The 831,686-nt window shown below is 48.2% G+C and overlaps 282 protein-coding genes and 2 non-coding genes across 284 annotated transcripts; 139 read left to right on the forward strand and 145 right to left on the reverse strand.

Annotated features, from left to right (window-relative positions):
• Window positions 1-6,871: 6,871 nt before the first annotated feature.
• Window positions 6,872-7,210, reverse strand: ATNIH1004_004102 (uncharacterized protein; the record flags this gene model as incomplete). The annotated part of the gene is made up of 1 exon (XM_033568774.1): window positions 6,872-7,210. The coding sequence occupies one exon, from the start codon at window positions 7,208-7,210 to the stop codon at window positions 6,872-6,874; it is 339 nt and encodes a 112-aa protein (XP_033427580.1).
• Window positions 7,211-12,308: 5,098 nt separating this feature from the next.
• ATNIH1004_004103 (C2H2-type zinc finger protein) lies at window positions 12,309-14,923 on the forward strand (the record flags this gene model as incomplete). The annotated part of the gene is made up of 3 exons (XM_033568775.1): window positions 12,309-12,444; window positions 12,599-14,717; window positions 14,782-14,923. 3 exons carry the CDS (start codon window positions 12,309-12,311, stop codon window positions 14,921-14,923), a joined length of 2,397 nt encoding a protein of 798 aa, XP_033427581.1.
• A 1,056-nt stretch (window positions 14,924-15,979) lies between these two features.
• ATNIH1004_004104 (FluC/FEX family fluoride channel) lies at window positions 15,980-17,167 on the reverse strand (the record flags this gene model as incomplete). Its single annotated transcript, XM_033568776.1, has 1 exon — window positions 15,980-17,167. One exon carries the CDS (start codon window positions 17,165-17,167, stop codon window positions 15,980-15,982), a length of 1,188 nt encoding a protein of 395 aa, XP_033427582.1.
• A 365-nt stretch (window positions 17,168-17,532) lies between these two features.
• On the forward strand, window positions 17,533-18,362 carry ATNIH1004_004105 (uracil phosphoribosyltransferase; the record flags this gene model as incomplete). Its single annotated transcript, XM_033568777.1, has 3 exons — window positions 17,533-17,709; window positions 17,782-17,881; window positions 17,956-18,362. The coding sequence occupies 3 exons, from the start codon at window positions 17,533-17,535 to the stop codon at window positions 18,360-18,362; spliced, it is 684 nt and encodes a 227-aa protein (XP_033427583.1).
• A 150-nt stretch (window positions 18,363-18,512) lies between these two features.
• On the reverse strand, window positions 18,513-19,092 carry ATNIH1004_004106 (uncharacterized protein; the record flags this gene model as incomplete). Its single annotated transcript, XM_033568778.1, has 2 exons — window positions 18,513-18,808; window positions 18,954-19,092. 2 exons carry the CDS (start codon window positions 19,090-19,092, stop codon window positions 18,513-18,515), a joined length of 435 nt encoding a protein of 144 aa, XP_033427584.1.
• An 880-nt stretch (window positions 19,093-19,972) lies between these two features.
• On the reverse strand, window positions 19,973-20,425 carry ATNIH1004_004107 (uncharacterized protein; the record flags this gene model as incomplete). Its single annotated transcript, XM_033568779.1, has 1 exon — window positions 19,973-20,425. One exon carries the CDS (start codon window positions 20,423-20,425, stop codon window positions 19,973-19,975), a length of 453 nt encoding a protein of 150 aa, XP_033427585.1.
• Window positions 20,426-21,564: 1,139 nt separating this feature from the next.
• On the reverse strand, window positions 21,565-23,316 carry ATNIH1004_004108 (putative DNA-directed RNA polymerase III RPC4; the record flags this gene model as incomplete). The annotated part of the gene is made up of 1 exon (XM_033568780.1): window positions 21,565-23,316. One exon carries the CDS (start codon window positions 23,314-23,316, stop codon window positions 21,565-21,567), a length of 1,752 nt encoding a protein of 583 aa, XP_033427586.1.
• Window positions 23,317-24,515: 1,199 nt separating this feature from the next.
• Window positions 24,516-26,662, reverse strand: ATNIH1004_004109 (putative C6 finger domain protein; the record flags this gene model as incomplete). Its single annotated transcript, XM_033568781.1, has 2 exons — window positions 24,516-25,799; window positions 25,880-26,662. 2 exons carry the CDS (start codon window positions 26,660-26,662, stop codon window positions 24,516-24,518), a joined length of 2,067 nt encoding a protein of 688 aa, XP_033427587.1.
• Window positions 26,663-30,409: 3,747 nt separating this feature from the next.
• ATNIH1004_004110 (uncharacterized protein) lies at window positions 30,410-30,712 on the reverse strand (the record flags this gene model as incomplete). The annotated part of the gene is made up of 1 exon (XM_033568782.1): window positions 30,410-30,712. One exon carries the CDS (start codon window positions 30,710-30,712, stop codon window positions 30,410-30,412), a length of 303 nt encoding a protein of 100 aa, XP_033427588.1.
• Window positions 30,713-30,778: 66 nt separating this feature from the next.
• Window positions 30,779-33,004, forward strand: ATNIH1004_004111 (cyclin family protein; the record flags this gene model as incomplete). Its single annotated transcript, XM_033568783.1, has 4 exons — window positions 30,779-30,790; window positions 30,990-32,102; window positions 32,161-32,700; window positions 32,750-33,004. The coding sequence occupies 4 exons, from the start codon at window positions 30,779-30,781 to the stop codon at window positions 33,002-33,004; spliced, it is 1,920 nt and encodes a 639-aa protein (XP_033427589.1).
• A 989-nt stretch (window positions 33,005-33,993) lies between these two features.
• ATNIH1004_004112 (RNA helicase) lies at window positions 33,994-38,238 on the reverse strand (the record flags this gene model as incomplete). The annotated part of the gene is made up of 3 exons (XM_033568784.1): window positions 33,994-34,283; window positions 34,384-37,918; window positions 38,005-38,238. The coding sequence occupies 3 exons, from the start codon at window positions 38,236-38,238 to the stop codon at window positions 33,994-33,996; spliced, it is 4,059 nt and encodes a 1,352-aa protein (XP_033427590.1).
• A 241-nt stretch (window positions 38,239-38,479) lies between these two features.
• HNT3 (DNA 5'-adenosine monophosphate hydrolase) lies at window positions 38,480-39,384 on the forward strand (the record flags this gene model as incomplete). The annotated part of the gene is made up of 2 exons (XM_033568785.1): window positions 38,480-38,582; window positions 38,645-39,384. The coding sequence occupies 2 exons, from the start codon at window positions 38,480-38,482 to the stop codon at window positions 39,382-39,384; spliced, it is 843 nt and encodes a 280-aa protein (XP_033427591.1).
• Window positions 39,385-39,689: 305 nt separating this feature from the next.
• ATNIH1004_004114 (putative translocon-associated protein, alpha subunit) lies at window positions 39,690-40,619 on the reverse strand (the record flags this gene model as incomplete). Its single annotated transcript, XM_033568786.1, has 3 exons — window positions 39,690-39,981; window positions 40,039-40,472; window positions 40,551-40,619. 3 exons carry the CDS (start codon window positions 40,617-40,619, stop codon window positions 39,690-39,692), a joined length of 795 nt encoding a protein of 264 aa, XP_033427592.1.
• Window positions 40,620-41,091: 472 nt separating this feature from the next.
• On the forward strand, window positions 41,092-42,680 carry ATNIH1004_004115 (CCCH zinc finger protein; the record flags this gene model as incomplete). Its single annotated transcript, XM_033568787.1, has 3 exons — window positions 41,092-41,163; window positions 41,226-41,772; window positions 41,857-42,680. 3 exons carry the CDS (start codon window positions 41,092-41,094, stop codon window positions 42,678-42,680), a joined length of 1,443 nt encoding a protein of 480 aa, XP_033427593.1.
• Window positions 42,681-43,121: 441 nt separating this feature from the next.
• Window positions 43,122-45,235, reverse strand: ATNIH1004_004116 (telomere-binding alpha subunit central domain protein; the record flags this gene model as incomplete). Its single annotated transcript, XM_033568788.1, has 4 exons — window positions 43,122-43,434; window positions 43,528-43,903; window positions 43,961-44,861; window positions 44,942-45,235. The coding sequence occupies 4 exons, from the start codon at window positions 45,233-45,235 to the stop codon at window positions 43,122-43,124; spliced, it is 1,884 nt and encodes a 627-aa protein (XP_033427594.1).
• A 348-nt stretch (window positions 45,236-45,583) lies between these two features.
• SRP1 (karyopherin alpha) lies at window positions 45,584-47,593 on the forward strand (the record flags this gene model as incomplete). The annotated part of the gene is made up of 3 exons (XM_033568789.1): window positions 45,584-45,820; window positions 46,114-46,623; window positions 46,682-47,593. 3 exons carry the CDS (start codon window positions 45,584-45,586, stop codon window positions 47,591-47,593), a joined length of 1,659 nt encoding a protein of 552 aa, XP_033427595.1.
• A 1,207-nt stretch (window positions 47,594-48,800) lies between these two features.
• On the reverse strand, window positions 48,801-52,470 carry ATNIH1004_004118 (cohesin subunit IRR1; the record flags this gene model as incomplete). Its single annotated transcript, XM_033568790.1, has 2 exons — window positions 48,801-51,928; window positions 51,987-52,470. The coding sequence occupies 2 exons, from the start codon at window positions 52,468-52,470 to the stop codon at window positions 48,801-48,803; spliced, it is 3,612 nt and encodes a 1,203-aa protein (XP_033427596.1).
• Window positions 52,471-53,433: 963 nt separating this feature from the next.
• ATNIH1004_004119 (urease accessory protein UreD) lies at window positions 53,434-54,504 on the forward strand (the record flags this gene model as incomplete). Its single annotated transcript, XM_033568791.1, has 1 exon — window positions 53,434-54,504. The coding sequence occupies one exon, from the start codon at window positions 53,434-53,436 to the stop codon at window positions 54,502-54,504; it is 1,071 nt and encodes a 356-aa protein (XP_033427597.1).
• A 546-nt stretch (window positions 54,505-55,050) lies between these two features.
• AIM6_1 (uncharacterized protein) lies at window positions 55,051-56,216 on the reverse strand (the record flags this gene model as incomplete). The annotated part of the gene is made up of 2 exons (XM_033568792.1): window positions 55,051-56,149; window positions 56,212-56,216. 2 exons carry the CDS (start codon window positions 56,214-56,216, stop codon window positions 55,051-55,053), a joined length of 1,104 nt encoding a protein of 367 aa, XP_033427598.1.
• Window positions 56,217-57,836: 1,620 nt separating this feature from the next.
• ATNIH1004_004121 (uncharacterized protein) lies at window positions 57,837-58,917 on the forward strand (the record flags this gene model as incomplete). The annotated part of the gene is made up of 2 exons (XM_033568793.1): window positions 57,837-57,874; window positions 57,930-58,917. 2 exons carry the CDS (start codon window positions 57,837-57,839, stop codon window positions 58,915-58,917), a joined length of 1,026 nt encoding a protein of 341 aa, XP_033427599.1.
• A 205-nt stretch (window positions 58,918-59,122) lies between these two features.
• RRP5 (putative rRNA biogenesis protein RRP5) lies at window positions 59,123-64,754 on the reverse strand (the record flags this gene model as incomplete). The annotated part of the gene is made up of 3 exons (XM_033568794.1): window positions 59,123-59,674; window positions 59,752-64,212; window positions 64,272-64,754. The coding sequence occupies 3 exons, from the start codon at window positions 64,752-64,754 to the stop codon at window positions 59,123-59,125; spliced, it is 5,496 nt and encodes a 1,831-aa protein (XP_033427600.1).
• Window positions 64,755-65,099: 345 nt separating this feature from the next.
• Window positions 65,100-67,361, forward strand: ATNIH1004_004123 (WD40 repeat domain-containing protein; the record flags this gene model as incomplete). The annotated part of the gene is made up of 3 exons (XM_033568795.1): window positions 65,100-65,742; window positions 65,796-65,906; window positions 65,965-67,361. The coding sequence occupies 3 exons, from the start codon at window positions 65,100-65,102 to the stop codon at window positions 67,359-67,361; spliced, it is 2,151 nt and encodes a 716-aa protein (XP_033427601.1).
• Window positions 67,362-67,912: 551 nt separating this feature from the next.
• Window positions 67,913-69,952, reverse strand: TCP1 (chaperonin-containing T-complex alpha subunit TCP1; the record flags this gene model as incomplete). The annotated part of the gene is made up of 6 exons (XM_033568796.1): window positions 67,913-68,296; window positions 68,360-69,394; window positions 69,456-69,560; window positions 69,618-69,703; window positions 69,795-69,842; window positions 69,910-69,952. The coding sequence occupies 6 exons, from the start codon at window positions 69,950-69,952 to the stop codon at window positions 67,913-67,915; spliced, it is 1,701 nt and encodes a 566-aa protein (XP_033427602.1).
• Window positions 69,953-70,202: 250 nt separating this feature from the next.
• Window positions 70,203-72,216, forward strand: ATNIH1004_004125 (proline--tRNA ligase; the record flags this gene model as incomplete). The annotated part of the gene is made up of 4 exons (XM_033568797.1): window positions 70,203-70,559; window positions 70,656-70,825; window positions 70,895-72,150; window positions 72,206-72,216. 4 exons carry the CDS (start codon window positions 70,203-70,205, stop codon window positions 72,214-72,216), a joined length of 1,794 nt encoding a protein of 597 aa, XP_033427603.1.
• Window positions 72,217-72,919: 703 nt separating this feature from the next.
• On the reverse strand, window positions 72,920-75,031 carry ATNIH1004_004126 (uncharacterized protein; the record flags this gene model as incomplete). Its single annotated transcript, XM_033568798.1, has 1 exon — window positions 72,920-75,031. One exon carries the CDS (start codon window positions 75,029-75,031, stop codon window positions 72,920-72,922), a length of 2,112 nt encoding a protein of 703 aa, XP_033427604.1.
• Window positions 75,032-78,709: 3,678 nt separating this feature from the next.
• On the reverse strand, window positions 78,710-79,182 carry ATNIH1004_004127 (uncharacterized protein; the record flags this gene model as incomplete). The annotated part of the gene is made up of 2 exons (XM_033568799.1): window positions 78,710-78,982; window positions 79,108-79,182. The coding sequence occupies 2 exons, from the start codon at window positions 79,180-79,182 to the stop codon at window positions 78,710-78,712; spliced, it is 348 nt and encodes a 115-aa protein (XP_033427605.1).
• Window positions 79,183-79,550: 368 nt separating this feature from the next.
• On the reverse strand, window positions 79,551-80,567 carry MTR3 (3' exoribonuclease family protein; the record flags this gene model as incomplete). Its single annotated transcript, XM_033568800.1, has 2 exons — window positions 79,551-80,365; window positions 80,432-80,567. 2 exons carry the CDS (start codon window positions 80,565-80,567, stop codon window positions 79,551-79,553), a joined length of 951 nt encoding a protein of 316 aa, XP_033427606.1.
• A 1,977-nt stretch (window positions 80,568-82,544) lies between these two features.
• On the reverse strand, window positions 82,545-85,713 carry CHO2 (phosphatidylethanolamine N-methyltransferase; the record flags this gene model as incomplete). Its single annotated transcript, XM_033568801.1, has 4 exons — window positions 82,545-82,601; window positions 82,690-82,780; window positions 82,828-85,420; window positions 85,533-85,713. The coding sequence occupies 4 exons, from the start codon at window positions 85,711-85,713 to the stop codon at window positions 82,545-82,547; spliced, it is 2,922 nt and encodes a 973-aa protein (XP_033427607.1).
• A 6,558-nt stretch (window positions 85,714-92,271) lies between these two features.
• Window positions 92,272-93,358, forward strand: nbp35 (Fe-S cluster-binding ATPase; the record flags this gene model as incomplete). Its single annotated transcript, XM_033568802.1, has 2 exons — window positions 92,272-92,356; window positions 92,412-93,358. The coding sequence occupies 2 exons, from the start codon at window positions 92,272-92,274 to the stop codon at window positions 93,356-93,358; spliced, it is 1,032 nt and encodes a 343-aa protein (XP_033427608.1).
• Window positions 93,359-94,764: 1,406 nt separating this feature from the next.
• ATNIH1004_004131 (pepsin-like aspartic protease) lies at window positions 94,765-96,166 on the forward strand (the record flags this gene model as incomplete). The annotated part of the gene is made up of 3 exons (XM_033568803.1): window positions 94,765-95,141; window positions 95,201-95,967; window positions 96,030-96,166. The coding sequence occupies 3 exons, from the start codon at window positions 94,765-94,767 to the stop codon at window positions 96,164-96,166; spliced, it is 1,281 nt and encodes a 426-aa protein (XP_033427609.1).
• A 696-nt stretch (window positions 96,167-96,862) lies between these two features.
• Window positions 96,863-98,203, forward strand: ARC1 (putative cofactor for methionyl- and glutamyl-tRNA synthetases; the record flags this gene model as incomplete). The annotated part of the gene is made up of 1 exon (XM_033568804.1): window positions 96,863-98,203. The coding sequence occupies one exon, from the start codon at window positions 96,863-96,865 to the stop codon at window positions 98,201-98,203; it is 1,341 nt and encodes a 446-aa protein (XP_033427610.1).
• Window positions 98,204-98,715: 512 nt separating this feature from the next.
• Window positions 98,716-100,084, forward strand: ATNIH1004_004133 (uncharacterized protein; the record flags this gene model as incomplete). The annotated part of the gene is made up of 7 exons (XM_033568805.1): window positions 98,716-98,775; window positions 98,864-98,882; window positions 98,938-99,062; window positions 99,168-99,185; window positions 99,268-99,349; window positions 99,416-99,895; window positions 99,966-100,084. 7 exons carry the CDS (start codon window positions 98,716-98,718, stop codon window positions 100,082-100,084), a joined length of 903 nt encoding a protein of 300 aa, XP_033427611.1.
• Window positions 100,085-101,490: 1,406 nt separating this feature from the next.
• ATNIH1004_004134 (glycosyltransferase family protein) lies at window positions 101,491-102,606 on the forward strand (the record flags this gene model as incomplete). The annotated part of the gene is made up of 2 exons (XM_033568806.1): window positions 101,491-102,129; window positions 102,205-102,606. The coding sequence occupies 2 exons, from the start codon at window positions 101,491-101,493 to the stop codon at window positions 102,604-102,606; spliced, it is 1,041 nt and encodes a 346-aa protein (XP_033427612.1).
• Window positions 102,607-103,743: 1,137 nt separating this feature from the next.
• ANP1 (ANP1/MMN9/VAN1 family protein) lies at window positions 103,744-105,045 on the forward strand (the record flags this gene model as incomplete). Its single annotated transcript, XM_033568807.1, has 3 exons — window positions 103,744-104,137; window positions 104,193-104,512; window positions 104,569-105,045. The coding sequence occupies 3 exons, from the start codon at window positions 103,744-103,746 to the stop codon at window positions 105,043-105,045; spliced, it is 1,191 nt and encodes a 396-aa protein (XP_033427613.1).
• A 509-nt stretch (window positions 105,046-105,554) lies between these two features.
• Window positions 105,555-107,064, forward strand: ATNIH1004_004136 (putative sister chromatid cohesion protein Dcc1; the record flags this gene model as incomplete). The annotated part of the gene is made up of 5 exons (XM_033568808.1): window positions 105,555-105,673; window positions 105,765-106,239; window positions 106,366-106,531; window positions 106,623-106,789; window positions 106,897-107,064. 5 exons carry the CDS (start codon window positions 105,555-105,557, stop codon window positions 107,062-107,064), a joined length of 1,095 nt encoding a protein of 364 aa, XP_033427614.1.
• A 97-nt stretch (window positions 107,065-107,161) lies between these two features.
• On the reverse strand, window positions 107,162-108,340 carry ATNIH1004_004137 (uncharacterized protein; the record flags this gene model as incomplete). The annotated part of the gene is made up of 1 exon (XM_033568809.1): window positions 107,162-108,340. The coding sequence occupies one exon, from the start codon at window positions 108,338-108,340 to the stop codon at window positions 107,162-107,164; it is 1,179 nt and encodes a 392-aa protein (XP_033427615.1).
• Window positions 108,341-110,161: 1,821 nt separating this feature from the next.
• On the forward strand, window positions 110,162-112,511 carry ATNIH1004_004138 (E3 ubiquitin-protein ligase; the record flags this gene model as incomplete). Its single annotated transcript, XM_033568810.1, has 5 exons — window positions 110,162-110,297; window positions 110,525-110,783; window positions 110,849-111,096; window positions 111,169-111,810; window positions 111,904-112,511. 5 exons carry the CDS (start codon window positions 110,162-110,164, stop codon window positions 112,509-112,511), a joined length of 1,893 nt encoding a protein of 630 aa, XP_033427616.1.
• A 1,831-nt stretch (window positions 112,512-114,342) lies between these two features.
• On the reverse strand, window positions 114,343-115,224 carry ATNIH1004_004139 (putative mitotic spindle checkpoint protein (Mad2B); the record flags this gene model as incomplete). The annotated part of the gene is made up of 1 exon (XM_033568811.1): window positions 114,343-115,224. One exon carries the CDS (start codon window positions 115,222-115,224, stop codon window positions 114,343-114,345), a length of 882 nt encoding a protein of 293 aa, XP_033427617.1.
• Window positions 115,225-118,434: 3,210 nt separating this feature from the next.
• ATNIH1004_004140 (putative importin beta-5 subunit) lies at window positions 118,435-121,710 on the forward strand (the record flags this gene model as incomplete). The annotated part of the gene is made up of 3 exons (XM_033568812.1): window positions 118,435-119,253; window positions 119,315-119,844; window positions 119,940-121,710. 3 exons carry the CDS (start codon window positions 118,435-118,437, stop codon window positions 121,708-121,710), a joined length of 3,120 nt encoding a protein of 1,039 aa, XP_033427618.1.
• A 1,602-nt stretch (window positions 121,711-123,312) lies between these two features.
• On the forward strand, window positions 123,313-124,687 carry ATNIH1004_004141 (class I SAM-dependent methyltransferase; the record flags this gene model as incomplete). Its single annotated transcript, XM_033568813.1, has 3 exons — window positions 123,313-123,351; window positions 123,668-124,384; window positions 124,448-124,687. 3 exons carry the CDS (start codon window positions 123,313-123,315, stop codon window positions 124,685-124,687), a joined length of 996 nt encoding a protein of 331 aa, XP_033427619.1.
• A 198-nt stretch (window positions 124,688-124,885) lies between these two features.
• ATNIH1004_004142 (phytanoyl-CoA dioxygenase family protein) lies at window positions 124,886-125,824 on the reverse strand (the record flags this gene model as incomplete). The annotated part of the gene is made up of 1 exon (XM_033568814.1): window positions 124,886-125,824. The coding sequence occupies one exon, from the start codon at window positions 125,822-125,824 to the stop codon at window positions 124,886-124,888; it is 939 nt and encodes a 312-aa protein (XP_033427620.1).
• Window positions 125,825-126,781: 957 nt separating this feature from the next.
• On the forward strand, window positions 126,782-129,410 carry ATNIH1004_004143 (Het-C domain-containing protein; the record flags this gene model as incomplete). Its single annotated transcript, XM_033568815.1, has 5 exons — window positions 126,782-126,878; window positions 126,940-127,087; window positions 127,141-127,299; window positions 127,360-129,039; window positions 129,098-129,410. The coding sequence occupies 5 exons, from the start codon at window positions 126,782-126,784 to the stop codon at window positions 129,408-129,410; spliced, it is 2,397 nt and encodes a 798-aa protein (XP_033427621.1).
• A 249-nt stretch (window positions 129,411-129,659) lies between these two features.
• ATNIH1004_004144 lies at window positions 129,660-129,732 on the forward strand. Its single transcript has one exon. It is a non-coding gene; the product is annotated as a tRNA-Lys (tRNA).
• A 752-nt stretch (window positions 129,733-130,484) lies between these two features.
• On the forward strand, window positions 130,485-131,531 carry ATNIH1004_004145 (sterol desaturase family protein; the record flags this gene model as incomplete). The annotated part of the gene is made up of 1 exon (XM_033568816.1): window positions 130,485-131,531. One exon carries the CDS (start codon window positions 130,485-130,487, stop codon window positions 131,529-131,531), a length of 1,047 nt encoding a protein of 348 aa, XP_033427622.1.
• A 977-nt stretch (window positions 131,532-132,508) lies between these two features.
• ATNIH1004_004146 (putative TRAF-like signal transducer) lies at window positions 132,509-133,913 on the reverse strand (the record flags this gene model as incomplete). The annotated part of the gene is made up of 2 exons (XM_033568817.1): window positions 132,509-133,324; window positions 133,386-133,913. The coding sequence occupies 2 exons, from the start codon at window positions 133,911-133,913 to the stop codon at window positions 132,509-132,511; spliced, it is 1,344 nt and encodes a 447-aa protein (XP_033427623.1).
• A 609-nt stretch (window positions 133,914-134,522) lies between these two features.
• ATNIH1004_004147 (syntaxin family protein) lies at window positions 134,523-135,305 on the forward strand (the record flags this gene model as incomplete). Its single annotated transcript, XM_033568818.1, has 1 exon — window positions 134,523-135,305. The coding sequence occupies one exon, from the start codon at window positions 134,523-134,525 to the stop codon at window positions 135,303-135,305; it is 783 nt and encodes a 260-aa protein (XP_033427624.1).
• A 362-nt stretch (window positions 135,306-135,667) lies between these two features.
• Window positions 135,668-136,177, reverse strand: ATNIH1004_004148 (uncharacterized protein; the record flags this gene model as incomplete). Its single annotated transcript, XM_033568819.1, has 3 exons — window positions 135,668-135,769; window positions 135,872-135,984; window positions 136,051-136,177. 3 exons carry the CDS (start codon window positions 136,175-136,177, stop codon window positions 135,668-135,670), a joined length of 342 nt encoding a protein of 113 aa, XP_033427625.1.
• Window positions 136,178-138,110: 1,933 nt separating this feature from the next.
• ATNIH1004_004149 (DUF4452 domain-containing protein) lies at window positions 138,111-138,809 on the reverse strand (the record flags this gene model as incomplete). Its single annotated transcript, XM_033568820.1, has 3 exons — window positions 138,111-138,406; window positions 138,464-138,482; window positions 138,537-138,809. The coding sequence occupies 3 exons, from the start codon at window positions 138,807-138,809 to the stop codon at window positions 138,111-138,113; spliced, it is 588 nt and encodes a 195-aa protein (XP_033427626.1).
• A 3,736-nt stretch (window positions 138,810-142,545) lies between these two features.
• Window positions 142,546-143,560, reverse strand: ssn8 (cyclin-dependent protein serine/threonine kinase regulator SSN8; the record flags this gene model as incomplete). The annotated part of the gene is made up of 3 exons (XM_033568821.1): window positions 142,546-143,081; window positions 143,133-143,342; window positions 143,401-143,560. The coding sequence occupies 3 exons, from the start codon at window positions 143,558-143,560 to the stop codon at window positions 142,546-142,548; spliced, it is 906 nt and encodes a 301-aa protein (XP_033427627.1).
• Window positions 143,561-144,203: 643 nt separating this feature from the next.
• On the forward strand, window positions 144,204-146,422 carry ATNIH1004_004151 (calcium-binding mitochondrial carrier protein; the record flags this gene model as incomplete). The annotated part of the gene is made up of 8 exons (XM_033568822.1): window positions 144,204-144,333; window positions 144,425-144,505; window positions 144,593-144,800; window positions 144,866-145,485; window positions 145,534-145,595; window positions 145,655-145,758; window positions 145,806-145,838; window positions 145,903-146,422. 8 exons carry the CDS (start codon window positions 144,204-144,206, stop codon window positions 146,420-146,422), a joined length of 1,758 nt encoding a protein of 585 aa, XP_033427628.1.
• Window positions 146,423-147,157: 735 nt separating this feature from the next.
• On the reverse strand, window positions 147,158-152,983 carry ubaA (E1 ubiquitin-activating protein ubaA; the record flags this gene model as incomplete). Its single annotated transcript, XM_033568823.1, has 10 exons — window positions 147,158-147,742; window positions 147,865-148,043; window positions 148,116-148,202; window positions 148,288-148,456; window positions 148,910-149,030; window positions 149,095-151,876; window positions 151,931-152,016; window positions 152,084-152,172; window positions 152,239-152,361; window positions 152,816-152,983. 10 exons carry the CDS (start codon window positions 152,981-152,983, stop codon window positions 147,158-147,160), a joined length of 4,389 nt encoding a protein of 1,462 aa, XP_033427629.1.
• Window positions 152,984-153,076: 93 nt separating this feature from the next.
• Window positions 153,077-155,443, forward strand: ATNIH1004_004153 (putative gamma-tubulin complex component GCP4; the record flags this gene model as incomplete). Its single annotated transcript, XM_033568824.1, has 1 exon — window positions 153,077-155,443. One exon carries the CDS (start codon window positions 153,077-153,079, stop codon window positions 155,441-155,443), a length of 2,367 nt encoding a protein of 788 aa, XP_033427630.1.
• A 2,359-nt stretch (window positions 155,444-157,802) lies between these two features.
• Window positions 157,803-158,818, forward strand: ATNIH1004_004154 (putative short chain dehydrogenase/oxidoreductase; the record flags this gene model as incomplete). Its single annotated transcript, XM_033568825.1, has 2 exons — window positions 157,803-158,079; window positions 158,139-158,818. 2 exons carry the CDS (start codon window positions 157,803-157,805, stop codon window positions 158,816-158,818), a joined length of 957 nt encoding a protein of 318 aa, XP_033427631.1.
• A 487-nt stretch (window positions 158,819-159,305) lies between these two features.
• Window positions 159,306-162,588, reverse strand: ATNIH1004_004155 (putative MFS transporter; the record flags this gene model as incomplete). Its single annotated transcript, XM_033568826.1, has 5 exons — window positions 159,306-159,957; window positions 160,009-160,076; window positions 160,150-160,808; window positions 160,897-161,272; window positions 161,671-162,588. 5 exons carry the CDS (start codon window positions 162,586-162,588, stop codon window positions 159,306-159,308), a joined length of 2,673 nt encoding a protein of 890 aa, XP_033427632.1.
• A 1,524-nt stretch (window positions 162,589-164,112) lies between these two features.
• ATNIH1004_004156 (GILT family protein) lies at window positions 164,113-165,084 on the reverse strand (the record flags this gene model as incomplete). Its single annotated transcript, XM_033568827.1, has 2 exons — window positions 164,113-164,596; window positions 164,672-165,084. The coding sequence occupies 2 exons, from the start codon at window positions 165,082-165,084 to the stop codon at window positions 164,113-164,115; spliced, it is 897 nt and encodes a 298-aa protein (XP_033427633.1).
• Window positions 165,085-167,164: 2,080 nt separating this feature from the next.
• Window positions 167,165-167,381, reverse strand: ATNIH1004_004157 (uncharacterized protein; the record flags this gene model as incomplete). Its single annotated transcript, XM_033568828.1, has 2 exons — window positions 167,165-167,168; window positions 167,227-167,381. 2 exons carry the CDS (start codon window positions 167,379-167,381, stop codon window positions 167,165-167,167), a joined length of 159 nt encoding a protein of 52 aa, XP_033427634.1.
• Window positions 167,382-169,191: 1,810 nt separating this feature from the next.
• ATNIH1004_004158 (uncharacterized protein) lies at window positions 169,192-169,623 on the forward strand (the record flags this gene model as incomplete). Its single annotated transcript, XM_033568829.1, has 2 exons — window positions 169,192-169,238; window positions 169,290-169,623. The coding sequence occupies 2 exons, from the start codon at window positions 169,192-169,194 to the stop codon at window positions 169,621-169,623; spliced, it is 381 nt and encodes a 126-aa protein (XP_033427635.1).
• A 2,946-nt stretch (window positions 169,624-172,569) lies between these two features.
• ATNIH1004_004159 (hexokinase family protein) lies at window positions 172,570-174,545 on the forward strand (the record flags this gene model as incomplete). Its single annotated transcript, XM_033568830.1, has 2 exons — window positions 172,570-173,207; window positions 173,303-174,545. The coding sequence occupies 2 exons, from the start codon at window positions 172,570-172,572 to the stop codon at window positions 174,543-174,545; spliced, it is 1,881 nt and encodes a 626-aa protein (XP_033427636.1).
• Window positions 174,546-175,156: 611 nt separating this feature from the next.
• Window positions 175,157-175,576, reverse strand: ATNIH1004_004160 (uncharacterized protein; the record flags this gene model as incomplete). The annotated part of the gene is made up of 2 exons (XM_033568831.1): window positions 175,157-175,398; window positions 175,456-175,576. 2 exons carry the CDS (start codon window positions 175,574-175,576, stop codon window positions 175,157-175,159), a joined length of 363 nt encoding a protein of 120 aa, XP_033427637.1.
• A 221-nt stretch (window positions 175,577-175,797) lies between these two features.
• TOA2 (transcription initiation factor IIA subunit gamma) lies at window positions 175,798-176,298 on the forward strand (the record flags this gene model as incomplete). The annotated part of the gene is made up of 3 exons (XM_033568832.1): window positions 175,798-175,838; window positions 175,891-176,038; window positions 176,152-176,298. The coding sequence occupies 3 exons, from the start codon at window positions 175,798-175,800 to the stop codon at window positions 176,296-176,298; spliced, it is 336 nt and encodes a 111-aa protein (XP_033427638.1).
• Window positions 176,299-176,766: 468 nt separating this feature from the next.
• Window positions 176,767-178,019, forward strand: ATNIH1004_004162 (uncharacterized protein; the record flags this gene model as incomplete). The annotated part of the gene is made up of 3 exons (XM_033568833.1): window positions 176,767-176,941; window positions 177,001-177,046; window positions 177,116-178,019. 3 exons carry the CDS (start codon window positions 176,767-176,769, stop codon window positions 178,017-178,019), a joined length of 1,125 nt encoding a protein of 374 aa, XP_033427639.1.
• Window positions 178,020-178,161: 142 nt separating this feature from the next.
• On the reverse strand, window positions 178,162-178,555 carry ATNIH1004_004163 (uncharacterized protein; the record flags this gene model as incomplete). The annotated part of the gene is made up of 3 exons (XM_033568834.1): window positions 178,162-178,312; window positions 178,372-178,427; window positions 178,481-178,555. The coding sequence occupies 3 exons, from the start codon at window positions 178,553-178,555 to the stop codon at window positions 178,162-178,164; spliced, it is 282 nt and encodes a 93-aa protein (XP_033427640.1).
• Window positions 178,556-180,840: 2,285 nt separating this feature from the next.
• On the reverse strand, window positions 180,841-182,399 carry ATNIH1004_004164 (aldehyde dehydrogenase family protein; the record flags this gene model as incomplete). The annotated part of the gene is made up of 3 exons (XM_033568835.1): window positions 180,841-180,954; window positions 181,015-181,899; window positions 181,983-182,399. 3 exons carry the CDS (start codon window positions 182,397-182,399, stop codon window positions 180,841-180,843), a joined length of 1,416 nt encoding a protein of 471 aa, XP_033427641.1.
• Window positions 182,400-183,201: 802 nt separating this feature from the next.
• ATNIH1004_004165 (DUF323 domain protein) lies at window positions 183,202-186,159 on the reverse strand (the record flags this gene model as incomplete). Its single annotated transcript, XM_033568836.1, has 7 exons — window positions 183,202-183,268; window positions 183,332-183,413; window positions 183,484-183,767; window positions 183,821-184,685; window positions 184,765-184,980; window positions 185,123-185,802; window positions 185,864-186,159. 7 exons carry the CDS (start codon window positions 186,157-186,159, stop codon window positions 183,202-183,204), a joined length of 2,490 nt encoding a protein of 829 aa, XP_033427642.1.
• Window positions 186,160-187,390: 1,231 nt separating this feature from the next.
• Window positions 187,391-188,521, forward strand: ATNIH1004_004166 (uncharacterized protein; the record flags this gene model as incomplete). The annotated part of the gene is made up of 1 exon (XM_033568837.1): window positions 187,391-188,521. The coding sequence occupies one exon, from the start codon at window positions 187,391-187,393 to the stop codon at window positions 188,519-188,521; it is 1,131 nt and encodes a 376-aa protein (XP_033427643.1).
• Window positions 188,522-188,683: 162 nt separating this feature from the next.
• ATNIH1004_004167 (DUF92 domain-containing protein) lies at window positions 188,684-189,978 on the reverse strand (the record flags this gene model as incomplete). Its single annotated transcript, XM_033568838.1, has 4 exons — window positions 188,684-188,983; window positions 189,076-189,445; window positions 189,511-189,728; window positions 189,793-189,978. 4 exons carry the CDS (start codon window positions 189,976-189,978, stop codon window positions 188,684-188,686), a joined length of 1,074 nt encoding a protein of 357 aa, XP_033427644.1.
• Window positions 189,979-190,511: 533 nt separating this feature from the next.
• On the reverse strand, window positions 190,512-191,705 carry ATNIH1004_004168 (putative pyruvate formate lyase activating enzyme; the record flags this gene model as incomplete). Its single annotated transcript, XM_033568839.1, has 2 exons — window positions 190,512-191,213; window positions 191,307-191,705. 2 exons carry the CDS (start codon window positions 191,703-191,705, stop codon window positions 190,512-190,514), a joined length of 1,101 nt encoding a protein of 366 aa, XP_033427645.1.
• Window positions 191,706-192,447: 742 nt separating this feature from the next.
• Window positions 192,448-195,480, reverse strand: xlnR (putative C6 transcription factor; the record flags this gene model as incomplete). Its single annotated transcript, XM_033568840.1, has 3 exons — window positions 192,448-192,591; window positions 192,659-194,982; window positions 195,051-195,480. The coding sequence occupies 3 exons, from the start codon at window positions 195,478-195,480 to the stop codon at window positions 192,448-192,450; spliced, it is 2,898 nt and encodes a 965-aa protein (XP_033427646.1).
• A 1,057-nt stretch (window positions 195,481-196,537) lies between these two features.
• RPO41 (DNA-directed RNA polymerase) lies at window positions 196,538-200,748 on the reverse strand (the record flags this gene model as incomplete). Its single annotated transcript, XM_033568841.1, has 3 exons — window positions 196,538-199,031; window positions 199,109-199,878; window positions 199,936-200,748. The coding sequence occupies 3 exons, from the start codon at window positions 200,746-200,748 to the stop codon at window positions 196,538-196,540; spliced, it is 4,077 nt and encodes a 1,358-aa protein (XP_033427647.1).
• A 561-nt stretch (window positions 200,749-201,309) lies between these two features.
• On the reverse strand, window positions 201,310-202,435 carry ATNIH1004_004171 (uncharacterized protein; the record flags this gene model as incomplete). The annotated part of the gene is made up of 3 exons (XM_033568842.1): window positions 201,310-201,528; window positions 201,616-201,890; window positions 201,964-202,435. 3 exons carry the CDS (start codon window positions 202,433-202,435, stop codon window positions 201,310-201,312), a joined length of 966 nt encoding a protein of 321 aa, XP_033427648.1.
• An 830-nt stretch (window positions 202,436-203,265) lies between these two features.
• On the reverse strand, window positions 203,266-208,079 carry ATNIH1004_004172 (sulfite reductase (NADPH) subunit beta; the record flags this gene model as incomplete). The annotated part of the gene is made up of 4 exons (XM_033568843.1): window positions 203,266-203,292; window positions 203,349-207,740; window positions 207,796-207,935; window positions 208,049-208,079. The coding sequence occupies 4 exons, from the start codon at window positions 208,077-208,079 to the stop codon at window positions 203,266-203,268; spliced, it is 4,590 nt and encodes a 1,529-aa protein (XP_033427649.1).
• Window positions 208,080-209,410: 1,331 nt separating this feature from the next.
• ATNIH1004_004173 (inositol phosphorylceramide synthase regulatory subunit KEI1) lies at window positions 209,411-210,557 on the reverse strand (the record flags this gene model as incomplete). Its single annotated transcript, XM_033568844.1, has 2 exons — window positions 209,411-210,388; window positions 210,516-210,557. 2 exons carry the CDS (start codon window positions 210,555-210,557, stop codon window positions 209,411-209,413), a joined length of 1,020 nt encoding a protein of 339 aa, XP_033427650.1.
• A 656-nt stretch (window positions 210,558-211,213) lies between these two features.
• On the forward strand, window positions 211,214-211,314 carry ATNIH1004_004174. The gene has a single exon. It is a non-coding gene; the product is annotated as a tRNA-Phe (tRNA).
• Window positions 211,315-212,181: 867 nt separating this feature from the next.
• Window positions 212,182-213,496, forward strand: ATNIH1004_004175 (HNH endonuclease signature motif containing protein; the record flags this gene model as incomplete). The annotated part of the gene is made up of 5 exons (XM_033568845.1): window positions 212,182-212,350; window positions 212,424-212,608; window positions 212,659-212,967; window positions 213,020-213,395; window positions 213,438-213,496. 5 exons carry the CDS (start codon window positions 212,182-212,184, stop codon window positions 213,494-213,496), a joined length of 1,098 nt encoding a protein of 365 aa, XP_033427651.1.
• Window positions 213,497-215,103: 1,607 nt separating this feature from the next.
• Window positions 215,104-216,017, reverse strand: RAB6B (Rab family GTPase YPT6; the record flags this gene model as incomplete). Its single annotated transcript, XM_033568846.1, has 5 exons — window positions 215,104-215,162; window positions 215,220-215,622; window positions 215,707-215,795; window positions 215,880-215,905; window positions 215,965-216,017. 5 exons carry the CDS (start codon window positions 216,015-216,017, stop codon window positions 215,104-215,106), a joined length of 630 nt encoding a protein of 209 aa, XP_033427652.1.
• Window positions 216,018-216,182: 165 nt separating this feature from the next.
• VMA16 (H(+)-transporting V0 sector ATPase subunit c'') lies at window positions 216,183-217,287 on the forward strand (the record flags this gene model as incomplete). Its single annotated transcript, XM_033568847.1, has 6 exons — window positions 216,183-216,259; window positions 216,333-216,499; window positions 216,557-216,591; window positions 216,662-216,753; window positions 216,813-217,121; window positions 217,182-217,287. The coding sequence occupies 6 exons, from the start codon at window positions 216,183-216,185 to the stop codon at window positions 217,285-217,287; spliced, it is 786 nt and encodes a 261-aa protein (XP_033427653.1).
• Window positions 217,288-217,736: 449 nt separating this feature from the next.
• On the forward strand, window positions 217,737-220,047 carry ATNIH1004_004178 (uncharacterized protein; the record flags this gene model as incomplete). The annotated part of the gene is made up of 5 exons (XM_033568848.1): window positions 217,737-218,006; window positions 218,066-218,106; window positions 218,174-218,211; window positions 218,270-218,296; window positions 218,345-220,047. The coding sequence occupies 5 exons, from the start codon at window positions 217,737-217,739 to the stop codon at window positions 220,045-220,047; spliced, it is 2,079 nt and encodes a 692-aa protein (XP_033427654.1).
• A 386-nt stretch (window positions 220,048-220,433) lies between these two features.
• ATNIH1004_004179 (DDHD family phospholipase) lies at window positions 220,434-223,590 on the reverse strand (the record flags this gene model as incomplete). Its single annotated transcript, XM_033568849.1, has 4 exons — window positions 220,434-220,903; window positions 220,964-221,101; window positions 221,166-222,489; window positions 222,559-223,590. 4 exons carry the CDS (start codon window positions 223,588-223,590, stop codon window positions 220,434-220,436), a joined length of 2,964 nt encoding a protein of 987 aa, XP_033427655.1.
• Window positions 223,591-224,278: 688 nt separating this feature from the next.
• Window positions 224,279-225,666, reverse strand: ATNIH1004_004180 (uncharacterized protein; the record flags this gene model as incomplete). Its single annotated transcript, XM_033568850.1, has 3 exons — window positions 224,279-224,938; window positions 224,993-225,569; window positions 225,626-225,666. The coding sequence occupies 3 exons, from the start codon at window positions 225,664-225,666 to the stop codon at window positions 224,279-224,281; spliced, it is 1,278 nt and encodes a 425-aa protein (XP_033427656.1).
• Window positions 225,667-227,757: 2,091 nt separating this feature from the next.
• On the forward strand, window positions 227,758-229,786 carry ATNIH1004_004181 (putative FAD monooxygenase; the record flags this gene model as incomplete). Its single annotated transcript, XM_033568851.1, has 3 exons — window positions 227,758-228,408; window positions 228,476-228,769; window positions 228,824-229,786. The coding sequence occupies 3 exons, from the start codon at window positions 227,758-227,760 to the stop codon at window positions 229,784-229,786; spliced, it is 1,908 nt and encodes a 635-aa protein (XP_033427657.1).
• Window positions 229,787-231,940: 2,154 nt separating this feature from the next.
• Window positions 231,941-233,361, forward strand: ATNIH1004_004182 (uncharacterized protein; the record flags this gene model as incomplete). The annotated part of the gene is made up of 2 exons (XM_033568852.1): window positions 231,941-232,933; window positions 233,284-233,361. 2 exons carry the CDS (start codon window positions 231,941-231,943, stop codon window positions 233,359-233,361), a joined length of 1,071 nt encoding a protein of 356 aa, XP_033427658.1.
• Window positions 233,362-234,896: 1,535 nt separating this feature from the next.
• ATNIH1004_004183 (CXXC motif containing zinc binding protein) lies at window positions 234,897-235,681 on the forward strand (the record flags this gene model as incomplete). Its single annotated transcript, XM_033568853.1, has 5 exons — window positions 234,897-234,931; window positions 235,064-235,178; window positions 235,231-235,296; window positions 235,363-235,485; window positions 235,538-235,681. The coding sequence occupies 5 exons, from the start codon at window positions 234,897-234,899 to the stop codon at window positions 235,679-235,681; spliced, it is 483 nt and encodes a 160-aa protein (XP_033427659.1).
• A 188-nt stretch (window positions 235,682-235,869) lies between these two features.
• On the reverse strand, window positions 235,870-237,541 carry ATNIH1004_004184 (tyrosine--tRNA ligase TYS1; the record flags this gene model as incomplete). The annotated part of the gene is made up of 9 exons (XM_033568854.1): window positions 235,870-236,091; window positions 236,156-236,397; window positions 236,453-236,519; window positions 236,574-236,638; window positions 236,702-236,737; window positions 236,790-236,874; window positions 236,924-237,103; window positions 237,156-237,350; window positions 237,416-237,541. The coding sequence occupies 9 exons, from the start codon at window positions 237,539-237,541 to the stop codon at window positions 235,870-235,872; spliced, it is 1,218 nt and encodes a 405-aa protein (XP_033427660.1).
• Window positions 237,542-238,436: 895 nt separating this feature from the next.
• Window positions 238,437-238,848, forward strand: ATNIH1004_004185 (small nuclear ribonucleoprotein F; the record flags this gene model as incomplete). Its single annotated transcript, XM_033568855.1, has 3 exons — window positions 238,437-238,474; window positions 238,509-238,664; window positions 238,782-238,848. The coding sequence occupies 3 exons, from the start codon at window positions 238,437-238,439 to the stop codon at window positions 238,846-238,848; spliced, it is 261 nt and encodes an 86-aa protein (XP_033427661.1).
• A 642-nt stretch (window positions 238,849-239,490) lies between these two features.
• ATNIH1004_004186 (TPR domain protein) lies at window positions 239,491-241,182 on the forward strand (the record flags this gene model as incomplete). The annotated part of the gene is made up of 1 exon (XM_033568856.1): window positions 239,491-241,182. The coding sequence occupies one exon, from the start codon at window positions 239,491-239,493 to the stop codon at window positions 241,180-241,182; it is 1,692 nt and encodes a 563-aa protein (XP_033427662.1).
• A 2,232-nt stretch (window positions 241,183-243,414) lies between these two features.
• Window positions 243,415-247,306, forward strand: ATNIH1004_004187 (uncharacterized protein; the record flags this gene model as incomplete). The annotated part of the gene is made up of 10 exons (XM_033568857.1): window positions 243,415-244,785; window positions 245,366-245,511; window positions 245,569-245,610; window positions 245,667-246,166; window positions 246,224-246,367; window positions 246,427-246,641; window positions 246,704-246,901; window positions 246,956-246,971; window positions 247,051-247,166; window positions 247,223-247,306. 10 exons carry the CDS (start codon window positions 243,415-243,417, stop codon window positions 247,304-247,306), a joined length of 2,832 nt encoding a protein of 943 aa, XP_033427663.1.
• Window positions 247,307-247,687: 381 nt separating this feature from the next.
• On the reverse strand, window positions 247,688-248,488 carry LXR1 (SDR family oxidoreductase; the record flags this gene model as incomplete). The annotated part of the gene is made up of 1 exon (XM_033568858.1): window positions 247,688-248,488. One exon carries the CDS (start codon window positions 248,486-248,488, stop codon window positions 247,688-247,690), a length of 801 nt encoding a protein of 266 aa, XP_033427664.1.
• Window positions 248,489-249,574: 1,086 nt separating this feature from the next.
• On the forward strand, window positions 249,575-250,016 carry ATNIH1004_004189 (uncharacterized protein; the record flags this gene model as incomplete). Its single annotated transcript, XM_033568859.1, has 2 exons — window positions 249,575-249,672; window positions 249,719-250,016. 2 exons carry the CDS (start codon window positions 249,575-249,577, stop codon window positions 250,014-250,016), a joined length of 396 nt encoding a protein of 131 aa, XP_033427665.1.
• Window positions 250,017-250,084: 68 nt separating this feature from the next.
• ATG22_2 (MFS transporter) lies at window positions 250,085-252,069 on the reverse strand (the record flags this gene model as incomplete). Its single annotated transcript, XM_033568860.1, has 3 exons — window positions 250,085-251,469; window positions 251,556-251,831; window positions 251,913-252,069. 3 exons carry the CDS (start codon window positions 252,067-252,069, stop codon window positions 250,085-250,087), a joined length of 1,818 nt encoding a protein of 605 aa, XP_033427666.1.
• An 898-nt stretch (window positions 252,070-252,967) lies between these two features.
• ATNIH1004_004191 (uncharacterized protein) lies at window positions 252,968-253,592 on the reverse strand (the record flags this gene model as incomplete). The annotated part of the gene is made up of 2 exons (XM_033568861.1): window positions 252,968-252,975; window positions 253,022-253,592. The coding sequence occupies 2 exons, from the start codon at window positions 253,590-253,592 to the stop codon at window positions 252,968-252,970; spliced, it is 579 nt and encodes a 192-aa protein (XP_033427667.1).
• A 740-nt stretch (window positions 253,593-254,332) lies between these two features.
• Window positions 254,333-255,991, reverse strand: ATNIH1004_004192 (Zn(II)2Cys6 transcription factor domain-containing protein; the record flags this gene model as incomplete). Its single annotated transcript, XM_033568862.1, has 1 exon — window positions 254,333-255,991. One exon carries the CDS (start codon window positions 255,989-255,991, stop codon window positions 254,333-254,335), a length of 1,659 nt encoding a protein of 552 aa, XP_033427668.1.
• Window positions 255,992-257,204: 1,213 nt separating this feature from the next.
• ATNIH1004_004193 (GFA family protein) lies at window positions 257,205-257,753 on the reverse strand (the record flags this gene model as incomplete). Its single annotated transcript, XM_033568863.1, has 3 exons — window positions 257,205-257,285; window positions 257,362-257,570; window positions 257,633-257,753. 3 exons carry the CDS (start codon window positions 257,751-257,753, stop codon window positions 257,205-257,207), a joined length of 411 nt encoding a protein of 136 aa, XP_033427669.1.
• Window positions 257,754-259,165: 1,412 nt separating this feature from the next.
• ATNIH1004_004194 (uncharacterized protein) lies at window positions 259,166-260,139 on the reverse strand (the record flags this gene model as incomplete). Its single annotated transcript, XM_033568864.1, has 6 exons — window positions 259,166-259,503; window positions 259,557-259,588; window positions 259,637-259,759; window positions 259,817-259,881; window positions 259,955-259,969; window positions 260,035-260,139. The coding sequence occupies 6 exons, from the start codon at window positions 260,137-260,139 to the stop codon at window positions 259,166-259,168; spliced, it is 678 nt and encodes a 225-aa protein (XP_033427670.1).
• Window positions 260,140-262,409: 2,270 nt separating this feature from the next.
• On the forward strand, window positions 262,410-263,102 carry ATNIH1004_004195 (uncharacterized protein; the record flags this gene model as incomplete). Its single annotated transcript, XM_033568865.1, has 3 exons — window positions 262,410-262,602; window positions 262,651-262,680; window positions 262,816-263,102. The coding sequence occupies 3 exons, from the start codon at window positions 262,410-262,412 to the stop codon at window positions 263,100-263,102; spliced, it is 510 nt and encodes a 169-aa protein (XP_033427671.1).
• A 797-nt stretch (window positions 263,103-263,899) lies between these two features.
• On the reverse strand, window positions 263,900-265,589 carry ATNIH1004_004196 (cytochrome P450; the record flags this gene model as incomplete). The annotated part of the gene is made up of 3 exons (XM_033568866.1): window positions 263,900-264,341; window positions 264,429-265,235; window positions 265,291-265,589. 3 exons carry the CDS (start codon window positions 265,587-265,589, stop codon window positions 263,900-263,902), a joined length of 1,548 nt encoding a protein of 515 aa, XP_033427672.1.
• Window positions 265,590-266,229: 640 nt separating this feature from the next.
• Window positions 266,230-268,821, reverse strand: ATNIH1004_004197 (DNA cross-link repair protein PSO2; the record flags this gene model as incomplete). The annotated part of the gene is made up of 2 exons (XM_033568867.1): window positions 266,230-267,831; window positions 267,880-268,821. 2 exons carry the CDS (start codon window positions 268,819-268,821, stop codon window positions 266,230-266,232), a joined length of 2,544 nt encoding a protein of 847 aa, XP_033427673.1.
• Window positions 268,822-269,459: 638 nt separating this feature from the next.
• LSM2 (Sm-like protein LSM2) lies at window positions 269,460-269,915 on the reverse strand (the record flags this gene model as incomplete). Its single annotated transcript, XM_033568868.1, has 3 exons — window positions 269,460-269,491; window positions 269,586-269,836; window positions 269,902-269,915. 3 exons carry the CDS (start codon window positions 269,913-269,915, stop codon window positions 269,460-269,462), a joined length of 297 nt encoding a protein of 98 aa, XP_033427674.1.
• A 705-nt stretch (window positions 269,916-270,620) lies between these two features.
• ATNIH1004_004199 (uncharacterized protein) lies at window positions 270,621-273,581 on the reverse strand (the record flags this gene model as incomplete). Its single annotated transcript, XM_033568869.1, has 1 exon — window positions 270,621-273,581. The coding sequence occupies one exon, from the start codon at window positions 273,579-273,581 to the stop codon at window positions 270,621-270,623; it is 2,961 nt and encodes a 986-aa protein (XP_033427675.1).
• Window positions 273,582-274,929: 1,348 nt separating this feature from the next.
• On the forward strand, window positions 274,930-275,905 carry RPE1 (ribulose-phosphate 3-epimerase RPE1; the record flags this gene model as incomplete). The annotated part of the gene is made up of 3 exons (XM_033568870.1): window positions 274,930-275,172; window positions 275,300-275,551; window positions 275,642-275,905. The coding sequence occupies 3 exons, from the start codon at window positions 274,930-274,932 to the stop codon at window positions 275,903-275,905; spliced, it is 759 nt and encodes a 252-aa protein (XP_033427676.1).
• Window positions 275,906-276,362: 457 nt separating this feature from the next.
• Window positions 276,363-277,439, reverse strand: DMP1 (uncharacterized protein; the record flags this gene model as incomplete). The annotated part of the gene is made up of 2 exons (XM_033568871.1): window positions 276,363-277,100; window positions 277,224-277,439. 2 exons carry the CDS (start codon window positions 277,437-277,439, stop codon window positions 276,363-276,365), a joined length of 954 nt encoding a protein of 317 aa, XP_033427677.1.
• Window positions 277,440-283,732: 6,293 nt separating this feature from the next.
• Window positions 283,733-285,819, forward strand: ATNIH1004_004202 (uncharacterized protein; the record flags this gene model as incomplete). The annotated part of the gene is made up of 2 exons (XM_033568872.1): window positions 283,733-284,017; window positions 284,152-285,819. The coding sequence occupies 2 exons, from the start codon at window positions 283,733-283,735 to the stop codon at window positions 285,817-285,819; spliced, it is 1,953 nt and encodes a 650-aa protein (XP_033427678.1).
• A 1,595-nt stretch (window positions 285,820-287,414) lies between these two features.
• On the forward strand, window positions 287,415-287,846 carry ATNIH1004_004203 (uncharacterized protein; the record flags this gene model as incomplete). The annotated part of the gene is made up of 3 exons (XM_033568873.1): window positions 287,415-287,452; window positions 287,629-287,716; window positions 287,781-287,846. 3 exons carry the CDS (start codon window positions 287,415-287,417, stop codon window positions 287,844-287,846), a joined length of 192 nt encoding a protein of 63 aa, XP_033427679.1.
• A 1,237-nt stretch (window positions 287,847-289,083) lies between these two features.
• On the reverse strand, window positions 289,084-292,228 carry ATNIH1004_004204 (uncharacterized protein; the record flags this gene model as incomplete). The annotated part of the gene is made up of 4 exons (XM_033568874.1): window positions 289,084-289,608; window positions 289,676-291,021; window positions 291,326-292,012; window positions 292,075-292,228. 4 exons carry the CDS (start codon window positions 292,226-292,228, stop codon window positions 289,084-289,086), a joined length of 2,712 nt encoding a protein of 903 aa, XP_033427680.1.
• A 940-nt stretch (window positions 292,229-293,168) lies between these two features.
• ATNIH1004_004205 (uncharacterized protein) lies at window positions 293,169-293,660 on the reverse strand (the record flags this gene model as incomplete). Its single annotated transcript, XM_033568875.1, has 3 exons — window positions 293,169-293,363; window positions 293,415-293,482; window positions 293,519-293,660. 3 exons carry the CDS (start codon window positions 293,658-293,660, stop codon window positions 293,169-293,171), a joined length of 405 nt encoding a protein of 134 aa, XP_033427681.1.
• Window positions 293,661-294,070: 410 nt separating this feature from the next.
• On the forward strand, window positions 294,071-297,538 carry ATNIH1004_004206 (alpha-L-arabinofuranosidase A; the record flags this gene model as incomplete). Its single annotated transcript, XM_033568876.1, has 9 exons — window positions 294,071-294,380; window positions 295,204-295,276; window positions 295,493-295,808; window positions 295,857-295,973; window positions 296,024-296,213; window positions 296,270-296,689; window positions 296,758-296,912; window positions 297,009-297,116; window positions 297,194-297,538. 9 exons carry the CDS (start codon window positions 294,071-294,073, stop codon window positions 297,536-297,538), a joined length of 2,034 nt encoding a protein of 677 aa, XP_033427682.1.
• A 464-nt stretch (window positions 297,539-298,002) lies between these two features.
• ATNIH1004_004207 (uncharacterized protein) lies at window positions 298,003-299,439 on the reverse strand (the record flags this gene model as incomplete). Its single annotated transcript, XM_033568877.1, has 3 exons — window positions 298,003-298,130; window positions 298,353-298,684; window positions 298,745-299,439. The coding sequence occupies 3 exons, from the start codon at window positions 299,437-299,439 to the stop codon at window positions 298,003-298,005; spliced, it is 1,155 nt and encodes a 384-aa protein (XP_033427683.1).
• A 700-nt stretch (window positions 299,440-300,139) lies between these two features.
• Window positions 300,140-303,797, reverse strand: ATNIH1004_004208 (putative choline transport protein; the record flags this gene model as incomplete). Its single annotated transcript, XM_033568878.1, has 5 exons — window positions 300,140-300,577; window positions 300,631-300,789; window positions 302,552-302,732; window positions 302,817-303,156; window positions 303,212-303,797. The coding sequence occupies 5 exons, from the start codon at window positions 303,795-303,797 to the stop codon at window positions 300,140-300,142; spliced, it is 1,704 nt and encodes a 567-aa protein (XP_033427684.1).
• A 427-nt stretch (window positions 303,798-304,224) lies between these two features.
• On the forward strand, window positions 304,225-304,950 carry ATNIH1004_004209 (uncharacterized protein; the record flags this gene model as incomplete). Its single annotated transcript, XM_033568879.1, has 1 exon — window positions 304,225-304,950. One exon carries the CDS (start codon window positions 304,225-304,227, stop codon window positions 304,948-304,950), a length of 726 nt encoding a protein of 241 aa, XP_033427685.1.
• A 605-nt stretch (window positions 304,951-305,555) lies between these two features.
• On the reverse strand, window positions 305,556-306,144 carry ATNIH1004_004210 (uncharacterized protein; the record flags this gene model as incomplete). The annotated part of the gene is made up of 2 exons (XM_033568880.1): window positions 305,556-305,983; window positions 306,051-306,144. 2 exons carry the CDS (start codon window positions 306,142-306,144, stop codon window positions 305,556-305,558), a joined length of 522 nt encoding a protein of 173 aa, XP_033427686.1.
• A 553-nt stretch (window positions 306,145-306,697) lies between these two features.
• On the reverse strand, window positions 306,698-307,717 carry ATNIH1004_004211 (NmrA/HSCARG family protein; the record flags this gene model as incomplete). The annotated part of the gene is made up of 3 exons (XM_033568881.1): window positions 306,698-307,020; window positions 307,070-307,481; window positions 307,544-307,717. 3 exons carry the CDS (start codon window positions 307,715-307,717, stop codon window positions 306,698-306,700), a joined length of 909 nt encoding a protein of 302 aa, XP_033427687.1.
• A 1,705-nt stretch (window positions 307,718-309,422) lies between these two features.
• On the forward strand, window positions 309,423-314,211 carry ATNIH1004_004212 (pleiotropic drug resistance family ABC transporter; the record flags this gene model as incomplete). Its single annotated transcript, XM_033568882.1, has 5 exons — window positions 309,423-310,030; window positions 310,128-311,640; window positions 311,699-313,186; window positions 313,252-313,715; window positions 313,785-314,211. The coding sequence occupies 5 exons, from the start codon at window positions 309,423-309,425 to the stop codon at window positions 314,209-314,211; spliced, it is 4,500 nt and encodes a 1,499-aa protein (XP_033427688.1).
• A 1,477-nt stretch (window positions 314,212-315,688) lies between these two features.
• On the forward strand, window positions 315,689-317,047 carry ATNIH1004_004213 (putative C2H2 finger domain protein; the record flags this gene model as incomplete). Its single annotated transcript, XM_033568883.1, has 1 exon — window positions 315,689-317,047. The coding sequence occupies one exon, from the start codon at window positions 315,689-315,691 to the stop codon at window positions 317,045-317,047; it is 1,359 nt and encodes a 452-aa protein (XP_033427689.1).
• A 1,174-nt stretch (window positions 317,048-318,221) lies between these two features.
• ATNIH1004_004214 (methionine--tRNA ligase MES1) lies at window positions 318,222-320,150 on the forward strand (the record flags this gene model as incomplete). The annotated part of the gene is made up of 2 exons (XM_033568884.1): window positions 318,222-318,414; window positions 318,511-320,150. 2 exons carry the CDS (start codon window positions 318,222-318,224, stop codon window positions 320,148-320,150), a joined length of 1,833 nt encoding a protein of 610 aa, XP_033427690.1.
• Window positions 320,151-321,042: 892 nt separating this feature from the next.
• Window positions 321,043-321,864, forward strand: ATNIH1004_004215 (putative O-methyltransferase; the record flags this gene model as incomplete). The annotated part of the gene is made up of 3 exons (XM_033568885.1): window positions 321,043-321,057; window positions 321,113-321,769; window positions 321,826-321,864. 3 exons carry the CDS (start codon window positions 321,043-321,045, stop codon window positions 321,862-321,864), a joined length of 711 nt encoding a protein of 236 aa, XP_033427691.1.
• A 386-nt stretch (window positions 321,865-322,250) lies between these two features.
• On the forward strand, window positions 322,251-322,947 carry ATNIH1004_004216 (trafficking protein particle complex subunit 4; the record flags this gene model as incomplete). Its single annotated transcript, XM_033568886.1, has 3 exons — window positions 322,251-322,267; window positions 322,320-322,442; window positions 322,548-322,947. 3 exons carry the CDS (start codon window positions 322,251-322,253, stop codon window positions 322,945-322,947), a joined length of 540 nt encoding a protein of 179 aa, XP_033427692.1.
• Window positions 322,948-323,316: 369 nt separating this feature from the next.
• Window positions 323,317-324,361, reverse strand: ATNIH1004_004217 (proteasome regulatory particle base subunit RPN10; the record flags this gene model as incomplete). The annotated part of the gene is made up of 4 exons (XM_033568887.1): window positions 323,317-323,874; window positions 323,960-324,179; window positions 324,238-324,276; window positions 324,336-324,361. The coding sequence occupies 4 exons, from the start codon at window positions 324,359-324,361 to the stop codon at window positions 323,317-323,319; spliced, it is 843 nt and encodes a 280-aa protein (XP_033427693.1).
• A 348-nt stretch (window positions 324,362-324,709) lies between these two features.
• On the forward strand, window positions 324,710-325,972 carry ATNIH1004_004218 (uncharacterized protein; the record flags this gene model as incomplete). Its single annotated transcript, XM_033568888.1, has 3 exons — window positions 324,710-324,848; window positions 324,903-325,194; window positions 325,258-325,972. 3 exons carry the CDS (start codon window positions 324,710-324,712, stop codon window positions 325,970-325,972), a joined length of 1,146 nt encoding a protein of 381 aa, XP_033427694.1.
• A 1,308-nt stretch (window positions 325,973-327,280) lies between these two features.
• Window positions 327,281-331,247, reverse strand: ATNIH1004_004219 (GTPase-activating protein LRG1; the record flags this gene model as incomplete). The annotated part of the gene is made up of 6 exons (XM_033568889.1): window positions 327,281-327,739; window positions 327,801-328,087; window positions 328,148-329,239; window positions 329,303-329,956; window positions 330,029-330,731; window positions 330,837-331,247. The coding sequence occupies 6 exons, from the start codon at window positions 331,245-331,247 to the stop codon at window positions 327,281-327,283; spliced, it is 3,606 nt and encodes a 1,201-aa protein (XP_033427695.1).
• A 2,844-nt stretch (window positions 331,248-334,091) lies between these two features.
• Window positions 334,092-335,323, forward strand: ATNIH1004_004220 (ubiquitin-conjugating enzyme E2; the record flags this gene model as incomplete). Its single annotated transcript, XM_033568890.1, has 3 exons — window positions 334,092-334,105; window positions 334,172-334,183; window positions 334,243-335,323. The coding sequence occupies 3 exons, from the start codon at window positions 334,092-334,094 to the stop codon at window positions 335,321-335,323; spliced, it is 1,107 nt and encodes a 368-aa protein (XP_033427696.1).
• A 569-nt stretch (window positions 335,324-335,892) lies between these two features.
• ATNIH1004_004221 (uncharacterized protein) lies at window positions 335,893-336,960 on the forward strand (the record flags this gene model as incomplete). Its single annotated transcript, XM_033568891.1, has 1 exon — window positions 335,893-336,960. The coding sequence occupies one exon, from the start codon at window positions 335,893-335,895 to the stop codon at window positions 336,958-336,960; it is 1,068 nt and encodes a 355-aa protein (XP_033427697.1).
• Window positions 336,961-337,076: 116 nt separating this feature from the next.
• On the forward strand, window positions 337,077-337,574 carry ATNIH1004_004222 (uncharacterized protein; the record flags this gene model as incomplete). Its single annotated transcript, XM_033568892.1, has 1 exon — window positions 337,077-337,574. The coding sequence occupies one exon, from the start codon at window positions 337,077-337,079 to the stop codon at window positions 337,572-337,574; it is 498 nt and encodes a 165-aa protein (XP_033427698.1).
• Window positions 337,575-343,337: 5,763 nt separating this feature from the next.
• On the forward strand, window positions 343,338-344,704 carry ATNIH1004_004223 (uncharacterized protein; the record flags this gene model as incomplete). Its single annotated transcript, XM_033568893.1, has 3 exons — window positions 343,338-343,614; window positions 343,662-343,936; window positions 344,201-344,704. 3 exons carry the CDS (start codon window positions 343,338-343,340, stop codon window positions 344,702-344,704), a joined length of 1,056 nt encoding a protein of 351 aa, XP_033427699.1.
• A 4,008-nt stretch (window positions 344,705-348,712) lies between these two features.
• ATNIH1004_004224 (uncharacterized protein) lies at window positions 348,713-349,210 on the reverse strand (the record flags this gene model as incomplete). The annotated part of the gene is made up of 1 exon (XM_033568894.1): window positions 348,713-349,210. One exon carries the CDS (start codon window positions 349,208-349,210, stop codon window positions 348,713-348,715), a length of 498 nt encoding a protein of 165 aa, XP_033427700.1.
• A 2,281-nt stretch (window positions 349,211-351,491) lies between these two features.
• ATNIH1004_004225 (uncharacterized protein) lies at window positions 351,492-354,183 on the reverse strand (the record flags this gene model as incomplete). The annotated part of the gene is made up of 9 exons (XM_033568895.1): window positions 351,492-352,334; window positions 352,410-352,562; window positions 352,795-352,832; window positions 352,911-352,969; window positions 353,028-353,267; window positions 353,320-353,587; window positions 353,617-353,749; window positions 353,800-353,859; window positions 354,073-354,183. 9 exons carry the CDS (start codon window positions 354,181-354,183, stop codon window positions 351,492-351,494), a joined length of 1,905 nt encoding a protein of 634 aa, XP_033427701.1.
• Window positions 354,184-354,873: 690 nt separating this feature from the next.
• ERG26_1 (C-3 sterol dehydrogenase/C-4 decarboxylase) lies at window positions 354,874-356,164 on the forward strand (the record flags this gene model as incomplete). Its single annotated transcript, XM_033568896.1, has 2 exons — window positions 354,874-355,449; window positions 355,502-356,164. 2 exons carry the CDS (start codon window positions 354,874-354,876, stop codon window positions 356,162-356,164), a joined length of 1,239 nt encoding a protein of 412 aa, XP_033427702.1.
• A 256-nt stretch (window positions 356,165-356,420) lies between these two features.
• Window positions 356,421-356,960, reverse strand: ATNIH1004_004227 (uncharacterized protein; the record flags this gene model as incomplete). The annotated part of the gene is made up of 1 exon (XM_033568897.1): window positions 356,421-356,960. The coding sequence occupies one exon, from the start codon at window positions 356,958-356,960 to the stop codon at window positions 356,421-356,423; it is 540 nt and encodes a 179-aa protein (XP_033427703.1).
• A 588-nt stretch (window positions 356,961-357,548) lies between these two features.
• Window positions 357,549-359,687, forward strand: ATNIH1004_004228 (GMC family oxidoreductase; the record flags this gene model as incomplete). Its single annotated transcript, XM_033568898.1, has 5 exons — window positions 357,549-357,925; window positions 357,995-358,024; window positions 358,077-358,968; window positions 359,032-359,530; window positions 359,584-359,687. 5 exons carry the CDS (start codon window positions 357,549-357,551, stop codon window positions 359,685-359,687), a joined length of 1,902 nt encoding a protein of 633 aa, XP_033427704.1.
• A 3,627-nt stretch (window positions 359,688-363,314) lies between these two features.
• Window positions 363,315-369,477, forward strand: RIM15 (protein kinase RIM15; the record flags this gene model as incomplete). The annotated part of the gene is made up of 2 exons (XM_033568899.1): window positions 363,315-363,884; window positions 363,949-369,477. The coding sequence occupies 2 exons, from the start codon at window positions 363,315-363,317 to the stop codon at window positions 369,475-369,477; spliced, it is 6,099 nt and encodes a 2,032-aa protein (XP_033427705.1).
• Window positions 369,478-370,668: 1,191 nt separating this feature from the next.
• Window positions 370,669-373,534, reverse strand: ATNIH1004_004230 (Mechanosensitive ion channel family; the record flags this gene model as incomplete). Its single annotated transcript, XM_033568900.1, has 2 exons — window positions 370,669-372,840; window positions 372,902-373,534. The coding sequence occupies 2 exons, from the start codon at window positions 373,532-373,534 to the stop codon at window positions 370,669-370,671; spliced, it is 2,805 nt and encodes a 934-aa protein (XP_033427706.1).
• Window positions 373,535-375,778: 2,244 nt separating this feature from the next.
• On the forward strand, window positions 375,779-377,597 carry ATNIH1004_004231 (tubulin alpha chain; the record flags this gene model as incomplete). The annotated part of the gene is made up of 7 exons (XM_033568901.1): window positions 375,779-375,790; window positions 375,933-375,991; window positions 376,071-376,224; window positions 376,290-376,377; window positions 376,429-376,500; window positions 376,572-377,075; window positions 377,131-377,597. The coding sequence occupies 7 exons, from the start codon at window positions 375,779-375,781 to the stop codon at window positions 377,595-377,597; spliced, it is 1,356 nt and encodes a 451-aa protein (XP_033427707.1).
• A 264-nt stretch (window positions 377,598-377,861) lies between these two features.
• TPC1 (thiamine transporter TPC1) lies at window positions 377,862-379,121 on the reverse strand (the record flags this gene model as incomplete). The annotated part of the gene is made up of 4 exons (XM_033568902.1): window positions 377,862-378,584; window positions 378,662-378,815; window positions 378,953-379,005; window positions 379,089-379,121. The coding sequence occupies 4 exons, from the start codon at window positions 379,119-379,121 to the stop codon at window positions 377,862-377,864; spliced, it is 963 nt and encodes a 320-aa protein (XP_033427708.1).
• Window positions 379,122-381,581: 2,460 nt separating this feature from the next.
• On the forward strand, window positions 381,582-383,486 carry AMD2_1 (Acetamidase; the record flags this gene model as incomplete). The annotated part of the gene is made up of 6 exons (XM_033568903.1): window positions 381,582-381,585; window positions 381,642-381,847; window positions 381,906-382,739; window positions 382,790-382,837; window positions 382,892-383,315; window positions 383,368-383,486. The coding sequence occupies 6 exons, from the start codon at window positions 381,582-381,584 to the stop codon at window positions 383,484-383,486; spliced, it is 1,635 nt and encodes a 544-aa protein (XP_033427709.1).
• Window positions 383,487-384,735: 1,249 nt separating this feature from the next.
• ATNIH1004_004234 (putative Gamma-butyrobetaine hydroxylase subfamily) lies at window positions 384,736-386,163 on the forward strand (the record flags this gene model as incomplete). The annotated part of the gene is made up of 1 exon (XM_033568904.1): window positions 384,736-386,163. The coding sequence occupies one exon, from the start codon at window positions 384,736-384,738 to the stop codon at window positions 386,161-386,163; it is 1,428 nt and encodes a 475-aa protein (XP_033427710.1).
• A 336-nt stretch (window positions 386,164-386,499) lies between these two features.
• GRX4 (PICOT family protein) lies at window positions 386,500-387,377 on the reverse strand (the record flags this gene model as incomplete). Its single annotated transcript, XM_033568905.1, has 2 exons — window positions 386,500-386,574; window positions 386,640-387,377. 2 exons carry the CDS (start codon window positions 387,375-387,377, stop codon window positions 386,500-386,502), a joined length of 813 nt encoding a protein of 270 aa, XP_033427711.1.
• A 688-nt stretch (window positions 387,378-388,065) lies between these two features.
• ATNIH1004_004236 (RNA exonuclease) lies at window positions 388,066-390,300 on the forward strand (the record flags this gene model as incomplete). Its single annotated transcript, XM_033568906.1, has 1 exon — window positions 388,066-390,300. The coding sequence occupies one exon, from the start codon at window positions 388,066-388,068 to the stop codon at window positions 390,298-390,300; it is 2,235 nt and encodes a 744-aa protein (XP_033427712.1).
• A 393-nt stretch (window positions 390,301-390,693) lies between these two features.
• ATNIH1004_004237 (uncharacterized protein) lies at window positions 390,694-392,446 on the reverse strand (the record flags this gene model as incomplete). Its single annotated transcript, XM_033568907.1, has 2 exons — window positions 390,694-392,092; window positions 392,166-392,446. The coding sequence occupies 2 exons, from the start codon at window positions 392,444-392,446 to the stop codon at window positions 390,694-390,696; spliced, it is 1,680 nt and encodes a 559-aa protein (XP_033427713.1).
• Window positions 392,447-394,719: 2,273 nt separating this feature from the next.
• ATNIH1004_004238 (uncharacterized protein) lies at window positions 394,720-395,896 on the reverse strand (the record flags this gene model as incomplete). The annotated part of the gene is made up of 3 exons (XM_033568908.1): window positions 394,720-395,454; window positions 395,536-395,707; window positions 395,763-395,896. The coding sequence occupies 3 exons, from the start codon at window positions 395,894-395,896 to the stop codon at window positions 394,720-394,722; spliced, it is 1,041 nt and encodes a 346-aa protein (XP_033427714.1).
• An 897-nt stretch (window positions 395,897-396,793) lies between these two features.
• On the forward strand, window positions 396,794-398,357 carry ATNIH1004_004239 (threonine aldolase GLY1; the record flags this gene model as incomplete). Its single annotated transcript, XM_033568909.1, has 3 exons — window positions 396,794-397,739; window positions 397,804-397,887; window positions 398,149-398,357. The coding sequence occupies 3 exons, from the start codon at window positions 396,794-396,796 to the stop codon at window positions 398,355-398,357; spliced, it is 1,239 nt and encodes a 412-aa protein (XP_033427715.1).
• Window positions 398,358-399,031: 674 nt separating this feature from the next.
• On the forward strand, window positions 399,032-402,186 carry ATNIH1004_004240 (serine/threonine-protein kinase; the record flags this gene model as incomplete). The annotated part of the gene is made up of 4 exons (XM_033568910.1): window positions 399,032-399,284; window positions 399,351-399,925; window positions 399,984-400,384; window positions 400,434-402,186. The coding sequence occupies 4 exons, from the start codon at window positions 399,032-399,034 to the stop codon at window positions 402,184-402,186; spliced, it is 2,982 nt and encodes a 993-aa protein (XP_033427716.1).
• A 1,169-nt stretch (window positions 402,187-403,355) lies between these two features.
• On the forward strand, window positions 403,356-404,844 carry MNN10 (putative alpha-1,6-mannosyltransferase subunit; the record flags this gene model as incomplete). Its single annotated transcript, XM_033568911.1, has 3 exons — window positions 403,356-403,794; window positions 403,849-404,134; window positions 404,190-404,844. The coding sequence occupies 3 exons, from the start codon at window positions 403,356-403,358 to the stop codon at window positions 404,842-404,844; spliced, it is 1,380 nt and encodes a 459-aa protein (XP_033427717.1).
• A 406-nt stretch (window positions 404,845-405,250) lies between these two features.
• On the forward strand, window positions 405,251-405,696 carry ATNIH1004_004242 (putative NADH-ubiquinone oxidoreductase 12 kda subunit; the record flags this gene model as incomplete). The annotated part of the gene is made up of 2 exons (XM_033568912.1): window positions 405,251-405,476; window positions 405,608-405,696. 2 exons carry the CDS (start codon window positions 405,251-405,253, stop codon window positions 405,694-405,696), a joined length of 315 nt encoding a protein of 104 aa, XP_033427718.1.
• Window positions 405,697-405,985: 289 nt separating this feature from the next.
• Window positions 405,986-407,593, reverse strand: ATNIH1004_004243 (pH-signaling protein PalC; the record flags this gene model as incomplete). Its single annotated transcript, XM_033568913.1, has 1 exon — window positions 405,986-407,593. One exon carries the CDS (start codon window positions 407,591-407,593, stop codon window positions 405,986-405,988), a length of 1,608 nt encoding a protein of 535 aa, XP_033427719.1.
• Window positions 407,594-408,159: 566 nt separating this feature from the next.
• On the reverse strand, window positions 408,160-408,807 carry ATNIH1004_004244 (Bromodomain associated domain protein; the record flags this gene model as incomplete). The annotated part of the gene is made up of 1 exon (XM_033568914.1): window positions 408,160-408,807. One exon carries the CDS (start codon window positions 408,805-408,807, stop codon window positions 408,160-408,162), a length of 648 nt encoding a protein of 215 aa, XP_033427720.1.
• Window positions 408,808-409,076: 269 nt separating this feature from the next.
• Window positions 409,077-410,546, forward strand: ATNIH1004_004245 (transcription initiation factor TFIID subunit 7 family protein; the record flags this gene model as incomplete). Its single annotated transcript, XM_033568915.1, has 1 exon — window positions 409,077-410,546. The coding sequence occupies one exon, from the start codon at window positions 409,077-409,079 to the stop codon at window positions 410,544-410,546; it is 1,470 nt and encodes a 489-aa protein (XP_033427721.1).
• Window positions 410,547-410,741: 195 nt separating this feature from the next.
• Window positions 410,742-411,269, reverse strand: ATNIH1004_004246 (uncharacterized protein; the record flags this gene model as incomplete). The annotated part of the gene is made up of 1 exon (XM_033568916.1): window positions 410,742-411,269. The coding sequence occupies one exon, from the start codon at window positions 411,267-411,269 to the stop codon at window positions 410,742-410,744; it is 528 nt and encodes a 175-aa protein (XP_033427722.1).
• An 806-nt stretch (window positions 411,270-412,075) lies between these two features.
• ATNIH1004_004247 (alpha/beta fold hydrolase) lies at window positions 412,076-413,224 on the reverse strand (the record flags this gene model as incomplete). Its single annotated transcript, XM_033568917.1, has 3 exons — window positions 412,076-412,390; window positions 412,464-412,631; window positions 412,688-413,224. 3 exons carry the CDS (start codon window positions 413,222-413,224, stop codon window positions 412,076-412,078), a joined length of 1,020 nt encoding a protein of 339 aa, XP_033427723.1.
• A 556-nt stretch (window positions 413,225-413,780) lies between these two features.
• ATNIH1004_004248 (uncharacterized protein) lies at window positions 413,781-414,320 on the forward strand (the record flags this gene model as incomplete). Its single annotated transcript, XM_033568918.1, has 1 exon — window positions 413,781-414,320. One exon carries the CDS (start codon window positions 413,781-413,783, stop codon window positions 414,318-414,320), a length of 540 nt encoding a protein of 179 aa, XP_033427724.1.
• A 279-nt stretch (window positions 414,321-414,599) lies between these two features.
• ATNIH1004_004249 (enoyl-CoA hydratase/isomerase family protein) lies at window positions 414,600-415,471 on the forward strand (the record flags this gene model as incomplete). Its single annotated transcript, XM_033568919.1, has 2 exons — window positions 414,600-414,913; window positions 414,973-415,471. The coding sequence occupies 2 exons, from the start codon at window positions 414,600-414,602 to the stop codon at window positions 415,469-415,471; spliced, it is 813 nt and encodes a 270-aa protein (XP_033427725.1).
• A 561-nt stretch (window positions 415,472-416,032) lies between these two features.
• ATNIH1004_004250 (uncharacterized protein) lies at window positions 416,033-417,166 on the forward strand (the record flags this gene model as incomplete). Its single annotated transcript, XM_033568920.1, has 4 exons — window positions 416,033-416,070; window positions 416,245-416,515; window positions 416,565-416,986; window positions 417,043-417,166. The coding sequence occupies 4 exons, from the start codon at window positions 416,033-416,035 to the stop codon at window positions 417,164-417,166; spliced, it is 855 nt and encodes a 284-aa protein (XP_033427726.1).
• Window positions 417,167-417,275: 109 nt separating this feature from the next.
• Window positions 417,276-418,211, reverse strand: ATNIH1004_004251 (uncharacterized protein; the record flags this gene model as incomplete). Its single annotated transcript, XM_033568921.1, has 1 exon — window positions 417,276-418,211. The coding sequence occupies one exon, from the start codon at window positions 418,209-418,211 to the stop codon at window positions 417,276-417,278; it is 936 nt and encodes a 311-aa protein (XP_033427727.1).
• Window positions 418,212-418,809: 598 nt separating this feature from the next.
• On the forward strand, window positions 418,810-420,808 carry ATNIH1004_004252 (oxidative DNA demethylase; the record flags this gene model as incomplete). Its single annotated transcript, XM_033568922.1, has 2 exons — window positions 418,810-418,973; window positions 419,041-420,808. The coding sequence occupies 2 exons, from the start codon at window positions 418,810-418,812 to the stop codon at window positions 420,806-420,808; spliced, it is 1,932 nt and encodes a 643-aa protein (XP_033427728.1).
• An 8,832-nt stretch (window positions 420,809-429,640) lies between these two features.
• Window positions 429,641-431,341, forward strand: ATNIH1004_004253 (putative HLH transcription factor (Hpa3); the record flags this gene model as incomplete). The annotated part of the gene is made up of 4 exons (XM_033568923.1): window positions 429,641-429,854; window positions 429,911-430,654; window positions 430,732-430,971; window positions 431,028-431,341. 4 exons carry the CDS (start codon window positions 429,641-429,643, stop codon window positions 431,339-431,341), a joined length of 1,512 nt encoding a protein of 503 aa, XP_033427729.1.
• Window positions 431,342-433,040: 1,699 nt separating this feature from the next.
• Window positions 433,041-436,792, forward strand: ATNIH1004_004254 (uncharacterized protein; the record flags this gene model as incomplete). The annotated part of the gene is made up of 2 exons (XM_033568924.1): window positions 433,041-436,725; window positions 436,776-436,792. The coding sequence occupies 2 exons, from the start codon at window positions 433,041-433,043 to the stop codon at window positions 436,790-436,792; spliced, it is 3,702 nt and encodes a 1,233-aa protein (XP_033427730.1).
• A 495-nt stretch (window positions 436,793-437,287) lies between these two features.
• On the reverse strand, window positions 437,288-438,127 carry ATNIH1004_004255 (uncharacterized protein; the record flags this gene model as incomplete). Its single annotated transcript, XM_033568925.1, has 2 exons — window positions 437,288-437,962; window positions 438,014-438,127. The coding sequence occupies 2 exons, from the start codon at window positions 438,125-438,127 to the stop codon at window positions 437,288-437,290; spliced, it is 789 nt and encodes a 262-aa protein (XP_033427731.1).
• Window positions 438,128-441,511: 3,384 nt separating this feature from the next.
• On the reverse strand, window positions 441,512-441,814 carry ATNIH1004_004256 (uncharacterized protein; the record flags this gene model as incomplete). Its single annotated transcript, XM_033568926.1, has 1 exon — window positions 441,512-441,814. The coding sequence occupies one exon, from the start codon at window positions 441,812-441,814 to the stop codon at window positions 441,512-441,514; it is 303 nt and encodes a 100-aa protein (XP_033427732.1).
• A 2,468-nt stretch (window positions 441,815-444,282) lies between these two features.
• On the forward strand, window positions 444,283-445,228 carry ATNIH1004_004257 (acyl-CoA thioesterase; the record flags this gene model as incomplete). Its single annotated transcript, XM_033568927.1, has 2 exons — window positions 444,283-444,396; window positions 444,455-445,228. The coding sequence occupies 2 exons, from the start codon at window positions 444,283-444,285 to the stop codon at window positions 445,226-445,228; spliced, it is 888 nt and encodes a 295-aa protein (XP_033427733.1).
• Window positions 445,229-445,569: 341 nt separating this feature from the next.
• On the forward strand, window positions 445,570-447,778 carry ENPP1 (alkaline phosphatase family protein; the record flags this gene model as incomplete). The annotated part of the gene is made up of 3 exons (XM_033568928.1): window positions 445,570-446,028; window positions 446,084-447,347; window positions 447,396-447,778. 3 exons carry the CDS (start codon window positions 445,570-445,572, stop codon window positions 447,776-447,778), a joined length of 2,106 nt encoding a protein of 701 aa, XP_033427734.1.
• A 981-nt stretch (window positions 447,779-448,759) lies between these two features.
• On the forward strand, window positions 448,760-450,442 carry ATNIH1004_004259 (BCS1 and AAA domain-containing protein; the record flags this gene model as incomplete). Its single annotated transcript, XM_033568929.1, has 1 exon — window positions 448,760-450,442. One exon carries the CDS (start codon window positions 448,760-448,762, stop codon window positions 450,440-450,442), a length of 1,683 nt encoding a protein of 560 aa, XP_033427735.1.
• Window positions 450,443-450,831: 389 nt separating this feature from the next.
• On the reverse strand, window positions 450,832-451,884 carry ATNIH1004_004260 (glycoside hydrolase family 43 protein; the record flags this gene model as incomplete). The annotated part of the gene is made up of 2 exons (XM_033568930.1): window positions 450,832-451,500; window positions 451,573-451,884. The coding sequence occupies 2 exons, from the start codon at window positions 451,882-451,884 to the stop codon at window positions 450,832-450,834; spliced, it is 981 nt and encodes a 326-aa protein (XP_033427736.1).
• Window positions 451,885-454,592: 2,708 nt separating this feature from the next.
• ATNIH1004_004261 (DUF821 domain protein) lies at window positions 454,593-456,011 on the reverse strand (the record flags this gene model as incomplete). The annotated part of the gene is made up of 2 exons (XM_033568931.1): window positions 454,593-455,528; window positions 455,628-456,011. 2 exons carry the CDS (start codon window positions 456,009-456,011, stop codon window positions 454,593-454,595), a joined length of 1,320 nt encoding a protein of 439 aa, XP_033427737.1.
• Window positions 456,012-456,844: 833 nt separating this feature from the next.
• KLP8 (kinesin-3 motor protein uncA) lies at window positions 456,845-461,822 on the reverse strand (the record flags this gene model as incomplete). The annotated part of the gene is made up of 2 exons (XM_033568932.1): window positions 456,845-461,697; window positions 461,759-461,822. The coding sequence occupies 2 exons, from the start codon at window positions 461,820-461,822 to the stop codon at window positions 456,845-456,847; spliced, it is 4,917 nt and encodes a 1,638-aa protein (XP_033427738.1).
• Window positions 461,823-465,535: 3,713 nt separating this feature from the next.
• On the reverse strand, window positions 465,536-465,908 carry ATNIH1004_004263 (uncharacterized protein; the record flags this gene model as incomplete). The annotated part of the gene is made up of 2 exons (XM_033568933.1): window positions 465,536-465,539; window positions 465,616-465,908. 2 exons carry the CDS (start codon window positions 465,906-465,908, stop codon window positions 465,536-465,538), a joined length of 297 nt encoding a protein of 98 aa, XP_033427739.1.
• Window positions 465,909-466,400: 492 nt separating this feature from the next.
• On the reverse strand, window positions 466,401-466,733 carry ATNIH1004_004264 (uncharacterized protein; the record flags this gene model as incomplete). Its single annotated transcript, XM_033568934.1, has 1 exon — window positions 466,401-466,733. The coding sequence occupies one exon, from the start codon at window positions 466,731-466,733 to the stop codon at window positions 466,401-466,403; it is 333 nt and encodes a 110-aa protein (XP_033427740.1).
• A 1,741-nt stretch (window positions 466,734-468,474) lies between these two features.
• hapB (transcription activator HAP2) lies at window positions 468,475-469,587 on the forward strand (the record flags this gene model as incomplete). Its single annotated transcript, XM_033568935.1, has 1 exon — window positions 468,475-469,587. One exon carries the CDS (start codon window positions 468,475-468,477, stop codon window positions 469,585-469,587), a length of 1,113 nt encoding a protein of 370 aa, XP_033427741.1.
• A 2,312-nt stretch (window positions 469,588-471,899) lies between these two features.
• ATNIH1004_004266 (putative arsenite resistance protein Ars2) lies at window positions 471,900-474,764 on the forward strand (the record flags this gene model as incomplete). The annotated part of the gene is made up of 2 exons (XM_033568936.1): window positions 471,900-474,062; window positions 474,126-474,764. 2 exons carry the CDS (start codon window positions 471,900-471,902, stop codon window positions 474,762-474,764), a joined length of 2,802 nt encoding a protein of 933 aa, XP_033427742.1.
• Window positions 474,765-475,378: 614 nt separating this feature from the next.
• Window positions 475,379-476,548, reverse strand: ATNIH1004_004267 (uncharacterized protein; the record flags this gene model as incomplete). The annotated part of the gene is made up of 1 exon (XM_033568937.1): window positions 475,379-476,548. The coding sequence occupies one exon, from the start codon at window positions 476,546-476,548 to the stop codon at window positions 475,379-475,381; it is 1,170 nt and encodes a 389-aa protein (XP_033427743.1).
• A 2,592-nt stretch (window positions 476,549-479,140) lies between these two features.
• flbB lies at window positions 479,141-480,822 on the forward strand (the record flags this gene model as incomplete). Its single annotated transcript, XM_033568938.1, has 5 exons — window positions 479,141-479,159; window positions 479,475-479,540; window positions 479,601-479,688; window positions 479,742-480,308; window positions 480,360-480,822. The coding sequence occupies 5 exons, from the start codon at window positions 479,141-479,143 to the stop codon at window positions 480,820-480,822; spliced, it is 1,203 nt and encodes a 400-aa protein (XP_033427744.1).
• A 234-nt stretch (window positions 480,823-481,056) lies between these two features.
• On the reverse strand, window positions 481,057-481,562 carry ATNIH1004_004269 (Zn(II)2Cys6 transcription factor domain-containing protein; the record flags this gene model as incomplete). The annotated part of the gene is made up of 2 exons (XM_033568939.1): window positions 481,057-481,437; window positions 481,491-481,562. 2 exons carry the CDS (start codon window positions 481,560-481,562, stop codon window positions 481,057-481,059), a joined length of 453 nt encoding a protein of 150 aa, XP_033427745.1.
• Window positions 481,563-482,481: 919 nt separating this feature from the next.
• Window positions 482,482-484,306, reverse strand: EIF3D (eukaryotic translation initiation factor 3 subunit D; the record flags this gene model as incomplete). The annotated part of the gene is made up of 2 exons (XM_033568940.1): window positions 482,482-484,031; window positions 484,099-484,306. 2 exons carry the CDS (start codon window positions 484,304-484,306, stop codon window positions 482,482-482,484), a joined length of 1,758 nt encoding a protein of 585 aa, XP_033427746.1.
• Window positions 484,307-485,802: 1,496 nt separating this feature from the next.
• On the forward strand, window positions 485,803-486,223 carry ATNIH1004_004271 (hydrophobin family protein; the record flags this gene model as incomplete). Its single annotated transcript, XM_033568941.1, has 3 exons — window positions 485,803-486,025; window positions 486,075-486,136; window positions 486,185-486,223. The coding sequence occupies 3 exons, from the start codon at window positions 485,803-485,805 to the stop codon at window positions 486,221-486,223; spliced, it is 324 nt and encodes a 107-aa protein (XP_033427747.1).
• Window positions 486,224-490,483: 4,260 nt separating this feature from the next.
• Window positions 490,484-491,278, forward strand: ATNIH1004_004272 (uncharacterized protein; the record flags this gene model as incomplete). The annotated part of the gene is made up of 2 exons (XM_033568942.1): window positions 490,484-490,850; window positions 490,908-491,278. 2 exons carry the CDS (start codon window positions 490,484-490,486, stop codon window positions 491,276-491,278), a joined length of 738 nt encoding a protein of 245 aa, XP_033427748.1.
• Window positions 491,279-495,036: 3,758 nt separating this feature from the next.
• ATNIH1004_004273 (protein kinase domain-containing protein) lies at window positions 495,037-499,703 on the forward strand (the record flags this gene model as incomplete). The annotated part of the gene is made up of 8 exons (XM_033568943.1): window positions 495,037-495,246; window positions 495,318-495,543; window positions 495,594-495,910; window positions 495,988-496,287; window positions 496,343-496,435; window positions 496,499-496,579; window positions 497,937-498,674; window positions 498,762-499,703. The coding sequence occupies 8 exons, from the start codon at window positions 495,037-495,039 to the stop codon at window positions 499,701-499,703; spliced, it is 2,907 nt and encodes a 968-aa protein (XP_033427749.1).
• A 4,738-nt stretch (window positions 499,704-504,441) lies between these two features.
• On the forward strand, window positions 504,442-505,817 carry ATNIH1004_004274 (heat shock factor family protein; the record flags this gene model as incomplete). The annotated part of the gene is made up of 4 exons (XM_033568944.1): window positions 504,442-504,514; window positions 504,593-505,093; window positions 505,158-505,284; window positions 505,343-505,817. 4 exons carry the CDS (start codon window positions 504,442-504,444, stop codon window positions 505,815-505,817), a joined length of 1,176 nt encoding a protein of 391 aa, XP_033427750.1.
• A 934-nt stretch (window positions 505,818-506,751) lies between these two features.
• On the forward strand, window positions 506,752-508,440 carry ATNIH1004_004275 (MDR family MFS transporter; the record flags this gene model as incomplete). Its single annotated transcript, XM_033568945.1, has 1 exon — window positions 506,752-508,440. The coding sequence occupies one exon, from the start codon at window positions 506,752-506,754 to the stop codon at window positions 508,438-508,440; it is 1,689 nt and encodes a 562-aa protein (XP_033427751.1).
• Window positions 508,441-509,821: 1,381 nt separating this feature from the next.
• Window positions 509,822-510,498, reverse strand: ATNIH1004_004276 (uncharacterized protein; the record flags this gene model as incomplete). The annotated part of the gene is made up of 2 exons (XM_033568946.1): window positions 509,822-510,203; window positions 510,254-510,498. 2 exons carry the CDS (start codon window positions 510,496-510,498, stop codon window positions 509,822-509,824), a joined length of 627 nt encoding a protein of 208 aa, XP_033427752.1.
• Window positions 510,499-513,625: 3,127 nt separating this feature from the next.
• On the reverse strand, window positions 513,626-515,969 carry ATNIH1004_004277 (uncharacterized protein; the record flags this gene model as incomplete). The annotated part of the gene is made up of 6 exons (XM_033568947.1): window positions 513,626-514,083; window positions 514,166-514,547; window positions 515,079-515,394; window positions 515,454-515,774; window positions 515,827-515,847; window positions 515,905-515,969. The coding sequence occupies 6 exons, from the start codon at window positions 515,967-515,969 to the stop codon at window positions 513,626-513,628; spliced, it is 1,563 nt and encodes a 520-aa protein (XP_033427753.1).
• An 868-nt stretch (window positions 515,970-516,837) lies between these two features.
• On the forward strand, window positions 516,838-517,791 carry ATNIH1004_004278 (alpha/beta hydrolase; the record flags this gene model as incomplete). Its single annotated transcript, XM_033568948.1, has 1 exon — window positions 516,838-517,791. The coding sequence occupies one exon, from the start codon at window positions 516,838-516,840 to the stop codon at window positions 517,789-517,791; it is 954 nt and encodes a 317-aa protein (XP_033427754.1).
• Window positions 517,792-518,628: 837 nt separating this feature from the next.
• Window positions 518,629-519,054, reverse strand: ATNIH1004_004279 (cupin domain-containing protein; the record flags this gene model as incomplete). The annotated part of the gene is made up of 1 exon (XM_033568949.1): window positions 518,629-519,054. One exon carries the CDS (start codon window positions 519,052-519,054, stop codon window positions 518,629-518,631), a length of 426 nt encoding a protein of 141 aa, XP_033427755.1.
• A 1,560-nt stretch (window positions 519,055-520,614) lies between these two features.
• On the forward strand, window positions 520,615-523,749 carry ATNIH1004_004280 (uncharacterized protein; the record flags this gene model as incomplete). Its single annotated transcript, XM_033568950.1, has 1 exon — window positions 520,615-523,749. One exon carries the CDS (start codon window positions 520,615-520,617, stop codon window positions 523,747-523,749), a length of 3,135 nt encoding a protein of 1,044 aa, XP_033427756.1.
• Window positions 523,750-526,879: 3,130 nt separating this feature from the next.
• Window positions 526,880-527,514, forward strand: ATNIH1004_004281 (amidohydrolase family protein; the record flags this gene model as incomplete). Its single annotated transcript, XM_033568951.1, has 3 exons — window positions 526,880-526,930; window positions 527,018-527,364; window positions 527,421-527,514. 3 exons carry the CDS (start codon window positions 526,880-526,882, stop codon window positions 527,512-527,514), a joined length of 492 nt encoding a protein of 163 aa, XP_033427757.1.
• A 2,693-nt stretch (window positions 527,515-530,207) lies between these two features.
• On the reverse strand, window positions 530,208-531,182 carry ATNIH1004_004282 (aromatic alcohol reductase; the record flags this gene model as incomplete). Its single annotated transcript, XM_033568952.1, has 2 exons — window positions 530,208-531,086; window positions 531,150-531,182. The coding sequence occupies 2 exons, from the start codon at window positions 531,180-531,182 to the stop codon at window positions 530,208-530,210; spliced, it is 912 nt and encodes a 303-aa protein (XP_033427758.1).
• Window positions 531,183-531,821: 639 nt separating this feature from the next.
• On the forward strand, window positions 531,822-533,090 carry ATNIH1004_004283 (fungal specific transcription factor domain-containing protein; the record flags this gene model as incomplete). The annotated part of the gene is made up of 5 exons (XM_033568953.1): window positions 531,822-532,201; window positions 532,266-532,341; window positions 532,409-532,641; window positions 532,700-532,992; window positions 533,041-533,090. The coding sequence occupies 5 exons, from the start codon at window positions 531,822-531,824 to the stop codon at window positions 533,088-533,090; spliced, it is 1,032 nt and encodes a 343-aa protein (XP_033427759.1).
• A 1,570-nt stretch (window positions 533,091-534,660) lies between these two features.
• On the forward strand, window positions 534,661-535,486 carry ATNIH1004_004284 (uncharacterized protein; the record flags this gene model as incomplete). Its single annotated transcript, XM_033568954.1, has 2 exons — window positions 534,661-535,299; window positions 535,352-535,486. 2 exons carry the CDS (start codon window positions 534,661-534,663, stop codon window positions 535,484-535,486), a joined length of 774 nt encoding a protein of 257 aa, XP_033427760.1.
• Window positions 535,487-535,607: 121 nt separating this feature from the next.
• On the reverse strand, window positions 535,608-536,730 carry ATNIH1004_004285 (uncharacterized protein; the record flags this gene model as incomplete). The annotated part of the gene is made up of 2 exons (XM_033568955.1): window positions 535,608-536,297; window positions 536,665-536,730. 2 exons carry the CDS (start codon window positions 536,728-536,730, stop codon window positions 535,608-535,610), a joined length of 756 nt encoding a protein of 251 aa, XP_033427761.1.
• A 610-nt stretch (window positions 536,731-537,340) lies between these two features.
• On the forward strand, window positions 537,341-538,235 carry ATNIH1004_004286 (uncharacterized protein; the record flags this gene model as incomplete). Its single annotated transcript, XM_033568956.1, has 3 exons — window positions 537,341-537,366; window positions 537,483-537,840; window positions 538,149-538,235. 3 exons carry the CDS (start codon window positions 537,341-537,343, stop codon window positions 538,233-538,235), a joined length of 471 nt encoding a protein of 156 aa, XP_033427762.1.
• A 4,051-nt stretch (window positions 538,236-542,286) lies between these two features.
• On the reverse strand, window positions 542,287-543,842 carry ATNIH1004_004287 (uncharacterized protein; the record flags this gene model as incomplete). The annotated part of the gene is made up of 2 exons (XM_033568957.1): window positions 542,287-543,556; window positions 543,835-543,842. The coding sequence occupies 2 exons, from the start codon at window positions 543,840-543,842 to the stop codon at window positions 542,287-542,289; spliced, it is 1,278 nt and encodes a 425-aa protein (XP_033427763.1).
• A 7,149-nt stretch (window positions 543,843-550,991) lies between these two features.
• ATNIH1004_004288 (putative oxalate decarboxylase) lies at window positions 550,992-552,699 on the reverse strand (the record flags this gene model as incomplete). The annotated part of the gene is made up of 8 exons (XM_033568958.1): window positions 550,992-551,113; window positions 551,164-551,668; window positions 551,719-551,839; window positions 551,886-551,941; window positions 552,000-552,171; window positions 552,218-552,233; window positions 552,280-552,369; window positions 552,429-552,699. The coding sequence occupies 8 exons, from the start codon at window positions 552,697-552,699 to the stop codon at window positions 550,992-550,994; spliced, it is 1,353 nt and encodes a 450-aa protein (XP_033427764.1).
• Window positions 552,700-553,786: 1,087 nt separating this feature from the next.
• Window positions 553,787-554,921, reverse strand: ATNIH1004_004289 (HD domain-containing protein; the record flags this gene model as incomplete). The annotated part of the gene is made up of 3 exons (XM_033568959.1): window positions 553,787-553,909; window positions 554,289-554,830; window positions 554,894-554,921. 3 exons carry the CDS (start codon window positions 554,919-554,921, stop codon window positions 553,787-553,789), a joined length of 693 nt encoding a protein of 230 aa, XP_033427765.1.
• A 723-nt stretch (window positions 554,922-555,644) lies between these two features.
• On the reverse strand, window positions 555,645-557,468 carry ATNIH1004_004290 (putative ab-hydrolase associated lipase; the record flags this gene model as incomplete). Its single annotated transcript, XM_033568960.1, has 1 exon — window positions 555,645-557,468. The coding sequence occupies one exon, from the start codon at window positions 557,466-557,468 to the stop codon at window positions 555,645-555,647; it is 1,824 nt and encodes a 607-aa protein (XP_033427766.1).
• A 547-nt stretch (window positions 557,469-558,015) lies between these two features.
• SNF3 (sugar porter family MFS transporter) lies at window positions 558,016-559,793 on the reverse strand (the record flags this gene model as incomplete). The annotated part of the gene is made up of 4 exons (XM_033568961.1): window positions 558,016-558,731; window positions 558,788-559,249; window positions 559,306-559,634; window positions 559,696-559,793. 4 exons carry the CDS (start codon window positions 559,791-559,793, stop codon window positions 558,016-558,018), a joined length of 1,605 nt encoding a protein of 534 aa, XP_033427767.1.
• Window positions 559,794-561,075: 1,282 nt separating this feature from the next.
• ATNIH1004_004292 (putative manganese ion homeostasis (Fr)) lies at window positions 561,076-563,150 on the reverse strand (the record flags this gene model as incomplete). The annotated part of the gene is made up of 2 exons (XM_033568962.1): window positions 561,076-562,740; window positions 562,800-563,150. The coding sequence occupies 2 exons, from the start codon at window positions 563,148-563,150 to the stop codon at window positions 561,076-561,078; spliced, it is 2,016 nt and encodes a 671-aa protein (XP_033427768.1).
• Window positions 563,151-563,937: 787 nt separating this feature from the next.
• ATNIH1004_004293 (cation diffusion facilitator family transporter) lies at window positions 563,938-565,603 on the reverse strand (the record flags this gene model as incomplete). Its single annotated transcript, XM_033568963.1, has 4 exons — window positions 563,938-564,999; window positions 565,054-565,377; window positions 565,449-565,535; window positions 565,601-565,603. 4 exons carry the CDS (start codon window positions 565,601-565,603, stop codon window positions 563,938-563,940), a joined length of 1,476 nt encoding a protein of 491 aa, XP_033427769.1.
• A 1,737-nt stretch (window positions 565,604-567,340) lies between these two features.
• On the reverse strand, window positions 567,341-571,634 carry ATNIH1004_004294 (uncharacterized protein; the record flags this gene model as incomplete). Its single annotated transcript, XM_033568964.1, has 12 exons — window positions 567,341-567,577; window positions 567,636-567,990; window positions 568,041-568,071; window positions 568,125-568,150; window positions 568,200-568,321; window positions 568,374-568,409; window positions 568,465-568,509; window positions 568,561-568,567; window positions 568,616-568,666; window positions 568,725-568,768; window positions 568,826-568,899; window positions 570,140-571,634. 12 exons carry the CDS (start codon window positions 571,632-571,634, stop codon window positions 567,341-567,343), a joined length of 2,523 nt encoding a protein of 840 aa, XP_033427770.1.
• A 3,531-nt stretch (window positions 571,635-575,165) lies between these two features.
• Window positions 575,166-576,527, forward strand: ATNIH1004_004295 (uncharacterized protein; the record flags this gene model as incomplete). The annotated part of the gene is made up of 1 exon (XM_033568965.1): window positions 575,166-576,527. One exon carries the CDS (start codon window positions 575,166-575,168, stop codon window positions 576,525-576,527), a length of 1,362 nt encoding a protein of 453 aa, XP_033427771.1.
• A 1,268-nt stretch (window positions 576,528-577,795) lies between these two features.
• Window positions 577,796-578,605, forward strand: ATNIH1004_004296 (acyl-CoA thioesterase; the record flags this gene model as incomplete). Its single annotated transcript, XM_033568966.1, has 1 exon — window positions 577,796-578,605. The coding sequence occupies one exon, from the start codon at window positions 577,796-577,798 to the stop codon at window positions 578,603-578,605; it is 810 nt and encodes a 269-aa protein (XP_033427772.1).
• Window positions 578,606-579,913: 1,308 nt separating this feature from the next.
• On the forward strand, window positions 579,914-580,290 carry PIS1_2 (CDP-diacylglycerol-inositol 3-phosphatidyltransferase; the record flags this gene model as incomplete). Its single annotated transcript, XM_033568967.1, has 2 exons — window positions 579,914-580,071; window positions 580,122-580,290. The coding sequence occupies 2 exons, from the start codon at window positions 579,914-579,916 to the stop codon at window positions 580,288-580,290; spliced, it is 327 nt and encodes a 108-aa protein (XP_033427773.1).
• A 143-nt stretch (window positions 580,291-580,433) lies between these two features.
• ATNIH1004_004298 (tyrosinase family protein) lies at window positions 580,434-581,739 on the reverse strand (the record flags this gene model as incomplete). The annotated part of the gene is made up of 4 exons (XM_033568968.1): window positions 580,434-581,157; window positions 581,223-581,308; window positions 581,372-581,582; window positions 581,672-581,739. 4 exons carry the CDS (start codon window positions 581,737-581,739, stop codon window positions 580,434-580,436), a joined length of 1,089 nt encoding a protein of 362 aa, XP_033427774.1.
• A 3,082-nt stretch (window positions 581,740-584,821) lies between these two features.
• On the reverse strand, window positions 584,822-586,925 carry ATNIH1004_004299 (cytochrome P450; the record flags this gene model as incomplete). Its single annotated transcript, XM_033568969.1, has 8 exons — window positions 584,822-585,197; window positions 585,248-585,519; window positions 585,569-585,813; window positions 585,863-586,014; window positions 586,069-586,247; window positions 586,328-586,443; window positions 586,499-586,760; window positions 586,890-586,925. 8 exons carry the CDS (start codon window positions 586,923-586,925, stop codon window positions 584,822-584,824), a joined length of 1,638 nt encoding a protein of 545 aa, XP_033427775.1.
• Window positions 586,926-587,851: 926 nt separating this feature from the next.
• ATNIH1004_004300 (uncharacterized protein) lies at window positions 587,852-589,980 on the reverse strand (the record flags this gene model as incomplete). The annotated part of the gene is made up of 6 exons (XM_033568970.1): window positions 587,852-588,357; window positions 588,417-588,537; window positions 588,594-588,721; window positions 588,774-588,940; window positions 589,000-589,407; window positions 589,478-589,980. 6 exons carry the CDS (start codon window positions 589,978-589,980, stop codon window positions 587,852-587,854), a joined length of 1,833 nt encoding a protein of 610 aa, XP_033427776.1.
• A 2,377-nt stretch (window positions 589,981-592,357) lies between these two features.
• On the forward strand, window positions 592,358-593,284 carry ATNIH1004_004301 (alpha/beta fold hydrolase; the record flags this gene model as incomplete). The annotated part of the gene is made up of 1 exon (XM_033568971.1): window positions 592,358-593,284. The coding sequence occupies one exon, from the start codon at window positions 592,358-592,360 to the stop codon at window positions 593,282-593,284; it is 927 nt and encodes a 308-aa protein (XP_033427777.1).
• Window positions 593,285-597,279: 3,995 nt separating this feature from the next.
• On the reverse strand, window positions 597,280-599,190 carry ATNIH1004_004302 (MDR family MFS transporter; the record flags this gene model as incomplete). The annotated part of the gene is made up of 5 exons (XM_033568972.1): window positions 597,280-597,966; window positions 598,035-598,422; window positions 598,490-598,624; window positions 598,680-598,966; window positions 599,026-599,190. The coding sequence occupies 5 exons, from the start codon at window positions 599,188-599,190 to the stop codon at window positions 597,280-597,282; spliced, it is 1,662 nt and encodes a 553-aa protein (XP_033427778.1).
• Window positions 599,191-599,715: 525 nt separating this feature from the next.
• Window positions 599,716-600,617, forward strand: ATNIH1004_004303 (uncharacterized protein; the record flags this gene model as incomplete). The annotated part of the gene is made up of 2 exons (XM_033568973.1): window positions 599,716-600,050; window positions 600,110-600,617. The coding sequence occupies 2 exons, from the start codon at window positions 599,716-599,718 to the stop codon at window positions 600,615-600,617; spliced, it is 843 nt and encodes a 280-aa protein (XP_033427779.1).
• A 159-nt stretch (window positions 600,618-600,776) lies between these two features.
• On the reverse strand, window positions 600,777-602,869 carry ATNIH1004_004304 (fungal specific transcription factor domain-containing protein; the record flags this gene model as incomplete). Its single annotated transcript, XM_033568974.1, has 5 exons — window positions 600,777-601,229; window positions 601,306-601,609; window positions 601,668-602,094; window positions 602,164-602,273; window positions 602,328-602,869. 5 exons carry the CDS (start codon window positions 602,867-602,869, stop codon window positions 600,777-600,779), a joined length of 1,836 nt encoding a protein of 611 aa, XP_033427780.1.
• Window positions 602,870-611,731: 8,862 nt separating this feature from the next.
• On the forward strand, window positions 611,732-614,527 carry KHA1 (Kha1p; the record flags this gene model as incomplete). The annotated part of the gene is made up of 4 exons (XM_033568975.1): window positions 611,732-611,842; window positions 611,894-612,310; window positions 612,358-613,020; window positions 613,070-614,527. The coding sequence occupies 4 exons, from the start codon at window positions 611,732-611,734 to the stop codon at window positions 614,525-614,527; spliced, it is 2,649 nt and encodes an 882-aa protein (XP_033427781.1).
• Window positions 614,528-614,907: 380 nt separating this feature from the next.
• On the reverse strand, window positions 614,908-616,342 carry ATNIH1004_004306 (URC4/urg3 family protein; the record flags this gene model as incomplete). Its single annotated transcript, XM_033568976.1, has 4 exons — window positions 614,908-615,536; window positions 615,584-615,757; window positions 615,804-616,131; window positions 616,181-616,342. The coding sequence occupies 4 exons, from the start codon at window positions 616,340-616,342 to the stop codon at window positions 614,908-614,910; spliced, it is 1,293 nt and encodes a 430-aa protein (XP_033427782.1).
• Window positions 616,343-617,838: 1,496 nt separating this feature from the next.
• Window positions 617,839-619,578, forward strand: ATNIH1004_004307 (uncharacterized protein; the record flags this gene model as incomplete). Its single annotated transcript, XM_033568977.1, has 5 exons — window positions 617,839-617,935; window positions 617,990-618,383; window positions 618,529-618,851; window positions 618,899-619,326; window positions 619,372-619,578. The coding sequence occupies 5 exons, from the start codon at window positions 617,839-617,841 to the stop codon at window positions 619,576-619,578; spliced, it is 1,449 nt and encodes a 482-aa protein (XP_033427783.1).
• A 41-nt stretch (window positions 619,579-619,619) lies between these two features.
• ATNIH1004_004308 (uncharacterized protein) lies at window positions 619,620-620,654 on the reverse strand (the record flags this gene model as incomplete). The annotated part of the gene is made up of 2 exons (XM_033568978.1): window positions 619,620-620,079; window positions 620,131-620,654. 2 exons carry the CDS (start codon window positions 620,652-620,654, stop codon window positions 619,620-619,622), a joined length of 984 nt encoding a protein of 327 aa, XP_033427784.1.
• A 1,068-nt stretch (window positions 620,655-621,722) lies between these two features.
• On the forward strand, window positions 621,723-624,341 carry ATNIH1004_004309 (uncharacterized protein; the record flags this gene model as incomplete). Its single annotated transcript, XM_033568979.1, has 9 exons — window positions 621,723-621,813; window positions 621,871-622,068; window positions 622,121-622,275; window positions 622,325-622,420; window positions 622,473-622,647; window positions 622,692-622,772; window positions 622,816-623,378; window positions 623,426-624,180; window positions 624,227-624,341. The coding sequence occupies 9 exons, from the start codon at window positions 621,723-621,725 to the stop codon at window positions 624,339-624,341; spliced, it is 2,229 nt and encodes a 742-aa protein (XP_033427785.1).
• A 53-nt stretch (window positions 624,342-624,394) lies between these two features.
• ATNIH1004_004310 (uncharacterized protein) lies at window positions 624,395-626,485 on the reverse strand (the record flags this gene model as incomplete). The annotated part of the gene is made up of 2 exons (XM_033568980.1): window positions 624,395-626,273; window positions 626,340-626,485. 2 exons carry the CDS (start codon window positions 626,483-626,485, stop codon window positions 624,395-624,397), a joined length of 2,025 nt encoding a protein of 674 aa, XP_033427786.1.
• Window positions 626,486-626,957: 472 nt separating this feature from the next.
• On the forward strand, window positions 626,958-629,661 carry ATNIH1004_004311 (putative UDP-glucose,sterol transferase; the record flags this gene model as incomplete). The annotated part of the gene is made up of 6 exons (XM_033568981.1): window positions 626,958-626,988; window positions 627,033-627,992; window positions 628,022-628,622; window positions 628,690-629,251; window positions 629,300-629,435; window positions 629,480-629,661. 6 exons carry the CDS (start codon window positions 626,958-626,960, stop codon window positions 629,659-629,661), a joined length of 2,472 nt encoding a protein of 823 aa, XP_033427787.1.
• A 144-nt stretch (window positions 629,662-629,805) lies between these two features.
• ATNIH1004_004312 (BTB/POZ domain-containing protein) lies at window positions 629,806-630,602 on the forward strand (the record flags this gene model as incomplete). The annotated part of the gene is made up of 4 exons (XM_033568982.1): window positions 629,806-629,861; window positions 629,924-630,050; window positions 630,094-630,438; window positions 630,513-630,602. 4 exons carry the CDS (start codon window positions 629,806-629,808, stop codon window positions 630,600-630,602), a joined length of 618 nt encoding a protein of 205 aa, XP_033427788.1.
• Window positions 630,603-630,665: 63 nt separating this feature from the next.
• ATNIH1004_004313 (glycoside hydrolase family 43 protein) lies at window positions 630,666-631,674 on the reverse strand (the record flags this gene model as incomplete). The annotated part of the gene is made up of 2 exons (XM_033568983.1): window positions 630,666-631,328; window positions 631,396-631,674. The coding sequence occupies 2 exons, from the start codon at window positions 631,672-631,674 to the stop codon at window positions 630,666-630,668; spliced, it is 942 nt and encodes a 313-aa protein (XP_033427789.1).
• A 5,579-nt stretch (window positions 631,675-637,253) lies between these two features.
• On the forward strand, window positions 637,254-637,644 carry ATNIH1004_004314 (uncharacterized protein; the record flags this gene model as incomplete). Its single annotated transcript, XM_033568984.1, has 2 exons — window positions 637,254-637,393; window positions 637,455-637,644. 2 exons carry the CDS (start codon window positions 637,254-637,256, stop codon window positions 637,642-637,644), a joined length of 330 nt encoding a protein of 109 aa, XP_033427790.1.
• A 584-nt stretch (window positions 637,645-638,228) lies between these two features.
• Window positions 638,229-638,750, reverse strand: ATNIH1004_004315 (uncharacterized protein; the record flags this gene model as incomplete). Its single annotated transcript, XM_033568985.1, has 1 exon — window positions 638,229-638,750. The coding sequence occupies one exon, from the start codon at window positions 638,748-638,750 to the stop codon at window positions 638,229-638,231; it is 522 nt and encodes a 173-aa protein (XP_033427791.1).
• Window positions 638,751-639,629: 879 nt separating this feature from the next.
• Window positions 639,630-643,417, reverse strand: ATNIH1004_004316 (uncharacterized protein; the record flags this gene model as incomplete). The annotated part of the gene is made up of 6 exons (XM_033568986.1): window positions 639,630-640,976; window positions 641,026-641,109; window positions 641,820-642,392; window positions 642,438-643,079; window positions 643,139-643,166; window positions 643,215-643,417. The coding sequence occupies 6 exons, from the start codon at window positions 643,415-643,417 to the stop codon at window positions 639,630-639,632; spliced, it is 2,877 nt and encodes a 958-aa protein (XP_033427792.1).
• A 1,028-nt stretch (window positions 643,418-644,445) lies between these two features.
• Window positions 644,446-644,881, reverse strand: ATNIH1004_004317 (uncharacterized protein; the record flags this gene model as incomplete). Its single annotated transcript, XM_033568987.1, has 4 exons — window positions 644,446-644,539; window positions 644,592-644,678; window positions 644,732-644,802; window positions 644,867-644,881. 4 exons carry the CDS (start codon window positions 644,879-644,881, stop codon window positions 644,446-644,448), a joined length of 267 nt encoding a protein of 88 aa, XP_033427793.1.
• A 557-nt stretch (window positions 644,882-645,438) lies between these two features.
• On the forward strand, window positions 645,439-646,721 carry ATNIH1004_004318 (wax synthase family protein; the record flags this gene model as incomplete). Its single annotated transcript, XM_033568988.1, has 2 exons — window positions 645,439-646,235; window positions 646,289-646,721. The coding sequence occupies 2 exons, from the start codon at window positions 645,439-645,441 to the stop codon at window positions 646,719-646,721; spliced, it is 1,230 nt and encodes a 409-aa protein (XP_033427794.1).
• Window positions 646,722-647,515: 794 nt separating this feature from the next.
• On the reverse strand, window positions 647,516-648,376 carry ATNIH1004_004319 (DUF202 domain-containing protein; the record flags this gene model as incomplete). Its single annotated transcript, XM_033568989.1, has 3 exons — window positions 647,516-647,521; window positions 647,580-647,863; window positions 648,025-648,376. 3 exons carry the CDS (start codon window positions 648,374-648,376, stop codon window positions 647,516-647,518), a joined length of 642 nt encoding a protein of 213 aa, XP_033427795.1.
• Window positions 648,377-650,002: 1,626 nt separating this feature from the next.
• Window positions 650,003-651,181, forward strand: ATNIH1004_004320 (uncharacterized protein; the record flags this gene model as incomplete). The annotated part of the gene is made up of 2 exons (XM_033568990.1): window positions 650,003-650,274; window positions 650,353-651,181. 2 exons carry the CDS (start codon window positions 650,003-650,005, stop codon window positions 651,179-651,181), a joined length of 1,101 nt encoding a protein of 366 aa, XP_033427796.1.
• A 562-nt stretch (window positions 651,182-651,743) lies between these two features.
• Window positions 651,744-652,672, forward strand: ATNIH1004_004321 (class I SAM-dependent methyltransferase; the record flags this gene model as incomplete). Its single annotated transcript, XM_033568991.1, has 3 exons — window positions 651,744-651,776; window positions 651,827-652,110; window positions 652,171-652,672. 3 exons carry the CDS (start codon window positions 651,744-651,746, stop codon window positions 652,670-652,672), a joined length of 819 nt encoding a protein of 272 aa, XP_033427797.1.
• Window positions 652,673-652,744: 72 nt separating this feature from the next.
• On the reverse strand, window positions 652,745-653,859 carry pfa4 (putative palmitoyltransferase with autoacylation activity Pfa4; the record flags this gene model as incomplete). The annotated part of the gene is made up of 4 exons (XM_033568992.1): window positions 652,745-653,151; window positions 653,208-653,286; window positions 653,350-653,649; window positions 653,701-653,859. 4 exons carry the CDS (start codon window positions 653,857-653,859, stop codon window positions 652,745-652,747), a joined length of 945 nt encoding a protein of 314 aa, XP_033427798.1.
• A 712-nt stretch (window positions 653,860-654,571) lies between these two features.
• On the forward strand, window positions 654,572-657,350 carry ATNIH1004_004323 (putative DNA mismatch repair protein; the record flags this gene model as incomplete). The annotated part of the gene is made up of 3 exons (XM_033568993.1): window positions 654,572-654,978; window positions 655,034-655,428; window positions 655,477-657,350. The coding sequence occupies 3 exons, from the start codon at window positions 654,572-654,574 to the stop codon at window positions 657,348-657,350; spliced, it is 2,676 nt and encodes an 891-aa protein (XP_033427799.1).
• A 762-nt stretch (window positions 657,351-658,112) lies between these two features.
• On the reverse strand, window positions 658,113-660,075 carry ATNIH1004_004324 (uncharacterized protein; the record flags this gene model as incomplete). Its single annotated transcript, XM_033568994.1, has 6 exons — window positions 658,113-658,474; window positions 658,531-658,714; window positions 658,777-659,201; window positions 659,251-659,392; window positions 659,457-659,726; window positions 659,794-660,075. The coding sequence occupies 6 exons, from the start codon at window positions 660,073-660,075 to the stop codon at window positions 658,113-658,115; spliced, it is 1,665 nt and encodes a 554-aa protein (XP_033427800.1).
• Window positions 660,076-660,731: 656 nt separating this feature from the next.
• Window positions 660,732-661,981, forward strand: ATNIH1004_004325 (uncharacterized protein; the record flags this gene model as incomplete). Its single annotated transcript, XM_033568995.1, has 4 exons — window positions 660,732-660,899; window positions 660,947-660,983; window positions 661,040-661,475; window positions 661,534-661,981. 4 exons carry the CDS (start codon window positions 660,732-660,734, stop codon window positions 661,979-661,981), a joined length of 1,089 nt encoding a protein of 362 aa, XP_033427801.1.
• Window positions 661,982-663,339: 1,358 nt separating this feature from the next.
• On the forward strand, window positions 663,340-663,639 carry ATNIH1004_004326 (uncharacterized protein; the record flags this gene model as incomplete). The annotated part of the gene is made up of 1 exon (XM_033568996.1): window positions 663,340-663,639. One exon carries the CDS (start codon window positions 663,340-663,342, stop codon window positions 663,637-663,639), a length of 300 nt encoding a protein of 99 aa, XP_033427802.1.
• An 898-nt stretch (window positions 663,640-664,537) lies between these two features.
• On the forward strand, window positions 664,538-665,110 carry ATNIH1004_004327 (tetratricopeptide repeat protein; the record flags this gene model as incomplete). The annotated part of the gene is made up of 1 exon (XM_033568997.1): window positions 664,538-665,110. The coding sequence occupies one exon, from the start codon at window positions 664,538-664,540 to the stop codon at window positions 665,108-665,110; it is 573 nt and encodes a 190-aa protein (XP_033427803.1).
• A 90-nt stretch (window positions 665,111-665,200) lies between these two features.
• On the reverse strand, window positions 665,201-665,713 carry ATNIH1004_004328 (uncharacterized protein; the record flags this gene model as incomplete). The annotated part of the gene is made up of 3 exons (XM_033568998.1): window positions 665,201-665,375; window positions 665,466-665,568; window positions 665,626-665,713. 3 exons carry the CDS (start codon window positions 665,711-665,713, stop codon window positions 665,201-665,203), a joined length of 366 nt encoding a protein of 121 aa, XP_033427804.1.
• Window positions 665,714-666,649: 936 nt separating this feature from the next.
• On the reverse strand, window positions 666,650-667,391 carry ATNIH1004_004329 (uncharacterized protein; the record flags this gene model as incomplete). Its single annotated transcript, XM_033568999.1, has 3 exons — window positions 666,650-666,973; window positions 667,051-667,103; window positions 667,166-667,391. 3 exons carry the CDS (start codon window positions 667,389-667,391, stop codon window positions 666,650-666,652), a joined length of 603 nt encoding a protein of 200 aa, XP_033427805.1.
• A 637-nt stretch (window positions 667,392-668,028) lies between these two features.
• Window positions 668,029-671,580, reverse strand: CDC5 (CDC5/polo family serine/threonine-protein kinase; the record flags this gene model as incomplete). Its single annotated transcript, XM_033569000.1, has 5 exons — window positions 668,029-668,589; window positions 668,648-670,443; window positions 670,519-670,730; window positions 670,807-671,249; window positions 671,323-671,580. The coding sequence occupies 5 exons, from the start codon at window positions 671,578-671,580 to the stop codon at window positions 668,029-668,031; spliced, it is 3,270 nt and encodes a 1,089-aa protein (XP_033427806.1).
• An 827-nt stretch (window positions 671,581-672,407) lies between these two features.
• On the forward strand, window positions 672,408-673,325 carry ATNIH1004_004331 (OPA3 family protein; the record flags this gene model as incomplete). The annotated part of the gene is made up of 2 exons (XM_033569001.1): window positions 672,408-672,467; window positions 672,531-673,325. The coding sequence occupies 2 exons, from the start codon at window positions 672,408-672,410 to the stop codon at window positions 673,323-673,325; spliced, it is 855 nt and encodes a 284-aa protein (XP_033427807.1).
• Window positions 673,326-675,473: 2,148 nt separating this feature from the next.
• MYO1 (class I myosin myoA) lies at window positions 675,474-679,778 on the forward strand (the record flags this gene model as incomplete). The annotated part of the gene is made up of 10 exons (XM_033569002.1): window positions 675,474-675,476; window positions 675,574-675,807; window positions 675,869-675,914; window positions 675,974-676,456; window positions 676,510-678,207; window positions 678,294-678,385; window positions 678,433-678,680; window positions 678,730-679,045; window positions 679,091-679,304; window positions 679,354-679,778. The coding sequence occupies 10 exons, from the start codon at window positions 675,474-675,476 to the stop codon at window positions 679,776-679,778; spliced, it is 3,759 nt and encodes a 1,252-aa protein (XP_033427808.1).
• A 381-nt stretch (window positions 679,779-680,159) lies between these two features.
• ATNIH1004_004333 (uncharacterized protein) lies at window positions 680,160-680,854 on the reverse strand (the record flags this gene model as incomplete). Its single annotated transcript, XM_033569003.1, has 2 exons — window positions 680,160-680,297; window positions 680,396-680,854. 2 exons carry the CDS (start codon window positions 680,852-680,854, stop codon window positions 680,160-680,162), a joined length of 597 nt encoding a protein of 198 aa, XP_033427809.1.
• Window positions 680,855-681,871: 1,017 nt separating this feature from the next.
• Window positions 681,872-682,276, forward strand: ATNIH1004_004334 (uncharacterized protein; the record flags this gene model as incomplete). Its single annotated transcript, XM_033569004.1, has 1 exon — window positions 681,872-682,276. One exon carries the CDS (start codon window positions 681,872-681,874, stop codon window positions 682,274-682,276), a length of 405 nt encoding a protein of 134 aa, XP_033427810.1.
• A 496-nt stretch (window positions 682,277-682,772) lies between these two features.
• On the reverse strand, window positions 682,773-685,205 carry ATNIH1004_004335 (WD40 repeat domain-containing protein; the record flags this gene model as incomplete). Its single annotated transcript, XM_033569005.1, has 2 exons — window positions 682,773-684,205; window positions 684,281-685,205. The coding sequence occupies 2 exons, from the start codon at window positions 685,203-685,205 to the stop codon at window positions 682,773-682,775; spliced, it is 2,358 nt and encodes a 785-aa protein (XP_033427811.1).
• Window positions 685,206-686,477: 1,272 nt separating this feature from the next.
• Window positions 686,478-690,215, reverse strand: chsF (chitin synthase CHS3; the record flags this gene model as incomplete). Its single annotated transcript, XM_033569006.1, has 3 exons — window positions 686,478-686,563; window positions 686,624-687,429; window positions 687,490-690,215. 3 exons carry the CDS (start codon window positions 690,213-690,215, stop codon window positions 686,478-686,480), a joined length of 3,618 nt encoding a protein of 1,205 aa, XP_033427812.1.
• Window positions 690,216-695,020: 4,805 nt separating this feature from the next.
• chs3 (putative chitin synthase activator (Chs3)) lies at window positions 695,021-697,250 on the forward strand (the record flags this gene model as incomplete). Its single annotated transcript, XM_033569007.1, has 3 exons — window positions 695,021-696,899; window positions 696,964-697,173; window positions 697,222-697,250. The coding sequence occupies 3 exons, from the start codon at window positions 695,021-695,023 to the stop codon at window positions 697,248-697,250; spliced, it is 2,118 nt and encodes a 705-aa protein (XP_033427813.1).
• Window positions 697,251-699,091: 1,841 nt separating this feature from the next.
• Window positions 699,092-700,850, reverse strand: btgE (putative cell wall glucanase (Scw11); the record flags this gene model as incomplete). The annotated part of the gene is made up of 2 exons (XM_033569008.1): window positions 699,092-700,623; window positions 700,682-700,850. The coding sequence occupies 2 exons, from the start codon at window positions 700,848-700,850 to the stop codon at window positions 699,092-699,094; spliced, it is 1,701 nt and encodes a 566-aa protein (XP_033427814.1).
• Window positions 700,851-703,340: 2,490 nt separating this feature from the next.
• On the forward strand, window positions 703,341-703,712 carry ATNIH1004_004339 (uncharacterized protein; the record flags this gene model as incomplete). Its single annotated transcript, XM_033569009.1, has 3 exons — window positions 703,341-703,418; window positions 703,489-703,613; window positions 703,679-703,712. The coding sequence occupies 3 exons, from the start codon at window positions 703,341-703,343 to the stop codon at window positions 703,710-703,712; spliced, it is 237 nt and encodes a 78-aa protein (XP_033427815.1).
• Window positions 703,713-704,078: 366 nt separating this feature from the next.
• coaT (acetyl-CoA hydrolase ACH1) lies at window positions 704,079-705,776 on the reverse strand (the record flags this gene model as incomplete). Its single annotated transcript, XM_033569010.1, has 3 exons — window positions 704,079-704,306; window positions 704,366-705,331; window positions 705,393-705,776. 3 exons carry the CDS (start codon window positions 705,774-705,776, stop codon window positions 704,079-704,081), a joined length of 1,578 nt encoding a protein of 525 aa, XP_033427816.1.
• Window positions 705,777-707,002: 1,226 nt separating this feature from the next.
• Window positions 707,003-712,556, reverse strand: SIN3 (transcriptional regulator SIN3; the record flags this gene model as incomplete). The annotated part of the gene is made up of 8 exons (XM_033569011.1): window positions 707,003-707,617; window positions 707,687-709,786; window positions 710,004-710,489; window positions 710,564-711,284; window positions 711,336-711,436; window positions 711,564-712,222; window positions 712,300-712,367; window positions 712,456-712,556. 8 exons carry the CDS (start codon window positions 712,554-712,556, stop codon window positions 707,003-707,005), a joined length of 4,851 nt encoding a protein of 1,616 aa, XP_033427817.1.
• Window positions 712,557-713,907: 1,351 nt separating this feature from the next.
• On the reverse strand, window positions 713,908-715,718 carry CDC55 (protein phosphatase 2A regulatory subunit CDC55; the record flags this gene model as incomplete). Its single annotated transcript, XM_033569012.1, has 5 exons — window positions 713,908-714,500; window positions 714,563-715,208; window positions 715,262-715,359; window positions 715,459-715,499; window positions 715,675-715,718. The coding sequence occupies 5 exons, from the start codon at window positions 715,716-715,718 to the stop codon at window positions 713,908-713,910; spliced, it is 1,422 nt and encodes a 473-aa protein (XP_033427818.1).
• Window positions 715,719-717,164: 1,446 nt separating this feature from the next.
• ATNIH1004_004343 (uncharacterized protein) lies at window positions 717,165-718,220 on the forward strand (the record flags this gene model as incomplete). The annotated part of the gene is made up of 1 exon (XM_033569013.1): window positions 717,165-718,220. The coding sequence occupies one exon, from the start codon at window positions 717,165-717,167 to the stop codon at window positions 718,218-718,220; it is 1,056 nt and encodes a 351-aa protein (XP_033427819.1).
• A 312-nt stretch (window positions 718,221-718,532) lies between these two features.
• Window positions 718,533-720,684, reverse strand: osm1 (putative fumarate reductase Osm1; the record flags this gene model as incomplete). Its single annotated transcript, XM_033569014.1, has 5 exons — window positions 718,533-718,630; window positions 718,695-720,130; window positions 720,183-720,420; window positions 720,512-720,580; window positions 720,645-720,684. 5 exons carry the CDS (start codon window positions 720,682-720,684, stop codon window positions 718,533-718,535), a joined length of 1,881 nt encoding a protein of 626 aa, XP_033427820.1.
• Window positions 720,685-722,264: 1,580 nt separating this feature from the next.
• On the reverse strand, window positions 722,265-723,895 carry ATNIH1004_004345 (aldehyde dehydrogenase; the record flags this gene model as incomplete). Its single annotated transcript, XM_033569015.1, has 3 exons — window positions 722,265-722,409; window positions 722,458-723,351; window positions 723,414-723,895. The coding sequence occupies 3 exons, from the start codon at window positions 723,893-723,895 to the stop codon at window positions 722,265-722,267; spliced, it is 1,521 nt and encodes a 506-aa protein (XP_033427821.1).
• A 1,982-nt stretch (window positions 723,896-725,877) lies between these two features.
• On the forward strand, window positions 725,878-727,055 carry ATNIH1004_004346 (uncharacterized protein; the record flags this gene model as incomplete). Its single annotated transcript, XM_033569016.1, has 3 exons — window positions 725,878-726,064; window positions 726,125-726,195; window positions 726,255-727,055. 3 exons carry the CDS (start codon window positions 725,878-725,880, stop codon window positions 727,053-727,055), a joined length of 1,059 nt encoding a protein of 352 aa, XP_033427822.1.
• Window positions 727,056-727,714: 659 nt separating this feature from the next.
• On the reverse strand, window positions 727,715-729,017 carry ATNIH1004_004347 (uncharacterized protein; the record flags this gene model as incomplete). The annotated part of the gene is made up of 2 exons (XM_033569017.1): window positions 727,715-727,744; window positions 727,800-729,017. 2 exons carry the CDS (start codon window positions 729,015-729,017, stop codon window positions 727,715-727,717), a joined length of 1,248 nt encoding a protein of 415 aa, XP_033427823.1.
• Window positions 729,018-729,754: 737 nt separating this feature from the next.
• ATNIH1004_004348 (transcription factor IIF subunit TFG2) lies at window positions 729,755-731,058 on the forward strand (the record flags this gene model as incomplete). Its single annotated transcript, XM_033569018.1, has 4 exons — window positions 729,755-730,021; window positions 730,101-730,365; window positions 730,437-730,615; window positions 730,675-731,058. The coding sequence occupies 4 exons, from the start codon at window positions 729,755-729,757 to the stop codon at window positions 731,056-731,058; spliced, it is 1,095 nt and encodes a 364-aa protein (XP_033427824.1).
• A 373-nt stretch (window positions 731,059-731,431) lies between these two features.
• On the forward strand, window positions 731,432-733,053 carry ATNIH1004_004349 (CCCH zinc finger protein; the record flags this gene model as incomplete). The annotated part of the gene is made up of 3 exons (XM_033569019.1): window positions 731,432-731,477; window positions 731,536-732,246; window positions 732,668-733,053. The coding sequence occupies 3 exons, from the start codon at window positions 731,432-731,434 to the stop codon at window positions 733,051-733,053; spliced, it is 1,143 nt and encodes a 380-aa protein (XP_033427825.1).
• Window positions 733,054-733,323: 270 nt separating this feature from the next.
• Window positions 733,324-735,063, reverse strand: ANK2_1 (Ankyrin-2; the record flags this gene model as incomplete). The annotated part of the gene is made up of 1 exon (XM_033569020.1): window positions 733,324-735,063. The coding sequence occupies one exon, from the start codon at window positions 735,061-735,063 to the stop codon at window positions 733,324-733,326; it is 1,740 nt and encodes a 579-aa protein (XP_033427826.1).
• Window positions 735,064-735,303: 240 nt separating this feature from the next.
• On the reverse strand, window positions 735,304-735,738 carry ATNIH1004_004351 (uncharacterized protein; the record flags this gene model as incomplete). Its single annotated transcript, XM_033569021.1, has 1 exon — window positions 735,304-735,738. One exon carries the CDS (start codon window positions 735,736-735,738, stop codon window positions 735,304-735,306), a length of 435 nt encoding a protein of 144 aa, XP_033427827.1.
• An 83-nt stretch (window positions 735,739-735,821) lies between these two features.
• ATNIH1004_004352 (uncharacterized protein) lies at window positions 735,822-737,274 on the reverse strand (the record flags this gene model as incomplete). Its single annotated transcript, XM_033569022.1, has 7 exons — window positions 735,822-736,184; window positions 736,236-736,633; window positions 736,682-736,764; window positions 736,820-736,909; window positions 736,957-736,980; window positions 737,030-737,106; window positions 737,152-737,274. 7 exons carry the CDS (start codon window positions 737,272-737,274, stop codon window positions 735,822-735,824), a joined length of 1,158 nt encoding a protein of 385 aa, XP_033427828.1.
• Window positions 737,275-738,657: 1,383 nt separating this feature from the next.
• On the forward strand, window positions 738,658-739,791 carry ATNIH1004_004353 (uncharacterized protein; the record flags this gene model as incomplete). The annotated part of the gene is made up of 5 exons (XM_033569023.1): window positions 738,658-738,666; window positions 738,713-738,817; window positions 738,876-739,100; window positions 739,154-739,296; window positions 739,353-739,791. The coding sequence occupies 5 exons, from the start codon at window positions 738,658-738,660 to the stop codon at window positions 739,789-739,791; spliced, it is 921 nt and encodes a 306-aa protein (XP_033427829.1).
• A 415-nt stretch (window positions 739,792-740,206) lies between these two features.
• ATNIH1004_004354 (uncharacterized protein) lies at window positions 740,207-740,766 on the reverse strand (the record flags this gene model as incomplete). Its single annotated transcript, XM_033569024.1, has 3 exons — window positions 740,207-740,260; window positions 740,328-740,561; window positions 740,635-740,766. The coding sequence occupies 3 exons, from the start codon at window positions 740,764-740,766 to the stop codon at window positions 740,207-740,209; spliced, it is 420 nt and encodes a 139-aa protein (XP_033427830.1).
• A 1,976-nt stretch (window positions 740,767-742,742) lies between these two features.
• ATNIH1004_004355 (C1 family peptidase) lies at window positions 742,743-744,216 on the forward strand (the record flags this gene model as incomplete). Its single annotated transcript, XM_033569025.1, has 3 exons — window positions 742,743-742,781; window positions 742,865-743,725; window positions 743,782-744,216. 3 exons carry the CDS (start codon window positions 742,743-742,745, stop codon window positions 744,214-744,216), a joined length of 1,335 nt encoding a protein of 444 aa, XP_033427831.1.
• A 5,578-nt stretch (window positions 744,217-749,794) lies between these two features.
• Window positions 749,795-751,770, forward strand: ATNIH1004_004356 (putative bZIP transcription factor; the record flags this gene model as incomplete). Its single annotated transcript, XM_033569026.1, has 2 exons — window positions 749,795-750,597; window positions 750,654-751,770. The coding sequence occupies 2 exons, from the start codon at window positions 749,795-749,797 to the stop codon at window positions 751,768-751,770; spliced, it is 1,920 nt and encodes a 639-aa protein (XP_033427832.1).
• A 2,642-nt stretch (window positions 751,771-754,412) lies between these two features.
• Window positions 754,413-755,781, reverse strand: ATNIH1004_004357 (tetratricopeptide repeat protein; the record flags this gene model as incomplete). The annotated part of the gene is made up of 4 exons (XM_033569027.1): window positions 754,413-754,827; window positions 754,946-755,039; window positions 755,107-755,146; window positions 755,203-755,781. 4 exons carry the CDS (start codon window positions 755,779-755,781, stop codon window positions 754,413-754,415), a joined length of 1,128 nt encoding a protein of 375 aa, XP_033427833.1.
• A 944-nt stretch (window positions 755,782-756,725) lies between these two features.
• Window positions 756,726-757,662, reverse strand: atp4 (F1F0 ATP synthase subunit 4; the record flags this gene model as incomplete). Its single annotated transcript, XM_033569028.1, has 4 exons — window positions 756,726-756,754; window positions 756,810-757,032; window positions 757,112-757,566; window positions 757,632-757,662. 4 exons carry the CDS (start codon window positions 757,660-757,662, stop codon window positions 756,726-756,728), a joined length of 738 nt encoding a protein of 245 aa, XP_033427834.1.
• A 241-nt stretch (window positions 757,663-757,903) lies between these two features.
• noc4 (ribosome biosynthesis protein NOC4) lies at window positions 757,904-759,671 on the forward strand (the record flags this gene model as incomplete). Its single annotated transcript, XM_033569029.1, has 3 exons — window positions 757,904-758,311; window positions 758,364-758,575; window positions 758,636-759,671. 3 exons carry the CDS (start codon window positions 757,904-757,906, stop codon window positions 759,669-759,671), a joined length of 1,656 nt encoding a protein of 551 aa, XP_033427835.1.
• Window positions 759,672-759,908: 237 nt separating this feature from the next.
• Window positions 759,909-760,838, reverse strand: ATNIH1004_004360 (uncharacterized protein; the record flags this gene model as incomplete). Its single annotated transcript, XM_033569030.1, has 1 exon — window positions 759,909-760,838. The coding sequence occupies one exon, from the start codon at window positions 760,836-760,838 to the stop codon at window positions 759,909-759,911; it is 930 nt and encodes a 309-aa protein (XP_033427836.1).
• Window positions 760,839-764,182: 3,344 nt separating this feature from the next.
• Window positions 764,183-764,871, forward strand: ATNIH1004_004361 (GPI anchored serine-threonine rich family protein; the record flags this gene model as incomplete). The annotated part of the gene is made up of 2 exons (XM_033569031.1): window positions 764,183-764,326; window positions 764,395-764,871. The coding sequence occupies 2 exons, from the start codon at window positions 764,183-764,185 to the stop codon at window positions 764,869-764,871; spliced, it is 621 nt and encodes a 206-aa protein (XP_033427837.1).
• Window positions 764,872-766,058: 1,187 nt separating this feature from the next.
• ATNIH1004_004362 (uncharacterized protein) lies at window positions 766,059-767,189 on the forward strand (the record flags this gene model as incomplete). The annotated part of the gene is made up of 1 exon (XM_033569032.1): window positions 766,059-767,189. One exon carries the CDS (start codon window positions 766,059-766,061, stop codon window positions 767,187-767,189), a length of 1,131 nt encoding a protein of 376 aa, XP_033427838.1.
• A 1,118-nt stretch (window positions 767,190-768,307) lies between these two features.
• Window positions 768,308-772,300, forward strand: ATNIH1004_004363 (uncharacterized protein; the record flags this gene model as incomplete). The annotated part of the gene is made up of 6 exons (XM_033569033.1): window positions 768,308-768,364; window positions 768,430-768,455; window positions 768,508-768,559; window positions 768,618-768,716; window positions 768,775-769,125; window positions 769,184-772,300. The coding sequence occupies 6 exons, from the start codon at window positions 768,308-768,310 to the stop codon at window positions 772,298-772,300; spliced, it is 3,702 nt and encodes a 1,233-aa protein (XP_033427839.1).
• A 484-nt stretch (window positions 772,301-772,784) lies between these two features.
• ATNIH1004_004364 (MET18/MMS19 family protein) lies at window positions 772,785-776,308 on the reverse strand (the record flags this gene model as incomplete). The annotated part of the gene is made up of 6 exons (XM_033569034.1): window positions 772,785-775,190; window positions 775,240-775,428; window positions 775,478-775,617; window positions 775,673-775,770; window positions 775,891-776,164; window positions 776,227-776,308. 6 exons carry the CDS (start codon window positions 776,306-776,308, stop codon window positions 772,785-772,787), a joined length of 3,189 nt encoding a protein of 1,062 aa, XP_033427840.1.
• Window positions 776,309-776,756: 448 nt separating this feature from the next.
• On the forward strand, window positions 776,757-777,351 carry ATNIH1004_004365 (uncharacterized protein; the record flags this gene model as incomplete). The annotated part of the gene is made up of 2 exons (XM_033569035.1): window positions 776,757-777,182; window positions 777,259-777,351. The coding sequence occupies 2 exons, from the start codon at window positions 776,757-776,759 to the stop codon at window positions 777,349-777,351; spliced, it is 519 nt and encodes a 172-aa protein (XP_033427841.1).
• Window positions 777,352-777,611: 260 nt separating this feature from the next.
• EMC3 (ER membrane complex subunit EMC3) lies at window positions 777,612-778,708 on the reverse strand (the record flags this gene model as incomplete). The annotated part of the gene is made up of 4 exons (XM_033569036.1): window positions 777,612-777,805; window positions 777,911-778,499; window positions 778,567-778,600; window positions 778,659-778,708. 4 exons carry the CDS (start codon window positions 778,706-778,708, stop codon window positions 777,612-777,614), a joined length of 867 nt encoding a protein of 288 aa, XP_033427842.1.
• Window positions 778,709-779,001: 293 nt separating this feature from the next.
• On the forward strand, window positions 779,002-779,824 carry ATNIH1004_004367 (signal peptidase complex subunit 2; the record flags this gene model as incomplete). Its single annotated transcript, XM_033569037.1, has 3 exons — window positions 779,002-779,047; window positions 779,169-779,467; window positions 779,525-779,824. 3 exons carry the CDS (start codon window positions 779,002-779,004, stop codon window positions 779,822-779,824), a joined length of 645 nt encoding a protein of 214 aa, XP_033427843.1.
• Window positions 779,825-780,279: 455 nt separating this feature from the next.
• Window positions 780,280-781,558, reverse strand: MTD1 (methylenetetrahydrofolate dehydrogenase (NAD(+)); the record flags this gene model as incomplete). Its single annotated transcript, XM_033569038.1, has 4 exons — window positions 780,280-780,363; window positions 780,430-780,519; window positions 780,580-781,213; window positions 781,362-781,558. The coding sequence occupies 4 exons, from the start codon at window positions 781,556-781,558 to the stop codon at window positions 780,280-780,282; spliced, it is 1,005 nt and encodes a 334-aa protein (XP_033427844.1).
• Window positions 781,559-782,492: 934 nt separating this feature from the next.
• On the reverse strand, window positions 782,493-784,591 carry ATP5A1 (F1F0 ATP synthase subunit alpha; the record flags this gene model as incomplete). The annotated part of the gene is made up of 5 exons (XM_033569039.1): window positions 782,493-783,743; window positions 783,803-783,923; window positions 783,978-784,034; window positions 784,174-784,343; window positions 784,499-784,591. 5 exons carry the CDS (start codon window positions 784,589-784,591, stop codon window positions 782,493-782,495), a joined length of 1,692 nt encoding a protein of 563 aa, XP_033427845.1.
• Window positions 784,592-785,754: 1,163 nt separating this feature from the next.
• Window positions 785,755-786,736, reverse strand: ATNIH1004_004370 (2-hydroxy-palmitic acid dioxygenase MPO1; the record flags this gene model as incomplete). The annotated part of the gene is made up of 5 exons (XM_033569040.1): window positions 785,755-786,207; window positions 786,267-786,326; window positions 786,386-786,409; window positions 786,486-786,609; window positions 786,654-786,736. 5 exons carry the CDS (start codon window positions 786,734-786,736, stop codon window positions 785,755-785,757), a joined length of 744 nt encoding a protein of 247 aa, XP_033427846.1.
• A 567-nt stretch (window positions 786,737-787,303) lies between these two features.
• On the forward strand, window positions 787,304-787,998 carry RPB7 (DNA-directed RNA polymerase II subunit RPB7; the record flags this gene model as incomplete). The annotated part of the gene is made up of 4 exons (XM_033569041.1): window positions 787,304-787,552; window positions 787,611-787,691; window positions 787,752-787,921; window positions 787,989-787,998. The coding sequence occupies 4 exons, from the start codon at window positions 787,304-787,306 to the stop codon at window positions 787,996-787,998; spliced, it is 510 nt and encodes a 169-aa protein (XP_033427847.1).
• A 1,028-nt stretch (window positions 787,999-789,026) lies between these two features.
• On the forward strand, window positions 789,027-790,629 carry ATNIH1004_004372 (uncharacterized protein; the record flags this gene model as incomplete). The annotated part of the gene is made up of 2 exons (XM_033569042.1): window positions 789,027-789,335; window positions 789,406-790,629. The coding sequence occupies 2 exons, from the start codon at window positions 789,027-789,029 to the stop codon at window positions 790,627-790,629; spliced, it is 1,533 nt and encodes a 510-aa protein (XP_033427848.1).
• Window positions 790,630-791,355: 726 nt separating this feature from the next.
• On the reverse strand, window positions 791,356-794,589 carry ATNIH1004_004373 (putative RNA interference and gene silencing protein (Qde2); the record flags this gene model as incomplete). The annotated part of the gene is made up of 4 exons (XM_033569043.1): window positions 791,356-792,843; window positions 792,902-793,143; window positions 793,200-794,312; window positions 794,382-794,589. 4 exons carry the CDS (start codon window positions 794,587-794,589, stop codon window positions 791,356-791,358), a joined length of 3,051 nt encoding a protein of 1,016 aa, XP_033427849.1.
• A 1,838-nt stretch (window positions 794,590-796,427) lies between these two features.
• Window positions 796,428-798,948, forward strand: ATNIH1004_004374 (uncharacterized protein; the record flags this gene model as incomplete). Its single annotated transcript, XM_033569044.1, has 6 exons — window positions 796,428-796,664; window positions 796,728-796,950; window positions 797,006-797,037; window positions 797,116-797,889; window positions 797,941-798,648; window positions 798,706-798,948. The coding sequence occupies 6 exons, from the start codon at window positions 796,428-796,430 to the stop codon at window positions 798,946-798,948; spliced, it is 2,217 nt and encodes a 738-aa protein (XP_033427850.1).
• A 1,017-nt stretch (window positions 798,949-799,965) lies between these two features.
• Window positions 799,966-800,699, forward strand: ATNIH1004_004375 (nucleic acid-binding protein; the record flags this gene model as incomplete). Its single annotated transcript, XM_033569045.1, has 2 exons — window positions 799,966-800,210; window positions 800,279-800,699. The coding sequence occupies 2 exons, from the start codon at window positions 799,966-799,968 to the stop codon at window positions 800,697-800,699; spliced, it is 666 nt and encodes a 221-aa protein (XP_033427851.1).
• A 405-nt stretch (window positions 800,700-801,104) lies between these two features.
• Window positions 801,105-803,154, forward strand: PEX5 (tetratricopeptide repeat protein; the record flags this gene model as incomplete). The annotated part of the gene is made up of 2 exons (XM_033569046.1): window positions 801,105-801,275; window positions 801,352-803,154. The coding sequence occupies 2 exons, from the start codon at window positions 801,105-801,107 to the stop codon at window positions 803,152-803,154; spliced, it is 1,974 nt and encodes a 657-aa protein (XP_033427852.1).
• Window positions 803,155-807,302: 4,148 nt separating this feature from the next.
• On the forward strand, window positions 807,303-808,346 carry BTB-19 (embryo development ending in birth or egg hatching; the record flags this gene model as incomplete). The annotated part of the gene is made up of 1 exon (XM_033569047.1): window positions 807,303-808,346. The coding sequence occupies one exon, from the start codon at window positions 807,303-807,305 to the stop codon at window positions 808,344-808,346; it is 1,044 nt and encodes a 347-aa protein (XP_033427853.1).
• Window positions 808,347-808,748: 402 nt separating this feature from the next.
• On the reverse strand, window positions 808,749-810,264 carry ATNIH1004_004378 (F-box protein; the record flags this gene model as incomplete). Its single annotated transcript, XM_033569048.1, has 2 exons — window positions 808,749-810,165; window positions 810,227-810,264. 2 exons carry the CDS (start codon window positions 810,262-810,264, stop codon window positions 808,749-808,751), a joined length of 1,455 nt encoding a protein of 484 aa, XP_033427854.1.
• Window positions 810,265-812,003: 1,739 nt separating this feature from the next.
• On the forward strand, window positions 812,004-813,876 carry ATNIH1004_004379 (indolepyruvate decarboxylase family protein; the record flags this gene model as incomplete). Its single annotated transcript, XM_033569049.1, has 2 exons — window positions 812,004-812,207; window positions 812,329-813,876. 2 exons carry the CDS (start codon window positions 812,004-812,006, stop codon window positions 813,874-813,876), a joined length of 1,752 nt encoding a protein of 583 aa, XP_033427855.1.
• Window positions 813,877-814,600: 724 nt separating this feature from the next.
• On the reverse strand, window positions 814,601-815,500 carry ATNIH1004_004380 (glycerophosphodiester phosphodiesterase family protein; the record flags this gene model as incomplete). The annotated part of the gene is made up of 1 exon (XM_033569050.1): window positions 814,601-815,500. The coding sequence occupies one exon, from the start codon at window positions 815,498-815,500 to the stop codon at window positions 814,601-814,603; it is 900 nt and encodes a 299-aa protein (XP_033427856.1).
• A 3,134-nt stretch (window positions 815,501-818,634) lies between these two features.
• ATNIH1004_004381 (uncharacterized protein) lies at window positions 818,635-818,988 on the forward strand (the record flags this gene model as incomplete). The annotated part of the gene is made up of 1 exon (XM_033569051.1): window positions 818,635-818,988. The coding sequence occupies one exon, from the start codon at window positions 818,635-818,637 to the stop codon at window positions 818,986-818,988; it is 354 nt and encodes a 117-aa protein (XP_033427857.1).
• Window positions 818,989-821,209: 2,221 nt separating this feature from the next.
• On the reverse strand, window positions 821,210-822,006 carry ATNIH1004_004382 (uncharacterized protein; the record flags this gene model as incomplete). The annotated part of the gene is made up of 2 exons (XM_033569052.1): window positions 821,210-821,679; window positions 821,826-822,006. 2 exons carry the CDS (start codon window positions 822,004-822,006, stop codon window positions 821,210-821,212), a joined length of 651 nt encoding a protein of 216 aa, XP_033427858.1.
• A 2,201-nt stretch (window positions 822,007-824,207) lies between these two features.
• ATNIH1004_004383 (fungal specific transcription factor domain-containing protein) lies at window positions 824,208-827,283 on the reverse strand (the record flags this gene model as incomplete). The annotated part of the gene is made up of 3 exons (XM_033569053.1): window positions 824,208-824,375; window positions 826,519-826,757; window positions 826,812-827,283. 3 exons carry the CDS (start codon window positions 827,281-827,283, stop codon window positions 824,208-824,210), a joined length of 879 nt encoding a protein of 292 aa, XP_033427859.1.
• An 869-nt stretch (window positions 827,284-828,152) lies between these two features.
• Window positions 828,153-829,838, reverse strand: ATNIH1004_004384 (MFS transporter; the record flags this gene model as incomplete). The annotated part of the gene is made up of 4 exons (XM_033569054.1): window positions 828,153-828,309; window positions 828,358-829,226; window positions 829,289-829,678; window positions 829,752-829,838. 4 exons carry the CDS (start codon window positions 829,836-829,838, stop codon window positions 828,153-828,155), a joined length of 1,503 nt encoding a protein of 500 aa, XP_033427860.1.
• Window positions 829,839-830,138: 300 nt separating this feature from the next.
• Window positions 830,139-830,453, forward strand: ATNIH1004_004385 (uncharacterized protein; the record flags this gene model as incomplete). Its single annotated transcript, XM_033569055.1, has 1 exon — window positions 830,139-830,453. One exon carries the CDS (start codon window positions 830,139-830,141, stop codon window positions 830,451-830,453), a length of 315 nt encoding a protein of 104 aa, XP_033427861.1.
• Between the last annotated feature and the right edge of the window lie 1,233 nt (window positions 830,454-831,686).

An 831,686-nucleotide genomic window follows, 5' to 3' on the forward strand; every position in this document is an offset into this window, starting at 1 on the left:
ACTCCGCAAGTCCAGTATCTATGTGACAGAATAAGAAGACACAATACCAACCAAAGGTATGATTCACAGGCTTATTATTCTTAGCTTAGAGTCTACCACTTGTGCTAGAGTCGCCTATGGAAGATACAGTGCCACTTATTACAACCAACTTACCCAGATGCCACTTAATACTTACCTACTAGTAAGACCTAATGAGAGCTGACAGTCTTGAGGAATTTGCGCCCCTCTTGCTGGTAGGCTATTTTTACTTTTTTTTCTTGCCACTGCCTACTTTTTACCTTCTTTTGCAGATATATTTCTTTTTTCCATAGTTTCCATTTTTGCTTCTTTTTAAAAAAGAAAATGCTTAGCTAATCTAACCAACAATTCATCTGGTGACCATTACTTAGTACTACAGGGCTAGAGGTCCTACTACCTTATTACCTGCTATTATTATTATTATTTCCTCTCTCGTGGGTCGCAAACACCTGTCACGTTCCTCCACGTCCGTATCGACCGTACGAGGTAAAGATATAAATTACCTACCTCTAGACCAGCAAAGCCACGACAGGTCAGTCGCGCGGCAGAAATACTATATACCGGGTACCAAAGTTCCCCGGAGGCTCCAACGTACGCGCTAGTCCTAGAGTAATAGATAATAATGAGGGCTTTTTTTGGTTGGATGTAAACAGGCAGCAGGGTCAAACAAATCCATCCGCCGGATCCACTGCATTCTATCCTTTTTTATCTTGACATATAGACAGGCCGAGACTGTTAAAGCTTCCTCACTCCCCAACGCCAAGCTGCATAATACAGTCGAGATTGCTCGAATCCCAAGCACCACTAACAAAAGGAGCGGCTGTGGATCTGACGTCAGTATTCTCTGGGTCCTACTTTTTCACACATCGAAAGGTGCATTATCGGGAATTGTCTCAGCAGCCCAGGTCACCCAGATCACCCAGACAGTACACCCGCTTAGTGGCATATTAGACGGTGAAATGGAGGTCAACAGCAGTCTGTATCCCCAAGGATTTAAATAGCAACTGGACACAAGACTGCACGCGCTGCAGGATAAAACACGACGGAGAAACGGGTCCCGCAAAAGTCTTGATCTCGCTAAAACGAGCTTCATTCGTCTTTCCATTGTCTGGAAATATCGCTACTCTTCTGGCACCGTGTCCCGAAAAATCAGTAGACGAGTCGAATGATACTTAGAGATCGCTTGTCGTGACTTTGAAGGGGCATCCTGGGGTTCGACAAAACTCCGGGAAAGCCCCATTCTTGGTGCGTGCTCAGATGTAGAAGTGATATTGTCGCCAAAGTTATTACAGGAACCAGGGATCATGCAGAACACAGAGCAGATCAGTATGCAGTACTTCGCCGAGCCGGTACCAGGCAACCCTGCGTCTGAACCAAATGTTTGATTGTCTTGGGACCATTTTGAATTTTATGTCCTATATAACTGCATGGCGTTGGTCAATATATGGAGTATTCTGTCTCGTGAGAAACTATCAATACAGCTTCAACTAGGAAATTGTAAGATGCTGAAGGACAGCTAACTATTTAACCAGCTACGGTGCTTACATATCCACCATCTAACAAGACATTGACACAGCCGATAGGTTCTATTTGCAGCTTTTCACTCGCCATTATAGCAGCTCTATGCATGTCGACTTCCTCTTCCCTCGCCAATAGGAGAAACCCCACTCTAGGTAAATCGGTATACAGTCGTCATCATGTTAAGAGGGAAAATATTACGGCGAATCGGGACCCAGGCACCAATGATTATTTCTATGTTGCTGCTGGAATTATGACCCTTTATCCCGAGTCCTATGAGTCACTGCATAAGTGTATTGAATGTACGGAGTAGCCAGAGGGATTTTCACCATTTCGATTTCTCATACATCAGCTAGTTGAGGCATGAATGAATATAGAGCATCCAACACAGACAGCACCGACGGTCTCCCACCGCACCCCACTCACCAGCCCCACATCCTCGGTCGCGCGACCTGGTGGTTGATGTTATCAACAAAGGCACAGCTTTTCATATATAGCACGTCTTGGTTAACTTTGTTTGACCCATCCTAAATCTAGGACGTTGACCAATTGTCCTGGGCTTTTTGCATTGGGTTGCCTTCCGATTGCGGCCGTACGAGCACATGACAGATAGCCTGCCAATCAACGATGTGGGATACTGAACATCGTTGACGGGTTTACAGGACCCCTGTTAGGGTTGAATCCTTGCGATCAAAGGTCCAAGTTATTTGATAGATGATTGTTCATCACATCCCACCATAATGGAATTCACACTACGCTGCAGGAGAGCTATATCTGTGGTTATCTATCAGGTGTACGGAGTTTGATCTATCTAGATAACAGTATTTCCGCCAACCCAATTTATTCTACACAATGCGCTTAAATAAACAAATAACAGAAGCACAAGGGATGAGAGTTATCTACATTACTTCATACTTAGTTTTAAATTACTGCATGTGTGTGCTTCGTACACTCGTGCATATATCCCACCAGAATTCCTAATCCTACTCCAATACCACCTTATATGAATATTACCCCCAAATATCCCATTCCACCACTTTCTGTTCGCTTACTCATATTCACTACCATGCCATTCCAGTAAAACCCGATGAAACAACCGTTTCGTTTGAGAATTCCTTCCCAACAAGACATAATCAGAATGTGGGTCACGGGCTATGCTCCATCATCCATATCCTATGTTAGTCCATGTTCTTCATGCTCACAACAGAAGAGTATTACTTGCATGCAGATTACCTAGCGACGGTACGAGTACTCCGTACCAACTGCTGATGTTCACCTCGATCTTTGCTGCTATGACCATTGCGACTTTCATATACTCCGGACTTAGCAGTTGTTGGATACCAGCTACCCAGGTACCTACCTGGGGTCCAGCCCCAGTGTCACGGTGGAGTCTGTTACATATAGAGTATCAACAGCATTTCCCTACTTGCCTGCAAGTGCTACTAATGAAGGCAATCATTCTGGCCTGCAGAGCTAGAAAACCAACATCATTTAGAAGATAATAAAACAGCTCAAGCGTAAAAGCGTATAGGCGATTATAAGGCATGTTTTTGTTTGGCCAGTGGCTCTAGTGAACCCTAACGAGTTCTAAAAGTTATGTCATATACTTAGAGGCTATTTATGACCTTCTATAATGCTAACCTACACTCTTCACCTAGTATAACAGGAGCTTCACGCACCAAGCAATATGGTATGTACTCAACTAAATCCGACCTCCTAAGAGGCCATACATATTTCTTATTATCATATAGATCGAATATATGTGTCTAAATATGTTAACAAACCCTTCTTCAACGCTATGACCTTGAGTGCCCTAGACTGTATGCACCACGGCATTTTGGGTTGGGACTATTTACTTTAGAGGGAGAAGAATAGCAAGATTTTATGAGGAATCCCCCTGAAGTATTATTTGCAGGTCTATATCAACGAAATGTCTTCGATAGGCTTGTGTTTAATTAGTTATAAGCAAACACTACTTGAATATGCTGGTTTTCCAAAATGGAATCGTGCACGATTTTAAAGCTTTGTCCATATGCTATTTCCATATCACCCCATCATTGTGGCTCATCAAACGCCTGACTGTGAACCTAAAGACCATACTCTCGTAACTATATAGATGTACGACTGTAGTCGTACAGGCTCAATTCATCTTTCTTGGGACCCTGTACCTTTTAACTTGTACTTGTGATATTCGCACATGCTGTACTGCGTTTCTCTCCGCGAGTCATTCATGCTATATTATGAGGAACTTAGAGTTTAGATTATATCCCTCGTTATGCAAGCGCATGTAAAGAGAAAAAGATATAATATAGTCAACCATGAAGCAGAGTGTTTTAAGAAACCAGATATACTATCCCAATATCATGCATAGCCATGAGGAATAATCATTTGATATTACATAGATTCTCAAATAAATGCAATTCGACATATTATGTTCTGGTAGAAATATCGAGGGTTTTATTTTTATAGCATTTCCGACGTTACAGATGGTCCAGGCGGTGATTTTATTTTTGTACCTTGTATAGGCGATGGATATAAAGATAGGTTTCTTAGTGTGTTATCTTATTGTTTAATTAGCTCCCTAGATCAATTGTACTACCAGTACATGATGATCGCAGAGATTATTTTTCTATATCTTATTGAAATATAAGACAGCGATAATGACAATGAACTTAGATTCATATCTTTATATTTTGTTCATACGTCTTCTGAGTGCATCATCTACCAGCCCGGTAGGTATATCCAAGAAACATGAAAAGTTCTCACCTGGTCTTGCTTTGGCATACTCCATGAAGGTCTTTAATATTATAGATGGAATGAGTACTATAGTTGCCTCAAGGCATGCATTACACCATTGCCCTTTACTTTCACACTTGCTCTAGACGCTGTATATCCGCATCAATAGTATTTCAGTGCTGCTTTACAGCCCCTATACACAAAGGGCCACAGGTATAGAATCCCAGCAATTCAAGTCAAGTCCGATACCATCACATATTCTACAGAGTAAGCTAAGAGATAGCCCAAACGCTTGTTAAAAAGATCGATATCCCCATTGAACTCAAACGCAGGGACAGAGGAAACACCGCAATATCACTCCTTACGTACCCTATTCGGTTTGAATATTGATGATAATTGGCAACTAGGCCGTGCTGAGGGGCATCTGTAAGGGGAGATGGGATAACCCCTCACAGATATGCGTGCATTTATTCTGCTTTGCATGTTTATCATCATTAGCTATCCTGCAAGTCTATCACCGCTCATGAGTGTTTAAAAGGTAAGAACAGCAAAGAACTGATGCTAAAGTGGTTGCTCAAAGGGCAATAATTATAGCTGTGGCCTGGTTTCAAAGACCCGGTCGATAAAAGCTAGGTGAGACCGGACAGCAAGAGATCGTCTCAATCACTAGTACATCGAGCATGGAGTACTGTGTAGATACTCGCGGCATCTACGGAGTACAAGCAGTCAGGTCATAACCCAGTCTTCAATTCGAAGTATCCATTCTACTCGACATGGACGCATTTTCCACTGTACTACTCCGTAACAAAAAAGGCAGGCAAGCAATTGGACCAGCCCCTCGGACCCTGGTGGCCCCAGGATGATGATCCCCGATCCTCCTTTCCTTCTTCCTTCTTAGTCGGTGGGTAGTACGAACTTACGAATGCCCCCGGAAGTTTTCAATTCCATATCTGAAAGCCCAGAACCTTACTCCGGAAGTCCTTTGCCCCTCCCCCTTTTCCACCTTCACGGCATACCTCACTAGGGCCCCTTTTTTTCCCCACTGGACTAAGTTAGTGTCTCTGGTAAATGATGGTGGATTCAAGATTGCGCGGATGTCGCAAAATCGGTCCCGATTTCCTTCGAGAAGGTTTCTGCGGCGAGTAGACCCAATCAATTCATCGTGCGCTATGGAGATGATGTGGGGGTCGTATGCAAGTACATCCGCGGTTTGAGGATGCCTCGCGATTCGGGCAATCCGGCTGGTTGATGTTACTTCCTTTGTAGGAACTCTGGATAACTAGGAGTATTTACTTGTTCCTTCTAATTGTTTGTCTTGATTTAATTGTTACGATACGTGAGTAATACTCCATTCTTTGTACGGAATCCGTAGCGCTCTGAGTAAGAGAGACAGATGCATGGGTAAGGGGATTGGTTGATCCAGTAGGGCAGGCGGGATAGCCAGAAGATATACGGGAGAGCTATGTATCCAGGCACAATGTACTAGGACTTGTGATTGAGACATGAAGGATATGCCACTTTGATCAATTCAGTAGATGAATTTAACATGATTTTGTAGACATGGACTGACTACTTCTGTGGCTTGTATTTACTAATTTTCCCAATCACTCTAGCCGTCCATCTTAATAGTCTTCGGTCATCAGATTTTTTTTATTTTTCTTAAAACTACCATTCTCGAGATATCTATTTAAATGCGACATCCATATTATCACAATGTTTAAGAGCGTAGGGATAATAATACAGTCGGTATTTAAGTATCGGAAATGGCTTCAGGACTTTGGTGCACGATGCTAGTGGGAATATATATCCATATACCCGTGTTGCGGTCAATAAATAATCCAACATGTACAAGTTTTGAATCCTGGAGTTGACCTTAGAACAGTCCACTATCAAAGCCCAAGAAAAAAAAGGTTACGAATGGTCTATTTCAAATACTCAGTACCTACCGAGAAGAAGGCCGACGAATCTATAGATTGAACTCCATGCCTCTGACAGCGGGAATGAACCATGGAACGAGCAACAAAACCCCAAAGCCAAAAGATTACTGGTCTTATGGAACGGGTAGTTTCCGTGGTTCGACCCAGACTCCGGGTTTCATTGAATGACTCGATATATTCATACGACGAATCTGAGATTCAAAGACAAGCAACTAAGGTAATTGTCAGAAACACCTTTAGCTGGAGAGTTCATCGTACGGACTTGCATACTATGCAACAAACAGTTGAATTAAGCAAATTAAACATCTCGAGATGTGCTTAGGTTTGATTGTGGTTTAGCGAAAGCTACGCACAAGCCAATAAGTGAAATTGATATTTTTGATGTCGAGGGGTTATTGCCCCTCCAAAAAAAAAAAAAAAAAAAAAAAAAAAAAGAGAAAAAAGGGAATTGAAAAGAATGGAAAATCTCGACAAATCACTGCGGATATTATTCTATCCGCTTTCTCTGTTTCGTCTTCCGTACTTCGCATCGTATTCATTAGACAATTAATCATTTATCCTCGGTAGCCCTAGCTAAACCAGTGGGGTCCTGAACGCAAACAGTCCAGTTTTTCAATGCCATGTGTAAACACATAGAAGCGGTCAAGACTTAAGGAATCGAATCATTTCAGAGACGAGATGGGACCAGAACTCATTCGACCCTTCACCGACTCCAGCGTTGAGCATCCTGCCAGCTCAAGGATCGCACTACCTATTCCTACAATATACGGGGAATACCACACCACATTACACTTACAGGCTCTACCGCTATAGGCAGTAGGCAGTGGCACAAAAAATGGTTCAAGGTTGTCTTGACGATAGACGGCAGCCAAGGCGGGTTGCTTGCTGCCGATGGTCACTAGTGTAGGCCCCGGGCCTCGGGGAAGAGGTTCCTGGAATCCTGCAACGGTACCTAGTAGGGATGATTGGATCATAGAATCGGGTCTCGGATGGCAGGCCATGATTCCATTTCTCGACACACTTGTATTGTTATGCAACGTTGGTTTTTTCTTACAATTTCTCGTTTTTGTATTCGTTATCCCGTACTCCAGGTTGTCTTGAACGGGTAGTTGCAGGAGATTCGTCAAGTCGTTTTAAGAGTTTCATTTTAGGTTTCGGGGTTACCCCTATTCAAGGCACAGTTAATCCAAATGCCGATAATTCAGTATACATACTTCATAGGCGCCTACAGACTACGGGAAATGAACGACTGGGAGAATTGATACATATATACGGAGAAACCCACCGAATTATCGATAGAGGTCAACCCGCGCGGAGAAAATGTGCACTGGATGGGAAATGATCGATCGGATAGATGGATCGGTATGCACGGAGGATTTTGCATTATTACAATCTCCTCCCCCTCTCTCTCTCTCTAACCCTGTGCGCCAGGCATAATAAGAATGGAGCCCAGATGTCAGTGCTAAAAGTGGCTTCGCCCGATCTCCCATATGCCGGAATCTAGTGTTCAATGTTTATGGAATCGCGATGGTTGCAAATACTAATTACTCCGTACCGCAGGACAATGGGCACTATCACTCACCTATCTCAGAAGAGCTGACCTTCCCATCCTTCAACGTTACTGGGTCGGACCGCTGCATAGTCGGTAAGTGGATCGAGAAGGAAATCCTCTTCTGCTAGGGCTAAAATTTTTTGTCGGAGGAGCGGGAAAGGAAAAGAAAGTCAAAGGCTGGACAAATCAATGGACTCCTGCCCCTTTCGTTATCATCAGTCGACACTGAAAAGACTGAAAAAAGTAAGGGCATCACTCTCTCTCATCGTCTAGCAGTTTCAAAGCGGTGAGGCCAAAGTACGTAATACTAGGCTGCCTAGTGGCGTGAGGGAGAGACTGGGTCCTGCATCTCAGTGGAGGTTCGCCATATTAGGGCAAGAGCCCGATGGGGATAAGGCCATCCCAATTGATTGTCGGTTGGGTTGTGGGAGCACCAGATTGTATACGGAGTAGATGAGATCATGATAATAATCCTCCTTGAGCGAAGCACTCCGTCCTCACATACATGCGTAGCTTTGAACAAACTGTTACTAAGTGCCATCTTCCGTTGTAGATATGTATGTACATACCTGGGCACCATCATTTACCAAGCAGATACCAGGAGTACTCTGTACTTATCTAAGGTCATGTGTGTTTCCCTAGAAACTGACCGCGTCTGACGGGTTTCTCGGGAATCCATACAACAATACGCCCCACTGGGGATGCCGGGATTTTACAGTCTTCTTTTTGATTTTACTTCTGAGCGGGAAGACCACAGGTAACCATGCGGTACGATGTGTTGACTTTTGAATGCCCTCTTCGATATGAAGAGAACTGCCGATAGGACGTCTAGACCGGGTTGACATGGGCAGACTGTTTCGCAGCATGAACTGAAGGGTAGAAGGGTAACTTTAAAAAGGGTCCAAATCAACCACTGGACTGGGCCAACTTCGTCATGGCCACAGGATCAGACTCATCTGACCCAGGCTGTAATCTTTCCTTGAGATGTGGACGCTAACCTGTGGACGCGGAATGGAGGCGCGTCTCCGAGTGAGGCTGGGTAGGCTCGTCTGCGATTGCTGGGCTGCAGCCAGCCACACACGTCCTAACCCTATGAATGGCTAGTCATGGATGGACCATCCCATGCCACTTATGCATATAGGATCAGGCAGTCGATGTTCGGCTGATGCATCTCCGACTTGGATGCAGAATAGCCAAAAAAATGAAGACGCTGATGCAGTCTTACATATGAAAAAAAGAAAAACTAACTGACACTCTGAAGTTATTCCAAACCAGCTTGTGCACCAGTGCGTCGGTTACGTGATCTCTGTGTATAGGTACACAATATAATCCTGGAATAAGGATGCGATAAGAGTTTGTTTTGAGCAGTCGACTCAATGTCGCAGAGTGCCTACGTAGTGCACCAGGGAATAAAATGCCATTTTCCTGTGCCTGGACCTTTGAAGCTTGTACCTTTTTTGAGGGAATGAATTTATGAGACAAATTCCAAGAATGGAGATTATCGAGTTGGTATCAAACGGATCTCAAAATTAGGGTATATATATCCCGACGCGAGTATCTATCCTGGGAAGGAGGGGGAGATGATGATCTGTCCAACACAGTGAGATATCACATCAGTAAGTAGTAAGTATTCTCTTCTCGTAATGCTGCTGACATGTGGCTTCTCGGCCAAGGGTGTTTGAGATACATTAGAAAACTGTCCTTGGCAAGGAGGCTATGGATGACGATGATACTGTAGCATAGCATACTCAGCAGCTGGTGATGATTGCTCATTTTCGCAAGTTGAGATTAACTCTCATCACCCGACAGATGCAAAAATCTGGAACAATGGTCAAGCTTGATGGGTGATCCCCAGCCCAGAACTAGTAGCAGTAGAGTTGGAGACAATCTTGTTCGTACGATTTTGATTGTATGCAAGGCCCCTCAATGACAGGTGATGGATTCGCTAATTACCAAGGACTGGGGGTTAATTACGTAGGATTACCAACGGACCTTCTAGACAAGGGAAAGAGAGGAGGGGTCGGGGGGGTGGATACGAGAGAGGGAGAGGACAGGAGGGGACCGAGGGGTAAATTAGTCGCTTTCCATGGAAATTGTGCTTGATAGAGGAAAAAGTGGGTGGCGTGTAGGAGGGGGAGGCTGGTGAGTGATGATTATTAAGCTTAGGTGATTTCCCCTCCCTTCCCGAATTAAAGGGGAGAGAGAACTAGAAGAAGAAGAAGAAGAATAAATGAAGACTACGAATGAGGGCTCTAGGTGGCAGAAGGCGGAATGATGGTCAAGGTCAAGAATGATTGCATGGAATGAAGATGTACGTACTCCGTAGGTGGGAGGAATCTGTGGAAACAAAGGGCCAATTTCATGAATCATGCTACTGTGACTACTTTTGCGTGGCATTTGATGCTGTTGGATCCTTGTTGGAGGGGCAAGGGGGGCTGACGAGGGGCGAAAAAAAAAAAAAAAAAGGAAAAAGAAAAGAAATTATTTTTCTTTTTTGAAAAAATAATCAGAAACAAAAAAATAAAGGACCGGAGACTCTTCGGAGCGGCTCCTGAAGTGCGTGTGATTGATTGTTCCCCGGTATCTGGCCTATCCCAAATCTTCTCATGCCCTCTATATCAGTAGATGTGTCAGGTTCTACCGTAGTTTCTATTAGCATATCAGGTATCTGGATGTATACTACGGAGTACCTAGTTGACTGGAGGATAGATACTAGAAGGAGGATGGCCTTAAGATCGCCCCCGCAGCTACCTGCTGTGTCCGAAGATTCTAGCTCTGCGCTATCAGATACTCTAGGGATGGGCTAGGGATATAAAGACACCTCCGATATGGTGCCCAAAGTACCTAGGAAAAGATCAGAGGCCATTTGTTCTTAGATGGGTCAAGATGGGTCAAGTATGGAGCATCATCTGCCGATGGGCATAGGGATAGTGGATATTGCTGGCCACCGATCTATCGAACAGAGTTACATACCATACCCGGAAGAAGTTGCCCTCATACCTGGATTCACCCCACAATGGTAATGATGATAATAACATAGATCAAAGGAATCAGAATCATAATTATCAAAGCGGATTCACCTTGCACAGAGTACAACCACAGTCGCTCGTGTACTTTGGAAGCCGAGCGAAGGGTTGCTAGGCAGGGATAGGACAACTAGTATCTATAAAGTGTAAGTTAGTGGGATATAGAGTGGGTATATTATCTACCCATCAAACCCTAGCAGGAAGCAGGCATGCTTTTGATGACCCTAATTGTTGTAAGGAAATGATATTCATTGTTTGTAGGAAGCAATAATATTATTAATAATGGTCTGGAAATCGTACTAGCAACAATCATATTTAGGATGAGAAAACACAGATACGGTGGTGCCCAATGTCTATGCGTGTAACTATTATGTGTAGAGGAAATATTTCTGAATATAGGAGTTTACTAGGTCCCAATTTATTTATTTTTATTTTTTTTGTGCGCGGTGGGTATGTGAATACCTAAAGAAAAAAAAGTTGATCACGGTAAGAGCCAAACAAGAAAAAAAAAACGACCATTGGAATGTCATTTTCTAGACCCCGGTTGACCCGGCTTGACGGTTTGGAAGTGTAGGAAGCGATAAGTTAAGTCCATGTGGGCTGGGCTAGTTTGTTTATACATACAAATCGACCCATACAGACCATCCGTACGGGCGGTAAGGTATTAGTCCGTATGCGACGGAGTACGTGGTCTAACTGGGTACCGTTTAGTATGGTCCTCCCGTTAGTCAGAAGGGCGGATAAGGCTTATCATTGGCCGCGGGGATACGGGTGGGTGGCATTATGGGGTGGAGTGCGTGGTAGTGGCTGACCAGCTGAGCAGTTTGCTGTTTTCCCCTCCGTGAGTCCCGCCTGCAAGCCCCTCTTTCTTTCGGTACAGTTCCCTGTTGCTGCGCTTCTCGCCGCCTAAATCGCTAACACGGACCCTGGACGCTGGACACGACCGCCTCACTGTCGCGATCCAGCGATCGCCCAAATCTGTGCTGGGCTTCTGGCCACGCCCTGGCGCGACTCGTCTCACTGGCTCCTCCTACCCACCCCCTCGCTCCCTTCCCCCTTCGACCAGAACTTCCCAAACTCCCACTTTACTTCTCTTCGCGACTTTCTTTCTTCTCCTCATCCATTCAACATCCCCTCCTCTTGTTTCTTCTTTCTCTTCCTTCCCTTCCCCCCCTCTCTTTCTCTTCTATTATTCAACATCATCCTCATCCACCTCTTTTTTTCTGTTTTTCGGGTTTGGGTGTCGTCTCGTGTTTCATTCTATTCCTCCTTGTGGTTCGCAAGCCACTTCGCTTCTCGTTTCTCCCCTCTCCGCCTGTGGCTGGACCCCCCTTCTAGGAACCACCATTTCCCCCAATATTTCCCCGCTCAAGGAATGATCAGACATCAAAACGAATTTCTGTCATCAGCCCGCCTCCAAAACCGGTGTGAAGTCACAAAAGGGACGATACCGCAATCTTCCTCGCCGTTGTCTTGCTGAGAAGAACCGTGGCCCTACTTTCGCTGTGACTTCCCTAAGATATGGCTCCGAGCGCACCCACCACGGCAAGCAGTTCGCCTGCCAAAAAGACATCTGCGCCAGAGAAGAAGTACAAGTGCCAATTTTGCAATCGCGCCTTTAGCCGAAGTGAACATAGAAGCCGGCATGAACGTTCGCGTAAGTGCTTGACTGCTCGCCGCCCATCCTTTCCTTCACAGCTTCGAGTGGAACCATTTTTATATTCGGATTTGCTTTTCGTTTTTTCTCTCTTGTGCTACTGCGTGCCATATCCGCATAAGGAATATTATCACTGACGTGGGTGTTTTCGCAGATACGAAGGAGAGGCCGTTTAAATGCTTGAAGTGCCGGAGTACCTTTGTCCGTCGAGATCTCCTCCTTCGTCATGATCGCACTGTCCATGCGAAAGATGGTGGGATACCGCTTGTATCTGAGGGCCGCCGACGTGGTGGCGGTGTTCAGAAGTCCTCCCCTGCACCTGCGCCATCCAAGCCCTCAATCACAATTGATCCTGCTACGTTAGAGCAGATCGAGGCAAGCAGTGACGGTATGGTCGACCTTGAAACTGCAGCTATGTTGATGACAGATTTCCAACATAAAGCCGCAGCCGCTGCTACTGGTCAGGTCAACGATCGTGCTGAGTCGGATCGCTCTTTCTCTCCTGGACGTGGTCCTCTTCTAGAACCCCCAGTGTCGTATCTTTCAGGCAACGCAACTCTTCCTCAAATGCCGTGGGACACCCTTGTCTCTCCCGCCGATACAAAACATTTTGGATCCCATGAAAGTGGACCAGACTCACTTACGTCGGGGATGGAACGCCATAGTGATACACTTGCCCCCTCGCTTAACTCCCTCGTCAACTCGTTGCCAGTGTCAGGAAACTCTACGCCGAATACATTGTCCCCTTATCCCTCGATGACGGGCCCGATTAGCCCGGTAAATTACCGAAAGTCACCTGGTCCCAGCCAGGCCCTTACATTGCCAAAGGCCCCTCAAGTCGCGAACGAAGTAGAGCGGTGTATGATCTTGGAGCGCATTCGGAATGCAGATGCCCTCGGTTCACTTCCTGATACCTTCCAACTTCCGTCGTCAGTGGCCTTGAACAAATACCTCTCAACGTATTTCAATCTCTACCATCACCATCTCCCGTTTCTACACCAGGAATCCTTCAAACCAACGGTTACTTCCCCGCCGCTACTGCTTGCAGTTCTTTCAATCGGTGCTTTGTATACCTTTGAGCGGCAGCATGCCTTCATGCTTCACGTCGGGTCGAAGATGCTTGTTACTCAGTTCCTGCAACATAAGGACAACTTCGATTCGAGGAAATGCCCCCTGTGGGCCATGCAGAGTACCCTTCTGAACATGATTTTTGAAAGTTGGAGTGGTGATCCCAAGGGCCTCGAGTGGACATGTTCGATCAAGAGTCTGCTCGCCAACATGGTTGCTGGGAACCGCTATCAGCTGAAACTCCGCACCGAGGCTCGCGAAGGAGCCCAGCCCACTAAGGAGGAGTGGATCGAGGACGAGTCATGCCGCCGCACCTACTACGCTGTGTATATTTTCTTCGGCATGCTCACGCTGACGTTCAACCACACACCGGCGATGAGTTTTGATGAGTTTGACAATCTTGAGCTCCCATCCTCTGAATCGCTATGGAACCTGGACGCCAAAGACGACGAGGCATGGCGACGCAACTTGGCTTCCTCGACTTCACTGACCGTTCGGGAAGCTCACGATTGCCTTTTCCAAGGCGAGCAGACCCGTTACAGTGCGTTTGCTACCCGTGTCATGATCAATGCCTTGTTTTTACAGGTTTGGAACCACAAGAGGAGCTTCGAAGCCCTTCAGGACGTGGTTACAGAATATAAGCTCCGACTGGCGTTGGAGACGTGGGAAAGCTCGCTCGAAGTTTGTGAGCCCGAGACGATCGTGGTGCCTCTAAGCACTCCGCATAATGGCCACCCGTTGATCTTCAACTCGATGGCTGTCTATCGTAACACACGTGCTCGTCTGGAGGTTGACTTGAAGTCGATACAGGAGGCATTACGCTATCACTCGTCTTACGAAGTTGCTGCTGCCATGACTGTTGCTCGCGAAAAGGTGAAGCGGTCCCAGGAAATGAACAAAGTCATTCAGTCTTGCTTTGAATGCATTGAAATCGCCGCCATTCAGGGAATCAACTGGGTTGCTAAGACATCTGCCACGAACTGGAGTATTGAGCATCCACTTTGTGGTCTGGATTTGATGGTTATTCTGAGTCTCTGGCTCTATCGCCTGGAACATGACGAAGAGCCCGCCACTGAGGCTGAGATGGCCATTTACAACAAGGTGCGGAATTTGTTTGATGATGACGCCGTCGATGCCTTTGGGAAACTCAGCTCCACCGTGGCACGTGTATGGGGTAACATCCTAGACGGCGTCGTTGTTTGGGGGTAAGTTTTCCCTGATACCTGTGGATAAGATCGGAGTGAATAGGTGACTAATCGATTTGTACAGAATCACTAAGTTGATGGGTGAATCGTTCAAACTTCATTCTCAGGCCTTGGTTGGCTACGAAGACTCTCTGCGCGTTGCCAAGGATCAACCTATTCACCCAATGCCCACCAAGACACTTGCAAGCGTAGGAACGGCCTACTAGTTTTGTATAGGGCCGCCTGCTACGGGATACAAATTCGGCCTTTTATGGTCTCTTCGAGCCCATTCTCTCACATTGATCGTATTTTATTTTTTGGATTTACTCACTTTCCTTTTTTTTTTAGCATTTACCTCTCTACTGGGACATTGGCAGATTTTCGGAATTCAGGGTCGGGAACAACGGAGCAAGCAATTGGGCGGCAAAGTGCTTTCTTCCCTTCATGGAATGCTATGAACTGAACTGCCGCATAATGCTTTGTGCCAGTGTTGTCCGACCTTTTTTTTTTTTTTTTTGCGACGTCTTTCCTTGCGTTCTCCTGGTTCTTCCGGCGGTTTTCATTTTGCAAGAGCTCACAGGAGTCCGGTGTGGTCCTTTTCCATGTTTTTCTGGGTTGTTTTCCCAAAGCAACTTCTCGACACCCGGCTGGTCCTGTGTGTTCTTCACTTTAGCACTCGGTGGAGTTGTTGCTTTTTCAATATTCATTTCTACCCTATTAATCATTAGTGCTCTTTCTCCAGTGCGCATCAGCGTACTTGGTTAATGTGCCAGTCGATTTGTCCCAGACCGTCTTGATACCTCGCCGTTATATACTTATTCATTTTGCCCGTTTTTAGTCTTTTCTTCACGTCCTTCTTTCGCCCTACTTTTTTATTATTTTTTTTCTTTCTTTTTAATGTATGTGATTTAGAACCGTTCTGATTTTATGCGCTTATGTCATCCCCGCTGTTTGTGTTGTTGAGTTTTTGTCTCCTCTCTACCATTTTGATTTAAGCATCTTTTTCCTGCGTGTCCTTGACGTTTTGTTTTGTTCATTGTCGCTGTTGTTTGAGATTCTTTGCGTTGATAATGTTGATCTGCTCTGCTTACTGATTGCACATGGTTTGCATTGTAGTACCCTGTACTATAAGTAATTCTAGCACAAAATACAAGTTGGTTTGGCGGGGATAGCTGATTTCACTCATGTTTTTCAAGTCGTAGTCACATGTGTCTCCACTTGCTGGGTATATTACACATTTGGTAGCTTCATCTATTCTACATATTACACACTAATGAATTGTATCATGCACACATGGGTTCCACGAAGCCAAGGGTCCATCGTAAGGAACCTACGATGACGATAACAAACGCCAGAGCCACTGCGATGCTACTAATGCCGTAAACATAGGCCTGCCGACGACGGCTGAGTCCATTCAGCTCCGCGACCCAGGTACTTACGGTGGTGGCGCAGCCACAGAAACCGTCCATGACGCCCTGAAGTACCTGACAGCTGGTGAGGATAGCAGAGGAGCCCGCGCTCGATGCGAGCGCAGAACCCAAGCCGTCGACGCGCTGCAAGTCAAAGCACATGGCGAGAACGATGGTGCCAACAATATTGACGGTAAACGTACCCAGGGGAAAAGCAGGAATTCGAGCATTCAGGGCTAAGGAAACGTAGTAGCGCAGGAAACAGCCCAAGGGGGCAAAGACGATGGCGAAGACGGCACGTCCGCGCCAGACCTCTGGCGGGGGATTGTGCCGATCGGGCGGCCAGATGGCTAGGAAAACAGCGCTCAGCCAGCATCCCCAACCGAGAATAACGAAAAGGGGGTCTAGAAATCGGCGGATGAAGCGGAACGGTAGCGTAGGGACGACGGGGTCGAGAGCGAGGGCGAGATGCGCACCGAATATGAGAGCGCTTAGGCTGAGAGAGACGGTCACCAGGATGACGGCGACGAGGGCCATGAAGCTGTATCCGCCATTGCGCGAGACGGTAGGGTTGGATGGATTGGGCAGGTCATTGGAGAGGGCGAGAAAAATATCCCGGATGAACGAGGAGAAAGAGGTAAAGGAGCCACAGAAGCCGGTGGTGAGGCCAATATACAGCGGGATGGACTTCTTGACGGACTTGTGTCGCTTGGCCTTTTCAGTCGCCCCCCCTGAGTGGTTGGCGGAGGTGTCATGGGAGCCCCATTCTTCGCGGAAGATATTCTGGTCTTCTAAGAAGAAGCCCATCAGGAGACATCCACCCACATTGGCCCAGAGAACTCCCGTTAAGACAGGGACGCTGGGATAGACGGTGAGGGCCTGGAGGCCGAGACGCGCCAATGTGCCAAATATGGAGAAGAAGACGAGGTACGAGAGGGTGTAGAGACTAGTGGCATGTTTGGCAAGTCGCTGGGTAAGGGGGGATTCCTCGTACGTGCGAGAGGAGGCGTTATTGTTTGTTTGAGGCGCATTGGTGTCGAGGTTTGCGTCGGAGGAAGACATGGCCTGTTTTTGGGGAATGACGATGATTCATATTGGGAGAAACTTGGCGGTGGATATATAGGGTGGAAAGTGGGTCGGGTCAGGTCCCAAGTGGAGTCAGTGATCCATTGAATGATCACAGTAAAGAGATGGAGGGATAGGATTGGGATGCAGAAGTGGGAGGAAGAAAGAGGGAGGAAAGAAGAGAAAAAAAACAGGAAAGAAGAGAAAAAGAACAGGAGAGAAAGAAAATGTGAGCTGAAGACTAAGCAAGCAGGTGACCTCCCACCCCCTCTTTTCCCCTCATTACAGACTCTCTCTCTTCTTAACAATTCAACCAATTCCATTCTCTTTGATTCAGTCCTTTGTCTCATCCATTTTCGATCATGTCTCTCCCTCCCAATGTCCATGTCTCCTCTCATCCCTGTCTCCAAGCAAAGCTCTCCCAGTTGCGCTCCAAATCCACTTCCACTCGGGACACCCGCGGTCTCGTCCATGAGATCGCGACCATCATGGCCGTTGAGGCCCTGGCTGTTGGCCTGAAGACCACCCCTTGTGGGACTGTATGCCTATCCATCTATCTATCTGGCTTAGGTTGTACCTCTATGGACTAAACAAACCCGTATTCTGTGTAGGATCAAACTCCGTTGGGATTCGAATATGAGACCCAAGATATCGACCCCACCAACGTGGCCCTGGTGCCTATCCTTCGTTCGGGATTGGGCATGATTGAGTGTATGTATCTGCCATTTTTGTGCCGTGCAGCTTCTCCACCACCTTACCTGACTGATTGACTGACACCCAAGCAGCCGTTAATAGCCTCCTCCCATATCCCGTCCCCATCTACCATCTTGGTCTCTTCCGCGAGAAACTCTCCCTCCAACCGGTCGAATACTACAACAACCTGCCCTTTCACCGACCGACGCAAGACACCAACTCGGCAGCGGCCGAGGTCGCCATCTTGCTCGATCCCGTCATCGCCACCGGCGCTACCGCCGAAGCGGCCATTCATCTGCTGCGCGAGTGGGGCGTCAAGCGCGTGCTGATGCTGGGTGTCCTGGCGTCCGAGCCCGGGGTGCGTCGCGCCGTCGCTGCCTGGCCGGAGGGCGTGGAGCTGTGGGTGGGCGCTGTCGATAAGCAATGCGATGACCGTGGAATGATCATACCGGGATTGGGTGATATTGGTGATCGGTTGTTTGTAGCGATGGGGAAATGAATATAGATTACGTATTCGGAGTAGAATAACCAGATCTGGCATATGCCTATCATATCATATCATATCGCATTAAATCATAGCATGTCATATCAACATAATTCCCCATATACATGGAAATTCCCAGTTCCAAATAGTAATACGATAATCCCATCAACGAGATCCCACCCCCAATATCTCCATCTCCATCTCCCGTTCCAACCGTCTCTCCAGATTCCTCATAGTCACATTAGCCCTGCTGCTTCCACCAACGCCGATGCCAACGTCGCCACTGGAATGTGGATATTGACCACCGGGTAGCTCCACCCGCTCGAACGGAGCAATCCGATCCCGATCCATCATCTTCTCATGTACCCCGCCGCGACCATGATGGATTCCCTTTGCGGTTAACTGTTCTTTTCGTAGGCGCTCTCTTTGTTCTTCGCGACGCTCGATAACTGTTTTTCCCTCTTGGTGGTTAGCGTCGTGGTTTTCAATATGCGAAACCCAAAGGGAATGGGACTAGTCAAAGGGTGATACAGGCACGAGACAGCAGGGAGAACACTAGAAAAGAAAAGCAGCAGGGAAGTAGAAGTAGAAGAAGAAGGAATGTACCCCGCCATAAAACGATATAAACAGCGATCACGACGAAACAAGCCGCCAGAAACCCAAATAGAATACCGAGTTCGTGACCGAGAGACGACATAGGTGTGTACGGGGGAATATTCTTAGGGAGGTGGTCGGCGTCGTTCATTGTATTACTTCCCCTTCTTTTCGCTTTCTCCTTCCTCGTTTGAGTTCTTTTATTGTGGCAATGGATGATAAGATAATGTACGGACTGGATGTAGATCCGACGGGGTTTACACCATATATCAACTGAAGATGAGACAGACAAAGAACTAGAAGAAAGAAAATAATGCGGAGGAAAACGGCCAACTTGGCTGGGCTGGGCTCGTATTCAGGTTTGTTTGCAAGACAGGCTAAGCTAAACTAAACCGGAAGAGTAAGGGGCACAAAGAGACCACAAAGACATCGTCCCCACGGCATGATTGGTGGCGGTTCGAACTTCACACATCAAGATCAAAGAAATTCGATTGGATTGGATCGTCATGCAAAGTTCAGTACATACATTGGTTAAAATATATAATAGTAACAGTGGTATATAAGTCCAAGTCTTGACCATAGAAAGGAGACAAAAAAGTGAAAAAGGATACAGAAAGGTATCATGTACACGTAACACCAAACGTCACCAACCCAATCTATGTATCAGGTGGGCATGAAGAAAAGAAGTCAGTCCTCAGGATTGACCAAGGACAGAAAAACCATCAAAGGTATCAAAGATAAATAGAAAGATAGATATCAGTGTGCAGATATCTATCCTTCGATGAATAATGAATCAATATGCTCCCAATGTATGGAATACTCATGTGGCAAATAGCAACCAACTAACTCATGATTGCCAAAGTCTGTCATAAAAATGTGATGGAAGCGAAGAAAAAGAACTCCGAATGCAAATTCCACGCCAAACGGGCAAACAATAGATCCATGCAAGAGTCGCGTGTGTGATGAACTGCGAAATAGTGCTCGAATATCCTGCGATCGAGGAACAGTACCATGCGAATCGGTCACCGTGATCACCCCAGCATAACAGCAGTCAGTCCCGTACAGGTGAGCCCAATAGCCATTCCAATCCACGGGGTTTGGCCCAGTGTGCCTTCGCTTCGCGCACGTAGGGCCTTTGTGCCTCCTGGCGATGTGTCCAAGCGCCGAAGCCCGATGCGCCCCTGAGAGAGTTCTGGCCATTGATCCAGTATTGTTGTCGGAACGGTGTCTTCTGGAGCAACTGTGATGGTCCCGTCTGTTTGCTTGACCGGAGCAGGGCGTGCCATACGGACCATGTGGCGGGGTTCCAAGAGTGAGCTGAATTCATCTTCTCGAGTCGACGGGATCTGTACTTCAGGCAACGGAACGGGAGGAGTGGTATTGGGCAACGGCAGAATAGGATCGACGGCTGGTGGTACATGTTCAGTGTCGACGGCGAAGGCTATCGTAGGGACGAGGCAGAGGAGAACCGTCGAGGGCTTCATTGTTGTAGGATGAGGACAAAAGAAGAGAAAGAAGCAAGCCTTGCCCAATATAGGTAGCTCCACTAAGCAATCTGGATTTCTTTGGGGCGATGGAGCGATCACAGCCAACTACCGAACGGGGGAGTTGATTCAGATATCGCGTCGCAAGGGATCCCGAACAAAAACGAGCGACTTGGTTCAACTCCTGAGGAGTTAAGACGAGGGAATCGGAAACAATGACAACCAGAATAGAATTCAACCGCTGTGGTAAAGAGGGTCGATGCAATTCAGAATGATAAGCAGAAACAACAACAACACGGCAACAACAAGGGTCCAGGGACAAGAAGCAAACTAGATCAATGCACGAGGGAGAACTGCAAGAAGGAAAAACAAAAACGAGTGAGTGGTTTGGCAAAGGGGAAGAGAAAAACGGCCAGACGCTGACAGGCCCATTGGCCCTGGAAATAGTGAAATTTAATGGCAGTTAGTGTTTCGGTTGTCTCCACTGCGGGGCCAAGGCGCCATCTGCATCGTCCGGATTGGCTGTTGTCCAGCCGTGTTAGCGTGGCCTGGCACTAGTGCAAGACGATCGGTGTCTCGTGCCACCCACAGAAGCTTGTCAGGAAATCGAGGCCAATCCGCAGTGGTGGAGCAGGGTCTCCCCCCTGGAATAATCGACCCCAGCCTTTTCCCGATTGGGATCTTGGTCGAGGGTCCACTGGCCAATCAGAGACTGTCTAAGAACCACGAGAGGGTCATCCGCTGGAGGCCGTAATTTCCAGTTTTTACTGTTGGATGACGAGTATTGTGATGTACTGTACTATTTATGCAATGCTTGGCGGTTGCGTACATATTATTTCTGTACCTTACCTGCGGAGTACTAAGGAGGTACCTAGAAGACAAATATATACAGGGGACGATGTTGTCGTCCTAGGGTTAGTTGGTACCGCACGAGGCAGAGGGACAAGATGAGGTACATCCTGCAAGGTAAACCGCCATTTGCTCCGAACAGCCACCTGCGATGTGTGCTAATAATAGGACATCATCATCACCCTTGACAAGGTGATGCCGATCATCCCACATCTCAGTCTGTCAACATCCATCGATCGACACATCCGGTGACTCGCGTGCTGTAAGTACGTAGGAGCAGATGTCATGCATCATAGCATCTTCCCCCAATCGGGCGACACCGTGAACTTGCCGCTAAGCTGTCCCATCGCCCACACCTTGTTCTCCTCCGGCACTTCGACATCATCCTCGTTGTTCTCTGACACAATCAAAGCTTCTTGAAGGAAGTCGACCGCAGTGGCGCGGTCGAGTTCGAAGCTGATCCCACCCCATTCCATCGACACTCGACCCGAGGCATGCACATTCAACTTGCCCACCCTACCAGCCGGGAGCTGCCAGTCGGACGCGGTGACGATCTTCGACCGTTGGCTGGTCGTGATATCATCGGCCCCATCTAGGACTTCCACGCCATCTTCCCGCTTAATGCCCCGGCCGTTCAGGGCTGTGTTCTCCGCGGCAGCGTGTTGCGAGGTGTTGGCCGCCTCTGCATCGACATCCTCCCCACCTTCGCCCGGAACAATCAAATTAGGCGTCATGGGAGGGAATTGCATCAAGAATAGCTGACCGGCTAGCTTGTCTTTGGTCGATTCGTCTTCTCCCTCGTCTTCTGCGTCATCCTTCTCCTGGTCTGTGGCTGTGGCAATGGTGTCCGGTCCGGAACTCTTCTCTGCACCCGGCTCTTTTTCCTCCCTCCACAAGAGATCCTTGATCATCTCGAGATCATTGATATGGCGATCGTATTCTTCAACATCCTCCTTTGTGCGTAGTAAACTCTTGGGGTCCTTGACCACGGGTATAGGTGCAGGCGTCGGCGTCGGCGTCTCGTGGACTGTAGAGGCCTCCCTCGAGCCCAAATTCCTGCGCACCTTGACCTTCTGTACCGGTAGAAGTCCATCATCCGTCGTCACCGCTTCATCCTGGTGGGGGGCAACGTCTTCCATGGCCTGGTCCTCCCCGTCTGTAGGCTCTTGCTTCACACGGGATTCCGTCTCTTGTGAAGCTGCTCCATCCTCGGGCACGAATAGAGCATTATCCTCAGTGGTCTTGGCTTGTGCCTGCTGACGGAGCTCAGCCGATTTACTCGAGCTGGATTCCATATTCACGCTGACCACACGCTCCTCGTGCTCATGTCGTTCAACCCGAATGGGCCGCAAACCCTTTTCACCATGACTGTCGACATGTTTCACCACGGCCTTACCCTTCTTATCCACGACGACTTCGTTGGATTCATCCTCGTCGCCATCGAGATTAATCTGGTCAATGCTGATCCGCACTTCCGTATCACTCTCATCTGACGATACATCCCGACTCACAGCGCCACTCGCCACGTCAATGACCGACCGACTGCGCCGCGACATGGACGAATGTCTCGAATCCTGATTCCCAAATCTGCCACCCCCGCGTCCCCTGCGACCTGCCATTCCAGACCCCAACGGTCCAGCGGATCCCATTGGTCCTCCCCGTCCTCTTCCAAACCCCCCTCTCCCTCCAGGTCCGGTATTGCCCTGAGAGCGCTGAATGGCCGCTGCCTCCGCCAATCGCTCCCGATGCCGTTCCGCCTCGAGTTTCTCAATTGCTTCTCGTTCCTCCTTACTTCGCCGCCCCACCGCGCGAGGCTTGTATTTCAGTGCCGGCTTCGCTGTCTCTCCGTCCCCCACGCCGGCTGTCGGCTTGATGCTGCCCGAGGGGGCACGTTTCTTCAGCGATTGAAGTCGCTGCACGGGCGCCCGTGCAGCCGCCGTCGATGTCGAGACAGAACTCGCGGGTGTGCCTTCAACTGCATCGTTTTGTCGGGTGGTGGCTGCAGCGGCCGCCCCTCGGCGGGGTGCTGCTTTGGGTGGCATGGTGATTTGGCTCAGATGGCTCCTGCTCTGAATGCAAGGTGTTTGGCCTAATATATGTGACGGGATCAGGTAGAGAAGAAATCCACAGAGATAGAGACAGAGACTTAATGCCGAGTTCTAAGATGTCCTAAACGTGTCGTTCGGCGTATGTAACCCAGCTCTTAAGGGGAAGGAAATGCTCGGTTGGCCGAGGCCAGTAAAGAGGGATATATCTTGACAGAAAAAGACAAGTCCTATAGAGCAATAGAGTGTATGAGAGATTATCCAGAGTGCAAAAAAAGATGATCATTGCGGAATACTCTCTGATCATGAATTTGGCCGAAAAAAAGAAGCGCGCGCTTAATCCTCCCGGCATACATAATAGCGCTAAACTGCATGCGGCAATACACCATTAAGGCTGCAATAAGGCACCAATAGATATGTGGTGTCTTTTGCTATGTTATATACGGAGCCTTCAGCTCTCTAGGGGAAGACTGCTGCCCTATCTCTGAAAGGCAAGATATATACTATAATCCTTACTCGATGAGCAAAATGCCTCAGGACATCGCCCATCCCAGGAGTTCAGTGCACCAAAAGCAGGACCAAAAAAAAAAAAAGGAAATCCACTGCTTCAAACATAGGCTAATAATAATAAATGAATGTATGTGACACTGAAACAGTAGTCCGTAAGCGGCAACAGCATGAACGCCAAAAGACACAACAAAGATGTTCAACCCGCTCAGTTCAATCGCTAGACTATCCATGATAAACAAGTACGATGCAGAGTGTAGCAAGAGGAACACTGCGCTCGGAAGGAAGGAGTGTAAGGAGCTTTAGTAGGCTCGGGAGGGAGAGGAAGCAGGAGAGGATCGCGCCCGCTCACCTGGCAGGGGTCGACTCGCCATGAATGGTCCGTCAGCCTCAAACGCGGTACATCTTCAGGACAGCCAGGCAAAGAGCATTGACGGTAAATGGACACGGTATTTTCAAGAAGAAGCCAAATGTACGCAGTCAAAGTTGTCAAATATGGAGAGAAAAGTGTAAAGCAAAAATACGATGGATGAGGAGATGATTTCAAACAGGTCTGACGAGGGTCGGTGTAGCACAATAAAAGCGCTAGCAACCCAATATTCCATCATTGGCCCCGGCCCCGGCTTGAAACAGGCGGGCTCCAACCTACGCAGTGACGAAGTGAGGAAGAATCCAAAGGGATCAGTACACTAACGCTTGCGTTTCTTGTTCTTTTCAACCGTGGCAGAGAACAGCGGGCTTGCGGCCGCCACCGGTAATGCTTCGCTGTTTGCTGCGGGGGGCTCCAGGACTTTCTTGACCGGGACCCCCATATGCCGTCCATAGCGGCCTTTGCGACCGTTTCCTTCATCTTCACTGATGCACCCCTCCAGACCAATGCCCGCATCCTTGCATCTCCCGCAAGGGCGCTGCCGATCGCAGCCTTTCTTACTCTTTCGGCATCGCTGACAACGCGGCTTCGTCGACAGGTCCTCCTCGTCCGCGGCCAGCGGAGGCTGGAAGTTGACAGAAGAGGTGGAAGCTTTCCGGGTTGGAGCGGGGCTCACCATCTGCGGTGACATGGCAACTTTCTGTGTGGTGGCATTGGAGGTCGACTTGACCTTCCGGGGCCCGGCCGTCGAAGCATTCTTGCCTCCTTTGCTTTGGCGCGCCGGGGCAGGCTTCGATGTGCGCGGTTTATTCGAGGCCGTGCTATTTGCTCGTGTCTTGGCCTTCTTTGGCTTGGGTGTCGATTCTTTGTAGAACGGGTCATCGTCCACCTCGTGCTTGATCAGGCCGTCTTCTGGCTCCTCCTGCTTGTACTCATCATCGTACCCATCACAACTGCCATCGGAGCTGTCAAAACTGGGCAGAATATCGTCCAATCGCTTGTGAGTGCGTTTGGTGGCTCCTGGGGGAAGCATTGGGCTTGATTCCAGCCTCTGTCGGCTGCGCGTGGGCAGGTCATCATCTTCCTCGCTGAAATCTTCTCCGTCACTCGTCGCGCCGGTCGAAGAGGCCGCGTCTGCAGCACCACTGAAGGCGTCGTCCAGCGTCGAAGCGGAGGTGCGACCATGTGAGAAATTGGAAGCATCTCCGAGACGGATGAGTTGCATGGCAACATCCTCATCCGATATACAGCTTGCAATGGTTGGGTCCGGGGTTGGGAGGACGCCCGGCCCGTTGATCCGACCCGCCGGGTTGCTCAACTGGCCCGACGACTGAGTCACAGTCCGGTCACGCAGGCGATGCCCATGCTCGGGGACTGTGGGAGTCGCATATACAGAATTGCGCGGGGGGTTATAGGCATATACTTGCTCGCTGTTCCCATAGCTCTGTGGCGAGGGCAGCGGCTGTTGGTAGTTGTATGGTCGCTGAGCAGGACGAGCGAATGGCGAGACAACCCCTTCTTGTCCGACAGACCGGCGCTGGGGGGAGATCGAGGAGGTCGAGGTGGTGAGAGGAACTTGAGGAGGGACAAACAACGGCAATTCCTAAAGAAAGAGAACATGGCATTGTTAGCACTCGTATGCACCGCAGAGTAGCACTGGAGACGACCGGTGACCAAACGAACCGAACTCTCAAATTTGGGCCGTTTGCGACGGCCATCCTGCAGGATATTTTCCATACTGATATCCGAGCTGCCCAGCTGCTCACTCCGGGATTTCTTTGCCCCCGAGACTGATCCATAGCCACCCTCGCTGTCACTATAGCCAGGAGTTCCTTCATCCTGGAAGCTGCCGTGAGCGCTTGAACCCCGGCTCTTGTTGCCCGCCTTCGACAGCTGCTTGTGCTGGGACGCGCTCCGACAGCTTCTCGCAGATGGCGACATGCTACGCTTCCGAGCGACTCGAGAGCCCGGGCGAGATGGCGGCCGGCCATGATCCAGCATCGGTGTCGGTTGCATTGCCGGCGGCATCTGGAAGGGCTCGCCAAGACTCGGACGCTTGCGAGCGTCTACAGACACATGACCATAGAGCTGCTCTCCGTAGCCATCTGCGTAAGCCTGAACCGGGATGACCCGTACGTAGACAGTCATGTTGTTTCTTAGATTCTCATACCTAGCAATGAGGGTGGTGCCATGCTCATCCTCAAAGCTGACACCGCTAGCAGCGCCATCGTAGATCCCGTAAAAGTTCTTGACGGTGGTCACGATTGAATCCGTAGTATCATGAGGATAGATCTGGACTCGCATCGGAATGCGAGCACGCACTTTGGAGTTCTCATCAAGGAGTAGCTCGAAGGCGACGTTCTTGGGGACAGGGTTTCTGTGGGGGGAGTCTTGGGGCGGGTGGTGGCTCGGATAGACGGGCGACTCTCCCGGAGCACACTGCCCTTCATAGTGGACAGCCTGCATCATGGAAAGGTGCAGGGTAGACTACCACACCGCTGCTACATTGATGACAGGATCAATCGAGTGTTCCAACTATAGAAGAGGGATAAAGGGCCAAGCGACGAGAAGGAGTGGAAGAGGGGGGAGGGGGAGTGGGGAATGAGAGAGAGGCAGACGGCAGAGGCAGTGAGGAAGGAAGGGCAAGGTAGAGGGAAAATCCATCCAAACCTACCACAACAAGGAGAGTCAAAGGGATCAATTGGTAGATGGATCACCTGCGATTGTTCTACACCAAGGACCGATGTCGAAGGGTTGTGGATGGAATGAGAGCAACCCAAGTCGCAAGAGCCGAGAGCGACGGAAAAGGGCAGAAGGGAAGAAATTGCCGTGGAAAATCTAGGTAAAATGCTCAAGCCCGGTCAGCACAACTTATCGTCCATGGCTTCAATGGAACTGAGGGATGGGCTGGGAGGATGCTGGGATGGAGAGGAGGTGTGGATGAGGGAGGAGTCGTTTGCTGGATGACTTGCAGGCTTGGGGGGTTGTGGGCAAAGCGACCCGAATCTTTCGGAAGACGATGGAGAACATCAAAAGACGCACCTATGGCAAATAAAACCTACTCACCCGGAGTCGCAGTCATACACGCAGGCAGGGAAGGAAGGTAGGAGTCAGGCGATGGCGATGGTCGAGGTCGTAGCGGTGGGGGACGTCTACAAAGCAAGCGCCTGGGCTTGGTCAGCGATGCCTTCACAGCAGACGATGCAGAGCCGAAACGACGAGTCAGGGGAGGAGGGGAATAGCAGGGGAGAGAGACTAGGATGAGGACCAAGACAGAGAGATCATTTACCTGGGAAGATTGATGGACTGGTGAAGTGGAAATGGCAGTCGACAGGGCCGGCTTTGGGGGGAGGAAAGAAGAAGAAGACGAAGAGGAAGACGAAGAGGAGAGCGGATGGACGGGTTTCACCTAAAGAGGGTTGGTGACAATGGCCTCGTTCGACTCAACAAAAGACCCTCGAGATTCTAAGTGTAGAATTAATTACATGGACAGCCTAGTAATCTAGATTCTACAGATTTGTTTCTTTTTCTTTTTCATTTTCTTTCTTTCTTTTTTCTTTCTTTATTTTTTCCTTGCTCTCGTCCAAGAGACTATGTGTATATCCGGATCCGCCATGTCGCATTTTGCGCCTTCAGTTCCCGATCGACTTTCACTCGGGTCGCATTCCCACAATGCAATCTAAACTCGACTGTGATCGAGATATACACTTGGAGAGGGATTGCGACCGGATTCCCAGAAATAAATGCTGGCCAGTTTTTTATGTCGAGGTTGATTCCAGTGCGATCATCTCATCCTCTCACTGTCAATGGCTCCGGCGCAAATCCCGGAACGAGAATAAACTGCTCCTCGTCCTAGAAGTCGAAGTCACTTCTCTAATTTCTATCAACGTTGACAAAGGAAATTATCGATAGCTTCATTTCCCCCGACCGGATTATTCGCGGCCCCTGTGAACGAGCGCAAGAGTGGCGGATTAATTGGGCACATCCTCAGCGCGGCCACGTCGAATGACACCCCCGTTCACATCCCGGTTATTTCAGGCCCAGTTTCATTCCGTCATCATCCCAGATTCGATGGTTTGGTTTGTCCATTCACTCTTTCATTAATTCATTCCTTCATCCATCCATTCGCACCCTGAGACGTGACCCAGGCCGTAGCAAGCTCTCCTGGTGGGAGAGAAAGAGGTCCTTGCGACCAAGTCATCATCCATCCATTCTGCTGCCATGGCATGTCATAGGGTTGTCGATGGGGATCGGTTATATATATAACTCGCTTCTCCTGTTATTTTGAAGTGGCGCATTGATTCATGTTTCTAGTTCCTTTTTTAGTTCCCTCAATGAGTATTATTTTATCTTATAGTTGGTGGTTCACTGGGTGGGATTTCAACTGTGCAACCCCACACAATGTAGAGACCCTTGACCCTCACCCATCGTAGACAGACATCGAAGCACCGAGGGACTATAAGGAATGCATTGAATGGATCCTTTCTTTGCTTTCATGCCCGAGCCAATCCAGCGACCGCATCCTATTGTTGCCTCGTTTCATGATCTGCGCCTGTCCAGACTCGATCGTTACCCCTCCTTGGGGCTACGTAAGGAATTGCTCTCCCCTTCGGAAGATCATCCTACGACTTACTCCATCATCAGCGCCTATCGCCTGTGCTTCCACTACGTGCGCGTGCGACCGTCTTCCCAGGGTCCCCAGAAGATTAAGATTAGGGAGGGGAGAGGGAGGGTCGCATTTACCAACCCAGTTCGGCATGCTTGTCGCATACGAAAAGGGGACGAGAAAGGATGACGAAGGATGCGAACAAGGACGGTGAAAGATCGTTTCCTCCCAGTCAGGCAGAACCAGCTGGCGCAAAGATGCCGTTAGCCGGGTGGGGGGAGAAGAAACGGATTGGAGACATGCGTTTGCAAGTGACCCGATATGGAGACGGATTATAGATCATCTGGGATCGATGATGACGGGGTCTGTACTTAAATGGACCATTTCGAGGAAGATTAAAAGGTCGGAATAATAAAATTAAAAATAAAAAAGTCCTCGCAAAGCGAGCGGCGAAAAAAAGAGAGACTGGGAAATGGAACAGTTTCTTTGAGCGGGGCGTTCTTATGGAGAGTCCGCACACCGAAAGTTTGCGACGCCGATAATTGGCATGATTCTGGTGGTGATTCATCTATCTTAATCACCCTGGTTTTTCCTGCCAGAATTTCGGGTCGATCCAATTCAATGGTTCGCCATTGATCGGGAAACTCGCACGGTACTCGTTCTGGTTTTGGTTCACACACAAGAGCGATGATTTTTTGCGCCCAGAATCAATCCTCCGCCAAAGCCAGAGCCTTGAGCAGGATGGATTGATTCCATTTCGGATATTGTCTTGTCTTGTCGCAAAGTGGATGCCAGTCATACCGACAAGCCAAAAGGCAGGCGTCATGATAGGTACCGCCGGATCCGCGTCCCACATTGGACAGAGTTGTGGCTTTCCGGCGATACGGGCGCCAACGGAGAAGAAGGCGACATGAAGGAAAAATATGAAGACAAGTTCCCCCCAACTTTTGATGGCATGCGCATCTTCCTTCCTGGCTTATCGGCCCCTAGTTTTAAGTTGGAGAACTTCCTTGCACTAAAATTGTGGACACTGCCATCGGCGATGGTCTTGATGAGCCAGCCCATCATGCCTGGGAGTACCACCCGAGAAGTCAGATTGACGGCAAGCAAGCAAGAACATGCATAATATTGGTCAGATTGACTCATATGGTAGGACCCAGTCCTTCAGCAGGCCAAAAGTTGTTGAATCGCATAGCGAACGACGTACTGTAGGGGCCGTGGTAAGCTCACGTGCTCTCGCGTTTAATTGCCTGCAGGCTCGTGTTCTGGGGCGCGTAAAGGGTCTCTGAACGAGTAAGTCACACAAACACCTCTTTCCAAGGGTCAATGAAATAACAATTGCACGGAAACCTGTCGCATGAAGTGCCAGAACATTGTCACATTTTTACTGAGAATCCTGCTTCCATTTTGTTGAGATACTTGTCGTGGAGTCACCCATGGCCGTAGGGAGAAGACGCGACAGATGATGTCATGGGCCCAGATTGACTGCAAACCAGACAAACATGGCATGACATAAGCATGTCACAAGGAGCCGGAAGCGGCCTAGCGCCTCCGTTGTTGACAGTAACCAAGTAAGGAAGTAACCGATTTGGGCAATTCGCCATCCATCACCAGTGAGACGGACAACGCTGAACGCTCTGGTCGCTACACCCATTGTAGTCACTTTCTTCCTCCTTCTCGCCTCCATCTCTCCCTCGCTCAATGCTTGTGTGGATGCCCTTGGGTTCCGGTGCGCGTTTGAACCATATTGTTGTACCTCTTGGGGATTCCACTCGAGATTCGGTTCCTCGGCCTTGTTCAGGCACTTTCTTGGCGCGGTTTCTGTTGTTTGTTTGGGTCGGGCTTAGTATAAGTTCCGCTGCCACTACGACGACCTCGCCTGCGTAGGTTGCAAAGAGGTAAACAATCATCCTGAAAGCCTCTCCAATCCTCAGCACACCCGGTCCGGTGAAGGCTACCACCTCTTCCGGTGCAAAATGGACGCAAAGGTATGTTCATTTTGTTTCCCCTCTCTTCTGCTCTATTATCGCTCTTTCCTTCCTCTGCATCCGGTCTGTCGGCAGAGACGAAAGCCCTCGGGATGTCAACTAGTTTCGACAAGCGACTGATCCCTAGCTCTTTGTATTTTTCTTTTGCTGTTGTCGCAATAATTTGTTCACTTTTACTGACCCAAGTTATTTATCGCAGCCCCAACGAATTCGTGTCCGTGGGGACGAAAATGCGCCCGTTCTCCAGGCTGCCGGCAAAACCGTACATCAGAGAAACAAATCCACACCTGCTTTGTCGACAATGTTCCAAAATGGTGCCGCCAAGAATGGTCCTAGAAGGGCCGCCTTTGGAGATGTGAGCAATACCGTGAACTTGGTCCAAGGAACTCGAGACGACGCCTCTCTTGCCGGCAAGAAAAATCTCAAGGTGTCAGAAAAGCCCACCACATTGGTTGTGGAGAAGAAGCCCGCCGTGTTGTCCCAGCCGGCACAACGTCCCATGTCGATGACGGGGATCAAGGGCATTTTGAACAACTCCTCGAACCCGAAACCCCTCGAGCCCTCTGGGAAACAATGGAGCACCGCACAACAAACTGCAAATCCCCGCAAGGCTCTCGGCCAGAGAGGAACGGTCTTCAAAGACGCATTGGAGCCACTAGCGGAGACGATAGAACTCACATCCAAGGAAACTATTACCGAATCAAAGGAAGCCAATCATGAGGCCCTTCCCTCGCACCTGTCGACGGCACCTTCTCTGCTGGACGGTCGCAGAGAAAAAGGTGTATTGCAGGAGGGATTGGAGTATCCACTGCACAAAGCACAAGAACTCTCGCTTGCTGTCTCCGAGCTTACCGAGGAAGAGAATTACGTCTCGAAACTTGATGATGATGACTGTAAGGTCCAAAATGTCGAGGAGAGCAGCAAGGTCGACGAGCATTACCCTGCAGCCGAGACTGGTGCCTCCGATCGCGTGACAAAGTCTCGCGATAGTGCTCCCGCATCTCACAACCTGACGGAAACTGTTCCCGTTAATTCTGAGCCAGAAGAGTACTGGGATGAAGAGGAAGAAGAAAATGAAGAGGACGATGGGTATAACGCGGCTCGTTCCTGTCGTTCTCGGGGCGACAACACCACTGGTGGGATGACGATGCTCTTTCCTCGGTTCAACCAAAAGGTGAGGCGGGAGCTAGCTCGCGCAAAGCAGATCGTCGAAGAGAATCGAACACAGGAGGATATTGAAGAAGAAATCTGGGACACAAGCATGGTTGCTGACTACAATGAAGAGATCTTCGAGTATATGAGAGAGCAGGAGGTATGTTCCTGGCGGCGTATATGGAGCCATCCGAGAACCGTCACTAACTGATCTTCAGATCAAAATGCTGCCGAATGCCCATTACATGGATAATCAAGCAGAGATCCAATGGTCTATGCGGTCGGTCCTGATGGACTGGCTTGTGCAGGTTCACCATCGATTCGGCCTGCTTCCCGAAACGCTTTTCTTGTGCGTCAACTACATCGATCGTTTCCTCTCCTGCAAGATAGTCTCTCTGGGCAAGCTGCAGCTTGTGGGGGCTACTGCGATCTTTATTGCTGCCAAATACGAAGAGATCAATTGCCCGTCCGTGGGAGAGATTGTCTATATGGTTGATGGAGGCTATTCCGCCGACGAAATCCTCAAAGCGGAACGCTTCATGCTGAGCATGCTGCAGTTTGAACTGGGCTGGCCTGGTCCTATGAGCTTCCTGCGAAGAGTTAGCAAAGCCGATGATTATGATCTAGAAACTAGAACTCTCGCGAAATACTTTTTAGAGATCACCATCATGGATGAACGGTTCGTGGGAAGCCCTCCGAGCTTCGTTGCTGCTGGAGCCCATTGTCTGGCGAGAATGATGCTAAGAAAGGGGCCCTGGGTATGTCTTAAAAGCACCTTCCATTGACCTGAATCTAACCATTCAATAGACACCAGGGCACGCTCACTACGCGGGATACACTTATTCGCAACTTATACCACTTCTTTTGCTCATGATGGAATGCTGCGAGATTCCTCGGAAGCACCATGCAGCTATCTACGAGAAGTATGCAGACAGAAAATTCAAGAGAGCGTCACTCTTCGCCGAGGCTGAGATGAGGAAGGGTTTCCGTCTGCCGGATACTTCCAGGGATAATGTCGATCGGCACCATCCTGACGCAGTCCAGTATTTGAAGCGCGCATAATTCGCCATAGACGTTCTCTGTCTATCCTTATCTCTAGATGCCCTTGCAGTGCCCATTGCACTACAATATTGAGACTGTCCAGCTGTTCTTCTGCACTACCCAAATGGCGCTTCTAAAGAGATCAATGCTTCCTTGGGTACTCCAAAGTGTCTTGACAAAGAAACAAACGAATAATGCAAGTAGAGAGATGGAAATGGAAAGTGGGAGATCCAACGCGAGGTATTCAGACAGCAGCTTCTTCACTCACTCTTTTCACGACTTCTTCAAGCTCATCGTTTTATGCTTTCTTACGATCCCAACACATGCATCTGTTTCCTTTTCACAGCTTTGGGTTCAACATTATGCCACGTAATAAATGAGGTGACTGGCTGGAGAATCAATCAGGTTGCGGATGGGCGGAGTTTTCTTTTCAAATCTACTTAATGAAATCGGGGGTCATGAAAGCCAAACATGCAATCAATCCGGGCTGGGGAGTTAATGGGACGATGGATACCTTTTTCACTTCTTCCTGCATACCCTTTTTGTTTCCTTTGTTCATCTAGTATTTTCTTCTTTCTCTCTCTCTCTTTTTTTTTTTTTTTTTTTTTGCGCACCATCTGCCCAAGTGTCATGACCTCACGCTCCCGGTTATGTTGATTTCGTTTCATGCACAAGCTTTCAGCATTGAATCTCATCTTTGCCCTTCCTTTTTTCCTTTGTTGCTTTTCTTTCCCAGTCTTTTTAACCTCTTTTTGGCCTCGCTTTTCTTTATTTAACATGGGTTATTATCCAGGATTATGGCGCAGAAACTAATCGAATTGGATTTATTCATCCTTCTCTTGTCATAGATGAGATTGTAGTATGGGCTCAAACCACCTTACAGTAACATGTAAGTTCACTTTTATGCGTCTATATACTCTTTCTATATCGAAACAAATCAAAAGCCAATTCCAACGAGAGAGGAAACATACCCAACGCAGAACATGCCTGCCAGAGAAAATGGTCAAAATCTATTTATCCAATCCATTAAATTCGATCAACTTTTTCACCACGTCGATCACCTGACCGGACGTGTCATTACCAGCGGAGCCCAGGGACTCTGACGCACCAGTGACGCTGGTATTGGGATTGTCGATTTTCGACGCAATGATCTCATCGAGCATCATTCTGAGTCGGGAGATGAGGACGCCGATTCGAGCCCATCCGCGTAGTCGTAGCCAGCCGTCGACGACGAGTCCACGACCCATGGTGTCGAGGTCGATGGAACCGCAGAATAGAAGGAGGGAGAAAGCGTTGAATGCTATAATATCCATAGGTTAGCTGATTTCTTTACATATATGTTGTGTGTGTTTCTCTCCTTTTCTGTGTGGTAAAGAGATACTGGAAGAGGGAGAACTCACGGGTCAAGTCACGGATAAACACCTTACTGGTGGCCATCTTGGTGAAATAGCTGAGATACGCGGCAGCTCCGGAGTACCCTTGAGCAGAGAAGAGGAGAGAACTAGGATGGATAAAGATGCGACCATTCTCCTGGTTGAAGTATTTGATTGTTCGGGCGTCCGGGTCGATCTCCACGGTTCCAGTAACGGAGCTGGCGAATTTCTTGTCGGGGAAGCAGATCTGAGCGATCTGTGGTTGGAAGGCGCCGGCGACGAGGGCGCGCAGGAGAGCTCGGTTGCCTGAGTTGCGGTTCCAGCGAGGATCGGTGGTAGAATGAACGTCTGAGTAGTCCACTGGGAGGAGGCCGGCGTCTTTTAGGGAGGTGAGGAATTGGGCCTTGTTGGATAAGATGTCGCGCAGGGTTTGGTGCGAGAGAAAATTGCTGCTACACCAAGATTGTGTCTGCCAGTAGCCTTGGGATTTGGCTCGTTCGGACCATTGCTGATAGGCGGACAAGTCAGTGAGAAGGTCCCCGTCTCCCTTGGAGAAGGAGGATCGTGCGAAATCGGCTTCCTCGCGGCGGTCTCGCGGGGAGATGAAAGGGCTCTTGACGGTGAGAATGGCGGAGATGGTGACGCAGGAGTCGATGCAGCTGAAGATGGATCCGTAGACCATCAGCTTCGCGCACCGGAGATCGGCGGGGATCATGGAGAGATATCGTCCCAGAGCTGTCATCCTGTCGTGGTCCAGGGCACCCACTCTGTGCAGGAAGCTCAGGGCACCTTCGACGGCGACACTTTCCGGTGGCGTGATAGTGTTTGCCAGGAAGGCGGCGACGTCGTCGACTCCCTGCATGGATTTGACTGAGAGACACAGTTGCTCCAAAGGTACGCGGCGAATCTCGGGGTCTGGACGGGGTGCCATGCTTGCTTCTGCCTTGCGCGTGTAAAGTTTGTAGCACAATCCAGCCCGGACTCGACCGGCACGTCCTCGGCGTTGTTTGCAGGCGGCTTGGGATGCCCACACTTCTTGCAGCCGAACCATGTTGTCCTTAGGATCGTAGCTCGTTTCCTTGACGCGGCCGGTGTCGATCACGGCAACGACATCCTCGATTGTGATGGAAGTCTCGGCAACATTGGTTGCTGCAATCACCTTCCGCTTCCCCCTTGGAGGACTCAGGAAGATGCGTCGTTGCTCGTTAGGCAGGAGAGATGCATGCAACGGCAACGGATGGACATTGGGGATATTCTTCACGGCATTCAGGCATCGGTCAATCTCCATCGTGCCGGGCAAGAAGATCAATATACCCCCCGGCTGATCCTGAAGTTGAGAGTCGATGTACCGGACAGTAGACGCAATTAGCTCGTAGTTGATTCCCATCCCGACACTACGAAGCATCTTGCCAAACGACTCTTCAGTTTGTGTCGTAGAGACAATATCTTCGTCTAAATCCCGTTCCGACAACTCTGGGGAAAATCCAATGTCGCGAACGATATCATCCAGGTAATAGTCGCTCACCGGAAAGGTCCGTCCGGGGATGTTAACCAGTCCAACACAGTCACGGCCGCCAAAATAGTTGATGAATATGTCGGCATCGAGGGTGGCACTCATCAAAATCACCTTGATATCCTTGCGATGAAGGCAAATGTCTCTCAAGAGAGCCAGCAAGAAGTCAGTATCGAGACTGCGCTCGTGAACCTCATCCACAACAACGTGGGTGACGTCGGCCAGAGAGGCTGCGACATTACCATCCGCACCGCTGCTTGATTGTATACGACGGAGTAAGACACCGGTTGTAACAAAAGTAACCTTGGTCACACCCTGTTTGACCTTGGAGTCACCTCGGATCACGTATCCAACTTCCTCACCGATGGAAGCGCACCGCTCGTCACTGACTCGATCTGCAAGACTTAAAGCAGAGATCCTTCGGGGCTGCGTGCAAATGATATTCGCGATAGCGCCCAAGTCGCGCTTGATCATATCATCCAGCATGAACTGGACTGACTGTGTACTTTTACCACTGCCTGTCTCACCGGAGATAATAGTAACTTGATGCGAGTTGACAGCACGTATGATAGCCTCCTGGGTATTCCAGGCTGGAAGCGATTCTCGCTTCCGTGTCATTTCCTGCTGGGCTTTAGTCGACTGTCTAGCCTCCCATGCCTCGCGAATAGAAAGGCTCTGAGGGGAGCCTGACTGCCATGTAATAGTCTTTGTCTTCTTGTGCGACTGGCGTGTAGGTAGTTCTACAGCAGTTGCTGTTGCAGACGGCGCTGCTGTGACCGTAGAGATGTCGCGTAGCCTGCCTGGATTTTCAATGATCGCTGGTAGATGGACTTCAAGCCAGTCTAGTATATTATATATCATCAGCTCGCCCGAGAAATTTTTCTCTGAGTATTGCACTGTCTGACGAATAACACTCAGGCGTATGTAGGCAGGAATATCGTTGGCCTGGATTGAAACGACTGGCACTGACGATGGGTAATGGCCAGAAGGCTTTTGAAAGCGAAACGATATATTTTCCATGGGAGATTCACCCTTGATCTCGCAAACCTTGGACGATATCCGACGGTATCGCTCCCCGAAGATGGCCTCCAAGGTCTCTTGTTCCTCGGTCCAGAAATCCTCATCCTCTGGTGATGAGAAGTCAGCAGGGGCCGTTTCGCCGTGCACCAAAGTTCGCTGCAGGAACTCCGCAGCTGCCAGCTCATCGCCTTGCTTGCTGTCTAGCGTGCGCGAGCAAAGATCAGTAGGATAGCCGACAGAGGCAAGTCGTTTTATCTTCGCTTCCCTTGCAAGGTCATCGGTCGCTAAACTCACGCCTGCCATATACTTCTCCGGCAGACACCAGGGAGGCAGGTCATCTTCCGGAACGTATATAAGAAGCCATTCAAGAACTTCTTCCCGGTCTTTGCATGTGGCCGCAGCCTCTTCTACGTGGCTGCGCCGGAACCCCAAGCGGGCGAACTCTTCGATAATAGCTCGACGCTCACCTTCCGCGATTTGCACATTGTAGGGATTCCAAATGGCGTGCTGGCGGAGTAATCCCTCGATCTCGCGGCGGACTTTACTTCCCAAGTCGACTTTCGGGGCTTGCGACCATAGCCTCTTGCCTTTATTATTATCACTCGAGCGTAACCCTAAATCTACCAAGTTGTTATTCGTCGCTTTTGCCTGGTTCTTTTCTTTCTCTTTTCGTTTCTTCTCCAAGTCGGCGGCTGCACTCTCTCGTTCCTGTTTGGCCAAGAAGGGATCGGCCTCATACATCCATCCTTTGCCCTCTTTGGTATCTGCAGTCTTTATGGCGGCGAAGTCTTCTTTCCAAAGTTTCTTGTAGGTGGGCGGGAGCATCATATGAAGATTCTTCATATTGCACACGCGGAATAAGGCATACACTGCAGCGAAATGGCGGGCCTCCAACGCGGTAGCCTGTACGGCCAGATGCTTGTGAGATGGAGGCGGTCGCATGGGAGGGAGTGTAGTCGTTTCTCGGGTTTTGGGGTCAACTCGCTTCAATATGACAGATGACATGTATCCTTCTGGAGTTTTGGCCTGCTCGATCGACGTTCTGTCAGTCCAATCTGTTGGCACCAGGGAACGGAGGGAAACTGCGCCGGTCAAGGTGTTGGCACGTCACTCACCATCGTATACTCCGGCTTCTCCCATTTCTGCTTTTGACAGTGTTCGGAGAGCATATTGACTGGCAACTTGCCCGTCCATGATGCACCGCCAATGACCTGCTTCACAGACGGTTTCTTCTGCTCCTCCGTTGGAGGCACTTTCGCTGTTTCTGCGGATCGCTCAGCAGCCGCTTTGGCTTGCTTGGTCCCCGGTTTGGGGCCTCCACGGGCGTCAGCCTTCTTCTTGGGGCCCATTTTTTCAAATCACGGTTATACTTGCTAGACCAGACGCCCGTGGAGTCAGGATCTTGTCAGAGGCATAGGCAGCGTTGCTGGTCGGGGAGAAGTTGGCTGCCCCGCACTAGACCGCATTTTTGCAATTGTCTTCACTAGCAGGACTGCGGGGAACGGATCGGTAAGGCAGACGGCAGACAGCTCCTTTTCTCTGCATGTTTTACAGACTCAACCATGAGTAACCACCAGCGAGATCTTCATGATGTCGACTCCCGAAAAGGAATTATTCAGTGTGGAAGTGGATAACGACACGGACTCATCGCAGCCGCAGCCGCAAGGAGAAAAATCGGCAAAACGAGACGCATGTATGCAACCCCTCTTCTGTCACGCGATGATCCAGGCTTCATTAACAGGCGATGTAATTCAGTTGCGGAACTTCTTGCTCCTAAACCCAAGCACTCTAAGCATGCCAACCACCGTGATTCACGAGCCAAGAGAGCGGTAGGTGGCCCGCGAGATGCTCTGGGCGCCTACATCGCAAGACCAGAGTCCTATCCCGCCAACATCGTGGTCTACTACAACGATGATTTCGTCATCCTTCATGACCTCTTCCCCAAAGCGACTCTGCATTTACTCCTACTTCCTCGAGACCCGCAAAAGACCCGCCTCCACCCAATCGACGCATTCGACGACCTCGAGTTTCTTAACAAAGTGAAAGAAGAAGCGAAAAGGCTTCGCTCCCTAGCTGCAGGAGAGATGAGGCGTATACACGGGAAATATTCGGCTCAGGACAAGGAACGGCGGGATGCGCTGAATATGGAACCTCCATTGGATGAGCTGCCACCGGGAAGAGACTGGGGGCAGGATATAATGTGTGGGATTCATGCGCACCCATCCATGAACCATCTGCATATCCATGTGATCTCTGTGGATCGTTATAGCGATCGCCTGAAGCATAGGAAACACTACAATAGCTTCTCCACGCCGTTCTTCATCGACCTTGAAGACTTCCCGCTGGCGCAGGACGATGTTCGAAGAAACCCCGATAAACAGGGCTATCTGCGGAACAATTTTATATGTTGGCGATGTGGGGAGGATTTTGGAAACAAATTCGCAGAGCTAAAGTTGCATCTCGAAAAAGAATTCCTCGAGTGGAGACAGTTGTGAATGGGATGGCTGTGCTCTAACCCGGGCTAACTTCATCGGAGCCTAGGGATTAAGTGATTCTATATATTCTTAAGTTCGACTTTCTAAGAGCTACAATGACCAAGTTCAACTTGTCATAAGTATACATGTTCCAACCACGGATAGCAGATAACTCTCGGCGGATCACATTCTCAGTAATATCGTTGCCCAAAGTTGCCAAGCACACATGAGACTTGTTGACAGTAGCTTGTAAATTTCCAAAACCAACAAATGCTACCAACCCCTTGACTACTAATCCTATATAGACTATTCACCACGGTGCCTATTTAGGCACGGCTCTTAGTCCGGGTGCTACCCTTCACCTTCCGAGCCTCCGGGCGATTAATATGGTGAGCGGGAATCCATTCCGCATTGTAAGTAGTCGCGGAGGAGACGGCCGGCCTGCTGGATCCTTCGACCGAAGTGTCGGCCTTCTTCGATGAACCGGGGGTCTTCTTGGAGAACTCGACAGCCTTTCCAGGCTTGCGCTTCTGGGGGAAGTAAGGCGCAACCCAAACGGTGTAGAAGAAGTAAACCACGCCAACAAAACAAGCCAGGAGGAAGAAGTAAAGGAAGATACTGCAAAAAACCTGTTAGTCAATGACCCCAGGGGAGGCACAGGTAGGGAGCTTTTACATCTGGGGGTCGAAGATACTAGTTTCCGGCTCTACGATGCTGACAGTTCCGTTGTAGGTAGAGACGGTGAAATATCTTCCCTCAGTATCGGAGATAATGGACGCAATGGCGAGTCTCAGATCCTGAGGGTGCATTTCCGTGGCGAAGCTGTAGCTCACGGTCTCCTTCTGACCCGCCGGGATCTCCACAGCGTACGAGGTTGTGGACAGGTTCCGAACCACTTGGCTGGATTCGTTATCCAGGGTTGACAGAGTACCGCCAATGAAGTTCACATTCACTGGAGCAGGTTCATCGTTGGTGAAGGTGATCAGCGCCTCGGTAGGAAGACCGTTGACGATCTTCACGCCAAAGATCTCAGACGCTGGGAAAGAGGCCTGGGCGGTTACTGCCAACTGTGGTGTCTCCACAGTCTCTTCTGCCTTTCCAGTAGTGTCCTAATCGTTTGAAAAAGAAACAAATCATGAGCAACTCAATTGGCTTTGAGTAAGACCACATAAGGATAGGGAACATACTGCCGCGAGACCACCACCAATCAAGGCCTGAACAAATAGAGCCAAAGACAGGAGACCAAAACGAGCCATTGCGATACAACCGGAGCAGACAATCAGTCTGGAAGAAGGGCAAAGAGAGAGAGAGAGAGAGAGAGAAAGAAAAAAACAAAGGAAGGGAAAGAATAGGAGGAGGACAAATGTGATGGGGAAGCGACGGAATTGATTTTCTCCACGTAGGCGTTTAACGATTTAGACGACCTCTCTCCACGCGGGCGCTGACTCAGCGCGCCGGGACAGCTGACTGGGTGCCTCTTGCCGCTGGACAACGAAGGGTGGATGGATATTAAAAGAACATTGGACATCATGTACATACATCATACTAATGTAGATCACCTTATAACAAGTGAATGGAGCGCTCGCGCGTAAATTCACCCCATCTCTTCAATTTTCTTCTATAATTCCACGTCCTCTCTCCCAGTTTCTGTTTCTTTTCTATTCTGTCTGCTTCTAGGTACCTATTCCATCAATCTAGTTAGTTATTACCTGATAATAGCTAGCCATCATGACTCGGGGCTATTTCGATCAGTATAGCCAACTGTCGTCCATAGACCAGAGAAAAAATGTACTTATTGAGGTAATTGCCCGCTTTTGTGTTATAAACTGGATCACCTACATTAACCTCCATCCCCGGACTAGGAGCTTCTCCAACGTGTATCCGAGCTGGAAGAAGCGTATCAGCGAGAGAAGCTTGACCATGATCGCGAGACTCGCTTTAATCGTGATATCCAGATTCATGAAATGGAGTTGATGGACCAGATAACCAGAATGAAAAACGTTATGGTGGGCCTTTCTTACTACCTCTGTCCCACCCAGGCGACTGACTTTCGGTTGGCTTTGCAGGATCGCGAACCTTTTATCGTGGCACTCTTAGACGGAGCTGGGATGATATTCAAGGACGAGTTTCTACAACAAGGAGAACAAGGTGGACTGAATGCGGCAGCGAAGCTTCATTCTGCCTTGTATGACTATGTCGCGGGTAACTTTCCAGGCATCAAATCACCCAAGATAATAACAAAAATCCTGGTCAACGTGAAGGGATTAGGTGAGCTCTGTGTTCGTGGTGGTGTTACCACCGAGCTTTCTTTGATCGAAGATTTTGTCCGAGGCTTCAATACTAGCTTTCCACTCTTTGAGATGCTGGACATCGGAACTGGAAAGGGAAGCGCTCATGATAAGATTGCAGGTATGTACACTACATATGCCCTGCGGATCCACCCCCCTTGGGAAACCCCCCTAGAGGCTAACTTGTTGTTTCTCTTCTCTCTAGAGGCGTTTAAATTGAATCTGTACAACTGTCACTGCCACCAGATATTCCTAGGGTGTTCGCAAGATAGCGCCTACGCCCGGATGCTAGAAGATATCCTGCGTGATACGGATCTTAGAGGACGGGTGTCCCTGATCGAAGGGCTTCCATTTGAAACGGGCCTGGACTCAATCAAAGCGTCGTACAGAGTAACTAGATTCTCCGATCTATTCAGAAATACAAATATAACCGTGTGGGCCCCTTGGAAAGCTGCAGTGGCTAGCAAACCGCGCTCTCTCCTCACGTCATCACCAGTACCCCAAAGTGTTTCTCTTTCGCGGACTTCAACCAATACCTCGTCCACAAGCGATAGTGTACCATTCTCGGCTACGTGTACTTCCGCCGCTTCCTCGACTTCTGGAGAATTCCAGATTGTACGTACCAGATCATCTCCTAAAACCCCGACTCCTAAAATCGTGGAACGGAATAAATACGGCCAACGCGTAGATCGAATTGATTTTAGGGACCTCCCACGCGAGGAAGTGACCCGCTTGAAGAAGCTGAAGCTTTGCAACTACCACTTTCTACAGGGCGAATGCCCAAATGGCTCCTGCAGCCATGACCATTCGCGCAAACTAACCAAGAGTGAGCTTCATATCCTGAAAGCCATTGCTCGCATGACCCCCTGTCGTTATGGACTGGACTGTGATGATCCAGAATGTATCTATGGACATCGCTGTCCACAGAGCGAACCCGGTAGAACGGGTTGTTACTGGGGGTCAAATTGTCGATTCAGCCGCGCGGCGCACGGTGTTGATATCAATATCGTCAAGGTTACCAAAGTCTAGGTGAACTTGGTTTTGCTTCTAAACTATTGTAATGATCCCAGTTCTTCGTCTCCTTCTCATATCTCAGGGTACGCGAGGCTTCTCTAATTTGCTCTCTTTCCCTGTTCTTGGCATTTTCAATTTCGCATTCCCTTTACAGCCATCAGATCATCTGTGAGGATGCACTTCGTATACCTCTACTCTACGTCCCTCATAGCGTTTAGACTCTCGTTCCGTACTCATCGATTTTGAGTTAATTCATACACTTATCCTGATATTTTAGTGGCACGGACACCATGCAATGTAAACCCTAGTAATAAACAGGGCCTTTATTCAACTAGCGGTAGTACCAAATAGTACAAGTTGATCAACAAAAATGAAAAAAAGGGAGCCCAATTTAATCACAAACATTAAGGGGTATAGTCCTGAGAAAAAGTAAAAGTAAATATAGAAGCAATGTGGTCACTGTTGTATACTCGTGTAAAACATCGCGAACCGTCTATCCCAGCCAAAACAGCCATCGTGGCTACAAGAAGACGATTCGTCATCATCACTCGACATATTGTCGGGGTCCGTCTTCGTGTTCGCACGGTGAGAACAAATAACTCCATACTCCTTTATGCAGCAGGTGAAAGGCCGCGACGAGAGAGTACTAGGATTATGTGGGACCAGAGTAGTCTGTTCGGCAGACTTTCGCTTCTCCTCTTCCAGGTTGCCCCATAGGAGAAAGAGCTTTTCTCTGAGTTGTGCTAATCGTACTGAATTTTTGCGCAGGCTTATAAGGATAAATTGGGCATATTAGCATTCCATACACTTTCTTGCTTTCATCTGGGCTCACAGCGACGCTGATTAAGGGTCTACTACTCACTCGGTTGCGTCCATGTGCAGCAGATATTCTGCATCGTGACTAGAAACAAAAAGTTTCATTTGCTCTTTCGGCTGTCCAGGAGCGGGTGGGGGAGAGCTTTCGACAAGAAGGCAAAATCGCCACTCCCATCCGGTGAAGCCCTCGTCGAAGTCTTCGTAATTGTTCGAAACTCGGCGCTTGGTGTCCTCTTGGTTTGGAACAGCGAAGTCTTCAAGACTTGGAGGGAAATAATCAACGACACGGACAGTGGATCGGTAGCAAAGATTTTGAAATGGAAAGCGGTATTCAATGTTGTACGGAGCGATATTGTTATGAGATTTGTTGGTAATGATGTCCTCGATGGATCGGTTACTGCAGCCAGGATTGCCAGCTACGACTATTTCTATAGGTTAATGAATGTCCCATTCAATGTAGTGTAAGGAATAGATCTTACTGGTTTTATTGGTAGCGTATCGTTTTTTGATGGCGAGCGACGTTTGGCTCTCCTCTTGTTTTGCTTCTGGTTTCTGCTTCTGTTTCTTATTGGACTTTTTGGGAGCTTTCGTAGCCTCGTTTCCTGCTTGGCTCTTTCTCTTCGAGCGTTTCTTCTTGTTCCAGTATTCTTCCTTCCGACGCAAGAGCTCCTTAGCTCGATCATCTTTTTCAACATTCACTATGCGAACCTTGAATGTACGGTTATTATAATTGCCGCCGTGAATGACAGCCTCCATATTGTCTCTCAAATTACTTCTTTTGATGTGAACATTCATCAGCTGGACAATATCCCCTTCTTTGACATTTTGATGGACAAAGGTTGCATGCGGTTCCCAGGTTGTTACTGAGAGGGACATTTGGCCGGACGGCCCAGTCCACCGTCTTTTGCTGAAACGTTCAAAGCTGTAGGAATCCAATCCACAGTCTTTTTCATCATCGTACGTATGATCAGGTAGATTTTTGTTGGTTGTGTAATCAGTAACGTACATGAGCGCTTTATCACCGCCATGAGGATAAAGCTTGACAACTTCTCCTACAAGGTTCACGTATGTTTCATACTGGGCATCCTGGATAAGCGTGAATTTGTTCCATGTATGTTTGGTCTTTGAAGCCGATGGCCCGGCCGAGTAGGACTGCGGAGGCAACGTCTCGGAGGAAGAGATCCGGAACCTCTTGATGTTAAAACTAAGCTCTAACAGAGACAACGAAAGTCTTTTCTCAATCGCTGATGGCTCAAAAGGCGTCGGGCCACACATTGGCGCGGCACTAGAATTTGGATCGGAGTCACGACGGAATACAGCCCATGGGATATCATCGGCCTGAGCAGCCACTCCCAATGGCTTTCCGTTAAATTTCTTTACCTGCGATAGACGTCAGTTCGGGCAAGATGCGGACAACTGAGCTCTTGGTCACCAACCCAGAGATTCCTCAGGAGAATTACATCGCCTTCCCGTACAGGGGGTAGCTGACTTTCATTATCTCTAAAATATTTAACCTTCAGTCCATCCCATGTGTGACCATTGTTCAGGTTTGAGTCTTTAAGGGTGAACGTGGTACAACTAGATGTGCCTTTGGATCTCCAGGGCCCCTGGAAGACATCAACCACCACCCCAATTACAGATACAACTCCCTGCGTGGAGAGAGCCGTAGAGATGTCAACCAATTTCGAGGAGCCCAGTCCATTCGCCATGATCCGAAGTTCAGTCTCAGAGCGGAGATTTGGTGCGCGTACCATGTATGCATTTACCTGGATGGATACACCGACGCGTGTTGGCGGCAAAGTCGCTTAGGCGGGTACGGCGCTTGGCGGGGGGTTGCTGAAAACAGAGAATGGGCGGGATCCCGTGACTGGGCAATCCCACCTCCGACATCAACACTTTTTTCCCCTCCTTCCCTCTTCCCCGGCTGTTGGCCTCTGCGCTTTGCTTTGCTGCATTTCGGGATCTTCCTGCCAAATCATTTACCTTCTATCCTTCGTCCCCATCACTCTACTAGTATCTTTTCATTACCTTTATTTTTTTAAAAAAAGATTCGGTAAACCCGGGCGCTTTGTTTTCTCCCTCAAGTGTCCCAAGCAACAACCATGGCGGAGCGCTACATCCCCGAACATCGCCGCACTCAGTACAAGGCCAGAAACCAGTTCCGGCCTGATGAGCTTCGTCGTCGTCGTGAGGAACAGCAGGTGGAGATTCGAAAGCAAAAAAGAGAAGAAAACTTGGCCAAGAGACGAGGCATCCAGACCCGAGATGGTGGAATTGGTGTCGAAGGTGGCATGCCAGCTGCCGAGAGTGATGATGAAGCCAGTGCCATAGAAAGTGAGGTACGTTCTATTGTACATCTGTTATTGTGGTCCTTTTTCCCTTTTTTTGCCTGGTTCAAATTTTTTTTTTTTTTTTACCAGTCCCCCCCCCCCCAATTTTTCTTTGTTTTTGTTCCTTCGTACTAGGCCGCTTTGTTTTATTTTGCCGTCCCTACTTATCTCGAGCCCAGCAACGAACTTTTCACCGCCCAGTTGCTATCCTAGGGCACACAAGACTATCCAATCGCTTTTACCCCAGTATATGCCTTAGTAGCTAAAGTACAAATGGCTAACGTTCTTCTCATTACTTATAGCTCAATGTGGAATTGCCGGAGATGGTCAAAGGCGTTTTCTCTGAACAGATTGAGTCGCAGATCCAAGCTACAACCAAATTTAGGAAGCTGCTCTCCAAGGAGCGTAACCCTCCCATTGAGCGTGTTATCGAGACTGGCGTGGTTAGCCGCTTCGTGGAGTTCCTTAGATCCCCCCATACTTTGGTTCAGTTCGAAGCTGCTTGGGCTTTGACCAATATCGCCTCTGGATCTGCTCAGCAAACCCAGGTTGTCATTGAAGCTGGTGCTGTGCCAATTTTCGTCGAGCTCTTGAGCAGCCCTGAACCTGATGTCCGTGAACAGGCAGTTTGGGCTCTGGGAAACATTGCTGGTGATAGTCCCCAGTGCCGTGACTTCGTGCTGAACGCGGGTGCTCTCCGCCCCCTGCTGAACCTCATCAATGATGGTCGGAAGCTGAGCATGCTTCGCAATGCTACGTGGACGTTGAGCAACTTCTGCCGTGGCAAGACGCCACAGCCTGATTGGAATACCGTTAGTACCTCTTAGATGCTCCTGCGATTACTAGAACTTAACTAACAATGTTTTTAAGATTGCTCCTGCTCTTCCTGTCCTCGCCAAGCTCATCTATATGCTCGATGATGAGGTCTTGATCGATGCCTGCTGGGCTATCTCATATCTGTCCGATGGTGCCAATGACAAAATCCAGGCTGTCATTGAAGCAGGCATTCCCCGTCGTCTGGTCGAGCTTCTCATGCACGCATCCACGTCAGTCCAGACTCCAGCTCTCCGGTCCGTTGGAAACATCGTGACTGGCGACGATGTTCAAACTCAGGTCATCATCAACTGCGGCTCCCTCCCAGCCCTACTTTCACTTTTGGGCTCTACCAAGGATGGCATCCGGAAGGAGGCGTGCTGGACTATTTCCAACATCACTGCGGGTAACTCTAGCCAGATCCAAGCCGTGGTGGACGCTGGCATCATCCCTCCTTTGATCAACTTGCTCGCCAACGGAGACTTCAAGACCCGCAAGGAAGCCTGCTGGGCTATCTCCAATGCTACTTCCGGTGGACTGCAGAAACCTGATCAGATCCGTTATTTGGTCTCTCAAGGATGCATCAAGCCCCTCTGTGACCTTTTGGCTTGCCCCGACAACAAGATCATTCAGGTTGCTTTGGATGGTTTGGAGAACATTCTCAAGGTCGGTGATATGGACAAGGAGACAGCACAGCCTGGCGAGGCCCGCGTCAACCGTTATGCCCTGTTCATTGAAGAGGCCGGCGGTATGGAGAAGATTCACGACTGCCAGAACAATGCCAACGAGGAGATCTACATGAAGGCCTACAACATTATTGAGAAGTACTTCTCCGACGAGGACGAGGCCGGTGGAGATATCGATGAACTTGCTCCTCAGCAGACCCAGACTGGTTTCTCCCTTGGCACCACCCAGCAACAACCAGGTGGGTTTACTTTCGCCAACGGTGGTGACTCTATGGATATGTAAAAATGCAATAATATTTGCAACCATTTATGACACTCAGGGTTACGGGGCCTCTGCTCCGTACTGCGTACTAGATGCCTACGTGGCGGTATAATGCCGTCATATTGGAAACACAAAAGAAACCAGTTCTGCTTTTCATGTCCGTGGAAACGTTGGTCCTCGATTTACAGCCCTGCGGCTGTCGACCCCACCGTGTTCAAGGCCCCAAAAAGAAAAAGAAAAAAAGACTACCCGGACCCCCGGCGGCCAGTTCATTTCGGCTCATTCCAGTTTTGTGGCTTCTGCCGTCTGAGCGTCCCCTGTTTACTTGATCCTTTTATTGTCCCATCGCTTTGCTACCCCACACTCTGATATGATTTCCTCCCCCGGTTTTATAGTTTATGATAAACAAGATTCACCATCATGTATCCCTTTCTATATGTTCCTCACAATGTCCACCCGTAGCATCCCATACACAGGCGTACTGTTCTTTGATTCGGCTTGCGTTATCCGTTGATTTTTGCTTCTTGATTACCCAATCAGACTATTTCCTTTGGGCGTGACGTCTTTCATGGCTGTTAGTGTGGCTGTGGCTATCCTCTTTCCATTTAAAGCCATAGGAGCGCAGCATCGCTCCAGAGACTTAGACGTCGGATGGGGATGGATTGAAGAGATTACCAGTCCCATAGATTCCATGATGGATAGTTCTGATAGCCAGAAAATGCCAAATTCCCTTCAGTTCTACCTTTTAAGTCATCATATATAGCCGCCGGAATTCTAGTCGTCCATCGCGTTCATGCTACATTTTGCAAGTGACCGACCAGTAGATGTTATTGCTGAGGAGCGAGAACGGAGAACGTCAGGAATATGTACAAGGAATAGGTTACATACATTGATTGCAGTTTACACCCATGGCCACGACTCTTACACTGTTAAAAAAGAATCAGAAAACGGAAATGCGAAACAGGGCGTGGGAAAGAGAGAACGAAAAGAAGGTAAAATTATTGCAATGTTTCAGTAATCAAAGGATTCTGAACTCACAGCTGATCCAGAGCAATCAAGTCATAAAAAAAGCAAATGTCAACTAAAACCGTTAATTAAAATGGAGGAGATTCGCATACATTCGGACCGAATTGAAAAAGAAAATTTTTGAAAAGGGGGGAAAGGAAATAATCCAGCTACCAGAGGCAAAGCGAATCCATATCCGTTTATCCTAGCATCATAGGACGAATCAATCGCCCATCACTTCATCATCGTCGGGATCGGGCGCTGCATGATTCTCTGCTTCGTCGTTTTCTGGATCAACGATATCATCCTCGAGAAGGTCCCTGGCTCGTAGATCTTCGTCGTCATCATCCTCGATAGGGGAATGTCCATTTTCACCTTCGTCATCCTCCAAATCTACAAGTTCGGACGACTTGGAAGCACCTGAACGCTTGCTTCCACGGGATTGATTTTTGGGCATGCTCTTAGCAGTGGATTGCTTTTGTCTGGGCTGGGCGCTCCGAGTACTACCTTTAGCCTTACGATCCACAAGGAAGGACACGACCTCGCGATAGTTGGGGCCCAAACGACCCTTGCGTCTCAATAATGCTTTCTTCAATCGGCCCTGCTGTGACCCAGAGGCGTCAATAATACGTCCGATGATGGCGAGGACGATTTTGCCTGTCAACTCGCACAACCGTTGTTCGGCGATGATGCTGGATCGCAGGCGCTCATGGGCTGCCGTTTCACTGTCGGACTCTTCGTCCTCATCATCCGAAGGCTCTCTTTCCACATCAGAGTCGGAAGCAGGTTCATCCCCTTCTTCAGGATCCATTGATTTGCGCAGTTTGGCATAGGTACGCTCGGCTGTGCCATGGATTTTTGTGATTAGCGTCTGCGCATCTGGCCCAATTTCGTGGACCAAACTCTGGGTTTGGAGGATGACGTCTTCATCATTGCTTGTATTCTGTCCCGCATGGCGCAGAGTCCCAAATAATGTCTGCAGATCCAGAAGAGTTGTAGTCGCTGCAAACTGTACATCATCTAAGCTCGGACGCTGTTGCATGATAGCAACAAGGGTTGCGACGAATGTCTCGCGGCTCTTAGTTAGGACCTCGAAGTAGGCAGTGTTGAAAGCCGCTTTCCCGGCGCTCAGGGATGTCGTCAAAGACTGAACCTTCCACATAAAGTAGAATAGTAGCGTCCTGATGCTGCTGATAACTAGCTCGCTTTCAGCACTTGCAGTATCTTCATCGTCCTCGTCCTCTCGCAGGCCTCGCTTTGCTAGATGCATGAGGGTGTTAAAAGGGATCTCCGAGATATCTTTCGTTTTGCCTTTTGGTCGAGAAGGTGTACTCTCCAAGACCTGCACGCAGTCGGTTACACTTGCGAGGTTGGAAATCCTTGTTACCGTATTGGTAAGCTCATTGAGAGTCGCGGTGGGTATTGAGCTGCCCTCCACGGCTTCTTTCTTTTGGGAGAGCGTCTTGAGTGTATCCATCATGTCATCCCACAGCTCTTGGACCTTGTTTTCCAATGCTTCCCGCATGTCATCAGAGCTCTTCGCATGGAGGAACGCCACACTCGCCTCGGCCAGCACGTCTTGGTCAGAATGCGTCAGGAACTGTTTATTGATGTCATTCAACAGCGACGTGTAGGCAGTAGCATCCTTCTGCATATCCTGGATCTTGTCAAGATCGACCAGATGTTCCAGTCGCAGGACGGACGACGCGGCTTCTGGGACAGAGCCGAACTTATTCAGCAGCTGCGGTATGATCTGCGCAAGACTATGCGCAATTTCCTCTTGGAGTTCGGGGACCTTGTCGGTCAATGCCTTAACTTTTCGGCCCCTTCTGTCAATATCGGACTTGGCTACTTCGAGAATACGCAGTTTAACGGCGCAGCATAGCACCTCCAGGAGGATTACTTCCTGCCCTTCTTCCATCTTGTATAGCTTTCTGACCACACCCGCGGTATCGTCCTCACTGGGGTCATCGGCAGTCTGAGAGTGATCGTAAAGAATATACCCAGCCAGAGACTGCCATTGAGACAGTTCCTTGAAATGTGGGTATATTGACTCTGTAGCCAGGACAAATCGCGAATCTACAGACGCACCCGAAAGAGCATCTCGGGTTGCGGTGACCGGACGATCAGGGTCGAACTCATTCTCTGGCTCGTCGTATGCTTGAAGCATATCAGTCAAACATTTAAATTTAATCCAAGAGCGCTTGGGAGACTCGAAATCGTCTTCGTCTTCGTCACCAAACATTTCATTTACTTCATCGGCAACCTCCTCAATTGCGGAGTCGAACGAGTCTTGGACGTTGGCGACAAAGAAACGACCAGCTGCTTTTCGGACCTTGGGTTCCAGGTCGAATATTAGTCTCCCAACAACATCAATATCTTCGGGCTTAATTAAGCCGGCATTCCGAATGAGGTCGACCAATTCAATTGCCGAGGCACGAACTCCAAGGTCGGCATCTTGAGCAGCCATTTCCACCACTCTTGGGCGGAAACGATCATCGAACGTGCGTAAGACAGCAAGATTATCCTTGTTCTCATATAGGTGGCGAAGTTGTTCGATGACAACAGCGCGCGTATGAGCTACAGGATCGGAGAGGATCCAGCCGAAGTATCGGAGAAACTGTCCTTCAAAAAAATAATCACGATAGGTGCGCATCCATTGGCCTAGAGCAGACATGCACAGAGCACGTATAGTGGGGTCGACGTCTCGATAGCGATGGACAAAGAATATATTGACGCCGTCTTTGAGGATGTCGTCTACGAGTTCCAGCTTTTTGTCACCCTCTTGAATAGCCGACTGGATAGCATCAACTCTTCCTTTATTGACAGATTTTTTCCTCTTCTCACTCTCAAGTTGTTTCCGGGAGGTAGAAACGGAAGTCATTAGCTCCCGAGCAACATCACAGAAAGTGCTCATCATTGCTAAGGCAATGACGGTCGAGGTATGCCTGAAAGGGCGACAATTCGAAATTGAGAAGGCAGAGAGCCATATCTGGATATTCTCGAAGAGATTCTGGTCTCTGTACAGGACCGAAGAATGATGCAAGGTTTGGATCAAGGTGCTGAAGAAGTCCTCCAGAACAGGTTTGAAATTCCTGAAAGTCCGTGACTTTGATATCAGGGGGTATTCAGAAAATCCCAAAGAGTGATATTGAAAAGCCAGATCCTCCACTCGCCTTGGTGCATGGTCGACATTTTGAATATCGGCATCATCTATCTGGAGGGTTGTTCCTGCGCATCGAAGGATAAAGATAACCATCTCACGCACAGCCGCGCTTTGGTCATTCTGATACGAAGTAAGCCATTCCGCTGCGGTGGTGTCGGCACTACGACTTTTACTGAAGACCTCCGCTAAGTAAACAGTATTAGTCAACATGCAAGAATCGGTTCGGAGATAACGGGAACATACCGTAGAGACCCTTTTCCCCAGCAGCCAGGCTGGGTCGTGTTTGTAATTTTCGTGAGCGCGAAACAGTCTTCTTTCCATTGGTTGTAGCAGGCCGGAAAGCCAACTGACTCCCGATTCCATTGCTTGCTACCTTCGGTTTCTTTGAACTCCGGGATTTGAGCTTTCCTTTGGTTCCAGACGTTGCTTTCTTGGAGGACGCCTTGCGCGCAGCACGTCTTTTTTCCTTTAGTTCTTCTTCGTCGGGTTCATCATCGTTGGACTCGTCACTTCCGGACTCAGACGCGTTCTCGTTCTCATCCTCATCGTCACCAGGGGTAGTACGCTTGCGTTTAGAGCCACCTGCGGCGGCTCCCTCATTGGCGCCATAACTCTGAGAGAATAATTCAGGCTTTCGCGTCATCCGGCCGGACTTCCTTCTGTCTGTTTGTGGGGAAGCAGCGTCCTGCCCAGGTTGCGGGCTGGAGGGGCGCGAATCATTCTCCATTTTCGTCGGTCGTATTAAGCACTGTAGGGTTGGAGCCTAGTTAGTAAATCTGAACGAATACTAGCCACTTTCTATCGACATGACTGTAGTTCCATGAGAATATCATACTTAGACGTGCGTGGGTGGGGGGAATTTCTGGTTATCGGGCGTGAACGCGACCTCGGGTTTCGCAAGAACTTAGGTCAGTCCACTGCGCGCGTTCTACCGATTCACGCGACCGGATGAATGAGACAAACAAGAGAGCAAGAAGACGATCTATTCAAGCGAAAATGCGAAACAGGTATATTGACGATGCGGTCGGGGGCCGTCGAGGGTGGGACTCGACCGAGTATGATGAGGGGAGTTGGAACAAGTTCTGGCGTTTGACGGAGAAACAACGCGCCTGGGGCCTTGGTGCCTGGCGATGACGGGAGGTACTTCTGCCTTAGGCCACAAAATTGCCCTTCTCGGCCCGTACGGAGACGCGGTAAAACAGCGTTCCAAAACGCCGGAATTACCAGCACGTATCTTTGCTGTCAGCTCGCATGGTAAATCTCATCTGACCGGGCAAGCCCTAGCCCTGGGCAGATGCGGAGACCGAATTATCATGCCGTAATGGAAACCTCCGCTGCTCCATCGCCCTTGCACGTTTCATGTTTCTGCAGCTCAGCACTGGAAGGCCAAGACTGCATCAATTCTGGCTCACCAAACCCCGCTTTAACCTGATGATCCTGGAGGCTTAGGCGGGCAATCAATTGGCCAGGCCGACCATTTTCTGGCCACCTCAACAGGGCCAAGACACGGCTCCAAAAAGGAAAAATAAGACGGCCATTTCTCATGACGCCATGCAGCATCCGTTCCCCTTTGGCCCGGAGATGATCTATTCAATATCATGCCCTTTAAAATCCACTTTTCTGAACCCTCTTTTCCCTTTTTCTTCTCTGTCTACGGAGATCGTCTTCCCCGTAAATATAAGTTATCACAATGCCAATAAAATCGCCTTTTGAATCGTCCATTGCTAAGCCTGGACAAGGCACCGTCGTCCTCTCTCTGCTTCCTCCCTCGAATCCTACCTTGACGACCTTGACGTATAAATACCCTCTCAAACTACTTACACGTGCCCCGGGGTACGTACCGCAATCCTCCGCCTTGTCTTGTCCGACCTCTCGACCTGTTCATCTATACCTCCTCACCTATGGCGGAGGTCTCCTCCCAGGAGACCACATCGATGTCTCGATCAAACTAGATCCGCAGACAAGGCTCGTCGTAACGACACCCCAGGGGAGCACCAAAATATTCAAGACAGAGCCCAACGCAAGCATCAAGGGACAGAGAGGAACTCCAGCGCATCAGCTATCGGATAAGAGCCGTCAGTCGATAAACGTCCAAATTGGCCGCGAAGCCGCCCTCTGCTACCTACCAGATCCTGCCGTTCCATACAGGGACAGCCGATACGAACAAGTACAGACATTCTCAGTCGACAGCACAGCGACGGAGTCCAAGCGGAGCAGCCTATGCGTTCTGGACTGGGTGACGCAGGGTCGTAGGTCACGAGGAGAAAATTGGGACTTCCATCTTTGGCGAGGAAAAAACGAGTTCTGGACGGTAGATGCAACGGGGAAAAAGAAATTACTTCTCCGCGACTCACTTATCCTGGACGACGAAGTCAACGAGCTATTTCTTGAGGACGACAAAGAGACCTTCAATCGCAGTCAATTGATCCGGGAACGAACCCGGCCCCACGGGATCGTGGGCACGCTGATCTTGTACGGACCCGTCTTCGAGCACCTGGCTTCATTCTTCATGGACCGATTTACATCATTGCCGCGGATCGGGGCCCGTAATTGGTCCTCGTCCTGTCCTGCCGCTATGGAGTCTCCCCCAAATTACGACACCCAGGTCACTTTTACAGCGGCGCGTGTGCGTGCGGGCTTCGTTCTTGTCAAGTTCGGGGCAAATGACTTTGAAACGGCCAAGGATTGGCTAGGGAACATCTTACGCGAAGAGGGGACGGTTTTCAATGAGTTTGGAGAGGAGGCTTTGTTCTGTCTGTGAACTCATGAATTTTTTTTTTCTCTATTTTTGGGTGCATGTACATGGACCTATCTTTCTTGTTCAGTTTTAACCGGTCGAGGGTTAAACTTTGCATTTTGGCCGCATTGAGGACAGTCAACTACAAGGAAAGGGGCCGGGAACAACAAAAGAAACGTGGTTGAAAACTCATCCAGATGATACCCACAAACTACTTATTACACGGACGTTCGATTGCTGTTTTTTTCTTTCTTTTTTTTGGGAGTACTATGTATCATGGATCTATCACTCATCACTCATCATGAGGCATATTGCATCTATTCATAAGCGAACTAACATGGTCTATGTTAGGACTCGGCGATTCTATGAAAAGACAAAACTGCTAAACAAAACATCCGTAGGGTATTGAGACGACAAGAAACCTCAACGCCAATTGTATCACCAGAAGCCGCCCTATTTAAGAGAAAGGAATGAAAAAGAAAGAAAGAAAGAAAAAGTTTGGTTACGCGATCAGGATAGCTAGACACCCGGAAGGTACGTTGAGACGGAACTTCGGGGTGCAAACAAACATCAAGACCACCAATCGGAGAACTTGGGTCTCCAGTCCTTCCTGGTGGCGCTTTGCAAATCATCCACATTTAGGATATCCACCCCTTCGCGAACCAGGACGCTCCAGAGATGATTCCTGAGACTCCGCGGCCAGCTCGGCAAGCCCCAGTACCGCACCTTGAGTCCGCGGCGATGAGCCGCTTGGATTTGCGCTCTGATTTTGGCCATCTGTCCTTCGGTGAGACGGAAGGACCAGGGGAACCCAATGGATTTCCTGAAAGAAACCGAGGCGTAGTAACTGTTGGTGCTATTGAATGTGTTGGGGTGAATATCTACAGCGGGTATGCCCGACAAGCCTTGACCGACATTCTCGGTGGAACTCTCTATCTGCACGACTTGTTCTTGTGGCTTAGGCTGGTCGGTCTCTAGACCCAGATGATCATCTGCGCTGTCATTCTCGGCTAGTCGTTCCAGAGGTGCATCGAAGAAGATATCCCGGCAGACAGCGCTCTTCATCACCATATTGAACGGAGTGTTCCCCGTTCCGACAACGGTGATGGGGCCATTGACCACGTCAGTCCCATTGAAATAGCTCAGATATCCACGCTCGCGCAGAGGCATTAGTTGCGTGACCACGCTTCTCCAGGTGGCCTCTCCATCGGTCTTGAAATCAATCAGTAGAATCAGGGTTTGGGATGGGTTGGTATCGAAAACCCCTTGAAGCGGCCGATCATCGGTGGGGTGGAATTGCGTTCGAGGGTTCTGTTGATCGAGGATTTTGAGTAAAGGATCAATGTACATGCTCTTTAGTGTCCGCTTCGGTGTGAGTGACGAGGTAGTATGGCCCACGTAGAGCTCCTCTTCAATGAGCCAGACATCGGCCTCGACGCCAATGCAACCCGCCTGTAGAGCTGAGTACAGAGGTATCGGCCGCCAGTAGTCGTTGTGCGAGTGACATCCGACAGGCATAATGTCTCTTGAAATATCCGTGGGCCAATGCGAAACATCCGGGCCAACGTCCTTCTCTCGGAAGCGCCAGCGGTCCGTTGCGCGATCAAAGTCGTCAGGGAAAAACGACACTACAATGCCACAGACAATGGCGATGAACTGCACAATCCCTCTAGAATAGAAGTGAGCTGGATGTCAAGCGAGTGACCCTTGCGCGTGACAGGAGAAACTCACAGCATGACAAGCAAGCCCAATAAAGGAAACAGGAAGCAGCGGTTTATTTTGGATATCCTGCAGGACCTCGGCGAGGGTTTGGATGGCGAGCTACACGGATAGAGCAGTGGACGAGCATCATGCGTCTCGGTAACAACAGAAGAAGGCGATGTAGAGAACGGGGAAAGAGCTGCTAAACCACGACGCCATAATGAAGTGCAACGGCTTGAGCTATGTATGCTGTTCTCAATAGGGGGGTAATCGTTCACGTCAATGCAAAACTCCAATTTGTTGACAGGCGAGGGGAAGCGATGCGGGGAAAAGGGAGACATAATTCAGCCCATAGAAGCAGTGCCCCCCGTCCCTCTTTATCTCTGCTTGTTTTCTTCTTCTTGTTTTTATTTTCTCTTCGCTCTTAAATGTTTAAAAGAATGAGACAGCCTAGTTTATAAGCTTTTCCGACCCACAGGAAAATAACAAATGAGCAATTCAGGTAATACATGCGCCGTTCTTCTCCACGGCCCAGTCAACCATGTGCAGCAGTACAGCCCATTATTGGATGGTTGGATCTAGACACGGAGGCACGGTTTCATGATTGACCTGTAGATCACCCTGAGGGATTATCATGGGACTGTGGGAAGGAAAGAACCAAGAAGAAAGAGGAACGGGTCGTAGAAAGCTACAAGACCCTGCACATGGGGGAACCTTGACTGTAATTGCATGGTGACAAGTCTTGTCCTGGTTGGCCAGGTTGCTTGGCACCAACGGAATTATGAATTGATCCATTTTGATTTATTTTATAGGGGAAAGCGCAGTCCTGGTGGCACCGGAACTCCGACCTCGTTTGTTCGTGTGTTCGTTAGTTTGTTCGTTCATTAGTTAGTTCGTGGCCATCGGACCATCTAGCCTCATGAGCCATAGTAAGGAAAACTGAACTTTGGATAGAATAGGCGATTGGAGTCATGTCTGGTAGCCTTCGGTGGGCGCATAAGCCGGGAAATATGGCAGCCTGGATGATTCTCCTAATTTGGCTCCTGCTAGTAACACAACAAAGCTTCGATCCAACATCAATTTCGTTAGCAAGCAAGCAACAGCCGCCACAAGTTAGTTAACAGTTGGTCGGTTAGGTTACGTACTGCGGCCAGGCATCCACGATCCAGCAGTGAGACTGGAGCCCCTTTAGGCTAGATTTGTCTGTGGTACACAGTATCCCAGGGTATTCCAGAGTACATATATATTTAAAATACTGGATTGATGCTGCCTGGGCATGTGGACTGTTCAATACTGTGCTTAGAATAATGACAGAAGAGGATCATCTACCCTGGCCACATCCAACAATATAGTACTCTGTAGACAGATAAAGATCTTCGCAGCGCACCGGACGTTTTATTGATCTCACGATGTAATGCAATGCAATTCACAGCGAACTGGATCAACCATCCTGAGAATGTTGAATCAGTGAATCATTGATCCCTCTCTTCTAGAAGTAAGTAATACAAGGAGAGGTAGCTTTATCACGGGCGATTAGATAGAGACGGCAGGCAAAAAAAAAAAAAAAAAAAAAAAAAAAAATCACCCGCCGAACATCAAAAACTCTCCACCAAAAAAAGTAGACAGCTACATCAACATCTGTAAACCCCTCCACAATGCCTCACAAGCATAAAAGACGTCAAAATGATGCAGAGTAAGTCTATAAAAAGAATTCATGCAAGAGATCATCCCAACTCACATCTCCCTAGCATCTACGACCTCCCACCAACGTTGATCGCAAAGTCGCTTCCCGTCCGAGATCCCCATTCCAAACCCTCCCGCAAGAAGAAAGGCAAAGATGCAAAGAAACCCACCCAGCCCGCTCGAAAACCCGAATTTCACCGCAAATCCACCGCAGAAGATGATACCCCGAAATCCTTCCGCCGACTGATGCAGCTCCAAAGCCAAGCCACCTCGATGTCTTCGAAACCCGACGCCGGGCAGAGCAAGAAGCGAAAGCGAGGAAACGCGGAAGAGTCCGATTCCACAGGGCGGAAACAGAAACAGAAACTAAAGCAGAAACAAACTGCAACCGAGTCACCGAAAGACAATGCCCCGAGTGAGACGACATTGTCGATGCCGAAAATCCTACCGGGGGAGAAACTGTCGGATTTCGCGGCGCGGGTCGATCGCGAGTTGCCGCTCAATGCGATAAAGAAGTCCAGTCGGCCTGCGTCGTCAGATATTCCGGGGTCCGAGGAGAAGCGACAGACGAAGCATGAGAAACATCTGCGCCGGCTCCAACGGCAATGGCGCGAGGATGATGTCGCGATTCGGGAGCGCGAGGCAGCGGAGCGGGAAGAGCGTGAAGCGGAAATGGAGGATGAGCTGCGACTCTGGAAGGAATGGGAGCAGGAGGCAGGGAAAGGCAAGGCGAAGAAGAAGAACGCTCCCAGCAAGAGGAAGAAGAAGAGTAGCGACCAGGATGGCGGCGATTCGGGCGATGACAATCCGGATCCCTGGGCGAAGTTGGCCAAGCGTGACCGGATGAGAAAGGCAAACCCATTCGAGGTGGCTGAGGCACCACCGCAATTGACGAAACCAAGGGAGATTTTTAGGGTCCGAGGCGGCGCGAAAGTTGACGTCGCTAATGTGCCAGCGGCCGCAGGAAGCTTGAGGACGCGAGAGGAACTCGCCGCTGAGAGAAGAAATATCGTGGACCAGTACCGGAAATTGATGGCAGAGAAGAGGCAATGACGGAGTGTACATCCAGAACTTTAGAACGCATATGTAATCTATCCACTTTTACGCTTAAATACATGCTCTATAACAAATCCTGTGAGGGGTTCAAACACATCACCGCAGTACTAAACGCTTTTTAGATTTTCATATATACAAGGGTTGGTTCGTGGATACAAAGGTCATCACAACCGGGATATCTCAGTAGGCCCGAAAAATTCTCTCACTCCTTTTGTAGGGACTTCACATACTCGGCGGCCTTCGCTTTGATCTCCTCGACCATCTTGCTGTTCCCACTGTCCCCAGCGGCCAGCTTCTCCTCAAAGGCCAACCATTTCTTGAAGAAGAACCGGGCTTGCTTGGGCCGGACCTTCTTGTCATCGTCCACCAAAATAGTGCCCTTTTTGGTGTCTCGAATTCCAAGCACCCGCTCGAAGAGACGTCGGACTTGCTCCGCGTCACCGGTCTTGATCTCCAAATCCAGGAGGATATTCCAGAGGTCGACCCGCTTAGGGAACGAGGAGAGGAGGCCTTCAAAGACAGTACGTCCGCGCTCAACATCACCATTCGACGAACGGAATTCCAGCTGTCCAAATTTCGACGTCGTCTCTACGTGGGTATGAGAAGGCAGAGACTGGAGGGCACGGGGAAGCAAGGCACGGCCACGGTCGGGAGCAGCCATGTTATCAAACAGGAAACTGGCATAGTTGAGGAAGAATTTAGGCGTTGAAGAAACTTTCTTCTTCAGAGCGGTTTGGAAAAGCTCATCCGCTTTCTGTGCGTAAAAAAAAAAAAAAACACTGTCTTAGTATCTAGACAAAAATCGGCTCTGCCAGAGAATTAATCACATACCTCGATTTTGCCCGACTGGATGTAAATGCTGATCATTCGCTCGTAAATCTCCTGCGGATCGTTGTACTGACAAGCGCGCTTGAAAACTTCGTCCAGAGTGTCATCGTCTCCATAAGTGTTCTCCAGGTTAAGGAGGGCCACCCAAATGTTCAACTTTTCGGTGTCTTGCCCAATGGCGATGGTGCGGAGGGCACGTTCAGCAATTTCTCTTGTTTTGTCAACCTCGCCCAGTTCTAGCTGGAAGGCCATATACTGAAGCCAAAGCGTTGAAGAGTCAGGCTCGCCGAGTAAGAGTCTTTCGTAGTCGGCTACGGATTGCGGGCCATGAGCGTCCAACTCGCCAGTCCGATCAACTTGGATCTCGGGCCTGCGGTGCTTCTTCCTCTTCTTGCGTGACTCGTCCTCATCATCCGAGTCTGATGCAACAGCAGCATCTTCATCCTGGATGTTACCACTCCAATCAAAGGCATTTGCACCAAGACCACCAAGACCTCCCTCCTTGCGCCTGGAGGGTACGTCGGCCATGGGCTCATCCTTATCCTGCTCCGATTCATCTTCACTGTTGTCTTCGATATCCACTCCTCCCATAGAGGCGTCGCTGTCATCGCCTTCATCGTCGTCACCCTCCCCTTCACTATCACTTCCTTCCCCATCGATTCCATTAAACCCATATACGCTGACACCCTCCGAATCGTCGTCGTCTTCGTTGCTTTCGACATCGTCATCATTGAAATAAGAGGCTTTAAGTCCAAATGAGATCTTTCCCTGGTTGCGGTCGATTTTTATAATCTTGGCTTTGACGGAATCGCCTTCTTCGTAGAGAGATCTGGCATCTTCCACGCGGGTCTCAGCCATTTCACTACGATGGCAGAGTCCACTAATATTCTTAGACCCGTCAATAACAATGAAGGCACCAAATTCCTCAACCTTGCGGACTTTGCCGGTGACAACTTGACCCTGTTTGAGATCATTAAGTGTGATTGGAGCTTTGTAGTTTGGATCCAAAACGGATTCTTTCAGGCTCATCTGGAGTTTGCCCTGTTCCACATCAACCACAGAAATTCGGCCCTTAACCAATTGATCAGCCTGGAAAGAGTCTTTCCACTCCTTGAGGTAGGAGTCCGAAAGGTCAGAGACCCGGACGTAGGCCGTGACACCATGGCCCAGCGTTACAAAGAGACCATTATCAGCCACCCTCCGTACGAATCCTCGTACAATATCATTCACCTTTAGCTGCTTTGCTGACGAGATTTCGGGGTCCTGCACCGGCAACGATGAGCTTAGAACCTTCGATGGCCGAAGTGACAAGGAGATCTTCTTGTTAGCTTTATCAACAGCAACAACGCATGCGCGGAGAACTTCGTTCTTTTGGTAGATCGTTGGATTTGCCTTCGAATAATCGTCCGCCATGTCAACCAAGTCAACCGCGCCAACAATAGTATCGCTAAGCTGCATAACAAGTTGTCTCTCAGTGACTTTCGTGACTCTCCCAGGTAAGACCATGCCTGTAGAAATATCCGCAAATGAAAGTTTATCGGAACGTTGTCTGGCTGAGAGATCCAGGCGACCTTTCTCAGTGTCAACCGCCGTAACATGAATCTTCAGTGCAGAGCCAATCGGGAAGTGCTTCTCTACATCGGCAAGGAGGGACAAGTCATCAGATGCATCCATGAAACGCAATCTCCCTCGAACGTTAGGAGACAAGTTCACCCAGAGGCAGTCATCAGAAATGTTATTAACAAAGCCCAACCACGAAGAACCAGCTTGTACTTGTTCCAGGTTCAAGGGGCTAGGATTGGCAGCCTGTACGAAGCTCGGCTTGATGGAAAGTTCAAAAACAGGGTATTTCCCGGTGCGATGGCTTATGGGGAGGAATTTATGACTGCGGGCATCATGGACACCTAGGATTCTCGCCAAAATCAGCTGCTTTGGTCGGAAGAACCGCAAAGGTTGTTTGCGGTCTTTGATATCCTCCCACTTGTCAAATACTTCAGAAACATCAATACGGCCCTGGATGTTGTCCGCAAGCTGAACGTTGACTTGAGTTGACTTAATGGAAACGATTTTGCACTTGACAACCCTGCCGAAAGTGAAATCTGACATTGAAGCGATGCCCTCATCGATAGCATTTGCAACGGTGTCATCAGAATTGGTAGTCTTGGTGGTGGACTGGGATTTAGGTATCTTAGGACCCTTACGAGTTGCCTCTGAAGGTTTCATGCTTAGGATGAACCTTCGGAAATCGGCGTCAATAGAATGTACTGTAGCAGAAACCACTTGTGACTTCGTCATGTTGAAACCCGGTTTGTCTGTGTTTTCATCGGCAACAAGACGCTTGGGAACAAGGCCGATGACACCACCCAAGAATTCAACAAAGATCCCATCCTGTGTAATGTTTCTGATAAACCCAGAAACTTCAGTCCCTTCTTGGACATCTTCGAATTTCCCTGGCATAAGCCCTTGTTTAGCAGGCTTTTTGAGGCTTGCTCTGCCAGACACCTTAATGAGCCTGCGGGCTCGCTGAATATCGAGCACAAGGAGCTCATTGAGCTTCTGGCCAACACGGATTTTCGAAAGAGTCGAGCTTTGTTTTGAAGGACTACCATCAGTAATATGCTCCAGATTTAATCGAGCCACAAGACCAAAGTCGTCCAGCTTGAGAAGTAGATCGTCGTCGGACTTTTCAAAAACTGTACCAGTGACAAGCAAGCCAGGATGAACCTTTTCAAACGCCTTTTTATAAGTCTCAGTAAATGTCGAAGGGTCCTTGCAAGACACTACAAGTTTCCCAAGAGAAGCATCTACACTTAGAGCATGGACATTGACCACCTGTCCTTGTCTGAAGTGCTGAGAGGGGTCCTTGATGTAGGCCTCGCTCATTTCCGAGACCGGAAGGAAACCACGGACGAAGCCATAGAACTGAACCACAGCACCATTTGATTTGATATTCACAATTGTTCCCGGGGACTGTGTCCCCGGATTTATGTCCTGATAGTCCTTCCAAATTGCAGATTCGCTATTCAGGAGGCTCTTCTTCAGGGTCAGCCGTATTTGGCGCTTTTCCAAACTCACTGACAAGATCCTAGCAGAGACATTCATGCCCTCCCGGAACTTCTTTTCGGGGAACTGAAGAGGTGTGTCGGCAAAGTGCATAGATGGAACGAGTCCAGAAATACCGTCAGCTAGAGACACAATCAGACCTTCAACACCTGACGGACCAATCACAAGTTTTTCAACCCTCCCTTTGACCACGGCGCCTACAGTCACATCCTCGATACGAAGGAAAGGCTGGTCAATTACTTTTCTTTCAAAAGACAACAGGTATAAGCTGTCGAGTGCACTATAGCCTATAACGCGTGCCTCATGGACAGACTCGGTTCGGAACGGCCCGTGATCCTCCGAGATGTTTTCAACCTGACCGTCTGCTAACCTTGACACATGAATAAATCCAATGTGTTTAGTCGATCCGAGTTGTACGTAAACACCGAGCCCAGGATCAACTTTGATAACCTTAGCCTCAGGTACAATTGCAGAAATAGCAGGAGCATCAGAGGAGGAGTCTGGCCCATTGCTGCCAGACGAAAATTTAAGAACTTGATCAAGCATTGAGAAGCCGACCTTGTATGGTTCAGAGGCAGGAAAAGTGCAGACAAGACGTCCCTTAATTTTAGCCCCGATGTTGTACTTCTTCGTCAAGTCGTCTTTACCTGAAGTACCACCAGACTGCACGAGATCCACTGTTGCATCCAGCATGCCCATAATTTTTCCACTAATCCCATTCGAGGAAACTTCAGTCAAAAGAATTTCTGCTGCAGTACCAGGAAGGAAAGCATTAATAGTGGGCGCCGAAGTGAGGTAATGTGACTTTTTTATTGACCCGGAAGACTGGAGGTTAGCGGACAATTTGATGACGCTGCCATTGACATTTTGGCCCGTGACCATGCACAAAAACACAGATCCTTGCTTTATGTTTGAATAATTGATCTTGGGGTCAATTTCCTTCGAAGACATAAATCCCTTGACATCGGAACCTTCGATTCCCAAATCCATGACCAAACCGTGGTCCTCAACGCTGACCACTGATGCTTGAACGGTGGCATCATTGACAAGGTTGGATTTCAAAAGGCCAGTGTTAGCTTGTCTTGGGTCGACTGTAAGCTCAATGCGCTTTTTACTCTTGGAACTAGCATCTGCCGCATTGCTCCCCACAGACACAACATATGCACGCAGATACTGGCCCAGATAGAAGTAATCTTTCAGGTCGAAAGATTCCTCATCTGAGTCGGAGCCAGAGTCGTCACTAGCGTCTTCCTTTAATATACTCTCAAGTTTATCTTCCAGCACCTTCGAGACAGCGGTCAGAGGGACGTAGCCGGTGAGGTTATTGGGCAAAGAAAGGCCGATATCGTGAGCATTAATACTTGAAACCTGACCTAATACCATCGTTCCTGGCACAATTCGCTGGACGTTGTTAGTATTTGTTACTAGCCACCAATATGTCAAAATGTGGTTAAATATACCTTGAAATTGAGGCCTTCAATTCGCACCGTTTGCTTATCTTGAGCCTCCTGTTCAGCACGGTTTCTGCCTTTGATCTTTCGTTTCCGGGATTTTTTGGCCGTACTGTCGCCCACATCTTCCATCTGCACATCCTCACCCTCATCATCATCTCCAGTTTCAAAATCACCGGTAGACCGTTTAGCACCTTTCTGCTCGAACAGGACATCTTTCGTTGCTTGAATTTGAATTTGTTTGCGCTCGAGAGGCGTCAAAACGCTTCCTCCACCCCGAGGAAACGATGGTTCATCGTCACGCAAAACTGTAAGCTCGGATGCCTTCGCAGCAGCGCTGGTCTCATGTTTGGTCTTGCTGTTTCCCGAAGAGCCAGCACTCTGTCTCTTTTGGTCGTTTTTGCGATCTTCAGCTCCAACCCGTACTCGTTTTTGAGGTTGACGGGTGACGACCTCTTCCGCGGAGGCACCTTTGCGCTTTACTGGAGCCATGACCGCTGAAACTGAATGTAGTCTGGGGCTCAAGCGCAGCGCTCTAGATCCGGAATACAAATTTGCGGAAAAAAAATTAAAATTTCTCGATAGTAAAATCCATCTCGACCGCCTGCCGCATCAGGCAGCTACCTGCTCTCTTAAATTGGACTCTCACCGCCTGCTGTCTCGGGTCCCTCGCGTCACGAAAAAAGCACGTCGACACGAGTCTCGCTCCGCGGATTGCTGAAGTCTTACTAGCCAGCTCCACCATGCTTCAGCGTGGCCACTTAGCCCCAGCACCCTCTTTTCCATCCCCTCGTTTCTGTAGAATGTCTTTGTGCAGTTGCTTGTCCTTGGGGCACAATGGATGGCAGTCATGATCTTCCAGAGGTACCACGATCAGAACCAGTTTTCCCTCTCTCCTGCGAGGAGATCCCTTCCTCGCCGCCGTCCATAGCATCTGATGCTGGCGTCCGACGCAAGCCAAAAAAACCTCCCCCTGTGACTCCACGATCATTTCGACGCTTTTTCACACCTCGTTCTTTACTTGATAGTGGAAGCAATGTAGGCACCGTGAGGACCAATCGGCAAGCCCTGAAGGCCCTCAGCTCGCCCGCTGTTAATCGCCTAGGGCCGGCGTTCACAAGGACATTGAAAGCTGTTGGGACCAGGCCCGACCCTTCAGATCTTATGCGGACGCCGAGCAGGAAACGGAAGCTTTCTTTTTCATCCATTGGCTCTCCCTTACAGTCGTCGCCACTACGAAAAGTTCGCGTTCGGTCCCCAAACCACGATACGGACGAGTTGCATGTTCCAGTTCGTGATGTGGAAGCCAGCAATAAGATCCAGTTCAGTCCGCCAAAACCACTTGCTGCCCCTAGGCCATTTCGCCAAGTTTTACCCATTCGACGTTCAGAGGCGCTACAGACATCAGGGGGATTTTTCATGCGAAGTGTGCTGGGTGCGGGGGCAAACCGAGTTACTACGCGGGCCAACTCTGGGGCAGGTTGGTAACAATCTACATATACGTGTTCATGCTACATGCTCACCATAGCCTAGGCTGGCAAGATCTAACATCATCATTTTATTCCCGGCCAACGGACAGTCATACTTGCACCAGCTCCACCGGAGATCGTCTTGCTCTCCCGTTCTGCACTGCCTCATGCAATAGTAAGTAGCATGGGACCTATCGGGTCCTCTTTTAGGATACTAGCTGACGAGCGAATAGCCAACACTCTCGTTGCGGTAGGCGACGAGGAAGGTGGTATTCGGTTATTGGACTCTGCAAAGGACGACAAGAATGGTTTCTCAAAAGCTTACCTTTCCTTCCGTCCCCACATGAACGCCATTATGGACTTGGAGTTTTCTTCGGACGATATGCTGTTGGCAACGGCTTCAGGGGACCAAACGGCCGTGGTGATTGACATGGCCACACAGAAGCCGATATATTGTCTTGCAAACCACGTCTCTTCGGTGAAGCGAGTGCAGTTTCAACCTGCAGCAAATAATAAAGTCCTTGCGACCTGTAGCCGTGACGGTAATGTCAATATTTGGGACCTTCGGTGCAAGGGTTTCGAGAAGCCTTCCTTGCAGGTTAGGTGCTCGCTCGAATCCGAATCCGATTACTCTACCGCGCCTATCGCCTCCAAAATGACGTACCCTCAAGTTTTAAACACGATACATGGTGCCCATGCTTGGATGCCTCAGGTATCCGCATCGGATAAGTTAGAACCTCAAATTGGACGCTCCGACATTACCGTGACCTCCTTAGCCTTTCTCCCCCCTGGGCGTGAAAACCTTTTCGTCACAGCTTCTGAAGCAAATGCATGTGTGAGGTTATGGGATCTTCGCACGGCGCATAACAACCGTCGTGGACGGCCTGTTCTTCCTCTTTCCACCACTCGAGAACCAGATAGCCACGTCCGATATAGGCGCTTCGGCCTAACTTCAATGACGCTAGGCGGAGACGGTTCAAGGCTTTACACGTTATGTCGGGATGGCACGGTTTACGCATATTCAACCTCACATCTGATTCTTGGCCATGCCCCTGAGCTTTCATTGAACAATCACCGTCCACGCCGGTCCGGGGGCTCTGATAAAGAAGGCCTTGGCCCTTTGTATGGCTTTCGCCACCCTCGCCTACAGGTTGCCTCATTCTACGTCAAGGCTGGTATTCGAAAGGCCGCTGGGGACAAGCCAGAAATGCTGGCTTTGGGGAGTACAGATCAATGTGCCGTCCTATTTCCTACCGATGAACGATTCCTTCATTCTGCAAAAAAGTCGGCGGCTGGGGCGGCGCAGTCAGCTCATCGAGCCTCGTTTCCTTCCACTCGTTCTGGCCTACGGCGCGTGAACTCCGGAGTTGGCTTGTCTGGGCGATTGGAGGACACCGTGCCAATATACCAATCTGGAGCCCCTCTCGTTGAAGGCCACAGAAAAGAGGTCTCTGCTGTTTCGTGGACTGTAGATGGTGATCTCATTACGGTCAGCGATGACTACAGTGCTAGATGCTGGCGTGAAGGACCTGACGCTAGAGAACTTCGAGCAGGTGGTGAGGCCGATGGTAGAAGGTGGCGATGCGGCTGGGCTGATACGAAGGATTCAAATAATGATGAAGATCAATGATTGATCTACCAAAGGTGAAATCCCTTTTCGTTGCTTTTGGTTCGCGCTTGCAAGCATTTTCAAGGCGTCGATGCATAGTTTGTTTTCATTTAGCGGGCGGTTTTTTTTTTCTTTTTTTTTTAGAAGGCTTCCGCCTCTTGTTGATTTTCTGTTACAACGAACACTGCATAGCAAGAGATTCATATGCAAAATGGGACTTAATCATCTGGTCTATTGTTTGGGTTCAATGGGATTGGAGGAAGTTTATGAACTTGATCTTGTAGGTTTACATTCTGTCTCTGGTCAACAGCGTCGATACAAACCAATTGCTGCGATGAGTTATTTGCTTTAAATCCCCTTGAGGCCGTACGGAGTGTTTGGGTCCAGTTGGGAGGATATTTTACAAATGTACAAGTTATTATTCATGGTTATAGCCGCTAAGCGTACGAAGGTGGGCATTGTCACGGTATAGAATTTGTACTCATAACATCTTATTATACTTTTTCTTCTTCACCCTAAGTCTAAAGATCCAAAAAAAAAGAGGCCATATGTCTTTGACTGTCAGTTGGGCTTTAGTGACCATGTCCATCATCCTCCTTCCTTTCCGGATCCAGCTTAATCATGGTGTCGATACGCATGATGGCGATACAGGCTTCAACGGCACTCTTAAGCTGCTTGACCTTGCCCATACTAGGCTCCAGCACTCCGGCCTTAAGGGCATCATGGACCCGTCCCTTGGTCAGGTCAAGACCGTAGTTCCGGTACGTCTTTTTCTTGGCAATGGCCTTTTCTTCTTCGTTGGCATCGCCGTCCTGCACCCGTTGGGAAAGAGCGTGGCGGACTCGGAGCTGCGCAACAAGTTCAGACGAATCCTTCGCCGCATTGACAGCCAGGGTTTTGGGGACCACCAGCAGGGACTGGGCAAATTCACCAATAGCGAGTTGTTCCCGGGAGCCCTGTCCGTTGGAAAATGTTGTTAGTGACCCCCCCGACCCAAGAAGATTTGAATTGATACATACCACCGTGACAGCAAATTCTTCAAGGTAGATGTGAAGGGCTGTTTCGACAGCACCACCTCCGGGGACGATGCTGCCACTCTCCAAGGTTCGCTTGACAGCACACAGAGAATCGTGGACCGAACGCTCCATCTCATCCAAGCTGAAATCATTGGCTCCACGTAGGATAATCGAAGCCGAGGTATGGACCTTAGTTCCCTTAACGAGAATGCACTCGTCATCCGATATCCGTTCCTGCACGACTTCCTCCGCGTGTCCCAGGTACGAAGCCTCGAACTTCTCATCTCCATTGAGATCCGATAGCGAACTGACTAGAGTTGCACCGGTGGCTTTGGCAATACGCCTCAAATCCTCCTTCTTGCAACGCCGGACAGCCATAGCACCCTTTTCCACGAACAGCTTGAGGACCATGTCATCGATACCCTTCGTAGTGAAAACGACATTGGCTCCAGACTTGATAATCATCTCGACCCGCTCCAGGACAATTCCAGCTTCCCTCTGACGGATTTTCTCCAACTGGTCGGGATCTTCGACTGTGATCTGGACGCCAAGCTTCATTCTCTCCTTCTGCAGGTTCATGTCCAGACAAGCGATCTTCGCATCCGTTACCCGGGTATTCATAGCCTGAGAAGCAACGGTGCAGTTAAGGGCGTAGCCGTTGACCAGCATAGATTCCGTCCCACTCTTACCGTGAGCCTTCAACAGATTTACAGCCTTGACGGGGTACTTGACCTCGTTCCTCTGATTTGTGGTTTTCACCAACAGCATCGCATCCACAACCATGTTGGCGAAGAAGTCGGCATCGGAACCAATGATCTTGCTGGACATCGATGTCTTGGCGATGTTCACCAAACTATCCTTCCCAAGCGATTCCACCTTTGTAGTGATGTTTTCGTTCATGTACTTAACAGCTTCTCTGAGGGCTAGTCTGTAGCCGGTGATGATGGTCGTGGGGTGGATACGGTTCTTCATCAATTCGTTGGCTCGTCGCAAAAGTTCGGCAGCAATCAAAACCACGGAAGTCGTTCCATCTCCCACCTAGTTGAAGAATATCAGTCACCGTCCTTACGGAGGCCTCAAACACATGAAGGTCACCCACCTCCTTATCCTGCTGTTGAGCCAGGTCGACCAGGATCTTGCCGGCGGGATGCTCAATGTCAAGTAGGCTCAGGATGGTTGCACCGTCGTTCGTGACCGTTACATCCTAGATATTATCAGAAAGACTGTTTGGGAGGAACGCAGGTTGAAGAATAGTTCGTACGCCGATATCATCCACCATCATCTTGTCCAAGCCTGAGGGGCCAAAGGAGCTCTTGACCACATTTGAAATAGCCTGCGTTGCAAGGACTGCATGCATGGGGATCATTAGTATGGCTGTACAGGACCACCGAATCGAAAGGAGACGATCTTTATCATCCTCCTCATCATTATCACATACCGTTCTGCTCCCGGACATCAGCACCGGTGATTTTCTGGCCTCCCAGGACTGTGCGAGCTTGGTCAGTGGACGGGTTCAGGGTAAAGCGGTCGACGGGGAAGAAGAAGGATCTCACAAAGAGTGTCCGCATTCCGCGGCTGCTCAAAGATGCCTGCCATGATTACCGAAGAGAAGGAGGAGAGGTGCGTGGCAGAGAATTCGACTGCTGATCGGGCTTCGTCGTCTTTTGGTCGTCGTTCGCGCTAAGAATTCTGCCGGGCACTGGCGGTGAGTGCGCCTCAAAGCATCCCACTTTAACGAGGGGCGCCAGTCTCTCTCTCTATTCGGCATATCCTCTCCGTCGTTTCCTCCCCCCCTCTCCCCGTCGTGTCGCTCCGCTGACTGGTTTCCAATTGAGTATCCCGCAACATGGCTAGTCAGTCTCCTGCTGATCCTCCAGTCGCTACTGACTCGGCGGCCTCTCAGACTCTTCCTGATCGCACCCAAAACCCCGCCGATAACAATGCTCCTCAGGGCGAAGTATCCAAGAACGCCGCCAAAAAGGCCGCAAAGGCTGCTAAGCTGGCATCCGAGAAGGCAGACAAGGCTGCTAACAAAGGTGCTGCAAAGCAGGCGCCAAAGGCCCCTAAGAAGAAGATCGATGGCGCTGCTCTCATTGGCATTGATGTCTCCAAGGAGGAGGATTTCCCCGGGTGGTACCAACAGGTTCTTACAAAGGGAGACATGCTAGACTACTACGATGTTTCCGGATGCTTCATTCTCAAGGTATATATATACATTATTTTTTTTTTTCTCTCCTTCGCGTCGACCCTTACTGTGTTTATTAGTTCTTTTCCCGTCGCATAGACTGATATGACTCAGCCCGCTTCGTTCTATATCTGGGAGGAAATCCAAAATTGGTTCAATACGCGGATCAAAAAGATGGGAGTCAGGAACTGTTCCTTCCCTCTGTTTGTGTCGGAAGATGTTTTGAAGCGGGAGAAAGACCATATTGAGGGCTTTGCTGCCGAAGTAGCCTGGGTGACTCATGCGTATGTTCTCTTGAATCTCTATACCCGGTTTCTAGACTAACTGATTCCCTTTTCTTTCCATGTATTTAGAGGCTCGACTCCCCTTGAGAAAAAGATTGCCATCCGCCCGACCTCGGAAACTGTGATGTACCCTTACTACTCGAAGTGGATCAGGAGCCATCGAGACCTGCCCCTCAAGCTCAATCAATGGAACTCGGTCGTCCGGTGGGAGTTCAAGCATCCCCAGCCTTTTCTTAGAACCAGAGAGTTCCTCTGGCAGGAAGGACACACCGCTCATCTGACCCAAGAGGGTGCTCACGAAGAAGTGATGCAAATTCTTGACTACTATGCCCAGATCTACGAGGAACTCTTAGCTGTTCCCGTTATCAAGGGTCGAAAGACAGAGAAAGAGAAGTTCGCCGGTGGACTGTACACGACTACCGTTGAGGGGTACATCCCGTCCACTGGTCGTGGTATCCAGGGCGGAACATCTCACGGTCTTGGTCAGAACTTCAGCAAGATGTTCAACATCACCGTTGAGGATCCCTCTGTCAAGGGTGACGAGAAGAAGCCTCCTATCCATGTCTGGCAAAACTCCTGGGGTCTCTCTACTCGTACTTTGGGTGTCATGGTAATGATCCACAGTGATAACCGCGGATTGGTTCTCCCTCCTCGCGTTGCAGAGACCCAAACCGTCATCGTTCCTGTCGGCATTACTGCCAAGACCTCAGACGAGGACCGCGAAAAGTTGTACGCTGAAATCGATGGCCTTGTCGCCGTTCTTGAGGCCGCCGGTGTCAGAGCGATTAGCGACAAGAGAGAAGGATATTCCCCTGGCTGGAAGTTCAACGATTGGGAGCTTCGCGGTGTGCCACTGCGTATTGAGTTCGGCCCCGGTGAGTCTGCGGGCCACTTTGTCACTGCTGCTCGCCGTGATGTCCCGGGCAAGGATGGCAAGACCACTATTCCCATTCCCGATTTTGCGACGGCTGTGCCGGCTATGCTCGAAACCATCCACAATGACCTTTTCAAGCGTGCGGATGACGAATACCGCTCCCACAGAAAGCTTATTACCAACTGGGATGATTTCGTCCCTGCCCTCAATGACAAGAACATCTGTATCATACCCCACTGTCTTACCGAGGAGTGCGAAGACCAAATCAAGGACATGAGCGCACGCAAGGCGGAGGAAGACTCGGATGAGCCCCAAGATGCGCGGGCCCCCAGCATGGGAGCCAAGTCCCTTTGCATTCCCTTCGACCAGCCGGAGGGTATTACCCCTGGAGTGACTAAGTGCACTAACCCGCAGTGCAGCCGACTGGCTGAGAAATGGTGCATGTTTGGACGTAAGTGGAAGTCCACATTAGAACATTCACATTCCTGCTAACTCCTATCCAACAGGTTCCTACTAAGCATAGGAAGTTAGCTGCCCTTACGAATTGTGTTGTATGGTTCCTATAGCCTCTATGGCCATTATTACTGTCGATAAAAGACGCCTATGGTGTGCTTGATAAAGTAAATGGCAGAGATTATCTAAGACGTAACCGAAGAACAGATGCAGGCATTTAGAAAATGAAAGAATCGTTTTGATGCATTGTGGGTGTGAGTGAAAAAGGGGTTGTTCGGGTTAGCAAGGGAGTAGTTATAACTGTTTCTGTAGTTAACGGGTTGAATAATTACGAGCGGATGCGATCTCTATGAATATTCCTTTGTTTTGAGGTGTTTTGTTATCCAGATCTTACTGTATTTCTCTTTGCTAAGATTTGAATTGGAAGAAATGCTGATGGCGCTAAGATGCAAACAGGGACAGTAAAGGATGCAGAAAGACTATGCAATACATAAAGTGAACGAGAAACTCCCAATGAACTGTAGAAGAATACCCTCCGAGTGGCGGAGGGAGAAAGGATAGGAGTTGACATATAAGACAAAATATGTCGCAGTCACATATAGCTGACTTCCGACATGCCGGTACGTATGTCCATGGATATTAATAAAACAGAGTGAGTGAAAGTCAGAGTGAGAGACAAGAAGATAAAGAAAAACTACAAAGTATGAACATAGTTGGTAAGGTAGTATAAGGGGCACTTTCATCAATTAGATCTGCCGCATAAGGAATCAATAAGACTCGACAGAGCGCATTCCTCGCACCCAACGCTCGATCCTCGGAGTCGGTTGGGATGGGCTGCTACCATTTTTAATGGCATTTCCTCGGAGACTGATACTCCTGTTTGACTTTCGAGGCCAATTCATGAGCCTATAAGCATTTCGCGACGTTGCATTCTCGGCAACATGAGACAAGTTATGTTCGTCCACACATTGGATCTGAACGAACGGGACTCCAACGCTAGGTAACTGGATCACCTCTTCGTCACTCTCATACGCCGAAAAACTGGTTCGACTATCGCCAGACGAAACGGATGTTTGTGCACGCATGTGCAGCACGGAAGGCGCAGGAATTGACCTCTCCGACATGTCAGGAGAGGCGGTACTCATGCGTTGAACATGATCCAAATGGCTTCCCAAGTCGGGGTATCTCTTTGGACCAGGGTTTGAAGAAGACTTCTGCGACCGGAGGAGCAGGTCCATGTAGGTCACTTGTTCTTCGGGTCTCACTGTACCTCTCTGCGGTCTTGTTTCCAATGTATCGAAGAATCCGGGGGTTGGAGGTGGGGCATCGGTGTGCCTTCGTCGGTTGGTCGTTTCTGAGGCTCGTCGGAAAGCTTTTGAGGGGACACTCGTGGAAATGCTCTTGCCCGTCTCAGAGGTCCTGGCTCTCGTATGCTTCTTGAAGGAGCTCCGTCTAATCAACTTGGAAAACTGACCATCTTTAAGAGAAACAGTCCTATTTGATCCAGAGCCTGGAGACCTTTTCACATTCAGAACCCCGTCAAATGATTCTTCCGATGGGGATGGAGTGAAAGGAGGTCCTGGGTCGGGAACAGGAACCCGTCGAAAAGCCTCATGGGAGTTGATTTCCCGGACAATCGCATCTTGGAGAGTCTCAAATGTGGGGTGTGGTGTGATAGCTTGGGACGAAATATATGCTTGTCTGAACATATCCATAATCTCCGACACTTTCTGGTCAGAATGTAGGGGAGATACGGATGTTGGGGTTCCTAGTGGTAGAGGGCTATTCATAACCTCTGCAATACTCAGGTTCTGCCTCGTTTCGAGGGTATTCGGCGTCGGTGGTTGTATAGCACGATGTGTGATTTTTGTGGCGGGCCGCCCGCGAGCTGCCAATTCCGTATTGATGGAAAGCTCTCGCACGTTCCTTCTACAACCTGGCCGAGGGGAGATCAGTGGATTTCGGTTACCCGAACTCGAGCTTAATGATCTATTCTGCGTTGGTCGATTTTCATTGACATTCTTATCCTGCTTCATTGTGCTGGGCAACGTCGGACTGTCTGGTAGAGGAGTGTTGCTCCACCTATTTCCTTGCTTGTAGGCCGGAGGCACGCCTAGACGATCACCAGGGTTTGGACCAGTCCCTCGAGGCACTTTGGTTCGCTCAGCGGATAGGTTTGGCGCTGATCTCTGCTGACGTATGGAAGTTCCACAACCTAGAGTAGTTTCTTGCGAGGGAGGAACTAGTCTCTCGGCGCGAGACGGGGGCAGGAGGCTTGCAACTCGAGAAGTTGACCCTACTATTCTGCCTTCTTCGGTCCTAGGGATATTGCCGTGATTTGATTGAAGATGACCCCCAGAGCTACCGCCCCTCATACGGGAGAGTGAGCGGCTCCTTCGTCTGCCATTCCTAATATTTCTATCGGCCACGTCTTCCTGATAGAGTGCAGACAAGAGGCGTGAATACACATTCTTTTTGCGCGGTTGGACTTGAAGAAACTGGGTCATGTTCCGCTCAGCAATATCTTCATTGTATGGAGTAATGGGCAATAATGTGCTTGTGGAGTGGATATGGTATCGGTGCGAGGAAAACAAAGCATCGAGCAAGTCCACATGGCGAGGATTCCGTTCTGTAGAGCGGCTTGAAGCATGAGAAGGTAGTGCTTGCGATCGAGAAGACAAGGGCCGTGCCTGCAATTGGTCATGCATCATCTCGAATTGTTTTTCAATTTGCTGGAATTGGTGCTCCACGTTTAGCTGCTGGGAAGTTTCTGCATAATGACCACCATTGTGAGGTTGGCATTCTGAGCGAAGGCCGTTTTCATCGGGATCCAACGTCGGCCCTCTCTCCACATGAAAAAATCGCCTCAGGGCGACCATGTTGCGCTAATTGCATGGAACGGACTGTATATGAAGGGCCGTCTTTAAAAAAAGAGAGAGAAAGAGAGACAAAGAAAAGAAAAGAGCTCACAATGGGAGGAATTCCGAGAGTCCAGACGGTCAAGCCAACAGAAAATAAAATGGCCAATTGCGGATTAGTAGAAGCAAAGGAAAGGATTTTGAGATATGGTAATACAAATTAAGGTTGCAGTCATAGTCAATGTGTATGAGTTTTACTGTATTATTAAGTATACGAGACTCAACGGCGCCTTGGCTCAGGCATTATGAGTAGAAGGAGGGGATTTCAAAGCAAGTGACATATGAGAGAAGGGGAAAGAGAGTGCGAAAAAAGAGGGCAACCGGTTGAGAGAAAACGAGGAAGACAAAGAGGTTTACCCACCATCGAAGTTCGCCTGGGTTGCAGATCCGATACCTGTTCCTGGATCAGGGGCGAGAAGTGGTCCAGTCTCCATGATCCATTGCGACGGAATGACAGACGAGAAAATGGGGCTGAGCGGACGGGAACAGGCGGGAAATTCTTTTAGAAGCCGATGGAGTCTGGATGGCTCTATTACCCTGGTCACGATGTTCAGCTCAACATACATTGGAGGGACAGACATCAACAGTTCAGGCCCAAGAAAAACCGAGGATGGAGTTGACTGACCGCAGGTGATAGTTGTGTAGAACATGCAGCAAAGTCCCACGCCGCGGTGACAATCACGCATGGACTCCTTAGGTAGAGCTCAAACTCCACTTGACAGCGGTCGCATTGGATTCGATCTGCAGGTCTTGCAGTCAGGCCAAAATGCCAGCGGGGATGAGAACAGATAGCAGGTGGGCCCACTGTACCGGATGTACCGTAAAATCCGCCCCCGTAAGCCAGTGGATCGCTCTAAAGAAAGAAAAGGCAGAAAGAAAGTTATTAGCCTAGAGTCTGGTGGGGTTTTGCCAGTCAGGAGCCGAGAAATGGAGTGGTAATAGGGCGCGCGTTCATCCACGAAAATAGCGGGTATCAGACGATGCGCCTATTGGTATACATCAGGGACGATCGTCCCCAAACACCGGGTTATCGGTATGCATACTGTCCTTGGACAAAGTACGTACATACCTACTTTGGCAGGTAGTTAGTACCGTTCTGTTAGGTGATGGGGAGACAGGTAGCCCAGCCGACGTGGGCAACGTGGTTTGCTTTCCATGTTTCCATCATACTGGCAAGCAATTCAACGAGGATGGGATCATTTCCACCACCTCTTCTGGTGTCTGGGCACCAGAAGATATCCTCATCGTGTCTCCACGCAAAGATGGAGTAAATGGGGACAAGCCGCAAAGACCAGACCCCGTGCATCCATCGCGTCGACGGCCAATATGACAGGTACCATAATCGACGCAACAGGACAGCTTCTATGTGTGTATCTAAGATTTTTCATTACGTTATTCATCTGGCAGATAGTTACCCAGTCTCCAAAGCGTACTGGGCATGTGATAAGAACGGACAAAGAGAAAGCATGAGGGTTAAAAAAGGTAGGGCAATCGATAGGTCAAAAATCGAAAAGGTTATGCACATGAACTCGATCTCAAAACAGCCAACCACAAGTGCTGCGCCTTACTACTTAGTCACACTTACTGATATGATTCTTGAGTTCGTTTTTTGTATTATGTTGCATGCGAGCAATACCCAACGGCAATACCTCTGACGTCTGGAATCAACACTTTGGTTACTCCTTGACAAACAGTTTGTGTTTCTAATTGGAATGGACTATCGTGTTAGATTTTGTCTTGACTACTGCAGAGCACCGTTTATTTAGCAAAATATTGCTTGTGTTTGCCGTGGGTGGTTCTGGTATACCGGGGTAAGAAATATAGAGAGAAAGTTGCAGACAATATAAAATTCAACTTATAATGCTATAAGACCTACAGCCCCATTACATAGTAGCTGACGGCAAAAATATCACCACATAAAAGATGGCCTGATCAACGGGCCAAAGATCAAGCATATTCCATTATCGTAAGACCACAGTAAAAAAAGGTATTATCCAGAAGAGTGCTCCCCATTATCGTTCCATCCAATTCCCATTCCCATTTATGGTGCCATCTCATAACTCAAGAACTCCTCCTCTGCCGGCTTGCGTAGTTCTTTAAATCATCCAGACCCGGACAACCTGCGATGTCCTCACAAAGAGTGCCCCCACTTGTTTTAGATCTTTGCATCATTCATTCCAGTCAGACGCCATCCATTGACCAGCCTCGGTGCAGATTCGCAGACTAAAGTTTTCAGGGTAAAGGCATAGATATAGGGAGACTAGACCTTTAGAGGCGTCTATAAACTCTAGCATCATATATAGTGTTCTCGGCCAATCCAGCGAGTGAAGCGATGGTACGGTCTGTTCTGCATATTCTTGGACACTACAGACATACCTAGGTACGTATGTACTAAGACTTCATACTGAAGTCTTGGTAAGTTTCCTATAATGATGTATTCCACCCTTATACAAAAATGGCCACGTGCTACGGCTGCACATGTAACGAGTGGTTACTCCGTACGGAGTACAATATTGATTTATCAATTGGGTATACTAATATCCTTGCGAAAAACCAGAAGGCAATGGATGCAGTTCTCCTGACTAGTCGAGCAAGCGCTGTTCTATTTGTGAACCGCGCCAACGCACGACTAGCAAGATCGGGTATTTGCGCCAACGATCATAATCACCAACCCAATGGCGGATCTGGTCCGGCGAGCTAAGCGAAATCAAAAAAAGAACCAATCGATTACGGAGCAGATGGACGGGATAGCTAACTTACTAAACCGATCTGGTCTAAACTATTTACTTGGCTGTCGGGCCAATCTCCGCGGCTCCAGGATCCAGATGCAAGATGGGCAGTTTTTTGAGCCAGGGAATCCCAACGTGCGACTAGACACTCGAGGATCAATATATCGTGAGTCTAGATCTGCGATGGCCTCCAGCCATGTCATATAATGCAGGGAGCCCTGTCCATCCAGCTAAGCTAGTGTCCAACCGTGGCCCCTCCTATATGGCTAGTGCGATGTGATTCCATGCCGTTTCGCAAGCAGATCTCACAGTTAGCAGTCCAAAGCCGTGCGTATCAAAATTGCCCCTGAAAGAAACTTATGACAGGTAGGAACATTCCGAGGTGAGTAATGTGGAGTAAGTAGCATTTGTTCTTACTATTGAGACGCCGCCGCTGGACACGCCGACACGGGCTGCCCGGTGGGGTCAAACGCGCCTCGATCAAGGGTTGAGAGAAAGAAGGACATACCCAAAAAGCTTGAGGGAGCTCGAGATCGACAGGGTGACGCTGTGATCAAAAAGGAAGGCGATCGCGATTGTACTCCGTAAGTATACGCCTTGAACTACAGCGTTAAACTCTAATCCGGCATGTGCATATCTGAGTTCAATACTACCTAGAATATCTATCTATAGGTGCTACTGCTGTAGTCCAGTAGATGACATGCTGTAACGGCAAAAAACGCACCGAATTAACGCTACAAATCCCATTCATCTCCCTGATGATGACCTAACCTAATTCCCACCCTTTCGCCAATCGCCGAAACCTCTGTAAAACAACCTGTCGAAAGAACCGCTTTCATCCTCAACGGACACCCAATCCACGTTGCTATTGGACAGTTGTCTGCAACCGAGTACCCAGACCTTCCTGACCTCAATCACTCTTGGGCAATGGTGTCTTCGCCCCCGTAAATATCAAACTTGAATGTGTCTTCTTACGCTTGTATGCCCGCTGCTTCTTCACGGGAGTCGCTGTCTTGGCTGGAGACGACGAGGGCTCAGATGCATCACCAGAGTCGCCAGTTTTGGTCAGATCGACAGCTCCGTTGATGATCTCGGTATCAAGAGCTTTCTTCAGGCGAGTGTAGCGCATGCGTGCGGCTGGAACGTTTAGGTTGGTAGCTTCAGCTACGGCCCGAAAGTCAATCTTTTAGGACACCGTAAGAATCGATCATTAGTACCAATATAAACAAGATAACAATGTCCTTCAAGAGAAACATGTGGGCAGAGATAGAAGTAGTTACAAATGCCTTTACTGGATTAGAAGCTTACCGAGCCATCGCCTACGTGCTGCAGACACACAAAGAGGAAGAGGAGATTCGCATCTGCTTTGGTTCGGGGTGCCATTTTAACCTGGAGAAGACTATGCATGTAAATTGAATGGAGATGAGCTGAAACCTGAGTGAAAGCTTGCGGAGAGAATTGAAGATGATCAGGGAAGGTTAAGGAGCGATGAATGTAAGGATAGCAGTCTGCCAGTATTATGCTGCTTCTAAAGTTTTCAGAAGTGAAAAATGAAGTATGGAGCAAACAAGCTGTTTCTGTTTCATTCACTCATAGCGTCACCTCATCTAGGCAAATCCCAATGCAAAAGGCAGCTGAAGCTCAGGGACCATGTGCATTCACTGACAACAAAAACAACAGACAAAGGATATTGGGACAAAGAACGATATTGCGCCGTGATTCTAAATCTCATTGAATAGAACTGCCCTCCTCTAACCTAAACCAGCAAAGCGCATGGCAGACTCTTTCACTGCCTCCGCGAGGACTGTGTGTGCTCCTCGAGCTGCATCTACGGCACCATCTATTAAAGCATCATGTCCAAGGCGTTTATCATTGGCTCGAAGAGACGCTTTTGAACTGTCACCCTTGAGCCAGAGCTCTGTAATTTCATCTCGAGACGGCATATATGCCACCACACATGCTGATACAATAGACCGATGCTCTGCTGGGTCCATATCAAGCATCAGCCTCGGGGCCGAGTCTTCCGCCTTCGTCGATTCAGAGACCAGGGCTGCCACTCCCCCAGCCACAAGATCGAGACAGTCAATCCGGGCATCACTAATAGCTGCAGATGCCGCTGTTATACATCCCGCCAGCACATTCATCATCCCCCAAGGGGAATCATGCGAGTCCGGCGCATCACCCCACCAACGGTCATCTTCCGCCTCTAGAACCGTAATCGTAATATCCAGTCCACTCTTTGGCCAACGCTCGGCAACAATGACACCTCTTAGAGCAGTCTCTAAATGCACACCAAGATCTCGCTCGCTGGCATCGCGAATATGTCCTTTCCTCTTCCGCGCAGCGAATGGGGCATATTTGACATGGGTCGTGAGAACCAAATTGGGCGAAAACGTAGCAGAGCGAGGGAGTGGTTTAGGACCATGAACAGTGCATGCAAGCTTCAGCGCCGATGATGGTGGGATGAGAGACTTGGGAGATGATCGTGCAGAAGAGAGACAGGCCGACGGTTCAAACTCAAGGTAGGCGGAACCAGACGCAGAAGGTATCAAGCCGGTTTTCAGGACTGATATAAAGCATGGTGTGAGCAATCGTATCACTGGAGGGAAAGAGTGAAAGGAGTAGTCCTTACAGATTTTCCGCAATTCATTTGGTTGCCTTTGACGTTGCGGTCTTGCAGCTGCAATGGTAGAGGCATCGAGAGAGGAGGCAAAGATTGCGGGCCTCGTGCCGCTAGGCGGTCCATTGATTCTCCTTCTGTCAGTCATTACACATTACTTGACATTCTCTCCAAGCTTGCAAGGAAAGAAAGACGAGCCTGTACGTCGCTGAGACTGCGAACCAAGTCGAGCTGCTGCCGAAAGCCAGAAACGGAAATCTACAATTTTGAGGGAGGGATGTTTGCTCTGTTTGACCGAGGTGGAGTCGGCGCCAATTTTTCCTCGTTTCCTTCCCACTTAAATTCTCGTCTTTCCTTTTTCTTCTTCCACTTCCACGACATGCTCAGCTGTTGAAGCAGCTTACCTTCTCAATTATGGAGGGCTTCACCTAACTGCTATAATTTCACCAACAACTAGCTACTAAAATTTCTACTGTGAGTCTGTCAATCTAATATTTCACATCCATACCGTATGAGGAAAACGATCCAAATCTCAGTTCTGGCGACAAACAAATGGGCCATTGAACAACATGCATCACCATCTGATACTGTCTTTCTTTTACATCGCTACCGTCTTGTTACTGCGTTAGGATATTATTGCTGATGGCAATTAGACAGGCTTTCTCTTATCTCATTCTTACTGGATGCTGTAAACAATCTGAGTGAGTTATTTTTTAGTTTATCTTTCTATTTGCTTCCCACAAGCTGTCCCATGCTTCTATGATGAGAAACCTTTTTTCAGTTCTGCTTCTGCAAATACATTGAAGAAAACAAAATACCTTACCAAAACTCCTGATCTTTTTTTCCCCGGAAGCTTTTATCACCCTTGACTTGTTGCAATTTCACGACAACGAGTTGCTAAGCTCTTGAAGATTTTAGGTACTGTATGCTCTGTATTTCAAGCGTAACCAAAGAAGGGGTTCGTGTTATCGTTAGGTATGGAGTTTCCCTACTTCTCCATTCCACTACAAAGTGTCTGTATGATGACAACAAGTCAATCCATTCAATGATCTCTTTACGAGATACCGCCCCTCGAGCCTGCATTGATCAACAAGCAACGCTATGGAGTACAATGATCCACATTCCCTGCTCCCTTATACTGGACCTTACATTTACCTCTTTCTTTCGAATGATGGCGAATGAAGGGAGGAAGGTTGTGGAGTTAGGGCTGCGGGCTACATCATGTATCTTCGCGCTGTCCCTGTTTTTTGGTGTTAGGCTTGACTTGTGTCGATCTGTTTTCTTTGGCCCGTCGTCCGTATTGGATGACAGGTTGAGGGATCTGGGTCGGCAGGGGATGGGATGAATTAACCGGCTTAGCTGATCAATTTATTACAACATGCTTAATACATTAATTGCAACGTCTTGCAGCAATGTGCTGACAGTTTATTGTAGGTTTCTTGCTCTTTGAACAGGATCACATACCCCTTAGGTAGCTTTATGTATTATATATAATGACACTACTTCACTTCTGTTCGTTTCTTGTGCATCAATTACTGAGGCCTTCGTATCGTAACCAAACCCCTTCTAGATACAGATTATAACTATTAATTGCAACTAGGTACTGGGACCGTAATACTAGACGTGTAAAAATTTGAAATGCCCCTGGTCTCACAACTTCCAGCTATCACTATGGATAGCTCTACTAATATGCCCAGAAAAGGGGACTGGAGTCTATTCAACGATATCTGTTTGTTAAGACAATAGAAAAAAAATAATTGATACTCATAAACCATTGCAGTATTGCTAATACATGATACGAACTACGAAGGACTTTAATATTGTTCAAGGAACCTTCATAAATGTGGAAGGGCAGGTTTATATACAAAAAATTTTCAAATCTTATATTCATTTTACATATTTATAATAGAATACTACAACCTATGTCATCTCTTTCGGCGATTTCTTCAATCCTAAAGAAGCGGTTAACCAAGAATAGCATGATGTAAGCTCGACAAAACCGCCGTTCCTCATCTTGACTGGTCTATGAAGATTGTCGTTATTCGGATCCACCATAAGCATAAGAAAAAATGATCATGAAATCAAATCACTGACTAAACAAGTATTCAAATTTCAACATGATCATTTACTCTTTTTGTTCAGTTGGTGTTGATGTACCATTTCGTGACATGCTGTAAGGGGCCTACGATGGACAGATCGTTAGCACATATTTTTTGTGTATATTGATTTCCTGTCTTAGGGTAGGAGAGTGGGAATACGTATGGACATACAAGAACTCTCTTTGCATTGCATATTCTCCAGGCAAGGTTGCGAATCGTTCCATCAGCTCGAACAACCTCCGGTGCAAATTCGACACCGAACCTTTATATGGTTAGTGTGAAATTAATAGGACCGACTAGAGAACTCACATCTGGTGAACGGCAAAGATTACTCGCTTAGCGTATTTACCATCGCGATCAACCAGCGAACCAAATTGTTCCTCCGAGGTTTCCGGTGCAATCTCTGGGTCTCGGTCGAAGCAGTTGCGAACAACGGGCAATAAGCTCTTTTCCACGGAAGTCTGGGTCATGCCACGGTCGTCTTCGAGTAGATCTTCGTCAAACCGGCGGATGCGAATCTCAAAAGGCCTCGAAATCGCCATGACATTGTGTTTGCCGTTGTGATGGTAGCGGAACTCAAAGGTGCCTTGAGTCCAGAAAAGCTTGTCACCGGAAAAGGCTACTTCTCCTGTAGCAAGGTCGTGACCGTCGCCATCCTGACGCTGTGAAGGGGCAACGACGTCACTCGTGACGATCCCTTTCTCACACGTTGTGTTATCGTAGAACCCTTCGTTTGAGGCAATCCATCTTCCTTGGGAGGAAACGCGGGTCACCTCCCGAGAGGTGTTATCGGTAACCCTGTACAGTCCAACCCAATCCTTCTTACTATGGTTGAGAGGCGCAGTCCATTTGACCTTGACCGGTGCACCATATTCGAAAACCAGGTTTTTTAAGTCACCCCGTCTGTCGAGAGGCATACGGGCGTTGGCTCCCTCCCTGTCGCGACTTCCGTCATATTCAGCCAAAGATGACGAGTCGGTACCTTCGATTTCCAACGAGTAGTCACGAGAGTCATATCCAGCCAGGTCTTCGTCAATGCGAGAGATGGTGACACGTGCTGGATAGCTCTGGAACAGGGCAGTTGTGTCTTTAACAAAAGTGTTGACACCAGCTGCGAGTTTCGGACGAGCAGTATCAATAATCTCTTCGATAAACTCGAACGACTCATCAAAGATTTTGTCGACGCTGCCATGAAGTTGCTGCAGAGAAGGAGGTAAAGACCGCTTCAAGCTCTTAACAAGACCCGCATCCTGCCGTAGGCTTCGGCCATACAACTTTTGCATATGCGGGCGCTCAACGAGTTGAATAAAGGCCAGACTCAAAATATGACTCAAGAGGGCAAGGAAAGTGATGGCACCGCTGCTCGTAATGAGAACAGCACCCCAAACACCCGCTAGACCCAGAACACGTTCGGGATTGTTCAGGAAGCGGTAAATGCCGTTATATGTCAGTTTGGGGGCTTCGTCAAAGAAGAAGTCCCCATAAAACCAACCGAACTCACCGAGGGACTCGTAGATGCTGACAGAAGTCCAAATCTGCAAACTTATAAGGCCCGCACCCAGAATGTGCCGGAGCAGGACAAGGCCGTAGCCCCAATCCGCCGGGAAAGTATACATTTTCCATACGGCAGCAATAAAGCTGGTATAACACGTGATCATGCTGAGATGATATGTACCTTTCCACTGGCTCCATGCCTCCTGGGGAGTTTCCCCATATTTAACGAAGTGCCGGGTCCAAGATTTCCGGTTCGATTGGCGATTAAGAAGGTGCCCAATACCAATCGAGTACCAGAGTCTCCATATTGTAGCGTTAGCTACAAAAAGGAACTGATACCACGGGGTTGAGGGAGTCAGGATAGTAAGGGCGAATACGAGAAATTGGACCAGCATGGACGAGGAATCTGTCGTCCGATGCAGATCGAAATAGCGGAACCCCAGCATGTTGTGGACCGATGGAGGTGGGCCGCTTGCATAGACTGGCGCGTGGGGAATTTGCTCATCAACAGATGCTGGCGCGATGGATGAATCTGCAGACTGTGATGTTGTGGATTGGGCGTCTTGGTCCGTCATACGTTTCCGAGGGGGAGGAGGATTGTAGGTCTTGTCGATATGTGGATTTTCGACAAGCACCAGGAACGCGAACTGAGCTGCATGGGCGAGAATCGAGATGAACAGCACCTTGTAACTTGCTGCCATGAGCGAGATACCGTAGTATCCAGCATAGCCGACCGAATACATTGGGTGAGGAGCCATCTCAAAGACACCATCAAAGGTTAATTCTTGGTCAATTAGATAGAAGAAATCCCCCCAGTACCATGCAAAGTCTTTTACCACTCGATGAGCATCTAGCTTGACCCAAAGGTTGAACAGAACCAGAACAACGCCGGCTGACCACCGCAGGGCAGTCATCAGCACGCTCTCATTAGCAGGATGGTGGCTACATGTTATAGCAAAGAGACAGTATGACACGAAGTCACACATCAAGATCAAATCCACCAGACGCCTAAAGACGAGCCACGTATTGTACTCAATAGGAGCCTTCTCAAAGGAATAGTCCCTAGGAATTTTAGTTTCCAACTCTCGTTTGATCAAACTGTACAGGCCGGGGTGTGGATTCTGGCCCGTAGTGGGATCCACGAAGATCTTAGTCTTCTCTGCCCAGCGAACAAGGGTATTGTGGTTCGACTGGTTATGGAGAAGCCATCCAATTCCAGCGTTATAAGCGGCACGCCAGAAAAGATAGATCATCGCAAAGATGGGTACTCTGGCAGCTTCAGGAAGCCACCGGAGAAGAATGATATGGACGCCTAGGATAGCCAGAACGATCATATCGGAAAGATTTTTAGGCTCCGAGGGTGACAGGAGTTGAGAGACCATGTCATGGGTTTGAGGGACCGTGAACACTGTACATGGGTTATTCCAGCATTAGCGAACTCGAACTTCACAAAACCAGGAGAAATAGCCTCCAAGGCGTATACCGAAGGAATGACTTGCAAAATGTATCAGGACACTTACCTGTGCCATCTGGCGTTCGGCCATACGTCTTTGAGTCCCTCCCAATCTCGTCCTTAGGCTCCACGTCACCGGTGGCCATGAGAGCCTCTGGACTGAGCGCGGAATTGGACTGGGGTGGCACAGTCCTCTCACGGAGTCCCTCATTCCCAGAGTCGGTGCCTGTTGAAAGGCCACGATCCATGATTGTGGTTCTACGAGGAAAAAGTTGAGGGGAAAAGAGAAACAAAGGAAAGATGTTAAGAGAGCAGTGAGGCTTTAAGATCAATGTAGGAATGAAAACATGTGACAGCGGCTTTATTTAAGCAGTTCAGCAATCCTGATTGGCTTGACTGGAATGCTACCAGACCGCATCGATAGAGTAGTAAGTACTAAGTAGTACTAGTAGTAAGATAGATACGATTTAAGGTGGATCGTTGGGGCAAGAAATCCAAGGTCGGAGGCCCATGATATAACGGATTGAGTTTCTGGAGGAATTGGGAGGATATCCAGGTATTTATCAACATAAAAGGGAAATGAGAGCAGTCGCTCCTCAGTTTCCCGCAGTCTGTCGGAGTGGAACCCCGTTCATTGGGGAAGCGAATCATGGGGAGGTTCCGGTGGGCAGGGAAAGAATGGGCCAGAAGGAGGGAGAAGTTGGAGCCAACCACCCTTAGAGTCAGTTAGTCTCCAACAATCGATTAAAGAACGTGCTTGAAATCCTTAGCGTCTAGTTCTCCTTTCCTAGTAGCAGATTATCTCCCTTGCATAGGTAATGTATTGGAATAGGTCAGGAATAACGAAACCCATCATTGATGGTTACAATGGAAGGTTCGAATATGCCATGGCCGATCTTCTTGGCCTCGTCACAGGCGGATCGACTAAAAGATGTCTTGGAGCGGCAATTGCGGGCAGTTTTCATCAACCATCATACAGCGAGACTTCTGGACATTTCCCTTTTTGTTAATTGAATTATGACATATCATTACTAACTTTACTCTAAGATATAGGTGCATATGCACATGCATCAAGTTATGTATGCAGGGTCGTAATGAAGAAACTGTATGGTCGCAACGGACCTGTTGTCTGTTGGCGGGACTGCATGCCATTCCGATGGTATTTCGTGGTAACGTAATGCAGTGGGGTTCCCGCCCATTCTGTCCAATAGGAATGGGTGGTTAATGAGCGGGTCTTTGCCTCTTGTTGGGAGTCTTTTTGAAATACCCCCATTGCCAGTTGATGCCTGAGGAAGGTGAAGAAGAGGCGGTTTAGCATCGGGGCAGTGTTGACATGCCACTGTCGATAATAGCGCAACCCCCCTCTATGCATAGTAATTAATTACCCCGACCGATCAACCTGCGCTTGGGTCACCAGGGTTAAAGTTCTGACATTGCATGGCTTACCCCTCCTCGGTTGGAACGTCCCCTCTTTGCATTTGGATTAAACGGTAACCGCTGTTTCCTTTCATTATCCAGAAACTTTGTAATTATGTCCAGTTTGACTGTGGAAACTTTGGTCTTACTCTTTCTGCTTAGCGCCGCTTTTGGTTTGTGATCGAACTGGGTATATGCCAAGTATCGGAAATAATTAGAGGCCATACTGGAGTAATCTGGAGCAATCTGGAGCAATTACAGATTAATCTCTGATTGCCTAGAGTATATTTGCTAAGCAGGCCTAACATCTATATGTGTAGTAGGCCCTAGAATGTATTCCTTAATTTCTTAGAGAATCTCCACAGTTCTAAATATCTTCCTGGCATTGTCCCAAGCGATGTTTTAGAGACGGAAATATTTCTGTCTACTTGATTACTTGTAACTCTTGCAGTACGTGACTGATGTCTCGCACAACAAGATATCTATATTTACGCGCCTAAATATTGCTAGTATTTCTTAACCTTCACTTCGTGGGGACAGAAAGAGACAAATCTTATTTCTTCAGACTAACAACAAGCTCTATTCTCTCCAAAATCTCACATAGGCGCAGTTACATATCAGAATATTATCACAGGAGATATGCGTATGGCAATAGACCTAGGTTTCCAGCTGGACGGTGCCCACTGTGGAGTATTGTCGGCTACTACGAATGTACATCAAATCGCTTCTCAATGTGTTCACTTTATTTTTACTAACCCTTGCGAATTACTGCTGCCGCGACAAAAATGGTTCTCACTGTCCCCATCGGGACGTAACGCATGGTGTCCTAGTATCATATGCGCCGCTGAAACGCATTCATAAAAACGACTCATCCGGCATCTTACCCGCTTATCTGCTATGCAATCTTCTCAGCGCAACCGAACAGTTCGCCCTTGGCGTTTTCTATTTTGTTACGGAAGTGGATAATTCAGGCTTTCTGTGAACAAGCCGCACGATATAGGCTATTGGATAAATTTATTCCAGCTTGCTAGCGTCTGGATCTTATCATTCACCTTGTAGATTCTTGAGAACTACTATAGTAGAATGCTAACATATTTATTAATGTTGTGAGTGACCAGGTTAGTGGTTTACCCGCACTGTACGCCCCTCTCACGTCGCCGGAAACTGTCTGGAATGGCCGGCTTCTTCTGCGTCATCGTCAGTTCGCTCGCACCTCTAGTCAGAGATGCGATCGTCAACTGTCCTCGAGGTGATTGTTTGGACGGTAGCTGGGGCGCTGAGTATTTTGTCAAGGTATATCTGATCTTGATGAATCCGACTGTGAGCATCCTCGCGATCCTCGCATTACCGATAGAAGCCCACGAAATCAGACGACATCCTGCTTCAGCCTTGGGTCTCACCAGTCTTGCGTGTCAGGCGGTGGTTTTTCCCGGTTGAGATGTTTACTCCGCTCACATTGAGCACGTTCGTCTTGTGGTACCAGCTTGTTCAGTGGGTTGCTATAAATAATGCTATTTTCACTGCTGTGCAGACCACATTGTTGTTGCTGGCACTGCGTCGTAGAGGGGGTGTTAAGTCGTTGGAGGGTAAGTCTCGGCCCTTTGTTGAGCAGTTAGGCGATATGGGATGCTATACCATCTGCTCTACAGCTAGACGTATCTATGTTGAATGCTCCCTTGGGCCCTAATAATTTTTATTATTTCAGAATTGGAGATGGGTGCCTAACTATAAGCTTCTCTATACAACGATTGTACAACCCACCTATGATTATATCTGATAGGATATCCAGGATATAAACAGACATACCTGATCATAAGCTATATATAACTCTACTCAATTCCATCTCAGCAAGCCCATTGTGCTCTCAGATAGAAAATAAACCACCATCTCTCTACAGCTTACCACCCCAGACAACTGGTTCCATAGAAGAATACATGATGTACTTGAAACATAGCTTACACACATATACCTCATATAGTCTGAATAGCTGAATTTGTGATATATTGCGACTGAGCTATATTTACTGGATTGAACCATATTCTCTTTACAAAAAATGAGGGGGATTAGTTAATGTCTTTCCTTCAGAATCTTCACTTCACCGTGTCTCAGTATAGCAACTCACATGGTTGCCAACAGATTGCGAGCCACCCGAGAATAATCATACACCCCTCTATTAAATAGGGCAACGGCATCCTTCTCAAGACCAGTCCGAATAACTGTGACTCCACCGGGATGCTCACTGACAAAGTCTGAAAAGTCATGAGCCAGTCGTTCCACAGCGACGAGCATCTGGGCCTCCCGGGACACAAGCCTGTTACCCCATCCAGTTTATGATGGGGAGTCGGGCAAGCGGGATTCCCCAATCTAGTTTCTGTCGTTCCTTGTCGAGGTGTTTACATCGCTGCTGGAGACGGCCCTTCGCGATGTCATTGTACCGGAAGGGTTTCAGATTCCTAGCAAGGCCCACGCAGCTACACAACCAGCTAATCCATTCGTTCACATCTGCTTGGTACCACTCAATGCCACTGTAGTGATCAGAAGGGGACTTGTGGTGGAAATTATAGTATCCTTCATCCAACATGACCAGGGTCGTTAGGAAATGATCGCGTGGTGTATGAATATCATCCTATGGCTGATCAGCGAGATAATGGGCCAAAGAGTTAACGCAAAGGCTTGCCTCGTTGTAGACGTGACAAATAGATCGACTCGTAGTGAACCTTCCTCCTTCTCTTATTTAAGAGACATTGACTAAATTTAAGGATGTTATGTTATAGAGAATTCTGATACTATTAAAATATTGCTCAAACAGAGTAGCTACTTTTAATCACATTAAACAAATTTCCCGTCATAGCATGGTCAGAATATGTAGAGACTGAAAGTTAAAGCGTTTAATTTCCAAATAGGAAAGTGTGTAGAAGAATTGACGCTGTACCCTGTAATCTACAGCATTCTTCTGGAACCTTAATTGATAGTTTTTATTTTTCTTATGCAGGGCTGCCCAGGTCTTATTTGAAAAAGCCACGAAGTAGCTGAATCTGTCTACTTTGGATAGGCCTGTGTGGCGAGCAGCAGCAATTACTAGCAGGGACCAACAGCACCTGCATGGGTGCCTGGTGATTGGGTTATCACACACTTTCTACGACGGAATCTCTATCCCATTTCTGCATGAGGAGCTGATCGGAGCATAAAATGGTAGTCCATTGCCTTCTAGACCATCATTTATGTCCTTCTCAAGACACATCATGACTAAGGCTACAGAAGGGCTCGAATTCTAGAGAGACACACACCGTGAGGCCCCAATGAAGGAGATGGTCCGCCACAATATTCCTCTGTACAGCAACCGTGTGAAGGACACAAAGCTCTGTACCATCCCCGAATCCTGACGATCCATTTGATGTCTATTAGTACAGTATTTGGTCTGAACAGATCAACTAATAGTTAAAATGAATAGTGGATACATCAGCTCTTCAAGACATGTTTAATGTGGGTGTGGATCTACATCCACATCATCACTTTATGTATACGGAGGTTTACTTATTTTTCAGAAAGACATCAACTACGCCACTAACTACAGCTGAGCTGAGTATCTCTTATTAGTCTACACTCTGCCTTCCGATAAAATCTGTTCTTATGCCTACTAACTCCTATTATTGTCAAGCTAGCCGTTAACAATAACTAAGCACTCAGGTTAATTCATATCTCTTCACCTTGTCAACATGCTGTAGCTACCAAGGTTTTGTCTCCTTGTTTCTCTCTTTTTTTCACTCATCAGTGGAATGGTTGTTTCCAAGTTCCAGAAAGGGGTATGAGTGGGAACAATAAATAAAAATCCTTGACTTTTTTAGTGGCTATCTGAGACTTTACTAGGACATGATTTATTCTGTCAATACGTTGCGCTGTCAGGATGTCAGAATTATCTCATATACAACTGGCTGACTTGAACTGAAGGTACCCCTACGTTGGGTCTATTGCGCTAGTCCAGCAATTTGCCTCTGAAACTCTTTGCCTTTTTTATACGTAAGAAACATAGCGTTCCGCAGAATAGTGGTGGTTTTATCCTTTCTATAGCGACCAGAATTGTCAAGATCACTTCAGTGGTGCTGGTACCAGGACCCGGATTATTGTTGACGTGTGTGAAGAGAACGACAGTCTGCCTGGAAAGAGCATTTGTGGATCTATTAGCTCTCTATGCTGCTACGCCGTACCTGGATGAATTTAGAAGTTTCCGGCTGGGAGCTACATGCATCCATTGACTCCCATGGTAATAAAAATGCTAGTGGGTGATGCTGATGATTCTAACTATCAAACCGGGATTCTTGGTCATTGGAAGTCCTACTTCTTTATTTGCACTGCCTTGGTATGTGCTTTCCCTAGTCATAATAGGTTTCCGATACCTTTTTGCAAATCCAAAAGCTCTCCTACAATTCATGGAAAAATATATACTCAAGCTTCAAGATACAATGTGCTATTCGTAGATTTCCCCTAGAATTTTAACACTTTTGTTTCTGGGTGATGACACCAACTACTACTTAAAGATATATTGTCTGCTCTACAGATGAACTGATGCAATCATAGGTCGCTCTTGGTTGCAGTAATACAAGTTCACTGTAAGGCAGTCGATAGGGTAGAAAGCACTTGTTTACTAGGTATACACTACTGTGTAAGGATAATAGGCAAAAATGTGCACAAAGATATAGGAAATAAGCCCTTAGTTGTACTGATCAAGAAAATATAAGCTATACTCTGCGTGTTTATCGGAATACAGGATGAGTATGGGAGTATGAACTGAACAAGACTGAAAAGACACAGAAGAAAGTAGGAGACAATCTATTCAAGCACTCTTCAAATCTGGTAATTTAGCTTAATATCTAGTGCCATATGTGAGTTGTTGTTATTGTGAGGAGTGTCTATTAGTTGTCGACCAAAGTGGGCCAATATTACCCATTATTCAGCATCCGCTCGGTCCGACTTTATTCCTCTTTTTTTCACCTTTTTATCCAGCTCTCCCAGATAGATTCAGATAGTTAAGGACCTTAGAGACCTCATTTTCTTCAATGCATATCCATATTCTTATATAATCGGTGATACTAGCTCATACTCGTATTCAGCTGACCGACAATAGTTAAAATGTTACAAGACACCATTATAGTTTGTCATCTATACAAGCTTATCACGGACTCCGACACCGCAGCCCAAGGAGTTTGTCATCTGGTACCTGATTTGTCAGTTTGCGGCGGGCATATTATCAAGCATCCACCCCGCGAGTCTTCCGCCACTTGTCCAAATTTCTCCCTTAGAAACTGTCTGAGCGGCTTAGAGCCGTATCATTTCTAATATTTCGCGTCCATTTCTATAGCTCACGATCGGCAGCGGTCATTTCGATAGCGACCATGGCGCCTTCTTTGGAGGAGCCCACGGCAGCCTCCCTAGATGCGCCATCGAAGATGGCACCGAATCTTGTTGCTCCGGAACCAGGTACAACCCTTAGCCTAGAAATTATTTTTCGTTTGAAGTGCTAACTGAAAAGTAGAACATTGCCCTGGACCTGAGTCCGAACAAGCAGGTAAAGGCGATGCCTGCGCTGGCTGCCCCAATCAATCGATTTGCGCCACCGCTCCCAAAGGTCCCGATCCCGATATATCTATAATTACAGAACGCTTGTCGCAGATCCGACACAAAATCCTGATACTCTCCGGCAAAGGAGGTGTTGGAAAATCGACATTCTCCTCTCTTCTTGCCCACGCATTTGCGGCGAATCCGGACTCGACCGTCGGCTTAATGGATACTGATATCACCGGACCCTCTGTTCCGAAAATGATGGGCGTGGAGGCTGAGACAATTCATGTGAGCAACGCAGGTTGGAGTCCGGTGTGGGTATCGGATAACTTGGGAGCGATGAGCGTACAGTTCATGCTGCCCAATCGAGATGATGCGGTTATCTGGAGAGGGCCCAAGAAGAATGGTCTTATAAAGCAGTTTCTCAAAGACGTCGATTGGGGTGAGCTGGACTATTTAATTATTGATACACCACCTGGCACCTCGGATGAGCATCTATCAGTTAACTCGCTACTGAAGGAGTCTGGCGTTGATGGAGCTGTTGTGATCACAACCCCCCAGGAAGTATCCCTGCTAGATGTGCGGAAGGAGATAGACTTTTGCCGCAAGGCGGGAATTCGAATCCTGGGACTAGTAGAGAACATGTCAGGGTTTGTTTGCGCCAGCTGTGGCCATGAATCCAAAATCTTCCGAGCTACAACGGGTGGCGGGAAGCGCCTGGCAAAGAAAATGGGCATTCCGTTTCTAGGCTCCGTCCCTCTCGACCCTAGGGTCGGTATGGCTTGTGACTATGGAGAGAGTTTTGTGGACAACTTCCCGGATAGCCCAGCGACGACTGCAATTAAGGGGGTTGTGCGATCAGTTGGCCAACTGGTTGGTGAAGATCCCAACTCTGTACTACCTGATGAAATGATGACATGATGGAATGATGATTTGCAATCTATTTCCCAGCGTGATGCATTCCAGCGGCAATTTGAGAGCTTTGCCGACCAGGGTTTCCTTGGCGTTTTATGGTTTAGAGATGGATATTTATTGATACCAGATCGTTGATGCAATTCGCTAAAAAAACATCCCCTTATCAACACTTTCTTTAATGCCGATAAGCCGAAAGTTGGGTGGAATGGAGTGACCTTAATAATTAGGCCACAGCTAGTACCTCCCGATCAAGCGCTGCTCTTGTACGGATTTAGAAGTATTGTATTGTCTCCAACCGGTGATGCCAAGTTCACACAACGTAGATAAATAAGCGCTCTGTAATCCTAGGCAATTTTTTGCTTATCAGTGCGGTGTGTATTACTGACTTTTGTGCCCAGCACTCAAAGGAAGTCTCTCCCAATGGGGATCTACAGTAATTCATTGGCCACTTTTTGAAACATAATCAGGTCTGAGTTTTGACTGCCGCTGGAAGGCCCCACTGTTTTGTATGTGGACAGTTGTATCTTTAGAGACCTGCATCTTTATGGATGCGATATCTCCTAGGTAGAGCGGTCGGTTTGTATTATTACAAGGCAGTATGTGGGAAGTATTTCCCATAGTAAGGGTTCATAATTATTTAGCCCAGAACTAAGTATTCCGGAGTATTTGTATGCATATAGGGAGAATTTGCATAATAGGTACAAAGAGAGCGCCACTAACCTACAACACGCAGGACTGAAAATATAGCTCTGAAGAATCTACTAAGGTAGCTACTTAGGAGTAAGGCCAATCTGTAAACCTTCTGTCAAACAGCAACCAAAGGTGCCGATTGGCCTCCCTGGCCGCCATGTTTCATGCTTCAGGGGCACTTGGACTCTTCTGGCACTGAATGGCTTTGCCTCGGCGGCTGTTAACGTTTACCCTGAGTTCGCGTGCCATGGAGACCTACCGCCAAGTTCTTGGGGATTCTCATTCTTCCTATGGAGGTGGATCTTGCTTGTGTCCTGGAGTTTAGGATGGAGCAGGTGGTATATCTTTTTTCTGGTTCCTGTAGGGGTTTTTTCTGATTCTTGATTTTTTGTTATCCGTACTTTACAAGAGCATACCTTTGTACTACCTTTAATCATGTTCTAATTCATTCACTACTTTATGTTTCCATGGTTTCTTTCACACTTACCGTGTGAGGCTGCTTCTTTGTCTCTTTTATCCTGTTTCCCTTCTTCCAGTGCTTTTCTTAGATATCCAGGTCGGGACCTGGGCCCAAATTCATTCATTTTCTTACCTGCGATTTACTCCTGGCCAGGCTAAAATAATTGAAATATTCAGTCTTTTGTGTCACTTCCTCAGCTTATTGAAGAGCTATATCAACGCCGCTCATTGAATCATAAGCAGAGAGCAATTGGACCAGCACCATGGAGCTTCTCCTGTCGTTTCTATTCGCTCTGTTTTTCACGTCTGGAGTGATTTCAGCTCCAACATCCCATCAACACAAGGGTAGGTCCTATAAAGTTGGGCGCATCCGAGCTGGTAATGGCGCAGTGGATGGCCCTGTCGCCTTGCGCAAAGCATACCGCAAATATAACATTATCCCATCCGACCTGGGCGTGGATCTACCGGATTTTAAGCCCCTATCCACCAAGCCTGCAAGTGCCAACAAGCTGGTCTCTGAACCAGAGAAATCGGGGTCTGTCAGCGCGGTTTCTGTGGCGGGGGATGTTGCATTTGTTTCTCCGGTTACTGTTGGGGGACAGAAGCTTGTTCTAAATCTTGATACAGGTTCCGCGGATTTGTATGTCCTTCACGATACACATCTGTTTAAGGCCTGACATGCTAACGGTGATTTCTTAGTTGGTTGATGAATTCAAGGATTCCAAAAGGGGCTATTAGGGACCGCACCCGGTTGTTTCATCCGGAGAATTCATCTACATTTGAGGATATGCCGGATGCGAGCTTTGATGTCTCTTACGGCGATTCGTCGTATGCGTTTGGTCGCGTGGGAACGGACACTGTCAATATGGGGGGTGCGATTGTTAAGAAGCAGGCTATTGGTCTTCCAGACCAGGTATCTGATTCGCTTATCGGGGAAACCTACGATGATGGGCTCGTTGGCTTGTCTTTCTCGTCTATCAACACCGTTCGGCCACAGAGACAGAAGACGTTCTTTGAAAATGTCGCCAAAGATCTTGACGTGCCTGTTTTCACAACCGCACTGAAGAGCTCCGGCGTGGGAGAGTACGAGTTCGGAGCCATTGATCATAGTAAATACACGGGGGATATCTCGAACGTGACTGTCGACCCCTCCAGGGGGTTCTGGGAATTCGAGGCTGCTCATTTTGCTGTCGGGAATGGGACCGTACGAAGCACCAAGACTAAGCCTACTGCGATTGCGGACACCGGAACCTCCCTCATGTTGCTCGACCAAGAAGTGGTCGATGCCTACTATAAGCAAGTCCCAGGCGCAGTATTTGCAAGAGGTGCCAGCGGTTACATTCATCCTTGCAAAGCTGATATGCCAAACCTTTCAATTGCCGTCGGGCCCAAACACCTGGCCACAGTACCCGGCCACTTTCTTTCATTCTCTGTGGTCGGCACCAATATAACGACCGGAGAAAAAGGTATGTTTGTCGATACTCTGCTTGGAGATGATTGAATCGATTGCTCATCAACATGTTTCTAGTTTGCTACGGAGGTGTCCAGTCTAACCAAGGTGGTCGGATGCAGATCCTGGGTGATGTGTTCCTCAAGGCCTTCTTTGTGATCTTCGACCTGCGAGGGCCATCACTTGGGATTGCCTCCCTAAAGCAACCGGTTTAAGTTCTTTCACCATGCCAATTGGCCCGAGAGACTTAACAAGCATGTCATCGAGCTCGTCGGGAAACCTTTGTTAAGTTTAAATTGTGAACCAAATAGAGATTCAGAACGTAATGCTGGGCCAAACCTTTCCTGACAGGAAACATCAAAGTGTGGCTTGCATAAATTCCGGTGTAAATCTACTAATTGCACTCCGTAAATCTGTGTTTGTCAAGACAAACCATTCGACAAACTAAAAAGTCCAGTCTTGCTAGTAAAGCCAATATAGTGAGTCAAGTCATGAAGTTTTAACAGTAACTAAGTTAACTATTGGTATAGGATGATGAGTCATGCTGGAAATGGAACCCTAAGGCAGAGAGGGAAGAAAAAAAAAAAAAGTGCCTAACCGCATGTAGTCAATCCCAGCAGGACAAATTAAATGCTACAGCGAGCAATCAATTCTTTGCACGAGTTCAATTTCAAAATATCACAGACGAGTCCAATTGCCTTTACTTCTATAGGATCCCATTTCCACGGGATCTTCCTGAGCCAGACAAATTGACGCCCTTCCGCTTCGTGACCGTATTGCGGGCCGCCAGAACCGTCCACCCAACCCCGCGGTGTGGTCGACCTTTGTCATTATTCTTCAGTTCTGCCCCTCCTCTTCCGCTTCCTATCTCCTCGTCCTTTCGCTGGTTTCCTGTCCGCCCATTCGCAAAAATGGCCATCAACTCTGCGCCTGAGTCTTCGCTTCTCTCCCTCCTTTACCGCTCCTACCCCACCGCTGTTTCTCCCGAAGCAACGGAACCCGATCTTCTGACGGCCTCTCCCAAGATCTTCCCACAGACTACCTTTTCCGTGGCAGAAGAGGCAGACATCAAGCAATGGCTGCACACGATCTCTGGGCTTCAGACGGCCCTTGTCAAGGATAACAAGGATGTGGCGTCGACTATCCTTACCCAGCTTAACGCTCACCTGGCCACACGTACAACCCTGCTTGGCTCCAAACCTTCCGTTGCCGATATTGCGGCGTATGCCCTCGTGGCCCCGGTGGTGGAAAAATGGACACCAGAGGAACGCACGGGGGAGCAGGGACGCCATCATATCGTGCGCCATGTTGACTTTGTGCAGAACAGTCGACTGTTCGGCTTACGGATCCCGGAGGAGGAGAAGGTTGCCATTGACGTGAACGACGTGCGCTTTGTGCCCAAGCCTGTGGATCCCAAGGAAGAGAAGGAGCGCAAGAAGAAGGAAAAAGCTGCTGCTCAGGGTACCGGTGCGGCTGTCGGCGACAAGCCCCTTGTCGTGGGACAGAGTAAGCCCGAACAGACCGCCAAGGACAACGAGGCTGGTGAAACACCCGTGGCTGAAAAACCCGAGGGCAAAACGAATAAGAAGGAGAAAAAGGAGAAGAAAGAGAAGCCTCCCAAGCCTGCCCCTGCTCCTGCTGCACCTCCAACCCCCTCAGTTATCGACCTCCGTGTGGGTCATATCCTCCGTGCGGTCAATCATCCCAATGCCGACTCTCTCTTTGTTTCGACTATTGACTGTGGAGATGCCCCTGGCACCGAGAATACTTCTCTGGACGAAGCCACTGGCAAGACCGTCCGGACCGTGTGCTCTGGCTTGAATGGGCTTATTCCGCTCGAGGAAATGCAAGACCGGAAAATCGTCGCCGTCTGCAACCTCAAGCCTGTCACCATGCGTGGAATCAAGTCTTGCGCTATGGTTCTGGCTGCTTCTCCGCGTGTGGCTGAAGGCGAGGACTCGCATGCGGGTCCCGTTGAACTTGTTAGCCCCCCGGCGGATGCCCCTGCTGGTCAGCGTGTGTACTTTGACGGATGGAGTGAGGGTGAGCCCGAGAAGGTGCTTAACCCCAAGAAGAAAATCTGGGAAACATTCCAGCCTGGATTCACGACTACGGAGAACCTCGAGGTTGCATTCGAAAGCGGTGCCGTTCCAGCTATGCAGGGCCAGGAGGGCAAGCCTGCCCTAGGCAAGTTGCTGACCGGAGGTGCGGTTTGCACTGTCAAGAGCCTGAAGGGAGCCACTGTTCGGTAGATAATTCTAATTATATGTTTTACAGCAGCTAAGTAAAAGTTCGGCGAGACAATCCGGTGAATCTATTGTTATTTAAGGAGACCGTGTAGATGACAAGGCATATGTGTCAAACGATGAAGGAATTTTTGATTGTTACTTTCTTTACATCTTCTCCTATCAGTGTATTGTAGCGAGCAATACTATCTAACAGCCTTTAAATTAGCCTTAGATATTTGAGACTTGCATCGAGAACCTATCTCTGGTCTTATGCTGGCAATGCATGATTATTACATTCTATTCCGCACATTACCACGTAAATCACCGCCGATAGAGGAGCTTGCTAGCCCTTCGCTGACAGTATCTCCCAGCCTTACTTGGTTTCACCGTGCCATTCCCTGTTACGGGGAAAGTCTGTCGTGAAATCAGATTACTTTGACATTGGAGTTGGAAGATTGGCCATACACTACGGACTTTTCTATCAATATCCCTGTCCTAGTTTGTTCAACAACCACCTACCATTGACATTGATCACTATGAGAGCTGCACATTCCACGGGTGAGGCGATATCTGTCAACGAAATCGACGAGCCGGAGGTAAAAGAAGGCCTCCTCAGTAACAGACAGATAGAAGAAAAAAGGCATTAAAACTAACGGAGACATTAGTTTCCACCGGCTTTTGTAGGAATATGAGGAAGCGGCAGGTTTGAGAACGAACACACACCCACCATTCTGATGCCATTCTCTGAACCCTGTCAGATCTACACGAGTACCTCGCTGGTCCAATCCTTACACCCCCATCTCCGCATGCAATCACCGGGGAAATGAGCCCCATTACCCGGGGCCACGAATTCAGCGGCACAATTAAGGATGTCGGGTCCGGTGTGACGCGATGAAAGTCGGGGACCGGGTTGCGATTCAGCCTAATCTTACAGACGGGACATGTCCACGCTGTGTACTGGGGAGGGCTAACTGTTGTCAAAATTTAGGGTTTCTTGGCTATAGAAGTGAGTGGAACTAGATTCTCTGCTATGAATTATGTATTTGACTAATCATGGTGTACTGGACGGATGGAGATAGGTAATGCAGGGGGACTATCAGATCATCTGGTTGGTTGTGCAGGAAAAGCATGCCATCCTTTTACCGGATGAGTTTCCCTTGGATCTAGGTGGTGAGTTACGGATGAATCCTCAGAAGAATTGGAATATCTACAAGAAGCATTAACGACAGAGTCTAGCTCTCGTGGAGCCCCTGACTGTAGCCTGGTACGCCGCGAGTCGCCGCCCCATCCAAACTACGCGCACGGTACTCGTGGTGGGAGGCGCTCCCATCGGTCTCACGATGGTTCAAGTGTTCAAAGCTCGCGGGGCGGAATCCATCGTAGTGGCGGAGGTGTCACCTCTGCGTCGGGTGTTGGCTCGAAAACTGGGCGCTGCAGATGTTGTAGACCCTCTCACGGAAGATGTTGTGTCCAGGATGCGCATGATGGCGGGTGACGCGGGGGCAGATATAGTGTTTGAATGCTCTGGAGTGCAGGCGGGACTGGATACGGCCCTCGCTGGGATTCAGGTCCGGGAAACCGCAACGATTGTATCGCCGTGGGAGGAGAAACCGGTGATTGATGCTTTTGATATGGGTTTATACGAGAAGCATGTTATTGGGTCTGTGGTGTACGATGATGGAATATTCGAGGCTGTTGTTGATGCTATCTGGTCTGGTAGGTTTAGACTCTGAGACTGATGTATATTCTTTCTACTAACTCAGGGATCGTGGTATAAGGGAAATAGACCCTCGACTGATGGTGACCAGTAAGATCCGTCTGGAAGAGGTAGAGGACAAGGGTTTTAAAGCGCTGATTAATGAGCAGGATAAGCACGTTAAGATCCTAGTTGATATTCCTGCTTAATGAAATAGGATTATCACCAGTATATGATTAAAAGGCTCTGAGGGACGCTGGCTTAACCTGGATCTTTTGTTTGAAATCTAAATGGGCTATACTTACCGATCCTTCCTGGCTGATCCTTGTCAATTGGGTGCATTTCTTGGCGGTGGATGGATTAGTGCTGGCTATATTTAGAATATCTCCGATCCAGCATTTGTATCCTCACGGTTAAATAGGCTCATAACATATAAAGTTATACAGCTCATTTTTCGCTTACAATTGCAATTCTAGGTCAATGTGTCCCTATATGCCTGCGAGCTGAACTAAGGGATGGCCACGTGTGGACAAACTGCGCCCGCAGCGTGGGCAGACCATTGGAGTTCATTTCTTTTTAACTCGCCCCTCGACGGCTCCACTTTGTCCTACTACGGGAGTACACACTATGCCGCTCTTATAGTGCAGAGGCAGGCAGTCTCCTCTTGTATAATTGACGTATCGTCTGTTGGTTAATGGGAAAGTAATGGTGAGATCATGCTGATGGGCAGGTAAGCTGATTTCCCTTTTTTTTTTTTTTCTTCCGTTGGGTTGAAAAAATAAAGACAGAGACATGTAAAAAAAAAAAAAAAAAAAAAAAAAAAAAAAAAAATATATATATATATATATATATATATATTAAATGAAATAATGAAAATATGTATCCTTGCCACATGACAGATCATCCAAGCGGAGTAGACATGTCTCGATTCCACCGCTCATGTGGTTTAACTTTCCAGAAGCTGAAGGAAGCCTCATCCTTGTCCCCGACGAGATACATCTTAAGGTATGATGATATATAGTGGGATATACATAAGGTGCCTATGTAGGATCTCCCCTCGGAAGGGCTTGAAATACTGAAAGTCGACTAAGCTGACTCGTTTTCTAATTGCTGATTCCCATCATCCTTTGTTTTTTTTAACCTGGTGGGCCACGCTTCAACGCCCCCACTTCGTTTCAGCCCCGGCTGGCTTTGCATAATACTCTAGACTGGCCTGGTGCATCTTGGTTCAGATCGTCTTGGCTTTGGGGCTGCCAATTCTTCCATCGTCTTTTTTCCCTCGTTCTTTTTTGACGGCTTTTCTTTTTATTCATCCCCAAGGCAGTCAGTCTCGATCGAGCTGGAGATTTGTGGGTTGTATTCTTTTCAGCATCATGCCCTGAGCGACTCTGTATTTCAGCTTTGTATAATTATCTCTTCGGCGATCGCTTGGATATACCGATACTAATAATTCCTATACCTTCTTGTGCTACACTGAGAATCGTTCTCTACTTCCCCGATCTATATACGGAGTATGTCGGGTTGATCAGGCATTCTTACATTCATATTATATTCTTATTCTTATTCTTGTCCTTATCGTTCCCACTGCTTTGTTGTCGAAGATTGCAGCTCTCCCATGGCGACAGCCCTAGTTGGGACTGCCATCGTCACCGGAGCAAATGGTTCCCTCGGGTCGGAGATAGCAATCGCCATCGCAAAGGCACAGCCATTTGTGCATTTGATGCTCCTCGCCCGCGATATCCGATCGGACAGCGTGAAGGATCTGACGTCCCGACTGCGCTTGATTGGGCCCCGGTCCGTTGAAGTGCTACGGGTCGACCTGGCTAGCTTCAACTCCGTCGTGAGCTTCGCCGAAAACACCGTCGAACGCGTACAGAGTAAAGAGATACCTCCCGTGACCGTGCTGATCAACTCCGCTGCTACCTCGTCCTACATGACGGACCAAACCACACGAGATGGATACGATCCCGTCTACCAGACCAACTGCATTGCTCCGTTCCTATTGACCGAGACCTTGCTTGAGGCTTTTCGAGCAGGCGATGGGACACCCAACGGTGGGGCGAGGGTGATCAATATCGGATGCTCCTCCATGTCCAAGGGATCTCTGGACTACTTCGAGAAACATCCCACCGCCAGCGATGCGAATCAACCCCCAGGAACCCCCATGAGTGCAAAGGACGGAGCCATTCGGTATGGGAGTAGCAAACTGATAATGAGCGCCGCAATGTACGCGCTGCGTCGGAGCTTGGTCCTGGTGAGCCTTCGCGCACCCTTAGTTATTATTCTCCCCCACACCGGAATGTATCGCTGACGAGTCCTCGGTACGAAGACCGGTAACATGTCCCTCAATATATATACCCTAGACCCAGGTGGAATGGTAGGAGAGAGCCATTTAACAAATGCCGCCCCGTTATCAGTTCGAATGGTACACCAAACCCGGTCTGGACTCGGTCCGTTCCTGCGTATGTTCTCCAAGAGCGCTGTCAATAAGACCACCGTACCCGCCAAGGTAATTGCGAAAGTCGCATTTCAGCGAGACACGGTGGAGAATTGGGGCAGGGAACGGTATTATATTTTGAACGGCGAATACGAAGCCGGATCAGTCATTCCGGTGTTGCGAGACTCGCCCCAAATGGACGAACTGCTCAAGAAGGTAATGAGACAAGTCGAGATCGGAGTCAAGGGGATGGGGTCGCCTCAATCAAGGATTTCTCGGTTGACTGCGCGGTGATGAAGCATCTTTCGGGGCCTGGAGGAAAATTAAGAATTTCAGTATTCTACATAGGGAGTTTGTGTTTTTGTTCCCGGGTTAGCATGGTCATTCTTTGGCATACTTGTGGTGTATTATTTTGGAATCTTGCATATAAACAATCAATCAACGGTATTTGACACGGAGTGAAGCCTCCCACCAATCATCGAGGAACGATTACACATAACTCGATCGTCTGAGATGTAATTAAGGGAGTTGGTAAGTCGCGGACGTGGCTGCAAACGGTAGAGGTGACGGTCATTTCCGGATTCGGTGCGTGGGAGACCGGACTCCATCGGCGAGTCGAGAACCCGTGGGCGACTTCCACTTGGCACTACATCCTGCGAGACAATCCACACAGTTCTCTCGTTTCACTCCCCCTTATTTCAGTACAGTCACTGTATCTAGCCTCTCAAGGGGATTCGCGATCCTTCAGAAGTCCGGATTTCATTTAATAACCATCTCTTATCACCTGCACCGTCGAAATTGCATTCCTAGTGGGAGCTGACTTGGTGGGAGCCGAGCCGGGGGCCGTCTCCAGGACCCTGGAACTGCAAGGTGTCTTTCTCGGGCTCGATTGACCAGCAGCATATGCTGCTATCTTCGGCGAGATGAATAGGCATAACGCCTTTGTCAATGGTTACACTGCCTACCCCCGGAAGCAAGGCAGTGCCTTTTCGATATCTCCCCACCGGTAAGCATATCAAGCATCTGTCTGTTCCGTAGCACTGGAAGAGATGGATCATATCCCTCTTGCTTGCTTCATTGAAATTTCCAAATTTCCATTCGTAAAGTTATCCTCTTACTGACTTGTCTTTTTCTCTTGCTAGCTTTCAGCCGCGCCCACAACCTGCCCTGCGACGCCGAAGACAACTCATTCACCGGCTATGTCTTCTGGGAGGTGTCTGTCTCCTACTCCTCGTCCTAATATTTCCTTCCTGGCGAGCTGCACTTCTTCCGACGTTATCCCTTGGGCTTGTCTCTGCTGGCGATGACCTACACATCCAGACAATCCGATATTACGACCTATCCAAAGTCCAGGGCTCTGCAAGCGGTTGGGAAAATGGAGAGCGTGTACTTATGTGTACTCCCCTCCGAGATGCCGCCTCTCATCTCCCTATGTTCTTTTCGCATCTTCGGAACCTCACATACCCCCACAACCTCATCGACTTGGCCTTTCTAGTATCGGACTCAAAGGATGATACCCTAAATATGTTGTCGAGCATGCTGGATGAGATTCAAAACGACCCGGATCCCAAGATGTCCTATGGCGAGATCTCGGTCATTCAGAAGGATTTCGGGCAGAAAGTGCAGCAAGACGTGGAGAGTAGACACGGATTTGCCGCCCAAGCCGACCGGAGGAAGTTGATGGCACAAGCAAGGAATTGGCTGTTGAGTGCTACCCTTCGGCCGACTCACAGCTGGGTCTATTGGAGAGACGCGGATGTCCAGACCGCACCGTCTACTATCATAGAAGATCTTATGAGACACGACAAGGATGTTATAGTGCCCAGTAAGTAGTAGCATCGCCTCTTCGGTAGTTTCCGTCTCTAACCACGTTGTATCAGACGTTTGGCGACCCCTCCCCGATTGGCTAGGTGGCGAACAACCCTACGACTTGAACTCTTGGCAAGAGTCGGAAACCGCATTGGCCCTTGCCGAAACATTGGATGAAGATGCAGTTATTGTAGAAGGATATGCTGAGTATGCAACGTGGCGGCCTCACCTGGCCTACCTTCGTGACCCATACGGAGATGGCGATATGGAAATGGAGTTAGATGGCGTTGGAGGCGTCAGCATCCTTGCGAAGGCGCGAGTTTTTCGTGCGGGGGTTCATTTTCCGGCTTTCAGTTTTGAGAAGCATGCAGAGACCGAAGGATTTGGCAAGGTATGGTTTTTACAACAATTCTGCCTCCAAATGGTCATGATGCTAATACCATACAGATGGCTAAACGTATGGGGTACTCGGTCATTGGCCTTCCGCATTACACAATCTGGCATCTATATGAGCCTAGTGTGGACGATCTTCGACACATGGAGGAGATGGAACAAGAACGGAAAGAGCGCGAACAGGAAGAAAAGGAACAGGCCAAACGTAAGGAACGCGTTCAGAATATATTCAAAGACGGTAGAACTCAATGGGAAATTGACAACGCATTTGTCCGTGACTCAATCGAAGAGGAGCAAAAGGCGCAGAAAGGCGCAGAGTCCGTTCCAAACGGAGACGCGAAACCCCCCGAAGACGTTCCTACCGCTAAGAAAGCACAAGAACAAGAGAACCCCAATGGTCAACAAGGTACGGATGCTTTGAAAAACGAAGACATCCAAAGTTCGGTAGAGGCCTCTGCAGCCAAGCCAGCAATAGGACATGTCGATACTATAGACAAGCCCGACAATGAGAAGTCAGACCATGGTACTTGACTATCTCCTCCCATTGTCTAGAGGAACACGCAAACACGAAGCTGTTCAGGACAACGGGTACAGCTATGATTGGTTCAGTTGGAGTTTTTCATCTGCCTTCTGTGCTGGTCACAGAGCAGCGGTCCACTTTTAGGGGAAAAATGTTGCGTCCAGTTAGAGGACTTGGAGCTAAACTACGGGAGTGATCGGTTGCTTTTATTGGGTATTGGTGAATTTAGATCGGGCAAAAGGAGTGGTTAGCTCCTTGGAGGCTTTATATTTATTTCTTTGTATTGATGTATTGCTAAAGACATACTAAGATTCATTTTGTTTTGATCTAGAATGGAGCCAAATATACCGGAGAGCATTAAGCAGTGGCCCGTGTTAACATGGCACGCGTACCGCGTCGAGCGCATCCACAATTAATCAAACTAAGTAGTTACCTCAATCGGATGGATTCTTCCTGCCGGCGTGTCCCCAAACCGAAGCGACCTATCGAATCATTAACGGCATTCTCATTAATTCCTATAATGTCGACCCAAGCTGCACGAAGCATTCTTTTCACACACACTTCCCCGCAACAAGGCTTCAGGCTATTAGAACTGCCCTCCGAACTGGTCAAACAGCTCTCTTCCAAAGACCCTCCCACGTACGCTTTCTCACTCCTTCTGCGTCCCTTTACCCTTCCAAGGGACTAAAGAAAGGCTAATTCAATCCCACCCGGAGAATGTCGAGAACAGGATCGAGCTAAAATCTCCGAACACGACACATTCCTCTACGACGACTACTGAGCCCGAGGTCCGCGAATACGTCAACCTCTGCACGTCGACACAAACATATCGAGTTCGACAGGTTCAATCATCGAATTCGCTACTGGTGATACGACCGAGCGATGGTGGTGTCGAACGCGGGGATATCAATGTCGTCGCCGACGTGGAGCAAGCCGAACTGAATCTCGTCGAGACCATGACATCCATCTCTAAGTGCGGATCAACGCTGGAACTGCACACGCCGCAGGAAGGATTCTCCGCTGTTCCGTTCCTGGAGAGGATTCTGAGTGTATATGACCTATTCAGCACAGTGGGCCATGGAATGGATGGAGATAATTATGATGAGGAGGGGGTAGTTGATCTAGTCCAGAGAAGGGGGATTGTACAGCGGGTTTTTGAAGATGTCCCTGTGTCGAGGGCAGAATGTGAACGGGGCTGGAGAGAGGTATGTGGATTTGTGTTGCGTCGTGGGGTGGTGGGGAGTGATGATTTAAAGGGGTGGTGCTGGCGGCCTTCAGCACGCGTGAAGGTTGATGTGTGGAGGAGGATTGTTGAGGGTTCGGTTCTACAGGGGATTGATCTAGGGAAACAGTTTCTGGTGTCGGATTTGTGGAAGTCGGTGCTTGATGATGGGGCTGAGGAGCCGTTTCCACGGCCGCTTTTTGAAGCAATTGTTAGGAGAGTTTGTGATTTGGGGGTTGAGCAAGGTGGACTGCTGACCGACGGGGATTTAAAGTGTGAGTTTCTTGCCCTTGATATGTTGGGTCTTTCTTTCTTTCTTTCTTTCTTTTTTTTTTTTTTTTGAAGTATTTTCTAATAACTGTCTAGGGGCAAGCATCGACAAGGCTAGCTGCACACGATGGGCCGGCGAGACCTACCTAGAGGCTATGGCGCCGACTTCTGCTTCTGCCATCGCCCGGAACGACTTCTTGAACGCTTGGAGAAACCATCTCCCTGAATCGTGGCATGATGATGTTGTGTTGAGTAAGCTAACGGTAAGTGGAAATGTCATGTTCTTGTTGTGCTCTTTGTGTCTTGGTATACTGTTGCCTTGTTTGTGCGTCTATTATGTAGTTGTGTAGAATTCTAATTTCCTATGCAGGAAGGCTCATATAAACATCCTGAGCCAACGACTATCTGTTTCGTCAACGAAGCCGGTCGCCAAAAAGCTAAAAACAATGTTGCAACTGATGCTAGCGCAGCCACCGCAGCCAAGAAGACCAGAAACTGGCACGAATTGTTCAAAAACCAAAAACGACAGAAGCATTAAATGATGTGTCCTCCGTGTCTTCTCTAAGTGGATATCTATGCCACCCAATTAAGCCACCAACACCATGAAACATTTGGCCATACAATGAAAGCAACACTCAGCACCAAGCATACTTCTCGTTCAAGAACCACTCCACATCTTTGTCTAGACCCTGTTTGGTGCCATTCAATTTCAAGCATGCAATACTACTCTCCTCTCGGTGGACTACCTTGGCTGCAGGATCCAAGATGGCAACTGCCTTTTCCAGTAACGGAGTCGGGTTCCAAAACTCAACTTTGGCCATGTCCCATTCGTTTGCTTCAAATTGAGCGCGTCTCAGGATTGCAGCCATGGCCCTCACTGTCGTCTCGGTCTCTTCCGGCGATGTCGGTTCATCATACACCCACCGCAGAATATACAACGTGTTTTCCTCTGGTGTTGAGCCGAAATTTCTGTTCCAGGTGCAATAAACCCGAGCGTTTTCCTCCCCAGCGCCTTTGATCTGCGGTACATCTCGATCGGTGCAGAGCCTCTCTGCGCAGTATTCCTCTCTCGCCCAGTGCCACTTGAAGTGGTCAAAGTCGGGGATTATTGCCACCTTGGCACCATGAGATTTCTGGGAAGCAGCCCGAAGAATTTCACGCTCCTTTTGAAGAATCTGGTCATTACACATATATTGTTGTACATCCTGCGCAAGCAAAGTCCTGGCCTTAGGCAAGTTAGCTCCGGGGATGTCTTGCTCATATTCTGTCCGGGAAATTGGAGAAATTTCGAAGTGGGATGACGGAAATGGCCTCCAGCCAAACCGAGCGTAGAATTTCTTCCCAATATCAGAGTACAACACGCTCAGCTGTGATCTGTCGGCGGCCTTATTGTCTTGCCACTTGTCCAATAGTATGCTCAGTTCCTGTATCATTCTCTTTGCATATCCTTTGCCTCTAAATTCAGGCCGACAGTAAACACTGCCGACACCATGGCAGGCGACATCGTCCACCTGCCCGTCGCGCGCTAGCATGGCTTTCTTTTTGTATGTCTCGCAGGAACTCAAAATGGTTCTCTGCCCTGCCGGTTCCTGACGGTCGACCAGAATCCAGCTGGTCAATCCATCTTTGTTTAATTGCTGCCGGTGTAGGTGTTCCTCACGTCCAATATATGTGTCAACGTCGAATCGGCCTTTCCAGACTGCACTGTTCAACTTAATGGTTTCAATTCGTTCCTCTCGCGAAGCCGGCACGAGAATGAGATCTGAGGAATCACCCGGTGGGAGGATAGTCGCATCAGGGTAAGAAGCAATCATGATTTGTATAGGGTTGGGAAACCCAATGCTGCCAATTGTCTGCCTAAAGCAACGTGATAGCCTGTCAATGGATGTGATGACAGCTTGACTCTTCGACACGAAGGTGGTGATAGCTTAGTGAAATGAGACAACAACAGAGAGTGCGAGGTGGTAGAATAGGTATATATAGAATCAATCGATGATATCTATAATCACAAGACGGCCGTCGGCGGAATCGGGGGCAAGCGTAATAATGGATCGCTGAGTGGATGCATGTTCCGCAGGGGCGGTTTCTATTTGTCACAGACTCCGATCACAAGCGATGGAAAGCGATAAGATGATGGTAGGTCCTGATGCCACTTGACTCTCTTGGGGTTGTACCTGCCGTTAGGGGCTGATGTCTGGCCTTCGTGACGTAGAGACCAATGCGGGGAGTGTAAGACAAGTTGTCCTATTCGACCGTCGTCGAACTGAGGTCCAGAGGAAACCGGCGCACTAATCCAATGGCTCCCCCGGGTCCAACCAGCAGGCGGTATCCATACTTTCTCGTACTACCTTCCTGGTTGATGTGATCACGTGGGACCGGACGTGATCAGGTCATCAGAAGCAGTTTAGCGCGTCTCTTGGCTGATTGATCAATGCACTTCCTTCGAGGAGTATATTTTGACTGTTGAGCTGGTATCCTACTCCTTGCCTTGAGAGGCTGGGGTGGAATATTCATCTGAAAGGGACGAGTGATTCTGTAGACCCAGAGGTTAGCTCCAGCTATAGACTATGGAAGAGTATAACAGTAGTACGATACTAGTCTCTCATTGTGAACCAGTTTTTCGAGAACCACCAGTGATGTTCATGCGAAAGTTTGCAACTCACTTCAGGAGAAGACTTATGCAATGGATCTATGCCTGTTTGGCCTGTCCATTTCTAATCATGAGCTATATGAAGAGCTAAGAAGTCATTTTCATTTGTTGATTGACGATGCGGTTCTATCTAGTCATGCACCATAGGTGACTAACGTTTTGATTTAGTTAATTAGCCCCCTGCGGGAAGACACGAGTGATACGTACATAAGACTGATACTATTGCATTAAACCTGGCTGAGGATGATCAGTCTAGAAACAATGAATGAATGCTCAATTATTAGTAGGAGAGATCACTGGTTGACAACGGCGCCTACCTACTAAGCGCTTTTCCCGAATGGGAAGGCTATTCTCTTTCAGGGGATCTGAAGTCACCTGAAAACAGTAGGTAGGCAATACTTTGACAGTACAACACCCCAGTACAGACTGTTTGTGTTCTTTTCTGCAACGGAAACTTCCTTCACTCCCTCTTCTATTAATATGAAGATTTTGTCAAAAACCTGTATCCATCAGGATAGCGAAAGTCCTTTGAGTGACTGCAGCGTGGAAAGGCTCTACTAAACGCGATAGTGGTGGGGTCAAGCAGGTTGCTTGATAGTTCTCTTAGAATTCACCTTTCCAAAATCAGAGACCAACTATCGATACTTCATCTATCTATTTTCATATTTCCGACGCCTACTTTCTATACTGATTGATAAGTTCCTCGTTAGGGTTTCATTTTGACAGCAATAATACCATGATTCCGTTGGTTTCATCATAATGAAGCCATAATAACCTTGTCTGGGTCCTCTAACTCACTTGCCTTTCTTCGAAAACTATACTCCGTACTACTTATTTACTTTCCTTGTTCTTCGCAATCTTCCCTGCCTACCGCACCATACACAGATACAAAATTCTGTCTCTCCCAAACCCCACCCTCTCTTCCCTAACATCATCTACACAAGCCATTAAGAAAGGTTCTGTTCGTTACCTTAGCTGAGAAAAAATGACCCAAGATTTCTTGGATATGGGTGCCGAATCCCCATGGACTAAGAGAAATGGTAATGTTGGAGCGCCTCTGGATGTGAAACTACCGCTTGGTGAGATTGATTCTCTACGCTGGGGACTCGATGGGCAGAAAGGTGACATGGGTAGCAATGAAGATATCTCTCATTTGCCTTTTCCGAGGCCCATGAAGAAACGAAAGACCCACGGTCCCGATCATACAGTGGGAACAGCAGTTTTAATTGACAAGTCTCTTCCCCCCTAGACCCTATTCCCCACACAACGTTGTCACAGCCAGCAACAGATCCTGCGAATTCAGCCATCCATATATGCACCGCTGACGACGAACTGATATCTGGAATAGTGGAAATCTTCCCAGATATTAGTCACCAATATGTGAAAGACATAATTACTCCTCATCGGCTCGTGGGATCGACTGAAGGTAACTTTGGGGGCGACAGGGCTTTGACGGTGAAGCAGGACGTTCTTGATTATATTCTGACAAAGGGGCATTATCCCAAACAAGAAAGGGAGAAAAAGAGCCTAGGAAATATGGACGAGGACGAGCAAAATTGGGACCCTGCTATGACAGATGCGAAGGACAGTTTGTATTATCGGAATGCGTGAGTCTTCTATATCTATCATTCTCAAGTAACACAGTTAAATGCTGACTGTTATTTATATAAAGACGCAAATTATTATCACAGGAGTTCCCGTGGGTTCCCATTAATCATATTCGCCAAGCTGTGTCCCAGAAGAAAGCTCTATACCCTGCTTATATTACCATATTCGCTCAAGAGAACTTAAGTGCGGAATCGGAGGCCAAGTTCACGAGATTAAGACGGCCAAGGAAATGTAATGAAGCAAGACATCAGATGTTTGGTAACTTGCAGCAAGAACTAGAAGCTGCACAAAAGAAGGTGAAAAAGGATCTCGGTGGGTAACATTGTCAACAAATTCTAATAATCTAAGTACGTGGTTTTCTGACGATTAGCTATTCAACTATAGCTGCTTTCCACAAGCGAAGAGAAGAAGAGGAGATGGAAAGACTGAACGAGGAGGAATGTCATCACACGGGTACCATTACTGAGTGTAGCTGCTGCTATCTCGATGTCCCGCTGAATAGAGCCATACCTTGCGATGGTGTGAACGCACATTTCTTCTGCTTTATTTGTATTCGTAAATTGGCAGAGACGCAAATCGGGCTCATGAAGCACCAACTACACTGCTTTGATACCAGCGGCTGTCAGGAACAATTTCCCCGCTCCCAACTGGAACAGGCATTGGGGTCGACGATCATGAAAAAACTTGATGCTATACAGCAAGAAGACGATATTCAACAAGCATGTCTAGAAGGATTAGAATCCTGTCCCTTTTGTGACTTCAAGGCAATTTGTCCTCCGGTGGAAGAGGACCGCGAATTTCGTTGTGTCAATCCTTCGTGTGAAGTGGCCAGTTGTCGTTTATGCAAACAAGAAAGCCATATCCCAAAAACCTGTAATGAGGCTCAGAGGGAAAGGGGTCTGCCGGCACGCCTTGCGGTTGAAGAAGCAATGAGTGAAGCCTTGATCCGAACCTGCCCCAACTGCAAAGTGAAGATCATTAAAGAATTTGGGTGCAACAGGATGTCCTGTTCCAAGTGCAAGCGCAGTATGTGCTATCTATGCCAAAAGGATATAACAAATACACTATACAGTCACTTTGAGAAACCTCCTACATTCTGCTCTGTGCATGACACTACAGGGCACCGCTCTCAGCAAGAGGTTGAGCAAGCCCAGGAGACGGCTATTAAGGCAGCTCTTTCAGAAAATCCGCAGTTGTCTGAGAAGGATTTACTAGTACATGACTTCAAAAAGGGTAAAGCTCCGGCTTCAGCTAACAGACAACGGCCGTTGCCTGTTTACGCTTGGCATCAATACATCCCTACTGGCCACTTTCAAGATTTCCGCATTCAACCCGCACCGCAGCAAAATATACGAATACAAGAATTTCCCACATATGGGCTACCCGTCCCACCGCCATTTCACGCTGAGCCAGTGACACGGGCTCCTCCTGTGATGCAGCCTGACTTTGCTGCTCTCAATCCTTTTACCTACTTACTGGATGGGACGCCTATTGCACATGACCGTGGCATGGATTATGTAGTCCCAAGGCTAAATCCAACGGACCACCCTAACTCTGACCCAAACCTTCGTGCTGCTATAGCTCCAGGTTCACAGCTGGGCTCGTTATATCTTGGACAAAACGAACTTCTACGTGCTCCCATTACGGGAAATCCAAGGGCACCGCCACTTGGTCCAATCAACAGCTCATCTACATGGCCACGGTCAAATTACCAACCTCCAATGTAAGGCAATTGTGTAATCCCCGGTTAGCCTGGTTAAAATGCCAATTGGCATACATTATTCCTTATTCTTTGAGCACTCATCATTAGCGTCCCAATACCATTGACCTGGAATTTATCATGAACTACTTCAAAGATATACAAGGGTCCCTTGCCGTCACATTCATTATATAATACTAGTCATACCCCATTTTGATGCCATATTTTTTGTTTGTTAATCCCGACGGTCACTTCATTTTGTCGATCTGCTGTGCTTTACCCTTGTCGGCCACCGAGCAATTCTAAGTATTGGCATGGGCCATCCATCATCATTCATCCCAAACTACTACATCTTCGTGTTGCTTTCATTGTTTTTCATGCACTTCCCCCTTTCTCTCTTGATAGTTTTCCCCCCAGCCTCTACGATCTAAGCCAATAGTGAAAAATGAATTGGTTAGTTTTAATATCGATAAAATGCTAGAGATCCGATATTTACCATGTTACTTGCTATGTCCCACCTCTATACGAGCTATTTGATTTATAAGAATACTAGGTAAGTATATACAAGTTCCTACTATTCGTAACTACCCATAAACTCAAGCATAAATACAAATAAGAAACGGGGAAGAAACAAAGAAAGATCTGCCTATAGAGCTACGTAGTCTAGATTCAGAAAAACCACTGCCATCACTCATGACATAAGGAAAGAATAGGTAAGGTAGAGGGAAAAAAGATGGCAAGCAAAAAGATGGTAGCAAAAAACAGCACCAACTCAATCATCAAATACTGGCATAATATCATCGCAGCGCAGTTTCAAGTCCAAAGAGCACCAACACCGACAGGTGCATACTTTCTAGTCGCTCTCTTCCCACCCGGTAGCATTCACAGATCTCCGGTAATACAACCCTTGATCAATTCAACGTCATATGCATTTTGTATTTTTCCGCGCCGGTGCCACAATTCGTGTCGGTGTCTTCCTGGAATTGCTGATCTGCTAAAAGAGTAAGGAGTCCTGCATTCCGTTATCAGATGTGTTCAACGGAAGGGTATATGGACATCCAGCACGTATGTATAACCTGGAACGCTTTTTAAATTTGAGTTGGACAGGATGAGACTGAAAATGCGAAAGTGTCAGAAACTGAAAGAAAGACAAAAACAAGAAAAGAAGCAACCGTGGGACAAAACAAACAGTGAAATGAAATGCCAAACTAGAATGATGAAGGGGATCGTATTATCAATTACGGACAGGACTCGAAAGCAATCTCCACTAACAATGGGGCAGCGACTAGGTTTTGGCGACACTTTGGGACCTAGATGCTGATTGAATTTTCTAGGATCACGTGGGGAGAGAGCTCAACATAGGAGATGAGAAATACAGTAGGAAGTAGTATGAAAGCGGAGGCAGTCCGAGGAGAAAGAAAATGATGAGTCAATAGATGGCAGGAAGAGTGGGAGAGAAAAAGGTGAAGAAGATTTATAATGGAGAATTTGGAAATTTTCAAAAGAAAGGAACGTGACAAGGAAAATGCGGTGAAATGGCAAAGCACGATAAAGAAAAAAGATATGAACCAAATCTATGTAATGCCATGCGAGTCCCAATCGTCCGCTCCCCATTTTAAACATATGCGCCGCTCACTCGGACGACAATTCCCAATTCCCTCATCCATCATGTATGTTCGATCATTGGTGACGCTAAAACAAGGAATGAGATAAACGGGAGAAAAGATGGTGGCAAAAGGAGTAGGAAATCATGGCTGAGTGGAAAAGACGAGGCGACTAAGAGCTAGACAAACAGAGAAAAAGTAATCCATGAGGGAAGAGGAGTCAAAAGATAAAGAAATAGAGGCCTGGGAGTGCATTCAAGGCGGATGTTCGGAATCCACCGGTTCGTTAAACTTCTGCCGTGCTTCCTCCACCCATAGCTCTAGACGAAGCTCTCCGGCTTCTACACGGCGTACAGGCACTGTTTTTGCTCGACCGTTCGACGCTTTCGGGGGCGGCTGTTGGGGCTCCCCATTCCTTAGTTTAGAAACAGAATATGGGGCGGTACATGACCTTAGATGAACTTTGTCTGGTTCGGCCACTATCCAAGTCTGCTCTTCTGTTGTAGTTCCCGCGGGGGGTAAAGCATCCTCCCGAACTTCGATACAGACGGTGAAACTGAACTCATCGTCCCGAGGTAAAGGAGTCAATCGCGCACAAGCAGAGGCCAATCTAGCGAGACAGGCGCGGAATTGGGCTTCGAGATCGACTGTTGGAGGAGCGGAACCCCGTTCCAATACAGGGACACCTGGTTTGGATGAATCTTCCTTTCTATCTTCAAATGTAGTATTGACCTCTCCACTGGGAACACGGGGAAACCCCGACAGGTCAAAGGCATATCGCTCCAGGGGCTGGTTTGTGCGGAGAGATGAAATGATGATACTGACTGCGGTGATTGTGCCTTTCAAAATCTCCGTCCCGACTGCAATTGATGCATCGTTGATGTAGTCACACACCTTCGGGTGACGGGATTGCCGAACAGGATAATTATAGGCTCGGACGGGCAGGAACGTTGCTCGTGGGTAAACTGAACGAAGGAACAGGATCTGGTGTATCGAAACGGTGAGGAAATTGGTGAAAGATGCTGCCAACGCGGACTGGTTGTTGGGAATCGATTTGGGCGCGGTGACCGGAGCGGAAAAGGTTGTCATGGTGGTGGTAGCGGAGTTGACGGTGGTACTCTCACTGGCAATTGGCATTGCCGTCGAAGGCTCTGGTGTCGTCGTTTCCAGTGTAAAGATGATGTTTACAGGATTTCGGAGAATCTGAGTGCTGTTCCACCCTGAGCCTAATCATCGCTCTGCCTTTTTGAGACGATGGGTCAACAACTGTTGTCCTTGTCACACATGGGAAATGACGACTCTCTTTTCTCTTCTGCTATATTCTGCGACGACCAGAGGAAAGAAGGGAAGGGTGAATAAATGGGGTTGTATAGAGGGTTTTTTTTTTTCTTCACGTGGGTAAAAGTTGACAAAAGGACGAAAAGATTGACTCAAAATGAATTTTGAAAATAATAACAGTGATAATCAGATAAAATAGAAGGAGAGCACAGAAACAAAAAAAAAAAAAGGTATAAACAGAAGGGGGAAAGAGAATAGCTAAGTAGGTAAAAAAAAAAGACACAGATATCAAATATCGACAACAATAAAGCGAGTAATGAAGCAACAGAACAGGTTCGCTTGCACGTGCCAAGTCAACAGAGGACAAATCTGGGAGAGAGAGGGGACCAACACCAAGTGAGGAGTCAATGAGGTGTGGCAAGCAAATGTGAGTGTTTGAAGGAAAATGAGGGAAGGGACTCAAGCAAAAGAGAGTGAGAGCAAATGAGGAAAGGAGGGGAAAGGTGCAAAGTAATTTAAGGACTTAGGATGGCACATACGTTGGGTGGACGAGACGAAGCAAGTAAACCTCAAAGCATGGATGGAATCGTTGAGATCGTAATCAGGCTGATCCGCTAGGAAAATATGTAGATATAGTTCGATGGTAGATCCGGGATGATGACGATAGAGAGGCGATGGTTGATTTTTTTTTTTGTATTGACCTTGTTTTGGACGTTCTCTTTTAGTCGTATTTCTTTTTTTTTTTTGGCTCCCCTCTCCCTCGGAGGTTTTTGTTCCTGGAACCTTCCCTCTTATCTCGTCTTAAAATAAAAATAAAAATAAAATAAAATAAAAAGAGTAATAAATTCTTCTCCAGGGACTTTAAAAAAACAAATAAACTATATTCCTTTTATTCCCTTTCCGAACTGGAAAAGAGAGTGAGAGGTGGTATCGCAGCCGGGCAGACAACAGGAAAACCAACCCTTTTTGGCGGGTGGGAAGGGAGAGGTGGGCTGCTGTTATGTACTGCCGCTTGCTGGAAGTTGGCTACGGGAGAAAGAGTCGACCAGTAAAGACCACTCAAGTCCCCAGGCAAAAGAGAAGGAAAGAAAAAGGGAGCGAGATGAACACGCACACAAAAAGCACAACAGAAGAGAGTGAAGAGAGGCACACACACACACACAACCGTCGGAGGGGAAGGCTTGTCTTCTTGTTGGGCGACGAGTCGTGGGGAAACTAGAAAGACGCCCAAGTCACGATGGGAAGCTGTCACGTGGTTGCGTCATGGGTGTGGATGCGCTGCAGAAATCAAGTATAAAAAGAAAACAACCACTGTAAAGCAAATAGTAATTACTATTACAACACGTACATACGAAGTACTCTGTATGTAGGTAAAACACACGGTGTAAGGGACTGAAAGAAGGAAAGAAAATATTTCTTTCATACACTACTAATCGCCGCCAGGTTTCATTCGAGTAATCATGCAGTCTCTTGAAAGGGACAAAAAAGCCTACCACTTCATTTGGCATGAGGAATGCCTGCAAGAACTGTAATTAATTTGGTATCATTGTGTAATCTGGACCAGGTAGGTATATATACAATACCCTACGTACTTACCACTGACTGTGTCAAGATTCGCGTTTAGTTAACCCTACAGGATATTTTCCTTCTCCACCAGCTTACCTATCTGCCTGCAAGTAGTGGGTGGGATGAGATGCTCGCATTTACATGGCCGATCATCTCATCTATGTTATGGTAGAAGCGAAACATGGCCCGACACGTATGTAGGCATGGTAGTTGTCCATGCCATTGTCATTATAGTGGTAATAATCATCAGAATCATTGATTAGGAAGATTAAAGGACTAGGAATAGAGAATCAAACGCCCAACAACATCAGCATTACATCATCTAGTCTTCCCTAACTAGTTAAGTACAGTATTACTGTATTACTAGCCTTCAGCCTTAATTTCACTGTTGCTTCCCTGCTGGTTCATCCTCCTTGCATACTGTGGCTTAACTACTGCCTAGTGAAGTTATACTGCTTATTAATACTTAGAATACCTAAGTTAGTTATACAGCAATGCCTCCAGCTTGTAGCTCTAAGTGAAATTTTCTTCTATCACTCTGTCTTTTATTATATACGAACCCTTTAGTATGACGACAATAGATAATAAGGAATTGACTGGTATCTAGATACCTAGAAGGTAGATATCCTGTATTGTACATACCTATGTCCATACATCCATACATTCGTGGATCTAACCATGTATAGTGTGGTACCTGGCGCTCCGCACCTCTTGGTATGCGCTAATAGTGGGGCCCTTCTTTTTTTGTGTGTACGCCTTTGGCTGTCACCCCTCCATTAGATAAAAGTTGCTCTTTATCAACCCCACTAGAGCCTATGATCAACCTCTGGTGAATTTTGTATTGGCTGCAGTTCAATCTGTATATGTCGAACAATTACGTCAGACCTAATACAAAGAGGTATAGTCGGGGTTAATATCATCCTGCAATTCACAAAAGTACAATGCATAATAATGGCTTCTGAAAGATTCCCTACATAGGCGTTGGTTTGAATTTCGTTGCTGTATCTAATATCGGATCTCGGCTGCATCTTTTTCATCCACCCTAGATCAATGCTCTGGGAGATAATCAGACGGGTATCTTGAAGAATAAAAAAGGGTCCGTGGGTAGGCGAAACCATGGTTTCTCGAGAGAATTTCTTCGGTAGCATTTGACGAGTACCATACCTTACCCGAAGTACCCTCTTTCAAAGCATGGTATGTAATATTAATACATACAGGCTCGTCTTCTAGTAGGCAACCCAGCTCACCGCTTCCCTCTTTCTACTCCCCATCTACTGCCCCTCCTTACGACGCGCGAAATCGCGGTCACGTCAACCAACTACTAACCAATTGACCACCTTCGTTTTGGTGTCATTGACCGTGATCCTTTAAGATTAGGGATTATACGGGCCCCTTCTCCTCAGCTGCTAATTGAATGTGCACTTGAGATTCAAGGTCTACGTCAAACCCGACAAATTAGTCCTTTCTGTCAACTTTTTTTTCCCCTCCACACAGCTCCCAGCTATGGAGCAAGAGCTCCTATCGCTACTTGCAGACACGCAGTCGCCGGTCGCCGGCACGAGAAAGGCCGCCGAGCTTCAACTGCTGCGTCTCTATTCCAACGAGAATTTCCCCCTCTCTCTTGCCGCTATCGCCTCGCACGATTCTGTTCCCACCAATCTTCGCCAGTCTGCCCTTTCCGTCCTACGTACCTTTATCGCTGCCGGCTGGTCCCCGAACTTGGACGAATTCAAGGGTCGAATCCTTATCAATGATGTCAATAAGGGTCAAATTCGGAGGGTTTTATTAGATCTCGCCACTGTGACAGAGACTTCGGAGCGTAAAGTCAAGGCCTCTGCCAGCTTTGCGGTCAGCAAAATCGCCAGTGCCGACTTTCCTGAGCAGTGGCCGGAGCTTCTTCCTTTTCTCCTCCAAATAATCAATGATACTAGCAGCACAGCTGGTGCCCTACATGGTGCCTTGAAGGTGCTCCTGGACCTTGTGGATACTGGGTTCAATGAGGAGCAGTTCTTCAATGTCGCCAGGGATCTTGTTACTTCTCTCTTCAACGTTGCGACGAGCGAATCAAGAAAGCCAATGTTGCGAGCATTAGCTGTCGCAGTTTTCCGTGCGTGTTTCGATACTTTGGAAATGGTACTAGAGCAACATAAAGTGGCAGTAAAGCAATTCATGGATGAAGTCCTCGGGGGTTGGTCTCCTTTCTTCATCTCGACATTGAAATTTCCCTTACCCGAAGCTCCCCGGGAAGAAGAAGAGTCCAAGGAGACTGAAATTGCTTCTCAGTGGAGGGGGGTTATTGGCCTGAAACTGCAAGTGGTGAAGGTGATTATTCTCTGCCTTTCTCTGATTCCGGCTTCCCGTGTGCTAATGATACTCCTTTAAGACTCTGATGAAGATCCGAATGGTTTTTCCCGGCCTCTTATCGGCGCAGAGTCCTGTCTACTTCTCTACGATCTGGACGGAGCTGTCTAATATTCAAACTGCTTACTATGGGTTCTATATCAACGACGAGAGACAAGGTCGCCTGGAAGATGTGGACGGGCTCCCGTATACCCTGGACTTCTTGGTTGTAGAAGAATTGGATCTGATCCAAACTCTTTTGAAAGCACCTCCAGTTAAAGCTGAACTGCAGCAACAATTGCAGAACGCCGGACAAGCTATGACCACCTCTAGTTGGCTTCCTGAAATTCTGAAGCTGACTGGATCTTATGCCCAAATGACAACGGAGGAAGAAGGCTTGTGGGACATCGATGTAAACCTTTTTCTTTCGGAAGAAACTTCAGTTACTGCCAATTACACGCCTCGCACGTGTAGTGGAGATTTAGTTATCAAACTCGGCGAATGGCTTAAGGGAACCGCTGCGGAAGGCCTGGTGGTTTACCTGAACACAGTTTTTGCTGATTCGTCTTCCACGTAAGAGCCCCCCACCCGTCTCAACTTTCTCGTCCAAGCAGAAAGGGCGAACACAAGGAGGAAAGGAAGATATTAACTTGTTTTTGGCATGGCAGGTGGAAAGCCCGTGAATCGACCTTGTTTATCCTTAACCAGCTACTCCGTGACTTCAGCGAGGTGGATCAACAGATCTCTTCCGAGTTGGCAAACGGCGTCAATGGTCTCATCCAGTTCTCAATTCGGCAGGAGCATGAATTCCTGAGAGCCCGTGGCTATCTAGTTGCAGGTATTTTAACAAAAGTTGCCGGTGAGGCATTCCAGCCAACTGGTACTTCTTACCTTGAGGCTACCCTGAAGGCAATCTCGGAAGACCCTTCAGAAGTGGTCAAAGTTGCATGCATTCGAACCCTGCAAGACCTTCTGCCTTCCCTTTCGCCCCATGCCACTGCTCCTCTTCAAACCTCTATCATCTCTGCCATATCGGAGTTTGTCTCTTCGCATGATCTCCGTGAACCGTCCGATAGTGATGATCTTAAAGTTACTCTCGCAGAGACACTCCGCGACACAATAATGGTTAACCCAATTATTGTTCTGTCTTCTATTGCGATCGACGTACTATTCAGCATCGCCAGCAATGGCGCTTCTAACTTCCAGCTTACGATGATTGTTACCGAGGCATTTGAGGACATAGTGGAATCGATAGCAGATCAGGGTCCTGAATCTTTTGTCCGCCTCTGTGAAAAGGTGCTGCCTTCTCTGACGGGGGCTATTGATGTTGGCAATCTCACCCAAGAGAATGCACTGACCAATTTTGCGGCAGACCAAATACGAGCCCTTGCGGAAAGAGCCCTTGATCCGCTTCCGACTGGGTTTGTAGAAGCTGTCATGCCCAAGATGAACCGACTATTGCTGGATTCGACAGATGCGGAACTGATTCGTCCAGCGACAGAAGCGGTTCGGCACATGCTGTCGCACGATTTCAACCAGTTCGTGTCATGGCGAGATCCTCAAAGCGGAAAGGAGGCGACTGAAGTTGTTCTAGTGATTATCGATCGCCTACTGGGACCCTCGGTCAACGACAGTGCCGCTACTGAGGTTGGGCAGCTAGCGGCAGAACTAGTGGAGAAAGCGGGCTCAGAAAGGCTTGGGCCTTACCTGCCACAGCTTCTGCAAGCCGTTGCACAGCGACTCGCAACCGCCGAGCAGGCTCAGTTCATCCAGAGCTTGATCCTTGTTTTCGCACGATTAACGCTCATCAGCGCTCGTGAGGTTGTAGACTTCCTTGCGCAGGTAGATATTGGTGGCCAGAGCGGATTACCGATCGTGATGGGCAAATGGCTCGAGAACTCGGTCAACTTCGCAGGGTATGATGAAATCAAGCAGAACATCATTGCTCTGGCTACACTGTACAACCTTGAAGACCCTCGCTTAGCTCAGGTTCAGGTCAAGGGTGACCTCATTGTTCAGGACACTGGTCGCATCAAGACACGATCGCAGACCCGCAAGAACCCTGACCAATACACTACAGTGGCTGCCCCATTGAAAATCGTCAAGGTCTTGGTCGAGGAGCTCGCAGCGGCATCAGGGAGCAAAGAGGTCGATGCGGCTGCTGCAGCTGCCCTGGAGGAAGAAGACAGCGATGACGATGGAGAGTGGGAAGATATCCCCAGCAATACCCTCGACTTGAACCTGGGGATTACAAAACAGGAACTCATGGCGTTTGGCGAAGGCGGCACTGAAGGAGTGTTTGGCGTGCGCAAACGTGATGACGAGACACAGGCCTTTTTGCTAGACTTCTTCCGGAATGCATCCGCTAAACCCGAGTTCCAACAGCTCTTTGCAGCCTTAACGCCAGCTGAGAAAGACAAGCTGCAAAGCTTGGGATGATTTGGAAAAGCAAGACTTGGTTTTTTTTGATGCAGGGATAGGATTATTGTGATAAATTGGTTCCTTGGGCTTGTCTGTGCGGGGAATGAAACATCACGAGACACAGGCGATTAAAGAATACAGTAGAAGACTGGTCGGTGTACAGAGTATGTACACACTACGCATCCATGTATCTAGCGACGGAGGGGAGAGGGAGTTTGGCGGAGTCTTAGACCAGGATTAGGGGAGGCAGTGTGTGGGGGAGACGACTGTTGGTACTTGGCATCTATGTATGTACTAGAGCAAAGATCTGATTACCCAACACGCGTAAATGCCGTTTTGGGAGAATTCAAGGAGCATACACAGAGATGGCAACACTTGGGGAAGACGATCAAGGTGCCTATATGCCTCTGTGCAGAGGCAGGGGAAGCATCTATGCCCATTGCTCGTATCCGTGACCTCTGGGGGGAGGGGTAGGAGATATAGAACGTCACGGACGCTTCGCTTTATGCAACCGAAGGGATTATTGACGTGGCTTGGCAATCTCGCTGCCCCTCCATTTGACCCGGCGTACGAAGTACACTGATACGGTAGTAGGAAAGTCAGTCAGAGGGGCTGTATCCAGAACCACCAATGACAAGTCCCCCCCGATATTAACGCTGAATAATGTAGTATCCGAAGGATCATTCGCTCCCATATGAAGGATGAATAAACACACCGGGTAGTTAATTAATTATTGGTCGGGAGGGGCACTGACTTGAGCTTTAAGTACTCCGTACCCTGTCCATATCAGTGTCGTAGAAGAAACTTACGTATAAGCACTACTACTTAGAAATTAGGTACCTATGGATGGACATGTGTATGCCGGATGCACTTGGCCCGAACCGATGCAACGCTTGGGGATCGACTAGACAGATGCCATTATGGGAATCCCAAATGGGTCCAGCCGTGCGGGGCTGTAGCAAGAGTTTGTTCTGGGAATGTTCTGGGACCGTTCCTAGTACAGTACCACCAAAGGATCCTCGTACCGGGTAGGAGTACTCGGGTGGATGATGATTTTACAATACTAAACCTCCTTTTGTCTACCATACCCAGGAAATCGGTAGGTATTAATATACCACTAGGATGACAGCACCTTACTATTAATAGAAATCCTCGCATTGTCCTATTATCTAGAATTCTACTCCGTACTCCGTAGAATTAGATAGGTCAATTTTCGAACTGGAGAGGAACCCAGGGATGCCAATTGGACCCATAGCAAGCCAATCTAATCCTTTGCAGCCCAAGGACGAATCAAGGCCGATACCGAGCAATACTGAACCAGAGCACTGGGTGCACACCACTGTCGACCCAACGACCTCTCCGCTGGGACCGGCACCCTTGTCGATACTATCACTTGGGCTGCATCCTGACGATTCCTAGATCAGTCTGAGGCATTCTCCTCCTCTTCCCCTCTTATATAAATAATCCTCTGGCTGGATGGAGTCCTTATTTCTACGCTGTGCAGTCCACCTATTTGGATTGTGCGGATTACTTCTTCCTTTCTCCTCCCTCTTCTCTTTCTCTTGTTCTCTCCTAGGTCATTCTTCTCTCTCTTCTTGATTTCCATAGGTCGCTAGGATTATGCCACTGCCAAATATTTCCGAGCATATTGTGGTGGATGTAAGATCTTTTCTTTCTGTCCAGTTTCTCTTGATTTTATAGTTCTTGATGTCTTGTTCCGACGTACTCCATACTACATGGATTGGGCTTATACACTTGCGAACCCAGTCTGTACCGGTCCCTCCCAGAGCAAAATCATAAAATCCGGTGTATTTTTGTGTTGCTTGCTTTGGGAAATACACTGCCACTGGACCGGTGTTACATCTTCTTGAATCACTCCTTTCGACCTGTTCTGTCCTCTTATACGTCGAGCATTTCCTGGACTTCTGAAAAAAAGAAAGAAAGAAAGAGAAACAGACGACTGACTTTCTCCCAGACTAGCGATGAAGACTCCCTCTGCGATGCTCAATCAATTATTGACTCGAACCTAACCCTGTCGTCGTCGGTCCGAGACTACACCTATGAAAATGGCCGCCGATATCACGCCTACCGGCAGGGTCAGTATCCCATCCCCAACGACGAAGAAGAGCAAGAACGCCTCACGTTCATGCATCACCTATTCAAACTCATTACCGGAGGCGATCTCTTCCGCGCTCCCATCCTCCAATCCCAACTCCCTAGGCGCATTCTCGACATCGGTACCGGCACCGGGATCTGGGCACTGGATATGGCCGAAGACTTCCCCGACACAGAGATCGTAGGCACAGACCTCAGTCCCATCCAGCCGAACTGGGCGCCACCTAACTGCACTTTCCACATCGACGACGCCGAAAGCGACTGGACGTTCACTCAGGACGAGGCCTTTGACTACATCCATGGCCGCGTCCTAGCCGGCGGCATCGGTGACTGGCCGCGGTTCCTACGTCAGGCGTACAACCACCTCAAGCCTGGCGGGTGGTTCGAAGTCCAAGAGTACGAGGCCTGGATACATTCCGATGACGGGACCGACAAGGACGCCGTCATGCTACAGGACTGGCAGGAAAAATTGGACCTTGCCAGTCGTCGATTCGGCAAGCGTTTGCATGTCGCTCCTTTAATACAAGGGTGGATGCAGGACGCACGGTTTATAAATGTCACCGACGATACTTACAAGGTAGGTATTGTGTGCTTTCAGCTCCCTCCTTGATGACTGGATGCTGAGCTCGGATCACTTCAGTGTCCTATAGGTCCCTGGCCTAAAAATCCCCGACTCAAAGAGATCGGACGAGTAGGTAGAGTGACGCTCTTCGAGGCCGTCGAACCCTACACATTGGCCTTGTTCACTCGCGTTCTGGGATACTCTTCCGAGGAGGCCAAGGGCTATGTTGATAAAGTCCGGGCGGAGCTGCTGAAGGCCTCCTATCATATCTATATCCTGTTCCATTATGTATATGGACAACGGCCGGTGGACGGGTAGTCGACCGACAACGAGGGAAACGAATAATGATGATGATGATGACGGTTGTATAAATTGGTTTCGTATTTTTTTTTTGTCAGCTTCCTCTCTCCATCCCTTGAATTCCGGCGTTTTGGCGTATATGAGATAGCATCATGGTCAACAATGGGAAGATAAATTGGTGGAAATTATGTACAGTCTCTCATTTCCTGTCCCTTCTTATCCCTGTAGTGAGTATCCCACGCCCTCTCCCGTTCCCATGGCCACCAGATTCGCTCTCATCTTCTCGGGACGGTCACCAAGGCCAAACGCAGCGCCTTCGGTATTAACCCAAGCTCCCACGCCGTGTTGCAGCACAGCGGTGGCACGGACCTTCTTATCTGCCTCGTCTCCCAGCCCCTTCAACCCGATACTTCCATGGAGCGTCAACCGGGACTCCTCGCCGCCCTCAGGCTTCGCCTTGTACGCTCCACGATGGAGGATGTTGCTATCGTAGAACACGGCATCACCGGGCTGCAGCTCCACGAACATCTGTCCGGGCATGTTAGGCTCATAGGGATCGGCGTTCCGCTCAGTCTCGGTGCGCACACGCCGATGCGATCCCGGCACCACAATCAGCGACGCATCCGGACACAACGCCAAGTTATACTGCGCATGCGACTGCTTCCCATTGGGACTCTTCGCGTGCAACATCTTGAGCTCCTCCTCCTCCGACGCCGTCTCTGGGATATCATCCCGATGCCATCGGAGCTCGAAATCCTTGGTCTCCGGCGCGACCAGCAGATTAAACAGTTCCATCACCAACTGTTCCTCTCCGTTCCGATCGGCCACCCCTTTCAATCCGAGCAGCTCCTCCGCCACCGCGAGCACCTTCTCTGAGAAATAGAACCGCGCGAATTCCGCCCGTCCGGGCATCTCCGGGTGCAGGAGATGCTGTACCCCCCAGATCCCGCCCTCCGAGGCGGGCGGCGGCGTCTTCGGCCACGGTGGGAACTGCTTGGGCACCGTACGGAAGTGTGGCCAGTGGCCCGTACGCGTCAGTGTCGTGGCTTCGGTGGCAACGGCGCGGAATTGGGCGATTTCTTCCGGGGTGAGGAGCGAGGGGACCCGGACGAACCCATCTCGTTGGAGGGCGTCGAGGTACGGGGTTACGGTCATTTTTTATAGGAAAAGGAGTATGTGGGATAATTGTATGGGTACTCTCGTATTGATGATAGAAAATTAGAAGAGAGAAGAAAGAGGGGGATGGATTTATATAACATTCTATTTATATTATTATTCAAGGTGGTATACGAGATACTACGTCGGTTCGGTCCATCGACCGTGGATTGGATTAATTAATCGGTTCCATATCGCTTCGCTTTACCCCGCGAGTAAAAAGTCGTCAGTCAAGCGGGGTTTCGTTGCGACCTCAGATGGTTGCATTTTTCATCGGTTAGAGATATTCCTATCGGTTCATTTGGTTAACTGATTCACTATGGCAAGATCAGTCCTTATATGGAGTACACATATTCTATAATCCGCGTATCTCTCAACTTGTCACCGGAATAACCTCTACAAAACAATAGTGATTCTTACATGATCAAGAGATATATCTTGGCCCATCAAGCTTTAGCATCCTGCGCCAAGATGACTTGCTTGAACCTCCTGAATCCTGACTTCCATTCAATTCCAGTCCAGTTCTATTCCATTCCAGTTCAATCAGTTCCATGGACGACGCCCACTCCACTGTCTCAGCCAAGACCGATGGTTGTATAGTAACCACACAGCCCCAATTCGGCATGGGGCCCATGCTGATCGTCCAGGTCTAAGCCTTGGTGCTCTCCCCAGTCGCGATGAATCTCAGGGCTCATTTGGCTGTGCAACTATCCTGAAATCTGAAGTCTGACAAGCAGCTGCCCTATGGTTATTCGTCCATCGTCCTTTCCAGATCCGTCCACCAAATCGGTGAATATAAGCAACCCCTCTTCGGTGTGCATGCAGCCTTTTGTTTTCTTTCCTTGGCTTCTACCCCTCTTCCTTTTGGTTGTCGCCGCGCTCTCTAACGTCGTTACTATCCCTCTAGCCACAGATAACAAGAAGACGAAGGATCTTCCACGGTCGGATTTACATACCATGGCCTCGAAAATCAGTCCGGGCTGGAACGCCCTGCTGATCTTGGGTCTGTTGCTCGTCCTGCTGCCGTCGCAGGTTCATGCCTTTGGCGCCGGCAGTACGTCTATTTTTCTTCCTCGTTTGATTTTAATTGGATCTCAACCGCTCACCGTGATCAGATATTGCTTCTATCTCCGCGGTGGAAGGTAAAAATTGGCGTCATGGCGATATCGAGGATATGCTCAAGACGGTCGCTTTCATCAAAGGTCACAAATGGACCTCCACCATGATCAAGCGTGTCTACTTTGGAAACTGGTTGCGCGATTAGTGGGTTCCCCTCGACCGCAGATTATGCATGTCTGACTGACACCCGACCTTAGTTCGCAGGCAATGGACGTCGGTACCCTCAAAAGTCTGCCGGCCGATACCATCCGCGTCCTTGTCTGGATCCTTTCATTCATGACTTTCGGCTATGCGACATCGGAGTTCGAGGTCACCTCCGACCGGCTGGGAGTCTACCGCCCAGAGGAGCATATTGAGTATGTCTGGATGATGTCCCCCTGGTTTTCAAATAGCTGACGAGTTGATTCTTCTACCAGCAACCCCAAAGACTACGCCGACAATCAAGATGCTCGCGAGTACGACGCTCGACTGCGGGGCCCAGTCCGCCAGCCTGAACTCGACATCGATCGTGAGACGGGTATGAAGAATTACATTGCCAATGAAAGAGGAAACTGGGACACGAGCGCTGCGTACATCAAAAAAAGTTTGGCTCGCAGCATCCAGTACGGGAGACAATATGCCCAAGGCGGAAGACGCGAGAGAAACGAAGAGGACCTCTGCGAGGCACTGCGGTGTCTAGGACAGGGCCTTCATACTCTGGAGGACTTTGCGGCGCACACAAACTACTGCGAGCTTGCTCTCCGCGAGATGGGCTTCCAGAACGTTTTCCCGCATACTGGCACGAGGACCCAGATGAACATCCGCGGCCACCAAGTCTATCCGCTCGTGACAGGTACATTCGGCATGGTCGATTTCTTTCACTCGGTCCTGGGAGAAGCGACTGATCACTTCACGCAATCCGAGGTCAACGAAATGGACATTGCGCTGGGGGATGCTCAATCCAACTCGTCGTCCGGCTCTTCCTCGGCTTTGACGGCGCTGCTGGGGAAGATTCCCGGGACCAAGGAACTCGTCGCGGAAGCCGAGGAGCTGAAGCGTCGCTCGGAGGCCCAGGAATCAGCCAACAGGAACAACGGATCCCGTGCAGGCTATGCGGCTCGCGAGATGGTGCGGGACTTCAGCGAGCACGACTCGGGTCATAGTCGCGGATTCGGAGAGGGGCGACCCCGATCAACAAGGGCATCTGAATCCTACAAACCTTCCTTCGACGGCGCATCGGGTCCCTTGTCTGATTTCGACGCGAAGAACACCATCTCCCAGATCTACCCGATTCTCGAGTTCAGGGATAAAGTGGTCCGGAATCTGTCGTCGATTATCGAGAAGATCCCCGGTCTGGAGGCGCTGGTTGAGAAGATCACTGAAACCCTAACAGTTTTCGTCATGTCTCTGTTGGCCCCGTTCATTCGCCCCATTATCCAGGCCGCCTCCAAATCGTTGCAGTCTGGGTCTGCTGGTGTCATTGATGCCTCCGGGAAACACCAGTATGAGCCGTGGACCGACCCAACCTGCACGGATCCCACCCACTCAATGCTGTCCAAGGACCATTTCTCCAACGTTCTCAACGAGCCTGCCGGTCACGTCGCCTCTGCCATCCTTCGGTACGTGGCGCCTCGTGTCCTCCATGCCTGGGAGAACACCAATGTCTCGGAACAAGCTGTGCTGGAGGACTGCCTGAGGGTGTTCCACCATCCCGCTCTGCGGGACATGCGCAATGAGGCTCATAGAACTATGTACGAGGCAGTTCAGGCGTGGGTGCAGTCGAGATCCGACCGAGGCGCCAATCTCAATGATATCCTCAGCGCCGAAGGAGTGAAGGAAGGAAAGAACAATTCGGGAGAGTCCGGCCATTCCCACGGACACGGCCATGGGCACTCCCAGGGAGCGCAGGCTCAAAATAGACCACCGCAGCAGCAGCAGCAGAGTTCTTCCAGTCCATTGGGGCAGCTTTCCAGCCTTCCGATCCCAGGAATGTCCAATCTCAACAAACTGAGTAGCACTTTCTCCAATCTCGGACTGGGCGGATCATCTCGGAATGAAGAACCTTGGCAGCAGCAGACATCGTCGCAATATCAGAATCAGCCGTATCAGAGTCAGCCGTATCAGAGTCATCAACAGCAGCAGCCTCACCACTACCAGACTCATCAGTCGCACCAGTCCTCTTACCAGTCCCAGTCCCATTATTCACACCAGTCCGGTGGAGACTACAGCAGTCATCATAGTGGTGACCATGGCCGTCACAATCAGCACAGTCATGGTGGGCATAGTTCAGACTACTATGGTCAACAATTATCAAGTCATGATAACGACTACCACTCCCGGCCCCACGGTTCTAGTCATCAATCTTACAACAGCAGTTCCTCCAGTCAGGGGTATGGGCAAAGCTACGGACAGGAGAATAGAGGAGAGGGATATGGATCCGGAAGATATGGGCCCGGGGGGGTATGGGTCTGGAGGATACCAGTATTGAGTGATATGGACAGCAGATGTTTTTCTCTTGTATCCACACCATGTTGCTTTGCTCTTTCTTTATTGTTCATTGTTGACGAGGGGGGGTATGGTATGCTTGGTAGGGTTAGGTGCATTAATAACATGATGTTACTTCAGTACTGAAATATCCCCCAGAGAGAGACAGGCTTGGTTGGGATTTGGTGAGAACAACGATGAATCGCATACTCTCTCTCATAAACTCAAGTAGAGGATCGTATCAGCATCGCTAGCCCGGCTAGCTCAATCGGTAGAGCGTGAGACTCTTAATCTCAAGGCTGCGGGTTCGAGCCCCGCGTTGGGCTTTCCTTTTTTGGACACTTCGACTGTGTCTCAGCCAGATTGAGTATGAATGAAATGAATACTATGGGAGTTGTTATTAGTTCTATTCTTTTCATTGTGATACATTATTCAACCCTCCGCAATCTTATTATGCATGCCATTGATGAGGCTCGACCAGAAAAGGAGGCGGTCAGTCGGCTCATTTTTCCCCGTCGTTCGTTTTGCGCTTCTCTCAACGTCGCTTCACTGACTCAGTCTGCCACGTCCCTAGGGTATAAAATGGATGAGACATGCGTCTGAAGAACAGTGATGGAACATCCCTGGCAGTCCATCCGAGTCCGAGGCATAACCCATGCGGGGTTGCCGTTCAGTCGGGGTTCTCACATGCTAAATATATGGAGTCCCTGAGACTTGGCCCGGTCCACTTTAGTGGGATGGGCGAACCATCGCTTCCAGAGCCTTTGGGGCTCTTTTAGTTTTGCCGGGAAAGATACGAGCCAGAGGATCGACATCAGAATGATCTACTGATGATTCCTATCCTGGTTTGCATTGCGAGCCATAATGTTTTCACATGGGGGAGCCCGTATCTGGGCTCCCAAATACTCCAAGGGCTCTCTAACTGTGCCTGTTTTTGGTCCTTGATATTTAACCATGGTCCCGACAACAATTCTCCCCGTGGGGAAGGAAAGCAATGTCCGGAAAGGGATAGATAAAGGCCATACCTCAGAAGAACAGACAAACAGAATAGAGAATTCTTATCGACAACACCATAGCAATGGCTATTGGGCCCAATCCCAAAGATTCCATGAAGTCGACCTGGCGTCGCGCTGACCGGAAGGAATGGAATCATAACCACTGGGCCATTGAGTTACTCAATGTTCATCCACTCGAACTCGACAAGGCGGTCCCTGTGCACCCCAAAGATGACAAAGTGCCCTTCATGCCTCAGTGGTCCCTTCATCGCTGGGTGCTCTTCTACGCCGCCTTCCCACTCCTTGTCCACCAGGCCTATACAGCCTACACGGGCAAGAGCGTGGGCCCATTTGCCGTCTTCAACCTCTACTTCTTCGCCTTCAACGCCACCGTCATCTACCAGGTGCACGTCCTCCGTCGTCTCGGCCACATCTACGGATTCCTCGACGGAGACCAGCACGAACGAGACGGCATCCCCGACGTCGGCATCGGCAAGGTCGTCACCTCCCTCTACAAGACCACAGGCTCCCGAATCGCCCTCGCCATTTGGCTCGCCCACGACCGTACCCAACTCCCCTCGGAGCTAAACTGGGCCTGGCTCCCGCTGGAAATCGGTCTGTACGGAATCGTCCTCGACTTCTGGTTCTACTGGTACCACCGCATCATGCACGATGTCAGCTTCCTATGGAAATTCCACCGCACTCACCATCTCACCAAACATCCCAACCCGCTCCTAGCTGCCTACGCCGACCACGAACAGGAATTCTTCGACATGGTAGGCGTCCCGTTCATGACCTACGCCAGTCTTCGTCTCATGGGCCTTCCCATGGGATTCTACGAATGGTGGGTCTGTCATCAATACGTCGCCTTCGCTGAAGTCTTCGGCCACAGCGGTCTCCGTTTGCATCTGACCGTACCGTCCACGCTCAGCTGGGTATTCCAAATCCTGGACGCTGATATCGTCATCGAAGACCATGATCTGCATCATCGGAAGGGGTGGCGCAAGAGTCATAACTACGGGAAACAGACACGTCTCTGGGATCGCATCTTCGGTACTTGTCATGAGCGTATCGAATCTGCTGCGGATAATATCGATTATGTGAATACTGCTAAGATGCCGCTTTTTTGATCCATATATTACGTATCTCTCCTGGGTCTTTTTTTTGATTCTGTTGAGATGTGAGTTTGTTGTTTGAACATATCCTTGTCCAGTACCTGTTCCAGGGAAGCTGGACTATATATATGATGCAGCGAAGAGATAATCTATGATATAAGACAAGAAAGAGAGAAGGAGGAGGAGGAGGAAGAAGAAGAAGAACAAGCCGGTACATACAAGACTGGCAATTGGTTTTAAAGACTCGCATGATGACACGAGACATGACGGGAGATGTAAATCAGTACATACATATATTCATACATGTACCCCATGCTCCTTTACTTTCAAGTCAATATTCAATAAGTAGAGTAGAGCCCGTACGTATTATATTATATTGTGGACATATCATCGCTCAAATATAGATAGATCTCTATGGAAATATTAATTTTAAGATGTCCCGAGGGCCGAGGTTATAGTAAATTGGGCATAACGAAGTTGTCAAAGTCATTTAACGAGAGAAAAGACTCATCATCCTGGAAGAGTAATTCGTGTCTATACTCAGTGCATATTGACAGGTAGAAAGCATCAGTTGCTAAACGTTCAATATGATTAAACCTAGTAAAATACGTAAATAAAACAACCCTAGAACAAAACTTCCATCTTAAAAAGATTGTAGAATGCGAATCCCCAACAACTCCAGGATGCATACAGCGCACAATATAATCAAATCTAGAATCTGTAAAGGGCCATGAGGTATCAAAGAGCTAATAGGGAATCATGACACCACTACACTTGGTATGAGTGAGGGCCAATGGAAGAAATATCGTTGCCTTCCCTGCCATAAAGATCAAACTCCCTAATAGGCTCATAGCGCTCACTATCTCATCAGATTTTATGCTGACAAACGAGAATGGATCGACGGAGCGGGACCCTTCCCATGCTATATAATTAGATAAAACATCAAGGTCATTATTCGTCTCTAAGTTGGCCCATGCAGTGTTCTTTGAACATCATAGTTTGGTCCCTTCGCGCCCACTGTCACTTAACCTGCGGGGCCGAAGCAGGCCGGCAGATGGCCCAGGCAGGTTGCTGGGACCTGGCGTCGGCCTTGAGTCATGGTCACCACTGCCACCATTGGCACGCAACCCTGTCCGTTGACCTTGGTGGAGGCGTGGGTTCATGAGCCATTGTACTTGCATTCGTATGCTACCGACGGCAGCATTAGTGTGGGCCATGTCTTCCTTGAGTCGGAGACATTCATTCATGATCGCCATGCTGGCCCGAGCATCCAGGTCGCTGATTGCACGCGATAGTTGCACGACCTCCTCTCGAAGTGACTCATGGAGTGACAACAAATACGTCGAGGCATAGGAAGAATACACGCTGGAACTATCAACCGGGGTATCGTTCGAGTGTCTCGCAGTCATCCCTGGGAATTGCCTATAAAGGTGTGCCTCAGAAGGGGGCTGGGTCTGCCCTTCCAGAATAGACCGGGTCGATTCCAGCAATGTTGAACGGATATTGGCCAATCCGTCCTCAAAGAGCTCGTTCCTTTGCTGGAGATGACGGATAGTCAGCTCCATTGAGTCGAGCCGTGAATTCTGGGCGTCGAAGTAGGGGCCCATTGTGATCAAGGGGCAACTTTGCTCGTGCACCATTAGTTCCGCACGCTTGACTTTGACGGGGCAGCCGTATCTCGACGCAGTACACGGGTGAATCGCTTCGGAACAGGCATCAATGTGTTCTCTCAATGCTTTCCGAAACACCATCGTTTGGCAGTCAGGGCATGTTGTTTTCAGGCTTGGACAAAGCTCTTTCACATGCTCCTGGGGTGCAAGATAGTAGTCATCAGTACAGAGCATAGGAGTACGCAGTCACACAACGCACCTCGTAATCCTGTTCCATGATCTCACCCTCACATCCGAAGCATTTCTGAAGTTCGTGCATGCATCGATTTTCAGGATTCAAGTCCTTCTTCCGAGATTTCTTGTCGCAGAGGGTGGCCGGGCAGTCCATAAGTTTATAGCCGCAGTATTTGTCCACATGGGACTGGACATGGCCCCTAGGAATGATTTCCTTGCAGCCTTCTGTCAGAAACGGACACTTGACACGGATATCATCGCACATGTTGCTTAGAAGTCGAGGTACGTCAAGGTACACGCCTTTGGTGGGTGTCCGGCAACTAGGGCATGTGAAGTCGTCCCGGTTGGGTCCGAAACTGGTGATGGCAGTATTGAGGCATTTCTGGCAAAAAATATGGTCGCATTGCAGGCGGACAGGGCGTATAAAGGGGCAGTGACAGATTGGACACATAAGGTGGTCGTCGTAACTGGAGACGTAATCCAACGCCCGTAGATCGACGATTTCGTAGCGGTCGCGATTTAACTCCATCGCTAGAAACTCCTCGAGATTCATCGTGAAGTAAAAACGAGCGTAAATTTCGCAGAAGGGCCAGGTTTATAAAAGGAACCTATGTACAAGCCACCAGATTCTCTATCGAATCTGTCGCAGCCCAAGAAAGGAAGGAGAGGACGGGACAGGCGCGGATCGACGAAGGGATAGAAAGATGAAACAATAGCCCCGAGAGGCACCCATGAGGATTACACAGTGGCTGAGCTGAGTCAGGAATGTAGTTGTCCGAGCGTGATCGCTGCGTGAGACGAGATGGAATGAGGATGAGGATAAGGATAGGAGGATAGGATGAGGGGAGGAGTCGAATTCACGGGACTGCGGGGAGCTCATAGCCTCAGGCCGAAAGCGCGGAAGCGGCGGTTGAACTCCGCCCGAGAACGGGCTGGGCTAGGCTGACAGACCTCCATTCATTCCACTATCATCCCTCCTTCCCTCCCTCCATCCATCCTCATCCTCCTCCTCCAGTCCGGTTCTTGATCGATCCCCGGATACTTCTCTTCTAGACAGACTCGGAGGGGCTTTTTTGCAGCATCAATCGACACCCAGGTCCCCTTGTCGTCTACTACTTAGGTAGTCCATACTTCTAGCCGCCTATCGTATCATCATTCCACAATGACGAACCCTTCTCAGCTCTTCCTCCTTGCAGATCACATCAAGCTCTCTCTCCTAGAACGGCAACGCGCGATTTCGCTAGACTTGGAGCCCAACAGTCAGGATGGAGAGATCTCACGCTCGTTGGACTCTCTTCGGGAAGGTATCGAGGGAGTGGAAGCGGAATGTTCCAGACTCGAGGATGCCGGCGACGAAGGGGCCCCTGCCATGAGAGACCAGCTAGGCCACTTGCAATCGCAATTCAGCAACCTCTCTACTCAGTTTCATGGACAAGATACCTTCAACACCTCCGCCGATCTGCAATTTACCACCATCAAGAAGTCCTCTCCCGATCTGAAACAGCCAGTTCCACAGCATCCGCCTTCCAAATCGGTTCGTTTCATGGACGCGGCGGCCGAAGAGGACGATCTGAACCGTCGCAACCTATTCCAGCCGTATCGCGACGCGCCTTCCCCCGACGGGGTGGACCAGTCAGAAATATCCAACCAGCAGATCTATGACCATCATTCTCAGGTCATGCGCGAGCAGGACGAGCAGTTGGATCGTCTAGGAGAATCCATTGGACGACAACACCAGCTCAGTATTCAGATCGGGGATGAGCTGGAAGGCCATGTTGCCCTTTTAGATGATATGGATGGCCATGTGGAGAGACATCAAAGCCGATTGAACGGAGCGAGGCGGAGACTCGACAAGATCCGGAGAAGTGCCGGCGATAACTGGAGTATGATGACCATTATTGGGCTGATTATTGTCCTGGTTATCTTGATTGTCCTTTTGAAGTGATTCTAGCGGCGGGAATGTATAGATCACATTTCTTGTTATGTCAGGGGCTTGCGGAAGTGCAAATATAGGTCCTTCGGAGGCGCATGCGGCGTTTGTTTCATCTTCAAACTTGACGGAGTTCCCTATTCGCCATGTTACTTGTTTCTACGGAGTTCGGTGTGCCCATTATACCTATAACCACTTGCCTTGATAAATCGAGCCATTATTTAACCGAACTTTTGTCCTAGATGACAATAAATGCGTCCACAACATCATGAAAACTCACAGATCCGCTACACCCAAGAAGCAAAAAAAAAAAAAAAAAAAAAAAAGCCCCTTCGGAATCTGCAAAAAAACCATCAGCAACCGCGCAAACACAACGCCTATTGAGACTTCTTTCCATTTTTATTAAGCAAGTCCTTCGTCTGTTTCTGCATATTTGCAAAGTCATTCCCATCGTCCAGATCGCCACGGTCTGCCTTGACCTACATGAATCATCATCAGCACCCAGTAGAGGACCAGCTCACATTCTTTTCCGAATGTCCGACTCCCTCTCAACTGCAGGTAATTTCACAATCTCAACTTACCGAAGCTTCACTGTTGCTAGCGAGTTCCTGCTTCCACTTGGCTTTTCCTTCCTTGCTGTGCTTCAATTGTTCTTGCTTCTCCCTCTCGTAGATATTGGCCAGGTCTTCGCGGTCTACATTGATGATTAGTTTCTGGCTTCGTCTAAATCCAATAGAGAATATGATAGTTAGAAACGAACTATGGTCTGATTCTTTGAGTGTCTGACGAACGGAGCACGTATGGAAGGGAGAGATAGTGGTGATGTAGGCTGGTCGAAGAACCACACGAGGTTTCATTGATGAGCGGACGCGGGTAAGGAAAGACATGATGGACTCTGCCTCTGTCTCTGAGCCAACTGACTGGGACGGATTTCGAAGTCGAAATGTATATGACCAGGTAGTAAATAGATGGGGTTGAAAGTAACTGAGTGGACGGAGGTTAAGGCAAGCAAATAAGTACAGTACAAAACACACAGGATTAAATGAATGCTGAGACCAGCATTTCATGCCCTTAAATAAAACAGCTGCAATAAGTAAAGTGTAAGACGACTTTTAAAACGTCGATGAATTCGATGTCTCTCTGGTAATGCCCGTCTCGTCACAGGTGACGTCATAGGTGGTCAGCGAATCCACTCGTCGTTCCTTCCTCCCTGGATGCATAAACAGTTGCTTGGGTGGGGAAGAATTCGTAATCCAAGGACTAACTGGGATGGGGAGACTTATTTATTCTTTACTGCTCTTATTTGGGTAGTTTGACTGTGTTTCGAGGCCGTGGAAGGTTGAAATTGCTTGGGTTGTTTGCCGAAATGAACGATATCAAACGTTATAATTTCCTTCGCTTTTCCATCGCCCTAGGATATCTATAATGGGTTTTAAATGATCTTGAAGATATTTTTTTTCTATTAAATTGCTGTTTTTGGTCAATGTCTATGTAGTAGGTAAATTCATCTATATCCGCTATGTCCGGTGAAGTGGAAACGCCAACCCGGCGTTTACATCTGCAACAATGCCCAATCCAAAGCACATAGGTAGAGAGATCAGTAGATACACAGCTCGAATCTGGTTAGGCAATCTGTAGACCTAGGTCCTCAGCTGCCTGCTCCCATGGTAAGGGATGTGACCGAGTAGAGCCAGCTATCGATATGTATACTATGTCAAGAAACCAGGTAAAATGTTAAATATTGAAGTGGTTAACATTCAGGTTGTATCCAATGCTAATCTCAACTATTTATAGGGAATCCCTGCGTAGTGCAGAAGCATATGCCATATAGACAAAGGAAACCAGAGAAATGTCAGAGTGCCCAATAGGAGAATGGAAACAAAAGATCATACACAACATTATACTCTCCGAGAGGCCCCAGGAGCAAAACAGTCAAAACACCCGAACGAATCAACGTGGGAACAAAACGAATTTAAACCGCAAAATGGTCTATTTGTCTCGCCTTGGGTGAGAGACAAAGTTAAGAACTCCACATCCACTCCGTGGATCTATTTTCACAGCCGCTGTCCAGAAGCAACAAGCATAGAATATCACCCATCTCCAATCCATATACACGAACAGAAAGAAAAGAAAAGAGCTGTAAAGACACATGTGCGAAGTAGAACTTAAAACAGACCAAACAAGCGTCCCGAACTGCCCAACAGAGCCCAATCAATGCAGACGTTTATCGTTTCCACCTTTCTAGATCCCTGAAAAGCGTAAAAAAGATTCAACCCACCCAAAAATTAACCAGATAAAAAAATATCAAGGATATATGGTAAAGCCGCCAAATCACACCTAAAAGCAACTCCAGTTCACAGATGCGCGCCCAGATGGCAATCCGCCGCGCTTTCTATACACCATCGCGGCCAATAACCTAAAGGCCACAGAAATAAGTAATTTTCTTTTTTCCCTAACCGAATGATAAAGAATAAGGTATCGTTTGGAAATGTGAAATGCAAAACTCGATCGCAGGCGCCGTCGCTCGCAGAAAGTCGAAAGCATCAGTCTAGATAAATGTGCTGAAGGTCGTCATTGGAGGAAGGTGTATATACAGAGAAATTCCCGGGCTAACCTTTTGCATCCCTTGCTAGGGAAGCAAAAGACAGGCCGGTTTTGTTCGTAAAGGATGCGATAGCCGTGTGGATAGGAAAACAGACGCAAAATAATTAAAATCAGCGGTTAGGGAACCCGATGATGCAGAAACTGAACGAATTGGAGAAGGTGTCATGGGCGCAAGCCCTTCGGATAGTGAGATGGTGACTTGTGCAGGCGCACTTCTCACCACCGACGCTGAGCATTCTGCATCGAGCCCGGCGAAATTGACGTGGGCGGGCTTGTCAAGGTCATCCCGGTGTTAGGATTGATGATAGGGATGACCTTGCGGGTGCGAACCGCTGATGGCTGTTGGAAGTTCACGTGACTAAGATTACCCGTAACCCCTGAATGAACATACGATTTGCTGGAAGCTGGAGAAAGGGAGATAGACGGAGTGACCTGCTGCACAGGCTGGATTTGATGCTGAAGAGGAGACGAGTCCGGAGAGCCGCTGGAGAGAGAGGAGCGATCCGAGGAAGCTGAGTGAATTGAGTGCAGCTGCAAGACCGAGGCCAAACGTTAATACAAAGTCCTACCATCCTCATCGGCCTCAATCTAGCACGACGGAGGTTGGGCGAGGGGACTCGAGGTCCGAGCGTGAGAACCTACATCGTCTTCCGTGAGGAGGCCAGGGCAGAACTCCAAGTCATCGTCCAGGTCAAAGGACCGTCCAGCTTCAAATCTGGCGCGGAAAGCGGTGACGGCAGGGGCCTCAGCGAGCTCCCTCATACTCTTCACACCGCGGAACTGGCGTTGAGTATTTTGTGCAGCCATTTTAGGACCTCGTCGAGAGCGGCCGCCGTGGTGGTTACTTGAGGCTGGCATAGGTGCGGCGGCCCCATGATGCTGCTGCTGCTGCTGAGTGTAAAAGTATGTCGACATGTTGAATAGTCGTGGAAAGCAATAACGAAGAAGACAATGGTCGTTATATCGTTGGTGAACTCCAGGCTAATGTTGACACAAAAACGAAGGACCCGCACGCTGGAATCCTGAGCAGCAGAGGGGGTTTTGAAAGGAAAACAGTATGAAATGACAAGCGGTCAGTTGGAATGTAGGACTGTGAAGAAGACAAAGAGCACAGATGAAATTAAGAATGACAGGGGAGTAAAAATGATATTGACGAAGGAAGAATATGGAAAGAAAAGCAGTGAGAACGAGAGGGTCGGTTCGAATTTGTGCTTAGTGGTTGTGGGATGGGGAATCTTCGATCGAAGGCGGGACAAGAAGTTGAAAAAGAAGGCCATGAGCAAAAGAAAAAGAGCCCGGAGTGGACGGAGGCGAGAGCAAGAGGGGCTGCAGGGTAGGTAGTCTGCTGGGGCTGAGCGAATGCGAGTCGGTGGATCTCCGCAAGGGCAGTACCATACGGTACCGCCATGCCCTCCTTCTTATGGTAATTTGAGTCAACCGCTACCATCCTTGTATTGTAACATTCGAAATAACCCGGTCCGGGCTCTCCTGCGCTAAAGTGGTCACGCACCAGTTTTAGGGCAGGATGAAGATCCAACCAGAACCCCCATCTGCAAACGGGGAGTGGCAAGATTGTTTCGTATCAGCCAATAAAGAACCATGATAAAAGCTGTGAGTGGGGCTGTAACAGCCACCCTGCTTCAGTCCAATGAAAGCGTCCCAGAACGGCTCGAGGCGGTTAGTGGGCGACTAGGGTGACGTCGTAAGTTTCAGACTAATCTATCTTGAGCGAAAGACCTACACCAACTTTTGATATCAAAGACCTAGGCATTCCCGATTAGTGTTGGTGGCTGTAGACTAGGGCCTAGCAGGCTTCTTAAGGCTGTATGTACCCCGTAAGGTCCCTGTAGGCCTCCTCTGTAGGATACTACCACACAGGTGGTATGATAATTGTGTTAGGTCGTTGTATGATGCATATGGCAATTGACTATGACTAGGGGTACTACATAGAGGATACAGGTATTAGGGATAGTGGATCTACAATATTTATGAAGGTCTTGGGAACGAATACGGAGTAGCTACTCCGGCGTAGGTGAGTGATGACGAAAGGAGTCATCATTGGCACCACCATTCCAGTTTGCCCACTATCAGTCCTCTCAATTATATATGACTCCCCATGCCTAGGGGGTAGCACATCGGAGAGCAACATGTTCTATGGCATGAATTGAGGTACTAATCTACCTAGTATTAAGGCACCTACCATCGAGTTCCTCAAAAGAAGAGGAATGTGGCTCTCCATTTCCGAAGACTGGCATGCGCTGGCAAGTTGAAGGTAAACACACCATGACAGGTGCAGGAAATGATTTGCAACGACGGTGGCTGGCCCCACACTCAGGGGAGCATCATTGGCCATACCCATTCTCGGTACCTTTCCCTTGAACCGTGCCACTTGGTCTCCGAAGGAGCACCAGGAGGATCCTTGTTCCCCAACCATCCACGATGGTGCACTGTGATTTGACTAAGGCAAATAACAAATACATAATATTCATAGTTGGCGAATCCTGCCACTACCAAGGGTGGATCCATGACTCCGTGCGGTCTGCGGCTTCGACAGTTTTCCAAAATATAAATAAAAATAGGTAACTTACCAACAGCCTTAGTACGCAGCACCTAAATGTGGCTACTGTTAGCTACGGCGTATGGGGTATAATATGCAAAATCTATGTATATAGATGACATGTATTATTCTCAAGTAGGGCTAGCTTATGTACACATTTCCTTCGAAAATACAGATACATGTCGGGCACCAAGAATAGTTATCTGCTCTCGCGATAATCACTGATGCAAGATTGAAGAGGACCGCAATTTTCTGCCACTTGTGGTCTCCGACGTCCGGATCTTGAAACAAAACAGACTTAGAAGTTGATACGAGGCGCTAAAAAAAAAACAAAAAATGAAGGCCTAAGGGCACGGTATGCATGAACATCCATATGCAGCTAGGATATTCCCTCCACTGTCAGGCTCTAGACCCATTTTTACCATCCCGTTCCAACACGATCGTTATGGTTGACGATCCTTGACCTGGTCTCTGATTTTTACTTAAATAAGTGTGCCACTTGGCTGGTCCAGGTCTATCTATGTATTAAATCTAAACCTTAGATGTTAGCGTTCCTTCCTACGCCTTCACCGCTCAAAGGAGCGATACCATAAATTCTAATAGGAAATTGAGTTTGTTCGATTAAAAAAAAAAAAAGAAAAAAAAAGAAAAGAAAAGAAAAGAAAAGATAGAGGGAGAAAGAGAAGGACAAATTAATGCATAGGGGACACGTTAGAGCAAGTTGACTGAATACGCAAATGTCAGCAAGCAATGTTTGGACAAATTAGGGCATATCAAAAGTAGGCGGCTAGGCGATGGGCTATACGAGAATCTACCATTTAGAAGGTCCCCATGTCAAACATTTATTAAAGGAAATAGACCAATATTCACAAGGAGAAACGTTAAATGCCAAACGTGGCTCTAGAGCTCATGGATTTGGGGTCAAACGTGGGTGAAAAGTGTAGACTGCAGACACTTGACCCCTACTCGGTAGAAGGGACAAAGCAACAACAAGAGCCAATCATCAATTATCCGGCGTGCATCCACAATCGGAGAATCCGGTGCAAGATTGACGAATGTTAAAACCCACCTGCAAGTGGTGGATCTCAAGAAGTACCCTCACCTGGGGAGCGCCTACATACATAATAAGTCTTACATATTGTCAACCCTGTTTAATTGGATGCATCCTTGACCCGTGGATGTCAGCATGGGCGCTTGCTGATAGATCTTGTGTTTCAGACCCTTGCTTCGGCGCATGTATGTACATACAAACAATGCCCCTGGGTAGGGATCTAGCCCCTCCTTGGTAGCCCGTAGTTACTCCGGCATGACAACAGCCTGCTACGAAAGTGGGAGGATCTCAACTATAAGAAAGCAAACAAGGGTAACTTTACCATCAACATCTTATTTTGGGGAACAGCAAAAAAAAAAAAAAAAAAACAAAAAGGTCCTGTGATAGATCTTCTAGTACACACAAAAGCGCGTATATCACGAGCGGGATGCCGCCGACAGTGTGCCCCTGTCCTTATCTGAAATCCTGCTGGTATTCTCTCGGTCCAGCATGCTTGACTCGAACAGTTTCGCCTACTCACTTGATACCAAGGCAATCATACCTTTAGTGACACAATCGTTAGTCTTGTTCCACGAAGGAGAGTAGCACAGATCATGGGGCATCAGGCTTGGTTTGATAGTCGTTATCTGTTTTGTAGTATGGAGAATAGGATCCACCTAAAAACTCCGACGAACTTCAAGCAGTGCTCATGGATTAGACTCATTTCAGTACTGTAATTGTTGACCCGAATGTTACTCTCTATGGCAAGACTCGGTAGATATGCTCACTGCCAAGGACTGCACTGCAAGTCCACCTCAAATGTGCATCGAGAACCTAGCATACTTACAAATGTGACATGCTGAAATCGAGCCCGTATGCAACCGAAATTTTTGATTCAACGTTATGCATACAATGTGAACTGCCTATATGCATTCGGCTCTCCGTAGAGCCATTGATCCACAGCGGCCAAAGGGAAATTGGCTGAGCAATAAACTCCGTTGGGGAGAACAACAAAAAACGGTCCCCTACTCTGCAATAATGGACCCGAAAGCCCCAATATAACCCTATTTATCCAAGTTCCTGCTTTTGATCATCCGCCCCAGGAGTTCTTTACAATGCTTTTCGCTGTATTGCTCCCAAACCTCGTATAATGACACTAGCTCCTGGGTACATTCGACGACGGCCCGGATATCAACTTCGCTCTCAGCCAGCCAGGAAATAAGTTTCTGAATTCGAGGAGGTGGGCCATTGCCGTTTTTATCCCCTAATGCGGCAAGAATATTCATACCCCCATCTCGCATTGCCGAAGCTATAGGAGCTGCAGATCCATGGAAGCTTGTTTGGCTCGGCTTGAATACAACGGCGACGATAATGGCCATGACTGCAATAACGTGGGGCGGATAAAGTAGTGGCAAGTCTGTTAAGTAATGGTCGTTGATTACCGACCATGCAAGGGCAACCTCGTCCGAAGTAAGTGACAACTCAGGTTGCAATTCTGATAATATTCGGTACGGATGATGAACAATGAGCTGCGAATTCATCTCTGAAATTAGAGTGAATTCACATTCCCCGAGTTTGGATACATCCGGAGCAATGAATTCTGCTTTGGGCATTAGGAGCAATGAGAAAGAAGGCATAGAGCAGGTCATACCTGGCCAGAAATTTCGAGCCTCCGCCACAACAAATCGGATATGTTGAGGACATTCCTCCATTTTACACGCGAGATAAAATGCCGTGGTCACGACGAGGTAAGGATTGGTGTGCCTTATCTCGTTCTTGGTGTAGAATCTCTTGATGTAGACTTGAGCTGTTGCAAGTGCTTGCTGCCTAGTGGACATTCTCTTCCCGAGTTTAATGAGTTCTGCTGGGTATTCAGCTCTCGAGACTTTCTGCAAATCACCACGGCCACCATATCTTACGTTGGCTGAAGTAGATATTCAGCAACCTTTGGTCTGGCAAAGGAAATTGTGAATGTGCAGCCCTGTCTCTCTCCTTGAAACCTTCACGGACTTCAGTGAGCCTCTCCCTAGTAAACAGCCAATGCCGTCTCTGCGTCGATGCCCAGTAATTGGCCGCCATAGTCGAATTTTTGTTGCGAGAAGCAAAGGTTGTGTGAAACTTCCCGGTCCTCAGCATTTCAAGTTGACCGGGCTGACATTGCGAGGGTCCGCTATGATAATCATGTGACAGTAGAGATGCAACTATATATTGACGGGTTCGTTATCTGTACAGCGGCCACTGTCATCAGTATTTATCAAGATTTACCCCTCCTACACCCTAGAGGGACACAGGAATTGAGGGAGGCTAAGCTAATGTCTTGAATGTACATGGCCTCTTCCACATCAGGCGGCATACTGGGGCAGGTGACTTGGGGCCTTCCTGAACAGGCATAGTAGGGCTGGGCCCTGGGTCCCGTGAAGCCGGGCCGGAGTCCAGTTTTTTTCCGGCGGAATGTCGTAAGAGAAGCAAATCATTGCGGCTGGATTTCTCATGGCTACTACGGCTACTGTTTGCCATGACCGCGGAACTGCTGCGATCCTTTCATTAAGTCATCCATCACAATCCAGCCTGTGAATTCGATGCCCAACATATCCTCACTGCTAGATCTTCCCTGTTGTGACAGGGGTATCAATTCTGATCCCCAAACCCGGTGACGGCCCCTCTGTGGAATTATGTCGGGTGGCCGATAAAAAAAAAAAAAAAAAAAACATAGTAATTGAATATGGCACCTGACGAGTCGAAAAATGAACGTGACTTAAGAGTTGCGAAATTATGGGAGAAACTGGGTGTCCCTAGAGATGGTCGCTTGGATTTTAATGGTTTAAAGAAGGGTCTGAAGAAGATTGACCACCGTGAGCATGACCTTCATCTGTTGATCCCGTGCCTTCCCTGCTGTGCGGCCGACTGACCCAATTACTCCTGATTCCCCCTATCAATGTACAGCTCTCAAAAATGCAGATTGTATGCTACAGAATATTATGAAAACGGTCGATACCAATGGCGATGGGTATATTGATTACTTTGGTAAGATCACAAGTTTCTGGTCATGACTTTGTTTCCCAGAGTGACTGGCTATAATGCCGGTTTTTTTACAAGCCTAATAGTTACCAGAATTCCGGGCCTTTGTCGACCATACAGAGAATGGACTGTGGCAGCTTTTCCAGAGCATTGATCGTAATCATAACGGAGAAATCGACAAGAACGAGCTAAGGACCGCGTTTGCCAATGCGGAGGTAACAGTATCGAAAGCTAAATTGGACGAGTTCTTTGCGGATATTGATACGAATAATGACGGTGTCATTTCTTATGCGGAATGGAGGTATATAGGCTGTTTTCCTTTTTGGGTAGGAACTTGCTGATCAGGACTAATGACCTCGATTTCAGGAATTTTCTTCTTTTTCTGCCTGCCTACTCGTCCTCCGATCTGCACGCTATCCTGTCATATTATACGGCCACGGGAAATCTAAACCCGGAAGGAGATGTCCACATCAATGATCTACAGGGTTTAGGTACAGACCACTCGTTTCCTAGCCGTTATATCTTGGCCATCAAAAACCTTTTGTACTATATTTTCCCAGTGCATGCTTTGGCAACTATTATCCCGTCAACGCATGCGGAAGCCGGCGGGATACCCAGTGCCGGCGCTGCATTTGACAATGATTCTGTATCCTTAGACGGTGACTTCGACTTGGAGTGGCTGCCTATACCTAGGACCGTCGCCATGTGGATGTCCTTCAGATATTATGAACGGAAGTTGACAGAAAGCACTCCTCAATTAGGTTATTTTCTTGCAGGCGGAATTGCCGGCGCCGTATCAAGAACAGCCACAGCCCCCTTGGACCGACTCAAAGTCTATCTCATTGCGCAAACTGGCGTTAAGACCGCTGCTGTCTGTGCTGTAAAGGATGGAGCTCCGATACGAGCAGCAGGAACAGCATCTAAAACACTTGTTGACGCGGTTAAGGAGCTGTGGCGTGCTGGGGGAGTGCGGAGTCTGTTCGCAGGTTTGTCTTCTTGGCCATAATGCAACGCGTTTGTATTAACGGCGAAAGGGAACGGCTTGAACGTCTTGAAAGTTATGCCCGAATCAGCGATCAAATTCGGAGCATATGAGGTCAGTTTGCCTTTGGCCAATTGGCTTATTGAGAAAGTGTTAATTTAAAGCATGTATAGTCCGCTAAGCGCTTTTTTGCCCGCATGGAAGGCCACGGCGATCCAAAGCGCCTTAAGCCAACATCACAGTTTTTGTCCGGAGGATGTGGTGGAATGGTGGCTCAGTATGTCGTGTCGATAATTCAAACTTGATTACAATCTAACGATGCAGATGTTTCGTCTATCCTCTTGATACTCTGAAATTGTGAGTGCCAAAACAAGCAAGGTTCTTTTTGGTTTGGTACATTAGAAACTTATGGTATCTTCAGTCGAATGCAGTGCGAAACGGTCGAAGGTGGCCTAAAAGGCAACCAACTTATCGTGGCCACAGCCCGAAAGGTTATGAATAAAAATGGCCTGCTTGGATTCTTTCGTGGCCTGCCTCTGGGCCTTATTGGCATGTTTCCATATGCCGCCATCGATCTGACTACTTTCGAATACCTGAAGCGTGCTCTTCTTGCCCGCAAGGCTCGTATTCACCACTGCCATGAAGATGACATCCCTCTTAACAATTTCGCCACTGGCGCCATTGGTGCGATTAGCGGAGGATTGAGTGCTTCTGTTGTCTACCCGCTTAACGTTCTCCGGACTAGATTACAGGCTCAAGGCACAATTCTCCATCCTGCGACGTATACGGGCATTGGTGATGTCGCTCGCAAGACTATCCAGGTTGAAGGCATTCGTGGATTTTACAAAGGGATTACACCTAATTTGCTCAAGGTTGCGCCTGCGGTTTCTATCAGCTACATCGTATATGAGAACTCCAAACGAATACTTGGTTTAAAATAAAGCCTAGAAATGGTTCCCGGGATTGAGTATAACCAACCGGTCTTGAGGCTTGTTTGATTTGAAGCACTCATTTTCACCATGTTTTCGCTACGTCTTCATCCGATTTTATTGAATTTTTCTTTTTATTTCTTTGTTTAGAATATTTTGTCAAGATACCCTCGAAGCCAACAACCTCATTTGGTGCCGTTATCTTTTTGGATGGGAAGCAATAGTTTTTTCTTTGCTTGCTATCTTTCGATAGCGGATTTCCTTTTTTTCCTCCTGGTCCTCCTTTCCTCATCCAATCTTCTAATGGCTTCCTTGTTTTGAGTTCGTCTTGTTTTCTGGGATCAACACCACCGACCTTAGACCATTTTGTATGGAATGGTTGTCTAAACCGACCTCTTTTAGCATGGCATGGCGTCGTGCGGTAAAGCATACTATGTATGGAGTTGGCTTTTCTGTTCTTTATCTGTCTCATTTGTTTACGGGATTGGAGAACTTTTTTTGTCTAACTGTATCTAAGAATTCTGCTTCACAGCTTCCACAGCAATATAATAGGGCAGTGGGGATATATATATACATTGAGCTACCTCACAGGTATTATTGCTCTGCATTTATTATTGTGCATATCCGGGGACATTGTTGCCCCATATCACTAAAAGACCACTATTTGTGCAAAGGAATAAGCCAAATAAAAATAAAAATAAGTACAAAGTGTTTGACTACAACACATGTGGCCAAGATCCTCAACGGTTATTTCTTACTCGTAGCAGCAACCCTGACCTCCTCCTCTTTAGGAAGAATATCCGGCACCGGGCCAACAGGGGTAATGCTGAGCGGGTTCACCTGCTTATGGCTCTTGGTGTAGTGTTTCTTGATATGTTCGAAATTCGTTGTCTCGCGAAAAGCCGGCACATCCCAGTAGAGATTACGCAACCACCGATGCAGTGCCGGATATCCCGAGCGAATGTCACGAATATTACATTTGAAGTGCTGCACGTAGACCGGATCAAATCGGACAATGGTGGTAAACAGTCGAATATCCGCCTCTGTGATAGACGAACCAAAATAGAAAGACGAACCCGAGTTCTGCGCGGCAGCTAGATGGGCTTCGATCTTATCGAGCGACTCGAAGAGCGTCGTCACGGCATTCTCGTAGGCTTCTTGAGTAGTTGCAAACCCGGACTTGTAGACGCCGTTGTTAACCTCATTGTAGGTCCATTCGTTCGTGGCGTCGATCTCGGAGCGAAGCGCGCGTGGGAAGAGATCAACCTGTTTGTATTCTTCGGGGAGTAGGTCGTCGAATTCATAGTACAACATGCGGATGATTTCGGCGCTCTGTTGTCTCGTCAAACGTTAGATAATTGTTCACCGGATCTGAGCTGATGAATAGAAATGGGGCAAACAAGTTGTATGTGCCGAATGGATTAACTAAGGCTGGTTGATAGTGGTTTACGCACCTCGTTGCTCACGATCCGCTCAGTCTTCTTATCATACAGAACAGGCACGGTAAACCTGCCCGTGTATTCTGGATCATTGGCAAAATAGATTTCGCGAAGATGTGTATACTGCGGATGTAGTGGGTCCGGGGTTGTATTTTCCCCGTGTACTGCCTCATCTGGAGTTGCAAAGCGCCAGCCTACAACATACAAATGTTAGCAATCCCAATTTTCCCAGCTTCATAAGCTATAAAATAAGCAAGCCACCAGACCTTTCTCTCCTAGATGCCAATGCACCGAAGTAAATGAGATCATATCTTCGAGCCCTTTCAGCTTGCGCGTGATCAATGTCCGGTGTGCTGCGGGATTGGTTAGCTTAGGAATCTAACTACAGAGAAGGTCTGCTTCTATTTCTTTCTTTCTTTTGGAGAGAGAATAACTAACCCCATGGACAAGCATAGGAAATATAGAGGTGATATCTGTCCTTCTCTGGGGGAAATTGGGCACCTGGTTCTCTGGATATCCAATTCCGGAACATGGATGGTTGGCGCTTGAATTCCCCCGACTTGTCGTTCGGGAGAACCCAATCAGTGATCTTGCTGGGGCTTCCGGTCTAGAATTCAGTCAGTACGCGATACATTCCGTATGGGACAGGAAAGCCTACAGCCATAGTGCGAGTTAGAGAGAGATATCGTGAGATTCTGCCGGTTGCAGCGTTAGGGAGCCCCGCGGTGGCCCTGAGAGGCAATATATGCTGCGATGTCTGTTGGAGACGGTGTAGAGAGGGAAACATGGAGGACAATGAACGATGGGCAGACTGCAGAGCGCAGGGAATAAATAGGGAGGCTGCGCCGATGACATCAGCCCCTGCTTACGGGATGCTCACGTCACCGCTGACAAAGCCATTTGTACAAGTTCATTCCAAGAGAAGAAAAGCAACGCAATCATATATCAGTGGCGTCTACGGTTTTAAATAGTCTGCAAAAAAAAAGGAAGAGAAAAAGGCACGAAGAGTCCCGCAACATTGTCTAGCTGCACAAACCCCAGTTTACTTCCTCAGCTTCACCATTACATATGGGATCTCGACATCCTCCTCTGTTTGATCCTCCGCAGTCACTTCGAAAATGATGTTCTTTTGGTGATCTGGCACAGGCTTCTTGCTGATGTGTTCTACCAACTTGCTCATTCTGTATAGTCGAGGATTAGTCGATCAACTGTTAGATAGGGGAAGGGATAATGGGGGTTACGTACGGCAGAGGAAGGCGATCCTTCACCTTCGCAGGAGGATAGAAGCTCGCGTAGAGTAGACTCACTCCGGAGCTAACCATGCTAATTTCTAAACCGAGATCCGAGAAGTGCTTCAGGAAGTCCTTCAGCGGGATATCATCTACCTCAAAGCGGTCCCAAAGTTGATCAATGGTCGCTTCTCCCTGCTTGCCTACGTATTTGCCCTTGGGGCTGGCAATAGGCTCACTGAACCCAACGAATGGCAGTGCAAGGTTCACAAAACCGTTCTTGTATTGCTCGATGTTATCTTTGCCGTCGATGATTTTGAACAGTTCCAAGGCAACCAGCCCCGTGACCAGCGCGGTCGTTGTAGCAATAGCAGGAATGATCTTGCCTGCAATAAACTTCGTCTTGTGGCGATCCGCTTGGGGGATATCGTAGTTGTCGGCGCGAAGGTTACTGGCTGCAGTAATAAAGTCAATGTGATGATTGGTATCATCGTCCTTTTCAAACTCGACTGGGCTCAGGCGGAACCCGGCCAGCGACTTCGGTGAGGGCAAAGAGTCCATCAAACTCTGGATTTCTGCGTTGTCATCGAACGACCCCGAAGGCTGGGCATTCGGGTCAGGGTCGTTCTCGTTGGCCTGAATCTTCACACCGGACTTCGGTGTGAACTCAGGGATGATCATGTTATCAACGACCTTCCGGTAGAGCTCCTTGTCCACGCCGGGGTTCTTGATGCCATAGTTGAAAGCGTGCAGGTTCGCTGCGGCGACGACAAACCCAAGGTGGGTGGGGTTTGAGCCATCGAACTTCAAAGGCGTAGGGGCCCGCTTAGGTCCAGACCAGAATAGCTGGCCCGAAGAGGTTTTCGAGTCCCGCGGGAAGTTATAGAGCAACTGTTGGATAGCATTGTTATACTGGGCCTCGAATTGATGACGAGCCCAGACGATACAGTCATCAAAGGTCAGCGGCTTGTCGGCGACCAAGAAATCATGCAACTGCTCCAGGGTTTGTTTCTCATTGCCAGCTTGCTTAAGAGTCTGCTCGATATAGTTCGGCTGGGATAGGTACATGTTGACAGCTTCTGGGGGTCCGACGAAGTAGGTTTGGAAGAGATCCCTAGCCCAAGCAATTGTATGTTCGATTCGGTTGGGGAAGCTCTTCAATGTGCACATCGGGAAAGACTTCTCTGGAGGATCTTGGGAGCTCGAGTATGATTCAGTGATATGGGGAAGGACAACCTGAGTGTTGCCCTTGGTACCAAGAGTGCCGCTCTCCAAGAGAGGCTTTCGGAAGAAAACACAACGGCGATCGACGTAGGTTCTGGCATCGACATTATCCAGAGCATTCGTAACTCCGTCCAACCCTTCCCAGAAATTCTCATTGAAAATGTGTTCCGTATCTGGTCCAACGCGGTCGCGCATCGTGACGATCTTGCCCTTTAGTTCAGGGTTCATGGCCTCAACCGCAGCAGAGGCACACTCACTCTTGAGCTTACCGACGTCTTTTGAGCGGAACAGAAACTGTCTGTTGAGATTACTTTTCTCAATCTGGTCCATATCAGTGACAAAAATCTTGCCCTTGGGACCCGTTCCCAAGCCCATCATGGCCCAGTTCTTTAGGGTCTCACATCCAATGGCTCCAGCACCAACAAGAAATTGGGTGACGTTCGAGATCTTCTCCTGGAACTCCTTTCCAAAGACGGCGATTTGGCCATCATAGCGGGTACCAAGAGGTTGGCAGCTCTCTTCGGACCTGGTAATTGAGGTGGGAAGCGACTCCAAAGAGTCCAAGTAAAGCCATTGACGAACAGGGCTGAATTTTCCAGAAACAGCTTTCAGTACTTCCTGTGCTGCGATACCACCAAAGAATGCAGCCAACGGGTTGAGGTCACCGCGCGCTTGGTAGCTGAGTTCCTTGATGAGTTTTTCGTCCAGCTCCACCTTATCTTCTTGGCTCGAGGCGAGGTCATTGGCGACCTTAAGAACTTCTTGAGCATCGCTCTCATTATGAGGGCGGGGAAGCTGGCCCTCGTGGGCATCCGTGAACTTGTGGAGCGCTTGAACGCCGATATGTAGCTGCTGTGGCCGGTCAAACTTGGCGAAGTCCGACACCATAAGCTCGGGTTTCTTGAGCTGCTCATCGAGTGGCTGGAAGTCAACGAACTTGGGCATCTTGACTTGCGTAAAGAGACCACCTTCCTTATACGTCCCGAGACCAGAGACATCACCAATGGAGAAGGTGTAAGGACCCTTAACAGTGACTTTGCGAGGATCGGAGTCGTTCAAACCCTCCATACCCTTAACTTCGGTGAATGTCACAAAATCGCCATCTTCAAGTCCATGACGAGTTTCATCTAGAGCGGAAACCAAGCCTTCCTCATCAATTCCGGCCACAATTCCACTCACAGGCTCCTCGCCCGTAGCGTCCCCAATGGTGAAATTCTTGCCAAAGTCATTGAAGAGATATCCAAATAGACCAAAGGTGTCCGCGATGGTCAAATAGATGCCATTCTTATGGCAAAAGTCCGCAATCGCGAGCTGTTCTTTCAACGGTGTGAGCGTGAGGACCACTGCCTGATAGCATTTCAACTGCTGGAGGTCGTTCACAATACTACCACCCTCATGGACTGTGACTGGAACGTATGAATTCAGTTCCGCAACTCTCGGGGCGGTAACCTCAGCACGCGGTTTACCGACATCTTGGGGTTGAAGGAAGAACTGAGAGGAGAGATCGGCGATGGCTACGGGAGCAGGATCGTACAACGTAAGGGACTTAACACCGGCGAGAGCAATGTTTTTGGCTACAAAAAATTAGCTAACAATATCCGCGGAGCAGAAGCGGCGGCGGAACTCACCGATCTCCACACCCAGACCCTTCAATCCAACAACGAGAACGTTGGAGGATCCCATACGCTTCATAGCCTCGTGACCAAGCACGTACCTAAATAGCAAGGACCGAACATCAGTATAGCTCGAAACTTTATATCAGACCAAGGAAGAAGACCCACAGCTGTCGACTGTATAAAGACTCGTCGATTTCCCCTTGCTTGATCATTTCCACTGTTTCCTGGGGGGTATCCACCTGCATCTTGTTGTCCTACAGTGTGTCAGAAAACTGAAGTCTGCCAACATGAGTTCCGATAGGGAGGATAATTAAACATACTGTCATGATCTTTTTTTCCGGTCGAATGGTCGTTTTGTCCCCAGACGCTCTCCGCTTTCCCAGCTTCGTAGCGTCACGAACGGGAAGTTCCGAAGGAATCGTGAAAGACGATGCAATGAAAGCCTTGCCACCAAGCAAGACTTTCCAACAGTAGGTGGGTTACAACTCCAAATACAACCGCAGGAGGGGTAGAAGCGGTCAAGTAGTTACCGAAAGGTGAGTGGTGGCGGTACTGTATAGAGGCTTCTTGAGGAAGAATGTACGTATATGTGCAAATAAGAGAGGTTTCCCACAAGAGGTTCCTAGTGTGATGAAGAAAGTGGCAGAAGTAGGGAGAGCAAACACTTATAATCAACTAGTCGGCGACGTAAGAGGTACAAGCTGTCGTCGCTGACTCAGCGCACGAGTGGTGATTGGCCACAGCCCCGCGAGTACCCCAAAAGGGTTTCGTCCACCGCCAAAGAATGACGGGCAATGATGGCGATGACGGAGGCCCAGAGTACCAGACACCATGCATGCAATGGCATATTGATGGCCCTGGAATGCACAAGGGAAGCTGACCCATCACTTCACTGACCTCGACTGCACTGCGCTGGAGAGCACTGAGCTCCCTTTTCTCTACGTGTTCCTCCTTATCCAACGCGACGCGTTGTGAAACGGATTTACATGTGTCGATACGAGCTTCTTGGTCGCGGTTTCTTGTATTGGCAGCGCCAAAAGTCAAGAGTGGATATAGATCTGTCATCTAGGTTGGTACTGCGGACGAGTCTGCCATGTTCCTTGGTCAGTTGCGGTATTGTGGTGACTAGCTGACTTCCTTTAGAGAGTTCCAGCCAGAATGCTCCACGAGGTCCTCCTCTCCCTATCAGGCCAACCGTCGCCACTTTTCAACCCCTCAGCCGAGGAGGGTGCCGTCGCTGAAGATGCTTTTCCTCTCCTGTCTCCTCCGGAGAAAGCCCTCCTCAGGCCCCTTGCCCGTCTGAGCCGCCTTCATCCTCGACTGCGGGCTCACACGGCTCTAATCTCTTCCTCCCATTCCTCTGTCATTTGTCGTGCTGTATCTACGGCAATTAGCGCCCAGCACCTTGGCGGGTTTCAAAAGAAAATACTGGAAGTTGAAAAGGCAATCCTAGTTGACGATAGCGGGTATGTGGGTGGGTACGGAATCGTGCCTTTATCCACCATCGTTGGGGAGTTCTCTCCGTGGGTACGGAGGTTAGAGTGGCTCTGGGAGGTAGCTCGGTTTATTTGGCCCGATCAAAAAGCAGCCAAAAAACATCGATGTACAGGCGCATCGTTGATCGACTACCTTCGGGCAGAATCGCAGACTGGCTATGTTGACATCGAGGAAATGGCATTGAATCTGGTTCGCGCAGCAGAAACCGCCTGGATGAGACAACTGTCAACATGGCTATTATATGGGAATCTTCCTGTGCTTGGGAAGGATGATTTCTTCGTCCAAGAAGATAATACAAGCGACGACAAGCACTCTTCAAATATGGTAAACTTTGTTTTACATGCAGGCTTACTGCCAAAATTTGTTTCCCCACATACGGCGTCGTCTATCCTATTCATCGGGAAGACATTGAACCTAATCAGAGCCAAGCGGGGTGCTTCCACCGCGGGTTCCCCAACTAGGCTTGCGACGACACCAGTTACTCTTCACGGGGACCATATCGAGCATCTTGCTGCGTTAGAATCGCCGATATCAACTTCAAAACTATCCGCAGCAGTCGATTCCATTCGCCTATCACTGTCGCAGAGCACTTTTTCTAAGCTCCTACCCCTCCAGAAGATCCTTGAAATTCTCTCTGTACTCCACGATTTTCTTCTATTAAGACGGGGCGAATTCGCGACCGCTCTTGTCTCACAAGCTGATGTCCGGCTGCATGATAGGCGTCGCAAACCCGAGTTCCTTGGCCCCCAGGATCGACCCACTGGAGTTCTTCAAGGCCTTGCTATCAAGGAAGGTGATGTAATGGCTGCTTTATCACAGACCTGGGCCGAGTTACATTCACTCCAGAACGAAGAAGACCCCCAGGATGACGAATTGGAGCTTGCTAGGGATCTTCTACGGTTGTCCGTCAGCAACACAAGGGACAATGGAGCCATAGGGTCATCTTCAGGTACCACAGAGCCTGAGCAAGTAACAGGTATCTCGAGTATTTCCTTCGACGGCCTACTTTTCCCAGTCCCGACATCTCTTTCAGTACAGGTATGCCCGCCCCTTGACCTGTTCCTCTCCGTATCCGACATCTCCACATACTCTAAGATGCACTCTTATCTTCTGGGGATCCGGCGTGCTCAAATACACCTTGGCGACCTGTGGAAGCACACTTTCCTACGAAAGAACTATCCTTCCCCATGGGGTCCTCCGCGGAGCAGCACTCCTTTCGGCCAAAATAAGCTCAAAATGGGTCGGGAGAGAGACAACGCGCGAATTCGTCAGATGAGGCCTATCTGGGCAACAAGCAGCGCTTCGCTCTTTGTGTTGTCTGAGATCGGGAGTTTCTTCCAGGGAGAAGTCATAAATGGTTCCTGGCAACACTTCTTGGAGTGGATCAAACAGGGACCGACCTCGCCCTCTTTATTCCTTGGCCCCCGGCCCGGGACTGCGTCATCATCCAAAAATGCCGATGCAGGGGTCCCAGGAAAGATCGCCGAAACTGGCTTCGAGGGTGCCAGTCAACCTGCGATCCAACGACATGACCCTGAAACACTGACACTTGCACATCGGCGATACATTTTCTCATTGGTACAGTCTCTCTTCTTGACGGACATCCCATTTACGAAAGCCCTGAGGTTGTTGCTTACAGGTGTCGACCACTTCATTGAACTTGTAGTACGCCTGGAAGGCATTCAACGGAACATGGATCTGGAGACGGATGAAGGCGTGGTGGACGCTCTGGTGGACTACGCTAGGGAAGAGAGGGAAATATGGCAAGCGTTGGGCACTGCACGCAGTCGAGTTGATGCAGAAATTAAGAATGTCGTGGCACGACTCCGAGATATCGACGACAGCCGATCAGGGGAAGGACAGAAGATGTTTGATGTAGCCAAGTCACAAAATGGACACTGGCCAGCCCCTCGGCAGAATTACACCGGTGCCGAGTCCACGGTTTGCCATTACGTGCCGCGGAAAGCCGCCGGTGTCGACCAACTACTTATGAAGCTGGACTTTGGGAACGCAAATGGGAGCATCTGACCTGCAGCCTCTGCACGCGTTGGATTTATCTATGATGGGATTTAATAACTGGGATGGGCTCTGTTCCCCGGGAGCATTGAGGAGGCTACTTTGCTTTGAACAAGGGCGCCTGGGCCAACCCCTACCATGAGAAACGACCCGGATGACCAATGGAAACGGTATTTGCCAATGTATGTATGAATGTACGCTTAGCATGGGTTTACAGCATAGAATGAATGCTTCGTATAGAATCACGAGATCTGATCACATGGTGTAGTCTATTCAAATAGGCGTTCATTCCATGGAAAGAAGCTGGATTCTGCTCAAATGGCATTCCAGAAATCTCCCGGAAAACATCCCCGGATGAGGGGAATTCCTACCTCCCCACGGTTAACTATTTTTACATTCGGTTGATAAGCTTATGAAGTGTCCCACCCAAGAACTAGCAAGCTTGGCTGTTGCGTAACATTCTCCGCAAATGAGGAATGCTCGCGGCCAACCATTAAAATACTGAGGAAACAAAGGGTAGATTGATTGAGGGATCGGGAACATCTTCCCCAAACAGGTCATCCCATTTGATGGGATTACTGTACCTCGATATCACGAGGATTTTGACGGTTTATGGAATCGGAGATTAATAGAAAAATCTCTGAAGAGGCACATGACTCAGGCTCTCAGGGTTACCTAAACGGGTAACCCGATGGTGATCCACAGTCAAAAGGATAGCTTAATCTCCCTGGGGGATATGGTTGGACGGTCTTGGCTCTGATTTGTCGGAGTTGCATTCTTTCTATTTTTATTTTAGTACAGGACGATTCAGCATCGGGACCGCGAAGGGAATTAAGGCTGAATGAATGTGCCGCGAGATGAGATGCTAATTGGAGAGAAGACTGAAGGACCCCAGAATCGCGGAGGTGGGTTTGCGGAATCGTTCTCCCATATGGCATGCCCGGACCTTAGGTAGTGTCTCTAACTAATCTCTATCCGTCCATCCTTATCGGCTGTCTATGGCATTCTCGGGATGTCATTTTCGGAAGCTACCTTTACCAAGTCGCAAAAGTACGGCCCTTTTTGTGGGGAAAGGGGTAGCCAGCTGTAAGGGCATCCTCCCTTTCCTTGAAAATGTGGAGAGGGGTAGGTAGAAAAATTAAAAAAAAAAAAAAAATGAGAGAAGGGAAGTCACAAACAATCGCTTACTCCAGCCATTGATATTGACCTCATCCGGTGGGTATTCCATCATCTGTCATCCCCGTTGCTATATTAAACATCAAGCGTGGGGGTAATATGGGGCAGAGAGAAATCTAGAAGGAATCAAGGATAGATGACCTCCAGAAGATTGGTCCTAGCTGCAAGGATGAACCGAGATCAACCTCTTCCTGCAGGATTGTTTAGTGTTCTCCATCCTGGAAAGGGCGGATTACACCACCACTCGCGATGCCGAGACCGTCATTGGCGGAAGTGCATTCCAAGGCTTCCGAAGCTTTACCAGAGCTCCATTCTTACGCGTCGTCAATTCCACCCATATTCATTTCCCCTATACTTATTTCCAAACCATATTCATAGCTGTATAGAAGAGAGGAATTGAGCTGGCTTGAGGATTGATGAGAGATGGAATTCTTTCTTTATTTTTTTTTTCTTTGATGCGACCTTTGTTTGACCGCTACGAAGAACATACATACATTACGCACGTTTCACCAATCTGGATCTCAGCCAGCTTCTCGGCCTCCCCATGTTCGGGAATCCCGGTTCTCGGTGGGCCATTCCACAAATGAATGATCGTCATCCCTCGATCAAGTGACCAGGACTTGCTTACCGTTCTCAGCCAACTCTAGCACCAGGTCACGATGCCTTCGCCCACCCAGGCCTTCCTACCGTCTATGTGCCCAATGTGCATCCATGGCTGTCTTCCCTCTCTCTCCCACTGGCAGGCTTTTTATGGGGCGTAGCTTGATGCATGGACTAGCCCATGTACCGTGGATGTTCGTTCCCGGGCGATGAAGTGATCTGGGTCATCCAGTCCAAGCAGCCAGCTCTAGATCACATCGTGGACCCATCCAGGCAATCACGCGGCATTCTGTTTTTTTCTTCCCATCCTTGTTTCGGTTCTTCCGTGCGACAGTGGCAGAAAATGTTCGCTTTCGGTCGGTCAGTCTTGCTCTTCTGCCGTCTGGTTCCTCCCAGATCTATAAACCCCTCGTCCTCCGACGAAGACGCAGTGGAAGTAAATGATGAGTTGAAGTCATTCGGTTTGTGGTCGTTGCTCCCTTTGCGTGTCTAGAGATCCTTCCTTTCTTGTCTCTTCTTCCCTGTTACCATTTTCCATCCTGTAGTACTTAATTCTTAATATCGTGAAAACTTCCGGCCCCCCTCCAGGACCACCATGCGCTCTGCTATGTCCCGATCGCTGTTCCAAGCAACACGATCATGTCAATCCCCTTCGACGCTTCGGCCCATCTCGCGGCTAGCGTTCTCCACGACAGCCAGTTCCCATAGCTCCCATCACATCCAGACCCGGATGCCGCCGCTACGGCCAGCTATCAAAGGTGGCCATCGGTTCAAGGAGTTTGATATGGGGGACCGTGTCTACGCCGTCACTGGCGGCGGTCGAGGACTTGGACTGGCCATGGCAGAAGCGCTGATGGAAGCCGGTGCCAAAGGTGCTCGATCTTCGCATCGGATCCAATCCTTCTACATGCTAATAATACTCTCTATTCAGTGTGCTGTTTGGACCGTTTAGACTCCCCACACCCCGACTTCATGAAAGCTAAAGAACACGCCGAAAACGAGTACGGTGGAAGTCTGGAGTACTACCAAATCGACGTTCGCAACGACGCAGAGGTCAACAGCGTTTTTGCCGAGATTGCGGGTAAGAACAAACGCCTCGACGGTATGATCGCTGCCGCTGGAATCAACCACCTCCAGAGCGCCCTGGAACATTCACAAGTGGCCATGAACGAAGTCATGCAGATAAACTACAACGGCGTCTTTAACTCTGCCACGGCGGCCGCGCGGCAGATGTTTAACTACCAGCAAAAGGGCTCTATCCTACTGATCGCTAGCATGAGCGGTCTTATTGCGAACAAGGGCATGACCTCACCCGTCTACAATTCATCCAAGGCCGCCGTCATCCAGCTAGCTCGCAGTCTGGCCATGGAATGGGGCCGCCATGGCATCCGTGTCAACAGCCTTTGCCCCGGCCATATTATCACGCCCATGGTCGAGCAGGTGTTCCAACAGAACCCGGCATCCCGAGCCGTGTGGGAAGCAGAGAACATGCTTGGCCGTCTAGCATACCCGGAGGAATTCCGAGGTGCTGCTCTCTTCGCTCTGAGTGATGCTAGCAGTTTCATGACTGGAAGCACGATGCTCATCGATGGAGGCCACACTGCGTGGTAAACGAGTAAAATAATATTAAGTAAAAAAAATATACCGACAGCGAGCCCATAACAGGGTCGTTCCGGAAAATGACCCTTCATATATAGTCCGTTGGAGGTTGAGCATGTCCCCCGACATTTGCATAGTCGAAAGGCTGAAAGAAGCGAAAATTCGTGGTTTGTGTGGCATATTTTCTGCAAGGAAGGGTATCTGCGACTTCTTGTCTTCTCGATGTACCATACTCTTGATTTCTTTTCTTTTTCTTTTCTCTTTTCTTTCTCTTTTCCTTTACGATGTTTTTGCCTTCTTTGCCTGATGATTCTCTGTTAGTGAAGCGCTTCAATATTAATTCCTACTGGGATGGGACTGGATTTTTCTGGTCTCTTGACAAACTTGCATCATACTTGATACCCATTTTCCAAACTAACTTAATCATACTCCTGAAAGAGGTAAATGAGAAAAAAGCTCCGAACGTTTATCCGCGGCATTCAAAATTCAATTCAAAAACCTATACGATGTAGGTAGATCGCTCCTCCACATTATACCGAAGGGTGATACCCCGATCCGAACCCATGAGTCCCTCCCTCTCTTCACCCCCAGCGCCAGCGCCAGCGCCACCTCCTTCCATTTCAAAAGTATCTTTCTCCCCTTCCCGCTCCGCTGCACGATTTGCCCTCTGCAAGAGAACCCTCAACACAACCGCCAAGACAGCGACAACGATCATGAAAAACGAACAGACAGCCATGCCACGCACATACCACGGTCGATCACTGCCGGGATACAGACGCGTGCCGAGAAGCGGACCGCATTGTCCGATGATATTGAGAATGGCGATGCTGGTGCCTTTGCCTTCCTTGGCGACGTGGTTGTCCATCGTCCAAGTCATGATCAGGGTGATGGCGGAGAAGAAGCCCGAGGTGGCAGGGTAGACGCAGAGGTATCGAATGAGGATGTGTGTGCTTGTGGGGAGATGAGTGTGGTAGTGGCCTGTGAGCGCGATAGCTAGATACGCGGCTGAGGAGACAATGGCGTGGGCGATTAGGTATGGACTGCGCGAAAGGTTGCGGTCGGAAATGTATGCGGTGGCCAGCACCACGATGAATGCAATTAGATAGGGAGGTGCGGAGAGGGCTTGCGAGGCAAGAGAGGAATAGCCCATGCTAGTTGGGGTTGTTTGTTAGTTTTGGACACGTGAGATCATTTCAACTTACTCTTCTATGATGGTAGGCAGGAAAACAGGCATCGAGCTGAATGCGACGTTGCAGCTAAAGAACATGAACTACAACATCATTGGAATGTGGTCTATTAGCTGGGGATGCAATTCTGAAGGGATAGTTTCCATTAGCACTAACAGCTGTAATGTAGGACTTTGGATCAGCTAGTGCCTTTCGGACCTCGCTCCAGTTGAATTGGCTTCGACCAGGCTCATCATAACTGGTTGGTTTATTTTCCTCCGTACGCAATTGAGCCACGATTCTCTGTCGCGGTTCAAGGAATCGAGCCCGTCCTGGTGAATCGGGGATAAGTATCCAAGCAAAAACGGCAACTATAACACTGGGAAACCCTTCAACTAGAAATAACATGCGCCAAGGAGCAATTGGACCATCACCGCTGAAATTGACAATCAGCCAAGCTAGACTACTCGCGAATGAAGAGGCCAAAGGGGCCGCGGAAATGAAGAGACCATTTCGAAACGCAAGTTCTTCACGCTTGTAGAATAGCGAAAGATAAAACGGCACGCCGGGTCCGAATGCCGCTTCTGTGATACCAAGGAGGGCCCTAAGGAGGACAAGGGCTCCAAATGAAGTAGCTAGAGATTGAAAGGTCGCAATTAAACCCCATCCGCATACGCAAAGTGCAATGTAAATGTGCGCAGGGACGACACGGTACATAAGGGTCATCCATTCGAACAGGATGTAGGTGATGTAAAAGGAGGTAAGCAGCCACTCATATTGAGAGGACGAGAGATGGAGATCGTCCATGAGACCTGCAATCTTGGCATTTCCAATATCTGATACGAAAATTAGAGTGTTTACTAGAAGATACATGGGAGGGACGAGAAAGGAAGCTGCTGCTTTACTGGGCAGCTGACAACGCACTAGATCGATCCAAAAATGAAAGCATATACAGGAACGCTAAGAACGGAACAAGCTTGCGGTCGAATTTTTTCACGACCTCTCTCTCCTCAGCCGTAGTGTACTTTGGAAAGCTGGATTGATTCGAATTCCGGCGGGCTTCTTCATAGGACTCGTAGCCCTCGTCACTAACAGCACTAGAAATGTCGTCTCCATCAGAATCAAGATCCGTTTGCAGTTTCAATGGGCGAGCTGGTGGACGGGTTGAACTTGATAAGACACACTCTTCCTCGGAGCCTTCAGACACCGGCGTATATTGAGCACTAGATGATCCGTTGCTAGAAGTGGAAATTGCGGCCTCGGCCGGCTGAGGCCGCAGGAGCGTCATTTTAGCAAGATCCTTTGAGTAATCTTTAGATGTCCATGTCTAGTGGGAGAGAGATAGCAGCAAGCAGATTGATGAAGCAAGGGGCTGGCATTCATTAACTAACAAGTTGAAGAATGAAGTGTCATCACGTGTATGGATGCACGTGGCTTGCATTAAGGGTGTGATTTGCCAAGCATCACAAGCGATCTTCAACTTCACACATTCAGACCCATGAGATCTAACCCAGTGGAATCCATCACTCTCAGTTAATAACCTGCATGATACGCACATACAAAGAAAATCGGAGCATGAAAGGGGCTTTGAAAAGCACGCCTGAAATATCAAGAGCCAAACCCAACCCAAATCGCAGCGTCCCAAAAACCAAACTATAGACAGAGACACCACTATGGCGCAGGACGATACGAGTCAACCTGTCGACGGGCCCTCTTGTGTCCATGTCTGCCAGCCCCCTCATCAAAATAGCGTTTCCGGCCTCCAGAAAGCTCGGCAGCCTTATCCCTAGCAAATGCGAAAGTCTGCTGCAGATCGGGGATGGCAGGATGGCCCAACATCGCGCTTTTGTGAAGATACAGAAGAGCATTCTCGGCTGTATCGCGAAGAAACCGGATAACACTCATATGAGCGACGCCATCGTTTTGTATAACCTGGAAATAATCGTCTCTGGCTTTGTAATAAACTCCAAGAATCCTCTCAGCTTGACTACGTGAATCCTGACCGGTATCAGCGGCGGTCTTGTCTGGCATGGTTTTTTCATGCAAGTATGATTCAGATCGATGGACTCTGGGGTTGCTTTTGTCGTCGGTACGCGTGTTCTTTTCGGCGGTGAACCCTTGTTTGAGCTGCTTTTCGCTAGCAACATGTCCTTCGGGGACAGCAACAGGTTCAATCCCTAAGACGTCTTCGTTAGGGATGAACCGGCTGTGGGTTGGGATGTGCGAACCTTTGTTCAGTATCTTCTGCAGCTCAATGTGCTGGGAAAGGTCCTCTCTGCTTTGCTGTAAAGGCGAAATCGGGACGATACCGAGAAACTCGGTCATATACAGCTCGAGAGCGCAGATGTCTTCCGGTTCCTCTCCATATCTAGTGAGGAGCAGCAAGGCTTTATCGTAAATGGTGATCTGATCATCTTCAGGAGCGTGGGAACGGCACCTGATCAGTGCGACCTGGCGACGGACCGCTTTGAAAAGGAGAGATGACCCGTCCGGATTCTTGAGGACATCCTGCAGGGCCGGGTTGGGCTCAGAAACGTCATAATACTTACGAACGAGGTCGTCGACTCTATTATCGAAATTTTTTCTCGAGTGATAGCAGGTCCGAGGCAAATACATGGCCGCGACTGGATGAAGTTGAAGTTGGTGAAGTCACAAAGCTCGTCGAGGAATGGGAGGCTTGAGGCGCTGTGTTTCTTGTGACAGCACGTTTTCACGTCGAGCACTTGCTTCTAGACACGAAGCTTGCTGGAGAAGTAAACAAAAAGAGGGAGAGGAAGGCCAGAAAGGAATAGAAGGGAAAGGCAATGGGCGTACCGAGTCCTGGGCAGGAGGAGAAAAGGAAACAAAGGCTGTGTCTGGGAAACGCAGACCTCGCAGAAGGATGGGGAAGCCATTTCCTATTCTTATCATTCCTCAAGTTTTCACGACAAATGGCCACACAACCTGACACATTACAGAGAGTGAATACCCATGTGCATAGTGCCACACCCATAATAGTATTGAAATGCGCCCAGAGTTAAGATTTGTATAGATATCTGTTTTTACTAAGAAAATAACGCTTTGTACTGAATTATAACTAAAATAATATATGGGTCTCTGGCCGGTATAGATATTCTGCTTACTGATCAGGCGCCGCTCTCAAGCTGCTGAAGACGATCATATCACCAAATTTGTTGAAACTCCCTATGTAACTCACTATTACAGCTCAGTAATGCCCCGGGTTTATAGTTAGTTAAATGGTTTTGTCTTGACACGATTTCTACATAGATAGTTAATAGGAGGTTCTAAGATGGTGGAATTGAAAGCTACACTTCTTTCTCTATCTTGGACACTGTCTTTCCAAAGCCTGGGCGTCTCTGAAAGGAGCCTCGGGTTCTTTGCTGTAACAGGGATGGAGAGGAAAGCGTCGATCAAGTTCTTCTTTACTCCGTACTGGGGTCAGGGTCGAATGCCATAGGGCTGAGGTTGTTCCTCCTGGGATTCTGAAACAACGTGAACGAATTGCTGTTCGAATCGGACTGCCTTGATGGAGCTGTCGCGTCTATAACAGGTGTCTATTGTCTATCAGCACCATATGCTATATTCCACGACCAGAGATGTATATTAAAAAACTTACTCTAGGAGGTTGAGGAAAATGTTGACAATCTCAAGGTTAAATAGAACAGTGATTGAGAGTACTACCTAGCGACAGGAGAAGGGATGAAACAAATGACGCATTGGTGGATGTGGCTAAGTCCCAAGTCATAGTAAACACCATTATAATAACAATAAAGAGAAAGAATTCACTAACAAACACTTTTTATCAACACAGATAATACTATTCAATCACCAAAATTCATGGGCTCTACTGAGCTGTTATTCAGTATTGTCATAGAAAGCTAAGTAGGAGACTATTCCCGACACTTTTTAAGCATATTTATTTAAAGCCATTTTTGCACCCCTCATTTTCTCATGGCAACTTTTCGAAGATCAAATCAAGAAAGGTCTAGATGGGGGTATATATTTTTCTCTCGAAGTTAGATTTTCAGCCAAAAATTAGACAATAAATCGGTGCAAATATATCAGACAGACCAGTAAAACCGACTTAAGGAAACCTGGAACTCCTTTCCTCCCAACAACAAAATCCACCCCAAGTCAACCCTATTTATTTCTCCTCTTCCAGAGCTTCTTAACTTCGTCAACAAGCACCGAAGCTTTACTTCCTTCTCCGTCCTGGACACAGTCTTTCCAGACTCCGCCATCTCGCACACACCAGATGGATTCATCCAGTCGCACAGTACAGCTCGTCTTGACGCCCAGATCGGCGCTATGAAGCGCACTTTCTCTTAGCAGAGCCAGGCCACTAAGACCCGCGTCGGGATCGTCCTGCTGCTTGCTGGCACAGCGGTTCAAGGCATTGAAATCAATGCCATGCTCCAGAGCGCAGTGCTCCACCAGCGCACGGTCTGGAATGTCATGATATGAATCGATCAGACAATTAGAAAACCCCAGGGACCGGATAGTGGGCATGCGAAAATCACTTCCCTCGGGGAAGGGAAGATTCTCGGCGCAGAGAATGAGCATGTTTCCGATGCATTCACCAGGGCCATGTTTACATTGGATGTCGGAGGATGTATCGGAGACACTAAATTGGATGTTAGTTCCCCATCGCTGTGGATGCAACCTAGTTTGCTTTTTCGGGTTTCAGTTTCCGGCTTACTTCGCAATGAAGGACAGGTCAAAGTCCACTTTGTCGCTAATCTGCTCCATTGCAGGCACAACTAGGTGTTTCAGACAGTATTGAGCGTCTGGGCATTTGCTCATGATGTGGGCCTCGAGAGGAACCCTGGTTGGTTCTGAGAGTAACTCAGCGTCCTCCGGGAGGCCATAGAAAAGACGTCTGACCAGGCTCTGACAGTTCAGGAAATTAACTCCGGGTGTAATAGCAGCTATCAATAACCAGCCTAGCAACACCATGGGAATCATGTTCAGAGCAATGGGCAGCATGGTGATGATTTGACGACCGCGTCGGGAACACCGTCGACTCGAGTCGGTGGAGGGTAGGGTCTCGACATCATTGTCATCATCATCGCTGCCATAGGCCTGCGACAGAAAAGGTTGTTTTTCTTCCATACTTGCCGGGGCCTGATCAATTACTAGGTGCTAGTTAAGGTAGGAAGTGAAATAGTGAAATAACGGCTAGGAAGAGGGCAATGTGGAGAGACTGAGCTCACCGATTGCCACTGTCGTCAGATAGAAGTAAGCCGGATCGGGCTATTCAGGAACGGCCCTCACCGTCACGTCAACCAGAGTGTTCCATTTATATTATAACGATCGAATTACGTGCTTCGTTACCATATCGCGTGTCCTTGCATCGGTAGTGTCCTACCCCTCCTCGACTGACTCGGCATCGGCAGCAAACATTTATTATAGGAGTTCCATATAACAACAGTTCTATATTTTTAATTTACTATTATTTCCCTAAATATACGACAACAGTGAGTGGAGCGCCGGATCCGGCTACCAGTACACCGCTCTTTTGCAGCCTCCGACCGCCTGCCCCCGACCGTCTCTGCCCCATACCACAATCCTATTGCCTGTCCGGTCTAGAGCACATGACTGTGCTTCCTTCCGCTCGGGAATAGCGCCATCCTCTTCCCCAGACCGTGAATTTATAAAAAGCCTTGGCTGCGTCAGTTGAGAGGACAACGCACTTCGACTTCTCTCCTTTTCTACTTTCTTCCCCTCACAACCACCAAAACAGATTCAGGAAACAAGCCCCTTGTCCGACTGAGAACTACAAGTTGTTTTTGTCACTCTGTCATAGATATTCGCTCCTGCCTTACCTCTGGATGCTGGAAGGCAGAGCTGCGCATACATTGCGCAGGAGTAGGGGCATTACCGCTGGCTCGCTTATTAACTAGATCCAGATAAGGAGCGACCTGAGCTAGTCCGCAAGCAAGGTGGTAGTGGTTCACATATGTTCTGACAATTTGATGAAGACCAGGGAATGCAGATGGCACTGTGGGAGGTTCCCTGTTGATGATCTCGTTCAACGTCATTAGAACATCGTGGCCATCAGCGGAGCGTACCTCCGGGTATGGTGATTCTGCGTGACATTCTCAGATCCTGACAGAATCGTACAGCGAGGATGACCATCCTGGGCGCTAAAACCAGACCCGGTCGTTAATTACAGCACTCCGTTGTTGTACAGCTTTCATTGACTCGCCGAGTTTGTCCATCGGTACGTAGAAATTTAGATGGAAAGTAAGAATGGCCCTCGACATGAGTAAGATATGTGAAGATTGCGAAGGCGGTGTTATCAAAATCAGCCAGCTGCACCTCCATCGGACAGAATTCCACGCGCCAGCCCCGGAAATAGGGAGCTTTAAATGGACGTATGGCCAAACCTGCAGACGTAGCTTTTCAAAAAGGGCAGTGTCGTCAGGACAGGCCGTTTCCACGTATCTTTGATTAATAACAAGTGATTTCCGCGCTAGGATTGAGGCAAAGTGCGCCGCAAGGGCCTCATCCATGCCACCGTCGAGTAGCTGTTTTTAAGCATTTTCAATGGTCGAGGGGACACATGCTATCTGTCCCTGGTGGCTTCTCAGAGTAGACATATATCCGGTTCCATGAACCGCGTGGTTGCTGCGCAGAGTACGATTAAGACATGCAAGTGTTGTTGGATTGGCTTGGATACGTACATTATTCTGTTTCACTTCCTTCCGGACAAGCGTCGCCAAAGCAATCTGATAGATGAGCCAATCGCAAATCAGTATTGACCAGATATCCTTTGTATATAGGCGTGGCTGCGGTAGGGCAAGCGTAACTGGGCCTAGCGCAATGAACAGATCATGCAGCCACGGGGCTTCATTTTGAGCTTGGAATGTGCACTGCAGGCAGCTGTAGGCAAAACCGATTATCCCATCAAGATAGATCCTGCGGCAGGGGTATCACAGAAGGGATTGGACGTGAATCTGCCCTGATACATATTGGAAGATCTCTAGTCGTCTGTGCTGGCGGCTATATGGACGTGATAATAAAAGAGAACAACGTGACATAGGGTCCGTTAGATGGTACAGTGGGGAATCTGCATCTCTTACGGCTCTGCAGTTGTGCACTGCTGTGTGGACCGTGGTATTCCGAGTCCAGGAAAGTGGCTTATTTTTATGGGGTACGGATTGGGAGATAGAAACTTGCAAATAAGAGCTCATCTAGACTCTACGGGTTAGCGTCACACTTGAAAAGGAGAAAATCATTACGAATACCAACTGTCGCTTCATATTGCAGTGAACCTGTAGCAGGTCAACCAGATCCTCGCTGTAAGGCGCCCGGGGCGTGCCTTCGACCGTGAACCTTGTCCCATCCGGTTGTGGAACACCCTCTGAGGAACTAATGGGACCAGACGCTGGGAAGATATCATTCATCGTAACGCTCCACACAAGTTGTACACCTGTTGGTAAGATCCTAAGAATACTCTCTCCACTGTTGGGGGACATCTTCCTGACGCAATAGCAGCGTTGCTCGAGATATCTCGAGGTCGAGCTGAACGAGAGATTATTCACTCTAGGATGCATTGTGAGATGTATCATTCATCAACTCCTCAGTGGCAAATACCTCATCATCCCATAGTGGCTCGAGATTCGCACAATATTGATGTCGTTCCCAGAGCGACAGCAGTTGCCGCGATGAGTTTAGTTTTCATGTAGAAGAAACGTTTTCTACGTTCACCGGCTTTTGCTGCTTTCTCGCAAGCAGTGAGTGGGTTTTGCTTCACGGATTTCCTGCTGTGACAGCACCTGGCTGATATATCTGAGCACGATCAACACTTTTAATCCACGCTATATTATGGTAAAATATTACTCAAGGAGGATTCATTCTTCAATTTCGTATATAAGAGAGAAGTACTTCCAGTCTATGATATAGCGTAGACTTCTGGACAGCCAACTCCTTGTCCTTGAGGGGTAGTATTTAAACTTGATTATTATTAACTAATGCATTACTTACTACTATCCCCTCTTCAAGTATTGGTCATCGAGCAGTGAATATTTAGCCAATTGGGTAAGCCAGTATGGATATCCGCAAAGAAGCGGTCGTTTGCTGCTATCATGACAAATACCGCTAACATACAGTTAACTATTTGGTGCCAAGTTAATACATGTACATACCGCCTACATCTAGACTATGGCCCTAAGATCTTACCCGTGTTGACGAAGTTGCCAGGACTTGGTGGTCATCATCACATTATATTATCGCGCTCTAGAAAGAAAGAAAAAAAAAAAGTATATAATATGTCTAATTCAAGAGAAGATATGATACTTATCAAACTGGGAATGAGAAGGGAGACAATTGCCGGACGAGATTTACATCCGGATGCGTGGTGTGGATCCCTACAAATCTACTCCAGACAGCAAATCTCAGTATATCAGCGACCCCGATTTGAAATTAAATGGTTAAATTAAGTGGGTACATCTCTATTTATTGACGTGCCAAGACTATTGATAAAAAGCTTGCTCTGTTCTAGGCATTGGGTGAAACATAAGTGGTTTCATATATAGAATAGTAAGTTAATATAGACATGGCAGGAAGGCACGTGCTGTGTCAACTCTTATAGATAATTTTATCGGTAATAAAATATTTAATTTGCATCCTACGAAAACTGGGTATAGGGCTCTATGCCTTTCATTTTTGCTAGTCCTTGCATGGTGTAGGTAGCCATTGTTAAGAAAGCATTGATTCAGACTATACAGACCGTACAAAGACTTCCATAACAAGATATGTAAGGAAACCAACAGTCATCAAATAGCAGCGGAGCCAGCCACAGGAATATCTACCAGTGGAATTCCCAGGTAGCTGTCAGACCTGTCTCCGCTGATTTATTATCCACATCCTCCTCGCCCCAGGAAAACATGGATAAAGAATATAGATTTCTCTACACCTAAAAAGCCAATAGCTTAGAAGAAATCAATCCCATATATGTCCAATTTCTACCTGACGCATCCACGACATAATCCGTCGAAAGGGTTCCAGAAGTCCCGTTGGTGCACGTGTATGAATGCGGAAAAATTCCTAATTCAGCCAGAGTACTTTATCCCAATTGTTAGACCCATTGATGTCTATCACAACTACATCTCTCCGCCTATTTACAAGGTGAGTATGCAATTTTATGGTTTACTATTGTCCATGAATACTGATGTATTCTGTAGCACTAGATGAAACAGACTGTGATCCATCAGGATGGCCTATGCCCCCATGGTCCCTTTCCGCAGACCAGCAAATCTGCGGTAAGTGCGGCATCCAAACAGCTATTTTATCGGTAGCTGCCCCCTGTGCAGGTATCCTCACCAGAGCAAAGGCAGCTCGCCTTGCCAGAGAGTGCAACAGCTTTGGCTATTCTCTCAGAGACTGCTACCCGACTGGTATGGATTCTTCACTGCACGACCGGACGTGCTCGACACCGTGGCTGCTCTGGAAGACATCCCCTATGCCTTCGATGAACTGCAGGCCGATGGGATCACCCTCTTTACTCACTACCGCGAGGGTAACCACGACTTAGGTCTTCCTGCTATCAAGCCAATCTGGGAAGAACTTCATCGTCAGAGCGGTTGTTTAATCCGCCCTACGCACCCGGCCGACACCACCACCCCTGTTAATAAAATGCTACCGTAGCCGTTAATCGATTATTCACAAGACGACACGCACAGTATTTGATCTTATTACTACGGACACAGTCCGCAGGTATAACAATTGCAAAATAATCCTCTCCTATGGCGGAGGCACCCTGCCGTATCTGGTCCAGCGGCTCGCATGCGTACGTAAAGATATGGGTCTGTCGAATATGACTGCCGAGCATCTTGAGTATGTTCTACTTCGATTTGGCTCTGGTGGATTCCCAGCTTGCACTGCCGCTTCTTATGGAATTCGCACATTTGTATCACATGCTTTTCGGAATTTATTTCTCTTATGCTCTTGAAAACTGCGATCAGGCGTTTCAGCGGGGTTTCGGACGAGGCTAGGCTCTCGGGGGAGCATATAGAACGGATTAGACGTGCTAATGCTTTGAAATTGTTTTCTCGTTTATCGGGATAAGGTTTACTACGAATATGGTTAAAGGCGTTGGCGTCAACATCCACTCATTTATCATGTTTTAATAAGGATCGTTGCTAGCGCCAGGGCTACTCCGTAGGGAATCAATAATACCTAGAAACTGATAGTGTCTGGCTTGAATGCCAAGGCACGGATGCCTTATTAGGAAGTCAAAATATTTAATTATTTAATGCAGAGGATGAAACGTGGAGTCCACTTGCTAGAGCACGGTGTTGCCACCTGTGCATCCTGTAATGTATTTTAATTCTGTTTACAAGGGTTCATTCAGCTCTATGAAGCTATTATCCAGGAAATTGCTGGAAAAAGGTCTGATTGGCTACACTAGAGACACAATAAGTGGCAGTGATTGTTTCAGGGCAGGCTCTAGATTTATGTGCTTAAATAGAGTAATTATGTTAAAGGAAGAGAAAGCACTTTATTTTACATTAGTTGATAATCACACTCGATCATTGGTCCAATTTGATGGTAGATTCTTGACAGCTTCTTAGTCAACTCCGTATCTCCAGGAAGTCTGTTGAATGCAAGAATTTCTTACACCTGAATTCCCCCAAAATAGTGGTCCCGGTGAGTGGATATAACAGGGAACAGGTTAAAAGATGCGAGATTGTTCGGAACTCCGATTTGAATCAGAGTAAGTCCTCTTACTTGTTTGTCCCTGCAGGGTAGTACATATAGAGTAAGTAGGGACGAGGCCCCGGTACCGGACGTTTCATCCCATCGGCGGGGGGAGATGGAAGGGCAGGTCGATCCAAGCAGGAAGGTGAACAAATCAGGTGGTGCTCACAAGGTCGCAACCGTGGACAACTAGCGCGGCTAGGCAGTGGAGGTTTGGAAACACCGGCATTTGGACTTGATAAGTTGATGCTACTAGCAAGCAGTCCGTGCATGCAGCGTCTAACTGCTCTGAGTAATACATGCTGAGGGCTAAGCCGTTGGCTGAAACTGCCCCACTGTCTTCCACATGGCGTCTTTAGCTACAGTCGGACTTGCCCGTGCAAGATTGTTTTTCTCGAAATCGAATATTCTCAAGCCTGCTTTCAGTTCTGGTTTAGCGGTTCGTGTTCGGGCTCACAGGGACCCGGACTTGAGTCAGGACCTCCTCCGTCTCTCCGTGTCGTACAACCTACTACAAGGAGGAGACCCACTTGACCCGAGTGCTTTGATATAGATATATGGAGCTTGCCCGTGCCTGGGCTCTTGAATGGAGAGGAATTCGTGTTGGGTGGCGAGATGGGAAATCAGAATGATGGTAAGATTCTTGGACGAGAAGAAACCGGAAGTCGTGTTCGATTTCAGTTCCAGCGGAACAGAAAAATGACAGTGAGGGAAAGAAGCTGAGAAATAGCGGATCCAGGCCGTTGAGCCAACCCCTCTGAAACCTGCAGGGACTGTAGTTACAGAGAGACGAATAGAAGAATTGAATATCATCATCATTATTATTTCGTGTGAGAGTGGAGAGAAATGCGACTGACCAGCAGCGTCACATCGCCTCGGGGCCGATGGTCGCATCCGCCCTGCAGCGGCTCTGTCGGAGTCAATCCATGCCATGCACCCATCATAGATGAATGGATGGGTTCAGCGTGCAACTCAACCTTCTCAGGGACGAACTACTACTTGACTACTACAACGGCCCGTCTTTTCCCTTTCAGTTTTTTCCTTTTCTTCTCTGTCTCTTCATTTATTTTGATTTCTATTATTAGGACCTTTTTTTATTTTTATTTATTTTAGTCTGTCTCCCCTCTTCTTGTGGGGACACCATCCAGCCTGTCCTCTGTTATTGTCTATATGGTCCCTTGATTCCACACTCACGAGTCACGACGAATCTCTCTATTCCTGGTCGGTTTGACTAACTTGTGTGAGGTCAACCATTGCCTCTGTCTTGTTCTGGCCCCCTTCTCTAGCGCTAAGGCTCCCTGCATTGATCGTCACTATCGTGTCCGTCTTCTTCTTTGCCCCCGCTGGATTTCTTCCCCCTCCGCCCCCCCATAATTCCACTGCAGACACGCGTCATTACAGTTAGTTAGCATTGCTCCTCAACGCCCACCCTTGTTTTTTTTTTTTTTTTTTTCTCCGTTGCAACGTCGTCGCTAACCTCGTGATGTCTTTCTCCATTACAGTTTCTCAGGCCCCTACCTGTGGTTCCATCCCCTGGCCTCCTTGAATCACATCGAATTGGAATTCCGGCCGCAGTTAATCTCCCCCCCCCGTGACTCCCTTGAGTATTGCGTCGCATGCACGTTATCGGTCGAGTGTTGGCCTTCATTCCAACGTAAACCCTATCGTCCGTTCGTCTTATAAACATTCCTCGGATCCAGAGAGCAACTAAGCACGATCCTGAGTTCTTCGCTTTCCGTTACAACAGGCAGTTTTCACATCGTCGCCTCTTTGGCTTCCGCTTCGTGATTGAGGGTCACACAGGCCGATTTTACCACCTTTCTCGGTGTACGATTTTCTCGTTTACTTCGATCGACGAAATACCCCTAGCATTCTTGATCCTACCCAATCGACATGACTGCAATCGATCTAGCCAATGCGGAGAAGCGCAAGGATGAGGAGCATGACCGTATTCATGAGGACCCAATCGACGAAGACGTAGAGGAAGAGGAAGACCTCGACTTAGACCCTTCGGAAAAGGAGTACCTAGAGCGCCATCGGATACTTGACGAGTTTCTATCGCCTTTGGCTCCTGATGAAGCGGCTTTATACAAACTCGCGCGCCGGTTTTCCAGCGTGTATCGCAAGCTTGCCCTCGAGTCCGAAGAGCAGTTTTTACCAACACCGGTGACAAATCTGCCCACGGGATTGGAGACGGGTCGCTATTTGGCCATCGATGTTGGCGGGAGCAACTTGCGCGTTGCATTCATCGAATTGCTAGGAGATTCCGCCTGTTCGGATATTCGCTCGACCGATGCTTCGCAGAGATCAAAGGATGCAATCCGGAAGGCACAGAGACAGCGTGTAAAGCGGACGCTGGAGAAGGCATGGCCAATCCAGGAGCATTTGAAAAAGGATAAAGCCGAAGATTTGTTTGCTTGGATCGGGGACTGTATCGCGGAAGTGGTTGCGGAGAGCTTGACTTCCGATGCCACCAAAGGCAATGTTCCCGAGGAGCTGGAGATGGGAATTACCTTTAGTTTCCCAATAATGTGAGTGACTGTAGCCCGCCCTGTCTATCATCGTTCACATGCTGAATACGAGTTTACACGTAATACACCTGGTGCATATGGCTGACACTGCACAGGCAAGAGTCTCTTGCCGAAGCTACACTGATGCCGATGGGGAAAGGGTTTGCTATCACGTCAGATCTCAATCTTCGTAATATTTTACTCTCTGGCTATGAGAAGCACACAAAGCGCCCGGATGATGACGAAGAGCCTTCGACTAAGCGTCGGAAGCTTTTCGCCTTGCCGAAGCTCAAGATCTCTGCCATCACTAACGATGCCGTCGCTACGCTTACTTCCCTGGCCTATGAGGTGAAATCCCTGCCCAACAGCCGGGTTGCAATGGGTATCATTGTTGGCATGGGGTGCAATGCCACAATCCCCATGAAGCTCAGCTCTCTGCATGACTCGAAGGCAAAGCATGTGAAATTAAGGAATTCCGAGGCAGAAGAGACTGTTGTTAATACGGAGTGGACCCTTTCAGGCTCCTTACCACCCTTGAAGGAACTCAACATCGTAACCAAATGGGATGCCGAGCTCGACAGAGCATGTGCACGTCCTGGCTTTCAACCTTTTGAGTATATGACCGGTGGTCGCTACATTGGCGAGCTTATCAGGCTCATTCTTGTCGACTACCTTACGAGTATTTATGGGCTGTCACAAAAAGACCTCCCCGGAAATCTTACCCAAGGGTATGCACTTACCACTACATATATATCAGACAAGATCGCACGTGCACGATCGGACGAGGAGTTGGTCAATGAACTGAGTCTTTCGTTGTCACCCCCTGAAAATAGTGAATGGCGATGGGATGCTATTACCGCCGGAGCGTTCCGCAAAATCGCCCGGACCGTGCAGAGGAGATCTGCCGGCCTGACTGCGGCAGCGGTCGTGGGATTGCTGGCGTGTGCGCGCGAGATCGAATTGAAAGTAGATAGCAACGAGAACTCACCGCAAAATTCCAGTGCAGCTTCCCCCGTATATAAAGGAGGTCCCAAAGATCTAGCATCACCTGCATCTGCGGTTCTGACTGCCAGCAATGCCCAGGGCAGTCAAGGCCCGATTGTGCCTGTTCTCTCTCCTACGCCCATCCCGGCAGACTGGCAGTCAGGCCCAGAGGAGCTGGTGGTCGCCTATACTGGTGGGATCATTCAGCACTATCCCAATTTCAAGGAGATGTGTCAGCAATTCATTGATCGCCTCATCATGAGGACCGGTCCGCAGAAGAGCGGAAAATCGGTCTTCCTACGCGAGGCTTCTGACGGCGGGATCATCGGAGCTGGAGTTCTGGCAGGAATGGTAGGAAACGTCTCCTCCATCTGAAGGACCCAACCTAGCTTGTTGGAGTTGACATGAAATGATGATTTGATATGCATTGGATATTATCTACATTTAGCACTCTGGGCAATTGGCGTTGGCAACTTTTTAATTTTTGGGCAATAGAGGGACTTTTCCTTCCTTTCGGTTTACCTGTCAAGGGCGTTCTAGAATGGCTCATGGCTTATTTTATCACATCAAACTGTACTCATTCCACATGTTAACTGTGAATATGATTCCGGGTTGAGAGTTTATCCAAACCCTATTTTCTACTCTTTTCGTTATCATGTATCTCGTATCTGAGTTCTCTGGCAAAGCTAGCCATTACGTTGACTAACAGGCAATGCTATGCTTGAGGTAAATGGACCCTGTTCCTCAATATGCTGGTGCAAATGAGAATGGACCTTGAGTGCCTGGGATAGTTTGCAAGACTTGATACGCAGGCCTTAAATCTGTGTCTTGGTGAAAGTCTCAGTGGATCCAAGGCCGACGAGGATAAGCAGGATGTTGAGCGTTTGAATCCAGCGACCGAACTGCAAGAAGCGCAGCCATCACCAATCCCACGACTCGGTGGCAGTCCATCCGCAGAATACATTTCTGTTCGTTTGATCAAGGACTCAGATATAGCGGAACATATTATTTCGAACACTGCGCTTCATCGTATTAGGCTTTCCATCCTCGTATTCAACCCCTGATGCTCCTCCCCCACCCGACATCTGCTCCAGCAGTTCGCGAAGCTCCTCGTCGGCCTGGGCAACGGTTTTTGCTTTTTTGGGTTTGGGTTGTGTGACATTTTCTGATGCTGGCAGATCTTCATCTTTCCCTAAAGAATTGTCGTACTTAGAAAATTCTCGGTCTGCTAGACCGTGGTTAGCCCGCAAATTCACTGCAAGTCTGTATCCGGGTGTAAGCAAACCTTTGTTAGCAGTTAAGAGCTTTCGAGACGTGAGAGATAAATGACCACACGTCTTGAGAAGGAAACATGAAGAGCGAGGCCGGAGAGGTAATGAGCAGGCGTGTAATTGGGGCAGAGTCATTGCCTGTCGTGAGATGCTCAGGTAGCAAATATACATCATCACAGTACATTATATCAATATATTCAGTGTATAGTTCGGCACCACCATACATCGTCTTTTGATGAGAGGCTTGAAATGTTGTCACATGATTTATATCACGTGTACAGCTCCCCCGCGATCGGCTTCATCGAAGGAAGCGGTCGTAACTCCCATCGCCTCCATTCGATTCCAAGTCTGCCACCATGAGTGCCCAGGCTTACTATGAACTGTATCGTGGGAGCAGGTATGTGATTAATACAGTTTCGATGGTTGTCCACTGACATTTCTCGCTACAGTCTCGGCCTTTCCCTTACCGATACGCTCGATGATCTCATCAATGAAGGGCGAATCGAGCCTCAGTTGGCTATGAAGATCCTCTCGACCTTTGACCGTATTATCACTGAAGTTCTCGCGGACAAAGTTCGCGCAAGACTTACTTTTAAGGTATATATTATGTTTCCTGCCAGACCCCGAGGATATTATGACAGGTGATCTGTCTGTATTGGCAAGAGAGAGCAAGATAGAAGGTTAACTCAGATTGCTTTTCGACATTTCAGGGCCATCTCGATACGTACCGTTTCTGCGACGAAGTCTGGACCTTTCTTATCAAGGATGTCACTTTCAAACTGGATAATCAGACAACAGTGTCAGCGGACAAAGTGAAGATCGTGAGCTGCAATAGCAAGCGGCCTGGAGAGGCCTAAGATTGTATTGTACCATGGGCTCTGTTTTGGACCTTTGAATTTCTCTTTTTGTTTATTTTTTCTGCATGGTCTTAGCATACGTTTCGCCGGTTCATGGTTGCTTTGATATTAGGGATTCGTCGGCGTTCAGGGTTTTGTTCTGTATTATAAATCATGAGACCATATTAGCCGGGTTGCTATCAGATATCCAGAGAATATGATGAGGATTTTAATTGTTTCCCCTCATTTTTTAAAAAGTGAAAAAAAAAGGTTTTATTGTTCTGTTCATTCGTTTGAAGCTCTTGTAGATCGTAAATCAGCTCTCTCCATGTGGAGGCCGGGGGGGAATCTCTCCCGCGTCCCGCCGTGCGACTTTCGCGTCAGCGATATCCTGTATGCTTTCTACAGCAATCTACTGATCGATCAGACCAAGTGATTCCACATCCAGAATCGCTATCAGTCAACTGTTGCCTAAATAGTCATCACGCTATGCCTCGGACTCTACCATGGCTAACTGGTACCGGAAGCCGTGCGACAAGAAATTCCACACCGCGAAAACGACCGACGAAACGAGAACCAGACAGCAAGCAAAGCAACGATGAAGTGATTCCCAAAGCGAAACCGACTGCTTCTGATTCTGGAAAGCGGGACTTTTTCAGATCCTGTAAGTAAGTAGATGTAGTCAGGTTTGACCTGATGACTGATTATCGATTACTTCTATAGCGCCGACTCCTCCGTCGTCTCCTATTCACCGCTGCCCGTCTGAGGAGTGCGTCTGCTCCCTATTTGAAGTCGGTTGAACTGGACCCATGACTAATAATACCGGGGAGTGAATCAGATATCTGATCGAAGGGTTCGACAACGACGATATTTACATGATGGTGGAAGATGAATTCTACGCCGTAGCTCAAACGTTCACGAAGCACCTACACTACGCAGAATACCGCAGACGGAAGAAAGAAGCGAAGCTACAAAATGCCGCCGCCATTCAGGACCTGGCTCGACCCACGGATGGAGTCACCCCCGTTAGTGATGCGACCAAACGGAGGGAAACGGCAGATGCGCTTTCAACGCGTCAGAAGGCCGGTTTGGAGAAGATTCAGAGCAAGCGACCGGCGGTGGATTCTGAAACCAGTGATGATGATATCGAGGATGATTTGGCCCTTGATGAAACTTTTGCTGGAACTTCGCTGCATGATCTCATGATGAGTCCTAGGAAGGCGAAGTCCTTGGTGGGAATGCAGGGGATTAAATCGTCCACTAGAGCGGCGGCCGGGTTTTCACAGGCATCCAATAATGGGGCGGGTGTGACTCGGGCAGATCATGAGGGTGCTGATGGGAATGGCGGCGAAGAGACTGCTTCGGAAGACGATGACCTGGATTTGGATGTCAAGACACCAACTGCAACAATACCGCATCCCAGGGCTCGTTTTATCGGCTCGGACTCGAAAGTGTCAAAGTTAGGAAGCTGTCCTCTGTCCTCTCGTTCTATTGATGATCGTGAAACAAAACCGTTGCAGTCTATGGGTACTAAATACAAAACACACGCCGCCCTAAAATCTAAAAAGAGGTCGCTTGTCGACGATTTCGACGAGCTTCCAGAGCCACATAACTCATACAGACAGACACCAAGCGGAGCTACATCGTCTATAAATAAACCCCAACAGAAAAACCAAAGCGATAACGATCTGAAGTCGAAAAAGAAATCGCGTCTCAACGAAGTCCCAATGTTCTTGCTCTGAGCATCACAGGTGTTCCACCATTTCAATGTAAGACTGCCATAAGTCCATTCCCTCATCCCTGCCGATGGTACAATACGGAGGATCTCCCAGTGGTTCAGAGGGCCCTTTCACAGAGCCCCTTTCAGTCAAATCGGCAGCAAGCTTAGTCTTGGTCAGGAGACGGGCGTTGAGCAATGACGCTTAGCCTTCGGACTTGGTCCTTGATTTTGTCACAGGTCGATGGCCGACGTTCCATTTCTTTAATAATGGCCTCCTTCTCATTTGTCGAGCCATTGCTATGTACGGTCAGCGCGCTGCTTGGAAATAGTCAGAAACCCGTATATTCTTGGTTGCTCTGCAGGGAATAACTGACTCGTCATCGGAGAAGAATGCCGGCAGCTCTTCCTTCCGAAAATTGGTTGGGGGTCCCTATCGAGACGTTAGTCCCATACTGATGTTATTTTTGACAGTGTAAGACTCACAATCTCTAAAACTCGGTGGGATTCACGCTCAAACGGGGACTTGATAAGCCGAACGATCTGCCGAAAACATTCCATGATGTAAGGAGTTGTCGGGGGAGTGATGATTATAAGTCGTAAAAATATAAAGAAAAGATGAGGACTCAAAGCCAGTCACCAGGCCAAATGAATGACAGGTCGGTCAGTATCTACAGCTAGGACCGATGCAAGTTAGGGGCGAGCGAGAATAAGATCTTCGTATATGTCGAACGAACGCTTTTGCAAGATCTATTGAAGAGAGAAGAGAACGATACTGGAAACGAAAGACAGACAATTAAGGGACTCAAGCAACCAACCAACAAACAGAATGAAAGAAAGTCGGGCAGATGTTCTATGGCATTGAGACGCAAGCTACGGGAAAGAAAGAGAAAGAAAGAAAGGAATGAAACCACCGATGGAGACTATATAAGAACAAAAATGAGATCCCTCGAAGCGCCGCCCTGCAAGCCTACGGGTTAACGGTTTTGCCCGTGCAATGCAGGCTTAACCTGATCGGCCAATTCGGTGGCACGAAGGACCGTGACAGCCTTCTTTGCAGGACTTTCCTTTCTTTTTGCGAACCGCGCGCTATGTGACACATTCGTTTTAGTCCTTTTTTTTTTTTTTGAAATGTTTTATTACGGAGTACTATGTATTTCCCCTGGCGGATTCCCAGGGCAACTTGGCTGAGAGTAAGATTGGCTTTGCGTTCTCCGTTCTCTCCCTTCTTTCCCCACTCGACCTCGATAAAGATGCATAGCTAGAAATCTGTTTGAGCCTATTTAAGCATCATCGGACGCCTCACGCCGAGAGACGAGATTCCATACCTAGACTCCAGACCTGACCTCATACATCTTTCTGAAGCCGCCAAATAAGGCGCCTAAAGCGGGGGACAAGTCTCCGAGGTGCTCCCAATCTGGCATCCGCATTGCATATGGACGGACATACTATGTAATGCCGGTATGGATGGGGCTGCATCCCTGCGTGATGTGTAATATTTCTCCTTTCCCCATGCAGGTTCCCTTTACCTTTTTTTGAGCGATCCACCTCCTCTACTGAATTTTGAAGGTCTGGGACGGCAGTGCATTTCACATGTTAAGGGCACGTCATCGGCTTTGCGTCTACATAACTCGATAGGAGGCCGTTCCATGGTACTGTGAACAAGATGAAACAGGAGCCAGCCCAATATCTCGACATGCTTATTCAAATCAAGGATAGTATTCGTGTACGGAATACTCTGTAATAAATATACTTTATTTAGCACATACAGCCCAGTTCCCAACCCAACCGACTATTGAAGGATTTCCCATATATGTGCCGTAGCTACATACATGGATCATTCATTAATATCCAGGACAACACACCACTCTCGCAGATCCAGGGGAACGGCAAATTAAATAAACAAAATAAGAAAGAAATCGAAAGATGTCACCCTTGCATCGGGAGCATGCCGTCTCGTTACGAACTGCATTCCATCACGGTCGGTATAGTACATACGGAGTGGTGAATAGATAGATGTCCCTGCATAGACCATCTACACCAGAATCTATAAATCAATCAATAGATAGATAAATTAGCTATACTCCGTAAAGTATACCTGAATAATCCAAAATCAACCACTTTATTCAGATCTTCATTCTTACGAATACAAAAGGTTCTTCTCTAAATAGTCAACGTAGGAAGGGGGGGTCGATCATTCCCCCACCCCTTGGCGTGGCATGGTTCCACTTCTCTACACATTAGTAGGGTTTAATAAATTTAAATAATTACTCTATTTACTTAACTTCGATTGAGGTAACCATGATGATAAGGTTGGTTAACTTTACTACTTACTGCTTACTCCTTACTACTGTAGCTGCGAGGTAATTCCATCCTATCCCATTCTGTCTTCTGAATATGATGATCTGAGAATGCGCTAAAATATGTACAGATTCTGTAACTATGTAACTATGTATGTGTCTCCCGCCCCTGTTCATATTTTGGCGTGATCTGGCTTTTGGTCGGGTCCCGAAAGAATCTATGTATGTGTTCAGTCTGGTCCGGTCCGGTCTAGTCTGCTCTGGCCGTCTGGACAGCTGTTTCGGTGAGATTGGATGGTTTTGGTTCTATGAAAGGAAGGTGTCCACATGGTGAGCATAGTACAAATAAGGGAGTCAGTCGGGCATCAATGATGAGTTGTCGCTCGGTTTGTGGGTGGTGTCTTGACTAGCCAATGTCTTCACGACAATTGTCTTACTCTGATTATTTTTTTTTGAGTATATTGCATTAACATATAGGAAGTGGGTTCATTATTTTATCTATTCCTAGTTCCCGTCGAAGATCATCCGAACGTTTCCATCTGCAGGTCATTTCGGATAGTCCTTGACGTGGTAGCTCTTCAGTTTGACAAACTGCTCGAATCCGAACTTGCTGAGAGTCACCCCCCGTCCGGAATTCTTCCAGCCTGTCCATGCAAGGTCCTATCATGGTTCATTGGTCAGCAAATGTCAAGGATAACGGAGAAGCCAACCGTCACTCACCGGGCTAGGATAATCCGATCGGTTGATGAAGACCGTCCCAGCCTCGATCTGTTCGATGAGATCTTCGGCCTTGGTTACATCCTTGGTCCACACGCTGGCAGTCAATCCGAATTCGCTGCTGTTCATGAGCTTGATGGCTTCCTCGTCGCTGGCTACCCTCATTACAGGAATCACCGGCCCAAAGGTCTCCTCCGTCATGACAACCATGTCGTGGTTCACGCCCGTCAATAACGTAGGCTTGATGTAGTTGCCATCAGCAGGTGGATTCTCGAACGTCTCGTTAGCAGGCGTCTCATCTCGTGCGCCCTTCTTAAGAGCATCAGAGATGTGAGAGTTGATCGTTTCCTTGGCTCGCCGTGAAATCACCGGTCCGATCTGTGTCTGCCTATCGAGGGGATCCCCGACGCGGTAGTTGCTCAGAACCTTCCTGACTTCGGCGATGAAAGTGTCGTAGATGTTCTCGTGCACGTAGACCCTCTCGATAGCACAGCAACTCTGCCCGCTGTTGAAGATAGCGCCGTCAACGATCTCCTCCGCCACCCATGCGGCGTCCACATCATCCCGAACATACGCGGGGTCGTTACCACCAAGCTCCAGACCAACGTTGACGATTCGATCCGATGCGGCCCTCTGGACCGCCAGGCCACCGGCTACTGAGCCCGTAAAGCAGATGTGATTCACAAGCGGCGATCGAACCACGGTTTCGAGCAGGGTCGGAGAACCGCAATGGAAGTACTGGATGACGTTCTTAGGAAGTCCGGCCTCTGCAAAGGCACTCGCGAATTGTTCGACAATCGTCGGGGTCTGAGGCGAGGGTTTCAAGATCACGGCATTACCTGCCAGGATCGCCGGGATTAAGCTATTGACTAGGATCAAGTAAGGGTACTGATGATGCCAACCCGCGTGCGCCGTTAGTATCGTAGATCATGAAGCGAGAGAAAGACGTGTAGATTGCAAGAATGACTTACGTTCCATGCGAATATGATCAATGCTACCCCAATGGGTTTCCGTTGGATATAGCGCCTGAATCCTTTCTCTTCCTCACCGGGGACAACCCCGTCCTTTCCTAGGATCGAGCTACTGATGCGGGTCAAGTACCGGCTCCGTTTGATGGCCGTCATCACCTCGACACCGGTATAGGAGATCGGTCGGCCCATTTGGGTTGTTATCTCAAGTGCCAGCTCATCTTTCTTCTTCTCCAGAACGTCCAATGCACGGGAGACGATTTCCTGGCGCTGTTCGAGGGTGGTGGACCGAGAGAATGATCGGTAGGCCTCCTGGGCGACCTGCGGAAGCCGCTGCAGTTCGTCCGCCGTGACCCCAGTCCGGGTGAGGATGGGACGGTTCGTGGAGGGAGAGATGGTCGTGATGGTTTCGACAGACATGGTCATACCCTTTTTTAGTCCGATGGAACTCTACTGAATTCTATTGAAAGATGGACGGAAAGAGAGTGGAAGAACGATGGAAAGAATGAGGGGCAATCGTTGCATCATGTCATCCGCGAGACCCACTCAGATAGAATACGACTGCCTGGTAAAATAAGAAAAGTACTCCTCTGGACATAATACTCGTATTTCATGTATTTTTCTATAATGACAAAATCATACTACGAAGACAGTCTGAAGTAAATATATGACTCCTCGAGTCCCTGTAAGTATTGTCAGTAACAATACTTTTTCTCAGGACCGGATCGTCTATTATCCATCATTACCGTACAGGCCGGGAACATAATGGAAAGCTTACTTTTCATAGCCTAGGGCTTTCTTGTATGCAGCAGCTAAAAGAAACTCACCAAATCCAATCTGAAATAAGCAGAGGGGGAGGAACAAGAGAAACATGGCTGACCTTATGATCGGGGAGATAAGGGCTAGCTAGTGGCAGAGATTTTGTTAACCACATACATATATGACAACATGGGAATCGGTGATTGGGGCCTGATTCCTGAGCGACCATTTAGCCAGAGGCATACACTACCTGTTGAGACAAATTCTCCCTGCCTTCCCATGATAATACTAGATTACGGCTCCCCTAGAGCTCATGGTGTTTTTAGCGGTCGAATGGTTTTGTCGTGAAATTGCCTACTCTGAAACTTCAATTTCATTGCCTTCTGTTATCTACCCATCAGTTTCATCTCAGATCCCTCTCTCCCAGGCTAACAACCAGTCCAATCTCCCCTTCCTTCTCTCCTTACAGATCACGTACGAGACGTGCTCCCGCCCAGGGGTAGAGGTAATTGTGCTGGTACCAATTGACTCTGGAGACAGAAAGCATTAGCATAATTCTCACCGTGGATGACTGCGGCAAGGTATCCACTTACACTGTCGTTCGCCCGGCGATCCGAGGATGAGTTGCCCAGGAGCCACCAAGCACGATATTGTGTTTGCCGTCGAAGAAATCCGCTGTAAAAAAAGAAAAACAAGTCGTCAGCATTGGACCAGCACCCAGTCACCTGCAGAAATCATCACTTACCCGTATATCCTGGGTAAATATCCATGGCCTTGAAGCCTTCATATGGGGTCAGTGCTGTACTACACCACTCCCACACGCCCCCCAGTTCTCCATGGCCAGCAAGCCGATTGCCGTCCTGGATGACTGGGGTAGGGTGCCAGTGCGTAAACCCAACGTTACAGCCGTTGAGGTCAACGAACACTGGCAAGGCACCTCGGGAAGGGGGCTGCACAGGCTGGTGATCTGGGGTACGAGGTCGGTTCCCATTAAGATAGCTCTTTTCCCCATTCAACCGCTCGGGTTCGCTACTATAAGCATTAGCTCCATCGCGCACAGCAAGACTGGAAGAGTTGCTAACCCATGGCCATTGAGCGCACTGCCGTTCGGTCTTCGCAGTTGTTCAGCATGCAAATAAATACTTTTAACCTCCTCAAATGTCGGGATTCTGCACCCCATCCACTCTGCGTATTCAGCCAGTTCATTATATGATGCCATGACTGGCCAGTCCTGGGCGAGCTCAAGTGGAACCAGACAAAACACAGTACGCACGGCAAAGTTGGACATAAAATCTCTCGAGGCATGAAGACTGCTTTGGCTGACTCCCGAAGAGATTGGGAAGTTTTCGTCGCAATGGGAAAGAGCCCATGATGCCGGCCACCGACGTAACTGTTTGGCTTGTAAAAATTTGGCATATTCACCATTGGTTATAGGCCGAGCCTGTGCCTCGAATGCCTCAGCAGCCACTACCCGCTCAGGCTTTTCGTTGTCCCAACCGAACGTAGCTTGGGGCAAAGACCCGTCATCTTGGTCCTCAAGGCCAATTGTCATGGTCTGTGCCGGAATGGTAAACCACTCGTTGGGCTTCGCATGTTTTCTAGCATCATGGAATATTCTCTCGAAATCTGGTCTTTGAACAGCAGGTGGGGGAAGGGTCTTATCGCTTTGGAGCAACATGTAGAGGAACGTCTCCAGGTGCATCGCCTCGTGCTCGAATCCGATCCAAAGGGCTTCAGCCATCAATCGATTGTTGTCAAGGCCTTCCATCTCGAGAATAAACTTGACCCTGTTTCGGACCCTTTCTTGGTAGTCCAGGATATCGCTGAGAGCTGGCCACTCTGCTGGGATTTCGCTGTGTGCGTGACACTTCTCGGGGTTATCCACATCGGGATCTATTCCGCGCTCAAAAATCAGTTGGTAGGATTTGGGGTGCGTTGGATTCCCGCCTAGAGCTCGCGTTAAATGAATATCTGTTCCTTCCCATTAATGTTGCAGTACACTAAAGTTTGAATACGTCCAACTGACCCATAAACGTGGGAATATGGCCCAGGTAGAAAATCAATGCGTTACGGAGTTTTATCGGCTTTGAAAGGAGCTCTTCACGAGGAACCATTGCTTTGGTGGTAATATCCCATGCAGCCCAGAGTGACTGAAATTCTTGAAGGCTTGGGATTGGGTGGGCTGCATACTGGGCACGAGAAAGTGGGAAGCTGAAAGCAGCAGATGACAGCAAATGGATGTCTGTCATAGTTACGAATCAGCATACATCTTGCACGCTAGCGGTAGGATGGAGTTATGCGCCAGACCAAGAACGGGGCGAGTATCTAAAATGCAGTCCACACACAATTTATAGCTAGAAAAGAAGGGGGGGGTCATCACGCACGATAGTCATCAGAGCTGTTGCCAAACTCAGCGCCATGAATCAACCTGGCATCCTTCCACAGTTGCTCACGCTCCTGTGCATCATATTTGTATGCCTCTTCAAAGATCAGTTTTTCTCCCTGGGGGATGAAAACGCTGTTGATGGTCACATCCTGTTTGGGAGAATAGAATGCCTCATGATATCCTTCAGCAACATTATAGCCAGTTACCACGTCCCACTCCGCCAGTTTGAAGGCTTCGTATCCAAGAACCTTGTTTGCATGCAGTAGACCATTCTCGTAGAATTGCTTTGTAATTCCCTTCGAATCGTTGTAGGCTCTGTACACTTTGTCCGGGTCCTTACAGGCATCAAGCCCTAGTACCATCAGATCCGACGGGCCCAGAAGATCTGCAAATTGCGAGAGGAACACGGATGCATCTGAACGATTGAAATTTCCCAGAGAGGAACCCATTGACAAGATCACGGCGGGACGTTTCCTATTCTCCGGGTTCCTGAGCCAAGCGACGGCATCATCGTAGGTCCCGTGAAGGCCATGAAAGCCAACGTGGGCATAGCCTTCAATGGAAACTTCAGAGAAGGTGCGCTGCAGTTCCGAGAGCGACAAATCCAGGGCATAGTAGTCGACATGTTTTCCTACGCGCTCGAGTTCTCGAAGTAGAATCTCGATCTTGCGAAGGTTTCTAAAGAATCGGTTAGAATCGGACCAGAGTGAATGTAGTCTTAGCGTTAAGAAAACCGTACCCGCTACCTAGCTCGAGTAGCTGGCCGTTGTTTGGGATCCACTCCGCAATCCGTTTGGCGTGGGTCTCCAACACCTCGATTTCCGCATTAGTAGGGTAGTACTCGTCCAGGTAGGTGATCTCCTCGAAGAGGTTGAGACCCTTAGTATCATATAGAAGCATTGTGGGCATAGAACGTCTGACCCCTGCGGGAGGGTCGATCCCTCCGTGGATATCGTTGGTGAGAGAAAAACCCACGTCATTCTGACGGATATCGACGATGTCAACCTTCTTAGTAGAGACTGCCAAGGGAGACATGGTTGCAGTGAGGGCAAAAGAGCAGATACAAAAAAAAAAAATATCGCAGGTCCTCTTATATGAGAGTTGGAAGGGTCCTTTTTTCCGAGGACCCTGTAGAGATTTATGCTCCTGCGAGTACAAAAAATAAAGTGGGCTTTCGGGAAGATCAAAGAGGGGTAAAAGAGGAGTGCATACAATTCATGCAGATGGTATGACACCGAGGAATTAAATTCTTGAAAGAAAATGTAAATTTGTAGGGAGGGAGGGGGGGGAACCAATGCAGAGGTGGGATCAGTTTATATGGAAGCTCGCGGGAGCCATTGACAAAACATCCCTAGGAAAGATGGCATGACGCTTCTCCTGCTCACCGGCGGTATTACCCATGGCCGTTCCTGAATAATCCATGTCGTATAGGTGTTGCAAGCACCCCACCTTATTCTATTCCAGGCCTGGAGGCTGATGAGCGCCATCCAAGATATCAAATAGATTGGCGCCATGGGCGGGTTAGCCTCAACGCACGGCCTGCCATCAGGGCATTTCAACCAGCCGGCCCCTTGCTAGGCAGACCACCTCTGGCTGGGTCAGGGTGGGCTCTAGTAATGGGGCGGAGCACGCTTTCCATATCCATATCAAATCCCCTCCAATCCACTGTCTCGAGCAACGCATACCGGGGGCTTCACGAGAGGTGTTGATCCAACCACAGGAGAAGCTTCGGTCATCGCGGGTGGAGAAAATTCCTAAAGATGACGTCGGGTTTGTTTTGTTTGCAGTTTGTTTTGTTTGCAATATTAGTATCGTTTATCTTGTTTGTTTTGTCCGTGACGATTCTCCTTTCTGATCGTCCATCTCCTAGCGTTATTAGTCTTTTAGATAATGGTTGTATCGGAGATATCCTCTAACTTGATGGAAAGTAGGATATATATGATGTTAGAAATGGACTCTTCCACGCGGGAGTAGACAAATAATGGCTGGACCCAAAGAATCTCAATACCAGAACAATGGCATTGTCCACAATATATCAGGAGTCTTCCAATGTGCTATTAAAAGACATCTGAAATGCTTTGTGTTTGCAACTAGTTCAGAATCTTGGCGTCACTGCTATATATAAAGCCCAAATCCCAAAAGATGCACGAATCTTCTACTCTCCTCGTTATTCCCTGACCCTAAAGCTTGACCTCCCACCCCTAATCACATTATTCGCTGCGAGCTATACCAGTTGATACACTATTTTCAAGCTGAGAGAATAACCATGGTGACTACACCTGAGGACCAGTCTAACGGCGAGCATAAGGACACATTCGAGGTTCTTGTCTACCAAAATACAGAATCTGGCACCGAAACCTCCATCAAAAAACCCTCACGGCATCTTTTTACTCTCCTGGAAGATAGTGGCCGCGCTCGCTTTGATGCTGACGTATCTCAAATCGACCAGTTGATCGACCGGCAAGAGATCATGCATTCATTCATCCAAGCAGGGAAATGTCTCGACGAGTGGCAGATCGATGAATCCGAGTACTGGGTGCGGCATGCCTTTGAGATAGCCAAGAGGCTACCCCAGCGATCATATTATGGAAAATGTAAGTACTGGGAGGGCCGAATCGCATGGTCTGCACGGAACGAGTTAAAGGCGTACTGGTGCTTCGAGATGGCCCGCGTATCGCTAAAACCGCGCGACCCCGAACGGGCCGAGATCTCACTGTATATGAAGTATCTAAAGCCCGGGCCCGATAGGAAGACCCGACGGGAGGAAATGACTCGCCTACGAGGATTCGTTCCTCCCCATGAGCTAACAGCTCGTAAGAACAATAGCCAATCCGCTGTTAATTCAGATCCAAAGGCTCACGTGTACAATCGATACAGCTTCCCATCGCTGAAACGCAAGCGAGGGTCGTTGGCCCCGGATACTTTCCTCGCTGTGGATATGCGACGTGAGAACAACACGAAGAGAAAACCCCCATCAACGTGCCCCAGAGTCTGGTTAATCAAACAATCCGATCACCATATGCATCCCGGGGATGGGACGGTAAGGTCATCCGTGACGCCGAGCCTATACTCAGGACTGAAGATCGTGGACCGGGATTTTCACTGGCTCACTACGCCTCAACAGATTATATTCGATACGCCACCTGGTAAATTCAAGTTCACCATGCATCCCACGGGTGTGGCGAGTAGGGTCCGTCGACATAAGATATTCCGACATCAGCCCTGGGAAGATGATATCTCGAGGAAGGAATGGAAAGCGATTCGTCGTAACGCTCGTGAAATGTCCATTACATTGGATCTTCTGGCCAAGGAATGGGATCTGGCTGAATGGAAGACCAAGGTGCTGAAGTCAGCCCATAGGCCTCTACAGTGTTGCCATAGAGCTGATCTCCCTTGACTTTGCGTTTACTTTCAAAGGTAGGTAGTGTAAATGTCTTTTACATCCATTTCGTACTATTTCGAAAGTATCTAGCTAGTTTCCATCGGATAGTTAATCATATCACATTATTTATTTGTCATATATATTTGTTTCCCAGCTTTGTAGGTAGATACCATCAAATCATAAGAACAACTGTTGTCCAAACGAACCAACTTCACGAATAGATATCCCCCAAAGCCAACCAGCTATTCCCATCCCACCCACACTCATCATCGCGGCCATTAACACATTCACTGCGTTATTATCCAATACGTCGTATCCACTCTCGATCCGTCGGCTTTCGTGCTGCAAGCCAGTATCCTGATCAGACTTCTTTTCCTCGGATTCCGATTTTCGTTGACGTATTGTTCCTGTAGAACCAGGCAAGCAACTGGAAGCTCCCGCCAATCCTCCAGGAACAGTGGAAGGGTGGATTAGAACCTAGAAGACAACCACTATTAACTTGTCTGCGCGCTTTGATCGTCCACGGATACAGGGAAACGGCATATCCGTCGAGAAATCTCATGACGTACCTTCTTTCCACCCGTCCCTTCGACAACCTTTCCTGTCCTCTTATCTACTACACTCGCCTGTAGAAGTCCACCCAAAATACTATCCAACACGCTTCCCAAGGCGCCCCAGACCGTAAATGCAAGAGCCCATTTCAGGCGTTTTACAATCCCAGACCCATCGTTCTCCGAGCAAAAGGGCAACAGCGCCGCAGACGTGATCGCAACAATGGACGACCCTAATACCCCTGCCATGAGTCCAGTACCCGTCACGCCGCCATTTGTACCCGGTGGAACGACTCGAAGCGTGGGGGAGGTGATAAGACGCGGCTTAGAGGACGAGAGTATACCGAGTTCGGACGAGAAAGTGTCAGCTGCTACAGCGACGTAGTTACTGTAATTATACAGGACATAGTTAGTATGATCCATCACCGTCAGATAGGGAGAGAGAGACGCTACGCCACGATCCCGACAACCAGTAGATCTGCCGTCTGTCCACCATTACTGAAACATCCCGACGTATCTAGTCCGGGTACAGAGAGGGCGCGAGCGTGGAGAAGGATCAGTACAGAAGCCACGATGGAATTGGCCAGCACCTGTACATGAGTACGTTGGCCTTCGCCGCCTTCCGAGCCAGTTGCAGATAGTGTGAGGCGAGCTTTGACATCGTGTTTTACCTGCCCGGAGGTCAGCCATTGACATTCATACGCAGGAGACGGGTCAGATTCGGAGCAAGCATACCTTCGTCACCTTCGTCCCCGATAGGTAGAACACCCCCAGCAAACTAAACGGAGCTGACCATGGGTGGACAGCGTGTGCGCCGGCAGTTAGACCAGCAACGAGAAGGCCAAGTGGAGTCAGCGATTTCCGTGACCATGCCCTATACAGGAGAGCAAAAATGGCGGGAATAGCGACGACAGGTTTCATTGCTATTATAATACTATGCAGTTTTAGTTGGTATGCGGAAGATTGAAGTCAAGGAAGAACTGGAACTTTTGAAGAATCGACAATTCGGTAGTTAGTCACGGGACAGTGATGACCTCAGACCCGTGGCCCTCATGTCACATGACTTGCGCACTCACTTACAGTGGGAAACAGCTCTTTCAACTACGCATATGTCCTGGAAGGCAATCAGAAATAAACTGGCGTATTAGCAAGCCCGATCTATTAAAGCGTCCTCCCAGTCCGTCACTGCGGGAGTCTGTAATTGAGATCCATGGTTCTATCGGGTAGACCCACAATTTCTACACAGCATGGGTCTGACAGCAGGATGTGGCTACTCGTTTGCAAGCAGATGTGGAAGATAGGTTTCAGTTCTGAAAGAATCTGTTCAAGATGGGTATCATTGAACAGATAGCACCACAGAAATATTATATGTGCATACATACATACATACTTACCCGGTGCAGGGACATGCCCGACCTGCACCATGGTAAGGAGCAACCAACCTCGAAACATCCTCATAGATGAAACATGCCCTTTTCATTCGCCTCGCAAAACCTCCACAATCCCGCCGCCACGGCAGCATTCCTGACCGTGCCAACTTCCTTATCGCGAACGGCCCGGTTGATCTCCGCGTACCGTAACTCATCCGCTCCGGAGCCCTCCGTTATGCGTCGCTTCTTCTTCCCCACATGGGCATCAGGACGATACTGCTCCATGATATGCACATAAAGGTCCTTGGAGACATTATCCGCCAGCCAGCGCATAATATCTCGGCCCTCGTCCTCTTTCCCCGGCATGACCAGATGTCGTAGCAAGACGCCCTTTTTGGCGATCCCGTCGGATGTGAAACACAGATCACCCACCTGCTCGTACATAGCCCGGATACTCTCCATGGCGGTTCCCGTGTAGTCATCCGCTTTCAGCAGCCGTTTCGACGTGCTGCTCTTCCACACCTTGAAATCCGGCAGGTAGATGTCCACGAGTCCATCGAGGAGCTCGAGGGACTCGAGCGAATCAAACGAGGACGTGTTGTAAACGATGGGCACGTTGAGACCCATATCGCGCGCCGCCAGAATCGACAGTACAACCTGCGGTACCACATGTTCCGGCGTGATCAGGTTGATATTATGGACGTTACCCTCCGTCTGGAGTTTCATATACCAATCTGCAAGCTCATCCGGGGTCAGGTCGAAGCCATTCCGTTGATGGGCGATATCCTAGATGATCAAAAGACAAGAACAAGGGTCGGTTAACGAATTGGATTTATGCAGGGACCCGCACAACGAAGTGGTAGAAACAAGGTTACCTACATGATTCTGGCAGAATACACAGCGTAGGTTGCATCCCGAGAAGAATACCGAGCCGCTGCCGTGAAATCCTTGGATGCATGGTTCCTCGCCGCGATGCGGTGCGATCACATTGACCTTGGCTGTTTCGGCCCCGATCAAACAAACGCCTGTTTCTTCGTATCGGTTCACCCCGCAGCGACGGGGACAGAGGTTGCAGTTCCGAAGGTGCGCATAGGCATGGGAGCGCTTCTTGGCTGCATCTACCGACGAAAGCAGTTGGTACCGAGGTATGTAATGGTCGAGCAAAAATGCGGAGGGAATCCCCAGGAACCGCCTGTGGATGAAGGGGGAAACTGATGGTCGCGATGACCGAACACACGCGGATAATGGAAGATGGATGGAGCGGCTTATGCTGGTCATATTTTGCTAACAGTGGAAAGCAACGTCACCCCATCGCGTTGAACGTTCAAGGGAAAAGACGAAACGTTGAAGAAAAGACAACCAATAGCTAATTAACTGATTGCCGATAAGGCCGCTTAGCTCAGCGGTGGCGTCATCGCCAAATCCGGGGTAATTACTAGTAGTTAATTAATCCACTAATTCATCATGATAAATTTTCAAATACATCAAGTAAGAGGTAACATTGCTAAGAGTATACGCTTGGCTTCAGAGGGTTGAATATAGGGGATATGGGTTAATCCGACGGCCATAGTGTACAAGTAGATATCATAAAGTAGCCAGCTATCAACAGAAAAGACGCAGATGAGCCCAGTATATATGTCCATGGGTATATATGTATGTACTAGTCATTCAACACACAGTAGCTCGTATTCCTCCTTTTCCCTCATTCTTGACTGTAACAGCGGTAAGGAATCCGGCCAAGAAAAGTTCAGAACCAAGACGAGTTCCGACGAAGAATCAAGACAAATAGAGGGAAAGAGAAGGGAAAAAAAGAAGAAAAAGAAGTAGGAAACAATTGGATGTTCCTGTCAGCCGTACAGATCCCATTTTTGAACTCCCAACCTCGGGGCCCTTAGACCGGCTCTGGCCCCCGTTTCCAAATAATAACCGTTATGAACGCCCATCATATGATAAGAGATTATGTATATTTTGCGGAATGGTCTGGCTGGTTTACAAAGCTACTATAATGCAGCTTGCAGCTTCATAACGCAAGACCACTGCCATCCCCGGTCCAGCGGTAGAGAGACAGTACCTCCCGCCTGCGCTGCTGCTGCTCGCCAAAGTCCTCGAACCTGCGCCCGCGAACTTGCGCGAGAGCTGAACGCATGATTTTGCGGAATTTTCTCTGTAGGAAGGGTCATTAGTTCGGATGAGTTCACACGTAGTCAGAGACGGAGATGGCACAAACTTACCTGGTACTCGGTGTTCAGTGTCACAACGCAAGCTTCGTGGGCACGCACAATTGTCTCGCAAGCGCGAACCACGCTGGGGCTTGCATCTCCCTGCAGCTTGTCTGCCGCCAGCAGCAATAAGAAGCTACCCTGCAACAGATAGATACCAAAAAAGAAAGGCATAAGGCTGAGATCTGGGTCATATTCAAGGATACCTGCTGCGGCCTCGGCTGCACCGACAGCATGGCTCATCGCGGAGATAAATGACTCGGAGGAAATCCAGAGATCATGGTCCTCAAGCAGGTTAATAGGATCCCACTTGCCTGCCAGAAGAATATGCAGAACATGCATGATGTGAGTTCCGTAGGCCACCACCATCTTAGTGTGCACGATCGATTCGTTCACCTGCGAGCCAGCCGTGCTACTCGACCGGACCGAGGGGCTCATGTGGTCCAGGTGTGTCCCTCCCACGGTGGGTTCGTTCTCAGTTCCGAGAGCCAGACTGCTGGTATGGCGGGCTTCGAACTCCTTCAAGCTTTGCCCATATGTATCCAGCTGCCGTGTGATCTCCAGCACCCGGTGGTCCCATTCCGGGCTATTGCGAAAACCAGGACCAAATCGAGGGTGATCCCTCGCATGCTTCAGGTCGACAATTTCCCCAAGGATAGTCATCAGTGGCAGGAAATATTCGAACATGCTGTGCCCTGTGCATTCCATTGGTGGGCCTACATGGCGGTAACCAGCCGCCGCGAAGTTATTTGACTGCCACAAATCATCGTTCATCGGCTGCAACAGGCCTTCACACTCTCTGTCCCGTAACGTCAGGGGCCGGTTGTAGCAGAGCGCCAGGTGGCGATCTGTCGCATACAGCAGCCACCAAAGCCGCCGACGCTCCTCTCGTTCCTCCTCGGTGGCACTTAGAGTTGCACCTCCGGGGCCATTTCCTACTGAAGTAATCAGAGCTTGGTTGCGCTTCGACAAATCGGCTTCCGACTCACCCTCACGCTCCCCATCCGGCTGGGGTTGAGCAGCATTGGGCGGTAGTTCGCGACCCAGCCGCAACTCCCGCGCGAGGGTCCATGCTGCAGTCCACCAACGCATGCTCGCAGCTTTGTATTCACTGGCAGAGACCACGGTCGCCAAATGAACATAGGTCGCAACATCATCCACAGCTCCCGTGGCGTTGCTTTGCGCACGTAGTTGGTCCATTGAGACACCGAATCCACCCAGAGCCACACCGTTGATGACCATGTCGGCAGCATAGTTGGGTGATGTCTCCCCCAAGGCAGGGCCATGGATCAAAGGTCGAAGTAACCCAATAGTCAGTTCCAGGAGCTTCTGACAGATCCTTCCCCGAGCGGAGGGCGAAGACGTCAAGAAGGCCGCGTCGCTGGTCTGGGCCGCGACCCAGAGCATACTCGCCAAGAGGCCGGGACTGCAGGCCCTTGGCTTGGTGGGATGGAGAAAAGATTGTTTTCGGAAGATATAGCCTACTACGTAGGGAGACTGGGGGGACACGTGAGAGGGCGAAAGGCTGGTGAAATAGACGTCGAGGAGATCACATGCCAATGACTGAGGAATAATGGACGCGATATGTGGTAGGACTGGTTGCAGTACCGGATACCGCATCGTGCTACTGAACGGAGGTATATTGAAGGCATGAAAGTTTGCAGGAGATGGTGACGGCAAGGGTAGCCAGCTCGGTGACTGTGCAGGAGGCGACAGACCTAAAAATTGTGCTGATGAGTTCTCTGCCGAACTACTAAGTCGAAAGTGGTTGATTGAGGCATTATTCGAATCCTGTGGGTTCATCAGGTGGTATGTGCTATCATTATAGCCGGAATTCAGCCCGTGGGAGGGAAGGCCGGAAGACGGGGAACGAGGGGCGCCAGACTGATGCAGTATTTGCAATGACCGAAGATCAGGAATCGATAGCGATGACTGACTCGACCCATTTAAGGAGCTAAAGTGGTTCAGTTGCAATGAGTCCATGGGAGCACCAAAGGGCGGTTGCGAGTGTGACGCTTGCTGCCGATTCTGTATGCCAACCATGCCCGGGACATTTGAGGGGTACTGTAACTGTGATTGCGTAGGAGTGGTAAGGCTGCGGGTGGCATCTAAAACCGCGTGGTACCCTCCACCTCCCTCCTGCGACGACCGGGCATCTGGAGGAGTTTGTCCTTTGGCCAACGAAGCACCATCCTGGCCCGCAGGACGGTTCGGCAGCGATGCTGTACCACCACCAGTACCTGCCGCTGCCGCTGCCGCTGCCGCAGCAAGGTCCTTCTTAGACGCCTTCCCACGTTTCTTTCGTTCTCGAGCATATTCACAAGTAAACCCAAATTCTAAGTGACTCCTGTCAGCACTGGAGATGGGGACAGCACAACACCAAAGAACGAGAGGGAAACACTACCAATGCAATGTGCACACGGGCTCTGCCCGTCACACTTCGTCCGCAGTTGGTTGCATTGGTCACACGCTCGACTAATTCGCCTTCGAATGGGAGTTGAGGTAGAGTTCTTTCGAATCGCAGAGCGCGACTCTGCGAGCGGATCCCGATGCGTCAAACTCTTAAATCCCGAGATAGTATTGTTGTTGCTGGGCTTGTTTTCATCACTACCATAAAGCGGTTGGTTGTTCGATTTAGAACTCAGGGGGGCACCGCCGTCTGCGTTAGCGCCTTCAGCTTCTCGCGACAGCTGCAGTTGCTCCAGCGCATACTGGGAGCCCTCTGCAAGCGTATCCAGCCGGACCGTCGGAGACTGGGTCATTCCCGACGACTGAGCATCCGAAGAAAAAGGAGAGAAGGGACTGACAAACTGGTGAAGAGATGTCGCCGACATCCTCACGTTAGGGGGGAGAGGGGAAGGGAACAGAACGATCAAATTACCCCAGCATAGAGGATAGGGAAAGAACGTTAACTAGCAGATAACGGGTGTGACAGAAAGTAGTAAGCTCCTGAGAAAAGTGGAAGGCCCGTAAGGCCCCAGATTCAACACAAACGGGCGTGACGACCTGGGGGTAAAGGATACGGAGATGAAAGATATGGAAAGGCACAAGAGCAAATGAAGAACTTAAAGGAACAGAAGAAGCCAAGAAGAGAGGAGCCGGTCAGATCTAACGGCGTCGACTCGGGAGACAAAATTAGTTATTTAGTTGAGTACTGAGTAGTGGAGAACAATTAGACTAGTCAGGCGATATACTCCGGAGTAGTATAGCCAGGGGTGTCGTTAGTCAGGTTTAGTCAGGATTATTAGTTAAAAAATAGGTTAAAAGTGTGACACAGACCTCCAGCATTCCACTCACTGACTTACCGATTCAGGAAGTCAGTCGGCGCTCCATCCGAATCGAGTGAAAGAGAATTGACAGAAGGCAAAAGTGAAGAGGGTCGACTGATCGAGCGATCGAGTGATACTCCAGAATTCCACTAGTGCTACAGTATAAAGAAGGGCATGTCATAATAATAAATACTTCTGCAGGTTGGCTGTACCATTTTTGCCTAAATTACTCCAGACTCCCACGTTCAATCACGTAATCTCACATTATGATTATTTACAAGAGTATATATATATACAGACATTTTTTTGACTCCCCTTGTCTCCTTCCATGCGTCCATGCATCCATGCGTCCTGGCAGATCTAATCATAACGTACAGATTCCCTCCAAATGGCGCATCTCCATCCATATCCATCCCTGATATTCCAAAATGGGGAAGAACAAATCCCGAAAAATGAAAAGAAATATAGGTAAATAATACAGTAAATAGGGAGGAAAGAAAATGACCCCGATGAGTGACCCGGGACGAAGGACATCAGTCACAGAAGATGACTGGAAAGCCCCCAGGGGCGTCTAATACAGCCAACGCCAACCCAATGCGTTCAACAGACAATCGCCCGAACATTATGAAAAGAAATACTTGCTGTCACGGATCCGCGTCAGATCCCACGTTCCACGCTGCGGGACCTCACGGATCCGCAGAGGAAGCCAAAGCCACAACGTAGTGACCTTCTTTTTCCGCGTCTTTTTTAGCTCTTCTTCCACCCCCTCGTCCCGGGCTTCAGCTTCGCCACCCTCTTCGACACTCACGGCCTTCGGCTCAAGGACATTATCGAAGTCAGTCACCAAGCTCTCGACCGCGGGATCCGTCGAGTCCGTGCCCGATCCCCAGATATTTCGCTCGGCAGCTTCCAGGTCCTCCGGCACATGTCCAACGACCGTTTCGCCGAGCGAAGCGGAAATGTTTAAGTCTTTGTCAGTGCCCCCGGCCTCCTCAAACACACTGGCCGCCGTGGCCATCGCGCGTCCTTGGGCTTGCAGCTCGGGATCGTCGGATTTGAGAAGCGTCTGCCGCTTGTACTCGTCAAGCAGTTCCTGCAGCTTGGCATTCTTTTGGTTTTTGCTTCTCCGGAAAGTCCGAACCGCTTTTCCAATGCGGCTGGTCATATCGATCTTGGCAAGGAACAGGTTCTGGCCGTAGCGGACTTCGAATTCCGCAGCAAGTCGCTTAACTACGTCGTCCGAGTGCATGCGAACAAATGCCTCCCGGAGGATCTGATTCATGTTGTCGACATCCGAAGCGTGGGTCCAGAAGGAATCGTGGACAGCGGAAAAGGTTAATCCGGATCGATGGCATGCGGTAGCGGACATGATCATGTGGGTTGCATCAAGGGAATGGATGAAGTTAGGAGGGAACGCCTGCAACTGCTTGCGTTTGGAGACCGTCACCCCAGAGTGCATATCGACGATACTCAGGTCCTGGAGGGTGGTGTTAATACGGCGAGCCTTTCGGACACGATATGGCTGGACAACGGGCAACCCCAAGGGTGTTGTCCAGATAACAGTAGTCCTAAACTTCTTAGAAGGGTCATTCTGGGTCTTTTTCGGTACAGAAGGCTTCGGTCCAGGAAGGGTTGGCTTCTCCACGGGCATCAAAGCTTCCTTCGCGATTTCCTCGATTTGATCCGGAGACAGAGACTGCGTGATGCGACTTGCACAATCTCCTAGCCAATACTGGATCTCGTGAGCGCCATTGAACATAGTGCCAAGGGCCTCGAAAATTTTTCGGGCAATGTACAGAGATCCTTGCTTCTTCTCTTCATTGGAGAGGTCGGGATAATGGTCGACAAGCTGTTTGCGCACTTGTTTCATCGCTCCCATAAACGTCACGCCGTAAACATTCGTCATAACAGTCTGCTTAACGATCTTCCGCGTAATTCTCCCATTAAGCATCTTTGCCAAAGGATCGCCCCTGGCAGCTTCACGCGCAACGGCTTCCTTGACGAATTCAGCAACGCCAGTGTACACATCAGAGGGGCGGTCAGAGGGCTCCAGGTTGACCTGCTGAGCGCCAATTTTATCGCCACCAAGCGCTGCGTAGTGCTGTAAGCCGTTGCAAGAACCATCCTGATGAATTGGCAGGCGCGACTGATACTGAGTGGGATCTGCGAGCTGAAGAGCGTTTCTCAGTTCAAGACAGGCCGCCAAACATTGCCATGGGTCCTCCGCTTCAAGCCACCAGCGCTTGCCATGTAAGCCCTTGTTGGCGGAGTCGATCACGTCGTCCAAGTGTTCCATAGTATATTGTTCACGTTCGGAAAGACTGGCCTTGTCGAAACCCGCCAAATTAGCAATTTGAATCTTCAGCCACCTCAGACCATTGGCACCCAGTGACTTCGCCTCACTGAAAAGTAGAAGGCCTCTAGCACTGTCCGCACCCATCTGGTTAAGATAGGGAGGGAGTGGGTAAGCACGGCCCCGGAAGTCCATGTTATGGGGGAGGTAGAATGTCTCGTTTCGGTAGGCTCGAGCAACCTCAAGTTGGAAATTTTGAAAACAACGGTTCGAATGCATCCCAGAGCGTCGGTTCTCGATATCGCGCATAGCAGTTTCCCATTTCCGGACAGCCTCGTGTCCTTCTTCTGGGTCCGGCCTTGGCGGGTGAGGCAAGTCAGGGTTCAGAGGAGAAAGATTACCAATCGCTTCCCCAGAGTTCCATGCCTCGAGCATAACGTCAAATACCTCGCCATTGACCTTCCATCCAGTGTTTCCAAGGATGTCCAAACCGGCACGCACCTGTTCAAGTCCATTGTCTTCCAGCGCAGCTTTCAGGTAGGATGGTTGCAGACTTTCGCCAGGTGTTGTACGAACTATCGTGTTTTGGTATAAAAAGTAGCCTCCATCGTCATAGTTCCTCCATGGCTTGGGCTTGCAAAGCATCGGAAGATGTCGGCCCAAAAGATCAGCAGGAGGCTCCTTCGCAATAATTTTCACAATCGCCGGGTTTACGTGAATGTATCCAAGGCGCCTACCCCAGGTAATTTGGTAGGAATGCTGGAAAGCCGGCTGCATAGATATCTCCTGTTTTCTGGTGTCTGGGTTCTCATTGCCACAGGTGCTTTCGCGGAATCAAAAAGCAAGGTCATCAAAACAGCGCCAACTTTAGCCTTCACAGTGGCCGGCCAAAGAACTGACGGATCTGCTTGCTGTAAACTATGCACAACACCATGCCATTGTGCCCGACCATCTTTCCTTTTCCGATTAGAGAATATTTCCTTCAAAATCTTCACGCGCCGAGCGTCTGCTTCGGGTTCTTTGCGAAGTGTAGCCTCGGCTATCAGCTCATCTTGGAGCTCCTTTCCAATCGTAGTGACAACCGCAGACACCTTGAGGCCTTTTTCCATTCCTCCACGGCTGAAAGTAGATACAACACTAAGGATGGTAAGCGCCGCCAATCTCTCCGGATCAAGGCTCCGCAAATAAATCCCGTAGTCGCAGCGTTCTTTTTGATCTATTGTTCGGACAGGGTTTTTTTCCGCTTCGTCGACAAGCTTCAGCTCCTCTTTAATTTTGGAGACTAGCCCGGAATGCCATTGATTTATTATGGAACCCAATCGTTTCCCGCCACCAGTGACATCCACTCCTGCTTTTTGCATCTCGCTGAACTCATGTCTCCAGCGTTCGAGTGACACTCGTATGGAATCAGATTCGATTTGCCGTTGCCTTAGCTGGTCATGCAATTCCTTGTTCTCCTCCGCAGTATACCCGTTATTCTCTGGGACAGGAACTTTGGAGGGGTCTGAGAACAACGAAAGAGATTCCTTTAGAGAGCTAAGGCCTATGCCTCTCTGTTCAACTGGTCGCACTTCTGCTGACGTGTCCAATACAGGGGTCCTAAGATCGCTATGCCCTGCATCGGACGTTATACTACCAATCGCAACTTGTTGGAGATCGGAGGAGCATATCTGATTAAAAACGAACGGTTAGCGTTGCATATTCCTGGGCAGCATACGAGTACCAACCTCTGAAAGCTCGCCAAGTTCCAATTCTGAGAGAACTGGAACAGCTAAAACCTCTTCCTCGACGCCTATCTTCTTCGCCAGATCCCAATATCTTCGCACTGTTCTATCCCGTTTTGCGCCGTGCAACATACGCAAGGCCATCCGTATCATAACCGCATACGTGGTTGCGTTCGGCTGGACACCTCCGCTAGGCATATCAACCTCAAACCATCTCTGCAATGGTAAGACCATATTGTGTTGCCTCGTCACGACCATATGCGACACCATCTCTTCCAAATAGCGGTTGTGGATAGCTAGATACTCAGGTGAACCGACGGGGTAATGCTCTCCAAGTCGGGAAACAATGGCAGCAGCACGATCAAGTCTGCCAACCTTTAAGGAGATATTCAAATTCGCCAGCAGCTCGTCTTCATCACCGCCGATGCCTTTTACGCGCCTGAGCACCTTCGGCTTCGTCTGCAAGAGGTCCTCCACGATAATTAGAGACGAAGGATCGAAGTCCCTAGCGATGGCAGGAAATAGTGAAGCCATCTTGTCATATTGTGCTTCAGTGGCATAAGGGGATTTATCGAAGGAGTACGACCCATGGTCAATTACAGACTGATCTGTGGCGGTGGCAAGATTCCGATTCGATTGAAAGGACGGAGGACGAGAACGCTCCTGAGGTATCGTAGTGGACGCATTTGTTAGGGAAACTGGCCGAGTCGAATTCGAATGAAGCCGGAGGGTCGCCAACCACGGCGACAGGTGACGGCCATTTAACAGCCGGAGGTGAGATACGGCACTTTTCTGACAAGCAATTCGGGACAACATGATTCGCAAACACCGCTAAAATAACCGGATTGAGATTATAGAAACATAAACGTAGAAAACTGAAATAACAGAGTGAAAAAAAAGAATAGCGATAAAGAGACTTTTAAGACCAAAGCCAAACTAGACACAATCGAACAAAATCATTAGGGTATGCTAAACTTCGACAAGGAAAAGATTGTCGCAAGAAGGCGCCAATATAAGCTGACGAGCCGTCCGGCAGCCCTCCTCTGGCCGTTTACAGAGGTCAGGCAAAAGAAAAGGATGGGAATCGTCGACGAGAACGCGATCGAAATTGTCGGGGACGAGAAGTCGGCGAGAGAAAAATACGGAAGAACCAAAAGGGCGATAATGCACGTGAGTGCACGTGAGTCCCACTGTCAGGCTTTTACCGTCCCTGATTGATCAGCTTCCCTAGTTGGCGACCAGGTCTCTATTCTATTCGATCACAGAAAGATGAAACATACCCTCTACTATCTTATATACTACCGGTAGCAAATATTGGGCCATTCCCAATTATACGGTTATGCATAAACTCGTATTCAATTCCTCCGTAGACTTCATTTATAACTCTGTAGGACCCCCAGACCCTTCTAGATCACCTTGCTTCTTCCGATTCTGTTTCATCGCCCACCCAGTCATCTCCGGCCGCGCTGGGTCAATACGCGGCGCGCTCATTGTGTCAAGATAGTCCTCACTATTAATTGCCGAATCAAGTTGCGGCAGGTTCTCCGGATCCTGGTGCATCATGTAGCTCTCATACACGTTCCATGACTCCTCCGTCTAAGAGTATAAATATTAGAGATAAGCCACAGAATAGCAGACCCAAGAACAAAAGAAGAGGAAACGAAGAAAGGGGGGTGTGCATACCTCAGCGTCGACCCAATTGTACGTATCCCATTTCTCATCCTGCATCTTTTTCAGAAGGTCTAGGTTGCCTGCAACCATAGCTCCCTCACCATCCTCGGCTGCTTTGATCTTAACATCGATTGCGCGAGCTTCACTTTCCGCCTGACGCTCATCGTCACCATCTTTGCGGCCCTTTCCTCCCTTCCCCTTGGCAGGGATCTCATCCAACGCGTCCAGATGGTGCAGTTGAGGGTGCAATTGGACGACAGCAGAAACAGGAGAAAGGTGCAGGTTCTCTACGTATTCATTAGCATCATCAATACCCAGGGAGGTGATAAAGAGAGTAAGATCAAAAGAGGGAACACTTACTTCCACGGAACGCAGCCAGCATATAAACCGGATCGCCATTCTCTGGGTTCTTAATACGCCCACCCAGGGTCTGCATTCGTAACAACGAAGCTGACTCTCCGGATCCCATCCCGCTCATTTCTACGTCCCCGGCTCCTTCCATTTTCACCTTACCCCCTACTCCTCCGGAGCTGAAGCCACCGGCCATACCAAATGCGCTTCCTTCACGAGCGTTCCGGCTCCTCTTCAACGCATCTCCGTACCGCAAACCCTTATTGACATCATAATTGACGCGCGTGTTGATCGGAACGTCCACTTCCACAAGGCCCGTCTTTGGCTTTATACGGAAAGCGGCTGGTTTCTGGCCATGGCGGTCGTCGTAGGCATCTCCGGCTGGGCGATCGAGATATTGCAACACAAAACGGGAAATCTCAGAGTCCGTAAGATACACATCGTACGATGCAATCACGGGATCGAGGTCGGAGGAAGTCATGGGTTCTTGGTAGATTCTTTTCGACTATTAAAAATAGGCCATCAAGGGTATCCCACAGATCAAGCCATATCATTCTAGATTCAGTAGAAATAATCAAGCTGGTTGGTTGACATGCCTCTTTTTTATTTTTATCGGGGAAACTGGCGGAGTACCGTTTGATAAGCAGTCGATACACACCGCCTTCTTTCTTCGGGATGCCTGCTTAATCCGGCATACAGTCATGCTACTTACACTATCTTCTTACTATGAAGCGAAATTTGCTTAGTGGGAAATGGTAGACTCGCAGGATTGATCAATATGATCGCGGGTGATTCCTCACAGGGAATTTTCCACCACACTACAAGGACACAGCTCTTTGCTGATTTTCCACCTGCCCCCTGCGACAGACGCCCCTCCAGAGCGCAGCCCACCTGCCAGAATATTGGAAGATTTTTCCAGCATGCATATATGGCTAGCAACCTTTCTAGCGCAGTGGCACTTCATTGATATATCCTCATTGAGTTTTTAATTGACAATTTCAAGAAAAGAGAAACCCTAATACGTCGAATTCGCTGGCACAGTTCATCAAAGTTAAAGATTTGATACCTTGCCAATCAACCAATTGCGCTAATCGAATGCCGATGCCGCCTTGATATGACATATATGCAAGTATATTTGTGGTATCTGCAGCATATACAACATAAAAATATGTAGAAAACAAAATAGATGGGAAAATATCCATAATCAGTTGGACCAACAAAGGCCCAATAAAATAGTTCAAACTAGTAAGACAATGCGAGTTGGCGCAGAAGTGACATGTCCAAGATTAAAAAAGTATTCATTTTCTTTCCTTACTCATCGCTTTCATCTTCCGCAACCTATACAGCTCTGTTAGATATGAAACTTAAACGTCAGGGTGGTGATTTCGACTTACTCCTTCGTGGAAGTTTTGCCCATCAGTCGTCTCCTTGATCACACCTGCACGTATGCACCAATCTCCGAATCGCTCCGGCACTTCTCCATCAGTGTTGCGCTCAAGAGAGTATCGCTTGAGGAGGCCTTTCATAATCTCGAGAATTTCATCTTCCATGATGGATGACCGATAAAGCTTGTTCAGGCGCTGTCCATGGTAGCCACCGCCGAGGTACATGTTGTAAGCGCCATAAGCCTTGCCCACAAAGGCGGCCTCAGCAAGCCATGGCCTGGCACAGCCGTTCGGGCAGCCTGTCATACGCATAACAATGCTCTCCCTCGCCAGGCCCACCTCCTCAAGCGTAGACTCCAGCTTAGAGATAAGGACCGGTAAGTATCGCTCAGACTCAGCCATTGCAAGACCACACGTCGGGAATGCTACACAGGCCGATGACGAGAGGCGCATACCACTAAAGGAGGTGTTGTCGAGTTTGTATTTGGCCATCAGCTCCTTAATGGGCGGTAAGTCCTCGTCCTTGACATTGGACAGGATCAGGTGCTGATTTCCAGTAAGACGGAACTCACCCTTGTCGAGTTTCGCCAATTCACGCAGGCCGGTACGCATGTGGAAATCAGCAGTGTCCTCGATGCGACCATTCTCGATAAAGAATGTAAAGTGGTTGAGACCTTTTTCGTCGTTCTGCCAACCGAAGGTATCGATATTCGAGGTGAACTTAAACGGACGTGGTTCCGCAAACCGCAGACCATCGGGGAGAAGGGCTTCGACCTTCTCCTTGAAAACTTCGACTCCCATATCATCGATGGTGTACTTTAGACGTGCGTGCTTGCGGTTCTTGCGGTCACCGAAATCACGCTGGACGAGCATGATCTTTTCACAGGCGACATGGGCTTGATCAGCAGGCACATATCCGAACATGCGGCCAGTCTGAGGATAAGTCTTTTTATTGTTGTGGGTGGCACCCATACCCCCACCAGCAATGATATTGAAGCCCTCCAGATGTCCATCCGACCCCTTAATTGCAATCAAGCCGATATCATGGGCATAGACATCCGTGTCATTGTGGGGAGGGATGGCAATTGTAATTTTAAACTTGCGAGGAAGGTACGTGGGACCGTAGAGAGGCTCATGGTCCACGACTGCATCTCCCGCAACCTGCACCTTCTTGTCATTCTCATCCTTCAGCCAGATCTCATGATAGGCAGTTGTCGATGGAAGGAGATGATCGCTTATTCTCTTCGCAACGGCATGCGCTTCACGGTGGTAGACCGAGAGCTCCGGCAGAGAACTGCACATAACATTTCGGTTGACATCACCGCAGGCAGCAATAGTAGTCATCAAAGCCCTGTTTATAGCGCGCATTGCGCTACGGAGATTACGCTTTATGACGCCGTGGAACTGAAAGGTCTGTCTTGTCGTAAGCTTCATGGTCTCATTGCCACATGAGCTACTGATGGCATCCATCTGAAGCCACTGAGACGGAGTAGCGATACCGCCTGGAAGTCGGCAACGTATCATAAAGCTGTAAGCTGGCTCAAGTCCCTGGGCCTTGCGCTCATCACGAACATCACGGTCGTCTTGCATGTACGTGCCATGAAACTTGGTCAATTGCTGGTCACTAGCAGAAATAGCCCCGGTGGATTCATCCAACAAACCCTCAGCTATAGTGCCACGCAAATAGTTGGACTGAATCTTAATGTCTTCATTCGTCAAAGGTGCTGGTTCCTCGGGCAGACCCTCGACTTTATCCACTCCCAGTGCTTGCCAGAGACGTGGCTCCCACTCGGAGTAGCCGGTCTGGTAGGCGTCCGGGTCCTGATCGTCACCAAGACCAATGTCTGTCAGTTTGCGGCCTCCGAGGAAGGCAACGCGGGCATCAAGATCCTTTGCAGGCTTGTTGTAGTAGATCCTATCTTCTTTTCGTGGCCAGTAGTGACTATCACCAAGACCAAAAACGGAATAGTTGATGGTAGACAGGTCCAAATCTCCAGAGTTCTTCACAACCTCCCAAAGGCTACGGCCGTTCTGGGGAAATTCTCCCTGGCCAGCAGTGCTGCTGATAAAAACCACATTTTCCTCGGTAGACAAATCCTCAATCGGATAATCGTCCATAGCCATAACCATGGTCTTCAAGCCCCTTGCACGGCCACGATTTCCGAGTCGCTTTGCCAGATTCTCTGCATTTCCGTTATCCGAGGCGAAAAGAATTGTCAACGGAGCACCGAAAAGACCCTCAAGAAGTTTCTCGTATGAGTCCTTGGCCTTACGCTTCTGTAACGCACGGACTTCGGTTCCATAAGATTCGGAAAGGACAGAAGAGAATTTCGGTTGGCGGTTCATGAGCTGGGTCAGCTGGTTATCCCTTCGAAGGAACTCCTCGAGCTCACGCTTGATGCGCTCCGAGTCCAATTCGAATTTCGGCTCACCATGTTCCTCGTTCCCGGGATTCCAGCGGTACAGGGGCCAGTACCCTAGATCAACAGCCCTCTTGGTTTCCTGAAGAACGGTGAGGGCGGAGTCATTCTCTTGGTTATACGGTAGATAGGCAAGAACAATGGACGGTCCCTTAAATTGTTCGGCCTCGGCCATTGCCTGAAGAACTTGAGTGTAGGACCCATAGACAGCAACAGAGGCAACATAGGCATTGCCAAAGTTCATGGCATACAACCCAATATCCTTCTTACGACGAGTTGGATCAGCAGCAGCACGTTCCGAGTAAGGCTGTGAGTCAATGACAAGCATATTCACGTTGGCACCAGAAGCCAGTACATGATGGACGCCGGAATTTCCAAGATCATAGGCCCATGCGTCCGAGCCGACAAGCCATTGAGACTCGTTGTAGAAGAGTTTCTTCGACTTGAGAAGGTGCCTCGACAGTTGGGAGCCATCGTTTGAAAGACGGGCGATAACGTCGGGGGCCAATCTGTTTGCCTTGGAAACGTCATTGGCAACAAGAGCCCATTTCGATAGCCAGGCCTTGGGGCGCTCAGTCGCGAAAGTGTTTGCTTTTATCGCCTCCTCAACCTCTCGGATAAAGCGCTTACGGTGTTCCATCCTTGCAACCAGCGAGCCAAACCCATACTCAGGGCTTGCTGCAATTGTGGAAGAAACCCCAGCATTCTTCGAGTTCAGCTGGTTCGCGATATGCAGGCGATCACTGAAAAGCTGGTCCAAGATTTTGAGGTAGGCGTTTTCAATGTGAGGTTGCTCCAGCGGCGTCTGAATGGTAGGAGCTCTAGAGCTCCCGACCTCCAGGTTCTGGATGGGAGTCGGGGAGCCCAGGTTCTGGACAATACCACGAAGCGCCTGCACCGAGGTGGAGGGTTCGATGTAACCGAGTCTGTAACCCACTATTTGAAGGTTACGTCCTCCAGCAGTAGCCGGTGTCAAACTCGACAGAAGATCCATAAACGAAGGTCCCCATTTCGTAGTTTTTCGGACCTGCTCCAGAACAGCAATCTTTTCAATCGAGTTCGGAATGGAGTTGGCAATTCCGCCTCCCACCCAAGGTCGGTAAAGGCGTGCAGTAATGAGGCCAATACTTGCGAGTTCAGGAGCAACATCTTCCCTAGCCAGCACATCCACGAACACTCCTGTCGAGCCGAAAACGAAGATAGCTGCCTTGGCGTCAGACGGGCCAGTATATTCTATCGCACGGTAGCTGCGTCCTGCGGACTCCGACAACACGCGCCAAATCTGAGCAGTCCATTCGAAGATATCAGCGGAGTTGACTGGCCGCACAGACGAGTTATCGATAGTAGTGGCCACCGAACTGGTAGCACGGCTGTCCGTGCTACTAGCCCTCCTGGAAGATCCAACAGAAGAGTTATCGACACTAAAGCTCGAAGGGGTTTGAGAGGGTTGTGTTTGAGCAAAGGCAGCGTCGGGCTGCTCCCTGGACGTGTTTGCCACGACCTCATCTGTGACAGTAGCAACACGTCCCGAGTCGGTATACAAAGTTTGGACACCGACATCATTGGGATGAGTAGCAGCATTTCCACCCAGACGTAACAGCGTCTTCACGACATCCACATTCTCCTGTGGTATGGCCTCATCACGGGCTGAATTCGCCGGGTCAAAGAAATGGATGACACCCCTTCCAGACTTGCGAGAGAGGGCATGCGCCGTAATGGCAATATCCTGCGCTTCCTGAATTGTTTCCGAGTGCAAAAAGGTGAAGCCACATTGCCGTATTGAGCTGATGACTGAATAATCTGGGAATGGATAAGGCTCCAAGGCAACATGGAGAACTACAGGATGGCTCGCCAGACGATAGAGGTGAGGGATAGATGAGAGTAGGGCAGACGAGCTTGTGACAACCGAAACCGCACTTCCCCTTTGCAGAGGATGAAAGGCAGAGAGAAGAGGGTCTTCATTGTATCGTACAGCTAACACCTATGGGAAACCGTCAACGGATGCTCTTGGTGTTTGTAACTTCAGCAACACTTACATTCGTAACATTCTTGGACAGAAGGTTATGGACATTGCCCGCCTTGAGGGCCTTGAGAGGCTCGCTGAACCAAGAATCTGCCTGCAGAGAGGGTTGGACGGAAAGGACAACATCGCTGGCGAGGTAGGCTACTCTTGCCACTGTGAGTATCGAACAATGGATTAGCTCTCAGTTTCAGCTTTCAATACGCGGGTTCAATCATTTAAAAAAAAAAAAAAAATGTTAAGATACACTGAGACAGGCGGGGCCATACCTGCTTCTCCAGCAGTTGAAATAGATGCCATGATGACAATGACTGACTGCGTCGCAAACCGCTGAAGGTGGGACGGCACTTCTACTATGAATGTAGTAGAGAACTGGATATCACCGCAGACGGTGACTCCCCGCCCAATTCAAGTTTCAATAGAAGAGATGAAGAGGGAGAAGGAAGGGAAAACAAAAGGACACCCCCCCGAAGTCATGGAAATTTTAGCATGAGTCTTTCCGTTCTCCTGCCTGGCGCAATCCGCCCAACGCGATAGTTCTCCATTGAACCTGTGGTGAATCTCCGCCATCGGGGTTGGATCAGCAGAGCCCTGATTGGTCTGCGATCACGACATCGATGCAAACGGCTGCGGGCAGACAATGCAAACTTACCCGATCGAGCCAAGTGCGGCGATCCCGTGACGACAGGTCGAGCACGTCACTTTCATCGGCGGCTTTTGCTCGGGATAGTCTCCAGATGAATCCCGTAAAGTCTGCGGTGAACATGCAAGAGGATGTAATTAGGCCTGAGGCATGACATCCGAGTCCGCGTACCCTGCGGTCATTGGGCTCTATGCTGAACGGATGCCTTAGTACCAACTATTAGTGGTTATCTAGCCGTATACTACTCCGTACCTCGGGTTGAACATGCTCTCTCGCGCGAGAAAATTCGGCCAATAGACATTTGAAGGGCCTTGGTACTTCAATAAAAAGGGAGAAAGAAAAAAAGGTTTCTATGGGAATACTGCGCCTGTGCAGTGACTAGCCGATTGTCTTGTAGTTGTATATCAAACCTGATAAAAGGGGAAGATAAAAAATAATTATGAAAGATGGAGATGGTGCAAATTAATACTGATCCCACGTGACGCCGTAAAAAAGAAATCCAACCCTTATCAATAGGTATCAATGTACATGCTCCAATACGGGGCTTCGTCTGGAGGGATAGTGAAACCTTTTAGAACCCCATTCCCGAACGATCGTGGATTCTGCGCTGACCCATTTGACCCCTATGCGAACGCCTCATATATGAAAGAGGGAAGAATATGCAAAGGCACCTATCCACTGCAAACTTTCCGCCCTCTGAATCGTAACCAGTGTATATAGATCATCTCGCCATATACAATAACAGGAATGAAAGGAAATAAAACAGGCCATGTGTCACAGAAATGAGAGGCAACAAACAACGATACCTCACTGATGTGTCCTTAGGTTTGACAAGGTATCAGAGATTCTTCCCACTTCTTGCAAAGCTAGCTACAGCACACTCGCAGTCTTGGCAGTGGGAGAGGACTCGGATTTTCACTAGGACCAGCGTCCGGCCAGGGCGTGAATACGTAGTTTACGCCGAATCGGAAGATTCGAACGACACCAATCACCTGCCTTCGCTCCAATCCTGCATCTTGACGTTCATCCCTGGAACTTCATAGACAGGCCGTTGCAACGCGGCAGCCTGAACAGCTAACTGAGAGGGCTGCGGGGGACCGGTGCCTGACCGACGCCTTCTCTCTCTTTCAAGGGGGCCCGGAAGCTCGGTGTTCTCGGCACGAGCGCGAAACCTGCGGCCCATGTTGTTCATCCAGCTTGTACCTTCCTCATCTTCTCCAAGCCAGTAATTGCGACCCACACTGATCATAGCACGACCAATTTTTCCTCTCCAGCCCTGGCCGTCGGGGGTAAACGGCGAGAAGGGTTCGCGGTCGATATCAGCCACACTAGCCACGCTGGCTATGGACGCGTTGCGGCTGTGTGTTGGCAATTGGGTGTGGCGAGGCACGGCAATATAGAGGCGCAATGACTGACGAGCAAATGCCAGCATGACAAACACAAAGTAGGCACGGACTATCCACAGAGTACAAATAAAAACGATGCTCTGGAAGCTTTCGGGCTGATATACGGCGTTGCTGAGGCCGTCGGAGCTTCTGGCATGGTGGGCTCCATCGACCGAGTCGGCGTAGGTTTCGTCCTGATTGGGACTGGTAAAGGCGGTGGTCTCTGAGATCGTCTCACTACCCGGGCCGGACACGTTTCCGTTATCATAATGCTGGGAGACGACAAGAAACCATGTTACCCCAAAGGCAGCCGTGTATGCGGCATTGATAATGCTATCGAAGAGGTAGAGGTAGGCTAGTGCGAGGCATTGTAGGGGAGATTGTTTCCTGATATGAGGGAAGAGCAAAGTCGCGAGACCGAGGGCGATTAGGGAGTAAATGTACATCGACAGTTGTACTGGAGAAAGGTCGTAGCCGGTCAGAAGAGCGAGCAGACCATAGAGACCGCTGATTTTATTGAGTAGTAAGGAAAGTGTAATTAGAGCAGCGCCGGTACGAAGGCTCATCACATAAAGGAATGTCTGTAGAAGGAACGGATCAACCAGCGTCGTTAGCAGAAACGAGCGACCGAGAGCCTCGAGGGAAAAAGTGCTTTTGATTCCCAGCGATCACGAGCTGTCCAAATTTTTCTTCTGTGTCTGAACATACCTGAGGCCGCGGGATGCGGAGGAAACGAGTTGATAACCCCATCTTTTCTGGTATCGCCGACGGGGGGTTATCGGTGATAGTGGCACAGGAGCAGAAAGAGGAAAAGGAATGGAAGGCAAGGGGTCACGGGGGAGAGAGAGAAAAAAGAGGCTGGCGCTGGGGATCAGTGGGCCAATCATAGTAGCACAGGGGCGCCATTTTCCGGTAGATCCGCCCGTTGATCACTGCCACTTCTCTCTGCAAGCCATGACGTCTGTCTCTGTACTACGTCGTAGCTTCTGACTGTGGCCTGATCTTTGTATACGAATACGATATCATCTACGAAACGTAAATCTAGATCGATTGCCAATTTAGCATCTGTCTGTAATACCAGTTACCATTGACAGCGACATTTTGAAGGGAAAGCTCCAAAAAAAAAAAAAGACCTACTACTCCATACCGGATAGGGATTGGTGTGGACGGATATATAAACAAGGTTCTGTTTGACGCCAGTTACAAAGTACAGACTACGCCGGTTTGAAGTTATTTAAACGTAAAATATCAAATTAAGTCCCAAAATCTATAAATTAAGGTTGGAAGTCTAAAGGGATCGGGGAGTAGAGAGGGAAAAACAAAGAGAAAAATATGGTATTTTATGCAACTGATTTATACTTACTGAGCCTCATGTAATATTGAAAACAGTTGACTTCAACACACAAGGGGTGATAGCTCAGTTGGGAGAGCGCACGACTGAAGTACACTTCAATCTGCATTCTCATATGCTATCGTGAGGTCACCGGTTCAATCCCGGTTCATCCCATTATTTTTTTTTTTTCTGGTTTTCCCTTCGCATCACACCGCCTACTATGTATGTATGGTATGTATATATGTCACTATACGGACTTGATTTTCTGGAGATACTGAGACTTTCTTTCCCCTTTCGGACACCGCCGCTTTAATGAGGGTACTCAGGGGCTTGTTCAGTGAGCACTCAGGGCCTGCTCAGTGAGCAATCACGTGGCTCCCTGAGAGGCTCATCTCTCCTTTATTTAATACGGGTAGTTTGGCAACGGTACTAGATTACCCATCTCTAAATACCCATGTCTGTTCATATGTCCGTACAAGATAACGCAAGCAGAAAACTGATGGGAATTGAATAAGCATTAAGTAGCAAATTGTCTGGAGTAAGTGTGTATAATTACGGGCCTAGTAAACAAACTGTACATTATAAGTACGCGTATTCTTCTCCCGTTTTGAAGACTAATCATGGTGGTTGGTGGTAATACTGGTGCAGGCGTTGTGTGCCTCTCGGTGTCCGATTACGTTAGTTCTAAGATCATGCGAGTCACCGCTTTCCTAATTTGTACGCGGCTAAGGATATAGAGGTAAGATGAGGGGTGGCCTACCAATAGGGCAAGGGTTTATGGACCCACACGAGCCGAATGACAACATTATGCGGAGTGCTTTCCTTGTAAGTCCTGTTTTGCCGCTTTTCTGCTTTACATCCTGGCCTCTTCTACGGTGTTGTGTTGTTCCTGTATCTCCCTGTGTTTTATACCCTCGAATCCTGCAGACTTTTTGTCCCCTCTTATTCTCCTGTCTTATGTCCAGCGTTTATTCTCTTGTCACAATGGACCCAGCCCCAGAGTTTAGTGACGCGCAGAGGATACGCCTTATCGACAGACTAATGGAGACGTGCAAGAGAACAAATACTGATTCAATTACGTGGGCATGCCTCTGGCTTGCCGACCCTTCGAGACTTCAATCCCTTGTCTCCGATGCGGAAGCTGGCAAGGCAAGTATAGTGTCTCGTGCTGTATTTAACAAGGACGATAACGTCCAGATGGCCAGAGCATGTAAGTTGTAGTATATAACCACCTAAAGGACTTAGCTATTCTACTAAGAGTGGCTGACAGGTTAATCGGTTAGGGGTTGGACGTGCGAGGACTTCTGGCCAAGACCTAACTCCTAAAAAGCGTCCGGCGGAAGCATATGAATTGTCGCCCTCCAAGATTCCTCACCTTGTACGTGGTTCGGTGTCGTCTGGCACAGCGAGTCCGGCTCAGCCTGTGGGATCTGGCTGTGTCACACGATCAGTTGTTGCAAATAAAGATGTAAGCCTCCATGCAGCTGTCCACATTGTGCATCTACTAATAACAGATAGTGTAGGAGGCGCGACCAGGAGAGCTGTGTGGTCACAAAGGCAGGAGAACCATTGGAGATTGCTCATATCTATTCCTACTCTATGGGAAGGCGAAAGAACAGCCAGGCACAAGTTGACTTTTGGAATACATTAAAATGTTTCTGGAGCCAGGAACAGGTTGCTGCATGGGAGGTCGCTGTTCTAGGTCCCGAGGGAACTGAGACAGTTAAGAATCTTATATGCCTATCCAGCCATGTGCATGCTCTGTGGGCCAAAGCGCGCTTTGCGTTTAAGCCACTAGAGATGGATGCAGATAAAAAAAGATTGAAGGTTCAATTTTGTTGGTTCCCTTTAACACCATTCCAGCAGACTATGCCAATAGACACCCGCCCCTTGCTTCCGAATAACCTCGCTTCTGGCCCGAGGAACAAAGCTGTTTAACTGTAACACGGAAACCAAGATATGTTCCGGCGATGTTATTGAATTCACTACTGATGACCCTGACAATCTCCCCTTACCATCAGCCGCTCTTCTTGAAATGCAGTGGATCATTGCTAGGGTTATTGCCATTAGCGGAGCTGCAGACGTGTCCGACGAGGATTTCGACTCATTTACGGACTGGCAGGGGCCGGGGTGGTACAGAGAACTTGAGGTATCGGATGATGAAGAGTTTTCAGAAGAAGCACATGTTTCTAAAGGCGATTGGGAATTTCCTGACGAAGAAAAGGCTCCAGGAGAAGCAGGACGAACCCCCGCTTGTGCGCCACGTTGGGGAGAATATGCCTCCTGACCAAACCCAGTCGAAATCCCCAGCACAGATCAGGCAGAGGCCACCTGTCCTGCAGAGAACGAGCACTAAGCAGCCGTATTACTAGCCCAAGTCTTGTCTACGTAGCCGAAATCGGACCCCGTGCGCGAATCATTCACCCGTGAATTTGATGTCTTGGGCGTACAAATCTAGCAGCTGTCATTTAATGTGCAGGACAAGATACGGCAAGAGGTAGACGCTGCATTGTCAGGAATGGGGAGATGGTATGTTTAACCTTTATCGAGACTAATTAGTTGTATTACAAAGCAGTGCCGGGAACGGGGAGATCGTTATGTTTACTCTTTCTTAAGATCGATTAGCTATGCTACCGAATGAATATTATTAAAATTATGTTCTAATATATTTTAGCCATTCCCTCCCCTGAACTAACATCACAAATCTATATTTCATCTCCTGATCTTGCGAGTATATGTAGTGTGAGAAGAAGCGGAGGACTCCGCCGTAGTAGGTAATTCCTTGGACGTCTGGAAGAATACTTATAGGGGCAATATTGTGGCTTAGATGGGTTTTCACCAGATGCTTATTAACTCATAAATCTGTAATAATGAACATAGAGAAACAAAAAAGTCAGTCGGATTACTCCCCACTGAATTTTTACGTTGCAGGTGGAGCAGAAGGAACAATGACCATAATTGCCTGTTCCATTAATAATGCCATTGTTCTGTTTGGGTGGGTAAGGGGGGGGAATGGTGAAAAGACGCTGCGAAGGAATATGATCGCTGGTGACACTAGCGTGGTGCATTTTATTGAGGCTATCTTGCTCAAGCCAGCCTCTGCTCAGCCCCTGCTCAGTGATCAGCTCAGGCCGCTCAGGGCGTGCTTAGATCTGCTCAGTGAGCGAAAAGCGGCGAGGGGTGAGCACTAAAACGGAAAGGGAAAGGCATCAAGCTGTCAAGAAAATCAAGTACGTACTGTGTATGTAGGGAAATGCAGGAAAACAAAAAAGGACAACTTTTGTTGCTATTTTTTTTTTTATCTTTTATGTTTTAGATGCTGTTAACCTATTTTACAGATACAAGTAACTATATAAGAGCATTTCTAGTAACCATGAATCCAAGACTCAGTGGTGGACGGAAAATAGCCACCTAGTATATAATACTCTGTACCGCAGCTGGAAATTGCTCCCCATAGATGTCCTGTAGAGAAGTTTCCTATACTCACCCTTCTACTGTGTCGTTATTTTGGAAATTGGTTATAGATAGTACGTCAGAAATTGTGACTATAGAGACGCTATATCAAGGCTGGCTATAACTTCACCACACAACCTGTAAATCTATACGATACTTCCTGCAAGGACTCAGTCTAGGTTTTTAATATGATGTCCGCTAGTATCCAGGAGGAAAAGTTGACCGTAACAATCATTCAGGAACTTGCATCCGGATGCTGCAAGATGCAATAAAACATTCGATATCACCCCAAATATCAGGGTAAATCGGGATGTTAAAAAATAAAGGAAAACAGGAAGAGTAAGGAAAAGCTTTGATCTAAACACGCTATTCACCTGAGAAAGTAAGGGAAGAAAATGTACATCTTAAAAATGACAGAGCATTATGAACAATCTCAAACCTCGTGATTGAGATTCAGGGAAGCTTATGGCGACATGGGTGGTAGTAAAGACCGGGTAAAAGCGAAAACAGCTAGCATGCACATCCATCATTGCTCGTGGTCTCTTTGGGGTTTATATTAACGTCAATCACTGAGAACCGTTATTAGCATAGCAAAGCACGAGGAGTAGGGTTGGTACAAAACGAACTGTGGTTTTCTCCCTTGTTAGCTTCGCCCTCCATCCCGGGTAGAGCCTGGGCTATCCTCCTGAACAGTTGCTTGACATTGTGGCCGACTTTGGCGCTAGTTTCAATGAACATCAGTCCATTCTTCTTTGCCTCTTCTTCCCCCTGCGCTGTCGTGACTTCTCGCTTGTCGTTAAGATCAGTCTTGTTGCCCACTAGAACGATGATCACGTCGTTTCCGCGCTCTCCCCGTACATCATCAATCCATTTTCTAGTATTCTGGAAGGACTTGGCATTCGAGATGTCATAAACGACTACGGCAACGCTCGAGTCACGAATGTACGAAGGAATTAAAGACCGAAATCGTTCCTGGCCGGCAGTATCCCAAAGCTGAAGTCGAACCGTTCGGTCTTCCAAATACATAGTCTAAATGATCATGTTGGTTAGGCGGTATGGTCATGCAGAGAGATGTCTGGCATGACAGACATTTAGGTCGTGGTGGGGTTATACCTTTGAGAGGAAGTCGATCCCAATAGTTGCCTGATATGTGTTGTCGAATGAGTCGTACATGAATCGCGTAATCAATGATGTTTTTCCAACTGCATTTCAGATGTTAGAAAACATATCACCCAGACCGATAGCATAGCATGCTGTGGACTGCCGAGTAGAAAATGTGTTCATACCACTCTGTTCTCCCAAAAACACCAACCTACAGGTGGGTTAGCAATCAGTGTACATCAACATCAGCGCAAGGGCACGGAAAAATACTTAAACTTTTTCAGTGGGTTCGAATAGGACCCTACTCCAGCAGCGGACGCCATGGCGACTGAGGACGTGTAGCGGTTAAGCTTACAGAATCAGGGGTAGGCAGTGAGCACGACGCGAAAACAATATTTCGACCAACGGTGGTGGGAGGGTTGACTGAGAAGAGTGCGAAGGAGACAATGGCCTGGGAGGGGAGAAATCGGGGGGATATTAGACGGATAATGCGACCAGGCCAGGCGCACGAGGTGTTCCTAACGGCGACGAGTGAGCTCGACCCATGGGGCCGTCCGGGGAAACTGTACATATGAACTGGCAAGCAACTCCGCCGCCAGGGCGGATCAATTCCGGGCCGACCGCCGAGTTGAGTCCAGAGGAGATGACGAGGAGGACCGCCCTGAAGCTTTGCTTCCACAATTCCGAACACCCACCTTCAAGTGTCTTGAGGCCCGTATTTTGGACTGTCACACCCTCCAGCTTATCATGGGTCTCCTTTATCCTGCTGGTGCTGCAACCGTGTCACTCCTGGTGATAGGAGGCTGTAAGTGATCTCGTTTTACGACACGGGTCCAATTCCTTAGCTAATGTATACTGCTAGATATGCTCTTTCACGGAGATGGTGAACAGTTCAATGTAAGAACCCGTGTCTTTCCGCAGTGTCAGCCATGCCTATCTGACTTTTGTTAATACGATTTATTTCTAGGTCGGCCAATTCCTTGAGTCTGTGTCCCCATATGCTTGGGCAAACTTTGGTATTGCTATGTGCATAGGATTGTCCGTCGTGGGAGCAGCATGGTATAACCCCATTATAGCAAACAATTCATTTGCACGGTAACTCACAGCAGGACCTCTAGGGGTATTTTTCTCACGGGCTCTTCGATCGTCGGTGGCGGTGTCAAGGCACCTAGAATTCGAACAAAGAACTTGATTTCGATTATTTTCTGCGAAGTTGTGGCTATCTACGGGGTTATTATGGCTATTGTATTCTCTTCGAAGCTCAACCTAGTGGACAACGAGGAGCTTCTTACGGGCGGCAACTATTACACTGGATACGCGCTCTTCTGGGGTGGAATGACTGTTGGTGCATGTAACCTGATCTGTGGTATCTCTGTTGGCATGAATGGTAGCGGTGCCGCCCTGGCAGACGCTGCCGACGCTACCCTGTATGTTCGACTGCTCTCCCGTATCTCGGTGCAAACAGGCGTTAACCATCTTCCTTGCAGGTTCGTGAAGATCCTTGTCATCGAGATTTTCAGCTCTGTACTCGGACTTTTTGGCCTTATTGTCGGACTTCTGATTGCAGGAAAGGCGACTGATTTCGGAACTTGATGCTCTACGGGAAAGTCTTCTCCCAGAGAGGGCTCGGTGAACCCGGGTGGGAATCATCCGTATGATTTCGATTTTAACTTCACTTTCTTCTGGTGTTTTCTTTATATACCGCATTGGGGCGTATGGATTCGAATTGACTGTAGAGACTTGGGTATACGTGAATAGCTTCGATAGTCGCGCTTGATTGCCATGATGAGGCCCAAAGAAGTGGTGTACAGTAACTGGCGTCGGGCATAATGGACATGTTAAATACCCAAATGAAGGCCTATCATGTCCCGTATCAACACTAGAGCCGTAACCATATGGGGTGCTAGACAGTGATCGAGAGTAGTGGTGCGGTGTGATGCCTTTCTTTATCAAGGGATTTATTCGGGACCGATACGAGGAGCCGCGCTATATAAGGAGATCCCCGCACCACCTATAAGCCCCTCACTCCAACAACGTCCATGATGGCAGAGACGACCCTCAGACCAGCAATTCTGATTGTGTCGGACACTGCCTCCCAGAATCCCTCGTCGGATCGAGTAGCCGACACTCTTACGGCGGTGTTCTCATCTGAAGGTTCGAGCAGCTGGGAGAAACCCGCCATTAAGATCGTGCCTGATGATGTGTCGAGTATCCAACGAACCATCTGCAATTGGACAGATGGTCCGGACTATACGAATTTGGTTCTTGTAAGCGGTGGTACGGGATTTGCGGTGAAGGATAATACTCCAGAAGTTCGTTGAACTGGCCCTCAAAAGTTACATCCATCTCAGTGCTCCTAACGCGGGATCAGGCTGTATTTCCTCTCATCCATCGTCATGCATCCGGACTTGTGTAAGACTTGAGACCTTATTTGTCTATCAGCTCTTTTGGGCCATATCCACTGATTGAGTTTTAAAAGACATGGCATGTTAGCATCTTCTTTGAAAGTCACTCCATGTAAGGCTCCATGTTTCATCTCAAGGCCCAAAGAAAAGCTGCTGACGACTATTATTAGTTGCAATGATGTCCCGCCCTGTTGCAGGTGTGAGACACAGGTCCTTAATAATAACATTACCGGGATCACCCAAAGGAGCCAAGGAAAACCTCGAGGCAGTAATTAAAATGCTTCCCCACGCGTGTATCCAAGCGGCTGGCGCGAACTCCCGGGAGATTCATGCTGGCGGTGTTAAAAAGCTGGAGATTGATGCAGGCATCTCTTCCGGGAGCAACCAGATAGAACCCCAACCAGGACAATCCCATGCTCACCACCACCATCATCATGACCACTCCCATGGTCATGGACATGTCGTCCCGAAAGCGCACACCTCCCCATCGGAGAGGCCGAACTCGAATGATCCGAATGCCGGACCAAATCGGCGCTATCGCTCGTCGCCATACCCGATGCTTTCTGTGGATGAAGCACTCCAATTGATCAGTAAACATACGCCCGATCCCGTGGTTGTCGAAGCCCCAGTTACTACCAGTTTAGTTGGATCCGTTATTGCAGAAGATGTATACGCCGGAGAGGCGGTGCCAGCGTATCGAGCTAGCATTGTTGACGGGTACGCTGTGATCGCCCCCGAGTCGCCTGATGTTGGTCCCACTATAAAAGGGGTTTTTCCTGTGGCGTCAGTAACCCACGCGAATCCAGGAGGTAGCCTGGCGCCACTTGAGCCAGGAACTATTGCAAGGATAACGACAGGAGCTCCTCTTCCACCAAATGCCAACGCCGTTGTTATGGTTGAAGACACAGTGTTGATCTCGTCAACTCCCGATGGTAAAGAAGAAGCAACCGTGGAGATCCTCACTGGTGACATAAAACCCAACGAGAACGTACGCGAACCAGGTAGTGATGTCGTGTTGGGATCCAAAATTCTTCGGAAAGGAGACTTGGTCACCTCTGTTGGAGGAGAGATCGGTCTTCTAGCAGCGACAGGGACCAAGACAGTCAAGATATTCAAAAAGCCCTGCGTAGGTGTTCTGAGCACTGGGGACGAGCTGGTGGAACATGACGACCTAAGAAAGCTCTACGGGGGCCAAATCCGGGACTCTAACCGGCCATCTCTTCTATCCTGCCTTGGTTCCTGGGGCTTTCCCACAGTTGATCTTGGAATCGCTCGGGATACCCCGGTAGGGGAACTCGAACACAATCTAAGAAATGCTCTCCGGGGAGTGGGAAAATCCAACACCAGTGTTGATGTGATTGTCACCACGGGGGGTGTATCGATGGGAGAGCTTGACCTGCTCAAACCCACTATTGAGCGTTCCCTCGGCGGTACAATCCACTTTGGTCGAGTCTCCATGAAGCCAGGCAAACCGACAACATTCGCGACGATCCCATTCAAGGCCTCATCATCGACACAGTCAGAGCAGCAAGAGCGCGAGAGCAAGCTCATTTTCTCCCTCCCCGGAAATCCCGCCTCGGCCTTGGTAACCTTGAATCTGTTCGTGCTTCCTTCCCTACACAAGCTGATGGGAATGGGCCAAAGAGATGTCCCTACTGGTGTTCACCCGGCTCTTGGGCTACCTCTGGTATCTGTCTGCCTGGCACATTCGTTCCCACGCGACCCCAAGCGCACCGAGTACCACCGTGCCATTATAACAGGGTCTCGGACTGACGCACGGCTGTACGCTTCAAGCACGGGGCTGGAAGGTGTTGGCCAGCGAAGCTCGAGGGTTGGAAGCCTTGCGAGCGCGAACGCACTATTAGTACTTCAGCCTGGGAACGGGATACTCGAAAAGGGTACTTTGGTGGAGGCATTGATGCTAGGAGCTGTCGCTGCCGAAAGCTAGCACATTGTGGTTTATGGGCTACTATATATATGTGCGTGTTGATTTCATATTTCGAAGGAAGGCACTTGAAACATGTTTTCACATTAATGGTATAAAAGCTTGGAGAATGAGAGAAATGAGGATTTAATAATATGAGCCTAGTTTAGCACAGGATCTACACCAAGTAACTGGCGGAATAAAAAGTCACCCAGATCTAAGCCATGCCCAGCGCTAAGTACAATGTAGCTAAAAATAAAATAAGGAGAACAATACAAAATCTCCAAGATTCTAAAAAGGGTATCGAACTCATAACTCCGGGCATAAAACTAGTACAGCGCCGAAACCAAGATATCTCAGCGAAAGAAACAGACGCACTGTACCCTTCAAAGGCAGGCATCGTCTATTGGTCATCCCTTGTGGATTTTCCAACCCTTTTTCTTCTCGGCCCGTAAAGCTGGGAGGGTTGCATCCCTGCCTTGCTTGCGGGCAATTTCAATCACAAGGAAGCGGACAAAATCTGTTAGAGTCCAGTAACTGCTATGTGCACTCAGCATGTTGAGATATTGGATGTTCAGAGGGCCACCGCCACCAGACAGGAAGTAGTCGATCTGTGCATTGTCGTTGAGAAGAAGCATGCGCTTCTCTGCGATTTCCTCACGAGTGAAATCGTGAGTTTCCAGCTCAACGTTGGATGGGAGTTTAGAAACAGCAGCGGGGCGGGAGGGGGCTGCAGAAGACATATAAGAAGGAGACGAGCCCCAGCGGAAGACGCTGCCGAATGACTGCCAAAATGATGCGGAGGAGCTTGGGATGGCAGCGGTTTTCAGGGAATTGGCCAGATCGCTGTCGACTGCGGCGTTGACTCGATATGCAATTGCTGTACGGAATCAGTATCATTATAACACAGTGAGCCCAAGCTGTTGGAAAATCTTCATACGGTCTGTTGTATGCATAATATTGTAAAGGTTGTCCACAGCTAGACATCCATAGGTGCCCGCTTCCCCTGCAACTCCTGGGAGGCAGTCTTCTCCTTCACATCCCGGTTTGTCTCTGCCTCGACGAGGTAAAAGATTCGCTAAAAACCACTGGCGTTAAAATGGAACTATTCGACATTCATAGATACAGTCAGTGATGTATACCTTTGTTTAGAAGTAAGAAGAACCCCGCTGGACTTCCACAAATGAATAAGTTCTTAGTGTCAAATTCGAAGATGTTCCCGTGAATCTGTGTTTTCGAAAAGTCAAAATCTGGTATTTTAGTTGGCTGGTGGCTGAGGATGTCCAGTGCCATTATGCTTCCAAGGGAGTGTGCAAGCAAATGCACACGGCCACTCTGCTGGAAACCAGGATTGTTCTTGCACCATAGTCGATACACGCGATTGGCTTCTTTCACGACTGCTTGAACCATCCTCGGTTTGTGGTGTGATAGATAGTAAGGGATATCAAGCATGACATCACTGATTAGGGACCTAACTGCGGGTATTGTATCTGGAGTAATGTCCTGTAGGGTGAAGTTATTGGCTGTAGGATCCTCAGCTGCCTGGGTTTCGGGGTTAGCATCGTCTAAAGACAGAGTCGAGCGCCAATTAACAGGAAGAACCATGATCCCACCATGACCCTGCCGTGCGTGTGGCCAGACCGGTTCACTGTTCAGCTCCACATTGACATTCCTACGGAAAGCATTGATGGCATGCGTGAAATGGAAGCTCTCCATGCGCTCCGAGAGCTTTTGACCTATTCCATGTATGACAAGTATTAGGTCAGTTGGAGCAGGTCGTGAGCCTTCCATTGCACAGGCATAGCAAATCTGTCTGCCGCCACTCGTCCTGGCCATGGTGCGAGCCTGGGTGGTTCGAAGATAGTTTCTGACATCAACTGGACTTGGCTTGGACGGATGCAACTGTTCCCACAGTCTTCTGCTAAAACCTCGAATTACGGGGATCCCTATTTGACGACCTTTGCGAATCGAACTGAGTGGTCGTCTTCCTCTCGCCACAGAAGGGAGCAAACTGGGCCTGAGAATTTGTGCATCCTTTCCGTCAACGTAGATGACACTCGAGTGCAAGAAGGGCTTGACAGCCTCTGAATGAGAGGCTGTTCCACCAGCGGCACGGTTCTCATCTATGTCAGCGTCGTAAAATTTGGTATTTGCATATGTTTCGCCTTTGCCAGGGTCAGGAGTGAACGGCCTTTGATCCTGGGTCGTTGTAGACGAGCGCTGGCTTTTTCGTTCATCCTTCGGCCACAACCTGTGTACAATTTTCATTTCGGCATCCGCACCATTCTCCGCACAGCTGTTGAGCTCGTCTTGCCATGTCTCGGTCCATGGTTTCAGGTATACGTATCCATCCTCGAGCTTATTGGCGAGTTCTGTTTCCACAGGTAACATAGTATTTTTGTAGAACCATGTGGCGCGAACAACACTTGAGATGTCATGAAGAGGACTCCAGTATATTGGTTTCATCTACTTTTAGGTTAGATCCCATTCTCCAATACCGGATAGGCAAAGACATTGGTTACGGTTTCTTTTTACCTTTAAATTTGGCAATTCCACCAGGTGAAGACGGGAGACTCCTACAGGGATTTTCATCTGGGCCTTCTCACTTTCCTTGTCTCCTTCATTTTCTTCTATAGAATCTTCCCACAATTCTTCTGGATGGGCGCTAATTCTCAGCCCAGAAGGTTTCAGTGCTACATGGCTGGACACATTGACCGATACCTCGGTCTGCAGCCCCTCATTGTCATCCCTCGACGACATGGTCTCAATGGAGTGTCCTAATAGGCTTTGTGGTTGGGTGGAGGCGGCCCTTGCAAACGGGGAGCCAGAAATGCTTCCAGCACGCGAAGAACAACCACGTGGGCTTGCGTTTTCTGTTCCGTCAATAGCGTCGTCTTCACTGTGTATTGACTCGTTGGTCTTGCGCCTGGTAGCCCTGACACTGTTGCTAGGCGACAATTCCCTCTTCCGGTAACAAAGTGGACCAGATTGATCGTTACTTTTTATAGCGTTTTCCGATGTAGAGCGTGCGAGTATTCTCTCTGTTGAGTCTCTGGTATCTGCTTCCACTCCACTGGATCCGCCGCTGGGCCGTATTCTGAATAATTGTGATGCTCGTTCATCTAGTGAGAGTTCAGGGAGGCTTGGTTGACTTTCAACCAGGCTGCCCTCCCCATAGGTATCCGTAGGCCTCTTGCGATCCTCTGGCAATGACCTGGGTACAGGGACCGAAATCCTTTTATTTAACAGACCCAAAGAGCTTCCCTGCAATTGTAGCCCCCTAGATTGCTTCTGCTTCCTGGCTCGCAGTAAAGACAGCCATTTCTCTTCCAGCACGATATTATCTCTGACCGAAAATGGTTGGGGCGGTGTTCTATCGTTTCCCGAATCCTGGCTGCCGGAAGGAGGAGGTAAGGAACTCAAGGGATCATCGATTGGCAGTGACGACATATAGAAGAACTGTGGGCGAACTTTGGGTGGCTTGTCTGAGGTATACCAGGTTGAGGGGTCAGGATCATCATCGCAAAGAAGACATGTCGAACCGTAAGTATGGATAGGGCCGGCCATTGTGGATAATATGCGAGAGACGCTCCACACCAGGTAGAAATACACGGCTCTCTAGAAGGATAGAAGTAAAACAGGGTAATCAGTGGGCTGTCATTGCGAGATTGAATGGCAGTCAGTGAGTGGCTACTGTAGCTTTGAAGTTACTCTGAGGCGTGTTGATTTCGTGTCAGCAAGGGGCAATTGACATTAAGGAGCTTAGAAAGCCTGATAAGTGAAGACCAGGAAGGATATGTCATATTAATAAAGATATAGAGCAAAGAACACGAGCAAATCACCAGTCGACGGATGCCTATCAGGTCTCAGAGAAAGAAGAATGATCGCTTTGTGTGCGCGACTTTGACACCATTCTCTCTCGTGATTCGGCGTATGACGTCGACCCACGTGCTGGCTTCGGCCAAACAATGACGCATTCACCACAGAATAGTAAGCAACAAAAAAACATCCATTTCAATCAGCTAAAAATACCAACGATGTTCAAATTGGAAAATGCAGCTTATATAAAATTGAGCAGTGAATAAAATGCGAAATAGTCACAACCTCCTGAATCTTTTACCGTTTCGTTTCGAAAAGAAAACAGAAAAAACAACCGAACCATAGCTAGCTACGAAATCAGGAGGAAATAGAAGAACTAGATATACATAAACGGCCTCAATTCTCCCGAAGCGGCCTGGCCATCGGATTTGTTAGTCTAGCGCCTACTGGAGTCATGTTTAGTGCGTGTCTCGGAGTCCGCCCGACTCAAGGTGGACACGGATGTCAGACTGCTACAGCTACCGGTTTCCCTATAGTACTGTTCCTCCAAACGCTTCTTCATCATGGACAGGGTCTTCATTTGAAGTTCCTGGAAAGCAACAAATGTTATATGGGGCGCGTCCAACATGTCAAGGAGCTTGTGAAGATCGTGCATATGCTTGCGGATAGCACTGTCGGGGGCACAGAAAGTGCGCACATTCATTTCCTTGACAATCGACTTCCAGTTGTGGAGATTCGAATGCAGAAGAATTGGGTTGGTTGAACTTTCTCCGTTGAACTGCAAAGTGCGGATATTGGATAAGATCAGACGGCGTTGAGTGGCTTGGTCGAACTGAAACTCGACAACTTGAGGTCTGTTCTTCGATCCCCAGAAATTGGTGACTTTTCTGATCGATTCCTCAGAAACCCGGCCGTTTTTATGCTGCTTGACGAGGAAATTGTTCGCAGTGACACAGATCATTACTTCCAGCTCTGAGTACATTTTGGCTTGAGTTGGAGGATCCAGCGAAATGGGGACAGTTGATTCGGATACAATCTTCATGTGACGATGTCCGTGAACAAAGGGAATGGGATACACCTTAGCCATATCTTCAGCCTTTTGCAGGTGTTAGACAGCGGAAAATATCAAGAAAGGTTGGAGAAAACCTACAAACTCGTCCACATGTTTCTTGATTTTCTTCCCTAGATCTTTGAATGTCTTTGGCTTCTGCTTCTCATTCGACGGGGTTTTTAAGTCTGCAGTGTCTCCAAGCCATCCGTTCTCCCCGAAAAGTTTCTTGTGGGAGACCGTATTTAGCTTCAAAGAATTACGTGCAATCTCAAAGTCCAATGGATCCGGCTCGCCACACTCGGAGGACTCATATACAGGCGGCAGTGGCTTGTTGAAGCAATCGTCATATTCCACAATGGCGACTTGGCCCATGGCAGGCTTGTTGAATGTATTGTATGAGGGCTTGTACTGGCTTCCACTGTGGATATTCATATGGAGCTTCTCCGCCACAGGAGCTCGGACATTTGACTGCATACGATGCATTGAAAATGATGTTGTCAATTCCGAAGTAGGAGTCGCAACGTCAATTTCCGAACGAAGGGACCGCAAGGAAGAGCTTCTGGAGGATGCATTCGAGGATAGCGAAGAATCAGTTGCGTTCGGTGACGCGTTCCAGAAAGCTCTGTATTCTTCATAGAAAGGATTGAGCTTCGCAATATCCTCGTAGTTGAGATGGCTACAGCGAGCGAGTGTCAGCTTATCGGATGACTTTTATGAAGACGTCCAACTTACTCCAGACTGAGCATGACGGGAACTTCGAAGGTGTCATTCATATTGGAAGAAAGAAGATCCTAAATGTTTTACGAGCGTTGATCGGGATTCTTAAATATCGAAGATGTTTTAACTTGAGAGTGAGAGGGCTGTGGCGGGTGAGTAGAGAGAGTATCGAAGAGAGGTAGGATATAAGCTGGTGTTGAAGAGAGGTATTTGCAACACTAACATCTAAAGTATCAAATAGTATCTATTGTCTATTGACCTGCTATAATCTCCTATTCATAACAATACCATTATATGTTTTATTGACAATTCCATCTTATTTACTAGACCCAGGTATCGGACCATAGCTTCTGGTCGGTTGTAGCACTGTCACCAGTGAATGTCATTGATTGGAATCAATGAATAGTGTCATCCATTTCACTGAACACATTCAAAGGGCTAGCCTATTGTGCTTGCATTTAATTAATTTACCCCACCTTATTGTTGGCTGCTTAGAAGCTTGATAGCCAGTAAACTGAAGTGTAACCACTCCAGGATTTATTCACCTCGAAGCCATGGTTGTTCATACTTGACAACATTAACTTTAGCACAAAAATCAGATAAATCTCAATCACAACAATTGCCTATTCATCAACCACAATAGCTGAATTAATTGTTTGTGTAGTGAAATAGCCTAGTATATTCGGATTTTGTTGTTTCTGCACTACTAGATAGCTGTGCCAACCCACATTCATCTACCGATATGACTCCGGAAATACGGGATACAAATTTTTTGTAAAATGACTGGTAGTGGTCCTGATTCGCACGAGTATCCCAGGAAAGGAAGAGATCTTTATGCCATTTGGTTGTCGACAGGTAGACTTAAGATGGACCTTTGACATAGCTCTAAACTGAGAGGAATCGTCAAATTCAAGTTTATGCCTGTTACTATTATCGCGCCTACTCTAGTAAAGTTCATGATACTCCGTTAAAGGACATCGGATCTAGGGTAAATCCCCTGTAGTACCCTTTACGGGTTAAATTGCGGCATGCATTGTAACAGGAAGATCAAGGTCCGGCATGCCGTGGCACTTGAGACCAGGGCTGGGTAAGCCCAAGGTGAAGAATAAGTAGTATTGTGTCTAGTCAGATTGGTTGTTCTCTATACAGATTACTTTGGTGATAGAGGCCAACTCCTGAGTCCCAGTCTTTTATAGAGGGGCCTTCGATGACCATAGGGGCCTACAAGTAGAATAGATTCGCTACATGCATTGACTCACGAGAGGTATTGTAGATATTGACCTATTACTCTGACGAGATTGCTGGAGAAGCTAACGAGTACCAGGGATAATTAAGAGCCAACCTCGATTGGCCGTGGGATCGATCCTAACAGGCCGCAGAGTTAGTGTGTCCACTAATCCGATGGGGGCATTTGAGGCTTTCACCGCACCGTGTTCTGCAACCAGGCAGATCCGAACGCACTGCCAGGATCTCAGAGCCAACAGACTAGTCATACTCCTTGTTCAGGAGATCATATTTCTAGAGACCTGCATGGGATCTATCATACAGGGGACGCCATAGTTATATCTGACAGGTTGGTCATGCTGAGTGCTCGGGCCAAGTGACCCACCACCATGCCAACACAAAAAGAGAAATCCCGGCGATTCTGTCGACGCTGGGATCACGTGAGGGCCCTCCACTTTCCATCCACTTGCCGAGTCTCTTTCCGCTGCAGCTCCAAGACCGGAAGCCAACGCCGGCATTAGCTCTCCGCAGTCCAAGCCGCTTGCTCCTCCAGTTGCACTGCTGCTCCGGTGCAGGTCTGCTTACTTTCCCCTCGATCCAGCCGAATATGAATGCCGTCGTGGCTCTCCACTGGGGGGCTGTTTGTCTGCTTCTCTGGGCCCCCCACTGCAGTGCCAGTGCCTTTGAAGTATATATGAGTTCCCCTGCGTCCGTTCACGGATCCTAGACCTCTCTCTCGTGTCCCCCTTGTTGGTCGTATTGACCGCTGTTCTTTTTTCTCTCCTATTTTGCGAGTGAGGTTCTCACTGTACCCCTGTTTACCTTCATTATATTTGTGCAACCTTTGTTGTCGATCACATATCCCGCTAGGCCTATGAGAGTCTATCTGGGAGCTTGTCTGTATATCGCCTATGACAGCCAAAATGGCCCTTTCCCAGGATAAATATGATATCGTCATCGTGGGCGCAGGCCCTGTCGGCATTCTGTTGTCACTCTGCATGTCCCGATGGGGGTATAAAGTAAAACACATCGACAATCGGCCAGTGCCCACTGCCACAGGTCGGGCCGATGGAATCCAGCCCCGTTCGACGGAAATCCTCCGCAACCTGGGCCTTAAGCGTCAGATCATGGCCTACGAACCAGCCAAGGTATATGACGTCGCGTTTTGGGATCCTCGCCCGGACGGGAACGGCATCCACCGGACCAGTAGCTGGCCGAGTTGCCCAGGATTCATTGACACCAGATACCCTTTCACCACTCTTGTCCACCAGGGGAAGATCGAGCGTGTTTTTTTGGATGAGATAAAAAAAGCCGGTACGACCGTCGAGCGTCCGTGGACTATCCACGGATTCAAGAATGATGGATTGGATCCGACATATCCTGTGGAGGTACAGCTCAAGTCTATTGATACCAATGTCATTGAGACGGTTCGCACCAAGTATCTCTTCAGTGGTGAGGGTGCACGGAGTTTTATTCGGCAACAGCTTGGTATCAACATTCGGCACAAGGATCCCATCTCATATGTGTGGGGTGTCATGGACGGCGTTGTGAGGACCAATTTCCCTGACATAGAGGTGAGTGAATAATCTAAAATTCTCTGGCCTCCTGTGCTTAGCTAACTGCCTGTGTTAAAAATAATAGACAAAGTGTACTATCCATTCGGATGCCGGTTCAATTATGGTTATCCCTCGGGAGGACAACATGGTCCGACTTTATGTCCAAATCGCCTCGTCCACCGACCCTGATTTCAGCCCGAGGAAGACAGCAACTGTCGAGGAGGTTCAGGCTACTGCAAAGAAGATCCTCCAGCCTTATTCGCTGGAATGGGAGCGCGTGGAATGGTACTCTTTTTACCCAATCGGGCAGGGCATTTCGGAGAAGTATACTCTGGATGAGCGAGTTTTTATGGGCGGGGATGCTTGCCACACCCACAGCGTACGTTAAAGACATCACACATACGAATTTAAGTAGGATCTAACATTTGTTTAGCCGAAGGCTGGCCAGGGAATGAATACTGCTTTTCATGACGCCCTAAACCTGGCTTGGAAGCTTCACGTTGTCGAATCCGGTTTTGCTGACCGATCTATTCTGAGCACGTACGAGAGTGAACGTAAAGACATTGCAGAGACTCTGCTGAATTTCGACGCCAAGTATGCTGCCCTGTTCTCCAAACGCCGACCATCTGCTTGCGAAGTTGGATCTGCGAACCACACAGCTGCCGCCGTTGGTGAAGAGGAGGATGAATTCGTGAAGACCTTCAAGTCCTCCTGCGAGTTCACAAGTGGTTATGGTGTTGCTTACAAACCCAATGTCTTCAATTGGGATAAGACCCACCCTGCGCAGTCACCTTTGTTTAATATTCCTGGTGTGAAGTTGACCCCGGGTCGCGCTTTTACACCCTCGACGGTGACACGGCTTGCAGATGCCAACTCCGTGCACCTAGAACAGGAAGTCCCAGCCAATGGTGCATTCCGGATCTTCATCTTTGCGGGTAAACAGGCCAAGACTAGAAAGGCCATTGCGGACCTGGCTGCGAACCTCGAAAAGGAGCGATCGTTTCTTTCTGCATACCGAAGATCCGATATTGCAGATGTATCATTCTTCGAGCGTCACCAGCCTCATTCAAAACTCTTTACCCTCTGTTTGGTTTACGCTGCAAGCAAGAATGAGGTTGACCTGGAGGCGGTGCCCAAGATTCTCCGTGACTACCACCACCATATCTATGCCGATAATATCCCCGACTTGAGGGTCCCTAACGCCAAGTTTGCTGCTCATGAAAAGCTTGGTTTCGATCCCGAGAAGGGAGGAGTTGTTGTCACTCGCCCTGACAGCCATGTTGCCTGTCTGGTGCAGTTGACCGAGGGTAGTGGCACGGTGGGTGCCCTGAATGCGTATTTCAACGCTTTTGCGACGAAGCGTTTGGGCCACGACCAGCAACAGAGCCGTCTATAAGCTGGAAGAGTTTATTATGATGTATGATAAACGTTCTGGAGTGCTGCACTGTGATGTATGTATATACCATCTTAGATGCCTTGGTCTTTTGATTCGTTGAACTTGAGCGATTATGACCTAGCGTTTTTGGCATTATTCGTATAACCTTGCGATAGAAAACAAGACGTTCTATGTTGCCTAGTATTATGTTAAAAGCGACGGCATTTGTAGAACTTGTGTGGTAAACATACCTAGTCTTTTTGCAATACCAAAAGCCAAAGTGCGTGGGTATTCTTCGTAATAACAAAATACATCTCGTCATCACTACTTACACCAACAAAAAGGGCTATAAAATGCCTATCCTCCTCTACGTCTTCTGCCTCTTTTCCCTCTCCAATCTCCATCACTATTGGGCAGCATTATTAACATAATCATTGACAGGAGCGATTTTCCAGAGACATACTGTCGGTCGCTCGAGCTATAATTATAGGCGTTCCTGTTTCAATACGGCGAACAAGACTTTCGAAGTCACTACTAGCTTGGCTCTACCGAATACACCTGCCAGAGGATATGAGAGGTAGGTTTTCCATTATACCTTCTTAGCCCTGTAGAGTGTAATATATGTTACTGATAGAGAATAGACTTTGTCTTATATACCGTATAGCTACGATTCAAGACGCATCTACTAATCCCCCGTGCTGTACGCACTGAAAGCTTTTCCTTATACCAAATTACTGCCCAATCTCCATCGGCCAGTCGACCCCATCCCTGAAAAAGCCAGTCATCCCAAACCGCTCTCATTCCTTGTCACAGCAAAATAGCCATCAAGTCCCACAGTGACACTCAAGGTGCGGACCTTCTGATAGATCAAGGAGACAGGAAAGGAGCGGTGGGATTGACAACCCGGCCCTGGACAGAGACAATGGCGAAAGGCTAAACTAAGATTGTCAACCAATATACAGCCCAACGCTTAATCCCATTGTTAGTTATTTTTAAAATAACTGGTTAGAGCTTCTACCACTGATTGATTTCGCCGCGGCGGCCCTGCCACACGAGACTACTGGCTTGTCCCCGTTTATGGTGGAACGTGGCTACGAGCCCCGTACTTTATTCGATTGGAGCCCCCTGCAGGCTCCCGGATCAACAAAAATAACACGCAAGCAGGCGCGGAGCCTGGCAGAGAGAATAAGGCAAGCATAGAACTTCGCCCGTGGAAATATACAAGATGCTTAGGAACAACAGACTGCCAGGCAAACCGCCGGCGCCGGACAGTTAACTTCAAGGCGGGAGATAAGGTGTTTGTAGACGCGCGCAGTTAGCACTGGGGATAACCATTGTGAAAGCTCGAGGGGTGGTATAGCCAAGTGCCCATTATTAATAAGATCTTCCTTCCCACTAGGTATCCGCAAAGAATGTGACAAGGAGACGTGGAAAGCTAGTCGCCGGAAAGAATTCCCTGCAGCAGCTCGTGCATGCGTACCAGTCAGCCACCTCGACGTAACTAAATTTCCTACAGCTTTCGCACCAGATGCTTCCCTTCAGAATACAGGGAGGAAGTCAATCGATTCATCTTCGGCTGTTCCCTCCACTTTTGTTTTGGGTTTCTTTCTTCCTTTCGTTTCCTTGTTATCCAAATATAAGTGATGCACCGGATTTGAGCGGAATAGGAGGGTAGCAAACTTCACCACTTAATATAACGGTTCCCGAACTATGAATCCTGGAAGCAAGGGAGGGGACTACAACATGTAATCCAACGGGTTACATTTTTGTGACGAACTTAGCCTGTTTGCATTGTTTGTATCTAGCTTTGTTTATCTCCCCGCATAGTCCTCACCACCTTTCTTCCTCCTCCCCACGCTTGAAATCTTCGTTAGATAGCACCAATTCTATCAAGTTGCTTGGCCGTCACACATTTTCATGAATGATTTCTTGAGAAGAACACAAGATAACATAGACGACAGGGGTAGATGTGAAGGGTTGATCAACGCCAAGAACATATCTCAGCCGCAAACTATTAACCTCTGTTGTCCTAGGCTCAATTGTAATTATATATTAGCTAGGCGAACCACTGCAATTTCTATATGCCGTCTCCCTGATGATTTTGTTGTTACCTCTTCTTTAGCTCACATTATCACCCGCATCAAAAGCCTTTACTTAAAAAGTGAATATACCAATATGATATTAAGCTCTAGCATCCACCAGCTATGTCAAATATCGCTACTTTTAGTGTCGTTCATCCATTTAGCCGATGGGGCTACTTCGTCGCGCAAGCAGCAAGTTCTAGGTCTCGAGCCACTCACGGGAAATTTCCCAAAAATAATCACAGGCCTCTATGGGTCTCCACCCAAGATACAAGTACATGATCCTCAGGGCAACGCCTCCTGGTCTTGGGATGCGAATACAGGGTTGAGTAAAGTCCCTGGTACCCTTCGGCGCTGCATCCAAGGGGGCTGGTCTGCAACTGAAGTGAAGGTTGTCGCCAAAGGCACAAAGATCGTGGCAATTATCGGATATTCTGCTGTTGTGATTAAATATACACCACGCGAGCAAGACGATAAGATGGTTGAGTTCGCGGTCTGTCTTAATGGGAAATTGGGTAACGCTCACACCGTTGAAATGCTACCTGGAAATTTATTGGCGATAGCTACAACCGGCCAAAAACAGGATGCTGGCATCTGGGTTTACGATAGCAATCGCATGACAAACAGCCCAAAGCCAATACAGATAATACCAGGTGTGAGAGCCATCCATGGGATGCTTTGGGACCAAACAGCTCAAACTCTATGGGCAGCTGGCAACACAGATGCTGCAGATGGCACAGGTGGCGTCTCATACGGCATAATCCAGGGATATAAGTACGACCAAATTCGCAATCGGCTGACTAAGGGAGCCAGTTACACCATGACGTTTGCTAGACAGCTTGGGACAGAATGGGAGGGCACTCCTTTTGCTAAATGGTGGGATGGGCCGCATGATCTTGTCCCGGTTCCTTCACAGAGGGTACTTCTTTTTCCAACGGACCGCGACATCCATGCCATTAACCTTTCAACGGGTGTATTCAATCACAATGGAACGCAACTGGAAATGCAGTACTTGAGGGGTTTTCGTGAGCTGGGAAACCGCACAGGCTATAACAAGGAACATTTACCGCGTTCTGATATTAAAAGTGTAAGTTTGTACTCGGATGGTAGTGCAGTCTATACCCAGGCCCCGTGGAAGCAATCTAGCGGACTTGCCCGGCAAGTGAACCTACTAAGTCCGCCTAAAAATTATTCCTCATTTTATGTAGGTTCCACCATATATCGATCACGCTGGTTTACAGAGATTCCTGGTTGGCCTTCTGCTTAATTCAGCCGGGTGTCATTGCCGGTAAGGATAGAGTACATAATCTTATTCCCTACTGAAGAGAGACTTTATAGTCACAAATGCCACAGCTGTTTTTATGGTAGACACCTGAGCAACTATAGCTTTATAGATACTCTACCATGTTTCCCTATAGGAAACCTGGTTCATAATAGCGCAAGGTTAGTGGACGACGCCAAGCGCTCAAGATACCTTCAGCGGCCCAAACCATTGACCAGCTTCGGGACTGCTAAGCCCTATCTTATACCAGATACAGAGGTTTCATTAGTAAATATAATATTTTTAAAGTCTTCCAAGGTCCAGTCTTTCGTCGCGAGGCAAAAATCTGGTCTCTTTTCTTCTGCTCGTTAGCAAGTCCAGGTTCTGTAGTATGTTGAACTAAATAAAAGCCGCGTTTACGCAGGATTTTCGAAACTGATGATAAAGAAATAAAAACTTCCAAAGCAAGGATCTCACAAGATATCTCTCTGCCATTCCAGTCCTTCCGTACAGATTCAAGTATAGCTTTTTCTTGTAATTCTGCAATAAAATTTCGACCAGTGGGTTTACCATCTTCCACATACTCTACAAGAATTCAGGGATCAATATTTGGTTGAGAGCCTCGCTCGGGCGCTATTTTATCAAGAGATCTAAGCATATTCAGATGCATGCTAGTAATAGCTTTAATATGCTCAAGCCCCATGCTATGGTATAAAGTAAGCGCCCGAACGCGTACTCCAACTGGGTGATATGAAGCCGCAGTCTTGCAGTAGTAAGTAGGCAGGTAGGCAGGCAGGCTGGTAGGAGGTAGATAAGCAAGTAGGAACGCAGGCAGGCAAGTAATTTAATTATATGATAAACTCTTTAGCCCCTGAAATTATCCTTTAATAGGCCGAATAGCTAATACAAAGGTGCGGTGTGCAGATTTTATTTCGTCATATTCTACCATGTACGGATCAATTTTATGATGAGAGGAGGTCGTGATAGACAAAGTTGGGAGCGGGTGCACTGGGATCGGTGTTCTCATCACGTAGAATACAAATGTAGTCTGATTGTCTTACTCCACTGTTGCCGATTCTGTTCTTGTTTTTTGAATGCAAACCTGATCGATGCGCCTATTACAGACCGTGGCTCGCAAGGCCTTAGCGTTCGTGGACACCTATAGTGCCTGGGTTGTGAGCCCATAGGCCGAAGCCAACACAAGAAGACTGACTTTAGGACGAAGTTATGTGCAAAGCGCTTGAGTCGGCCGCCGTGCCTGGAGCCTTCTTCGAAGCTAAGAAAACAGGGACTAGGGACCTGAGAACTACCACACCGTATAGAGGACTCTCACTGGTGTGCGGGCTTAGGCGAGGACTGGGAAAATTGGTCTTAATGCCTATCTTATTTAGTTAGATTAATTCCTACCAGAAGTATAATGTCTTACCTTCCTGTCTTCTTTGCCCAAGCTAGAAGAATCTATTATAAGCAATAAGAATAATAATTTAGCGGGCTACATTACATTGTATGTGAGCTAACTAGCTTAACTATTGACTACTACCATAGGACTCTGTGGGATTTAGATAAATAGCTAGTCTTAGGTGCTTTTTAATAATTTAGAGCCTTTTATTGCATCCAGATCCTTTTATGTGCATACTAATCATTGGGGCTCAATGTCTGTTGCCCTTCGCGGACCTAGAATCGGGTAACATGCGATCTCTCTCACACCCCGCACCGACAAGACTTTCTTCGAACATTCCGGCATCAAACCACGGCCACAAGGTACGCACCATCGCTTCAAACGGCCAGAATGCTCTCTCTCATCATCTCCGCTGAACTTACCGGGTAAGATGGCTATTTTAATTCTTGCGATATCCTTTTCCTTTCCCTCATGCACATTCCCCAGTCCTCCCCGCACCTCATCTGGACATGGTTCGAACAGCTCATCGCCCTTGAATGACTATTAATCCTCCGTAGAGTTACCGAACTTCGCCCCCGCGATACTGAAGAAGAACCCTACTACTATACTTTTAAGGTCCAATGCACTGGCTGCCGGGAGATTCACCCCAACTGGGTCAGCTTCAGCCGCTTTGTAAGTTTGTCGTTCATTCAGATATTTCGCCTTCTTACCCTGTATGATGTAGGAGCAACACGAAATCCCTGGAAGCCGTGGAGAAGCGAACTTTGTGTGGAAATGCAAGCTTTGCCAGGTGAGTTTTTGAACCCGCTCTCCCAAGTTGATGTGATTCACTTGCCAGCGCTAACTCACGATGCAGAAAACCCATTCGGCCTCAATTGTAGCCGGCCCAAATGTCTATGAACCTGCCGACAAACGTAAAGGTCAGAAAGTAATCGATATCGACTGTCGTGGACTAGAGTTTACTGAGTTCAAACCCGATGTTAGTGCACTCTTAATCTCTAAGCCGGGCCTGACTAACTGGGATAAAATAGGGTGAATGGGAAGCCACGGGTGTCGAGTCTTCGACACCGTTTACGGCTATTGATTTATCTGAGGGGGAGTGGTATGATTATGATGAAAAGGCAGGGGACGAAGTTGCCATTAAAGAGATTAGCTGGGAGCTAGGAAGGGCGTAATGAGCTTTTTTTATGCCATGCGCCTCAATCGACCGAGCTTGATGCCATCCAAATTTGACTCGATAGTTTTCTAGCTTGTTTAATTAAGATTCTTTGAATTTACCGGGTTGTCTTGTGTGTACAGGCGACTATTGATTCTACTCTCTATGTACTAATACCAAGTCCTCTATTTTTTTTTTTTTCAAGATCTATTGATTCTCTGCGGGGTTCGGTGTCTCCTCCTTCATCGCACCAGGGTGACGAGTTCCTTTGTCTTTCTGCTTTTTCTCCTTCTTTTGCTTTTGAACTGGGGGGTACGCTTTTATTGCGACCTCCTGCCACTCGGGCGATGCTTCAAATGCTGCCCGCATCGGTGCCATGATTTCGATCAAGGCATCCGCTACGCAAGGTTTGAGTAGCTGGGGTGTCAACTATAAACATGTCAGCATTGGAGTAATTTTATAGGGTCTCGATAAGACAGCTCTGTAAACATACGACGTCATTCTTGTAATCTTCATGCATCTTCTCAATGTTAGTGTAGACGAGGGGCTCTAGACCATCTCTCTCACGACTAACGCGGAACTCGGGGCTTCCATTCTTTAATTTGGAAACCGGAAGAAGGACGTATTGTACGAATGCAAGGATGCCGTTGTGTTCAACTTCTCGCGGGGCGGTTTGGGCTTTGCGAATCTTCTTCCTCACACTTTCCGGGGCTTCGAGTAGATCGATCTTGCTATCTAATATGTGTTACCATGACCTTGTTTCTTTTGTCTTGAGGGTGGGGGTTCATACCCTCTTCACTGGAGCTCATTTTACCACCAGTCAACCCAGGGGCCATGGGGTTCATGAGGTGTGCGCGCTAAAATATATGTAAGTATCACAGCTTAGCAATATAATGACTTGATTCACGAACACGTCTATGGCCCACTTTTGAGCTCCAATCAATAGATGCTGCAAATAGTTTCCTCTGATCAACTCCTGCTCGGAGTCAGCTTTCCTGACAATCCTGGTTAAGAAGACTGCATTGTCGAGCAAACACACCTCCAAACTGCGCATCACAGCCTAGGTGTTCTTCGTCTGTTGAACGCGGTTAAACTAGTTCCACCTATTCTTGAATATATCTACTGACCTAAAATCTGGAGAATTGGGTAGAGAAGGCCGCTCAGAGGGCCAGCATTCGACTGTTTCACGATCTCACTACCGGCTCGTTTGGCCTGGAAGAAAAATCAGTGATGTGTTTAACCCTGTTTGCGGGTGACTTACTTCGTGCTCAGTAACCAAGGAGGATAGCTTGTAAACATCCATGACATATTTAGAACTCGTTTGATAAGAGCTGCCAAGTACAAACTTGAGTTTTTCGGTTGCAACACCAACAGCCTGCAGCATGGCGGTAATTATGAACTGATAGTATTTCGCCCGGTATTCGACAAGCTCAAGTGGTGCCTTTCACACATATATTAGCAGGAGCTCAGTCTCAAGGACAGCTTCTGAATACCTTCAGATTATCAAGGTACGCGTGAATATCAGCTATAAGTACAGTAATATCGCAGCCAGCTGCTAGAAACTGTGCAATTTTCACTGCCGGTACTGCATAGATAGACGTATTAGACTCAGTGTTGTTGTCGTCGGTGATCATAAAGGGTATCCGTACTGAAGTATCCGCAATGGGGTTTGCCAGTCGAGCTAGTTCCTATCGTGAAAGAGAATATTAGCATAATGCTTGGAACTTGTGGCAGAAATAATAGTGGAAAACACTATACCCCAGTAGATCTTTGGGTGTCCCCCCTCTGCGAGGATATCCTCAATCAGAGGCTGATTGAGCACCTCTTGCAGGTTTTCTGTGATAAGGGCGAGCCTTTCGCTTGCGCTCATGTCTGCCATTGTCAATGTAGGTATCTTGGAGGAGGAAATCGGAGAGTTTCGTGGATCGTCGAGTGTTCCTGAAATGACTCAAATTTGGCCTGTACATTCCACCTATTGCCCCTCCGAGACCGGAGCAGCACATTTTTCCGTCCCGCACATGTGGGATATCACGTGATGCCACATGCCTGGTCGCGAGGAACAATTCTCTTGAGTCTCTCCAGGTCAGGTCAGGTTAAATTCAAGGGGCTCGGGCGAGCTGACTAAGTTAACTATCTAGATGGGTGACTAAGAGATACCACGTGACCATACTAATACAGTAGGTCTCCAACAATGTCTTTGGCGACAAGAGAGCAGCATCAGTGTCCCTTGTGGTAGGTCAAGTCAATTATGTATTATTTTAATAAGTGACCTGATTCTGGAGAAAAGAGATTTTCTATCACATAAAACGCAATGTTTCCAAGGCTGGGATGAAGGCGGTAGAGTATACATCGCTGTGATTGGTCCATTTCTGTGGGCACATCACATTTTCGCGGACGGAGAACCTTCCGTCAATTGGTGACTGCGAGCATCCCCGTCCAACACACCACCAGAATCATTGCCTTTCTTGGAGGAGGAATACTTCCTATCTAGCTGGTCATTGCTATTTGTGGCTGTGTTGCTGTCAGTGACCACAAAGTATCGCGCCTTCCAGCACCTGCAGAGTGAAATTGAGCAGAACATCTGAACAATGAGTGTTCGTATCCCTTCTCTCCCTTTGTATCTATTATTACTGGGAGTCTATGCTACCCGCTGGTTTGGTAGAATATTCTAATGTGATTTTTTCTGCAGTTCCAACCGGTCAATCCTCGGCCCTTCTTGCAGGCTAGGTAGGCCCTCCAACCCGTTCCGGATTTTAACAGCTGCATTAGCTGCTATGTCGACCTTCCGATTTCATAACCGTGCGCAAACAACGTTGGAAACTTTTTATTCTGACTCTATGTTGCAGGGTGGGTACCGAACTCATAATCCGTCTCAAATGGGGTCAAACCGAATATAAGGGCAAGCTGGAGAGCATCGACTCGTACATGAACGTGCTGCTGCGGGATACGGAGGAATTCATTGATGGAAAAAACACGGGTACCTTGGGTCTCGTTCTGATTAGGTGCGTTTGATGTTGTGTTTGCCAGGACGGGGATAATTCTGTTGACAATTGCCTGCCGTGACCGGTCATGTCGGGTTTACTCTATCAAAGGTTCATGCTAACGAGATGCTTGAGCAGGTGCAATAATATCCTTTGGATGGGCTCAGCAGATAGTGTCGAGATGACAGATCTGGGGTTGCGGTAGAGAGCCGAGCGAGTGGATGTCCTTTACGAAACACCGAGTGAAGGCCGGGTGAAGATACATATACCAGCTAATTACTCACCGGGAAGATATATGTATGCGAAGATGGTTGAGAGAAAAGTCACTAAAGGAGTTTGATGAACTGATTATCGAAGCTCCATCTTATTTCCTTGTTTCTTGCACGAGGCGTTTTCAATGATGGCTTCTGGATATGATTTGGGGGATATGGCGGTGCGGATTCTGCAGACCACGATAGAGAAAGGAACAGAAGACGCGTCTTTTCCCGGCCTTCTTTGATTTGAAACGCCCTCTAGCTCTGGAAAAGACAATGCTGTGCGGTCTACCCAACTACGTGTGGCATGGACACATCTAAATGTTCTCGTTAGCTACTCAGCCACCTAAGCCAAATAGATAGAGTGGAAAACTACTGTGATATCCCCTGCAAGTGTGTGTATATGGATATAGTTGTGTTGTCTCTGATGTTGCTGCAACTGTAGCGCCACTGCTCTCGTGATCCCGTGAACTGACCCCACTTTGGTAGGCTTCCATTCGACTTTCACCATCTCACATCCACAGCGCCAGGGCATGCTTGACGATAAACGTGCTTCTGTCTGACAGATGACTATTGCAGACACTTGGGTCAAAATGAGCGGCCACAATGAACAGGTTCCGATCAACCCCTCGGACGCTTACTACAACCTCGGGTCCTTCCATCGACCAGTGAGCACCTCAAGCCCTCAGGCTCAAACCTGGTTTGACCGCGGGCTTATCTGGACCTATGCATTCAACCATGAAGAAGCTGCCAACTGTTTCAAGCAAGCCATTGCCCATGACCGGAAATGCGCCATGGCATACTGGGGCCTGGCATATACATTGGGCCCAAATTACAACAAACCTTGGCAATTCTTTGACCAGCACGAGCTGGAGATAACCGTACAGCGCACTCATCAGGCAGTTGCTGACGCAAAGGAAAATATAGTCATAGCGAGGGCCGTGGAATCGGCACTCATCGAAGCTCTTCAGCATCGATACCCGCAGGGTCAGCCGACAGGTGATTGCTCAGTTTGGAATCAGGGCTATGCGGATGCGATGACGGGCGTCTACCAGAGATTCCCGGATGACTTGGACGTTGCAACGCTATATGCTGATGCCTTGATGAATCTCACCCCGTGGGAGCTGTGGGACTTGCAGACTGGGCAGCCAGCTCCCAACGCCCGCACCAACGAGATCAAGACGGTGCTGGACCGGGCATTGGCGCAAGAGGGAGCTCTAAGCCACCCAGGCCTTCTGCACATGTACATCCATCTGATGGAGATGTCGGGTGCACCGGAAGCGGCACTGACGGCCGCAGACTATTTGCGTGGATTGGTGCCTGATGCTGGGCATCTCAACCATATGCCCAGTCACCTTGATATTCTATGCGGTGACTATCGACGAGCGGTCGCGTCCAACTCTGAAGCCATCAAGGCGGACGAGAGGTTTCTCGCCCGTGCAGGCCCTGTCAACTTCTACACTCTCTATCGGTCACATAACTACCATTTTCGCATCTATGGTGCTATGTTCGCCGGCCAGTCTAGGGTTGCACTGGACACCGTGGCAGAGTTGGAATCGTCGATCCCCGAGGAGCTTCTCCGTGTTGAATCCCCCCCAATGGCTGATTGGCTAGAAGGGTTTCTCTCAATGAGAGTACATGTACTTATCCGGTTCGGGCGGTGGCGTGACATTCTTGAACTGGAGCTCCCACAGGATCCCGATCTTTATTGCGTGACGACGGCAATGATACATTACGCAAAGGGAGTTGCACTGGCTGCTACGGGGAAGGTAGATGAGGCGGACACCACACGGAACTTGTTTCGGGAAGCGCTGAAACGGGTTGGACCCGGCCGGATGTTGTTCAACAATCGATGCGTGGACATTTTTGCGGTTGCAAGTGCCATGTTGGACGGGGAGCTTGAGTATCGTCGCGGGAACTTCCAAGCCGCCTTTGAATACCTGCGACAATCGATTGCTTTGGATGATGGGCTACCCTACGATGAGCCGTGGGGATGGATGCAGCCGACTCGACATGCATATGGCGCACTTCTACTTGAGCAAGGACACGTTGAAGACGCAGCTGCAGTGTACAAGGCAGATCTCGGCATGGATGATACTTTGCCCCGACCGCTGCAGCACCCCAACAATGTCTGGGCATTGCATGGCTACCATGAGTGTTTGAGGAAGCTTGGCCGGACCGGCGAGGCAGACATCGTGCAACAACAACTGAAGTTGGCGGCAGCAACGGCTGATGTCCCGATTTGTTCGTCCTGTTTTTGTCGCCGGAGTACCGAGATAGTGTAGGCATGTTTATTCATACTCATTATGGGACCAGAACAATGGTGTAGTTCGGTATGAGCTATGTTTCTCTGATAATGAACAACTGACCTGTGGCTGAAACTATACCGTGACGTGACGTTTGTTAATAGTGGCATGCATAAATTGAAATAAGGCAGCGTCAATCCCTTTAAATCACTCATGATGTAAAATAAATCGCTCACATGGCAGCTTCTCTCTTGACATTCATGGTTACTTTGCATTTCAGCTCTACCCCAGAAGTGTGGTTTTGTCCATGATGTCACCCTCTGGTGTTTCATTCTTATTTTATGGGAGGGGGTGCCCTGGAGTCTTAATTGCGATTTAGGAGGATCCAGCTCCAAATATCAGGCACTATTCCAGGACCAAGAATGACGAACATCTCAGAGAGTGTCAAGGGTCAACCCCCCCCAAAAAAACCGTTTTTGAATTTCGTTAACAAAGATCATTATTAAACTGCTGTCAAATTCCTGCAGTCTCCGAAAATCACCGTGTCACTGGTCAGCTTACGACGGGAAATGACCCATAACGCAGAGGTAGTCAAGCAGACGACCATTCTAGTAAATACTAGACGCGTTCTCCTGCATTTATTCTATGACTAGGTAAGGCTACAGATCATCTCCTAATAAGGAAACAATGCTAATACCTTACAGTCCTGGCGTTGACGATAAGTTCTTCATTCTTCCTCGGCTCATGAGATAAAATGGCAGTTCTGTGATTCCCCCCGTAGCGATTTTGGACCCCGCGGCGAAGCTGACTCAAATTTCGAGCATCGAATGTCCCACTAAATCCTTCTGACAGATGCGACTCACGGTGGCACAGTGCGTTGAAGATTATCAGATTGCTATTTGTAGAAGGTCGGCGCCAGATCCACCGAGATGGCAAAAGAGTCCACTTATTCGCCCGAAGAAGCAGGCCTGCCGACTCCGGATCCACCGACTGCAAACTCTGGAAGACCCGAGGCGATTTTTACATTGTTGCAAGAGGCAAGGACAATAATCATACGGAGTAATAACAATTGAAAAGACGGGGCATCTATACAGTTGGCCAGGGGCCACGACGATCAGTGGTGAACTTCCACTTCGCGATGCTTTCCTAGATCACTTCTCAAGCTGGACTACTGCACGTCAGCTGTGCTCTTTCGTCATGCATCGTCCACTCTTGGTTGAATTTCATAGATGTGTACGCCCCAGTAGTTGTGTTGGTTATACGGAGTACAGTCAGGTCTACTGTCTCAGAGTCTATGAACTCTTCTTTCGTACGACTTTGCAGACTTCTTCGGAGTATATGAGAACATGAGAATATGAGAACGTGAGGAGACACCGCTTTAATAATCAATTGTCACCATTGACGGGACCAGACTGTTTGAACAATGTCTCAGCTACTCAATTCGGTATAAGCATCCACGGGTTTCTTCCGAGCTTGCCGCAAATGTGGATAGGAAGAACCTAAAAAATCTCCATCTACCCGCGGGTTCAATGGCAAAAATGAATTGTCTGCATTTTTCGTCCCGTATGCGAAGTTTACAGGGGCCGACTATCATCTATGGGCTAATCCCAAATGTGAAATCAGGATCGTCGCACATCCACTGCCTGAAAGTCGTGATGAAGACCCATCCGACGTTGGTGGTCGCTTTTGTGGCAAATGGGATCGGGTTAATTGATACTTCATCGCTCTAATCGAGTAGATCCACTGCAGGACATGACGGAAATGGATTGGCCATGGATGCGGCCCATCTATCTACATATCTCTTTTGTATGAATAGCAATTGAATGTGCGCCGCAGTGGAGAATAGAGGGTCATCAATTCAGCGGGACTGAAATCTCAATTCTCTAACGGTCTAACCCTATAGTATTTGTCCCCCATGGTCCGCAGTGAGAGGGAACCGTGGATTGAAGCAAGTCAAGCGATCTCCAGTTAAGATTCCGAAGTCTGCCGCCGAATCCGCCCACAGTGGCTCTGGGTGTCCCATTTGGCCCGCTTTTTCCCTTTTCTTCGAATGATCGCTCGGGAATGGAAGGGCTTAACTGTTAGGGCTATGGAAGCAGAAGAATTTTCCATGCTGGATGTTAAGCTTATCGCTTGGCGGGTGGCCATATTAAAGAATGGCCCGTCGTGACGTCTGGGCGATTGTATTCATCAACTGACCCATCCTCGAAAGGCCGTCACAATTGTATTGTTTCCCCGTGACACCGGGGTAGACGGTCCCTTTATTTTACCATGTCCTTCCCTCTGCCCGATGACGTCCTCCTCCTGGTCGGGGAGTTTTTGCAAGACCACCGGGACCGCTACCGTCTGGTCTTTGTCTGCCGTCGCTTTCATGACCTTTTCCTGCGCCTGGTGTATCGAATGGTGACCTTGAAGAATGGTCCGCAAACGCGATCTTTCCTAGGTGCCATTCTGCGTCGACCCGAGCTGGCTCGGGCTGTGCGGAGCATGTACTTTGAAGACTGGAAGCAGACGTCTGTCTCTCCGCCTCCCTTCCCATCGTCTTGGGAGGCGGATTGGACATTATATAAGAACTGGGCGCAGGCGGTCAGCCATTCGGAGGAGGAGCATGTGCAATGGGAGCAGGATCTTGCCAACAGCGTCGAGGAGGCGTGGATTGCCCTTGTCCTGCCGCTCGTGGCCAACGTCAGGCAGCTCCGGCTGGTGTATCCTAAGGAGAGCGTGTACCTGGACCGTACGTTGCAGCGGGCCATGAAGGGAGAGAGGCCCTTCGACAGCCAGCCGGCCTTCGGGGCGCTGCAGGAAGTGTCGCTACGTCACATGGAGACCGAGGGGGATAGCCCCGGCAGCTATCTACCATCCCAGATCCTCCCCTTCTTCCAACTACCGTGTATGCGAACGTTGACGGCGGATTCGGTGATCGAGTCCCAGGCCCCCAGCAGCGAGTGGCCACCCACGGGGACCTCGAAGATTTCGGAGATCACATTGCAATCGAGCAATGGCTCCAAGGGGATGCAAGGACTGATCGCCTCCTGTTCGTCCCTCCAGTCGTTCAAATACCAGCACTCGGATTCCCACCTGCAGTCCGAGGCCTACCAACCGGCGGCGTTTGCGCGGTCGCTGGCCGGAAGCAAAGGCAGTCTTCAGACGCTGTGGCTGGACAGCTACGGGACACACCTGCCCTTCACGATTACCGGGGCCAATGAGACTCATGACGAGTGGTTTGGGCCCTTGGTGGAATTCACCGTATTGAAGGACCTCCGCATCCGGCTGCCCAACCTGCTGGATATCCGGTACCAGCCCGAACCATCCACCGCTTTACCTGATGTCCTCCCGCCGTCGGTAGAATCGCTGGCCGTGGAGGGCTGCAAGGAGCAGTCGCTGGGGATGTTGATTGGACAACTGAAGTTGGTGGTCGGCCAGCGGAAAACCCGGTTCCTCGGCCTGCGTCAGCTGGATATCGAAGGGTTCTTTCATGACGAGGAGGACGAGGATGCATCTGGATACCAGGCGGACACGGCTACTGGCGGCGAGAAGGTCATCAAATCGCGGGTTTACGAGATGGCACAGACGTTGCACACCGCATGTGTCGAGGCTGGGATCCAACTGCGCCTGCGCGACCGGGAATGCCCTGCAACGATGGTATGAGATATGACATGATAGACCTATGATATTCTTTTCTTTCACCCTTTTTCTGTCTTTCTTCCTCCCTTTCTTTGGTTTGGATGGACGTCACACAATACCCCATAGACCAGATGAGCCAAGTGAAAACTGGCTGCCTGTTATTAGAACCTAGCGAATGCCAGTCCTTTTCTATTAACCAATGCGATCGATTTCCCAACATGCAGCCCCCATTCCGGGTCTTCATTTCTCCAGTTCTTCCCCAGACTTTCTCTCTTTCGCTCTCTCCACGTGAAGAGGATGGGGCCATCTATCATCCATGGCTCATCCACTAGCGGTCCTAACCGCCACCAATCCTTGGAGAAGGAAGGCGCTCAGCTGGATCAGACTGGCCATCGTAGTATTCTTCTCCGTTCTTCTCCGCAGTTGTGTCGCATTTCGACGTGCCGCTGACGTGGAGGCGCTTTTTCGCCTGAACGTGGCTTTTTTCATATCTTTCCGCTATGCCCCCATGTGGTAACTTTGTTCTCGTCCTTGTCTCCCCTTTTATTTTGTTTTGTGTTCCTTGTCCTCCCGGCTACCTTCATCACTAACCATGCAGTCGTCCATCTATCGGGCGGATGACTTCCCCGACCGTGAGGCTAAACAGGAGAAACATCAGTACCAGGATCCCGTCCCAAACTATGATGATGATCCATTTGGAAATGAGGAGTTTGCTGAGGTTAAATATCGCACCTTGCATTGGTGGTAGGTTTTCCTCCCGCCGTTCGTTCCAATGTACTACTCAGTCCTGGCGATCGGAAGCCTCGTTAACCGTTCTATTCCATACCAGGCAATGCGGGATGAGTAGGTTTAAGCGCCATCGAGATGCACCTCCAAGCTCGCTAAATCTAATGCGATAGTTATGATCGCCGAAACCATTTCCCTGGGTATCTTGTCGCTCCCGTCGGCCGTAGCGACGCTCGGCTTGGCTCCGTGAGTTTCTCCATTGGCACTGCCTTCCCGTCTCAAGACATTTGGCGTCTTGGGTGGCTGATAACAAGCCTTGTGGCACGTTTCATCTCCTATAGGGCTGTCGTCCTTATTGTGGGCCTTGGCATCGTTGCGACTTATACCGGTTATGTGATCGGCCAGTTCAAGCTACGCTATCCTCATGTACATAGCATGGCGGACGCCGGCGAGGTCATGATGGGGAGCTTCGGCCGTGAGTTACTGGGAACCGCTCAGCTGCTCTTCCTCGTCTTCATCATGGGCAGCCATATCCTCACCTTCATCGTCATGATGAATACCGTGACGGACCATGGGACGTGTTCTATTGTTTTTGGTGTCGTCGGTTTGATCATTTCTTTCATCTTGGCCCTGCCGCGCACGCTGAAAAAAGTGTCGTGGATGTCGATCTCATGTGAGTGATCTTCCGATGGATCTGCGATTTCGACGGTCGGGTTTAATGCGGAGACAGCATTTATCAGTATTCTGACCGCGGTGCTGATCACCATGATCGCCATCGCGATCCAGCGCCCGGGCAAGGGAAAGATCGATACGACGGTGGATACCAGCCTGTATAAGGGCTTTTTAGCGGTGACGAACATTGTTTTTGCCTACGGTAGGCCTGCACTCTTTTCTATTGTTTCCTTAGGGGAACGAGATGGTAACCGGATCTAGCCGGCCATGTCGCCTTCTTCGGCTTCATCTCGGAGATGGCGATACCGACGGATTACCCCAAGACGCTGTATATGCTGCAAGCTACCGACACGAGCATGTACGCCGTCACGGCCATCGTGATCTACTACTACGGTGGGAAGGACGTGAAGTCCCCGGCGCTGGGATCGACCAGCCCGTTGATCTCGAAGATCGCCTACGGGATTGCCATTCCGACTGTAAGTGACATGCGATCCATCTCTATACCTCGTGTGGTTGTTCCGACCTGACAGGCTAGTAGATTGTGATTGCCGGCGTCATTAATGGACACGTCGCATGCAAGTACATCTATGTGCGTCTCTTCCGCGGCACCGATCGTATGCAGAAGCGCAACCTGGTATCGCTGGGCACCTGGGTGCTGATTGGCATTGTGCTCTGGACGCTGGCGTGGATCATTGCCGAGGCGATTCCAGTATTCAACAACCTCTTGAGTTTGATCGTAAGATGAGCCCTCGTTGACCAGACTGGCGGTAAGCTAACGCGGAATCTGCAGACGGCACTCTTTGCGAGTTGGTTTACATGTGTGTTCCCTTTCTGTACACATTTGTATTTATATACATTCCCGAGAATGACACTGATATCGAACAGATGGAATGAGTGGGATTTTCTGGCTCTTCCTGAACTACGGACGATATACTTCCTCAGGGCGGAAGATCGCCCTGACGATCCTGAACTTGATTATCGTCGGCATTGGGGGTTGTCTGGTAAGTGCAGGACTCGATCTGCGGTTTGCTTTTGGTCTCCGTATTGACGATGTTAGTGTGGTCTGGGACTGTATGTGTCTGGAAAGGCGCTCCACGACAATCCCAGTAGCGCTAGCTTTTCTTGCGCCAACAATGCATAGGCGGGTCAGTGGAGGATGTGGTGGCTGTAGGCCGATGTTGATAGTGTCAACTATAATCTATATCGATGACTATTCGTATGTCTGTTCTATGGGAATAGTAAACTGTTGCCTCTATAGATAGTGTTTGATTCTTGTACATGCAATTGAAAACATATTGAGTGCCGGTGTAGACATTGAATCAACGATGATTATCTTATCACCTATCTTGTTTATCTTGTATGCATCTGGACCGAGTATGCAAGTATCTCTCTACTCCCAATCTGTCCGCTACGAACATAGCAGATAGACACTCGACAGGAAGATGGGATATAGAAACCATATATATCATTCATACGTACTATCTCATTCATACATCGAATTTCATAAACCAAAGTATCCCGATCACCGTACGCAGTATCCTCCATCAATGCGCATATCATTTCCAGTCATGTAGGAGCTCGCATCGCTCGCAAGATAGACATAGGCACCCTTAAGTTCCTTAGCATCACCATTCCGACCAAGAGGAATCATCGACAGCCAGAGATCCTGAATCTTCTGATCCACAAAGTCCGACAGACCCGTGTCAATATACCCAGGGGAGATACTATTCACACGAGCAAAGTCCCTCCACTCATTAGCCAACGAGCGCGCCAGATGAAGACATCCCGCCTTAGCAACATTATATGAGGTCTGCTCCTGGGGAAAATTGGCAATATGACCAGACATGCTAGAAGTGATGATGAAGCTGCCCTTCCCCCGCTGCTTGAAATGGGGCCCCACGGCCTTAGCGCAATGGAAAGTCCCGGTCAAATCGGTCTGAATGACCTCCATCCAGTCCTGGACGGACCCATCCAGGATACCACTGCTGGCAGTACGACCCGCATTGGCGATGAAAGCATCGATCTGGCCGAATTCCGCGATCACATCGCGCACGACCCCCTCGACGCTGTTGTAGTCGCCCACGTCGCATTTGTACGCTTTTGCTTTCACCCCATAGGTCTTGATCAACTCCTCCACGTTCTTCTTGGCCCCCTCGGCGCGAGAGGCGTATGTGATGGCTACGTTGGCGCCCATCTCGGCGCAGCCCCGGGCGGCTTCGATACCCATGCCACGTGGACCGGAAGCGCCGGTCACGACAACGACTCGGCCTTTCAGGCTGAAAAGCTCAAGGAGGGAGTTAGCTGTGGGGATGGAGACGGGCATTTCTGAAGGTTGGATGAATACTAATGGATGGTGGATTGATGAATGGAGTGATGGAGGATGGATGAATGGGATTAATGAAGAGGAGTATACAGGAGTATAAATACGTGAGCCGGTGGAGTATGATGTCATGATATCCGAGCAAACCGGGCGACTGAATGGGACGAATGCGTTAAATCCATGACGACATGAGATGCTTTCAGACCTGTTATGGCCAATAAAGTTGTCGATCGCGCATATAAACCGAGTAGACCGTAATATCGAAGCAGTAACTATAGATAGTATACTGGGTAGTATACCATTCTAGTATACTGAAGTCATGTCAACAGACCGCCCGGCCATTAGTCGGGCTGGTACCTCGCATCCAACGACTTTGACGATTCTTTTCTGGGTTGGCACCTCTCAAATGGATGATATATGAATACATGTATATAATTCAGGACTGAAATATGCAGAGTGCGATCGTTCTTCCATCGAGATCGTCATGTCAGAGTGGTTGGTCACAATGACCTGCGTGATAGGAGGATCTGGAACTGCATCCCTAGCAAGGGAAAGATGATCCGGGTAATCCGTGCGTGAATGATTATAATTGATTGATAATTGATGATTGATGATTGATGACTGATGACTGTCTAGATTCAACTGGAGTACCTTGTATACATGGACGTTGACCATTACCGTGTGTATCATGTGTCTTCTGCTTCCCTTCTTTTCTCCGTCCCTTCTACTTCTATCAACTCATAATGATAGATCCATCCTCACTGGCATCCCCGCCGCTTCCTGCAGCGCCGGTAATAAATTCATGGAACAAACAATTTCACATACAAAACACTCCCTTCCCTAATCTGTCCTGGGCCATCACCTCGTGGAACATAGGCGCTGCTTTCTGGCCGCTGATCTTTGAGTCGCTGACCGAGTCCTCCGGTCGCATGCCCGGCTAACTACTTAGTCGCCTCCTTTATACTGATCGTCTCGCTTTTTCCGTCTGCCTTTGCGCAGAATTTCGCTACGCTGGTTATCTCCGTGGGGGCACTCATCGGCATCTTGATCCTCTCTAGGATATGATTTATTTTCGCTAGGCGCGGAGAAATGCTGAATCTCCTGGTCGTCCGATACCAGAAGCACGGCTGTACACCTCCATCTCGGGGAGTCTGCTCTTCGCGGGAGGTCTGTTCTGGTACGGCTAGGTAAGCTTCTCGGATGTGCATTGGATCGTGCCGACCTGTGGCGTAGCAGTCACCGGGCTGGGGATCTACTCATCTACATGGCCGTGGTGAACTACTTGACCGATGCTGATGAGGGGTATGCGGCGTCGCCGCTGGCCTCGTACCAGCTGTTCGAGAACCTGGGATATGGATGGGCCGGCTCGTTGATGGGCTTCATCAGCGTGGCCCTGTCGTTGGTCCCTGTCGTTTTGGTCTGGAAGGGCCCTGAGATTCGTGGGAGGTGTCCGTTCATGAGCGAGTCCACGTTTGCGGCGTACGAGGAAGTGCCCAAGGATGAGACAGGGAGGAGTGGGTGCAAGATGTAGTGCTTGATATTTGATTTGCTATCTAGATATCTATATATAGACTCATCACTGCATCTATCATGCATACGTCACAGATGCCGAGAGAGCAAGCTCTCGGCTTCCTCGGTCGGCTCAATCCCTCCATCTCCCCTCGCTATGTGTTCTGCCATGGTAACTGCGTCTCGCCGACCTTTTTCGGCATTCACCATCCAGATCAAGGGGATTGGCATCAAGATCAAAGGCCCAATGAAGAAAAACCCGGCCCGCACCTGGCCCGTCGCGTCAACCAGCATCCCCACGATGGCCGGCCCAATAAACGAGCTCCCCTTGTCCGTCGCTGCGTACAGTGCATAAAACGCCGCCTCGCTACCCGGTGGGATCAGCAGTCCAAAGAACGATCTACAGTATGAGGACAGCCCCCCAGAGACCACCCCATGCACCACCGCCAGAGGGAAAATCTCCCACGGCTGCTGGATCCCAATGACTCCCCATCGCTGGAAGAGTGGGATGTAACCCAGCATGCCGTACAGAGGGATGAGTTCGAACAGCGCAATGCAAACCATGATCGTCTGGTTGGACCGGAGTCCAAAGCGCCGTGACACCACTGGCCACAGGAACGCCCCTGCCATACCGCAGAGAGTCACTGTGACCGACAACAATCCGATCAACGGGGTGCTCATCTTCAGCTCCGTCCGCGCGAATAGGATCGCCGTGCCGGACACCGTAGCCATTGCGTCTGACAACAGGAACCATGCCACCAGAAAAATTAGTACCTCGCGAAGCTGTACCGCGACCTTGACGGTTTTCCACAACGATTTCCAAGCAAATGCCACCAGTCCCAGCCACGCGCGCCAGCGACGGCTGTGTCCACCAGCAGCCGTGGCCGAATGCAACGGGGGTCCCGGGCGGATGCGCAGCCATTGCCGCGTCACCATGGTGAAGGAAAACCACCAGACCCCCACCAGTAGCAACACGAGTCGCATAGGAAGCGTCCCCGAGGCCTTGGGGATGGACGTTTTCGACAGGGTGAAGAGGAGGGTGATGCTCAGAATCTGCACCAAAACTGCCGCACAGTAGCCCAAACCTACTCCCTTGGACGAAATCCGCGTCGACAGCTGCAGCTCCGGCGATGACTTCGATGTGTCTCCCGGCCCCCGTCGTGAGGAAGCATGAGCTCCGGATTCGGTCTCGTTCCAAGCGAACGAATCGCTGTGGGGAGAAAAGTCTCCGTTGGGATCAAGCTGGTGCAGCTCCTCCTCCGATTCCTTGGTTGCATCTTGAATGGACGGGTCGTTGGCCACCAAAACAGGCAAAAAGGAATTGAGGACCACAAAAGACGAGCCGAGGCAGGTTACGCCAATCACCACCAACAGCGCTCCCAGGACGAAGACCGGAGGCGCGATCACTATGAACAACATGCTGGTCAAGGATCCGATGAACCCGAATGCCAGCAGAAGCGTTTTACGGTTATTCTCTGCATTGAAAGAATAAAAAGAACCAGCAAGGAGATCGTCAACGGTCAGCCGAAAGGTCATGGAATAGGGCAAATATAGACCATACCGTAGTCTGCCAGAGCGCTAAATGACACCAAGGTAAGCGCTTGGACAAGCACTGCCAGAGAAAAGGTGTACATGGCGAAACTAGCGGTGTTAATCTGGAGACCCAACAACCCGACTACACATTGCTCGTCTGTCCCATCGCGCCGGAATAGCGCCGGAGCGGTTCCATTTCCAGGAGTAGCAGAAGGAGAGCCCGGCCCTATACACGGGAGATGGCTGGATTTGAAGGTCCCTCGTTCGCGTGCCAGTTGTTCCAAGGTGAGAGGTAGGAAGGAGCCTATGCTTTGATTAGTATTGAGGTGGACGGAGGGATAAAACAATAATAAGAAAATTAAGAAAAAAAGATAGAGCTCCATACCTACGCCACAGACGGCAAAGACCTCCGCCGCAATACCATAGGCATACCATCCCCAAATCTCTTGTCGACTTGTCGGTGTGGTATCCTCGCCAGGATAGCGCGGAGGGCGTCGCCCAGCCTCTGGCAGAGAGCCCGGTATAGAAGAGGCGAAGGCCATTTGGCAATACGGAAAGGGAGAAAAGAGGGAATGAGGGCCACAAAGTCGAGCAGATCCTCACAACAACACCATGGCAGGAGTAGATCTGCTGCGGAAAATGAAACATCACGAAAGTTGCGACCATGGAATATTACGCAGTGGATGCCTCAGGAAAGAGTGCCTGACTCAGCTATCTACGGAAGCAGCGGAACTGTTGTCGTCGCTGATTGGCCTCCTGCGATCTATAGAAGCATGGGCCAATCACGGGGCGGGAGATTGTACCAGTGACATCATCCGGCATAGCGCAAGAGGGGCCGGTTGAGGTACCAGATACATTTTCTCTTACCAAGAGCGGCTGCTTAGAACCTGGCGATCGAGGCTTCAGTTCTTCAACTGGCACTTCTGTGGTCTCGCGACGCCTAATAAATACCCTAGGTGCATGTAGACACCTAGAGCGGCAAGCGTAGGTTCGATTCCTTGTGGCTGCTTCTGGTGAGCGTAAGGCGCAACTCCTTCCTATTTAGGTAGCCAAGCGAGATACAAACAACAGTCAGCTTCACCCGCGAGGAGGTTCTACAACTTGCCTACAACTTCCCAGCAACCTTGGGGGCCATTTGTGGTCTTGATTTCCCCGGACGAATAGTCCGCCCTCTCTTAAGGACCTTAGTTTCTTCCAGGCCAGGTTGATCCTGGACAGACTGAACGGTGTCAATAGATATGGAGGTAGCACAATGAATAGGATTGCTTGCCACCGTGGAGAATTCACTAATTATACTGTTTATTTACGGGGTTGCATTCAGCTTCTAGCCTTCTTCTCTTTCCTGGGTTACATTGAAAAGTCGCCTCAAATCAACACAGCCCGGCACTGTTAAATATGATCCCATCAGGCACATCTTTTGCTCTGTTTTTGTTGGTTGATTCAACACACTGAAGCAATTAGCTGCCGCTACCCAGGCAATAACGACAGACTTACTGGGATCCAGCTCGATTTGCTCCATAAAAACTGCGAATCGGCGGATAGTGGACTCAACCGACGACTCGCAAGCTCGGAGAGGCCCCGTTCGGTGCGACGGCGGAGTTTCTTTGGATAGCGATCGCAGGACCTCCCGCAGGGCTTTTAAGAGCTCGACAAGCTTGATGAGATTGCGACTCAAGAGCATCCGCACCAGTACTCCGGAGTCGTCTTCATCCATCTCAGTCTCTCCCAACTGGACCTTGCTGCGAATACAGATGAATTGCGGCAGAGGCTGTTCAAATGCCAGCGCATTGGGGTCAAAAAGCGTGTTCTGGCGGGTAATACTGTATGCCAAACAGACGGCTTCGAAGAGAGAAAGGCATTGCTCCGCCAGTGCCGGAATGGTGACCATGGACGACGAAGGGGCTTGTCTACACTCCTTGCACTGGAGCATAACCTGGCCTTGGCTGTAAACGCGATGAACCAGGTCAAGGATAGTCCCTAATTCCACAACAGTGTGGACGTTACGAAGCTCGGTCAAGGTCTGCAGAGCGTTGATCGAACACTGGCAGCTACCTTCGGTCTCCATAGGCGTGAGAAAACATGAACAGACTCTGTAAGCCCCCCTTTCCGCGGATGAAGGAGAGGTGGGTGCATGGTCCATCAACAGACTTGATACATGTCGCTATTACTTATCTCAGAAGACTGACGGCAGCTGCCTCCTAAGCCAGCAATCACGCAGCCATGTTCTCCTTTAGGAACAGGCAAACTCGACCTAAAGGTTGCAACATGTTCATAGTGTCCTTTGATCTCTTCTGATCCTAGCCCAATAAGAGCCCAGACCTTGGGCGCTTGGGAACGGATAGCCATGGAATGCCGCCTCACATTACACTCGTCCTAGATGCAGGACACACGGCCTGTTGGTCCGTTCCTTATGGCGCCAGTTCACCGTGGAACATGGGAAGCCATTAGGAGGTTGCACAGCTGTCGATAGTGACGATCATCGTCTGTGACTGGCATAACCTGATAGAGCAAATGGGAGGAAGAGTGGTCACATCGGACGTCACAGCTGGCGTGTGTTGCCTGAGTTCCGGCGTTGTCCGGTGATTCGGGCATTCTGCTGGCAATGCCATGCCAGCCACCGGGAGATGGTGTGAAAGACATGGCTGTTTTGTGTTTTACACTACTGGAAGGGCCAAGGAGCGTGATCAGACAGGGCTTGTCCGCAAATGTTACGTCTTTCGGAAAGAATTATATGGTTATGACCACATGGTAGAATGTTAGTTAGTCAGAATCGGCATACATGCATTCACATCATTCATCCCTCCATCATCGTCTGGTCAGCATCCTCATTTTCATCATGATCAACCGCAGCTTCCGATCAGTCTCCATCATCATGATTAATTTGCCTTGTGACGCCGAAATGGTATGAACCTCTTGAGTAAAGAACTGGATTCGACGAACAGTGCCCAGTAATCCACACAACCTAGCATGCAACACCTGTTGAACAAAAGTGAATTTTTCGTCGGCAGGGACACAAAATCCCCCCACCAACAGAGGGCAGGCCTCAACCTGAGCCTTGAAATGCATTCCGTCCCCTTTATGCCGCCTACCACTAGAACTGCCTTCGGGACGGTTCTCCTGGATACGGGAGTTGGGGTGCTCGCAGAACAGACCGTCCACCAAGCCGTTCTCGACAGAAGTGATAGCTTCAAGTGTCGTCACCAAGCTGTCAATGCTCACAACCACCACTATGAGCAGGTTTACCATGGTTTTAGAGCAGACGCCGCACTGAAGAACAGTGTCAGTCAGTTGTTGGAGGACTCGCTGGCAGCTGAGGATAGAGTCAATGGTAACAATCGATCCGGTGCGAGAGACAAGTAGGTTCATTTGCATGAGTTCATGAACTGCTTGTTCGTGACACTGGCACTGATATTGACGGGCTGCAGTAGCAATCAAGATATGGGGATCAATCCTGTGATCATCGGATTGATGATTGTATTCGTGGCCACGCCTTGGAGCTTTACTCGGGGCCAAAAACTCCACTGGTTTCATCTTTGCCGGCTGCCTGACAGGGAATGCTTCCATTGACGGGGACAAAGCCTGCGGCCATACTAGGAGATCATGGTGCGGATCTTCCACGTATGATGGGGGCACACTAGCCATGGCTTGGGTGCAGTCCGACCGATCGCCATTCAGAGAAGGGAGAACTCTGTCAGTGGCATCACAGCCTGTCATCATAGGTTGCTCTTGGAGCCGAGGGGAGGAAATTGTTACACCCATCGAGCAGGGTAGATCTTTGATTTCCATTGGAATTACAGGAAAGACTCCGTCTGAGTTTATGTTGTTGGCACCCATCGCGTGCATGAGGTTCCGATCCGATCCGATCTCCGGTGGCTGGATGGGAACGAGGTCTTGTAGCCAGCTATCCGGGGACAGATCAATGGTATCAGAGGCTTTAGGGGGTGGTACGTTAGCAATGTCATAGGCACACGAGGAAGGGATATGAGACGGACCCGGAAAGGGGGATGCTTCGCCCGGATCTAGAAAAGAGGAGCTTTGCAGCCCTGTATCCTCGATAGCAATGTCATCAATTATGCTGTCATCGAGAAGGCCTTTGTCAAGAGCCGTCTTCTCCGCGGGACCATGAAAGTGTCCCTCATTGAGGCTGTCTGGTACCGACTCTTCTTTCACCTTGCTCTTCTTGGGACTTCGGACCCTTCTACTCGGCTGGTGACGAGGGAATGTCGACGGCTCCTGGCTTAAAGATTGGCTGTCGTGTGTTGACTCTCTTTTCTTTGCCGGCCTCCCCAGTCGTCGGGACATGCTGTAGATACATTCAATCCTATGCTTCTGGCACCGTCGACAGGATGGCTTTTCATGACTACAGCGGATTTTGGCTTGCTGGCAGGCATTGCATGTGGAACGAACCTTGACGCTTCTGGGAAGCGGGTCCATAGACGACCTCGATTGCCTGTCTGGGTTCATGGCGCAGGAATTCGTAGCAAGACAATCTGATACAGAGAGGCACCGTGGCCAAGGCAGAGATACGAGTGGAAGGGTTTTTCTTTACCTGACCCGACTATGATCACGGTGGATGAACGCCCTTTTGAACCCACGGACCATCGCGTCCTCGTCACCACCGGAGACGAAGTGTATTCCGGGCTCAGCGGAAACACCGCACAGGTAGCAATAACACTGCATGATTTTTATTTTTCCTTTTAGTCTTTTTGGTCTTCAGCGGTTACATGGACTATGTCCCACATTCAGTCCCCATCTGGGCCCTTTTACCTGTAGGGCGTTACGCAGGGATAGATATAGAAACACGGCAGAGATATGCAGGTGTGGCAAGGACGGTGGTACGCACGGCGTTGATCAGTGCAACTACGACCGAGCTCCCATGAACCGGCCGGTTGTCCCCTTTTCTTTAGTTTTGTAGCGGTGGACATAAGCCCCTATCGTCCACTATCCGAGAACTGAACCTGGGATTCCTATCTCCCCGTTGAAACCGTTTGAAATCCAGGTGTAACCGTTGATCTCCCTCAGCCTGAGATATAAGTGGAGTGTCTTTGATAGCGATCCCCAATGAACCATTTAACCCGCGGTTCGTCCTACATTGCACGCTTCCCACCCTTCTGGATACTCTCTCACATGCGGTGGCATAGTGCCGAATTGGCCTCCGGCACGACATGGACCGACCACGTCGCTGTGAGACGTTTGTATGTGTCAGTTCGAAGTTTATTTGCAGCTTTCCTGGTGGGCTTCCGGTCTAGCGCTCGGTCTAGGGAAGTTGTAAGGTAGGTGGTAAAATTATGAGTGATATGAGAACCAGAGCTGTACGACTATGGAGGATGGGGTGATGTTTTGTATGGTGGACGGAATTCGACATTGAGCTGCAAAGGAATATGTCGTCTACGGCCAGTAATATTGGACACAGCCGCTGTTACTCGAGGGAATTGTTCTTGATGTCTGATATAGAATCCATATCGGCATCTCTGATGCCTAATGCGGCAACCATCATTAGACTACTTTACAGTTGGAGGAGAAGGTCAATGAAAAATAAAATCAAGGAAAAAAGCAAAGGGAAGAAAAGAAAGTGCTTATTCATTCAACATCTAAGTTCATCTTGTGGTGTCATTGCCCATTTATCATACCATCCATTGTATCCCGGTATGCCTAGGCTATTTCTCCTTGAATCACTTTACTCCGGCATATGCGCATACGGCTTGGCCAGATGCTCCTGACAGAAGGGCAACTTGCTCACCGTCCAGATTTCCGTATCCTATTAGAAGTTCGACCGGTGTCAGCTTGAAAGAAAGCCACGGTGACGTCATGGGGAAATGGGATGGGATGCATACAGGCTTGAGAGTCTTCTTGATCTCCGTATCCAGTGTGCCAGCCTTGAGGGCGATGATTTCCGGGGCCGCGTCCGGGTCATGAGCAATGGGAGAGCCACATTCGGAGCAGAAGACGCGATGGACCGCCTTTCCGGAGGATCCTTTACCGGTGTATCTCTTGATTGGACCGTCGATGGCGAGTTTATCTTTGGGGACGACGGCGACGAGGGCTGGACATTGTCAACAATGTCTCCACGTATAGACAATAGAAGATACCTGGAAGGATACGTACAATAAGTCGAACCACTCTGGCGTTGACAATCGTCGCAGTGATCGTAGCCCGTGATGATCGGTTGATCGACATCGACAGTGTACGTGACTGCTTTGCAGAGACAATGACCGGACAGAGGCATGATCGCTGGATTGATAACAAAGCACAAAACTAACAAGGTGCTTACGAGGACCTTGGGGCCGACAGCGAGGTATTTAAATTCGACCGTCTTCCAGTCGAACCTAGGGATTTATTTGTCATGGAATGCGGCGTTGCGTCATGGCGAACTCAGACTTCACCGGATTCCAAATCGTCGCCATGGATCGACCAGCCGCAATCCAGTATTTGGAATCATCTAGGTTTGGGATCTCAGCTGAGAGAGCTGAGATGAGAATACTACGGAGTACTCCGTATTGCTTGCATCGACTCCGTATCGGAAATATCCCGACCTCTCCATTTGATATCTCTCTTTCCCCGCATGATTGCTGTCTTCCGACCGTGAGAGATCGGATTCAAACCGAGCGATTCCAAACTCTCCTCGCTTAGTCCGTGATGGCTTTCGATGGCTTCGACTGCGCCCGCCACGATACCACTGACTGGCTCGGGGGATAAGAATGGAGGAGAATGAATGGGTTGTCCACCATGACGGATACCGTCGACCAGGGCCATCCCCCGGCAGCATCTAGAATTGAAGCGAAACATAGACTTCAATCTCCACCCCATCAAGACAAAGAAAAAAAAAAAAAAATACGAAAAATACAAAAAATTCAAAAAACCAATAGGACAACCCAGATGCATATCTAGTCCACCCACTAACCATGCATCTAACTCGAACAGATCAGCCCCTCACGGACCGATGACTTGTCCCCGGGCCCATCTTGGTTGGAAAACAAGGAGGCACCCTTTTCTTGTCTTTCTTTCTTTCTTTTTCTTTTTTTTTTCTTTTTTCTTTTTTCCCCTGTTGTTTCTCTCGGCGGGAACTCCGAACAATGCCGGCCGATTGTTGTTCAAGATGAGCACAACTCTTCTGGTTTTGTGCGACGGTCCGTAATCGTAGCCGTTGACGGTGACGGTGATCCAATTGAGCTACCTTCTAACGGAGTAGCTAAGGTCGCAGCTGTCTAGGGACTGGTGATTCGGTAGGACGTTTATTTGATTTTGTGATATTTGCTGGATCGGAAGACTGCAGTGGACGGGTTAATATGGGACTTGACTTCATTAGGGGGTTATGTTTGAATGATTGGAAAGAGATGGGTTATACATACTTTGAAGGCAGAATAGTAATCTAGATATCTGTCTAGCTGGTTAATATCACATATTTGCTGCGGAAAATTGACTATTTTGTTCTGTTTTCACTGCTCCTGTCTATCTCTTTCATCTTCTCTTTCCCTCTTTCCACTCTTTTGTTCGTCTATATTACTTCACCTTAATATCTCTATCTACTCTTTGATATGCACTTAGTGCTTTCTCTGCATTGATTCTTTAGCAATACTGCCATCCGTAGCAAAATATATGCTGATATACTCTTCGCAGAAGATCTATGCTATTTCTGTCCTATAAATTATAGCGAGACTTCAAATGGCGCCACCAGTCACGCGCCATCCATGCTTCAAATTCGGTGATCTCGGTGGCACTGCCGGCCAGCATTATGAAGCTGTTCTGGCCGGCGGGAGTCCAGTCATAGAGATCAAAGCGGACACTGTTAGACCAAACTGGATTCCAGTGACGGAAAAAAGACATACCGTCCAAGGCAAAGGTGTGACCGATCTCATGCAGATAGATATGCATATTCTCAGCATTCAGGTTCTCGAAGAAATACGCCTGTCCGACACGCTGGCCCCAATCACCACCCGCACTACCCTGAAAACCATCCGTGAGCCAGAGACTTTGGTCTGCGAAGTAGTCAGCATCATATGCCAGTCAAATAACGAATGAGCCAACTTACCATAGTGACGATCCTTGCCGGCCTCGCAGGTGCTATAATCACTGTTCGGAAGGAAGAACCTGCCGCATCATGGATCACACTCGGGAATCCCACCGACGTCAGTCGTGGTGTAGATGTCAATGCCGGATGTGTCACCTCCCAGGAGGGTCTTGTCCTTGACGGCCCATCCGACAACATTGAAGTCCACGGTATCGTATGGGAAACTATCGAATCACGCGAGCTCCTCGATCCATTTGTTGAACCCTTTGTGTATTGCGGACTCGACATCGGAACGCTGGGCTTGAGACACCGACTGAGTGGAATCCCAGCGCACACAATAGCTGATCTTTCATTTGCCGTCGATTACCTGGTCATAGCCGTTAGTTTTTGAAGCCAAAAGGGTCGCTGTAAGTATCCACCTGGTGCTGCCATACCTGTTTATGGAATGGTTAATGCTATACCACCGTATCTGCGAAAGTGGAATATTCCACGGCCCTACCTCATTGAGGGGAGTCACCAAGTTCGAGGGAGGATTCCAGGAGTTAGTGATACTGGCGCGCTTCAAGCCAGCCGTGGACCAGGATGGCTTGCTGGCGACCGGCATGAGTCCATTGTCTTGCGTAGGGAGTGCGGAACAGTAGCTGGCTAGCAGCTGGCTAGCAGCTGGACGGCAACAAGAGAAAGAATGGCCTTCATGTTGGCGTAGAAGCTATACAAAAGAATAGAAGAAACGGGCCTTCGCTCGCGAAGGCCCTAAACTATTCAGTATGAGAAAGAAAGATAGCCAGAGGATTCATGCCTTGGCTGATGAAATAGGACCTTATATAGCATCGAGTCCCGACACCATTCATTCCAAATCGCCAGCTATACCATGTCAAGTGCTGGACTTCATGTCCTGAATCATGTCATACTAAGTCTGATACAGCGCGACCTCTAACCCGAGAGCCAGAATACCAAGGCCGAACACTCAGATGCTATTCTCCACCAATCGAGAATGACGCGTGCAGAAAATTCCCCGAGGACAATGATAGGAAGTGGGGGGGCCAAGCTCATAGCTCTAGTCTTGAGATGATTCAATCATCCTACGACTCACTTTCAAACCTGCCAAGCCATCAATCGCTATATCAAACACTCCATCTCCACCAATGGGCTGGTGGTTGTCCGCATCGGGAAATGTTATAGGGATTACTGCCGAATACGGTAGGGTTGAAGCTTTTGACGCTATACTATTCAGGACATGGTGGATTATTCATATAGTATAATTTAGCTAGTAAAAGAGTGCATTCGGCCTCTGCTTAAAGATCCAAATTCTGAAACGTTCTTGGTGGAAGCAGCTGTATAATATGCCGTATCCAATAACCTTCCATCCTCATGTGTCACATCATGACTTTACTTACGTATCCAATGGATCTAAGGTAAGGGAGATTTCATTATTTATCTTTTATATAGTAGCCCATTATGTCTGCATCAGGCTGAACTGCTAGCCTGTAGCTGTCAGCCATTGGGCTAATCAGGGTTGCTAGGCTGTCTGCTGAAGACATCTCCTAATGGTTTAAAATCTACACAAAGTACGCGTTAAACAAAAATACTAGAAACTAGTGCAATAGAGAACACACCTTGGCCCATGATACTAGTGGGAATGAGCAAATGCTTCGACTCACAACCCTCAGAGATTGTGTTATCTCCGCACTACTACCCATCTCCACTAAACAGTTAGTGTTGTTGGAATTCCCCAATTCCCTCCCCAGTGTGATCTGATACACGTCCAGAACTTGCTAGAGGATGAATATGATTCAGAAAGGTAATCATGCCTCGTCGATCCCTTATACGTCTTTCTTGGAATGTACCAAGACATGAGAGTTTCACTACTACAAACCCACTCAGGCCATCGCCCAAACGTGGCAAAAAAGCCTGCACACAGTGTAGGCAGCAAAAGATAGTTGGATACCATTTCGATATGTCGTAATGACCTGCGCCTAATATCTCTTTCCAGGCCAAATGTGATGCCTACCTCCGCCGTGAGGGCCATGTTCCAGATGCCTGATATCCAACCCATTTCAGAGAGAGCACAAACGCCAGTATGTCGTTCAGTTTACTCCTGGCGAAGGCCTGATGAAAGCAAGGAGGTTGTCTGAATTAGAGCAGGAGACAGTTGAGCTACGTCGAAAATTGAGGTCTTCTCAAAGTGATCACCCTCGTTCAGACATCGCCATGTTGAGAGCCGCTGCGCAGAGGGAGGCTCATGATCTAAGCAATGGGACGGATTCACAACCAACTCCTCAGTCATAATCAGCAACTTTCTCCTGCCTACAACAGGGACTCTCTCCCTCGGCTGGTCTCTTGGGCCCGCCTCTGCCAAGGTCAGAAATGGCTACAGGAGAATCCTGGATCCTCACACATGTCCCAATTCCTATTATACATAGTCTCCATTTCTGTTCTGCACAGTGATTGGTGTCGCATCTAGAACATACACAAACCCGACACTGTTGATGGCGCTTTCGCAAAACATCATGGAGATGGCACTGCTCTAGATCGCATCACCAACGCTGCAGTGGCACATTATCCAGAGATTGCTGATTATTCTGACGTGGCCCTTTCCGAAGTGTAACACAAACCAGATATGACTTTTGCGTCGGGTGAACTACAACTGCACTTAGTGATGTAAAATGAACTTCATATTCCCATGCCCTGTCATGAATTCTCTCGAATCAAGATTCCGTCCCCATAAGAAACCCGGCGCTCCGAGCTCTGGGCACACCGTATTACTGTATACCAGCTGTGAGTGCCCTCTTCCTGGACAGATGGTTGATGTTATTAAATCGAATTAGTGTATGTACTAAAAGGAGCTCCCCGCAGGATACAGCCCAGCGTCAAATGTTATTTCGAAAACTTTTGCCATTACTGGTATTCGGTCTGAAGCTCCACGATCTGATTGCACGATGCGGTGCAGCAGTGATGGAATTCGGAGTACAGTCCATGTCCCAAGGCCAGGAACGAAGCTTGGATGTTCTTCTTCGTACCCTCGAGAGTCAAGCCACTGATTTGGAAGCAGAGGCGGCGAACTCAGGTGAGATTGTAGCATGGCTTAATTTGATTCTGACTAACAACTCTGCAGACGATGGCCAGTTTTACGTTGCGGCGTGTCGTTTGAACATTCAAGCATTTCACTTCTTTAAGAGTCATACTGTATTGTCTAGTGACTGTCTTTCTCAGATATTGGCTACAGTTTGTACCATTGTCCGCTGCATACAGACTCTAAGCCAGAGGCTTGCCAGTTTAGGAACTCTGCCTGTCCAAACGGTCTTCGCCTTGATGCTGGCTTCAGCATGCCTCCTACGCGTACTCAAAGGCAGCGTACTGAGTGGACTAGATGTCCAGAGAGCCAAGACGTCATTTTTTGGTGCAATCAATCTATCTCGGCAGATGTCAGTGGAACAGAACAACCCTGCCGCGAAAATGGCTACGATGTTCAGTCAGCTCTGGAATAGCACGACTGCCTTTGCAAATCTAATGGCAGCCAATATACTGCTCGTCGAATCCGCAGCCGACTCGCTGCAAGTCTCGTAGTGGATACACTTTGGTGGTGGCGGGACGAGGTTCGATCCCCAGTGTCGTGTCATGTGCTCTTCTCAGGGTAACATGTCAGACAGTATGTCTGCATTATATTATCTTGTTTGTTTACACATAAGCTGAATCGTGGCCTTGGAACTATTTTCTCTAACCGAGATAGCATCGAACCTTCCGATTCACTAGCTGGCTTTGTTGAAAGACAGGATCCGGTCCACTTCGCCGATAAATTCCTCTCAGATTTCGAATAGTCTCTAGGGGACGACGGAATGTTTCCACCTACGGAACCTTATGGTTTCATATGGCCGCCAACAGGATGAGCTGTATAAGCGGGTCATATTTTCACGATTGACACGGATATCATTTGTTCGGAAGCGCCCATCTCGTTGCTTTTTAACCTTCTCCCGTCGCTCTCTCAAAACACCTCAGCAAAGAGGGGTGGCGCGTCCTCTACAGATTCTCTTATAATACAATAGTCCAAGTGGTGGAACATTCAGGGTGGCACTGGAGTGGCTCTTCAGCGCTGTCTTTAGCTCCCTGCTAGATAAGACAATAAGACCACCTGGGAGACTGGAGTCAGACATCTTCAAGACTGTCAATATTCACAGCCCCGCGACGAGATCTCATTTCATCTCATCATCATCAATATTCCCCTAGATCATGCCTATATTCCTCACAAACTGAGTATTCGTTAAGTAAGGATTCCGAACGCGAAATGCAAAAAGGGGCGTGGGGAGCTAAATATACGGCAAGAAATCAACCGAATACAATAGAGAGAGGAGAACAGCAAAGACAAACTAAGCGATAGCTCTCCTCTTCAAACCAACTTGCAATCTCACAGGTTTACGCAGGAAGCCCTCTCTTGTCTCCATGGGACCCTTCTGCTGCAACTCGAAGTCGAATAACCGGAATACCGTGCTACAGATCACAAGTAGTTCCATTTCGGCCACATTGCGGCCGACACAAGCGCGAGGACCTGTGCTGAAGGGTATGAAGGCGGCCTTTGCCCGCGCGGTGAGACGTGCGGGATCCCAGCGTTCAGGGACGAATTCTTCGGCGTCGGGACCCCAGATCTCCTGGCAGCGGTGAATAGTGTAGCTGGGGACGGCGACTACGTCGCCAGGGTAGAAGATGTGGCCAGAGATTTCGATGGGGGGGCTACCGGGGGGAATTTCACGAGGGAGACCCATGGCGGAGGTGTTATGGATACGCATAGTTTCCCAAATGACCCATTGAAGACTGTATAGAGGTTAGCTGGGGTTGAGTCGCAAGGAGAGTTGGACTGGGATCAGTAATAATTGGAGAGGGGAGAAAGAGGAGACATACTAGGGAATGTCCTTCACCATGGAGTGAGTGGGAACGTCAACGTCTTTTGGAATGGCCTCGTCCAGGACCTCGTGTAACTTGTCAATCACGCCCGGGGTGCGCAGACACCAGTAGAGGATGGCACAAGAGGTGTTGGACGTGGTATCTGAGCCGGCAATCAACTGAGTCAAGGCCTCAGCGGTCAGCTCCTCCCGGCCCAGCTTGTTGCCATTTCTGTCCTTGCCTTCCATGAGACGGGCCAGCAGGTCCACGCGGGTGTTGTTGGCAATAACTTCGGGTCGGAGACGCTCGTTGACGCGGGCGATCGCAATACCGGCCAGGTTCTCGACAGCCTGCAAGCCGTCTTTGAAGAAACGGTCGGGGAAGTACTTAGCGAAGGGGATCAGGGACGGGAAGCAACCAAGCGTGGCGGAGACTTCTCCGCGACGATTGAGGACCTCGACAGCTTGAACGTAGGAGGGCGGCGAGTCCGGCGTCTTGCGCACCTCGGCGATATCCTGCCCCTTATCGATCATGCCGAAGGGGGCTCCGAAAGCCAGGTCACCGATGATGTCAAAGGCGAGGTAGTTGAACCAATGAAGAGCGTCGATGGTCGCATAGCCATTCTTGGGATTCCGTTGCGTGTCGGAGATGCGGTTCCACTGCTTGACGAAAAGCTCAACATTCGCATGGATGTACTGCTCGAACTGCCCAATAGACTTCGTACTAAAGGTATGAGAGACAGTCTTTCGCTTCCGGGTGTGTTCCGCGCGGTCGCGAGTGTTGAATAGACCACGACGGATGGAAACAAAAGCATCATAGAAATCGCTACGACGATCAGAGAGATAGAACGGCGAGACAAAGAGAACAGAAGGAAACATACGCCTTCAGGAAGCCATTTCCATGACCGTAGATTAAGGGAATGGCAGCATCATCGGCAATAGAGACATGTCTGGGGGCGATGCGAACGACTTTGCCCTTGGCCTTATGGGCTTCATGCACGGACAGGAAGCGATGCCCCTTGCGAGCCTGTAGGAACAACCAGAGGTGGGTGAAGCCCGCGACACTGGGGGAGGGAATATCGCGAAGACGCCAGAGCTGCAGGTAGGGGACCACATAATAGGCGGCCAGCAGAGCCAGCAGGAAATAAGCTCCGTAGGGAGAGAAGAGTTGGGAGATCATTGTGTAGCAAAGGACAGGGCTAACTATGTAACTAACCGACTAATCAGTCAGAAGTGGATATTCATGGCCATATGGGTTCCTGAGGCAGTAACATATGGGGCAGGTGACGTCTTGAACTAACCAGATTGGGACTTACAGTAGGATTGCCTGGAAGGGTCCAAAATGAATCAATCAGTCCAGCGCACTTAGTAATGACGACTGCAGAGTTCGTGACAATTTCAAAGGCCGACTCATTCCATGTTTCTGGCCCTGCCAAGTTGTCTCCAGAAGAGAGAGAGTGTGTGTGCCGTCCTCCTGCCTGATATTTATGAGGGGACGATGGTGAGGGGTCCCCGAGGCAATCACTTGCTACGGGTGTGGAAATCGGGAGTCTGGGGTTGGGGTAGCAGATTATCGCAGCCGACATACGTGCCCGACCCCCTCACCGCCCGGCTATCGCACGATTCGTGAAAAGGGTGGCTGACAGCGGTGTAGGAGCCTGGGGCACGACTGTCGATCGCATTTAGAGATAAAACCACCCAGACTATAACCATGGAGTAGAATCATGGGCCAAGGAAATCCGCCTTTGCGTTGCATTCACTCTCAGTATGCAAATATGTGCAATATACAGGAGCTGTTTGTCTTATATACACCATGTCGTTTAAGGCGGTTGCTCCCATCGATACAATCCGCTCTTTCTCTTTTCCGCTTCCCACCGCTCAACCCACCCCTTCATGCTTTCCCGAGTCTTTCGACTCCCGACGTTGACCGTGGGAATCACTCGTCCGATCCGGAGTGCGCAGCAGAACATAGTCAGCTCGCGGAAGGAGCTGTGCTCGCTGTAGGGCACTCCATAACACGAGCTCTCCCGCGTGCTCCCGCGCTGAGCCGCCAGATCCTGGACCGTGAAGGGTGTCCTCCAATGTGATGAATGGAGCACCGTCGACACTGGCGGATTGTCCATCGTTCGTCCGGCTGGCGGCCGGTAGGTCCATCCTGTCGGACGGAACCCGACTACGCGAGAAAAGTGTGGTCTCATCGAGTCCAAATAGTCTGCCAGCGTCTCGGCTCGTATCTCAAACAGTGTCTGCATATGTACCTGTGCCTCAAGAGGGTTGTCTGTTAACAGTGACGACAGCTCCCCGTCCTCTAAACAGTTGCACACCCGTTGTTTGGCCGCCGTGGCATAGATCTTACTTTTCAAAGCACGTGCAATACCCAGGCAGATGCGTTCCTTGCCAATACTATACGTCCCAATCACCACCAGTAGTCGACCAGCTGCGCCAGGGCCCTGGCCCTGCGGCTTGCTCAATCCCGTCACGGAGGAAATAAACCGACTCATCATATTCCCTTGCCCTGTTTTCACAGGCTGCGGCTGCCGAACCATCTGGCCGAACTCATCGCCCGAGCTTTGGTCCAGGCCGACGCAGAGGTCAGCGCACGCTTTAATCACGTCTTCTTGGCTAGGAAACGAGTATTTGGGGTTGAGATAAGTGGTGTCAAGATAGCAAACGTCGATCCATTGCTGTCGACTTCGACCCGTATTGGGGTCAAGGGTCTCTGGGCGGAGGAGCGAGTGTTGCACATGTGTTGGGGATGCTCGGAAATCACCGCAATGGAGGATTCGTTGGACCTTTCTAGATGAGCCAGAACCGATTTGTTTCTCAAACAGAAATAATGCGCTTCCAGGACAATGGTTGGCTTCGATCAAGGTCACTTGCACACCATTGGTTCCCGGTACTTCCGTTTTCTTCTCAAAGTCTAGGTCTACCACCCATTTGGGGTCCACCTTAAGTTGTTGGCGTACTAGATTGGCGGTGGGCCTGCTGCAGTAAATGGGACCATGTCGCCACGAGGCTGTCAGACCCATGTAGTGATCGCTGTGGAAGTGGGTGAGAAAATAGGCAGTACACCCTTCAACTGCCCCATAGCGGAATGCATCCACGCAGATAGAAAGTCCCGGGATAATCTTGTAGAATGGACAAGTACGCTGATGCGCCGGTTTCCCACGGGACGCAACCTCCCGTGCTGCCGCTGTGGTCCATGCGGTGTCTTCGGCATTACCGGCCATAAGCTTTGAAAAGGCCGTCCCTGTTTTTGGTTTTCTTTTGTCCAGGAAGTACGGGTCTTTCTGCGCCGGCTTTGCCACAGAAGGCTGTGCCAGTGGTCGTAAATCTTCCTGTAAAACCTCTGGCTTTATGTTCGGTGGAATGGCGCTAGGCTTTCCATCAAGGCAATCATTCACATGTACTGACACATCCTGCTAAACCATGAGAAACAAAGGCCATCATGCGAGCCATTGATAACTTACAGCTTCATTCAGGCCAAACAGCTCAACCTGGCATATTGGGCATGTAGACACCTCGTCCCTGAAATCCGTATCACCTCTCTCTAAAGCCGTGGAATCGCCACAACAAATAACCTCTTCCACACCATTCTCTTCAAGTTCGCTTTCCTGGTCTAAAAATTCATCTTCTCCGCTGAATCCATCCTCTTCTAGATCGTCAAAATTCGTATATTCATCATCTGCGATATGGCTCATGGCTTCTCTTACCAATGGTGGGACGACGGTGGTAGGTCGTTTACTGTTTGCCCGGTCTTCATTATTATCAATGTCGGTCAGTTTTTCTTTGCCCTCCGTGTCTTCTTTCCTCGGATCCATTGTTCCTTCCTCGAATTCCCCAAATGGTTGTAGGTCGTCCTCGCTATCGGATTCATCAATGAACGGACCGCTGACATGTCGATCTTTCGTGGATAGAGGCGTACAGACTGTATCCGAATCATTATGTGCTTTCTGGTCAACCGAACAATCCATCTTCCGCCTCTTAACAGCAGATCCATTCTCAATATACTTCTCACCCTCTGGCACCTCTGATTCTCCAATATCCCTTTCTCCCCAGATATCATCTGGCGTCCGCGACCTTGCTCTTTCTAGTTCTTCAGTAGCCACAGTTCCCCCAAATAGTGATCCCCTTCCACTTTTATCTTCCAGGAACAACCCCCCGGCGCTGTTGACTGACTTAGAACTAGCCTCTCTCCGGAGAGAGGGCGTAGTATTTCCACTCTTGGAAGAACGGTCTAACTTCGTCGCGAACTGCGTGATTCGGGACTGTCGTGAAGTAGCCTGTGGCGGACCGTCCGTCTTCTGAAAAAAATTCAGGAGGCTGCTGTTTCGTTTTACGGAACCCCGGGATTTGGAGCCCAAAGGAGCTTTTGATGGTGTCGGGGCCTTCTTCGAAAAGGAACCTGACATTTTGTAACCACCAACGTAGGGAACCTACATGTAAAAGAGCGGCAACGATGACCAACCGACCGTAGAGAATATAGTGCACTGTCCAGTGTGATACTCTATAGGTCCTCAATGTCCATTATGCGCAAGCCCTGTGCATCCTCATCTTAGAATCTTGTCTGGTCAGGACGCAACAGAGGCCAGTGGGGGAAAAGACATTAGGGGCAAGGCGCGGCGCGGCGAATCGCCATTTTCAACAACGCGGGGTCACGTGAATGAATAAATTACGGAATTACGTGTGAGCAGCTTCAATGCGTAGGTAGATACTTCTTTGGTGTAGAATTTCAAGACACGTCCAAATAAAGGCAGTCCTGCATGCATTGAGGTATACGTAGTCATCCGCAGATGGGTAGAATCCCATATCTACTCTGGGATCAGGGTTGAGAGAAACCCCTTCCCATTTTCTGCGCGCCCGATTAACAATCTTCGATTCTTGACCCATATTGTAAAAGCCCATTCATTCATTCCGCCTCTATGACTTAGATTTTCCACTGGTTGGTTTAGGGGCCATTGATCAAGTAGAAAGGTCGTTCCGCATACGCATACGCAATCGCAATCGCAACATCGCATCGTGATAAAGAAAAGGCTTAGGTGGTTTCGGTTCATCGAGCCTTTCCGGCTTGGTTTGCAGCCTCTGTATGAGCATATATAAGTAAAAAGATCGCTTCAGATAGAGGAGAAAGGGACGAAAGAAGGGGGAAAAAGGAAAACTGAGGGGCATGACATACCTCTTCGTGTAGCATCCTCCAAAAGACCAACATCAACCTCCGACCGTGGAAGTACCACGTATCGCACCACACTTCCACGGATAAACATGTTCTTTACCGAGGAGAGGTGGGGATATTTGTCCAGATCCAAAACATCCACATCGTCCAGCTTAATATTCAGGTATTGATCCACCGATTTTAGAGTCCCTCGGATGCGAATATCATTCTTAAGTTCGATTATGACGGTCTGGTTGGTAAGGGTTTTGAAAAAGCTGCAGGAATTGAAATCATCAGTAAACTAACGCTATCAATGTGTAATATGCGGAATTGGACCGACCTGAAAAAGAGCATGATGATGGTCGCACGGTAGAGTGGTCGGGGATTTTTTCCTCTTCAATTTCTATTGTCCACACTTGTAAATAATTGTTTTAATTAACGCCGATAATTATTCTGTGACCCTCGCCAGCTGGAGGGGGGAATACACAAGGGACGAGAGTTAATGGAGGGGATATCGAGATGTGATATTGTACGGTACATCTGTCGTCGGCATCTCAACTCGGTCACGTGAGGACCACAGCAGCTCTCTTGTATAAAACCAAGCTCTATATTCGAGTGGCTTACCGTGATAGGCCTGAGTAGTAAAATGAGAAGCGTGAATATATAAATTATACTACATATCTACTCCGTAGAATAGAAATAAAATGCCTAACACTATGAGCAGCATCTTAAGGTGTTGTTACCCTGTAAGCTGTGTATATTATTATGTTTATGTAACTGTTTTAAAATCAAATTTGATTCCTCTTCTCATCAACTGTTTCCCACATATGCCATTTAATATCATCAAGGTATCTCATACGATGGTCCAATTATTACATTACATCTCACCTCCAGGGCGGCACAGGGGTATCACAACAAGAATGTGGCTCCATATACTCCAGGTAATGGAAGAATAAGATAAAGAGATGAAGATGGGTAAAAAAATAAAAAGAGAAGAGAAAAAGAGGAAAGGCAAAGGAGGGTGAGGCAGAAGCAAAAGTCATACCGTAAGTCGGAAGCTTAAAGATTGCTACTTTTCGGGCATCCCCTTTGGGCTTTCCGCTTCAATTTCGGCTTCATGGCCCATCCGGTCAAACAGGTCCAGCCTGCACCGTTCTTGCGGCCTTCATCAAACACACTTCCAATACCTTCAAGAAGATTTTGCGGTTCTCGACCCATCTCAACTTGAAGCTTGACAAGCCATTGCTCCCACATCCAACCACCAAGTAGACCTGTCACGCTGGCGACATCTGTCACACTGCCAACTGGCCCATGGACCGCCTCGTACTCGTCGATTTGGCTCTTAACTCGAGGCTCAGGGGTCTCTCTCGGTACTTGAGGCTTTACAGGCTCGATACCCATCGGCAAGAACATCCAGGCACGTTTGGTACCGATAAACCTTCCATTTCGCAAGCGACCCAGGAATTTCTTCGTCGGTGTTGGGTCATAGCCCCTGGTCTTCAGATTGAACGCAAATTCAGTCGAGGCCGCAGACGCACATGGCCCTGCATGAGATATCTCTGCATCCATTACGAAAAATTCCAAGTACCCTCCAGGCTTGAGGCAGCGATAACATTCCTTCAGGCAGAGGTCATATTCGTCCCGGTCCTCATCTTCGGGATGTTCCGTTTTCAATAGAGCAGGAAGCGACCGAGCTGAGATCACATCAAATTTATTGTCAGGGAACGGCAATTTCCATAGGCATGGAACAGACACCTGCTGATGGTTTGAGGGACCTTTGATGCCATGATTGACTGCTTGATGCTCCGTAAACGCGGTGTAGACCTTGACGCTGGGAAAGTCATGTGCAAGCTGCCATGCCCACTCACAAGAAGCATGGCCCCCTAGGTCTAAAACTCTAATGTGGCGGCTGCCGGGGCTTTGAGAAGGTTTATTAGATGCAGGGCATCGCGTGAAACTCTTGAGAGCCGGGCTGGCAATCATGTTGCCGCCATTAAGATATCTCAGAGCGTCCATGGCCCACATAGGCTGACTAATTTGGGAAAGAACCAACTGTTCTTTCTCAAGCATGGAGAACTGGGCTTTTTCTGCCAAGACAGGGCCAATTACTGAATTGCGGGGAGCCTGTGAAAAAGGACCCTTATAGGGAGGGCGTCCCGGACGAACTAGCTCGTAATTACCCAATAGGCAGCCCGTGTGTAGCTTTGTCAAGCCAAGTCTGATGGACTGGACAGCGTCAAAGCGGGTGTTGCGATGCAAAAAAGTATCCCGGTTGTTTGATTGTTGACGGATGAACTGGAAGCCTCGCCAATAGATCGAATCCTTACTCGCCAGGGCGGACGGACCAGAGCTGGGGGCTTCGGGAACTGTCTCAGCGAAACGGACAGATTTTTTTTGGCCAATTCCTTGGGTCTCATCCTCAGCAGTATCAACCTGGTCATCATCCTCGACGTCTAGCGTGTTGACGGGGTTGGTGTCATGAAGGGCCGAAAGGTAGGAAGCTTGCGCTGCAAGCCAAACGCTAGTCCTGTCTAGACTCGCCATTGACTTTCTCTGCAAGTCACACTCGTAATTCTCGTCTCGTTCGTCATCCTCACAGGAAGAACCGGGCCTCACGATCTCATGTACACCATCCTCGCCATCGCTCACTGGGCTTTCAACTTGGTCCGACGCTTCATTTCTATCTTCGGGCGGGATCCTGATCGCGGTCGGTGGTCCGCTTGGGTCATACACAGCTGTCAATTGCTCCTCAGTCAATTGCTCGAAGCACTCAACCACTTGCTCAACAACCTCCCCTTCGGTTCGACCGAAAGGTACATTGTAGAAGTTTTCAGCAGTGGCCGACGTGGGGGGTCTATATCCTTTAGGGATCGACCAGGTGTGACGTGCTCGGGGGCCCAGGGAGGAAAAGAAACCACCGGGAGAAGGTATGCTGAGCCTACTAAAACTGTATCCAGATATATCTGATGCTGGTGTCGCGTCATCGGCGCTGCGAGGCCGTTCCGGTAGTGCCTCAATCTGCCACATCTCTTCATTCTTCTCAGACGTTTCTGACCAAGGATCTGGAGACCCATCCAGCTGAATGTGTCTCAAGGTTGCCAGAGCATCTTCTGGTAGAAACAAGCCTCCATCTGATGGGGTGTCTTCTCGTGTGGGTTCAGACGAAAAGTGAAGAGAGGTCGGCGTTGTTTGATTGGGTATTTGAGGAAAGTTCCCCAAAACCTGCTGCCAGTCTTCGTCGGGATTCTCGATTGCGATTTCGATGCTCTGCATATCGGAGATTGATTCTGGATCTTGGATGTCCACCTTTTGAGGCTCCTCTAAATCCGGATGGACATGGATTTCTTGAGCATTCCAGTCGGTGTCTGGAAGAGATTGCAGATCTGGAGTTGCCGGGGCGCTGATGTTTGAGACTTGGTCGGAGGAGACACTGCCATCTAGAGAAGGGGGAGCATGCACAGCTGGTACCGAGCGTGCGAGCATCGACAAGGCTGCCGGAGAAACTGGTATCTTTGGCGGCGGAGTGGGAGGAACAGGTGAACTCTTGGGGGCACCATGGAGCGATGGCCAGATTGTTGATGATGGAATGGTGAGGCTGGGGTAGCGATTGCGACTAAGTGGTGAAACCATTGAATCTCTCGTCGTAGGGGTCACTAGACTTGTCGGTCTAGTGCTAGCAAAAGATGTACACTCATCGCTGATGTCTGAATCATCATCCGTGGTATCGTAGAAATCATTCAGGTTTCGCATTTGATGTTGCCATTCAGTATCCGAACAGGAGGAGAGAGATCCCGTGGATAAGGGCGACCAGAGACGATTCAATTTGGACGGCGGCTGAAGATCAGTGGTTTTCAATTTCAACGATGGTGTTTGACCACTTGGCTTAGACGGAGACGTGCGGCTGTCCGTCTTCTCTGCGTACAGAGCTTCACGAGAGTCCTCCATTATCGTATTAAGTCTTGTCCCTCGGGCCTGCCGAAGGGGTGGGCATCTTGCTGATCGCGGGGTGTCCGATGCCATCTTGACTTGGCGTTACTGTAGGGAATAGACTCTTGTCCTTCGTCGCGATTGCAAGACGCACAAATTACCAGAAACTGCAAACTAAACAACTTCTAGGGGTATCTCGATTGCGTTCGACACCGGTCAACGGGTCTACGATAGTAAAGACAGAAAGACAAAATAACGATGGCCTAGCTACCAGAGCGTAGGGCCTGACAAGAACACACCCAAACGACAAAACAGGAAATAGAAAGCTTGCGCGAGGAGTAGGTGAGGAACATCTCTACCAGTTGCGCGTGGCTCTGGTATATATCCCCAAGGACGAACACAGAAGAGGGGTTGGATTGATCGAAGCGCTGAACCCGCCAGCCATTATCGGTGCAGAAGCTCACTGTGGGGCAACATCCTTGGAAATGGACACCTTGAAATTGCTGCCATTGGCCGTGATATGGCCGGCGCGTCGCCCTCAACGTCTCAAGGCTCTAACAGGTTCATGAAAGGTGACAGCAGGCACAGCTCACATGGTGTAGATACCAATCAGCGTGGGGGCTGCAAAGAACCGCCTGCTATGGACTGGTGATTGGCAGGCTGGAAGCGCCGGGTGGTTCTATCTTTAGAAAGGAAATTCCGGGAGGGACGACGATCAGTGAAATGCAGGTCTAGGAGAACACCATGATTGTCCCCTCAACACGCACTCCCTTGAATAGAACGCGAATAATTGCCGGGGTATTATTAGGCGAGGAGAGGGGTGCGCACGGTGAGTAAATGGTAGAACCCCCTAGTCGATTGTTGACCCTGTCAGCTCAGCGAGGAAGGACGAAAAAGGGCATTCCGACCCTTGTGCCGCCCAACAAACGGTACATATGGTCAGCCGACCAGCTATCGGATATTGAACGGATGAACTGGCATTATTAGGTGCTTAGTGAGCAGGAAACACGCCAATGAGGCTGCAGCCGAGAGGCCCGGTAAGCCTTTAAGTAGGAATTTCAATTCCCGTGACCCCTTCTGGAACAAGGTCGAGACCCAATTCATGCGCCCCACCGGCCCTCTCCACGTGAAGGTCTTGGCCCTAGCCCTTATCGTTTATATATGCTTTCCTAATCTGGCTGTCCGGACTGACGTAGACCGGAATGGCGGTGATATCAAGGGCCGCTTAATTTTTGCCCTCTGATGGAGTGCGCCTATCCACATTTTACCCCATCTCTTTGTTGTTTGTTCACACACTCCTGTTTCAGTGTTGGTACATAAGTCATCTTGTGTTCTACTGTCCTGCCTCCCTTCCCTTCCTTGTTCCCCAAACCCTACCTTTTCGACCATCTTTCCATCATTCGTATATAGCTCCAAGGACCTTTTAATATTACCATCCAACATGTCTCCTCCAGCTATTATAGCTCCTTCCATTCTCAGTGCAGATTTCGGAACCCTAGGGAGCGAATGTTCGACCAAAATTGAGCAGGGTTCAGACTGGTTGCATGTCGACATCATGGACGGCCATTTTGTCCCCAACATGACCTTTGGAGCTCCCGTTGTCACCAAGATTCGATCTCATGTCGACCGCCCAACCCAGCCCAATGGAAAGGGTACCTTCGACTGCCATATGATGATCATGGAGGTGAGACACGTCCTTCCATGATACCCGCAAGTCGCTGCATGCTCCCTCGCTGCCCAATTGCTATCCGAGCGTTCCGTCTGAACAATTGGTGATTCCCGCCGCTGATCATCCCATGCATATTTTCTAGCCGCATAAATGGGTCAAAGACTTTAAATCTGCCGGCTGCGATCTGTACTGTTTCCATTACGAAGCGGCCACCTCGTCCGTAGCAGCCACTGCTCCTGCAGACACGACAACTACCCGCCGGACGAGCCCGAAAGAACTGATCCGATATATTCACGAGGAGGGAATGCAAGCTGGGATAGCTATCAAACCTGACACACCAGTGGATGTACTGTGGGATATTCTGGAGAATAAGGATGAAAAAGAGCGTCCTGATGTGAGCGACAGCACCAAGCATTTTTTTTTTTTTTTTACTCCTTGCTTTCTTGTTTCTGTACATGCACTGACTTGTTTTCCTTTCCAACAGATGGTCCTCGTCATGACAGTACATCCTGGCTTTGGCGGGCAAAAGTTCATGGCTTCTGAGTTGCCTAAGGTAACAGCTCTACGTGAACGATACCCCAACCTAAACATTGAAGTTGATGGGGGTTTGGGACTCGGGACGGTAGATCAAGCTGCAGAAGCAGGCGCTAATGTGATTGTCGCTGGCTCGGCTGTTTTTGGTGCCCAGGACCCTGCCGACGTCATATTGAAGCTTCGTGAGGCCGTCAACAAGCACCGAAAGGCTTGAAAAGGGCTGTATTTCCATGTGACTCGGCGGTTTTTTTTTTTTTTCCTGTGATTTTTTAAAGATACTTTTAATATATGCCCTTTTATTTTATTTATGTTTTTTCAAGTATATATTTTTTTTCATGCACGCCCCCTTTTTTCTTTTCATTTATTCCCTATTGTTTAATACGACCGCGCATGTGATAGCCAAAAAGATATGGGATGGAAAGATAGTCTGCACTTTGCTATTTTAATTTTTGATGTTGATGGGACAAAATACACGGTATAGGTTTGATAATTATACACCGGAATTGAAGAATCCTCAAATTACCAAACACTTGCAGCTAATAGGTATCTCTACAAAACAATAATGGTCCAAAAGTAACAAACATGATGCCAGATCGTATTCATCAACCCAGAAGCACAGCTAACCAGGCTTGGTATTAACAGCCCATGATAATTCGCACTAGTGAAGTCGGTCATTGTGTTTTAACCCTTGTGCTCTCTCTGGTCTTGTCACCCTCACCAATTTCTGAATCTTCCTCGACGGTTTTTGCCTTATTATCCTTTTCCGTCCGCTCTTCCTCCGACACGACAATCTCTTCACGGCCATCGGAGATGGACTTGCGCAGATCCCGTGCTACCTTTTCTTGCTCCTCCGAGGATGTGGCTGAAACAACAGAGCGCCGGTGGTGTTCTATTAATCCTAGAGCTTCAGCATTATCAGCACGGATATCTGCAGTGGAAACTGCGGCAACATCTGGCACTACAAGAGGCGGTCGCCTGGGACTTTCTGCAGTCCCCAGAGCTAACGATTTCTGACATACAGAATCTTTAACTCCTTCCTTTTTCTCTTCGCCGGCGACAGAAGGCAGCTGCTGGCCGGGCTCTTCTGTAGCTGCAGCAGTCGTCTCGGCCTTGGTATCCCCACGAGCATTCTCTTTGGCCTTGGAAGCCGCCTCTTCACCGGCTTGGCGCAATGCAACCGCGATGGAGTCGTCCTTCTTGGTCTCCTTGGAAGGAAGGTTCTGGATTTTGATGGTGCTCTGCTTTGGGGTGGACACCCCCGCCGTGGGTGTTGAAGCAGCAGACGTCGTGTCGGCCTGGGCAGTGGTAGCTGGATAACTAGTAGCCGGCATACTATCGAAGTCTTCGACGCTGTCAACTTGCATCCTCAGCTCACCGTATTCGTTCCATTCTTCGATTTCCTCTAGGTCCTACGTTATTCAGACCGTTAGTGCCCACAAGCTACAGCAGGAACGGAGACGACGCAGAATCGATGTGCTCCCTGCACCAGAACCCCCCACCACAGAGAGAAAAGGTGGTTAAGGGTAACGTACGCCAACCACCGTGCCGAACTTCACCAGACCAGGCAACTTCTTGCCTTTAGAGCGACGTCCCCAGAGCTTACGGGCTGCATCATCGGTGGCGACATCAATTGCTCGGAATGGGAGTTTGTTGGCCTTCAGAATGGTCTCCAGTCGCGCAGTGGCGGTGACGATATGGGACGACCCTGCAGTAAGGGAGGTGTATAGATAGAGGGTGGAATCGGACATTGTGGATTAAAAGAGACAAATTAAAAGCGCAGAAACGCGAGGTCGGCAGCAGAAACAATACGGTGAAGAGATGATCATCCAGGAGTTGGGCGATGGAGTGTGCCTGCGTTGCTTCTTCAAGTCCTATTCTTTTTTGTTCCCGGGGGAAATCCTTCGCGGGTATGACGTGGCTGGTCCACGCGAGGTCACGTGTCTCAAGAGACAGCAACAAGGCAGGTTGGGAAGGCCATGAATCTCTCTCACGGACCTAACTATCTCATGTCCGGCTAAGAGGAGCCAGGTCGTTTGCAATTATATACCCCGCTCCATTATTATATCACTGTCCTGTGCGGTCTTACCCCAACGGTAGAATACCCATGGTGGCAATCTGACGTCAGGTCGGTTATTCCACCCACTCACAGTGAGCACGGTTTCCAAACTCCTGACTGAAACTTGCTGCAATTGGGTGGAATTATTGCTCCAACGGACGAGCTTACTATCAGGTTACTCTGATGTCATCTATCTATCTCTAAATAGTTAGCAAATCAGGTTTCCTCTCGTCATCCCTATGTCCCGAACTTTTTCTGTTATTTTAACTCTATGTACTCCTTAATTGTAGACTTTTCGAAGTAACTTGTCTTCGGAGCTGTTCCTGACTGATCACAATCATCACTTCTTACTCTAGTCCTCCGTACGGGGAGTACAGTCATCTCGCATCTGCCTGTTACACAGATCGCAATATACCGAATGCTTAAAATAATATGAGGCTGTTAAAGATATTAGACTTGAAATAATGACTAGAGATCAGCATAATAATTGAAGATGCATCTACATAATGTGTCACCCTTTCATTCATCCTACGAAGGGGTCAATAATTGACCATATCTGACATGAGTCTTGTTCATTTGGCACAAATAGTATTACTGATACTTTTCTTTATTCAGAATCAGAAACCTTGCATTATTTCCGGGGTTACTTTGAGTGGAATATAGAGTATATAGTTAAATTTGAATACTCCGTAAGGTTAGTTGTCATCGTGTTGGGATCGGAATAGTTTATTTGAGATTGTTGATACTGGCATTTGCTTTAGATTTGTATGGCATTCAAGGGTTCGATTCTTAAATCACTAAGTACCTAGTTACACGACATTTCTATGAACAACTAACAAGAATTATAATAAAACCAATTATCAATATTGGTCCTGGCGAAACATGGTATCCCATATATACTCCTATATCTAGTAGTAATAAGCAAAACAGAAGCTATGAAGTACGAAGCACAATATATGGATATTCAATAAACACTTTCAATGTCCTATTATTCACCGAGTATTATCCAATAGGATATGTCTCACGTACAGTGGTCAATATTTGCCGTTCAAACAGCTTGAACGCCTCTATAAAAGTGTGATGAAACCATAGATGTATTCTCCAGATTAAGATATCTTTTTTCCCTTTCAATGTCCCCTCTGCCAACTGCATTATCACATCCCATTATGGAAATATTCAGCCTGTCGCTAGCTCTATTCAATCTATCACAAGACACTCCATCAAGTCATAAATGTTTGCTACGATACAGCCTCGAATGCCCGAATTTCCCCGTTAATGCCGATATGAAACCAAAACATAAAGTATTCGATCCCAGACTCCGCGCCAGGTCTGAGCACAACCGGCGGGATGCGCCAATTAGAACCCCAATAATGCCACCCTTGTCGATAATACGGGCAACGAAACCCTCCTTCTCAAAGATTGTTGTCAACGCGTCAGCAATACCAGTGGTATCCCTCGCAGTCGACTGCAACCAGGAGGGCAAAATACCCAAGCCATATGAGCTTGGGAGTACGATTTAATCACTGTGGCTTATCGCGACAATATACGGAGTACTTGGCTTTAGCCTGGCACACATGTTATTCCGACAGTGGGTTTGAGGCTGAGGGAGGTGAGAGGTATCCGTGTCTGATTGGTAGAGTTTCCAAGCCCTTCTGTTTTATATTTTCTAAGTTTCTATCCATCTCTTCGTTTCATGTGGCTAGTCATATGGACAGATGGATCAATTTGTCCAAGTAAGATGGTGGTCAGATTGGGGCATTGACGCAGCCTGGCTACTTGGATCTATGGCCTGTTTCCATTATGAGGTAGGTACGAAGTACAGAGCAACTCTATGGCTTTTATCCCGTTGTCAAGGATAATGATGGCTGTCTGAATCCAGCACAACCAGATGCTCGGTCCGGACCCGAGCCATTTTCCTATGACAGGGGTTTGGGATTGTAAGGCACACACAAGTATTAGGCAAGGCTGGATTGTCTTGCATTGTGTCTGTTGCCATGATCATTTTACCTCAGGAGGTATTTACATCTATCATGAGTGGCACTCGTAGAGGAGTAGATCTATTTAGACTATTACTGAAACTCCGTATGTATGTTTTCACTCCACCCCCGTTTTTTTGAAGATGGAATTTGCCTATTGGTATTCCGTACTCCGTGTTCGGATCATGTACTGAGTAGTCGCCAATCAGGTGTCCGAGTCGATCTTTGGAGTCTGAAATTCCATACGTATGAACTCTACAATCTCAAATTATTTTCTCCTACATGGAGAAATATAAGGACATATATCTTAAGGCAATAATTTTCGCGTCCGTCTTTACGCTCATTTTTTGTAAAAAAAAGAGTCTATACGGAGTACTAAAGACCGTTTCTTGAGACAACCCCCAACGGAGTTCTCATTCTCCAATTAGCCCATCTCTACTCCGTACAAATGTGCATAGTTGCATAGAATCACAGATAGTGTGTACTAGCGGCCCAAGTCTGGAGTATCCTCAGCCTATCATCCTTCCGTGTCAGGGACACAGCGATCACAATTCTCTAGTGGTCCCACCCGGCAATTCTGACTCCTCATTTGTCAAATGCAGTACTTTTTGAGAAGACATTCCTGGCTTTTTGTAATTATCTGATGGCGCCTATTTTAAAGGTGTGTTGCAAAGAGTCTGTATTTGTACCTTACATGTACACACTCCTTATACCAATATATATGATTGGGTTGGCATGAATAACATATCTCGGATTGTCGGCAAGAGATATGATGCAATGTTGCGTAGGAGTGTAAGTATGAGGATGACTTTCTTCGGATCTGGACTTCAGTTTGTCAAACACACCTCTTCCTCGACGATGTATACTTTGCAGATGGGAGAGCCAATTCCCCCACATACAGAGTATGATTATCAATGGTGGTAGAGCAAACGGAGTCTGTTGCGCACTTTCCTCCGAGTTCGTTGAAGAGGGGTATCGGAGAACAATGACCTACCTCTCCCGAGTGGGTTGGGTTAATTGTCGCTTCAATGGGTGCTGTATGGTTGAATCTTGGAAAGGTGTCTCCATTTTCGCTACCAACTAAATCTGGGCCGCTTGAAAAGTACTATCGCCTATTCAATATAGAAGAGCGGTGACCTAGTTGTGGGCTGGTGGTGGATGCTTGCCTTGGATAGATGAAACAACGGCGGAATGAAAGATTGACCGCTGGAAACTTGGCACCCATTATATCATCAGACAACCAGAGAAAGATAGACTTTCCTTCCTGATTCTAATTGCGCCAAGTGGTGTGTAATAATAACTAGGATACGGAGCAGCGCCCGCCAATAAGCCGTCTGTTCGCTGTGTTCAGGAAATAGAAAGGAATCACGTGGAATTCACGTGATATCACTGCCCTCAATTTGGTTGCCCCACCCCACCTGTAAATGATCGATTCCAATGTCGATAGTGTACAGATCGTCCACCCACCGCCGGCAATGGGCGACAGCCATGACAGATCAGGAATCCCAGCAGAAATTCCCTGTGACAGAACCCTTTCACCCAAGGAAAGTGGGTAACAGCAGCAGCTGTACGCTCCATTCTCAGATCGGGTGGGACGGCCAGTCGCAGACACTGAACCTTGGATGCCTTCCGCGTGGTACTCCGTACTGCGGGATCGTACCGTGGGTAGGTAACTCTACTGTTGACCTGATAGCCTTATCATCTTGGAAGATAAGGATGAAAGAACACAACGGACGCCTTGCTGCCTGATGAGAAGAAACTGGTCCGATCTTGAAAAAGTATGAGGATACTAGACTTGAGGATTTTACCGAGGACCAATTTTCTCACCTCCATACCCTTAGATACGCGTCAACTGACAAAAGAAGGTTGACAATCTAGGAAATATGGTCATCTCATCATCTACTGTGAACATAGAAGATTATTTACAACTCAGTTAAGATAGCCAATCCACATAGTTAGGAGACTAACTGTGACTATGGGGGCGAGACAACCCAGAATGGTGTAGTCCAAACGACGTGGCAGATTTCGAGTCGATGGGGGAAGATTCAGCTGAGACCCGAATGGCGTGGGAAAATTGGGATAGTTTAGTTGTCCAGCACCATTAAGAGGTAGTTTGTAGCACACTGTATCGTTAGCCTAAGGCATTCAAACTTTCCTAGAAAATCCAGGAGCCTTGAGTCCCCAAGGCTGGGCCGCTGTAGGCGCCTAGAGAAAGAGGCCCTTGGTCATTGCTCTCTACCTAGCTCGTATCTAGCTACCCTTGGAGGACGTATCTCAGAGATACACCATTCAATCTAGTATCTACTATTAATTTGTACTCCGTACCTGTCTGACTGCCTAACTAGTTAACTGGCTAGTTAACCACTGGCCCCTACCTAATAATAGCATCTAGTATATCAGTAAAATAATGAAATCAATATTACCACCGACACAGCCAAGGGAATCCTTTCATTTTGTTTTTTACGATATTATTACTGCGGTAATATAGTTAGCGACAGATTGATGACTGATCAGGGCATTCAACGTATCCGTCCTTTCTTTCTTTTAGCTGGTGCGGGTGCGGGACCGCGCAATCCGTTTCGCTGCCTCACTTTGGGGCGTGTTCCTTCTCTTTTTCTCTCATTTTCTGTTCCGAAACTTGCCTGTTAGAGGAGTACTATCTAGATTGTATTCCAGCTCCCTGCTGTCAGGGTGTCATATTTCCCATATTATTTGTCCTCCGTTTTCCAATTTCGAAATTTCATATTCACAAGTTTCATTTGGCTGGCTTAATTGATACCTACGAGTACAAAGTAGTATTTCTGTACCTTCCTCGGGGCACAGTTGAAATCATATTACCTGTCTACTGTATCAGACACCTCTCTCGGACCTTTTCTATCTTGGGGGTTGCCCCAGGCTTGGACTTAACTTCAGACACTGCCTGCTAGTGCCCTGATTATCACCGCCAGGCAATGAGGGAGCCAAAAAAAAAAAAAAAAGGTCAACTGTCAAATTAGAAAATCATAGCGAAAAGTATGGGCAAAAAAAACTAAAACAGAAAAAACATAAAATCTTTAAAAAAATTACTGACCACTGGCCACCCCCCGACGGGAAGAACGAAGCGTTCCAGACCTTCTTCTGCTGCTCATCCCATCCTGGCCCACTGATGAACCACCGGTGATGATGAAGATGGACTGCTGGTCCTCTGTCGGCCAATCCTTCCCTCCATCTCACAGACCGTATCCCCACCCCGGTCGTTTCCCAAGTTCAACTTCCATGAACTACTGCTGCAACGACTAATCTCACTAGTTACGCGCCTTCTGACTGATTGACTGACTTAACAGGCTTGACTGCTCTTCCCACGGATCTTTTGTTCTCGTTCGTACTCAGAGAGACTTTCTCCCGACATACTACTACTTACCTATCTACCTACTTTCCTGCCTAGCACACACCACACCCCCCTCTTTCTCCCCTCCCCCAATTCCTTCATTCACCTTATGCAGGCCGGGCCATTTGACCAAGAAGGGCTGTGAACTACCTACTATATTAGCCCCCATTATATTGATATCCCCTTTCCTCCCTCCCTCGTTCATTCATCTCTCTTTCATCATCTCGTCTCGTCACGTTGCTGTCCTCGCAGTCTTATACCCCCTCTGCCTCTGCTTTTTCTTTCCCGTTCTCTCCTACACTCAAGCCTACTCTTTCGTTCTCCTCTTCTTCGGTGTGTCAACGGCGCAACTTTATCTAACTGCCGTGCACCCGCTGACATCGTCACAACACCCATTGCGGAAATAGTCTTGCTTCTTTCGTCAGTCTCTCCTTCCTGGTCTCTTCTAAACCACTATTTTCTATTATTTCTGTTCGTTTGGTTGATTTTGTGCAACAACATATACTGATTCAGTTCATATAGAGAGCCACCTCTTCCAAAACCCCCTGTAGTCATTTGTTACTGATAGCAGCTCTATACCCTTGCTCGCCCCTCGTGGGAAAGGCGTCATTTAGCGGGCATCTCGCCAATATGGCTGTCACCATGGCTGACGACGAACTCTTTACAAGGGCCATCTCTGGGTATCGGGACGCTTTTTTGGATCGGCATTCCCACCTTTCGGAAGCAGAGCGCAATCAACTCTGGGGTCAACGGTTAAGTCAGTTCATACCGGCTACAGCTTCCTCCAGCAACAGCTACCGCCCAGTCCCCAGTTCTGGCATCCTTAACGGCGGCTCTACTCTCGAGAAATCTGGGAAAAGGATTCGGCAGGATACTCCCCGGACTTTACCTGGTTCTGGTCTCCCTCCGACAAAACGACGAGTCACCGTATGTGATCCATCTTGGTCTTCTGATCCCGCCTCTTCTTCACCTTGCGTATTCCACCCATCCTGTTCCTGAGCTACTGCATCCCCTCCTTTCTTTGCTCTCCCGCCAACAGTCCCTGGATTGACAATTGGCAGACTCCGGAACCCCCGGTGACCGTTGATCTGACGCGCGAGCTGTCGCATGCATCCTCGCCGGCAGCACCACAGACATCTCAGCACCTGACTAGGTCGAATTCTCGGAAGGACGGCTCCTCTCCTCTCTCAGGTCCTGGGTTCTCTCGGTATACGGCCATGGCCCGCTCGCAGAGTCAGCAGACTCCGGCTTCCCACCGGCCGTCACTTACCCCCGCCGTGACGGGATACCGACACTCCTTTGGACCTCCACGCACCAAGCGTCGCTTTGACCACGTCAGCGAGTACTCTCCATCCGAATACGCCAAACAACATTTGGATGACCACCCTGCCCAAAGCGGTGTCTCGGCACTTTCTATGGCACTTTCTGCGGATTCGACGTCGACTGGACTTGGGCAAAATCCCCAGCCTGTCCCCGACCAGCAGTACCAAGGAAAATCCGATTTGACATCCGGCCTGGCGGGACTGGGAAATCCTTCGTTGGCCGACCATCCGGTTGCGGGTGCAGTTGAAATGAGTAGGAGCACCACCACTGATTCTCTATGTGGTGGCTTGGGCATGATGAGGTTTGATTCGTCAGGTCCGATTCTTGACCCTACACTCTCTTTTCCATTCCCTTCCTCCGATTTCGTGGCATCCACACCCCCCATGAACGCCCCATTCTCTGCCTCCTTCGCATCTGTTCACCAGGATCTAGATCCTGTCTCCTTCCCGTTTGCCGAGTCTTCAGCCCTGCCTCTGTTCTCCTGTTCTGCCCCTTCCACCTCATCTTTTGCTCAACCTGTTTCTGCCCTGTCTTTATCTCCTGCAGTGGAGATGAAACATTCCATGTCTGCCGAGAGCAGCAACTCTCTTTCCCAGCCGTCGAGAGCTGTTCGGAGGGCACAGGAACAGATTGTTCAGGGTGCTAGGCCCATTGCTCCCAAAGTGGACCCAAGTAGCTCTCCATCAAAAGCGGCAGAGCAGCATAAAATGATACGCATCTCATCCTCCGATGGGACGGCTAAGGAGGTGGCTGCGATTCCCAAGGCTTCAATACAGCGCCCCCCGCGTCCTAAGACGTATTGCACGATGTGCAACGACCAGCCAGATGGCTTCCATGGGGAGCACGAGCTGCGTCGACATATCGAGCGAGTTCATGCTGTGGTTCGGAAGGTTTGGGTATGCATCGACATCTCCCCAGGCAAAACCTTCCTGGCCAACTGCAAAGCCTGTCGGAATGGGAAGCGATATGGCGCCAATTACAATGCTGCTGCTCATCTGCGCCGTACCCATTTCAACCCTTGCCAGCGTGGCCGGGGTGGACGTGGAAAAGACAGTGAGAAACGAGGCGGTAAAGGAGGTGGCAACCTCCCACCTATGGATGTTCTGAAGCACTGGATGGTGCAGAAAGAAGAGGTTGTCGTCGAGAATGCTCAAAATTATGTTGACCAGGACATACTAGGAGACGACCTGACGGCAGCCCCATCGTCGGTGCCGGCAGAGGATGCGACGTTCGGTGGGTTACCGTCAGCGTCAGTCGGCGATCTGTCTTCTCATGAGATGGAGTCGACCTTGATGACTGGGTATGATGCCTTTTCTGCACTTCCATCGATGAACATGGGTTCGTCACTTGACGCTTGTTATTTGGATGCTCAGCCTCTGGCTCCTGAGATCGATTCGTATGTGTGATTATATAGTCCTTTGTTTTCTGATATCTGTGAACTTGTTGATATAAGGGGTTTTTTTTTTTTTTTTTTATTTTCCCATTCCCCTTCGAACCCATACATAGTTTACCTTTTTTCTCCTTTTCTATCCATGTGAGTTATAGCTGGCCTTTTTTTCATCTTCTCACTCGTGATCTTCTCACTCGTGACTCCCTTTTCTTTTCTTTTTCTTTTCTCTTTTCTTTTTTTCGTTTACCTCCTTTTTATCTTTCCCCTCTTCTTCCTACTTCAATACTTTAATTCCCTTTTACCGTACGCAACTTATGGGGGACCGATGCATCGGACCTCTGGCGCCTCCCCTAGGCGACATGAGACGACATAATGTGTGATGAATGACAGTCAAGCGGCCAGACTCCAGTGTCTTTTTATTTGCTTTTGAATATATTGAATTGGTGAATGTCTTGCTTGGCGGCAAAGGCACACTCTTTGGGGCTCCTTTGACTGGGACCCAATGGGGACGGCTACCAACCAGCTAGCCATTGCCATGATAAATAGGTACTTAGCTGGCTCTACTGCTACTCACCATCCAGGACTGTAGGCCGCTGGACGGCACCAAGTCACTTGGACTTGACTTGATAAGGCGTGGGTCATGCTGTGGACCCTGAATGAACGCCATCGAAGGCTGATTATATGGGGCGCTGGAATGAAATGCTGGTTGCCTGCTAACCTTTGACTCAATTGGCTCCGCCACCGTCTGCGCAGACGCTATCAAAAATCAAGCAACGGTGATGGTAAGTTGGAGAGTGGCAGGGGCGGGAAGTCAGGTCCAGTAGGGCAGGCCTGTGGCTGAGGATGGGGGCGGTGCTGTTCCCTGTATTGTAATGACAGGAACAGCTCACTGATCTTACTTATCTTCGGTCTCGTGGAGGCCGTGGTTTACTATTTCCCTAAAAAATGAAAATAAATAAAGGAATCCAGTATTCATTGAAAGGAATAGTGAATAGATTGTAGGAACATATTCAAATTTTTATTGAGATGCCTTTTGCCTCTTCTTTTCTGGGGATTCTTTTCTTTTGAATCCATGTTCTTTGGCTTGAGTGCTCCAAGGAACGGGACCGTATGGGATATGTATTGTACGGATTGCCGCGGAGCCGGTCGGTATCGAAGGTCCGAGTATGGTCCAGTTAATAACAAGAGGAAGATCCAAGGAAGTTCGATGGTCTCCAAAAAAAAGGGATCACCTTGAATCCGGCAAGGAGGAAGAGGATTAGCCTCGTTCAACAACAAACGCCGCTACTCAGCGATCCTTTCTTCTCTTTTCTCCACTCCCTTTGCTTTTCTACCCCTAACGATCGTCTGGTTGCTTTTTATTCCTAGACAGACACCTTTCCACCTTCCCTCCTCACCCCCCCCTCCTTACCTTTCACCCTTTCCGTCCGTTAGAACTTGGCATTTCTTAGGTATGGCCTGCACCTTGTTATTGGCCCTTCCACGAGCACCGCTTCCCCATTCCATGTTTCTCCGGATTGTCGTCCCTTTGGTGATTGTACTTTCTTGCTGACTCGTGCGATAACGCCTTTTTTTTTTTTCTTCAACAGTTTTTCTCTCGCATCACACACCATGTCCCAACAGCAGTACTACGCACCTCAAGGTCAAGGGTAAGTGCACTTTTCTGGTCTTCTCCAGCTCTTGATCTGGCAGATCCCGTTATCTTTTTGGTCTCCTTGCGACGGTTGGGAAAGAATAAATTGATCGTGAACCGGATCGGTTTCGCATGGAGAGAGATATTCGGCTTCGTTTGTTGAATATGCTAACTCGCTGCTTTCTACGATAGTTACGGACCTCCTCCCCAAGGTTACCCCCAGCAGTATGGTCCTCCTCAGGGATACTACCCGCCGCCAGGTCCACCGCAAGGTCCACCGGTATGTTACGATGCGAGCTACTATGTGATGCGACAATTCAGTGCGCTGACAAAAAGTGGTTTAGATGTCATTTGCTCCCCAACCGCCACCCACTCAGAAAAAGAGCCGCGGCTGCCTTGGTGCTTGGTGAGTGTTCCTTGAGTGTTCCTCCCGCTGGTCCGATGATATGACTCTAATACATGTCTTTCTCTTAGTCTGGCCACCCTCTGCTGTTGTTTCCTCTGCGAAGAGACCTGCGAATGTTGCTTTGAGTGTATCGAGTGTTGTGAAATGTGTTAAAGGGATTGCGACACGGTCCGAGGGGGCGACAAGCGTTAAGATGGGTATATGACTCGATGATATGATATATCGCATGCTGTGAGGCTCCGTAAGTCGAAGGCGGCGATAGATGTGTACCTGGGATTGGTTTTTTTTTTTTTTTTTTTTTTTTTTTTTTTGGGTTTTTTTTTTTTTTTTTTTTTTTTTTTTTTTTTTTTTGCGTATTCTCGTTTTCTGGGTGTTTTTGCCTCTGAATTTTAATTATCTCCCTCCACGTTCCATGGAGTGGGTTTATGCGCGCCTCGTCATTTCTAAAGGTTAGGAATACAGCTTTTGCAAGTACAAAGACGATTTCCTGAGATCTCTTCAACGATGACGTCTTGTTTTCTTCGGTATCGTCAATAAGAATACCAAGCTTTTTTAATCTGTAGGAAGGAGGAGTATTGCAAGTGGCATGCAGTCATGTACCACTGCACCACGAATCGTCAGAAGCGACCAGTTGCTTGGCAATTAGCTTTTGCTTCTGCTAATTGGCAAGCCAAGGATTGATACTGAATATTATTATTAATAATAATAGAAATGTCCAGGGGCCACAAAAAAGTAGGTTGCAGGATGCGCGGGATAGGCAACAAGACTCCCGTCCATTCCCCACGAACTCTACTCCGTAGAGGGAACTAATTCAGTTGCCTTCGTCTTTTGCCATAGCATTGCCTGGCCTCATTGATCTTCTTCTTCCAGAGCGTTCATCGGATTCTTGTGCGTGGTTATCCCGTCGCCCATTCCATGGATCTCTTCTGGGATATCTGGCTGCCTAACTTGTGGTGGATCTCCCATCACCTAGTCGCCGCCCACTCTTTCAACAATATTCCAGCCCATTCAATCAATTTTTCTCACCCTGAATTATCTGAACGGTGGTGTTGCGAGAGTCGTATTTACTATTTCCAGATTCCAATCATCTGTATCCCAAGTGGGGTTTAATGCTCCACCTATAACAAAGGCACCTGCCTATTCAGCGTAGGCGCTTACCTTCCAATCCGATTGCGTGACATTTCGAATTCTTGAGAAGAATATAAAGAGGCAGTAAAGATTTGACGAATAGGGTCTAGTTTTCACTTTTTAGCCGCAGGCTTAGTACGAGGCTTACTGGTATTTATGGTGCTCTTCAGAACCCGTCTAATGGCCATTTTTAGTGACGAGTTCTCCTCTTTTTGCCATCTACTGAGGATGCCACGGCTGGCCACAGTAGCGGGGTGATAGGGGCCCAGGACTTTATCCTGAAGTTGAGCACATTTTTCCATTAAAGCCAGGGGATCTTGCACCTTTAGAAATTTCCAGGTATAGGCTAGATTGCCCATACTTTTCAGAGTCTCAGGATGCTCAGGCCGAAGAACCTTCTTGTGGATCTCCAGCACCTGCGTTGCCAGCTGTTCTGCTTTCCGCAATAGTCCCTGACATCTAGATGTTGTATCCAGGTTACCCATAATGGCCAGAGTGCTGGGATGCTCTGGCCCTAGCATCTCTTTATGTCTCTCCAGGACTTGCATTTCCAGCTTTTTTGCTCTCGTCCATCGCCCATGGTGCTTATGTACCAATGCTAGTGTGGCTAAGCTGCACAGATCTTCTTGCCCTAGCGTCTGTTGACAAGTCTCCGATACCTGTAATGCCAACTCTTCTACTTCCTTCCATCGTCCTTGATTTTACATATAATAATGCCATGCTGTTCATGTGGAGTAGAGTATTAGGATGCTCGGGCCCTAGCACCGGTTTGTGGGTCTTTACCACCTGTCCAAATAGCTTCTCTGCTTCCTTCCCTAGGCCCTGAAGTAAGTATGTTGATGCTGCCCAGGCCATGTTGGACAGTGTTGGGATACTGGTATCTCCTTGTGTTTGCATACGCATAATTTCGTCAAATAACGTAGCTGCTTCATTGTACCTCCCGTCACTATATAGGCACTGCCCAGTCTTCTGAATTAGACCACTATAACTCTTCTGCTCCTTCTGAAAGTCGTCGTCTTCTATTAGAGATAAGACATGCGGTAAATATTCTCGCCACAGCTTCCTATTATTAGAATTATTAACTGGAAAACATTCTTCGAATCGATCAGCTGTTTTTGTTATTTGTTGGCTAAGCTGTTGGTTCTGTCGCATCCAGTTCCGAGTTGCAAGATAGACAAGTCGATGAAGACTCAACGAGTTGTCTCCGGCCCGCTCACTAATAAAAGAATAGACTTTAAGAAGACCTATTGCTTTAACGCCCTCAATCTCAGATGTAGCTTGAGGAAGTAGAGACCAAGGGATGTCGCGTGGGTTTATGCAAGCCATAAAAGATAAATATTCTGCAGCCAATTGATTCAAGCGTCCAATCTGTTGGAATGATATCCACCATGTTGTAGCCACGGGGTTCTGGATAGACTCATCCTCAAAGTCTTCACTCAATAGATCTATGACATGTGACTCGTGTTTCTGTAGAAGTTCCACATATTTAGAGATGCCGATCTCGTTCCCATTAATATAGGCTGCAGCTTGGGTGATTGCTAATGGAAGAAACGTTAGCTGTTCAAGAAGCCTGACAGCAGCACTTTTTTCCACAGGCACATGGTTTAATAGCAGTGCTTTTTCAAGCATCCTTAGCCCAGTCTTTTCATCAAGCTCAGAGATTGTTATCACATTTGGAGATGCTAGTTTCACGGCTAGCAACCTGTTGCGTGTGGTAAAGAGTACACGACCATGTGGACTCTGAGGGAGGAAGGTTCTAAGCGACGGAGCGGTGTTGCTACCCTTAAACCACATATCCACATCATCAGCATTCTCGAAAATTAGAAGCCATCTCCCAGCTCTTTCCTGGCTGAGATATGTCTTAACAAGAACTTTTGCATCTGCTGCAGTCAAGCCCATGCCGTGGATCCCTACTATCTGTGCCACATTCATGTATGCTTGTTCAACACTCTCGTAGCTGGTACATGAGATCCAGAAAATAGAGCATGTGGCGTCTCTCTCTCGCATACGGTGAGCCAATTCGAGCGCTATTTGGGTCTTTCCAACTCCACCTAGTCCACAGATAGCGATTTTGGCTGGACCACTTTGTTGTGTGATTAATTCTTCGGTTCTGGCGATCTCGTCTTCTCGGCCGACGAATCCCAAATTCTTCCCAAAAGGGATCATCCAGTTGCGTGGTTGATCCGTATACGTTATATTTAGTTACTATCATGAGACTCAGCTATGTTTCTTTACTAACCTTCGTCAGCGATAGGCCTCCAACATTCTAAGAATGCTTTAATAGCAGAGGCCCTAACTGTTGCAGCATATGCTTGCCATTTGTTGTTTTTATGGCTATCAGCAAATCACACACACCTTTAATGATGGTGCAAGAGACATTATCCCACACCCCTGCTCCCTCCATTTCAAAGCCAATAATACGGTCTGATTTCACGAGTTCATCACGGTGCTTCCCTGATTTCATCACTGTATCAGCAGACGCGACTGTTCCAATATGAACTGACGGCTTGTCAGCTTCGTCGTGTTGTCGGCGACGAATAATTTGACTCTCGTCACAGCCGATACTAGTACACAGTTTCGCTGACGCGTCTTTGCAAATATTATCCAGTGAGGCATTATTAGCACAAATGCACTTTGCTGAAGAGGTTTGCTTATAATGCATGTGATGATAAGAGGCCCTAAAAAGGACATCGTCAACAAAGCTTGGCCGTTGCCACTCGGCTTGTGATTGCTGGATCTTGCGAAGATGCTGCAACATCCGGTGCTGAAATTCGCTACGAGCGCGTTTTGTCTTAAGGCCTGCGAGGATTGTCCGAATTTCTCGATTGTGCCGCTCTAGTGTGTCCTGGACACCGGTCTTTCGCTGGAACCCACCCCGGTACTGTGTGCCAAAATCATATTCAATCACAGAGTCACTGATAATGACATCGCCTAGAAAGATTTCTTGACCATTTGACGGGTATGGAGTCCCTCCGCAGACACCAACAACCAGGGCAAGCTGGATTCCCGTATAGCTGACTCGGAGACTTGATGCCACGCTTGCTGCACTTCTTTTCCCATTCCCTGCATAGAGCAGAGAACAACATAATGGTCGCCAATCCTACCGGCTATATAGGAATTCGCGTCTCCTGATCGTTTGCCGTACTTTATGCTGAATCGATCGTAGGTTTGATCGAAAAGTGCTTCGACAGCTTCGGCTTCCAGCGTAAGGGCACAGATAATCGCGAGCGCAAAATCCTTCCGGCTCCTAGGTCGCATTTTGGGCCAACAATAGCAGCTCAGAGTCTAGCATATACAACTGTTCTAACCGAACAAAAAATACATATAAAGAGATAACTTTTGGCAATGGCAGCATCTTCTTGATGAGGTCGGATGAGAAAGTGGTTGGGGTAGATGGGGGTTATTTGTGCAGCCTTGCCAGTCCTATGCACCAACTAGAAGGCTGCATTAGCGGCTCATAGGGGCTGGCAGTTTCAGCCTGTTGAATCGAAAGGCCAATCATTGTATAGCGGTTTTGAAGAAGGTCCGATTGTAATGGCTGACTGGGGATGAATTTGTGGCAGTACAAATGTCTAGTAAATGACGCCTGCATGGCCGCTATATAGCCACGTTCGATATCCGGAGGAAACCTGATCTGACGGAAACTGCAACCACGGAAGTACTACGGATGTATCCGTTTATGAGAAGGCGAATGATGTCTTTCCGTTTTTATGTTTATTTTTATGGATGGGCTTGCCACTGCACTGTCACCCGTGGATATGAGCAGTAAGCAGTGAGCAACTCAATGGACTGGGATACTCTTTACCTCACGGAGTTTATGGTGTCATCCAAGGGTACTATCTTATCAATAAATTCCACTGCACTAAGAGTAGTGGCCCGACTTAAGCATGATAATTCTCCTGATATATTGACAGATCTACATGATCACCCGGCCCTCGGCATTGAGTTAAGGTACCAGAACGGAATTGAATAGTGCTTGATAAAAAGTAAATGTTAACAGCAAATCATTAGAGCGAGGTGATACGGATTCTTTTGCCGTCCCGATCAAACCTAAGTTATTGACACTCAAAATGCATCATGTAAATGAACGTGTCATAAAGTGACAAAATTATATTCGATAAGAGACAGTTCGCTGGCAGCAGGAAATAAGTACGGACAATTAGACAACCTCAAAGATGATGGGCTCCAGTTCTCTAGGCTATTGCTGCGGAAGGTGTTCCAGCTCCTTCACCGCAGAAGTATTTGAGGACGACATGGACGGTTGATCCCAGCATGCGTGTGTAATCTTTTCCAGACGGATGTGTGAGCTCGTTGACTCTACCGGCTTCTGGAACTTTGACCACAGACGAGGCACAATCTCGAAGAAGCGTACAGCGCCTTCGATGTTGAGGAACTAGAAAACTGGGACACGAGACAAGCTCTAGTGAAGAACTTTGAATTGCACTCCGCTGCAGGCACTGAATGCCTTGCATCCACGCGAGCAACTTGCCACAAGTGTAGCCTCGGTGGTTGCTAGCGTCGCATAGAATCAGCCGTCTGTATTCTCACTGCCCGTGATCCTGAGAGGGCCGGCAATACCGAGGGGCACGAAAGTAAATCCGATAAAGTTCTCAATTTTCACGTCATCCGCCTTGTCCTTGTTGGCGCTGACATGCTCTAGCTTTGATATAATTTGTTCGAGGGCATCCATGTTTGTCATGGAAGAAATGAGACATATTTGGATATTTTCACAGACACTGAAGTAGCCGATCCGGATCAGCTGACCTCTATTTATATTGGATTGGGGGGATGCGCTGATCAAAATCACATATGCTTGCATATGTACATTAATTACACATTTCCTTGGTAGACCACCGCCCAGCGTACAAACCCAGCAGATGAACATCCAAATTATTACGGTGGGGGGTTTCTTGGAGACACATGATGCATACACACGGTGTCCGTGTATTTGCCTGGGGTCGCTTCTCCAATCCAGTCTGTTAAAACGTTCTTGGGTGTTGTACTAAAGATCTGTACTATGTTTTCATGAACGTCCGGGACGGGGCCGAGAGAAATGGCCAGGTGAGACTCAGCATCAATGTTGTTAGCATCTTGGCGGCCATGCCCATTGCCAGTGGACAGAATGCAGCCAGTGTGGCCGAAGCCTCGGGAAGCTATTTGACAGTCGAGTACGACTCGCTGGTAGAGATGGTCCTCTCTATCTACTTCCCGACCCTTCCTGTTGGTGTTATAGTAGGGGGTACTGCCTATCCGACCAAGAGAGAAGCGCTTACGATGGAGTGTGCAGATCCAGGAGGTAAACGTCGTCGCTCAGGCATGATAGCATCCTTTGCACTGGTGTTGGAAATCTGTACCACTGCTACGGTTGCAACTGGAACATTCACAAGGAGCCATCAAAAGTACGCAGGAGGTGAGAGGGCTGTTTTATGTAAACTATGAAAAGCAATGTTTGCCTTGTATTTTCTTTCGTCTACTATATATTATGCTAGCCTCGCCTTTGGCTCTTTGTTTATATGCCGGTTATTTTATGCACAAAGATAGGCCGGGGGGATTACTGCACCATAATGATTGTTTCTGAGTTTTGACAGTCGCTATTAGATGAATTCATAGTAGCTATATTAGTTTACTTGCTAAGCAGTCTATATTAAACAGTAATCTTTTTACAGATAAGCAAGCTGATATATTAAACGTGGCATGACGGAGAAATTGGACCCGTTGATGCGGGGAAGCCCTGAGTGCGTTTCACCGTCGACAACAATTCCACGGCAATTGCAGGGTCCGATTTATCCGTCTAACAATGTATTCAAATCGCCTACGAAACTATGCCCTTCTCAGGGAATATTCAGCGCCGGATGCCTTGTCGGAACAATTTTGTGGGAATTTTGTTGCCGCTATTCATCCCCCTGGGATATTACCACAAGGGGCAATCTGGGATCTTCACCTTCGGAAAATTCAGTATTTGTCCCGGAGAGACACTTTCGCATCATGGAGCCCTTTTCTCCTCAGTCTCGGACTAGGTTAGAAAGTGGAGTGTTAGTATTTACCCCTGAAGAGCCCATTTCAAATGGAACCGGAGATAGATGCGAGATATATATAACTCGGCTGGGGCCGTCTACTGCTGCAAGCACAATATTATCAGTGTCAGGGAAGAGGATCGACGGGTCTCATCTATCAGGGCTTCATATTGACGGAAAATCCAGTAACGATGCTTCTCAAGTGCCTTTTACTATCAGTTCTGGCAGCCTGTAGTGCAGCAGTCAAGATCTCCGTTGCAAATTCCGGCGGCAATGTTACCAGCAATCTGCAGTATGGCATCATGGAGGAGGCATGAGCACGACCCGGACAACTGTCTAGTGGAAATCAAGCGTTAACACCTCGGTAGGAAATCAACCATTGCGGCGACGGGGGCTTGTATGCAGAGCTCATCCGCAACCGAGCCTTCCAGGGAGGTTCTGTATACCCTTCCTCCTTGGATGCTTGGGTACCACTGAATGGGACAATGCTCTCTCTAAAGAATCTCAGCCAGCCGCTGTCATCTGCACTGCCTACCTCAGTGAATGTCAAGGGTGGTCGGGGGCTAGCCGGTCTCACCAACTTGGGCTGGTGGGGAATCGATGTGAAAGAACAGAAGTATACTGGTTCTTTCTACGTGAAGGGTTCCTATGAAGGAGAATTTACGGCTTCGTTGGAGTCCAAGATTACCGGTGAGGTGTTTGCCAGTATCAAGGTTCCTTCCAGGAGTGTTCGTCATGGCTGGACTCAGCATAATTTCACACTGACGCCGTATAAATCCTCCCCAAATGTTAACAATACGTTTACCGTCAGTTTTGACGCCTCGGTGAGTGCTACCTGGATTGCTTAATGATGATGCTCGCTGAGTGTGCAGAAAACGGCGGATGGTTCGCTCGACTTTAACCTCATCAGTCTATTTCCTCCAACCTGGAATGACCGCCCCAATGGACTTCGCAAGGATTTGATGCAGGCAATGGCTGATTTCGGGCCTGTAAGTCCGCATCAGCTGTTCCTGTCGTGAATAAGTTAATGATCTAGCAGAAATTCCTTCGATTTCCCGGTGGTAACAACCTCGAGGGCAACTCTATTGCCGGCCGATGGAAGTGGCATGAGACAATCGGTCCGCTGAAAGACCGTCCGGGACGAGCAACTACTTGGGGATATCAGGAAAGTCTTGGGCTGGGATTAGTCGAGTATATGGAGTGGTGTGATGATCTTGGGATTGAGCCTAGTAAGTGTTTCGTTCGTCTAGATCGTAGTCCCTAGAAACTAAAAATTGCAATCTAGTCCTCGCCATATGGGCTGGATTCGCCCTGAACGGAGACACAATCCCTGAAGATGAGCTTGATGTCTACGTACAAGACGCACTGAATGAAATCGAATTTCTGACTGGATCTATAAACACGAAGTATGGTGCATTGCGTGCTTCCCTGGGCCATCCAGAACCATGGACACTCCGGTACGTCGAAGTCGGAAACGAAGACAATCTGAACGGCGGACTGGAATCATACACGTCGTACCGTTTCCGCATATTCTACGACGCTATCAAGACAAAGTATCCAGACATGGCTGTCATCGCCTCCACTATTGATATGACTCTTCCGGACGACGCGGCAGGCGATTATCATCTATACGATATTCCAGACAACTTTGTGTCCCGGTTCAACTTTTTCGACCAGTTCGATCCTAAGAACCCCATCTTGCTGGGTAAATACCCCTTTCCGCACCATCCGCATGTCTTAAAGTGAAGTTCCGCTGACCGATTTGAAATACAGGTGAAATCGCCGCCACCGAATTCAACAACGGCAAGGGGATTGACTGGAACGATACCACTTTCTCTCTATATCCATGGTGGATTGGAACCGTGGCCGAGGCTGTCTTCCTCCTCGGAGCAGAGCGAAATGCCAACAAAATCATCGGAACTACCTATGTAAGTCGTGACCGTCTGAATCATCCAGTCAATATAATAAAATAGGATAAGATAAGATACCTAGGAGATGATACTCACTATCCCTGTACTAAGTAGGCCCCCTTCTTCATGAACCTCAACAACCACCAATGGTCCCCGACTTTTCTCGCCTTCAACGCAGACACTGCTCAGACCGCCCGATCCACAAGCTGGTATCTCTACGAGGTATGTTCATTTCATTTCATGTCGTCCTTCACCATCATCGAGAATCACCACGATTAACAAGAATGAAATAAATATAGCTCTTCTCCCACAACCACATCACCCATACCCTCCCTGCGAGATCCGACTCTTCCTTCGGACCTCTCTACTACGCCACGGGACTAAACTCCCACACCAACTCGCACATCTTCAAAGCAGCCGTGTATAACAGCACCGCGGACGTGTCGGTGTCGTTGGCCTTTGAGGGTGTCTCGCCCGGTACACGGGCTGAATTAACCGTGTTGAGGGCGTCGGATCCGTTCGATATGAATAAGGTGGGTGAGGAGAATACAGTGCAGAAGCGGTCGATGATACTGGCTGGGAGTATGGGAGCTTTTGAGTTTAAGTTGCCCGATTTGAGTGTTGCAGTTTTGCGGACGGTTTGATGGAGGCACTGTATTAAGGGAGGTGCTACAGCCACACCGTGCTCTCTGATGCCACACTTTACGTGATTTTTTTGATTAGTACTACATAACCCTCCTAACTATTAACTATAGTCTGCTCTACCACCTATATTGAATACAATTGCTTCATGTCTTCACATACACGTGACCTCGTGGTCTAGCAGAGTAAAGCTTGACCGCAGGTGGCGGAGGTGTGTGATGAATTCCGGACTTGAGAGCTTTGGCCCTGATCTACATACTACCAGCACTCTAATACCTTCGAAAAGGCGAATCGGATGTTTGATATTCCTGTCTGGATACATTGGTCTTCAAGTGTAACTAGAAAAGGCTCACCCCCCTTGGACTTGATAGACAATCTTATGGAATCCTCCCGGCGGCCCCGTGCAGTTCCTCTGCGTGGAGATTCATGTGGAAAGATTATCTAGTCAAGATGGATGCCCCCGATGTCACGGTGGTGTTTCCTCGGATAATAGCACGCCCAAAACTAATGCCTGCAGGGGAGAAATCTCAAGGTTCGCGGATTTGGCTGTCTTGTTACTTGCATGGCAATACGGGACATGATCAGGAAGGTTAGCTATACACCTATGTACCAGTTTGAATGGAAAATAGATCTGCTACATTATAATATTGACTGGAAATAACAGAATTAATTTCTTCTTTCCACTTCCCCCATATTATAATCTAGGTAAGAATCAGAGAGAGCGCTGTCATCACTAGATCATAGTTGATTCTGTATTTGTCTATCTTCCGATCTCCGACTCTCACCTTCGAGTGAGTGTTGCCCCCTTCGGCTTACATTCGGTGTCAGACACCGGGTGCAACCCAATTTTATTCGGATGATCACGGGTGTTGTAAGCATAACCTCTACTCCAGTCATAGCCGACCCCATAGGCGAAGATGCTCCCATCCATGTTAAAGGCTGTGGAGGTGATGCTACCTCCGACGATGGGGAAGGCCTTGAGCCGATGGTGGGCGTCTTTGTCCCAGAAACAAAAGGTTCCATCGGAGCCAGAGGTGCTGAAGGTATGATAGCGCGGATGGAAGGAAACGGCATTGACTGCATATACCGATTGACTCTTGGGGTCGTTATCCTTAGGGTTGCGGTGACAGCGGAAGGTAAAGTTCAAGCTTTGTTGTGCATAAATATATGTACGTATCGTTTCGTTATATGCGTTTGGTACTCACTACCTTTTGGATTCGTCGATATAGCTAATTCCACACCGGCCTTCGATACTGCCCACCCCGTATCCCGATCCGTCCGGGATCCAGCAGACAGTTCTCGTCTGGTGCTTTAAAGGACTCTGAAGTGCCTCGGCGAAGGTGGTAGGCCGGTTGAGATCAACTAGGCCGATATGGCGACCGGCCGTGGCAACCAGCAGCTGGCTGCCACGGATGTCCATGGCGTAAACCCGCTCGGGACATTGCAGGGTGCCGATCGGGGTGGACTGTCGCAGGTCCCAGTACTTGACTTCGTGATCCCACGATCCGGTGACGGCGATAGGGCACTGACTGTTGGGGATCTGAGCCATCCGCACGGCGCGAACGGGGGCGTCATGTTGCGCCACTTGTTGTGCCGAATTGAGGTTTCCGCTGGCAAGATCCAAGAGGCGCGCAGAGCCATCTGCTCCGGCGCCGACGACCTTGGAGCCATCGGGCCACCAGGCGCAACTCAGGGCGGGACTGGGGAAGGAGAAGAGTGCCTTGCCTTCACCTTTGACCGAATGCGACAGGTCGTAAACACGGATGCTGTTGTCCCAGGATGCGACAGCGAGATGGTTAGCGACAGGCGACCAGGCGAGTTCGGAAATACTGTCTTCGGGGGGATTATCGAGGGTCGCATCTTTGGAAAGGTCGCCCTGGTTATTGGCATTGCTGGAGGCCATATTTTAAGATCGTAGAGAGAAGGTATACAAAATGAGAACGAAGAAAGCAGTACAAAGATCACAAAGATCCCAACCACAAGGAATGAGAGTAAAAACAATACGCGTCAACCTTTTATTTTGTTCGGCAGAGTCAGTCCCTTCGCTGTGTTTCTCTAACTCTCCCCGACTGTTGTTAGCCTGCAAGTCTCAACTCTGCTCTGGCGTACGTAAAAAGAAAAGAAAAGAAAAGAAAAAGAACCATCCGATTCAGAGTGGAGAGTAACTGTCCTCACCAATAATTACGCCGGCTTCTCAGTGCACTGCACCAGGCGCAAAGAAGCCAAGCAGTATGGGTCCTGTCAGCACTAGAGGACTCCTTAGTACTGTTTAGTTAGTGTCGGGATACAACTCCCTGGACAATGAGTGCCAGGGACAGTGCTCCAGACGGCTCGTTGCTTAAAACATCCCGATAGGAACCATTGGTAGAAGGAGCTGACCACTCAAAGTGCGAGCTGATGCTTTTTTACCATGCAGAGAGTCCCACGAAGACGCCGGGTGTGTACCGGGATGATACGCTGCAACAGCGTGGTATCGATGTTCCAGGCCTGCTGGACGCACAGCAGGATGAACAGCACGCCGGCCACAGCAAACAGCGCCACGATGCGGCCCGCGTCCCACGGGTGCGTGATGCCGCCCAGATTGATGGCCAGGATCAACGCCGTCAGCACCCGCCCTGCAGCACGATGCCGGGGTAGTCGAGCTCCGCCACGCGCTCACGGATGGAGGCGCCGGGGCGAGGGTCTTTGCTGGGGATCAGGAAGAGATAGAAGGGGCCATAGACGGCGCCGATAAACCGGCTGATATAGAAGGCCATGCCAGCCCACTGAGGACTGATCGCGGGGCCCAGCACTATGCCGAAGCCCCAGGTGAAGCCGGTGCAAGAGACGTACACCGGTCGCTCGGCCAGGGTGGTGGTAGCGGCGGCGATGGCGCGGCCCAGATCATGACGGTCATGGACGGCATCGCGCCACAGATGGTCGAGCGGCGACGTGGAAGACGTAGAACCACTTGACGTTGAAGTGGTCGGGGCGCACAGCCGAAAGGCGGCACTCAGCCACGACAGCTTCTGGATGTCACCGAATTCCTCCACGATGACGGGCTACAGGTCATCACCATCGCGTCCAGGGCCAGGAAGGTAGAGAATAAGATGACTAGCAGAGTCCGGTACCACTTCCACCCGCTGATGTCGCGCAGGGGCGCCTCCGGTTGATCGCTCGGGGCATAATCGATTCGCGGGTCCTGCTTCTCGAAGTCGTGGAGTCCCCCGTAGGACTCGACGAGCTGTCCTCGGCAAGTTTCACGCTGGCCAAGCTGTCAATCGCTCGTTCTCCATCGTCGGGAACCGTCGTCCTGCAATGATGGTGATTGAGGGATGGTCGGTATGAGGGTGGGCAATGAAGGAAAGTCCCGTCCCAATATCTCTAGTACAGAGGCTGCGAAGAGTATGTGCCTATGTTAAGTACGTACACCTGGTCCGGTCGAAGACCCTTGCCGTGTAATTATTCTGATTTGTAATTTGTGTTTGGATTTATAACGACTGCATCTACGGTAGACGTAGCTACAAAGGTTGGGATTCCATATTGAATCTACTACTCCTTGCACGAGAAGGATATGCGGTGGATACTGAGATCATTCCGTTTCGGTTGGTCGACGATCAGCCAGCCTCATATACTCATTGAAAGCAAAGGACGTGCTGGGTCAGAAACAACAGGTGGCTTATGGAGGAAAGGGCCGAGATTTGTCAACTTTTTCTGTGTCGGCCATACTCATACAGCAGAATCATCCCATTTTCTCTGCTAAACCCGCAACAGGAATACGATTCAGACCCTGAGCACACCTTATTTCCGGGAATCTATTTGAAATGCTGTGCACAGTGGATATATATACTGCTGTGCTCGTTTCTTGTTAGGTTATCCCATCCAGAATTAGGGTACTGTAAATCTGGCTCCTTGTTTATTCTAAAATAGGAGAGAGAGATTGGTACTCGAAATTATTTTGTTGACAAAGGCAATCTTGGACCGTATATAAGTGATCTCTTGCTACCTAGATAGCATTCTAGCTCCTGTTTAAACTACAGAATGTATATCACAAGACGTACAGTACTGTCCCTACCATACTGTATGCTCTGTGGACTCAATGGATTTTGCCAAAACAATAGCAGCAGTAGGTGTGTGCGTCGGTCCTGCTTTGAATAACAATAGTATGTAAAAGCAGCGGACAAAGACAGATCGACAATATTCCAGATCTCTTTTCCAGTCCATTGCATGTACTTATACCACCGCGAGATTGGTTCTAGAATACGGTATTTATATACTAGATGTATCAAGCCAATGCAGTAGTGGCCTAAGTGCTCAGTGTTCTGTTTATACGGCCCTCATGGCTGTGCACTAAGGGTGCCGTAGGGCAAGACAGGCATCTACCTATGAGCGCAAAACATGGAGTGCCTCAAAATAGGCAGTAAGTTACGTCTCCAATCTCGGTCCATGATAATGCCTCCTAGCATATGCAAACCAATTCGCCACCCCGATCACCAATATCATCGCCAACACTACGGATGCATAATCTACTCGCTATTAGCATATATCATGCCCTGTTGGGAAAATTATAAATGAGAGGATGGACATACTCATGTTGCCAGCCTTAACGGGAAAGCTGGTCGGAAAACAGAAAAATACCAACAAAATCACCGCCCAGATAATACAGACCACATTGGAGATGTATCCGATGACGGCAGGGACGCGGAACGGTCTGTTAGGAGGGAGGTAGGATGGGTCTCGACGACGATAGAGGAGAAGCGCGGCCGGGACAGCGAAGGAGATTTGGGCGACAATGACGGTGGTGCCGATGAAGGCGTTGAATGCTTATTATTATCATTATTTGTTAGTATTTTGTTTCTCCTCTTGCGTATATGAATTTCCTCATTTCTTTTCGGATGTTTCATTATGCAAGCATAATATCGATAGGAAAGGATAGACTTACCAGTCGTCGAGGCAACATATACAACTCCAAGCAACAACACGCAGAACCCGTTTAACACTAGAGCGTGAACAGGTACCCCTACCGAGGGACTCACGCTTGCTAGTTTGCGAGAGAAAAACAATGCTTCGTCTCGAGCGAACGACCAAGTCAGACGGGACGCGGTCTGGTGCACGGCGTTCAGTGCCACACAGGAGACGACGAACAGACACACCATGAACACTGTTGCTGCAGCAGGCAAGCGAGTGGCTTTTTCCCAGATGAAGTAGATGGGGAATCTTGTCATGTTAATATATGCATGTATGGGTGGGTGTGTGATGGGGACCTATGTGTAGGCAGGAGTATAACACAACTGCACGCACCCTGTCTCGGTACCAAGTGACCTCTCAACGTCACGATAGCTATAGATCATGGCAACGGAAAAGGGAAACGCAGTGAAGAATCCCACCAGCACGGTGACAAGCACCGCCCGCGGTACGATGCGTTCCGGCTCGAGACAGTCTTCCGCCAGATGCAGGGTGGCATCCAGTCCGGAGAGCATGAACTGAGGCGTGGAAAGCCCGGTCAAGAAGGAGATGCCGTCGGGCCAGCCGCCGGAACCGTTGGCGAAGTGTGACCAGACCTGGGTCGAGTCGATCGACGCGGATGAGCGGGCAGGACAGGTGACGGTGATTACCAGGAAGGCACTTAAGGAGAGGAGGACTGGGAGACATTAGCCGAACATCGTCACTTTGTCTAGACAGGGAGGGAGACAAACAGCCGACGTTATAGACCCAGAGCGTCTTGTTAGTCAAGAAGATATTGTATACGATGATGCCCGCATTGAACACCTGGTAGACGAGGAAGTAATGCCACGACTGGGGCACATATGTTGGCTGCCATCGGATTACAACGGCCATGAGAGCCTGCGAGGACGCCAGAGCGATGGACGCTGCCAGCATTAGCCACTCAGCAACGGCTGCCAGACCGCTGAAATACGACAAACTGCGACTCCATCGAGGCGAAGCCAGGATGGAAGTGAAATGGTACTGTCCGCCCGCGGTGGGATAAACGCTGGCCAGCTCGGCCAGCGTCAATCCGGTGGCCAGCATGGCGACGGTGACGGCGATGATGCCGTACAGCAGGGACGGGGCACCACCAGACTGGATAGCAATGGCAAAACTCGCTGCAATAGCCACCCAACTATTAGAGATGTTGTAGCCCACCGCGATGATGCTCAGGATGCTGAATCGCCGCTTCATGGGCATATCAGAGAGACCCACGACCTGGCCATGGGCCACCTCGACCGGAGATGCATCCTCAATAGCCTTATTTGAGGGAGACTTGGAAGTATCAGTATCCATGGTAGAGGACTCGTGGACCACAAAAAGAGAAGTGAATGGTGCTCATGCCTTGACCTGCATTTCATCGTGGATATATACCTGTGTATAGATATAGGTAGATAGATATCAACAGTGATAAGCGGAACGCCTATCGAATTCCGAGTCGTCGGTGTCTGCAACCATTGGATTCGGCGGAACCAGAGCGGAATTAACTAACCTCATATCGCCAGAATGCGGGGAAGGAGTCTAGAGAGAGTCTAGAGAGTCTCAAGGACCCAAAAGTGTGGTCTCCCCTCGGTTCTCCTCAAGGAAGGACTGGGTCTGGTGGACTGTACCAGATGAGCCCCGGATGATTCTGCCCCACTGCAACGAGGCCGCCATGGATCTGATCTCCACGTTTGTCCTCTCCAACCTTCGTTAGCCTTATCTGCGCCTCTAATACCAAATCATGCCGCTTCAAGACCTCCCAGAGATCCTGCTCCTTTGCATGGAGGAGCAATACAGCTCCGAATTTCACCACGCGCTACCTTCTGTCTGGCCCGCTTTCGCCTCCAATCCTCCAATCACCATCACCACATTGAACGAGCGTCTCGCCGCTGTCCCCGACACTCATTCCTTCCAGCTGGTCGTCTCTCCCGCTAACTCCTACGGTCGCCTAGACGGCGCCTTTGACGACGCCATCTCACGCGCCTTCTGTCGTCCACACCATGACTACGATACGCTTACACGTGCCGCCCAACAAACTCTCTATGACCGATGGAGGGGATTCGCCCCGCCGGGTACGTGTACTCTCGTCCCCTTTCCAGAGGAGCTCGTCGGTGAAAATCCCTGGGGCTGTAAATGGGTCGCTATCTGTCCCACCATGCGGTGTCCGTCCCGCGTGTCCTGGGACCGTGAGGTCGTCTATAAGTGCGTCTGGAGTCTGTTGTGCGAGGTGGAACGGTGGAATCGCGAGGTGCGCGAGAAGGCCAGCGGTGAGCGCATCAGCCGTATTCTCATGACACCATTGGCGACGGGCGTGGGCCGAGTTACCAAGGAGAGATGGGCGGCGCAGTTAATTATGGCTTTAAAGCATTTTGTGGATGCGGTGGAGCGGCCCGAAAGGTGGCAGAGCCTAAGCTGGGAGGACATATATGCCGAGGTGGAAGAGGTCGAAAAGACGTGGTTTGAATGAGACAAAGAAGTCTAGATGATAGGCTTCGGAGGCTAGACGATTGACAATGATGCAAGGTGATCTATGCAAGGACCTGTCCACAGTAATATCATCGTGCAGTACATCTAAGCAGAATGATCCACGTTGCAGACTGAACCCAGTATCCAGATGCTATATAACTGTATCCAACATCCCATACGGAGCAACGACAATTGCCCATCCATGCGGTCTTTATTCTGGCTCTTCCTGCCAAAGATGAGAGTTTGGACTGTGTCTTGCATGGGTTGTTTTTATTATATTGTGGGTTTACGAGCATCTTGGCCTCATCTATGGGTATGGTGGCACATATAGTACATAGTTGAAGTAAACTGGATGGTTTCTAATGCTGTGAGTCAACACGGTTTATTGTCATCAAAGAAATTACTTTGCCCCTATAACCTCATTCCATACAGATTACGGAGCTAATCGCTATTCGAACTTGCCTGATCACACTTTCGCGAACTTGTGCCACTCAAGAAGGCAGTCATCCTTGAAAGTCATCCAATATGAGAAACAAAATCATGACTGAAGATCCTAACACTAGCGCTTCCCGACGGATCCCCCGTAGTCAATCTGGGATATGCGTTCTATCGAGGCGTGAGACTCTCTGCAGGGGTAGACCAATTTCTTGTATGCGCTTCGCCGAATCGTCTCTGGGAGATGCGAGATTCCATGCGCCGCAAGATCCTGTACAGATATCCTCCATGCAAGGTAATCCACTGTAAGAATCTGTTGCGGAGAGCGAGATCTAGTTCGACCGAGTTGCCAACACAACGGGATATCCTTTCCTGTCTACGATCAATCGACATCACCGCTCTCGAGGCCACCAACGTCATTTCCTGGTGTCTCGGATAATCCCTTGCTGCTGTGGTACTGGTTGTCCGTCGTAGACGGGTCTTTCGTCCCTGGCCGTCTATACACGCTCTTCGAACACGGTTTGTCCCAATGTTGGTCGGGAGTAGCATGGAGGAAGGGCCCGATTTCGCATACAATGCCTCGAATCCGGAGGAAGTCTCTGTATGCCTTCAAAATAATTATCCTAAGCTATGTCCAGCCAGCTGGAAACCATCAATGACGCCTACCCGCGACAAGATCCCGTGCCACTGCACGCAGGGCACTTCCGTCCGCATATGTGGCATACGGTGGCGTTGCATTCACCTGTTCCAGCGTATTCATGACAGAGACTATGTGAGAAGCCGCGCAGAATATATGGGAGCATCAGTACGACGTGCATGACCTAATGCCGCGGCCCAGGGACGGCGTGTCGCTCATATGGTGGATGCGGAGGCAATATTTGGTGTCGGATACGACGGACTAACTATAAGTGCTATGAGGGTGTGAATGCGGCGGTGGTGACGTTGGTGAAGGATTCGTTGTCAGCTTTGTGAAGGCGTCGGATCCGAACCCATTCGAGAAGCTGAGACGCCAGAATTGAGATGTGGGGAAACGGGCAGGGGTAGCTTTGCGATCAAACAAATATGACGCACATATGGAAGAGCTTGAGACAGGATTAAGAGGTCGGTGTAAGTTGTGGAGGTCGTTGAGCCCAGTGATGGAAGTGTAGATGCGGATCAAGAGTACAGTACGGTACGGTCTCTGCTGTCCCATAATACGTCCTACCGATTCTTCCTAAGTGGCATTATATACCTAGTGTCTCCGCACATAGATAATTATTATCTTGCCATTTGCAAAATCCCCACTACAGATATGCTATTTACAGGAACCTCAATCAAGGCCATTGTTCCTTGTTCTGTGCAACAAAGTCCCTCCAACTTGTTGGCTTCCGGTCCAACAATGCATGCGACGCATCCAAGCTCTCTCCACCATAGTATCCCGGTCCCTCCAATAAAAGGATATTCTCGAGCATTTCCTGCGCCTTAGCGGGAGGCAAAAACCCTTTGAACACGTCGGCGGGTATCTGCACCGCTTGCACCTTGTGTCCAGTAACCTCGGAGAACTCGGCCAATACACGCGCAGGCGTATAATATTCGGAGGCAGCTAGGATGCGCTCAGCCGACGGCCCACGCTTGATCGCGGCGGTGACAAAATTCCCTGTGCCAAGTCAGCTCATTCACCCTCCAAGTAGCAAGGAGCCACTCACCGGTATCACCCACGACATCAAACAAGGGGATAAGTGCGTTCTCAGGATCGACTGGCCACGCTAAGGTATACGTATCATCCTTCTTATGCAGCATCTGGAAAAAGTTCGACATGAAGAGCCCGGCAAGTACAAAGGATGCCGGCACGCCACTGGCACGGATATACGCCTCGACCTCGGCCTTGCCATCGAAGTGCGTGACATGCCGAAGTCGCCCACCGCTGATCTCAGTCACGTTTCGAAGAGATGAGAAGATCAAATGCTGCACCCCAGCAGCCTTACTGGCGTCCGTAACGGACTTGCCTTGTTGAACCTCGGTGTCCTTAGAGAAGGACTCCCAAAAGTTGGTGACGAGGAACACGGTGTGGGAACCCTCAATGGCGGCGGTCAGGGAAGTCGCAGACGACATGTCGGCCTGGAAATATGCATATGAGAGACATATCTTGTGGAATGAAGGGGATAGTTTTTGCAACATACCGAAACAACTTCGACTCCCTTCTCTGCGAGGGCTTTGGCCGCTGCCTTGTTGACGTCGCGGGTGACGCCCCGGATCTTGTATTCCTTGTTGAGGACGGGATCGGCTTGGATGGCTCGAATAACGGAGCCTCCTTGGTTACCCGTTGCACCGAATACCGTGATGAGTTTCGACATGTTCAATAGTTTTGTCGGAACTGCTGGAATCTGCGTGGTTGACAGTAATCAATTGAATCAAGCGATTGGACTATTTGATGCTATGTTCGTGGATATTTTGTATAGCCATATACGTTGCAGTGACCGAGACGACCATATTTATCTTCATGGACATTCGCCTCCGAGTTATGGAACAATTGTTCATAAGGCCGCGAAAGTGTGGTGATGACCAAGATTCGCTTTCGATGAAGCTTCTTCGATCGATCAAAGTGGGGCAGTGGGGCTTCCCTCTTGATTATCAAATTCTCGGCCTTGGGAGATCCCGAGATTACATATCAAAGAACCAGCGAGATGGATAGAAAGAGAGGACGTTCCCATTAAACATTACTTAGCTCTGTGGGGTCTTGCTTATGGGGATCCATCTGTCCCAGTTTGCTAGCTAATTGAATAGCCTAGGGTCTATCTGGTTAGAAGTTGAATAGGGCTGACCTATTTTTATTTTAACCCCCAAAATTATCTATGTGTTTTGCATGAGAAACTAGCTACAACGTCCATTTTATTTTGAAACTATCTCTACTGTCCAAAGCCATCTACATACTGAATACAATATACCAATATCCAGAGTATAAGCTGAAAGTTGGCAACACTGCCCACACTGGGAAGATCGGAATCTTCCAGGCTCACCGGTATTTCCATGTGAGATGTCAAAAAATCGCCGCTGCACGCTGCATGTATGCAAATAATCAAAGACCGTATATGATAAGTCCGATCTATAAACCTAATGCTTTCATAGGGCCTGTCGGAAGCATTGTACCCGAGAGGTTCAACGCATGTCACGTCACATCACGCCGGCCTCGCTTTGGGGATGGCGCCCCACCCCCCCCTCTCCGGTCTGGGGATGGAAGTGGAGCTGCCAGCCAATGGCACGCTATAGAATACGGTCTGGATACGTAGCCAATCAGCACTCGATTTTCTACAGGTGGCTTGACAGGAATCGGGCTTTTTGAGCCTATCATTCAACCAACTAACACACCATACCTCATGCCTAACATTTACGGGGATTTTGTCGCTATTGGTTCAGGACAGGCGTGTATACCTTATGTCCGTTTGCCATGAGCAGCTGCTTCCTCTGTAGGGTTAGAACTCCTTACCTGTCCACGGACTGCTAGTACATCCTGCCGTTCTACCACCAGGTACCTTACAGTACTGAAGAAAGAAAGTAGACTTGAGGAATACTGTAGTATCAACAGACTGGAAGGATTTAGCCGATAAACTGCCCTAATTTGGCGCGTTCTTTCCAGATGCGAATACGACAATGCGCGGCCGCACCTGACTGCCAAGGGTCAGACTCGCCGACTTAATTCATTGTGCAGGATGCTGTCACTCGTCGGATCCCAGTCCAGTAAACCTTCTGGCCAGTTGATCCATCGGCTCGGTTGCACAGTGTTCCTAGGTTTTCATTGAGGCCCAAATTATGCCGCCCTCGGATGCCTCGATTCCGTCTTCCGCGCTTTGTTTCTGTCGACCTATACAAATTTAGGTTATGATTAGTTCTTCCTAACCTTCGTTTCTTCTATTCGTTTACTTTTTGCTGCTGATTCCAGTCTTTCGTTTGAACGATCATTGCGTCGAATGCCAGTGCTTGCGGTTTCTCCTCGCTGCTTTGTCTAGTGTGTGATGCGAGAAAGACCTCTGCACACCGACTCAATCTAAGACTCGTATTGACATGGGTCTCCAGCCGACGCCTCCGGCTCCCTTTGGAGCGTCTGCTACCTCAGCCGCCACAGGCTTGAGCCTGGAGAATTCACTTCACACGCATGCAGCAGACGTGCATTCGGACCGTGCTACACCTTCCGCGGCCGAAAAGACAGATAGTTCCGATACAGCAGGGCCAGACTCAGAAGATGTGATTGAAGGCGAAAGTCAAAAGAAGATTACTGCACTGGCTCGAAGATTTTCACGCATCTCTCAGGAAAGTATCGTTGGCGATGGAACCAACACTTTTCTCGATCCCACCAGCGACCCTGAACTCGACCCGAACTCGGGTCAGTTCAGCCCACGTAAATGGACCAAGAACATGCTGCACATCACCTCCCGCGACCCAGATCGATACCCCCGCCGTACGGCAGGCGTGTCATTTCGCAATCTGAACGCATTCGGGTATGGCACTGCAGCTGATTATCAAGCAGACGTGGCCAACATGTGGCTCAAGGGAATTGGTTGGCTTCGCGGCTTGCTGGGATATAGGAACAAAGTCCGCATCGATATATTGCGCAATTTCGAGGGCTTCGTTCGCAGTGGTGAGATGCTTGTTGTTCTGGGCCGCCCTGGAAGGTAACTTCACTAACATTGTATCTTTTCTTATTTCTCTGTTTTTGTGATCGTTTATGAGAACGCTCAGCTCGCTTAACTCTGACTGTTACCATTGCAGTGGTTGCTCGACTTTCCTGAAATCAATTGCCGGCGAGACACATGGTTTATGGCTGGACCAAGGAACCGATATACAGTATCAGGGAATCTGTTGGGACGATATGCATAGCCGTTTCCGGGGGGAGGTCATTTACCAGGCCGAAACCGAGATCCATTTCCCACAACTCACCGCAGGTGAGACCCTACTATTCGCAGCTCATGCCCGGGCTCCTGCCAACCGGTTCCCTGGTGTATCTCGTGACCAGTATGCTACTCACATGCGAGATGTTGTCATGGCCATGTTGGGTCTGAGCCACACTATGAACACACAAGTGGGCAATGAATTCATCCGCGGCGTTTCAGGGGGAGAGCGAAAACGTGTCAGTATTGCGGAGACAACTTTATGTGGGAGTCCACTACAGTGCTGGGATAATAGCACCCGTGGCCTGGACAGTTCGACGGCTCTTGAGTTTGTAAAGAACCTTCGGCTATCAACAGAATATTCGGGGTCGACTGCCATTGTTGCGATTTACCAGGCCAGCCAGGCTATTTATGATGTCTTTGATAAGGCGATTGTCCTCTATGAGGGCCGCCAGATCTATTTCGGCAGTGCCAGGGATGCAAAGTGGTTTTTCATTAATATGGGGTTCGAGTGTCCTGACAGACAGACTACGGCCGATTTCCTGACTTCACTTACCAGCCCTACGGAGCGCAAGGCTCGGAAAGGGTTTGAGGATTTGGTTCCTCGCACGCCAGACGAGTTTGCTGCTCGATGGAGAGACAGCTTCGAACGGAAGCAGCTTCTTGGGGATATCGAAACCTTCCAAAGAGAATACCCCATAGGAGGTAGTAAGAAAGAGGAATTCTCCTGCTCCCGTGCCGCAGAAAAGGCCAAGGGAACTCGGGCAGCGTCCCCGTACACCTTGTCATATCTAGGGCAAATTCGCATATGTCTCTACAGAGGGTGGCTGCGCCTCAAAGGCGATATGAGCATGACTCTGGCGACAGTTATCGGCAACAGTGTAATGGCATTGATTGTCGGCAGCGTTTTCTATAACCTGGACGAAACCACAAACAGCTTCTTCTCCCGCGGCGCATTGTTGTTCTTCTCTATATTGCTCAATGCTTTTGCCAGTTCCCTTGAAATCCTGACGCTGTGGCAGCAGCGACCGATTGTAGAGAAGCATGACAAGTATGCGTTGTATCATCCATCCGCTGAAGCCATCAGCTCCATGATTGTCGACCTACCATCCAAGGCTCTTGTCTCTGTCGTGTTTAATCTTATTATATACTTCATGACCAATCTGCGTCGTACGCCCGGTCATTTCTTCGTGTTTTACCTGTTTTCGGTGACGACGACGCTGACTATGTCCAACATTTTTCGGTGGATTGGAGCGATCTCCCGGTCTATGGCCCAGGCGATGGTTCCGGCATCTATTTTCATGCTAATTCTTGTGATATATACGGGTTTTACTATCCCGGTTCGGGATATGCACCCGTGGTTCCGATGGCTGAACTATCTTAATCCCATTGCGGTATGTTATCATATCAGTCCTCTCGTTGAGCTGACTACTCCTACTAAACTGGAGACAGTACGCCTTTGAGTCACTCATGATCAACGAATACAGCGGGCGCCAATTCCCTTGTGCCTTATATGTGCCCAGTGGCCCAGGCTACGAAAATGCCCCTCTCTCGTCAAGAATCTGCTCTGGAAATGGTGCCCAGGCTGGCCTGGACTATATTGATGGCGATACGTTTATCAACTCTACCTATCGATACTATCGATCTCACCTTTGGCGCAACTACGGCATTATTCTGGGGTTCCTCTTCTTCTCGTTGGCAGCCTACATCGTCTGCAGTGAACTGGTCCGAGCCAAGCCTTCAAAGGGTGAAATTCTGGTCTTCCCTCGGGGAAAGATACCGGCATTTGCGAAGAAATCTCTTCGAGACGAGGAAAATGCTCCCACGTCGGAGAAGCAGAACCTAGAAAGTGAACCCCGAGACCACACGGGTGCAATTGCTGAACAGACATCGATATTCCAGTGGGAGGACGTTTGCTACGATATTAAGATAAAGGGCGAGAATCGACGCATCTTGGATCGTGTTGATGGGTGGGTTAAGCCGGGAACATTAACAGCCCTGATGGGAGTAACTGGCGCTGGAAAGACATCCCTTCTGGATGTTTTGGCCAATCGTGTAACCATAGGAGTCGTCACTGGTGATATGCTGGTTGACGGGCGTATGCGGGACGACTCCTTTCAACGCAAGACTGGCTATGTGCAGCAGCAGGACTTACATCTGGAGACAAGTACAGTACGCGAGGCGCTTATCTTCAGCGCCATGCTTCGCCAACCAGCCAGCACTCCCCGTAAGGAGAAGCTGGCTTATGTAGAAGAAGTTATTAAGATGCTCAACATGGAAGAATATGCAGAGGCTGTCGTGGGGGTACTGGGTGAAGGCCTGAATGTCGAGCAGAGAAAAAGGCTGACCATTGGGGTGGAAATTGCAGCTAAGCCGGGCCTATTGCTCTTTTTCGATGAACCTACCTCTGGGCTTGATAGCCAGACAGCGTGGTCTATCTGCTCCCTGATGAGGAAGCTGGCAGACCATGGGCAAGCCATCCTGTGCACCATCCATCAGCCCTCGGCCATCCTGATGCAGCAGTTCGATCGACTACTCTTTTTGGCCGAAGGGGGAAGGACTGTCTACTTCGGAGATCTCGGTACCAATATGGAAACCTTAATTAAGTACTTCGAGAAGAAAGGTTCGCAAAAATGTCCTCCGAACGCCAATCCTGCCGAGTGGATGTTGGAGGTTATCGGCGCTGCCCCAGGGTCTCGCGCGGACCAAGACTGGCCGGAGGTTTGGAACCAAAGCCCTGAGCGGGTTCAAGTCCGCCAGGAGCTCGCGGATATGAAGGCAGAATTGTTGCAGCGACCGCCAGCTCCTCGAACGGTTGAATATGGGGAGTTTGCGATGCCCCTGTGGTCGCAGTTCCTGATCTGCCTCCAACGAATGTTAGAGCAGTACTGGCGCAGCCCATCATATATATACTCTAAGGCGACCATGTGCATCATTCCGGTAAGTGGCTAGCCTTAACTCGTCGAACTGGCTCCGGCACTCTCGATACTAATATTTGTCGTTAGCCTTTGTTCATTGGCTTCACATTTTGGCGGGAGCCAACAAGTTTGCAGGGGATGCAAAACCAGATGTTCGCCATCTTCATGCTGCTTGTGATTTTCCCCAATCTCGTCCAGCAGATGATGCCATATTTCTGCACACAACGGGCCCTGTACGAGGTCCGGGAGCGCCCCTCCAAGGCGTATTCATGGAAGGCCTTTATGTTGGCGAGCATCTTGGTTGAGCTCCCATGGAATATTCTCATGGCAGTCCCCGCATACTTCTGCTGGTACTACCCGATCGGCCTTTACCGCAATGCCTATCCTACCGACTCGGTGACTGAACGAGGAGGCACCATGTTCCTGCTCATCCTGATCTTCATGATGCTTACCTCGACGTTCAGTTCGATGATAATCGCAGGAATCGAGCACCCAGAGACGGGCAGCAATATCGCCCAACTGTTGTTTTCAATGTGCCTCATTTTTAACGGGTAGGTACAATGGCTCTGGTAGCAGCACTGGAATAAGCAAGGGGGAGCACTACTGACCTTTTGATACAGAGTCCTTGCAACGCCGGACGCCCTTCCCCGATTTTGGATTTTCATGTACCGGGTCTCGCCGTTCACCTATTTGGTCAGTGCGGTACTGTCTGTGGGCTTGTCCGGTACGGATGTCAATTGTTCGGATATTGAACTCCTACGCCTGCCACCTCCTGAGGGTCAGAATTGCTCGACTTATCTCCAACCCTACGCGGATAGCGCTCACGCGAATCTATTGAACCCCGAGGATACTCGCGACTGCCGCATGTGTATGATGTCAACAACGGACCAATACCTGGCGCAAGTGAACATCAACCCTGCGGACCGATGGCGCAATGTGGGCCTGCTGTTTATTTATATCGTGTTCAATGCGGTCGCCGCCCTGTTCCTGTACTGGCTGATCCGAGTGCCCAAGAAGAAGCGGACCCCAAAGGTGAAGGAGGAGTAGCTGGGAATGTGGAGGGAATGATTTGTAGGATTGTAGTTTTTTTTTTTTTTCCCTGGCCCCGAATCTTCACTCCTATTTTCTGCACTGCAAATGTATCTATGCATAGGTACCGTGATACATACATAAAGGGAATAAATAGAGTTCTATCAAGATTCCACATGCTGACAGAAAATGAAACCCTTGATCGGCGCAACACGCGGTCATGTTGGGGCATTGGGATGGGCCTAACTAGCAGGACACCGTTGGTGGGACTGGAAATAAGCCTTCGGAGTACAAAAGAGACGGAGAAATGCTGATCCCATTTCCATTACCCCTTTTACATTCCAGGGAGACAGGGTCCCGGGCTTTTGGATGAGTGGAGATGGAGGATTCAGAGATATGACCGTCATCATCATTCTCTGAACGACCAAACGGAATCAGATTCATCGTCAGGAATGAATGCAGTAAATGCAGTAGCGGTCAGACATCGAGACGCTTAGAGCGCACATTGGCTGACTAAGCAACCAATGCCACGAATCGTCATCCATGATCTCACTCCTTCCATCCATCCATCCATCCATCCATGCATCATTCACTCGTTTATGCGGGTAAAACTACGCCCCATCACCCCCAGACCCCTAGTCCAGCCATCAATTCCTGATTGACGGGGGCTCTTACCCGTTCCAGTTTATGCTGCACTTAACCGCTGGCTGTGTTGGATCGAATTCTCCGCGCTGATGGGCTCGCCATCTGGGGGCCAAAAAAAAAAAAAATCACCTATGGGTCATGGCTGGACGGGCGGCCTAAGCTAATGCACGCCAACACTGCCTGTTTGCGGCTGACTTTTCCCCCTTCCTCCCTTTTGGGACAGTTGGGCAACCGCCAAATCAGTCCACGAGGACAGACGGGTCATCATTGAGGCTCTCCAGAGATTGGAGGACTTTCTCCAACCCAATCATCATGGGCATTGCCCCGAATGGCGTCCGCTTCATGAGACAGGCCTATGCAACGGGACAAGCCTCCAGCCGGTTCCACTGTAAATCATGGTTCCAACGGGCTCCCCAGTGATTCAAAAAAGAAAAGGAAAGACAAGGAAACGGGAGAGAAAAGGAGACTGTGTGAGGGAGGATTCGAATGGCATGGGTCACAGACACCGATCGGACTGCGCCAAATCAACATTGCCCTCCAGCTGCAGGGGTTCGAACACGCCGGGTTCAAGGGCAAAAGAAAATCTTGTGGCGATGACGAATCACGGCACTCTTCGCTTGGATTGAGGCTCAAAAGAATACCCATTCTTTGATCATCGGAGGTTGGGTGCTGGCTTCGCCCCGTGGACTCTACCGCGCCTGCGCATACGGAGTATACTTATATACTAGTGTCACCCCCAGCTACCAAAAAAAAAAAAAAAGTCGTGCCATCACCACAGCGCATGAAGATCACCACTACTCATTCTGCCGTTGGCTTCGCATAGGCAGAATTACTGGAATTTCACACAATTATGGGCGAATTCTCACCTTTTACGGATTCCCAACCTCAAATCTCTCATCCAGATTCTCTCCCCATGCAGCAGGATTATCAGCTCTATCCGTCCGATTCGGAGTCTTATGTTACGCCAATGACAGAAAACCAACCTCCTTATTCGTCCAAGGGCCTTTATATGCTCTCACCCGCAGTATGGCCACAAACCGCAGTCCCCTCGGACCTAGTTAGCCCGTTTCCAATGGACATCAGCTATCCGGCGGTTGTCACCGATCTCTCGGCGCCTTCTTGGGGTGGCAATGTCCCATCTGTCTCTGGCTCTGAGAGCCCCCAGAGCAGCAGTGATAGTTGGTGGAGTGTGGGATGCTACATGTCTCCACCACAGGAGTTTTGGGACTCTCCTTCCCCGGGCACCTCGGCCGAATTCGATCGCTCGGTTGCCCCTTCAGAGGTCTTGCAGCCCTATCCCGACCCGGAGTCCATGGTCGAGTTCCAACATGACTCCAGCTATACGCCCCAGCCTATTGTCAACAACTGTCAACTCCCACTTGATGCCCCCGACGCAAGCGGCAACGTGTGCAATTCGCCATCGCCGTCTGCAGCACCGCAGGAACTTGTTATCTCTCACCCTCTATCCGCGCAACCCCAGACCTCCAAGAACACGTCCCCCCACCGTGTGACGAAGCGTTCGCCTCGAGGCAAATCCTCCCGTAAGCACGGCCGGACCTCTGCTCCCCGTTCTGCCACGAAGTCGAAGGCTACCGGTAAAAAGAATGCCTCCACTTACAACCGGTTGTTTGTGTGCAGTTTCTCACACTACGGATGCATGAGCACTTTTGTTTCGAAAAACGAGTGGAAGCGGCATGTGGCGTCACAGCACGTCCAACTGGGATTCTACCGATGTGACGTGGGCCGCTGTAACCTGAACAATCTCAACCATGACAAGAGCCCGGTCTCAGACGACGGTGGTTCTTCGTGTGACGAGGTCCGGCTGGTCAATGACTTCAATCGCAAGGATCTTTTCACTCAGCACCAACGTCGCATGCATGCTCCCTGGGTGCAACGGAATCGGAAACACCCTGTGACTGAGGAAGAGCGCAACGAATTCGAGCAGACTCTCGACGACGTCCGGGCCCGCTGTTGGCACGAACAGCGCACCGCGCCCCTCCAGAGCCAATGCGGGTTTTGTGGCCAGGAGTTTGCCGGGCCTCGCAGCTGGTGCGAGCGGATGGAGCACGTGGGCCGGCATTACGAGAAAGGCGATGTGTCCGTGGACATCGAGCCCGAGGATGTCGCCCTGCGTGAATGGGCCGCCGAAGCGGGTGTTGTCCGCTTGGTGGACGGGAAATGGAGGCTATCCTCCCTTGTGGAAAAATGACCTGGATCCATTTCCCTTTTTATTTCATCTCTTTTCTTCCCGTTGATTTCCCCGCCACATTCTGATCACTGAATTATACCCATCTCATTCTAATCCCTATGCATTCTCACCGGTGGTACCGCAACTGCCTGAGCGCGTTGATTTACGAATTACGACATATATCCTGTATTCGATATTCTGCTTGTGTCCCTTCAACTACTGTTTTTAATTCTTTAAGATTCTGCAAAATACCCCTAGGCAAGGAATGGTTTGGATGATAGATGGGTTTGGATTGTTGGTTTTGGTTGGAGCGTAGCTTTTTGGATCTCAAATTTGCATTTCCAGCTTGAAGAATGAAATATCGAATACGAGTCTTTGTTCTGAAGAACCCAATCTCAAGTCTAGTTTGCCTCTTCGTAGTACTTCACTGGATAGTTTAGACATGGACATCCTAGCTTAGGCAAGTCTAAGTAGTCATGTGGTGCACTGTCTCCATAGTCGACTTTCGTATATCAATCACATTCATAGATAGTCCACAACGATGGAACAAGCTAACTGTGTAGAAATAAAAGAAATCGATAATCATTGTACCCAATTGTCTCTGATAAGAGATGGTTCAATGGCATCCCTGGGTATGGGATTCCAGTTTGCGCAAGCTAGTTTCTTTATTTTTATTTTTATTTTTCCCTATGTTATTTACCGTGTATATCTATCTCACAGGGTCCCCTTAGAGATCGTCACTAGCAGAAACTATACTAGGGACGGCCGAAGATCCTCCAATGATAGCACCTGGCTGTGAAGGTTAGTTTGGGTAGTATATATAGATGGTTGGACCTTAGACAGTAAGCAGGGCCGTGGTCTCTGATGGAAGATGACTAGTGTCTTGAACACAGAGTCAATGCAATTCACCAGTTCTTATTAACTCCTTTCCCATGAATATAGAGAATCCCTTAGGCCCAGTGACATCTAACTCTTAATAGACATTACCTAAGCGAGTACCGGTCACGCTAAGTTAGTTAAGGGCGTGAAAGGATGAGTCATGTGCCCCCGCGGGGCACTGCTTATCGCACGACATTCATCGGCCTTACGTTCTTCCCGCCAATTTTGCACTCCCCCTTAGCTTCACCGCGGCCTCGACAACGGTCAAGATCTTGCTGCAGCTCTTTCCATCTCCGCTGAAGTGTCCTGGAACAACATGGCCATAGAACCCGAGAAATCGAAAGCCCCGGTTCTTCCGGTACCGGGGAAGCGCAACATCCTTATCACCAGCGCTCTTCCTTATGTGAACAATGTCCCGCATCTGGGAAATCTTATAGGTTCTGTGCTGTCTGCCGACGTGTTCGCTAGATACTGCCGAGGCCGTGGTCTTAATACTTTATATGTGTGTGGTAGGTTTATGCTGGTCAATCTGTCATGAATTCGAAAAAAGTCGAAGGGGGAAAGAATGAATGAGAAGAGAAACTGACGATTCTGTGTGCCTCCAGGTACCGATGAATATGGAACTACATCAGAGGCCAAAGCGCTGCAGGAAAATATGACGCCGAAGCAGCTTTGCGACAAATACTATGAAATCCATGCAGCCGTATACAAATGGTTCAACATCGACTTTGATATCTTTGGCCGTACCACTACCGACCTTCAGACGGAGATCACGCACGATATCTTCCTCAAGCTCCATAAGAACGGCTTCCTGTCCGAAGACATGACGACACAATTGTACTGTGAAGAGCATAAGTCTTTCCTGGCAGATCGTTTCATCCAGGGTGAATGTCCCAATTGCAAGTATCTAGAAGCGTACGGTGATCAATGTGATCTGTGCGGTCAACTTCTGGATCCTCTAGATCTGAAGAACCCCAAGTGCAAGATCGACGGTGCCACCCCCGTTCCCAGAGACACGAAGCACACCTTTTTGGACTTGGACAAGCTGCAGCCGGAAATCGAGACCTTTATCAAAGAGTCGACGGTCAAGGGTGGGTGGTCAAGCAACGGCAAGGATATCACGGCCGCGTGGTTGAAGGAGGGATTGAAACCACGAAGCATCACGCGAGATATCAAATGGGGAACCTCGGTCCCTCTCCCTGACTATGAGGAGAAGGTCATCTATTCCTGGTTTGACGCCTGTATTGGGTATCCATCTATCACTGCCAACTATACCGATCAGTGGGAGAAGTGGTGGCGCAATCCTGACGATGTCCAGCTGTACCAATTCATTGGAAAGGACAATGTAGCCTACCACTCTGTCATGTTCCCGGGCTCTCAGATCGGTACTCGGGACACCTGGACTAAGGTCCACCACCTGTCGACCACTGAATATCTCACCTACGAGGGTGGCAAGTTCTCCAAGTCCCGGGGGATCGGTGTTTTCGGAGACTCTGCGGAGAAGACCGGTGTTCCGGCGGATGTCTGGCGTTACTACTTGGTTTCGCATCGACCAGAAACCAGCGACAGCGAGTTCAACTGGGACTTGTTCATTAGCTGCAACAACAACTTGCTTCTTAAGAACCTTGGTAACTTTGTTAGCCGTGTGCTGAAGTTCGTCAACTCAAAGAACTATGACAACATTGTTCCAGACTACACCAAGTTTCATGACCCATCCTTCGACACTACAAAGGAGGAAGTCAATGCCCTTCTCACCGAATACATCCAGAGCCTTGAAGCTGTCAAGCTGCGAGGCGGAGTGAGCACGGTGCTGTCGATTTCTCAGAAGGGCAACCTGTTCCTTCAGTCCAACGGCCTCGATAATAAGCTCGCAGAGAACGAGCCGGAGAAGTGTGCCGCTGTGATTGGATTTGCCCTCAACCTCATCCATCTGCTTGCTGCGCTCCTTGCGCCCTACATGCCTGCCACTGCCGAGTCCATAAACGAACAGCTTCGCGCCGAGCCGCTTCTGATTCCCGACCAATGGAACGCCGATTCCATCAAGCCGGGCCACGAGATTGGCAAAGCCCAGCTGCTGTTCAGCAACATCAAGGCGGATAAGGGCAAGGAGTGGAGAGACATGTTTGGCGATAAGGAGGCCAAGAAGGCCAAGGAGGAGGCCGCAGCCAAAAAGGCGGCCAAGAAGCTTGCTATGCGAGAGAAATCCAAGAAGGGAGGAGAGGCCAAGCAGGAAGCAAAGGCGTAAAGCCTGTTCTTATTCCCTAGAGAAACTCCTAGACTCTAGACCGAGAATGCATTTACAGGGTAAGGGAGAGTAAATGCTCTGACGTCCTTTTCTTTTTCTTATTTCAACACCTACGCGAAGATGCCGCCAGAGTTGCGCTATACACCAGGAATCTCTATGACCTATTGGAAGGGACTAGTGATTCAAGAAGTGCGTCTTTTCTCTAGACTGATTTGTGAGGAATGCTATCGATGACTTTGGAAGAATGAGAGCGTTTTGTTCGATGTGATACCACCGACTGCAATGGTATTGTTGCTGAGGAGCAGTGAATAAAGAGTTAAACGAACTGGGGTCATGTAGAGACTATCGACCTATCCAATTCCTATATCCACTAGGCAGTCAGCCAAATCCCAGCCGCGACAGAATATCAATAATCGTAAGCAGCAACCCATGCTAAAGCAGCGACGAACTCGGCGATAGGGCTCGGTCCAGGCCTCGGAGATTAGCCCAAGCTCGGCCTCCAAAGAAGCCAAAGACCGAGGACACGGCTTTGGCTCCTAAGGCAGGATTAGCGTCGGAGAATTGATTTTACTAGCTAAGGCAGATGCTCAATCTATTGGTACTAGATGCTATTTCTCGGAGCTACCTAAAGTGTTTCCGAGGTGTTTGGATCTATAGACCCACAGGAATCGAGTGTCTTCAGGTAACAGTGTTCTCGGTCCTCGTGTGGATTGTACGAAAAGATGAATAGAGATCTTCGATTGAAATCGGGATCTCTACCGAGTCGCAGGTATAAATACCCGCTATTGTTCGATGTCCGCTCTAGACGCCTCTCTCTTCTTCCTCATGGCTATTACAGCTATCCAAACAGAAGAACCTATCACTTCAAAGTTCTAGAGACCATTCCTTCACAATGTCTGGCAAAGAAGTGAAGTCTCCCTTCCCTCCACCATCCGGCCCCAAACTTACACACACCCCTCCAGGCGTTCGAAGCCCTAGCCCAGGCACTCCACAAGCACATCTTCTCTCAACCGCGAGAGAAGTTCGCAGACAAACCCTGGGCTATTACCGAAGCGATAGACGAGTTCGCCACAATCAACCGGATGATGACCTACCGTGAGGGCAAAATGCGCCTTTCCAAACAGCTTCTGGAGCGTATGCAAGCCGCACCCAAGACCCTGCTTGAGTTTGGCACCTACGTAGGCAGCTCCGCCATTGGCTGGGGCGCTATGTTGCGCGATCTCCACGGTGAAGACAGCCATGTCTACACGTTCGAATTGAGCGCTACCATCGCCCAGATCGCCCGGGACTTTATTCAGCTTGCGGGCCTGGAAGAAATCGTGCATGTGGTCGAGGGTTCGTCTTCGGACTCGCTCAGGAGGCTCTACACTGAGGGCAAACTCACTCCCGGTGGCGTCGATGTGGTCTTTTTCGACCACTGGGAGGAGTTTTATGTGCCGGATTTGAAGATCTGTGAGGAACTGCGATTGCTACGGAAAGGGTCGTTGGCCATCGCCGATAATACTGATTATCCGGGGGCACCGGAATATATCAAATACGTGCAGAGTGGAGGACAGCAGAAGGGTGCTGTTCAGTACGAGACAGAGTCTTTTGAGGCAGAGGTTCCGAAGCCATTTCCGGTGAGTAGCCATTCTTGCAGGTCTATTGAATGTTGATGCTAAGTGCTTGTCTCTAGTCTATTGTGATGGTTAGTACTGTCGTTGATATTGAGTAATGGGGATACTGGATGGGCGGGATTCCGATCCTGAAGCATGTATATGATTTGGATTGTAGTTCTGGGTAGAATTGATAATAGGCTGAACATTTCACCTGTCCATCGTGAGATATCATGGAAAGAAAGAATAAAATAAGTCAGATCCGATCCGAAGAGATAGGCGGTGAGCTAGTTAGACTCGGGGCAGTACAAACACCAGCAAAGACTTGCGATCAAATGAAGAATAGGAATGGAGATGATAATCCAAACCATCATGTAAACCATCTCAAGCCTCAGACCAAGCCATCTCAATTCCTCCAAGTCCACAGCAAGTGATGTTACCCGAGCAATAACATTAGCCTCCTCTCTCCACCACAGGACACGAATTGTCCAGTCCATCATCCACCATGTATGTTGGCCAGCCGTATACACTGCAAAACCGCAAAGGAATTATATAGCTGACCCAAAACCCCCAGGACCGTCTTCTCTCTCATCATCATCAACAAAGCCGGCGGGCTGATCTACCAACGTGAATTCCAGCCTGGTCTACGCAAACTTTCCACAAACGATTACCTCGTCCTAGCGGGCACATTTCACGGGTAGATCTCTCTCTGACTGTCTCCTCCACCTACATCTAATAGCTTTTGAGTGTCTTATCTCATAAAACGTTGGACAGAAAGCTGACTCGATTTATAATTTCCCAGTGTCCACGCCATCACCCGCTCCATCACACCTAAAATCCCCGTCTCCGCACCCAACGCCCTTGCGTCCTCATCTTCCGTCACTTCTCCCTCCGGTACATCCACGCCTACCATTACCCCTGCCGCGTCGGCGCACTCATACCCCAACCCTGGATTTCCTGTCACGGGCCTCGAGTCTCTCGAGACAGACAAGTTCCGGTTGACGTGTTTCCAGACGCTAACAGGGACCAAGTTCCTTCTGTTTACGGATCCGCTTATGGGGAACATAGACACGGTTATGAATAAGATCTACGAGCTGTATGCTGACTATGTCATGAAGAATCCGTTCTATCAGTTGGAGATGCCAGTGCGGTGTGAGGCGTTTGATCGACATCTGAGTGGGTGGTTAAGAGGGAGGGCGTAATGGGGTTTGAATACTGTTGTTCCTACTGCTGCTGCGGCTGCTGGCTGTCCAGGCTGGACTCTGGATGGCAATTCTTCGAGGCAGGATTGATTCATGATTGATAGTATTTGATGACACGTTTCCCCATCCTTTTTCTTTCGTCTTTCTATCATGTAATTACAATTGATTCTCCTTTCTTCGCCTATGTAATCATTAAGAAATAGCATACGATCAGAATGACATAGACCAAATCATATTTTCAAAAGCGTCAGGTTGGAAAACGCTTTCTAGAATTACAAAGGAGAAATACATACGAAAAAATACAAAAAAAAAAAAAAAGAAAAACGCCGGACATGCATCAAAAGTCATCAGATTATTCTGTTTCCCTCCTTACGCGGTGTCCATCTTGTCACCATCCTCTTTCTTGTCTTTGCCGCTGCTTGATTCGCCCGATTGTCCTTCCTCGGGAATGTTGTCCAGGTTCGCTTTACCTTCTTGCTCCTCGCGCTCCTTCTTTTCTTTCTCCTGTCGGTTCTTCTCCTCTTCCAGGGACAAACGCAAGGCAAATGCAAGCTCAGGATCGTTCTCGGCCGCATCTTCGAATCCAAAGCCAGTGGTGTCACCTCCGTCCCCTGCAACCCCGTCTGCAGCATTATCACCACCCAAAATGGGCGTCACCTGAAGTTCCTCACTCAGCAAATTGGGACCCGGTGGGATGATCGCCAGGTGGGACCCATCGCCACCCTTGACGTTCTCCACGAAGGCCTCCAGCTTCTTGGTTTGGTCCGATTCAAGATCCCCGAAAGCAATCACGTCAATTGATACGTTATTCTTCTTCATTTTCTTAGCCAACTTCACCAGAGATTTCTCGTCTTCTTCAATAGGAGAGCACGAGAATACAATAATACGTTGACGTTGGGACTTCTCGGAGCGGTGTTTCAAGGCCAGCTGCAGCATTCGTATCCTGTTAGCGACCATTCCATCTGACGATTTTATTTTTATTCCCCCTCATCAAGGCAACTAATAGACATACCCCGGCAACTTGTATACTGGAGCTAAGGTGGGCTGTGCCATGGATCTTCGTGCGGTGCAGACCAGACAGGATACCACCAAATTCAGTTGTAAATGTCGAAAGAACCTCTGGACCTTTTCCACCCATGCTCATAAGACCGACGGCTGATTGAGGGTGTACGCGCATCTTAGCGGTGTGGATGACGCTGACGGCGTCGATCTGTGCTTGCCATCGTGTCGAGCTGGGTAGCTGGTTGTTAGCAGACGAAAGCATATATGCGGATAGCACAATAGACTCACGTATAATCTCCGTTGCGACTACTTTCGCTATTATCCACACTATTGATCCCATCAGTCAAGGTACATGGAGCTTGGGAATGACAGTGGAGCAGACGGACATGATCATGGTTGCTTCGAGCGACATCTTGGCGGGGGTGATCTGCCGGAGAATGAAAGGTGATGGATAGCTCAATAGTCTGATATAGGGGAGAGGGCCCAGAGAGCTTGAGTGGATTAGACAGATATGAGGCAGAGTGGATGGATGGATGGATGGATGGAGGAGGGAGCTGAGCGGCAGCCGAAAGGTAAGGTCGAGATGTCACTCTCGGCGGATTAAGTCAGCGCTTGTTTACCCCTTCCTTTCCTTTCTCTTCCACACGCTCTCTCTTCTCCTCAACCCCCCATCACTGCCTTAATCACCCTACTTCAGTCGACTGATCTCTCTTCACTCCGCTGTATTGCGCTGGTCCACTTTAATTTTCTAATGGCACCCATGGCAACCAAACGCAAGTCTTCCGACGAAGACACGTATGACAACAATGAGGCTCGGACTCCCACAAGCCCCCCCAGAAAGAAACTCCGGATCACGCGCAATCAGAAGCAGGCTTTGATCGATAATTTACAGCTTGAGAGTAAGATATTTATGTTGCTAAATCCTTACACCTAGCACTAACTGACGGCGGTAGTCACCGAACGAGCTCGCAAACTTCGCGCCCAGTATTCTCTCCAGGCAAATGACCTCCGGGCTCGAATTGAACGACGCGTCAATCGCATCCCAATAGCCCTACGAAAGGCGAATATGGGCGAATTGCTAGAGAAGCATAGTACCGCGCCCCGGGTAGCGCACGACAATAGCTCGCCCAGAAAGCTGATTAGCCCCTCCAAGGGATCGCGAGGATTTGCAGGTATATCTGTAAGCCCTGCGAAGCAAAGAGCTGCTGTGGCTAGCCCGCAGACACATAGGGTCAAGAAACAGAGGTGTGACACCTAAACGGCATATTACTACCCCGGGACTCAGGCCATGCTGACGTCGGATTCCAGCCACGAAGGTCACTATTCCGACAAGGAGAATGCCCCGGCAGTAGGGGAATCGCTCGACGTGTTGAAAAACCCCAAACGACGTGGAAAAACGGGCGCTGGCGCGGGTACCTCGCGTGTAGTTTCTCAAGAAGTTAGAGGTGCCGACTACAGGATCCTATCGCCCAAGTCCTCAAACTCTAGAACATATCACCAGTCGCCATTGCGTGCATCTCCCGAAAAAGCCCAAGCATCTTCCTATCTCTCACGTCCTATGTCGCCGTTAAAGCCCTCTAGTCCTCTCAAGTCGACTTCTGCTAGTCTTGCCGGGCCGACAGACGGTGCCCATGTGCGTTCAGTCAAAGCCACACCCTCAGCTACTGCTGGCAGACCACCTTCGCAAGCCAAACGGCCAGCAAGTCGCGTGGCTACGGGAGCTCGGGCAATCCGATCACCCTTGCCACGACCTGCTACGCGTCAACTGGAACGCCGAGGTAGTGCCTCATCTTCCACATCGTCTGGGACCACCGTTGCCAAACAAACACGAACAGGTACTGGCACCAGGAAAGCAACCGCCACATCCACAGCTAGTGCCCCAGCGAAGAAAACTGCCGCACGCAATCAGATCCCGTCAGCTGCGTCGAAAATGAGCTCTGCTTCGGAAACCAGGAAGGCGACCGCTCCCGCAGGAGGTGATGCTCCAGCAACGGGACGTCGAGTGTTACGAAGACGAGCATAAGCTCTTGAAATGCCAGCTGGTGTGTTGTCGAACATGATTTTGGGCTCTCAGTATGGGTTGTATGACTAGACTTTGGGAGTTGAGACATTGGCGCATTGGACGGCATATGGAGTTACACGTCTCTGCAGAATTCGGGTAGGTTGAACTGAATGTGTTGATTTATTCTTCGCTTTCGTGCTTTTTGAGTGGGTTTGAATATCGGTGTTTAGTATTGGCTGAAAATAAATCAAATGGGTCTTGCATGTGCATCTGTGTTTATTCAGTTCTGGTTTCAAACTTTATTGGCCTTGTTTAATTAATTCAGTGATCTTTCAACACTATTGAAGTATCAATTCCACCATGACTAAAGCCACCCCGTCCTATGTATAATTAATCAATAATAAATTGATTGACATCCTATCGTAACAGCTAGCTAAAGATCTACAAGTACAGGCGCCAGCGCCACGCCGCTCCAGGACATAATAATTCCCTTCATTTAATCAGCCCCAAGGCTGTTCGCTAGAGTTTAAGATTACACATCCATTTCGGGAATCAACGTCTCATGAAATTATGGGAGGATGCAAGAGAACCAAATAAAAAATAGTTGGGAATAGCAGCTAAAGTAAGCTGTATGGATAGAAAAGAAAAAGGGATAAGAAAAGAAGAATGTTCAGCACAGGTATCTCTGTAGTCACCGACAGGCTGGAAGAAGTAAAGGAGAAACGAAAGCTGAACCATACTCAGCATTTCACCTCACAATCAATGGGAAGTTAGAAGGGCAAGCTCGGCTCCGAGGAGGAATGAATAAAATGATCTAAGAAGAGGGGGGGAGAAAAGAAAGGGAGAGAGAAAGAGAGCGTAGTGCAGTGAGTGATCCGAGACATTCACGCCTGGATTTCCGGTGATACGATAAAAGATGAAGAGTAAAGATGAAGCTCAAATTTGGAAGATGTGAAATGTGGAAGCCATAGACTCAGCTCCACGGATAACCAACCGATTGTCATCATATAAAGAAAAGCAAGAATGAATCATACCGAACATCGCTCTCAAATGTATTACACTTTTTAAGTGGTAGGCAAGTAGGAACGAAACGTGTCCATTTGTCGGATTAAAGCAGATCAGCCGATGTGTCAATGCTCGAAATTCATTGCGTTTCGAAAGAACTCCATCCAGCCTTAGAGGACTGAAGGAACGCTGAATAGCCCAATAGTACGCCGCTAATATTGTTGGAGCTTGAAGAAGAACAAAAGATTCAAAAATGTTGTGGAAGACGAAGGGGCAAAAAAAAAGGGGGTATTTGATATCGCTCAAAGTACAGTGGGATAAAGATCAGCTGGTAACTCCCATGGGTCCTGCGCCCGGTCGAGCTCTGTAAGGTAGCTGCTGAGGTTGTCCCTCTGGCTGCACCGGAATTTGTTGACTACCATTGCTGGGACTGCGTTCATGGTGGTCACCCGGCGGAGTAGAGCCTAATTCCATCCCAGTATAGGTGGTGGCACCGGTTGGATGAGAGTGCTGTCCGGAAACTTGAACGTGGCGTACGGAGCTCTGTGCCTGCTGCCATGCTGCATCTTGAGCTGGATCTGTCTCGATGCGTGCAGAGGTAGGCATGTTCGCCCCTCGGTTGGAATTGGTAATCGTGACTGTTTCGCCGCCGTTCCTGGATTTCTGTGAAAAGCTTCCTCTTGCAATGTCCCCGTATCTTTTCAGGATCTCTTTCGTTGTGACCTCGGAATTATCTCTGAAAAAATTGGTGTCGGTAAGGACCGATTGTAGATCCTCTGGGATCTAGAGTACAGGTCAAATCAGTCTGAAAGGCATTTGCACGTCACAGGACAAGGGAACCTACCTCGCACATCGTATCGTTGTACGTAATAAGCGCATTAATGGCTTCAATCGCCAAAAAGCTCTCATCCACAGCGCTATTCTTCGTGTTGGGATACAGAATATTGGGGGTCATAACAGTTGCAAGGTTATGTATGTCCATTTTGCTACCCGATTCTTCATCAACATGCGAGAATGAGGATGTCCAGTTAAGGAAAGCAAATAGGACCTCCATCGTATCCCTATGGGCCTTGGGAAGCAAGCAACATGTCAGATGAAGCACCCGCTTCTGTTTCTCCGGATCTTGGAGCTCTATGACAAATATCAATTAGCAAAAAATTGGCCAACAGATGACAAGGGCCAAACACATACTTTGCGATACGACGAATAGACGGTGGAGTTTGAAAGTCAAAAGGGGGTCTGGCATCTCACGAAGGAACTTCTTCAAAAGAGCTGCAATTTGAACTGGGTTCTCCTTTGTCAAGTCCACTTGCTCGTACTTATTGTCGATCATCTCCGAGATGTCTCTAAGCCGCCGAATATTGCCATTCTTGCGGAAGACACCTTCAACAGACATGTCCATCTGCCGCATTGCGGACACTGCATCATCCACTAAAGTAGGAATACGAAGAGCACCGGGCCCGACACCGTGGCTAGACTCCGTGCCCTCTTTTTCGACGAGATAGTCGAGGCTGACACCAAACATGCCCTTTTTCTTTCCAACTTTCTTACTGTCTTTAGCAAAGGCGCGGCCAAAAATGTTCCAGATGGTCGGTTTGCGAGATTCTATCAACGAAAGAAGTTCGTCCAATGTGAAATAGCCATCCAGTAAGGGTTCCATGGATAAGACGGCGACATGGCGAACGATGAAATACTCCAAGGCAGAAAGTTCGGAAAAGTACTTCTTGGTTCTTCCGCCCTGTTCGATCAGATGAGGTTCCAGCCCACCGTCAGAAAGCCCACGTTGGTGGCCTTGATTATATCTAGGAAGCGGCTCTGTAGTACCAACAAGTTTAGTGCGAGCATGCTTGTATGCATTTGGTCGCTGTTCTTTGGCTTGCTCAGCCGCAACGATCCTTGGGATATCATCCAAGGTCAGAGCATCCTGGTTGCCGAAAGTTAACTCAGTGACCGTTTCGCCATTGGCGTCTTTTTCCTCTACAATCTGGAAACCCTGACCACGAGGATCAGTGCCCTCGCCACCAGAAGAACCAGGCCTCACGCTCCGCCCTTCAGGTCCGTCGATGATCCGCGACGCTCGAGCCTTCTTGTAGGTTGTTGACAAGGTCCGTTCATTTCGAATGGAACGCAGGCGCCTCATCTCACCCATGGTTTGCTCAAGGGATGATTCCTCGGAGCCTTCTTTATTTCCATGCGTGTATGATTTTGACCTCGTGGTTGCTCTACGAACCATGCCCCCAGCTGGAGTTCGTGAGTTATCATCTTGCGACAGGGAAGTGCCATCTACAATGCATATGAGTTGTTAATGAATGGTTCCAAAACGGTTAGGCTATGAGGATAACACACCTGACGTTGACGGCAAAGTGCCTCCAGCTTGCAAGACAGTGAGAAGTCTTGCAAGAGCAACTCGCAGCAAAAAGACGAACTGCTGAAGCTTGGTCACACGAACAAATCCGCCTTGAGTCTGATGTGCAAGTCCCATTTGAGCAACGCAGCTATTACAGAAGGGTCGCTTATCTTTAGGGCTCCACAAGGCATCCTGGAGAGTCACGGTCAAATCCTTCTGGCATGCTGAACATGTCAAGTGTGGTTGCTTAACATGCCACCGGTTGTCGCCCAACTTGACACATTCATCATCAATCGGTTCCTTGCATGCAGCGCAACAATCGGAGAGTTGGTCTGCAAGAACTTCCACACCAACCATCAGATCTGCAGGAGTCTCCTCTTCTTCGAGGGGCCTAAGCGTCTCTAAATCTCCAAGATGATCTAGGAAATTGTGCAAGCCTTCAGGGTGGCCCTGCTCTCTCTCCAGTTTCAGAGCCCCTTGTAACCCGATACGAATGAGGAGTTTGAGGTAGTGAGCAAGGCCAGTCACCAACGACAGGAGCTCCTGAGTGACTCCTAGCTTGCGAACGCCAGTCTCCTGGGTTTTCGACAGAAGCGCAAAGAAAGCAACAATCTTTTTACACAAGAGCTTTGCTTCGCGGCCATAAGCGATGTCTGGGTAAGAAATTGTTAGATCAACATCCCCCAGTCGATTCTAGCTCAGTAATAAGAGATTATGCCACTCACCTTTCATGCCTTGTACCTTGATAAATGCGGCAAGTTGATCAATAGCGGAAAAAAGCACCTCAACATGACCAATAAATCTTTTGGCAACGAGAACGCCGTCAACGTAGGTACCGTTGCTCACATGAAGAAGCATGTCCGAGATGCAGGCCGCTGACGATTCTTCAAAACTCGACAAGATGCTCCATATCTTATATACCTTCTCCTCCATTACGTCCTCTTCCATTCGTACCCTGTTGCGCTCCTCATCGGTAGCATCCAGATCGACATCGAGGGGTTCCAACGGTTGGCCAGTTGGTGCTAGACGGACGTTCCAAAATTTGTGGATCATATAACATTCGGGATGCCAATGTTGATTTTGACCATTGCGGAAAATCTCTACGAACTGTTTCAAAATCGCTGTGTGACAACCATGGCACCGTTGGGCAAATTGTGTCGAGTAATGGAAGTGACAGTAAACCTTGCCTTCGTGCTCATAATAGGAGTCCTGCGCACCGAACACTGTGGGGCAAACAGAGCAGGTGAAATGCTCAATGTGGTACTTGCGCTCCAAAGCCGTAATATATGAGCCACGGAGGGCGCCACCGCATTCGTGACATAACAGATCGAGTCGTCGGAAATAGTCTGTTTCGCACAGCGGGTATTGGCCACTCCCATCCTCTGCATCAACCGGAAAGAACTTAGATGCCACGATTTGACCGCAGTCCTATGCTATAAGTTAGTCACAGCACAGCATAATTCACCCTTGACGATCGGGAATTACCTCGCATTTAAAACATTCAAGATGAAACGTCGCACCTAATGCTCTTACAAATTGGCCTGTAAGCGGTTCACCACATTTTTTGCAAATCCTTGACGAACTACCTGGCGATTTCGTGTGGGGTCGACCATTTGGGCGAGACCTGTCATGTGGTGTAGACATCTCCCAATAGCCAGCTCGATCGCGCGGCGTCGACGGATCCCGTGAGCCTGAGTTAGTTGATTCATATCTTCGACCCGTACGGCCATCGGGGTTCTGAGGCCCATCGACGGGGCTATTCGCTGACCCGTTCCTACCTCCAGAAATCGTACGCGGTGAGTCAAATGGAACATTGTTATCTGCTGGCGATGTAGGAGTCTGTGTTTGATAGCCTCCCCCATAGCCACTAGTATTCAATGTGGGACGTACAGCCCCGTTGCCCGGCACAAGGCTGTCCGGTAAAGGAACGTCGCCGGGAGGCATGTCCAGAAGGGAACTATGCCGTTTTGGTTTCGAATCAATTCGTCTCAAATGACAATCCCGGGGGGGTAATGCTCTTCAGCTTATGGTCGAGATTCGTTGACTTTCAAGCCGTTCTCGAGTCGCGGTGACAGCCGCCAAGACGTGGTAAAGCAGACGGGGATAAACAAAAGGATTGTCGGGGACTTTATAATACCGAGCGATAGTAATCAGATATCGAGTAACTACTGTATCCTTATAAAGGCAACAGAGAAAAAGAAGAAAAAAAAGTCAGGCCCGAACCTCCTTTCGTCTACTTTGCGCGGGGCAGTTTAGGAGAACTAGGGCACTATTCCGTACCAACTCACCTCACGCCATGTGGATGAAACTTGCGGGGAACTTATAGTGACCTCGAGGATTTAGAGATGGGAGGACGTGACCGATATATGGGATGTAAAGTTTAGAAACCACCCGAAGCAGTAGCGAGATGCACTTGAAAGGATCAACGACAAGGAGCTCAACCGCCCGAGTCGAGGGAAGCGGAATTGAAAGGCTGGAGCTTAAAGCGAGACCAACAAGCGGCGGAGTAGACTGCCCGAGACCACAATCATTCCTGGTCCTTCCAAATATTCCTAGTAGATGGGCCTGACCCTCAGGCACCAGACGGCAGTTTAAAATCAAAAGAATAGGGGCCAAAACCAGTCCAGATAGCAGCAACAGATATGGAACGAGAAGGAGAGGTTTAGGAGGCGCGTGCTTGGGAGAGTGCTGGCTCGCTGTGCCCCCCTATGCTTCACGTTGGCTGCCCACTAGGGATGGTCACGTGTGAACTTCTTACCGCCCGGAACACCGCCCGCATATTGTATTAGTGCCCTAGGGTCCAGTGTGGTAGCCTTGCTGAAGATCATTCTGACCAGTCACAGACAGATTCTACTGGGATAGCTCCCACTGCGATTTGTGTAGAACCAATATTTACATCTCAGATTTATTTTATACACAATAAAAATCACTATTTAGTAAGAAAGAAGTGCCTTGCTAGTTTCCTTCTGGCACTTTTCTAAGACAAGTAAGTACCAGCCGGATACCTCGTGTTTGTTCTGGCAGAAAACATGGGCGCAAAGGAGGTGGAAAGGCATGTATGTATGTATGTATCTAAAACCGCTGGTATTTCCTCAACTCCTGGAAATTTCCATACAGGGTTGAAAGATCGAAGAGTGAAGTTTTGGCGGGGCACGGAAAGAGCCAATTGACTGTGCTACACAGGGCCAGATAAAAATAATAAATTCAAGAACAGTCTACCAGGGAATAATCGACAGCCAACGATGAAGAACTACAGCGTACCGCTGCAGGCCCCTCCTGGAGAGGATGAATTAGAGCAATTAGAACGAAAAATCCAAAAAAAAAAATTAAAAATAAAAATAAAAAAATTTTGGGAGGGAACTAAACCGACTAGGCCGCAACGAGTAGTCGAGGAAGAAGTGGACACCGACTCCATCCCACGTAGGCGATGAAACAGGGGTTCGCGATGGTGATACTGGACTTGGGTATTCTATTCTCTGATTTTCCGTATAGTGTCATTACACGCGCAGTATTACTAACCCTGAAACTATCTTTTCCGTCGGCCTGCATCTGAGTCGCTACTTACACCATAATGCCTACCGACGGATGATGTCGCTAATCTCTGGGCAGCTTAGGAGAAGAAATTTCTGTTGCGTGACAAATATGTCGCCGCATGATCTACTGCGGAGTAGCGTGGGTCAACTTCAAGTAGTAGATTGATCATCTTTCTCATCGGAGGTAACCATGAACCCCTGGGGCCATACTGACGCCATTGGGAAATGTCAGTTTGTTTCAGGGACTACATCAATGGATGAATTGTGGAGAGCTAGACCATCTACGTAGACAGTGAAGATACAGGAAAATTCATAGATATCTGCTCACCATATAGATCTACTATGAATCTTCAATCTACTTCCATTCTTCCATATATATGGATTTCCGCTGTCAGCATTGGTAGCCTCCCTTATTCGGTCACCTCTAGGTAATTCTCCTCGGTCAAGCCAACCAAAATCAGGCAGACATGGCCCGCTCTTCAAGCTGAACCTAGCCATTCACCTTCCTTCTACTCTTTGGGGACTCATATTCTGTCTCAGAGGGAGGCTTTACTTGATCATCTATTTCTATACACATACGTCACTGCTGAATTACCGAAGCCACCCGCCATCATTTTCCAGCCTTTCCATCGTCGGTCATTCTCCCCGCACCAGTATGTCTGACCAAGCACTACTGCGAATCACCAGAGTAATATTTTTTTTTTCTTTCTTTCTTTTACTCTCCCTTCCTCCTTATGCTCTTCTATCTAGCCGTACGGTCTTCAACTGACGAAGGGCATTCTCTCCGGGCGGGGTATTAGGAGATCAAACAAATACAGAAAGAAACCGACCTTTGTAAGTACATTCCCACCATCTTCTAACGAAGGAGAGTTCTACCTGACACGAGCTGACTGCTGTTGGATTGAAAAGCTCTTGCTGTGAGATACGAGGATTCTGATATCCGAAAAGTCAGTGCCCTGATCTTGGGCCCTCCAGAAACGCCATATCAATTCGGTTTTTTTGAGGTTCGTTTTCTCATTTTGCAGACTCTGCTCTATATCGGGTGCTTGGTTCTATATTGACTGTGGCTGCTCGATCATAGTTTGAAGTCAAATTCGGCCAGGGTAATATGTGTCGCCTAGGAAGACTATCGCCGTCTATCATGTTCAGTACACTGATCTCTGATTTTTTGCTCCTCCAGACTATCCCGCAAACCCTCCCAAAGTCCGAGCACTTACGACCAATAGAGGACGCTGTCGATTCAATCCCAACATCTATGCCTGTGGCAAGGTTTGCCTGTGAGTTGAACACTAGCAGAACCTGACTGGAGACCGTTCATGGATTGACATTTTCCAGGTCAATTCTCGGGTATACCAGTACCATTTTACACAGTGGGGGAATGAAGCTAACAAGCGATCTTCCCGTAGCACCTGGCAAGGAGAAAAAGGAGAGCAATGGTCATCTGCCCAGGGCTTAGAGTCCGTTTTGCTGTCGATTCAGAGCCTGATGTCCAATAACCCTTACGAGAATGAACCTGGATACGACCAGAGAAAGACGAAAGAAGACGAGTCTAATATGAAATCCTATGCTGCAAAGGTAGTTCAACTATCCAACTGTTTTGCACTGGACGGACTAACGGGACTCTATGTCATCAAGATTCGCCATGAATGTCTCCGACTTGCAGTCATCGAGCCCCTAGAGTCAGCACTGGGTATCCGAACAGGCGCGAAGACATGTTCATCTAATGCAGTTGACAATGAAGAGCTTAATCTGGGCGATGACACTTCGACTAAATTTTGCGATCTCCGTAAACGACGGTTTCTATGGTACTTTGAGTCTTACATACGCACCATTAATGCAGCCGAAAAGGAAACATCGGGTAAACGCGCATTCGAGACGATGCCATTCGAAGGCCTTGGTAATGAGATGGCGGGCCATTTTAACTATCCAGACCTAAGACAACGGTTGGTTCAGGTCAGAGACAAGATCATCGACGAGACGCACAGTTGGCTGGCGGAAGGACTATACTCCAAAAAGCAGGAATTGGGAATCGCAGCCAGCCTGCAGCGGCAATACGAACAATGTGCCGAGGATTTCAGGCGCCAGAAAAACTTCACGATCAGTTTGAGCCTTGTGGGTGGGAATCCCTTCTTATGGGAGTTCACTTATTTTGGTCGCCCTATGACATATTTGGACGGTGGGATCTTCAAGTTCAAAATCTATCTAAGCTCACGATTCCCAGACGAGGAACCTCGTGTTTTCATAGAATCGCCACTCTTTCATATCCGTGTGTCTCCATTGGGTGTTCTTTGCTATATTCCTCAACGGGCTGATGAGATGCGCTTCCACATTGAAGCGATCGTTGCGGCAATGGAAGAAGAATCTCCACCCTATGACCCCCGGACTACAGTGAACCCTGAAGCCACCCAGTTGTTTTGGGGAAGTCCAGAAAATCGAAAGCAGTATCACCGAGCCCTACGACGGTCAGTTGAGAAGAGCATTGAGTAAGTGTATCACAGCGTAGGTGCGGATGATTTTACTCACCAAGGTACAGAGAATCATATTCATGAGCGATGTATGAGCTGTCGACATGATGATCTTGCAAAAATAAAATAATATAAAAAAATGCAGCTTCTATATCAGTCCTCCTGTTTCTTTTTTTGATTTTCTTTCTCTTTCGCTATACTGCCATGCTTCTATTGTTGCCTTTCCTTGGGTCATACTTATCTCCTAAAACAACGTACGTGGCCGGAGTTCTAGGCGTTAAGGAGCATCGAAGTTGCAATACAAGGGTCAATTAGGAAAGAGATGTCTACAGATCACATCTTTTATGATACAAAAAATCTTTCTCTGGTGCATGTCTTGTAGTGAGAGGTCCTGTAGTACATATGTGCTTGATTTTCTAGACAGCCCATTTCTTGGCGGGTTGGGCCGGGTTTCCTGGGCTGGGCCTAACAAGTCTAGCAATTATTCCGGCTGGATACTACCTACCTTACTACCTACCACTTTGTATCCTTGCATCCCCTCACCACCAGAATTTTCTTCCCTCTTTTCTCCCTCTTCCCCCAACAGACACCATGCCATTAATCGATCTGGGAAGCGACTCTTCTAGCGACTCTTCCAGCGGATCCTCCAGCCAAAGTAACAGTGGATCACGACAACAAGAGCAGTGGGAGGCGGCTGTGAGGGGAGCCTCGCTGCCCGACAGTTTAGCCTGTGTAACGTCTCGGTGCGCCGTTATCCGCGGCATCCGCTGTTATTATGAGTTTGCTACGAGCAATGCTGTCGAGGAGGCTTGCACTATCTACTCTAATGTCTACCCCGAGCTTGCGCGCGCACGCAATGCCCGCCTAATTATGAGTAACCAAATTCCTGAACCCCACCAACTAGAGGATCCCAACCATGTACCCTACTGCATCTGGTATCCAGACTTTGCACAGGAAGAGACTTACCGCGAAGTGGCTCGTCGGTATCCAAATCTACGCTACCAGGTGGGCAGAGCATGTGCCGCTGCTGGCTATATTAGCCTTTATCAGGAGCTGGACCTTCTTCCCGACGTGTCCATCGCGGAAGAGTCTCGGGAAAGTAGTGCAGACGGGGCCCGACAGATCTTTAATATTATTATGGCGTCTCCAACCCGGTATGCAGTGATGGATGACCTGCACCGCTCTGTGTGCCCACATACAAAGACCCCGGCGTTTTTAAATGGCGACACGGCTGTCCACTGGATGTTGGAGGCGCGATCTTACCCAAGCCATGCGCTTCCTCTCTATCCAGATATTGAGGAGGACCGTGGTATAGGCGAGGAGAAAGTGGAACTACCACATTGGCGTTATCAGTATACATACGAGGAAGCTAAATTGCTTTTTACCCCGCTGCCTCCCGACCTCCCAACCTTTAAGAAGGATCTGTTAATCCAGATGGCGGCCTACGAGGGTAATTTCGACCGATATTCCCGGCTAATGCGCCCAGGCTATATGACAATAGAGGAATTACACTGCGTGGTCCGTGGGATTTTTCACAACACCATGTTTGCGCGCTGGTGGGCTGACCAGCTTAAAGTAAATCCGGATCGCATCAGGACTCGTGCGGGTACCTCTGATACAATCTGGATGATTAACCACGCTATACTGCCCGTCGCGTGATGGTTAATGATATATCAGGCTTAAACAACGACTCAGACTATCTGCCGTACATGATTTGGTGGCCTCTTAAGCCCACAATATATACTCTTCAAAATTTAGCTGAGCAGTGCCCCAAAATGAAACATCAGATTGCCATTACATGTGTCTTTTGCGATTATGAGAGGCTATACCGTAATCTCCAGGTCACACCGCACTACCATATTTGCTGGCTGGCCGCGAAACAAAGCCCCAACCCATTCTACCTTCGTGATCTGGAGACTCGTGCGGCCGAACAGGGCTTTGATGTTACCAAGCAGACGTATTATTGGAGTGGGGAGACTTCGGAGTGGTTGCACAAAGACTTGGAGCCTACTAGCAATGCAATATACTCGCCCCTTACTCCATTCTTTATATCAGATAGCGGCCAAGCAGAAGGTACATACTTTGAGTATTCTATGAGCTCTGATATCATCGAACGCTACGTGTGGCAGCGGCCTGATCTCCTGCACAAACTGGAGGTTATATGCGAAGGGTACTGTCCGGGATCTATAGATTGGATAGAGGACGAAGAGCTTCCGGAGGACCAGGCACTTGGGGGGACAGGGACAGGGACAGGAACAGGGGATACAGCATAATTGTAAACTACCAAGGCGTGTTATATCGGCTACGTCTGCGACTCTAATTTGTGGATTATACACTGGCTGAATCATCTAAAGATATTAGTAAGGGATATAGCAATGTGAATTCTGAGCTTAGCAGGCTTAGCAAACTTCTGGGTCAGCAAATCCTCATAGCTACGTGTGTAGAAGAATCGAAGTAAATTATGGCTGAGATGCGGGGAGAAATGGAAATGGAGTATCTACAGTATACAGTAAAACATGGATATAAGCAACACTTAATATAAGAAAATCCCCAGTATTAGCAACGGGACATGGTGTCCAAATCGATTTTACTACTTGATATAAATTTGCGTCTCCGCGACCGTCCGCGCGGCGCGATCCCCTATCGGGGCACTATGCAGGGCACCCGTCACACCGATTTCGCTTATGGGTGATCCCAAGCTCAACGGTATTATAGGCTCAATGGAATTTTTTTACCACTACACTAATTTCTTCATCAATTTACTCACTACCACCATGCCTAAACACTATTCTGAGGTTGAAAATCGAATCTCTGATGCCCTGTGCACGTATTATAAGCGTGGCAAGCCTAAAATTAAAGCATTAGAACGGGAATCTAATGTTCCTTATAGCCGGCTTCTTCGACGTGTTCATGGTTATAAATCTCGCTCGACACGCCCTGCCGCCAATAAAGTCCTAGATAATGCATGTGCTGCACCAACACCTGCGATAATTAAAAGCTGTGCAAATAGACTTGTTGGTAAAAACTGGGTCTACAACTTTATTAAACGCCTTCCAGAATCCTACAAATTTGTCAAGCAAAAGCCAAAGGAGAAGAAAAGAATAGCAGCAGAGAATATTTCTACTATTTCAACCCGGTTTGATCAACTGGCGTTGCAGTTTGAATGCTATAATATTAGGCTTGGAAACATCTACAATTTTAATAAATCTAGCTTCCAGCTTGGGCTTGGGAAATCCCAGAAAAGTGTTACAAAACACAAGAATACTACAGCATATGTTGGAACTGGAGGATTAGGAGAATTACTTACAGCAATTAAGTGTATTGCTGCAGACGGTTGGATAATGCCACCATTTTTTTCTCTTCAAGGGCCAGTATTATATGGAGAATTATGTTGGAAATCAGGATGCCCAAGGCACCTTCGTGTATTCTAGTCCCGTAGCGATCTGATATATCACACGCAAGGGGCTAAGGGACACGTAGACATAAGAAAGCGTTTGTCTACGCCCTCCCTCGTAGATAGAGGAAGAACTAACCAAGCGATACTAGATCGCACGATGTTTCAATATACTATCCAGTCACCGCTATCCTAGCACCTCACAACATAGCTTCTTCCCCCGAGGTTTTCAACAAATTGTCAAGGGCTGAGCCCATAGAACCTACAAGATAGGTTATGTACAAGAAGGAATCGTTGAAGAAGGGAAGAAAGGAAGAGGAAAGTGAGCGGTAAACAAACAAGGTGGGAAGTCACGTGACATGGGTCGAGGGCCAATGGACCAAAGGGGTCAACAGGGCCAAAAGGGACAGTAGGGACAGTAGGGACAATAGGGACAGTAGGGACAATAGGGACAATAGGGACAATAGGGACAATAGGGACAATGGGGACAATAGGGACAATAGGGACAACAGGGATAATAGGGACATTGGCCCGAGAGGTCAAACGGGCTCTAGCCCTTTACACAAATTAGTATAAAAATTAGTCTCGTCTTCCAGACAATTATTATGTTGCTCCAACTGCAAATGGCTGGACAAATAATATTAATGCTTATTAATGGCTTTAATTCTTCCATGAACAGACAAAGCATCATGTCTAACGTGGATCCGACCGCCTGATCCTAATGGACAACCACCAGTCCCATCTTACAGAGGATTTTGTTTAATTTTGCCACCAGTATTATATTATTCCTTAGTATTTCCCACCAAATCTTACACATCTACTTCAGCCTCTAGATGGACACCCATTTCAGGCGTATAAGCATTATTATCAGAGGGCTAACAATGCTACTATACAATAGGGTGGCTCTGTGAAAGAAAAGTCAGATTTCCTCCGTAGTATCCATGCTATTCGGATGCAGACTTTTTAAGAGTTCTACCATACGGCATGCATTTAGAAACTGTTCTATAATGGCAATAAGACAACAGATCTACCAATCTGGGGCCAGGAAGCTCAAGAAAACACTCAAGAAGAGGCTCAACTAGGAGCTCAACCAGAAACGCCACCACCTTCAAGCTCTACAACCAACTCTCCACCAACAACAGTTACCAAGATACGTCGGAGTATTATTAAGGTACAAAAGATCTTGCTCTACTTCAAGCACAAGCTAATACAGTTAAGGAATATAGCAATTTAGTCAGGATAAATACTAATAAAATTGTTGCTCGCTTTGAGCGTATTTGGCAGGGTAGTCTCACCAATACAGAACTTGGCGTCCTGCATGAAGCAGATATTACCCGTATTCTTGCAAACCAGGATCATCTCCAGGCTAGAAAAACCCGTCGCCAGGTTCGATCATGAGGTCCTTTATCTGTTAAAGATACAAATAACCTCATCTAGGCTCGTGAAATAGAAGAGGCGGAGAAAGAAAGACAAAGGTGGAAGCGGAAGGCTAAGAATGCCGCGGATAAACTGGCAGAGGGCCACAAAAGAGGACTTAGGGTATGGAAATCGGGATGAAACACCATCCTCACAAAGTCTTTGGCGGATCTCCTCGCAAAATATATTAAATATTGAGCAACGACGAGAAGTCCTGGAAGTCCACGAGAATTGAGCTTCGATTAAAACAAAAAGATAAAGGAGCCTCAAAATAAGGAAAATAAGATAGAGCTTATAAAACAGACGGAAAAATTACGCAATAAATAATAAAATGTAATAGTTAAGGCTTTGTATAGGTTAGCTGCCGTGTAATTTAAACTCTGTAGTGTATTTGCCGGAAGCCGTAAAATAGGTCATGTGATTGAGTAGCGCGCGTCTCACCCCTAGAACGATGCCACCCCACCTGTAACCTGTGGGAGAGGTGGGAGTAGTGATCTGTGACGTGAAATACTCACTGAGTAAGCCCCTAAGTACACTCAGTAAAGAGGCGGTTTCCGAAAGGGGAAATTCTCAGTGTCTCCAGAAAATCAAGTCCATATAGATAGGCGAATTATAGATACATATGTACTTTGTAATCTGAGGACCTGCGAATTCCCTGTTGCGGTTAGTTTTGCTCTTTCCGGGCTAGAGCCCCGATACGCCGCATGGCAAGTTCCAAGCTGACTACAGGTTACGCCTACCCCCACTCCTAATCTATTTGCATACTCGCCCGGCCTAAGTTATATTTTCACCCTAATCATATTGATCCCGTGTGCTGCGCATGCAGTTGGGTCGCCCAGATAATAATGAAATTGCATGTGGGAGAAACAAGTCTAATAGTATAAATGCCTTATCAGTGATATATTGGATTGATTTTGCCACCGTCCTCAATCACATTCCCGTGGAATGTAGCTCTGCGAGGTCTGGAACCAAGTCTTCCTGCCGACAGACAACCGATTGGAGAGCAATCGTCCACTTTTCGGTCTGCTGCGCCCTGTGATACACAATTGTGGGAAGAACAATACTACAAAGAACATTTATTTGCTGAAGTGGAGCACAGAATCAACTATCGCTGTGCTTTTATACACTTCTGACTAGCACGACAAATTTACACCTCGCCTTCAGCAATTGCCGTGTACGGACAATACTTGGACGATCCCTTCAGCTGGTAGGATGGCCTCTCTGGGATAGTTAATTGAATTGTCCCATTCTCCGATAGGGATGTAATTTAAGGCGCTTAGAGGCTGTGGATAGATCACAGCACCATCCAACACTGCGGTCAGTTGGATCGCTTGTGCAGGATGATGGTAAAGTCGAATCCACTGTGTTCTGTTCTCTCAGAGTCTTGAAAAGTTGTGTCCCAAGGTTTTGTTCGCTGCCTAGACTAGCCAGTGGGTTATAAATACCCAGGTTCTCCTCCAGTTGAACGGTGCGCGGATGATGGGGTATGTCGCACCGACACCAATCTAGATATAGGCCGCACGAGTGAGGCTAGTGAATCTAGCAATTTAATATATTCCGCAGTTAAATTCTTTTCCTAGCAGATAAAAGCCCCTTTGCCGAAGAAGTATTTGTTAGGCTATTTATTAACAGTTTATATACTTCACGCAAAGGCAGAAATGTGGTTTTTTAGAATTATTCTGTATACACGCCATGTAAATAATGTACTTCTTGATGCAAAATAGATTTTAGGCCTGGTCAACCTAACTTGGGTTTGTTATTATGTTTATGCTAGCAATTGACTATCAACTTGTGAATTCTTTGGCACAGAATGTGTGTATTGGCATACATTATTATATAAATTACCTTAAGATCTTCAGCAATAGAATACTCCATTAAACAATATGACGGCAAACCAACAGCTGAAAGCAGCCAATTGACTACCATACACATTAGGCCTTGGCTCGATTATTTTTTGCGCACTAAATAAAACCCTGCAACCTCCACACTTTCTCTGCGAGACCCCGAAGCTTTTGGCCAGGGATAAGCAGATCTCTCTCCAGTTGATTATTTGGGTTTATATTGCGGCCGGTGAATTTCCTGAACGGTATCCTCAGATCTCCAGAGACATCAGTTGTATTGTTTTGTTGAGATATACTGATTGTCTCAACACAAGAAGATAAGCTAGGTGACGCTCGAGTTCTAATAGAGCACCGTCGAGGAAATAGTTCGTACTGTTTGATAATAATTTGTGGCCTACTTCGGCAGATATTTAAAGTAAAGGCCACCTGTACTGATGTGCCGCTTGTTTCTAACCATCCCCTAGCATCAAGCGCAAGTCTTCGAGATGATTCTGATAATCCAATCTCAAGGATAGTTGTTAATGGTGCATCCTTGGTAGATAGTGCCCAGCATTCATCTGCTTCTTTTTTCCAGTTCTCAATCTGTATAGTAGCACACCCGAGAGCGTCGATTTCGTTTTGTAATTGCATTGCAATAATCTCATCATAAATAAAGGAAAAAAAAGATCGTGATGCAGCATCATGTTCCCGACCAGGCATAATTTTAACAATAAGAGTCTGTGTCGCTATATTATAGGTAAGACGAGCAAATTTGCTTACTCGACAGCTATCATCACTTAATTTTAAAACTTCATAGACTGGAACATCTGAAAAAACAAGAAATTGTTCGCGGGTCTTATCATTTTCGAGTGCAGTTCGACGATCATAGAGTCTCTTCTGTAAGCCTCGGAGAGTGCTGAATGGTTGTTGTTCAATACCTTCTGTAAGCTTCTCAAATGGATGTAAAGGCAACGCTGAAGCAAGCTTCAAAGGCTCAGGCTTGGTTGCAACATCATGAGAATCACAAAAAGAATCACAAGACTGCATTATAGCGAAAGTCGATCGAAATGAAGATATGTAGTTACAATTCAATGAAAAGAGTAGTTGTTAGGAAGGAAGGTATGGGACTGGGCATGACAGAATTGATCGGGATGGAAGGCGGTCAGCTCTTGCGGTTCTCGACCACCAGCTTGCCGTTTGCAAAATACTTAGTATTCTGATGCGTCGACGACAGGTGACCCCGCCCACCGTCAACAGCTATATCGTATTGCCCAGGGCGGTATGTCCTTCCCTCCTCGCTACCTTGCTGTTTCCCCCTCATCACCAGCACCTCACATCGCACTTCTCATACCTCTTCCATCCCCCTCAGACGGCTTTTTACATGCTACATCACACCCTTTTATTCCATGTCAGATACCTTCGTGTTAAGTGGGATTATCGAAGGCGGGCCAGATGCGGAGTTTGGGGATGAGAACCGCAAGAAGCTGTTGAATGAGCTTGCTGAGCTGAGTACGCGGTATTCAGATGCCCCAAGCACAACATGGGCATTTCTTTGGGTTTGCCATATCGACAAACTTCAGGATATTATCAATGAATTGAAGCGCGGCGATCCTTCTAGCCCAAAGTATATGACTATCAGGTCTTTCTTTTCCCCGTTTCTATGGGAAAATGTTGTGTCAAAGTGTAAGTAGTCACATGCTTCAAGGCAGGTTGTACTAATAGCAAAACAGGGCTTTCTAAATCTACAACATCATTACCGTCCTCCTACAACACAACTCCATTGACTGGCAGCGAGCAAAAGGGATGCAAGCGGAATCAAGGCGGCAGTCCTTTCCAAAGTTCATCGCCCTCAGAGCGCCGATGCCCTGCCGCCCCTATTGCCGCTGTTTCCCCCACTGTCACACCCACTGGTACACCCGCTGTTGCCCCCAGCACGCCTCGCACGCCTCGCACGCCCGGAACACCAGGTTCTCAATCCAAACGAAATCGAAAACTAGCGGAAAAAGTTTGTCATCTCATTTTATATGCATTTCGCATATCTCTGATAGCTAATTTCTTTTTTTTTTTTTTGTGTGTGTGTGTGAGACAGGCCCGAGAACGAGATCACCACTGTATTTTAACAGCAACCCTATCACCCCGTATGCTAGTGGGTGCACATATTCTTCCTTTCTCTATGGCAAATCATATCACACCTAGGTCCCAGTTATGGTCTCTCCTCGCATTATTCTGGCCCGAGGAAGAGGTTAATGAATGGCTCAACGCCTTACAGGAGGAAACAGGAACTGAGTCCATTACAAATATCTTAACCATGAGGGAGGATGTGCATAGTGCATTTGACAAAGCCTTGTTTGCTCTGAAACCTGTCAGTGTATCAACTGATGGTTTGTCTATGTGCCTACAATTTTTCTGGCTAGAGCGGCGGAAGCAGCCACTAGACTTTGTCTCTCTACTCGAGAAACCTTGTTTGCCAGCAGACAAGCCTGAAGGCCAGGATGGCTTTAAGTTTTTCCACCATCGCACTAACAAGCCCATCAACTCCGGTGATTATATTGTTCTGAAAACAGACAATCCAACTGTTTATCCTCTTCCTAGTCTTCCATTGCTTAAAATGCAGTGGCATCTTAACAGAATTGCCGCAATGTGTGCTGGTGCTGAGCCTAAGGATCCCAGCGATGACGATGACAGCGACGATGATATGGCAGTTTATGACTTGCATGAGCGCAGTTTCGGTTTGGGTGAGGACAGTCAGTACTTATCTGCTACTGTACACTAACATATCTGGTAAGTGACTTAGTTACCACTCGCTTTCTTACAAGAGGCGAAATTTAAAGCTATTTAATCCGCAGAAAATTGCTTTTTTATTGAAATATAGTTAGGAAGCTGTTTAAGGCATCTAGTTCTCGTGTGCCTGATAAACAAATTGAAATGTGTGGGGTCTTTACAGAATTTGAGATCATAATACAGGCGAACTAAATTATGGCTAATGGCTTGTATATGTACGGAGTATTAAAATGTACTTAAGGATTGCATGTCCCTCAATGCAATTTTTAATTCAAATAATATCATAATTATGAAGTCAATTATACAATTTTTAGTACCCAAGTTTTCTCCTATTTGCCCAAGATAAGTGTGCCTTGGAGCTCTCTAAATCTGAAGAGATGACCACGTAATTGACTTTTAAGTAGCATCATGGTATGCAGAAGTGAATTGCAGTACTGGGAGAAGGAGCATTGGGCCGCCTGGGTGGATGACTGCTATTTCTTCTAGAAACCTCGAGAGAGAGCCATTTTCGGCTCTCTTCTGAAACTGTAGCACAGTAGACAAAATGCGAAAATTGTGAGCATAGATAAGTTACTGAGGTGGTGGTGCGTGGATGCAAGAAAAGGCTGGCAAATCACGCCAAAAACAGCAGCAACTGCGGCCGTTTTTGGCAGCCCATTTGCTGTCATCTTGTTTAAAATAGTGATTTTTACTGCTATAAGCTAATTTTTTATTCTCATCCTTTCTACCAGTGTGATTCGTCCCTAAGCAGCAAATTTAGTTTCTTGACCAATTTTTCTGCCCACCCTCTGAGAATTCTTTCTCCTTCGAAATAAACACACATTATTAAGTACGCAACTGTTCTCACTGCATCCTTTTTGGAGTCAACTTGTTCTTCTCTACCATGTGATTGATACTAGGAATAAGCCCCTGGACAACTCCTTTCAAAAGCTCCTTGCAATCGAAGTACAGCTCTTGAATGGATCTCTAATAAAGATAAGGCCTATTAATGGATTCAGCCTGCAAGTCCAGGAGTTGCACGAGATATTGCGCTCCTTAATCACCCTGGAGCATTCCAACGACTTTCTCTGTTTGGCTAGGATGGCAAAAGAGGATGAAGAGCGATGAACGAGCGGAAAATGGCCTTCAGCGAAATTAGGTAGTGTTTGTTCTTTCGACCATTTGCCAGGAAGGTATCTCCCCGAAATTTGTCTTTTTTCTTTTATATCCTCTCGAGGGGGCGGAAAAGGGCTGGGCAACTGCCTTCAAGGTACATGGGAGAGCTATCCGTCAACAAGGAGATGGTGGCACCTAGCGAGGCTCCGAATACTGACAACGAGCAGGGGAGAGGGAAAAAAAAGTGTATTCAAGTAGCAAGAACGTAAATCTGTTGAAAACGCACATAATAAGAAGTCCTTGAACGTTAGTCCTTGGTCATCCAGGAGCCATAGGCATATGACCAACATCCTATGCTGTCTATGGACATTCCAGGTCCCTAACCGATAGTCTCAGGGCTGTATCTGTCCATGGACGACCGTCCAAGGATGGGCTGAGTCCTAGGTGGCTAGTCCAAGGAAGGTAGCCCTCAGGCCTCAATACTCAGACGCTTATGTTCACTAGAGACAAGGCCACAATTCGGAGTTTCTGCTACAGCCACGCAAGCTCCATCCGATTTTTCGTCAAGCACCACGATTTCTCTAAGGTATGGTAAAAGCGTGGCCTTCATGCGGTATCCACCACCACGAGAAATCCGATTTCTCGTGAAGCACCACGATTTCAGGCTTGGTAAAAGTGTGGCTGTCGAATACATGGTTATCATTATGCTTTTATAAGAGCTTCAACGGCCGAGTAAGTTAAACTATAAAGAACATTACACTCCACCTAAAAGCCTAGTCTAGTCGCAATGCCATTATGGTGATTGAAAAGAGGGAAATTTCATGAAAACTCCCTGCACCATGTATCCTTTCGCAAAACAGTTCTGGTGGCAGACCTCAAGGCATCTAACAGGAAAGTAAAAACCCTCTATCTCGAATTGATGCTGGCTCTCGTAACACCCCGGGAGATGTTTCGAACAAATAGGACAACGTGGAGGCAACATGTGACTTTTCAGATGCTGGCGTCGGCGCTCGTCACTGACCTGGCTCATTTCAACAACGTACTTATGAAAGTGTTCGCTGAAACATGCAGAACAGCAGGCATGACCACAGCCTAAGACTAATTCAATGCTGTCGTGGCTGCAGAGTATGCAGACGTATGTCTTGATTGCTAGATTTTCTGCAATATATTAATGCGTCTGTGCTCCAATTGCCGAGGCTATTACTTACCGTTGTCCTGGACGCTGTCACTGGAAGTATGCGAGCCACTTGGAAGGCTATTAGGCATGGTCTCAATATCCGTTGAGCTTGCTATCAAAGTAATAATATCTTCTTAATAGATCCGGGAATCTCATCCTACCTCTGCTCGTCTCCGAGTGATTTTCCTCGAAGCATTTGTTCTCGGGCTCACTGCCCTCTTGAGGGAAGTTTTGACGAGCATGTGTCTCTGCTTGTTGTTTCGAGTATAGGTAATGACAACGTCGCTGAAGATGTTGAAAGTATAAGACATGATCAAGAATGAAATGGGCTGAAGAGATGCAAGGGGAATTAAGTGGTAGAGGTTAGTAGTGAAGAAGAATGACCTGACAAGTGGTTCTCTTTATATAGCAGGCCAGGCAGTTTCCAAGAAAGACGGGATATAATTAGCTTCTATATTTAGTGATTGAGCGTTATGGTGCTAACTAAGAGCAGTGTATGGCGTTGTTGGAACGCGAAATGATAATAACCTGTGGCTGATTCTGTTCCATCCTGACTGAAGCAATTGTTGCCTTGAGCATGGATATAATTGTCCCCTGAAAAGTTAAACAGTAGTGCTATTTCACCACCGGGAGCGCCGTGAACCAATCGTTTGAATTGTCCATGAAGCTGAAGCATGGTCACGGCACAGGTATTCTGCCTTGGACATGGGTATTGACGTGCGACGATCTTTTGGAAGCATAACAACCAACCAAGTACTTGTCTAGGTTATGCGTGCTTGCTATTCTGTCGCAGCCACCTGTATGTGTGCAAATTTAGAACCGCCTGACAACTCATGACGACAGTCCCTGGGCCCGAAGTTGATTCACACCCAATGGCCCATCCTTTGTGAGTCTGATATTGGTGTCAGTGGAAGCACTAAGGAGTTTTGGCCGTATTAGGTATGAGGAGGAGGAGAAGGAGGAGAAGGAGATAAAAGGCCCCTCCTCCCCCTTCTCAGCTAGACTGCACTCGTCTTTTCAATAACTATTCTTTCCCAGGCCTCTCATCAAAATCCCTTGTTCTTACAATAATGACACAGTCCCTGCCTTCCGAAGGGCTGCATGTGACCAAAGGTATCACCATGGAACTCGGAGGCTCGTTGGATAACCCAATTCTTATTGATTTTGAAGACAAGGAAAGGCTGCAAGCACTATTCCAGGGAGCCTTTGTGGCTCCCCCGACAATCCCATCTATATTCTAGACGGGGATACGATGTCTGAAATCCCTGAGAGATCAAAGGAGGCTAGTACTGTCGCTGTATCCCCATATGGCTCTCCAGTGAATCCTATCTGCATTTTGGAGGAGAATAGGGAATGTTCGGGGTCAGAAAAGGAGCGCAGCATTGGCATATGGAGTTCTCAGCCCCTCAGAGTGAGGGCACTGCTAGGACTGCATCTAGCTCTCCCGAGCCATCCATGTTCTTGGAGTCGCGGTTCACGTTGATGGTACGCAGAGCACTTGTCTTTCCACTTGTGGCCATTGCTAATAGATTATAGTGAGCGTGCAAACGGACACTCCTGTATACGGCGAGAGAGCAAGATACATTGATTGTATGTATTATATTCAAACTTTAATGATACATGGCTGATGGTTGTAGCAAGCACGCAGGCAGGACAGAATGGAGCCGGAGTTGATATGTCTAAGTTGAAGGTTAACGAGAATCCCCGAAAGAGGAAATCTGAGGACACCTATCCAACCTTGGTACCCGTGAGGAGGTCCTTGAGAGTAAGACAAAATCGAGGGGAATAACTGGACGGCAGCGGGGGTTGTGGATTTAGGGCAGCATTTTTCAGTTTTCTACCTTTAAACTTTCTATTTTGCGCGTCATGCTCTTCGAAAAAAGCAGTTTCTGATCTATAGACCAAATACATGGAATCGATGGCCGTACTGGATTGTAAGCCCAGATGGCCACAAGTTGGGGGTGCGAGGGCCCAAGAGGGATCGAAAGCCACGGTCCTCGAACCAGTCCAGATGTCGGGCCACTGATCCCTGCTCAGAGACTGCGACCATTGGATATACGCACTGGGCTCCCCGTCTCCTGCCTTTGGGCCGCTGATCTTAACGATTGTTATCATCGGATCTACGCCCGGCATGTTTTCGTAGAAGAGTCTGCCCTTTGCTTGGGGGGGAATGGTGTGCAACCTGGACGGCGTATCCCGAAGGAATCGTATCGTCCAGGAACTCATAATTAGGGACACCATCCTCTTACTACAGACATTATGTCGAAGCTACCGCCTCCAATTTAGGCCTAGCGCCTCTGTTGCATCCACTCAACTTAGATAGTATCACCATCAACCAATCATATTTTGAAGCAACTTCTTCCTAGAGGTTCTGGCACATTACATGACTTGTTTCACCATAATTTAATTTGAAAAAAAAAAAAATAAAAATAAAAATAAAAATAAAAATAGAGTGCCAACAAAAAGGTGGCGAACAACCGGAGTTTAAAGCTGACCTTCGTAGTCAAGTAGGAGGACCAAAATATGAATCTCTTCCCAGCCTAGAGGGTGAGGGTTTATCATCTACTGTCAAGAGCGGATATGCAGGCTCTCACAGCTAAAATTTATCCCTGTATGTACATGTGAACTGTGCCAATCCCTGAAACGAATTTAGAGTCTCGCCAAGTCATAGTCTGGCCTAACTGCCTTACCCGTTGTTAATCTGCCTTTGTAGCGCGCGACTTCACAATCGTTGCGATGCCTATAGAAAGTTCAGCACTGCTTTGACCGTTCTGGCTCGTGAGTCGTGAGGCAGTATCAGTTGCATTATCTTATCTTCGTAGCTAGCCACTACCGTTATGGACACTCTGTTGAATACGCCCCGGCTTCCCTCCGGGGCCCCTATGGATGCGTCTCTAACGGTGGGCAGTCTACAAAGACGTGGGCCACGATCTCTTGCGCGCTGCTTCCGCACCCATATCATCTCGGAACCCGCACATCATTCCATATGTCGCTAGACAGGAGTGGCACGACCGCGTTTGTATCAGTAGGTATTCTCGATCCCGTGGCAATGAGCCGTACCGCCGCCTCACTACCTTCGCTCCGGGCATGCAACAATGGCCCCGAATACTGAAGCCAATGGCGCCCGTGTCTTAGCTCACCTTGCCACTTCTGCAGATTCGGAGAAATCTCCATCCAATCGACCTGACCCTGTCTCCCTAAGATGGACTGTTACGGAAATAGTCTAGTATAGTGCTCGTTACCATCGACAAGGAGCCGAAAAATGGCTTTGTTCCAAAGGATATCTGCACAGGAAACTTTCAGAATTTGTTGACGATGCGTCTGGACGTAGGCTATGTTCTTAGACCGAAAATGCCTAGCTTGTGAACACTGATACTCTTGGAAGCTACCTGACTATTCTCAAATACCGATATCCTCGTTCCTGGGATCTCAAATGTTATTCGGGAGAGCCCCAAGAAACATCTGCAAACCACAGTGGTAGTTCTGAAGAGCAATGTTTCTATGCTTGGTAACTCTACTTCTGCAGGCCTCTACAAGTTATCATTTACGTCACGTAAAGTGAATGATAGACTTGAGCTTCGGATTGTTCGCCAGAATATATGGGATTTGGGATTAAAAGCATATATTTCACTTCATTAACTGACCGCATAAAGCATACTGCGTCTTGACGTCTTTCAAAGAGAGGCAGACCCAGCCAATCATATCCTCCTCAAATTCTCGATTATAATTGGACAAAATCTATTCCTTCCCCACTTTGGCGCAGCAGATTGCATCCAAACAAAGCGACTCAAATTTCACAGACTCAGCCATTCCATTACCTTCTACATTCGCCTAAATAATTATCCGCTTTATCATCACCAGCCGGAGGTCCCCATAGTTTCTCCCTCACATCATATTGTTTATGTAGAGCCAATATTGCCTTTAGGCGTCTCCGAGTCTCGGTTCTCGTGCTGGGTCTCATGCGAGGGAGCGAAGTCCTCAGTCGTCCTCCGAATTGGTGTGGGAAAAGTCTTTAATGGAAGGATTCGAATCCTTCTTATTCTACTAGTAGAAATTTAAAGACTATTATAAGATTCCTACCCGTGCTGACGGACGTACTCCTATATAATCATGGGCTGCCTCGTTGCGACGTACCCGTCGCAGGACCAATTTACGCTCTGAGGCGCTTCCGAGATGAATAGAGGAGATGAGAACGTAAACGAAGGAAGCACGATCAAATCTCCCATGGATAGTTTGTTTATACACCTGAAAACTCCCCACATTCTCTATTCTTGGACTATAAATTGAGACCATAAGTTGTGAGCTCTTTTAAGAGGATTGGTACACTATATATATAGAAGGAGGTCACCGTAAACTGTTCTGGAGGGAGCGACTTTACCAGATGTATTATGACCCGTCAATACGCATCCTAGCCGGGGTCCGGGAGAATTTGTACGTTGATTCCAACCTGCTATCATATTGGCGCTAGTAACGCTCACATGGCCGTCGGACTTCTTTATACCCATCCTTATTCCAGATCAGCCTCATCTAGCTGATATAACTCCCTTCCTAGCTCCCCATTCACTCGATACTTCTCACCAGTCATTCCGTCCTCCCATAATTGAGAAGGAAGCGACAACTCTTCCCATTCAACAGCAACATCAGCAAATGTCTGCTCACTGAATTCTATCCGGGTCTCTTGGACAATATTCATCTTCCCGTCGTAATAGATTAACCGTAGCATATCCGTTTCAAAAGCTTCCTGATCCGCAATAGCAAAATAGCCCTTTGAAGCTGTTCGCCGAAGGAATGCACTCTCTCTTTCAATATAATTATCACGATCCGCCCTCCATTCGTCGCTTTGTTTGAGGGTCGGTAGTTTATTCTTGAAAGACTGTCTATCCCGTGAGATATGTTCTGGGTTCGGCAGGCGGCTATAACCATTTAAAGGGCCGGCTAACTCTGGCAAGATATCGAAGACTCGCCACCACTGGTCGCCGAAATTGAAGAGTTCGGGATTATCAAGAAGGGCCCACCAGGCTATATCCTCCTCGTCGAGCTCATCGGACCCTACTAATTCTGTGATCTTGTCGTTGTCATCGGCATTATAGTGAGTGCGCAACAAAATCAACTGATTGTTATCACTCCCCCAAATCCTCCACGCTATCTTCCGCAGGTTGTCAGAGCGCCAGGGGCGGAGGATAGTGTCAATTTCATGGGCCGTAGGGAAACGTGACGGTGTTTCGTAAGTCTCCGAGGCATGATAAGTAGGGTCCAGTTCCCCCGGAATCTCATCTAGATCTAAGAACCGGTGGATCAGTCGGAGGCGCTGGTCTCCAGTGGGCTCAGATGAGGAGTGATCCCAGTGTTTCTTCATTATAAGATATTAGCCACGCTCGGCCTTCTATTACCAGGAGAAACAACAATAGTGGCGCAAAACACTCACGATGAAGTACTGCTCGACGGGTAACTGGCCCCATTGCGGAAGGTATGCCTCGTCCATCACTCCAGGCAAAGAATGCACTGTCATGGGCAATAAAACAGAGTTCTGGACGCTAGATGGAAATGCCCTGCCTGTCCAGCGCGGGAAAATGACACGCTAAACAAACACTATTTTGCACTGTTTGCATGTAGTGATCTCCATCAGCTCCCTCTCGTCTCAGCACTAGGATTTCGGGTTTTTGACAGATAGCACGTCGCTGAGCGTCGGTAAGCTCGGACGACGTGGTTAAGGGATCCCGTTTCCTAAGCATGCTTCCGGCGAGTCGAAGAAGACCGCGTCCGATAAACTGTGACTGGTAGTGCTTCTTAGTCTACATTGCCAGACTGACCGAGCACTCTTTGCCGCTCCTAGCTCGTTTAAAGTTCCCTATAGTCGACAAGTCAGTTACAGGATGAAAAGGGTTTGTCAAAGCAGAGATAGTTGCATTCAGTTAAGGTAACGTACGGTTAACTTCATTGGCAACCCAGCGTCGATAATTATAATGGACAATATCGTCCTCGAATCTTGCATCTCGACCCAACTTTTGGAGCACTTGTACTAGAATCATATGTCATCGGTAACGACTTATGGATCTCGTCGCCGTGAGGGGTGCGTACAACGCACCGAAGGAGGGGAATATCGAGCATCTCTGGCTTCCACCGGAGAGGAAGAGACGGGAGGCGTTTTGGAACTCGCAGCCTCCATATTAGGTCCGGTGTCAACGCAGTGTTGAGAAATGCCCCATCACGAAATGCGTAGGAGATAATTTGGGTGATTAGGTAGTATGCTAGTTGATAATCACCGTGTATAAAGAACTTGGTTCTGAGAAGAACAACTAGCGCCAGAATAATTTGGTATGCTCGGAGGGCCATACCCATTCGCACCTTCTGGCCGACTGTTAAGATTGCGAAACTCGATGATGGCACAAAGGACATCGCGCTTGCCATCTGGGTCTTTAAGGTAAAAGAGCTCAATGTCGCGGTAGCAGACAGGGTCCGGAAGAGTATCCACGGAAACGTGTTTGGGAAGGTCACTCTGGGAAGACACCTCCTGTTTCCGTTTGCCCAGGGATGGTCTGGCGGCCGGGGAGGCATCCTGCGGAAGTAGTACACCGGTCGAGTCCCGGTAATAGTGGACCAGAGCTGGATTGTACCAAATTGAATAAACATACTCCCATGGCGGAAAAATCTCGAGTGTGTCCAGTGATGACGATAGAGGACACAGAAAATATCCATATCCAGAGTGTTCTTATCCTTCATACACCTTGGGATCATGTGTTCGGCAGGGAATACTTGATTAAGAAACTGTCCTCGAGGTTAGCCTAGTAGATGTGGAACCAAAAATGGACACGTACCCGTCGTATCTGTTTATAGATGTTATCATTCGGACGACGTCGAGCAAACAGGCCAAAATACTGACAGAGTCGTCGCCAGTATTCATCATATGACGGAATTTTTTTTCTCTTGCGAGGTCCTGTACATCCAATCGAAGAAATTCATGTAGATCGCTTGGCCCTCCAAGAGTAGATACTCCATGTAGTCCACTTTCGAATGGTCACAGAATCTGTTTGTGTTAAGAATACGTTAAGGATGTGCGGTCTCTAGTGCAGTCCGGGGAGATATCATACCTCCGCTAGTATCGCTCGACCACGGCAAGGCCCTTGAGTGTCAAGGGCTTGAAGTTTGAGGGGAGCCATCCAAGGCTGCGGAAATGCTCGAGACTGGCTCGAGTTCGCCATGGAGAATTGGATCGGTCCAGTGTTGGTGTTGGTTATGATTAGCAGGGGGGACACGAGAAGGACGCATCCGGGATATTAAATGCAAATATGAGGGAGAGGGGGCTCTGCTGGCAGCTGTTCACGGTCCGAGTGACTGGGGGATTCGGGAAGGAGAGGTGTTGAGGGGGGATGACTCAGTTGGGAGGGAGGGAAGGGAGTGAAGCGAGGAAGAACGACATTTTGTACGGCGCCCGACTGGTCCAAATTGGAGGGGAGCTGGATTTGGCTGTAAAGGAGGCCACTTTCGGCCGCTCTCTGGTTGTCCTGAACAGAATGGAACTTGAAACAGAGTACTCGCTGAGGTTGGCGTCTACATCATGACTAAACAGGACTTGGCGGGTACAGAATAGTGTGGTGCAAAGCAGGTGAGAGGGCTAGAGAGCGACGGTTCGATGCTAAGTTACAGGTGGAAATGCAGCCGTAAACGGCGGCAAAAGTGGTCATTTTCGGCCTCGATTCCATAGGTCCTCTTATTCTAGTCGTAATAATATACGAAGGTGGTCCGAGCTTGCCCCAGCTTCGCCCCCCCAAACTTTCAGTTCGCGCTCAAACCCAAGACTCGCTCCGTTCTCCCCTGGCGACCTCGACATTTTCTCTCGCCTCTTCCACCACACCTGTCATTGGACCAGATCGAATCGTGAAACCACCGTCATGTCGAACAAGCGCCCTACGATGGAATTGGGGACCGTCCTGGTGGTCGGTGGCTGCGGGTTTGTAGGCTGGCACATTGTTGATCAATTGCTCGGTTTCCCTTCCGAGTCCGACCCCAGCGTCGCCCTCCCCAAGCCGAAGGGGGATGCGCGTTTCGATTACCCTCAGTTGAAGGACCGGTATCCCAGGTGCATTGCGAAGGTGGCGGTTGTTGACTTGAGAACATCCAACAACCGACTGCCTGGTGCCCAATACTATGATGGCGACATCACGTCGGTGGAGTCCATGCTGTCCGTTTTCCGCGCCGTCAAGCCGGATGTCGTTATCCATACTGCCACACCAAATGTATTGGAAGGAAATAAGCCACTTCTGCGGAGGGTGAATGTGGAGGGAACGACTACATTATTGGAGGTCGCGGGCGGCGCTCACGGCGAATGGGGCGGAAAGTGCCGGGCTTTTGTGTACACGAGCTCGAGCTCTGTGGTGCATGATACGCAAAGCGACCTGGTTAATGTAACCGAGGAATGGCCCTATATCAGAGGAGAGCGACAACTCGAGTACTACTCGGAGACGAAGGTGTGTTGCCCTCATAGGCAAAATGCTGATGACAATTAATTGATTATTTCAGGCCGACGCAGAAGAGCTAGTCTTAAAATATAATCGCAAATCCCCCTCGTCGATGTTGACTTGCGCTGTCCGGCCGGCCGGTATCTACGGCGAGAAAGACACTACCTTTACCTACAAGATCCTGGAACACTCGTCCAAGGCCTCCCCTACGGTTCTGCGGATGCAACTGGGTGAGAATAACAACCTTTTTGATTTTACGTACGTGGGAAACATTGCATATGCCCATATGCTTGCCGCCTACCGTTTGCTTGCTACCAAAACCCGGTATGATTCGGGGCAGGGTGAGCCGCTAGACCATGAGCGGGTCGATGGGGAGGCATTCAACGTTACCAACGATTCGCCGGTTTATTTCTGGGATATGACGCGCGCTGCGTGGGCGTTGGCGGGTAAGGTGGTTGAGCCCCATCAGGTGTGGGAGCTGCCTGAGGGTCTTTTAGGCCCCATTGGCGCCGTGGCCGAGACGGCCCTGGGGCTATTCGGTAAGACTCCTCGGTTGACCAGGCGGGTGGTCCGATACTCCTGCATGACACGCTACTACTCGTCCGATAAAGCCAAGTTCAGACTGGGATACACGCCCATTGTTCCAGTGGATGAGGGCCTTGCCCGTGCCGTTGGATATGTGGTGGAACGGGAGCGACAGGAAGCCGAAAAGAAGGGGCAGTGATTCTGGAGGTGGCTCTGATCTTAATATATGGTTCATACATACTGTACAATAAGTAATCATCCGACTTTCAGACCTTAATATTCATCTGTCATATTTTTTTGATGCATAAATACAGGATAGAATTGTTGATGATACATGAAGATTTCTAGTATCCGATATACGACTGACATCGATGCCACGCAAATATCGATGGGATTAGAGTTCAGTCCCCATTTATGCGTCCTTCACTATCAGATGTAGATAGCCATCCTCACGTCTACGCCAACCTCCTCAGGAGCGTTCGAAGCAATTTGTCCTGTTTAGCCACATCTCTTCTGAAAAACCTCTGGGTCTCTTGTGTATAATCCGCGAGGGCGCTAACATTGGGGAACTTTCGTGGCCTCCGGCCTATCTGTCGACACTCAATAAGGTCCACTATGTTCACATGCACTCTGGACAAGGCCTGTGAACCCGAATTGGCCATGTCAGGGATGTTCCCGCAGACATTTTTGATCAAGTAACGGCTATAGCCCAGAGATTGAATACGTACCTGTTTACACTTGGTGATCGACGTGAATGATCCTTGCAGATCAAGTTCATCGCACAAATCCTGCCAATCTTCCAACCCAGCAGGGAGTGCCTGGCCTATGATTCTATCGTACTCTGAACTGATGTACAAGTTCCAGTTCCTGCGCCAAGTTTTCGAACCTTTTCTCCAGTTCCTTTGTTGCGCCAGACGGTGAAACTCTGTGCCTATTGGAGCGTTTGGGTTGAATCTGAAGTTCGGGAAGGCGTCGAAGAAATGAGTAGTAGACATTTTGATGGACTTTGATCAGCTCTGAGGTGGTTGAGAGACTTTGGAGAGTATGAAAAGTGATTTGGTAAGTTGGTCTTTTTGGAGCTAGTATTATGGGTCATTCACTGTGGCTCTGCAAATGGGGGATTATTTGTTTGCTTCGTATATCTTTTGCTTGAATTGGTTTAGATGTCTTTGTAGAAAACTACGATTTTTATTGAACCATTGATGGGAAGTTGATGGTTAATACAGCCAGAACGGTTGGAATTAGGGGAAGGAAAATATGGATGCCATTATCCCCGCCAGAGTACCTCTACGGAGTTCATATCTTACAGCGAGCGTCACTTACTGACCAAGCTCAATCGCTTTACATCAAATAGGTTGAATATATCTCGGTCATCTCTGTGGGTGCATTGTACCTTCTCCAACGGGAGCAAAAGTCTCCTTCCTGGTCCCAGTTCAACCATGTAGGCCCTACAATGCCTGACTAGTTCAGCTCACTTCCTTTCCTCATAATCCACTCATGTCCTTTCTACAGCCTGATTTCTTGAAGCTTACCAGCAATCGGTGACCATGGCTTTTCTCCTTTGTTCTTCTCTGCTGCATGAAATGTTTCTGCTCTTTCTTCTGTTGAGTATTCTCCCAGGGCCGAGTGCAGGATATCCCGGAAAGCAGAAAACTAGTGCCTTAACCGGTATACCCGGGATTAATGCCTCCTTCGACTACGTTGTTGTCGGTGGTGGTACGGCCGGTATGACAATAGCAGCGCGCCTTGCTGAACGGAGTTTCCGCGTGGCCCTGGTGGAAGCTGGAGAGTTCTATGAGACTGAATTCCCCATTACAATGATTCCAGCCGCCGCCTTGCTTAGCACAGGATCCAATCCGGACACAAAGACGTCCATTGACTGGGGGTTTGTGATCAAGGGTAGCTCTGGTACGAACTTTCGTGACGTCCATTATGAAAGGGGGAAATGCCTGGGAGGATCGTATGGATATTTCCTGGTTCCTTGAATGATGCTGTTCCCCAAATGCTGATGTCCTCTGCCTTCATACAGGTCGGCCATAAATTTTATGATATATCAAAGGTTTGCGCATTCGGCTAGTCTATCGAGCTCTAAGCTAACGAAAGTGTGGTAGACCGAACGTGGGATCGATGCAGCTGTGGGCTGACCTCGTCAACGATCAAAGCTACACGTTTGAAAACACCCTGCCGTTCTTCCAACGAACAGTAAAATTCACTCCTCCTGATGATAATGTGCGCCCTTCGAATGCCACGATGGATTACGATGAAGATCCATTTGATAAAGACGGTCAGCCTCTCCACGTGTCATATCCCATATATGTAGCGTCCTTTCCAAGTTGGATGAAGCTTGGCTTGCAAGCCGTTGGGATCAATGAAACACGAGATTTCAACAGCGGATGGCTTCTAGGCTCTCAGTATACTACCTATACTGTACGACCATCCGACAAAACGAGGAGCAGCTCCGAGTCTTCGTTCTTGCGTTCTACCAAGTCGCCCCTGCGGCGTCTTAGAACCCTGACGATATTCAAGACAACCACTGCTAAGAAGATTCTCTTCGACTCGAGTAAACGAGCGACGGGAGTTCAAGTAAGGACTAAGGGAATGAAATATTCTTTGAATGCAACACGGGAGGTGATTGTATCCGCAGGTGCTTTCCAATCTCCCCAACTCTTGATGGTCTCTGGCATTGGACCAGCCAACACTCTCAGGGAACATGGTATAGACATCATCGTCGATCTTCCGGGCGTTGGCCAAGAGATGTGGGATCACATATTTTTTGGACCAACCTATCAGGTAGATCTAGAGACGTATTCCAAGGCCACTACCGATGGCCTGTATCTTTTAGGACAAATGTTCGAGTATTTTACCGCCCACCAGGGGCTATTGACAAACCCAGGATGTGAATACTTGGCATTTGAGAAGCTACCAGACCACCTGCGATCTTTGCTCTCGGCCCAGGCACAGAAGGACCTATCATGGTTCCCGAGTGACTGGCCAGAGATAGAGGTATGCAATTGGGCGCTACACTTCACCTTTCAGTGACGTATCGCTAAACATTTGAATTCTCAGTACCTTTCCATGCCTCTTTTTGTTGGCAACTTCTCGAACCCTATCTTCCAACCTAGGAGTGGCAAGCAATATGCGACAATTGCAGGTTCGCTTGTTGCACCGACTTCTCGCGGAAATGTCACCATAAGATCTACCGATACGGATGTCCTGCCGGTGGTCAATCCCAACTGGCTTTCGACAGAAACCGACCAGCAGATAGCAGTGGCGACATATCGGAGGATCCGCGACATGTTCCAGAGCAAAGCCATGGCTCCCATAGTGGTTGGGGGCGAGTACTTCCCCGGGAGCCAGTTCCAGTCTGACAGTGAGATCCTCAACGTCATCCGAGATACAATGATGACTATATTCCACGCTGCCGGCACTTGTAAAATGGGAGTTCGCAGTGATCCCATGGCCGTCCTTGACAACCGGGCCAGAGTTTTTGGGGTTAAGGGGTTGAGAGTTGTGGATGCTAGTTCCATGCCAGTTTTGGGTCCTGGGCATCCTCAATCCACCGTCTGTATGTGTGCACTCTCCATGCGCCTAGATAAAATAGTTCCCTGACAGCTCCAGACATGCTTGCCGAGAAAATTGCAGCTGACATCATCCACCACCCTGATGCCGATATCTGGGGGAAGTCCTTCCTCCTTTACAAAGAGCTGCAGATTTCCTTCTGACCTAGTTTGAAGGTGACGCACGAGGAATTAATTTGGTATTATATATTGCTTGGAGCGGATGGCATTATGTATTGGTTACATGTTTCAGGGCTACTGTTGTGAATCAGACTTATCCACCTAGCTCGTTCATGGACAAATTAGAAGTCAGCATCTGAGACTCTATTAGCCAATGTTTCTCCCACATTAGACTTCAGATGGGAGTGTTGCTGGTATGTAAGCTGATGCAATAATGCACCTTGCTAATGTATCACGGCGCCAAGATGCTTGCCGGACCAATAACCTCACATGCTGCACCAACCAAGGGACAAACAAATCCGGCATTGCTGCAAGGATAGACGTGGAGTCTGTGCAACATGGGGTGGGTCTCCTCTATGATGTCCCTAGGACGATTCCATAGTTGGGATGTATCTATCCGGATTGTTCTGTTTGTAATTATTAAGATATAGACACATGTAACAGGTTCAGTCATCCATGTCCAAAATCTCATATTTTATCTTTCAATATCAATGCCCTAAAGCATAGGTAGTTAACTCTCTTTTACTGAGGTCTAACTTCGGCCGACACACATGGCGCAACCCATGTATTCAGAGTCGAACAGGAAAATGGCTCACTCCGCCCAGAGCCACGTTGATCGGTCGACCAGGTGACCATACCACAGACATTACATTGAAGCTTATCATGAAGGGTCCATTGGATCAGGTAAGGAGAAAAGAGTTAGGACGGATATATGGCTTTTGTGCCTTGTAGGAAAGAGTAAACTATGGAAGTAGGATATCTAGAGTCAATCCATGGAATCAGCCATCAACCATCATCAACCCCGTGTCAGATGATTCTTGTACTCTGAACCAAAACGTGCAGATGGATATATGTATGTATGTATGTATGTATGTACTTTCGTAGGTTGGGTGGGCTGCAGCATCCAATATTGTTACTGTTGCCGCACCCCTCGATCCCAGCTGGTTGTTTCTTCTCCGCTAACAGCAGCCGATCATGGTCTTATCGTTGTCCAGTCAGGTAAGGATTGACGATGCAGGTTGGTGGATATTGTGGGGAAGTTGGTGGATATGTATTATTACTTCATGAATAGTAAAGGTTGTCTAGTTATAGTGGGTAGGCTATACCATTTATCAACTGGAAAGGATTTGCCTCTCTTTCTCCCTCACACACACGCACACACACACATATATATTATTTATTTACCTTTTTCGTGTCAAAGTAAATTCACAATGACATAATGGAATCCAGCTATTCTAGGCCAGGTCTTGGAATGACAAAGGGGTATGTCGATCTTTAAAATATACAAACTTACCTATGTACTTAACATCCATTACTCTTTATTATCTACTAACCTAGACTCAGTGCTGAAGACATTCTCAGACATCAATCAGATGGACGGTGCAGGAAGCAGGAAGGTCATCCTGTCTGTTGCAGATGTTAGTTTCTTCAATACGATCAACTACTAATAAACTCTTGGACTCCCCCACCCATTGGGCTTACCCCGCAGAGTCCGCCAACTAACATCATTCCTAGCATCGAAGGATGCAGTGACTGGCTGGATGGGTTCCGTGGAAAAGTGCAAAATATCCGCTAGAACAAACCAATCCCATCACCCTATCTATGTACATCAAGCGACCAGGTCTCAATTTTAGGCTTCTTAGAATATGGTTCCTTTGTCTAGTGAATGGGATTAGTTATGTTTGGACTGGGATATGTAAGTAGGTATGTTTCGGCCGGATCGTGTCCCTGGTGAAATTAGAGGGTTGATTGGGCCTACGACCTCTGCATCCAAGACCCTAGAGACGTGAATGGTTGAAACAAATCCCCATTTAGTCCATCCTCATGTTACTTATCTCCAATGAGGGTGTATGATGTCTTTTTACAGCGTGCCTACTCCATACATACCTACATCGTCCGAGGCCGGGTCCGTTAAAACGAATAAATTTAAAAAAACCAAAAGAACATAAAGGAACAGAAAGTTGAAAACGCCGATTAATCTGCCGTTGAGTTTCTCGAAGATAGAACCCGTTCCATGGAACGAAAAAGCACCTTGGCATGGGCGGTGACGTCCCGGTGGCTCCGCCGGAGGCATTTGTGTGGTACTTTTTTGACCAGCTGATCATGAGAGAATAACCAGTGAAAAAGAAAAGAAAAGGGAAAAAAAAAAAAAAAAGGTCTTAATTCGAGGTAGACAGAATTGACGTTATAACGAGTAGGGAGACGGAGACTACGAGACTACTACTAATGGCGTTATGGCTCGTAGTGAGGATCTCTTAAGCCGTTCTAGATGGCGATGCTAGACAAGCCAGTCAAGGTTGGATAATATCATATCACAACAAAATAATGGTGGCCTGAGAAAGCGGCCACGGTGTAGGCGAGATGCAGCAGAGAAAGGAGGGGAAAGACAAGACCGGGATTCCACCGATCTTCCAGCGCTGGGGACGAAGGTACGAACGAATCACGAATCAGGCCGACACGATCCAGACAATAGTAATGAGGAGGAAGATGAGAAGGAGGAGGAGGAGGAGGTACGGAGTGAATGCAGGTTATCTCTCCTCCCGAGAGGGAAACAGTTAGGACGGAAGTGGCGTGGTGGAACAGGTAGAATAGATGGATAAGATGAATACTGGACCCAGGATCATGAGATGGACCGATGGGAATCCGGCCGAGCTAGAAACACCGAATCATCTACGTTATTTTATAATCGATGGATGACGATGCCGAGTCTGTTCGACGTGTAGTGTTCGATGTAGAAGAGAACCAGTAGATATGATAAGAGAAACAATCCAGAACTCTGGCAGCCGGATAAAATCCACGCAATCCAGACCAATTTATCGATGCGGTAGACCTTTCTCTGCTGCTGCTTTTCCCGCTTTTTCCCTGCCTCACTTTGAACTCTGGAACGGCTTTTACCCACTTCACTTCCGCCTTTTCTTCCCTCCCTCTTCTCCTCTCCTCTCCTCTCTCAATCACCTGGCATTTTTCCCTTCGTCTCTTCTTCCCTTGACACGTCAACCGAGAATTCGACTCTTTCCCAAACTCCTCCGTCAACCTCATTTGGGGTTGACTCGGTCGATCACCCTGGATTCGCGTTGACGCCCGTCGCGCCGTTCCCCCGCATAGCCGCTTCTTGTTCGTCCTTCAGTCCTATTAGTCCTTACGTGAGGGAGTGTCCGTTTTTTTTTTTTTTTTTTTTTTTTTTTTTTGAGGGGGGGGGGGGTTTTTTTTTTTTTTTTTTTTTTTTTTTTTTTTTTTTTTGAAGGACGGAGCAGGTTCTTTTTTTCCTGTCCAGTCTGTACTTCGACGACAACAACTACAGAGATCCTCTTTGCGGCGCCCTCCTGGTGACGGCTGCTCTTCCTGTCGTGTTTCCGCCTCACCCCCCTCCCCCCCCTCCCCGCGCTCCAGCCATGGCCAGTTAGTTGATGCGGCGGATGAATTCATAACATCGACTTCAAGGGCATCCGCTCTGCCCAGCAGACGGTTCTGCTAGGACTTTCTTTCTTTTTGTTTAGCATTTGTCTATTGTTGATTCACCTTTATCGTTTGGGCTATTGCTGGTGGCCTCCATCCTCCCGCCTACTCGTCTGGGTGACTTTTCCATCGATTCAGTGGTACTGTTTGTTCAGCATGGCGGACAATGGCGCTCAAAATGCTCAGTTTCTTGCTCCTCCAGCCGTGACTGCCTTGAGGCAGGAGGCCCGCCCCGTCGACCCGAATTGCTCTCCCTCGTTGCGCTCGGTATCCGACGACATGCAAGAAGAACGCGAGGATTTGAAGGAGGCCGCTGAGCAGACCTTGAATGTCATCGTTGATTTGGATCTGGATGGTCGCATAAAATGGGTTAGTCCGTCGTGGAAACAGGTCGTGGGGACTCGTGCGGAGGATGTTGAAGGCCGCATGATCTCTGAGCTTTTGGTCGACAACAGGGATGTCTTCCAGAACGCGATTGAGTCCTTGAAGGAGGACGACTCTCGCAGTCGTTTTATTCGCTTCGCACTGTTCATGGGCCCCGAGTCGGTTTTGAAGTATTCGCCGGAGCCACGACCCCTCGAGCCGGAGGCTCCGAGTGCTGCTCAAACTGAAGGCTCAGATAACCAGGAGGTGCCTCCTACTGAACCCGAGCGCAATAATGACGTCCTGAACATGGAAGGACAGGGGATAATGGCGTTTGATCGAACTGCGAAGGGTGTCGGCCACGTAAGTCTGCCCCAAATTTTTTAGATGTCTGGTAGGGACTGACTGACGGTTGGATGGCATACAGACCATGTGGATGTTACGGCCCTTCACCCAACCAAGGGAGGTCACCATCGACCTCCCTCCATTGCTAGTGGAGTCTTTGGGTGTCGGCGCAGAGGTCTTGGCCAACTACTTGACGACGCTGGCGGAAGCAGCTGCGAATGAGCCTGACCCCTCCAAATATCCCGCCCCTAGCCCCGTCCTATGTCGCATCTGCGAACGTCAGATCACACCCTGGTGGTTCGAGAAACATTCAGACCTATGCCTGCAAGAGCATCGCGCCGAGATGGATGTCCAGATTTCTCAAGAGAATCTCAATGAACACCGTCATGCAATCGTGAAGGTATTAGATACTCTGGAGAACAGACAAGGCAGGCCCTTCGTGCTCGGTGATAGCAACTCGGCCGCGATACCTCAGGCGGAGTATAAAGGCCTGCCTATTGGTCCGTCTCCCACTGCTTCTGCTCCGTCATCCGGATCGGTCTCCAATTCAAGCTCCGCCCCGGGCACTCCGCCTAGATCCAGGGACCACTCGGTCTCGGGAATTGGACACGCTCGGGGTCGGTCTTTTGCTGTGCGGCGGCCACTGTCTCGGGTAGTCGAGCTTATCCTGGACCTGTGCGACACGGCACTGGAGATCAATATGCCTATGATTAAGGAAACCCGAACGGACGCGGGGGATGACTTTCGAACCCTATCTCCGCAGTCAGAATCTCGGATTTCGCAGGTCCTCCAGTGGCAATCTCCCAGTTCCAATACCTTGGACCAGGAACAAGGTCTGGCTGCCTTGTGTATGGACACCGAGCGGGTTTCCAAGTCGAAAGTAGATGCGGTGATTCGCCATCGCAGGATTGTGGACTATGCAGAGCGGATTCGAGTCGAGTACACGGTATTAGTAGAAGAGTGTATCACAGAGGCTCTCAGTAAAGCAGAACGCATAGCGGCCGGTCAATTAAGCGATTCTAGCTCCTCAGACGACGATTCTCCCAGAGATGACACTACCGCCGCTGCCCCAAGTCCGAAACTATCTCGAGAGATAGCGCCACTGCCGCCCCCTCCGACTATGTCCGCCCTCACGATGTCGATGCGCAGTTCCCCAGATCGAATCCAGTCACCGTACCTCTCTGAAGGGAAGACCTCGTCGGTGGCCGTGTCTACTGGATCTAATAGTCCAATGGAGTGTCCCACTCCCCGCTCTCACAAGAGCATGGCCAGTGTGCTGGGGACGTCTCAGCCTTCCCGCCGAGCTCTTTCGTCGGCAGATTTCGATGCGGGTGACAACAGCGATAGCAGCATCCCTTATTCTGCTTTGCCTGGTGCCGTGCGAACAGATTCACCGTCGTCTGACCGGAGCCTCAAACGCAGGAGCCTCGTTCTCCCTGGCCTGTCCAGCTCCCCTCACCGGCAGCATTCTCCTGCCAGAATATCAGGGCCACACTCTCCCTTGCGGATGCCCAAACCTCGCCTTTCCAGCGGCGGCGCGGAAAGCTTGCCTTCTCCTGTTGTGTCACCGTTAACGAATGCAAGCGAAATAATCCAACCTCACTACCGCCATCATCGCCGACAATCTTCAGCTACCTCATCTGATGTTGCGCGGCCGCCAGTCTCTCCCCATTTGACCTCGGCCAGCCAGCCGCAGCCACGTCCAGCACCACAGTCTATCAAAGATTTCGAAATTATTAAGCCTATAAGCAAAGGTGCTTTTGGGAGTGTTTATTTGTCCAAGAAAAAGACCACCGGCGAGTACTTTGCCATCAAGGTTTTGAAGAAAGCAGACATGGTCGCCAAGAACCAGGTCACCAATGTGAAGGCTGAGCGGGCGATTATGATGTGGCAGGGCGAAAGCGATTTTGTTGCGAAACTGTATTGGACATTTTCCAGCAAAGAATATCTCTACTTGGTAATGGAGTATCTGAATGGGGGGGATTGTGCTTCGCTTGTCAAAGTCTTGGGTGGTCTGCCCGAGGACTGGGCCAAGAAGTACGTTGCAGAAATAGTCCTTGGGGTCGAGCACCTCCATGGCAGGGGTATTGTTCACCGTGATCTCAAACCGGATAACTTTCTGATCGATCAAACCGGTCATCTCAAGCTCACCGATTTCGGCTTGTCCCGCATGGGTTTGGTCGGGCGCCAGAAGCGCGTTCTAAAGAGCTTGAACGAGCCTGCTCCTGATCTGCTGAAACAGGGACCCTTCCCTCGTGCTACATCCATAGCGTCCTCTCGATCGGCATCCTTTGACTTTCAAGGCAACGGCTCGCCAGGCTCTACGCCCTTGATCACCCCAGACGCCGCCGGCAGTATGTCTCAGCCATCCTACTTCAACCTGAATCAGAGCAGCGGGCTTAGCCGACAGACTTCGCGCCGAGCATCGGGCTATCGTAGTGATAGCGGAGGAAGTGATAGCTTGAACGCCATTTTTCAAACATTGTCGCTTAACGAAGGAAGCGAAACGTGTTCTTTGCCTGTTCCGGTTCCTGGGCACTCTTCAAGTGGTTTTCTTGAGGAAGAGGGCCCAAGCGAGCCGGGCGAATCCCCTCAGCTATATCCATTTTCGTTAAGCCATGGCAATTCGGTTCCACACGATACTCCCCTGCAACAGGGAATGATGCCTCCGCTGACGGCGCTCTTCGATCCAGAAGACCACAACAGGCGTTTTGTTGGCACTCCAGACTATCTAGCGCCGGAGACGATCAATGGCGTGGGCCAGGACGAAATGAGTGATTGGTGGTCTCTTGGCTGCATTATGTTTGAATTCTTGTTCGGCTATCCACCTTTCAATGCAGGCACCCCGGATGAAGTATTTGATAACATTTTAAATCGGAGGATCAATTGGCCGGAGGATGCTGAGGAATTGGCATCTACAGACGCTATTGATCTCATGAATAAACTGATTACGATCAATCCTCGCGAGCGAATTGGAGCAAATGTCGATGAGAAATTCCCCAATGGAGGAGCCGAAATTCGACACCACCCATGGTTTTCGGACATTAACTGGGATACGTTACTCGAGGACAAAGCTCAGTTTGTTCCCAATCTCGAGAACCCCGAAGACACTGAGTACTTCGATCCCCGTGGTGCTACACTCCAGGCCTTCACCGAGGAACACGAAGACGGCAGCTCACCCCCGCATCCGTTGACAACCGGGCCGTACCCAGACCGACCCCATGACGCTCTTTTCAAGGTTCGCTCGCACGTCAATTCGATGAAACGGCCGCTGATGCCTTTGCACATTCCGCCTCATGTGCGCGAGTCACGTAGTAGAAGGCTCAGCGAGCCGACTTTGGCTGACGACTTTGGAAATTTCTCTTTCAAGAACCTTCCAATGCTTGAAAAGGCCAATAAAGACGTGATCCAAAAACTGCGTCAGGAGGCAATGCAGGCACAGCAACGTCAAATCGCCCCTTCAGGCTCACAACAGCAGCCGCCGCCTCCGCCTCCGCCGCAGGGACAAGTATCTCAACCCCCTCCTCCAGCACCATCATCCTTCGGGCCTTCTCTGGAGGGAAGCCCATTGCCCATGTCGCTGCAGCGGACATTGTCGCACAGTAAGGGCAGCAACCGACCGTCTTCTCCGTCAAGTTTAAGCCAAGCCAACTCGTCTCCCAGTCGCCCATCGCAACCATCGTCCCCTCTCCTGGTGCAATTCAGCACGGGTCACCACAACCATGAGCGCCGAAAGACCTCCGGGTCTTCTTCAACTAACTCCTACCAATCTAGTGGTTCTTTCCAGCCCAGTAGCGCAGACCAAAATCGTGCGTCGGCGTTGAAATTTAACTCCACAGCATCATCGCCGATCAAAACTACCAGACCTACTACCAATTCACCTGACAAGACGCCGTCTGCTCCACCACGTCAAGGCAGTGTCCCAGTGACAAGAACTAGGTCGCAGACGATTGGATCACAGGATGGAGATCTATCATCTTCCCTAGCAAAAGAATCATATGTTGCAGGCCATTACAAACGTCGTAGCCAGCTTTTCGATATTTCCCCTTCCTCCTCAGACAACGAAGATCGTGCAAAGGCCTTGCTCAAAGTGCAACGACGGCGTCACAGCTCAAGGCGTCTCTCACAGATCAATTTCCCCGAGGGGCCATTTTTCCGGCCCCTGGACGTGCTTATTTGTGAGGACCATCCGGTTTCTAGATTGGTAATGGAACGCTTGTTTGAGAAACTTCGTTGCCGCACCATTACAGCCGTAAATGGTGCAGAGGCTATGCGCTATGCGCTGAGCGAGGTCCGATTCGATATCATTTTGACTGAGTACAAGTTGGCCCAGGTGAATGGGGCAGATGTGGCACGTATGGTGCGGGAAACGCGGAGCGCTAATCGACATACACCAATAATTGCAGTTACCGGCTATTTGAAGGACCTGCCCGAGACTCATCATTTTGATACGCTCGTTGAGAAACCTCCGACCCTGACCAAATTTACGGAGTTGTTGTGCGGGTTCTGCCAGTGGAAACCTCCCCCGAAGGATTATCATCCTTCACAGCCGCTACCTTTCCCACCCTCTGTACTGCGCCATTCTGCTGCACCGACGGATCATAGCCCTAGTTCAACAACTTCATCTGGCTTCGTGCCAGTGCTTTCGAGCTCTTACCGGGGATCCAGTCGCCAGGACTCAATTGGTAGTAGCTCATGCGGTGACATAGAGTCAGTCAAAGCCGAGGATGTTCCAATGATTCTGGGTCGCCAGAATGATGATTGGGATCAAAGTCAAAGCGGACTAGGTATTTCTGAAGGTGCAACTACAGTTCCAAAAACTCCTGAACACAACAATAAACCAGAGACGAACGTGGCACCTCTTCCACAGATACTACACGCCTCAGTTCCCACCGAAATGAACCCCTCTGGCTTAGTCGTTCCACGCAAACAGCGTTCTAGTGAAGCCATTCGTGCCAAGAGAGAATCGTTAGAGAAAAAGCGCTACGAATGTGTAGAGTCTGGAGATGATGAAGATGAGGAGCTTGGAATTACTCAGTTGCGTGCACAGAGTCCGCGGAGCCGCGCTAATCGTCCCGGCTCTAAACTAGGGATCGAGATGATGAGGACAAACAGCAGAGGGAGCGTGGTCAGCGGTAGTGAGGAGCTGTTGAAGAAAGAAAGGGAGGTACTGGAGAGAGCTAGAGCTAGATGTTCTGGTGGTTCTGGAGATCTGGCTGGATCGCCTTGTGATGTGAGGCTGGAAGACAATTTCGAAGGACTCCAGATTCCCGAGGAGGCTGCATCAGTCGAAGATAAATTCAGTCCCAGGCATTCGACTACCCGAGAATCTACAGGGTCCGAAACCGAACCCAACATAGAGACTTCTCACAGTGGGCACATTACGCCTCCCGCCGAGTCTACCAAAGGCGACAACGGCCTAGAAACCACGCCGACTAATCCGAACACTCCATCCGTCATGATTATTAAAGACTATAGTGAGACAGAATTTAATATCGACAACGACATCATCCAAAGCACTGATGCAGAAGCCACACCTCGGCCAATACACACACCTTCCCTCGGTCTAGATCCAGAAGACACCGCCAGACCTCGCCAGCCAGGGCGATAGAACTAGCTACTGCCATGTGATGGAGTACAAGATATAGACGGCTGCTGTCTTTATTGCCTCGGAGTTTATTTGCGTTCTCAGTTGTGGCTCGTCGGCTGGATATCTTTTCCATACTCGTTGACTTATGCACATTATTGTTCTCTGTAACCTCGGATTTTCCATCCAATACTCTTTTTTTCGATATGCATTTTGCCTGTCTTGCATTCTGATTTATCGAATTTTCCCACATGTTCGGCTAAGCGGGCGTTTGGGAGCGCCATCGTCTCAACCAGGTTGTTTGAGTTTCCATTCTTTCATTGTCTTTGGACTTTTCTTTTCTATGCTCTGTCCGTGGCACAGACCACTGTTTCTTTTGTCCTGTTCTTTTAGGCTTCTCGAGAGCAAAACCATGTATGAGATAAATTGTTTTAGGGCAGCAAAAGCAGGATTAAAAGCTTTTGTGAAGTTAAATCTCTCTCTATTTCTTTCGTTTTTAATGATAAAAAATCGATCTATTGAAGCTCTTATAATTCTTTGCGTATCATGTAGACTTCCTGCTGATCTATGTGCGTGTCTTGATATTGTCTGACTGTATGGTATTGCCTTGTGCTACAAGTTTCAATGCCAAGCTTCTCAGACTTTCTACAGAATATAGACGCAATTTCTATATACCACGTTATATTAATTTGCAAATCGAATGAGACGGTATACGTATATGCCTGAGAGAATCTATTCCGACGATTTCTCTAGACAATACAAGTCTAAATGTCCAAGATCCAGCTGCAACATTGAAACCATATATGAAATTGGAAGTCTAAATGATAACGAAGTATATCAAAATCGACTTAAATGATATTTTTGTAGAGACGACAAGTTGTCAACCAATCCAGAAGTAGTAGATTGAGAATAGACGGTAAAGCTAAGAATAGAACAGATTGATAGTGGTCTCTGCACAGTTGGCTTAACAACAGCTATTAGTAAATAGTAAAGGAAAGAAGGAAGAACAAAAAAAAAAAGGAAAGAAAAAGTAAAACGATGGGAATAGAAAAGGCCGCCCAGATACGTATGTACGTGATAACATAAATGACAGGTTAATGGTGCATCGAAGGTATGTACTGAATGAGTGTAGATGGGAAATGATTCCAAATGTATGATATGAGATGATTTGTTGTTTCTGCTCTCAAACTCTTTTTCGGATTGTGTTCTCTGGTTTTACCGTTCTGATGGTCGATCGAGGCTTCGTCCAGAGGGTGAAACGGTACGGATTTGAGTGAGTGCGTCGTAACGTCCTTGCTCGGCAAGATCCTCATGTTCTCGGCAGAGACTGGTTCGGTGGCGGAAGAATCGGTTGCGACTGACGGATGAAGCTATGCTACGGCCGCCTTGGGATTCAGTCGACCGACGGCCTTCACCTGGAGCGGAGGGTACGCTTAGGTTGGAGTTAGCGCGTGGCCGGGAGGAAGAGGAGCGGTGGCTACGGCGCTCAGCCTCTTCTTCCTCTTCTTCCTGGATGCGACGCTCGGCGGTTTCTCGGTTGGTGAACCGTACGACATCATCGACTCGCTGAGCACGATCTTCAAAAACATCGCCCATCACATCGCTAGAAGATACGTCGCGCATACCCAGAGAGAAGTCGACATGCTTGCGGGATTGCATCGTGTCGCCGCGAGCGCGGGCAGCGGCGGTTGTTGCACCTTTGCGAAGGATCGACGGGTGACGCATGGCACTGGAGTTGCTGACGCCGGTGTTCTCGGGAAGGTCGTGTCGCCCGCTCAAGGGAGTTCCTGGTGGGCGGCTGTCGTTGTTGGAGGACGTTTGCTGAGGGAAACCAGCGACATGGAACGGAATGTCCACGCTGGCACCCTGAAGGTTCATGCGTGGCCCTTCGATACCAATCTCTTGCAAGGCAATCATGAGCATGCAGATGAACTTGTTGCGGCGCTGCAGACGCAGCCCTTCATTTTGCCAGTTCGACTTATAGAAGAAGACAACGTTGAGGGTCACGGAGAAGTTTTCGGTCACCTGGCGCATCTCAGTGAGGATGTTGGTCTGGAACTCACGTCGCTCACTTCGGACAAACTCCAGGAGGCGCTGACGAAGAGCATCAATCTGTTCGAGTGTTGTTCCATACTTGATGACGATGGGGATTGCCTCGGCGAGGGCGCCAGATCTGCGCTGATTGAGGATGAAAAGAGTATTGAGATAGCTGTTCGGCGCCTGGACAATGTGACCCTGCATCTTCTTGAATTCCGTGTAGAGTAAGGAGATCTGCTTGACGAAATAGTCGTCACCAAGACCAGCATCGCCCGAGTTGCCGTAGATTGTAACACGGTCTCCGACGTCAAAGGGATGTTTGATGAAAACGAAGACAACCGACTGGAGGAACTCTTGCGCGGTGGCAGAGAAAAGCCAGGATAAGGCTAGAATACTGGATCCAGCGGATGTGAGCACACCTGCCGCCGACGTAGAGATAAGGGAAAGGAAGACAATGAGGGTAATGACGGCCACGAAGAACTCCAGGACGTTGTCAAGCCTGGACACAACTGAATCCAGATCCTTCAAAGAAGCGGTAATGGACTTGCGTTCGCGTCCAATTTCCACGCACACTGCCTCCAGCTCATCCATGGAGATGTCGCCATTCATATCTTTGTCGAACATGACGAATGCAGCGTCTGCCTCGTCATTATTGTCGAAAGCTTCCTTCAAGTCGCCCGAGAAGACAGTATCGAAGCCATCACGTACGAAAGTCCGGTACAGCCGACGGGCGAGAACTTGACAACCGGACGTGGTCCGTAATAAGGTGAGGACAACCTGATAGGGTTGTGTACTGTTTGTGGCTTTGCGGCCAGTGAAGTCCGCAGCAACCGCGCCTGCCACATCACCAACCTTGTTCAAAGCGCCCTTGGCAGCTCGCTGTGCCTTTCCGGCGATTTGGAGAGGGGTCTTCATCCCGTTATCATTATTCTTCTCTTTCTCTTCAAAATCCTCATCATTGTCTGAGATCTTATTCCGAGAGAAATCATACAGTTTGGTCAAGCTGCCAATCTGGAACTTATTGATCTCAATTCTATCGGCGTAGGTACGTGTATGGAAGCTGATTGCAATCAGCTGGATGATGAATTTCTCGATTAGGTTCAGAATCACGAAAACGAAGACAGAAATGATGATTTTGTTGACGGTCCTCTCCCATTCACGCGTCCCGCGGTTGCCATCGACGTGGTGGTTTGTCATTGTGGGCAAGAATGAGACTTCAACACCCAGCCACCAGAAGAAAAGTGTGGCATGGAGCTCCAGTTGCTTTGCCAAGTCGCGCCATTTCTTTGCGTTATTGGTGAAAACACTGGCCAACAACCCTACTGGGATGGGTATACACTTCGCCACGATCTATGGAAGTAGTGAATTAGCCCACCATAGAAGACGACTAGGAGATGCGCGATACACATACTCTACCGGCCCACAAAGTTAACCAAACGATTTCCAACCAGACCGAAAACCACAGCAATTTGACACCTCCAACGTTGGCATCCGGGTATGCCAGGGCCCCGACCAATAACGGGATTAGCAGAATGAGGACCAAAGGGACAATGTACGTGACATATCGAATTAGGAAGCTGGACTCGTGAATCTTTTTGATGAACTTCGCAAAACTGGTGTTGGGGTCCTCCGGGGGGTTGTAGACAGCGGCCTTTTCGTGCAATGGGTTGGTAGCTTCATCGAATTCATCAACGGTCTGGGAGCGCCGCGAGCGAGTTCGCGAGATGGAATGGCTGTCTCCTGCTCCGTCTTCTCTTTCGCGCTCGTCACGAGCGGAACGGGATGCCACACGCTCTGCCTCGAGAACAGCCAGGTCATCTTCAAGACGCTTGGCCTGCTCTCTTGTGGCTGATGGGGAACGCAATGCGGTCCTGTCTAGATCGTCGTACGAGGCAGTATCGACTTGGAGGTGAACCCGATTACTATCATTCCAGGTTTCATCGCCATAGACACCATCATCGAAGGTTGGGACTTCATCGGTTCTCTCCTTCTTCTTGTCTTCTGGGTATCTGGGAGCCGAAAGCTCCTCCACAGGAGTCGACATGCTGGCACCAGGCCAGTAGTGTGAGCCACAGGTTTGGCGAAAGGCCGATCAATAAAATCTGTGACAGGGTAGACTGATTGGAAGTAAAACGATTGACAAAATATTCTAAGAAGCCAGAGAAGGGGGAAATAATAACAATAACAATAACAATAACAATAGTAAAAAGCGAGTGTGGGGGGTATGAATGGAAGAAAGTACAAAGAAAGAGAGGGAAAATGTCGAGTTCTATAGATGGATGCTCCAAGCCCTGCTCTGTAACCAATCTGACACCAAGAAAGGTGGGGAAAGGTCTGTCACAGAGCGGAATGATCACCCAATCTGACGATAAAGAAAAATAAAATATGAAAAGTATAAACAACGGAGGATTGAATATTGTATAGAAAATGGAAGGAAAGAGAGAGTTAGAATAATGAGAGACTAGAGACTGCGAGGGCGAACGACTGAGGGAAAGAGATCAATAATGGCGATGATAGGGGGAAAGCCAGGAAAGGACAAAAAAAAAAAAATTAAAAAAACTGGAGTAGCATGAGCAGGATAGCACCAAATTCCAACAGTGAACACTCCATCGCAGCCCGGAGAAAAGCGAGCCCACGAAGATGCCGATCGCACAGGATCATGGTCCGGTGGAGAAAATCGCCGCTTTCCATCAGTCCAGACCGTTGGAAATGGGAAAGAGTTCCAATAAAACACTCTCATCCAATCCGATCCAAGCCCTACGTCCCGCTGCTGACATCCGTCTCATTTGTGGTGAAATGAATCATTTGCTAATTTCCCCCAACCAGTGTGAGACCTAAGCGAAGCACATGCAGAGCTCAAAATCGTCTCCTTACCGGGTCTGTCCCAAGTGGTCCCTCAAAGAGTCCAACTAGGTCCGTGGTAAGCTGCCATTATTGAAGGACCCCGACAGAGATATCTGGGTACGCAACGCCTCAGCCAATAACTATGTTCCGATCCAAGAGTTCTAGATGCCTTGCATGTCATTTCGCCTGTTTCACCCATTCTTGGCCCGAACTGAGAGTAGTCCGGAGTCGATGCAGAGAAAATTCCTTGTCAAAGTACTCGGGACGGCACCATTCATACATCTTTGTACCGTGTACATACATACAGAGTATACAGAGTGCAGAAGGTCCGGTAAATTCCATGTATGAGGGTGGGGATGAAAACGCCTGCGTAAATTGGCCACTGCCAAGCAACGCCACCTCAGGCACGCGCTGAAGGCAATCTATTTCCCTCCTTTCCGTACCGTCGAATTCCTGCGAGGTGACGGTGGGAACCACTGGTTTCAATTAATCTGGAGCCCACGCAAGATGAGGAGCAATTAGTACTCCAGGACATGAGGAAGGGATATTAATAGCACGCCCAGCCGTGGTTGATGGGCTGTCAGCTGTCTTTCATTCTTCCTGAAAAGGTTCTGGGATGTTGGCTTCTGCATAACTTGCCTGTCGCATAAAATATGTACACATCTCATGTCACATGATGTCTTTTTTTCCCATACTTTGGTAAAACTCTCTCTCCCCTCTCTGTTTCATGTCTTTTCTTTGCCCCCGTTTGTTTCTATACCAGAGGACGGGGGAAAGATGTCCCTCTACTCTATACGAATACACAATTATTGGATATCTCTCTACTCCTTGTAGCCACTCTCACCACCCTTCAACATCACCGTCAAATCTTCGCGGGACTGGCTCGATGACGTGTTTTACCCCGCCATGGTATCGAAGATCCTTCGCTGCTGCATCGTCGAATGTATGAGTGAGCATAATTGACTATCTTGAGCTAAACAAGCATTGCTATCATGATTTGCTTATCGACATATGCACTGTATATCCTCTATACGATAGAGATAAAGATTAGCTGAATATACTGACTGCTACAATATCGTCATGATCTTCGTCCATGTACGTAGCACAATTAACTCCTATAGTCTATTTTATAGATCCAAGGAAATGCTGGCAACAACTGAAAGGTTGGGTGGGTGCCTTAGGCGTCTGCTGTGGCGCCTGAGGACTCGATCTGCGGTAAGGGGGGGAAGAGCGGCGTTGATTGGCTGGGGAGACCAGTTTATTGGCGCCCGGCAGGAACGATCGTTCGCTCTGTCGAGCTATCACCATCCTCTTTCTTTTCTTTTCTCTTTTCTCCTTTTCCTTCTCATCGAATTTCTTCTCTCTGGATCTTCGTCTGTCTTCTATCCCACTGTTAAATCACGTCTTCTCGCGTCTCGTTCCAATCCCAGGTTAATTCGGCGTCATGCGCGGCGAGGTATGAACCCCCCCATTTCTGTTTACTCCCCCGCACCGGTCCCTCTCCTGAGCCTGGAAGCTGGTTATACCTGCCCCTATCCATGCAGAACACATTTAACTACGGTGAATACGTTCTAATTGATTTCCCTTGCCGAGTTTAGGTTTGCCACATCCACATTGGCCAGGCTGGTACTCAGCTTGGTAACAGTGCTTGGGAGCTGTACGTCCTCACCGCTTGTCCATCGACCCTCGGCCGTAAACATAACATTCAATACTCACTGTGCTCCGGTTGAATTTAGGTATCTTCTGGAGCATGGCCTCAAGGCAGATGGTCATTTTGCATCCAAGGAAGCCGAGGAAATCAACCAGGGTGGCTCCTTTCAAACCTTCTTCACCGAAACCAGTGGCGGAAAATACGTTCCTCGCTCCATCTTCGTGGATCTTGACCCATCGGTATGCAGTCACCCACGCCGGTAGATCCACTTCTGAAGTCCCGACTGCTAAACGAATTATCACAGCCAATCGATGAGATCCGCACTGGTGACTACCGTCAGCTCTTCCATCCCGAATTGCTGATTAGCGGCAAGGAGGATGCTGCCAACAACTGTAGGTTTGGGGGTTCCGGCATGGAAGACGAGTAGCACTCATGCATAGCAGATGCCCGTGGCCACTACACCATTGGAAAGGAACTCGTCGACAATGTGATCGACCGCATCCGCCGTGTTGCTGGTACGTTTCCAACAGTCCCCACACTTGGCTGCATGACTTCATGGGGTGGACGTATTAATAAATTCACCCAGATAACTGCTCTTCTCTCCAGGGCTTCCTCGTCTTCCACTCTTTTGGTGGTGGTACCGGCTCCGGCTTCGGTGCTCTGCTACTGGAGCGTCTTTCTACCGATTATGGCAAGAAGTCCAAGCTGGAGTTCGCCATCTACCCATCCCCTCGAGTGTCAACTGCGGTTGTCGAGCCATATAACGCTGTTTTGTCCACCCACAGCACCATTGAGAACTCCGACTGCACTTTCCTGGTGGACAACGAAGCCGTCTATGACATCTGCCGCCGCAACCTGGATATTCCCCGCCCCGGCTATGACCATCTGAATCGCCTGATCGCCCAGGTCGTCAGTTCCATTACCTCCAGTCTGCGATTCGACGGCGCCCTCAATGTCGACTTGGCCGAGTTCCAGACCAACCTGGTGCCGTTCCCTCGGATCCACTACCCCCTGATTTCATATGCGCCTGTGGTTGGATCTAGCCGCAGCTCTCATGAGAGTTTCAGAGTGCAGGACCTTACTTTCCAGTGTATGCGCCCCCATAATTCGACACGTCATTTAGTTTCACTGACCGCGGCTTGCAGGTTTCGAACCCAACAACCAGATGGTGGTTTGCGACCCTCGCAACGGCAAGTACATGGCTGTGGCTCTGTTGTACCGTGGCGATGTGGTGCCTCGTGACTGTAACCTGGCTATCGCTTCTCTCAAGGCCAAGGCTTCGTTTAACCTGGTTGAGTGGTGCCCTACAGGGTTCAAGCTGGGCATCAACTACCAGAAGCCTGTGCGTGTCCCTGGCAGTGAGCTCGCTCCTGTCGACCGCTCCGTTAGCATGTTGTCAAACACCACTTCCATTGCCGAGGCCTGGAGCCGCCTGGACCACAAGTTTGACCTTATGTACTCTAAGCGTGCTTTCGTGCACTGGTATGTGGGTGAAGGTATGGAAGAGGGTGAGTTCTCGGAGGCTCGTGAGGATCTGGCTGCTCTGGAGAAGGACTACGAAGAAGTGGCCAACGACAGTTTGGAGGTTGAGCCGGAGGAAGTGGAGTACTGATACTCAGGAAATCCTCTGCCTTGTCCGCTTTCGTTGGTTTGATTCTTGGTATGTCTAATTTCTGTCAAACTTCAAAACTGAGTGTATCCTGTCCTTCAACTCGCGACAACCCCTCTGTTCCTGCTTCGCTAGCGTTGTTTGAAATTTTAGCTCTTGTCCGATAGTGCGTCAGATCGCCCTACAGGGTCGAAATATGAATGCAAGTCTTTTAATTCTATTAGATAGTGGACAGTCTAAAGGGGGAATTCGTAAACACCGGGTCGACTAATCCTTCTCCGCAGCCACGTCCCATTTCCGCAGTAGCTTCAGCGACTCCTCGTATGTCCACATCGTCACCGCGCTAGCTGGGGCGGCTTTCAACAGGCTCACCGTCAAGCCTCGGTATAGGCCGCGGATGCCCTGGGTTCGGAGGATTAGCGCGATCGTGGCGAACACCCCGCGATACTCAGGGATGTTACGATGGACATACAACGAGCGCGTCGGCCCTTGCACCTGCAGGCGCTTTCGTACCAGATCTAATGGAAATACCCCGGTTTTGGCCAGCACACTGGCAATGATGCCGGCAGCGGCATCTCCAGACCCAAAAGGCAGATCATAATGGCCTGATAGAGAAGGCCGGAGCGACTCGTACGTCGCAAAAAATAATCCCATGTACGGGACGATCTGGCCGACGGCCGCACTACAACCCCGGAAAAATCCCATGCGCCCTTCCCGCCTCGATATCTCCCGCACGGAGTCCAAAAGAGACTTATACACTCGCTCCGTCCCTTGGGCGGCGAAACGCGTTCGCAGAAGATCCAACGGGTATGTCGTGGCCGTGGCCAACCCTCCCGCGAAGGCGCCAGAAACGAAGGACTCGGCGGTCGCAGGAAGCCGATAAGGGTCCAATTGGGTGAGAAGTTGGTTCACAGTACGGTATGTGGTGAATTGAACCGCGCCGTAGCAGACATACATTAATTCTGCAGGTACGTTTCCTTTCCAAAGACCCTGTTCTCGTTCATCACGGCACGAGTAAGCGTGATCGTCCGCGAAGTTCGGGAAAAGAGGGGGAAAAAAAAACTTACAGTTATACCCTCTTGTCGGATGATTGCTCGCATCGTGGAGAGAGTCCCCTTATACACTGGGCCTTTTACATCTTTATGGGAGGCAGGGTCGGAGAGGGAATGGATTTGGAGTTGAAGACGAATCTTGACGACATCGAGAGGGGCGATGCAGAATCTATCCCCGCAAGAATTTAATTAGATTTTTCTTTTCTTTTCTTTTGATAGATCTTTGGATTGGGTTGAATTGAATTGATCAAGAACAATAGCGACCAAGAAACAAAGAAGTTTAACTCATGAGACGTTATAACTCACCGGGAAACCAAACCGGCTATCCCACCGGCGAGGACAACCTGTCGTCGAGTGCCCTGATAACACAGTAGTTAGCAACAAAACACAGCCAACGTGGTCGTCACAAGTGATCGACTTTAGTTCAGATAGAGTCACTCACCTCATCCTTGAGGTGTTCTCCCCCGGCCGACATGCATGTGACAAATAAGAGATTGGATGGGAAAGATCGGAGGATACCGGGGGTACGATACTCCGTATGTAAGGTTGGAGATCGTATGATCACGATGGAAGCATTGAATGCAGGGTGAAAACAGGGCAGAGAAGATAATATTCTAGATGCTTGATGTTAGTTCAGGAGAAAAGATAAAATAGGTTTTAGACTCCGTAATACGTAAGAAGAACTTGAAGTTGGAATTTGTTACTTTATTATTATGATATAGTTTCAAAAAATTAAAAATTAAAAATTATGCATTGAAGGGACGCTGAAATGACGTAGTTCCGTCGCTGCTTTAATGGTGTTCACGTGATTCGTATTTCTATTGGGAATACTACCAGCTTATTGGGGGTCTGTTATATTAGTTTCCTATTCATTAAATTGACCAACCAGAGGTTTATATTAGAATAGTGGTCTTGTTTTTGCACTGTCTCTATTTATGGTCACCCTTTTTGCATATTCGTATACTGAATAGAGGAATGGGATAAGTTTTGAAACCTCCAGGAAGTGGTTCGAAATTCCAGGGAAGGCAGTTACAGAAGGTTGCTCTATACTGGATGATCTGTTGGCACAACTACTCGTGAATATCCGCAACATCAGCGCCCTTGTCGAGTAGCATTTGAATCACCGGTTTATGCCCGCTCCGTTCAGCCCATGGTGGTGTGTCTGTATCACTTCCCGTCTGATATCCCGACACCGATACAGTTGGTGCCGGTAGAATTATTTGTTCAGACAAAGAATTTGTCAAGATCACTACGCATATGTTCTAATAAAGATCGGCTCTACATTGGCCTCTATGTGCCGAGAGAAGCCTCTTCTATGCCCGGCAAGGAAGATATGCAAGTTCATGGTGTGCGATCTTGTCGATGCATAAGAATTGATATTATACTCTATCTACTAAGGTATCAGTGGGCATCATCGTCGGCCCAAAGATTGAAATAGGCGGTAAAATGGGTATGCGCTACGAAGGAGAGCAGAAGCCACGGGAGCTGGTTGGAATGGTTTTTTAATGACGCCGAATGCCCACTTATACCTACCAACATGTTGCTTGTTCGAATTATGATCGGAAAGATAGAGGATAGGGAACGCCTTGCAGAACTTCTGCGTAATTGGGCAAGGCACTCCTGGATGGAACTGTATATCTTGGATTAAGGAGGCCTTAGAGAGAGTCAAGGATGATGCCAAAGCCTTAGGCATGAGTGTCGTTGAGTGAGAAACTGTGCGCGATGAGGTGATGGCATATTGCCAACGGAAGAAAAATTAGCATCGCTTTGATGGTGAGGGAGATTTCGAGACGCTCAAGATTCCAACTTACGACTTAATTGAGCGGAGTGAGACAATTATATAACGTGCTATGCTAGAGTTGCCTGCTAAACATCGACAAAGTCCTTCTGACGGGTCTATTTCATCGCCTGTTAACACTTTCAATTTGAGACGAGCCTAGTTTTTCAACATAGAATTCGATTATGCCAACTCAGAGATAGACTTTACATTGAACCTCAGTTCCTGAAAGACTGTGTCCGCTGGATCGATGTGGTCGAATTTGTATAGATGGCCCAGAGGTAAGAGCTCACCCCGGTTTCTCCCACTACCTACATTATGCAGAAGGCAGATCGTTGTATATGTTGAAGAAAATCGGTTATAAATATAGGTAGGCGATCGATTCGACCCCCGAAATCCTGACCATTTCGTCATTTCCACCCACTCGCGGCTATCTGAAACACCACGGAAAAGCTTCAAGTCACGAAAACAGCTGTTTGGATGGCCACAGGACTGTCCGATGGGGAAGGTGGTGCTTGAAATCTACGGGATGATGGCCAAAATTCTTGGGAGATATAAAATCGTGTCTAGATGGCTCGTAATTCTGATCATCAATTGAACCATTCAATATTCAACTAAGCGGTTGGATTTAGTCGAATCAGCCATTCGAAATAACTCCATTTCATTCATTTCCTACTTAATTCAACAGTATATACATGTTTCCACAGGTTTTTATCTGTCAGTCACATTGGCAATGACGTCGGTATTCGCTAGATAACGCGCAGGGAAACTATCGCACTGGCTGAGAGGGCGTTCTAAGCTTGTATCAATATGCACTAAAAACGGTACTAGCCCTAATTATGCATCATAATTTCTTCTGATGTACGGACAGCTTGATAGCTCTTATTCGACCACAATAACCAATTAGCAATAGGTCTCACCATGTACAGTATTATATTCAACTGTTGGCCCGCTATCTGGAACTAAAATGGCCGTCCTCCACCACGGACACTTCGTTCCGAGCTCGTATTTCTCATATTTTTGACTTGCCCCGCATTGTCACGACCTAGATCTTATTGTTGTTGGCTCCGACATCTGTTGCCAGAAATATTTGTTAAGTAACCACCACCACTGGGACGAGCATATACATTCAAAGTGCAAGATATATGGACTCCCAAGATGCGTCCTGGAAGGCAGTGGCCGACGCAAAACGTGCAGCAATACTGACGGCCATACCAGAAGAATGGCAACTCGCACACTTGCCTTCCCCCCAGGAAGTTCCAGATGTCACTGGTGATTTCATACAGCAGTATCTCACACCACAAAAGATCAAGATCACAGAAGCAGATGCAGTTAAAATTACGAAAAACACGTCCTCAGGCCAATGGACTGCTGTAGAGGTGACGGAGGCATTTTGCCATCGAGCAGCGCTTGCGCACCAAATGGTCGGCTAATTTTTCTTATCTCTATGTGAATAATGTCCTCTTCGCTGACAGATCTTAGACAAATTGCTTGCACGAAGTCTTCTTTTCCGCAGCCTTGGAGGAAGCTCGATTGCTTGATGAGTATCTTGCGAGACACGGGAAACCAAAAGGCCCGCTTCATGGATTGCCGATAAGTCTGAAAGACCAGTTTCATGTAAGAGGCGTGGAAACGACAATGGGGTATGTGAGCTGGATCGGAACGTTCCAAGGGAAGCCGTACGATGGGAGAGCATTGAATTACGAGAGTGAGTTGGTGCGTGAACTGCGCGAGCTCGGAGCGGTGCTGTACTGCAAGACCAGTGTCCCTCATACACTAATGGGCGCGGAGACGAGCAATAACATCGTTGGATATGTACGCCTTCCACAAAACCGAAGGCTTTCTCCAGGAGCCAGCTCAGGCGGCGAGGGCGCATTGATCGGTTTTCGGGGCTCACCTGCTGGGTTCGGCACTGATATCGGTGGTAGTATTCGGCACCCGTCCGCGCTGAATGGTCTTTATGGATTGAGGCCCTCGTCGGGGAGGTCTCCATACGAGGGGGCTGCGAATTCAATGGATGGCCAGAATGTGATGCCGTCTGTGGTGGGACCTATGGCAACCAGTGCATCGGCTCTCAAATTGCTGATGAAGGCGGTTCTCAGCCAACAACCGTGGCTCCAGGATCCGCTGGTGGTGGAGCTTCCCTGGAGGACTGAGATGGAGGAGTCAGTTTTAGATCTCATTCGATCGTCAACAGATGGGCGCGGGAAGCTTGCGTTTGGCGTGTTAAAGCATGATGGATGTGTGATGCCACAACCACCTGTCCAGCGAGCAATGGAGTACGTAACGGGTCTCCTGAAGCGCCTGGGGCACAAGGTAGTTTTGTTGAAACTCTAGTGAGGTGCAACAGCTGATATCTAACCTAGGTTATTGAATGGGAACCTCCCTCCCATAAACTTGCCGCCAAACTTGCCGTACGCGCGAACTCGTTAATCTAAATATGTGACATGCTGCTAACAAGACAATAGTTTGAAATATACGGGCTCGATGGCGGGAGAGACTGTTTTCAGAATCTTTCTTTATCAGGAGAATCCCCAATCCCTCAAGTCCTCGAACCGTTCAATCACGGCCAGGGTAAACAGGCCGATGCCAGCCAAATAGCAGCCATTAATATTGAGAAACGAGAATTCCAGAAGGCGTATCTGGACTATTGGAATGAGACTATCAATGTAACCGGTACTGGGAGGACAGCCGATGCTCTCATTACCCCTGTAATCGCATACACGGCCGTCAAACCACATCAGTTACGATATGTGGATTATTCGCTCTTTGTGAATATCTTGGATTATCCCTCCGTTACTGTACCGGTTACACGGGCCGATAAAGCCATTGACAAACAAGACCAAACTTATAGGCCTGAAAACAGCCAAGACCAGCAAGTGTATGATGACTGTAGGTTATTTCAACAGCATTTTTTGGCTACTTTCTAATACTTGACATATAGATGATGCGGAATTGTACCATGGCTCGCCTATTGCGGTGCAACTGGTTGGCAGGCGATTGCATGAGGAACAAATTTTGACCTTGGCTGAATATTTAAGTGGACTGCTTGACTTCCATTAGTATATAAGGTTTTCGCAGTACCCTTGGCATTAAGCTTGTACAGAGCTGGAGGTTCTTGTCAACAGGCTTGGTTCTAAATTCTTGCTGGCTATTCCGCACCATGTTTTTATCCCATGAGCACATGACAGTATAGAGCAAATCAACCTATGAGTATCCAATAAGTTCACGTTGGCTGTGTGGACGGTTGGGGGAAATATCACATGCATTCGTCCCTAGGTAGGAGTGTGGGCATATAGTCGAGGTGACGAAGGACGACTATGTTCTACCCCAGATGAATCCATCCAAACGAGATACGATGCGTTTTCTATTGGTGAGAGGGGGTTAAGTGAAGCTAGATTCTCTCTTTCCTTGACCCCCAGTGAGAAAGTGTTCTGAGTGATTACCCATTGCACGTCACTCCGAGCAAATGGTTACTAAGGTCTATGCAAAAGCTGCAGTGATGGTTATTTTGTATAGATTACTCACAGATAATTAGAACTTTACTAGAGTCTATAATTAACTAACTAACTATAGAGATTTTACATAAGCAGAGAAAATAGTTAACTTAGCTAGCTGGACTATCAGATCCACATAGAGTCGATATCTGAATATCTGTACAAGCGTCACAACCGCTTAGCCCACTGTAAAATACTTCACGTCTCTAACAACCTTCCAGAAATGCAGAGTTCATGTGGCTTGATTAGAAAACCCATCTTCCAGTCAGTGAAACAAATGGAGATGGATGGGCCACTCATAAACTGCTTTCCATGCGCCTCGGTGAATCAAGCGCTATAATGTCGACTGGAGAAGAGTATCGAGCACCCAACCCAGGCCGATTCCTATAGTCTTTTGTCTCCCGGAGAAGACACTGAAGGAGGGAGTCAGAAGGTCAGCATTTCGCCCCTTTCTGGTATTAACTTGCTAATCATGGGACAGAATATCGTGCGTCTTAGCACACTGATAAGTGGGCTAAGACGCTTGGACAACAATGGTGCTCAGTCGGGTTGCAAAAATGCAACCTTTTTTCACAAGTCCTGCCTGATCTCTGTGAGTATATTTTGAGGCTTCTCCTAAGGCAGCCTATGTAGATTGTACTCCAGAAGGGTATACGGGGGAGGGGTATGCAATAATATTGGTTTTTTTAAATGTATGAGCAGAGATGGGCCGAGGCAGTGGTCATGTGACTTCTGTCAGTCCACCTGGCAAGCTCTCCGTGTTAAACCTGCAACCTCCACCCTTTCTTTCAAGGTCCTCTGGCATTTGTCTCATCATGGTGCGCCTCCTGGGGGCTTTCTTTCGCTCTGCACGGGCAGCAGCACCCTCATCGCGCCTCCCTTCTCGCCGCTTGTACTCCGCGGTTGCTGATCCGATCCAACCAGTCCCTGATGCGAAGCTTAAAAGACTCGGACCCAAACTACCTCCCTTGGAGCTAGAAAGCCCACCTCCCGATCCGGGCACGGTTGGTGTCAATGCGATGGGAATGCGATTGCAGTTTGGAGGCATGGATGATTGGTATTTACATTCTATGCTTCGTGATTCTTGCCAATGCACCCGTTGCGTAGACCAATTCTCGAAGCAACGCAATTTCCGGACCAGCGATATTCCCATCGCAATCAAGCCTCGTTCGATCAAACTGGATGGCGATCATCTTGAGATCAAATGGGCAAATGACGTCCCAGGCTACGATGAGTCGCACGTCTCCCGATACAGCCTAAGGTTCTTAAAGTACCCCTCTGCGATTCCGCACAGGGGCAGCGCTGGGCTGAAGCGGAGACGCATTGATTGGGATAAAGAGATTATGCAAAGAGTCCAACACTGGATCTCTTACAGCGATTACATGGACGATGAGTTGAAATTCACGTCTGCTATGCGTCACTTAGCCATCACCGGCTTGGTCTTTGTAAAAGACATCCCTGACTCTCGTGAGATGGTCGCGAAGATTGCAACAAGGATGGGTCCCATCCGGGATACTTTCTATGGGTCGACCTGGGATGTTCGTAGTGTCCCGAAGGCCAAAAATGTCGCATACACGAGCCAGTTTCTCGACTTCCACATGGATCTGATGTACATGAAGAACCCTCCCGGGTTCCAGCTGCTGCATTGCCTCCAAAATTCGTGTGAGGGTGGCGAGTCGTTGTTCTTGGACAGCTTTGCTGTCGCCTCGCAGATACACCACTGGCACCCCGAGATCTTCAAGGAGCTCTCCCAGTGCCGACTCACATACGAGTACAACCACGAGGATCACGTCTACTCAAATGCCTGGCCTGTATTCGAAGCCGGTACACCGGATTCAAAACAGGACCCGCATCTTTTGCATGTGAATTACTCCCCTCCCTTCCAGGGAAACATGCTTCCAAAATGGAGGGATTACGAAACGACGTCGAAGAACATCCGTGCCTTGCACTACTTCGCCAAGCAGCTTGAAGACGAGAGACGGATTTTCGAGCTGAAACTGAACCCCGGAGAATGTGTCATATTTGAAAACCGTCGGGTGCTCCATGCTCGTCGCCAATTCAATACGAGCAGTGGTCACCGCTGGCTCGCGGGTGCCTATGTAGATGAAGATGCTCTGCTGTCCAAGTTCCAGACCCTCAGCGCTAAATATCCCTTCTCATGGTTTGGGTATACCCTTCCTGGACCTCCATATTTGGACAACAAGGTCGAGAAACTAGAGACGGAAACAGCTTCTAAAGCTTAATCCATGTGGTAAATGCCACAGCAGCAGAGGATGTTAATTTTGTAAATATCTATGATGTGGAAGGAACAACAAAGGCATTACTTTGTGTGTAAATGTGTGTAGAGCGCTTTACGGGATGTATTATCTCAGGATCCTTTTTTTCGCTTTCTTTCTTTCTTTCTTTCTTTCTTTTGTTAGACTTCAACTTAAGGTACATGCTAAAAGATAAACAAAGTAGAATCATTCCTCATCGATTGTGGTAATCTAACAATAATACTAAACCGGTGCTAGAGGATAAAAGTCCTAGATAGACAAGGTGTTGACAGACCACATCGCTTGCCGATAAGATCTATAAAATCATGCCGCAGCGGATGACTTGTTCACGGAAAACTCGGTAAGGAAGTCCGGATCGTTGTCTAACTCATCCCGAACCTATATACCAGTCAGCATAAGTCAGATGTGTGTGTGTGTGTGAGCAAGAAAAACAAGACACATACAATATCCAAACCTCCCACCAATTCTCCATTTACCCACAGCTGCGGGAACGTGGGCCATTCAGCGAACTCCTTGAGTCCCTGTCTGACATCCTCATCAGCCAAGATATTGAAGAACCCATACTTGACGCTCCTCTCACGCAAGATCCCCACCAGCTGCCGACTGAACCCACACTGAGGTGCACTAGGGGTTCCCTTCATGAAGAGCATGACCGGTGCGGCCTTGACCAATTCCGCCAAGCGAGCGAACAGCGCCTCCTTGGACTGTTCGGGCGTCAAGGCGGGAGCAGCGTCCTCATTCACCGGAGGCTGTGTGGCCGTCGCAGGGCCATTCCCCCTAGGGACAGTCGACAATGGCGGCGGGATGACAGTTTTTGATGCGCCGGCTCCCGTTCCGCTCCCGGCGTGGCGCTCCACTGCATCCCGCACCTTGGTGGCTTCACTGCCGCTGATGGATTCAAGAACGCTGCCGTTGCGAAGAAGTACGACGAATGGGACCGCCGTGACGTCGTATTCTTCTGAGATGTCGGGGAGTTCTTCGGCGTTGACACTCACGAACGAGATGGAGGGCGGGGTGGCGACAGGGTATTGGGATGCGAGCGCGGAGAGGACAGCGTGCATTTGCGCACAGGGTGCGGCCCATGGAGCATGGAAGTAGAGCACAAGCAGCGATGTGGGAGGCAGGGAACTCAAATGGGCTGCGAATTCCGCCTCCGAGGTGGCCTCAACAAGGGTCGACATGGTGGTGATTCGGTGTAAGGTGGGGTTTGGTGGGCGGCAGCAGCGGGGGAGAGATCAGTTGCAGTAGTGATAGTGCTCGGTGGAGAGGGAGTGGAGAGATTCCCGGACAGATTTTGGGGTGTAAGAAGTCTAGGGGAGTTAGAATTCAAGGAGATCTCTATACCAGGCAAAAAAATCCCAGGAAGAGACCAGTGGGTTAGGATCCAATGGGCAGGAAGGAAAAGCGAATTTTGGCTTATCAGATCGAAAATCGGCGATGACGCTGACGGGAAGATGGTTGATCCGACTTGTACCATCGGCTGACTCAGGCCTAAGCTCCGGGGAAAAGCACGTCGTGCCAGTGCAGCTGTGAAGCTCGAGAACAGCATCGGATTCTCTCATCAGGGCACGGAACTGGCCCAATAGAGGTGAGCGCATTCCAGACCAGCCCATGGCCGAGTGCGAGGCTTTGAGGCATTTCCCAAAATGGTAGAAGATACGATGCCTTATCGACGCGCTATCATCACGTGCCACAAAAGTTGCATCTCCTGACATCGAAGTCCAGGCGTCGATTCAAGGCCAGGCAAGATCTGTCACTGCCGGTCCAATTCATTCCTGGATTCTTTAGTGGAAATTACGGATCTCCCTTAACTTGACACGCACTACCGATCGTTCCTTCAAATATCATAGCATCGCCTTCAGTCCAGTTATGCCCCGGGGATCGAAAAAGCGCAAACGCACCGAAGCCGGCTGCTCCGATGATGAAAGCATGGTGAAAGATATCTCTAATGCAAGTACTGGTTTTGGGGTAGGGCAGACTCTATCGCTTGTTCAATTGTCTAATTATTCCCCGACAACGGGGGAAACAGACGCAGCTGCGCAGACAGAAGGAGACTCGACGAACAACCAGAATGATATGCCGGCGACGAGGGCGTCCAAGAGGAAACGGGTAGACGGTGAGAAGACAAAGTATCCTGTTCTTACATATGTCGAAGGCCGACTACAATCCTCTATTCGAATTGCAGACCTGCAGAGTTTGCTACTTTACTGTTTCGCCGATGGCATCGCGCCGCAGTGGATCTCTATTAAGCACTCTGGTCATGTCCGGAAAGTTGTCGTCTTGATGGTTCCTGGTCTGGAATTAGGCATGTTCGATGGGACAATTCCTTTACAGATACCTGAGACAAATGAATCAAGTCCGAGCCCTCAAGCGAGAGAAGAAAGTAATGGGGATAATGAGGCCGGGGAGGATGAGAAGCATGCCGACTTTTTGCGATGGAAACAGGGACTCCCTGCTGAGGATAAGTCCCATAGGTTCAACCCTCGTCCTTTGTCCCGCCACAGTCTACCGGAACCATTGCAGCCGTTGGCAGATATGTTCCCTCATGCCTGGCCAGTGAAAGCTCCTGGCGATTCGAAATACAATAAAGTACATTCTCCACTTCAGGCCATTTTGCTGTCTGCTCTACCAAAGAGCAAAGAAAGCAATAGCTCCAAAGGTCCGAGGCCTGCGAAAACGGACCAGAGCTTCGTCCCAAAACGAACTCCTGTTACCGCCTTCATAAGTAGCCTCGAGGACCTTCGCGAAAATGACTATGTTCTCCATCCCGCTCTTATGACAACAGAAAAGGAGAAGACCGAGCTAGCAGAGAGTCGCAGGCGAGCCGGGCAGACCGCTGAGGACGGATGGGTCGACACTCACGTTACCACCTTGGAAGACGGCATCGTCCCAGAAGCGGAAATCCAACAGGGGAGTATGACAGCTGGTCGCGATGTTTTGGCTATGGACTGTGAAATGTGCATCACCGAAGGCGGGAAGTCGGAACTCACGCGTATCAGCTTGGTCCGCTGGGACGGTGAAGTCGTGCTTGACGAGCTTGTGAAACCGCAGCTTCCTATCATTGATTATCTGACCCGGTTCTCTGGTATCACCAAGGAGAAGCTTGATCCCGTCACGACCAACCTCTCAGACATCCAACAGAAGCTTCTCTCTATTCTTACCCCGCGTACGATTCTGGTTGGCCACTCACTCAACTCGGATCTGACAGCTCTTAAGATCGCCCATCCTTTTATTGTCGACACGACGTTTATCTACCCTCATCCACGCGGCCCGCCACTCAAATGCAGCCTGAAATGGCTTACCCAGAAGTATCTGGGCAAGGAAATCCAAAAGGGCCAGACGGGTCACGACTCCATCGAAGACTCCATAGCCGTACTTGAATTGGTGAAGCAGAAGTGCGAAAAAGGCGAACGATGGGGCACTAGTGAATCCTCAAACGAGAGCATCTTCAAGCGTCTATCACGCTCTCCACGACCTGGCAAGTTGACCACCGACACTCGGGGCCGTACCGGCGCCGTCGTCGACTGGGGTAATCCCGAACGCGGATTCGGATCACAGGCGACCGTGGCGATCGGGTGCAGCAACGACGACGATGTCGTGAAAGGTATCTCATGTGCAGTGAACGGCGACGACGACAATGCATCCATTCCAGGCGGCGGAGTCGATTTTACGTGGGCGCGGATGCGAGAACTTGAAATGCATCGAGGCTGGTGTAATCGGATGCCGGACCCGAATAAAGCCAACGAATCCACGACGTTGATTCCACCCCCGGAAGAAACCACCCCCACCGGACCAACTTCACCCTCGGAGACTTCGGCGACGGCTCTGAAGTCTCTCGCTGATTTTGTATCAAGCACAACCTCTAATATCCATCGCGTCTATGAATCCCTTCCCCCGTGTACCTTGTTCATCGTATACTCTGGGACTGGGGACCCTCGTGAGGTCAGCCGTTTGCAGAGTATGCATAAGACCTTCCGCGAGGAGTATCAGTCTCGGAAACCCTGGGATGAGTTGAGTGTGAAGTGGACGGATGCCGAGGAACAGGCCTTGAAGAAGGCCTGTGAGAGGGCCCGAGAGGGATGCGGATTTATGTGTGTGAAATAAATCGATTCTGGATTTTGGTTATGATCTTTTCTAGGTGATCTAATAGGTTTTTGCATCATGGTCTACATATAGATCTGGTATATTGGGGAATCAAAAATGGCATATTGGCCTGCATATTTCTTATTCTCTTCTCTCCATTTTCATGATGCTAGATAGAAAGCTACTGTTTCAATTTGAGAGATATCCATCCTCCTAATTTTTTAGGCATGCTTCGCCTTAAAATACGTGAAAGTTGTAGGAAATAAAACAGCCTTGAACATGGACTTTTGCAAAGTGTGTCCCGTACATTAATTACCAGGCGGAAAGAAGCTCGAAGTAAAAAAGGCGGCCTCCAAAAAAAGAAAAATTTTTAAATAAATTATACATTGGGAGAAGTGAAGTCCAGTAGTCTTATCACCTAGCCTCCGTCTCCAACGCCTCTTCACGTTGCATCGCTAATCGCGCCATAGCATCTCGCGTAGCGACCTGTGCCTTGCGTTTCTCGTTGGATTCGACTGTATTCTCACCATTCGACTTGGACGATGAGACCTTTCTTCCGGAACCTTTCTGCCCTTCAGTTTGGATAGAGCCCTTCAGGGTCTGCGCTTGATCCTGCGCGTCACTATCCCCGTTCTGGCCCCTTCGATTGCTCGGCGCCATTGATGGGGGCCGAGACCTGCTGCGTAAGCTCCGTGACCGTGAACGGCGGTTCTCCTTGGAACTCGAGGGGTCGCTAGGGCTTGGATACGGCGGTAGGGATTCCGGTTGGGTAACACTGTGAGCATTGCCGTTCTGTTCGGACAAGGGTGTAAGTTTCGTTACTTGGGAAAGATCGGGACTTGTGGTTTGACCGGTGGATTTACGTGGACGTCCGACCTTTCTTTTCTCGACCTGTCCACTCGATGAGGGTCGCTCCGTAGACTGGGGCAAACGAGGCCGTTTGTTGGGTGACTGGTGCAGTTGAGGGTGCGTATTGGGTTTATCATTGTCACTAAGCAGAGGGTGCTTTCTCAATTGGCTGACTTCGATGCGAATGTTTGGAGAGTCGAATGGTGCAGGCTCGTTCGTTGTGCCGTCCATGTGATTGGGTTTAGGCGCCTTCAGAGGGACCTTCACTGGTGGGATGGCGTGGTCCTCCAGGAAGAAATCACCGATGCTATCGTCGTCGTCGTCATCATCGAAGGAGTCTGCAATGGGGTTGGTTCGACCGCCAGCATCGAACGAGTCAGGTAATGGCCGTTTCCTGCTTCCGTGAAGTAGACCTGGGCTCTGAACTTGAGGTAGCACGTCAGGGGGCGCTAATATGAGTGCTGGTTGCTTCGCAGTTTGCTCCTCCGCATATCGATTTCTCAGCTTCAATGCCTCGATTTCCAACTTCAGCCTTTCGATTTCATCTGACTTTAATTTAAGCTCCTTCAGCAAGGTCGTGATCATGTTGAAATCCCCACCCGAGGAGCTCTCCATATTAGGAAATCTACCTGGGCCATTCAGCTCGATGCGAAGGGCCGTAAAAGCATGTTTTAACTCGGACATAGTATCATGAAGATTGTTGACAGAACTCGAGATATGGTCGATGCTTAGACCCTGGTGTTGAAGTTGTTGTTCCATCGACCCATTCTGAAGGTCCACTGCATTTTGTCCCACTGATACCAAAGCCCCTTGCTGAATGGAGTTTCGGTCTCGTCTCGCCGATTCTTTCGGTGTAGTTTTCATCAACTGTTCGAGCGCCCCGTCTTTAAATGAAGGCTCCACCGTGCGCATCGTGACAATCTCCCTAAACGAAACCTTTGACAGCTTCCAAAAGATGCTGGGGCTACTCGGTGGTCATTAGCATAGGGAACCAAAAATCGAGGCAAAAAAGGAGATTCATTTCCGGCTCTGCTTACCCAATTTCCAGCGCGCACAACACTCCCAGCTTCTGCTGACAGAGCTTGCAGGCAATTTCTTGGAGGATCCGGCCCCGCAGAATACTCAAATCCGAAGACTGCGGAATTTGTTTTCTTTCCGAAGAGATCGATATGCGATGGAGCTCGACGCTCAGCCACCCAGCCGCCACGGAATAGGAATTGGATAGCTTTGCCCAATCATTTTCAAGTGCGGCCAACGAGCTGGAACAGCGCGAGCACTGACAGAGAATCGCCGGACGAGTGAGTTTCGAGAGATCCATCTTAGACGAGGGGCCTGCAACCCACAAGGACACCTTTGTCTTCAAAACACCACTAGACGTGGACGGGATAAGATGAGGTCAAGGCTTAACGGCGCCCGTAGCCACCGCCCTCAAAAGTCCAGACGGATCTCGACTGCTGACTCAGCTGCATCCGGGCACGCGCAGATGGATCGACTTTTCCCGTTTTGGCATAAATGCACTGGACGCGTTTCGCTTTCGTCATCCCGCACTCGCCGATTTGCTGCGAGCCCAGCGCCGGTATTACGCCGACGGGTACTGTTTCAATACAGAACTTTACAGATATATATCAGGGAAGATGGTGTGCTATGGTGGTGGTTTTTTGTAAACTATAGGAAGACTGATGTAAATACTAAAAGAGACATACTTATCACGGTCAGCGGATCATAGCTGGGGACTCTTGCAGGATGAGTAGAAGAAAGTGGACCTTTCCAAGAATGAGCCAGACCTTCATCTTACTATGAATCTTGCTACATGATGTCAATATACCAGAAGATTATCTGGCAAATTAGAGCCTTGGTGCACTTTTTAGCTCTGTGGAGTTTCATTAATCATGATGAAGGATGTTCTGAATTTGTTGCTCCATAACTCACATGGCATAGGTACCATTCACCTTCCTAAAGCAGGAAGTTCAAGAGCCGACTCAGTGACCGGGGCACAATAGAACTTAATTTTAAGGTTCCATAAAGCAGGATACTACCTTTATCTGACGTACAAGTCCTGATTATCTCCAAAGGATTTCAAGAAGCTTACGAAACAGAATAAAATAAGCTAGCTGACCACGATGCTGGCACGTATCCCAGATTCTCTGTTTTTGGGGAGATGGACGCCAAGTTGTGTATTGCACCAAAAACAATCAATAGGTAGAGTGCAACCATTTTGCATCCACCCCCCAACCCGATAATCCTTGTCTTGTGTAAATATATGCCGTTCTAAATTAGCGAATGGCATTGTTACCTGACCTTTTTGGGGTGAGGGTGTTAATCAGTAAAGGCCGAGCAAAGAGAGATCACGTTCAAGGATCGAAGGGCCGATCTCAGTCATTATTGAGATTTCTATGAGCTAATTCAAGATTTCATGGCGTCAGCCTCCACAGTGGCATTGTATGTCGATCCGAAGAAACAGGACTACAGTTATTCTGAGCCAATTTCTCCTGAGAAAGTAAGGAAACATGACTGTTTTACTATCCTGTCTGTACGGCGGCACAAAACTGGAGCGAGATTGACGCGGTAGTAAAAGATATCTTATCCAGAAGTAGCATGATGTTATTGGGGATAGAGCAACGGATGATTTCAATTACATTGACACCTCAGTTTCAGGGTCGTGGATGTCTTTGATCTTACCAAAGCTGACCGTGAGGCAGCTGAGAATGCAGCCTCGCTGAAGAAGATCTTCTTTCCGCTTGATGGTGCCTAGAGCCGGCGGTAATAAAGGAGTATAATATCAGCAGCTCGGAGAATGCTCGTCAAGGGGCGAAACAACGTGCTAATAAGCATGAGAGAAAAGCTCTCTCTCTACGCAACGAGCTATTTTTATCGCACCACGCTCCCCCTCTCACTAAGGATATGCACTCATGTGTAGATGCGCATTTGTGGATGTTGTTGGAAACAACTTTTATGGTTCTACCTGTCCCCGTTATCATTGCTATACTTAACGAGCTAATTTTCAATACCACCAGTCAATCTCTCTCTACGCAACATACGTCAGCTATATTTCCACTGTCATGTCATCAGTTGGATTTGGAGACTAGCGCATTATAGATACTTTCCGATGCAGAAACATTCTAACCCATATTCCATCAATGATCAGGATCTCCACAAATGAAAAAACCAAGCTCCCTCCAAAAACTAGACTATGATAGGTCCATGCGTTCGATGGGTTTAGATTGATCACCTGACAAACAACAGCCCATGGGAGAACATAGCATAGATTCGAAACGAGAGATTGTCCTAGATACCAGAGTGGGCATGTGGACAACAAAATTGTTGCAAGTTGGGCCAATATGGCATAGAGGAGGTAGCACCTGAGGCTGTCAGACAGATAAAAGATTTTGATAGAGTGAGCTTGCCAGTCTACTGTTTGCCACATGTGTGATACAATTTCCGAAACCCTCTCTGACTTGGTTAAGAAAAAAGCAAAAGGCTTGCAGCCAAATATCGACAGAAAAATACACAGAAGAAGTTCAATAATGGTGGCGAGTACTGCTGAGAGAATTGCGGGCCGGACGATCACTGCAAATTATGAGCGCCTCTAATTTAATGCATCAGAAAAGAGGTATTTAGAATGAAGAACATGCCATAGAGTTGCCTCCGGGACCAACGGTCCTCGTCTCTCAACTGCTTCGATTCTCCCCAAGCATGTCCTACAAAGGCCAATGCTGTAGCCTCCAAAGCCTGCACCGGCACCATTATCAGCCCCCATCGAATGGTGTTGAAGACACCCCATGCAGTGGCATAATCTGCTGACATAGAGACAATCCCTGCTATAAGCCAGAGATATAGAGCATTCCGAATCGCTGACTCGATGAACGTGATAAATCCCGGCTTTAGAAGGATAATAAACCCTTGCAAGGTAGGCACCTCACCAATCCAGCGCCAGTGAAAGTGACGTTGGCCCTTCCTCATGCTGGTTGTGGAGATGAAGTAAAGCAAACCGGAATTAGCAGCGAGCATATCGCAACTTAGACGGATTGCAGCCTGGATGTTGATAGTCGCAGTCCAGTGGCCAATATGGAATTTAGAAATAATCAGTAAGTCGAGCAGAATATTCACAGTCACTTTGACAGAGTTGATCATAAGAGGAACATCTGGCTTATCCAGGGCTCTCGTGGCACTTGCAACTGCAACTTCGAGGGCAGAGCTCAAAGCTGAAAAGGCACTAATCCGGACATATGTTTTACTGGCCTTCTGAACTTCATGCGGGACAAAAGTCGCAGCGAATGAGTCTGCTGCACCTGCGAAGACCAGGCTCAAAATGGTTCCAAGGAAGACCTGAAAAACTATTAGTGTGTATGATAGTCCTAGGCGAGATTCTAATGATCGCGTCCCTTTATCGGCGATAGTCACCCATACCGCACGGGGTAGACCTTCATTGAATATCTCTGCGATTGCTCCAATATACGTATAGATATCGGTTGTCACGACTAGCGAAGAGTCGATATTGGCAACCCAGAGCTTGAGAAGGGTGCTATACAGTGCTGGGAGGAAAAAGGCGCAGACGTTGAAGACAAGGGCTCCCACGTAGCTGTATAATAATATTAGTGAGGGGCTCGATGCTAGTTTCTGACAGTCGTACATACTTCGAACGATCCCACCATTTTTCACCAACAGTCCATTTCAAAGAACACAAGTCAAGGGAATCCCGCACATGTTCATCCTCTGCATCATTAGCGATTTGCACCTCGGTAGCGTTGGCCTCTACAGTTAGTGCCATCCTTCCTATAAGTGCTCAGATTGTGAACCAGATCGCACTAAAAGACTTTCTTGAGACATGGGAGGTTAAAATGCACTACTCTCTTCGTAGCAAGGTCTACACGTGATCGAGAGGTGGTAATTACTTTCGTTAGGGCCACCAAACATATTCCAAAGAAAAAGCTACAACTACAAGGCAAAAACAAGCTAGCCACGCTAAAACTAAAGGTGGTCTATTATGCTTCTAATTTTAGTGTATAAAAAAAGCATTACAACCTGCTCCCATTCACTGGCATCGAAGACTGTTGTAATTAAAGCTTTAAGCATTGTCTCAACATTATAAACAGTGGCTGGGGGTTCCGATTAAAAAAAGGGAAAAAAAACCTTCAACCCTCGAATCTTCTAAGCTCATAATATCTCTGCCTCTCTAGTAGTTCGCAGATGTATACTTCCGCCAAGTCTCAGTGAAAGTAAAAAGTGGAGACAATTTATCGCCGGGATTATGCGGAGAAGGCTTACCACTTGCGTACTAGTGCAGAGTCGGTCTTTTTTCCGCGGGAATCCTCGAGTATTCCGTATGACTCAGGTATAGCACCTGGCCCTTTTCTTCAGTCGCCTACATCCCAAATTATTGGCGTTAACCACTACCACTTAATGAACTCTTCTGTCTGCACCCTTTTACGGCCATTCCCTTTACTTTGGTCGTCTTCGTTTGCGTCAAGATTTAGATACGGCCCGAAAGTTATCATGGTAAACACATCTACCACCTCAGCTGGGGCCAGTGGCAGGCCCAGCACCTGGCATGGGGCCGGAGCAGCTGAATTTGATCTACGGAGTGAGTTCTACTAGTATTGACAGCTACAATTACCGCGCATTTAGCGAACCATGCTGAGACGTGGCGGGAAAACAAGGCGACACAATGACCAAACCGACTCCCTCGATGCTGGAAGCAATCTGCCAAACAACCCTCCTTGACGATGTCTTCAACGAGGATCCCGTAACAAATGATCTACAGGCCTATTTGGCGAAGCGTACTAGCCATGAGGATGCTCTGTTGGTCATGTCTGGAACAATGGGTAACCAGGTTGCCATCCGATCCCATCTGACGCAGCCCCCTTACTCGGTTATATGCGATCAACGATCTCATGTTATTAACTACGAGGCCGGAGGGGCCAGTTCGTTAACCGGCGCGATGGTTCAACCAGTGATCCCCAAAAACGGATCTTATCTTACCCTCGAAGAAATTCAAAAATATGCTGTGCTTGACGATGATATCCACCATTGCCCTACGAAACTCATCTGTCTGGAGAATACCCTGGATGGGAGGGTTATGCCTCTGACAGAGGCGCGTCGGATTACGGAATGGGCCCATGCAACAAATATCAAGGTACATCTGGACGGTGCTAGGCTATGGGAAGCGGTGGTGTCGGGGGCTGGTAGCTTAACTGAATATGCTAGTCTCTTTGACAGCGTTAGCTTGTGTTTCTCCAAAGGCCTCGGCGCCCCTATTGGGAGCATTCTTGTCGGTTCCAAGGAGTTCATCAGGAAAGCTCGATGGTTCCGCAAGTCAATTGGCGGAGGTGTCCGACAAACTGGGGTGATCGCTGCAGCCGCCCGAGTAGCTGTTGAAGAAACGTTTGGATCAGATCCCTACGGAAATGGAGGGAAACTCCAGGAATCCCATGTCAAAGCCAAACGAGTAGCTGAAATGTGGACCAGCCGCGGGGGGAAGCTATCGCACCCTGTAGAGACAAACATGGTGTGGTTGGATCTGGAGTCATCTGGTCTGGGGCCCAATGATTTAGCGGATATTGGACAAGAAAAGGGGCTGAAATTGCTAGGAGGACGCGTTGTTATCCACTACCGTAAGTTACCTCTGTCTACTGCCAAGTGCCATGTAGCATGGGTATTATTTCTGACTCGTCACAGAGGTGTCGGAGGAGGCGATTGCACGGTTGGGACAGGCTTTTGATGTAGCAATGAGTGGGAAGTTCCAGCGTAGTACCAACGAAAGTAAACCATATGGAAGTAAATAAAGACGCCTAGAGACTCAATAGACTAGGTTGTGTCACCCATGAGAGAGCTTCGTAGAGTGCATTGTCCCACTCCCGTACGACCCATGGATGGCTCCCGCTTGTTGTGTCGGTTCGCGCTCTCATTGGTCCGATCGCCGCCTGACACCTCAGGCACTAGTACTTGATGCCTTATTGGTGCCTGATTCATGCCCGGGACACAGGAGCTCCAAATACAGCGGAACTAACCGTTCTATTTCAGCCTCGCTCCCGTTTCTCGGTCGACGACTCCTATCCAGACAGCCTCTTGTGCCGTCCCCGTTGCCAGCTTCCCCTGTCAAGCAGGTCTCATTGCAGCAATCTTACCCCTTGATTGTGCAGTGGATGGTTGAGGGGGAGTTTGCCAACTGTGTGAGTGAAAGTCCCTTGCAGTTTGATGTTGATCGATACTTTTACCTCGACCAAGTCTAATCACGAATGATTTCTCACAGACATAGAATACTATCCTCTAATTTACTAGAGCAGAGCTCCTTCCCTATCGTCGCTCCCTGACTCGATGGTCTCGCCTTACGATATCCTGCGTTGCACAGATTTAGATTGACCGTTCCGTTGGCTATCAAGTGTAGGAATACTCTGGTCTATGAGTCCTACGAATATATCCCGAAGATCCTAGCTGAATTCAAGGCATCACGAGATATAGCGAAGCAATTTGGAGATTCCTGTTGATCTTGGGATTAACTTCTGCTGTTCTTTGACTCAATACAGTTCTATGGTTTTGGACTCTAGCGCTTGTATTTTATGCCTGATCCCCCTCGAGTATTCACTCACGAACAGGCATCCGTGGAGGTTCCCCGCATCCATAAACTGTTGCTGCTATCTTTCGCCATCCTGTTTTTTGAAAGGTACTTTTGCCGTCTTCATTATCGGTATTGATTTATTTACCAGAGTGAAGCTGCTGACAATCGGGTAGACTCAGGATATGGATACGCCTTGACGATTACATTGGTTATTCAGCTACCCTTTCCTATCAATACCATATTTGGGCATATTCTAGGCAACCATCCATTCTGAGGATAATCTGTCCTTGTATATTTTAGTGGTTTGGTCTTTGATTTTGCATACAAGCCCTTCACATATCAATCCAAATGGAAGCAACTCAAGAATCAACCCAACCATGCACCGACCCTCGTCGCATGGGATACAACAACTCCGGCCTTCATGAGCAGGATGTAGCAGACATTATCTGTATCTTGCACCCTACCTCACCCCCTGCCCATCAGGCGGTGAGTGCAACAGTTCCTATGGGTTCGCAGCACATTCTCCAGAGAGATGAGCTAGGTCCCGAAAGCTCAACCGGTGCCGCTTATGATATTGCACTTCGGCTGTCATCTCCAGTCCGTGACTTGGCTGTAGGGTTTTGTTTTGGTCGAAACAGAAGCTGCTGTGACATTCTCCTTGCTGCAGATCCTAACTTCAAGCGTATCTCTAATGCGCACTATCGAATTTATCTGACAGAGGATGGGATTATCATGCTCGAGGACATATCAACCAATGGCACCATTGTAGACAACTGCCGTCTCCGGAAGAACCAGAAAGAAAGCAGTCGGATGCTAACAAACGGCTCTGTAATTCAAGTATCAAACGGTGGTCCGGGCCTGGAGGAAGTGAGATTCGTGGTCCGCATACCCTCTAGGGAAGGATTTGCCATGCAATATACAGAGAACATGTTCCGCTATATTGAAAGAGTCCAAAGACATCGGACAGGTACTGTGCAGCCAAAAACCCATCAAACCTCAGCCCAACCTGTTTTGCAGTGGGCGGGTTCCAACTCATACGGAATGCACTGGAGCGGCGGTTCTACGTATAACGTCACTGGTCAGATTGGCAAGGGGGCTTTTGCAACTGTGTACAAACTAGCCACAAAACAGCATGGGTCCATCTACGCGGCCAAGGAGCTGGACAAGAGACGATTTATGAAGAACGGGGTACTTGATCACAAAGTAGACAACGAGATGAAGATCATGAAGGATCTCAAACATGTACGTGTTGCTGAGTCCTATCCCCGATAGAAAGTTTACTGACGGCCTATTTCAACAGCCAAATATTGTCCAGTATATCGACCACCATGAGCATGACAGATGGATATACATTATTATGGAGTATGTTCCTGGCGGGGAGCTTTCGACATATCTTCAATCCCATGGTAAGATTCCTGAGGACATGGTCAAAATCATTGCTCGTCAGTTGCTCCACGCACTGCAGTATCTTCACAAGCGGAAAATTACACATCGGGATATCAAGCCAGACAACATCTTGATCTCATCGCTTGACCCGTTAAGGGTAAAGTTATCGGACTTTGGACTATCGAAGGTAGTTCAAGAGGAAAGCTTTCTCAAAACATTCTGCGGTACATTACTGTACTGTGCTCCTGAAGTGTACCCAGAGTACGAAACCTATCGCCGAGGTGAAATCAAGAAGAGGCGAAGACTAGGTGATCCGTGAGTTCATCTGCCTCCCAAATTTCTTTGACATTTTGCTGATCGTCAGACCCGCTAAAACGTCTCCGTACGGTCAGTCTGTGGACACGTGGTCCTTAGGTGCGGTTCTATACCATCTACTTGCTGGGGTCCCTGCATATACCGGTCGAGGGGATGATAGAGGGGCTCAAATGTTGCGAACTATCATGACGACCGACGCCGACTTTGATGTACTCCGCAGGGAGGGCGTATCCGAAGCGGGTATTAACTTCGTTGCCCAACTGTTAAATCGCAATCCTCACGATCGTCCGAAAGAACGGGAATGCCTCCGGCATCGATGGATTGCTGATGTCGAAGATGTTGATAAGTATGAAGACGAAGCTGTTTTCAGTGGTGCGGAATTACTGTCAGACATCGGCGAAGATCTAGAGGATGAGCTAGATGCATCTCAGCTGTCTCTAAACGACAATGTAGACGCAGAGGATGCAGATGAAGAGGGAAGTGACCTGGCGCAATCCAAACGGCCCAGGATTGACAACCCTCCGGCGGATATTCGTTACCCGTCACTTCCCAACATTGAAAGCTTCAAAGAGTTCCAGGCCGGGGCCGATGCAACCCCCAAACGTCTTTTCGGGGAGATCAACCCCTCCGCCCTGCAAAGCTCCCATGCGCTGGGGGATGATGCCGCCGAATTTGAAAGCGATGGCAATTTTAGCATTCATGATTTTATTTCTTCAGCCGGTGAGTCGATAATCAGCGGCGGCATGAGCCTCAACTCTGTCCTGTCCCTCCCGGATAACCCCGTGGCCGGATCCGCGCCAAGCTTGATGGGAACTGAGAACCTCGTTGGGCAGCTGAACATGAATTCCACGTGGCACCCTGGCACATCGACCAACCTTCCCCCAGTCACCGGGGCACCGGGGCGGCAAGCCAATGATGAAACCGTACCCAAAAATGTCTCGGTGCCCCAGCAAGCCGTTCCTGGTGGCGACACACCCAAAGCATCGAAATTCAGCCGACGGATTGAATTACCTATACCTGATACGGCCAGTGAACGTTCAAGTTCAAGCCCTGATACAACTGCACAAGAAACGAAGAACAAGCCCAGTGGATCCCAAGCAGCCTCGGATGGGATCTTCGATATCGAACTTGCAAACACAATGGATGCTCAGACTGGCCAGCCACTACCGGATCCTAGAGACCGGACAGACAGTGACCTCCTGATTGAACCCGTACCGGAGCACGCATTGACCGGAATCCCTCGGATTGTGATCCAGCCGCACCAGCCGCAGCCTCTCCTGGGCAAGCTGACGACATTGTCGGGATCAATATTCGACTTGACGATCCGTCTGGAGGATCGGCTGACATCCTGGGGGCGAGGTCCTCAGGCAACGATCTGCCACCCGGACCCCATGGATACTCGGATCCCCGCATACGCTCTTGAGGTGACCTTCTGGGCACCGGCCATTGAATCTCGAATTGCAGCAGGAGAATCCTGGATGTCAGTTCCCAATGTGATGGCAATTCTCTCCACGAAGACACGCAAATGTATCTGGGTGAACGGCACGGAGTTGCGGCGAGGGCCCGAAGGAAACGATGGTCGGCAAGGGTTCCACTTTGGCAAGCTTTACACCGGCGATATCATTACAGTCTATCAGCACCGCAATAAGTTCTTGAGATTCGAGTGTGAGTTTTATCATGGCGATAGTGCCCGTCGCCGGCCGGAGGACGAGAATGGGTTTACCGTACGGAAGGTCTTGATGCCCAAGGACATCGCAGCGAATCAACTACCTGGACGGAAGGAGCGCCATGAGAAGAAGTAAGTGATCAACGGGACTGAGACTTGACGACAATGGACGATTTTTTAAGGATACTTGTATCTTGTTCGGGTGTTTTCTTGCAACGGGATTGTGTATTTATGCATCTCTACTCTAGGAAAGTTGGAGTTGTTATTCATGGCGGGCTTTTCTAGATGATACATATCGAGATAATGGTGATGGCAGCATTGGAATGCAGCAAAGATCGAAAGGGGAACAAAAAAATAAAATAGTATGAAGCAACAATGCAAATACCAATTGTACACATGAAGATCACGTGCTCCTTGCGGTAACAAAGAGTATGGTCTCGGTCAACCTGCACAGAGTACGAAGTATTGACCCGATGCGAAAAGAACAGGGAGTTGTCCTGCAAATCAGCGGCTCTGCTGTTCCTTGCACTGATGCAGAAGATCGTCGCTTAGTAACAGAAAATTCACGTTAGTTAACTGAATAACTTAATTGGACAGCCCCTGCACCTGCATTGGTAGCCGTTCTGCAGGCTTAAATATGGAGTGAAACCAAGCCAAGTCTCCAAATGCGGTGGGGCAGCTCATTTCCTGCCTGTCCTCATCTTATCTGCCACCAAAGCCCTCTCATTCAGGTGGTGTCGCAATCCTTTTTTGATTAATTAAGTGCTTTTTCTTGACTGTGGTTAACTTCTAGGATGCTCTCTGATATGATAGTGATGGACAGCGTCCCTGGTGTTGTAGAATGTCCATGGCAACTGTGATCTTTTATTACCTGCATTATTCTTGGCTCCCCTAGTGTTCGTCCCACTCTATGTCTCTGACTGGACCTCAATCGACGAAAACGGCTATCCTTCACAGGCTGCGGTACCTTTTTTTCTCTTTTTGCCCCCCCTACCTTGAGACCCTTTCAACTCTCTCTCTCTCTTTCCCATCCATTTATACAACTATATACTTGGAAGTTAACATTCAGCCAGGTGACAGACATCTCATGGCTTCCTGCTATCCCTGTTCCGTCGGGTCGATGTTCCCCTTCTAAACACTTGCTACTTTTGCCCCCTTTCGTTTCATTGCTTCTTGTGTTCTCTTCGACTTCCTTCCCAGCCTACTTCCGCTCCGCTGAAACAACCATCACCTGTCCCAAATCCACTTGACAGGGGGAGTACTAATTGCGGCTGAACGGTGGTTTCAGGTCCCCTTCTCCGCCCGATGTCCGTGTCTAGATCACCCTCTCCCCACCCGGGAGCTGGGTGGTCCACCCCGGGCCTCACCCCGGGCAGCGGCAGTTCAACTCCGCGCAGTGGTCTCCTGACTCCGAGTTCTTTAGGGCCTGGTGGAATCTCATGGGCTGCTGCAAAGGCGAAAAGCGATGAGGTTCGAAAATATCCGTCGTTTTCTACAAAGAACAATGGCTTCTTTTCGCGATCGAAAAGTCAATTGTACGCCACCTTGCCTCGTTTTCGAAAGAATATTGGTACATCAGAGGGTTACGTGGACAAGGATGAGTATTATGAACGTGGCCGAAGTTTTTCGTCCAGTACTCATTGGCGCTCTTTTCGGTATGGTAGAGCACTGCTGCGCCGCCGGAGATCACGGTTCTTCCTGGCGCTGATTTTCGTCGTTGTTGGGTACATGTACTTCCGGACGTGTAAGGCTGTCACTTTGTTAAGGGCCATGTGTTCCGCTTACTAACTGACGACAGTTCTCGTGGAGCATTATCGGCGGTCGCCATTGGGACGAGGTCGCAAATTCGTGGTGATCCTGGAGTCCAACGTCGAAGGTGGCGTCATGGAATGGAAGGGAGCCAGTGAGTGGGCCGTCGAGCGCAACAGCATTTGGAATAAGAAGAGGTACACGAAACATTGGGGATATGAGTTGGAGGTTGTCAACATGCTGGCGAAGAAGCGTTATTCGCATGAGTGGCGCGAAAGCTGGGAAAAGGTCGATTTGCTCCGCGAAACTATGCGGAAGTACCCTGACGCCGAATGGTGGGTGTGGGTTCCCGCCACAAGCTCTGAGTTTCTACTAACCTATTACCCTTAGGTTCTGGTGGTTAGATATCCACACATGGATTATGGAATATTCATATTCTCTGCCCGCCCATATATTCAATAGGCTCGGTGAGATTGCCTACCGCGACATCAATCAGCATAATCCTTTAAACATCACCCATCCACCAACGGCAGCATATCTTGACGACATTTCCCGTTCACCTGACGGAGATCAGGACCCTTCCTCGATCCATTTCCTGCTCTCGCAAGACTGCGGCGGCTTCAACCTGGGCTCTTTCTTTATCCGACGCTCGCAGTGGTCTGACCGGTTACTGGATGCCTGGTGGGATCCCGTCATGTACGAACAGAGCCACATGGAATGGGAGCACAAAGAGCAGGATGCGTTGGAGTATCTGTACACCACCCAACCGTGGGTCCGCAGCAGGGTCGGATTCCTGCCCCAGCGGTACATAAATTCATTTCCTCCAGGAGCATGTGGTGATGGAGATGACCCGGACGTGCATTACGTGGAAGGTGGAGGGGATTTCCTTGTTAATATGGCCGGCTGTGAATTCGGTCGCGACTGCTGGGCGGAGATGTATCAGTACCGGGCATATAGCGACTGGCTCAATCGTACCTGGTGGGAGCGCATACGTAACTCTATAAGGGAACTGTATACGCGGGTGACTGGACAGACCGGGGGATAGGAGTTACAGCAGTAATTCTGTGACTTATATTGAACGACGTGACTCATTCACATTGGATTTCTGTTTGGCAAGGCGTTTGGAGCGACTTTTAAATGTATCGCATTAATTCGTACAAATAGTCAAAGAGGAATACCTAGTTAACCACGTGATACTGACTAATCCAAACTGCACACTTAGTGTCAATAATCCCCTTACCAGACCGCCCGCCGAACGACCAATCACCACCCCCCAATTGTGCCTAACCTCCGGACTCCGACTGGCCTGGAGGACCAGAAAACGACTCGAGCTCTGCACAACTGCTCCTCCACAAGGACCAGGAACAGACAATCAGCCAGTCAATCAATCAACCAGTCTATTTTCTCGCAACCCTCCCATCTGTGCCGAACTAGACGAAGGAAAATCGAAAATGCCCACTCCGGAATCCGCCTCGTTCCTGGCCAAAAAGCCTACTGTCGCACCAACCTACGATGGTGTCGATTTCGAAGACAACGTCGCGGTACACAACGCCCGCGACGCCATCATTCGTGAGCAATGGGTGCGCAGTATGATGTCCCGTCTGGTGGGTGAGGAATTGGGCAAGTGTTATGCCCGTGAGGGGGTGAATCATCTTGAGAAGTGTGGGGTTTTGAGGGGTGAGTCTTTTTCTTTTAATTTTATCCATTGTCGTATGGATTTGTTATTTCACTTCTGCCGCCTAGCGTCTACTGTTTTCCCGTTGTGAAGGAAGAAATATGGGAATGTATATCTAACTTACTGCGTATAGAAAAATACTTCGAATTGCTCTCCGAACGCAAAATCAAGGGTTATCTGTTCCAGGAGAAGAACTATTTCTCCAACGAGAAGTCCGCCTAGAGTCTTCAGATTTCGCCGCTGTATTTCTTTTGTTGGGTGCTTTGCGGGTATCGATTGTTTTTAGCTTGAATAAATTCACTGTGGTTTTGTTTTTCTCTTGGGTCGCTCGGCTGGCTAGATTACGGTGATTGATATAGGAAGGAGGAGGGCCTTGTTGTGAGGCATCTAGGTGATTCATTCTGCATTTGTGTGTTGTACATATTACAAGATGCATGGTTTGGGTTGATATCAGATTATCAAACTATATCAAACTTATATTTCTGTCATAGATGTCCATCATGGGGTATATCTAATAATAAGCGCTGGTGCTTCTACTGGGAACTGTTCCCGGCGTATCTCGCGCTGCGGATGGTTCGTCGTCGCTGTCATCGACGTCGCTGCTTGACTTGAACTCGTCCTCGGCTGGTGGTGCCCGCATATGTGCCAATTCTTCCTCGTCCAACGGGGAAAGCTGATACGGAACTGGTGGAGAAACAATATCTCGACCGGATGGTAATTTACTCACCAGATCGTTAAACGGGGGGACCAGCTGCGTATTGATCTGAGAACACATTAGTATCTCACCCTGCTGGTTACAGTCACCCTCTACAGAGGGGGAGGGGGAAAATACCGTATCATTCATTCTCGTCCACTTCGCCTCCAGCATCTCAATCACTCTTCCCTCTTCATCCCTCCCACTACTGTCTCCCAGACTCAACTCCGCCTTGTCCGATCCCGGGTGCATTTCCTCCCGTCGGTCCATCCATCCCTGCTTTAACTTGGACAACATCCCAGGACCCTCCTTTCCCACGCGCATGCGCTGCGCATACTGTCTTGTCCATCCTATGCCCGTCAACCCGGACCATTCCCGCGCCGCCTGCAACCAAGAAATGCCCTCCCCGATTTTACCCGCCAACTCGGCGTCGATCCCGAAGAAGCGACATGCGCGTGCGCGCGCTACCACCCTCAACTTATCCGTATAGTTGACGAGATCCTCACTGACAAGGAACTTCCCTTCTGCGCCCGCGGCGCACATCCCTGCGCCGGCTTGCTCCGCATACTCAGCGGCGCGGATGCACAGACGGGCGAAGAGTGGTGCTCGCACCTTGGGCATCTCGGGGGCACGAACCATCCAGTCCTTATCGTTTGGGTTGCGAGCTTGGATACACGCCGTGATGTAGCAGTCATCTTTGAAGACAGCGAGGAGAGTGGCCTCCGCGAGGGCGAGCGACGAGAGAGAGGCTTGGGTAGCGGGGTCGAGATCGAGGATGGGGCGGGAGACACTGACCAGTGCAGGGGAGGAGCCGAGAAGAGAGTGCACGGATGCAGCTTGGAGGAGATATTTCATGGATTCTTGGATAGCGGTGGTGCGTTGTTCAGCAGAGGGGGTTGTCGTGGAGTAGACGGTCCGGTTGACGGTGACACTGGCGAGGCCACTTAGAGCGTATGCTAGGGTGGTCAGGACGAAGGCGAGTTCGGAATTAATGCCCTGGATACGGACTCGGCTGGCCGTGGGGTGGGATATCTTCATGAGGGCGACAGAGGTGAGGGTGGCGCGCCATTCGCATTCGATCTCGGCATGCTGGGTGATTTCGATCACCTCAGAGGAGTTATTGGGTTGGATAGGGGTTCCGTTGAGACCGTTCGAGATGGCTTGGAGATAGGGAATATAGGCATAGGCGGCGTTCACGATAGAGGGAAAATGCGAGTCGCGTTGAGTTCCGCGGGGTAGACGCTTGTGGGTCTTGAGGGCGATTCGCAGGGCATGGCGGGCTGTTGTGGCTGCCTGTGGTAAGGAGGGGTGAGTGCTGGAGGAGATAAATTTCTGGAAGGACAGATGGGAGGTCGTTGGGAGGACGAAGGAGTAGACCATGGTGGGCAGCTTGGTGATGGTGGAGGTTGACGTTGTGGTGAACATCGGGCGGATGTTGATATCACCGCCAGCCAAGAAGTCGCGAACGTCAACCTACGAGATGCCAGCTTACGATGAACGAAATAGGTATATAGATTGAATCGGTAGATACATGCTGAAGCCTATCTATTTGTCTTCTTCCCTCATACCGCGGGCCCCCGTGATATGCCAGGAATTAGAACAACGCTCGATTCTTTCCAGATCTCTAGACGATAGCATACACTATCAGATGGATTCTAAACTCCTCTGGGCCTAATTCCTTCATCAGTTGGCCCATATGCCTACATTGTAGTGGTTTCATCCTCACGGAGTCAACAGAAAGTCGCCCATCGATCAAATCCTGAGGAACGCCTTGAGAACTGTACTACCATGATCGAAGCCAGGATCGGAGCGAGCACCAAGATCATCTATCATTCCAATGGCCCGAATAAAGCTCAATCAGATGTCTCAGTTGCATGGAGGCCCAGCAGGAGCCATGTGGTGAATCACGTTCTCGACATTAAAACACTCAGTAGCGCTGTTGTGAGAGTCGTCGAAGTCAGAGAATATTAATTGCTCTTCGCCGACACTCTTCACACATCCATACCATCTGCATCTGACAAATTGCTAGGGGCGCTGCTCACACCTGACGAGTCACTCTCTGCGAAGTACGGAGCACGCGATCGCACCTGGGTGCCCCATTCTTGAATGCTAGGAGCACCACCCTCGATAACAATTGGATGCTCCTCTGCACTTTTCCCCAGTACAGTGCCCGCGTATCGAGATTCCTCCCCCGTTTTACTATGTTTCTTCTTCAAAACCATCAAGAAATCTTCCTTTTCCAGGAAATCGGTGTCGACCACGTCGCCTTCACTAGGCACAAACCCTGCAATCCGTCGAATTTCCTGGTTTGCAGGGCCCGTAAACCACGAGAGAAATCCCTCTAGTCCTCGCATATCTTCATCACATTGCCAATCCTCCTCCCATCCTCGTAGTTGTGGTCGTAGGGCGCCAGTGTCCTGTAGCGCCTGGTAGATGTCTTCCAGCACGGGCGTGGGGTCGTTCGGATGGGCGTTCGAGGCATGAGCAGTGGCAGAGGAAGCGAGAATCATCATGTAGCGAGCAGTGAGATCGGCGAGTGTATCTAATACGGATGGACGCGTTGCATGGAAACCAGCAGCTCGCAGGATCTGGATAATGGGGGGACGTAGAAGGGCGTTATGTAGGTTGGGCCCAGACATGATGGTAAGTATCAAAGAGAAATGAAATAAACGTAATTCAACCGAAGACAATAGAAGGCAATGCAAGCCCAACGTGACGGAGAGAGACAATGCGCTGAGGTTGTGTTGGAGCGAGGCCGCAAGAGAGCAAAAGGCGGAAAGCCGTTGGCCGCGCTTCTGCCCTCCGCCTTCCCTCTTCCCTCTCATTCATCCCTCTGGCACAGCTCAACCGTCTCGACATCACATCCTCGACGTCAGCTTGGTTCAGCTTGAGATCATCTCTCGCTATCATGTCAGAAGCTCGCCCCTCGCTCAAAATCACCTTTGGCAAGAAAAAAGTGTCGGAGGAGCCACCTCAGAATGCCCCTCCTGCTCCTGCGTCGTCACAAACCCCTCAGCGTAAGCTCACCCTAAAGATCGCTCGAAAGCCTACGGAGGGCGTAGAGGAGGAGAAACCAAAAAAGAAAAGACCATCAAAGAAGCGTCCTGCAGAAGAACCCGTGTTGAAAGGTTCAACTGCAATCAACTTGGAGCAGCAGGAGCAGCCGTCTGGACCCAAACGCTTGAAGCTGAATCCATCCAAGAAGCCGGGCGTGCAGTCAATTCGTATAAAGAACAAGGGTCTAGTCCCTAACCGACCAGTGGGTGTTGGCTACGACTCAGAGGCCTCGGACACGGAAGTCGATCCCTCCATTGAAGAACAGTTCATTTTACGCATGCCTCCCGGAGAAGACTGCGAGTACTTACGACGTGCCATTGAAGAGCGGCGGTTCGATCGATCGGAGTTTTCGTTTAAACCGTTAAATCGTGAGGGCCGACGGGCGATCTTCCGAGTTCGAGACAAACAGTATGCTGCGGCCCTAGTGGACTTACCATCCATCGTCGAGGGGATGAAGAGTTGGGACCGTCGCGGTTGGTACAAGTCGGCCGATATCTGCCAAATGCTCCTCGTCCTGGGTCCTATCTCCCACGAAATGGAGGCCATGGAGTACCCACTGCCCAGCGAGGTAGAGCACAACGAAAACAAGAATTTCCTGTACCCTCATGGCTTGGCCCCTCCCATGCGGTGGGTGAGGAAGCGGCGATTCCGTGAACGAATCAGCACGCGCACGATCGAACAGGTGGAGAAGGCAGTTGAAGATTTGATCGCACAAGATGAGGCCTCTGTGTCTCCTCCCCGATATGAATTAGTTGATAGCGCATCCTTAAATCGTGCCGAGGGACTCGTACAGAGTGGGGCCTATGAGGAAGAAGAGTATTACGACGACGAACAGGACGCGGAGGGTGAATTGGATGAGGGCATAGACGAAGCAGCGTTCGAAGACTTTGAGGATACGCTTGTTGCCGAAATGGAGGCCGCCTTGGCTGCCGGGGCCGAAGCCCAAACTGCAGCTGTGGGAGCAGCAGGCGGCGCAATTGCTGGCGATGGGTCAGTATATCACGCCGGTACGCCTACCGCGACTAAGCCATCGACGCCGGCTGCCGACACATCAGGAGATGACAGTGACGGGTCGGATGGGGAAGGTGATGTGCCGGAAGAAGAACTGGACGATGAACAGTTGGAGCAGCAACGCCAGATGCAACAGCAGCGGGAGGAAATTACGGAGTTGGAAGCACTGATCCGAACTGAAACGGCGAAATGGGAGAAGATGCAGAACCACATCCTGAAGAGCAAACTGGCCCGGCGGATCCAGGACTTAAAGCGGGACTTGTCTTTGAAGAAGGTTTCTGTGGGCGAAGGCGATGATGCAGATGATTGATTGTTCTCCCTTTTTGTTGAACGGTCCTATTTCTGATACCTAAATGTCATGGGAAGTACTGTTTAATTGTGACTTATGCTCTTCCACTTTCATACATGACAGGATTATAATACGTTGTATAACTATGGTCACTTTCACGCTACACCCGTGTCTCCCGTTGCCTCGTGCACAACTTCTTTAGCATCCAGCTTCCTATTATCCCCCAACTCCCGCCGTCTCAAGCGTTCCCTCCGCTGTCTCCCCATTTGACTCCGGGGGTGACTGCCCAACACTATCGCCCAACACGCGATCATGCTCCTGACATTCCCGCCCCATATCCGCCGCCAAATCGCGTTTTTCTCCAACCCCTGTATACCCGGGTCCGAAGGCACTGCCCACCGGACCGGCATGCGCACCTGCTTGCGCTCGTCGGCCTTTCTCTTTCACAGCGGCTGCAATATCACCCTCATCCGGCTGCTGTTCGGCACCATACTCTAGATCGACATCTATGGCATCCCACATGACCACCTGCTGTCGCTGACGCTTCTCCTGCAGATGCGCTAGAGATTCATCGTCGGATGGGCGGGAGTCGGCTGTGTGACGATTTATAGAGGGTACGGGGTCACCGCGCTGTCGTGGCGGAGGTGCTACTCGCTGCCCGGCAGGTGTGCGTGTGACGGGGTTCTTGGATTGATTGTACGCGGCCTGTTTCAGGGGTTGGGATGGGGAGTTTGAGGTGGTCATGGTGTAGTCTGTGTTTTATGGTTTGCCATGAGAATTGACTTGATATCTGAACGTGCACAATAGTTGAATATTTATTGACATCCGCATGACGTCATGGGTGTTTGCTCCGACCTTGCTGCGTGGTGAATCGTCGCGCTTAATACCACTAGGATTGAGGTTTTATTTGCTTCTTACTGGTTAATTATGATGAGGGCCTCTTATCCTTGGTCTTTTCTTTGATAGATCTTTTGGGGCTTATATTTAGGGCTTTCAAAACTCCCAGGATCATTGACAAATAACGTAATCGGTAAGCGAGCGCCGCATTGAAGGCGAGCGCCGCACTTCTGTACTCCATATAAAATGGCACTCTTTGAAACCTTAATATCTCAACCGCCAGTAGATATAGAAACATCTTGATAAGATAATAATATATATATGAACTCTAAAAGGGTATTTTTATATTTTCATGTTTTTAAATAGTTTTCTTGGCTTTAAATACTAGGACAACTAAAAGTATAAAAAATACAGCTGCAATTTATCTTACCTGGAGAAATATTCATCCCGGAAATTTCTCTGCTTAATATATAAATACACAGTATTATATTATACTGTATATTAAATTTTATGCTCTCTAGGTGCTTTATTGTTGAGATATTAGACTCTCAAAAGTGACATTTTATATGGAATACAGAGGCGCGGCGCTCGCTTTTCATGCGGCGCTCGCTTACCGATTTACGTTATAAGTAATTCTGTTTCAGTTAATAAAACAAACTATTCAAGAAGAGAGAGGAGTTCCGGGTTATTATTATCTACATCATAACCACAACCTACGCATTCGCCTGCTCCCAAAACTCCGTTAGAAAAGCATTAACCTCATCTCCAGCCTCCAACTGCACCCAATGACCCTTAGTAGAGACCGTCTTCATCGTCAAGTCCCCTGCCACTTGATTCATCTTCTCCATCGTCCCGGGGAACTGCAGTCGACTCGGCTGTGGACTGACCATCAGCACCGGCATAGGGAGAACCGGACGCAGACCGGCTCGGATCTCATCTTCCTCGTTGATGTTTCCCACTAGAGCTTGATACCACTTCAGGGCATGGCTGTACTGCCCCTTCATGATTGTTTGATGGGTGGTTTTTTCCTGGCGTGGTGAGTAAGTCAGTATTATATTATAGTGCAGTGGTGAGTCGATCTATGGAGATATATATTCCTACCTTTTCGCTGATATACGTGGGTAAAGGACCCCGACGGTCATTAAGGAGCCATGATTTCAGTGCGCCTATTGGACCAAGGTCGGTGATCCAGAGGTCAGGATCAGCAGGGTAGAAGAGCGTGAAGAATGAGTCTCCCTGGTTAGGTATGCAGATATCAATCCGTGGTCTCTACCAGACAACAAACTCTTTAAAAGAAAGGAAAGGAAAAGAAAAGAATGACATACCGATTCATCTAACACCCTCCCCGCATCACTCTGGACAAAAAACTCCAAATACCCAAACCTTTCAAATCCCATAAACTCCCTAGTCAGGGAATTGACCATCTGGAGATCGAAGCGTTCCCCTGGATTCGAATACGGCACATCAAGAAACGTACACGACAGTAACCGACCGGGGAAGTAATCCGCCAGTCGTGAGAGCAGATTACAGCCCGTATCGTGAGCCACGGCGTGGACGCGTGCGATCCCCTCGTGGTCCATCAGCTCGATTATCTCCGATGCCATGGGTCTAGATCGGTAGGCGTCGAGGGATGTGGGCTTGGAGGTGCCGCCGTATCCTAGGAGATCTGGGGCGAGGATTCCGTAACCTTTGTTGGCGAAGAAATGGATTTGGTGTCGCCAGTCGAAGCAGGAGGAGGGAAAGCCATGGAGGAAGAGAAGAGTAGGATGGGATTGAGAGGCGGGATGGTGAACGTAGGTGTACGTGTGGGAAGTAGAGAGGGTATGGCATTTGGAGAGGGAGGGAAAGGCGATGGTTGCCATTTTCTTGTGGATAGTGTCATATTTTTGGATGCAGTTGTGGTGTATATAAGATTTAATTTATACGGTGAGGTACGGAGAGATTTCGGAGACTTTGTGCAGGATGAGGTGGTGAGGGATTAGTAGTTGGCAGGGATCATGAATTATATTTGTTTACTATTTAATGGTCAAAATGGTTCGTAGACTTGCTCTGATCGAGTCTGAACAGCTGGATATTGAGCCAGACCATGTGCCACTTGGTATTTTGGTCATAGGACATAACAAGTTATACGGAAATCCCCGTCTTGGCAGATTTAAATACTCTATCGCCGCTATAAACCCCCACAGTTCACCGTCTCAACCAGCAGGCTCGTAGGACAAGCAATGACTAAAGGCACTAGTTATTTTTGTTCGCACATCTTCAAAATAATCATTCAGTAGGGATCGACGAGCTGTTGCCTGTAGACCCAGTTATGAGTCACTCAATGAGTCAGCCGCACATCAGCTCAACGGATTATAAGCACATCTCATAGTCTCCTGGCCTATACTTGATAAGAGAACCCTTGTCCAATCGTACAGAATGACCGTCCACGTTATTCTCCTGTCCGGTAGATCCGGCGTGGGCAAGACCTCCGTCGCGAACGAGATGTCGGCGGAGCTTCGACGACACAACATCTCCCATGCACACATTGACAGCGACAATCTCGATTTCATCTATCCCGAAGAAGTCGGACCCGATATGATGCTCAGCAATCTCGCCGCCCTGTGCGGGAACTACTACCGTCAACGGGGCTGCAAGAAGCTGATTCTCTCTGGAACTGCCATGGTGCTCGAGCATGAACCAATCCGCGAAACCATACAACAGATCGTCCGAAGCCCCTCCGAAGAGGAAGAACTGATCCTAGATGGGGTTATCCTGACTGCAGTGGATGCTGTGGCTCAGGATAGGCTCCAGAGGAGAGAAATTGGGAGCTTGCTCGACCAGCACCTGGATAGCAGTCAGAAAATGTCATCCATCCTTCAAGAGGAAGTCGGCGACTGGGCCCGTCGCATCTCAACCGATGGGAAAAACGTGAAGGATGTTGCGGTGTGTATTCTGAAGGACGTTGGATGGATATAGTCGGCGACGGTTCAAGGTTATGTAATCTCTGAGTCAGCATCACAAGATGTCGATGCCAACATGTGATACCGCGGTGTCGATGATGACAATTTATCGAAGCCATAATCTTGGAAACACGGCTCTGCTGCTCTTCTATTCGTGCAAATTCTTGTTGTCGGCTATATTCAGAGTTAATTACATCCTCCAGAATAAGTACATAAACTCTCACAGTCATTGATTCTCCATCATACCTCAGTCCTATACTTCTCATATCTCTAGAGCACTACAGCCTCGGCAAATATGACCACTCTTTTCACCATCCCCATCGCCTCTGGTGGCAGCATTGTCTGCAGCAATCCTTCGTCGTCAGAAAAGGAAAAGAACATCTACCTGTTGACATTTACCTCTCCCAAAGACAACCGACTGACGCCTGTATTTATCGATGCGCTCCTACTCGCCTTGGACGTGGTCGAGCACCGCTACCCCAAAGGCGTGCTGATTACCACCAGCGGCATTGCCAAGTTCTACAGCAATGGACTGGATCTGGAGCTGGCACAGACGACTGAAGGATTCGTAGAGAACTATCTGTGGAAGCTGTTCCGACGACTCTTGACGTAAGTCCAACCCAAACATATATATGTCCCTTAATAAGAATACAAACTAACTGAACCAGATATCCCATGCCGACCATTTGTCTGTTGAACGGCCACGCCTTCGCCGGGGGCTGCATGCTGGCCATGTACCATGACTACCGGATCCAGAACCCCTCCAAGGGATACCTGTGCATCAACGAGCTTGAATTCGGAGTGCCGCTGCAATCGCCAATGATGTGTATTTTCCGGGAAAAGCTACCGCCAGTCTCCTTTCGGGACCTGGTCCTGGAGGCAAAGCGGTTCAGCGGCGCTCCATCGGTGAGTGCAGGCCTTGTGGATGGACTGGGAGGTCTGGAGGAGACGCTCACGTTTATTCGGGAGCGCGGATTACTGAAGAAAGCGGCCACAGGGATCTACGGTACCATGAAGGAGGAGATGTATCGTCATTCGTTGGGGATTCTGGATGGCCATGCGGCGAATCTGGAGTGGAGGGACCAAGTGGAGGATAGGAAGAGTCAGATAGAGGAAGATGGGTTGAAAGCCGTGGAGGCTTGGGAGAAAAGAAGTGCGAAGCTTTGAATGATTAGTTAGATTTTGCCAAATATGGCTGTAGATATTTGCTTTATGTATCTTATAAATTGCTGATCTAGACATAAAGTATGATGGATTTAGCAGTTTTCTACTACTATATTTAGGTTGGAAAGGAGGATGTATACTACTTTGGCATTCATTGTCATCCACTAGATCTAATAGGACCCATGGTTAGCTAAAGTAGAATACTAGAGCCTAGTATTCACCAGCTATCTAGAATCTGCAATTCAAATTTAGGGGCTCTTAGTGAAGTATATGAACTGACAACACAGCTGTAAAGATACTAATAAGTTACGGGGATGTAAAGGGTAGATTATAGCACTAATATATTCTTATAGTTTTATATGGATTTATATATCTTACTTATATTATATTCTAGTGGGTAAGTAAAAATAGGGACCTATAGATAGTAATTTAGTGCAAGCCAGACTTCTTATATTCACTGTCCTAACAAAAGCTATTTCTTGCTGTATTTTGCCTAAAGAATTTTCTTTCTTTACCTTAACCTGTGCACTATCTATCACAGAACTACGGCACCACACTGTAATAATGGCACCAAAGAAATCATCTCGTCGCAAGAAGCCGGAGTGAGTGCAATCAGTCAAATGTGCCGAGAGCCCATGATCTAGTTCTTTATTCCCTGCTCATAACCCAATCATATTGTTGCGGGTTCGCTCTGTCGCGTCACCTTCACCTTATCCCCTCTCTAGGCTTGATCACAGACACCTTTGTATGCTGTCTAACCATCTGATCATCCTCAGGCTCCTGCCCTCGGCGATCGAAGAGCTGAACAACTCTGATCCCAATATGAAGCGGGCTGCCCGTTCGATCGAGGAGGACGTCTCCGAGGCTCTTGCTAAGACTAAGACCCAGCATAAACAGACCAAGCGCACAAACGCCAGAGTCAAAAAGGAATGTCCTAACTTGTCGATGGCGAGATATTGGGCGGAGAAAGCAGAGTCTCTCAATCAGCCTTTCGAAGTTGTTCTTCCTCGCAACAATCCTGCCCCGTTCAAACTTGGCTACGACGGCGTAAGTAGCCCGGTTTGTACTGAAAGTCTCTCGCTGATTATTTGGATAGCTAGTCCGCCCTGCATCACCTAAGGAGGTCCCCAAATACGAGGATGTGATCGACGCTCCACCTCTCTCGAACGATGCCATCGCTGCCATTCTGAAACAGACTAAGTTGGAGTGTCCCAAGGCCCAGGGGTGGATCCATGCCCATGAGGTGAGCAAGGCAGCTAAAGAAAAAATGGACGCAAAGATGGCCGAGAGAGAGAATCTCAGGAAGAAGGTGGCGCACAAACTGCGTGACAAGGCCCGCGAGGCCGCCAGACAGTCTGGTGCGCCCAGGCACGAGATTAAAGCTTTTCTTGCAAAGCTGCCCAAGGAGGAAGGTGATGGCAAGGGCGAGGAGGAAAATAGTAGGGAAGCGCAGATGGAGAGAGTGAGACTGGCGCATGAACGTCTCCAGAAGGCAATTGAGGAGTTTCATATCAACAAGTGAGCGTCATTTCAGCATGGCTGATTATGTGTGTTGTCAGGTGACATGGGGATAGATATGCACTGCTGCCCATGGAGGCGAGTGATGTTCTCTTTCTGATTCAGTCTTCACCTTTCGCGGGCGATGGTCCGAAGACTGTCGGGGATACACTCATTGATCATGATAATGCAGCAGGATGACGAGCGCTAACGTGCTATGGCTGAATGGAGGATTGTTTCCGACTGTACTGTACCATAGCTCTAAGATAGTTTTCTCCAAACGTACACAGTCACCACTCCCTCTGCTCCCCTATGTCTTCTTGCTTTTGCTGGTACCTTTTACTTTGCTTGGAGTCTCCAGCTTATCTACTAATGGGCGATACGGTGAAGCCAGGATATGCTCTGGTGCCCTCTGCGTATGATCCTCCCGTCTAGGTTCCCCGGGGAAAGGTCGTCGACGTTGATCCTCGTGCATCCGATCCAGCGGATCACCCACTATCTGATACTTGGCCCAGTTGATAGGAGGCATACGAACCACATTCTGCGGCGTTGGTATCGCTCCCAGTCCTGTTCGGGTTCCCTCTTGCCCGTCCTCGCCGTCGCCCTCGGCCACCTTTTCCTCCTCATCATGGGTGAAATTGACATAGCCACCGGGATCTTTCGCTGACAGATTTCCCGCCGCCAATTCACGCGCAAAACCCTCCGGATCTTCCGCTGCTGCTTTCTTCAACCTCTCCAGCGACTGGATGTCGCGCAGACTCTGTTGCTTCTGGAGCTGGAGAATGGAGATAGCCGACCGCAACGCGATAGCGTCGGGATTCTCGCTTTCGGAAATCGGCACTGGCGGAGGTTCGGGGGTGAATACCGGGGGCGGTGGTAATTTCGAGGTAATTGAGGTCGAAGTTTGTGGCGCGACTTGACTTGTTGGAGAGGGAGATCGAGCAGGAGGAATAATAGAGTGCGACGGACCCGACGATGCGGGGAAGCTGTTGTTTGGAAGGGGAGTAAGATGGTTGAGGACGGGTGTTACAGGAGAATAAGGAGGACGAGGAGGCGTGCCTGGCCGATCATTTGGACTGCCTCGGTGCTCCTGAGATGGCTGCATGGTTGGAGCTCTGAAGATGATGGAGGAGAGGAAGTTGGCGATGGAATGCGATCGGAGATTCGACGATCGATGGCGCCAAGACGGCAGATGACGTCGTTCCTTTGGGATATAAGAAATGCGCATCAGACACACATTTTCCATCTGGATATGGGCTTGATGGGCTCGAACTGAGATGATCTGTTGATTTGATTTAGATTGTCCTGCAGAAGAAAGATATCTACTGCAAAATCCGGGACCTGGAGACCTCGTGCTGTAGAAATTTATGAGTCCTCGATGCTGGTCATTTCAGTATGCAGGAATGCCTAATTTAGTCACTACAGCGATTCCAGAGATACTTACGTCTACTTATCTGTCACTGATCTTTTCATACAGAGGAGGTATATCAAGAGTCGAGGAAGTGAGTATGGAGGAGGTATACTACTATGTATGTAGCCCACCGTAGAGACAGCGAGCTCGAGGTCTGATTTTACCCCATCGGACCTATTTACCAACATATTAATTCCCGATAATGATACTCCGTAGATACTCTTCATCCCCCTTTACATTCTCCTAGATTCCTAGATTCGTTGATTGATTGGTTCTATAGACATAAACGATGGCCTGATGCTGGTGGCCTGATCAGTGCGCGTGCCATTCTCACCGCCTTCAAAAAAAAAAAAAAACTCCGCATTCCAATAGCTTCAATATCCCATTTCTGTTCACTCGAATCTCATCCCCATCTCTTTCCCTTTCAGGCAGAATGAAGCGCAAGACGGACGGTAGCGAATCACAGGCTGCCAATGGCCAGCCCGAAATGAAGAAAAGGGCATTATCCAGCGAAGAGGTCGCTGCACGATTCCGCGACGGCTTGTTCGAGCCCTCCGTGCAGCAAGACTACGCCAAGAAATACGTCGAATCTGCTCCGTAGGTCCCCAGAATCACCCCCTAGACCAAGCGCAATACGAATTGGAAAATACTCATGGCCTTCCAGATACAAGCATGGTGTTATCTGTCCCCTGATCGAACCCTCCCTGCTGCGATCAGTCCGCGACGAAATCCAGACCCATCTGGATTTCACCGAGAAGGAGACGGATATCTACAAGATCTTCCAGTCCGGAGATCTAGCCAACCTGGATGGTCTGGACGACACGTCTTTGTCGCGATTACCATCGTTGCTGAAGCTGCGCGACGCCATGTATTCGGCCCGGTTCCGCGAGTACCTGTCATCGGTGACTGGCTCGGGGAAATTGAGTGGACAGAAGACGGACATGGCTATTAATGTTTACAACGAAGGCTGCCATCTCCTGTGCCACGACGATGTCATTGGCAGCAGACGCGTCAGCTACATCCTGTACCTCACCGATCCCGACACTCCCTGGCAGGCGGAGTGGGGCGGTGCCCTGCGGTTATTCCCCACGACAACGAAGAAAGACGCAAACGGGGAGGACGTGAAGATTCCCAGCCCGGATCACAGTCTGAGCATCCCGCCTGCTTTCAACCAGCTGAGCTTCTTCACCGTCCAGCCCGGAGAGAGTTTCCATGACGTTGAAGAGGTTTACCACGCGAAGGAAGGAGACGACAAGTCCAAGAAGCGGGTGCGGATGGCCATCAGTGGATGGTTCCATATTCCCCAGAAGGGTGAAGATGGTTACGAAGAGGGACTGGAGGAGAAACTCGCGCAGCGCAGCAGTCTAGCTCAGCTCCAGGGCCGAGGCGACATCTACGATCTACCCCAACCCCATCCCGTCGTCTGCAACGATAAGTCGGAACAGCCGGTTGAGGGGAAGGGTAAGGCGAAGTTGGAGGAAGTACCCAGTGATTCCGAATTCACTGAGACCGACCTTAATTTCTTAGTGCAGTACATTGCGCCCTCGTATCTCACTCCTGATATTACGGAAGAGATGTCTGAAACCTTCGGCAACGAGTCATCGCTGAACCTGGAACGATTTTTGTCAGAGAAGTTCTCGGCACGCGTGCACGAATATATCCGCGAACAGGAGCGGACCGAGCTGCCCAGGTCCTCAGATGAGATTCACGCCCAGACTGGATGGACGGTCGCACGACCCCCGCACAAGCAGCGCTACATGTTTCAGCAGCACTCAACGACAGACGTGCAGGAGCAGAAGACGACGCCAATCCAGGAGTTGTTGAACGATCTGTTCCCCTCCCTGGCCTTCCGCAAATGGCTGGCGCTTGTTACTGGCGCGGATCGGATCACGAGCTACGACTTCCTGGCGCGCCGGTTCCGTCGCGGACAAGACTATACGTTGGCCAGCGGCTACGACGGCGAGGAGCCGCGGTTGGAATTCACGCTTAGCCTCACGCCCACCTCCGGATGGGAAAAACAAGGCGACGAGGATGTGGACGAGGAGATGGACGGCGTAGAGGATACCAGCGGCGGGTCGGCGGAGCAGAAAAAGCCCAAGGATCTGAAGACCACCTCGCCTACCCGAGAGGAACCCGCCGTGGGAGGCTACGAGATCTACATGGCCGGTGACGATGAGGACGATGGCGACGCAGCCATCTATCGGTCCGCTGCAGCTGACGAGGACGACGGGATCCTCTTCAGCACAGCCGCAGGGTGGAACCGATTGAGCATTGTTCTGCGTGACAGTGGCACACTCAAGTTCGTCAAGTACGTTAGTGCAGCGGCGCAGGGAGATCGCTGGGACATTACTGGTGATTTGGGAGTGGAGTTTGGTGAGGACGTAGACGAGGACGACGAAGATGAAGAGGTTGAGGTTGAGGTTGAGGAATAAGAAAAAAAAAAAAAGGTTTGACGGCCTATTTGCTTTCATAAAATCCTTGTATATACGTACATAATCATGTTGGGACCTAGCGGCGTTGGTAAATCTCTATATTTCATCTTCTGACAAACAAAAATGGAACCATTCTTCCAAATATGCAGATTCCGAAATCATCGTTGCCTAAGAAGGTATACCGGTGCAGCCTACAAGGCATATATTGGCTGGTTCCCCCGTAAGTATGTACTAAGGCAGAGTTCGTATCCAGTAGACCTATCAATCAACAGGCAGCGGTCAATCAATCAATCAGATACCCCGTGGACCTATCATCCGGCGCCTACTGAGAAAACTACATTTGAACCAGGCACAAACAAAGGACTAGATCTCAGCTAACTAACTAAGTAGCTATAGTAGGTAACCAGGTGGCTGAGGGTATACCAGACCTCTCCGTACGACTATGTATAGAGCACAGGACACAGCCACATTCTGCAATTCAGATCACAGAAGTGGATCGCGATATTCATCATACTAACGGATCTTATGGCCTAATTCAGTTTGTCTCTATTTCTCATCTGCAACCAAGAAGCACCAGCACAGTTTACAAACAAATTTAATCACCGCGAGACACCACATGGTCAGCCATAGTCTCATGCTCAAGAAGAGTAGGTCATACTCCGAACTGCATCAGCAGAACCGATCCACAAGACCGAGTACGGTAGGTAGTATTCCGAGCGAAACGAACACTAAGCAAGTCGCAATGGAAGTAAATAACTGGAATAACTTAAACCACGTGGTTCCATCAAAGCCAAATATTTCCACAACGGGGCACTCGTATTACGCTGGATCCTGAGGCTGACGAGTGGAACGCTATTGAGTTCATTCGGCGGAAGAAGTACGCCGAACAGAGTTTTTTTATAACTGGTCTTGTCTTGCTTTACCCCGTTCAGTTGTCGCCATGTGGCTAGTAAGATTCCATATAACAGAGGGACGATCGGGGCTGTTTTTGCCACGGCCAATTGTACTCGATATCGGTAACTCGGCGTTAGGTGTAAGCCGTGATTTCGGAGAAGTAAATGCCACTAACCATTGAAAAAGAAATTGTTTTGGTTTATGGAGTAACTAGCGAATTCTCACCCCATACCTAGCGGGCGAGAGAACAGTGCGGTCACCGAGATCTACCGTTATCCACAAGGATTGTCGGATGGGTTTCAACGTCCCAAATATACATCCTCCTCCGAAATGAAAATAATAAAAATAATCCTCCTCTACGCGGTCTGACCATTCACACGTCAACTCCATCCTCTGTACATACTACCCTACTCTGACTGCGGTGGGAACTGACAGGCCCTGGTAATGTAGCACTGCTCCTCAATTCGGCGGGAACCAATCATACAAGGCCATACAGAGGAGTAGACTGACGACGACTCTGTGGTCTAGGTCCGGATGGAAATGATTGATATCCATTTATTCAGAAGGAAGTGTTGGTGACAGCCGCGGGTAGGACCGCCGTGCATCTCATGGCTTCATGTAAAGTGAAAGTCCCCAAACCCTTTCCCCTCAGGCGCTTCGGTGATTCGACGGATAGACAGGTGAATTAACTGATTTGTTCCCATGGCCAGTGCCCTGGAGAGACACTGAGCATGTGTGATCCAGGGAGGCACGGATCCATACTCTCTCAGGCAGGTCCGGAGAGTGTCGGGGTGTCAGGTAGATTAAAAAATAAACAATTAAAAAATTAAAAAAAAAAAAACATGGTCCAGATCCAATAGGGCATCAGGGCCCCAGGGCTAGACTAGGGTCTCCCTGGTCCGCATGAGCATTAATGCTGGATACTACTACTGATAATTCCACATCTCATGAGGAATTTTATTTTAGTTTCTCACCTAAGGTTGATCATCGATAGACTACTGTAACCGAACAGTCCTTTCTCCCTGGATATGCCTGTCTGTCACACATTCCTTGCCACCCCTCCCCTCCCCTCGTGCTGCAAGTTGCAGGAGTAACGGACATCACTCCGTGTTTATGTATGTACTTCTCCGTCCGCCAGTCATTATTGTTAATGATCCTGATTTTTCAACGTCAACCAGATGGCCCGTCCGCCCGCCCGTCCGGATTGTTATGTTCGGCAGGAACACATGATGGACCAGCCGGATCCAGGCCCGGTCGGTCAGAAATACCCTGCTGCGCGGTATATTGCATGCGTTGAAATCATCTCCATCCTGTCCGATATAGCCCTGAGTAGACTTGCGTAAGATTTGGGGGCGTACAAGGGAGGGGAGGAGAGGGGACTGTCGTTGATGTGTTGATGAGTGATGAGTGATGAGCATGAGCGACGATCTCCTCTGATCTTCTTTTTGGGGGTCTGGTCTAGTGTTACCGTGAGAGAGGGGGGGGGGTAAAGATGCTGTCTTAGGGTTACTTCGGGGCGAAATCGATGCAGTAGTTAGTTGGTCTTTGGTATGTGCAGGCTGTCTTGGCGTCTGAAGGTTGCTGTGATTTGAGGTTGCCTGCCACGCTAGCAGGGGGAGGAATCTGTCGTCAGATCTGCAACTGTTGGTCTCAGCAAGAACAAAAAGAAGGTTTTGAAGACAAGAGTAATGATGGCCCTAAACAATGAGCCAGAAAATAATAGGAATAAAAAAGAACCCAATCTTAGATGATAATCACCCGGTCGGTGTAGCCCGAGGGAGCTTATCCCCAGCTGGATCGTTGGGAGATAAGATCGAACAATTTGACTAATATTATTTCATAGCAACGGGCCCATTCAGCATTCATCCCTGTCCTGGATGATCTATTGGATTGGTCTGGTTCACTATTTTTGTCCATCCACCCCATCCTGGTATCAACTCCATTCATAGAGCAAGGGCTTTGCTGTCCAGTCGCCCTGACAGGGAAGTCGGTGAAGCGTCAACATATCCCAAAAACAAAAGAGAAGGATACCTGGGTCCACATTGTTTCTCCATGTGTGGAAACGATTTGGCACGCTGCAGAAGAAGCCTTGGGGAGATCATGGATTGAGGAAGATGACAACCACAGGTCTTCCATAGAGGTTGGTGGCCGTGGCAGGCAAGGGAATGAATGAAAGACAGGTAGATCGTAAATTCTGATTGACCTGATATGCACGCACATTGTCCACATGCACAGACTCCTATACGTATGTATGTACGCATATCTGGCCATGGTCACATTCCATGGAAGCGGGGGAGAATCTAACACTGGCTAGGTGTATTGACTGACTTCATGACTATTAGCGCCTCCCTGCATGGGCCACCATGGAGGGTTGGATAAATATTTGTTCGTTCGATAGGAGGAATGACTGCCATCAAACAATGGGGAGATACCTAGGGCGTATCTACGTAGGCGATTGATATATAGAAGCAATCCAGATATCTTGACCTAGCTGCCCGACATTTCCTGGTTTATCTGAAATAGATCTCCCACGCCTTGAGAAACGTGTTTATTAATTCGATCATTTCATTAATGATCCTTGGCTGCAGGGTGGCTGGACCAGTCAAATCGTGGGTTGAGATTTCTTAGGGGCGATCATTCCACCGTGGTTGCCATGTGTTTGCTGCTGGAGCCTAGAGAGTCAACCAACCCCCATCGTGATTCCCACTCTGGCGTGGTACGGAGTACATTGTGTAAAGTTAACTTTCATTCTTATTATTGTACCTACCTATTAGCTCTGTAGTTCCGTTGCAAGGGAGATTCCCTGGGGAAAGAACACCCGACAAGACTGATGGGTGGACCTTTAATTTCATCCCAAATTATTGTCCATTTAATTCATACCTGACCCATCCTGGCGCCCAGTCTCGCATAAGTTCCCCCGGTCGCTAGTGCATCGCTCGGCTGCGGAGCTGTCATACTCATGACACCTCCAAAGCAATGTGTCAAGTGTAATTCTCATAATTACCTACGATTGAATCTTGAGTAGGTGCCTGCCCAGATACTGATAACGGCCGATGGTTCGACACGCACAGCGATTCTATCCCTTGCCTGCTTGAGTAGCACAGCCTTCGACAAGAATATTAGAAGCAACTGAAATAGACTTCCGCAAGAATGAAACAAAACTTCTAACACTAGGTGGATTTGCTTAGGGAACAGTCAAACAAATAGAATCACGTCTCAGCGATACGAGTTTCATTTCCCGCAAGCAGGGGAATATGACGACCGGATGCCGCTTCAGGCCGGGGGGAAACTCGTCGTACTACGAAGTACGGAGTACAATACGCGTACGCCGCTTACGGGTGTTCGCAGACCGTGGGACCCCTGAGGACGATCGCTTAGTTCGGCCACGTGAAGGCAGCCTGTATCGAGATCGTTGCCGACCGAGGGTTGATTCTTTGATGGTGTGCCTTTTTTTTTTTTTTTTTCCCTATCAATCTGAAAGGGTGTTTAGTTTACCCACACGACGCCAGTAATTACCCGTATAGATAACATCTTTCTGCCCAAGGTGGTAAATATGTGGCTAGTCATCCTAGATCCGACTCGGAAGGGTAGATCTTGCCCTTGTCGATCTGGATGGTAGAGAAATTCAGAAGTCAATAACTGTTTCTCCTTGATTGATTGGGCTTAGTAGATGGTGGAAAGGGGTGTATTTTAGCCAGGTATTTCATCAGAAGTGCCATTTGTAACTTTGTGAGTATGACCTTACCTATTTGAGGCGCTATTGACGAAATATTACGAGGCACTAGGTTGATTCATAGATCGATGGATGGACGAGGTAAGTAAGTATACTTGACGAGGGTTGACAAGGGTATGCAGTAGGTTGACTACCCATTATTGCACTTGGCCTACAGTAGACTGTTCTGTAAGCAAACGCACCAGCTGGGCCTGAGCTCCTTATATAGGAGTACTATGCAATAATATAACCCTACAATGTACGGCGTACTTTGTCCTAGAGAACCAAAACTCTCAAAGTTCAGATACCAATAATGCAGATACTCCAGTCCATGATGTAATCTCCAAGGATAGACACATGTGGAAGGTACCTAGGTAACGTGAGTGGCTTCTCTCCCATCCCTCGCGTTTTTGCCCCTCCACAACCCTCCCCACCCCCAAGAATGTCTGAGCCCGCTCAACAACGTGTTTTTGTATCATCCACCACCATGGTTTAGTGCCGAAATTCTTCAAGCCACGGGACATTATGTAGCCTTGGAGGTGCATTTGCCATGGACCGCGTCAAGGGCTTTGATTCGTCCATCCAAGTTCGATCGACCTCCTCAGCCACTCAATTTCCATTCTGGCCCCACTTCCCGGCTGGTCCAAGCTGCTACTACGCTACGGAGGACTTGTTCCCCAAGTGACTAAACCATTAAAAGAGTATGGTGGCCTTGTCTGCCCTCAGCATCCTTTTTAATTTTCAGTCATCTCACGCTGTCCAGTCTAGGCTCCAACAGGGTAGACAGAAACTTTTTCCGTTTGAAGGAACTAGGGTATGGATCATGGATCCGACCTACTCTGCTACTTACGTAGTTTCGTAAGTGGGGAAAGCTGTGGTCCATGTCAGTCGGGAGACAGGGCTACCCTGTTTAAGTTAAGCCTCCATGCTAGGCTTTCTCCAATTAATGAGATGCTTTCTGCCCGGTCCCCGGTTCGACACGCAGCCATATGGGGTGGGGCTAGAAACTAGAAAGAAATGGGACAACGTAAAGGGGGATCATGCAACGGAAGATAATTCTTTGGTCAGATCGACAAGAGGAATGCCCAAGATGGATTGTTGATGGTATCATGGAGAGAAGTAATTAGAGCCATCACTTGTTTCAAGCAACATAGTGATTAACAGTGCAGTGCTGGAGGAATGTCCATGGGGCTCTGTAAATTGATCTTCAGAACCGCGAAATCAGAAATGATCATATTGATCCGACTGGATAAGGTAGTCGATGACAATATTCCGTACTTCAGAACCTAATTACCTGGAACTTTGCCACCTATACAGAGTAGATCGATCGAGCGCATAATTGAATAAATTTAACCTCCGGATGCGACATGTGAATTTGCCGTTCAGCAAGGTAGTTACATGCTAGATTCCTGACCTGTCCCTGTCCCTGTCTGGAGTAGGCCAAGTGGAGGACTAATCAACTGGAAGCATTTTACTTGACGCTTCAAGGTCGAGAGATTTTTTTTTTTTTGATCACATTTGCGTGCACCCGCCAACAATTCTATCTTGGCCGGGAGTAACCGTGGACCATGGATAGAAGCTTGAGTTCGGGAACAGGAAGGAAGCTCGACGGGCGGCCTTGATTCTTTCCCCCCCTCCAATGGTGGCCTCGTGGCGGTGGGCTCTGTGTTCTTTTTTTTTTTTTGCGCGCAGTAGTGCGCATCTGCTTAGTGCTTGGCCAATAATGCCATATTATGGTCCAAAGGCATTTTTTCCATTCCTTTTTTTCCCCCCCTTCGTTTGGGGCCGCCTATAGTTTACCCAGTGGCTGTCATATGAGAGAAATTCAGCCTTCTACTTTGCATAGTACTTACGGAGTATGCATGCATTTGATAATAATTTTCAAAGGTTCCTCCGTGTCCACTTGCTGCTGACATGTACCTGTTGATGGATTTAGACACGCAATGCCAAGAAATAGTATATACCCTGTTCCTTCCTTCGTATTCTCCTTCCCCCAGATGTATGATACGTAAGAGTTTGTTGGTTTGTCTTATTTCCTTATTCAGTAACTAGTAGTTAACGTCAGAGAAAATGACCAAATATTAATTCTTATCACGTAGTAATACTGCATGGGAGGGGCTCCTACCTAGTACCTAGTAGGTAGCTGCATAAGTCGAACCATCAGCGTGCATTCTTCAGTGTAAGGGTCGGGACGCCAAAGCGAAAATATTTCTTTTTTTATTCCAAAAAAAAAGTAGAAGGCGTGGCAATATTCCCAGCTGCCCTACACAGCACCGGACTGATGCGGGAGGAAGGGGTGTATCACTCCACTTCCACCTTTTTTTTTTTTTTTTTTTTTTTTTTTTTTTAAAAAAAAAAAAAAAAAAAAAAAAAGAAAGAAAGAAAGAAAAATTAGCTGGTAATAGTAGCAGGACATCAAAATCAAGGTTAACTTTCAGATTGCTCTTCTGGGGAAAATGAATCTCCTAATCCACCACCGTTTATATTCAGTATTTTGTATCAACTCTGTAGTACCGATCGATTACTAGGAACATTTTGCCGTTGGAATAAATGGGGTACTGATTTAGGGTCACATCATTATTATAATTATAGTTACAATTTTTTATTATGAGGATTACCATAAGCTATGACTGACTACTCCGTCCTACTAATTAGATTCGCCTAATAACCGCTGCGTAGCATCGTTTCCCTCCTCGAACTACAGGGTTCTTGTCAGCGCTTTTCCTTTTCTTTCGCTTTCCTCTTCGAGTATCAAGTAGGTAGTATTGTTATTTGCCTATTCATCCATTCCTTCCAGCTCTTCCTTTTGTCTACTTTATTCAACTGCCATTTGATTTGCCTAGCCTTCCTAACTCCAGTTACTAACTCTGCGCCTCTTCTCCGAAGATTCCATTCATATCTGTTTCCCCCTAAAAAGAAAATAGAACGAGAGAGACAAACCAGAAAAAAAAAAAAAAAGACGAGAAAAATAAGAAAAGAAAAGAAAAGAAAAAAAGATCTTATCCATATCTTTTATTTTATTTTATTTTTTTTGTTTTTACCCTGCCCCAACTCTTTAGTCTGAATATGATCGATAGCTCCCGCTACTAAACTGGCGTTTCCCACTGGATCTGGGTCCCAAACTTCTTCGTTCCGCAGGCTGGGTACCTACTAACCACCATTGGCACTGTACTCCGTGACTGCTACTACAACTTCTTTTTTCCTAGACCACTCTCTCTTTCTTTTACTCTCTCACTCTTGTCATTGCTCTCTTCTTCAGTCTCCGTTTCACCCCTTTCTCTTCCCGCCCCTCCGAATCGTTTCCCCTAGTTTTCTTTCCTGCTCTCCGCCTCGCTCCTTACCACAGCATCATCTTGCCGGTCGTATTAGAGTTCTTCTTAACCATCGGTCGGATCTTTCCTCTCTTACTCTTTCTACCCAATTGTTCGGCCTCTGAATTTCGTGCCACGTTCTACACCTCCCGAGCGTTTGCGCCCTCGCCCCAAAGGTAGGCTCCTGTGCGATCCATCACTGCAAACCATGCTTCGGGTTTATTGGCTTAGATTCCTACGTTCATAATTTCCACCTTTTCATGCTGACGAGATTTTCCTGTTGTCTTTAGCAGAAAAGATTTACCGCCTTTTTTTTTTTTTTTTTGGTTTCTTCCTTGAACCTGTCATTACTTCGCAGTTCCTCGACATACATTCGATTCGGTCATTACTACTCACCATCGTTAATTTCCACACTTCTCGCCATCCACCTACCTGCACAATTTCCTTACCATTCGCAGCCTCGCAACCTTCGCTAATCGTCGCATTCTCTTTTGTCACCGGAAGTCGATTTTTTGCCAAGTGAATATTGCTCTGGTTGTATTATCGTGCGTTGAGATACATTATCGAGCTCGCTGTCGATTATTCTACGAATCGCATCGCCCAGTTGAACAACTAGTGCATGAAATCCAAATCGTCCTTTGGCAAAGTTGGCTTCGTGAGGCAATATTTGCACTGTAAAGAATCATATACGAGTTACTGCCCAGTTACACACGGACAGGTATTTGCTCGTTGGTTTGACGGAGTCACCGAGTAACTTGCCACCCTGATCCCATTATTCGACTTCTTCCTTTACCGATTCGTGGAACATGAGATAGTGCGAAGCGTGACATATACAATATTATCCATTCTTCCCTACTGGGACACCCGTTGAAGTTCTAACTTGACCCATTCGCATATATACTGTTATCTTTAGCCATGGAAGCTACACTTGCCCACCGGCCGTGGGAACCTGCCAGCACGGGACCGCAAACCCCTCCGGTCTCCTCGTCGCAGACTCTGCCCTCGATATCAACTCTTACTGCAAGTATGACAAGCACTGCACCTCCACCAGCGGAGAAGTCGCCAGGAAATGTCTCATTGAATACAATTGAGCGAGATTCGGGGAACTGGTCTATTGCTCAAAGCGCCAGTTAGTCTCTCATTGCATCGATTTCTGTATTGCTAGATGCTGACTAGGAGTACCAGGGTCTTCTACCTATTCCACAGCGACTAATGGTACCGGAAACTACCCATCACTGTCGTTTCTCACGTCCTCACACCCGTCTCCCAATCGCGTGTCTACCGTGTCCGACCGATCCCCGTACCCTAACGATCACTCTAATACCAATACCCCCTCCTCGGCAGGAGCGCAACCGTCCCCTAACTTCGGCTCCTCTCAACCAAATTCAACTCTTCCATCAATCAATCAAAACTATGAAGCGGCTTCTCAGCGGGGAAGCATTGCTGAACCGCCGGAGTCGCGACGGAGTAGTATCGACAGTAGGATGAATCAGGGTATTAGCTCTCTTGCTATTAACCCCGCCTCCCCTTATCATAGCACGAACGCCTCGCAGACATCGATCGTGTCGGGCCTACAAAGAGAACGGGGTATCTCTATGGATGTTAATATGAACCCTTCCTATAGGGGCCCTCGATACTCCGGGGGCCAACCTCTATCCCCTCTCGGCCCGCGACACGGTGAGCATCGGAGCTTTGCGGCTGGCCGCACTGCACCAGCAATTTCGTCAAATCCTCGTTCGGAGATCTATAATGCCGAAGCTCCCACGGCAGGTCTGGCCTACGCGTTCCCTGACCCGGACGTTGCGCGTTCCAATTCGATCTCGTCTACCAACGAAAAGCCGGGCAATCAGTTCGCTCGCAAGGGAAGCACGGCTGAGTCTTTAGCCAGCAGTATTTACTCTGATTCTCGCTTGCCTCGCGGCCAACATGGTATATTTTTACCCAGCGCACTCTTTTTGTTTAATCGCGTCATTATCTGTGCTGATCTGGTGCTGACTGTGCTTCAGAACTTCCACAGAGTGTTCATCACCATTCACTACAACATAAACAAGTCCGTGGTCTTATTGGAGAACAGGACTCACAGAATGGCAGTACTCCATACAGCCGAACGCCTGAATTGAGAGTAACCCATAAACTGGCGGAGCGCAAGCGCCGCAGTGAGATGAAAGATTGCTTTGAAGCTTTGCGGGTGCGCCTTCCGCAAAGCCAAAACAATAAGTCGAGCAAATGGGAGACTCTTACCAGAGGTAAAATATGGATCACATGCACGTTGCTAGGGAAAAATCCACTAACATGTCAGTAGCAATTGAGTACATCACGCAATTGGAGAAAATGCTCAGCACTGCTCGTCGGGACAATGATGCACTTCGATCTGAAATGGAAGAGATGCGTAGTCAACTCAACCAGCAGCAAACAAACGGACAATCTCGACCTGCCTCTATCTTCGAGCACCATCCAATGGCACCCCAACCAAATGGGCAAACACACGGTCCACTATTCCCTAGCTATGCACCTGGATCTGGGATGGCGCAAGAGCAACCTCGAACGCTGCCTCCTCTTATGAATGGATCCGTTGCGCCAATGCAGGGTGTACAGTATACAGACGAACATCGATGAATCTGCAAGTGATGGCTGTGAGGTTTCTGAAACACCCTTGCATATGACCAGTTTATATCCCTCAGTCATTGCAACTTTCACTTTTATTTACGTTTTTGATCTCTTTCCCTCTCTCCACATTCCTTTCCCCCCATCCTTCAACCCTAGACGTGGAAAATGGCTTTTCCTTTAGCTCGCTTGTAGATTTGAATCGGGTGGATGAGTCTTTTTGAGCGAGATATATTGTCAACAATACTTTCACCGTCTTTCCCCGGCCCAATGGGACCAGGGAATCCATATTTGTGCCATGTGATGCGACGTCCGACTCTATGACTGGAGGTATTTCTTTTTGTTTATCTTGGGACATTACGATTCGCCCCTTTTCCATTTTACTTGCCCTTTCATCATTATCCCTTTTTCTCTTCTGCATTGGAAATGGAATATCTTGGAATAGGATTTGATATGGGAAATGTGTTTATTACCATGTTTGTCTTCACCGTTGCAGGCTGGCTCTTGGTGGATTTTAGAGTGCGTTGTGTGTACCAAAAAAAAACCCCTTAGCAGCGGCTCTTGGAACTGGAGTGTGATCTGTGCGCAATTGATATCCTCATTGTTTGTTTCTTACGTTCACACAGCTTCTTGAGATGATTCTTAGGATCAATTTGACTACCAAAAAATTTCTTTTCTCACGCCTTCCAGAGAAGTAGGTCCAGGCAATTCAACTTTGACCTATGTTTAGCTTTGGGATCCATGCATTATTCTGGTTTGTTTTCGTGGCGCTGCTTGGCTTGATTTCTCGGGTTTCGGATTGTCGCCCAGGACCAGAGGCAATAACTATTCTTGTCGAAAAGTTTCCTGCGAAGCTGATTGGGTTCTGTCACCCGACGCAGAATCCCCAACCGTTTCTCTACGCGCCGTACTACATACATCAAGGTAGAACAGCGGCTACAGAGATGTTGGAGCTTCTCTCCGAGCCAATACTTGGAGGGGACCTGCGTCTCTAGTCTCGTTATGCATGGCCGATCACACCGTGCCACCCAATAGAGGCGATCAGAGCTATGACACGCGGAGATTTAGGATTCTGCAGACCGGGAGAATCGAAAGAAGCACCACCCAATGGGCCACTTGGAGCTGGTCCATCGGGGATGTAAGCTCCTGGGTTAATTATAATAGATGCACGAAAAAGACGTCCTGCAGAATGGGCGCTTCTCGTCCCATCAATTTGTTTTCCTCTCTGAACCCAGACTCGTCGAATCCTGGTGGTACCTGCCTATTCACTGTTTCACGGACTTCTCGTTTATTTCCTGGCTATTGGCTCAGTTTTGTGAGATGGAAAGCTGATTAGCAGTTTTTTCCCCTCGACTTTTGTGCGTCATGAGTGAACAATAAGAGCTGGCGCTGCTGTTGTACTTCCTTTCAACTCTCTTGCTTTGTTTCATTCTTTCACCAGTGTTCTCATCATCAATCTTTTGCACAACAATAGAAACAATCCTAGCGATGTTGGTTTTTGTCTTAAACTCGATGATCTGTCTCCATTGTTAATTTTTTATTGATCTACCACATATACACACCCTCCCCCTGCCTTTCAATTTGAAGTAGATTTCTACTCCTTGATGAACTTGACACTCGCAGTATGTTGCCCCTTTTTATTATGAAAGCTATCTGTCGTATCTTGCTCTAATTTATCTCCAGCTTATTTGCGTCTATACCAGCGGAGGAAATGGCTTCCAGGCGGCAATATCCGCAAGCTGAGCTGTGGATCCCTACAGTGCCAAACTTCCCATTGTCCTCCCCAATAACAGAAGAAGTTGCTAGTCCGACATCTTCATCATCCGATGAGCGGGACATGGAAAGGCGCCGTCCGTTTGAATTCCTGTCCAAAGTGACCAGCCGGAACCCTTTCCTTCAGAAAGTCAACTGTACCCAACATGCAGCTGGTGAAAGCGATAGGATTTGTTCCCAGTGCGATTATGGAAAGGGCAATGCCAGTCTCGAGACAGCCGTCACCAAAAAGAATACCGAACGACCTGTGGGGTTGAATTTGGTTACGGATTTCTCATCGAATTCCAATGCACATGAAAAGGCGTCTGAGCCCTCTCTAGTTGATCTAGAAGATCTCAAAATACTTTCGAAGGAACGAGAGAAGGAAAGATCCACGCAGAAATTAAAGGGGATTTTGAAAAAGAGTAACAAGGAAGGCTCTCACTGCCTCCCAGACGATTCCTCAAATTCAACAATGGGACGACCAGCTTGGTTCGATATAAAACCTAGAATCTCCCCCAAGAAGAAATTTAAGGATGACCTATCGCCATCTGACCGTCCCATCATGATTGGACTTAGTATGTCATTTGATAGATCTCAAGACTCACAAAACGGAAAACCAAAGGAACTTGAAATAGCAGACAATCTGCGGAGCCCTCTTACACCTTCAATTATAGTTACACCGGCAAAGGAGGATACTTTCTGGAATAGGATTGCCCCCGAGCATCAGCGACCAAGAGCGGCATCAAGCATTTACTCTCAGCCCACTCCATGTTTGGAGAATAGAGAAACGCCAATACCACCAGTACCTGCGATTCCCGCACACCACACAGCGGAAAAGAACGAAATCATCAGTCCGAGGTCCCCTCGAAGACAATCACTAGCCTCAACCAGGAAGCATCGTTCGTTTTCTGCAGGCACCGTATTTGAGGAAGATGAGATATCACGACCTGGAACACGATCTCGATCATACTCCAGTAGCAGTGTCAAGAAGGCCTTTGGGCGACTGAGTGGTTTTGATGGAATTAGTCGACTAAGCATCAACTCGGAACTTAATAGGCACCAATCCCAAGGATGGTGGAATTATCTTCTCTCGCCACTCCTTAATCGTTCCAGTACAATCTCCAGCAAAAAGCCACCCAAGGATGTAGATCGACCGCCAGTTCCAGCGCTCAAAACAAATCTGTCGGAGTCAAGCGAGGAATGGTGGGAGAAGGAGGTCTCTTGCTTTTCACCCGAAACACCGGAGACAACAGTAGCCAACCGGAGAGACATGGCCAGCTGGCAAAATTGCGAAAAGGACCCATTTGCCGATTTCAATTCAATCACTGACCCCCATGCGGAACCCTCAGTGGAACTTGGCTATTCTACATCGTTCATGTTCCCCGGACGGGCGATCCAGGGCTCCGCAGCCGAGTATTTTCAAGCATGCGCTCATGAGCTGTTTAGCCGACGTCCATACTTTGAATGCATCAATCATGTCTGTTCAATTACTCCCCAAGATCAGATACCGGTATCCGACATCGCCGATGCCGCTCCAAGTGGCAATGTTGGGGAAAGAGGACTTCTGGTCGATGTTGATGATATGCCTCGATCTGAGAATCAAGTTCCCAGAAGCACTCCGATACGTTCATCTGTTTCAAACGGTTGCTCTTGCGGCGGATCAGCTGTAGCCGAGGGATCAGAAGCATCGAATCACAGCCCAGAAGTCAATAACTCCCCCAAAGAAAGCACATCAAACACGCCAGGAACCGGCTCTCCTGAACCGCAGACCAAAAGGGTGATCCCGAAAATAGTGAATGACAACCATATTCCCATTGTAAACTCACCAGAACCCTCCAAGCTCGATTCGCCTGCATCTGAACCGTCTCCCAGAAGAGGCATCAAGGGGGCAGAGACAGCTGACGTATCCGAAAGACAACCCTATAATCCTTTCATTCAGCAGACAACTGCCGCTCCTCCTGTTACGCATGTTTACGTCCAGACTGCGCCTGGTCCATCACCAGCTCCCATAGTTTCCACTGAGCGAGCCATCACGCAATACATAGTCGTCCCTCCTAGCCATGGAGGTCATGGAGTACAACCACAACCTTCGGACCCTCCCTCACCCGACCTCCAACAAACAATGGAAGGAATCGGATCCATTCCATTGTCAGTTATGCCAAATGGTCCTGAACCCGCACATACTCGCAGTCCCCCTGCCGAACTTCCACCACGCATCGAGCCTCAGCCAATTACGCGACACGCAATGACAAACCCGTTTGCAGAGAGAGAAAGGATTGAAACTCGGCGAAGGAGGCTCGAGAGGGAGGACGCGATTGGCAAGAAAGCAGGTGGACTATGGCGCGGCAGAGGCTGTATCAGCAACAAAGGGTGTTTTGGCCGTCCAGGACGTGAAGGACGATTGAAACGTCGTTGGTACATGGCGATTACTGCATTCTTCCTGACCATAGTCATAGTTGCCGTTGTTCTGGCTCTCGTACTTACCAGGAAGGGTGATGAAATGCCCGTCCAGTCTCAATGGCTGAACCTGACCGGGTATCCGCCCATGCCCACTGGCATCGCAACAGTCGCTGGCCCCGAGGCTAAGGTGCAGAATTCAGGATGCATCACTCCTCCCTCTCTCTGGAGCTGTACCCTACCGAAGGAACAGCAGGACACCAACAAGGGCTATTCTGCCAATCAGCCCAACTTCCGCGTGGAAATACGTTTTCGCAATGGAACATATCCCAACAGCACCACAGTTGCATCAGACTCTCATAAAAGCGCAGTATCCAAGAGATATGAAGGACGGTTCGATCCATCCCCATCGCCGCCAGACGTGAAAGACCTGGCCTTCCTTGGAAACACGACCGATAACAACACCAACCCCTTCGCTGGCGAAGAGACACCATTTTACATGACTTTTCTCTCCCCTGTTCCCCTTTTCAGCGTTCGACGAGTGCGCAGATCCGACAACCCATTCCCCGACATTGATTCCCTAATTCCCTCACCGGCCGTAAACCCCGATGGAACAGCCGCCGCAGCGAATCTCTACCCCCTGCCCAAGTCACAGCCCGTACGACTATACAACCGCGGCAAGGACAGCGAATACTACGGATTCTACACCTACTTCGACCGCTCAATCTTCCTAGCGTCCACCAGCGCCCTCAACGGCAGCAAAGCCGACGACACACCAGATGACGCCAACGGCGGATCCAGCAAGGATCAAGCGCGGGTGCGATGTACCTGGGCTCAGACTCGGTTCCTCGTGCAGATCTGGACCCAATCCGAGCGCAGTGGCAAGAATCTTCTCGACAGCAAGACATCGTCGACCAGCTCCAGTGCCAGTGCTACACCCACTCCTACTTCCACCGATACCGACACAGCCCGCTCCTCCAACTCGTCCGCAATGGATTTCACCCGTCCCGGGTCCTTCCCGTACCCGATCACCATCACACTGGATCGACACGGCGGCGATGCAAAGAAGAAGATGGTATACTGCTACGGCCTCGAGCCGGATCAGCATATAAACTCGACCGACAAGAAGCTACAAGTCGAGAACCGTGGGTTCGGAGGGAAGGTGGTGAATCCAGCGCCGGGGTTATTTAACATTACTGGTTCTTCGTCCGATGCGGATTCTGACCTGGGTTTCTTCGATGGTGGTACGGGGGGATGTTCATGTCAATGGACGAATTGGATTAATAAATCTTAGTTATGGCTGTGGCATGATTCTTTGGAGGTGGCAGAGATAATTTAATGTGCTCAATTATATTCAGACATCTATTCTATGAGCCAATACTTGGAATCCCTGCACTTCATTTGCATATACGGCAGACAGAAAGCTTAGAGCCTGTTCCTGCTCCATCAGTAAGCACGTAGAATGCATTCACCGGTCGACATCCCAGCCAGTATTATACTTCCAAAGCGGCGACATCAAGAATTGAAGCTTTCTACTTGACATGAAATTGTGACCTATACTAGCGAAAGGAGGATACAAAAGGAGGCATTAAAGTAAAACCATTAAGATTAATTTCTGTAGTAAGATAGTGTAATCCAAACATTTTCGAGTAATAAGAAATCATGCCCCAACGACCCAATGCAAGCGAATATAGTCATTCATAAGTACTTGTCCCACCACTAACCATCGGTTCATATCAATCAGTCAATATATAGCAGGTAGAACAGCTAGTAGATGACAGTCTATTCCAACAGGACAGGACCAGATTAGGCCACGAGAAGCAGACCAAAAACAACGCATCCCGCAACCGCCAGACCGGGAACAAGTACCTTGGAGCCGGGGTTGGCAGGATGAACGCCAGTAGCAGTTGGCTTGGGAGCCTCCTGGCCGCCACCACCAGCACCACCTCCACCGCCTTCTCTAGTCGATGAGGTAGACTTAGGGTGGGCTGAGGAGGTGGAGTTGTGGAACCTGGGCGTGGCAGTGGTCAAGTTGCCCTTGGGCAGAGGAATGCCGGGAGTGGACTTCGGGGGGGCCTGGGAGATGGGAGAAACAGGCTGAACAGCGGGGCCGCTGGGATTGATAAGGGGGGGGCTCGGAGTAGCGGCAGGAGCGCTGGGCTGGGCTGCTGGGGCACCAGGCTGGCCGGCAGGTGCGGCAGGTTGCGCAGGAGCTCCAGGTTGACCGGCAGGAGCTTCTGGTTGACCAGCGGGTGCACCGGGTTGGCCAGCAGGGGCTCCAGGTTTACCTGCTGGAGCACTGGGTGGTGCCCCAGGAGCTCCAGGTTGACCAGCAGGAGCTTCAGGTTGACCAGCAGGAGCTTCAGGTTTACCTGCTGGAGCACTGGGGGGTGCCGCAGGGCCCGCAGGCACGTTAGGTTTCCCAGCATGCTCAGGCTTGCTGGGGATCACGGCCGGGCCGGTAGGGGCAGGGATAATCTCCTAAACAAGAATTAGATGGAATTTGAGCAAAGTGGAAGCGGCATGATTTACCGTCTCGCAAATGGTGGTTGTGATGGTGTCACCCTGCTTCTGAATATGGTCCATGGCACATGCTGTACCAGCCGCCAAGGCCAACGCAGTCACGACGGGGGTGGAGATATGCATTGTGATAGAAATGAATCGGCTTAAGGCTTATGTCACTGCTGAAATTGTCTCGTGCTATGATGTGCACAAAGAAAGTATGGAAATGAAATTGAGAAAGGAATGGCCAGTCTTGAGCTCGAGACGAAACTCTCGATGTTCTTATATTGTTCTTGCCGTTACCAATCCGGCATAAAGTTTTGAAATCTTGAATACATTTCTTCATGGCGAATCCTGAAATCGGATATATGATGCCTTCAGTGCTTCTGCATCCGGATGTAGATATCGCATTTCTCCGTGCAAAAGGCTGAGATATCACGTGATATACGCCTGCAGCCCTAGCATTCTGAAATAGGCAGGTGAAGTGGTTGCCAAAAACGGAAGGCCGGCGATGGCATGTCGATCCATTGTTCGTCGCACAATGGCATTCATGAAACCATCTGTGGAATCGAACTCCGTCCTTTGAAAGGGGTTCTGGAATCCTTGCCTTCCAATCCGTAGTAGAAATCCAGCACAGAAATAGTACTACTAGTACCGGAGTATCAGTTATCAGGGAGGCTGGGAATTGATGTGATCTCCCGTCTCCTGCACGCGAAACTCCAAGCAGATTAAGACTGTAGAATATCAGGGATAAATTATGCTTTAATGACCACATGAGTATGCACAAAAATTTAGCGTAGCCACCTTGGATGCCGTCGTCTGAGAGGGCGTACCCGCGTTCGCACAAGGGATCTGTGCGATAACTTCGTTGCCGTCGTCCATTGTAAGGGAAAACGCTTTGTTAAAATTTTCTTCCATCTTGATAATGCGCACGCATTTTGTCGAATCACTGAACAGTGAGGCAGGCTGGTGACAAAGGCTGTCGACATTAAACTTCGCAAAACTTTGCTCCATTTAGCATTTCTCATCGATTAGGCATCGGCATGAAGTATATCTGAAAAGATCAACTTGGTCAACTGCTTTTGATAGTATCATTAGTCACTACACATGAGTTGTAACATGGACTGTAGCATATCAGAAATTTATTTATAAAACCCTACATACTGCACATACGGATGGTTCGTTAACGCCCTCCTAAACTGGCGTTTCCAGAACACGTATGAGTTAAGTTGCTCAGGAGCCAAGGCGCGAGCGCTGTTGAGAACTGCAACAGAGGATGTAGAAACAACCATTTGTTCGCTCTATACTTCAGCACCCGGGTCGCGTCATTTCACTGGCAGGTATCTTCCAAAAATTTAGATGGGCATTAAGCCTGGCAATGCCGGTGAAAGAGCTCGCCACAAAAGATACAAGTTTGTCTAACCGACTGCTCTGACCATTTCGCACTACGGTGCAGGAATTGCCTCCTAAGCGCTGGTGGTTGCGAAGCAGCGAAGCTAAGGGTGCGATACCAAGGATATGCTGGCAAAATGGGTGTGGCCTTGCTGTCTTCGAAGACAGATGAGGGAAGGTGGGGATAGAAAGGGCAGGAGGCAACGGTTTGGTTTATGCGCTAGTATAGACTAAACTATTCGACTATAAAGGGTATAAAGACGACTGATCGTAGCGAATGCCTTATTCTGAGCAATATGCTGGGTTCAACCCATGACATAGCTAATATAAAAGATTCGCTGATATGTTGGTTTCCATTTAATCCCTTTTTCCTTAAGATGTTTGGCTATAGTAAAAAAACCACCCCCAAGCTTTTGTACAATCCCATAGTTTGTTAAAACTGAAAAAAAAAAAAAAAAAAAAAAAAAAAGTAATAATTACTCCTCTCCACTGTGTTTTGTCACTAGGCAAGAGGGCAAGTGGAGCCTTTAATAGCTTCTCCTTACTCTGCTTAATAAAATATGCATCGATCCCAAGGAAAGAATCAGATTTGGAGGTCTAGATATCTACTAATCTAGTAAAATAAAAACACTTGATAATGCTGACTGGAGCTTTTTCATATAATTTTTTTAAAATCTGCTAGAATTACTTAACTGAGTGTCCGATTACGTTAATTCTTTTAGGCTTAAGGTTATATGCCGTGATAATATCACTCCTTGGTTCTAGATTTAGCACTTGGCAAAAGGCATGGAACTCAAGGCCATTCTACGAGAGAATGGAAGGTTTCGCACAACAATTAATAAAACTAATACCTTATCGATAATGTCTTAACTTAGGATTCTTCAAAAGGCCTAATCCTTAATTTTATTTTTCACCTAAGGACTCTGCCTTCTGATAAAGTTGTTGTAGTATGCTTTGAGAAGGATTAATGAACGTCTGATGCTTTGATATACGATAATTTCGCATACTCGTAGTAACAGAAGGACTATACAAGGATTCTGTATAATTAATAGATACCGCATTATATTGGCTGATCTTATAAAGTTATACCTCCTGTAAGGGGCTAGAGCCCTGAAGTCTACTCGGGCCACTCGACCCTCATGTTTCTTCCTCTTCGCATGTCACTTGGTCAGTAGATTGATTAGTACATTGTATCACGTGACTTATCCCCCTTTTGGTTTCGCAATCATCTCATCACTGTCTTCCGTTCTCTGTCCTGACGATTCTTTTTGTATCTACTCTAGATATTAGGTTATAGAGGTTCAGCCCTTGACACCTCTCTATTATAAACTAGGCGAGTATGCGCCCTATTATTTATAACGCTTGTGTCCTTCCCTATCTCAACTTAGCTTCAAATAAACTGGTCGTAGGTAAAGGTAGGAGATAGTATAAATTTGCATTAGAATCCATATTTTATATGACTTTAGAGTGAGAGTGTGGTACTATATAGGCGGCGAGGTTTTCCTAATTATTATAATTAATTGTGATTACTCAAAGTGGGAACTTAAGTTAGTTATTATTGCCACGCCTGCTAAGTTACTGATGATGATGACCCTATTATTCCCTTGCCTAACACCGAACTACGTCTATCAGGAAGCGTTCGGAAGCGTTCGAGACGGTAGGATGATGTACTTGCATATTGCTAGCTGTAGAATAAGAAGCAATTCAAGATATAAACATATTCATCCTAAACCTAGGTCATTTACCTTGCACTGCCTGTAAGATAAATACTCAAATTACAGACCAAAGCTGCGCAATTTAGGGCTTCCCTATGTTCGATATTAATTGGGCGAGGACCAAAACCCGTTTCTTGGCGGTTAATTCCTGGACCACGACGGGTAATCTGCAGGTCCTGCAAGGCCTATATATATTAACTTTACCTGCAGATAATAATAATATTAAACTTCAAACATCTTTATGTTCTGCGACTGTAAGCCGCCAAAAAAAAGAAAGAAAAGAAAAAGAAAAAGAAAACGAAAAGACAAATCATTTTAGCCTTCTATATCTGTATAGTCAAAGGGTTACATATTTCGTTATTAGACAGTTCTTCCACCCAAGTAATGGCCTTGGTATTATTAGGGTATTATTAGCCCTATCTTAATAGACGGCTCTAATCCGAATCTTCTCTCCAGTCTCATACACTTCATCCCATTTGCGAGCAACATGTTTGGGACCTAACTCCTCTTGGAGATATTCGCGAGCCGCCTGGTTGGCATTTTTAATTATTGCCTTAGTCGCCACCAATGCTGGGTAGCAGTCGGCCACCAAAGGATCCACTCTATAATCCTCATAAATCACCACCTTTACACAGTACTGCTTCTTCTGGGTGAATAGGACCGATTTTCCTCGATGCAGTTTAATCACAATGGACATGAGACCTCGGTCTGGTCGGCCAGCCATTCTATTAAGATTGGTTGGATATATGAAATACATGCCTTCCATTTGGTGACAGAGAGACCTGGTCCAGCGACGAAGCAACCTGCTCCTTCTGGATTTAACTTGCACCATCTAGGGATCCATCAATTAAAGGCATGTTCCAAGACATAAACTCGGGCATATTGATCAATAGCCTCAGCATTCTGGGGGAAATCCAACGTATCCTGCAGCTGTGCTACGTACCAGCGAGGCTGGTTATCTAACATCTCGGTTTAGATCAACACAGCCACTTGGTCTGGGGGGTTGCCTTGGCATCGATGATTATCTAGAGAAGAAATCTCTTCATGGCCTGTTGGAGTACTTTCTGAGCACATCCCAACTCCGCGTAGTTGTGGATGTTGTTGATCATGTCCTTAACTAGCCAAGGTAATGTTAATCCCCATCGCCTCTAGAGCACCGTCTGCACCATAGGAATGCTATGGAAAAATAAGAAACGTAAGAATCATATCCACACGGAGACTGCTTGTCTTCGCTTCTCCAAATTCCGGGGTCGCGCCCACGGCTCAAATTCTGCAGCCTGTTGGGTTGTATAGAGGGTGGGTTTGTTTAACAGCTTTCGAATAGATAGGGCCATCGATCCACCAGTACATCACTGGTGGTAAATGAGGTGATTACCGCACTTGCAACCCGTCTATAGTGGTGGCATCAGGTTACCAGCTATGTAAAGTTGCTGCCGAACTGTATTGATTGCTTCCCGCTGGGCTTGGGTAAAACCTGTAGTATTATACCACTTCTGGTAGATGGAAGCCATTTCGCAGACCGTTTATGTGATACGTGCTATTTAATAAATCGTAACAGTGTGTAGTGTTATATACAGCAGGGCTTAGTTACTTGTTAGGAGGGCTTCGAGTGCTGTTATAACCGACAGAATACAGTCAGAACAATATTAAAAACGCTATTCAGTGCCCGCAACAACCATATTAAGTGTAAAGATGTATAAGAAAGAATAAAGGGCAATTATGGAAGGATATCTCGCGGATACTGGTGCGGGTAAGCAAAGCAAATAGGTAATTCAAACAAACAGCCTCTCTGCTGATCCTTCCTTGGCATAATATATTTTGTCAGCGATTTAGGACTGTCTGGTTACTTATATAAAGCACAACTCAACCTTGAATGCAGAACCGCTTTGCCACTTCTCTTTGGGAAATTCGACAATCCTACCGACCCTCCCATAGGTGTTCTCCCCAGTTAATCTCCAGTTTCTGCGGGCTAGTGACGTAGTGTCAAGTCACCAGGTGAGTCCGAAGAGACCTTTGTTGGAAATGGGCCCAATCCAGGTCTATAACAAGGAATTGTACGTTCGAATCCCACTGCTCGCTAAATGGCCACAGTGGTGGGAAACGATCCGGCTAGAAACATGCGCAGTGCGTGGAAGAGATAGGGTTAAGTTGTGGCATAGTTGCAAATGTATCCTCATTCTCTATGCGAGTATATATGAGGAGTCATATAAGGTTTTGGAGGGTTTCTCCTGAAGTTGATCACAAAACGCGGAAGGCAAGATTAGAAGGAATCTTACTCTACACCGCGCTTAACATATAAGGATGTTACATCATGTAACTAGTTGTACGAGTCCGTTAATTGACTAATATCTGACAGATGCGGACTAATATGAAGTCTTCCAGTTTCTTATTGAGTTTGAAAGTCGCCTGCACGAAACAACGTCCTTGATCCAAAATACCACAAACAACTAGAAGAACTCTGTGGGCTTTATTTCGTTATGGATCTTCGGGGTTCCCTCTGCAATCGCGTTTGGAGTCTGTGCCAAGAATGACTTCAGTGGGAAATAAGCGACAGCGAGACAAGAAAAATAGAGGGCCATCATAGTAGTAACACACAACTCCGTCATGATCCACCTCCCCTACAGGCCACCGGGGATTCATACATTATAGCCTTATAGGTAGACAGCGATCGGGGCACCCAGACTGGGTCCTAGGACGCCATATACAGCAGACGACTTGATACAACGTTAACTTCTGTGGTGTTTTGGTCGAGGACGAAACTTGAGATGACAATTGATTATTCTTAGATGGCTCCAGCCAGAAGTTGCCTCAACCTCACCAAGGTGTTATGGAGATCCTGGCTATTTATACTATAGGGTTTAAAATAAAATTGACTAGTATCTTGTTATCTTTTCACTAACCGGTACAACTCTTGTCAGAACCTACCCATGTTACTAATGAGATTATACTTTACTGTGTTTTGTGCATTCAAATGCTTTCTTTTCTAGCTTATCTATGCACTGCATTGCCACTTGATTAGAAAATACCAAACTAATAACGGGAGATCCATGATAGGAAATGCCGAGGCCCGATCTGTCTTGCTGCAATTTTTTCTTTCGGATTTCTGGAACATATATAGACTTTGCTGTTCCGTGGAATTTTCACTTTTTGTTTCTTTTCACTTGCAGCTGTACATAGTATTTCTCGTTCAGGATGGAGTCCATTCAGTCTTTTGTCTCCTCCCTCTGGAAGTCTGTCGGCTTCTGGAAAGCCGCCGCAATCTTCTTTGCATTGCTTAACCTCAAGACTTTCCCGATTGTGTGGCATGTAAGTACTGTCCTACTTCCATCCCCACGGTCTTGCGCAATTCAATTGACATTGACAGATCCGAGTTTACCGCTACTTCTTCAAACATGGCTACCTTATCACCCCTGCTGTGGAACAACCTGTCCGCCCGAGCACCGAACTCCTCAAGCCCGTCAGCATCTTCTCCCGGGCGCCCATAATGGAACTCGACTTCAATATGCACAAATCCAATTCGACCTACTTCTCTGATCTAGACGTTTCCCGGACGGCTCTTATGTCCAGTATCGTAGTGAAGGGAGCAGCTCTCCTGAATAAGCGACTCGGTGCCCTGGGAAAGAAAGGTACACTCGGCTTTATCCTCGGAAGCGTATATACCAGCTTTAAGCGCGAGATTCCGGCGTACATGAAGTACGAGGTCAAATCGCACGTTGCCAGCTTCGACCAGAAGTGGATCTACATCATCACTTACTTCCTCAAGCCGGGCAAGGCGATGAAGAACGGACAGTCCGTGGATGAGAACGCTCTGAAGAAGAGGTTGCTCGCTGTATCGATCAGTCAATATGTGCTCAAGAAGGGTCGCTACACAGTTCCCCCCAAGGACGCATTTGAAGCTTCAGGATACATGCCGGTTCTCGACATGACGACTGCAAATGGGCATTCTTCGGGGTTGGCGAATGGGCATGCCAATGGTACTACTGTCCAGCGTAAGGAGACTTCTAATGGGTCTGGTGAGTGGGAGCGTCTGAAGGCGGAAATCGATCGTGGGTTGACGGTGGTCGAGCCGTTTATCAATCAGGAGAAGAAGCTCCTGGAAGAATTTGTGCACAAAATGAGCCTCCCTGGGTTTGCTTAGAATATAGAATAATACAGATTAGATATTATAGAGATGTGAATCATGTGATAATTATGTATAGACTTAATTATCTTATTGGCATAATTTTATTGGGAGATTTTATTCGCCTGGATTTATCATTTAAGACCAGTGCATTCGGCATGGAACTAGGTTTACAGAAGAGCACATAAGATCCTTCACTTGAGATGTATACTAGCATGATGCCATCTAGCTATTTCTACTGTCAATAGCTGGTGGAGAAAGGCCCCGCTGAGTCAGCAGCAGGTTACCCCTAACTATCGCGTTGCTTCCATACTCTCTGGTCGATCCTTATCTTCTGCACCCCAGGCCATTCATCCATCATGCCTCCCCAGCGTCAACGCCATGGTCATTCCCTTCTCTCCCCCGGCGACTACGATGACGATGCTGAGTCGTTTCGATCCCCGTCAGAGCAGGACTCTGACTCGGAAGATGACGAGTTTGTCCGCCATTCCCGCTCCACGTTGGAACTAGCGGAACACGATCGCACCGTCTTGGATGAAGAGGAGGAGACCGAGAAATTGTTGACCAGGAGAGGCGCCGCCCATGGTATCCGCCGGATCTTCAGCCCCAGTAGCGGTGATGTCAAGATTGGGAAACGTGAGCGCCGAGAGCAGCGGAGGAAGGCTCGAAAAGCACGCAGGAAGCACCAGAAGATGTCAAGTTCGAGCGAATTGGTGTTTGAGATGGAGGAAGGCCACCCAGAGGATGAGAGCTCTCTACTCAGCTCGTCATCGTCTGAGTTAGACCAACCAATCAAGGAGAAATATGCTTATGCTGAGGTACAGTCATCGTTGGGTGTTGTTTGTGTTTTAGCTGACTGTTCTTTATGTGTAGAGTTCCCCTCTCTCATGGCGAAAGCTTGCGTTGATCTTTGCAGCTATATTTGTGCTGTTCCTCATATGTCTGTTAGGTGCATACAAAGCGTCAACGAAATTTCGAGCATCTCACCCCAGGCCTCCTCCCCTTCTTTCCAACGGCACCGCGCTGTTTGCTCCGACTACCATATTGGTTTCGCTCGATGGCTTTAGGGCGGACTTCCTCAGCCGCGGTTTAACCCCCACTCTCAATTCATTTATTGCCGACGGTGTTTCTCCACAGTACATGTTGCCCAGCTTTCCCAGTGTCACCTTTCCAAACCATTTCACACTTGTAACGGGTCTGTACCCCGAGAGTCATGGGATCGTGGGAAACACTTTTTGGGATCCGAAGTTGCAGGAAGAGTTCTATTACACGCATCCCTCCGTCAGCATGCAGCCTAAATGGTGGAATGCCGAACCCCTGTGGATGACCGCTGAGAACCGAGGACTGAGGACTGCCATCCACATGTGGCCCGGGTCTGAGGCGCATATTGGGGGCGTGGAGCCTAGCATCTTGGATGAGTACAATGGCTCTGAAGCTCTCCCGCGGAAGGTCAACCGCATCCTGCAGTATCTCGATATGCCGGGGCTGGAGGACGGGACCTCGACTCCAGAGCGGCCACAGTTTGTCGCTTTCTATGTACCCAACGTCGATGCACATGGGCATAAGTACGGACCAAATAGCACGAAGATCCGTGACACCATTTCGCAGGTGGATGGCATGTTTGGTACTCTCTTCTCTGGCCTGGAAGAACGCAATCTCACGGACATTGTGAACATTGTGATAGTCTCCGATCATGGCATGGCTACGACCGCCACAGAGCGTCTAGTGCAGCTGGATGACTTGATAGACATGAACCTAGTCGACCGCATCGACGGATGGCCGTTGCGTGGGATATGGCCTAAACAAGCCGAGGATCTAAAGACCTTACAGGACCAGCTGGAGAATGTCGCCCAGAATTATTCCCATGCGATGGAGATCTATACGCGTGAGACGATGCCTGAGCGCTACCACTTCAAGAACAACGATCGTATTGCTCCTCTATGGGTTATCCCGAAGACCGGATGGGCGATTGTCGAACGGCCGGACTTCGACGCGGGCCATGCGTTAGAGAAGGGGAAAACGTACCATCCTCGAGGTATCCACGGCTACGACCATGAGCATCCTCTGATGCGGGCTATTTTTATCGCCAAGGGTCCTGCATTTCCCCATGCAGGCAACAGCCGGCTAAAACCTTTCCGTAAGTATTGACCTGTTATTTTATTAAACAGTAGCCTAACTGGTGCAGAAAATGTCAATGTCTATAACATCATTTGCGATAGCCTGGGGATCACGCCGCTCCCCAACAACGGAACCTTGCGCCTGCCACTCAAGCCGGTGGGCTTTCATTCGGACGAGGACACGCCTCCTTTCGATGATCCTTCCGACCCTCCTGTGAGCATTACTGCCACCCACGCAACTTCCTCTCTCGCCCCCGCCATTGTTGCCCCCGAACAACAGCCTACAACACCAACAAACGAGGCTGCAGGGCAGTCTGAACCCGACTCCGAAAGCGATGACAAATGGGGCCTTACGTGGTGGGGAACACTCTGGAACAAGTTGAAGGAGTTGAAGGGCTGGGCGAGTGATGCATTTGAGACGGTGAAGGAGAACTTTGTGACCTCGGATTGATTTAGATATTGGCGTACCTTGTTTACTACGATTTCTGTTGACCTGCGGCCTATACATGTTAATGTATGTGCTGACGGGATATTAGCTAGATACCCATTCTGTTCTGCAATTACATACTAGATAGCGTTTAGAGATCAGCAACCGTCTTGATTATACTGGTCATGTTTTGCGTCATGGGAACTACGTAGGTACAGAGTACGGTATTCTCTGTAGGATTTCTGGTATACTCCACAGGATTGGGCGCAGTTATTAATGTTGATGTCATAGGAGAAGCTTGTTGATCCTTACAGACAGGAACGGTTTGTTTATTGCTGCCTAGTAGACAGATACCCTGTACTACATCCTGGTTCATCATGCATCATCATTCACCAATTACTCTACATCTAAGCTAAGTTCGGATAAAACTTTAAAAAAAAATCAACAAGAAAATCATTCTTTTTATTTTTTTAAAAAATTTTTATTTCTCCTGACAGTAAGTAGCTGAAGAAAAAATAACTCTGAAGGATTAAATCTAAATCCTTTTATGACCAATACAAAGTCATCATCTCCCAAACAGGAGTCCGAACACAAACATCGTGAGTCAACAGTCCCCGTGAGCCCAATCAACACTGCCCCTGTGGAAAAGTCCCTGGCGGCAAAATGCAGCCGCACTGCGGCTCATGAATCATCGTCATTCCAATGGACTCTACATGCCTAGTGCAGCCTTGTCTGGGAGGCTTCAGCCTTCCTTGGGGATGGGCGATGGAAATATATAAAAAAGGGTGAAGTTTGCTACTTGGATTTAGATAGTCAGGCAGGATTGTAGAGTGCTTTCTCTCTCCCTCCTCGGTCTCTCTCTGTGTCAATCATTTGTTGCTTAGGGCTGGCAGAGGGGCTTTTTTTGTTTGTTTCTACTTATTTGTTACTTTTTCTTTCTTTTCTTTCTTTTTATTTTATTTCTGTGCTGTAGATATATGTCCAAGACATCCATCTACCACAGCCATGGCGAATGCCACAAATTCAACCGTGGCGTCCGCCGTACTCTCTCCCTCTGATACGGCGATGCTGGAAGCCTTCATCCCCGGCTATCCATTCATTTCGCGTTTCCTCGTCTCTTACCTCCACATCGACCCAGCACAATACGTGCCGTACTTGCTCACGGGCGTCATCCTCATCGCCGCATTCAAATACAGCTTTGGTCGACTGCGCTACTTCATCGAGGAATACTGTCTCTCTAAGGCGGAGATCCGTCTCGACGACGAAATCTACAATTACGTGATGTTCTGGCTGGCGCAGCAACCATTCACGAAACGTACGAACCACTTCGTTGCCGGGACCAAGACCTCCCGCAGCGGTCGGTACTACGACTCATCGGACGAGGAGGATGAATCTGACGACGATGAATATGACTCCGATGGTAATGTCGTAGTCTCGTTCGACGAGTACTGGGCGAAAGCCAAGAACCGCGATAAGTATAAGCGATTGCTCTGGACTCCCGCCGAAGGCACGCATTATTTCTGGTTCCGTGGACGACTGCTGGCGTTTATGCGCGTGCGTGACGACAATAATAATAATAATTCGAGTTGGTATTCGCGACTGGTGGCCGAACGGCTGTACTTGAAGTGTTTGGGACGGGATCCCACCATCCTAAAGGAGTTGTTGTGCGAGGCGCAGCGAGCCTACGTGGCTAAGAACTTGAATAGCACATTGATCTACCGTGGTCAAAAGTCCCCTGGCGAGTATGTGGAATGGGAACGGTGTATGGCGAAGGCGCCACGGCCGCTGTCGACGGTGGTTCTGGCGGAGGAGCGCAAGCAGGAGTTTATCGACGATATCAAGGAGTATTTGCATCCGCGCACGCGACGATGGTATTCGAATCGAGGGATCCCGTACCGGCGGGGATATCTCTTCCATGGACCCCCCGGGACAGGCAAGACGAGTTTGTGTTTTGCGGCGTCTGGCGTGCTGGGGTTGGGGCTGTATCTACTGAACTTGAGCTCGAAGAGCTTCGACGAGGATGACTTGATGTCTTTATTCCATGATCTCCCACGGCGGTGCATTGTGCTCTTGGAAGATGTGGATTGTGCGGGAATCACGCAGAACCGAGACTCCAAGGACAGCAGTGAACCCGACAAAACGAAGCACGCTGCAGACCCGAATTCTGCGTCCGAGACGGGAACTTCCAACAAGCACGGTGTGTCTCTGTCGGGGCTGCTGAATGTTATTGATGGTGTGGCAGCCAGTGAGGGTCGTATCCTAGTGATGACTACGAACCACCCGGAGAAGCTGGATTCGGCACTGCTTCGCCCCGGACGCGTGGATATGTCCGTTGAATTCAGGTACGCTGAGCCGAACGACATCCAAGATCTCTTTTCGGCCATCTATTCCTCACTTGAGGGAGAAGTGCGGTTGCCGAAGGGAGAGGCGAATGAGAAGAAGCAGAAAGGGCTAGAGTCTAGCCGGATGCCATGGAATCAGTTCTCACGCGAGCGAGTTCAGGAGCTAGCTTCGGAGTTTGCATCGTGCGTACCGGCGGGGGAATTCACGGCGGCTGAAATTCAGGGCTTTCTTTTGAACCACAAGGCTGACCCTGAAGCTGCTATCAGAGGAGCGGACGAGTGGGTGCAGAATACTCGATCCAAGCGCCAGGAGAAGGAGAATCCATTGGCAGCGTCGAGTGTGTAGTTTGATAATAAAAGGAAAAGGCAGGGAGACAAAACTTAAAGTAATCAGATACCCGTCTCTACTCCACGTACAAAGGAAGATCTTATTTTGTTCAATAATTTCTCAACCCGTAATATGTTCTCATGGTAGCCTTGTATCGATAGTTGATAGGAATCATTTCTTAGCCCTAGTGCCAGGGCTTGTGTAGCATAAGATAATTCTCATGAACCTTTTTTGCTCGAGAAGCTGGATATTGACAAAAAGGAGCCTTGTATATATAAAGAAAATGATAGAAATGGGAGACAGAAGAAATAGTAGTCGTAGTCGCAATATCAAAGCAATGATCCGCCAAAATATCATAGAAGCTTAATATGCCAAAAATTCAAAACCCACAAGAACTCCTGTCCAACTCATAGAATCGTAACCTGCTCCCCCTGGATCAAGAGGTCTGCAGCATATGTACACCGTTTGTCGGTTCCACAGAACCCGTGGACAAGCATCTTATCACCGCAGCCGCATACTGTACCTCCCCCAGGCGATGTTAAGCCATAGTCTCCTGTTTTAAGCAGCTTCTGGCCCGTCTTCACGTAGGGTCCAGTGATGGACTTCGAGGTCGCGTATCGCACATCATACTTAGGGTCGGTGAAACAGTGGGTGGAGTAAAACAGGAAGTATGTGTCACCGTGCAAGATCAGGTTGGGCGCCTCAACGAGCGGTCCGTCGCTGTCATCCCGGTCCAGGATTTGGACGGCGTCACCGTCGGGCGTGAACCCATCCGCCTTCACTTTCTGCAGAAGAATCGGGGTCGGTTTAAGCGGAGGAATGCCATTGTTGCAGTCACCCCCATTTCCAACGCTGTTGCCGTCGACTTTGAACACCACGTAGCGGCTGCCGTCCTTGTCAAGGAACCCTGAGGGATCAATCGATCCGCCCAGGTCCAAACGACACGAAAGCGGCTCCTCGTTAGGCACATATGGTCCGGCAGGATCCGTGCCCTCCGAGACGGCAACCCCAACACAGTGGTGTCTAAGCATCTGTTTAGCCTCTCCCGAGTAATACAAGACATATTTGCCATCGTTCTGGTGAGACCGTCAGTTCAGAGAAAGTGGATACCCAGTTTATGGGTCGCTATAGACATTGAGAAAACTTACCCGACGAACTACATCAGGAGCCCAATGGTCTATTTCCGTCTCCCATCCTGCAAGAGTGGGCAGGGCTTCCCTATCCGTGAGAGTCCACGATCTGAAGTCCGGAGAAGTAGCAACCTGGACACGTTTCCCATTTCCGTTGGTGCCAAATGCATACCAAGTCCCATCACCTGCCTGAACAAAGCCAGGGTCCGGGAAATTAGAATCGATGGCCATCCGGACCCCTGCGGCTTGGTTCTGTAGGGGGAAGGCTAAGACTCCAGTTATCAGGGTGAGGCCAAGCACCCAAGAGGGTAATCGGGAATACCACCACATGGTGCCGGGCCAGACCTTCTCACAGACAGACAAAGATCGCCGAAAGGAGAGAATGTCAGAAAACTAGAGGAGGCTGGGAGGCACGCGTGTGATAGCCGTGAACGGTAAAGGAATTCTACAGAGGTATGCAACTCTCAGGGAAACGCCACGCCCTTTAATACCTGACTCTCAGGGATTTTACGGTAAGCGGCCCCGAGCAACACCAATTGACCGCATTTGGTCCCATTACGGATGTTGGCTTGGGCAATTGCTCTTGCTGGACGAAATCATCAGTCATTTGATGCCAGGCATCCAAACCTCGACTGGGTCTGCTGGACCAAGTAAATGGACGCATCGCCAAGCCCTTGGGCCATGAGCCACAGTGGATGATCACTTGCAGAACGCCATTCGACATAGTTCGGAGCTTAGTGGACCAGATCGATGGTGGATGGGACACTAGTCCAAGATACTGGGGCATATCTTGTCTAGAGTGGCAGACTCTGGACGCTTTGAGCCACTCTCGTACATGCCAATCCCGTAAGGCCGTCCACTATACCCAGTAGCAGGTGCCGCTTCGTGCTGCCCTCGGTCACTGGGCCATGGCTACGGGAAAAATTTTAACTGTGAGTAATGACTCAATGTGACCAGTAGTCCTCAAAATGGTAGCGGTAGCGGCGGCGGAGCGAAAGCGAAAGACTGCAGTTGTTTGAATATCTCCGAAAGCGGAATGGCATTCATTTGTCGGCTGCCTAATGATCCGTTGGGTGTCCATCATTGGTCGGCTTTTCTCCAGTAGATCAAGAAATCAAAAAATATCATTAAAGTCCAACGGCCATATTGCCGAGCTGTAACGAATCCGTCGTCCTCCATCTTGCCTTGAGGGTAATGAGCCTTCCGCGACGCAAGGGCACTGCAGAGTAGACCGCTCAGCTAGTCCTCTTGAGCGTTCTCCATCTCTCTCACTGTATATGTTGTGAGTCGATGAGTCTTTTTTTTTTCTTTGTTCTTCCTCTTTGCTTTTCACAAAAAACAAAAAACAAAAAACAAAAAAAAAAAAAAAAATCTTCCCGCCTAGTGATAGGATCAAAAACTTGCCCCTAGCTGACTAGAGCCACAGCCGAAGTCAAGTCAGACATACAAATCGAATTTCAAATACCCAAGGCATCTGACTGAACGCCAATAGTCTTGTCCGACGCCTTCGGAAACCGTGTGGTCGCAGGAAGAGAGTTCCTGTTCTTGGTATGGGATGCATGCACCACTCACGATTCTCGATTGTCACAATGACCCCCTCATTTTTTCCTTTTTTTTGGTCCCCTTCTTTTCCTTTAACGCTTGTCCTATACCCCCCTTACCTACTTAGGCCGTATGTAGAAAGACGTGAATGGGTGGCGAATAGGCCGATGTGGACCAGTTCTTTATTCCTAGTGCTCGGATCAAGGAACGGTACCATCCATAAGGCACAAGACACATGGCAGAAAGGGTTCACTCTAAAATGCGATGTTTCCTTGGCTCGGGTTTTCTAGTTGAATTTGGGTCACTTGTTGGTGTCACATTGTGCACCCAAATGGTCGCTCTAGCCCGATCGTCATTGAGAGGCCGACTATAGCCTTCCCCATTAGACCCTGCAGCGTTGACTCGAATAACTCGACAATTTTCGATATGCAGAAAGATCCTATATTCCAGAAGACTATCGGCGGAGTCAAGTTGAATCCTATCACTCCCGAGGTGCAGATCTCGGCAGATAATCTTTCCACGGCTGCATCCCTTGCCTGCAGTGGAATGAAGCCAATGGAGCAATCAACCTCTATTCGTGTAGTCATCCAGCCCTGTAATTTTCCCGGCGGATTCTGTTCTTTCCCTGAGACGGAAGTGATCGGACTTTCCGCGGGCTGTATGCAGTGCTCTATCCCTGACTTCAACCATAAAGCCAAACGCCAAGCTGAGGCATGATGATTCAGGATCAAACGTCGCAGACTAGATCCAGCCTTGGGCAGCGGCGAGGCTCGAGGCTCTTGTCGCACCTCCATCAGGTGAGCGGTCAATCGAGGGGTCTTGTGAGCGCTCGATTTCCCTCGGTCGTCCTCCATATGGTTTTACCCCGCATATTGAGTAGCGCTATGGCATGCACGGCATGCTAAAATCTCATCCCAGGCAGAAACTCCCGGCATTGCATCACGATGCAGAGCCGGTCCATCTCGTGCACACTTTAATTCCATCGTCATTGGATCTGTAGGAGGGAAACGCATATTTGAGCCACCTATTGATCGACATCAATCATCAAGAATATTAGAGTGCCGTGTTTGGTTAGAATGGACAAACCCGGACACAACTGGCTGCGAGGAGAGCAATAGCTTCCGAGCGATTACCACTTCAAGCAAGGGGCCATTGTTACACATCATGTGAGAAAATTAGAGCTTTGACGATGTATGTACATGTACGATGATGTCAAGGCGGAGGATTATGCACGAGGATGCAGGAAGACAGGAAGAGTTGGGAGAGAAGGGTGCGATTTGGGCCCCGTTTAGGAAACACCACTTTTGCTGACGTGCAAGTCAACAGTAAAAGAGAGGGAGAGATAGTATCATATTTCCAACAATAGAAAGCCATCGTATATACATTCAAAAATCATGAACATCGTCTCAAATCAATATGACCGGTACATGCTAGTTCCCAAAACTCCTCATATATAGCTCAGTGAAATATGGTCATAAACCATCACCAGAATACCCCTAAGATCCTGTAAGAATCCACGTCTCGAACGGAGTTCCACGGGGTCGCTTTTTCCCGTCTTTTTGGGAGCTATACAGAATCGGCTCAAAGTCACAGGATGAAGCATACTGTCGTATCAAATGTCTCCAGTAGCAAGATTCTGCAGCTGGAGTAAGGTATCGATCACGGAATGTCCGCACTGCGTTATTTGCAATGCGCTCCGCTGCCTCCGGGTTATCGATAAAGAATTCCATTTTGCGCTCGAGGTCGGAGAAGTCACGCTCGACCTCGACGTAATTTGCCTCGGGACCTGAAGCAATCAGGGCCGCGTGGTGAGCCTCTCGCCATTCCAGCTTGTGTGAGACCACCACCGACCGACAGTTGAGGAGATACTTGCCACGTCCTGAGAAGCTACGTCCTTCGACATGGGCCAGGAACATATATCGACAGTGCTCCTCCATGGGCAAAAGGTTGTACCGGATGTCATTCTCATTGTCCCAGTCGATTACCCGTATGCTCGCCCAACTCTTACCCTGAGCTGCCTTTAGCAATCTACCACGTAGCTTGGGATTCGTAGCCACGCTGCCTCGCCAGACCAGCTGTTTCTTTTTATCTTGGAATCGAAGGCCCGCGACGTTGTGGCCGTCTTGTGTTTGCTCCCCGTCGTCCACGGCAGCGATGCGTTGTCTGATATCCCTGTACGAGCCTATCCTGACCTCAGGCCAGGACCAGTACCCAAAGTCCGGCATCAACCAAACATGTTGATCTTCGTCCCGCTTGGAGTAGGACCACATTGGACCCTCCCCAGTGCTGTAATCCTCAGTGGTCAACACGAACTCGATGTTGGGAAGGTGCCGTCGCCCAGGAAACGAGGCCAACGCTCGGTGTAAAGAGTTCAAAGTCGCCTTTCCCCGGGTAAATGTAGCAGGCATTGCACCGAAATCAACGATGTACAACTAATGGGGTACATGTATTAGCTACATCATCCTTTGTGCGGATTCACTCAAGGCGGGAAGAGGACAGAATGATGAGTGAAGACGGCGGAAACAACTTACCTCGCCGCGTACAATCATTCCTCGAACCATCCCATCATCCACCGTCATATCATTCAAATCCTTCAACGTGATAGGATTCTTTTTCCTGAATTCGGCAGGTTTGTCCAACTCTACAAATAGCTTGGGAAAGGCAGACCGACACTGCCCCTCCGACAGCCCATGGTCGTTTCCATCCCTCTGAACGTCGAACTCCCAGTTGGTGTTATTTGAACAAGAGGGCCAGGGATCCAGAGAGGCTTGCTTATCCGAGGATTTTAGAACATACTTAGCAGCATTGGTTGAGTAGTGGCCGTTTAAACTGAGGAATGCTATGAGAGCCAGCGATAGCACCGCACCTGTAGCCAAGAAGCGGAACCATGGCGTTTGTCCTTGCGCCCAGCGCATTGGTAATATGCCGGTATATGTATATATAGATGTTTAGGGGCCCCTAGAAGACAGTGGAGGCTGTTATTATCGATTAGAATCCGCAATAGCTCTTATTGCAGGTATATATTGGACATATATATTCAAGCTGCTCTATACTTCGTGGCTACCCGGATATCATGTCGATCCACAGTTCAGCAATCCTCGGCGGAGGGGTAAGAATGTCCAAGGAGATGACAATAGTGGAAGGTATCATAGTCATGGTCGGACTTGCAGCTATCATGGCGCTTGATGATGTCGCCCGTTCCCATGGCAACGGGCGCCTTTTTTTCTGAAGATCCTCCCGAAGCAAGCGACTAAAATATCTGCCTAGGACAATGCCAGAAGTCCCAGGACACCGTATACGTGGTGGATAGAACACTTGAATTAATTTAGCTTTTGTCTCAGAAGAAGTCAACGAACAATGGCCACCGCTGCCTGCGGACACAGAGGCCCATGTATATATCATCACTTGCCGACGCGTCTATGTCTTGAAAAAACTCTAAATATGTACAGGGAGGTTGCATGTGTCATAAGGGGCAGATATCTTCAGGGGTATCTCTAAATCAATCAATCACAGAAGGTATATCAAAGAAGGAAATTTATAGTCAGCAAAAGACACAGACTCCAGGCCTGGGAAGCGAAGATAAAGGTAACATATCAAAGAGAGAACAAGGCGGGACTCTTCTGCCTATGATGACGTTGAAAGAATGCCAGGTGTCCTAATGCAGCCGATAGAGCAAAAGCAGCCCGTGTGTCAAGGCATCACTAGCGCAACATCGACAAAAGTCGCGACGCGCATCACCCAGCCCCGTTCACGGTTGCCTTGCTCCCTTACTACTGAAGTAGCTTTCATCGATCTTCAGGATCCATTCAACTTTTTGAGCTTCGGTGCGGGCGGCAAATAGGAAGGTGTTCTGGGCGCCATACACCGCAAATACATTCGGACGCCCCTTGGACGACGCTCCGTGATCAGCCCGCGCTCCCGGTCCATCAAGCAGCCGTGCGAAGTCAGGGTCATGGTCCACACGCGAATGGCGCAGATTGATGGCATTGATTTCATCACCACCCGGGACAGAGTGTATGTGAAGGTACGGCCGGCGAAGTTCCACAAAGCGTCGCACCCAGTGACTGTTGGTATCGTCAGGTGTTAAAAGGTATCCGTTTTTCATGGAAGATGGATTTTTAGGCAAAGCTTGAATGGTCGCAACGAACCGCGGCTTCAACGTTGCCTCGTCAGACATAGAGCTGGAGTCATCGGCGGACGATGCCTGTGCTTGCGAGGCAAAAGCTGCACCCCCAGAGGGAGGTTCTGTATTGCTTCGGACAAGGATAGCTTCGATAGGATCGGTCTGTGCGGTCCAAAGGTCAACATACTTCCTGAGAAGGTTAACTCTGCGCTCTGCAAGCTCCTGGCTGCGTAGGGGAGTTGATCGCCCGCTCCGTGGAGGGGATGCCACCAAGCTGCTGGCGCTGAGGGCTCCCTTGGCAGCGTTTAATTCGGCAACACGTCGACGTCGTTTGCGAGCTGCTATATAGTCCCGCACGAGTGAAACTTTTCGCGGGGACCAGGTGGTCAGCAGCTCTTCACCCTTCACATAATCATTTTGAGTGTTCATCCGCCAGAGATCGGCCGCGCGTTTGGCAGACACCGGTCGAACAGCCAATGAAAACATGCGAACTGTGGAATGTACTATCCGAGTCGCGTTAAAGAACTGTTTGAACATTGACTGCGGGCGTACGTAAGTTCGGCTTTGGATCTGAAGCGTCATGTCTACATCAAACGTAACAGGATCCTGCAGGCGAGATGACAGGAGATCCCACCGCACCGTTACCTGAACCCGATACTTCTCAGCAGTGACCCGGTCAAGAAGGAGAGAGCCATGTAAGCTTGAGTCCCACTGGGCTAGTAAAGTGACATTGGTCGTTCCATCTGCATTGTCCTTCACCATTGGTTCCTGAACAAACTTCAGCGGGACGTCAGGGGTCTGAAGATCTTGGTCGGGAATTTTGCCCCATGGATCCAGCAGCCGCACAGAGCCCGCTCGCATGTTGTTAAGGTTATCCCAGGGAAGAGTCTCAGTTGAGCTATAGGTAAGGTTCACCAGAACTCGTCGTTGGAGCCCTTGATGAAGTTGATATGTGCCTGCATCAAGGCTGCTGTTCTGTACCACCTCGACAGGAAGATACTCCCCTGTTTCGGCCAACTCAAGTATCTGCATGCTAGCAAAGACGTCATGTCTCTCATCCGAGTAAAACTCGGACTCTGCAATGCGTGGTGTCTTACGTTTCTGTGGGGCCAGCTCTACCGAGTCGCGCATGTCATCCCAGCTAAGAAGTTTATCCATATGCATATGAGTCACTCGTGCATAAACACATATCTTCAAAGCTGCAGTTCGTGAGCTAGATAGCGGTAGGCTCATACTATGAACACTTTCAAACCGAACAGCGGATTCGTCAAAACCGCTGATCATCTGGGTGGTAGTAGCACCACCCTCCTCAGAAATCCCAGGCACGAAAAGCTGCGCATGGACATCCGTTCCCTCCCATTCGGCGAAACCAACCATATCACGCATTACGACATTGAACTTGAGGGTCGATGACGGAGCCTGGGCTGATGATGGCTCCAAAGACAATCTAATTATACCAATGGCGTTCTGTGTGTATGGAGAAGTAATTTCAACAGAGAAATCCTGAACTCGGGTCTCAAAGACCGCGGTGAGGGGAATATCAGCATCTCCCACAAGAGAGTACTGTGGTGAACAGGGTTCAGAGAAAGGGTTCTCAAGCTTGAAATGTTGGATATAGTCTGGTCTGTCAATGTACTGGTGCATTTGGCGCATAGATTGAAGGCGGCGTTGAAGCTTCTCGATGGACCAAAGATGGATGACGCCCTGTTTAAAATCAATCACACGGACTGCAATGCACGGTTTCTTGGTCTCCTCCAACACAACATCTTCATCGCCAGATATACCGTTCAGGACAAGATCATACGATGAAGCCATATTGTGCCCGTGGTCAATGACCGCAAACTGGAAAACGACATTCTTGTCCATTATTTGGCTCATCACCTGGGCCTCCTTCAACAACGATGCGTGTTGGAGCACATTTTCCGCCATACGGACATAATTTTGCTGCGTCCAATGGCGGAAGACAAGATTGGCAATCTCTATCTCCCTTGGCTCCAATTTAGGAAAGCCATTCTCGTATATCTTTGGGGCCGGTTGCCTCAAGTCTTTCATATGAGATTCGAATTCTTCCTTCTGCTTCCTCAACTGTTCTTCAAACTCCTCCTTCGCTTTCCGAAGAGCTGCTTCCATTCGAGCCTTTTCAGAGCGTAAATCTTCAGCACCTTGGCTAGAAGGCTCTGCGTTTCTTAATTTATCCTGGTACTCCTCTTTCTGCCGATCTAACTGGCGTTGCATATCTTGGCGTACTGACTGCAGTGTTGTATCGCCAGTTTGACCCTCGTCTTCATCATGTTGGCGAGGGGTTCCCGGCATTGTTATAGCAGTATCAAGTGAATAGTTATCAATAGTGCCGTTGGACATATATTTGTCCCTAACGGGAAATGAACTAAGAGAATCTGAGTCCTCTTCATTCTCCATTAGCCCACGGCGAGTCGCCCTTACTTTTTGCACATCTTCGAAGAGAGCATCCAACTCATCATCGGGCATGTGAGAGATATGATCAGGGCCCAGCACAGCACTGACGGCTTCTCGGCGAGCATTCAACCAATCAGACTCCCGGCCGGGTTGCGAAGGCAGAGGCGAATCAGCCCTACTCGAATCCCCATCTATTTCTGAGCCAGTCTTGCTCAAATTGCGGTCATGCGCTTTGTTTGGTGCCGGTGAACCAAGCTGACTCGTCGTAACGGAATGACGCAGTAAACTCTGCTCTACTCGCTCTGCACGAGCTTCCTGAGGGTGATTGAAGCGAAATATATGGAAATCGCCCAAAATTATTCGGAATCCGCTTTTGAGGCGCTTTGGCTTATCTATACGTAACCCATTCACCATGACAGCCGCGCCTTCGCTTGGCACAACAGTAACGACATTATCGACATTCTCAAATGTACAATGGTTGGCTAGGATCTTAGAGCCGTTCAAACGGATCTCCACATGGTTTCCCTGGTCCATGTTCCCAACCATAGTGGTTCCAGGCTTGATGTTGTAAACGAGGCACTCGGCAAGCAGTGGATCGTCGCTGAGGTTAACCAAGTGTGGCATCTTCTTTGGCGTACTGAGGCCAATAAAGCCCTTTTCAATACTAATTCCCAGTTCTTCCAATGCGGCCTCCCGCTCTTTGTGAATCTGTTCTGTTTTCACCAGTTTCTCCTCCCAAGTCTGGTTCAAATCCTTGTAGAGCTTCTCACTTTGACTGAGTTGCTCCATGATCTCTGCCTTACTGACCTTAGTAACGGTACCATCAGGTTGTTGGATAGAAACCATCTGCTTCTCCAGAGGAGTATCTGGGGGGTAATATTCCGCAGTGGGTACCCCACCAGCTGCTCCCGTCACGGCACCACCTGCTGCTCCAGCTACCGTACCACCTCCAAGCTTGGATCTGAGCTGTGCTAGCTCTTCTTTAAGTTCCCTGATCATACGAGCATTTGGATCTTCGTTCACGACTGCGTGGTTCTTGATACGCTTCGCCGAGTCAGCATACCGTAGTGTACTGAGAGTTTCATCAAAGTTGATATCTGCGGGGGAAATTGCAGCAATCATCGCCGTCATGGAATTTCCTCCGAGGGAGTCCTTGAGCAGCCATGTTAGAATAGAATCACGATACGGTACCATGGACGCGTTTTTCTTCTTTCCAGAGGCCACATCTGCCAGAGCAGCGATGACTCGTCCAAGGGTTGAGAGTGAACGGTTAATCTCCGCTCCTTCCTTCAACCGAGCGCCCGTCGCTCCGGTAGAGTTTGCTCTTTCTGATCCCGCGAGATCAACCAGACTAATTCTCGATACCTTCTCCGTGTCCATCGACGTCTCCGCATCATGGCGCTTTTGAGAAAGAGTCAGGGTAAAGACAGCATGGGATCGACTGGATGTCTCGTTCATATTAGTGGCCGCGACAGTTCTGGCCTTGTTACCTTCATCCATCAAGTTCTCAATCTCCTCGAAAGAACGGACAACAAGCTTGGCTAGGTCCTCAACATAAGGCCCGGTCGATGGATGCTCACGAACTTTCAAATTTCCTTTATTCGAGGGGTTGAGCAGATCACGGACTCTTTCGTTGTAAATCTCGAGATAAGACACTTCAACTGTACAGCTTAGGCTCTTATCTCGTTGGATGGCAGTTATGCGCTCGAACATTGATTGGCAGATCCTCGGGATAACACCGTATTCTTTGCCATATCCCATCATGGAATAGGACTTTCCAGAACCAGTCTGGCCATAAGCAAAGATACAATTATTGTAACCCTGGAAAGCATTGTCCAAAAGCGGCACACCCAAGTCTTCAAATAGATTATCTTGAGTCGCGAAATTCGGGGCGTTTTTATCAAAGGACCAGTAAGATCTGTCGAACGCGAAGGTTTTTGGTTCTTCCACCGCACCCTTTCCGCCAGCAGCTTTTCGTGATTTATCGATAGCACCAGGTGGCGGGGTAAGGACGGTTTGGCTTGCTTTCATTTGCACAATACATTTTGCGCCTCGGTCGATTTCTATGGACGTCAAATTGTCATGGTAAGTCCAATTCCGAAAAAGGGGGAAGCATAACCTCACCTCTGCCGTTGAAAGGCCGTACTCGCACCACCACCTTTATATTTCCTCCACCTCCAGGAGCCATTATGATCTATAACCCATACACTCAATTACCGTCACCCGCCTCCTCCGGCTGGAAATTGAGTTCACGGAAGAAACAGCGCAAGCGAGGCGGTCGAGAACCTGAGTTGCGAACGCTTCAAAGAGCGTCGCCCTATAGTTGGCGCAAATTTATTATTCCGGCGCTATTAAAGCAGGTTGAAGGTTCTATATCTGCTCTTTTCAGTGGAATCTTGTGGGTACTGAAAACCGGTGTTGAGAGTCAACAAAGACGTCATGTATACGCTCCGTGTTTATGAGAGATCGGGCGCGTTTCAGGGGCTAAGCTGGGGTAGGAATCGGGCCTTGCAAGGTACCACTAAATCAGACGCACCGTTCGATTAGTTATCAGGCTTCTCAATGCGGGGGTTTAAAGGAAAGACAAAAGTGAGACCGAGTATTATTGCAATCATCAATCGACTCGAGGTGCAGCCGACCCTCAGGCACGGGGAAGAGCCACATGAGACCGACCGAACGGGATTGATGATGATTAGGTAAGCACCCGCAGCAGTCCACTTCCAATCGACTATTCGTTCAAGGCGAAGTACACAGTAGTTCATCTACTACTAGTTATTATGACTTGTGATATGCAGGTACATAGTATGTATGTACATTGCTGCTACGATCCCTTGGCTCATAGAGATTTCTCTGTCTAATTACCAATCCTCGGCAGTCACCCTTAAGAATTTACTCTTCTTGAGCTTCCAGTATTTGTTCTCGAGTCAGTTCTTGCTACCTTAGACATGGCTAGGTAGTATACTTAAAAGCTAAAGAAAAAGCCTTAATGCACACCCTTGTTATAAGAGAAGCTGCAGGAATCCTAGAAGAACTTAATTACAAGTAGTCTCCAGGCTATTTCGCAGTAATGTCAATTTAAGTTCTCGGCGATCTACTAAGTGCAGGTTAAAGTACAGGTAATTCATAATGCATATTCATATAAAGACACAAGCTATAAAAAACAAATATAATCCTGTAACTAGTAGTCAGATAAAATATGCAACTATTACGTACAGCCACCCCATCTTCTGGAGACAAGACATCATACTCTCGGAGCGGCGCTTAATCTAGTGCATACCAAAATTCCCTGAGTCTTGGGAGCCATTCATATCGGTCCATTGTATAGAGGACGTCTTTAATTTACTAAAACTAAGATGATTCACACAGACATCCGGTCTCCTGTTCACTGTGTGTTTTAGATAGGAAGAGAAAGCACACTATATGTACTATGTATAAAATAGGTAATAATATAAGGAGGGAGGCAGTGAGGTTTCCCATGGAGAGTAAATGTAGGAGGCAAAGAGCATATATATACAAGAATAAACTAAAATCCGAAAACTAGGATGGTAAAAATAAAAAAAATGCTGTGAAACCTTCTCTATTAGAAATTGAGAAGTGTTTTTATCTATATATCCAATGCTATGTCTCTACTAGACAACCTAAATGAAGTCTCAGGGAAGTATTCGGCGTCAGGATTAAGAACAATAGAGGCCTAATCTCCAAGATCCTCCGTAAAGTGTGACTGATCGGCGTATATAGTTATGTAGACTTCAACACGTAGATGAGAGAAGGCAAAGAATATATTCCTCTCTTCCAGCTGCGTTCACATTCGTTTTTCAGTACTTTTTGATTATCCTTTGATAGTATATTGGACAGCAATTCTATTGGTTGCACAAATGCTATGAATAAATTCTGTATAGTATAATTATGTGTTTTCAAATATGGCTTGTTATCAATAAACGACGTCAGAGTACTACATCTATATTTTTTCTCCTTCTTTTAAACAAGAGGGAGAGATAGCAGAAAGAAAAATGAGAGTAGCTTACAAGCATCTAGTAACCCGCAGGCTGAAGCCAGCGATATATAACTGTGCATATAGGGAGTACAGCAGTAAAAATTAGTCATTTGGCACGTGCGGTGTCCTCCGTATACATTTTAAATTATTTTTATTGCCGAGAACCCGGGGGGTAAAAAAAAAAAAAGGGAAATGGAAAAAAGAAAAGAAAAAGAAAAAGAAAATGAGAAATTGCCCCCAATCAAAGAAAAACGACTTGAATACGGAGTGAACAGCGGTGTGAGCGGGGCATTAGCGCACCTTGACGTCAGGCGGTCAAAGCTTTTCGAGTCTCATACCACCAACCGGGTATCATATACGTTTGTTTGGTACTGTAATGACATGGGTTATGGATACCTTGGGTAATACCTACTAGGGTAGGCTCCTTTGGAAAGTGTACGTAAGTATACTGAAGAAGAGGATATTAAAATTAACCCGGGATATAGTTGCATCAATAGGACGAAAAATATGATGAGACAAGCTAAAGCAAAATTGGACTGCTTCCGTAGCGCCCAAGTCAAGTCGGTATTTAGCCTCTATGCCACATACTTGAATGACATCGAATCAATGCCATGCCCAAGAGGTCAAGCTTCTACACGTGGTGTGGGACAGATCGGCAATCCGATCTTCTCTGCCATCATGCTGGCTCATGTAGCAGTTAATAGTAATTACAGAGTACCTACCTGTATCTACTGTTATCACTACGAAGCACATGTGCGGGTATTGACATATTTTAAATGGGCACTTTTAACTTCGATTGAGCATCGTGATTGTTACTATTCCTAGCCTATGCTCCCACGTTTTCTTGTAGATGGGCTCCTGTAGGTATTCTATACTTGACACAGAATACAGACTGGATTATTCCATACGGACCCCTCAAAGTATACCTTATACGCGGTAAGACCACTGAAGGATGATTGGAATTTGTTGAGAATAAGAGGAGCTGAAGGATAAATATGAGCTGAGTTTTGAGTTCCTGTCCGAATTCATTGTGACGTTACCAGATTGTGGCCATAATCCCACGGCGACTATCTGGTTCCTACAACTCTAAAAGTATACTCTGTACATAGTAAACGCTTGGCCTGTGATGAATAATAAATACATGATTGCTGAGTGATACGTGTATCGTTTGGTGCCCGATGAAGTCTTGCCTAACTAAGATATTTAACCGAGACCAGGCCACGGTTCCTCTTGAAGATCCAGCTGCTCTTTGACTGTTATATTATAAATGTAATTTTTCATAACTGAGATATAATACACGATGATTAATGCAATTATACGTGTTTTTCTTTCTCCTTTATTTTCTTTCTTCTCTTTACTACATGTTAAAAGTGTAGCTTTGATACAAAGTAAAATGTAAAAGCAGATTCTGCACACGTGGAAACTAACAAGGTGGCTGGTGGATGCCGATGCCAATTTTACTCATCCTGGGCCCGGAGAACAACTTATCGCCAGGTTGTGTAGCACATGACAGGCGTCGCAAATTCGGGATGGCTGGGATTACACTGCATAAAAGGTGATAAAGAAGACGAGGACAGAGAAAAATAAAAAAAGAAAATTCTGGAGAGAACAAATCATCTGTCTCAAGCCTAATATCATAGTACACTTAATAATTATTTCTGTTTTATTATTATGTACTCCGTAGCCTGCTCCGTACATGTACGGAGTATATTCAAGACTATCATTATTCCATTTCATACCCAAGTTCCTCTTTTACATCCGGTCACTACTGTATAGACATCTACCTATCATGCCCTATTTAGGCAGGAGTCACCTTCCATCTCTGCTTGCCTTTCTAATACAAGGTTCCCTCAATGGTAGGTACTTGCACTTCTCGGCTCTGAGACTGAAAGCCAAAGAACAATTAATTACCTGGGATACAGTACCGGTATCTACCAGTACGGAGTACATATAAGGTACGCCGGTGTAGTTAGATACTGGAACCTACCGCATATCTTCCAGCGCCAGCCTCCCACCAAGTGGGGCAAACTCTGGGGACAATACGGAAGCGTACGGTGCCAGCGTCGGTTGGTCTGATTTCCTCGCCGCCTCGATAGCTAGGCGAGCGGCCGGGCCAGTCAGCTCCCCTCTGAGCGCGTCCGGTACAAATGCCCCATCGCCCGCCCTTCTCTTCGCTGCGGCTTCTTCTCTCTGCTCCCTCTCGTTGGTCACCCAGCCTCTCCAGTCCTTGCGTGCCCTCCAGTCAACGACGTCGGACTCACCTGGCTGCACAGAACCCATTGGCTATCCCCCAGTTACCTCGATTTGCTTTTTCCTCTTTTTTTTTATTTTTTTATTTTATTTTCACATTCCACCGAAGGTTGGCATCAATCAGATCACTGACCCTTTTGTCCAACCCAATCGTTGTTGTCCTTGTCCACCCCCCCATCAGTTCCCTCGTGATTGATCACTCCCGTCATCTCCTTGGGAAAATTTCCACGGCTGTGGTCGAATCATCTTCGCCTTAGGTACGTGGATTCTGTCCCTCCTACCCCCTTGCTCATTTTGTATTTTTATCTCTGTTTTATGATTTGAGTAATTGTATTCTGTCCGTACCCAATCCCGATCTTTCTTCCCAATCACATCACTTGCGCTTCCCCTTTTGGTTTGCTGTTCTCCAACCACTGCCCACGTTCTTGTTGGCTTCCAAACTTCGCTCAGTCACGACCAACTAGTTGTTCCTGTCTCCCCAAGTCTTCTCCACAAATCACATTACTTTGAGACCTGTGGCATCTACTCTTCATCGTTTGTTTCCTTTCTTTGCATCGCTCCACTCCGTCGAAGCTCAATTAATCCGTTGGTGTCATTTGCTCTCGCCTCTGGGATCGCACGGATCAACCCGGGCCGGACTGATTCACTGACATCAGCGGCAGCCCACAGTCGCGTCGTCGCAGAGAATTGGTTTGCGCGGGCTGCCTTCTCGTTGGCAGAGCTCGCAGTTTCTCTTCCTGCGACTGTTGTCAAATCAGTGCATAGCTTGGTATCTGATTGCTTCTCCTTTGGAAACATTCCGCCTGTTGCAGAAAAGACCTCCAGTTTAATCCGGTAATTAGCTATTTTCTTCATTTTTCATTTTTTTTTTTTTATCCCTATCCCTTCCATCCATTCTCCAGCGTGTTGTTTGTGTTTGGCCTGAACGGTGACCTGCACGACCACGCGATTGGGACCTTTGCCTTTAACCTACTTGGATCAAAACAATGTCTACCAATTCATTACAGCCTTTAATGTGCTGCAGATAGGTAGAATTTCTTTTATTAGCCTCTCTTATTTTTACTCTTACTTTTATATTATTTTTATTACTTATTTTTCTTTTCCCTTTTCCCTTTTCCCTTTTCCACTTTCCACTTTGCAGGTTTTGATACTATGTCCACATTGTTATGCTTACCATCAATGTCGCGTTTTGCCTTCAATTCCCCGACTCCCCGCCCCCAATTGCCCAATCACCACGCGTTTATCTCTTAACTACTTTCCCAATTCCCTAACATTATCCTCCTATCTTTAGACACGCAGGCTGTCTTTACTGCTGCAAGCTTGAAGCTAGTTCTCTTACGAGTGGATTATTAATCCTCTTCTTGCTTCAAGTCCTGCTGTAGGTGCCAAAGCCAACTTTGTATTTGGTGGTGAATTGCATTGCATCTTGGACAAGGTATGTAACCAGCTGCATTATGATTCCCGCTTGCCAACGCATACATCCTTCAGCCCTGAATAGACTAACCGCCACAATATCACTTTCCCACCCTTGCCCCCACCACCACCCTGATAGACTCACCCGTTATGACAGCGCACAAATCAGCACTTGGATCTTTTGACTGGTGGCAAAGGAAGATGCTGATAGTTTTTGTAGTCAACTTAACTAAGCAGGCCCTTGCTAGGCGCATCCTGACACCAGTCCCTTCCCAAGTTGCACTATAGCGCTGGGAACCGCAGATCGGGGTATCCTTATCCATCTGGACCCGAAGGAACAGGCAGGCCACCCTTCTAGCACCGCCTCATATCACTAGTTATTGCATCATCCTCGCCTTATACAGACCTGGCCAAGCCAAGCACCTTTATTGCTCTAAGGTCTGAGCATTGTCAAGCAAGGTAAGGTGCCAAGTTGTTGCTTTATATATATAGTGTTTTTTTTTTTTTCACGCGTGCCGGCAATGGAAAATCTGTTATCAAGAAGATCGTGTTTTGTCTGACAACTCATCAAGTGCGACATCTTGTCGAGGGCACCCTGGCCCGCTGCATCAGAGCCCAACCACGTTACACTCGGAGTTGAACGTAAAAAAAAAAGTTTCCACAAAAAGACCCAGAATCTCCGGAGGAGACTGTTCGAAGTCATTCCGACAAACAAGCGTCGACCTTTAATGATTTCTCTTGTCCCGGACAGTTGAAGCCAGTGTGTATCGTCACAACAGAACGCAACGGTAAGCGCCCTGGCGCAAGTGCATCTCTTCTGTCTCCATTCGACCCCACCCGAAATCCAGTGACCGGTCGGCGATGCGAACCCTGCTGACACTATAGGAAGGGCCTGCAGACATACGCATTTAACTCGTCGAATCATCAACAGCGGCTAGTAGTTGCTAAGTGCGGCTGTCCCCCCTCTTTCGTGCGGGACTGTGATATCTTCGAGTGCAACAGCGCTTCAACGTCCTATCATCTACTGGGGCCATTCCTAATATCTAAAACAAGTGATATCTATCCACCAATTGTTCACTTGCATCGTTGTTATTGGTCCTGGCCACCCGGTTCCTGACATTTTAATCGATCCAATCATAGAAGGAATTAGAAGTGTGACGGGAAGCGCCGTCTCGAACCTATGATGGAATACCCTCCACAATATCAACAGCCTCATGGCCAGCATCCTCATGCCTCTTCCCACATCGCTACCCCTTACCAAACCACTCCACAGAACGCTGGTTCTACCGTGGGGTCTATGACTTCTCCTACCAATCCCCAAGCACACATGCAACAAGCCCATCCTACACATCAAGCATCACCCATTCTCCCATCCCAGTCGCATTACCAGCAGACTCAAAATGCTCCTGGCTCGGTACATCAGCAAATGAACTTCCCTCAATCATATGGGGTAACGGCAGCGATGCCGCAAACCTATGGTATTTCTCCAACCCAAGCCGCTGCGATGGCCACTGCTGCGGCATCAGGTCAATTCTATCCGCTTCATCAAGACTCTATGACTGGTCAAATGCCGCAGGGACCTCGTGGCTCGCCGCGCATGGCAGGTGTCCAAATAAAAAACGATCGAAATCCTCGTTCGCCAACTCAAATACCGGGGCAAATGCCTTCCATGGCTTCTCAAGTGCCGATGCCTCGGAATGCTCAGATGCAGCAGCGCCGTATGAGTCATGTTGGTAGCCCGCACGTTCAAAGTGCCCAGCCTGTTCTCAGCCACGTCGGCCGTCCATCTGTGCCCCCGCCGATGGGGCCCCCTCCTCAGCCTCCAGTCCAGCAGAGTCAACCTTCTCCAGAGATGGTTGGGGGTCCTCAGGAAGAATCGCCTCTTTATGTCAATGCGAAGCAGTTCCATCGCATTCTGAAGCGTCGCGTTGCCCGCCAAAAGCTGGAGGAGCAACTGCGCCTTACTTCCAAGGGTCGCAAGCCTTACCTGCATGAGTCACGCCACAACCATGCCATGCGACGTCCGCGTGGTCCCGGTGGTCGATTCCTTACCGCTGACGAAGTTGCCGCCATGGAAAAGAAGGGAGGGAATTCTGTTTCTGGACAGGAGAATGTCGATAGTAATGCTACAAAGCAAACAGGGGGGAATATTCCATCGACCCACAAGCGGAAGTCAAGTGATGTCAATGATGACAATGTTGGATCGGCTAAGAAGGCCAAAACTGGAGGGCCGAAAGCTAGCAGTGCCGAAGAAAGTGAAAATGAGTCTGCCGAAGCATCTGATGAAGAGGGTTGAGCGAGATTTACGTCCAGCGATGCTATCATCATGCCTTCGATTTCGTGCCTCGCGGATCGAACTCTGTTTCTCCGTACTTATTTCTCATGGGCTTTTATGGATGGACATCAGGGTGCTGTTCCCCCCCCCTTTCCTATTTCGTAGCGAGCGATGTGTGATTACGTGGGTTAGTTACTATTATTTCTTTTTCTCTCATTTTTCTACGTCTGTCAATGGTTGTCGATATTGTTATGTTGGTACGAAGTTTGATCTGTTCCCTTCATCAGATGATGCCTTACCCCCAGGAATGTGTGTATGAAATGATTACCCTGTTTCTGTTACCTAGTGTTTGTTTGGTTTTTTTTTTTTTTTTTTTTTTTTTTTTTTTTTCTTCTTTTTTTTTTTTTTTTTTTTTTTTTTTTTTTTTTTTTTTTTTTCTTTTTCCATCCTTTTCTTTTTAATCCTGTTATTTACATGGATGTCTTTCATTTCCCCCCTGTTTTCCGGTGTGGCGTCATGTACCAAATACACTGCAGATACGCCGCAACTTGTACTGGTTCATTGAAAGGCTGTCTGTATTTCAACCTTGAACTGTTCCTTCAGTTTAAGGCAGTGGGGGCTGGCCTTGGGCAAATTGTACTAACTGAAAGTTACTTCGGTACAAGACTTATACGTCATCGGCCAAGCCGCTCGTCATGCTCATTATTTTTTATCGAACCCCTACTTAACCTCGACACTCTATTCTTCGTTTTCACAGTTGTGCGTCTTTTTTAATGGACTTCTGGCCGGGAACTAGAGAGGAACCCATCGCTGGTAAAAATAAACCCCAGATATAACCGGAGCAATCATACGGTATGATGGGATTTGTGACTCACTGTAGGGCAGAGCGGCGGGTTTACAGGGCGAGATTTCCGATATACTTATAGAAGATGTGTGATCTTCTATTTGATTAGATATCTGCGGTTCTCTGTTGATCCCTCTCCGCATTTGAGTCGGTGGCCAAGTCCCTCGCGCCAGTGTTAGAAAGCAGAAACTGATGGGAACGGAATGGGCGTGTTGGGAAGCACCGGCCAAAGCTGTTGAAAATGGACAGTGACTGGACTTTCGCTAATGCTGAGCTTGTTGCCTTTGCCCTCCCTGAGTCTGCTTCCTGTCTCTGTGATGTCTGTTGAATTTTTTTTTTCTTCTTTTTCCCCCTCTCTTTTCTTTTTTCTTCAAGGATGATTCCCCCGCGAGTCGTGTACAAATACCAGGACATAGTTAACTACTTTTCGATGTTGTATGCATAGTAGCCTGTGGACCGCGCTTGAGTGCATTCAATAGAGTCAACGAGATAGTCACGTGTCTAAATTCTGTCCTGGGTCTTCCTCTTGGGGACTAGTGCCAGCGGCTCCTCCAGATGGGCTTACTCACCTGCCGCCCGCTTACCTCATCCCAGCACGTCTTCTTTCCATTGTCGCTTTCTGATTCTCCAACTGCTTCTTAACCAAACCAACCTTTCCCGTTCTATCCCCGGCTCAGCTTTCTCCTCCCTCCAAATTTATTGGACTGGGTGTGGTTAGGGATTGATCTTATCCGATTGAGTTCCATCCTTCTTTATAAGGCTTCTTGTAGGTCGCCTGCCTTGTTTACTACTCTCTTTTACCATCATTGTCGTGTTCTTCTCGTCCCATCACCCGCCCTTGTCTTTCATCTTCCCCTCTGCCCCTTTCCCAGCTCAATCTTTTCTCGTTCCCAAGAAATAATAAAGGAAGAGCGTCCCCACCTCGTTTGAATCCTAATCCTTTTTACTTACCGTTATTTTCAAATCTGCTCTCTTGCTTCCTTCCCCCTTTCTTTCCGATTCTTCAAATTGTCGGTCATATCGTCGCGCTGTCACTGGCCTTCGAGACCTCAAGTCCTTCTCTCATTCTTCTTGTCTCTTGATTTCTTTGACTCTTGCGAGAGCATTGCCTCAGCGTCTCCTTTTCGGTTATCTTTGTCTCCATCAGATCAAGACTATGCCCTTCTTATTCCCCGCCTTGCGGGTTTCAGCTCCATTTTCATCTTTTCTTAGCACACCCCATCCCTTGCACCCTGCGTCAAACGTCCAACTTACTAGGCACCCGTTTCAGATGAGAAGACTTAGTCTAATTTTATTAATGTCGGATATTAGCTCACGTTAACGGTCTACTACTTCACTCGACTGCTTGTCGGCCCTCGGTTCGACCTCGTGATTGCCTTGCAGCTTTACTATCATTCCCTCAGCGGACCTGGAAACGGCACGTAATTGTCGCCTCCCTCCCAAGGTTGAGCCTTTCGGTGCACTATCCCGATGGACTCCTATGACACATATGGGTCTCCCGGGAGAAGCCGTGATGGGGACCCATACTCCGCAAGAGCACCGGGAGATTCCTACAGGCGGAGATCCCCCAGTAAAATTACCCCAAACCCGATGCGTTATCCTACAGGCGAATAGCAGGCTAACTGACCTGGTTTTAGTATCGCAGGATCGCCGTCGTGGACGTGGCCGTTCTCGCTCGCCTGCTGCTATTGACCGGTATGAACCTACAGAGCGACGCCCTGCTCGAGACGATTATTACACCGCTGCTCGTGAGCATGCTACGCGAGAACGCGATGATCGACGCCGTGCCCCGTCTCCGAACGTCGCAAACATCGATCGTTATGTCCCGGGACAAGATTCGGGGAAACGACCCATTCCAACGAACCCCCTCCCCAATCCTTTAAGCCTTGATTTTCAAGTCGGATTCAACTGGTTCGCTGAATGGTGGCGTTCCGAACAATCGATCAAGGAGGAGAAAGAGCGTGCAAAGCACGGCGGACGTCGCCCGTCGGATCGTGTTAAGGGAGAACGCGAGGCGCGTGAAGATCGCGACCGGGAAAGAGCACAGATTCAAGCGGCTTACGATGCGTACAAAGTGGATCTCCAGATCAAGATGGCTAGAACGTTCGTCCAACACCATCGAACTGAAGAGTGGTTCAAGGAGCGCTACGTTCCTGAAGTTAGGGACCCTCTCCGCCGACGACTCATGGATTTTCGAGTGGCTGCTTATCAACAATGGGAGCGTGACTTAGATGGTGGTTTATTTGACGATTTTACACTTGAAGGGATTTACAAAAGTGAGAGCGATGGCGCTGGTGGTGTCATCGAGAAGGAGGAAGGTGAAACAACGGCGGTGGGTGAGACTCTAAGTGTTTTAGATCTGCTACCAGCAAGAGGTGGCGAGCTCCGTGACGAGGCTTTGTCCCAGCCAGCACTCCTGATCAAGACATTGGCTCCGAATGTCAGCCGGGAGAAAATCGAGGAGTTCAGTAAGGAGCATCTGGGGGAACAAGATGGCGGATTTAAATGGCTCAGCCTCAGCGATCCGAACCCGTCCAAGAAATACCATCGTATGGGGTGGATCATGCTACATCCCGCAGCGGATGTTGCCGTTGTCGAGAGAGGAGATGGAAGAGAAGAAGAGGGCGAGGAATTGGAGCAGGATGACTTTGCGAATGGTACCTCAAGCGCCAACGCAGCCGAGAAAGCTCTTGAGGCTGTTAATGACAAGACTATTCATGACCCGGTCCACGGAGACTTTGTATGCCATGTTGGAGTTCATGTTCCGCCCTCCCAGCCACGCAAGAAGGCACTGTGGGACTTGTTTTCCGCACCTGAACGCATTGAGCGTGACTTGGAACTGGCCAGTCGGCTTGTATTGAAGTTCGATTCGGAAATGGGTGGAAATGCCGATGGCTTCACTAAGATCGAAGAGCGAGTAGAGGAACTGCGTGGTAAGGGGTGGCTGCAACCGCCCGTCACTGGCCCTGTTAGTGTCAAAAAGAGGAAAACCGAGTTTGATGCAGAAGATGTTGATGAGGAGGAAGCCGAAGAAGGTGAAGAGCAGGAGGGCTGGGGAGACGATGAAATTGACGACGAGGAGCTTTTGGCGAAGAAAAAGAAACTTGACTTGATGGTTGAATATCTCCGGAGGGTCTGCAACTTCTGCTTTTTCTGTGTGTTTGAAAGTGACTCGGTGCATGAGCTTTCCCGGAAATGTCCTGGTGGTCATCTCCGTCGACCACGCGCTGGTCTTACTACACAGTCAAAAGCCGTGGCCAGAGCCAGTGCTCTCGGACAACCGTTTCCTGTCAAGAGAAAGGAGCCCAGTGAAGAAGGCGAGGAACAACAATCCCCTGCGGAGGAAAAGCGGCCCCAACGGTTCAGCTCCAAATCAGAGCAACAGCTCCAGCGCGCGTTTAACTGGGTGAAAACATTTGAGGACAAGCTTCTGCAGATCCTCGAGCCCGAGAACGTGGATATTCGAAAACTGGGCGGCAAACCAGTGGACGAAGCTCTAGAGGAGGAATTATCGAAGTACATGAAGCAGGAGGACGAATCGAAATATCGCTGCAAGGTTCCGGAGTGCACCAAGCTGTTCAAGGCCGACTATTTCTGGCGCAAACATGTAGAGAAGCGCCATACGGAATGGTTTGAGAATATCAAGAGCGACGTAAGCCTCTTTTGTGATAGCGCCCCTAGCAGAGGTGAACTACTACTGACATTCAAATAATAGTTGTCCTTGGTGAATGCATATGTTCTTGATCCCGCCCGGATCGCACCCTCACGATCCGATGCAAATAGCAATGGCCATTTCCCCCTCAGCTCCGGCCAGAACCAAGCTGGCACACCTCGCGGGTTCAGCCTGGCATCGATGCCTCCGTACCTTGGTCCGAGTGGTAATGTGCCCAGTAATTTCCAGGCCATGCCGGGTGCGGCTTTGCCTGGGTTTATGGGTGTGAACAATCAAACGGGCACCTGGAGTGGGAATGGCATATTGCCCAGTGATGGCCTACACCACCCCGGTGTTATGCGTCGTGGGGGCCGCTATAATAATCGTTCAGGACCCTATGATCGACGTGGCAATCGACATGGCGCTTCCGGTCCGGGAACCGGTCGGTTGAGCCCGGTTCGGGGCATGTCGAACATGTATGGGTCTGGTGGTCGTTTATCGGCTACTACTGGTGCGCCGTACATTCCTCCGGGGCATCCAGCAGCAGCAGCTTTCGCTGGGGCCAGCGGCTTTGCCGATGCCATGGGTCCAGGTTCTGCCCAGGGAATGGGTCCCCGTGAAGCCGTTCAAGGCCGCAGCCTCAAGAGCTATGAGGATCTTGATGCGGTCGGCGGATCTGGAAGCGGGGAATTGAACTATTAGGCCCCGCCGCAATACTGGCTTTTGCTCGAATGTACAGGTGCGGCGTCCGGTGGTTCTGTTTTCCATCTCTCATAACCTTAGTTTAACATTGCGCGATCAACGTCTGCCACTTGCCCTTTATTGGTTGTTTGGCTCCATTCCACGCTGCAAAATCTTCCGATATTACTATTGCTATGGTCTTCCGTCAGTGCCATGCTTTCAGAGTGGAGGCCTGTTATGTTGTTCTCGATCATAACTGTTGCATGTACTCTTTATGGTTCTTGTTATTGCCCTGGGGTTCCAAAAACAAATGCGGCGCTATCTAAAATTGGAATTTCTCACGTGTACCATACTTTGTTTTCTTCTCCTGGAATGAATGGACTCTCGTCATCTAAGGTCATACTATTTGTAGGCAGCTTCACCCTGTAAGGGTGCCTTCCCGGTGTCCTACAGTCGTAATACCAGTAATCCATCTTAGAAAATCGCCTTGCCATGGGGCTATACATCAATAAGCATCGTTGAGATGGACGCGACTCAGCAGTTACACGGGTATCATTATCCTCTCACTACATATCCTTTTCATCAAGCCTGCAAGTCCCAGCTATTTAGGCATATATCTATATACAGTGGATAGATCACGGCATTTGAATGACCGTCTCTTCCCGTCCATCGCACCACTGCGCACCCATCTTCCGTATTCGACGCTCACTAGCTAGAAACAAGAGCAGATAGACATGGGAAGCGATCTCTCCCCACGTATACACCCTGAGCTTCAACCTGTGACTGATCTGCGGCAACGGAGGACCATCTACATCCTCCTCGAGAATACACCATACCCCCCACCCGGCACGGCCCTCCTTGGCGATAAACTCCGACAAAAACGACCAGAAACGACTGAAAAGCGCCATTTCCCAGGTCTTGGAGTCGTTGCGAGTCGTGAATGTCGACGGCGGCGACGACGATGCGGCCTCGGAATCGCGGATATCGAAACGGAGATGCCAGTATCCTCGCTCGAGGGTGTCAAGGTCTCGGGTTTGATAGACGGGGGTGTAATATCGGGGAGTTTTCAGACGGCGGGCGAGCATGGCTAGGGTGGGTGTGATGTGGGATACGAATTGAGCGGTTGAGATGGGCGGTGGAGGGGGTTTGATTTCGAGGGGGAGCATCGTGAGGGATATTTGGCATGGTGGTGGTGGGTGCGTAGTATGGATTCTCTTCGGGCTGGGTTTCAGGGTACTGGGATTGGTACTGCTTGGGGGAGGGTTGTCGTCGTCATCATATTCAGTCTCGTGTAACGGCGGAGATTTTTTTTTGTCATGGAGGAGGGGTGTAGAAGGTGAAGAGTGGTGTGGACGTGGACTTAAAGCTGGATTGTCTACTCGATATCGCTTGGCGGGAGGTAAGAAGTGTTCATGGCATGGAGACAGCCTCTCTGGCTGAGAATCCGGTATGACGCTGAGTGGACTACCAAGGGAGTCCTTTTCAGCGCCATTTGGAGGCGGATCGTTCTGGGACGTGGGAATCGACGCTGATCGTGAGGGGAAAGTGTGCGTATATGAGGGGATCACGTGGGGAGGCTGAGAGGAGGAAGTGGATTCGCAGGTGGCAGCGAGAGACTGATCGGGCAGATGACCAGCATCAGTACAGTCATACTGGTTCTGCTGATAGTCACTGAGGGAGATCCTCTGGTGGGAGATACACTGGAAGCCGAGAATGGCCTGGACCTGCGCACGATAGCGAGCATCGTCTGCAATGGTGCTAGGAGCAGCGACGTGCACCAGGATCTCCGAAGATTCCATGACCATGACTCTGGTCGAAACCAAAATGATCTATCCGTGAAGCGCCTCAAGCGTCCGCTGGACCGGGAACAATAACCATTATTATTGATTTGATTGATAGCTGGAAGAGAGAGTTTATTACAGGAACGAAAGTGGTGAAAACGAGTCATGCCCAGGTGGAGTCGCCCGGATCGGGTAGGACGGCCGCCTTGGCCGCAGATCGCCCTCGATAGTCTTCATTTGGAAGCCGATCGCTAGTTTAGCTTAGCTTTCGTCCTTTCGCCCTTTGCGATCGGGGTCCTGTTACGATGATGCAAGACTATTTCTGATGCCTCTGATCATTCCTAATCGTGGTTTGGAGTGGCTGGGGATTCTACATTTACGTTTCGGGATCTCCAGGTTTCTGAACTGGTTTGTTTACACAGTAGCAGTGGGGAAAAATAGTATGGTTCAAAATTAAAAATAATAAAAAATAAAAGACAAGAAAGACAGAGAGAGAGAAGAAAACGAGACAAAGAACAAGAAGTTAGTGACTTCCAGGAATAGGGTGGGAAATCCCCTGAGTTTCCCGTCAACGTCATTGTCTACTATCTACTTGTCCACTATTATTTCTATCCTGGGTTGGTAAAAACAGACAATCCAATGACATGGCACTTGGTCCCCTTACGCCGTACCTGAGAGTTCGGTATATTGGCCTTGTGGTACTACTACGTGTGCATACCAATTAGTGTTACGACAGGTGCAGCTAGGCCAGTGGGTAAAGCGTTGGGGATCACAACAGGGGATCCATTCATTCTTGATACTAGCTGAGCACCATCCCAATCTTGGATCCAAGCGACACACGATTGGGAGACTAGACCCGATCTGTCCACACGTACTCTGTACTGCAGAGTACAACCGTTGCTGTCTCAAATCCAACCGGGAAGAATGGGACCCTGGATATTATTTACGTTACACATCTACAGGGTTCCCTACGTCTTTTATGAGATATCGAATGGTCCCCGGGACCAATTTGACAGTCATCAGTAACGTACCCCGACAACCTGGTACGACTGTCCCTCCTCTAAAGGGAGTAAAATGAAAGTGCCTTGAGCTAGGTTCCTGGGGAGCAACAAATATTGGGACCGATTTATGTAGAAACGGGCAACTCTGTGGTTGAAATTCAGTCTTATTCAGTATGACAATGATGGAATTTTTTTTTTTTTTTTTTTTTTTTTTTTTTTTTTTTTTTTTCCCCTATAAAATTTGGGGGGGGGGGGAGAGAGAGAGAGAGAGAAAACAAATCAAAAAATAAAAATAAAAAGTAACGGATCGAAAGGCCTCAACCAAACTGCTCATTTCTGGACGATCGCGCATTGAGAGCCCAGTTTCACCCTCTACACGGGTGGCTGCATTCTTGCTTTTTTTTGCCCTTGGGACCAGACTACCAATGAATTCTGGCGATCGGATAGCTAGGGGTAGATTTTTGTAGACTGATAGATTCCATTCCCGGTGTAAGTCATGCCAGGTCAGATCGGACTCTCTTGACAGGAGATCGGAGCCACATTCGTTATGATTCTGATGGTGATTTTGACGATTAATCCCGTTTCTCTTTTTTTTGTCTTTATGGTTTTTTGTTACTTTTTGTTATTTACCTTTATCCACCCTGTCAACAACATCGGGTCTGTAATGGACTAACAGATTAGTGGCCTACAGAAGACGCGAGTGTCCATCCCGTCCCATCAAGATTCAAGGTTGACTGGAGAGTTCACGTCTCGATTTTACTCGCCGTGGATCTGTGGATTCAGCCAGCTTGATTGCGCAAAGACCAAGCCGTGAAGAACAAGGAAAGAGAAGCCAATGAATCACCCGGTGCATCGGTGGATGTAACAAGAAAGGCCCGCTTGACAGGGTCTCCAGGTCACTCTTGAGCGCCATCTCGCCTCCCCAGTCCGAGGATTAATTCCTGGCATCAAATTATCAAATTGTCAGTGTCCCACTTCCATACGACTCGCTGTTCCACTCGCTCTCCTTCTCTCCTCTTCTCTTTGTTATCCCCACGCTCCATCGCTTATCCCTCCTTCTCTTTTCTTTTTCTTTTTCTTTTTCTTTTTTTTGTGGGAATTCTTTCCCTTCATCTCCTTTATCGTTCATCTCGTGATCCTGTTCCAACCCAGACCTATCAACGAGAGCTACACTTTTACCCTTGAAGAATCCCTTGAAGAATCCCCCTCGTGTGGTATTCAAAGCTCAAGTTCTCGGGGACATCGGGGAGAGCAGCCGGTCCGTTTCCGCGGCGTAAGCAACCACGGTATATGGTATCCATCCCAACGGTGAGGGCGCTTGGACGAAACCGAATTTACTTAATTTGTCCGTAGTTAGTGTTGAGGCTAATAATGGACAACCTTTGCAGCCGTTGTCCCGCCTCCAGACCCATCCAGAGCTTCGTTCTTCGTCGGTGCACTTGCTTGCACCCAACGCTTCCTGGTCTCCTTTTTCCTTTCCCGCTCTCCGCATCTATTGTAAACGCGCCGGTCGCATCATCCCGTATTCCCTTCCTTGCAGACGGCCACAGCTATCATGGCTTCCATGAATAATGGGATTATGCCTGGGGACCAGGGAACAGTTTATCGACAAAGTATGACGCAAGACTCGCCGGGTAAGTTCACGGTGTGACGAGGGATACAGATACACAGTTACGATGGCTATCGTGCTGCATGTGTCTTCCATCGGTTCGTTCGGGGGCTGTACAATGTTTCATTCTCGCTAGGGGCCTGCGAAGTGTCATCGCGAATGGTGCATTTAGGTTTACTTGATTGAGACGCCGTGCGCCGGCTACGGATGATAAGCTTTTGATGGTCCACTAGTCTGGGGATGAAGGCCGGCATTGTACTTATGGCATTGCTTTTATCGCTCTTATGATCTGATTGTGTTGTTTTTCTGGTCTATAACGCTAACATGGTCATGCAATCAGGCAAAACCTCGTCGGGTACAGATTGGTTTAAATTCTTCGGCAGTGGACAGAAGAAAGTCACTCGAGGTTTGTGGCTCCGCTAGGATGCACCCTCAGCAACCCCGGATATTGACGTCGCCGACCTAGATGGCCAGCCAGCCAAACGAAGAGGCCCGAAACCGGATAGCCGGCCGGCCCTCACCCGACGGCAGGAGTTGAATCGTCAAGCTCAAAGGTGTGAATCTGTGGCGATGGCTGGGTGCTTGTTTGCTAACGACAGTGGTTTAGGACGCATCGTGAGCGCAAGGAGCAGTACCTGCGCTCTCTGGAGACGGAGGTGTCCCGACTCCGAGAAGCCTACACGCAGGACATTTCGGCGTCAAATTTAACCGTACACCAACATCGAGAGATGGTCCGATCCTTGTCGGAGGAGAATAGTATTTTGAAGGACATCCTCGCGAGCCATGGGATCAACTACGAGGCAGAACTCGAGCGGCGCAAGGCTGAGCGCAAAAGCCCGGGGTTTCAGTCCGGTTCATTTGCCAGCAGTAGTGTCGGCTCCCAGCCGCCCAACGTCGCACCGTCGGCGAGCAACATTTACACAACTTCTCCGACTACAGTGACTCCTCCAACGGCCGTCTCCGTTTCCTCGGCTGTGAGCCCCGGCACAAATGGGGTGCAGCACGTTGATGCGTCGCCCACCCAAGAGCTTACACCACTGAACCAGGGCTGCTGCAATGCACCGTGCGATGCCCTGGCGACGCTGGACCGGATGGCTCCCTCGAGTCGCCAACCGCGGCAGCCAGACGGGATCTTCGAAGAGGATCCGCAGCTGCAGATTGACTTTATTTTGACGTAAGGAACCCTGTGGCATGTTGCTGAGATTGATTGTCTAACCCACCGCAGTCTGGAAGGGCCGTGTCGCGAACATACCGATTATCTGTGCCGGCGGTCTATTGCTGAGGCCGACGACGAGGACATGCCGTTCTCGGGGCATGCCCTGATGGCGACCTGCCCGCCGCCGAGCTACATTTCAAATACCACACACGAACAAACGTATCCGCATAAGACATACGATCTGCCGCATGCCAACCTGACCACTCTGCTGAATCTCAGCCGACAGCTGGTGACCGATGGGCAGATCACTCCCATCATGGCTCTGCAGTGCCTCAAGAATCACGAGCTATACCGCACGTTGACGCGAGACGACGTCAAGATTATTATAGAGACGCTGAACACTAAGGTCCGGTGCTATGGATTTGGGGCAGTCGTGGAGGACTTCGAATTGATGGACTGCTTGAGTAGCGTGATCGGAGCCAAGGTTGATGTGGGATTTTCTCAGGCGACAGACGACGTGTTATACTCATGAAATGACGAGTCGGACGGAGTTATTTCGAGGTTGTTTTTGAGTATGTCATGGGAAGTGTATATAAAAGCTTTTACTTTTTTTTTATTTTTTTTTTTTTCTTTGGGCTTTTGGACATTTATTACGAGCTCCTAGCCAGCTATAGCTATACAGGCTAATGAATGCTTTACGCTATTTATTTCGTTTGCCATGTCCTCTTTTTTCTTAGAAAAAAGATTTACTTTATCTCCTTTCGCGCTACCTCCCTACTTTCGGCCTATGAACCATCCCCTCCGTCTGCACCTCCCGAATGACATCCGCGAGTGCTTCACCCTCACGAATTCGTCCTACTAACCTCTCTACCAGATCCTGCGATCCTAACCTTAGCGCCGAGTACAACATCTCCATGGCCGCGTCCTCACTCCGCGAGTGATGATAATCTCGATCCCGTCGTCGTAGCTCCTGTCTCTCCGCCTCCGCGGCAGCCAGATCGCTCCGTAGTCGTTGTGACTTTCCCCGCAGCTGCGCAATCACTTCTGCCTGCGCTATCGCCTCGCGGTCCTCGTCCGTGATGGCGTATTTGCATTCGTGTGGGATCCCCCGTGCGACGCAGGCTTCGCAGGGGGAGAGTCTATCACACTATTTCATGTGAATGGGGTGGTGTATTGGGTGGGGGCGGAGGCTGAACGGACCTTGACTTTTCGGTTTCGACACGGGGCGCAGGATGCTGCGGGCCGGGGTTTGGGTTTATTGATTGGGTTCATTATGTGGGTTGATTCATTATGTATGATTTTTTCTTCGTTCTGTCTTTCTCTGGGGGTTGAGATGAGGATAGATGGATAGATGAGTAGTGGTGTTGCGCTTGTGGGTAATGATGGAATGACTAAGCCTTTGTATCTTTGCATAGTCAACTAGGTATACGTTAGTTCTGGACTGGACAAAAAGATTTATTCTCTGCAGGACATTATCAGTCTAGTCTGGTCTATACATCAGGAAGAGGTAATGAAATCATGTCCAGAAGTAGACAGAGTTCTCAGCAAAGCAGGAGCATCTACTCCCAGACCGCAGAATGAACGAATGAAGGAGGAAGAGAGAAACAACCTTCATCTCTTCATTCCCTCTCCATTTTCGGTGACTTAGTTTACATATTTTATCACTAACCTTCGAAGACCATTAATAGATATTCTGGCAGCTGTCAGAACCTTGGTTCAGAGTCCCGGTTCAGAGTCCCGGATATAACAGCGTGAAAATATACGTTATCTAAGAGTTTAAATTTATACAAGCTTAGTAGATTAATCAATAATCGGACCCAAATTCAGAGAATGGGTTCAGTATCGGGATACAATTCTCTATGTTGTAGGGTTGCTCTATGGAGTAGAAAGAGTGCTTTCGCTGTGTTACTAGATGTGTTGAACTGGGTCTAGACTCGGAGACCACGCAAAGGATTCTACGTGCATTGGGGGTGAAGGTTTGACGTGATCAAAGAACAAGATAAGAGACGTTATATTGTTAACTGAGCTCAAATGGACTCCTCAAGTAAGTCGTATTAAGGTGATGGAACTCTACAAGTTGCAAGGTCAATAGAGTCATGACTACATACTACTTATCATAAGATTTTCATACTCATCTAAACAACTTTTCAACATATGCACACGATAACAATTGTAAATCATAACCAGAACATTACTCCTCATCCTCCTCGGCCTTCTCCTCCTCAGCGGCCTCCACCTCTTCATCTTCATCGAAAGTAGTAGGGGGCACACTGTACAGACGGATAACCGGCCGGTTGGGGTCCTTGATCAGGACGTACTTCTTGAGCTTCTCGGCGTCCTCCTCGGCATCCAAAGCGCGGATGCGGTCGACGATTGTGCGCACGATACCCCATCCATTGCCGAGGTTCAGGTTCATCTGAGCCGCCAGATCCCGGGGCTTGTAGTTGACGACACCCAGGATGACATGGGCGGAAGCGGAGCGCGGGCTGGCACGCGACACGAAACCCAGCTTCATGCCGTCGGCTTTGGCTAGGATGGCCTGGGTGGTCCAGCGGGCGAGCTTGCAGCTGTTGTTCTTCATCTCGGTGGCGACGACGGCACCACGCTGCGACCACAGCTTGCTGCGCCAGTCCAGCGCACCGCCAGAGCCCTGCGCCTTGCTGTCGAACTCGTTCAGGGCCTTGACCACCAGCTGCTGGTCTTCGCCGCTGACGGGGTTCTTCATGACGGCGTCGACTTCGGTCCGGACGATCATGTGCAGAGGCTCCTCATCGCGCTCCAGGGACAAGTCGAAGCGGCGGTACTTGTAACCCTTGGAGGCGAGGGGCTCGGTCTCCTCAGCGGCGTTGTAGAAGGGGTTGGGGTTGTTGAAGGCCACCTTGGCGTTCTCGGACTCGGCCACGGTCTGCAGAGCAAAGTTGTGGTTGATGAAGGTGGCTTCCAGGGCCAGGGCGCTGGGGGTGTTGATCGACTCCTGCTTGTTGGCGGAGTCGGCAAGCTCAAGAGGAGCGTCGGCGGCGTTTTCGTTGACGGTCACCAGGTCCAGAGAGGCACCATCGCGCTTGTCGAAGTAGAACTTGTCGCCCTGGTGGATGATGACAAGGTCCCAGGAATAAACACTGCGGGTGGCACACATGAGCATGGACAGGATATCCGAGCTGGCGAAGACGGTGGCCTCGTTTTTCTCGGAGAGCTCCTGGATGACAGGGTCTTGCGAGGTGGTGACGTTGTAGGCGGCCCGATCGAGGGACTGCAGTCGTCGCTCGGCGTTCTTCACGGGGGCCTTGTCGTACGACCGGTCGTAGTAGTACAGGAAACCGTACGAGTCGATATCCTCGCCTTCCGGTGTCTCCATGTTCAGCTTGGACAGACGGCTGAAGTCAACCTCCTCCAGCATATTCCAGTCCGGACGAACGTTGACCGAGGGCTCACGGGTCCTCTGCGGCTTGTCGTAGTCCTTCCATCCGAAGCGACGGCCACGGTTGCCACGACCGGAGCGGTTGTCGTAGTAGCGGTCACCACCCTGGCCACCACGACCAGCACCCACGCGCTGGAAGCCGGCCCGGCCGCCTCTCTGGCCCACGCCACGCTGGCCGCGACCACGGAAAACGGTGCCACCGCCGCGGCCAAAAGTTCGCTTAGCAGAGGCACGAGTGTTGTCGACGACGGAGAAAGAGGATTCATCCTCGGCGACCTGAACGTTGAAGAGACTGGACGAACCGGCACCGTACACTTGCTGATCTGTATGGAATAAATTGAAAAGTACGTTAGGCATATTTTTCAAACAGCGGTGTATGTGCAATTATACCTCTGTAGTTACGGTTATAAGCCTGACGACCAGTCCTATCACGGTCTTTAGACTCAGAAGTCCAATCGGCCATGCGGCCCAACTTGTCACCCTTGGAGAAGGGAGCATAAGGGACACCGTCCAACATGTTGTCGGCAGAGGTAGCGGGACCCCAGGTGTCGTCAGCGGGGAGGGCCGCCACGATGTCGGCGATAGAAAGAGGCGCCATGGTGATGGTGTTTGATGGGGAGCAGAAGAGGACGCTCTTTGCAATTCCCAAGAAGATGGGGTGGGATGGAGATCGAGGTTGGTGGATGATATCGCGGTGGATTATTATTGCGGGAACATTTTTTGTGTCGCGAGATGTGGCTGGTGGCTTGGCACTGCGCCACTACAACGCCACATTGGGCACAAAGTATCCTCACGTATACAGGGGTACAAATTGTCAGCCATCAGCCAGTATTTCAATGACTATTGCCTATGTATATTAATATTGTTAGAAAGATACAGGTCCGGGGGATTATCCGAAGGATCAGCTAGTTCTTCGCTTATTTATGTCCCTCCCACGGATGAATTCATCTATGATAACTAATTGCACTCCTTTATGAATGCCCTCCTGGCTATGCTATAGAATCATAACAAATATCAATAGCAAACACTGTCCATATTCATATATACTGGAAATGTTAGTACGTTGAATTTCAGGAATTAAAATCTGCAGGCTAGAGATGGTAGTTAAGTCCGTTGCCAACTAACCGAGGCAACATTGACCAGCAAGCGTGGTGTTATCAGCATCCCAATAGGTACCAAGGGACCTAAATCCAGAATATCAAGGAATAATGTGGGGTTTTATGAAAATTATCGCCTTTCCAGGGTCCTAGAAATAGGAAAGTCAAACTCGACCTGCGATTGCCACAGACCGCGATATCGGAGGTGAGTATGGAGTAAAATTCTGCACATTCAGCTTATCAGGATCGTCTTGATTGATTTTCTATCTCCCCCTTTCTCTGTCTCTATCAAGTTCAATGTCCAGCATAGTTCTTGCACAGTTTGTAGATCATCTGCCCCACTTGATAAGAGACGACTTGGCAGCCTCGGTGATTAGAATATCGGCTCACGGAAAGCAGATCCGAATATTGCCCTCTATCTCCCCGAATAAAAAACTGCAATTCACCCAGATACTAGGAGAATTCTTGAGCTGCTCTAGGTCATCCGACGATCCGTGACTCGCTACCGTAGAATTTCCCCTGATCGGCCGTTCCTGAACCGGATCGGCCCTGGTGCTAAGATCCATGCAACATCTGAGCATGTGCTTCTCCATTGAGACATCCATTCCTCTCGTACGGTTCCATGGAAGTTGATTGCTTCTTATCAGAAAAGCATGATTTGTAGATCATTGTCTCCCTCCGGATATTATTGTCTAAGTATTGGTACTGATATGAGTATGGACTTTTTGCCGACAAGAGTGACTCTCCATACATAGTGGTGAGATAACAATCTCGAATTGTAATCGGGGTACCTGGATTCTACGTGTCACCCTGGCAAGAAGACGGAGATATTTTTAGTCATGATCCTTGTCGCTGAGGGTATATAGAGGACAAGAATCCCGCTCGAATTTCGTTCAGACCTTCCAACCACTTGATCACTCAGATTCAAGTATCACTCAATCTTCTCTTCACGAAGGACTCTTTCAAGGACATTTCAAGGACCATCTCATCTATAACAATGAAGTTCGCTACTACTTTCTCTCTCCTGGTCGCCGGCAGCGCCATGGTGTCCGCGCTCCCCTCCAGTCAGAGCAGTGAAGGCCAGACCTCAAGTGGTGGCTGCCAGGGGCCTCTCCTGTGCTGTGGCACTCTCACCACTCCTCTTGATACCACTCTTGACCCCATTCTGAAAGTTGTGGGCGTCGATGCAGCCAACATTGTTGGTTCTGTTGGTCTCCTTTGTAAGTGCGCTATTTCAATATATACTTTGTCTTGCTAACAAGGTTGTAGGTCACCCTCATGACGAGACCTGCTCCTCTGCACCTCAGTGCTGCACCGAAGCCAATCTTTTGGTAAGTCTATCCAACAAAAAGTAGTTCTGATCGATCTAACGGATGCAGGGTGGAACACTTGCTCTGGGCTGCTCCGCGTCCAAGTAATAAAGTAACATGATAAGCTATGTATTCTACGAGCTTGTTGCTTAGACAAGATGAGAGGGACAGATTTAATGGATAAGAGGGCCTACTTCCTGAGGACAGTAACTTCTTCCCTAATGTTGATAGAATAATAATATATTTATCCAAATACATTTATAACTTTGGACTGAATTTCTCTACATGGATAGTGCTTCAGTACTGGAAGCAGGCAGAGATTGATGTCTAACTCGATGGCCATTCATGCGAAGTCGATCCTGAGGCTTTTATAGTTCTGCCATACATAATTCTATTGAATAACCAGGTTGCACTTTGCCATTGGGTAGATGACTACACTGTTCCCATCATCGGATACTAACCAGTATCTTATTATTCTCTAATCCCTTTAATCTCTTATTTTGGATACATCAACTTCTTCAGCTAAGGTCTGGGGTCTGATACGTGTGGGGCTGTGGATCCCTTCGTTTGATGTTAAAGGGACTAGGGACTTGGGCCACTACTTTTCATTTCTGTTAGTAGTTGATGACAAATTTTACAATCCTGATACAGCCATTCTCGAAGTCGTCTTTACCGACGAACATATGATGACTTTTTTCCAGCACCACAGCCACGACAGCAGTGTGGATAGAATATTGAGCCAACAGCTTTTTTCTGAGGGCTGCTGTAAGTTTCTTCTGTATGGTACAAGAAACATACAAGCTTGTTTATAATACGGTATATTAAACTCAAGCTTTATTCTATTTCCCGGCACTGTTAGTTTCTGTGTCATCAGGCATATACAAAATCCTAAATAGAGTGTAAAAGACAGAACAATGATCGACTTTTCACAACTACAATGCCAACATATGAAAATGCATTGTCTCAGTCTGAACGACAAAACAGGGCAGCCCTGTAAAGGGCTGACGCTGTTTGACTTCTCGGGCCTATGGCCGTGTTGTCCCTGTTATCCCGTTGCCCCTGTTGGCCACATTAGCCCTCAAAGACCCACATCACATGTTCTTTCCCTCGTTCTTTCCTTCAACGATTCCTTTCTGTATGTAGCCTCTTCTATAGGTTCTATGGCTTTAGCCCTTGACACAGCCCATCGGTGGACCATCACATACTAGATAACTGTACCAAAGATTAGTTCCACCGTTCCACCCGGATCCTCCGTGTGAAGTGCTGCTTAGTTATGATCGATGGGATCACTCACCAATGAAGTCATCTTTAGGATGGACTAGACGCTTTGAATACCGCCAGAACCACGTGCTCCTCTCGCTGCCCAAGGAGGTGGCGAGGCAGATGCCAACAAGCTGAGGATGATTCCTGGTGACAACCAGGAATAGGGTGACACCTTCCTGAATATCACTGTTCACGATCATCAATGCTCCTTATTTATTCTACCATCTTGTAAGATGGCAGGACGACGACAACCTCCACCCGGCCAATACACCTTAAGTTAGGTAAACGCCTTCCCCATCGAACTCGCCGCCGCACAAGAGATGCTTGATGAATCATGAACTCCCTTTTCGAATCCTAGCGACTCGAATATATACACGCTTGGCCGGATTGGTGTGCATAACGTAGTCGTCGCCTGTCTTCCGTATGGCCAAATGGGCACAAATTCAGCCCCAGTCGTCGCCGTCTAAATAAAATGTACCTTTCCTACTATTCAGTTCATACTCATGGTTAGAATAAAAGGAGGTATTCCGCGCGCAGACCAAGACATTCGGCTTGGAGATGTTGTAGTCAGCCAGTCAAATAAGCCACGTGGCAGAGTAATATAATATGACTTGGAAAGGCAACGAAAAATGGATTTCAATGGACAACTTTCTTAAACAACCCCCAATAGTTATTGCTGAATGCGATCGGACATCTATTCAAAGCAGAATATAAACATGTTGATGGATGTACATGTGCGCAGCGCACTGTAGTGAACTTGGTGGAGATGAGGCTGCGTGTTAAGGAAATCATGATCTATTATAGTTCCATGCATCGGGAACAAAGTCGTGAAAAATGCCCTTGAAAGGAACCAAGTAAGGCGTGAACTAGGCGGAGTTTTTTGTTTTAAGGTAAAAACAGCCAGTCGAATGACTTTCCACGTCTTGTTATCCGCCGGATCTGTGACTACTCGGATTTGTATAAGAATAAGAGGTAGCAGGCCGATATACTGTGAGAATAGCAGCAGCCTACATGAAGGAGTTATTATCTGTTATTCCTCCTGTCGAATAGTCACAATCGCGTGTGACTGTAAATGTCATAGCAGAGATGGATGGTGAGTTATATCCAATAGAAATACTACTATTTTGTTGGTAACTTACTGGATTAGATACACCCAGCCAGTTATTGTATGCGGTTGATGCGCCTTTCCACTAGTACAAAAGACACGATCCTATATGTCTTCCCAACACTCAAGTTAATATTTTTTATAATATATAAAAGTGGATTACCGACAAGAGCAACAGTCCCTTTTCGGGCTGAATGGCTTGGCAGGCACAGGGAAATCTACAATAGCAGGAACTTTTGTGCCTTAATCCAACAACAGAGGCGTTCTAGGGGCTAGTTTCTTCTTTTCAAGAGGCGGAGGGCTATTGGGACAGCACATAAATTTGTAACTAGTATAACATGACAGCTCTCTAGTTACCTATTCTAGGGGAATATATATATGAAACTGTTTAGCAGCACGAGAGATATTACTAACCAGTCCTTTGCTGATTAACTAGTGGCATGGCCTAATTACAAAACCACTTTCCAAATTTAAAGACAAATCATATTCAGCCTTTTTAGTTATTATAGATGCCCTTGATGAATGCGATAATAACAATGATATCATGATAATCCTCCGACTTCTAGCTGAAGCTTAATCCAATGCATGTGTTTAGATACGATTTTTCCTGACTAGCAGACCTGAAGTTCCTGTTCGACATGTATTTAATAAAATCCTGGAAAGTGAGTGCCGGAAATTTGTACTCCACGAAATAATTGCAAACTACCAACGACCTTTCTACCTTTTAAGCAAAAGGCGTCATTAGAAATCAATTCAAAGAAGAAGCCCTGCTGATAAAACAGATCTGTCAAGTTGGTAAGCATTGGAGCCCGTGCCTGCAGACCCTGGAGGGAATCGTTCGGTAGATTCTATTGCATTCAGACCCGACGGCAAGATGCTGGCATCTGCCTCTGGGATACTGCCTCCGGTCAGTGCCTACAGATCCTGTAGTGACTTCATCTTTCGGTAAATGCTGCTGCATTTGTCAACAACTATCCGTACCTGAACACGAACCGGGGCTTTGTACATTTTGATACAAATCTACTTGAGGAACGGGAAAGCAATCAGCACTCACTCCTCCCGTGGTATCTTTACAGATTCATGGGTGATACTATGTGCCTCAAACTTTCTGTGGGTTCCCCTCGGAGTATAGGATACTTGCGTGTAGTAGTGTCCATAACAACATCATTGCTCTTGGATACCCCTCTGGTCAAGTTATCAGTTATATGTTCTGATTCACAAAATCGCTAGGTAATTCTACCTTATATTTTCAAATATTTTTCTAAAAGAAGAGCCTGGGAGACTTCAAAAATTTATAGACCTCGCACTGGATATGGAAAGCTGCAGGTACGCCACGCACATTCAGTGTCACAACATCATGAATAGCTTTTTCCCATACTGATAGCTCAAAACTGGATTTGATTGTTCCCTCCACTGCAATCTGCTGCTGTTAGATCGAGACGGTTCTTATTCCGCTTTGTAAAAACACATCGTTGCCTTACCTTTCAGGGTCTAATTAGGATTGTGTATCGGTAGTGACGCATTAAATTGAGCGTGTGGGGATAAACTGAGTAAGCCTTAGCTAAATGATTACAGTATATGTATTGTACTTGGGCTTGTATGTTTTACGTTCCATACCACATGAAACTTGCGGCAGCCCCCAGTGAAGTCTGTTAGCTCAATAATCCACCTCCACCAGGATCCTGGCCCTGGGGCTGGGAATTAATCATTATAGGTTCATTGGTCAAGTCAATTTAGAAAATGACTGTATAGTGACCGAGTGTATGATACTGCTCTTATCACTGCCTTCAATTCTCCGTATGTATATTAAATAAAGTTCACCATCCTGCCTATACACCTTTATTTTGGCCCCCACACTATGGCATCCAACGACTTCGCTACTATTTCAGCCTTGCTGCAAAGAAAATTTGGCACATCCACGCGAACCCTGTCACCGTCCATCGCCAGATTTGTCAGTTTCCCCATTGTCAATTAGTCTCGTTTTCCTGATCCAGTTCGAAATGTCTCGAGACGATAAATCTGGATTCGCCATCCGTCGACACAAATCCTGTCAGGACGGAGAGGCAGCCTGTGGTCCAACATGGGGTGATTTCCATGCCTGCTGTCCCCATGGCTCCACGTGTCCGGGAGCAAACACCCCCTACGTGAATTCAGTATGCTGTCCGTCCAAATCCAACTGCACAGAGCTTATTTTGGACCCGCCAGTATGTGCAGATAGGAGCTGGACTCTGTACGATCACGAGGGGTATTTCTGCTGCCATAAGGATATGCGAGGGTTTTTCGTCACCGATATGTCGTGGGTGGGCTGCGCGGGTCCAAATTCTCCCGGTGAGACTAACTATCAGATGTTGAAAGCTATCAGTACGGGTTAGTTGAGAGGATAATCTTATCATGTTGTCTTTTAGCTGATTGTATGTTATTTAGCCACACCGACCCCGACAACGGCCTCTGTATCATCGACATCCTTATTGACCTCGAAGACCACGGCACCAACAACAACAGCTGGAGGCGGTAACTCGGGCTCCAATACCAATACTGGTGCTATAGCCGGTGGTGTTGTCGGTGGTGTAGCCGGACTAGCTGTTATTATTGGATTGTTGGTTTTCTTTATTCGTCGATGGAAAGAACAACAGGTTGAGGAGCAACAGTCAGATTCCCAGACACTCACGCCACGGTCGCCACAGTATTCTACCAATAACGAGCCAAAAGAACTACAAGGAAGCTTGCCAGCAGAGTTAGTGGGGTCAAGTAGGAGTTTAAATCATGAGGTGCATGAGCTCCCGTCGAGCTCCTGAGGCTGAGACTCGACCTGAACTTGTTGCCAGTCATTTGGATCTATTGCAAATCACTTGTAATATACTTTTATTCTTAACATATTTGCAGATATGGCATCAATATTCTGATTCGTGACAATAATTCGAAACAGTGATGGGTTGGTCTGCTAGAAGATGCCACGCAGGTTGACTTGCCAAACAGCATAAAATCTTGTACAGACACCTCTAGATATTTAATTTCTTGTGATATAATTAATGTGATCTCTTTATTAATAAATAACAACGTTAAATAAATCATACAACAGAGTAGTTACTTCGCTATAACTACTAACCATGTAGCTAAACATAAATCAGTTAAGAATAGTATATAGAATTGCAACGTAACGAACAAGTCAAATGTATATCTGAACAAGAATAAGAGGAACACTGATTATGTCTGTCGTCACCTCAATGTTGCAGCTGTTAAGTCTCGAGTCTCGAGTTTATATTTGTCTGACATCCCCTGAAGATTAAAAAAAGAAGACGTTTATATGAACAACAAAAAAGAAGCTTAAGCTAGATCATTTACAACCACTACGGATGTCACTTATATTCTGAATATAGAGAGTTCCAAGATCATTTCATATATTTCTAGAAATCTCCCAATTCTAATAGCCGTATAGGTACCATCTTACATCCTTCTGTAACAGGTCTACTAGAGGTCATTGTAACAGTAGGAGAGAACTTGGATTAAACATATATATTAGGTGCCTGACAAATCGGCTTGAAAACACGTGGAATTGGTATATCTTCCCAAACTGTTGGATAATTCTAGCAGTACATTACAGATATCTTGAAAAGCAAGAGCTGAAAGCTAGCAATAAAAAATGAGTACGTATTTAGGACTATGTTCCTGCAGGTACAGTATTTTACTAAACTATGTAGAGGAGTAGGCTACTTAGTCCGGCCCCTGGAGAACTATTTCGATAGTTGACCTCTTTGAAGCTACTGAATCATCCATCTAATACTGTACATATAGAGAACAAAAATGCTCTCGGTGGATTTTACATGTATATGGGACAGCGAACTAACCCTTCCAGATAGTTTAACTTAGCTTGAATGCTTAATCCCGACAAACATCAAAACAAATGGAACAGAGACAAACTCTAATGGGATGTCTATAACGCTATTATAACCTCCGCGGTCGATATCCTCTCATGATAGTTTAGGCAATAAATATCCACAAAGACTGTCTCTAGAGCCATTTGGAGAGTTATCTAGAACAACCAACTAAACACTGCCCACAGCTTAATAAGATACCTCAAGCATGGTAATCTGGATCGAATATCCTGTACTGAAACTTTTACAGTGTTGTCATTCTCCCAGATTCCATCTCTTTACCAAGCCCTGAAAGCATTCAAATCTACAGTAAGCAAATACGAAGCAACACCACCACCTCATCTCATCTCATCATGTCAGCCCCAACAACCAACCCAACTGACTCCCCCTTTTATGACGTCAAAAGGACCACCCAATCCTGCAGAGAAGAACCCTAGTATTACGAGGTTACTATTCTCTCTCCAGCCGCTTAATCCCATTTTTCAATATCCTTTCTTTTCCTTTTCCGTCACATTCCATATTGCATGGATAGATTCATTCCCATTCCCCTTGGGCAGCAGCAGCAGCAGATACCTACGTCTCCGCATACAACGCATGCCACGCATGTACTCTGGCGATGCGTCACGATGCGGCTCATAATGATCATGGATATATCAGGCTGAAATTCTTTCATCCATTCGATTCATTGTTGAATGAAAGAATGCATTACTTTTCATCTTGAAGATCTGACCAGCTAGCCTTACGGTACATACATCTATCCATCCGTCCACATTCTTGCCTTCGCCCTCGCCTTGTCCTCGCCCTCGCCTTCGCCGTAGGTGAAGCAGAGATTTAGAAATGGTCGACCAGACCATCGTCCTGCGGTATATCAAAGAGGAGCGCCTTATCGCACTACTGAGGAGCCTTTACCCCAATGGGGGATACTCCGTTAATGTGAGTGGAGAGTATATTTTGTCATAGAGCAGTCATGAGCCGGCACGGCTTCAAGGGGTCGGGTAGTCCGTCGCGGATAGCGAACGATCCCAGCAGCTGCCAGGGTGCTCTGACAAGGCTTGAACATGTTTTATTGGAAGATGCAAGTTGGTGGCGGTGGCAGTGCCGTGCTGATCCGAAAGTTTTTGTCATAACAGATTCGAATGGGGATTGTCTATGCAACTCTGCCTCGCGCACTTACGCCTGTAAGCTCCTTGCTCATGGCTGAATCATTTGTACAATGTCATATCTATGCTGTTCTCATTTGTCCAACTGTTCTTGGATATACGCGCTGGAGTCGTCTGATGTCGGCCTAGGCTGAAATAGATTCCGTATCGAACGACGGCTGAACACAACAACACCAGCCCTGTCTAATAGTGGCTATTCGGAGAGAGTGAGCATGCGTCGGAAGAGGTATTTATTTAGCTGCGGGGCTTCTAGGGGTATATAAAACCCCTTGTGAGGACATCCATCCCAGTGGAGTTTGGTACCTAGAATGAATGTGATGCCACGTTTACTTTTCGTTCCTTTACGACTCCAATTTGGCTGTATTTGTACTTGCTCTCCCCAGGCCGCCACGGTCGCACTGCTATGAGCAGAGGTCGCTTTTACGGAAGAAGCCCTCAACATGTCATCGAGGGGAAGTATATGGATCCCAAGAGGCTGGTGAGCCTCCTGAGACATGAATACGGACAGCGTAATTTCCGGGTCGAGGTTATTAACCCATATTCGGTTCCTCAAGAGGAGGCTCTATGCTGAGTGAATATTAGTTACGATTGGATACCTATAAAATCTACCTGCCAGATCATACGACGAGCAAGTCTCCCGGCCTGACCGAGGTGTGTTTGTACTGTGCTGCTCTTGAATGACTTAGGGCTGACTTTGACTGGTGACCAGGAACAGATCAACAGCTGTCGTGTCTTTTTATAATTCGACGCCCCATTGGTCTCTGACGAAGTGACGAGTTTGCTTTCCGTTTGCGATTCGACTTTTTTTTCCTTTGCCAATCATTCTGGCAATGATTACTTTTCATATGCACCTATTGCCCTAGTGGCTTAACGTCAGCACGATGAGCTTGAGAGGCTGGTCAGCACACCAACCACTCGCATCTTTTGCAGGGAGGGGACGGAATAAAAGTTCGAGAGAATGATGAGCCTATATAATATCCTTTTTTAGCATAGAAATGATTTAGTGGTGTCGCATAATCTCGTGTATGCACAGTGTGTGCTTAAGCAATAATACTAGTGTGGATAGGCGGTCCAGTCAGAATCATCGATCCGCGTCAGCAGACAGATGATGCAACTAGAACCCCGATTTGGAGAGCTGCCCGATTGGCTGTTCAGTGTATCTGACGGTCATACCGGCGACACGCTGCTTTGATTCAGCTTCACACGCCAGCCGCAGGTGGTTGATATCGCCATGCTCCATGCTCCATCAGAACCCAGTCAGCACGGTGAAATAGTCCCGGGATTGTGAGAACGCCTTGCTAAGCCATTGTAGCCATCGTGAAGATGTAGTTGCCTTTGTAAGCCCCAAGAATGCTTCACGTGGTATAGGGTAGGCACCTGCGATGACAGGAGCCTACCTGGTAGTCGGAAAAGGAGTGTGTAGAAGAAGGGACATGATGTTACCAGCGAAGAATGATATAAGAGATCAAGCTCTATGCGCCGAGTTAGCCATAGACAAGACAACCGCAAAACGATCCCACCATGGGCCCCTCTTCTGCTCCGTCATGTACGGATTACCACCTAGCCGAGAAGATCGGGTCAAAGACGGAAGACCTCTTCAAGTCGCGAGCCGATCGGCCCCAATTAGAAGTCACAGCCTATGACCGGAAGAGAGATGAAACTCAGCGATGGTCGCTACAAATTAAGTGGGAGACTAGCATCAATGAGTTGTCGCAGCTGGGAGTTTTTACAGTGAGCTCCCAGAAGCTCAGACATCTCCTTTATTCATGGGCTTGTAGGCTGACTGATTGTTGTAACCCTAGGAAGACAATGACGCCTGCACACATATCTATACAATTCGGCATCTGCGATCCTGGACGACTTTAAATATATCCCGCGAACTGTTCGAGCATCTACTGGCCACGCACAACGTTTTCCCTCATTTTTGGAAGACTGTGTTGACGTTTGGAAGGAAGACAGAAGAAAACGAGTATGCGTTTCCACCATTTCGAGCCCGAAGCTCACACACTGCACATGGGAAAATTGACGGTTCGATTCCCGCGGAACTCTTAAGGGTGTGAAAATTGACTGGCTGGTAGAGTTGACATATGTGATTCGACGCGTGGAGCGAAACAATCGCCATGTGGAACAGGGAGTGTCCCCATGGTCGATCCGTCAAACGGGGGTATATCATCAATTGAGATATGGAGACAATGCATCTCAGAGTACCTCAGTGTTCATCCTGGTTGCACCGTCGCGTGCAGCTGAGGAGGATATTGCATGTTGCCTTCAAGAGACCACGCAGGGGAACGATATCATGAAACCATCGTTTGCTGTGCATGAACAACTTGTTGTGGACAGCTTGAGAGGGTGGATGGAATACATGGCCTGGCTGGAGGAAGAATCCAAGCAAAAAGTCTGTGATTGAATTCTGTATTTACTCATCCATTTCTTTTACTTCCGAGAGCAGAGCTGACCTCAAGCGCCTTCTAGTCCAACCGCGTTCTTGTCTCGGACATCGACAGCAAGAAAATATACTTCAACGCCGACGATCGACAGCGACTCAAACAGCTCGAAGACTACATCACCGATTTGATCGTGATTCTTCAGACAATGTACGACACTGTCCGCCGTATTGGCAAGATCTGCGAGCGATGTTGCGAAATCAGCTGCGGAGATGTGTGCTCGTGCAGCTACATGGTGGAAGAATTTGGAGAACATGCGGCGGAGGCTCAGTTATATCTGCAACGCGCAGAGGTCCTAAAGGCTCGAGTCCGATCGACCGAGCAGCTGGTGAGATCCCCCCCCCGCGAGCCGATAGCTTCATGGCCGCGCTCAACGCCTACAGTTATCCGATCTTCTGGGATATGAAGAGACAAGGGCGTTGAAGCGACTGGCCGAGATTTCCCACGAGGAAAGCCACAACATCACCGAACTTACAGTACGTTAGATGAGTAGCAAGAGGTATAAAATCATACATCGCTGACTATGTCGTGCGTTACAGAAACGGAGTGTCCAAGATGCGGCGGCAGTGAAGAGGCTTACCATTGTCGGCTTGGTGTATCTGCCCACCACCATCGTAGCTGTAGGTCGGACGCTCCTCACTGGGAAAAAGATACTAACAGGAGTGATTAGAATTTTTTCTCAACCCAATTCGTACATGTCGATGATCAAGGACATATGCATATATCGACCGAGGTGTGGATAATGGCCGTGTGTGCGGTTCCCTTGACCTTGTTGACTATTGGAATATGGCAGCTCTGTGTGTGCTATGAGGGCTCGCTGTGGACAGCTTTGAGATTGAAGCTAGGTGGACTGGTTGATCTTTGTCTCCCACGAAGGACAGAAGAATACGGGGCTCTGGAAAGAGGAACAGGGGGGAGTCGAGTCGTGAAGGAAGAGTCCATATCCTCAACGCCTCTGTTCAGTCTGATGAGGTCGCTTACTGGTCGCTGGTCTACTACCACAAAGCCAGACTAAGAGTACTACTTTATTAGATACCTGAATATAGTCTTGGAACATACGATAACGTCTACGTAACCAGCGGGGACCCCATGGATATCGCTGATGGGTGCGGGTTTCACGGACTAAGCCCTAATATAGGGATCGTCAGTAGACATACTCTTGTAATAGTGAGAGGGGAACCACAGCAACCATCTCTAGACGGCGCGAGAAATAACTGTTAATTAGGCCAGATAGGGTAAATGGTTCTCCAGTCGCCAGCCTCGACAGTGTACTTTGCCCCTCGATTTGCCTCGCCAGAGATCCACCCGGTCTCCCGTCGGTTCGAGGACGACAGGTGACAGTGCAGCGAGGTTGACAGCAGTCCCAAATTTCCTTTTTGAGGCAAATTTGGAACGACCGGTTGAGTGAGGAACAACTCATCGTCAGGCATTGCAGAACCTTTGTGACCCAGGCAGATAGTTCCCCAGTCTCACTGCCACCTTCCTCAGCCTTCGCACTGGACGCCCCGCCAATAACTGTACTCCGAGGTCTGCAGGCCTCAGTATCCACCGCCCTCTCTTCCTGATATCCATCCTCACATCTTCCTGGCTGCGAAGCTCCACTCTCTTCGTCCTACTATTCCTACAAAGAAGAATATACCCAAGAAGAATATACCCTTTCATTTCTTAGTACGTCCCCATTGGTGGTTGTCAGTTAATCGTTTCCAAATTCTTTTCCAGTTATCCGATTGTTGATGTCACTGCGTCTCAGAATACCCGTACCGTCCCTGCACCTGGTCCATCGACATTCCATGTGTCAGGTCACCCACGAGAGAGTAGTGCACACCGCAACATCGAATATTCACCATCGTTTGGTGTGACGTGATGAATCTGCGATCGATTGTCGACTATTTCCTGCAATGCCTGGTTAAGTGTATCCGTCGTCAAAAAGTAAAGCCAATCGAACCTCCTGGGAGTGACGCTGACCCGGGAGACCAGAGGCAACCCCGCATAACAACTGAACCAAGGGTGGTGAAAGGTATTGATGATGGGTTACGACCTCCTTGTGCTCCAGGACTATGCCGGGAAAGCTCGACGGCCAGCTCTAGATCAGTACAAACGGAACTAAGTGACCCAGATCCAGCGTTGGCTCAACTGCAAACGGATTTAATGGCGAGACTCGAGATGTGTCCTTTGGATGGACTTCCATGGTTCGTCCCAAAATCGTCACTGGATATACTGGTGAAAGAGGAGACCGTACGGAATATTCTCGTGGGAGGTCGGCTCGTGCCACTAGATCGAGTGGAGGAAACGGCGCAGGAAATCCTCCAGCACGCACGAAATCTCTTTGCGGTCTTGGTCGATCAGGATAAGATCAGGTATATCAGCGGGTTTCTGGAAGAAGGGATAGGAGACAAGGACCTTCCGTTCATCCGACAGATGAACAAGGGCGCGCAAAAGCTGATGTTGGAAACGAGTCACCACCGGCACATTAAAACCCTCGAGAACTGGGACCAGGGTTCGCTCAGGATCCTTGAGACTGAGCAGTACAGAATGCTCGCTCCAGTGCTTCACTTCAGAGGACATCATGAGTTCACCGAGTTCCAAACACTCCCATATGTCTCACTGGATGCAGAGAACCAACGGGGGTGTACTGCAGAAGGCGGATATGCCGAAGTGTTCCAGGCACGCATCCACCCCGATCACCATGATTTCTGGGAACGTCCTACAGATGAGGTGAGTAAGCTGGAGGAGTGAGGTAACTCCTGAGCAGATCTCTTCTGGCAGTTGTACATCCGTCGCTTACTCCCTGCACCCGCTTAGGACAAAGGACCTTTGGTCGCCATCAAACGCCTGTACTCCTCGCACAAGTCTTCTTTCATCACCGAACGCAGATTTCACGAGGCGCTGGGGGCTACTAATTGTCACTCTCACCTTATCAATCTTCTGTGCACGTATAGGAAGGGAGAGAAATACCACCTGGTATTCCCATGGGCCGATGGGACTCTTCGGGAATATTGGCGCAGGTCTCCAGCACCGTCATTCAGTAGCCAAACGCTTCTTTGGTCTTTCAAGCAAATGGTGGGCATTGCCAGTGGTCTATCCCTGATTCATGAATTTAGCGTACCGGCGGATTCGCCGGATAGCACCCTGTTTGGGCGACATGGAGACATTAAAGCAGACAACATTCTGTGGTTCTCAACGTTCCAGGGTTGCGACGATCCAGACGGCATCCTGCAGATTGCAGATATGGGGCTGGCAAGCATTCATCGCCGGGGATCTCGATCAAACGTAAACCCGGCCACAGTCATCGTTCCTTCCACGTATTCCCCACCGGACGCTTTTCGAGGGAGGCGTATCTCCCGGGCTTGGGATGTATGGAGCCTTGGATGCATGTATCTCGAGTTCGTCACATGGATCTTGTGTGGATATGAGGCCATCGAGGAGTTCTCCAGTCTTCGGGGAAGCGAAGACGAAGATCCAGAGTTCGAGTTTAGTTCCGATTGTTTTTATACCGCGGATTTTAATGGAATTCGGCTGTCGGTCTTCGAGTGGGTTGATTTCCTGCGAAATCACGACCATAGCTCCGCGGCCATCCATCACCTCTTGGACTTGATCATGGAAGAGATGATCGTTCTGGAGCCCCAGCGGCGGAGTCGTTCACAGAGGATCTTGCAGCGATTGAGTGAGATCTATAACCATGTACAAGACAACCCCGAGTACTTGCTGCAGCCTGTTTCAGATGGTCAGCCTTTGCTGGAGTAGGGGAAGTTCTCGCTATACAGCTTCAGTAGCCTTGGATGTTTTAATGAGTGATGTGTATACTCTTTCTTCCTTTCTTTTTATTCTGCTTTCTGTTATACTGCTTGGGTGGAAGGAGGATGGATAATGCCATGTATATAATGTGGATTACGATAGGGGGATAAAGGTGTTCGGACATTAACACCTTCCAGTGGATGGAATAAGATCAATAATGTTTCTACACGTCTCAGCCACGTCGGGCCTGTATGACGTGGAAGTTTGAATCTGCTTCAATCTATGCAACCAATGAAGTTTAATCAAGATTAATGCATGCAATATTATGCGTGATTCAGTATGGGATAAGACACAAATCACAGTCTAAATTGATCTATTAGTTTACAAAGCACAGCAGCTCCTTCTTTTCCTCTCTCTAATATATTGTCTTTAGGGGAAATTTTGGATACGAAATAATAAAGACTTGGATATATCTTCGGATAACATTATTAAAGGTACCAAGGTAATCGAAGGTCGAATATTAGTTGATTTTTATATACATGCAGCAGAGAAAATGCCTCTGGAACTAAAAGAATAATAACTTTCTATAAACTAAATAAGAATATCAAAATTCAGTCCGTCGACCAAAAGCACCATGGGTGTTGCCTACTTAAGATCTTTCACTGTATCCAGAGTAAACCACTGAGCCATTGACGTTAAATCCTACAACACAAGATCAACAGGAATACTTGAGAAGGCAGAGTAAACTTTTCCTATATTAGTGTATTCTGATCAGAGAGTAGTTAGCTTCCTTGACAATATTATACTTCAAATTTAAACATTTAAACGCTCCTACGGTGCGAGAACTGCCTGTTTTGTGGTCGTCGCGGAGCCGCCTTTACGGTCTTCAGCACCAAGTTTTAACTTTATTCCCCGTTCCCCCACCGAACTTTCAGATGACGGCCCACCGACCCAGACTTCGTGGACCCATTATTCCACCCTATGAGAAGAAGTACTCAAGGATGTGTTTAAAAGTTCCCTGGACGTTCCGCGGATCCCTGGCGATCCAGGGGATCTAGGGCGCTAAATCCAATACCCGAAGTACGAAGTTAACGACCTATCGTGTGCAATCCCAGTGCCTGGTCTTTCGCCATCTCTTAAACTGTCCCTGATATATAAGGCAAGACCACTTCTTATCGATCCTGAATGACGTTTCCAGCTGGCATCCATTACAGCTGAGAGTACTGGAGTCGAATCGTGAGCTAAGCTAATGTCTCGCTCTCCTACACCCTTCCCTCCCAACGCCTTAACCTACCCATAGTCCCTACTGTCTCTAGTGTGAATGTCCCTTGTTAGTTCGCCCTTGTGCTCTGTCTAAGATAAGCGTCAGCTTGAAAGCCATTAGCACGATCAGTTTCTCTAATAGTGGCCATCCACATTTGAGTTCTCTACCCTGTCACAGTTATGTACATTGCACAGCTGTTCTGATCATCACCATCATCATCAATCATGATGTTCAATCGAAGTCGCCTTAGTTTTGTTGTGTTCCTAGTGAAAGCGTGTGCTCGCATACTTCAACATGCATAGTGCCATCCAAGGAGTGTCAGAAACGCTGTTGGTGTGGTATCACAAATTCGGAAGTCTAGATGAAAAAGCGTAAATACACGTTCAAGAAAGAGGATACACTGAGGTATAGAGGATACTCCTAACCACTAAGAGAGTGCCGATATTAATAGCAAGAAATATATATGTTTATTGTCTAATTCAGTCACCGACCCGAATTAGAAAATCCCTGTGATTAGCTCTAAGAAGAGAATGATTCGGATAAAACATAGATATAAAGGCAGAGGCAAAAGCGGGTTTGGGAACTTTGAAGACAGTATGAGAAAGACCCCCGTGGAGAGACAGGACGAGATGCCCTAGCACTTATAAGCGAGAACCTCCGAACGTAAAAGCGCTTCGGACCTTTTTTAACTAATATATAACTATAAATTATCGACAATACATCAACGCTGCCTTTAGCTTGTAAATACACTGGAACATGTGAACAATGATCCCGGCGAGAAAAGTGTGGACTCGCAATTCCGCCTCCGGTTAAAAACAAGATAATTAAGTAAAAGGCTCTTAAATGCGGGTCTTTAATTGCGCTTGCCAATTGACCGAGTAGGTGCGTGACCAATTGGTAGAAAAGCATAAACTTCGCACGGAGAAAAAAATGAACCTGACTTTTTCTTTTTCTTTTTTTTTTTGAAACTGCTAAAGGTGCTGTGGAATATTTACTACACGATATAGAACCCATTGTAGCTTACTTTAATTATCCTTCCCGCCAGCATTACAGGTTATTACCTGGCTGGTTACCATGCCACACGATAATGTGGCTGTGACGTTATTTCCTACAGAAGGGAGCGACCCTATTATAGTCTTAGAGGCTAAACAACACAAGACAAAACACTACCGTGGGCGGAAGAAGAAAAAGTAAGTAAAAACTAAGTTTCCTACGTTTAAAAGTAACAATAACCCTATATAGCCCGAGGTTAGGTATCCCTAAAATTCCCAGTAAACCGTGCCCTCTACTGTGTCTAAAGATGCTGCTTTTAGAACTCCTCCGGAGCAAGTTGGTTTTTTACCACCTGCGTATTAAATCCGCGACCTAGCTATACTAACACAAAGTTCCCGTAGATACCGGATTACACTTACTTTAACTGGCATCCTAATACCTGTCATATATCTGTGGGTACGCTAAACTCTCGGCTGAAGTAACTTAGTAAACTCGCCGGATTTAATCTCCCTATTACATTGTATTAGCTCTGACAAAGGGGCAGGAGAGGCGGTCAACTGCACTAGTAAGTGCGTGGTACACATAAGTCTGCTAAGCTCTGTCTAATAACTTACCAGGTGAAATTAACGAGACACAGAACCTGCTACAGCACGCGTCAGGAGCTACATATTAGGACAGTTATACGGCAAATTACTTTTCAGTAGACTTCAGCGCGGGCACGGCGAGGCCGCCCGTAGTAACATGAAGTAAGTTAAAATGGCGAGTGGGCAGAGCCAGTCAATCAACCTTTGTGAACCTGTGGATCTTAGTCCATCTCAGGAAGCTGAAACCGAAGCCCAGCCAACACCGCAATGGTTCTGGTAGCCTAAACAATAATGATACTATAGTAAAACCTGGGTAAATGCAACCAATTCAGCGCAGGATTTCTTTGCAATAAAAGGAGTATTGCAGTTAAAAAGATGGGCTCTAGCCAATCACAAACATTGCACGTGACCTTTTCTTGATGCAAATTTATATGCGCAGAGAAGAGGCCAAAACCTGCAATTATAGTGTAAATTCAATAAAAGCGGACTTATAACTGGAAGTTAAGACCAACTTACTGTACAAAATATATTATTTATAGTGATAGGTAGCCATTGACAGGAATACATACAGCAGATTCTTGGTAACAAACACCATGGACATTATCAAGAAATTTAGCCATTTGCTATTATCACCCAAATTTAATTCTGCGCTTTAAATAACTATCAACCTGTGCAATCAGCTCGACTGATTTACCTAGAATTTAGGGTGGTCCTGTTGCATAAAATTTTTGTATTATTGCATTATTACCAAGACATAACCAGGCATCTTAATCACACCTTAAAGTATTGTTCTAGCGTTCTTGGCATTGTGGTGACGGCTCACCGTAATACTGATTCCACAAAAACTAATGGCATAATCTGATGTAACAGACTGAGCATCTCCTAATAAATTCTGTTAGCAGCAGCCTTCTGTCCATAGCTGACCCCTGTCTATAGAATACTTCTGTCTAAAGCAGTCTGTCTACAGTGGTCTCCTATTTAGACTGGTCTTTTGTTCACAGCTAACTCCTGTCCGAGCAGTTTTCTGCGGGCGACATAGGATAGCTGAGCACAGTATGCGGGCCCTTCTGGGCCATTTTCAGAGTATCGTAATAATAGTTGAACGTAGATGACACAATTGGCGGTCTTCATTAATTATTACCGTATCGTTCTAGAGGGGGGTTGAGCATGTGGAGACTGTCCGCGGTTGTATACGTAGTTTAGCACAGTTTTACGTTTGCTCTGTTGTAAATTCAGTCTTTCAGCCGGTCGCGTAATTGAATAAGGGGCATTATAAGTCGTAAGTGGGGACAGCTTCGTCAGACCCCACCCCCTTCCAACTTATTACATAATTAACCTGTTCCACTAAGGTGTTAACTAACTTTAAACCTCTTAATCGCAGTGTCCCCTTAAACTTGAAACCTTTGAATCCAGAAGCCATTTACTTTCCCTGCCGGGGAACATGCCAATTAACAACCCCTTAACTGGACATCAACAAGGAGGGATCTCGCACGCCCCACAGAGAGCCTCAAATGGGGAAGTGGATTTTACAGTTCGTCAATATGAGAACGAGTTGCAGCCATTTGCGCATGACGACCTCTCTCTCGGCGGATTGCTGAAGGAGTTGCAGAAGTACTCAACTGTCTTAAGGCAGAATGGTAGTGTTGCTTTGCACAGGGGTGAAACATTGACTAGCGCACAGCTGTCTGAACAAGTGGGAAGACTCTTTACCAATCATACAAAGTTAGAGCCTCCGACCACATGGGCTAGAATTGTACTATGGGCAGGAGCTTTCCCAGAACGTGTATGCTCGGCAGCACAGCTTACTATAGGAGAAAGTCAAATCTGTCTGCACGAGAAAGATCGTGAACTTCTATGTTCTGGTAGGCCATGGAGGTTTCTTTCACCGTGGCCAGATCCTCTTGATATGGAAAAAGAGTTGCGAGCCGTTAAAGAGACTCTTGCTGATGTTGAGAAAGTCAAAGATATGGCCAATAAAGGTTTGTACAGGCCTTCACACCATCTATGCATTTAAGTATGGGACTGAGAGGCGCATGATCCGCTAGTTATCAGTGAAGCGACTATTCTTCAGCAGTACCTCTCCGCGCGAACAGAGCATTTTTCGGAAAACCAGAACAGTGGAGGATACACCGCATCCCAATCTGCCCCAATAACCAGAACTCTTAATGAAGGTGGCTCCAACGCCCTTAATGACGAGGAAATTCAGCCGTATCCTGAGTCCGAAATTATGGCAAACCAGGATGTGGGCGACACCAATGCAGGCACGCTGTCTTCCCGTTTTGCAAACTCAGTGCTAGCCAAAGGAGGGCATTTACATGTTCCCACGCAACGCTTTTCAACGGACTCAGGCCCTGAGCACTCAAATAATTCAAACAGTCAATCTCTTCAAGAACCATCACTGGGCCCGGTTCCTGCGCAACTTGAACGACTTGATAAGTCGCTTTCCAGCGAAGCTCATGATTATAATGCAGATCAACTTCCTTGCTTTCCCGACTCGCGCGTTCATTCTGGAGACAGACCCAGCCCCTCCAAACCGACGATAACAAGGGCAAACACATGTACGTAAGCGACCCTACCAACTCAGTCTGAACACTGAATGCATTATGCTGATTTCAACGAAAGCGCCGAGAATTGCCTTCACTGCTAACAACAAGTACGGAGATGTTACCACACCGACATCTAATCAGGAATCATTTGCCCAGACAAGCGAGAGGAGATGGATACCTATTTTCATCCAGAGATTAATCAAGTAAGATAAGCAATTTGAAGAGACTTGGCTTTCCTCGGACGCTGATTCTTCCTTCTAGAGCAATAAATGACCCGCGAAATGAGGGGATGATACGGTGGTCGGAAGACGGAAATACAGTGCTCATCGTCGATGAGCAGGAGTTAATTACGAAATTGCTTCCCACATTCAATACGACCACTTACGCGTCCTTTACTCAACAGCTAAACACGCACGGTTTCCGCCGAGTTGAGCAAGGATATGAGAATCCACTATTCAAACGAGACCGTCCTGATGCTATCTGCTTAATCCGAAGAAAGGATAGTAAGTCTCAGCCACCGTCTTACTTTAATTCTGGAACGCTGTCACCTTCGGACGTCGCAAATCCGCAGAGCCAAAGCTCTCCGATTGTGCCAGAAAGGCTGGGAATCCATGGCGGCGGATGGTCGACACCAAGCAACACACAAACTTCCAGCGTACAGAATGACGCCTCGAGCGGAAGGGTCTCCCGTGGTGTCAATTATAAGGTGATCAGAAAACGAAGAAGGCAGACATAGCTTCTCATGATTCGCCTTTTGCGCTACTTGGACACCAACAGGAGTGGTGGTAAGGACGTACCGTGGGCCCTCGAAGCCAGAAAGAGATTGCTTCAATAGGCATGCGGAATAGTATTCTTCTGAGCAACACTGTTTCAGCTTCAGAAAGCTTGAACCGCACTTTTGCATAACAAAATGTTACCAATATATACGACTCCTAGTTGTCGAACAAGACAGTCAGGACTTCTTGATGTATAATATCGGTAACATGACATCTATATTCTGAATCAATATTACTACTCCTGTCCTGTGTTTTCTTTATCGCAGAAGGTAGAACTCCTTGCGAATACGAGGGGTGTCTCCAAGATCTTGGCTCAAATGACTTAAGATTGTTGTGAATAGAGGCTCGATCACGTTCAGTGTGGGTATATAAAATCTACTTATTTGCATATTATGTTATGAATGTGGCTAGAGCGCTCGGCATGGAATGACGATATTCCACTGGTCAGGGGCTCGTCTTGTTATATACGTTGTCAATATCTTCTGTTTTATATGATAATTGAGTCGCTCATTCATTTCCAACTACCCAGTTCTCTCTGTTCTAATGCCAATTCCCTAAACTAACAGTAGGTTCGTTCATTTCTGGGCTTATAGTTTGATGTGAAGTCACCTAGTGGTCCGCGTTGCTGGACTTAAGGGGCTTTGCTGAACTACCTCTATAAATGACTAGATTATTGTAATTTACATACAGCCTGGTGGAAGACTATTGCAATAGATGATGTATGCTGTGTAGATAGACCTAGGTCAGAGACTGTATCCCCTCAGTTTGTACAGAGCGGTACCGCGACCTAACTCTTCTCGGATTAGTTATTCAGCTTGGGCATTGACACCATCTTCGCCAAGGCAATCCTCGTCAAGAGGGTATGAGTTCACCGAGATTACCGCTTCCCCAACAATGGCCTCTTCAACGATGACAGAAGTCAAATATAACGGACATGCGATAACCCGGATTACGGGTGATGTTGATGGCAACAGATTTGGCGGTTCTACAAGCACCACTGGCCGGGTCACGCAAGAGACCATCCCCGACGAGATATCGGACCCCGCCCGCTTGCCTGGAGAAGCTGAGTACCTGACCAGCGCGAAGTTCTGGCTCCTCATACTTACCCTGGCTGCGGTCCTTGTCCTTAGCAGCATAGACATGAATATCGTCGCCACGGCCGTGCCTAGCATTACAGACTACTTCCACACCGTCGCGGATGTTGGCTGGTATTCTTCCGCGTTCAGGCTCTGCCAGTGCGCCTCCCAGTTTGTGTTCGGCAAGGCGTACAAGCTCTTCTCTATCAAGCGCGTCTTCTTGCTTGCCAATGCCATCTCTATAGTAGGCTCGTTGCTCTGCGGGGCGGCCACTACGTCGACCATGCTTATCGTTGGGAGAGCTGTAGCCGGACTGGGCTCTGCTGGTCTTCTTTCAGGGTGCTTCGTCATCCTCGTGCAATCGACACCTCTACGCAGACGGCCTATGTTCAACGGCATGATGGGCGCCGTCGAAGGCCTGGCTACGCTATCCGCACCTCTCCTCGGTGGGGCCCTTGTGCAGTCACTTGGCTGGCGATGGTGTTTTTACATCAACGCGCCTATCGGTGCCGTTACGCTGTTGTTGACGATGTGCTGTTTCTCGGATACGCCGAAACCTAGCGACGTTGCTCGCATGGTACTCAAGCAGAAGATCTCGCAACTCGACCTGGTTAGCAACCTGCTCTTTATCCCGGCGCTGACTGGCCTCTTCCTCGCATTCTCGTGGGCCGGTACTAAGTATTCCTGGGACAGTGGCCCAGTGATCGGCCTTTTTGTTGCCTTTGCCGTCCTTATATCCGCCTTCGTCTACAATCAAATACGTCGAGGAGACACGGCTGCACTCCCTTCACGCATTATCAAGCGCCGCAGCGTTATCGCCGGATGCATTTTCATTATGTGCGGTAACAGCACTGACAACGTGCTTGAATATTATCTGCCTACTTATTACCAAGTCGTTCGTGGATATACTCCCGCCAAAAGCGGCTACATGATGCTCCCTATTATCGTAGCTGGCACTATTGGCGCGCTCGTCCACGGCTTCGGGACGAGCGCCTTCGGCTACTACGCGCCATTTATGCTCTTTGCCTCGATTATAATGCCCATTGCCGCGGGTCTTATAACCACCTTCAAAATCAACACTAGCTTTGCGCAACTGATTATATACACCGCCTTCTCCGGCCTTGCCTACGGCATCGGCTTCTCAGGACCGCAGAACGCCGTACAAACGGTGCTACCCGCGGATGACGTCCCACTCGGCACATCTGTTATGTTGTTTGCACAGTCTTTCGGCCCGACTGTGGCGGTCGCAATTGCACAGGTCCTGTTCGTAAATCAGCTCTCGACTAATCTAAGTGGTCTCGTGCCGCGCCTGAGTAGAACAAATGTCGAGAACATAGGCCTGACGCAGATTGTGACAAGCGTGCCGCCCGCAAAGTCTAGCGAGGTACTTGTAGCGATCGATAAAAGTCTCATCCAGACATGGTATCTTGTGGTTGGGCTAGCGTGTGCGACGATGGTTGGGAGTTTGTTGATAGAATGGCGGTCGGTCAGGTCGAGACGCGATTAGAAATACTAGACAATAGACCATAACAACGAATCTGATAAAGTCTTTTCCCGAAAGCCACTGAAGTATAACTATTTAAGAACTTAATTTTCAAGGTACTGCTAGAGACCAAATGTTCGCTGATATATCAAACAGGGTGGTCCTCCAAATCTGAGAAAGGATACTTATAGAGTAGGGAATATACTCGTGTACATAAGATATCCCATTTGTCAAAAACCTAAACTGGTGCTTAGAGCTGGACACTGGACTCAAAGAAAATGGTATTCCTGAAACGTAGACAGTAGCAAAATACCCGTTGGGAAACGTCTACAAGTATATTGACACTGACGAAGTGGTAGCATGTGTGCGGGGCAAGTGCTTGGAAGAGTGTTCTTGTTGGATGCTGGAGGCCCTTAGCTACGAGCTGGATATTACGAGCTTGCGAGGATCGAAACTGATAAGATACTCAATGAATACTATGTTAACATGAGAAGCTCTCTTTTGTGCTCATGGCCTTACAGCTCTTGGATGACCTGAGATCAAAGTTGTAATGTTCCGCTTATATTCTCCTGTCTCAACTACTCCCTACTTATTATCCCATTAGACATCTCTTTTACTAGAGGCGAATCTCCTTTGGATCATGTCGCACACTGGCCAACTGAACGACCTGGTACGAACGTATTCTTGGATGATGCATATGCCAATATCAATCGGTTCCTAGTCACGAATCATGTACGCCTCATACTCGCTTGCATTTCTGGATCCGCGGCTCTCTGATGCAGCAGCTTGCTTGCGGGACTGCAATTGGGTCTACTTTCGTACAAGAAAGGGTGGGAAATTCAGGATGTTTAAAACACCGTGCGGTACAGTGACGGCCTTCTTTTCTACAGATACACGTGCGACGCCTTGCGGACTCTGCGCACGTACAACCAAGTCCTTAAAGTTACGTACCGCGCTGTATTCCTGGAGGATCTTTAGGATTTCTTGATCAACAACAAAAGTGGCCGGCGTGAAGTCCCCGTAACTAATACAGTATCAACGGATTTTTGCTCAACTCCCAAGCCGGACTCAGTAAACATTAAGGTATGGTCATTTCTTGCAGGAGACATTGAATTATTTAATGCAGATTTTTCTCAGTGACCAAGGCCGAAGTGGGTTATTAAGATCCACAACAGAGGCTGCTGCTAGACGAGTGTGAGAACGCATGGAAAACAGCGGTCAAAGGGGGTGGAGTGGAAGAGATATCGGCTGCTATGCTGCAGTCTTTGGGGAAAACTAGAACTTTCGAACAAGGATACCCAAAGTCGCAGAGTTTATCACATATTCGGCAGCAGAGACCTTGCCGTATCCAACCGAGTCTTATACGAATATAAGCTGAAAGGCCCAAGGCTAGAGATAACGTAGTTTAATCCGAATCTTCTTCATCCACCAGGTCAGAGTGCGTCAACTGGGAGAACTTTCTGCCCGGCTCACTGCCCAGCAGATATTTCTTCCCAGGGGTCCCCTCGTTAAACACCGGTCCAGGAGGAGCACCCTCTTCCCAATTGAGCATAATCTCATGTAGAATATCCTTTTTAACCTCGACACGTCCCTGAACAGTGACATTCTGTTTTCCGTCCAGATAAACGACCTGTAGCTGATGCGTCTCGAATGCTTCCTTGTCCACAATAAAAACCCAGGCTATAGAGATAGAGTGCAATAATGATATCGCAACCAGATTGTCCTTGAGTAATATAGATTCGGGTCCTGCTTCCACTGTAGTTGGTCCATTTTGGCAGCCCTTATCTCTTCTTTCAGCTCATCATAGTCATCTGCTAATTCAACCTGGGTAGGGAACCGTCGATAATCACTCCTGCAGCCCGCGATTTCCGGCAGAATATAAAAGACTTGCTGCCAGTCTGGACCAAAGCTAAAGAGCTCGGAGCTATTTAACACGGACCAATCGGCACCCCTGAAGTAGTTGTCAGAAGCTTTTGCGTACTTCTCTATTTCTCCATCGTCATCCACGTTGTAGTGTGTTCGGAGTATGATGGGGGCCTTGCAATTAGCGCCACCCCAGATCTTCCACGCCCTCTTCCGCATGTCATCAGACCTCCAGGGCCGCAGGATCGTTGATACTTCCCCCGAGGTGGGAACCCGAATTGAGCCATGGCTCACTGGTGAAGCTAGCCGGGTCCCATTCCTTGGAGATCTCATCCAGCCGTATAAATTGTTGGATCAGGTGCTGTCGTCGTTGTTCAGTGGTTTCGGAGGATGAGTAAACCCAACACCTCTATTTACCAGGAGTTTAGCACTTTTGGTGATTTTTAATAATAGAAATGGGGCAATACGATCAAGTATTGTTCAACAGGCAACTATCCCCAGTCCGGGAGATAATCATTGTAATCTACATCGCCCATTACTTCTGTGGTTTTGATTTGAGGCTGAGTTGGAATGAGAAGGAAAAGGGGGACGAATGTTGGGAACTTGGGAAGAGGCAAACAGTGCAAAGAAATTGTGGTTGCAAGTAGGGTGGCTACGATTTTTAGTGTGGCATGAAACATTATAATTACGTTTCAATTTGCACATAATAATGATATCTGTTTTATCTGACATTACTAAGTCCAATTTTTATAATTACGTGATCATTTTCGTCTGTATATATGTTTGGTTCCACAGGGTTTACAGCTGTCCATGATGAGCTGGCACCCATGATTGCAACTCTCGTTCTGAGCGCACTGGCACGAATAATTGCCTAGATAAGGCCCAGAGCAGGCATTAGTTAGCTGTATATCCCTACTTGATAATGCGAATGCTCTTCCAACTCCGCAGGATATTAAGGGCTCTGCAAATGAAACTTTGACGCGTAGTGGTCTAACCGGCCGGTGGGCGAAAAGTGAGCCTACAACTTCATTAAACGCCTCCCCCGACACTACAGGCATATCGTACAGAAGCCAACGGAGGCATAGCGAATGGATGCTGGGGGGTTACCAGTAGTCGTGCTAACCTTTTGCATGTTGTTGGAAAAAAAAAAAAAAAAAGGAAAAAAAGGACAGCCATACTATTATTTGTTGCTGGAGTTTGACTGCACGTTGCGCTGTGACAGGCTGGAATAGGTGAGATGAGAAATTTGCGGTATTATTGGAATTGCCGTAGAACAAAATCTAGTCCTAGACGGCTTCCCTGATGTTTGAGTGCTTGTTTCTCCGATTGGTAAGAATTTGGCCAATCATTCAAATTGCTCGCACAGCTGGATCATATCTTGCACGATTTGCTAGCTTTGTCATGGTCCCTCTGTCTGGCTAATATAGCACCCATGTCCTATTTAAACTTTTGTTCTAACAGATGAAGGGAAGACTGGTAGATACAGACTGGATAATGCTGAGAGCTGTAGGTTAAGAGCATAATAGCAATTACTTAGATTAAAGAGATCATTAGTCTGGCAATCATATTGTATATAATAGATTTAATGTACCATATTAAAGAGAGGGTATCAATCGTGGAATATTATACTACATAAAAGTCCTTATTCCATGCACGCGTACATTGAAGTGTAGAAGATTATAAACTGCAGAAAAATGCCTCGTACTTATGATTTCTAGCTCTCATTGCCTGACATTATTTATATGGACATTTTTTATCATAACAAGCAATGTGCCGCCCTCTAATTTCGATAATAACCATATTCTGCAACAAAGTTTAATAATGGTATATCTTATTCCTTGGCAGTTGCTTAGAGAAAATGTGACTGAGTTGGCCCTTCTGTGCATGGATTGCGAGTATGGCAATAACAAATCTATCTAGCTACCCGAAGTCTCTAAATAGGCTTAGGTTGGACAGGATTCATTTCATGGACCCTGTAAGGCATACGTCACTAGCAATGTATCATGCAGAAGAAAACTGTATAAGTAATATTATATAAATCAAACATACCAGGCTGCTCATTGCCTGTAAGCTGCGGCCTATAAGGTTGAAACTCTTTAACTACACAGGGTAGAAGTTTGTATATTTCTTGTAATATTGCCGTCACTGAGACTTAGTGTGTCAGACCCCATGTTTGCAAACCCAATTAATTCGCCGAACGGGTTCTGTAACTTCATTCTGATTTCTGCAGTTTAGTACTACAATTGTGGAAGTGTGTCCCTGTACACAAGCCCTTGGCTTATTTACAGATCGCGCAGCTCACCTTTATACTGGAAGCTTTAAGTGTACTTAGGAGGTTAATACAGTTTATTCCATTTCATATTTAGGTCAGGCATATGTCAGGCATATGTCTGGACTTGGGCTTGTGACTTATTGTCAGAATTGTATGTGTAGCTTTCTGTTAGAGGCAATAGGGTGTGCTTTGCATATGTCCCTACAGTCGAAATAAGGGTGCTATGGCTTTTAATCACCTTAAAACAAGAAAGCGCTAGTCTATGCTTGGTTCGCTTACGGATTAGCCATCTGTTTGTTTCCTGAGTGTTACATTGCTTTGCCCAAAATTTGAATCGTCACGCGAAGTACACGGCCGCGTTTTATTAAAGCTTTTGCAATATCGCCTGACCTGGGGAGGTGCTTTATCGATGGGTAATATCGATGATTGTAAGGGATACTCAGATTCGACAAAAAAAACTAGTTCTGTATTTGTATAATGGTTACTAGTAATGATTTACTCCCCTGGGACTATTAAGTTCTATAACTATTTCAATTGTGCAAGTTGGATAAGAGTAGGTAGTATAACGCTCCAAGAACAGCTGAAGAATCAACGGAACTATAATCTAAAAATTATTTGTATTACATGGTGTATTGCATGACCCCGTGATCTACGTTATCGATTTCTATCAGACTGCTATTTATATCCGCTACTAATACGGGTCATTTTCCTGGGTGTCGGCTCTTCTGTTCGTTGGGCGGCCACTGGAAATTAATGGAACGAGAGCCGTACTGCTTGCTAGAGATCTGGATAAATATATCTAGTCTGCTACCGTTGAATGTATATTCTGAGTGGCTGAATTAAAATATAAGTATTTATATGAAATCTATCTTTCTGTAAAAGTTGAAAATTGTAGAGTAATTATATCTACTGTAGTTTGGTGGAATTATAATTTCCCCTGTAAAGTGACAGTATATCGTACCCACCACACATTCACAAAGAATAGCCTGCGAATTGTAAATTACTGAAAAGTAATGGCTAGCTTAGGAGGCGACAACCTGAACATGTATTGCTTCGCAGACCGAGCACTAGATATCATGAGTCGTAGGGGGTGGCCTCGGGCAGGAATTTTTTGAAATCATCTACTAGATCTGATTCCGTTGCAAAAGGTTCGGCGTCTTGCTCGTACAGGTCCCGTGGAGGCAGCGATCCGTGTTTGTACGCCAGCAAGATTAGAAAAAACTCTTTGTAAATATCAGGAGTATCAGCAAAATGATCCTTGTTGAACATTAGCGCATGCATGTAGAGGGCCAGGAATCCAGGATAAATGCTCACCTTGATTTTGTTAATATAGGAAACAGCATCACCAAACCCCACACAGCCATCTTTGCTTAAATCTTCCTGCGGAAAGCCCTCAAGCGTAGGATGTCGTGAACCAGTTGGTGCAAAATCAACGGGCGTTTCATCTTCCTGCATATTGTCTTGGCGGGTATCCATGGGGTCGAAGCAGAGGTCGACAAGGACGCCGGAAGAACCCTTGGTAGGGGTGCACCCTACTGAAACTTCTTAATACGCCGAATAACCTCCTCAACATCCTTCCAGATGCGTTTGCGATTTTGCAGTCCCTCAACTGACTCCAGTTCCGCTTGATCTCCAAGTACACCTCATACCAGTTAGTGTTTCTTCTGGGAAGTTTCATTTGCACCTGCTGCGATACGGTTGGCGGCCAAGGAAGCATAGAATTAATGGCTCCTTGGTCTAGCTCTGGATAGTCATTTCCGAGGACATCCAAATATCGACTCCTTATGTTGCATAATACCCGCATCTCATTGGCGGTAACGGCAGTCCAGAATGAAGATGTATGGGTCGTTTCACTTTCACCCCATGCTTCCCACAGCCAGGGCATCTCCTCACGAATAAGACGATACCAAAGAGAGATTGGGAGTTGACGGAATGCTCTTGAAGCCAGCCTTAGGTTTGCAATGTCGCTAGATCCGAGGTAGCTAATAATTACCATCTGTAATCCCCGTGGCAGCAGTAACAATGGATCAGTGGAGCGTTCAATTGGTGAAAGTTCTATCGGTTGAGATAGATCAAAGGCCCCATCCAAAGATTCTCTGTCTCCTTTAATCGCAGATACAAGAAGAGGAAAAAGTTTCGGCACATAGAGCGGGTTTGCAACTAGGTATTCCTTTCCAGCTTGATGACGCAAGAATTACTCCTGTCCAGCTATGACTGCCGGATCGCGGGAGAAATTATAATTATAATTATAAAAATCATCCCAAGACTGTTCTGCAATGCGCTGCTTCATGAGGCCAGTGATATTGATACGATTAAAGTGGAGGTTGGATAGACGGCGGAAAATGTCAAAACACGGATGGAAGGGTATGGGGTAGTCGTTTGGGTGGGTGTGCTGATCTATTCCAGACCGTATGCAATTAGCTAAGAACAAGTTTAAAAGACGGCGTAGAATTCTGAAGCCTAGAATAGGAGAGGAATACAGAATGCCTATGTAGATAGTAAAGAACGAGATGTAGAAGGCACTCACGTTAGGAATAATATTATCTGAGTTCGGTTGGCCAACGCTGCCTCGTGCTGGGAATACGCTCCTTGGATGCTCATCCCGCGATGACGTCCCATCAGAGAGTCCAGAGAGAAAATAGTCTTCTGTAAGTTCCCAGTCTTGTTCAAGGCCATCCGGCGCCCAATTTCCAGAGACGCATTTATGAATTAGGCTTTGTGCGGTTCGGCTACCTCTCATTTCCTCTACGGAGATGTTTTGTCCACTATATGTCACCTCACTGGGGCAGGCGACACCAGGAATATGGACTAGGTCTTCATCATCGTATCCACCAGGCATATGGCTGGGTTCAACATTCTCAGGTACTGGCAGGAAGATCTGATGCTCTGGACGTCGTCTGACATCCACCAAGGCTCTCCTTTCATCTTCTCCTGAGTGTGAAATGTAGCTAGCCAATCCTTATACCACTGGACCTCTGGGTCATGATCTTGAACCGGCGTTTCATCGAGCTCCATGTCGTTGGCGGATTCATAATCTGAGTCGTACTCATATGGTTCGTATGTCTCATCCTCTTCGAAGACATAGTTTGGGTCATAAACCGGGTTATCCTCTTCCTTCGGGCATCCAGCAAGCACAAGCAGACTGCAACCATGGAGTGTGCCATTCCTCCAATATGTATCAACTTCGAGCCTTCGCCCCAAGGCGAGCCCACGGGACCCCAACCTGCCGAATGTGGCTCACCGGGTTTTGCGCTGCGAGCAATATTAAAGCTCACCCCACAGAAATAGCAATGTATCTGGATCGGTCAGCAATCACAAGTGCTCTACTAGACCTCGCATGGGGCATTGTGTACCTCAGAATAACCTGCCCCCGGTTAATATACAGCTCCAATGTGGTAGAATAAGGTGTCTTACCCATTTTCTCCCAAAGGCTCTGCCAAGTCAGGATGTAGCCAGGTCATGGATTTCGGCAGTGATATCTTTTTCGTTGATATTATTTTCCAAGGTTCATTCTGGAGGACTAGGTAGTAATGTTGGGGGGGAGTAGGCAAGTTCCGGCCGATCTCTGATTGGCCGACAGTTGCAGCCTTCAGGCAACTCCCAGCATCCAGGGCGTTGCCTGTTACATCACCGCAGTTTCTCTTATTGCGAACCCAATAATATCCACAACTAGCCTTGCCTTGGTTATATTGAACGTCATTGAGGTCATTATGTGACTCACACATTCACTTTAATTACCAGTGTTGTGAACTCAGGGGAAATTGGGGCGTAGGGAGCTATTCTATCAACTACAGGCCAACTAGCCACATTAGGAAGTAGATGTCGTTCAGTGGAAACACCAGGAATCACAGTATCTCAACCAACTGAGTCTCTTGCATTCCTATCTTGGTGCTCAACTATCTAAAGGATTCAGGGGTTGAATCGATCGTCAGATACTCCGCACCGCCAAGTCGGGCGGATTATAGTGTTTCCGTAACAACCAGCGATGGTACAATTCTTAAAAGTGCTTTGTGGGTAGGATTTCCATCTATTTGGTTAGATAGTGCGGGGGAATGGTGTACGGGGGAATGTTCGCCCCGCGGAATCACCGCCATCCAGATCGGCAACCAAGGTGGACCCCAACGGTTCCAGAAAGTTAAAGTTTTGCTGAGATCATGTTCTCGGAGGTTTGGGCCCTTTAAATATTCCTCATATCTTGCATCACCTTAGTGTTACACGGCATTTTACTTCAACTCTTGATTTGACCGATTACACAACTCGATCCCCAATAGTACTCTGAACTAAACATGGGAGTCCCATCTACATACGAAAATCAAGCAGCCTGGAAAGGTATCCAAGGATTCCTCCCTCAGCGTCTGTCATTCACCAAAGACCACTCTCCCGCCGAGGAATGGTGGGAAAACCGCGGCCACAAAATTCATTTGGACCGATGGAGGAACCCCACAGCCAAAGTACGTGTGATTTTTCACCATGGGGTTGGCACTAATGGGCGCCAAATGTCCATGATTCTGGGCGTGCCTTTGCATGCCGCAGGGTTTGAGTTGGTGGCCATCGACATGCCAGGGTATGGATGCACCCAGACCGCTCGGGGCACGACTGTCTCCTATGACGATTGGGTACATATCGCAAATGATTTCATCGATTCCGAGCTGGAGCGTGATCCTCGTCCCATCGTGCTTTACGGTCTCAGTGCTGGCGGGATGCTGACCTATCACGTGGCCGCGTTGAATAAGAAAGTTAAAGGTATTATCGGCATGACGTTCCTGGACCAACGCATCCAACAGGTTCGCGACGAGACGGCTAGGAACGTCCTGATAAGTAGGATTGGGATCCCTCTTGCCCGGTTGTGCGACATTCCGCTCCTGAGATCGCTGTCTATACCCATGTGGCTCGCCAGTAAAATGTCGACTCTAGTAAACAACCCCGATGCCCTCAAGGTTTGTCTTGCGGACCGGTCCTCTGCTGGCTCATGGGCGACAATGCACTTCCTATCTACATACGCATCTTTCCAACCTGCACTTGAACCAGAGGATTTTGATGTCTGTCCGATCCTTCTGACACAACCGGCCGACGACAAGTGGACGCCGCTGCACCTAAGTGAGTTGGTTTTGTCCCGCGTGAAAAAAGTCCCGGTTGAGACAGTCGAGCTTGAAAATGCTGGCCACTATCCACTGGAAGATCCGGGACTTCAGCAAATGGCGGAAGCCATCATCAAATTCCTTCGCCAAGTATCATCGTAGTTTCACTGAGTCGGAGAACATAACGCTAGGAGACAGGTTTATATGGAGGTGAACATGCCACTAGGTCTGTGATCAGACTTATGTTCTGACATGACGAAAATTGATAATCTTTAATGTAAGTATTCCATCCCTTTGTCTTAAAAGTCTTGTAAAGGCTCAGTTGGCCGAGACGACGAGTACATGTTAAATATGCAGTCTGTGGCTTCAGTTTGTTACATTTCCAAAAATGATTATGTTCTGAGGTACTTGTAATATACTTAATGGACTTTAATTTGTTATTTTTGCTCTCCCATTTTACAGTAGAATAAACACCGTAGATTTTACCTTGAAAATAATAATTTAAATACAGAGAAGCATCATTATGTGTTATGGGTTGAACCCTTTATACCTATATAGGGCGATAGAAGCAACTGATTTTTCGATTAGTTGTCTTTGTATGTTTTATGTTTTATGGTTATACCTCTAGACTACTGCCTAGGGACAACCAGACCATGATATTACGACTATTCTATATAGGAAACCTAATAAAAGGCAGGCCAAGGACAGCATCTAGATACTTAGAACTATTATTATATTTACAAGACGTTATAACCTCGCTATTCGGATACGCCTTCAATAGCTACCGATTGCATTGTTATTAAGTCTATCAAAATTGAATAATTTAATACACAGAAATAATGCCAACATTGTAATCTGTCTTCCACTGCCAAAATTCTGTAGCATAATATTATGCTATTCATTTTTTTTTTTTTTGTCGTACTAGAGCAGATGATTTGAGCGATAATTCTTTTAGAATTCTACAGGTTTCTCTTGAGCTCTAGTGTCCACAGCTCATCCTCACCGAAAATCCTCGACCACAGCCTTCAACCCTTTTGTGTCTGCTGCATCCCCGGTATTTACAACACCAGAGGGTTCAATAAGCATGATCGCGACCTCCTGACCGCCCACGGTAGCAGGACAATGCCTGACACCTTTTGGAATAACGATCATGTCCCCTTCAGACATGTTCACATCCTTCAAATCTTCTGTTTCTTTGTTCTCGGGTTCGCATAGCTTTATTGTAAGATTTCCCGACAAAATATAGAACAATTCATCTGTATCGGGGTGGCTGTGCCAGACAAAATCCCCGGAAACTTTTACGATCTTGATATCGTATGAATTGTTGAGTGAGGCGACAAGCTTTGGAGACCAGTGGCTGGAGATTTTGGCGAGAGAGTTGGGGATGGAGACTTTGGTTGGTTGATGCTGGTTTGGCGAGGGCATCTTGCATTAAAGTAATAAGAGAATAAAGGATAAGGGCAGTATGCTTCTATATTGTTTGTTGGTGGGATAAAGTTGTTCCAGGTATAAAATATATTATTGGAGCCTCTAGGGCATTGGATGCATATTTTTTATCTTTTATATGCCAATATCTTCAGTATTTTCAGTTGAAACTCTATGACTCACTGTTATGGCTTTCCTAGAGCCTGGATTTTTAGTTCGAATGGTTAGTCTTGACATTTTCTTAACTTAAACACGCCTTATTAACGACAAGTCAACTCACCAGTGGAGTCAACCCTCGTATTTCCCATAAAACAACAATGATGACATTAATAATACATAATAGACCATTAGTCATGATAATTGTCGACAAAAAGAATACGTGTATCCAAAAATACGCGTATCCGCAACCATCAATCTTCAATAGAATTAGGTCTCTGATTCAACTAAACTACCAAAACATCTCGCTTTATAAAGGCGAGGTAAAGAAACGAAGAAGGTGTAAATAACTAATATAGGAAATATAAGTGATCCGATGATGTTGTATCATCAACAATATTTGACTGAGAAAGGTGCTGAATTATTATTAATATTACCATAACTGTCGACAATAGAGAAATATCGGGATTCGGGATCTGATAACCCCTGGAGCCGTCGCCAGCATTCAGTGTCATACCCCTAATGCGAAGTCTTCCCGCCACTGCTACAGTAGCTTCCATTGTGATTCTATAGTATACTCTAATGTCTCCCTAAACCAATGAACATTTAACGCACTCTAGTCCATGAAATCTGATAAACTGTGATACAGTGGCATGCGCCTTCTGCTTCCCAATCAAAGACTTATCATGTTTTCCAACGTTAATCACATGCCTAAGCTAAGCCAAGTTTAGTCTAGGGGCCCACAGCCAGTCGGGAGCGTAAATAATTGTTATGTACCAAATTCGTACAAGGTAAGTGGTATCGGTATCAGAGGAACAAAATCTTCTAGGAATGCTCGACAAACTATGACAGTCTGTCAATTTAGCAGTCACGGTGTCAAGAATTTGCAAACCTATCAAACAAAAGCAAGTATGCGAATTTCGTTAATACAGGCCTCAGGCAACAATTTCACTGGTCACATCTCTCTCATCGACCTTGGTGCCAAAGCACTGAAGATTGCCGGGAATTGGAGGGGAATTGCTCAGATATCCATTTCTGAGTCCATTTGATATATCATATTTAGCGTTAGTTACTTCAGGATACCTCCTGCTACTTGGATTTTCGGAGTGCTGCTATTGATGTCATTCTTCTTTGGTTTTTCTACAGTTTCTTTCTTGCTTCCACCCAAGATATATTCCAGAGAAAATGATTGGTTTTCAGGAGGAAACAGCCTTGCGCCTACAGGACCTGAGCACCTTACCCCGCTGTTATCTGACATCTAAATCTTCCTATTTCGCATCCCTCGCTGAGATCGGTATTTCTGCCGAGATTCACTTCTAAAATTCCTATCATAAATGACGGGCGAAAATGCCATTCACGCGACATGATTATAGGGTTGCATGGATCTGCGCGTTGCCGCTGGAAATGGCCGCGGCAAAAGCCATACTCGATGAGGTCCATCCTCCACTCGCTCAGCCAGAGTCCGATCACAACACCTACGTACTTGGGAGTGTTGGCGGTCACAATGTGGTGGTGGCCTGCCTCCCTGACGGTGTCTATGGAACAATATCTGCTGCTGTTGTGGTGTCACATCTGATGTCTACCTACCGAAATGTTCGATTTGGATTGATGGTAGGCATCGGAGGGGGGGTTCCGAGTGACAATGTTGATATACGGCTTGGTGATATTGTGGTCAGTAAGCCAACCGACACCTCAAGCGGTGTTGTTCAGTATGACTACGGCAAAACGCTTCACAACGGACAATTTTATCGCACAGGATCGCTCAACAAGCCCCCTTCAATATTGCTAAAGGCGATTGCTAAGATGAAGAGTGACTATATTATAGGGCAAAACTTACTTAGCGATATTATGTCTAGTACCCTGCAGAAGGAGGAAGTACGAAATCAGTTTCAACGACCGTTAAATGACCAGCTATTCCAATCAACATACAATCATATTAGCGACAGTTCCAACTGTTCAGCATGTGATCAGAACCAGCTAGTAGACCGTCCTGAACGGACAACTGAAACGCCTCATATCCATTATGGTTTGATTGCCTCCGGAGATCAGGTCATGAAAGATGCCAAGACTCGTGACTTGATTGCGCAAGATCTGGACATTCTCTGTTTTGAAATGGAGGCTGCTGGAATTATGGATGAGATCCCGTCTCTAGTTATTCGAGGCGTCTGCGACTATTGCGACTCCCATAAACACAAAGAGTGGCAAGCATATGCTGCTCTAGTTGCTGCTGCCTACGCAAAAGCTTTACTTTTACAGGTCCCCTTACACGATCAAAGTGCTGAGCTGAAAGAACCAAAGCACCACTGGATGGTCCCCTTCCGGAAAAACCCTGGATTCGTGGGCCGAGAAGAAGAAATCGCCAAGGTTGAAGAATTGTTTGGAAAGATGAATGGGCCGTCCAAAGTCGCTATCTGTGGATTGGGTGGAGTGGGAAAAACTCAGATTGCGCTTGAATTAGCTTATCGCGTACGCGAGAGAGACCCCACATGCTCTGTATTCTGGATTCCGTGTACCAGCTACGCGAGTATTGAACAAGCCTACATGGGTATCGCACAAACCATTGGGATCCAGGAAGTAAAGCCAGCTGATGCAAAAGAGCGTGTCAAGGGCCATCTCAGTCAGGCCAGTGGCCAGAAATGGCTTCTGATATTTGACAATGCAGATAATATGGACATGTGGGTTGGAGGTAAGGCTGGTGTAATAGAACTTGCAAACTATTTGCCTCAGAGCGAGGAAGGCCATATCCTGTTTACCACTCGCAATCGAAAGCTGGCGGTGAGACTGGCATCGCCTTTTTTGGTCGACATCTCCGAGCCGGATATAGAGACTAGTGTCAAGATTCTGGAAAAGGCACTGTTGCAGAACGATCTACTTGAGAATAGTGATGCAACCATTGCTCTTCTTGAACAGCTGATGTTCCTGCCACTGGCGATTACTCAGGCAGCAGCATATATCAACTCCAATAATATTAAGCTCTCTGACTATACCGTACTCTTGAAGGAGCAGGAGCCAGATGTGATTGAGTTACTAAGCGAAGACTTCGGAGATGATTGGCGATATCATGAGACTCAGAACCCAGTTGCTACCACCTGGTTGATCTCTTTTCAGCAGATTCAGCAGTCAAATCCACTAGCAGCTGACTATCTATCATTCATGGCATGCATAAATCCGCGCGATATCCCGCAATCTTTGCTTCCTCCAGCTATTTCTAAGAAGAAGAGACATGAGGCAATTGGCCTTCTTAAGGCTTTTGCATTTGTCAGCGAGCAAGATCACGACCATGCTCTCAGTCTACATCGCCTAGTCCATCTCTCCACTCGGAATTGGTTAAGGGAGCATCAGCAATTTCATCTGCAAATACAAAGAACAGCAGACCAGTTTGACCAGGTCTTTCCGGACAATAACCATGCTAATCAAAAGCTCTGGAGAGATTACCTACCGCACGCCCTTTCTTTAACTGGAGAAATGGAGTTTCAAGAAGACCTGGCGAAATATATAGGCTTGGTTAAGGCTATTGGGAGATGCCTCAGGACAGACGGAAGATACAATGAAGCAGCTGTCCTATTTGAGAAGCTTGTAAGCGTGCAAAGAAACGGAAATAATGATCCAGATATCTCAACTCTTATCAGTCTAGCTGACCTCGCATCAACATACTGGCATCAAGGACGATGGAAAGAAGCAGAAGAGCTAGAGATGCAGGTCTTAGATATCCGCAAGCGGGTACTAGGCCTAGAGCATCCCAACACTCTGACCAGCATGGCCAACCTCGCACGGTCATATGCAAGTCAAGGACGATGGAAAAAAGCAGAGGAGCTAGAGGTGCAGGTCTTAGATATCCACAAGCGGGTACTAGGCCTAGAGCATCCTAACACTCTGACCAGTATAGCCAACCTCGCATCAACATATGCAGATCAAGGACGATGGAAGGAAGCAGAGGAGCTAAAGGTGCGGGCCTTAAATATCCGCAAGCGGGTACTAGGCCTAGAGCATCCTAATACTCTAACCAGCATGGCCAACCTCGCACGGTTATATGCAGCTCAAGGACGATGGAAGGAAGCAGAGGAGCTAGAGGTGCAGGCCTTAAATATCCGCAAGCGGGTACTAGGCTTAGAGCATCCCGATACTCTAACCAGCATGGCCAACTTGGCCTACACTTGGAATTCCAGGAAGAAGATTCATGATGCCCTGACTTTGATGGAGCAGTGTGTTAAAATTCAGAACAGGGTGCTGGGACCTTCTCACCCCAGCGCCACATCTTCTGCTTGTTCTCTCAGGATGTGGAAAGAAAGTCTCAATTTATTGACTAAGGAACAACACCAATCTTCGCGTCAAGCAGAAAGTGATCGACCTCGTGACGAAGCCCTGCAGGAATGCTACCCGGCTGCGGCGATTAATAAACCTAACAGAAATGAAGAGCGCATTGAGTCTTATCAGGGTCCTGTACGATCAGCAACTCCTTTGAGAACGTTTCTTAACACCCATCCCCTTCTTGATTCTCAGAGCGATTCACCTGTGCTGCGAGGACATGACTGGACTTAAACGAAGTTGACTGAATGTTTTGCTAGTCAACAAGCTTTCCAGTGGCTACATACTGTAACTTGACTATTATATTCCAGAATAAAGATAATCGATATTCTCTAGGTTCTAGAAAGTTCAACCTAGAAAGTTCAACCTAGAAAGTTCCTACCATAGCGCATACCTCGCGCAATGTCACTTGCCTGCCGCTTCCAAGTCGGATGACATCATGCACGTTGCCTTTGTGTAATTCGAATTCAGCGTATTACCGGTCACATAATCTTTCAAGCCGTCCGGTAATGTATGTTTCAGTCTCATAACAAGTCAGGAACGCTCTATATCAATCTTGGCGCATTAGGGTTCAGAACTAGCATTCTTTGTCTTTGGGTGGGAAGTAGAAGTCACATATCACTGTACATATCCCTTACCGAGGAACCGTGCATACCTGCTAACGCAGCTACAAACGGGCCACAGTTGGTTGTCCACCTACGCCAAGGCTCATCGATTTCGTGACAATGATCACTGCGCGTGCAGCGCACAAGAAACAGTCACCCATGTGCTAGTGGACTGCCCTAAATTAAGGGAATTGCGAAGGGAGTTGAGGAGAGGAGTTGGGGACGCGTTTAATTGCACGTCGAGTCTGCTAGGAGGCTCAAAAGAAGGTAAGAAAGGTAAACCAGACACCGTCTCGCGGGCCCGGACGGTCAAGACCGTCTTGGACTTCGCAGAGGCGTCACAGCGGTTCCGAAGTCGCGCGCCACGAGGGCAGCCTAATAATGGGAGCGGCAATTAGGCCACGACAGGCCTTGACGAGGCTCTAAGTTCGTTTTTCAGGAAGTCGTGCTCTCTACATATACATACAGAGATATATAGTTGAGGTAGCCTGCATATCGCTTTGGCGAGAGGTCAGGGTAAATGAAATCCATCCATCCATCCACTGTACATATCCTCCCGAATGTACTTGCTATTTACTACACCCATTCTGATCTGATTCTCTCCAGCAATATTGTCGAATCTCAACAATTCATGTTAAACATTGAAGCATTGAGAATCAGCCTCTTAATTTACTCTTCGCAGAAATTTTCATTTCCAGTTCCTGTTAACTAAGGTATCCCAAACCGAGAAGCTCATAATCCACGGACTTATATTTATGCGGCATATTTCCCGCTAAGGATGATTGTCCTAACCAGAGTTATTGCTTTTGGCTTGTCAATGCCGTCTTCTGCGATGCTATCCAAAATCTTTGAAATTTCAGCTTCACTAACGACGGTTTCAATCCACTGTTGCTGCCCTCAACCTGCTGTATGCTTCTTCGCCAGTTCCAACAGCTTGGCTTGTGTTACCATGATGTCGTGGATATGAATAACTCGATTCTTCGTAGCCTGGGCATTCCTAGTGCTGCCAACAACTGCCTTTCCAATACTGACCACACTGATTGTGCTGAAAGGATGCTGCTCATGGTCATAATAGTACAACGGACCGGTTATATAGATTCGATAACAGCAGGAGAATCCAGAACGTGTTCCAGAAAAGGCCTGTAGCGAAAATTGTGTATTCCAAACCCTTCGAGACGGACTTCTATTTCAAGTAGTTCCGGATCTCAAACATGCGTAAATAGGGAATGGTTTCGCATCTATATGAGTGGTCGGGGCCCGTGGTCCGCGGGAACAAAAGCGCTTGACGACTGTCCGGACACTCGCATCAAGTAATGGCTTCTGGGTGGAGATGACAGCAGCCGTCACAACGGAGATAGCGGCGTCTTGGCCACGAAGCTCATGCACAAGGCGATTAACAGAGGCATAGTCTACTTCAACAACTTCGAAACCAAACGGGACATCGTTTACTGAGGTACGGGAGCGAGTAAGAACCGATACAGTGAATCCAGTATAAGGAAGTGGTTTTAGGATTGCGGATCCAAGAAAACCTCTCTGTAGAGACGTTAATTAATATAAGACAATATACTATTCCTGATAAGAGCTTAGATCTGGAAGGGCAACTTTCTGAATGGTGCTCATTAAGAAATTCCAGACCATTTCAGCAGGAAAAATCCACAGCAATAAGGATAGGAGTAAAAGAGAATTCTAGAACCGAAGCTTAGATTCTGGGATGCTGTAGATCTGAAGATGAGCCTCTACATATTTATTATATGTCAGAGAGGTGGGAGTGCGAGTAATTTTGGAGCTCTTCGCAAGGCACGCTTCTTAAAAGGTCGAGAACTTCGCATTCACATTCTAGGTCGGAATCTTGTTATCTTAATATATCCTTTATAGATATTCCATTCATGCCAATAGTAGTGACAGTGTAAGAAATAGATGCTTAAACTTATGCGGCTATTATACGGATCAACTTTCTATGAATAGTTTTATTGCTTCATATATACAAGTCGAAACCTTGACTGAGGTCGCTTTTCCATCAGAACCGAATATTGAAAGGGCCTGATGTTGAGCACTGGGCGTATAATATTTAACGGTAGAAGAGAAATACAACAATTTCTACAACCCTTTTACTCGATCTCTCTCTTTTTGTTTTTTGCTGATGCCAACCAAAAGGGTGTTATAGATCTTATTTGGAGCTCTGGCTAACGTAAAGCCTAGTTTTATACTAGCTCTTCACGGCTCCAATGAGAGCAAGTAGTCTTGTTGAACATCAGGCAAAATATGAAATATGAAATTGCCTCAGTCCAGTATTGTGAGTGATCCGTAAAGTTAGACGTCCGACAACTGACCAGTGCCTTACAGTGATTATGCAATTGCTCCATATAAGTTAGTGGGAGATCTAAATTGATTGTATTCAGAAAGATGCTCTGCCCAACCACTCCATGGGAGGTATTGGGAATACATATTTCACATGATGTTCCGATCTGGACTAGCTTATTTTGACAGCAATCTATGTCTAGTCTACCTTCTCAAAGAGCCGATCCTGTTCTGAGAAGCGTGATCTGTGCCGAGGCAGAAGCGAGGGCACGTTATCATGACTAACCCAGTCGGTCTTTGGAGAACCGAAAGATCCGGCGTCCACTCGTACTACGGGATTGTATTGTAATATCTCTGCTCTCCGCAACTACTTTGTGGGGTAGTTCCTGTTTTAACCCAGCCAGCCCCTTTAAAGTATTATTTGTTAACTTCTCTTATACTTTATCTAAATGGAACAGACAATGTCTTTCCCCATTATTGATGTTTGGGCAAACCCTGTCCTTCCTTTGGACGTAAGTAAATCAAGCTGTTCCTTGAACAATGCAGCAATTAAATGTATCCCTCCTTCGATCTTCTCTTGCTAACTGTACCTGTGACAGGAGGGCGTCCCTGAGATCCGCCGCTTATTCGAACAGTCCCATGCGGATACCAGCTTGCTATCCAAGCGACGGACACCCGATGAGCTTATTGCTCTCATGGACGCTGCCGGTATTTCAAAGATATGCCTCTGTGCATGGTATCGGCCAGGACAAGCAGTGTTTTCCAACGAAGAAGTGGCCGGGTTTACTCGCGCCTACCCTGACCGTTTAATTGGTATTGCCGGTGTCGACTTACATAACCCGGTATCTTACGTGCAGGAAGTCGAACACTACGTGAAAGTCGAAGGGTTCAAAGGCGTCCGCGTGGTTCCATGGCTATGGAACTTACCGCCAACTGATAAGCATTAGTAGGCTCAACATCATGTATAGTAAGGTTGAAAACATGACTAAACCTGGTGGACAGTTGGCCGCTCTATGTCAAGTGTATTGAACTTAAAATCCCTTTTGTGCGTACCCAGTTAAGCTGTTCGCTTAGTGACATTGTTGATGTTGACTGATACCGTTCGATATTAGCTCACACAGGTCGGACATACTGGGCCCCTTTGCCCTAGTGAAGTTGGCCGACCAGTCCCTGTAACATCCCGAGGGACTCTATATAAGCAAACTGCATAGCTAACGGATTTCAGTATATTGATGAGGTGGCGTTGGCGTTTCCATCCTTATCTATCGTCTGCGGACATATCGGGTTTCCCTGGACACAGGAAATGATTGGAGTGGCTTGGAAACATCCTAATGTCTACATCGACACTTCGGCGTATCTGCCAAAATATTATCCACCTGTAATGGGTCCATTTCTCGAGGCGTGTTTTATCCAGTTGGCTAACAGATAATGCCAAACCTCAGGAATTAATCCACTTCGCAAACACCACCGGAAGAAAGAAAGTTATGTTTGGAACGAACTTCCCGCAGCTGAGCTGGGCCAAATGCATAGAGTCGGCAAATAGAGACATCAGACTTCGCGATGAGGTTAAAGAGGATTTCTTTGGTGGTAATGCTGCGAGGGTCCTCAGCCTGGATGCTGCAGTGCCAAGTAAAGGAAAGTTATGAACAATGAATTTGGGTGTCTCTGATCCCTAGAATAGTACTACTGGATTGGGTGCGGGCGAATTTTTCGATTCGGGTATGCAACTCTACACCAGATTGTTGATACTGTGAAAGAATACAGTGGGTGATTCACAGTGCCTCTCTGCATATGTTCTTCAACTGAAAATATGAAGCTTGGCCAAACACTAGGGCAAATCTTATGAAATAAGAGTGGCTCAGGGAGTCTCATGGTGGGGTAAAGGATTGAACACAGTCCAAGTAGTTAACTAACCAGCTGGATCTAGCCTTACATAACTTTAACATAAGGCTGCATAGTTATAGCGAGAAGAGCCGGACAAAGTCGATTATTTTTTATTGTTGTTGGTATATCTGGTGCGACGCGGAATGTGTTGGGATAAATTGCCTGTATACCGGCAAGACGGCAAACTACACATAAACCCTAATTAGTTAGGAAGTGTGTAAGAATCATCCATGGGTATTAATTATAGTAAAGCAAGACGGGAAATGGCTGTGTTGGGTATTGGTTGCTGGTATTGTAAGGGATGTGTAGAGGTTGGATGGAATGTTGAAATAGCGTCCAATCTTTCAAGACCACCGTCTTCATATTGTGGGGGTAGATCTAAGTTTTTTAAATTGTCCCCAGCAGCACGTAAAGGCGTCTTTCCGTTGCTGCGGTTTGTGCGCAATATTGAACAATCTAAGGTTAAAAATGGAGCTGTGGAAGATGGAGCCTTGAATATGTACTTAACAAAGGGTACATTTATGTAAAGGGCTAGAGCCCATTTGACCTCTTGGGCCAATGTCCCTATTATCCCTATTGTCCCCGTTGTCCCTGTTGTCTGGCTATTTATATGTCATGGTACTTTTTAGTCCAGTGAGTTCTTATTAAAGTGTTGTACCAAGGGATGTGTGGTTAGGCACCGAGGTTGAATGTATACATCGTCCTAAGTATGCGCGTCCCCCCAGCTCAGCAAGAACTGTCGACCACTTATTTGGATTTGAAACCCTTGGCTCGCTCGCCTGCACATCCCGGATCACATGGGAATCAGAAATAGAAAATTTAGAATCCGAATATGTACTTGACAATTCCATCTCCCTCTCAGTCTCGGCCAAGGCCAAGCTCTGGAATAGCATGGCCGATTAGCATCCTAGGTACATGAAGATTACTCATGGCTAAGATCAATATTTTTCATAATATTAACCCCGCTCAGTTTAGGCAGCCTTTCTCCTTCGTCAGTCCTAGCAGTCTTCCGGGCTTCTTCGGCTCGTCCTTAAAATCTTCCTCATCAACAGAGTGACGCAAAGCCACCGTAGGAAAATTGAAGATTTAGTCAGATTCATTATCAATGGAATGGTCAGATCTCAATATACCGGACATGATAGGGACGAAGCTGGATTTGTAGTGTTGGCATGTAGCGACCCCCGAGATAAATCGCCCGTTACAGATCCAATCTATGCCCCCACTGGTGACAAGAGACGACCGTTCGATAAGATTGTGCCGCAATCTGCGATGGGCCGCAATTGTATAGCCCATAGGCACCAGGGCTGTAGGGCCTCCTGGTACTCGAAAGTCCTCGATGTAGCGTTGGACGTATGGGTCAAGGACTACTTGGCGAGCCAGCGGGTCAACATCCCGGGGTTCCTGCAGGGGGGAGGAGGAGGAGGAGGAAGAGGAGGAAGAGGAGTAGGGAGCATGGTACCTCTCGGCCAAGGCGACAATGACGCGTTGGATCGTCGTTTCGGAACGCCTGCCTTGGGTGCACGGAACCTGCCAGTATCCAGCCGAGTGCAACGCTGATTCCTAGCGGGTGATATTCGCCAGGACGTGATGCCTTCCGTCATTAAACAGCCGCCATCCCTTCAACAGGTCAAAGATCATACCAATCCAGGTCATACTGCACGTCACCTCCAGCATCACAAGGCGCCCGGGGTGATGCAGGACCTCGTGGGCGTTTCTGGTCAACTGCACCAGTCGTGGGTGGCATGGATGCAGCTGGTGGCCAGAACAACTTGTTGACTGTGAAGAATGTCTGCGGGGGGTTGCTTTTCGATATAATGCACGCGGAACTAACTTCATAAATGGGTACTCATTGAACTTCTTACGCGTCCCCACCACCAGCGAGGACGAGGTATCCGTCACCGTGCACTAGATACCATTGGACAGCACTCCCCGTATTAACTCCTCCAGATCAGCGTCCGTCTTCAACGGAATGCCGAGCAAATTATTGTCCAACTCCTGGAACTCTCCCCCGTACCCCTCCCCAAAGACCGAGCGGCAAAAAAATCCCATCGAGGCCTCCAGATCGACCATCCCGTTGGCATATTTATCCCACGCCATGGTCTCCATGTCAGCGGTGCTCACATCTGTCGGGGTCCATTTACGATCCGGTGCAACCTTCTGGGCAATAGCCAGCATCTTCCGCTGGGTGGTCATGAGGTCTTGAACAAACACCGCCCGATTTCGTGTCTCCTCCAAGTGACGCAGGACCTCCACTACGGCCCGGCCGATCGTGGCCAAGGTAGTTGTACTGAACGGATGGTCCCCGCCGTCGTATAAGGGGGTCGATCCTCCGTTAAGATTGAAAAAGAAGCCATAGGCCAGGCTCCAGTCAAGAAAGGGCCCATTGCGAATCAAGGTGTATGTGAAATGCGAATTGCCCCGAGCCTGTTGTTTGATAACGTCATGTATCGCGAGCTTGGAGTGGTAGACGGGCAAGCCGGCCACCTTGAGATTACTAATATTCGCACAGAACTCGGAGGGAAGGAATCTCCTTACTCCGGCTGCCACTGCGGCCTCAATCAGCGGGAGCTGTGTCTCCGTGGCACTGGTTGTTAGGACTGAGACCACGGCATCCTGGCCAGTCAGAGCCGTAGTCAGGTCCGGGACCGAGGTATAGTCCACGCGGATAACATTTATGGAAGCCGGGAATTGTGCTTGAGATGACTGGCGCGTCAGAACAGTCACATTGAAAAGTTCGCTCTGCATAAGAGCATGGAAAACATGGGAGCCCAGGTCTCCGGAGGCCTAAACATCATGGAATACATATATTAGTCCTAATTACAGCAGGAGAACGAGCACTCGACATACCCCAGCAATGGCAACGTTGCGAATCACCCCCATTGCTGATAAAAGTAAAAGGCGGTGAATTAAAGATATTGGAAGAGAACATGTCTGTCTTTTACAGCATTTGAGGTATAATATATAAGATAACATCATTAACATGCCTCCAGGATTATGGATCATGATCCTGGTCAGTAGATGCGGATGCGGATGCGGGTGCGGAGTCTAAACCTAATTCAGAATTAAATGCCACTGATGAGTCAATTATATCCACGACGGTCCATGATTTAAAAAGGGTTTAGCCTCCGCCTCCGCCTCCGCACCCGCAGCAACCATGTCGGCCGTCGCCTGCCTTTGCTGCCGGAGGCAGAAACGGAAATGTGACAAGACTCTCCCCTTCTGTACTCTTTGTAAACGGTGTGCTAGTTTGGTCTAGGACTATACATGATGCATGCTAATCAATCTAGATTAAATAAACCTTGTTGCTATCCCCTTCCAGCTGAAACCCCTCGTTTGGTGCCCGTGCCAGACTGGGCCGACTTAACCCCCTCCAACCTCCGTCATACACTCGAAGCTCAGGTTTCATCAATTGTGGGCGATGGACTGCAGCTACAAGCCGCTGCAGCCGTTTATTTCCGAACGGTGCATAGCTGGTTCCCTATCGTGTCGGAACCCGCATATAATATCCGGTTATCAAACATGCGTGCCCAGACGGTCACTGCCCCATCCGACTTTAGTCTCTTGACCCTCTGTATGGCCCTCGTATGCAAGGTGCCTGTAGACAGAGAGATTCCGCTCCCGACCCAATCGCTGTATGCTCTACTCAAGAGCTTTGTAGCTCTTCTGGAGGCGATGGGGACGATCTCGTTGGAAATGCTGCAGTGTCGACTCCTCCTGACGATCTTCGAGATCGGTCATGCCATGTACCCCTCCGCATACATCTCCACTGCAGCTAATATACGCGCCGCAGTCACCCTGGGGATCGGAGCTACCTGCGAGGACCTACGCAAGGTATTCCCGGATCCACAGAAAGCCGAGGAGGCACGGCAGACCTGGCGCGGTATCGTCATCACTGACAGGTTAGACCAGGCCCCTGACAATGCACATCAGATGGTATCCAGACTAAATCAAGAACTGTGATAGATATGCTTCGCTTGAAAGCGGCCAAGCGCCTAATACTCCCCATGGACGATGCATAGACACGGTTGGGGGTAACAGGGTGAGTGACTTACTCACTGACTACCAAGCCCTCACTCAACTTCATCAGAAATTGACTCCGAAAATAGGACTCTGAAGATTGGGCGCAGGTGGAGATGGATTCATTCACCAAGTTGGCCCACGCATCCCGGCTCTTGGATCAGGTGCTGGTCCACGTTCATGCGACACTATCGCATCCCCTCTTCAATGAAGCCGAGGCGGTCCAGATCCTCAAATCCCTGACCTCGTTCCTGATGACCTTTCAAAGTGGTGACGAGAACCTGCATCCTCTGTCAGATAGCGCACTGGCACTATGCAGAAGGTAACGCTGCCTAGTTCAAGTTCGGAACCGAGTGACTAATCCCTAGGCTACAAACTAGTGCTATGCTGGAAATCCTCGAGGTTGGATCTCACATGGATATCCACGACAATGAGTGCTGTATCTATACCTCACTCAATATTCTCAAGTCCCTCGTCCACGAGATTGCGCGCGGGAACATTACCACCCCGATCGAGAGGGCGACTTTGTCCGTGTTTCTCCCTCATTGTCTATACAAGGCCGCAATATTGAGTCTTAGCGATGCCAGAGTGTCTGGGGCTGTTGACCCGGAGCCGTCGATCCGGCCCCTAAAATCCCTACTGGGGTATCTGGCTATGAGATGGGTGGCTGCAAGTATAAAGCCCACTTTACAAACTATAGTTGACATACTAACCCTGATAGAACACTACTTGGCAAAAATCGAGACAGCGCAGGAGACGTGTAACCTGTAAATCTATATAGTCAAGCTCCCACATTCAGCGACATCTACCCAGGGTTTCTGGTATTTCTGTAGAAAGCATCATTAAGCTCATTTCAAAAACCCCATATTTTTTAACTTGAAATGTATTTTTGAACCATACTGGTGTCCACCGGGCCCTGACCCGCCTGAGTCGGCGAATGCTCTCTGGCATGGGCTGTGTCAAGAACCAGGCCCCCATATCACATGCGCACAAAATGCGTCTCCAAAAAGTCAATAATCAAAGCAGCCAGATTCCCGGTCCCCACGGAACCCGGGTAGTTCTACATCCGTGCAATCCCATTCTTCGTAAGGAACCCTGTTCGTAGCCGGAATGTCCAGTGCCTCGCCCAGGATCCGGGTCATCTCTTCCCACAGCTGCCGCGGGGGATTCATGATGTGGTAGATGGGATAGGGGATAATAGTTCCCGAGGAGCAGCTCCTCCAGTGCGGATGCTACGTCCGTGGAGGGGCACCAGAAGGGGCCTAATCAGTCAAAGAGAAACTTGTTAGCATATGTTCCCTATGTAATGCAGGGGTCGGGATGGAAAAGGAACCACACCCTGGTAAAAGCAGGTAGTGCCTGGATAGTCTGCGATGACTTGATCAAAGGGATAAATGCTCGGTAAGCTTCCATCATCCACTCGTGGTGGAGCCTATAAACACGTTCGTGCGGCTCGAGTTCACCTCAAAGACGAAGCGGTTCTATCCCCAGCAAGCCGAGAAAGTACTCCCTGGACGATGCCTTGTCATGATAATGGTCATTGTTATTATTATTATTATTAAATAGAAGACACAATTCTAGCGGATAATATTTAAGCCCAGTTGTTCTAGTCATAATACAAGATTGTTGTCACTGGAAGAAGAAACCACCGGAAATTCACTAGTAGTACTATTTGCTAAAATAGACATGCACTGTTTCCTACCTAGATAATCAAAACAGTGAAATATATACTTTAGTGGAATAGGAGTTCACTGCCCAGATTCTGTTGTAGTAGATTTTAGTTTCCATGGTACAACGTAAATATACTAGTCATATATTTATTTTCTGAGATACTTAATAGTATTAAAATATAATATTTCGCGAATCTGCCCTGCTTCCACAGCAAGAATAAATATTTCTGCTACTACAAAAACACACATATATTTTACTTAGTACGCACTTTACGGTACTTTTAAAAAATAATGTATAAAAATTAAGATATCTCTTTAGATCCCGTAAGTGAATCGATGCCAATCCTCCGAACCCACAGTGGATCTCCCAAGCATTCAAGCATATAACAAGTTCTACCCCTCTATTATTTAGAATATAATAAAGCCCAGACCAATCACATATACCTTTAACACAGCCAACTCGCTTATGAATCCACTAGTCCATCGTGAATACGAAATCTACCAATACGAGTCTACGTAACAGGCAGCAACTTTTCGACCATAAAATAAACTATGTTGACACCCCTCATATGACTTGACTCTCACCATAAAAACATCTGTCACCCTTATCCTTTCCTCCACCATCACCATCATCACAAAGTATATACATATTTATATAAATAACAATCAAAATGCCCCACCGCAGCAAGATTACCAACACCACCCTCCCCATATCCTCACCATCCATCTCCCGCTCTACGATCAACGAAACCACATTCTCGAACCTGACCCCGTCAGACTCAATCGACCGCAGCGAACTCGACCAGACGACGCTCCTCGGACCCCTGGAACCCGACGCTCCGCAGCATCACAAGAAGAAATACGCGCAGTCGAGAACGGTAATCAACCGCTCGCGGGTCGTCCACTCGACTTTATCAAACTCCGACGCCCGTCGCTCAAACATCAAGAACAGCATCGTTCTCAATTCTGGCGCGAAGTACTTGTCCGCGAAGGACTCTAAGCTGCAGACCGTGGTGACACGACGCAGTGATGTCAAGAACACGACAGTCAGCGACAGTTCCGTTGCGCGGAGCAAAGTGAGCGATTCGGCAGTGGAGGAGAGCCTCGTGCGAAAAAGTAGGCTGGATGGCACGGGGCTAGCACGGAGTTGGGTGAAGAAGAGCCAGTTGATTGATTGTGATGTGAACGATTGTATGATTATTAAGTCGGATTTTAAGGGGATGGTTCTGAGGTATGGGGTGTGGAAGAAGGGGAGGTTGGTGGGGAGAATGGGGAATAGGGAGGTTGTGGCTCTCGGGAGAGGTGGACAGGTATGTTCTCACAGTTTTCTATTATGGTGAGGATCACCGCTGACGGCTCTAGCCACTGGAGTTATCAGAAGAGGGAATTGTCACCAAGGAGCCCGAGGTGTGGATGAAGATGGAGCCGGATTCAGAGAGTTCGGATTCAGAGAATGACGAGGCAGATGCGCCGCCTCCGTATACAGAGCATGCATAGCTGTCTTATGGTTACGATTGATTATTTTGCGTATGAGTGTATAATTCTACTGCGTACATATTGAATTTGAACACTACAACTGTGCGCGGTCTCTTAGTTCTCAATGCATGTAGGACGAATATTAACTATTATCTAGACTACCAATGCAGGCGGATCGGCTGAGTCCTGGTTTCCTTTCGAAAATTCCCCAATAATTCAGGAGATGATGGTTGCAACCTGGAGGGCCTGTACTCTGGCTTTGCCCATAAAACGTTTTGTCTTCTAAGCCAGATTGAGCCAGGTGAGGGCTGTCCGGACCTGAAGAGGGTATTTCGGTATTAGCTTCCAATTGCCTGTCCAACCGGTGGGTCACCGGAAGGTCGGCGAAGGTATCACAATCCACTGTGGTTTTGCATGGCATGGGGGGCAAGGAGGATCGTTCTCCGTATTGCTCCGGACCACTCAGCGAGGCCGGCCGCTGAGTGACCGAATATCTCTGTTCGAGAAGGCTCAACGTGCTGGCAAGAGTACCCCAGAACTGGTCGTGGAGGATCATACGGGACATGGCAAGTACAATGAAATCAGGACTCGACATCGGCGACTGCGCGGCGAGCCCGCATAGTTGCAGAGTGGTCACGTCCTCCACCAATAGGTCGGCCACATCCAAGGCACATGGATCGAGATTCTCCGGTACAGATAGGTGGATGGCCCTTCCGGTGATGGTAACTATGCGGGGTGTTTGATCCTCTCTCATTTCTGTCACTGTCGACTTGTGGGCGTCGATCTTAGCTATAACTGATGCAAGGCTGCCCTGGTACACGACCTGTCGTCTCTGTGGAAATCAGCGTTAAGCCCCAGCCCCTTCATCAGAACCTGTTTGGCCGCCTGGAGTCTATTGCTGCTCTCAACAAGAAATGTCTCGTCTAGTATACTGAGTGGCCTTGCCTTCTATCTGCTCTTTCGTTGGGATCTTGGTGATGAGCCCCTGCCGGATTTCAGCAAGTGATCGCTGTGGTATGGGACGCGACTGATCAAAAGTAGCACTGGGGAACCAAAAGCTGCTTTCTCTTATAATTCACAGCGGGATTGGGTAGCAAAAGCCTCGACATATGCGGGCATCTTCTCACAGAAGAAAACCTATATTGGACGGAGCGCTGGGTACAAGACGGCAGAGCTCAGGGGGATCAGTGAAGACGCACGGCGTGCGGGATGGAATTAAGAGCAGATGATTCGGTATCATTACCATGCAGGCTTATGAGGGTCATGGCCGGTCACTTATACTGGATGGGATGCTTCGAAGTCAGCCGTGCAAATATCAAACGATCAGATGAGATCTTATCCATTATCTGGCCGAAATTAGATACCTGGAAGGGATGTTTCGGGCCACAGCCGGACCAGATTAATGACTTGGCTGCTGCAGGCCTGACAAGACTGTTATTCTATCTTCAAGAGGTGATTCTGCAAAATTCTGTTGCGCTGCGCCAGATTTTCCTAAGCAACCCGGCCTATAATCATCCAGAGTTTCACCATGCAGCATAGCATATGCGGACTTCGCTAAAGAGATCGAGTCCTGCCAGGATCCAGGAACCCAAATAGACTCTTTTTGTTCTACCGTGCCATGCCGCAGTTAGCAGACCATCTAACGGCTATAGATTACAGAAATAAGCAGCGGGCCACAGAGCTAAAAGCGTCTAGCAAGTGGCTATAATCCGACCGCTCATAGGAAGGGGGATGCTAAACGTGGAAAGCATAAACGCACTGACGAAGCCAAGCAGCTACCGTCCGAATATGTGAAACTGTATAACGAGTCAGTCAATGTAACTTATTTTTCTGCCTACCCTAATTCACTTTTCTGTGTCAGATTCCTAGTAGAAGATGAGCTTGAGCCGCCCGGCTACGAGGTAAAGGAGGGCTGTTCCGTTGGTACATCCATTCGATTGAAGGAATAGGAAGATTCGGTGAAATCAAAAGAGGGACAGTAAGGACCATTTTAGCATGTGCTGAAAAGTTTTTTCAGGGGCTTCAAAGATGCCACCAAAAGCAAGATCAAAAAAGAGGATCGTGAGGAAACATACCAGGTAAGTAGCGGGCTTCGGGGAGGAACGCCCACGCTAACAAAACGCAAGTGGATAAAACGAACCCTGACAGAAGAGAACCTCAATGAGGACACCAAGAAACAAAAGTTTCCCCTCGGTAAGGATGACACCGGAAACACTGTTGCATCGTTGTGGAGACGCGACAGTCCTAGTTTTATGCAGGGTTTCCTCAAGGTCCTTCTTGGTTTTGCCTTGCAGGTTTACCTTTTCACCTGGGCGAGGATTGGAGCGTTTATTCCTGCTGCAAAACATAGAAAGGAAAGAGGCCTTAGGTATATGGTAAGATTCTATGGTTCATTTATAGCCTGGCTGACGATGTACAGGACACAGCTAGTTTTATTCTAGTCCAAAAACGAACTTTTTCAGGATAAGGTGGCGGGTTAACCAAAAATGGTTAAAGAAGAACCGAAACCCCAAGTATACAGTATGGGGCTGCCAGTTTGATATTAGTAATCGGTGAGATCATAACTACTGGTTATTAGATTATAACTTACTAAAAGATACATGGGTTTGGAATTGGAATCAGAGACCATGACCGCCCCCAGTTTGCATCCAGGATTTTTCTTGTTATACTCCCACTTTCCCAGGAAGTTCTCTTTGGCATCAACACTTTGGAAGATCTAGCTCAGTTCAACCTCCATGGGGGGCAGATTCCCGAAATCCCACTACGATAGAAAGAAGACGCCTTGGAAAAGCCAGTTTTTCCCAACATCACGGCCAATAGACCGCAGGACATACCCCTCAACAAAGAAGAGATTTTGCTTTTGTTTCATGTGCTTCTGACTATTGCCGGATATTCCAAGGATGCTACAATCCATGATATTCGCCTGAACGGAACCTGGGCAAGGTGGTAGAGGGTAAGTCACGAATTGGATCCATTCTCTGTAATATGTATACTTATACGTCCCATAGCAAGGTACGTCTTAGCTACGGATATAGTATTCACCCTACCTTTGTTCTCACACTAAAAGTGCCGGTGCAGCATTTAGTGCTCGAGCTTGTACGCTATATTATCCACCTGTTAGTTAGACTTAGTTAAGTTGGCGTGCATTATCTATTCCATTAGGCTTTTTCTCTTGCGTAGTTTCTATCAAAAGCCTACTCTAACAAGTCTTGCAAAAACACTAGAGGAATAAACGTTTATTGCCTTAAGAACTAGAGCAGCACTCTTAACCAGGGTCTGGTGCTCGCGCTTGATCTTCTGGAGCACTGCTAACTAAACAGACATGAAAAGAATGCCCGCGAGTACTGTAAATAGGCCGGTCAGAGTAACTGTTATAATTACTATCACAGACCATGTCCCATGCCGAGCTGCGTAGACATTAAGCAGGATATTAACCAGGCCAGTAGCGGAGTAAATAAGTACCGGTCTATAAATTAGTATACAGTATAGGTAGATTCTTACTATCAGGCCACTTACAGGAAAATAAGCTTTGCCAGCCATAAAAAGTTAAAACTAGCAGAGCCAGCCGCATCCTAAAGTGCCCAGTGTTCAAGCCACTATTGCTAATGCAAGGAGGGGCGGATTCTAAATACATAAGATACCACGGAGCCAGCGTGGTTATAAGTCGCTATTTCTCCAACCACTGCAGAATCGTGCAAAGAGGTGAAGGTCACTGGAAAGACTAGATATCCGGCTAGCAGGCATGTGCCGGCTTATGCAACTATATTATAAAGGAGAGATATTTCTTCTGCTTTCTGCGGCATATCCACATACCGGATTTGCACGGCCGGGATTGTTAAGGTTTCGGACCTAGCAAATATCCTGGTCCAATGCCGCTATTGTGCATGCTTATGTTAGCTGGGTACTAATACTACTATGCCAGTTTGCAAATGTATATAATTGTATGTAAGTAAATATAGAAACTTAGCAGCTTAAAAATAAGCTTAAAGGACTGAACAAGATTTAAGGGCGGCCGCCAGCCTTGTGTTGCTGGAAAAGAGAAGCTAATATTACTGTTACCTTTACATTGTTACAAGAACCTTACTGTAAAAGCTGCTATAGCATAATAATTGGTATATTAGTAGATACATTTACTATATATACTATAATATAATATATTTTGCAGGGCTCTTGTATAACCTAAGTAATAAATTTTTAGTACATAACCCTATACAGCTAACTGTATTACTAAGTAAAAGCACATCCTAACTATTAGTACAGTAATTATATAATTCTCGCCTAATTAATGTTAACTATTTAGTGGCATACGCAATCATTGAATAATTGACCCGTCACTCTACTAATGGCGCCGGGTCTGGATTGACTGACATTGTCCATGTCACCACTCGAACAGACCAACCAGCTCAATTCATTCAAATAAGACCATTTTACCAATCGTACTCTATTTGCTCTTCGGGGATAGCCGAATTTCTGACTCTAGGTAGGAACTGCACCTCCAAATTAGGACGATCGGAGTAAGCAAGGGATCTATTCGTAGTTCAACAAGCTGGAGTGAGGTTCCAAGATCAGTATTTGACACTTTCGAGTCCAAGAATCGAGCCTTCGCATCGTTCGGTCTATATCTCTAAGGGGGTGAAGGAAATTCTGGCGCAATGAAGATGAAAGTTCGAGGAGAAGCGGTGCAAGCAATGAACCAAGTCTGATGCCGCTAGAGCAGCCATCAAAAGGCAGGATACTCCTTAATATCCCTCATGCGTAAAGATTCTGCAGTGTTGACATGGAGAGAATTTTCCTACTGAGGGATTTGGGTACTGAAGTGAAACCGAACGTCATTGCATGGTCTACAGATTTTTATGTTGACTGTCTAGATTATACAGGTAAAAAAGGTCAATTGAGTACTCACGGGCTTGGTGTGGCTTGTCGGAATTTAGGTGCAACGAGACAACCGACGAATCAAGTTGGCATGAGAAAGAAACAGTGCCATTTCCAGTTGACGGGCAAAGTCGGTTCAGTAACACAGTTGCCGGCGGATAATGGCCAGCTGTCGTTATCAGATAAGCCAGTCTTTGTGGTCATTGGGTGTATAGCTGGACAGTTTGCTTGCTCCCGGGATTATCCGGACCCCTAAGAGCCGGACCAGAGCTCCTAGAATGACCGAGCCTGTTCCTGAGAGCTTGGAGTACACTCTCCGGACATAGGATGATCTCTGGAGCGAAGTGAATCTTCGTGGGAGCTAGAAGTTCAGTCCATGTGGAGAAGCTGGTATGGTAGGAAGCGTAGATCTTTCTATCAGAGGGATTGATAGGAAAATAAAGCCACGCACTTTTTTTTGATGCTTATTTGTTTGCTTTATTTTCAATAATTACAGACTGGCTTTATCATGAAATGTATTAATGTATATGGCAGTGACAGAATAAGAGGTTACTGGCCTATTCATTCAGGAACATATCACACGGATGTTTTTCAGCTACCATCATTGTTGAAAAGTCCACCTTCCTAGGGTTTGTGGCAAAATTTGTACCATTGACAGGCTGTCGATAACCATTTGGATCAGCGAATTGAAATTGCTAGAATCTAGAAAAGGGGCGATCAGATGCGAGTGCAACTTTGTCACTCCTGCATAGCTCACAGGTGATGTCAAATACATCACTACCAATATTTCAATAAGCTGGCTCGCCATGAAAGCGGGACGCCTTTTGATCGTCAACATATTTTGGCAACTGGGCATAGCTAGAGACATGAAATGATAAGCAGTGTCGTCATAAAGCACAGTCCGACCAAAGTGCCATTTTCCTGTGCTGGCAGTGAAGTCGCTCATCATGCTCATCAAGGGAAATTCGTAATCCTTTGGCATTTTGGTCTAGCCCACATAGTCCACCGCTTCAACAAGCCACTCTGATTTGCCCAATGAGTCTCCTGCGGCTGGGTCTGGTTAACTGCCTGAGTAGCCTGTTCTACACAATGGGTCTAAGCGGTTTCGTAGGAATCGATGCTGGCTAGATCTCTGATCGTCAGGAAAGCATGCGCTATATCTGGGCAGGTATGCAGATTAGTGACAACCAATTCAAATAGAGCAGATTAACTCCTGCTTCATGTAGTTTGACCATTCAATAGCAGGTTCTAGATGGATTCTTAGCAGATGCCCACTGACTACGATAGTGAAAATAGACCGCGAAGAGGTCAAGAAAATGAAAAAGAAAGAAAAAGGTCAATCGGACTTATCCCCTCTGAAGTTTTGAGAAGGAACGATAGCCACAATTGCCCTTTCCACTGATAATGCCATCTCTTTAAGTAGGCAAAACCAGATGACTGTCAAAGAGCGCTACAAGGGAAAGTAGACACTAGCGTTAGTCTTTAGCGTGGTGCATTTTATTGAGGCTACCCTGCTCAGTGAGCACTAAAACGGAAAGAGAGAGTGTTCGAGCTGTTGTGCAATTCCGGTACATATGCGTACGGCCCTTCTCAATTGATGCCCAACATGGTACAGCCCTTCTATGTTTTGTCACCCCGCGGCTTCCTCGTAATACAGAATTGGGGGGTGTGATGTGGTGTGTAGTTGGTTGATTTAACTGTATGATAGTTGTGTAAGTTAATGTGTATCACCTGAGCCTGTCATGGTCATGTTCTATAGTTACTGGTCTATCTTAATGCACGAATAAGTGCGGTCAGGATGTCAGAACGATACAGCATCAAAAAAGAAGCTCCGCCACTCCCATTCGGCCTGACTACGCACTACAGAGGACTTGGACAAGGTCCCCCACTCGTAGTCATGTCTAATGCGGATATATTCAGCAAGGCAATAGGCCAGAGCCTGGAACACCTTAAATACCTAAAAGATTCTCTATTTCCGCGACAACTGTCGTCCCTAAAGCATCCAGCGTCCCAGGTTCAGACAAAGGCAGCAACTCCTCAGTCTGCTTGCATCTCTTCTCTGCGGGGACACCATTCATTCTCTTCTCCAACCAGGCGAAAGCTTCCGCAAAGCCGTCCATCTGCAATATCACATGAGCATGAGTCACGACCTCATTGTATTTGACGCTCGTCCCAGCAGCGCAGTACCCAGACACAATGCTTTCCGTGTCACGTACAGGGCTGATCTCATCCAAACTTCCCTTATAAACAAACAAGGGAATCTCCGGCGCATACTGTCCAAGGTTATTGTCAGCAAACGCCTGCTGGACAGCGGGATACTGCAATATATTAGGGTCCTTAAAATACGAAAAGATGTCCTCGAATGTAAATTGCAAGACGTTCGCCAAGAAGCAGTTATCGGCCGCCTGAAGAAACTTATTTCTCTTAACAGGATCATCCGTGAGCTGTTCCCGGATTATCGAGGCGATGTCCTGATATTCATGCGACATGCCATGGAACCCTGAGAATACTAATCCCACGAAAGGCCCCTTGTTCAGAGTATAGATAACGTTCTCAATGCTACCGATGAGACCTCCCAGGGCAGCACCAGCGATTTCTAATTCGGGGGCATACAACGGCTGCAACTCGGCTGCAAACCCGGTTGCAAGACTCCCGCCGGAGTATCCCCAGATCGACGTTTTAGCATTGGGTGAGACTTTTGTGAACTTCGTAGAATTGAGAACCGCTCGGATCCCATCGAGGACGGCATAACCGGCTCGACGATTTGCCAGGAAAGCTCCCTGTAAGCCCTCGAAGTCAGGGATAGACACGACCCAACCCTTCTCCAGCGCGGCTATGAACAAAACAGTGTGGATTTGGATTCCCAGCCTCGATAGAATATCGCCCTTTTCTGGACCTGTTTGCAGAACATATGACGGCGCACAGTCAGGCGATGGCGCGTCCTCTGGAATCTGGTAGGAGAGCAGTTTCGTAGTATCTGCATTTTGGGGAATAAGGACCGTAGTTACTGCAACTGTGGGATTTCCAAAATTGTCGTTCGATCGATATAGAATTTGGTATGCGCCTGCAAGACGAAGCGGTATGGGGCCCAAAGCGGCAATTGGATGGGGAACCTTTCTATGGGCTAGAATCGTTCCTGGCTCGGTGGCTTCATAGCCTGCTGGGGCCTTGTAGAAAGGATCTGCACTCGGAGGAAGAACCGCGACTCTTTTTTCTGGTCTGGGAAGGGCATGAACAATAAGAAACAGCAAATAAAGTATGAAAAACTCTGGGAGTTTCATGTTCCCCCCCAATCAAAAGAAGACAAAACTGATAATTTCGTGCATTCTGCAGTAAATACATGGAGCACCAAGTCTCTCAGGATAGTACCAAGTATCTATAGTTAGACTCATCCCTTGGAGGCAAACCGAGTCTGACGGTCTCACTAGCAAACTGTGTAAAAGGGAGACATTTTTTGCAAAAGAGAATGTTTGGCAAAAAATCCGGCAGAATTTTACCTCGTCATTGGCCGGTAGTCTGTTTGTTTGTTTGTTTCGCCGTTCTTGCGTGTCGCAATCCTCCTAGGAATCCAGGCACAAGACTGTTGTTGGTGGAACCCTATGGTGAATTGGGAGAGACACGGTTGGACAGGGTGGATACAATAGCCTACTAATCCCGTGGTTATCCCTGGTGACGATACGCTCGTAGTGATTGTTTGATGTGTCGCGAGTATACACGCCATACAGACTGTTAGTGAGCTCCAGGTTGTGAAGGGTATATTTATGTCTATCCCATCTACTCAATTACATATGCATACACACAATCGACATGCCTGTACGCTAAATCACTACACAATAGGCCCTCACTGGCATTAGTGAAAAAATATGCAAAGTGAACCATGGTGTTCATCGTCTTTAGGTAGTTGGTGATCCCTGAAACAGGATCATAAAGGGTACACTGTTGCAGCCTCCTTTCTCCTTGTTGGGTGGTGAGGAATGCCTACTTAGTCATCTTTTTTTAAAAAATAAAAATAAAAATAAATCACGTGACTATTCTTTGGTTAACTTTAAATAGTTCGCTGACTAAGTGGGCAGAGCAATGAGCAGGATTTGGCCGCAGCTGTTATGCGTGGGGTCACTAACGAACTGAATGGTGCGCTATGGTAGTACGAATAAGAATATATATATATAGAAGGGAAGATAGAACCACGTATATTGTAGAGCTAATCGCTGACCTTTTTTAAGAGTTCAGGTCAGAAGGGGCGATAACTAACTTATAGTTATGTTCGCACATGACTCAACATCCTAGCCAAGGATCCAACTAACTGTTGCTTGATTAGATTAGTTTCTTTAACCCAGCTGAAACCTTGTCTAAGGACAATACATTTTTGCCCAGTCCTAAAAAATACCCCTGAAAATGCGAACATGGAGGCCGCTGTCTAGAACTGTGTAAGGTTCTTGTCCCAGATATAAATGCCCATGGAGATAGCCGATATTTTGGGATGGGTGTTTTTATGATTTGCCTATGCGAGAGATGGTGGTCGAAATACTCTATCCAAACGGGCGGGCTAATATAAGCTTTATAAACATTGTTGGTGCACCCACCTCCGGCACCAATCGATATCAGCAATTTTATTGAGAATGTCTACTGTTACGGAAACAATATGATCCGCCCGACTGGGAGCTGCGGAGTATCTGACGATCCATTTTACCCCTGAGTGCTTTTGTTAGTTGAGCACCTTAGATAGGAATGCATCAGCCACATTGAGATACTGTGATTCCTGGTGTGTCTACGGATAACATCTACTTCCTAGATAGGCCAGGGGTTAGCCTGTAGCTGATCTATAACTCCCTACATATCACTTCCCCTGAATTCCACAACATCTACCACAGCTGTAGCACCAACTGAGAGACGACCTAGTTGTTCAGACTTCACAGGGTCTGAAGTTTGCACCTTTTTGATGCTGATGATTCTCAACGCAACAATTTCAGGGAATATAGAAAGCATATCGGTCAGATACAGAAAAATCCGTTCTCCTCGAAATCGTAGACTTAGAGAAGGAACTAGAGCCTCAGCACCTCGTGGAAGGACCACCGGGTGAAGATAAGCCAGAAAGAGTTGAATAAAAACCCGAAAATGTCAATGCATATCTCTGTGTCATGCCCGGCAACCTATTGGCGTTTATTTTCTTTCAAGAAACCCAAATTATCGAGAACACCTTAGTTTGCTATTCAATTTTATTTAGATTGTTATTAAAAAACGAGCGTTAAGAAACAGTGCAATGTGCAAATAAATGTTTTATAACCATATCTTAAAAAGCGCTAATGACGAAATATGGTCTAACTATGCTCATATGATATTGAGCGAAAGCGTTCGTGATTGCGGGATATTGAATAAACCGCGGACTGCTCTACAGAAGTATTACTGTCTGTTCCTTGGATCAGCAATTCGACTGATGAAGAGAAATAAGAGAAATTAAATCTCCATCGTCTCACAAAGAAGAGTGGACCATGGATTGTATCTTATCAATGGGGCTTATAATGTCTATGGTGAAACCCAAAGCCACGTTCATCCCAAGCGCCAATCGTGAGCTTGACTTGTAGGACATAATTAAACCTCCATATCTCCATATTAGAAGTCGAAATCGTTACATTGACCCATAGTCTGACTTCCTATTAATGATTCGGATATGGTTTTATTATACTGTATCTATAAATAACGAGAGTTACATTAAAAATTAGGAGCTATGCACTTCAATTCAACAGTTTCGAACAACTACACAAGCTCTTGTATTATTTTTGCCCATTTTGGCTTCTCTCAATCTTGCTGCACGCAATGGGAAGACACTCAAAATTGTTTTGGGCCCTTTCAATATAATAATAAGGGCGTGTGCTCACTACACAAAGTATGTAAAAGAATACCTAGTATTCTAAGACTGTCTAGGTACGAAACTAATGATCGGCTGGAATAGGTGAAGATCGTTGTTGGAGAAGCAAATAAATTGGAGAAGCTCGAAATGCCGGATCTGCATGCCATGTGTGCCGAGTGGGCTATGATCTATTTATGTATCTGTCTACTCCATACCTATTTGCCATGCAGCTCTCCTGCTCCGCGTTGAATAACTTAAGAATGGACCTTGATAGCTACAAAGGACATACAATTAAAGACTATTTGATCAGGTTGGGCTGGCCAACGCACAGGCTTGTAGCCGTAGAACTGCTGGAATTAGTCACAAGTAGATTTCTCAGAAGATAAAATAGAAGAAAAGTTTATTCTCAGGTGTTTACAGTTGGCAAGTTGCTCTGAGTTAACTTTGTATAGATTAATGGTTGATTTAAATTTGTGAAGCGCAAGGGGTGAAGCTGATCCATACTGCTTCCAATCACCCAGAAACACCTTTCTGCGAGTAACTAAAGATTTATTGTGCTTGCCAGCGAGCAGAACCGGTTGTGGGAGGGGAGGCTCATTTTTGGGGTTTCGGGTAAAGTTTCTACCCTATGAGCGCCCTATGAAGATCATGCTATTTGCCGCATCTTTCCCTTGGTACGGATGTTGTTCTTTAAAGTTAACGAACTTTATCTATTCTCGACGGTCCTATGATTTGTTGGGGCATCTATAAGTGGAGCCCAAGGCCATGACTCCATTTGTCGTTCGACCATCAAAACCTTATGTCATGTTGATTAATGCTAAACTCGCCTGAGGAAATATTAGAACTTAAAATACCCTGATATTATATCTTATTGTAGCTTCTTTTGTTCACTACTCACCGAGCGATAATGCCCTGAATCACGAACAGCAGCGGCAACATGAGACAAGGTGTTTTCTTACTTATTTGCCTATGGCAACTCGCCGCCCTCTATAAAGTGACTAGCGCGCAAGCAGCTATAGACAGTGACTTAATTAAAGAGCTGTCACCATGTGCAGTAGGGATACAATATTAGCGACTATAATCCCTGTCAATAATTAACCCAGTGTTATAGTTACAATGTCTGCAGGAGACTGTCCCGGAAGTGTCCTGCAATCTAACCGATATTCCTTGCCAATGCGCAAGTAATGACCTTATTAACCTCCTAACAAACTGCATGGTTGCAAACTGTACTATGGCAGAATCACTTGGTAGGTAAACACTGTATAATTTAAGACCTTCCAACGCCCTACTGACTATCTTCCTCCAGTGATGGTTAAAGTCGATGCTATACAATGTAATCGACCCCAGAATAACCACCATCATCTAGTTGTAGGGTTTGCAATTGCAACACCGGTTGTCACATTCATGATGATATTTCTGCGTATTATATCCAGGTTGTGGATAGTCCGCAAACTATGGTGGGATGACTGCATGCATATTATTGCAGGGGTAGGCTTACTCCCCAACACCTATATCTATTTTTTCTATGTTTGGTCCAGAACTCTTAGGCTGACCCTAGAATTTACTATTAAAGGGATTTGCAATACCTTTAACAGTTTTTGCGAACCTTTGTTAGTACTGCCCGTAACCGACTGACCTTTGACTTCGTCTAACTTCCCGACTTTTTTAAAGGCTCTAATTATGGATTTGGATACCATCTCTATGATATCGACTTCAGATCAATTTCCCAAGTATCGCGCCTGCTCTTCTGGTGTAAGTTCTTGACAATATTATGCGAAAATGTCTTTGCAAACCTAACTAGTGTTCAGGGTACCTCTGTATAATATTCTGGCCCTGTACAATCTTCTTTATTAAGATGTCTATTCTCTTTCTTTATCTCCGCGTCTTTCCAATTCGCACTTTCAAGGTGATCGTTTATATCTCCATGGGTGTCTTAACTTCATCTTTCCTAGTCATTGTACTAATGGCTATTTTCCAATGCAACCCAGTGCAAGCCAGCTGGAACTATGATATTAAAGATGCCCATTGCTTAAGCATATCTAGCATCGCGTACGCCAATGCTGCCGTTAATATAGCGACAGAAATTATGATATTTATTCTCCCCCTGCCAGTGCTTCGGACACTGCAAGTCCCCAGACAAAAGAAGTTAGCACTCTGCAGTATATTTGGCCTCGGTGTAATGTAAGACTGTCTCTTCCTAATACAAGCTAAAGTCATATACTGAACAGGAAATAGTGTCATCGCAATTGCTGCAGCACGTCTGGGTACACTCTCCGAAGTGGGAACACTTAACGACCCCACTTACAGTCAGGTCCCTGTTTACGTCCTCAGCTGCGCCGAGACAGGGGTGGCTCATATCTGCGCTGCTGCACCAGCGTTGTACCAATCTATTATCCGGATTAAGCGCAATATATGTACAACAACCGATTCCGATACTATTGTTATAGAGCAGAGATCTCAAGGGAAAGGCTCTCTACCGAATTCCTCACATGCCCGTCGACAAATAAATAAGAGAATCTATCCGGAGTCGATGAATTTGTCTGACTTGGCTATTATGGGGCGTAGTTGGACATCTGACCATCAGGATACCGAATATACTCCGTCCTTTTCTTCTCATCCAGATGTCTTGCCTGACAATAATTATCGTTAGGCCAACCAAGAGTCCCTTTGGAAGCTAAAGTGAAATTGTGCGGTTGGCTCGACGATTGAGCCTCAAATATCTAACCGGGTATGATTGTTGCATATGACTGAGTTTAATCTAGCTTTACGTATTAATAAATGATACTTAAATAGGAGCTAAATTTGCCTTTTACATTAAAGCTAGGAGGAAGCTTAATATACAACAAAAGGATAAGTATCTAATATTTTTAAATTAAAAACTAAAAATACTAAAAAGTTGCATTATAAAGTTCCCCCTAGTTCTCTAATCGCACGTTCTTCGCTTGACTCCAATTCAATCTGTGGTAGTTTACCAACGCCGAGAATCAGACCATCCGCTTCAGATGAGACTCCCACTATATTGTTCCATGTGTGCTCGTAAAGAGTACCTTGAGGGTAGCAAAGACAGTTGGGTTGCGGACGAGACCTAGTAGTTTCGCAAAAGCCTCCAGAGGGTCATCCTGGAACTCTTCGTGTTCGAAGAGAGCCACACGTCATTACAAACAGATGGTGTTAACTAATATTATTAACGTCATCTAGTCTATCTAGGTACAATGACCATGACATGGGCAGGAACGTAAGAGGAATTTCTTTTTAATTAATTGTAGTGCTTATCACAGAGGTGCAGTTGCCCGAATCGACATAATAAGTGATCACACTTCAAGTCTTTCTGCCCCAAATGCCAAAACTTTAAGGACGGGCAGTTCCTTGGTCCATCAGTTGTGTTTGGATCAAGAATCTGGATCACCGTTAGATCTACGCTTTACCTGAAGTACATATGATACAGTACATCAATTGAAACTGAGGTACCTAGCTATCTCGATACCCAATCTCATTTATTTCTCTCAAGTGTGGGCCGTCCTTTCATGATTGAAGCAACTCATGGAGAAGCATGGCACACTTCTAGAACGTGTGTACCCAGTCTACAAAGCAATAGTCTTGTTTGTAGAAAGCAGATGCTCTTCACACAGATCTGGGTGTTTTGCAACATGTTTAGCTGGCTCGCCCTTGGCACGATTTAACATTTTGGATTTTTGAGAGAGTCGAGGGTGTTTCTCAATCGGTCAATATTTGTCTCTCAAGGTCTGACTTCAACAGACACAGGGCATATTGCGGCTGATGATCGCCGGTGATGTCGGCTCCGACGGAAGCGTCAACGACGTATGCGAGTCACCTCCGACAAGGTGATCGGGCTACTGCCTGCTGTGTATACAGAGGGCCGTCTGATGTAGATGACTACCGTGGTTAGGGACCCAGATTGCCGTACCTGTCGGTTCGTCTGTATCCTTATGGCGAGTGAATACTGAAGCAGCTACATTCATACATTGACAAGGGGATAAATAGATATATATGTACGTACCCAGAGACAAACAGCCGCAGCGCTAGCAATTGCGTTGACAGCACGACTCCCTGACGCAGGAACTGCAGAGAAGCTAGAGGACTACATGTAACTGACTGAGATGACCATCGACCAGCGGCATGTCCTGGAAAGCTAGGCCTATGCAATCTCACTCCTGCTGCGACTAAATGCTGATTTGCAGTGGACGGCCGCGCACCCAGTACAACACAATGAGTTACAGAAAACGTAGGCTGGCAGTTGGGGACGAACCATGTATTAAGTGCCATCATCAATCTGCCATACATCCTACTCTAGTCAGGCAGGAGCATAGTGTTAACACACATGTTGTTAGCAGACGGCAGGGCAGCTCTTAATATTTCCCTTACTGATGGCCCCTGGTCTCTTGCTTCTCAAGCCGCGCCTCATCTGAATGCACTTCCGCAGGTATAAGCAGCACATTGATCTCGTGGTGTGTTGACATACAATAAAAAATATTTGTTATTCTGAGACCAGTAGGAGCCTGGCGCCAGAGCTCCTGTCCTCGAGGACAGATGCTACGTAGAATTAACCGCCGTTATACGGAACACGAGCCCATGCTAGGTAAAGGTCATAACAGGGGAGGGGGAGGGAGAAATGAATCAGGTCCACCACCGAAGGAAACACAAATAAAAGAAACGTAATTGAAGACAAAAGAGAAGTTTTAATTTCCCCTTAATGCCTACGGCACGGGTGGCCTTACCCGCAGCACCATACTGATCGTCAGTTCCATGGTTCAGCCGTACAATTCCTACTACTATCAATCATCTAGCTCATCCCGCAACAACAAACTGCTTCTCCGTCTTTAACATTTTCAACGCACTCTCTGGTAGATTCAATGTATCCGCGACAATCTGCTTCGGGGTAGAACCAATCCATTGACCCAAAGCAATATCTAACTCGTCAGCACACCTGTCACCCTGTAGATAATCAGATCAAACTAACCTGTAAACTCCTTCGCCTGCAAAACCTCCAAAACCACCAACTCCTCATCCCCCGTATTCTCAATATAGTGGCTATGCGACTGTGGAAAATAGCCTACATCACCCGCGCGATAATCAAACGTGGTAGCGGTACTGGGCGCCTCGAAAAGCGTCGCCCGGCCCTGACCACGGATAAAGAACGTCCACTCGTCACTAGTGGGATGCCAATGGATTTCGCGCAACCCGCCAGGTTTAACTGTTACTATGGCGGCGGAGAAATCCTTCGCGACGGGGAAGGTCAGCGGGTCAACGATTTTCACCGATCCGCCTGCGACTTCGTGCGCGGGCTGCTCGGAGAAATGGTACGAGTAGCTCTGGTTGCGAGGGACGATGCCTGCGGAAGTCGTCACGTTTTGGTCTTCGATATTGGTGGGTGCTCGTGTGCCGGGAAATATGTAGAGTTCTTCTTTGGGGATATTGTCGAAGGCGGATATGGGGAGGCCGAGGTTTCTGGATAGGACGGATTTCTAGGTCCATTAGTTTGAGACTGGATGTCTGGGATGAATGGGGAGGTTACTGGATTGTGGGCGAAGACTTCAGATGCAAGGAAGGTATTGTCTTCGGAGAAGGATCCGTCATCGAAGACGAGAAGAAACTCGACTCCTACATCGAGCGCTTGTATGGAATGAGGAACTCCCCTAATATACTTAGCACATGAGTATCATTTATCTGGGATAATCTTACGGTGGAAAAAACCACACATCGCCTTCCGTCACGTCGTCGATAAAGGTCTCACCATTCTCATTCACAGCATGCAGTATTGTCAGTTTAATCCCATACCAGATAGGAAATACATACCTGAATCCGACACGACCCATTCAACACCAACGACCACTCACCCGCAACATGCCAATGCAGTTCGCGATACGCCCCTGCCTGCAGTCGCATATCCACACCGGCCATCTTAGTGGCATCAGGCATGACAACCGTGTTCTCTTGACGGGCCCATCCGGCACCGTTCTTGCCCAGTCTGACCGCTCAGTAACTCTAGGTGTCATGGTTCGTTGGTGACTTACCGGTTTCGGCTGAGGCCTGAGTAGGGTTAGTGACGCCATCGACTGAGTAAAGGAGTACATACCCATGGGCCATTGAGCATTGATCGTCTGTCCATTGTCGGTGCCCGGGGGTGCCAACTTGTCGCTGTTGATGCGGTCGTACCACGTGTTGCCTACGAAGTTAGATATGGGGTAAGGCATTCGTGCTGTGATAGGATGTAGATAGACGTACGAGGACCCGGGTCAGTACCGCCGGTGTCACCGCGGATGGGCTGCGGGCTGTCCACTTTTTCGAAGTCGAGGTAGGGAGCAATGTCAGGGTCTTCCTTCTGTCCAGTAACAAGTTTGTATTTCATCCCCTCGGTGGTATGTTTAGTGAGTTTGTTAGACGAGTAGCCCAGAAGATCGGACGGGCCTCGTAGAGGGGGATCTGAGTCTCGGGGGGCCGGGGCCCCATAGATACTCGGCAGGAGAGAGAAAATGGAGAAGAGAATAGGCTTCATCTTGAGTAGTCTTCGAAGGATACAGTGAATCAAGTTGGTTGCTCCAGTTCTGATTGACCAGATCATAAGGGACTATTTATAGTCTACCGCGGGCACAATTTCCAGGTAAACCCCTCATGTACCAGATACATCCTTGGAGAAATATCGATTGCCACTGGGACATTAAGATGCGGGGCCTACTATAGAAAGTAGGGCTGCCGATTGCCGTTTGATCCGCCGAAGCAAGGATGCTTCTGGGCTAGATAGGCAGCTAGCTCAAGTAGTATATGATATGGCCGACAACCACTTCATTTTAAATTACCAAGCCGGTTGGAGTATTCGACAGGGGAGGGGCAAATGTCGACAATTTTAGTCTTATGTCAGACCAAGCTCGGGGATGCTGGTTGGTTCGGGAGAGACCAAATCGCCGCTTCGCAGGATATGATGAGAGAATCTAGTAGTAGGGCTACCGTAGGGCTGCTGCCTACTGTTGTTGGGCCAGGTGCAACGTTGGCATGTCCTAGAATTTCGTTCTTGGAAACCCACTCGTATCCAATATGCAGCAAAACCGCTAAATATTCATAAGCTTTAGCCAAGATAGGATCGACTAGTGGACTGGATTGTTTGTGTCTCATCCACGCTGGCTAGTCTCTTGATGTCCACCAGTGACGTCGTTCCATGATATCATATTCATCGACGTTATCGTCCTTTGATCTCCTCTCCGCATGCGGAGTGAAACCTTCCAACCCAGTGCTGCTGTACTATATCTGTTGATCTACAAGCCCTACCCGTGTAACCGTCGGAGAGGAATTTCCCTCCAAACCACTCTCTAGTCTCCTTCCATCAAGGCATCTGATGTCCGGTGGTCCAAACAGTCTCCCCAGCATAAAGATAGCAACGTTTTAGGAACCCCGCACGAGGGCTTGAGAGAAATAATACACCTCTTGTCGGAGTCCGGCAGGTCAGGTGGCACATTCGACTGGTCTGTTTGACCTCCCTCCTTTCTACATTCTATCTCCGCATAAGGCAGATACAGATACAGATACGAGAATCCTCTCATGAAATGTCCAGGAGAATCAAACAGTAGAATCCGGAATATTAGCAATGCCTAGGGAGACAACCAGTGCGACCGTACGTCCAGGATCGTGCTATTGCGCACAGCCTTCCCCGATACCTCCAGAAGTTCTAAATCCTCCAATGGAACCTCACCAGGATCGGGCACAGGCTCCAGCTATTCTCGTCCTCGCGTCGAAAGAGCGGTCACGCTGAATCCTTCCAAGCGGAGCTGGGTTATACTCGGCAATGCGGGCTGTCCAACACCTCAGTTAACATGTAGTTCGCCACGCCACAGTTGTTATTTTTAGCCGTCACCTAGTTAGTGGAACTGACCATACAACCAGATGCAACACAAATACACCCTTAATTAACATACTGTACATACATAGATAGGATAACTACAGCATAATCTTCCTGCCCCTCCTCCAAATAAACAGAAACCAACTACAAACCGCGTTTCTCGCCCCTCTTCTTCTACTCCTCTGCTCTCTCCGCAGATACTCCTCTCTCTCATGGACCACCACCCCCGCCCACATCCTAGTCTCAGGAAGTACGATCTCCCCAACGACATGGTAGAACTCGTCCAGCCGTCTTTTATGTCGTCTCTCGTACTCCAGAATCTGACACAACATCTCTACTTTGTCCACGTCGTGCACGAACTTCGCCTCTAGCGTGCGATTCTCCTCATACTCCTGGAACAATTCCATTATAGCACCGCCGATCCCTGAACCCCCCGGGACACGCCCCAGAAGGGTATCGACAATGTACTGCATGGCGGAGAGCTCTCGACGGACTTTTTCCGTCTTCTCGATGTCGATATTCCGCGGGGTGATATCACCCACTAGGCACTCTGCCATGTCGTGGACTAACGCCATCGAGATACATCGTGGGATGTCCAGAACAGAGGCGAGACTCGGCGGTGCAGACATCACCATGATTGCCATTCGGTACATGTGGTCGGAGATGGACTCCCCCCGGGGAATCTTCACCTGGCGCCATCCTTCTCGTCTCGTGGTTTTTAGTCGTTCCAGGAGATGGAAGAAAGGGATCGGGCTACTGGTGTATGGTTCTGGTGGATGGGCGAGATGAGTGAGAACTATAATGAGGTAAGTGCTTCGTCTTGGAATAAATGTCCCTAGTATGGGTATCTGTAACGAACCTGTGTCAGGCGTCCATATCTCTTCCATGTTGAATAGGTGACACGGCGAGTGACCAGCTTCCGAACATACAAGTCTCTACCCAGTTCTTTTCCAGAAAGATGCACGATTTATACCACAAGACTGGACGGGCAGTAGACTCTCGGTTCCGGATCGGATTGGAATCTCACCTGACAGGTCAGATGGGTTTAATTCAATATGAGCTATCGCATCCATGTCGATGGATTCAGCAGTCCTTGCTGGTCTGAAAGATGCATAGGCAATATCCTCGGGACAGACTAGGTGGCTTTACTTTGAATACAGGTACTTGGAACTTCCTGGATGCCCACTGTATGGAGTATAGATTACCCAGTACGAAGTAGCTTGGCCACATTCGTCAATCTATGTACTGTCGAGGTGAAACGTAGCGTCAATAAATCGGATTTCTGCCCAACAGACGGATGTGCAATGGGTATTGTTCAGCTTGGTCTATCGCCCAAAGCAGTTATTTGTCTATCGCCCTGCATCTTGCATGGTCGGTCCACTCAAGAGTACAGTAGTACGGTAGGTAAGATAATAGTGTGTCTCCCTTGCATGGAACTTCTGGTTGAGTCGATTGTTCGGGTAAGCTCAGCTGCTTCTTGTCTTTTGGGGTATTACCAATTATTTACTATAGATGAAGTATTTCAAGAATACTCATAGACTAGAAGAATACATTCATATAAATCTATGCATGATATACACATTTCCCTCGGATATTTATCGCTCTGCAGTCTACTGACCCCCCCGGGGAACCCGACACAATGCCCGCGCGTCTTCAGGCATAGTAGTCCAGAGCACCTGACGGACTTCGCACCCAACCTGATCCACAGCGTCCATTGCCCACAACACATCCAGGTGTTCGTACTCGTCAATGACCTTGGCATGAACGACCTGGACGTGCGGCTCGCGACCGTTCTGCAGTCGCTGCAACAGACGCCGCCCGTCCACAAGATCATCCGATCCTGCAACCCAAAGCGCCATCGGAGGCACCTGGGGACCGTACCATGCAGTGTCGGTGCGCGAGGCCCCTTCATCAAGTCTTTGGCCCGCACGGTTTTCCTCCTCCATTTCCAGCAGGCAGGTTTCGCGCGTAGCTAGAATGCATTTTTGGATCGAAAACGAGGCCGCACCAAGCCACCACCAGATGGTCTCAGCACTGACATACACAGGGGCAAATTGAAACATGCGGTCGCGGAGACCTCGGTCCCAGCGGGTGTCGCTCCAACCAAACAAATGATAGAAAACGTAGTAACCTAGTGTGCCATATAGGCAGGGATTCACGTATGCACGCATGGTCATCATGAATGGTATAAAAGAGTGAATGCCGAACGTCATCCGAAATAAGAATGGCGACATTGCTCGAACAATGCGGAAGTACACCCTGTCGACTAGCGGTCCGGCATATGCAGCCGGTGCCAAAGCGCAAAACACCGATATGCGCTCGCCCAGTTCCGGTCGCTGTTCCTTGGCCAGCGCCACGAATGTCTGCGCAGTGCCCTGCGAATGGCACACGAGACCTAGCTTTTCAAACCCAGTCTCGTACAGCACCCGAGACATGAACGCTGCGAGATCAAAGACCCCCATTTGTTGGATAGTCCAAGTCCACATACGGGGATCAGATGGCGACAGAGAGATATGCTCCGGCTCCACGCCACAGCGATTATTCCCAAGCCAGACATCATATCCCGACTTGCACAGATAAAAAGCCAGACTGTCATCATCGTTGGTACAGTATGCACCGGCGCTTTGCAGCAGACCGTGGATTAACAAAACGGGGTATTTCCGACCCGCACCTGGAGACAAACGCGGATTCTTCACCTCTGTAAAAACTTCCGGTCCACGATATCGCCTGTATATCGCAGACGAAGGCGTGTGTTCCTGTGGATTATAAACATGCCACAGAGTGAGAATATACCCGTCCTCCGTTTGCACCTTGAACGTCTCCACATCGAGGCCAACCCTCCTGGCATAGTATGCCACGTCGCATACGATTGGGTCCTTCCCACCTTCCAGGGGAGGACACTCTTCAGGGACTTCTTCATCAATATCTTTTTTCTTCTGCTGCCGGGTCCATTTCTGCTGATCCTTTTGTCGCTCTCTTTTTCGTGTTCGTTCTTCCTCGTAAAATACTCGGTGCGAATTGGGATCCCTCCCTTTCAACCATAGACAAAAATTGCCCACGCAAGCTCTAGCCTGCGTAACCAGCGCACCACCGACTATAACGCCCAGGAATAGCAGCGACAGTACGAAAGAAACGCATCGAATCACCAGATACTTCAGGGACGAGGCAATCGAGGGGGGGCCGTAGGAAGGAAGCGGTGGGAACAGCGGATGAGCCGAGGTGGGCAAGCTCGTCAAGGGACGTGATTGAGATCGGTACGGTTCGTCACGATGCTGCGGTTCATCGCCCAACAACACATCAGTGACCGTTGACACACCTAGCTTTTCATCTTCTCGTACCCTGTTTAGATCCTCTAACTCGAGTACATATCGAGGGTGCTTTCCATTGATGTCGTAATTCTGACTCTGGTCGGCTAATACCACTTCGGTGGCCATGGTTTCTAGCCGATCGTGGGGCTCTTGAGGTCAAAGGAAGTAGCAGTTCCTCGGCATGCGAATCGTACTGATTGTCGTCCAGACTGTATATCAGGACGGGGCAGGTTAGGACGGCAGGTTAGGAGACAGCCACAGGATAGAAAAGGGACGATGGCTGCATTTTGCACTGGAACTGAAGGGATACACCTGGTGGCAAAATGCAACCGAGCTCTGGCAAGGAGAAGATCTGAAGACCAGGGAAATGGAAACTCGATCAAGGGGCGATGCGATGGAGCATCCACGACATTGCCGCTTTTGGAAATGCCGAAAAGGGGTCTCCACGTGAAAGTGGGTCAGGAACTGAAAATACAGCCAATCAGGATATATGCCATTTCGGAAAGAAAATATGTCTAAGGCACCAACCATATATAGTACGAATAGCTAACAGTACCGATAATTGTATTCTATCTACCCATGATGAAGGATGAATCAAGCCGCTTATATGCATCTCATCACAGTCTACCAGCGCTAGACATATATGTACCACGCACCGATATGCCTGGTCCCATCAAGTCAGATGGCATGCCTTCTCAATGTGCTCCGAGTCGCGTTTCTCCTGGGTATCAGCCTCCAGTTCAACATGAGTGACATTACTCTGTCCTTCACTCTCATTCCAGGATTCCGCGTAATGCTCAGAAGGTTGAAAACGAGCAGAGCGCCAAGCCACTGAGACCTTGGAGTACAGCTCATCGACCTGTTCCAGACTAAGCCCTTTGGTCTCATAGACGCAGAAATATACAAAGACCGCAGCAGCGAAGCAGAAACTGCCCCAGATGAAGAACACTTTGGACTGCAGGTCAGCATTTCCGGGGCCGGCATTCACCATATACGGGGTTGCATATGCAATGCCCCAGTTGAGCAACCAGTTGGTTGCGGTCGTGATGGAGAGACATTTCGCACGCGCTTTAAGAGGGAAAAGTTCGCCGGTGACCACCCAGGCCGAGGGCCCAAATGAGCAAGCAAAGAAAAAGATAAAGAAGCAGACAAAGGCAATCAGAACTTTGTTCGCGACTTCAGATGAGGCCGCCGTGCCCATAATGGCAACGATGAGCTGGCTTACCCCCATTCCAACGGCCCCGAATATGAGCAGCGGTCGACGACCCCATGTTTCAATCAGATATAGGCCGGGGATTGTTGATACCACATTAACAATGTTGGTGATCAAGGTGACAAGAAAGCTGTTTTTGATACCTGAATGCTCGAAGAATGTCGTCCCATAGTAAACTTGAAGAGGGTTAGTCCCAATACGACGAAGAGTATGGCAAGTGACAAGAACATACAGATAAAGTTGCAGCCAGTTAACTGCTGAAAGGCTTGAATACCACAACCGGTGGCCAGTCGTTTCCCTAAGGTTCCCCGAAGGATCTCCAAATAACTCGCACTTCCTACGCTGAGTTCGTACTCATGATTGGCTCGGATCTCAGCCAATTCATGAACAACATAGGGATCATTAACGTCCATGTGTCGAAGACGCGCCAGGGACTTGGCTGCAGCATCATGACGACCCATTTTGATCAAGAAACGAGGTGTCTCGGGGAGAAGTAGCATTCCGATAACTAGGATGATGGCCCAGGCGAATTGGACTGCGACAGGAATACGATAGCATCCGGTATCTGTACGGTCCTTTGTCGAATTGTTCACAATAGCGGCAATCAACAAACCAAGCGTGATAGCTAGTTGATATGCGCCAACAATGGTGCCCCGGATCCACTTGGGTGCAGTTTCTGACTGATAAAGAGGAACTGTTGCGACATCAGCACGCTTCAACTATCGTGATGGAATACGGGATATAGCGTACTAGTTGCAGACAGCAAACCGACCCCATAGCCGGCGAATGACCTGCCAGCGGCAAACAGTGGGATAGATGTGGCCACCGTTTGGAGAATTACGCCAAAACAAAAGACACCAGAGTCAATAATCATTGCAATGCGTCTACCAAAGTAGTCAGCGATAGGGGCAGAAGTCAGCGCTCCGAAGAAGGTCCCTGCAGAAAGCAAGGATACGATCATCGAAGACTGCGAAGAGGTCACATCCGGAAAATTGTCCACTGGGTTGATATAACCAGTCGAAAATAATTGCCGCCAGTGTTTCATGGCAAGAATGCCACTGATGGTACCAGTATCATATCTAGACAAAGACAATTCTCATCAGACAGCTATAACTTGAAACGGCAATGGAATATACCTACCCAAACAACAAGCCTCCAAAGGCCACAAACAAACCAACAGCGATAGCAGGAAAAGCCGATCCAGCTGCCTCGTCAGGTTTCTTCAATAGAAATCCCATATTGATGGCGAAGATAAGATATCAGAGCACAAGCAAGGAGTGGAACGCCAATCTAGAGAATGTAAAGTGTTTTGTTCCGCACGACAGATGACGAAACTGCAGCAACTATCAATGAAAGAAGAATGGTCAATCCGATCCAGGACAGACAAGAACATTTGTATTCGTGCCAGTGCGTGGCCAACATGCGACGGACACAGTTGGCAATCTCCGTATCCGGCATCTTGAAGACCGCCGATGGCCGCAATCAGGCATCAAGCACCACTGCCGGCAGTTCCCACTCGGAATCGGGGCTGATAACTGCATTATTTTTGCTCACGCATATGACCTCTTTCACACCACGGGATAACTGACACTGAGGAAAAAGTTAAACTTAGGCGGCGCAAGGGAGCGAATTTGCACGAGCTATTTAGGCCATGAGTATACCAGTGAGACATAGCCAAATAAAACGTCAACCATGGGCTGAGCGACATCGAATGATTCTGGAAATCAGTTCGAGAGGGTGGGTAGTGAAAAGTTAAAGATGGCGCTGTCGTGCAGATGAGCTACAGGGCTGTGATATCAGCCCTTGCTGCGTCCCTTCATCTCAGAGGCGATCCTGAGGGCGGCTACAGACGGCCACTGCTAACAAATACTGAGCGGCTGCAAGCAGGCATAAAGATAGGCGTGGCGGTTGCACGGAAAAAGCGGCCAAGAATCAACGGAATGCGTGGAATCCAATACCGGGTTCGGCCACATTCCTGGTTCGCAACCACTTGGGATCGCAAGGGAGAGCCACTTAAGGACATGGCTGAACATCGATTCACATGGGGAGATGAGAGAGCTAACGGAGAAGTTGTATCTATGCTGACTGATGCCCAACTCAACTCCCTTTAACGCCTAGCCGAGGTTACACAGACTGCCTACTTCAGCGTTGGTATGTAAATCCCATCATATTCGTAAAACCCACGTTTTGTATAATTGTGTCATTTTATGTTCATTCGATTTCTCCAAAACCCTGTAGTCCGCAATGGTAATAATGTACTGTCTCAGAAGAAAATGCAGCTGAAATCACATGTGTGTCGCCTAGAAGTTCGCCTTCGTCGCTTATTGATCGTATACGTCAAGCGATTATGCCCCCAGGGCCTAAGAGCAGGGCTCATCTACACCACCAAGTGTTCAATTAGATCAGTATATATCAACTGAGATGGAAACATGCTACTGAACCAAGGTTCAGGTACATGCACCAAACATCGTGTCCCTGTATCATTGTTTATATACACACTGTACACGCTCATTAAATGTTTTACCATCGCCAAATCAAGAAAAAATACCATGCAAACACAACCTTGGCTATGCACCAGAATGATTCGGAAAACTCCCCCCGAGCCAGTTGAAACGGGCTGCCAGCTCTCCGCCGGTGCTCGGTGCGGTCTGGTTTCCACTTGGAGCTGTGTAGCTTATTTTCGTCTCGATCTACATTCGAGTAAGCATCATGGTATGGCTGCGATGCCTTATATCGAGGTGGATAGTTCGTGCCACGACTGGCTAGGCCACCCAGTGGTGGGAACTTGGACGTGGACGTACCGGCAGAAGGTACTTGAGAGTCATTTGGGGGAGGAGAGGAATGAATCTCAGAGAGAGGTAGAATGGGACTCGTAGAGCTGGACCGAGGGAGGTACAGTGCGCACACGACGGCCCGGACAAGAATCACTGTCATCGTGAACCCAAACAGAAGGCCGTAGTATATAAAGATAGACAGCTGGTCTGGTAGAAGACAAAGGTGATTTTGTAACGTCGCTGCAGGATTTCCTTGTGCTGTGGACTTCCCTGTGGCAGGATCAAGGGGATTCCAAAGACTCGTGAGCACAAACCCTGGGTGGCGCACTCCCATGGCCCAGGAGAAACTCTTCACAGTAATCTCTTTAGGGGAGCCACTGAATTCGCGGTGGGAGATTTCGCAGTAATCGTGGTCGTCTCCCGAGTAAACGTGGACAAGATTCGGTCCGATCTTACTGACTAGATCCTTGGTGATGGTTTGTGTCAGAACGTTCTGATACTGGTATCCCGACCCAAGTCTGATGGCATTCCCCTCATCTTCCTCTAGTGGCTCGTTGGAGGATGGAGGATAACGCTCTCGCAATGGCCCGCAAGGTGTCGCTGGTCGGCGATACAGTGGAACATGTGTGAGAAGAATTGTAGGAAGGCCGACAATCTCCGGCTGGGGTTTTTGATATATTGTGGGTTCCGAAATCTCGACAGCATTATGGGTGAAGAGATGGCCCTCGCTTTGGTTCTTCAGCATGCGAAGTTCTTCACTCTCTGCCCTGGCCCGATGCATGCTCATATTGTTGAGGAAGTCCTCGGCCTCTTTCCAAATACGCTCGTTTGGCTGATGACCATCGCCCGAGCCAGTACCTGAGCTCCCAGTTGCTGGGTCAGGTTGGTCCATTGCACTGAGAGAAACTGTATCCATAGAAACAAATGTATGGTTCCCAATAACATCAACGCGATTGCCATTTCCAAAGAACATCTGGAATCGGTCTCTGACCGGCAGTTGGACCCCAGATCCAAATCCAAGGTCATGGTTACCGGGTAAACTGGCAATCATCCTCCGACCTCGGGCATTTTTCGAGAATGAATCTCCTTCATTCCAATGGTTCGAGAATACCTTGATGAAACGATGATATTCCTCCTTCCAGAACGAGTCCTTATATTTCTTGTATCGTTCCTCCGGACTAGAACTATGCGCGGTTGCCCACTCTCTACCTCCATCAAACAAGTCACCGAGGAACAATACCGAATCGGGGCCGAGGTGTGTCTGGATAGACGAAAAGGATCGTCGAAGGTATTGATCTGTGAAGAGGACCGTCAAGGTTGAGAGAGGCCATGGTCGGTCGGGATAGGTGTGAGGGTCGACCAACTGCGGGTCCGCAATAAAAGCGACGTGATGTGGCGTGGCATCTCGAGGCTAGAGGCGGTCACATTAGTTTACAAACAATTGTGCAGTGAGTTGATCTAACAACTCACCCAGTGTTCCCAGCTTCCCCAAGTACATTTCTCCAGACTATCCTGGAAAACAGTCCGCTCTCCCCACCACAATGTCCAAACCCAGAATAATATTAGAGCATTAGTGATTGTAAAAAGTTTCTTCACAGCTCTCCACAGCATCCCCCCTGCCTCCGCCCTGGCTCTAGAACCCTCTACTCCGCCCGAGGCCAATGACCGGCAACGGGTTCGAAAATCTGCAATTCGTTGCCTTGCCCATGTCGGTGCAAGCTGCCGTGACCGCTCTATCACGCCTGAAGGGTTGGGAAATGGATCGTGAGATGAAGGTCGGTAGGCGTCTGTGCTTGCGCCCTGCCGATATGAATAACTCATGGTCTTGTGCCAATCCGACAATGATAAAAGGCAAGCTACGGTGTCCGCTGCATCGCTCCGCCCTTGCTGAAACAGGACTGTGGACAGACACTCGGCAATTCACAGGGCGTGGTATCACTGGCAGCTCACATATATGGGAGTATAGTAAACGTGAATAGCAATTGTCATTCCTGGAAAATGCACATTTGAAGACAATTGTCTACAGCCAGAAAGGGGCTGCTGACGAAACCAAACATCACCGCAGGATCACGTGTCAGTATCCACAGCCACACCCCCTCCTTCGATCCACTGCAAATCCTCGAGTTTTGGCCAGGGCTCAGAACAGAGCTTTTGACGGTGTACGGAATATCTTATCGACGGCCAACTAAGTGAGTGGCTCGCCTCATATATATTAACGATACATGTGTGCCAGCTTGAGCGATGGGGGGCAACCAAAGTTCAAACGGAGGATCTACGATACTAGTGAGGAGCTAAAATCTATATATATACAATTACGGAGCAAGGAGTAAGTTGAAGTACTAAGAATATACGCAATATATAACAATGCATACGTTAACACGAATTCGATAACGGTCAACTATCCGAATCAATACTGCAGCATGTTGTATCTATTAGTGACCTCTTTAAGCAACCAATATGTCCACGCTGAACAGCAGTATTAAATAAATAATAGGAAAAATATGAGTTGCAATCATGCAGCCAGAAGGTATGGCAGAAGGTATGGATAGGAGCGCCGAAAAATATCATTTTTGGTATTAGGGTGAGCGACAAATATCGACTTGGGAGTTTACGTCGACGTCTTGGGACAGCACTGGCCTCTCTGGGCACACTCTTCGCCGCATTCGAGAAGACATGCCCGAGGATCCCCATCCCGAATACTGTCGGTCCGATTTGGCACATTATTTGGCGCGGACGGGGCGGCACTACTTCCACGAGAATTAGATGCAACAGCCGTAGAATCCTCCACATCACTCTCCGGAGCGAATTCGGGCTGGATGGTGGAGGAGTGGATTCCGTAGGCATGTAAGCACTTTCGCACTTGTCTCGCAAGGAGCATGTATCGCTCGGAGCCCTCACCCTTGATTTCGGTGTCAACCTGGATATGGATCGACGCGACAATTTTTGTGTCACTTAGTTGCCACACGTGGAGGTGATGAGAGCCGATCACACCGGGCAATCTTTCAATATCTTCCTTAATGTGATCAATGCTCATCCCGGGAGGGGCCGCTTGTAAGAGGATCCTCGACGCGGCTTTGCAGAGTGGAATTGCAGAAGCAAGAATGATGACCGTAATGATCAGGGAAATGCCAGGATCTACATAAAACCGCCATGAATAGTCTGTCAGCCAGATCACGAGAGCCGAAGCAATAACGCCGATATTGCCTAGAGCATCGCCCATCACATGGAGGAAAACGCCTCTCATGTTCAGATCGTGATGCCCATGACCACTCTCCTTTGGTTTAGGCTGGGCGTGGTTGTGTGATTTGTGGATGTCGTCATCAGCCGCTTGATCTGTCACTCGGATGGGAGTGTGATCTTCATCGGTGTAGTTACGGGCCCGATCCTTATTTTGCAGAAGCGACGACCGTTCTGACGGCTCAATTCCCCTCCCGGCTTCTTGCTGGTCGGACTCTGATTCGGATGAATCCTCGGTCTCCACAAACTGGTTGCGACTAGCCGCGATGATTTCTTGCCTCAAGGTCGCTGGATGCACTTGGATATCCTCGACGTCAACAAAACCTCGGGGGGTAGCGTTGCTGTATCGACGGGAGCCACGGTGCTGGCTGTCGATAGTTCGGCGTCTTCGAGAATAGGGAGATAGGGATTCAGTAATTGACTGCGAGTCGTTCTTTGGTAACAGGTTAGTCAATTAATCCAGAATGGCATAGGTGGATGGCAGTACATTTACTACAGCTTGCCGCTTATCAACGGTAGCAAAATCGCTGATCTGATGGGGACTATAGCCTTGCTCCGCGGCATTGACCTCTTCGACTTCCTCGAGAGCCTCTCCATGGCTGTGGCCATGGCCATGGGAATGGTCATGAAACAAAACAAGGCCAACAATGTTGGACAGTAGGCCCATGCAACCGACAACGCAAACCAGCTTCGGGTTCTTCACCTCCTGAGGTTCCACCAGTCTTTGTATGGCTTCTAGGAAGATGGACATGCACAGAGCGACAAGGAAAACGCCATTCACCAGTGCACCGAGAGTTTCTGCGCGTTGCCACTATCAATGGAGACGAAAATTTAGTTCCGGTTCTGTCTCGAAGTTGGTTAAGAAGGGATGGGAGATCGTACTCCATAAGTGTACATCTTCGACGTCGTTTCGCGATTGGCGACCTTGACGGCCCATAATCCCACGAGCAAGGATATGACATCATTTAACTATGCCAACAAAACGTTAGAAGTTGTGTAAAATATTGGACTTGAGAGGAAAGGGCATTGCATACCATATGAAACGAGTCGGCAACCAGGGCAAGCGAGTGAACCGCATAGCCTGAATAGATAAATCAGCGGAGGGGACGACCGATAGAAGAACGAGAGGCAAACCAGTAATCAATTCTAGTAGGAAGAATGCTGAATCAATCACCAACAGGATCAAAATCCTGTGTGTTTTCGAAAGACCCATTGTCCCTCAGCGCGCGCTCGATGGCGCTAGGTAGGGGAAAGAAGGAATGACGACAACCCCACCAGTCGGTTAAGGATGAATGGAAAGGAACGACAATACCTGCAGTAGACACAGAGGTATAGTGTGCGACAAAGTGTACAAGCAGGACGCGTATAAGATAGAAAGATATCTGTAAACAGGACGGGGGAATGGCGAGTTTCCCAAGAGGGTGGAATGAAAATATCTCCACCATGCTCTGGAATTCTAGGCGGCGAGATGGGTCCACCGTAATCGGCCCGTGAGGTGGCGTTATTCCGGATGCTGGGCTGTCTGCTCACTCGGATCAACCATCTTCCTCTTCATAACCAGGTAAATTAGTTCCAACTTCGATGGATCGATTCAATGAAATCCGCACCTCGACGCCCCAGAGTTATCGTTGTCTTTGGATTGATTTCATTCTCAATAGCCAAATATGCCCAACCAACCGGATTAGGATACGGGTGCATGATCTGCGTGAGATGCCCAATGGAACTAGCTCTTTAGTGAGTACATAGCCCTTGTTAATAGATGCTGCTTGGGTTTAGGAACTTTTATACCTTCGCTAGAGAAAAGCTGGAGGGAACTGGAGGAAATTGCAGCAGTTTCCCATAGAGAACAAAACCTCTATAACCTGTCAAGGCATCATATCGCTATCGCCAAGAGATAGCCAAGCCCTGAGAGTGGGCCATTGAGAGAATATCTCGGGAATCTCCCGGACTCAACTATGGACCTACAGCTGAATGGGTTTTTAGTGGTCTATGCTCATCTCGAGGAAATTATAGTCCTCTTGGTGCGTCCAAAATTCACGGTCTAGGAGATGAGAATGAGACGGACAGAGTGCATGTTCAACCCTCTTGATGAAATCAGTAGCGCAGGTTCTTTCTGCCTCAGCTTTCACTTTTGAATAATATGCCTTTGGCCCTGGATTAGTGATCCATTTATTCCCATTTTCGACACATACAAATGAAAAACTCTCAATTCGATAAACCCAAATTCTTCAAGAATGGAACACCAATTGTGAGTGTTAGCCGTGTACAATTTTCTGTATATTCTATCCTATGTTAAGTGCCAATAGTATGGTGACTACAATTTCTGCTTATGTGTCCGACCCTCCCCCGTTGCAATGCCGAATATATTCATATTATTTCTAGCAGCATCGATTGGAGGCTTGGTCAGTCTCACACGGTCATATACTATTCCAGCAGCCTTTTGGTGTCTGTATATGGACCACCGGAACTTAGTGAGGCCATCCCATTGTCTGTATCCAATTTTAGAAGAGAGAACCTAGCCAATTGCTGCTATTCACATCTTCTACCTGGCTGAGTACTTGTTTCACGGGATGGGGTACTCGGGACGTTTTGCCATGGTAAGACGGATTTGAAAGATCAATTCGCCCTAATTAAAGTTTGGTGGTACGTGAACTATGGCACGAGCATTCCGTTTAAGATGCCAATTGAACTATAATATTATCGAGGCAGAATATGCGACACTAGAGCAATGATCAAATGACATAGTACATACCACACATTGACAGGTATCGCAATTAGAGATCCCCCTTCTGTCCGTATACTACATACAATCGGGAGTAATTATGCAAACGACAATCTTTTAGTTCTTTTCTAACGCCTATCAAAAGCGCCTGCACCTGCTCCACACTCCATCCAAGGTACCGCGTACATAGCGCCAACGAATACGCATCGAGAGCTTCAAGCATGTTTTCCTGCTGGTACCGACCCAGCTCTTTCAACTTGGGATTCTTAGCCCACGGAGAGAACGGGACCTGGACGAGTCAGCGTACGATCTGCCCCGGGATCACTGACCAGGGAAAAATCACGGACCTTGAATATCTTCTCCCGAACGTTCTTAAACCCCGCCTGGATCATCCACTCTCGGTAATTAGGCGACACGCCCAATGGTTTGCCGAACATTTCGCTTGCTTCGGTTAGTCGGTCCCGCCACTCGAGCAAGCTGGTGGATTTCTGAGAGCTTTCGTCGTCAGAGAAGACCCCAGCCGTGAAATCTACGACCTCGAACCATCCACCGGGTCTAAGGAATTCGTAGGCTTGGCTAAATAGTCGGGGGAAGTCCTTCACTGATCCCTCGATGGCCCTGGCGTGGATGAAGTCAAACGGTTGCGAGAAGTTCCAGTCGAGTTCGAAGTCGTCGATTTCAAAGATACAGTTTGGGGGAACCCTACGTTATTCACTACATGTTCCTGGGCCTTGGGTTGGGTTGATTCATACCATGAAGGTTGAATAGGGCTTAGATCCGTGCCTATGCGATATTAATACGTCTTCAAATTTTTTCTTGGGAGACTGAGAACGCACCTATAACAATTGCTTCGGGAAATGAGCTGTTGCCGTGTTAGCAATCACCATATAATATAGATGGCCTCATCGTACTCGGCCATGTGGATTGCCCATGTCCCTGTTCCTGTTCCAATATCCAATACCCTCTGTATGCCCTGGGGAAGAGGAGCTCGATATAGATCTCCTCCCATAGCAAGACAGCAAATGTGATGGTGCTTTCGACATCAGCTGACTGATTAATACTCCTTATCATTGGAACTAACGTACCAGGTCAAGTCGCTCTTGCTCTCGTTCATCATTGGGCTATTAGAGACCACAATTTAGTGTCTCAACGGTCGATTGCACGTAGTAGACTTACGATGACATATTCCCCTTGGTGGTATGCATGATATCGCCGACCATTCTGGGATTCTTTCCATCAGTTCCGGCACACACAGGAGCATGACTGCCGCACCTCGTATCTAGAGTTCACATCAGACGCTGTCCAATGACATGAGTAAATTACCTACTGATAATTCAGGATACTCGACGTCAAAGACGCAGTCGAACTTGCATCCATTCTATGCACATCCGGCGTCAGTGGAAATCAAAACCCGTCAGCCCTAACGCACTACATACCCGCTCTCGTACTCCTCCCAATCACTGTGCAGATCATCGTCCGCCTAGAGGATGATCAGACAATGGAACACCAAGTTTTCAAACGAAAGTTAATCACAGACCTCTGGAGTGATTATCGAATCCGCCTGTGGCTGGTGCTCGTCCATATTCGTCGACAGTACGGAATGATCAAATGCTGCTGACCATAAGATAAATGTATTCCGAGGAATGCGCCTCATGGTCGCTTATATTCTGATCATCAGCGTCCACGCCACGCGAAGGATTCAGGTGAGAAGGTAGTGCCCGAGGTTACACACATCGATGTTTGCTCCCTTTTCTGTCCCCTCGTTCTGTCCTACATGGCATCACTCTAGAACAAGTCTTGTCGTCGCCATGGTTGGGCGCGGCATTGGGAACGGCAAGTTGGTAGGTGTATGCCTCATAGTTACAGCTACATTCTAACCAGGGAATCTTTAATAATGCAGCACCGCGGCTGATAGGAGCGGGATTGGAATCGACAACGAAGATGTTAGCATGGAGGGCGTTCTACTTTCTGGAGAACCAGGACAAAGCTATCGAAACTGCGAGTGGATTTCATGAAGCCGCTAACCATTCCTGACCCCATCGAAATGATCAGTGTTCTCAAGCACCACAATGAGCAGATATTCCCCGGCTCGCACAGTTTTACCCGAGAGATGGATGGATCTCAACAGACGTAAAAATTTAGAGAAATGCGTGGTATCATTCAGCAATGGATCACGCCAATTTCTCGGCATGAAGTGTGCTTTACATTGTCTGTGTTGTTAGCCGCAACTCGCGTGAATAGTCTTGCCAAAGCGGAGATTTTGCTCTCGATTGCGACGATCTTCAGAGAACTTGATATTGAGTTATTCGAGACGACACGAGAGGAAGTGACGATTGCACATGATTTGTTCCTGCCGTATCCTAAGGAGAATAGTGAGGGGATGTGTGTCTTGGTTTTTTGCGTGTGTATAGTTACTGGTTTTCAAGCTTGGGCCTTTGCAGATAACAGAGACGAGGAATGAGAATAATCTATTTAAAACTAAAGACAGCTATTATTATTAAACCGAGCAATTATTCCGTCTCTATCTATCGTCACCAATACAATACCTGCGCTAGCATTGCGACAAATGGCAGCCGTCCACCAGCACGCAAAATCTCCGAAAAGCTATTGGGATTGATAAATCCTGTCTAGACTCCTGTATCTCTAATTGATCCTCTTCATCCCTCTCTGTCGCCGACCTGGCCATGTTCTCGTCTCTGTATCTCCTCTTCTTGCAACTGCCTTAGTTCAGTGCAGAACCTACTATTCGCTCGAATCTTGTCTCCATACCGAATAAACACAAAAGGAATTATCGCAACCGCCAGGTTCAGTAACCCCAACAAAGAGCAAGCCCAACTGTTACCGAGCGTACGGTACATTCGTTTTGAAGCTAAAGGCAAAAGAGCCCCGCCTATACTCCTGCATGTACTCGACATGCCCTGCGCGGATGCTGCAAAAGTGAGATACGCATCGCTCACATAGTTCAGCAGCGCCGTGAAAGTGAGGAAATACCCAAATCCAAAAATAAATCCCGACATGATCGGAGCCATGAAATTAATGCCCGGCCGTGCGGACCAACCCAGCCAGAACATAGCAATGGAGTATAGAGGACCGCCGATGCAAGCAAGTGGCAGTCGACGATACTCCTCTTGCTTGACCCAGGTATGGCCTCGGGCTGTTGCTTTCCTACAATAAGCATCCCAGCAAAGGAAGATTGGTGCGGTTAAAACCGACCCCAGGGCAATAGGCAAAAAGGCAAGACCGGTAATGCCAGGTGAAAAGCCATAGACTGAGTCCGGACCTTGAAATATAATAGGGTATACCTCGAAGTATAGGTAGTAGATGGCGTATACCAAAGTCGAGTAGAGACAAACGCATGCGACAATGGTTTCCTGGAACAGCATGCGGTACGGCCTCATCATTATAACAGTCAGAATATATCTGAGAGACTTCTTCTGGTTGTCCGTTGCCGCTACGATGTTTTTGTTCCCTGTCTCCTTCCGCAGTCGTGCTGCTTTTCGGGACAAGATGACAGGCAGATACGATTCCGGCGCGAATAGAAGTAAAGGAAGCGTAGCCAAGGCGATGAAGGTTCCGACCCCAAATACCCATCGCCAGGATGTGGACTGACCGATGAAGCCCGATATAACAGGAGCTAGAACAGGACCGGTTGACGTGGCGCACGTGAACCAGGCCATGGCGAATCCTCTAGGCTCAGGATCGCTGTAGATGTCGGCGAATAGGCCACCAACAATGGCTATTGGTGCCGATGCCACTGTCCCACAGATAAGTCGGAAAAAGAGAAAGGAGGCCCAGGTAGGAGCTACCGCGCAAGCCATGGAGAAGAGAATGTAGATGATGAACGCTTCAAGCATGACTGTTTTCCGTCCGAGATGCTCGCTCAGCGGGCCGAAGAGTATGGGACCGATAACGTACCCCATCAGATAGCAGGATATAGGGAGCACGAGTTGTAGTTCATCGGTGACAGCGAAATGCTGCGAGATCTGGTCGATGACGCCGCTGGGTAAGGAGGATCCGATTGTGCTGTTGATGACGCTGAGCCCTCCCGCAAACGATATCAACATCTTCTTTTTCCTAGGCCAGTTGTTGGGATGTTCTGGGTCCGAATGGTACAAGGAGATGATGATGTAATCACCAAGTCTCTTTGCTTGAAGCCTTGAGAGTGGACCACGGTCGAGTTTCTCGACAGCGTTGTTCGTGGCATTGCCTGCCTCGGTGAAATGTCGGGCAGCATTTTCGGCGTTAGCAGTTTGATCCAGAGTCGTTTTATCGTGATATTCAGCAGACAGTTGTGTCACTATGGGGTGTGCAACCGGTAGTTCGTCGGTTTTTCCATCCTGACCCATGTGTCTTGTAATACGTTAGACAAAAGGAAGATATATGCTCTTCTCTAGTGCGGGCTTCTCAACCGCAGGGCCAGCACGACGTAGGTATTGTATTGACAATTCAGGGATTGTACTGGGATTCATTAAACCAACTTAGCCAGCAGAACGAACAATTTAATTGAACAGAACAGAATCTACTTGCAGCATCTATGAATTATACAATCGGAGAAGTCAAACGGATTATACAGATCGACCGGATGATCCATGGAGCATCATGGATAGCCCCAGTGCTTCCCGTTTTGGGTATAAATTTGCCATTTTTCCTTGCAGCCCTTGCGCCCATCCGTGCACTTCTTCCCCACATGATATTACTCAGTGGGTCCCCTAGTAATTCTATGGTCTCTATCAGATGCAAGTGGCTAATAATACAACAGCCCCGCAGGAAAATTTTTGTCCTGGTTCCCCACTGTAAGTGCGAGTTACAGCTTAGGTATACTCAGTTGATACGTGTATTCTGTGCACCCAGCACCAAGGCCCTACTGTGCGCGGATATAGGTTGGTATGTCTTGCCTTCAAAATAAGGAATAAAACATAAAAAAAATTGGGAGCAAGTTAATATAATTTGAAGAGGACTACTGGCTGTGCTCTTCAAAGTGCATTGACTGACGATCAAATAATAAAGCAGAAGCTACAACTACGATGCGACTATGCCAGTAAATTTGACAGATGACGTGCTTGCTGATCTACTAGTTGTCTCTGAATTGACCAGCCTCCCGGTAGTAAGCAATTGTAGGGACAATGACAAAATTTAGTTGCATCTGACCAGTCTGTTCTGTACCGAAGTTGAGTTGGATTTGTCCAGCCAGTCCGGATTATCCACCAACAAACAGGAAAAGATAGGAGAATGTCTGGCGCAAAGTCTTGCCTACAGCAGCTCCCGGCTGGTGGGCGTGCAGGACAGTTAGGTATCCTGACGAGAAACAAGCAACGTACTACACTTTGGGCATCCAGATACTGCCCAAGGATTTTCCAACTGCTATCCGCAGTTGATTTGTACAGTACCCAACTGACATTCCAGCTGGTACACGCTAATACCTTAGTGTTGGGCCCTGGCTTTGCATATATAATTACTCCGAGAAGGAAAGAGGCACGATTAAGTCTCGGATATTCCGGCTATCTCGGGTGTCTCGGGTATCAGATTATAGGCCTATCGTATCTTTTCTCTCGATTTTGATTTCCTTTGTCGTTAAGTCCTAAAGCCCAAATCTCTGCTGCGGCAAATTATATAAAGTATAGGATGTTGGAAGAGCGGGAAACTCATATGGCGCCTGAACCAATCACAGGCGAAAGTCCGCATTATCGGTTTAATTACATATGGTTTATATTTTAGAGGGCCGAAGAGTTGGAGGTATTCAACTGCCCGGTTCTCTTAATATGGAGTTAGCTATTAGTACACTGTGACGTACAAATGGCACCTGACGAATGTTATGTGGGGGCCCGGGTTACATTGGACACAGTTCCAGCCTAGCACCAGAGACTAGGATATTAGCGGCCGATTTGAATTTCGCATGAAGAGTTTGCCGTTCGGTTCTTTCTGCCACCTCGACTACTCAGCTCCGCCGATCAGTGTCTCCAAAATCATGAAAATCAAGACACGGAGGGCCCGTTGGAGCACCGTGGGCGTCCCTGTCACTCTTGATACCGTCGGTCAGCACAGGAGCGGCCGGAGATGCTCGGCGGTTCAGATCGGGTGCACATGTATGTATATGAGATGTGCAGAAACAACAACACTATTGTAACTGATTCTGACATGGGGAGGGGAGAAATATGCAGAATAGTCACGGTTGCAGGAGATCGACATTCAACCAGTCACTGTGTAGCCGAGGTTACACCCGTATACGAAGCTCGAAAGGTAGGTTTCAGTAGGGACACCCCTGATGATGAACAGGGGACGTTTCGGAATCTATAGCTGCAGATCTGGTGCCTTATGGACATCTTCAACTGGCATCTGTCAGACGAGTAGCTGTTGGTCTCCCAAATTTAGCAACGCTAAACAAGCTGAAGACAACGAGAATGGCATGAGGGCGAGGTCGTTCGAAGAGCGAAGGAGCGCAGAGACATGCTACCTAAATATACGACCAACTGAACCCTCAAAAGTCAGCGGAAAACTGGGGCTACCGTTTCATACATTCCTGTTCTGAGTCGATCGGCATGAGTAGCCAATCTATGACTCCGTTGAGCGCGAGTCAGCTTGGCTTTACTATTCCACAGTAAATGATAGACGAGAGAGATCAACCGGCAGGGAATCATCAACCCACTAGGGCGACCACGCATATTCACTCGGCTCACGGAACAGGGCACGGAGTACAACTTTACCGAGGAGATGACCAATGACATCACAATAAAGCAACAATTATGAGATTCTGCAAGCCGACTGGTCGATGATCAGCATGGGCCGTAAATCGAAGGATGGAGAGCGTTCCGGTGGCTCATAGGCTAATTTATGACTTGCATGGCCTATAGAGAACACATACAAAAGCACATGCTCGCTTAGAGGGCTAGCCTTACGTCTCTAAACCTTGTAAAATACTGCACATATAGTTGAGCATTGAAGGATTACCCCTGCATTTGAAGGCTCGAACTAAAATGGGTTCAAAGCACCCATAAGCAAGAGCAAGTTGTCAATTGAATCGGGATTGATTTTGGAGTATTCGCCCTGGCAGCCAAGAAATAAACAAAATGAGAGTAATGTAGCTATGGTTGGAAGGTGTACCCCGATCATTTCGACTCGGGAATCTTACCCATTCAATATACATCCTCGTAGTGGACAACTCAGAGATGTTCTACTTTTTATCCTAAGCAGGTAAAGCACCGATTGATAAATACTGTATTAGAATTGCGAAATAGCTCCACCTATATATAGTTGAATAAAAATAGTAACATACAATCAATCAGACAACATTCCACTGCAATAAAATTCTCATACAATGTTGGAAAAAACTTCCTACTGGCCAAAAGAGGATTACTATCAGGGTTGGATTCAAGTACCATGATGAAACGTGGTAGATTTGACAGAATCATACAGCACGTTTGACTAAATCAGATAGCTAATATTATAACAATATAAAATCAGCTTCCGGCCCTGGGGTATAACGTCAGATCTTGCTAGCCTAGGCCTAATACAGCAATACCTGGGTTCCGTTCATCGCTGCAGGCGTATAGATCTTAATAGGAATGATCACCAAGCCGAATATTGAATGATGATCATGGGTGTAAATCCCTCCAATGTTTTAAACAAATTATTCACTCCTAGATTGACATGGGGACTTTTCCACCTGCGCTGTAAGCCTGTTACATATTGAAGCTGACGCGTATACGCAGAAGCGATCACGTATATGGTGGAGTGCGAGGTATATAAGAATGGCGTACTTGGTACGGGCGTATCAATCCCTCCTTTGAATTCGCTCAAACAGTCCTCTCCCGATCTTCAATAATAAAACAATCTTTGTTTCTCCCTCAGTATAAGGCTGCATATAGTCTCCACAAACAACGATGGGTTCCTTAGGCCAAGTCGTGCTCGATCAATGCATTATTCATGGATTTGGCTACCTTGGTTCAAGAATCACCGGAGTGATCGAAGGTACTCGTCGGGTCCAGAAGACGTGGAAATCGGTCGACGAGGTGCCATTCCGCATTGTTGCCATCGTTGAGCGAGACCCTGGACGGCTGCAGATGGCGCAGACGAGCCATCCAGATATACCTTGCTTTGCAGACATTGAGGAAGCATTGGAGGTCTTTGCCGGCCCTACCACCTTCATCAAAGACTTCACCTCACCCATTGGCCGGGCAAGACTGCTGGCCGCAGCCCGACGTGTAGGCGTCCCAGTATTATTGGAAAAGCCTCTTTCCTCTCCGGGCGTCGAGGTGTCGCTCGCTGGTCGGGAGAGCGAAGCTTCGGTGAGCATGTCAGAGGCATTCAACCCTGTGGTCCGGGCATTGGCGAACAAACTGGCAGCCGACGCATCGGAAATCCGCTCGTTCTCCTTCGTTCGCGTCAATTCAGTCTCCCTCGAGCGTTTGAGGAACCCGAATGCCCGACGTGATATCATTGGAGGGGCATTCGTCGACAAGCTGTCTCACGATCTGCATCTGTTGATCTCTGGTGCGATACTCGGACCCACTGATGTAGAGTTCGGCACGCCACAGATCCAGGAGATTGCGTACGATCTCCTCGCTAAAAACGACGGCACGCGGGGACTGTCCTTCTCCTCGCTCGATGGGGTGCCACTTCCACCGAAGGAGGCTGCAGCACCAAACTCCGATGCCTCCGAGATGATGGTCGACTTCACGATGCCAATGCAGTTGGATGGACGATCAGTCCCGACGCGTTGGATCGCGAGTTGGTGTGGGGTGCCCGATAATTTAGCTTCGCGGCTCGGCATTCCAGACGCGTATGTGGAGGCAGCACGGGTAATTTCTGCCGGCGATCCCAATGCAGTTGGTCGTGCGGCATACCCCCGTTCGAACCTGAAACTCCTTGTCTGCGAATACGTCAACTCGGCGGGCGAGGAAGCTCAGTTGATTTGCAATCTCCAGGCGCGCGGCGCCGTCACTGCCTGGCTGATTGAACTCCGCAATGGCGCAGAGTACCGGCTTCCAGTTAAGTATTGCGTATCGATTGTCGAGTCGATGAACTCCTTTTCGCAATATTTCCGCACGGGCGGATATCTTGACTTGGAGGGGATTGAAAAGGCAGATCGTGCAGCTCTGGAGATCCGGTCTAGGTTCCCCCACCCGCTGAAGGATGAATTGCGCATCGAACGATCCCTGGCGATTTTGGATCGTAATCACGGGGGGAGATTTGAATATGGAGAGAGCCAGTGCAGTTGCATCAAGGGTCCATACGAATTTTGATCTATGATCTCTTGGATAATGTCAATCTAGATTTCAGTGTTGTGGCATGTTGTATTGTTCTAAATAATACGTGTGAAGTGATCATATACCTATAAGGGTTCCGATTGTTTTTACTACTAACGAGAGAGTGGACGAGCCCCCAGCCGGTTTGCAGCCTGATCCTTGCCTGGTAGGAGTAATAGTAGTACTAATATTCCTTGGGCTTGTACGGAGCAACTAAAAGGTACATGTAGCCGACTTTTCTCTCTAACCATTCACCTTTCTTTTACGTTGCCTAACCGTTTTGTACCGTGCATATTCTGCCAAGTTTGCTTTGCCTAATTCCGGTATGTCCCCATTCCAAGTATTCCAAACTGTTAGATATTCGGTTCGTCCCGAATAGGAAATAGAGTACGATTGGTACAAAGGTCTTATTTGAATGATTTGAGCTGGTTGGGCTCTTCTTGATTATATTGATGATTATAATGATTATTATGATGGTTTTTCTCCTTGATCATGTTCTTTCGCTTGTTGATGGCCTTTTTGACCCCTCCTTAATCACATGATCCTTGTCACGTACAGCCATATTATTTGACACAAACAAGGAATAGATATCGTTATCTGGTCTTGGACATCTTTACATACGCTAGACCCCTGGAGCCTGGAGCCCCAACTCTCCGAGGAGAACGAGAATCGTGTTAGCCTATCCTTGTTTTTTATGCGTAATGTCTCCGCCCTAAAAGAGGGGATGTACCATGGATGTACCGCCACTAAACCCTTCCGGAGCAATGGAAGGAGTGGATTTCTTAGTGGTTTTCATTTACTCAAAATCCTGTTTTCAACGCTGTATTCTTCCTATAATTGGCTCTAATTCCTATTTTAGTGGGCCAATGGAGTGGAGGCTAGTAGGAACTACATACATATTTTTATCATGGAGAGCCACCAAAATGTACAACCGAAGCACAACACCCTATGAGAAAGTTAGACCATTGTGGGTTTTTAACTGGGATCGGCGGGTGTCTCACTGTGCTTTAGTGGAGCGTTGGGGCGTACTCGGGAAGGAGCTTCCCCGGGTGGAGGGGGGGAACCTCCTGAGGCCCCGGGGAGTGCCTAGAGAGCCCCTAAGGCCATAGGGAACAAAAGGATCGCTTATGGGGCGAAATATTGATATGGCCCTAACTTATTTTGCAAAGCAGACTATCATAATAAAAAATGTACTAACAAGTCTACTCCCACCTTTCAGGGCCTTACATAAATCAATAGGCGGATTACACCAAGATCCAATCTCAATGACCTCCCTGCTACTGTCGGACGGAGAATGCTATGACCTCGCCTCCGCCTTCCAGACCTACCCCATTGCACCGTGTCTGTTCGAGGCTAGTCCGTCCCGCATTCCAGATCCAGTATATGGCGGCCTGTTGATGGCACGAGCCATCATGGTTGCCGCCACTGATGTAGGCAAAAGACAATGCCACTCGCTGCAGGCAACATTCGTTCGACGCGCGCAGCCCCAGGTCACCACCAACTTTGCTGTTGGCGAGACCATGACCGGGAGAAATTTCTCCATGCGTCGCGTCACTGCATCCCAAGATGACCGGGAGATCTTCTCGGCCAGCCTGTCGTTCCGCGAGCCCCATCCTGGCGTCGCGCATCAGCCACCGACACCGACGATGACATTTCCCTCGGAGTATCCTACCAAGAGTAAGCAGCGCAGGCCGCCACCGCCGGGGATTGAGGCACGTTGGGTCCCAGACCTCGATCCAAACGGCAGCGAGATACTTTGGATGCGGAGTACTTGCGCGCTGGGGAATTCTTCAGCATTGCAGACTGCGGCGCTCGTTTACGCTTCCGACTATCCGATTATTGAGGCAGGGCTTTCCAGGCATGGGTTGTCCTGGCAGTCGCCGGACCTGTTCACAACTAGTCTGAGTCACAGCGCATGGATTATGAGGGTGAGCGATTTCAGTGACTGGCACTTCTTTAGCATCGATTCTCCTGCTGCATCTGGGGGAACTGTGTTAGGGCGCGCATCGTGCTTTGACCGGGATGGAAACCTTGTTGCTACGTTCGTCCAGGAAGCTGTTATTTGGACGGATTGAAAATTCCTCCGTGATGATTGAGTTCCCACTGGCGCCTCCTGGGGCCAGCTCATTGAGACACAGAATTTGGATATAGAGTTAGATTTGTGGGACTTACCGGGAGTGAAAAGTGTCAAGGACAATGAGAAATCTCTCTTTATCTGCACCATACGGACATACTACGCTATAGCCACGCCACTATTTAGGTCTATATTATAAGTCCCAAGTAATGCAAACAATGTTCCAAACTTATATTTTAGCCCATGCTTATGTCCCTCTCAACGACTTCAAACATCAGAAGTGCATGTTTGGATTGCATAATGATCAAGGTTATGCATATACTGTTGAAGCTATAATGATCTGCTGGAGACGGGGATCAGCCCCAGGTCTCTTAGGATAACCTCATACTCCTTGTTGATGCTTGTAAGCGCTATGGAACTTACATTTCGTTCGGATATATCTCTTACTTCGTCGCCTTAATGTCGACGAAGTCATGGCCATGCAGGAAAGCTTTTCGCTGAGCCAACCGTCTGTTTGTCCAATTCTAAATATGCCTGCAGGATCTACACCATCCGTTAGAGGCTGTCTTCTTTTCATAGCATAATGAGCTGAACGGGTCCCAGTAAATCCGAATCCGATTGCAGGGATCCGATCATCTGACTTAGTTCGAAAAATCTGTTTCTCAAACTACTGTCTCTAGCAAGTAATTGACATTTATATAACAAATGGATAGAGAACTTACTATGGCCAGGCATTCGATCAACAAAACCCTCGAGAAACACATCCAAGAGAATGTTTTCCTCTTCATCCCAAATCTTATCGGTAAATTGTGTCTTTACCTTGATTGACGTTTCCCTGACATGTCTAGGATACACCCGTGTTCTCTTCGCCATTACATCCCTCTATTATATGCCCGTACATCCTCGGACATGTTCATTTCTGTATAGCATATCCTGTCTTCTTGATGCCCTAGATGGAGCTGCGGCTCGTCGTCTTGGACAATCTACAAGATTTGGTGCAGTTTTAGATATGATTACTGATCGGTGTACAACAACCTGTCTACTGGTTTTCCTCGCCAGCGCATTCCCCAGATGGAGTATTGTATTCCAAGGGTTGATTAGCTTGGACTATTCAAGCCACTATGCCCATATGTATGCGACTTTGGTAGTGGGAGGCGGACGGAGTCATAAACAAATGGATGAGACGTGGCCTTGGATTATGCGAGTTTATTACTCGAATACAGTATGCTACCTTTTTTTTTAAGAAGAAGAAAAAACAAATACAGGCACAGCTAATAGCTCTTAGTATGTTCTTTGCACTCTCTGCGCAATGAATGAACTTTTCTTTATCGCGTTGTATCTTCTCTCGTTCTCATCGCCAACCTTAACGCCGTCTGTCTTGGAAAACCGGAATGCCAGTGGCGCGCAGTCAACCTCTGCGCAAATATGGAGTTCGCCCTGGAGTGCTGGAGCAATGGAGTTAGCACGGTAGGTTCAGATACGGTACCGGTGAAATATTATGCTGAGAGATACGTCAGTGCCAATAAGATAGACAGTGCTGTTCCACGGAAGTTACTTGCGGTCTCCTCGGTGTTCATGATTCTCAAGCAGTACGTGAATGTTATCCAGTTAATCGAGGCTAGTAAGTGGATTGTACAAGGTGATATGGAAATCAGGAGAAATCAACCTTCTCAGAAAAAGGGCTAAGAGCCTAATCCATGCTATGCTATCATGTTGCTTTTAATGGATACCACTGAGAAATGATTAATTGCGTCTACTAAATATGTATAGTATACTGCATACGGGTTTCAGAGCTTTAACCACTCTATCTAGATATCCTCAGACAGTGCTCATAAATACGCATAGCAGAAAGGTCCCGAGGCGGTACTCATAAGATCCCGCATAGCGATGGGCCCACCATTTGCATATCCCAGATCAAAAATAGTATCGAGCGTCGTATTCGGCGTGGGCGGATTATTCAAGTAACTACCCGTACCGGAGATGGCATTCCGACGATTCTTAAGATCCAAGTTCTGCCAAATCCACCACACCCGATCGACCATGCCATGATGATGCCAGAACGCCACGTCGCCAGGACTAACGAAGACGTCGCGTCCCGGATCACCACCCATGGAGTAATGGCCGCTGCCGTGCACGCCGATGGATCCACTACCGGGAATCCCCTGCATAGTCATCTGGAAATTCCAGATGGAGTCGGTGCCGAGGATCAACTGCACGATCTTCGGGTAGCTACTGTCTCGCTGGAGGATCTCGGTGGTGAGCGAGCGTTTCATGCAGCGTGGGTTGTACGCGAGCGGGTTCTCCGCTGCGGAGGTGTTTCCTCCCGGTAGGACTAGAGCTGCTGGGCACAGGTGCACTTTGTAGTAGGGGCCACTGGTGACGCAGCCTCCTCCGGTGCCTGGGGGAAGGTCGATGGAGGGGTAGTCGCCGAGGTGGAGCTGTATGTGCAGCTGGTTGGGGATCGGTACCCCGTTGCCGGACATCGAGGTGTCGCTGCCGTCGAATATCGGAGATTCCTCCAAGCTGTGGGTGTCAGCGCCCCAGTGCCAGTACCTAGCCAGAGAATTGTCAGTCGGTCCGAAGGACTGGATGGGATAGCAGTTGGATGGGAGTGTCACGGGATGTCACCGGTGTATCCGCATTCGTTGCGAAGAGCTTGCTCGAACTGGAAGACGTAGTAGCGATGCCAGGCTAAGAAGGTACCCTGTGCCAATGTCAGTGGCATGGTCGGTGTGCAAATATAAGAGGGTCCCGCCACGAGTCATACCGTATAGTGAATCTGCGAGGTCTGGTTGATGTGCGTCGTGACAAAGTCTTCATACCGAGTCTTGGCCCGGGGGCCATGTCGGCTGGGGTACGCGAAGGCAATTTCTGCAGACACAGCACGGACTTGATGTAGTTTTTCCTCTGGGATGTGGTGAAAGTCCTCCATTCGCGGCGGATACGCAGATTCCACAAGTTGCACCCCCGCCCTTGTTCTTGGAGTCGCCGTCTATGCTGTGGGTGGTGACATTGTAAGCGAAGTTGGCCAGCTGATCGAGCTGCGACGAGGCAACGGCTGTCTCACTGAACAGCGGGTAAAGCCCAAGCCTGCGAGGCCAACAAACCCAAGCTGAGAGTGTACAAGGCAACCATGATGGCGAGGGAGTAAGTGAGTTGGAACACTTGAAACACCGGCTTGATGGGAAACGGGAGTAAGGGATCCAGATAGCATACACTTACCTCGGAGGAAAGGGTTAGCAGATCAGGGATGATTGTGTAAATAAAGGGTCGAGCATCTTACCCAATATTCCCTGATAATGCAGAATCCCCCGTATCAAGAGTAGGTATGGGGAAATTTACACCTCTTTTTCTCTTTAAAATCTGGAAACGACGCTAAAAGGGTGAATCTAGTTTAATCCAATTACAGTTACTTAACCATGTAATATTTTATGATATAGCATCAAACAATAAATAAAAAACCATAAAAATAGTGAAAAATAAAGTATATACTCCTAATAGGAACTTCCTTGTTTAATTAGATATTTTTGCTGTTCTAATATTAGTCTAGCGTGAAACTTAACATGTCTAAATACTTTTTTCTTTCCAGGAAATTTCCAATCCCCATCCCTAATCGAGAAGGGGTATATCGAGACAAGCATACCTAGCCGTCGAATCACGCCCTGGACAGGCTTGTCGTGCACGCTCACTGGTGGAATGTCTGTAGAGAAGGTCGATGCCAACCCTAGCTCTCGGGTGGTAGGAAGGAATTGGACGAAAGTCCTGATTTCCGTATCGGGACGAAGTGACTGGCGTTCTAAATCGGGTATTGTTCATGAATTAATATTGGCGAAAATGACGGTGGGGAGTTGAAGACTTGGCCATGTCTGACTCGACACACTGCCATTCCTTACTTTGTACTTGTAGGGGAAGGTTGCGTCTGCCATTTTGGGCGAAACAGCGGAGTGAAGGGAAGTCTGGATAGGGTTGTTCACCAGATAGAAATGAAGTCAACAACGTGAGGGGCCCGCAAGAGAACCCTAGGCCCATCATGATCGAGTCTAATCAGTTGTCTTGAACCTTGATAGTGTTGGTGCGGCTACCAAGGTTCACACTTCATTCAAGGGCTAGCCTTTTTATCTATGCGAGATTTATCGTGTTCTTCGTATTCCGAACTTATTCTCAGACTACGCTGTAGACTAATAGTAAGGATCAATCTCTAGACGATATCCGACTCGCATAGAATTAGCCGTAGCACACCTACGGTACTCACCGCTTTCAGCGTTGTAGCGGTGTGGGTAGGTCCACCTACATTTTTCTAAAAAAGATCCTAAACAAGCACCTCCGGCTGCTATATTTTCTTTCTTTTTTTTACAGAGTTACCTGCAGGATCCATGGGACCTCACTGTTAGTCTCCAGGGTTTTACCCCTGTCCAAGGAGCCGGAGTTGTTGCCAATAGTGTTGCTATCCTTTTTTATAATTGTAACGCTGATACTAACTTGGGGGTCGCTTATTTCCTGCCCAATGGCTTCCCAGATATGCACATTGCACCGCCAAGGGGTGTATATGAGTAATGGTGGCAGTAGGGGAGTAGCAATTAATTACTGTGGATTATAAAAGCTGGTGGGCTGGACGGTGTAGGCATGATTTGGGGGCCTGTTTGTTTTAGGACTGAGGGTGGAAGCGGGCGTGCCACTTTAGCTGCAGTAGGCAACTGGACGAAACTGCCGTACAACCTGGAACCCTACATTTACCTGGGATGTTATTCATTGGCGGCGCGCTTGTAGTCACTGTTTGCATGGTTGATGCCAGCAGTGATGTGCGTCAAGTTGTAATTATACTATTAGAGGTTGCCAGCAACGTTAGGTAGATTAAGCTCGGTTCATATTAGCACCAGCTGCTGGGGCTGACCAGGGAGCCCCATCTGTTATGCAACTGGTGGTGGTTACAAGCACACTAACCGTAAGTAGTGTACTTAAACGGGTTCCAAGCTAGTATCCGTGAATTAAGGTCAACAACAAGCCCATTTCCCGAGGATACGGAAGTGCAAGTAGCAGCTCCCCGGGGTATAGACAAGCCGTTTCCAGGCCCTGGTGCACAGAACAAGGCCCAGGTACCAGATGTGCTAAAGAGGCCACTGCAGATCCTTGAGTTATGGGAGAGCTCGTGCCTAGCCATAATAGAACTAAGAACTTGTTAGTAGCGGATGCAGTACCCGATGCTCTACTAATACTGCCAGGGGCAGCTATACCTGCCTGCCCAAGGGATTGGTAAATAAGAAAGTTATTTTTGTCCACCACGTTGGCCCAACTGGTTGGTTGTTTGCAAGTAGCAGTAACAGTGGTTGTGTTAGCTGCTGCAGTCTCTGTAATATTACCACATGCACTAACAGATTTTATCTCTGCCGATGTCGTGTAGGTTGTGATGGTTGTGGATATTTTATCAAGGTATGTAGCCACCGGCGTACACTACACGATTTTGCTTATAAATATTGTGGTTGTGGCAGAAGTGCACGATGAGACTCTCGTAGATTGCGTCGTAGTTTAAGAATGGTTTCTGATTACTAACTTGTAGTTCTTGACATGCTTCTTGTTGAATCATCATTATCATCATTGTTATTGTTGTTATTGTTGTTTCTATTATTATTACCCCCACCTCCTCTGCCGTCGCCGCCGCCCGAGGGTGGTGCACTACAGTTAATCAGGAAAGGAATTGTGACAGACCCCAAAGCTCCAGGGAGATTAGAATATATTCCTGGCATGCTAATACCATAGAGTGCCATGCCACTAATAACAGGAAGAATAGACAGATGGCTATCCTCAGTTGTTATTGACAGCGTATTATTAGGGCTGGGCGATGGGATATTGATGGCATAAAAACCTTCTGGAACGTCTGTGAAGGTCAAAGGGGGCAATGTCGATATGACCTTTAGACTTAATTGTTGATACTGAACTGGATACTGTGCTGGTGATAGCAACGGAGGCAAGGAGGTTTAGGCAGTGTAGCCAATGCAGTGGACCTTGACTTTGAATCAGACACTATTGGCCCAGAGGAAAAACACAGGATAGATTATGCTCGTGGCTTCCCCGCTGTAAATGATGCGACTCCATGCTTAGATTCAGTGGTACCAGTCAATTCGCTGGTGGAGTTTTTGCATACTACAGAAAAGAATTAAAACAATTTTTTCAGTACGTATCCATCCGATCCGTCATAAAAATAGCACCATCAGCACTCAACTTAACACACAATGCCTTCGACATCCTTTGCATTACTCTCTTCCCACGGATGCTCCGACTCCACCATCCGAATCAGCTTCTCATGATCCTCACTGCGCGGCGTGACCTTCAACGGATACGGAGCGGGGTGGCTTATCACGCCGGGCAAGAACTCCGCTTTTGGGTCACTCCCCTTTTCACGAGAGATATTAAACACTGTGAGCGACTGTGCAACGTACCCGAAGAGCGAGTTATCCGCGAGCAACCGACCGGGACACATCCGACGACCGAATCCGAAGGCCACTGAGTGCGGGTCGAGTTCGGGCGCCGAGCCGAGGAACCGTTCGGGATTGAAGGACATCGGATCCTTGTAGATGGTTTCGTCGTGGGTGAAGGTCCTTCTTCTATTAGTTACATATATACAGGGCTATGGATAGGACGGACACACCAGAGATTTGGGAGGACCACAGCACCCTTTGGGATGAGATAGCCTTTATAAATTTCATCCTGTGAGCAGAGATGTGGGCCGGCCATGGGCGTAACTGGATGCCATCGGAAAGTTTCCCGGACTAGGGCATCGATATAGGGGAGATTTTCGCGGTCTTGGAGAGTCGGTAGTCGGTTGGGTCCTAGTACGCGGTCGAGTTCCTCTTGAGCTTTGGCCTGTACTTCTGGGTATAGTGCCATGGCCAGGAAGAAGCATTCTACTGAAGATGTGGTCTAATGGAGTCAGCGAAATGTAAGCATATGTCTAGTGAGTCGGACATACAGTATCTACGCCCGCAGCATACAGTGACGCCGCGGTCCATTTGCCTATGTTTATTTCGTCCGGTGTGAACTTTCCCTCACTGGATTCGAGTAGACTAGCTACGTAGGATGGGGGATATGAACCATGTCTCATCTGGTTCTGGACGAATCTGAAGGGTTTCTCCGCTGTGCTAACTAGGATTTTCCGCCAGGCGAGGCTGGTGCGTTTGAACTTAGCGCCGGGGAACCAAGATGGAACGTATCTCACTATCTTGGTTAGTACGAGCCAGATAGGGACGAAGTAGGGGGGAAATACAGAATGGAAAGGTATCCACCAACCACATCCCCGGGGTTGCAGCGAGGGAAAAGATCTTCGTGGAGAGATCGATCAGATTAACAAGTGGGTCGGGTGAATGAGGCTCGATCGTGTATCCATAAGCGATTTTCAGAATTACTGCGCCGGCCTCGCTGGTCCACGTTTAGCTACGCCATGTACTCGGTACAGTGTTTGGTTATACCTACGTGTGAGCATGTTTGCCAATATCAGTGGGGTCTTCCAGAACGCGCAGCAGGAAGCGACGTGTCTCGAGATGCTGCAGCGGGTTGAACTGCGAGGCTGCATTCCTGGAGCCCATTAGGCGATTCATTATCTTTCGATACGGCCGGTATAGATCAGAGTAGGGGTGCATCACGAAGGTGTGCTTGAGGCCCAGCCTGCCAGGATGTTAACTGCGGGACGTGAAATGCATGGAAGAGTGACCAACATTTCTCCGGCGAATACCAACTGCGGTCGCGAGTTATATTTGCTCGAGTGCTTTTCCAGCAGGTCGTGAGCGATGTGGAAATCATTGACGATGATGATTATTTTGCCGAAAATATTAATGGAGCTGATGGGTCCTGTATGCGATTATTTAATTTAATCCGAGTCAAAAATGCCAACGTCGAAACACACCATAGCGCTCCTTATACTCCCACCAATGTTGCCAGTCTTGCTTTCCAGGCGGAGGCAGGTCGCCTAAATTACCAATAATTGGTCTGGGTTTGGGACCTGGAGGCAACGGTGCCGCTCTCTGCTTGGGGAATAAGATCAGCTTGGTGAGATACATTGCTGTCAGTCCCAGTAGGACGCAGTAGACGGTCGGTAGAGCCATCGAGATGGTTACAGGGACGATGGGGAATGCGGCGCGGAAGTATCGTGGACGACGAGAATTAGACTTGTACAATTTTAGCTGAGTGCAGTTCCTTTTATGATAGCTCTACTATTCAGGATAGATCAGCCTGTCAACTAGGCAAGAAATCACAATCTCGGAGGAAGGTAGCAGTAGAATTATTACTAGACTAACCTTTAGAATTCGCAGTGGAATCCTTACCAGACACATATGTAGGCAAGATTCGTAGACCAGAGTACATCATTCCGTCGTAATATAGAATAAAATCATGGATGGCCAACACCTATGTGTCGGTGGCTGAATGCCTTCAGCATACTCTCCAGAGAATGCGGGACTAAGTTGTGCTGGACCAGTCTAATATCCAACTGAACCTGGTTTTTGACCTCCTCCCTTGGCTCCATCAAGACACGTACCTTGGTTAATGTAACTTATTAATACAAGCTTAAATTACCCTGGCATATTAAATCTAGGTATTCGAGAGATAGATTCTTTACATAGTAAAATAGTTATCATATGATACCTTTTCATTAGCACTTGCTGAATAAAATTCTTAAAATAGCTAGAGCTAAAAATCTTTAAGACTATCTTATCTACTTGGTTGTGATTCATTTTTAAGATATCATGCTATCGTAATTAATTTTTATATCGTCTTAATCGTCTAATCATTAACAGCGCTACTCCCCACCTTATAACTTCTTGTAATTCAGAGGAAGGTTGTCTGTTACTATGCTCCTCTGTAAATTTGGGGACTTATACATAAGATGAATGTCAGATTGATTGCCAGCTAATATGGGTCTATCTATACAGAATATACTCCGTATAAGCTTTTCTACTCGATCAAGCTCTATCCGCAACAAATACTGTCAGACAGACAGATGAGCGTGCAGGGATAGATACCATATACACAGCGCACCGGCCCGCGGGTAATACATGTCATTTTACTTGCCACAGTTCAGGAATGGGAAGAAGCAGTTATCACCAAACGTACCATACAATCTCAGCCGCCGGACCTCAACGCGCATACTAGGGCCAGGAACACGTAGGAAAACAAAAAAGCAACTAATCAGAAGACAAGACACTCGAGTCTAGGCACAGGATCGTTCATGTACCAGCATATAAGGAGTATTTGCGGCACATCAAACTGGAGCTGCACACCCAAATGAAGTCGCAACCGTACCTCCCGGCCCAAATATCTCAATCAAGCCCTCAATCGCCGCCCATGACCCCATTCCCGAGCACGCAAGCCCAGCCAAGAAGTACAGAACGCTGAGGATATTAATATGCCAGTTCTTTTTGAACCCTCTTACCCAGCGTTTCCAGCCATTGTCGTGGCGCGTCGTAGTGCGTGTTGTAGGGTCAAACCCTTCACCGGGTAGAGCGGCGTCCATCTGGCATCGGAACCCGATATACAGAAACGCAGGGAAGGTGTAGGTGAAGTTAAGAATGAGAAGAGCACCAACTAGAGAAGAGATGCCGTTCAGGTTGGGCACGGCGGCTGCGACAAGAAAGGCAACGATCCAATAGGCACAGCCCAGAACAAGCCAGAGGATGCGACCCTTCTTCGTGGTGATGACAGGAAAGTGGAGGATTTCTTGAAAGACTTCCTGATAGACTGTTTTCATGCCAATGTTGAAGTAGAGTACTGATGATGTGTTAGCAAATATTAACTTGCAGTAATTTAAGTTCCGCGAGAGACTGTACTGCATGCTATAAAACTGACTACCAAGCTTAGGATATTGCCAGCAAGTTGGATACCCTTAGGTTGGACGACGTTGTTGATATTCGAGATAGAGTATTGGCCATAGTGGCCGTATACCTTCTTCTATGAGTTCTCTTCTGGTCACATAGTAGGAACTAGAGTGAGAAGGTACGACTTACAAAAGCACCGAAGAAAATGTAGACAAGACAGATAAATATCTGTGCAACTAGCAGGCCCTTCCAAAAGTCCCAAGGGTGTCGCATTTCAGCCAAGAAGGCAACGAAAAGGATAGCACCGCCATAGCTATCTATCCAAGTGATCAGTAGCAGGCTATAAAATTAATTGGTTCGTTGACATACAAACAAGCTGGTCAACACCGTTAAACTGTCCCGTAAAACCAGTAGCTTGTTGCTGGTACTGATCTAGAGGGGGGCCGGCAAATGTTTTGATCGCTTCAATGCTCTTGATACGTGTGGATGAGATGACAGCCTGGTAGTCGATTCCGAAGTGGGAGCACGCAATCATACTTTATACTCCCGATTAACCGCATTGCCAAGTGTATGGATTCATGATTCTTCAACTCACATGAGGATAAAGCTAACAATATTCAGCCATACAGCCGCATTGCTCAACCACCCAAGACGTTGTAGACTGCGAATGCTTCCAAAGACCATTCCAACTACCATACAGATGACCATGCAAACCACGAAACAGATTTTATTGTTTGACAGCTGAGCTAGATTCTGGGCGTTTCCGAGAATCAGCACAGCTACGGTCATGAACTGCTGTATTGACTGGGCGACATTGATGAAGTGACGCCACTTGGGCCCGTATACTCGAAAGTAGGTGTCGCCAAAACTGATCATAGGATACCGAGAGGAATCGAGGGCTAGGAACACCTTCCAGAGGATCCAGCCGCTGAAGCCAGCGGCTATGCCGAACACAACATACAGAGCGGCAGAGGGTCCCCAACCTACACTAGCGAAGACAAATCTGGAGATCTGTCAGTCTGTGAGCCATATAAATACTCTGTCATGGGGAAGAGGAAGCACTCAATACTCACGGGCACGAACTCCAGCCCAGAATATCCGTCGTAATTAGATAAAAGATGGTTCCCCAGCTAGCCGTCCTTAATGCTCTGGAAGCAGTCTTCCATTCCTCCTGCGACACTGTGGAGGACGAAACCGTTGTGCTAAGGGCCATAGTGGCTTTCTTTTCCGACTCATTGGGGTCACTTGTATCGTTAGAGTCCTGGGTGATTTGCGCACTTGCCTCGTGCAGCTGTTTCTTTTTCTCATGGTGTATACCCTTGGAGAAACGGTTCTTTATGATCTTCCCTGCTGTCAGGGGACCGCGTTCCTCAATATACTGCCGGTTTGCCTCTTCTTCTTCCGCGCGTTCAACCTGAGCCCAATAGACATATTCTTCAAAGGTAACGCTGGGATCCACACGGGCTGCCAGGCCCCACGTGCGCTGAAGAATCTGTGGTTCTGCCTCCATTTCCTGCTTTGTGTAAACCGGAGGGGCTACCACCTGCTCAATCTCCGTGGTCTTCATAGTAGGCATACGGTAGATAACTGGACATATGATATACAAGGAGAGGGAGATGAAATAGACCTTGGAATAGGTAAGAGGGGATGGAACAAGTGGAGAGGGCCGGCAAACTTTTATATGAAACAACGTGGAGGAATAGAAATACCCCCCTCGGCGCAATTTGGCCATAGATAGCCGACCAGAAGCAGTCCTGTTGGGGAAGCACGTGCCAACATGCGTCGAAAGATGCCATTATCAGTTGGTAATTTGGTTTATTATCGCGGACTAGATGGATACACGTTGTCTCTACGGCATCACACCCCTAAATCACGCACGGTGTTCCATATCTGTGTATATGTCGCGTGGACCTCCGGATATTGCCCCAGAGGGTTTGTGCAGTCCAATGGCAAGACCTTATCCTATGCCCTAATACCAGCATCTCGTTCATATTGCGTGTTAGCCCCAGATTAGTAGGGGATGGAGATATGGGAGGCACCATCTAGATCCACATCTATGCTATCTATGGCTCGGCCCAACTTGCCTTCTCCGGTGTACAGGTAGGACTACAATTGGCCTGGTGCATCTGACTGACAGAATGCGGCGTCCATTCTGCTCCGGCCCCCGATTTCTTTACTTCTTAAAAAATGAAGGGAAGAAAAAATGGTACGCCAATGTCTTAACAGTGTCTGAATAGTATGCGGGCATAAGGGAGCAGCTGAAAACGGAAGTTAGGATAACCAAAATGCTTAGCCTGTATTATGCTTGTTTTCTTCAATGCTTAGCGTGTGGGGCCAACAGGCAACATCCAATGGACAGACCCACCAATATTGACGTTACATGGTGCAATCAATAATATAATTGAAGCAAGAAGCGGTTTTTGAATTTGTCTAAACCGAGTTAATCCTATATAGGAAGGAGGTTCTGATCCTAGAAAGTGGGCGCTTTGTCACTGGGCGCTCTTCGGAGGATTCACTCACGCTCGCCGCTCCTACCGTTAAAGTTCTGATTTTCTACGTAGGGCATCTTAAGTCTAAATGGAGGTACGCGAATATGGAGTCTATTATGTCTCTCCAGAACCGAAAAATACAGGGGTGTCAGGGCTCAAATAATTTGAGAACCTATGCAGGTGGAGGACAAGATGCTAGTTCGCCTGTCCTCAGCAAAGCATGCATTCGCTTGGACAGGTGCTGGGCCTGGATAAAGTGGGGAAATTAGATTGCCAAACGTGGTCCGATAACATAGCTCTCTCCACTATAGTGTAACTTTGATAAGCCTAAAATAAATAGAACATGGCCAATCCTATCCGATTACTTCTACCCACGGGACTTTTCTCCGCTATAGAACCATAGAACCTACTGGAGCCCACGGATAAGCCGGCACCACCATCGGACGTTTATTGATACCGACGGGCGTTACATCTCAATTTGAGCTACCAGCCTTTCTGCGATGTCAGGATGCCGTATTTCCTTACCGCAAATGCAAAAGACGACGTTGATGTATTACCGTGTAGCCGAGGTCAACTACAATCTTCGCTGCAAGAGTTGTGCTCTGGATTTGATCGAAACTCCTCAGTGCCAGATCTATCATCCGGAGTGCACATGAGTGGCCATACTGATGGGCTTGGACTTGCCAGGTGCTGTGAACGTTGGGTGACCCATTGCAGTTTGTGGATAGCATAATATCAACCTTTGAATAATTTACCCCCATTCGCTGATTCAACTCCAAGGAGTTACCTTGATCAGTGCCAGCGTGTTCCCGGATAGTAACTAACGTGTTTTATTCCATATTTAGTAAGTTTACTAGTTATTTTCTTTGTGTTTTAGTCATTATTATTGCTTAATTAGATTAGAAGAATCAGACTTTCATATCCCTGTGGTTGGTACTGTATTCGACGGAGCCGACACTATCCTATTACCAAACTGATACTGTCAGAAACATATGGATGATTCTATGGGAGCTTGAATATTCTCTGAATTCGTTGTGATAGTATAGCCGCATCTCTTTATTACTTCACATAATGTCCCAATATGGACTGTCAAATAATATGGCTATACGTGGCAAGGATCATGTGACTAAGGAGGGGGTCCAAAAGGCCATCAGCAAGCGAAAGAACATAAAAAAGGAGAATAATCAGAACAACCATCAGAACAATCATTATAATCATCAGTATAATCAGGAAGAGCCCAACCAGCTCAAATTATTCAAATAAGACCTTTTACCAATCGTACTCTATTTCCTATTCGAGACTAACCGAATATTTGATATGGACTAGCTCTGTTTCTAACAGATACGTAGATCGAAATAGGGTGGTCTTCCCTACATTTCCACGCTGCTCCCTCTTATTTCAGCAATCCATTGACAGTTTGGAATACTACAACATTATTGTTTTTTGCATGTCAAATTTATAGCCATGGAGCACTTTCGGCACACCGCTCACATCGGCACCCACTCTCTGAGCTATGCTCTGCGGGGCATTCCAAGGCAACCTGGAGCGCCCTTGGTGGTTATCCTCTCCGGAATCAGACGCAGCGCATTAGACTGGAGCGCAGTTTGCCGCCATATTGAGTCCGAGATGTCGGTTCTATTATATGAACGCTCGGGATACGGTCGCAGTGAAGAGTCTCCAAATGAACCCGACTCTATTACTGTTGTGGCTGAACTGTCCCGTCTGTTGACAGCAGTCGCCCTGGAACCGCCGTACCTCGTTGTGGGCCATTCCTGGGGTGGAATTCTCGCCCGGGAATTCGTCGCCGCCCGGCCCGTCGAGGACATTTATGGACTTGTTCTGGTCGACCCAGTACAGGAACGCATGCAGTTTGAAACATGGCCGGACGACAGCATTGAAGCCGTTATAGACGGGCTGGACTACATGGAAACAGTTGGGTTGACAAAGGACCATCAATTAACGGAGTCGGAGTGGAACGATCTTGTGGCGGAGGAGTCGAGCAGCAAGCATGCTCGACAGGCAGGCCGAGAGCTGCCATATCTACAAGTTAGCCGCGCCGTAATCGCCGAAAAGCAGCAGTTAATCCCTGGCCAAGACTTGTTAAAGGGAAAGCCCCTCAGTGTGCTCATGGGAAACTCAAAACAAGACCTCGAGCGATTGTATAAGGCGGGCGTGGCTAATGGAAGAGGTACTGAAGTCCAGCGAGCCAAGTTCCGCGAATATCTGGCAAAGTGGGAGCAGAACGAAGAATCCTTTCAGCGGGAGCTCCTCCATATGTCGAGCCTGGCACGATTCTCTGCAACGACACGAAGTGGCCATAATATCCAACTCACAGAGCCAGAACTGATAGCAAATGAGATTCGTTGGGCATTGCAAAATTCCCAAAATTGACTCTCTAGCTCTTTCACTCCGTTCCATATTGGAATTGATCAAAATTTCTCGGTATTATAAGACCGGCCTTTCAACTAGCATTTATGAAATGAGCATACGCAATTTCAATAAGTTTTGTTGTTTTCTACCTTGCAGTTGGGATGTTTCTTCCTGCATTCTGATCGGTTGGATAACGTGGCGAAGAACGGAGAGGCTGAGGTACATCGGGGTTGGGTTCGGCTCTGGCTTTGGCTTTGGGGCAGGATGGGTCTGGTGGAGGCTGGAGACTACCTGCACCACTTTCTGGAGGATTGGGGACGGTTCCAGGTACGCTTGGCCAGTGCACGGGGTTCTTGGAGGTTGGCAGCTTCCATCTTGGTGAGAGGATTGATAGGTATCGGGGTGTACTGCAGTGGTATTAATTACGATATTCAATGTCAAAGTTCGGGGTATAGTGTACGTACGGGGTCTGGAGGCAGCTTGGAAGAGAAGGCCTAAGAAGACGGCCAGCCCGAATAGAGAGTTCAAGTATAGACGCATTGTGGCTGATTTCCACGTATGAGACAGGCCTGTTGGGGATATGCAAGTTTTTTAAGATAGACAGGCACCAAGTAGGCAAAGTCTATATAAAACGCAACGCAAGGAAACTTTACCGAGGATTGCGAAGTCGATGAATATGGTACTGGTTAATTCATGCCAAGATAGAGAGGGTAAAATGTTGCCAGATATAGCCTTACAGTAAGTAGTTTGTACAATATCTCAAGCCCATGATGTCTAGGTGTCTCCATCATCATATGCATCTGAAGGTCTCTCTACCCTCCAGCCATTGAGCGTCCTTTGCCAACAGAAACCGGTGAAGAGAAAACCAACGATGATTAGACCTGAAGTACTACACAATTGGTCCATGCTGTCCGCAAGATACTATTGGGTAGGCTGTTGTATTTCACCATGCTGCATGTAACTAAGAGAGGAAATCACATAGCTATAATATGACTATGGAGTTTAATGAATAGCTAAGGCAGATATCTGCCTGCCTCTGTCTATTATGCAAGATATACAGGAAGACATAATTGGATGTAAATCACCGAAGGCTTAGGCTCTATATTGGTTTTATCCTATGCAAGCCTGATCTCTAACTTTAGGGCAGGGAACTGTGGTTGCTGCGAATATCATTCCAGGTACACTGTAAGCCAGCTGTCCTCAAAGAAACACAAAGATCGGACAGGATACTGGGGTCTACAATGCATGTGGGCTGGCTTATCGCTAGGGGGGACATTTCAGGTCAGGTAGACTGATATGTTACTGCTCGAGATAATAGATAGAGCCTGTCATGTATAGGCAAATCTGGAATACCAGATTATCTGCTACTAACTACTGCCGGTTAACCGAATATTTTTGACCGATACAGTATCTAGTAGCCTGTTATCTGCTTGGCCCAGATTTATTGCCAGTGTTGGAAGGAGCTGTACCTTGCAATCAATCTGTTGCTGATGATATCATGATCCCCTCACATCATCTGGCCAATGGCATGTTCCGTTTCTTCTGGCATTCCTATACAGATGTATTAGATGGTCTTCGCTCGAAGAATGTTCTCCCCGATGACATCAGATTCTTGGAAATGGCTCTCTGGCGGGTATATGTTGTCCAATATGTAGAGAAATGCGACCCTGGATTGCGAGGTCTGATACTATCTAAGATTACTCTTAGAGCAGTCACTGCAAACGCCTTTGCCGTAGCTGTCCTTCTCATGGCAGCTAGGAACTCCAAGTCGTCAGACGCGGCGGACACTACAGCGGAGATGGCTAGCACATGTAATTGCCTGTCAATGGACATGGCGAAGGAACCCCCGGGAATCTTAAAAGGTCAAATAACTGAGTCAGTAACCTGAGACAGGCAGCAACTCAAGCGAGGATTGCGGTGAGTATATGTGAGTTGTGTGGAGTTTCTCGACATGCACTCCAATGCACCAACTCTGCGGCGATCCAGGATGTCGGGCCTGCTCTATGTTATCTTAATGGAGAGATCGGGAGTGCGTGGAGAACGCTCGTGTTCTAGTCTAGGCTACATTCAGTCCGTACTCGACTCTTTCGTGCAAAATAACTTGCTTTGAGTGAGAATGCAAGTAGATTAGCCTAGCTCACATATTACAGCAAAGTAGCCACATTCGTCATCCTGTTGTTTAAGTCATTGTCCATCGAATCAGCGGAAAGGAGGCGTGGACTAAATCAAGCTGAATATAAATAATTAAACATGACTCTCGAACCGCAAGAAGGGCAGAGTTGGCGAGAGCCTCTCGCTAAGATCAGCGTCCACAGTGGCAGAGGTGGATGCTACGACGCCGGTCAGTGCATATGAAGTTGACAGCCTTACTGCAGCAGAATCTCGTGTTTGATGCCTCAAGGATCTGCAGGCAGGTATATCCGTTAAGATCGTGAGCGACACCCCCAATATGTCTCTGGCGGGGCTTATTTTGAGGAATTCATATTTCACTCCGGCCGGAGTTCAGGAGGATGCGTATCAAAATTATTCCATGACAGTCTATCATGGGACGCCGCTAGGGTGCTCTTTCTATATATTTTGCAGAAAATTCCCAGCGACTACTTTCGAAGTAGTTATACTCCAACGATTGTGGATTCTATTAATGCACGTAGTGACGGTTCACAAATGCTGAATAATGGGCAGAAAGTGAGCCTGGCTAGAACTGCAGGAATGGGCCATCATGTTCCCAGGCAAAACAACCGATACTGCGGGTCCGAGAAGAAAGGATTCCTTGTGCCATAGAATAATGGATGGGCGAAGATGTTCACAACACTGGGACACTTGAATATCACTACGCTACACTTCAGGGCCGGCGCAACTTGTCGTTAGCGTAGACTACAAGAGCCATCTATCTCATTTGTGGAGCGACCAAACTGGAGATAACGTACTGTACTGGAAAATTCCGGGTGTATAATTAAGATTGATATCAGGTTACTAGATTTGGAAATTCTGACGATTCAGGTTACGAGTTTCAAATGTTTTATCCTAATCTGAGTCTGACCTAAATCTGACTCGGATCAGGTTGAAGTATATATAAAATCCAAATTGTTCCAATTCGCATCCTGATTTTCGGGATAGTCTACGGCGGAAAATACTAGTAGCGGCCACCCTCACGACAATGCTATCAAAATTCAACCATTTTGAAGATCCAAATGTTACATGAATTTTCATGATTAATAAATCAAATGCAAGTCATCAAATTAGCTTTTGGCTAGCCGTCTTTCTGATTAGTCGCCTATGTGTCATTCTAACTAGTTTTCTAACCGTCTTTCTAACCGTGTTTTCAACCATCTTCTCACTTGCTCATAGGCTTGATTTCCAAACAGGAAATATAAAAAGATCATTCAGACTGCTAACCGTCACATAGAATATGGTTATTTAGTTATTTGAGTAATATCTTGGGTTTGAACGCTGGAAAATTGTATGCTCAGGTGTATTGTTGTGTGGCCGCTAATTTCCGCCGTAGATCTACCTAGGAAGGTCTTGACATTTATCATAGATTCTGCCCTGGTGTTCATAGTAGGCAATCATCTCTATTAGTTAATAATGCTGATGAAGAGCTTCAAAAAATGTTTGATTTGCTTCTATTCTAGTAAATTAGAAATTTACTAATAAATATGAATAAAGACCAACACCTTCTCAACCTACAAACATAATTGAATAGTTATTATCTGTTACAAGAATAATCATCATAAATGTGAATAAACTTAAATAACTGAAGAAATGGATCTTTGATTATGAGGGTCATGACTAATATAAATTATTGAATATATATGTACTGACGGCACCTGGGCCAAGTATGCCGAGCCTTCAAATATTACTACATCATGATCTGGAATCCTGAACGAATGTTCCGACTTGATTGTCTCCAGTCGCTCCGCGCAGGTGATATGATAATACCAGTTGATCCAGTGCCTGACGCGTCCTGGAACATTTGAAGCATCCCTCAACATTCCTGGACCATTCTATGTGTGCGCCTATGCGAGCGGCTCTCCCTCACTTCCAGTTTCCTTCTTCTCCTCATCGCGCTCCGTTTGCTTCTCCTTGACCGAATTCCAGTTCATTCCCAAGGCTGCAACAAACGCTACACAGGAGGCCGCGACCGGCAGCCAAAAGCAGCTTGTCACGGCAGAGTTATATATCACCAGTACCGATTCCCTCTCATTTTCCGCGATATGCTGCAAGAAGCCCGTCGCACCCTGCTGGATGACATCGCTAGCATCCACGCCGGGGATAGCACCTGCCTGCAAACCCTTGCGGAGCAGATTGGTAAACACATTCTGCGACACCGAAATCGACACCGCCGCGGAAAAGCTGATCGCAAAGCCCACGCCTGCCAGTCCGAGGGGCACATCTTTTTCTGGGAGTGCTGTCTGCGTCGCTGACCACGGCTGTGGGAACGCCAGCCCAGTGCCTGCGCCCAGCATCACTTGCCACCCAATCCAGGCGGCATGTGTGGTCGAGGGTTGGAATGTGGTCAAGAAGCCGAAACCTATTGCCATCAAGGCGGAGCCCAGTAACATCAGCGGTGTGTAGTACCCGATTGCGGAGAGGATGAAGCCCGAGCTTGTAGCCACCACGGAGAGACCAATGATTGAGGGGAGCAGCATTTGTCCCGATGTGGCGGCCGTCGCGCCCTTGATTCCTTGAAACCAGATCGGAAGCTATGCGTATGATATGGCGAGTGAGCGAACCTGTTCGATGAAGAATGTCATGTCAAGGGGGCACTCACGAAGTAGTCAATCACATTAAACGCCGCGGAAGAGCAAAATGCATAAAGCATACACAGCCCTGACGTCCGATTGAGAATAACCGAGCGCGGAATCATAGCCTCGTCTTTGCGGAGAGTCTCGTACGCCAGAAACGCAGTAAATGAAACGCCTGCGACAACCAGAGGCGCCACCACTTTTCCACTGCTCCAGGGGTACGTTGTGCCGCCCCACTGGAGGGCAAGCAGTAAACAGACGACGCTGCCGGTAAAGACGAGCAGACTTGGGATGTTGAGCTGCTTGACTTTTGACAACAACGACTCGTCCTTGCCCTTTTGATCTGGTGGCTGCTTGAAGACGAAAATTAGTGCAGCTAGAGTGAACCCACCGATCGGGAGGTTCAGCCAAAAACTAGCAAGCAGGGAGCATCAGCAAGAGTATGCTCTGGAGAACGCGATGAGGACGGAGGAGCACTTACCACCACCTCCAAGTAACATAGGTTGTCAGAGCGCCGCCAATCACAGGAGCTACGACCATAGCAATGCACTCCAGCCCCCCGACAGTGCTATTGAAGATTGGTCTCCAGCGCAACGGCAGCGTTTGCGAGCCAGCACTACACCATCACGTTAGTCCGCTGACCAAGTTGTAGTAAGAGTGCTTGTACTTACATCAGAACACCATTGAGAACCCCCGAAGCGCCACAGCCAGCAATCGCACGCCCAACGATGAAGGCAGCCGAATTGGGCGCAGCGGCAGAGACGATGGATCCGATTTCGAGAATTGTAACCGAGATGACCAACAGCCATTTCACGCGGAACATGGTGTACAGTTTGCCAAACAGAAACTGCGTTGAGCAGGTTGTTAATTGGTAGGCCGAGCCATACCAGCCGATGTCAGTAAGAGAGTTGAATTCATTGCTTATCGTTGGTGTTGCAGTGCCAACGATCGTGTTGTCCTGAACGCGCACCAAACTTGTTAGCAAAAAGTTGCGACCTCCTTGAAGAGGGGACATACAAGTCCTAGAATGAAGATGCCCAAGCTCATTGCGATGAAGACAGGGACTTGCTGCCATAGGCTGAAATCGGGTCCAGAGTCTTCCTGCTCGGCTACCGTCTCTGCCTTTGTCTCTGCTTTTTCTAAGGGCAACCCTTTCTCATTGTTTTCTGTAGTGGCCGCCATGGTTGAACCCAAGTCAACAGATGGATCGACTGTCTGTGGGAGGTCGCAGATCCGTGGAAAAATCGAAACGTCGACAGCCTGGGTTGTGACAGACGGCAGAACACCCACACCTCAAACTCCGACCCTTGTCACCCTTCACCTCGCAAATGAAAATATTGACAGGGGCGTGTCCATATTTAGTTTAGGCGTAGCTATTGGTCAGGATTGACCAAGGCGAAGCCCTAGAGGCTTAGCTCAGTTAAGCTCCGGCGCGCCCCCGGCGTTGAACTCCTATCCGAGCACCGGCGACTGCATTAGTGGGTGGGACGGGGCTTCCTTAGCTCCACCTCCTGTAAACATGTAGAGGCCTCCCAAACCGTCGTGTGGAGTTTACTGCCGTGACCTACTGATTGTTTACCATCGCATAACGGAAGTTACTCCCGGCTGGACCGGCAATTGCCGATCTAGTGCTGTCAACTGGTCACCAAACCATGATACATGTGCAGGCTGGATAGATGTAAATAATGGCTTAGACGCTTAGCGCCTATGATCAATTCGTGTAAACGCCATCGCAAGCATGGCCTTACTTGTGCTTGTTCTCCTTGCAATCCTCTGTACTTCAGCCTTCGTATCCTCTTCTCCTTACGCAAGGTACCCGCGGCGCACTGGTCTTCTCGCTTCAGCTCTGCCCGAATCCTGTGGGCGAGATGGACAGGCACTGAGCTCAAGTTCCTACTCGACGCCCACGGCAGACTCGGGCCAATTGTGCTCGTGGGCCCCCAAGATATTAGTGAGAGCAGCTACCAAGATGAGATTCGCAAAGTCTACGACGCCGGGTTTCCGAAGCCGGCCTCATGGTATTCGATGTTCAACTATTACGGGTGGTCACCTTTCCAGACAGACTGGCAGACTTCACGCTGATATGATCTTATCTATCTAGGACAAGCAACGCTTTTACGAGTCTCGACAGATCCGAACACGGCATCCGCCGTAGAAGAACAGCCGCGCTATACTCCAAGTCTGCGCTGATGCAGTCCAAGCATCTACGCGAGGTAACGGACTGCATCATCTACGAGAGACTGTTGCCAAGGCTGGAGGCGCTCTTGGCTGGGTGTGGCACCGGTCGTCTCGACGGGCTGGACTTGAGCTACCGCATTTGCGCGGATTATCTCAGCTCGTTCTTGTTTGGCTATTGCAACAGCACGAGTTTCCTGTCATTCTCCTCCAATGGCAAGGCGAAGCTCAACAGAGACGACCCTCTTGAGCTATGGCGCTTCCACTACGAGAATATGTCATGCCGCGAAGCGTTCTTTGTGCAGGAGATGCCAGGACTGTACAGGCTGTTAAAGGCGCTTAGGACTAATCTGCTGCCCAGACAGTATTCAGAGGGGACTAGGTTTCTAGAGAATTGGATGTCGGCAATGACCGAGAAGGCTGACCGCACTTGAGGTGTCGCGGCTTGCCCGTAACATATCTTCTTCTCAAGCACTTTATTATTCTTTTTATATTCACATCTTCTTTCAAATTATATTGCTAGTCGAATACACTTAGGTTGGCAACTTCGATTGTGTTCGATGCTCCCAGTAGACATATGTATTTGTATCGATCTACTCCGGTCCATTCCACAGGCTATCATCAAAAATATCGTCTAGTGTCCAAGGGCCCGCACTCGACTCCAGATCACCGGTTGGAACATCAGCAAAGCTTTCGTCTTCTGTCATTTCGGCGATCAGTTTGTCGATATCGCTCAGTGGCGCGGTCGAAGTCTCCCCTGATTGCGGTGACTTGGAAGGCGACACCTCGAGCCTTGCATGTAGCGCGCGGTCAAGCTGTCTTGAAAGTGTCTCCTTCTGCTTACTGTACAGCGCATAGTTACTGTCTGTGGAATCTACAAGGACTTCTAGCTCGGCAGATAGTACGCTGAGCTGGCGGTGGAGTTCGAGCCACGAGAGTGGCAACATAACCGATCTGTTGGCGGTAGGCGTGTCCATCCCGCCTTCTGTAGTGTTGGCCAAAGCATCGGCAAGAACGAGAGCACTGGGAAGGCCGTAGAACCAGAGCTGCGTGGCGTTAATAATTTCCACTTGAGTAGGTAGATAATCTGCCAGTACAAGGTTAGGGGACAAATAATCTTACCATCAATGCCGTATCCGTCGATGCACCAAACCGCCTGCAGAAGACGCGGGCCGCATTGGCCGTTGTAGTTACCAAGGTTAGGCCCAATTTTAGTAGCTTTGTGTCGCCTCCGGCGTCTTTTCCAGATGTGTAGCAAAGGGCCTGCTGGGTACTGAATTGTAGGTCGAGGTATTCAAGGTAGAGGAGCAGTTGGGCAAGATACTGATAGGGCGTGGACAATGTCGTATTTGGGGTGCAGACAGGGTTGTAGCAAAGATATGTGGGAAGAGCTTCCCATGCTGCTTGGATGCGTGACGATGTGCGTCTGGATATCTGAACGTCAGGTCCATATGAATACCACCATAAACAGTGCTGGGTCTCACCGGATGAACGACTCGCTACTTTGCCCCGATGCTCCCAGCCTCACGCCGAGGACCACCTCCCTAAACGTCGCAAACAGATAGCGTATGCGAAGCCAGTCCGAGTGAAACGATTCCTGGCGAATGCAGCTTCCCAGATGCGGCATATTGACGATCGCATCGTCCGACGTGAAACCGGCTGTTAAGACGTTCTCGTCGCTGATCTTGAGCGGCAGTCTGCGGCTGCAGTACTGTCGGGGTAGCCGGGGAAGTTTCCCAAGGACTCTGGACAGTGACTTATCGGCTTCGTACATGCACGCGAACAGCCTGGTCTGGATTTCGCGCAAAAACCATGGGGTGTCCGAGGCTTGAGGCCTTTCCGGGTCTCGGTGAATGTTCATGGCAAATAAATCGTTAATCAACCTGCCGGAGCGAGCCCAGGTACGGTAGCCTAAAGTGGTGTAAGTATGGGTATTGATCTTATATCGTGCCAAAGCCTGATAAATATATGTGTCCTTACTTTCGTACCCGCAACAATTCCTCGTTAGGACAAAGTTCTCATACCGTAGCCAAAGGAGCACATCGGACGGATCATGGTATTGCTCCTTGGCAAACGCAATCGCCGCATCACTGGCACTCAGCATTTTCCCGGCAAAGGCCTTGCGGTCGAGGACGTCTTAATACATGCCCGTAGAGGAGAAGACGACGTCCGACTCGAGCAGGCCGAAAGCCGCGTTTCCGGCCACGCTCAGAACAAGACCAATCGACTCGGCTCTCAGGTTTCGCCCGGTGAGCACCTGAAAAAACTCGGTAGGCTGCAATCCGCGAGGGACAACTAGCGGCTGCGAGCTCGCGTTATGAATATCTTCTGCTAGCTGGCCGAGGTCCGCGTCGTCAACTGGGGTATTGCCATCACCTGGATTGCACCGGTGGGCGGCTGATTCAACAGCAACTAACAGGTCCAGAAGGAGGGGTCTGGGTACAGGACAGCTTAGGCAGACTTGCAGCCATCGACGGACCAGCCGGCTGATGATCTTGATGTGCGGTAGGTGTGCGAGAACTTGGCGGAGCCGAATATCGATAGAGCAGGGGACAGGAGTAGGAAGAGAAGCAGATGCCTGGTGTATGGGATCGATCGGAGGGGTTGGTGAACCAAATGCATAGTGCTGGTGGATGTTGTCGTCCAAGGTGGGGGTTGGCAGGGCACTGAGATTACCCATATCCATTAACGGAGTCACTGTTGGAAATGTAATTGATGGCTTTGTCGAGCGGTACGAGCACTTGTGAGCAATGCATCGTGATCTGCAGCGGCCGCAGACAGGGATCCGGTGATCGCATCGCGCTTTCAAACGGCGACATGGCTCGCACGACCGAAGTTTGCCATTGCGGCTGAGCTCGTTTCTAAGTAAAATAGATGCTGGTGTTACTAATGGTCCAGTCGTGCGGATCTTAGAATGGAGACTAAAGGCTTACATAGTTGTTTCTCCGGTCATTTTTGTTGTTGTCGAAGAAACAGAGCAACGGACGAGAAGAGCTTACTGTTTTAAGGCCTCTCAGCGTACGGAGGACTTCCACCTCGGGAGGGTTGTAACTGGCCCCATGTTGCATTCAAGCCTTTGCCAAGCTCTAGACCCAAGCTCGTGGCGTTTTCTGGATGGAAGTATAGGCCCCGGGGGCGGGGGTAATAATTAGGGCTACCCACCTGGGCAAGTGACAAAGCTGATTTCCCTAATTTTAAAAACAGCGGGGAATTAAAACCCGTATTAATCCTGTTCCGGGTAAGATAGGAGCCCTGGAGGAATTTAATAATTTATTTAGCAGATTCTAGCCTTTTAAATTTAACTAAATAATTTTAATATAGATTTTTGTTATTAAAATTAATACTTGTGTATTAAATATTCGAATCCTAGAAGAGGAATAACATTTTGAATACTAGGAAATTACCAAGGACTAGGAGAAGGAACATTGAAGAAGAGGTATATTTTAGACTAATATTTAGTACAGAGTACCTATTATCTAGTTTAGTGATAGAAAATAGAGCCCTAGAGGGGGAAACCAATTAGTAATTGCCCTGCTACGCTTCGCAATTATCTAGTTTGGTGATAAATAATACCAGGAAACAGCATAGTACAGGGTAGTGGGGAAAGCGGTGGGTGAATTGGATACAGGAAATTAGTTATTACTTGATTGGCTGCTAAATACCACTATATATAGGGCCAAAAAATTTCGGGAGCTAATAAGCAGTCTTCTGGACGACCAGACTCTCGCAGGATTATTGCTCCCTAAATGTCTCGGACAGAGCGCAGCAGCTTGTATTCAAGTAATTGGTTGGACTGATCGCATGTTCTATCTATAGAATGTGGCGATTAGAACATCACACCAGCAAGCATCCAGAATCCCTATTATAACTAATAATCCATTACACCGTCTATATTAATCCGAGCTAGGTAGTAGATTATGGAGCCCATTAGTGAACTAATGGAACTTGAATTTTGGAGGCTGTGCCTATAATAATGGTTTTATTAAAATTGTAATATAATACCTTTCCTGAGCGTTCTCTTTGTTCCAACTTGCTGTATAATCTTGTGAGATTCAAAACTTAATTTTGATGGTTTTAAGGGCACCTGGGCCTACAGCCTAGGTATTACAGTTCTTGGACAAAAGTCTACGTAATTTCCCGCAACCACCAAAATATATATAATAATCGGAACATCCCAATCCCACGCAAAACAACAAGATATTAATATTTTTATAAGATATTTATCTATGTGATAGTCTAATTGCATATAAATAATAACATATATTTTATTTTACATTAATAGCGTGTATACCACCCCTTTGCCGAGCTTATCAAGGAATCAAAATAACCCTCTCCTGAGCTCTCCCATGCATCCTCTATTGCCTTATAAAATTGCTCTTTTAATTCGCTTTTGGTTCCCTCAAATAATTCAAGGTCTGGATAAAGCATATAGATACGCTCTTTAAGCTTAGCCCAGCCATGCTCAATAGGGTTCAAATCGGGTGAGTATGGGGGCCAGTTAACAAGAGGAATACCGTGCTCATCAAACCAATTCTTAATAATATTAGCTGTATGAATAGGAGCATTATCTTGCATAAACTCCATATCAGGTTCCCATATAGCAGGTAGATAATCTTCAATAATTTTGAAATAGGAGCGTGAAGAATACCCCCCACGGGCAGATTCCTTATCCCTACTCATTCGGTAGATTTCTGTATGGCCATCACCCCAGATTGCTGCCCAAATTATAATAGATATTCCTTTACCTTATATATATAAGACAATATGCTTTTTTTTCTATTTTTCGTTGAGGTAGTTAAGCCGCCATACCCATTGATTTTTCTTTGCCTAGCTCAACAGAATATTCATTACTCCAAATAATCTTTCTCCACTGCTCGTACGTCCAATCCTTGCGCGAATATGCCCATTTATAGCGTAGTCTATCACTGACGCTCGCATTCCGTTGTGAAGACCTCATAATTTCTTTTTTTCTCCGGTCCCTAGCTATTTCCTCAGTTAATTGAGGTCTTTTTTGCGCTCTCCAGTGGCCATACCCCGATTCTTTTAACATACGCGCAACAGTGCGTGCAGAAACAGGCTTGTCCAGTAATTTGCAGATATCTTCTGTTTTTATAAAGGGATCCCGCTTAATTTGTAAAAGAATATATCGCTTGTCAGCATCAGAAAGGATCTCTGGCCGTCCGGAGCGAGGAGAACTAGTCCCAGTAGTAGAGGTCTGATATGTTTCAATGGTGGTTTGAATTGTTGTATAGGGTAAATTCATTGCGCGTTTAATATCAGCCTTTTTCTGGCCTGCAAGAAATCGCCCAACTGTAACCCCACGCTGAAATGGTTCCAATTCATGATTACTAGCACTGTTAGAACTAGTAGACCGTAAAGGAGTGCGAGGCATGATCCAGGTGGGTGAAAAGATGAAGCATAATATTGGGTGGCGCGTCGGGTGACGCGGAATTACGTAGACTTTTGTCATGTGTCTCAAAAAATTCCGTCACAACTTATCGGGTCATGCGTATACATATTATCTGCGGATGAACCATCGGAGTAATATTACAATGATCCTAAGTCCGATGCGATGAAATCTTCATCCGTGCTTAAAGAAATATATTTAGATTCCTGCACAAAGGAAGTTGTGCTGAGTGGATCTGATATCACAGATTCTGCGCCTGGGGCTGTGCATATGATTCCAAGGTTAACAATACAAGTATATTTCACATTTTGTCCACTGGCACTAGTACATAAGGCACACCGCAGGGAGATTTGGATTATTTAGGCTTTGCCATGGCTGGACTTTATTTAAATCTGTAGCCAATAGCTGTTGTCCCTGGATATTTACCCTGCAAGCTGCTTTATACCACTCCTCTGTGATCACTGCTTTTTGGTCCTGATGCCACCTTTTGCACAGCCGAAGGGTCGCGATCTCCTCCAGCTTTTGCCGGAGAGCATGGAGATCTTTTGGTTGCACTGCGAGGAGCTCAAGTGAATAATAAGTGTGATCTTGATCCTTTTGTGAGATATGGTTTTTGCATGGCAATTTATCTTTCCTATAACCCACACATGTAAGGACCTCTTGAGGGTGGCTTATCTCACAGGCAGTAATGGGGTTCCAATGCCAGTAATCCATAATAAAGAGAGAAAGCAGTAACGAAACAGAAAATAAATAATTTAGATGTTTTTCAATATGTTACTGCTAAGGGATTGATAATTAATACAGGGTATTCTAACTGACTAGATGATTAGGCTGTTGGAGTGCAGGAGGCTTTATATAAATCCGGACGCTGCGGCGCCTATTCCATCGTTACTTAACACAATTTCAATGCTTAATAAGATGGAAGACTCAGGCTTCCAGGACAGCTATGTCGGCTCCGCGGAGCAGCTGCGCTCCCACATAAGGTAACTCACTTCCTGGGAGACGAGCTATTGTTTGTAGGAGCCCTTGTTATAGCTCTTAGCTCACCGACTGTTCTTAAGAAAATAAACCTAGTTCTTGAGAGTACACTTCAGCTCTGTGGGAGCAAGGTAAGATGGTGGGTATTTTTTTTTAATCTCTCAATTTCAGCGATTTCATCTTCCCGACCCACAAATCGCAAGTTTTCCCAAAGGGGACCATCCAGTGGCGTTCTTGATAATTTTGCCTTCTCAGATCAGGCCGATTCTCATGTGTAGGAACCACGGTAAGAAGTGTCCTCGTGTAGGCAGCAGCAACAAGAGCTGCGTATCCTTGCCATTGTTTATGTTTGTGAGAGTCACAATAGTCACAAATGCCTCAGATAACCAGGCATAGAAGCTGGTCCATGAGCCCAGCTGCCTCCATCTCTTGGGCGATGGAGTCTCGTGTCTTGGCATCCTTTATAACTTGGTTCCAAGAAGCAATTAATCCATAATAAACATGAGGCTCTATTGTTGCTCGTGGTACACGATTTACTAACTGAGTCGGATCACACGTCGCGCAATCAGGGCTGCTGCTCTGATGGTTGTATGTAGAGTTAAAAAAGCAATCTTTAGTTGGCTGTGAAAACTGTTCTCGGGTTTTTTCGTTTTTCTGGGGAAATGATTCCTTTGATAGGAGTGTCTTTAATCATAATCACTACGTATTTGAGATACTGCAGTCAGCAAAACCTGGGGAGGTTTGCTTAAGTACTCCAGTGCGCTGGAAGTGTCCATCCGAAGTGTCTTCCCATAGTTATATTGAATTATACCCCCAAAAGCCGCTGTTGGCATGCTGACTACCACATCACCACGACGTATATCCGCACTTGTGCTGGTTTCGCCGCCTCCAATACCCACTATTAACCCAAACCGAAGTGAAGAAAATGTCGGCAGCATGTGGACAAGCACCGTTGCGGCAGATATGGTTCCGTAGACACCGGATGGTAGGCAGGCCACCACCACATTATGACCATTAATACTCCCAAGTGTATATACATTGTGGTCAGTTTTTGGCTAAGGTAGCGAAATGTGGACTTCATCCAGCATGACCTTCGCGGCCGCCGTTTCCAGCGGCAAAGCACAGATCCATGCGACCGTGGAGTCATCGTTGGTAAAGGTCATTTTTGTATGTCTTCAATAATAAACAGCGGTGAATTTTGTAGGCCGGTTAATTTAACTACCTGTTACAAAACACATAATTTGGAGTAGTGTAAACGTAGGTCGAATTTCCATGGGTATAGACAGGCAGATAAATGAGGTTGACAATGGAGGGGTGGTTGGTCTACTAGACACCTACCTGTCTGTAGCTGCAAGGCTCTCACGCATAGAGCCAATCATTGTTTCAAGGATAGATAAGCCATAACAAGCAAAGAAAAATGGCATACAGTCAACCACTGGTAGTCCGATAGAACAACGATCCGCCAAGAAGGAGAAGAGCTGCTATCAAAACTAGTTATGGGCATCCTAGAATCTCTTTCTTAAAAAACACCCTATACTATACTTCAGGGGAACCATTTGTGGTGACTTTCCATTGTTTGAAGGCTTGGCGCAATCAGATCATGTGATGTAGGGACCCAGTTCGGATTTACGCCTCAGCCAATCATTACCGTATTCGTATCTCGTACTATGTAATAATAACATGTAAAACTCCGTACACATGAAGATTTAAACATTGAACTCTTGCTGTACTGTATTAAGCATAGCGACTCTGTACTTCGGCTATATCGAACCTAAGATAAAACAGTAAATGCTTAGAAAACAAGAAATAAAAAGAGAGAAAATCCTTATGCAACAGTGTGCACCAACAGTTCACACCTTCCTAGCTGGATCTTATACCCAAGATATCATGAGGAAATTAATCATACCTGTTTAACCCAATCGCTGATATCAGAAACAAAACGACGGGCAACACCAACTTTCACTCCATGTTTAATAAAAATCTCCGAGTTTTGATGCTACTTGGCATGTTATCGTCGCCGATCCAGAATGTAGGTCACACCGGTTTCCCGATTTTCAACATGACACTGTTGAATTCCAATAATATTGATATTAATCCATAGATACTGGCGTTAGGAGAAACTTATTTGAAGGCGTGGGAGCCTGGTTTGTGTGAGTGGTTTCAAAAACAATTTTCGCACAGAAGTTGTTCTTTATCTAGAGACAAAGTGCGGGATCCAGCTTGGTAGTTCTTTGTAGAATTGGAAAATAAGGTATATATCTCTGTTCTTACCTCTCACAAACTCTAACATATCTTCGGACAACTATTAAACTATAAAAAGGAGCATGCTGCTGATGATAGACAAGTTTCTCCGTATTCGGGTGAGGGTTAGGCCAATCAGTGCATTTGTGGGCCCATTGACCAGGAGCAACTGAGCCACGTCTTGGTGTTCATGTATAATCTATTTAATTTTCTATTGACAAGTTAGGAGTTACAACTGGCTATAAGCCGGTCAACTCATGAAATGGGTATGCAGGCCTCTTTATAACTAGTTACTGGAGGTGCTGTTTGCTAGAGGTATTTCTCTTTCCAATTAGCAGCAATTCTGGGTGGACGCATTGCTCCTAGCCTAAACTGATGACGCTTGTAACTACCACTATTTTAGTACGCGCGCCCGTTACTCTCTTTCTGTTATTATGTTCACCCCCAGTTACTTTTAAATATTGCTGGAGAGCCATAGTATACACTACTATCTTCTACTTAGCCTCGGTTATTTCATACTTTTTGAAAGCGCAAAATGCGGAACTAAGCTTGCTAAGAATTTTCTTTGCTGACGCCTTTGATTGTTTTCTAGAAGAGCCTAAATCCTGTTCCTAGGAACGAATTGAGACAGCTATCGACAGCGACAATATTAGTAGTAGTGATATGTTATACTCTATTCTAGCTCATATAGTGCTCTTCCAGGTTGATAGTATCCAAAGAGTTATTCTAAACACCCCTATAGCTCCTATTAATATTTTTGCAGCATATAAATAAAAGAGGTCAGGTTGACTTCCCCTTTCTGTGCATTGAGTCGGGACCCTCCTATTCAAACTGATGGATGTTAATAAACTCTTACAGTTTACCTTGCCGCCTCAACCGTTCCATCAGTCGAGGATTACGGCGGGCTTTTTCGAGCTACAAGGACCGTTAGAGCCGACAATTCAGGTCACTAATGAAAAGGGCTATCTAACCATTTTCTCCCTAACTAGCTTCATTCTTTTCTCATTCTCTACGCGACCTGCATCCTCTATATTTCTTATTTACAGTGGTCCGGTAAAAGTAAATGATCAGAATAGATAGAGAACTCACCGTTAAAACATAGACGACCATCTCTATTCCAGAGAATTCCAGAAAAATCAAGACTTTTATCATGCGCATAGGCATTCCGGGTTGTGACGACCATGAAGAATCGGTCGACCATAGCCTGTTACTTCAAGTCGGGGATTGCTCATCGACGAAGTAACGTTACTCCTCGGATACCTCACACTGTATACAAAGTTCCCTAAGGGTTGTTATTATAACCTTTCAAAGCATAGCGAATCTCACCATCGTCATTTCCGAGAAAGTCATCAAGTCGGATTTGGGCGGAGACCCATTCTCCATTGTCTTTCCGGGCCTTGCAGTGGAGGTCAGTAACCCATCGCCATTGTTCCTCGAGCATGTAGTGCACAATGGTCCACGAGTTACAAGAGGTAGTGACATTCATTTTTTTCGTTCCCTTTAAAGATCCTTTTTTAAACACTACATGTGAAGAAAATTTGGGGAGAATAAAGAGCTGAAATATTAAACCTCGTTCCGTCGAAGAGCTGCAAACCATTTAAATAATCTCTCACGCACCTCTACTCTGCATTTGGGTGATCATTCTATGCAATACACGTAGGGTGCAGATCGCCTCATACGTGGCAGACATCCTGTGGAATTGGATATAGAATGGTTGACTGGAGTCAGTTTGCAGCTGGAATTGCTTGATCGAAGGTCCAATCATGTTTGTGCAGAGGAAGGGATAGGGACGATCCCTCACTGCACCAGGAGCTGAAGGTCATTTGGAATACGACAGATATATTAATTAGCGAGAGGGAAGTGGACGTGTCATATAACTAGCTAAAACCTTATTCCGGAAATTGCCAGCCACCAGCTCTATTGTCGAAGCTCATCAGGCATCATCAAAAGATACACTTCATGTCGTTGTCTGTCGAAACTAAGAAAATTAGAAATACATATGGGTCTGTATGTCTGTTTTTAAAATATACTATCACGACTATCTAACGTGTTCTTCAGTCTTCTTGAGCAAGCCGTGGATGACTAGAATGTTCGGGTCAGTTCTAATATGGTACCGCCTCTTTCATTCTATCAGTACCGAGCATGGTGTACCTCTAACTATTCTACAGTCTAGCAACGAGAATGCCAACTTTGACCCTATTTCCCCCTCCTGTCGCACCAACCTAAATCGCATCGTAGCGAGCTTTTCTTGCCGCGCACAGACGTGCCAGCTCGACTCCTCCATATTGCCGCTCGTCCACTTATCACTGGCTATGTGAAACTAGACTGCAATGAACCTCGTCCTATAGGTAACTAAAATAGGTGGCATGTCCAAAGACACCTGTGCTTTCGGCTACATGTACTCGGTATGCACCGCCCAACAGTAACCAAGACCTAGCAGCTCTAAAGCAGAAGCAAGTGCGTGACAGAAGAGATGTACATATACATATATGTTTCACGGATTCCTTGTACCGAAGTATAGATGAACTGTTAACAGTCACAATTTTTGCAACGCTAAGACGGACAACTAATGCAATCATAGGAGTGAAGTTCCCTGGCGAATCATTTTTGTCTTCGTGTATGCAATGCACGTTTCTCGGGATCTAATGTGGCGTCGCAGCAGGTTGGGCTGATCCACCAATAACTATAGGAGGACTATATAGTCACATGTACATCCAATGATGACTAAGAATTCTAATACGTCAGCCACGTGGAACCCCACATCCGCATTGGGTAATGCTTTTACTGTGCTCTCTGTCGTCTTTCTCGCTTTCTCTCTTTCCTTATACATCCCCCATATCTCATTGTCGATACGCCTTTTCCATCATTACGCTGTTATAATCTTTCCTTAAGGTCGGACTGGCCTGGATCTATCGCACCATCATGGCTTCCAACTCCTCCGACCGTAGGGTCAGCCCACAAGGCGGCATTCTAGAGGGCGGAAATCCATCGCATTACGATCCCAAGAATCCTATCGTCATCTTCATCATTCAGGTGAGCAAGTTGAGAGGCCGTAATACGTAACCTAGATCCAACGGTCAATAGGCCTCCATCATCATCATCTTCTGTCGTCTTCTGCATTGGCCTCTGTCCAAGATCCGTCAGCCTCGTGTTATAGCGGAGGTCATCGCCGGTGTCCTGCTTGGTCCGTCTGTGTTTGGGCGTATCCCCGGCTTTACTGATGCCATCTTTCCGGCCGAGTCCATTCCCAACCTAAATCTTGTCGCGAATTTGGGTCTGGTGCTCTTCCTCTTCCTCGTAGGCCTCGAGACCGATCTTCGGTTTCTCGTCAGCAATTGGCGGGTAGCGGTCAGTGTGTCAGCTGCGGGCATGATCTTACCGTTTGGTCTTGGCTGCGCCATCTCTTATGGTCTGTACAATAGCTTCCGCGATGAGCCCGGCACCGTCAGCATTAACTTCGGTACCTATCTTCTCTTCATCGGTATTGCCATGGCCATTACAGTACGTTCAGTCATCAGTGTGCTGGATCGTGGGTTAACCAGTAGTAGGCCTTTCCCGTTCTATGTCGTATTTTGACGGAATTGAAACTGCTTGGCACCAATGTAGGAGTTATCGTGTTGTCCGCGGGCGTCGGCAATGACGTTGTGGGTTGGATCCTCCTTGCCCTGTGTGTCGCCTTGGTCAATGCCGGCACCGGGTTGACTGCTCTCTATGTGCTCCTTGTCTGCGTGGGATATGTATTGTTTCTGTCTTTCGTGTTCCGTCCTCTCTTCCTGCGCTTCCTCAGAAAGACTGGAAGTCTGCAAAAAGGGCCCAGTCAGTCCGTGGTGGCTCTGACTCTTCTAATAGCGCTCGCCTCGGCATTCTTCACGCAGGTCATCGGTGTGCATGCCATTTTTGGCGGATTCCTTATCGGCCTTCTCTGTCCTCATGAAGGTGGGTTTGCCATAAAACTAACCGAGAAAATCGAAGATTTGGTAGCCACTCTCTTTCTACCACTTTACTTCACCCTCTCTGGCCTGCAGACGAACCTAGGGCTGCTTGACAATGGCGAGGTCTGGGGCTACGTGTTTGGCATCATTGCGATCGCTTTCATTGCCAAGGTCGTAGGTGGTGCTGGTGCCTCCCGAATGTGCGGGCTGCTTTGGCGCGAAAGCTTCTCTATTGGAGTGTTGATGAGCTGCAAAGGTCTAGTTGAGCTGATCGTCTTGGTATGTAACCGCTGGCTTACATTTGGAGAGTCCGCTAACCAGCCAAAAGAATATTGGTCTGCAAGCCCATATCCTCAGTAGACGTACCTTTACCATGTTCGTGGTAATGGCGTTAGTGACAACATTCGCGACCACCCCGTTAACAACATGGTTGTATCCCAAATGGTACCAAGATAAGGTAGACCGTTGGCGTCGGGGTGAAATCGACTGGGATGGCAATCCGATTCAAACTGATGCCCGTGTGGACAGTGTGGCGGTGGCCAAAGAGGGGCAGCAAGGCAATGCAGTGCAAAAGCTTCTCGTCTATCTACGATTGGATGGCCTGTCTAGCATCTGCACATTGGTAGCACTATTGGGACCTAGTAATCTCGCACAACCCTTGGCTCCGAAGATTCACCCCGACAAAAGAAGATCCATCAGGGCATCATCAGAGCCGGCCGCAGAGGAGTCCGCAACGGATGTGGAGAAATCCCCCGCCCTGCAGCTGCATGGGGTTCGCCTGATCGAACTGACCGACCGAGACTCGAGTGTCATGAAAGTATCAGAGATCGATGAATACACTCTATGGGACCCCGTAGTCAACACCTTCCGCGCATTTGGCCAATGGCATGACATTTCCATCATGGCAGGCGTGTCCGTTGTTCCCGAATATTCCTTCGCCGACACGGTCGTTGGTATGGCTCGTCAGGAATCCAGCGATCTGCTTCTGCTGCCGTGGAGTGAGACAGGAACCATGAGTGAGTACCAGAGTGGGTTGGGTCTAGAGGAGGCGAACCGGTTCGCCAACGGACCCTATACGGCCTTTGTATCCAAGGTGCTGGACCAGACCTCCTGCAACGTGGGGGTCCTCGTCGAACGTAGCCCATTCGCGGGAGGATTGCGCCGGTCCCTGCGGTCCAAGCAATCTCTCGGCGCTCTCAGCACCCGCGGGTCATTATGGAATACTGCTCCGGCGGCCGCACGCTCGCACCACATTGTATTTCCATTTTTTGGTGGCGACGACGACCGATTTGCCCTGCGCTTTGTATTGCAGCTGGCGCAGAATGACCAAGTGACCGCTACCATTATCTACATCAATGTGGCATCGTCCCCACTGTCCGCGTCGGGTGGTAGTGAAGTGGGTAAGAGTAGCAGGACGCAGCCGGTCTTCACCGTGCAGGAAACCGAATCGGACTCGAATTTTTTCAACGCCATGCGCGACTCGCTGTCGGAAGAACTGACATCTCGCGTTGTGTTCAAACGGATCGTCCCGGAGAATGGGGAAGATGGTGATAGGGTGCAGGTGGCGGTGACGGCGGTCAAGGTGGAGATGAGCCAGGCACCACACGAAGCCGGCAACCTGACGGTGGTCGGACGGCGCAATAACAAGGTGGACGCTGATTCGGCGTTCGGGACGGAGGGAGAAATCGGGACAGATCTCAGTCGGACTCTCGGGGCTGTCGGACAGGCGATGGTACAGGAGAATCGTGTGGGTCATGTTCTAGTATTGCGAGGAGGGAATTTGTAGATATTTGATACTATGACATAGGTTAGGAATATGAGACTGTACATTCTGAAACAAGAACACCATACAATCATATGCATTATTGAGTATTATTCTAAGAAAGATCGCCGAAAGTATGCATAGCCGGTTTGGTCGAGTTCTTCAGACATAAGGAACCTGAACATACATGAGATATACACCCAGGAGACACCCAATCCTTCCAGTTTATATTGTTATATTGACTTGATATTCGCATGATATGCTATTGCAGAAACACAGATTCAGCGCCAAAGGAAACAATGGTTCAACAATGGTAAATCCAGGCCATATAGACATCGAAGTAAATAACGGGACAATGTAATTGCATCAGTCAAAAATCTACTAGATCCGTATGCCATAATACACTAAAATAGCGTCCCATCACCCAGGATCAAAACAGGACTTGACCGAGTCTCGGGTCTCTTCTCCGCTGCCAACTCCCTGCCTGCCTTCCAAGTCCCAGCCTCCAGGACCTGTGGCAGAGTCAGTCCCACCGAACCCAGCTCCGTCTTCTGGATCGCTTCATGCACCCGGTCCAGCAACGCAACCGTCAATGCACGCCACTCGACAATCTCATCGGCTGTTGCATCAAACGCCGGAAGACTCGTTCCGGAACTGGCCAGTCCGCGGCTCAATGCCTCGGGCTTCAACGTTAACACCCCCATGTCGACGAATAGACCCCCGTTGCGATACTCCGGCAGACCGGTGGCGATGTGTGCATTTTTCCAGGTCACGCCCAGCAGACGCTCTAATGGCACCATGAGCGAGTAGGCAAGCCACTGGGTGAGTTTGTGGAAGGGCTGGATGGAGGGGTATTTCGACTGCGAAGGCGGGTTGCTAGATAGGACTTGAAGAGGCCAGGCGTCGCCTACGGGGTGGCCAGCTAGTTGGGTTCGAGATGAAGGCCAGACGGGGAGGAGAACCTCCTGCAGGGTTGTCCAGAGGACGTTGAAATCTAATGATTTGGATTTATCCGTCTTGGACAAGAGGTAATCTACGATATGAGTTTGCGCGCCGCTGGTGTTTTGGGGATGTACATACCGACGAGATTTCCCGGACGGCCGGATTGTCCAAACACGTCTGGAAGACGTAGCAAGGAGCGACCCAGCGCGTTTAGAAGTTCCACTCTGGACGGGACCCCGACGAAGGGATTCTCGTGCGTGATCTGGAACCCCTCACGAAGGACCTCTTCTTTGAGGTCCTGCAAGGCTTGTCCTGAACCGGTCAGTACTGTGGATATTGTTACAGGAGTGATTCTAACCTAGTACGATGTCCTTCCGGCTAGACTCTGCAGTAGAGTATTGACCTGCAAGAAACATGTGCAACGTTGCGACCGCGATGCCCTCGCTTCGTACTATAACGGCACCAGTATCCGGCTCTGTAAAGCGCCATTTATCGCCCGCCCCGGCGTCCAGCAGAACAGAAACAAGGAATAGATCCACTAGACCACGCGCTTGCTCTTTCTTGTCGTGTTTGGCAGAGTCCCAGTTGCTCAGGAGTACGCCGATGCGGTCTCTGGGGCCAACTTGGAAGTGCTGCCAGCGGCCGTGAGGAGGGATCTCACCATATCGGTCTGGACCGTAGTCCCGCTATTGAGTGTCAGTTCTGAAGATACGGGCTCTGATTGAGAAAGAATACCTTGATAATACCGGTGACATACCGGACCGCGTCGTCGAGACGGTCCGCGTGGTAGTCGAAGTGGTTTAGTTTGTTCTCCAGGGCGAGCTTCAACACATGATGGGCTCGTTCGCGCACGGCCTGGAGACTGAGGATGTATTGAATTTCTGGATCCATGATCATTGATCTGAACGAAGAGGAGATGGTGGGAGGTATTAGGAAGATGGAAGTGGAGAGAATGGAGAGATGCGGGGTCGGACCTTATGTCAGCTAGGCATTTCAGTGACTAAAATCAACGACAGGTTGCATTGCCACTTGTCCTGTTGGTTTTGATTCAGTGGATGCAGTGGGTGTTGGATCTCTGTTGTTCTGATGATTAACTGTTGTATCTCCTGCATGGGTGGTTGTATGTATATAAGTTGTTCAACCAACCATGGTACTACAGGAGCACTTTTATTCATATTCTATACTATAAGTAACCATAAACTTTAAGATACAACTAATAGATATGCGCATCTGCTACATACCAATCATATCTCTGTAGTGTCAGCTAGAAACATGGGATACAGAACCTTATTGCTCTTCCATCTCCTGGATCAACCTTGGATTGGTCTTAGAGAACCCCTGACATCGCTCCTATTGGGCAACATTCGAATACATGCTCTGGCATTCCCTACTGTACAACTACGGCTATTTATTGTATGCGGTGGGGGAAAGGAAAAGAATAAAATATTTCCATGGTGCATAATAATTTAGGAAACGGACAGTTCGATAGGTATTATTCAACCCTTTCGGATCATAAGAGGCTATAACAGCAACTCTCTAGGACAATAGTAAGTGGTTGAATTGTATCCACAGCATTATCACAGTTAATTGTCCAATTAAACAAGTGAAGAAATAAATAATATTTAATATTCATCGTCAGCAACTGGCTCATTGGCGATTAAGCCCGAATATACCCGAGCTCATAACGCCCAAGAGACTGGTGACGTATCTACATGCATATAATCTGTAATACCAATTAATGCACCACCACGCTCACATAATCCAATGCAGAGCCGAAAGGCTAGGCTGCAACATACTGAAGCAGGATTCCAATAGCGCCCCACAAGGGAGAGAACCAAAATAGTTGGCGTCTCCACTGCGTTTCTGCCAATAATGCTTCTTTGGCACGTTCCAACATGGTCCACAGGGGGGTGGACAGTGGGAAAGCTTGTTCCTGGAGTTATAACCTGTAATGTATTGATAAGGCAGTCTTGGTTATTTTTCATGTTCTTGAATATTTCCAGTGGGCATGCTCTGATTTCTGTCACAGTCGAGCATCCAGCAGTAACTCAGTGGATATATGTCCCCCAGATGAGTCAAACTCTGCGTACCCTAGAGATCTACACGGCTAGCTCGGCATATACTGGAAATGAGACACCACGTCAGCCCTATCGCCTCCTGCCAATTGGGACCCATAGCCACGCCGCGGCACGGGTAGGGCTGAGACTATGCAAATCAAAGACAGCTAAGGGATTGGATTAGATCTCCTTGCTAATATGGTCGACTGTTTGACTGTGGAGACGCTGTATGTGTCTACTCCTCAGTCCGCAGTGAAGGAAATATGAGCCCCTCCTTTCCCCATCTTCTCTCATCCACAAGACATTCCTGACTCTCTTCGACTGCCATGGGCCACAATGCATGGTCACAACGCATCCTGCCTATTTCCCGGTAGACTCCCCCTAAGACTAGTGTGTGCTGTGCTCTGCTTTGGATTGTCGGGAACTTCGCGAGGTCAGTATGCAATCTGTCAACGACAGCCTCAACGACTCAAACTAATATGTACAGGTCTCGACGAAGGCCTAATTGCCAGCACCGTCGCCGATAAACCGTTCATCAACAGATTCGGCCTCGACGCTAGCCGTCTGAGCCCCTCCGAACGGGCTAATCGCCTTTCCAATGTCACAACCATGGTCACCATCGGGTGTCTCCCAGGCGCATTGCTAGCCTTCCTGCTGACCGAGAAGATCGGAATGCTCTGGGCCATGCGAGGTTCATGTCTTGTTTGGATGAGTGGTAGTATTATCTTCCTGACGTCACACACAATCGGCCAGGTCTACGCCGGCCGTCTGATCATGGGAGTCGGTATCGGACAGTTTGGAGTCGTCGCCCCGGTATATTTGGGCGAGGTATCGCCGCGACAGATACGCGGAGTCATAATCGGGTTGTTTGGGATCTCCGAGTATGTTGGGATCATGATCGGGGTGTGTAGCGGATTAGTACTACTATCAGGCTAGGCCAAGCTGACAAGGGCAGTATTTCTCCATCTGGGGCGCGTCGATCCATATCCCCAATTCCAGTTCCAGACAATGGATCATTCCGCACAGTGTCCAAGTCATATGGGCCGGAATACTCCTGTTCTTCTCGCTGTTCTGCGAGGAGAGTCCACGGTTTCTGTGCAAACGAGGCCGTGCTGACCAGGCGGCCCAGGCGCTGGGGAAACTCTGGCAACTACCTGCTCTGCATACAGAGGTGCAGGACGAGATCCGCGCTGCGCAGAGACAACTGGAACTGGAGAATGGAAACTCGACGCGATCCTTCTGGGAGACGGTGAGGACTCTATTCACGACAAAGGAGAATCTCAAACGGATCGCGTTCATCTTCACCGTGCAGTGTCTGATCCAAAGGTCAGGTCCGACGTCACTGACAAGTAAGTCCGACATACAAGCATAGTTACGTGCCTGCTAATACACATAGCCTACGCACCCAAATTATTCTCCCTCTTCGGAATCAAAGGCGAATCCGAAAAACTATTCACAACCGCGATATTCGGCGCCGTGAAGTTCGCCTCCGCGCTGGGCTCCGCCCTCTTCATGATTGATTTCATCGGTCGACGAAGAACCCTCTACATCGGAGTAACGATGCAGATCCTCGCCTTCCTCTACATCTCTATCTTTCTGACTGTTTTTTACACTCTCTCGGAGGAAAAACAGCAATCCCCAGCGACGAAACGCAGCGCCATCGGCGCTATCGTCATGGTCTATCTGATTGGGGTTTCGTACGCGCTGGGCTGGAACTCGATCCAGTATATCATCACGGCGGAGATCTTTCCGCTGCCGGTGAGGATTGCAGGGTCGAGTGTTGCGACGGTTTGGCATTATGCAAATCGGATGGGGTTGTCGAAGGTGGGTTTTCGTTCTTGTCTTTCTTTGGGTGTGGCTAATTAATAGGCGGTTCCGACGATGTTGCTGGAGCATGGGTCGCTTACGCCGACGGGAACGTTTTGGTTTTTCACGGCTATGTCTATTCTAGGGGGTGTTTATGCGTTGGTATTTTTGCCGGAGACATCTAGAAAAGGGTTGGAGGAGACGGGAGATTTGTATACGGGCAGGAAGACATTCAGCCAAATTGGACATAAGCATACTAGTGACAGGTAACAGAGAGAAACAGATCGTGGTCCAGCATAATAGCGAAACTATTAACAGCAAATCCAATCACGAAATTCATCAAGTGCCTCATACTTCTTCGAAACAAACACAAATGGCTTGTTGCCTACTGTGTACACCTGTGCCGGGTCCCGTCCTATACCAGCGAAAACTTCAAACGTCTTGGTTTGTTGAATTTGATATAAAGGTGCGAGTATATCCTTGAGCTCAGAATCGAGCCTGTGCCCACCTAGATGGATATATAATTCTCTGAGAGTTGCCATGTTGGCTAGGATCCGACAGGTCTCTTCCCATGTCTTTGCATCATACGGCGCGACCGTTTTCTTCGAGTCCTCACCATACATGGAGAGGATGACAGTGTGAGCGAGATGGACGATGCGGATAGCATTGAGTCGAGAGGACAGCACAGTGCGAGAAAAGCTGATGACGGTGTCGACATGATTGAAACGGAAGACCGTATCGCGGTATAAGATGTGAACCACCTCGGAGTACCTATTATCATGTTAGTCGCGTTGGTTACTCTAGTTAAGAAACTCTGCATACACTAAACGACATGTCTGGAGCAGGGGAACGACATCTTTCAAAGTCGGACAGCCCCGCGTATCAATGGACCATGACGGAGCGACTCCGTAGTACCACCCGAAAGGCTTGCTAGAGCTACCCCAGCATTTATGTTGACAGGGTGTCAACCGATCTCTCATCTTATCCCCCAAGCAGAGGATGGTGAATAGCCGCCCTTGGCCTCGAACGACATGGAAGTCTTCCAAGATGACAACATATTCCCATATCTTCATGCGAATCTCAATCGGGAGAGAGGTTAGCAGGTTAGATTGCTCTTGTTTGCAAAAGTATTGGCTTTTGGGCGACTTCTTTTCACTCTCATGTTCAATCGGAATCAAAGACTTGTCTTCGTTGCTGTCGGACGAAGCACTCAGCCTTCGGGGGCGCGTCTCCGGCAGCGGTTTCGGAGAGTATTGCTTTCGCTTTTTGGTGATTGTTCTAGCGCTACTCTTTGAATTTAGGTATTGCCCGAGAATCATTCCGCCTATGGTAGAGGGGATACGCATGGCTGAACACGTGATAGTAGCTGAGTATGCCTAGATGCAGAAAAATCAAAGATGTTGTAAAAAGAGTTTTGCAACAGCAAAAGCACATGAGTCAAACATGGGCCCTAAATAGGAGGAAAGAGAAATGGGAATCGTGAAAGCAACCCTGAACGCAGGACGTGGGATGCGACGGATACTAGGAGCAATTGCGGCGTAGGATCTGTTTGGAGGCTTGGAGGGGCGGAAACATGTCGCCGGCGCTTAGAGACGAGTCGATATCCAATCAAGAGAATTAATAGGTCGTATATTTAGCCTCCAGTATATAACAAAGAAACCAAAACGAAACATTTGGGAGCCCAACTCGAGAAGCTTTTCTCACCCATACTTGCGGTCAGATCCTGGCCTATTCTCGTTCCATAAACCTGGATAAGTCTGACCGCAAGAATCGCTGCAGTCTGGCGCTTAAGTAGCTGAGATTGGAGATTTTGGGCGCTAGCAGGTAAGTACGATACTGAGACTAGACCAAGACATCGGACAATGCATCATGTCATTCTAGCTATTGTAACCCATGTGATTCTAGCATACAGCATTAGGACCAAAGAGGGCCAATTTACTTTGCAACATTCACCTACTTATCCAAGTTGGCTATATCAAGAGGACTTTAATGAATGTGTAAACAGTCATAGTTAAATAGTGCTCTTTCAACACATACGTACTATATAAGCACAGTAGTCCACTATATCCGAACCGGCGAGCGTAACCTTGGAAATACATCGGTCTAATAATGTACACGTCCACGATCCTCTATCCATGGCACCACAGCGCTACCGACACAATGGAACCGAACGACGTGGCTATAATTTACTTTGTGAGCTGACAACAGCGGTTACTACTTCATCCTGAAAGGTTAACAAGCGTTCTACTAGCTGCATAGAAATGTATTCGTGAAGCAGGCCTGTGAGGCCGGGAAATTAGAAGTTAATTATAGTTGTCTGGATGAGGTATAAAGATGGCCACTAGTCTTGTAGACACAACCATCGTCTATCTTCCCTCAAGCCATTCCTTGTCCTATTTTCTACAATACCAGAAATGCAGTCCGGTTTGATAAGCATAATCCATACAATCGCTCTTGTTTCCCAGGTTGGTGCATGGCATCTAGACAGACCCTGTCAAGACCTAGGTCTGTTACTGTGCGCACCATATCGACTTTGCCATAGAAATATTGACATGCTAATAGGGTATGGAGATATAATTCGCCAGGGGATGACCAGCGCCATAGATCTAGCACAGGCAGCAACGGACACTCTGCAGGCCCTGAGAGATAATACCTACAACCAGGCTCAGATGGATCTATTTGAGTACATGTTTGGATTTGCCATTGAGACTGTCAACGGACAAAGACGGATTAACCAAAGAGATTGGGCATATATCAATCGTAGTCCTTAAATTCGCGCCGTCGCAGGAAGTGAAACAAGAAGATGACGTAGTCATCTACTGCGATTACTCTCGCTATATCGAAGGCAAGCGTTGCAATGGCAACGATGACAAAAACCGTGCCTGTGATAAGGACACTAGCGAGGATGTTATTATGTCCTCAGCGTATAAGTGGTGCAAGTCGACCTCTGGATACATTCCAGTCATGGTGGGGAGTCCAAATAATCTCTATAGTTAATTCATGGCTAACTGTCCAGGCCGTGACTACCTCAAACGGCCCTAGCAACTTTGGGCAAGTAGATCTATGTGCCTGGTATTTAAAGTTCATGTCGACATCGGAGAGAAGGTACTGGGTATGTAAGAGTCTATACCCACAGGTATACTAGACGTAACTGACCTAGACAGCGGGACCTGGGATCCAGGTCGTTATTGGCGTGGCCACTGCATAAAATATACAGCACGTCTTTGCTGCACACCGAGATGGATGCTGCTGCTCTGTTCGATCATACACTGTTACATGAGCTCACACATGCCATTGGCGAGCTTCCAACTTCGGATACCTCCGGATATTTCAGCTATGGTAGGCCTAGCTTGAGCGTAGAATGCAAAGGCTAACAATGTTAGGGTGGAAACGCTGCGTGAAGCTCGCTAGGGACCATGAGAAAGGGATCAATAATGCAGACAATTATGCCTATTTTGCTTTAGGTGGGTTCTTCTGCTAATATATCGAACATACTAACTTTCCTAGGAGCTAGGATGGTCAGCCCTAACAATAACCGGCCAGCTGTTTGTCCAAACAAAGATGGATCAATCAGCCCACTGCTAGAGAATCAACAAAATCAGCCTCAACCAGAGCCTCATCAAGCTCTATTTGAGAGGACTTATCTGAAGAAGGGCACTGTACTCAAGGTCAAGCCCTCACCTGTTCATTCGCAAGGACTGTCTCCTATCCAGTCTCCGAGTCGATTCCCCAGACATTCACCTACCCGTTCTCCTATGCAGTCTCCTATCAAGTCTCCCGTCCAGTCTCCTACCCATTCTATCCATTCTCGTAAACTGTCCCGGAGCTGGCCGCCTGGAGGATCGCAATCGGTGCCATTGGTGCCATTGAGTATGCCTTCGAAATCCTCGACCAGTTCTACGAGTGCTGTGCCAGTTTCATCCATGTCGCACACTCAAACCTTGAGTTCGCTAAATGGAAAGACTTTTTCTGTCTCGTCTACATCACCTCTATCAATTCCATCGTCAATATTCTTAACGCCAGCATTGTCTATATCACAATCTTCGACTTCCTCATTAAATGCGCTCACGGTACTTCTCCTTTAATGTACAATACTTGAAATCTACTAACTTCTCAGATAATCCCCATCACCAACGCGGACACAACCACGCAGGTCACCTACACAGCGACCACCACGGAGGTGGACCGCCAGCCAACAGGTGTATGGAAATGCCACGGTGAGGTGTGCAACCCCAGTGGCTGCACTATCCCGACGTTTTGTACTAAATCCGATCTTGGTGCGTCCTGGGGATTGTGCTGTGGGTTTGTACCTGTTCCGGTGGGATTTATCCCTTCGCCAGGAGGGCCTCCATTTCACGGACCTGTACCTATTCCTCTTTCTGGTCCTATTCCTAAACCTCATCCTGACCCTCATCCAAAACCTGGTCCTGGGCCTCATCCTCATCCTAATCCAGAAGCTGGGGAGAATGAGAAATCCACAAGATCAAGTACCAGAACCACTGAGTCAAGTTCTATCAATTCCACCAGCTCAACAACATCCAGTCCTAGTTCCAGTTCCAGCTCAAGTCCAGAAGAGACACCGGTATATCATTACTGGGACTGGGATGGACAGCACAATTGGCTTGAAATGCAGCAGTCGATACTCTTAAAGATGGAGACTCTCTCCCCCTCCTCTTCTACCTCTATCTCTACTCCTACCCCTACCCCTACATCTGCTATATCTACCACATCTATATCGACTACATCTACATCTGCTACTATATCTACACCTACTACTTCGACTATATATACGACATCACCCATAACAATCATCACCGTTACCTTCCCTCACACTACATTCACCACGATAAAAAAATACATCTGCAAGCCAACGTACGTCCACCTAGTCAGAAAATCAGAAGAAAAACTAATTGTATAGTGTCTCCCTCCTCGGCGACGGTATCTGGCGCTGTGCCTGCACGACCGACGGCACCACTGTGACAATTCCGACCATTAAATCTCATTTATGTCAATATACCGCTATATCTATTTAGTTTCATATCATATATTATAGCAATTTAAATGTGAATTAAAGTTAAATATGTAATTACCAACAACCTACCAGCACCCCCCTCGCATCCCCCCTCCGTAGAGCAACGTAGACCTCACTAATCCTCGACCCAATACACTTCTTCTCCTCTCTCGGCTCATACGTCGGGTGGTCCACGATCCCCCGGTGAAGCGGAACCTGCAGTTCCTCGCGCACAAATTCGTACATCCTCCGCGACGCGCGACACAGATACGACTTGGTCGTCGGCGCTGTCAGGAACAGCTCCCTCGCTGAGGTGTAGCTCTCTCGCAAGGTCTCCGCCACGCGGGTCTGCCATTTAGCCACTGCAGTAGGGTCGCTATGCGCCAGCATCGTGCCGACTGAGTAGCTAGCGGTCAGACGTGCGCGATCGCTCAGATCCTGCGTGCAGGTGCGCGCCCAGTGCTCCATTAACTCGTCCCATACCGCTGACTGTACGATAGATACCTCTTCCTCGGTGGAGCAGGATTCCGCCGTTAGACGATCGATTGATGCACGAGCGATGCTCTCGAACTCGCGGTGCAGGGCGCGTAGATCCAGCGCCTGGCACAACACGTACAGATAGGTAGCAGCCATCAGCGAGAGCACCTCGACTGCGTCGGCCGCATAACGACATGTTAGGAACGCCAGCGAGTTCAGCGCCTGGTTGTGCATCTCCGCAGACTGCACGTGGTTACTAACAGGGTGATTGAGATATCCCAGTTCCGACAGATACGCGGCCATATTAATGTCCACACCCTTGAACGCAAAGGATAGACTGGGATCATCGAGACAGAGATTCGGCGGCAATCCATTACTCAACATCGGATTGATCATCTCTGAGCACTGTGCGAAGAACATCTTCCCCAGCATCTGCAGCGCACCCAGCGTCTTCTCCATCGCCGAGGTCACCGCCACAGCCTGAAAGTTGCCCCCATGGTGGATGCGCTGCTCCGTCGGATCCAGCAACGGATTATCCGTCGTCGAGTTTAGCTCGATCTCCACCTGCTGCAGTGACAACGCCAAGTTCTCCATCTGCGGTCCGATCCACTGACTAGCGGTGCGTAACGCGTACCGATCCTGCGCCAGACCTGCAATGTGGTTCTCGTCCCCGGGACAAGCGGTGGTCGCCAGCTGCGAATCGTCCAGGAAGCCGAAGATGTTGGCCGCTGCTTCGCGCTGACCTGGATGCGGTCGTGCCTCCGCGATGAACGGATGGTAATTGTGACGCGTACCCAGTAGGGCTTCGGTGCCCATAGCTGTCAATACCTGCGAGAGCAGCAGTAGCTGGTTCGTTTCAACCAGCACCAGACTGGCGGCCCCGGCGCTGAACGCGGTCCCGTTCAACAGACCCAGTCCTTCTTTAGGACCGTACTCCACCGGAGTGAGACCGATCTCGCGCAGTGCCTCGTCCGCAGGAACAATCGACCTATCACTATCCTTGTACATGGAGATATCCGGATTCCCTTCTACCGCGCCAGCGATATACGCCAGGGGGGTCAGATCGCCCGAGGCGGAGATGCTGCCGCGTAGTGGCACAATGGGCGTCATGCCGTTCGCCAACAGGGAGAGAATATTTTGAACGACCTCAGGACGCACGGCGGAATGGCCGCGCAGCAGCGAGTTGCAACGGGTCACCATGGCAGCCTTGACGACGGGAATGGGCATGCGATGCGACGCCAGGCCGTCAATAGCAGGTCCGCCACGGTCGCTAGGCAACAACACGGCGGCATTGTGATGCTGGATCAGGGCCTTTTGCAGAGCGGGATAGTCATTCGTGCGTGTGTCTGCACTGCCGCCAAATCCGGTGTTCACGCCGTAGATGATCTCGCCCTGGGCCAGTTTCTCGCCGAGGATCTGAACGCTGCGGTTCATCTGGCCCAGGACACGTTGGTTCAGGGAAGCAGAGACATTATTCCTATATTGTTAGTATTCTACATGGCCTGCATGGTCTGCACGGTCTAGATATAGAAGGAAGGCTTACTGAGCAACGGCATAGACGGCACTCACGTCGAGCGAGGAACCATCCAGCAGAACCCCCTTGCCAGCCTGCAGGGCGTCCAGACGATGACATGAAGCCAGCAGAAAGGCGGTGTAGGAGTGTGTATTGCGACAGGCAGATTCGCCCATGATGGATATGGCTAATATGATAACGGGATTAACAGAATATATAAAGATAGGAAGAAATGAGAGAGGGTAGAATGAAAAAGGCAGAACTGAGGATGCAAACACTAGAGAAAAGAGTTGTTTATAACCAGATGATAGATCAAACTCAGCACATTCCATTTCCCTGACCGCTGGATGGTGAATGGTGGACGAAGCAAGGGATACATCCTTGCATCGATAGTTGCTACATGCGGTGAGTCTGGACTTCTTTTGTTCAGATAATAACTGATTCATAACTGTAGATAATAACTAAATAATATAGTTTATGATCTAATCAGGCAGGTCAATAATTAAGTTGTATCCACAACCATGGTTCGGTCATGACATCATGCATCGTATAATTAATTCATCCTCATATTTGACTATTCGATCGTTCATATTTCGTATATTCATAGACATTGCACAGATATATGTATATATGCATATACAGTAAATAATGGACATCCCTCGCAAGGTCACAGTCAACGGTATACATCCACGCGTCATAGATAGATATACACTAACTGTCCAGATGACGGTCGAGTCGACATCACATTCCGCAAACCCTGGCTGCAAACCGTCTTAGATGTGCGCCAGCCATCGCCTTGTGCTGCTCCCTGCATCCAGGACATCCCTCATTTGAACCTCGTCCTGCAAGTTGTCGGTTCACGCGGCGATGTGCAGCCCTTCATTGCTCTGGGGCTACAGCTGCAAAAATGCGGTCATCGCGTGCGACTGGCCACCCACGGGGCCTTTCGAGAGCCCATTCTCAGCGAAGGACTCGAGTTCTTCGATATCGGTGGCGATCCAGCCGAATTGATGGCCTTTATGGTGAAGAACCCCAGCCTTCTGCCCGGTCTGAACACCATCCGCAGCGGCGCCATCAGGAAACGTCGGCGTGACATGAATAACATCTTCTCTGGCTGCTGGCGCTCGTGTTTCGAGACGGGCGATGGCACTGGACTGCATCATGTCCCCGATGATCCATGGAGTCCTATGCCAGACGGCCAGCATCGCCCGTTCGTCGCCGACGCCATCATCGCCAATCCACCTAGTTTTGCGCATCTTAGCTGCGCAGAGCGACTGGGCATCCCGTTGAACGTCATGTTCACCATGCCCTGGTCTGCCACTCAGTCGTTTCCCCATCCGCTGGCCAATTTGCAGTCCTCATCTTCTACCAAGCCCTCTGCCGCCAACTTTGCCTCCTATGCCATCGTCGAGATCCTGATCTGGGAGGGTCTGGGCGATCTGATCAACCGATTCCGCAAACGCCAGCTGGGACTGGATCCTCTCGATGCCCTACGCGCCCCCAGCATCGCTCCGCGACTGCGCATCCCCTACACCTACCTCTGGTCACCCTCGTTGCTGCCCAAACCCCCCGACTGGGCTGATCACCTCGACGTCTGCGGCTTCAGTATCCTGCCGCTCGCCTCAGACTACGAACCCCCAGACGACCTGGCTGCATTCCTGCGCGCCGGGCCTCCCCCCCCGTGTACATCGGCTTCGGGTCCATCGTCGTAGACCATCCGTCGCGACTAACACGCATCGTCTTTGACGCCATTCGTCAGACCGGCCAACGCGCTCTTGTCTCGCAGGGATGGGGAAACCTCGGTGCCGACATATCCCCGGATGACGACAACATACTCCTCCTCGACAAAGTGCCTCATGACTGGCTCTTCCGGCACGTCTCGTGCGTCGTCCACCACGGCGGTGCAGGCACCACCGCCGCGGGTCTTCTCCTGGGTCGTCCCACCGTTATCGTTCCTTTCTTCGGCGACCAGCCCTTCTGGGGCTCTATCGTGGCGCGCGCCGGCGCCGGCCCAGCCCCGGTGCCATATAAACAGCTGACGGCGAAGAAACTGGCAGACGCTATCCGCGATGCATTACGCGACGAAACGCGTCAGAAGGCAGAATCCCTCGGTCAGTCTATGAGACAGGAGGACGGCGTGCGAGACGCCGTGAAGAGCTTCCATTCTCATCTAGATATCAGTCGACTGCGTTGCGCTGTGTGTCCGGAGAGACCGGCTGTCTGGCGCATTCGACGGTCGAAAATCAGACTGAGTGCGTTTGCAGCGTCGGTGTTAGTCGAGACGGGAGTGGTTCAGCCTAGGGATTTGGTTTTGTATCTCCTCTCCTCTCCATCCTTTCCTATTGTCATGATGAGTGATAGTGAGTGCTAACTAGAGTAGATACCGCCCAAAAGAATACGACACAAATAGAAACCCCGTCGGTCCATTTACCGCCGGTGCGGAGATTCTCTACGGCGTCGTCACAGACTTTCTCTCGGGCATCGCAGGTCTACCCAACGATATCGGAGACATGGTTACTCGTCATCATAATCATTCCCATCTGGACCTCCCGAGCTGCAAGAACGTCTCGGAAAGGCAGGCCGCGCGCAGCTCGGAATCCACTACCGCATACGACACGGCCGAATCATCTCCGGATGTGACAACCAGCACTGGCATAAACACAGAAGACAAAGAGGAGGATAGCAGCGGCACGGCCATGGAACGCGAAAGCACCACAACTCAAAACGAAAAGACCTCTATGCAGCATATTCTCTTCGAAACTAGATATCATACCGGATACGCGGTGAAGTATCTTCTCAACGTGGGGATTCGTATCCCGCACGATGTGACTCTCAGTCTGAGCAAGGGGTTTCATAACGCCCCGAAATTGTATCATGATCAGACGGTTCAGGAGATCCCTAGCGTGCTGGGGATGAGGAGTGGACTGAGAGCTGCGGGGAAGGTATATTATCTATATCTATGTTTATGTTTATAGTGTGCTAATGACTAGGAATTCACATCGGGTTTTTATCACGGTATCACCGGGTTAATCACCCACCCTGCGCAGGGTCTCCAGAGAGGGCTAGGAGGATTCGTCAAGGGTGTGGGTAAGGGGATGGGGGGGGTGATATTGAAACCTGCAGCTGGTATGTCTATATTATATCTAATTTAAATCTATCTAACGGAGTAGGAATCTGGGGATTGGCGGGATATCCTCTCGACGGACTGCATAAAAGTCTCCGGAGGTCGCTCTCCAGGACTAAAACTAAGGATATTCTCAGATCAAGGATCGAGCAGGGTCATCAGGAGATGTGTCTTGCTTCGACGGAGGAGAGGGCTAACGTTATTCGCAGGTGGGAGGAGTTGGTTTGATTACATTATGTTTGGTAGTTTATAGCAGTATAAATTAAATGGTTTGAATGTATGCTTATAATCCGGACTTCTCCGCCCCATATACGCACATGTATAAAGCATTACAGACACCATGTTCTACATCCTCCTAATCAACATACAGACATGACTGCGTGTAAACGACGCAAATTATCCCCCGGGGCCTTCTCTGGTAGGGAAGAGTTAGTAGCAACTTATAATATGAACTGATAGAGACTGATATGCTATGTCTGTCTAATTGCAGGTACTTTAACAACCCCCGATTCTCAGATCTCACCATCTTGTCTGGGGACCAAAAATTCTACGTCCACAAGGTGCTCGTCTGCGCGTACTCAGAATACTTTTCTCTACTCTTCGATGGAGACTGGAATGTATGTCCATCTCCTCACTCTCGGAAATATACTGATGTTATAGGAAACACGCAAAAACGTGGTCAAGCTCTACGAAGACGATCCCCAAGCTGTCAAAGCTATGCTTCAGTTCATGTACGGAATCGGTTATATGAGAGGTGATGACCTCCTAGCCGCCAGCGTGTACGTAGTCAGTGACAAATACTTGGTCCCGAAAGTGAAGGAGCATGCGTTGGAGAAGTTCTACTTGGGGATGAAGTATCCCGTAGGTCTAAACTCCCTTCCATCGGTGATTACGAGGGTCTACGCGATGACAACGAAAATACATCAAGAACTGCGAGATATCGTGGTCAGTGTGGCCCTAGATCGGATCTACACCCTGTGGAAGAATAAAGAGTTTGTGGCCGTGGTGAGAGAATCGCCTGAGTTTGGTGCGGATCTCTTCGCCAGAGTCATGGAGAATGGCTGGTTGATGCGTTGCAGAATGACACAATATCGCTGCAAGAAATGCACGAATGTCTGGCATGGGGATTGCTCTCAAACCTTCCGGTTCTGTCCTCTCTGTGGACATAAGCCATACACCTGGAAACGATATATTGTTGAGAAACCCTACCAACCTCATAGATAGCTCTAATACTAGATATGAATTTGTCCCCCATCAATAGATATATCAGCAGCCCATACTCCCCTCCCTTTCTTCATATTCTCCCCATTATTAAACGCATGGAAGAGAATCCTCTTTCCATCTGGCAGGAAGTCCGCTCCCCCGGGAGCCACCAACTTGCCCACGTCACTCTGATGTCCCGACTCGAGCAACGGCGCCGTCGACTTCGTATACGGACCCGTCACCTTCTTCGCTGTCGCATAGCTCACATCATACCACTTTGTATTGTACATATTCGACGAGAACGAGAGCAGATACGTATCGCCATGTTTAACAAGGCTCGGCGCCTCAACCAACGGTCCATCACGATCGTCCCGATCGAGGAGCTGCACCGGCTTGCCGGATGGTGTCAACGCGTCCGAGTGCAGTTTCTGCAACATGATCGGCGTCGGATGCTTCTTTCCCCCGTGAGTGTTCAGACTGTTTCCGTCGATTTTGTACACGACGTAGAAACTCCCGTCAGAGTCTTTGAATCCCGCGGCATCGATAGCGCCGCCTTGGTCTATTGGACAGGCTAGTGCGTTCGGTGCGGGTTTATACGGTCCTCGGACTGAGGATGAAGTTGCTGCTCCGATGCAGTGTTTCCTTTCGTCTTTGGCGATCGCAGAGAAGTACATGACAAAAGTTCCGTCGTTCTGTATTATCATTAACTGGGTATCTTGATGTATTTGGTATGTACACTTTGGTAGACATGGTACATACCCGCTGGATTACATCCGGAGCCCAGATCGAAGGAGATTCACTCTTCACCCAGGACGGAAACGGACCCGGTAGAGCATCGTGAGACAGCTTCTCCCACGAGGTGAAATCTTTCGAATGGGCGATCTGCGCGTGCACGCCGTTGCCGGTCGTTCCGAACGCGTAGAATCCGTCCTTGGTTTGGATCACTGACGGATCGGGGAAGTTGTCATCGAGGACTTTCCATGGTGCGGCTAGCACAGTGGGTAGAAGGAGCGTGAGAAGGACTGACATTTTAGACATTTTGGATTGAGCTGGTCTTGATCCCGCAGTGATGGGAGTGGGATCGTGCTATATAGCCGTTGCATAGCCTCGCGATATATGGTCGCTGCATAGCCTCGTCGGTATATGGTCGTTGAATAGCCCCATCAGATGCAGATCTGGGGCCGTCAATATCATCGTGAAACAGGATATGTATATTTTAATTTATCTCATATTATATATCAAACCACGATATATCTATATGTTAGGTCATTGATTCTTATTCATATTTATAGTTTCAATCATATATCTATTTATTCTCTTTTACTTCCGAGTACATAGAGGATATATGTGGTCAATTTTGGTACGAGTATACAAGTATACTAATTGTACTAGTCCCCACAGATTGTCAACATCGCCCCTGTCAGCGTGGCTGTGCTCAGTCTTGCAGGTCAGAAGTCCTACAGAGTAATATCCCTAAAGGGTAATATCATGCCATGATCTGATAAACACGGTATACATTCTCGAATGTCTACCTTAATCTCGCTTATTGTCATTCAGAGAGCGAATCGCAGAGATTGTAATGGATTCGATGTCCTTCGTATTCTATTATAGAAGGAGTTCAAACTCTTGTCTATAACCCCCGACTTCGTCAGAGAAATATATTCTAGTCAGATGTGAGTGATTATCAATGTTGCTCGATGGAATACCATGTAACGGTATAGGGGTAGCCCGGAAGGTGCGCTTTAAACTGGATGAGAGCTTCGATATTCTATGTTGTTGATATGTTGTGTTGTGTGTTGGCCCCCATTCGTCGGGATCAGCTACTTCGCTTGATTATTTGACACGATGTTCTAGTATGGACTTGCTTTATTCTTACGCATGTGCCCATACAGCTAATAAAGAGCTTAAAAACACCGGGAGAGCTACTCAGTCAGGATTTCGAGGACGATTATCGGTATGATGAAATCAAGAATCTTATAGCAGCAACATAGATGATCTCCTCTCAGCAAATACGCAAGTCGAACGCTCTGGCAACAGTATATCTGTCAGGATAGCATGTATTAACTCTCGGGAATCCCACTTTTCCTCCTACCGCCAGGTACTTCGCGAATTGAGCAGTATAATGCACTTGGAATTTTAAAGAGCTACTTTTTCATCGCACAATCGGCTGATAGCCAACGTATTAATATGCATCGACTTGTTCATTTGGCGACCAGAAACTGGCTTAGAAGTAAGAATGTTCTCAAAGACTGGCCTATAAAGACAGATGAAAGTTTGTGTACGATTCTCCCTTTGACTGAACATAAAATTCGGGCGCTGTGGTAAGTGTACTTATAACACGCGCTGTTATGCTCCAGAGCGGAAAGCTCCCAAGGCGAAAACGAGGGAACAACTCGCTTAGAACGGCAAGCTGCCTTGATGCAGACGGGAGATATGACGAAGCGCATATACTGTTTGAGGAAGTGACGAGAGCAAAGTTCACGTCTTGAAAAAATGGCCCAGACATTCTACTTACCATGGCCGACATCGCATCAATATACTGGAATCACAGACTGTGGAAGGAAGCTGAGGAGCTAGAGGAGCAGGTATTAGAAATGTTAAAGATGGTACTGAGGCCAGAGCACCCCTATACACTAACCAGCATGTGGAATCTGGCCCGCACTGGAAGAGCAACATCGCCATAGGGAAGCTATGAGCTTACTTGGAACTTGTGTTCAACTACAGAAAAAGTGCCTTGGACCTACCCATCCAGACGCGGTCAAATCTACGTCAGATTTTAAATCCCGGCGAAGAGCCTCGCTGATAAGCCTCTCCTGCCGAGCTCTACGCTGCACCTACCAACAAACACAGCCCCTGGTGACGATCTATTTCAAACAGTTAGGCTCCAATCCCTGATCCAGCGCAACTCCCTTAACTTTCATCCTCTACTTCTGTATCGAAGGCTTATCGAACCACTAAGGATATTGAAGATCTTGACTAACCCAATTGATTGGCAGCTGATGATAGTTCATTTTTCTATTACCACTATACAAGAATTGTCTGCGAGACTTCTAGAATTTGCATGGGGAGTGGAATGCTTGAGATACACCGCGCATATTCCTTGCCCTTACCACAGAAAAATGTGCGTAATATTGGTATAACTCCATAATAGGAAAAGCTAGATGATAAAGTTATATAACCTATTGTACAGATTTATCAATGTTAAAAATAAATTCTATGGTGAATAGAATTGTTTATTTTGGCCTCCACTCTAAATCCCTCGCTAATCAAAGAGATAAATTCTTACCTACCATAAACTAAGGTCAATCCAATTTCAAGAATGGCTGTTATAAAATGGCTTTGGAGGGGACCATCTGGTATCGTAACATTGTGTTCCAGGGTATTTATTCCATTTTAGCAACACTGCTGATTACAAGCGATCATGACTGATATGCACCCACGCCGAATATCGGAACCATTCCCAGTCTGGTCACCACTCTTCGCAGCTATCCTTGTCGAGATAATTGGAGATTCGATAGGTTGACAGTATGTCCAAAAGCAAGAGTTAATTCCGAAGGTAAATAATACGACAATCATATCCATAACAATCCAGTATCAAATGCAATGCGAAACCTACCTCTATCCTATTCAATAAGGCACAGCTAACTAGGGTAGTTAGACCTGAACCAGAACCAGTTCACTGCCTAATTCCAATCCATTCAAAGTATAATGTCTCTTTATTACCAGTCCATAATCAGATTGTGACGGGTCTCTATCATGCACCCCAACTGCTTATACAGCATCCCGTGGTATAATCTGTGGATTGCCAATGTTGGTCATATTCTGATCACATCGAATGGCTTCGCACTGGTAGAGAGGCTGAATATGGAGAAACCGAGAGAGATTCAAAGGAGACTCTCAAACTATCAAATCGACAGGAGACGAAATCGCAAGTGCGGAAGGCGGCGGCGCTGATTCGATCAAACGGTCTCATGAGCAAGGCTGACAGGGACAAGGCTGACAGAGAACAAGGAAAGATCCGCGAAGCCACGCACCCCACCGATTCGGCTCAATATGATAGATAGAAAGGCAGACACATTCGGGCGAGATAGTGGAGCGGCCTTATATCAGTCTGGTAGTCTGGTAGTCGTAAGCAGTATCCAGTTAGTATTGTGTATGTATGAATATCAAGTTTGTTCATGTCTGATGGGTGATGATGACGATGATGATGATGATGCATCTTTGTCTGCTTGATATGGTCAGGTGAAGCGCGCTTAACATGACCTACCAAGTTTAATGAACCCCTGTAGAATTTAGACCCATAAAAATCGTCTCTACAGGTGATGAGCAGGTGGGGTGGACTTGATAAAAATAAAATGGCAATAGTACTAATAGCATTAGCTGCCAAGCTAAGCAACTGACGTTCTAAAGTCAACAGCACAACAAGGAATTCCGCTGCCTACAGTGGAACCGGCAATTCTTTCCAGCTTGCTGATCTATCAATCAATGACAACATGGCGTGTGATGAATAGGACACTTCGTACTCCGTATCCTAGCGTCTGCGTTTGGCTGGTCCCAAATCCTAGCAACACCACGGAGTAGACTCCGTACCCAAGCAATACACAAGCATACCAAGCAATACAAAACAACCCTACTTCTCTTTAACAACCGTGTCTTACAATCCATTCATTAGACCTGTAAATATAGAATAGAGAGAAATATATCTTGTCCTGTCCGATATTTTATTTTTGTATCCGTAGCGCCGCTAGACTCAGGTTGAAACCCTCGCCAAGAGGCCGCGAAAGCTCCGGAAAATACTCGGCAAAAAAAGCCAAAATCAACACCAACCCAGTCCACAAAACTCCCTGGACCGTGAAACAGCCACGAGCCGTAGATAGGATGCTATACGGGCTTGGCTGGTCGGATTTAGTCTAGAAGTTACGATAGTGGCAGGCAGTGCAAGGATGGTCAACACTACTTGGTAATCTAAGCGAGCGCTTTTCATCGAGCCAGTTGTCAGATATCCCACTACACCACAAAAAGTAGCGCTGTTACAATTTGGATGTAGTAATATTATATTTGCCTACTCTGACACCTGTCTACATTTGTTAGAGAATAAATCTGGTACATGGTCGGTGGGTGATTTATGAGTATGAAAACTGGGTGATGAGGATGTCCAATGTAACAAACACACTATGTGGGGAGTAGAGGTGCATTTAATACGAATTCTAATCATAGTTAACTACAACCATAAGGACATGTATGGCTGTATGGCAGATGGTTGTTCTTGTCTAAGTCTATTCTTGAGAGCAACATAAGACGAGCAAGTGCATGATATTGTTGGTCTTGATTTAAATCACAAAATAAAGTGTAGCCATTCATGGAGAGTCCTAATCCAACATTGGGTTAAATTATGGCAGTAGAGCTTGATACGGAATATATTTATAATAAGACTTACACATGCATGGATAGTATAATACGGTTAATTTTAAGCGTGAAATTGATGGCACATGATTCAAAAATTGACTGCAGACACGGAAGCACAACATCTTATCTAACAGGAACACGAATGTCTAAAACCTAGCCAATAGCCAGCATGGCTCAGTATAAACCGGTCCAGACCGCATTCGAATATCAGAGATCCTTGTCGCAGCAAGAAATGCTACTGTAAGCGAGCATTTCATTCGATGGAGACACTAAGCATTGACTATAAGCACATATAGAGCCTATACAGCAGTCGGTTATACCATCATATTCACTCAATAAATTTGCGCACTTGTAGGGCCGTCGGGAATACTATCTATAATTAGCCACGTGTGATCTCTCCACTGCATCTCACGGTTCGGATCAAAGGGTTCAGCTGGGTCGATCTTGACAGGGTACTCCGTATTGGGCCTCCGGATCGCCATGGCTCATGATGATCGCATCAGATTAATTACTCGGTTTCCGCGGGAAAGGACAACCACGAAATCATCATTTCATGATCTGGTGGTGACTGTCAGCCACATGTCGAACTGCGTGATCGCAACCAATCGCCGATGACAGCCTGCCGCTTGGGATTAACACCGAGTACGAAGGGAGTAGAAATGAGGAACGAGATGACTATCTTCCTCTAACCCGAAACAGACTCTGGATGAGAGAATTAGGGTCCGTCCCCAGGACCCTATCCACGGTCCAGAACTATTCTGCCTGCAGCAATCCCCGATCGCTCTAGCCCCAAGTCCGACAAAATGCTATTTATTACTGGCTGGGCATGATCCACTGTGGTGCCAGAGAGACTGACCTGGTCTGAGACAGTTCAGTGCTCCTGCAGGCATCCTTTCACCGCGTTGTTGGCATCAGTCTACAGTCAGACACCCCCAACTTGCCGGACAAAGCTTGGTGTCAGTTTATTTTCATCAAGCTCAATATGGTGTAGGCAGCAAGGTTCCCCTCTTTTTTTTTTTTTTTTTTTTTTTGCCTTTTTGGGGGCCTTTTTTGGAGCCTTTTGTTGGCTCAGTCATGCCTCTCTCATTTATATCCTGACCCATCACCCGGGCGTCTGCGTCTGTCCACCCTCCACCGAAAACTAGTTCATCCTACGTCCATATCCATATCTTTCGGTCAATTAAAAAACAATAATACATACAATACATAATATGCCCGCCACCGTCCGTCCAAATACGGATTACGAACGCTGGCTCCGGGAGTCGAATCCAGAGCACAAACTCGCCCCGGAACCAGACTACGGCGCCAATGTTCGTCACGACAGCCAGATGGAATCCTCCTTGGAATACAAGTACGTTCACAGCTTATTTATTTATTATATGAGGGGAAATACTGATAAGATGAATTGATAGGCCTCCCTTCTCCGAACCCCAGATCTACTTCTCCCGAGATGATCCGGTAAAACGATTCCATGCCCGTTCGCCCTTCTCCACCGCGTGCATCATTCCCATCTTCGTGGTCCTCGTTGCCATCATCTTCGTCAAGACGCGACGGTCGAGGGAGTTGCGACCGACGCAGAGTTTGAAGCCGATAACGGGCTGATCTTAACTTTTCGTATTATTATTATGTTTTTTTTTTTCCTTGGTTAAGCGATGTTGTTTAATGTCTATAGTCATCCATACCCTATTTATGCAAGCGTTTTCACCTCGTTCATCAGGGCAGGAGTACGGAGTAGGTCTGGCAGGGGATACCAACTAAGCGGTTGCTTAGTCGTTGGATATGACTGAGCGACGTTATGCGGAGTCAGTGATATGTGGAGTCTCAAGGCAGTGATTTGCAAGTACGCAGGTTATTAATGGTCAATGCTGGAATAGGATATGATTCTTATCGGCTTTGCATCTTATTATAGGTCTTTAATTATCTGGTATAGCGAGTTCCAAGATATGCCATAATATGTCGGAATCCTCTCTTTACGATATACCACATTACGCTCACCCGAGCCTATAGTTTTACTGGTAAACAGTATGGATTATACCCAACAATATGTCATAGATATGGACTAAGATTGTGATAACAAACGCTAGACAATGCATATATACAGTCATAACCCACACCGTACGCCATGCTCAAGAATACATTCCATCCAGACAAAACATCAAGTTGCAGAAACATCAGGAAATCGAAGATCAAGTCACCAACTGAACCGGAGACGGCTCCCACTTCCGCCCAAACGTGAACTTCGCCGCATATCTGCGTGATCTGGAAGAAACCGAGGCTGTCTTGACCGACGGCGCCTCCCCCGACTGAGGACCGTTCGACTCGACACGAGTCAACTCCACTGCTTTTGCGTCGTGATCACTCGGCATCCGACGTCGCACGACGGCTTTGAGCGCACTGGCGATCTGGTCTCGAAGGATGGACATCGGCGGCGTCTCCATCTTGGCATCGAGAGGGCCGTCGTCCACTCGCATCGTCATCATCGCTTTCTTCATGTCTTCGTGGGCGATTTCCATCGACCGGCGGAGAATCCGGTTATGGCCGAGACAACGACGCAGATCAGGACTTTTGGTTGAGGTTTCTTTGTCGAGTTTTTGGCGAGAGAGAAGTGCCATTCGACAGGGCATTGGTGAGGAGGATCGTCGTGATAATGCAGTTCGTGAGGTTTGACGAAGGAGCGTGGGAAAGAGCGTTTCGATGGACCCGTGCATTCTGACTATATATATTCTATGTCTCTGAATGTTCAATGACTTCAGTACCAGTATTAGGCCCTGGATTGCGGTGATCAATTACAGAGTCAAGAAAATCCAAAGTCAGTTCCTGTCCTGTCTTATATCTCCTGGTGCAAGACCAGTTCTGCTTCTCAAGTAGATGTGGTTCTGCACGACCCACCACGCTGTCACTGGTCCATGTCATCGCCACAGCCCCGGCTAGGTCCGAGAAATCGGTGGGTGAAGTCTGTTCGGCACAGATCTAGATGGCACAGACGCTTCTCCCGACTGGTTCGTCCCGGACAATATCGAGGGTGGCAAGAAAATGTTGACTTTCAAGGTGTCATTGACTTGGGATCCTGCTTCGTGACTCGACAATGGAGATTGGGGCATCGGGATTCAGTTCATCTGCGTGGGAGCTACGTAGAATCAGTCCTGTATAGACTCTGTCGGATATTTATCTCTGATGTGCAAACTATATTGACGGCTATCCGAGTATAACCCCTGGACAGGAATAGCATCCTCGAATCTACTCTAATTTCCGAATTCAGACGCAGGCTTCATCTGCACTCAATCGCCTAGTTCAAAGGCTGTCACGGCAAACTTAAATCTCATCGACCAATACCCTCGCAAGGCTTCGGCGAACCAGATCAGCCTGTCCGATGAACCGTGGGTTGATTGTCAATTCGAGGTAGCCTATCCGCCGAGGTTCTAGACAGCCAATGTCTGCAGAGACATTTGATGGCTTTCCTGGCCTTTGATTCGCAGATAAGTCTCAGCATATAAGTCTCAGCTTGGTCGAGATGCCGTAGATCATATTCAAATCCAGCTGAGGCATTAGATATTACGCCTGATATTGGACTATCAACTCGTCATGACTTATACTAGACTCAACAATACCCAGAGTATCGCCATCGGCGTCAATCCCGACACCCCAATGCTTATCGCCGACGAGTCGTCAGATGAAGATGACGAGGACGACTTCGACTTGGACATCTCCCCCGTGGCGGTTGTATTTCCCACCCACGCATTCCAGTTCGTCAAGTTGCTCTCACACTTATTCGTAATGGCATGTCCTTTCATCTGCGCCAGGAACGTCTTCTCCCGTGACAGAGTCACCACCACGTCACCCATTTTCCCCTCTGTTGGGATATTCCCATGATAAATGCCCCTTTTTCTATCCGGCGTGCTGCTCCACGTCGCGGTTTTGTTCGTCCCGCCGATACTCACCGAGACGTCGGCCGGCGACTCCAACAACGCCGAGTAGAAGATCTTATCCTCTAACACCTCCCCAGGGGGTATCTCTTTCTGCGACTGCGACGCCGTATTCCCCATCGTCTTTCCATCCGAGCACGCAGACGATGGATTGACACGGTACCACACCACTAGTCCCTCCTCCTCGATGGTGACGTCCTTGCGACGTCCACTCTTGAACTGCTCAATCACGTACGGAAGGAAAGCTCTCCATCCGTCATGCGGCATGTCCTTTGCATAGTCGAACGGCGCCCGGCTGTAACTAAACACATTGAGACTCCGCTCGTGCACGGGTCCAATGTAATGCGACTCGCCGTAGTCATTCCACGAGATAATTTCCACGTATTCCGGATCGATCTCCAGAACCTGCTGCCACCGCTGGTACCAGACGTCGTCGCCGCGCCACACCCAATTCTTATCATACCGTACCATGTTGGTGTAGAACCACGGCGAGATTGGCATGATATACGGCTTGTCTGCCAGAGCATCTATGTATTTCCTGTCCTCAGTGATGCTGGGATCCTGCGTTCCGTCCGGCCAGGCCTTCCAGCTCATGAGCCCGTCGACGTTGGCGCGAGATAGCGCCACTCCTGGCTCTAACGATGACCAGTCCGGAATTAGGAAACAGTCGACTTTGCGTCTGATGTCGTCCCAGTCGCCTGCTGCTTGGGCGCCCTCGAAGGTCGATACTAATGGCTTGTCATCGCGGTGTTTGTAATATGCTGTTTTGTTTGTGAAACTCAGTAGTGTGCTGATCACTTTGTCTGCCGGCCAGTGGCCGTCGCCTGAGTAGTCCAGGGATAGAAATAGTTTGAATCCTACTTCGTCTGCGATGGTGAACGCGTCGTCTAGAAGCCGGTGCGCGTTCATGCTGTAGCCGATGTTCAGCGCGAATGCGTCTAGTTTCGCTGCTTTCGCGGCGGAGATGTCCTGACGCCAGTCATCGGGCGTGTATTTGTCGCTAATTCCGAGCTGAGAAGTATTATTAATTAAATTCTGGGTTGAGATGTAGCAGGCTTACCATGAAGTGAGCAAAGACTCCTTTGGCCTGCACATGGCAGCGCCCTAGTAGGGCCAGTACTGGCAACAGTCGCATGACGAGACACTAGGTTCAAGAATTTCAAATACAGGAAGGGAAGACCAGCTTGATATACGAATCTGTTCGTCCATTCGGATTGATCAATATCACTGTGGATATGATCTGTACGCCACGCCGAACTATGGACGACTGAGTTGACTTTTTCTTCCGTACGGAGTATAGAGTATTCGTTATGAGCGGTCAAGGCAAATGATTCATCCTATAACTCGTTTCGGTAGGACACTGCGTTATCCATGAAACATGCTATAGAAGGTTTATGTACCAGCATTAATAGACGTGGCGTACATTATTGCCTGCAAGGTTACCTACCGCTACTGTGCCGTCAACCAGACTATTGCCAGCGATCCTGATGTCACGGCCTGAATCGGATATATCAGAAGATCGTCCGAACATCGCATGAAAGCAATAATCAGCAGTCTGTGCGTGTCCCATTGTATTCTCCATCTTTCTACATTCTAAGTCCGCTGATATTCATGAGCCATCGAATATACCAACTAGGAATAGAGTACGTAAGATCTGTCCTGCACTGATAGACGAACACACGAGTTACGCAGTAAATGGCATCTACATCATTGAAGATACATATGCCTTAACACACTGGATGCGACTTTCCCGTTTTCCCTTGCAGCGAGTGCTTCTCATTTGTGTACAACGGATTATGGGGCATCTTGGTCCCATGTGTCTTAATATATCTGCAATAATATTAATCGTCTTACCTTGATACTGCAACCAGTCAAAGGATAAACATACGTGCTAATCTTGTCCACCATTTTCTTATCCATGGCTTCGAGTTTCTGCAGCGCCATTTTAAAATCTTCAACCAACAGATTACATCGATGCATACTGAAGTCCTCTCGCAGCACGACTCGCATCATCTTCAGCTGGTTGCTATGCGGCGCCATCGTGTAGGCCGGAATCACCCATCCTCGCTGACGCAGTGAATGAGCCAGAGCGAACTCATCGAACAGTCGAGTCTCATCGGGGGGTAGTCGAAACGCAACCAGAGGGAGACCCTTGCCTCCACTTTCGCTTATGATGATGAAGCCGAGCCTTTCAAGTTCCTCCGCGAGGTAACCCGCGGTGTGCGTGAGATTCATCATGATGTTTCTGTATCCGTTTCGACCCAGCCGTAGCAACTGGTAGTATTGCCCGATGACTTGGGCCGCGCCCTTGGAGAAATTCAAGGTGAAGCTGGCCTGGTCAGCGCCTAGATAGTTGATGTTGAATATCAGCTCTTTCGGGAGATATTCCGGTGCGCGCCAAAATACCCAGCCGACGCCGGGATAGACCTGTCGACATTAGAAAGAAATTACCCTACCGTGGAGAGACCCTACCAGTCCATATTTATGTCCCGAGATGTTGATAGACACAACCTTCTCCAGCTGAAAGTCCCAAACCAGCTCAGGATTGACAAACGGAGCGACAAATCCCCCACTGGCTGCATCGACATGGATCGGACAGTCGATATTCCTCTCCTTCAGCAGATCATTGATCCCCTTGACATCTTCATACTGTCCAGTATACGTCGTTCCCAGGATAGCACATATACCAATTGTATTCTCATCCACCAGATCCACCGCCATCTGCGGATCAATCACATATCGCGTATCCGTACAATAGACATACTTCTCCTCGACATCGAAATACCGCGCCGCTTTCTCCCAGCAAACCTGCACCGCGCTATTCATCACGATGTTCGGCCGCGTCGAGTCTTTGCCCTGTGCCTTGCGTTGGCTCTGCCATCGTTTCTTCATCGCCAGCATTCCCAGCATGATCGCCTCCGAGGAGCCCACTGTCGACGTGCCAATCGCGTCCTGCTCGTTGTCGTTGTCCTCGCTGTTGGTCGTCGGCGCGTGCAGTAGACCTGCGATCATGTTCACGCAGCGGCTTTGGATATGTGCTGTCTGTGGGTACTGTTCGAAGTCGATGAAGTTTTTGCTCATCGCGTCCGTCATGAGTTCCTGGACTTCATCCTCCTATACATATGTATATATAATTAGGATGCTATAGATATTTTAGACGGTCAGTTACGTACCATGTAGGTGGTAACGAAACTAGCTAGGCTGCGCCCGTTAGCATCCAATGGATAGTTTATAGGTAGTGAAGCCTACTTCAGAAGAGGATTCCCATCTAAACTCAATTCATCCTTAATCATGCGCTTCACTACTTGAGCCGGCATTTCCTTCTCTGCCATCTCATGTTCCGGCAGCTCTTCTGCCGCGAACCGCGTGGCATATACATAGGGGTCGGAAACGACCGCGCTCGCGCGAGGATGACGTCGCGTGCTTTTTCTAACTTTCGAAAGATGAACCATTTTGTCTCTGTGATTTTCTACTCGTTCTGACCTTGGTGTTGAATTGCATGGGAAATGGGAGGTTGTTTATCATATAGACGGATATTCCGGAATGACGTACTTCGTCGGACAATCAATGACCTCATGACTTACATCTATAAATTCAAGAATACTAAGTGTACAGCCGGTTGAGAGCCTGTTTAGCTCACGGGCTAGAGGTAGATTTTCGGTCGCGTTACTCGTACATGGCTGGTGTAGATTCAGGAATGCTACGTATTCTACTTCCATTTATCTACGACTATACAGCCTATCACTGTAGATATATCAATGAATCCCTAAATGTGTGTTTACATTATGGCTCGGCTGTCACTTGGGCAGAAACAACCGGACATGTATCAAGAAGCCCTCCAGTCTCTCTGTGGTCGTCGTCCTGGGGCTTTCCATGATCTAGAGATACCTGATATTTTCGCGATCCTTGTATCTAGCTGTCCGATATTAGACAATTGTTAGGTGAAGGCCTTCATATTTTTGGGTTGATCTATTGGAAAATCAGCTGGTCATCCGTAGGGGTGGTCAGCATTATGAACTTATTAAGATAAAGAGTTTGTAGTATTGTTCTGCCTACCTAGTCCGCGCATATCTATTACCATTCTGTGTGAGGTGCAGGGTCTAACCAAGAGCTATACTTGATCATAGACAAGTTGATAGAGCAGTATGACATCGAGCTATGGCTCAATTGGTTCATATCCTATAGTCGATAAGTCGACCTCGTCAACCTTCAGGCAGAGGATTTTAAGGCTGTGGAGTATTATACTTGATTGCTATACTTGATTGATGTCTTAGATAGTCTCATATCTAGGATAATCTACAAGGTTGCATCTATCGTATGATGGATTCAGTATCTTTGTATCCGATAGGTATTGCTATCAATCTAGAGCACATGGATCTTATAATGAAGCTATGCTAGTTGACTCAGACTAATGACATGTTAATACATCGAACTCTACATTCATCTCATATACAGTCTCAGATAATAATGACACTTTACATCACATATGCCACTCATGAATCTCAACATCCAATCCAGCAGGAACATGAACTGCCTTCAACTTCTCTACATCCACATCATCCGATGCCGAAACCCTACATCATCAGCTTCCTCCCACCCAGATAAGACCATAATAAGAATACATACTGCATAAAATGAACCGGCGGCACTGTCATCGTCGAGTCGAAATCATCCGGGAACTCAATATTCTGATCATGGTAGATCTCACGCATACTTGTCCCATTAGCCTCGCCTTCTCATCTCATGGTGCAGTAGGTAGGACGTACTTGCCGGCGAGTTTCTTCCCGTCGCCGTAGAAATTGTGCGAGAACTCGTCCGTGTAGTGGACGTTGAATGTCTAGATCGTATCAGCACAGAGGACGCTTGTCTGCTTGTGATGTGAGGGAGGGAGAGATGCCGACCAGATCCTTAGGCATGGTGGACGCTTCTTCATCATTGGGTAGTGGTATGGAAATTAGTAAAATTAGATTGAGTAGAGAGAGCGGATCGTTCTACTTATAGGGTTGGTAGAAACCTTCGAGGCTTTCTAGAGTTTCATTTATCGTAGATGAGGTCATCACGTTCTATTCCATGGTCATGAAATGCCTTGGGATGAGCAGTGAACCGTGGTTTTCTCCTTTTATCTGTATTACTTGAGGCTGATATTGGGCTGTTGGTCGTTATTTCAGCATTTGCACAATGTGGATTTCCCTATGAAGTTGTACAATATCTTGGGGATAATCTTCAGGCTAGCTAATAAATAAGGATATGACGTATAAGAATAATGATCCACTACAGATGATCCACATCTTCCTGGCCAACCACATTCCAGCTCCTCAATAGCGCCAATAGCGCCAATAGCGCAGCTCGTATTGCAGCTGCCACCAATCAACACATGAGCCAGAGCGCAGTATTCTAGATTACTAACAGCTCAAGCAGATGTGTCCTACGAAACACGATTTTCTTCCCCTTCCCATCCACCCTCACATTCCTGATGGCTACCGGGTTGGATGTCTGGCTTATCCCCATCACTCAATGGGGTTGCGTGCAACTCGTCACCGCATTAGCCGTGGCTCTGACGCCGTCCCAATCAGCTCTGAGATCCGCAGCTGCAGTCATCGTCGTGGCTCTGGCATACTCTTTTCAATGTCGAATCAACGAGGCGCTGAGTGATACGAGAGCCGGAGGTCCCTTGGTAGCCATGTGCTGGGTGAACGTCTTAAATGCCATGGATTTGCTAGTATGGAGACGTATCGCATATGAGGACCAAATACAATGGGAACAAAATACGCATCTACCTCATTCCACTACCAATCGCCCAAGGACCGTCTCGAACAGACATCTCTGGTCCTTCGCCATCGCGTTCAACTACCGTCGCATAAACACCCCCTGGCAGATCGCAAAACTGCCTCGTTTCGACGAGTCGAATCCCCGGTATGTCCCGACGCGCGGGAAGTTTCTCCTCGTCTGTGTGATGAAATTATGCGTCGCCGTCGTGTTTCTGTCGCTTTTTATTATCGATGCGAATGATCCCTATCTACCTGGTGCTATTGGTGGGCTAGCCCATCGGGACTCCGTGCTTCTGCCTTGGGTATATGCGGCTTCTACTCGTAGGGCTATTATCCAAATGTGCTTCGTCATCTCGTTTGGTGTCGTCTGTAGAGCGACTATTGTCGCGGGGTATAACTTGATGGCTATCGTGGCTGTGGCTGGACGCATCTATGATCCTGTAGAATGGCCACCGATTGCTAGCTCTCTGACAGAGGCATACTCGTTACGACGATTATGGGGGTACGTCGTCCTCGTCCAGATATTTTACCCAAGAACGGTACTAACCCTCGTAGAACCGCATGGCATCAAACCCTACGTGAGCTCCTAACATCCAACGCAGATGTAATCACGTCCTCCCTGCTGCGTATCCCCCGCGACTCTAAGTGGGCTCGCTATCCGCGGGTGGTCATTGCCTTCGTCCTCTCCGGGCTCTTTCATACCGGTATGGACGTGGCGTTCGGGATATCGCTGGACGACAGCGGTGCCCTGCGGTTCTTTTTTCTCCAGGCTGTGGGCATTCTTGTTGAGAATGCGTTTCAATCCGTGTTCCGTGATCATGTGAAGAAGGTGAGCCCAATTATGCAGCGTGTAGCAGGGTACATTTGGGTCTGTGCGTTTCTCCTGTGGGTGTCTCCGGTCTGGCTTAATCCGATGCTTCTTGCCCTGTTTCGGGATGGGACGCCTTTGTTTTCGCCTTTTTTGATGTTTAAAAGTCGACCTATCTAGATTAATATAGGGTACTTTGGTGGGCGGGTAGGTTATAGATTAGACCAGGCAGTGCTTTAGAAATTTTGCAAGGCCTCAGGGGATATAAATGTACCTAGGGAATCACGATTCCGTGTCCAGCCATAGATTAGATATTTGACAAGGGATTCTATCGAAAGGTCCGACCGTGTGAGCTCAGTATACAACTGGAGTGGACGTTAATATACTGTCCACCAATATCATGAACATTCTGATCAAAGTCGTCTGGATGTTCATGTGTGGCAGATCATAGACCCATTGGCTGTGTGGCTTGTGCCACAGTTGTAGACACTCACTATGCTCCGTTGACTAATGTTTCTATATGCAGAATATAAGTGATATCAAATGGAGTAGTTCTCCAAACAATACCGCCCATAAATAAACGGTTCCACAACATAATGGGTAACGTAGTCCACGTGGGTTCACGTATACAATATGTCCCTGCAATGTCCTTGTAATCTCGATTCGCTAGTCCCAAATCGGCTACTGGGTACAGGAAATATCCTCGACTGCCCGTTGACACTGATCTAAGCTATCTTCCTTATATCCTAGTCCATTCTATCGCTCTTCACAAGACACGACGACTGTACGGCTCCTGAGTCCGATCACGAGGTCCTTGAAAAGCAGTTAAGCGCCTTCATTAGGTTAGTTAATTATGTGCACATTATATGTACAGAGATTCATGATATATCCAACTGTGTGTGTTATCCTCATGGCTCATTCGACTCGATATTCACTGTAATAATAATCGACAAGATAAAAGTCACTAGAATAACCTAGTACTATCAGTCCTCAATATATCTTAAACTGAAATGGTCCAAACCAAAAAGAAAAACGTACCAGTCCTATCAAAACCCCTATACAATTCAACTCCCATCCACCGCTGTATACAGTCCCCAGAGCGATAGCATTCTGTTGCTTCCAGAAACGATGTGCTCCCATCAGAGCGACAACGATCGCAACGCAGTGACATGCCACCGACAGTGGAACGCCCACCTTGTAGTATCCTAGATTGGTATTTGGTGATAAGAGATGTTGCAGGCGGAAAAGTTGTGCAACCAGGACGCCCTGCATCGCTAGGATAACAGATGTACGGATATACGCTAAGAACGTTCGCTCAAGTGCTGTGTAGACATCATAATCAGAGATGCTATTGATGGGAGATGGGAGTTGGAATCGGGACACTCAATAAGATGGAGATAAAACAATCCCAAAGACGGTGTGCTGGCGATCCAAGCACCACCCCCCCCCCAGCAAAGAATAATACGGCAAAATACAGACTTACCAAAATGATCTCTGTTGCTCTTCTGGGGCACCGTGAGGACCACATTGCGGGTCCAGAATCGCTCAATCCTCCCTGCGAACCCCTTGCGTGGCGCGCGACTCTGCACCGTGCGCTGACTGGCACTAGACCCCGTCCGATGCGTGCTCACTCGATACTCCCCGGAAGAAATGGAAGCGGACGAGGTCCTGTCTTCGTGGGTTTCAATCTCATGCAGTTCCAGTGCTTCTCGTTGGGGCTCTTGGTAGAAATCGCGGCGACTCGTCTCCGGGAAACTCCGAGGATCGTCCGACTGGAAACATGAGGTTGAATTGGCAGCGACAGATTGAGCAGGAGGATCAGACCGGTCGACCATTTTCTAAGGAGAAAGACATCGATACTCAGGCCTCATTTGCGACCGTAGAGATGGATGATAGAGATGATCTAGTGCGGGAACAAAATGAATACCTAAGGCAGACGCCATTGTGAGGGACTTCGGTTTGTCTGGTTGCAGCGAGTCGGCGACTGGCGACTGGTCGGGGGTCCCGCCGCCAGCGAACAAAAGTAATCGATGTGTCATAGCTCCCCGCGGGGATTGCTTCGAGGTTTTCGATGTCAAGAAGACAATGCTACATTGATGCTATCTATTGAACCATGTATATAAACTTATATATACTCTATAAGGCTGCCCTAATTCCTTACTGCCTTGCTTGACGTCCCCAGGGCCAATCAACGACCTGTCATAACGCCAACGCGATGGCGCAATCGATGCTTGTCTCCGAGAATCCGATCGGCTGCGCTCGGACATCCTAGCTTGTCCACTTATTATTCATGCCCTCTCTCCCTGATGCTCTTCTTTTAGACCACACACAAAACCTACCTCCCACACTTAGAGCAAAAGTGATGCTAACATGGTATATAAATCAGCTTGCTAATGTTAGTACTTGGTATTATCCATCGGCACCCTACCCGAGCAATATTTCCCAAGTCTGTCTTAGTATCGTCGTATATTCTTAAGACGCCGTTTGGAGCTTCAATGGAGATATCATCCTGGCTGGCGAAATAATTCGTTGAAAAGACTATCCCAAGATCGATATTGTCCCCAGACAGTGACAAGGAGATAATCTCATCACTTCCTCCTGCTTTTTTTACAACTCCTACTAGAAATAAACATCAGCGGGGTACATACATGTTGAAGTATTCCGTAATAACAGTACCAGTGATATATCACAGAACCATCAGGTAGCTTCGTATGCTTCGGATGTGCTTGCTTCTTTACCGTTATACTCCTCGATTTACTTTGGCTGGGTTCAATTTCTTTTATAGTCTGCGATATACCCAAGAATTTCTCCTAGTGATATTTTGATTGCAATATTGCAAATATAATCTCCATATTATAAGAGGACTATTGAGTCTGGTACATGATAATCCTACAACAATGCATCGCCATTATATATTCAGCAATACATACACGATTAGCTGTGCAGTTGATTTCTCTTTATTTGTTGGCAACTACAGCTACCACAGCAGTGGGGCTATTGCCACATCCTACACTGTCTAATGCTGTGCATGTATTACGTGATTTTACTCATAGTATTTCCATTTTAGAATATTTTATACCAAACTGGGTACAATAGAAGTGTGGCAATAGTCTGACAATGTGGAAATAATTATCATCTGTAGTCCTCTGATCTCAGGGATACAGGATATAGTTTATCTCAATCTTTTATTATATTATCCAAAATGCTAGTCCAGTCAGAACCATGCCGATCCACCGGACCGAATCCACCAGAGAGGAAAGTTGATGCAGTGTCAGACGAGCATTTACTGAAATTGTCATTCCCCGCATCATTTGATCCTGCTCCTAGATTTAGAATGTGGAATTAAAAGAGGCACATTGCTTCACAGTATATTTATATTATTATTATTATTATTGGTATTATTAGTAACTACTATATATATACAACCCTCCTACCTATATTTGATATTAAAGAAATACAGCATGTCAACTACATTCTCCTCGCTGCCCATTGTCGACCTTTCCCCGCTTCAAACCAAGTCCTCTCTGGGCGCGCAATCCCTCCATGACCTAAGCCACCGTCTCTACCATGTCTTCGCAACCACCGGTTTCGCATACCTTGTAAACTCTCCACTGAGTTTCACCCCAGATGAGGTCTTTTCCATGGCCAGGGAGTTTTTCTCCCTTCCCACGGAAACCAAAATGAGTATTGCGAAGCGGAGCTTCAACAAAGACAATTCAAATACATATCGCGGGTAGTTCCCCCCCCACCTTTGTTAAAAATTCGTCCATGTAACCACGTCATAAAGACTGGATTTACTCATAATAGGTAGATACTTCCCCACGCAGCCAGACGTTGCCACAGACAATCTCAAAGAAGGTTTGGAGATCGGTCCTCCGCATCTTCTCAATGTTGTTCCCGGTCCGGATGTGAAAATCAACCTTGCAGAGCCGAATATCTGGCCCGACGCTGGGAGTTTCACAGGCCGTTCGAGTCTAGAACAGCTCTACTCGGAACTGCAAAGTCTATCGTCTCGGCTTTTGTCGCTGCTTGCTGTGTCGTTGGGTAAATCGGAGGATTATTTTACTGATTACCTGGTCGCGTCGTTAAGTACGCTTCGCTTACTACATTATCCCATTCCTCCATCAGTGAATGACGACGATGGCGACGGCACGCAACCCGAAACACACTCGACTGTTGCAGACCCACAGAAAGAACCAAATCAATCATCCAAGCTGGACTCCGTGCTTGGATGCTCCTCCCAATCAATCTCGGACGTAAAACTCAGCTGCACACCACACACCGACTCCGGTATCTTAACCCTACTTCACCAAGATAGTACCGGCGGTCTCGAGGTCCGTGATTCCTCAGGAAGATGGGTCCCCGCCCCGTATATCCCTGACTCCATCGTCGTGAACATCGGCGACCTCATGGCGAAAGTATCCGGGGGAAGATTCGTAGCGACCATGCATCGGGTGAGGAGGCCGGAAGCTACATCAAAGAATGAGGGTGGAGGGATAGGCCGTTTCAGTGTCCCGTTTTTCTTTGAACCCGGGGAGAAATGTATTGTGAGGGATGTAGATGGGAAGGAGGATGCGGTTGTGTATGGGGACCATGTTAGGGAGAAGATGAAGACTTGGGTTGAGTTTAAGGGTCTTTGAGTTATACGGTGGCTCTCCGTGATGGATTCTTTGGGTTGTAGAGTTTGTTATATTCATTGATTGGGCTGTCAAGCTTCTACTAGAAACTAGATCTCTGGCTAGCTTTGGCTGGTTTTGGCTGGTTAATTAGTTCTATACGATCGTAAAGGTAAACGTAACTGGTAAGCTAGTCGGGCGAGTCGGCCACCTCTGTATTGCAAAGAGAGAACTTTAAATACAGTTAGTTGTATAATAACACTGCACTATAGGCTAGAAAAAAATTTAACAGATCTTAAATAAAATACGTGGCGGACTCGCCCGACTAGCTACTGGTAACTATGTTTGCAGCGAAGCGTTGTTAAGCTATTAATCCAATCCTGCGACTCGCTATTGGCAACTCTTTGTTGCTGAATTCCACACTGGCTCCGACATCGGCCCTCCCAGACCACTACTTAGTTACATCAGCATCTACTCAGGAAAGGTATATATAAGTCTTCCTGGACAGGAATAAAGAATAATATTTCATCGTATCTGAGTTTCTAGACTCGATTATTCACTGCTTATCTCTTACTCTTGTCTGACAATGACCCAACCGAAAGATCATTGGTCCGCTGAGGTATCTCATTGTTGCAGAACGTAGATTGACGTCGTGCTAAGTAATGATAGGCGTATTCGACCTCCGCATCGTTTGTGCCTAAGTTGGCTCAAACACTCCTACAGTTTCTGGACCCTCAGCCTACAGATAAGATCCTGGATGTAGGCTGCGGTGATGGAAAGTTCACAGAGGCATTTATCCCTGCGGTGGAGACTGTACTAGGCGTGGACTCGTCCCCCGCCATGATTGAATCTGCAACAAAAGACTATGGCGGCCCAAAGGCGGAGTTCCGTGTGGTGGACTGCTGTTACTTGGACAGAGAATCGTCCATTGTCAACGGAACCTGGGATAAAGTGTAAGAATTGAAATCTGAACTTAAAAATTCACTACTAATACATGTATCTCGCTCCTATAGGATCTCGAATGCGGCGTTGCATTGGATTCTCCGGAATGAATCCACACGCATGTCTACCCTCAAAGCCATATACGCCTGTCTCAAGCAGGGTGGAACATATGTGTTTGAGATGGGCGGACATGGAAATGTCTCTGAGGTGCACACTGCACTTATCTTTGCGCTTGTGCAACAAGGCATCCCAATCGAAAAAGCAAGGAAAACATCTCCATGGTTCTTCCCATCAGTCTCATGGATGACCAATGAATTGCAAGAGATAGGCTTCAAAGTGGAAAAGATGGAGACTGAATATCGACCAACAAAGCTTACCGATGCAGCAAATGGAGGACTGGCAGGCTGGGTCAGACTTATGGGTGCTCCATTCCTGGATGTCCTTCCTGCTGAAAAACGTGAGGCAGTAGTCCAGCAGGTATGTGAGGTCCTTCAGACTGTAGTAACGCGACATGAGGACGGTAGCCAATGGCTAGGATATGTGCGGCTAAGGGGAATCGCTAAAAAACCATAATGACGCGGAAATTCCACTTTCTGTGTATACTTCTTTTGCGCCGTATATAAATAATCAATCTATGTTAGTTGCTCAGTGATGCCTTTGGGCCCGTTGTCGCAGTAGAATGCCCAATGGAATATCCTCTTCGTCATAGAACTCGATGTCTTCGTCCACGCCAAAATCACGTAACCGTTCTCCGTCAGCATTTTTCCAGGCTTCTTCGCCATCATCATGGTCATCATCCCCAGCTCTCTCTATCTGATGGAATGGATCAACATCGTTCAGATCCTTGCCAAACCGATTATGGAAACGTTTTCGGCGTTGGATTCCAGAGTTAAACCTTGGGCGTTTCAAGTCTTCCGCTTTTCGACGTTTGAAGGCCTCGATTTCATCGCGTCCAAAACTACCGGATCCAATGGGTATTTCGTTAGGCCTGTACCGTCCCGAGCGTATTGGGATTCGGTCTGGATCTGGAGGGGGCCACGAAACATCTGGTTCTGCTCTACATTAGACTCGAGCCTAAAAATGAGACAGAAATCATGAGAATATCAACCTTCAAAGTCATTCACCTCGTACTGTAGCCCGGTTGTGCGGTCAGGTGTTCTTGCAAGTGGCCAAAACCAGCTGATGACCTGTATACAGTGATGTTAGATATCAATCTGAGGGAGGTCGAAGGAAGTTCATAGTAGACTGACATTTCCACTATCGCCCATTCCAGCTTTGATATTCGCCCAGATTCCAATATCATATGGAAATTCCTGTTTCCTTATACGCACGCTGGTGCCACCTGGTCCTTCCAGGTAGCCACCAAAATGCCGTGCTCGTCGGACTAACGTTTCATGTCTCTCGATCTCCCACGATTCGATCGTAGTTGTATTCGAACCCAAGCTATACAGTGTCCGAACCAAAAGAATGAGCAACACAAAGACCGTCAAACTGTTCAATACAAGAAGAATGAAGAGATGTGCCAGCTGCATTACACTTGGGCCCAGGTACTTTAGCATCATTAGTTCACGGATCGCAGCCTGGACGGTCTGTTTTCTTACACTTGGTAACTTCCTCGAAGCCCAAACAATGGACGCTCTTTCAAAGAGTAATGTCTCGAGGTAACTCATTCCCGTCACTGCATAGAAGAGGAACCGTACAAAATGAGGGAATGTGAAATGCGAGACGCAATTCGACGTCCAAGGGCAATGGTGGTCCATTTTGGGAATGCACCTAGAACTTCGAGTCAGTATAATGAGTTACCTGTAATCCCAGTAAGCTGACCTTCTACATGTCTTGCAGTGATGCGCTCGCGGTGGTTTGAAAGTTTCACATCTACGACACCATCTCTGTCGGCCACTGGAATGGTCGGCTTCCAGTTGCTTACTATCTAGGGGCTTCCAGTCCTTGGGAATGCGCCCAGGGTCTACGGTGCATGACCGGTAGTAGCACACCCAAATGCATAGAGCGAAGATGTTGATACGCCATAGTTCAGTTTTCCTGAGAGGCGAAGCTTCGAAATGAACAAAGAAGTATTGCGAAGTGTAGGCAAGAAAAGAGATCAGCACACAGACTGAAGGTATCGCCAGCTGCGATATCGAGAACGAAGAATATAACATCTTGGCCTCATTTCATCCTGGTCTGCAGGTCGATTACTGGGATGGAAATTGTCGGTCAACTAAAAGTAGGTGTAGTTTCTTTCTTTCCGTTGTTGGAAGGAACACGTCGGAATGCTGACTCAGCTCATGTGGCCATTGAGTGCGTGGAAATAATTTGGCCGCCAAATTGTTCCGTCAACAACAAACCATCCTGGGGAAATACTATCAGGCCACATTTATATAACGCCTTTATTTCATTTTATTTTACTTATATAAATTTATCATAGCCATCTCACTAAACAGATAGCAAACGGCAACAGTCTTGAGTTTGAGGATGTCGATCACGGCTCTTCCTCAGTCGGCCGTCCAAGCTATCGGCTCCACGTCTGTCATCTCAGACCCGTGTTCAATCGTGAAGGAACTGTTAGACAATGCCTTGGATGCCTTCGCTACATCTGTAGGTATTGAAATTTCTCAAAACACGCTCGATGTGGTCCAGGTAAAAGATAATGGGCATGGCATTCCCTCCAATGGCCATGCCTTCGTGTGCAGACGCACCTTCACTAGCAAAATACAAACACTGGAAAATCTAGCGAAGGTCGGGGGAAAGACTCTTGGTTTTAGAGGCGAAGCTCTAGCCAGTGCTGCTGAAGTGTCTGGAGGTGTGAATATCTTCACCAGGGTTGAGACAGAGTTAGTTGGCTCGTCCATCAAATATGGAAGGAAAGGAGAGCTCATTAGGTATTTACACACGCCCCCGTGGCCCAGTGACATATATTGACACATTTATGCAAAGTTCTGAACGTACATCGCACCCTGTGGGCACTACTGTTCGAATAACCGACCTATTCAGATATATCCCAGTTCGGAGACAAGCTTCTCTGAAAAATCCTGCTAAGACTATTGCGAAAATTAAGAGAATGATACAATCATATGCCATGTGTTATCCATCAAAAAGGCTTTCCTTAAAAATCCTTAAGGCGAGGACTGACAACAATAATTGGGTTTATGCTCCGGGGCAGAGCGCAACACTTATGGATGCAGCATTGAAGGTTGCTGGTACTGATGTCGCCTCCAACTGCATTGAAAAGAAATGGCCCCCTGAAGAATCTATGGATGCTGATCAGCTGCGAACTGAGTATACTGTTTCAGACTATCGATTGGTTTCACTACTTCCAGGTCCTAATTCTGGTAATTATAGTCTCTCGTACGTTGAGATAGCCTGGCTGACGAAGCTAGAATTCACGAAGATGAATAACACAGGCCAATACCTCAGTATCGATGGCAGGCCTATATCCTCTACCCTGGGAATTGGCCAAGATATTGTGAAGATCTACAAATCATATATACGCACGGCTGCGTCCGGGGAGACATCCCGGACAACAGCGAATCCGTTCCTGTGCCTGCAAATCCGGTGTCCTGAAGCAAGTTATGATGTGAATATAGAACCAGCCAAAGACGATGTGTTGTTCGAAAATCCCCAACGAGTCCTTTCCATCGTGGAGGATCTCTTTAGAGCTACGTATGGCGAGAAAGGAAATTCCAGTGACAAACGTTTACCCCCGAAAGATAGGAAGGCGCCAAATGATAATCGATTTGAACTGCTCCTGGCTCGAAGAGAAGGCAATGAATCCACGCTATACAACGATATGAATACAGGGTCATATTTAGGTCCATTTAAAACCGCTCGCTCGTTGACTCGGCAAGCCCATTCCAACTCTCCAATTCAGTCTCGAGAGTATTTGGAAATACCCGAAGCCATAAACGCTGGGGTGCAAAAAGATCTTAGTGATCAAGAGGCCTTAAATCCGTGGTCGCTGGCAAAACCGAACACCCCAATTCTTCAGGGCAGCCATAATCTTTTGAATAAGTCTGGCGCCCGCTTGTCAACGTGCCATCCTGTTAGGAGCCCCGGAGAAAAGAGAAAGGAGTCACGAGACGCGCCGCGAAAGAGCTCGCTGAGCTCCTTTTTGCCTACTCCATCGGAGTCCCCAAACAGTTCTTCAATTTCCCCAGCCTCAACCACAACCTCACAGATATCTAAGGTTTCTCCAACTAAGAGAAGAAATGGGCATTATGATAACGCATCTAGAGACCGTGACAAACAGCGATATGGCAATGGCGCACTGGATACTTGGTTTGGAAAAATCACCCAGGCCACTCTACCTTGGGCAGTGGTAGACGAGCCTCTGGATCAAGCTGATCAGCCATTGTTAACTGAACTAACGCGGGAGAAATTTGAACAACCATCTAAGGAAACTGAATATGCACCGCCGGGTTTATCAACTCCAGATCCTTCAGTAAATAGACAAGATACCTTGTCATCCTCCGAACTAGAATCACAGAGACCTAGGGAAATGAATATTGACTCACGGGCAAGAGGAAAGAGGCAGCAACAGCCTGTTCTTGAACAATGGTCAGCTAGGCTGCATCAACTATCAAAATCTGGCCTGGCTGGACTAGAAGATGCGCTTGATTTCGAGAACCGAAAGAAGGAGGCTATCCAGAAAAGACGAGAGAATGTCAAGAATGGTTCATTCTCTAAGGGCTTTAAATCCCCACACCTCAGCAGGTACCTTGCTGCTCGAGCTGCATTGGCTCCTGTACCTGAGACACTAGACTCTGCCAATGGCGATAAAAATCCGCAGATTCCTTTATCAGATAGCAGAATGAAGCAACAAGCCTTCTCAAACGCAACATCGAAATCCAACTTGAGCCCATTTGATCCAAGATCATACCTCATGCGTCGTCAGAGCCACCAACGGGGCGATATATCTCGAAAGTCAAGTGTTCGTCATATCAATACCAATAAATTGCCGTTTGAGACAATCCCAGAGGACCAAGAATTGCATAGTATAGGGTTGAAACATTCTGCAAATATGTCACTGATGTCTAAATTGTTCAAAATAACATATACTCCGGATTTATATACTCGAACCGGGGTCGAGTTTGAATCTTTCGCCACATCCGACCTCGAGCCAGGTCTCACTGAAACGTGGGCAAATCGATTGTATTCAATGATTGAAGACAAATACAAGTCCAAAGAAGGATCAACTCTACCGAGTGTGCAGTTTAATTTTTCTGCATTACTCCGCTCGGAGGAGAATCCATGACACTAATACTTCGACTCATAGCAGCACCTGTTTCTGATACTCTTTAATTTGCCTCGCACGCATATCTTTGTTAATTATTCCTTTCCTAACGGCGATATTGATGCTAGCATAGTAATGGGTGCAGCCCTTACCCTTTTAACGAATGAACGATTTATGTCTCGCCTAATAAATATTACTGTCCTACAAAATGTGCTTCCACAATATATGGACCGATCCTTATTGATCCTGATTCTGTCACCATACTTTTTGCTGGACTGCTAAAACACCGAGTCCTGTATCTTGGAGAAGATCCTGATCCTGGATTAAACAGACCAGTTAGAGTTTAAAGCCCGATTATGTTGGGACTAAGGTCACCATAGAGTTGCTCTGTATCGACGCCTTCTGACCGCTCGATGGTTCCCCAATAGATTACAAAATTGTGTCGGTTTTCTGTCTACCAACAAAGCATCACAGTGTGAGTAAGGTCTGCTACGCTGAAAGAAACTCGCACTATGACTGCCTGGTAGGCTGGATCCTGGCTGCGGAGTTCTACCCCAGACGTTAACAACCTTATCCTGGGGTTAGATTCTGGTTTTGTGGCCCCAGCGAAGAAAGGAAATTACATCCTTCTCACTTTCTCTCGTGGCGGATTCCATCAGCCGAGAAGTTTACATCTTTATATCCTCTTTCATTCATCTATATCATGTCTCCAAGCTTGATGATGAGCTTTATATGATCAATTCTGCTTGGAATATACTTTCATCTCCAAAAGCAATGACCCTCCTACTTCAAGCAGTCAATAAATGGCAGTCCAATTTGCTCTTTAATTTCCTTCAATGCCTGCACGACCTTCTCATCCTCAAATTTCTTAGCCACGAGTTGCAAAGAAACAGGGGCGTCCTTCTGCTTCTTGGGATCGTAATGCGTGTGACACCAGCTATCGAACTCGTTCCGTGGGGTGTATGTCAGGTCCTTTGCATCTTTCTCGACATCGACTCGTGTGACAGGGAATACAATAGCCGGATAATTTAGCAGGTTCCAGACAGACGTATATCCCCAGTATCGGGAAGTGTCGAGGAGTGGTGCAGGTGTGGGATATGCAGGGCAAAGAATGACATCCATTTCTGGAGCGACAGAGTTCCACACTGAATAAATGTCAACATTATCGGTTCACAAGTAGGGTCAAGACGAGACAGCTAACCTTGTAGATACGAGTAGCGGAAGACCTCCCGCTTCATAGTCCAGTCCCAGACGCCGTGCAGACTGAGCTCCTCAATACCGGGAGCATCACGAAGTGTCCACTGGAGCAGGGGTAGGTATGGTTCACCGGAGAGCTTCAGGTTTTCGGCAAATGCTTTGCCACCATCTGGAGCATACAGTCTCGTCTTCGTTGGGATGAGGTAGTCAGCATATATTGACAACTGAAAACTGCTATGGGGGCACTCACAAGGATTTCCAAAGCCTCCTTTTGTTGATATGGCTTCCACTCAATGACTTCAATGTTGTCAACCATTTTCAATCGGTCGACCGTCTCACGTAGAGCTCGGGCTACTGGAGGTGCTGGCTTGACGACACCGTCATCCCACATCACTCCTATTGTCAATTTCTTCCTTTCGTTCTGATAGATCAAGGGTTCGTTTTCGCGCCACGGAATCTGATGTAACGATGAATCACTGAGCCAAGGTTTGGCAGAGAGTACTGTCCTCATGAAGAGACTAATTCCTTCTAGAGTCGGGGATAGTGGCCCCAGTGTGCCAAGAATGGTCTCACACCCCATCACATATGCTGACACTCCGATGATAGGCAGCCGACCTGCGGTGGGCTTCAGGCCATAGAGACCGCAGTTGGCGGCCGGGGAACGAATGCTTCCGCCTACACTTACAGTTAATCGTGTAACAAATTGAGTCGGTAAGGGACATACCTATATCTGACCCGATCCCCAGGGGGCTGCCATGCAGTGCCTGTAGCGCTGATTCTCCGCCTGACGAGCCGCCAGAGGAGAGCGCGGTGTTATGCGGATTGAGCGTATTCCCAGTGATGTTGCTGCATGTTTCAAGCGCCATCTACAGCAGCTCTGTATTAGTGCGATGGCGCTCGCGTTGCACGTGTTGGGTCTGTCGAACTTACTAGTCCTTGCGGCTCGGTGGTCCTTGCATATACGACTGCACCAGCCTCCAAGAGGATCTTGACAATGTTGGCATCATCTGGGCTTGTTCGTCCCACCCAGCCAACGAATCCTGCACTGTTATCCTTTCCCGAAATTCCTATGTGTGCCTTGACACTGATCGGCAATCCGTGCAGCGGTCCGGTCGGTTTGCCGTGCTGTGCGAAGAAATCATCTAGTTCCTTAGCCCTCGCGAGGGCACGGTCGGGGAGAAGTTCATAGATACAATTTGTCTGAATTGAGAAAGATGCGGTTAGATTGGACGGAAGTGTTTTAAGTATAATTGCACAAGTAGCTCACCAGCTTCTGGGCGATAATAGCACGTCGAAGGAAGGCGTTCGCGACGGCCGTTGCAGTCAGTTTTCCCGCAGCAAGAGAAGCAACCAGGACCTCGGCAGAGCTCTCGGTGATTTCCACCTCTGATTGTGAGAGGTGTTGACGTGGAATATCGACTACCCTGCTTGGTAGCGCTTCGGGTAGTACAGGAACCTCGGGGTGTACTTGCTCGAAGGACTTATCACGAGTTGCCTGAACCGCACTGGCGATATCCTGCCACGAAGGCTCTGTTTTTGAGGCTGTCATTTTGTCTAGGGGAGTACGTACTGCCGATCTTTGTTGCAAAAATTTGGAAAAAAAAAAAAAAAAAAAAAGTGGAAGTTGGTTCCTACAAGCGCCAATTCTTGTCCCTGCACGATTGCAGCAACAGCAGCGCCGACTCTTACAATTTATCCTAACGTTGGCTAATGTCACGCTATGCAACTACGCTGACCAACAGTGGACCCAATTTGGTAATTTGTTAACGATAGTGCAGTAGTTAAGAGGGGAACAATGGCATTTGTAACGCCAGGACGGACTACGAAATCATAGCATGCATTAGCAGGAGAAAAAGGATTTCTATCCCTGTCAAACCCAGGCCGATCTTTTCAAATCGTCTCAACCTGAATCCGCATTTCCGACTCCGCCCCATGACACCACCAATAAGTCAGCACGAATTCTAGAGTCGGGAGATTCCCACGCCCCTGCAAATCCACAGAGCCCCTGTTGCCCAATTATGTGGATCTATGTTCTTGGATTTTCTAATTTTTATATAGCGCGGCAGCAGCCACCAAGTAAGACACTGCGAGACTGCTCTGGTTTCGGGTCTTTCCTAGGCATGCACACAGGATATATACTCTTATCAAAGCGTTTCCAACAGGGCTGGCAGACGCTGCTAGAGGCTGCTGCGGCAGAGAGAACATATGCCGCCCAACGATGCCTCGCTGAATCAGGACCAGGGACGGTCTCTATGGGTGGTGAATAGCATACTCATTAGCCTGGCCACCCTGGCCGTCATTGGTAGATTCTATGCAAGAAAGTTGAGAAAACTGGCATTTGGCGCCGATGACTGGACAATTTTAATTGCCCTGGTAAGGGAAGTGTTTCCTTTATTTGGAGCCAGGGCTGACCGAGACAGCTCCTACTATGGGCGTTATATGGTTTGTTTGTTGCCTGTAAGTATTCCCATATGAACGCATGCGGACCGCAAATTGATCACAATCGTTACCAGGCAGACAATACGGACTCGGCAAACACAGGGCTGCGCTCCCAGAAGACCACATCCCAAAGTTCCTGGACCTACTCTACTATTTCCAAATCGTCTATATTCTGGCCCCTCCGACCGTCAAGCTCTCGCTTCTGTTCCTCTACAGACGAATCTTTGTATCGACCAAGTTCATTACCATTGTGTACGTCGTGGGCGCAGTCGTCAGCCTGTGGGCGATTATCATGACTTTCCTGGGGATTTTTAACTGCACTCCGATCCATGCGTTCTGGACCGGGCAGGGGAAATGTCTCCCTTTCAAGCAGTTTGCCATTGGGTATGCGGTCGTCAATATTATCACAGATCTGGCCGTCTGGCTTATGCCGATCCCCATGATGTGGAAACTGCAGCTCCCTTTAGGACGGAAAGTGGCTTTAACGTTGATTTTTGCCCTTGGTCTCTTGTACATATACCTGATGCCGATAGAAGAGAGAGAGAATCCACACTAACTTATATCTTAGTGATTGCGCCTCCGCGCTCATCCGACTCAACTTATCCATGCTGGCTCTAGGGAACTGGGACGTCACCTACGACTACGCGCGTGGGTTCATGTGGTCCATCATTGAAGTTTCCGTGGGCATTGTCTGCACCTGTCTTCCGACTATGCGGATTATTCTCAAGTCGGCTTTCAATGGCCATATTGGCCGATTTCTCAGATTTTCCAGCTTGACGCCCAACCGCCAGAGCTCGGGAAGTAAGCCGTGGCTCCGATCGACGGAATACAATGAGATTCAGCCCTCGTGGCTGATCCGCGACGGCGGCAGTCACCAGAACCATAGCAACGTGACAACCTCCACCACGGTAGACCGAGACGAGCTACGACATTCATCACATGGCATTCAAGTTCTCGAGGAGGTCAAAATCGAGCTTCAGCAGATAGAGCCGGCGAGGGTCACCAATAAAACCTGACGGACATCGCAAATAAAGTCGAGTACAGAAAATACAGAAGACCTACGTTACATCCATGGCTCAGGGGCTCGACGATGTGTGACTGTACCGTTTGTTTGTTTGGGTTGAAATCGTGCAGTTGGCGATCGGCAGGACGGCTCGAAGTCAAACTCTATTCGATATGGCATCGGAGCGGTTCCTATGGACGTGTAGAATATACACTATGATTGAATAATTAGAATAATTTACGACACTACGAACAAAATCTTTAATCGACCCTTAGACAATGTCCACCACTAGATCCGTCTGCCGTCTTAGTTTCTACTAGTTTCAGTCTGCGTCCACTCACTGTCAGATTCACTAGGTCATCCGCACCACATAGCTCGACTTAGACGACTGAGCCGTATACTATTTATGACTCAGCCTTACGTGCTGGGACTTGGCGTAATGAAGCATAGTAAACGCCTATCCACATTGGTAAAGAGCACATGATATTAAAGTCTACCTCCATTCCCCATTCAATGAGAAGTGAAAATATACCATTTATCTCCACATTGTTGGGTTTCCTAGATCCAAGCATGAAAAATAAATAAATAAATAGCTCTCCCTTTGTATACACACTGAGAACAGCACGAGGATAAGAAATAATAGCATATCAATCTCCACAGCAGTATAACAGGTCGACTCCAGCGGGGTGGGTCGACATTCACGTCCACTTCAACGTCCAGCACCGTCAGTCGGGATATGAGCCAAGAATGCCCTGAATAATTCAAACTTACAAAGGGATTAGACTATAATATACATATCTACGGGGGATAGATTACTAAATATATGCTCTGTAGAGAGGGTATTGGATAAATTTAATTGTATAGCAAGTTAATTCCTTCTCGAATCAAACTAGAGCTAGCTTATTGAACCTTGTCAGTACAAATTATATAATAGTTAAGTTAGAAGTCCTGATTCCAAAAGGTTAGAGCATACCCTAAAGATACTGAATAGTAGTACCCCTTTTTAATATAGCAATACATTATCTTTATTTGTTTCTGATAGCAGCATGCACGTGACGCCACCGGACAAGATCAGAATTAGCTTCAGTTCAGCTGATGACGGGGATATTCATGACGTCCATTTCTTTCCATCTCTGTTTCGATCTCTGTTCCATCCGAGTTGGCAGTTCTCGGGGAATGGGCTTCTAGTGATGGAAATAAGGAGTCTCTTCAAATTGTGACTGAGGTTGATCATGCCATCGCAGATCAATCAGAGTTCACTCCGGCAGTGAACACAGTCAATGCTGCTAGTGACCTAGTGGCCCCCTGACGAACCGTCTTATCCACATATAACAGCTATCAAAATTTTCGGCTTCGTACCTGGCTCCAATAATGCTAGTGGCTAAACCATTCTCCCATGCATATACCGTTGGATGGATATGCGCCCTGTCACTGGAGCTTGCTGCCGCGAAGGCCATTCTGGATGAGGTCCATGAGGACCTGCCGCTACCACTTAATGTCAATAACAATTATACTCTTGGAGCGATCTCAGACACGGTGATCGCATGTCTCCCAATGGGGATCTACAGCCGCACGTCAGCCACTACCGTAACAGCATCGATTAACTGCACCTTTCCTAACATCCGGTTCTTTCTACTCGTGGGCATAGGAGGAGGCGTTCCAAGCCTGTAGATTGATATTCGGCTTGGGGATGCAGTGGTGAGCAATCCAACTGACACATACTGTGGTGTCGTTCAATACTACTACGGTAAAACTGAAGCGGAGGGCCACTTTAAGCGAACAGGTGCTCTAAATAAGTCCTCGCCAACGCTTCTTACAACAGCCTCTAAAGTACAGTCGAGGTAATGGAGGGCAACGCCCAGATCACGGAACTTTTGGAAGATGCAGTTGCGAGGAATCCAACCCCATCCCCCTTCACTTATCCTGGCAAGAAGCATGATCTCTTGTTCAAAGTGGAGTAGGATCATACCCTCACAGATAAATCTTACAATATATGCGATCGATCGGAGCCAGCTGGTCACGCGGAATCATAGCACTTGTCAAGCGCCAAAAGTCCATCATAGCCTCGTTGCTTCCGGGAATTAAGTCATGAAGCATGGCCGCAAGGGGACTCGATAGCGCGGGAACTAGGCGTTCTCTGTTTTGAGATGGAAGCCGCAGGCTTGATGGACCAATTTCCCTGTCTTATTATTCGAGGGATAAGCAACTACGCCGGTTCGCATAATCCGAAGCAATGGCAGGAATATGCAACGGCCACAGCTGCTTGTTGGGCGAAAGAATTGTTATCTGTGACGCCCTACAGATTTCTCCTCCCGGCTGATAATACGCCACTGCAGCCCTCACTAAAACATGAAGGAGCGGAAGTCCAATCATTCTTCCAGAATGAGCAAGTTCTCTTCCATACAGTCTTCGACATATATCTCCCGCTCAGTCCGCCCGATCAGATCGGTAGGCAAAGAAACTCCTTGGACAGATCCTAAAACTTCAACCAACAGAGCCCTCCATGCAACCCCACCTAACTATGGAATTCATATCGCAGCACAGACAGCTAAACGACCCCTTGCGGTGGATGCGTCAATCTCAGCAGAGACAACCCTCAACGTCGAAGCCCTTGCAAGCTCTTACGTCAGCCGAAATTCCCACAGTGCACCTTTCCAAACAGGGCCAGAATAATAGTCTTCAGAGACAATTCCAAGGTGTTTTACAAGAATCCGAGAACAAGTTCGCGCCAGAAGGCATCCTGAGGCTTGGCATTCTCTACCTCGAAAAGGGGGAACCGTTGCAAACTATAAAACGGTTCGAATCTGCATTAAGTGCACTGGAGAAGGACAAAGTCTCCGTTAAAATGTCTGAAACTGGCCTTTACATCGCGGAGAATCAGGGTGTTGCATATATGAACTTGGACAAGTGGGACAAGGAGAAGCAGATGTTCCAACACGCCTACAGAGGATTCAAGAAGGTCCATAGTTCGACTCGCGAATCCACCCTTCCTACACTGAACCACCTAGGAATCCTCTTTATGAAGCAGGGAAGGTTCAGGAAAGCCGAGAGTACATTTGACAGTGCATTGCAGCTTGAAGATGTGTCAACCCGCAAAAAGCTGCCAATGCTCTGTACGACGAGTAATTTAGGCATGCTCTAAAATTGTAAGAGGCGGAGAAAATGCTCCTACATGCGCCGGATAGACTAGAGAAGTGTGTTGGCTGCAATAATATAACTACACTCCGCACGGTCAACTGCTTGGGGGTCCTATACTGGATCCAGGGCAAGCGACCTTGGGGTGCGAGTGAGCCAGCAGTGCCACGGGATATGTGGTGGTGAATTTGCGCGCCAGAGACGCACCAGTGCCATGACCTACACCCGCAATCACGGCAATGGCTTTTGCGTCTTGGGTGGCCACCTTGTTTCTGTCTGGTACTGGTCGTGAAGGTATGTAGCGGCCGTAGGCAAGGTTGAAAGTTCCAGTAATGCCTGGTAGATTTCATCCAGCCGCGTACCGCTTCTTAACGATGATCGCGGGGATCCTTCTAGGCTGAAGGACAAGTTTCTCTGGGGCTCCGGGGGCAGCTGCATGCTCAGCGAAAAGGGCGTTAATAACAACTACCATGGAATCCATCAGAAAACCCTGGACATATAATTAGACTGGTTGCCGTATACCCCAAAGACAATGGAAGGCCTTTTCAAGCACGCCGAGCCGTTTGATCTGACCGACCCTGCGTACTTGGACGTGGCAATTGGTCGTCATATCTACCAGTGAGGGATACACCAGTCTTCTGCGTGGATTTACTACCTGGCATTGCAAAGTTTTCTCAGGGCAGAGCCTCCCCATACGTGTAAAACACAACCGGCTATACACCAAAACTGAGAGACAGGAACGCCAGCAGGCCAAATCCAGTGGGAGGGAACGTTCTGCCACTGGTACTACAAAGGAGGCTTCTGGCGGCTAGAACTCCTGCTCGTTTTTGTCACAACGCCCTGAGTATTAGGACCCGCGACGACCACACTCACGGTGTTTGTGTCAAAAGTGGACAGTGTTCGGGAGGTGCTAGTGATACAACCTTCCAACTTTCATTCGCGCGACGTTCAGACATAAGGCGGTCATGGAAAGAATCAAGAACGAGGCTATAGACGACGATAGCCGGATTGAAGGTATGAGAGGTCCGCGTTCGGCGATAAGCTAGCAGATCCAGAAGAAGGCGACATTTTGGTCATTGAAGGGTCGCGGGTTGAGGGGTTGCTAGATGAGCTAGCCAATTAAACAGAAAATGACCAGGTCAACAAATTCAAAGTGTCAAGAGCCACCTACTACGCTCAGCCCAGTGACTATTCATTCACTCTCTGCGACGGTACGTCCAAACCCTAATAGCAATGCCACGGAATGGGCCAGTCCGAGATGGCTCCAAAAACATTGCTCCAGGCGGACTCTTAGTGTAAAGAGATCATTCCACACCACCAAAAAAAGGATACCAAGCGATCTGCGGCCACGACATAATCTCAACACAACCCAGTAACGATCACATACAACCGCGACGCAAGTGTTAAGTTGTTGATTGTCCGTAAAGTAAACAATAAGGCCATATAGCAATCCCAAAACTATGTATTCTAATTATACTCTCCTTAATATAAAATCCACCAATGTTAGACAATTCAACTCCAAAGTCATCCCCAACAAGATATCACGTCAAATCATGTTTCCCAAAAACCCCAACCCACCCAGAACAATAGCAGCACCACCGATCATCTCCCGGGCATTAGCACCACCAGTGAAGAGAGGACTCGACGGAGACGCCGTTGGCGCCGTCGAGTGAGCGCTACTCGAAGACACAGGCGACGAGGACGTCGAAGACGTCGGGCGCGGGATCACTGGGATCGATGCGCTCGAGCTGGAGCTAGGAGAGGGGACCGATGCGGTAGGCTCGGTAGGCTGATCAGTTTCAGTCGGCTCAGGGGAGCTAGGAGTTAGGGTGATCCCGTATCTCTTTGCGCAGGTTTCGGGATCAAGGCCCTGGGAAAGAAGCTCTTTATTAGTATCTTCTCATTCTGAGTCGTGAGTTGAATTTGACTCGAGCACAAGAGACATACATTCGGACAGCAGTAGGGGTCCTGAAGACAGAAGGAACCGGAAGGACAGGCATCTAGAACAGGTCAGGTCAATATGGATAAGTACAGACTGAGCGGTTCGTGACAATCATCATACACTTTCCTCCCGGACAGCATGTCTGTCCCTCATTCGGGTTGTAGCAGATACCGCTGGTACCACAGGTAGGCCAGCTATCAGGACAGCCGGGAGTGGTGTTAGGGACGAAGGCCTCGCTGTCGCTCTGGCGCTTAAAAATCTCCATGCCGGCAATGTGAACACCACTCTGAACAGCTAATACCTGGCTAGCCAGGAGGGGGGTCAGAAGAAGCAGTGAAGAGAGCATAATGCTGTGATTCTGTAACGAGTGTTAAGGAGAATAGTTAATGTAAACGAGTGACAAAATCTCAGATGGTTTTTAGATTGGATTGAAAAAGGAGACGCGTTGGGTGGCACTTGATTTATTTATATCCCACGACTCTCAGTCTCATCTCCAGATAAGCCATTCGAATTTCCACAACTGTTTGATTTGCGTCTAATACGCGGCCTCATTTCGGAATACGAAGTCGAGCAGACAGGGATTCACAGGAAGACGTGTCACTGACCACTCAATTCTTCTGACGTGCGGCTTTGATCCCTTCCACGGGTGAACGCATACAGTGGATGCTATTTAGCCTTTATCCAACCACCTTAGTCTGCCTGAGTCAGGAATACGAGGGCAGGTGCCACGGCCATGGCATGCGTCTTGGGTGACTTGTCACCTCACAAAAGTACAAAGATGCCGCCAAAAAAGAAAGAAAAAGCAAGTAAACAGTACCGATGCAGGGCAATCACAATATTATTTATTACCAGCGTAAGAATCGCAGGTCATTCTGGATTAACAAGCAAAAAATGGGTGGGAATATTCACAAGAATCGCACAAACAAGGCTCTAAAACCAAGAAACAAGTAGCAGTCATGACATCGTAAACCATTGAGCGTCCCCTACGATGGTGCCCCCAGCACCCGCAACCGCTCCCTCAAATGCTCCATCTCCTGGTCATACAGGGTGTCCGTCTTTTTGTCCTTCAGCGAGATTGATCGGTACTCGCCGTCTCCTCCGGGTGCCCCAACCGTCACCCAAACAAACTTGCCGCCGTGTGCTCGCTCCTGAGCACCCTCCCAGAACATCTCAAGCGACTTAAGGGCTCCCTCAGCCCCTGCGGATCCGTCCTGGGACGGACGGCCGCCAATCCGCCCTTGCTTAATCCATCCTTTAAGGACGTCCTTGATGAATCCAATTTTCTGGAGAAATGAATTGGCCTCCAGAATCTCCCGGACTCGCTCATCCGTAGAGCTACTGGTGCTCCCATACGCAATGCTGAGGAAGGTTCCCACCTCGTCGGAAGTGACCGTCCGAGTGTCGAATCCAGACGGATGCATTTTTCCTTTAGCGCTCAAGTAGCGAGCAGCCGACGGGGAAAGGTGATAAAAATCAACCCAAGGGGACGAGCTTCTGGTGCGACCCGGCGATATAACGAGCTTGGTGTGGTCGGGGAAGTTGAACTGTGGAAAGCTCGTTAGCACGGAAATCTGTATCTGATGAAAATGCGCTCAGACAAACCTGCAGGGCGCCATCTCCAAACCCCCAAACACCTACGTTACCCAGGCGCTGGTAAAACTTCATAAATTGTCCATGGTGCTCCTTCCCCGGTCCCTCTTCCAGAAGCGCCTCGTCACCATGTCGGCCCAGAGATCCAATCATATACTTCCCAAACTGGTCGACCAGCTTGACCCGTTTGATTTTTTCGGCATCGGCACGCGCACATTCAATGCCAGAATTGGTGCGGACCTTGACGCCTACGCTGCAAGAACCACTAGCGGATGCCTTAACCTCGAACAATGAAGGAGAAACAAATGCTCGTCGGATCTCGCCATGGAGATCCAAAGTCTCATTATTGCAATTTTCGTAGAACTCTACCGGTTTTCCATGGCGAGGTACAAGTTGGTCGGCCTCTGAGTAGGAGAACGAGCCTCCTTGGTTTTCGTGGCAATGGGCCTTCCGACGTATGTGCTTTTCCCCATCTCGCACAACGACTCCGCTGGCTGGCTGGCCATTTTCTGCCCTAAACACGCACCCGACACTGCCATCGTCGAGCACATAGCCAATGCCGTATCGATTGGTATAGTCGACCCATTTGATAACGTAAGCATGTGGTGCTCTCCTCGCCACTGCTCGTCGCCGGACAGGTGAATGTGGTACCAAATTCGAAAACATGTGTCGGAAGTCCGCATTGGCGTCGGCAATTGATGTTCCTGGCAGTGATTCGCACGGGTCATCACGATGGAAAAGGGGGTTCAATCCTAGAGATGACCGAGGTTTACTGCCAGACGACACGGACGTCTTGCTTTCTGATCGACTCATGGCCGGAGGTCGAGCTTCAGTCTGTGTGCGATGACTCGCTTCTGTTGGCCCATTTCTTGGTTTCTGCATGAGTCCTTCAGCAGGCTTATGGGTTTCACTCGTCTCGGTTTTGGGTACAACCCGGAGTGAAGTAGGTCGAGATCGGGTTGAAGCGCTCACTATGTTCGTGGATGTGGATCGCTCATTTGAAGCAGAAGGTCCCATTGCTGCGGCCTCCAGGCGTCGAGATTGGGAGCGTGTCTTTCCAACTGTCAGAATAGCACCCTCACTACTTGTTCGGCATATCTGTGGCGCTGAGTTTTTGTCCAAGCCACGCATGGAGTCTGTGTATGAAGCCGCTACTCCACGTCGCGTCCGAATTGGGCGTTCCCCAAGTCCGCCAGTTGGTACGCCAGATGCAAGGGCTGCGTCATCATCCATATCTCCGGCTTCCGGGAGAGGCCGCGGCAGAGAACCAGGTGGATCATAAAGAGCTGGAATCTTCTTCACAGAGCCTCTGCCTGTCAAAGCCTGTTGTCGAAGGGTAGCCGCATGACTCTGTGACTCTTGTCGACGTTGTTGTGCCGCAGCCAAGGCAGCCTGTGTCCGCGACTGCGATATCATGCGAGCTGATGTAGCGCTCTTCGAGGAAATCACACTACTTTCTAGCGAGGAGCAGTCTCTCCGCTTCGTTAACATCGTCTCTGGATTGCTCCAATCTCCTTCAGGATCATGGGGGTAGCTGTAGACAATATCCTCTGGTAAAGGGATGGTTGGTTCAAGCCCCTTCTCTTCTTCTACCAGGCATTCCGCATATGCCGATTTAGAGCAATGCTTGCCGGCAGGTTTTCGAGCTGTGCCGTCTGGTTTTCTCCCGACTCCACAGAGGCTGTAAAACGCCGCTTTGCATATATGGTACCGCTGGCTGTGATCATCGATGTTATCTATGTAGCTAGAAAGTTTCTCGTCGTAGTCCAAGCCGTGGCCAACAACCATGCGATCACCGCGCGGTTCGTCTGTTCGAAGCCACACCGGTTTTGCGAGGCAGCATTCCGGTTCCAATCTTCTGGGTATGCACCCATCATACATACTAAAGAAGGGGTGTTCGACAATATCATCGGGATCAGGTCTTTCGTTCTCTGCAAGGTTCAAACACGAGCTGACCAAGGACTTCGCTTCATCCGGGATATGGTTGGCACACTCCGGGCCTTTCGGCCAGACATATGTGAGGTTCCTCACTTTTTTGTATATTTCTTCCTGGGTCTTTGACTGAAATGGTGGATAGCCGCTAAGCATCGCAAAGCTAGATCCGCGCAATTAGTCATGTTTTATAAATTTCAAGGGCGAGTAAATAAATTGGCCATAAGTGTGGTCCTTACCAGATAACCCCTAGCGACCAGATGTCGACTTTCTGCGTGTGTCCTCCTTTGCTCTTATCCAAAACTTCTGGTGCAATATAGTTGGGTGTTCCACAGAGGGTCCTTCTCCGTTTCTCATCACGTTCTGATATTATCATTGCTGCTAGTCCGAAATCCCCCACTTTGATATCCATGTTGTGGTCGAGGAAGAGGTTTCCCATTTTCAGATCTCTATGGGCAACATTTCGCCTATGTAGATATTTTACTGCACCGCAAAGCTGGATCATAAAGCGCCTGACCTCCGGCAAGCTCAAAGTTTTTCGCCTTCTAACCATATCCATTACCGATCCATTGGGGCACAATTCTAGTATCACGTATGTGCTCTTCTCGAAAGCGAATGCGCGATGAAAACAGACAATGTGAGGATGCCGCATCTTGGAGTGAATCTGAAGTTCGGTGCGAAACTGGCAGCGAATCTCATTAGCATAAGGTCTGTCTTCGGGACAAGCAGCGTGAGTAAGATCATCATAAAAGCACCTTTTCCTGCATCTTTTTCTGTGTCATTTCGGATCTGACCACCTTCATTGCAAATACTCTGCCATTCCGGTGCAGGGTCCCTTCATAACAAATAGCAAAGCCCCCTTTCCCTAAAAAGGCACCAGTTGAATATCGTTCACCGTGCTCTCGCGGTTCGACAACCAGGGAAGGTGGTGGTGGCGCATGGTTTTTTGACAATGCAGTTTTTTGTGCTGCGTGTGCCGCTACAGCGTTTCGGTCCAGTACTTTCCGCTCCATGGGAACTTTAGGTTTAATCATTTGATTTGTTGATCTGGGAGATAATGCCTCCATCTTTTTCTTGCTCTGTTGCTTTAATATTTTATTTGATGCTTGGCTATACTCGGGTATTTGTTATTGTGGGCAGGTCAATTGCGCAGAAAGACTTTTTCCATGTAAATTATGGCGATCGTAGTCATCGGGTATGCATATACAACATCAAATATTGGACGGCGCAGAGCGTATTTAACAACCTGATGTCGTTCGTCAGTATAGTTGAGTAAGGCAAAGAATGGTCCTCAAAACATAGGACCAAATAAATTATAAAAAATCAGAGACAGCTGCAAATATAAAAAGACCAAAAATAGGAAAGATAATATGGTAGGACTTGCAAGGAAGGTGGAAAGTAACTATTCAGTTCACTGGCAACTTACCAAAATAACAGAACAAAATAATGCCGCTTAAAAACAATGACATGCACCCAACGCCTCAACCCAGACTGTCAGGCCGTCCTCACAAGCAGGTGGGGGAGCAAGGGAAATGAAGTTAAAAAGGGGTAACAAGAGGAACGGAAAGAAATCATGGCAAAGGCCAAAAACGGTTTTCCCGATGCGGCAATCAATAAACATTGATCCGACTGCCGGAACAACGCTCATTGCTGAGGTAAGCAAGAGCACTGGATCCACAATGCACATGCATTGATGACGCAGAGCCGAGTCGATTCGATTGGTGCCTGAGTCCTGTCACTCCCTGTCAGAATATTATGAACTTCTTTCCCCAGCCTCAAAGCGAGGGTTGGTAATACTTAATTAATAGTCGATTAGCTTATCCTCCTCCCTTAATTCATCATGTCCCTTACCCTCAAACTCTCCTCTCTCGCCATCCGCACTCTCTCAAAGCCAATTGCCGTATGCTCAGCCCATGCAATTTTCCCAGCGGTACTGACAAATGTATATGCTGACTGCTAAAAGAACCAAATCAAGGCTCAGGCACGCGAACATGAGCGTTTCCGACGGGTCTGCGTTGCCATGGCGCAATCTCTTCACCGACTCGACATGCGTCTCCGTCTAGGCACACTGCGCGACAACGCGACTTCGCAGAGACAAGCGGCGGCGGAAGCGGAAGTCAGGAAACTCAAACCTACATCACCAACTGCAAAAACACACGCGGAAGCCAAGGCGGAGGAGGAAGCTATCGCGAAAGCCAAAGCGGCAGCTGAGGAAGCTTCAAAGCCCCGAAAACCACACATTCGGCCGCTATCCGAATCCAAGGCCATCGAGTCCGGTGCAACATTTATCAGCGAAGGGTTCTTGTTTATTGTGGCTGGCGGGTTAATTATTTTTGAGTCATTGAGATCTCGGAGAAAAGAAACCACCCGCAGAGAAGACGTAGAGTCTCGGTTAGTCGAACTTGAACAGTCAGAAAAGGCTGCCCGGCTTGCTCTAGTGGCTTTGGAAAAGGAGCTTCTACTTCTAAAGGTTAAGCACGGGGTTCTATCAAAATCCTCGCCCAGAATTCTCCCCCGCGAAATATGGGAGGCGGAGAATCAAAAGGTGGAAGAGGCTGAAGAGCCAAGCCTGTGGTCGCGCCTAACATCTTATCTGCCGTTTGGCCAGAGCGAAGAACAGCCAGATGAACCTGTTGTAAACGCAAGTCAGACCACGAAGACCACGAATGCAGCAACATTGGCAAATAGCAAGACACCAGTATCATCGACGAATCCAGACTCAAAAGAGCAGTCGTCATCAAAATCGGAAGAGGTCTGATTGATAATGCATATGGGAGTTTTCGTTTATAATAATGTTTCTCCATGGACGCCTTTTTGATATGAGTGAGGTTAAGTTCTGTTGTGCTATTCTGGGATACCCTTCTCTGTTTAGGAAATGGAAGGAGAAGGCAGATACTCATATTCCGCGGGGCGATCATTATGCCTTTGACCAATCTCCTCTCTCTTTCCATCAAACAATTACGCTGTGTACATAGTACTCTTATCATCCAAGCGTACATCATAGATATTTTAGTACTCTACGATGGAAGGCCATGCTGACGTATATCCTCTCCGAGGGGAGTTCTCCTCTTCGCTTCGAAAGCGTTCAGTATGGAAGGTCATTGGACCAATTCTAACGACACCAGGGAGTAGGTTTCACGGTGAGCTAGACATTTTTACATATTCTGCTTACATATACCGTGCCGTTTCTGATATCTGGCCCTGCTGTAGAATGCCAGTTGTACGATCACGACTTCAACATATATCTGGAGAACAGCTCTCAGACTTTAAAGATTCTTCTTCTAAGCCCCTCGTCCGTTGATCCTCACCACAAGGACGAGTGCATCTCCCTACTGAATGATTTTTCGGCCTCTGTATCACTGGCGTCTCAAGGATACATCGTTGCATATCTTCTCTCCGAACAGCCGTTCGACAGCGCGCGGTATGGTCTCGATGGACTATTAAGCCTCCAGATAATGTATGGTATTCGAATACATTGATAAAGGCCATGGTTAACATTTGTTTACAGGATGGTGGAATCTCTACCAATGCCAATACCAATCCTTCCCATACCCGATCCTTCCAGCTTTCTCCCTAGTGTTGGAAATCATATAAGCAACTTGGTGAAGATACCACGACAAAGTGATTCACTTGTGGATTCTGTTACCCTGGTAGCTCATGTTAACTCTGTGGGCCCTGGCGCACTATCAGGGAGCGATACAGGCATCTTGTGCGATCTATTTCCCTCCTTGAGGTCCATGAGTCAAGCGATGCGTAGCCAGGAAGGCCACGATCTTCTGTGTTCCTATCTTGGAGAACAGGCCGAGAAAATCAAGGAATTCTGGGAAGGCGACGTGGTGTGGGATTAAAGAGATAGTACATCAATAAGCCTCAGATGGTTTTCAGGGAATCACCTCTTCATCTGTGCTTAGTAGAATGCATGTCTTCATTGTTCTTTGACTTCATCTCGTTATTTCACCGTGATTTCAAGTCCCATCAAAATCTACCAGACATTAAAAAGGGTTTTAGAGCCTTAACATATGGCCACACCATGTTAAACTGAATAGCAAAACCAAGTGACAAGTAGATAAATTTTAAAGGGTGCCTCCGTACAACATAGGAGCTATATACACTACACAGTCAATGAGACTAGCGATTATTTCACCTGACATGTCAACATATGTAGACAATCTCAAAAACAGGGTGATAGCATTTAAATACCCAAGACTTCAGAATGATAAATAATAACTTTACTTTTGGCTGATAGATATATGCACTTAACCTGCCTAGTATATCTTTATCCACTAGATTGCATGTAAAGCAGAGTCAATTCCCCCATCTAAAATGTTCCTGTGTCAGTCACTTTTTGTTCTATTTTGTAGTTTTGTCCAATGAATAGAAAGAGGTGGGGTCATGTCACTAGTATTTTGTAAGTCATAGATGTAGTGAACCCTTTATTAATGTGATCCTCTTAAAGCCGGATAGGGAAGATGGATTTGCCGCCTGAGTGCAGAGGCAAAATAAAATCCTGTCTAATTACTCAGATGCTTGCGCGTTTCCCACTGAATCGGACGGTGCCACACACGTGTTTCCCGTGTGGCGCAGAAGGGGAGACGACCTAAGGCAGTAATCATACCTAACTATCTTCGGACTTGGCCAGGGTCCTCCAGAGGCACCGTCGTCATTCCTCTGTCCTCCCTCCTCCTCCTTGCTCCTAATCTCACCCCACTCCCACTTTATTTTATTCTGTCTTCCCGTGCTGGAGTGGTTCCTCTTAATTTTGACACCCCAATTCTTGGAATGTGCATCTCCTATTTTGCGCCCATTCCCTTGCTACGTTCTGAACGCTGATCGACCCGCTGCAAACTGGTTCATCGGATAACTTGAAGCCTGGGCGCCAGATCCGGGGTGGTCGGTAGCAACAACCATGGTTAGTGTGCTCATGTCGTCGCTTCTGTTGAGTTGAGAGATGCGCAATTATTGGGAAACAAGTAAAAGGAATATACTGACGTCGCCTTGCAATTTAGGGACACTCGCGACGTCCTGTCGGCGGGGAGAAGAAGAGTCGAGGTTTCGGTCGTTCCAAGGCCGCTGATGTCGGCGATGGGCGGCAGGGGGGCAAGCCTCAGGTCAAAAAGGCCGTCTTCGAGAGCACAAAGAAGAAAGAGATTGGTGTGTCCGATTTGACACTGCTGAGCAAGATCTCTAACGAGGCTATAAACGACAATTTGAAACTTCGCTTCGAACATGATGAAATCTATGTATGTCAAGATCGCACAGTCGAGTTCTTCCAGACTATGGGCTAATGGCATGCTTTATTAGACGTATATAGGACATGTACTGGTGTCCGTGAACCCCTTCCGAGACTGTACGTACCCCCTTTCCCGGCGTTTAGAGGTCGCATGACTGACCCCCTCTCGTCATTAGTGGGCATTTACACCGACCGTGTCCTCGATTCCTACCGCGGAAAGAACCGTCTGGAAGTCCCCCCTCATGTCTTTGCAGTCGCGGAATCCTCTTACTACAACATGAAATCCTATAAGGATAACCAGTGCGTGATTATCTCGGGGGAATCTGGTGCTGGGAAGACTGAAGCTGCGAAGCGCATTATGCAATACATCGCGAGTGTATCTGGGGGAACTGATTCATCTATTCAGCAGACTAAGGATATGGTTCTGGCAACAAACCCTCTACTCGAGTCATTCGGCAATGCAAAGACACTGCGCAACAACAATTCCTCCCGTTTCGGAAAATACTTGGAATTAGAATTCAATACTAATGGTGAACCTGTTGGCGCCAACATTACCAACTATCTTCTGGAGAAATCGAGAGTTGTAGGGCAGATTACCCACGAGCGTAACTTCCACATCTTTTACCAATTCACAAAGGCCGCACCGCAGAAATATCGAGGTATGATTTGTGTTATACATCTTTCGTGGCACCATAAACTAACCAGAAAATAGACATGTTTGGTGTGCAACAGCCTCAATCGTATCTCTACACGAGCAAATCGAAATGCTACGACGTATCCGGTGTCGACGATAGTGCCGAGTTCCGCGATACACTGAATGCAATGAAAATCATTGGAATGAGTGAACCCGAGCAAGATAATGTCTTCCGTATGCTAGCAGCAATTCTTTGGATCGGAAACGTTCAATTCACGGAAGACGATTCAGGAAATGCGACCATCGCGGACCAGTCGGTCGTTGACTTTGTTGCTTACCTCCTTGAAGTGGATCCTGCCGAAGTGAATAAGGCGATGACCATACGTATTATGGAGACAGCTCGGGGAGGCCGCAGAGGTTCCATCTACGAGGTTCCTTTAAACACGACTCAAGCCTTGGCCGTACGGGATGCACTTTCAAAAGCCATTTATTTCAATCTCTTTGACTGGATCGTGGAACGCATCAATTCTTCTTTGGCTGCCCGTGAGTCAGTGGCAAATTCGATTGGAATTCTGGATATTTATGGCTTTGAGATCTTCGAGAAGAACTCGTTTGAGCAGCTCTGTATCAACTACGTCAACGAGAAGCTCCAGCAGATCTTCATCCAGTTGACATTGAAAGCGGAGCAAGATGAATATGCGAGGGAGCAGATCCAGTGGACCCCAATCAAATATTTCGACAATAAGGTTGTGTGCTCATTGATCGAAGACAAGCGCCCTCCAGGTGTCTTCGCTGCTCTGAATGACGCTTGCGCGACAGCGCATGCCGACTCCGGCGCTGCAGACAACACTTTCGTCGGCAGATTGAACTTCCTTTCGCAGAATCCCAACTTTGAGAACCGACAGGGTCAGTTCATTGTTAAGCACTACGCCGGTGATGTCAGTTATGCGGTTGAAGGCATGACAGATAAAAACAAGGATCAGTTGCTCAAAGATCTACTGAACCTTGTCGGAACGAGTGGAAATCAATTTGTTCATACGCTTTTCCCCAATCAGGTCAACCAGGATGACAAGAGGCGCCCCCCAACGGCAAGCGACAAGATCAAGGCTTCTGCGAACGACTTGGTGGCAACATTGATGAAAGCCCAGCCATCCTATATTCGAACCATCAAGCCTAACGACAACAAGGCTCCTAAGGAGTACAACGTTGGTAACGTGCTGCACCAGATCAAGTACCTCGGTCTTCAGGAGAACGTGCGCATTCGACGTGCTGGTTTTGCCTACCGTCAAACTTTCGACAAATTTGTGGAGCGCTTCTACCTTCTCTCGTCTAAGACGTCCTATGCTGGCGATTATACTTGGACGGGTGATGCTGAGTCGGGCGCTCGCCAAATCTTGAAAGATACCAGTATTCCTGCCGAGGAATACCAGATGGGTATTACTAAGGTGTTCGTCAAGACACCGGAAACGCTCTTTGCCCTGGAGGCGATGCGTGACCGGTACTGGCACAACATGGCTATTCGAATCCAACGTGCCTGGCGCAATTACCTTCGTTACCGCATTGAATGTGCGATTCGTATACAGCGTTTCTGGCGCCGTACCACTGGTGGCCTCGAGTTCATTAAGCTGCGTGATCAGGGTCACCAGGTGCTTCAGGGACGTAAAGAGCGTCGAAGGATGAGTTTACTTGGTTCGCGTCGGTTCCTCGGTGATTACATTGGGGTGGCCAACAAAGGTGGCCCTGGTGAGATGATCCTCAATGGTGCTGGCATTAGTGGTAAGCATTAATCCTCATCCATCCGTCTCTCCGTGCCTCTGGCTCATTTTTTTTTTTTTTTTTTTTTTTTTTTTTTTGTTCCATAGGGTCGGATCCCGTTCTGTTCTCCTGCCGTGGTGAGGTTTTGGTTTCGAAGTTTGGTCGCTCCAGTAAACCTTCTCCCCGGATTTTGGTCTTGGTAAGTGTAGCTACAGCCCTATGAGGACCGCGGCCTAATATCTATAGACGAGTCGACATGTGTATATTGTGGCGCAAACCATCGTCAACAACCAATTAACCATTTCGTCTGAAAAGATGATACCTATTGGAGCCATAAAATCTATCAGTACTTCCAATTTGAAAGATGATTGGTTTTCTCTTGTTGTTGGTGCACAAGAGCCTGATCCTCTTGTGAATTGCATCTTCAAAACTGAATTTTTCACTCACCTTTCCAATGCTTTGCATGGGCAGTTAAACCTGAAGATCGGCGACCAGTAAGTGCTAAATAGGACCACCTACATTGGCTAATCTAACGCAAACTAGCATTGAATATAACAAGAAACCCGGAAAGCTAGCCACTGTGAAGGTTATCAAGGACGGTTCGACAGTGGATACCTATAAGAGTAGCACGATTCATACCAGTGCTGGCGAGCCTCCCAGCTCGGTCTCCAAACCAACGCCTCGACCCAAGCAAGTCGCTGCGCGTCCTGTTACTACCGGCAAGCTTCTTCGTCCTGGAGGTCCCGGCGGTGGGACTTCAAAACTGGCTTCTCGCCCTGTTCCTACACGCCAACCTCTACCTCAAAGCACTCCACAACCAGCAGCTGTGCAACCACTGCCAGCTCCTCAAGCCGCTCCAGCACCTAGAGTTGTTCCTCAACGCACGCCTGTGACTGGGTCCCAGCCCGTTTCTCAACCCGTTGCCGCCGTTGCTGCTTCTCATGCACGGACGGCATCGTCAGGCTCTATGAGAGCTCCTCCGCCGCCGCCACCATCGAATCCCCCGGCACCTAAGAAACCGACTGCCAAGGTCTTGTATGACTTTAGCAGCGGTCAGTCCAACGAGCTGTCCATCCGGGCCGGTGAGATCGTGCAGATCGTTTCCAAGGAAGGGAATGGTAAGTCATGCTGTCTGAATTCCTTTATTTATTTGCTAAAGGAGCGCAGGTTGGTGGCTGTGTATGAACACGGCGACCTCTGTCCAGGGTTGGACTCCTGAGGCTTATCTAGAAGAGCAAGTTGCTCCTGCACCGAGACCTACTCCCCCACCACCCCCACCAGCAGCTCCCCGGGCGAGTCCAGTGCCCACAACGAACGGGGCCGCTACGGTGGCCGCAGCAAAGGCCAAGCCAGCGCCTCCAGCGCCACCTGCAAAGAGACCCAATATGGCGGGAAGAAAGACGGCACCTGCTCCCCCACCTGCACCACGAGATAGTACAGTGAGTATGAACTCTCATGATTCATCTGGAGGCAGTGGACGAGGCACACCAAACAGTACATCAAACGCAAGTTTGGCGGGAGGACTTGCCGAAGCATTGAGAGCCCGACAAAGTGCAATGCAGGGAAAGCAAGACGATGACGATGAGTGGTGATTCCTATCATTTTTTTCTTATTTCGTCAGTCTAGCATATTTACTTTTGAATTTTTCTTTTTCCTTTTATCTTTTTTCTTTCTTCTTTTATCTTATTCCTTTGCGTTTCCCGTTCTTCGTTTCTCTTTCTTCGTTTTCCCTTTCTTGCCCTTGTTTTACTGTTTGCTCAGCCATTAGAGTGTGATTTTATATTGAAGTGTTTACGGTCTACCTGATACCAACAAAAGTGGACCTACATTGCTTGGCGCTGACATACTTGGTGGATATTGACTTGTTGATTTGTAGGTAGAGAGATGTTTGGTATAAATAGAGTTGATATGTTATGCTATGTAATCATTGCCATTAAAAAGACATGCACGAAGGAAATCAATACTTCGGCGGATCACTTCATAAGCTTGCTCGCCAAACTCATCAGGCCACTGGGCCCGCCGGTACCGGTCGAGCCACTGCCCTGGCCCTTCAGATACATCTTCAGAGCCATCTCAGCAGCCTTGTTAATAGCAGTCTGCTTATCGCCCGACTAAACCACCATTAGCGCCAAATACATCTCACGGAAACGTCAAGAGAAATATATATATATTAAAGGGAAAATAGAACTAGAAAGAAAGAAGAACCTACCACCCCCCCGTTTGAATTCTTCTCGTCCCAGAGTTTCCCCGCCTGAGCCATGGCAATGCCAATCAACTTATTCTTATCCGTGCCACCACCGCCACTAGAGTCAGCGCTGCCGGAGGTGAACATCTTCAGAGCCTGCATAGCGGCGCCGGCACCGAGGGAGTCGGCGTCGTGGGCACGACGGTCTTGGTCGCCGCCGCCGTACATGGCCTGATGGCTCTGCACCATATGCGACTCATCGATGTCGTAGCTATTTGTGTTCGCGTACTGGGATTTGCGCTCATTGATGAAGGATAAGGCGGAGTTGAAGAGCGAGCTATCCTCGGAGGAGTGGTGGGCTTGGGCGTGCGATACGGCGGGGTTGAATTCGTCGTCGTGGTTGTTATTGTTGTTGTAACCGGGGTTCTGCGACCCGCCGGTGTGTTTGTTGATGGCGTCTTGGATGAGACCGGTGAAGGACATATTGATGGTTGATATTATTTGGTCTTGGGGATGAAAAGGGGTTGGGAGACAAAGCTACGGTATTTATTTACTTTGAACCCACCTGAAGGCAGATAGATACCTGAGGTGTAGATGAGGGGCTGTGGCGGTGCTGGTGGGGTAGTGGGACTCTCAGCCACAGATATGTTCGATATGTGGTTAGCGTGCTTATGGGGTCGATTTTCCAAATCGAGAAGGAGTTCTGCAGCTGAGCGTTGTTTGTTTGTCCTGCAGGCGCTTGCATTCTCATGGTCAGCATCGTGGCTTGCGCCTCTAGAGTAAGTAGCGTAGTCTTGGTAGTTCAGTCTTTGTTGGTCTATGTTTTTGGCCGCGGCATATTGCATAAGTGCAGCCTTAGGAAGCGTTCGATACTTGAATTTTGGCATCACAAGGCCAGTATGGAGTATATTCTATGAGGGAGTTACTCGGTCCCTGTCTCAAGAAGCGACGTGGACGTATAATTGGGTCCATTGGAGAAGAAAGTATTGATGTACATTCCCGAATCTCTACACAGATCGACAGCCGCTTCGTCCACCGAAACAAGCCTGCAGCCTCCGGGAGACGAAGGCCGTATTCATCTGAAGAGGATGAAAGCTCCTGGTAAAACTGAAGAGAACATGAAGGACATGCAGCGGAAGGAGATGCAGAGCACTTCCCGGATCGAAGTGTAGCGGCGCTTCAAATACATTATTCTACTGGGGGTCCTCTTAGAGCACGTCCGGGACGTTCCGGGAGGAGAGGGGAGGGGGGGGGGGGTGGTTTCGTTAACGGATTACATCTAATTGCGAAAGGCCTCGGAGAAATTTTAAACGGTTGTTCACGGATATGATTTTTATCACATTTGGAGTCCAAGAATATACAACGTGAAAAGATAAGCAATACGAAACAGTTACATATAGTTAGAACCGTGCTTTTCTTAGATGTTTTTTAAAATGAATCTAAAGTGAACAATGCACATATAAAATTTCGCGATAATCGCAAGCCCTCGAAGTCGACCTGATGGCATCGACCTTCAAATGTTGGGCCGACCACGGTGCTAAACCCGGTAGCGTGGGATCTATAGCGCACGAGATCTTCGAGTTCATCGCGCAGAAGGACCGCGAGGGTGCGAGAATCACCTTCGTATGGCTGGATAATAAGAATCCATGCTTCTGCGCACCCGGATGGGGGTGTTCAATCGAAGCGTTAAGATATTTGGCGCGGGAGACGCTGCAGACGCGGCAGCCAGTGGGGATGAGAGCGCTGTATGGGTTTTATGGAGTGGAGAGCAGTCAGAGGTATGAGAATATCCGGGACTCGTTGAATGAGAATGAGGGACAGTGCTTAGTGGGAATGCTACAGATGTGTTGGCGTTGTATGATGAGATTGGGGGGCAGTGGCGACCAAGCAGAGGGCGATGGATGATGGGTAATATGTAGCTGGAGGAGAGGTTTGGGGATTGTCAAGTTGATAGGGGTATGTGTGCGCAGTTGAGAGTGGCGAGTGAGGTTAGAGATCGTTGAGGATTGGGGAAAGTCATGAGTTAGACGACTGGGCAGGGTAACAGGGAAATTGTGAATGCGATGTTGGGTGAAGCTCTCATACCACGAGGACGCGTCGCATGGCTACGATAGATGAGGCGCCATAGTAGGGCCCTTGTTTTGTAATGCCGATCGGAGGTTCGTGCCTTTTATAGACCAACAAACATACAGCGTTGGCCCTCTAAAAAAAAGCGAGAATATGGCATGGGCATACCGACATAAATTATACACTTTGGAGCTGAAAGTCAAAAATATACACTATGTACAGTCAGTCATCAAGACCCGAGGTATAGACAAATATCATATGGTATCTCCGCTAATAGATCAGTCATCCTCCCATCAAAATACAAATGAAATCAAGAAGCTACCAAGGAATGCGCCTACAGCAATAATGCCTCATGCTCGTAGTCGCTCAAATTCCACCAGAATCGCAGCTGCCGCTCACGTTCGCTTAGTGCGCATCGATCATCCTCGTCGAGCTCTGACTCTCGTACCCATTCGTTGGGCAGCTCCCGTATCCCGTACGGCTGCCCCCATTGGCGTCGCTCAAACTGCATGAAACCGCCAAAGTGCTCGTCTGCATTGGCCACCCAGATCGTACTGCCGTCCGCCGAATAGTCTGCCCCTCCGATCTCACCGAAGAAATCATGTACCTGGCGGGTCTGGTACGTCTGTGCGTTGACAATGGAGATGCGGTCGGCTGGTTCGCATAGCAATAACGTTCGCGGCCCCCCACCCACCGGCGAATAGTGGAGAGACCGATACCCTGCGACATCGGACTCGATCTTCTCCAAAGCCTTCCAGGTGCGTGCATCCCAGATGATAGCCGTTTTGTCCTGGTTGCTGGTGGCAATATGGCGCATGTCCGGTGACCACGCGCACGCAAACCCAAAATCCCGGTGGCCCCGAAGCGGGTGAACTGGCCGCCCGGAATCTGCCTCGATAATCCAAGCGTCGGGCGAGTCGCCAATGACAACTCGTAGGCGTCCGTCAGGAGATGTGGCTGTACAATTAATGGCACGCGAGAGTTCGTGGTCGGCAACGAAGGTGTTGGTCTCGCAGTCAAGCACCCGCAGATGCCGGTCATTGGACGCAAAAATCCCCATCGGTGTTCGGTTTGTACGACTTGGGACGACATCTATGTGGTTCGTGATCCCATTAAGATCCCTAGTTACAAATCCTTCTGCTCCGCTCCCCTCTGCGCCCGCCGCTCGCAAGGCATATTCTCCCAGAAATCCTCCCGCGATGACCACATCTTGCGCAGATTTCATGGATGAGATTTTGACGGGTCCCTGGAAGCCAAGCTCGACCGCCGGCTTAGCCAGATCGATCAGGCATCTTAGGTCATCGTATGGCGGGATCCACGAATACATTTTGGATTCCCGAGCGAAGTGTACAGTATTGTAAGCAGCGACCGACATCAAATTGCGAAGCTGAAAGTGCTCGATTGTGGCCTTGCACCTGGTGTACATAGATTTCTCTCGAAAGTAGAATTCTTCCTGTGGAAGCTTGATGCCAGGCTGATTGGAAGATTCCAGATTGTGATAGGACGTATACCAAAAATCGCGCAGGCGCCGTGCATCCGATCGCTTCACCCGTAGGGCCTCCCACCATGGAATCTGTTGGAGGTCAAAGAAGTCTCCAGAATAGCTGCTTGGCCGTATAATTTTTTGCGCGGGGGTCCAACCAAGAATGTTGGCGAGAGGGCAAGGGGGCAATGGCGCCGAGACAAGCGGAAAGCTTGGTATCGAAGCGATAGAAGAATGGACCCATTGTGAAATAAACTGGTCGATATTGAAGTTCCTCTCATGAACTATTCAGGGGAAGATGAGTTAGCATGGTGGCTCCAGTAGATGTCAATAAACAGAAAGCTTTGAGCTGTACATACTTGTCCCTTGTACAGCAGATGCAGCGAGGTGAGGATCGCCTGCTGCATCTTCTTCGTCTGAGAGGGAGCTGTGATCGACGTGGCCTGAGCCGGTAGAATCATCGGTAGGCTGCGAGTCATAATCCCGATCTAGGCCGCGATAGAAATCATCAAAATCGATATCAGGTATATGTTCGTGAGTGTGACCAGTCGGAGAGTAATTGACATATTCCTCCCCATATTCACCACTGTTGTCATCATCCGAATAGGGTCTCTGTGTATCGTCAAGATCATCATCTCGCGCTTGCGAAATATTCGGTTGCTGTTCCGGTAGGGGGGGTTCATAATCCACGAACAAATCAACACGTTCGTCTTCACTACCCTCTGGTATAGTCGAGATTGTTTGCCCCACTGTGGCGTTGTCGATCAAGTGATGAACCAGATCCCCGATTGCCGTATGCGTGCCATACGATCCTAAGGGCACACCTCCAAAATCGGACACCACATCTGTCATCTCCGAGTCTGATATATATAACTCAGTTGGTGGTGATGATGAGGACAGTCCTGGGGCAGCCTCGTTGCGCGCATGGGGGTGAAAAATGTCCTCTCGTTCGATGACCGCATTGACAACCTCAGACACCGACAGAAAATTTGGCTCACTGCTTGCCGCATTTGGATACTGAGAAACGGCCATGAAGGAGGGCATTCCCGAAGCTGTCGAATCGAGGTCGTCCTCTAACGTTACACCGCCAGTCAAGCCTGGACTGGACGGGAGTTGCTGGTCTTCCGTGTCCATCGCTTCTTCATGGCCAGGATGGGGCGAAGACTGACGAGTGTGCCCGATGCCCGGCCCGTCCTGAAGTGGACGATCGTCGGCCCTCAGGGTCCAATCACCGGTGCAAATGGATGGTGACTGGTGGATTTCCAATTCCCTTTGGATAGGCATTCCGATCGTATTGCCAGCGAGGCGAACGGGCTTCCCGGCGCAAGCGGCGTGTGAGAAGATTCAGTTGATAGTGATATAACAATTCAAGTCGGGATGGCAGCTGATTGGTACCGAAGTTACGCAAGGGACGAGCAGCCGTCCACGTTTCCCTCGATCGCAATCAGATATCTTGGCCCTGCAAGTGGTGGTCACGCCGCAGCTCGTCTCCCACCCCCCACGCGGGGAGGACAACTCGGTCAAAATTAGGCTAGAAGCTGAGTTCCGAGTGGCAACCAGTCGAAACCTGAATCCCTGCGGCTCTGTATACGTAAATGAACGTCACACTATGGATGTAGTGATCCTGCGCAAGACAAAGGGCGAATAAGTCGCAGGTGACGGCCGGGTAAAGAAAAAGCCAAACACGAGAATATATCGACAACTTCAAGGACACAAGAAGAGGGGCGTGCGAGGGGATAAAAGGAGAAGGTGAGAAAGTAGAGGCGGGGAAGTGGACTTTGCGGAGGAGGCCTCCCCAGTGCCTGGGGAAGTGAGGTTGCCTTCAGTCTGCACGAACACTTGGTAGGAGACCAGATGACACTGCAACATTCCGAATCAGTTGGAACGCGTGGAAGGGAAGCAGCAGAAGCATACGGTGCTTGTTAGATTTGGAGGGGAATAGGGCGGCGAGTGTCAGAACGTGCATTTGCGGTCACATGGAACAATGATCCGCAGCTAGCGCTGGCAATGTGGATGGATGGGAGAGACAATGGTATGAGCAGATGGAGAATGGAGCTGTCGGTTAAAGAGTCTTAGTCAGAGGAACAGAGCCAAGAGCTGAGCGATGAAATGAGCCACTTACAGGATCTCCATGGCATGGAATGACCCATTGAGGGCCCCCATAGCATCGGTAGCTAGTCGGCTTGGGATGGATGATGAATCAGCAACGCACATGACCACTTGGTCATGTGGCAAGGTGGGCTGATCTTATTAAATCGGTTTAATCTTGTCTTTGTAAAAGGGCCATTACCTCCGCAACTATTCCCCCGGAAGGGTTCAGAAATAAAAAAAAGAAAAGAAAAGAAAAGAAAAGAGGAAGGAAAAAGAAAATATATCCCCACAAGCTCTTCAAAATATCAGCATCGAACTGACGCTGCAAATAACATATACATGTAAGAAATAATTACAACCAACCGAATAATATACTATATGGCTGCGCAAAACGCCACCCCTTAGAAGTAGAAAAAAGTACAATCGGTCGTAACACATCCAAAATAAGATATATAGGACCAAGTGCTAGTAATCCGAATACGGTTCGTAGTGCGCCGGATATCCTCCGCCCATAGACTGTCCCCATCCCCCCTGCATCCTCAGACGACGATCTAGATAATTCCAGAGTCAGTCGATTTTACCTCTCAAGGTCAGAGTGCATATTTACATACCTTTCTCGAAGTCTCTCCATCGCTTCATGGTTATCTTGCTGCTGTCGAACTCCCCCTCTCCAGCTTCGTGACCCTTATCCTTCTCGCCTGCTGTCTTGCGCGTGTCACCCCAGCTGAAGTCGTCAAATTTCCAGAAGGAATAGGTAGGAAGAACAAAATTCCATATAGGTAGTGAGATCAAGTAGATCAACATCCACAACACATACACCAACCGGTGGGCAGTCACGACAATCAGCACGCCTGGAAGTCCGAGGATCAATGCAAGCAGGACCAGTGGAATAACTTGCACTGGTTTCCTGACAATGGAAGAAATGACAACGTAAAAGGTGAATGCAATAGCGGCAGGAAGGACAAGTGTGCCAATCAGTTCGATGAAAATAACGAACTGCATACTAAAGCAGAACGTCCCACACAGGTCGCGAACCAAGACAAGCTCCATCAGGTTGTGGACAGTACTATTGATCCAACGGCGCCGCTGGGACAAGAGCACCATGAATTTATCCGGTACCTGAGTCTTGCAAACAGCCTGGGGCACAAAAATTTGCTTGCGCTTGGGGAAGGTCCGGAGCATCAGAGTTGACAGGTATCGATCCTCGCCAAGTAGGAGCAAGTTTTTCTTGTGAAGAGTATCCACAACATTCTCCGAGTAGTGTTCGACAACATCGGGATTCGCGAGAATGGGCACCCAGTAGTTTTGTCCTCCTTTCGGCGCTTTTATCCGATACATTGAGAAACACCCGGGGAGACAAGTCACACCACCAAAGACGGACTCGAATGACTTGGCCTGGTGATGTGAAATGAAATACCTAGAAAGCAATGTCAGTTAAAAAACAAAAGCTGAAACACCCAAAGCTGTATGTACATACTCAAATACCTGAATCATAGTCACCCAACTATCGGTCTTGTTAGCAATCTTAGTCTCACCGCACAAGCCCATCACGTCGGGATCTTTAACCATCGCCGAGATCATATGGGTCAAACTATCTGGAAAGACCTTGGTATCGGCATCAACCATGAGTACAACCTCATAGAAATCAGGAGGGATCCCCGTAACATTCCAGAGGCCATTGAACATTTCAAATTCCAACTCGGTCATTCTCTCATCAAACATGACTTTCTGTAGGAAAGACATCAAGATAATCTGACTGTCTCTTTTGCCGCGGTTCCCAGGCTTGGATTGACTCTCCTCCGCTGGAGTTCCGCATTTCACGATAATCATCATGGGAACGCGTTGTTGCTTTTCGGCAGGGATAACAGACGACTCCCCGTAGTCATAGAACCCAGCATATATTTTGGCCATGTTGTGTCGCTTGGAACCGGTGGCTACTGCTACATAAGAGAACGGCTGAACCTCGTCGAGTGGAACCACAGGATCCCGCATCATACGAAGAACAATCTCTGGAGTCGAGTATTCCTCCCCCTTACCCTTGATCATACCATCACAGATGACCACAATAGTCTTGTGGCTATTAGGATAATCGGTCATAGCAACGGAGTCCAGTGTGGTGCGGATACCATCCTCACCTTCCGAATAGCAGGTAACTAGACACATAGCATGCGCTAAGGGATAGCCGTAGGGTTGCCAATCTGGTGGAGGTTGAGGGACGACAAGCTCGTGGATGTTTCCAGTGGCCCCGAGAGTGTCTGTCTCCGCTATAGCACTCGAGTAACGTGACTCTTGCACCAAACTCGTCCGACTGGTGGTAGGGTTTTGACGAGAGGCATCGGCGCTCAAGGTACCACCACTACTGTTGTGGCTCAACTTGTACATAGAGTTTCCGCTAGGAATCAATCGAGACGTGGAGTTTTGACTCGCCATCGTCACATATTGAGGACGCTGCTTTCCACCATTGCTTACGGTGTAAGGGCTAGAGAACCGAGAGGTGGTTGGCAGAAAGCTGGCTCTCTTGCTAGCACGATCCATCACAGGATCCGTGAGACGAGGACCAGGGCGGTAAATGTCATTCGACCAGTCTTCGATTTGCTGATTGCGTTTCTTGGAGTTCGAGCTCATGCTTGTCTTCTGCGCGGCAAATCGAGGCGCGAGGAACCACTGGAAGAGCAATGCAAAAACGAATTTGACGACGACAATGGACAAAATAAAGATCAATGATATGTAGAGAACGACCTTAGAGGCAATACATCCAACGGTGTCTGTATCGATACTCCCCACCTTCACAATTTGGGACAGGCATTTGCCTATCTTCTTCTCCTCTCCGCTTTGGAGATAGTAAGTCAGGTCAACGCCGCGCACATCAGGATTTTTGCGGAGCTCGTCAAATTTAGACGGATATTTGACCTGAGACGTGTTGAACCAAGTCAAAAGGTCGAGATCAAGCACGTTTCCAGAGTAAACCACCAGGTTCCTACTCTTGTTTCTTGTGTCCTCCCAGGTGAAATAAACGTCACCGGAACCTTTCAGGCTGTAGAAAGCTCGCCTAGCCTCCCCAGATGTATGACAGGCCCAGCCCGGATAGTATGACTCAGTTAAATTGGGCTTTGACGAACCATCTTGATTGAAAGGCGCACACGGGAAGTACCATGCAAGCTCCCCTTTAGAATTTGTCGGTACATCGGACCCTTCGGCTGCAGTGATCAGACCTTTGCATGCCCCATTGACTTGCTGGAAAAAGAAACTTCCGTCTTGTCCTCCATACTTGTGAGGGAGATCATAAAGCACATTTGTATCGGGTGGGATACCAGCGGCTGGTGGATGAGTTGATTTGGACAAGTCGTAGGCTTTCCCGTGGAATATCATGTACCCACTGTCGACTTTATTGATCTTCAATCGGGTGGGCGGTGATCCACACACAGCAGCTGTAAATCCAAATGTGAGGAAACCGACGAACGCAGCAATCAATAAGATAATGCTGATAAGGCCTATTTTCTCACGCCATGCACTCCGCTGGGCCTTTTGTGGCATCCCGAAGCATTTCATTATACAATCGGGAGCCCAAAAAGTGATAATCGCGCAGTACGTCGTCCAGAGGCTGGGGGGCCGAACCTGCTCCAAAGCCTCCTGTCGACGTTTTTCCGCCGCAGCTGCCTTCTTCGAGATCTTTCGCGACGATCTCCTTTTCTTCGTCCGCTTTCGACTGGGAGCTCGCTCCATAGGCTTGTTGATGTTTCCATGCTCGCTGTACAAGCCATCCTTGCTTCTATATTCCAAGCTATGAGAGCTGGGTGTATCAGCGACGTCTTCTTCTCCCATCAAAGGTTCATGGCCGGTGGTAGAAGGGTATATAGGCATGTTCTGGGACCGCTGGCGATAATGGTAATTGGGATGGGATTGATCAACTCGACCGCGTTCCGGCTTTACAAAACTCTTTTTCCGCCTCAAGTGCTCTCCTACATCCAGTCTCTCTTCGTCAACATCCCTCCTTCCTTTGGAGCTGTGTGACCGATGACGGCGGTGATGACGATGGCTCGAGGGCGGACTTGATAGCGTCTCATTGTGTGTTCCGGTCTCGATATCTCGTCGTTTTCGTCGGGAAGAGTCGCGATATGCTGAGTCGCGATATACTGAGTCACGAAATGCTGAATGTTCTTCTCGCCGCGGGGAAGCCTTCCCCGGCCGCTGAGGTAAAGACATCGTCTTCCTGGGTCGTAGCAAACGACAAAGTCAGCAAGCTGCGTCTTGATGTATATGGTGTGAACTGTAGGGTGTGCGCGCGCCAGGATATTCACCTTTATAGAAGAGCGACCATAAATTTAGACAAGGGGTTAGTGGAACTGATGTTGTTGAATGTTATCTCACCATGAGCTGTAACGGCGCGATGAGGTAGCGAGCGGAAACAAGCAATGCACTGATCACCCTCCTGGGAGCTAATATATATGTTTTCTTCGACTGGTATTTGGCGATAAGAGAACTGCAATAACTTGAATGGGATGCGAAACAAACGACAAAGGTAAGCGATCGCGCAAAATGCTGTGGTCCACCTCGGAGAGGGTCAAGTAGCGACTAGTAACTGGTCTTCCCAAGAGCGAGTGATTATAACGAATGGCTGAGTCGATTAACGATGGGTAGAATTTGCGTGGGAAAGAGTGGTTCGAACCCTCGAAAATGCGACAAGTTGAGAAAGCGGGTGAAGGTTCCCCCTTGTGACAGGAATAGGGAGAAGGGGACAATCGACTAAATTGGTGCGGAGATCGGGTTGTAGTCAAAAATACCAGGGACTAGGTAGAACAGGTGATAGTGCCTAGTATCCTGAATACCAGCGGATATCCCTAAGGTATGGAGTACCAACGAAGCAGGTAATTAGTACCTAGAAAATAAAGAACTGTCGCACAGTCTCCTCTATTTGAGGTACTTTCGTCTGCCTCTGCTGCTAGGTTATATAAACAATTAATATTCTTCCTCTGTATGTACAGTACACCTCGTCCGGACATATGGCTACATAATGCAGGTCTCTCAGCCCTTACTCGACGGGGAATCCACCCCTTGCTGTCCCAGATATACTAACTGGTTTATAGCCAAAAAAAAAAAAAAAAGCAGCCACAGTGCCAAACGCTGTCACTGTGCGATTTCTTTTAATATAAGTTGAGTGTGTGTAATCAACCTGAGTCCTAGTTGTATGGCCAGGATAAAAGACCGTTAGAACGACAGAGTGGCTTGTTAGTTACCCTTGGTACTTAGTTTACATAATTAAACTCCCATCAATGTGCCTCGTCGCTAGGGGCAATCAGTCGGGGCTAGATCCCGTCCCGCCAATTGAGTTGACTCACGGATCACATACAAGGCTCGGACCCTGGTCGGCTTGGATCAATGGTGACCGTCTTGGGACCATTGATTGGACAACAGCGCTGGGATATGTCGTCTAGCCTGATACGAGTTGGCATCAAAATAGTATGGCCAATGATCGTAGAACCTCTGTCTTGCTTGGCCCCACTGTCTCGGTTGCCCCTCCGATCTGAAAACTGTTTGGCAATAACGCTTTCTATGTAGTTAGCAATTACTGATAATACGTAAGGTCCAAGCTTACCTTGAGATACAATACCTATCATTCTTACGTACTTGCCTAATCTCTCTTCAATCATCAAAGCAAGATAATACATTCAGCAGAGACTTTGTTTAATTACAATGCTAATGGAAATATGTTTTCAAAATTAGCACTCTTTCTTGAACAAGGCCTTTGCGAGATTTTGCTATCCAACGGAAGAACCAGTTTACCATTGTCGCCTACTCGTAATTAACATTGCCTTGGTATTACTCAAGTGAACGCCTTATTTATGTGCCGTACATGGGCATTGACATAAAATATCAAATTACCAAACTATTAATGAAGTAATAAACTATTATTTCGTTGCAACAACGCTACCCTCCATGCTAGGGAATGGAAAGAAAGCCTACGGCAATATTATATAGACCAGATGTGAGTACTCTAGGAGACAGGCTCTTTCTTAACTCTCAATAGCACTCTTTACAAGCTTAAAGTTAGTTAAAATTCTGAGACATCTTTTACAGTTACTACATTTACTATGTGGACCTTCTCCCCAAAATTTTCCAAGGCTCCTAACTTTAAGTAATAATAGATTAGACCCCTCCAATGACGTAGTTGTTTCCTTGATAAATATTGATCAGGATTTCGATTCAAGAATAATCCGCGAAGCCTAGAAAAGTGTAAGAAGACCACAATTTTGGTACGTATAGCCGACACAAAGTACACGGGTCTTGATATAAGCGCCACACACTATTTGCTCTGTATGTACATCCAATACTCTGTATTTCCGTACTTCCGTGCGACTCCACTGGTCAAGCAGCTCACATGACACCATCTAAAGCATCAGCCAGTGGCAACGTTGGAGTACAGCATGCGGAGTACATGCGTCAACTTAAGACCCTTCTGTTCTATTTTCAGACAAAGCCAAATGATATGGAATCACGCCACAATGATGACTTACGCACATAGCGAAGCCTGTCCCCAAAATTATCAAAATTATTACACCTTCTTGCAGTATAAACCTGTGATATTGTGTCAAGTTTGACAAGTCATAAGTGTGTAAATAATAAACCTTTTCTGTACTCTGACTCCTTTTTGTTCTGTTTTCATTGACACTTAATCAAGAAGAATACACATTATGCATGAAGCACATATGGGTGCCTATTGCCTGCCCGATAATCAATCACCACAGTATAATAGATATTTCATATGAAATACGCCAGTGGAACCGGCACAAACTGCTCGTCTCCATTTGGTGTACTCTGTATTTCGGGCATTATGTGGAGAAACCCCAGCCTTATTATACCATTGTTATGCATGACGCTATGCTTCTGCGTCGTTTTTGGAGACCTAAGAGCAATTCCGGTGACTGCAGGTAGGGTTTCTCCCTAAATGTATCTGGAGGCGAAAGGGTATAAACAACCGTAGAGTCTAGCGCACAACTTTCTGGCCTTAAACCCAGTGGAGTCGTAGTCGGTATTCACTTATCTACTATCGATAATGGCAGAGGGACGATGAGCCCAACCGAAGTGTTATGGTGTCATCTCAAACACGGCTTAGACTATGGTCAGTGGAGATACTAGGTTGGTACTCCACCTATCCGATGGTGGTCAGCGACAATTCCCGTACCATGGCACTCTGGAATGCGGGTAGTGATGAAGAATGTCCCCCCATGTCCGATTCATGCCTGTGTTAGTTAGTAGTTTGTAGAAGGTGGATAGTGAGCCCACTGATCGCTGTTTATGGACCAGAGACGGAGCAGATAGTTAGGACGATCATCAGCGGAGCCCTACTACGTAGGATTCCGACGAAATAGGCTTCCGTTCCACTGACTAAGGAGTGATTCATAGTTAGTTACGAGCTACGACTAACTACTGCATTGCCGGCTGGCCTGATGATGAAAGGTAGGATTGTACGGAGGGGACTTCGGACTAGCGTCTCTAGTCTCTCTTCAGGGAACTTTTTTAGCCGGTCCGAGATAGCCGGCGAAGATGAAAAATTGAGAACAGATACGGAAAGAGGAATTAAGTATCTGGTCTTTCCCCTCTCTGTGACTAGATATGAAATTGGAGTTTAGACTGCAGTGCTTACTATAGTCATAGAATCGACTAAGGTGCCCAATCTGAGTCAGGACTACCTCGTATTTTGAGCAAGCGTTTAGGAGATGAGGCTCTCACGTACCTAATAACTAGATAGTGAGCATTGGTAAGGGGTAAGAATGGTAGTCATCATTGATGATGGTGACGACTAGGTCCATGAAAGCGAACAGCACATTGGGAGTGCCTTCGTGTACTCCCCAGATCAACCCTCAGATCTTGTACGCATGAATCATCTATGTGCCTCACTCAGCACGCCAACTGGTCTCACAGATCTGGGCGGAGTACTCCGCTGCAGTCTATGTAACCGTGAGCCATTGACGTTGCCGTTTCATCGTGTTTTGTTAGCCCAACCCACGAGCATCCAGGATGTCAGACAATGCGGAGAGACGCCAGCATGGAACATGCCCCGACGAGATGGTTAACTCGTCGAATCTGATTTGATTGGATTCGTGAGATGTGACCAATGCTGGCGGATTATTTAGGTATAGAAGGACTAAGATAAACCAAAATACGATGAGTTGATGCTATTTATTCCCTCCAACCTACTAGGTCCCACCAACAGTTCGCGAATCTTTGCCGCCTCTTTTTTTGTTTTCTTGTCTTTTCTTTTCTTTTCTTTTTTCCTTTTTTTTTCCTGCCTGGGACCAACCACATCGGTTGCCTGTCCGTACTGCAAGACACCATTCGCAGTAAACAAAGAATGCGACAAAAGAAATAAGTGAAAAGAAGACAGAAGAAGAAAAGTGGTGGAAAGAGAGCAAAAACCTCAGGGGTTCTCATAATACGGCCCGTGTATCGCCCGTACCGTATCCATACCGTGCTAATTCCTTCTCGGCGCCTGAGGCCATTCTGCTACTCCTCCACTCTCGCCCTTTGTCGACTCGTCCACTTCTCCTCTCGCTTGCGCGACCCCATTTTCTGTCGCTTCTTGTCTTTTGACCTAGTCCCCTCGTTTGGCCTCTTATCTGGCTTCCCCTCCTGTCATTCCTGTCAAGAACGGTATGTAGGGCCCTCTATTTCGATCCCTACCATCAAGTCTTCTCGATTAATCCTAATCAGGTGGATCCGGGTTCTCTCCAGTTCTCCACGGCCCAAGACTCCTCCATAGTGCCTGTCTATCTAACATCCATCTCTTCGCCGCCAGAAAGATAGATATATGAGACTACTAAGCCGACATACCCGGCTCGTTCGAATCCTCTCCGTCTGTGATCTGTCCCACCCTCAATATTAACTTCCATGTCGCTTTCATAGACGGACGACGTCAACGCTTTATCCAACACCTTCCGCCCAGGTCCACAGTTGAAGCTGATCTAAGGAGTGTGACGTGTCAACCTACATTACTGTCGAGTTGAAACGAAATGGCTAGCCCCGTGGCAGCCGGATACCCTCAGCCTGTTGCTTCCCCTCCCCCTGTCTACCTTCGATCTTCCCCGCCGGCCTCCCCCACTCACCATCAGTCTACACCACGGTCGATGCCCAGGGGACCTTTGAATATGGGCATTGGGCGGAAATCCCCTCCAGCCTCGGTGCCATTGGCAGACAATGTCGTCAACAACCAGTATATCTCTACTCCTAGTGTTGACGTCAACGGGGACACAAAGCTGCCTCTGGTGTCCAACAAAACAGTTGACAATTTCCCCGACGATTATGAGGTCCCTCCACTACCCACCACGGCATTTTCCAAATTGACGATGGAAGAGGATTCACCACAAATAAATGTTCGGGGTCCACACGGCGATTTCCCTTCCCGCGGAGATTCTTATGGCGCCCCACCTCACTCAGAGTCGTTCGCGCATGGACACACGCCTGCCAGCAGTGGCTCCTGGTCATTGGTAGAGTCACAGGGGAGAGATGAGCCGAACAAATCAAGCAGATCCCCGTCGGATCAGGAAGCCCCAAGTGGTAGTCAGGAGTGCTCCTCCCGGGGTAGCTTGGACAGCATGTCCCAGGTACCGGAAGGTTATGTAGAGCAGGAGCCGGAGCCTCTACACTACCACCATCGCCCTTACCAGCCCTCCAAAACGGGTGGATCTACTGAGAATTTTATTGGCCCAAATGGGCACCTAAGTGCTGGACGATCTAGACCACCAAGGCCGCGCTCAGCGTACTCATTTGCATCCGATCTAGGAGGCGAAGGACGCAATGGGTCTCCCCAGGCATCTCCATACCTTCGCGCACATTCGTCGTCCAGGAATTCGACAGCATCCCCCGATGTTCGACCCCTATCATTCGTTGATCTTCTGAATACCCCCTATCCGCAGCCTGGCCCTGCACCGGCACAGTTCGGTAACTCCCACCTCCAGTCGTCCGTTGGCAATAATGCGTCCTTGCTTAGCCACAAGCAAACATTTGATATGTACCTAGCCAACGTGAAAAAGACCGATGATCCAGCCATCCAATATGAGTTTGCAATTTTCATGGTCAATGCAATGCTAGAGATGCCCACCCAGGACCTTGACGAGGCAGCCGCGGCGTATGGCCGGAAGGGATCTGAAATCACTCGAGCGAGCCTGCTGCGAGAAGCCAAGTCGATCCTTCAGCGCCTGTCCGACCGCAGCTATCCTTTTGCACAATACTACTTGGCAGACGGATATGCGTCGGGGCTATTCAGTAAAGGCAAAGAGGACCATGATCGGGCATTTACCCTGTTTGTCGCAGCAAGCAAACACGGCCATGTAGAAGCGTGCTACCGAACAGCGCTCTGCTACGAGTTCGGATGGGGCACTCGAGTCGAGGCGGCAAGAGCCCAGCAGTTCTATCGCCAGGCGGCGTCTAAGAACCATCCGGGGGCCATGTTGCGCATGGCCAAAGCTTGTCTGGCAGGAGATTTGGGCCTGGGGAAGCGCTACCGGGAGGGAGTGAAGTGGTTGAAGCGGGCGACAGAATCCTCCGATGCGCAGTATAACTCGGCCCCTTACGAACTCGGGCTGCTACACGAGTCGGGATATGGCGACGATGTCTTCGCGGATCCTGCTTATGCCGCCCAACTTTTCACCAAATCGGCAGATCTAGGCCACGTGGAGGCAAGCTATCGCTTAGGGGACGCTTACGAGCATGGGAAACTGGAATGCCCTCGCGATCCGGCCTTGAGCATACATTTCTACACGGGAGCTGCACAGGGGGGCCATCCCCTTGCGATGATGGCGCTGTGTGCGTGGTATCTGGTGGGGGCAGAGCCTGTTCTGGAGAAAGACGAAAATGAGGCGTATGAATGGGCCAAGCGTGCCGCCGATCTGGGTAAGGCTGCCTGTCATGTTTGAGGTGACTTTGCGGAACAGTACACTGACTTTAGCATGTGCAGGGCTGAGCAAAGCTCAATATGCTGTTGGATATTTTACGGAAATGGGCATTGGTTGCCGGCGTGACCCACTGGAAGCCAACGTTTATTACGTGAAGGCGGCGGAGCAAGGGGATACTCGTGCGACGCATCGAATTGCGGCGATTCGAGCAGCGGCAGAGGGGGTGGATCCAGCGCAGGCCGCTGCCAGTAACGGACAGAGGAATAAGAAGGGTGAGTTAGTCGTGCATTTTCAGCGGAGAGAGGCTAACGACGAGGCAGATGGCAAGAAGCGATTTGGCCTATTTTAGGCAGTTAACTGTACAGCGTAGGCAGAGAGAATTTTGTGACCAGCCTTTTTTTTTTTTTTTTTTTGTGGCGGTTTATTTAGCGACCATCTCAAGAGTTTAATGCATAATACATACTGACCCGTATATAGCCCCAATTGGATTTATCATTCATCGTGTATAGCCAACGGTTCTAGGAGACGAGATCAAGAATGCGACTTGACTGAATCGAGCGTAGCCGGTGAGGTTGTCAGGTTAAAGATAAGAATTACACCACATGCCAAGCTCATATCAACAAATACCTGCATCCATAGACCACCATCTGAGACCTGCTTCTATCCCTTACTCGTCCAGCTCCAGCATCGCATCTCCATTGCCAAGACGGTAATTATTGCCTCCAACCCTGCAGATCGTCGATATGATGGGCGGGCCCTAGTTCCATTGAGCACCAATGATGAACTCTCTCTTGGTTGATCTGTTGATTGTTGTTTCGGATTATGGTGGTGTTTTGTTGTCCTGCTTCCAAAAATATTTCGGCCGTGTTCTGCTTTCACTTGTTCTCCGTAATTTGTACCTACTTAATTCACTGTGTGCCTTGCTGTGTCCCTGGATACAGTTACTGGATATTAATAACTGGGTAGGTTGGTTTCATATAAAGTCGATCCCTGGATTCCATACCTCCTTTCTCTTCCTATTCTACGGAGTGCTCCTCCCTATTTTGTTTTATTTCCTTCTTTCCACGTTCGGATAGTCAACCCGTGCTGTACACGTGAGTTTTATCTTTTTCTATTTACCTCAGGCCTATTCAATCCAGCCCAGTTCTCTTCGTCTCAGATACAAATATCGATTAAGGACATCATACTGATCAGTACCATCATCAGATTCACTCAAGAAGCCCCGAACCCCAACAGAAAGAGCCAAAAAAGAACTAAAAGAGAGAAATAATGCGTCTTCTCACTCTCCTTCCTCCCCTCCTCGCTACTCTCGTCGTCGCCCGTCCGGCGGAGAATTTCAACCCGATCGTACGACACTCGGTGGTATTTGAACGGGGTCAGAATATTGATTGTATTGGGGTGAGTAATATTTATCGTCTATCTATCATCCATTCATCTATTCATTCATGTTTCTTCCATCTATCTATCCTTACCCAGTCTCAATAGATAATATGATAACTAATAAAGTAGAAATTCGACCATTTCAACAAATGCACAAATGCATCCCACACGCCCTTTTCCTGCTGTGAGCCGTTGACCTGCGGGAATGATGCTGTATATTTCCCCCACTCTATCTATCTTTCTGGTTTTGAATCTGTGCTATGGGATATATACTGACTCTTCTAGATGTGTCATTGAATGTATCCTGTCAAGTCTTGTATTTACTGGAGTAATCCGCTGATAATGAGTCTGAAAGATTGCTTCTATGTACGGAGTAGTTCTGATATTATTCTACGTCGTATTAATAGATATGTAAGGGTAGATACATTAATCTTTATCTTGATAGTTTGGTCTAGTGGCTTGACTACTGTGACTAGGTAATCTTGACGATGGGATAAGCATTACCAGCTAACTAGTAGCAACTAGCAAGTGCGCTAGCTATATAAGCTAGTACAAAAGAACTAATATACACTCAAGACTCGGAGCATGGACAAGACAATCATAACATACATATACTATTGACAAATAGAGACCCACATCAAAAATTGATATCTACTACATGGAATTCATGTATACGAAGAGAAAGAAACTGTCGTTCAAGATCCCAAGACGGCAGTACCGAAAATGAACATAGAAAAAAAAACATATATCAACTCCAAGCCTTTCTGAACAAATTCTTTGACCCGAAACTATAAACATCTCGACCGTCGCTTAGAACTGGTCGATGCAGCCCCAGTAGCGCTCGACATCGAACTCGCCGGCATCCTTCCACAGATCGTTGGAGTAGGAGAAGAAGACCGAGAAGGAGCCGACTTCCTCAACCAGGGACCGGATGGCAGCCGACTGCTCCGAAGCGCCGGGGACGGCGAGACCATTGGCCACACCTCCGTTGGGCCAGCCGGTCTCTAGGTTGACAACCTCCTTGCCGTTGCAAATGCCCTCGAGGATCTTTACCTGGGACTTAGCGAACTTACCAGCATCTTTGGGGCTGACCTCGGCGTTGAAGAAGGGGTGAATGTTGGCACCGATCTTGTCGACGGCACCGCACAGAGCAGAGCCATTCTGCTCCCAGACGTTAATGGGCTCGGTGGTGGTGACAGCACCAGAGTAACCGGCACTTTGGAACTTGCCCTTGGCGGCGCTGATGAATCCAGCCAACTCGGAAGCGGAGCAGTAGCCGTTCTGGATGGCCTCGTTACCAACCACGATCAGAGAGACCAATTCCCACTGGGCCCACTTGGTAATGGCGGTGACCTGCTCCTGGGCGCCCGAGATACCGGTGTTGGAGATGAACACGCCAATGATCATGAGCAGACCGTTCTTGCGAGCTGCCTCACCGATGAACTCGAGACTGTTGCAGTCGGTGGAGTAGACACGAACGTGGGTGAAGCCCTTCTGCTTAATGACGGCAACATCCGAGGAAACCTCCGACTTGGACTTGCACTGACCACCGTTGGTGTAAGGAGAGTAGGTCATACCCATCTGTTTGCCACTGGCACCGGTGGGGACAGGAGTCTTGGGCTTGGAGCTGGAGCTAGTGGAGGGGGCGGCAGTAGGGGTGACGGGGACCTCGGTGGAAGAGGGCGGCACCGGAGTCGAAGTGGGTTCGTTGGAGCCGGTGAAGGGGCAGACGTATGAAATGTCCGTGCGGGTCACGGTCACGGTCTGCTCATCCTGAGTGTAGGTGCCCGGGGTAAAAGTGGCGGGGGTGGGATAGACCACAACGGTGCTGGAGGGCACATAAGTGGTGGTGGGAGCGATGGTGTAGGTGCCGGCGCTGGGGCAGACGTAGGTGGTGGTTCTAAGGACGCTGGTCACGGTCGAACCGCTGGGCTCGACAGTGGCATACGGGCAGGTAACTGTGGTGGCGGTCTTGACGATGGTAGTCACACCACCGAAGGTCTGAGAGCCGCTGGGGAGTTCGGTGGTGGTGGCTCCGCACACTGTAGTGGTGTCATAGACGGTAATGGTTGTGGCGGGGATGGTAAAGACGCCAGTCGAGGAGAAACTGGTCACACCGGGGGTGGGCAGGGTGACCTGCGGAGTAGATGAGGTGGTGGGCTGCTCAGACTTAGCAGGGGTGCTGGTGGGCCCGACGGCAGGAGTGACGACGACCGTCTTGGTGGTGTAGCTGGTCGAGTGCAGAGTGGTGATGACACTGGAAGTGGAAGTCTGGCTCTCGCTAGCCGGGGGAGCAACGGGAGGCGGGTTGGGAGTGGAAGTTGGCTGGGCGATGGGCACCACTGGCAGAACGGTCAGCTTCATCGAACTCAGTGCTGGATGTTTACACAATTGACTCACAAGTTGGGGGTCCGTATAAAGTGACAACCTCGGTGGTGCACCCGCACTGCTCAGGCTGAGGCTCAGGCTGGCGGCGATGGTGCAATGCGTCATGGCGACGCATGTGAGCGATATCCGCCATAGCCGTACCGGCAAGGGCGGCCGCGGTGGCCAGAATTGCAGCTTTCATGATGAACAGTACAAGGGCGTCGATCAAACTCAAAGATATTAAAGAATGCCCGCTGAAAGAGTGAAGCGGTGGTCAAACAACAGAGGGATTGAAAGGAAGGACGTGGAGAAGAACAGGCAGGCAAGCCTCTTTTTGATATTGTCTGACGGGGATAGGGAGAAAGAAAGAAGGAAGGAAAGACTGAACAGAACGCTGGAGGAAAAAAGAGGGAAAAGCAGCGAAGAAGAGGGAAGTGAGCGGCGAGGAGAAGGGGGGGAGCGAAAGGCAAAAACCCACCGTTGCTGGATCGTGGCAGCAGCAGACCCCAATCAGGATCAGGGGTGCATTTTCAGTTGGACTAGTCATCGCCGCTAGTCAGGGACGGCGCAGGCACCATTGGTGGAGACCGGGGGACAGCCGGTGATGCTGGCCCAGTGGTTGTCCACACGGCTCGGATAGAGGGTGGGGGCGTGTTGTTCTGGCGGTCTTTGTCGTGTCAAGCCCAGCTGGTCCTTACTTCTGTTTCTTTGGAGGGAGGATGGTGAGTCCCTGGGACCGGATTATGACCAGTCACTAGTGCCAACATATTCTGCCTAGCAACAGACAAAGTTTGCTATGGTGTACTTAAACAGGTAATCAGTAAGTTTCTACTATTTGGGTACAAGTGCGGAGTAGTATCAGGTAGGTAGTCACCTGTATTAAGGACCACGGTTGAGATCACCCGTTATACATCTTGGACAGGGGCCTGAATGACCTATCCTAAGGCTTGAAGAACAGAATCGCCAGATTAACTTGCGATGAATAGCTCATCTCCCCTGCAGAACGACCAGATAGATACTAGGCACTGAACGAACGGTCTGTCAGGGGAAACAAAAGACGGTCAGGAACGAAGTCCCTGTGATTCCCCGTTTATGCAGCTAGGTGGGGCTTTGACTTTTGACCTTTTGGGCAGTTATAGGGTCGATCTCGGCGGCAACAGACGCCGATTGGCCACCACTCTGAGCTTTAATTTCCGAGAGCCACATCAGACTTTTTGTTGTTCTTAGTTCTAGTATCTGGACTATTTTGAGCCGACTAGCTCTCAAGAGGCGAAATAGCCTTTACTCTGTAAAATAAGGAGAAACGGCATTGACCACGAGACTGTCGTTCTTACCATCGGTACTTAATTGTCACCGGCCTGTATACTCAATATTGGCAATAATGCATCCACCGATCATCTCCACAAGCCGATCCATATTCCTTCCTATTCCATTCTCAGTTGGTTCTCTTCGTATGAGTATGGGATCTTGATCCTGAGTTGGGTCTGCAGTGGAACTTTTACTAGCTTCAGCCACTCCACTTTGCTGTCTTGAGTTCGCACCCTGCCCCTATTCGGATTCCCTCTGTCATTCAGAGTAGATTATACAAGGCATGGTTGTCATAACTGCCTGGCATTTATCAGGCTGCAGATGTCTCACTGATATACTTAAGTACTGGTACAGATGGAGTTCTCGGTCCGATCTCAATGATCAGCGGCGCGACCGATTCTGTCCACTGCAGCCCCTGAGGCTTCGCTAGTTATTTTTGTCTTATTCTAGACTCCTGGAGTACTCTGTAGACCTTGTGTCTTGCAGTACTTGCGCAATAGTATCCAATTTGCCTCGATTCTTTACATTGATATTTATAGTATTTCCATAGTTATAGCAGATTTATCTTCCACCTGTGAGAAAAAGTTAGAAAACGAATTCACAAGTCGGATAATAACCAATCCATAGTAACCTAAGACAATCCGGATTACTAATCAACCTCGGATCCACGATAGTTATGGAGCTGATGGAGTTGATGGAGTTGATGGATGCACCTGTTCCACATAGACAAACAGACAAACACCATAATCTATAGAACATTGTACATATATCACTGTAAATCAGATTCCATCCTCATTCTTATACACGCGCAAATATATATAGCATACTTGTATACGCAGATATCTTCTCCACCGATGGCACAATAACACGATGACATCACAAGCAGAGATCATGCCACGCAGCAGACCATATACCACGCCACCACACAACGAATGCATGGTATGGTGTGGTCAACCATATTGTGTGGTAAATCTTTTCCTCGCAATATTTTTCCGACCCGTTGGATATACTGTGTTTCTGATTGGATGTATTCATTATCGTTGGCCAGTGCGCCTACACCTCGCCATGGTTCCCATACGGAATACATGAGATTGAATCGTGTGAGAAAGGTAGAGAAAGGGAATGAAGGTGAGGTGATTCGGATCTGAAGATGCCTTTTCTTCTTTTACAGGGTTCTATGTATATCTATAAATATAATATATAAATGGTGATGGTTACGTCTACTATTGACATCTATCTCTCAATATACACTCGAGTACAGTGCTTGAGACTGTGATTGATACAAATATTCACTACCTTACATCATATCCCATACCCATATCCATATCCCTATCCCTATCCCTATACAAACCCAGAAGAGATAAAAAAAGAAAGAGAAGTAAAAATGACCAACCAATCCCAATCCCGACTTCAAAACGACTACGGCGCCGATTTATGGGTGAAAAGAGCCACTCCCCAAAGGGTACTTCCTTCTCAATCATTCCTTCACTACAATGTACCAGATAGATAAATACTAACATGATATACTATAGCACCCCACAGCCGGACGTGGCCTCTTCGCCGGTCTCCAAGACGTCAAGCATTATAATGTGGATCACGGATGGGCGAAACGCACCAACGAAGATTCACAGGGGATTTTCGGGTTCTTATTTGGTCGGTGAGTCTATATATCTATTTCTTACAGGTATAAAGTAAGAGATTGGATATGGCTGACTGAGATAGAATATTCGGGAGTTATAAGCCTCCAACGGCGTGAGTGATATATAAAATGGTTATGATTCTGACGTTTTTGATTGTTGTTTGTTAGCCTGTTTATAATATCCTTTTCTGATTTACTGGTATTATTTTTGAATTTTCAATATACAGAGTATATTCATTGATAAGAGTATGATGTTGTAACATACCTGGAATGGATCCACGATCGTTCAGGACCATGTGGACCCATCGTACACGCTGCAAAGTATATATGCTCCATTTACAGTTATAATTGCATTAGGCTCCGTAAGATCTATAAAACAAATACTCCGATCCAACCCAACCATTCCAACCGCCGGCCTTCAAGGCATGTGCATAAATCTATAGTTTGACTCCTTTATGTTCTTCTTTTCTTTCTTTATGTCTATTACTCCCATCCACTGATCTTCATAGTTCCCTTCTCTGCCAGGTTCTGATGCATCTTAAAGGCCTGGAAGAGCAGATGGGGCTCATGTCCCATACCCTTCTTTAGACATTCATATTCCGCTCGGTCGAGGTAATCAGTCAGGATGGGCTTGTACTCGGGGTGCGAGCACTTGTCGATGATCTTGCGAGCACGCTCGCGAGGAGAGAGACCCCGGACGTCAGCGAGACCCTATCTAGTTAGTACGCCGAACTAAAGAAAAGTAATGAGCAAGGATAGGTGAAGTTTACCTGTTCGGTGACTACCACGTCGAGGTCGTGCTCCGTCTGATCAATGTGAGTACAGAACGGCACAATGCAGCTGACTCCTGTCGGATCGACCTTGCTGGGCCGAGTGCTGGGCGTGTGCATGATACTGTACTTCGCGCTGCGCAGGAAATCAGCCGAGCCACCCAGGCCATTCAGCATGCGCGATCCCATCACACAGGTGCTGTTAGCGTGCGCGTAGATGTCCACTTCCACGGGGGTGTTCATGCCAATGACACCCAGTCGACGGATGATCTCCGGCGAATTGGACACCTGCTGGGACCGCAGGAGTAGCTTTCCAGCGTAGCGCTCCCAGTTATCATAGAACCGCTTAAATCCGTCAGGAGAGAAACGGATCGAGGTTGCCGTGGCGAAGTCGAGGTTCCCGCTGTCAAAAAGGTCCAGGAACGAGTCCTGCAGCACCTCAGTCCATACTTTCAGGTTGGTGAAATCAGCACCGCCCTTGCTCAGTCCGCCGATGACGGCATTGGCAATGTTACCAATACCAGACTGGATCGGGAGCAGGTTCTTCGGCAGGCGGCCCATGTTGACCTCATGCTTCAGGAACTCTATCAGGTGGGTGGCTATGGCCTGCGAGCTCGCATCCTCGGGCGCATTGGGCTGCGTTTGGTCCGGGTAGTCGGATTCCACGATGGCCACCACCTTCTCCGGGTCCACGGGGATATGGGGGGTGCCGATGCGATCCTCCGGCGCGAGGATCAGATACGGTTTGCGTCGCGGAGGAAGCTCCGACATGGTGATATCGTGCAGGCCTTCGAACGACGGACTAGCCGTGTTGACTTCGATGATTACCTTATCCGCCATCTGGACAAGCTCCGGCGACGCACCAACAGAGGCACCGGGGATGATGCCCCCATCCTCAGTGATGGCGGATGCCTCGATCACCGCCACATCCAGTTTATTGTTCGGTTTATCCATGGTGTAGTAGCCCTACCGAACACCACATGGTTAGCCTCTACAGCATCAACATCAAAAAGTTTTGGTCTCTCACATAGACAAGATCAGACGGGAACATGCTCAGATGCTTGTCAAAGAACTTGATCTGACCACTATTGATACCCTTGGCGATCTCCTTGCCCACCTGGTGCGGGCTTCGTCGCTCGATCATATTCAATCTCGCCCAGCGGTTCTCCGTTTCTGCCCCCGACGAAGCTCCAACAAACAGGGTATATTTCAGCTTCCCTTCAAGGCGGTTCTTCTCAACATGATCAGCCAGCGCTGTGGGAACCTTCTTGGGGTATCCAACTCCCGTGAATCCGGACCAGCCGATATACGAGCCATGGGGGAAGTAGTCGATAAGGTCTTCAGCTTTGGCTAGTTTTTTGAGGTACGAGGGCCGTCGTACACGGCTTTTTAGAAGGGCAGAAGCAGCCATTGTGAAAGGAACGGGTAGATAGAAACACAAAAGGAGAGAAGAGGAGAGGAGAGAGTATGGGGAAGAAGAGAGAAAAAATAGTGCGGATGGGATTCTCCGCGATAGAAATAGACTGGAACCCCCGCCACGGCCGTGGAAAGACCAACAGGAAGATTCGGGAGAAGGGAACAATAGCCGGACGAGCTAGTAGGTAATAATATCTGTATTGGCTATCTCTCCATGGTTGAGTCTGAAACTGCTATGGATCTACTCCGCACTGCCATTCTATCTCTTGGAGCAACATGGGATGTATGGATATCTATACCTACATACAACTGATACAAGGTTGAATTGAATTGCCCCTGACTCCAGATGAATTGACCTTTAATCCCTCAGGGTTTATTTGCACAATTCCCCTCGACAGAGTGGCAGATATGAAGAAAAAATCTCCCAAAAAAAGAGAGCTGTCTTGATGGGGCTAGACTCTCTCCACTTGACGTCACATCGGCGATTCTTCGGTCTTTGTTTTTTGCCTTTCAGTCTCGACGACATAGATTAGGACCAGTCTCCTCGTGCATCAACTGGGAGGGACTTTAAAATAACTCAGTCAGTTAAACTATCACCAATTCCTCGGATAAGTCCCCCATCTCCACTCCCCAGTCCCAGGAGAGCTTCAAGGGAGAAAGACCAGAAGGTCCCCCGCCGAGACTGGCCCATCGGCGTAGTCTCGGCCTGTTCGGCTATCCGGTCTCGGCCACACGGAGCTTTCCAGTTGGGAATGATTCGGTACGGTTGGAAAAGAAAATTAAAAAAAAAAAATAATAAATGAAAAAAAAGAAACAATAACCATGCTCAGACACTTCCTAAAGTACAAGTACAGAGAGAAAGCAACCCATATGTGATCCATCCTGGAATCCCCTACACCAGCCCAAAGCACCTCGCCGTGGTCTGCCCGAATCCATTCATGCACATGGCCGTGCTCGATGCAGCTATGAAACATAGACTGCTGCGAACATGGGATGACACACCTAGAAAGACATAAATAGAAGTAGTTCCATGCAAAATAAATCATTCCCACCGGCACTGTAAAAAATATCACAGAAAAAATTGAAGAATTAAAAAAATAACACCTGAAAAACCCCGACTACTGGTTTGTCCATATACCCCAACCTTGTTCTTGCCAGAGATACCTTTTCCGTCGGCTAGCTACCTCAGATCGGAAAGTATTCACCGGACCATGTCACCCCTCACTGTTCCTTGAACTCAGAAGCGGGCTCTTCGGCATCAGCCATCTCCGTATCCTCCTTGTTATCCTGCTGGTCGGAACCTGGTGCCTCCGGAGCGGTGGTCTCACCCTCGGTCTTGTTGCCCTTGATCCAGGAACGGAAGCGCTGATTGGACTCGTCCACTTGATCCTTACTGAGACCATGCGCCCAGCCGGGGTTGTTGACAAACTTCTCGGTGAACCGGTCACGCCGCCGCTCCTTGACAGCTGCTTCCTCCTTAGCAACCTCCTCGGTCGACTCCTCTGATGGAGCAGTGGGGCGCCACCACCAGTCGTAACTACCCGGTTCGTACAGGATATGATAGCTGTTGGCACAGATGCGAATAATGAGACCGTCCAAGTGTACCAGGGGCCGGTAGTAGCGGTTGTATTCCTCTTCCTGTTCCAACTTTGGGGGAAGGTTTCGCTTCAAGAAAGGCATGCGCATCTGAGAGAACGGCACACCTTCCGTGGGGTCACGCATGGTGTAAGCGGAGACATAGTACGACCAGCGCGCTTCCTGGCTCAGCTCTTCGTTCTCCAAAGTGGCATCCTCCGGCATCAGGAGTTGCACGGAAGTCTTCTTGGTAGTAGGGCTCTGCAAGGACCATCCCCTGTTAGAAATGAAATGTGGCTTGATAGAAAGCAACGTGCTGGGATCACTTACATATGTAACACGATAGATATCGCCATCCCGGACCAGTCTCTCCACCTGCTTTCGATACTGAATCTCTTGGTTGTGCGTGGTTTCCTCCTTGTCCCGTTCCTTAAAAAAAAGGTTGATAATGTCAGAGCTGCGGTCCTTGGAATCCCCACTGAAAATAGCGCCGGCAAACTTGGCGATTCCTGTGAACATCTTCTCCAAATTGTACAGCTGGTAACCGCTCCGCAAGTAGTACCGACGGAGAGTTTCCTCCAAGTGAGAGGTCTCCAAATCGCCCTTGATGACCTCCTCGCACATCCGTACCACCTGCTGGTACAGATTCGCCGTGGATCCGCAATCGTAGAAGAAATCCGTAGGCGCTTTGTCAATCAGACCCAGCTCTTGTGCCGGCTTCCCAACCAGAGCACGCCGCACGTCCTCATGAGCGTCCTTCTCGTGCAGTTTGATCCGCAAAAGGCGCGAATAGAGAATCTCAAACGTGCGGAAGAAGCAGTAGATGTTCAAATTAGCATAAAGGTGGTGGACATTCTTCTCATAAGACTCGTTCAAGGTGTACTCCCGCTGGAGGTTGAAGTTGCCCTGTCCGGGGTGCTCCATCCACTTCAGCTCGGCCACGTCGAATGTCTCAGTAGGGTCCGGGATAGGGGTGGATGGGACGAGGACGGCATCGGGAGTACCGTCACGGCTGGCTGGAGTACTGCCCCCTTTCTCAGTCCGGTTGGCTTTCTCGCTGCGGCGTTCCAGAACATCGCGAAGCAAATCGACCTTCTTGCCGTTTATACCCTTGCGGCCACGGGGAGTTGAGGATTCCTCCGCAGCCAGACTCTCGTCATCGCCCTCCTCAGCCGGAGACGTGCCGCTTGACAGCTCATTCATATACACATGGAAAGTGTCACGGTCCATACCAAAAAATACCGGGATAAAGTCCTTGATGAAGGTCATCACCTTCTGGGGGTCGGCTCCAAACCCAGCAGAGTTGCGGTCAATAAATGTCAAAAGCAAGTGAGTAGCATCGATGAGAACCGCCGCGTCGTCGAAAGTGAATTCAAATTGGTGCTTGGCGACCTGGAACCCGCTCTTGCGAATATTCTTGCTCTCCTCATATTTAGTTTGGATTTCGTTCTGGATGTGCTTCGCCACAAACAGCTTCTTGTCCGTCCCTTTGCTGGCTATGGCCTGATGATCCAGGCTTCGCCAGTAGGCCTTTTGCATTTGCTCGCGCCAGATCTTATCCCATTCGCGTTGACTAGCCTTCCATTCCTCACACTTTTGCTTTAAGCGGAACAAGACGATGGGAAGCACATGGCAAGGTCTTTCGAACATCTCACGGATGATCTTTTCTCCCCGCTGTCGGTCATAGATCTTCTTGATCACACGCTGGTAGATCGCCTCACTCTGACCCCCAAGGCCGGGAGGAAGCTTGAAAGCGGTCCTCTCCGCATCCGACATGACAAGGAACTGCTGTACAATGGGCTCAATCAGCTGGATAGTGCGAGTACATGCTTCAATGTGGTGATCGTAGTCGTGCCTATCCTCTTCGATGCGATGCAAGGTATCTTCATACGAATTCTTACGGTGCGCCACAAAACCAGAGTCTTCCGAAGCCCAGGTAGGATGAGAAGCCCATTCGTCATTCAGGACACTGTAGCACAACTGATCACGACCGCTGCATGGCTTCTGTCGCTCGCGCTTTGGCAGAAGGCGATAGCTGGGTCCAAGGGAGCGGCAATGGGACAGGTTGACAATACCCTGCTCCTGCTTGGCCTTGACCTCGATGATTTTGTCCTCGGGTTCCTCGACGTGCATAAAGCGCTTGAACCACGCCATGAGCTCGGGGTTGGAACCGATGTAGCCAGCAGCCCTCTTTACAAGTACGTGGCGATCAATGAGGTCAGTTGAGTACAAGTTGCAAAGCTTGAGGAACTCGCTAAACGTCTGCTTATTACCGATGTACTTCTTTACGCGGTCGAAAAAGGCAAACTCCTCCTGGCTGGGCGTCAAGGAGAAGGTGGGCTGAATCGGCTCGGGTAGGGCGGGGACAAGGGTGGGCGAGACGGTGGGGGCTTCTGCCTGGGTGGTTTTCGTATGATGGACCTTGGCTCTCTTAGGAGGATGTTAGCAGCTACTCTGCGCAATGGGCACATGGGGAAACAGCAGTGAGGGGCGGGCATTGGGCGGTATGGTTAAGGTGGCACGGAGAAAAGCACAAAACGACCTTGCGATTTCATAATCATGGACTCATGTCAGGTAGTAGACAATAGTTGCAAAGACAGAATACCCGACGATAACCTCAAAAAACCATCGCGAGGGATTAACCCACCTTGTTGGCATTGCCTGGCTGGATGGCTGGAGCTCGGCCGCCCTGAGCATCCGCCATGCGTGCGCTATCGACAGCGGAAGATCCGGAGACCGAAGGGCCCAAAGTAGCCGGAGCTCCAGGGACGCCTCGGCGCTTTTTGCCTTCCTTGCCGGAATCCTTCACGTTGAACTGACCGAGAGGAGGCATTTTGACGTCGCGATTCGGGGTCTGAGAGGGAAGTGTTGTGGCATTGGAGAAGTTGGGCTCCCCTCGCACATTACTCATGGGTGCTGCCGCCTCCTCCGCCTGACGTGCCGCTGCCTGCTGTCTGGCATGCGCAGCAGACTCGGGCAGGAACTGTTTGAAATCTTCCAAGAGATCCGGCGCAGTGTTAAACAGTTGAGTGACTTGAGCGTAGACGTCCTGGATTGGCTTCGACTCGCGCTGGTACGTCTGCAGGATTTCGAGAAACTGTTTATAGATTTCAGGAGCGCTCGAAAAACGATTCTATTCCAGAATAGGGAAGCAGAAAACATTAGTGTCAACCGGAATTTTGGTGTGTTTACGGGAGGAGCACTTACTTTGATTTTGTTCACGTAACTGATCGCATGGTTGAATTCGACAGGTCCGCGTTTATTCAAATCCGCCTGCGAGCCTTGAAGCATGCCCGATCCAACACCTGCCAGACTGTTCATGGGCTGGTTCAAACTAGAGTTTTGACCCGACGCAGGGGACACTTGCATCAACCCGGGGCGTCCGAGGCCAGCAGAGGCAGCCGACGCGGCGCCCTGGAGCTGCGAGACACCACGCTGATCCTGTTGGTGAGCCATGGCCGCTGCGCCAGCTGCAGCCTGCTGCTCTTGCTGAGTTGGGTAATCGTAGTGGTGTTCCTGGGGCTGACCTTGTCCACCCTGCTGTCCGTACATGCTAGTACCCATCATGCGAGAACCAGGCGAGTACGAACCTGGAAGGGTACCCTGCTGTTGTTGAGGTTGTTGTGGTGGTTGGGGTTGGGCTTGTTGCCAGCCAGGACGAGACTGGTCAAAGAAGTCCGGGCGTCCGTGAGGGCCAAGGGAACTAGTCGGACCCAATTCACCAGAGGACTCTAATGAATGACGCGCACGCGGCATGCTAAGAGTGTTCGTACCCGAGGGTGTCGTCACTCGAATCGCGTCTGGATTATCTTCCGTTCCGCATTCAATCCGATAACCAGGAGGCAGGAAAGTATTGAACCCCTGGATAAGAGCAGGGTGTCCATTGAATAGCGATGAGACGCGCTGAATCACGCCAGGAGTATCGATGCTGCTGAAAATCAGAAAAAGAACGGGTTTGCGCCAGTGACCGGTTGCTTACGTCTGGCTCTTGAAGTCCTTCATTATATCGAGAAATCGATTGTAAACGTCCGGCTGATCGACAAAACGGACCTTCACCTGATCGAGGTAGCTGAGCGCATCCTAGATAATAAACGTTAGCAAAGGTTGTCCGAAATCGCAGAAATCAGATGAAGCAGCGAATTAATAATAATAATAATAATAATAAACAAACGCGAATGGAGATAATCCTTCCCCCGGAGATACTTACATTCAAAATTGGTTGCTGGCCCTGAGCAAGGGCAGCAACATTACCCGGAATCTGGGGACCTGAGGTACTGAAACCCATCATGGGTTGTCCTGGACCGGCGGCGGGATGCTGCATGAATGATCTTGGGGTTCCTTCTCCATGTTGCATCTGTGGGCCATAGATCGAACCAGGACCTCCAGATGACTGCATGGACCCCTGAGGGGCATTCTGGGGGTTTGATCCAAGGTTCGACAAAAGCCCATTGGGGCCATGAATGGAATTTGGCACTTTCGAGGCAACCGGCTGGTGCAGAGGGATCGACCCTGTATGGCTCTGGACAGGGTGATGCTGCTGCTGCTCACGCTGTCGCTCCAGTTGTTGCCTTTCTAATTGTTCACGCTCACGCTGCTCACGCTCTCTGTGGACCATCTCCTCTTGATGACGTCTCTCCAACAATTCGCGTTCTCTGGAGTCTCGTTCTCGCTCTCGGTTAATGGACTGGGGAGATGGATGTTGCATGGCTTGGCCGATGCCTGGCAGAGAATGTCCCGCATTGTGAGAAGGAACAGAGGGGTGCTGGCCATATGCAGGAGGCTGATGGGGACCGGCATGGCCCTGGCTCAGTTCTGCCAGCCCAGGGAGGGAGTGGCCAGCAGGTTGGCTTGCAGGGTGATAGGGGCCTGTTAGCAGCAGCGGGTTAGTCAACTGAGCATTACACCCTCATGACCATAATATCACTGAACAAGGGGATTCAGACCGGCTGGAGGGGGAAGAACGGGCCCTGCAGGCTGGGAGGACGGGCCTTGCTGGGGCGGTGGGTTTTGACTACAGAGCGAGAGACAGAACCGGGTTAGCTTTGCGAATTATCCTGGACAAGGCACGAAAAACAGCAGACAAGAATTTAATCACATACCTATAAGAGCCCAATGGGCGAGGTTGTTGATTCATCTGGTCTATCCCGGGGTGTGAAGGAGGGCCACCGGGGTGCCAGTTATCATTCCCAGAGGAGTTCATGTTCTGTGCATGGATAAGAAAGCCGAGAAATAAGGATGTGTGCTCTAAGAACTTCTAAACGAGGTTAAGAAAAACAAGAAAAAAAAAAAAAAAACAAAAGAGTTTCAAGTGGTGACCGCTCCCAGTCCAAGCTGTGAGTCTGCTATTCCTTTTCGCACAGTTGAGTTCTGTCTCCAAGTCTCTGTCTCCAAGTCATTTCACAGCAACATCACTGTGCTGACGAGACTGAGCCAACCGCAGGACCACAGATTAAGAAGCAGGCTGAAAGGTCAAATATCAAGAGGATAGTGTGGAAAGAGACCAAGCGAAGGTGAAAAGGGGACCAAGCCGGCAAGAAGCAGACTGAGCTGGTGATGATGGTTTGCGCGCGACCGAGCACGGATAGTCTCCAGAGAGAAGGCGGAGAGAGGCTTTGACAACGCTAACACTCTTTCAGCCATAGCGCCACTGACGGGATTACGCTTTTCCGAGATTTTGTCCTTTCTGTTCCTTTGCACGGTGATTGGCTGTGGACAAGACGGGATCTGCAGTTCGGGCTCTAACATGAGTCGTGACAACGTCATCGACTGGTTGCTCCCAGTTGTATGACACTCTATCCCAACAGAGTCCAGAGAGTAGTAGTACAGAGCAGTCTATGGAGATAAAAATGCAATTCCCAAAGAGAAAATCCTATCATTTCATTATCTACTTCAGTAACGCTAAATAGACAGCTGTATCAATTGAAACCAGTCCATCAAAAAAAAAAAAAAAAAAAAAAAAGAAAAGAAAAGAAAAAAAAAAAAGATAAAGAAAAGAAAGAAATAAAAAACTGCTCATCTAGCAGCCAACATAGAGTAACCATTTTAGGGCAAAGGCCCATGGCCCGGGTCTCTGCCGGGGTGGATGCTTCATCCAGACCGACATCGAGCAAGGCAGGGAAGAAAAGAGGTCCTCTGGAGGTTCCACATCTTCGTTCTCTATCCTATATCCCAGTAAAACGCCTCCCCCATCGGAAATAAGCCCAATAAACGTAGTCAGTGGGGGAAATAATGGAGCCAAAGTCAAAAGGAGGTTGAAGAAATAGATCGGGAAACAATGCATGGCCAACACCAAAAGACGAGGGGGGAGGGAGAGAGAAGAGAGAAAAGTACGGAAATATTTGAACTTGAACTTGTAACTTGAATTCTGGATCTGTGGGTGCTGCTGCTAGTGTCCTCTTTTTTTCGTCTGTAAAACTTTGTTCCATGCTTGCCTGAACTGAACACTGACCCGCCTTTGACTATTAAATCATTCAGTCCCCTACTTACAACGCAGAGAAGACAAATAGCTATAACACCCAGGTGGTTAGTCACTGTCTCAAATACATGAAACGTTATGGACGAGGGGAGGATAAGCTCACGTTGTTAGTGGCAGCAATGGCAATACTATCTTCGTAAGGGTGCCAGCTCATATGCAGGATCTTCTTGTTGAAGTCGATCTGATCCGCATCAGTCTCCTTTTTCATCCGGCTGCCAGGGCCCGCAGGGCTACCGGCTCTAGACCCGTTCTTCTTTCCATTGGCGCCCTTGTTCATCGGTGTTGGAACGCCGACCTTCTTTGCTTTGAAGGCCGACTTGTCTGCCTGTAACACTATTTCCGTCTCCTTGCTCGAGTCGGTGGGGTAGATCATAAAGTTGTTATTATAACTGCCAGTCATGACATTCTCTGCATCGCCCGAGAAAACTACTTCAAACTTATCAAAGATACTATCGTTCTCGTATGTGTCGCACAGGCGAGGTCGCAAATGTTCGTGGATAGGAATAGTCTTTACCGGTTGCCGTTCCATATTGACATCCCATATTTTGACCGTCAGGTAGTCTCTGGATACGATATAGCGGCCGTCGTGCGAGAATCGTACGTCGGAGATGGAGGAAATGATTTCGGAGAAAAATGAACGAGAGGAGGCATCTTCTTCTTGCTCGAAGACTGGATAGAAGTCAGTTTCGGCCACCAACGAGAATAACATACATGGTGGGTAAGTGGCTCACGTTTCTGGTGCTCGTCGCACAAGGCCCGCTGTCGCATATCGGCAAGCTTAATTGTGCCTTTGGAGCTGGCATACATGAACCAGTTGCAACTGGTTGGGTGGAATTCGGCGGCGGTGATTACTTCTGTCAGTTCTTCCATGTTCGCGGGTTTGATATCGACAATGTTGAAGCTTTGGTCTTGGATATTAAGGTTCCACAGGTTCACCCGTAGATCATCGCTACTTATGAACGTTTCCCCGTCGCTGTTGACGGATATACTGTTGATGTGGTATGCGTGCGCATTGGCATATGTCCTTCGAGGGACGGCAGCCACCACGGTATCATGGTGCGTCATTCGAGGAAGTTTCAACAAGGAAGGGTCCTTGAACGATAGACGGGGCGCACGGGGTGCCCCTCCGCCACCCACACCTGCCGGCGTAAGCTCACTCGAGAGATTGTTTTCCGCAACGACCTTGAGCGACTTGTCAAACACCTTCCACAGCTTTATCGTTTTATCATTTGTCGAAAGAAGAAAATGAGATGCATTCTGCCGTCTACACCATTTTATTTTGTTGATCTTCTCTTCGATCTCTAGGGACTTCAGATAATCAAACTCCGGCTCGTGCGACTGGAACTCGGTGTGGAACTTGTACTCGCAGGTTTTTTTCTACCACGACAGTTAGAACCGTCAACACTGGGGACGTTGCAGGAAGCCAATACCGTCTCATTTCGCTCGAACAGCACTACTCTCCCGCCCTTGTCTCCCGTAGCTAGATAGTTCCCGGTATGGTCGAACTCGACGGTTGAAATGATATCCGCTGTAAGAGGAGACCAGCGTGTCAGCCATGACATCATTTTCTCGCACAAAAGATAGATCACTCAATTTGGCGAGAAGAATCAAGGGGGCAGGTGCGAACCTTCTGTGATATCCTCTACATCTCCTTTGTCACCGAAGCACCTATAGTCAATTAGTACTCTGGAAAATCCCCTTGTCCAGTCGCCGAATGCAGAAGACAAAGCACAAAACAAAAATCAAGACCCTGGATCGGCGCCCGAATCTCAATTGCGAGAGAGCCGCCTGGTAGTCGACGAGGCATCGCGAAGGGATCATCAAACCGAAGGGCCGAACTCACTGTGTGAACTTCCAGGTAGGTGAACCTGGATCCCTGTCTACCATTTTCTTTCAGACCACCCTTCACCTTGGGTAGACAATTGACAACCGAATTTCCAATGCCCAAACAGCTCGATGTGCGATACGAAGAAGTGGGGTTCACGGGAGTGAGTGTCGTGGCGTAACGAGGATCCCTTTCTGGATGGGATTTTTTTTTTTATAAAGTTAAAAAAAAAAAAAAAATACTATTCTGATGGTGACAGGAGTGAAGTAGAGCGGTGAACACGACGGCAAAAAGGCTGGAGCTGTGGTATGAGAATGGACCTCGAGAGTGGAGATAAGGGAGGATGAAGGTCCAACTAGCCGATGGAATGGAGGAGAGAGAGGGGGAGGAGGAAGCAGACGACGTAAGGCAGAGACCGGGACAGTCACTGGCAGGCTGAAGAAGACAAAAGATTGACAGCCTGAGCTGGCGATATCACAATGATGAGGGGTGACGTTGAAAAAGGAGGTCGGTATTAATTTTTTCCCCTCGTTCTATGTTTTTTTTGTCCCTTTGATTTTTTGTTCTAATTAAATTTTGTTGTTACCTTTTTTCTTTCTTTTTCTTCTTTCCCTGTCTCTCTTTCCTGCAGGAGAAAGAAGACTCAGTAGCAACAACTGCCACGACGACGACGACGACGACGACGACAACAGACAGAGACAGTCTGTTGAAGGGGAAGGAGAGTCGGGGGGGACCAAAGGTGGGATGGAGGAAGGAAGAAGAGAGGGAATGGAGAGAGGGTGAGGCGGTATTGGGAAGTACTGTCTGGTCGGTGGTGGGGAGGAGTGGCTGCCGTAAAACCACTTACACTTACTCACTAACGAAGTCACCGCCAACTGGGCGCTGACATCAACCACTCACTCAAGCGCCCGATCCGATCCAGATCCCGGCAGACCGATGGATAAGTCATCGTGGAGATTGTCTTTTTTTTCGTCATAGTTTTTTCTGGCTTCAGGAACGGTGCTCCTGGTGGTTCTCTTTTCCTCCGACCCCGCATCCCACTAATTGATCAACTAGCAAGGTAGGAGGTATATCGTCCCTACTATTTATACTACGTAACTATATTTCGTGTCTTTTCGGTCCATCCCTCGACTGTTTCCCATATAGAACCACCCATACCCAATGACGCGCGCGATAGGCCGGCTCCTACCGGAGACAATCCATCTCTCACTATCCTTACTGTTCTGAGATTATCCAGTGGGGGATTGTTGGTTCCATTATTTTTATTGTGGTACTTATGTGGCGGCTCTTCACATGCGCTTTTCTTTCCCTTGGGCCGAGCATAACTCACTTACTATACTACTTTCCTATGCCTACCTTGGTAGTTCCTAGCCAACATCACGTTCTTACCCTGTTCTGTCCATACCATCGATGAGATAGGTATCGCATGTTGTAAAAGCCCACCTTCCTCCATTAATTTCGAACAAGAGCTGTCCCTAGCACTATTCCATCCTCCCCGCCATCACACGATGACCGACGACGAGAAGCGGGGCACGGGCACCCAAGGCAAAACCGCCAACACAGACCGCAAGTCGACCCATCCTTCCACCAATGCCATGGAAGCCCAAACCAGCTCTTCCCTGACGAGTCGGATCCAAAATTCAGCATCGCGACTTGCAAGGGATGCCTTTCATGCTTCCGGTTCATCCGCAGATGCTGCGCATTTGCTAGCGGATGGCAGCAAGTCGGGTGCTTCTTCGTCGACCGCAGCAGCTTTGGCAGCAGCGCAACAATACACAGAAGCCTCGGTCCCTTCCTCGTCCTCTTCGGGTCGACACCAATCCCACAATACCACTAGAGAAACGTTCCGATCGTCGTCGTCGAGCCAACAAGGCGGGTTCACTCTCCCCTCGTTTACCGAGGAAGAATTCCAGCATTCCTATGGTGTAGACCCTTTCGGTGGCGACCAGGAGATCCCAAATACAGCGTCGGATAAAAGAAAGGGAAAAGGAAAGGAGACATCTACGACGAATCTCTCCCCTTTTAACAATACCATCTCCACACAAAGAAGCTTTCAACCGATCCCCACGCCATCCGACGGCGATGCAGTGGTGTCTCTACTGTCAGATTCAACGTTCGATCCCACATTTCCACCAGCGGCCAACGAACCCGCTGATATTATAGAGACAGAGCTATCTCAACCTCAACTCACCCCAGCAGAGATCGAAATGATTGAATCCTTCCGTCGGAGCATGCCTCCGTCCGACACGTCCAACGAGCAGTCGCATCCCCATCGCTTCACATCCTACAGTCTCATTCCAGATATCAACACAATCCTAAACAATGCCCCGTCGGGCACCCTCACCGATGCTACTACACTGCGGGATGCTGTCTTGACCGGGTTGCCCGGTTCTGCAGATTGGGTGGCTGTCGAGGAGAGATACCACGACGAAGTCTGGGGCTACCTACGACCTACATTGGAGGCCGCTGCAAAAGAGATGGAATCGAACCAGAACTTGGATATCACCAAGGAGGGACCTGCTGTGCGACGACTGAAGATGATCTTGAAGCACATGCAGACTTGACCGCGGACGAGAAAGAAATTATATATATCAAGGGGCAGAAACGCCATTTTTACTCTTTTACTTCTGCTTCATCTCATATTCACCTTGTACAACAACGATTATGTAAAGTATATAGAAACATTTCATAGAATAAAATAAAGAAAAAATATTTCATATTTGTATCTTACAGACTAAGAAGATAAAAGGAATAGATATATCATCACAGGCATAGGTAACAAGTGCCAAAAAAAAATTCAAAGAGAGAAAAGGGGGTATGTCAAAAAGCTGCGTCATGATTTTCTCTTCCGATAGAATGGTTCTATTTCAATCAGTCTAGATCTCTAGAGTAGGGGTCTGGCCCTTGACACGGCCGATGACAATCTGCGATGCATATTTGGGAATAACCTCGTCGTCATGGAGCATGGCGAATTCTGCAAAGAAATACTGGTTAGCATACGACATGTCGAAATCGATGGGAGAATAGAGAGGGAATACCTTCTGTGGCATCACGGCCCATAAAGTTGAAGAGAGCATTGGCTCCGCCGGGATGCTCATCCAGCCAGTTGGTCACGTCCAAGACAACACCCTTGACGACGATCCATAGGTCATCTTTCTTGTTGTGTTTGGCGATCTCCTCCATGGAGTATTCCGTGGAAGGGATCTCGAACTTCTTGGGACCGGTCTCGGCGGCGGCGGCGGCGGCGGGAGCAGCGGGGGTCTGGGCTGCGCTTGCGGGGGCACCCACGGTAGCTTGGGCACCGCCGGCACCTGCACCGCCCCACTCGACGGAGATCTTGCCGGGGGTAGAGGGGTCGATGTGCAAGGAGATCTGACCCAGACGCTGCTGAGCGCTGGAGACACCGCCGGAAACCAGTTTCTGGAAGAGATGCTGGCTGGCGCTGTCGCCGGCAACACGACCGTAGACCACGCAGCCCAGAAGGGAAGAGCCACCCAGACGGTTGGCGCCGTGGACACCACCTGCCAGTTCACCGCAGGCGTAGAGACCCTCGAAGGGCTTCTTCTCCGAGTTGAGCACCTGGGCGTGCTCGTTGATCTCGATACCACCCATGGTGAAGTGCAGGACGGGCTCCATCAGGGCCACGTGGAAGTCATCGTTGATGTCGAAGGGCATGTTGTGGAAGAAACGCTTGTTCCAGGGGTCCTTCTTCTTGCCATCGGCGATGGCGTTGTACTCGGTGAAGGTCTTCTGCAGAGCAGCCTCCCCGCAGCCGATCTCCTTAGCCAGCTCCTTGCCAGTTATTTTCTTCATCAATCCACGGCCGGAGTAGTGGCGAGTGTGGAAGTCCAGAACGTTGGAGGCCTTGCTGTTGAGCACAAGACGGATGGGCCACTTACCCTTCTCCTTCTCCTTCCACATCTGGCCGGACACATAGTCACGGTGGCCCAGCTCGTCCGAGAACCGCTGGCCATCCGAGTTGAGCAGGAGACCACCCTCACCACGGAGAGCTTCAGCAGCAAGGAATTTAAACTTAGCAGTAGGGTCCTTAGGGTCAACAAGACCCGTAGGATGCACCTGGACCTTGTCCATGTCGATGCCGTTGGCACCAATTTCCATCAACATCTTCTGACCATCACCAGTAGCGTGAGTACCGTTGGTACTGGACAGGCCGAAGGTGTCAGGGCGGTGCTGCTTCAGAAGCGACCCATCACCAAAGTCGGCAGCATAGCCACCAGTGGCAAGGACAACGATACCGTCTGCGGAGTGAGATTCACCATTGAGCTCATAAGTAACACCAGTCACAGTGTTTCCGGACTTGTTGACTGAGGTAACGCGGGCCTTCTTGACAATCTGGACACGGTCGGGTTCCTGCTCGTTGAGCTCTTCTAACCGCTGCATAAGAGCGTAGGTGATGGCCATTCCAGGGAACTTGGCATCGTGGCCACGATGTGTCCGGGGCTGAGAGTGGCCACTGTGACCGTTAGTGATCTAATTTGACCCGACCGAAGGAGAACGATACTCACCCGAGACGAGAAACAAGAGTCAAATCGAGGTTGAAAACATCCTGCAGCCATTCCACCGCAGCTGCGGACTTGTATGTGAGGACCTTGATGAGCTCGGGGCGAGCCTTATCTCTGGCGGATTTGAGGGTGTCTTCGTAGAAAGTCTTGACGCTGTCGGGGATTCCCAAGTCGACTTGAGTGCGCGTGAGGGCACCGTTGATACCCGAGGTAGCTTTGGTCGAGTTGCCACCGAAGAAAGCTGAAGTGGTCAGCCCTTTTCGTTGTTCTTTCTTCTTTTCTTTTCTTTTCTTCTCTTTTTCTTTCGCAGCATCATTAAAAATAGAACATACACTGCTTATCTAGAACAAGAACGTTTCCACCGTTTAGGTAGACAGTGTGGGCGGCACTGAGACCAGACACTAAGAAACGAGGTAATTGTCAGCAATGCGGGGAAAGCTGTTAACTATGACTGGGACAACGTACATCCACCACCGACGACGATAACTCTAGGAGGGGTGGCCATAGTGACTGTGAGAGAGTAAAAGGGGGATAGGGAGAAAGATAGGATAGGAATAAGGATGAATAAGAAGGTCTGGGAAAGGGACCGGGGAAAGACGAGAGACGGAGATCTTAAAGCACCCAAGGATGCACCGACCAGGATCCGGGGGAGGAGAAGAATTGGGACAGGTTCAGAAGCCGACGCGACCGTCTGCTTGTCGGCCGAGGCTCATCATGTACCGTATGCTTACGGTTGCCCTGTCTCTGCACTTGGGCGGCTTTCCCACCGAGTAGGAAAGCCAATGTATGGTAGTTACCAGGTAATACCCATACAACAATACGCAACCCAGAATATTGATCCATCCGTGGTGTTGCTGGTGGCTCCTCTTAGTAAAGGCTATTCAACGAATTCTGGTTTGTCGTTGGCAATGGAGAAATGCTGGATGGGCTCCATACACATTCCAACTCTATTCAGGAGACTTTCCCCAATCTTCAGGATTGTAAGGGGGACCTTCACATGCTTGGGCATGCGACTTACCCCGGAAAGATGTCACGTTTAGTAGTCACTCCGGAGTCCACTGACTGATCAGCTTTCACATGTCGGACAGGAGCAAATGAGAATGCAGGCTTAGGTCAGCGCACGTCATGTTCAGCTGAAGGATGGGTTTGGATGAGTTCTGATATTTTGTCAGGAGAGCTTATCTGCATTGCGCTTGGTACGCATGTGTCTGTCTGGGTTGTTGATTAAAATAAATAGATACTATCCAACGTACGATATATAAATACTGGCAATATTCTCCACGACTACTAATATATGCATGTACTATCACCCATCAACCGAAACTCCAAAATGTATCATCACGTATTCAGCTGCCCCTGTCCATACACATACTGCACAATACTACCCCAACCAGCTCAAGTGGCAGCAACTTCTACCTCGGTCCGAGAGCCAGTGCACTGTACTCTAGATCCCCCTTAGTCCACAAGAGGAAAAGATCATAGAATAGTCCCCAAATTAAACCATCAGCCCATATCGACTTATATGCCTCCATTCCTGTTGCCCTCTGCAACTCTCATTTCACCTGGTAATAAACAACCTCCTGTCATCTCAGTACCAGTAACTAGGTACTAGCATTCAGCAGTCCATCGGCAATTGGTCACATGTCGCGACGGTTACTGGAACAGCGCTTGTGTTTTAATTTATCCACCAATCAACGTAGGGGGCTCAAATTCCGACGACATGATGACTTATCGGGTATGGGAATTACTGCTTTGGTGGTGGTTATGGTCAGTAGCCGGTGACGATGCTGAGGATATGCAACGCGTTGAGTTTATTTGCACTTCATCTAACTATAATATTAAGTGAGATTGGTATTATATCTGTCTACATGCTACGTTGTATGGATGCCAAAAGTGTGTTGTGTACTCGAGTTCTCGGTATTAATTTTCCTGAGATGTAGCACGATCTCCCGGTCTTTGAGATAGAAATTTAGGGTGTATATGTATGTCAATTGCATTAATATACTGTTAGTAACGGAATCAACAAAAAAAGGAACTTTTGTCTTAGGTTCGATATATATGCTGGACACTAGCTGTGCTTAATCATTAATCCATCCAGGTTACACTCTTGGTCACCAGAAATTCTTCGAGACCTTGGGCTGTATTGAATCGACCCCAGCCACTGTTCTTGACACCCCCATGAGGCAGAGCCGGCTCGTCATGAATGGACATGCTATTGATGTGCACAGCGCTGTGCTAATTAGCATCTTTCGTTGCATATAAGCCTGACAGAACTTACCCAGACTGAATCTTCTTGGCCATCGCCAGCCCTTTGCGCAGATCCTCCGTGAATATCGCTGCCGACAAACCGTAGCCACTGCTGTTGGCAATCCGAATGGCCTCCTCATCGCTGCTCACCACCATAGCGGCCGCTAGAGAGGCAAATGCTTCCTCCTTCCAGACATCCATGTGCTCCGTGACGCCACCGAGGAGCACTGGAGCCATCCGGACTCCCGAGTCGGTCTGCGTGTCTGCACCGCTAACAGATCCGTGGATGAAATGGGCACCATCTGCTAAAGCATCGGAGATGAGACGGCTCACACGTGCCTTGGAAGCCACATTAACCAAGGTCGGGGGTGGGGAAGAGGGGTCGAGATTCGAATTCAGTGCTTTCATCAGAGCCTCCATGAACGCCGGCGCAATGGAGGCATGGACCAGGATGCGGTCCGTAGCCATGCAAATTTGTCCGGACTGTAGAGTGTCAGAAACTGAATACCCAAGTACAGAAGGGAATCGTACGTTCAAATACGCTCCGGCTAGAACACCCTTGACAGCAGTTTCGATGTTTGCATCGGCGCACACGATAGAGCTGTTCTTGCCTCCGAGCTCCATCAGACACGGCTTGAGATTTTGCCCGCAGACTCTGGCGATTTTCCTTCCCACGGCCGTGCTTCCGGTGAAGTTGATCTTGCGCACTGCCGGGTGTTCGATCATGGCATTGACCACTTCTGGAGCATCCTGGGGTCGACAGGACACCAGATTGAGACATCCGGCGGGTAATCCAGCATCCTGGAACGCCCGCGTAAGAGCCCAGTACGAGCAGGGCGAGAGCTCGGAGGATTTCAGGATAGTAGTGTTGCCGGCAGCGAGGGCGCAGGCTGCCGAGCGGACACCAAAAACATATGGCGCGTTCCTGTGGATGATCAGCACGAAATGTAGCACGTTAGTAATTTACTGCAGCAATGAAGAACATACCACGGCACTAAGCCCAAAATCACACCCATGGGCTCCTTGTACACGATGGCGCTTTGACCCTCTTCCTCAACCACGGGGACGCTGCCGCAAATGGAGGTGATGCGCCCCGCAATGTCCCTCAACATGCGGATCCCGAGAGGCGCAATGAAGAACTGCGAGGCGCCTACGTCGGCTCCCATTTCGGTTCGCATGTATCCGGCGTTCTGCTCAAGGCGACTTTCTAAGATATCCGCTGCCTTCAGCAGGATGTCTCGTCGCACGGTGGGTTTGGTTTGTGACCAGGCTGGAAATGCAGCCTCGGCAGCCTCGACGGCACGAATGGCATCCTGGGGAGAGGCAGACGCCGTAGCCCAGCAGCGTTGGTTCGTATACGGACTGATGACATCAAAGGTCGAGTCGGTGATTTCTTCCTTGCCGTTGATAATCAATGGTATCACGGAGGGGGCGGAGGATGTATGATCGGGCCCGTTTTGGGTAGCCATTTGGAAGAGCAAAACTGGGCTAAAATAAATAAATAAATAGATAGATACCTGATTAACTCGTTTTAATATACGTAGGATTGAGGAACGAGGAGAATCTACCGAATGATGGCTTCGAGCGGTTCATCTAAAAGGCGAACGAGCGAAGGAACGATGTTGAAAACACGTGGCGCACTACGCGGATAACTTCGTAATTATTCACTCTCAAGATGTGTCGTGCCAGCGCCTACTAACTACGTAGTAGAGGCATTTGCGGGCCCCTATGGTTCATCTCTCTAGTCTCTCCTACCGTAACACCGTCAACCCATTCCACTAACGACCCCACCAGCCAATATTGCAGAACTCCATCGGTTGTCGATGAGGCAACATATTCATTGACAAGAATGCGAGTCGCAATTGACAGAATTAGCAGAATTAGCAGACCTGGCAGGCTTGGCTGAATTGGTTGAATTGACACTTTAACAGAACTAAAAAATAGGGGAAGAGATTTATTATCCTACAAAGGACCAACTACCATCTCCCGCCCTGGTTTTGCAGGGAATAGTTGGTGCTGCTAATGTGATGGCATAGATGACAAGTGAGACAATAAGCCTATCAATCGATCCGTGAGCGTTAACCTTTCCCACTATTGATGTGATAGTTTCCTGGCAGCGTCTATCACTAAACGATGATGTGGAACTGATAGACAATGACCCGGCACCTGGCGGATAATCAACTAAATTCCCCTACCTTTCGAGTATTCTGAGTGAAGATCTCCAGGTTTGTGCAATGGTACGCCTCCGATAGATCGCAAAGAAGATTCCGAGTTAGTTTCTCCATGAGACATGAATGGAGAGAACCATGGTCGTAGCGAGCGGTGACATTCAATAATAACGACACGATCAGGGCCATACTCCACAAAGTGGAGACGCAAAAAAAAAAAAAAAAAAAAACTTTAGGACGATTGAAACCAATCAGGCGAATCTATTGAACTAGTACAATCAAGAGAAGCATAGTCAGTTAGCTGTAGAATTGATTAGTTACCTACACCTATGTTCTCCGAAAAGAACGAGATCCGCTTTGCTTACGGCCACATGGGAATAGCGGTGCACGAGCCTGATAATCGCACAATAGATACTATTGATTTCTTTGCAGATCTTCTAGAACCCTGATTGCTCGCAGACGAGTAAACAATCCCGAACAATTCTCCGGAGTATCAGGATGCGAATATGGTCTACCGAGTCTAAATGGACCGGAGGCCGCGCAAAAGTCAAGTAACTATGATCCAAGGTTCGTGACGCGTGAAATAAATTCGAATCGTCCCACCCGTGGATCGGGCAGTTCTTTGGAAGCAAGCTCTATTCATGCACTTTTACTTGATAAGGAATGTTGACCCTCATGCATCGTACGACATGCATTGTCTAGAACCCCCGACATTGGGATTAGCGATACTAGCATCATATCATTTTTCAGGAAACTAATAGTCAACCATCTGTCTTCATTCAGAGTTTGGCTATTTTGATACCATTGTGATCGTCGCTTCGGCACAGTGGGTTTTTATTCTCACTCTGCTGGTCCGGAAGTCTCCACTGCTAGTGCAACCTGGATGATTTGCCAGTCAGTACTGTTTGGAGCCCTTCGGCTTGTCGACCTTTGTACATCGAGCCAGTCTATTGGCTTCATTTGACTGAGTCCCATCTGGTGGGTCCCGTCTTTTCCCTAATGCCCTGCAACGTAGTAGATAGTGGTGGGAACTGGGAAGTATCTAGACAGGGACCTTGTGCCACATATTAAGTCCAGGCACCGTCGTTACTCTTATGTTCCTCCAGTCAGTACTGCTTGCTCTGGAGCCAAAACTGTCTACAATCCTTCCAGGACATCGTGTTGTCTCATCTATATGTGTCTTGTATAATAGTATTATTTTCTATCTTTCCTTCACTCACTTTCTTTCCCTCTTTTTTGAATATCAGCTCCTTTTTTCCAGTCCCTCTCTTTAGATCTCCGCCATGAGTATCACGTCAAGAGGAGGTGAGATGATCAGTATCGTCTCGGTGCTGGTCGGTGTTGCCTTGATCACTGTCATCATGCGTGTATTTGCACGGTTGAAGCGAAGAGTTGGGTTTGGGGTAGACGACTATCTTTGTTTCCTCTCCATGGTTCTCCTCATTGCCATGCTGATTGAACTGGCTTTATGTGAGCACCCTTCTGGCATTGTCGGCTCGGTCCGGGACATTTACTAACCAACACTTCCAGGGGTTACCATAGGAGGCAACGGTGCGCACATGCGTGACCTTAATAAAGAGACCCTCGTGACCTTCTCCAAGGTATGAATACTTTGTACCACACCCTTGGTAAAATCTTCGATTAACCAACATCATTCCAGATCTTCCTTGCTAACCAGTTCACCTACTTTGTGCTCTCCCCCGCCATCAAGATCTCCATCATCTGCTTCTACCGACGTATCTTCACGATGCGACCCTTCCAATGGGTCACATTCGGCCTCAATACGTTAATCACTCTCTGGGGGGCCGCCATATTCCTTGCCTGTGCACTACAGTGCCGTCCCCTCCGAGCCTACTGGGACAAGAGCATCGAAGGCCACTGCTTTGACTCCAATGAGTTCTTCATCGTCAACCAGGTCTTCAACGTGATCATGGACTTCGTCATCCTGGCCCTGCCCGTGCCTATGATCTGGAACCTGCAGAGAGCATGGCAAGATAAACTGGCCTTGAACGGTGTCTTTGCCCTGGGAGCCTTCGTCTGCTTCGCTAGTATCTACCGCATCGTGGTACTTTTCTGGATCAAACCGGACGACACGACCTACACAGTCTACCAGGCGACCTTGTGGACGCATATTGAGCCATCTATCGGTCTCATCTGTTCCTGTCTCCCCATTGTCCGCGGACTCTTTCCCAGATTCAAAATCTCCGGGAGTCGCAAGTATGCCTCCGCGCCATACTATATCAATACTGACGTCAGCACCTCCCACTTTGTCGTGTCGAGTCCCAAGTCCCCTGCCTTGGAATATTATAAGATGGAGGATACGCTTGTCTCTCGCTCAATAAGTGATACTACTGTTCCGGCCCCCGATATCAATAATAAATATCTGGGTCCGATGGATATTACGGTCCGCACTGATATTAATATTAGCCAAGATGTGGCATCTATGAAATCGCACAGTTGATACAGTCCAGTTTTAAGGAACACTCAACTACCTACCACCAACTTCTGATCCTTCATGCTGATCTATTTGGCCCGGTTGAAGCGCTCGATCCGCTCAAACTTCGTCATCCGTGCGGTGACCCCTGTATTCCCAAGGGTATCACGAAGATCTAGATACCTGGAACATTCAGGATGCCTTGTAGACCATACTTTGGAGAATCGGCCCTACAGGATATTGAAATCTGGACTGAGAGTCAGTCGATGCACCAGGGTAGCTGCGTCCCAAACTCTCCCGCCAGGGTCGAAAGTGCAGGACTCTCACTACGGTGAAAGTTACACTACTATTTGGACAATAGTCGTTCACTTGCGTAGTTGGGTGATTTTGACCGTCGACAGACACTGTCTGCTATAGGTGGTTCCCGCCTGAACTCCACGTTCTGTATGTCACTTTCTTCGTTGTATAGGTTTTGGCAGGGGATTCCCACCCCTGGAGTCATTGCATTGCGACCGGCATACTTTCGTCTTGCAGCTGCATAGTGTCGCACAGACGTATAGACGTGGACAATAATTCCCTTAGTTTAATGTATACAAGAATACAATTACTACGGTATTGCATTACTTGCTGGATACTGATAAATAATCGCTATAACAGTAGTTCATTTTTCGTTAAACCTTTTGTTCTTAATGTACTGTCTGTCCAGCAGCGAACTCCTACACCAAGAAAATGGTTAGCATCTGACATCTTAACGGTCATGAGCGTTCTCACCGGAAAAGCATCCGTAATACTGGTCGCTACCCTTTCCACATCCTCTGCGAGTCCCTGCACCCCAGCATCCCACTGTCGAATATGTCTTCCGGTAGCAGCTGTGCCTGATTGAAAGTAGATCACGCCTGCAATTTGGTCAATGCTACCGCTCAGTCGGCCCTGCTCCACCATCCGCGCCGCATACGTCTCGGCCTTCTCGCCCGCCGTTAGATCCCCGCTTCTCTCGAGTCCCAGGATGGCCCCCAGGGCATCGGTGGTGATATTCTCATATAGTTTGCTGGCGGCCACCAGGTTATGCTCGACCACCGCTTTGTCGAGCACCGTGGTGCCGTCGGCGGTCTGGGCGAGTTGATGCGGTGCCAACCGCTCCGAGAACGCTGCAACTTCCGCAGGGGTGAGTAACCGGTCAAGAAACATCTTCTCCAGGATACTGAACTCCTCCACAGAGGTGGCCCGGTCATCTTTATAGAGCGTGGCCAGGGACCGGGAACGTTGGGGGCCAGCGGGGCCTAGGACGGCGCACCGAATCGCAGCTGCCAGAGCTTGCAATCGATCACTCTCGTCCACCCCCGCCGCCAAACTGACGTTGAAATATTCCTGGCTGGCATCTAGAAACCGTCGCCGGGCATCCAGGATGCGGGCTTGGGAGAGCTTGAAATGCAATTTTAACTCGTGGTCCTCGATCTTGCTGGGAAGGTTTTTGATGCGGTTCAAAAATGCCTCCGCAGTGGTAGTGTCATCCTCTTCCAGGTATAGTCGCACAATCCGGATCCATAACCGCACCTTGGCTGCGTCTGAGACAAGCCGTTGCGAACTGTCGATATGGATCCCCTGCAGCGCTCGCGCAGCGGCACTATATTCTTCCTGCGACTCGTATGCATCTGCCAGTAGCTCTCGGAGCTGAGAGTCCTGCTCTTCGATGGAGGTGGATCGGGACTGGAGAAGAGTGACGGCGTGTTGGCCGACTTTGATCTTGGTTTCTGAATCGAGTTTTCGGAGCACGTCGATGAACGAGTCGAGTATGGGGCGGGCGGCGACAATGCTGATGTCTTCATTCAAGACGGAATCGAGATAGAAAATGAGATCCTGGGCCAGCTGCTCTTCGGACGCTGTCGATACGACGTTGGCAAGAAGGTCACTGTAGAGCTGTAGTTTGTTCTGGGGGTTGGCCGATGCCTCGATCTCCGCCAGAGCAGAGGTGATCTTCTGCGATGCCATGGGGGGTTAATTTGAGAGTCGAGTAGAGATAGTATTTGTCAGGTTCTCGTGTAGGAAAAGAGGGTTGTCATCTGTGAGTGGGATGGGATTACAGGAAGAAGCACTGCGGGCACGAGAAGAGAAGCTTGGCTTATCGATAAGGGAGACTTGTGCGACCGCAACCTCCCTTGTTTATATCAATTTTGGGTTCTCCTTTACTCTGATTCTAGCCTTCTCTCTCTCTTTATTATGCTAGTACATGAAATGATAATAAATGGGAGTGTTCCGTTCCTCTATATATATTGATTATGAATTGTGTTTTCTGTCCTCGTAGTATATCGCAGTTGCTTGGGCCATGACCCAAATGCCATGTTCTGGGAGTTCAACAGGGCAGTGAGATCTTCTCCGACAGAGTTACCTATAAATTTCTACCTAATCTAGATATCTTATCTTCTTTCGTCCTAAATTCACTACATCCTGGCCTCAGTCTCCGACAGTTTTGCATTGTTGATATTCCTTGGACTGTCAGCGGGTAATGTTGCCGTCACCGCCTACCACATTTGTTGTGACCCGTGGGTTGCCCTTCTTAGTGGGTTCATGGCGAGATCTTCATCACGTCACTTGCCCACGCCTTCCCTGTTGTGCTGATTGTCAGTCCTTGCACCACCGGGATCTTTGGTTACTTCGATCGCGTGGATTGGTGCCTTTCATCTGGAAAGTTCTCGAGTCTCTCGCGCCGGTTTTGGTGGTTTGGCGCCATGGTTCCTCCATTGAAGCAGGACCCCGACGCCTCGACACCCTACGTTAAATCTGACCCGGATAACAAAGATGCTGTTCTTGCGGATATAGATGACGAGGATCTGTATGAGGATGCTGGGGATCTGGACTTTTCGAACGCGGCGCAGCACATATGGATGTCGCGCATCCCCCGTTCGCTATGGGAACACTGGTCGAAATTTGATGACGATGAAGAGATTCAGATTGGAACGGTGAGGATAGAGGGCCAGTCCAATGATATCAAACGGGTATGATTCCCCCCACTGTGTTACAAATTGTCTGGCCGTATCTCTTGCAGCCGGTCTAACATGTGTCGTTGTCCTTCAGGTCAGTTTGCGCATCAATGAGCGCGAAGATAACCGTGACATCCCCAAAGACTATATCCTGCAGCGACAGACGCTCAACGCGGAGAATACTTCCCACTCCACCCAAAACACTTATGTTTTTACCGAGAAGGACATTGCGGGCCAGGAGGGTCGCATGGTTGTCTTTGGAGAGGCACGGTCGGCATTGTACGAGGCCATGAAGCGAGACGCTCGGAAAAAGGAGAGAAAGAGGAAATGGGAGCCTTATGTGCGAAGGACTATTGCTAGTATGTGTCTCCTCCATGAAAGAAGGATGGTGGTGATGCTTACCTGACGACAGAACAAACCGCTCTTGTAGGGAGTGTTAGCGAAGAGTTTAACTGCCTTCCGGTCGAGAATGCCGAGTTTGAACAGCTATCCACGAAGAAGGCCCTGGAAGCGCTAAAACCGAAGCGTGAAACTGTTTTCATCGATAAAGTCCCGGGAAAGCTACTCCAGCACAGGAATACCTTGCCTGGAGAGAAAGGGGCCTTTGTGGTGAGTGCTAGCCTGTTGTACACAGTTGCACCATTAAGACTATCTAACATTGTATGCAGCAAGCAACAAGACCCACCAAACTCAAACCGCAGGAAAACAAGACCACGCGTATGCCGCAAAACGAATTATTGGATCTTATCTACCAGTGCTTCCGAGAGTACAGGTACTGGCCGTTTAAGGCCCTCAAGGGCCGACTTCGACAGCCTGAGGCGTATCTTAAACAGACCCTTGAATTGGTTGCTCACTTGGTTAAATCCGGGGATTTCGCCATGACCTGGGAACTCAAGCCGGAGGCCAAAGAGAGCAGCTACGCAAAGGCTTGGGCGTACGGAGACGCCAAAGAAGAGCTCGCACCCGGCACTGACTACAACTTTGACGAGGCGTCTGAAGAGGAGGCTTCTGGCATGGATAATGACGATACACAGTTTGAGAATGTTGCCTGATTGCCTGAAGATGGTGAAATATCTGTAGCATATGCACGGTCATGGCGTCGATTCTGGGATTTTGGGTGACATTTTAAAGGGTGCCTGGAGTTGTTTGAGGACTTAGATAATTGAAGTATATCGTACATGTCGATAGCAAACAAATATGCCTGCTTTTTCTTGTGAACGAAGTTTATCCCGCCATTGTGTGTATGAAGACAGTCTTCGGTATCGATGGCTGTAGTCGAACCCATGCACGTGACCAGATATTCCGCCACAAGTCGATCCCCGTCAACATCACCGCTCTACTAACCTTCACCTCCCAACTAAAACAGACAAGATTTCAGTCGATGTGAACACTTAGCATCATTTGATTTACTATCCTTAGGCTAGAATGACTGAAGACCAGGATCTAATGGCCAAGATTAGCCAGCTCGCTGGTGAGCATCAGGTTGTCCGTCGTCTCACTTGATCACCATCACTAACCACCTCGTCTAGGCCAGATCAATAAGCATAAAACCCAGACCTCCCAATCACCAGCTCCTTACAGTGATTATCCTCATTCAGGTCCCTTCGTATCGCGTCATGCTGCCTCTCGAGGGCGCCCTGGTTGGGCGCCATATCGCGGACGGCCATACGCGCGGGGTCGCGCTCGCGCTGGAGCATCCCACCGTCACCGTACCCTCATTCTCAACAACGCAGGAACGTCGGGCACTCCCCAGAGCTCCACCCCTTCTGTTGGCGCTGCTTCAGATAACGATGGCGAGAGTCGATCGGTAACTCCAAGCGGATGGGTTGCCAAACATGACCGCCATATGCAGCTGATTAACTCGGCCATTTACGACAAAGAGGCCCAGGCGCGAGCTAAGGCGATGGAAGAGAGTCGTAAAGCAAAGGCGCTGAAAAAGGCGCAGATTGAACAGGCTAAAGTGCTGCGTTATGCACAGGGTCTTGATAGAACATATCCCCCGAGCGCGACCGTTCCTCAGGCATCCGCTGCCGCTGAACCGTACCACGTTTACCTGAATGACATACCCTTTCGCGTTTCACGCGGTGGGGGCAAACTGATTCGATTATCTGGTGCGACTTTCATTGGCGCCACGCTGTCCAAGCGGGCTGGCTTACTGTCAATAGGAGATCCGATTACCGCCAACACCACCCCAAAGCGGGTGACGGTTGCTGGCGTGACATTTGTGCGTAGCAAGAACGGTAACCTTCATCGTCTTGGCGCAGTCACTTCAAGAAGGTGACGGCTTCCCCCTATAATTAGCGGATCGAGGTGCTCACCGTATTGCAGAAGGCCCACTATAGCCCGGAAGAATGAGCTTTGCAGGAGATTCTCCACGACTGGTACCGATGCTTTCTTTTCCTATAACAAGCGGCGGATTCCTTGGTCCCGACGTTTAATTCTTAAGACAGGGCTGATGGAGTATGTCTGGTTATTTAGGAACGTGCTACAAGGGGCCGTCTTGCCTCTACATTCACGACCCAAATAAAGTGGCTATGTGCAAGGATTTCCTTCAAACAGGTAACTGCAGCGCTGGTATATGCTGCGATCTCTCCCATGAGCCTTCGCCCCACCGATCCCCCACTTGTATGCATTTTCTTCGAGGTCGCTGCGTCAACCCAGAGTGTCGATATGCCCATATCCGTTTGACCCCTGGGGCACCGGTGTGCCGGGATTTCGCCAACCTGGGTTACTGTGAGAAAGGGGCCGAATGCGACCAGCGGCATGTTCATGAGTGTCCGGACTATGCCAATACGGGCGTCTGCAATAAGAAACGGTGCCGGCTGCCTCATGTTGACCGCGCTGGACAGATCCGGAAGAACACCGCTCATAGAACTGATGCTCTTAATGGCGACGATGAGGAGTCGGATGCTTCCAGTGAGGATGAGGAGTATGACGAAATCGACTCGGACGATGTTGACTCGGACGAGCTCGATGAGGAGCCGGAACTCATTGAGGGAGCCGGCAATGGCGATCTCTTGCCACAGCAGGATTTCATCCATTTCTAGCTGTACGTACATACTAACTGCAGATCCTTAGCGTAATCGACATTGGTTGGGGGAAACAAGGTGAACCAACCAGGTAGCCGCATGGACATCTACATGTCTTGCGGACTGGTTGATTTGGTGAAGATACCCATACAGCGTGTTTTGCAGTTCTTTCATTGGATTCGAATTGGCAGTGGGCATGATCCACCTAGGATAGACAGCGGTTATCATTAGATTGACTGACAATGGACTGGTTCTATTCACTCCTACCAGAGAGACTATATTCCTTTCTCATGCCCCGTATTCAACCAGCACTGATTCTACAGCCTCATCTGCTCTGTCGACGGCCCAGCGCCGCAAAGTTCGCCCATTTCTCTTCTCGTGCGGATTGGCGCCGTATTCCAGCAACTGTCTCATCTCCTCCGGGGAGCCCTTGGCCATGGCAATAAACAACGGCGTATTTCCGTAGCGATCGGCAAGATTCGGATCTGCTCCCTTCTCCAGCAGCAGTCGCGTATAGACCCGTGGCGACTTGATAATGGCTCCCGTCAGAACCGGCATCGCTCTTCTGTATGCTCTGGTATTCGGATCCGCGCCTGCATCGAGCAACGCGTGGACGATTTCCTCGTATCCCATATTGAGAGCCCATGCAAGCACCGGCACGAGCTTGAACTTGCGCAGTCTGCCCACCGCGTTGGCGTCTGCCCCATTCTCCAGCAACAGTCTCACCATCGCAGTTTCGTTCTTCTGCACCGCGCGATACACCAGCGGCGAATGTTGCGTCTTCAGATGCGGATCAGCTCCCCTTGCCAGCAACTTCCGAGCCATCGTCTCGTTCCCTTGCTCCACGACATGCCAAAGGGGACTCTTTCCCTCGCGATCACATCGATTCACATCAGCTCCATAGTCCAGCAGCAGATTCACGATTTCATCATGTCTCTGCCGAGTCGCAATCCCCAACGGCGTCGTACGATTCGCATCCCTCGGATCATCCAACTCGACATTCGCCCCTCGCGTAAGCAACATCTTCACCATCGCGGTCTTCCCACGTCGACACGCCCACCACAGCGGCGTGCAGTTGTTCTCATCCCGCGTCTCTATCTGCGCCCCGCGATCCAGAAGCATCGTCGCCGAATCCATACTCCCGAACCAGACCGCACACGTTAGCGTCGTTCGACCCCATCGGTCTTTCCCCTCTATTTCATCCCCTGCGTCGAGGAGGAGACTCGCGATCTGCACGTTGTCTCTCTTAACCGCTTCATACAGCGCCGTGTGCATATCCCTATCACGATTCATAAACTCGACACCTAGATCCAACAACGTTTTAACTGCATCGATATGCCCAGACCGCGTCGCTACTTTCAGCGCTGTATCTCCCCAGTACGTCCTGCGGTTTGGATCGACCCCGTTCTCAATCAAGATTCGCAGAGCACCGGGATGGCCGCCTCCCGCCGCCACATGGATCGTATCATACGAGGTAGAAGCAGAGGAAGAGGAATTATGACACCCTCGGGCCCCATAACGCAGCAAAACTCGCATCGTCTCCATATGCCCATTCCTTGCAGCGATATCCATCGCCGAGCGCCCAGCCCCATTCACAGTGTTAGGATCCGCGCCGTGATGCAGGAATAGGTCCACAATCTCGACATGTCCTACCGCCGACGCGATGATAAGTGGAGTCGATAATTTATCCAGATCATCATCCCCCCGACCGACTAGGCTCTGTACATGGGCGCTTAATCGAGCATATCGGGCCTGAAAATCAGATTCAGATTCCGTGAGGGATCCCCCTGTGGTGTGGATGTCTGCATTCTCCTCGAGGAGGGCCTGCGCCAGGGACGTGTAGCCGTGCGTCGCGGCCCAGAATAACGCCGTGCTGTGGGATTCGACTATGTTGCGTCGGTAGAGGTGACGGATTAGATATTGGTAGAGAGGGCGTGTTGTTTGACAGAGAGAGTTTACGTCTCTGCTTGGTAGTTGGTCCGCGATTTTGTAGATGATTTCGTTTGGGAGATAGAGTAAAGTTGGCATTACTGTATATGATTTATGAGATGTGGATAGTGTTCGAGTGATAAGATTATTGTTTACTATTTAGTTGTGTAAAAGAACTCGTAGGTTGAGATTTATGGTCTATTCGTATTCTTATGACTCAAATGAAGCACAGCCCCATCGTGTCTGATTAGACAAATTTGTATTGTAATTGTCCTATAAGACCGACGCAGATCCCAATCTTAGGGCTAACTTATATAAACCTTTAAATAATACTCTCTATCAAAACGTTTCAATAACCGGCCCCTGGTAGATCTTCCTCGCCCTAAAAGCATAATACACCAGCGCAATAATCACCGTCCCAAACGTCCCCACAACACTATAATTCATCGTATCATATTTCACAGTCGCCTCGGTGGGCCAGAAACTAAAGAAGACCACGATGATGATGTACACGATGGCGGAAGCATTGACCGCGATACCGAAGATGCCTGGAACATGGAATGGACCCCAGACCAGCGGCGCCCCGGGAGTATTCACGATCATGTCTTCACGTTCGATGGTGTCGCGGATATCTCCCTGCACGCGACGGTAGAAAAGGAGGGTTGCGACGGAGAGGTAGGAGAGGTACAGACCGGAGACAGCCATGGAGACGATGTCGTTGAGGGCGACGCTGGAGCCGATGTTGATCAGGCCCAGGAGACAGGCTACTGTCATTGTGAAGATGACGGAGTAGATTGGGATGGAGGAGGTGGGTGAGACCTGTTAGTTTATTATTTTTTTTTTTTTTCTTGTTAGTGTTATGTGATGGCAAGAGGGTGGGTGCAGCTTGCCTTGCTCCAGAGTCTCCATCCAGGGATTCCACGGTCTCTCGCGAAAGACCAGAACTGTCGCGATGTAGCGGCTAACATGCCAATCGTGGCGCAGATCCCGATGATTAATAGGATGGCTATCATGGTGAGAGTGCCTGACTTCGAGCCAGTAGCCTGGTAGAATATCTGCATGAAGGGGTAGCCTGTAGGTGTTTCAAGCGCAGCGCTGAGGTCGCCCATGCAGAAGAGCACGGCGAGTAGCATGCCGAATCCGAGACTGCCGTTGATAATGACAGTCATCATAATGGCGCGTGGGATAGTCAAGGAGGCGTTTTGCACCTCTTCGGCCATCTATATTACGTTTTGGTGACAGATTCAGCTGTGTTTAATGGATGAACTTACGTGGACTGCGGCATCACCGCCTGAGAAAGCAAATATTCCACCTTGCATACCGAGGAAGAACACAATTCCATTTGATGACCAGCCACCTTCATTAGTCCAGGTCGTAAAGACCTCTCGAGCGGTCTTGTGGTCCGCCATGTAAGTTATAGGGATTAGAATGGCTAGGAAACCAAGGATGTGGAGTACGAGGACCAGATTCTCCAGACGGGGCAAGAACTTTCCACCGATCAGATTGACACAGAGACCTACGAAAACAGAGGCCCACATGATGAGGGTTCCTTGGTAGGGCTGGGCGTTGTAGTTCTCATGGGCTAGAATGGCAGCTCCTTGGATCTCCGTTCCGCTGAGAAACGCCGTGGATGCGAAAGCTGCTTGCCAGCCGATAACTGTGAGCCAGCCTATGGAGGATTAGTACCTGTATAAGTCAATGGCAGGACGGAGCATACCTGTGATATAGCTAAGGAACTTCATACAACTCGAGGGTGCAAGCATTGCGCACCAGTGGTATTGCCCACCGGAGGTGGGAGCCCTAAGCAGTTAGAAGGTTGTATTTATGGCGCAAATAAATAGTGACATCAACTTACATGGAAGATAATTCTGCGAGGAGGAGGAAACAGCATCCTGTTCCGATCCATGCAAAGATGTATCCATAGACTGCTGTGGCAGGTCCTCCACTGGAACTTCTTAGCCGATACATAGTCATCACCATGTGAAAACTCACTTTTCCATTGGAATCAAAAAAGTGCTATTCATTCATTAGTTTTGCTCAGTATACATCGCACAAGAAATCATACTCAAGCAATCCTTCCCATGTCGCAATGATGGTGCAACTGAATCCGAGAATCGACAAAACACCGAAATTTCGCTTGGACTATGTTTAGAATTGAGAGACTCTATTTGGGATATCCATATTCACCTTCAACACTGCTTTCTTCCCAACCCGTGCCAGATCCAGCTCATCGCGATCCTTGGTACTCGGCACTTGCCCGACCTCATGGAGGGTTTGGGCGGCTCTGTTTTTCATCTCATACCAAGCCATGTTGAACGAGGTCTCCAGCGCAGCATTGAACGACAAGCAGAATTGGGAAATCTGTAGGGAAATTTGCAGTAGGTAATGGAAATGGACCGTGGGGCCGACAGAAGTTTCGGGGGATAAAAATGTTTTCCCTGAAGGGAGCCATTGCCCAATTCAACCCGATATAGCCATGGCAAGGAGTCAAGGGCTCAAGAGGATTCAGTAACAATTTTCCGTTACAATGGGCCTTCTGGTGCACTGTCAGGCCAAGATGCAGGGAATAACCTGCCTAGATGTGCGAGCGACCAGACAGCGAGTGCGACAGCCATCGACAGGGCAGGAATTAATTTGATCAGGACTTCGCATGTTACTCTGGCGGACGTCGCATCCACCCTCAGACACCTTGGCCAACAGGTTGTATCGCTAGTAGGGATCCGAGCCTCGAGAAGCATTCGGAATGTGCAGCCACACATGCATCAGATAATCTAGTTTGAGGTTTCGGAGATTTTCAGCTCGTTTAGATGCACAAGTTGCGTGGCCTGGTCCATTGAACCCCTGCACCACTTGTAAATAGCGTCCTACGCCGCTCTCCGCATTGGGATTCGTTCTCCTCCCCGCCAAGAAATGGCGTTCAGCGTCTGGCCGAATTTGTCTTTCTTTTACTCCGCTTAAATATACCACTATCTGGGTTGCATGCGCCCGTCTGGACATGGGTTGTAGGGGGTCTGATCGGGGTTGCGAGTGTTCTCTTTGTTCTGGAGACGATGTGGCAGTTAGTGTTACTACCCAAATCAATTAACAGTGAGAGACTAACCGCACATACGGAGTACAGAGTTAAAAAAAAAAGAAAATTATATATCTATTATCTTTATTATCTTTCTTGCTTTTTTCTCCCCCTTAAAGAGGCGAGCTTCAGAGATTCATATGGAGCAATAGTATGGATACGAACCCTGTACTATATAATGAGAGAAATATAGTAAGTAACCTGCGAAGTGGACAGGAACAACATCCCTGGCCAGGAATGGACGAACCGATCCCAAAGAGAGTTCTTTAGAACGCTAAAAGGAAATGATTTTGCCAAGTTCAAAGAAAATACGGAGTAGTGGCTGTCGATGCTAGTCCAAGTGCAATGGACTTATTAAGGTCATGACTCTGTCTTTGTTATACCCACCGTACGACCCAGTCCTGACATTCATGTAGTCGTCCCATATTGTCCCATTGTTATAGATTATTCACCCTTTGAATGGTAATGGCATGATGACCAGGTTTGCAGAGGACAGTTGGAATCCTGCCGTCAATATCACAACATGGTTCCTTATGAGTGCAACCATTCTTTGTGTCTTTTGTCGGCTCACAACAAAATGGTTGATCTTCAGAAAACTGACTGGCGATGATTTATTGGTCATCATGTCCCTGGTGAGTACGGATAGGCCGGAATAGTCTAAGGATGCTGACATGCTAGGCATTCTGCGTGGGAAACACTATTGCTATATCCATCGCCACTGCAAATGGCTATGGAGATCGCACAGATACGGTGTTGAGGACACAGCGAGATGCAGTAATGAAGGTAACAATAACCCCAGAAAGTACCCTCGGCTAATGCACTAATTCCTGCTTGCCATAAGTCCCAATACGCAGCGACGCTGCTCTTCATCCTAAGCATCTCATTCTCCAAACTGTCCATGACATGCTTCATCCAAAGTCTTAGCCCTGCAGCACGAGATCGCATCCTTGCTCATGTTGTTCAGGGATTAGTAGTGGTGACTGGATTAATCGCTTTTTTTGGATCAGCTTTCCGATGCCATTTTCCGAGGACATGGGATTACATGTGTAAAGAATGCGTCAGCGAGGTATGCGTCTCTCATAGTAACCTTTCATGGTGATCTACACTCATTCATCATAGACCGTCTGGACCATATTCATCGCTGTCACGAATATGATCTCTGATGCCCTCATCATCACTCAGTCTATACTCCTAGTCGTCAACATCCAGGCGGCCTTCAAGAAAAAGGCCCTCTTCGCAAGCATCTTTCTTCCTCGTATTTTGTTCGTCTCTTTATTTTCCTTATACTTCATAACCCTAGGTGATACTAATTTATTAGCGTCATCACTGCAACATTATGCCAGCTTATTCTCGCCCTCAAAACTCACCCGGTCACCGATCCATTCACCGAAACTTCTACCACCACGATTTGTATGGAAGTTACCCAGTCCCTGAGTATCATCACCGCATGCTGGGCCCAGCTAAAACCCTTCCTCGAACGTATCCGATTCAATGCATTCAGCCTCCAAGGCACTGAATACTCCAAAACGGTATCCAGCAAGGCGTCGAGAACGGAACTCTCGCAGCTCAGATCAAAGGAGTCGTATCTTATGTCAGTGCAGGGGTTTGTGTCTTCTTCGATTCAGAATTCAAAGACAATAGCTTTGGCGGCAAAAATGCCCGAGTGGGACTCGGGGAGTCAGTCGAACGAGGCGCGTATCATTCGCCAGACGAGGATGTTTTCAGTTACTGAGGTACATTCAGATTCTAGTACATAACGTGGGTAGATTGTTTTCTAGTGTGAAAGGAAACATTGATCTTACACTCTATAGATTTCAATATTCAGTCCACAACTCTTATAAACGCGTCTTAGATTATATTCAGTACTAGGTCTGATATATAAGCAAAGAATATTTTGTATTCATAGATTTTGGCTCTGCCTCTGGTTGTTTAATGAACTGAACGAACTATATAATGAAGAGATAATATTTACGATTATGTATTGAAGTAATCTAGAGCCGATCATGTCAAAGGATATTTACCTAGCAAACGGTATTTTTCCTACGTTTCAAATAATTATCATCAATAGTGTCCAATAATGGCAAGATCTAATTATCACTGCACTCCTATAACCGCTGTATTCATCTACTAACGCTATATACTACATCAACCAAAACAGTATACCAAAACAACTCAAGCAATTTGGACAGACTGTTCCAATGTCTGCAGCATAGGGAACGGTCCAGCCTGAGTTCAAACCATCGTCAGTATATACGGAGTACTATATCAAGACCAAGCATCGACCAGTACTTACCCCAACAAGCGCCACATGCGCCACGCCGATCACTGCTTTGCCCGCTCCGACCGACTTGGGAACAGTCACCGTAAAGTTCTGGTACGGAGGAAGACTGGCCTCATGGTATACGGGTTTAAACGGTCCATTGTACAGGATGTGCCCCATCACATCCTTTGGGTCCCGACAGGGAGAGTCCGCGCAAGATTGGATCCCAATAACGACTGCGACCTCTTCGGAGCCGGTCAGGGTATTCTAAAATAGATGTTTAGCAACGATAGGATAGGATTTCACGGTAAGTATAGCAGAAGGCAGGGCGAGCACTTACAGGACGTTGAACTTGAACGACAAGGTTATTAGCACCTGCTTGGATGGACTCCTGTGCCTTAGGCAGTCCGATTGCTGCATTTTGCGCAAGGGCGCCGGCGGTCAATGAGGCGAGAAGAAAAAGAGTGTTCATTATGCAGGATGGAAGAGTGGATTTGATTCGATGTGACTGGAATATATTTATCTGCAGATGCTGTTCTGTCTATGTTGTGATGCAAGAAAGATGCGGGTATTTATAATTGAGGCAGTCGCAGGGGATGCAACAGTGTACGTATATGGACCTCGGAGGATGGGACGCCTGTTTCACTTTGCATTGACATATTGCAACGCAACGCTAAAAATAAATTCTGGATGGCCTCATCTGCATATCCCAAGTCAGGCAAACTGAGACATTGGGAGAGGATTACACATATGGATGGAGAGGAAGCCACTCCGAGATGCAGAGAATCTAAGACATGGTGGGAAAAGGAGCCGACAACCCCCTGGATTGGCCCGGTGGATGTTCTTCGGTCACTGTTCGGGATTAACTTTGGGTGACCATGGAAAGGACGGTTGCGCGTGGCCTTTTGGATGAGAAAGTGTGGTCTTTTTCGCTGAAAAACAAAAGTTGCATTAATGCACCCAATGGAAAATCAGCCGTACGCCTAACTATACATACCTACTTTCTCTTTAACAAGGTCTTGACAGTAGGCTTCTTTCTTTCTGCCACTTTCTTTATTATTTTTATTTCTTGCCGCTAGTAATACTACACTTCCCCATTTTATAGTTAGCCTTGAAGCTTAGCTACCAAAAAAGCTTGGTTTGTCGAATTTCTAAATATGGCAATTGTCCTTATATGTAACAAATAATCTTAATATTAGATACAGTGATAGCCAGATTAAAGTATGCGGGCGAAAAGAAAAGTTTCCTTTTATCTATGCGGTTTCTAGAATATGCTATTATTTATGTAGAGTACCTACTAGCGCTACAATCTCGCTCAACTGGAGAGCGATCTTCCTTTCCCTGTCCATATCTTGAGCATGTGCCTGGTTCATCCTCAATTAGCGGGCTATGATGCTCAAAGATTCTCTTTATCTTAAGACTGATCAAGCGCTTGGTAGTAACTTAAGTGAAGAGCGCAATTAGCTTCGCAAAATACTAGAAGTGCTCCTATTCATAAACTTTGAGAGAGCCGGCTACCCTATATAGCTGCATTATGTTGGCTTTGACAACGGGAGTACTCTGGAGTCTGTCACAAATTGGCTTGCCAATATACTGAGTATAATGGCTCACTAGCCCGTCAGTGCCGGCTGGACGCAGGACTAGATAGATAGGACAGCTTCTTTGTTTTGTAACAAGTCCAGAAATACTACGGTGCAACCATGCGCTCGAGGTGGACGAACTGGGAGTCGAAACAGACGTTCCTTGGGGGTTATTGACCCGTTAGCCATTGCACTATTCGAATAGTCTTATTCAGAAGAAATATTTGAAATTGGAAGATTTAGCATGAACTTGTAAGAATAGCTTATCTAGTGTTCGAGAGCATATCGCAACGCAACACATGGGACATATTCAGCGACCTGCAACATATACTAGTTAGCTCGTGCTAGTGGCAAATGAAATCAGAGGCTACAAATGGCTCGAGATTAAAGACCTTGTGGATTATAATCCGCATTGCAGTGAGAAGTTGGGATGATCCCTCACAGAATGACGCAGGGATGGATCCGTCCTGCTCCGCCCCTCTTTGACCTCCACACCGACTCTCGATCGTTCCTCCCCACTTCTACTCCTTCCGTCCATGAGCACCTTGCGAGCACCTCATATTCTAATACCCAGTCGTCCCCTCTAAGGGTACAACTGTTCCGTGGTCAAAATGGGTTTAAGCTATTCAGCTCCTCGTCCAACTGACGAGGAAAAGGCCCGTCGCGAGTCAGCGGCAGCCATGACATTGAGACAGCTGGTCTCCGGCAGCACGGTGGAGGGGCAAGATGAAGCCGATGAAGCTCGTATATCACCCTACTCGTTGCTTCTTGTCTATCTGCAGCTGAGAGAGGGTGAAGTTCGGCGCTGATAAATATAGCCCCTCCTTACAGCGCTCGAGAGCGAGCAACAATCCTATCCATTTCACAGATGAGAGGATGGGAGGATACCCTGCTATGCGATCCTAAGGTACCGGAATTCACTACCCCGTACATTTTACGCTTCACGCATGAGTATCACAGACTGACTACCTACCCACCGGAGCACCATAGAACCGACTAGCAATTTCGAGCCTGGCGAAAAGCCCATACTCGCAAGTCCTCACCAGCCAGGCGGCGGTAAGGTCCGACATCCAGGTATTCAACGTCTGCATTCCTCTGGAAGGCGCCCCAATAACCAATCAACGCTCTTCGGGCCGTTGCTGGCTCTTCGCAGCGACTAATATCTTCCGCGTGCCGCTCATGAGGAAATACAACATTTCCGAGTTTGAGCTCAGTCAGGCATACCTCTTCTACTGGGACAAGATCGAGAAGGCCAACTGGTTTTTGGAGAAGATAATAGAAACTGTCAACGAGGACGTGTCTAGTCGATTGGTGCAAAAACTCCTGGAAGATCCGGTAACGGACGGAGGACAGTGGGATATGCTGGCTAACATCGTGCAAAAGTATGGCCTAGTGCCGCATGCAATTTACCCGGATACCTTCAATGCCCAAAATAGTAGTAAGATGAACTGGTTGATCACTGCGAAGCTGCGCGAGCAGGGATTGGTGTTACGGCGATTGGCGAAGAGCCCGAGTGCGAAGGAACGAGAAACGCTGGCAGAGACCAAGGAGGCGTTCCTGCAAGAAATTCATGGTCTGGTCACCATCATGCTGGGTCCCCCACCCAACCCTAAGGAACCATTTGTTTGGCAGTACTACGATGCCAATGGACGGGCTCAGGAAATATGCGAAACCCCACGAGCATTTGCCAGACAGGCCACCGTGCAACTGAACCGTGCTGAAGTTAACCCCAATAGAATGTTGAGCTTAGTCAATGATCCGCGCAACGAGTATGGCCGTCTTCTGACGGTAGACAAACTTGGAAACGTGGTGGAGGGACGTCCTATTACATACATCAATGTAGACCTGAAGGTAAGTTTCATTAATTGCCGTATTAGTTTCAACCGTGCCTAAAACAGTACACCTAGACAATGAAATCAGCCGCCATTGCAATGCTTCGAGCGGGACATCCCATCTTCTTTGGATGTGACGTGGGCAAGTTCTACGACGCCAACCTAGGAGTCATGGATACCGAACTGCTGGACCTCGCACTGGGGTTCAATGTTACACTGGGTATGAACAAGGCGAGCAGGCTGGAAACCGGAGAGTCATCCATGACACACGCCATGGTACTAACCGGAGTGCACATCGAAGGAAACAAGCCTGTTAGATGGCGAGTACAGAACTCCTGGGGGGAAACTGTTGGAGACAAGGGCTGGTTTGTCATGTCCGATCGATGGATGGATGAGTATACGTATCAAATGGTCGTTGATTCCCGGTTTGTTTCCAAGGAGGTGCAAGATATTCTGGGCCAGAAGCCAAAGGTCCTGCCTCGATGGGACCCGATGGGCGTCCTGGCATGATAGTAGGCAGATCCTGGTATTAACTATGGTTGCGTTTCTAACGATATTTTAATTTGTTTCGTCCCTCCATTCTGAGTCGAGCCATAACGCAGATGTTTGATTGTCTCTCCAAAATACGGTTTCATCCACCAGGGTTTCCAAGCCAAACACGAGGCCATTTCAGTAGAGTAGCCATATAATGTAAGGCCACGAGGCTAAAGGTGTATCTCTCATCCCAGTGAGGTGCCACCGACCTAATGGTATGCAACGACGTTCCCATGTGACCCAAGCCTGTTCTGCAAGCTGTAGGTGCGTCCATGCCGGGTGTCCGTCCATCAGGAAGTCAGTGAGCGATCTGATCACCGTCTGTGCCTGATGACAGACATAACAATCATTGGCCTGATGACCATCATGGAGGGTTGGAAGACCCCACCCGCCAATAACAACCATTCCATCATCACCGATACTTCATCAAACCTAGGTAGTACTACTAAATATTGCCTACCCGACGAGACATTCCAGTGAGCTTTCTGGGGAAGGTGCGTCTGGAATCCGATAGGGAGAGAATCGAGGCATTATCGGCAGAGCCCACTATGTTAATTTGCGCTTTGATGGACACTACTACCACTTTCCACAGAGCTTCTCGCCCCCTTGACCGCTGTATGTATGTCTGTACGTACCACATGTACCAGGTACATAGCTAGTTGGGCTCGGGAGAGATTTTGACCTCGAACGAAACCTAGAGTAGTTATTGCGAAGCGATATCTATCTATGCTACTCCGTACCAGACGTATCAGCATTCGGTGGCTTACATATCCCTCCCCGCGGTGCCATGTACATCTCCACGGTTCCAAGCTTGCGGCATCTTGCGGCATCTGCTCGACCGAGAGCAGGCACGTTGATTCTGTACGACCAGCATTTCGTGCAGATTGGGCAACAATTGCATGATGCAGGAGAGTCTGAGAAGTCGATCTTGAGAAACAATGGCCCACAAATGTCATGGTTTGGAATTCTAGTTAGCAAGAGGCAGAGAAATGAGAATTTTTGTTTAAAATTAAGTTGTGGACAAAGTTCCTACTTGGTAACCACTAAGGTAAGTAGATGGAGCTCATCGTTTAGCAATACCTTACTCGGCTTCCGTGGACAAATTGCAGCAGAACTAAAGATCCATCTCTGTTAATACATGCATATCTGCTCCTGCATTTTTCCCTCACTAATCGAAACCGGTCCCACGGGCTCTCCACCGATCAAAATTGCGCTCTATAATTGGGTTAACGCCATCGTTCACCGCCACCAGACACCGTCATCGGAGGGGCTATTTCCTGGAATAGAAGAAGTATCTATCTATTGACTAAGAAGATAGGGTAAAAGAGATGAGAGACACCTGAAGAGGACTGAGGAATTATTCCCCGATTCCTATGCGGTGTGCCAATGCTTCTTCAGTGAGTTACTTTAGGTGTAGACTCGAATATCGGTCAACGATTTCTTTCATAAGAACTACACAAGTCGAAAGCTTTCCCGTAGCAGTGAATGGTTCCCCTTTCATGACATCCAACCTGTTTCAAAATGTGGAATTCAATCCGATTGGGCCGGTAAGCCTCGATGTTGTTGCCTTTGTTGTCTGTTCTTTGTTTATCTATCCTGAGGGATATGATCTTCCTACGAGAATATCAGGGTAAAAATAGGGACGGTTATAATAGTAACCACTGTTAATTCAGTGACTTGAAACTGTGGAATTACAGAGCAAGTAATTTTAGTTATTTTCCCTCTTCACGTTCTTTTCACTATTCATGGGATTGTCACGAATACTGATCATGAAGAGGATCAAATCGACCTTAGTGAGAACTAAGGACGTACCTATCTACGCCATCCGACCATCATAATTATCCAGTCCGTGAAACGTGGCATCAATATCAAGACATAGTCTCTGCCAGCCTCATTTTCTCTATTGACCATGGTTCTATTCCCGTCTGAAGAATGTACACATACTACCGAATCCGGTCTAGAGGAGACAGGGAGGGGCGGCCGAAGATGAAACAGCAGACTCCAAGTAGTGCATCCCAGATCCAGTAATCCTCTAGATGGTGAGGCTTCGAGAAGTCAGTTCAGAGAGTGAGTCATTCCTACAGCGCTGGGCATAGAGTAACTAAGTCTACTGCACTGGACGGTGGGTCTATCATTGTTTCATGATTTCATCTTATTGAAAGATTTACGGAGTACGCCGGTATTTCCCTATTCATTGTATGGAATAATGAAATACCTACGGAGGACTATGTGGTTCCGTCGTTGGTGCGCTGAGTACGCTTGACGGTCAAGGTTGGACTTGTGGAACTCGGTGCTTAATGGAGTAGTACTACCGAGTAAGCGGAATGGATTCAGGTACATGTTTAAGAAGACGTGATTGGGATCACCATCGTGGGATTTGGTTTAGTGTGTTGGGCTGAAAGATGAGTTTTATTTTATTTTATTTTTATCTGGATGCTGGGAGGAGTATGAGTCACAAAGCTGTGGTATAGTTACTATATACTTGCATGTCGAAGCAAGAGACCAAAGAGTATAATAGAGTTCATTATCATATCGAGTGGCTAGAGATAACGCAAGTAAGGGATGCCATATGGTAGTAACGGAGAATGGTGCATTGGAAGCCCCAAACCACCATCAATTCCATCTGCAGTCCGAGCGTTGGCGACGATGGCTGCTCTTTGGAAATCGAGTCATAACTACAAGAGCTCAACAATGACGTCGGATATGCTAGCAGGCTTCGACCCAAACTCGCCTCGTCTCTGCATGAGGACCAGACTGACCTGAAACCATCTGAGCAATAGCTCGATGGAGGTCATTTCCCGGTAAATGGGTACTACGACGGTTTGATGCAAAGAATAAAAAATAAAATTATAAAAAAAGCACTGATGCCTTACCTATTTTGAAACAGGGTCGTCCACCTCTACTTTCTTAGTAATTGCCACTGGTAACTCGGTTGATTACTCCGTTTTTGAAGACCAAGAGGGAGAGTAGTCGAATACAGTGATGCGTTAACGGACTTAGTTACGGTATCGGGCTGACTAACGGGATTGGGGGTGGCTAGTCAGAAGCCCCAAAAAAACAAAACAAAAAAATGGTTATGCACTTCTTCACATCCGGTCCATGTATCAATTGCGGTCTCTCCAGGCTGGTCTAGAATGGAATCCGATCCGTCTGCGCTCTCTCCAGGTTGGTCTTGCTTCCGCGGTGCATACTGTCATTATTAAGGAATCGGTGGGAGCATGGGCATGGGTATGGATCTAACCCAAACGGCAAAGGGGCCCTTCATCGGTGGATCACTGGATCACCAACGGGCCGGCCCTACTGTACCGTAGAATGGAGGAATGTACTGCGTCAGTACTCTGTAGGCAGGCGTGTGCAGGAGGAGACGGTAAGTCGACCCAGTGTATCCTACTGTTGGATCGTAAGAGATTAAGAGTTACTCAGGCTTCCTTCTAGGAGGCATCCGACCCATACATTGTAGGATCTGCTGATAGAACTTGAAGCAATCTCGTTCGAATCATCAGGATATCACACTCGGGGGGAATGATTGGTCATGCTGGACCGAGAGGACTGACTGGTTGATACAGTATTGTATGACATCTTGTCCATCTGATCAATGCCCCTCCCTTACTCCGTAGACAGGCGCGCCCGGTATGGGGTATGGATGGTACGGTCATGTAATCAGAACCACCCTATCCCAGGAGTCGATCATGGGATGATGGAATCTGACGGCGCGCACAGACGGGCTCCGTCTTTTTTTTTTTTTTTTTTTCGGGCATCATCCACGGCCAAGACCCCCAAGCCTTGAGGTAGATTGGTGAGAGTTCAGGTACTTACCAACTCTTGGGAAGAATGCCTGCGATCTCTAAGTCTGGGAGGAATCGTTCGATACCAATCATCCGGCTCCGTTTGTGATGGGGGATCTGTGCCTGAGTCAGGCTGATAGAATCCCTTCAAAGGAACGGAACGAGAGGTTGAAACATTGAGGGAGTATGCGGAAGAACTGATCACGGCCAAGACCAACCTGATTGGGAAAAGAGGGGAAACGGCCTATACACAGTACTGTAAGAAAGATGGATCTCGGGATGGCCTTGATAGGCTATCGATAAACAATCAATTGCCCCACCCGTAATCCATCATTCCAAGGTTCGGATACCGACCATCACTACTACCGATGAGAATTCAGTAATACTAGAAGGCATCAGCATTATGGGGTTCTCCTCTCCTTCTGGCAAGGGATGGATTAAATTGATTGGTGTTGTCGAACATCGGTATAGTTGAATTGCATATGCTGCGTAGGGATTTTAGATGCAATTAGGTGAAAGGCGGGGGAGTTTTTATCCTAGAAAGAAAGGGCAACAATATACCAGGAAGTACTCCGTACCTGGGAAGTACTATACACATATTACCCATTGCCAGCACAATCTACGGACTGGATAGGTAGGGAGTATGTACCACCTACCTCCGGAATCCACCGTCTAGATGCGCCGTACTTGTGGTCTGACAGGCATCATTGTGGCTAACTAATATCACCATCATTAATCGTCCAGGACAAAAGACAAAAGCACTGGACGAACAACCGCACAATGCTTAATCATCACAGGATAGCCGGCGCTGAAGGGACGTTCCCCTGCCAGATGCACGTCTGCCCAACGAAGCATCCAATGACCGGCGTTCGTTAATCTCGGGAGCCCTTAGAAATCCTCGCCTCGCCTTTTGGCTTTCCTACTGACCGCCGGATGAGTTGATGCCGTTTTGGCAATTAGTGTCGGCCTACTGGGTCTCTCTATGGGTAGGTTAAGGCCGATGGAGTTTCGTTTGTGGGATTTTATGGATCAATCCAGATGGTGGTTTATGGTTATTTTGGTTTTGGGGGTTATTTTATTTTATTCTGAGAAATCACAGTGAAGTAGTGTAGAATGTTACTCTTATGATGGCTATTTTATTTTATTTTATTTTATTCTAAATTTCGAATTTCATTCTTTCTTTCTTTCCTTCCTTTTTTTCTTTTTTCTTTTTTCTTTTTCTTTTTTCCATGGTTGATCAGTATTATCGGCTGTTAGTAGGAGAGAAGCTCTCATCGTTCCTAATTAAGATATATGGACATCCCCCTCCCTCGTCACTTGCTCTTTTTCCTCCATCATCAACTTTGAACTGCGCTTGAAACTCTCTTCTCGGGAGGCTTCTTTTTTTTGATCACAAGAGACCTCGACATTTTCCTCCTCTGCTTAGATACGATCTTCTTCTCCTCCCCTCCTACACAACTCCTCTATCTCGCCCTCTCTCCTCTACCTATTCTCTACCTTTCGTCGTTTTTCTTCTCTTCCTATCATCTATCTCCTCATCCATTTACTTCATCCACTCTATTCTTGTTACACCTGCTCCTTGGACTTTCCCCGATCTTCTTCTTTTCAACCAACCACCCAAACCCCGCACCTATTTTTATTTTTATTTTTTTTTTTTATTTTTCCGTACACCCCCATTTTACACACCGCCTCTTATTCTTCTGTGTTATCACGACCATACGACCGCATTTTTCACTCCATATTTATCTTCTTCATATATCTACATAGACATGGCGAGGTACTCCCAACCCTCTTTTGACTTCTACCAACCGTCTCCGTCAACGTTGGATGCAAAAACCTCGTTTCCTGAAGAGGACGAGATGAGTGTATTGGACGACAAGATCCTAGATTCAACATCCTCCGAACTCTCTTCCATGGCTGATCCTAGGAGGCCTTCATATGATCACGCACCAGATGCTTTTACGCACCGAGATTCTGTCTGGTCCGATTTCTCCCATTCCGTCTCCAGCAACCAGTCCCGACACAACTCCCAAGTCAGCCATCCTCTCTTTGAATCCGCTCCCAACCCTTTTATGCGAGTAGACGGCGCCCACCCCCCAGCTTATGGCCAGCATGCACCCTGGTCGGTTTCCAAGGATTCTGGCTCATGTACGCCAACAGCCATGTATGAGCACTTCTCATCAGATCTCGACAACGGCTCGTCTGCTCCTTTCTCTGGCGGTGCTGTGGGTCCCGTGAGTGCCATCAATATCTCGTCCATGACGTACCGTCCAAACATGACCTTTGGTCCCTCTGGTGCCGTTGCCATGTCGCCGCAGTCTAGTCAGGGTTGGATGCCGGCATCAACAGACATGCCAGATGCTGCTTCCCGCCCTACAAAGAGCCCTACATATCGAAATGGTTCTCCCTTGAGTGTCCGACGGGACGGAATTCGGAAAAAGAACGCCCGTTTCGAAATCCCAGCAGAGCGGACGTTGAGTAATATCGACCAACTGATCAGCCAGTCAACAAATGAGGAGGAGATCAAGGAGCTAAAACAACAGAAGCGGTTGCTGAGAAACCGTCAGGCTGCGTAAGTCATTGGGTTACCCCTATTCAATACCGTGCCAACTAACAGGTTATTTCCAGTTTGGATTCACGTCAGCGGAAGAAACTACACACGGAAAAACTGGAGGAAGAGAAGAAGCATTTTACTCAGTTGATCAGCGACCTCGAGGAGGAGTTGCAGAATATGCGACTGCGCGAGGCTGATCTCCTTCGTGAGAAGAGCGAGTGGATTGCTGCTCAGCAGGAAATTACCCAGTACATCAACACAATGCACATGGACAAGGATGAAATAATCCGGGTTCACACGCTAGAAACTGCCGAGCTTCGTAAGAAGAACAATATCCTGAAAGAAGCCGTGGAGAAGCTGGAGCGGCATGCAAGATCCTCCGCTCCCTCCAACATGACGAACGAATTCTCCGACTTCGAGAATCTGACAATGGGCAGCAGCCCCTGGGAGGATTTCACCATGGTCAATAGCCTGTCTCTCGATGCCGAGGCCGTCCCCACGGCCCCTACTGGGCAGTCATCCTCTCTTGTGGTTGCGTCGAACGACAGGGTCACCGAGAAAACAAACGACTATCCTTTCAGCTGGAACGCCTTCTACATGTGCCTCCTCTTCGGAGCTTTCATTGCATCTAACAATAGCTCATTTTCTGCTCGCTCTATCCCCCAGTTGTCGGAAGAATACCGAGCCGAATCAGCCAATGTTTTGAAGGCTGTGCTGTCGTCCTCTCCGCCAGAGCTTGCTCAGCCTATAGGTCAAGCTACTGTGGCTTCCTCATCAGCGGCTCCTCTCCCAACCACCATCAGCGGAGCAGAGATGGCACAGATGACTTCTGGCACTGCGCCCTCAAACCTGGATGAGCTCCACAATGCACTTGCCATGCCGTCGAAGGAGCAAGAGCAGGAACAAGTTTTTTCTCTAAATGCGGACCAGTACAATTCCTTAACTACATATGAGGACACCAACGTCAACTACAAGCCCCAACAACCCTCCAATCTTCAACAGGCCCTAGTTGCCATGCGAGGGAATATGGCTGGAAACAAAATGCCCAACAAAGCTACTTCGGACGTCTACTCAAGGTCGCTCATGTGGGATCGGGTCCCCGAAAAGGTAATCCAGGATTTCCGGCGGATGGTTCAGGAGTATGGAGCTTCTCCCGTCAAGGAAGAGGATGCCCGCTTCAGTCAGGCCTGACTAGTAAAATCCAGCGGATTTTGAGGTCACTGTACACCATTTGTCTCCGACTCTCGTATCACCCAGAGAAAAAGCATCCTGCCTAGCATTCCTTCCTCCCGGCAAAGCCACTTGGCCAACTCGTGATTTTCTTTTCGCCTTTCCGTCTATCTATCCACAGAATTCTACCTAGCACATGGTGCCCATCGATATACGACTGTTGGCCAGCTTTAGCCAGACTTAGCCATATGCATATATAGACAGCTTACCATTTACTTCGACTGGATATATTTTATCGGAATAGCTTTTCGTTATTGCGTCTGAGATTTAGCGATTTGTTTATATTTCTTCGCGCTCCTTCGGTTTTTTCCCCGGGCGTATATGCGATTTCGTCATATTTATGAGCTGACCTGACAGCTGAATTTAACGGACCATTTCAAAGCACATTGCATTTGTGTATACACTTTATTTCTTCCTCCGGACATTTTGCTTTAGTCTGTTGATTCTTATTTATTTTCGGGGAGGCACGGATCGGGCTTACAATGGGATGTTTACCTATTTCTGAGCATGTTGATCACCAGAGACACGGTACCACGGGACGGATTTGTTTATGACCTCTGCACATTGCATTTTGATTTTGTACTTGGAATTTGGTGTTTAGCCATGTTGAAATTTTTATGTTGCATCTGCGAGTGAGCTGGATTGGGCAGAGGGTGGCACTTTTGCTATGATTGTTATGATACGACTGATGTTTATGATGGGAACGTCTGTTAATGTCTATCTGTTTGATGTTTTCTTACTGGATAACTGGGCTGCCATACATGGGCGGTCTATTGAGCAATTTTTAGCTGTCTTCACTTCATTTCCTTTGTCATTTACTTCTTCCAGGCCATTTGAGACTGGCTTGGTCTATCTTTTGTGGGCTACGCTTGGTCCATGTCGCTCGTTTGAACAATCGCATTTCATTTGTTCTTGCTTGTGGAATATTTATTTCTGAATGTACTGTATATAGGATGATATCTATGCCAACGATCATAATAACAAATGTAATCTGATATTCATACTCTTTTTGCAAAGCAAACACAAAAACCAAAAAAAAAAAAAAAAAAAAAAAAAAAAAAAAAAAAAAAAAAAAAAACCAAACCAGTTAATCCATTGTTTATAAATCGCAGTCAATAGATAGAAAGCCCATTATGCAGGGAATTTACGCACTCAACTGCCTATTTATAGTCCCAAGAGCCGCTCCCATCCATGTCGCGCTATACAGTCCAATAACAGTCATTTAATACCCTTTCCTACGAAATGATATTCAAGCGAATCCAAAATAAGCTATAAAGCAGGTCTGTCCGCGTATCATTTAATACCTCAATACTTAGTAGCCTAAATACATACCTAAGGTAGTTTAGTTTAGTATATTTAGTTAGCTCTGACGCAGTCGCCGGTTGGGGCTGGCTGGGCTGGCTGACTGACTGACTGACTGACTGACTGCTCGTGACAGGGGCTGGTGAACCGTCTGTCCGGTGGAGACAGCTTGGGTACATCCAGGTCATTCATTGTCTGGTTATATCTGTAGGGAACTAGGAACTAGGTCTTACGATCCTTCGCTTTCAATCTAGTACGGAGTATTAGCGGGAGGGAATTGGTAGGCGACCAAAGAAATGAGATGACTTGCTGGGTATTTCTTTTTCTCTCTATCTCTCTCTCTTTTTTTTTTCTTTCTTTTAAACTATTATAGTTATTGTTATGATTCAAGTCAAGCGCCAAAGTGAAATATTTTACTGGATGCCTAAAATAGCCAAGGTATAATAATAATATAATAAAAAATGGTTGAATAAACACAGGGGACAGAGTGACAGAGGACAAGATTAGAGTTAGGTTTAAACGTATTCCAGTCCAAAATGAGGCTGTCCAGATTAGATTGGGTCACAATTCCATTATTCATCAGTAGATGGTAGTAAGATCGGTGGGTTTAAAAGTGCCAAAAAAAAAAAAAAGGAAAATGATACGAAAAACCCAAAGAAATGCTAAGCAAAAACAAACCATCCAATCATCTTACGTGGTATTCCAATGATGCTTTCTTTCAGTCCACGCTTCAGTTCGATCATCTGGTGGCATCAGACTCAAGCTCAGGCTCAGAATGAAGCCAGTCGAGATGGAGGGCCGGTTAGTTTGCGAAGCCTTGAGAGTCCTTTGTTAAGCTCGAACTGAACCTGACGACGGCATTGTGGAGGGTGTCGGATTCATTTGGTATTGTATTTGTCCTTCCAGATCCTGTAATGCAGTAACCACCGTCTATGTCAGCCTAAGTTCGTCCAGTGCTATGCGGGTTAGGTGCAGGTAGTTGTGATTGGCGGAGAGTGTGATAGCGCGTCGCATGGCGCAGTTTGCAGGAAACGCCTATCTGCCTATTGATGGATTCCCCGGCCCTGCTTTCCGGACATGATATCTGCAGGTGATAGCAGCGAGGTGTAGAACATCCCCTACAGTATGGGTATGGCCTTGAGGGTTTCCAGCTGTGCAATGGATACAAGTGCAAGATAAGGGGAAATTTAAAATGAACAAGACGGGGAAATACCATGAATTTCCTACTATTTTGTTGCCTTTTTCTTCGGCCAATCGATAATATTTAGCGGCGGTAAACTGAAAACCCAAGCGAACGCAAGTTAGCGAAATGACAAAGGGTAGCATGTCCGGCAAGTGTTGATGCCCGAGACGATATCATCGAGACCGCCTTTTGTCCAACGTGAAACAGGACGCAAGCGCGCTCTTACCTTGTCCTTTTTGCCCCCAAATCCCTCGAGGTAGCACCACGCAGTTTCGTTCATGGCATCTGTGTCGCCTAGATTCGCAGCCGTCTCAAAGTATTGCCGTGCTGCTACCGGGTCTTTCTGAACCCCCCAACCGTTGCGAAAGCAGTTGCCCAGTTCGAACATCGCGAGGACTAACTCTCCTTTCGCTGCGCCGCCCTTTTTCATGCCCGCCTGCAGGGCTTGGGATTCTATCAACGCAGAGTTCGAGGCCGCCGCCGAAAGGTATGTCACTGCCTTGTCGGGGTCTGGAGTACAACCCCAGCCGTGTCTGTGCAGCAACCATTAGAACAGACTTCGTTTCCATTTCCAGAATGTAGGTCACGGCTTGGAGAAGGCAGGGCGATATTGACATGCACCCACAACCAATGAATCTATGTAGTCCTCACCTAAGCGCAAGCCCGTAAAGCACCTGGCTGAGTGCGTTGTTAGCACCACTAGGTTCTGCCAAGCGGCGGAACATATCTGTTGACTTTTCTAGTTCTGTAACGGAGAGACACAAGAACAGTTAGTCTAGTCCATGGTTGTGAAGGGAGCTCACTCCTCGTACCTCCTGCCTCATGAAGCCGGATCGCTTCTTGGATATTGAGCTAAAATTGCCCTGTTAGTCGCACTTGCAGAGGTTGATAGATATTAAGATACCTACATCTCCTTCCTGGTCCAAAATCCCACTATGGCTCGAACTCCTTGATCGCGATCCGACACTATCCGGACCGAACCCCGATGTTGAGCGCGGAGACAAAGGTGAGGAGGTAAACTGCCGATTCTGCTGCACCAGCATAGTCGCTCTTTTCTCCCATTGTGCCTCCCTGTCCTGTTCACTGCCCTTGTCACTTGAAATCTGCGGAAGATCTGCGGGAACGTTGGCGGAGGTCGAGTTTGAACGTCGCCGATCACGATGGAGTAACTGCGACAGTCGGCGTTCTCCGCGCGCAGAAGACGGGGGCTGAGGTCCTTGGGATTCAGGTGGAGACCTGGACCGACGAAAAGGATTCAACGAGCGCCGATGCGACGATGAACCCGATTGCGGTGGATCAAGGTGATTGGGATAGCGTTGGTCCCCATCGTAAATGGGAGGTTGAACGACCTCATGTGTGGATGTGTCAGATCGAATAAAGGTGATGTCAGGCACTGGGTTCACTGAGGCTGAGGCAGTCTCAGTTGCATATTGGCTATCGGTACCTCTGAGCTTGTCTTTCTTCTGGAGTATGTCGCGCAACGGCATGATTAATTGTCGCCGGATTCTGCGGAGTGGGTACGCGGGGTGCCTATCCGGACTGCTGGATAGTTTGATTGGGATTCTGAATTTTCGCACAATGGTGGAAGAAGGGGAGAGTGGGGGAGGAGCGAAAGAAATAAGGAGTAGTTTGTAGAGTGAATACGAACGAAATCTCAGCCCTGTCCATTGTAAGCGCGGAGGCTATGTTGACATCGTTTGTCTGACTCGTTCAACATCCATGGTTGACTGACTGTCTTGGCCCGCGAATAAATCTGATTTTGATGCCTGGCTGTTCTCGGGATTCTGATGCCTAAAATTAGCCCATCTATTGAGCTATATTTTTCTGTTTCTGTTAAATATATATGTATTGTTCAGTCAATTTGGAAGAATAAATGATTCTATGGTATGATCGCGTAGCGAGCCCTACGAGTGCCTGGTACACAGTGAACTAGAGGAAGAGAATGAATGAATAACATCCAGTGATACACCATCTCACCAGTCTGCTTTGATCATCTCGACTAAAAAGCTACACGTATGAAGGAATGACTGCATTATTACCGATTTAACTGACTATCCATGGGGGAGTTTGTCAGCTTCATGCACCTAGTCTATTTTGCACACGTGTCAATGGGGCCTTCTTGTCTTCGATATCCAACCGGGAAATTTACCTCTTATATACTATGCTACAATTAACCCCAGCCACAGGGATGGCTTCCACCAATTCCAATAGAGTTCAGAACACAACGCGACCATCCATACATGGAATATCCCCATTATGGGATCTTTAAGAACGGGACATTGCGATACCCTTACTATCCACAGATATAAACTATCATTTACAACTATGTTTCCGGACTAGTCCGAATGGTATTGGTATGTCTAACTGAGAACAGAAACAGATCTTTAATTTGTACACGATGTTAAAGCTAGGCTATTCATGCAAAGTCCGTCTACTGGGCCTTGGAAGAAGACATGATCCCTAGATGAAGAATGAGCCTCTGTATGCTCAACAAAAAGTCACGCGGTAAACTTACGCTCAACATCGGCAATGCTCTGCTGAAGGATCTGCTGGAGAACCTTAGGGTTCTCGAGCTCCTTCTGGATCTTGCCAATAACGGACTCGGCAAGCTCACGCTGCTGGCGCTGCTTGACCTGGCCCTCGTAGCGCACCCAGGAGTCAAGGACCTGCTTGGCCTCGGCAGCCAGAGCAGTACGCTGCTCGAGCTCGTAGGCCTGGGCCTCAAGCTGGGCGGTTTCCTTGGGACGGTGTCAGTAAGCTATGACTCGAGGAACCAAATCAACCATTCCACGGAAAATAGAGGGGAAAAAAATCTACCTTGGAAACAGCAAAGAGCTGCTTGGTGATGTCAACAACACCAGAGAGCTCCTTGACGTTGCTCATACGCTGCTGGACAGCGTTGGTGTGGTCGTCACGGGCAGCGTTCAAGATGTCCTTGTGCTTCTGAACCTGACCCTCAGCCCATTCCCGGTATGCAGGGCCACCGTACTTGGCCACGGCGGTGAAAACGCTGAGAAGACAGAAAGCAGCAACGGTCTCCTCGTTCATGACATAGAGCTCATTGCTGATGGCGGCAATGGAGAGACCGGCGGCGGCGGAGAGGACGGCGGTCTTAGAGACTAGGGAGTTTCCAGGGAGAGCATCGACAATCGACTGTGCCTTCTTCTTGGGATCCTCGGAGGGGACGCCGGACACCGAACGAGATGCGGACAGGCTGGCAGCGATGGGAGCGACACTGCGGGTGGGAAGGGTCGGCCGGAGCCGGGCAGCACCTAACTGGGGTTAGCGACTGTAATCAAGTGTTCAGGCGCGCCATAAAGATGTGTATGCGGCATACCAATGGCGCTCTTAGCCAGACGAGAAGCCATTGTAGCGATGGGAAGACCTTGACAAGATGTGATGGGTGAACGGAACTGAGGAGACTTGAGGTCGGGATGGTTTGGAGGGAGGGAAGACGCTAGCCTGTCTAGGTATGGCGTCCCAGTTTCGGAAAAACCGCTAGCCGAGGATCTCGAAAATTCACGATTCACCAAGAATCCATCAGGAATACAGTCAGTGCATTTGTCTTTCTTTTTTATATTTTTCCTTGTACGATACTGAGTGGTCGAAATGGTGGCCCCTACGGAGATAGTGACAAGCTCCAAAAAGAGAAAGAATTTCAAAGAAGGCGGCATCCCGTCTTCGAAACGCCGTGCAGTGGCAGAAACTGAAGACACAGATGCGATGGCCAAAATCCAGCAACTAGAAGACCAAATATCAGAGTCGCGGAAGTACTACAACAACATCGCAATACTGATCTCCATGCTCAATGTCGATGTGAAGGGCACAAAACCAAATTTGGCCGTAGCAGTGTCCCTCTGCCGGGTCTTCGGCAGGCTGATGGCTGGTGGCGATCTATCGGAGACAAACCGGGCTGCGGAGAATGAAAAGATCGTTGTGGCTTGGCTGAAGGAACGTCTTCGTGAGTATCAGAGGGCTTTGATCGCTATTATGCGTGAAAGCGATCCTTCTTCTCAGGTATGTTCCGCGGCTGGACTGCATCTCTGTCTTGTCTAATGTCTTCAATTAGATCACGGCCTTGACGTTATGTATGCGCCTCATCCATGAACGTGCAGCACACCTCCCCGGCGATGATACCCAGGTCTGGACTTCAGGTCTATTTAAATCCGTTGTCGAAGCTGTCGTCGAGGCTAGAAATGGACAGGCACTACAGTGCGAGTTTATCGACAAGTTCGCGAAAGAATATGAAGATGTGAGATACCACATGTTCTCGCAACTTTCGTACGTAATCTATGTCGAATATGGTTGGAATACAGTCTGGGATACTAATGAACGGTATAGTGACTATGCGGGAACTGGAAGAGATACGGAACTTATCGAAGTCCTGATTTCCATGCTATCGGCGTGTGACACGATTCCAACCGCTGAACAGAAACTGGAAAAGTTCTACACCAAAACCAGCAAGAAGAACAAGAAGATGACTTCGGTCAATTCACACAAGAAGCAGGCACAAGATGCATGGCTGGCAGTTCTCCGAGGCGGCCTCTCCGAATCACAACGAAAAACTCTTCTCCGTATCATGGTCCACTCCATCGAGCCCTGGTTCAATCGACCAGAACTGCTCATGGATTTTCTGACAGACTCCTACAACGTCGGAGGTGCGACATCTCTTCTCGCCCTCTCCGGTCTCTTCTACTTGATCCAGGAGAAGAACCTCGACTATCCTCAATTTTATCCCAAGCTGTATTCCCTCCTCGATGCCAACCTGTTGCACTCGAAACATCGCTCCCGATTCTTCCGCCTGATGAACACGTTCCTCGCCTCCACCCATCTTCCTGCCTCGCTCGTGGCAAGTTTCATCAAACGTCTCGCTCGTCTCGCGCTGAATGCACCGCCCACTGCAATTGTCGCCATGGTACCCTTCATGTACAACCTCCTGAAAAGCCACCCTACCTGTACATTGATGCTTCATCGCGTCATCAACAACAAGGACACCAAAGCCGAGCTGGAGGCTGAGGGAATGGATGACCCATTCGACCCTGAGGAGCCCGATCCCACCCGCTCAGATGCCATTGAGAGCAGTCTTTGGGAAATCCACTCGCTTCAGTCCCATTATCATCCCAATGTGGCTGCTATCGCGCGGATCCTCGCGGAGCAGTTCACGAAACAAATGTACAATTTGGACGATTTTCTGGATTACACCTACCTGGGAATGTTGCAGGCAGAGCTAGGGACCGAAGATAAACCGTTGAAGAGGATTCCAGTTGTAGAGTACCAAATACCCAAGCGAATATTCACCGACCGTTTGTTGGAAGAGGATGGAGGCCAAGACACGGCTCCTGGACATTTCATAAGAAGTCTGTGGGAGTTTTCTTGATGTCGATTTGTTGGTCTTTTGTTCCCCTCTGTTTTAAAGAGTATATAATTAGGTCTATTCTAAACGAAGCAGGAAATGTTACAGTTCACATGATAATTAATTCATTAGTTAATAGGTCTTCTGGTCCAAAGAAAGGAGGAAGATAAGTGTCTATCTAAAAGTAGCAAAATAATGCATCACCAAAATGGAGTCATATTTTCATGGAGTTTTCGATTCCGTTCCCTTAGTGGTTCAGAGTCACCACCGACGAGTCGCACGACTTTGATGAGGACGCCACACTTCATAATTACCGTTAGACGCATAGTATTGCTCTATAGAATCAAATGAGGTATTATTCGCAGTAAACGATCCCAGAGGCATCACCCACCCCTCAGCCGCGGACTGGTAACGTTGGTGGGCGAGATACGGGGAGAGCTCGACGACATCGGTCGACAGTCCGACAAATTGCTCCGACCAAGCCGCATCATGTTCTTCTGCGATCGAATCGCCCGGATGGTAATCACAAAAGACGTCCAGAGCAAACACGCCGCGCTTGATGTCGTCGAACAGTTCATCGCTCACCCTGACGGGAATCAGCTCGATGTCGGTCCGCATCTTGCATAGGATATGCCGTGCTTTTCTCCGTCTCCATCTCCGTTGGATATCCACTTCGGCTTCCATTTGCTCCAGAATGTATACGATCGCTTGCTCGGAGGAGGCGTCCATGACTACTTCTTCGGTGTTCTGCGTCAATCGGTGCAGGTCCTGCGAGACCCTACGGAACAGCGCGTCAATACAGCACAACGCGGCGCTGACTCGAGAGCTTAGCGACTGCGTCATCTCCCGACCGTAAAACCGAGTCCAAAACGTGAGCCAATTGTAAAGGCCCACTCGGGACTTGCGCAGACGCGTCAACTCGAGCGTCGTGATGACATTACGACATAGTGCTAGTGTGTCCAGCGCTCCCTGTCGGGTCTCGTCCAGGGACGAGTCTGGCAGCTCGCTCGTGGGTTCGAATCCCTCGAGACTGGGCGATCTCGGCTGTTCCGCTACACCAACTGTTTGATAGAATCGTGGAGGTGTGTCGGAGACTGACGAACTGGTAGTGAACTTATCTACTTCGTCCTCGGGGCGGGTGGTCGACTGTCCGCTGCACTTGCGGGCAACAGGGAATTGTGGCGCCACCATGCCAGTGGAAAGGCAGTTGAATAAAAAACAACAAAAATGCAGATCGGGCAAGGCGGCAAGGGAAGTGAATAAGTATGTCGTTTGATATTGCCAAAGGAAGGAAAAATTAACGAGCGTCGTGCAAGCTAGTATGCCATGGGTAGTGATAAAGAAAATGGAATCAAAATAATTCTGGATAGTATAGAGAAAAGACAGAATTTGTTTTATGATTTTTGACGGATTGAAGTTCTCTCATGAAAGTCCATGCCTCTATTCCGTCTGGAATAAATCGAAGGCATCGCAACAGCCTGCAACGGAAGGAACGCAGGAACCGGTTCGGCCTCTGAAGCAACTGTAACTTCACCTCGAGGCAAATGTAACGGAGAATACCCGATCGGGGATTCTGCCTAGGAGATTGGTCTACCTATACGGCGTACCAAAGCGACTGTCCTCCGCAATCTGTAGAAGCGAGGCCCAGGGCATTTCCGTTTTCGGTAAGTCTGGATAGGGCTGAATTGTCACCGTTGCTTTGGTCTGGAAGAATTTTCTGGATAACATTCTTATTTTTAGAAACTCATATCTCGTTCCCGAAAGCTACCATGCCTCCTGATGACAATGTTATGTGGGATGTAGTAGGTGGTACTGCTACTTTGCTTCCCTGTTCGGATATCGTTATAACTCTAATACCATTGGACAACTTCCAATGCAATATTTTGTGTTTTACTATTAGACCAATCCTGTACTCCCTGGGATAAACTTTGTCTAGGTAGGTAATTCTCATATAAGCCAGTTTTTGGCCCCTCAATCCTGATGGAAGGACGGTTCAATGAGATATTCACGATTTATATAGTAACAAGTTTTGTAAAAAAGCCCATATCTTGTAAAGAATTCCCAAAAGACATGCATAAATTTTTCACATAAGTGGGCTTATCAAGCAATCTGCACTCAACTTCACTACGTTTGCAAAAGTTAGAAGTGTCTTTGACTGGAATAGGGCCACGGAATATCCACATTCCTGTAAGGAGGTGAATGCAGAATGCAGCATTCGATTCACCCATCGTGAGACATTAAAGAATGTCCATCGAAAATAGTCCCATTTTTATCCTGTTGGATCTGGACATTAATATTTACATTCCTGGTATCACACTTACATTGTTAACTTTATTGAACTCCAAGTCCAAGAGGGAACTGCCCGCGGCAGGACTCTCTCTCAATGTCAATATTAAGACGATTTGCCTGGCTAACTAGGGCTTTGCACCCTTGTCAGCCAGTAGAATTTATTGGTGCCTCTATCGTTCAGCCAGTGTCAGGCTTTTCCTTCGGACTACTTTCGAAGTCGCTTGATACCGTTTTTGTCTCTCTCAGTGTCTCCTAGCCACAAAACAACCCAGTCATACAGAAACCAGATCAAGTCTCAATGTGAACTACCAAATACGCTGCTTATTAAACAACACTCATGATAGTACTATATTAGAGCGTACAAGCGGTGTACGGTGCTTTTTGTGGTCCGACGACGTTTTTCTGTTTTTCTCATGCAATATACACAAGCAATGAAGAGCCAAAGGTCCATGTTAGGGGGTCAGCATTAGGGAGAGAGCCTCTCACAGCCCTACAGATGATACCTTAGACAATGCTCCTATTGCTCGCCGATATCCAGCAAGACTCATACCTCAAACAGCGACCCAAGGATACTATATTGAAATTTGCTTTGCCGACAAAACTGAGTCATCCACTAGCATTTTGTCAATTGAATAGCCACCTCCTGTCACCAACGGGTGCTCAGTTCAATTGGCTCTTTTAATAAATCAAGATCAAGATGCCATCATAAGGCTCTAGCATGAGTCCTGCAGTCTCGTCTAATATCTTTTCTTCTTTTGCTGAGGTTAAAGGCGCTGTAGCACGAAGGCTGGCGAACTACAATCAACTTCAAGCACAGACACGGCAGACTTTATAAGGAATTGATTTACGTACCTACCTCTTGCGTGATACATAAATCCTGCAGAAGATGTGGATTGTTGCACTAATAATGCAACGCTGCGTCAACTAGCCCAGAGTATCGATACTAGGTTACCAATGAAGGCCAATGGATTCTAAGTATCTAGATAGACTATGATAGGTATATGCATAGTATGTACATACTGTGACAGTAGCTAAAAATACTAGCCCAACTGAAAATACCAAAGAACGACAACCCTATTCTACACTGAACACTTTTTATTCCCCAGGACAGACTTCACCAATGCTCTTATGTTTACTTACCTGATTAGTCTGGACACTGAGCCCCTTGCCCCTTGCAGATCAACACACCCACCGCGCGTGGAATGGTCCAAAGTGAAGAAAGCAAAACAAACAAAACTAGATGGCAAGGGTAATTGACGAAATAATATACCGTCCATACATAGCAAAACCAAAGGAATGTATGTGATCATAGCGCAAATATCTAAGTAAGGCATGCAATCGAATGCACCTGGTTATTCACACAAAGGGTTGGAGTTTTAGAGAACTAAGTTCATATATATTTCACTAGGTCTGTAGTGTAGATAAAAAGTTAGTTCTATAACCTTTCCGAAGCTTTAGAAATCCTGTAACTGTATAATTACCAGAAAAGCGACTGTTCTGTATTTGCAGCCCTTGTAAAAGATCGCTAGCTACTATAATAGCTAATAACAAGGGTTGACTGGACCTAGGATTCCACATTATGGCTTGACACAAAACAGGACTTATAGAACAATAGAGAGAAGAATCTCATCACTCTGTATAGCTAGTTAATGCCTCTATCACCATAGGTACTATCTATCCACACATTCCTAGGATAGGCACCATTGCCTTTCACAACAAGATAACTGTCACGGCCAGGAATGTGACTAGTTTACTGGACAATTCACGGCCCTGAGCCAACTAAATATTTAGGTCGTAGAGTGCTTAGTCGCTCATACCAATATACTAATAAAGGCCTAATAATTTCTTATCGTTTTTCTGTGTTCAACCTCAACTCCCAACCCGTCCTGGAAAAGTGTCTTGCTCGCGTTTGCTTCTGTACACGTGATATCAACACTGAGAATCCTCTAATATTGAGAAGTGGAGTGCAAGATTGAGTTTACGGGGTAAGTAATCTGCATCTCCTTCTACAGTCAGATTGTCCTTCAGGTTTATCGCAGAAGGAGTCGAGGGTCGTGCTTGTCTATTTTGGAGTGAGCAACAAGGGAAGGTCCTCCCCTCCAAACAGCTCGGCTCGATCTCACGAGTTCACTTCTCTTTCATATAGATAGTCTGCTCTCTCTTGCCTGCTCTATATCCATCACTCGCACTGCTTAACCGTGATATCATATCCCCTAGCATCTATTAAGGTCCTAGCAAGTATCACGATGCGATTGTTGGAGTCCCTCATCGCTGCCTGCCTCTGTCTGGCACAAGTCAGTATTGCAGTCCCGGTGGCCTTCACCTATTGGCCATCTACAATTAAATCTGGCCAGCCTGCCAATGTGACCTGGAGTGGTGATGATGACGTGGTATGTGTTGTGTATCCTCCCTCTGCCTTCTTAGCACCAAGCTCTCGCTGACACGAATGGGTCTGCAGGATACCACTATAACTTTGCGCAAAGGGGAAGCTCACGACCTCGGCCACGTCCAAGTCTTGACCGACAACGCCCGAGGAGGAATATTTACCTTCGTTCCCGATGACAGCCTTCCTGCGGGCTCTGACTATGCTCTGGAGATCAGACAAAAAGGTCAAGTTAATTATTCCGGACACATCACCCTTGAGTCCTCCGACACCGTCATTCCTCCGTCTAAGGGGCCCCGACCCTCGTCTGATAACCCAGATTCCCCGGACTTTGAAACTGCAACGCACGATCAGTTGGGAGAAGATGTCCGCGAGGGCAACGACGGTCACACCGTTTCAAAGAATGCTACTTCCACAACTTCGGGCAACAATTTGACATCCCACAAGAGCGCCATGGCGGCCCAAATGCAAGCCAGCGGTGCATCGCTTCGAAATACCTACCCGGAATTGGTGCTGGGTGCTGCAGCTTTCGTGTTGTATCTCACCAGATGACGGGCCCAGTGGCCTGGATAGGAATATTTGGACTATACCATCCTGTTGTGTCGTATGTCTTTCTTCCTTTTGTTTAAGACTTTTGTCCGTGATGTTTGTTTATCCATTCACTTTTTAGTATTTATGGATCGGTTAATTCTAAATCCTTTGAGCGAGAAGACACCTTGATGACTTGTCGTTGGGATGAATCATCCATGTCTCTCGTGTATATATCGCGCGCATTCGATGTGGTCCATTGAATTGATCTCCCTATTCTCGTCGCAGTGCCTCTTCTCAGAATCTTGTCTTGGTTATTTTCTATTGCCCTTGTCTGTGCATGGTATGAATGTTCCCAGTCAATGTTGCAATTATCGATTTTCTCCATGGCCAAAACCTGTTGGCCGTGGGCATTGTATCCAGTATGTAGTTCCAAAGAATGGAGGATCATCAGGCAGAACCGCTGTCTAGTGGCCGCTGTTAGCGTGCATACAGATCACATTAAATTCCGCCTGAACAGTCCAGGGTTTAGGTTGTACAAATCTCTCGTCTTCCCTCTTCATCCCTCCTCGCTATGGCATCGTGAGATGTCTCTTTTTTGTGTATATATACTGTCCTTTCATGCATGACTTGGACTCTCTTTCTTCCACGGGTATTTCTTACTAAAGAATATTCCATTCCTTTTTTTGTCGCTGTAAGTCGATAAATCCACGCCTCACTTACCTGCCAGTGTTATTGACCAACTTTTGCGCTGTTTCTGCTATCCACTGCAAGGTTCTAATGCTGATGTCTGGGCGATGAATAAGCAGTCTCATCGCAATTCTCATCGTCACATTAATTATTCTGCTGCAGATCCCCTGCAAATCAGTCTGTGATCCACACTTTGGTATGCCCTCCTTTCTTACCTCGGCCATGCCATTATTATTCCTCACCTCAACTTCTACGGATACCCTGCCCTCTCTTCCTTCAAATATGCTATGGTTGTGCGGTGAAGCGGCGTGGTTGTAGGGCTAGCTTGGTTGCGCTGGTCGATGTTTATCCAGCCGATCAGCTCCTTACTGCAGCCTCACTACACCTACCATTTTCCAACTTCTGGTCCTGCGATCAGGCCCATCACTGGGTCTCTGCTACATCATACTTCAGCTCTTCCCCGTTGCGGCCAACCCTCCATTGTTCCTCACATTCCAAATACCCGCACTTCCCTGCCAAGCATGGTCCGATTCGGTCGGATCAAGAAGACGCTAAAGGCAGAAGCTGAGAATGCTAACGTGGATGCTCTTGCGTCAGGGCGCCCCCAACGATACCCTCGCGTCAGCCTCCCACATGTGGAAACACAGTTGAATATGCATCGGTACAATGGCCTGTTCGAACCTGACGCACTGGAGCACCTAAAGGAGCCCACAACAATGGCGATATCTACAGGTGGGTCACCAGGGGGAGAGCTTGGGACCGTGCCAACTCGGACGATGAATGCTCATTCTGATTTCTCGTGCATTTCTGCAGATTCGTCAACCCTACATTCCTCGACCCATAGCATTGGGTCCCCGAACCCTACGAACGGCGGTACGTCAACAACGGAATGGTCCTCCGCCGTCGGCCACGCAGCAACGGGCAAGTCTGGACGCGTTATCCACAATCTGCAGGAGGAAATTGCGCGTCTGACCCGCGAGTGCAGTCTCTATCGCTCCCGAGCGGAGGAGACCCAGCGCATGAACGATGCCTTCAAGACCCAAGTACAGAACATGTCGGAGCGCCTCCGGAATCTTGAGCAGGCGAACGAGACGAACCTCCACTCGATTTCTCGGAAAGACAACAAGATCGAAGAGCTTCGTACCGAAGCGCAAAGCGAAAAGGATCGACGTCGCCGGGCGGAGGAGGAGACCAACAAGATCCGTCAATTGATGGATGAAGCTCGGGACGACTTCAATCGAAAATGTGCAGAATTGCAGGAAGTCGCAAGCCATGCGCGGACCCAATATGACGTGCTCGCCAAAGCCGGCCAACGCGAGCGAGTTGATCAGCAGAGAAAATTTAAAACCATCCGAGATGAATTCATTGCTTTGAAAGGAAAACATGAAGAGAAGAATCTGCAACTCCAGCGATTAGACACAGTCATGGCTCAGAAAAACAGGGAGATTGAAGTCAGCAGAGAAAGTTTCGAGAAGCTGTTTGAAGACTACGAATCCTATAAGAAGGCTCATGACGAGGGAGTGAGGACTATGATTGAGAAGGGCCATCAGGGAGATACGCGAATCGAGGCTGCTTTGGCTTCATTGAAGGAAACCGAGGAACAGATGAGATGGGTTATTCAGGTCAAAAAGGCAATCAAAGATGCTGAATAAATAAGGACTGAGAAACTTCGGCCATCAACCATGTATAGGCAAGTCAGGGCTAATCACCAGAGCCTGATTGAGAACTGGTACCTTAAACGTGGCCTGCCTCGCAATGTCGTCTCATCAAGACGATATGATACAGAAATCCTTCTCGGCCTCATGTGTTTCCATAGCGTCTTCTCTTCACTCTTTTTTTTTTTTTTTTTTCGCCTGCTCTTCTTTTCTCCTCTCTCCAAGCGTGCCTAGAGGCGCTTGTTGCAGTCCGGCGTTTGGGAATGCTTGATACCCTGGAAAAGATAGATCGTCATTTTTTATATTCCCTAACTGATGTCCAGACCATTTTTGAAGTACAGTGATGGTTGCCATAACCTAGACCATAATAGAGATATCTCGAGGTAAATATGACAATGCAAACTAAAGCTGGCCATTTTTAGAGTCACATAGTGCTTGATATTCAATGAGATCTGCTACAGTCACTGCCCTCTGCAGTCACTCGATCCCATTCAGGTGACTTGGACTTTATTGGGAGCTCTTTCCAGACTCAGAACTAGGATTCACCCATCCTATTCATTGCCTGTATATTAGCACCAACACAAGTATGTTAGTTACCTTTAGAGTGAAATGCCTCTATTCTGAGTAAGACTTATCTTCAGCTCCATCTGCATCTATCCTTCCGGTGTTCGTTTGGATACGGTGATGACGTTGTGAATGTCTTACTATTCCAACACCCTTACTACCACACACCAACACATTCACTCTATAGTTTCCCTACGGCTGTTCTGTTTATGTTCCCCTAACTCTTTCCATACGACCTTTGTTTGTCCTCTTCCCTCTCCCCTCTCCCTTCTTGGTCGTCTCACTGGGATTTGTTTGTCCTATGACATCCTATGTCATCTATTCTTTCCAAGCATTTTATAACCCCTTAAATTGGAAATCTACGTGTCTTCAACGTGCAGGAGCTACTTTTCTTCTTCTTCTTCTCATCCTGCTGTTTTCATAGCACTCTCGCCTTATCTTGCACGCACTTGCACTCATATCCTCTATTCCTCGCAATCAACATTCACATCCACTCTTCGCCAGCTCTGGCGCCTTGTCCGTGGATGCCCTGCCCCTGAAGGAATGCCAGTATGGCATCTCAATCACGTCTAACATTTGCATCTATATGGGCATTTGAAGATACTGCAGTAAGAAATTAGCCTCCCATTTGTAAAAACGGAAATATTTACTGACTGTAAGATTTCTCTAACAGGTTGAGGAGCTTGAGAGTAAATTTAAGTATGTCTTCTTCAGACTGTATATAATTCCTATAAGACTGATAGCTGTTTAGGAAAACCGGCACTCACCTCGATTGTCATTGTGAATATTCAAAAACGGATGATGTTTGTAGATACTTAATAGCTGCTTCCATCTAGCTTTTACTAATTCTTTTTTGAACAGGTCCTTCTTATTAAAGGACCCTTAGATGGGCCTGTCTCCAAAGTCGCCGATATACTGTCACGCTACATTGATGAACAGAAACATAAGGATCTACTAGATGTAAGCTCTTTCATATTCTACATGTACATATTTGTGAACGAGCTCTTATTAAATTTAGGTACCACAAATTCGTCAACTTGACATACCTTCTGCCCTTCAGGATGATTCAAACCCTGTTTTGGATGAGCACAATGAGAGTCAGGAAGGGGACCTCTTGGCTTTAGATGAAGACCCCAACGAAGAATTAATTCCTCACTCTATTGACCGCGTCACAAAGCACTGGGTTTCATCCGATGGTGGCGTGGGTTGCTTTGCAGCCAACTTTCATGACATCCTTAGCAGCATCGCAATCATGACGGGCACAGAGATTGCCGTGGCGGAGGATCTGAAAGGAATCCAAGTTTCCGCCAAAAATTCAAATGACGTCGATGATGCTTTGGCGAAGATTTCTCGGATTGAGAAATCTCTGGTAAGTGAACTGCGATCTTTTTTGAAAGCCCTGTGGCCTCTAGCTAACTTCCATACAGTCGTCTATTGACAAACCACATGTGAGAAACATGGTAATTTCTGCAGACGACCAAACGACCCGCTTCTGTATCCAGAATTACAGCAGTCTGAACCCTGTGGCTATGCGCCGCATCCTAACAGACCCAACCTTGAACTCGAATTCAAGTCTCGGTCAGATGTTCGTCACCACCGCGCTTTCATTTGACGATGACGCACAGGCTTTTAAATTGCCACAGAACCTGGTTACCCCTCCACGAGTAGAGGAGGAACCTGGAAAGTCTCGAATTTGGAAAGACTTCACCTTCCAAGCTATAGGGGCGGGTGACCGGTTCCTCAGAATGGAGTCGGTGGTTGAAAAAGCTCACTCAGATCCTGCAGTAGCTCTCATGGGGGACTCAGTTCCTCACAGATACTTATCTGCTGAAAAGGTGAAGCAAGTTGATCAATGGGTGGCTGAAAATAAAATAGTCCAAACTGAGCAAGAGTGGGAACCCAACTTGGCATCACAACCGGAACCTCCGAGCGAATCAATTATAAGACCTCCCGGTATCAAATCAAGAAGAGCCGTGACATCAAACCCCAAGGGATCTATACCATCCTCTAATTCCCCACCTACCAGGTCAGAGCCAGCCAAAGGCCCCGCGGACGATACTACCTCAAGCCCGCGCAAAAAATGGAAAATGACATATGAGATTGAAAGCGGAAGTAAGAATTCGCAGTCAGCCGAGCCCATAACTGGGGCCGGAAAGCAAGATAGAGATGTCCTGTGCGGGATTGCTTTCGTCCCGGCCAATATTAGCCCTCCCGAGAACAGATCAAGGCTTCCGTCGAATTTCGACGTGACCAAGTACGGAGCAAACAAGTATGGAGCCAACAAACTCTCTCACTCTATGATGAAGACAATGTGGGAGCACCCCAAACCCCACAGAGTAAACGAGAATATCTGCCCTGGACCAGGGAGAAAGCCACGTAAGGAGAGTCAGCTTGTGGACGTTTTTGCACCAGCATACACTACCAATATTGGTCCACCCCCTCTGTCTTTCGATCAACCTGCCTTGATTCCCGAGAAGCTGCTAGTGGATGGTGAGTCTAAATGCAACAGTAACAATATGCCCATCCCGCACGGGATAGGCAATATGCATGACCTGGCTGGCCTCGACTTCGACTCCAATGTTTCTTTTGCTGAAGATGAGTTCTTAGAGCAAGAGAAGAGGCTCTCTCGACTGCAGAAAATATATGAGGTGCAAAAGGAGGACGTAGGCTGTGTTAATATAGCCAATACAGCTACTACATACAGGCCTGTATCGCGGCGTCATGTGAATAGAGTGCTGGCGCAAGAAAGACTCACGGAGCTAGAGAAGTGCCATAGATTAGAGGCGAGTCAGTCTTCTGACGAAGTAGGCAGCAGAAAGTTCTACCTCACCATGAATCAAAGGGCACCTAAATCTACAGGTAAGTCAATGAGTAAGTCTGAAATTAACGTCAAAAGACAAGCTACTCTTGAAGATGCGTGGGGAATTCCAAAGCAGCCGGTGAAACAGGTAGCTTCTGGTGATTCCAGGAATGAGAGGTCCTTTGAGAAGAGGGAAATGGGGCAAACGATGTCAGAGGGAAGGCCAAACAAGCAGCAGTTACAGAATGCCAAGGCAGAATTACATACCAACGAGGAGATCAAACATCTTTTCGAAGCTCTGAAGCAAACACTGGAAGCTGCAGAATACTTCCCGGGCCCATTATCCCTGGAGGTTCAGTTCGGTCTTGTTTTAATTCCCCTTTTACCCAAAACCTACAAAGAAGGACTGATCTCTGCTGGTGAATGGACAAGAATCTTCCAGCCACGGACTGGCATTGTCGCTCCCACAACAAAATTTACTAATAGACTCACAACGTCAGGTTCTGATGTTGACTATATCGTGGGCCTAAAAGAATCAAAAGCCCAGGGAAGGCGTCAAGCGTTCGAGCAGGGCGACAACGAATACTGCGTTTTTTATGAGTACCATTGTCGGTCCAAGTCGGGGCAGTTACTTATCATCACCATGAACGAACAAGGGAGTCATTCGATCAGAAGGCCAACCACGGCGCTGGGAGGGGTCAATCTACATTTTCCCAGTCATACATGGGATGCAAACATAAGTGTGAACGGCGCTGCTGGGTATAATATGGGAAGCAACCCAGAGTTTGAAAAAGCAGCCCAGTATCTGGTCGACCATATCTGGATCCCACCAGACAAGCAACTAATTCAGATTTTCTCTCAAATCCCACAGGGGAGCGAATTAAGTATTGAAAAAGTGTTCATGAAACGCTGGACCCGTCATCGCTATATTCGCCCAGACGAAACCTCCCCGAAAGATGCCGCCATATCTGACTCGGCATCTTCGACGCGTTTACGAGCCGGATCTACGCAAGCTTCCGAGTTTACAGAAACTCAGATGGCTCCAAGAGAGGTAACCTCAAGGGACCATGATAGCTTGAATAGTGGGGTAGAAACTGGTGCTGAGAACCAGGATATATTCCTACAAATTACTGAAGTACAAGACTTAATCATTGGAACTGGTGTATCAGACGCGCAGGCCGTGAAAGCTCGCTGCGCACCACTTCTAGATATGCTCAAAAACGGACGGCAGTGGTACGAAGTTTCTCTCGTCAGTCCTGCCATTGAGACTATCTTAAAGGCAAACGCCAACCTTGAACTCGGAGAACGTACAGATGATTGGCGGAGCACTGACCTTTTCGGAAAAGACGCTCTTCTTTGCAACGACTCCAGTGAGGATTCTCGAGCAAAAGCCTCACCAGGCCCTGTTGCAGTTGCCATTGGCGATACAGGTATCGGGGATCTCTTCCGCCTGGCCAAAATGGTTATCGAAAAAATTGATGGTGTCGGATTTTGGAACTTCAATCCCATCGCTGAAGCTGTGCGTATGGCTCCCGTTGGCTCGTTGGACGCTCCTCCAGGCATGCTCAGCGTCCCTGCGACGTCACTCCCAGTCGCTAATACGAAAGTCGAGCCAAAGAGTTTTAACCACGACGAGCTAGAGAGTATTAAGGAAGTAGGGAGCGCGACAGTGGATGTCAGCAAAAAGTCCTCTTCCACGCCTTCCGCCAAACTTATGGAACAGATTGAGGAGGAATACTGGTAAAATAATTTGCATATAACTGTTTCAGATCTTTTTTTTAAATTTTTTAGAGGCTGGGACTTGTTTTCTTTTAATGAAGAAGGGGAAGGAAGATCCACATGGTAGGCAAGTGATCGGGCAGTAGACAGAACAGCTAGCATCTCCAGTACTTCGAATGAGCAAGGAATCAATGTCACATGTGCACCAATCTCTACTTTGAAGTAAAGTCAATGGTGGTTCATCCTACGAAAGAAACACATCCATTGGGAGAACCTTTAAACTAGTTTTTATTCGCAGTCGGTAGTATATATATGCGCCATGTCAATTGTACTTCAGGACCCGAGCATAACCAAAATCTTGGATCAAGAGCTTTTATACATAAATCCCCAATCATCTATAAATATCTAGCAGTTATCATCAACTTCCTTCCAAGCCGAGCACGTCAGAAAAAGTCATTTAAAAAGGAAAGGAAAGGGGGAAGAGATGGAAAAGAAATAGAAAGAAAAGACTAGTCTTCATCATCTGGCGCATCATCAACGCCTCTGAGCCAAGCACCACGTGCATCAACGGCTGCTTTACGCACGTCTCGTTTGGGATCATCAAGAACCATGCGTAGAGACCGTAACACTTGGCCTTTGACAGGGAGGAGTGGGGAGAGTTTTCCTGCCTTGGCGACAGCCGGCGCATCAGATGCGGGGGTCTGCGCGAGCAGGAAGAGACATTTCAGTGCATCGGCACGCAATCGCGGCCCATTGACGGGAATAGGTTGTCTGTCCGGGTCGACATCTTCCGTAGCGAGAGTACACTTTGTCGTGTTGAGAAGTCGGGTGACAAGGCTCTGGACGTGGCCACATTCCTCGATTACACCGACGCCGTTCTCGCGGATAATCACGGCAAGGGTGTCGAGTGTTGCAGCCCTCACAGGCTGCGAGTCAGCTGTTTGGAGGTCCAAGCTCTGCAGCAGGAGGGGGAGCAGGGTTGGGAGTTCGGGCATAACCATGGAAGGAGAAATAGTAGACAAAATCCCCGATAAGGCTGTGAGATGAGCGGACTTGACGTGAGCGGGGGCGGATGACTCTTTGCCGGCGACATTGACTTCTCTGATCTTGCTCGAGATAAGAGGTACCAAGGTCGTGAAGACGCGTTGCTTCGATAGAAGTCGGATATTGGCCCCGTTGGAGGGGGAAAGTACGTCGTCGTCTCTGAGAAGGATGGTGAATCCGCGCGCGGCTGTGGTACTGGTTCCTTCGTCTGGAGATGATACAAGTGCCAGTAGTGATGTTAGGAGCTGGGATGTTTGGGGGGCTAGTCTTAGGACTAGGGCCTTGGAGAGCCAGAACACGGTTGCTAGCTTCTCAGGACTGATTTTCTCTGTTTCGGTACCGGCAGGGAGGAGAGAGTCAATTAGGTCTGTGGCGAGGGCCAGTTCGGATTTAGGTAGGAATTTATTGACCAGAAGAGAAAGATGGCGAAGCAGGGCAAGATGGGTGGGTGGTTCACATGTAGAAACGGATCGCTTTGAAATATCAGATAGCAGAGCAGATATGTTTGGGCTCTTGTATGGGAGCTTTGTACAATCGGCCTGAAGTCCCGCGAGGAGATATGTTGAGATAATCATTGTACGTTGTTGGCTGTTACTTGCGGATGGTGCAAATGGGACCGGTGAGAAATGGTCTGCAGAAGAAAATAGGGAGTAGACGTTCTCTGCAACCTCATCTTGTTTCTCTCTTGGAAGGGATCTAACAATGAGGTTACAGAGCCTTCCGAGGACATCTAGCACCGTAACGTCGTTGAGAATGCTGTTTTCAGCCTTGCCTGAAGCAGACTCTGCTGCACTGCGGCATAGGCTGACTACTATCTTGTCGTAGTAGAATCCAAGGTTTGGATCTTGGTCCATCTGCCGTTGACTCATGACATAGAGAATGGCCATAAGGATTGTCCTTGGGTAGGCTGCAGATCCACGCTGCTCCATCTGAAGCAGTATCGTTAGTTTGCTAAGCAACCGCCGAACTAATGTCTCGAAGATATCCTTTTCGATGCTAATTTGCGCCAAATTCTCGAGCGTTGTCAAGTAATCAGAGTTCGTATCGTCGCCGGAGTCTGGGAGCGTCGCCACAAACGCAGGAAAAGTAATGTCCATGATAAGTCTTGGTTTGTACTTTGAGATCTCAGCCAAAGCTGAAATTGCATCTTTCTTGAGATCGTCTCGCCCCATGGACTCTTCCTTGAGCAGGATCTCATCAAGGTATTGTACATATAGACCAATTTCGTTATCTTGGAAGTAACCGCGCAATGTTGATAGGCGCAAGAATCCTGTCAAAGCAGAAACGCGGAAGGAAACTTCTTCTTTAATTACGCCCATTAAAGCCTGACCAAAAATATCTGAGAACTGGTCTTTGAATTCAAGCAAAGGATTTCTGGCAATAGGCTCAGGATCCCTCGTAGTCCATTTTCCAAATACTTTGATTGCCGAGTCAAAGAGAACTATCAAAGTCTCTAGCAATGCTCTTTGTTTAGCGATACCATCAGCTTCCTGGTAGATGGTTAACAGCGGTGGAACAACTGCCTGTACGGCAAGTATGAGCGCAGCAACAGAAGCAGCTGAGACGGAGCCAAGAATCTGCTGAGCAGGCCTTGCTTGTTTCTGTTGAGGCTCCCGCAATTGCTCATTGCACTCCCTGGTAATTGGCCGTAGGTACTGTGCTAAAGGCAACTGATCGGAGATCTCTGTGACGCCCTCAGATAATCGTTTCGTGATATTTTGCAAAATATCAAGAGAAAGCTCAGAGAGGAATTCCTCTTGCGAGTTGAGTATTTCAAATTTTAGAGCATCCCAAATGGTAATTGAGTATCTGGATACAGTATCCGGATCATACGAACGAACGCAAGCGATCAAGGCGTTGAGTGCATCTTTCTTGGAGACGGTTAGAATTGAACAAGTAACGCAGAAATATGAATTTTACCTTGACATTCGGTGACGTCGAGTCAAGTTTGTCCAACAATGACGGTATGGCATGCGGTGCGAATAGACTTGTAGACGAGATACAGTCCTGCAGACGGTCCTTCAAGTCTTGCGAGGTGATACCATATGGATCATTCGGTGGGGGCCTAAACGTGATAGGGAAGTAATTATATACGGAGTCAAATAAGAGCTGTGGATGTTAGACCCAGAATCGAAATAGTGGCAGAAAAGATACATACTTCCACGTGGTTTAAAATATCCCATTCTACCATTACCACTTTCAAGATAGAGAATACCAACATGAGGTTACGGGGGTCTTTCTCTCCTGTCATAATGTCCACGATTCCAACCAAAGAGTCGTCTCCCATGTCATGCAGGGCTAGGAATGTCAGCAACCAACAGAGAGAGAGAGAAAGGAACAAGTCACAGCCTACCGGCTCGATGGTTGGACATCAATTCATTTAGTAATTGATAAACTTGAAATCGCTGGGATTGTGATCGAGACTGCAATTCCTGGAAATGCTCAAAAATGCTGCAGGGATGTCAGCAAGTTCTAACCTCTGGCCATTACCCGCACACCGTCTTGCAGACTAGATTGCGACTCAACAATTGAGTAGTCTATAAGTCTCAAAAGCAAAGAGCATTCACTCACGCTCGTGCCACCTCCTCAGCTAACTCTTTATTGAAACGATCCAGTTTTTGCAGAGTTTCCAGACCCGTAACAGCTCCTCCATCTTCGATGCGATCACAAAAGAACGTGGTCAGAACCTGGGTTTGCTGTCTTGTAAGGAACTTCGGAGGAAGTGCAATGATCACAGCGGTAAGGTACGAGACAGCTTTGCCACGCAAAATAGGATCTTCGTCGTTGATATATTCGCCTAAAGACTGTACAACGTCGATGAGTGTCGTCTTTTTGTTCTCCAAATCTTTTTAAGGACAGTTCAGTTAGATACAACGTCCTTGATAACCAGCGACCGGGCAGCATTACCTTGAGCAACTCGTTCAGCGATTTGCTTGGCCTCCTGCTTGTCGTGGTCTACGACCAGCAGGAATGTCTGCAACACCGACATCTTCTTAATCAACCTTGAATGAGGGGTAATCGAGCCAATTCCCTCCTCTCCGCGACCGGAATATGGCTCTTTTTGTGGACGTCGGCCCTTATCGATGAATGTCACGTGGTTTTCTACTCCGCAAGCTCACGTGTCTCGAGAGACAGAAGGACGTGGTCCGTTGCGTCATGGGTTTCTCATACTGACTGATCTTGCTGATCTACAGTTATCATCAGCTGCCAAAATGTGGCACATCATCCTTACTCCAGCACTAATCGTTTCTGTATTACTCTGCTCCGTATCTACAGCCTGGAGTATTCCGACAATATCCCTTCGTAAACATATCCCCTCTGTGCTTAGCGAGTTGCCTCACTTTCATCACGAACAACACCTGCAGGAAAGGCAAAGTCTCAGCAACTGGCTTAAACTGCAAGAACCCGGCGTGAAAGGTGCTCATCAGAAGATAACTATGTCTCCGCCAGAAGGCTCAGGGGAAAATGCCAACCTTCCCAAAACATCCAACCAGGAAAACCCCATCATATCTGATGTTCTCCCCAAAACGCGCGGTATCAATATCTTTGCATCGCTCACGCGTGACTTCGAGTCCGTTGAATCTCGCCTTAGCGACCCTGCGAGAAATTTAACCGTTCTGGCGCCCCGAAACAGCGCCATTCAGAATCTGCCTCGCAAGCCCTGGGAAAATCCCGATGATTACGCACAATTTGGGGAGGCGAATGCTTATGAAGGAGAAGATGGACAAGATCGAGCTAGGCGCAACTTGAAGCGCTTTGTCGATGCCCATATTGTTTCGTCAAGTCCTTGGGAAAAAGGGGAGGAAGTAGAGACTCTTGGAGGAGATAAGCTGAGGTGGATCAAAGAGGGAGATAAGATCTATGTACGCAGACATTTCCTCACATTTTCTTTCCTTTTACTCTTTGATTTCTGGTTCTCTTTAAATTAACAAATGCTAGATTCAACCCGGTAATGTCGAAGTCGATAGCATTGCGGAGAAGGTATCGAACGGCGAAGTATGGATCCTAAACAGTATAATCAACTACCGCTAATGCTATATGCTAATGAGTTATGACCAAACGTATCGACTGTGATTTGAGGTTTCTTATACATACTTGATGTTATTATTCATGTCATTCTTGATATGTGGTTCATGCTATTACAAGATATATTGATGTGTGCATTCTAAAGTTACCCTTCTGATCCAAGGAGTTTTTACTTATCAACAACATAAATATGACTATTTTATTGTTCTAGACAATACTATATAGAACACGAAAATGGCAGGAAACCCCTAGCTAGATGAGGGGAATCAATAGATTTCCTTCGAAGCGTAATTATGCAGCACCCTTTCCTCAATACCATCCAAAATACAGAAATGTTCCATTACTTCCAAGTTTTCTGCTTCACTCAAATATAACTTATCAGGGTCCTGGCCGGGTTGGAAAGGATTAACGCCGGCAGCCGGGTTCATACTAGCCATTTGTTGTGACATTTGATTCGCAGCTAAGTCGAAAAATATATTAGTGATGATATAATTAACATGATAAGGGTAGGGTATTGCTCTGAGCAACAAAAAATAAATAAAAAGGTGACGTAGAGTAGACAAACCATTATCGCTGCCCAAGATAAAACCGAAAACAGACTGAAGACCGAAAAGATTCAGGAAATACCACGAAAGGCTTGAGACCCATCTCACATCCAAGTCACGGGTCATGACACCAGACTGGAGCATCGATTTGAATCGGATCGTGAGGGGGAAAGGCAATTTCACTGTTTTTAATTGCGTCAGTGCGTTCAGGAGAGCTTGCTCAGAAGGATGGAGCGGCATACAGATGACAAATCCCGAAAAGAAGGCGTTGATCCAACTCATAATAAGAGTATGCGGGATCATCATCATCATGTTCCCTTTCATCATTCCCATCATAGCTTCCATTCCCGCCGGATCTGTCATTGGGTTGGCTGGTGGCTGGCCGCGACTGGCGGGATCCTTCAAGAATTCACCATTCTGGTATGCAGAGACCATGTAATTCTTTCGAGCTTCGAATGCCTCTCGTGATAGGACGGCACATGCATTATTACGCAAATTGACACCGCGGATGAGAGACAGGCGCTCGCGAGATTCGGCCAGAGTAGACGGAGGCTTCGGAGGGCTGTTCATCAGGACCGTAGCATAATGACGAAGAATTCCTGTCAATATCTATACCTTATCTTTAGCTTCTATTAAGGGTCCCGATAAGTCTGAGTCGTATGATGAAAAAGCATACCATGACAATAGTGATTGGGAATAAAATCCAGTAGCTTACAACCCCCCATATTAGCCAAACATTTCGCTGACAGAGTGAATTGCAGAACTCACAATAGTGCAGGATCCCGAAGGATCGCCTGCTCAGCCCCTTGCAATGCCATGACGAACGAGATTGTTCACAATCGGGGGTTGCCTTGACGGTAGGTCGGGAAAGATAGGTAGGAAGCTCTCCCAAGGTTTGGTCTGCACGACAGAGGCTTAGTGAGCGTGTGATCTCACGCCGCTTTAGCTCCGCTCTCCACGAAAGGGACAGCTCGCCGCAACGTCGCGGCGCCTTGTACACAGGCTACACTTTCAAAACTTTCTTGCCTTCAGAACAGTAACTCTCTTCCTCTCAGTCTCTAGTGTTGAGGAATCCACGAGTCAACTATACTTTGGGATTGGATTTCTTATAATGGCTTCAGCACCGACAGTAAAGGTGCCTGTTTACTCTGGCAATGGTTAGTATTATACCCCCATGGCTTTAGTTACTTCATTTGTTGGCGGATTACCTGAATACATGAGCCCTCAATATGTATTCAGCTATTACAATTACTACCAAATACTAATATTCACCTGTAGACCTTAAATCAACAACAGACGATTCCCTGGCACCGTATTTAACTACCCTGCCCCGGCCATATACCTTTACCCAAGACCATTCGAAGACAAATATTCGATTCCTTCTGGGCTACAGTGCCGTCTCAATCGCGGCATTCACCTTTTATGCCGACCGTAAGCTGGGATGGGAGGCGACAAAATCGCCCTGGGTTATAGCAGCTGTGTCCAGTTACTTCATCCTGAACACCCTGCTCACATACTGGATCTGGGCCGTGGAGGCTGGAGAAGTATTTCGGGGAAAGCGGCAGTCAGGTGAAATGGTATGATCCATTTAAAGTTCTTCTGGATTAACGAAGCTGAGTGTCTGTTTTGAATAGATCTCTATCCGCTCCTCCACCAAGAAATTCTCTCCACTCTATAAACTCAGCATCCAGTACAAATCGTCGTCCAACAAAGTTCTCCAAGAGAAGGAAATTGAGACCTCGTTCACCACTTGGTTCGCTGCAGATGGAACTTTCCATCCTAAACCTCTTCAGAAATGGATATCAGGTGAGATTGAGGTTCTAAGGCTCGCAGCTAAAGAACTCGAGAAGAAGACCGGCAATGTTGGTGACTCAACTGAAGTTCAAGAAATCGAGAGAAACCAGGATAACAAGAGCGCCAACAAAAAGAGGTAGTCTTTTCATTTGGATTGGTTATCTAAAAGATATATACTGAAAATGGGCTTGGCTGATCGGATTTAAATTTCCTTTAATAGTCACTTATCTTTCAGTAAGTATGTGAGGAGTCAGTTCGTCAAACAAAATCAAGGAGACATACGCATTTTATATTGGGAAATAGATTCCTGTCTGTTATATTCTCCTTGGACGTTCATGGTACCCTGAAGTAAAATAACGACACTCGTAGGAAGCGAGATGAAGAGAAAGGGTCGCAGTCAGTAACTTTTTATACATTGGCTCAGTCACTGTTATTTTGAGAAGGCCTTTTATCGTATATTCGAGTATATTTATGACAAATTCTCCAGGACATCAGTAAAACATAATAGAAAGAAAGGCTCTATAGCTAACTTTTTTTTTTTTTTTTTTTTGACATCATTTTCCATTGCAATTTATTAATCCGATATCGCTGGAAATCATGAGGCGGCCTCCAGCGTTCCTGGGCGCTCAGTGGCTTGGGCAGGTTTCACATCATCCAATCTCCGGTTCTGGATAAGTCTCTGCAGTACATTGTCAGGCATAAAATATCTCCAATGCAGACTCGCCTCAACTAAGGTTTCACTTACCAGCAGATTTCTGAGTAAAACAACAATTGTGACCTTGCCAATGGACGGTACAAAGATGGAAGCCTTCCCCTTAACTTCCGGTCCAAAGTTCTGCTCGCAAAGCATTAGAAAACTCCTCGCGGATCACATCGACAGTAAAGATTGTCATACCTTTTCGCTGGAGAAGTTGACACACACAGCACCCTCTCTAAGGAGGCTAGTATCGAACTTGTACGAGTTACCAGGGACACCAGAGATCACGACGTCACACAGAGGTGCCACATCTTTTAGAGTCTGGCCCTCCAAATCGTGAACCTCGTGTCGTTTCTTCTGGATACCTTCACCCCGGGTGAATTTCTCGATACCGTTGACGTCTACACTGTAGACACAAGCTCCATCATTGGCCAACAATGCTGCAAGAGGACGACCCACGACCTCGGAGCGATTGACCACACAAATTGTGTGTCCAAAGAGCCGGTTTCCATATGGCAGTATCGTGTTGTAGATATTAAGATATTCCAAAATTTTGATGATAGCAAGAGGGGTGCACGGAAGAATGCACTTCTGGCGTCTGGTTTCGGGGTCAAGGAAACGGATATTCTGGTACATGTTGAAGATATAACGATGGCTAAGACCCTCTACATCCTTAGATACGTCGACGATTTGTTGCAAGTACTGGTCTTGCCGGTTATTGAAAATGGGGTAGTATATGATGATACCATCAACATCCGGGTCTGTATTGGCAGCTAGAATGGCTTCTTCGAGATCATCGCGCGAAATTTCACGGAGTGAGTACCGAAACCCACTGTTTGATAAGAAAGACTACGTTAGCTACGATGTGACTCTTCAAGATGATACTATCCCCGCGATCCTCCGACATCGCAGGTCGCAGCATGTGCATGCAACCGAGGGGCCATTGATACGAATGAAACCAGACATAAGAAAATGCTCACTTTTCTTGACAAGTTTTCTCCGTCCACTGAGCGTACATGAGCGCCGCTGGGTCATTGTTGGCCAAAAAGCCCACGAGGTGGGGTGGCTTTTCCAAGGTCCTGACGCCTTCGAGAACCTCCGCAAGTAGACCATTGGCGACGTGCTTCGAAAGCATGACCTTGCAAGTTGCTGGGGCTGTGTCTGTAGTCGAAGCCATCTTTTTAACGGTAAGGCTTAACGGAACTGATGGGGTGTGAGTCAATCGTTTGTTTGGAATGGCGCTGGTGGAGGGAAACGAGCGGAAATTTTGGGACGGAAAAAAGCTGCTCGCTTATCGATAAAGAAATGCCGCATTCGGCCTCTGCTTCATGCTTCTTCTCTTAGAAAAGCAGGAGGCATCGCATCACGCCTGACATTCAAGAGTAACGCCTCAATCTGAAAAGAATTTTAGAAGCCTCTGGATTCTATACACTGCACTGTGACAACACCTTTCTCTTATATAGTCTTCTCCTCATTGTGGAACGCAGCACCCTCAGAACAGATATACATCCTAAATATATATATATACTCTTCATAACACGATTCGATGAGTGCTTAAGATTATGCTTATGTACAATTATGCCAATCAAGTTAAACTTGTATGTGATTGATAGGGGCGCCATCTTGATTGCAGTGGCGCCTAACCCCTCTCCTACCTATGTGATCCTACAAGCATACCAGCCATAACAAAACAAGAGACAAACAAAGGAAATCACATTCAGGCTGCATATAGTTATGGAAACAAAAGAACTTGGACAGAAAGGCAAGCCGGGTATCAGTACGTTATTCCATGCAAAGGAAAGCCAGAACCCAGTCGCTCTTTCCAGTCTCGGCTCCCTAGTTGTGCGAAAAGATCTAAACGTACAGGATATTAATCGTATCTGTCTTTTTACCGTCCCACTATGTTACCTTTCTTCATAGCTACAAAGACCAGGTTGCAACACCAAAAAGGACGCGGTTATTGTATCCTCGACAATCCCCTCCAACCCGAAACTCTGATAGAAAAGAAATGAAAACAGTGGTCTCAAATTGTACAAGCTAACTTGTCTATACACATTGAGTCAGGAAAAACAGTACACGGTTGACCAATCACCCAGTTGCCTTTTGCTCACCTATGCGTTGAAAGACTTGTTGAAGCCGACGATGAGCTCCTTAAGCTGGGCCTCAAGGTCTTTGCTGACCTGGCCCTCCTTGTCGATGGTCTCCTGGACCTCGGGGTGGTTGCTCTTAAGGAAGGCAAGGAAGTCAGCCTCCCACTGGAGGATCTTGGCGACAGGGATCTGGTCGAGGTAACCGTTGACACCAGCGAAGATCAGAGGAACCATGTCGGAGACAGCCATGGGGGAGTACTGCTTCTGCTTCAGAAGCTCAGTGAGACGCTCACCACGGTTGAGAGTCTGCTTGGTGGAGGCATCGAGATCGGAACCGAACTGAGCGAAAGCAGCAACCTCACGGTACTGAGCCAAGAAGAGTTTCAGGGAACCAGCGACCTGCTTCATGGCCTTCACCTGGGCAGCGGAGCCGACACGAGACACGGACAAACCGACGTTAATGGCGGGACGGATACCCTTGTAGAAAAGTTCCGACTCCAAGAAGATCTGACCATCGGTAATGGAAATGACGTTGGTAGGGATATAAGCAGAAACGTCACCACCCTGGGTCTCAATGACGGGCAGAGCAGTGAGGGAACCACCGCCGTGCTTGTCGTTCATCTTGGCCGCACGCTCAAGGAGACGAGAGTGAAGGTAGAAAACGTCACCGGGGTAGGCCTCACGACCGGGGGGACGACGAAGCAGCAGCGACATCTGACGGTAGGCGACGGCCTGCTTGGAAAGATCGTCATAGATGATGACGGCATGGCGGCCGTTATCACGGAACCACTCACCCATGGCACAGCCAGTGAAGGGAGCAAGGTACTGCAGAGGAGCAGCCTCGGAAGCGGTAGCAGCAACGACAATGGAGTACTTCATGGCGTCGTTCTCCTCCAGGGTCTTGACGAGCTGAGCGACGGTGGAACGCTTCTGACCGATGGCAACGTAGATGCAGTAGAGCTTCTTGCTCTCGTCGGAGGAGTTGTTCCAACGCTTCTGGTTCAGCATGGCGTCAAGCGCGACGGCAGTCTTACCAGTCTGACGGTCACCAATGATCAACTCACGCTGACCACGGCCAATGGGAACCATGGAGTCGACACACTTCATACCAGTCTGCACGGGCTGGTTGACGGAGCGACGGGGCAGAATACCAGGGGCCTTAAGCTGAGCACGGCTCTTGGCCTTGGTATTGATGGGGCCCTTGCCGTCAATGGGGTTACCCAGAGCATCAACGACACGGCCGAGCATCTCAGGACCGACAGGGACGTCAACCTAGGCACAGTTAGCATAGTTCAGGGCAGAAGTTCATCGGATATCACGGGAGAACACACAATTTCTCCGGTACGCTTGACGGTCTCACCCTCCTTGACGAGACGGTCGGAACCGAAAAGCACAACACCGACCTGGCCGGCTTCGAGGTTCATGCACATGCCCTTGACACCGGAGGCGAACCTACGCATCCGTTAGTTTCACAAAGTTAGAAGGCCATGGCATTAGGATACGTACTCGACCAGCTCCTCAGCCTGGACATTGGTCATGCCATGAACACGAGCAATACCGTCACTGTCCACGAAACCAGGTTAGTTAATGCAACCAAATACGGACAAGACATGGTGTTGCGAATTAAGATGTTTTTTTCGAAGATTTTGAGGGTGTCGTGGCGGCGTTCGAATTTTTCGATTAGGGTAGGGTAGTGACATACCCGACGGAAAGGACGCGACCAGTCTCAGCAAGGCCAGCTTCCTCCTGAACACCACGGATTCTCTGCTCAAGGATGGAGGAAACCTCGGTGGGCGAAGCCTTGGCCTCAGCAGCGTAGGTACGGACCTGCTTGGAAGCACCAGAGAGGGGGCCGGAAACAGCCGCGCGGACCTGAAAGAGACGCAAAATTTGTCAACGACCGAAAATGGTAACCAAAACACATAAAAATGGTATATAATGCATTGCGATATGGGTTAAAACAATTGGAAGCATCATTGAGATGACTTTTGGGATAGTAGTAGCGAAATTGACGAGACGACGACAACCTGAGTAGGGATGAGACTCACCGAAGCGATCCTGCCAGTGGCAGAGGCAGCCGCAACGGTACGGCTAGACTGCCGCAAAGCGTTCCTGAACATTGTGAAGGGGGTTCAGAGGTGTGGGAGAGTGGTTTCTCTGAAGGAGAGATGTAATTGGGGGGAGGTAGAAGGAGGAGAGAGGATTGTGGATGGATGGAAGGAGAGCTTTGTCGTCGGGGCTGGGAGGATTCTCAGGACAGCCACTAAGCCTAGTTTGCCGAGCCTCAGTAACCTCCGAAGCCGCCCTAGTGCGCTCACGGGACTGCCAACCCGTCCCAAACGAACGAAATTGCCGGATGTCTCTCACAATTATAGTTTGGATCGAACCTGTGGTCAATTTTTAGGTGGTTTTTATTTCGATCTCTAATCATTTCTACTTTTTTTTTTTTTTTTTTTTTTTTTTTTTTTTTTTTTTTCACATTATCTGTTCACCAGGTTGACAGGAAAACTGATGGGGTGGAGGTTATTGGCACTTCTCCGGCTATCCGTCTCCCTCCTGCGGGCCACCTGGCAATCTCAGTTCTCGCTAGTATTTTCTCGGATCGGCGGATACTGGTTATTGGCCAGGGGCTTACTCATGCCCGCTCATTTTTCGTCAGAGCATACCATCTGCACAAACGTTGGATATAGAATTAGAGCGAACTGGTCACTAGGAGGGCAATGAAGTCTAGGCTAAGATTTCTTGTTCTGAAGCTCTCATGCACTCCCTTCCCGCTTTCTATTTTTGTAGTGTGTTAAGATGTATGCTACTCGTTCCCCGCTTTCCCCTTTGTCAATGGTGTAGGTGTTTAGGATTGCATAGGAAATTCTGTTACTCTTAATTGCGGAGTGCAGCGCAGCAATTGTATTTTTATTTTTTTTTAAAAAAAATTTCTTTCCCCCTTTATCTTTCATAATTCGCTTCTCTTGTTCTATCAGAGACCATTGCAAATGCCATCTATCGCCGATATCATGGGAAATCGCCAGCGCCCTTAGAGTGCAACCAACTGATGCTTCATTACGTAAAATCTGGCAAATAACTAATCGCTAAACCTGAATACAACAACCTACCATAGAATATATAACAGAAAGCAAGGACATTATATCAGAAACAAGTCACAACTCCTAGATATATTACTCTTTCCAATGGTCACAATCCTCATCACTGTACTAGAACTCACCGCAGTAGCGATAAGCTGAGATAATTGGCGGGTCGATGCTGGTTCTCTGAGCCATGCACATACTCATTGTTTCGCGGCCTTCTTCTGCTCCTTGAAAGCTGAAATTTCCTTCTTGACGTTTTCATCATATCTGGCCTTTAACTCTGGACGATATCCGAAGAAGAAGAGGACCTCCATCCAGACAAACAACGGAGCCAGGAGGAAGGCTTGGACCAAGTTGTCCAGTAAAGCAGGGGCCCTACCTTCGAAAACCCCATGGCCGACAAACTGTGCCAACCATGACACAATATGGATACCTCCGAACCAGTAATTCATGCTGGCGCCGTAAGTGGCTAGCAGGTGGTTTGCAAATGCTGCACCCCCGATCACGAGTGGTGCAATAAGGCCACCGGCGACGGGCTCTAGTAGGATGTAGAAGATGGAGTAAGTTAACGCGCCAATCGTTCCGAGATTGGCAGGGAGATTCTCAACGTGAAGGACATCGGGGACGTTGAAGAGGGCAGGAGAATTCGAAGCCTATTAGGGTTCATCCCCATTAGTGATGGCCTAGTTTAGGATTAGTCGAGAATACCTACCAGCGCAATTCCCGTGAATAAAAGGATCGGCACACATGTAACATGGATGGCGACATTTACCTAAAGGTGATGATGAGCGACGATGGTCGCGTGTCGGAGATGATAGGAAGGAGACATACAGGATTATTATGGTAGGCACCGTACTGTACAGATAAGCAGTTGTCCACTCTGAGGGTGATCACGGATTATTATGTATCGGGAGGAGGCGGAACAACTTACAAAAAGGAGTTGTTTTTCCAGGTTTAAGGCCATATTGAGAATGGGGCTGGCAAGAGTAGGGCAGGCTTGGCCGTATGATGGAATCAAAAAATGCAAGGACACTTCGAGCTCTTTTCCACCAGCGCTACAGACCCATGATCAGACAAGCCAAGAGGTGGAGAGAGGCACTTTATCTGCACTAAGTCAGGGCTTTCGCTCTTGCAAGACGTCATGTGCTTTTCGTTGTCAGGCACAAAGCCGAGGATACGCATGCTGTATTCTCATGACGAGTTATGCAATGCATTAGTATGGTTGGTTGCCTTTTGAGCTCGTATTGAGGCGTATTTTGGCGTACGTATTGAAAACTACCGATTAGATCACGTGACCTCATCCAGCCTCTTGCTGATCAGACATGGATTATCATCATCGACGGATGTCAGTGGGATTTCTTGTACATACCCAGCTCTCTGCGTCTGCTCTATTGCTTAGGCAGATTGCTTTTCTTACATTATTGAAATTACATTCATTTCTTCTTCCTTGTGCGCTCTCTCGTATTTTTTTTTTTTTGCGCCCGAGGCAGTTTTCCTGTCTCTTAATTATTTGGTCATGAGCTGCTAATGCTCCGACATTGAGCATCAGTTGTATTCCTTCCTGGCTTCTCTTACTTGCAGTCACAATCGCTACACGAATTTACGCCATTCAGCGGTGCCGGTTTATACCAGTATCAGTACGCGACGCTTCGAGTGGCCTTTAGGGCGTACACGGCCACTTGATCGAGTTGCGATCCGATTAATTGCCTTCCATCTCACTCGGATCGTGTCGCTACAGAGTTACGCACAATGTTTTTCCTCAAAGAAGAGACCAAGGTTATCACACTGCATCCGTCCTACTTTGGGCCCAATGTGCGGGAGTATCTGATTAACCGGCTGAATGAAGAGGAGGAGGGACGATGTACGGGAGATCACTTCGTGATTTGTGTGATGGATATGGTTGATATTGGCGAGGGACGGGTGCTTCCGAGCGGTGGACAGGCAGAATACACCATTAAATATCGAGCGATTATCTGGAAACCTTTCCGAGGAGAGACAGTACGTTTTGGAGATCCGGTGATACCCAGCTTCCTGAATGTTGACGTTGAGCCCCCAGGTTGACGCTATTGTTACCTCTGTCAAACCCACTGGAATCTTCACTTTGGCAGGGCCATTGTCAGTTTTCATTGCACGGAAAGTATGATTTGCCAGTTGCACGTGGGAGTTTGTCTTTTTTGGTGCTAATTGAAACCCGAAGAATATTCCTTCCGATATCAAATGGGAGCCCAACACAGTGCCTCCCCAATATACCGATCATGCGGATCAGGTTATCGAGAAGGGAACCAGTCTACGGCTTAAGATTCTGGGTGTGAAGCCCGATGTGGCGGCTATCAATGCTATTGGTACCATCAAGGAGGATTATCTAGGGTAAGCTACTCTTCTGTACACTCTGTCTGTTGGGGATTCTTGCTGACACCTGTGCGTGTGCCTGTAGACCGCTGTAACGCAGTCCGGATGAGTCTGGTGAAATACGAAGCAAAAGGACCCTACCATCGATGATTATGATCTATACCAATAATTTCGGGGGGTTTCCCTCCCACTTCTACCACGAGGATCGGGTTAGAAGGAGCCTAGTTCTCGAAAGAGATGATTAGTCGGGCCTTCCCGAGACTTGGACCGGTTTTAACTGTTGGATAGACGCTGCTCTTTCTTTCCTCTTCTTTCTTTCCTTTCCTTTCCTTTTTTTTTTTTTTTTTTGAGGAAAAACCAGACATGGCGTCTGGGTCCTTGCGGGGAAGAGGACTACAGATTAGGCCAGAACCGTTTTTCCAGACCATCTCCTGGATGATTGATTCCGATTTTATGAAGGAAAGAAAAGAGGGAGAAAAAATAAAAATAAAAACAAAAATAAAAATAAAAATAAATAGATATTTTGTACTGTAGTCTACGATGCCTTTATCAACGGTCGGATCGCCCAACCGACGTACAGTAGTTGCCCGAGAGACGCCTGCAAGCGAAAGATGAAACACTGGTGCAAAAGCCATGCATGCACATGGCTGGTCCAGTGTAGGATTGTTAGTTCTGTTTCTGGTGGTTATTATTAGGATGAACACGGATTCTTGGGGTCGGATACGATGAAGTTACACTGGTATTTAATTAATATAGAGAGTTATTCATTAATCTCCTCTCTCCTTAGGCATTGACTGCTGTTTCTCTGGACATACCTTCCCGCCTGAAGAACAATCTCTCCACCATTCATTTTCATTATTGCCTGGCAGTTCCCCTGCTTGTATTTACTCTTGTTGTTTTCTTCAATATTCACTCATTGTCCTTGCCTCCACATCCACTTCTCCAAACTGTGGTTCGTGTCCACTCTCACATAAACCGATTGTTTACCTCCCGCCTCTTTCTGCAACAGGAACCGTTCAGTCCATTCATTTCCTCCACGCGGTTTCTCTTCTTTCTCTACACCCTTCCTTTTGTTATTCTCACCTGTACACTCGTTTTCAATAAGTATTTCCCCTCAACGACTATGATCTTCAAGGACTTGTACCAGAGATTCTTGGTGGGCCCCAAGCCAGCAGCTCTGGCCCCCGATGTCTCCGTGAACTACATTACCACCACTACCACGGTGGACGGTGCCGATGCCGTGTTCAACCACTTTACGAAGCAGGAACATGTCGTCAAATGCAAGTCGCAGCAGGTCATCGATGCCGTAGAAGGCCCCAACTCCGTGTGTGTGGACGTCGAAACCACTCTTGAGTTTGTATCCGGCGGCGGGGTGTATCTTCCGTCCATGGATGATAATTTCCTGGCTGACCGGGTTGCGACCTTCCCCACGGTACGTCCGTCCTATTTGTTTCCCCTACCCCTTCTCCTGGGTTGGTGACTGACCAGATTCTTTTTGGCAGGTCCACATCGTTCACTTTAACTCCGAAAACCAAATCCAGCGGATTAGAATCTATTGGGACCAGGCATCGTTACTGAAACAAGTCGAGGTGATCGGTTCCCGCGGTCGCGGTTGGCCCATACGCGACGCGAAAGAACAAACCCGCCTGATCAAATCGGCCGCATCTTCCAACCCAGCCCCTGCGCACCGCGTATCACAGGACAGCAAGGAGCAAGAGCATGGCGGCGAACAACCTAGCAAAAACGCCTCTCCCGGAAAGAAGCATATCAAGGACCCCTATGCTGCCGAATCTCTGTTTGAACTGTTGTCCCCGGAAAAGGATCGTGGAGAACCTATACGTGCTCCTCGTGCGCCTGCCTCTGCAAAACCTCCACCCCGTGAGTATAGTGAACTCTTTGTGGGTGGTGATGAGGAGGAGAACTCCGCCGACGGCCCCGAGGCGACCCCTTCTAAATCGAAGATCATCGCTCCCAAATTAGGCGCAGGCAAGAACTTCCGGGAGTCGCGTATCTTTGACGATGATGAGACCGTCGCGTCTGAAGAAGGTTCTCAGCAGATCGCCTACCGTGCTCACCCCAAGAGGTTCGACCATTTCGAGCTTGGTGCAGATAATAGCCAGCGCGAGATCCAGACTAAACCCACACGTCCTGGGTCACGTCATGTCCCGCAGTGGAATTTCGAGGACTTTGCGACCCCTGAGAAGCCCAAACGCCAGCTTCGTGGCGAAGAAATCCGTCACTTTGGTTGGAGCGACGACGAACCCGAGCCCACCCCCCCTGTCCGCCCTCGCGTGGCGCAGCCTCGTCGTGACATAGAAACCCACTTCCTGATGACAGATAAGGATGAGGAGCAGAGCAGACCCCGGTACATTAGCGCCTACCAGAACAAGGGGATGTCGCTCTACAAGAGTCACCTGTTTGATGACGAAAACGAGAAGCCCGCTGACAACGATAATGCCCCGCTTGCTGTGGTTCACAACGGCGTAAACCGTAAGAAGGACTTCGAGAGTCATTGGGAAGCCACGGATGAGTCTCCAGCAGACAGCAAGACCAACGTGAACAACAAACCTGTTGCCTCGGATCGCCAGAAGGCCGTCAAAATGATGGAGTCTTCGTGGGAAGCCTATGATGAATCCCCTCAGCCCAGCAAGTTTGTGCGTCCGCCCCCGCAGCGTCGTGCTATACGGGCTGTCAATCAGCGAAGCTGGGACATGGGCAACGAGTAAACGCTGCGATTCTATCCGTATTTAGAGATAGTAGCTTGGGGTAGAACTCAAGCTACGATTCTTCCTGATGCTTTCTTCCCTTAACCTAACGGCCTTCATTTGTCAACATACAATTATTCGTATCAGCAGATCGAGACAAACTAGCCTGTGTACAGTGACTTTGTGATCATGTATTTGGTCGCTGTATGGATACGGGACGGCTATTGATTTCAAGCTGTGCTTTTTTTTTTTTTTTTTTTTCCCTTGGAACTCCCTGGCTTGTATTCATTTCCTTGTACCTTTTTGCCCCTGTTGTTTCTGATTGCCAGCTTTGATATGTGAACCAGTATGGAGTGCTGGACTATGTATGAATCGTGCAGATAGAATGATAATGAAGTACGTGTTACTGACAGATCTGCTGATGCTGGAAGCCATTTTATTTCACTTGACAATAAAAACATAACAGTGAAAATGAGATCAAAGATATTGAGACTCATCCTAAAGATAGCAAATTTAAGGATGGGGAGCATATTAATGTAATCCAAGTTCATGCCATTCTGTAGAAATAAAAGACGTAGATCATCATAGAAATACCAGTCATCTTGGTCCAAATCGAGGATAGACTCTTTTAATATCCTAACTGACGCCATATTTCCAATTTGTAGTTATTAAAAATGACGTTATATCCAAGACTGAATGCAACAAAACTAAGAAAGACATCAGGTTTTGAGGCCTGGACCTGGCAATCTAGATGTAAAACATAGTATCCCGTACATTGGGATGGATCTTAACGTCAGCATTATCGACACTCCGACCGGCACCACCGCCCGAGACACCACCGCCCGAGACGACGCTGCCGGTGGGAGTCTGTTCGAACACATGGCTGAGATAGCAGCGGGCCCGGGTACACACGAGGTCTGCATAATAGGCGGGTGGACAGATGCTGACAGCCTTGGTGGCACGACCGAATAGATAGCACATATGATGGGTGAGGGCCTCGAGGACGTCCGCTGCGTTCTGGAACGGCGGTGAGGGCTTCTGTCGCAGGAAAATCTCATCCCAGACGGTGAAATAGTGCGCGGGTCTGGCGGTGCCTTTGAGCGCCGTGTGCGCTTGAAGGTAGAAGTCCCAGTTACGGGCCTCGGTCACGCCGCGGTCCACTACGGTGCCGTTGCTGGGGTTTCCGGATCGATCTGCGTCTTGCTCCTTGGTTGGGTAGAACCGAGTGTGGTGCCGTTTACCGACGATGACGATCGAGATCTGGGGGAGTCCCTGTGCGGTGTCGTTGGCTGGGTACGTATCCTTGCATGCTTTACGTAGCAGAGGCAGTTCTTCCTGGACTACCTTATCGTATTGGCCTTCCGCGACTCCGTCGCGGTACACGATCAGGTTCTCCGGCAGGGCGTTTTTGTGGCTACAGGCCCAGCGCTGTAGGTGTGCTTTGAGCATCGTGTCTAGGTCTTCGACCATCTCCTCGCGTGGTGCTTGGACTCGGAGTTCGGCGGGCCATTGGCTGAGAGTCGCGTCTACAGAGGCAACCATGCCGGCGACGCTGGGGGCCATGCTCGAGGAACCAGGAGATGGATGAGTCACGTCGATTCCGACGAGCATGGTTTTACCCTGGCCAACGATACCCAGTTCGCTGGGGTTCAGGGCCTGATTTGAACCTCCTAATTTCAAGTTGAATTTTAGACCCACGTTGGCAAAGTATTGGTCATTGGCTCCGCTGAACCGGTCGGCGAGGACGTTGACATTACGTACGCCGTGGCGGAGATCGCAGGCCTGCTTGATGCTGTTGTACAGCTCACCGTCGGCGAATGGCAGGACGGTGAAGATCAGCTGGGGCTTGTGCTTGGTCATGAGCTGGGAAACTGCGCGGTCGACCTCTTCCCCGTAGTCTGTGTCACGGCCCAAGACAATTCGTATTCCAGGCTGAGGTGGGCTGGCAGTGACTCCAATCTCGTTCAGTTTCTCGGTGAATTGCTGCAAACGGTTGTTAAACAACGTGGGGTCCTGAAAGGCTTGCCGGCCACCGGGAGTTGCGAAAAGGATCCATGTCCAAGAGGTCAACCTGCTGGGTGTGGAGAACTTGATAGATCTCATGTTCCAGCTGCCGCCCATGGGTTTGACTGATTTCTGTGATGATCTGTCATCCTTGTAGTAGACGGTAGGCGGTGCAAGGACTCTACCGGACACTGTGATCAACTTGAGATCTGTCTGTATTCCAAACTCAACCTGTTCGGGATGCGTCAGCCACCAGTCTGCTTGTTGCTCGAGCACCCGCTGTACTTACTAGAGTAGGGTTTGGAGGAGAAAGACCAAGCACGCTGTTGCCCTTCGTGGAGATCGAATTGGCATTCTGGGGTGGGGGCCGGACGGCAAAGTTCAGCATGTTCCGGGTTTGGTTGGGTGTGAGCTTCGATTTGGCAGGCTGGCCTGGCTCGATAATACAGACCTCAACCGGCAAGTAGCTCGGGTTTTCGGTGGTTCCAACATTCACCACCGGCATCCTGGGGTCCAGATTCTTGCCATAGTCTATAATTTCCCGTTAGCCTGCCATTCGTCCATGGGCGTAAGAATTGAAGACTTACATTGGTGAAAGAAATCAGCCACACTGATGTACCTTCCAGACGGGGACGGGCCAGCCCTCGCAGTCTTCTTGCCATCCTTGCCTTTCGGGGTCCCTGCTCCACCCGGCTGGGATGACTGCAGACCAGGAGCATCCAGGTAGAACTGAACATCTCTCGGGCCTGCTCCATGCGCAGATACTTTCGGAGGATGAGGCAGCGATGCACCATCAGCCTTTGTTGCCAAGTTCGTGACCGTTTTGATCCTCGGGACAACCTCTCCCTTCTTATTCTTTCTCTCGATATGGGTCACTCTAACTCTCAGTCTCTTAACGAAGCGCCCGAGGCTGTGGAAGTCACGAGGTCCCGAACGTTGGTACTCGCTGATAAAAGTCCCTAATGGGCCTTCCTGATAGCAGGCAATGTACTTGACCTGGACGTTGATCAGAAGACGTGCAGTGGCAGCACGAACACTGACCAAAAAGCCTCGCAGAGCCTCGACACCAGCCCCCAAGTCCCACTTTTCTTCCAGGCCTCCGCTGATGGCATAGTGCTTGTTTGCACCAACTGAGGCGACAGACGGATTCGTCTTTGGATGGTGTCCCAAGACAATATTCATCGCTTGCAGTATATCTGCTTTGGATTCGTACATAGCAGCGGCATTGGTCGATGTCAGATAAGAGAGGAGATCAGACAGGTTGAGTCTCCCGGTGAACTGGACTTTCACCCGGTAGACCGTTGGTTGGTCTGGGTAGTCGTCATCATATTCATCTCGATAGCGAATGTCATACTGTGCCTTATTATTCTGCAAGACTTTCAGGTTGGCGATCAATGTGGATTTGTAGTCAGTCACGATGCCCCTCTTGGACTGGGCAAAATGCTCCTCTAGCAACAAGTTCACTATCTGACGCGCTTTTCTACCCTTTGGCTCACCAGAGATGTCAAGATGGTATCGAAACAACTCCTTGCCCACTGACTGGAGTTCGAAATAATTTGCATATAGTGACACAGGCTGTCCACGTGTACCGTAACCCGGCCGCTCTGGGTAACCAACCGGCTTGGGTTGTTTTGTCGACAGAACCGTTGCGATGGCATTCTCGGTCCTTTCAACCGTAGTGCTGGGGGGTTCCAAACTGCCTGTAGGGCTGATGATATAAAGAATGATTAGTTGTTTCTGCGTCACAATCGCTGTTTAATACCACTTACGAATAAATCCTGGGTCCTTGGTCGTAGCCGCCTCTACGAGGTCCGCCCCGTCCTCTATAGCCCGAGTCTTGTCCTCGACCACGGCCTCTAAAATCTCGACTGCCTTGACGCATAGGAAGATCAACGGTAGAGCCGCGGCCACCGCCACGACCACCGCCGCGACCACCATCACCAAATCCTCTGCTTGGGCCTTGCCCTCGACCGCCATGGTCGCCTCCCCGACCACGTCCCCGCTGGGGAGCACCTCTGGAGGCAGACATGATGGCTGGAGAAAAAACAGGGAAGCAAAAATGGGGGAGGGGGGAGGGGGATTGTAGATTTAGAGAAAGTACTGGAGGGTTGAAGACGAGTGGGGTCTCCGTGTTGTGGATGGAAGAGTATCAGCCACCAGCTCCTCGCAAGATCATTTGTGAACCAGAAGGGGAATAATTCCAGGAATATTCCCAGTTTTATCTACACCTGGACTACATTAGTACTCAGTACTGTACATAGCCATTCACTTCACTCGGATCTTGGAATGTTGCATCTAGTAGATGGTTTGTTTTGGCTTTTGTAGACTTGCGATCGTGGCTCCACTTGTCCGCTTGACATCCATGGAAAGGCAGATGTCTTTCGCTCTTGACAGCGCGGCAACTCTCTAGACCGGCCGCCTATTAATTACTCTGTATATTAATAGGCTATAGATTGCGCTGTGACTTCTCTCATTGGTGAGTTCATTGAAGTAGGTCATATTTGCTTAGTAATCCTGAGTTCCCTGTTTGGATATTTGTCGCTATTCCATTTCTGGCCAACTTGACCAACCAGGGCACGGAGGGTGATAACGGAGATAACATGGGAATAAGGGCTTAGTAAGGCCCATCATCATGACTTACGTTAGCTAACCAGTCAGTCACCCAGACCTCGACGACTCTTCCTCTTCTTTGGTTGCTACCAACTTGCGAGGAGCTTGATCGCTCTGACAAGGGAGCCTTTCTCTTTGTCGTCGTCGTTGTTGTCAACCGCCTCATAATACCTACCCCCTTTCGAGCTTGGATACGCCCTCATCTCTTTTCGCCCCAACCCCTATCACGCTACTAGTTCAACAGATTCGCCGCCAGTGGGTTTATTCGCCCCTCAGACTTCCTCTGGCCACCCATCTTCCCTCTCTTTCCCTTCCCCGGGTGCTGTGTGCGATCTTGGATCTGCGACGTAAGACAGCTGGTTTCCTCCATCTTCTTTCGACTCTGCCGCGCATCTTCGCATTTTGGACTCTGCTGCGTACAACAGCATCGGGTTCCTTCCGACACCGCTGTCACAAGGTCTGGAGCTGTCACGTCCACCACTGAAACGTGGTTTTTGAAGTCCCAGAAACTGTAGTGGCAGCTGTTCCCCACTTCTAATTACTCTGGTGCATCGCTGCAGCAAGCGTGACTCCCTCCGATCGCCTAGTATTGGATATCTTGCGCTGTTTCAACCACCTGAGCCACGACCCTCCTGAGAAGGATTCTTGTTCGAGCCTCAACACTATCTATCTAAACCATTAGTTGAAAATTGAGACTTAGTTACCGCATATTCCCTAATATTGCTAGTCGGCTAGTCGGCTCTGTGCAATTGAATTGTTAACACTAAACGATCTGCCTTTTCGTTTGCGCTATAAGGCATTGTTTCCTAAAAAAAAAAAAAAAAAAAAAATAATAAAGAAATAATGACGCCAACACCGCCGTCTACAACCTCGTCGAGCGCCGGTGCTTTCTCGCCGGAGGGCCAGTTCAGGGTTATCCGAAAAAGAAATCGGGTACCTCTCTCCTGCGGCCCTTGCAGACATAGAAAGTAATTCCACCCGCCTATCTCCATGCCTTTGATCTCTACCCTGACAAGCTATTAAACAGGCTGAAATGTAACCGTGCTCACCCGTGTGAGAACTGTGTCAGGCGAGGCGATGCGTCTTCCTGTTCATACGCCCAGGCCAGCGTGCGGAAAAAGCAATCTCCACAACAAGCGGCATCAACCTCTCCGGACGATATGCAAAACAGGATAGACCGACTGGAAGGCTTGGTTTTGTCGTTGATGACCAACGGATCCCAATCCGCAGGCCCCACTGCAGCCATGGTAGCGATCTCGGGTACCGGTAGCAGCATTGGCTCGGCGCAAAATACGACGGATTTGGAGGCGGATGAGGAAGCCCATGGTGGTCTAGAGGAAAGCGATACCGAGCAGGTGACAAAATCATTTGGTATTATGAAAGTCGATAATAACAAATCATACTATGTAAGCGAAGCCCATTGGGCGGCTGTCCTCAGCGATGTGAGTGTGCCTGTTTTTTTTTTCAGCTGGCCCAACTCTCTCCGGATTAACAACGTTGTGCAGATAGCAGAAGTTCGTAACTACTTTGTTACGCATAAGAAGCAATATGAGGAGCAAGCAGAGAAGCTCAAGACAACCATGCCGCCGACTGATGTTTCGGGTTCTGCCTTGCTCTTTGGTGTCAACAAACCGGCTACCCGTGAAGAAATCATGTCGTCCTTTCCTTCCAAATACACTACAGACATCCTAATCGCTCGCTACTTCAGCTGTTATGATCCAGTAACACGTCAGTGCGCTCCAGACTCTTTTGTCGTTGCGGGACTAAGCTGACGGAGTTTCAGATATCCTTCATGGCCCTACTTTTCAAACACAGGTACATCCTTCCCTCTCCCTCTTGCCTCCCCCCCTTGAAAGGCGGACTTTTGATACTAAGGTCTATTGTTTTTTATAGTATAATAAATACTGGGAAGACCCTTCGGAGACCTGTATCGTTTGGATTGGCATGCTATTTGCTATGATGCGACTTGCTATGCTGTCATATCACAGAGAAGGAGACGAACCTCCGGAGTTTAGGGGGAAGTCTCTGCATATGGCCGGTACCTTCCGAAATCTAATGGCACAATGTCTTACTTTGGCCGATTACACTAAACCTTATCCGTACCTGATTGAATCACTAATATTCCACCTTCATGGGGATTATTGCCAAACCAAGGAGGCGGATGTATCTGTGTGGGTGCTTATAGGGGTGATCACAAGGTTTGCCATGAGAATGGGGTATCATCGGGACTCCAAAATGTTTCCCAATATTACGCCTTTCCAAGGAGAGATGCGACGGCGAGTCTGGGCTTTTGTGCGCCAGGCCGACCTGTTGTTCTCCTTCCAAGTCGGCCTACCTAGTATGATTCGTTCATCAGACAGCGATACTGAATTGCCACGGAATCTGTACGACGATGATTTTGAGGAGGATTGCGCGGAACTCCCCCGGTCACGCCCACCCAATGAGCCGACACCGATCTCGTTCCTGATCGCCAAGACACGCCTATCGTTAGTTTTTGGGCATGTCGTTGAACAATCTTCTCCCCTCCTGAGTGTGTCCTACGACAAGGTTATGGAGATTGACGCAGAACTTCGTCGAGCAAGGGATCTTGTCCCGGAGCATCTAGTTGTTCGCCCTGTTGAGGAGTCGCATTTAGATCCTTTGAGCGTAGTAATGTCACGGTACACGGTAGGTTTTGTTGCGTATATAGCGGCAGCCATAGATTCTGACGGTTTTTAGGTCATGAGTGTTTACCACAAGGCTCAAATTGTTCTCCATCGACGCTATCTCGTTAGAGCCCGCGAAAATCCACGGTTCACCTATTCTCGAAGATCGTGCATTGACTCGGCGATGGAATTATTACACTTCCAGTCAATGCTCCACGCTGAATGTCGTCCCACGGGCCGTCTGCAAAGCAAACAGAATCGAGTCGCTGCTCTATGTTCCACAGATTTCCTGCTGGCTGCAACCATTGTGTGTCTCGACCTTTACCATGGCCACCAATTACAAGCAGGAGGGCGAGCTTCAGGTGATACCTTCGCTTGGGGTAGGGAACGCCGCGATGAAATGTTGGCTGCCATACAGTGCTCTAAGGAGATCTGGGACGAACTTAGGGACGATGCGTTGGAAGCCTGGAAGGCTTCTGGTGCGCTCGGGGTGATGCTTTCTCGACTAAACCTGGGATTCTCCGACGGCAACACAGCTGCACCGACCTTTGAACCGCAGGATGAGAAACAGAGTGCAGCAATGACACTGGGATTACTCAGTAGCGGGATGACTCCCATGAACCAAGGTCCTTCTCCCTTCAATGATGGCTCACTCAAGATGGAAACATCGTTACCGATGTCGGGAGGGTTTGGAACGACAACAGCTGATGCCAATGGGGCTCCTTCACCTTTCAGTTCTATGTTTGGGCAAATGCCAGACATGCAGCTCAATTTGGATTGGGTATGATTGCTTTCTTAACATTTTGCAGCCAGCAAGCGATAGCTAACGAGATGCTAGAATGCTTGGGATACTTACATTCAGAGTTCGACACTCGATCTCTCAAACCAGTGGTGGCCAACAGTGGATATGCAACAACAGCCACAGCCGCAACAGATTTCAAACCCGCTATCTCCTACCCAGTTGCCGACAACACAGAATAATGCAGCAAGCAGGTCACGGCCACGGCCATCATTCCCGAACATCTTTTCTCCCGAAAACACTAGCTTTGATAATAACAACCCAAATGCGACTGGTGTTTAAATAACTCTGGTGCTTCACTAACTCCAGAAAATGCTGCTACCCATAATGTTACCGAGCTAGAAGCTGGATTATTATGGACATATATCAAGGTACTTACTGGTTTTGATAAAACTTTTATTAGTTCTTGTTTACCTCCTATCCTGTTCCATATCCAAAATGAGAGAAAATCGTCTGTCTTTCTCTCCTCCATTCTCTCTCTGTCTCTTTTCCCCCTCCGGCCCCCTTCTTTTTTGTTCAGGCCATAGAAGCCTGAAGTCGGATTCTCTTCTGGCGTATATTTTGCGTGGTGTCTGAACAGGATGGCGAGATAATGGGTTTGGCATGAAAGAATCTCCTAAATGATGTACTATGAACGTTTGCTCATGTCTTCACCCCACTATACTATTTTATAAATACATATTATATGGGTGGAACAATCGTGAATATTAAAAATCCTGCCATTATCTGGAGAGTAACTGCAATTGTTCTAATATTTCACTGTGTGATCAAAAGATTTCCAACCAATTCTATGTAGTTTGCCCTCTGATAGGCTGAATGCTGACTGTATCATATGACCAATACGTAGTAGCAGCTGATAACACGTGACCAAGAGTCCCGAGGTTTTATGCAAATTCCGAAGTTGTATTCAGCTTTTAGAACCTACGATCACTAATGTTGCTTTGGTGTATAATTTTGTCCCACCTGTGTAATTACAATAATGTGAGGACTGTTACACTACTGGATATCTTATCACGATGAGGGACTAACGAGCACTTTCTACGCAGGCATTGCTTCCGGAGAGCTGCCTGTCGGCTCATATCCTCGACAGCCTCAGTGTCCACACGGCCTACATGGGCGGTCGCGTCTAAGTCCTGTCGCTTTATTGATTTCCCACAGTCATCGCAACCCTTATTCCAGAGGAGATGGAACAGTCACGACGCGCCAAGCCAGTCGAAACCTGCGAGCCAAAGCGATCCCACTACGCAGGATACGAGCGACGTGCAAAAGACAGAAGGCACAGTTAGAAAAAGAAAATCTATGAAGGCAAGCAAAGATGTTGGAGAGGTGGATGGATCGGCCCAAGTGGAGGAAGTGCCTGGGGCAACCGAACGACCCTCGAAACGCCTACAGCTTTTAAATAAGACCCCCTCGCCAAAGGAAACGGTCTTCTTCGGAAATCTGTTCTACGATGTGACAGCCGAAGATCTGAGGCTGCAGATGGAGAAGTATGGAGTTGTGGAGCAAGTCTCTATTGTTTTTGATAACAGGGGGATCAGTCGCGGGTGAGTACCAATGCAACTTGACGGCACGATTAAGCGGCAGTGGTTCCATTCTAATGGCGATGTGACAGGTTTGCCTATATTCAATACGACACGATTGACTCCGCCAAACGCGCAATCGAAGCGATGAACGGCCGCGTCTTTGAAGGACGTCATGCTGTTGTGCAATTCGCTCAGAATAACGTCAACACTCTGAAACGCCTGAAACCCGTTTCGAAAACGATATTTATCGGCAACCTACCGTTTGAAATGACCGACCGGGACTTGAATGAGCTCTTCAAGGATATTGTCAATGTGATTGACATTCGAGTGTCCGTTGATCGTCGGACTGGGCAGATTCGAGGCTTCGCCCATGTCGAATTTACCAACGTCGAGAGTGCACGAGTTGCATTTGAGACCCTCAGTAGGAAGGCGCCATATGGCCGGAAGCTACGCCTTGACTACAGTTATACCAACAGAAGAGCAGACCATGTTGCCGAGGACGAGTCGTAGGCTGAGCGTCCTGGCTTGTTTACTTCGCTCTGGATTGTTTAAAAGGGTATTTTTCTTCGTGTACTTATATATCTCGATGATCCTGTTGTTCATAGAATTTGTATTATACTGGAATTAAACCTTTACATGTGTTAATACTATTGATGTAAACTGGATAGCATAATCAATTGATGAATGCCCGCGGAGCCACGTGACTCTCCGGGGACCTCGGTTCTAGCCGGGCTTCCCGATCGGCTTAGGGTGACTCCAAACCCCACGTTTTGAGCCACCAGGGAGCAGCCAGTTTCCTCCCCGTTGCCTGTATATCGCTGTCATTTCTACATTTCATACGACGCTCTTGATTTACCCTTGAGATCTACTAGTTCATAATATATTTTACGACGTGTTTGCTGCAGCTTTCCTAAGATGTCATTCCTCGGTGGTGCTGAGTGTTCTACGGCGGGAAACCCATTAACACAGTTTACCAAGCATGTGCAAGATGACAAGTCCCTCCAACGGGATCGACTTGTTGGGAGACACCCTGGGGGAATGCAGGAGGGCATACGGTCGGCAGGGATGATGGGTGGTCAAGATCAGGTATGCAGATGCTATACTATGGCTTTGAAAAATGTACCGTTTTCCACGGCTAACGGATGCTTGGTAATCCATCCAGATGATGGACGAATTTGCTCAACAGTCGGGGCAGATCCCAGGCGCTGCTCCACAGCCTTTTGCAATGGAGCATTTGAGACGCGAGTTGGACCAATTTCAGACCACCCCGCCTCGAACAGGCTCACCGGGTTGGGCAGCCGAATACGACCCCGGGGAACACGCTCGGATGGAGGCGGCCTTTGCTGGTCCTAAGATGATGAACGAGAGCTCGGGATTCACACCAGCGGAGTTTGCTCGATTCCAGCAGCAGAGTCGGCTCGGGATGCCTCAGACGTCTAGTCCAGTGACGTCCGGTCCGTCACCGATGATGGCTGGCTACCAGCGTCCCATGGGGATGGGATACATGGGTATGGGAGGGATGGGCATGATGCAGTCCACCTACGGCCCGATGGGGATGCAACAGCAGCCAGCGGAGGCTGTGACGCAGGACAAGGGTAAGGGGCGTATGGTCGAGCTGGACGATGAGAATTGGGAGGCTCAGTTCGCAGAGATGGAGACTGCTGGCAATCAGACATTGGACGATGAGGCCAACGATGCTATTGAGGCGGAGCTGAACGATCTAGACAGGTCAGTCCCCACCACCAGCACCGATAAAGATGCAGATTTTGGTGCTTTTGAAAGCGTATGGCACAGAGTCCAGACTGAGGCGGCAACAAATAGGAAACTGGCAGAGGAACAAACCGATTTCAATATCGATGAGAATCTTCACATGGGAGATTTGGGCGACTGGGATAGCTTTGATACGCTCAACAGCCGTTTTCGTGACCCTCAGCTGGGCGACTACATGTTCGAGGAAGATAACGTGTTCCGAAACGTGAACAACCCCTTCGAAGAGGGTGTTAAGATCATGCGCGAGGGTGGCAATTTGTCCCTAGCGGCCTTGGCCTTCGAAGCCGCCGTGCAGAAAGAGCCCCAACACGTGCAAGCCTGGACAATGCTGGGATCTGCTCAAGCCCAGAACGAAAAGGAGCTCCCTGCGATCCGCGCCCTGGAACAGGCCCTGAAAATTGACGATAATAACCTGGATGCCCTTATGGGCCTGGCCGTTTCTTATACTAACGAAGGCTACGATTCTACCGCATACCGCACCTTGGAGCGATGGCTCTCTGCCAAGTATCCCCAGATCATTAGCCCTAAGGACGTCTCGTCGGACGCAGACTTAGGATTTACGGACCGTCAAATCCTCCATGACCGAGTTACCGACCTTTTCATTCAGGCAGCTCAGCTGTCGCCCTCGGGAGAGCAGATGGACCCCGACGTGCAGGTCGGACTGGGAGTGCTTTTCTACTGTGCTGAGGAGTATGATAAAGCTGTAGATTGTTTCTCGGCCGCGTTGGCGTCGACCGAGTCTGGAACGACGAACCAAAAGGAACAGCTCCATCTGCTGTGGAACCGTCTCGGAGCCACGCTTGCCAACTCGGGTCGCTCCGAGGAAGCCATCGAAGCCTACGAACAAGCCCTCAACATAAACCCTAATTTTGTTCGGGCCCGGTACAACCTCGGTGTGTCATGTATTAACATCGGCTGCTATCCGGAGGCCGCACAGCACCTGTTGGGTGCCTTATCAATGCACCGTGTGGTTGAACAAGAAGGCCGGGAGCGTGCGCGCGAAATCATAGGGGGTGGAGAAGGTGGAATTGATGACGAGCAGCTTGAACGGATGCTTCATATCAGCCAGAACCAAAGCACAAACCTTTACGATACTCTGCGTCGTGTATTTAGCCAAATGGGACGTCGGGATTTGGCTGACATGGTTGTGGCTGGGATGGATGTGAATGTCTTCCGGAAGGAGTTTGAGTTCTAAAGGATGTATTTATTTTCTTTTTCTTCTGTTATCTTTATTCTCCTTCCCTGTTATGACCTAGACAGGGGGTTATATATGGTTGCGATGTTTGTTGATCTTGGATACCATGGTCCTTTGCGTTCGGGGTCAAATTGCAGTGCTTTCCATTTGATTTAGAGACAAGGTCCGATGTAATCTGATAAAATATCACTGCAGACACCGGTCTGCTCTATGTTCCTCTCTAACCGGCCTGTTGTAGTGTCGCCCATGCAGTGATGGGGATCATACGTACGTGCTTGATTTCCTAGACAGCTCGATGTCTTTTCTTTTCCGTTATAGTGCTCACCCCTTTGCTGCTTTTTGCTCACTGAGTAGAACTGAGTACGCGATGAGCGGCATGAGCTGTTCACTGAGCAGGGGCTGAGTAGAGGGGTGAGTAACCTGAGTATGATAGCCTTAATAAAATGAACGAAGCCAGCTTCACTATTGACCCATCTTCTATTGTAACCCTTTTCAACATTTCCCCCCTTGCCCACTCAAACAAAACAATTGCATTATCAATGGAACGGGTAACTGTGTTTATCATTCCTTCTGCTCCACCTGCGAGGTAAAAATTTAAGTGGGAAATAGTCTGACTGACTTTTTTTTCTTCCTTCTCTTAACCCCTTTGTTAAGCACAGGTTGGTAAGTCAATAAGTATCTGCTGAAAACAATGGGCGACTTCACTGCCACCTGAAGTAAAACGCCGGTGCGTTAGCTGGACGCATTATCACGACACTCCTATTATTTTATATCGCTAGTTATGGCAACCTACTTGTATAGTGCCCGTTACAGTTAAAAGCATTCCGCTTTTGGTTTATATTTAAGTTAGCGAGCTAACATATTGGATATGGGCCCTGACGCCTTAATATTACCTATGGACTATGTAAGGGATTAAGGTTGGACTAACCTCTTAATCTTCTCTGTTCTAAAGCTAATATAGCAATCGGTCGAAATAGCTTGTTAATAGGATGCCTTCGTCACATAACTTAGGAGGGTAAATTTCTCAAAATCACGGGGTGGAATTTCTAATATAGGTTTAAAAGAAGATATTGGCCTGCTATCCTCTAGATTAATAAATGGCTGCAACCTTGCTCGTTGGTTCTCATACGCACAGTTAAGCCGCATTCCTAAATATCTGTAGCTATAATAAACCATGTATACCAAAAGCAAAGCGCTAGTTTTCTTTCAAAGCATTAAATAGTCCACGAAATTTTGTTTCTTACCTACAGGCTACTTCTCCACAGATATAGTGTGGCGACATTGGGCTCTATGTATAAAGTTTCGGCCCGCTCAGAGATTATCCTATATCCAAGGAGCATGTTCCAAGCTCTCAGGAACAGGCTTGGCTGTCTGAGGAGCTAGCGTAGGGTTTCTAGAAGTATAGATAGTTCTAGGAGCAGGTAAACTATATAAAAATGCCAAGGCTATAGAGCCAATGGGCATTTAAGTCCTTGTTCTAAATCTTGAGGGCTCGAAGCCAGCACTTTATTTCCAAAGCCGTGGAAGCCGCTGAGAGAGTAGCGCTATCATACGTCTTATACTTCAATTAGACTATAAAATGCCCCAGTATCCGGCATGGCTGCCAATGGTGACTTTAATTCCATGTTTTACAACAAGCAGCTCTTCGCGAAATGTGGAAGAATTTTTTTTTTGAATCCTGACTGTACGCAAGCAGAATGTACAAGACCTACCACCTCTGTGTTTCAGGGCCTGCTTGGTGGCGGTTTTCACGTTGCTATTCCCACCAATTAATCTGTGCTGGAATAATCGAGGGTGTCTTTTCTCGGTTCCAGTCATGCCACTTATCGGTATCCTAACGTGTCTAGCGAGTCGTGACTATCCTGACCTACCGCCCCGGTCGATCGGACGTGGATGTGTTGGCTACGACCGCCAAGGTTCCTGGATACAAAACCAGTTCTCAGCCATTCCATGCAGCAGTCCTTCCGAAAAGTGTGGCCGATTTGTATGCAGGCTATGAATGTGTACTGTAATCAGATTAGCTCTGGTCAAATTAACGTTCCAAAGCGAGACGCGTCACAGGCAGCCACGGACCTCGCTTCTTCGTGCACCCGTCCAGCTGCAACAATGGCTCATCCGACCATAGCCTCATGCTTTCGCCCTAGAATATAACATCATGATGTTGCTCCATGAGTGCACGGAAGCGCTACCATGTATCGGCACTAATAGGGTCATGATGAGTTATTTCAGAGCAAAAGAAAACCCGAAATAAAGTGTTTGTTAAAGTTTAGAATTAAGATGGAGAATAATAAAGATGTCTTTCAAAAGAGTATGGAAGTAGACTTTTATATCTACGAAGACATTAGAAACGCCCCTACATTTCACATTGCAAGGAGATTGCTTGGTAAGAGAGGCCTAAGGGAGCGCATCTTCCAATTCCTTGCTCGTGAGCTTGAAGGACGGCCCCAAAATTATTAGGCTAGGAAACGGCACAGAATAAATTCCGGTTAAGCGGGCTAGAAAAAGAATAATTACATTACCGATGATCCCACCCCCGTATACCCCACACTTTTTGAAGTCGGTGATCAGAATTCGGCTGAGAATCCTCCCCACGCGGTCTGACCATCGGACCGTGAATATATCCCGGCTTGGGACACAATACCAACACAACGATTTTGATATTCAACAACTCTTTCGTTCCCCTAGGTACCGTTCAAATCATCCCGAGGTACAGACTTTCCAATGCCCTCCTCCCAGTGCATTTCTAGAAGAAACTGGTGTTACCAGCTATACTCCTAGGTTGTTTCTATAGCCCTAAGGGAAGTGAGACTGAACTATATTAGATTTCTAGCCCGCAAATCCTGATTTTCTTTAAAGAGACAAGATGTCCTATTTATAGACATTGTATATGTTCTGCAAGCTTGCCCAACTATACATTAGTAGTAGATGTAGGACTTGGTGTATGCTTTCCATACAGCCTTTTGTGGAAACCCGTTTGTCCATTTGGTTAGAGTTAAAGGTGTCGATATAAATTACCTCTGTTTGGAAGATTACGCGTTTTTCGTATTGATATTCAATATTCGGAAATTATTAGAGTGGCGATTATTCGGCAGTTCAACGGAGCTAGATTATGAATATGATTGGCTGAATTGAATACGACCAACTTTATATTGACAGCAGTTATACTTATTTATAGATCAGCCCAAGAAACACGTGATAATATACATATTTTTGTATTAGCTTTGGAATGAAATAAGTATTAACGATGACACGACACCATTAAGAGAATTAACTTCAATAATAAAAAGTGATTTAAAATCAATTCACAATCTAATATTTCTGTTAAATCTGCATTAAGTGCATGGCGCAGTCTTAAACCAAGGACCGGTGTTTTGCAGTCCATAATAATAGAAAATCGAGACGTAGAGGACCCCTTAAAACTATGACTGGAAACCAATTTAATTAGTACAATCAGTGTTTCAAATAAAGAATCATCGATCTCAAAAAAGTACCATTCCCGCAGATATTTTCAATCACAAAATTTCTCAAGGAAAGTTAAGATTACACATAGCTTTAACATAGTCTTTCAACGTTCCCGGTTAGAGATCAGGCAAGAAAGCAAAAAGACAAGGGGTGTTGTTATACCTGTTGGAGCTGAAAAATCGACTAAACTGAAATGCATGGGGTAAAATGCATGTTTGCTAGCGTATTAACAAAAATCTAGCCTGGGGCCAAATTGGCCGATCAACAGGGAGCGCGGAGTCTCGCGATGGATTTGTTCTCCGTGATACTGTAGCTATCATGGCATTTCTCACTGGGAATAATGCAATTACGGGACATATTCGGTTGTATGATGGCCAAATTTTCACGCTGACATTAGAATGCGAAGAAATGAAAATGATCGGAGGATAGAGCTTTCCGACAATGGCTGCCCCGAGACCAGAACAATGGATGAAGTTTAAGACTATATAAAAGGCAAGCTTGCATCGTCTATTTTGTTCTCAATCTCATATTCACCCAAGTCAGTCTTTCACAATATCTGACAGTCTTTCCTTGATTTCATTTTTAGTCACTCATTTCTAGCCATTCTTTTCTGCGGCCTTTGAATTATTTATTTTTCGTCTATCAAAACTTCAAATTGTCTTCGAACTTCAGAATCCATTGACAAGATGATTCCCAAATTCTGTCTCCTTCTTTTCTATTTGTTTTTGGGACTGATTACTGCCGCCCCTATCCAACGCAGCGAAAATGGTTTCGGTCTTAAGGATGTCTCTATTTTTAAGGACCCCAAAGCAGAAGGCAAGAAGGGAGAGGGTAAATTCCACTTCGCAACCACCCATCTGACCTACGGCAAGCCACTTCAGAATGATGAACTGGTGAATGTGGCGAAAGAGGCTAGCAAAGGTGTGAGCAGTCTTTTCTCCAAGAAACAAACCCCTACTGTCTTGGCGGCATTGGCAGTTGGCAACGAGGTGTTTATTGGGACCTCTGTAAAGGGCGGCTCTGATAGCTTCTTCTACGGCAAAGGTGCTAAAGATGAGGAGGACTCTGTCAAACTTTTCGAATACTATAAGGGATCGGATAAGATCAGAACGGTTCTCGATGCGTGCAAGTCAGATCATAAAGGTCTGCTGCACGGGAATAATGCCGCCTGTGGAGAGATAACGGCACTCCTGACTTACTTCACGAAAAATAACAAGCCGTTGAACGATCAAGACGCCAGGATCGTCGCAGTGAGTACCAGGGACCAAAAAGTCGTGCCCCCATGTGATGGCAACAAGAACGATGTGGTTGGTGGATGGGGCTGCAAGCAGACAGTCGGAAAATTTGGACTGACAGCCATCACTAAAGATGCAAGCAATGAGGTGAAGCTACCTTCACCCACCAGTACGGATAATATCGAACTTCAGAAGAAAAAGAACCCCACTCCTGGGACGCAGCCAGGCTCTACTGAGCCGACGAACCCTGGGCACCAGACGAACCCTGGGCAACAGACGAACCCTGGGCAACAGACGAACCCTGGGCAACAGACGAACCCTGGGCATCAAACAAACCCTGGACATCAGACAAGCCCTGGGCATCAGACCAACCCTGGACATCAGACAAACCCTGGACATCAGACAAGCCCTGGACATCAGACAAGCCCTGGACATCAGACGAGCTCTACCGATAAGAAACATGGATCGTCCAAGACCTCTAAGCATGGTCACTAAGCAGGATTTTAGGAATCCTCGGTCCACAGGCATATTAGCTGGCCGTACAAGTCGGGAGTATGTCTTACCGGGAGTATCTAGGGGAATTGTATCCAAGAACCCGACCATGTACAATTCTTTATAATTTTTTTTTTTGAAATATACATGTGCTCCTTGCAGCCTCTATATAATCTTACTGTACTCCACAAACCTGTCATAAAGTAGGTATGCGATTTATTTTGAACAAGCCGGACGGAATATTGTAGGTTTACATGAATGGACTGGCTTCACGGTCCTAACCTTTTAGATGTGCATTATACGTCAGTTAGGTGTTATCGTGGTTCGAAAATATCTAGATACAGTATTCGAAAATGAAAGGGGTAAAAAAAATGGATATAAAATATCAAGAATGTTTCTGAAGCATCATAGATCTCTCAGCACCCACAAACCAAGGGATAGATCATCTACAACAAAACTCAGGTCAATGCCAATCTCTTGGCAAGCAAGGCGTAGCTCCTGCTCTTCATCGGGCCAGAGGATTGAAAAGGTCTCAATCCAAAGTCGAAGAGTGATATGTTTGAGCATAGGTGTAGAGAACCAACAATGCCCGACAAATTGTCTTACGTACTCTATTATATCAATCTCGTCCCATTCGTAGTCAAACATGCCCGACAGATCATCCCGAAGATGGAGCTCACAAAGTGTCTCCGGTAAGAGAGTATTTAAATCTGGGGCGCAGTCTTTATCCCATCCACATAGAATTGGTACTGGTATTTCCGCCACACGGAGCTTGGGAAACTTCTTTAAAATATTTAAAAATGGCTTGAGCAGTCGATCATCCTCCTGGTCCCATTCACGGTCTCCCAGGTTAAAAGGGTAATACTCAACCCCCAGAGAAAGTCTCTCGAGAGTATGGCTAACTGATAACAGCCCTTCAACCAGGAAATGGCCATCTGCAAGGGCTATTTGTGTGGGGTGTTGATAGGCCATTCCCACATGAAGATTTTTTAGATTCCGCACCTTTGAGAGAATAAATCTCACATCTTTTCCAGAGACTGTAACTCGGGAGAGAACAAGAGTCTGCAGACGGTCCAGATTAAATTCTATATCTTCAAGTTTCTTTGTGTCTCGTAACCATATTGCTAGATGTTGAACCGTTGGTAGACAAAACCAAGCCATAAACTGATCCTGGTTATAGGATGCAGGGAACCCCCCAAGTTTAGGCTCAATATGTATTCCAGATTCCTCTGGCATGGGAACATTTCCGCCGTAGTCTACCACGCGCAGGTGCTCGAACCTTGAGAGAACTCCGTTTGGTGAGAGCAATGCCTGTTTTAACATCCGACCTGGGTATCCACCACACCAGATAAACGAGTAATCCAAGCGGAGAGATTTTAGATTGCCAAGTTGAGAGAGCAAGATGGACACAAACGCATAGAAGTTACCATCGCGAAGGGCGCTGGTCCACTCGCACATATCGGAGAACTGGGCCCGCTGAACAAGATCAATTGTCTGCTCTACAACATCCTCATATTCCTTAATCCCATCCTTCCAGTCCATGTCCGATGCAATATCGGACCATGGTTCCTTTCTAGAGGACGATAGTAGATGAACATGATGCACGTAAGATGCGATCTCCTGGTTCTTAAATATCAGTCGAAGCAGCTGAAGAGCTCGCCGCAGGGGGGTTTCCGTCCACTTCCAGTCGATCTTGCGATAGACAAAAGGCTTGGCAATGGCCCCCAAGCTCTTGCACGTTAACAGCACTGATAGAGTGTCTTCCAGGGAAAGTTGGTCAAGGACATGCATCCAGCAGTCATTTGGAAGCTTGGAAAGGGAGCTGGTTGTCGTACTCGAGTGTTAGAAGTTGTTAATCGCCACAGAAGGTCCAACTAACTCACCTTTCCCGCGGAGACTCTGTGGACTGTGTACCACCCATCATCACTTTCCCAGACTGGGGTTCCCAAGACGAGGACGGAGGGAATTGCTTTAGTTGCAAACTAGAAAAAGCTGAGTTGAGAAACAAAGTATTGATGAAAATTAAGGGGGCAGTGATGAGCAAAGGCGGAAGGCCGCCCCATCAGAAGAGAAGAAATATTGAGTCGCCTGGGGTACATGCAGAAAAGAGTCTGGATCCTTAACAAACCATGGTGGCCCGGAGTTCTACTAAATCGTTGCTATCTATTATTGTTAATAGATCGGCACTTTCTATAAAAAAGTATCGTAACAGAATAACAACTCTTGAAGAGGGCGGTAGGGGTTGTGAACACGGATTTATTTTATGTTCATTGCCTCAAATTCATGTCGATCGCCGGGTGTTTGTACAGTTCCGATGTCCGTCCCTGGATCTCTCTGGTGGGCAATGGCACGTGACAAAAATAAAGGTCAGATAATTGGCTAGTACCGAATAGAAGAGTATATACTATGGAGTACTATCGGTGGAAAGGTCTTGCATGGATGATTTTTAGCAGGTCTAGCTCATCTTGATTATATTGATGAATATTCTTTTGATTAGGGATGGAATCGAATGAGGATTTTCCTTAAAGCCGCCAAAGAATCTTGCGGCAAATACCAGAGTGATCCTAACTGTCACTCTTTTGTTCTTACTAAGCCTGCCCTGACCCGCAGCCGAGTTTATATACCAGCGGATAAATCTTTAATGCAAACATGCAAACGATATCCGGAGCAGGGCCGTCGGCTTTGAGCTCGAAATCGGCTGGCTTATATTTCTCTTTTGTAAGGTATCTGATAAAAATATCAGCACGTCCAGGTAGTGCGAGTCGCTTGTAGGATGACCCACTCCCTATATAGAAGAACATGCCAATGCTGGAGTTCCTTTACTTTGTCGAGGCGATTGTGTTTGCCTCTTACAGCGTCCTTATCTTAATGAGCTCGCAAAATATAGCTGCTTTCTATGCGACGCTCACGGCGTTTTCTCCGGGCATCTTCGTCCCGCCAGAAGGATCTTTTGCCCATGGTCAGCCAATGACGAAGAAAAGAATAGGACAGAAGAAATAGCGGAATAAAATAACAAGGGCAATAATAGGAAGAATTTTGGTAAAATCCCAATCTTTTATAGAATACACAGTCTTTAGAACAGGAGAAGAATACGCGTACTTATAGTTTCGCAGCAATCGCAATGCACGGATTGTTTATTAGGCCTGTGACTGTGCGCACTTGTTCTAGATAGTTTGCCACTCAATGGTCATTAAATTCCCATCAGTTTTCTGCTTGCATCATTTTGTACGAATATATAAACGGGACATGGGTATTTGGAGACGCCTAATCTGGCACCACCGTGCAAAATAAAGAGGGATTCAGGGAGCCACGTGATTGCTCGCTGACCCAGCCCTGAGCGCTCACTGAGCGGCGATCTGTGATGTGAAATACTCACTGAGCAAGTCCCTGAGTACCCTCATTAAACCGGTGGTATCCGAACGGGGAAAGTCTCAGTGTCTCTAGAAAATCAAGTCTGTATAGGAGTACATATATCCTACGTAGTCGAACGATCGACCGCATCGGGCAATTCCGCCCGTTGAGCCTCGGAGCTTCTCCGCACTCCAGTTTATCTCCAATTAATCTCCAAATGCTGAACAGGCAGCCAGGTATTCCTCTCCTTCCCATGACTTCAACGCCATCATCGGAACCATCAATCTCTTTGGCTCTTCAGCTCCAACTATGGCGGTAGCAACAGGGGCTCAACTGGCCGCCCGGACTCTGCGCGATCTCGGCGTTACTGTGATCTTCGGCATCGTAGGCATCCCCGTGGTGGAGATTGCCGAAGAAGCCATCAATCTAGGGATACGTTTTGTGGCGTTTCGCAATGAGCAAGCCTGCAGTTATGCTGCGAGTGTCTATGGATATATGACAGGACGACCGGGAGTCTGTCTTGTCGTGGGAGGACCAGGTGTCCTCCATGCGTTGGCAGGGGCAAGTCCATCGCGCTCGACTGGTTTTGATTGAGACTGAGCTAACAGATAATTACATCGATTTGTGTCTACAGATTGGAAATTCCTCTGCGAACAACCTTCCGCTTCTGGTTCTCGCTGGATCGGTCGAGACCACCGCCATCACCAAGGGCGCTTTCCAGGAGATGGATGCCGTCTCGTTCCTCACTCCCCACACCAAATTTGCAGTGCGCTCATCGTCACTGGACTTCATCTCGGGTGCCATCAAGAATGCATACCGGACCTGTTGGTATGGTCGCCCTGGACCAACCTTTGTGGATTTACCTGCCGATATTATCCAGGGAAAATCCACCCCTGGATTCCGCCTGCCAGCGCCGGAAACCATGCTGGTCCCTGCCCCGCCCAAGACGAGTGGGGATCCAGCATTGATCCAGAAGGCTGCCAAGCTGCTGCGGACGGCTCGCTCACCGTTGTTGATCGTCGGTAAAGGCGCTGCGTATGCGAGGGCCGAATCAGGCATCGGCCGATTTGTGGAGCAGACGCAGATTCCTTTCCTGCCGACCCCGATGGGAAAGGGTGTTGTGCCTGATTCACATCCGCTGAATGCATCCAGCGCTCGTAGTGCAGCACTCAAACACGCAGACGTGGTGTTAGTCCTGGGCGCTCGGCTAAACTGGATCCTACACTTTGGAGAACCACCAAAATGGTCTCCCAAGGCTAAAATCATTCAGGTGGATATCTGTGCCGAGGAAATTGGACGGAACGCGGGTACAGCGGAACTCGGCATCATCGGGGATATTGGACTGGTCGTGGATCAGATATTGACATCGTTGTCCAACTGGCGATATGCTCCTTCTCCCGTGGAGGGACGGTTTCCATCCCTTCTGGCTGAATCAACCGCGAAGAACGAAGCAAAAGTGCAGAAGGCAGCTCTTCTTCCCACCCCCGCAGACTCTCCGTTGACGTATCAACGGGCTTTTGAAATCATAAAGAGGACTCTCAATTCACTGAGCCCGCCTGACGAAGGGAATATTGTATATGTCTCTGAGGGTGCTAATACGATGGACATATCCCGCTCGGCATTTCCTCTGAACCATCCCCGCCAGCGTCTTGATGCCGGTACCTATGCTACCATGGGCGTGGGAATGGGGTACATCGTGGCCGCCCACGAGGCATACAATGCTGTGCAAGGGTCTTCGAAGCCCAAAAAGATCGTCGCCCTGGAGGGAGACAGTGCGTTTGGATTCAGTGCCATGGAAGTAGAGACCATGGCACGATACCGCATTCCAGCCCTGATCTTTGTGATGAACAACTCGGGCATCTACCACGGGGACAGTCCGAATGAAAACGCATGGAAGACCTTGCAGGACCAGACCGTGTTCAATGATACAAAGTCGGACGATGGCAAAAAGGGTCTGCGTTCTACCAGTCTTCTTTACGAAATGCGCTATGAAATGTTAGCGCAGATGTGCGGTGGCAAGGGATATTTCGTCCGGAGCGAGCAGGAGCTGGAGAATGCGACTCGACAAGGATTCCTCAGTGATACGGTAACCGTGGTCAATGTCATTGTTGAACCTGGCATTGGCAAGAAGATTGGATTTGCATGGCAGGGAAATGTCCCGGAGAGTCAAGCTAAGTTATAGGTAGTTTTACCGATTCTTAATATGTTTGTATATAGAGATACAATCTGCAGGACATACATCTAGTGGACTAACTTGAATACCGAATTACCGATGTAGGATGAGCTCATGTCTAAATAATAAATATTCTGTGTGGTATGTACTAATTTAATATTTCTTGAAGTATTCTATTATAATTATTTAATTTTAGAAGAACAGTTGGAGTCGATAGTAATTATTGCAGAGCTTATAGGGCTGTACCGTTACATCCAGTTTTGAGTATTCTCTTCATTGATCCTACAATATCGCGAACCCTTACGCGAATAAAATGACAAGTTTTACGTTATTTTCTCAGAGCTATTGTGATAATAGAAGATTTCGATATACTAACAAACTTTATCGATATTAGCTATTAGTGCGGATATTTTTTCTCAGCCCTAATATTTATATTCTTCATTTTTGGCTTTGTGGGTTGCCTTCAACAAGTTATACCAGTAGTGATATTATTATTCCTAAAAGAAGAAACTGGGAATTTATAGAAAGAGAACCTCTATATTTCAACGCTAGCTATCCAGGCTTGCTATGGCTATATAGAATGGGTCTTGGAAAGACAACAAAGGTCAAGAAAACGCCACCAGGCTCAGGTTCAAAAATGCTGGAATTTTGCAAGACGAGATTCTTCATCGTTCCAATGGTATTCGCCTATGAATATACAGGTCGAAAACAGCCTTTTTTTTAAAAAAAAATTCTACCAGGGAGCATCATTGGCAGTGGCCATTCGGAGGGTGTCGGAGTGATTGCTAACGATCCAGGTGATTTCTTGAAAGGCATACTTGGTCCGACGGTCATCTTTGTACTCGTTCGCCCCGAAACCATAGATCATCCCATCGCCGCCAACCTCCAACAGATGGTGTAGAAGCATCAAGTCCCCGGCTGCGCTGGTCCATCCGAAAACCTTCCCCAACTTGCCCTGATCCCGCGCCTTGCTCCCTTGCTTCAGCTCCGTGCAGGTGTAGTAACGGTCCTCATAGCAGCTTCCGATGTCGTAATTCAGCTGGGTAGCGCCATAATCCATGATTCTCTGGTTCACAGGAATGGACGCACCGGTGTTTTCGTACCATTCCAGGACTGCATTCGCCCGGCCACTGAGGGCGATGGCTTCATTCGAGTTCAGAGAGTCTCGAATGATTTTATAGCCACGACTCTGCTCGGTTTCGAAAAAGCCATACAGCACTCGCACACCGGCCGGCTCCAGCGTCTCTCGCACCAAGTCCCTCAGGGCCTCGATCGAACAAGCCCCTCGTCTACAGTAGTCCGGGTCTTTGATGTCCAGCCAGACGAACGTGATATCGTGACCTTGCTGCCGCTGCTGGGCAATCTCGTCGAACAACTTGCGTGCGGGGTCACCGTAGCGAAAGATGCTCCCGTCATGGTCCGCCCACCATCCGTTGTACCATGCTGTCAGATCGACTTCCAGGGCGTTGGCTCCGTGGGAAATGGCAGCCTGGAGTCCTTCCGTTCGGAGCACCCGGTGTGCGATAGCATAAATGGGTCGCTGGGCGGGTTTTATATACGAGGCCACGGAGCCGATCAGAGAGATTATATAGAGAGCGCGAAAAGCGCATAAAAGTGGCGATAAATGGACCATGTCCAGATGGTATCTATCTGGAAAACACAGGCAGAATATGACAATGGCCGATGTTCAAGTAGGAAGGCAAAAGGCTACATTTCTATTTCTTCCCATATAAGTAACCTTGTCTCATATGGACGACATCAGGCTACGGTGAAATGTATGCCAATTATAGACTAGGTAAAAGAATACATCTGCTTGCTAAAAGGGCCATTGGACCAAATGCCAGTGCCCATTCAGATAGGAGCGTGCAGTAGTAGAGCGCAGGACCAATAGATACAACCATCCGAGAATTATTTCGCAGATCGGTCCCTAACATCCCTGTGTACTCCGTTTCTTCCCCTCTGCCTTAAACCCACGATACGCTGAACTGATGTCTAGTTCTAGAGTTGGTGTTTAGTATGGTATAAACTCCTCGAAAGTAAGCTGACTGAGGCGAGTGGAATGATACCGTGGCCGTCCAAGTCCCTGGGAAAAGTTCATTCCAGTAACCGTTACAAAGAAATCAAAACTGGTAGACTGATAGTCAAGATACACGTTCCCACATTGTCCTACCCTACACTATTCCATCTTAATTTTGTCTTTGTACGAGACGGATTGGACCGACTAGCGCTGTTGATCCACGACCCGCTAATTTATTCCGTTACTTAATATATTACCATGTTATACATATTATACATCTCCACAATGCTATGATTGGACCCACGATCTGCAACGTCACTGTGCCGCTCGGAGAACATACGGAGCAGGAGTCGAATCCATGTTTAGGGTTAGCAGATACCGTGTGACTGCATTTGCATGGGACGCTGGTATGTGAGACCCAATCCAACAGACCAAAATGCCGTTAGTAATCTGATCTGTTTCTGGAATTAATACCACCTATGTATCGGTAAATGAGGCGGAGTCATATGTATACTTATTAGGAGAGAATATTGCGGGGGGCAGTGGGGTGGGTACTGATGGGATGAGCCTTTTACAACCTCAACCATTTATTGATCGAGAGGACGCCAACTCATCGAATGGACCAATCTTTTAGAGAGTAGACCCCTGGCAATGATATGTGACGTCCCGTGTTTCCACTCAGTGTTGCGAGTGCACTGTGGGAGGAAAGAATACCGAGATGTCACTGATAAAAATCCATAAAGTACGTATGATTGCGGCGATGAAGGCCACGCTCCACTGGAAAGACCCGGGGGTTTCCGACTGAACCAGGGGCAACTGGTCAGAATTAAGATGATTGATCAACGACATTGGAACGGTTGGGTTATCTAAGGGAATGGGATACTCCCTGCATTAAGTCCTCTCCTGGACCGAGGCAGTTGAGGCTGGCTTCCATGGGATCTAACAACGTCCGAGAATCACCCCAACAAGTCCAGATACGATGCCATGTTGGAAGTAATTTCCTCGTATGACCCTGACCATGCATACGGGTAGAACGAGGACGCGGTCCATACACGGAATATGGCTTCCATGTTCATATGATCCGAGAACAAAACTTTAGAGAGGTTTTACTTGGCCGAGCGTACTATCTCTGGCCAGCAGTGTTACAGAATTTCGTGTCACGTAGCCATTCACAAATAGACTTATTGGCACCAGGCTGTATTCAAATTACTAGTCCTATATAACTAATACAGTGCCCATAGTAGTTTGATGTTTTATACTGCATATATAACAAAATACAGTCGTTTAAATCTACTGGAATGACTTCCCCACAACAGATCTCAGAATTTTGTAAAACAGCTGGCCAGAGGTAGTAGGATAAGACAGAAAATCCCTTCTCTACTTCGACTACACTCAATCCTTTTATACCGGGTATCCCGGATACCAGTCCCTACTCGGTGCGCCTGCGGTTTGTCCAGCCTTGTAATAGGTACAGAATATCCAACACACCTCGGATTTAGCCATGACATGCACTTGTCTGGGCTATAGAGCTACATAGTGACTTTCAAACAAGTGAAGAATTTGTGTCCTTCCATACTTAGCATGACTCGTGCCATCTCCACAGTACACGAACTACATGGATCTACCTGAACATCGTAGCGCAGTCCCAGCTTGATTCGTAGAAAGATTCAAAACCACTCATACCATTCGCAATGATATTCTACCATACTGCGATATTTTAGAAAAGTGTGAGAAAGGAACACGCAATTCGACCAAGCCACGAAATTAGCGATTGCATCTGTGAGCACTTGATGGCGTGTTGGATAGGGCGCTCTATTAATCCTTGGTATCTGAGCCAATAAGAGCACCACCGTTTTTACTTAGCCCAGCTGCATCGGCCTATGTGGTAATGTTATATGCCAACTCTCAACACAAAACTATTCGACCACGGAAAGCCTGGCTCTGAGTGAGCCTGTAAAAGTGTATCATGGAGCCGAGGGAAATTGTCTCAACACTAACTACTAGTCAAAGGAACTCCGTAGTGTTTATGACAAGGGTATAGGGGTAAATGTTAGGAGATGACTCTAGAGGAAGTGGGTTCTCCTCTTCCATGTAGAAAGAGCTCCGTCAATCACCATTCCTGTTCAGACTTCACTGTTCACCCATTAGTATAGAGTCCTAGGGCTCTCCTCGTGGCAAATATCAGCCTCAACCATATAATTTAGAATAGGCACCGTGAACTCCCTCGTTTACCTACATACGCATGAACATAAATTGGTACATGGACCATAAGCATGACATCCCCAAACTGACGCTGTGTCATGCAACTGACAGGGTATTCAACCCGTCCTGGACCGTGTCTAGCAATCCTGTATGCCCGATGAGGGGCCCGAGGACACTGGAAGATGCAACGTAAGAATTGAACTAGATGTAGGACGACTCTAGTTTGGACAGCACTAAAGAACCCCTAGCAAGTGTCAAGCCGTACTTAGCAATTTCAAATCTCCGAATGCCACGGCAGGAGAGCGAATAAGGGTGCACAGCCCCATGATGCAGTGTTTATGGATGTTTAGACAGGGGAAGGTTATATAAAGGTCACTTTTACTCCAGTTTCCTCTGAACTTCACTTATCATTCACAAATACAGTCTCTCCAACAAGATATCCCTCCTTTGGTCCCCAACATATGTATATCTGTTAGTCTAGGTGTGAGACAGAATTTCCTACCCAGCCTCTAATGATATTAATAAACTTTTGCTTTAGAACCGAAACCATGAAACTCAATCTCGGCCTTCTCCTCCTCGCCGCCCAGAATACCGCAGTCCTCTCTGCAATCACTACTGCAATCAACCCCCGCGAGGTCGAGCGTATCGATACAGTCGAGAATGTTGACGTGCTGTTAAGTCCCGAGAAGGGCAAATGCTGGACCCGGTCTCCGTGGGGCTGCTCGAAAAAAGGCTGGTGTTGGAAGCAATGTGCAAATGGAGGACAATGGTGCTGGGTTGCCCTTGACCAGGGAAATGGACCTTGGAAGTCCTGCCAAGTTGCAGAGGATTGCAACCCTGCTAATGATCTGAAGAGCGACTGTGGCCAGGGCGGATGTAAAGCGTGTGGCTGCAGCTGCTGAACTTGTGGGCGGTGTTAGTATGTACCTTTCTGCATTTGCTATGTACTGAACCTAAGTAGCTAGTATATGTGTGTGTATGTAGGACATAGGGTTCGCTGCCGCACGTGGTTCGTGGATATCCCGCTCCACGGTTCTTGAGGAATTAATCGGAGGGTTATTAACTTTAGGTACATTGGCCCGAACATTCTTCATTTCATTGTGTCCTAACAAGAATAGATACTCTTGCTATTTTTAAGGATAGGAATTATCCCATGCCTCAGTCTAGACATTCAGCAAACTTATCTGTATCAAACTGCGGTTCGAGTTTTCTATGCTGAACACAATATAAAATACAAGGAAGTTGATAGTTAAATCGTTAATAGTCAGCGTTACTACCAAATAAATCTAAATTGTCATATTTACTTTGCTAGTTATCGGCATGCGTGTGCGGAAATCAAGCACAATATACTCACTAATTTCCCTGTTCTTAATCCATTGGTAATACCTACCTCCTTTCTCAAACCGGCTAATATGTTCATTAAGTCTCGAACTGTCTCTGACACTCAATAGCCCAGTTCACCTGACGAATGAGAAGTGGTCCCTCCCATTCTTGTCTGTCCCACTCCATTCAGATGAAATATATATATTCTCAAGGAGTGAAAAGAATGCCTTTAAGACGGCCTGCAACGGTTCTGGAAATTAATAACTTTCTAGTCCCGGGTGCCATTTAAACAAAATATACATTTGTATTAGGATGATGCTTGGCCCAGTTATCAATGTCGCGAAGCTCAACTCGGGTTCCCGGAAGATATTCCGCATGATAGTTCTCGTAGTCATTAAATACTGCCCCTTTGGCAACACGTAATTTACTAAGATCATTTTGACTGAGGATAACTATCTGCTGTTATTCTAAGCTTATAAACCCAACTAAGGTACATATAACTCCCGTCTAATTAATCTGTAAAGCTAAACTAAAAGTGTCTCGTACCCCTCAATATCGCTGACAGCTTTGTCAACCTCAGAGCATTTTAAGGACCATTTTAAAGCACACAGGCGTCATCTTCTCATTTATTTTGGGTTATTTCTGGATCGATTCGCTTTCTTTAGAGTTGCAAGGGCGGAAGGGCAGTAAGCAACATCGCTGAATATTTTTTATAAGGTACTTAACTCTACTCTCTTTAGTTCGTGAATGAGCCTATTAAGAGCTTTCAGTATGACTGTGAGGACCCTGATATTTTGCTGCAGACAAATATTATCTTGCTTTTCATCCTTTACTTTACTAATATAAGTTCGACATATTGAGCGATCGTCCCTTTTTAGTTGGATGACTACGATAACACTTGCTGCACTAAAAAGCAGTTCCATGCTCAGAAGTGAGAACTTTCGGAATAGTTTCGCCAATTAACGGCAAAACACACATCAATTAACAGCTAGGAAATCTTGGGAAGGGTGAAATGGAGTACAAGTTATAAATCTAGGTGAGAAAGAGGGGCAGACGCTCGAAGCGACGCTAAGCAGTAACAAACTTCATCCTTATTGGTATGCAAAGCGCCAATCGTGACATTCGACTGCTGGAAGTGGTAGGAACCTACCATTGTAGTGCAGTAAGTACTAAGAGCACTGGATGTCCACGAAACACGTCTATTCTGCAAAGTATCCTGTCCCAGCAGTAGGTATAGGGGAGTTCTCTGGAGGCTACCAAAGCAATAATTAAACATTCTTCCATAGCTTTACAGATTTGCGTTGCAGTTATTATTCACTTCTTCTTCGAAACCTGAAACATCAAGATAAGAATATTAGGAAAATTCCTCAATTTTCTAAAATTCTAGCAATGCCTGTCTAATACCTCTCTATCACGATACCCAGTTTCTCTGTCACCCTAAAGTACACGCAGCACAACATACAACTAGTTAACAGAACACATCATACCTTAACCAAGCTTAGTTACAGCCCGTTAGGCTTAAACCCTGCATATGTAGGATAAGCCGGGAACTCCCAGGGTACGCTCCTCCTCAACAGCTGATAATCTAATCCCTTACCGCCCGCATTCATATACATAAACTTGGTATAAGGCACAGTAGCATAGTACGAAAATGGTGTACCGGCAGGGACAAATGCCACGTCTCCATAAAGCAGATGTACACCCGGATAGCCCTGTACCTGGAATGATAGTTGTCCTTCATCCATCTGGAGTGCAAAATGATGCGGTAATGTTGCCTGTGAAACGGTCTCATTCGCCATCTTAGGCGACATAATAATAGTCCCCATGGTAAAGTTCCCCCTCTGTTTGTGCAGCTGTCGTCAGAGGTTGTATAACCTTATATCCGATGTCGGTGTTAAGATATTTTGGACCGTAGTCCTTCGCGATGAAATAGGGGGTTGTTGGGTTATCGGGTAAGGTATTAGGTCCATTGTGCCAGGATTGTTTGGTCTCTCCGTCTCCGGCGGTGCCGTTCACGAAGTCACGTCTTGGGATAAACTCCTCCTCTGAGGCTGCATAGAGATCCAGCGAGACGAGGAGGTTGTATTCTTCGGGGGCCATAGGTCCGAAAGTGGATGAGTCATCTGTGGTAGGGATATACGGCGAACTGACACCGTGAGTATCGTAATTTCCTTTGCTGAAGATATTGAAGAGATTTTCAAACCCACCCGGGTGGAAGGCATGGGTCAGTTGGGAGTCGGGATCAACTAGTTGGAATATGTGGATGGTGCCTGGGGGGGAATATTACCGTAGTCTCCAGGAGTAGCGACGCGGGCCTCGTGGCTGGCGTCCGTTATGTTTTGCTGGCCCCATAGTTGACTGCGCCCTCGAGAGCAGTAGAGATGTTCATGGGTTACTTCGTGGGTATGTGGCCGACCTGATAGAAAGCCTGAAGCTTTGCCGTTGTGCTGGATCAGAGAAAAGGCGCCGTCGGACGAGTTGGCGGTAATGGAGAAGCGGATTGTTTGTGACATCGTGAGGGTGACCGCGCGACCCTTGTACTTAGGGAGGACATATGGACGGACGAAATCAGGGGCTTCATCAACGATGATACTCATTGACGCAGCTAAAGAACCGAACAAGATTGTGGATAGCATCCACACAACGAAGTCTTTTTTCATCTTCTGCAACCGTATAGGATGTACTGCGTAATGCGTAAACAGAGATGTAGATAGAATTGTTAATAGTAGAGAGGAATAGAAGAGCAACTCGAAGATAAAGAATCGGACAAGGACTCAGGCTTATATAGACAGGAGCATCCAAGCTGTGAGGGACAGCCACTGCAAAGATAGTGAATAATGGTCCACTATTGTTATTGCAGGACCACCATACAACCTCATGATTTCGAAGCACCGAGAGCCAAGTATTTGTAGTGCCAAGGAGGTTCTGCTATGAGGTGATCAGGCAACTGCGCCGTTCTGCAACCATGGTCGATACTTGGCCAACATAAAACTTCTCTGGATTTGGTGTCCCATTCTATTCGCAAGTTTCTACAGACTAGGGGCCACTTCTTTCCCGGTTTTTTATTCCAGTGTCGAGGGAGCGGAAGATCAGTGGAGCTACAGACCTATGTAGTATTCACAAGCACCTGCAGTGGATATTCCCGGCTGTACTTTGCGAAGCTTATTGTATGAACAGTTTGCATCTTGAAAGACATAGTGAGATTATAGAACCTTAAATTGCGTTATTATTTCATGGTTGTTTCACATTGATATTATCCGTAACTTATCTGGTGGCGGCTTCAACTGAGGAAAAGTGCTAACCCTAAGCCATGTAGAGAGCTTGTGCTTTCTGTTCCTTTTTATCAACCACAGATTATATTGCCACTAATTAGTACTTGTGTACAAGGAATTGGTATTTTAATTGCGAAACAGAGCTTGTTACAGTGTTTACGTAGGATTATTGGTTAGCTAGGTTGAGAGTTTGTAAATGGTTCTATACGAATTAGAGTCCCATATTTTTCAAGCATAATTTACGCTGTTCCGAAGCAGGAAAATACAAATAATGATATAAAATCTCTACGGCGTTTACTGTACTGTAATACTTTAGTTGTTGGTGTATATTTGTGCCGTTTGAGTTTCATATGCGTATCAATGGTTCTCTGGAAGAAAGTAATTCAAAAGCAAGATTCTATCCCCTGAAGCGTCGTTTGTGGTAATAAGATCCTGTGTAGCCTGGACGCCAAGCTTGGAAATAAACCCTGACGTTTCGCAATGCTCAATTTTCGGCACGTTAATCGGTGTTGGCTTACGGATCTTTGATCCTCTAACAATTGAAGATTTCAGTGGCAAATTAGAAAGCAGGAAGCCCTATTATCGTTCCTTGTGGGACTCCGATCCCCAACTAAAAGGTAACATATTCAACGGCCAAGTGATAAATACGACCGAGCAATAAATTTTATATAATTCAACAATCACTTTCTAGTCGCTTACTAACTACTCAACCACTGCTTAAAATCGCGTGACCTGTGTACACTAATAATCTATCCGAGAACGGATTAACTCACTTCCTAATACCCGTGGTGAAAATCCATTGAATGCTTAGGTGATCAATTGGTTTCATAAAGTTCGGCTGAACCTGGAGTAGAACTTCCCGGACCAGAGCAACTAGTCCGCTGTAAAAGTTGCACCAAGAGCCCTTAGTATTTACCAGGCTCTGACTAGATATAAGGTCTCTGTTTATAGTATTATCGCACATTGTCTTGGGAACTGACATGAGCAGTGTTACTATCTCTAAGATGCAACCAAATAATTGTTTAGTTATGAGCTTGAATTTTAGTGCTTATAGTCTTATATCAAGGCCATATATCTACCGAAGTACCATTTAAAGATTATCTTTCAGTCGACTAATCGTCTATTATATTCCCCTATTTATCCAAGACTTATCCAGGGCCCATCTTCCAGGACGTACATTGATGAGCCGTGGGGGTTTTTCTGGGTTTATTGTTAGCCAGAGTAACTCCCTTCCTGTATCGTTTCTAGAAAATATGGCAACTTAATCGTAACTTACGACGACAATATACGCATTGCCATTAATCTTCTGCCCCCCTAGTTAAAAGGCCAAATATACCTGCATCAGCATCTATCTGGCCGAACCGGGGCTGGTACTTGTGGTTCGAAGCGACTCGTTGCTCAACTTTCCGGCCTATCTATTAATAGTTTCCTGCTACACGTACATCCACCAAGCTTACGATTCTATGTTTACAGAGATCCTTGAAATACTTAAAGAGGGTTCTTGCAAATATCTTGATTTACACTTCTCAACTCGTCTTCCCAAAGTCTCCCTGGGAGGATTTCGCCTGGATGGCCACAATGACCTGCTGATCAAGAGTCTTCTTCATATGAGCCCCATAATTTTGGCGAAAATCGAGAATATCATTGGAATTGGCGCATCGGCAAAGGATGCCTATGGCCCGAACGGCGGGCTCCTGAACAACAGTCAATTGAGAGGGCTCCTTAAGGCTTATATCATCAAATGAATTTGATTACATCAATCCTGATGGGTCGCGAGTAACGCGCGTTAAAAGGACAATGAAAGTATCAAGGGGTCTTTGGACTCGGTCCAGCAATGAAGGTTTTCCCCAAATGTTCGAGGGCTGGGTTATCCATACGTGATCGAGAAGCCTTTCTATAATATCATCTGGAAACGCCATAGTGCACACTAACTTGACCATTCCCAATTTCTATAATCCGTCGGCCAGCTTAACAGCAACCTGGCGTCGCTACAGGTCTTCCCCTGCAAAAATCGGAAGAGGTAAATTGTAGAAATAGCGAATACTGTAAGATAGACGCTTTGCCCATTCAGTGACTGCAACACTACTGCCTACGAAAATCCAACCTGTGCTACATGGGTTCCATACCAAGGTTTGTCATTATTGTCGGATCTGAGGAGCCCGCTCTTCCTATGAACTTCACATGCGCCGGCCACCCCCTAGCGCGAATGCCGACTGGTTATATGGCCGCTTCCGCATCCTCGTCCCCCGGCTCGATTTTCAACGCAGTCGTGCAGTCCACTCCTGGGCTCACAAAACTGGTTTCAGCGGTTACGACAACTGCTTGTCTTGCGATTTCTGTGAGGATCTCAAGTTTAGGTGAAAGATGCAGTGAAGAGCAGGGATTTATCTCAGTAATATAGTGGCTAATATGGGAGTGGAGCATTGGATGTTTCCTACCTTTCAAATCACTCTTCCAGACGCCAGAGGTCTAAATTTATGTAAACACATTTTAAGAATTTTCAATCCCACAGCACCCAAAATACGCGAGTTAAAGGTAAAAGTGATCTCTAGCTCAATGAACACTGCAATGAGAAGGACTTGTGATGTACCCATAGGCACCGTTGATAGCTCGCGGAAAATATCTACAAAAATTCATTTAAGCCTCTTATCTTCTTCAATTTCCCGTAGTCGAAGCCTCTTGGTATCCAATGAGAAACACTTCCGTTTCCCATGGGTTATTTAGCTCTGATATACTAAGCTAATACAATGATGCTCAAGTCTGACAGGCTGGGAGGCTATCAGAAACGACTGAGACACTATGAGATGCTGATGCGGGATTGCTTCCGAGATCGTCCCACATGAGATCGTCAAAAAATCTAAGAAACTCTTGGCTGGTCATTGATTCGGGGAGGGGTTGGATCATGGACGGAGCATCATAAATCGTCCCAAACGCGTTGTTTCTCGCAGGAATATTAGGATAGTCCTCTGCATATTGGTTTGGTTGTTGCTTTTCCGGTTGATCGTCACTCTGCGATGGTAATCCTCTATTCAGGGTATCATCTAACATTGCACTTATGATATTCCTGATTTGGAGACAAACTTGATAATCAGGTCGATTTGGAAAATTTTGGTGCTGGAACCATGCCAGTAGTACACTCAAGTCACGGACAATACGGGAGCAAGGGGTGGAAGATTGAAAAGGGACCCCCTTAAGTGTGCAGTGGTGAAGTTCACTTGCAAGGGTTCCAGCGCCAGGAAGGCCATAGAAGAGGAACTAGAGGTGAAAGTCAGACCATAAAAGAAATATGTGGGAAGAAGACGTATACCATCCATGTAAATCGCTCTCGTAATCTGGGGTGGCGCTGCTGCTGCTCAATGAATTCAAGTACGGCGGAGAGCAGCTTTGCAGATGTATTCAGAAGGCAGGCAGTAGTTGATTGGCCCTCTTGTCTGAGTAGTCGCTGGACTGGAAGCCGCTATAAAGGTGTTCTAAATAAACAATCAAAAGTGTCGCGCATGAGCTCGGACTTGATTTCTCCCAGGAGCTGCTCTGATAACGATATTGTAATGGAATTCTGGCCCAGGTGTCCTGGTTCTCCTGATATACACTCCTGCACGTTCTTGTCAGGCACAAAATTATAGAACTCTGGAGCATCACATACGATAGTGTATCGAATAGACAATATTTTTTGTTTCCTCCTAAAAGACAAAGTATTCTTCCACGAAGGATAGCCTGTTGGTAGCGAAGTCGGATCCTCGTTGCTGGCCGGAAAAGTTTTTTTGTGCCCGTTATAAGCTTCCACCCTTCTGAATCTAATGTTTTTAGACTTGCATCCAGAGAGTGGCCCTCAAGCACCACCTCGTCATCGTCTAGGTCGAGCGGAATCACGAAGTCGCAAAAATTGCAATCTATCCGTGGTGGTCTCCCTAGGAAAGTAGCAAGACTCGCATCGCGAGTTACCGCCGCAGAAAAGATTCTTTTGCGAGTTTCCAGGATGAAGAAAGGGATGTCAGGTGAGGTTGATATAAGTTTATGAAAACCCATAATAAAAAGTTCCGCGGCAAACTCATTAAATCGGTGATACAACATGGCGCCTGTTGGAAGTGTTAGAGTGACTTAAATGGAAGATATATAAAAAAGCCCCATACTTGCATCCCCAGAGAGATTTGATGATAAAACAGCATTCATATATCGCAACCAGACAGTAAGATCATTGACTTGATTATTCTCCCCACACATATCAGTGCAAAGCTTACTAGCTGCGTACATGTCCGCAGCGAAATCTTGCTGTGCGAATGCATCTTCGACTTCCACGTAGGAGGAAGCGACTCCTGCGAGAGCAAAGATAAGACCAACAAACTCCATCCTGAAGTTGTGCCCCGTGAAATATCCGAGAAAGTCATCCACGCTCGTCTGAACAGTTATACTGGGAAATTTTCTGTGCAAATTCTGCTCGGCATTTACGTGCAAGGCTTCCAGAAAGTTTTCACCATCCGCTCTTTCTCGAAGTTCTCGAAGAAGCGCTAAGATTGGGTCCAGTATCAATGGTCGCGGAATGACGGTAAAATAGTCGCCATCATAGTATTGGAGGATGATCCGCTCTAAATGTTGAAAGGACATTGTGATTTTTCCCAGTTGACATCTCACAAAACCAAATCGGGAAGAGTTACGGTCCCAAGAAAGTGTTGGTGCGGGTGAAATAGCAGGTGAGAATTCAGGAAATACAGAGACAAAACTTGACGCTCCAAGATATCCAGGACGACTGGGACTTGATTTTGATTTCTCGATATTCGGAGTTTGTCCTTGGTCGGGAGATCGTTCTCTCGGGAGGTTGTTTCGTGATGCGCTCCTCGAGAGTCGTTGAGCAGGCTGCTTTTGCATTGGGTAGTGGCGGTATTTTGTGGTGGAACGAGTCATTGGTGCTGGGTGGTAGAAACACTGTTCTCACGTCGGTTTAAACTTGTCTTGATCGAAGGAACGTCGTTAATCGTACCTGTTCTGGAGCGCCCCGAGCAAGACATCTCGCGCATGTTGGCTTTGCATGGTCACAGCGGATTTTGGACAGCCGGCATGGCTCGCATGACGAAGGCTTTCCATTTCGTCGATGCATCTCATCGACACACTTAGGTACTCGTAGTGTTCAAGAAGAAGGAATCTGGTCAGAAAGAAAGAGTGAGTTGGAATCATTCCGACTGCCCCGCGCACGGAGTATGTATGACTTACCACAAAAGGAAATTTTTAGTCCGAACCACGATCTCTTACGGATAAAGAGGCATGTTCATTAATCAAATTTAGCAATTCCCATCCTCTCCCAATTGATTTAAAAGAACATGGTTGTAACTGGTAAAATTTTTGGTCTAGAAGAATGCCGTATTGGACATGTATCCCACATACATGCATAATGCATGATATGTAGTAGCAGTATGTAATAATATTCACAGATTTTTGGAAAAAGGTGACCTATATATTCAACAATCATCTATAATAGTTCACACTCTACTCCCTTCACCATCAGAAGCTAAAACTGTGCTTCGTCGACGTAATGTGTTGCCATGAAACCATATAATTGCTACACAAGGCAACCCGATGCCCAAAGCACAGAACCCGAGGAGGCTTCCAGCCCACCCGTAACCAAATGCCTTGAATCTGCGCATTCGTCAGCAAATATCCCAGGCGTATCGATGAACCACCTACATGTAAGGAGCAAAGAGTGGAAAACCAAATGCGGTTAGACTTCGTAGGGTTCCTACTGCTGCCAGAGCGCTGGCAGAGAACTTCCCATACGTATCAATAATGTACGCATTGGCGGAGATACCACACACCACGGCCCCGATGCAGAAGAGGCCACTACCAATGTCCGGCATGATCCAGTGGAGTTTGTACTGGGCACTCCAGCCATACCAGAAAAGCCCTCCGGCAAGTAGCAGAGTCGCCGGGCCCATCGGTGGCACACGGAACTCTGGCAGACGCACTCCACTATACCTGGTTTTCAGGGAAGCGAAGATCCGATCATTGACATAAGTAAAACCCTGAGCCGCAATGGTCATGCCGACCCCCATAGAGAGATAATGCAAACCAACTATCCCTTCTGACTCGTGATAGACCTCCGTGTACAGATCTGGAAAGATGGTGTATAAGATGTAGATAATCCCATAGAGAAATGCATTGTACAGGGCAAAAACTTGGACAATTGGCTGGGTGGTAAGGAGGAGAGCCGCTCGCCCGAGATTGGTCCTCAGCCGACTCCGGAGTCCCTTCAGTGCCTCCCTGGTTTTAGAGTGGAGCCGGTGATCCAGCGCAGTCGTCCGCATTAAATGCATCTGTTTCCTATGTAGCAACACAGGCACATACGTCTCTTCGAGGAAATAAATGCCCAGGATTTGAATAATAACGTCCAGCAGTGAGGCTATGTAGAATGCCCAATGCCATGATATGTGTTGGGCAATGAAGCCACCGACAATAGGGCCAATGACTGGAGAGAGTAAGGGAATAACACTGTAGATCGCAACTGCTTTACCACGTTCCTCGGCGGTAAAAAGGTCACTCAATGTCCCGCCGCCGATCTAATTTGGATGAATGGTCAGTGAAAAAGCGCCCCGGAAGAAGGTCAACCAAGAGAACGTACACCGAGTGTAGCACTTCCAAAGAAGCCTGCAAGAAACCTAAAAGCTAGCATAGCTGACTTTGATGGCGCAGCACCACAAGCGGTATTGAAGACGAGGTATAGCAGATTCCAGGACTGGATCACTCGTACTCGGCCATACATCTCTGACAAAGGGCCTGCAATCAAGGGCCCGAAGGCATAAGGGAGCACGAAAATGGAGAGTACCATTGATTGTTCTGCAGGCTGAGAGATTGACAAGTCTCTGGCAATACTCGGCAAGCTAGGCGCTACAATCGTTGATGAAAGTGGACTCATGAGGACAAAAGATGAGATGCCGAGCATAGCCTTCCATTTCCGACGCAGCGGCCATTTTTTTGGATCTATATGATCATCGAGACTATCAGTTTGAAACTGGTAGTAGCTCAGAAGTCAGTCAATATCCACATTATACAAGAGCGCCCCGCGTTGGATCGGGGGGACGTACAGATGCAGCAGTACCCGAAGTAACTTTTGACTCACCGGTTATCTGCAGCTTATCCACCATCGGTCTCACCTCAGAGGTAGACGTCATGGAGTAGTACGCTTTTGGGTAATATTTATCTGGCAGGAGTGAGGCTAGAATTGAGAAGCAGTAGAAGGATGCAAGGGGATTGATTCAATACACGAGGGGAGCTGCGTGGATGTATAGCAACAGCATTCAATTCCGACTCGGAGTTCGGAATTCACACGGAGTATCAAAGTAACTAGTTAATGGGTTTTTAATCAATGACCCCGGAAATGGTGCAATTTGAGTCAATCATTAGCTATTTATCTTCCATATCCATAGAACGCCGGCCCGCTTTTACCGGTACCCTGTAGGGGACGTTGCGGAATGGGTAGGCTACAATGCCCAAACTTTGAAATATTGCGGGCGAGCCTTATCGCAGTGAAAATCGCTACAACATTTCTCGACCTACCCTTGATTAAGATGACTGTTGCGGGGGTGGTTGGCGAGAGTGTCACTGGGCGCATTCAATGTATTGTCCGCCGCGAGAATTCTAAGTATGTGTTGGTCTTTCGGCTCGTGATCGCGAAGCCAGAGAATGCAGATGACCGTGATGTGACCGACAAGCCTCTTGGGGAAGCGTCGCCGAAGTGGAAGAGAGATCGGGGGGGCTACTGCGCCCTTAGTGCTGGAGTGGGTTAACATCGACCAATTGGTATATCATGAGAAAAGTGGAAAGCTCAAGGCAATCATCGAGGAGAGATATTAGGCGAATAGATTGTAAAACGGAGGTTGGGTTCGAGCGACCTCCGCGGGGCTGTTGCAAATATTGACGCGCTTCCAAGTGCGACAACCAGCCTTCCATTATGTAGGATTGAAGGGGTGAAAGGCAAGTCCGGCCAACGGTAAGATTCTATTCGTGTGGTGATATAACGACCGATGCAGAGTCGGTTTGCGTTGACGGTTTGCAGCGTTTGTTTGCAAAGGCTCGTTGTTTGTTCTATCTATCTACCATGTCTGGTCGAAGGGGAACGATGGACCGTGGTAGTTGAGGATATCTACCCTATTGTTCACCTCGTTCCTCTTTCTTTACTCTCCATGCTTTAGTATTCTTGTTGCAGGCGCCGAATAGAGTCGATCTGATCTCATTTCCATCTCTGTGTCGTAGGTCATAACAACCCGCGGGTCCCGCCGGGGTCTACCTATTCGGTCATATAAATAGAGCCTTTGATCAGCTTAATTAGGAAATCAGACCTTCATTATATTGAGTTGTTATGCGTTGGATTTCAACACTCCACCGTAATTGACACTACTATGCCGAAGGTCAAGCGTACCGAGGTTATTTATCTCTGGATCATTTCCTTGGTGCTAACAGTGGAGAGGTTAGGAGACATTGTGCCAACCAGAACAATATACTCGACGAACTAGTAGACATATGCCCCGTACAGAGCAGGCTGACTGCTGAGGGGAGATCGTAATGATCGGAAGGAATCCCGAGCTAATCCGATGGAGACTTTTTGGAATTGTGGTTTACGCTTATTAACTGCACTACATGCTCGACTAAAGAATCATACGGTTCTCGCAACAAGTAACTCTTTGTTACTCTTTCTTTTATTTATTTATTATTTTTTTTTTTTTCCCGTCCGGTTATTTGAATCAACATTAGAGATAAAAGACGGAGTTGCCCACGATTGCCAAGAGTGCTTTTTATCGCATTGTCGCGTTCACATTTGCCGCGTCGCAGTGGAATGTCAACATAGCCAAACAAAAATCGTGTACACAGAAAAATCAACACCGCCAGGCCGGCCGCCGCATCAATTAGCCGGCTTGCGGGACGAGTCAGGATGATCGGAGTCAAGGCACTGTGTATCTTAATGCAGCATCTATCTGGCCGAACAAGGGCTGGTACTTGTGGTTCGAAGCGAGTCTAACCAA

The sequence above is a fragment of the Aspergillus tanneri genome (genome assembly GCF_003426965.1).
Source record: "Aspergillus tanneri strain NIH1004 chromosome Unknown AapTan_3_pilon_pilon_pilon, whole genome shotgun sequence".
In the NCBI taxonomy this organism is placed as follows: domain Eukaryota; kingdom Fungi; phylum Ascomycota; class Eurotiomycetes; order Eurotiales; family Aspergillaceae; genus Aspergillus; species Aspergillus tanneri.